The sequence below is a fragment of the Hemitrygon akajei genome, chromosome 15 (genome assembly GCF_048418815.1).
Source record: "Hemitrygon akajei chromosome 15, sHemAka1.3, whole genome shotgun sequence".
NCBI lineage: Eukaryota > Metazoa > Chordata > Chondrichthyes > Myliobatiformes > Dasyatidae > Hemitrygon > Hemitrygon akajei.
The window spans coordinates 52,979,953-53,955,127 of record NC_133138.1 but is presented as its reverse complement, the minus strand read 5'-3'; the positions used below and the strand labels follow the sequence as shown (position 1 = coordinate 53,955,127).

The following is a 975,175-nucleotide window of genomic DNA, read 5'->3' as shown; positions in this document are numbered from 1 at the left end:
TAAACAGGACAGTAGGGCAAGGTGTCAGTCCAGGCTTCGGGTATTGAGGAGTCTGATAGCTTGGGGGAAGAAACTGTTATATAGTCTGGTCGTAAGAGCCCAAATGCTTCGGAGCCTTTTCCCAGACGGCAGGAGGGAGAAGAGATTGTATGAGGGGTGCATGGGGTCCTTCATAATGCTGTTTCCTTTGCGGATGCAGCATGTAGTGTAAATGTCCGTAATGGTAGGAAGAGAGACCCCAATGATCTTCTCAGCTGACCTCACTATCCGCTGCAGGGTCTTGCGATCCAAGATGGTGCAATTTCTGAACCAGGCAGTAATGCAGCTGCTCAGGACGCTCTCAATACAACCCCTGTAGAATGTGATGAGGATGGGGAGTGGGAGATGGACTTTCCTCAGCCTTCGCAAAAAGTAGAGACTCTGCTGGGCTTTCTTTGCTATGGAGCTGGTGTTGAGGGATCAGGTGAGATTCTCCGTCAGGTGAACACCAAGAAATTTGGTGCTCTTTATGATCTCTACCGAGGAGCCGTTGATGTTCAGTGGGGAGTGGTCGCTCCGTGCCCTCCTGAAGTCAACAACCATCTCTTTTGTTTTGTTCACATTAAGAGACAGGTTGTTGGCTCTGCACCAGTCCGTTAGCCGCTGTACCTCCATTCTTTGTCTACCATTTCTTTGTCCACTCTCACAGCCTTTCCCAGTCCTTCTGCTGACTCCCTGCATCCTGAACATGTCCTCCCTTCCACTTATATTTGTATCAGCCGCAAAACTGGCCACAAAACATCCAGGTCATTAATAACAAGAAAAGAAGCAGGGTCAACATCAACCCCTGCAGAACACCTCCAGCCACTGGCAGCTCAGGAGAAACAGCATCCTTTATTCCCACTCTTTACCTTCTGCCAGTCAGCCAATTTTCTATCTCTAACTTTACTGCAATACCATGGGCTCCTACCATGTTTAACAACCTACAAGTAATTCAAGGTAAAATCGAAGTAAAAAACATCCAATGACTCTCTGTTTTCAGCACACAATAGATCCACGTGGAACAAAAAAAAAACCATTCTAAAATCAAATTTAAATTCAAGCCTCAATGACAGAATCACAATTTCTGATTTTGAATGGGTATGAGTTCCATACAAAATTAGATATTATTCTTGAGTCAATAGGTAGCACCTTCTGCTCTTCAGTCTTAATTGTAGGTTCAAATCCCACTCCACAGACATCAATCAATAGTCCAGTACTTTGTTTTCTATGGCAACTTTCAGAAAGCTTTGGGATTCTTTGTGAACAAATTTAAAAGTTCCTAACTGTTGTTGATAACGTGTAAACAAGTTACAAATTGACAACCAATCTCTACTGGGAGCTTGTATGCAAGCAACCCAAAAGACATTAGGGTTTAGTCAGAAGTCAGTGGGTTAGAAATGGATTTCTGATCTGCTATCTTACTCAGTGTACCTAATTCTGAGTTCCTTCCCAGACCCACCTGCTCATGGAATTTAAATTCAAAACCTATTTGCCCTGAAGTGCACTCCTGTTAGATTGGTAGAAGAATCTGGAATGTTGTCTCTATTTGGTAGTAAACCATATAGTTAGGGTAGTGCACATTTAATGATACCAACTGAAAATGAATTTCTATGAAGATTTTCATAATGACTGACAAATAGCATTTAAACAGCACTACCTCACATCAGTCCCAGGTCAGAAGTCTGCCAAAGGTTTGTAGCAGCCATTAGAGAATTCTGGTGCCAAATAGATTACAGATCATGTATTATATCCATTAAGTATATATTGTGCAAAAGTCTTAGGCAGCCTAAGACTTTTGCATAGTTCTGTATATATTATTTTATCTATTCCTTCTATATTAAGTAGCTACCAGTAGAGAATCACATGAGTCATCATATTTTGATCATTATGAGTCTCAAATAATAATTTACATATTTAGCTAAAGGTTCCTTGGTAAATGATATAATGCTGGCAGTTGGCATGGAGAAAGTAAATGAATACCCTGGCTGAAGATAAATCTTTGGTCAAACAGTTATAATGACTAAATAATTACAGAATCAATGATTTTACAGTGTATCTGACAAATGAGCATGTTGGCAGTACTCTACATTATGTATCAGAATTGCACACTCATCAAACTGTTTACCAAAATTAACAGCTTTTGATGTAGCTACTACACAGTAGATCAATCAAGCACAACAAAATGGCTTCTGGGTGTATTTTGACAAATTGTTGATTATTTACGGTTGAAGAATGATATCTTGATAACTGTATTTTTGTGAACAGTACCCATAAATTGATGCTTGAATCAACTATATATAGTGCAATTATGTAAAGGAATTTGGTGGAAATGGTGTCATAGATTTTAATGAGGAACAAATTCAATACCTTTTAACAGTTTTAAATGTAGAAACATTTAGGAAACTGATAGCTTTGAACGGTGGTAAGCAAAACAGGCCAGTATGGGAAGGAATGGGAAGAATGGATCGGGTTATTAAGTTGCTATTTGCCAGACGGTATGTGGACCTTACTATTAGCTGATACAGAAAGACTAAACCCCGTTACTACACTAGATACATTAAGTCTCTGCTAAGCAGCTTCATTTTCAATTTCAATTCATCTTTTTTTAATCAATGGAAGGGTAATAATTATGGTGAAGGTAGATTGATAATTCAACCTACGCTCTTTAGCTTGAAATATACCAATTATTTTTAAAATTTAGATCAATTCACTCAAATAGCACAGGCCACAAAACCTAGAGCCCAAATGGTACAAGAAAAACTGAAATAAAATTTGAGTTCAAGCCTCAATGACCTAATGGCAACTTTTGATGGGTATGGATTCCACACAAGATCTTGATTTAATGGTAATAATTCTGTCTTTGAGTCTTAGTTCTGTGGTTAAAAAACCCACCTCAGAAGCTTGAACCTAAATTCCTGGTTGACACTGTAATACGATGCCTGAGAAAGAACATGCTCATGGAGTTGGAATTCTTCACCTGGTACTTTAAAGTGAATCCTTTCTGGTCTCTTACATAGAAATCAAATATTCTGAAATTCCAAACAAAGTAACAGGAAGTTTATTTTCTTTCAATACTTAGGCAATACTTAGATATTAACCAATCTTACTTCATTGCTGTTTTGTGGGCCATTCGGTACATAATTTAGCTAATACATCTGTCAGTTACAGCAAAGTTGAATAAGTAAAAATGTTCAAGGATACCTATGGCTGTGAATAGCTGATGATAGACATATTATTGCTTTAGATCAATTCTCAGTGCTGAAAGCATTTCATAATCATAAACTCACAGATAAAATGGAAACGCTAATGCCCTTGAACAGAAAATCCTACAAAAAGTAGTGGATACAGCCCAGTCCATCACGGTTATAGCCTTCCTCACCATTGGTGGGGAGACATCAGGGGTAAGTTTTTGACACAGAGGGTTGTGAATGCCTGGAATGACTTCACCTGGAATGCTGGTGGTGGAGGCTAAAACATTAGGGGTATTTAAGAGCCTCTTGGACAGGCACATGGATGAAAGAAAAATGTAGGGTTATGGTGTAGTGTGGGTTTAGTACCTTTTTTAAGGATTATATGAGTTGGCACAACATGGAGGGCTGAAGGGCCTGTACTGTGCTGTAGTGTTCTATGGTTCTATGGTTCTATTGGGCACATCTACACAAAGCATTGTCATGGGAAAGCACCTTCCATTATCAGGGACTTCCACAAACCAGGTTATGCTCTCTTCTCACTGCTGCCATCAGGAAGAAGGTACATGAGCCTCAGGACTCATACCAACAGGTTCAGGAAGAATTCTTACCCCTCAACCATCAGACTCTTGAACCAAAGTGGATAACTTCACTCAACTTCACTTGCTCCATCACTGAACAATTCCCACAACATATGGACACACTTTCAAGGACTCTTCATCTCATATTCTCAATATTAATTGCTTATTTATTATATATTTTTTATCATTTATTATTATTAATTATTATTGCTTATTTATTCATTTTGTATTTGTAAATTTTTTTGTCTTTTGCACACTATTTGAATGCCCAAGCTGGTGTGGTCATTCATTGATTTTACCATTGTTATTATTCTATTATAGATTTATTCAGTATGCCCACAAGAAAGTAAATCTCAGGGTTGTATATGATGACATATACGTACTTTGATAATAAACTTACTTTGAACTTTGAACATGCACAATAGGACAGGGTCAAGGGAATATTGGTATTACAAGAGAAAATCATAAAATTGATATATTTAATTAAGGGTAATGTTATAAATATTGTAGTTTATACCTTGGTAATTTGAATCATTTAAGAACACACTATTTAAATCATCATAACAAAATCTCTATATTGTTAAGAATATAATAACCTATTAATAAGTAAATTATGAAACTTCAGCAACTCCAAAACAAATTTGCAGCAAATTTCATTATTTTCCATTGCTTCCCTACACAGAGTATTTGTAGATTATGCAAAGGGTTTTAGTTAAAATTACAAAAAGCATTATTCATGACTAAGAAGTGCATTGCTGTATTGAATCCTTTCTTTTCCTCACAAGAACATTAGAATCATGCGCAGTAGATCATATGAACCCTCAAGTCTTACAATTTTTAATTAGGTCTGAATAATTGTACAGTAACAGCAATGAACTTTTGTTTATATATTACAATGTCACAAAATTTTATTAAGAATTTAACCAAAAATGCATGAGTTTGATAAAGATCTTTCAAAAAAACTTCATATGCAGCCACATGTTACAAAAGTTGAAACATGAATTTGTATAAGCATTGTTGTTTTCTACTTTGAAATAAAAAGACAAACATGTTACCAACAAACACACCTTTCTCATTCAAGTGGAGACAGTCTTTTTTAATCACTTCTTAATCTGAACTTCTATCCTATATCTAGAATCCTTTCAACATCCTTCAATGTCTTGTGCCTCTTCAAGAAAATGCCAAACCTTGACTTGTGCACTCTTCAACTGCCCCCAAGCAAAATCAACAATTTATTATGTTGGAATCAGGTAAACAAACGTAGATTGATAGATCTATGGAATTTATTGGAGCAGTTATTGGGAATCCATCACACTATTTACTTGATGCCTGGCATGATATTGTAAATAAATTCTCCCTATTCATGAACTTCAGATTATTTCATTTGCTTTACATTATGTGACAATTTACTGGCACATTTTCTAAATAACTATTATAAATTTTAACAACAAAAAAATCTATACAAAATACGAAAGCAAATCCAAATGTTCTAGATTTTTCCTGTATGCCATCTGTCCTTCATTATTAGATTACTATTGCTTAATTATTTTTAACCAATACACCTAAAATTAAATGAATAAAACTCTGATAGAAATAAATCGGAAAACCGCTTTCGGAATGTCTTTGTTTGCCTTAAATCCGTTGTTACTACTTAGATTTCTCTTCCACTTCTCCTGGCATGTTCATATTACTGTTTCAGAATTTTAGTAATTAATAATTAGGACTTTATACTAGGAAGTGATGTCAAATGATGAGATAGATTTCTTCACCTTTTACACATATCTTCTACCTCTGTACTTCACCATTACCAATCCTGATTGCTCCATTCTCTCCTTCAAATAAACTTATTGCAGGACCAATTTCACCTTGAGTTCATTCCCATTATTTTGCACTTTTTGCTTGATTTGGTAGTACTATTGAACATAATAAATAAAATCTGTTTTTATTTAAAAATCTGAAAGTAAACATGATTTATATGTGCTTTCCACACATTTCTATTTCCACCCTGTTTACCCTTGCTTGCCCCTACACCACATAGCTCTGCCAAAATAAATAGTAACTTCCCTAGCTCCCTTAAGCTGGATAACACAGTGTTTAATTATACGTAATTTTTAACAAACATTTTTTCCAAACTTTTTTTTCCTGTCATGAAATTCAAGAAGCACATAATTAAGAACTAAGAAGTAAGTATACATTTTCTTATTTTATAACTGGACATTTGAATAGACGTGGATTTTTCCAGTTTAGGTAGATGAATGATTATTCATAGACTGGTTAAGTACTTTAAGTACTTTTTGTAGAATCATAGTTTAGTGTAGGTTTGTCTAACTTAGGTGGTTCATCTTAACAAAACACTTTTTAATGAGGAAATATTAAAGTGAATTAAGTATTATCTAAAATGTGGCATTGATATGGTCTGTAATGTCTATACATTTAATAACCCCATGAATCTATACAAATTTGTATGCACAACCAAGAAGATCACAAACTTATGCCATATAAGTTGCTTAGCTCTATAATTCAGATCATAATCAATAATTCAAGATTGATATAATTTTCTTCATTATTACTTTCTGGAGAAAAATTCTTTATAAGTTTTTTTCATACTAATATGAATCAATGAAGCAAAGTATCTTCAGAAAACAATGAAATATGAAATGCATTTAACTAATCTAATTCAAAATTATTTTCTAACATGTTGAATTAAGTAATAGACACGGTTTTAATTTGAACTTTAGTTATTCTCAGTCCTGTGTATTCATTCTGATAGAGTATTCTGCATGTTTGCAATGTTCATGTAAAGGAGCAGATATTTCAAAACTGTCTTTTTGCATTTTTTGTTGCAATTTATCTGAGAATGAGCAGTGAAAAAGTAGGCAGACTTTACAATTATTAGCTTCTGTTGGGATGCAAATAATTGAATAATCAATGAAAATAGTGACAATCAAAAATCCAAGAGATATATGTAAGTTACATAAATCCTTAATTTTGAAAATATTCATTAAAAAAGGTAAGCATGCAGGGAAAGGGAAATGAAAGATGCTATTTAGAGTCCATAGAGGGGGAAGCTTTTAGCACTTAAAGTGGATAACACTTCAAGAATAATTCATGAAAAGGATATATACAATGACATAAACTTGAAAAGAGAACACAACTGTTTAGCATCAATATGACTATTTATAACATGAGCTGTACTAACATAAGGGCACTATTTTACTCTTAGTGCATACCTCAATGACATTGCATCAATTGATGTGACAATGGTATCAAACCAGGCATTTCATAAAATGCAATCTTATAGTCCAGTGGTTGCACAGTATTCCAAGAGAAGCTGTATTCTACACAATGATTTTGTTGGCATTTCAAAAGAACAGTCACTACTGCACTACAGGATGAGAATTCTAATAATCACAGGCCCCAGTCTCTTTCAAGGTTAATAAAATTTGCAATATCATTTAAAATGGCAGGAACTGAGTTCTGTTAAGATTCCAGTGTGCTGCAATATTTAATATTAACAAGTGACATTAAGATCTGCAAAGATTAAAATATAATGTAGTTCTACTCTTCATTTACATTTCCATCTATTCTAGCATGGTGAAAAGTAACAATTGTTTTCCTCTCATCTCTTTCAAAGGAGTTGATTGGAAAATTAACATGCAAATTAACTAAGTTTTACGTAAATCAGAATTTGAAAATGTATTCTGGCTGTATGAACATGTTTTGTCATAGAGACTAGAGCTTCCTGAATATCTAGGACTGAAAATGTATTTTACAAGACAACATAAAGGTGTCAGACTAGATAATTTAGTCCCTAGACATTATTCTGTTTCTCCTTAAGAATAAATTTTATTTGTAACTTATTTCGAATACCCGCATTTTCACATATCCATAAGTAATTTGGCAAATGAAAAATTCAAGACTTAAAATTGGTCACTAATCTAGGATTGATTCCTGTTGTGGAAGCTTTTTAGTATTCAATCAACCTGTCTTCAATCTAAATTCTTGTTACTAAACTTCCCTTCCAATAGACATTATGCAAATAAATTTACCATTCTATTTTCAACTCTTAAATATAGGGCATCTTCAATGTTGTCACCTATTTCCTTCAAAATCCGCTTGCCCTTGGAAATGTCATTCTTTTGCCATTACAGTTTCCCTAGAACATTCAGTAAACTATGCTCTACCTCTTATATTTTACATGGAACAAAATGTGATGCACCTAATAATGTATATTTATTTTAAAATTAAGCACATAATTTTAGTGATATACCAATATTAGTTATAAGTACCAAGCAACACTTCTTTGCAAGACTGCAGTGACATCTATGTGTTACTTATTTAAAATTCCAAAGTACAGATGAAGATGTATAAAAACAGTTGTCATATGCAAAGTTTCTTCTCTGAAAGTTATACATACTTTTAGTTATCAACAAAGCAACCAGAAAAATAATAAATAATTTTGAATGTTTGTAACCATCTCTTGAAGCCACTATTAACTTACGTTCTTATATTCTGTTGTCCAATGGTTGTAATCATCTTGCATTAATTTACTGTCTACATTCTCTTTTAATAAAAAAAACATCAAGTTGGTTTATTACAAATGAATCACTATTAAACACATAAAACTGACTTTAAAGTTACAAGAAGATTATGACTGCAGGTTTTAAATAATAATATGGCTAGATTTCCCAAATAATTTGACAGAATTGGAATATGAGGTTTGTATAGGAACATGCTGCCCCCTAGCTTACCCAACTGAGTTTATCATCAGAGGCAGAGCACTGTTCAGTTGATGGTACTGTAAAGGGAGTTTTAAAAATTGCTGCATTTGAAACTGTTGAATAAGGAAAGGGCTTTTGCTATTTAATTTAACCAGATAAATCAATTCTTTTAAGTTGTGCTTCATAGAAAATATTTCAAAAATTCTTGCAAAGCTACTTAGCTAAAAATGACCATCGGATCACATACTGCCAGTTGATAATGAACAGTAGAGTTTGCAGTTTTATTTTCCTCATATTACAGTGAAGCTAATTCATTGTTATAACATTTATATCTCATTTATTATAAAACTGTTAAAACTAACACTGCTTCTGTTACCTTCCTTAAAGTGCATCATTTTGAACCATTATAGAACTCATGTAATATACATTTCTTTTAGTTTGAAGCATTTCAGTTAGACGTAAGTAACTAAGCAGCACATGTAAATCCACACAAAATAGGCCAGTACACAATATTCTCTGTCTTTATAATTTCAAACAGATTAGGACACAAATAGGTCGTAATATGTTGTAAAGTCAGTTTCCTTTCAACTTTCATCTTGCCTTCCTTCTCTTGGTTCATGTATCTTAATTCATGTATCTGTGTTTTTTATTTCATTCATTTCTAATTTTTATCTTTAATTTTGTTTGCTGAACATAGCTTACTTTCATTGTCTACTGAATATCTAAGACCAGGCACTTCCTCAGCAGGCATTTCTTCTCCTTGCCCTAGCACAATCCTAACGGAAGCTAAGGAAGGTCACCTTCCACTTTCTTAGGCTGTAAATGGTTCATAGGAAAAGAATTAGACAATAGGCAGAGGAAAATATTTAAACTAGGAATAAAGAATGAAAGACTGTTACATCAAACATGTACACACAAATCAGAAATAACCCGGATCCAGTGATTAGAAATTGCAAGAGCTTGCTAACCTTCCAGATAGTATGTTGGCAACGTAATCATTCTGATCCAACAAAACATAACAACATGTGATAAATCATTTTAAAAAAAGAATTTGCCTTACAATACTCAGAAACTCACATTTCATGGGGCTGTAGTTTAATTAGTTCAAAGAAAAGATGAAGGACTGCTACAGTCCCTCTCATTTTGTGGTGTACATACACATTGTGCAGTTTGTTGGGATGAGCCACTCAATGGCATTCCAGATAAAGTCTTAGCCGATAAGCTACATGTGCTTGTCCTCCGCATCTGCTCAGGTATGAAAGTTGACATGGTCAAATTAGTGTTCCTGAAATCATTAAATTCTTCCTGGTTTTCACCCGTTGGTATCATAGAAAGTTCAAAAGAATTTAAGTCTACAAAGGATGGTGAAAATTTAAGAGAATGTTCATCGATTTTAGAGATGCTGTCTGCCTTTTTCTGAAACTGACCAATTTCAATTTCATTGCCCTCCTGTAATAAGAAAAAGAGAAAAAAAATTAGCTATATACTACTATAGCATTAATTATTTTAAACATTCTGTCAGAGAGTCTATACAAATGGCCATTGTTTGCACACTTTGCCAAGCTATGCAGTCAGTGTCCAATGAAAGATGTTATCTCCTTTCATTTCTGGGAATATTCAGTGTTTATAAAAAGTTTACAACCCCCCCCCCCAGAAGTTTTCATGTTTTATTGTTTTACAACATTGAAGACCAATGGATTGAATCTGACTTTGTTTGACACTGATGAATAGAAAGAGATACTTTTGTGTCAAAGTGATCTCTATAAAGTGATCTAAATTAATAATAAATATCAAATACAAAATAATTGATTGCATAATTACTCACCCCCTTCAAGTCAGTATTTAGTAGATGCTCCTTTGGCAGCAATTACAGTCTCGAATCTGTGTGGATAGCTTTGAACATCTGAACACTGCAATTTTTCCAGATTTTTCTTTTCAAAACTGCTCAAGTTCTGTTAGATTGCATGGGGATCATGAGTAAACAGCCCTTTTCAAATTCTCAAGTGGATTGAGGTCTGAACTCAGACTTGGCGAGTCTAGAACATTAACTTTGTTGCCTTTAAGCCATTACTGCGTAGCTTTGCCTTTATAGTATGCTTGGGAAACAAATCTTCTCCCAAGTTGCAGTTCTCTTGCAGACTGCATCAGTTTTCCTCCAGGATTTCTCTGTACTTTGCTGCATTCATTTTACCCTCTACCTTCAGAAGCCTCCTAAGACCTGCTCCAGTGACACATCCTCTACAGCACGATGCAGCTAGCACCATACTTCACAGCAGCGTGTTTTTGATGATGTGTGGTGTTTGGCTTACACCAAACATAGTGTTTAGTCTGATGACCAAAAAGCTTAATTTTGGTTTTATCAGACCATCAAACCTTCTTCTAGCTGACTTCAGAGTCATTCACATGTCTTCTGCCAAACTCTAGCCAAGTTTAATGTGAGTTTTTTTCCAACAGTGTGTTCTCTTTGTCACTCTCCCATAAATCTGTGACTGGTGAAGCACCTGCGCAACATTTGTTGTATGTGCAGTCTCTCCTGTCTCAGCCACTGAACATTGTAAGTCCTCCAGAGATGTCATAGATCTCTTGGTGGCCTCCTTCACTAGTCCTCTTTCTTGCAAAGTCACTCAGTTTTTGAGGATGGACTGCTCTAGGCAGATTTACAGCTTTGCCATATTCCTTCTATTTCTTGATGATTAACTTAACTGTCTCCAACGGATATTCAGTGACTTGAAAATTTTCTTGTATCCATCTCCTCACTTGGGTTTTTCAATATCCTTTTAGCAGGGTTGCTTGGAGTGTTTTTTTTTTCATAGTGTCTTCATAGTGTAGTTTTTGCCAGGATACTGACTCACCAGCAACTCCGGATACAGATATATGTTTACTACAATCAATTGAATCACCTTGACTACCCACGGTGATCTCCATTTAACTAATTACGTGATTTCTAAAACCATTTGGCTGCACCATTGATGATTTTGTACGCCATATTAAAGGGGATGAATACTTATGCAATCAATTTTGTGTGTGTTATATTTGTAACTACTTTAGATCACTTTGTAGAGGTCTGTTTTCACTTTGACACAAGTCTTCTTTTGTTGACCAGGATCAAAAAAAGCCAAATTAAATCCTTTGTGATTCAATGTTGTAAAACAATAAAACATGAAAACTTCCAAGGGGGAGAAATACTTTTTATAGGCACTGTATTTCAAATTCAGTGCGCATTGAAATACAGTGGATTCCAGTTAACTGTAACACATCAGGACCAGTACATTTTGGCCCAATTAAGCCAAAGTTTCTTGGAAATAATTAAGAAGTATATAGATAAAACAAACTATTATTTAACTGAGTAACAATCTATGTATTTAAATTAAATAGAGAACAAATTAAAACATTACCAATGCCTCTACAGTACTATTTAACCGTATATTAGTTCCTAATATGAAAAGATTGAAGAATTCATCAGCTGTGTTCTTTTGATTGATAGTAAATGAACAAAATCTATGTACACACCTAGTGCAGATAATGGACTGTCTTCATGCAATTCTTTAGATGATTGCATCCTCCAAATCGTCTGTTTCATTGTAACATTCAAGATGATTTTCAATACTTTCAAATTTTTCATAGTACCTAACTTATTGAAATAGTGAAAATGTTTCATTTTCACTCCCAGCCGTTTCTGGCATCTCCAAACCTAAATGCTTGAAACTGCCGTGAGCAAAAGAGTTCCAAATTGTTGCCAAATACCAGTGACAAAAATCACTGCTTTTTGAACACAAACACATGCAACTGATGCTATTTAAAACTAACATGGAAGAAGAGCTGTACCAAGAGAATCTCTCAAAGTACAAATTCAATAATTTTTTATATTTACCATTGACTAGACTACTAAAACAAGTTTGTTAACATACAGATCTTGCATCATAAATAAAGAAATGAGGGCACAAAGGGTGAGATTTTAGTACCTGTCCAAATTAAATAAAAAATAGATGGCCATAATATGATGTTGGTGAACATGGATAGAATTGAATGTCCAAAGCTGATAAATTACACCTTTTTACTGTTGCAATGCATACTAATTACATTTTTAAAGATGCAAGATGAGTGCACATTTTGATGCAGAAGAGAAAGCCGAACGGTTGTAAAGAGAAGTTGATGAGAAATGAATGATTGAGAGCTCGGTGCCTAAGCTATATTGCTGAATTTATCATTGATACAAAAGTGGCCATAAAATTGCAGGGCTTAACAGTCATGATCCGCTTTTGGGCAGGTGCTAACTCAGGCAAATTCAAGATGTTTCATTTATTTAAGACAGAAAGATAAAGCACCACTCGTTAGTGTAGCTGTTCCTAGGTAAGCTGTGATTAAGGTCAAAGGATCCTGGCTGCCCTTTTTGTTGTATCTGTAACAATATTAAACAGATGCATGTATCTTCACAAGATACCAGTCTGTGGCTCATCATTAATACTGATTTCAAATCAATTAATATAATTGATAAAGGCATTCTGAAGGATTAATACACCTAATAATATAACTGAACTGCATTAATAATGATTAAAGGTGATTTTGTTGGCTGTATCATGCTAGATTCATTCCCCTATTTTATGTTTATCATTGCATAATCCTTATGGGTTTTCTAACTTCTTGAGCATCTAGAGGTCTAAACTAATTCAAGGTTTTATTTCGGTAGTCACCCAGGAAGCAGATTGGACCACCAGCAGTACTAGGCCTAAGAAGGTCGATACTGAGGCATGACTAGCCTCAAAATTGCTCTGATGACTTTTGACAGTCTTACCAATGGTTTCTACTTGTCCTCGATCATCAGATTCATAGACTTAATTGATTCTAATTAATCAGAATCATTAATATTAATTTAATATAAAGGAAATATTCGTCCTTACTTAACTTTATCATCCTGGACAGTGAATCTACATCAAATGAAAAGGGTCTTACAACATACACCAGCAATATTCGGCATAAAGCTGAGAAATTGACCGAGAATCTATCCAGTTTTGCATATCTGAGCTCCACTCTGAAATACAGTACTGGATATTGCGGTAAAATGAGAGCTCAGTATGCAAAGTCCGCTTTCCCAAAGGATTTGTATTTCTGTGAAGGTTGAAAACACACTGAACAAGAGTATGGGTGCTCCCTGTGGATTGGAGCCATCATCCACACCCTAACACAATTCAGCCCAATGTTTTATTGAGTTGAGATTAATATTTTAATTTCTCTCTCATAATATCACAGCCATTAATTTCTTGTTTTATTTGATTGCACATCATAGTCTTAAATAATACTTACCAAGAATAAAGATAAAGTAGCATTTAAAACAAAGAGGAGATAAGATACCCTGAAGTTAATTATTCTTTAATAGATTTGGGTTTTAAAAGCCGCATACTGTAATTGAATCTTGGATACAGTGAAAAGAATCTAATTTCATTGTTTTGTGTGTAAAAAGATACCAATGATAGCTTAGATTGTAATTCCATATTTTCTTACATTTTCAATTAGTTTCAATAAAATAAATCATCTTTGAGAGGTCTAAAATCAAAATATTACCTCTCCAACAGCATCTGCTTTCTTTTTGCCTTTCCACCAAGATTCCACCATGGCAGCAATGAAAGCCAAAATAACACCCACAGCAAGAAAAACAAAGGCTCCAGCAAAGTTTTGTAGGTCCATTGGTCCCCCTTTTCCATGTGTTTTAGCTTGACTTTGCAAATCACATTTCCCAGCTTTGGGCCACCACTTCTGCTTTAGTCCATCCAGTTCACCACTTTGCTCAAGTTCTAGAAGGCTGCATTAAAAATACAGAAATGTATGTTATTCAAAAATGAACTATTTAAATAACTTACTCAATTGCATCATTTTTAGATTAAACTTGTATTTGCACAGCTTTCGTAACAAGGATAGACATCTGAAGGCACTTAAGAGAAGCTTCATTAGAGAAGAACTCATACCATTGGCATAAAAATATAGATATTAAAAGATGCAAGTAAAGGTTTGATCAAAGAGGCTATTTGTAAGAGGGAGCTTAAAACAGAGAAAAAAAAATTAGGGAGTGTTGGAATTGGAAAATTTTAAGCCTTGCAGCAAAGTCAGAAGAAAGTACAGCCATTAGTGCTGCTGTGTTGAATGTCAATGATGCACATGTCTTATGTAATAGTCTTCATGCAAATGTGCAGTGCTGGAGAAGGCCACAGAGATAAGGGTAACTACATGAAGAGATTTAAGCAAAGGGATGAGAAGATTTAACATGTAAGCTTGAGTTGTGGGAGTCAAAGAGTGATCACAGAAACTGAGAAAGAATAAGGCCTGGTATGGGTTAGGAAATTCGAGACAGTATGCTCTATGATGGCATAATAGAAAATGTAGGAATATGTAGGTAATTCTTCATCAGAGTATAAATGTTTAGAGATCAGATGTATGGAAAGGGAAGAGGGTAAACAAAACAACAAAGAGATGAAACAGGAGAACAAAGAAATAAAATAACAAATGACACAGAGCCAACGCACGGTGGTGTGACAAATTTAAAAATAATTGTAGATGTAAATGAGGATAGCAGAAACATTATCTAATATTTTCATTTCTACATTGCTTTTAGAAGGCTGTACTGAATCTCACTGGAAGTGCAGTTTTCTCGAGCTCCTTGTTTAAACTGAAGTCCGTTCAGGAAGAGCAGGAAGCAATAGATATGCTCCTGTTTACATCAACGTTGCTGATATTGATAAGGTTGAGAGCACAAGCTCCTGGGAGTGGACATTATCAATTACTTTCCTGATTAAACTATGTAGATGGCACAGGCAAAAAAAAAAAATGCTCATGGCCTTTGCTTCTTCAAATGGGCAAAAAAATCTGGCATGTCAACTAAGACCCACATCAACACTTGTTGATGCACAGAGAAAGAATATATGGCAACAACTCTGCCTGAGACTGTAGAAAACTACAGTGAGTTGTAAACAGAGCTCAGCACCTCAGGAAAACCAGTATCACCTCCATGGACTCCTGTCTATTCTTCTTGCTACCTTGATAAAGCTTCCGACATAATCAAGGATTCCACCTACAATCGACATCCATCTCCAATCAGGCAGAGGATACAAACACCTGAAAGCACTTACCACCAAGGCTCAAGGACACCTTCTACCTTGATGCAGTAAATGAATGGTTCCCTGGTATGATAAGATGGACTCTTGACCTCACAATCTACCTTGTTATGCCCTTGCACATTATCGTCTGCACACATTGCTCTTTTTCTGTAACTGTAATACTTTACTCTACATTCTGTTATTGTTTTCCCTTGGACTTCCTCAATGCATCGATGTGATGAAAATGAGTTGTATGGAAGGCATACAAAACAACATTTTCACTGTACCACAGTACAACAATAAACAATTTTACCAATTTAGCAAAGCATGGGTGAAGAAATAGCATTTCTGGGAAGAGGGAGGCAGGAGGAAAACTATGGCCATGGCCAACCCAGTGTTTAGGTAAAGGAAACTGACTTAACAGAGGCAGTTCAGGAATTGCAGGACATGATAGAAATCAGTAACAAAGTTTCATCAAAATGTTATGTTACTTTTCATCAAATCTCTTATCTTTTATTTATTTTACAGTGATTTCTTTGTTGTGTAAAACTTTAATTTACCATTAAATCAATTTTTAATTGCTTATTAATTAGCTTAGGGCAAGATGATTAAACTACTTTATGAATATTAACTTCTTATTGCAAAATATTTCTCTTACGCTTCAAAGGGCAGAATATTTTTGATCATTTGAATCACTTAAGCAAAATGTGTGAAATAATCTTAGTTGTTAGCTGATATTGAATGGTAATATGTCTGTAGTGAATTATGCATTGTGAGAAGAACATCTAAAGGAAGTACTTTTACCAAAAATGCAAAAAAACACATAATCACATAATAGCACACATTTAAATGTGCCAAATCACCATATATTTTGTTAAGATTTTAATGAAGAATATTACTTGTAAGGCAGATCTAGATTTAACTAGACATTTTCATTGTTAGATACCAACTTACAAATCCTTTAGAACTTGGACATTACACAAAACAACACATGCTGAGAATAGAATCTTAACAGACAGTTCTTTGGAAATATAAACATGTAATGTATATACATATGGTTGATTAGAATATTACAGGCTGTGAATTCAGAAAGAGTAATGATATTTTATCTTTATGCAGAAATGGAATTACGACAGACTGTTATTTGTCTTAATGAATATTCCTATTCAAGTGGGTTACTTAGGAATATTTTTACTGTTTACTATTTACTATTTAAGTTCCATAAGCTTAATATTATTGGATTACTTATGTAGGTAATGTATGCAATTACTCAGTATTTTGCTCAAAGAAACAAAAGTCTTACATTACTGTGCTGTCAAAACAGAACTAAAACTAAACAGATTTCTCTCTGATTGACATTTTGTCTGAACTAATAATTAGTTCCTCTTTCAAAGGATACAGTACCTTTCTGGCATAGGTTTCATTTCAGGATCAGTTCAGAGGTAATCTTGCAACCTGTAGATTTCATTTAATTCACTATATTTCTTTTTCATCCATCATAAATATTTCATACTGCACATTGTCAATATATATTAAAAACAGTATCTGCTTGTGTGGATAAAAAGAAACTAACAGCTGCAACATGTAAATTCTAGCTTAACTGGAGAAATCTCAGTTCCTTTTATTCAATTCCAGAGACATGAAAATCTACATTGATGATTAAACGCTCTACTATTTGCCAGAGGTGTGAGCCTTCAGGTGTGGCATTATCTGTGTATGTGTCGAGAAATGCAAGGTAAAACAAAATATTTATTGTCAGTACTTTCTTACATGAAATTCTTAAGAGCAAGTTTATTCTGTATCTCAGATTATTGTGTGCATTTCTGGTTGGCACATTGCAGAAAGAACGTGGAGGTTTTGGAAAGAGATCAGATGAGGTTTACCAGGAAGCTGCCTGGATTAGAGTCCATGAGCTATAGGAAAGGTTGGACAAATTTGGATTGTATTCTCTGGAGGATGAGGAGAGAAATGTATAAATATGTCAGGAATAGGTACGATAAGTAGTCAGAATCCTTTTCCCCAGGATTGAAATGTCCAGTTATAGAAGACACACTTTTAAGGTGAGAGGGTAATGTTTAAAGGAGGTGTGCATGGTAACATTATTTTAAGCAGAGAATGGCAGTTGTCTGCAACTGATTGCCAGGTGAAGTGATGGAAACATATGACCGTGGTCTTTAAAAAGCTTTAGATATGCAAATGACTATGCAAGGAATAGAATGATATGGAGAATGCACAGGCAGAATAAATTTAGTTTAATTTAGCATTGTGTTCAACACAGGCATCATGGGTCAAAGAGCCTGTTGCTGTGCTAAGTTTGTCTTTTGATAGAGATTTGTGAATTTGGTCAGGGTGAATCTTCATAACCTGTGCTGCTGTAACAGGAGCTTGCCTGCATTTGCCTTCTCTGTCAAAGTGCCTTAGATATGTAAAATTGCAGCAGGAACATAGTTATCTGTTTAGTTTTCCAATGAATAACGAACATTATAAATTTTTTGTGTTGCTGATCAAAATAAATCTTGAAACACACCATAGTTTTGATAATTGATGTGATTTTTTTCACGTAACTCACTGAATCTTCCATGAGTTGCATAGGAAGGAGATGTTATAAAATACATTCAATGAAATGGGGAGGTACAGTGGCATGCAAAAGTTTGGGCACACCTGGTCAAAATTTTTGTTACTGTGAATAGTTAAGTGAGTAGAAGATGAATTGATCTCCAAAAGTCATAAAGTTAAAGATGAAACATTCTTTCCAACATTTTAAGCAAGATTAGTGAATTATTTTTTGGTTTTGTACAATTTTAAGAGTGAAAAAAAGGAAAGGAGCACCATGCAGAAGTTTGGGCACCCCAAGAGATTTTGAGTTGTCAGATAACTTTTACCAAGATCTCAGACCTTAATTAGCTTGTTAGGGCTATGGCCTGTTCACAGTCATCGTTAGGAAAGGCCAGGTGATGCAAATTTCAAAGCTTTATAAAAACCCTGACTCCTCAAACCTTGTCCCAACAATCAGCAGCCATGGGGTCCTCCAAGCAGCTGCCTAGCACTCTGAAAATTAAAATAATTGATGCCCACATAGCAGTAGAAGGCTATAAGAAAATAGTAAAGCATTTTCAGGTAGCTGTTTCTTCAATTCATAATGTAATTAAGAAATGGCAGTTAACAGGAACAGTGGAGGTCAAGTTGAGGTCTGGAAGACCAAGAAAACTTTGAGAGAACTGCTCATAGGATTGCTAGAAAAGCAAATCAAAACCCGCGTTTGCCTGCAAAAGACTTCAGGAAGATTTAGCAGACTCCGGAGTGGTGGTGCACTGTTCTACTGTGCAGCGACACCTGCACAAATGTGACCTTCATGGAAGAGTCATCAGAAGAAAACCTTTCCTGCGTCCTCACCACAAAATTCAGTGTCGGAAGTTTGCAAAGGAATAATAAAACTTTTTGGCCACAATGAATAAAGATATGTTTGGGAAAAAAAGGGTGCAAAATTTCATGAAGAGAACACCTCTCCAACTGTTAAGCACAGGCATAGATCGATCATACTTTGGGCTTGTGTTGCAGCCAGTGGCACGCGGAACATTTCACTGGTAGAGAGAAGAATGAATTCAATTAAATACCAGCAAATTCTGGAAGCAAACATCACACCATCTGTAAAAAAGCTGAAGATGAAATGAGGATGGCTTCTACAAAAGGTTAACGATCCTAAACACACCTCAGAATCCATAGCGGACTACTTCAAGAGGTGCAAGTGAAGGTTTTGCCCTGGCCCTCACAGTCCCCTGACACAGTCCCCATCATCAAAAATCTATGGATAGACCTCAAAAGAGCAGTGCATATAAGACAGTGCAAGAATCTCAAAGAACTAGAAGCCTTTTGCAAGGAAGAATGGGTGAAAATCCCCTCAAACAAGAATTGAAATTCCTTTAGCTGGCTACAAAAAGCGATTACAAGCTGTGATACTTGCTAAAGGGGGTGTTACGAAATACTGACCATGCAGGGTGCCCAAACTTTTGCTTCGGGCTTCTTTCCTTTTTTGTTACTTTTAAACTATAAAAGATGGAAATAAAAAAGTAATCTTGTTTAAAACATTAAAGAAATGTGTCATTTTTAACTTTATGTCTTTTGGAAATCAGGTCATCTTTTACTCGCTTAACTACTCACAATAACAGAAATTTTGACCAGGGTGCCCAAACTTTTGCTTGCCACTATATATGAAGAATATTACTACATAACATCTGAATATGGTTGGATAAGTAACATAGATGCATAAAGTGCATAACTATTTATTCTTGTTGGATTAAGGCATCAAGTTTGTAGTTCATGGATGCTTTGTCAATCTTTTATTCTGGTGATTTTGTTTTAATATATTTGTTGAGGGTCATCAACTACCATCCTAGCTCATTATTGCAAGTTAGAATTAAATCAATTTCAAATCTTTAAAGTTCCACTTTACCAGATACTAAATCATGCCTATCAAAATGGTTGTAGTGTATGTTCAAGCGGTAGTATGGTAACAGGATAACTCAAGTACTTGAATTAGAAAAAACATGGTCATTTCTATCAATGGTACAAATGAGATATTTTTACTATTTTCAAAATTCTTGTGGGATATCTTGACATCCTGGGCAAGGTCAACATCATCTGCCCATCCTTGTGCTTGAGAATGTAATAGTAAGCTGCCATCTTGAACGGTTGCGGGCCTTTTGGTGAAGGTTATCTCATACTGTGGACAGCAAGGAACCAACAATGAATTCCCAAGTCAGGATGGCATGCAAGCTGGAGAAGAACCTGCAGCTAGTGGTGTTCCCATGCACCTGCTAGCCTTGACCTACTTGGTGGTACCATCATAGCTTTGGAAATAGGCCAGATAAGTAACTGCAGTGCACTCTCGGCACACACGGAAGCCAACGTACACTGATGATGTGGTAATATATAGTCTGTGCGATGGATGGTGTACTCGCCAGTCAATCCCATCCTATCTCTGAAATTCAGTTCTTTGATCCACATTATGGTGTAGGTTTTTACAGTAACAGTGGCAGGTGCCTGAAATGCACTACAGGAATTGGTGGTAGCGGTTAATACAATAGGGACATTTAAGAGACTCTTAAGTACATGAATGTAGGAAAATGGAGGGTTATGAGTCATGTAGAAGGGAAGGGTTAGCTTGATTATGAAACAGGTTTACTTACATAGGTTGTCATGACATTGTAGGCCAAAGGGCCTCAATTAAGTTGTACTATTCCCATTCCATGTTCTATATACTGTACATCAAGCTGTGATGAAACTTTGAGCTGTGTGGCCCTGGTAAAGCCTTGCCAGGTAAGTAGGCTATTGATAATTAAAGTGCTGCTTGATAGCACTGTTGATAACATCTCCCATTACTCTGCTAATGACAGATAATGACAAAGTGCCAGAGAAGCCGGCCGAGATGCCAGAGGAGCCGGTCAGGCTGCCGAAAGAGCCTGCCGATATGTTGAAGGAGCCGGCCCGGGTTCCAGACAAGCTGTGTCACTGTCTCCTACTTGAAGGCTTTGGGGTTGGTGCACGAAGGCATTGTGCAGTGTAACCATAGATGATTGTCTTGGATGTTTCTCTTGCCATCGCAAGACCCTGTAGGACACTGATAATGTAACATGCCACAGGCCCATTTCCCTCGTTTGGTGGTGAAACAGGCAGCATGGGAGCTGCGTAACCTCAGTTGTAGTGAGGACTAGGATCAAGCTGCAAGCTTGTCTGCTGCTGCAATCTAGGTGAGGAGACGCAGGAAGCTGTGTAGCATGGCATCCGTGCTCTGTTGGTGGCTGCCCTCCAGTGTTTGATCAGTGGAACGACAGGCTGGATTGCCGAAAACTGCACCATCAATTTGCAGGACATATCGCTCAGGGTCTTGGACTAAATGCATGATTTTTTTGCGTGACGTTGTAAGCAACTTTGTATGAAGTTACGTGGATTCTGTTTCATGTCAATACTTTGAATAGCTCTTTCTCCTCTTCATCCTTTAGCTCCATAATGCTGCAGCATGTCTCTGTTATGTGTTGTCCACTATGAGGCCAACAACGCACCAACCAAATGGGTTGTCCCTCTATACATTTGAAATATCTCAGAAATGTCAGCCTGACTGCTCCAAGAACATAGAATTTTGGTCAAGTATAAACTAACAGAGACATTGGTCTACAAGGGACTGCAGCAAATATTACGTCATCCCAACTGAGAGAAAGCTATCCACAAGGATCCATGAACATCAGCTGGCTGTGAAGTGGCATGACCAACCCTCCCTAGACTCTACCCATGAAGACAGAGAGGACCATAAGTTCAACTGGGCATCCACGAAAGTCATGGTGCAAGCAAAAAGCACGTGCAAAAGAAAGCCAAGAAGCATGGTTTTCCACAAACAATTCAAAAACAGATTAGACCTCGATCCAAAGCCAATGCAGGCAAAATTCCAAACAATGCACAGAGTTCACAACGCAACCAATCAGCGACAAAACTCCCTACCTGTGTTACAGTTGAGTTTCTGTAATGATGACCAATCAACTGATTGATAAGTATATAAAGACCAAGCATTTGAAGGACTCACCACAAGTGAACAACGCACTGATGATGTCTCCTTGTATGGTGATGAAACACTTGCAAATTGATTGCCATGATCGGAGAACAACTCAACACAACCATTGGGCTAACCTATATAAATCTACTCCACAATCACTCTAACCTTTCTCTCATACATAGCCCTTAACTCTTCATGTTCTTATGTCCATGTGATTTAAGAATCTTTTAAATATCACATTGTATCAACCCTTACCATCACCTCCAGCAGTACGTTCTAAGCAACCACCATGCTCTGTGCAAACAAAATACCTCTAAATTCTCCCCTAAATATTCCTCCACTCAGCTTTTATGGATATCCTCTGGCATTAGTCAGTGCTGCCACAGAAGAAAGGTGCTGCCTCTCCACTCTATCTATGCCTCTCATAATCATATGAAGTTGCCTCTCATCCTCCATTGCTCCAGAAAGAAAAGCTCTAACTCGCTCAGCCTTTCCTCATAAGACATGTTCTCTAATCCAGGTTGCAGTCCAGGAGCTAAAGGCAGCACAGAGCAGCAATTATCACATCTAATCGTGGGGCAGGCTTGAAGGGCCCTGATGGCCTACTCTTGCTCAAATTTACCGGGTTCTTGTGTTCAATTCTTCAATCGATAACCACCTTGTGATTTGCAGAGCAACACACAAAATGCTGGAGGAACTCAGCGGGCCAGGCAGCATCTATGGAAAAGAGCAAACAATCCATGTTCGGGCTGAGACCCTTCATCATGACATTCCCATTTACTCATTGTATTTTAGTATATCCAATGGAAAGTTTAAGTCCAAGATACTGACCACCCCTGTCCTCTAACATCATTGACTGACACCCAGAGTGCTTCCAGCTTTTTCTGTGCTTTAGTTCAGGTTTCCATAATTCATCCTAAGAAAAGGTAAGACTATCGTGAGTTATCTCTGCGGTATGAGGAACAGATAAACTGATTTGCTCTGTTTTGACTTCTGTGACTGGTATTTTCTGAAAAAAATAAATCAGCTCACTTTATGGCACAAATGAGACAAGTACTATACATGTGCCTTTTTCAGAGTGCGATGTTAATTGTAACTGACTTGCGATTATTATTAGTGTATTTCCTAGTGGGATCAAACTGAGCTCTGTCACGAGACATAAAGAGTGGAGAGCATTAGAACTGCTTTTACTTAGCCAGGACAATAGTGCCATAACTAGTAAGAAACATGCATTTTCTGACCTCTCTCCAAAGGGCTCAGCAGATCTTTCAAATAAATTTGTATGGTTAGCATTGTCTGCTGTGATGTGTCACCTTTATTTGTGTTGCAAATAAATATTCAGTGATATTCTGATGAAGTGTTACAGCATTCACACTTATGAATAATTTAAATACAACATTTAAATAATCACCTTGGGATACAGCTACCTTGTAATTCTGCTATGTTTAACATTTTCGATTTAAGCAAAATTATAAAACAATACATTTTAATGTTTAATATGACCTATTAAAATTAGAGGTTTTTGTTTCAATAAAACTGTTATGTGACTTTCAATTGAAGACACTCTGGTAAAGATCAATTATGATTTCTTAATGATCATAATTAACACTCAGTACTTGGCGCACAATCTGTAATGATGTAATCTGCTGTCAGTTTGTGTTCTGAAATGCTCTAATATTGTTCACCAACTGTAAAGATTAAAATAAGTGAGGGATTCCTGTAGTGGCCAGATTATACTACTTGCTCAAACTCCATCTATTGTTTTGCGACTGATTGGTTGTTAAGTGATTGTTGATCTTTTCTGCTTTTAGTTAGGAGAATACATTTTTATAAATTTACCCATGATGTCATACATCCTTATCTTTCTCCTATTAAATAGTAAGCATCATTTTCAAAGTAACCTTTCATCTATTTTACTCAGCAGTATAGAATTCTGAAACACGTGAAGGAATAATTGTACAATTGAAATTACGTTTTTAGATTTACACGATTGTTATGCAGCAATTAAAACCTCACGTCATCCGAATGAGTAACATTTTCAGGATTTCTTTACAGTGATAATTTTTTTGATAACTAATTGCTGAATTTATGCCAGGAAAGGCTGCACAATGCTGCCTCCCTGTGAAAGAGCTGTAAGCTGCCAACACCACATTTTCAACTGTCTTGAAATATGCCAAAAAGTCCTACATTCTCACAACACCATCTACCCTGTCAAACCTCCTCAAAAGATGAAACTCCTTATTTTTTTTCTAGCCTCCAGGGATTTAAAACCCAATCTTCTTAATTGTTCTTCACATAATAATTCTCCAATTTCAGGAATCAATTCCAGGAGCCCCTGATTATTCTTATATAAATTTTTGCAATTACAATTAATTTTGGCATATTTATCGATTAATTTTCCTAGTGGTGTGTACACATTTTATTGTTTAAACTAGACAGTACAATACAGATGAGCTTATTCATTACACTTTCTGTACACTCAATGATATTGCTCAGGCAACCTGACTTTAAACGAACAAGAGGGAGCAGCTGCAAATAAAAAAAAGATATGTTAATAACATAATTAACAGCCCTAATTTGGCATCAAAGGTGAAGTCAGTCCACATAATATATAGTGTATATCAAAGATCAAATCTTGATATGATCTATATAATTAGTCTTATATCCAATGCACAGCTGTCCTATTACAATTACAAAAAAAATCAGCAAAGAGCTTTGAGATTTAAATATAAAATTATATTGCAGAGGATTAAATTCTACATAAACTTTTACAACCAATTTTTTTCCAATAAATAGTTGTGCTAATGTTATACTCGTTCATTATGTGTTGTGCCATATGACGTGGGTGATTATTGTCTTTCCATAATCATGATTGTTCTTGATAAACTTTCCTACGGAAGTGTTTTGCCATTGCCTTCTTCTGGGCAGTGGCTTTACAAGATGGACGACCCCAGGCATTATCAATACTCCTCAGAGATTGTCTGCCTGGCGTCAGTGGTCGCATAAACAGGACTTGTGAGATGCACCAGCTGCTCATACGACCATCCACCGCCTGCTCCCATGGCTTTGTTTCACCCGGATTACAATATTAATTGTAATTAATATTGCAGGAGCCCCTGATTATTTTTATCTAAATTTTTGCAATAACAATTAATTTTGCATATTTATCAATTAATTTTCCTAGTGGTGTGGAGGGCTAAGCCGATGCTATACTTTGCAGGTGATCCGCAGGCTAGTGGATGGAAGGAGTGCCTTATACCTCATTTGGTAGAGATGTATCTCCACCCTGCCATCTAATGCCATACTACATAATTTTAAAAGCCTCTAACTTTGCAAATTCGTCCTTGTTAGCCAAGCAACAAAATGATGTTCTCACCCTACAGCTACTGAGAGCACCACCACTGTGTCAAGAAACCAGGTAAACAAATATTTGACAAGCTCAGTAAAAGTCTGATCTTTGCACAGAACTGGGTGAGCAAAATCAGCCATGCTCAAACGTTTGGTGAAGTGAAATAACTTTATGCTTCCTACTGCTTTGTTGTGCTGCACACAGTGTGACTTCAGCTGAGAGAGGGCGCGGTTCCACCGAGAGTGTTTTTTCATAGATTAAACCAAAGGAGCTATGAAGCCGTCAAGACACAAGTAAACTTGTGCCTGGCACCGGTAGAATGTGATTGTAATGATGGCTGGGGTAGAATTTAGGGGTAAAGGTGTGTGGGTGGTGGAGGGTTGGACACTTGATGTTACATGTTAATATAGCTGTTGGCATTCGTCCAGTAGAGGCTGTGGCCTCTGTACCCATTTCTTAAGGGGGCAAAAAAATTCTCTTCCAGTTTAAAGTGAGACAAGTTCCCAGTGGATGCTCTGATACAGTACCTAGACGTGTGTGCTATTTTGCTCTAAACCAGACAAAACAGTGTTTTATTTTTCAGGATTTAACAATGGAATTTCAAGCTCCATGAGTAAAGTGCTGAGAAGCTGTTATGAATTTCCAACAATTTGTCCTTGACTGCATCCTTCAGAAATGTGCACCATCACATCTGAAACTGGGAGACTGAGCTTCTTTAGTGATAGTCAAACCACAGAATCAACTCTGGTCCATAGAAAAGTGCTGAGAATACCTACTGTACTACAAGTGAGGTGCCAAATAATGAAACTGCAACACAGGACTTTGTGTCTGTTATGTAATCAAAGTACTATACAGCAGATAGAGCTAAGCAATAGCTCAGATCAAAGATCTGTGGTCATGTTGCATTTTGTCATTAATAAGTTGTCCAATTTACCAGATAATGGAAGGTGGAGAATTCAAGAATATTCCCATCCTTAACATTGGTGAGGTACAACATAAGAATGCTGAAGACAAGTATTAGGAATCACATTCAGGGCTCAGTGATCCTTCATTGTTTCTTCTTGAGAACCCTACCATCAAGCCAATTTTATCCAGTGCATGCCATGGTAAGAAGAACTAACTGAGAGCACTGAATACAGTAATGACTGGGACTAGACAACATCTTCATTGTTGTATAAAGGTTCAAGGTCTAGAATGAATCATGCCTTAAGCCAAGCTATTTCAGTTTAGTTGCAACCCTGCCAACTACCAATAGTTACACAGGTAGGTTTAGATAAATCCAGTCCAGCTAATTACTGCCCAGTCTGCTTTCAGTCATCAAACAACTGAAGTAAGTTGTCATTCACAGTACTATTAGACAATACTTATACACTAATATTCTGCTCACAAATCTCTTCTTTGGGTTTCACAAGGGACATCTAGCTCTAGGCCTCATCACAATCAGTGTGAATTAAGGAACTGAATCGCCTTGGGAGATGAAAATGAATGTCCCTTACACCAAGGTATTTAGCCAAGTACAGTGGATGCCAATTAATTGGGACACATTGGGACCAGCACATTTTGACCCAAATAAGCAATTGTCCCAATTGGTGAAAGTTTAATGGAAATAGTTAAAAAGGTACAAAAAAGATCAACTACCATTTAACTGAGTAAAAAATTATGTTTTTAAATGAAATGCAGAATAAATTACTACAGCACTATAAAATAGTGTATTCGTTCCAAATAGTTATCAACAGAGGAATTCATTCAGTGTACATTGACGTGCTCTTTTGATTGACTATAAATGATCAAATTCAGCACAGACAGCTAGTGCAGATAGTGGACTGCCTTCAAACAGTGCTTTTGATAATTGCATCTTCCAAATCTTCACTTTAATTGTAACATTCAAGATGATTGTCAATTTCTTCAAATTCTTCATAGTACCTAACTTGTTGTTGTAGTGAAATTGTTCCATTTTCATACCCAGTTGTTTTTGGCATCTCCAGGGCCAAATGCTTGAAATCACAGTGAGCAAAACAGTTTTGAATTATCCCTCTGACTATTCCCAATTATCAGTGACAAAATCATTGGTTTTTGAACACAGGCACACAAGTGACGCCATTTAAAAACCATTCACTCTAAGCATGGTGCAGTGTCTAACAGCCTCATGACATGCAACTGACACTAATTAGAAAATGTTTGGCAACAGTCTCCTGTCCCAATTAAGCAGCATAGTGTCCCACATATGCAAAGGGAATCCCAGCTATTTTCTCAAATTGTTTTTGTTCTTTTAGATTTCTCCCAAATAAGCTGCTGCCCTGATTAACCGATGGCCCAATTAACCTGAATCCACTGTACAATATTAAGGTATCCTGGTAAAACTAAGTCTTTGGTAGCAAAGGAAAATCCTCTAATGATTAGTGTAAGATCTTGCACAAAGGAAAGTGACTTTGTTGGTGTTAATCCCATATCCAGGAGGCCCAAACAATGCCTGATGTTTCATCAATTACCTTGCTTCCATCGTAAATAAGAAGTTCGGTGTTTGCTGATGATGCACAAAGTTCACAACTCCTTAGGAAATTAAGCAGTCCATACCTGACCAGACCTAGGCAATATTCAAGCATGAGCTAATAAGTGGTGAGTAATATTTGCATCTAATGTTTCAGCTAATGAACACCTCCACCAAGATTTCAATTACTTAACCTTAATATACAGTGCCATTACCATCAGTGAATCTAACAATCTCAACACCCTGGGAGTGACCATTTACAATAAATTGAATTAAACCAGTCACACAAATAATGTAGCTATTAGTGAAGGGTTAGAGGCTTGAAATATTGTAACAAATGACCGAATTTCTGACATACAAAACTCCTTCCATCATCTACAAGAAACAAGCTATAAATATGATAGAACAGTCTGTAGGAGTTGGACTCTAAACTCATTCAAGATGCCAAGCAACATCCAGGACAAAATAGGCTGCTTGGTTTGTACCTCATCCCTTAGCATTAGTTCCCTCCATCACCAGCTCATTGGAGCTGCAGTATGTACCTGCTGTGTATTTAATATTTCAGTAAAATTGTAAACATATTGTTTGAATTAGCATTCTTTCTTGTATGGTTATGTATGAAGTATATGAATGGCATACTTCATCATGTCACCGTGCCATATATGCATGTGCCTCGCTTAAAGTAAACATTAGACTAAGAAGATGTTATCCCTCAGCTCCTTGATTTCCTTTCAATTAGCCCTTATGTTTTGGAGTTACATAACATAACAGTGGCGATGAGGATAATTTAAATAAACTTGAGATGACTACCCTACCTGTTGAAGTGCAGCGAGGCATTCAAGTTTAAAAATGGTCGAGTAAACAAAAAATCACAGCATGTGCTTCTTCGATAACAGACAGACACGGTGAAGTTTTAAAAAGGCAGCAAATGGATAAATTCACAGACTCATAAGTAGTACACACTAGGTGATAATAATCATAAATAAAAAAACCAAAAATGAATGGCTATGGCATAAAGATAGACACATTCAATTGCACAAGAGATAACTGGATATTGTATACTATGTGAATTGAGCAGTATCGTAAAGCAAACAGAATAGTTGATGAGGAGTGGTTGCCAGTTTTGCTGAGTGCACTGGGATTAAAGGTATACAGTTTGCTTAAAAGTTTGACTACTCCAACCCAACCAACTTAAATAAGCTTTGCTGATATTGTGAAAGTAATGCAAGAATATTTAGAACCCAAACCATTGTTGATTGCAGATTGCTTTAGGTTTCGTAAGCAGAATCAAAAGGAAGGGGAGTCCATTTCAGCATGTGTGACTGAATTGAAGAGATTGGCTGACCATTGTCAGTTCAGGGAAGGGCTTAATAATGCATTGAGGTTTTTTTTCTTCCGCCTGTCGAATGATTCCATTTCTCACTTTGATGGCTAGAAGATCTATTTTGTTGAATTGGAAGGAAATTAATCCTCCCACTGTATTTCATTGGCTTTCTCAAACTATGTTATGTTTAAATTTAGAAAAAATTAGAAGTGGTGTATTCGATACTTCTATTAAATTTGAAGAGATATGGAGATTCAATATTTTCATATGATGTAATATGACCCTGTTCCAAGCTTATTGGATTTTCCAGCTTTAATCTTATTTATGTTGAGAGGATCGGAGTTGACGACACTGATGATTATGTATTCTTGTGAGATATTATAAACAGCCCTTTTTTTTTCCTTTTTAGTTTTTCTTTTTTTTTCTTTTTTTTGCTTCTTTTTTCTTCTTCATTAGTTATTAGATTAGTAGTTTAGTCAATTTAGCAATCTTTTTTTCTGTTTTTTTATATCATATATTATGAAATACCTAGATTTACCTTGTTCATACATATACTGTATGGTCCATGTTTTGGGAAAACTCATTTATACTGTAATCATTGCTTATGTATTCTTTCATGTGTAATGGGAATTTGTATGTTTGTAATCCCTTTATCAATATATCAATTGTATTTTGCTCATAATATTATTAATAATAATAAAGAGATTGAAAAAGAATAATGCATTGAGGGATCATAAAGTTGGCGGAATTTTACAAGAAAGCATTCAAAAATGGCTCCTAACTGAAGCACAACTTACATTTCAAGGTATAGTTGAAATTGCTGTATCAATGGAAACAGCAGGTAGAGATGCAACTGAGTTGCAGTCAGGAATGAAAGTGAGTGCGAACAAAAATGCAACATCTGAACAGAATCTGGTCTGGCTGAACAAACTGTGTTACCATTGTGGCAGGGGCTCACATATACCAGAGCAACGCAGGTTTAGAGGTGAAACTTGTAGAAAATGCAAAAACGTAGGACACGTACAAATAGTGCGTCAGGCAGACAAAATAAATAGACTGTCCAGGGAAGAGAAAAAGATAAAAAGTCAAGTTTCTGTTTCAAAATAGCACTAACCTGCAGCTTTTGAGGACAAATCTGATAATGAGAGTGACACAGGACTGAGTAGCCTTGAGATTTAAAATATGAAAACTAACAATAGACAAGCAATATGGCTTATAACAGAAGTGAATGTTAAATAAATTAAAATGGAATTGGACACGGGCTTGGCTGTTCCAGTCATTTTAGAAAATTAATTTGAATGACATTTCAAAGATACGGAACTGAAGCCTGCAGGTATTCAACTAAGAACTTACATTGGAGAAAAGATAACTACTGTGGGAATGACATTCCTAACAGTGAAGTACAACCACGTTGGTCTTGTATCTGGTAAAAACAAGAAGGCCAACATTGTGGGGGCCATGAATGGCTGAGGTAATAACAACTTGATTGGAGATCCATTTACCATTTGCATGCCATGTCCCCTGCTATTGATTCAACTGAAAACAAATTTTGAAAGGCACTGGATGATGCCACTAGTTTGTTCAAAAATGGCATTGGAAAACTCAAACATATGAAGGGTAAAATACCATTAAGTGAAAATGTTACAAACAAGTTTTACAAAGTCCTTCTGGTTCTTTGCATCACTTGTGATAAAGTAGCCATGAGCTAAATCGCATGGAGGCTGAAGGAATTTTTTGTAAGTTTGAGTGGAGCCCATGGGCAATGCTAGCAGTCCAAAAAGCCAAGAATGGTGTATCAGGATTTGTGGTGATTCTAAGATCACCGTCAAACTATTACTGAAAGAAGATCAATTCCTTCTGCCCAGGATAGAGGATACCTTTGCAAACCTTTCTGGAGGTGAACACTTCAGCAAAGCGGACTTAGCTGAGCCCTGCCCTCAGATGGCGATGGAAGAAGAGTCCAAAGTGTTTCTCACCTTTAACACTCACAAAAGGCATTATTGCTATAATAGGCTTATTTTTGAAAAAATAATCTACACCTGCACTTTGGCAGAAAGCTATGGAGCAGGTGCTAGTCAGCTGCCCAGGCACTCAGTGTTAGGGGATAACAACATTCTTACTGTTTAGGATAAGAAGGAACATCTGCAAAACTTCAAGTCAGTGTTAAAAAGATCGGAAGATATTGAGCATAGCACAATAAGTGTGAATTCTTTAAACCAAATATCACTTACTATGTCACATCATTAATGCACAAAGATTGCACAAGTGTGCTGAGAAAATTCAAGCTTTGGTGGATGTCCCAAGGTTAAAGAGTGTGATGCTGTTATGGTCCGTCCTTTTTAAGATTAGTCAAATACTATAGCAGGTTCCTGCCAAACCTGGCTACTATGCTCCACCCCTTGAGCTCATGACTATAGATTGGGAAGAAATGGCAATGGACAGAGCAGTGTGAGGTGGCACTCAAAACGGTAATGGAGATGGTAATGTCAGTCATTGTACTCACACATTGTGATCCACATCATCCAGTGAAGCTTGCCTGTGATGCTTCACCTCATGGTATAGGTTCAGTTATGTCATGCGTTATGAGAGACAGAAGTGAACGCCCATGGATAGCTTTTGCGTCACTTTCCCTTACCGCTGCAGAGAAAAACTAGGCACATATTGACAGTGAGGCCTTGAGTCTGGTTTGGGGTGTAAAACGTTTCCATCAGTTCTTGTATGGGCAAGAGTTTACTCTTGTTACTGATCATCGACCAGCAGTGTCCAGTTTTCAATCCACAGTTGAGTGTTCCATTTAACAGCAGCAGCATGGCTCTATGATGGGCTCTATGATGGGCTCTACTTCTTGGAGGACACATATACAAGATCAATTTGAGAGGACAACTAGTCATGGAAATGCTGATGGATTGTCCCGTTTACCTTAAGAAAAGGAAATACCTGAAATATTTACAAAACAGGACACTCTATTTGATGTATTCTCCCTAATGTAAATTGAAAGTCTCCCTGTTACATCAGAGATGATCCAAAGGGAAACCAGGGGAAGAAAAAACATTGTCTCAGGTCTACATGTCCACACAAAATGGTTGGAATGTGTAACATAGATCCTAGTTTTGCCATTTTTACCTGTGCCAGGATGAACGCCTTTGACAAAGGTTGTGGGGATTGAGATTTGTTGTACCATACAGGCTAAGAACTGAAGTGTTGGAGGAGCAACATGCTGGCCATCTAGGCGTGGTCAAAATAAAAGCATCGGGTCAAAGTTTGTCTGGTGGTGTGGGATTGATCATTAGATTGAGCAGATTGCCATGCACAGTTTGGAATGCCAACATGTCCAGAAAAAAGGTACCAAGAGCTGTCAGAATTACTTCCTGCAGTCCCGGAGTCAACTCCTACAGCCACCACGGAGGAAGCCCCAGAACCTGAGATTGTTTCACGGCCACAAGTCTCACCTGTCAAGCAGAGTGTCCTCCTTGGTCAGGAAAGATATTACTGTATACAGCTATTAACTCTTTCGGCCTGAATAGAACAACTTAAATTTTACTATGCTGTGGATGCCTATACGGTAGTTGTATTATATAGTATACTGTATATACTAAGACACATCTTCAAGCTTCAGTCTTTTTCTTGAAATTAGTTTTATGTTTTGGTGTTGCAAAGCACAACAGTACCAGCTACTGCAGTTTCTCAGGCTAAGCTGATGGAACCTCTCATTCCCATGATCAAAACCATCATGAAAGACAAAGGCAAGGAAGCAGACAATATCACCTTCAGTTTCCCCCCAAGTCCTGTTATGATTTCACTTGGAAAATATATCACAGTCTTTTTTTGCCAAATCTAAACCTCCAAACTCCTTTCCAATAGCATTGTGGGAATTTAGCTTCACCAAATGGACTGCAGCATTTCAGGACGGCGTGTCACCATCATCTTCACAAAAGCAATTACCGATGGACAATCATTGCTGACCACCAAAAAACATATGTAAAGCTGAGACTGATGGTAAATTTCTCCTTTATTATAAATAAGTTTCTCTTGGGTCTCTCTTCCACTCATCAGAGCTATTTTACCAGAGTTTTCCATACCCGAGGGCTCAATGATCTCTCCCATCCACTTAACAATCTCTTTGACTTCCTACCATCGTGCAGGAGGTACTGTAGCATTAGCACAAGAACTGTTAGAATGACAAACAGTTTCTTCACTTAGGCTGTAAGACTACTGAATTCCCTGCTACCATGCAGGTCTCTCGACTTACAATATTAAGTACTGGTAACGTTATTGCTACTTGTTAACTTGTGTAGTAAACACACATTATTATTTGTTAACTTACTTGTAGTAATATTACTTTATGTGTTGAGTGTGAGAGTTACATGTACTTAGTTGAGCACCTTGGTCTGGAGGAACATTGTTTTGTTTGATGGTATAAACAGAACTTGAACTTGAACAAGATAAATAAATAAAATAGGATCACCGAAAGACGGACGTAATAATGATAACTGTAATGAGTAACATGACAAAGGCACTGAATGGGAACTATTTGTCAGATAATAAATACAGAAGGAAGAGGAGCATTTGATAATTGTGAAAATAACTTTGCCATATTGATGGGATGCCGGGCAGAAAAGGTATTGGATCCTGATGGACATAGATCTCAAAATTCAAGAATGCAGATGAGCACAATCTCTCAGAACATTTGATATAGGGGCTATGTCAAAGGTTGCAGTTATTAAAAGAACTCCACAGGTCGAGCAACAGGTACAGGGGCAAAAGGAGTAAGCTGCCATTTGGGGCTGAGATCCTGCTCCATATCAAATACAAATACTTTGTCACCAAACAATTGATACTAGAGTGTACAATCATCACAGTGATATTTGTTTCTGCGCTTCACGCTCCCTGAAGAACAAATTGAAGTAAATATAATAAAAATTTAAATTATAAATCATAATTAGAAAATAGAAAAGGGAAAGTACGGTAGTGCAAGTCAGGTCCGGATATTTGGAAGTTACAGCCCAGATCTGGGTCAGGATCTGTTCAGCAGTCTTATCACAGTTGGAAAGAAGCTGTTCCCAAATCTGGCCATACATATCTTCATGCTCCTGAACCTTCTCGCGGAGGGAAGTGGGACAAAAAGTGTGTTGGCTGGGTGGGACCAATCCTTGATTATCCTGGCAGCACTGCTCCGACAGCGTGTGGTGTAAAGTGAGTCCAAGGATGGAAGATTGGTTTGTGTGATGTGCTGGGCTAGGTTCACAATCTTCTGCAGCTTCTTCCGGTCTTGGACAGGACCACTTCCATACCAGGTTGTAATGCACCCTAGAAGAATGCTTTCTACGGTGCACCTATAAAAATGAGTGAGGGTTTTAGGGGACAGGCCACAAGATTTCCATTATTTAGAAGTAAGAGGCAAGGAAGGAATAGAAGCTGATAGGTGAGAGGCAGAACAGGTGGGGAGGGATCGATGGACAGATGAAGCCATGTATAGATAGAAGGGGATGGGAGAAGTGAACAAAGGGAGAGAAAACCTAGGAGAACAGTTGAGAGCCTGTGCGTGCCTTCACACGTGCATGGAGAACACCAAGGTGTAGGGTGACCTGAAATTGGATATTTCAAAGTTTATCGGCAATCTAAGCAGAATATGAAATGCTCTTCCAGCTTAGGTTTGACCTCTTTGTGGGAGGGAGAAGAAGAGTTAAAATGAAACTGAAGATGACCACTGAGGTGCCTCAACCTTGTTAGTTCTCTGCTTACACATGGGTATTCTTTAGGAACTTGTGGTTAAATTTTAAATAGTTCAATTTTAATTTAGTTTGGTCCAGTTTCCTTAGAATATTATACTATAAAATCTAAAGTTCTTTAATTTTAAATACAATTAACAGTAATACCTCTCTAACTGATGCCACTGAAAAATGTCATTCACAGTAGATTATTAGAGGAAGATTAATGTGAGGATTTTGATGGTAAATTATTGTGTCCTAAAGTACTGTTAACTAGCCCATAAAATTCACATCAAATTGGTATTTTTAAAACTAATGCTCCTCATGCATGAAGATCCTCATGTGACGTGGAAAAATCCCTCAAGGTTACTTCATTTTTATAGAAATGCATAAAATGAAGGGAAATGCTGTAGAGTAGGTTTCCCTTCTACAGGACTTTTTTCTTTATTATTTATTTTTTTACAGGATGAACAGCATATGATATAATTGACTTATCAATTTATGTCGATAACTAGCAATACATCTTCAATAGATTTGAATACAATAAATTCATGATGTTTCCTGCTATCTTCAGTCTCCTGGAAACTCTCACAATCATGTGAATTTCACCTTCTTCCTCACAGTGTTTCTTCATTACAGTCTAACAGATGTTACTTTAAAAGTGTACCCTTGACGTAATTTTATATTGTTCATACCAAAATTACATGGCAGCCGTTCCTGGTTGTCAAATCCACCGACTGAATTTCACTGGGAATACATTTAAGACATAGTACACAATACAGCAGTACACAGCCTGTCCAAAATGGTCTTTTTCAATACAATTTGCAGGCAGGATGGAACATTGCAGCAAACAGCGCATGTGGTTACTGGTATGAAAGATCATGGTTTTCAAATACATTTGACTCTTCATTCTGTTTTTTTTTAACATGATTTTTTACTTTCCTCTAAAGCTGCTGCTATATCTTGGTTTTGCTGACAAGAAGAAAGTATGCATCAGCCGCATTATGCTCACTGGCTAATGCTCCTCCGAGTGGCCCCAGAGTCAATGCAATCCTCTGGTAACACCTGCCAATCTTAGGCACTCACTAGCCACATGTAATCTTACGCAAGAAGTTTAGCACTCCAACCTTGATAATTCTGATCTCTTTTACTTGGCTGTGCCTCACAAAAATATAAAGAATTCCCAAAGCACCCTAAGCCCTGAAACATCCAGAGCCTAGTCTTTTCCTGGATCCACTAATGATCTGCCTCATAGCATCTTTCATCAGCAATACCAGGAATTCTGTATGTTCAAAAGCTGGTCTATTTTCCTCTCATTTATGTCTGTCAGAACCTGGATGGGAATTGGCATTGCTATCAGTGAACCTGATGCTGCAATGTCTCATCTAGTATAAAGAGCTAAAGATCACAGACAATTAGCTTCCTAGATAAAAAGGGTATCATAATAGCTTTAGCTAATTGATCTCTAAAGTAGAAACACACTTATTTTTGCAGCTTCATTATCCATTGTATGTGACAATAGTTTTAATATTTAAAAGTAAACGATCCATCATTTTTCTTTACCCAGTCTAAACAAAGAAGAAAAATCTATAAATTTTGTGAGTACAAATTAGACAACCTCACTAACAAATCTAATGTGTGTTACATCCAAAAATATAAGTAGGTTCTACAAATAGACTAGCAATAGCAACTTTTAAAAATAATTCATCATGTAACCAGGCAACAGTTGCTATGGTGCAATTGAAGCTCAGCAAGGAGTAGCCTGAAAGAGAATTAGGCACACTGAAGGGAGGTGATGCATTAGGAAAATATAATTATGTTTTTCTGTGGTTATAATTCCTTTAAGGGCTGATAAAATGGCACCGGTAAAGAATAACACGAGAGCACTGAAATTAGTATCTACCTTACTGAAGTCACAAAAGCGTTCAGCCTTGCTATGAAAAATGTATATTTACTGTGGCTGTAATCTTGACAGATATTTGTTCTCCTTACTGCATCACTTTCTATATTTCATAGACTTCCCAGGAATTAACACATAATAACATTATTATGATTAGATACTTTGTATTAATAATCAGTACATAAATAATTGCAATTGCTAAATCATCTGATTAAAAAAAATATTCTATATTTGTTTTCACCCATTTTCTTTAAGAACCACCAAAACTTTTCAAGATAGGACACTTGAAAAGGTTCATTATCATGGATATTTACCTATGACAAATTAATCTTGATTCAAAATTTATAGAGCAGAACTGTCTGATGCAAATCCAGCATTTGATCATATTTCTTGATGCTCACCAACAACGGAGGGTTTTTATCTTATTTATAGTTTAGCATTCTTGAAAGTAATATAAGGGTTAAATCACCTCTAGGAAATTGATACAAAAGGAAATGACTGCAGTTTGGTCATTCTTGCCAAATCTGGTGCTTTCCCTTTGACTGAAGCCATCTGTTCTAATTAGTTTTCCTGCCCTTTCCCTGCATTATCATATTATTCTTTTACAAATACTGTGAACTGGTATTCAATTATTCTCTCAATAATCACTGTTAAAGCAACCCATGTACAATTAAGCCTTATTTTAATTTCCCCTCAGTAATTCTATTGCGGATATACAGTGAATAATGTTAGTGCTACTTTGCAAACACAGTTGGCACATTATTTCAATATTTACCTTTTCAAATTTCATTATAAATTTGAACTGTTAAGTCCTCTAAACAGAGAAGCCTTTTTAGACTTTTCTCCATAACCAGATTGTCATGTTCTCACCACATTTGTTCAGAATACAGCAAGAACTGCTCCATGACTTAATGTCCTTTTTATAATGGGGTTCCAAGAGTTATACAAATTGTTCATAATATAGCCCAAACTATGTTTGATGAAACCATCTTACTCCCTTGGTTTCGTATTGAATGAGTACAACACACTGAATTTTATGTAGATTCTTCCTATTCACTTTATCTGTAATATTTCTACTAACAATATTTCATAGGAAAATCAAGTTACAATCTATTCAATTAAAACAATCATACAGCAAGAAGGGAAGAATATGCTTGTAGCCAGATTAATCACTATAATGGGGTGATTCCAAATAAAAAACGATCTAATCCCTTCTCATAAGTATTGAGTACAGGAGTTGGGATGTTATGTCGAAATTGTATAAGGCACTGGTGAGGCCTAATTTGGAGTAGTGTATGCATTTTTGGTCAACCACCTTCAGGAAAGTTGTCACTAAGATTGAAGGAGTGCAAAGAAAGTTTACAAGGATTTTGCCAGGACTTCAGGACCTGAGATATAGGGAACAGTTGAATCGGTTAGGACTTTATTCACTAGAGCGTAGGCGAATGAGGGGATATTCAATGGATATATACAAAATTATAAGGAGCATAGACCGGGTGAATGCAAGTCAGCTTTTCCACTGAGGTTGGGTTTGATTACGACTAGAGGTCCTGGATTAAGGGTGAAAATTAAAATCGTTAAGGGGAACATGAGGGAGAACCTTTTCACTCAGAGGGTGGTGAAAGCGTGGAATGAGCTGGCAGCGGAAGTAGTGAATGCGGGTTTGATTTCAACACTTAAAGAGAAATTTGGATTGCTACGTCGATTAGAGAGGTATGGAAGGCTATGGTCTGGGTGCAGGTCTATGGGACTATGCAGATTAAAAACACAAAGTACACTGCAGATGCTGTGGGCAAATCAACACGTACAAACACGCTGGAGGGACTCAACAGGTCGGGCAGCATCCGTTGAAACGAGCAGTCAACGTTTCAGGCCGAGACCCTTCGTCAGGACTGAAGAGGGAGGGGGCAGAGGCCCTATAAAGAAGGTGAGGGGAGGGTGGGAAGGAGAAGGTTGGTAGGTGCCAGGTGAAAAACCAATCAGAGGAAAGATCAAAGGGTGGGGGACTGGAAGCAGGGAGGGGATAGGCAGGAGAGGTAAAGAAGGAATCTAAGGGGAAAGCACTATGGGTAGTAGAAGAAGGCAGAATCATGAGAGAGGTATTAGGCAGCTGGAGGAAGAGGCAGAGTGAAACTGGAATGGGGGAAGGGAGAGGGAAGGAATTACTGGAAGTTGGAGAATTCAATGTTCATGCCAAGGGGCTGGAGACTACCCAGATGGTATATGAGGTGTTGCTCCTCCAACATGAGTTTGGCCTCATCACGGCAGTAGAGGAGGCCATGTATGGACATATCCGAATGGGAATTAATAGTTTGGCATGGACCAGATGGGCCCAAGGTCTGTTTTTGTGCTGTAACGTTCTACAACTATGACTCTATTATCCCCTCAGCTTTCAAGTGCTCTTGATTTGTATACTTCTGGCAGTCCACTAGATCTTTTTCAGGGATTAACTATGTTAAATTTAACAAAAAATCTTCTGTAGAATAATTTATATCAGCCTTCAGTTAATATAACTGATTTGGTAAACTTAAAAGCTTCATGTATTTTTCATGGAGACCAGCATTACTAGATTTCCTAATTCAATGTGAACGCTGTGGAAGTTTGCCTGAGTTTGTTGGACACCATGAGGACCAGAGCACTGAAGTACAGCTGACCAGCCATCAACTGTGCAGAAGTTCATGTTTCTGCATTTGCACATGCTTGCATGGGAATCCCAGGCTGGTAACTCTGCGATTTCTTAATGGTAGATTCAAGTCGAAGCGCCTCTTGGTAGTTTTGATAGCTATCATAGCTGACAAGTGAAAATGATTAAATAAAAAAATCTCCTCTTTGTGAATTTACGCAAATGAGCATTCTGGGAATGATATTCTGAGCAACCTAGTATTTCTTTGCCAAACACACTAAAATAAAATACATGTTGTGCTGCCTAATTTACATTTAAATTAATACATGCATATTTCAGTTAAATTGGAAAATATTAATAAAATACAGTGTGATGTAATTTGAAAACTGTTTAAAGTACTTTCTTATATATCAGAATGTGTGTACTGTATTCAAAATTAATGTGTTTAGTAACAGAAGAAGCCTACCTTTGTGAAAAAATGTCCCTATAAGGGCTGCCATCCTGAAGAGCAATGCCATAGCCTCTATCGACTTTAGAATTCCTTGCTGTGACAAAGGCACAGTCAGGCTCATTCTCTGCAACATACTCCAGAGCTGCAACATCCCAGATGAATGCATAATTTCCAGACTTCACCTTTAAATATGAAAGTGTGTTACCAAGTGGATTACACAATAAACAGTCCTATTTATGGCTTTCAAAAACCATATGATGGTGCACTAGCACATTCACATAACACACAGAGAATATTGCCCTCATGTTTACATTTAAAAAAGTTATAGTTTATAATTAATTTTCAAATTCAACTAATGTAAAATGTGTGAATTAATAGAGATGGAATCTACATATTTTCCGCATTTTACAATAGTAAATGTATCAAATGTTTAATGACACACTTTATTTTCCTTATATATCTTCACATTCCATACATATAAATAATCCTGCAATGTAGAACTGCCAGTTTTCAATCCAGTGACTCAGACAATAATGAATACTTTTATTAGGAAGGCAACTAAGCACAGGGAATATGTATATTTCTGCCAGTAGCAAACTTAAGGGGATTTGTAACTTTAGGCTTATTAATGAGACAATAATGAGACATTTGGTTTGAGATAAGCAATAAAATGTCAGATTCCAACTCACTAACATATTAAAGTAATAGAGATACTGTTAGTATGAACAACAACAGTAGCATGATGCCAGCATCTGTCTGTAGCTGTAAATAGTAGGTCATATTTGCATTAATGATTTTATTCAAAGACAAACTGGACCATATGCAATCATGAATAGTGATTCCACATGATCTTGACTGTCATTGAAATTGCACATTACACCATTGTGAATTGCTGCAGCAATGGCACGTTTCATGATGAGTTCTTTCGGAACTTGACAATGTCGCAGGGGAAGCAGCATATAGTGACATCACACTTGCAGACTCCCTACTTTCATCCAACCAAAGATGTCCATTACTAGAAATGCTAGCCTAATTATATGTAATTTAAATAGTCATGGGTAGATTATATTTATTATAAACTAATTTCTCACAGCTACCTTGATGACTTTCATCCCACCCTGCCTCCTGTAAGAACTTAATTCCATTTACCTAATTCCTCCCTATCTTTCGCATTTGTTCCACTGATGAGACTTTCTCTGCAGGTCCTTTGAAATGGCCCCATTCTTCATGATCTGTGGGTTTCCCTTTATCATTGGTAAAAAAAAAAGCACCAGACCACATCTCACCTATTTGCGATGTCTCTGCTCTCAACCACCCTCCTCACGTATAGAACGAGGATGAGCTCTGTTGGCCCTCCCATTTCACCCCATTAGGCATCACATTTAAAATTAAATTCTCTGCAATTTCTACCGTCATTTGAGAGCTTCCACCACCAGGTGAGATAGGTGAGAAGAGATGGGGTAAGATGGGAGCTAGAAAGTGGAATGGAAAAAGTACAGAGGACGACAGGGAGGAACTACCAAAAGTTAGAGAAATTGATGTTCATGCCTTCAGTTTGGAGGCTATCCAAATGAGATATGAGGTGTTCTTCCTCCAACCTCAGAGTAGATTTATTGTGGCAGATTGATCAACAGTTTGTTGCAGACACAGCAAAGGTGCTCAACAAAGCATTCCTCCAATCTACTTCAGGTCTCATCAATGTAGAGGAGACTGCACTGGGAGCACCCGATGCAGTAAATGGCTCACAAGTGAAGTGTTGCTTCATCATCCCTGAAATTCAATGTGTTTCTTTTGTCTCTTTTCCAGTTCTGGTTAAGGGTCTTCAACCTAAAACATTACCTCTGTTTCTCTACCCACAACTGCAGCCTGGCTTGCTGAGTATTTTTAGCAGTTTTCATTTTTATGTTAGATTTCAAGCCAAACAGTTTTAAAAATGTTCATTTATCAAAGCATTTAGAGTTAATAAAACTTTTAAAATTATTTCTCCAATTACAATGTTTTTTTACCACAGGACTGAATTCTCTAATTTGAATTATCTTATCGACCCAAGTTATTAATTTACAAATGTCACTGACATGACAACCAATGACATCCTCTTCACTTCACCCCTCCCAGTTTCACCTGTCACACTGTGTCTCTTCCAACCCCCTCCCCCCAACTTTCTTACACTGACTCCTCATCTTCTTTTCCAGTTCTGATGAAGGATTTCGGCATGAACGAGACACCTGGCTGGTATGTTGCCTCCCAGGTGCCAGGGGCAGGGACATTTCAGATCGCATCCACAGCATTTTGGAGAGGGAGGGAGAGCAGCCAGATACCCTGGTACATATTGGTACCGATGACATAGGAAGGAAAAGCAAAGAGATCCTGATAAGGGAATTTAGAGGGCTAGGCAGAAAGCTGAGAAGCAGGACCTCCCTGGTAGTAGTTTCTGGATTGTTGCCTGTGCCACACACTAGTGAGGATTAAACAGGGTGATTTGGCAGATAAATGCGTGGCTGAGAAGTTGGTGCAGGGGGCAGGGCTTCAAATTCTTGGATCATTGAGATCTCTTCTGGGGGAGGTTTGACCTGTTCTAAAGTGACGGGTTGCACCTGAATCTGAGGTGAACCAATATTCTCACAGGCTCATTTGTTCGAGCTGTTGGGGAGGGTTTATACTAATTTGGCAGAGGTTGGGAATCAGAGTGAAGGGACTCAAGATAGGATGGATGGAAAGAGTGCAGAGGAGATTTACCAGGATGTTGCCTGGATTGGAGAACAAGTCATATGAAGCAAGGTTAGCAGAGCTGGGACTTTTCTCTTTGGAGCATAGAAGAATGAGACGGGACTTGATAGAGGTCTACAAGATTATGAGAGGCATAGATAGGGTGGATAGTCAGTACCTGTTTCCCAGGGCACCAATAGCAAATACTAGAGGGCATAGGTACAAAGTTAAGGGAGGGAAGTTTAGGGGAGACATTAGGGGTAAGTTTTTTACACAGAGGGTTGTGAGTGCCTAGAATGACTTGCCAGGGATGGTGGTGGAGGCTAAAACATTAGGGATATTTAATAGCCTCTTGGACAGGCACATGGATGCAAGAAAAATGGAGGGTTATGGGGTAGTGTGGGTTTAGTACTTTTTTTTAAAAGGATTATATGGGTCGGCACAACATGGAGGGCTGAAGGACCTGTACTGTGCCGTAGTGTTCTATGGTTCTATGGTAAAAAAAAAAGCAAAGGTAGCATGCAGTCAGACTGTCAGGAACTGCAGACAGGTGATAGGACATAATTGCAACCAGCTGGGTGAGTATCAGTGCATTAGAGATGCAGAATCAAAAAGGGTAGCAAATACAGTACTCAAAGTGTTATATTTTAATGCGTGAAGTATGAAAAATAAGGTGGATGATCTTGTTGCACAATTACAGATCAGCAGGTATGATGTTGTGGCTATCACTGAATTATGGCCATGGCTGAAGAATGGTTGTAGTTAGGAGATAAACATCCAATAGGCAGAGGGGGTAGTGTGGCTCAGCTGGTAAATAATGCATCAATTGAGTAGAAAAATGTGACATAGGATCAGAAGATGTTGAATCCTTGTGGGCTGAGTGAAGAAACTGTAAGGGTAAAAGGATCCTGATAGTAGTTATATTCATGCCCTCTTACAGTAGCTAGGATGTGGACCACAGGTTACAAAAGGAAATAGAAAAGGCGTGTCAAAGGGGTAATGTTATGACAGTCATGGAAGATTACAACATGCAGGTTGATTGGGAAAATCAGGTTGGAAATGGATCTTAAGAGAGTGAGTTTGTTGAATGCCTGCCTGATGGCTTTTTAGAACAGTTTGTTGTTGATCCTGCTAGGGGATCATCTATATTGGTTTGGGTGTTACGCCATGAACCGGAGGTGATTAGGGAGCTTATGATAAAAGAACTCTTAGAATACAGCGAGAGAGGAATTGGCCAAAGTAAATTGGAAGGAAGTGCTGGGAGGGATGACAGCAGAGCAGCAATGGCTTGAGTTTCTGGGAAAAATGTGGAAGGTGCAGGATAGATGTATTCCAAAAACACAGAAATACCCAAGTAGCAAAATAGTGCAACTGACAAGGGAAGTCAAAACTAATTTAAAAGCAAAAGAGAGAGAATACACAAAGCAAAAAATTATGGGAAGACAGAGGAATGGGAAGCTTTTAAACCCCTACAGAGAGCAACTGAAAGAATCATTAGAAGGGAAAAGATGAAATATGAAAGCAAGCTAGCATACAATATCAAAGTGGATATTAAAAACTTCTTCAAGTATGTAAAAATAAAAGAGAGATAAGAGTGGATATAGGACTGCTAGAAAATGAGGCTGGAGAAATAGTAACAGGGGACAAGCAGATGGCAGATGAACCAAATGAGTATTTTGCATTGGTCTTCACTGTGGAAGACACTAGCAGTGTGCCAGATATTAAGGGAAGAGAAGTAGGTGCAGTTACTATCACAATGGAGAACGTGCTCAAAAAGCTGAAAGACCTAAGGGTACATAAGTCACTCTGGACCAGACGAACTGCACAGTAGGGTTCTGTAAGAGGTAGCAGTAGAGATTGTGGAAGCGTTAGTAATGATCCTTCAAAAATCATTGGACTCTGGCATGGTGCCAGAAGACTGGAAAATTGCAAATGTCACTCCACTCTTTAAGAAAGGTAAGAAGGCAGCAGAAAGGAAATTATAGACCAATTAGCCTGACCTCAGTGGTTGGGAAGATGTTGGAGTCAATTTGAAGGATGAAGTTGTGGAGTAATTGGTGACACAGGACAAGATAGCACAAAGTCAGCATGATTTCCTCAAGAGAAAAACTTGCCTGATGAACCTGTTTAATTCATTGAGGAGATTACACATACGATAGATAAAAGGGACTCAGCAGTTGCTGTATATTTGGACTTTCACAAGGCCTTTTACAAGGTAGCACACATGAGGCTGCTTACCAAGTTAAGAGCCTGTAGTAGTACAGGAAAGTCACTGGCATGGTTAGAGCATTGGCTGATTGGTAGGAGGCAGTGAGTTGGAATAAAAGGATCCTTTTCTGGTTGGCTGCCAGTGTGTGGTGTTGTTCTGCAGGGGTCGGTGTTGGGATCACTTCTTTTAATGCTGTATATCAATGATTTAGATGATGGAATAGATGGCTTTGTTGCCAAGTTTGCAGATGATACATTGACTGGTGGAGGGGCAGGTAGTGTTGAGGAATCAGGTAGGCTGCAGAAGGACTTAGACAGATTAGGAATGGTTGTTGGGTGTATTTAAAGCAGAACTTGATAGGTTCTTGATTGGATGTGGCATCAAAGATTACAGGGAGAAGGTCGAGGAGTGGATCTGAGGAAGAAAAAGAGGATTAGCCATGATTGAATGGTGGAGTAGACTCAATGGGCCAAAAGGTCTAATTCTGCTCCCATGTCTTATGGCCTTAAGGAAATGTTGACCATAATCTTTTCCATAGATGTTGGCTGGCCTGCTGAGTTCAACATTTCGTGTGTTGCTTGGATTTACAGCATTTGCAGATTTTCCCTTGTTTGTGTTTAGGCAATCATTGACTCGGTCTTTTTTCCTTTCCCATTACTTTGTAGTTACTTTTCTATACAACACATTCTGTTGCAGCAATTCTAGTTCTATTGATTTGTTTGGATCTAATTTGTTCTTAATATTTAATTACAACAAAAATGTCTGGATCTTTTACTGAGAAAAAGAAAAGCATTCTCCTTCAAACAAATCCAAAACAACCTGAAATAAATATTCAAACAGTATTTGACTTTCCAGAGAAACTGTATTCCACCAGTTTGAAAATGTATGATCCATTCTGATAAATAATTGTATAATATTGTTACTTGCAATAGAAATACCACGATGGCAAGCATTTTCCCCCACCAGTTCATCAATCATTCAACCAGCACGGTTCTGAGCAATCATTCAACTTTTCAACGCTACAAAAGTGATTTAAGAGGAAAACTGTCAAATCGAACTAATCTATTAATCCACCACATCCTACGCTATCTAACATGACAACATCATTGTTCCTAAATAAGATACTTTAACCAACAGCATTATGGAAGTATTTTCATCAGAAATTCTAAGCAGTGGTTTGCTGTCACCTTCTCAAGGTCTGTTAGGAATGAGCATTGAATGCTGATCGTCATCACATCCATTTTCTCTATTTAAGACCCTATTTATTTCTGCTGCTATTGTAACTGCTTTTTGTCTTTCCACAAATTATTTTATTATTGCATCAGAGAAAATAAAATATTATTATCTGTATTATCAGAGAACAGGATCAGGGTTTGCTGTAAAGTGCAACCAATTTGAATTCACACCCATTAGTTAATACTAGATGAGCTACAGAGTAGCCATATGAAATATCTGTGCAAATGCCCGAGGCCTGAGACTGGTAGTGTACTGCTGGGATCAGCTTGGGGTCCCTTGCTGTTTATTATCTATATCAACAATCTGGATGATAATGTAGACAACTGGATCAGTAAATTTGCAGATGACATCAAGATTGGCATGTAGGGGAGTGTAAGGAAGGCTATCAAACCTTGCAGAAGAATCTGGACCAGCTGGAAAAATAAGGTGAAAAATGACAGATGGAATTTAATACAGACAAGCATGAGGTGTTGCCCTTTGGGAGGAGAAATCAGGGTGGAACTTACACAGTGAACAGTAGGGCACTGTGGAGTGCAGTTAGAACAGAGGGCTCTGGGAATACAGATCAATAATTCCTTGAAGGTAATGTCACGGTTAGAAAGAGTTGAAGACAGAACTTTTGGCATATTGGCCTTCATAAATTGAATTATTGAGTAAAGGAGTCGAGATGTGATGTTGAAGATATATAAGATATTAGTGAGGCTTCTTTTCAAGTACTTTATGCAGTTCTAGTCACTGACCTTCAGGAAAGTTATCAGTAAGACTGAAAGTTTGCAGAAAAAAATTACAAGGATATTGCTGGGACTAGAGGATCTGAGGTATAGGAAAAGGTTCAATAGATTAGGATTTCATTTCTATAAGAGAATGAGGTGAGATTTGATAGGGCTATATAAAATTATGAGGGATTTAAATAGGATAAATGCAAGCAGACTATTTCCACTGAGGTTGGGTGACACTAGAACTAGGTCATGGGTTAAGGGTGAAAATTACAATGTTTAAAGGGAACATGAGGGGAAACTTCTTCAGCTAGAGGATGGTGAGAGTGTGGAATAAGCTGAACACAAAATTGATGAAACCAAGTTCAATCCCAACATTCAAGTTTGGGTATGAAGGGGTATGGTCCAGGTGCAGGTCGATGGGACTAGGTATAATAATAATTTGGCATAGACTGGATTGGCTGAAGGTCCTGGTTCTGTGCTATAATTATCTAATACTCTAAAACATGGACTCAACTTATCCAAACCTTTATGAGCCCCTGTAGCCCATGTGAACTGTGTATTGACTACAAGAGGAAGAAGCTGGAGGTTCGTGAAGTGGAGAGAGTCAGTAGCATTAAATTCCATTATGTTGACATATCAAAGGATCTGTCCTGGGACCAGCATCATAAATAAAGTGCAGTAGAACCCCTACATTCCTAAAGGTTTGCCTAAACTCAGCATGTCACCAAAAACTTCAGCAAACTTCCATCGATGCACAGGGAATATCCTAACCAGCTGCATAAAAGCCTGGTGTGGAAATACAAGTACCTAGTAACAGAAAAGATGACAGAAAATGGTGAATACGGGCTAGTCCATCACAGGCAAATTTCTTCCCACCATTGAATACATTTATCTGAAGCAGTATCACAAAAAGGGAGCACCTGTCACCAAACAACCCCACAATCTAGGCCATGTTCTCTTCACATTACTACCATCGGCTGGAGGAACAGAATCATCAGGTCCTACACCACCAGTTCAGGAACTATTATTACCCTACAGTTGTCAGGCTCCTGAGCTGGCCTTGGTAACTTCACTCACTATAACTCCAAATAGATTCTACTATCTACAGACTCACCTTCAAGGACTCTTTACAATTCATGTTCTTAGTATAATTTTTTTTTAATTGCACAGTTTGTCTTCTTTTGCACATTGATTGTTAGTTTTTATTTTATGTATAGATTTTCATGCATTTTATGGAATTTATTTTCTCTAAATGCTTACAAGAAAATAAATCTTATAGTACAATATTGTAACACATACTCTGTGTACTTTGTTAATAAATTTACTTTGATTTAACTTCCTTAAAAAATCCCCAGCATATTAATAAACAACATAATATTAGTCTAAACAGATCTTAGCTGACTTCTTTAATGCACCTCAATATTTTCTGGAACTACGACTTCAGATGTTGACAGATAAAACTTTCTTGCAATGATGTCTTTGTTTTCAAAAGGTCATACCCTGGCTGAAGCACTAATCTTCCTTATTTCCAGCTCCTTTACCATGTAGTCAGCCAGCAACCATGGTTTATTTTGAACAGTCTGAGTAGGTACTGTTTAAGCCACATATGTCGTGTCATTGATGAATTAATTACAAGATGAATTATGTCAATCAAAATGAATCTTAGACTTTCAATCCAGTATGCCTTTTGTTAACTAGGTTTCTTTGGTTTATTTCAAATAATCTTGACTCCACTTGCCTTTTAAAATCCCACTAAAATTTCATATTCTACCATTAATGTCAGTAACCTTTTCTAAGTTTGTACAAACCTTTAATAAAAGAACACTAATCCTAAACATCCCATATTCATCTTTTGCTTTTGATTTGTAGAAATTTCACAATCAGAATCAGGTTTATTATCACCGGCATGTGACGTGAAATTTGTTAACTTAGCAGCAGCAGTTCAATACATAATCTAGCAGATAAAAAAAATAATAAATAAAATAAAAAAGAATAATAAATAAGTAAATCTATTATAATATACGTATATTGAATAGATTTTAAAAAACGTACAAGAACAGAAATACTGTATATTTTTAAAAAAGTGAGGTAGTGTCCAAAGATTCAATGCCTATTTAGGAATCAGATGGCAGAGGGAAATAAGCTGTGCCTGAATCGTTGAGTGTGTGCCTTCAGGCTTCTGTACCTCCTTCCTGCTGGCAACAGTGAGAAAAGGGCATGCCCTGGGTGCTGCAGGTACTTAATAACGGATGCTGCCTTTCTGAGACACCGCTCTCTGAAGATGTCCTGGGTACTTCATAGGCTAGTACCCAAGATGGAACTGACTAGATTTACAACCTTCTTCAGCTTCTTTCGCTCTTGTGCAGTAGCCCCTCCATACCAGACAGTGATGCAGTGTTGAAAATCTGTCCACAAAAGAAGCCTCACACGTCTTTTGGATGTGTAAAACAATAGATGATTGTTAATCTGGTATTAACTGTTTGCCATCTAACAAAAGAATGATTGTTATCTATGAGCAAGTTGGCCATCATGAAACTATCAGCTATTGTATAGCTTATGTACATACTAAGAGAGGTTGATAAATGAATTGATTAATAGGGTTAAATTTAGGAGAAACAGCCATGTGTCAGTTCATTGTGCATTTATATCTTTATAAATATCAGCATCTTGCATTCACTCTTACAACATAGAAGAAAAGCTTTCTGTTTCACAAGCATCATGGAATAATGGTTAACTACTTCAGTTCTTACTGTACAAAAGATGCAGTGGATGCAGCCCAATCCAACCACTGAGCACATCTACAAGGAAAGCTACCACAAGAAAGCAGCACTCATGATCCAAGGTCATGCTCTCTTCTCACTGCTGTCATTGGCAAGGAGGAACAGTAGCCTTAGGTGCCACACCACCATGAACAGTTAGCACCTGTCACCCATCAGGCTTCTGAACCACAGGGGATAACTTCACTCACCTCAATGCAGATCACTGAACACAACCTACAAGGACTTTCAAGGCCTTGACAACTCATGTTCTCAGTATTATTTATTTATTATTATTTGAGTTATTTAGATTTGCAGGGGTTGTCTTCTTTTGTACATTGGTTGTTTCTCAACAATTGTAGTTTTTCACTGATTCCATTGCATTTCTTTGCTCTACTGTGAATGTCTGCAAAATGAATCTCAGGGTAGTATATGTTGACATATCGGTTCTATGATAATAAATAAACTTTGGACTTTGTTAGCATAACCTAGACTTTATAACATACCCTTCTTATTTATAACACACACCATCCTGATGAAGGGATTCAGTCTGAAATATTAACTGTTCATTCCACTCCATATATGCTGCCTGACCTGTTGACATCCCCCCAATACTTTGTGTGTTACTTTAAACTTCCAGTATTCGCAGAATTTCTTGTGTTTACTTCTTATTTGTACTTTTGTAAGAATTTATCCAAATTTTATTTTTGTTTAATTAGAGCATTTTGTTGATCAAAGTTTATTTTTTAATATTAATACTTCACTTGGTTGTCAAGTTCCTTCAAATTGTTCCTGCTGTCTTCTATTTTTCTCTAATATGTGTCAGCAGATACACTCAGAACAGTTCCTGCTGTGAGACCCTGCACGTCCAATCAACTGAAAGCATTGCACTGACTGTGAGGGAGAATGGCAAGTAAAAGATAATTTTGTTTTTAGAAATAATTAACTTTACTTTAAAGTTTTGAATTGTTCAAGGATGAATGGAGGTGGGAGAGGAGATGAATAGGTAGGTGTAACACTTCTTCCACTTGCAGGGATAAGAACTAGGAGGGACATCAGTGGGAGAGACAAATGGACAAGGGAATCACAGATGGACTGATACCTGCAGAAAGTGGAGAGTAGGAGAAGATAAAGATATAATTTGTGCTAGGCTCCTATTGAAGATGGTGGAAGCTGTGGAAAATGATATGCTGGTTGCAGAGTCTGATGGGGTGGTTGGTGAGATTATCATCCAATTTACAGTTTCATTTAAATGTTCTTAGCAAATAAAATCTTGAATGAACTTGTTCACTCACCCTTTGAATTCCATCATGAATTTTCTTTACACAATTCTCCAAACCATTTGTTTTGTTCATCATGTTCCACAAATGAGCATATGTTTGTTCAAGTTCAAATGGATTTCGACCCTTGGTTTTGATTATTTGCAAAACTTCTGAATCGAGGACAGTACCATATGGAACATCTGTTTGTTTGGCAAGATCCTGAAAAGATCTGCATTATGGAAAACACAATTAGTTAACTCAGCAATTAGCTGCATGTTACTATTATTCCTTTAACAGTGTTGGTCTCAGAGCATTTCAATTAAAATTCCTTCTTGCTTAATATGTAGCATTGGCAGAAAAGTTCAAAGTACAAAGTTCAAAGCAGAAGACATGAATTGGGTACTTCTGTTTGTAAGAAGTGGTGAGCATCATAGTTGGCCCTTGAGATTACTGACGACCCAGCATAAAATCGTTACCAATAGGATTCAGTCTGCATTATATCAAGAATGACCAAGGGAAGAGATTCCTGCACCTTTGTCAATGATCTTTTCGTCCTCACTGGCCACAGGAGTAGTGCAAGAGGATTGAAGGATGGCAAATGTTACTTCTTTGTTCAGAAAAGAAAATTAAGATAAACCTGGGAATTATAGACCAGTGAGCCTTACATCATTGATGGCAAATTATTGGAGAAGCTTCTTAGGGACAGGATTTACAAGCATTTGGAGAAATATAGTCTTAGTAGGGTTAGTCAGCATGGCTTTGTGAGGAGCAGGTCCTGCCTCATGAGTCTGACTGAATTCTTTGAGGAAGTGACAAAACATACTGATGAGGCAGAATAGTGGATATGGTGTATATGGATTATAATAAGGTGAGGACTCCTGAGACGATCATTGGGGTCTCTCTTCCACCTATCAAAGATATTTATCAGGAGTGCTATGTACGCAGGACCCTCAGCATTGTCAATGATCCGTCTCATCCTTCCAACAATTTCCTTGATCTTCTACCATATGGCAGAAGCTACCAAAGCATTAGGGCAAGAATTGACAGGATAGGAAATGGCTATTTCCCCCAGGCCGTAAGACTACTGACCTCCCTGCCACCACCAGCTCTCATCATTATAAAGTGCCAGTAGCATTATACTGTTTGCTTTTCAAATTAGGTCATAAATGCACCTTATTATTTGTTAATGTACTAGTAGTAATATTACTTTATGTGTTATGTGTGTGAGTTATATGTACTGTGTTGTGCAGCTTTTAGTCTAGAGGAATCTGTTGGATGGAAGCGACCAACAACTCTGATAGAGGCAGATGCCAAGTTGTTAAGCTCATCAGTGCGAGGCGGTGCTTCAGCACTGCTGGCCCACCACCTTGAGGGAGTCTTGATCATAAGCGGGCTGAAACTCCTGAAGACAGGTGGCAGATCAACTGGTGATCCCACTGATGATAGCACAGGATAGTTAACATCTTAGTCCACGTGTATTTTCAAATCATTTGTTACATCTGGTGGTATACATGTATACGGTTGAATGACAATAAACAGAACTTAAGCTTGAAGTTCATTTGCAAGCTTCCTCATCCATGGTAGGCTCACCCAGAGATCCAGGAAAACTTGGTTGTGTGGATTCAGAATTGAATGCCCACAGAAGCAGAAGGTGATAGTATCTGGAACATTATCTGGCTGGAAGTCAGTGACCAGTGGTGTTCTGTGTCCAATGAAGTGGCAGATAGAGTTCCAAACAAAAAAAGTGTGAAATTATTTCTTTTGGAAGATTGAACTTGAAGCGAAAAATCAGGGTTAATAGCAAGACTCTTAACAGTATAGACTGAGGATCTTGGGGGCTCGTGTCTATAGATCCCTCAGAATTGCATCACAAGATCATAGGGAGATTAAGAAGGTGCATTGTGTGTTTACCTTCATTCATTGAGGGACTGAGTTCAAGAGCAGCAAGGTAATAATGCAGTTTGGTAAAACTCTGTATAATTCAGATTACGCTTGGAATTTTGTGTTCAGTTCTGGCCAGCTCCTTACAGAAAGGACGTGGAAGCTTTAGGGATGATGCAGAGGAGATTTACAAAGATATTGCTTGGATTGAAGAGCATGTCTTAAGAGGATAGGTTGAGCAATTTAGGGCTTTTCTCTGTGGAGAAGGAGAATGCAAGATGACTTGAAATACTGTAGGATTACAAATTGATAACAGACATAGATAAACTCAACAGCCAGCTTCTATTTTCCTAGGGAAAAAATAGCTAATAAAAGGCGGCATAACATTTAGGTGTTTAGGAGGAAGTTATAGCTGAGATGTCAGCAATAGGTTTTTTTTTACAGTGAGTGGCAAGTACATGGAACACACTGCCAGGGATGGAGTTAGAGGGAGAAAAATTAGAGACACTTAAGTGATGCTTAAATAGGTGCATGGATGAAAGAAGGAATGGAGGGCTCTTTGGGAGGGAAGGGTTAGGTTGACCATGGAGTAGTTTAAAGGGTTGGAAACCTTTGGAATTAAGATGGCGCTGGGGGCAGCTTCTTTGAGCTCATCTGTGAAAACAGCTTAATTTCTTCCTTTAATTTCTCCTTTCTTCCTTTTCAAGGTGGATGGGTTCTGTCAGAGTCCTTGATCTACAGTTGTACTCATGGTGCGGTTCTTTACAGTGATGGCTCCTGCTCATCAACTGGCTGTTTTTCGATATCCCAAGGATGCGGCCTGGAAGACATGCGTGCCTTAAGGTTTCTGAGGCTCTGTGGATGAATCGACTCCAAGCTGGTGTTGCTGTCTGAAGCGTTGCAGAGAAAACGGAACATCGCATATAGCAAATAAGCTGTCGGAGGTCTCCGTACTTGGATTGCTCTCTCTCATTTCTCAATGGTGGGGAAGAGTTTGCTGCCGATTCTTGATTCAGATCATTCATAACAAAGCAACACGGCATGCAATCAGCGAGCTGTTTTTCCTCTTGCTGTGTGACATCTCTCTGCCTCTTTTTAGAGAGAGAGCGATTACCAGGGTGAATGAATAGTTTTTGTTGTACTGCAGATCGTGGTCTCTCTTTTCAAGGCTTCGCTATTGCTTGCTTGGGGGGTGGTGGGTGCTGATGCTTTTTGCTGGATGTGGGGAGGAGGGGGGACAGTTGATGCCTGTGTGTGGGGGTGGGGGGAGAAGAGGGGATTTGGGGTTCCAACATGTTTTACCGTCACTTATTCTTTAGGTTACTATTCTGTTTTTATGGATTTCTGTGAAGAACAAGAATTTCAGCTTGTATATTGCATAAGTTCTCTAGCATTAAATTAAAAAATTTGAACCATTTGAACAATATGGGCCAAATGGCCTGTAGAGTGCTATACTGTTCTATGATCAATATATCAGTGATTCTGATGTATAAAGAGTAGGTTCACCTTCAGCCTCTGAAATTAGTGACTTCTTATCTTCATAGAATTCACTCATTTCAATTCAGCTCAGTTTCTGCCCTAAACTTACAGTCTCTCCTTCAGAACAAATGCTTCAACACAAATTCTCAGAAATATCCTTGACCATGGCATCTGATGTGGCCTCACTATTCTCATTGTTCAATCACAGTTAGAGCCATCCCTCATTTCTTTTGTTATGCTTCATCCATTAACCCTCCCAACACCTCCTTCCAGTTCTGTTTGTATTGAACTCTGGATTGACTTACTTCTGCACTTTCCAAATACTTATTGTCTAACTTTATGCACTCAGTTTCAGACTGTTTATATCACTTTGCCCTAGATAAGGAACATTATTAACCATTTTGAAAACACTCCCACTCCAATTATTGTCTGCTTCTTTTCCCCAGATTCTCAGCTGTTTAAATTCCATCTGTGCCACACTATTACCCTTGCCAAAGTCACACATGACATCATCTGTATCCTTGTCAAAATGATGAATGAGATCACCAGAGGCAGTGTGGCTGAAGCAATCTTGCTGTCCAACTTTTCCAGAGAATTTTGTCCTCCTTCCCCCCACCAAGGTGGTCTTTAGTTTCAAATGTCTATTTCTTAGCCCCTCTTCTTGCTCTTTTTCCTCTATACTTTCATTTCTGGAGTCTTATGAAAGGACCTCTGCCAGCTGACTGTTGAAGATATGCAATTTGATGGCATTCATTCTCTGAAATTACTTCTCCAGCTACACCCTTGATTTTCACTTCCCCTGCTTTGGATACAACAATGTTGAAGTCACCTTCATTCTTGAAAATTCTAATGTCCTATTTGCTTTTGCATGTAAATTTAAATCCTAGCATGTCTCTTCCAAGACATCTCTTCTGAATTGCTTTCCCTTGTGTGCATGTTTCTTAATATGCTGCCATCTTTCATTCATTCTTCCTTCATGCCAGGAATAGTTCCACTAGATGTGAAAGACTTCAATGAGCAAAGCACAAGATGTGGGAATCTTCATAGTTAATAGTGACTGAAACAACAGGCATGAAACAACTTCGACATAAGTTGTTGTCTCTTAGAAGAAAAACCTGAAGTCACTTTGTTCCAGAGTGTAATGCAACTGTGGCTAGGTCCAGGTTGAATAATGCCAGGTCAAGAATTTGACCAGCCATTTCCACTCAGAAATACCCTAACACATTTGACATGATATTTGCATCATCCATATACAGTGTGATGTTGATTCCTGTGCAATTCTCTTTTGGACTGTTGTTTAGAAAATTAGGTCACATTATTCCAGGGAGCAGTTATGACTGAGCACCCTTATGACAATGTTAGTTTGGGAGCTTTGGTCCTTCTGAAGCTGTAAATGTAAAAGGGGCTTCTGCAAGCAGATTACAACCAATTTGCCCCCTTGAACTTTGCTCTCCTCGGGCAATCATTCTTCTACCCACTCTAGAATGTTTTGAGCTTCACTGCATAAATGATCTTTTGAAGTCTATGGCAAAGTTCCCCTCCCATAACTGCAACCCATCTTTGGGCATTACAACCCATCCCCTTGTCCCCACCCCAATCAGTGGAGCCAAGCCCTGATCTCACTCCATCTCTCAACTCCCAACTGAGCATAATCCACTGGTTAACCTTGCTGTCAATCCCCAGATCCAGATTCTTCATACTTTTCTTCAAATTGGAGAATTGACATACAAAGATAATAAAAGCAATATTCAAGAATGATTTAAGCTTTTGTTATATAAAATTCAACTACAGGTAACACAAAGTAAGGCTAGGAACAGTTATGCCCATGAAAAGATGGCTTGTTGCAACTCTTATAAATAATAGTTTGATAAAATTGTGGGAAAAATTAAATGAGTAAAACTAAGAATGGAAGAGAAGGAGGTAGAGGACTCTCTCTTCAATAGAGACAGATACAAATGCATGGATTGAATCACACATTTTAATGCAACCATATACTTAAATATATCAGTCCATATTTTATGTCACTGGAAGAGATATTGACGAAGCTAGTAAATTGAACTGAGTTGAATTGACATTATTTCTTACATCCTTCTCATACATGTGGAGTAAAATCTTTACGTTACATCTGTTTAAATGTGCAATGTGCAATTTATAGTAATTTGTAATTAATAATATGTACAACAGTACAGTCATAAAGCATAGTAATAAAAGTGTATCAGCCTGAATTAATTAGTCTGATGGCCTGGTGGGAGAAGCTATCCCAGAGCCTGCTGGTCCAAGCTTTAATTCTGCGGGACCGTTTCCTTGGTAATTGCAGGTGGAAAAGTTAGTGATTGGCGTGACAACCCAATGATTCTCCGGGACCTTTTTACACACCTGTCTTTGTAAATGTCCTGAATAGTGGGAAGTTCACATCTACAGACTGCTGGGCTGTCTGCACCACTCTTGCAGAGTCCTGTGATTGAGGGAAGTACAGTTCCCATACCAGGCAGTGATACAGTCAGTCAAGATGCTCTCAACTTCAACCTCTGTAGAAAGTCCTTAGGATTTGGGGACTTATGCCAGACTTCTCAACTATTTGAGGTGAAAGAGGTGCTATTTGCTTCTTTCACCACACAGCTGGAATCTACAGAGCACATGAGATCCTCAGTGATGTTTATGCCATCAAGTTATGCCGAGGAACTTAAAGCTGTTCACCCTTTCAACCCCAGATCCACTGATATCAATAGGGGTTAGTCTGTCTCCATTCCTCCTGTAGTCCACAATCAGCTTCTTTGTTTTTGTGACATTGAGGGAAAGGTTGTACTCTTGACACCACTGTTTCAAGGTGATGGCTTCCTCCCTGTAGGCTGCCTCATTATTATATGAGATATATGAGATAAGGCCAATGAATGTAGTATTGTCAACAAATTTAATTAGCAGATTGGAGCTGTGAGTGGTGGCACAGTCATGGATATACAGAGAGTAAAGGAGGGGCACAGGACATAGCCCTGAGGGGCACCTGTGTTGAGGGTCAGAGGGGCAGAGGTGTGGGAGCCCACTCTTACCAACTGCCGGTGATCTGGCAGGAAACAAAGGAATGTAATTTTTTTATGCTTCGTGGAGACCTGGCCGACGGTGAAATAAATAAGCCTCCCATGGATCGCACAAGGAGTTCCCAGTGTAGAAAAGGCGGCAAATTGTGGGTTAATGCCATCTTCCCAATGTTCAGAAGAGTCAGTTAATTATATCTGTTGTGACAATCAGCTTCTTGAACAAGAAATGTAAAGGAAATTGCAGAAATTAGCAGTACACTATAAAGTTGGTACAGAGGTTACCGTACATGGCACCATCTTGGATTCTAGTGTTCGCTTTTTCTATGATGCCCACGGTCACATTTGCACTTTGCACACCTGTGGTTCCTGACATTCTGCTGGCCTTGTTACTGAGGCCATTCCATTTTCTGGATTGACCATGAACAAACAGTGACTAGTTTGCAGGTGATGAAAACTAAGTTCTTACCCTTGGACTTCCTGATCCCCAATAGTCAGCTTAAGCTGTCAAACAACATTTTTGCTGTTTCTTTCCTTTTTATTCTTGATCTCTGATGGTCAGAGACATTTAGAAAAGAATAAAAAATAAAACAAATTAATCTAAAAACTTATTTAACTTAAAATTAATTGAAACATTAAAATTAACTAAAAATAAAGGGAGGAAACTACTTTTTTTGTGTTGTAATCTTTTTAATACAGATCAAATTAGCACAACCAGACTAGTTGTGCCAGCTATGGTTAGTATAAAGATGATGGGCCAGCTACAAAGTTAAAGATATCTGGCCTCTCAGCTCAATTTTGAACTGCTTGTAGGCTCAATGTAACTGACCTCGAGCACTTCTACACTGTAGCAAAAGTACGGAAGTCCCAAATGCGCTGATTTAACCACTACAGCTGTGAAGCACTTCTTTTTAGAACCACAACTTAGACATTAGTGTGATCTAGTCAATTATTTTGCTTCTGGATATTTTCAAGCAGTTGTTTTATATATGAATGTCTTCCATAGCAAGAATTTCAGTGAAAGAAGGAGTTAAAAATTACAGTATTTTTCTTTTAAATGCACAGATATTTCCACGAGTGTGTACAGTTTTTTTTGCTGAGTGCTAAATTTAGTGCAGGTTTATTATGGTATTCAGTGCTAAATAGAATGGAAATATAATGTATGAGGATTAAGAGGAGTCTGTTATTTATTGGGAAGAGCTGAATATACATGGTACTGTGCAAAATCTTAGGCACATATATAGCTACACTACCTAAGCCCTCTGCGTAGTACTGTAGTAATTTTATGTATTGCACTGTACTGCTGCCGCAGGAAAAAAATCATGACATATGTGAGTGATGATAAACCTGATTGTGACATGGGTCTCTGTTGTAGACTGACAGTGGGAAGGGAGAGGGGAATCATGGGTGGGAAAAGGGGAAGAGAGAGGGGAGGGAGCGGAAAGCATCAACGAGACATCTGTAATGCTCAATAAACCAAACATCTGGAATCAAATGACCTTGCCTGGTGTTTCAGAGCTGGGAGTGTCTGCACCCATGCCACCTCCCGTCCCTAGCATTTCTCCTTTGCCAACTGTCCCATACCCCTCCTGCAGCATGCCAACCTTTTCATTCTCAACATCCTTTGCTCCCACCAGATTTACAAACTGATTGCCCATCCTATATTGACAAATATAGTACTGTGTAAAACTCTTAGGCACCCCAGCCAATATATGTACCTAATACTGTTGCACAGTTGATTATGTGCCGTGTCATGTGACATGAGCAACCGTGGTCCATGACCACAAATGTATTTGGCAAATTTTTCTACAGAAGTTGTTTGCCACTGTCCTACTGGGCAGAGACTTCATAAAATGGATGGCCCCAGCCATTATCAATACTCCACAGAGGTTGTCTGACTGCATCAGTGGTCACATAATCAGACTTTTGATGTATACCAGCTGCTCATATGACCATCCACCACCTGCTCCCAGGCTTTACATGACTCTGAACGGTGGGCGGAGAAGTAAGCAGCTGCTTCACCTTGCCCAAGGTGACCTGCACAATAGTGGAAGGAAGGAAGGAAGGAAGGCTTTACACCTCCTTTGTTAGAGACATATCCCCACCCCACCGCTCATCTCGCACAGTACTGGAAGGTGGGGACATTAACTGGAAATGCAGCACTTCCTGGGTAAATCCGGAATTTTCAAATTTCCATCTAGTTTTTTTAAAATGAGTTCTGACAAAAAAGTTACTCGAATCCACCTTAAAAAGGATCTATTTAAAAGATTTGTGCAAAATAGAGTTGAGCATAATTGTAACTATTAGGGAATTAAGGATATGGGATTAATGCAGAAAAGGGACATGGAGGTAAATGTTCAAGCACAAACATGCACCTCACTGCCATTTGTTGGAAGTGTAGGCATGAGGGGCCGAATGGCTTTCTCCTTCTATTTTAATGTTTTTATGAATCTAAGTTTGCTCGTATTGTATACATATAATTATGGAGACTGGCAAGGTAAAAATGAATTCATAAAATATTCCTCTCAATTACAAAGTGTAATTTAAATATATTTTGAGCCCAGTATTTATTAACTAATTTCAAAATAGAGTGCCAGTCTGTTAAGAAACTATAGATAAACACTATAACACTATTTAGAACATTATAAATGGGAACCATACATTCAGGAAATATTCCATATTATCAGTTCACTTCTAGACGGCAGTGAAATCAAGAATGAAAAGGAGGAGGGACATAGGGACCAGATCCATCACAATCTGCCCCATGACATATAATTTGCTAGCATATAATTGCATCAAAGTACGTGTAAAGCATGGCTGAGTCATATACACGTTCCGATGCAATAAAATAACCATGAAGCCATACAACGTAAAGGAATTAGGGCATTCAGCCCATTGGATCTGCCCCACCATTCCATCACAGCCGATTTATTATGCCTCTCATCACCATTCTCTTGCCTTCTCCCCTTAGCCTTTGATGCTCTTAGTAATCAAGAACCTATCAACCTCTGCTATAAAGCTACTGAATGACTTGGTCTCCACAGCCATCGGTGGCAATGAATCCCACAGATGGACACTCTCTGGCTAAAGAAATTTCTCCTCACCTTTGTTCTGAAGAGATGCCCTTCTGTTCTGAGCAATGCATAGAAAATGCTGGAGGAACTTAGTAGGTGAGACAGCACTCTGGAAAGGAATAAACAGTTGATATTTTGGGCCGAGACCCTTCATCAGGACTGATAAATAATAGAAATATCTTACCGAACAGGGTTTTCAATACGATTACTGGTCAAGATGGCAGTTAGATTTGCAGTGTATGTTGAGATAATTATAAACACAAAGAGCCACCAAAAACCCATCAACAAGCGAACTGCCAAAGTGTTCAGGGGTACTTCACCTCCTGTGCCTAGAAAAAACATGGTACAAATTAGTATTTGCATGTTTATAAATTAGCTCAACGATTTAAGTGTCAGGATAGTAATTCACTCATAAGGTGAATTGGGTGATATTAGAAAGATATTGTGCAGAAAATGGAATCTCGGGTACTCCTTTGCACTAAACTCTAGTGTTTATAGATCCATGGCATGGGAGACTAATTTAATTGCACAAATGTAAACTTTTCCTTCCTTGTTTCATTGGGAACTTACTCTCTCAATCTTGTAAGGGAATCTTTGAGCACTGCTTAATGGGTCACACATAAAATTAGATCCACTAAATGTAATTTCACACTAAAAATAAAGGAAACAAAATAACTCTAGTCATCACTTCTGGCACCTTCATTAATAAGTTTAAAGATAAAGATAAAAATTAACTTCTTTGTCACATGTACATTGAAACATGCGGTGAAAAACATCATTTTGCATCACTGACCTACATAGTCCAAGTACCTGCTGGGGGCTGACTGAAAGTGTTGCCTCACTTCTGGTGCCACAAAGCATGCCCACAATTTACTAACACTAATGTGGATATCTTTGGAATGTGAGAGGAAACCAGAGCACCTGAAGGAAACAGAATGAACAAACTCCTTACAGACAGGGGTGGCAATTGAACCCATGAGTGGATAGCATAGCAGTTAGCATGACGCTATCTCAGCCTGGAGCATTCTGGAGTTCACAGTTCAATTCTGGCACTGTTCTGTAATGAGTCTCTGTATGTTCTCCTCGTGGAATGCATGAGCTTTCCGCGGGTGCTCCGGTTTCCTCCCAAAATTCAAAGACATACGGAGTAGTTTAATTGGTCATGATAAATTGTCCTGCGATTAGGTTAGGGTTAATCAGGGTTGTGATATTACTGGGACAGCATGGCTTGAAGGGGCAGAAGGGCCTACTCTTTGCTGTATCACTAAATAAAATAAATAAAAATAAATAAAACTGCAGTCGCCTATAGCAGACACTGCAATAACATTATGCTAACTTCTATGTTGCCTCCTTTCAGACTTGCATATTTTCAAGTTTCAACAGATTTGCAATTTCTGGTCTAGTATGTGCTGCCATAATACAAACATTCTGCCACATAAAACAATCAGTTTAAAAAAATTATTTTGATTATTGTTTTCAATAACAAATCGTCTCAGGTCACTTCATATTATTGCAATTGGAGTCATTCCCACAATCCAAAATGGTGACAATTATGGATTTAAGCATAGTTTCCAAGGTCAAGGTGTATGAACTGATTGTCATAATATAGTTTATGTTGTATGCTTATGAGTTATTAAAGGTAGGGAGGAAGTTGTAAAGAGGCCTTAAGGGTGTAGATAAACTAAATAACAGGACAAGAATATTTCAGATCGAATACAATTTTGAAAAATGTAAGATCATCCACCTGAGTGCACAAATAGAAAAAGATCTATTTTTTCAAGATAATAACAGATTTTTATATCTGTTGGTTTCAAAGTGACACAAGTTACTGAAAGCCAATACACTGGTATAACTTGCATTTAGGAAGGCAAATGGCATGCTGGCCTCTGTTACAAGAGGATGAGGGTACAGGAGTGAAGACATTTTACTGTAATTATAAGAGTTTTGGAGAGAATTATGTGCACCTTTGGTTTCCTTACCTAAAATATAGATATGATTTTCACAAAGTCATGGCACTGAAAATTCACTGGCCTGGTTCCTGTGACAGCAGGTTTGTTACATGAGATGTCATTGAAGAATTCAGGGACTCTGCTGTTTTCTGAGATTCTTTTTAATTGTCTCCTCCCAGCTGCTAAAGAACTGCTTCTTGGGTCATTGTGTGATTTTCATTCTTCAAGTGGCATGACAGAAATTATCTAAACTGTGTGAAAGTTCCCAAGAATAATGCAGGGAGCATCATTATCCAGCTTACACTGCCTTTTTCAACTGCACAAGAAGCTTCATTCATCAAGAATCCTTATCAAATGTCCATAGAAACTCATCCTTATCTGCTGCATGACAAAATTCAAGCTATAATACTAACTAATGCACCCATCACAGATCTAATCCAATAATGCAGAATAAGATTAAAGAAGATTGTGTCGTTGCTTCAACACTCTTTTCAATCTTCTTTGCCAAAATCTTACACCTCATCCTCAACAAATTCCTCAGTGGTGTGGAATGAGAAAAATGATCATCCTTTGTTGTCTCCACACCAGAGCCATGTGACTCCAACTTAAGACATCGAGCTGCAGTACACAGAGGATGTTTGTATACGTGCACACTCAGGCTGAGTTTCAAGTCAATGTAGACTCATTCACTGAAGTGTCTGAGAATGGAGATCTTAAGCTAAATATCTTCAAATCACAGAAAAATGGAGGGCTATGTGGGAGGGAAGTGTTAGATTAATCCCTGACTAGGTTGAAAGGTCAGCACAAAATCATTGGCCAAAGAGCCTGTGCTGCTTCATGTTCTATGTTCCAAAGACCCATTACCAACCTGCCCCTGTTGTACATTGTTTCCTGAAAGTTGTCTACATCTAGCTCAAAAGTGGAAAGCTAAAATATGGAATCCCTGCACATATCATTTTATTGATAAAAATAAAATTGCATCACTAATCACCTGCAACATTTATACTCTGAACAGTGAATAAAATGTAGGTGGCTGGGTTCATGGCGAGATAAATCCCAAATGAACTCTCTGCAATATTGTATATATTGGAGGGGTAATATCAGAAGTACGCTTACACTCCTTTCTAAATATTTCCAAATTTAGAAACACACATTTAAAAAGTGAGAAAAAGATAAACAAGTAGAATCAAAAAGGACAGATTTTATAAAGAAAGCTACAAAGTACAAAAGCATAATCCAAATACCTGAAGAGGCTCCAAATACAGTATGTGCTTAGAAAGATAATTTATTTATTTATGTATGTACTTATTTAGAGACACAGTGAGAAATGGGCTGTTCTGACCCAAAAATGCATGTTGTTCAACAGCCCACTATTTAATCCCAGCAAAATCATAGCACAATTTACAATGATCAATTAACCTACTAACAGTATGACTTTAGATGGTGGGAGGAAACTGGAGCACTCAGATGAAACATCCACATTCACAGGGTGAACGCACAACTCCTTACAAACTGAGCAGAATTGAACTCCAAACTCTGACGCCACAAGCTGTAATAGTCACCGTGCTAACTGCTATGCTACTGTGGCATCCCTCTATAAGATAGATTCTATATAACATACACTCTAAAACATGTTCCAATGGCTTCCCTCCATTGTGAAATAATAGCATCCTCCAATAGCCTGAAAGGTTATTTTGATGTAAAATTCCTTTGTCAAAATGAAGTGCATTCCCATTGGCATAGAGATTGGTATAACCTGAATATAAAAATAAATAATTTGATGTGCAGGGAAATTAGTGACCATCCTTTAAAATTAAGTGGTGTTTGAAGATTACTAGCGAGCAGAGCACAATAGATTTTGTTGCAGATGATATAAATACGCCTGGAACAACTGAGTGTACCATGTGATATGACTATTGTTGTACCAGATATTGCTGCTAGTTGAGAGGAATTGCCTTCAATGAAGTATGCACCCTTTCAAGCTCTCTCTGTATATTTGTTTATGAAAGCAGTAACCTGAAAGATCCTACACTCCTTTCAGTAATCTAACCTGGTTGACTGTCAGCAACTTTTATTGGGGTTTTATGAGACTCTTCAAAGATGATTGGCATGAGCATCTACAGGCAGATTGATACAGTAATTGATGGAAGGACAGTATACTCAGGAAATCTATATCAAATGTAGAATCCATGAGAGAAACAGAAGGGAAAAGTGCATCAAGAAGGGTGAAATCAGAGGGCAGAGCAAAATCACGATGGCACTAAATGGCGACTCCTTTGCTTGCATCTTAAGAAACAGCTCTATTTCTATCTTTGATATCTCTTTTTTTTACCTTTTCAAGGTTCTTTTGAAGACCCTGACCTGGAGTTCCACTCTGACTTTGGTTTGCAGGAATGGGACCTGCTCTCAGGGGCTCACGACCAGCTGCTTTTTGATATCCCTAGGACGTGCCTGGGAGGCGAGCATGCCTTCAGGGTGCTGAATTTTGGTGGCTCTAGAGATGAGCTGATTCAAGGTCGGTGCCCCTGACTGAGGCATCGTGGGAGAATACAGAAAATCAAAGGCAGCGAGTTAGCTGCTGGCTGTGCGTCCTTTCCGGGGCTGATTTTCTGGGCACAGAGCTCGGAAAAAGCAATGCAACAGGCTTTTAACATCATAAATCAGCGAGTTGTTTGTTATGTCTCCCCTCTCGCTGTGAAACAGGGCCACCTCTTTTTCCCTTATTAGGGAGAGAGAGAGCCTGTGGTTTGTTGAATTACTGGGTGAACGAGTATTCTTTGGGGTACTGCAGGTCTGTGCCTTTATTAATGCTTTGCTGCACACTTGAGTGCTCGGTGGGGGTGCCAATGCTTTTTTTGCTGGTGGGGCGGGGGTTCGTTGATTTGCTGCTGCTTGTACATAGGAGGGAGGAGCTGGGGGGTGGCTTTGGGGTTCTAACACTTAACTGTCATTCATTCTTTGGGGCACTCCTTTGTTTTTGTGGATGATTGCGAAGAAAATGAATTTCAGGATGTATAATGTATTTATTTCTCTGACATGAAATGTACCTATTGAACCGGCTACAAAATTTCACAGTGATCACAAATACTTAGAATATTTATTCTTAATATTATTTAGGTATTTGGTGATGAAGAGGAAACAGCAACTCCAGCCTATGCTTCCAATCAATGTGATCATTGATGATCTGGAACTAAATTTAATACAACCAACTTTGCTTTGGAACATTCAATGACTTTCCAAAAACAAACTTACAAATCACTGATTAACAGTTTATAGTTAATCTATCAACAACTTGCTCTCCATATCACACTGCCAAGACTTGTATGTTGGCTTGTGTATAGACTGAACATAGACAGCTAGGCCACAATATCCTTGGTCAACTCCAACTAATGGAAGGCTTCAATTAATCTACCATTGATCACTGTTTACAGAAGATAGTTCCAATCCATATAACTCCCAGTATGTAGAAGTATTTTCCAACTTTAGGCCTGAAGCAAGCTAGACTTCAGTATTCATGACCTCTACAGATAAGCAATACAGAGCATTCTAACATGCAGTCAGGCTCTACAGCAGGTAATCAAAACTGCCCAGGGCATCACTAGCACCAACCTACCTAACATCAAGGACATATATCCAGAAAGGTGGCAGAAAAGGGCCTGTAACATCATGAAGGATCCCATCCAACCTGCTGATGGACTATTATCCCACTCCCATCAAAGAGAAGGCTGGGTAACAACCACAACAGGACCACAAGACTCAAAGACAGTTGTTTTCCCCAAACAGTAAGACTGATCAACACCTCCACTGACTAACCCAGCCCTGCACACCCTTCACCACCACTACTTTATCATTTACTGTCAGAGTCACTTTATGTACAGACATTCCCGTGCCTAACATCACTTTATGGATGTACATTCAATCTATGTGCTGGATATAATGCTATCTTATGTATAAATATTTTTTGTCTTTTTATTATTGTGTTCTTTATCTTATCATTTTTTTGTGCTGTATCGGATCTGGAGTAACAATTATTTTGGTTTCCTTAGACTTGTGTTGTGGAAATGACATTAAACAATCTTGAATCTTGAAAAATATCGATTTCTTGATTGTGATCCTAATCTTGAATTCTTCAGTTAGTTTTTTTTCACACTCAATAATCTACTCTCTTTATAAATATTGAAAACTTCAAACAAACTATCTCCAAACCATGAAATTCCATGTAACACAGCACTTGCTTGTTAAACTTTCCTTGTATTTCAACACTTGGAATGCTGCCTAAATTGCTGAACATTCCCACTTCTCTCTCAATAAAAGAACCAAACAGTTTCCCTCCAATAACACGCTCCTCCAACTGGCAAAACTAGTCCACACTCTCAACAATTTTTCCTTCGGCTCTTCCCTCTTTCTCCAGTCATGAGGAGTAACGATGGCCACCCACATTGGCCCCAGCTATGCCTGAGTTTTTATTGGCTACGTAGAACAATTCATCTCCAGTAATGCTCCCCAATTCTTCTGCTACATTAATGACTGGATTGGTTGTTAATGCACCCATGCTTAGCTTGTCAATTTATACACCCATACTTAGCTCATCAATTTAATCATCTTTGAATCAACTTTGCCTCCAACTTCCACCCTTAAATTCACTTGGTCCATATCTGACCCCTCCCCCTCCCTTTTCTCAATCTCTCTGTCTGCTTCGCTGAAGACACATTTTTGACCAGCATCTTTTATAACCAACTGATTCCCACAGTTTACTCGATTATACCTCTTTCCACACTATCTCCTGTAAAAACACTATTTCCTTTTCTCAGTTCCTTCGACTCCGCTGCATTTGTTCCCAGGATGAGGCTTTCCTTTCCAGGAAATCAGGGATATTTTCCTTCTTTAAAGAACAGGGTTTCTCTTCCTCTGCCATTGATGCTGCCCTCACTCCCATCTGCTCTGTTTTCTAGACATTGGTGCTCCCCCCATCTTGCCGGCGCAGTGACAGTGATAAAGATCCTCTTGTCCTTACTAACCACCCCATGAGCCTCCACATCCAACACATCATTCTCCACAGCTTTCACCATCTCCAAAAGGATCCTACCACCAAACATATCTTTACCCCCCCCCCATCCCTTCACTTTCTACAGGGATCACTCCTTCTATGATTTCCTTGTTCATTTGTTCCTCCCTCCCGGCACTTAGCCTTGCAAGCAGCTAAGGTGCTACAGCTTCTGATTTACCCCCTCTCTCAGGGCCCCAAACGGTCCTTCCAGGTGAGGCAATGCTTCACAGACAAATCTGCTGGGGTCGTCTATTATTTCTGGTGCTCCCGATGCAGCCTCCTCTACATTGGTGAGACCCGTCGTAAATTGGAGGGGCCACTTCATTGAGCACACTCGCTCCATCCTCCAAAAGTGGAACTTCCCTATGGCATAACATTTTAATTCCAATTCCCAGTCCCGTTCCAACATGTCAGTCCATTCCCTCTTTCTTGTGCCATGATGAGGCCACCCTCAGTTTGGAAGAGCAGCACTTTGTATTCCATTTGTGTAGCCTCCAACCTGATAGTACGATTATTGATTTCTCCTTCCAGTAAAAAAAATCCCTCCTCCTCCTCCCCTCTTTTTCTATTCCCCACTCTGGCATCCTTCCTCTTCTCACCTGTCTCTTATGTCCCCCTGAGACCCCTCCTCCATTCCTTTCTCTTATGATTCATTTTTCTTTCCCATCAGATTCATTTCTCTCCAGCCCTTTCATTTTCCAACACATTGGGCTTCACCTAACACCGTCTAGCTATCCTCCTTCCCATACCCCCACCTTAATATTCTGGCACATTCCCCCTTCCTCCCCAATCCTGAAGAAGGGTCTCAGCCCAAAACTTCAACTGCTTATTCATTTGCATTGATATTGCCTGACCTGCTGAGTTGCACCTGCATTTCATGTGTGTAAGCAAGCATTTTCTGCTTTTGTTTCATGTTTTCAAAATCTGTAGGATATTTTGTCAATTTTCAATATTTTTTTCCAAATTTGTAGTGCCTAGAATTGCTCTGAAAACTATCAGTATGGAAGTGTACACTATCCTCTCCAACCCTTGAGCATAGGTCAGCATTGAGGTAGAAATACTCATCACTAATAAATAGCACATGAACCAGATAATGCATTTTCCACACAAAAAAAATTCAGTATTCTGGTCCATTCTCTACAAATCCATGCTGACACTTACAAGATGCTCAACTATTTTTTTCCTGAACTATAAACTGTAGCAATATCCCAAGATAATTGTTAATTGGTCCATAATTCCTTGATATGCTGCTTCCATTTGCATGATTTTTCAACGTAAAAGAAAACAAGAAAAGTTATTAAAACGAGAAATGTTTTCAAAGGTTATCATTGGAACACTTTCAACATTTTTCCCAACTTCCTTTAAAGATTTCTTTGATGGAAAATATTCAGTTCTGGAATTCTGTAGTTCTTATTTGTTACAATAATTTTAGTGCATTTTTGTCCTTGAATTGACACACACAATCTCTCTTGAACAGGAGAATTTACTTTGAATATTTTGCATGTATGTGTGACCAAGCAGTTCTCCAGAAAAAGCAAGCTCGGAATCATGGGAACATTGGCCAAGCTGTTCTTAGATTAGTTCCAAATCCACAGAACTAGCAGGGCCAGAAATTCAGTCTGATTTCACAGGTTAGTCATACCACAGTAACAACAGATGTTACTGGCCACATGTAAGTCCATAATTAGGGCCTGAATATTTAACATAACTATCAGTCTAGGGAGAGAGAAACTATAGAGAGCAGACTTAATGGAGCCTTGGCGTCTTGCCTCTAACTTATTTGTTGGTTCCATCCAATGCTTCTCAAAAACCCAGCATCCACTGAAGTGATTAATAGTGTCACTCCTTCCTTGCCACCCAACTGGTTAAGGCAAGAAACATTTTTGGAAGGCCTGAGCAAGGATCTGACTGAACTCCAGCAGCAAGCCATTCCCACGTCCTCAGGAAAGACAAGGGCCACAGCCAAACTCAAACCAGCATCAGCAAGTTCCAGTTGAAAGTGCAAAAAAAAGGCAAGCCAGGGCAGCAGTAGCTACATCCTGGGGGTTGGCAGTGAAGAACTCCAGCAGCAGCCAGTGAAGCCAGCAAGGACCACAGACAGAAAAGTCCTAGTCCTGGAGATTAAATTGATTTATTATTGACACATGTACTGTATCAATGTACATCGAGAAGTTTGTCTTGCATTCTTTTCATACAGATGGATTCATTATATAATGGAATGTGGTAATATAGGGTAGATCAATAACAGAATGTGGCACGCTTTTTTCTTTGCAGAGAGATGTTCAAGTTAAAAGAAGTACAGTGAGACATACCTGTTTAAAAAAAGTGCAGCACGTTTTTCTTTGACAGGAGGAGAAAGACAGACAAGAGAAAGATGGATGCCATTGCAGCATAGTGGCTATGACAACTGTATTACGCTTGGGGGCGATCTGAAGTTCAGACTTCAATTCCAGCACTATCTATAAGGAGCTTGTACATCCTCCCAATGGAACATATGGGTTTTTCCTGGGTGTTCTAGCTTCCTCCCACAGGCCAAAGATGTACCAAGTAGGTTAATTGGTCATTGTAAATTGTTCCCTGATTAGATTAGTTTTTATCAGGTCTGTTGGTGTGGTGTGATGAGCTGAAAGGGCTTACTGTATCGCTAAATAAGTGGGGGGTGAAGCTTAGGCAACAATGGTGCCTAACGGCAACTCCTTTGCTTGCATCTTACAAAACAGCTCTACTTCCATCTTTAGTATCTCTATTTTTCCCTTTCAGGGCTCTTTTGAAGACCCTGGCCTGGAGTTACATGCTGACTACGGTCCTTTGCGGGAATGGGACCCGCTCTCGGGGTCTCACGACTGGCTGTTATTTGATATACCAAGGACGCAGCCTAGAAGATTAGCTCTCCGTTGGAGTTTCGGGATTTCGTGGCTCTGGATGTGGACGGACTCGAGGTCAGTTCCACTGCAGAAAATCAGTGTGTCATGGGAGACGGAAGATCTCTGACTGTGTGCCCAGAGACCCAAATTCTTTGGGCACAGAGCTCAGAAACAGTGACGCAATGGACTTTTAATGTCGTAAATCAGCGAGTTTTTGTTATGTCTCCCCCTCGCTGTGAAACAGCGACATTACTTTTTCCTTTCTTAGGGAGAGAGAGACAGCCTGTGGTATGTTGAATTACCTGGTGAACGAGTAGTCTTTGGGGTACTGCAAGTCTGTGTCTTTATTGATGCTTTGCTGCATGCTTGAGTGCTTGGTTGGGGGGGGTGCCGATGCTTTTTTGCTGGTGACGGGAGGGGGTCATCGCTTTGCTGCTGCTAATGCATGGAAGGGAGGAGCTGGGGGGACTTTGGGGTTCTAACGTTTAACTGTCATTTATTCTCTGGGGCACTCTTTTTTCGTGGATAGTTGCGAAGGAAAAGAATTTCAGGATGCATATTGTATACATTTCTCTGACATTAAATGTACCTTTGAAACCTTTGAAGTGATAAATAAATAAATAAACACAATTTTTATAAAGCCAGAAAATGGACAAAATTCACTGGTCCTAAATAGTGTGTACTGTGTGATGATACTAATAAATAAAAAAAGTGGAAATGGTTGGCTATGTTGAAAAGAAAGATGTGTTCAATTGCACAACAGATAATTGGATGTTATACTGAGTGGATTGAGCAATATGTTGAAGCATTTGAAATAGCCAATGAGAAATGAGTATCTGTGTTGCTGAGCGTAACTGGTGGAAGAGCAGACAGTTTGCTTAGAAGTTTGAGTGTCCAAAAAAACAGCTGAAATGAGCATTGCTGATATCATAAACATTTAGATCTGAAACCATTGTTGATAGTTGAAAGCTTTAGGTTTCATAAATGGAGTCGAAAGGAAGAGGAGTCCATTTCAACATATGTGACTGAATTGAAGAAACTGTCTGAACATTGTCAGTTCGGTAATGGGCTAAATTATGCACTAAGAGATCATTTAGATTGTGGAATCTTCCAAGAAAACATTCAAAAACGATGCCTAACTGAAGCACAACTCACATCTAAAAGAGCAGTTGAAATTGCTGTATAAATGGAAACCGCAGCCAGAGACACAATTGAGTTGCAGTCAGAAATGAAGGTGAGCATGAACAAAATTGCAACATCTAAATAGAAACCTGCCTGGCTGAACAAATTATGTTACCATTATGGCAGAGGCTCAGATACACGAGACTAATGCAACTTTCAAGGCAAAATGTGCAGAAATCGCAATAAAGTAGGTTACAATCAAAGAGCATGTCAGGCAATCAAAACATGGCCAGCACAGGGTAGAGAAAAAGGTAAAGAGTCAGGTTGCACCTTCAAAAGGAGCATTAATCTGCACACTGTTGATGAAACAATCTGATAATGATGGGAGTGACACAGGACTGAGTAGCCTTGAGATTTATAATATCAAAACTAACAAGAGACAAGCACCATAGCTTACACCAGATATGAATAGCAAATCAATTAAATTGGAATTGGACACTGGGTCTGCTCGTCAGTCATTCCACAAAATGAGTTTGAAATGCATTTCAAAGATACTGAACTGAATCCTGCAATTATCCAAATAAGAACCTATATCAAAGAAAAGAAAACTCCTATGGGAATTGCATTCATAACAGTGAAATACAACAATCAACAAGCCACGTATGTGGTAAAAACAGAAGCACCGCCATTGTGGCAATGAGATTGGCTGAAACAACTACAACTTGATTAGAGATCCATTCAGTGTTTGCATACAGGACCACTTAAAATAAAATCAACTGAAAACAAATCAAGACTGGTACTGGATGATGCCACAGGAGTGTTCAAGGATGGTATTGGAAATTTCAAACATATCAAGGGAAAGAATAGGAATTGAAGTGGAGCTCATGGACAATGACAGTGGTCTCAACATCCAAGATGAATGGGGTCTGTCAGGATCAGTCATAATTTTTAGGTCATCATTAACCCAGTACTGAAAGTAGATGAATACCCTCTGACCAGGATAGAAGATATTTTTGGAAACTGTTCAGGAGGAAAACACTTCAGTAAAGTGGACTTAGTTGAAACCTACCTACTGATGGAAATGTAAGAAGAGTCCAAAGTGCTTCTCACCATAAAAATTCACAAAGGACTGTAATCAGCTTATTTTTGGAGTAGCATTTACACCTACACTCTGGCAGAAAGTAAAGGACCAGATGTTGTAAGGAATGTCAGGCACTTGGTGTTACCTGGATGACATCATTGTTACTGGTAAAGATGACAAGGAACATCTCCAAAATCTCAAGCCATTTTTAAAAAGATTAGCAGATTATGGGCTCAGAGTACGATGCAACAAGTGTGAATTCTTTAAACCAAGTACTACTTATGTGATCACACCATTGACGCACAAGAATTATACAAGTCTGCTGAGAAAATTCAAGCAGTGGTGGATGCTGCAAGGCCAAAGAATGTATGGACCTTCTCATGATTTGTCAATCACTACAACAGGCTCCTGTCAAACCTGGCTAATGTGCTCCAGCCTTTGAACTGATTACTGCAGATTGGGAAGAAATGGCAATGAACAAAGCAGTGTGAGGTGGCTTTCCAAAAGACAAAGGAAATGGTGACATCAGACACTGTACTCACACGCTATGATCCACATTATACATTGAAGCTTGCTGTTATGCCTCAGCTTATGGCAAAGTGCAGTCATGTCACATGTTACAAGTGATGGCAATGTCTTTGCATGACCCATTGCCTTTGCATCACATTCTCTTACCACTGCAGAGACAATTTACACACGGATTGACAGGGAGGCCTTGAGTCTCGTTTGGGCTGAAAGAAGTTTCATCCAGTACTTGGATTGGAAAGAGTGCTGATCATCAATCACTAGTGTCCATTTTCAATCTACAGACAGGTGATCTACTAACAGCAGCAGCACAAATACAGAGATGGGTTGTTTCTTGGAAGGCACAATTACAAGATCAAATTCAAGAGGATGGCAAATCATGGAAATGCCTATGTATTTTCTCATTTATCCTTGGAAAAGGAAATACCTCAAATTAACAAAATAGAATGCTCCTCTTGATGTATTCTCCTCAATAAAATCAAGTCTCTCTTTTATAGCAGACGTGATTCAAAGCAAAACCAGAAAAGACCCAACGTTGTGTCAGGTCTATATGGCCATCCAAAAAAGGCTGAAATTCCAGTTCCCTTATTTTATCCAGTGCCTGGATGATCTTGCTCTTGACAGGGTTGCCTTTTGTAGGGATTGAGAGTTGTTGTACCATCCAAGCTGAGAGTTAAAGTGTTGGAGGAGCTACATGCTGGCTATCTAGGTACGGTCAAAATAAAAGTGTTGGCTTGAAGCTTTGTCTGGTGTTCTGAGGTTTATTAGCAGATCAAGCAGCTTGCAATGATCTGTTTGAGATGCCAACACGTCCAGAAGATACCAAGAGCAGTGCCTCTCCATCCCTGGGAATGGTCTGCAATGCCCTGACAGATGATTCATGTGGATTTTGTCAGGCCATTGATGGGTCAAGTTTCTTGGCAGTAGAGTATCCATCTACAAAGTAGTCAGAGGTGTTCCTAATAGGCTCCACTACAGATACACACTCTGTTGATGTGTTGAGAATACTCTTCTCAAGGATTGTTGTTCCAGAACAATTAGTTAATAATAATCGACAAAAATTTATTGTGTAAGAGTTTCAGTAATTCTTGAAAATGGATGGAATAAGACCTATTACATCTTTACCATACCACCAAGCTACAAATGGTTTGGTGAAAAGTTTTGTCCAGACTCTGAAGAATGCACAGCGAGCAATGTCAGCAGAGCACATCACATTCACACTGAATCAGAAACTCGTCAATTTCCTCCTTGCATATCACAATGCAGCATACTCCACAACCAATAACTCCCAGCTATGCTGTTCCTGGGTTGTCCCTTACACGGACACTTGACTCACCTCAAAACAAATTTCAGAGGGGCTTTGTGGGTCGAACAGTTGAGATAAATTCAGGACTCCTCAATCAAGTCCTGGCGGGGAACTACAGAGGTGATCAGAAGTGGATACTTGGAAAGATTACGGACAGAACTGGATCGTTCTTCTGCAGAGTGATTATGTTTGATGTCATCTAGAGGTGACACATTGATCAGTTGACGATAGCAGAGTCAATTGTTAGAGAAGAAAGGTGTCCAGAGCTGTCAAAATTACTTTCTACAGTGCCAGAGTCAACTCCTACAGAGACCACAGGAGAAGCCCCAAAACCTTACTACACTTATATATACTGTATACAGTAAGTACTTTATTGATCTCGAGTGGGAAATTTCATTACAGCAGCAACATTTAAAAACACACTTAGCAATAATAATAAATAATAGTAGTAATAATATTACCTAATAATAAAGTACAGAATAATAATATACATAGTAATATTTACCAATGTGCAATAATATGCAATAATAATGTACAAAATAACAAAACAAAGAAAATTGTACTACGAGGTGTGTTCTATTGTATATAAGTATGTATATAGGTTAAGAGGCATTCTTTATCGAGTTGGAGAAGTGTTTGTATTTAATATTTCAATAATATTTGAGTAATAATTGTAAATACATTATTTGATTAAGCATTCTTTATTTACATAATTCACTATGGGCTATATGTAAAAGTACATGAATGGCATATGTCATATTTGAGCTCCCTTCTAAAGTAAAAATGAAGTAAACACATTTATCCATGGCTCCATGTTTTTCTTTTGATTAGTTTTACATTTTAGAGTTACAAAATGTAATAATGGAGGACAGCAAAAGTTCACTCATATGATTCCCGTATATGGGGCATTTTAACTAAAAGGACAAACTGGAGTCATTTTCAATTGAAGAAGAAGCTTTAAGAACAAAACTCAGGATAGATTTCAGTAAAGTAACTGGTAAAAAAGCTGTGTTCATTGTTTGCTGACATAGCATGGAACTCACATAAATCAATGAAAGGAGTACCAGTTATTACAGAAAACAGCTATAAATATCATTTGCTATAAGATGTCCATTTGTATTATCAAGTTACAGTATTCATGAAATTAAAGTTATACAGCAGAGAAACAGGCCATTTGGCAGAATTCATCCATGCTGAACTCAACTGATTCTCTCCATGTATTTATCTAAAAGTCTTTCATCTTTGTAACTGTAGCTCTACAATGTCCTCTTGCTGTTTACTTCATATATCTACCACTGTCTGTCTGAAATATTTGCCGATCTTTAAATCTTTTTTCCTGACCATAAATCTTGCACTCTAGTTTTAGACTTCCCCATCCTGGGGAAAAGTCTGTAGCTGTCTACTCTATGACTCTCAAGATATTATAAACCTCCATAAGGTCACTTCTCAGCTTCCTCCATTCCAGGGTACTCAGTCACAGCCTATCCAGCCTTATCACAATTCAAGCCTGCTAGTCTTGGCAACATCTTTGCAAATCGTTTCTGCACTCTCTTAAGCTAAATAGCATGATAATGATCGCTAAAATTTAAACATAATTTACAAAAACATGAAGAAAATATTTTAGGAACATAGTAACATAGAAAACCTACAGCACAATACAGGCCCTTCGGCCCACAAAGCTGTGCTGAAAGTGTACTTACTTTAGAAATTACCTAGAGTTACCCATAGCCCTCTATTTTTCTAAGCTCCATCTACCTATCCAGGAGTCTCTTAAAAGACTCTATTGTATGTGCCTCCACCACTGTCGCGGCAGCCCATTCCACGCACTCAGCATTCTCTGCGTAAAAAACGATCTCCTCTGTACCTAATTCCAAGCACCTTAAAACTGTGCCCTCTCGTGCTAGCCATTTTAGCCTCTGACTATCCACACGATCAATGTCTTTCATCACCTTATACAGTACACCTCTATCAGGTCACCTCTCATCCTCCACCGTCCAAGGAGAAAAGGCTGAGTTCACTCAACCTATTCTCATAAGTCATGCTCCCCAATCAAGGAAACATCCTTGTAAATCTCCTCTGCACCCTTTCTATAGTTTCCACATCCTTCCTGTAGTGAGGCAACCAGAACTGAGCACAGTACTCCAAGTGGAGTCTGACTGGGGTCCTAAAAAGCTGTAATGTTACCTCTAGGCTCCTAAACTCAGTCCCATGGCTGATGAAGACCAATGCAACCAATGCATTCTGAACCACACAGTCAACCTGCGCAGCAGCTTTGAGTGTCATATGGACTTGGACTCCAAGATCCCTCTGATCCTCCACATTGCCAAGAGTCTTACCGTTAATACTATATTCTGCCATCATTTTCGACCTACCAAAATGAACCACTTCACACTTATCTGGGTTGAACTCCATTGTCACTTCTCAGCCCAGTTTTGCATCTTATCAATGTCCCATTGTAACCTTTGACAACCCTTTACGCTATCCACAACACCCCCAACCTTTGTGTCATCAGCAAATTTACTAACCCATCCCTCCACTTTCTCATCCAGGTCATTTATAAAAATCATGAAGAGTAGGGGTCCCAGAACAGATCCCTGAGGCACACCAATGTTCACTGACCTCCATGCAGAATATGACCCATCTACAACCACTCTTTGCCTTCTGTGGGCAAGCCAATTTTGGATCCACAAAGCAATGTCCCCTTGGATCCCTTGTCCCCTTACTTTCTCAATAATCCTTGCATGGGGTACCTTATAAAATATCTTGCTGAAATCCATATACTCTACATCTACTGCTCCATCTTCATCAATGTGTTTAGTCACATCCTCAAAAAATTCAATCAGGTTCGTAAGGCACGACCTGCGTTCGACAAAACCATGCTGACTATTTCTAATCATTTTATGCCTCTCCTGCCTCTCAGGATCATTTCCATCAGTTTATCAACCACTGAAGTAAGACTCACTGGTCTATAATTTCCTGGGCTATTTCTAGTCCCTTTTTTGAATAAGGGAACAACATCTGCAACCCTCCAATCCTCTTGAATCTCTCCTGACCCCATTGATGATGCAAAGATCACTGCCAGAGGCTCAGCAATCTCTGTCCTCACCTCCCACAGTAGACTGGGGTACATCTCGTCTGGTCCCAGAGACTTATCCAACTTGATGCTTTCCAAAAGCTCGAGGACATCCTCTGCCTTAATGACTATATGCTTAAGCTTTCAAATCCACTGTAAGTCATCCCTGCAATTGCCAAGATCCTTTTCCGTAGTGAATACTGAAGCAAAGTATTCATTTAGTACCTGTGCTATCTCCTCCGGTTCCATACACACTTTTCCACTGTACACTTGATTTGTCTTATTCTCTCACGTCTTATCCTTTTGCTCTACACATACTTCTAGAAATCCTTGGGGTTTTCTTTAATCCTGCTCACCAAGTCTTTATCACAGCCTCTTCTGGCTCTCCTAATTTCATTCTTAAGCTCCTCCCTGCTAGCCTTACAGTCTCCTGAATCTTCCAGATCGCTATCAATACCTAGTTTTTTGAAGCTTTCGTAAGCTTTCCTTTTCTTCTTAACTAGATTTTCAACAGCCTTTGTACACCACGGTTCCTGTACTTTACCATCCTTTCCCTGTCTCATTGGAACATACCTATGCAGAACACCTTGCAAATATCCCCTGAACATTTGTAAGATTTCTGCCATACATTTCCCAATCTGTACCCAATTTATGCTTCCACATTCCTGCCTGATGGCTTTATATTTCCCCTTACTCCATTAAAATGCTTTCCTAACTTGTCTGTTCCTATTCCTCTTCAATGCTATGGTAAAGGAGATAGAATTGTGATCACTATCTTCAAAATGCTCTCCCACTGAGAGACCTGACATCTGACCAGGTTCATTTCCCAATACTGGATCAAGTACAGCCTCTCCTCTTGTGGGCAAGGACAGCCTCTTCTCTTGTAGGCCTTTTCTTATAAATTATGTACATTTTCAATGCCTGGAAGCAAAATACCAGTGTTTATCTCAAAATGATTGTAAATGTATAATATGTTTATATGAGTGAATATTTTGTAAAGTTAAGAGCAACAAGCTCTGATGATGATTATATACAGAGAAATTAATCATTTAGATGCAAAATGAAGTCGGTACTAGTGTAGAAATACATATTGCCAAAATCCAGAAATATTGGTAAAAGCTGAATAACTAATTCTGGGGAGAGGGGTAGGTGCTAGCACAAGTTGGAGATATAATGTGCTGAGTACATCACTTCAGGTGCAAGAAATTATGAACATCAGCAGGTATGCTCACTGAAAACAGAATCCCATTGCGAGATACCTCTTTTACCCTAGTATATTGGTAGAGAATAGCCTGAAGGTAGCCTAAAGTTTCACTCTGCACACATCAATGGAATCATATTTCAGAAATACATTGTACATTGCAGCCAACAAATTGCAATAGATTTAACAACACTGGCCATCGATGAATTTTTTGGCAAATATGTATAAATCTTAAAGTACTCATGTGCATAATGTAACATTGTCACAAAAGAAGGGTTCTCAACTTTCCATTTGACATAACCTTGGTTTTTGTTGTGTCTTTGAATCTTATCATAACAATGTGATAATGTCCCAGTAGTGCAGTGCAAAGGAATGTCATGAAAAAATCTGTGCATTGAATTAAATTGTGCCTCTGAGAATACAATGCATCAGGGCAGTCAGGTTTCATACTGCTACAGTTTATCCTGCCTAACTTCAGCAGGGTGCACAGAGGGAGAGAGAGTTTAAAAGAAGCGAATGGGGACAGGGCATTTGTTTGCGTGTCACAATTCCTGAGGAGACATTGGATTGTGTATAATCAGGCACTTGGCATGGACCAATGATAAGGAATTTAGGTTTAATCAGAGCGGCCATTGTGTGAGTGGGCCAGTGTTAGAATAGGGAGCTGAGGCTTTGGCTCATTGAAGCTTCGGCAAGGAAAGACAAAGGCCATAAATAGATCATTATTTATTCTTTCTGTATTTCCTATTGTATATTTAGAGCAGTGCGGATGTCAGACAGGATACTGGAATGCTCTTGTGGGATGTGGAAGGCAGGGAGACCAGCAGTAGGTGTAGTCCCTGAAGACTAAAGCTACAAGAAATGCCTCCATCTACAACCTCTAATAGATCATGTTAAGGAGTTGGAGCTGAAACTGGTTGAACTCCAGATTATTTTGGAGTCTGAGTGGTTGGTAGCCAGGACATACAGGGAGGTAGTTTTACCCAAAGTGCAGGACACAGTTAACTGGGTGACCATTAGGAGGGGGAATGGGGATAGGCAGACAGAGCAGAATACTTTGTAGCTGTTCCTTTCAACAACGGGTATACTGCTTTGGATAATGTTGGGGAGGATGACTTAGCAGAGGAAAGCCACTGCAGTTACGTCTCTGTCACTGAGTCTGGTTCTGTGGCTCAAAAGAGGAGGGAGAAGAGTCGAGATGTCATGATAGAGGATTAATTGGTTAGATGAGCAGAAAGGAGGTTCTACAGATGAAAACAAGATTCGTGGATGGTTTGTTGCCTCCTGAATGGAAGGTCAGGGACATCTTGGATCGATGTTGGAGCATTCTTTAGTGGGAGGGTGAGCAGCCAGAGGTTTTGGTCAATGTTGTAACTAAAGACAGAGGTAGGATGCTCGACAAGGTCCTGCAAAGTGTGTTCAAGGAGTTAGGTGCTAAATTAAAGGACAAAACCTTCAAGATTGTGATTTCAGGATTGTTCCCCCTGCCACATGCTAGTGAGGCCAAAAATAGGAAAACTCATACAGTTTGAAATGTAGTTAAGAAGATGCTGTAGGCGGGAGGGCTTCATATTTTTCCATCATTGGCTCTCTTCTAGGGAAGGTGAGACCTCTACAGAAGCGGTGGTTTGCACTTGAACTGGAGAGGGACTAATATCATAGTGGGAAGGTTTGTTACTAATGCACAGGAGAGTTTAAGCTAAAGTTACAAGGGGAAGGGAACCAGAGCACCAAAATAGATAGAGTGTGGCTGTGGAGAAGGATGTTGTCAATCCTACATACAAATTCATGACTTAAAAGTCGAGCATGGTGGGACTAATTTTCTGATCTGCAAATATTTCAATGCAAGGAGTATTGTAGGAAAGGTGGATGATCTTAGGGAAAGGATCAGCACGTTACGAGATTGTAGTCATTAGTGATGCTTAGTTGCTGGAGGGGTAGGATGGCAGCTTAATGTTCCAGGATTCTGTTGTTTTAGACGTGATAGAGTGGGAGGGATTAAAGGAGGAGGGTGGCAATACTATTCAGGGAACATGTTATGGTAGTGCTCAGTCAGGAATATCTGGAGAGTTCATTTAGTGAGGCTTTATGGTTAGAAATGGGGATTAAGAAAAGTATGACCACATTAATGGGAGGAGCAAATGTGTATAGAGATCACAGGTTGTGCTAACATAAAGTTGTGATAGTAGGTGATTTTAACTTTCCACATATTGCTTGAGACTCACATACTGTAAATGGGCTGGATGGAAAAGAGCCTGTTAAATGTGTTCAGGAAAGTTTCTTTAATCAGTGCATAGAAGTCCTGATGAGAGAGTGTGGTACTAGATATGTTAGAAAAAAGAGACAGGGTAGGTGACAGAAGTTTGTGCAGGGGAACACTATGCATCTAGTAATGATAATGCCATTAGTTTCAAGGTAATAACGGAAAAAGATAGGCCTGGTCTTTGAGTTGAGATTCTAAATTGGATAAATGGCCAATTGTGATTGTTTCAGAAATGATTTGACAAGTGTGAATTGGGACAGGCTGTTTTCTGGCAAAGGTGTACTTAGTAAGTGGCTGGCCTTCAAAAGTGAAATTTTGAGAGTACAGAGTTTATGTGCTCCTGTTCGAATATATGGTAAGGATAACAGGTTTAGGGAGCCTTGGTTTTCGAGAAATATTGAGGCCCTGGTTAAGAAAAAGAAGGAGGTGCATGGCAGGTATAGGCAGATAGGAACAATTGAGGTACATAAAAAGTATAATGCAAGAGAACATGTAAGAAGAAAATCAGGAGTGTTAAAAAAAAGACATGAGGTGGCTTTAGCAGACATGGTGAAGGAGAATCGTAAGGGCTTCTACAGATATATTAAGAGTAAAAGCACAGCAAAGGACAAAATTGGTCCTTTGGAAGATCAGAGTGGTCATCTATGTATGGAACTGAAAGAGATGGGGAAGATCGTAAATGTTTTTTTTGCATCTGCATTTGGAGATATGGGAGATGGACACAGAGTCTACAAAAGTGAGGCAAAGCTGCAGTGATGTCATGGACCTTATACCGATTACCCAGGAGGAACTGTTTGCTGCCTTGAGGTGAATTAAGGAAGATAAATCCCCAGGGCCTGACAATGAGTTCCCTCAGACCATATGAGAGGCTAGTATAGAAATTGAAGGAGCCCTAGCAGAAAGATTTAAAACATCCTTAGCTACAGGTGAGGCTCCAGAGTAATGGAGGATAGCTAATGTTGTTTAAGAATGGATCTAAGAATGTCATGAAATTATCAGCCAGTAAAGGCAAGGCAGTGGATGTTGTCTACATGGACTTCGACAAGGTCCCGCATGAGAGGTTCAGTTGCTTGGCATTCAGGACGAGGTAGAAAATTGGATTATATATTGGTTTCACAGGAGAAGCCGGAGGGTGGTAGTAGATGGCTGCCTCTCCGACTGGAGGTCTGTGACTAGCAGAGTACCCCAGGGATCGATGTTGGGTCCATTGTTGCTTGTCATCTATATCAAAAATCTGGATGATAATCTGGTAAACTTGATCAGCAAATTTGTGGATGACATCAAGATTAGGGGGTGTATTGGACAGCGAGGAAGACTATCAAAGCTTGCAGTGGGATCTGACCAGCTGAAAAAAGTGGGCTGAAAATTAGCAGATGGAATTCACACAGTCAAGTTCAAGTTGTAGCTCTTACATGGTGAGCAGTAGGGCACTGAAGACTGTGGTAGAATAAAGGTTCTAGTAATACAGATCCATAATTCCTTGAAAGTGTTGTCACAGATAGGCACTAATGAAAGCTTTTGAAACATTGGGCTTTGTAATTTAATGTAATGAGTACAGGAGTTGGGATGATATGTTGAAATTTTGAAAGACTTCATTGAGGCCTAATTTGGAGTATTGTGTCCAGTTTTGGTCACCAACCTACAGGTAAGATATAAATAAGATTGAAAGAGTGCAGAGAAAATTTACAAGGATATTGTTGGGTCTTGATGACCTGAATTATAAGGAAACATTGAATAAGTTAGGACTTTATTCCCCAGAATATAGGAGTTTGAGGGGAGATTTGATATATGTATACAGAATTATGAGGAGTATGAATAGGGTAAATGCAAGCAGGCTAAAAGTTGGGTGAGACTACACCTACAGGTCATGGGTTAAGGATGAAAGGTGAAATGTTTAAGGGGAACATGAGGGGGAACTTCTTCACTCAGAGTATGATGAGAGTGTGGAATGAGCTGTTATTGCAAGTCATGGAACTGAGGTTGATTTCAAAGTTCAAGAGGAATCTGGATAAGCACACGGATAGCAGTAGTATGGTGTGCCATGGTTCAGGTGCAGGTCGATAGAATTATGCAGATTAATGGTTCAGCATAGACTAGAAAGGCCAAAGTGCCTGTTTCTGTGCAGTAGTGTTAAATGACTACAACAGTAGGGTGAAGTTTTGAAGTTGAAAGCTGGATGAAACTTAACACTCCTCTCCACTACTTAGATGCTTTCAAATGATATTTATCCCATTCACATTGTATCAATAAAATATGTGTCTCCACATAAAAACTTGTTTTAATGCTATGAAAATTTGCCTCAAGCACTTGTGTTAGTACTAGCACAGTTTGCATTAAGCCTAGCTGTAGGTGCCTGAAAAAAATCGAAGACTCATCCAAGGTTTTTCTAGAAGCCACAGAATAAATAATACATAAGTAATCTGATAACTGACAGGTGGTTGCAAATATTCGTGCACTTGAATGAATGGCTATCATCACATTCACATTTGTCATGCTTGACAGTATAGCAACTTTAATACTCCTGAAGAAATTGCTATAATAATGTCTCCGGCATATATATTGCTCAAAATAAACCTTAAAATATATCATTTTTAACTTTTTAATACATTTCCATTGTGTTAACAGCCATGAAATTTTACTATCATTTTGCATATCAAGGAAGGAGAAAAATTGCTAGAGTAAAAAATTCAGAGGTAAATTGCTTCTGTTAAAACGTAAGTGGGCTGGTGTGAAAGTTGCAGCAAGGGTTAAGGTAATGTGCTGGGAAGATCAGTTTACTGATAATCTGCAGTCAACTCAAGCAAGTGAGGCCTTTGAAAAGAAGTCTTTGGCTCAGCAGCGTCCAAGACAAGGATGCAAATGAAGGATTCTGGGGTGACACTATCAGTCAGTTACTTGACTAATTCTGAAGTATTATTCGCCTTTACTGTAGGGAATTTATTGGCTAACAGTACCTACATTATTGTTGTGCTCTTGGTGATTAATTATGCAAATAAGGAAATTGAACATGTACCAGGTTACCAGTTAGTCAATATCTGTATCCAACTAGTCAATTAGGCATTAAAAAGGCATTTCTTTGTTCAATCTTCAGAAATATTTGGTGACAGGGACCATGCTATCTGCCTTGTACACAAATAAATTAAGTGTAACTGAGGAATGAATGCAAATTTTCAGAGATCAGTTAATCTGCAACAACACTGGTAGTACTGAATGTATATTCACGGGAGGAGCTATGGAAGCAGAAACACTCCGAACAAATTACCCCTTCAAACATGTTCTGATTTTAACGAAGTTGACAGTCACCAAGCTGATTACATTGGCACCGAATAGAAAATTAAGATGGAAGAGGCATGAAGCTATATTGGATTCAGTGGAACTAGTATAGGGAATGTCAGGTGTTTAACAGTACTTAGAAGATAACAAACTAAAAGATAAGTTAACAGATTGCTAGTATCTACATTACATAAATTTATTCTGTACGGATCATGATGGGACATGTTAAGACATAAAGATCCTTACCTTGTTGTACAAATGATCCATACACAAGCCAAGCAGCATTGTACAATGTTGTAGATGTCACAGATCCTATCTGAAGTGGAGATGGCTTTACCCAACTGAACATGCAGACAAGCAGGCCGATTATAAATAGAGTGCCAATAATACAAGCCCACACAGTTAGATCAAATGGTTCTAGGCAGGTAAACATATCCACTTTTTGTTCTGGCTTCTTAAGTAGAAATCCTAAAGTATAATCCATAAATCGACCAGTGAAGTCCACTACATTCTCTCTCTCTGGGGTAATTGTCAGGGCTGAAACTGCTATGTCAGCTCTCTAAAAGAAAATTTAAAACAAAACAAAACATATTATGCTCATTTATTATGTTGCTGAGAATGATAATGGAATTATCTAATTGATCTTTCAAGTATTAAAATTAAATATCTAGACAATTTACCTCATTTTTATTCTGATAATAAACAAATTTAGCAGACACCACAATTCATGAGTTATTAATATTACTATTGGTTAATAGTCAATGGCATTCAGATCAAGGCCTTATATTACATATTGATGCAGTCAAATATGTCAAATGGATATATATATATATATATATATATATATATATATATATATATACACACACACATATATATATCAAACAAATTAAATCGTCTTCATTTAGAAAATAAATTTGTGTTTTCTATATCAACAATAAAGCTTTATATAACAACTGGTGTTTTATAAAGGCACAGAAATGTATCAGTCAGAACATTTATTCCCCTGTAAGACTAGGCACAGGTCAAATACCACTGATATATTTGCCAATAACACAACTATTGTTGGCAGAATTTCAGATGGTGACAGAGAGGTGTACAGGATTGCGATAGGTTGAGTTGTATTGCAACAATAATTTTGCATTCCAAATCAGAAAGACCAAGGAATTGATTCTGGCCTTCAGAAAGGAAGTTTGAGTTCTCAGCGAGGGATCAGCAGTTTCAAGTTCCTGGGTGTCAGTATCTCTGAAGATCTAACTTGAGCTTAACATTTTGATGCAATTACAAAGAAGACATGGCAGTGGCTGTATTTCATTAGGAGTTTGAGAAGACTTAGCATGTCAAGAAGGACTTGCAAAATTCTACAGATGTATGACACAGAGCATTCTTAATGGTTGTGTCACTGCCTGCTATGGAGGGGCCACTACACAGGATCAGAAAAAGCTGCAGAAAGTTGTAAACTCAGCCAGCTCCATCATGGGCCCAGTTCTCATCAAGGACATCTTCAAAAAAACTGCATCCATCATTAAGAATTCCCATCACCCAGGAAATGTCCTCTTATCATTGCTCCCATCAAAGAGGAGGTACAGGAACCTGAAGACACACACTCAATGGCTTAGGAACAACTTCTTCCCCTCCATTATCAGATTTCAGAATGGACATTGAACCCTTGAAAACACTGACTATTTTGTTTCCATTTTTGCTCTCATTTTGCACTAATTATATATATATATATATATATATATATATATATAAAACTATCTATATATATACACCTACATACACTGTATGTGTATATTCATTGTAATTATTATAATTCATAGTTTTTCCTTATTAAGTACTTAGACCATAAGACCGTACAATACAGGAGCAGAAGCAGCTATTTCGCCCATCAAGTCTGCTCCGCCATTCAGTCATGGGCTGATCCAATTCTTCCAGTCATCTCCTTACTCCCCTACCTTCTTTCCATACCCTTTAATGCCCTGGTTAATCAATAACCTATCTATCTCTACATTAAATACACCCAATGACTTGGCCTCTGCAGCTGCTCTTGGCAACAAATTCCACAGACCTTCTGACTAAAGTAATTTCTCTGCACTAAAGTAATTCCTCCTCAAACTAAAGTAATTTCTCTGCACTAAAGTACTTCACTGTATTACCGCTACAGAACAACCAATTTTGTGATATATGTCAGTGATATTAAACATACTGTAGGCCAGGTTAGTTTGTAAGATAAACTATTTAATTATTTGTTAAAAGAGAAATAAATACTGACATAGATTAAAATTAAGTATTTTATTTTACTGCCAGAAATATTAACTCCATCCCTTACTGCTACAAATGTGGAAAACAGGAGCAGGAGTAGGTCATTAAATCCCTTGAGCCACTTCCACCTTTCAAAACAATCACAGCAGATCCACACTCCTACTCTCTTCCCATACTCTGTTGACATTTTTAAAGCACCAAAGTTCTTGGTGTTCACCTGATGGAGAATCTCACCTGGTCCCTCAAGACCAGCTCCATAGCAAAGAAAGCCCAGCAGCATCTCTACTTTTTGCGAAGGCTGAGGAAAGTCCATATGCCACCCCCATCCTCATCACATTCTACAGGGGTTGTATTGAGAGCATCCTGAGCAGCTGCATCACTGCCTGGTTCCGAAATTGCACCATCTCGGAACGCAAGACCCTGCAGCGGATAGTGAGGTCAGCTGAGAAGATCATCAGGGTCTCTCTTCCTACCATTACGGACATTTACACTACATGCTGCATCCGCAAAGGGAACAGCATTATGTAGGACCCCATTCACCCCTCATACAATCTCTTCTCCCTTCTGCCATCTGGGAAAAGGCTCCGAAGCATTCAGGCTCTCACGACCAGAATATGTAAAAGTTTCTTCCCCTAAGCTATCAGACTCCTCAATACCTGAAGCCTGGACTGACACCTTGCCCTACTATCCTGTTTATTATTTATTGTAAATGCCTGCACTGTTTTTGTGCACTTTATGCAGTCCTGTGTAGGTCTGTAGTCTAGTGTAGCTTTCTCTGTGTTGTTTTTTTTTATTACTTAGTTCAGTCTAGCTTTTTGTACTGTGTCATGTAACACCATGGTCCTGAAAAACATTGTCTCATTTTTACTATGCACTGTATCAGCAGTTATGGTAGAAATAACAATAAAAGTGACTTGACTTGACCTGAAAATCATCCCCCTCATGCTTAAATATAGTTAGTACCTGAGTTTAATGGTGGAGAATTCTGCAGGTTTACTATGTCTCTTTTTCTGCATCCCAGTATCCTGCAAATATAACCCTCTTCTCATTCAGACCCACTGATACTCATTATTACTGCATCCAAATAATCTAGCCCCTTCAAAATTTTGTATGCTTCATTGAGATTTGCTCTCATTTTCAAGATTAGTGGATAGAGATATAGTCAAGTTAATTTCTCCTCATACACTTGTTTATCATCCCAAGAAATGTTCTGATAAACTTTTGCTCTCTTTAGCAAGTATGTCATTTCTTAGATAAGATCAAGTTTCAAAAAATACTCTACAGCTAGTCTCAACAAAACCTTATGTAATAGTAGAAAGATATCCTTTCTTCAACACTTAACACTTTTTGTAAGAAGTGTTAACATATCACTCGACTTCTTAACTACCAGTTTCCCCTGCATGTTTGATTTTGATAACTAATATGTACTGTAAGATTATCCACATCCCATCATACATCAGCTTTTCTAAATCTATCAACATTAAAATAATACACCACCATATTGTTTTCTTTACAAAAGTGCAAAAGTAGGACATTCTGTATCTGTTAATTTGGTGGGGGGGGGGGGGGAGATAAAGGACAGAAATTGCAAAACTCCTGAAATCTTCCTATATATTTTAACTTTACTTTAGGTTTCCACTGTCAACATGTTTTGCTTTTGAGATGATTGATGCATTTTAACATTAAATTATTTTCAAAGAGACTGAATGATATCTCTACTTATTTAAAGCAATTAAGGAAAATGAGAGTAAAAATCAAAGCTTGTTTAACTTCATATCTTGTGTTACATTGTCATTGGACACTCTAGTAACATACAAATGTAGCCTTCCTCCCTGGAAAATGACAGTGTTGAAATAAATGTGTTAAAAGATTCAACTTAAGTTGTATTAGCCATTTCCTTTGTCGTGGTATTAAATGATAAAATGATGGTTGAATAAGTGGACAATTAAATGCATTAGATATTGAGATGTGACAATTTAAATCTCATTTTAATTTGGAAACAATTACTTTTAAGTTAATAGTGTAGATTTTAGGACCAGTTTTGTTGATGTGTGAAAAGGTACCAGAGGAACTCAGTGGGTCAGCCAGCATATATGGAGGGAAATAGACAACTGATGTTTTGGGTCAATACCCTTCATTTAGTCATCACTTTACAAGGACAAAATGCTACTTTTCTTTCTCAGCACTTTTCATTGGCATGAAAGCTTAAATTTATAAAAAGGCTTCGTATAATTTACAAATGCAGACAAAGTAGACATGTCAGCCTGTTAGTAAGCTCCTACAGTCATTCCATCTCAATACAACAACATAAACCATTCATTGACTTACAGTAAGTTCTGGGAACCATCTAATGTGGTGCCATTTTAAAGATTTAATACATTTACTTGACAGTGTGATGTTATCATCCTGTGATCCAAATTTTCAGCAGTCTATTTTTTTTCATGAATTGTACTGATTTTCATGATTTCTCATGAACCTGATTGTGCTTAGGGTCACTGATGTATCTAATCAAATAATACAATATATCTGCATATATGTATATTAATAAGCACTAATAATTTATTTGCCTTAATAGGTGAAAGTAGATAAACAAAAAAAGAAAAAATTAATATATTTCTGAGTATGAATATGTTGATTGATCCATAATGAAATCAGATTAGAAAGCAAACATTTGCATTCAACTTGGTTGGAAAGAATTCAAATAGGGATATAAATAGTAAAACTGCAAAAAAAAAACAAATTTAACTTCAGCAAGGGCAGATGCAGATAGAATATTTAAGTAGAATATGGCGGGCAGTCAAGTATTTTATTACCATTAAACAGGAGGCATGACTCACTCCTGAATGTTACATTCATAATCCATCCTCTATTGCTTCTTTCCAAAATATTAAATCTGATCTATTATTTCAATCCTTGCTGCATTGTAGATGAATTTATTCATTATGGATGCATTTGAATTCAATGTGTTTTATCATTGAATGGCAATACTTCCTGTCTTGATAAACCAAACTAGCAACTTTGAATTTAATTGTCCTTTTTGAAGTTGCTCAAAGAAGATCATCGGAGTCAGGAGGAAAATAAAACTAATGTGTTGTGTGTTTTAAAGTTAATTACTTTTGTAGATAAAATAATGAGAAAGTAGATTAGATTATGCCAAGATATGTAGCAAAAGGAGTAAGGAAAAATAATTAATGAGTATATCTGCAATGAGTCACCTTGCTCCAGCACCATCTTGTTTTGATAACTGCAGTGCGTAAGGACAGGCAACAACACCAATGCCCCAATTATTTTCAACACTGGTGCTCAACAAGGCTGCTTCTCCCTGTTCTCCCCATGCACTCAAATCTATGTGACCAGATCCTGCTCTAACTCTTTCTACACATTCAGAGAAGCCACCACCGTCACTTTGGTCTGACTCTCAAAGAATGATGAGTCACAATACAAGGAGAAGACAAACCCAGTGGCATGCATCATTACAACTTTTCCCTCAATATCAGCAAAACAAAAGAGCTCATCATTAACTTCAGGAAGATGGCAGTGTACACAGTCTTTTTACATCAGTGGGGGTGCTGAAGTTGAGAGGGATAAGAGCTTTAAATTCTTACCAGTAGCTGACCTGGTCTGCCACATAAATGCATGGCCAAAAAAGCGCACCAGCATCTCTACTTGCTCAGAAGGTTAAAGAAATTTGGCATGTCCACCTTGTCCCTGACTAATTTTTGTAGGTGTTCTATAGAAAGCATCTTACTCAATACATCATAGCTTGGTAAGGTAACTGCTCTACTCATGACTGCAAGAAATATCACAGAGTTGCACAGTCAGCTCATTAAAGAAATTAGCCTTTCCTCTCTGGACTTTGTCTACACTTCTTGCTGCCAGGGGAAAGCAGCCAATTTACTTAAAGACCCACTCAGCCACTGGACAGTCTTTTTTCTATCTCCTCCCACCTGGCAGAAGATACAAAAACCTGAAATCAGATAATACCAGGTTCAAGAACAGCTTCTATGCTTATTTTTTCAGACTATTGAACAGTGTCCTAATGTGATAAGATGAAATCTTGAGCTTACAATTTACTTCATTAAGGTCTTACACCTGTTTGTCTGCAAACAATGCATTCCTTGTAACTGTAATATTTGATTCTGCATATTGTTATTGTTTTCCTTTGAACTAACTCAATGCATGATTATAATTAAATGATCTGTACGGATAAGCTATAGAACAGTTTTACATTATATTCTTACTATATGTGACAATAATAATCCAACTTGCCCAAGTTATTAGAAATACGAATTACAAAAAAACTGACTAAATGATATTCATATATTTTCATGCATGTGAAATAAATGTTATCTTTAAATCTGCACATTAATGTACAATAAGAATATCCTATTAATAACTTTTTTTGTATTATCAAACTTCTTGGAAGAAATTTGTCCAGTATCACAGCATGAGACTTAAAAGTCTTAATGAATTTGTGAAGGACATCTGTTGTATTAAGTCTTACTTTTGAATTAATAAAAAGTTATGTTACAGTACTTTTAATGTTGCAATACTTGTCACATTCTTTCTAGACCTCACAATTCTATAATGCCTACCCTAAAGATGCAGCAATCTCTCCTTGAATAATGAGCTTTATAGTGAAGTGGGGTTACATTCTGTATGGGAATCAATTTGTTAGGATGATCATAAGGATCAGGTGATTTGTGGCACACATTGAAAACATGTCCATGATGACTCCCATACACCATGTTTTCTCTTACTTTCAGGGTAACTTTATATGTTGTTATACCGTGCCATATCTGCTGTGAAGGGATTTCATTAAAGCCATGACCTGCTTCACAAGATTCTTTGCAGGCTCTTTTTCATCTCTGCAGGCAAATATTTTTGAGAACCTTGCAGTTTTCATTTTAACACAGCTACCAAGGTAAATCATCCCAAAGATGTTTTATAGATCTTCCTATTAGGCATTAGTTGAAACTCAGCAGTTGCTTAACACCCCTAATGGAGTGTGAAAGTTTCGGCATTTATATCAAGTTAATAAATCTAATTACCAGAAGCTGCTGTTAGTTCAAGATGAAGCAATGTATTTTCTACAAAGATGAACGTTTTTTTAAAGGGAATGTATGCTTAATGTTTGTTAATTGTTTTTATAGTTGGAATACATCTCTCATCAAGCTAGTTCCACTCAGTCAACTATAAGAGATAGCCTATTACCTCTGTCAGGGCACTATATCCTGACTAACTATGGCTTGCCAAACCAATATACCAACAGAAAAAGCAATAGTTCAAAAGTGTAACAAAGCAAGTGATCTGGATCTGGAATGAATTGCTGAGAGTGCTAGTCAAAGACGATTCAATTGCTGCATTTGATAGGGAGCTGAAAGTGTATCTGAATGGAAACATAACATAGGAAATAGGCGCAGGAGTTGGCCATCTGGCCCGTCGAGCCTGCACCGCTATTCAATAAGATCATGGCTGATCTGGCCATGGTCTCATCTCCACCTACCTGCCTTTTCCCCATTACACTAAATTCCCCTACTATGCAAAAGTCTGTTCAACCTTGTCTGAAATATATTTACTGAGGTAGCCTCCACTGCTTCACGAGGGAGAGAATTCCACAGATTCACCACTCTCTGGGAAAAGCAGATCCTCCTCATTTCAGTCCTAAACCTACTCTACCAAATCTCCAGGCTATGTCCCCAGTTCTAGTTTCACCTACCAGTGGAAACAACTTTCCTGTCTCTACCGTATCTAACCCTTTCATAATTTTATATGTTTCTACAAGATCTCCTCTTATTCTTCTAAATTCCAGCGAGTACAGTCCCAGGCTACACAATCTCTCCTCATAGCTAACCCTCTCATCTCTTGAATCAACCTGGTGAACTTCCTCTGCACCGCCTCCAAAGCCAGTATATCCTTCCCCAAGTAAGGAGAGTAATACTGCATGCAGTACTGCAGGTGTGGCCTCACCAGTACCTTGTATAGTTACAGCATAACCTCCCTGCTCTTACATTCAATCCCTCTAGCAATGAAAGCCAACATGCCATTTGTCTTCTGGATAGCCTGCTGCACCTGCAAACCAACCTATTGTGATTCATGCAAAGTACTCCCAGGTCCCTCTGCACAGCAGCGTGCTGCAATTTATTACCATTTAAATAATAATCTGTTCTTTCATTTTTCCTTCCAAAGTGGATGATCTTGTATTTACCAACATTATACTCCATCTTCCAGACCCACTCACTTAACCTTTCTATATCATTCTGCAGACTCTCTGTTTCTTCTGCACAGTTTGCTTTTCCACTCAATTTAGTATCATCAGCAAACTTAGATACACTACACTCTGTCCCCTCTTCCAGATCATTAACATATTTCATGAACAGTTGTGGGCCCAGCACCGACCCCTGCGGCATAGGGGTCACCACTAATTGCCAACCAGAGTAACACCCATGTATCCCAAATCTCTGCTTTCTCTGCTATTAGTTAACCAATCCTCTATCCATGCTAATAGATCACCCACAATTCTATGCATCTTATCTTATGGATAAGTTTTTTATGTGGCACCTTATCGAACGCCTCCTGGAAATCCAAGTAAATAACATCCATCTGTTCTCCTCTATCCACTGCATTCATTATATCCTAAAAGAACTCCAGTAAGTTTGTCAAACAGGATGTGCCTTTGCTGAATCCATGCTGTGTCTACCTGATGGATCAATTTCTTTCTAGAAGACTCGCTATTTCTTACTTAATGATAGCTTCGAGCATTTTCCCAGCCACAGATGTTAAACTAATTGGCCAAAAGTTGTCTGCCTTTTACCTACATACTATTTTGAACAGTGGTGTGACATTCACCATCTTCTTAATTCGCCGAGACCTGCCCAAAGTCCAGAGAATTTTGCTAAATCATCACTAAAACTTCTACTATAACCTGCCATTCCTTTCAGTACCCTGGGATGCATTCCTTCAGGACCAGGGGACATATCTATCTTCAAGCCTACAAGTTTGCTCAGCACTACCTCTTTATGATAACTATTGTATCAAGGTCTTCACCTCCCATTGCATCCATAATACCACTCTTTTGCATATTAGGTGCGTCCTCCACCATAAAGACTAACACAAAATAGTCATTCAAAGCCTTGGCCATTTCTTCATTACCGAATATCAGTTTTCCCTTCTCGTCCTCTAAGGGACCTACATTCAATTCAGTAACCCGTTTCTGCTTTATATAATTATAAAAAATTACAATCCATTTTTATATTTTGTGCTAGTTTATTTTCATAATCTAGCTTCCCTTTCTTTAATGCTTAGTTAGTGGTACTTTGTTACATTTAAAGTTTTCCCAATTTTCCAGTTTTCCACTGCTCTTGGCGACTTTGTATACACAAGCTTTTAGTTTGATGCCTTCTTTTATTTCCTTAGATATCCAAGGCTGACTCTCCCCACTTTTACTGTCTTTGCTTTTAACTGGAATATATTTTTGTTGATCACCATGAAAAATTATTTGAAGATCTTCCACTGTTCCCCAACCATCCCGCCATATAGCCTGTGTTCTCAGTCTACACCAGCCAAATCCTCCCTCGTCCCATTGCAGTCTCCATTGTTTAGGCATAATACACTGGTTTTAGATCAGATTATTGCACCCCCATTTGTATGAGAAATCCAATCATACTGTGATCATTCTTCCTAGATGATCCCTAACTGCAAGGTCACTAATTTTACCTGCTGCATTGCACAGGACTGGATCTAAGACAACATGTTCCTTTGTAGGTTCAGTATCATGCTGTTCGAGGAAGTTATCACAGATGCATTCTATGAAGTCCTCCTCAAAACTGCATTGACTAGCTTGATTCACTCAATCTATGTGTAAGTTGAAGTCCCCCATGATAACTGCTGTTCCATTCTTACAGGCCTCAGATATTTCTGTTTATTGCCTGTGCCACTGCAATGTCATTATTTGGTGGCCAATAGACAACTCCCACCAGTGATTGTTTTCCCTTTACTATTCCTAATCTCTACCCAGTTAGATTCAACATTCTGCTCCTTAGATCTTGTATTGTCTCTCACCTTGAACTCATCCTTAATTAAGAGTGCTACCCCACCTCCCTTACATTCCTGCCTATGTTTCCGTATTACCTGATATCCTTGGATATTTAATTCATAATCCTCTTCACCCTGCAACCACGTCTTTGTAATGGCCACTAAATCATACCTCTTTGTACAGGTTTGAGCCACAAGTACACTGACCTTTTTTCGAAAACTTTGGGCATTCAAATTAAGTACCCTTGCACTCATTGTGCTTTTAAAATCGTGTAATCTTTTATTCTTTTGCACTTGACTTTTCTTTACTCGGCTCTTACTTTTCCCTTTTTTATCTTTTGCTTTTTCTTATACTTTATCCATACTTCTCCATCATGTTGAACCCACCTCCCTACTATTCAATTTAAAGCCGTATTCACAGCCCCAGTTATATGATTTGCTAGGATCCAGGTCCCATCACAGTTCAGGTGGAGCCCGTTCCATTTGAACAGCTCCCTCCTTCCCCAATACTGATGCCAATTTCCCACGAACTCAAACCCATTTCTCCCACACCAATCCTTGAGCCACACATTTAACTCTCCAATCTTCTTGACCCTATGCCAATTTGCACATGGCTGAGGTAATAATCCAGAGATGACCACCTTTTTGGTTCTGCTTTTTAATTTAGTCCCTAGCTGTTCAAATTCCCTCAGTACAACCTCTTTCCTCATTCTACCTATGTTGTTGGTACCCATATGGACCACGGCAACTGGATCTTTCCCCACCCACTGCAAAGTCCTCTGCAGGTCAGATAAGACATCCTGAACCCAGGCAGCAGGTAGGCAACACAGCCTTCGGGACACTCTATCCTCACGACAGAGAACTCTGTCTATTCCCCTGACTATACTATCCCCAATTACCACTACATTTCTCTTCTCTCCCCCTCCTCCTGAATGGCTCCCTGAACCACAGTGCCATGTATAGGGTGTTCTTCCTTCCTACAGCCCCCACTCTCATCCACACAGGGAGCAGGAATCTCAGACCTGTTGGACAAGCTCAAGGGCTGAGGCTCCTCCAGCATTGTCACTACCCGCCACACTCACAGTCACACCCTCTTGGTCCCTGACCACAGACCAAATTTGAGGCAGCTGATCTAATGTGTGTGACCACCTCCCGAAACAGAGAATCCCGGTAACTCTCCCCCTCCCTGATGTGCTGCAGTGTTTGAAGCTCAGATTCCAGGTCATCAACTTTGAGCCTGAGGTCCTCCTGCAGTCAACACTTGCTGCAGAAATGGTCACCAGGAACCACAATGGGGTCCACCAGCTCCCACATCACGCAGCTACTGCTGAAAAGAGTTTTCAGGATTATAGGGGCTGGTGAGGGAGGGTCTGCAACTTGATAAGCTGGATTGCTCTTACACTGAGCAATCATAGACTTCATAGACTGAATCGGTTCTTCATTGCTTTCTGAGATTTAATGTACAATTGGAAAATTCTCAATACACTGCTTAAATCACAAGATTACTTCTGTTAGCCTCACTGAAATTTTAGAAAGGAAAAATGTTGCTCTTAATATGAATGAACATTTTCGTTATATTCATGGAAAACAAATGTCCCTTTTAAAATATTTTGTTTTATAAGATGTCCTCAATTATGAAAGAATAATATAAAAATAACTGTCAAAACAATTGAGAAAACTAATGAAAATAATATAAGCCAACACATTAATTCTGCTCTCAATGTTAGTTTTAGATGGTTAATCTAATCAAAATCCATGCAGTTTGTTCAAATGTTCTATCAGTTTAATATAGTTTTTGTCTGATTTATTCAGGAAGTTCCAGCCTTAGAATTGATGTTTGCAGATGTTCTGAAACCCAAAGCAACTATTGTCAATCTATAATCCTGCTAATGCAGAAAATTGCACAATTAGAACTTTAGTTTTGGGGGAGAAACAGAATTTGCAGACATTATGGAATGTTATCATTTAGATTTAGAAATTGTTGTTTGAATGCAAACAAATTATGACAAAAATTACCACCAAGGTGCTTTTCATGCAGAATATATTTATGTTGTTATTCTCTCCAAGCTTTCATTACCATTAGTACTTGTAATTTATGACAATTTATAAAATGACGAATCATTATAAATGTAATATTTTATGAGTGTAGCTTTGAGTGGGTTGGAATTATAATTTAATTATAACTTTAGTGTCAGTAACAGGAAAACTCCAATTTTTTACTGTCTTTTTTTTACCTTAATCAGTGTTTCAACATTACAGACAAATCAAATTTTCCACTTTTACTATTTGTGGTATTATAATCAAATCATCTATGTTCCACGTAGAATATAGAACAATACAGCACAGGAACAGATCTTTCAGCCCCACAATATGTAAGCTGAACATGGTGCCTAAACAAAATGTTATCAGCCTGGACATGATCCATATTCCTCCAACCCCTGTTTATTCATGCATCTGTCTACAAGCCTCTTAAATGCTACTATTGTAACTGCTTCCATCAATATCCCTGACAGCTCATTCAAGGCACCTACCAGCCTCTGTGTGTAAAAAAAACCCACGGCTGTGCACATCTTCCCTTAATTTTCCTACTCTTACTTTAAATGCATGTCCTTTAGATGGCAACATTTCTATTCTGGGGAAAACCCTATCTATGTTTCTTTTAATTGTAAAGGCTTTGAACAGGTCTTCCCTCAGCCTTTTATGCTCCAGAGAAAATAACTCGTGTTTGTGCAACCTTTCCTTTCAACTCGTACTCTCTAATCCAGGCTGAATCCTAATAAATCTCATCTGTACCCTTTCCAAAGCTTCCATATCCTTCCTGTAATGGAGTGGACATAATTGCACACAATATTCCAAGGGCAGCCTAACCAAAGTTTAGGCTCTAACTTTAACCTTTATGTCGTTTTTTGAGAAGCTGTTCAGGGCACACTTCAACTCCATTTTTCCAGACAATCTTGACATGCAATTTACTACCAGCAAAAATAGGTCTACAGCAGACACAGTCTTCTTGACCTTATACTTATCTCTGGAGCATCTGGAGCATCAGATTACTGTTTATAGATCATAACTCTGCCTTGGGAGTTATCCCAAGCTAACTGATCACAAAACTCTGGACCCTGGGAGTTATTGCTTTCAACTGCATCCTTGTTTTTCTGACCAACAGACCACAATCAGTAAGGATAACAACACATCCATCACAATTATTCTCAACATTGGTGCTCCTCAAAGCTGCATCCTCAGTCCCTCGCTCTACTTCCCGTACACTCAGGAGTGTGTTGCCAGATTTTGCTCTAAGTCCAACTACAAGTTTTCAGATGATACCACTGTGGTGGACTGCATCACAAGTAATGATGAGTCAGATTAGAGGAAGTATATAGAGAGTTTACTGATACGGTGTCATGACAACAACCTTGCTTCAATGTCAACACTGATTTCAGAAAGTTGAGGGGTGTTAGTGTACATGCTCTTGTCTACATCTACAGTATTGAGGATGAAAAGGTTGAGAGCCTCAAGTTTCTCGGTTTGAATATAACCAATATACTGTCCAAGTCCAACCACAATGATGGTTGAATTAAAAGCCATTATTACAAAGCAATTAGATGTGAAAGAGAAGGCCAGTAAGGAGGAAACTAGGCAAAATACTGGAGGAACTCAGCAGAAACCATCCTGACCAACAGCACCACAGTGTGGTAAGCCAAGTGCACAGCCGCTGAGCTGTGGTGAAGGCGGCCCAGCAAATTGTCAGGATGGAGCTCCCAGGACTGGACACCATCTATTCCAGCAGACTCAGGAGGAAAGCAATCAGCATAACCAGAGACACCACACTCCCTGTTTGACCCACTGCCATCCAGCAAAAGGTTCAGGACACTAAAAGCCAGAACAAATAGACTGAGGAACAGCTTCTACCCCAAAGCTGTGGCCTCCATCACACCACTCCCACAGAACAATGACTGAAACTGTGAGCACACACAAGGACTCAAATACTTGCACTAATGGCACTTTGTGCATTACTGTGACATTCTGGTGCTGCTGCAACTTATTTTCTGCTACTTACCTATCTAATACTGTTTTTCTATTACTGGCTTGTTTTTATCTACCACTTTATTTGATTGCCTGTGAGGAGGCCAAACAGAGTTTCATTGTACCTATGTATAATGACAATAAAGATCATTCAATTCAATTCAATTCAGCTCAGGCAGCATCCATGGAAATGAACAGTCAACTTTCCAGGCTGTCTTCAGAATGAAAAAGGAAAGGGAAGGACACCAGAATAAAAACATGGGGGGAGAGGAAAGAGGATAGCTATAAGGTGATAGGTGAAGCTAGTAGATGGGAAAGATTAAAAGTCTGGAGAGGAAGGAATCTTAAAGGAGATCAGACTGGACCATAGAAGAAAGGGAAGGAGGAGGGGCACCCAGGGGAGGTAATAAGCAAGTGAGCAGAGGTAAGAGGTCAGAGTGGGGAATAGAAGGAGAGGGGAAGGGATGGTTTTTTTTTAACCAAAAGGAGAAATCAATATTTATGCCGTCATGCTGGAGGCCACCCAGATGGAATATAATGTATTGCTCTTTCAACCTGAGGGTGGCCTCATCATTACACAAGAAAGAGACCATTGACTGACATGTCAGAACAGCAATAGGAAGTAGAATTAAAATGTTTGGCCATCAAATAGTTCTGCTTTTGGAAATTCTTGACAGGGCTGTCCTCAACTTATGACTGCTTTTCATCAACATAGAGGACACCACATTGGGAGCACTGGAAACAATGGACGACCGCAGCAGGTTCACAGGTGAAGTGCTGCCTCACCTGGAAGGACTATTCGTGGCCCTGAATGGAGGTGAGGGAGGAGGTGAACGGGCAGGTGTAGCACCTCGGCCGCTAGCAGGGATAGATTAGTGCTGAGAGGGTGATTATTGGGGAGGGATAAATCGACAAGGGAATCACAGAGGGAGCAGTCCCTTAGAAAGTGGAGAGTGGGTAGGGGAGGAGGTAAAGATGTGTTTTGTGGCTCATGCAGTGGTAGATGAGGAGAAGGGGAACTCAATCACCGTGAAGACAGCAGCATCAATGGTGGAAACAAGGGAAACCCCGTTCTCTGAAGAAGCAGGACATCTCTGATGCCCTGGAAAGGAAATCTATTTGCTGAAGCACAAGTTTCCATTTGAACGAAGTGTGTTGCAAACAAATGTTGAGGAGAAACTAGGTACTTGTTTTTAAACTGCAAATGTCATTAGACCATAAGAGCATAAGATTTAGGAGCAGAATTAGGCCATTTTTATCAGTCTGCTCCACAATCTCATCATGGCCCATCCAATTTTCCTTTCAGCTCCAATCTCTTGCCTTTTCCCCTTAACTCTTCATGCTTTGACCAATCAAGAATCTATCAACCTTAAATATATATAAAACCTTGGCCTCCACAACTACCTGTTGCAAAGAATTCCACAGACTCACCACTCTCTGGTGTAAGAAATTCCTCCTCAACTCCATTCTAAAGGGATACCCCTCTATTCTGAGGCTGTATCCTCTGGTCTTAGACTATCCCACCATAGGAAACACCCTCTCCATATCCACTCTATCGAGGCCTTTCAACATTCGATAGGTTTCAATGAGGTCACTCGTCAGTCTTCTGAATTCTAGTGAATACAGGTCCAGATCCATCAAATGGTCTTCATATGACAAACCATTCAATGCTGGAATCATTTTTGTGAAGCTCCTTTGAACCCTCTCCAGTTTCAGCACTCTAAGTGAGACATCAACAGTGCTTAATAAAGTCTCAACATTACATCCATGCTTTTATAATCTGACAAAAATGAATGCTAACATTGCATTTTTCTTCCTCACCACAGACTCAACCTACAAATTAACCTTTAGGGAATCCTACATAAGGACTCCCAAGTCTCTTTGCACCTCAGTTTTTTGCATTTTCTCTCTATTTAGAAAATAGTAAACCCTTTCATTTCTTTGCCTATTCTCCCAATCTATTTAAGTCCTTCTGTAGACTCTCTACCTCCTCAAACCTACTTCCACTCCACCTATCTTCATACCATCTGTAAACACTGCAAAAAAGCCATCGATTCCATCATCCAAATTATTGTCCTATAATGTAAAATGAATCGGTCCCAACACCTACCTTGGTGGAACATAACTAGTCACCCAGCAGCCAACCAGAAAAGGCTCCCTTTATTCCCACTCTTAGCCTTCTACCAATAAGCTACTGCTTTATCCATCCTAGAATATTTCCTGTAATTTCATGGGCTCATAGCTTGTTAAGCAACCTCATTGGTGTTACCTTGTCAAAAGCCTTCTGAAAATCCAAGTACACAACATCAACCGATTTTCCTTTGTCTATCCTGCTTGTTATTTCTTCAAAGAATTCCAACAGATTTGTCAAGCAAAATTTTCATTTGAAGTAACCATGCTGACTAGAGCCTATTTTATCGTGTGCAATCCAACCAAGTACCCTGAGACCTCATTCTTAATAATTGACTCCAACATCTTCTCACCAATGAATTTACTTTAATGATATTGAAATAAAAGGAGACATTTATAAAGGCAAGAAAATAGCAGAAATACCAATCACTTGCTGGCGATGTCAGGAGCAATGTAACCTTATAGTTACAGGATAGTATTACAATTAGTTATAAGAAAAAATTATTATCAAGGAGCCAAGTTCCCCCCCCCCCCCCATTGGATTTCCGTAAAGAAAATTCTTAGGACGGATGATTACTCTGCAGCAATACTTATTAGATATGAAGTGATTTATTAACCCAAATGCATGCCAGAAACCTCAGACATGGGAAAAGAACATTTAATATGTAAAACAACAATAAAAAATAATGGTGCTTAATGGTGACAGATCCTAGGAGCAGATCGTTCCCAAGCATTGGCTTTAAATTGTGCTGCTGATGATATTATCCAGAATTATCCTCAATTCCTCAATTCATATTTTTTCTTAAATTAGGCTAGAAATTTGTAACTACTCCATTATTTGAGAAAGTTAGGATAGGCAAATCAGGAAACAATAAATCAATTCACCTAATATCTATTGTCAGGAAGTAGTGAAGAATGGTATATCTGGGTATTTCAAAAATCTTAGCAGGGAATGGGGTTGAGGAGGGGAAAAAAAGGATCAGCCATGATTGAATGGTGGAGCAGACTTGATGGGCCAAATGGCATAATTCTGCTCCTTCGTCTTATGGTCATAAATTGTACCCATTGGGTTATCATAGAACATTGTTCAGTACAGCACGGGAAAAGACCCTTCGGCCCACAATGTTGTTCCGAACCAATTAAATTAGCAATCAAATGAGCAACTAAACTAATCATTTCTGCCTACACAACATCCACATCCTTCCACTGAAAGTCCCTAATGTTTCTGCCTCTCCCACGACCCTGACAGTGCATTCTAGGTACCAACCACTCTGTTAAAACAAACTTTCCTCTGAGCTCCTTCGAACTTATCCATTTCACCTTAAATGCATGCCCTCTGCTATTAGACATTTCAACCTTGGGAAAAAGAAACTATCTATTCTACCTATGCCTCTCATTGTCTTATAAACCTCAACCAGATCTGCCCTTAGCCTCCGCCACTCCAACAAAAATAACCAAGTTTGTCTAACTACTTATTATATTGTGTGACCTCTAATTGAGGCAGTATCCTGGTAAACCGCTTCTGTGCCGTCTCCAAAGTCTTGGCATCCTCCTGTGATGGGGCAACATAGCATTGTGTGAAATACTCCGGATGTGGCCTAACTAGACGCTTATAAAGCTGCAATGTAAACTCATGATTTTTTAATGCCTCAAATAATAAAGATAAGCGTGCTATACACCTTCTTTGATCACCCTATCAACATGCGTTCAAAGTTCACTTTCAGGGATAAAGCCTAATAAACCTGTTGAATTTTTTTGAAAAATGGATAGAGTAAGAATGTGTATGTTTGTTATTTATCTGGGTCTTCAGAAGGAATTTAAAGAGTCATGGTGAGTTGAGTACCTGATGTCAGATTATTGATCTTGGAAGGAAATTGTCTGAGTAATAGGATTCTGACAATAGGAATAATGGATAGTCACTGCAATTGGCAAGATGTGGCTGGGGTTCTCCCAAGGGACTACATTAGTGTTTTGGCTATTAAATTATCCACTGAGATAATGGGATTGAAAGCCACATATACAAGAATGCCAATTAAACTAAAACAGGCTTTACATATTTAAGTTTGCCAATGAAAGAAGAAGAACAAGTTAAAACAGTCTCAGTAGAACAAGGATGTAGACAAGTCAGTGGCTATTTTAGATTAGATATTTCCTAACCACAAAAAGCTAAAACAATGCTCCAAGCAAATTTAGAGATCTAACTACATGTCCTGTAAAGAGGACCCACAGAAAATAACCATAACGGCTAATGGAATGTTAGAAACATAGAAAACTTACTGCACAATACAGGCCCTGTGGTCCACAATGCTGTGCCGAACATGTACTTATTTTAGAAATTACCTAGGGTTATCCATAGCTCTCTATTTTTCTAAACTGCATGTACCTATGCAGGAGTCTCTTAAAAGACCCTATTGAATCCACCACTGCCACCGTTGTCGGCAGTCCATTCCACACACTCACCACTCTGTGTAAAAAAAACTTCACCTGACATTACCTCTGTACCTGCTTCCAAGCACCATAAAACGGTGCCCTGTCATGTTAGCTACTTCAGCCCTGGGAAAAAGCCTCTGACTATCTACACAATCAATGCCTCTCATCATCTTATACACCTCTATCAGGTCACCTCTCAGCCTCTGCCGCTCCAAGGAGAAAAGGCCTCAACCTATTCTCATAAGGCATGCTCCCCAATCCAGGCAACATCCTTGTAAATCTCCTCTGCACCCTTCCTATAGTTTCTACATCTTTCCTGCAGTGAGTTGACCAGAACTGAGCCCAGTACTCCATGGTTGATGAAGGCCAATGCACCGTGTGCCTCCTTAACCACACAGTCAATCTGCACAGCAGCTTTGAGTGTCCTATGGACTCAGACCCCAAGATCCCTCTGATCCTCCACACTGCCAAGAGCATTATCATTAATACTATATTCTGCTATCATATTTGACCTACCAAAATGAACCACCTCACACTTATCTAGGTTGAACTCCATCTGCCATTTCTTAGCGCAGATTTGCATCCTATCAATGTCCTGCTGTAACCCCTGACAGCCCTCTACACTATCCACAACACCCCCAACCTTTGCAACATCAGTAAATTTACTAACCCATCCCTCCACTTCTTCATCCAGGTCATTTATAAAAATCACAAATGAAGGGTTCCCAAAACAGATCCCTGAGGCACACCATTGGTCATGCAGAATATGACCCACCTACAACCACTCTTTGCCTTCTGTGAACAAGCCAATTCTGAATCCACAAAGCAACATCCCCTTGGATCCCATGCCTCCTTACTTTCTCAATAAGCCTCGCATGGGGTATCTTATCAAATGTCTTGCTGAAATTGCATTCCAGCTTTTGTATTCTAATTCCCTTGAAATGAATGCTACCATTGCACTTGCACATTATCCGTACATGTATCCAAACAGAATGAAAAACATTGGTTTTGCCTGCCACAGAAACAGATTATGCCATACATTATTAAACCAAGAAGATGGAATGCAGAATATTGTGTTTCAGTTACAGAACATGTTCTGTGCAGATTAACAAATAAAGTGTAAGGCCCTGTTGATGTAGGTTAGGAGACCAAGAGTGTATCTTTCAATGTACTGTATCTGAATGAATGAATGAATGAACTCCATTTAAGAGTTTGATATAATTGGGAAAGAAACTGCCCATGAGTCATTGTGGTTTGCTCTTTCAGACTTTTTTATCTTTGTCCTGATGGAAAAGGTGAGAAGGTAGAATGATTGAAGTGGGAGTTCTAAATGATGTTATCTGTTTTCCTGCAGACGCGTGAGAATCAGTGTAAGGGATGTTGATTGGTTGGGCTGCGTTCACAACTCTCTGCAATTACTGTGGTCTTGGGCACAACTATTCCTATACCAAGCTATGATACATTAGGAACATGGCTTCATTATCCTGGACTTCATTTAGGATAAGTCATGAGGCGGGCAAATAAAAATTAGCATTCTATTCCTAAGAATTCATGCCAGTGGGTGACTGTATTGAAATTCTCTAGCATTAAAACAACCCGATACAATAAATAGAAAAGTGCTGTTAAGGGAGCTCAGTACTAAGCTTTCAAGGACAAACTGAGAGCTTTAAGTTGTGATTGTTATATGTACAGAATAGTAAAGATTTGAAATTTCTTTTTCCTCACTTCAAATTGATGCTCAGACAATTATTCTTTATAAATTATATCAATGATATTATTAGCTAAAAGTCACAACAATAAATGGATAAATGGAGATAGGTTGCTTGCTGTTTATCAAGTCATAGAATTTTACAGCACAAAGGCTTGCCTTTGAGCCCACAGAACTCAATTGAGCATCAAACACAGATTAATACTAATCCCATTTTATTCTCCAAATGCCCAAAGACTCTACTATTCACCAAGGGCAATTTATGGTGATCAACTGATTACTTACCTGCATGTCTTTGGGATTTGGGAGGAAACTGGAGCTCCTGGAGAAAACCCACACTGTCACAGGTAACATGAGCATACTCCATACAGCCAGCACTAGGGATGGGTATCAAACTAAGGTCATCGCCACTGCAAAGCAGTGTCAGAACTATCTGCACCACTCTGCCACCCAATGCTTATAAAATGGAATGTTGCAGGATTTTGATGAAATTAAAATACTTTGAAGATGTAGCATTTCTGATTGTGCAGATATGGTGATTTTATTCTGCAAATATCATTCCTTATTTATAGCATGATTTCAAACTTCAGGATATAAATCTTTCACTCTAAATTTCTGAAAAGGAATTAGCTGTAAATCAATTAAATAGTGTTTTGAATTTTAGTTCCAAGACGTCATAGTTTATTAATCATCTCTGAATTCAGGTGCAGATTGCAAACAAGATAAGTTATAACATGTTATAACATTTTTTACAGATGAACTGATCCAAACACAGATTTGATGAAATAAAGAAAGTCAATTTTGACTGAAATTTTATCATCTATATGAAAATGATATAATCAACATTATTGTTGTACAATTGTGGTGTGGACTAAAATACGCATACACATAAATATATTCATGCCACTCTCATGAACTTAGATAACAAATAGATATTTACCTAACACTAAAGGTGGTACAAGCACTTACAGGTCATTTAGTGAATACAATATTTTGTCACTGAGTTCAATGAGACAGTATTTTATCACTAACTGACAATCACTGAATGAACTCCAATAATCGGAAGATATTTCTTTATTAAATAACCATCAATTGATTGTAATAACCATTGACAATCTCTTCTTCTGAGTGAATGGACTAATGTCAAAGTAAGCATCGGTCAGTAGAGGTATATTTGTAAGTCATTTGAGTAACATTGGAGATGTGAAGCTTGATACTGGAAAAAGCATTGTGGGTCATTGTGAAGCATGAACAAAAATATAGCAAGCTGATGAAAAATCAAATGTAAGAAGAAGGTATTGTTCCAAAAGTCAGCTTTAAATTTATTATGATAACAGTTTTATTTAATATGTGAATAATATATTAATACTATATTAATGTTTCAGCAGTGCTCTACTTACCTTGTTAATGAGTTCTCCTATCATTCCATCCCATTTTCCATTACTTAATAGTTTACCATACTGATTATCAGGAGCTTGATAGATTTGATACTTAAAGCCAAGATGCTCTGACAGTGCATTCAGAACATCTATAGAAAAACCATAGAATTCTTTACGTTGACCAAACATGTTCTCTGATACCATAACAAATGGAGCCACCTGCAAAAAAAAAAGATAAAGGGAAAGGATCAGATCAAAAGTGTCTTGTTCCTTTCTTTAAAAAAGTAACCTTCAGTGTTAATTTTCACAGGGACTTAATACTCAAAACATGCAGTTAACTAAAATGAGTTGCAGTTTTCTCCAAAATACTTTAATTTTCTTTTCAAATATTCATAAAGAGAATGGATTTTAAAAAAAACTATCTACAAGTTAATCTAGATAAGATAAACGTGCATTAGAAATATTCTTATCTAAAACAATAAAAGATAAATAAATAATAAAAAAACTGAATTAGAATTTTCTACCATTCGGCTGTTTGGTTTGTGTATAATTTATTTAAGTGGGAAGAAAATGATCATTACAAAGACCCATCATTTCCTTGGTGTTCATCTGCTAAGGAAGATCTGCAGAAAACATCAGCAACATAAATGGCAATCCAGTTATCATGACTATCACTATCCTTAACTACAATGCTTATGCTCAAGGTAATTGCTGAGAGAGAAGGTTTGAGTGATAGTCTCCAATGAAGAGGTGCCTTAAACTCTGACAAGAAAATAGTACTTCAGTATGATGCTGCAGGGATCAAAGAATTTGTATACTATCCATGATGTAATGTAGCAATATGAATATTAAAAAGATCTTTGGTAACCATATATTTGAAATGGCCAGGTAAACTTGCATTGACTAATATTATCAAATACAGAGTAAGTATTTGAAAATCAAAATAACAGCAGGTGATGGAGATGGAGATAGCGGCAATGATTGAAACAATAACAAAAGTTTAAAAAACTACAGATGTTGGAAGGAAGTTCTGATGAAGGGTCAGTGACCTGAAACCAACTCTGTTTCTCTTTTCATAGATGCTGTCTGATATGCTGAGTGTTTCCATCATTTTCTCTTTTTATTACAGAAGAAATAGCTTGTGAAGCAATGCTAAATGCAAGGATTTTGCTGCTGCTTATACATTACACTGTCTGCACAACAAAACAAATAATGAAATATGAATTGCCTTATAACATATTTTAGACATGTTTTATGGTGTCATATATTTGCAAATGTCTTCTTTCTTTCAATGCAAGTTTATCTGTTAAAACTGAAAGAGTTGATTCTGACAGTAAACCCTTGTTTCGTCAGTGAATGTTATTCGCTAATTAAAACTGATATTCCAGGAGTTACACATGCCCTTGAATGCCACTGGATATTGTCTTCAGTAGACAATGAAAAATTATTTAATCTGTCAGAAATTAAGGGCAAGTCTGATTGACTGGTTCGTTGACAAGACTGATGGTAGGGGAGCTGCATTGCCTCAGTTGTTGCCTGGACCAGACCCTCATGCTTTGGGATCACCTGTAGCTGCCCAGGGGAGGAGCCAGCAGAGGCAACCTGGCTGGGTGACCGTTTATATTTGGGTGGGGGCTCACCCCTCCCATTGGTGCAGCCCTCCAGTGTTCACTTGGTGAAAGACAAGCTGGATTGCATTTATCTGCAGCTGCACTAGTGCGTGATGATCAGACCGTCGAAAGCTTATTCTTTCCAACAACATCCATGCACCATCAAACTACAGGATATGACATTCAGGGATTGGGCGATTTTACTATATTTTTGTGACTGTATGTTTGTGCTATCGTAATTATATGTACTTTATATGTCCCTTGTGCTGTGTATGACTATTGGTACTATATTTTGGACCTTGTTCTTAGAGGAATACTATTTTGTTTGGCTTTATTCAGGAGTACACATGTATGACTCAATGATAATTAAGCCTGAGCTTACATATAAATCAGTCACAGTAATGCACAATACACTGTCTCCACAAGCAATTTCCACAGAATATTTAGAGGTATTTATGTTGTCTCACTAATGCACTGTAAAGATGCATCAAAACATCCTTATTTTTATACTCTTTTAAAGGTCAATATTCCATTAATCTTTCTAATAACTTGCTAAAGCTGAATGCTAATGTTCTGCACTTCATGTTCTGGGACCGTGGATCCTTTTGTACTGCAATGTTGTATAGTTCCATTCTTCTTAAGTAATCAATTTACTTTTTCATTTTTCCTTCTGAATTGAATAACCTCACAGATTCCCATATTGTACATCATGTGTCAGCTTGTCCACTCACTAAATCTAATCAGTCTTAAGGTTCTTCATGCCCTCCTCACAACTTGCTAATTCACCTTTGTGGCGTCAGAAAATTTGTTGACAGCTTCATTAAACTCAACTATATAGATCATAATTAGCTGAGGTCCCAACACTGATCTCTGTGGTTACTCAAAAAAGCTGCTCAGTCATTAGTTAAACCCATTACTAATTTTAATTAATATCTGATGAAATGTAGTTTATTATTCATCTTCTTATTCCAGCTTGACCCTGAACCCTGATCCTCACTGAATGTCAATCTGAAAATCACTTATTTCTCCTGTTTTCTGTTATTAACAGAATATTTCACACACACAGGTGCTTTCTTATCTTGAACAGTAATTCTTAATGTGGAATCTTATCAAATGCTTTCTGGAAATCTAGAGTCTTTCTTCTAACTGACACTCAATTTCTCATTATATTTTTCTTTCAGTAAGCTGATTATTTGCACTTTTTACAACACTTCTTCTTTCAACAGGCTATAGAAAAATCTTAACCAGTCCTTTAGATAAGGACTCCATTGATCAATCAACAAACACTACTGTCACTTCTTGTATCCATGTCCTCCATGCACATTTTTCACTCCTGGGTAACATCCATCTCCCAAATTCACAATTTCTATACTGTTAACAGCTGTGCCACCCTGCGAATTAATTGTTTGGATTGAATTCCTATGTAGCTGCTGATCCTGCAGAACTGGGACAACTGGGCTTCAGCATTGAGCAGCAGTTCTAGTCAAACTCCCTCTATGTAAAGCCTCCTTCCAGCTCAATTGCTTTTTCTTGCCTGCACACTAATTAAATCCACTCAACCAGCAAAGTCAACCAATCCAAGAACAGCATTTACGTATAAAAATCAAATCAAATCAAGCTTGACCATCATAACTTTGATATAGATTTAATAAATAGCTTGTTACTGAAGTCATCCGTCACCATTTGCAAAAATAATTACTCAGAAAAATCAGGCTATTCATCAGTTAGCACATTATTATTTTTAACTAATATCTCAACAAGCGCAATTTATTATTCATTTTCTTATTCCAATTTGGTCCTGAATCCTGACTCTTAATTATTGTCTATTTCTTCTAAAAGCTCAATTTCAAATCCAACTGCTAAATATATTACAGAAGTCAACCATCACTGCTGCAGAATTTAATAACATGCCTACATGTTGCTGCATTTTCTAATCTGACATCCGTTCATTATGAAGAATACACACTGTTGGCTTTTTTGTAAGCTCAATCAATAAGTCTTCAATGGCTTGAAATTTCTACAAAAAAATGGCCATTCTGCATGGAACTGAGTCTTTCACCACCAAAGCTGGAAGGAAGTTTTGAACTCCCACACAACTTGCCCAAATGTGGAAGTCCCAGATGTCCTAGAGCTGATTGCTGGTGTTATTCCAGTTGTACTTCGACTTTGGAATCCACTGGTGAAGTATAAACACCCTGCAGCTCCTCAGAGCTGAACGTTGACCAGTTCAGATGCCACCTCCCTGGCCATACACTCATCTCTGGAGCAGTGAGCAACAATTCTAGTCAAAAGCAGAATCTTCCAGTGGCCACCCATTTCAATTTCACTTCTCACTCCCGTTCCGACATGTCAATCGCTTACTGTTGCGATGAACCCACACTCAAGTTGGAGGAGCAACACCTTATATTCTGTCTGGGTAGCTTCCAGTCTGATGGGATGAACATCAATTTCTCAAACTTCTAGTAATGCCCCCACCCTTCACCAATCCCCCTTCCCATTTCCCTCCCTCACCTTATCTCCTTAGCTGCCTATCACATCCTTCTGGAGCTTCTCCTCCTTTTCTTTCTTCCATGCCCTTCTGTCCTCTCCAACAGATACCCCCTTCTCCAGACCTGTATCTCACCAATCAACTACCCAGCTTTTTACTTCACTCCTTCCCACTCCTCCTCAGTTTCACCTATCACGTTATGGTTCTTCCTCCCCCCCCCCCCCCACCCCATTTTCTTACTTTGACACCTCATCTTATTTTCCAGTCCTGATGAAGAGTCTCGGTCTGAAACTTGGACTGTACTCTTTTCCATAGATTCTGTCTGGCCTGCTGAGTTCTTCCAGCATTTTGTGTGCATTGCAAAACATTTTTTCTGATGGGTAAGTGCTCTGTATCGCAAATGTTCTGCAGGTGAGTGCAAGGAACTGCAGAGAGTTGTCAATACAGCTCAGTATCTCACAGGAACCAGCCTCCCCTCTATGACTCTGTCTATACCTCTCGCTGCCAATCATCATCAAAGTCCCAACCCACCTCAGACAATCTCTCTTCAAACACAAAATAAAAAAGCCTGAAATCATGCATCACCAGACTCAAAGACAGTTTCTACCCCACTGTTATCTGACTCCTGAATGGACCTCTTTGACAATAATTGGCACCACACTCTACATTATTATTAACCTGCACTTTAATGTTCATCTGCACTGTACTCTCTCGGTTGCTTTTACACTTTACTCTGCATTGTTTCTGTTTTACCTCATTCAACCTCAATGCAATGTGTAAGGATTTGATCTGTATAAACAGTATGCAAAGCAGCATTTTCTCTGGATCCTGATACATGTAACAATAAAAAAAATGCCAATACTGATATGCTTGTTTTAATGGAGAGGAATGTCTGTACAGGAGAAAGGCTTCAGCAATTGTCATATTTAGATTTAATTATAATATTTTAATTGTTTTCAAATGTTTTCTAGTTTTTCATATGTTTAATTACTTTAAGAGTGCTAATGGCATGTTTTATTCGTAATAACCTGTGAATAACCAAGATGGTTTTGACAGTTTTTCATATCGTAAACAAGTGGCAGAGTATTTCAGCTGAGTAAGCTGAGAGGTAGAATATTTCAGCTCACCAATCAAATTCACCCAAGGTAGGAACATGTTTATAAATTGTTAGCTTGGATAGCAAGGAAATTCTGGACCACTGTTACTTTTAAGGATCTTGTTCTTTAGAACAATTAGACAGGGACTTCATTACACATTAAACATCATTAACATAAAATTGCTGATCTATTTTTGCTGTAGCATACTACAAACCATAAAGTTTAAGCTTGTAACTTAAGGATGAAGAACTATAATAAGTAACAAACTCCAGGAGACAATTCCCTATGAGGTACATTTAGGAACAGCAATGATATTGCATTGATGGCATCAGAGGACTTTAGGTCAGCTAAATGATCCTTTCCTATCCATGACTTCCCAAAACAACAATGCTCCAGTCCCTAAAAGATTACTCCATTTCAGCAGGTAATTTCTCAGATCACTTGTATTGGCAATTTTCTTTTACCTCTTTTATCAAAATCTGCCTGGCAATAAAAGAGCTGAAAATCAGCACTGGAAAACTGAATCAAGCTTTCCTGTTACTTTGCATTCCGAAATCTCATTTTAACTTATTTATATCTGCTATGCCTTCATTGATGCAGTGGTTAACATAAATAATATAAAAGGGTCTACCTTTACTTTTAAGAGAGAATGCTTAAAACATACAGGTATGGTTTTCCATTATATAGCCATTCTTTATACATGTTTTCTCTATTTATAAAGATTTGTAAATGGAAACATGTTTAGCCCTTGATATATGATGATCATAAATGTGTTCTGAGATGTGCTGGTCAAGAAATGTCAACTATTTGAAGGACTGTTTTCATACTGATACCGGTAAGCTATAAATTTGGCTGACTTACTTCTCTACGGCTCAATACAATGCAGTTGCTGGCTTCTATAAATATCGTCATATTAATGGAACTCCGCACGAGTTTCAAATTGTAACCTAATCTTACATCTGAATTTGTATTTCATTTGCAAATTCAAAAGATAAATCACATTAGGGTCATTACACATTAAATAATATTACCAGTTTATTGTAATGGGTAGCCAATATTCATGAAAGCATATTTCTCTAACTATTAGTGTAGTATGGTCAGTAATTGAATGATTCGTCTTTACCCAGCTAATTAATATTTAGCAATGTTTTCTGGCCACAGTAAATGAGTGATTAATTTTGTTTCCTAATGTTTGCAGAACATTTTTAATTTACTCTATTACCTCACATTCTAACCCTTCCCATCAAAATATTCAAACCAGGATTATGGATTGTTAGACTAACATGAATGATTTTTTAAGAAGCGTTCAAAAAATAGGCTGAAGCAAAGGGACACCGTTTTTCTTAATCCACCAGATTTTTTTTTATAGAATAATTGCTGAAAAAAACACTTCCTGGACAGCAAGAACAAATGAGTTTCCACTAAAAGCTTTGTTGCCTCTCTTACCATACCGTATTTTTCCATTGCAATGATCAAGTCAGTGTAAAAACCTCAAATCTAAGCTGCAAACTAAGTATGTATAAAATATAAAGATGAGAAATTCTGCAGATGCTGTCAATCCAGAGCAACACACTTAAAATGCTGCAGGAACTCAGCAGGTCAGGCAGCAGCTATGGAATTTGACATTTCGGGCCATGCCACTTCTTCAGGTCTGGTAAGGGAGGATGAAGACGCCAAAATAAAATAAAGGTGGGGGAGAGGAAGAAGGATAGCTAAAAGGAGATAGGTGAAGCCAGGTGGGTAGGAAAGGTAAAGGGCTGGAGAGGGAGTAATCTGATAGGGGACAAGAGTGGACCATAGGGGAAAGGGAAGGAGGAGAGGCACTAGGGGGAGGTGACAAGCACGTGATAAGAAGTATAAGGCTAGAGTAGGAAACAGAAGAAGAAGAAAGAGGGACAGTAATTAATTTTAGGTGAAGGAGAAATCAGTATTAATGCTATCCAATTGGAGGCTACCCAGACGGAATATAAGGTATTGCTCTTCCACTCTGAAGGTTAGCCTCAGCATGGCACAAGAGGAGGCCCTGGACCTACATGTCAAAATGGGAATGGGAAATGGAATTAAATTGTTGAAAAGCAGGAAGTTCCGCTTTTGGTAGACAGAGCAGAGGTGCCTGATGGAGCTGTCCCCCAAATTATAATGGGTCTCAGCAATGTAGAGGAGGCCACATCAGAAGCACTGGACACAATAGACAACACCAGCAGATTTGCAGGTGAAGTGTTGCCTCACCTGGAAGGACTTTTTGGAGCCCTGAATGGAGGTGAATGAGGAGATGAACGGGCAGGTGTAGCACTTTGGCCGCTTCCAGGGATAAGTACCATGAGGGGCATTAGTGGGAAGGGAATCATGGAGGGGGTGATCCCTGTGGAAAGTAGAGTGGTGGGAGGAGGTAAAGATATGTTTGGTGGTAGGATTACCTTGGAGATGGCAGAAGATTTGGAGAATGACATGTTGAATGCAGAGGCTCATGAGGTGGTAGGTAAGGACAAGAAGAACTCTATCACTGATAAGGGAATGGGAAGATGAGGTGAGTGTAGAGTTTGGGAAGGACAGCATGAATGGTGGAGGAAGGGAAACCCCATTCTTTGAAGGAGGACATCTCTGATGACCTGGAAAGGAAAGGAACATCTAGGGAATAAATGCTGTGGAGACAAAGGAACTGCAAAAAGAGAATAGCATTTTTACAGGAGACAGGGTGGGAAGAAGTATAGTCAAGATAACCGTGAGAATCTCTAGGTTTATAAAAGATGTCGGTCGACAGTTTGTCTCCAAAGTTGGAAACAGAGAGCTCAAGAAAGGGGAAACAGGTGTCCGAAATGGACCAAGTGAATTTAAGAGCAGAGTGGAAGTTGGAAGCAGAGCTGATGAAATTGACGAGCTCAGTGTGGGTCCATAAAGCAACCCCATCAATGCAGTGGAGGAGTGGGGAGTACTACCGGGAAAGGCAAGGAACATTGACTGTTCCACATAGCCAGTGGAAAGTCAGACCAAGCTGGGGCCCATGCGGGTGCCCGTGGTTACCCCTTGAGTCTGGAGGAAAAGAAGGAGCGAAAGGAAAAATTGCTGAGGGTGAGGACCAGTTTTGCCAGCGGATGAGGGTCTAAAATATGTTTAAAATAAGGTTTTTAATTGATTGTGTAGACCTAAAGAGTTAACTTTGTATTGAATTACTCTTACGTCTGTAAGACTGCTCAGCACTATTGGACAGATTGAAATGCAGTTCAGCTTCTCCTGACAACTTCTTGACTTAATATCAGCTATTGTAATGAAATCTACCAGCTTTTAAAGGGAATATTCATTCTGTCTGAAATTACTAGATTACAGAGCTCTTGCTTATCATAACATCAAACCATGTGAAGAGGTTAAAAAAAAATTAAACCAAGCAAATCTAGGGAAATTAAACACAGTGTGAGAAAGAGATGCTTTCATAGTAAGTAATTTAATGTGAGGAATAGTTGAATAGAAAGGATGAAAATTATCTGAAAAATTCACAATGCTTTCAATGTGAGGCCGCCTTTGGCAAAGCCAATGCAAACTGACTCTCGAAGATAGGTCAAAATGTTACCTCAAATACCAATAAGGCCATATTCAATTATTTTGCACACCTTACTTCCAAAAGCAAAGATAAATGGTTAGGGGTCAGAGGACAGCAAGAAAAAAAATCAGGAGTTAGAGCAAAAACAACTGTGATAATTTCTTCAAAAAATATATAAATGATGAAAACAGAGATTACATTTATAGGAAAAGGCAAGGGAGGTTTGGTTAAATATTTTGTGGAGTCAAGAGGCTCCCATAGTTGCTGGATCTAGAGCTTGTTTTACTTATAAAGGATATTGGCCCTCAGTAATATGGAGGTATTGGAAGGCATTAAGGTGCTCACTTGCTTATCTTACAGGAATCATGGGCACAGAAACTCCACTTATGACCTACCAGTTATACTGAAGCATATGATTAGATAAAACTTTTATATTTTTCGTATAAAATGGTAGGTTGACCACTAATTGGTCTTGGCTTTCTTACTGTAACTACTAACTATTTAATGCTGGAAAAATGGAGGAGTTCAAGAATAACCTCCATGATCAGGTTACAAGGTAAAGTGTTGGGACAAGAGAGGAGAGACATCTAAACATGGGAAAGGACAAAGTCCAATGGTCAAATGCTCAGTTCATACATTGGACTAGTCTAAAATGTATTCATTTTCTAATATATTTCAGTTAGTCAAGTAAATTATTTAATATGGAAAGGTACATAAAATATGCTTAGAATTTTTAAATTTTAAATAATGATTATTGAATTCTAATAATATAAAAAGACTACAGATTATTGAATTAATTTTGTTATTTCTAGTGTTGCTTATTCTTGTGACAGTACACAAGGAGGCCATTCAGCTTAAAGGTCCATACCAGCTGCTGAATGCGCAATCCTATTATATCTAAACACAAGGATTTCAGCAGATGTTGGACATCTACAGTAATGCATGTAAAATGCCAAAGGATCTTATCAGGTCAGGCAGGAATGGAGCCCAAAACATTTTGGGCCTGAAATGTTGATCCTTTATTCCTTTGCATTGATTCTGCCTGACCTGCTGATTTCCTCCAGCATTTTGTGTGTGTTACTCCCATTAGATCTAGTCCCTTTCTCCTTATCTCTGCAACAGGTTCTCTCTCAGACTTGTTCCTCAAATTCGCTTAGATTCTTTTTGTCTTAAACTTCAAATCAATGCTAAACTGCAGCTGCAAATATCTGGTATATTTGAACATGCCATAATATTCAAACGAACATGGAAGCAAAGATTTTAACTTTACCAGCACTGTTACAACACGCAATGTTACTCCTTCCATACTGCTTTCCAGTTTCTGGTCCACTAGCGACCCATTCAATCCAGAAGTTGGACTCCAAAGGCCTAGCTATGGGTCATAGAAAATAAGCAATGTTATATTTAATGTTGCTGAGTTCAATTATAACATAATTTTACTGCTTTACATTCCTAAAGCTCTGTATTTGTCAAAGCTCATTATACCATCAAGATCATGAAAATATAATGCAATTCATATATAATTATACTTTAAATAAAATTACATTTGGCCTTTGCAATGTTGGTCACAGTAAATTGAAAAAATATGTATTTTATAGAGTTACAGGAATCACATCATGTAGCACACTGCTGTTCTCCTGCTGAAGCTGGGTTTAGTGTCGAGTCAGTCTCTTTAAAGGTACCTACTACAAATTGATCTCCAGTCAATTACATTAAATGCACTATTATTTAGTGGTAGCACTATGTTCAGTGCTAGCTTCCATGATTTTCATATGCTGCTGTTATTATATGATACACTTCGTAGTGATAACCAGAGAATTATTGCCATGCAGCTAAGTTCACAACTTGGTACAGTCTTAAAAGTTAACAGCTTTCTTTTTACAAAATCATTTTTAGAAAACCATGAGTAATTACCATGCCACTCAGTTATTAAGCTGAAATTATTATTTATGAATACTGACAGTATGTATGATTAACTAATAAGCTCACAAACTGACATTCATCCTTCACCACAAGCTCAAGCAAGTGACCAAACTGTATTTCTGAATTCTGCTTCTGAAATTCAGCTCCATTAACCTCAGAAACAGAGTATTTATGCAGATGTTATATTCTGTGTCTAGTACAGGCAACTGAGAATGAAATTCAATATGAGGATTGTGAAAAACATGCACAAACAATTAAAGCGGGTTATGGGGTGCATTACAGTGTAGATTTAAAAGACCCACCATCTTGTAATAAAAAATTATGGGTTTCTTTAATAAGGCAATACCTTCTTTGTAATTCTACAGAGTAAAGTTCAAAGTTTCCAGTTAGGCTTGTTCCTTGATGAAAACATTGCAGGGACAGGATAAAAACACGTGACGACCCATACATTGATTGCAATGTGATTTTTTTAGTCATGCTTACTGAAGTAATTAACATAAGCTGCTGTTTTTGCAAATATCCTTCACTGAAAGTTCACCTGTGGAAGCAGGAGTATAATAAAATATTCCAGTACTTCCAGTGCAGAAGTTCGCTGATGACACGGCCATAGTGGGGTGTGTCAGGAATGGACAGGAGGAAGAGTATAGGAAACTGATACAGGACTTTGTGATATGGTGCAACTCAAACTACCTGCGTCTCAATATCACCAAGACCAAGGAGATGGTGGTGGACTTTAGGAGATCTAGGCCTCATATGGAGCCAGTGATCATTAATGGAGAATGTGTGGAGCAGGTTAAGACCTACAAGTATCTGGGAGTACAGTTAGACGAGAAGCTAGACTGGACTGCCAACACAGATGCCTTGTGCAGGAAGGCACAGAGTCGACTATACTTCCTTAGAAGGTTGGCGTCATTCAATGTCTGTAGTGAGATGCTGAAGATGTTCTATAGGTCAGTTGTGGAGAGCGCCCTCTTCTTTGTGGTGGCGTGTTGGGGAGGAAGCATTAAGAAGAGGGACGCCTCACGTCTTAATAAGCTGGTAAGGAAGGCGGGCTCTGTCGTGGGCAAAGTACTGGAGAGTTTAACATCGGTAGCTGAGCGAAGGGCGCTGAGTAGGCTACGGTCAATTATGGAAAACTCTGAACATCCTCTACATAGCACCATCCAGAGACAGAGAAGCAGTTTCAGTGACAGGTTACTATCGATGCAATGCTCCTTAGACAGGATGAAGAGGTCAATACTCCCCAATGCCATTAGGCTTTACAATTCAACCGCCAGGACTTAAGAACTTTTTAAAAGCTATTATTAATGCTTTTTGAGATAGTGATTTAGATGCATATCATTTTTTTTACTGAGTTAAGTATTGTATGTAATTAGTTTTGCTACAACAAGTGTATGGGACATTGGAAAAAAAAGTTGAATTTCCCCATGGGGATGAATAAAGTATCTATCTATCTATCTATGCACACCAATGGCTTTACTTCATCAGGAATTTAAGGAGATTTATTATGTCGCCAAAGTCAGCATATGAGTTAGTGTATTTGCTGAAGACACAAAGGTTGGGGGTGTTGTGGATAGTGTGGAGGGCAGTCAGAGGTTACAGCAGAACATTGATAGGATTCAAAACTGGGCTGAGAAGTGGCAGATGGAGTTCAACCCAGCTAAGTGTGAGGTGGTTCATTTTGGTAGGTCAGATATGATGGCAGAATATAGTATTAATGGTAAGACTATTGGCAGTGTGGAGGATCAGAGGGATCTTGGGGTCCGAGTCCATAGGACATTCATAGCTGCTGTGCAAGTTGACTGTGTGGTTAAGAAGGCATACGGTGCATTGGCCTTCATCAATCATGAGATTGAGTTTAAGAGTCGACAGGTATTGTTACAGCTTTATAGGACCCTGGTCAGACTCCACTTGGAGTACTGTGCTCAGTTCTGGCCGCTTCACTATAGGAAGCATGTGGAAACTATAGAAAGGGTGCAGAGGAGATTTACGAGGATGTTGCCTGGATTGGAGAGTATGCCTTATGAGAATACATTGAATGAACTCGGCCTTTTCTCCTTGGAGCGGTGGAGGATGAGAGGTGATCTGATAGAGGTATATAAGATGATGAGAGGCATTGATCATGTGGATAGTCAGAGGCTTTTTCCCAGCACGAGAGGGCACAGCTTTAAGGTGCTTGCAAGTAGGTACAGAGAAGATGTCGGGGTAATTTCTTTTACGCAGAGAGTGCTGAGTGCGTGGAATGGGCTGCCGGCGATATGATAGGGTCTTTTAAGAGGTACATGGAGCTCAGAAACATAGAGGGCTATTGGTAATCCTAGGTAATTTCTAAGGTAAGGACATGATTGGCAAAGCTTTGTGGGCTGAAAGGCTTGTATTGTGATGTAGGTTTGTTCTATATTTCTATATGACAAACCATTCAATACTGGAATTACTTTCGTGCGCCTCCTTGGAACTCTTTTTAGTTTCTAAGATAAAAAGCCCAAAACTGCTCACAACACTCCAAATGAGGCCTCACCAGTATTTTATAAAGCCTCAACATTACATCCTGACCTTTATATACTAGTCCTCTTGAAATGAATGCTGACATTGCATTTTGCCTTTCTCACCGCAGACTCAACCTGCAAATTCACCTTTAGGGAATCCTGCACAAGGTCTCCCAAGTCCCTTTGCGCTTCAGTATTTTTTATATATTTTCTCTCCATTTAGAAATTAGACAATCCTTTCATTTCTTCTACCAAAGTGCATTACCATACACTTCCCGACAATGTATTCTATGTGCCCCCTCTTTGCCCATTCTCCTAATCTGTATATATCCTTGTCTAACCAGTAGCCTCTCTACTTCCTCTAAACTACTTGCCACTCCACCTATCTTCACATCATCTGAAAACTTGCAGCAAAGCCATCAATTCCATCATCCAAATCCTTGACATTTAACATAATAAGGATTGGTCCCAACACAAACCCATGTGGAACACCATTCGTCTACCAGCAGCCAACCAGAAAAGGCTGCCTTTATTCCTTCTCTTTGTCTCCTGCCAATCATCCATGCTAAAATCTTTCTTGTAATAGCATGGGCACATGGCTAGTTAAGCAGCCTCATGTGTGGCACTTTGTCAAAGGCCTTCTGAAAATCCAAGTACATATCAGCTGATTCTCCTTTGTCTATTTTGCTGGTTATTTCTTCAAAGAATTCCATTGGATTTGTCAGACAAGATTTTCCCTTGAAGGAAACCATGCTGACTACAGCCTATTTTATCATGTGCCTCCAAGTAACCTGAGACCTCATCCTTAGAAGTTGACTCCAACATCTTCCCAACCACTGACATCAGACTGACTGGCCTATAATTTCCTTTTTTCTGCCTTTCTCTCTTCCTGAAGAGTAGAGTGACATTTGCAATGTTCGTAGTCTTTCTGAAACATTCCAGAATCTAGCGATTCTTGAAAGATCATTACTAATGCCACTACAATCTATTCAGTCACCTCTTGAAGAACCCTTGGGTATACACCAACTGATCCAGGTGACTTATCTATCCTCAGATCCTTTCAGTTTCCTGAGAACCTTCTCCCTAGTATTGGTAACTTCACACACTTCATGACCTCTGACACCTGGGACACCCTTCTCCTTTTTTACACTTTATATATCTGAAGAAACATTTGGTATCCTCTTCAATATTGTTGGTTAGCTTACTTTCATATTCCATCTTTACCTTCTTATTGACTTCTGTAGTCACCTTCTGTTGATTTTAAAAGCTTCCCAGTCCTCTAACTTCCCACTGATTTTTGCTCTATTATATGTCCTCTCTTTTGTACTGTAGAAAGTACACCACAGTACAGTCCTTTTAGATACAATGATGACCAACCTTTCAACTTATTTCAAGATCAATCTACAGTCCTCCAATATTCTTTAATTTACTTATTTATTGAGATAAAGCCTGGAATAGGCCTTCCGGCCCTTCAAGCCATGCTGTCCAGCAATTCCCTGGTTTAATCGTAGCCTATTCCTGGGAGGATTTACAATAATCAATTAATTCGCCAACTGGCACATTTTGGCCTGCGGGAGGAAACCGGAGCACCTGGAAGGAACCCATGTGGTCACAGGAGGAATGTACAAATTCCTTACAGGCGGCAGTGGGAACTGAACCCAGGTATTAGTATTGTAAAACATTCTACTAACTACTACACAACCGTGCCACCCCACATGCCTATCTGAGGGTCTCTTAAATATCCCAATAAACCTAGCTCTGCCACCAACCCCAGCAGTACATTCCATTCAAATATCACTCTCTCCATAAAAAAAAATCTACCTCCGACATCCCCACTTCACTTTCCTTCACTCATTTTAAAATTATGCCCTGGGAAACAGGCATTCTTTATTGACTTTTTCTATGCCTCTTATTATCTTATACACCTCTATCAAGTCCCCTGTCATCCTAAAGAGAAATGCCTTAGTCAGTTCAACGTATCCTCATAGGTAAGTTCTCTATTCCAACCAACGCCCTGATAAATATCCTCTGTATCTACTCTAAAGCTTCCACATCCTTCGTATCTAAACTTTCTAAAATCCTCCCCAATAGCTTGCCCACCACTGTTCTAAGACATCCCATGTTATCCCTAATACCTTTCTTAAACAAATGAATAATATTTGCCACCTTCCAATCTTCTGGTACTGCTCCTGTGGGCAGTGATATGCAAATATCATCGCCAAAGCCACAGCAATCTCTTGCTTCACTTCTCTTACCAACTTAAGGTATATTCTCTCTGGCCCCGGGGACTTAAGTATCTAATGTTTTTCAGAAGTTCCAGCACATCCTTTCTTAATATTAATTCATTCCAGCATATCGGCCTGTTCAATGCTGAACTCACATTAATCAAGGTCTCTCTAACTGATAAATACTAAAGTAAAGTACCTGATCAAGGACTTCCCCTACCTCCTCCGTCTACAGGCACATATTTGCTCTTTTATCTTTGATTAGTCCTCCCTCACTCTAATCATCCTCCTGTTCTCCATGTATGTGTAAGTATGCATTGAAGTTTTCCATAATCCTGTTCACTAAAGCCTTCTCATGCCCCCTTCTAGCTCTCCAAGGTTGCTTCTTAAGCTCCTGCCTGGCTTTCTCATAAGTCTCAGGAGCTTTGTCTGATCCTTGCTTCCAACACCTTATTTAAGTAAAATACACAAAATGCTGTAAGAACTCAGGAGGTCAGGCAAATCTATGGAAGTGAATGGATAGTTGATGTTTCGGGCCAAGACCCTTCTTCAAGACCGTAATTAAGTATGCTCTTCCTAAACCTTATATAACCCGCCTTCTTCTTCTTGTTTATGCATTTTTGCACTATTCATTTAGTTCTTTTAAAATTTATAGTAAATTAATGCATTTGCACTGTACTGTTGTGGCAAAACAATGAGTTTCATGAAATACAAGTCTGTGATACTAAATCTCTTCTTGATTCAGTGTAACTTAAAGGATTGTGGCAGCTAAATTATCAGGCACTAAATGAGACTTAAGCAGCCCCGTTGCATGCTTATGTATTCAGCAGAAATGATTTGGGACTAAGTGGTGTATAAGAATTTGGCAGATCTGCTATTAAGAAAGGACTCCTTGAGTTACAGGAGGCTCACGCACAGAAATAAGGCAATTACTTTATACGCTATTTTCCCTCAAGTAGCATTATAGATTTTACATAAATGCTTGAGTGCATAATTTGATTTAGCATTTGATGTACTATCACCATTGGAAGCACAATAGTAAGAAAAAACTGTGTGTATATACTGTACAGGCGGCACCAAACAGCATTAGAGGAAAAATGGACTGTGTGGCAGTTGTTGAGCTTTCAAATACAGTGAGAGGCATATCAATGATAATGCTGTTGCAGAGAAAATGTAGCTGCATCTCATGTAGTATCCAGAGCAGCATTTAATGATTGCTTGCACAGAAATACTATACAGGTGACCCCCCATGTTAAGTGTGTGGAAGGGTGTGTTCATAGAAAACAGGCTTCTTCACAATTTTTTATAATGGTAAACTGCATCATCTGCACATGTATCAACAAACATACGTTGGAAAGAAGGGTAACACACACACAATGCTGGAGGAACTCAGCAGGCCAGGCAGCATCTATGGAAAAAAGGACAGTTGACGTTTTGGGCCGAGACCTTTCTTTCTTGTTGTGCCTCCATAACAACAGCAACTTAAAGCAGAGTAGCAGTGGAGCTTTGTTTCGTGTTTTTAACATTTCAAATGCCTATGACTCTCAGCTATTTGATAATCATTAAAACTGAAATAAATAATTTAACTTTTTAAATAATTATAAGTACACAATATTTAGAAAAAATACTTAAAACCATTAAGGTAGAGCTAAGTAATGAAATTATGTTGTAAAAATCATAAATATAATTACTGATTTTAAAACTAAAGGAAAACATTCTTTTTTAATAAATGACTTAGCTTCAGCTATGCTTCCCCTCTGGATCCGACATATCTATGGAAATCAATGGAGTTGTGACTCCTGTGCCCTTGCCAATCTAGCAGCATAATGATGGGGAGCCCCAGCAAATATGGGCCACACTGTTTAATTTCCCATGTAATTCAGTGGTGACCTAAACTGTCAGATTTGGCCCTTCAAATCTGTAAGTAATTTATGGATCCCTGTATTTTACAGACTATAGCTGTAAGTCCGTGCTGAATGCAAGCAGTTCCATTTGGGTGCAGCTAGTGTGATTCAGCCAATTTAAGATTCAGGCAATAGAACTAATCTGACAGAAGGTCATCTGCCTTAATTATTAACTTTTTATTTAGTATTTAAGTAGTGAATATTTAGATAATATGAGGATACCCATTTATGCTGAGTATCCTCAACATTTTCTATTTACTTTTCAGATTTTCTGCGGCACTGGTATTTTGCTTTTGCCATGTAGATAGTTCTGTAGTTTTTGAAGGACACCACAAAGTCTAATGGTATAAAAGACTTTGATACATTGTAGTCACTTCCATCCTGTCATTCTCTTCTGGCTAGTATTGAGTTAAACCTCGATTAAATCCCTCTGAAGATTTCAGTCACTTTGACAAGGATACCAGTTTGTTAAGGGTTCAGACAGTTTTGTTTGTTCCTGTGAAAACAAATAGTGTGTAAATGTGGCAATGGGAAATTTCTTGAGCTTTATCTAAGAAAACATTCTGGAGTTGATCTGCAGGAATACAAATTATGACTTTGATCTCAACTTCCAAAGAATCCTTTATCTCTTTCAGTAGAACTCCACAAGGTTTTTGGTATTTTAAGGAAATAAGCAGCAGCCAATCCTGGTTGAAGATCTCAAAATTTAATTTCATCTTTTTGCAATTTTTTCCAGCTTGAAATTGGATAAGTGTATGAGACACATAATGTCACACTAAAAGTGAATGGGTCATCTTCAGTCTGTTGTAAATTACACTGGGCACAGTTCCAATGGAATAGAAATCTTGCTACTTTCACCTGATTTACACCAATACACTGCCAGTTGGATCTGTGAAATCTCCACAGATCATTGAGGCATATTTATATTACACAGGAGTTGAAAGATAATGTATCAAAGTAAGTCATGGTGTCTTCTGCACTACACAACTGTAAATCGATATTTCCCACAAAGTAATTGCATCATATTTAGCACAAAAATAATTCACACAATGAATCCACGGCAAATTATTCAACTTCCTACATTTTGTGGCCCAGAAGCAGTTTATCCTGCCTGGAAACAGGACAGAGCTGAGAGTGAAGTTTGACTTTTGCATCGCCAGAGCTCTCAGCCATACACCATCATGAATTTATTCACAGAATTATGCAGCTTTGCTTTTGTCATTGTTGAAATTCAAATACAATGAATGGGACATATTTATTTGTTTCTGCAAATAAACAAATTTATTTGTGTCCTGAATTAAACATAATATGATGCATTAAATTCTCATAGCTTGTTACCTTTTCAGTCCTGTTAGGTTTTATCAGTTGAACCAAACTTAGCTAAGAGCATCTTGATATTTATATTGAATGTCCTTAACATGTACATTTTGCACTTTTCCACTAAATTTTACAGAACTTTTATTATTTAATATATAAGGACCACATGGCTGTAGAATTCTCTTATAAGATGTCCATGACTAGAAAAGTGTTGGGGTGACAGTAAGTTTTCCCATAAGTGTAGACCCAGGGATCATTGAAAATTATAAGAATTATAATGATATATAGCACTAACATTTCAATGATCACAACTACTTGCCCTCAAACAATCCCACAATGCATTGCCAAGAACATTGAACCAGTGTAATGTCAATCTCAGGAGTACAGTGCGATGATGGAAGATTGTGTGAGGTGACTTTGGAAATTATCCTGTTTAACCTATGCAGGACACTCTGGCTTGTCTGATGCCTTAGCATGATCTATGCTGTCATTCAGCTGTAAGGATCTGGGAAGAAAGAATTCTTATTAAAGCTTAAGAAATCATTTTAAGGTGTTCCTTTAACAATAGGACGGGTCTGGTTGCAAATCTACACATTGTTCTCTTTACTAAAAACAGCAAAATGTACACTCCGGGGCAGAAGCTCTGAGGTACTGGTTTTTATCTGCCAAAGTTCTGTTGAGGTTGGAGCAGAATTTTTCATGGAAAATAGGAGAGTTGCACTTGAAATACTATCACTACAAGGTGAAGATGCATCTGAAGAGAAAATTTATAACAAATAGTACATTAATTTAAATAGCCGCTAAACCAATTGAAGTTCAGGGTAAAATACTTTATTAGAAGTAGCATAGTTCATCCCCTCTTCTTAACTGTAAATGCTGAAATGTTACTTACACGTTGAATGCCTTTATCCTTTTCCTCACTGTAACTGGTACCAAGAATTTCAAACAGGACATTTGCATTTGTACCATCATCCCTAAAACTGAGCATTCCAGTTAATCCACTCACTTTTCCCTATAAAAAAAAGAAACAATTTGTAGAATTTGAAATTTGAAGTCCACATAAACAGCCAGCATGAAAAATGAGGAAAGACATTTTGGCATTTATTGGTGTTTAGAGGATTTCTTTCCACAACAATGCTTGTCATCTTAGAGAACTGTAAAGGGATGGCCATTAATGCCTTGCAACTTGAAGAAGGACATGGGTATGGTTCCACTTGATAAAAATGTTTGGTTGCTTGAATATTGGATTTGATGCTCAGTACATGAGATCAAAGATGAATGTACGGACTAGTGAATTCTTAACGTCACAAGGAAATGTTGTTACAACATTGCTCTCAAAAGGCTGGGCTAAAGGTACACACATGTATAGTCCATGCTTCACTTCTGAAGTGGAAGTCAATGGTATTGTATTTTGGAAACAGAGTACAGTGAACTAATGCTACAACATGCATGCCTAATTCATGCACCACTGGGAAATCCCTCACCAAAAATGAATTTCCAAGTGTTCAATTAATGAGGAGAGGAGTGGTGACTTTAGAATATATGCCTGTGGATAAAAGATGATAGTGGATAATTTGCAAAAAAATCTCCTTTGACTTTGTGGGAATGGATTCTGCTCGATCTGGCCTAACACGCACAGTCGCTGGATACTTGCATTCACCTGGACTGGGCAGGGAAACCCATCCTGATCTCCTAGGCAACAAAACAACATAGCAGTTGGGCCTCAGGTGGTGTCTGGCAGAGTCCATCACCCATAGAAAATCTCCAACAAACTTTGAAAGGAGGCAAAAATGGAGGCAGAACTTTGCCATCTTTCAGAGCTCTCAAAGCTGTTCTAATTCTGAGTCATAAGAGACTATTGAGAAGTATTACACATGAAACTGTAAGAAAATTAAAATTAAAGACATTAGGAGTATGTAAAAATGGCATTCATTTAAATCTCATTAAAACACTTAGGTACAATCAGTGACAAATTGGAGTTGCAATGGCTGATTAGGAATGTCAGCTCCAGCCAGCCTGCCTACTGCATAGAAGTTAGACTCAATAGTGTACATATATTGTACTGGATGAATCTATGTCGTTGATGACTGGTTATTAATCTGTAAGACTGATTATGTGAAATCATTGCATACCTTACCTTCAAGACAATCTTGAATCGTAATATTCTGTTGTTAGTATGGAACACTCTCAGGGTTGACTGGGCTGAGATTACCAGTAATTTTTTGTGATATGGAGCCTGAGGTGATTTTTGTAGGACAGTCTAATCTTCTGAACAAATCTGCTGAATTTAGTGTTTTTGCCTACAGCCTGGATGCATGCATTATTAAACCGTCATTCAGAGTCATTTCAGTAATGTGGACTAGAATCAAATACGGGCTAGACAGTTAGGACATTAGGGATCTAATCGGTGATATTGCACAAATCATTGGGTTTATAAAATTCAATTTGACAATTTCCCATAGAGGGATATGAACACAAATATCCTCTAATGCAGGCCCAGTATCATCATTCTCTTGATCATAGAATTCTACTTTCACAGTTAACATAGTATAAGACACAGCAACATTAAAAAAAGCAGAGTACCAGGCATAACCTTAAAAGGACTCAGTAACTCACTCCTAGTCAGAAGACAGGCTGTTTGCTGCAAGCATACATTTTCAAGTCCTTAATCATTTTAAATGCTCTTTCCATTATTGCTTCTCTTTTAAATAGGCGCTTTAGCATTCTCAGGATCAAATTACTTTCATACAAATATCAGTAACAAATAAAGTTCTAACACTCCAAGCCTGTTTCTGTGCTATGATTCTATGACTTAATACGTAAGTGATGGATAACAGATAGCTTGGAGGTACACATGCCCCTACACCTCCTCCCTCACTACCACTCAGGGCCCCAAACAGTCCTTCCAGGTGAGGCGACACTTCACCTGTGAGTCTGTTGGGCTCATATACTGTGTCTGGTCTCCCGGTATGGTCTCCTGTATATTAGTGAGACCCAACATAGATTGGGAGACTGCTTTGGCAAACACCTACACTCCATCTGTCAGAAAAAGCGAGATCTCCCAATCCTCACCCACTTTAATTCCACGTCCCATTCCCATTCTGATATGTCTATCTATGGCCTCCTCCACTGTCGTGATGAGGCCACACTCAAGCTGGAGGAACAACACTTTATTTTCCTTCTGGGTAACCTCCAACCTGATGACATGAACACGGATTTCTTGAACTTCCGGTAATGCTCCCCCTCCACTTAGCTTTTCTTTATCCCCTTTTCCCTTTCTGACCTTATCTCTTTGCTCGTCCATTGCCTCCCTTTGGTGTTCCTCCTCCCTGTTCTTTCTCCTATGGCTTTCTGTCCTCTTCAATCAGACTCCCACTTCTCCAGCCCCGTATCTCTTTCACCAATCAATTTCCCAGCTCTTTACTTCATCCCTCCCCCTTTAGGTTTCACCTATCACCTTGTGTTTCTCTCTCACCTCCCCTCACCTTTTAAATCTACTCCTCAGCTAGGTTCCTCCAGTCCTGCCGAAGGGTCTCAGGCCCAGAAGAAACCGACTGCATTCTTTTCCATCAATGTTGCCTGGCCTGCTGAGTTCCTCCAGCATTTTGTGGGTGTTGCTTGGATTTCCAGCATCTGCAGATTTTCTCTTGTTTGTGGAAACTTTTCCTATGAACTCCGTGAGGACATGAACAATAGAGTTGCCTTCATACTTTTAGAGATTGAAGGGAAGTTTAAATTTGTTGATATGAAATGTCACCCATTTTTACTGGAATAAAATCAGTGCAGTTAGGGACAATTTTGGGACTATTTCTTGCACATTAGAAGCCTGAGAGAGAGTAAACTAGAAATAAGATCATGTCTTTTTTAACATGCCTGGTGTGCCCTTAAGGAGGTAAGTCACTTGTGCCTGCAAACTTTCTCTATGTTCACTTTGCATGGCTACATTCCTAAGTGAATGAATTACCGTAGTAAAGAGAGTGAATCGATTCTAACTCTGCTATTGCATACAACCTATACTTATATGGGTATAATATTATTGAATTTTGAAATAAAACATGCATAACCTTTTTAATTGCATCAAATGTAGACTTTCCACCTTGCCATGGCTTGGAGTTTTTCCTTATGCATGTCAAACTAGCCATGCTGTGCCATTTTCGATCTTCTAGCTTCTTATGGAAGGCATCAGCCAGCAGCAAAACACTGTCATATACATAGAGATTGGAGATCTGCATAGATTAGATCAAAGAATAACTTTCAGCTAAAAAAAAAGTAATTTTGAAATGATGAGTTCCCGATACAAGGAAACTGCAGATTAATGAAACTCTTTAGCCAAAGAACAGCATTTAATTTCTCTAATGAATTCTTCCCCTCACATCAATACAAATTGTTTGAAAATTTATCAGTCCTCTGGTGCAGCACATGGATAACACCATTAAAGGTCTATGAGAAGTCTACACCAAGTGCATTAATAATATCAAATATTTTTACCAACCAGTGCACTCACTAGAAAACCCTCATTAGAACACCTAAAAATCATTATATGGACTTTGGCAATTAGTCAATGTATTAATCAATATTTTGCTTTAAGTGGTTTTACGTGTAATCTGATCTGATTTTTACTCAAGGTAGCCTCTACATTAAGGCAACTTATGGAAATATCGATCAATTTAAATTATTTTATGACTGAAGAGACAGGAACTTTGTCTAATCTCTGTGAGTCTAAGACAGTAGATTTTTAACCTTTTAAAAATGTGGTTGCTTCAGAGAGAAAAAAGAACACATGTCAAAAGAGAAAATTGATAGGATTTTTCAGCTCCTTTTCCAAACATTTCAAAGCAGCATCCCATTTGCTATACTGATCCTGTCATGATCAAAGCCCCATTTTCTGAAGGCTTCCCAAAGATGCATTCCAGTGACAAATGAAAAGAGAGCAAACGTATTAGTACTGGGACTGTCACAGATAAGGGGGACATTAAACATTACAAAATCTTGAAGAGTGGAACAAATTGGTGGCTGAAGGTCAAGGTCAAAACTAAGTATGTAAATCTGGAAGGAAAGACTCTTTCCCATTAGACAAATATGACCTAAAACTATGTTTTGTTTTATTTTATCTATTCGGTGATACAGTGTAGCATAGGCCTTTCTGGCCCTTTGAGCTCTGCTGCCCCAGAAACCCCCAACAACTTGATTTAACCCTAACCTAATCACTGGACAATTTGCAATAACTAATTCACCTACCCAGTAGGTCTTTGGACTGTGGGAGGAAACCAAAGCACTGGGGGAAAACCCATGCAATCCAGTGGGAGGACGTACAGAGAATCCTTACAAATGACACTGGAATTGAACTCTGAACTCTGACACCCTGAGCTGTAACAGTGTTGTGCTAACTGCAGCACTACCATGGCACCAAAGAGATTTGATTCTATTGGCCTACAAAGGCAGACAAATGGGTGGGAAATAGTTTAGGAACTTAAACCCATCTTTCAAATGTATTTGGAAATAATCAGAAAAGGAGAAAGGTGTTCCAGAGGAAATTCTGATTCCAGGCTGCGAAGCAAGAGCAATGTCCACTATCCATATTTTATCCACCCTTTATAATCACTTGAAATACAAGAACATGACTTCAGCAAGACCAGGTGGAGGCTAAGGCTGCTGTCTCATTTTTGATAGTGAAACTCAGGCTTGAGAAGTTGAAGCCAAGATATAATAAACAGCAGGAAGAGGCTGAGTAAGTAACCTAGGGGAAACTTAAAGGTTTTAGGCTTCTGTTTTTGTCTGTAGATCTTTAGTCCTTAGTTCAGTGTGGGCAGGATGGTTTAGGTGGTGGAATGCTGCTCCTCTGAGACTGGGGTTTCAGGGTACCCAACAGTCTCCCTTGTGACTACATCTGTAGGAAGTCCACCCAAATTCAGCTCTTGACTGACAAGGTGAAGGAACTGGAGTTAGAGCTGGATGTATTTCGGACCATCCAAGAGGCTGAAAATCTCATTGATGAAACTTTTACTGAGTTGGTCACACCCAGAGTGCAGGTGTCTGGCAGTAAATGAGTGATCACCAGGAGAACTAAAGGGATTAAGCAGTTAGTGCAGAATTCCCAGAGGCCATTCCACTCAACAACAAGTATATCCCTTTGGATACTGCTGACATTATGACCTATCAGGGCACAGTAGCAGCAGCCAGGCCAGTAGCACTGTGGCCAGCTCTGAGACTCAGCAGGGAGTAGATAAAGTCAGGTAGAGCGATAGTGAAGGAGACTTGATAGTTAGGGGGATGGACAGGAAATTCTGTAGCTACAAAAGAGATAGCAGGATGGTGTGTTGCCTCTGAGGTGCTATGGTCCAGGATGTCTCAAAGCAGCTACAGAATACTTTCAAGAAGGGTGAGCAGCCAGATGTTGTGATGCACAATGGCACCAATGACAGGAACAGAAAGGGGGAAGAGGTCCTTCACACAAAGTATAGGGAGTTAGAAAAGAGACTGAAGAGTAGGAATTCCAAGGTAATCTCTGGATAACTCCCAGTACCATGTGCTAATCAGGGCAGGAATAGGATGACAGTACAGATGAATGAGTGAATGTGGAACTGGAACAGGGGCAGCATTTCGGCTCCTTAGATTATTAGAATCTCTTCTGGGGCAGGAGTGACCTGTACAAGAAGGACAGGTTGCTCCTCAACTGAAGGAGAACCAATATCCTGGCCGGGAGGTTAGCTGGTGCTGCTTGGGAGTGTTTAAGCTGGTTTGGAGTGGGGTGAGGACCAGTGCATCATGTCAGAAAGTGGAAGGATGGAGAGGAGGGTAAATACCAGGGCCAGTGACAGATGATAGGAACAAAGTAATAATTATTGAAGCAGTAATAATAGATATAGGTATATAACAGGAGTTAACAGCATTAGGAGCAAAGTAATAGATGTGATGGGACAGATAGTTTGAAGTGTGTGTATTTTAATGCTCGGAGTATTATTGTCATGAGGCCTGTGGGCCTCTGCAGCTTTCCATTAAATGTTGAGCTGGTAAGTTTCTTGAACACCTAAATTTACTAATTGTTGTCTGAAGTAGAGTCGTTAAGCTCTCATGCTTTCTGTTTAACCTTGTCAAGGTAATTGAGACTGGCGCTGGTTTTCTGCATTCTATGATTATTTAATTTGGACTCTTGGTTAGTGCTGATAGTGGAGTCTTTGTGTTCGTGGAAAATGATTTGTCTCACACTTTCGGTCAATTATGTTACCGATACTCTGTTAGTATTCCAATGTCTAACTTTTGTTTCCATCTCTTCAAGGGCAGTTTGCCATTCCTCCGCCCTTGGGTTGAGTCGTTGCCAGTGCTCTTCGTGACAGAGTCTGCCATTCCTCTGCAACTGGGTCCAGTCTTGCCAGTGTACACTGTGACACTTATGGGCAAATGTGAAGAACCTCGAACATGGATCAGTACATGCAATGATAATGCTTGGCCATTACAGAGACAGTTGAAAGAGAGGCAGGAATGGGTGCTTAATGTTCTAGGGTTTTGATATTTAAAAAAAGATAGATAGGGAAGTAAAAGAGGCAGGGGAGTTGAACTACTAATCAGTGACAATATCAGAGCTGCACTCAGAGGGGACGTAATGGAGGACTCATCCACTGAGTCTATAAAGGTAGGACTCAAAGCTAGGAAGAGTGCAATCTCTCTGATGAAATTGTACTACAAACCCCCAACCACCCCCAATAACCATCCAAACACCAAGGAACATACAGGCAGTTTAACGAAAAACAACAGGGTTGTTGCATGGGAGACTTTAACTTCCCTAATATAAACTGGGACCTTCTGAGTGCAGTGCAAGAGGCTTGCTATATAGACGGTACGTCAGGAGAAAGATGATAACAAGGGAGACAATATGGAACTTGGAACATTACAGCACAGGAACAGGCCCTTTGGCCCACAATGTTGTGTCAGATCAAAAAAATTAGCAATCAAATGGACAACTAAACTGAATCCCACTGGCTTCACATGTCCAAATCCTGCCATTTTCTTCACATTCATGTGCCTACCCAAGCGTCTCTTAAAAGTCCATAATTTATTGGCCTCTACCACCACTCCAGGCATCCCCCACTCTCTGTGTAAAAAAGAACTTGTCCCTCACATCACATTTGAAATTAACCCCTTTCACCTTAAATGCTTGTCCTCTGGTTATAGAAATTTCAACCCTGGGAAAACAATACTATCTATCTACTCCATCTATGCCTCTCATAAGCTAATAAATCTCATTGAGATCTCCCCTCAGCCTCCGCTGCTCCAGAGAAAACAACCCAAGTTTGCCCAACCTCTTTGTGATAGTACATGCCCTCTAATCCAGGCAACGTCCTGGTAAGCCTCTTCAAGTTGAAGTTCAGTTTATTGTCATTAAATCAGACACATGTATACTACCAAACAAAGCAATATTCCTCCAGACCAAGGTGCACAACACAGTACATGTAACTCACACATGTAACATATAAGGTAATATTACAAGTAAATTAACAAATAATAAGGTGACACAGGTTAAAAGGCAAACATTATAATGCTGCTGACTCTTCATGCGTGATGAAATAGGTGATGGCAGGGTGTTCAGTACTCTTATGGCCTGGGGGGGAAGAAGCTGTCTCCCAAACTAACAGCTCTTGTCCTACTGCTACAGTGCCTCTTTCCTAATGGTAGGAGGTCAAAGAAACCGTTGGACAGATGTGAGGGAGCACGGACAATGCAAAAGGCTCTGAGTATGCAGCGCCTCTGATAAATATCTCTGACGGGTGGAAGAGAGACTCTGATGATTCTCTCAGCAGTCCTCTCTGTCCTTTGTAGGGATTTGTTGTCAGATGCTTTGCAATTTCCATTCCAGATGGCGATACAGCTGAACAGGATGGTGCTCCTGTAAAGATTGGTTAAAATGATGGGGGTGGGGGAATGGTAGCCTCACTTGTTAGTCTCTTCAGGAAACGGAAATACTTCTGTGCTTTTGTGATCATCATCTGGTCCATGAGATCATCCATTATGTGCCCTCCCAGAAACTTACTGCTCCTGAATCTCTCCACGGAGGTGCAGTATATGTGCAGTGAGGAATAGTCAACTGCACCTTCCTAAAGTCCACAATCTTACATCTCTTCTTTCAGTTTGTCCTGTCGAAGGGTCTCGGCCCGAAACGTCGGCTGTACGTCTTCCTATAGATGCTGCCTGGCCTGCTGCGTTCCACCAGCATTTTGTGCATGTTGCTTGCATTTCCAGCATCTCGTGTTTCCACAATCATCCGTTGGTCTTGTCCACATTTAATCTCAAGTTGTTGTGCTCACACCATTCTAACAGCTGCTCTACCTCCTGTCTGTATGCCGTTTCATCATCATTGTTGATGAGGCCAACATGAACAGGGGTAGACCGCACATGAAGCCCTGAGGGCACTGGTGTTCGGTGTGATGGTATTTCTGCCAACAAGGACTGATTGTGACCTGTCTGTAAAGAAGTTCAGATCTAGTTACAGAGAGAGGTATTGAGAGCCAACAAGACAGTTTACCTATCAGCTTCTTCTGCACCATATCTGAAGTCTTGTCATCCCTCTGAAACTGGGGTGATCAGTTCTGTATGCAATAACTCAGATGCGGCCAAAATAGAGTTTTATAAAGCTGCAACGTAACTATCTGACTTTTGAACTCAATGCCTCAAGAAACAAAGGCAAGCATGCTATATGCCTTCTTAATCACCCTTTAAAACTGTTCGTCACTTTCAGGGAACTAAAAATTTAGACCCCAAGATCCCTCTGCTCCTCAACAAAGTTAAGGGTCCACCATTAACAGTGCACTGTCTCTTTAAGTTTTACCTACCAATGTGCAAAAGTTCACATTTCTTCCACCCGTATCTGCAATGGACCTATATCTATTCTTTGCCTGTCATCTAGATAGATAGATAGATACTTTATTCATCCCCATGGGGAAATTCAACTTTTTTTCCAATGTCCCATACACTTGTTGTAGCAAAACTAATTACATACAATACTTAACTCAGTAAAAAAAAATATGACATGCATCTAAATCACTATCTCAAAAAGCATTAATAATAGCTTTTAAAAAGTTCTTAAGTCCTGGCGGTAGAATTGTAAAGCCTAATGGCATTGGGCATTTATGGTTTATCTACCATAAAACAATAAAGCCACCAATTTTCTATCATCTGCAAACTTGCAAACCCACTCATCTATATTTTCATCCAGGTTATTTATATACATAACAAACAGTACAGTACAGATCCCTGTACAACAGCACTAATTATAGACCTCCAGCTAAAATGGGATCCTTCAACACTACCCTCTATTTTCTCTTAGCAAGCCAGTTCTGAATTCAAACAACCAATTCACCATGCATCTTAATCTTTTGGATGAGCCTGCCATGAGGAATTTTGTCTAGTGCCTTACTAAAATCCAGGTAGACAACATCCATAGCTCTGCCTTCATTAACAACCCTCGTCACATCATCATAAAACACAATCAAGTTAATTAGACATAACTTGCCCTGTGCAAAGCCATGCTGGCTCTCCCTAATTAAACCATGTTTTTCCAAATGCTCATGAAACCAATCCCTAAGAATTACCTTCAGTATCTTCCCCACCACTGCTGTAACACTCACCAGTCTATAGTTTCCAGGACTATCCTTGGTTCCCTTCCTGAATAATGGAACAACATTAGCTAATCACTTGTCCTCCAGGATCTCATCTGTGGCTAAAGAGGACACAAAGGTATTGGTCAAAGCCGCACCAATCTCCTCACTTATGAAACATAGAAACATAGAAAATAGGTGCAGGAGTAGGCCATTTGGCCCTTCGAGCCTGCACCGCCATTCAGTATGATCATGGCTGATATTCCAACTCAGAACCCTGTACCTGCTTTCTCTCCATACCCCCTGATCCGTTTAGCCACAAGGGCCATATCTAACCTCCTCTTAAATATAGCCAATGAACCGGCCTCTACTGTTTCCTGTGGCAGAGAATTCCACAGATACACCACTCTCTGTGTGAAGAAGTTTTTCCTCATCTCGGTCCTAAAAGGCTTCCCCTTTATCCTTAAACTGTGACCCCCTCGTTCTGGACTTCCCCAACATCGGAAACAATCTTCCTGCATCTAGCCTGTCCTATCCCTTATCCACCTTAATGTTCTTTAAGAGATCCAACACTACCTCCTTCTTTACTTTGAAATACCCTAGCATATTAATACTTGCTGATCTCCCTATCATTCAAGGCTTTCTCCTTAGTGAATACTGAAATAAAGTACTTATTAAGGACTTCACTCACATCCTCTGCATCCAAGCACATGTTCCCCTTTTTATCCTTGCAGGTCCTACCTTCTCCCTTGTTATCATCTTTCTCCTGATGTGCAGTCTATATAGCAAGCCTCTTGCACTGCACTCTAAAGGTCCCAGTTTATATTAGGGAAGTTAAAGTCACCCATGTTCTTGATATTTATTGGATATTTATTTATTATTATTTCTTTCTTTTTATATTTGCAATTTGTTGTCTTTTGCACATTGGTTGAATGCCCTGTTGGTGCAGTCATTTATTGATCCTATTATGGATATATTGATTATGCCCACAAAAAGATAAATCTCAGGGTAGTATATGGTGACATATATGGAATTTGATAATGAATTTACTTTGAATATAGAAACATAGAAAACCTACAGCACAACACAGGCCCTTTGGCCCACAAAGTTGTGCCGAAATGTCCCTACCTTAGAAATTACTAGGCTTACCCATAGCCATTTATTTTTTGAAGCTCCATGTACCTATCCAAAAGTCTCTTAAAAAACCCTATCGTATCTGCCTCCACCACTTGTTGCTGGCAGCCCATTCCACACACTCACCACTCTCTGAGTAAAAAAACTTATCCCGACATCTCCTCTGTACCTACTCCCCAGCACCTTAAACCTGTGCCATCTAGTGGCAGCCATTTTAGCCCTGGGAAAAAGCCTCTGACTATCCACATGAACAATGCCTCTCATCATCTTATACACCTTTATCCCGTCACTTCTCATCATCCGTTGCTCCAAGGAGAAAAGGCCGAGTTCACTCAACCTATTCTCATATGGCATGCTCCCCAATCCAGGCAACATCCTTGTAAATCTCCTCTGCACTCGTTCTATGGTTTCCACATCCTTCCTGTAGTGAGGCGACCAGAACTGAGCACAGTACTTCAAGCGGGGTCTGACCAGAGTCCTATATAGCTGCAACATTACCTCTTGGCTCCTAAATTCAATCCCATGATTGATGAAGGCCAATACACCATACACCTTCTTAATCACAGAGTCAACCTGCACAGCTGCTTTGAGCGTCCTATGGACTTGGACCACAAGATCCCTCTGATCCTCCACACTGCCAAGAGTCTTACCATTAATACTATATTCTGCCATCATATTTGACCTACCAAAATGAACCACTTCACACTTAGCTGGATTGAACTTCAATGCCACTTCTCAGCCCAATTTTGCATCCTATCAATGTCCTGATGTAACCTCTGACAGCCCTCCACACTATCCACAACATTCCCAACCTTTGTGTCATCAGCAAACTTACTAACCCATCCCTCCACTTCCTCATTGAGATCATTTATAAAAATCATGAAGAGGAATGGTCCCAGAACAGATCCTTGAGGCACATTGAACTTTCTTTGTTAACATGGGAAATAAGAGCAACAGTTCATCTTGAGTTATTTGATCTTGGTTTCCACACTGTTTTCCCACAATTAACCATGTTTTTCTCCTAAAAAAAAAACCAATTTGATGACCTCAGCATTGTATATATTCAGTGGTTCTCCCTTCACAACTTTCGGGGGTAAACATCTCCAAGGGTTCCTGATCTCTGAGAAGAAATTTCTTTTCAACCACTCTACTTGCCAGTTCATGTGCTCAATTTCAACTCTGTCAATTCCCCTTAGAACTGCAAATGGTTTGACAAAATCACCATTCACCTTTCTACACTCTGAAGGATGAAAAAAAACAGCCTGCTCAATTGTTCCTCATAAAATCAAACCCTTCCCATGAAGAAGCAACCATTCCACACTCTCTCCATCGTGACTATATCCATTCTTCAATAAGAAGACGTAAACTATACAGAGCATTTCAGATGTAGTTTCATTGAATTCAGCATTCGTAATATTTTGTATGTTTTTATACTTCATTGTCTTTTTAATAATTGCCAACATTCCACTTGCCTTATCAATTATTTGATGCATTTACAGACTAACCTTCATTCCATGCATGAAATATCCAGATGTCAAGTACCACAACATCCTTGAGTCTCTTTCATTTAAAACAATACAGTTTTAGTATTTCTCCTACCAAAGTGGATAATTCATGTTTCCCTCAATGTACTGTGCCTGTCATTTTGACCTAATCATGTAGCTTCTCTATATAACTTTGCAAATTGTTTTGTTTGGACATTACCTTGTGCTCTTTTGTGGGTATATCATGTATAAAAAGCAAAATCGATTGATTTTAAATATTTTATGGATTCCTGGTGAAAGTCCAGAAGTGCCTACTTGGATCACACAGCTCATTGACAGTATACAAGTATACAAATGAGGATTGAACAAAATACGAGCAACACCATTCTTGCACGACTTGCCAATTACCTACTGAAGTTAAGTCATTCCTAACACGTATGTGCCAATGAAGAAAAGAAAAGTAAGTATTATATATAGGGAAAAAAATGCAGGCAACAAGTGCTCCTTAAATATTACTGAGATGACAGCTACTTAATTTGAACACCTACTAGCTCTCAGTTTCAGTCTGTATTCAGTTTATAACAGAGGACAGGTTCTAAAATTCTAGTGTTTGTGTCTTTACCAACATTACGTGAACTTTAAGATACTATGATTAATGTATGATCCAGACAATAGAACAAACACATCAGAAGTTTGTCATTCTAAAATTAAAGCTATGGAAAACTTTAAAAGTGTGTAAAAATGCCAAAGAAATTTAAATGCTTTAATATTTTCCTTAAAATTTAATTTGTCAAAATTCTTGTTTTCTTTTCTACAAATGTTTCCACGCTTCTACCTTCCAAGATTTGCAGCATTTTGCCTTTTCAATGAATTATTTGTTTTTATTTTCTTATTGTCTATTAACTTATTTAATCTGAAATATACAAATCTAGTCTTTCAAAATTACACAATAAAAAACTTCACAAATAGCAAAAATATTGTTTAACTTTTGTCACTTGGCCTACAGACACAAAAAACTTTTTATCCAAAATATTCATTCCTGTTTTCATTTTGTAACAGGTAAATGTAATAAAACTGTAATAAAACTCAAAAATGACATGATCTCTAGATCCATTTTTGTTAGCACATGGAACAGCATACTTCCTATAGCCAATAAAGGGATAGCATCCATTTTGTGGTTATTGATAAATAATGATGCATATTATGACTAAAACTGCAGATCATCTTCTCAATTGTGTTTTGCCATGTCAAATTAACTTAAAAATGTCCTCTATAATGAACGGCTTCATCAAGCGTTCATGCATTTTGTAGTTAATTACTAGATCTTTATCATTCGAATGCCCCAAGTATGTTGCATTTCATGGGTTTCTTAAAGCAGGTTTACAAGCAAATCTGAAGCAGGAAAGAAGTTTCCAAGTGGGTTATGCACTACAGTATAAATTCAGTCCCATAACTGCAAACTAAATATGTTGTCTTTCATTTCAGTCCTACTTTACTAAAACACTGTATTATTTTTTTTGTCCATGTACAGCTCATAGAACATCTGCCAGTCTTTGCAACAGGCTGAAACTAGGCATCTAGACATAATCTAACCGCAACGTTCTCTGAAATACATACATTGCAAATTTTTTTTGTGCATCATTTCCACATAGATTTTGAAGGCAATGAGAATGTTGGCATAATTGCCAAGAAATCACACCATAGTTTTATCTTAGTATATGAGCATTCATATTGCTGCTGACCAGAAAATGACAGAAAAAGTAGGTCTATTTTCTAAGTCATTGTATATAGAGTCGAACTCTGAATAAAACCTATCTTGTGAAGCTTCACTCAAGTCCTTTTAAGGGCAAAAATACAACTGAATTGAGCATTCATTTAAATAATCCACAACTATTTTGAGATCTTATTAGGATTATTAGATAATACATGCAAGAGTGCTCTATTAAAATAATATGGAAATTACTTGAAAATCGTCATCTTAAGGAATTGTGAAAGAGAGTTTCTTTTTGATCCCAGAGCTATAGGTGCAAAGAAGAGTGCTGCTCACTTTCAGAAATTCAGCACCTGTCTCTGCAGTCAGTGCTCTGATTCAGTTGACCCTACCGTAAAACTCCTCCAGGCCTATACAACTCTTGCAATCATATCACAATTCAAACCCTATCCTATGATTTTCATAGCTCTTTGACTTTTTATACAAATGAATCTCTCTTTATATTTTTTTAATGTAAATCATTTACCTATTAGTCTTTTCAGCTTAAAATAGTAACATTTGAAAATATCATTTACATGCACATTCAATCAGGTCAGCTTTAAATATTTTTCAGAATATTAATTTGGTTTTCATACAGTATAATATTCCCATAGCCACTTAGTTTCATTTTCATCTAAATGCTATATTGCCTAAAGAGAAACATTATTAAAATGCTTTAGCTAAATCTTCTACCTCCATATGCTGCGTGAAGGGGTCTTTAGGATTACACATCACTGAAGAAAACCTATGATTGCTTCTTAAACAGTACTGGCTCTTGCTTTCTGACAGAGGGAAAGTTTGCCGAATGACAGTCAATCTTCCAGTCAATCTTCTTGCTAGTTCCCGAATATCTGCATCATTTATTTCCTTAAGTTAACAAAGAATGACAAATTAGTTAATTGTTTTTAAAAACAGTAGCATTTATAAATTCAGTCATACTTATGTTTGTGATACAGAAAGGTTTGGGCTTGAAATTAGTGCCCCCCCCCCCACACCCTGCCCAGAGTGTGTTAGAATTTCTAAACATAATTATAGCGGTCATGAATTTATGCTTGCTAATTACTTGGAACACTTTCTGAGTAAGATGAGTAGAATTGATAAGGAAGAATCAATGTATGTGGTGCTTTTGGATTTCAGAATGCTTTTGATAAATTTGCATGCAGGACGATGGTCAACGATGTCAGACCACATGGAATTCAGGGTAAGGCGTGAGTTGGAATGAGAATTAGTTATCAGGCACAACTCTAAGAGTGGGAATAAAATAGAACCTTTTTCGGGTTGGCAGGTTGCGACTAGTAGGGATCTTTATCTGGACTAAACCTATTCACAATCTATGTCAATGACTTGGGTGAGGGGACCAAATGTCAAATTTCCAAATTTGCTGATGATACAGGACCTAGCTGAATTGTGAGGAAGGGTAAGAGCATAAGAATCCTTCAAGGGGATATAGACAAGCTAAGCGAACAAGCAAGAGCACGTCAGAGGGAATATAATGTAGAAACATGTAAAGTCTCAAAGATGTACAAAACAAAAACGCTGAGTATCTTTTAATTGGTGAAAGTAGATTGTGATAGGCACCTGGGTATTCTTGTCGCACACATGTCAGTGTAAACATACAGATGAGGTGAGCAATCAGGAAGAAAGTCTGTATTTTGGCATTCTCTATCTTAGATAACTGTGCAGGATTAGCTATAGAGTTTATTCCAGAGATGGAGATACTGATGGATGTCCAGATAGTAAGGTAATCAAGGAATATGAGGATAATGCAGCAAAATGTTTTAGGAGGTGATTCTGATGAACAGTGCACTTGAAGAGCATATTTCTCATGTCCTTATTTTATGTGCAAATGTTCTAATATGTTTTTATGTCTATCATTGTAAGTGATGATGGTATCATACTAGTAGTAATAGTACTTTGCTAAACAGAGATTTCCTCAGATTCTCGAAACAATACAATAGTTTGCTTGCATTTATTCTGCACAAACAATAACAAACATAACCAATAACTCTGAAACTAAAGGTTAACATTGAACTGAAAAAAAGAATGGACCACTGCGGAGAAGCTAGTCTTCTATTTGCCAGTGATTGGAGCATAAATCAAATCCAATACTGAAGTAGTCAACCTGGTTCATAAAAGAAAATCAGGCCATTGGATTATATAGGCAGATTCATTAATCTTCAGTTGTAGACTAAATGGGCTAGCTGTGTGTTCAGAAATGTTTCAAGAGTGAAAAATCACCTTTTTAACTGCTATTTAGCACTATTATGTTGGAATCCAGGGCTGAAGGCAGATATTGTCTTACTTAATGAATATATTGCACTCAGTCACAGTTACTGTCAAGATCAACTGAAACAGGTAGCATTGAATGGAGAGATTGTAATAAGTTGTAATGACATTTTCAGATGAGAAAATTATTTTGCAGCTTTTAGGGGAACACGTTGAATACCTCTTAGATTGCTTCTGACTATGCCTGGTAGATTGATGATCAGGTGACCATCTCACACCACAAAGGATTTATTAATAATAAAACAAATCATTCTCTATTATTTAAAAGACAGAGATGCAGTATCATTTGAGAATACTGATAGGCAAGTTTAGACTATTTAGGGTAATGCATTGCACCTCCATGGTTATCTGTTCATTACTGCTGCTGAGGTGTGTCTGGATGACATGCTCATCGTAGTTACAGAACACCTCTTCTCCTTTCTGCCTCCTCTTCAAGGCATTCAATGCCATGTCCAGTATCTTTTGTCTCCTGTCTTCCATCTTGCATCATTCTTGTTTACCTGGACAAATTCAGATCCTGCTTTATGGAACTGGGCGCAGCAATAATGCATTTTGCCTTTATAAAGGATAGGCAAGCGTAAAGCAGTGCTGATGCTAGCAAGTTAAGAAGCATGCATCCCTTTAATTTTTGCAGTTAGCCTTGGCTTCAAACAAAATTTATTTTCATAACGACTGCAGCAAGACAGCATGGAATTGGCACGCTGCCTGCACTGCAATTAACTGGCAGAGGTTAGTGATACGCGCTTTAGTTCCAGAGATTATCCAATTCAACTCCCAATGTTTCACAGCTAGTTATAGCTTGCTGTGCTCTATAAAACTTCTCCAAACAAATATCTGCACTTGAGTGATTCAAAGTGCTAAATGTAGATCTATGAAATTCATGAATCAGAACCATCATTTAGTACTAACACAAGTGAGATCACAAAGTAACTGATCACTATTGTAGTCACTTATGTTTTAATATGCTGATCTCTGCATTTGTCTCTCCTATCTTCAAAGACATTATTTGAATCCTGACTCTAAAAATATGAGAATGTACCACAGTTTGTATGACAGAAGCAGTTCAAGAGTCATAGAATCACATACATGAGTAATTCTGCAGTTGCTAGAAATCCAAAGCAACACACACAAAATGCTGGGCAAACTCTGCAGGTTAGGCAGCATCAATGAAAGTGGATTAGCAGTGGACGCTTTGGGCCAATACCCTTCTTCAGGACTGGAAATGAAGGGGGAAGATGCCAAAATAAAAGCCGGGGGAGTGGGGGGGGGGGGGAAGGAGGCTAGGTAGTTGATAGGTGAAGCCAGGTGGGTAGGAAAAGTAAAGGGCTGGTGAGGAGAGTGGACAATAGGAGAAAGGGAAGGAGCGGGGGGCCCAGGGGAAGTGGTAGGCAGGTAAGAGGCCTGAGTACAAGAAGGGAGGTTGATATGGCATTGAAGAAAGGCACTTAGCACATCTGATTGTGTCTGTCCTTTGTAAAAGCCATCTAACAATTCCCACAGCCCTCCGTGTTTCCCATAGGCTACATATTATTTTCCTTCCTGAGTATAGATCCAACTTAAATTTAATATTAACATTAAATATGTAATTAACACCATGCAGCCTGTTGTTGATCAATGTGATGATCGGAAGTGAGAGGTATAATTTAAAAAGAGCATTAAGTTGTGTCCTGAGAGAAAATCAACCCAAACCCATAGTTTTGTGTAGGTCCTGGATGCCATATTTCAAAGTCTTATTTCAAGACAAGACATTTATTCAACAAGCTTCTTTATATCCTGTGTGAATGTGAAGTATACACCCGTAATACCTAAGCTGCCTCTGAGATAAATATATTTACCTACTTAAACATGAAGGAGCAAAGTTACCATCAACATACAAATTGCCTACTGGTGTGATCCTTACCTGTTGCTTCATCAGACCATTTGACATTTCTGCATCAGGCACAATCATAGGTGAACACCTGGTTTCCCGGTGTTATAGCTTTGTTTTTACGATCAGTGCTGATGTGATATTGTACAAGTTGATCAGCAAATATTTCCTGTTGAGGATGCAGGATCTTATTATCCCGTTAGAGCAAGTAAAAGTCTGTTTAAGATGGTGCTTGTGTTGGTTAAGATATCTGATTTCCCATCATGTTGTGCTAAATTATTATTCATGAGTAGTTTTTCCAACTTACCTCCTCTCTTGGCAATGCATTCCAAACATTCGTTCATAAATTATTATATTTAGACTGTCAACTAATGCTTCCTTTAACTAGGCAAATATGAACTCCAAATATAATTAATTACTATTTTGAAATATTTACAATTATCTTGTCTATTCCTATTTAGGAACATGAATACTTCAATAAGATAAGCAAACTCAAGGAATTCTGCGGATGTTGAAAGTCTTGAGCAACACACACAAAATGCTGGTAGAACTCAGCAAGTCAAGCATTTATGAAGGGCTATAAACAGCTGATATTTTGGGCTAAGACTCTTCATTTGGACTAGGTCTAGGACAAGAGGGCACAGCCTCAGAATACAGGAAAGTGTATTCAAGGACCTTAACCATTAGAACAGAGATGAGGAGGAATTTCTTTAGCCAGAAGATAGTAAATTTGTGGATTTCACTGCCATATATGGCTGTGGGAGCCAAGTTATTGGATATATTTAAAGAAGAGGTTGATTACTAAGGGTTTCAAAGGTTATGGCAGAAGGCAGGAAAATGGGGTTGAGAGGGAAAATAAATCATTGAGATGGAATGGTGGAGCTGGCTTGATAGGCCAAATGGCCCAATTCTAGTCCTATGCCCTATGACGAGTCTGGAAATGGTACGCATCTCATCCAACTTTCCAAACAACCTTCAACTATTTCATTTTGTCTACCGCCGAACATGGTTTATGGAAGACACCAAATTCCCAGGTTCAGCACACTTCTCTGAAGCATCTGGCAAGTAAATAATCCAACATCAGGCTACAGTACTGGTTATTGACTATAGTTCTCCTTCAATAAAATTCATCACTAAACTCCAGTGGTCCACATGCTCCTGTCTACATCATCTGGTTTGAGGTTGAGAGGATTGAGAGCTTCAAATTCCCAGTTCTGAAGATCACCAAAAGTCTGTCCTGGTCCAAACACATTAAGGTCACAATCTGGAAAGCTCACTACCATCTCTACTTCCTCAGGATGCTAAAGAAATTTAGCATGTCTCTGTCAACCCTTACATTTTTTATCAATGCACCATTGAAAGTATTCTGTCTGGATACACAAGAGTTCGGTATATTAACTGCTCTGCATGTGAGCTGAGGAAACTGCAGAGAGCTGTGTACAAGCTAGGCACATCACAGGAACCAGCTTTCCCTCTATAGACTCTGTCTGTACTCCTTGGCACCTCAGTAAAGCTGCCAGTTTAATCAAAGGCCCACTCATGCCGGACATTCTCTTTTCTTCCCTCTCCCAACAGGCAGAAGATACAAAAGCCTGAAAGCATGTACCACCAGGCTCAAGTTCAGCTCAATCCCAATGTCATCAGACACTTGAATGGTCCTCTTGGCCTCACATTCTAGCTTGTTATGATCTTGCATTTTATCATTTACCTGCAATGTGCTTTTGTTTGGTAGTTTATTCTTTATTCTACACTGGCACTTCATTCTGCATTGTTAAGATTTAACATTATTCTATCTCAATGCATTCTGGAATGATGTGATCTGTATAAACAGCATGCAAGGTAAACGTTTCAGACAGCACAGTAGTGCAGTGATTAGCACAATGCTTTACAGTTCCGGCAACTGGGGTTCAATTCCCGCAGATGCCTGTAAGAAGTTTGCACATTCTCCTGGTCACCATGGCGGTTTCCTCTGGGTGCTCCAGTTCCCTCCCACAGTCCAAAGATGTACCGGTTAGTTAATGGGCTATTGTAAATTTTCCCCTAGTTAGGCTAGGATTAAATTGGAGGTTACTGGGCATCATTATTCGAAGGACCAGAAGAGTCTCCTCCATGCGGCATGTCAATAAATACGTATGACAATACTAAACCAATACCACTCAGTAATGGTTGCAATAACTGGCTGAGTCTGTACTTCTTTGCTGCAGATGAAATCATTTGGGTTTGGCATTTGGATGGTAGTACACTGCCTTGCCCTGATACTCCTTGCAGCTCTGCAGTCCTTTAAATAATCCACAAATTTGTGTATCAGCATGCCATTGGGTGGTAATTAAATTAGTGAAAGTCTATTTAAAATTTTCTAAGCTTGCTCTCCCTCCCTTTCAGCACTCAAAAGGATTGCTCCACTCTTCCCTTCCCAACTGCTACTCCCGTTCTTATGGTACTTTCTCATACAAATGCTGGAGGTGTAAAACTTGCCTTTTCACCTCTTCTTTATCCACCACTGAGGGACCCAAACAGTCTTTTCAGGTGAAGCATCAAATCCTTTGATTTGCAATCCAATTGATACTTTTGTGGGCTCCTCTTCATTGGAGAAACCAAATGCATAGTGTATGCTTGTTTTGCAGCACATCTAAGTTCAGACTCTGCCCTTCCAATTGCTGTACCATCCCACTCCCATCTTCCTGCCTGCAGCTTCTGCACCATTACAACAAGGCCTGACACTAGGTTGAAGAACAAAAGAAACATAAGAAATTCTGCAGATACTGGAAATGTCATAGGGGGACAGGAGGCTGGACCCAAGTGCAGGACGCAGGCACTGAGGTACTAGGGGCAGGATGGGAACAACTAAACAATAGACAAGATGTGGTGACCGTGGTGTGCATGAGGGACATGACGTTCCAGGTGATTCTGGGGTTCTGCGAGAGTCTTAGAGTTCAGGCAGGGCAGGGTCTAGGAGTTCATTGGGCAGGCCGCATAACTCCTGGGCAGGGCCCAGACCTCCCAGGCAGGAACACGGGGGCCTGGGCAGGTCACAGGAAACCTGGGTAGGTAACAGGGTACAACCCATCAACAACGAGAGATAGGTAGGGGCAGAGACCTCTGGGTGGGCTGCATAATTCCTAGGCAGGGCCCAGACCTCCCAGGCAGGAACACAGGGGCCTGAGCAGGTCACAGGGCACCTGGGTAGGTTGCAGGGCACAACCCATCAGCAGCAAGGGATGGAAAGGGGCAGAGTCCCCCACCAGGCAACAGCAGCCCAGCCAGCCTTGCCCAATGGAGGTAAGGGATAGGAAGGGAACTAGGTCCAGGGTGACTGCCAGATTTACTCAAAGACCTCATCATTAACAAGGAAAACTCCAAACTAGTCCCAGAGCCCCCCTGTATACATCTGCCAGCTGATGGGCATCAGGTGCACTTCCTCGAGCCCCAACAAGCCACGATGATCCACAGGTGTGACTAATTGGGCTCAAGGGCGAAAGGAGGGACGGCTACAAGACTCGGAGTCCGGAGTACACTGACCGGATCAAGACCCGGAATGTTTGCACCGGATGGGACCATAACAGGAAATCCAAAACAACTTGCACACAATGCTGAAGGAACTCAGCAGGTCAGACAGCAATTATGGAAATTAATAAACAGTCGAGGTTTCAGACCAAGACCCTTCTTCACACCTCATTTTCTATCTGGGTATACTGTGGACTTGAGGATTCACAGTCAAAATTGAAGTTGAGGTTATTGTCATATGCGTAAGTGCATGCATGCAGAGGTGCAGTGAAAACTTGCCACAGCTTCACAGGCATGCAGCAATCACAAGGAAAACATTAATTAGAACAAAAAATACTAAATCTCAATACTAAGTTCAATACTGAACTTCCAATTCCTCGTTTGCTTTGTGTCAGAACTACTTATGTCTGTCATCATTCTTAGTCAGTTTTTTTCTTATTTCTGTTTTTTGTACATTCTGGCCCACTAAGCGTGTAGTCACCATTAACAACACATCACACAGACACAACCTGAAAAAAGATCTTAACTTTGCTTCACCTAATTACACCCTATCAGAGATTTGCCGTGGTTCTAAGCCTCTGCTTCTCCCACCTCATCTAAGCTAACTTGTTTCTCTTCCCTGGCTTTAATGAAGGGTAACAGACCTGTGTTTCCAGCACTTTCTTATAGATTCTCCGCTTGATAAATGCCAAAAAGACAGCCTATTGGAGATTGAAGCACGTTATCTCCAGAGTTTATGATTGAGCTTTCAATCTGATATCCAACTCTGGCTTTAGCATTTAGACTGAGTTTTCACGCAAGAGAACCTTAGAATCAGTGTGTTGTCCATGCAATCGTGGTCATGGGAAGTGTTCTCTGGTAACTTCATAATTTGCAGTTAGTTCTGTCTACTCACAAAATAACACAGCACCATGAAGAGCAATTACAATGAGTTCATAGACAGGTCCTGTCAAATTTTAATCAAAGGAGCCTGTTCATTCTTCTTCGGTCAGTTTTTTCACCAATTGTTTTTTTCCTGAATGATTCAACGGACACAGCCTGGCCTTGCTTGCCATCAGAGCAGTAAGAAATGCACACACTGTGGCAAATATTGGACTTTCTTTACTTATTTATTGAGATACAGAGCAGGGAAGGCCCTTGTGGATCTTCAAGCCATGACACCCAACAACCTCCTATTTAAGCCATGCCTAATCATGGGATAATTTACAGTGACCCATTAACTTACCAACTGGTACGTCTTTGGGATGTGGGAGGAAACCAGAACACCCGGAGGAAACCCACGCGGTCATGGGGAGAACAACAAACTCCTTACAGTCAGTGGCGGGAATCAGCATACTGTATATTTTAGAATTCTTTTCAGCAGGTAGCACAGCCTCTTACAAACATTTAGATAATGAGGCATGATAATGGCCTGAAATTGGCTGCAAAGGGTAAACTGGCAACAAATAGCACAAGTAGACAGCTGTTCTACACCATCCTCCAGTGGCAAATTAATTTCAAAATCTGCAAGAAAAATAATTAGAGCATGCCACAGAGAGCTCAGCAGTAGATCAGCAGCTCAGCTAGACAGCTGTACCAACACCATATCATTATCAAATAGTTAGGGAGTTCAAGAATACACAGCTAACTTTAATTTTATTGAACCACTTCTTCTGGACAACATTTATCTATCTCTGACAGTTAGTTGCTATAATATATAGACAGTGATGTACATTGAATAAATATTGCCACAAAGGGAAACAAAAACAGTTCTTCTGTAAAACTTAGTATGTTATCAGCTTTCGTCTGTGATCAGTGGATGTTGCAAAGTGTTTGTTTTCATCCATGGCTGATTTCAAAATATAATTTCAAAGGCAATATAACAAGTTACCACTCCAGAAGGCAATTTAACTACTTCATGCATTTCTCTATTACTATTCAATAGATCAGTTAAATAAATATAACTAATGTTGCCAGTTGTGTTAATTTCTGTTTCTAAATGTTTGCCCTGGGATGAATAATTTAATCAAAGAATGCTGATTTTGTAATTGTTTTGTAATGTCTAAAGTTAGCATGCCTCATTTAAATGTGTCATAACCTATTCTTCTATACTTCCCCTATCAGTCTCATTTCAATTTGCTGCATCTTAAGCAGTAGCAATGGCCCGAAGGCTTTATATCTAGGCACTCCATTTTGTTATTGATTTTAGAGTGGGGATGGGCAGGCCAGCGTTGGTCAGGAATTCAATATTTTAGGGAAGAGTGAAGGCTAAGAAACAATCTTAAGAAATTTGACAAAATATTTGTAAAACTAATGTCACTGGTAAGAAGGAAATGTATTGTTCTTTTCTAATTGAGCATGAAGACTTTCACACTTGTCAGTCAGGAGTCACACATAGAAGCTTTTTAGCGGTGATGCTGTGTTTTCATGACTTACATTAATGGAGGCAGAATTTTATTTATGATTCATTATTTATGTGCATTTGAACAACTCATGGGTCTAAAAGTCAGCCTCTGAATCACAACCATTATACCATCTTGTTCTCTTTCTTCTTATGCAATTCCTCAGGATCAATGATGTAGGCACAGTAGCATAGTGGTTAGCACAACGCTTTACAGTGCCAACAACCTGGGTTCAATTCCCACTGCTGACTGTAGGAGTTTGTATGTTCTCCTTGTGAACTTGTAGATTTCCTCCGGGTGCTCCAGTTTCCTCCCACAGTCCAAGGACAAGCTGGTTAGCAGGTACATTGTCCTGTGATAAGGCTAGGGTTAAGTTGAGGCTTGCTGGGCAGTGTGGCTCCAAGGGCTGGATGGGCCTATCTCAATAAATCAACAAACCTCTCATTCCCACTCTGTGGATTCTAGGATTGCAGATAGGGTGTGTAAGTGGGCCTGCTCCTTCCGCCACTTACACTTGGCTTCTGTGTGCTCCAGATGCATGGTTCTCAATACCATCCTGAATGTTCCTTCTCCACTTGGAGTGATCTTTGACTTGAGATTCTTTGAAGTCAAAGGAGATGTTGGATTTCTTTAAGGAGGCATGAACAATCTCTACCCATGACAGTCCTCAGAATAGAGTGTATCTTTCAGGGGATTGGAGTTGGGTAGAGAGTGATGTAGCCAGTGCCAGCTGAGTAGGTATAAATATTGGGAGCTGTCCAAAGAGAAATCACTGCTGCTCATCTGTGTATCTTTCCAATGGGCTTGGAAGAGTTTACAGAGACAGTGTTGGTGATATCTTTCGAATACTTTGACATGCCTGTTGTAGTTCATCCTGGTGTTAGTAGCACTATACCCACTACTTGAGGGCGATTTTATCAAACCACGCACACAGATATACCAGTGCCATGACTGTACTCTAATGTTTTAACAACTGTTTCCAGGCTAGGGGACAATGCTGCATTAGATAGGCAATGGGGTAGTTTCAGGGCAAAATGTCAGTTTATGAAAGATATGCTGATAGAATTAGAGGAAGCTAAAGTGAAAGAAGCTTTATGAAAAGCTAAACATTAACATAGAGCAATCAAGCCTAAGGCCTGTTTATGGTTGTAATTTTACACTCCATTAGCTTGGGAGGAAGGCAGTTTGCCAAACTAAACCATTCTTGCTAGAAAGGTTAGATTAACATGGAGGCTAAAGAATTTTGAAAATTATGGAGGGTTCAATCCCTGAATATGTCGGGCGGGGCGGGGGTCCTCCAATTTTCTTTCTGTTCTTGAAAACCTCTAAGTGAGAAACTTGTACACTCCTGACCACTTAACATTTTAAAGATATTAACCAATAAAGGAAGCACATAACCACTTAATCATCCAAGTAAAAAATACAAATATCTGCACTTGGGTGACTTGGGTTGACTTTGTGCTTGCTGCTCAAAACGTGTATTCTGGTTATACCTATGCAACTGTCTGGCAGACATACAAACAAACTACAAAATATGGGTAACACGAGTGAATCTGCAGATGCTGGAAATAAATAAAAACACAAAATGCTGGCAGAACTCAGCAGGCCAGACAGCATCTATGGGAGGAGGTAGTGACAATGTTTCGGGCCGAAACCCTTCATCAGGAGTGAAGTAACATGGGATGGTGGAGGGGGGATAAGAAGTGAGGGGGGGAATGAAGTAGAGAGCTGGGAAGTTATAGGCTGGAGGGAAATGGGCTAGGGGGAAGGTGGCGAATTAAGAGAAATAAAAGAGAAAGAAAGGTAGGGCTGGGGGGAGATTATAGTGAGGGGGGAAAAAGAGACAGAAAGAGAACCAGAGTAAAATTATAGAGAGGGATGGGGTGGGGGGGCAGGGGTATCAACGGAGGTCTGTGAGTTGGATGTTCATGCCGGCAGGTAGGAGGCTACCTAAGCGGGAGATAAGGTATTGCTCCATCAACCTGCGTGTGGCCTTATCTTGACGGTAGAGGAGGCCATGGACAGACATGTCGGAGTGGGAGTGGTCTGTGGAATTGAAGTGTGTGGCCACAGGGAGATCCCGCCATTGCTGGAGGACCGAGCGCCGGTGTTCGGCAAAACGGTCTCCCAGTCTGCGGTGGGTCTCCCCAATGTATAAATGGCCACATCGGGAGCACCGGATACAGTATATCACTCCAGTTGACTCACAGGTGAAGTGGTGCCTCACCTGAAAGGACTGTCTGGGGCCTGGGATGGTGGTGAGGGAAGAAGTGTGGGGGCAGGCGTAGCATTTCTTCCGTTTGCAGGGATAAGTGCCTGGAGGGAAGTCGGTGGGGAGGAATGGGGGGGGGGATGAATTGTCAATGGAGTCGCATAGGTAGCGATCCCTGCGGAAAGCTGAGAGTGGGGGGGAGGGGAAGATGTGCCTGGTGGTGGAATCCTGTAGGAGGTGGCGGAAGTTACGGAGGATTATACGTTGGATCTGTAGGCTGGTAGGGTGATAGGTGAGGACCAGGGGGACACTATCCCTGGTGGGCTGGCGGGGGGATGGGGTGAGGGCAGAGGTGTGTGAAATACGGGAGACGCGATGGAGGGCAGAGTTGATAGTGGGCGAAGGGAAGCCCCTTTCTTTAAAAAAGAAAGACATCTCCTTTCTCCTAGAATGAAAGGCCTCATCCTGAGAGCAGATACGGCAGAGGCGGAGGAATTGAGAGAAAGGGATAGAGTCTCTCTGTGGCCACACACTTCAATTCCACAGACCACTCCCACTCCGATATGTCTGTCCATGGCCTCCTCTACCATCAAGATGAGGCCACACGCAGGTCGATGGAGCAACACCTTATCTCCCGCCTAGGTAGTCTCCTACCTGCCGGCATGAACATCCAACTCACAGACCTCCATTGATACCCCTGCCCCCACTACCCCATCCCTATCTATAATTTTAGTCTGGTTCTCTTTCTCTCTCTTCTCCCCCCTCACTATAATCTCCCCCCAGCCCTACCTTTCTTTCTCTTTTATTTCCCATAATTCTCCACCTTCCCCCTAGCCCATTTCCCTTCAGCCTTTCACTTCCCAGCTCTCTACTTCATCCCTCCTTCCACTTCTTATCCCCCCTCGACCATCCCATGTTACTTCACTCCTGATGAAGGGTTTCGGCCCGAAACGTCATCACTACCTCCTCCCATAGATGCTGTCTGGCCTGCTGAGTTCTGCCAGCATTTTGTGTTTTTACAAAATATGGGCTTGCCAAAAAATGATTAGAAGTATTGAACAAGTTTCCTCTGTGATACTGCAGAATTTTACTGTGAAGTACTTTCTTCATGTAGCTGAATGCTATCTCACAAGAGTAGGCAAAGTGCGAACAACCTTACTTTGGCAGATTCTAAGATAATTTATTTCTCATTCTAAACATAAGAGATTCTGCAGATGCTGGAAATCTTGAGGAACATATACAAGGTGCTGGAGAACTCCAGAACTTGGTTTGTTCTTTTTCGTCTGCTATCATGCTTTATTCTGGCAAATTATCTCCATCTGGACAAATCCGATGCCATGCTTTATACTGGCACATTATCTCCATATGAACAAATCTGCTGCCATGCTTTATACTGGCTCATTATCTCTATCTGGGAAATAATGCTGCTGCTTCATGAACAAATTCTTTGCCACCATAGTGGAGCAGGCCTTTTGCAAAAGGATCACCAAAGCTGTGCCTTTAAAGGCAGCAGCTTATGTTCAGATTGACCACTGGTATACCACACTGGTTTGGTTCTGGTTTGCATTTATGGAAAGATCAGAACTTAGTTACTTTGATACTCAAAGGATAGCCATCGCAAGAGCACCACAAAACCCATCTTATTCTGATGTAAAATGTGAAGATGTTGGTTTAATGAATCAGCCCCTGAGAGCTCTAACCCTGCCAGGAAATGTAACATACAGTATTCCGGAATGAGATCAGAGTTCAAATCGCACTCCAACAATCATCAGGCAAAGATGCCTGATAGCGTTCTGGTGGCCTACAATGCGGGCTGCCTTTTCCTCTGGGGTGACCAAATTTAAAGTCACCTCAGGGTCACTTGCATAAAAGTGGATGCAGATTGACTTTTTGATGATATGCTAAGACTATGAATAGCAGACTATTATCATGTATTATCATGCACACTATTTTAATCCAGAAAGAGAAGAAAATAATGTTTCTAAAGACCTACCACAATCTTGCTGCTGTTAGGACGGAATCTGTGGATCCCAGCCATTTTTTTTTGCACTGTAATAAGTTAAATTGCATCATGCAGACATACTTCAGGGTTGCTTTGTTATGACCGCAGCCCCCTCCTTTGCGAGAATTGCAAGAGCACTTGGGGGGAGGGTGGGTCAGTGGACCCAGGAAATGGGAGAGGGACGTGCAGGACGCCTCGTTCCCCGGCGATGCAAAATAATGCGACATTGGCCATTGTCTCTTGGAGACACATTTATGGATTGGGGACTGGGCTACGTGCAAGCCCTCGGGAAAAGTGGGCTGGTTGAGAGAGAGATTGCATCATCCCCAACCTGATTGACATCTACTACCCTGCGAGTCAAGATAAAAGAGGGGCTGTAGAGACGGCCCCTCAGACGCACCAGAAGACACGCTAGCGATCCCATAGTAGCGGGCAGCCATTTGAAGAAAGCCACGGGCGTTCAGTTCCCTTGCCTAGGAGCCGGTGGTGGGTACCACAGAAACGATTTTCTTGAACTAACAACGGGGAACCAACTCCCCCGACTCAACGGTTGGGCCTCATCAAAAGACCCGGGCAAGTTTCTTTTCTCACAAATCCCTCTCTCTCTCCAACAAGTGAAAACCCAGTGGTCCCTAAAGGCTGAAGCCTGCAGAAACTGAGTGACTTTTATATTTCCATCAGACAATATTTTATCCCCTAGACAAATGATAGAGCGATTTCTTACTGATGATTATTACTATACCCATGCTTTAGATTGAGTATTGACGACGTATATTATCTGAATGTTTGTATTAACCTTATTTTTGTGCCCCTTTATAAATAAAGACTTTAAAAAATAGTACCATCAGACTTCAACGGACCTCTCTATCTTTGCTGGTAAGTGACCCAGTTACGGGGTACGTAACAGCTTAAAGAAAGAGACAATTCTACTTTGAAAAAATCACTGGACTTCTCCAAGTCCTTTCAATAGGAACATGATGCATTATCTCTCACCAACACCAGTCTCTCCACTTCACAACCATTTCTACAAATCTGCACATTGGTTCATGGGAAATCCAGAGAAATCACATCCCACACTAAATTCTTCCACTTGATCATCCAGACTGTGAGAATATTATACAGGAGCAAGGGAAAAGTTTCAGAGCTCACAACTTAATATATTCTCAATAATTGCAGCTTGTTCTGAAAACCAATGCCTTTCAAGATGCAGGCTATGATTTAATTTTCCCAGTAAAGAATTCACCTAAGGCAGGGGTGTCAAACTCATTTTAGGTCACGGGCCTGATTGAGCAAAATGCAGCTTCATGTGGGCTGGATCAGTCGGACGCGTGCGAACGCAGCTTTCGTTGCCTCCGTTTTTTCAGCCTGCTCTAATGTGTCTCAGTCTCTGCTATAACTACAAAGTGTTTCACTTTACAAATTCCGTTTCTTATGAAGAAGACTGCCGAGCAAGACTGCCGAATAAACACTAAAAACCCTGAAAACCTGGTACCTGAATAAACTCAGCATTAGCCATATCATACGCCATAGGCGCTTCGATTACTGGGGCCAGCTTTAATAGTAATTAGATATTATCTCGTGGGCCAAAGATAATTCCACCGCGGGCCGGATTTGGCCCGCGGGCCTTGAGTTTGACATATATGACCTAAGGTCATTGTTCTAAATAAAAACTCTGTTTCTTTCTTCCACCTGCATAGTATAGCCGGCCAATGGTATAGTGGCATCAGCAACGGACTTTGAGGTGAATGGTCTCGAGTTTGTATCCACCCGGCTCCTTGCATGTTTTCTATCCGTGCTGTGCTGAGCATTGAGCTAGCAACTTGACCTAGTAAAAAAACAGTCAAATGCTATGGTAACGGCAAAAATGCCACCCGATATGCCACAAGGTGCGAAAAGGAACAACAATAACCTGCATAGTATATCCAGCAATCCCTGTTTTCATCAACAGCTCAGTACTTCCATTTGAAGAGCATATCCAAGGCCACTGACACTGGAAGAGGTGGGGCAGGATGGACTGGTACAATAATGTCTTCCTATCCTCACATAATGCTTGAAATTGGATTTAGCTAGTGAGATAGAAGGATTAAAGGCTGTAAAATATAGTGGTTAAAGAAGTATGTGTCCTGAACTAACATTACATAAAAAACTAAAATTTGTTATAGTAGCCTGCACAGAGGTAGGATTGGGAAAATGAGGCAATTTTTTTCATAACAGGAGGGAGAAGGTAACAGTGCATGCATTTTTACACACCACGTGTTGTGAAAGAATGCAGGCACATTGTTGGAAAGCACCCAAGATGTACCACAGATAACAAAGGCACTTACTTCAAATATTATATTAACTTAACTGCTTTAGTCAATTTCAAGGCCTGGAGACTTATGTGGTGCTATGTAACCTCTACATTGTATAGGTTAAGAGTGAATCAGTTTGGCACGAGCTCTGGTGTACGTGTCTGGATGATGACCCTGAACACCCGAGGAATTCTGCACTGTATGTCATCATGAGATCATTTGTACGGGTTCTTCGAAAAGAGGTAAAGAAGCATTTTGGGCAACAAGGGAGCCCACCATGACAAATCTGTGTTTAACTTTGTTATATTCAATCAGAAGTGGACAGATTCCCAGAGAAGATGTCCTCCATGCAGCTGTATTCATAACCTTACTGAATAAACTGGCAGCTATTGTTCTGGCTATGGTAATGACCTGGCTCCTAATATTTTGGCATCCAGTGCATTGTTGGCATGTTAAGTTTTATGTGTCCATTCCCAACATTTGGTATTTAACATAATAGTTGAAAGAACAGCCGATTGAAATAAGTGTTCTCAGGTTGCTAGATAGAGGTCAGGAGAAGGGATGGCTATGTATGTATTTTAATACTTCCCTATTTAAATGTTTTGATCAAGAGGATGAAATGCAAAATGATGCCAAACAACAAATCCCTTTAATGTAGAAAAATGCCTATTGCACTTCATAAAAGTATAAGTAGATGCTGAATCAATGAGGGGCAATGAGAAGGGGTAACTATAGGTTCAACATGGTCAGTTTGAATGTCTTAAAAGTGTTCCGAGTTGGAGAATCTGAACAATAGTTGGAAATTTCATAACAAAATAATGCATTAGAATCTTTAAGGCAGAGATGGATAGATTATTGATTAGTCAGGGCATGAGGGGAGATGGGAAGTAGGCAGGAGATTGGGGCTGAGAGGTTAAATGGATCAGCCATGGTGAAACGCCACAGCAGACTCAATGGGCCAGATGGCCTAACACTGCTTCAATATCTTATGGTTTTACAGTTGAAGGACTGTTCATTAATATTAGACAGAAAGAGGTAAATTTCACATGAACCAAGTGTCAGTGAGAGAGCAGAAAAGAGAGTGTTGTGTAGCTGTTAATGGGCAAGATAACAGGCAGGGAAGCTGGTGGATGTGCAGAGAAATAATGAAGAAATCTGAACGTAAGAAATAGAATTTGGAATCTGTGACAATGGTGAAGCAAAGCCAACATAATGAATAAGTGTTGTTTGGAGAGTCAAGAGGATATAGGTACAGGTGGCCCCCACATTATGAACGTTCGATTTACGACAACTCGCTGTTACGAAAGACTTACATTTGTACCTGTTTTCGCTAACCAAAGAGGATTTTCGCTTTTACGAAAAAAAGACCCCGCTTTATACATGTGTTTACCCTGAGAAAGACTACAATGACCGTGAAGCCTTGTGCGGGCAGTTGCTTGCACATGCGTGTATGTGTGTATGCACGTACGCACGTTCATACGTGTGCGTGTACATGCCAATCTTCTTTTTCCAAATCGATTTTGGTTCGCTGCCTTCCTGAGTTTGATAAGTGAAACTACACCGTACCTACAATATTTCTACTTTATATAGGCTGTAAATTTATTATATCATTCCTGCTTTTACTATATGTTAGTGTTATTTTAGGTTTTGTGTGTTATTTGCTTTGATTTGGTAGGTTTTTTTTGGGTCTGGGAACGCTCAAAAAATTTTCCCATATACATTAATGGTAATTGCTTCCTCGCTTTACGACATTTCGGATTACAAACAGTTTCATAGGAATGCTCTACTTACGGATTGCGGGGGATCCTGTATATAATTTCTATGGGTTGAGGTCTGAAAGGATTTCTCACAGGCCACAAAAAAGCCAATGGGAGCTGTTGTACTTGCTAAAGCTAAATTGTTTTTAGAATAAGACTAGTGGAAGGGAAATCTTTCCCAACCTCACTCCAGTCCTTGATTTACCTACTGCCCTTACAATGTGAGCATAGTGATTGCTCCCTCTCAAACCTCACTCTCTTTGATTCCATCCCAAATTGTAATGCTATATTTCACCAAGTGCTGTTAAGTTATGTTGAATTCCCACTCTATCCCACTGCTTCTCCTTGCAATCCCCCACCTTTGGGCAACCCCATAACTTGATACTGCCCCTAAATCTAGACTTTACACACTCTCTCTCTCGCTCTCCCTCCCTCCCTCCTGATTTCTGTCCTTCACCTCCACTTCTCCCATCCTCACCCACCAAGTTTTTAACCCAAGCTCTGATGGAAGCTAGAAAGCAACTTGAGTTATGGTCTACACCGGCAAGAAGGCTTGATGATGTGGGTGGAGTAGCTAAGTGGATTGGGATAAGAGGGTGCACTTCAATTTCAAAGTAATTCATCAAAATTATTAGCTACTTGAGAGCAAAAACAATCATATTTCAATTGGAAATCTGTTATGTACTCTATTGACTTTGACCATATACTTATAAATGTTACTGACGTTTTCCTTAGTTGGTATCTAGCACAGTATTTTAACACTACAAATTGCAATAATATTTGTATGCAAAATAAAAATAAACTATGAATTCCATCACAAATTCAAAGCACAGCATTTCCATATATTGTATTTCTATATTGTAGAAAGTTGTATAATTGAGGTACTTAATCTGATAAAACAATTTAAAGGTGTGTTAAGGAGAAAGTAATGGCAAAATCCTGCATAAGAAACCAGGAGTGAAACCCATTTTCTGAGAGGGGATAACAGGAATGTAGAACTCTCATCCCTCAGCAGTTTTTCATGCAGGGTCATTTCTAGCTTTTAAGACTCTAAATGATTGCTTTAAAATGGTTAAGTGTATTCAGGTGTGTGAACCTCAGGAAAGTAAAATATGTTGTTGTAAATATATCGTAACCTAAATCGATAGTTGAAAGGCTCAAGGGGCTTGAAAAGTCAATTCCCGTTCTTATATTGCAAAAGATAAATTTGATCAAACATATGTATGATCTACAGCTCCAAGTAGAAATCAGATATTTTTGGCAGAAGTACAATTATATTTTGTACCACTTAATAAATTACTCAAATCTGTTCAACAATGTTCCCTTTTTTTTGGGACACCATGGTGGCATAACGGTTAGTGCGACATGGTTACAGTTTGGAGTGTCGGATGTTTGGAGTTCAATTCCGGCACCGTCTGTAAGGAGTCTCTGTACATCTTCTCTTGAAAAGCATAGATCACCTTCAGGTGATCTGATTTCCTCCCACAGGTTCAAAGAGGTACTGGGTAGGTTAACTGGTCATTGTAAATTGTCCCCTGATTAAGATAGGGTTTTAAATATGGGTGTCAGGGGCTGGGCCTCAAAGGGCCAGGAGTACCTATTCCACTCTATATCTCTTAACAAAACACTCTGGACTTAATAAAGTAATCATTGAATATATTCAGCTTTGGCATAAAATTAACACAATGTATCATAAATCTTTCTTCAGTGAGTATTCTTTTTCATATGTTATTGGGATATAAAACTGGTTTCTTGGTAAATAGGCTATGCATCTGCACACGTACAAATATAAACAACAAATAAAGTTTACATCATATTTGACAAAGTTCTGATGCACTGTATGACTATTCCACACAATTTCAATTACCTCATTTATGAAGATCCAGTGACTATCAACAGCTGCCAAATTGGTATCAACAGCCTGTAAATGGGAAGCAATAATTTACAAGTTATACACCATTTTTTATATGTTATCAGGCTGTTTTATTCCACTTAAGACATATAATATCAGGCTTACTTTTACTCTTTAAGGCATTCAAACTAATAATTAACAAATTAACTTTAAACAACAACAAAGAAAACAACCTGTGGCCATCTCACAGGCTATATATTTTTTTCATTTTGAGGTCTAAACCTTCTCAAGCATTTGCATTTTAATATATAAACATACAGGCACATTAAAAATACAAAATCTATTACTTAGAAATTTAGTTTGCACCTTTTCCAACAAGTAATTCAGTTCATTCTGGCAGGACAGCGACATAAATGTTCACTCCACCATGTTTTGAAAAGACCTACAAATTTTATGAATTGCAAGGACTATAAAAAGCAGTGATTAATTCTGGCATGCAGTGAAGCATAAGATTCACTTGATGAAAACAAATGAATCCAAATGTTTAACAATATGTATAAAAATAGATACTAGACATATTCCACTGACAATGTGACTTAAGTAGTCAGAATTGGGTTCCAATTCCAATATGTAAAACATAAATTAATGTAAAAATTGTGGTTCTTAGATTATAAAACTCAAGAAAAAGATCCTTTATTGTTTATAATTACACAATGACTAAAAAGAGTTTAACACCTTTGTTATATTAAGATAAAAACTTACTGTATGGAATTTATAGTCTTGATTATTTTCTCTAAATGTATAAATGACTAAGCTAATGGTGTTAAGCACAGTGGAAGGTTGATAAAAAGAACAATCTGGGGAATTTATAGTCCAGAAGGCAGGCATTTGCTTTATTGTATCTTTGCTGACTCTATACTGCTACTGCAAAAGTAATCCTGTAGTTTTGTTCCCTCCCTGCAATCAGTCTTCATCGGTTTCAACCAGTTATCCAATTTTCGATTAGAAGATTCAATGGTCATCTTCAATCACTCCCTGTGGCAAAGTTCTTCTTGGTCCCAGAATTCTCTAGATAAATATATTTATTCAGTTCTCCCACTTCGCTCTTTCTAATGGCAACATTAAAATTTATGATCAATCATTTAAAAAGAAATCTATCAAAGTTGTTCTATTAGCCTCGAGATGAAATAGTCCAAGTATCGCAAAGTTTTCTTCATTTTTATTCATATTGATATTCATAACATCACCACAGGAATCTAAGTGCTGTGTCCTTCAAGACTTTGATGTCATTTCTGTACTGAGATGGATAAAAATGCACAGATTAGCCATTTATCAAATTATTCTCAGGAAAGTCAAGCTTTATTAATAGAGCGGGATCCCTGTAAATGACTTATTTTGGTTCTTCAGACCACCTTAACCCACTTTGCACACTTCTTTCCTTTAGCCCACCTTTCACAACCAACCTTCAGAACAATGACTAAATCTCCATTCCAAATATTTAATTTTAAAATCCATTCCAAAGCCACTGTATTCAATGCTCTTACAATCCCCTATATCTCTGGTTGAAGCTTCAACCTCGACCAAATTCACAATTTACTGCCACTAACCCCAGATCCAATTCTTGCAGGTCAGCTCTTGGCTCAAATGCAAGAATGCTGTTCCTATCTCTGCACTGACAACTTGACCTCTGACTCTGCTCCACGTCCATTGAATGCTGTTCCTACTTCTTCTAACTCTGGGCTTGGTCTCAATTTCAGGTGGCACACTTTGAATAATGCTCATCTGAAACTGAAAATTACTGAGGCATGCGATAATGGAAACACATTTCCCTTTACCATTCTTTATCTGAGAGGCTTTGAAGAGGCTAAAGTTCTGGTTCCCTCTGTTGCCTAGGCATTGTGCCCATGTATTTATATCTGTACATCACCGTAGTTACCTCCCCTCCTGTAAGTCTTAGGTCACACATTCATGTATGTGTCCTTGAGCTCTCTGCTAGCAGTTACTCTTGCAAAAGGGAAGCATGTTGTGAAATGTGTTGTTTTGTAGCAGTAATACAATGCAAGATATTAAAATTATGTTACAATTAAAAATAATAAGTAGAATAGTAAGGTAGTATTCATGGATTCATGGACTGTTCCAAAATCTGACAGAGGTGAAGCTGTTTCTGAAATGATGAGTGTGGGTCTTCAGACTCCTGTACCTCCTCCCTGAAGGTACTAGTCAGAAGAGGACATGTTCTGAATGTCCCACAGAATGAATGGGTAATGCAGCAGTGTAGGAGTTTTGAGATGCCAATGTGAACTTCGCAACATGGAGAAGGTAGAGAATACAAATTTTAGGGTTCACTTTGTAGTCTCCCCACCTTATATGGAGGCAGCACATATGTATTTTACTATCAATGGGTGCTCATTTTTGTATGCAGCATATTTGTCAGATACTCAAAATGACATCAAATAGACATTCAGCTCACTGCACATGTCAGACAACTGACTTCAAATTCATGACATTGTGGCAAATGAGAATTAAGGTTTCAGGAAATATTGATATTTCATAGTAAGAAAATATTGATTACAAACTTGATATGACATAAACAATGTCACAAACATAGCACTTTACCTCCCAAAGATTTAACAGTTCAATAAACGAACATTCCAGTTGTCCAAATCAAACAAACAACTTTCCCATGGTGCAAAATGTGTTTGGTTCGCAATATTTAGTAGAACAGATGTTCTTCTTGCAATTTGCCCCAACAAATTGGCACCTTTACAGTTAATTTTCTGAATAATAATTGGAAAGCAATCACCTTCAAATCAGCTCAATTGTTGCAATGGCATTGTTACAAAGGCACAGTGTGTGACCATCTGCAAAATGCAGCACACTGGAAGAAATCATTTCAACTTCAACTAAATAACATAAATTGATCAAAAATAGTGATTTTTTTTCTAATAATGGATTTCACAGTGGTAAAACTGCTTTTCAAACCCTGGGTATAGGATTTACATTGGAAAAACAAAGATTGAAAAAGTATAAGAAAGGACAAGAAAATGGAATTGTAAATATACCCTCAGAGAGTTGACACAACAGCATTAAATTAAATGGCCCAGTCATGTACTTTAACTTGTGTGATTCTTTTCCAATTGTCGTTTGGACTGTGGTGAGAAGCAAGGTTTATGTTACACTTCTTGCTTTATAAAATTTCAAGACTGATTACTATTTTAAACTTAACTTTTCCAATGTTTAAATCATATGTCCATATTGATAAGATCATGATTACTGAGAAGCTACATTCATCAAAATGGCAATCATGAAAAATGTAAATCATAGTTATACAGTAGGATGCACATCATTTAGTCAACAGCCCCAAATCAGGAAAAAGCATCAACTCAACAGTGTTCACTGCGGTAAACAATTAGAGAATTAGAGGCTTAAGTTTTCCATTAGGAAGATTACATTAGAAATACTGTGGAGAAATACTTCTCTACAGACTAAAATTGATGTTCCATTGCTGTTCATTTTATGTACTGCATTCTTCAACTTGGAATAATCATTTACAATTCACAGTTTGAGCCCTTTTAACTATTTCCATTAGAAAACACGGAGAGTTGTTTTGATCTTCATATTTTTAAAGACAATTTTCATTATATTAAAAACATTGGCATTGTAGCTAGTAATGAAGAATGAAAAGTTAGTGGAGGAACCAATGAGATTGCTCAATATACTGCATAATCTTTCAATCATCATTTTTATCACTGCATCCCTGTGCTATTTTTATCACTTGCATTTATAATTTTCTCCATGCTTGAAGAGGATTTCAGAGAAATGTAAGAGATGGTCCGCTGATGAAAGACACTGTGAACATTGTGATTTTCTGAATTATACAGGTCTTAATGCTTAAAATTTGCCAAATTCACCTCTGAATCTGAATAACATACCTATAAAGCTCTAAGAAAGTAAGATATAAAGATAAATAATGGTAATAGAAAACGTTTATGTCGATTTTACCAAGACTTACTGAGGTGTGCTGCTTCAGATTAATTGAATTTTTGTTAGGTATTCATTTATATATTTGTTGACATACATTTCATTGTTGTGAAATGTTGATTTATTTGATGTGAAATAAACAATTGTGTCTGCAACACATTACAGTTGCTTTGCATTTACTCCTTTTATAAATTGATTCACCTTCCAATTACTAAATTTGCTCATTCTGTGCACATCAATCCTGCAGAGTACTAAAATGTAATCTAAAATTATTGCAAAATGCACAAGAGAACTTGGATTAATCAGCAAGTGAAATTCTAGCTACAGTAAATAAAATGTCTGCATCTTTCCAATCATTAAATGGGATGTGTTTTGATAGTGAGAATGGCACCTCATTAACACAACAAATGCTGATTCATTTTTCATTGACAGATGGCTCTGCCCGCAATTTGGATGCTTTATACCTGACAAGGAGAAAAAAATACCTTCAATTTTCATCTGCAACTAAGCAATTTAAAACCATTTCTGTAAGCACACCATGGCTCCACAATATACCAAGTAAACATTTTTTTTATTATTAATTAGGGAACAGCAGTGCTGTCACAGTTTGATAATAAGGAGAGACTGAATCTATTAAGGCTTTAGTAAAGGCAAATTACATTTTGTACATGGATACTTGTGCCACGAACAGTTCAGTACTTAAATTTCAATTTCTTCATAAAGCACACGTTTCTTATTAAGTCATTTAATGTGAGTGGATTATAATCTGCACTAGTCAAATAATTATTTTATGGGCAGAAAGCTTTTCAAGGAATAAAATTAGCTTCTTCAGGTGGTAAAATTCACTTTTCAAACAACAAAAAGAAACATTTTCTGAGTTTACTTCAGCGCATTATAATTTGAAATGTTTATTCCCGAAAAATGCTGCAATAATGTGCCCACTGTGTGATAGCTACCTTCTGGAGTCAAGCATTTGTCACGCAATTTCAAGTTCAAGTTTATTGACATGGGCATAAACACCCAGTGTGTAAATACTATAAAAATTAGCTTTTTGCAGTAGCAGGGCAGTACATTACAAACATGACAAGCATAAATTACATAAAACTTAAATTACCATAAATTATACATAAATTACACAACAAAAGCAAACAACAATAAAGTAAGTACATTTGTGCAAGTTGAGGGAAATATTATCTGAGACAGAGTGATGGTTTTGCAGGTTGATACAAGAATCTGATGGCAGTGGGTCCTTCAGCAGGCTTCAGGGCCAGTTGCATCACAGGTACAGTGTTCCCCACCATCGAGGAGGTGGAACATCCAGAAGGCGGTGTCTGTCATTAAGGACCCTCGCAAAGCCCTCCAGGATGTGCCCTTTTCTCTTTACTACCATCAGGGAGAAGTTAAAGAAGCACTAGACTTTAGGACACTTTATTGCACTCTGCATCAGATTTCTGAATGGTTTCAAATCTATGAACCACACTTCATTATTTCTTTATCTTGTAATTTATTGTAATTTTTGTGCCTTTGCATTGTTCTGCTGACACAAAATCACCAATTTCATGACATACTAGCCTGTGATGATAAACCTGATTCTGATTCTGGCAAAGAAGCTATCGTGGATGGCATGGTAGTGTCGCAGTAGGTATGGAAAGGAATAAGCACATAGCCTTGATTGAGATGCATCTGTGTTGATGGTCAGTGAGCAGGACATGAGATGTCCAATTCTTTTTAATGCTGGTGTTCCAGTGAGGACACTGAGGATTCAACTGCAGAGGTCCAGGCCTTGGAGCTTGTATAGTCTGGTGTCATGAACCTTTTGGATCAATGGGAGGTCCTGATGGCCCCAGACTTTGGTACTCTACTTCACCTGGAAATTGTTAACTGACCTAACTGGCTCGTTTTACCAGTTAATTCCTCTCTGAATTTATATTGTGCTGTTTATTGATAATGGCCGGTTTCTTCTGCCACCTTGTACTACTTAAGTTACGCGCGCTGAGACTTGAAATAACCTTTCCATAGGGATGTTCGCTCAGAATGACCAGTGTACCTTCAATGATTCTTTAGTGAATAAACTCTTGTTGGTGTTTTATACGCGGATCTCCAGTTACTCTGCGCCTGGGTTCTCTAGTCTGAGTTCACCATGTCAGCAAGATTGAGCCATCATGGACCCAGTGGAGTGTAAACAGCTGCATATGGCATTATTGTGTCAAGGAGAAGCTGTTGAAGGAGAATCTTGTTGAATGGCGGAGCAGGCATGAGGGGCCGATTGGCCTACTCCTGCTCCTATCTCTTATGTTCTTATGTTGAGAGATATGAACACATGCTCTAGGAGATACTAACCTCACTGAAGAAGTTTTCCTGCTGGGAGTTTTTGATACAATGCCCCTTAGGTTTTGAGTTGCAGCTTTCCGAGTTCCCTTCAGATTGAAGTAAGGAGGCATACATCATCTCACTCTATTCAAGCTGGGTCCTCTTCTGGACAACGGCACTACTGGAGAAGGAGGAGGGTGTTCAATCATTCACTGGTGGTCAGGAGGCAGGTAATAGGCTCCTCTACCTACATCAGGGAGTATGGTCTGTGGTGGACTACTCCAGAGAACTCCACACTTTGGCTGCAGAGAGTCACTGGAATATGGAGACACTGACCACCATAATTCACCAGGGTGCTAATAACAGCTTTAAGGACATTTTAGCAGCCTAAGACCCAGTTGAAGTATTGCAGATTCTCATAGCCCTGGCACACCGGATTAATTATTGACTATCTGAAAGGAGGTGAGAAAGACACGGTGAATTTTCCCAAAGAACTTTCCTTCACACGGATTCAACATCATCTTCGACCACACATTCAAGGACTTCACCCAGACCTCCACCACCTCCTCCTTCTGAGGAACAAATGTAACTAGGCAGAACCAGACTCTCTCCATTTGAGTGGGAGAGATGACGAAGAGAGAAGTGTTGTGTTTCTTGCAGAGAGGTTGACCACTATCACTCTTCTTGCCCTGAATTATCAGAAAGACTGCCAGGACCATTCAGGAAGGGGAGGACTGTGACAGTCTCTAATTTTTCTCCTGGTTCTGCTACTCCTGGGGTGGTGCTACCTTCTCTTTTATCGTGGAAGGAACATCAGCATGCCCTTGGAGCCTTTGTTGATTTAGATAGATAGATAGATAGATAGATAGATAGATAGATAGATAGATAGATAGATAGATAGATAGATAGATAGATAGATACTTTATTCATCCCCATGGGGAAATTCAACTTTTTTTCCAATGTCCCATACACTTGTTGTAGCAAAACTAATTACATACAATACTTAACTCAGTAAAAAATATGATATGCATCTAAATCACTATCTCAAAAAGCATTAATAATAGCTTTTAAAAAGTTCTTAAGTCCTGGCGGTAGAAATTGTAAAGCCTAATGGCATTGGGGAGTATTGACCTCTTCATCCTGTCTGAGGAGCATTGCATCGATAGTAACCTGTCGCTGAAACTGCTTCTCTGTCTCTGGATGGTGCTATGTAGAGGATGTTCAGAGTTATCCATAATTGACCGTAGCCTACTCAGCGCCCTTCGCTCAGCTACCGATGTTAAACTCTCCAGTACTTTGCCCACGACAGAGCCCGCCTTCCTTACCAGCTTATTAAGACGTGAGGCGTCCCTCTTCTTAATGCTTCCTCCCCAACACGCCACCACAAAGAGGGCGCTCTCCACAACTGACCTATAGAACATCTTCAGCATCTCACTACAGACATTGAATGACGCCAACCTTCTTAGGAAGTACAGTCGACTCTGTGCCTTCCTGCACAAGGCATCTGTGTTGGCAGTCCAGTCTAGCTTCTCGTCTAACTGTACTCCCAGATACTTGTAGGTCTTAACCTGCTCCACACATTCTCCATTAATGATCACTGGCTCCATATGAGGCCTAGATCTCCTAAAGTCCACCACCATCTCCTTGGTCTTGGTGATATTGAGACGCAGGTAGTTTGAGTTGCACCATATCACAAAGTCCTGTATCAGTTTCCTATACTCCTCCTCCTGTCCATTCCTGACACACCCCACTATGGCCGTGTCATCAGCGAACTTCTGCACATGGCAGGACTCCGAGTTATATTGGAAGTCTGATGTGTACAGGGTGAACAGGACCGGAGAGAGTACGGTTCCCTGCGGCGCCCCTGTGCTGCTGACCACCGTGTCAGACCTACAGTCTCCCAACCGCACATACTGAGGTCTATCTGTCAAGTAGTCCACTATCCAATCCACCATGTGAGAGTCTACTCCCATCTCCGTTAGTTTGTGCCTTAAGATCTTGGGCTGGATGGTGTTAAAGGGACTAGAGAAGTCAAGGAATGTAATCCTCACAGCACAACTGACCCCCTCTAGGTGAGAGAGTGATTTGTGCAGCAAATACGTGATAGCATCCTCCACTCCCACCTTCTCCTTATACGCAAACTGAAGAGGATCCTGGGCGTGCCTGGTTTGTGGCCTCAGATTCTGTATTACCAGCCGCTCCATGGTCTTCATAACGTGCGACGTCAAGGCAACAGGTCTGAAGTCATTCAACTCCTTTGGTTGTGGTTTCTTCGGTACCGGGACAATACAGGATGTTTTCCACTGTCTGGGTACTCTTCTCTGCTCCAGGCTCATGTTGAAGATGCGCTGTAGTGGTTCTCCCAGCTCAGTCATTTTGATGCTCTGGACAATTTCCTAGATCTTGGGCTGAGCAGACGACTTATTTTCCCATCCAGACCAGTCACTCTTCACCATAGTTCTGGATGGAAGACCATTGGTGCTGACGAAAATTTGTTTTCTTACCTCTCCTCTCAAAGTTACTATTAGCTGGGATGTGGAATCTTAGGAATTCCGAGTTGCTTCCTAATCTCCTGAGTGCCTGACGAGTTGCCTGCAAGATCTCCTAAATTGCCGGCCAGATCTCCTGAGTTGCCTGCAAGCTCTTCTGAGTCACCTCCTAATCCTCATGAATACTCTCCAAATTTCTTTGACACCTAGTTGTCTCAAGTGCCCCCTAATTATTTTGACTTACTAGAGGTATTTAGAAAGAATAGGGCCACTGGCTTTCACCCACAGACCAATGGACAGACTGAGAGGGTTAACCAAGATTGCAGGGAACCTTAAGGCGTCTGGTTTCAGGGAGTTATAGAACATGGAGCAACCATTTGATCTGTGCTGAGTTTATTCTTAATACTCTCCAACATTCTTCCATAGGATTGTCACCTTTTGAATGCAAATTCAGCTACAATCTATTATTTCCAGAGCGTGAATCTGAGGTAGGTGTTCCATCAGCCACCCAATAAGTTCTAAGATGCAAGAAAGTTGAAGGACAGGCCAAACCTGTTGGCCAGTTCTCAATAGCAACAACAATTTGCTAACTGCCAGAGATGGCAAGGTCCATCCTTTAATTCTGTACTGCGAATGTGGCTATCAATCAAAGAGTTGAATCCCGGAAATTACCTCTACGTTATATCTAGTCCATTTAAGATCCTTTGTTGGACCAATTCTGTTACTTATCATCCACAACGATTGCGCACCATACACATCCACCCTACTTTTCATGTGTCCCATCTTAAACGTGCACTTCCTAGCCTGCTGGATCCTGTCTCCAGGTCCCTATGCTTCTCCCTTTATTATTGATGGACAACCAATGTATACCGCCTGGCGACTGTTGGATTCCTGTATGGTAGTGGTCACCAACCTTTTGAAGCCCAAGATACCCTACCTCAACCTTAGTGAAAGGCAAGATTGACTCCAAATCGATTAGTTACACGCATGCCCACCGAGGCAGAAAAGACTGAAAGTATAACCCAGCATCCCGGAAGTAGAAATAATGTATGAACACCAGGGGTCACCACCCTTTTTTTTGCATCGCGGACCAGTTTAATATTGACAATATTCTTACGGACCGGCCAATGGTGGGGGGGGGGGGGGGAGTTGTTAAACTGGACCGGAATACAGCGATACTCGAAGCAGGTTCCTTATGTCCAGTTTATTCCGCAATTCAGTTTACGTGGCTCTCAGCTGCTGTCCCGCTTGCTCACGTTTTTTCCGCTGGGAAAAAACTCAATGGGTTTGTCTTTAAGTGCGGGGTGCTTGGACTCAAGGTACTGAAGCAGTTTTGAAGGCTTCATTGCTTCATTAGACAGCCTCCGGGCCCGAGCTCCAGCCTCCCGCCCGTCCGCCGCCAGACATCTTGGCCAGGTGCGGCTGTTCCTGTGCCAGGGCTGCGGCAGTTGTAGTCCCAAGAGAGCGACCGACCAAGTGAGGAGTGCGACAGGGCACACGTCCGCCCCCCTTGTAGGATCTATCGGCCGACAGAAGTTTGTTTCAGTAGATCGCAGCGAGGTAGCTGCTCTGCTACTTATGAAGCCCTGAGCCCGAATGAGGTCTGTGAATATTTTAATACCGGGTTCCCCACGAACATTCGGTGTGCTAAACAGGTTTAAAGGCGGCGTCCATCGGTCTGCGCTCCAGGCCAGTAGCAACAGCACTTCTCGTCGGCTGCACCAAGTGGCCCGTTGCCCGAGGCCAACCAGTGATCCCTGACCTGCTTGAGTAATGACCTCGCGTGCATTCAAGTTCAACAGTGGGCGCGACAGGAAATGAGGAAAGGTGCAGCTGGCTCATATCGTTTCCTTGCGTCCCGGTGGTTGGGGACACTAAAGTACATTGTAGTGCCTGGCGGGGAGCTGCATGCGTGCATACTGGGCAGAAAGAATGGAACTAAAACCCCACAACCTGGAAGCAGTCTCTCAACAGTATTTGTGTAATTATTTTTCTTTTTTTTTGGGATCTACTGGGAAAGTCTCAAAGATCAACTAGTCAATTGCGATTGACGGGTTGGCGACCACTATTGTATGCCATGTGACAAGATGCAATATTTGGTGGACTAGGAAGGATATGTTATGGAGTAGTGGTGCTGGGTTCTTTCTCGGGACATTTTAGATTCTGAATTAAAACAGACTTCCATAATCGCTATTCAGATCACCCTAGGCTGTCAGGACCCACCCATAGTGGAGGGGGGGGGGGGCGACAGAATTGTCAAGAACCTTTTGAATCAATAGGTGGCCCCCAAGATCCCCAGACCTTGGCATCCTACTTCACCTGTATATCATTAATTTACCTAATTGTGGCTTGTTTACCTGTTATTTGCTCCATCAAGATGTGTTTTGTGTTGCTTAATGTGAACTGCAGTTTTCTCATTTGACCTTGCACTATTTTAAGTTACATGCACTGAGCACAGTCTTAACTTAGCCTTTCCACGGTGATATTCATTCCAAGTGAACTGTGTACCTTTGTTGATACTTTTGTAAATAAACTCTCATTGTGGTTTTGTACTCGAATCTCTAGATATTCAGGGTTTGTGACCCTGAGTTCACTGTTACAATCTGGAAATTGTTTTCAGATTCTCAGTGCATAATGACAAATGCTGACAGTATTTTACCATTTCAGTTGTAAATTATGAATAATTTCTGCAATAGGTTTTCTAGCTCAGGAAAGAGTAAAAGAGTGAAGTAAATAAGTTTGATTTTTGTGTCCTCCTCTCAGTTTCTTTTACTTACCCTTTATATGATGGTTTGAAATCTCTGCCAATTCCAAAGCATCAATACTGCAAGGCATTGATTTTCAGTGCAAGATCAAAAAGAATTTCAAAGTAAATGACTTAAAGTCATTTTTAATACTGTGCTTATTTTTGCCAGTCTCATTTGTATCAATTTAATTGAAATCTCTGCCAATGCAACCCTTCAGTGTGGCTAAGATGCCCTATTGTGTACATATGCATTGGATTAGGATTTGATTTAACTCCCAAATGTTTTTTTAAAAAATTTTATACAAATAGTTAAGGATGTGATCTACACAATCTAATTTGTTCACTCAGATGGTTCAGTGTATGAGCGCATAATTTAGCTGATAGTGCTGTTCAGCTTTCTCAGGATCTGGGCTGTAGGATGTATGATTTATATCTATTGGCAATTTCATGTCCACGTTGTACAACAAGATTGTCAAGGGAAATCTCTGACAGGAGGTCAAAAAAATGTAATTCAAGTCAATTAGTGACATTCCATTTAGTAAACAAATTGGCATCTGGCATTTTGTAAGAGGTAACTTGCTTATTTGAAAGTTGGTTCACAATAACATGCCGTAAAGAATTAATGAGGGGCAGTATGCAATGTCAGGGATACCTTTTCTTCACAACAAGCAGAAGCAGATTTGTAAGAATTGTTGAAGGTTACAGATTCAGTAAGGCAGATGCAGAATATTTGCATTAATTTCTTTTATTGATCAAAATGTAAAAAACTTGGTCAAACTCATTAAAATATTGTTGCAATCATTTTTGCATTCAAATTTTCTTGCACCAACTAACTTGACATTAAGGACTAAGCTACCCAAACATATCAGTGTACCAGAATCAGAATTTGATGTGTATCTCTGACTGGTATGACTAAAATCACTGTGTATAGAGTTTCCCATGACTAATTTAAATTTAACTGTTATTAAACCTTGCTTTATATTTTCTATGTCTTGAAACATATTTCAAAGATGTATAAAATATTTAATGATTTAATTTTCTTGATTATGCCACACCACAAAAAAATTACCTCAAACATTAACTCCCATGAGAGAAATTGATAAGAAAAAAAACGAAGACATATATTCTGCAGATTCTATAATTGATTTACTGTACATTTGCTTAACATTTCCTGGAAATTTCTGCCAAATCTGTAGAATAAATTGCTTAGCACTTTTCATATGTTCAGGATATTACAAATAATTTACAGACAATGAATGCATTTTTGAGTGGAGTTACAGTTATAATATATGAATTCTTAATGAAGTTTTTAACTGTTTGCAAATTATTCCATCAAAAATGTAGAACATATTCCTTACCATTGTAAGGGTTGGACAGGCATGGAAAGGAAATTATAGAGTGAAGCTCTTGCCAGACAAGAGCTCAACCACAAAGATAAAGGAGATTTGAACCAAAAGATAGACAAAGGCTCAGATGTTTGTGGGGTGGGAAGAAATTTCAGAGATATTACAGTTCATGCCAATAATGGGATTCTTTAACAAGGAATAAATACAGTATATCTCAGCAAGCAATAGAGTATTGAATTACTGAGATTTGGTTCAAATTAAGATAAAAACAGCAGAGTTATGAAGTCCTAGAAGAAGAAGAACACTAGCATAGTCAAACCCAAGGAACAAATGTCCAGATGTGGTTTTAACAGCAGAGAGCTTTCAGCAAGAACGTCATTTGGTTGCTGCAGAGGTAAATAAAGGGCAGTCATAATGATGTGTAGATATGCTCTCGGAAGCTTCTCTTGATGTCAGATAGGGCATGAGAGAGGGATCACATTTCAGTTATAGTCAATTACTAGACATTGTCATAGGAACCAAAGAAAAATGCTTTGCCCCTCTTAATAGTTAAATGAAAGAAATTTCTGTTCATCCGTTGCTATTAGTCAAGAAATATGACACCTAAAGGCAATGAGCAAGTGGTGTTGAGATAGAGCTAGGTGGCATCAGTCAACTAACATGATCTCAGATTAATCTTTTAATCTACTAATCTGATCCCTCTTTACTGCAGGTCATGGATTGTAGCATCTTTGTAGGAAATTCATGGTAAGTAGAGGTCATGGTTATTACAGGGACATGTTAGGAATAGAAGATATATGGTTGACATATTTGGAGTCAAGGGCAATCTTTCAAAGGATAGATTTGATGCAGTAGAAAGCAAGCTAAATCAAAAGAGCCTTGGCTGCTTCTTAGCAGAATAACAATCACTTGTTCTTTTCTCACACTCTTACATTTTTTCCAACAATTTGCTTTGAAGATGAAAATAGAATCTATATCCATCACCTTTTAAGATATAGCATTAAAAGTTGCAAAATGTTTTTTCTTCCAACTCTCCATAGACCTTTACACTCATCAAGATGAACAATTTCAGATTGTGCATTTCTATTTCAGATTTTCAACATTCAGTCCATCTTCCTCTGAGAATTTCATATTATTATTCTGCATTTATACATTCTTAAGACTGACCTTTTGTTTCTTTACTTGTCCCTGTAGTATCCTCTTTCACCTTCCCCTAATGTCACCTTTGTCATTAGATTGTTATTGACTTCTAGCCTATACATAGATCTTCCATTATGTTTTCTCTTCCCTTCTTAAACCGTAAAGCATGTTTTATATTTAAAGTATGTTTTATATCTTCCCTGGGAAATCTTTCACATGTTTGATTATGCCAGAATCACAGGTTGATTGGAGAGTTTCAAGGCAAAGGTCTTCAGAAGAGCTTCATAGCTTTTGCTATGACCAGACTTCCTAGCCACCATTTAGTACCATTTGTAGTCAAATGAACTGGTTAAATACTGACATATAGGATAGTGGAGCCAAATAGTATAATTGAAACAGCAGTCCTGGCTGAAAATATTGGCAGTTGATCAACCTAGTTTGTTGCATTCCATTTCTCCACCATGGTTGATGATGATAATTGTTTGCTCTTTCATTTGTCAGCTTCATCACTGCCATTAGCTTTGGACATGGTAGAGGTACAGAGTTTGCAGTGATCCATCAGCTTTTGCAGTACTCAATAGACATAATGGATTGTTACCTTTTGTCTTTAGTATGCAGACAGCAAATGCTGTAATTGTATTGGTTTGAAGTTATTAGGATAATTGCTTGCAATGCTTTGGTCAATGAGGATATCATTAAAGGGTGGTGGCAGATCCATGGAGTCAAAGTCTTCCACATAGTACACGGTTTATTGCCTTTGTTTTCCATGTGGAGAAGTCCTGATTCAGTTGATGGATTAATGAAAAGTGATAGGCATAGGATTTTTTCTTTGCCTCTTCAAACATGAATGAATGGGGTTTCATAAAGAACGTTGTCAGCCTTTCAAAACTAAATGGGTGTTTAGGCTTTCTGTAAATGTATTAAAAGCTGATGACTCACACCAAGATTGCAGATTTCAGGGCCTGTGTCCTCAGCACACTGCTTTCCGACAGCGAGACCTGGAGCCTCTACTTCAGACAAGAGCGGCGTCTCAACGTCTTCCACCTTCACAGCCTGAGACGCATCCTGGACATCAAGTGGATTGACCGAGTCACCAACAATGAGGTCCTGGCCCATGCCCAGATACTCAGCCTCTTCACCCTGCTCCAGCAACGCCGTCTCCACTGGCTGGGCCACGTACACCGCATGTCAGATGGGAGGATCATAAAAGTGCCCCTGTATGGGGCACTGGCCTCCAGCAAGAGAGCACAAGGGCGGCCCCATCTTTGTTTCAAAGATGTCTGCAAGAGGGACATGAAGTCACTGAACATGAACATCGAGAGGTGGGAGGACATTGCAAGTGATCGCTCTCGCTGGAGGCTGGAACTACGCAGAGCTCTAAAGAGAGGAGAAGAGAAGCTGAGGCTTGCTGCTGAAGAAAAGCGCACTCACTGAAAAAACAGCACCAAGACAACACCGGAGGACAGCGCCTTCAGGTACAGTCACTGCAGCCGACACTGTCACTCCCGTGTGGGCCTCTACAGCCACAACAGACTCTGCTCCACCAACACAGACTGAAGCAAGACTTTCCAGGCGCAGATCCGTGGTCTTGCGAGACTAACGGATGCCATCATCATCATCAAATGTATTAAGATCACATGCAATTCAAAATAAGAACAAAAAGTTCACTTCACTAAAGACAATTTTGAACCAGCAGAGCTTTTATGATAATTCGATCACTTCTCACACTCAATCTCTTATGTCACCAGACAATTACCAAACGTACTCATTTTAATGATTTTTTTTCAAGTAGGTCTTGGGCTCATGATCACTGGGTTAGTGTTATGTGTGCTGGACAAACCAGATGGAAATGGGGTCCAGGGCTGACCCCACCCCTCAGGAACTATGCTACTAATGAGAGAGAGAGAGAGAGAGAGAGAGAGAGAGAGAGAGAGAGAGATGAAGAACAGAGGTAGAGGCATCTGCTACAGATAAGAGAGAGAGAGACAAATGATTTATGTATTATGGCTTCTTCACTGATTATTTACTTTTTGCTACAAGGACACTTCTTTGCTCATTAACATTCCTGAGGAGACAGCAGGGAGTGGCCTAGTTTGATGGACATGGATATGTTGAGTTGATGGATGGTTGATACCCCGTCAGTGGGGATAAAAGACGGGTCTGGGGAGATACCCTCAGACACACCAGTGGACACTGAAAGAATGTTGTGCACCCACAGGAAGGTGGGGGCCTGGAGGATCGGTTCAGGAGAATCAGTCCGGAGTACAGTGGATGAAGGCAGACCGGTGGGGACTTGTGTGTGTGTCCGCCCTTGCCTGGGTGATGAGTCCATCACTGAAGAACGGTCTAGCCTGAAATGGAAGGGTCGTAATCGGTGACTCCAACGGTACAACGGAACAAGAAGACGATGGAAGGTTTGCCTGCTACAGCTGCTCGTCGCTTGCTCGCTCTCTCTCTCTCCCTCTCTCCAACATTGCAACACAACAACTACCTCAACAAGAACTGAACTGAACACTATATTCTCTTATGACAATTCATTTACTCCTAGACTTTGATAGATCTTGTTTTTTACTGTTGATTATTATTCCTACACTTCTGTTTTTATTATTGCTAACCTGTTTTATATGTATATTGGCATTTTTGATACTGTATTGTTTAGTTTACTAATAAACACCTTTAGTTACAGTACCACCAGACTCCAACATATCATTCCATTTCTGCTGGCCTGTTATCCCAGTTACAGGGTACGGAACAGTTAGCTTATCTTTGTATCATGATTACTATTGGCACACATATGTTTCTGTAGCATTCTTTCCCCCATCTAAATTAGTTTCACCTAATTAAATGACACCTAAATTTAACAACATTATACCTTAGTCATGGGTAGTATCTCAGAAGTCAGCCAAGTTGACCAAACAAATAACTTGAAATACTTATTGTGGAAAAAAAGTAAATGTAGTTGATTTCTCATCAGACTGAACCTCAGGATAAGATATTTTGTCAAAGACAGCAACATCAAATGAGTTTACAATAAATGACCATTTTATCTCAGAGTACCTTCAATTCTGATCTTTACTTCAGACTTCAAACAAAAACCTGGGCTTAAAATTTAAGCTTTTTTTTAATCTCAAGTGATCACTGTGTTTAATGTCAGATGAGAAGAGTTTTGTTTAAATTTTCTGATGCTTTAGTATATCAGCTACATGAAGTTTCCTGGTAAGCATGAAGAGAAAACACAATGTAGAATGATGGGCAGATTGGTTTTAGAATTTGCACTTTGACTTGAGAATTTCTTCAGAGGTTTCTAAATGACAATAAAACCAGATTGAGCAGATTGCTTTTTAGAAAACTTAATTTAATAATTCAGATGAATTATTTAATTCATAGACCTAACCAGAAAGACACTACTTCACAACAGAGAACTTTATGACCACTATAATTTAATTTAATGATACTTAAAATCAATAAGTTACAGATAGGTACTTGAAACAATTATTACTAATTGTATTCATTAATATTTTTAGTTTTCCCATATTCCTCATTTTGTAAAGTGAGTTTTAAAGTTATTTTATAAACTGTAATTGCAGTGCAAAGCAGTGAAAAAATGATTTAAAAGGTATATTGAAAAAAAAAGCTCTCAAGCACCAGGCCACAACCATGGTGATTTGCTTAGTGCTCTAGCCAAGCAAATTTATATGCAATAAATAATGACACTTCAGCTTTAAAGAAAATTAAACAAATAAAATTAAGTGCATTGATATGACACAGTAACAACCAAAGTTCTATAATGGAAATAACAAACCATAAAATTTCCCTTCCAACAATCTGACATTATTGCATTAAATTACTTTATGTTATATCTCATACAAATATTCCTTTACTTGCTGACCAGCTTATGTGCAATGTTTGCAATATTCACCAATGCCAACAAATCTCCTTGCATCATATGCGAGTTTCAGATGTTTGTTTTATAACTATGCTTGATTGTTATAGCAAAAATATGTTTGCTAGTCATTGTAACTATATTTAATGTTTTTCACTTTTCACTTTAATATTGATATTCTTTTGCACAATTGCTGAACAGTAACCTCCCATACCCTTCCTCTTTCACCTCAGATTCCCCACAGTTCCACAAGAGGGTACTATAGCTACATCCTCAGGTTATATCTTTTGCATTTGCAAATATTGAGTGAAAAGCACATTGTAAACTGACTGTGTGCTTTGAAATGGACAGTATGTTTACCACAAGCTCCAATTTCTAGCTTCTCCAACTTTCAGCTTGACTTTATTTGGATTTTATTGCCTTCATATTTTATCCTTGTTTACTTTGAATTCTTACATCTTTTTAATTTCTATTTCTCTGAAGGTTTTAATTTTTAAATGTTTTTATGATATTGTTTCTTTCATTTGGCTATTTGGGAAAATGTATTTTTAGTTAGTTTAGAATTTTCTAAAATTGCCCTGTTTAATGTATTACATGTACCTTTATCTGCTCCAGGAATCTGGTTACAGATAACCAAGCTTAGAAAACATTCCACTAGGATATTATTTTTTTATTTAACGCCTACTGATTATCCTTTTTTAAAAGGGGCTTTCCCTTGGCATAGCTGTTCTAACAGACATATATTGAGGTCAATTGAGGCTAATTACTGCTTCAGTTGGAAGATTTCCCAGATTAGCATCTGTTTAGTTTTCTTTCCTTAGAGGAAACAATGCTTCCCAACATCAGGAAAATTGAGGCTTTTTATGCTTTCTTTTTGGACATTTTATTGTCAATTCTTTAGGAAAGGCATATTTCAAATGCGGTACACAACGTACGAATGTACACTTTCTTTGAAAGGCCACTGCAAAACTTCCTAGTGGAATTTAGCTAAGGTCTTGATCTACGAATCTAGCCTTTTACAGTACCACCACCTTCATATGCTACATCAACGTGATGTGGCTATGGTGCAGACATTTCATAGCTGAGAAAGGGAAGGACAGAAGTTTCATTGGGGTTACTGGGTTCCTTGAGAGTTCTGCTGGGTTATCATGGTAGGGGGTTTTACTGGCTAATCGAGGTGAGGGGTGGTTGAGGATTTGAATGGGTAGGCAAGGTTGTGGGCAAAGATAGGGCTTGCAATAAAGGCCGTTCATATGGGTTAAAGTTGTAATCAGATAAGATTGGTGAGAGATGGACATAAAACAGTGAGTGGGAGAGAAACATTCTGAGTATTCATCAGGGAAAGTAAAGGTCATGATAGCGATTGGCTGTGTGGAAGGGGGCTGATGATTAGGCTGACAGCTGTGGAGAGATCCACATGGGAGGTGTTCTGGAAGGAAGAGTTAACGCCAAGTTATGACACCTAAGGAAGATCTACTGGATGTAGCAATTCAACGTCAGACTCCATAGACTAAACCTAGATAGACTTCTTACAAGGTTGAAGCAAACCTCATGTTGTGATGTATGCAATCTGAGATCCTGCATACATAATGGAAAATACGACTGGTATGTGTAGTTTATTTAATATCTCAGTAATATTGTAAATATACTGTTCGATGAAGTATTCCTCAATGTTTACATAATGTCTTGCGAGTTATCTGTAAATGGCATATGTCATCACCATGTGATATGTATGCGCATTGCTTAAAGTAAAAAATGAACTTAAATTCACATTTCAGACTCCCATCTTTTCCTTTCAAGTAGTGTAGTGCTTTGGAATTACAAACTATAACAGTGGTGATGAAGAAGTTTCAAATGAACCCGAGATGATTACCTACCTGCTGAAGCGCACAGCAATGTCTGAGTTAAAAAAAAAAGTAGCAGGAAACGTTCAAGTTAAAAAAAGTGCATTGAGAAAGGTATGAGTTAAATAAAAGCAGCACAGTACAAGTAAATAAAAAGACAAAAGATGAACAACTTCACAGGTTCATAAGCAGTGAGTACTGGGTGATAATCATAAATAAAAAGAAAAACAGAAATGTTTGGCTACATCGGAAAGACACATTCGAATGCTAATGAATAAATGGCTCATGTATATGAAGCAAATTAAGTAGTAATTTAAATCAAATGAATTACCCAATGAGAAATGAGTACAAATTTTGCTGAGTGCATTGGACTTAAGGACATACAGTTTGCTTAGACGTTTAACTGCTCCAACCAAACCAGTTGAAATGAGCTTTGCTAATATTGTGAAAGTAATACAGGAACATTTAGAAACAAAACCATTGTTGATTACATAACTCTTTAGGTTTCATAAGCAGAATCAAATGAAAGAAGAGATCATTTCAGTGCACGTGGCTGAATTGCAGAGATTCCCTGAGCATTATCAGTTAAATGATGGGTTTAATGATGCACAGAGTGATAGTTTAGTTTGCAGAATCTTACAAAAAAAAGCACTCAAAAACAGCTCATAACTGAAGCACAGCCTAGCATTAAAAGAGCAGTTGAAATAGCTGTCTCAATGGAAACAGCAGCCAGAGATGCAGTTGAGTTGGAGTCAGGAACAAAGGTGAGTATCAACAAAATTGTAGTGACAAAACAGAAATCAGCCTGGCCAAACAAATTGTGTTAACATTGTGGCAAAATTCACATACACCAGACCAATGTAGATTTACAGGGAAAACTTACAGAAAATGCAACAAAGTAGGACACATACAAAAAGCATGTCAGGCAGATAAAAATAAATGTACTGCACAGGGAAGAGATAAAGATAAAAAAGCCAAGTGGCAGCTTCAAAAAGAACAATAAACTGTATGCTGTTGATGAGAAATCTGATAACGATGAGAGCAGCTTGTGGATTGGTGTGAGAAGAACAACCTAAGCCTGAATGTGGAGAAGGCAAAGGAAATTATTGTGGACTTCAGGAAGGTGCACACAAACCAGCCCCCTCTGTAAATACATGGCTCCATCATAGAGAGAATTAAGTGCACCAAGTTCCTGGAAGTTCACATTACCATGACGTCACCTAGTCCCTTAATATCACCTCTCTCACAGGAAGGCACAGCAATGCCTCCACTCCCTAAGAAGATTGAGACAAGCAAAATTCCCCCACCCCCCAGCTCATCTTAACTGCATTTTACAGGAGCACCATTGAGAACATCCCATCTGGTATGGGAGCAGTCAAGTATCAGACCAGAAGTCCCTACAAAGGTCTGTAAGAACAGCTGAGAGGATCACAGGGATCTCCCTATGTTGGGGTCCGGTCTGGAGCCCGCCTTCCGGTTCTTGCTCCGGTCCGTGGACTCCGGACTCAGGACTCCGGGCTTTGCAGCCAGCCCTCCTGTCACATGGAGCCATTGGATCATCTTGGCTTAAGGAGGTACACCTGTTGCCTATTAGGGGGCAGGTGTTTATAAGGGGCTCGGGGACTGAGCCTAGTTGTGGGGTTAACCTGCTCTGTACCTGCATTGCTGGCTCTGAATCCTGGCTGTACCTGTTTTGCCTGCTCTGGATCCGGTTCTCCCCTGGTTGCTGCCCTGCTTGGAATCCTGTTCTGCCCTGGTTACTGGCCTGTTCTGTATATGCTCTATCCGGTTGGTCTTGTTTCCCTGCTTCTCTCCTGTGCGCTGGTCCCGCTGTTCCACCTTATTCGCCTTGCCCGCGCTGTCGGTTGCCTTTAACAATGTACCCGGTGTATCACAGTAGTCCTGCTGCTCATCCTGGACCCAGCTTCCTTCTGATCCCTTGCCTCTGTCGGGCAGGTCTGGCTGGACTGCTGCTGCCTGACGGGGGTTCTGCCCCTACCTACCTGTTGCCTCCGTAGGGTCCAATCCTGCCCCTGTTCCTGACACCCTACCACCTATCAGGGACATTTATCTGGGGTGCAGTTTATGCAGGGCCCTTAGTATTATTAGGGATCCCATCCATCCATCCAGCATCCTCTTTGACTTTCTACTATCAGGCTGGAGATGACAATGCATAAAAACAAGAATGGTCAGGATAAGAAATACTTTCCACCCCAGGCCATTATATTTCTGAACTCCCTGCTCCACCATATTTGAAGTGTCACTGGTTAATCTGTTCCATACCTTACAATATTTAATATTAATGCACTTTAGTTTGTTATTTATGTGGGATTCATCTGTAGATTTTATCCTTACCTTAATGTTATTGTGTATTATGTGTGCTACTGATCTTTACATCCTGATTTGGAGAAATGCGGTCTCCTTTCTATGTACATTATATACATGTATATAGTTAAATGATAATAAACTTGACTTGACTTGAGTGACTCCAGATGGGTAGCCTTTAGATGTACAATGTGAAACTAACAATAGACAAGCAATATAGACTACACCAGAAGTACGTGACAAATTAATTGAAATGGAATTGGTCACTGGCTCGGCTGTTTCAGACATTCCACAAAATGAGCTTGAATGGCATTTCAAAGCTACCAGACTGAACAGATATCCAGCTAAGAACTTATACTGGAGAGAAGATAACTCCTGTGGGAATGACATTCATAACAGTGAATACAATAACCAACAAGCCACATTCAGCTTGTATGTGGTAAAAACCAGGAGGATTTGCACTGTGGGGTCATGATTGGCTGAGACAAGTACAACTTGATTTGCGATCCAGCCACTATTTGCATGCCACATCCCCTGAAATAGAGTCAACTGTAAGCAAATTAAGAAAGGGGCTGGATGATGCCACAACTGTCTCCATGCTGTACACTATAATCCGTTACCCAACAGAAGGTAAATAGGTGTTGGTGCCAACCTCTGTGCTTCAGGTTGGACCAAGGAAGGACCATGCCACTCAGATAAATTGTGAAAATGATGAAAACAGTGGTCTGACTACAGCAGTTTTTGTAGGCATGGTATGCTAATCAGACAGTTACTTGAGAAATGTTGCTTGGTTTTAAGCTGGACGAGAATTCAACGACCTTCAGGGAAGTTGCAACCACTTGATGTTTGTAAGCATAGAGAACTAGAGTCTACTCCGCATGCCTGATGGTCATTGCGAGAACTTCAAGTGGGAAATAAAAAGCTGCTTGTAAAAGAAGATGTGAAGACCAAAGGTTGTAGGAGGTATTAAAGATCAAAAAGAAAAGATTCAATGGAGGTATGAAAACAGGATTCGTTAGATAATGTTGTGGATGAGGAAACCAAGAGGAGAGATCAGATCATAAAGGGACAATAGAAGGATTAATAGGAGAATATTCCAGTAAACTAAATGCACCAATGCACCTTCCCAAGATAAAGATGCACAAACTAGAAGAAAAAGGAAGAGGAAGACAGGTGTCCAGAGTTGTCAGAACAACTTCCTACAGTCTAAGACACATCTCCTACAGCCAACAAGAAGGAGAGACCAAACCTGACATTGTTTCACAGCCACAAGTCTCACCTGCCAAGCTGAGTGACCCCCTTGTTAGGAAGGATGTCACCCCACAAGAGTAAGAAATCCTCCACAGCAATTAAATCTTTTGGCTTGCATGGGACAATTTAAAATTTACTATGCTGTTGATATCTATACAGTAGTTTTGTTATATACTGTATACAAGTTGCTATGCATTCTATATTAAGTTTGAGTTTATAGCTAAGAAGTGTTGTTTACGTATTTAATATTTTAGTAATATTTGGGTAAGATTGGAAACATTTTGTTTGATTAAGCATTCTTTATTGTTTACATAATGCATTGTGGATTTTCTGTAAAAGTACTTAAATGGCATACGACAAAAATGAACAGACTCACATTTCAGGCACTTTTGTTGTTTTTTGTTAATTTTATGGTTTGTTGTTACAAAACATAACAGTATACCCAGTTAACTGAATGTGCTGCACATTTCTGAGAACAACTGCGATCAAAACTTGAAGCCATCCCCACAGTGACTTCCCAATCTCCTAAATCAGCCTTTCATAGATGTGACTTTGCATGCTCTCATTTATCTATACTTCATCCCCATTCCTCTGGTCTTCCTTACCTTCCATCACAACTCACATTCTAGTTACAAACAAGAGAATATCTGCAGCGTCCTGCTGAAGGGTCTTGGCCCGAATTTTTGACTGCTCTTTTTTCCATAGATGCTGCCTGGCCTGCTGTGTTCCTCCAGCACTTTGTGTGTATTGATCACATTATAGTTAATATTCCTACAACAGTCTGACAAAAGTAACTTGGTTTGAAGGCTTTACTAAGCAGACAATTAACTCATTTTGGATAAAATTTTAAAGAGAATGGCTAAAATCTAAAATTGCATTTAAATAAGAAGAGCTTCATGCAAAGCCATGATAACATTCATAGAATTAGCCTTCATTATGGTCTGGAGCATTTAATTCTTTTGTTAAAATTTTTATTTATCTATGGGCATACTTATTTATTTTGGTTTTAAATGGTAATTGTATTCTATACAAACTGAAGAATTTGATGGGAACAGAAGCCTCTGTCAGCTTGGATCCAACAAAAGTGTCCTCAGAAACATCATAAAACATGTTTTTCAATCTGTTCACACATACTTGAAAATATCATTCACTGGAATGATAAGTTGCTTTATAGTGGTCATTTAAGTACTTTGGTGCTCTATGATAAACAGCAACAGAGCGAGGATTAGCTCAAAGTGGAATGAAGCAACTCTGCATTGTGAATTAGTCTTACATTGCATGAAAATTTTGTACAGCGAGCAATCAACTCTGATCTCACTGCTGCTACATGGCTTTTTTCTCTCTGTGCAAACCTTACCAAGGTATCACACTTGTGGTCATAAATCCAGATCTGCGAACACAAAAAACAGGACACTCTGCACCAAAGTAAATAAAAAACACTATCATTCCTGGCTACCTGCAAACATTAGTTAATTTATTAAACATTAAAGAATTTACAGGATTCTAGCTAATCTATCTTCAATATTGTTATACAACAGTTCCTTGCCGAATGCATCTTAATTGGATGAATTGATGAACACAGCATAAAATGATAAAAGTTACACAATTCCATGAATGCAGCATTTAAAGTGTATTGCACATGCTCAGCTGCTTTTCACATTTTTTGATGCATATGCATGTAAGTAGGCTGGATGAAAATCTACTTCATTAAACTTGGTATGCTAATATGTCAGAACTGATTTTAATATAACATTAGGCAAGCAGTGAAAGTAACAGCAGGGATCTTATCTGTTTTAAGAGTCCTAGAGCAATACAGCACAGATACAGGCCCTTTTAGCACAACATATTGAGAAATATACCTGATATAATCATTATATATACCTGAACTATAATCACTATGTATTAGCTATTTACTATACTATGTAATCACTTCTAGGTACCGAATATTAATATGTATTATTTTACTAGGCACATTTTGTTATGTGTTGTTTTCACTAGATACTTTGTACTCTCTTAGCTGCATATTATGGCACTTACAGAACACCTGCTTGTTTTGCAACACTATTAGCTGCGATGTATCCCATGTATTACACTCAACCTTTGTTTAGTACGAGATAATGGTGGCGGACAGGATGCTGTGAGCAGGAATGTAATGTGAGGGAGGTTGTCTGAAAAACATAATCTTGGCCACGAATAAGGCCCCAATGCGAACGGGTGAAAAACAATGGTGACGAACCACAGGCTAGGCAAGAGCGATTAATTAATTCATATATAGATGATATGCAACTAAAACTTGATTGGGTATGCTGATGAAACCGAAATGTAACTGAGATAAGAAATTACTATAAAGAATGCTGTACACCGGAGCTCGGTGGGCTTTCGGTGACAAGTTCATTGATTGCCTCAGCCTTTGTTTGCAAATAAAGGTTTAATTTTCTGTGTCTCCAGGTCATTTCAAGTAACCACGACAAACACTCATGCCAAAAGCTTACCAGCGTTCAGTTGATATCCCTCCAAGCCCTAACCCGCCATGTACCAATGCAAGTGCTTCTTAAATGATACTATTGTACCTGCCTCAACCACTTCCCGTCAGCTCATACCATATACTCACCACGTTCTGGATGAAAAAGTTGATCCTCAGGTCAATTTCAATTTTTTTCCCCTCTCATCCTAAAGCTACAGTATGCCTCCTAGTTTTGAACTTGCCTGCCCTGGGGAAGAGACTGTTGATATCCATCTTATCTACTCCTTTCATTATTTCAAGATCAACCATTATTCTTCCACATTACAAGGAAGAAAGATCTAGCCTGTCCATCCCTTAATTCACAGCCTCTAGCTCTGGCAACATTCTCATAAATCTTTCCCACACTCTTCAGTTTAACCATGTATTTTCTTACAGTAGGGCAACCAAAAGTATACACCGTACTCCACTACTCCGAGTGTGTCAACCTCAGGCAATTACAACATAATGTCCCAACTCCTATACTCAATGCCTGCATGCTGAATGGATTTTTTTCATCATCCTGACTAACTGTGATGACACTTTCAATGAGTTTTACACTTATACACCTCAGTCCCTTTATTCCATTACACCTTATAGTGCTTTGCCATTAATAATACAAGCCCTACATTGGTTTGACTTTCCAAAATGCTTTGTCATGCTTCACTCTGAGCAAATGTGTAGCAGAGTTAACTTCACACTTGCCTGTACTGAAATTCATTTGCCACTTCTCAACCCACTTCCCAAACCTAGCAAGATCCCAGTAATCTATAATAAACTTCTTCACTATCAACAACATCTCCTAATATCATATCATCTACAAGCTTACTGACCAAGCCCTGTGCATTAACATCCAAATCATTTATTTAAATAACAAACAAGGGTCCCAATACTAACCCCTGCAGCCCACTGCTAGTTATTGGCTCAGTTCTGAGAAACAATATTCAAACACCACACTGTGCTCCCTACCTCTGAGCCAATGATTAATCCACCTAACTGGCTCTCCCTAGATTCGCAGGGACCTAACCTTCCTGATCAGCCTACCATAAGGGTTTTTGTCAAATTTTAATCATAATATAAAAAATATATACAAGTACAAAGCTAAGAACTCTGCGAGTGACATTTCGAGTGTCATTCAGTCTATACATTCAGTATCATTGGTTCTTTACATTAGTAGTGTTGGCATTTTTTTTGTGTACATACTATCTTTGTCACTCATGTGGCCCTCTTGGATTATCCAACTGCATTTTCTTGAGGGGTCACCTCACTGGACCAAACCCCTCAACGTCCAGTGGCTGAGGAATCTCAAGGAAGCAGTGCTTTCCAACAGCTCCTTTGGATTGGCTGAACTGAACATCCCTCAGCACTTAACCCTGCAGCTTGGAACATTCTAGTCAGCAGTGTTCCCTTATAGAATCACATCGTGCTGGACAACCAGCAAGTTCTGGGTAGACAAAAGAACATCCTTCACTAAGTTGATGATCTTTCAGCAACACTTAATTTCTGTCTCTGTGAATATCCCTGGGAGCAGTCATAGGTCTGAGAAACCTTGACTATACATTTGTTCAGAATGAACCATGACAAGGCACCTCACATTCGTCTCCAGACTCTGTTTCGAAATACACAATTCACTAAGACATCAATGACTGGTTCCTCCTCTTTGCAACTGTCCCAAGAGCAATATTCACTGGGAGTAAGATTCTGAAGGCATACCTTCCTGCCAGCTAAGCAAGGTCTTGGTGCCTTTTGGTAAGTTCTGGTGATGAGGAAGGTTGAGGGGAGATTTGATAGAGGTGTACAAAATTACTTCCTCAGGGATTGTTACCTCGTCATGGTGAGGGGGCTTGTTTATCTCAGTGATGCTATGAGCTATACCATGTAGAGCTACTCAAGATGGACAGGTCATGGCAGAGAGGTCAGACTAAATATGGTCCACTGGAGAAGGAAATGGCAACCCACTCCAGTAATTTGCCAAGAAAACCTTATGGATAAATTCCATGAGGTCATGAAGAGTCAGACTCGACTTAACAACTGAACAACAAATACAAAATTATGGAGGGTATAGATAGGGTAAATGAAAGCAGGCTCTTTCCATTGAGGTTGGTTGGGACACTGCAACTAGAGGTCATGTGTTAAGTGTGAAAGTTTAAGGGGAACATGGAGGAAAACGTCTTCATTCAGAGGGTGGTGAGAGAGTGGAACAAGCTGCCAGTACAAGTGGTGCATGTGAGCTCAATTTCAACTTTTAAGAGAAGTTTGGATAGGTATGTGGATGGTAAGGATCTGCAAGGCTATTGTCTCAGTGCAGGTCAATGGGAGTAGGCAGGTTAAATATTTTGGTATGGACAAGATGGGCCAAAAGGCCTGTTTCTGTGCTGTACTTCTCTATGACTCTATGCCTATGTATGTGTACGATCTGTTACCAGCTTGGCTTGACTGAATGCAGTTTTAAACTGCAAACTGCAAGGACATTTGGACAAATGCAACTGGGTCCACACTTAAGTAAGTAGGGGGCCACCATGTATGTAGCTGTTATTTCAACTTATTATACCTGAGGCCTGAACGGAGTTGCAAATTGTAGTTTCCCCTTTTTAAGTATTTTGAGTAGCCAAGAGAGCTACTTGTGTCTCTAACTCTCAGCCTGGGAGTAAAATTTGATCCTTTAATCTTCTACCAATTTGTATTTTTGTCCATAATGGCTAGAAAACCACACTAAATTGTCTTGGTGATCTAGCACATTTATATATCATTTTCTGACATCAAGATTTGGCTTCAGCTGAATCATGAGGCTGAGCAGAGGTTAAGTACATTCTCAGAAGGTGCAAATGAAAATGGAATATAAATCAACTTGCATTATTCTGAAGCACCTTTTAACAACTAACTAAAATGTAACACAGAGAGGCTGCAGCTGAAGCCAAGGTTACAAAAGATACATAATACGTAATTTTACATTACAAAAGCAATCAGTGTGCATCTCCCATCCTAACAATTGCTAACAAAAGGTTTCAAGTCATTAAAACAAACTAATAGAAACCTGGAAGCCATTTATTTCCTGGAGCCATCAACCTGCAGAAAATGCATAAACTTCCACCGGAGCAGACAGTGACCCCAGATTACTTCGTTGAGTGGAGACTAAATAAGTGGGATTCATAACATGATGAGATTAAAATCTGGAACTACAAAGGAAAAAGTTGCTTTGTTTAACACTTCCATATAAATGAGGTGCAGCTTGTGTATAAAATGTTTTTACCATTTTTTGAAAATTAAAATGCAAAAATTCCACTTAATCTTGAGTGAAAGGGAAAGGTGAATTTATCAATGGAATGAACTAGGTTTAGATAAAGCTACCAGACAATCCAAGGCTAGAGTCTTTGCAAGTATGAAACATTTCCAAAGATTATTGTCATCAATCTGATGCCAGATTTATGAATATCTTGTGACAACGGGACAGAAGTTTGTGAATGAGGAAAACTGAAGTTGATGAGATCCATTCATAATAGAGAGGAGATGTTGTTGAGAATGTCAAGAGTTAAAACCTATTTTACTCTCAATTTAGCTCAAACGTAATAATCTCCAAACTAGTGCCTAAACCACGAAGAAATTGATCTCAAAAATGAGAGATTGGGGAATTTTACAAGGCTCTAAAGAGATGGCATGAAGAAGAGTTGTTTTCAAGAAACTCTGGCACCACAGAGCAGGATACAGTTCCAACAGTGGAGCAGCTCTGACTGATCTGAATGGATCCACTGTCCTTGTGGCAAGAGTAAATGGGAAGTTTCAAAGGCTTTAAATAAATATGACAGAATAAACAGAATCTCAAGAAATAAGTAGTGAGGAAATACATAGAATCAGTGGACAGAAATGTAAAAGGATGGTTAAAATAAGCATAATTATTGAAATGCATTTAACTGTCTGTACATTAATGCACAGGCTATACTAAATAAAACACGGAAACTGGATAAAGTTGCAAAAGATCAGATAAAATTGGGTTTGCAAAATTTCAACAAATTTAATGCAGGAGTGGAAATTCAATATTATGAGGTACAATATATTTAGAAATTACAGAGAGGGCAAAGAGGAGATGGAGTAACTCTTTATTAGAGTTAGCATAAAATAAGTCAGAAAAATGGCACATTTATCAAGTAATCTATAGTAGAAATAGACATTATAAAGTCTGTGAAAAAGTAACACACTGACAGCTACTCAGAAAGTGCATAGAGACCCATCAGCTAATTGCAGAGCAGGACATCTACTTTCTTGCTCTGCCTCAGACACATCTTAGATCTCTTAGAACTCCAGAAAGAAATGTCCATGTGCAACTCACTGGAGGATGACTCCACACTGTAACATTGGCCCAAATGAATTGGCTGAGTCATATACACAACATGGAAACTCACATTTTGACTCACTTAGTATGTACTAATCATCTACCACCTATTTACGCTAATCTCAATAGGATCACCTTTCTTATTCTCACCACATTCTCATTAACTTCTCTCAGATTCTAACAATTAATCTACTTACTCGCATGTCTTTTGGATGTGAGAAGAAACAGGTGCACCTGGCAGAAATCCACAATCACAGGGAGAACATGCAAACTCAACATAGACAGCATCTCAGTCAGGATTGAACATGCGTCTCTGGCTCAGCAAGGTAGTGGCTTGACTAGTTTCTCCATAAGATGGAATGATTCAAAGAGTTAGAGAGGATACACAGTGAAATGTTTGGTATATTGTCCTTCCTGTCAGATTGAATACACAAGCTGACTTGACATACGGAGGGGTCTATTTAGAGTTCTGCAGCACCACAGCACAAAAACAGTCCTTACAGCCCACCTAGTTCATGCTAGCCTGGTCTACCTGAACTCAACTACCTGTACCTGAACCAGAGTCGTCCAGACCCCTCTCATCCATGTATCTTTTCAAACTGCTCTTAACTGTGTAGGGCTCTCAGTACCATTAACTGTGGTGTTAACTGTTCAAGCTAACAAAACAGCTTCTCTGTATTGTTATAATGAAATGGTTTCTCTGTAATGTTACTTAATGCTGTAATGGGTTTCTGTAGCTGGAATGTTTGGGTTATAACTGCAGATAAGGGGGGAAACAAACCAATGGAGAATTGTTATGCTATCTTGTATGTGTGAGCTGAGCGTGAGTACGCAGTCTTTGTCAGGAGGCGAACGAGGAGGACGTACGTGTGAGGAGTGCACAGCGGTTCCAGGGTGGCGGATACTGGAAGTCAGCGGTTCGGACGGTGGCCGAAGGCTCGGAAGGTCGTTGTGGATGGAACCATTTGCATGAGCTCCAACGTATTAAAATATTATGTGCACAAACTGATAAGCTTACATGGCAGCAGCGGCCTTTCGATCTGGTGCTACTTTAATTTAGTTTTTTAAATTTAATCTTAAATTAAAATTCATTTTAAGGCACAATTAGGGTTTAGGGCAATGGATAACAGAGTGGCTATCTACTATCGCCAGTTACTGCTACAATACAGAGTTCGCCCAAAAACAAATCTTCATGAAAATCTGCTGGGTACATTGCGTGACCTCAGCTTGCTGAGGGAATTGGGCCTGCAGTCCTCGGAGTCACTTGATGCCGGTGGCCAGAGTTGGGGATGTCGTCGGCGGTGTCCGAGGAAGCGGAATCGAGACGAGCGGGCAGGAGTCCGTGCCAGGAAAAAAGCAAGCCATAGCCAGCCGGCCCTCCCGTCCATTCTGCTCTCCAATGTCCGCTTGCTGAGGGAATCGGGCCTGCAGTCCTCGGAGTCACCTCATGCCGGTGGTCAGAGTTGGGGACAGCGTAAGCGGCGTGTGAGGAAGCGGAAGCAAGGCGAGTGGGCAGGAGTCCGTGCCAGGAAAAAAGCAAGCCCTAGCCAGCCTGCCCTTCCATCCATTTTGCTCTCCAATGGACATTAAATTGGACTACATCTGTGGCAATGAAATACTCGGAGGGAGTACAGAAACGGACGGAATTCCGGGTGCTGCCATTCAGCTGATTATTTATGTAACATTGGACTACCAAGCTACTGACCTCTGCTGTGCCTATTGTCTTGTTTGTTAACTATTGTAATGCCTGCACTGTTCTGTGTACTTTATGCACTCCTGGGTAGGTCTGTAGTCTAGTGTAGTTTTTGTATTATTCATGTATCACCATGGTCCTGAAAGACGTTGTCTCATTTTTACTGTGTACTGTACCAGCAGTTATGGTCAAAACGGCAAAAAAAACAACTTGACTTGATTTGGCGCCGTTAGGTTATCTGTTTCTACTAACCCATCACTAAGAAAAAAACTATAAAGTTGTAATCATTTTCTCGCTTTTGCTGTATTGCCTGAAATTTGTGTTGCGAGCATGTACTGGGGGGACAGTACACCGTATTTACACTGAAGTATTGCACTGTTGGTGGGGTGACAGCGGTTCACCGTAAGCGAACAGGGGTAAATTGGGGGCACGGATGCTATAAATGTTATAACTAATCCCACATCTCCCACTTCCACTTGCATCTTGTTCTACACTCCCACTACCCTCTCATTTCACCTTTTACTCTGTGACCTCCAGTTCTATTCTTACCCAGCTTGAGCAGAGAAAACCTGCATGAATTCTTCCTATCTATCCCCCTCATAAGTTTGTACTTCAGTAAGATCTCTCCTCATTCTCCTATGCTCCAAGTAATAAATTCCTATCCTGTTCAACCTTTCCCTATAAAACAAATCCTCAAGTCTTGGCTACATTCTTATAATTTTCTCTGCATTCTTTCAAGCTTATTTATATCTTTGCTGAAGTAGGTGACCAGAACTGTACATGAAGCACTTCAAATATTCCACATGAAGTGTTGTCAAACCGCTCTTCTACTCTGGAAGTGAAGCACACTTCTGTATTGGCTATTGTGAACACAGTGGTTGGGGAGGCAGGTTTCTGCTTCATAGAGCAAAGGATATATAAAATCTTTGTGTCACCCTGATGTCTCAGAACTTTCAATCAACAGGAATTCAAGGTATCAGGTGACTCAAGACAATAATAAACACAAGAGATTCTGCAGATGCTGGAAATCCAGAGCAATACACAAAATTCTGGAGGAGCTCAGCAGGTCAGGCACTATCTATGGAAATGAAAAGCCAGAGTTGTCTCTACTTCCAGAGGAGACTGGGGTCCTTTGGAGTATGCAGACCTCTCCTTTATAAACATAGAAAATAGGTGCAGGAGTAGGCCATTCGGCCCTTCGAGCCTGCACCGCCATTCAGTATGATCATGGCTGATCATCCAACTCAGAACCCTATACCTGCTTTCTTTCCATACCCCCGATCCCTTTAGCCACAAGGGCCATATTTAACTTGCTCTTAAATACAGCCAATGAACCGGCCTCAACTGTTTCCTGTGGCAGAGAATTCCACAGATTCACCACTCTCTGTGTGAAGAAGTTTTTCCTCATCTTGGTCCTAAAAGGCTTCCCCTTTATCCTTAAACTGTGACCCCTCGTTCTGGACTTGCCCAACATCGGAAACAGTCTTCCTGCATCTAGCCTGTCCAATCCCTTTAGAATTTTATACGTTTCAATAAGATCCCCCCTCAATCTTCTAAATTCCAGTGAGTATAAGCCTAGTCGATCCAGTCTTTCTTCATATGAAAGTCCTGCCATCCCATTTACATGTTCTACCAGTCTGTTGTTGCCAATACAATCTTCTATGCGGTGGTGTGCTGGGGCAATGGCATCAACACGAGTGATGCCAACAGGTTCAATAAGCTGATTAGAAAGGCCGGCTCTGTTATAGGAGTCAAACTGGACACACTGGAGGCTGTGGTAGAACAAAGGAGCTTGCAGAAAATCCTACCAATTCGGGACAATGTTTCTCACCCTCTGCATGCCACTTTGGTTGAACAGAGGAGCCCTTTTAGTAATCGACTAAGACAACTGTGCTGCCCCAAAGAGCTCTATATGAGGTCATTCTTACCCTCAGCCATTAGGCTCTATAGTGAGTCAACCTATAGCCGGGGAAGTGATGGCCCCCTCATGTTAGACTGTTTGTGGTAACTTATTTTTAAAAATTCTTTCTTACTTATTTCTCTTCTGATATCTATATCTGTGCACTTGTAATGCTACTGTGACACTGTAATTTCCTTTGGGACTAATAAAGTATCTATCTATCTATCTAAACAGTTGATGTTTCAGGCCATCATCAGGAGTTGGATATGAGGCCCTCTAGATAACCTGAAGAAGGGTCTTGGCCCAAAACATCGACGGCTTATTCATTTCCCTAGATGCTGCCTGACCTGCTGAGTTCTTCCAGCATTTTATGTGTGTGAGACTCACAGCAATGATGCTAAGCAAGTGCTTGCAGAAGGTCAGTCTCCAGCACCGTTCTAGACAACTGAATGAACTTGGGAATAGAGGCCTGTTTCTTGGTTCTCCAGAATCAGGTTTTATTACCATTGACATACAGCAGCAGTACAGTGCAAGATATAAAATTACTGTAAGTTACAAAATAAATAGTACAAAAGAGGTATAGCGAGGTGGTGTTTACGGATCATTCAGAAATCTGATAACAGAGGGGAAGGAATTGTTCTTTTAAAATTGAGAGTGTAACTTCAAATTCCTGTGCCTCCTCCCTGATGGCTGTAATGAGAAAAGGGCATGTCCTGGATGATAAAGATCCATAATGATGGACGCGGCTCTCTTGAGGCAGTGTCTTTTGAAAAAAGGAGGAGAGGGTTGTGCTTGTGATACAACTAGACGCAGCCTCTTGTCCCCCTGTGCATTTGGAGCCTCCATACCAGTTAGTAATGTAACCAGTCAAAGTGCTCTCCATTGTGCATCTGTAAAAATTTGCTCAAGATGATGGTGACATATCATCTCCTGAAACACCTAATAAATGTTCTCCTTTAGGGTTCCATGGTAGTGTATCAATTCGTGCACCGCTAATGGAGCTTGGGGTGTTGAGAGTTCGGAGTACAGTTCTGGTGACATCTGATAGGAGTTTGTGTGTTCTCCCAGTGACAGTGTGGGTTTCCTCTGGGTGGTCCGGGTTCCTCCCACAGTCCAAAGACGGATTGGTTAGTGAGTTAATTGTTTTTTGTAAATTGTCCTGTGATTAGGCTACTATGACTTTGGTAGGTTGCTGTGTGTTGTGGCTCATTCGGCAGGAAGGGCCTGTTTCGAGCTGTGTGCCTAAATCAATCAATAAATAGAATGCTATGTGCCTTCTTCAGGATTACATTAATCCATGTGTTGGACCCAAGTTAGATGAATGCTTGGTTTACCTATATCCAATATTTCCCCAACCACTAGACAAAGGTGAAGTAGGAAAAAATAAAATAAACCTCAGCTGCTGGAAATTTAAAATTTAAAATTTAAAATTTAAAATTTAAAATCTGCGGAAAGAGAAGCAGCATTAATGCTTCAGGGCTGTGAACATTCATCAAACAAGGTCTGATGAAGGTTCCTGGATCTGAAATGATATGTTTTTCTTTCTACAGATACTGCCTGAGCTGCAGAGTTTTTCCAGCGATTTCTGTTTTTGTTCAGAAATAGAAGGACTGTCTGAGAATTACTGAATAGAATTCCTGAAATGCTGACAGAAAACTTGCAATTTTGGATAGAACAACCTTAGTGCCTAATATGCGTCTTCCATGCCTTTCAGTCTAAAGATGTTGAACTGCAGTAGATGGAGAGTTCACAAGTGAGGAGCAAGTGGCTGTTACAGTTAAAATTTTAATTCATCATGGCAATGTGTCCTCGAATGAAAAAAGACATTTGTTTACTGTTAAACACTACTGTTTTTTTCACAAATTTCTTAGAAGATTGTGAAGATTTAGTATGACATCTAAAACGTTTACAAACTTTGATAGATGTGTAGTGAAGAGTATATTGACACAGCTACATCACTGCCTGGTACGTAAACAAAAATGTCCTTGAACAGAAAATCCTACAAAAAGTAGTGGATATGGCCCAGCCCATCACTGGTAAAGCTCTCGCCACCAGCGAGCACATCTACACGGAACTTTGTTGCAGTAACTACTTCTGGGGCACCGCTCAATGGGTACAATTAAATATTCCCATTTCAGCCTGATGCAGCTGAGAATGACAACTGTTTCCAAGGTCTGTACAGTTAATAAAGGCATCTTAATGCAATTGAATAAACTATTGCTGCTTAAAACCGATGGAAACAATGCCAATTGTGGCCATACTTCTCACAGGACTCCTCATAGGAAACATGGCTGTAGGTCAGGGGTACAGGTGCCTTTAAGAAAACAGGGCTTTAGACTCCCAATAAAGACTATCTTGTTGGCAAACATACTTTGTCTAGTAAATAAAATCGAAGATCTGAGCTGGGGTGTTGTATCATTAGGACATTAGGACCACCTGTGTTCTTTGTTTTGCGGAATCCTGGTTAACCCTTTCCACGGCAGATGCAGCAATTCAGGTTGATGGGTTCACTATACACCGTCAAGATAGGACTGTCGAGTCTCTCAAAAGTAGACGTGGCGGTGTATGGCTCATGAGCAACTCCTCGGTGCACAAATGTATAAGCGTTGTCCCAGTTCTGCTCACCAAACCTGGAATATCTTGCAGATAATTGTTGTCCATTTTATCTGCCATGGGAGATTTCTGCAATCATTTTGGTAGTGGTGTATGTTCCACCTCAGGCCAATGTCAAAGAGGCTCTAGATCATCTGAGCAATGGGATCAACATACACAAAACTGCACATCCTGATGTCTTCACCATCAATTTGAGGGATTTTAACCAGGCCAGCCTGAAAATGTCACTAAATAATTACCATCAACCATTAATCACTTGTAGCACCACCACCATCAAGAATGCTTGTTGTACTATCCCACACCCACACTTTGGTAAGTGTAATCACCTGCTGTACTTCTACTCCCTGAGTATAAATGGAGAATGTAGCACCAGTAGTAAGAATCAAGAACGTATGGACAAGGGAGGCACAGGAGTGCTTACAGAATTGCTTTGAATTGGTGTTCTGGACTGTACTCAGGGATTCATCTTCGAATCTGGAGGAGTATGCTGTAGATGTTACTGACTATTAAAACCTGTGTGGATGAGTGTGTGCCTACAGAAACTTGCTGTACATTCCCAAACCAAAGGCCGTGGGTGAACCAGGAGGTACAGTGTTTGCTGAGGGCTAGATATGTGGCATTTAAATCTGGTTACCCAGGTCTGTACAAGAAAACCAGGTATGACTGGCGGAAGGCTATTTCAAGAACAAGAAGACAATTCTGAGTGAGGCTGGAGGTGACATCGGATGTACGACAACTCTGGTGGGGTTTGCAAGACATTACTTCCTACTAAGTGAAACCCAATAGCATGAATGGCAGTGATGCCTCACTATCAGATAAGCTCAATTTCTTCTACAGTGTGCCCACTTTAAAAAGGGAGGATGTAGCTACAGCTGTGAAGATCCCTGTTGCACCCACTGACCCACTCCAACCCTGCCAGTGTTGGAGGCTGGGCTGATGTTAGGCTGTCTTTAAGGAGGGTGAACCCTCGCAAGGAGGCAGACTCTGAAGGAGTATTTGGTAAGATTCTGAAAACATGCACCAACCAAATGGCAGGAGTACTCATGGACATTTTCAAACTCTTAAGTTCCCCACCTGCTTTGAGAGGTTGTTCATGGCTAGAATGAACCCCTGCTTCTGCAAGGATCTGGACTCATTGCAATTTGCCTATCGCCACAATAGGTCTACTGCAAATGCAATTTCAATGGCTCTCACATGGCCTTAGATCACCTGGGCAATACCAACAGCTATGTCAGTATAATACCTGACTCAGAAACAAAACTTCAAGAACTACTCACTATAGTGGCAGCAGAAAGTAATCACAGAGGCCTCTCAATCAACACCAAGAAGACAGAAAGCATGGTCTTCTCCAGAAAGACAAACATCCCACAATGTGTGATCAAGATCAGAAATACAAACATCAAACAAGTCAACAAATTCAGATATCTTGGCAGCCAAATAACAAGTGATGGCAAGTGTGACATAGATATCAAATACAGAATAGCAATGGCGAAAGAAGCTTTCCAGAAAATGAAGACCATATTAACACAGAAAGTTGAGCATGTACACTAAAAACAGAATACTGCAGTGCTACATTTATTCTATCCTGACTTATGGAAGTGAATGCTGGACCATTTCCCCAGCAATGGAAAAGAGACTAGAAGCAGCTGAACTATGGTTCTACATGAGAATGTAAAAAATATCAGGGACTACGCACACATCAAATGAAGAAGTTCTCAGAAGAGCCCAAGCAGTTAGGTCACTCATACCTACAATAAGAGAAAGACAACTCAGGTTCCTAGGACACATCATGCAGAAAGATGAACTAGAAAAACTCACACTCTCTGGAAAGATCGAGGGGAGCAAACCTAGAGGAAGACCTCAGCTTATGTACGTCAAAAGCCCAGCCAGGTGGCTACACATCGAGGAAATGGAAGTCATCCAAAGAAACAATGGATAGATCTGTATGGAAAACCATGGTCACCAATGTCCGCATTGGATATGGTACCTAGACAGACAGACATGTCAGTATGTTGTTTATTGACTGTATCTCAGTATTTAACACCATTTTTCCCACAGTCCTGATCTGGAATAGATCCTGCATGCCCTACATCCTCTGCAATTGGATCTTTGACTTCCTAACTGGAAGACCACCATCTGTGCAGATTGGTGATAGTATCTTCTCCTTGCTGACGATTAACACTGGTGCAACCCGTTGATCAACACTGATCAACATTGTGTATTTAACCCACTGCTCTACTCTCTCTATACCCATGACTGTGTGGCTAGGTATAGCTCAAATACCATCTATAGATTTGCTGATGATAAAACCATTGTTGGTAGAATCTCTGATGGAGATGAGAGGCCGTACAGGGGTGAGATATGCCAACTAATGGAGTGGTGTCACAGCAACAACCTTGTAATCAATGCAAGTAAGATGAAAGATCTGATTGCGGACTTCAGGAGGGTAAGATGAGGGAACATGAACGAATCCTCATAGAGGGATCAGAAATGGAGAGAGTGAACAGTTTGAAGTTCCTGGGTGTCAAGAGCTTTTAGGAATTAACCTAGTCCCAACATATTGATACAACTATAAAGAAGGCAAGTCAGTGGCTATATATCATTAGGAATTTGAAGAGATTTGGTTTTCAACTAAAACACTCAAAAGCTTCCATAGGTGTACTGTGGACAGCATTTTGACAGGTTACATCACTGTCTGGTGTTCGGGGACTGCTACAGCACAGGGCCGAAAAAAGTGACAGGAAGTTGTAAAATTGGTCAGCTCCATCTTTGGTACTAGCCTCCATAGTATCCAAGACATCTTCAAGGAGCAATGCTAAAGAAAGGCGACGTCCATTATTAAGGACCTACATCACCCATGGCATTCCCTTTTCTCATCATTACCAACACAAAGGAGGCACAGAAGCCTGCAGGCACACACTCAGTGATTCAGGAACACCTTCTCCCCCTCGGCCCTCTGACTCTTACATGGATACTGAACCGATGAACATTACCTCACTTTAAAAAAAATCTATATTATTTCTGTTTTTGCACTTTTTAAAATCTATTCAATATACATATACATACTTACTGTAATTGAGTGATATATGTATTATTTTCTATTTTTTTCTTTCTATATTATTATTTATTGCATGCTACTGCTGCTGCTAAGTTAACAAATTTCACGACACATGCCGTGATAATAAACCTGATTCTGATTCTGAAAGTAGCATACATCATCAGGGACCCTGCCATTCAAGCACATCTTTTCCTCCCACAATTTCTGCTTTCCACAGGAATTGCTCTCTACATGACTCCTTTGTCCATTCATCCCTCCTTGTACTTATCCTTGCAAGCAGAACAAGTGCCACACCTATCTCTATATATCCTCTCTCATTACCATTCAGGGCCCAAACAGTCCTTCCAAGTGAGTCAATACTTCACCTGTAAGTCTGTTGGGGGTCATCTACTGTATCCAATGCTCCCGGTGTGGCCTCCTGCATATCAATGAGACCGGACACAGATTGGGAGATTGCTTTACCATGCACCTACACTCCATCTGCCAGAAAAAAACAGAATCTCCCAATGGCTAAACATTTTAATTCTACTTCCTATTCCCATTCTGATATTAATTAATTTAGATCACTTTGAAGAGATCTGTTTTCACTTTGGCGTGAAAGAGTCTTTTGCTGTTGATTAGTATAAAAAAAAACCCAAATTAAATCCACTGTGATTCAATGTTGTAAAACAGTAAACATGAACATTTCAAAGGGGGTAAATACTTCTTAAGGCAATATATGTACTTTGATAATAAATTTACTTTGAAATTTGAGAATGAAGGGATTTGCAGTTTCCCAGCATTGAGCATAAGGAACTTTTGCTGATGGTCAACCACAAGCAAAATAGCAAGGGAGTGAAAAACCTTGTAATTTGTGAGGTGCTCCAAAGCATTCAGCTAATCCAGCTGTAATTCTTCTAATAACAATAGTGGTGCTACACAAGCACCTCTGTAGGTAGTTTCTTCATACTAAAATGGCAGTCTAACTTCCTATAATGAAAGAGCAGTTCTCAGAATGTCTCTGAGTAAAGAGGAGCAAATTACAAATGAATATGTGACTGTCTCTTTAAATTAAGCTGCTGTGGTGCAAACAGCACTACAGAAAACTTTTTGTGTTCAAAACCTGCTGCTTTTCAACACAATCTGACTAATTTCACTTTGGAAGCTGAAAAACTAATGAGCATGTGGATTGATGTTCCTAGAAACGTATTAGCATGTGATAGTGGGAATCAGGTGGAAGTGCCAAGCTGATTTCTAAATTAGCAGGATATGTTGTCAACATGCTTCCTTCCAGAAATGTGTTTTAACTATGTAATTCTGAACAAAAATCTGTGTTGTATGATGAAATATTTCAGCTAATATCCAACCAATCAGGTTAATTGAGCAGTGAACAGTGGAAGAAAAATGAAAAAAAAAGTCACAAATTGGGGGGAATAAGCAAAAATTGAAAAATAGTAATTGTGGTTGATATAAGCCTTGCTAACATTCAATGGTCAGAAGGAGGAGATAAAAAGGGAATAAAGGTATGAAATTTCTGCAAAGTGTTCAGATATTCTTTCTGACTCCATTTATAAAATATGTAAGAGGAGATGTTTTTTATCTATAGGTAGGAAGACAGAATGGACAACAATATTATCAAACAATATTATAGAACAAGGCAGGAACATCTGAAAACCAAAATAGAGCTAGCAAAATATGTTCTACAAAGAAGGCAAACTGTACTCTAAATAGGTACCACAGCTGAATAGAGAACTAATGAGAAATCTGAGAAGAAAGAAGCATTGAAGTTTTTAGCATAAGAATATTGCAAGATACAAAGACATTTGATGAAAAGTAAAAAGAATTTAATTTGGAAAACAAAGAGGACAATTAAATTATATAAAAACAACAAAATAATATACTATGCAGAAAAACAGTGAAAAGAATGGAGAAGCTTAAGAATGGAAAACAAAATTAGAAATCAATAGTGAGGAAATTACATTTAAAATTAAATAGAAATATTATATAAACCATTTTCAGAAAAAAACTTTTGGTTTAGACAGCTTATATTTAGGAACCACAGATGAGAGAGCAGAGATACATGTTAAATATTTCATTAGAAAAATGTACAGTCCCAGAACACTAAAGTTAAACCTATAATGAAGAAAAAAGATAGAAGATGTCTCTGGAATTGTAGAATAATTGATTAGTCTCAATGATGGGAAAATAATGGAACTTTTTCTAAAGCTGAGAACAAAACAACATCAATTAGCCAGAAATATAACCAGCAGACTATGCAGATTTCAAAAGAAGTCTTGCCATACTCATTAAATTAGTTGAAATGTTAACTTTGAGGGCAAACAAGGATAATGCAGTAAATGTAATTTGTCTGCATTATGAAAAGCCTTTGATTAGCTATTTAATAACAGACAAATCAATAAGGTCAGAGCGTATGGTATCATGGCACAGGGAGTGGAATGAATAATTAGCTAGCCCATATGGCGGGAAGCTGTGAATAGTCTTAAAGCATTGCTGCTGTTGGTAATATTCATATTAATGATTTTGATTCTGAAATCAAAATGAAATTTTAAAATTTCTAAATGGTGTTAAATTGGAAGTAGTCAATACAGAGATGAATTATAACAAATTATAAATTTACATGAATAACTTACAGAACAAGCCAAAAACTACTTCAATTCAGATAATTGTGAGGTATTAATTCTGGCAAAAAATAGTAAGAGGTCAAATGTTACTCAGGAAATAAGAATTTAAATTAGTTCAGGAACAAAATGATCTAGAAGTACAAACTTGGAAATCCTGATAAAATTACTCAAAAATACTTACTCCAATAAAGCTACTTCCAGTAGTGGAATTGAAAATTAGAGAAGATACATTATACTTGTTTTAAACATTAGTTCAACTACAATTGTGGCATTGCATTCAGTTTTCATTGTCTCTCATAAAAATAATGTTGACTGCAGCAAAAAAAAATATCCTTAGAAATGTAATACCAAAATTGTGAGGTTAAATCTATCAGGAAAGGATGCACAGAGGTGAGCACCATTACCTTTGTAGAATGGAGATCTGAGAGGTAATCTAATAAACATAATTAAAATTATTAAAGTTTTTAATATGATTGACACAGAGATTTTCTACTTTTGGGAAGGTAAAAACTAAAGGTTATTGTAAGGTAGTCAGCAAGTAATCAATCATGGAATTCAGGAAGAACACTAATCCAGAGAAGAATGAGCATGTGCAACTTTCTACCAAAGGAGGAACAGTACAGAAACAGCTGTGGAAAAGATGGGAATGGAATAGAAATATATGTGGATGGATTTAGTTGAATAAAAAGGAGTGGAAATTAAATGGTTAGGACAAAAAAAAAATAGTAAACTTTGCCATGTGTTAAATTCAAGCTTGCAATTCCATTGACAATTTGGTGAAATTCCTACTACTTCATATGTTAATCCATTTTGGTATTTTGCTGCAGTACTTCTCTGGTCGCTATATTCTCAATGCTGGCATCTATCATGGTAACCTTTTTCAAGTAACTATATATTTGTTTCAAATACACAAGCTTTTCTAATTAATAAATATGTTACATTATGGTTATAATGTAGCATTTATTTAGACAGCTGAAAATGACAGATAACTAAGTATTCTAATGTGAAATTGATTATAAGTATATATAGAAGCGCTGTAGAATCAGTAGGGGCAGTAGACCACTTGCTGTACAAGGGGTGAAGAGTTATAAAAGAACCAACCCTGAGGAAAATTAGACCTTGGACTGCCCGGCACCAGCCAAAGACAAGTGTAAATTGTCACCTAATGTTAAGGTAGGTCTCAACCAAGCAGCAAAGTTCAGTTTCAGTCACTAAAAGAATTCCTCGGTCAACATTTTTTAAGAATGATGATCAGCTTAATTTCTGATAAATTTTTGTGCTTTTTTTTAAGTTTGTTGTTTTATCTCAGACTTTTATCAACTGTTTTCTTGTGTTTTTCCACAGATTTATTCAGGCTGAAAGTCAAATATCAATATTTATAAGACAAATTCAGACAGAAATTAGATCTGTTACCTCACTAATGAATGTCTTCGCAGTACGTGGATTGAGAAAAAGTAGGGCTCTTCGAAGCATGTCTCGAAATCGGCTGAGCTCATCGAAACCAAGCGTAGAGAAGAGACTAGTAAACATGTTATTTATGCTGGTTTCCACCTTTTGAAGTGAGACTTCTATTCCCTGCTGTCCAGCTTGACCCAAGAATTCTTGAATACCACGAATGTCTGTTCAAATGATCAAAATAATTAAGTGTGAGAACTCATTTGGGTCAACTGATTAACTATTAACACAAATTTAATTTTCTTGTTAACTGTTTTATGAATTTGTTGCATACAATAACTGAAAGGATCCACCATTCATATATCATCACAAAACCAATAACTCTTCACTTTAAATATTCTTTGTAATTAATGGTTTGATTGTCTCTTGTGGTATGAGCTAATTAGGGTGAAATGTTGTCTATTCCTCTTGCAGATGAATTTGTTAACAGTAAATTAAAGAACAATAGATAATTCAGTGGTGGTAGAGGTGATGCTATTTACAAGTATCCATAATGGAAAATAAATTTACTCGGCATTTGGTTTCCAATTAGTGCATTCTCAGGTTGGCAGTATGATGATACCAGCTTTGAAGATATATAAGCCAACAAATTAGGGATCGACTGTAATAATCACAGCTTAGTACTTTTACAAGCAGCCAATTCACCCAGAAAGAAACAAGTTAATCAGTAATATAGTCATGCTACCTAGTGATATGATAAATTTAGTGGCACAGCTAGTTGATGGCGCATCCTACATGTGGCAGATACTGGGAGTAATAACCAATTCACTAGTACACCACTACTCCTACAATCTGCATGTTCAGCAGGGTTTCCTGTGAACTATTTAGTATATCGGTTTACATGTTGTTGCTAAATTATACCTTGTGCTACTTTATTGCAGTTGATAATCCATGCAACAGAAATTAGCTATGAATTGCATCGGAATCTAATGCAAACATGTTAACCAGATGCTAGAGGGAGCACCCAAAGGAAATGAAATCCCTAAGAACGTATTCATGAAGAGATATCCAATCAAGTAGTCGCAATAGAGGATAATTTCACATCAAAAGAACCGCTTACTAGAAAATTGCCTTCAACAACCAGCAGGGAAAATTCTGCCTTAAGAATAGGAAAGGTTCACCAAAACCAAAACAAATCAAGTTAATTTCTTTCCTTTTATGAGATGCTGGTCATGTTATATTATTATCATAATATTTTTGTTAGCTTGATCACTATGTCCATTCTGAATGCAGCAAAATGTAGCAGCAGATGCTGAATATGGGAAGCACAATGAAACCTCGAGAGGGTTGTGCACCCAAGTTTTGTGTTATTGCAACTCACATCTTGATCCGTTACAGTGTCTCTGATATGTTACCCATAATATTGGCAAGACAACCCAAAGAATTTTTACATTGCAGATACGATATTAATTATTTACATTATAGAAGGAGAGGAAGAAGTTCCTTCAGATTTACACATCACTGAAGGTTCCCATAAAAATCAAGGTACCATATTTCCTATGTGACAAGCTGTACTTTTCACTTCTTTCACCTTTTCTTGTAAATGCAGTGATCTGAATTATGAAATTTTGGTATTACAATACAGAAAAGATAATGTGGTCATTAGCTTTTAATTAAACTTCATTAAAATGTATATCAAACAATCAGATTTAAACTTAAGTATCATGGGAATGTTAGATTGCAGTCAATGCTATAAATTCCTTATTTTATTTATCTGTGACAATTAGAAGGGAAATAAGCTTGGGTTGTTACCATATGCATCATCGTAGAAGATCATGAACTTCTGCCAAGAAAATTCAGAGATTACTTTAAGGATGACTTCATTAAAGTAGTCAGGAGGGCGTACAGAAAGTGTGTAATCATTGCTTCTAGCATTCCTCGCAATGGAGCATCGTGAGCGTGGAGTTCCGGCTGGCGTTCGTTGAATGTAGAGGTGAGGAATATGCATTCCATTCGCAAAGGACTGAAGTGAGGCAGAAGGTGCACAGCCAGTGGAACTGACAAGAGCCAATATCCCTTGCGACACAAGATCACAGGCTGAAACAAAAACATTTTCTGTTAATATAATTAACAACAAATAATTAAAATTGCATTTATTTATTGCCTTAAACACGGAGCAAAAGCCTAAGGATTTCAACAGAACTTTGAACCAAAGGACAAGAACTTCTGCTTGAAGGGCTGGGTCTTAGAGGATATCTGGGGGTTTGGAAGGATTTTGTAGGGATAGAGTACTGTAGAAAATTATTTCAGAGGATATGGAGCTAAGTAGCTGATGGTCATGACAAAACTGCCTTTGAAACTTCAGGAGAAATTGTCCAAGAAGAGGCAAGCATTTTCCAGTAATGGTTAAAATTTTAGTCATTAGAGTATTCAATCATGAAGAGATTCTTGGATGAGATCAGATTGAAGTGCAGAGTTGAGAGGTAAATGATAAGGGAGAGGGCAAGGTTTGTGCTTTACCATGAGTTAGGACTTTAGGGAGGTAGTTTGCTTAACTGGAAAGTGGAAGGATGCATGTAGCAAAATGATTAAACCTTTATCTTGGAGAAATGAAATCCATGATCTTTTCTTCAATGTTAGAAAGATAGAGTAAAGATGTGGCTGAGTTATTTGGTAACAGACAAAAGAAAATAATTCCAGCACCTGAACCTCTTAACGTAAACCTCCCCAATAAACTGGGAGCCAAAATCTTTGATATATCTAAAGGATCATAATCAAGCTGGGGGACTATTTATAAAGAGCTAGCATGTAGAGAATGCAGGAGAACAATAAATTTGTCACAGATTGGATAAAGGGTGACATCAGTTTGTCAGGAGAATTAATGGCACAAATTTAGAACTAGTAAATACAATGGAGATTTTAAATGACAGGTAAAATGGTCGGTACAAGGTAAGATGCTTTAGGGATAAATGAATACATTAAGACATGGCTTGCTGTCAAGGCTCAACATCTCCAAACACCTGCTGTACTTCAGATGCCCCCAACTTCCTACCCACCACTGTGAGAACCTGAGGCCAGAAGATTAAGATGGAATAAATTCCTCTGAGATAGCACAATGTCAATTTATAACCGCCACCAGCCAACATCTAGATTTAAAAGCAATAATGGATAGGGCATAGATAAGTGGAAGTTTGGAACAAAGTTGATTTGTTCCTTTCATTTTTTTAAAACATCCAACTAACTTTGTATAAAGTTTCTTGCTGATGCACCGTAACTGTACTGCGAAGCAGATTTTCAATTGGTAATATCAGGGCAACACATCAAGCCTGTTCTATTATTCATTAAGATCATGACTGCTTTGCATTGTAACTTCATCTCCCTGCTTTCCCTTCATATCCATAAATCACATACTTGCAAAATAAATAATCTCAGTTTTAAAATTATTCATCAGACTGGTACCTATTTCTTATTCACCAGTCTTTAAACAAAAAAATCCAAGATTCTCATTTGAGCAACATACCGCTAATTCGAAGATGTTTCTTTCTGGGACTTCTCAAGCAGTAAAACATTACATTTTGTCCATTCAGTTGACTTACCTCAAAGACCTAAAAATGTTAATCCATACAATCCTTAATTTTCTGTATTCACAGTATTTATTACAAGGCCATTTTATTATTCCTAAGATGTGGTGTTATATCTGAACACAATACCACTTGGTTTGTATATTTTGAATAAACCCGTTTCACTTTTACATTCCAACTCTCCCTGCACAAAGCCTAATGTATCAATAGAGTTTATGATTTTCTTTATGCTTGATCAATATACTTTTAGAAATCTGTATATATGAACTAAAATATCTTTAGACCCCTGTTACTCACACATTTTCATATCTTAAACATGATCATATCTATATATTTCATCTATAATTGTTATACTTACCCATGCTCAAATTCATCTACCATTAACTTGCCTGTTCAATCTATTAATTCTTTTTCATAGATGTATGCACTTTCACACATTACTATTATGCTATTAATTGTTGTGCCGTCATAAAAGCCTTAATTTTAGCTCAGTGGAGTTTCCAATACATTAATGAATGATAATGAATAATTAAAAGTCAGTACAAATTCTCATAGACACTCAAAAATGTGGAATAGGATATGTCTAGTTATAAGTATCAATTTATACCAGAGACTACCCAGAGCCACAGGGTAGCTTTAGAGCAAGCAGCTGCACTGTGGATATGATCTTCTCACTATGCCAGCTGTAGGAGAAATGTCAAGAGCAGCAAAAACTATTCTTCATCACATTCATTGACTTGATGAAGTCATTCGACCTGGTCAACAGAAATGGGCTCTTCAAGTTGCAGCAGAAGATAAGCTGCCCTCCAAAACTGCTTGGCATGACCACTTCCTTCCAGGAGGACATGCACAGTACTGTCTGCTTTAATAGCACAACTTCGAAAGCCTTCCCAGTGAGAAGTGGAATAAAGCAAGGGTGTGTTCTCACACTGACACTCTTCGGCATTTTCTTCTTCATGCCTTCTCAGTGCACCGAGAGCATCTACCTACATACCAGAGCTGACAACAAACTCTTCAACATTGCTTGCCTTCACTCCAAGACCAAGATCCAAGAGGTCTTCATTCTCGAGCTGTTGTTTCCTGATGATGCAGCACTGACTTCCGACACAGAAGCCCAAGTGCAGTGTCTCAGTGACCACCTGTCCAATGCCTGCAAGGAGTTCAGGCTGACCATCAGCTTGAAGAAGACCAATGTCATGGCCCGGGATACTGACTCGCTCCCATCCATCACCTTCAAAGGTCACACTCAAGAGGTAGTTGACTCCTTCACTTATCTTGAGTCAACCATCACAAACACTGTCTCTTGAAGCTGTGCTAAGCAACAGAAAAGGCAAGGCTGCAGATGTCATAGCTAGGCTGAACAAGAGAGTGTGGAGCAACAGAGCCAACAGCCATCTGACTGTAAATACCAAACTGTACGAGTATCAGATCTGTGTTCTTGGCACTCTTCTTTACAGCAGAAAAGCCTAGACAATCTGTACCAGCCAAGGGAAGAAACTAAACAGCTTTCACCTGCATAGCCTCCGATGGATGCTGCATGTACCTTCGCAGACAGAGCCTCTGATGCAGAGGCCTAACAATGTGCAGGCATCCCCAGCATTTTCACTTTTCTCAACCAGAGGGAGCTCAGGTGATTAGGACATGTCAGACGAATGGGCTCAACTCAAATCACAAAAACCCTGCTGTATGGGCGGCTAGCAATGGGTGCACGCCCAGTTGGTCTCCCACAGCTTCACTTCAAGGCCATCTGAAAAAGGATCTGAAGCTGGCCAACTTAGATGTGAGCAACTGGGAAGACATAGCAGATGACCGGGCCACCTCAAGACTTGCAGTTCGAAAAGTTGCTCGAAGAGCAGAAAGTACTCTAATTAACAAGCTGGCTGCCAAGAGAGCTTACGGAAGGAGAGGGCGGCTCCAACCAGATACCTGTCTTCCTTCACCCAATGTGGAAGAGACTGCCAATCCACAGTGGAATTCCTCAGCCACTCTAGGAAGTGCACTACCAAGAGCTGACTTTTCCTGTGTGCTATCCACCATCTTTTGAGACAGAAGGATACAAAACAAAATATTAACATCTTTTAAAATATATCAAACATGAACCAACATGTCTCCAATCTCCACCCTTTTTGGTTTATAATGCACAAATCTAACATCCAGGGTCAAGGTGACAAAGCATATATTCTATTGACTGTAATACATACATGGATGTACCACAGTTTGGCATGGCAACGGCTCTGCCCTAAACCTGCAAGAAATTCCAGATGGTTTTGGATACAGCATTAAAAACTAGCTTCCTTTCATACACTTCTCATTGCCTCAGTTAAGCAGTCTCATCCATCCCTGATATTCTTTCTTCTCTGCCCTCCCATTAGGTATAAGATATAAAATCCTGAAAGCATATATGACCAAGTTCAAGGACATTTTCTATTCAAATTTTATAAGATGAGTAAATGATCCCATAGTCCGATGTGATGGACTTTTTCTTTTCTTTTTCAATATTTTATTGGTATCTTACATAAAAGAATATGGAGTACAGTAGGATATATAATATATATTGATTACAATATATTGGAATCACAAATATAGTCTCATTACCCCAGATCCATATAAATTAAATTTAAACATAATACTGAAAAAGGATAATTTTATTATAGAAAAAAATCTAACCCACTACCAAAAAAAGCTGTTTGGTTAAAAAAAAAGAAAAAAATCTTTATCATATAGTAAAACATATTATTAAGAAACATCTGTGCTTTATAGCAAATCAAAGATTATGAAAATAATTCAAAAAAGGTTCCCAGAATGTTAAAAAATCTTGTCTAAGTTCAGAAATGGAACAGTGAATCTTCTCTAAATTTAAACATGACATAACACCATTTAACCAATTAATATGAGTAGGCGGAGTGGCATCGTTCCACTTAAGCAACAATGCCCTCCTGACTATAAGAGAAATAAAAGCCAAAATGTGCAAATCATGTGTCTCCAAAGTAATATCATTTCCTCCAACAATACCAAATAAAGCAGTCAAATTTACTTTAAATGCATCGAAAAAGTTTGCAATACTTCCAATATTTTTCAAGACACGAACAAGTCCAAAACATATGAATTAGTGATGCTTCTCCATTGTTATATCTATCACGATAGGGAGATATATCAGAATAAAAATGAGACAGCTTATCTTTAGTCATGTGGGCCCTATGAACCACTTTAAATTGCAGAAGGGAATGATGGGCACATAACAACGAGGTGTTAACCAATTTAAAAATTTCATTCCAAGTATCCTCAGAAATTGGAATCTGTAAATCTTATTTGTAGAGATTTTTAATTTTGTCTAAAGGAATATTTCTCATTCCCAACAACATACCATAAATATTAGATATAGATCCATTGTGGAAGGGTTTCAAATTAAAAATTGTATCAAATAAATTCTTATCTGGACTTCTAGGAAATGTATGTACTTGAGAACACAAGATGTCTCTAATTTGTAAATATCGAAAAAGTGGGTTTTGGGTAGGCTATACTTAGCTGACAGTGTTCAAATGAAGAGAGACTATCTCCAACAAACAAATCCTGAAAACATTTAATACCCAATCTATTCCACTCTTTAAGTCATAGAAGGTTTAAAAAAATAGAAAAAATGGGACTTGAAAGTGAAAAACTCAATAAACCAAAATATTTTCTAAATTGTACCCAAATCCACAACGTGTGTTTAACTACAAAATTATCAGTTAAATTACTTAAAGATAAAGGAAATGAGGATCCAAGAAGAAAAATGATAAAAAAAAAATTATTAACAGAATTAGCTTCTAAAGAAACCCAGACCGGACAGTCTTCTTGATTAATATAACAAAAATGTATGATTCCGTATGTTGACTGCCCAGTAATAAAACCTAAAATTGGGTAAGATTAAACCTCCATTCTTTTTAGCTTTTTGAAGATGAACTTTATTTAATCGAGAAATCTTATTTTTCTATATGTAAGAGGATATAATAGAATCCAGAGAATCAAAAAAGGACTTAGGAATAAAAACAGGCACAGACTGAAATAAATATAAAAACTTAGGCAAAATATTCATTTTAATAGAATTAGTTCAGCCAATCAACAATAAAGAGAGGGGTGACCAATTTGATAGTGCTGTAGCGATGTGCTACACACAGCGCTGAAATAACAACATGCAGTCGGTAAGACGTTTCGAGACTAGTTTATTCAAACTTCACCGCGCTAGCATTTAGTCCCTAGCTCCCACCCTCTCCGGGCGGAAATGACATCAGAGGTGCATGACCAAAGTCTCTCCCTGCGTGCTGGCTATTTGTGAGCAGGTTCGCCTGCGCAGAAATTGGGCTGCCACATAACCCCTCCCCCCAGAATGGCGGGCTTCTGTGCCCCACCGCTGGTGGTAGAAACACCACTGTTCACTATCCTCCTCACTCCTGCCTCTGTGTTGTGTGTGTCCCCCTGCTGGGCCTGGTCTGGTCCGCTGTTTGGCGCGTGGCCTGGTAATCTGACCGACGGACACCATGCTCTCCCTCTTGGCTTTCTACAGCACGTCTGTCTGGGCCGCCACCTTCCGGGGATCACTGAAATTTGCGTCAGCCAGCAGCAGATTGTATGTCCTCAGGCAGTTGCTCTAGGAACGCTTGCTCGAAAATGAGGCAGGGCTTATGTCCGTCAGCCAGGGCCAGCATCTCGTTCATCAATGCTGACGGCAGCCTGTCTCCCAAACTGTCCAGGTGAAGCAGGTGGGCACCCCGCTCATGCTGTAAGAGGTCAAAGGTCGCAAAGAGCAGCGCTTTGAATGCTTCATATTTGCCTTCTTCTGGGGGCAACTGTATGAAATCCGCAACCTGGGTGGCCGTCTCCTGGTCAAGGGTGCTCACCATGTGTTAGTAACGCATGGAATCAGAAGATATCTGCTGAATCTGGAACTAGGCTTCTGCTTGGCTAAACCACAAGCGTGGTTGCAGCATCCAGAAAGTCGGCAGTTTTAGCGAAACTGAGTGAACAGATGAAGAGTTGGTCATCTTTGGTCCAAATCCTGTTTGGACCGTTGGGGTCACCAATGTAGTGATGTGCTACACACAGCGCTGAAATAATGACACGTAGTCGGTAAGTCATTTCGAGACTAGTTTATTCAAACTTCGCGGTGCTGGCATTTAATCCTTAGCGCTCGCCCTCTCCAGGTGGAAATGACGTCTGAAGTGCATTACCAAAGTCTCTCCCGGCGCGCTGGCTACTTGTGAGCCGGTTCGCCTGTGCAGAAAGTGGGTCACCCAGTCCCTTTTAACATAATTCTGAAGTGTAAACAAATTTCTTTAACAGGGTATTTATAATTCTCAGTAATTGTTACACACAAATAAGTAAATTGATTTCTTAAAATTTTAAGAGGAAGGTTAGTATTAACTAATACCAAATTATTCAAAGGAAAAAGTTCACTCTTATGAAAGTTAAGTTTATATCCTGACGAAAACAGGAGAGTAAAGAAAGTACGGAAGGTAAAGAAGACTCCACATTAGAATTGTAGAGCAAAAGATTATCAGCATAAAGTGAAACTTCGTGGATAATACCCCTCATTAAAATACCAAGGATATCATTAGATTCCTGGAAAGCAATTGCTAAAGGTTCTAAGACCACATCAAAAAGCAAAGAACTTAAAGGACAACCTTGTCTAGCTCCACGTTGAAGTTTAAATGGCTTAGAGCTCTCACACTTAGTAAGAACCTGAGTGGAGGAAGATAATTAAAGTAATTTAATCCATTGAATAAAATTGGGCCCGAACTTAAATTTTACTAAAGTTTTAAATAAATAATTCCATTCAAGCGGATCAAAGGCTTTCTCGGCATCTAAGGATATCACACAATATCACTTTAGAAAAAGAATGAATAACATTCAATAAATGACGAATATTAAAGTGGGGGCATCCGGTCTGATCATTAGAAATAATAGATGGCAAAATAGTTTCAATCCTACGAGCCCAAAGGTTTAGATGAAATTTTAGTCTCAACATTAAGTAAGGAAATTGGTCTATAAGAAGAACATACAGTTGGATCCTTATTCTTTTTAAGAATAAGCAAAATAGAGGCTTCATAAAAAGATTGTGGCAACCTACCTAATTTAAAAGAGTCTGAAAGGACTGAATATAAGTAAGGTATTAACAAAGAGGAAAAAGCCTTGTAAAACTCTCCAGAAAAACCATCAGGACCCGGAGCCTTCCCTAAGTGCGAAGAGTGAACACCCTCGGCAATTTTCTCATAAGAAATGGGTTGATCCAGCAATTTTCAATTATCATCAGCAAGTGTAGGAATGTTTAAGCAATCTAAGAAATTATTCATTACAGTATTACCTTTAGGAGGATCAGAACTATAAAGTTTAGAATAGAATTCTCCAGAAGTATCATTTATTTCTAAATGATCAGTTGTTTTATCACCATTAGCTTTACAAATTTCTTTAATTTGTCATTTAACTATAAAGGTCTTTAACTGGTTATCCAATAGTTTCTCCGTTGTATCTCCATGAACATAAAACTGACTTTTATCTTTTTAAAGTTGAGTTTCAATTGGATAAATTAAAAGCGGATCATATTTAGTTTTAATTTCAACACATCTTTTATATAAAACAGGATCTGAAGCCAAAGCATATTTTTGGTCTAATTGTTTCAACTGATAGGCTAATTAAATTCTCTCCTTATTAGCTTTTTTTCTTAACGCTTGCGGTAAAAGAAATAATTTGTCCTCTAATATAAGCCTTACAAGCATCCCATAAAATATGACTAGAAGTCTCTTCTAGCATATTCTCTTCAAAAAAAGAGTAATTTGTCTCTCCAAAAATTTTTAAAAATCCTTATCAGATAACAGATTTGGACTAAAATGCCAGAATCTGTTTATTTGGGAGAAACCCAGAAGATTTAATGATAAAAACACAGGAGTATGATCTGAAGCAGCAATTTCTTTATATTCACAGGATCGACCCAATGGAATCAATTGACTATCAACAAAAAATAATCAATCCTGGAATATGTATGATGAACATGTGAAAAAAATGAATACTCTTTATCTGTTGGATGCAAAAAGCGCCAAATATCAACGATATCACATTTCATTAGAAAAGATTGGATAAGCAAGGCAGATATACTAAAAGTCAATCATTTAAACAATGAACGATCTGAAACAGGGTCTAAACAATAGTTGAAGTCTCCTCCATAAACAAGAGAATGCAGACTTATATCTGGTAAAAGTGAAAAAATCTCTTCTGAATTGCTTTCCATTGTGTACATGTTTCTTAATATGCTGATACCTTTCATCCATTCTTCCTTCATGCCAGGAATAGTTCCATTAGATATGAAAAACCTCAATGAGCAAAGCACAAGATGTGGGAATCTTCATAGTTACTAGAGACTGAAACATGGACATGAAGCAACTTCTACATAAGTTGTTGGCTCTTAGAACAGAAACCAAAACAATTACACTCTAAAGAACTACTGCTAATGAAAAGCAGATCTAGAAACTCTTGTGTGGCACTTTTCATCAGCACTCCAAATCCTGAAGTCACTTTGTTCCAGAGTGCAATGCAACTGTAGCCAGGTCCAGGTTGAATAATGCCACTTCAAGAATTTGACCAGCCATTTCCACTCAGAAATACCCTAACACATCCGACATGATATTTGCATCATTACTGTGCAATACTCTTTTGGACAGTTGTTTAGGAAATTAAGTCATATTATTCCAGGGAGGAGTTATAACTGAGCACCCTTATGACAATGTTAGTTTGGGAGCTTTGATCCTTCTGAAGCTGTAAATTTAAAAGGGGCTTTTGACCTCATAATTTACCTCATTATGGCCTTGCACCTTATTGTTTGGCTGGACGTGCACGTTCTCTGCAACTGCTACACTTTTTTTGCAGTCAGTCATTGTTTTCCTTTGTACTATATCAATGTAATGCTGCAGTGAAAAGATCTGTATGAAAGACATTCAAAACAAAGTTTTTCACTGTACTTCCAATACTGATCCATCGGTACACCAATAATCTGTGATGGAGAAAAAAAAACATGCTGTGAATTTAAAATAACCCAGGCTCTTCCCCTTTCTCCATTCTGGTTAATATCCAGACTCACTAGTCACAACCTTCTAATTTTTTTTGCTTATGTCAATAAGAGAATTTCATCCCTGATTCATTATTGGTTTTTCTGAATGTCAGGTACATTGTCCTCTTCCGTTGCTATGAAAACTGACACAAAATATTAAAGATGCGATTTAAAGAAGCTTATTTATGTTACATCCTTCAATTCATTGCACTTTTTTGCTGTTGCAAATATATCCATAGGCTAAGCTTAGGCTGTCACATTTGCTTTGATGCTGAGCAGATTTAGCTAAATCCAAATGTCATAAGTAGTTTCAAATTCAAATCAGCTTGTGGCATGTTTCATATGGTAGCCAGTAAATGATCTGTTTTTTTTAATACATAGGCATGCAGTGTTAATTAAAGGCACATGAATGTACACATAAATATATAGGTGCCTTGAGTTAAACCTGCAAATCTACCAAATTTATATATGTAAGTCTACACAGAGCAGCTCCCATAACAAAGAAGCTTACACCCTCTTGAACAAAGCAGTCAATTACATTGCATCTATATTTATCCACAACTAAACATTCTCTCTCTCTCCACCGTGAATGTAGAGTGCACCAGCAATGAAATGCACTGTCCCAAAGCTACTTCAACAACATATCCTAAACCCACTGCCTCAAGAACAATGAAAGTTAAGAGCTGTAGATATACAGAAAAGATACCACATGCAAGTTTGCCTACATTGGTTCTAAGTCCTGTAACGTTCCACCCAACATAATTTCAAAATTAGTTCAAGATGACAGCTCACCACCACTTTAGCAGGTGGGCAATAAATGGTGGCTTTGTTGAGGACAAGACCATAGTTCATCTCATTGTGGACTATGGGTTTGCAAAGAGAATGTGGAGTAAGATGCAAGTAGCTGTGTCGTATTTCATCTCGAGCAACTGTGTGACCGAGGACTCTCTGATAAACAAGCTGTTCCCAGAGACATGCAGAGAAATGGATATCAAGTACTGCAGGAAAATCAACAGCTCTGAAAGATGCCCTTTGGTCTGCCCAGAGCATGTTGGTCTGCCAACACATTGAGATATTTGCAGAGGAAGCCTACTGAATGGCACATTCCAGGCTGCGGAAGTAAGTGGTGATGGATGATCTGAAGCTCAGTGCAGCCACCAGAAGGGCTTTCTGATGAAGGACCACAGCATAGGGTTCTTCCGCATCTGGATGGTTAGGAGCAGGATGGGTGAGAAAGCCCCATGAATACTGTAATAGTGTACCACTCCAGGGGACATTATGAATGATAATAGTTTTTAAAAATGTAATTGGACACAACATAAGACATTGTCTGTGAATGTAAGAATGAAAAAAAGCATTGCATGGTTTATTCTTGTAAATTTTTTTTTATAATGAATAACATTTATTTTGGTTAAAAATAAATAGTGGGCTTGTGAGCTATTGCTTTATTTTGAAAATGAATAAGAAAACTATAATATATTTAGTATTTCAGGAATATTTGAGTGATATTGTATGCAAATTGATTAAGCATTCTTTCTTTGTTTACATAGTTCTTATAGGTTATATGTAAAAAGTACGCGAATGGCATAAGTCATTATACCATCATGTCATATGTGAACTCCTCACCATAAGGAAAAGTGAAAGGGGAAGAAAACTAAGTAGACAAGCATCCTGGCTCCTGTGGTTTTCTTTCAATTAGTTTCTGGAATTACAAAATATAATAATGGTAACGAGGAAAGTTTAAAATGAACCCGAGATGTTTACCTACATGTTGAAGCACAGTATTTTTTTCATCAGGAGACAGAAATGTTCATGTTAAAGAAAGGCAGAAAATGGACAAAATTAACAAGCAACAAAAACAACCATGGGTTCATCAACAGTGAGTACCAGGTGATAATAATTATTCATTTTAAAAAAAGCCGAAACAGCTAGCTACATTGGAAAGATAAACGTGTTTAAATGCACAACTGATAACTGGATGATGTATACTAAATGAATTGAGCAGTATTTTGAAGTAAACAAAGCCGATGAAAAAACGAATGCCAGTGTTGCTGAGTGCAGTGGGTGGAAAAGCATACAGTTTGCTTAGAAATTTAACTGTTCCAACCAAATCAGCCAAAGTAAGCATGTCAGTCAGACAAAATAAAATGGATTGCACAGGGAAGAGAAAAAGACAAAAAGTCAAGAGCAAAAGTGATTAGGTAATTGGCACCTGGCTATAAAGTAAGTTATGTCTGTAGAAGAGGGTGCAGATGGCTGAATGCATAGGTAAATTGTAGAGCATCATATGTTCTGTAGATGCTCAAGTATCAGTGCTCCTCCTCACACTAAAACAATTTCCAAAAAACAGGAGAAAACATTTTGTCTAGAGACTTAGCTTGGTTCCTTGTGTGGAAAATAGTACTGACTTGTGGTTCCATCATGTTATAACTGTAGGCCTTAAACTTGCATAGTTTCCACATCCTACTTGCTTGCTTGGGGGTTATATATTTGTAAAGTGCATTCAGAATGGGTGTGCAAGGGCACTGCCATGCTTGTAGTTGCTGAACATTCATTCTGAGATTAAGAAATGAACGGCCATTTATGGATAGTTTCATTTGTGCATTTAAAGCAAACCTAGAACTCCAATAGAGTGAATTTTCTTAAAGTTCATATTCTTAGCAATACTGTTATAAAATTTTTGTTGCATGGAAATTCATTACATCTCACCTCCTTAATCAAAGACATTATTCATGTGTTGAAATGTAAAGTGTCAATTAGACATGAGGGAATATTCTGTTCCTTTAGGTTGCTAATTATTATGTTTATTTTATTATTTTATATTGCAATATTCTTCACAATCATGTTGTCATTAAATTTTAATTGATCTAGAATTAAAATCCAATGTTATATTCATATGAATAATGGTTATTTTTCCATTCCACAATTTATAACAACTAAATACAGGCACATCTCTTGTATTTTAGATTAAATTTTTATTAAACTCTGAATGATATCCAGAATGGTTACTGACTGAATTAAATTTCGATTTAAAACAAAGCTCTATGTGATGCCTTGTCATAAGACATAATCCTCAAAAACACATTTTTCAGTTGTTCCAATACATTGTGTAATAAGAAGTTTAGAAGACACGAAGAAGGTGAATCAGCATTTTAAAAATTAAAGCACTCACAATCCTTTATTTATTCAATCAATCTCAGTAGTTTGTAGACTGACTCACACATTGCTCTAAATCAGGACACCAACAAAATCATAACTCAATTATTCTCATTTGCAATCTTTTTTTACCATCTAATAGACACATCAGTGGGCTTTCTGTAATTACAGCACCAAAAGCACACTGGATGTAAGAAAATTCTTACAATAGTTCAAGCACTCGTCACATGAGAGCTCCTTCATACTTCAGTTGCTCAGTCACTATCAAGTACACCAAATGATTACATTCATTTCAAAATTAATCTGTCAGAAGCTCTTGCAGAATAAACTGTACTAATAAGAGATGTGCTCTATGAAATCCACTCTAGTTTACAGGAAAGAATGAATCAACTGATGATCAATGTTATAAATCTCTGGTGAACAACATGTAGCAGGTTTAGAGTCAGTGTATGACTAAAGAAAAGCAATTAAAATAATTTCAGAAGAAAAATATTTTGACTTATGGACAAATAGCACATGAGCTGACATTGGGACTTGTATTTTGCATTTAGTGAAATTGGTCAACTTACAAAGAAATATTAGAGATTTATTTTCCCTTTTCAAAAAAAGAAAGTAATAAACATCCTTACGTTTTTACCATTCTACCAAACGTAAAATTCATTAGCACTACAGATATTCTTGAGTGAGCTAATCCTTCTTGCTAGTCCAATTGAACAAGCTCAATGACAGGAGTTACTTTCATTCATTTACAGAATCACAGAATGGTTACAGCACAGAAAGAGAAAGTTCATGCCATTAGCGATAGTGATCATACTCAAGATTTCAAACAATGCTTTCTCCTATTGTGTAGTAGGTACTAGGGATTTCTTTAGGGGCTGTTATCATCATCTGTGCTTATTTTCCATTCTTTTCTTCTGAGGCAAGATCATTCCTCACAACTGCATTTGTGTTATCTTTTATTTCAAGGTTAACACCTCCCCTTTCCAATTCTCCCATCCCATTTTTTGGGTTTTCAAAGCATCAAGCGACCTGAAATGTTGATTTAAAATATTTAAGATTAGATTAACTCTATTTGTTACCAACCTTTATCATTTGGCACTGTTGAATAAGAATTTGCAAGGGATCAACTTCATATTTCCTAAGATTTCTGCTGTATTTCCTGAGTCATATCATTAACCTATCAGACTAATCAGATTAGGCTGCTATTATGCTCATATTAACTAGAGATAGCTAACCATGATTAAAGTTATTCCATGGCTAAACATTTACATGTAAGAGCTTCACTTCACATTTCAAAAAAAAAATCAAGGAGACATTAACTTTCTTGTGTCTATGAGCTAAAGTAACTCCCTAATCAATTGATATTGCTGGACAACACCAATCAACAGTGATCTTTTCTGCAAAGAAAAAGAAAATGGAGTCATGGATTTTATACAACCCCTTTCTCCCAGAGTTCATCAGGGATATTTAAGCCTTCATCCTGTTAACCCTCTTTGCAGAAAAGGTCAAGGATAGAGATACGACTTGGACAGTCGATTTCAGGCTTGTAGTGCAGTGCATAGCAGTGATCATATACTGTAAGTATATTCAGCACAATCTCCCCAAGCTGATTTACTGGTAAATTCTAAGGGATTTTGGTCAGAACGGGGCATGAAAGAGAGACGAAAGACTGTTACTTTCCTCAGAAAATCAATTTATGTTGTTGACAGCAAATGTAATTTAATCGAGTACAAAATAAATCACAACTGCCTGCAGAACACATATTCTGCCCCAGAGACTATCAAGAGTGCACCTACATGAGTTCTTTTTTAACCACAGAATCCAACAAGCATTTCACATTTGGTTCAAAATTCCTCTCCATTTAAACACAAAATACGAAACCTGAAAGGATCTACCTGAGACAAATGAAGGTGGAATGTTTTGTGCCTTGATTGTGTGGCTAGGCACAGTTCAAGTGCCATCTATAAATTTGCCAGTCACACCACTGCAGATGGTAAATCTCAGAGGACAATAAGAGGGCGTACAGGAGCAAAATGGATTGTCTGGTTGAGCAGTATCACATTAACAGACTTGCACTCAACATCAGCAAGACCAAGGAATTGATTGTAGAATTCAGCAATGGAAAATTAGGAGAAAATGCACCAAATCTCATTGAGGGGTCAGCAGTAGAAATGGTGAGCAGTTTCAAGTACCTGGGTGGATATATCCTGAGCCCACCATATTGATGGAATCATGAAGAAGTCACACCCATGGCTGTATGTCATTAGGAGTTAGAGGAGATTTGATATAAGACCATAAGCCATTGGAGCAGAATTAGTCCACTTGGCTCATTGACTCTGCTCTGCCATTCCATCATGGCCGATTTATTATCCCTTTCAACACCATTCTCTTGCCCTCTCACTGTAACTATTGATGCCCTGTCAAACCAAGATCCTACCATATTCCTACACAATGACTTAAGCTTCACAGAGATCTGTGGCAATGAATTCCAAAGATTCATCACCCATGGGCTGAATAAATTCCTCCACCCCTCTATTCAAAATGGATATCCCCTTATTCTGTGGTTGCACTATCTGGTCCTAGACTTACCCACTATGGAAAACATCTTCTTCACACCCATTCTGTATAGACCTTTTAATATTCTATAGGGTTCAATGAGATCCCTCCTTCATTACTCTAAACTCCAATGAGTACAGGCCCAGACCATTAAACACTCCTCTTATATTAAATTTTTCTTTCCTGGAATCATTCTCATGAAGCTCCTCTGGACCTTCTCCCATGTCTGCACATTTTTTCTGAGATAAGGGGCCCAAAACTGCTCATGATACTTCAAATGCAGTCTGACCAATATCTTAAAAAGCCTCAGCATTACACCCTTGCTTTTATATTCTAGTCCTCTCAAAATGAATGCTAACATTACATTTGCTTTCCTTACCACCAATTCAACCTGTAAGTTAACCTTGAGGAAATTTTGCATGAGAATTTCCAAGTCCCTTTACATATCCAAATTTTGAAATTTTCTCCCCATTTAGAAAGTAGTCTTTGTCTTTATTCCTTCTACAAAAGCACATGACCATACACTTCCCTACACTATATTCCATCTGCTAATACTTTGCCCATTCTCCCGATCTGTCTAAGTCCTTCTGCACACTCCCTACTTCCTCAACACTACCTGCCCCTCCACCTATCTTTGTATCCACTGAATACTTGGACACAAAGCCATCCATTCAGTTATCCAATCACAAACAGGAGAAAATCTGCAGATGCTGGAATTCCGAGCAACACACACCAGTCCTGCCAAACGCTTTCGGCCCAAAACATCGACTGTACTCTTTTCCTAGATGCTACCTGGCCTGCTGAGTTCCTTTAACATTTCGTGTGTGTCATTTATTTATCCAAATCACTGACATATAATGTTTAAAGAAGTGCTCTAAATACCGACCTCTGTGGAACACCATTTGTCATCAGCCAATCAGAAAAAGGCCCCTTTATTCTGACTCTTTGCCTCCTGCTAATCAGCCAATCCTCTCTCTATGCTATTACCTTTTCTATAATACCATGGGCTCTTATCTTGTTAATCTGCCTCATGTGAGGCACCTTTTCAAAGGCCTTCTTAAAATCCACATACATAATATCCATGAACTCTCCTTTGTCTATCTTGCCAGCTCTTACCTCAAAGAATTCCAAATGATTTGTCAGGGAAGACTTTGGCCTACTTCATCATGTGCCCCCAAAATCCCAAAACGTTGTCCTTAATAATGGACTTTAGTATCTTCAGAACAACTGAAGTCATGGCAACTGGCCTATAATTTCCTTTCTTCTGCCTCTCTCCCTTCTTGAAGTGTGGAATAACATTTGCAATTTTCCTTCTCTCCAGAATCTAGTGATTCTTGAAAGATCATTACACCTCCATAGTCTCTTCACAAAATGTCACCAAACACTACAGCAAATTTCCACAGATGTACGATAAAGAGCATTTTATCTAGTCGTATTGTCATCTGATAAGGAGGCACCAATATACAGGGTCATAAGAGGTCTTCAGAAGGTTGTAGACTCAGTCAGCTCCATCATAAACTTCCCCACCATTGAGGACATTTCAATAGGTAGCATCCTTTAGTCTCGCGAGACCATGGATCTGCGCCTGGAATGGTTTCCAGAGTGCAGGCCTGTGCAAGGTTGTATGGAAGACCAGCAGTTGCCCATGTAGCAAGTCTCCTCTCTCCATGACACTGATGTTGTCCATGGGAAGGGCAAGGGCCGATACAGCTTGGCACCAGTGTGTCGCAGGAGTTGTCAGAATGAGGTTGAAGGCAACGTCGGACTGCCTTAGGGACTCCAGCTCCAGATTTGTCCTCAGGGTTTACTCTCGAACCCTTTCCCATGAGCGGGCATGGTCGCGAGGCAGTGGAGTTTTAATATCAGATTTTTCAATTTCTTAGATGGACCGCCTTCCCAGGCTGACGAGCTCCATCTACCCGAAAAGGTGGCATCTATTATTAAGAACCCTCATCATGCAGGATATGCTCAATTCTCATTACTACCATAAGGAAGGAGGTACAGGTGCTTGAAGAACCAAACTCAACATTTTTGGAACAATTTCTCCCCTTCTGTCATCAGATTTCTTAATGGTCTATGAGCTCATGAATATCACCTCTTTCACACTATTTATATATTTTTACTGTAACCATTAATGATTTGTTATGCCTTGCACTGTGCTGGTACCACAAAGCAACACATTTCATGACTTATGTCAGTGATAATAAACCTGATTCTAGGAATGGTGGAACTTATACACGTACGGGAGTGTTAACATGACATGCTGATGGGCAAGGTGAACAGATTATGCTGCACCTGTTAGGCTAAAAGATTAATTCTACATTGTAAAGGTCGCATGCTGTTATTGAAAACTAGGCGGTAGATTGCTGAGGTCCTGCAGGCAGAGATTGCTGTATCTTCATTAGTTACTTACATAGGTGAGGTTTTGAAAGAATAGAGGACAATTAAATGTATATGTATTTTGATCTCTGTTTTTATTAGTTCTTAACATTTTTTTTGTAATTCTAGTGACATTTTTCAATCTTTTTGTTGTCAGAAAGATTCAATAAATGTTGGCTCCTAGCTTAGCTGTCAGCATGATAAAATTGTCCATTGAAGCTTTTTTTAGCATTTTCATGGGCAGACATGTTATGTGCCCTCTTACTCAATTGCCCTCATACTCTACTTGAAATAATTTATCCACTGATTCTTCAGCTGTATTTCTCTGCTGAGTTCAGAGACAGCTTCCACAAGCAAGCTGACCTTCATAGACTGCTGATTTTGTTTTTGTTCATAAATGTAATTTTGTTCACAGGTTAATGGTGAGAATGAGTGGCTTGTTGCTGACGCAAGTTCTAAACCAGAGCTTTTCTGCACCTAGTTTATTCAGTGTGATAGAAAGCAAATGTAAAATAGGACTATAAAATATTGTTGCTGATATTTAAGGAACATATAAACACATAACATTATTGTTTTCTAACCATATGAAAAGATTTATTTAATAATCACTATAATTTGTATATTATTTTTAATTTTTAACTTGCTTAGTATTTTATTGAAAGCTATCACATTCAAACGAACCATTTTGTTAGATATATGTTTAGCTTTTTATAAACTGCAGTTACAAAGGCTGTTTTCCCCATAAGTTTTTTTGTCCTTAATGAGTTCTATAAAAATCCTATAAGGGGAAATTAGAAGACCTTGAATCAATAAAATCAACAATCTTAAATAAATACATGCTTTAACTGAATTTATTATACAAGTGTTTATCAGGATCATTAAAGATTAGAAGGCAGAATACAAAGTGGGTAAAATTTCTACAGGAGAATTTCTGTTTTTTCCTATAACTTGAAGGGACATCCATGGATATACTGAAGGTTTAGTATTTATGTTGCTACAATTCCTTTGCCCACGGTTTCTAAACAACATTATAGCAAAGAAGTCAAAAAACAAAACCAAATATATTGCCTTAATATTTTATATATTTTGTTCATTAGAGGAGATGCTTAGGCAATTTAAATTGTACCTTTCAGCATCTTGTGGTTTATTTACTTTGAATCAAAAAATGCTGGGATGCCAGATGTTTATAGGAGCTGCTGGCACCCTTTAAATAACTTTAAAAGGTTTTTAAGATGTGAACAGTAATAGATTATTAGATATATGAGCAAAATAAAAAATCAAATATGTTTTCATATTTTAAAGAATGGATTAAATAATTATGCTCAACATTACAGAAATAAAAGAACAAGGATTAAGAAATCATGGAATAATACGCTTGTTGTGAAATGTGTAATATGGAAATATGCAATTTTTCTTCTACCTTCCGGGAGGAAATATTCCTCCCCAATGAGAACGATAATAATTACACTTAAGAGGTACACTTTCATAACATACATAATGAAATTAGATGAAGATTAAGACAAATACAAGAATGCAAAAATCTGACAAAATCATAAATTTCAAAAAATCAAGGTAACAAAAATACTCCATAATCTGCTATTAAAATAGCCATGAGGTTTATGGTGATTTCTGTGTGTAAATACTGAAATAATTGTAAGCTATTTGGATCTTAGAATTTACTAATGTGATGTCCTCATATTTGTGAGGTATATGAAATATAAGCTCACCAAGTAAAAATTAGGTCTTAGCCACTTTGATGAAACTACCTTCAATCTATTTGAGAAATAATAACTACTCTAAGCACTGAAAATCAACTATTAGTATCTGTACACATCTTAATAGCTGGAAAATTTAATGACAAATATAAAATAGTACTTTATTTTATTTTGTCTTTTTTCTCTCTTGTTCTAAGCTTTAATCACTTTTATATCTTCCTCTACCTCACTGACTCTTCTTTATGTCCTTGCACTTGTAATTTCATAACCATTCAGCCTCTTTGTTTATGGATATACATGGATGCTTGCATCTACTGCATGTCCCAGAAACTACCTGCATTGCCAGGATGTTATTAGTTCATATTGCTAGGAAACTGCCATGTTGTTTTATTTAAGATGAATTGTGCTAAAGCAAGATTACGTAATGGTGGCTATTAGTTTTTCTACTGCAGAAAATTATAGACTTTAGAAAGACATGAACTGAAATATGACTGGAGTACAAAACTATGAAGTAGGATTATTGACCTTAGCTTGAAGTAAAAGTGAAGGGAAATGGATAATGTCCTTGCTCATTGTCCTTTGTTCACGTCCTATGGGAAGATTATGCATATTGTCTTTTAAGACCTCAGCATTTAATCAAATGTCATAATATGGTCTCAACTATTTACTTACTTCTCTTAAGGTTTCAAAGTACTTTGCACTTATCAAAGCTTCTAACATTTATTCCTTTGAGAATTTTTTATAACATAAGTTAACGACAATGGCGAAATTGTTAACATGCCAAATCTGTCTTCATAGCTATTATATTTAATGGATAGTTATGACTAACTCTTAAGCAATACTTTTACTTTTATCATGTCATCTAATTTGGAGTACTGACTTTTGAAAGAGTGTAAAGAATTTTATTCAGTTCAGTTACTTTCCAGTAGACATAATCATATAGCAATCTGTCTGAAATTCTTACATTTATTCACACTACCTTTTGGAATTGCTCACTAAATTTTACTTTATTGTATAGCAAATTATATTTAAATTCAATCTTCAAATACAACTAAAGGGGAAAAAAACAAAGTTGAACTGAAAAACATACAAAAAAATTAGAAGGGCCATTCTAGAATGTAATGTTTTAAATTTTCTTGTGAGACTGAATTTAATGACATTGTCATTTAGTTAATACTTTGCTCAGAATTTCATTATTGTGTGACAGACTGCTTAAAGTGTGAGAAGAAAACTGACTGAGAGCAAAAGAGTATTACTTTAACTGAGTAAAATAAGTAATTGTGAGATTAAATATAGAAGTCTGCATAAATCTGAACAGGTTAATTCAAATTCTAAATCAAGTAAAAGGTCCAAATAAAAGTGATAAAATACATGAAAATGAAATATGAAAAAAATGAACTGAACTGGAAATAAATAATTAAAACTCTGTAATTGCAACTAAACCTAGATGAATTATCATACACTTGAATGGACCAGAAGTAAAGCAAGAGAAGGCTCGTGGGCCTACTCAAGTATTCAATAATGTCATGATCAAATTCTACATTAACATCACTCTTCTTATTACTAGATTCTTTTAATGCCCAGAAACATGATCAAACTCAATCTTAATGCATATACTCAGGCCACTTTATTAGGTACTTCCTGTAAGTACTTCTTCTGCCGTAGCCCATCCACTTCAAGGTTTGACGCGTTGTCCACTCAGATGCTCTTCTGCACACCGCTGTTATAACACATGCTTATTTGAGTCCTGTCAGCTTGAACCAGTCTGGCCCCCCTTCACAGACCTCTCTCATTAACAAGGCATTTTTGCCCACAGAACTGCTGCTCACTGGATTTTTTTGTTGGATTTTTTGTACTATTCTCTGTAAACTCTGGAGACTGGTGTGTGTGAAAATCCCAGTCAGAGTTTCTGAAAAACTCAAAGCCATCCAGCATGCAACCTACAGTCATTCCACAGTCAAAGTCACATCTGTTCCCCATTCTGATGTTTGTTATGAATAACAACCGATCTCTTCACCAAGTCTGCATGCTTTTATGCATTAAGCTGGTGCTACGATTGGCTGATTAATATTTGCATTAACAAGCAAACATACAGATGTACCTAATAAAATGGCCACAGGAAGTGTATTGCTTGAGCATCCATGATTGTCTATTAGTTTATAATCTTTGCGGGAAGATTTTTCTCCTCCTCTCAGTCTCAAAGTCTTATCCAGTGATAATGATCCTAATTTTATATTCTATGGTCAGGGGAAGAGGCCACCCAGCACCTTGTAATGTACATGAATCTTATTATATGCTGCAATCACATGACTTCTAATTTTTCAAACCCTAAAAGAATATAGGATGACCTTATCCTGTCTTTCCTCATACTCCCATCCCCAATCCCTCGCCAACTTGCATTGCATTTCCTTTAAAGCAAGTGCGACTTTTCTGAAGTAAGATGTTCAATGACAATAAATTAGATTTATTTTGACCTTTATAAATGCATAAATTGCACATTAAACATGATTTTTGCATATTTTGATGTGCCTGACCCCAATTCCTTTTGAAGTCCTGCCCATCAAAAGTTAGACCAGGCACCTCCTGTCATTGCTCATTCTAACATGAGTGCTGAATCACCTTCATCAGCCCTGCACACGATAGCATCGCTGACTAGCAAAGTATTCATTGAAGTGGATCAGTACTTTGTGACTCGTACCTTTCTGTTATTTAGTCACAGTTCAAAGAGGTGTACATCATGCTAAAAATAGTGAACTGTGTGCAATTTTAAGTCATGGCCATTGTTTTCTCTATCATCCTGTGTCACTTTTACTTATATAAAAACTCATTTCTGCCAATCCGCTGCATAGACCAAGGTTTTTGTGAGCTGGTAATTGCAGTTCAGAGATGCCTCTATATGCAAATATGCTGACCAGAGGGACACGAGATATGATCATTCTGCTCAGTGGGTCCCTCCACCAGTAGACTAATGTGCCATTATTTCTTTCCACATTCTCCCTTATCCTCCCATTTTGGACAGCTGCCTACGACTCCTGGCTTGATATCACATCTATGTCAAATTGAGAGTTCACTTCAAGAATGCTGCCCCATTTCCCATGGATCAGCACATGGAAGAAGCTGTAACCAACTGACCATCACAGCTGTGAAATGTACAGCTCAGCTTTTGATACTTCTTAACGAGAGTAAGCCGCAATCAAAATTTCTCATTGAACAAGGACATCCCAAATGGATTTTTTTTTGGTAACTTCCATTTTAGTGTAGGCCATACACATTGAATACGCCAAATGTGAGGGAAATCCAATTTCTAGTTTAACATTGTACAATGTTCTCCAACTTTACTCTGACCATGCAGTTCTTGAAGTGTGAGTTTTCATATTGTGACCCAATTGGACCAGAAAGTCCTATGGCACAAAAAACAATACACAGATGCTAAAAGTCTGAAATAAGGACAGAAAAAATTAGAAACATTTATTTGGTCTGCAAGCCTCCATGCAGAGAGAAACAGCGTTAACAATTCAGGTTAAAGATTCTTTGTCAGAATTGGAAAATAGAGAAAGTCATTTAGTGGTCATTTATAAGTGGGTGACAGAGAGATGTATAGGAAAAAGGGAATGTCTCTGGGGTCTAGATTTGTTATGGATGAGTCAATCAAGTTGATAGGTGCATGAGGGAAGTTAGAAAGAGAGAGCAAGAAAACAGCATAAAAACTATGGAATGAAGGCAAATTAATAACATATACTTGAACAAATGAAAATGAAGTTTAGGACAAAGAGCCAGCGGCATGGTCAGAAAGTTAACAAACCTATTCTTACAGTGCAAATTTAGTTTCCTTATTAAACAGTCCTTAGAAATATGTATAGAGAAATATACACATGGATAGTTAAGTAGGCACAAGATGACATTCCAGATTGCATGTTACCTGTTAAGCAGCACTTTTGTTCAATTATTGGATGACAGCTAAAGCTCTGAAAAATTTATCCACAAAGAAGAGTCTGAATTCCACCACAGCAGTTGTGGAATTAAAATTCAAATAATTAAATATATCTAAAATGTGGTAATGGGAGTAATGAAGCACAATGTCTTAAAATCCCTGTTGGTTCACTAATATCCTTCAGGCAATCCTTATACCATCTGACTTCCATGTGGCTCTAAATCCATTCAAGTGGTTGACTTTCTGAACTGTCCCCTTATTCGTGGGTAATTAAGGAAGGACAATGGGTGCTAATACTGCCAGTGACATCCATTTCCTAGGATTGAATACTAATTTAAAAAAAATCCGTATTGATGGAAATGGCATCCAAAAATGCTTGAAAATGTTATTCACCTCAAAATATTATTGTAGCTATATAGTCCACTATCATGGCACTATCCGTTAATTCAAAGCAATGAAATTGAGTTTACTTCTGAGAACGCTTCAGTCATTTGCTGTTGCTTCAATGGTTGCTGCTGACAATAATTCTGTCAGCTTTGAAATGTCAAGTATTTCAGTGGCCAAAGTCACATTTGACAGATCCTGGGATAGAACAAGTGCAAAAACAACTTCAATGAATTCAGAATGTGATCAGACAGAAGGTTCCTAGTTTGGAAGCTCATATGGACAATGAAGCAAGATTAAAGAAAAAGATTAGTTTTATATGAAACATTGAAACATACAGTGGAAAGCATTGCTAGTATTGGGGATGTGCTGGGGCAGCCTGAAAATTCACCACTCTTCTGGTGTCAATATAGCATCCCTGTAACTTATTAATCCTAACTAGTATCATTTAGTATGTGGGAGGAAACCAGAGCACTCAGAGGAAAACCATGCACACTTGGAGGGAATGTACAAACTCCTTAGGATTGCAATGGGAATTAAACCTTAATCTTACAGTTGGTGCTGTAAAGCACTGAGCCAACTGTAAATGCAATGGTAAAGTTTTTATGTCACTAATGAAAATGACAACAAAAAGATATTAATATGAAGGTGTCTATTAATAACACAGCAGCAATTTTTTCATAAGTCTTGCTTCCTCAGAAATTTGTACGTGGTTATGATAGACTGCTTGAAGCTGAACACAAATATAATTTCAGATGACTTGTATCACATAGGAATTTTGGGAAACAAGAAAGTAGCTTTTCTTGAATATAATGCATTTAATTGCATAATGGTTCCATCACTTGGCAATAGTTCAACTAAGCTAAAAATGCTTTGTTGATGATTTTTGTTTGTCTGTGGCTTCTTGCTTAAGTATCCAATAATAAACAACTAGCATTGACGGATATCTGTTGTCCTGATACCGTTTCTCCATGACAACAATGCCCTTTTCACTATGCTTGTCACTGACAGCGTCAAGATTTGCAAGGAAGAAATCTAAATGAACGTTTAGTGATATGTTGCACTTTATGGTTTTGTATGTTTGAAGTATGTTGTCAACCAGCTGCATGTAACTTGGTGCTCTGTAGTTGGCAAGAAAAATTTCAACAACATTCTTGAATGCTTTCCATGCAATTTTCTCTGGTCCCACTGGAAGTTCTTTGAATTGCCTGTCACTAACAACTGTTTCAGTTGTGGACCAAAAAAATGCCTTCCTTAATCTTGGCATCAGTTATTCTGGGAAACAACTGTCTCAAATATCAAAAACCTTCACTGGGTTCATGGCTGCAGATTCTATCCTTGCAGTCTAGAACCCAATAATTCTGCTTTTGGCTTTGACAAACCTGAATCTGTGACCAGATCATATAACTCATTAGATGAGGATCACTCAACATAAAGGGTTCAAAATCTGTATCATTATCAGTGTTATTTTCCATTCCTGGCTTGTGCATCACGGTATCTTTGTCTGCCTCCTCTAGACTCCATGTCTCTGGTGGCTTTGGTACTGAAAGACTATTATCATGTGGCACAGGCCTCAGGGCTGAAGGGAGATTGAGGGAGATTGAGGTATTCGATAGGTTTCTTGTTTCTGGCAGAGAAACCAGACACACTGGCCAGAAGGAAGTTGTAGTCTGTAACACAATCCTTCTGCTCTTGCTATATCACTGGGACAGCGAACAGCATTGACTTCCGAGTACCTCTGAGTCAAGCTCTATGATCAACAGCGCACGTTGCACAACAAATGTGAGGAACCCAGGCTTTGTCTTGGTCACCACTTTTGCACCCAAAATAGAGCTCATAGGCTTTCTTAATGAGGAGTCATGTTCTGTCTTTGAGATTTAAGCGTATACTCGGCACAGATATAATTGAAAGTAGCGGGGCTATTGCAACAATGGTGTGACATTTTGCCAACACAAATACTTCTGAAGATACAATTATTTTATTATAAAGAGTACACACATTATGTTATGCATGTAGAGCATCCACATCAATGTGATTGCAAACCAATAGACATGTAAACGCAATGCATAGAATGATACGTGCGTGATGCTTTTATAGCCTTTCTAAAACCTGTCATGCGTTTAAAACCTGGCAGCATCTGTCCTGCCTAGGCATGCCGGGATGAGGTAGAAAACCTTCCTGCTTACATTGTGTGCAACATTTTAATTGACTTGAATAATGAAGAGAAATAACAAATATAGGCAATTTCAAAAAATGATGCTTGATAGAGAAATTTCTTGGTGATTTTCATGATCAGCAGCCCAAAATAAATAAGATACATCCAAAAGTATTCAGGAAGTAAAATCTGTGTTGTTGAGTGCATTCAAAGCATTGACAGGTGAATTGATAGCACCAGAGGTTGTTAGTTAAGACACTTACACTAGTAAGTTCAATCAGATACCATTGACAGAGAGAAGCATCCTACATTGAAGAGGTTTCGCAGACGAATGGAATATACTGTACAACACAACGTTCTATCAGCACTATTATCTCTCATTGGCAAACTTCTATAGATGTGTCGGGGAAAGTGTGCGGACTGGCTGCATTATGGCCTGGTACGGGAACATCAATGCCTTTGCGTGGAAAATCCTACAAAAGATAGTGGATTCAGCCCAGTACATCGTAGGTAAAACCCCCCTAGCCATTGTGCACATCTACATGAAATGCAGCATCCATTATCAAAGATCCTCACCACCTGGCTATGTTCTTTTCTCGCTGCTGCCTTCAGGTATATGGTACAAGTGCCTCAGGACTCGCGCCACCAGGTTCATGAACAGCTACTACCCTTCACAAATTAGGCTCTTGAACAAAAGGGGATGGCTACACACATTTAATTACTCTTTATCACGCTATTTCATGCTCATTATTTATTGCTATTTATTTATATCTGCATCTGCATAGTTTGTTTACAGTAACTGTTCTATAGATTTGCTAAGTATGCCTGCAGAAAGAATCCCAGGGTTGCATGTGGTGACACGTATGTACTCTGATAATAAGTTTTACTTTGAACTTTACTGCAAACTGTAACTTCAATGGGGAGACACAGGCTGAAACAACTCAACCAAGACTTCAGTATTGTTAGTACCAATGCTCCAAATTTGCAGTTTGACACATTGTTGGAAAATATGATTTTAGATATGGAGATGGTTCCAATGGCGTATTCAACTATATTGTAATGTGCACATTAACATCTTTCTGTTTACAAACTCTAATTTGTGCTAAAGACTCAACAAGAAACTGGATGGGGAAAACAAAATGGTGTATTCATAAATACAGAACAGTATACTAAATGACCATACGTGGAGACACATTAGATCAAATAACAGATGAACAAATTCTCCTGGTGGCTTCATAAGTGGAATGAAAGATATTCAGAGAGCTAAGCCTCTATCATTCCAAGTCTCAACTAAGTATTAACAAAAGCTAGAACTGCATGAAAACTCTTGATTCTGGAAATGATCCATGTATGGAGTGCACCTGATATGAACTGTCCAGAAATTTAAAAGAATAATTTGTGAATAGCCATTAAAAAGAACAGAATTTGACCACTGTACATATAGACTAGTGGTCACCAACCCATCGATTGCGATCGACTGGTTGATCTTTGAGACTTTCCCAGTACATCCCGAAAAAAGAAAAGAAAAATAAATGCACAAATACTGTAGAGAGATTGTTTCCGGGTTGCGGGGTTTTAGTTCCGTTCTTTCTGCCCAGTGCGCATGCGTGTTACTCCCGCGCACTACACAGTGTAATTCAGTGGTCCCCAACCACCGGGCCGCAAAGAAAATATATGAGCAGCTGCACCTTTCCTCATTCCCTGTCACGCTGACCGTTGAACTTGAATAGATGCAAGGTCAACAGTCGCCTAAACGCAGTGACACCCTCGTGGCAGGGATTACAGGCCGCCTCACGAGGTCAGTGGGAAGTACTGTTGCTACTGGCCTGGAGCGCGGACAGATGGGCGCCACCTCTAAACCTGTTTAGCGCACCGAATATTTGTGAGGAACCCGCTGCTAAAATATTCACAGATGACCTAATTCAGGCTCAGGGTTTCGTAAGTAGTAGAACAGTTCCTTCGCTGCGATCTACTGAAACAAACTACTCGTCGGCCGATAGATCCTACAAGGGGGGGCGGGCGGGTGCCTTGTCGCATTCCTCGGTCGGTCGGTCGCTCTCTCCGGACTGCAACCGCCGCAGCCCCGGTACGGGGACCGCCGGCCCTGACATTGTCCTCCCACCCCACCCACGACCAGCCACACCTGGCCAAGGCGTCTGGCCGCAGGGGAGCAGAAAGCTGCAGTTCGGGCCGGGAGGCTGTCTAATGAGGCAATGTATCCCTCAAAACTGCTTTGGGACCTTGAATTCAAGCACCCTGCGCTTAAAGACAAATGTGTTGTGTTTTTTTCAGCGGAAAAAAACGTGAGCAAGCGGGACAAAAGCTAAGTGCCGAGAGCCGCGAAAACTAAATCGCGGAATAGACTGGACATAAGGAACCCTCTTCGAGTATCGCTATATTCCAGTCATGTTTAACACCTCCCCCCCCCCCCCACCCTGTCCGCAAGAATATTGTCAATATTAAACCGGTCCGCGGTGCAAAAAAGGGTGGTGACCCCTGGTATTTATACATTAATTCTACTTCTGGGTTGCGGGGTTTTACTTCCGGTCTTTTCTGCCCTGGTGTGCATGCGTGTAACTAATCGATCTGGGGTTGATCTCGCCTTTCACTGAGGCCGAGGTAGGGGACCTTGGGCTTAAAAAGGTTGGTGACCACTAATACAGACCATAAACTGATGTTCCTCCACAATATAGTCTAATGACAGCAGAGCTGCATCAAGTGAGAACAGACACACCTACTATTTTGAGTGGGGAAAAGAATTAGAATTAGAATCTTTTATTTCTTACATCCATCTCACAAGATGAGGCAGCAAAAATTTTAAAGTTGTATCTCCATTGCTATGTACAAGAAATACGGAAGGGAAATGTGGGAGGATATTGCCCAATCACTAAGACATAATTGTTGTGTACACATGTATCTACATTCTGATACACAATCAGATCAATGTGAAAGGAGCTGTCCAATGTGGATGCCAGCATGCTGCAGTTGACCTCTCAAAGCATTTGCTTATGATTGAGGTGAGTGTGACAGGACACCAATAGTTCAGTACCTTAGTTTTCTTGGTACAAGAAAGATGACCTAACTTAACACTTCACCACTGAAATAGTCAGCATAAGAGCAATTACATGAATATTTGTTACTTGGACTTGTTTGTTCAATGAAGAAACAATAATTGCTAGGATTAGAGGAAAAAGCCACTAAAATTCCTTGTACTTGTAGGCTAGTACCCAAGATGAAGCTGACTAGGTTTACAGCCTTCTGTAGCTTCTTACGGTCCTGTGCAGTATCCTCTCCATACCAGACAGTGATGCAGCCTGTCAGAATGCTCTCCATGGTACAACTATTGAAGTTTTTGAGTGTATTTGTTGACATGCCAAATCTCTTCAAACTCGTAATACAGTATAGCCACTGTCTTGCCTTCTTTATAACTACATCGATATGTTGGGACCAGGTTAGATCCTCAGAAGTCTTCACACCCAGGAACTTGAAGCTGCTCACTCTCTCCACTTCTGATCCCTCTATGAGTATGTGTTCCTTCGTCTTACCCTTCCTGAAGTCCACAATCAGCTCTTTCGTCTTATTGACGTTGAGTGGGAAGTGGTGTCTCAGAAAAGCAGCGTCCATTATTAAGGACCTCCAGCATCCACGGCATGCCCTTTTCTCACTGTTACCATCAGGTAGGAGGTACAGAAGCCTAAAAGCACACACTCAGCTATTCAGGAACAGCTTCTTCCCCCCTGCTATCTGATTCCCAAATTGAATCTTTAGACACTACCTCACTTTTTTTAAAATATAGAGTATTTCTGTTTTTGCACGTTTTAAAAAATCTATTTAATATATCTAATTAATTTACCTGTTTATTATTATTATTTCTCTGCTAGGTTATGTATTGCATTGAACAGCTGCTGCTAAGTTAACAAATTTAATGTCATATGCAGGTGATAATAAACCTAATTCTGATTTTCTGTGATTTATCCCTCTTAATATCAATATATATTAAATTACCATGTTTGTAATATTCCTATTAATCAAGAAAATTTCACAAAATCCAAGAGCTATAATTCTTATTTATTTTATGGGTCAGAAGTAATTGTTATTTAAATTTCTCATTTATTTTGATGAACTGTAAGCAGGAGATAACTATAAACACTCCCAGAAAATGATTGTTCCTTCTACTGTGGAAATAACATTGGTCACACAACTGAGTGATTCCGAAGTTAAACTTTATTCATGAAAAATAAATGTGTTTAAAAAGGATATTCTTAAATTACAAGCATTATTGTGCATTATTATAAGCAACTTTAGTGGAATAACAGGTGATATTTACTCAGTAAATGCTGCGATGATACAAATCACTCACAATATCTATTCTTTGGAAGTAAATTTATTGTCACAAACTGTAACAAATCTCACACTTGCAAATGGGAGAATATGGTTCCTGCTTTCTCCCTGTTTATACAGAAAGTGGCATTCTCATACATAATTGAAGACAGGGTGCAATGTCTTGCAACATCTTCACCAAATGTACATACACTCCAATATTAGGTTAAGATGTGTTCATGATAATCTTTTTCCTTATGACACTATTCCCTTCAGGGCCTGGGCGTCCTTCACAGTTGGGGCAAAGCATCTATTGTCAGCGTGCTGGATTAGGGACCCAATCACAGACCAAGTACTGTGCACACTGTCAAATTTATTGAGTAACAAATCCAGAGGGGCAACAAAAGTCAGCGTCAAAGTTCAGGCAGAGATCAAAACATCCAGAGAAATCCAAGAGTCAGTATCAGGAAAAAGGCAGAGTTAAAAACTAGAACAATCAAAATAAACAGGTGAAATCAGGGTCAGCAAACAGGCAGGGTTGATACTCAGAAGGACAGAGTTTAGATATGAATGCTGGAATGGTTCAGGAAAGGTTTGATGCAGGACATGTGGAAGGTGGGATGAATGCGGCAGAGAGCAGAGGGGAGCTTGAGACAGAAGGCAGCAGGGCTGATGACTTTAGAAATGGGAAAGGGGCCACTGAGGTGGGGGGGGGGCGAGTTTGCAGGAATCTACCTTAAGGGGCAGGTCTCCGGTTGAAAGCCACAATAGCTGTCCCTGACAGTAACGTGGGGCCTTGAAGCGATGGTGGCCAGCTTGACGCTTGATCCTAGCTGAGGCACGGAGGAGGGCAGAGTGAGTGTGCCTCCACGTCCACTGACAACGGCGGATGAATGCCTCAGCAGAGAGAATGCCAACCTCCTCCTCCTGGGCAGGACCAGTGGAGGTTGGTAGCCAAGGCAGCACTTGAAGAGGGACAGACTGATGGATGAGAGTTTACGGCATACTTGGCCCAGGGTAGCTGCTGACTCCACCAGGAGGGGTTCTGGGAGACCAGACACCACAATACTGTCTCTAGCTGTTGGTTGGCCTGTCGGTCTGGCAATTGGTCTGTGGGTGGTTCCTGAAGACAAACTCACAGAGGCACCCAGAAGATTACAGAATGCCCTCCAGAACTTGGATGTGAATTCAGGGCCCCCATCTGACACAACATCTACAGGTAAATCGTGTAATTTGAAATCATGCAATATTAGTAATTTGGCTGTTTCTTTGGCAGAGGGGTGTTTAGGTAAATGAATGAAGTGTACAGACTTGGAGAGCGAACAGCTACTGTGAGAATGGTGTTGTTACCATATGATGGGGGAAGACTGGTGACAAAATCTAGGACAATGTGGGACGAGGGTCTCTTGGGAATAGACAGGGGTTGTAACAGATCAACAGGTGACCAGTTATAATTCTTGCCTTGAGCGCAGACCGAGCAGGCTGAGATGAAGTTGCGGATGTCATCTCCCATGGAAGGTCACGAGAACCACTGACTGATGAAGGCCTGAGTATACTTGGTTCCAGGGTGACAGGATAACCGGGAAGAATGACCCCACTGCAATACCTGTGAGTGGACAGAGCTGGGAACATAAACATGGTTAGTGGGCATTGACTAGGGGCTGCCTCACTCCATTGAGCAGCCTGCACAATGGATTCAATGTTCCATTGCGCTGCACCCTCGAGACAGTGAGCAGAAGGATGACATCGGGTACCTCAGGAGTCTCAGAAGAGGGCAATCTTTGGGACAGGGCATCAGGTTTTCCATTCTTGGAACTGGGGCGGAAGGACAGAGTAAAATTGAATCTTGAGTAAAACAGGGACCAACGAGCTTGACGGGAGTTGAGATGCTTGGCAGTACAGATATATTCCAGATTCTTGTGATCAGTCCAGACCAAGAATGGCACCATGGCTCCCTCCAGCCAATGCCTCCACTCCTCCAAAGCTAGCTTCACAGCCAGCAGCTCCCGGTTTCCGATACCGTAATACTGTTCCGTGGGAGTGAAGCAGTGAGAGAAGGTGCAGGCGTGTACCTTCTCATCCTTGGCCAAGTGCTGAGAGAGAACAGCTCCTAGGCCAATGTCAGATGCATCCACGTCCACAATGAACTGGTCGGTGTCGGGTTGAATCAGGATGGGGGCAGTGGTGAAACATTGCTTCAGAAGAATCTGACAGCAGATGAGGTAAGGGCAGTGAGTGGTGCAGCCAGTGTACTGTAATTTCTGATGAAGCAGCAATAAAAGTCAGCAAAGCCCAAGAAACGTTGCAACTCCCGAGTCGAAGATTGGGGGCATCCGACCACAGCCTTGACCTTCCGTTGGTCCATCTGGATGGAACCGCTTGAAATTACATATCCCAGGAAGGAGACTGTATTGTGATGAAACTCACATTTCTCAGCCTTCACAAAGAGCTGGTAGCTTCAGAAGGCAATAGAGAACTCTGCAGATGACTTAGAAAAAAATCAAAATGTCATTGAAATACACAAAAACAAATTTGTTCAGAATGTCCCTGAGAACGTCATTTACCAGGGCTTGGAAGGTGGCGGGGGACTTGGTGAGACCGAATGGATTGACTAGGTACTCATATAGGCCTGAGGTGGTGTTGAAGGCCATCTTCCACTTGTGGATACATTTTGTGGATACAGTCAAAATGATAGGCATTACGGAGATCAACCTTGGTGAAAACGGAAGCTCCTTGTAGTTAAAATGCCGAGGTCATGAGCAGAAGAGGGTAATGGTTCTTAACAGTGACTTCATTCAGGCCCCGGTAATCAATGCATGGACGTAAGGAGCTGTCCTTCTTTCCAAAAAGGAAAAAACCTGCACCAGCAGGGGAGGAAGACAGCCGGATGATGCCTGCAGCCAGAGACCCTTGAACATGCTTACTCATGGCTTCTGTTTCAGGTACGGACAGGGAGTACAGACGGCCCCTTTGCGGAGATGTGCCAGGCAGGAGGTCAATAGCACAGTCATATGGACGATGAGGTGGCAGGGAAGTGGCCCGGGACTTGCTCAGCACAGCCTTGAGGTCCATGTATTCAGGAGGAATGGCAGTAAGATCCGGAAATTCTTCGAGGGGGATCTGGGCTTGGAGACAAGGAGATCCAAGAAGGGTGGAAGCACTGGGAGTGACAGAATGGGCTCCAGCCTACAATCTTACGACTGAGCTCGTCAATATGGGGGTTGTGTTTATCTAACCAGGGATGGCCCAGGACAATGGGAACTTGAGGAAAGTCAGTAACATAAAGAGTTAAATGTTCATGATGGTTGCTGGATAAACAGAGACTCACCGGGACTGTGACATGGGTGATGTTATCCAGTCTCTGACTGTTCAAGGCGTTGGCCATCAATGACGACTGGAGAGCAGACGTGGGTAACCCCCACTGGGCAGCCAAGCCGGAGTCGATTAAACTCCCCTCTGGACCAGAATCGACCAAGGTGGAGACTGCTCAACCCATATTTACTTTAATTGCGCTCTAGTGAAGTCTATCTAATCCTGGATCCTTCCTATTTCAAAGTTAAGAGGAAAATTGGACTGTCCTCCTTTTCCATAATTTCTCAGTGTGTTTGTTTTTCCCTGCTTATTAATACTCTCCAGGACTAACTAATTAAATGAAGACAGCGAGACAGAATTGTCAATTCAGTTTGAACTCCCTTTCAGTTAATGTCATACTAATTTTAACTATTGCAATAATTTACAGCATTCTTAAAATAGTAATCCAATGAAGGGGAACAAGAATATAATATTTTCAATAGGTAAACACAATTAAATTATTTGCTGTTTTGTGATAGATAATAATTCATAAAATATTAGTAAGGGGAGTTTGGGGAATAGTAGTCATAGCATGATGGAATTTCTAAAAAAATTCAATTTTATCTGAAATTCCTACCTTAAATATGAATACTGTAATAATAAGGTGTTAGTTAGTTCTGGTAATTTGGGAAATTACATTAACAGTTTTGACACTAACAAACAGCTAACAATTTAAAAATTAATACTACAATAACATGTTTCCTTAAAACAAAAGTAGCTGATCAGGAAAAGTGATTCCGTTGTTACAATCAAGAGAAATTAAGTGTTCCATTACATCAGAGGAACAGAGATATAACATTGACAATCATAAAAATAAACTTGAAGTTCAGGAAGCTTTTGGAATTTTGCAAAGCATATTGAATAGTCTAGCAAGAAACATTAAAATTGCATGTAAAATTTCTACAGCTATGTAAAAGGCAAGAGATAAGTTAATGTAGGCCTCTTGCAGACATAGAAAGGAGGAATTATATTTGGAATAAAGAAATTAACCAAGTATTTTGTGTCCGTTAACATCAAAGATATAGAAAAACCTTTCAAAACTACTGAGAGATTAGAGGTCTAGCATGAAATAAGAACTGAATGAAACTGGCATTATTAAAAGAACTAGCACTGGAAAAAATGATGGGACTGAAAGAGAACAAAATATTTCCAACACCTGATGATCAGAATCCCAGCATTTTGAAGGAATTGATTCTGCTGATAGTGCATGTAAAGGTTCGGTATTTTACAAAATGTACAAATGATAGATTGGAAGATAGCATATGAAACTCATTCTTCCCAGAAAGGAGGGAGACAAAGGGTGACTAGTTAGCTTGACATCAGTGTTAATGAGGTGGTAAAAATAGAAAATAGTAATAGAATTGAACGGAGTTGACATAAATTTATAAAAGGGAATTAATGTTTGATAAATCTGTTTGAGGTCATAATTAGCAGAAAATATAATGGTGGATCAAATAATCATATATATAATCATATATATATATATATATATATATATATATATATATATATATATATATATATATATGATTTCTCAGGTCTGTCTAAAAGTCCAAATATATCACATCAACTAGTTTACCCTTTTTTAGTGCCACACAATGCATTGCTTAACAAAATTAGAATTTACAGTATTAATTCCCTTTTATAAAGATCGATAAACAGACAGGGAATAGAGGGTAGGAATAAAACGCAGTGATTAACCTGCTAGCACAGGGATAAATGCTGGCGCACAGAGTACTCAATCTAGTTCCACGATAAGAATGAGAACATATTCAGATTTACATATTTAGATTTACTAATATACAAAGCAAGATGGCAAAATGAACTTTGGAAAGGTAGAAGACCTCAAAGGATATAAACAGGTTAGGTAAATGGAAAAGGATTGGCAGATTGAGTATAATGTGGAAAAACTGAGATCATACATCTGGTAGAAAAGAAGAGAAAGGGTAATAGATTGAAAGATAATCAGAAAATGGTACAAACAGTTCAGGTAGAATCTGACAAAAGAGAAAATGAAGCTTCTGGCTCACTGAATAACGTCAGCATTTTATGTTTTTGTTTCTGATTTCATCACCTGCAGTCTTTTGATTTACAGAGATTAAAGATTGGTGAGCATGTTCAGAAGGATCAAAATATCTGAGTACATGAATCACTGTAGGTTTACATGAAGATGTATCGAGCACTTAAGAAGGCAAACAGAATTTTAGCTTTTATGAGAAGAGGATCTGAAATGCTTTAGTCCAATTATATAGGGACATGGCGCCATATCATCTGGAAAATTATGTACAGGTTTGTTCCTAATGAAGGAAGAAAACACTTACTTTGGAAGGAGTATAGCAAAGGTTTCCTGGGATAACATGTTTGCCACATTAAAAGTGATTAAAGAGATTTTGGCCTATATTCTCTGGAATTTAGAAAATGAGAGATGATGTCATGGAAACATACAAAATCACTGAAGGGAATGAGTGGAAGATGCAGTTTTAATGTCTGTCCTTTCTGCTGTGTTCAAAACTACGGGTCACAATGTCAAGGAACCAGCTATACAGAAAAGAAAGGGGAAGAAATCTCTTCAATTAGGTAACAGTGAATCTTTGGAATTCTATATACAAGACAGTTATGAAAGCTCAGTTGCTAAGCACATTCAAGAGAGAGCATGATAGAATTTTAGATATTTAGTCATTCAAGAGATATGGGATAGTGCAAGAAAGTGGTACAGAATTAAAAGATCAGCCATGACTTTAATGAATGACAAAATAGGCATATGAAACTGAATGACGAATTTCTGTTTCTATTTCTTAAGTTGTTTTGCTCTTTTATTCTAAATCAAGTATTTGATGCTTGCAAATGTAATGAAATCTGTTAAGTTCCAGGTCCAATTATATTACTATTTGTTGATGACATCTAAAGAAGTCATTCAGAATTGTGATTGTGCTGTTTATGCAACAATGCATTCACATTTGACAGTACGTGGAGTAATCCATTTAAGTCTGATTAATTTATTGTTGTATAGAGTTCAAGTTATCTGGCAGAAGTAACTAGTACTGTGCAAAGCTGCTTTGAATTTCTTCAAAGACACTCTTTGAACTGTTAAGGAATCTTGGCACCCTTTCATATCTTAGGTAAGCTTCCTGTATAGCTAAGAGATGGAGATAATATTTGTATAACCATTGTCTGCATAATAGGTTTTTGGCTACTCTGTACACCAGCTATACATCATAATTGCATTCAAATTGAAAAGGTATTTGATTACAAGAAAGGGCAAAAAAAAGGTACATTTATGCTACCAATGCAACGAGCACAAATTACTGGAGGAACTTAGCAGGTCAGGCAGCATATTTGGAAATGAAACATTGTCGTGGTAACACACACAAAATGCTGGAGGAACTTAGCAGGCCAGGCAGCTAAAACCCTTCTGGCCAAAACCCTTCATCAGGACTGGAAAGGAATGGGGAAGATACCAGAATAAGAAAGCGGGGGGTGGGGGGGGTGAGGAAGAGGAGGATAAATTAGATAGTGATAGATGAAGCCAGTTGGGTGGAGGAGGAGTGAGATGAAGTGAGAAGCTGGGAGGTGATACATGGAAAAGGCAAAGGACTGGAGAAGAAGGAATCTGATTGGAGAGGAGAGTGGATCAAGGGAAAAAGGGAAAGAAGAAGAGCAACAGAGGGTGGTGATAGGCAGGTGAGCAGAAGAGGTAAGAGGCCAGAGCAAGCAAATGAATAGGGAAGGGGGGAGGGGGAAAATTACCAGAAGTTGGAGTATTTGATGTTCATGCCATCAGTTTGGAGACCAGCTAGATGGAATATGTGGTGTTGCTCCTTTCGTTTTGTTGTGGTGGAAGACAAGGCCATGGGCTGACAAGTCAAATTGGGATTGGGAATGGGGGTAGGAATTGAAATGGTTAGCCACCGGGAAATTCTGCTTTTTCCAATGGAGCTGAGTTGTTCAACAAAGCGGTCCCCCAATTTGCGTCGGGTCTCACCAATGTAGAGGAGGCCTCATTGGGAGCATCGGATACCGTAGACAACCTCAACAGACCCACAGGTGAAGTGTTGCTTCCCCTGGAAGGACTGTTTGTGGCCCTCAGTGGAGATGACGGAGGAGGTGAATGGGCCGGTGTAGCACTTCTACCACTTGCAGTGATTAAGTATCAATCATATGGTTTCTGGTCAGTAACGGAGGTTAGCAATCCCTTCAGGATTTCTTTACCTTTTCCAACACCACATTTGTCTTTACTTTAAGGGCTTAGTTAAAACTGGTTGTTTTTCCTGCAGCAAATTAAATGAAAAATTATAAATTTTAGTACCATTTGCCTCAGTTAGTTTTAAACTACAGTGTTATTAATATTAAATTAATTGCTACAGTATTTCAAAATGTGAAGGAAAGGAAACTGGCAAATATGCTACATTATTAGTATGTCAAAAACAACACCTATTTTTAGCAACATAGTGTATCCTATACATACTTATGTCTGTATATATGATATAGATATGTCATAGTTGAAGTGACGGGTTCTTCCAATTTCTTAATCATGTTCTTCATCTATTTCTTCAGTTGCATCCTGTTTTATCTTTAACATGAATGCATGAGCTCGATTTTTAAATGCTTAAGGTCTGCAACTAAATGCATCAGTTTGTTCCTTTGGACTAAGCTCAGCTTTTCTCAGCTTGAGTTTGCTGTTTTGGTCTATGAAGGCATTTTTTCTATTACTTGGCGCAAAACTAATAATTATCTTTTCATATTAACGAAACAGGAAAAAAAAACAAAAGCAGTGTTTTATTCATGGCATTCTTTAAATTTGAAAATTCAAATGAACAAGTAGTAATAAATTATGTATGATAGCAGCCAGAACTGAAAACTGTAGAGGCTGCTAAACAATATGTGGTTTTCACTGTCAATATTTTTACAGATACACACTCAGAGCATTGTATCACGGGGAATATTTTAGTCAAATTTATCATTAGCTAATTAACAGAGTGAAATGAGGAGGATATTGTTTGTGGTTTGTTTATCAGGTTGGGGTAATTTTCACTGCAGTAATAACACAGTGAGCATACTTGACTATGCTTTTGCCCAGGAATTATGTCAATTTAAATGATTGTCACAGCCTGTTGAGTATTTCAACACCTAATAAATAACTTGCAGCAAGATTGATTCGTCTGGTGAGTTCTAACAGTGCAAGGCAGTGGAAACTTTTGCACAACCTACTTTTATGAAGTGTGTTCAGATTTCATAATCTTCTTTTGTGGGACTATGTTGGCAGCTTGTCAGCACAGGTGTGTTAAAATTCATGATCAGATTGATTTATACAGTCCAAATCAACCATAGTTGAATCCTCTATTTCATTTTCTTGGGTGCCAAATGATCAGTTAGGACGCCCTTGGATAATTCTTTTAAGGATCAAACACACTGCTGACAAATATTTCAATAAATACCAAAGAATAATGAGGTTTACAAGAATGATATTGAAGTATATGTGGACTTCTATCTTTGATAGGATAAGTTGACAAAGTAGCCAGAGGATGAGTTCAAAGAGTGCATTTTGGATAGTTACTTAAAATATTGTTTTGTAGAAAACAGGCTATTTCAGAACTGGTCATATCTAAAAGCACAGAATTAATTAATGATATCAAAGTAAAGGATTCTCCAGGAAAGATAAAGGATAGGCATCCGTTTCTCTCGAGAGACCATGGATTTGTGCCTTGGAAAGTTTTCAGGGCGCAGGCCTGGGCAGGGTTGTACGGGAGACCGGCAGTTGCCCAAGCTGCAAGTTTCCCCTCTCCATGCCACCAATGTTGTCCAAGGGAAGGGCAAGGGCTGATATTGTTACATAAAAATTTCACATTCTTGTTCTGAAAGAAACTTCAGTCTGAAACTAGCATTTGAAATTTAGATAAAGCCAAAGTTAATTGCAAAGGTAAAAAGACAGAGGGAACTAATATGGTCAGTTAAATAGACTGAAGACAACAGATAACCAACGGCAGGTACTTATGGAGATACTTTATAGATTTCAACAGAGATATATTTCAAACATTAGAAAATCTCCAGATGCTGGAAATCCAAACAATACACACAAAATGTTGGTGGAACTCAGCAGGTTAGAGAACATCTATGGAAAATAGTAAACAATTGATATTTTGGGCAGGGACCCTTCATCAGGACTGGGAAAATAGATGAGTAGTCAGAGTAAGAAGGTGGGGGGAGAGAAGGAAGAAATATAAGGTGATAGATGATAGGTGATACCAGAAGAAGGGGAGGGATGAAGAGCTGGGAATTGACTGGTGAAAGAGACAAAGCACTGGAAAAGGGGGAATCTGACAGGAGAAGGTAGAAGTCCATCGAAAAAAGAGTAGGGGAAGGACCAACAGAGGGAGATAATGGTTAGGTTAGGAGATAAGGTGAGAGAGAGAGAAACAGGAATGGGTAATGGTGAAGTGGGGGGGGGGGGGTTGTGTGCAACTACCAGAATTTGGAGAAATCGATGTACATGCCATTAGATTGGAGGCTAGGCAGTCGTAATATAAGGTGTCACTGCTCCACCCTAAGTGTGACCTCGCTGTGGCAGTAGAGGAGGCCCTGGACTAACATGGCGGAATGGGAAAGGGAGGTAGCATTGAACTGGGTGGCCACCGGTAGATGTGCTTTTTCTGGGATACGGAGAGTAGGCGTTTGGTGAAGTGGTCTCCCAATCTACGTCGGGGCTCACCAATATACAGGTGGCCACACCGGCAGCATCGGATATGACCTCCCACTCCCCCAGGTATAATATCACCTCACCTGGAAGGACTATTTGGGGCCATGGATGGTCTTGGGGGAGGAGTTGTAGGGGCAGGTGTGGCACTTGTTCCATTTGCAAGGATAAGTACCAGGAGGGAGATCAGTGAGGAGGGACAAATGGTTAAGGGAATTGCATAGTGAGTGATCCCTATGGAAATCCAAAAGTGGGGAGGAAAAGATGTACTTGATGGTGGGATCCCATTGATGATGGTGGAAGTTACAGAGAATTCACTGCTAGACGCAGAGGCCAGTGGGGTGGTAAGCGAGGACACAGTGGTGAGGACACCTCCCTGTCCAGCACAAAATTCTCCGTAACTTCTGCCATCTTCAATGGGATTACACCACAAAGCACATCTTTCCCTTACTCCCAATTTACTGCTTTCTGCAGGCGTCGCTCCCTACGCCACTCCCTTCTCTAACTGTTCTTCCCCACTGATCTCCCTCCTGATACTCGCTGTATCTTTGCAAGCAGAACAAGTGCCACACATGCCTCTACACTTCCTCCCTCGCTGCCATTCAGGGCCCCAAACTATCCTTCCAGGTGAGGCACTACTTCACCTGTGAATCAGGTGGGATCATCTACTGTATCCGATGCTCCCGGTATGGTCTCCTGCACATCAGTGATACATGACATAGATTAGGAGGCCGCTTTGCTGAACACCTACACTCTGTCTGCCAGAAAAAGCAGGATCTTCCAGTGGCCACCAATTTCAATTCTACTTCCATCCCCATTCCGACATGTCATTCCATGGCCTCTTCTACTGCTACAATGAGGCCACACTCAGGTTGGAAGAGCAATTCCTTATATTATGTCTGGGCAGCCTCTAATCTGATGGCATGCACATAGATTTCTTGAACTTCTGGTAATTGCCTCCCACTCTCCTTCACCCTTTTCCATTTCTATACCCCTCCCTCACCTCATCTCATTTCATGCCCATCACCTCCCATTGGTGCTCCTCCCCTTCCCTTTCTTCCAAAGTTTTCTGCCCTCTCCTATCAGATTCCCCCTTCTCCAGCCCTTTATCTCTTTCACTAATCAACTTTCCAGCTTTTTAGTACACCATTCTCCCTCTCCTGGTTTCACCTTTCACCCGCCACCTTGTACTTCTTCCTCCCCTTCACCCACCTTCTTACTCTGACTTCTCATCCTTTTTTCCCACTTCTGATGAAGGGTCTTGGCCCAAAATTTCTACTGTTTATTCTTTTCCATAGATGCTGCCTGACCTGCTGAGTTCCTCCAGCATTTTGCATGCATTGCAGAGACGTATTTCATTGAGAAATAAAGACGCTGCAAGAGAGAAGAGTCAATGATAGCTAACTAAGGGAGATAATAACTATTGAATTGCTAGAGCTTTTTTTTTTACAAACTAGCAGAATAAAGTATTAAGAAAAAGAGATTAGAGATTTAATCAATCATGAAAGATAAAAGCAAACTGACAGAAGGTCTACATAAAAAGAAGATACTTAAGGTAAATTCAAATCACTCAGAAGATGAGATGGTGAAATTAATTATGGAAAATTAGGAAAGAGCAGATTTTTGCACTTATTTTGTCTGCCTTTACAGTATAAGCTTCTACAGTAGTAAAACTTCCAAGGACAAAGGAGAGGATGAAATGTTAAACAATTACTATTGCTAGTGAAAAGGTAATAAGCTAATAGAACTAAAGGCTGATAATTCTGGATACAGCTTACATCATAGGGTGACTAAAATGTGACTGTGGATATAATAAATGTATAGGTCTTAACCTTCCAAATTTCACAAGATTTTCGATGGGACTCAGCAACTGGAAAGCTATAAATATAACATCCTTATTCAAGAATTTCTAGGGGCACTTCATAATGTGTTACATAAAAAGTTAATGCACAACACAAAAGTTCACAGAATCAGGAGTAGTGTATAATTTATTATCATTATTTTGTAATCTCTAAGCGACTTAATTTGTAAATTTCAACATTAAGGATAGTAATAAATGAACCATTCACATTTGACTGACTTTATGCACAATCCTGTGGTCACACAAACCACTTACTCCCAACAACCTCTAACCTCAAGCCCCACGGCTATTTAACAAGTTGATAGGATCTTGGGTAATGACAGAGCTTTATAGTGTACTCTGGGGCTTCCATCCACAGCTTAAAGATACTGATAAAGATAGAAGATAAATTTATTTATACTTCTCTTAATTAAAGGCATAAACATAGAGTGAAACAAGTACAAAACATAAAGCACTAACACCTTAGTTAATATTTTTAACTCAGGTCAGCAATTCCATTTAAATTAATATCACTTGGCAGGTTGCACAAAAAACGGCTGGAGTAACTCTAAGTAAATGTATTCCTCCCCTAACTAGTCCCTTGCCTTTCTAGTGTGACCTTCAAACTTTGTTCTAGCCTTGTTTTCTACGTGCTCTTCCTAACCAGTCTCCTCTGCAGTTTTTCTAATCAGATCCTATTTTCCCATTTGGCCTTTATCATCAGTCCTTCACTCTTCATTTGATACTTTTCCATCTGGTCTCTCCACTTCTGACTTCTAGAAAAAAAATTATTATTTTAAGTGTTCACGTATAATATTTGGCAATAATTAATAAGGCAACCGGAGTGGTTTTTATAACTGCTCTTTTGCCAGCAATAACTAGCTGTCAGCAAATTCTGGCAGTATCAACTCCACATAATAAAAAAGGCAGAGTAATGCTAATAAGTGTCTACCTGCTAGAAGGAATTGCATTATTGTGACATTGATGTATGACTCACATTATTGTTATTCCCAGATAGAGCTGCTAAATAAAGAGTTCCATTTGAAAAAATTAAAGTAAGACTGCCATTGCTCTGTCATGGGCACAATTTCCCATGAGGACAGCTTTGCTCTTCCACTGTGCAACAGCTTCTTGATCCACAGTTAACAAAATACTAATAGCTCCCAAAATCATAAAATATAATTCTCTTAAATTATCTGAGAAGAAGAATTACTATGCATTACTCACAGATACATATTAGGAGATAAAACGACAGAATGATAAAAGAATAAATTTATAACTCAAAAGTGGATACAAACAAAATCCGTTATGAATTATATTAAACACAAACAAAATGCTGAAGGAACTCAGCAGGTCAGGCAACATCTATGGAGGTGAATAAACAATAAACGTTTCGGATTGAGAACCTACATCTGGGCTGGAAAGAAAGGGGCAGAGCTGGAGTAAGGAGGAGGGGAGGGAGAGGAGCACAAGCTTCTAGCTGAAAGGAGAGACCAAGTGAGGAGAATGGTGGGAAGTAATAGGTGGAAGAGATAAAGAGCCGAAGAAGGAACCTGATAGGAGAGGACAATGGACCATGGAAAAAGGGAGGAGGCAGGCAAGTGAGGAGAAGAAAAGGGATGAGATGGGGTCAGAACAAGCAATGGGGAGGAGCAACACCTCATATTCCACCTGTGCAGCTTCTAGCCAGATTACATGAACATTGGTTTCTCCAACTTCTGTTAAATTCTACTCCCTTCAACCTTCAGGTTGCCCTGTCACTCCTTTTCCTTGCTTGCTCATCACCTCCCTCCAGTGCCCCTCCTCCTTCTCTTTCTTCCATGGTCTACTGCCCTCTCTCCTATCAGATCCCTTCTTCTTCAGTCCTTTATCTCTACCACCTATCCCCCTCCTCCATCAACCCACCTCACCCCTCAGCTGGTCTCAATTATCATTTGCCAGTTTTTACTCCTTTCCGTTCCAGTCCTGATGAAGGGTCTAAGCCTGAAATGTCGATTGTTTATTATCCTTCATAGATGCTGCCTGATGCGCAGAGTTCCTCCAGCATTTTTTTCTGTGTGCATTTTCAAGGTTTCCAGTGTCTGCTGAATAAGACCATAAGATATAGGAGCAGAAGTAGGCCACTCGGCCCATTGAGTCTGCTCCGCCATTGAATCATGGACTGAATCTCTTGTGTTTGGTAATTCTACTAATTCAAGTTTAAAAAAATGGAAATAAATCTCCAATGATTGATGCCATTGGTGCTGTGTGGCTCATTCTAAGTAGTTGGATTGACATTTTAAAAAGCCAAATCTGAAATTACCATGTTTCAAAGTACTAACTGCATTCTGCACCACTGAAAATTCAAACCCAGAAGTGAAGGTTCCTATCTAATAAAATGTCCTGTATCACAGCAAGCGGCATATTATACATTTTCAGATTGCTGATATTGTATTTATAGATTAATGTTACAAGTTGCAGAAGCATGTTCTTAACTCTTACTTTACTATGAGAAGGAAGGAAGGAAATCCATGGTGTAGTGATATATGACCGTTAGTACTGTAGATTCACCACCACAGCTTCATCGAACAAATGGCACCCATGAAGACATCTGATTCTTTGATTACACAAGAGAAAGTAAACACATCTGGAGATTTTTGTCATTTTTCCCTTAATTTTCCTCTTTAAAATACTGGTGCAGAGGTTCTTCATTCATGCAGCACAGCTATCAATGTCAGGTGAAACCCTATCACGTAGTGTAAAAAAACTTTGTGGCTTCTGAGAGTATCTGAGATATCAGAGAGTATGAGAGTATCAGAGTATCTGAGAGTATTTACAGTAGTTGAAATAGGCAATTCTGTGCATGTTCAAAGCATTCCAGGATTTTTTATTGCACTAATCTGTGCAAGGAGATCATTTGAAAAATTATTGTAATATTGTGGAATGAACATGGTGTGTGTGTGTGTGTGTGTGTGTGTGTGTGTGTGTGTGTGTGTGTGTGTGTGTGTGTGTGTGTGTGTGTGTGTGTGTGTGTGTGTGTGTGTGAGTGAGTGAGTGAGTGAGTGAGTGAGACCTTAAACCCAGTCACTTGTAGGACTCACTTCTATTTATTTCATAATTGAGGAGTGCATAAGCAAAATCACAACTTAATTCATTCTAGTTAGGCTGGGGGTTGACATTCTAGAATAACCTGTTGGTGAAGACCCTAATGTCGGTGATGCCTGTCTGGAGGCTCTCTTCCAATGATCAGGAATCCAATCCAGTGTCATAGGGTGGGATTCCATCTTTACTGCATAGCACATGGCACATCATGCTGCACTCTCTAGGTCTTTAATAAAACTGCCAAGGGTTGCCTATGTATTCATACTTATATGAGGTGCTGTCTCAAGATGGCAACATTGATTGCCAAAATAGCCACACCATCAAGGCTATGCCATGTTCCATTGAGCAAGAGGTACTGATGCCTGGAGTTCATGCCACCAAGTTCAAGAATTGCTTTAGTGCATAGCATATCGCACAGCATATACATTTTGAATTACATCATGTACCTTCAAACATTTGCTTCTTGAACTAAGCTCCACAACTCTAATCACTAGATCAGTCCAGCTACACCATGACCACTTCGCACTACAGTGGACTTTTTTTGTTTCAATCCTGTTTTTTTATTGTATGATTTATGTTTAATTGTTTGCGGGTGCTGGTGAAGCTGCTACAAGTTTTTCCATTGTACTTGTGCTTATGACAATAAACTCAATGTTGACTGTCTAACTCACCTTTGACATACAGTATGTTATTAAATGATGAATCATTAGGTCACCTAGTCCTTGAAGATGCACATGTTCTACAGATGCCCAACATGTTGCTCATCAAAGTGGCTTTGATGACAATGATTATCAGTATAATAACATCATAGACGCCTAGAAACAATATTCTCAACATGTGAAACGAGAGAGTTTAACTGAAGGCCTGCCTAGGGACATGGATTGATTTATTTGGCTCACCTACTCTATGAATGAACGCAAAGTGAGTAAGCCATGAATAATTTGAAAAAAAAATTGCTTGAGTGCATTTTTGAAAAAAAAGCTGCAAAGGAGAAATCGCATGCAGGAGATTCCCCCACTTGTTCTTTCAGGTCCACAGCTGTGTGAAATTGGAAAACAGAAGAAAGACGAACACTAATACTGATATATTTAATCATTATTATCTCAAATAAAAATACATTGTTTACAAAGAGAGTACAATTTATTGGTCCAGTGAATGCATGGCTGATATTTACTTGAGAAGAATAATGGACCTTTTGTTAAAGTGTTTCTCAATCATGGGAATGGTGATGAGAAGAATTACTCCATAAAAGCAAAGGAGAAATGCAGAACAAATTAGAACCAGTAATCATTGGAGTTTTAATAGTAAGATTTATCAGTATAAACATAATAATTAAATTTTTTTTAAAAAGTACTTCAGTTTTGATAATGTTGTTTAACTTAATGATTAATATTACTTTATGCTAATTATTATTTGCCTCATATTGGTCTTTACAGATTAGCTACATACCTCATTGAATGTATTAGGATTGTGGTTCTAACCGTCGTGAACTGAAATGCTTGTGCTTTAGAAAGAAGATAGCAATGCAGAGAAAAATTAAATAATGTGAAATATACTTGAGTTAAAAAAGATTTGCTTAAGTATGAGACATGCAAGTAATAATTTAATGTGCATAATGACACTATGTAAACTGTTTTTAAAATCAGTAAAATCTTATTATATTTCATTCATTTTATTACGTTAATTTCTTGTATTTCCAATATATTGCTTGCTTTTAATTTTATACTACAAATCAGTTTTTAATCTCTATGGTATACGAACAGTTTAAAAAGCAGTGTAATGATCCTTAAACGTTATTATGAATACCGTATTGCATATCCAACATCAATAAGCAAAATGTATCTATCCTCTGAGGTCTTGCAATTGCTCACATATAAAAGACTTAAAGATATGATTCAACTTGGGAGAAATTGAACTTGACTGCTTTTGTTTTGAGTCTCACTTATCCCCAGAACCAAAATTAAATCTGTCGGGGACATACAGTAAATATTCTACAAACGTTTGCAGGAAAAATGTAATGAATGCCATGTTAGTGAGGGCATTTATGAAGCCAAGTGAAATTCAGTGGTAGTGAGCACAGTAGGCAGGTTTCCCCAGTATGAAGCTGTGCTAGAATTTTGTAGTTTGCTTCCACAGCTGATGCCATCTCTTAACCTGCATAACTAAAGGCCTGTTCAACAACAGGATGGAAACATAATTACTACTGCTCTCCATCAATTTTCTTTCCAGAGGAAATCAACAGACAGCAGATTCTGTGGCCGCTAAAGAGAAGCCTGGATGAGGTGTGCAGTTTCCCAGGTGGTAGGGTGCAGGATGCCTCAGAGAGGCTGCAGAAGATTCTCAAGAGGGAGAGTGAGAAGCTGGAGGTGGTGGTGCATAGTGACACCAATAACATTGGTAGAAAGGGGGAAGAAGTCCTGTGCAGTGAGTATAGAGAATTTTAAAAAAAGCTGAAGAGCAGGACCTCCAAAGTAGTCACCTTTGGATGACAGGAAATTTGGATCAGCCATGATGAAATGGTGGAGCAGACTTGATAGGCCAAATGGCCTAATTCTGCTCCTATATCTTAAGGTCTTATCTCTGGATTACTCCCAGTACCATGTGATTGTCAGTATAGGAAAAGAATGACAGTACAGATGAACGTGTGACTGAGTTGGTGGTGCAAGGGGCAGGGTTTCAGATTGCTGGATCATTGGGATCACTTCTGGGGAAGGTACGACATGTACAAAAAAGGACAGATTACAGCTGAACCGAGGGGCACCAATATCACTGCAGGCAGGTTTGCTAGAATTGTTGTGGACTGTTTAAACCAAGTTGTCAGAAGGATGGGAACCGCAGTGATAGGGCTGAAGATGGGAAATCTGGCATATAAGTAGTTGCAGTGTGTAGTGAGACTGTGAGGAAGGACAGGCAGATGATAATGCAAAATTGCAGTCAGTGGGATGAGGCAAAGTGTAACATAAGGGCAAAATTGAAAATGGTGATGAATACAAGATTGAAGGTGGTATAATTGAATGCATGCAGTATAAGCAATAGATGACCTTGGAGAGCAGTTAGAGATTGGCAGGTATGATGTTGTGAGCATCAGTGGTCTTGGCTGAAAGATGATCATAATTAGAAGATTAACAGCCAAGGAGACATATTGTACTGAAAGGACAGGCAGGTTGACAGAGGGGGTAGGGTATGTCTATTGGTAAATATTAAATCAAATCCTTAGAAAGAGATGACATTAGATCAGAATCCTTGATGGTAGAGTTAAGAAAATGCAAAGGTAAAAAGACCCTGATGGGAGTTATATACAGGCCCGTCAACAGTAGCCAGGATGTAGCTATAACATTCAATAGGAAATATGCTTGTCAAAAGGGCAATGTTAGGATAGTCAAAGAGGTTTTTAATATGCAGGGATATTGGGAGATTCAGATTGGTGCTGGATCCCAAGAGAGGAAATTTGCCGAATGCCTATGAGGTGTCTTTTCAGAGCAGCTTGTGGTTGCACCCACAAGAGGAAAGGCAATTCTAGATTGGGTGTTGGGTAATGAACCAGATTAGCTAGGGAACTTAATTAAGGAAAAGGAACCCTTGGGAGGATGTGATCATAATGAGAAAGAATTCACCCTACAGTTTAAGGAGAAGATGTTTCAGTATTATAGTGGAGTCAAGAGAATTACAGAGCCACGAGAGAGTTGCTGGCCAAAGTTGATTAGAAGTGGACACTATTATCAAGAATGGCTGGAACTCCTGGAAGCAATTTGGAAGACACAGTATATAGACATACTGGAGATGAATAAGTATTCTAAAGCGAGGATGAGGCAACCATGGCTGACAAGGGAAGTCAAAGACAGCATAAAAGCAAGAGAGGGCATATAATATGGCAAAAATTAGTGAAGTAAGTTAGAGGATTGGGAAGCATTTAAAAACCAACAGAAGGCAACTAAAAAAAACCATAAGAGGAAAAAGATGAAGTTATGAAGATAAACATATCAAATATTACCAATAATATCAAAGAGTTCACCAAAAGTTTTTTTTTCAGACTGCTAGGAAATGACACTAGATAGGTGCTGATGAGGATCAAAAAAATTGGTGAACTAAATTATAAGTATTTTGTGTCTATCTTTACTGTGAAAGACACTAACAATATGCCAGAAATTGGAGAGTGTCAGGGGGCAAAAATGAGTGTTGTTGCTATTACTATGGAGAAGCTGAAAGGTCTGAAGGTTGTCATCTGGACCAGATGAACGATACCCCTGGATTCCGAAAGAGATAACTGAAGAGATTATGGAGGCAGTAAGAATGATCTTCCAAAAATCACTAGTTTCAGGATTGGTTCTGGAGGAAAGGAAAATTGCAAATGTCTCTCTACTTTTTAAGAAGAGAGGGAGGCAGAAGAAAGGAAATTATACACCAGTTAACTTAACTTCAGTGGAAGATGTTAGAGTTCATTATCAAGGATGAAGTTTTGAGGTACGTGGAGACACATATTAAAGTAGATCAAAGTCACTATGGTTTCCTTAAGGGAAATCTTGCCTGATAAATCTGTTGATATTCTTGGAGGAAATAATAGTCAAAGAAGAGTCAGTGGATGTTGTTTACTTGGATTTTCAGAAGGTCTTTGATAAGGTACCTTACACGAGGCTGCTTAAGAAGATAAGAGCCTATGATATTACAGGAAAGTTATTTGCATGGTAGAAGGTTGGCTGACAGGCAGGAGGCAAAAAGACAGAATAAAGGAGACCTATTGTGTTTGGCAGCCAGTGACAAATGGTGTTCTGCAGAGGTCTGTATTGGTACTGCTTCTTTTCATGTTAGAGGTCAATGATTTGCATAATAGAATTGAGTGTCCGAGTTTGCAGTCAATACAAAGATAGGAGGAGGGGCAGTAATGTTGGGGAAGGAGGAAGACTGCTGGAGGACTTGGACCAATTGTGAGCATTCACAAAAAAGGAGCAGATAGAATACAGTGTAGGGAAGTGTATGGTTATACACTTTAGTAGAATGAATAAAGGCTTTAAACTTTGACTAGTTTCTAAACAGGGAGAAAATTCAAAAAATCAAAGTGGCAGGATTCCCTAATGGTTAAGCTGCAGGGTGAGTTAGTGTTAAGGAAAGTAGATGCAATGTTAGCATTCATTTCAAGATGACTAGAATGTAAGAACAAGGATGTGATGCTGAGGCTTTATACAGCATTGTTCAGACTGCACTTAAGAGTATTGTGCACAGTTTTGCGCCCTTTATCTAATAAAAGTTGAGCTGGCATTGGAAGAGTCCAAAAGAGGATGGCAAGAATGATTCTGGGAATGAAAGGGTTAACATGAGGTGCATTTGATGGCTCTGGGCCTATACTCAGTGGAGTTTACAAGAATGAGGGTGGACCTTGTTGAAACCTGTCAAATATTGAAAGGCCTAGACAGGGTGCGTGGAGAGGACATTTCCTATTGCGTATGAATCTATGACCAGAGGGCCCAGCCTCAGAATTAAAACAAAGATGGGAACAAATTTCTTTAGCTAGAAGGCAGTGAATCTGTGGAATTTATTGCCACAGATCACTATGTAGGCCAAGTCATTTAGAATATTAAAAGCAGAGGTTGATAGTATATTGGTTAGTCAGGATGTCAAAGGATGTGGAGAGAAGGCAGGAGAATCGGGCTGAGAGGGATAATAAGTAAGCCATGATGGTGAAGCAGACTTGATGGGGCAAGTGGCCTGATTCTGCTCCTATATCTAATGCTGTAATTGCCAGTTAATATTTTTCTCAGTTGCTGTGCTTTTCATATTTGCTTCAATTCTACAGGGAGAGCAGAGGCAAATGCTGTAAGAATTTTTTTGTCATCACAAAATTTCTGCAGAAACTAACTGCAGGGAAAATGATCAGAGCTCACACACAAAATGACAAGATGCTGTCAGAGGGAAGAGGAGAGGAAGAACCCTGGAGAAAAGACCAGATTTGCTCAAGGTGAACAGGGAGTTCCTCTTCCACTTCAGTGAGAAAAATGTACAAGACATCTGCAATTGTATAACAATGTCCTTATAGAAACCTGCCACCACAACCACAAACTCAGAACATAAGTACCGTACTGTGTTACGAGTGACTACTGTGGCTGAGGTAATCATGGATCTCAGAGTATCGTACACTACAGTGCAAACCTCATGTAAGTTCTGTCAAAGTGGAGGTGACACTACTTGCAGCAGTTCTTACGTCGTCCACAGACATGGGATAGAGAACTTTGAACTGCTCTAGGTTAGAGAAAAACAATTCAACAGATGCAACCGTGTGCATCTTACATATTGGTGGATAGTGTAAGGAGAGTGAGAATATGGAGAACTGCTAGACCATGTGCATCTTGTTTAGCCAGCTCTCCAGCTCTGCTTTGTCTGTATGCGTACATGATGCATTTATGTATAACACATAGGCGTCCTCATTTCTGGCATCAAATAATGATTTCTTTCGATTTACAGATTTAGCCTATTCATATTTTCTGCATCCTTTACCATGTCAAAGGAAGTTCCACTGCATACAACTTATCCACTCCTTGATTTTGAAATGATCACTTTTTGACTTAACTCAGTAGAATCTATATTCATTTATATCTATCTTTATTTATTATGTACTGCTGCCAAATTTCACAACATGTGTCGATGATATAAAATGTGATTCTGATTTGTTGCACATTCCCCACTGGATTATCTTCTAGAGTGTACTCAGGAGGGCCAAACACCCTCCCCGACTCTCAGTCGCCATTTAGCATGCAGATGTGCTATTCACTGTTAGAGGAACAGATGGATCTGCCGAACATTAGAATTAGCTCTGCAGGCTGACCCTGCACCAAACCTCATGTTATTCATCAATGCTGCTGTACAGGAAAGATCCTATAATCTTCTGTCTCACTCCCTGCAGACATCGCTTTACTTCTTTCACAGCTCCTTGGTGGTGATACTGAGCTGTGTTATTTACAATGGGGAATAGCCTCATACCAAATCCTCACTTCAGAAAAGGACACATCTGAGAAATATCACTAAGTACAGCAAGCCCCTCACCAGTTTTTTAAAATATATATGCACCAAAGAAAGCATCCTATCTGGATGCATCATGACTTGGTCTGTCGAAGATTGCAAGGGCCTGTAGAGAGTTGTGAACACAGTTCAGCATATGACAAACGTCATCTTCCCTCTGGTGGACTCGGTCAACAGCTCTCTGCCTTGGAAATGAAACCAGCATAAATCAAAGACCTCTCTCACTCTGGGTATTCTCTCTTCTGCCTCTTCTCTTCAGGCAGAAGATACAAAAGCCTGAAAGCACATACCAGAAGAGTTAAGGACCGCTTCAATCCCACTGGTGAATGCACAATAAGATGGAATCCTGACCTCACAGTCTATCTTGCCATGGCCTAGCGCCTTATTATCCACCTACACTGCACTTTCTCTGTGTCTGTAACACTATAGTTTGCACTCTGTTATTGTTTTTCCTTGTATAACCTTGATGTAATGATGTGTTGAAGAATTCTGTATGGACTGCATGCAAAACAAAGATTTTCACTGTACCCCAAATAATGATACAATAATAAACTAAGCACCTATTCCAATGTCAATCATTTGAGAGGAATACATTAAAAAGGGTAATTCTACATTTATTTACCTTTTGACAACTGTTCTATTTGGCAAAAAATTACCTGGGTATACAAGGAGCACAGCAGATCAGCCTTTCCTGCAAATGGCCAGTGTTCCATCCAGCTACCTCCCAAACAGGAAAGAAAGGGAAAAGGTTTCTTCAGTAACTCTAGTATCTGATGGTCAGTGGACTGATTAACCTTCTCCATGATGCAGAGATTATTTTTCCCTTGACTGGACTAGGTATCACATTCTCAAAATAGGGGATTCACACAAAATGCTGGAGAAATTCAGCAGGTTAGCAGCATCTATGGAAAAGGGTAAACAGTCAACGTTTTGGGCTGAGACCTTTCATCAGGACTGGAACAAAAGATAAGTTAGAGCAACACGTGGGGGGAGGGGAGGAAGAAGTGCAAGGTGGTAGGTGACAGGTGAAACCGGGAGTGGGAGTAATGAAGTAGATTGGTGAAAGGAATAATGAGCTGGAGAAGGGGGGAGTCTGGTAGAAGACCATAGAAGTAAGGGAAGGGGCACTAGAGGGAGGTGATGAGCAGGTAAGGAGATGAGGTCTGAGAGGGAATCGGGAATGGGAATGGTGAAGGGGGTGGACAATTACTGTTAAGTTCAAGAAATTGAAGCCACCCAGATGGAATACAAGGTGTTACTCCTCAAACCTGAGTGTGGCCTTGTCGTAGCAATAGGGGAGCCATGGACCGACATGTTGGAATGGGAATGGGAGGTAGGATTGATGTGGGTGGCCACTGGGAGATCATGCTTTATATTCTGTCTGGGTAGCCTCCAACCTGTCATCATGAACATCCATTTCTTGAACTTCTGGTAACTATCTCCTCCTCCCCCTCCCCCCACTTCACCATTCCTATTCCCATTTCCTTCTCTCACCTCATCTCCTTACCTGCTCAATCACTTCCCTCCTTCTCCCTTCCCTTTCTTCCATAGCCTTTTACCCTCACATCAGATTTCCTCTTCTCCAGCTCTCTATCTTTTTCACCTAACAGCTTCTCATCTCTTTGCTCCCCCATCCCTTCTCTGGTTTCACCAATCCTTACCACCTTGTACTTCTTCCTCCCCTCCCCCACACTCCCTTGCTCTAACTTCTCATCTTTTTTTTCCCAATCCTGATGAAGGGTCACAGCCCGAAATATTGACTGTTTACTCTTTTCCATAGATGCTGCTTGGCCTGCAGAGTTACTCCAACATTTTGTGGGTGTTGCTTGGATTTCCAGCATCTGCAGATTTTCTTATCTCAAAATAAGAGGATAGAGAATCTTTGGAATTATTTAGTTATGAGAGCTATGGAGGATCAGTTATTGGGTACAATGAAGGAAGAATTGACAGATATTTAAGTTTTATGAGAATTAGCATAAACAGATTTTATGCAGGCAACTAGTGCTGAGTTAAAAGATCAGCCATAATTTCATTGAATGGTTGAAAAGGGACAAGGGGCCAAGATACATGGGAAGCATAAAAATATATTTTTAGAATAAACAACATAATGGAAGTAGATGCTGCTGTGGGAATGTGCCTACACATAATGATGATCTGTGGGAGCACAAGGAGTACATTTTAACTAAGAAGGGCTATGGAGCCTTTAGTGCATTAGCTAATCTTTTAATGCCAGAGAAAGCAAAGTATGTTTCAATTACTGATAATATAAATATCACAGGATTAATTCATTCCTAAATCATCTGAATTTTGGGGAGCTACACATATGAAACTAGGAAATCAGTAGTCAGGCAAGACTGTCAAGAGAATATTTTGTCTACTTCAAGGACTTGTCAGCACTGCAATTTAGTGCTTTTGTTGACTATGCACTGCACACCAAGTTTGTTGAGCTTTAATTGATGAATGAATTCAATCAAAATGACAAAATATACAGAATCACATATTTTATCCTGTACAAAAAACTGCAAACAGTATAAAGCATCGAGGAATGCTGAAGATTCCAAATACAGGTCTTCAAGCAGAAACAAAGGCTGGCATTTCAATAAGAACCTGAAGCATTTGGGTAATACTGGTGTGAATTACTATTCATAGCTGTAGCAAAGTCATTCACTGCACATATCTCAACTTAAATGGCAAACATTTTAACTGTCAGAAAAAAATGAGCACAGATCTTTAACAAGAATAAAACTAAAATAGTTAATCAAAGTAACTGCAGCAGTTACACAGTAGAGACAGTAGAGATCACAGCAGAGACATTTTTATACCAATAAAGCAGAGAGAAAAACTCTGTGCAGTATTAAAGCTGATGGAACATCAGACTTCTAGACGTTTACACAACCAATGCAAATGGCAGAATGCAGATTGACATCAGGACTAGAGTAAGATTAAATAGTTTACACATCCTCATGAGTGTTGATATGGAAGCAGGTTACTCACTGACGAATAAGGATTTGGATTTGCGACTGATGACAATGAAGAGTAAAATGAATACATACAAAATGAATTCAGATGAATTCATTACGATTTAGTAGCTAGATAAAATATGTGAGCTACAATATTCAGCAAACAAAATGACCAATTGTAGCTGATACAGTATTTGAACACTGATTAACAAAGACGATCACCACTCTGTAGATCTTAGCCATAGAGTCATACATTATGGAGTAGGCCTTTCAGCCCAACTGCTCCATGCCAACCACAGCGTCCACCCTGCCAGTCTCAGCTGCCCGCACTCAGCCCACAACACTCCAAGCCATTCCTCTGCATGTACCTAGCCAAATGCCTCATAAATTTCACAATTATACCAACCTTGATACTTTGATAATAGATGTACTTTGAATCTTTGACTACTTGCTCTGGCAGCTCATTCCAGGTACTCACTACATTCTGTGTAAAGAAGTCACCTCTCAAGTCTCTTTTAAGTCTTTCCCCTTTATCTTATATCTGTGCCCTCTTGTTTTGGATATCTCAACCCTGGGGAAAGAATGTGACTGTCTACCCTATCCATACTTCTCATGATTTTATAAACACCTGTGAGGTCATCTCTCATTACTTTCCATTCCAAGGAAGAAAGATCCAGTATGGCCAACTTTACCCTATAACTCACACCCTCTAAACCAAGCAGCATCCTCGCAAATCTCTTCAGCACCCTTTTAGGTTTGATCTAGCTGTTATCTTTCTTACAACAGGGTGACCAAAATTGTACACATACAATTTGTGTAGTCCCACCAATGACTTATATTATTGAAACATAATATCCCCTTCTTCTAAGCTCAATGTCGTGACTGAAGAAGGCCAGTATACTAAATGCCTTCTTCACCACATTATCTACGTGCATGGTTGCTATCAGTGAACTATGCACTTTATGCTCCCAGATCCCTCTATTACAAAACATTTGCCAGTGCTCAGCCATTCACTATATAGATCCTACTCTGACTTGAATGTCCAAAATGCATCACTTCACACATACCCAGGTTGAAATCCATTTGTAATTCCTCTGCACATCTCCCTAACTGATTAAGATCTCTTTGTAATTCATTGTAATTTGCACTGTAACCAACAAAACCCCATAAGTATCATCAGCAAACTTACTAATCATGCCGTATGTGTTCACACACAAGTCATTTACATACATAATGAATAAGAGGTTCCCAACGCTGACTCCCAGTGCAGCCCACTTGTCACAGGCCTCCAGATGGGGAATTGACCTTCAACCATCAGTCTCTACTTCCTGTCATTTAGCCAATTCTGAATCCCATGTGACCTAACCTTTCAGATCAGCTTGCCATGTCAGACCTCATCACAGGCCTTACTCAAGTCCATGCAGACAACATCCACTGCCCTACCTTCATCTATTCTAAGTCACCTCTTCAAAGAAAAAAATCCAAAAGATTTGTCAGACATGACCTGTGATGTAGAAAACCATGATGATGATGCCTGATCAGGCCTTGACTATCCATGTGATTGCTAGATCTTGTCCTTCATGATTCCCTCCAGTAACGTACCTTTAATTGAAGTCAGTTCACTGGCCTGTAGCCCATTGTCCAATCCTTGCTACTTTTTTTGAAAAATGAAGCATTAGCCATCATTCAGCCTTTTGGGTAAAGACAAAGGAAATAACCTCTAAATTGGCTTTAGTGATAACTTGCCTGGCATCCTGTAAGATATGGTGGTGCACTTGGTCAGGCCTTGGAGGCTGCAAATACCTCCTTCTCATAGTATGCATGTTTCGATACCTAGCTGCAAGAGTCAACATTCAATGAGATTGCCATTGTTATGTAAACCTATTCCAGTGGGATGGTGTGATTACTGACTAGAAATGTCTCTGACTCTAAATTCAATTGAAGTAATGCTAAAAAATATTGCAGCTATCGCAGCAGGCCTGAGACTGGGTATTTCTGCAAAGAGTGCTTAACTTGGTTAGTTTCTTCTTTCTCCAAAAAAAGGTTCATTTTCTACAACTTCATGGAATATAGAAAATAAAAGTGAACAGTTGCTAAAGCACGTGTATCTTGTTTATTTAATTCTCTAACTTCTCAGCATATGTTCACAAATGCTATTCACATATATTGTATGTTTGTACATGACAGTGGAAATACAGTTCATCGCTTCTTGCCATAAACAACCGTAAGAGTATTAGAGACATGGAGCACAGGGTTATTCACAGAGTAGGATAAGCCATTTTGCATTTCAGTTTTGTTCTATGTCATTCATGTGATCCAAATGTTTCCACAAAACTGTTTTGTAGGGAATTACAGGGATTTGGTCCACTGACAAATATCTAAGGCACAACTGCGTGCAACCTGTTCACTGTCGTGTTTCAGAGTTGCTATCGAAGAAGCCCAAATGAGATGTCACAGTGCGTCTTATAAATGGCAGGCACTGCTATTATGGTGCACTGGGAGTGGAGACTGAGGGTGACTGATGGGTGGGTGTTTTGTCCTAGATGGGAAAAAGCCTCTTGAAGGTTGTTGGGGTTGTACTTATCAAGCAGGTCCGGAACATTCCATTGTGCTGTTAGATATTGAGAAAACTTCAGGAAATCAAAGGATGAGACATGCTTCACAGAAAAAACTATTCACTGGCCTGCTGCTATAGCTACAATATTTTAATGCAATGATTCAATTGAATTTAGAGTCAGGGAGTCATTTCTAGTCAATAATTACATCCTCCCACTAGAAAGAGTGATATAACAATGATAATGTCATTGAATGTTGACTCTTCCATGTGGGAAGCAATGAATACTTGACATAGTTGGATGCAAATTATTTTTCAGCTCAAATCGGATTGTTTTCCTTATCGTGGGCAGGCACTGCTCCATTCTCTGATGGACTGAGAATGGAAATGAACACTGCTTTCAACAATCATCCCCATTTTGGATTTTATGTTGGATTTCTGATTATTGATAAAGAAGCCGAAGTAGTTCTGTCAAATTTGTATTGAGAAACTCGTGTGCTAATTTATTGAGGCCTAGCTGATTGGCTTCCAACAATCTAACCCAACTTCCTTTGTACTAATCTCATTCTGACCAGCAGAGAGCTCTCTTTATAACTCCCACTGACTTCAGTGTTACTGTAGAACTTTGATATCACACTCCACAAAACATCACTACATCTGGATCAACTAGACTCCACTCTTGGTTTTGGCAGCAATGTTTACCTCGTTTCCTTTATTAAAGAGTGTTGAATAAAGTGAAAAATGGTCCAAGCTACTGCCAACTTTGATTTCTTCATTGACCTGCACTTCCTCAAACTTGATGTTTGCTCTTTCCCAATGCATAAAGTTCACATTTTAGTCACACGTACTTGTACCTCCAGCAGCATCCAGGGACATAGCGCCATATAATCAGCTTGCACATAATTTATACACTTTATTTTACAAGAAAATATTATTAGCATATAAATAAACACATCTTTTTTTAGTACAAGATGTTTCCAAATTTTCCAGGCTGGATTCCTTCTAGCATGACAGCCGCCTTTTGCCACAGTCACAGTCCGTTAAGCAGGATAGACTATCGTCAAGTAAATCTGCCCTTTGATGCATCCAGTTCATGATCAATGGTGAGATAATGGAAATGAGCAGGCAGCTGCCATACATTCTCCTTTCAATCAACAGATGTGCAATAAATACACATTTCTTTTTCTGGGTCTAAGATGCTCAACAGTTCAGTACATTCTCATTTGTATGATGCTTTTGCTTTAATTATTTGAGTAATTTCCTTCAGAGCATTTTTTTGTTGAAGCTCTCATGAATTATCTTCAGCAGTTACAACCACAGAACAGCTAAATCACAAACTACTCTGCAATAAATAGTGGCTTGATATTAATGGATAACTTTGCTCATAATTTGTTTTTGGCACTTAGCAGAATTGATTTTACATCCAGCCAGTAGGGTCATGATATACTGTATAGATTCAGGTAATCTCAGAAAAGGACACTTGACTAACAGAGATCTGACTGTGGACAAGCACTTGGAATAGAATTTGGGAAAATAAAATGCACAATAATGATAAAGAATAGAGATGGGAGCTATTGATGCTATTTTCAACAAAGCTCAAACAATCCAGAGCAACACACAGAAAATGCTAGCTGAACTCGTCAGGTCAGGCAGCATCTATGGAAATTAATAAACAATCAACATTTCAGGCTGAGGCTCTTCTTCAGGGAAGACGAGGAAGAGGGAAGTTACCAGTATAAAAAGGTGGGGGAAGGGGAAGGAGGCTAGCTAGAAGGTGATAGCTGAAGCCAGGTGGGTCAGAAAGGTAAAGGGCTGGAGAAAGAGGAAACTGACAAGAGAGGAGAGTGAATCATAGGAAAAGAGAAGGGGGAGGGGACCTAGAGGAAAGTGATAACCAGGTGAGAAGAGACAAAAGGCTAAAGTGTGAAATAGACGATGAGAGGGAGGGAAGGGAAACGTTTTTACAAGAAGAAATCAATAGTGCTACCACCAGATTGGAGGCTACCCAGGTGGAATATTCCTCCACCATGAGAGTGGCCTCATCTTGGCACAAGAGGAGGCCATGGACCGACATGTTGGAACAGGAATAAGAATTGGAATTAAAATGTTTGGCCATTTCCTGGTAAAAGCAGTGACAAAGAAAATGTTGAGTAGAAGGAAAGGGTATGCTAAGTTCATGTACAATAGACTAGATAGAGGAAATGAAGGCGGCAAAGTGACTAAGAGAAAATTAAGCAAGTGGGAGGATGGGTGCTGGCTTGACAAGATCACAAAATGTCACTGCAACACTTTCTGCAGTGCACTTTGTGTTCACAAATGTCATTACTGTTTGATTGAGATGAGTGGATTATTTCTAGGCTACATACTTATGTTGGAAATTCAGCAAGAGTGCAAAAGCTCAAGTTACTGACTAAATGATAATCAAATTCCAAATTCAGTGGAATACCATGGGATGACTTACCAGCTGAGAGGCAAGCAAAAACTTGATTTAGTATCTCCAGTAAAAGATAAAGCCTGCAGTGGAGCAGCAAACTTCAGTACTGCGATGAAATATCAGTTTAAGGATTCTGCTGAAAGTTATTTGCACTTAAGTTGATAATTGTTTGACACATAAGTAAATATGCTAGCAACTAAACACATCACAGAACTTGCAACAATGAGGACCTTTGTTCCAATACAGTCAATAGATATAACTTGCATTGTCAAGAAGTCAAAATCCATCATTAAAGACCTTTACCATCCGGGATGTTACCCTCTTTGCATTATTACCATCAGGGAGGAGGTACAGGACTCCAAAGCCCACACTCAATGTTTGGAGAACAACTTCTTCCCCTTCACCATCAGACTTCTGAACTGACTATAACCTATGAACTCCATCTCGTTATTCCTTTTCTCTCAATTTATTTTAGTAACCTCTAGTAATTTTTATCTATTGCACTGTACTACTACTGCAAAACAACAAATTTCTCAACATATGTCAATGAGAAAAAACCCGATTCTGATTTGCTTTCCGGAGATTCAGAATTCCTGTACAGCAACTCACTGAACCTCCTGCAGGTCTGTGTCTGAGCTTGTGAAGTTAATACCTGCTGCCTGTTTTAGGCCTTTAGGCAAGAGTTATTATACTAAAGGAGAAACCCACTTCTAGAGCTTGGAGGTATGAACAAGTTCAATGCTGCACAGTAAGACTGCTGCCAATGTTGTAAAATTAAAGGGTAAAGAATTACAGCTCCGTCGCCTTCTGTACAAATGTTACAAAATGCAATTCAATTGGCTAAAACTTCATTTGCAAACTCATATTTGCAACATGAAAAAGCAGCATTCTGCAGTTCAAAACCTGCTTAACTCAGAGAAGAGCAATATGGTTCATATTTTTCTCTTATTGATTGCAGCAAAGTATATCCCCGCATTTGGTAGGCTGGAATATTCCCTCATCTAGGTGCTGTGTCTCTGGTGTAAAACTAGCAAATGATGTCAGCAGTAATACAAAATGTATTTTTTTCCTGCAATTAAGTATTTATTCATGGATCTGAAAACAGTCAATTCTTTTTCATTGTTAGTTTTTGCTTTAGGTTTATGTTATTCAAAGGGCCATCGTTTAGACTGGCTTTTTTTTCATCGCACTGAGAATTGTGAGCTTCGAAGGCCTCAAATTTAGATACATATTTGTGTCTTGACTACTATATTCATTAAGATTGAGGGAATCATAAAGTCACAGTTATAGCTTCATACAGCACAGAAACAAACCCTGCTTCCTAGCTTGTCCATGTTGAAGTTAATGTTCATCTAAGCTAATCACACTTGCCTCCATTTGGCCTACATCCCTATAAACCTTTCCTATCCTTTTACCTGTCCTAGTATATTTTAAATATTGTTATTGCACCTGCCTCAACCACTTCCTGTGGCAGCTTGTTTCATATACTCACCACCCTCTGTGTGAACAAGTTGCCCCTCAGCTCCAATTTAAATTTCTCACCTTAAACCTATGCCTTCTAGTTTTCGATTCTCTTTTTCTGGGGAAAAAAGGCATATCACCCTATCTAAGCTCCTCATGACTTCATACACCTCCATAAGGTCACCCCTCAATCTCCTTCACTTCGAAAATTCAAGCTCCAACCTCTCATAATTCACACCCTCATGGCCTGGCAATATTCTCATAAATCTTCTCTGCAGTCCTTCCAGCTTAGTAACACCTTTTCTACAATGGAGTAGATAGAACTATACATAATACTCCAGGCATTGCCTCACCAACATCTTGTACAATTGCAAGATAATTCCAGTTGCCTGCCCGATAAAGACTAATGTGCCAAGTGGCTTCTTCATCATCCTGTCTGCTTGTGAGGCCACTTTTATGAATTATGTACCTGCCCTTCTAAGTTCCTCTGTTTCTCATTCTCAGATTCCCAGAACCAGGTTAACTCAGGGTTCTGTGGCCCAGCTCAGTTCACAACTCCTTGATGCACTAAGATATTGCCTCATTGAAACAAGCACATGAATTGTAGACATGTTAAAAAAAGGAAAACATTTATAGCTTGCATTCATGCCCTTGAAGTGAATTTGTGGCAACCTCCTTCAAGATCACAGCCCTGAAGAATCTCTGGTGCACTCCATGTAGAAAAACATGCTTCACGTTTGAATCATTCTTCACCTGTACATTATGGACCTTCCTATTGCGTATTACTGTTCCCATTAACTCAAAATAAGCAGTACCTGTAGTTGGAAGAACTTGCTTTGATCATGGCATATTCTTTTTACAAATTCTTGTGAAGATCAGAAATATGCAACAACATACAGGCAACTGTGACAACTTGCAATACCAGAATACTGGGCAAAAGCTAACAATGCCAACTTAAGCAGGAAAATCCAACAATATTGTTCTGTAAAACTAGCAGCTGTAGGACTTGGGCTATATGGGACTAACTCAAACAATGTCTGGGTGATCTGCAATGGTATCTAAAACCAAACAAAGTGGCCAGTTTCTATGTCCATACATCTAAAAACAGAGGCAGAATTTTAACAATAATACGTTGGCATTAACATATTAGATATCTTCAGTGGTATTTTACCCACTCGATGCATGATCACTGACTGAAAGTAACATTACATACAGCACATTTCCCACCATGAAAAAACATCCTCAGTATGAATTCCAAATGTTTCTAGAGTCCAGAAAAACAGTAAAATGGAGAGGATATACCTGGATAATTAATTATTTCAATGTGTGCAGGTGACTAATAACATTATTAGGCTATAGGCTTTATATATTTATTTTTACAGAATGATCTTAACCAGAAACATCTTAGATACTGCAACTGTTGTGTTGAAATAACACATTACAGGTCCTCTCCAGCTTATAAATGTCCAACATATGTACAATCTGTACATTCGAACAAGCATCTGGGAAACAAGTGGGGTGAACTTGCAGGCTCCTTCTGCAGTCTGGGAACGGAGTTCATGGCTGTACTTCCAATTTATGAACTGCTCATTGGAATGGAACTTAGCCATTACCTGGGGTGAACCTGCATTATTTGGTTTCTAACTCACTGCATGCAATCAAGTTTCAAAGAATTGTGCAACAATAGGTTTTAATTGTAAAAATATGTGAATGTAAAAATATGTGGAGACTTCATATAAGCATTTTTTTATGTTTTCAAAATCTTTAGGAATTTAAATTTCTATCCCAAACCTGGAGAAATACACAAAATAACACAATTAGCAAGCTAGTGTTTTAAAGTTCCATATTTATGCAGATTACTTGATTATTTCATGCGGTATGACAAAGTACACTTAGTTTTTACAGACAGATAAGAATAATGGACAATGTGATATGACTTATATGGAAGAAAGAGCAATGTGATACACTATTCTACATAGACAACAAAAGGCTACAGCCTTGTTTTTTCATTCTGAACTTCTTAGGCAGAGGTGATACAATGGAAGAAGATGTGGAGGGTGAGGGTTGGGGAAAAAATCACAAACAAAACTACTGGAAGAGAAAAGCAAAAGTTGATTGATCCACCATCATAATGTTCATCAAAACTGGTTACAAGCAGTGTTGCCAAAATCTGGATTTAGCTGCTCATCAGCTTAATTGGCTGAAGAAATCACTGTTGGAAATTTTAAAAAAGCTTACTGCAACAAATGGTGATTTGAAATGCAATGTTATCAGCATTAGTTTCATAATTATATCTAAAAGCTTTGAAATAATACCCTGAATTTTACAATTAATCATTGCTTGTTCACAGAACTATTCTGCATTCTAGATTGTCTCCTGATGTATATATAGATTACTAATGTGGGCCTGCATCTTGTTGTCATCTGGGAAATGAGGCATTCACTGCCAACCTCACAAAAAGCTGTCTAAGAGATTCAGAGATATCCTTCAATCCAGGTTTCTGTTTTTTACCCAATTGTTTAAAATGAATGCTGTCCAGCAACAGTGATGGCATCAAAGTCGCTGAGGAATTCTCAAAGCCACCAATCTAAGAAGTGAAAAATACTTCTAAAACAAACTTTTTTATACAATATATATTAAAGGGGAAGCTTTTAAAAAGTACATTTTAGGCCTTTAATAAAACGTTTTGAAGGGGATTGCAATCCACTCACATATAACTGCTATTTTAGGGTCAGAGCTTAAAGATTCAGTCACAGTGAAATACAACATAGAATCAGGTTTGCTGGCTTACTAAGTTCACACTAACCAACAACTACACATTTACAATAATCTTACATTAACCTTTTACCCTCTCTCAACCTTTTCATTCCAACTGTTGACATGGTACCAATCTTCTTGATGTCTGCACTCTCATCAGCTGCTCCAAGCTCAGTCCCTCCCTATGCACAACAGTCCACTTACTCTGCACCAACTCCCAAGGTCACAGACTTTCTAGCGGACTGACCGCTACCGTGCAGAGGCTAGGCAACAACTCTCAGACACCTCCTAACTACCCCTTCACCCTGACCCAACAACAATTATCAAGGCACTGACTCCCATACCACAAATTTCATCCATTCAAGAGCTCTCCCCTCCACAGCCTCCATCCTGATAGTTCCCCAACCCAACACTGCCCATTTCTATTTCCTATTCCAGTCCAAATGAAGGGTCCTGACTGGTATCAACAGTCTTTTTCCATTTACAGATGCAGCCTGACCCACTGAGTTCCTCCAGAATTTTCTTTTTTTTTTGCTCTTATTAATTTACCATGTTTCTGGCACTCATTAAAAATCAAGGGGAAATTTACAGCAGCCAAGTATCCTGCACGTCACTGGGAGGTGGGAGGAAACTGCATCTCCTGGAGAAAAATCAGGCAGTAACAGAGAGAGTGTGCAAACTTTACTCAGGCAGTACCTGAGATCAGGACTGAGCCCATATCCCTGGCATTGTGACGTGTCATTGCAGATTTCATAACTAAGTCTGAGAACACCATTGAAACTGCAAGGTGGCTTAAAATCTGAAGGATATAAAAACACATGATAAATGCATGATTTTTTTCATCAATTCAGTGATTTCTGCTGATAATTGAGAAAACTGTAAAAACGAAGTAGTTTCAGGCATAATGGGAGTGCTAAATATTTGGTGGCTGCTTTATTTATTTTATCTATTGAGACACAGCATGGAGTAGCCCCTCCTGATCCTTCAAGCCACGCCACCCAGCAATCTGATGTTTAACCTTCGCTTAATCATGGAACAATTAACTTACATCTTTGGATTGTGGGAGGAAATTGGAGCATCCGGAGGAAACCCAAGATGTCACGGGGAGAACGTACAAACTCCTTACAGATATCAGCAGGAAACTGATCAATATTATGACAGTGTCCAGGGAAGATATCCAGGTGGAATCAGCCAATGAGTAACCAGAATCAAGTTTATTATCACTGATTTCATGAAGTTTGTTGTTTTGGGGCAGCAGTACAGAGTAAAACAAAAAAAAAAATACTACAAGCTATAAAACATAGATAGAGCAAACAAGGAACAGTGAGACAGGTTTATGAACCATTCTGAAATGTGATGGTGGAGAGGAAGAAGCTGTTTCTAAAATGCCGAGTGTACCACCTATCCAATGGTAGTAATGAAAAGAGGGCATGTTCTGGATGGTGAGGGATGCCAGCTTCTTTCTAATATGTATGTAGAATTTTGGAATAAGAGAAGGGTGGTTATACAACAAACACCTCAACTGTTAGTGGGAAATAGGCAGATTGCATAAGGATGTAAAAGGTTATAATAGTGAGGGATTGTAAGTTTCCTCAAAGATGACCAGAATTGCCTTAACTCAGTGGGTTAAGATGGGGAGGAAATTATACAATGCATTCAAAATGCTTTTCTGAAGCGGTGTGTGAAGAAAACTGTAAGGGGTTGACTGTACTTGATCTTACCTTATGGAATAAGGATTGTTGTGTCTGTGGAGGAACACTTTGAGAACAGTGGCCATAGTTCAGTAAGTTTCAGGACAGTCATGGAGAAAGCTAGGGACTGAAACTGAGGGAGGGCAGATTTTGATAAAGCAAGGCAGGACCTGGCAGAAGTAAACTGGGAGCAGCTGCTATAAGGGAAAACAACATTAAATATTTGAGAGGTGTTTCAAAACAATATAATAAGAAATCAGAGTAAGCACATTCCTCTCGCGTTGAGGCAAAGATGGTATGTTTGAGGAACCTTGGTTAAGGAATGATATTGAAGGTTCGATCAGGGAAAAGGAGGAAGAACGTGTCAGGGACAGGAAATTAGTGCTGAATGAATCACTTGAGTTGCAGATGAGTACTTAAGAAAATTTAAGAGAACAAAAAGAGGCCATGAAAGTGCCTTGGTAAGAACGATTAATAATCATTGAGCCTTTTGTATATCTTAGAAGCAGAAGCTTGGGACCAGAGGTATAATCTGAAATGGAGCCAAAGGATATATGCAATACAGTCGGCCCTCCATATCTGCAGGGTTTTAGTTCCGGGATCCCACACGGATACCAAATCCCATGGGTGTTCAAGTCCCGTATATAAAATATCCGTAGTATTTGCATATAACCTACGCACATCCTCCCATATACTTTAAATCATCTCTAGATATGTAATACAATGTAAATGCTATGTAAATAGTTGTTACACTGTATTGTTTAGGGAATAATAACAAGACAAAAAAGTCTGTACACGTTCAATACAGACAACCACTATAGTTCTTCTGGGACAGCCGATGCCGATTCTGCCGTGATCTTTAAGTTGTTGAGGCTGTTGCACTTTACATAGCTAGCCAGCCATCCATCCCTTACTAGCCTTAAACTCCTTTCTCTCGCTCACAACAGAAGTAGCGAACGAGCGAGACGTGAGGCGAACCATGCTCAAACAACGAGTAATACTTTTAATCATCTCTAGATTACAGTACTTATAATACCTAATTACAATGGAAATGCTATGTAATTGCTTTTTAAGAGCCATTTTTTCACAGAAACAAAGGGTGCACACAACACAAGTAGGGACCGAATGAGACACAAAGCGAACAATGCTGAAACAACCAGTGCGGGAGAGAGAACCTCCGTTTTTTTTTCCTACCCCGGTTCGCGATTGGTTGAATTTGCAGATGCGGAACCTGCAGTTACGGAGTGTTGACTGTATTTTAAATGAATGTTTCAAATTGTATTCATTAGAAGCTGAGACAGTTAAGGGAGGGGCATACTGACAATATGGAGCAGATCTGCAAGGTTCTACATGGTTGGCAAATTGGATCAAAACTTAGCTTGCTAATAGGTGGGAGAGGGCAGTGGTGGCAATTTGACTGGAAGGAGACACCATAAGGGAGGATGGCAGTGCAGCAATAGCTGGAGTTTCTCGGACCAATTCGGAAAGTGCAGGATAGATATATCCCAAACAAAGGAAGTATTCTGAAAGCAGGATGGTCCAACCATGGCTGAGAAGGGAAGTCAAAGTCAACATAAAAGCCAAAGAGTGGGCATATACCAAAAATTAGTGGACTGGGAGATATTAAAAAAAACAACAAAAATACCATAACAGGGAAAAAGATGAAAAATGAAGTCAAGCTAGCCAATAATATCAAAAATTATACCAAACTCTTTTCAGATATTTTAAGTGTAAAAGGGAGGTGAAAGTAGATACTGTACTACTGGAAAATGACTCTGCAGAGATAGCAACGGGGACAAGGAAATGGCGGACAAACTGAATCAGTATATTGCATCAGTCTTCATTGTGGAAGACACTAGCAGTATGCTGGAAGTTCTAGAGTGTCAGGGTGCAGAAGTGAGAGCAGTTGCTATTATTAGTGAGATGGTGCTTGGGAAACTGAAAGGTCTGAAGGTAGATGTGTCACCTGGACCTGATAGCTGATACTCCAGTGTTCCAAAAGGGGCAGCTGAAGAGATTGTGGAGGCATTAGTAATCATCTTTCATGAAGCAATAGGTTATGGCATGGTTCCATAGGATTGTAAAATCACAAATGTCACTCCACTCTTCAAAAAAGGAAAGAGTCAGAAGAAAGGGATTGATGTGCCAGGAAGCCTGACCTCAATGACTGTGAAGCTGTTGGAATCAATTGTTAAGGATGTGGTTTTGGGGTACTTGGAGGTACATGACAAAATAGGCCAAAGTCAGGATTTCTTAAGGGAAAATCTTGCCCCACAAATCTGTTGGAATTCCTTAAAGAAATAACAAGCGCAATACACAAAGAAGAATCGGTGGATGTTGTGTACTTGGATTTCAGAAGGCCTTTGACAAGGTGCCGCACCTGAGGCTGCTCAGCAAGATAGGATCCTAGGGTATTACAGGAAAGATACTAACGTGGAGCATTGGCTGATTCACAGGAGGCAAAGAGTGTGTACAAAGGTATCCTTTTCGGATTGGCGGCTGGTTTCTAGTGGTGTTCCACAGGAATCCATTTTGGGACCACTTCTTTTTACATTGTATGTCAACGATTTGGATGATGGAACTGCTGGCTTTGTGGCCAAGTTTGTAGAAGGGACAAAGATAGGTGAAGGGCCAGGTAGTGTTGAAAAAGCGGAGGGATTGTAGAAGGGCTTAGACAGGTTAAGAGAATGGGCAAAGAAGTGGCAGATGGAATACAGTGTCAGCAAACGTATGCACTTTGTTAGAAGGAATGAAAGCTGAGACTATTTCCTGAAAATTCAAAATCCAAGGTGCAGAGGGATTTGGGTGCCTTCATGCAGGATTCCCTAAAGATTAATTTGTATGTTGAATTGGTGGTGAGCAAGACAAATGCAAGGTTACTATTCATTTCAAGAAGACTGGAATATAACAACAGTTCAGGGGAGGTACATGAGATTGATTCTAAGAATGGAAGGGTTATCATATGAGCAGCAATTAAAGGCTCTGGGCCTGTATTCACTGGAATTGAGAAGAATGGGAGGAGATCTCATCGAAAATTATTGAATGTTGAAAGGGCTAGATAGAGTGGACGTAGAGAGGTTGTTTCTTATGGTGGGAAGTCTAGGACCAGAGGGCACTGGATAGACTGGATGCGAAGAGTATGTTTTCTTTGGTGAGGGAGTCTAAATAAAGGGATGTCCATTTAGTACAGAGATAAGGACGAATTTCTTTAGCCAGAGGCTGGTGAGTCTGAGAAATTTATTGCCATAGGTGGCTGTGGAGGCCAGGTCATTGAGAGTATTAAAGGCAGAGGTTGGGAGATTCTTGTTATGTCAGGGTATGGAAGATTACGGGGAAAATACAGGAGAAACGCGCTGAGAGGGAAATGGAAACGCCATGATGAAATGACGGAGCAGGCTTGATGGGCCAAATGTCCTAATTCTGCTCCTATGTCTTATGGTCTTATGGTGGTGCATAGTTCCACGAGCCTTTCAACAAAGAGCTGGAATTCTGCAGGAGGTTGTGACTTAGGGCCTGCAGTGGAGCATGGAATTGATTGCAGTCACCTCTGAGTAGTCACATTTCATTGCACAAGTGTGGCTCCTGGATTTTCCACTGGTTACATGGTGATGTTGACAAATGCTACAATAAATCAACTCTTCAAATGGAAAATACAATGTTTAAAACTTTCTGCCTTATAAAAAAAAACTGGCCTAGACAACTTCAGCTGAGATGTTGAGATAAAGCTGAGTGGGTGATAATGGAGCAAGACTTGTAAACTAGGTTAGGAAAGTAATTCATTTATTATTCCAGGTGTAAATATTAGACAAGGTATCTTATACCCAAAAAGGATACTGTGGGCACCACAGAGCAGTGACATTTCTTCAGACAGATTTTCAAACAATATTAAGGTTGTAGCATCGTCACACTTACATGCATACTACAGTTCCAACAGCCTACTGTAAGCTTTATTCTTCCCATCTCAAAAGCCTGTAGCATGTACTGAAACTTCAGATACTCATTTTCTTTCTCTCTCTCACACGTCCTTTTCTAGGCTGATTGAAAATGACAGCCTGGAGGCCAACCAAACAGGCACTAAAATTCAACTTGATCTGTGATATATCAAGGGTCTCTAACCAGCTGCACTAGATTTGCAGTCCCTTTGAAGATGCAGGTTTTCAACATGCCTGTGAAACTTGATTTTGTACAACTTAAAGGAGAATTATCTGAGTAGGTTCTAATTCAATTCAGGTATGTCACTATTCTCTACATTCTTAATTTAATCACAGGTCCCAAATGTAGTGACCCTCACTGATCACTCAAATTGTCACCTCCACTAATCTCAACAATACCTTCCAGTGACCTCCAACATCTTCAAATGCCAATTGCTCCACCGCCCTTGATTACAGCTACACATCCTTTCCCTCACCCATTCTACTCCATCCTTTGGAAATTAGATGTCAATTAAAGACTGGCACTTCACTGAGCTAACATCCTCTGACTGCTGAATTATGACAGGTTATGAATTAGCTTCTCTGAAACACTTCCATGCAGCCCTGATGATAAATATGTTGAAACAAATTGTTCCACTGACCCATTTCAGTGGCACTGAACTTTGAAAGGCACTCCCTCTTCACTTCATAAATTTGGTTTCCATAACATTTCAATTTCTAATTAAATTTAAAATCTAATGGAAATACTTCTTTCTTTGATGAAATGATTGTTGCCCTGAAAGGGACAGTAACTGTGTGCCTGAATATTTGCCTTGCTTATGATAAGAGCTACAATGTGAATTGACATTTTACTCATTTCTAATCAAAAGTAATTAAACTATTATTTTTCATATTTCTGGCAACAACCTGAAGGCAAATAACTTAACGTGCATCAATCGTGGTAAAAGCTTGAACTGTAGACTCATTAAAGAAAATGCCAGGATCCCATATATCAGAAAATAAATTCAGCCAATGACTTAAACAATCACACGTTTGAGGCAAAAGCAATTAACTCATGGATTCATCATGATCTCTATTCCATTCTATGATGTGATCACATGCATATAAAATGTAATGCGGCTGAGAGAAATCGTGCTATGTAGGAAGTAAATCGGATGAATTGTCAGGGAATGTGGGGAAGTGATTTAAAAATGAGCTAGTAATTAAAAGGCAAACACGAGAAAATTTGCAGTTGCTGGAAATCAGTCTTGAATAAGGGTCTCGGAGTGAGACGTCAACTGTTTACTTTTTTCCATAGATGTTGCCTAACCCGCTGAGTTCCTCCAGCAATTTGTGTTCTTGCAAGTAATTAAAAGGATTGTTTAACCAAATAGCAATTGAGGATGTTGTCTCAGAAATAAAACATACCATGATTAGGAACTGTTCACAAGGTGATATGCATCAAAGGTGCTTCCACTTACTCAAAAAGTGGCTAATACATTAGCAAAACAAATAGATATAAATGTTTTTCTGTCAAGCTAACCTGAGTATGCACTGGTCTGTACTTTCAAGATTTATTTAGTCAATCATTCTCAGATGCAGAGTAGTAATGGCCTGGATTTTTTTAAGGGAGTCCAGAACTCAGAGAGTGATCAGGGTGACAAGGGTAACAGCAGCATGTGGACACAACTGACAACACCCTGCCTGACAATAGAGTTCTCTTGCCAGCAGACATGCAAGTTATTTAGCCAATTTTAATCACTACTGTTACTAGTCAATTCAATTGCCATGACCTTCGGCTCTTGAATTCACACTGTTTCTCTTCTTCTGTAGCTTCCTTTCCCTCCTTTTGAAACTTTCTTAAAATCTACCAATTTGACAAAAATTTTCTTAGCTTGCCCTATTGTGGTTCAGATCAAAATTTGATAACACCCTATGTGTTGAGTATTTGAAATTTCAATAACATTTGAGTAATCTTGCATATGTATTGGTTGATTAAGCATTGTTGTTTGTTTAATAAATTATGCTACCACATGATACACACACACCTCGCTTAAAGTAAATTCGAAGTTACACCCACGTTTTCAGACTTCTGTGTTTTCCTTGGAATTAGTTTAATTTTTTTGAAGTTACAAATAAAACATTGGTATTTATAAATGAATCTGAGGTGGCTACTGACCTGTTAATTCAAACTAAAAAAAAGTGAGGAACATTCAAATCTAAACAAAACAACCTAGCACTTGGAGAGGTGATTGAGTTTTTTTTAAATAAAAGGCTGTAAATGGAAAGATTCAGGGCTCTTACAGATGGAGTACTGGGTGATACTCTATCTGTAAGAGCCCCGAATTCTTCCATTTATAGTATTGTCAAGAAAAGCAGAAATGGCTGGCTTCATCGGAAAAATTGACCAGTTTGATTACACAATATGTAATTGACTCATGTATGCTGAGCTAATGAAACAGTATTTTGAAGCAAATCAAATAGCCAATGAAAAGTCAGTGCCATTTTTGCTGAATTTATTTGGTTCAAGGGCATACAGTTTGCTTTGATATTTTATTGCTCCAACCAAATCATCAGAAATGAGCTTTGCTGCTGTTGTAAAAGTCATGCAGGAACAATTCAAACCAAGGCCATTGTTGACTGTAGAATGCTTTAACTTTCATAAGCAGAATCAAAAAGGAGTCCATTTCAGCAAATGTGGCTGAATAGAGGAGATTGCCTAAGCAGTGTCAGTGTGGTAATTGACTTAATGATATACCAAGAGATTGAACAGTTTGTGGTATCTTAAAAGAAAGCATTCAAAAACAACTCCTAACTGAAACACAGCTTACATTTCAAAGAGCAGAAGAAATCGCTGTTTCAATGGAACCTGCAGACAGATGCGACTGAGTTGCAAGTCAGCAATGAAAGTGAGAATGAACAAAATTGCATCATCTACATAGAAACCATCCTGGCCAAACTCATTGTGTTACAATTGTGGCAGGAGCTCACATACACCAAACAAGATGAGGATTTAAAAACAAAACTTGCAAAAAATGCAAAAAAAAGGATACAAAGAGCGTGTCAGGCAGACAAAATTAAATGACTGTGCAGAGAAGAGAAAAAGATTAAAAAAAGATCAAGTTGCAGTTTCACAAAAGAGCACTAATCTGCATGCTGCTGATGAAAAAGCTGATAGTGATGCGAGAGAGACAGGATTGTGTAGCCTTGAAATTTAGAGTGTGAAAATTAACAATAGACAATCAATACAGCATACGCCAGAAGTGAACAGCAAATTAATTAGAATGGAATTAGAGACTGGTTTGGCTGATTCAGTCATTTCACAAAATGAGCTTGAATGGCATTTCAAAGATATTAAACTGAAGTCTGCAAATATCCAGCTAAGAACTTATAACGGAGAAAAGTTAACGCCGGTAGGAATAACCGAACAGTAATTATGAAATACAACAACCAACAAGCCACATTGAGCTTGTATCTGGTTAAAACAAAAGGGCCAGCATTGTGGGGGCATGATTGCTGAGGCAATTATAACTTGATTGGTAATCCCTTCATCATTTGCATGCCACATCCCCTACCATGAAGCCAGCTGAAAGCAAATTAAGAAATGTACTGAATAATGCCACAATTATCTTCATGCCAAACACCGTGAATCATTGCCCAACAGATAACAAAATGGGTATGGTATCATCCTCTGTGCCTCTAGTTGGAAAGCATACTGCACCAGGGAAAAACCATGTTGTTCAGATGAATAATAAAAGAGACAAAAGCAGTGGTCCGACTACAACAGTTTTCATAGTCAATGTATCTGAGAAGCTTCTGATAAGTTAATCAGGCAGTTATGTGTAAAATGTGGCTTGGTTTTAAGCTGAAAGTGTGTTCAAGCAGCTCCAGGAAAGTTACAAGCATGCATTTTTAGTGAGTATCGGAAACCAGAATCTACTCGGCATGCAGTAATGCTATTGCATGAACTTCAAGTGGGAGACAAAATTCTGTATGTAAAAATAGATGCAAAGACCAAATAGATTCAGAGGGATGAATGGAAGGTCAAAAAGAAAGGAGTCAATGGAGATATGAAATCAGAGGATTCATCAGATGATACTGTGGATGAGGAAACAAAGGGGAGAGATCAGATTGTAAAGGGAGCAATAGAAGAGAATACTCCAGTGAACTAAATGGACCTTCCCAAGATCAAGATGCACAAAACTAGAAGAAGAAGATCATTACCGCTGTCAGAACCACTTCTTACAGTCTTAAAATCAATTGCTGCAACCACCATGGGGGAGTCCCCAGGACGTGAGGTTGTTTCACAGCCACAAGTCTCACCTGCCAAGCAGAGTGATTCCCCTTGTCAGGAAAGACATTATCCCATAAGAGTAAGAAATCTTCCACAGCGATTAAATCTATAGGACTGAACGGGACAATTTAAGATTTACTATGCTGTAGATGACTGCATATAGTAGTTGAATTATATCATATACTATGTATATTTGAGATGCACTCTCGATTGAGTTGGAGATTATAGCCAACCAGGGAGGAGTGTCATGTATTTGATATTTTAATAACATTTGAGTAATCTTGTATATATAGATGGATTAAGCATTCTTGGCAGCTGAAATAATTAATTATGGGTTATACGTGAAGAAGAAGAAGAAGAAGAACGCCCTTAACTCCGAGTGGAGTTATTGAGACACTGTTGTGACAGCGTTCTTTCAAGTAGGCTTTCTTATTTTTACAAAGTCAAGTTGCCAGCTTGACGCTCAACCCAGCACGGATGGAAAGCATGCAAGGGAGCCGGCTGGATTCAAACTCGGGAGCCTTCGCTCCGAAGTTCGGCGCCAATGCCACTACGCCACCAGCCGGCTATGGGTTATATGTAAAACACATTAATTGCATATGTCACCACACTACTACATGATATGTGCACACCTTGCTTAAAGTAAATTCAAAGTTACACCCACATTTTTGGACACCAGTATTTTCCTTGAAATTATTTCAATGTTTTGAAGTTACAAGATATAGCATTTTGTACTGCAGCTTGGGATGCTCTACATTGTTGAAATGGGCAATCTAGAAGTTATCTTTCTGATTTTGTTATTGAATACACCAAACATGATAATACTTGGAAATGCATTAGTAGCTAGTTTCTGCAACACCATACCTAGCACTCAACAATGACTTCCTTGAGCTCATCTGTGGAAACAGCTTAATTTCTACCTAATTTAATGTCTCTCTTTCCTTTCAAGATGGTTGGGGTTCTGTCAAAGACCCTGACCTAGGGCTGCTCTCAAACTTCGGTTCTTTGCGGTGAATGGACCCACTCCCGGGGCTCATTGATGGGCCGTTTTTTACAATATTCCAAGGACACAGTCTTCAGAGTTCTGAGGCTTTGCAGCCCTGGGGACGAGCCGACTCTCTGCTGGTGCCACCATAGAATTGTCGCAGGAGAAAGGAGAATGTCAGGAACAGCAGATCAGCTGTCAAGGGCTCTGTACTTGGCAAATCACGCACACTCTCTTTCTCTTGGTGGGGAGAGTTTGTTGCCGATTCTCAAGTCGGAGAACTTGGAAAAAAGCAATGTGGGGGACTTTAACACCATAATTAGTGAGTTGTTAGTCCCCCTTCTTGCCGTTAAAGGGTGACACCTCTTTGTGTGTGTGTGTGTGTGTGTGTGTGTGTGTGTGTGGTGTGTGAGAGAGAGAGAGGGAGAGAGAGAAAGAGGCTGTGGCATGTCAAACTGTCAGGTGAATGATTAGTTTTTTTTGTAAAAGGACTTTCTTGGGGCCTTTGCTATTGCTTGCTTGGAGGGTGGATGGTGATGATGCCGTTTTTGCTGAAGTGAGTGGGGGAGGGGAAAGTCATTGGTTTACTGCTGCCTGTGCATTGGAGAGAGATGTAGGGGGGCTTTGGGGGTTCTGATGTTTTTGGGGCACTCTTCTGTTTCCGTGGATGCCTGTGAAGAACAAGAATTTCCGGTTGTATACTGTATACATTTTCTGATATTACATGGAGCCATTGAACTACTGAATAGCTGCATTACTAATCATAATTATAAAATAATGACCACTTAATGATCAAGTAATTAAAAGGATTGTTTACAGAAATAAATAGCAATGAGGATGTTGTCTTAGAAATAAAAAAAAACATGATTAGGAACTGTTCACAAGGATTGGATGCAGAGTAGTAATTCACCATTGATGGTGCCCTCACCCAATCTCCTCTGTATCTCAGACATCTGCGCTCACCCCCTCTTCCCACCACTCTAAATAGAGTACCTCTTGTCCTTAACAACCACCACAACACTCTGCATCCAAAACATCATTCTCCACAACTTCCCCCATCTCCAAAGGGATCCTACACCAAACACACCTTTCCTCTCTCCCATTCTCCACTTTCTTCAGTGATCGGTCCCTCGGTGATTCTTTTGTCCAATCATCCCTCCCCATTCATTTCCCTCCAGGCACATCCCTGCAAGCGGCTAAACTGCTATACTTGCCCATTCACCTCCTCCATCACCTTCATTCAGGGCCCTAAACAATCTCCCACCAGCAAATCTGCTGGGTCATTTATTGTATATGGTGCTCCTGATGCAGCCTCCTCTACATTGTTGAGACCCATCATAAATTTGGGGATGGCTTCGTTGAGTTCCTCTGTGCTATCCACTCAAATTGGATCTTCCCATTTGCCAAACATTTTAATTCTAGTTAAGATTCCCGTTACAACGTGTTACTCCATGGCCTTTCCTTGTGCCTCAAAGTGGCTACCCTCAGGGTGGAGGAGCAACACCTTATATTCTGTCTGGGTAGCCTCCAACCTGATGGCATGAACATTGATATTGCTTTCTGGTAAAAAAAAATCCCTTCCCCTCCTCTCTTCTTCTATTCCCTATTCTGACTGATCCCTGATCGATAAGCTACAGAACCTGAGCCTCGGTACTTCCCTCTGCAAATGGATACTCTACTTCCTAACCGGAAGACCACAATATGTGCGGATTGGTGATAATATCTCCTTCTCACTGACAATCAACACTGGTGCACTTCAAGGGTGCGTGCTTAGTCCACTGCTCTACTCCCTCTATATACATGACATTGTGGCCAGGTATAGCTCAAATACCGTCCATAGATTTGCTGATGATAAAACCATTTGTTAGTAGAATCTCAGGTAGTGATGAGAAGGAGTACGGGAGGAAGATATTCGGTGCCTATAAAAAGTATTCACCTCCCTTAGAAGTTTTCATGTTTTATTGTTTAACAACATTGAATCATAGTGGGTTTAATTTGTCATTTTTGACATGATCAACAGAAAAGAGTCTTTCATGTCAAAGAGAAAACAAATTTCTACAAATTGGTCTTAATTTTATTACAGTTATTAAACAAGATAATTGATCGTATAATTACTCACCCCTTCAAGTCAGTATTTAGTAGATGCACCTTTGGCAACAATTACAGCCTCCGGTCTGTGTGGATAGGTCTTTATCAGCTTTGCACTTCTGGACACTGCAATTTTTCCCCATTCTTTACAAAACTGCTCAGCTCTGTCAGATTGCATGGGAATCGTCAGCAAATAGCTCTTTTCAAGTCCAGCCACAAATACTCAATTGAATTGTGATCTCAACTCTAACTTGGCCACCCCAGGACATTAATTTTGTTGTTTTAAGACATTCCTGTGTAGCTTTGGCTTTAAACTTGGAGTCATTGTCTTGCTGGAAAACAAATCCTCTTCTAAGTTGCAGTTCTCTTGCAGACTGCATCCAGTTTTCCTACAGGATTTCCGTATTTTGTTGCATTTATTTTAGCCTCTACCTCTCCACAAGCGTTCCAGGGCCTGCAGCAGTGAAGCATCCCCGCAACATGATGCAGCCACCACCGTGCTTCATGGTAGGGATGGTGTGTTTTTGATGATGTGTGGTATTTGGCTTACACCAAACATAGCATTTAGTCTGATGACAAAAAGCTAAATTTTGATTTCATCAGATTATATAACCTTCTTCCAGCTGACTTCTAGCCAAGATTTCACGTGAGCTGTTTCTCAACAGTGGATTTCTCTTTGCTCTTCTCCCACAAAGCTGCGGCTGGTGAAGCTCTCAAGCAACAACTGTTGAATGCGCAGTCTCTCCCATCACAGCCACTGAAACTTGTAACTCCTCCAGAGTTGTCATAGGTCACTCAGTGGCCTCCCTCACCATTTCCCTTCTTGCACGGTCACTCAGTTTCTGAGGATGGTTATACTAGATATGCTTACAGCTTTCATGGTTACAGGCCTTCATAGGATTATGAAAATTTAAGGCCATTCTTTCCTGAGGTTTATACATGGATGGTGTCACTTTACATATTTCTCAGTCAAAATCATTATCATTGTAATATTCATGTTAATTATTTGCATTCAGTATTGGAAGGGCATGTTGTGATAAGGAAATTTTTATTCTGCAATCGATTTGAGATAGATTGAATGGTTTGGCAAACAATCTGGCAGAGTTCAGTGGAGCTGAAAGGCAAATGATTATCTGTATGGAGAGAGTCTACAAATGAATGAAAATTAGAGGAAGTTAGGTGTTCTGGTGCATAAATCACAAAATATTACTATGCAGGTCCAACAGGAAGACAATTAGCATGTTGGCCTTAATTGCCAAAGGATTGTTTAAGAATAGGGAGATTCTGTTACAGAGTGTCGGTGAAGCTGCATCTAGAATACTGTGCATTCTTTTAGTCTCCTTAAGAGAGAATATAGTAGCTTTCAAGGCAGCTAAAATAAGATACATCTGATTAATACTTGGTATGAGAAAGTTGTCCTAGCAATAAAGGCTTAGACTGTTTGAGTCTATATTTCTTGGAGTCTAGAAGAATGAAGAGTGACCTCATTCACTCTAAAAATGTTGCACTGAGTAGATGTTGAGATGTCTTCACTAGTGAGAGAGTCAAAAACAAGTGTCAAAAACTGTCAAACAAGTGTCAATTTGTATTTGTATTTAAAGTATTTGTATTTGTATTTAAATCTACAAAATAAGGGCTAGTCATTTTTAACTGAGCTGCACAGACATTTCTTCACTCAAAAGATAGCAAATTCAGAATTCTCTGCTTGAGGGTGGTGGAAGCCATATCATCAGATATAGTTATGGCAAAGATAAATGAATATATGAAGCAAGGAAGCGAGCTGGCATTGATCAGCCATGGTTGTGCAAACTTAGAAGGCCTAGTGGTCCAATCCTGCTCCTATTTTTCTGTGGGAAAATAACTGAGGTAAATTCAATTCAAAGTAAATTTATTGTCCAAGTACATATATGTCACCATATACAATCCTGAGATTCATTTTCCTGTGGGCATACTCGGCAAATCTATAGAATAGTAACTGTAACAGGGTCAATGAAAGATCAATCAGAGTTCAGAAGACAGCAAACTGTGCAAATGCAAATATAAATAAATAATAAGAACATGAGATAAAGAGTACTTAAAATGAGATCACTGACTGTGCAGCCATCTCAATAGATGGACAATTGAGTGTAGTTATCCCTTTTTGTTCAAGAGCCTGCTGGTTGAGGGGTAGTAACTGTTCTTAAACCTGGTGTTGTGAATCCTGAAGCTCTTGTATCTTCTACAGTGAGAAAAGAGCATGGTGCGGGTGGTGGGGATCCCTGAAGGTGAATGCTGGTTTATTTTTTTACGACAGTGTTTCGTAAAGATGTGCTTAGTGGTTGGGAGGACTTTACCCATGATGTACTGGGCCGAATCCATTATTACCTTTTGTAAAATTTTCCATTCAAAAGTGTTTCCATGCCAGGCCATGATGCAGCCAGTCAACATGCTCTCCACTACACATCTGTAAAAGTTTGTCAAAGTTTTAGATGTCATGCTGATTCTCCGCAGACTCATAAGGAAGTCAAGGCACTGCCATGCTTTTTCTGCAATTGCACTTTCGTGCTGGGTTCAGGGGAGATCCTCTAAAATAGTAACACCCATGAATCGAAAGTTGTTAATCCTCTCCATTTCTGATCCTCCAGTGAGGACTGGCTCAGGGACCTCTGGTTTCCCTCTCCCAAAGTCTAAAATCAGTTCTTTGGTCTTGCTGACATTGAGTGAGAGGCTGTTGTTATGACAGCACACTGCCAAATTTTCAACGTCCCATGAATGATGGGATTTAAAGTATTCTTGTCAGTTCAAGAATCGAGCACGTTCATTAAGTACAAAAGAAATGGATAGATAACAAGCAGCACACTGGCAGTTAAGAGCTGTCTATGGGTTCATTGAAATTACAATTAATTCACTTAAATCAAAGTGGCATGGCCAGAGTACAGGAGGAGCCCAATTTATTTCTTATTTAGGGAGAGCAGGCATAGAAAAAGTTTATGATGATCAAAGCAATTAAGACTTGAAATGTTATAAGAGCTTTTAATGAGATAACAAAGTTAAAGTAACCTAGAGAAAAATGGTAAATAGATTACCGGTACTTGCTTATTCTTGAGAACCTGTGCCACAGGGATTTTCTAACCTATTCTGGAGAAGCATTACAACACAGAATGGTAATTCTTTCTTTTTTTTTCTTTCTTTCTTTCTTCTTTTTTTTCTATAGGGATGTTAGGGGGAGGGGTTAAGGGGAGGGGGAATGGGTAATATACATTTTTTTCATACACTTTTATTCTGTAATTACTTGAAAACACAATTTTAAAAATCTTTAAAAAAAAGAATGGTAAAATGTGATATACTCTTATCTTTGAAGAAACATGAAGAATAAACACCAAAATTCATTATTCATTAGATGCTGCAATATTAAATTGATTTTGTTTTACTTTCAAATGTAAAGTATTTTTGTTGATGTGTTTTTATTAGTTGATGAGTGGACTGCTTCAAGTGCCAGGAAGTCAATTTCCAGAATTTACAGTGCTATATTCCATCTCATATTACAGCCAAATCATACCAGGTAGTTTCTGCAGGACCTGCAAACCAGTCCCCTGGATAAAAATTTAATTTAGTCATGTAAATGCCAGAAGGTGCTTCATGACTGCCTTTCTTCTGGAATCTAATCTGAAAAGCAAAGGTATAAAGGAGGGTTTTAGCTCTGCTTTGTGACAATAATATCCCAATCATGTTAATGATCTTCAATGTTGGCTTTTAGTGCCCAGGGATATATAGTTAGAAGTTTCTCCTGTCAGAAATATAATGTGAAATTCTGTGGTTTGTTTCACTGCAAAGCATAAATGTAGTGTACAGAATTTGAATTGCTGCTGTGAATGCTATTATCTACTCCTTACACCTCTGGGGAGTCTGAAAATTTCATTTGTATAGGTCAAGTGGCTTACACCTGATAATTAAGGTAATAATTGTCAGTTGCCTCAGCTGCATTCTTATTAGTTGGCTAATCCAAGTCTCTGTATTTGCAGACATTTTTTTAAATCTTCTCAGAAGGGATAATCGGAAATGACACATTGGTTTTCCCCCTTCATCCTGCCTGCATCTAATTCTGTACACATCTCCTCGTATTGTTACATTATTGGGGTAAAGTTACAAAAAAAGTTGCAAAACAAAGTACAGGAATAAACTACGCCACAAAGTCTTAAGTATTCCTAAGGGTGAAAAATGCCCAGCTAACAGCAGATGCTTTTTGGAAATTATACCACATCAAATAAAAAATGTCATCAATCATCTCAAATATTTTATATTTCTGGGCATATTGCCAGGATGTTGTTATCCAAAAACACCTCAATCATTTTCAATGACTTTGCACTATAGAAGAGCACGTGAATTGAATAAATACCGTCATGCAATGAATTCTGCAAGTCCTTTAAGCTGATTTCTTCTTTGCAGCATTTTAGGTGCATTGAATGCTTTGAATTTATACTTAATGGTAACAGAGTGTGGGTGCCAAATATACTTCAGTGCATTAGATCTCCATCATTAGAATATGAGCCCTTAAATTTTGATCAAGCTACCATTAATTACCCATCAATATATTGGTGCATCACGATGGCCGCTCCTCTCTCCGTGGCACTGAGGCTAAGAAGACTGCCCTGGCCAGTGTGCCCTGTGCCTGCGAATATGATGACCTGATAAGCGAGGCTTTGGGCCTACTCTGAGCTGCTCTGGGGTTTGGATCTGAGGACACAATTTTTGTTTGGAATGTTGTTCTTCACTTCAATTGTTTGCATGACTTGTGCTTATTTTCCCCCTTTCTCTTGCACATCGGGAGTTGGTCTTTTATTTTTATTCCTTTTTTTCTTTAATTGAGTTCATTCAGGTTTCTTGTTTTGTGGCTACCTGTAAGCAAACAAATCTCAAGGTTGTATAATTTATACATTGTTTGATAATAAATGTACTTGAATCTTGCAGGCTCAATGCAGATTGAATGAGTGAACGAAGAATAATTTTAAAAGCCTTAACTTTATCCTGAAAGCTTGTGCGGCAGGCTAAAATAGTATTGTCCAATTTATAATAAGAGAATTTTTACAGGAGATGAGAATTCATGGTACAAATATAAAAATTCACACATATCCTTTAAAAGGAGTAACATTTAGAGATATATGAGTAGGGTTTTCATTTTACATAATAGAGCAACCCTTATTTTCATTCCATTTCAAACCTGTTCCATAAGCACTTCGTATTCAGTCTACATAAGCTTCCAATAGTGAGTTATGGCCACCAAATATAATGACCACAGCTCATCATGCATTTCAAAATGAGGCCTAAACTCTGAAATACTTTGGCCTAATTTTTTCCCTTGTTGGGAAAAGTGATGTTAAATAAGCCAGCCCATTCTGTGCAAGGGCTGTAGTTACAAAATACTGCAGTGCCGGTGGATAAATGAGTTTGATGGCAATTAAATATACCTAGCAAACTCAGGGTGATAGAGTTTTTAACTCTTCAATACTGAGAGGGAGAGGGTAACGTGGTATAGGTTTTTGAAAACTTTGAAAGAAGACTGAGTTCTTGCGAGGCCTGAGTAAGACACGTAAGGGTCATGTAAACTTAAAGCAGCTCTATCTTGCATAGTTTCTTGCACCACATTCTGGCATGTCTCATTAAATATCACTGAAGCTGTTACATCAGCTGTTAAAGCATGCTTCTCTGTAAGATGACTGCACCATCTACACTACTGTGCACTTGTGTGTTAGAAGTGGGGATGACTCCAATCATTTATAAACTTTGCAACAACACAGCAGGTTACTCAGACAAACTAGACAACTCAAATAAACACTCTGGGACTTCTGACTGAGCAGCAATGACACTAAGAAGTAGGTGCAAACACAACGTTAAGATCATACCGAATAAATGTTCAACTCAACATCCAACTTAAAATTAAACATAAAGCAACAGTGTTTAAATAATTTTTTTCCTCCAGGTGTTCTGAAACATCAGCTTTAAAAATCAAGGCTGATGAGTTCACTGGATAAAAAATTTAAAGCACACAAGAAAGAGACTTTATCCATCTGCTTTCATTTGGCTTTTCCCATTTTTGAAGTGTTTCACACTTCAACTAAAACATTTATTATTCATAAGACAAAATTATCTGGAATAAAAGAAAATAACTTGCTCTTGTAATGATGTAGTATTTTGGAAGTACATGAAAGAAGATTAAATTCCAAAATATTTTTCACAGGTAATATTTTCTACAGCTAGCAATTCACTGATGGTCAAAGCAAAGCCATTACCCTTGAGTCTGAGTTCAAGGAAGACAGCAAAGCACTTCAGGAGTAGGATAGTCAGGCTGGTGAGCTGGCACATGGAACTTCATGCTAAGCAATGAGAGGGATAATCCATTCAAAGAATGAAAATAATTGACGTAAACCAATGACAGTATTATTAAAAGCAGTGTAGGAACAGAGAAACTGAGGGGAGCATGGATGTAAATTCATTTGAGATTTGTGGTTCAGTAAATATATCATGTGAAAATGCAAGGATGTTATGCTAAAGTTTTATAAAATAGTAGATGGGACTCATGTAGATATTTATGCTCAGTTTTGAACATCAGACTTTGGGAAAATGGCTTGGCTTTAGCAAAAATGCAGGTTTATTTGACAATACATTAGACTACACCTGCAAGAAGTACATCCAGCTGCAGCTTCCTCCAGACTACGTTAGGGAACTTAGAACTCGATGAACTCCAGAGTGGATAAGATTGGAAGGCTCAGGGGTTGATTGACAGGGGATACAAGGAGGTAGCAACTGTATGACCATCAGGAGAGATAAAGAGGATAGCAGCCAGGTCTCAGGGCTCAGAAGGGAAGGGGGAGAAAAGGAGAGGGATTGAAAAATTAAGGAACCAGCAGAAGATTCTGCATATCTGAAAGAGACTCCCAGATTAGACCATAAGACCATAAAATATAGGAGCAGAATTAGGTCATTTTGCCCACTGAGACTGCACTGCCATTTCATCATCACTGATCCATTTTTCCTCTCAGCCACAATCTCCTGTCTTCTCCCTGTATCCCTTCATGCCCTTACCAATCAAGAATCTATCAACCTCTGCCTTAAATTTAAAAAAAAAGTCTTGGTCTCTACAACCACATCTAGCAAATAATTCCCCGCAGATTTACCATTCTCTGGTTAAAGGAATTCTTCCTCATCTCTGTACTAAAAGGATGTCCCTCTATTTTGAGGCTGTGTCCTCTGGTTTTAGACTCTCACACCATTGGAAACATCCTCTCCACATTCACTCTGTCAAGGTCTTTCACCATTTGATAGGTTTTAATCAGGTCACCCCTCATTCTTCTGAATTCTAGTGAATACAGACCCAGAGCCATCAAATGCTCTTCATATGAAAAGCCATTCAATCCGGGAATCATTTTCATGAACCTCCTTTGAACCCTCTCTAGTTTCAGCACACCCTTTCAAACATAAGGGACCAAAGCTGCTCACCATACTTCAAGTGATGTCCTACCTTTATAAAGTCTCAACATTACATCCTTGCTTTTATATTCAAGTCGTCTTGAAATGAATGCTAACATTGCATTTGCCTTCCTCACTACAGACTCAACTTACAAATTGACCTTTAGGAAATCTTGCACAAGGTCTCCCAAGTCCCTTTGTGCTTCAGGGTTTTGTATTTTCTCACCACTTAGAAGAAATGAAAGGGGTATTTTCTAACAAAGTACATGACCATACACTTCTCAACACTGTATTCTATCTGCTACTTCTTTGCCTATTCTCCAAATCACCCCATCTGTATCATCTCTACTTCCTCAAAACTAGCTGCTCCTCCACCTGTCTTCATATCATCTGCAAACTTTGCAACAAAGCCATCAATTCCATCATCCAAATCATTTGACATTAATGTAAAAAGTATCAGTCCCGACACAGACCCCTGTGGAACATCACTAATCACCATCAGCCAACCAGAAAAGGCTGCCTTTATTCCCACACTTTACCATCTGTCAATCAGCCACTGCTTTATCCATGCTAGAATCTTTCCTGTTATGCTTTGGGCTCATAGCTTGCCAAGCAGCCTCATACATGGCACCATGTCAAAGGCCTTCTGAAAATCCAAGTACACAACATCACTGATTCTCCTTTGTCTATCCTGCTCGTTATTTCTTCACAGAATTCCAACAGATATGTCAGGCAAGATTTCCCCTTGAGGAAACCATGCTGACTACAGCATATTTTATCATGTGCCTCCAAGTACCCTGAGCCCTCCTCCTTAAAAATTGACTCCAACATCTTCCCAACCACTGAGTTTGGACTAACTGGCTTTCAGATTCTTTTCTTCTGCCTCTCTCCTTTCTTAAAGTGTGGAGTGATATTTGCAGTTTTCCCATCTTCCTGAACCATTCCAGGATCTAGTAATACTTGAAAAATTACTACTAATGCCTCCACAATCTCTTCACCCACCTCCTTCAGAATCCTGGGGTGTACACCATCAAGGTGACTTATCCACCTTCAGACCATTCAGTTTCCCAAGAACCTTCTCTCTAGTAATGGTAACTTCACAATTTCATGACAACTGACACACGGAATTCCCATGATACTGCTAATGCCTTCCACAGTGAAGTAAAAATGCAAATACCTGTACTTCATCAGTTTATCTGACATTTTATTGTTCCCCATTACTACCTCTTCAGCATTGTTTTCCAGTGGTCCAATATCCACTCCCTTTTACACCTGAGGAGACTTCTAATATCTTCATTAATGTTATTGGCTAGTTTATTTTGGTATTCCATTTTTAACTTCTTAATGAAAGTTTCAGTTGACTTCTGTTGGTTTTTAAAATCTTCCTAATCCTCTAACTTCCCACTAATATGTGCTCTATTATATACTCTCACTTTGGCTTCTCTTAGTAGCTATGGTTGTGTCACCTTACCTTTAGAATACATCTTCCTCTGGGATGTATATATCCTGTGCCTTCTGAATTGCTTCCAAAAATTCCAGCCATTGCTACCCTGCCATCATCCCTGTCAGTGTCCTTTTCAAATCATTTCTGACCAACTCCTTTCATGTACCTCTATAGTTCCTTTTACTCCACTGTAATACTGAAACATCTGACTTTAGCTTCTCCTTCTCCAATTTCATGGTGAATTCAATGATTATGATCAGTCATCCCTAAGGGTTCTTTTACCTTGAGCTCTCTAATAAATTTCAGTTCATTACAAAATACCCAATCCAGAATAGATGATCACCAAGTAGGTTCAACCATGAGCTGCTCTAAACAGTCATCTTGTAGGCATTCTAGAAATTCCCTCTCTTGGGATCCAGCACCAATCTGATTATCCCAATCTACCTGCATATCGAAATCCCCATGATGATTGTAACATTACCCTTTTGGCATTCATTTTCTATCTTTTGTTGTAATTTGTAGACCACATCCTTAATACTTTTTGCTGTCTGTATACAACTTCCATCAGGGTCTTTTTACCCCTGCGGTTCCTTAGCTCTGTCCACAATGATTCAATGTCTTCAGACCCTATGTCACCTCTTTCTAATGATTTGATTTCATTACTTAACAAAGAGAAATACCACTCCCTCTGCCTGCCTGTCTCTCTTTTCGATATAGTGTTATCTCTGGACATTAAGCTCCCAGCTATAATCATCAATGATACCTACAACATCATACCTGCCAATCTGCAACCGTACTGCAAGTTCATCTACCTTGTTCTGTAAACTGTGTGTATTCAAATATAACAACTTCGGTCCTGTATTCATCCTTTTTCAATTTTATCCACCTTTTACATTACAACTCATTCTGTTGACTGCATTTTTGTCCTATCTATAGCCTCTCCTCATTACACATTGCCTCTATTTATAGACCAGATACCCTATCTTCAGCAATATAACTCTGATTCCCATCCCCCTGCCAAATTAGTTTAAACCCTTCTGATGGTATGTTGCCCCCTTGGTTCCATGGTCAGTGATGTCGCAGATTGGGTCCACAGCATTCTTAAGGGCTAGAACGAGCATCCAGAATTGGTGGTACATACATATTGGTACCAATTACATAGCTAGAAATGTTTTCAGGACAAGAGAGAATATAGGGAGCTAGTTAGGAAACTGAAAAGGAGGATCTCAAGGGTGGTAACCTCTGGAATGCTGCTTGTGCATGTGCTATTCAGGGTAAGAATATCATGATTTGGCAGATGAATGTGCGGTTGAAGAATTGTTGTAGGGGGCAGGGTTTCAGATTTGTGGATCAGTTGGATCTCTTCTGGGGAGATATGACCTGTAGACACAAGAGGGGTAACACTTGAACTCAGGGGGGACCAATATCCTTACAGGTGGGTTTGCTAGAGCTGCTAGGGAGAGGTTACACTAGCTTAGTGGAGGATGGGAACCAGAATGATCGGGCAGAGAATGGAGCAGTTGTAAAAGCAGATACAGTCTATAGAGCAAATGTCAGGAAGCAAAGGCAGTGGAAAGGACATAATTACAGCCCGTTGTATGGATTGAAATGTGTCTAATCTACTGCAAGAAATATCAGGAACAAGAGTGATTAAGTACAGCATGGATCAGCACATGGAGCTATGACATTGGGCCATTACAGAGACTTGGCAGTCACAAAGGCAAGGATGTCTGGTGAATGTTCTGAGGTTCAGATGTTTCAAAATGGATAATAAGGGAGGCAAAAGAGATGTAGGAGTGGCATTGCTATTCAGGAATAGCATCACAGTTGCAGAAAGGGAAGACATCCTGGAGGGATCACCTACGGATTCAGTGTGTATGTAAGTATGAATCAGAAAGGAGGTATTCTCTAGACCACCCAAATGCAAAAGACACCGAGGAGCGGATTGGGAGAAAGATTTTGGAAAGGTACAAAAATAACTTCAACTTCCCTAATACTGATTATTTTTTATAATGGATTTTGAATATTGGAGCCAATGTTCAACTCCATTTTGCTGATCAAAGCTTCCATTGTTCAGTGATTAAAGCTACAAGGAAGATTCAAACATTGAGGCGAATGTGGAAGGAGAGTGCCAGCTACCTACCTTTTGATTGCTGAGGGATTGCTCTGCTATCAGAATGGGGAGACTACCTTTTGGTCGCTGGAGGATTGCTCTGCTATGGGAATGAGGAGACTGCTTTTTGATCACTGGGGGATCACTCTGCTATAGGAGAAGAGAGACTTCCTTTTGATTGTTGGGGAATCATTCACTATCGGAGCGGGAAGACTGCCTTTTGATCACTGGGGGATCGCACTGCTATCGGAGGAAAGGACAGGTTGCTGCTGTGCCCAGAGAACGTTGCCCAGGTTTTCTGTGTTTTGCATGTGGACTTGGACAACAGACTTTTTTTCAGTCTCAGAGTTTTTATATTCTGTGTTTTTTACCCAATCTTTCTCTTTTTTTGTGTGTGCAGGTCAAGGTGATTTGGAAGTCGATGTGTCTGTTCTTTTTTTTTGTACAGGGAGGACGAATTTGGGATGGGGTTGATGATCGTGATGCTATTCTTTTCCTTCTTGATTTCATGGCTATCTGGAGAAGATGAATTTCAGAGCTGTTTACTTTGATAATAAAAGTACCTTTGACCTTTGTTTGGGACTCCCCATAATATAAAAGTTTTAGATGGGGTGTTAGGTGTGCACAGGAAGAATTCAATTGATCAAAGTATCCTTGACCAGCCTCTCAAAGCATTTGCTTATTATTGAGGTAAGTGCAACAGGACGCCAGTCGTTCAGGCATGTTACTTTGGTCTTCTTTGGTACGGGAACAATGGTGGATAATTTGAAGCAGGAGGGCTCTGTACACTGGGAGAGGGAGAGATTAAAAATGTCTGTAAACACACCTGCCAGATGTGCTGCTCACATCCTGAGTACTCGCCCTGGGATGCCGTCCGGTCCCGCAGCCTTGCGACTATCCACTCATTGGAAACATTTGCATAGCTCAGCCTCAGAGATGACCAGGTTGCAGGTTGTAGCGGTGGCTTTCCTTGGAGACTCAGAGTTAGCGACATTGAACCGAGCATAAAAGCGATTGAGATCATCTGGGAGAGAGGCTGCAAAGTTGGTGGCACCACAACATTTAGCTTTGAAGTCTGCGATGGTAGGCAGCCCTCACCACAGGTCACGTGCGCTATTCGTTGTGAATCTTGACTCAATCTTGTCTTTGTATTGTTGTTTCGCAGCCTTGCTAGTTTTGCACATATCATAGTTACTTTTCTTGGGCTCTAGCTGACCGTCAGCAATGCAAGCTCTATGTTGCACTGTAAGTGCTGCTCACACGCAACTATTGATCCAGGGTTTCTGGTTCGCTGGTTCAGGAAGACCCTGACTGACTTCTGGGGGACAACATCGTCGATGTACTTCTGGATGAAGCACGTGACTCCATCAGTGAACTTGGAGACATCCTCACCATGGAAGACATTCCAGTCGACGCCACTGAAGCAGTCCAGCAGCATGGAGGCCGATTGGTCGGACCAACAGTTCACGGTTTTAACTATTGCCGCCTCTTGTTTCAGCTTCTGCCTGTACATCGGCAAAAGCAGGATCGAAGAGTGATCTGATTTTCCAAAAGCTGGGCGAAGGAAAGCTTTGGAAGTGTTGTGGAAGGGAGTAACTGTGGTTAAGTATTTTATCTCCACGAGTGCTCACCTGGATGTGCTGACAACCCTCAGAGAGACTTTCATCAGCGACGCTCAATTAAAGTCATCGGCGACAATATTGTTCATGCAAACAATAGATACAAAAGACAGCATTCCAAACCAGATTGAGTCCTTTGATCCTGACACAGTATGTAGACAGGCCTAGAGGAGAGGCCATACTGGATCTGGTTCTAGCCAATGAACCTAGTCAGGTGTCAGATCTTCCAATTGGTGAATTGGCTGGGCCTGAACACCTCCCTCTGCAACTGGATCCTAGACTTCATGACTGGGAGACCTCAGTCAGTCCAGATTGGGAGCAGCATCTCCAACACCATCACACTGAGCACGTGGGCCCCCCAGGGCTGTGTGCTCAGTCCACTGCTATTCACTCTGCTGACCCATGCCTGTGCAGGAATATACAGCTTGAATAACATCATCAAGTTTGCCGATGACACGACTGTGGTGGGTCTCATCAGCAAGAACGACGAGTCAGCATACAAAGAGGAGGTGCATCAGCTAACAGACTGGTGCAGAGCCAACAACCTGTCTCTGAATGTGACCAAACAAAAGCGATGTTGTTGACTGCAGGAGAGCACGGAGCGACCACTCTCCATTGAACACTGATGGCTCCTCTGTTGAGATCATTAAGAGCACCAAATTTCTTGGTGTTCACCTGGCGGAGAATCTCACCTGGTCCCTCAACACCAGCTTCATAGCAAAGAAAGCCCAGCAGTATCTCTACTTTCTGCGAAGGCTGAGAAAAGTCCATCTCCCACCCCCCAACCTTAGCACATTCTACAGAGGATGTATTGAGAGCATCCTGAGCAGCTACATCACTGCCTGGTTTGGGAAATGCACTGTCTTGGATCGCAAGACCCTGTAGCGGATAGTGAGGTCAGCTGAGAAGATCATCGGGGTCTCTCTTCCCGCTATTACAGACATTTACACCACACGCTGCACCCGCAAAGCTAACAGTATTGTGAAGGACCCCACACACCCCTCACACAAACTCTTCTCCCTCCTGCCATCTGGCAAAAGGTACCGAAGCATTCGGGCTCTCACAACCAGACTGTGTAACAGTTTCTTCCCCCAAGCCATCAGACTCCTCAATACTTAGAGTTCAGACTGACATCTACATTATTTGTTATATTGTAATTTGTCCTCTACTGTGCCTATTGTCTTGTTTATAGAATTATTGTACTGCCCTGCACTGTTTTGTGCACTTTATGTAGTCCTGGGCAGGTCTGTAGTCTCGTGCAGTTTTTTATGTTGTTTTATGTAGTCTTGTGTAGCCTTGTGCTGTCTAGTGTAGTTTTGTGTTTCATGTAGCCCCAGGGTCCTGGGGAACGTTGTTTCATTTTTACTGTGTACTGTACCAGCAGTTTATGGTTGAAATGACAATAAACTTCACTTGACTTGAATGTTTCAGAGATAGAGATCATGAACTCTGACCTTTATCATAGCCTTAGAGAAGGATTGGAGCAGATGGTATGGGAGAGTCAGCAGGCCAGGCAGCATCTGGAGAGTCCTGATGAAGGGTCTTGGGTCGTAACTTTGACTCTTTAATCTTTCATAGATGCTGCCTAGCCTGCTGAGCTCCTCCAGTATTTTGTGTGTGTTGCTTCAGATTTCCAGCTATCTGCAGATTTTCTCATGGTATGGCAAAGAATTTATTTGGAGAAGTGGGAATTATGATGCTATTAGGCAGGAACTTGGGTGCATAAATGTAAAATGGATGTACTCAAGGAAACACACAAAGGAATGTGGGGTTTGTTTAGGGAGCACCTGCATGTGGCTCCGGATAAGTTTGTCCTTTGGAGGCAGGGAAAAGGATGGTAAGGTGAAGGAACTATGGTTGACAAAAGATGTGGAACATCTAATCAAGAGAAAGAAAAGAGCAGAGATCAGATAGTGCTCTTGAGTTACAATGTAGCCAGTAAAGAGTTTAAGAATGGATTTAACAGAGCTAGAAGGGAGCACAAGAAGGACTCGGAGAGTAGGATTAATGAAAATCCCAAGCCTTCTGCACAGTCGGCCCTCCTTATCCGTGAGGGATTGGTTCTGAGACCCCCCGCGGATACCAAAAAATGCAGATGCTCAAGTCCCTTATTTAACCTGTCCCAGTGCGGTGGTCCTTAGGACCCAGTGGAACCCCGGACTTTATTTAACATGCTCAGTGTGGTGGACATTAGGACCTGGTGGTGCAGCTCTGAATCCGCGGTGTTTCTGTTCACGAAAATAATCACAATCACGATTGAAAATAAGGTGGAAGTAATAAAGCGATCGGAAAGAGGTGAAATGCCATCAGTCATTGGAAAATCGTTAGGTTACAGTCGGTCAACGATCGGAACAATTTTAATGGAGTATGTGAAAGGACCTGCCCCGATGAAAGCTACAATTATTACTAAGCAATGCAGTGATTTAATTATTGAAATACGTATGTTTCTTAAGTGTTTTACATGCATAGAAAGGTAAAATATGTACTATATACTAAGAAAAACATCTGACTAACTGACACTGAGTAATACCGGATGTACCTATTTCGACTTCAAATCCGACTTAACGACTGACTCAGGAATGGAACTTATTCATAATCCGGGGACTGCCTGTACTTTTAAGTCATATCTAGATTACTTATAATACCTAATACAATGTAAATGCTATGTAAATAGTTGTTACAGGGAATAATGACAAGAAAAAATAGTCTGTACATGCTCAAATGACGAGTGCTGGAGAGGGAACTTCCGGGTTTTCCCGATCCGCAGTTGGTTGAATCTGCGCATGTGGAATCTGCGGATAAGGAGGGCCGACTGTATGTGAAGAACAGGAGGATGACAAGAGTGAGGGAAGGACTGATCATGGATAAAAGATGAAACTTACCTGAAGTCACAGGAGGTAGGGGAGATCCTTAATGAATACTTTGCTTCAGTATTCACCAGTGAGAGGGACCTTGACAAATGTGAGGTCAGTGTAGAACAGGCTATGATATGATGAAGCATGTCAACATTTATTGATGAATGTGCTGGAACTTTTGAAAAGAATTAGAATAGACAAGTCCCTGCAGCCAGACGGGAGATAACACAGGTTACTAGGAGAAAATGGGGAAGAGATTGCTGTGCATTTGGTGTCCTCACAGGCCAAACAAGTAGTGTCAGAGGATTGATTGGAGTGGGGGCGGCAAATATTGCTTCTTTGCTTAGGAAAGGTAATAGTGAGAATACTGGGAACTATATACCAGTGAGCCTTACATCAGTGGTGGTAAAAATATTGGAAAGAATTCTGCATAACATGATTTATGGGCATTTAGGGAAGCATAGTCAGATAAGTAATAGTCAACATGGGTTTGTGAGGTCTGTGAGCCTGACTTCTTCGTGGAAGTGACAAAACAAATTGATGAAGGGAGAGTGATGAATGTGGTGTATATGGACTTCAGTAATGCATTTGATAAGGCTCCCCACAGTAGGCTCAATCAGAAAGTCAGGATGCCTCAAATCCATCCAACCTGACTGCATGGATCCAGAATTCGCTTGCCAACAGAACCAGAGGGTAGTAATAGATGAGTGTATTCTTCCTGTAAGCCAATGACCAGTGGTGTTCTGCAAGGATCGGTTTTGCAGGAAATCCTACTCTTTGTGATTTTTATAAACAACTTAGATGAGGAGGTGGAAGGCTGTGTTAGTAATTTCCAGATGACACTAAGATTGGTGGTCTTGTGGATAGTGTAGGAGGTTGACACATGTTACAATGGGACATTGATGGGATGCAGGGCCGGGTTGAGAAGTGGCAGATGGAGCTCAATTTGAAAAAGTGAGAAGTGATTCACTTTGGAAATTTGAACTTGAAGGCAGAATATAGGGTTAATCATGGAATTCTTATGACCATGGAGAAATGGGAATCTAGGGGTTCATGTCCATCAATCCTTCAAAGCTGCAGCACAACTTGATAGGGTAGTTAAGAAGGTATATGGCAGGATGACCTTCAGTAACCATGGGATTTAGATCAAGACCCATGAGGTAATGTTGCAATTCCATAAAACTCTATAAAACCCTGGTCACACGAGGTTTGTTCTGGTCAGCTCATTAAAGAAATAATGTTGAATAATGTATTGAACACAGAGGATATCTACCAGGATGATGCCCAGTTTAAAAGCATGTCTTACAAGAATAGGTTGAATGAACTATGGTGTTTGTCTTTGGAGAGAAGGAGAATTAGAGGTAAACAAGATGATAAGAGGCAAGATAGGAGACATAGATTGTGATTTCTTTTGTTCATGAGAAATGGCTAATACAAGGGGCCATAGCTTTAAGGTGTTGGGAGTAAATTATAAAGTAGGAATCGGAAAAAGTTGTATATTATACTACACACACACACACACACACAGTATTTGGTGCTTGGAAAATGCAGAGGCAGATACATTAGGGACATTTAAAAGACAATTAGGTAGTCACATGGATGAAAGAAAAGTGGAAGGGAAGGGATAGATTGATCTTGAAGTGCAGGGTCAGCACAACATTGTGGACCAAACAGCCTGTTCAGAGCTATATTGTTCTATGTTCTATGAATAGAACTGGTGTGAAGGCCTTTACTTTGTGGAGATTGTTGAAACTAGGATGAATGCACATTAAGAGAAGTTCTGAGAAGAGGTTTGAGCAGATGCTCAAAATCATGAAAGACTTTAATAAAGTAAGAAAGGAAAAGACATCTAATGGCAGACATGTCATTTGTCAGAGGACACTGATTGTTAAAGGATGAGAAGTGATATAAAGGTAGACTTTATTATTGAAGTTATTTTGATCTGAGTGTATAGATGTACTGCTCAAGAGGGCTATGAATGTAGATACAATTGTAAGAATAGGGCTCAAGTAGTAATATAAAAAATATTAGAGCTTTGGGGAGAGAGCATAATAGCACAGCCACTTGAAAAGCTCCAAGACCCAAAACTGGTATGACAAACCAAATTACTTCCTTCTCTGCTGTGTCATACAATGATCCTTTCTCATAAGTGACCAGGGATAATTTATTACTTTCAAATAAGTAGTAATCTTCTTTTTGGGATCTCTTCTGATGACAGACACCTCTGTGTGATCAATACACTCCCTTGTATCCCACTTCCATATTTAATTTGTGAATTTACTTTTGTTGGTTATTTTGTGTTATAGCACTAGCTTAACATCCACAGTAATTTGCAATATGTAGCTGCAGTGTGTTCAATACTCCAACAATCTGATCATGTGCCTCTGTTTGAAAATACAGTTTAAAGTTATGGTTCATTAAGACCTGAGAAGAAATAAATGACTTTATGCCTTGTGAAGCCCCTTTCTTCAGTGACCAGTGATGGACTATAACTACAGAATGCTATTAACAAATTAAATTAAATTAAATTAATTTTCCATTCAAAAACTTTACCTCTCTATATTGTAAATCTTTTTATACACTAGGTAAAAAAAAGTCTGTGGAAATACACAGGAAAAATAGGACTGCAATATTAAAAAACATGCACTTCCATCATTGAATTTCCCAACAGTATGACATTGTTTACTGAAATATTTTGTCATATTGTTTTTAAAGGAGTCAACTCAATACATGAGAATCAAATCTATAGAAAAAAAGCTTGAGAAAGAACAAAATTGGATGGAAGAATTGATTTTTCAATCTTAACTCTTCCCCTGAATAATTCATTGAAAACATTTGACAGGTGCTGTACAAAAAGAAAAATAAGTGATTGAAGGGGAGAACTTCTTTATTTAGCCAAGAGTGGTTGTGGTAACCTTTATGAGCATAGAAATCACCATTTTTCTACACATTGTAAGAAAATGTTTAATGAAATTACAAACAAGGTATAGTTTCTGCATTTATGCCTTTTTCAAGATAATGAAATAACGATGTATGTACTAGACCAAAATGTTGACCATTTTTGCATATTAGGTGGACCACACAATAAATTGAGTACTGTTCCTGAACTGGCCATTTGGGGCTTAAAGCTTCCTCCATTTATGGAGATAAATGCTGATTTTCAAGTCTCAAAGCCATGTTCTGGCATTGTCCCTGTATCCTTTGATACTCTACATATCCAGAAATTTATTGATTCTTGTAACCTAATTCAAAACAAAATTCATAACACGTCAATGACAATAAACCTGACTCTGATGCATCGGTATTTTAGCTTTTAGTAATTTGTGTCCAAAATAACCAGATCCGTTTAAGCATTAGAACTACTGACTCTCTCACCAGTAAAAGAAAGACACTATTCTAGTTTTTGCATCAATGAGGATAACAACACAGATTTTCCCCAAATTATATTGCACCTGTTTCGATCCTCTCCTCCAGCTCGCTCATGTTCTTTTAGTCTCTTCACAGCCTACTTGCTCCACACAACACCACCTGGTTTTGTATCATCAGAGAACTTGTAAACACCCAGTTACCAGCAGAGATTGGCAAATTTGCTCCATTGGTTGACTAATTAAAATATTAGCAGGTAAACAATGTGCTCCAGGCAGTGGCCATTCAGAAACAAAGAAACAATGTATGTTTTTCACATTCTGCCTTTTGGGAAATTAAGCAACATTCTCATTAAGTTGTAGCTCCTTTCAGATTTATAGTTATGTGTGACATTAATATCACCTAACATCTGCATATCTATTAATGTTAAATGCTATTGTCACTTTCACAATCACAGACAAAGCAGTTGACTTGGTGGAAGAGATATACACAAGACTAAAACAGATGCTGTTAACCCATTTCCATTTTGACATATTAATCCTTGGCAGCCTCTACTGCTATGATGAGGCCACTCTCAGGCTGGAAGAGCACCTCATATTCCATTTAGGTAGCCTCCAACCTAATGGCATGAACATTGATTTCTCCAGCTTGCTGTAATTCCCCCCCCCCCCCGCCCTTGCCTCTTCTTCAATTCCCCACTCCAGCCTCCCTTGTACCTCTTCTCTTCTCACCTGCCTACCACCTCCCTTTGATACCCGTCCTTCTTTCCATTATCCCATGATACACTCTCCTCTCCTATCAGAATCATTCTTCTGCAGCCCTTTACCTTTTCCATCTATCACAACCCAGCTTCTTACTTCATCCCCTTCCTCCACCCACCAGGCTTCACCTATTATTTACTAGTTTGTACTCCTTCCTCTCCCCCCCCCCCCACTTTCTTATGCTATCGTCTACCCCCTTCCCTTCCAATCCTGATGAAGAGTCTCATTCTGAAACGTTTATTAATTCCCATAGGTGCTGCCCGACTTGCCTAATTCCCCCAGCATTTTGTGCGTGTTGCTGTAATCTTCCAAGTGATCTGAAAGAGAACACAACCTTCTTTGACACTAAATGAAATAGGTGGATGGTGTTCGATAATTTGTAGACAAGCTGACACAATAAATAGATTAGGTATTTCCTGGCTACATGAGTCATATTATTTTGTCTTCTATCTTTTCCTATTCTTACACCATCACTTTCCTGATGGCAAACAAAGTCATCAGATGAATGAGCTGCATTATTTCATAAAGCGCAAGTAGCTTAAACTTTTCAGCAAATAGCAAAACCTTGCATCAAATGCTTAAAGTACTAAATATAGCACATTGTTGAAATAGTGTTTCAGAACGTTTCACTAAAAGTACAACATGCAGGAGAGTACTACTGCACTCCACTGTTTGAGCTGTGGACCGTAACAGGGCTGGGCAATGCCATGTGGTTTTCAGGAATACACACTGTTACCTATGCTAGAAAGCTTGGTGGCACATTTCCCTATTACCTATCAATCAATGGATCGAGCGAGGTCAGCAGTGTACAGACGAGTAGGAAACTGGAACACTTGGAAGAAATTCACACATTCCTCAGGACGTACAAACCCTTTACAGCGGACACCGGAATTGAACTCTCAACGCCAATTCCCCAAGCTGTAATAGTATTGCGCTAACCACTACATTATTGTAGTCCTGGAGATTGTTTATCCAGTCAGACATAAACAAAAGCCATGATACTAAGAAAGTGGAAATAGGATGAAGTATAAAGGGACCATCATGCCTAAAATCCCTCAAAAATGATATTGGTAATCAAAGTTCTAAGTAATTTTATTATTAAAGTACATATATGTCACCATATGGAATTCATTTTCTTGTGGGCGTACTCAATAAATTCATACAATAATGACCATAGCAGATTCAATGAAAGACCACCCAATTAGGGCGTTCAACCAGAGTGTAGAAGACAACAAACTGCAAATACAAAAAAAAATAATAATAATACTAAATAAGCAACAAATATTGAGAGTATGAGATGAAGAGTCCTTGAAAGTGAGTCCATAGTCTGTGGAAACATTTCAATGACGGGACAATTAAAATTGAGTGGATTTAGCCCCTTTGGTTCAAAAGCCAGAAGGTTGAGGGTAGTAACTGTTACTGAATCTGATGGTGCAGGTCCTAAGGCTCTTGTACCTTCTTCCTGATCCGATTTTTGGAAATGCAGTCTGGGCATGGAATGGAAGGCATTCCTTATCTTAGTATAACAGTGATCTAGTGTGTTGGGACCTCTGGTGTTGCAGGTTGTATGCTAATGGTAATTGGGCAGGGTTTTCTTCAAACCTGGTTGAAGTATCCAACTGTGATTTGAAGTGCATCAGGATGGACTGTTTCTTGTTTGGAGATGACATCATGCAGTAACGTGAGAGCTTGATCATAGTCAGCTGTTGGTGTTATGTAAGTTCCAGTGAAAGTCATGGATGAGAGCTCCCGAGGTAAATAGAACGGATGGCATTGATTTATTATTTTTACATGCACCAAGGTATAGTGAAAAGCTTGTCTTGCACATTACATTGTGCTTTGAGGTAAAACAATAACAATGTTGATAAAGGTGTAAAAGTTACAGAGAAAGTGCAGTGCAGATAACCAATAAAGTGCAAGATTATAACAGGGCAAATTGTGAAGCCAAGAGAACTGTTTCCTCTGCACCTGAATGTTCCATTCAAATTATAATCCCAGCCACTTTATTCATGTCAGAAACAAGTCCTACGCAACAAATCAGCCAAAACATTTCTTCCACACTGTTGGCACATCAGCTTCATATCCCTTTATACTTGCATAAAACAATCTATTTTAATATTACATTTTTCATAAAATGTTGAAGCTGAGTGATTGTATTATGTTAATATCTGATCCATATCAGACCTAATAACTTGTGCTGTAAGACAGGAAGTAATTTCTGACATGTAGGAAATGCTGTTTAACTCCTGTTTCGGTAAAAGTAACCTTGTGAGAAAATGACACCTCTTTCACTGTTTGTAGCAGCTTTTAGGCCCAATCTTCAACTGATTCAATTGTTGCTGAAAAATCCAATTGTGCCTTCGAAGTAATGTGATTGCTCATGTTGACAATCTTTAATCTCAATGAAAACGCTAACAAGCTGTCACATAGGTTCAAGTATTGTTAGTTTCATATCAATGTAACTATCAACGCTCCAGGCATTTTTCTGCAATTTAACTGATAAGGCAAAAAGTTCCATTTTCAACCCACAATGAAGCAAACAGATGGCTCATGAAGTTGATCTGTAAACAAAGTGGAAAAAAAGCATTGGAGAAATAACAACAAATGACAAAATGGAGACTGATATTTTCCATTGCCTAATGAATGCTCCAATAATCTCCTTTAATTAACTTTAAAGCATTTACAAAAATAACACAGATTTGCAGCAAATAAGCTGCAATAACATTACTGCACAGATACACATAAGTATTCTTACTAGATATTGACAATAAAAACCTGAGAAGCATGGTTTCTATGGAGAAATTAGCACAAACAGTTCATTTACACAACTGCAAAACCAAACCACTGCTGTTAAAATCCAGGTAAACACAGAGTGAAGCTAGTTTATATACAATTTTAGGTAGCTTTGCACCCCACCACACCGTAACGTCTAGGCATGACTTTCACATTCACTACCACTTTACTTCTGACGTGATCTTTGCCTGTGTGAAATGCATAATAACAGCATAATTTTCTCATCAGCAAGGTTTCTAAACACATCGGTTTGAAAATGTCACACAACATTCACACACAGACTAACCAGCTTTTCCTCTTGTTGATCACTTGGAACATATATTTAAAAGGCCAATTAAATCAATCTGCACTCAGAACAGATTGTTCTCCTTTACTCCTCAATCTTGAGCTTACAATCGACACTGCTCACCCAAAGACCGACCTTCATTACATCTCTGTTGGAAGGCAAACTCAACTGACGATCTGTCTCCATAGACCACGCCTAACAGATGACAGGGATGTAACAGCAGATATCTCCCAGCATCACAAACATCCTTGCGTATCTATCACGGGAAGTAGACAAAGGCCCATCACTGACATTTTTCACCCAAGGTTTATATGGCACTGTGCATTTGTCTCCTTTACTTGAAGGAGCAGGCTGTACTTCCACAAGGTAGGCAACATTGAGAACTGAAAACTTCTAAAGTCTTATTTACAAGCTCTATCACTTGCTTAATCCATCTCACAATCAATGTAAAGGCTATTTCATCCTCAATGTCAAGCTCACTTCTAGCTCTAGGATGAGTTCAGGCCAGAACGTCTGATATATTTTTGTTTGCTGCTCATCACTATACTAAAAAGATCTCCACAAGAGCAGACATTTATCTAATTCTCCAGCAGCACACACACACTAGACAGTGGCAGTACAAGCTACTGCAGTCATTACGATACTGCAATTATATACCCACTGCTGCTTTCATTATAAACTCACAAATGCCCCTTAATAATACCTGTTTACATTCTCTCTTAATGAATTTGGTGACAAACTGTCAGGTGATTTTTTTAATGGCCAATTCCAGATTCTAAGACGTGGTCATTCTTCATCAGTCATAGCCACCTCCCATATCTGAGAGACCACACCTTTGAGCAGGGACAGTCCCGAGGAGCATCTCCAGCTCAAGTGGCTGCCTGCTCCAGTCATAACTCCAGCTATTCGGGTAAATAATGGCACATCACAACAAGATGCTTTGTGGAGACTGATATGGGAGGGGGACTCATAATGAGGTATTTCCTTCTTATGGAATTTTGCAGTAATCAGTAGCCTTTGGACTCTGGATGATGTGGGGTGAGCAAATGTAAATAATTCGACTGCTCTGGCAGAGCATAGCCATTGTCATGAACAGCTTCTGGCATCCCAAAGCGTCTGAAAATCTGCAGCAGCTTTTGAATGGTAGCCTCTGTCATTGTTGACTTCAAAGATGAATCTTCTGGCCATTTGCAATAGGCGTCAACCAGGCCAAGATAGAGATACCCATTGTTTGGGCCAGTGGAGTCAATATGTACTTGACTCCAAGATCTGGTAGCCTGAGGCCATGGTGGTGGATAGGCTCTACTTTGATTCTTTGCTGCCATGGAGCACTGAGTACACTGCGTGTAAATGGATGTGATATCTTCATTATGCCTGGCCAGTACACAAAAGTTCTTACCAGGGCTTTCATGTGACTGATGCCTGGGTGACCACAGTGGAATTGTTTCAATACTTTTGGTTGAACACTGATCTGTCTCCAAACATTAAGCTGGAGTTCCCAGTTGAGAACGATACAACACATTCCTCAATCTTGACTGGTCACCATTAAGGTAATTGGAGATATGATGAGGAAAAGGATCTGTAGCTGTTTCTGTTTAAATCTTCTCAACTGTGACAGGAAGATCTTCAGCAACATCCGTTACAACCCAGTGGACTTTGCAATCAATTGAAATCACAGCCATAACTACATCTTCATTTTTAGTAACCTGCCAATTCATAAATCTGCAAAGGGCATCTGCCTGACCAAGTTCCTGGGTTGATGTGTGCTTCATTTTAAATTCATAGGCTAGTCACATCAATGGTCACCTTTGTAAATGGTTAGCTGTTTAAATCGGGATGCCTTTTTTAAACCCAAAGATGAACAATGGTGGCTTGTGATCGGGAATGAGTGTGAAGTGTCTGCCAGAAAACACCTTGTGGAATTTCTTCACAACAAAGGTGATACCCAAGGCTTGCTTCTAGATTTGTCCACAGTTCCTTTCTGCTGCAGTCAGTAATCTGGCTGCATGCACAACAGCTTTTTCAGAACCAGCAGGGTCTGGGATATGACAGCTACCACTCTGTAGTTGGACCATTTCATCACAATGATGCTTGGCAATGCTGTTTTGAAATGCAATGAGAGAAGTTCATGTGACAGCATATGCTCCACCTGATCAAAAGCCCCATGGCATTGTTTGGACTACTTCCATGTGTTTAGTAGGGCAATGAGTGGCTCCCTCAGCTGGTGATTGTTACCAGAAATGCTGAATAATGACTGATTATGTCCAAAAATAATCATAAAGTGCTGACATCTGATAGCAATGATGTTTTTGAAATATGGTGACAACTATGATCATATATGATGAATCTCAGTTACATGATTGAAGACGGCAGGGGGCTTGATTTTTCTGTCTGAAGTCTTTTAGTCAGTTCAAGATGTGGTGCAGGCATTGGCATAGTCCTATCTAATCCGTGCCCATAACAATGATGTCATCGAGGTAAGACCAACACCATCAGTACCACTCATCATGATGTCCATAAGCTGTTGGAAAATTGAAGGAGCTGCCCTTACCCCAAAAGGCAGATGGAAGAAGGGCAACAACCCCTTCTGTGTGGTAAAGGTGAGAAGCTCCTGTAAATTTTCTGCCACTTCTACCTGGAGGTAGATCTCAGCAAAGGCCAACTCCGCAAAGTAGCATTCAGTTTTGCGAAGAAATTTGCCGAAACCGGTAATGGGTACTGGTGTGTCTCCAGAGCGACACTGAAACAAGTTGAGAAGTCTGTACACAACCAAACTGTACCAATGGTTTTCTTAATAATATTGGAGGTGCCCAACGTGAGTGGTTGACAGCTTTGATCACACCAGCTTGTTGCAAGCAATCTAGGTCTTGCTCCATGATTGATAAGGCAGTGCATGGAATCGATCTTTTGGGTCAGATATCTTGCTTTGTATTTGTACGGAGATGGAGTTCTACTTGCAGCTTGATGCAGCAACCTAGATCTCTTGAAATACTGTTGCAGTTGTTGAATGTTCTCATGTATTGATGGTCGTATAGTGCGACTGACATGATTTGAATGGCCAATGTCCTCGTATAGACCTCATCCTGAGATCAAGCTTGTCTATCCAGTCAATGCCAATGGTATTCAGATCTGGCTGCTCTGGTAGTTAGCACACACTGTTGACTTGGTTATTGTTCAACGTGTACTGCAGTTCACGAATCAGCTGCAGTGTTTCACCCGATGCACTACAGACGGAGTGATGAGCTGATCTGACTGATGGGGACCCGTGCCTGCCATGTGTGTTTGGAGATAATGGTGATGTCTGACACTTTATAGAGTTGCTGCTCTCCTGGAGGCAAAGTCAACTTGGAACATGATCACTAAACTCCTTGTAGATTTTGAAACTTCTTCCTTTGTGCTCCTCTGGCCTAGGAGTCTGTGAAGGATGCAAAGGCCTTTGTGACCAGCTACTGAACTGCTGCAAACAGTGACCAGCTACTGAACTGCTGAAATTGTGTTCGCAATTTCTTGTGTAATGCCACACATCACAGTTCAACAAGCTGCATTTGGCCACTTGGGGACCTGCTGCATGATGATATCTGAGCCATTGGAAACTGTATTGACATTGTCCTGTTCGAACAGATTGGATTTAGAATCAGAATCAGATTCAGGTTTATTCTCACCAGCATCGGTCATGAAATTTGTTAACTTAACAGCACTGGTTCAATGCAATACATAATATAGAAGACAAAAATAAATAAAAAGTAAATCAATTACAGTATACATGCATTGGATAGATTAAAAATCATGCAAAAGCAGAAATAATAAATATTTAAATAGTGAGGTAGTCTTCATGGACTCAAAGTCTATTTAGGAATCGGATGGCAGAGGGGAAGAAGCTGTCCCTGAATCACTGAATGTGTACCTTCAGGGTTTGGTAACAGTGAGAAAAGGGCATGCCCTGGGTACTGGAGGTCCTTAATAATGGACACTGCCTTCTGAGACACCAGACATCACTCGTTGAAGATGTCTTGGGTACTCTGTAGGCTAGTACCCAAGATGGAGCCAATTAAATTTACGAGCATCTGCAGCTTCTTTTGGTCCTGTGTAGTAGCAACCCCTCCTATATCAGATAGTGATGCGGCCTGTCAGAATGCTCTCCACGGTACATCTACAGAAGTTTTTGAGTGTATTTGTTGACATACCAAATCTCTTCAAACTCCTAATGATATATAGTCGTTGTCTTTCCTTCTTTATAGCTACATCAATATGGTGGGATCAAGTTAGGTCCTTAGAGATCTTGACACCCAGGAACTTGAAATTGTTCACTCTCTCCACTTCTGAGGATTGGTATGTGTTCCTTCATCTTACCATTCCTGTATCAGGTTGATCAAACACTGACATTCTTGAGTGACAGTTTGTACAGTCAGATCTGAGTCTTGCTCCAGTCTGACCAGGAGCTGTTTGTGAATGTCTGCATCACCACGTGTCTGAATTCCTCAAATAAAAATCAGACACTTGAACTCTGATTCACGTTACCCAGCTTGAACTTCTCATATTCACAATTGATGATACTGCCATATGTAATTAAGTCACTGGCATCATGTTTAACAATGGTAGCAAACACTGAAGAAAGGAGACTGCTCTTCAAAAATGCTTGTTTGCTGTTGAACAGATTCATCAAATGATAGGCTATGAAGGTTCTTCGGTAGAATAAAGTTGAATTACCATTCACGATCAGCAGTACCTACAAAGTGCATGCCTTCCACGAGTTGTCTTTACTGGTGAACTCAACCCTGAATATACTGTATCTTCATAACAAACGTAATTCCTGAAGTGGCATTGAACTGGAAGTTGGTAATGGATGCAACAACTGATTCACTTGAATTCTGCTCAGTGTTTGACACCAATGTCATTGCACAGATAACCTGCTGGTCAACGTTTTGATTAACTCCACCTGGGCTGCCCCCAATTTAGCTTGCTGCTGTTGTAGAACTGCACTTAAGTCTTCTGCTAAAATGGCCATGTCAACATAATATTGCAGCTTTTCATTTGTTGTGTTTGCTCACCTATAAGTACTAATGATCCCAAGCCAGAAGATAGAACATAGCTGGAACACAAAACTAATCTTTATTCAACAAAAATCTCAAAACTCAACAGTACATCCCAGAGCATAGCTATTTGAATGGTTTACTCAAGAGCATTTGAGACATTGATTGGGACAACAACCTATCAATGAAAGTCATCCTGTATAGGTTGACAGCTGACCAACAGAAATTGGTTGTTTCGGCTCATCATAACAGATTCTTCTTTACGTATTTTCATTGTTTGGAATGTCATGAAATGTGCTACATAAATGCTAACATTTATTTCTTTCCTTTCCTTTTAACATTAAAAGCTGCCTGATACAAGAGGAAATACAATCTCTTCATTTTCATGTTGTCAATATAGTATCTTACAGCTTGATTTATCACACAAGTAGGAATCTTACAAAGTTTTCAAACACTACAACAATATTTTTTCATTCAGTTTAAAATAAATCAGTAGCTGCAATTATTTACAACCATTGCCTCAATGAGACATTAATGATCCCATGGTAATGATATTAAAGGGCCAATTGCACAATGTCACACTTCATTAACTCTAAAATTATCAGCAAAATTTTAAGATTTTCCATGCATTATTAACATCTTTATGTGGCAGGTCAAAAATCATGAATTGATACTGGTCATGCTAATGTGGAAGATGGGTTAACAGTACAAACGAAACTGAGAACAGACTGAATCTTCGACACTGAAAAGTGAAATTAGTAGTTGCATAGCTGTAAGCACAGTGTTATATTTCTGGTGACCAGACTTGCATAAAAATAGACTTTTTGACACCATGTTCTGGTCAATAATTAGAATTATTGAGTGGCCAGACTATTTTGCTTAGAGGTCTAAATACAACAGGGAAGGTGGCTTGCTGCAAGGCAAATCGATCATGGCCACTACTGAAGAAACATGCACAAACTTCTGTAAAGATCTCCTTTATGTATTTCCACTTAATGAATATTCCTAAGTGATTTGTACCTACATTACTAACAGAAGTACAGAGTATTTAGGCAAAGTACAGTGCCCTATGTAGTGGAAATCCATGAAGTCGCACCTTCTGGTGTCTCATTAGAAACAGTCCAGATTTTCTTGAGCTTCACTCATTGTCCATTCCAGCTATCACCCAATAAGCACTGCGTCGTTGCATATGTGACAACCATTAACAAATATGTGGCAATAAACAAATCTGCAGTTTATAAATGGCCGAAGTGAGCAACAAAATTTTGAAGAGTTGTACAAATACTCTCCGAACTTTCTTTCAGACTAAAGAACCAGCAGAACTCCTCTGAAGAAAGCCTACCACAGATTCAGTGCTGGAGACCACTATTTAATGTCAGATTATTAACTCATATCTGTTGTTAATGTAGTCTTGATAATGGCTTTAATGGCCTGTTTGAGAAAGCTCACAAAATCAGTAGGCCTTACATTAAATTCATGAACTGCTTTTCAACTCAGAGATTAATGTGTTCAACTTGATTATGCCTCACCTGAATGCATTTTCTACATACAGTATAGTATCATATACTCAGGCCAGATTAAAGCCACTGATTCATATTCAGCTTCTAATCTTAGATTTAATACCTAATTCCTCTCTTCACAAGATTTAATTTTCACTCACCAAACCAAATAGCTTCTGGTTGGTAGTGTATTGGCATTGGCAACAGACTTCAAGGCGAATGGTCCCAGGTTTGAATCTGTCCGACTTCTTGCATGGTTTCTACCTGTGCTGGGTCAAGCATCAAGCTAGCAACTCAGCAACTCGGCCTCATAAAAAACAAAAGCTATGGAAACAGCAAAAATGCCACCCGATGCACCATAAGGCACAAAAAAGGAGCAACAAACGAAATAGCTTAATCTACTCAAATAAATCAGAATATAAATTTTGACTATCTTTGTCGGCAATCAAAATTAATCAGTTAGAATCCTTCATGAAGACAAGGGAAATGTGACTATCATATGACGTCCTGGAAAAACTCAGTGGGTCTGGCAGCATCTATGGAGGGAAATAGACATTCAATGTTTTGAGTCCCTTCATCTGGACTATGGTTTTTGTCTTGCTGCATGTGTGATAATGTGTTCCTTATAAATAAGATTTAGAAATTACAGAATACTGAAGGAGATCCAGAAAAATATCAAAACAGTAACAAAGAGAATACATATATATTCCTTTTTCCTCACTGTAACTGCGGTGATTTTTTGAAACACAGCCAAACCTCCTAAGGCAAGTTGTAGAGTAACCATGGACATTATCTATTCTAATGTAAATTTGAGCAAGAAGGCAGATATGATAAAACAGTACTGGGTACAGTGTGCGTGGTTCTCTCAACAATCTTTCATCAAACTTGTAAGATAGCAATAATTCATTTCCACATTGCTCCAGGATGCGTCTCTTACTTTTATATCAGGTACAAGATTATTGATGCTGCTACCACCTCACATTTTAAATTTTAACCTAATACAGATAATAAGAAAAGTTGATATGTGAAAATTACTCAGTCAAGTGTAGAATTTATGTTACTGTGGAACTCTCATGTTGACTGGAATATGTAGCTTCATTCTCTCACGTAAGGAAGATACTCTATAAAGACAACAGATAAGACAACTGCTTTATCCTACTTTCAAATTACAGTCGGCCCTGCTTATCTACACGAGTTCCACATCTGTGAATTGAACTGTTACGAACCCCGTAACTGGGTCACTTACCAGCAAAGATAGAGAGGTCCGTTGAAATCTGATGGTACTATTTTTAAACGTTTTTATTTATAAAGGGGCACAAAAGTAAGGTTAATACAAACATTCAGATAATATACGTCGTCAATACTCAATCTAAAGTGCGGGTATAGTAATAATCAACAATAAGAAGTAGCTCTATCGTTTGTCTAGGGGTAAAAATATTGTCCGATGGAAATATCAAAGTCTCTGGAGTTCATGCAGGCTTTTAGCCTTTTGGGGACTGCTGGGTTTCACGTGTTGGAGAGAGAGAGAATTTTTGGTGAGAAAATAAACTTGCCAGCCTTTTGGACTCAAATCGTTGAATCGGGAACGTGGGTTCCCCGTTGTCAGTTCGAAGTCCTTTTCGGTATTATCAGCCACTCGTTCCCCAGGCTAGGGGAACCGAACCACACGTGGCTCCCGAATAGCTTCCCGTTATCACGGGAGCGATGAGCGATGGTGTCTCCTTCTGGTGCGTCGCTAGGGCACTGCCTCCTGCAGCCCCCTTTTTATCTTGCCTTGCAGAGTTGTAGATGTCAATCAAGGTGAGGTGATACAATCCCCACCCCACATTGCCCGAGGGTATGCACGCAGCCCTGATCGCTGGCACGTAGCATAGAGTCGCAATCCACACAGGTGTCTCTAAGAACAATGGTCAAAATCCGTTGCTTTGTATTTCTGAGGATTCTCTCTCATTTCCTGGGTCCCAGACCCGAATTAATAGCGATCTTGCGATTCTCAGGAAGGAGGGGGCTGGGTTCATAACACAACCAACTGCAAATCGAGAAAACCCAGAAGTGTTTTTCCAGCACTTGTTGTTCGATCATGTACAGACTTTTTTTTCTTGTCATTATTCCCTAAACAATGCAGTATAACAACTATTTTACATAGCATTTACATTGTATTAGGTATTATATGTAATCTAGAGCAGATTTAAAGTATATGGGAGGATGTGCTTGGGTTATCCTGGATCGGGATCGAAAAAAATCGGAAGTTCTCTTACTATGTGAGTCGGAACAGGTACATCCGGTATTTGAAAGCGTCAGTTAGTCAAACGTTTGTCTTAGTGTATAGTATATATTTTACATTCCTATTCAGATAAAACACTTAAGATACATGCTTCAGCACCAGGCTCGGAAACGGAAGTTCCCGAGTTCGATCCAGTGACAGACCGCTATCGAGCGCTCTCTCTATTCGTGCCGGGTTGATGTGGAGGATCAAAAACTCAAAACCCCAAAACCCAATTAATTAAACCACTGCGTTGCTTAGTAATAATTGTAGCTTTCATCGAGGCAGGGCTTTTCTCCCTTTATCCTTTAAAATTGTTCTGATTGTTGACCGACGTAGCCTAATGCTATTACAATGACTCATGGTGTTTCACCTCTTTCCGATCACTTTATTATTTCCACTTTATTTTCAATTGTGATTGCAGTTATTTTCGTGAACAGAAACACTGCGGATTCAGAGCTCCGACGTCGGGTCCTAATGTCCACCGCACTGGGACAGGTTAAATAAGGTCTGGGGTTCCACTGGGTCCTAAAGACCACTGCATTGACACATTGAATAAGGGACTTGAGCATCTGCGTTTTTTGGTGTCTGCGAGGGGTCCCAGAACCAATCCCTCGCGAATAAGGAGGGCCGACTGCACAACTTTCTGTTTAGGAAAATGAACACAGTATTAACCTGTGTAGACGTTATCAGCTTAGATGTGGTCAAGTCTGGTTTGGAGGATTATTTGCCCAGCACTGAAGAAGAATACAGCATATTAAAACCAACATTAGAAACATTACAGACTGATTTTCAGGTCCCTTAGAGCTGAGTGTGATTGGCCGTTTATGCTGCCACTCTAATTCTGTGGGTTCCTAAGTGGTTGATGAGGCCAGTTCAGGTCCCACAGTCTCTGCTATAGGAGCTGCTTGAGTACGTGGACAGCTCTGTAGTACGAGATGAATTGAGTTACTTCCACTATTTACGCAAAGCTTGCTTCTGCTCCCAACAAACTGATTTAAGGTTCTCAGTGGCATCATAACTGCTTGTTTTCTAATGGGCCATTGACACCCACAAGCAGGTGAAATGTTACACTTTTTATTAAGGAGGCTTTGAGCACATTCCTGAATCTTTTTGGTAATTGTTTGACACAGCTCAGAATAGCGTGCCAATCAGGAGACTGCTGAAAAGCATCAAAGAGCAATTTACCCCAGTTATACAACACTGCACTGTATTTTATTTATTTATTTAGTGATCCAATGCAGATCAGGCCCGTCTCCCAACGAGCCGTGCCACCCAGCAACTCACCTATTTAACCCTAGCCTAATGAAACCCATGCGCTCAGGGGAAGGAACATACAAATTCTTACAGAGGACACCTGAATTGATCTGTGAACTGAGGTGCCATGAGCTGTATAATATTGTGCTAACCACTGCACTATACTACTGTGGCAACCCCAAAACTTCAGTTCCCATACCAAGAGTCAAACCCGTGCCATCTGGATGAAACCATAAATTCTAACTGTTAGACCCTATGGGAGGTTTATACAATACTCATACAATAAAACTCATAAAGAAAGATAAAGATTAGCTTGGTCTGTCACATGCAATTTGAACATCAAAACATACAGTGAAATCCATTGTTTGCGTCAACAACCAACCCAATTTGAAAATATGCTGGGGTCATCATGTTTCCAGTACCAATATAGCATGCCCATTACTAACCCTTACCAGTATATCTTCAGTATGTGGGAGGAACCCACAGCAGCCCGATGTTACCCATGCAGGTATAGGGAGATTATAAAGTTCTTTAAATTAACCCCTGTAAAGTGTTATGGTAAGTGCTATGCAACCATGCAAATGATGATACTGAGGAAACTTGGACCACTTTGCATATCTCTGGAGCCATCTCTCAACAAAGACAAAATTCACTATTGTCTTCAGTGGCTATCACAGTCATTGGTAATCTGAGGAGAAAGGAGCTTCATCTAAGGACAAGCAAGTCAATCTCAGCGTCCTTTACTTCGCCAATATCTTCAGTATTGAGGCATGAGGTACACTCAAGTTAGTTATGTTGGGCAGAACACATTATTTGCATGCCCAACATTATACAGCAAAAAGCATAATCTATTTCTGTCATAGAAAGAGATTACAGGTTGATAAAGATTTAAGTAGCAGGAGGAGCTTAGGAAGATTAATGGCGCCTAATGGTGACTCCTTTGCTTGTATCTTTGGAAACAGCTCTATTTCCATCTTTAATATCTCTATTTTCCCTTTCAGGGTTCTTTTGAAGACCCTGACCTGGAGTTACATGCTGACTATGGTTCTTTGCAGTAATGGGACCCACTCTCAAGTTTCACGACTGGCCGTTATTTGACACGCCAAGGGCTCAGCCTAAGGGCTTCGCTCACCTTCGGAGGGTCAAGAGCTTGAGGCTTTGGAAACGGGGGATCGGAGGTCAGTGTCCAGGCAGGAGATCGCTGTGTCATGTGAGATGGAAGATCTAAGACTGGGTGCTCAGAGACCCGAGTTATTTGGGCACAGAGCTCGGAAAAAGCAACACAATAGACTTTTAACATTGTAAACCAGTGATTTGTTTGTTATGTCTCCCCTCTCATTGTGAAACAGACATCTCTTTCTCCCTTATTAGGGAGAGAGAGAGTCTGTAGTACGTCGAATATTGAGTGAACTAGTAGTCTTTGGAGTTTTGCGTCTGTGTCTTTGCTGTTGCTTTGCTCACGTTTGAGTGCTCGGTGGCGAGTGCTGATGCTAATTGGGACTATTGCTTCCTGCCGCTTATGTGCAGGAGGGAGGGGAACTGGGGTGACTTTGGGGTTCTAATAGTTAACTATCATTCATTCGTTGGGGGCACTCCTCTGTTTTCATGGATAGTGGTGAGGAAAAAGCATTTCAGGGTGTATATTGTATACATTCCTCTGATGTACCTTTTAAACCTTTGAAGTAACTGGTCTAAGACTTCTCAAAGAACTGCAGCATCATCACCATCTTGGTGGAAGTGGAGGAGAAGCATTTAGTTGGTATTTAGAAAACATGGCCATAAACTAGGAGTATACCAAAATTGCATAAACATCAAAAGGAGTGAACCACTTTACAAACTCCTTACTTGCCTGTCCTGTGGCCTCAACCCACCTACACTATGGAATAATCTTCACTTTCTACAATAACTTCCTCAAGGTGCACAAAACTGGAGTGAAGATAGATTATTAGTAATTTCAGTGGACTGCCTGAGTAGTGGTTGATGTACCAGTAGCAGTGTGAGCCTACATTTTCTACTCCACATTTGTAACAGTTTGCCAGTGTTCAGTAACATTCAGTGGTCCTTTCTCCAACAGAACTTGTGAATATGCTCCTTTTTCACAAGGTTTTATTTAACAAACTCATTTTATAAAATTATAGTTATACATACTTAGTCACTTATACTAAACTCGTACACGTGCATGCTCTGTTCAGTCCAAAGTTCAAAGGAGCCAAATACTGAAAGTCCAGCTGTACGTTTCGAGCAAGCAATACAAGATATAGACATAATAACTATTCAGAATAATACATTCTCAGCAGAAGACATCCTCTGTGGATTTACTGGGGATAAAATACGGTAATATTTTATGATGTTATGATCGTATAACAATTGAGCTATGACTGTGTGATCTTCCCCAATTTACAAAATGTAAGAAGCTCTAGCCTTGTGTTTGCATATAATTCAAGGGAAAGATAAGTAGGTACAAAAGGGAGAAAGGAAGAGAAAGTGAAATTAGCTAAGTAAGGTGAAAAGAGGTTGTTTCAATGCTGTAAATCTATTTAATATTTTTTTAATATGGAGATTCAAATATCCACAGTCATTTATTGTAAACTGCCTGACAATTCACTTTATTTTTAATTCTAAAATTGAGATTTATATGCAGTTATTTTGGCTTTATTGATGTCTCACAGATAGTATTCAATCTTTGAACCTTTCTATTGTGATCCCTAATAAACAGTTTACAGGTAAATTTATTGAATTTAATACAAATTATGTTTTATTCTTTACCTCATTATTTTATTTTGTTGTATATTCAACTACATTAAAAAGTTGCGGTAATGGTTATACCTACTTTAAGAATAATAAATTGATCAAATGTCAGATGCAAGCTGCAGTGTTTAAATTGTTTCCTATTATGCATAATCTTTCTTGTTTTATAATTCACTAATCAATAAGGTTCTGTTTCCACCCGTGATGCTTTAAGTAACCACAAAATTAATTGGAGAACATAAGAAATAGGAGCTGGAGTTGGCCATGTGGCCCATCAGGACAGTTCCACTACTCAACGTGTCATGGTTGATCTGGTTATGGACCAACTCCATCAATCCGTCTTTTCCCATAACCCTTAATTCACCTATTATGCAAAAATCTATCTAACTATGTTTTAAATGCATCTAACAAGGTAGCCTCTGTGGTTAACTTGGGCAGAGAATTCCAGAGATTCACCACTCTCTGAGGAAAAGCAGCTTCTTCTCATCTCTGTCCTACACCCATGCTTCTGAATCTTGAGACTATGTCCCTTCATCCAGAAGAAACAACTTTTCTGCCTCTGTCTTATCTATTCTTTTTATATCTCTCTCATTCTTCTGCATTCCAGAGAATATCACCCCATGCAACTCAATCACTCCACATAGACTAAAACCTTCAAAGCCAGTGTACTTTTATTCAAGTAAGGAGGCAACAACTATATGTGTAGCCAGCTGCAGCCTCTGCAGTACCCTGTGCAGTTACTGCAAAACCTCCCTGCTCCTAAATTCAGTCCTTCTAGCAATGAAGTTTAACATTCCATTCACCTTCTAGATAGCCTTTTCCACCTGCACATCAACCTTTCACGAGTCATATATTGGGATCTGTCCTGGATCCAGCACATAAATGCCATTACAAAGAAAGCATGGCAGTGCCTCTATCTTCTTAGAAGTTTGTGAAGATTCAGCATGTCATCTAAAACACTGACAAACTTCTATAGATGTATGGTGGAGAGTATATTGGCTAGCTGCATCACAGGTAGGAATGGAAACACCAATGCCCTTGAACAGAAAAGCCTAAATAAAGTAGTTGTTAGGACCCAGTCTGTCACGGGTAAAGCCCTACCATCACTGAGCACTCTACATGGAGCACTGTTGAAGGAAAGCAGCATCCATCTTCAAGGACCACTACCATCCAGACAATGCTCTTCTTACTACTGACACCAGAAAGAAGGGATGGGAGCCTCAGGACACAGAACACCAGGTTTAGGAACAGTTATTACTGCTGAAACATCAGGCTTTTAAACCAGAACAGCTAACTTTACTTGTCACATTACTGACATGTCCCCACAAACTATTGACTCATTTTTAAGACTCTTCATTCCATGTTCTTGATATTTATTGATTACTTATTGTTTCTTTTTTATTTGCACAATTCGTTGTCTTTTGCACATTGGTTGTTCGTCCACCCCGTTAGGTACAGTCTTTCATTGATTCTATTTTTGCACTTACTGTGAATGCCCACAAGAAAATGAATCTCAGGGTTATATATGGTGACATATATGTACTTTGATAATAAACTTAATTTGAAATTTGAGTTGTTCCCAAGTCCTTTTGCACAGCAGCATATTGAAACATTTCAGCATTTAAATAACAATCTGATCTACTTTCTTTCCAAGATCGTACTCCATCTGTCAGATCCTTGCCTACTCATTTAATCTATCTATATCTCTCTGCAAACTCTTCACATTCTCTGCCCAATTTGCTTTTCTACTCAATTTGGCATATTAGATTGAACTGAATTGAATTAACTTTATTATTTATATCCTTCACATACATGAGGAGTAAAATCTTTATGTTACATCTCCACCTAAATGTGCAATGTATAGTAATTTGTAATAAATAGTAGGTACAACAGGACAGTCAATATAGCATAGAAACATAGTTGTATCAGCATGAATTAATCAGCCTGATGGCCTGGTGGAAGAAGCTATCCCGGAGACTGTTGACTCTGGCTTTAATATTTCCCGGATGGTAGCAGCAGGAACAGTTGGTGGTTGGGGTGACTTGGGTTGCCAATGATTTTTTGGGCCTTTTTATCACAGCTGTCTCTGTAAATGTCCTGAACAGTGGGAAGTTCATATCTACAGATGTACTGGACTGTCTACACCACTGTCGCAGAGTCCTGCGATTCAGGGAAGTACTGTTACCATACCAGGCAGTCAGGATGTTCTCAGTTGTGCCCCACTAGAAAGTCCTCAGTGTCTGGGGACCAATACCAAACTTCTTCAATCATCTGAGGTGAAAGAGGCACTGTTGTGCTTTTTTCACTACACAGCTGGCATGTACAGACCATGTTGAGATCCTTGGTGATGTGTACGCCGAGAAACTTAAAGCCGTTCACCCTCTCAAGCCCAGATCCATTGATGTCAAAAGTGGTTAGCCTGTCTCTAATCCTTCTGTCACCCACAACCAGCTCCTTTGTTTTTGTGACAATGAAGGAGATGTGTCCTGCACCATGAGGACTGACAAAATGACCATCCCATATTACCCAATATTAATTCCCCCTTCTCATTTTCCAAAGGACATACATTCACATTAACTACCCTTTTCTACTTTATATAAAAATTCTTACTATCTCTTTTTAAATTCTGGGCTTGTTTACTCTCATAATCTATCTTCTCTCTTTTATTGACTGCTTAGTGATTCTCAGAATCAGAATAAGATTTAATATCATTGGCATATGTTGTGGAATTTGTTAACTTTACAGAAGCAGTACAATGAAATATGTGATAAATAAATATACATAAGAAAACTGAGTTACATTAAGTGTGTGTGTATATATATATATATATATATATATATCTATTAAATAGTTAAGTTAAAATAACTAGTGCAATAAACAGAACTATAAAGTAGTAAGGTAAAGCTCATGGGTTCAATGTCCATATAGAAATCAGATGGCAGAAGGGAAGAAGCTGTTCCCAAATCACTTTGTGTGTGTCTTTATGTGCACCTCCTTCCCAGTGGTAATAATGTGAAGAGGGCATGTCCTGGATGGAGGGCATCTTTAATGATCGATGCTGCCTTCCTAAGGCATCGCTCCTTGAAGGTGTTTTGGATACTAAGGAAGTTGGTACCCATGATGGAACTGACTAATTTTACAAGCATCTGCCACTTATTTTGATCTTGTGCAGTACCTCCCCCACACCAGACAGTGATGAAGCCTGTCATAATGTTCTCCACAGTACATTAAAGTTTTCGAGTGTTTTAGTTGACAAACCAAATCTCCTCAAACTCCTAATGAAATATATAACCACTGTCTTGCCTTCTTTGTAGCTGTATCAATATTTTGCATCCAGGTTAGGTCCTCAGAGATATTGACACCCAAAATCTTGAAACTGCTCACTCTCTCCACTACTGATCCCACTATGATGATTTGTTTGTGTTCCCTCATCTTACCCTTCCAGAAGTCCACAATTAGCTCTTTGGACTCGCTAATGTTGAATGCACGGTTGTTGCTGCAAAACCAATCAACAAACTGGTATATCTCAGTGTTGTTCACCCTTTTCTCACCATCTGAAATTCTTCCAACAATGGTTGTCTCAATTGGGGTGATAAGTCCAGGTCTTTCCTGAGACAGGTGTTGATTTTAGCCATGACCAACCTTTCACAGCGTTTCATAGCCGTAGATGTGAGTGCTACTGAACAATAGTCGTTGAGGCAGCTCTTCTTGCTTACCAGTATAATTGTTGGAACTTCTCACTGTAGCAGCGAGAGATTGAAAATGTCTTTGAATACCCCTGCCAGTAGGTTGGAACAGGTTTGCAGAGATTTACCAGGTATTCCATTGGGGCCTGCTGCCTTACGAGGATTCACCCTCTTGAAAGATAGCCTGACTTCTGCCTTCGAGACAGAGATCACAGAGTCATCGGATGCTGCAGGGATCCTCTCAAAGTAGGCATGAAAGGCATTGAAAATGTCTAGTAGTACAGCATCACTGCCATTCATGCTTTTGGGTTTCGCTTTGTAGGAAGTAATGCCCTGCAAACCCTACCAGAGTTGATGTGCATCCAATGTCACCTTCAGCCACACTGGGAAGTGTCTCTTTGTTCTTGAAATAGCCCTCCACAAGTCATACCTGGTTTTCTTGTAGAAACTTGGCTCAGCAGACTTAAATACCACAGACCTAGCCTACAACAGGCAACAAACCTCCTGGCTCACCCATGGCTTTTGGTTTGGGAATGTACAGCAAATTTTGCAGGCACACACACATCCACATAGGTTTAATTGAAGCCGGTGACAAACGTAGCATATTTGTCCAGACTCAGAGATGACTCCCTGTATACAGTCCAGTCTACTGATTCAAAACTGTCCCGTAAGCATTCCTATGCCTCGCTGGTCCAGTCCTCACTACTGGTGCTGCAGTCTTCTGTCTCTGGGAGTAGAAATACCACCAGGTGATCAGACTTTCCAAAGTGTGGACATGAGATAGTACAGAAGGCACTTTTGATCTTAGTGTGACAGTGGCCTAGTGTGTTGTTTCCTCTAGCACTACAAGTAATTTGTTGATAACAATTATTTAGTGATTTTTTTCAAGCTGGTCTGGTTAAAATCCCCCAAAGTAATGTGGAAGGCATCAGGATGTGCTGTTTCATGCCTGTTGATTACATCGCTCAGCTTATTTAGAGTCTGTTTGACATTAGCCTGAGGTGGAACGTACGCCAGCAGCAAAATGATAGCTGAAATCTCCTGCAGCAGCTAAAATAGCCGGCATATAATTGTGTGGTATTCCAAGTCTGGTAAGCAATATTGGGATATCACCGGCACAATAGTACACCACAAGGAATTGTTCATGAGGTGATCATGAGGCATAAACCTCCACCTCTGGTTTTGAAAGACTCGACCGACCTACCTTGCCAGTGTATCGTGAACCCGTCTATTCAAATCACTGCGTCCGGTTTGGAAAGGGTTAACCAAGATTCCATAAAACAAAAGACGCAGGTGTTCCTGACATTCCTCTGGTACAGCACCCTAGTTCTGAGATCATTAATTTTATTTACAAGAGATTGTACGTTTGTCAGCAAGATGGTTGGTGTCGGGTGTCGAAAACCTTGTTTTTTTTTTAAAAGCACCATCAGACCAGCACGACGACCACTCTTTTGCCAGTGGCTTCTTAAAGGGGCAGTGTGCCAGCCACAGTCCAGTCTGCTCCCATCTGTTTTAAGCAGCGACAGATCATTTAATGGTATTAAAACCTCATCACCGCCTGTACTCATCATTGATGCAGTTACGGTCCTCAGCGCAAGCAGGCTAAACTAGAACATTTGACGATTTCCATCATTTTCAATGTGAGATGTTGGTCAGGTCATCAGTGGTGTTGGTGCCCTGGAAGTGATTCTTTGCTTCTTTTTAAAGTTTTTCCAGTCTTCCAGTTTCCTGCATCTCTTGCTGACTGTATGTGAATGAGCTTGTTCCTTAGTAATCCAAGACTGACTCTCTCCACCCTTACTGTCCTCACTTTGAATGGAATATGCTCCTGTTGAGCACTGTGAAAAATCTCTTTGAAAGTCTTCCACTGTCTCACTATATAGCCTGCATTCCCAATCTACTATGGTCAACTTTGAAGTTCTTTGTCGTTCGTCCTTCGGAGTCGAAGACGACCACGACTTCTGTCAGGTGGAGGGTTTGTGACTGTGGGTCCGGAGGTGACTGGTGAGGCCAATCCGGGCCCTGAAAGCTCGCCCACATGTGGGACACATGAGGGTAGGTGCTGCAGTAGAAGTGGAGGTAGTTCGAGCCTTGCACGCGGCGCGTTTCCTTTGATCCTCTGTGGTGCGTCTGATTTCTGCTGTATACGCTCCTTTAGTGGTCCTGCTCCACCAGGTTGGGCGGTCCAGAGCAAGCGATTCCCAGCTACTGGGATTGATGTTGAGGTCTTTGAGGGACACCTTGAGGCAGTCTTTGAAACGTTTCTTCTGCCCTCAAACTGAGCGCTTGCTCAGGCTCAGCTCTCCATACAGCAGCTGTTTTGGTAGACGACTATCAGACATCCTGATGACATGGCCAGCCCATCTGGCTTGGGTTTTTTGTAGGAGGGTGTAGACGCTGTGGGTGCTAGCCTGCTGCAGGACCTCCGTGTCTGGGACTTTGTCCTGCCATCGTACGTGGAGAAGTCTGCGGAGGTAGCTCAAGTGGAAGTGGTTGAGCTGTTTAGCGTGTCTGCTGTCTACAGCAGATCAACTTTGATAGTGTTAGATCAAACTATTGCTTGTGTGAGAAATTCAATCACCTTGTGATCATTCTTTCAAGAGGATCCTTAACTACAAGATCATTAATTTTACCTTTCTCATTGCACAGGATCAGATCTAAGCCAGCATGTTCTCATGCAGGGTCAGTAACAGGCTGTCCAAGAAAATTATCACAGGTGTGTTTTATGAAGTTCTCCTCAAGACTCCATGAACCAACTTGATTCATCCAATCTACGTGCATATTAATGACCCTCAAGACAACTGCTGTTCTATTCTTGCACACATCAAAGCAAATTTACAGCTGTGCCACATTTCTTGATGATTGATTTAACTGTACTCCAAGGGATATTCAGTGACTCAGACGTTTTCTTGCAACTTTCTCCTGATTTTTGCTTTTCAATACCTTTTTGCTGCACTGCTTGAAGTGTTCATTTTGTTTTCATAGTGTAGTTTTGCCAGGATACTGACTCACCAGCAGTTTGACCTTCCAGATACAGGTATATTTTTACTACAATCAATTGAAACATCTTGACTGCACATAGGTCTCCAAAAACATATCTCCATTTAATTATTTAATGTGACTTCTAAAACCAGTCAGCCACACCAATGGCGATTTGGTGTGTCACATTAAAGAAGATGAATACTTACACAACCAATTACTTTGCATTTTATACTTGTAATTAATTTAGATCACTTTGTAGAAATCTGTTTTTACTTTGATACGAAAGAGTCTTTTTCTGTTGATCAGTGTCAAAAAAGCCAAATTAGATTCACTGTGATTCAGTGTTGTAAAACGATAAAACATATCAACTTCCAAAGGGGCTGAATACTTTTTATAGGAACTGTATCTGATGCTCAATGTCCCGATGGCTTTTAGGAGGTCCCCAGTACAATCCCATCAGCGCGATTGCACCCAATTCTTGAGTTCCACCCAAAGGGACTCGGTGTCCGGCCCCTCAAATGCTTTTCTTCTACCACAAACCTGCACTTGATGAATCTACAGAATATACTGTATGTTACAGTCTCAAACAATATCACCTGACTGGCCAATGACTTTCAACTTCAGCATCAGCCAAGTACTGAGAACGTTGTATGGTGTCACTCAAATTTCAAAGTTCTAAGTTTAAAGTTCAAAGTACACTTGTTATGAAAGCATGCATACTATTTTCAACCTTGAGATTCGTCTCCTTACAGACAGCCACAAAACAAACCCTTGAGGAAGAACCTAGAACTGGCGTCCCTAAGGCAGTCCCTTGCTGATTGGTAACTGCTGCGATGATACTAGTGCAAAACTGTATCAGCCTCTGCCATTCCTTTGGATTCATCAGCTGCCCGGAGAGTGAGAGCCTGCTACATGGATAACAGCTCATTCTCCAGAGCGTACAGCCCTGGCTTGCATATCACATAGATAGCTGGGATGGCAGAGCCGTGTTTGACCCCGACTAATGGAGGGCTTCCTCCTAGTGCTACAGATCAGGAGATAATAAATTAATCCATTAAAAGCCTTCAGTTTTATCTTTGTAAGCTTAGAAATGTACAGGATGGAAATCAATAATCTAATTATTATAATATTATGAAAGTAGTCTATGTGAAAATAAATGTGAAGGGAAAAATCAGAATTATGAATGTACCTTTTCAGATATTTCCAGAATGTCTTTTCATTATTTTGAGACCATACATTTTTTTTTCATGCATTTTCTGTGCCTGATTTAAACTTCATTCCAATTTTACTCACTTCTAACATGGAAATTCCATTAGCAATTCATATCAGTTCTACATTAGAATAGAATTTATCTTTGGAGTATGTTATCAAATCTTTGTTGATATAAGAAACTTCAATCTCAAAGCACATTAAAAATGGAATGTTTTACACTATTTGATCAATAATAATAATATGATAAAACAGTGGTTCACTAATAAAAATAAATTTAATTAAATTCTAGAAAAGACTACTTCTTGACTTAAAGAAGGCATGACAGAGGCTGTATCATTAGGAGCTTGAGGAGATTTGGTATCTTACCAAAAACACTCACAAATTTCTACCGATGTCCCATGAAGAACATTCTAACCGGCTGTAGCACCATCTATTGTGGGGGTAGGAGTGGGGTGCTATTGCAAGGGTCTGAAATAAGCTGCAGAGCGTTGTAAATTTAGTGAGCTCCATCATGGACATTAGGCTCCATAGTATCCAGGGCATCCTCAAAGAGTGATGCCTCAGAAAGGCAGCATCCATCATTAAGGATCCCCATCACTCGGAACATGCCTTCTTCTTGTCGCTACTATCAGGAAGGAGACTTGCACTGAGTGGTTCAAGAACAGCTTCATCCTCACTGCCATCCAATTTCTGAATGGACATTGCACCCATGACACTACCTCACTATTTTTTTTATTTCTACTTCTATAACTTAAACACACTATATACACACACACACACACACACACACTATACACACACACACACACACTATACACACACACACACACACACACACACACTATACACACACACACACACACACACACACACACTATACACACACACACACACACACACTATACACACACACACACACACACACACACACACACACACTATACACACACACACACACACACACACACACACAAATTGTAATGCACAGTTTTTTTTCTATTATTATATATTACATTGTACTGCTGCTGTAAAATTGCGAAGACATATGCTGGCAATATTAAACCTGATTCTGATTCTGAGTAATAAAATTTTATCTGGTATGGAAAATATCAGTAGTGCTAGAAGGTGTACTCTTTATCCTAGAAAGATCTGAAGTAAACTTAACTCATTCACGAGACCACCAGTAACAGTTGAACTGGGAGAAAAATCACAAGAGAGCTGTCAGTGCACCAGAATCTATATCGCAAACCCTATCAATCCATATTGCAAAATAAGCCATAAAGGGAAGTATTTGCACAGGAACTATATTATTTATCTAGTTATTTTTATATATGCAAACACACACACACACACACACACACACATACAAACAGGCACACACATGACAGGGAAGGAATTATTTCCTTTTGGATGTACCAGAGCTGCAGACTGGATGTCACGCTTCATACAACATTGAAAGGATTTATTAATATTTTTGAAGCAGGCTAATGGCAGTGCACTCTAAAATAGTGGGCAAACAAAGCTGCTCACTTGCAAACAAGATTGTGACAGCCATAATCTTATTGTGATTGACTATACTGACATGCTTGCTTTGGCTTATGATTCATTTTAACAACCGTGTGGCTGTTGATATACTGAATTCCCTGATCTCCAACAATATAAGTTCCCAACTCTTGGCATAATGCTTCCCTTTCACAAATGTTGGCACTCCCTACTGTATCAACCCCCTCAGAGTGAATGCTGAGTAAGTCCTCCTCCTTTATTCCATAAATTCGATAAGACTGAAGACTAGATAGGCAACCCAGCAAAAATATGCTCTTCCAATGAAGAAATCCACGTGTCTCACATCACAAAAGAAGGTATTAATCACAGAATATTAATAACTAGCAAATTCCTCTTCTGTACCCTGCCCCACTCAAATTTTCGAAACAAATGTGGCATACTTTTTAATATTAAGCAAGTCGGACAGAACCTTCAGTGTGCTTTGCTGATTCCTTCCATCGTCTTGTTCATCACACTAAATCTGTCTCCTCTTCTTCTGCTGTGTAGCCTTGAACTCGCTTCCCCCACCCCCTCTTTCACAAACCCCCGCACAGATCTACAAACTCCCCCTTTTGCTTCTTTTCACACAAAATCAATCTACAAACCCCATTTTCAGAAAAGTTGTGATATTTTCCAAAATGCAATAAAAACAAAAATCTGTGATATGTTAATTCACGTGAACCTTTATTTAACTGACAAAAGTACAAAGAAAAGATTTTCAATAGTTTTACTGACCAACTTAATTGTATTTTGTAAATATACACAAATTTAGAATTTGATGGCTGCAACACACTCAACAAAAGTTGGGACAGAGACATGTTTACCATTGTGTTACATCACCTTTCCTTTTAATAACACTTTTTAATCGTTTTGGAACTGAGGATACTAATTGTAGTAGATTTGCAAATGGAAATTTTGTCCATTCTTGCTTGATATAAGACTTCAGCTGCTCAACAGTCCGTGGTTTCCGTTGTCTGATTCTCCTCTTCATGATGTGCCATACATTTTCAATAGGAGATAGATCTGGACTGGCAGCAGGCCAGTCAAGCACACATACTCTGTGTCTACAAAGCCATGCTGTTGTAGCCTGTGCAGAATTTGGTCTGGCATTGTCCTGCTGAAATGAGCATGGACGTCCCGGGAAGAGACGTCGCCTTGATAGCAACATATGTCTCTCTAAAATCCTAATATATGCCTCAGAGTCAATGGTACCTTCACATACATGCAACTCACCCATGCCTTGATGCACCCCCATACCATCACAGATGCTGGCTTTTGCACCTTTGGCTGATAACAATCAGGATGGTCGTTTTCATCTTTGGCACGGAGAACTCGACACCCGTTTTTTCCAAAAACTAGCTGAAATGTGGACTCATCTGACCACAGCACACAGTTCCACAGTCTTTCGGTCCATCTGAGATGAACTCGGGCCCAGAGAACTCACCGGCGTTTCTGCATAGAGTTGATGTTTGGCTTCCTCCTTGCGTAATACAGTTTCAAGTTGCATTTCTGGATGCAGCGACTGACTGTGTTAAGTGACAATGGTTTTCCGAAGTACTCCCGAGCCCAGGTGGCTATAATTGTCATAGTAGCATGACGGTTTCTTAGGCAGTGCCGCCTGAGGGCTCGAAGATCACGCGCATTCAACAGTGGTTTCTGACCTTGCCCTTTACGCACTGAGATGTCTCTGAATTCTCTGAATCTTTTCACAATATTATGTACTGTAGATGTTGGAAGACCTAAATTCTCTGCAATCGTGCATTGAGAAATGTTCCTTTTGAACTGACTAACAATTCTCTCACGAATTTTGGCACAAAGGAGGGAGCCACGACCCATCCTTGTTTGCAAAGACTGAGCCTTTTATGGACGTTACTTTTATACCCAGTCATGCTACCTCACCTGCTACCAATTAGCCTGCTTAATGTGGAGTCTTCCAAACCGGTGTTACTTGAATATTCTGTGCACTTTTCAATCTTATTTTAACTCTGTCCCAACTTTTGTTGAGTGTGCTGCAGCCATCAAATTCTAAATTTGTGTATATTTACAAAATACAATTAAGTTGGTCAGTAAGACTTATTGAAAATCTTTTCTTTGTACTTTTGTCAGTTAAATAAAGGTTCACGTGGATTAACATATCACAGATTTTTGTTTTTATTGCATTTTGGAAAATATCCCAACTTTTCTGGAAATGGGGTTTGTACACCAAACATTCTTTTCCATTTCTAAGACAAATAACTGAAGTAAATGTAAGTGATTTTGTTACAGTTTGAATATCATCCTTCAATGAAATGCTACCTCTTCTTCTTTAAAATTGACTCCTTTGTACCATTTATCAGATTCCCTTTCTCCCAGACCTCTAAAGGCTTTACACTTGCAATTGTGCTTTTCCAATACATTCCAATTTTCCTGAATATCTATCTAATTTACTGAATATACATTGTTTTAAGAAAAGTAGAGATGCTGTATTAATCAGAAGCACTAAGAACTCTACAAGTCACAGTATAGAGAAGGATCCTTAGATTGCAATGGTTGTGTAATTAATAAATAAGTGAGGGGGTGGGTTGATGTAAATTGAATTGTGGGTGCATTTGAATATGTACTGAAAAAGTACAGCAATCTGTTTTCACTTGACTTCTCTCCATATTTTTATATTTTTTAATAATTGATACATATTTCCAGATTTTATAAACCTAAACTCAAATTTGTGCCAGGATTTGAATTTACATCATTCAGATGGATAGTCCTGTAAAACTCCATTTAGTCCAATGCTTAACAGACTAACTCAGAGTGTGGATTGGCTCTGAGGAGTGGGGTATTATAGACATAACAGAAGCATGGCTGAGAGAAAGGCAGGGCTGGCAGCTCAATGCCGGGATCAGAGGTACAAGTAAGCAAGGAGGGATGCAGCCTTTTTGATAAGGGAGGACTTAACAGCAGTAAATCTTTAAATCGAAGCAAGAGGTGGAGAGGGAAGAGGTAAAAGAAGCTCAGAGAGAATCTTTATGTAACTGTTAGGTTGAAAGGAAACGTTACAAGTTTAAGAGAGCCATAGTTTTCAAGGGATGCAAGCAAGCGTTCCAGGCAGTTCCTCCGTCTCTGCCGCATCTGCTCCCAGGATGAGGCTTTCCATTCCAGGACTTCTCAAATATCCTCTCTCTTTTAGGATCGTGGTTTCCCTTCTGGTGTCATCAAAGGTGCCCTCACCCGCAGCTCCTCCACTTCCCGCACTTCAGCCCTTAACCCATCCTCCCGTCACCACAACAAGGACCGTGTTCCCCTTGTCCTCACCTACCACCCCACCAGCCTCCGGATCCAACACATTATCCCCTGCAACTTCCGCCACCTTCAACAGGACCCCACCACCAAGCACATCTTTCCCTCCCTACCCCTCTCAGCTTTTCGCAGGGATCGTTCCCTCCGCAACTACCTGGTCCACATGTCCCTCCCCACAGATCTCCCACCTGGCACTTATCCCTGCAAGCGCAAATGCTACACCTGTCCCCACACCTCCCCCCTTACCACCATTCCGGGCCCCAGACAGTCCTTCCAGGTGAGGCAACACTTCACCTGCGAGTCTGCTGGAGTTGTCTATTGCATCCGGTGCTCCCTGTGCGGCCTCCTCTACTTTGGCGAGACCCAACGCAGATTGGGGGACCGCTTCATCAAGCACCTACGTTCTGTCCGTCACAATAGACAGGACCTCCCGGTTGCCACCCACTTCAACTCTGCCTCTCATTCCCATCTAGATATGTCCATACATGGCCTCCTTTACTGCCATGATGAGACCAAACTCAGGTTGGAGGAGCAAAACTTCATCTACCGTCTGGGTAGCCTCCAGCCTGGTGGTATGAACATTGAATTCTCCAATTTCTGGTAATTCCCTCCCCTCCCCCTTCCTCTATCCCAGGTCCCTCTCTGCCTCTCTCCCCTTTCAACTTTCTGCTTCTTTATCTCTACAGTTCTTTCATGCTTATCCCCTCCCCCCCTTTATCTTTCCTCTGATTGGTTTTCCACCTGGCACCTCTAGGCCCTACCCCCTTCCCCTATCTCTAGTACTGGGCTTTAGCCCTCTCTTCCCCCCCCCCCCCATTCCTGATGAAGGGTCTTGGCCTGTAACGTTGGCTACTCTTTTCGCACGGATGCTGCCTGACCTGCTGAGTTCTTCCAGCGTTGTGTACATATTCTATGGTTTTCAAGGGATATTGGAAACTTGGTTAGGAAAAAGAGAGATATCTACAAAAAATATAGGCAGCATGGAGTAAATGAGGTGCTTGAGGAATATAAAGAATGTAAGAAGAATCTTAAGAAAGAAATTAGAAAAGCTAAAAGAAGATAAGAGGTTGCTTTGGCAAGTAAGGTAAAAATAAATCCGAAGGGTTTCTACAGTTATATTCATAGCAAAAGGATAGTGAGGGATAAAATTGGTCCCTTAGAGAATTACAGTGGACAGCTATGTGTGGAGCCAAAAGAGATAGGGGAGATTTTGAACAATTTCTTTTCTTCGGTATTCACTAAGGAGAAGGATATTGGATTGTGTAAGGTAAGGGAAACAAGGAGGGAAGTTATGGAAACTATGATGATTAAAGAGGAGGAAGTACTGGTGCTTTTAAGGAATATAAAAGTGGATAAATCTCCGGGTCTTGACAGGATATTCCCTAGGACCTTGAGGGAAGTTAGTGTGGAAATAGCAGGGGCTCTGACAGAAATATTTCAAATGTCATTAGAAACGGGGATGGTGCTGGAGGATTGGCGTATTGCTCATGTGGTTTCATTGTTTAAAAAGGGTTCTAAGAGTAAAACTAGCAATTATAGGCCTGACAGTTTGACGTCAGTGGTGGGTAAATTAATGGAAAGTATTCTTAGAGATGGTTTCTATAATTATCTGGATAGACAGGGTCTGATTAGGAACAGTCAACATGGATTTGTGCGTGGAAAGTCATGTTTGACAAATCTTATTGAATTTTTTGAAGAGGTTACTAGGAAAGTTGACAAGGGTAAAGCAGTGGATGTTGTCTATATAGACTTCAGTTAGGCCTTTGACAAGGTTCCACATGGAGGGTTAGTTAGGAAGGTTCAATTGTTAGGTATTAATATTGAAGTAGTAAAATGGATTCAACAGTGGCTGGATGGGAGATGCCAGAGAGTAGTGGTGGATAACTGTTTGTCAGGTTGGAGGCTGGTGACTAGTGGCTCAGCGATCTGTACTGGGTCCAATGTTGTTTGTCATATACATTTATGATCTGGATGATGGGGTGGTAAATTGGATTAGTAAGTATGCAGATGATACTAAGGTAGGTGGTGTTGTGGATAATGAAGTAGGTTTTCTAAGCTTGCAGAGAGATTTAGGCCAGTTAGAAGAGTGGGCTGAACGATGGCAGATGGAGTTTAATGCTGATAAGTGTGAGGTGCTACATTTTGGTAGGAATAATCCAAATAGGACATACATCGTAAATGGTAGGGCATTGAAGAATGCAGTAGAACAGAGTGATCTAGGAATAATAGTGCATAGTTCCCTGAAGGTAGAATCTCATGTGGATAGGGTGGTGAAGAAAGGTATTGGTATGCTGGCCTTTATAAATCAGAGCATTGAGTATAGGAGTTGGGATGTAATGTTAGAATTGTACAAGGCATTGGTAAGGCCGAATTTGGAGTATTGTGTACAGTTCTGGTCACTGAATTATAGGAAAGAAATCAACAAAATAGAGAGAGTACAGAAAAGATTTACTAGAATGTTACCTGGGTTTCAGCACCTAAGTTACAGGGAAAGGTTGAACAAGTTAGGTCTTTATTCTTTGGAGCATAGAAGTTTGAGGGGGGACTTGATAGAGGTATTTAAAATTATGAAGGGGATAGATAGAGTTGACGTGGATAGGCTTTTTCCATTGAGAGTAGGGGAGATTCAAACAAGAGGACATGAGTTGAGAGTTAGGGGACAAAAGTTTAAGGGTAACACGAGGGGGAATTTCTTTACTCAGAGAGTGGTAGCTGTGTGGAACGAGCTACCAGTAGAAGTGGTAGAGGCAGATTTGGTATTGTCATTTAAAGTAAAATTGGATAGGTATCCAGACAGGAAAGTAATGGAGAGTTATGGGCTGAGTGTGGGCCAGTGGGACTAGGTGAGAGTAAGTGTTCGGCACAGACTAGAAGAGCCACAATGGCCTGTTTCCATGCTGTAATTGTTATATGGTTATATAGTACTTGGAGATGACATTTTTGACGGATTGTCCAGTGCAGCACATGGGTAGGCTTCAAAACAAGAAGAGTTGTTTGAGTGGCGTGCATTACAGCCACCCCCTAAGAGTAAGCAAGAATTTGAGCAGCAGGTGTGTAAAGAATTCACTCTGTAACTCTGCTCCTCAAGTAAGTGTAATAGGATTTTACTCGTGTGAGATTTTAATTCCTCCAGTATTGACTGAGCCACCCACAGTATTAACAAACTAAACAAGGTGGAACTTGTGAAATGTGTGCAGGAAATTTTCCCAAGTCAATACACAGGGGATGCAAGGCCAGACAAGCATGGCAAATAATTAAAGTGGCAATCAGGGAGTACTTTGGCTCTCATGACCATAATTCTATTAGTTTTAAGAATGACGGAAAGGGATACCACAAGTCCACGGGTTAGAATCCTAAATGGAGCACCACTAACTTGGAGAGAACTTAGGTGGAATCTAGCTGCGACTGATTGGATGAAACTATTTGATAGGAAAAGAACAAATGGCAAGTGGAAGGCTTTTATGCATGTGATATCAGAAGTGCAGAAGCAGTTTGTTCCTGTTAAGGGGAAGTGTAAATGTGGACAAGCTTATGGAACTTTGGTTTATAGGAGATTCTGAAGTTCTCACCAAGAAAAAAAAGGAAACATTACATTGGGTTTAGGAGTTTGGAAGTGAGCAAATCTTAAGAGGGAAATCAGAAGGGCATGGGAAAAACATGAGGTGGATATGGCAGGTAAGGTTAAGGAAAATCACACACAGTTCTATAGCTATTTTAAAAGTAAAAGGGTGTCTAGGAAGAGACTAGGTCCCTTTAGAGTTCACTTATGTATTGAACTACAAGAAATATAGTTAGATATATTTGTTAGAAATATCTGTCCTCAGTGTTTACTGAGGAGAAGATCATGATTGCTCTTGAGATAAGGGAAACATGTGGAGATGTTTTGGAGGACATTCACATTACCAGGGAGGAGGTATTTGCCACCTTACAGCGTATTGAGGTAGTCAAATGCCCAGGGCTTGACTGAATGCATCCTTGGATTTTGTGGAGGCTGGTGTGGAAATTGCAGATGCCCTTATGGAAATAATTGTGACATCATTAGACACTGGTGAAGATTCCAAAGAATGGAAGGTGAATAATATGGTGTCAGTTGTTTTGAAAATGTAGCAAGTACAGGACTATCAGCCTGACACCAGTAGTGGAAAAGTTACAGAGGGAATTCTGAGGGACAGGATCTATCAGCATTTGCATAAACAGTCTGATTTAGAAGAGTCAGCATGGGTTTATGTGCGGGAAGTCATTTCTGATAAATATTTTAGAGATTTTTGTTTGAAGAGAAAAGGTTGATGAGGGTAGGGCAGGGGATGTTGTCTATTTGGACTACAGCAAGGCCTTCTTCAACAACATCCTGCATGGTAGGTTAGCCTGAAAGGTTAAGTTCATGGAATCCTGTGTCAAAACTGGCTCAGAGATAGGAAACAGAGGGTGGTGGTTGAAAGTTGCTTCTCAAGTAGAGGCTAGTGACTACTGATGTGCCACAGGGTTCAGTGTTGGGACACTCGTTAATCGTTATTTACATAAAAATGATATGGATGTAAAGGCACAATGCTTGACAGCAAGGAGGTGTTGTTGATAGTGAAGAAGGTTATTTTTGAATACTGAGGGATCTTGATAAATTAGGGATGTTGGCTGAGGAGTGGCAAATAAATATTAATACAGACAAGTGTGATGTCATGCATTTTGGAAGGTCAAACCAGAAAGACTTATACTATGAATGGTACAGCACTAGACAATGAAATGGAACAGAGAAATTTAGGAGGAAAAGTGTACAGTTAATCTAAAGCAGTGTCACAGTTAGACAGGGTGATGAGAAAAGCATTTATCACACTAGCTTTCATCAGTCAGGGCATTGAGAATAGGAGTTGGGACATTATGTTGCAATTTTATCAGTTGTTGAGAGTGCACCTGGAGTAATGTGTACAGTGTTGGCCACCTTCTTATAAGAAGTATATGGTTAAACTGGATAGAGTGTAGTAAAGATGTACAAGGATGTTGCCAAGAGTACAGGGTCTGATTTATAGGGAGAAGTTGGCCAAGCAAGGTCTTTATTCCCTGCAGCATAGGAGAATGAGGGGAGACCTTGTAGAAATTTTCAAATTATGATGGGCATTATAAGGTGGACAATAATAGTCTTTTCTCTGAGGTAGAGGAATCTGAAACTAGGCAGCATAGATTTAGATTGGAAGGTCAAAGATTTAAAAGGACCTAAGTTGCAACATTTTCCGCACAGAGTAGTGAATACATAGAACAAGAAGTCACTGAAGCTTACAAAAAATGGCAAAATAACGTAGAAACTAAATCAAATGAAAAGATTTCCTGTGTCAGAACTAGTACTTCTCTGCTATCTCCTACTCCACTGAAAAAAGTCTTAGTGATACTGATCAATCTGGTTTTCTTACATGAAATCAGTTGTTATGTAGCTCAAATTAGAAAACAATGAAGGGACATTAACAAAAAAGTGTCGATCCAGAACATAAATTCAATCACAGGCAATGTCTAGAAAGATGCAGCTTGTAACAAATGATAAGGACTAATATTCTGATTTTTGTCTCTAATGAGGGTAAAATATTCAGTGTTCACCATTATCAGGCTTGGAAACTGACAGGAACTTCTAGTATGCATGTGCAGTTAAATAGAATTATTCAGAGATTTATGTCATGTCAGAGATTCCCGCTTTGCATATAGCAAACATTATTTTTCAGAGTCTCCAGTGCAATCAGGGGACTTGAATGATTGATAAGAACAGGTTGTAATGATACATCACCACTGTTGATGTACCTAAAAATGTTACACTTGGTAGCACAAGGATAAGCACATTTTAATGATACACTTAGCCATATATATTAAGCATACTATGAAGCTAATAAATTCAGTTATGCAGATGCATTATATTTTTAAGTATCTATGGTAAACACTATTTTACAGAATAACTTTCCATAAACTGGTTATTATATTTTAGATTGCAATTAATCTTTAGTGACATTTTCAGTTTTAGTTAACACTCTCCAAATGCGTAAAAATACACGTTAAATTGTGCTTATTGCATTCTGATTTGATGTCTGGTAGACTTCTTTAAGATGATTGCATTCTCAGTAAATTGACTTTATCACTGTTGCTATATACCCTGGATCTAAAATTCTTGAACAGGTAATTAATTCTGGAAAATAGAATGTTCATTCTTCAGAGATAGCTGGATATTTTGATATGGAATTCAGATAAAAATCATCTGATTGGTAATAGTAGTGTGGTGTTCTCCAATAGTTTAGTAACCTGGATCCTACCAGTGGGTTAGCAAATTGTCAACTAGGTCATGTGATTTGATAAAAGTTCAAAAGTAGTCTGTAAAAATACTTTGCCATATGGAAGTTGCAAAGCTCAGAATATCTATTTAAAATGACCCAGTACAACGAATAATACAAGGTAAAGTGTAAAAGTTCCTGAAGATAGTCATCCCCACAGGCCTTATATGCAAAGGACTAGTTAAGTAGAACACTGGGCTGGAGCATTTTACACATGGTAGATAGTGCGGTGGAAATGGGAATGCTTGTGTTGGTATTGGGTTTACTAACCTCAAAGTTCTAAACTCAAAGACCTTAATCCCTATCAGATATAAATAACCACGAGAGCTCTCACTAAAGGGAGATAACACTGTAACTATCCAATTTTCAAAGACTAGTTCTCTTCCCTGTTTATTCTCCATGGTGAGTTCAGCTGCTAATTCAAGTGTTGGGTCCCTTCACCCTAGCAATGGAAGGTTGCTTCCAGCTACCAAAGCAACTTAAAACACAGTTCACTTATGTTCTGCAATATGTATTTAAATCCAGACAACATTCTGAAAACACATCTAAAACTCACAGAGGACTTCTATCTTAAATATTTCCAAATTAAAAACCACTTCTAAAACACAAAGCATTTTGTAAAGACAAAAGTCAAAGGATTTCCAAAACACAGGTATAATTCCTATAAAGACATATCAATGATGCAGATGAACAAATCAACCATCGCAGAAATCAAAGACAGAGTAATGGGATCTAATTCACCCCATGTTTCTTCCATGATCCTTGATGTTCCTTACCACATTCTTAACAAACATGAACTGCTCTCTACATTTCTGCAGTTTCTTTGCAACTTGGGTGACACAGTTAATATTTTATCAGATACCCTTTCTACAGAAAAGGTCCAGATATTTTGTTATCAGGTCCAAAAGCATCTCGGAGACACAGTTCTCAGCTTAACGTTCACAGTTCACATGCTGTAAAGCTAACATCCTTGAATACAAGAAACTCCCAACATTAAAAGATCAGTTATTTTATATGCTAAATTATACTGCCCATCTTGTCTGCAGGCTTCTTTGAAATAAGCAATGTAGTCAATGTGGTTTGTTTTGAAACAACACAAATAAAATGACCCATTCTCTTATTCTGCATCTCTTTGAGCAGTTAGCTCTATAATATGAGCCACAAACAAAATCTGTTTCAATGTCAAGTTGATTACCACTTGCCATTTACATTTTAAGAACTGAGGAAAGACTCTCATTTACGGCTAGAAGCTAAACAAAGCAATATTAGTTTGAAGTTTATTTACATTGTTTTGATCTTACAAGTAGCAGTTCCTGTGTTTAGAAAGTGAGCTTGGCAAAACATGAGACCTCCTGTCCCACAAGGTTAACAACTATCATACGCTAAACATTATCTAAGGCACACCCAGGGAAGTATTTATGACTGTACTGTACATTTAAGAACATTAATTTAGAAAGCAATCGTTATTAAGTACATCAATATAGTGGTGTGTCAGTCTGTAATAAAGCCAGGATATGTATCTTATTTTCTGTTGATATGGTGCAAAAGAATTTTGATTTGGAGAGGCCCTGACTTAAGGGTAGGTGAACCACTGTGTTGAAAATACACAAGACCACCCACAAGTATACATTTGTTATTATAGAAGTGGATAAAATCAAGACCAACATACTAAGTGGGTTTTTGAAAGGATCATGGACTTGGGCACCAAGAAAATTCAGGAGCCTTCACATTTTGCACTGGCCCTAGTCAAGTAAGATTTGGTGCCTCGGAAACTTCTTCAACTAACTGACAGAGGCAGATGTAGATTAGAAGGTGTAGTGCTTAAGAAATAAAGATGAAAAATGATAGCTCAATTATTACTATATAGCTAGCAGAGACAGTGTGATGAAGTACATCCTAATATTAGAGTACCTATGGGCTATTCTTTCCTTGAGATCAGGAGTGATGATTGGAGTAGCAATGATTAACAAACATTGTAAATGGAACTTGGTAACAGACTATCTGATAATAATGTGAAGCTTGATCTCAAGGGACAAGTAAGCAGTTAAACACAAGTCCTTGTCCAAATATGAAGATTACGCATTCTAAGAAATTGAGGGAAAGAAATATGGAGACAGAGACACTGACAGTGAATGGAAAAGTGACACCTTCAGAATGATTTTTCAATGATAGTGAGTATTATTATCTCAAAAAAATTAGAAACCTCAAGGGAATATTGAAGATATTCTGCAAATATCAAAGATTTGCAGTGCTGCACATATAAGTTAGTAATAACTAGACATGCATCTTTCATGCTGCTTCAACAACTAAAGCAGTTAAAGCAGTAATTCCTGATGGCAATGAATTACTAGGGCAGATGGTGTCAATTACAGGAGCATCTGTGAGGTTGAGGAAAAAGCTGGTAAAATTCCAAGCTGGTCAGAGAATTGGATCTGTCTATGACACCTCAGTTGAAAAGACATTTGGAGTCCAAGGCCAATAAGAGTCAGTCCGTTATGAAAAGCTTAAGTCAAGGGCATTACTTGGACAGTTCTATTCACAAACAAGATAAATAAGCCTCTCAGAGGAAGTCACCATAATCTGTTTCAATGTTATGAGAGAGCTAGTTCATGAGTTTCAGAACAATGGCTGTGGCACTACATGTGCCCGCCGACAAACAGGAAACAAAAGAATCAACACAAGGTGAGTCGATTGACATTACCTCTAGCATTGATGAGATACATTTACACTAGAGTCGATTGTTGCATTCAGAATTGCTGAATGGAATGAATTAATGGCAGAGTGATTTGTATGCTTTGAAAGGACCACATTATAACATGGAATGAGTTGAAAACCTCCAAATATACTTTGCTAGATATCAAAATAAATTATACTGACTAATGTCAGTCCAGAGCAGCATAGCCAGTTCGCAACAAAATACACTGGAAAATCACAGTGGTGTTAAAGTCAGAGAGGATGATTTCATAATTTTAAATGAAATGCCAAGAGAGTGGAAAGGTCTTTTCTCAATGGCGAGTCAGAATGAAGCAGAAGCACAAAGATGGAAACTTTTAAGCAGCAACCAATGTAGAAATTGCAGCTATCAAGTTCATGGCTTCCAGTAGTATATAAATAACAAAATACACCGTTAGATAATAACAAATGCTACAAAACTCTGAGTGTCATTTGGACATTTATTATATGTCCTGGAGTTAGCAAGAAGATGGTGATCCAAAAATATGTAATATAATGTATTCAGTTTTGAATATAACTATTTTGAAGCAACAACTGCAATAAAGAATATGCGATCAGATATGTGTAAAATTATCTATAGATGTTATCACTGGGACCACTTTGCACTTGTCAGCTGCAGCTTGCAGAGAAGAATACAAGAACAAAAATACCAAGAGATGGAGCATTTTGCAGTTCATTGAAATTACAACTCCATATTTATGTAACTAATTAACTGTCTGTAGAATTTCAGGTACACAAATAATTATCAACAGTTAGTTATCAATTATAAATTATGCTAGCATGGATAGAACATTGGCTAATTCGCAGGTGGCAAAGAGTAGGAATAAAGAGAGTCTTTTCTGGTTGGTTCCCAGTGAATACTGGTGTTACTCTGGAGTCTATATTGGAACCACTTCTTCTTATGTTATATGTCAATGATTTCTATGACAGAATTGAAGGCTTTGTGGCCATATTTGCAGATGATACGAAGATAAGTGGAATGACAGGTAGTGTTGAGGAAGCAGGGAGTCTACAGAAGGACTTAGAGAGATGAGGAGAATGGGCAAAAAAATGATAGAGTATATATAGTGTTGGGAAGTGTAAAGTCATGCACTTTGGTGGAAGGAAAAGAAATGTAGACTATTTTCTAAATGGGGAGAAAATTCAAAAATCTTAGGCGCAAAGGGACTTGGGAGTCATCATGCAGAATTCACTAAAGATTAGTTTGAGGGTTGACTCAGTGGTGAAGAAGGCAAATATAATGATAGCATTCATTTCGAGAGGACTAGAATATATAGGATGTACTGTCGAGGATTTATAAGGCACTGGTGAGGCCTCACTTGGAGGTTTGTGAACAGTTTTCTGAGAAAGAATGTGATGACATTGGAGAGGTTTCAAAGAAGGTACATAAAATGATTCTGGGATTGAAAGGCTTTTATGAGGAACTTTCAATCTCTCTGGGTCTGTACTCACTAGAATTCAGAAGAATGAGGGGAGATATTTTTGAAATTTGTTGAATGTTAAAAGGCCTTGATAGAGTGGAGGTGGAAAGGATATTTCCTATGTTGGGGAATCTAGGACTAGAGGGAACAGCCTCGGAAAAGTGGCGTTCATTTAGAATGGAGATGAGGAGAAATTTCTTTAACCAGATAGCAGCAAATCTGTGGAATTCATTGCCACAAACGGATCTGGAGGCCAAGCTATTGGGTATATTAGAGGCAGAGGTTGATAGATTCTTGATTAGTCAGGGCGCAAAGGATTATAGAGTAAAGGCAGGAGAGTGAGGCTGAGAGAGAAATAGATCAGCAATGATGAAATGGTGGAGCAGTCTTAATGGGTCAAATGGCCTAACTCTGCTTCTATATTTGGTGGTCTCAAGATTTTATGATTGTTTGAAAGATTCCTTGCTTTTATTTTAAAAGGAGAGCAGTGTATTAGATGTTTGTGTACATATATCTTTAAGAGTTGTATGAATATGATTTTGATGTAATAATATGGCAGATATGTCTGTGTAGTTAAGAGTTATAGTTTTCAGTAAGAGATGTTCCATCACAATTTTTTGCCTAAGGAAGCAATATCAGAAAATCGTCAACAGATATCATTGGAATTGCAAAGATTGCAGTGGAGAGCTAAGAAAATCATGTCTGAAGAGAAGTGTAAAGTAGAAAAGTTGGCGATTAAAATGGGAATCATTGTAAAACAGTCAGTGGATTTTCATGAGAGTTGAAATTGATTTCAGAGAATAACAAGAATTAATTCAATTGACAAGACAACAGTAAACAAATAATTAGAGCATTTAATTAAATATCAAGACAAAATGAATTAGGCAAAATATACCACCATTAAACCGGATCCAAATTACTTTAAACCATAAGCAGTTAACCATTAAAAATAATAACATTAAATGAAAGCACTACAAAAAGTAGTGGATACAGTCCAATCCATCACAGGTAAAGCCCACCCCCCCCCTCCACCCAGAACTGAGCACATTTACAGGGAGCACTGTCACAGAAAAGCCACATCCATCTACAAGTAAGCCCACCATCCAGGCTCTCTCTCTCTACTATCAGCTTGGAGGTACAGGAACATAAGGTTCCACACCATCATGTTCAGGAGCAGTTATTACCTCTCAACCATCGGGATCCTGAAACAGAGGGGATATCTCATACCAACGATAAAACGATTCCATGACCTATGGACTCATTTTCAAGGACTCTACTACAAATGCTCTCGATATTATATACTTATTTATCTATCTATCCATAAGACCATATGACATAAGAACAGAATTAGGACATTCAGCTCATTGATGCTGCTCCCCAATTTCATCATGGCTGATTTATTGTCCCTCTCAAAACCAACCTCCTGCCTTCTCCCATAACCTTTGACACCCTGACATAGAAACATAGACACATAGAAATCTACAGCACATTACAGGCCTTTCGGCCCACAATGTTGTGCCGACCATGTAACCTACTCTAGAAACTGCCTAGAATTTCCCTACCACATAACCCTCTATTTTTCTAAGCTCCATGTACCTATCTAGGAATCACTTAAAAGGCCCTATTGTATCCGCCTCTACCACCTTCATTGGCAATGCATTCCACTCACCCATCACTCTCTGTGTGAAAAATTTACCTCTGTTATCCTCCTTGTACGTACTTCCGAGCAACTTAAAACTATGCCCCCTTATGTTAGCCATCTCAGCCTTGGCAAAAAGTTCCTTCCTATCCACACAATCAATGCCTCTCATCATCTTACACACCTCTATCAGGTCACTCCTCATCTTCCGTCACTCCAAGGAGAAATGAAAAGCTAACAAGTTCTACCTTAAATATATGCAATGACCTGGCCTTCAAACCTCTCTATGGCACTGAATTCCACAGATTCTCCACTCTCTGATTAAAAAAATTCCTCATCTTTTTTTTTCTCTAATTGAGCATCCCTCTATTCTGAGGCTGTGTCCTCTGGTTGTAGACTCCCCACTGTAGAAAACATCTTCTCCACTTCTACTCTATCTAGACTTTTCAATATTTTATAGGTTTCAATGAGATTCCTCACCCCACCCCTCTTCTTCTGAACTCCAGTAAATATAGGCCCAGAAACATCAAACGCTCCTCATATGGTGATCTTGTCATTGCTGGAATTATTCTCAGTGACCGTCTCAGGACCCTCTCCAATGCTAGCACATCTTTACTTAGATAACGGGCCCAAAACTGCCTACAATTCTCCAAATGTGGTCTTATCAATGCCTTAAAAAGCCTCAGCATTACATCTTTGGTTTTATACTCTACTCCTCCGAAAATTAATTCTTACATTGCAATTGCCTTTGTTACCATCTGCAAGTTAACCTTCAGGGCATTCTGCATGAGGAGACTAAAGTTGCATCTCTGGTTTCTGAATTGCTTTCTTTGTAGAGAAAATATTTATTTATTGAGATACAGCTTGAAATCAGCCCTTCTGGCCCATCAAGCAATGCAGCCCAGCAATCCCCCAATTTTAATCCTAGCTTAATCATGAGACAATTTACAATGGCCAATTAACCAATCAACTGGTAGGTCTTTGGACTGTGGGAGGAAACTGGAGCATTCAAACTTATAGATGATATTTGAGCTTTGACTAGCCACACATTTGTGGGTGTAGAGAGAGTGGAGCAGTGGACTAAGCATGCAACCTTGAGCTGCTCCAGTGTTCATTGTCAGCGAGAAGGGGATGCTATTTCAGACTGTGGTCTCCCAGTGAGGAAGTCAACGATCCAATTGCAGAGTGAAGTATAGAAGCCATGTTTTGCAGCTTGGTGGTTATGATTGTGATGAACCCTGAGCCGTAGTCAACAAACAACAGCCTAACATAAGTTTGATATTATCCAGGTGATCCAAGGCCAAGTGGAGATTGCATCCCCTGTACACCTATTCTGACTAGTAGGTCCAGGTCCTTCCTTAGACAGGAGTTGACTCTAGCCATGACTAACCTCTCAAACCACTTCACAGTAGATGTGAGTACCACTGGTCAATAGTTGTTGAGGCAGCTCAACCTACTTTTCATGGGCACTAGTGTGATTGTTGCACTTTTGAAGCAGGTGGGAACCTCCGACTGCAGCAGCAAGACATGGAAGATATCCTTGATTGCTCCCACCAGTTGGTAGGCACAGGTTTTCAGAGCCCCACCAGGGTCTGAAGCCTTGCAAGGGTTCACCCTCTTGAAATATGTTCTGATGTTGGCCTCCAAGACGGAGATTACGAGGTCAGAAGATGCTGCAGGAATTCGCGCACGCGTAGTTTTATTCTTCTTTTCAAAGTGTGCATAAAAGGCATTGAGCTCATCTGGGAGTGAAGCATTGCAGCCATTCATGATGTTAGGTTTTATTTTAGAGGAAATAATGGCCTACAAACCCTGAAAGAGCTGACATGCATTTGATTCTGTCTCTACTCTCAAATGGAATTGTTTCCTTCCCCTTAAAATAGCCTTCTGAAGGTTATACCTGAACTTTGCATATATTTCTGGATCAAAGGTCTTGAATGCCATAGATCTAGCCCTCAGCAGACTATGAATCTCCTGATTCATCCACAGCTTTTGGTTTAGGTACATATATCTGGTATGTTCTTGAAGGCACACACTCATCCACACAGGTCTTGATGAAGTCTGTGACAACTGTGGCGTAACCGTGATGAATCCCTAAATATTGAATATTGTCCTTAATCAAAGGTGTAAGATGTTCTCCATCTCCCTTGACCATACCTTCCTGGTCTGTACCACTGATGCTGCTGTCTTTAGACTCAGCCTATATTCTGGATGTAGATATACACACAGATGATCAGACTTAGCCATTTTCTAAACTATTCCAGAATCAAGTGATTCTTGAAAGATCATTGCAAATGCCTCCACAATCTCTTCAGCTACTTCTTTCAGAACCCTAGGGTGTAGTTCATCTGGTCCAGGTGACTTATCTACCTCCAGACTTTTCAGCTTCCCAAGCACCTTCTCCTTAAATGAAAGGAACTACACTCACTTTTGCCCCCAATACTTTTGAATTTCTGGCATTCTGCTGGTGTCTTCCACAGTGACACAAAATAATTGTTAAGTTCATCTGCCATTTCTTTACTACCCCATTACTACTTGCCCTATGTTATATCCAGTGGTCCAATATCCATTCTCATCTTTCTTTTACTCTTGATATATTTGAAAATCATTTTGGTGTCTTCTTTTATATTATTGGCTAGCTAAGCTTTATATTTCATCATTTCTTTCCTTAAGGCTTCTTTTGGTTTTTAAAAGTTTCTTAATCCTCTAATTGCCCACTAATTTTTGCTCTATTATGTGCCCTTATATATCTTTCTTTTCCTTTTATTCTGTCTTTGACTTGCCCTGACAACCACTGTTGCCTCTTCATCCCTTATGAATACTATTTCTTCTTTGGGATGTTTCTATCCTGTGCCTTCTGAATTGCTCCAAGAATCTCCAGCCACTGCAGTTCTGCCATCAACCCTGCTAGTGTCCCCTTATAATCAACTTTGGCCAGTCCCTCTTTCATGTCTTTTACTCCACTCTAATACTGATACATCCATTTTTAGCTTTTCCTTCTCAAACTGCCGGGCGAATTCTATCATTTTATGATCACTGTCTCCTAAGGGTTCCTTTACTTTAAGCTTCTTAATCAAATCTGTTTCACCTAATCCAAAATTACCTTTTCTCTAGTGGGCTCAACCACAAGCTGCTATAAAAAAAATAATCTTGTAGACACTCTACCAATTCTCTGTCTTGGGATCAAACATCGATCAGATTTTCCCAATCTACCTGCTAATTGAAATCCCCTATGACTATTGTAACATTTCCTTTTTTACATGGCTTTCTTATCTCCCATTATAATTTGTAGCCCACATCCTGGCTACTGTTTGGAGGCCAACATATATCTCCCATCAGGGTCTTTTTACCTTGCATTTTCTTAGCTCTGCATCTTCTGATCGTATGTCATCTCTTTCAAAGGATTTGATTTCATTTTTTACCAACAGTGCCATTCCAGCCAATTTGCCTACCTATCTGTCCTCTCAATACAATGCATATCCTTCAAGGCTGAGCTCCCAACTATGATCTTCTTTCAGCTGCAACTCAGTGACGCCCACAATGCCATATCTGCCAATATCTAACAGCGCTACAAGATCATCTACCTTATTCTGTATACCCTGTGCATGCACAGTCCTGTTCTTCAGTCAATATCTTCAGTCCTGTTTTAATCATCCTTTTCAATTCTGCCTCCATATTACATTTCAACTCATTCCATAGACTGCAATTTTGCCCTATCATCTGCCTGTCCTTCCCCACTGTCAGACTACACACAGCATTTGCTTTTACATTAACTGCTGTATCCTCAACCCTCTCATTCCCATTTCTATCTCCCTGCCAAATTAGTTTAAACTGGTGGTTCCTAAACCTTTTTGGGTTACCGTCCTCATGGCTAACAGACCACAACCCCAGCACCCCCTTCTTCCGCTCCTGCCATTACATAAAAAACTATAAAGAATTTTGATACAATGCACAGTGTATGGAAACAGGAAATGCAAATTAAACACAGTGTCATGGTCCGGATTGGGTTCCCTTTAAATTTACCTAGTTTGTGTTACGATCCGGACCGTTGACTCCTTGTTTCCCTTTATTTCCCTGTTTTCCCATGTCCCTCGGGCTTGGTGACTAAAGGCAATTTACTCTCGACCGAATAGGCAGTTTACAAGTCTCCGGCTTCAGCCGTTTGGGGCGAGAGCGTTATGGAGCGTTAACAAAGTCACAGTAGCTACCATGAGCCAAAGTCATTTAGCCAGAGCCAACCAGGTTTCTTGCCGGAGCAAGCCAAGACTCCTCCTGAAGCAAGTGCCAGGAAGCTGCCTTCCCGTGCCAGAGCGGGTCCAGGTAAGGTTAACCCGCCAGGGTGAGTCAAGAGCTCCTGCTGCTTGGAGCAAACTCGGGCCCAGTTATAGTACCGTCCATTGATGTTCTATCGTCTCGTATCCAGCTCAGTAGGCAGGCCGTTTGCTGCTACTCGAGTGGACTGTCATTGTTTTGTCGTCTCAAAACGAGCTCAATAGGCAGGCCGTTTGCTGCTACTTGAATGGACTGTCGTTTGTATTCCATGTACGAGTCCTGGCCCTATGTCCTGTCCCCAACGAGGAGACCTGACTCTGTGTAAAGCCTTGGCCCTACATCCTGTTCCCAAGGAGGGGTCCCAGCTCTGTGTTTGGTGTTCCAAGTATCAAGTCCTGACTCTGGTGTTCCACGTATCAAGTCCCAAGTCCTGGCTTCAAGGTTCCAGTATCAAGTATCAAGCTCCGAGGTCCGTGTTCCGAGCCCTGGCTCTGATCCCCGAGCTCCAAGTCCTAGCCCCCAGACCCTGCGTCTCAGCCTAGTCCCAGCCTAGTCCCGGGCCCGAGTCCTTGTCCATTATGCCTATTCCTGCTTCCTCTTTGTTCTCCTTGATTTCTCTCTGTTCTGTCCTTGCGTCACGACTCTGCTTGTAAATAGTAATAAACTCTAGTTAACCTTACAAAACGTGTTTGTGTCCTGAATTTGCGTCCTCCTCCAGCAGCTTTGCCCCTCCACATTGTGACACACAGAGACTAATAATTCCAAAAATATTCAAATCTATAGCTACAAATAAAATTATTCCTTCAGTTAATTACAGTAAAATATAATTTCATCACCAATTTTAGAGTGTACATTAGTAGTCCAACTTTTCACTCCTTCATTGCTCTTTCAGCTTTCAATGAGATGGACGGGTTTGGTACAATGATATCAGCTTCTTAACATCAGTCTGAACGTCACTCAGAATGAGTCTCAGAACCTCGCATTCGGTAATTTGAAGACTGTTTCAGTGCTTTGGAAGAAGTTTGGTGACTGCACTGAAACCATACTTCACTAAATGTCATGTTGGAAAGGCAATAAAAAACATATTGACCTTTTTCCAAAGTGCAAGAAAGTGTTCAGAGATTTCTTTCTGCTGCCAAAAGTCTTGATATGATTTTCAAGAAAGTAATAACCCCATGGTGACATTCTCCCATTGATGGTGACCTATCTGTTTCACAACCAAGAATGTTGGTGAGCAGAATGTCCTTCTCTGAAATATTGAATTCCCCTTTGCATCTGCTTCTAGTCCCCTTGAAAATAACAACTCTTGAACCATGCTTTCATCTTTTATGAAGCAAACTTAACCAAGAAACAAAGATTCATTGCCTGGCAGAGCTGACTCATCCAACTGGAAAGCAAATTACTTTGTCCAACGTAAGACTACGGGAATCGTACTAGCAGACACTGTACTACATTAGTGAATGGCAACAATATGTCTTCTACATTCTCAGATATCTCTCTGAACAGAAATTTCACTGACTGGAATTGCTTTAATCATTTTTACTGGCAGCTGATGAAAAACCGGACTCAGAGCCCCTCTTGCTGCTGGCAGAATCAGTTAATTCTCCAATTGTACGGAGCTTCCTAGATTTAGCAATGAACAATGAAATATTGTATAAAGCACACAAACCATCGCTCTTTAGTTGTGAAGTGCTGGCAAACATGCTTTGAATTGTTTTCCATTTCTGAAAGTTTTCACAAAGCAACTGAAAATAAGCCAAGCTCTTGTTTGCTTTATCTAAGTGCATTCTCTTCAAATGTTCAAGAAGCCTAGATGGTTCATTTTCTTTATTTGAAAACAATTTTCACACAACAAACACATTGGCTGCTGCTGGTTGCTTGGTGCTGGTATAAATCCATATTACAGATAATCCACACAATGCTGTCTACACTTCTTCTTCATTTGGTCTGCTTCTGTCATTTTCATTTTGGACTAATGACCACAGTCAATCACCTATTGTTAAAATCGAACCTCAAGTGCTATGATCAATAAAGGAGAAAGTTCTGACATCATAATAGCTCAGGCAAAACTTGATTCTCTGCCTGAAGGTGGGGTAGTGATATCTCAAATGAGCCATGGACTAGAAGGATAGATTCTGAATTTTACTGCATTGAATGTCATTCCCTAATTCCCAGGAGTTGCTTCACTCCGTAATTAAGACTACGGGAATCGTACCAGCAGACACTGTACTACATTAGTGAATGGCAATAATGCACAGAACGGGCCTGGAAAAAACACAATTTCTTCAGTCCAGATTTCTAAGTTAGGCCAAATACATGAGAGTCATATTGCTTTTCAACAATCATGAGGCACTGAGGAAAAAATGTTTATAACAAGTAATTAATTTCTTAAATTAATGTGTAATCCCTCAGCTGTCCCCTTGCTACTGTGTACCCCCTCTCACTGTCCCCATTGTCTACTTCACCCCCCCCTTAAAATCTCCCACTGCCCCCTGTAGGTGATATCACACACTTTGGGAACCATTAAACCCTCCCCAACAGTCCAGTAAACTTACCTGCAAGGATATTGCTGCCCTTCAAGCTTAGGTGTAAGTTTTTGGACAGGTCATATCTTTCCCAGAACAGATCCTAGTGATCCAGAAATATGAACACCTGCTCCCTGCACCAATTCCTCAGCCATCCATTTATCTGCCAAATCATCCCATTCTTACCCTCACTAGTGCATGGCACAGGCAGCAATCCAGAAATGACTACCCTTGATGTCCCGCTTTTCAGCTTTCTACCTAACGTCCTCTAGTTTCTCTTCAGGACCTCATCCTTTATCCTACCCATGTCATTGGTACCTATATGTACCATGACTTTGGGCTGTTCACCCTCCCTCTTTAAAATGCTGTGCATATCCCTGACACTGACACCTGGGAAATAACATACCATCCAGGTATCTCTTTCATGTCCACAAAATCTCCTGTCTAGTCATCTATGTGACTCCCCTGTCACTCATGCACCCCTCCTTTCCACCCATCCATTCTTTTCTGAGTCACAGAGCCAGAGACCTGGTCACTGCAGCTTCTCCCTGCTAGGTCAATCCTCCACACCCCTCCCCCCACAAACAAAGCAGAATATCTGTTATTGAGGGGAACGGCCACAAGAGTACCTTGCACTGGCTGACTATTCCCTTTCCCTCCCCTGATAGCCACACTGCTACTTTCCTCCTGCAACTTAGGGGTGACTACCTTCCTAGAGCTCCTATCTTGAGGCAGAAGTCGACTATGGATGTTGCGTCCCAGCTGTCTGTGTGATATGCAAATCAGAATGCAAGCCAGGGCAATATGACATGGAGAACAAGCTGTTGCCCATGCAGCAGGCACCCACCCCTCCCCACCCCTCCCCCCCCAACACAGATGATGAATCCAAAAGAACGGCAGAGACCGATACAGTTTGGCACCAGCCACGTCACAGGTGGTGCAAGTAAGTGTTGAGCTCAACACAGGGCTGCCTTAGGGACTCCAGGTCCGGAATTTTTCCTCGGCGTTTACTCCTAAAGCCTTCCTCATGAGTGGGTGTAGCTGCAGGTCAGTGGAGATTTCTGATCAGAGTTTTCATTCTCCTAGGTGAGCTGGCAACAATGGCTGATGAGCCCTATCTGGCTGAACTGACTCTTTTAAGGCCTTTGCTCCTTTCCCTGGGAGTAGGAACAGTTCCACCAGGTTTATTAACTAAGCCATACATGAAGTCCAGGAGCTGGACTTGGTTGTCAGAGATTATTTGAGATGTATGCCATTGGGAGCATTTAATATAGTGGGAGCTTATCCCCACTGCCTCTCCCAGCTATGACAACCTTAAGGAGCCAGCTCCTAGCTATCACCTTCTCATTTATCAGCATTAGCCAAAGGTCATCCAGCTGCAGCTTCAGTTCCTCAACACAGTCTCTAAGGAGCTGCAGATAAATGAATGTATTTACTGCAAAATGTATCAGAGAGACTGGGGATCTTCCACAGGTCCCACATCTCATATGAAGAACATACCAATAACCCTGGATCCATTCTTGACACACTAGATACTGTATATACTAATAGACAAAGAAGGAGAAAAAAAAACTAGACACTTTCTAAGAGCCTCCACCTGTTCTCCCAAAAGCCATCCATCACCATGCTATTTATTTAGAGATAGAGCACAGCACAGGCCCGTTTAGCTTTATGAACCACTCAGCAGGCAACCCATCTACTTAACACTAGCCTAATCACAAGGCAATTTATAATGACCATATATTAATATTATTGTGTTATTTTTCTTTTTGTATTTACACAATTTGTTGTCTTGTGCACATTAGTTTTCTTCTGTCTCCGTGTGTAGTTTTTCATTGATCCTATTGTGTTCTTTGTAGAAAACAAACCTCAGGACAGTATAGGGTGACAATATCTACTTTGATAATATATTTACTTTGAATTTATTTTATATGTGGTGTAGTCAAATAATAAATAATGAGGTGTTTTGGTTTAACATGGAAAGGAGGTCAGTGCATGTGGAAACTCCAGATTGCTTCATATGTTCTGGATAATCATAGCGAAGTGAAGTGCTCCCGACTGCTCAGGCTCAAAATTAGAGATTGTGAGCAAATGAGCAGCTGAGAATTTCTTGAATTGGTTATTGTACAACTTCAGAAAATTTGAATGACTGTAAGGTTAGCTGGCTATCTGAGAAGTAGGAAGAAGATAGAAAATGAGGAATGATTTGTGACTGTGATACTCAAACTGGTTTTCAACATTTTCAGAAGGTACTATCAATGCTGTGGCCAATCCATGGGACTGTGGACCAACTGACCATACATGGCACATAGCGAAGTACTGAAATGCAATGGTCACAGAGGAGTCTGCTGTTACGAAAATGGCTTGGTAATGAAAACTTAGCATGGCATGGTGAACATAACACAAACTGGGTACACACACACACAATGGATTTGACAGATGCTGGAAAGCTTGAACAACACACACAAATTGCTGAAGGAACTCTATAGGTCAGACAGCATCTATGGAGAAAGATGAACAGTTGATGCAGTTGAGGCCAACCCTTCATCAGGATACCCTGTAAGAGGAGAGAAACAACTAGCAGACATGGCTTAGGTTTGGGCTAAGAATTTAGCATAAATTTCTGAAGTCAAAATTTCAGAAGACTGGGTGGAAGCCAACAGCAAGGCAGTAAAATTTTGATTCCCATTAACTACAGCTGTACCTTCAGTACCATAATTCCAAGCAAACTTATCTCCAAACTCGTAGACCTATGACTCAACACTTCCCTTTTGAACTGGATCCTTGACCAACAGACCATAGACAGCAAGGATAGGTCACCCATCCACCATGAATTAATTCAACACTGGTGCCCCACAAGCCTGCATCCTCAGCCCCTGCTCATGAGTCTGTACCTAGATTCTGCTCTATCTCCATTTACAATAGTGCAGATGATACTACTATAGTGTATAATATTTTGGATAAAAATGAATTGGAGTACAGGAAGCATAGAGAAGGTTGAGTGACATAGTGTCATAACAACTACCTTTCTCTGAGTGTCAGCAAAACAAAAGCTGTTGTCACTGACCTCAGGACTGGGAGGAGTACACATGCACCTGTTTACATCAATGGTCATGAGGTTGATAGGGTTGAGAGCTTCAGGTTCGTAGGAGTGAACACCATCAATAGCTTGTCCTGCTCAAAACATGTTGGAGCTACATCCAAAAAAGCTCACCAGTGCCTCTACTTCCTCAGGAGGCTAAAAGAATTTTCCATGTCCTTTAACCCTCACCAATTGTTAATCAATGAACTGCAGAAACCACGTTAACTAGATTCATCATGGCTCTGGTATGTCAACTGCTCTGCCCGTGACTGCAAGAAACAGCAGGGAGTTGTGGACACAGAAATGAGCCCCCCTCCACCTCTATAGCGTCTGTCTATACCTCACTGCCTTGTCAAAGCAGCTAGCATGTGTGTGCGCATCCATCACGAGCCACAAGGACCACCGACATCCTTGGGTGGGTGTGTTTGTCATTTGTGTCTCCAGAGGCAACTGATGAGTCCAATCCGGGCTAGGAAGTATCTCCCACATGTGGGGTAAGTGTGCGAAGGTTCTGTAGTTGCTTGTTCTTTCCACTTTTATCGCTTCCTTTTTGCTTCGGCATTACAATTCTTTTCAGCTTTGGTAGAACCTTTATTGAGAAGGCTCTGCCAGGATGAGTGGTTCAAGGATGCATGTTCCCAAGAAGACTGATCAATCTCAAAGGCTTTGAGCAAAGTCTTGAGTGCATCCTTGAATCCTTTTCACTGACCATCACAAAAGAATTTCCCTATGGACAGTTCCCTGAAGAACAACTGCTTGGGGATGCAATCATCTGATATCCTGACAACCTGGCCTGTCTACTTGACTTGATGTTTTATCAGCAAGGTGTGGATGGTGATTATGTCTGCTGCAGACAGCACTTCTCTGTCAGGAACTCTGTCTTGCCAGTTGATTTTGATGATCTTCCATAGGCATGACAAGTGGAACTGGTTCAGTCTAAGTGCATGTCTCATGTACACAGTTCACGTTTCGCACACTTAGAGGAGGATGACAGCATGTGTAGACTTTCAGCTTGATCTTCAGAGTAATTCCCCTTTGCCCCAAACAGTGTCATTTAGTTTCCCAAAATTGGCACCAGTCTTGGTGATGCTGACCACTTTGTCAATGTCAACTGCTCTTGTGCTGACAAGATATGTGAACTCCTCTGCTGCCTTGAGATGGACGGCTCCACATAGGTTTGATCTGGGGCTGCTTGATGCATGACTTCTGTCTTCTTGGTGCTGATGGTGAGACTGGAGTTGTCACATGCAGTGGAAAATTTGCCAATAATGTTGAAAGCACAGTCGTCAGTGAATAGTAAGTCTCTCAGCACCGTCTTTTTGACTTAAATAACAGCTTGAAGCCTGTGCTGGTTGAACAGCTTACCATCCATCCTGTATCTGATGTGGAATCCAGGATCGCTGCCCCAGAATGAATCAGTCAACATCACACTGAACATCATGCTGAGATGGGTGGGAAGGCATGTCCCAGCAAGTACTGTGGAGCGCAAAGAGCACAGCAAGACACATAGATCGCCCTGGTCATCCACTGCATCCTGACCTATCTCCAGTCATCTTGACTCTCATCTTGCCACTGGATCCAGATAGACAAGGATGAGAGTGTGAGCAGCCAGCGTAATCAAAGATCAAATTCATTCTGGATGAATCTTATTCCCTCTCCCATCAGGCAGAAGATAAAAAAGCCTAAAAGCTCATACCGTCTGGCTTAAGGACAACTTCTGTTCAGCAGTTCTATAACTATTAAATGGTTTCCTAGCACAATAAGATGGACCCTTGACCTCTCAATCTACCTCGTTATGACCTTGTACCTTGTAAACTACCTGCACTATCTCTACGTAATGAACAATTTATTCTGCACTCTGTTCTTCTTTTACCTTTGTATTATTTCAATGCAATATTGTAATATTGTTGGTGGGTTGGTGATCAGCTGGAAGTTGTGGTACATACTGGTATCAACAACATGTATAAGAAAAGGGATGAGGTCCTGAAGAGAGGATATTGGGAGTTGTGTAGAAAGCTGAAAAGCAGGACCTCCATGGAGGTATTCTCTGGATTGATTCCTGTGACACATGCCAGTGAGGGTAAGAATAGGATGATTTGACAAATGAATGTGTGAATGAAGAACTGGTGCATGGAGCGCAGTTTCAGATATATGGATCATTGGGATCTCTTCTGGGGAAGATATGTCCTGTAAAAAAAGGACAAGTATACCTGAACTTGGGGTGGGGGGCAATATTTTTGCAGACAGGTTTGCTTGAGCTGTTGGGAAGGGTTTAAACTAATTTGTCAGGAGAATGGAAACCAGTGTGATTGGGCTGAAGATGGAGCAGTTGGTATACAACTAGATGCAGTAGGTAGTGAGACAGTGAGGAGGGACAGGCAGGTGATGGTCCAAAATTGCAGTCAATAGAATGAACTACAGTGTAACAGGGGGCCAAAATCAAGAAGGAGTTATATTTGAGACCCATCACACCCTCTCCATAAACTGTTTGTTCTTCTGCCATCAGGCAAACATTACAGGAGCATCAAAACAAAAACCACAAGGCTACTAAACAACTTCCTCCCACAGGCAGTCAGACTGCTAAATAGCTGCTCTATCTGACTCTGCTTTGGCCACTTTTAACTTGCACTGGACACTTATAACTTGATTTTAAACGACATGTGGCTGTTGTGTTTTACTATTTATTGTTGTGTTTACTATTTATTGTTGTGTTTGTTATGTTATGATTGCACTTGCCCCTGGGAAACGCTGTCTCATTCTGCCCTGCAGAGCTGATGTATGGTTGGAATGACAATAAAGTTTTTGAATCTTGAATCTTGAGTGCACACAATATACAGAATAAGAAAGATGCTCCTGTACCGCACCTAGGAATTGGTAGTTTTGGGCATTGCTGAGTCATGGCTGAAAGAAGATCATAGTTGGGAGCTTAACATCCAAGGATACATATTGTATCGGTAGAGTAGGCAGGTAGACAGAGGGGGTGGGGTGTCTCTGTTGGCAAAAAATGAAGTCAAATTTTAAGAAAGAGGTGACATAGAAATGAAAGATCTAGAATCCCTATGGGTAGAGTTAAGAAACTGCAAGAATTAAAAGATCTTGTGACTTACTGTATATACAGGCCTCCAAGCAGTAGTCAGCACATGGACTACAAACTACAATAGGAGACAGAAAAGACATGAAAAAAGGACAATGTTGTAGTAGTCATGGGGGATTTCAATATGCAGGTAGATTGGGAAAATCAGGTTAGAGAGGGAATTTGCAGCATGCCTACAAAATTGCTTTTTAGAAACAAGAGAAAATCTGCAGAAGCTGGAAATCCAAGCAACACACAAAATGCTGGAGGAACTCAGCAGGTCAGGCAGCATCTATGGACAAGAGTACAGTCAACATTTCAGACCGAGGCCCTTCATCAGGATCTTAGAGCAGGTTGTGTTTGAGCTCACTAGGGAATGGCAGTTATGGAATGGGCATTATACAATGGCTCAGATTTTATAAGGGAGTTAAGATAAAGAAACACTTGGGAGGCAATGATCATAATATAATAGGACTCACTCTGCAGTTTGAGAAAGAGAAATTAAAATTGGATGCATCAGTATTACAGTGGAGTAAAAGGAATTACAGAGGCATGAGACAGGAGCTGGACAAATTTGATTCAAAGGGGACATAGCAGCAATTTCGACAGAACAGCAATGGCTGAAATTTCTGGGAGCAATTCTGAAGGCACTGGAAAGCTACTTCCCAAAGAAAAAGAAGTATTCTGAAGGGAGTATGAGACAACCATGGGTGACAAAGGAAGGATAAAAGGAAAAGAAAGGGCATATAATACATCAACAATATATCAGAAGTTAGAGGATTGGGAAGCTTTTAAAAACCAACAGAAGGCAAATAAAAAGCCTTAATGTGAGAAAAGATGAAATATGAAGATAAGCTAGCCAATCATATAAAAGAGGATACCAGAAGTTTTCTCAGTGTATAAAGTGTAAAAGATAGACAGGAGTAGATCTCTGGAAAATGATGCTGGAGAGGTAGTAATGGGGAAACAAAGAAATGCTGGATTCCCTTAATAAGTATTTCGCATCTGTCTTCACTGTGGAAGACACTAGCAGAATGCCAGAAGTATGAGTGTCAGGGGGCAGTAGTGAGCGTGGTTGTTACTACTAAAGAGAATGTGCTTGGGAAACTGAAAGGTCTGAAGGTAGATAAGTTGCTTGCACCAGATGGACTACATCCTCAGGTTCTGAAAGTGGTAGCTGAAGAGATTGTGGAGGGATTAGTGAAGATTCTGGAATGATTGCAGATGACTGGAAAATTGCAAATGTCACTCCACTCTTAAAGAGGTAAGAGAGGAGAAGAAAGGAAATTATTGGCCAGTTAACCTGACTTCAATGGTCAGGAAGATGTTGAAGTCCATAATTAAGAATGAGGTTTCAGGATACTTGGAGGCATATGTCAATATAGGCCAAAGTCAGTATGGTGAAATTATGCTTGATAAATCTATTGACATTCTTTGGGAAATATCAAAGAAATTGACAAAAGGGAGCTAGTGGATGCTGTTTATTTGGATTTTCAGAAAGGCCTTGAAAAGCTGTTGCACATGAGGCCACTCAACAAGATTAGCTGACTGGCAGGAGGCAAATAATGAGAATAAAGGGGGCCTTTTCTGGTTGGCTGCCAGTGACTAATGGTGATCATCAGGGTTCAGTACTGGAACCGCTTCCTTTCACGTTACAAGTCGATGACTTGGATGACAGATTTGATGGCTTTGCAGCCAAGTTTGCATCTAGTACAAAGGTAGGTGGGGTGATGGAAACAGTGTCTGTAGAAGGATTTGTACAGATTGGGAGAATGATTAAAGCAGCAGCAGATGGTATATAGTGTAGGAAAGTGCACTTTGGCAGAAGGAACAAAGGCATAGACCATTTTCTGAATGGGGAGAAAATTCAAAAATCAGAGGTGCAAAGGGACTTGGGAGGCCTTGTGCAGGCCTTGTGCAGGACTTCCTAAAGGTTATCTTGCAGGTTGAGTCAGTTGGTAGGAAGGCAAGTACAATGTTATTCATTTCAAGAAGACTATAATACAAAAGCAAGAATGTAATGCTGAGGCTTTATAAGGCATTTGGAGTACTTTGAGCAGTTTTGGACCCATATCTTAGAAAAGGTGTGCTGGCATTGGTGAGGGTCCAGAGGCAGTTATTGAGAATAATTCCAGAAATGACAGGGTTATCGCATGAAGAGCTTTTGAAAACCTGGCCAGCAGGAGCCATCTCTGCTCTTCAAGACTGCTTTGAGCACACTGACTGGCACATGTTCAGGGAGGCTGCAACCGATGGCGACTCTACCAACTTAGAGGAGTACACAGCATCAGTGACCAGCTACATCAGCAAGTGCATCAACAACGTCACTGTGTCCAAGACCATCACTACATGCACTAACCAGAAGCCATGGATGACAGCGGAGGTGCGTGCACTGCTGAGGACCCGCGACTCCGCCTTCAGAGCAGGCGACAAGGCAACCTTAAAAACAGCGAGGGCCAAACTGTCCCGGGCCATCAGAGGGGCAAAGCGTGCACATGCCCAGCGAATCCACAGCCACTTCCAGGATAGCGGCGACATGCGGTGCATGTGGCAGGGCATCCAGGACATCACCTGACTGTGCGGGTGATGCCTCCCTCCCAGATGCGCTGAATAACTTCTATGATCGTTTTGAGGCAGAAAATGACATGAGGGCGAGCAAGTCCGCCCCACCTCCAGATGACCAGGTGCTCTGTCTCACCATGGCCGATGTGAGGAGAACCTTGTGCAGGGTCAACCCATGGAAGGCTGCTGGACCAGACAATATTCCTGGCAGAGAGCTTAGAGGATGTGCAGACCAGATAGCAGATGTTCTTACTGACATCTTCAACATCTCCCTGAGCAGCACTGTCATTCCAACGTGCTTTAAGGCTGGCACCATCATCCCTGTACCAAAGAAGTCTTCAGTGTCCTGCCTCAATGACTACTGCCCCGTTGCACTCACATCCATCATCATGAAGTGTTTTGAGAGGCTCGTCATGAGGCACATCAAGACCCCTCTGCCCCCCTCACTAGACCCTCCGTAGTTTGCGTACCATCCCAACCATTCAACAGACAACACCAATGCCATCACCCTCCACCTACCCCTAACCCACCTGGACAAAAAAAGGCACGTACGTTCGAATGCTGTTCATAGACTTCAGCTCAGCTTCCAACACAATCATTCCTCAGAAACTGATTGGAAAGCAGAGCCTACTGGGCCTGAGCACCTCCCTCTGCAAATGGATAATAGATTCCTGACTGGGAGACCACAGTCAGTCCGACACCATCTCCAGCACCATCACACTGAGCACGGGGGCCCCCCAGGGCTGTGTGCTCAGTCCACTGCTGTTCACTCTGTTGATCCACGACTGTGTTGCAACACACAGCTCAAACCACATCATAAAGTTCACTGATGACACGACCGTGGTGGGTCTCATCAGCAAGAACAATGAGTCAGCATACAGAGAAGAGGTGCAGCAGCTAACAGACTGGTGCAGAGCCAACAACCTGTCTCTGAATGTGTACAAAACAAAAGAGATGGCTGTTGACTTCAGGAGGGCATGAAGCGACCACTCTCTGCTGAACATCGATGGCTCCTTGGTTGAGATTGTAATGAGCACCAAATTTCATGGTGTTCACCTAGTGGAGAATCTCACCTGGTCCCTCAACACCAGCTCCATAGCAAAGAAAGCCCAGCAGCATCTCTACTTTCTGTGAAGGCTGAGGAAATTCCATTTTCCACCACCCATCCTTATCACATTCTACAGGGGTTGTATTGAGAGCACCCTGAGCAGCTGCATCACTGCCTGGTTCGGAAATTGCACCATCTCGGATCGCAAGACCCTGCAGCAGATAGTGAGGTCAGCTGAGAAGATCATCGGGGTCTCTCTTCCCACCATTACATTTACACTACACACTGCATTCACAAAGCAAACAGCATTATGAAGGACCCCATGCACCCCTCATACAAACTCTTCTCCCTCCTGCCATCTGGGAAAAGGCCCCGAAGTATTTGGGGTCTCACGACCAGACTATGTAACAGTTTCTTCCCCCAAGCCATCAGACTCCTCAATACCCAGAGTTTGGACTGACACCAACTTACTGCCCTCTATTGTGCCTATTGTCTTGTTTATTATTTATTGTAATGCCTGCACTGTTTTGTGCACTTTATGCAGTCCTGGGTAGGTCTGTAGTCTAGTGTAGTTTTTTCTGTGTTGTTTTTACATAGCTCAGTGTAGTTTTTGTATTGTTTCATGCAGCACCATGGTTCTGAAAAACATTGTCTATTTTTTACTGTGTACTGTACCAGCAGTTATGGTGGAAATTACAATAAAATTGTGACTTGACTTGGTGGCTCTGGGCATGTAATCGCTGGAGTTTTGATGAATGAGGGAGGAATCTTATTGACACCCATTGACTATTGGAAGGCCTAGATAGAGTGGATGTGGGGATGAGGTCTCCTATAGTGGGGAAGTCCCGGACCAAAGGGCACAGCCTCAGAATAGGGGGCATGCATTTAAAACAGAAAAACAGAAAAAAAATTGAAAGAAAAAGAAAAAATTTATTTAGCCAGATGGTGGTGAATCTGTGGAATTCATTGCCACAGATGACTGTGTAGGCCGTCATTGTGTATATTTAAGGCGGAGAATGATATGTTCTTGATTAATAAGGGTGTCAGAGGTTACGGGGAGGATGCTGGAGAATGGGGTTAAGGGGGATAAGAAATCAACCATGATGAAACAGTAGAGCAGACTTCATGGGCCAAATGGCTTAATTCTACCCTATGCCTTCTGATCTTATCAGCAGGTTAATATGATTGAGAAGTCTGCTAGTTACTAAATCAGTGTGGGGAACAAGGACCAAAGTAAAGTGGCTGTTTTCTCTCTCAATAATGATTGGACCAAATTCCTTCAACACCTCTCAACACTTTAATCATTAAAATAGCAATTTATTACCACTCGCTGTTTTGAGTCTCAGTCTAATCTAAATGCATTTTCTTGGTGACCCTTTCATCCACTGATTTTGATTTTGATAACAATCTCATTACTTGGCAGTCATGGTGTACACAATATATTTCCACATCAAAGATAACCACCATAAACCACCATAAAATTGCCATATGATTTGGACAATGTTGATAACAGAGTCCAGAAAGCCCACTGAACAGAAATTCCAGGTCGGCACGTGCTCAGAAATGTCCTTGTTTTTTCTCTATTTCAACAAGAGTGTTCATATTACGGACATAGCTGATACATTACCAGGTGGACAAAATTGGACTCTGCTCCTGGTTAGTCTGGTAGTCATACTTGCAGAAACCATCCTATATTTATAGAAGGAGTACAATGACTTTGCTCTACCATGGAGGTATTTTGAGCTTGTGTGTCACAGCAAGGAATAAATATCTAAGCAATGCTTTCTTCTTGTTGACTAGAAGCTGAAGATTTGCATGATCTTAATCTCTGATATTTAAATGGTCTACTGTTATGGTCTAGCAGCCTTTCATTTAACAAGCATTATATCACTTTTGGAATTCTTGAAAGCTATTTCTTTGATTACTAAATGAGTCAGTGTGAATAATTGATAACATTAATACCCAGAAGACTCAGATCTAACCACATTGAGCAGATTCTTATCCCTTTACTTCTTTACACTGCCTAGTTTCTTGATACCGGGTAAACCGATGCAACAGCATCCAATCCTACAGCAGTCCCTAACCTAAATAATTCACAAGGTTTCAATTTAATCACGCCAGTGAAGCGATCTTTCATTATGGCCATGTTTAGTTAATGTGATTATTTAACATTTCAACAAACCACTCCTGCTCAGAAAAGGGGACTAATAATAAAATCAACAGCTCCACTAATAAAACCAAGGATGTCATAGGCTTATCAACTTACGATCTTCAAAGATTTATATATGTGAACCTCCAAGTCTCTTTTTGCCTGTATCTTTTTTGAAGCTTTACTGTCTTATTTCTACCAACTTGCTCCATTCTTTCTACCAAAATACACTGCATTACAATTACCTGAATTAAATTTCATCATGGTGTACTGTGCATTAATAATTCAACACTGATTTATACATGAATACATCTCAGTTCTAACTTCTATCAAGCTTGCTAATTTGCTAGTGTAGCTTGGTATTTTATATGCATGTAATATCACTTTCACTCTCAGTAGGTACAAACATTATGAAGGAGAGACAAAGGGTCATGGTGAAGTGCAGGCAAATCTCTCCAAAAATAAACAATGTTTAAAACATTTTCAGGTTGTTAACATTAGAGATTGGACTGAGCAAGTATAGAAAAACTAAAAAATAAGATCAGAGAGAAGACTCAAAGTTAGTGGCTAGGTAAATGTCAAATGAAAATAAACTTTGATAAATTATTGAAGATATCAAGAAAAGAGCATTTGACAAGTAGACTGCTGCAAGCTTAAAACTTCCTTCCACAACAATATTTTATCTGACATTACTGGATTGTCAGTAAGTGTCTATGTCAATCACAAAAATGAACAGTGCAGAACAAAGTATTTTGTCTTTAAAGTGAATGGTTTTAAGCTCAGCAAATGCAGAAGATTTGACAATAATCTAATTTATTTTACTGAATTGAATCATTTACTTGGAAATGGCAAGTAACTTATTTGCTCCTGGTAAAGTTTGCCTAACATAATCTCAGCATAATGTCAATTGTATTATGATTTGCCTCAAGAACAAACCCTTGGGGGTTCCTTCCCCTTTGAAATGGATAGACCCAATTTAAGACATGTCTAGTGACATATTCATAGTATTATCATATTATTGATATCAGGAATTATATAACTCACCCAAACTTGTGCTTTTAGATCAAAAGATATTGTATGCACTTTGAACAAAATGTCACTTATTTCTCCACTGTGCAAGAGAACATGACCATTAAAATTCAATATCTATGTGAGGGGTAATCAGTTCAGCAACAGGACCAGGAAAATGGAGGACCAGGGTCCCAAAGGATCGTGACTGCATTACTGTAGTTGAAGAATGAGGATCTTGGCATTATGTTGGATGGGGAAGAAGGATAGAAGCATGGGATTTAAATTGGTGGAATCGTAATCCAACAGTGCCCAATTAAAGACAGCTCCCCCAGGTGACCTTTGGTGATTAATCTTGGGACAAGATGGACTGGCTATCATCCAAGTATTACACATGATTTGAAGTTATTTGATGCATGTCCGACACCAAAATTGGATTTAAAGACACTGTGTAAATGACCTGGGAGCATTGCAGATCAGAGGAACAAATCACAAGTACCTGGTATCCTGACAGTGATGGCACAGCAAGAAAGCCTTAGTAATGCCAGCCTTCATCAGTCATGGCACTGAGCAAAGAAGTTAGGATGTTATATTGCAGTTATACAAGATATTGGAGAGTTCACACTCTGAATATTGTGTTTTGTTTTGGCCACACTTCTATAGGGAAGATGCCATCAAACTGGAAAGAGTGCACAGGAGAATTACAAGGATGTTGACCGGACTTCAGAGACTCAACAACAGAGGGAGGTTGAGCAGGTTGGGATTTTCTCCTACGCTAACTAATGAGGAGTAATACTATAGAGATGCATAAAATCCTGAGCGCCTAACTAGAGTGAATACACTTAATCTTTTTATAGGATTGGGAAATGAAGAACTAGAGGGCATACACTTAAGGTGAGAAAGGGAAGATTTACTAAAAACCTGAGGGGCAACTTTCTATTAACATGGAGTTGGTGTATATATTAAATGAACTGCTAGACAAAGTGGTTCAGGCAGATACATTAACTTTTAAAAGAGAGTTGGGCAGGAACATGAATAGAAAAGGGTGACAGGGATATGAGCCAAACACAAGCAAATGGGACTAGTCTGGATGGAAATCTTGGTTGGCATGGACTAGTTAAACCAAAACATGTGCTTCTGTACTGTATGACTCTATGACTTGGAAGCTGTTGTATCACACTTCAATGCACAAAAATGAATGCAATATGCATTTTTAAATATGCAATGCTGATATGAACAGCACCCTGTGATCAATTTATAAAATTCTGGATCAGTTCATAAATCAGGACATCAGGGTACAGTGCAGAACCACTCATGAGAGCAAAGTTAATTGTTAATTGTCCTTTTATGTACATTAACAGAATTCTGCAGAAGGGAAAACCAAAATGCAAGCAAGACTGAAAATCTGAAAATGCAGGAGATACTCAACAGGTCAGACAGCAACTATACAGAAAGGAAAATAATTAATGTTTCAGGTCAGGTCTCTCATCAAAACTATAATCAGAATTATTTTGAGCATAAAACTGCATTGACTGCAACCACTGTACGATAAAAACAATCACAACAACAGCGGTCTCTGATGGTGCGATAGGCCACAACAAACACAATTTTCCACTTGAAATACCCAACAAGTAAGGCCAACAACTATGAGGAACAACAGAAAGAATTAACATTTCCAGTTAATTGTAAGACCATATGATATAGAAGCAGAATTATGCCATTTGGCCCATTGAGTCTGCTCCACCATTTCATCATGGCTGATCCAATTTTCCTCTCAGCCTCAATCTCCTGCCTTGTATCTCTTCCTGCCCTGACCAATCAAGGATCTATCAATCTCTACCTTAAATATACATAAAGATTTGGCCTCCACAGCTGCCTGTGGTAAAGAATTCCACAGATTCACCATTCTCTGCTAAAGAAACTCTTCCCCATCTCTGTTCTAAAAGGACACCCCTCTATTCTGAGACTGTGTCCTCTGATCTTAGAATGTTCTACCATAGGAAACATCCTCTCCACATCCACTCTATCAAGGCCTTTCACCATTCAATTGGTTTCAATAAGGCCATCCTTCATTCTTCTGAATCCCAGTCAATACAGGCCCAGAACTATCAAACACTCTTCATATGGTAAGCCATTCAATCCTGGAATCATTTTCATAAACCTCCTTTGAACCCTCTCCAGTTTCAGCACATCCTTTCTAAGGGGCCCAAACCTGCTCAGAATACTCCAATTGAGTCCTCACCAGTGCTTTATCAAGTTTCAACATTACATCCTTGCTTCTATATTCTAGTCCTCTTGAAATGAATGTTAACACCACAATTGCCTTCAATGCAGCTAGAATTCTAAGAAACTGATTACCTCCAGCTTGTTCCGTCTGTATTTCAAATCTCAGATATTTAAATAATCTGTGGAGATTTTCTCATGTTGGTAATATACACTAAGCAGGACCAGTCCTGATGTTATGGGCGTTTAAGACCAATTTATATTTACTTAATAGGTAGATTTCAGAAAAAGATTTAAATTAATAACTGAACATGTTGCATCAGGGATTAAAATGAACATTTTTACAATGCAACTTAATTGATATGGCATTTGAATTACATCGTAAGTCATTGTATCCAATTACTACTAGGGTACTGCAGCTCAATTTTGCATCTCATTTAGATTTTTCTGTTCCAGCTTAGGCCGTAGTATTGTCTGCTTACACCCAGACAAAAAGCTCCATAGGTTAATCATGGGTTAGATGGAGATCTGATGCATGATGGTTCACCCTCTGATGTTTAGTATGTCTTCAGCTTCCACATCTGTGCAATGTAATGCAGATGTCAGAAATGGGCTGAGAAGTGGTGGCTCCTAATGGGGCTGTTGTTCACTGGTCTTTGTTTAAAAAGTTGAAATTTTTGTTTGTTCTTCTTTATTTCACTTAAATTTGTGTTCTTGATTGACATGGTGGTTAATGCATTTTAATAAAACTTTTTAACCAATTTTTTTTAGAAATTTATGCACTCCAATGTCTGCATATTATTGGGACCAAATATGGGTGGTAAGTCAGATCTAAAGAAATCTGAATTCATTGGGACTCTGAAAAAATACTGAATGTGTTCACTCTGTGCAAGGATTAGGCTTTTGTTACCTGTTAGTTTTTCAAGATGTGGGCTTCATTGGTGGGACCAACAGATGGATATGCCTGACTGCCCTTGTGAGGGTGAGTCACCCTCTGAAGGGCACTTATCTAAAATTAGAGAATGTGTTAAGTACTTCACCAACTCCTGATCTGTGGCTTGTTAATGGTGGGCAGGTTTTTAGATGTGAGTTACTCACCACAGTGTACCCACATTTCACCTGCTCATGAAGCAAGAGAGTTTCGTGCAGTTGGCTCAGCTAAGATTCTATTACTAATATTCAACCAAAATGTCCCATCTATAGTTGCCCTTACTGTGGAATTATATCCTTGTCATATCAAAAGGACAGAACGTACTCTATTTGATTGATCTGCATAGATTAAAGCTGCTTGAGGGAACGGAGGAGGTTCTGAAGAATGCTCCTGGGAATGAAAGATTTAAACATATGAGGACTGTTAAAATTTGCTTGGCTTATAGTCACTGGAGTTTAGAAGAAGACGATGGGATCTCACTGAAACCTACAAATATTGAAAGGCCTAGATAGAGTAGAAATGAAGGTGATATTTCCTATTGTGTGGGTGTCTACGACCAGAGGGAACAGCCTCAGAACAGAAGGACATCACTTTATAAAACAGAAATGAGGAGGAATTTATTTAGCAGGAGGGGTGGTGAATCTGTGGAATTTACTGCCACAGACAGCCTTGGAGGCCAAAACATTGGGTATGTTTAGTTAGAGGTTGATAGGTTCTTGATTAGTAAGCATATAAGGTTACAGGGTGGGGGTGAAGGCTGGAGAATAGGGCTGAGAAGGATGGGACAATGGGCTGAATGGCCTAATTCTGCTCATATGTCTCACGGTCTAGAATTGATCTCCTTGCAATTACAGAACAAATAACATGCTAAAAGATGTACTGTGATGTTACATTAATAAAACTAGAAGCATTCCATAAAATGTTAATGTGGCTTATTCAGAATACAATTTCTTTTAGAATCTATTTTGCCAGGAATTAGATTGGCAAGTTTGAGTTTTGGTACTTTTTAAGGTGAAATACTGCAGGTCATTGACCCACTTCAAAATAAGCAGTGGAGTATGGAATTTCAACAAATGAAAAATTAATAACCGACCCTGTGTCCTGTAGGATTAGATTTTTCATGTTATATTCTGTTTTACGTGAACAGTAAATGTTTAATGGACCCCACAACTAATGAAATAGAATATAATGATTGTATATTGTAGCACGTCACACACATTTTTTCCAGATGTACAATTTTTCGAAAGGCTCAGTATTCTGATGGAATACTTATTTGACACGCTCTTCTAACTTCTGTTAGAATAATGGACAGAGTGAATACCAGTGATGGCAGGACCTTACTGAAAGTTCCAACAACAAGAGGCAAGCAAAAATTGCCAACCCTGGAAATACATAGCTGACATATTTGGTACTCAGGTATGAAGTCCAACATACTGGATTAAATGATGCAACCTGCTGTGCCATTAGTGATTCATTAATGATCCACTAAGGAACATGATGGCTTTACTACAGGTACTATTAAGTCCATGGATATTATCCTGGAAACATTTGGATATTGCTTCTCAGATTCTGGATAACACATAATGTTCTATAACAGACAATGCCTTTTGGGCACTTGTGAGCCTTGCAAGATCTTTACTTAATAAGATATTCCTGAATAGGTTCCATGCCTTGGAGAGCAGTGCTGAGAACCCACACTAAGTATAAAATGTTTAAACATTGAGATAATTTTCTCTCAGGTCTCAAACACTCACATTCATTCAATAGCAGCCACCCACACCCTTCCAACCACACACACACTCCAAATTAACTTCCCCACATTCCTTTCTCATGAGAATTTTGTTGGCCAGAAAGAACTACAGTGTACAACTCACAGAATCTACTTCCATTGATGAATGGTCAACACGGTCTACCACAAATCTAGCACCGGTACATCTCCACTCTAAACAATCTGCTGTCTGATGCCTTCACTCCACTGATCAGATGCCTCACTCTTGCCCCACACTGGTCAAACATTTTCGGCTCTCACACTATAAAATCTCATCTAATCTTATAAGAAGGAGCCTATGTACTGCTTGGTAAAGACTCTACGAGACAGAAAATGGTGATTAACAGTTGCACCAAAAAGGGAGCAACTGTATTAACAGAAACTGCACAAAGAGCACTTTAGATGATTTTATTGCATTGACTTTGATGAAGTTCTAACCCTAAACAGCTGAGAGCTTAAGTATCTAGAAGCAGCACATATTAGAATGATTAAAAGCAAATTTTCAGGTTAATAAGGCCATAAAAAAGCAAATCAAACACTGGGGTTATTTTTTATTAATATAGGAGAGGCTTGGAAAAAAGAAATTGCTCAATTTAACTATATTTAACCAAATTTACCATTAAAACAGCCTTAAGACTGCAGGGAAAAGTAGCAGTGATTAATTATAGAGCAAGTTATAACATTTTTCATAGCATTATTCGGACACCAAAGGCAATAAAAAGAAAGCTGCAGACCATTGAAGGGTTCCACTGAAGAGAGTCAGGTTAGTATTTTGTACATTTGGATTTTCAGAGTTTTTGTTAAGCTTACATGCCATGAATTATAGGACATAATTGTCGACAATTCATTAACAGGTAAAGAACTGATAAGATAAAATCCCAAAGGAAATTATTGTTGCAAGATTGCTTAGTCAGAATTATATATTTTAAAGTACAAAATATAAGCTTTGAGGTACAAAAATGTGCATTAAGAATTAATAGGGCAAAATACAGATGTGCAATATAACCATATGCTTATATACTCGAGGAGAGTTGTAGAGTTTTATAGTCACAGGGAGAAAGGATCTCCTGTGGCATTCTGTGGTGCACTTCAGTGGAATCAGTCTCGTACTAAAGGTGCTCCTCTGTTTGTCCAGTATGTCATGAAGGGAGTGAGAAGGATTGTCCATAATGCTCCACAGCTTCTGCAGCTTCCTTCTCTCAGAAACAGCTACCAGGGAATCCAGTTCCACCCCCAGAACAGAACCAGTCTTCCTGGCAAGCTTATCAATCTTATTGGCATCAGTTGCTCTCACCCTGATGGCCCAGCAGACTACAATGTAGAATACAATACTAGCCACCACTGAGTCGTAGAACATCTGCAGCATAGGAATACAGACCTTGAATGGCCTGAGCCTCCTCAGGAAGTACAGTTGACTCTGTCTCTTCTTGTACAGAGCTCCTGTATTTTCAGTACAGTCCAGTTTATTGCCCAGGTGGGTTCCCAGGTATTTCTTGTCCCGGACAACTTCCACACCCAGTCCCTTGATGGAGACGGAATGCAAGGTTTATACATCTTGCTGAAGTCCACCACCAACTTATTTGTCTTACTAATGTTGAGCTGCATGTGATTCAGCCACACCACTCAAACAAGTTTTCCATCACTCTTCTGTACTTAGCCTCTTGACCCCAACTGATACAGCCCACAGCTGCCAAATCATCTGAAAACTTCTGCAGGTGGCAGGACTCCAAGTTGTATCTGAATTCTGAGGTGTAGACGGTGAATAGGGGGGACAGGACAGTTCCCTGTGCTGCCAACTGCAGTATCTGATACACAGCTCTGCAATCTCACACACTGTGGCCATCTGGACAGGTAGTCTGTAATCCTGGACACTAGTGCAGCATCCACCCGCATTTCCGTGAGCTTACTCCCTAGTAAAGTAGTAAAGTAGGTGTTAAAAGCACTGGAGAAATCAAAGAACATGATTCTCACAGTGCTGCCTGGCTCATCCAGATGGGTGTAAGCCTGTTGAAGAAGGATAATGGTGTCCTTGACTCCAATGTGTGGTTGGTAAGCAAACTGCAGGCAATCCAGTGATGGATTTACAATGGTCCAGAGGTATATCAGGACCAGTCTTTCTAATGATTTTATAACATGTGAGGTCAGTGTCACTGGTCTGTTGTCACAGGGCTACATTGTAATCTCCTTAACTGTGATGGTTTTATACGAAGCCCAATCAAGAGTGGAATTATGAAAGAATCTATGCTAGAAATGTCATATGTCACAATATATTTATTTAGAGATACAGTGTGGAATAAGCCCTTCCAGTCCTTAAAACTGTGCTGCCAACAATCCCCGATTTAACCCTAGCCTAATCACATGACAATTTACAATGACCAATTAACTTACTAACTGTTTTTGGACAATTGAAGGAAACCAGAGCACCACATGGTTCCAGGGAAGATGTAGAAGCTGCTGACAGAGCAGGCTGGGATTGAACTTCAAGTCCAACGTCCCAAGGTGAAATAGCGCTGCACTACCATGGCAGCCCATTAGTCATCGAGTTCAGAGTTAAATACTATCCCAGATACCAAGACAACTCTTTTGATCTTTACAATTTTATTCACTTAATGCACCATTTTCCAGTTATATACTGTAATCGCCGAACAGGCATGTTGTGGTCAAGGCTATGTCCCCTCTCAATACCTTGTACCACTATTCAACATTATCCTTTTATACTGGAATTTTATTTAGTGCTTAAAACTATATTGTAAGATCAGGTGCACCACCGGTGGAGCTGCTGTCTCACAGTTCCACTGACTTGGGTTTGTTTTCACCTCCATGGTTATGAAGAGTTTGCTCCAAATGATGTGGTTTTCTCCTGCATCCCACAGACCGGTGGATTCATAGGCAAACTGACCACTCTAAGTTTATCCCAGTGTGTATATCATTTGGTAAAATCTGGTGGATTTGTTTAGAATGTGGGCAGAATAAAATACAGTTATTGAAGGGTGTGTAAATGGGTTCTTAATATTCAGCACAGTCTTGCTGGGCCAAAGGGATTTTTTCATGCTATTTGACTCCAGTAATGACTTTTGCCTATACAAAACAATCATAATGTTTGTTGTACATGGACAATGGAAATCTGATCTACATCCTTCTATTTCACATGCTTGAAGGAGTTGCTGTGTACCTCTAAAATTAATTTTAGATTTTTGGTTGCCAATTATTTCTAGAAGCAGCTTATTCAACAATCTGGTTATAAGTCGACATTGTGTTTGCAAACAAAATCATGAAAGCAGAAGGTTTAAGGCAGTCTTAGACAAACTAGTCTGTTTTGATGTTTTTCCTATGCAGAGATACATTTAAAATAGCAAATGGTCAAGATGATTTTTTAAATATTTTCATTGATTGCATAGTTATCTATCAAAAAATCAGGGAACAGCAGATGAAATAATAGTAACACAGATAAAATCAGTGATAAAAACTATTTCCCAAGGGTGCTCGACTTGCAAAATAGTCACTCTTCACAATTTTCTAAAGTCAATAAAATCCAAGATGATTGTACTTTAAAGATAATATACAATTTCATAGGTAATGTATGTACTGTCAGATGAAATTCAAGATACTCTGCTGCAAAATGATGATGAACATAGTACGTTAAATTGTCAACGGAGCTAAAGGATTTTTCAACAATGGGGAATCAAGGAACAGAGGGCATAGCCTCAGAATAGAGGGACATCCATTTAGAACAGAGATGAGGAGTAATTTCTTTAGCCAGTGGGTAGTCAATCTGAGGAATTCATTGCCACAAATAGTTGTGGAGGCCACGTTGTTGGGCATGCTTAAAGAGGAGGTTAATAGTTTCTTGATTAATCAGGACATCAAAGGTTACTGGGAAAAGGCAGGAGAATGGGGTTGAGAAGGAAAATAAGTCAGCGATAATGGAATGATAGAACAGATTCAATGGGCTGAATTGCCTAATTCTGGTCTATGTCTTATGGTCTTATCATCTTAAAGATATTAACATGAAGAATGCCTCTCCAGTCACACTTGGATCTTTAGCACACAATTACACATTGATTATATTCAATTTTTTGAATCAAATTGCAGGCTTCTAGCACAATTATCACGTGCTTTTGCGGAGTGGTCAGACAACTGAAATTCCTTCATTTGTCAAGTGGTATGTGAGTAATTTGTTGTACTAAGTTCATTGTAACCCACAAGAATGATGAGAATGCAATTAAAACACAAATTTTAATCAGGCATTTGATACATGGGTAATGATGTGAAAACATGGATGATGTTTGTTCCCATTCAATGCTTATTGGGATCTCCTCTGGTAAAATTTATCATGGAAGTTCAATTAATAGACAATGTTGTACAGCATGTGGAAGAAAACAGATTCTGTTAGTATGTGCTATTTACAGTGGGGGAGGGGGTAGATCAATAACTTGCTACTTTATTGAAGAGCCTTTTGCAGCAAAGGTGGATGACCCAGACTAATAAGCAGAAGAATGGACACTTGTGAATTGATATTTTTACTTTTTTTTTTGTTTTTACCTTTATTGATCCACAGGGCTGTGGGATGATCAAGAACAAGAGGGAAGGTTTTGAATTCAGATGAATTATCAGAGAAGAAGAGAGGAGAAGGGGATGAAGGCATCTTGCCAAAGTAGTTCATTCCTCAGAGAGCCATGTTCTATTCCCATTCTCTCAGCAAAGCAATGCAAGGGTTGCCAAGTCAATGTTGACAAGAAGTGATCACCTATTTGTAGATGGATCCAGCATCACTGCAGTAGCAGTCTGTTCATGGTTGGCAATGTTTTCTGACCAGCTAGTTGACAGCAATCACTGCCTAACTGGCAGAAAGAAGAGCCAAGATGGCAGATGACTGAGCTTTCAAAGCCACAAGACATTATGAAACTTCTACTTAAGTTGCCGTACTTATTGAAGTAAATTTATTATCAAAGTGCATTTCATATATGTTACCATATAATACTTGAGATTCATTTTCTTGCAGGAAAAAGATAAATGCAATAGAGCTTTATGGAAAAACTGTACATAAGCAAACACTGAGAAACAGCAGTGTGCAAAAGAAGTCAGGCAATGCAAATTAAAATACTGAGAACATGAGTTCTAAAGGGTCCTCAACAGTGTGTCGGTAGGCTGTCGAATCAATGCAGAGTAGTGGTGAATTAAGTTATCCACGGCAATTCAGGTGGTTATAATGGTTGTAGAGTGATAACTATTCCTGAACTGGTGGCGTGGGAATTAAGGATTCTGTATGTCCTGCCTGATGTTAGTAGCAAGAAGAGGGATGGTCTGAATGGTGAAGTGGGTGGGGTCTTTGATGATGGATGTTGCTTTCTTGCGTTAGTATTCCAAGTCATGTAGTCAGTGGTGAAGAGGGCTTCATCTGTGATGGACTGGGCTGTATCCACTATTTTCTTGAGCCTTTTCCTTTCCTGCACATCAGTGTTTCCATACCAGGCTGCGGAGCAGTTAGGATACTTTCCACATAGAAGCTTGTCTAAGATTGGGGTAATATGCTGAACCTATGCAAACTATGAAGAAAACAGAGACATTGTTGCACCTTAATTGTGATGACACTTATGCACTGGTTCCAGAACATATCCTCTAATATGTTGACAGCAAGGAATTTAAACCCACTGGCACTCTCCACCATTCCCCTAATGAAGACTGGCTCCTGGACTTCTGGTCTCTTCTTCCTGTAATCAACAATTAACTCTTAGATTTAGCTGATGTAGAGTGAGAGATTGTTGAAGTGACATGACTCAACCAGATTTCCAATCTTCCTCCTATATGCCTATCTCTAACTTGGCCAACAGAGGTGACATATCAAACAAATATGCCATTGAGGCTGTATATGGCCACACAATCATAAGAATAGTGTTGGGGGCTAAGCACAAGGGGTAGGTATTACACTAAATCTGCACCAGTGTGGCAAACTGGTATGCAGCTTAATTCTCCAGAAAGCTGGCATGAACTAACTTTCTCTCTTGCCCAGCAGCTGCCCACTTTTGCCATAGGTTTTCCCATTTCAAAGCTAGCGGCACTTCTGCATTATCCCCCATGCTCTGCAAGGTGCCAGGATCACTTTGAGCTGAGCCTGTGGATGGGAGTAACAGTACGGTTTCGTCATCTTCCTTACACCAGTGATTCACATGGGGAGAGCTTGAACAAGTCGAGTCTCTAGTGAATCTGAACTGATGAGTGTCGGACGATTGCTAAATGATATAAATAGCACAATACGCTATGAAGTACGTGAGAGAAGGTCTAATGGGGTTACTGCAAAATAGCACATGTGCACTGGGATTTTCAGTCGTTCACTATGACGCTGTGCCGTTCATGGCTTAATCCTTTCAGCCAAATTAATGAGCCTTTGAAAAAGGTGGGTCTTTTCAAAGTCTGCTAACAGGCTTGTCCAGCAAAAGGAAAGAATATTGAAAACTAGATGTAATTGCTGCCATGGTTCAATAGCTGTAGGAGTATGAGATCTCTAAAATTTACATTTGTGGCCACTTTATTAGGTACACCTGCTCATTAATGCAACTATCTAATCAGCCAATCATATGGCAGCAACTTAATAAATAAAAGCACATAGACGTGGTCAAGAGGTTCAGTTGCTGTTCAGACCAAGTATCAGAATGGACTGAAATGTGATCTTTGATCATGGATTGTTGGTGCCAGACAGGGTGGTTTGAATATCTCAGAAACTGCTGATCTCCTGGGATTTTCTTGTACTTCAGTCTTTGGAGTTCACAGAGAACACTGCAAAAAGCATAAAAATTTTCCAGTAAGCAGCAGTTCTGTGGCGGGAGTGTCTTGTCAATGAGATAGGTCAGAGGAGAATGGCCAGTATGGTCAAGCTGACTGGAAAGCAACAGTAACTCAAATAACTACACATTATAACAGTGGTGTGCAGAACAGCATCTCTGAATGTACAACACATCAAACCTTGAAGTGGCAGCAGAAGACCGCACCAGCTTCCACCCCTGTACTTAATAGAGTGGCCTCTGAATGTATGTGCATTTTGAAGCAGCCAGTAACCATGCAAGCAAAGCTATACTTTTACTGGCAGACAGAATTATTAATCATTTCCACACAAAATTTTTGGGATCATGGTCACATCAGTGGCATACGACACTTGGCACTGATCATTACATATGAATTAGAAGCAGGAATGTGTTACTTGGTTCCCTAACTATGACCATTATTCAAAAGGTCTAACTATAAAATCAGCTCCACATTTCCACATAACCTAGTCAATCTTTCTTCCCTGTACTTATCAAAACTGTATTATAAAATGCTTTCACTAATCCTCAGGAAGAGAAATCCAAAAATTCACTATCTTCAGAGTGTAGTTAGGACTTGAAGCTGGACTTGGTGTGGACCATGCTAACTGGCTGCTACAGGAAGGCGCTGGCGTTAATACATGAAAGCAATGGCAGCATATCAGAAGACCCGGTCGGATATTGATAATGTAAAATGCTGCATGCCTGTTTCCTCAGTGAATTGACTAGACAGTCCGTGAAGGAACTGCTGGGCCTCAAGCCACAGGTTTGCCTGTTGCAACAATCCAAGAGAGAAGTCACTGGAGGAGAGAAGTCACTGGAGGTGGTTAGTCATGGCATCTGTGCTGATTTGGGTGTTGGCCCCTCCTGTTGGTGCTGCCCTCCTGTGTTTGCTGGATAGAAGACAAGCTGGGTTGTGTGCATTTGTCTGCTGACTGCTGAGAACCACTTGTTCTTACCAATAACACCCATGCACCATCAATGTACAGGATATGTCACTCAGGGACTTGGGCTTTATATACATTTTAGTGTGACTGTATGTTTGGTCGCTATCTTATATGTGCTATGTGTGCCTTGTGCTGTGTATGATTGTTGGTACTGTGTTTTGCATCTTGGTTCCAGTGAAACTTTGTTTCATTTGCTGTATTGATAGGTATTCATGTATGGCTGAATGATAATTAAACTTGAACTTGAACTTTAACTTAAAAAAAAACACTTAATTTAGCCTTAAGTGAGTGAACCCTTATTTTTTTGGAAACAATGACCCCAATTCTAGAATTTCTAATTCCCTATAAGAGGTATTAACTTCACCACATAGAATCATGCAGTACAGACAAAAGGTTCTTTAGCCCAACAGGTTCATGTTTTCCAGTACCATATATCCAATTTTAGCCCATATATCTTTTAAACCGGTCGAATCCATGTCCCTGACTGAAGTACCTTTTAAATATTGTTTATGGACCTGCCTCGACCACTACCCATACTGACTACTCTCTAGGATAAGTTGCCCTTCAGGTTCCTATTACATTTCTCCCCTCTTATCTTAAACCTTTGACCTCTAGTTCCTGATTTCCTTAACTCTGGAAAAAGACTGTGCTTTCTCACTATCAGCATTCCACCTTGTCAAGATGTTTTAGGATCTTTTGTGTTCAATCAAGGTCCCTCTTGCTTTTTTTAAATGACAATGTAAGCAAAACTAAATTGTCTAACTTTCCTCAAAACAACCTGTCCTTTCTAGTTATTAAGCTGGTAAATCTTTTCTGAAACAGCTTCCAATGCATTACAAACCATTTTAAATAAGAACATCAATACAGAATACAATGAGGTCTTACCAAAGTACAACCTCTCTATTTTTGCGTAAAAATTCTACTCACAATAACTGGCAACATTTGCTAAACTTTTCCAATTAGTTGTTGTCCCTATACACTTTTCTTTTGCAACCTGTGCACAAAAGAATGCTGAAATGTGCCTGCGTCTCAGTACTCTGCAATCCTTCAGCATTTAGATGATTTGTGTTGCCATGACAGACAATTCCACATCTCTCTTCACTATATTCCATTTGCCCACTCTCTCAGTCATCTATATCTTTTAGTGGCTTCTTTATTATCTCTTCACAATTTACTTTCTCATAACCTTTGTGTCATCAGCAGATTTAACAACTACACCTTCATTCATGCCATTTATCTAAAATCTGGGAATTTGAGGCCATACAATCAATCCCATTGGAATACTACAAATCACAACTTACAAACCAGGAAAAAAGACCCAGTTACGTCCAAACTATGTGTCCTGCTGATCGGCCAATCTTTTTTTGTGCATTAACTTAATTTTGACATGCCAACTGTTCAAATACCATCTGGAAGTCTAAGGTCAATATATTCACTAATAACCATTTATCCACAGAATGTGTTACTTCTTTAAAGAACTCAAATAAATTGGCCATGTATGACCTCCCTTTCATAAAACCATGATGACTTTCCCTTACTACTTTGAACGTTCCTAGGTATAATTCTAAAATCTGTTCAATAATTTTTTCTAACATGCTTCCCTATGACAAATGTTAAGTGAACTGATTAATCTGCTGCTTTCCGCCTCCCTCCCTTTTTTTAATAGAAGAGCTATAGCTGTATTTGCTAGTTTTTTAATTCAACGGAACCTCCACAAATGTAGGATATTTTAGATAATTAATACATCAACATTCTCACTTAGTATTTGTTTTATGTCTGAAAGATAAACTTCTTCAGGACTCATAAGATTATTCAGCTCAGATTTCCCAAACTCCAACAACCTTCTTGTTGAATGTAATTTTCCTGAATTCCTCCCTCCCTTTCAATTCTCTATTTAGAGCTGTCTCTGGGATGTTGTTACTTGCCTTCTCTGTACTGAAGTTTGATCTTTGTTGCAATTTCATCAGAGTGACTTGTTATTTTGGCCTTGATGATTTTCAATGACTGCACAGCAATGAACCATGGATTCTCCACAGACTTAGTACATTTTTTATGAATTGTATGATTTCTGGTCAAGAATGTATATTGAGTTTTCTGAAGAGTTATATAAACCTGGCAATGAAAACTCTCCATTTCTAGCATTACATCCTAAATGCAAAAGAAGTGATATGAAATTACATAGTATATTTAAAGTATCTTGTCTAGTGGTAGACATATTTACTTGGATATTCAAATTGTTAATCTACAGGATTCCAAATCTATATCTTCATTTTAGAAATCACAATTACATCTTTGTTCCTTTTAACAGTTACCTAAAGCATTAGAGAAAATAGCTGAAAGACCAATAAAAATAAAATTGCACACCAAGGTACATAAGACTATAAAGCTGCATTATAAATACTGTGTTCACAAGTTAACTTTTTTTTATTCTTGCAGAAGTACACAACTGTATTATGAAGTTAAATGTTGCAAGTTTATTCCCCATGAATACTTCTCACAAATTATTCTACATCAATCATTAGCAATGTAAACCACATATTTCTTAATGTTTTAAGTCAATTTGCAATAACCTACTCAAAGGACAGTATCTAATCTCTGCAAAATTTGAAATGATAGATAAATGCTCATATCATCAAATGTAATGCTAGAAAATTGTTGGAGAAGAATTCAATACTTTCAATTTATAATACAAAAAGCACATCTGTTAAGACACCTTGTTCATTTACTGGAACGTCAAATTTACTGTGCCTTGCTTACGATTTCATTGCATGGAACTCAATTATCACCTTGATTTATACACGTAGAATTGCTACTCTGATGTTGGAATAATATAGTGAACAAGCACCACATCTCCATATCTGACTGTATATGACTATATAATCCCATATAGTGTCCACTGCATATGCATGGTTTTCAAAATTACGTAAATTAGTTGCTCTGTAGTTGTCGAGACTCACCATTTGTAATCTCCCGACAGCTTTCATAAATGGGCCAGATGCGGAAGACTAATCAAACGGACATCCTGAACTCAATGGTGATGATGCCCAAGGAGGCATAATGGCAAGGTCCCATCCCACAACATCCTGACAGCCTTTCATGGAATCTGCCTTGAAAGGTTCAGAACCAATCAGGACTAATGAAATACTACAATCTCCAACCCCAGAATGCAAATGAAGAGTAAATAAACACGCTATTTAATTAAAAAAACATTAAAACATATTCTGTACTTTTGAAAACTAAAATTAATAATACATTAAAACACTGAACTAATCAAAAACATTAATGTAAAAATATATAAATTAACTGATTGGGCTGGAATTTGTGTAGTAGAAAATCTCAGGAAAACAGGATTTAGGGCAAAATAAAAGTTACATTTGTCAGTCAGTATGTCCCAGAGTTATACCTGTAAGTGAAATCTAGGCACTGTCCACACATAGTGACTGAAGTCAACAAGTTCTGCCAACATAATTCAGCCCATTTGAAGTAACCAGTAGCCACTTATTTTCCTTCAAATGTTATTACTGATCAACTTAGAATAATTGCAAACAAAAGACCATTTATTTCTTATGCACTTCTTTTCTTGTACCTTGAAGGAGGTAACAAGATCAATCATTAACCATTCGCAAGTTTTCCGAAAGTCCTGTGTCTTTGTAGAACAGACAGGTACGATATACTGTAACTTAAATGCCTAATTACATGGGAAAATGAATTGCAAGGAATTGTAAGTGTGATAACTGAAGGCTATGTTATGGAGCATATCATTTACACTTTTCATACCTTTCACAGTATGTTACCTCAACATGCATGGTTTGTGTAATAATAACACTTCACTTAAATTAAATGAATTATGAACTCAGGAAATACACATCAAAGCAGGTATTAAACATTGTGTACCATGGCAATGAGAAGGAATTGACATTTAATTTTCATAGCTTCATCTAATTTGTCTTAATTCAACAAGATTTCAGTGTGAAATATGTTAAATAGATACAGCTTACCAATTAAAGAGACATTAATGGCATGGGGGCACATTTGGACACAGTGGCCTCTCTGGGTCCAAAGAAAGATATAATTGTTCTTTCTTTATGTCTTTTTTTTTTACAATCGCAAGATATTGCTAGATACTAAAAATACCAAGTACTGCAGGTCTACCCCACCAGTGAGTTGCTTAATCGCGGTGAAGATGGACTTGATGCACACCGTGTGGTAGAAGAAACAGACGTGGTGCATGATCCAACAAATGATTGTCTTGGACATTTTTATTGTGATCTGAAGACCCTGTTGGATATTGGTAATGTAAAGTACTGTGTGTCCATTTCACTGGCCTCAGCTGCAGCATGGAGTTTTTAAGATAGTAGACTGAATGCCTATGGCAGTATCAGCTAATAAAAAAAGGTACACCAGCTAGCTCTCCTGCACAAAGGGATCATAATATGAATACATACAAAGATATACAGGGATCAATATTTACCTACTTAGAGATGTACAATAGAAATAAGAAGCAAAAATTACTTTAAATATTCTTCACTGAATGTTCTGATGAAATAGTATAGACATAGACTGGGTGCATAAATATATCAGACATCTATAGAAAATGTCAATACCAACACCGTGATTTTCAAGAAATGGCCACAATGTAGTTAAGACTCTGCTTAACCCTCCAATTTTGCATAGCATCGGGTTTTCACTTTTTTTTTAAACTTGAGGAAATCTGAGGAAATCATCTACTTCCACATGTGCCTAAATTCGGCCTATAATGTAGAGTAGACAATGAAAAGAAGAGGCAGCACTTAAACTGCCTCATAAATCTTGGAAACCCATAAACATGACCACATTAATTCACTTCCACACATTTTACGGGAGCAGCTGGCACACAACAGAAATGAGGTTGGGAATAGGATATTATATCACCCTACTGACACATCAGTAGAAGAAGTGGACATTATTGGCAAAGAAAGAGTATACGATTATGAAGATCATAGGAAAAAGTATGAAAATGACTACTCGACCAGACAAGGCATCAGTGACCCCAAACGAACAACTGTGCTGACAGTAGGATAAAAAAAGCTTTCAACATTACCATAACTTTTCTGCAACAGCAAGTATGTTAACCAGGATCTAATACCCTATTACAATTGCCAAGATTTCCAGAAATGTTTTGTTTCCCTGCAATTGCTTCTATTTCCTCTGTTGTGCATTCCTTTCCTTTTGCAGAATCAAATCCCATGTAGAATTAAGCATGTCAAAAATACTCAGGAACACTGGACATTGATAGAAACGAGTATCATAGTACTCTTCTTAGCAGTGCAGAATAATGTTCTACTTGGACACATGTCCCAAAGTTGTCAACTAGTATTACTATGATCATATGATGATGCTTTTAAATATCATTAAACAAGGCTGCCTACAAACTTTTACAATTCATGGACTAGCAGACTGAGGAACAGTAGCAAGATAAGAGAAGCAAAACTAATGGGAAGTGTCAAGATTATATTATCATCCCTCATTGCTATACATTAATAAAAACACCGGTCTATTTCTTTGCAGGAACTTTGATCAATGAGAAAGAAAGAACCTGAAAATCATAATAAGTGGCTCACAATTGTTCATTGCCATGTTCACTTAAGAAGTCATTTCTGCTTTTACAGTCCTCACTTTTAAGCTCAACAGTTAGTACAAAGACATGAAAATAGCTGTCATTATATCCCATTTTCTGCTCTCAGAAGCAAATAGAACACCTAATCATCAACCTATTCCCATTTCTGATTGAAGCAAGAACCAGCACAGGTGAATGTAATGCAGATAATTATAGTGATATCATGGATGCTGATCAAAATATATATAATAAATATGACTTGGTTTCATACCTGTCAAGTCAGTCAGGAACACGCTCCTATATTCTTTTTTTAAATCAATTTAACTTTTATTTAAAACAGACAGCTGCTGGAAAGTCAACAATATGATCATAGCAGTAAGGCTTTTGATCACACTTCTGATATGAGTGACTGCACCAGTTGAGCATTGATTACCAGTGTTTCAGGATCAATGCCAGTCAAAGGCTCTTGTTTTCTGTAGCAGATCATAACTTTGCTTCCCTGGTGGCAATTTGGCTCCAGAAGCTAACCAATCATATTTTCATCGGTTTATCCATTCACCTCACGTCAGCATTTTCTATACTGTCCATTATCTGCTTTTATCTGCACTGGCACCATTCCAGACCTCCCAGAGATTATTGATATCAAATATTTTTAAATAACATACTCTTATGTAAATAAATAAACTTCATTTCCTTCTCTAAGCTCCTATTTCACATGGTTACAATTAAAGCAGCATTATACTACCCTAAAACCAGGAGTTTCCACCCTGTGGTCCACAGACCTCTTGCTTAATGGTATTGGTCCATGGCATAAAAAAAGTTTGGGAACCCCTGCTTTAAACAGTCTTTTCCATAAGGCTTGCTACAATATCATTGAATGCAATTTTATTGTAATCTTTTCTATGTATTCAAAGCATTGCCTTTACCATGACAAGAAATTATATACAGAAATCTTACAAGGTACAAGCTGTCGTGATCATCCAGCCCATGTTCAAGAGATTTTAAAGTGGCTCTTGCATCTATCTAATATTACTAACATCAACAGAATAGTTGACAAGCAAAATGGTTTCCATGACTGATGATGTTCTTAGAGCTTTAATTTCAAAATGAAGGCTGGATTTTTTTTAAAACAAAGTAACTATTCTACTTTTTAACTCCATCCTTAATCCCCTGATGAGAGTGTAATTAATTGTAGGGCACAACTACATGACCTGTATTTTCACATGGATGTGACATTCTGATTCTCAACATTTTTTGCTGTCCTTTAAATTGGTTTAACTTTACCATGAATCAGGGATCTGCCTTTAGTTCAAACAACTCTGCATTTCCCAATGTTTTCTGCAACACTGTGAACCATAAATGCATCTAGTTGTGAAATATTCTTGTGATATTTTCCATGGTAAACTCTGTTATTTGTCATTTCCTGGCAACTAGTATGTGCAGTATTTACACAGCATCCACTCAAATCAAGGTTCTGTTAATTGGAACATCCCAACTTCCCTGTTTGGTTGAATCCAAATCATACTGATCCTAGATGTGGCTTGTTGGCCGAGTTAGGTAGCGAGCCAGTTTTGCATGAAAGCCCGGTGAGAGCGTTACACTTGTGGGATGCCCTTTCGGGTTTCGCTGAACGTTGTGTAAGAATTGATTGTGCGGTTTGTGTGTTTAAACCTGTGTTTAAATTAGTGGCAGGGAAGTGACTAAGGTACTTTATTATGGATGCCGCAGGGATTAATGTTTGGTGTGATTCGAAGAGATTATTCACAAATAATGTGTTCTGAGCAGGGTGGATATCAGATGCCCTGACGAACTGCTATTTTGAGTGCTGAGCTCTGTAAAAGTATTGGGGAAACTGGATGATCAGTGTTTTGATTAATCGGCTGGTAAGGATGCTGTGTTAGTCCATACTAGCAGTGAAGAAACTGAAGTTGCGCTACCTGATAGAATAGGGGTACCTGGAGAGGCAGGGCCATGGGCAGTCCATATTCCTCGAGAAGGGGGCATGTAGCTGAGGGTGAAGGCTTTAAAGACAAGTTGTTCTTGTTTCTGTGAAGTGAGGGGAAAGACTTGTCTGATATGAAAGGTCTAATGGGTCCTTCAGTGGTTGACAGAAATTCTGAGCTGGTTTCGGCAATTACATCACTGGTTGATTAATGCCAAAGTGTACCTGTGGAGAAGCAAAGTTATTGTAGGCTGAGAATGTTCTCTGGAGACATGTCCACATCTGATGGGGAAGCAGAATATGAGACTGGGTGGACGACATCTCAGTTACTGGATGATTGTCAGTACTAGGATAATATGAAAAGACAGCGACTGGTAGAGAGTTTAAAAGGTCCTGCTGCTGATGTGGTGAGATCCCTAAAGGCAGAAAACCCATTGGTCACAGCCATGAACTACATGCAAGCATTAGAAAAAACATTTTTGGCCCAACATACAGCCTGGTGGAGTTTATGATGAAGCTGAGGCACATATTCCAGGAGAAAGGGGAGAAACTTTCTGCCTACATTTCAGGCTAGAATGTCAGCTGCATTGCTTGTGCTGTAAAGGGGCATTACAATTGGCTGAGATAAAGCCAATGAACTGCTGAAACGTTTGGCTGTACATGTAAACAGGATGGCAGTGATTGTCAGGAGAGAAATGGAGAGATGGGGCAAGTTGTGAAGGGTACGCTGTCACATGACATGATTGCTTTAAGCATTCGAATGGCTCACAAGACGCATCCCCTTCCCTCATTTCTTGAGCTGATGGCAGAAGTAAGAGAGGAGGAACAAACAATGGAGGAATGGGAGGCCTCCATCAGCAGGACAAAGTCCTCAGGATCAGTTGCTGAAGCAACTCCTGATCCACACGAGTGGGGGTTTTGCAGGATGTAGTGAAAACCTGCAAGCAAAGGTATCTCAGCAGACGTTGGCTGGTGCTGCCACCAAGCATGACAACTCCAATAGGACAGGGGTCACCAACCTTTTTTGCACCACGGACCAGTTTAATATTGACAGTATTCTTGCAGACTGGCTGACGGGGGGTGGTGTGGTTGTTAATAATGACCGGAATATAGGTGATAGGTCAACTATAAGTCACTTACAGATGTCTAATACACTCAATTTCATTTCTAAAAGGGTTTATCTAACAAATTTAATATTAAACACACAGCACATATTTTCCTCGCATGAACATAGTGATAAGTCAATTATAACTCACTTATAAGAAAATGGTATTATAACATTTTAAGTAACATTTGGATATTAAATACACAGCACATATTTTCCTCATATGATCATATGAAATTATTGCAACACAGCAGTGAGAGGACATGGTAAGGGCCGGAGGTCCCCGTGCCGGGACCGAGGTGGTCACAGCCCGGAGAGAGCGACCGACCAAGCGAGGAGTGAGATGGCGCATGCCCGATCCCCCTTGTAGGTAGGTAGGATCTATCAGCCGACAGAAGATTGGCTTGGCGGATGACTTTCAGTAGATCGCAGTGAGGTAGCTGCTCTGCTACTTACGATACCCTGAGCCCGAATTAGGTCGTCTGCGAATATTTTAGCACCGGGTTCCCCACGGACATTTGGTGTGTTAAACAGATTTAGAGGTGGCGCCTATCTGTCCACGTTCCAAGCCAGTAGCAACGACAATTATCACCGGCCGTGTGAGGCGACCGATTACCCGAGGTCAACCAGTGATCCTTGGCAGCGAGGGTGTCACTGTATTTAGGCGACTGATGACCTCGTGTACATTCAAGTTCAACAGTGGGCGTGACAGAGAATGAGGGAAGGTGCAGCTGACTCATATCGTTTCATATCGACAAATCATATCGTTTCCTCGCGGCGCGGTAGCACATGCTTTGCGGCCCGGTGGTTGCAGACCACTGCAATAGGGGACCAGACCCACCAGCAGGACATACGAAGCAGAGAGCTACTACTGACAGGAGTCTCTTGACAAGAAAAGTGATTTAACCGCTGAAGCCAGCTCAGAATTTCCTGTTACAACTGTGCTGAGGATGGACATTTCAAGCGAGTGTGTGAAGGACAGGGAAACCTTCAGAAAGTAACCCAATGGCTACTTAAGCAGAAAAGGAAGCTGGTAAACTTCAGAGAGACCTAGTAATGAAATGGCCTGGCAGCTCAGAGAGAACATGTTCCAATCAATGTATCAGGAGAAACACTAAAGTGCAAAACCCTATTCCTGAAAGCTTAGTGGGATCAAGCTGGGGTGCATCCATATCGATCGAGGGTATTTAAACTGGAGCCATACTTGACACAGGTTCTCAGGTTACTCTACTTTACAGACCCTTTTCCAACTGGTGTTTGACGCACTTACCATAGACGCCACCTAGTGCCCTAGAAACTTGGGGTTTTGTACTGATGATTACCTGTCTGATAGTTTCTTGTCATTGAAGCTGGAGTATTTGGAAGCAGATGTTGGTGTAGCTGAGGCACTTGATACACTACTGTTAATCTATCCTAATCCAGTTGAAAAAGGCAAAGCTTCCATTATTGTGGGAACAAATACTCCCATTGTGAGAAGGCTCAAGGGAGCTTGCAAGGAGATAAATGGAGAGACTCATTCAAGAGACTCATCGTACTATCTGAGTGACAGAGGATGCACCTTTCAGAGAAAGGTCTCGATGGTTAGCACCAGTGGAAGTGGAAGATGTTCGTCAGCATGTGCTGAAACTGAAGGAAGATGGAATTATCAGTGAGTCACAGAGGTCCTATGTGTCACCCATAGTGGTGGTGTGGAAGGAAAATGGGAAGGTACGAATGTGTCAGACACTGAACCAATGTATAGTCTCCAATCAATATGCTGTTCCCTAGGTCGAGGAGACTATGGCCTGCCTGACTGGAACAAAATGGTTCAGTGTATTGGACCTAAGCAATGGGATCATCAGATACCCCATGAGCGAACTTGATAAAGAGAAGATGGAATTTATATGTCCACTTGGATCCTTTCAGTTTTAAAGAATACCCCAGGGCACATTAGGAGCACTGGTGACTTTCCAACATGTCATGAAGACGACTGTTGGGGACATGAACTTGCTTGAGGAACCAGTGTAGTTGGATGGTCTCATAATGTCCAGGTCTGTACTGGAGGAGCATGAGATGAAGCTACAGAAGGTGCTAGACTGCCTGAGATCTGAAGGTTTAAAACCATGTCGAGACAAATGCCAGTTCTGTAAGATGTCAGTCAACTACATCAGGCACATAGTGTCACAGCATGGAGTAGCAAAGGATAAAACCAAGAAGGAGGCGGTGATCACATGGCTAAAGCTCAAGAAGGTGACTGCCTTATGCTCATTCCTCAGATTCTGTGGGTACTACTGGAGATTTATGTAGGATTACTCCAGAGTATGTCACCCTTGAGCATGAAGTGCAGAAAGCAGAGAGAATGGGAGGGCATTCCTGCCTCTGGTGTTATAGCAATGTGCTAGTTGTTCACAGTGGGGAAATCAGAGACATGGCTATGGCATGATAGAGCTGTGTATCATTTGGGAGTGCCTTGTTGTGCCATTCCACAAGCATATTGTGTTATGAAACCAGTAACTGGTTTCACTTACCAGCAAAGATAGATATGTCAGTTGAAGTCCAATGGTACTATTTTCAAAAGTTTTATTAATAAAGGGGCACAAAATTAAGGTTAATACAAACATTCAGATAACATGCGTCAATACTCAATCTAAAACGCAGGTACATTAATAATCACTCAGAAATAAGCTCTTTCGTTGTCTAGGGTATAATACTGAGTCCAATTGGAAATATAAAGAGTCACTCTGAAGTCTGCAGGCTTTTCCCTTTTTGGTTTCACGTGTTGGAGAGAGAGAGAGATAAAACGGAAAAACTTGCCCAAAACATCCATGGAATCAGGGGAGCGATCTTCCCCGTTGTTAGTTAAAAGCGATCTTCCGTTGGTTCCAGCCACAAACCCCGCATTCGGAATTTAACGCACGTGGCTTATTTCAAAATGGCTTCCCGTTCCCACGGGAAGCGTTATCGTGCTTCTTGGTGTCTCCTTGGTGCGTCTGAGGGTCGTCCTCTTTCAGACCCTTCTTTATACTGCCTCACGGGATCTCAGGTGTCAATCAGGTTGCAGGTGATGCAATCTCTCTCTCAACCAGCCCACTTTGCCCGAGGGCTTTACAATGTCCCTGCGAGTTGGCACGTCTGCAGTTCCCAGGTGTCTCCTGAGAACAATGCCACAGTCACCAGCTTTTGTCCCAGTGGAATGTCTTTCCATTTCCTGTGTCCATTCAGCCTGTCTCTCTCTCTCTCTTGCTCTCTCTCTCTCGGGTCATTGACCCCCCTTTCACTAGGGCTCTTGCAATTCTCACAAAGGAGGGGGCTGGTATCATAACACCTCCCCTCTTAAAAAGGTTTTTACCAGCGGTTAAAACCCAGAGTGGTACAGTCTTACAGAAATTTTGAATCTAATACCATACAGAAGCTTTTCTTTTCACTACAGAGTAATACAGTTATACATTCAAGTCAGCATCTAAACAGTTAACAAGTACAGTGCCCCTTTCCTTTAATACCTTAACCTCACGTGCCATGCTAACGCCTGGTAGCATCAAACTTCAGCTCAATAACCACCTATTTATTTATTGTTTTCAGCCACAAAACTGCGGAGGTGTGATCTTAGCTTAGGTGCATCTACAAAAGTTTATGCGAATACTAATCGTTTCGGTCGGTTTACTTCGCCGGCAGGTCTCCAAAGGTCTGTCTTTATTATTCACAGGCTTTGGCGCAACCCGTAAAACCTGCTTTGCTGTTTAAAAAAAATGGCATCCCCATTAACCGTCACCTCTTTTCTGGCGAGTCCCCCCGTTGGGACTTTGAGTAATTTGGCGTGGTGAACTCCCGCCCGCCTCGTTCATCGGGGCTATTTTTTCAACACCATGCCCCAAGCTGTCAAGACCCTTCAGGCTATTTGTTTTTAATTCCAACTCCTCTTTCAGGTAGCATTTCGAATGCAACCTCTTCACACCCCACCCTGGCGTAACAATAGAGTGGGGGGCCCCGCTATTTCCCGACTCACTCTGTGAGCGATCGGCCAGGTTTAAAATTTCTTCCTTCGACTTGGGAACTACAGACTTTCCGTTTCCTTCAATAACGATCCTCATTCCCCCCTTAAATTCGGCATTAACCTTGGCCCCACTCTCGAATACAAACACCGTGGAACTCACACTTCCCACGGTTACCAAGGTTAACCCTTTTCCTACTGAACCAACCCTATCTGATCCACAAAGACGGCCGCCCCGTTCCCCTGAATCAAACACCTCAGACTTCCCCTGAGCTCTGTTACCAGGTTCAGCACCACGTGCGCCCCCATCTTGGACACACTCAAACGGGACATTGGCCCCTTCCAGGCTTTCAATACCCGTACCTTTTTCAAATTCTAACGTCCCCCGATCCTTCCAGTTACTCTCTAGGCAGCCCCCCGTTGGGGAAGGCGCAACCCTGCGAGCTGAAACAACCTCCTCGGCCATTTCAGCTGACTTCTCCACAGCAAGGATACCCTTCCTCTCTAAGACTGCCCTCATTTCACTCTCGGGACCATCGAGAACACCTTTAGAACTCTGAACTTCTTCAAACAATTCTGCCAAACCAGCCAGATTAACCATGTCCAACTCTGGACATTTTAACAACTTTATCCGTTTCTCAACTTTAGTTCCTACCTCTAGGACCTTTCTCTTCACTAAGGGCAGGGCTATTTCCTCTCCCTTACCCCCTTTTACTTTACTGCTTTCTGTTTTACCACCCTCGGAACCCTCATGGTACATGGTCGGTAAAAACATCTTGGCCAGATTACTGCTGGCCCGATTTAAACTGCTCACTGCTTTTCTGGACAGGCTGCGTGTGACCACGCATGCGCGATAGCTTTGGTACTCCAGGGGCGGGGCCACCGCACTCACTGGTCTGCGGGTCCTCCCTCCTGCTAACACTCTTCGCAACAACGCGACCCACTGCTCCCCCGGCCACTTCTGATTCTGGTATATAGTAATGAAATAACTATCAACATCCGTCTTCTCGAACGGAGGTACTACTCTCAGCTCCCAACTAACATTAAACCGCTCTCTCCTTAGCTCCTCCCTCTCTCTTTCTCTCCCCGCTGCCGCTCTCTCGGCTGCTGCTAACTCTCTGATCCGAATTTCATGCTGTCTTTGCCTCTCAGCTTGATCCTGCTTGTTTTCCATCTCTAACCCCTTCGCCAAATTTAACAAGTCTGATTTGGTGCTCACCTCTAGCGCCGCCACAGTCGCGTTTTTCATAAATTCACACACGTCCATCTTTGCTGGTTTTTCTGTCTGGCTACCTGCGTACCAGATCCAAATTAATTTTTTTTTGACTTACAATCCCGATTGACTGACCTCCCCCTTTTTGGTGTCAAATCCCGGACGAGCCCCCACTTGTTATGAAACCAGTAACTGGTTTCACTTACCAGCAAAGATAGATATGTCAGTTGAAGTCCAATGGTACTATTTTCAAAAGTTTTATTAATAAAGGGGCACAAAATTAAGGTTAATACAAACATTCAGATAACATGCGTCAATACTCAATCTAAAACGCAGGTACATTAATAATCACTCAGAAATAAGCTCTTTCGTTGTCTAGGGTATAATACTGAGTCCAATTGGAAATATAAAGAGTCACTCTGAAGTCTGCAGGCTTTTCCCTTTTTGGTTTCACGTGTTGGAGAGAGAGAGAGATAAAACGGAAAAACTTGCCCAAAACATCCATGGAATCAGGGGAGCGATCTTCCCCGTTGTTAGTTAAAAGCGATCTTCCGTTGGTTCCAGCCACAAACCCCGCATTCGGAATTTAACGCACGTGGCTTATTTCAAAATGGCTTCCCGTTCCCACGGGAAGCGTTATCGTGCTTCTTGGTGTCTCCTTGGTGCGTCTGAGGGTCGTCCTCTTTCAGACCCTTCTTTATACTGCCTCACGGGATCTCAGGTGTCAATCAGGTTGCAGGTGATGCAATCTCTCTCTCAACCAGCCCACTTTGCCCGAGGGCTTTACAATGTCCCTGCGAGTTGGCACGTCTGCAGTTCCCAGGTGTCTCCTGAGAACAATGCCACAGTCACCAGCTTTTGTCCCAGTGGAATGTCTTTCCATTTCCTGTGTCCATTCAGCCTGTCTCTCTCTCTCTCTTGCTCTCTCTCTCTCGGGTCATTGACCCCCCTTTCACTAGGGCTCTTGCAATTCTCACAAAGGAGGGGGCTGGTATCATAACAATTGCAACTTGACTGTTCTCGATACTAAGCAGTTGCCTGCCATGTGCCCTGCAGAATTGCTAGCAGCCCAGAGAGACAATACCTTATATAGGTGCCACTTAGTCATCTGCTGTCTAAGTGGATACGGCCCAAGTGGAAAAGATGAAAAATCCTACCATACCCCTACTGATAAGGGAATGGGGACAAAATGGAGTTGAGGAACCGGGTTTTATACAAGGTCAAGTCTCCTCCAGACAGAACACAGCATTCCTTGTTGGTTTTGACTGAGAAGCATCGGAGGATTATGTTAAATTCCTTGCATAAAGATTCAGGTCATTTGGGGTTTGATAAGACCTATGGATTGGTCGAAGATTACTTCTATTGGCCCCAAATGAAGCCTGAGTTGAAGTGTGCTGTTCTGCATCCAACGTATTCGATGGAAGACACTGCCTACAAGAGTTGCTCCATTATCTCATTTACAATGTGTGGGATCACTTGATTTAGTGTGTGTGGAGTTCCTCTCCATGAAGCCTGATTCCAGCAACTCTGCAAATGTCCTGGTCATCACTGATCGCTACACCAGATATGCTCAAGCCTTTCCTACAAAGAATCAGAGGGCATCCACAGCTGCCAAAGTGTTATGGGGAAAGTATTTTGTTTATTATGGTCTCCCAAGAAGAATACACAGTGATTAGGGAAGAGATTTTGAAAGTCAGTTGATACATGCCGGTCAATACAAGCTTGGAGTTGAGAAGTCGAGGACTATGTCATATCACCCTCAGGGTGATCTCCAGCCTAAAAAGTTCAACCGGACATTGTCAGACATGCTCAGAAACCTGGAGATCAGCAAAAGGAACAAATGGAATCAGCATATTGGTCATTTGGTCCACTGCTACGACTGTACTTAGAATGAAGCTATCAGATACTCAAAGTGAGGTTGCCTGTAGATCTCTGTTTTGGAGCCGGCAGTGAAGGCTTGCCACAGAAAACCTATCTCAAGTATGAGTCTGACATGAGGAGAGAACTGCAAAAGGTTTATGAGCTAGCAGCAGTTACTGCTACCAAGCAAAATCAAGGAAACAAGAGGTAATATGATCAAAAGATTAGCTTCTCTCAACTGATGACTGGAGCCATAGTTTTTATAAAATATTAGGGGCTACCAGGGAAGCATAAGCTGGCTGACTGCTGGGTGTCTATGCCTTATGTAGTGGAAATCCAGATGCTAAATGTGCCAGTTTTCCAGGTGAAGCCAGAAGATGGGCATGGCCCTGTCAAAATTCTCCATCAGAATCACCTTTTGCTTGTAGGGTAAGAGTTACATTAACCCAGAGTCTGACGTGGAATCTACACCTAGATGGAGAATTCTGCACAAAAGCAGGAGAACAGAAAGACAATCAGCAGAAAGACTTGAAAAGCACCCAATCGCATGAATTCTGTATGGACTCAGAGGATGAGGAAATGGGAGTGTGCTATATGTTACCTTATGCAAACTCCCCAAGAATTGATGAAGGGATTTCTGAATCTCCCAACCCTGACTCAAATGCAGTGGGGAGGACTAGCAGTAAACAGACAGATGTGATGATAGAAAGTGAGGGGAAAATGGGCTCCAATGTAATTGTGGATGAAGCTGAGCTCAGTCAGGTGATGGAGGACCTGAGTTGCCAGAAGGCACAAGTGATGGAAGGAGAGGCATCCCCATGTAATCAGGAACAGTCATAAAGTGTGCCTGAGGCTGAAGAAGCTGAAGAGGAAATAAGAAGGTCTCATAGACCAGGAAACCCCCAAATAGACAGGCTTATGACATCCCGGGGAAACAAAGTGTTGCATATATTTCAATAGTGAGATATGTTACTGCCATTTACAAATAGATTGGGAAGGGTACTGAAATCATGAAATTCATCTGGTTATTGTGTTATTAGTAATGGTTTAATAAGTTCCAAAGTCATGAGGACATACTATTTTTGGTGGGGGAGAATGTAATGCCCTGATTAAAACTCCTCTGCTATGCTATGAGTTATCTCATTTTAGTAGTTTTCCGTAAAAGCAGGATGTTTCGCATTGATAAAACGTTTTGGTTTTGGCTGAAGATAAGGAAACATATTGTTCAACTTAGGAATGCTGTGTCAGCCAGTCAGGATGGTGGGATCAGGAGAAGGTTCCAGAGAGAGCTGGGCAGAAAGAGATTTGTGATGAATGGTGCTGGGTTCCTGGTCTTTTGGTGAGAGATGCAGAGAAGAGAAGATTGGCAAGCTGCCTGTAGGATCCGATCTGACGGGAAGACACCGGTGCAAGGACTGCTTCACAAGACAAAGGAAACTAAGAATGGGAATTTCTGCCATGAGAATTCAGTGCTATAACAACTATATGCAGCTCTTGGAAGAGATAAGCTCCAACGGTCATGTACACATTTAGACTGGTCTAACTAATGGGACTTTCATTTATTTATTTTTCTTTCTCTCAATAACTGTTTGATAAAGCTGAAATTGGTAAATATCATGCTAGTATATGATTTGTCCATTCTTAGCAACCAGTAATTCTGTATGGGCAGTATTTACACAGCATTTGCTCAAATCGAGGTTCCATTAATAGGAACATCCCAACTTTGCTGTTTGAACCCCAAATCATATCATCGTAGATGTTTATTGTTACAAAGGTGGCCTTCTCACTGCTGAGCCACGAGGCAGTTAGCTGAGTTAGCTATCGAGCCAAGTTTGCGTATGAACCCGCTGAGAGGGTTACACTGATGACACAAATTTCAAGTTTATGAGTGAAAAATACAATGGAATAGAAAGGGCATGACAACATCTTGCAGGGTAGAGGCCATTTGAAAACAGTAATTTTCATCAGAAGTGAGTCTTATTTGAGCCAATTTAAAAAAAAGATGCAAACGGAGCTGCAACTGGGGAGCAGCCATTGTTTGAGTGGACCAGTGTTAGAGTGGTCAGGCTTTGGAGAGAATAGGCATATGCTAAAGATGCTGAGACTTTTGGAGTCATTTAATTGATTTGTAAAACTTAATCTTAAGAAGTTAGAGCCAATGTGTAGGTAGGATGGTCGTTAAGGCAGTGTAATATCCTCCTGTGAGATGTGGGATTGCAGGGGTTCTAATGATCTCACTGATTACATCTGCAGGAAATGCACCCAACTTCAGCTCCTGACTGAAAAGGTCAAGGAGCTATAGTCAGAAATGGATGTAATCAGAACCTTCCAGGAGGCAGAAACCACGGAGATGAGATTTTTACTGAGGGGTGGTCACACCCAGAGTAGAGGCTTCAGACAGTAGATGTGTGGCCACCAGGTGAAGTAAATGGCGTAAGCAGTTAGTGCGGGGATCTTTACCTTAGCTACAAATATACATGCCACTTTGGATACTGCAGTGGGTATGACCTATCAGGCCAATGGCACTGCAGCTGGCTTGGAGTGCAGGGTAAGATCATGTAGCACTTTAGTGATAGGAGACTCAGTAGGGGGACAGACAGGAGACTCTGTAGCCATGAAAAAGATGCCTGGATGATGCACTGCCTCCCAGGTGTGAGGGACCAGGATGTCCCAGAGCAGCTGCAGAATATTCTTCTCAAGAAGAGTATGAGCAATGGCACCAATGACATAGGCAGAAAAGGTGACAAAGTCATGTGCAGTGACTATAGGGAGTTGGGAAAGCGGATTGGATAACTCCCAGTGCTGCATGCTATTCAAGGTGGGAATAAGATGATAGTACAGAGGCTGAAGAGCTGAAGGTTAATCTATGTGCCACTTGCTAGGCAGGGCAGGAAGAGGAAGATAGTACAGATGAATGAGTGACATAGGATCTGGTGCCGGGGGCAGCATTTCAGATTTCTGGATCACTGGGATCGCTTCTAGGGAAGCTATGACCTTTATAAAAAGGATGGTTTACACCTGGACCTGAGAGGGACCAATATTATTGCAGGCAGGTTTGCTACAGCTGTTGGAAGGATTTAAACTAATCCGTAGGGGATAGGAGCCAGAATAATGGGGCAGAAGATGGGGCAGTTGGTATACAAGTAGATGCAGTGAGTAGTGAGACTGTGAGAAAGGACAGGCAGTCAGTGGGATGAGTTGAAGTGTTGCATGGGGGTAATATTAAAAATGGTGATGATTATAGGACTGGAGGCATTATATTTAAATACACACAGTATACAGGATAAGGCCTTGTAGCACAGTTAGAGACTGGCAGGAATGACGTGGCATCACTGAGTACTGGCTGAAAGAAAATCATGATCTGGACTTCAACATCCAAGGATACACATTGTATTGAAAGGCCACACAGGTGGGCAGAGGAGGTGATATGTCTTTGAAGGTAAATAATTAAATCAACTCCTTAGAAAGAGGTGACATAGGAACAGACGATGTAGAATTCTTGTGGGTAGAGTTAAAAATGCAAAGGTAAAAAGATCCTGATGGGAATTATATACAGGCCTCAGAACAGTAGCCAGGATATGGGACATGAATTACAATAGGAGATAGAAAAGGCACATAAAAAGGGCAATGCTAAAACAAAAAGAATGTATATTGTATTTCTGTCCTCTATGTGCTATATCTGCCTTGTGCTGTGTATGACTGTTGGTACTATGTTTTGCAACTTGGCCCCAGAAGAATGCTGTTTTTCTTGGCTGTATCCATGGATATTCATGCATGGTTGAATGACAATTAAACTTGAGCTTGAACATGAACTAATCATGGGGGATTTCAACATGCAGGTAGATTGGGAAAATCAAGCTGGTGCTGGATCCCAAGGCAGGGAATTTGCCTAAGAGATGTCTTTTCATAGCAGGTTTTGACTGAGCCCACTAGAGGAATGGCAATTCTGGATTGGGTGTATTGTAATTAAACAAATTTGATTAGGGAGCTTAAAATAAAGGAACCCTCAAGAGACAGTGATCATGATATGATGGAATTCACTCTTCAGGTTGAGAAGAAGGAGATAAATTCTGATATATCAGTAGTACGGTGGAGTAAAAAGAATTACAGAGGCATGAGAGAGGAGTTAGCCAAAGTTGATTGGAAGCCGGCACCAGCAGGGATGAGGGAACACCAATAGCAGGTGTTTCAGGGGTCAATTTAGAAGGCACAGGATAGATACATACTCAAGATGGAGTATTCATAAGGGAGGATGAGGCAATCATGACAGACAAGGGCAATCAAGGACAGCATCAATGGAAAAGAGAGGGCATATAATATAGCAAAAATTAATGGGAAAATAGTGGATTGGGAAGCTTTTAAAATTCAATAGGTAACTAAATATACATGAGAGAAAAAATGACATATGAAGGTAAGAAAGCCAATAATATAGAAGAGGATCCCAATTCTTTATATTTCAAACTTAATAAGTATTAAGTTCTTACTTATACTTATTAAGTATTTTGTGCCCATCTTCACTGTGGTAAACACTAGCAGTATGCCAGAAATTTTGGAATGTCAGGGGTCAGAAATGAGTGTAGAGGCTATTACTAAGGAGAAGGTGCTTGGGAATCTGAAAGATCTGAAGTAGGTAAGTCATCTGGACCAAATATACTACATTCCAGGGTTCTGCAAAGGGTTGTTGAAGTGATTGTGGAGGTATTAGTAATAGTTGTTCAAGAATACAATTTTTCTAGTCTTTAAGAAGGAAGGTAGAAGAAAGAAAATTAGAGGCCAGTTAACTTGCCCTCATTGGTTGGGAAGGTGTGTTGGAGTCCATTAATAAGAATAATGTATCAACTACTTGGAGGCACAAGATTAAATAGGCCAAAGTCAGCATGGTTTTGTGAAAGGAAATCTTACCTGATTTTTGGAATTCTTTGAGGAAATGACATGTAGGATAGACAAAGGAGAGTCAGTGGATCTTACTTACTTGGATTTTCAGAAGGCCTTTGACAAGGTGTCACACATGAGGCTGCTTAACAAGATCCTATGGTATTACAGGAAGGATACTAGTACGGATACAAGATTGGCTGACTGCCAGGAGGCAAAGAGTGGGAATAAAAGGGGCCTATTCTGATCAACTGCAGGTTGAGTACCAGTAAGTGGTAAGGAAAGGAAATACAATGTTATCATTCATTTCAAGAGGTCTAGAATACAAGAGGCAAGGATGTAACACTGAGGCTTTAGAAGTCATTGTTGAGACTACATTCAGAGTATTGTGAGCAGTTTTGAGCCCCTTATCCAAGAAAAGATGTGCTGGCATTGGAAAGGTTCCAGAGAAGGCTCACGAGAATGATTTTGAATATGAAATGGTTAATTTGTAGTAGGTTTGATAGCTCTAGACCTATACTGGATTGGAGTTTAAAAGAATGAAGAAGAACATCATTGAAGCATATCAAACATTGAAAGGCCTCGAAAGAGTGGGTGAGGAGTAGATGCTTCCTCCAGTGGTTGAGCATAATTAATCAGCCATGACGTCATAGCAGAGCAGTCTCAATGGACCAAATGGTCTATATTTGTTCCTATACTATGTCTTATGGTCCTGCATTTAGAAAAATACAGCAATTAATACTGCAATGTTTTAACTAATAGAAAGGGTAAATTAGTACCTCCAGGTAAAAACTATATTTGCGTTTTTGTAATTGTAAACAAAGTGTTACTTGCATTGTACTGACAAAAATTTAAGCACCTTAATGTGACAGACTGTCTAGTGATTAGAGTGGTGGGGTGAAGATGCATCTCTACCAAAGGAGGTGTAAGGCGTTCCTTCCTCCATTAGGCTGCAGGTCACCCTTGGGCAAGGTGTAGCACCTGCTTAGACCCCTCCACCCCCGATCAGGCCATGGGAGCAGGTGGTAGATGGTCGTTTGAGCAGCTGGTGCTCATCACAAGGCTATGGCAAACCACTTCTGCAAAAAAAATTTGTCAAGAACAGTCATGATGATAGATACAAGGAAGAATAAGGACAACAGCGTGAAGGGGACCTTCCTCACAGGCAACGTTCCCTTGCTCGGTACAGACATTCATTACAACAGCTGAGACTCAGCCATCGTCAGGCTACTGTTCATAACAAGGATACCATCGAAGTAGCAACATGGAAATTCTTGATCAAGTTGGAGAGCTAGAGATGTGAAGCAAGAAGTGGAACATTTTAAAGTCAACACCATGGGACTGTGTGAGACAAGGTGGAAAGGGACTGGATGTTTGGATTGTGATGAATATAAACTGTCATTTTATACTGTGATATATAAAATGATATATATGGTGATAAATGGTGATGGTGATAAATAGGAACGTAATGTAGGAATAACACTTGATGCTGAAAGGAGCAAAAGCCTTAAGGATCTGGCCATTATCGGACAAAGTACTGCCGTTGAAACTCCGGGAGCAACCTATAAAATTTTCAATTGCAGTAATATATGCTCTAACTGCTGGGAGTCGTGAAGACGTTTTTATAATATCTTACAAGAAGTAAAGGTCCACTGCAAATCACAAGGTATCATTATGGTGGTAGGGAATATGAAATAAAGTTGGACAACAATAAGATGGTGATATTGTCAGCTTATTTGGATTGGGAACCAGGAACAACAGAGGTGAGAAATTCAGAGACTGGTGTTATGTGAATGATTGGATAATAACAAACAGATGGTTCAAGCAGCACATAAGGAAGGTGTGGACTGGGAGAAGCCCAGAAGATCAATACTGCACTCAAATAGATTACATCATAATCAACAAGCATTTCAGGATTGCCATGCTTTAGTCCAAGGCATATTCAGGAGTGGACTATGAGAGTGATCATGTTCCAGTAATAAGCAAGCTGAAGGTTAACCTTAGACGGTTAAAGAAGGTAAGAGTGAAATGAAATTAAACCTGGCTTGTTTGAAAGATCTGGACATGAAGATCTATAGCAGTGAAGGGCAGATTTGAAGCTCTGACAGTGAAGAACATAGCAAGCTGGTTTAAAAAAACTTAGCGGTGGATGTGTCTGATGCAGTGGTACTGAAAAGGAGAAAAGAGAAAAAGAAAAAAATTAGATGACAGATGAAATTCTGGATCTAATGACGGGAAGACATAAAATCGTACCAAAGAACAGTGACAAATATAAATACTTGAACCATGAAATCAAGCAAAAATGTTGGGAAAGTACAATGGATAAATGGAGAATGCAAAGAGGTGGAGAAACTGAAAAGTTTTGACAATGTGCACAAGAAGGTTAGGATGCTCACAGGTGCTTATTCTTGTACATTTAGTGGGTGTTTGAATGCGAGAGAGAGATTTATACTCATGGAAAAGTAGATATACTGGCTAGACTGTCTGAATACATTGCCAACATATTTGAAGATACCGGAGGTGAGAAGCCAATAATTACTAAGAACTTGGATAGCCCACTGATTATGAAATCAGAATTTAAAGCAGCAGCGAGGAAAATGAAAAATAAGGCATTAGGACCAGATGGCACTGCTATATAAATGATTCAAGCACTGGTAGATTTTGGGATTGAAAGGTTGACAAATTTGTTGAATGAAATATATGATAGTGGGGGAAATTCCTGATGAAATTAGCAAGTCAGTATTTATTGCACTGCTGAAAAAAAAACCCAGAGCAATTCAATGAGAGTTACACCACATAATTAGCTTGATGAGTCATCTTGTGAAAGTCGTACTACAAATCATCATGATGAGAGCAAAAAAAAGTATGAAACTGGAGATTGTGCAAGAGCAGTGTGGAATGTGAAAATAGTGGAAGATAGTTGAATGGGAAATGCAATCTTCATCCTTAGAATGATTTGTAAGCATCTCACAGAGGTCCAGAAGGACCTATACCCATATTTTTGATTATACCAAAGCTTTTGATAAGGTGAGACAGGAAGAGCTTATAAAAAAGTTTCAGCACCTGGATACTATTGGGAAAGATTTCAGAATCATCAGAAATTTCTATTGGAAACAATTGACAGGAATAAGAGTTAAAAATGAGACAATGATTTTGTCCAGATTAAGAGGGGAGTCAGACAGGATTGTGTTTTCACTCCCGACCTATTCAACCTTTATAGCAAGATGGTTCTAATAGAAATCAGCAATATTCTAGGCATGATTATTGGTGGATACAATTTAAACAGCCTACGATACCCAGATGACACAGTGCTGATAGCTACTTCCAAAATGAAGCTCCAAGAAATACTAGATAAAGTTGTTGAAGAAAGTTCAAAGAAAGGATTGACCACCAACTGCAAGAACGAACGTATGATTCTCACAATGAAGAAATAAATACAAAAATGTAATCTGAAAGTTAGCATCGAAACAATTGAACAAACATGGGAGTTCAATTAGTTAGGGAGCACGATAATTCTGATGAAAGGGCTGATATTGAAATCAGAAGAAGGATTGTGATTGCTAAATGCACATTTGAGCAAGATATTAAAGAATAATACAATTTCTATGGGTACAAAACAGAGTGTTGTGGTGCTGCATTCATTCCACTTTAACATATGGAGGCGAATATTGGACAATATCAAAGCAAAATGAGGAAAGAATTAAAGCTGCAGAAGTATGTTTTTTGAGAAGAATGATGAAAATATCATGGAAGGACAGAGTAACATTGAGGAAGTGTGGGTAAAAGCTGGAAAAAGAAGAGAGTTGATATCATCAATCAGGAAATGGCAGCTGGACCTTCTGGGATATGTACTAAGGGTAAAGAAGCTTGAATGTCTCGCAGTGATGGGAAAAATTGATGGAAGAAGTACTTGTAGACAACAGCGCATTATATCAAGTAAGGGACAGGCAAAAGTTTTGAAGAGTTTATTATAACTTCTCAGATTAAAGACTGTTGAAAGACCATAATTGCCCATGTCATACAACATAGCACATAATGATGATGAGTGATATATTTTATAAACTACTGATACACTCACAGAAACCTTTACTATATTTATTCCCTCCCTGTCACATGTAAAAATGCTATCCTCTTTTCTCAGCTCCTTTTCTCCATCGCATCTGTTCTCAGGATGAGGCTTTCCTTTTCAGAACATCACACTTCAATAAACTTACTATGACTTTTAATTTATCCTGAGGGAATGGATTAAACAAAGGCAAAAAGAAATGGAATTTGAAACACCATTGACAAAATGTTCTATGTTTGGTGTTCTCCAATGTTTGCACTGGTTCTAAACTATGTTCAACAGACCATGTCCCACACTAAAAAAACTGCACCCCAAGAGCACAAATCTATGTTTGTCCAAAGTGCATTTATCACTGAGGGTTCTTCAAATGGCATTAATTTTTTTGATACATAGGCTTAAATAGATCTGTTGTTAAAGTTTTTTGTTCCCAATAGTATTGAAAAATAATAAATAGAGCTCCTCTTAAAATCACGCTACACTTTGATCATAGTTAGGTTGCATCTGGAATTTCCAGTTGGCAGACGATTTCCCTCCATGCCGCTCTGTCCCAACACTTATCCGCAACATCCCTAGTCTTGTCCAGCTTGGTAGATCCACATTGATAGACATTAAAAATGTTCACATTTTGTGATGAAGCCATCCATGGCCATGCTTCTTAAATGGATGGGGTCTTTCAGATAAATGAATACATTGTATCTGAAACTTTAATGAATGGCTAAGTTCTATTATGGTTGGCAATTACACTGTTCAAAGAAGATTTTAAATTTCTGGTTTACTAACAATTGCATTAATGCAGCAGGCTCAGGATTTTTATGATTCCAATCTGGCAGATTCTGGTCTTTTGGATGATAATTTTAAGCATTCTTTTCATTCACATTTGTTACATGATTACATAATACTATTATATAATAAATGTTCCTGGTGACCCTAGCATGTTTCAAGGGAATGCTGAACCAAGTAACTTCCAGAAGAGCACAAAAACCAGAGTCCCAATGAATTCCAAGCAATTATGGAAAGCAAGTGCTCAGTGTATGTTAAAGTGAGTGCAGGAATTAGGACGTTTTGCAGTCACTGCCAGGCTATCAGGATTTTCAAAACGCTTTGACAGGGGATTATTGTTGTTTTACTGTAAGCACAGTTGTTAACTGCTATGTCAAATGCACTTTAGGTTCAATTTCATGGTTCTCCCCCTAAGATAAACTAAAACTTCCAGCTGGTGTATTCCATTTGAACTTGGTGAGTGTACGAGAGGCGCCAGGGTAGTAAATTTAATTTTACAGAGCTGTTGCTGAGATATTTTGAGTCCCATACAGCCTCGAATAAAAAAAGAGTATCAGATGATGAATTAGAAATACAGTATTTTCATTAATCAAATGTATTGCCTAAAGCAGACCATTTAAATCTAATTCAAAAAATAAGGTACAATTGACTTAGCACAGTGAGTTAGAAATAGCCAGTCATTTTTAAACTCAACCCATTCACTGGGGAAACTGCAAGAATTGGATTAGCTACTTATTCAATACCTCACCCTACTTTATATTGTAGGTACAAACTTATAACCCAGAGAACTGAGATAATAGGATGTATAGTATACAGGTATTAGGCATGGCTGAAAGATCAATGAACAATTATAATGCATTTTACAGTCTATAAAGGAAATATGAGTACAAATTAATAGAAGTAAATAAAACAATGATGTAATTGAACTGAAGCTGGTTAAATGAGCATTAAGACTCAGGTCTTAAATAAAAAGTCAAGAAAGTTTCTTGTATTTAATCAAAGCTTACGGAGTTTGTGAAAGACTCAACATTGAATCTACACTTTCAGCAGGTCTCCCATTACCCACCGGTCCTTCACTGGAAATGTTCTATGAGGTCCCCTGAAAGATGCCCAAATGGCTCCTCATAAAACAGCAAATGCCTGTCGAAGTAGCTGCCCTATTTCACCATATCCCATGCCCTGTTTAATTTACTCTGGCTCTTAATCCCATTGTTGCAATCACAAGCCAAACTTCCCTCTGACTGACCCTTTCTTTTTTTTTTGAGTGTGGGGAATATTGATCATCATTGTCAGGCTTCCAGTTGTCTTCATCCCCTTCTTTGAACTTCCTCAGTCCCACAATTCGCCCAAACACCTGTTTACTCCCCATGCACACTTTGTACTACCTTTGCTGCTGCACCTTCTAAATCCATAGACTCGCACACCATGGTCTGTCTGTTCTTCAATAAAGCCCTAAAATTTACTGCAAATACTAATAATGGCAAGACATACCCAAAGCGCGCCACCGTGGGGTTTTTTTCACACTACCATCCTCTCCCTGCCTGAGTATGTTCCACTGAGGCAGGGAAAAGATGGTAGGGCAAAGGAAACATGGTGTACCAAGGATGTGGAAAATCTAGTTAAGAAGAAAAGCTTATGAAAGGTTCAAGAAACTAGGTGCTGATGGAGTTCTAGAAAATTACAAGGGTGCCAGGAAGGAGCTTAAGAATGGAATTAGCAGAAGCAGAGAGGGCCATGAGAAGGCCTTGGCAAGCAGGATTAAGGAAAACCCCAAGGCATTCTACAATGAAGAGCAAGGGGATAAGCAGTGTCATAATAGGACCAATCAGGCGTGATAGTGGAAACCTGTGCATGGAGCCAGAGGAGATGGCGGAGGTACTTAATTAATGCTTTGCTTCAGTATTCACCAGGGAAAAGGACATTGGCAATTGTGGGGTTGATTTCCAGTGGACTGAAAAGCTTGAGCATAGAGAAATTGGGAAAGAGGATGTGCTGGAGCTTTAAAAAAATGTATGAAGTTAGATAATTCGGCAGGACCAGACAAGATATACCCCAGGATGCTGTGGGAAGTGAGGGAGGAGATTGCTGAGCCTCTAGCAATGATTTTTGCATCATCAATAGGGCAGGAGAAGTACCGGAGGATTGGAGGGTTGCAAATGTTGTTCCCTTGTTCAAGAAATGGAGTAGAGATAACCCAGTAAATTATAGACCGGTGAGTCTTACTTCAGTGGTGGGCAAGCTGTTGGAGAAGATCCTGAGAGGCTGGATTTATGAACATTTGGAGAGACATAATCTGATTAGGGATAGTCAGCATGGCTTTGTCAAGGGCGGGTCATACCTTATGAGCCTGATTGAATTATTTGAGGATGTAACAAAACACATTGATGAAAGTACAGCAGTGTATATGGATTTCAGTAAGGCATTTAATAAGGGTCCCCATGCGAGGCTCATTCAGAAAGTAAGGAGGAACAGGATCCAAGGAGACCTTGCTTTGTGGATTCAGAATTGGTTTGCCCACAGAAGGCAAAGGGTGGTTAAAGATGGCTTGTATTCTGCATGGAGGTCAGTGACCAGTGCTGTTCTGCAGGGATCTGTTCTAGGACCCGTCCTCTTTATGATTTTTATAAATGACATGGATGAAGAAGTAGAAGAGTGGGTGAGTAAGTTTGCTGATGATACAAAGGTTGGGGGTGTTGTGGATAGTCTGGAGGGTTGTCAGAGCAAACATCTATAGGATACAAGACTGGGCTGAGATGGAGTTCAACCCAGATAAGTATGACGTAGGTAAAATTTGAAGACAGAATATAGTATCAAATGTAAGACTCTTGGCAGTCTGGATGATCAGCGAGATCTTGGGAGTCCATGTCCACAGGACACTCAAAGCTGCTGTGCAGGTTAGCTGTGTTGTTAAGAAAGTGCATGGTGTATTGGCATTCATCAACCATGGGATTGAGTTCAAGAGCTGTGAGGTAATGTTACACCTATATAATACCTTGGTCAGATCCCACTTGGAGTTCTGTGCTCAGTTCTGATCAACTCACTACAGGAAAGATGTGGATACTATAGAGAGAGTGCAGAGGAGATTTACAAGGATGTTGCAAGCCTCATGAGAATAGGTTGAGTGAACTGGGCCTTTTCTCCATGAAATGACAAACGATGAGAGGTGACCTGGTTAACATGAGCGGGCAAAGTTTTAAAGCAACTGGAAGTAGGTACAGAGGGGACATTATGGGGTAAGTTTTTCACGCAGACAGTGGTGGGTGCATGGAATACATTGCCAGTGATGGTGATGAAGGTGGATACAATAGGGTCTTTTAAGAGACTCTTAGATATGTACACAGAGCTTAAAAAATAGAGAAGGTAATTCAAGGCAGATCCTAGGGTTACATGGCTGGCACAATGTTGTGGACTGAAGGCCCTGTAATGTGCAGTACATGTCTATGTACTATGACACTTAATAGAATTAAATTGCATCTGTCACAGCATTGCCCATTGTATCAACTGCAGTATCATCCTACAGTCTATGATTATCCTCCTCACTAGAAATACTACCTATTTTCATGTTATCTACAAAGTTACTAATCATACTTTCAAAATTCATATCCCAATTATTAACAGTCCCTTTTGCTTATCTCATCTTTGCCAACCAAAGTGTTTTTCTGAGCTAGTTCCATTTTACTGCATTTGGCCTACCTAGTTCTCAACACTTCTTATCAATGTACCTTCCTGACATCTTTTAAAATGTTGTGTATATACCACTGGCAGCTTGTTCCTTATAACTACCACCCTCTGAGTGAGGGTCCTTTTATGTCTTCCCCTCTCGTCTTAAAGCTAGGCCCTTTAGATTTTAACCTCCCATGTCCTGGGGAACATGACTGTAACCATTCATCACTGCCCCTCATGATTTTATAAGATCATCCCTCAGCCTCTTTCACTGCATGGAAAATAGTCTGGCCTATCCAGTCTATCCTTATATCTCAAGTACCGGACCCGTGCCCCTCACACCACCAACTCAGCTTCCAACAACATCTCTGTAAATAGTTTCTACATCCACTCTGGCTAAAGCACATTCTTCTTACACTATGACCACCAGAACTGCACACAACATTTGAATGTGGTCACAACAATGTCTTGTACAATTATAACATGGTGTCCCAAGCCTTCTGCTCATTGCAATTGCTTTAAGGTAGGAAGTAAGATGTTTAGAGGGAATTGGAAGAGGATTTTTTCTACCTAGTAGGTGTATGGAATCTGGAATGTACAACTAGAGGCCAGAGTATCTCTGCATGGAGCACAGAAAAATACTTGACTTCTATGTACCAGCAAATGGTGGACCTAGGGATCCCTTTCCTTCTTATATTATTCCAAGATTTAATGACAATCACCTATATTTGTTGACATCAGCTAGATGAATAGATGTATACAGAGTAGATAAAATTACTGAGCTGAACATAAATAGATGAAGGAACTGAGTTTTGGACTAAAACAGGGATAAAAATGGAAATTCTAAGAGGTAGAGATGAATAATGGGATTTAGAATTCCAGGTGGATGAGTCACTAAACTCAAGGTGCAAACCAATAATAGGATACAGGGCTTTCAGCATTTTTCATTTTGAATTTAAAGCAAGAATAGATAAGTGTCACTATCTGGAAAACAGGTTTGAGCTCATTAGGAATAACATGGAAAATTCTGACAACCCACAAAAAGCAACACATATTGGTTTTAGACAGAAGCCAATTTATCAGAATGATTTCTGGAACAATTAATGTGTAATGAGGCAATATTCGATAAAGACTTGGTTGTACTGTAAGATATATAAAAATAAACATGTTGGGATGCTAAAAAATGTTGTGCAAGAGCAGATGGGCAAATGAGAAAAAGGGAATTCAGTTTAGAACTAGAATTTTAACTTTTTCCCAGGGCTGAAGTGGTTGCCACAAGAGGACACAGGTTTAAGGTGCTGGGGAGTAGGTACAGAGGAGATGTCAGGAGTAAGTTTTCTTACTCAGAGAGTGGTGAGTGCGTGGAATGGGCTGCCAGCAATGGTGGTGGAGGCGGATACAATAGGGTCTTTTAAGAGACTTTTGGATAGGTACATGGAGCTTAGTAAAAAAGAGGGCTATGTGTAAGCCTAATAATTTCTAAGGTAGGGACATGTTCGGCACTACTTTGTGGGCCGAAGAGCCTGTATTGTACTGTAGGTTTTCTATGTTTTAAACTTAAAAACTGCACACTCAAGGAAAACAAGTTTGGAACTATGCTATAAGAAAGCCACAGATTAAAAGGTTTAGTTATTTAAAAGAAAGATAAGCAGTTTAAAATAAATTATTTTATTCCAATTATGTGTATAATATTTCTATTCACAATTTCTAAAATGCTCTTTAAAATAATTCAATAAAAACAGTTTCAGAATAACTTAGAAGGGAACTTACAAGAGCTGCTGAAAAGGAAATCAATTATTATTGAACTCTCTCTCTCTCTCCATTAAGTTTCTAATTGAACATGGCGAAGCAACCCTACAGAAAAACAGTATATGCAATTTCAAACACGAGGATGCAAGTGTCTGTGCAAAATACTTTCAAATATAAACACAAGAGATCCTTCAGATGCTGGAAATCCAAAGTAACACAAACAAAATGCTGGAGGAACTCAGCAGGTCAGCCAGCAACTAAGGAAAGGAAGTAGAGTCAACACTTCAAGCCAAGACCCTTCTTCATCAGGACTTCCAAAAATAAAATATTTTAGCTGCATGAAAAATGTACTTCATGCAGCTATGAATATTTGTTTTGTTCCCTGTAGGATTATAATTATGCCACAAGGAGTTCTGCAGATTTAGGAAATTCAAAGCAACATACAAAAAGTGCTGGAGGAACTCAGCAGCTCAGGCAGCATCCATAGAAATGAATAAACAATCGACACTTCAGGCGAGATTCCAGTTCAAGACTGGAAAGGAAGGAGAAAGACACCAGAATAAAAAGGTTGAGGGAGGGGAAAGAGGATATCTAGAAGGTGACAGGTGCAGCCATGTGAGAGGGAAAGAAAAATGGCTGGAGAGAAAGAGATCTGATCGGAGAGAAGTGTGAACCATAGGAGAAAGAGAAGGATGAGAAGACCAGTGGGGGTGGGGTGGTGGTGGTTTTTGGGGGGATGTGATAAGCCGGTGAGAAGAGGTAAGACACCAGTGTGGGGAGTAGAAGAAGAGAGGAAGGGGAGGAAATTATTTTTCTACTGAAAAGAGAAATCGATATTCATGCTATTAGGCTGGAGACAAGTTAGTTGGAATATAAGGTATTGCTCCTCCACACTGAGAGCGGCCTCATCATCACACAACAGGAGGTCATGGAGCAACTTGTCGGAATGGGAAAGGGAATCAGAATTAAAATGTTTTTGCCTTATAGAGTGGAAGTGTTCTACAAAGCAGCTCCCCAATTTATGACAGGTCCAAGAGGTGGCAACAGGAGCACAGGACGCAATAGATGACCCCAACATATTTTTAGGTGAAGTGTTGCCTCACCTGGAAGGACTGTTTGTGGTCCTGAATGGGGATCAGGGTGGAGATGAATGGGCACCATCTCCCTCACCTCCATTCCCCTACAGAAAGGGGAGGAGGGTAAAGATTTGTTTGGTGGTAGGATCCCTTTGGAAAAGGTGGAAGTTGTGGAGAATGAGGTGTTGAATACAGAGATTTATGGGGTGGTAGGTAAGGATTGTTAAGGCAGCAGGAAGATGGGGTGCACATGGATGTTTGGGAAGTAGAGGAGATGCAGATGAGGGCAGTATCAATGATGGAGGAAGAAAAGAATGGTGGAGAATGCATACAACATCCCTGATGTTCTGAAATTGAAAGCCACATTCCTGGAACAGTTGCAGCAGAGACAAAGGAAGGGAGAAAAGGGAAAAGCATTTTTTTACAGGAGACGTGGTGTAAAGAGGTATAGTCAAGATAGCCGTGGGAATCAAATAGGTTTATAAAAGATGTTGGCCAACATTTTGTCTCCACAGCTGAAGACTAGAGCAATTAATAAAAGGAAAAGAGATGTCAGAAAGAGACCAAGAGGATTTAAGGGCAAGGTGGAATTTGGAGGGAAAGTTGATGAAGAATGGGTGCATAAAGCATTACCAATGCAGTCATCAATGCAGTGGAGGAAGTGCTAGGCAGCATTTCTGGGAAAGGCTTGGAGCATGGGTTGTTTTACATAGCTAAAGAAAAGACAGGCGTAGCTGGGGCCCATTCAGGTTCTCATGGCTACCTCTCGAGTCTGTAGAAAGTGGGAGGAGCTGAAGGAAAAATTGTTGAGTGTGAAGACCAGTTTTGCCAGACAGAGGAAGGTGGCGATGGTGGAGAGGAACTGGTTGCTTCTTTCTTTGAGAAAGAAGCAGAGAGCTTTGAGGCCTCCTTGATGGGGAATAGAAGTGTATAGGGACTGGACATCCATGGTAGAAATGCAGATCATTGGGACCTCTGTTGGGGCAGGTGTGACCTGTACAAAAAGGACGGGTTGCACTTGAATCCCAGTGGGACCAATATCCAGGTGGGGAGGTTTTCTAAGGCTACTGGGGAGAGTTTAAACTAGAATTGTTGGGGGGTGGGAACCAAATTGAAGAGACTGGGGAACAGGCGGTTAGCTCACAAATACAGAAAGCTTGGAGACTGTGTGTGAGGGAGGTGCTAGAGAAGGGACGCGCTTATTTTAATGCAAGGAGTATTGTGAATAAAGCAGATGAACTTAGAGCATGGATCAGTACTTGGAGCTATGATGTGGTGGCCATTACAGAGACTTGGATGGCTCAGAGACATGAATAGTTACTTCAAGTGCTGGGTTTTAGATGTTTCAGAAAGGATGGGAAGGGAGGCAAAAGAGGTGGGGGTGTGGCACTGTTGATCAGAGATAGTGTCATGGCTGCAGAAAATGTGGACCCCATGGAGGGATTGTCTACGGAGTCTCTGTGGATGGAGGTTAGGAACAGGAAGGGGGCAATAACTTTACTGGATGTTTTTTATAGGCTGCCCAATAGTAACAGGGATATCAAGGAGCAGATAGGGAAGCAAATCCTGGAAAGGTGTAATAATAACAGAGTTGTCATGATGGGAGATTTTAATTTCCCAAATATCGATTGGCATCTCCCGAGAGCAAGGGGTTTAGATGGGCTGGAGTTTGTTAGGCGTGTTCAGGAAGGTTTCAACACAATATGTAGATAAGCCTACAAGAGGAGAGACTGTACTTGATTTAGTATTGTGAAATAAACCTGGTCAGGTGTCAGATCTCTCAGTGGGAGAGCATTTTGGAGATAGTGATCATAATTCTATCTCCTTTACAATAGTAATGGAGAAGGAGATATGAACAGACAAGTTAGAAAAGCATTTAATTGGAGTAAGGGGAATTATGAGACTATCAGACAGGAACTTCGAAGCTTAAATTGGGAACAGATCTTCTCAGGGAAAGGAACAGAAGAAATGTGGCAAATATTCACTGGATATTTGTGTGGAGTTCTGCATAGGTATGTTCCAATGAGACAGGGAAATTATAGTAGAGTACAGGAACCGTGATGTAAAAAAGCTGTAATAAATCTAGTCAAGAAGAAAAGCTTACAAAGGTTCAGAGTGCTAGGTAATGTTAGAGATCTATAAGATTATGACTAACAGGAAGGAGCTTAAGAAGGAAACAAGGAGAGCCAGAAGGGGCCATGAGAAGGTCTTGGCCGGCAGGATTAAGGAAAACCCCAAGGCATTCTCCAAGTATGTGAAGAGCAAGACCTATCAAGTGTGTCAGTGGGAAAGTGTGTATGGAACTGGAGGAAATAGCAGAGGTACTTCAGTATTCACTACAGAGAAGGATCTTGGTGATTGTAGTGATGACTTTCAGCAGACTGAAAAGCTTGAGCATGTAGATATTAAGAAAGAAGATGTTCTGGAGCTTTTGGAAAGCATCAAGTTGGATAAGTCTCTGGGACCAGACGAGATGTATCCCAGACTACTGTGGGAGGCAAGGGAGAAGATTGCTGAGCCTCTGTCAATGATCTTTGAATCATCAATGGGGACAGGAGATGGATTGGAGGGTTGTGGATGTTGTTCCATTATTCAGGAGAGGGAGTAGAGATAGCCCAGGAAATTACAGACCATTGAGTTGTACTTCTGTGGTAGGTAAGTTGATGGAGAAGATCCTGTGAGGCAGGATTTATGTACATTTGGAGAGGTATAATATGATTAGGAACAGTCAGCATGGCTTTGTTAAGGGCAGGTCATGCCTTAAGAGACTGATTGAATTTTTTGAGGATGTGACTAAACACATTGATGAAGGAAGAGCAGTAGATGTAGTGTATATGGATTTCAGCAAGGCATTTGATATGGTACCTCATGCAAGGCTTATTGAGAAAGTAAGGAGGCATGGGATCCAAGGGGACATTGCTCTATGGATCCAGAACTGTCTTGCCCACAGAAGGAAAAAAATGGTTGTCGACGGGTCATATTCTGCATGGAGGTCGGTCACCAGTGGTGTGCCTCAGGGATGTGTTCTGGGACGCTTACTCTTTGTGATTTTTATAAATGACCTGGATGAGGAAGTGGAGGGATGGGTTAGTAAGTTTGCTGATGACACAAAGGTTGGGCATGTTGTGGATAGCGTGGAGGGCTGTCAGAGGTTACAGTGGGACATTGATAGGATGCAAAACAGGGCAGAGAAGTGGCAAATGGAGTTCAACCCAGATAAGTGTGAAGTGGTTCATTTTGGTAGGTCAAATATGATGGCAGAGTATAGTATTAATGGTAAGACTCTTGGCAGTGTGGAGGATCAGAGGGATCTTGGGATCCAAGTCCATGGGACGCTCAAAGCAGCTGTGCAGGTTGAATCTGTGGTTAAGAAGGCATACAGTGTATTGGCCTTCATTAATCGTGGAATTGAATTTAGGAGCCAAGAGGTAACGTTGCAGCTATCTAGGACCCTGATCAGACCCCACTTGGAGTTATATGCTCAGTTCTGGTCCCGTCACTACAGGAAGTAATATGGAAACCATAGAAAGGGTTCAGAGGAGATTTACAAGAATGTTGCCTGGATTGGAGAGCATGCCTTATGAAAACAGGTTGAGTGAACTCGATCTTCTCTCCTTGGAGTGACAGAGGATGAGAGGTGACCTGATAGAGGTGTATAAGATGATGAGAGGCATTGATCATGTGGATAGTCAGAGGCTTTTTCCCAGGGCTGAAATGGCTGCCACAAGGGGGCACAGGTTTAAGGTGCTGGGGGAGAAGGTACAGAGGAGATGTCAGAGGTAAGTTTTTTACACTGAGAGTAGTGAGTGTGTGGAATGTGCTGCCGGCAACGGCGGTTGAGGCGGATACAATAGTGTCTTTTGTAGCTTACAAAAATAGAAGGCTATGGGTAAGCTAGTAATTTCTAAGGTAGGGACATGTTCTGCACAACTTTGTGAGCCGAAGGGCCTGTATTGTGCTGTAGGTATTCTATGTTCTATTATTCATGGCCAGGAAATTGTAAGTTAGTGAAGAGATTAAGAGCATGAGAAGGGTCGCAGATGTCAGTGGGAAGGGAATGAACCAAGGCGAATAGAATGGAGTTGAAGTATAAGGCCACAAGTTCAGAGGGGCAGCAGCAGGCAGAACCAATGGGCCTACCCAGACAATCAGATCTTGGGTTGGAGGTAGAAGCGAGCAGTACTGGGTAAGGGAACTGAGTTTGGTGTCAGTACATGTAAGTTTCCCAGAGTTCATTAAGTCATTGATGGTATTGGAGACAACTTTTTGATGGTCAGGAGTGGGGTTCTCTTCAAAGGGTAGGCATGAGGAGGTTTCTGAGAGTTGCTCTGCAGGGTTGAGGTCAATCTGCCCCATTACAACAGCACCTTTTTGGTGCTGTTTGATGGTAAGTTTGAAATTTGTGCAGACAGAGTGGAAGACAGTGTGTTCAGAAGGGGTAATGTTCAGTGGGGGGACAGGAATGCTGAATTAATCATTCAATAAAACATTTTATGGCATCATTTTATAAAACTTGCAACTAATGGACAGAATGGGAGTAATAACTGCCCAGGAAAACCAACAGGGAATCTGTTATATTTCAGTTCCTTTGTCATTCATATAGCTGAAGCAGTTCTCTGTAAATTGTTTCCCATATTCAATTTGTTGATTAGAAATCCAATCATTCTACTGAACGTGCCTGAAACAGTTTAAAGGGAAGATTTTATTTACTGCAGACTAAATAGGGGAGCAACCTATAGAGATACGGAAAGCTGTATTCATCAGAACATCCGGCAAAGTCTTGAGGCTTTCCGATTCAACTAGGGAGCAGTTTATGGAACATCCACAATGGATAAGAAGTCTACTGCAACGTGTGAGTTCCTGAGGCAGGATATAAACCGTGAATGAAGAGGTTAGCCCTCATCCCCATGCAGCAGCATTCAACTGTCCCTCTACAATGAAAATTCATTCAGCAGGAAGGTGTAATAGATACAGTATATAAAGCAACTCAAACTAATGACAGAATCCAGGATCAATAACCGTTGTCCATTACACACTGGTTGTATGTTTTAAAAGAGAGCCTTGTGATTTATAAAGTCAGTTGCAATGTATCGACAGCATCTACAAAGTGATGTGTGCTGACCATGGCATCAATGACTTGGTGTTAGTCTGCAATCACTGCACATCTCAGACACAAATGGTTTCTTTAGTTTTGTTCTTTTAAATGATGAATGTATTTCCCATAGTAAATATTGCAAATGCCACTAGTTGACTGAAAACGTGAAAACAAATTGACTGACATTAGTTATGTCCTTTCTGATTTATGTTTGAAGCAGTTTAATGAACGAATGTGGTGGAGGTGAAGGTTTAGCAGTTGATTGGTAATTCTGTCTAACAGCTATGTTACACGCTCTCCAGGGAAATAATGCCATGCACGCACCGTTCCTTCTTTATGCTCCAGATCTGCAAGCATTATCAGAAGTGCAAGAATTCTTTCAAACATGCCTCTCTCTTCATGTGGAGCTCCAGCTTCCTTTGCTTCTTAGAGTGGATTCTGAGAAGGATGGATGTTGAGTCCTAACTGCCACAAGCCAGGGAAAGTGTGATATAGAGAGCAAGCTATTACCTGTGAGAACAAAAGACCTAAGAGTTGATCAGACTCTGCATGTCCTGCTATGCTTGTGGATTGAACCCCTAATTATTGAGGCACTTTTCGCTTGGTTCTTGGGACTTCACCTAGACTGAGGAATCGTGATCATTGGTGCATAGAGCAGACCCGGGGTGATTTCACGAGTCTGAATTCAGAGTTCTGCTGACAGAAGCAGCAATCAAGCCACTGACAACAGAACAATCAACTGGAGACTATGAATTGTGAGCCCTGAAATCTTTGTAAGTTACTACGTAGTATTTTGCGTGGTTTATTTGTACTTTCTATTTTATGGTAATAAATTAGGCTTAAGTTGTGCTTGTGTGCTCATTAGCACATCTTCAGGACACACAAATTGCTTTGGGTCTTTTGGGTCTGATCAACGCAGCCCATTACATTGAGCAACTTACTGACCAAGCAGATGTTTTATCCAGACTGCCGCACAAAAATTCTGTGTGGTTAGTGAAAATGCCTAAATTTTTCTTTAAAAATACCTTTGTTGCCGGTGGACAAAATATTTCCCGTCATGGATATAGAACTCACACAGTAGAGTCCATGAGCAAATTCTGAAATAATGGATTGATTCCAATCCAAACTTGGATGCACAACAATTCTATTATTTTAGACACACATTATCTACTGATCACAGCGGGAAAATTCCAATATTCAGACAAATGGAGTCTGAAAGCAAGAAACTGCCGCTGATGAAAAACATCAAAATACACGATAAACTTGGGTCAGGCAGTGGAGAGAGAATTGGGATTTATATTTTCAGAGAAGGATAATGGATGGAGGGAACAAACGGGAGATCTGTGATAGGGTAGAGATCAAATGAATTTGCTGTTCACTTTGTCTGAAAGAAGATGGTTAAGTCTTATAATTGATAGCTGATCTGGAGAAGGTATAATCAGAAGGAGATGAATGAACATAGATGAGAACGAAAAATACATTCTTTCTCAGATTTTTCCTTTTTACTCCCAACTCTTGCAACTTAAAATGTGCTCTCACTTCTACAGTTCTGATGAAAGGGCATCAATCTAAAATATGGACATTCCTTCTCCTTCGATATATGCTTGATGATCTATTGAGTATACTGTGCATTTACTGTTTCTATTTCTGCATGAAAGAACCCTAAAATGGAATACGTTTAGTACAGTAAATATGACAGGAGTTCTAATAAGCTCATAGAATCATAAGCTATGGACAGAGAGCTAGAACGTGCCATTACAACAAATACAGACTCTCTCTCTTGAGAGCAGGACCACCACCCAAGACCCCCTTTAGAGTCATAGAGTTATACAGCACAGAAACAGGCCCTTTGGCCAAACATCTACACCAATGAGGATGTCTTTCTGAGTTAGTCCCACTTCCTGGAATTTGGCCATATCCCTTTAAATCTTCCCTATTCATGAAATGTCTTTTAGGTGTTGTCAATTTTACCCACCTCCACTACTTCCACTGGCACTTCATTCCATAAACCCACAATACTCTGTGTGATAAGCTTGCTTTACAAGTACCCTTTAAATCTGTATCCTCTCACCTTAAGTCCAAGCTCTCAAGTTTCAGACTCCGCTTCCCCGGGGACAACAAATCTGAAAAATCAACTCCTCGTGAGTTGAATTTCCCCATGGGGATGAATAAAGTATCTATCTATCTATCTATCTTTATCAAACTTTATAAGGCGACTCTAAGCCTCCTTTGCTCCAAGAAGTCTTCCTTCCATATACCTCAAGCCCTCCCATCCCAGCAACATCCTTGTGAACCTTTTCTGTATCTTTTCTATCTTACATCCTTGCAACTCATGCAGTTCTCCATTTTTCCACAGTTTTGAGAGTTGTCGATGTATCACAGATTTGAACATAGATAGTTACTATAGCCCAGAAAGGATGTAAAACAGAAAAGTAAACTCCTGATTTACCTCCTTCCAACTCATTAAGAGGTACAGTAAAGTAGCTCAACAACATGAGAAAATGAAGGTACTCTAACTGCCAAACAGGTGTAACATGCCAAAGTTGTATATTGGTGAATAGTACAAATCTTAAAGATTCAAATGTTGTGTCTGTACAACTACAAATCAATGTGTATGGGTAGGTTATCAGTCAATAATTAGTACTAAGGGGAGTCATTGCACTAAAAGAAATAAATCTGTACACTAAGCTTACTCCCCCTTTAGATTAACATAACATAAAACTGTTCATGTAACAAAACATTCAATTTCCCTTTAACAGTCTATGGTCAAATAAACATGTTTTCACAATAAGTGCACAATTTTTTTCTTTTTTCTTTTTAATAACTATCCATAACTAACTTCACTATACTAAAGATCCAGCCTTTAGGGTGGCACTCTCTTTCTTTCAGGAGAGCAACTCTGGACCTCTGGAGAGGCATCGAGCTTGGCAGGTCTCTTGTCAAAGACAACTTTCTCTGTTGAAAGTTTCATGTTGATGTCAGTGACATCATCACTGAGAGGTAAGTCTGTCTTATAGGACACAGGTAACTCAGCTTTTTTTTTTGGCAGAGCATCCAGTATCTGGTCCACATGACATTTCCATGTATGATCTCAAACATCCACCATTTACACCTGTGGTCCAGTACTTGCAGCTATCCTACCAGTGTCCACTTGTCTTTTTGGCTAGGACTTCGATTAAACCTTGAATCTCCTTGCTGATTTAACTGGAAACTGGATAAAATGTTTATTCTGCACGCCCAGTGTAGATCTGGTTTCAGAAGGTCTATGTGAGACCTCAAAATCCTGCTCATGAACAGCATTGCAGGTGTTTTGATTTGTCGTTGCATGAACAGAGTTCCGATACACAACAAGAAAGTTGTCCACCTTGTGCGGTACAGAAATGTCCTCCTTGTCCAATTTGGACAAACCTTTCAGCTAACCCATTTGTTGCTGGGTGGTAAGGAGCTGACTTCAAATGTTGATGCTATTTTACTTCATGAAATGTCTGAACTCTTTTGACATGTATTGTGGTCTGTTATCACTCACAATTTGTTCAGGTAAGCCATTTCTGGTTCAGATAGCCTCAGGGCAGAAACAGTCTTTTGTGAGGTGGCTGACTTAATTGGTATGACCTCACGCCACTTTAAATGAGTTCTGACAGCAATCAGAAACATAGAGTCATAATTGACCCAGCAAAGTCAATATGCACTCTTTACCATGATGAAAAGAGCCATTCTCACTGGTGTAAAGATGCCTGTGAGGGTACATTTTGAACTTTGTAGCATCCTGAACAGCTTTTGGTGAATTCTTCAATCTGTCTCTCTATCCCCGGCCACCATATGTGGCTCCAGGTGAGACTCTTCATCTTGACTGTACCCAGGTGTCCATCATGCAGATTCTCAAACACTCTGCTGCACAGTTTAGAGGGAATCACAACACGAGATCCAAATATCAGAGTTCTTTGACATACAAACAATTGGCCTCATCTCAATGAGAACTCTGGAAACATAGGATTACCATAAGCAGGCCATTGTTGTATAGTGATGTCATAGACTTTTGAAATTGTTGGGTCATTCCTTGTTTCTCTTTGTATTTCAGAATTTGTTACTGGCAGCTGATTCACAAATGCTGTGTGGAACACTTCTGCCGGGTCTCAGAATGAAGACTTTTCTTCTTCAGTTGCCAACAGTGGAAGATGTGACCAGCTGTCAGAGTTGGTGTGTTACTTGGTACCCTTGAACTCTACGTCATAAGAGTGGGCTCCTACGAAAAGTGTCCCATGTTGCAACTGGGTAGCAGACATCACTGAGATCCCTTTCTGGAACTGAAATTAGACACAAAGAACTGTTGCTCTGTCACTAGATTAAACTTTTGTCCATAAAGTAGTGATGAAACTTCTTTATTCCCCATACTAGACTAAGGGCCTCTCGGCTGATCTGTTATGCACTCTAATTAGTGACCTTGAAGCAAATGCAATCAGATGTTCAGGTCCATTTTTCATAGTGTGTGACAAAACGGCAACAATACCATAAGGGGTCGCATCACACGCTAGTTTGATGGGCACAGATGAGTCATGATGGGTAAGCAGATCATCTGACGTTATTAGTCTCTTTGTTTACTTGAATGCTCTTTCACATCTTTACCACTATTCCCACTTTGTTGTTGTCTGCAACAGTGTATTCAATGGGTATAGCACTGTAGCAACGTTTGGGAGAAACCGGTGGTAGTAGTTTACAAGGCCCAAGTACGACCCGAGTTGTGATGCATTTTCAGGTCTGGGTGTCTGCAGCACTGCTTCAACCTTCTCTTGTGCCTTATGTAAGCCATGCTTGTCAATGACAAGCTCACAATATGAGATTATATTCCTAAAAACTCACATTTCTCTCTCTTTTCACACAGACTATACTCACTCTGCCTGGTAAGCACTTTACAAAGGTTCTGGAGGTGCTCTTCACCATTTTAGCCAGTCACAATTATATCATCAAGGTAACATTATGTTCTTGGGATATCTTGGAGCACTTGGTCCATCACTCTTCGCCAAATCGCTGGAACTGTTGTACTGCTAAGGACGAGACAATTATACTGGAACAGTAGCTTCTGAGTGTTGATTGTGAGGAAACTCCTGCTTTACTCCTCAATCTCTATTTGCAGATAGGCTTGCTACAAGTCAGTATTTGTAAACCTCTCTCCATCTGTCAAAGACGCAAAGACATATTTACAGCAGGAGATACTGCATAGTGCGCAGCATAGGGTTAATGCTCACTTTGAAATCGCTGCATATGCGAACAGCTCTGTCCTTCCCTTTCTTGATTACCAGTGCAATGGGCATGGCCTAATTGCTCCATTCAACCATAGAGAGAATGCCAGATGCCTCCAAGCTTTGAAGTTCAGCATCCACTTTAGGACATAGTATGTAAGGCACTGGACCGCTTAATGGAATTTTGGTGTTACTGCTTCATCCAGTTCAATTCTGGATTTCATGCCAATACCCTTCTCAAATACCTTCTCATTAATATTTCGCAGCTGTGATGTATCTGGTTAGTGCTACGTTTGGGCTGCAGTTGCCTGTTGATGACACATTGAGAGCTTTGATTGTATGCCATTCTAGTTGGATTTTTCTCAACCATTCACATCCAAAAAGTGCTGGCCCTCCACTTTTCAACACATAAAGCTCTAACTGCTGTGTTTGACATCCAAACATCACATTAACTTTCACTTTGCCGTTAAGAGACACTTTTTCATCTGTGTAGGTCTTTAGCATCATTGTGGTCTTTTCTAATAGTAGCTTGGGAAACTGTCTGTTGTAATCAGCCTCTGAACTTATAGACAAAACTGACCCTGCATCCAGTTCTATTTTCAGTTCTACACCAGGCACATCTTGTTGTGATTCATATGATTCTGCATTCTGTTTCAGTAATGCTATGCAGTTCTAGGCCTGACAACTCACCTTTGCCAGACTTGTGTGTTGTCTGATTCAGTTTCATATTCAGTTACTTTATGCATTTCCTTACTTTTGTGTTTGAAACTTATTCCTTTGTGTGGTTTATCTCTTTGCTGTTCTTTCTGCTGTACTTGAACATTCTGTCTATGTTGCCTTGTCTATCACACTTTCTGCAAAATTTGTCTTTGAACCAAGAGTCATTTGCATCATGGGAGGAGGTGCCACATGGATAACATTGTTGGCTTCTTGCACCATTCAGGGACATTTTGTGCATTTCACATTCTAAACTCTTTTTCTGTAGTTCTGATGCATCCTTTCCTCCTGTCTCCACTGCAACAGTCAATGCCCATTCTAAATCTCTTTATGACAGTAGTCTCTTTTGAGTGTTTTGACATACAAGCCTGTATGTCATGCATCCACATACAAGCCTGTTCCTTAATGCATCAGAAAGTCTATCTCCAAAGTCACAGTTTTAGGAAAGTTTGCTCAATTCTGCAATGCATTCTGAAATGCTTTCATCCTTTGACTGGTTCCTTGTGTAAAATCCAAATCTTTCAGCTATTACTAGTGGATTTTGGCTCAAGTGATTTTGTAATATTTCAACAATTTCATTGAATGTCTTGTTTTCTGGCTTTTCAGGAGTTCATAATTTGCTTAAGAGATTGTACATCTTAGCAGCCATTAAGCTAAGAGTTATAGAGACTTTCTTTTCCTCCTCCACGTCATTGGCATTACAATAGAATTCATGCCTCTCAACATATGATTCCCGGCCCTCATTAACAATATCAAATTTGGCAACTTTTCCGACTAAGGCCATCATCATGTTATGTTCACTCTGGCTTTGCTAGTTGTGCATTTCTCACTCTGTATGTCACTCACACATCTTTGTGCTACCATTTGAAACTGCCTTCTCTGTACTGGTTCACTCTTTCCTCTTGCTGCCTCTCTCCCATCCTCTGAGGTCTGACATCTCATAATCGTCATTGCAGTTGCTAATATTTGCTGACGTTCAGGCTCGTACTTATTGACAATTTGTTGTGTCTGTACAAACACGTTGATTAATTAAAAGCACACACTTGTATATTGACTTTGCAGAGAGAGCAACCAATCAATGTGCATAGGTAAGCTATCAGTCAATAGTTAGTGCTAACGGGAGTCATTGTGCTAAAAGAAATAGATCTGTACACTTGATAAACAATATCTTGTGTATGGTGTGCGGGGAGGAAGTCTAGAAGCTAGCACACTGACAAAATGATTACAGTGAGAGACACACTGGAGAAATGTATGATCACGAACTTTTTACAGAAGTGGAATTCAGAGATCCAAAAACTGTTTTGGTTGTGTTGGGCTTTAAACTCTGCCCTGTGTTCGTTTAGGAAGAGAGACAACCAACACCGGATTATAGCAAAACTTGGTTTTATTGCAGAATCGTATCTGGCACAGCGAGTGCACAGCATCGCTGGAGAAGGCGCGTTCTGCCCTCCCCTTCCTTCTGCTCTTGTTTATACCCCTTTTCCCTTAGCCCAACCCCTCGCTACACATATTTGGTAATGCTGAACTTTGTTATACATATTTGATAATATTGGACACTTATGTCCTTCTCATTGGTCCGATGCCATTTTCTCACGAGTTCCTTGTTTTACTGAATCACGTGACACTAGCAGTTTCGGCACAAAGGAATCCTTTGTTTCGCTTCCTCCCTCCCTTGTACTCCTGTCTCCTAATGTCACGTGAGCCACTCCTGACCTGAACTGGCAGTCCCAAATTAACCCTAACAGTTGTCAAGAATCTAACAAAACCAGCCAACATACTAAAAATGAAATTCTTGTACATATTGAGAAGCACTTTTTCAAAGAGAAAATGTAGTGTGGTATATCTGTGTAGAAATATGTAAATGAAATGCATAAGAATTCAATGTGATGACATAATTGCACTTGATATGTAATTACAATGCTATTGTCTTCAATAAAGAGGTAGTACTTGTTCTGAAGGACTCTAAGCATCTGAAATATTAAACACATCCCCTTTACCTACAAAGCCACTAGAAGCATTTATCCAACAATAGCCACAACCACTTAGACACTTCTTCATTTGAATTTCCGGTACATACAAAATGATGCTCTGGATCAGACACCTGCTAACAACAGGCTTTGGATCTCAGACCAGAGTGCAAACTTTATTTTTGCCAGAGGTCAAAAAGGATCCATGTTACATGTGGAATTCCATAAAGTATGCTACCTGAGTAAGGGGTCAGGATCAACCATTCCATCCACAGAAAGGATTCATAAGCAAAGTTCAGATGGTTGTCTCAGATTGCCTTTACATCTTGGTCCTCAGTCTCCTGCCCCAGTAAAATCCACCCCGGCACCCAGACTGACTTTGCTCATCATAAGCTTTCCACTGATATTGCTGGGTCACAAATAGCTAAAATTTGCTTGCTGAGGTGTGCAATGCCAACAGCTCCTATCACCTCTGTGTTGGCAGTTAAAATCGTCATTTTAATATATGATCCTGCACATAGTGGGCCTAAAGATCCACCCACAACTCTCTAATTATTGTGGAAATGCTGTGGGAGATGAAATCCAATTGAAAAGATGTTAAAGACAGAAAGTTGGACAGCACATCTTTATCCAGATACAATTATATTTCTCTGTCGTTATTCATGCCACACTGGCTGTAAACTGTTTCTCTTTCTCCCTCAGGTATGGGAATACACGAGTAAGAGTGGAAAATTTCAGTGGAGGGGAAACAACATGATTGCCTGAATGTATAAGCAATTAGTGGCACTTTTATTCGCTCTCATCACTTCCAATTTCAAAGATAAGGGAAATTGTGCAGAGTGCAGTTACTGAACAAATTACCAGTTCTCTCTTTCTCTATACATATCATATCTATAATTAAAGATGCCAAAGGGAAAAGTGATTTTGTCTGACAATATCAGTGTAGGAGAGAACTCTTTTCCCCCTCACTTCCCTGCAATATAGGAATGCAAAGGTTGTTACTATCATATGGCTAAGCTGAAGTGTTATAACAATTTAGCCCAAGGAGAGAGGTAGCAACACTGGCTTTCAAGAACTTGATTAGAAGAGCTAAATTTTAAGAGCTGTCTTATAAATTGGAGACAAGAGGTTTAAGATAGAAATTTTCGATTGAGGGTCCAAAATACCAATGAAGGAATCTAGGCATGCAGAACAAGAGCAGAGCAGAGTTCTTAATGTGTTACGGGACTGGAGGATGTTAGAAAATCAGGAGGTGCTAACGCATGGAGGGATGAGAAAAAAAGAGAGGGAGAGAGGGAGAGAGGGAGGGGGAGGGGGAGGGGAGAGGGAGAAAGGGAGAGAGGGAGAGGGAGAGGGAGAGGGAGAGGGAGAGGGAGAGGGAGAGGGAGAGGGAGAGGGAGAGGGAGAGGGAGAGAGGGAGAGAGAGAGGGAGAGGGGGAGGGGAGGGGGAGGGGAGAGGGAGAGAGGGAGAGGGAGAGGGAGAGAGGGAGGGGGAGAGGGAGAGGGAGAGAGGGAGAGAGAGAGGGAGGGGGAGGGGGAGGGGAGCGGGAGGGGCAGAGGAGGGGAGAGAGGGTGAGAGGGAGAGATCCTCCATTGGTTGGGGTTGACCATCGATGCTGCAGCCTAGCTGTCTACACAAGCCAAGGCAGTATGATATGTAGAGCAAGCTGTTGCCCATGCAGCAAGCTCCTCCTCTACATGCAGCAGATGATTCCAAAGGAATGGCACAAACTGATACAGTTTGACACCTGCATCATCGCAGGAGTTGCCAGTTGAACTCAGCTAGGTCTGTGTTAGAGACTCCAGCTGTGGATTTTTCCTTAGAGTTTACTCACAAAGCTTTCCCCATGAGTGAGTATAACTACAAAACAGCGGAGGTTTGAGAACAGAGCTTTCCTTCTCCTAGATGAGCTGCCAGCCACAGCTGATGAGTCACATTTGCCTGGATAAGAGCACAAGAGCGGAACAAAAAACAACTCAAGAGTGAAAAACATTAAGAAAGTTGGGTGACTTGATATCTGGGAGTCAATAAAATGTGTGGGACTTCTAATCACTTGAAATTATTGGAAGGTGGAAGACTGTGGGAAATATAAAAGCATTAGGATAATCGTATCTGGAGGTAACAGGAAGTTACACGAGGGTACCAACAATAGGGTCAAGGATTGAAATGAACAATGGTCAATGAGATAGGGTCAGAAAATCAACTGAAATCAAATAGAATTCCACAAACTGCAATCATTCCTGCTCTTATGAGTCAGGAACAGGTAAGAGAAAAGCAATGTGGAGGTAAGAGTGCAGAACTTGTCACTGGACCCAAACATCTATCAGCATTCATTTGGAGAAAACTGCAGCACAGTAGTGACTAGATCCTTCACAAACAGCCTGAAAACACAGACAGACACCTTGGAGAGTTGCTGATGAGGCAGAGCTGAATGGAATGAGTTCACATATGGCTCCTGAACTATTGGCAAGCAGCAATATGCTGCTCAGAAATATTAATGTAAACAGACCTTTGGGAGGATCCTTTTGATAAGACTACAGAAACAAGAAAATCCCTCACTGGAAATTCTCTTGTTACAACTAATCGCGTTAAAAGGAAAGAAGCAATGGCATTCTCAGTCAGTTGGGCATAGCAGGGAGGAACTGAAGGATGGGGGGCTCAATTCACGGAGAGCTTTAATAATATCATCTTAAGTTAAATTAGCTTGAATATTTACTCTTCACAATATTTGCAAATAAAGATAAAGAGGCAGATCATGATTCAGGAGCAGAACTTGCTTTTAACTAAGATCTGAAAGACTGAACATCTACATGAAAGTTATTACTGAAGGTTGAATTTAAGGTTAAAGGTTCACAAAGTTGTATTGATATTATTAAGCAAAGTGGAAGCCTGTAGTTCAATCATCAAACTCTAAATGTTCAACTATTCAGACTAAAATTAAAACATACAAAACCAAATTATTTCTTCAAAAATTCATCAATTTCATGTTTGAAGTTTACTTTTAACCTTCATAGATATTATGTCCATAATTAAAGTTCATTTCAAACAATAGGCAACAGTAACAATAATAAAGATAACAAAACCTGGAATAATCTTCCTGAACAGAAGACTATTGATATAATTGGCTGAAAAACTGTTGCCTTACCCTCTTGAACAGCTTGAAAGGGGTTGTTGGAATCAACAAATCTGACGGAGAATGTTATCTTTTCATTCTGTAATATTTCTTCATTCATGTTCATTTCAGCCACGGCTAATCGAAACATTTTGTCATCCTTTCTGGCAGTCTCCTCAAAAATTGCACCTGAAGAAGGAAAACAAATTCACGTAAGCCCATCTATTTGAGTCTGATTAGACAATGAGAATAGGAGACATTTTAAATAATTTAAGCAGCTGAATTTGACAGACTCTCCATGCATTTGAATGAAACTGATAACACAAACTGTACTAGCATTCAAATATGGTGCCTGATTTGCAATAATTGTTAACATTTAGTCACACTGACCATTTTCTTCTCAGGATATCAATGGTGCATTGATTTAGTCCTATGCAGTATTTCTGAAAAAAAATACCTGAATATTTTCAACAAGGCATTTGATATTAATTATGTAGAAAACTTACAATTAAGTCTATTAATTACAAGACTAGGGATATCTGAAATGTGCATGAGATTATAACCTCTGCAGTGAACTTAATCTTATTCCATTCCTTCTATGTTTTTAATCTTTTACCCTCTACTTCAGTTTTCATGTCAAATCCCATCAAGGGCATCACCTTCTACTTAGGAGGTGGTAGAGCTGCCACTTCACAGGGATACAGGCTCATCAGACTTCCTGTAATATTTGTATGGAGTAGCTACATCCTCACAGTGACTGAGTGGGTTAACCATGGGTGTTGTGGTTTCCTCCCACATCCCAAAGATGTGTGGAATTGTGGATTACTCAGCTACTACACATAGATAAGTGGGCTGCAGCTGTTGAGAACGTTGGCTGGAAAGATAGTGAATGAGGTAATTGGTATTAATGGATGGTCAATATGGACTTAATGGAGCAAAGGACCACTCTCTTTATACCACTTACTTGGGTCCATGACTCTATGGAATTCTCCACTCAAACCATTTTATGCCTAAGCCACATCCATATAATTTTAGGGACATCTCACTCCAGAGAAAACACACTTTTCAATAATACAGTTTCACAAGCTGGTCTGAATTTTCTGTCAGATTAAGGGCAAAGATAAAATAACTTGTTATTTACATCACAAACAAGAGAAAATCTGCAGATGCTGGAAATCCAAGCAATTACACACAAAATGCTAGGAGGAACTCAGCAGGCCAGGCAGCATCTATGGAAAAGAATACAGTTGATGTGGCAAGCTGAAACCCTTCTGCAGAACTGGAGATAAAAAGCTGAAGAGTGGATTTCAAAGGTGGGGGGAGGGGAGAGAGAAGCACAAGGTGATAAAGTGAATCCTGAAGTAAAGAGCTTGGAAGTTGATAGGTGAAAAAGACAGAAGGCCATGGAAGAAAGAAAATAGGGGAGGAGTGTCAGGAGGGCAAGGGGATAAGGTGAGAGAGGGAAAAGGGGATGGGGAATGGTGAAGAAGGGGGGGGAGGGCATTACCAGAAGTTCCTGAAATCCATGTTCATGCCTTCAGGTTGGAGGCTACCCAAATGGAACAGAAGGAGTTGTTCCTCCAACCTAAGTGTTGCCTTATCCTGACAGTGGAGGAGGCCATGGATGGACATATCAAAATGGGAAAGGGAAGTGGAATTAAAATTGGTGGCCACTGGGATTTACCACTTGTTTTGGCAGACGGAGCATAGATGCTTGATGAAGTGGTCTCTCAATGTACGTCAGGCCTCACTGATCTACAAGAGGCCACACCAGGAGCACCGAACACAGTATATGACCTCAACAGGCTCACAGGTGAAGTGTCGCCTCACCTGGAAGGCACGTTTTGGGTCCTGAATTGTATTGAGGGAGGAGGTGTAGGGGCAGGTGTAGCACTTGTTCAGCTTGCAAGGATAAGTGCCAGGTGGGAGATCAGTGAGGAGGGAAGAACAGACAAGGGAGTTGCACAGGGAGCGATCCCTGCTGAATGCAGAAAGTGGGGCTGAGGGAAAGATGTTCTTAGTGGTGGGATCCCATTGGAGATGGCGGAAGTTGCTTGGTGGTGGGATCTCCAACAGGGTTTTGGGGTTCCAAACGACACTCTTTTCCATAGATGCTGTCTGGCCTTCTGAGTTCCTCTAGCATTTTGTGTGTGTTGCTTCTTATTTACATGCAGGTTGAACAATGAAAGACAGAAGCCCAAAAAAAAAACACTCTTAAAGCCAACCTGTTCTTCCATAAATTTTCTGAAAAGGCAGACAAGCACCCATTTAATCAGTGAGCAGTTGCTTTACTTATCTGAAACATACCACTAAAACTGTAAGTGTAAGGCTTTCCCTAGACCAGCACTAAGGATTCTACATTGCTATCAAACAATCTCCCTGGCAATGAGAATTAATTTTACAAATTGTGAAGTCTTATTGCTTCAGCTTTTAACTGCATTACAGAATTTTAAAAATGTAAAATCTAAAATAACCATACATTTTGTTTATTCTTCTCTGACTCTTCTTAACTTCTCTCAATCCTATCTTTCATTCTCTCTCTCTCTGTTCTTCTTGTAAAGTTTAATGGCAGTTGGCAGACGAACATAAGGTTCATTACCGCCACCTACTGAGTGGAGTGTGGAGCAAAGAGACAATAAGTATACAGACTGAATTCACCCTCCACCCCTCACCCCCACAAAATACTCAGGTAATATCAAAAAGTTTAATGCTTTTCAGCAAGTCACATGATCACATATACATTATGGCAGTGATATCCTTACAAACTTACCATGCTAAACTACGTCTGTCCCAAGATCTCAATTTAGCAAGTAGATGTTCCCTTTGCACCTAATAGGAACTGCTTTCAAATAATATATACTGCCCCATTTTCTGATAAGTACACTCCCTATGAATGCCTGTATCATGCATATAAATCCTGACAAAGGAATTATTCAACCTATTATGTCCAATACGTAAACATATAAGTACAGTAAAACTTCTTCCCTCCTTTGGTATCCTTCTAGTAGAGTTCCAATCATCCTCTGAATTTTATATAAATGCCGTCCTTTCTTTTCTTTAACCCAACTTTGTTGCCATAGTGATTGAATAGACTTTTTAATTATGGCTTTCACCTCCCCTTCATGCAAAGGAACCACTACATTTATAGACTTAATTTTAAATGATTACTTGGCTAGAAAGGCTGTCACCTCATTTCCTTCAACCTCAACATGGGCAGAGTCTCATAAAAAATATATATTCAGAAGCCTAGACCCTGCAGCCTCAACAGATGTTGTCCAATCTCAAGAAGAATATCTGGCCGGCAATTTGAAATACCTGTTTCAATAAATGTCAAAATGGAAAATGAATCAGAACACAGAAGTATATATCCAGGGCGTACTTCTTCGACCCATTCCAAGGCTAAAATGATAGCAACTATCTCAGACGTGAATACTGATACTTTGCCTGATAATCTTTTCTTAACAGTCACCTGAAATTTTGGAACATAAACAGAAATATCAGGATGACCTGTCACTGGATCTTTTGAACCACCTGTGCAGATATGTACCAAGCCATAATATTGCTCATCTATCTGGGATACTGATATACAATCACTCTTCATCTTGATCTTTCCCCGAAGGCTTAAATCAACCACAGGCAAAGGGAAAAACCATGGAGAAGTGACAGGAAGGAGTACACTGGGACCATATTCCACATTAAACAACTCAAGATTTTGTGCCCATTCATTTCCCATCCACCCAAAACTGAATATCTTACAAATACACTTTACTTCTGGGCCACCTTCACATGGGCAAACTTGAAGTGGCGAGCTTGATGGATACGATTAAATCTTCCTGTTTCAATCTGCTATAGCTGAGAATCACCACTGCATCCAAGGTCTATTCAGTTAATAAAGATGTTTTAATATGACTGAATGATCTATCACTGCTTAAAACCGATGGAAACGACGACGGTGTTTGTACTATCCTCGTTAGGAGGACTGCTCATCGGAAATGTGGCTGTGGCTTGGGACTACAAGTGGTGTTAAAAAAACAAGGTTTTTGACTACCAGTACTGACTATCTTGATGGCAAACGTACAGTCTCTGGTAAATAAAATTGCCAACCTCGGAGTTAGGGTGCTGTATCAGAGGGACATTAGAACCGCGCCTCCTTTCCTTTATGGAATTTTGGCTAACACTTTCCGTGCTGGACACAGCGATTCAGATTGATGGGTTCACTGTACACTGTCAGGATCTCAGAAAAGGTATGTTGTCATTGGAGAGAGTACAGAGAATTTACACGAGGATGATTCCAGGAATTAAGGGTTAACATATGAGGAGCCTTTGACAGCTTTGGGCCTGTACTCACTGGAACTTAGAAGAATGCAGGGTGGGCGGAGGGAATCTCAATGACAGTTACCGAATGTTGAAAGGACTAGATAGGGTGGGTGTGAAGAGGATGCTTCCTATGGCAAGGATATCCAGAACTTGAGGGCACATCCTCAGAACTGAGGGGCAACCCTTTAGAACAGTTGTAATGAAGAATATTTTTAGCCAAAGAGCAGTATATCTGTGGAATGCTCTGCCACAGACTGTGGTGGCCAAGTCAGTGGGTATATTTAAGGGGGAAGTTGACCATTTCCTGAACAGTCAGGGCATCAAAAGATATGGCAAGAAGACAGATGTACGGAATTGAGTGGGATCTGGGATCAGCCATGATGGAATGGCGATGCAGACTCGATGGACTGAGTGGCTTAATACTGCTCCTATGTCTTTTATGGTCTTACAAAACACTACTAGTCACCAGCAGCCAACCAGAAAAAACACCTTTATTCCCATGCTTTACCTCCTGCCAATCAGCCAATATGGTTAGTATCTTTCCTGTACTACCATGGGGTCCTCATTTTGTTAGCAGCCTCATGTGTGGCATCTTGTCAAAAGCTTTCTGAAAATCCAAGTAAAGAACATCCATCTTTTCTCCATTGTCTAACCTGCTTGTTAGTTCTTCAAAGAATTCCAGCAGATTTTTTAGGCAAGATTTTCCCTTAAGCAAAGCATGATAAATTTTGGCCTATTTTACCATGTGCTTCCAAGGATCACGAAACAACATCCTTAACAATTGATTCTAACATCTTCCCAACCACTGAGGTCAGACTAACTAGCCTGTAATTGCCTTTCTTCTGCCTTTCACCCCTTCTGAAGAGTGGAGTGATATTTGCAATTTTCCAATCGTCCAGAACTATGCCAGAATCTAGTGATTCTTGAAAGATCATTACTAATACCTCCACAACCTCTTCAGCAACTTCTTTTGGAACACTGGGGTGTAGACCATCAGGTCCAAGTGCCCTATCTAACTTCAGACATGTCAGTTTCTCAAACACTATCTCCCTAGTAATGGTACTTTACTCACTTCTAGCTCCTGGCTCTCTTGAACTTCTGGCAAACTGCCAGTGTCTTCTACAGTAAAAAAAAATGTAGAATACTCATTCAGTTGTCTGCTGGAGTACTACCATTCCAAAATCATTTTCCAGTGGTCTGATACCTGCTCTCCCCTCTCTTTTACACTCTGTATATCTGAATAAACTTTTGGTATCTTCTTTAATATTATTGGCTAGCTTACCTGTGTATTTCATCTTTTCCTTCTTTATGACTTTTTAGTTGCCTTTTTAAAACCTTCCTAATCCTCTAGCTTCCCACTAATTTTTGCTCTATTTTATGCCCTCTCATTTGCTTTTATGGTGGCTTTTGACTTCTCTTGTCAACCATTCTTGTGTTATCCTGCCTTTAGAGTAGTTCTTCTTCTTTAGGGTGTATCTATCCTGCATCTTCTGAACTGCTCTCAGAAATTCCAGCCATTTCTGCTCTACTGTTATCCTTCCTAGCATTTCCTTACAATCAATTTTGGCCAGTTCCTCTCCCATGTCTCCATAATTTCCTATACTCCACTATAATACTGATATATTTGACTTTAGCTTCTCCCTCTCAAATTGCAGGATGAATTCTATCACATTATGATCATTGCCTCCTAAGGGTTCTTTTACCTTAAGGTCTCTAATCAATCATGCACAACACCAATCCAGAATAGCTGATCCTCTTGAGCTGCTCTAAAACATAGAACATCAAAATCTACAGCACATTACAGCTCCTTCGGCCCACAATGTTGTGCTGACCAGGTAGTCCACTCTAGAAACTGCCTAGAATTTCCCTACCGCAGAGCCCTCTATTTCTCTAAGCTCCATGTACCTGTCTAAGAAGCTCTTAAAAGACCTTTAAAAAGTGATCTCATAAGCATTCTACAAATTCTCGCTCTTGAGATCCAGCACCAACCAGATTTTCCCAATCCAACTCCCCAGGAGTATTGTAACATTGCCCTTTTGACAGGTATTTTCAATATCCAGTTGTAATTTGTAAATCTTAACTGCGAGTGTTCAGAGTTCTGTACATAACTCCCATCAGGGTCTTTTTACCTTTGTAGTTTCTTAACTTGACCCACAAATGATTCTATATATTCTGATGCAATGTCATTTCTTTCTAATAGCTTGATTTCATTTTTTACCAACAGAGCCACCCCACTCCCTCTGCCTATCTGCCTGTCTTTTCAATATAACATGTCCTTCGACATTAAGCTCCCAGCTACAATGTTCTTCCAGCCACAATTTAGTGGTGCCCACAACATCATACATGCCAATCTATAACTGTGCTACAAGTTCATTTACTTTACTTCATATACTGTGTGCATTCAAATATAATACTTTCAGTTCTGTATTCACCCTTTTCGATTTTGTCTGCCTTTTAAATTGCATCTCATCCTGTTTGCCATCTCCTCAGCCTGAACTTGCTAGCAGTCTCACTACACACTGCCCTATTTGTAAACCAAATGCCCCATCCTCACCCCTATTGCTCCAGTTCCCAACCCCCTGCCAAATTAGCTTAAACCCTCCCAAACAGCTCTAGCAAATCTGCCTACAAGGATATTGGTCCCCCTTGGATTCATGTGCAACCCATCCCTTTTGTACTGGTTGTACCTTCCCCAGAAAAGATACCAATAATCCCGAAATCTGAACTCCTGCCCGCTGCACCAGTTCCTCAGCCACGCATTCCTCTGCCAAATCATCCTATTCTTACTCTCAATGGCGCATGGCACCAGCAGCTTACTATCTAGCTCCCTAAAATCACTTTCAGGACCTCCTCACCTTTCCTATATATGTCCTTGGTGCCAACAGGTACAAAGACCTCTAGCTGCTCACCATCCCCCTTTGGAATGCTCTGTACCTAATCTGAGATACCCTTGACCCTGGCACCAGGGATGCAACATACCATCTGGGTGTATCTATCACACCCACAGAATCTCATCTCTACTCTTCTGATTATGGAATCTCCTATCACCACTGAAGAGATGATCTCATATAACTTGAGATCAATTTTGGATACAATATTCCTTTTAGAAAAATGAATAACTTCAGTCCTTGTTATAGAAAATTTAAACCCCCACTGATGTCTGCATTCCTCTACTTCATTAATAGCTGCTTGCACTTTCCTAACTACATAATTTATATTCCTGCCTCTTGTCTACACTGCAAAGTTACCAGCTATACAGATTTGAAAATGTCTGAGCCAACATTTAAGAAAATGTCACTAATTATAATTTTGAAAAGGAGTGGGCTGCACACACTCTCTGTGAATTAATATTCTCTTTCTCATACTCAGAGAATGTTGTTCCCACTCTAAGTTGTATCTACCATAATAAAACATTGAACAGAACTGAACTTTCTACCACCTTTTCCCATCATTTCCAGCAACCCTTGTGTCCATAATATATCATAATCTTTATCTACATCAAAGAAAACTGCTACCACTGATTCTTTATTAATTTGTGCCTTACAAATATCAGATTCCAAACTTAACACTGCGTGCATGTTCATTCTCCCTTTATAAAATCCAGATTAGTGTGCGGGGAATTTTCCACTACTTTCCGCAAAATAAGAACGCCTTGCTTTAACCACTTGCTCCATTATCTTACATACATGTTGAACATTGCAAAATAGGTTCATAACCAGAAGGATCTCATTAATCCTTAATGGGTTTCAATATTGGAATAACAACTGTTAATTTCCAGGAAGCAGGAAGTCACCCTTCAACCCATATTATATGAAATAATTTCAAAACCAACATAAGCTTCAAATATGATAACCATGTAAATATATTCAAACAAATATAATCTTTCACAGGTGATGTCAGACCAGCATCATTAATAGTCCTTTTAAGTTCAGTCAATGTAAAATCAACATCCAAGCAGGAACTGGAATATTCTTTTTTTCTCAGCAATCTGAGAATTTCTTGCCAAAATTGTTTCTCTCCTTTTCACTTAAATTGGCTGAACTATGTACACTGACATATGCTTTTGCTAATAATTTTGCTGTTTCAGAGTCAGTAACTGCAATCTTCTCTGCACAATACAACACCAGTAATACAACAAGTTTTCTAACTCCTCCCATTTTCCATATGAAACCCCGATCTTTTCCACCTGGATTCCTTTCCCAATACTATCACAGCATGTTTTCCAATATATTTTCTTTGCTCTTCTCACTGCTTTTCAAACTATAGATTGAGTTTTTTTAAAAATATTGATTGAAAGGTGAATAGGATTAACTGCCTAACATTCCTAAATGCTTTATCCTGCTCTTTTACATTCATCCATCCATCAGCTAACAGCTCCCCTTTCATTATCTCCCAACGATTGATCCCTCAGCTATTGAGTTAAGTACACAGCACAAGGTATTATTACTCAGCTTGATATCCTCCAAAAACAAATGGTCGGGAGATCCACTTACACATAAATTATCAAATACATCCCAATTTGCCTTTTAAAAAATTCCATCTGGGGATATGAGAACCTTTCCTCTCATACACATCAATTCCTATTGAGCAGATAATGGGGAAATGATCACTCCCCACAGTTGTATCATTATATACTTCTCAGTTAATTCACTTGCTATATCTTCAAATACCAGCGTCTGGTCTATAACAGAAACAGGTTTGTAATTAAGATTTATTCTTGCACCATTCAAGCTCACCAAACACTTTTCTTCCAGAAAGTCTTCCACCACTGTCCCATTCACATTTGTCACTACAACCCCATATAGTACTATGAGCATTAAGATCCCCACCTTATTTTCCACTGTTCCATCCACAGTTTCCAATCTATCAGGCGTTAACCCTTCACAAGCATTGTAAATACGATTTGCTCTATTTGCCCAAATATCCATCCTTTTCAGGCTCTAATTTCCTGTTTCATAGATTGCTTGTTGATGATTCTTCTACCTGACTGGTTATTTGCCTTCATCAAACTGGTTCAAATGCTCTACGAAAGAAGCTGACAATTGATTCTTTAGTCCGAACAAGTTTTGGTTCAAAACTTCAGAGACTGTTCATTGGCAAGTACAAGTCTTAGTGTGGATGAAAATTCTGCACCATACTTTTTCCTCAGTTAATCAGGTCATGTTCCACACATTCACTGTTACCACCCACCAGAATGTCTTACAACTGAGGCTGCACTTCTCTACAATGGCCTTTATTGTTATTTCCAATTTGCTCAACGTTATTACAAATAATATTATTTTTCCTTGTTTCACAATTCTGAGGCTACTATTTCTTTCTGTTTGATTATTTTCCCCAGTGTTTTGACAAGCTGTCTGTTGGCTGAGGTATCAAGCTACATGTCCAGTCTTAAGCTCTTCAGTTTCACCAAACAATGCGCCCTGCTAAATCAGAAATAGTTGGGCTTAATTTCAAAAGTGTGAGAAGACCTGGAGAGAAGTGCAAGTTTAAGTGTGAGTTGGAAGGAGAGGAGTAATAAAATCAGGTTACATTTCAACAAGCACTGCTTTACCTCATTTATTTATTTATTGAGATACGGCATGAAATAGGGTCTTCCAGATCTTCAATCCACAAAATCCAGCAACCTCCAATTTAACCCTGGCCTAATCACTAACTGTTACCTGCTCAGTTGAGGAAAAACACCAGAGACACAAAATTACCTCTGAAACGGTTTTTATTCAGAGAGGAGTTCGCAGCCCCACGCACTTCAGGCGTAAGGTAGCCAACTCCCAATTTGTCGGTTTACAAAGGTCATACTTATACCCAAAAGCAGGGTACTACATTCGCAAATATGGTTACCGATTCGAATTCATCAATTGATTGGCTATTGCATAGCTAAGCATGTGAAATACTCAGAATTTAGCAAAGGTTAAAGCGTAATACCTAGAATTAATACTGACGTACTTCAAAACACTTGAAATAGGTATCCTCAAAATATTTTGCCAAGCACATTGTCTTGTGGTTGTAGGTTCCCTTTTCCTTGTGGTCTCCACGTCTGGCCTGGCACCTTATTTTAGCTACCTCTCCTTACTTCCCCAATGACGTACCTCTCTCTTGTCCTGTCTACATATTTTGCTACACTTACCCTTCGCCCACCCCCTCTACACATACCCCTTACCCTCTTCACATTCTCATTCGATCCACGAAATCCAGCAACCTCCAATTTAACCCTGGCCTAATCACAGAACAATTTACAGTGACCAGTTAACCTTCCAACTGGTATGTGTTTGGACCGTGGGAGGAAGCCCAAGATTCGGAGCAGAATAGTCACAGGGGGAATGTACAATCACTGTACAGGCAGCAGCGAGAATTGACCCGGGTCACTAGTACTGTAAAGTGTTATGCTAACCACTATGGTAACCACTTCAAAGCATTACACTGCATGTATCTCATCTTCAAAAGCAAAAAAAGGAATAAAATTAACTTTCAGATTATTGAATTCCCAAGAATGAAAAGAAAAAGGCCAGTTTCAATCCCAACCTTAACTGAATTGATTATCTGCAAAAATAATAACTGCAGATGCTAGAAAGCTGAAATAACAAGATATGCTGTGGATACTGAGCAAATCAAACAGCATCTGTGGAAGCGAAACAGACTTTATACTTAAGATTGTTGATGCCTGGGATTGAAAATGACTACTTCAATACAACCTCAGGGGATTGAATTGGCCCAGTATGAAGCTCTAAAGCATATATGTCAAACTCAAGGCCCGCGGTGGAATTATCTTTGGCCCGCGAGATAATATCTAATTACTATTAAAGCTGGCCCCAGTAATCGAAGCGCCTATGGCGTATGATATGGCTAATGCTGAGTTTATTCAGGTACCAGGTTTTCAGGGGTTTTAGTGTTTATTCGGCAGTCTTGCTCGGCAGTCTTCTTCATAAGAAACGGAATTTGTAAAGTGAAACACTTTGTAGTTATAGCAGAGACTGAGACACATGAGAGCAGGCTGAAAAAACGGAGGCAACGAAAGCTGCGTTCACACGCGTCCGACTGATCCGGCCCGCATGAAGCTGCATTTTGCTCAATCCGGCCCGTGACCTAAAATGAGTTTGACACCCCTGCAAAGACCATGTATTAGTATGGGCTCATGATTTGAAGAACCACAAAAAAAATCTAGAATTCACCTTTTCTGCACCTATTCTGTAACAGCACCATAAAACCAGTTAGAAAATCACAACACACACACAAAATGCTGGTGGAACGCAGCAGGCCAGGCAGCATCTATAGGGAGAAGCGCAGTCGACGTTTCGGGCCGAGACCCTTCATCAGGACAAATCACAAATTTATTTACAAAGGACCAGAATCTGATGTACTAAGTGTGTAACTCACTTTTTTTCTTGCATAACAATTCAAACTCATCCAAACTTGGTGGCAGATGCAAGAGTTGAACAAAAACTGCACTTACAGAAGACAAACAAGGACATGTACTTAATAAAACAGTAAACTGAAATCAGATAAAAAGAGATGCTGCAGAAATGGGTAGAAAATCAAATATTTATTAAAAATACCTTTGATTGCCTGATAAGGATTCAGGTCTCAGGCAGGAAAAGATTCTATTAAAATTAAGATGCCAGAATAAAGAGGGAAAGCCTTTATTGGAACAAAATTTCAAAGTTTGTAAGCAATACAAGTGTGCTAAAAGATTGGAGAATGATAAATGTTATATATTTGCTTAAAACTCTTTAAGAATCCTGCCAGTTATCCATCAGCTGGCATTTCCTCAATCGTCAAAAATAAGGACTGATTGTATGACAAACTTCAGCAGTTTTGGCAGTTTTAGCCATGAAAGAAAAATCCAGAAAATGTTGGTGGGAGAAGGAGAAAGAAAGCTGAATCTTTCACTTTGTTTACTCATGCCAAAAGGGCATACTATAATTTTATTCCCTTTCAAGATCTCAATCAAGCCCTGCTTTGAATGCCAGCACACATGGGAAGACACCACTGATGACTACGCCAGCCAATGCCCACTCATTATACAGTATCTCCATTATCTGAAATGTAATCTTTTAAAAATTACAAGGCACTTCAAAAGGAGGTTTTACATTTTCCTTACTGCTTTCTTGGCAGTTTTTTCCCTTTCTATTTGTTCAGTTTGGCTTTATCTAAAGGACATTCGATGTGATAGCAAACCTGATGATCAAGCAAAAAATAAACAGTCACACCACTCTGCATCCTAAATATTTAAACAAATTAGAGATAAAATAGAATGAATAGGTAGGTGGGAGGGATTGAGCTAAACAAGAATCAGCATCAAGCAAAGAGAGGTCATGCCTAGTGACCAATACAGAACTTTATTGAAGCAAATAATATAATACATTATTGAAATGAATGAATAAATACATTTCCATAGATCTTCAAGGAATACTAAATCATCTCACAATATATTTATTGAAAGTAATTAGGATTCTTGGCATACAGAATTTGATAGAAGTATGGATAAAAATAGATCTGAATAGCAGTCTGTAAAATTAAGTAGCCAACAAATCCTTCTCAAGCTTGTGATTGCTAGAAGCAAGTCTTGGAGATTGGTAATAGGATTAGATTTGTTCTCTATTCAATATATATATGTACCACTGGACTCCCTCACGACTTTGCATATATTGAAGTGAGAGGATACACTACATTCTGAAGTGTAGGAATGTTACATGAATCTCTTAATCCATTGTTGAGTCAAGGTAAAACAGTAATTAATCTAAGATGTTCAAGCTAAACAAGTCAACTATGACACATCCTGGAAGGGGGGGGGGCAGCTTATGAATTAAATAAATATTGTCAGCAAATAAATAACAGAGGGGACAAGAATTAAACAAATGAATAGGAGGTCAAAAATTAACCAAGAGTACCCAGAGTCTTAGTTAAATATCAGAGGCAGGAGTTTGATAAATAATCATAGGCAGTAGCATATCTCATTAGCAATTCTTTGTTTATGTGATGAGGAAAAAAATCAAAAATCACATGCCCAATTACATCCGGATAGCTTCTGACTCACTTTAGTTCTTGTGGTGATGCTGCTCTGGGTAACTACCAATAGCAGTAACTACAGTTGCAATTACTACATTAATTAAAGACCCAACCATCAAATGAGGTGGAGAATTGGGAGAAAAAGAGAGAAATTTTTCTGAGTAATAAACCTAGTTAATCACCTCGCCTTAGGTAAAGCATATAATAACTAATGCATTCAAATTACAGTAAAGCACAATCATCCTTTTCTTTTTCAATATTTTTATTAATTTTCACAAGGTAGAATACACAGTATATGAGGATATATATGTTGTGAATCCAAAAAAAGATAGAATAGTACCAAATACATTATATTTAAATCACACTTGCAATCGCAGGACCCTATATTCATAATCAAACATGTACATTAATTAAATTGTAATCTGAATTGTAATAATTTTATTATTAAAAAAATAATCTAAATCCACTACCAAAGTCGAAACTGTTTGGTAAAGAAAGAAAGATGGAAAGGAATCCTTATCACATAGTGATTTATGTTATTAGCCAACATCTGCATTTCAACACCAAATCAAAGGCTTGAAAGTAGTTCAAAAATGTTTGGAAGTCTCGGTTAGAATCAGAAATTGAACAACGGATCTTCTCTAAATTTAAGCATGACATAACATCACGTAACCATTGAGCGGGAGTAGGCGGAGCAACATCCTTCCATTTAAGCAACAGTGCTTTCCTAGCTATAAGAGAAATAAAAGTCAATATATGCAAATCAGATGTCTCCAAAGTTATGCCTTTTTCTCCAACAATACCAAACAAGGCTATCAAAGGGTTAGGCTTAAAATTTATTTTTAATAAGTACAGAAAAAGTTTAGAGTATTTCCTTCCAGTATTTTTCAAGACTTGGACATGTCCAAAACATATGGATTAGTGAAGCCTCTACATTGTTACATCTATCGCAATAGGGAGATATATCCGGATAAAAACAAGATAGCTTGTCTTTGGACATGTGGGCCCTGTGGACCACTTTAAATAGTAGGAGGGAGTGGCGAACACATAGTGATGAAGTGTTAACTAATTTAAAAATTCATTCTAAGTCCCCTCAGAAAAGAAAACCTGTAAATCTTGTTCCCAGGCATTTTTAATTTTGTCTAAAGGAGCCTCTCTTTTTCCCAACAACATACCATAAATATTAACATAAGATATATTTTGGTAAAAGTTGTACTCTCAATGACTTCATTCTCATAAATTTTTACACAAACATTGACCAAACACTGCAGTAATAGGCAGCAAAATTTATTGTAAAAGTGTAGTGCCCTGGTTCACACCTTTACATTAATGCTGTTGGTATTTCATTTAGCAGCTCTTTAAGAGCTGCTTGTTCTGCTGTCAGCCTGTTTGGGTTATTGTTGAAGATAAGGGATGATGTGGAATGTGTGTCATCCAGTTAGTGGGATGTTTTCTTGGTGAGGGACAATAAGGTTGGCCTTGGGCTTTTGTTCAAGAGGAGATAAAGAGAGAAGACACTGGAGAGTACGGTCATAGCACACGATCTGGTGGTAAACCCGTTTTTTCGAGATGGATTGCGAGCAACGTTCAGAAGGTGAAGTATGCTTTCACATTGACCGAGAGTCCAGTGCTTGAGTGACAGAGAAATTCAAGATGAGCTCTAGTTTGTGCACATTTGATTGTTTAATTAGAATGGGTCCTTGTCTTTTGGTTATTCTTTACTAACCCTTTAGTTAAAATTCATAAATATAATTCCCTTATTCATATGCAGTGTACACTGTCTGTTATTTTGTGGCATTACTTTGTAACAGGGTAGCGAATTACACAGCATCCACACAAAGAGGGTTTGGAGGTGGGGGGGCGGATGGTCTCCCACCTGAATCTCACACATTTGGCGGGGCCAGAAATTATCTTCCCTAGAATTACACAGCCGGGGAAACCAGAGTGTTTCACAAATGTTCTATATTTACAAATTTCTTTTAAGTTATCTGGACAGGTATACATAAAGAAGAATATCAGATAAATTAATGAGGTTAAAGTGTGAAGGAGATGCAAGGCACTTTTACACTTGTAGATATGGGCAATCTTCAATAATGAAACATTAAATTTTAATTAATTGATAATAGTGAGCCAGAATAATAATGTAATTCAAGTAATGACAATTAGGTTTACTAATTCTAATCTATGAACTTCATCCTCAATTAAAAGGTCTACCATTCATTTTCACTATGATGTGAAAGTTATAAAACTCAGCCTCAGCGTAATTTCTTCAAATTTATATTCAAAATTCAAAGTTCAAAGTAAATGTATTATCAAAGTGCATATATGTCACCATATACAACCCTGAGATTCATTTTCTTGTGGGCTTTTACAATAGGTGCAAAGAAACACAATAGAATCAATGAAAACTCCAGGCAAAAACAAAGACTGACAAGCAACCAATATGTAAAAGACAACAAACTGGGAAAATACAAAAAAAAAGAAAAAATAATAGATAGATAGATAGATAGATAGATAGATAGATAGATAGATAGATAGATAGATAGATAGATAGATAGATAGATAGATAGATAGATAGATAGATAGATAGATAGATAGATAGAAAGAAAATATCGAAAAGATGAGTTGTAGAGTGCTTAAGAGTTTGTGGAATTAGTTCAGTTTTGGGATGACTGAAGTTATTTCCTCGGGTTTAAGGGTCTTATGGTTGAGGGGTAATAAACATTCCTGAAGCTGGTGGTGTGGGACCTAAGGCTCCTGTACCTCCTTCCTGATTGCAACAGTGAGGAGAGAGAATGGCGTGGATGGTGGGGGTCCTTGATAAAGGATGAGGCTTTCCTGCAGTGCTCTTTTTGTAACGGTACTCAATAGTGGGGAAAGCCCCACCTGTGATGGACTGGGGCTGTATCCACTACTTTTTACACGATTTTCCATTCAACAGCATTCGTGTTCTCATACTAGGTCATGTTACAACTAATCAGTATACTCTCCACTACGCTTCTACAGAAGTCTGTCACAAGTTTTAGATGGCATGCCAAATCTGTGCAAACTTCTAATAAAGTAGAAGCACTGCCATGCCTTCTTGCAATGGTACTATGTGCTGGATCCAGGGCAGATGCTCCGAAGTGGAATTTTAAGTTTCTAACCCTCTCCACCTCTGATCCCGGAATGAGGATTGGCTCATGGACCTTCGGTTTCCTCCTCCTATTTATGTGTTTACAAGTTGAAGATTTATGTTTTAGAAAGTGACAGAATTACTGAGATAGTACGATTGAAAGCAGTCTTTCTCTGTAATACTGAATCCAGCTTTGATAACCCAATTCAGTTGGATCCCTTGTGCTTTGACATAGACCCCTAACCTCCCACAGTCTCGCTCAAAAGCTTGTAACTTTCCCCCACCAATCTGCACTTGTCACCCAATACTCATCCCACTTCTGATCTTGGAGTGATCCCCACATCATTCACTAATTACATTGCCCAACTCAATTATCAACCACTTTGAAATAGCCAACCCTCACCTGATCCTAACTCCACCAGAATATGAAGCAGACAATTCGTAATAGAAACAGCGGCAGAGGACTATGGACACTGCCAGCTCCATCATGGCCTCAACCAGCTGCACCACTTGCCTTACCTGGTACAATTCAAACTTGCCGCATGGCACAATATGTGGAGCCCCACTGAGGCGTTGGTGCACGTTGCCCTCGTGCCAGAGGGAGTTGCCCTGTGGGTCCTTCTCAACCTGACACCGGCTGAGCGGTGTGACTACAGGGCCCTTGTAGCGGAGCTAGAGCCGCGTTCTGGGCAGAAGCCGTTGGAGGAAGCAATGAGGGAAAATCTGGGCAGCAGACCACGCCATATGGGAGAAGGAAGTCTGGGGGCATTCGCAGTAAGTCTCCGCTACTGTGCTCGGCAAGACTACCCCCTCTTCCCCTCCATGGCCCAGGAAGAGCTTGTCCTCCACACCTTTGTAATAGCACTGACACCGCAGCGCCATCAGCAGCACGTTTACCTGCCAACACTGTTATCATTGGTGGTGGTGCTGGCAGGGGCGAAGAGGGCAGAAGCCACTTTAGCCCCCCAAGGTGTTCCAGTATCACCCCGCATGCTGCAAGCTCAGGCTTGTGTCACTGAGGCAGAGGAGGAAGCTGATGAGGATAAGCTTGAGAGATTCGTCTGTCCAGCACAGTACTGGACCTGTAGTGTGCCACGCAGCAATCTCTGCTTCTGGTGTGGCAAGACAGGCAATGTGGCCTGGAACTGCCCCGCACTAGTGCCATGTCACAGCTCAACGCTGTGGGTTATTCCAACCTGACTGTGCCTCTTGAGACTGCCAACAGAATCCCCCCCCCCCCCATTGTCGCCCGTATGGGTGGGCCATTTGGGCGAAGGGCAACGCTTTCACGTGTACTGAGTGGTGGAGGACATCAGATGGTGTGCATGACAGATACGGGATCTAACATCACTTTCACCCATTTGGGTGTCCTCCCCGACACAGACCAGCCACACCCGCCTGTGCGGGCCAGCTGGCTGTAGTCACCGGCGACTGTGCGGTGAGGAGAGGAAGGACATGGAGAGAAACACAGTGGAACACGAGGGTCTCCAGCAGGGCAGTTCTGGAAGTGGACCTGGTAGGAGTAGCAACAAGCGCCACCTGTCTCACAGCCACCCACCACAGTGCAGCACACCCTGCAGAGGTCCAACGCAATGCAGCAGAACCAATGACAAGTGGCGGTGGAGGCCCCTCAAGCAGCAGCCGGGGGTGAGGCAGACCTCCCCACCATTGACCAGGGGCTGAGCAGTGAGCAGGACTGCGATCCCGTGCTGGCCTGGCTGAGTGTGGGATGGCGGCCAGAGTGTGCAGAGGTGTCCAGCCTGAATGCAGAGACCAAGGCCTGATACTGTCACTGGGGCATGCTGAAGGTGTCCGATGGGTTATTATTCCAGCGCTGGCAGTTTTTTGACAATGACAGACATCTCCGGCAGCTGGTAGCCTCTGGGGGCTCCCCATCACAGTGCTGCGGTCCCCTGCATGTCCCAGAAGGGGCCAGACCAACTGTCGAGAGTGCCAATAGTCAGTATTTAGTGGAGGCCCCAGTATGGGTCTAACTGGCTGATGCACCATCAATAACTCTCTCTGAGACGTGAAGTCGAGATATTGGCTTTTATTGACTGGAAGAAAGAACAAGCAGTAGTTGACCACCACACTACATCCTGGAGACTGAGGGCCGAGCTCAGGCCTCAATCGCCTTTATACCGAGGTCTGTGGGAGGAGCCACAGGAGCAGTCAGCAGGGGGCGTGTCCAGACAGGTATATGTAGTTCACCACACTGGCTTACCCAGAAGAAGGGACTATCCCCTAAGCTTAGAAGCCATTGGAAGTGGCCAGGAGAGGCGCTCGACCACACCTCTGATGTGGTACACCAGGTGTGGTTTCCTGAGCGGTGGAAGGCAGTCGTGCTGCATCGGGTCCAGTTGGCACCTTATCGGCCCTTCGCCACCATTGACCTAGTAAAGCTTAAGGAAGGAGTGACAATCCAGGTGCCCTGCCTCTTGCCTCAGCAAACAGTGCCTCCTGTGAGGGGAGGCTACTGACACTCCACAGTGCCCAGGCGTTGGTGTCGACCATTACTGGGACTTTCGGAGTTTGTTGTGGACTCAGGGATTGCCGGGAATGGCTGACCATTCAGGTGGGGCCACTGTAGTGCTCGACAGCCCGCCACAGCATTCCTAATGGCCAGAATCATTTATTGTTCGTGTCTTAAAATGCTTTCATGGGATAAGTTTGGAGTATTAACTGATGAGTTATTAACTTCAAACTTTCTGCATAATCACTCAAAGAGTTGAACTGCATGTGCATGTAACGAGAGCTGTATAACTCATCCCCTTCTACCTTAGGCCACTAACTTATCAATCACCCCTCGTAATGCACCCAACAATGTAATTACATTCATATTACAAAATGAACAAAAGCATCGACATTAAATATGGTATACAAACAACGTCTATGTAGTTACATATCCCTTTTACTAAATACTCCGCCGTATTTGCAGGAAAGGTGACACAAAGCCATCCCAAGTGCATCAGCTGGGTTTAGGACCCATTACGAGAATATACCGGGAAAGACATTGAACTATGCACACTCAGTGCAACGACAGCAGTATGACGAGACGATGTTTGGATGTATGTGTAAGAAGTACATTTACCGAGTGCTTTTCGTCACAGAAATATTCTCGAAGACCAATTCTCAAGTCAACCACTAACCTCCTAAATGTGTTTTAATGGTGCACGTCCAGTTACCAGATGTTGCTCTTCCACTTTCACTTCAATAACTGATTGCCGATAGTCTGACAATTATTTATACTACTCAACCTAAACTAATATATTGTACAGTTGGTTCATTCCACTTTGATTTATATTGTGATTGGTTGGCATCTTGCCCAACAATGAAGCAGAGATTAGATCACACTGCAAGCACCTGCTATCTTTTCTCTTCCATGTTAGAACAAAAGCAACTATACTAATTAAAGCAATGAGCTTTAAACTGCAAAAGATGCTAGCAATTTTTAACTGTGTGTTTTATACAATTTTCATTTTTAAGAGGCAGGTAAAGCAAAGGTTGAGATGATTTTGACGTGGAGTTTGATTGCATGGTGCAATTTACTTCAGAGTACAAAATTAAGAATGAATTCACTACATGGTGAAGCACAATCATGACCATTTCCAGATCACTTCACATCACTCTAGAAATTCAAGGAGGCCCTTCTCAGCCTGTCTCTCACTGGCAAGTCAAAAGTGATTTCTTCATTATCCACTCATCCAAAGACATCATAGTTCTTTCAGCATTTCTTTTGAAGTATTGTCCAAAGAGCAGATTGAGCCTCTACTAAAGTAAGATGCATATTTACCCTTTTTGCTATTTTTCCACAGCCTCTATCAGGAATGGAGATAAACCGTAAATCTCCACCCAGTGCCAACATTCCAACCCTAACAAATCCTCCCCATGCCTAGACCCTAACCTCCAACAATACCAAGTCTCAATCCGCAATTTACTGTGGCCATCACAAATGATGTCTATGATTTCATTCCCAGACAGCATTGCAGTAAATCTAATAACTTGGCTGTCCTTCTCCTATCTGCATACAGGCAGAGGCTAAAGAACAAGGCTTCAGGAATAAGGACAACAAAGAGGTGGTCACAGGAAGCAAAGGAGCAGCTATGGAATTGCTTTGAGTTGGTGGACTGGGCTGTGTTCAAGGACTCATCTGTGGATCTGGATGAATACACCATGGTTGTCTCAAACTTACTAAAATCAGCCATACACAAGTGGGTCTCCACAAGATCATTCAGAGTCTTTCCTAACCAGAAGCCCTAGCTGAACCATGAGATCCACAATCTGCTGAGGGCCAGGCCTGAGGCATTCAAGTCTGGTGAATAAGCATTTACAAGAGGTTCCAGGTACGATCCCCAGAAACCCATCTCATGGGCAAAGTGGCAATTCTGGACTAAACCTGAATCAATGAAAAATGTTTAACCCCTGTGGTAGGGCTTAAATGCTATTACCTCTTACAAAGTGAGACCAAGTGACATAGATGGCCACAGGTTTCGCTTCCCAATGAGCTCAATGCATTGCATTCTTGCTCGCTTTGACTGTAGAAATATGAAGGAACCATCATGTTATTTCACAGCCTCTGATACTTCATTGACTTCAGTCTTTGAGGTCGACATTTGAGCATCCTTCAGGAGGGTGAACTGATGGAAAACATCCAGTCCAGATGGGTAATGGCTGAGTTCTAAAGACCTGTACTGTGCAACTGGCTGGAGTCTTCACTGAGAACTTTAAACTCTCGCTTCGGGAGTCAAAGATACCCACTTGCTTCAAGCAGTCTTCAATTATACCAGTGTCTAAGAAGAATATGGTTACCCGTCTCAATGGTCATCACCCAGGACCACTTACATTCACTGTGATGAAGTGTTTTGAGAGGTTGGTGATGGAACCCATCATCTCCTGCCTGAGAAGGAATTAGGATCTGCTCCCATTTGTCTACCAGTGCAACAGGTCAAAGCAGATGCCATTTCATTGGCTGTTCACTCATCCCTAGAACATTTGGACAGCAAAGATGCATCCATCCAGATGCTGTTTATTGACTACAGCTCAGTATTTAATACTATCATCCCCTCAAGTCTAATTAATAAGCTTCAAGACCTTGGCTTCAATAGCTCCTTGTGGAATTAGATCCTTGATTTCCTCACTTATAGACCCTAGTCAGTTCAGATTGGCAACAACTCCTCCATCACAATCTCCATCAACACAGGTGCACCTCAAGACTGTGTGCATAGCCATTGCTCTGTTAGCTTTACACTTATAACCCTGTAGCTAAGCACAGCTCCAATGTCATATTTGAGTTTGCTGATGACACCATTGTCGTAGGCTGAATCAACAGTAATGACCAATCAGTACAGAGGAGGAAGCTTGAAGATCTGGCAGGATTGTACCAAAACATCAACCACTTACTCAATGTCAGTAAGATTAACAAGCTGGTTGTTGATCTCATGAGGAGGAAACTGGAGGTCCATGAGCCAGTCTGCATTGGGGGTCAGAGGTGGGGAGGGGTAGCTACGTTAAATTCCTCAGTGTTATCGTTTCAGTGGACATGTTCTGGGCCCAGAACTTAAGTACAATTATGAAGAAAGTACAGCAGCACCACTACTTCCTTAGGAGTTTGCGAAGATTTGGCATGACATTTAAAACACTGACAAACTTCTATAGATGTGTGTTGGAGAGTATATTGACAGACTGCCTCATAGCCTGATATAGAAACACTAATGCCCTTGAATGGAAAATCCTACAGGAAGAAGTGGGATATGGCCCAGTCCATCACAGATGAAGCACTCACCACCATTGAGCATATCTACATGGAGTGATGATGCAGGAAAGGAGCATCCATCATCAGTGACCCCCACCACCCATGTCATGTTCTCTCCTTACTGCTGCCATCAGGAGAAAGGTACAGGAGCCTCCAGGTTCAGGAACAATTATTACCCCTCAACCATCAGGTTCTTGACCCAAGGAGGATAACTTCCCCTGGCCCATTACTGAACTGTTCCCACACCCCATGGACTCACTTTCAAGGACTCTTCATTTCATGTACTCTATCTGTATCATTTATTTATTTATTTATTTATTATTGTTAATACTTCTTTTTTCTTTCTTTTTGTATTTGCACAGTTTTTTGTCTGTCTGCTCGCTGGTTTGTGGTTACTGAATATAGTCAGTGTGCCTGCAAGCAAATGAATCTCGGGTAGTATATGGTGACATTAATGTACTTTGCTAATAAATTTACTTTGAACTGAAGTGAAGGGTCTCAAGTCTGAACTTCTGGCTAAGATGGCACCTGCATACAATACTCCTTCGATTACATCTTCCGGATAGATTATGACACTATATATTTCATTTCCCTTATACGTTTGTGCATCATCTTGAATATGATTGTTGAACTGTTGGAGCCTGTGATTTGTAGTTTGGAGATTGTTTGGGTGTTTCAACACTCTGCAGTCTCTGTGGGAATTCTGGGAGGCTGAGGCAGCATGCAGGAACCTCATGGCGAGAAGACACTGAGTTGATGTTTGGCTCCATTTCGCTGATTACAGCTTAAATTGCTCACTGATTAAAACAATGAAGGAGACTGAAATGCCAGGTGCCTGTTTCTTATCACTGGGGGATCACTCGGTTGTGGACAGCAGAGACTACATTTTTATCACTGGTAACATCGCTCTGCTATGGAGAGGGAGATGTTGCCCAGGTTTTCTGCGTTTTGGATGTGGACTCGGACTGTGGACTTCTGTTTTCTTTGTGGCCCAATCTTTCTCTTTTCTTTGTCTGGGGGTGAGGGGGGTTTGGGGGTTGATGTGTCTGTTCTGTTTTTGGTGTTTTTTTAAAATGGGGAGTAGGGATCTGGGGTTGATGATGTGCTGGCATTCTTTTCTTTCTTGGTTCTGTGGCTTTCTGGAGAAGAAAGAGTCAGAGTTGTATACTTTGATAATAAATAAACCATTAAACCTTTGAACTTCGATCCTTTTTCATTAATTTCCCCCTTGAAGTTCCATACTTAACCTTGTGATAATTTTCTTTCAGGGACCCTTACACCGTATCCATTTACTGATCCTCACATATTTGATCCTGAATGTGATCACTGATCCAAACATGGAGGACCGAACACAAACTCTCCACTTCACTGATTGCTTAACCCTATTCCATTCCTGATGGAACTCCCTTTCTTTACATCACTGATCCAAACGAGACCCAGAATTCTGACAGCCAATTTTTTTTTTCACAAAATGTAACGATACACTGTGAAAGTGCACAGGAACTGATTTTCATTAAATCTGGACAAAGCCCACTCTACAGAATTGTGCAACTGTGGAGGCCAGGTTGTTGCATGTATTTAAGGCAGAGCTTGATCGGTTCTTGATTGAACACGGCATCAAAGGTTACAGGGAGAAGGCTGGGAAGTGGGTCTGAGGAAGGAAGAAAAGGATCAGCCTTGATGGAATGGCCTAATTCTGCTCTTATGTCTTATGGTCTAAAAAGGCTCCAGTGGCCTTTCACCATGGACCTTGAACTTAGGGGAACCTGGCATTTGTTTTGAATAGGATTGGAATTTATGTCATTCCATACTCAGTTATATCATTCCAAATCATAGAGTGAGTCATAAACATAGTACCAGGCCCGCTGGTCCACATCCATGCCAACCATTGGTATTAGCTATTCTTATTCGGTTCGGTAGCGGGGTGGAGATATGTCTCTACCAAAGGAGGTGTAAGGTGCTCCTTCCCTCCGCTAGCCTGCAGGTCACCCTTGGGCAAGGTGTAGCATTTGCTTAGCTCACCCCCACCCAATTAGGATCATGTGAAGCCATGGGAGCAACTGGTGGATGGTCGTATGAGCAGTTGGTGCATATCACAAGTCCTGGTTATGCGGTCACTGACACCAGGCAGAGAATCTCTAAAGAGTATTGATAACGGCTGGAGTCACCTGTCTTGTAAGGAAAAAGGCAATGGCAAATCACTTCTGTAGAAAAATTCGCCAAGGACAATCATGGTCATAAGACCGTGACTGCCCACTTCATATGATACAGCACACAGTGATAAATAATAATAAACTTGCTTTACCAACTATAGCCTTCCATACCAAGGCAACTCAACTACTTCTTACATTTTATGAGAGAGCACTTGCATCCACCACTCACTCAGATTCCAACTGCACTCTGGATGATAACATTTTTCCACAGAACCTATTACGCTCTCCTTTACTCTCACAGCCTGTGCCTGCTAGTTTTAGATGCTCATTACTTAAGAGTATCTTGTTACAAACACTGATGGATGATACTGGAGCAAACATCTTTCAGCAGTACGTTGGCAGAGCTGTTCATTGAGAAAATAAAATTGCCTTGTTCCATGCAAACAAATTGGAATATATATGTTTTTTTTTGCTGCCAGACTCACAATGACAGTTTAATTTAAAATTAAAATATTTCACATGCTGGAAATCTGATTAAAGCAAAATTTGCTGAAAATATTCAGCAGATCAGGCTTCAGATTTAATGTTTCTAATCCATATTGTTTTATAATAACTTGCTTCCTGATTACTCAGTCTGACATATTAAATATGTTTACTTTCCAAAAATAATATTTTTTTGCTATTAGTATTCAGATAGGGCATAACACAATGTGGCAATTCCTTTAACCTCTTCTTTGTTTTATTTTTGATGATCTTAAATTGATAGTCCTGAGTTGCTAAATCACAAACTAATGGAAGTACTTTTCCTGACTACATCATCAAAAGTCATCATAATTTTCAACAAACCTATTAAATCTCTTACATTTTTATCCGGATCATTTCTCTACTGATATAACTAGCTTCCCAATGTCCATTTTCACAATAAATTTCTCCTGTAGTCTTTCCTTCAGAATCAAAACACCCAAAGAAACTCTGAAGAAAGCTGTTATTTTGTCCTACTCATATAGCAGAGTTCCCAATTGTTGTACTCAGTGCCTCGGTCTACATGCCAAAACAACTTGTAGACAGGCTAAATGATATTTTAGGTTTTCAACTGTATAGATATTGACTGAGATAAAGTATGCAAAGAGAAATTGTGAGTCCAAATGTGACTTTAGGTTGCAAGGGAGAAAGGTTAAAAGAGTAGGTCTTCCAGAGCTGTAATCTCTGGATTTCGACCCACGTCATGTGCTAATGAGATTGGAAATAGATACACAGTGCAGTTCAATATGTTGTAAATAAGCTGGCACAGGAGGGAGGGCTACAGATTTATGGATTATTAGGCATTTGTCCCGTGTAGGTGGACCTGCTTAAACAAGATTATTTTCAACAGAACTGGAGGGAAACAAATCCCCTATTTTGGGAGTGTTTAAGCTAGAGTGGCAGGTGAATGGGAACCACAGTAGCAGGGCAACAGGGCAAGAGAGATGGTGTGATGAGTAAGGCTGAAAGGAAGGACAGTAAGGGATAGGCTAAGAAAAATGGTGGGACTGACGGGCTGAAATGTCTTCATTTCAACACTGGGAGTACTATGGGTAAGGAGGGTGAATTCAGAGTCTGGTTCTGTACATGGAATTAAATTTTTGTTGCGATTAGAGAGAGCTGGTTGTGAAAGGTGCAGGACTGACAGTTCATTGTTCCTGGGTTTTGTTATTTCAGATGTGATATGGGGGGGGGTGGTAAAGGAGGTGGAGGGGTTGCACTTCTGACAAAGCATAACGTCACAGCAGTACTCAGAGAGGACGCACTAAAGTGACATCCACAGTGACAACTTGGGAGAGCTCAGAAAGAGGGTAGATGCCATTATGCTGATGGAATTACATAATAGCAACCATGCCCCCTGCTAAATTCCTCCAACAGTATTTTTTTAAAATTTACAACCTCGAAGTAATAGCATCCTATTATTCACTAAAGAGTAGGCAATACCTAAGCAAAACTGTACATTCAGTCACAAGTATTAAACATGAATCTTGGTAGTAAATGCACTGTTGCATTCTGCTTCCAAATTCTGGCCAAACAACTTCAACAGAACCAAATTAATATGGTTAGAAACAAATCTTGTGGAATATTATGCTGAGAATTCTCATGGAATTTTCATAGAGTATTACGCTGAAAACATTATCTCCATTAAAAAATTGGTTCAGCTTCATTTTCTCCCCTTTCAGAATAAATTGGAATATTTGCATCCCTGTGTGCTCTCAACCCAATATCCTCTCTGTTGTAACTGTTTACTTTAACGTTTGCCATCGACAGACTCCAAAGCTCACTGAGTTGCCTTCCATCTTTCACAAACAGCAGATTGTTCAAAATCTCAGCTCTTTGTTTTCCATTGAGTGATTAGTACCACTGCCACCACAGCCAAACTGCATTGGCTCTCTGTTCATTGCACTGCAGACCTAAAGGTTCTCCACTACATGTAAAAAAAATACTGCTTGACAGCCCCTCCTAATTTTACAGAACCCACAAATATGCATTTTCCGAAACAATAATTTTACCCTAGTTCCACACTTCTAGTCATGTGATCCTCTGCTCCAGATTTCTCTATTCTTCTATCACCTTCCCTCCTTAAAATCAATCAAATTTTGATCAAATTTTCAGTCAGACTTCCCAGTCAATCCCTCTTTAGTTTATTACCTACACGTTTGCTAAAAGCTTGAGATACTTTAATGCATAAAGATTTTCATAGGTACTATTGAACCCGATATGAAGATTAATCTGTTTACATTTTCTGCAGCTCTCTTAAACCAATTACTTCCTCCTGGTGCAAATGCAGCAAAGGCAAAAAAGGCATAAAAACCAATTAGTGCAATGTTTGGGGCATCCCTTACATCACAAACTCTTGTGCATCACAAGGTTTTAATTAGCATTATTCTCAACAGGTACATAATAAATACAAATTTACTTAACAGATCACTGGGGAAGCCAGAAAACTAAGGATGCCTCACATTTAATAATGCCAGAGGGACAAGGAAAATGGTAAATGAGAAATAATCTTGAATACTACCAGATAATTGATGCATTCAGTTGCAAAGTCTAAAAAGGGCATTTATTTTACTAGTACAACAGGTCACAGTTTTAAAAACACAACTGTCCAAGAATCTCTAAACAGTGAGCTCCAATCTTTCTTTTTTTTTTGGTAATTTATTTTTTATTGAAGTTCATCATCAAACAAACATTACCATAAGATGTATTTCAGATACTATACATATATATCATATAGTCATATTTGCCACAAATCTCCATTTAATATTTATCTGAAGTATACACTTATAGAAAAGAGAAGGAAGAGAGAACAAGCAAAAAGAGAAAACTATGTACAAGTAGGGAACTATCTTTTTTACAACATATTCATTGATTTGTGAGAATAAAATCAGGCCTATGAGTGATGGAAACCATTTTTCCAGTATGAATCAAATTGTTCCAACTTATGATTAACAAATGCTGATATCTTCTCCATTTCGTAAATGTCCATTGTAATTTCCATCCCTGTGTTTAAAGTTGGGCTCTCCTGTGATAGCCATTTCCTGGTAAGAGTCTTTTTACCAGCCATCAACAGGATATTGATTAAATATTTATCTCTTTTCAACCATTCTTGAGGTATATACCCAAAATATATGCTCTTACTTTCTAAGGGTATTTCACATTTAAAGATGTCTTGTAGGGGATTATGTGTCCCACTCCAATAGTCTTTGATAACTGGGCATTCCCAGAAAATATGCTAATGGTTTGCATTTTTACTTCCACAATTTCTCCAGCAAACAGGAACGTTACTATCATAATGGGATTTCTGAGAGGGTGTAATAAAATATCTTATCAAGTTTTTCCATCAAAACTCCCTCCACTTCTGTGAACAGGTACACTTCCATTGATACCTCCATACTATTGTCCATTCTTCCTCAGATATAATTATCCCTCCTTCCTTCTCCCATTTTGTTTTAATGTATGAAGTCGAATGTGTTTTAAGATTTGGCAAACCCTTATACACACTTGAAATGATTCTACTACTGTTATCTGAATTATATGCTTTTCTAAGTAGCTCTATCAAACATGTACTTGCCTTGGTTACATTTTTAACCGTCCTATTAACATACTGTCGCATCTGTAAATAGCGATGAGTCTTGTTTTTCTAATAAGTGTTTCTCTTTAAGCATTTCAAAACTGAACAGTGTTCCTTCTTTTATTATATTACAAAGAACTGTTATTCCTTTAGCTGTCCAGTCCTTAAATCTAGCATCCAGTTTATTCGGCGTAAGATCCGAGTCATATGCACACCATTTAAGAATTGCAATATCTCCCTCTAGTTTATATTCTTTTATAATAGTTTTCCATATTTTAAGAGTCGATTTCACCCATGGGTTATCAATAGAGCTCCAACCTTTCTAACAGAAATTAAATACATGAAAACTGACAACTGTAGCAGTTCAGTTGCCAAATTTAATAATGGTGATGAAATAAATCAATGGGGCAGATTTTCTATTATCACAAAATCAGTAACTGCCCTATCCTTGGGCTACACCATGAATAATAGCCTGGACCCAGACACAAGTTTCTACTGGGAGCCCAGCTCAGATTTGCCTTAGCCTGGGGCTGCTTCATCACAGAAAGTGGGTTTAATTCACAGAATAACATTAACAGTGAGGCTTCCTCTGTCGTTGAGAAACTGACAAAGCTGTTAATATAAGTTCAGACATATTTAACATTCATTAATATCTTTGACAATTAATCAGCTAAAAAGGAATACGATGCTCCCAGAATATCACTATCCTCTATGATATTTGGGCCCACTACACAAGTGATAAAGACATGGTAGAAGTGCTTGAAATACTCTTCAGCCAGAAGTACCCAGTGATGTTCCACCTTGGTTTCTTCCTGAGATCCCTATTACCACAGCAACCAATCTTTATCCAATTTCACTCACTTCACAAGAGATTAAAAAGTGATTTTAAAACACTGGATATGAGAGACTAGGACAAAACAACATCCCAGTGCGATAGATTCGCACTCCACAGCCAGCTATACCTCTAATTGAGCTATTCTAACCTACACTGTGGTAAATTTCTCCAATATATCCTACTCTCTAAAACTAGGACACATTCATTCTGGCAATTTACAGCAGCAACTTCACTCAATTGATGCCAGCAATTCAAGAAGTGGCTCACTGCAATCTTCACAAGAGCAATTAGAGATGAGCAATACATTTTCGCCTTGCTCGGACCCCTCCATCCCAAAAATGAATAACAAAGTGTTTAACAGTTTATGATATATTTTACATTTAAAATACTTAGAACACCTTATTGCATTAAAATCAATTTTAAAAAGCATTCAAACTAGCAGCAGGGACGAAGCCCCCGCTGGTTTAGGTCATTACAAGCAATGCAACAGGAACATCTATGGGATTAAGCAGTATTGTTGACACCGGATTGGAAAATATGGACAACAGACAATTGTAAAAAATTTAGATTCAGAAGTGTATTCTCATTACTCAACATGGATTCCATGAGAACACTGTGATCATCAGATCCTCATACAGACGAATACTTATGACAGCACCTGTTCAAACTGCACAAGAAAGAATGGCTCAACAGACTGAGTCTGCTGCACAGCTTACACTGACAGGTTTGGAAGTGACAATGTTTCTTTCAAAAGTGAAAATGCAAGGTACAAGTGACTGCCTGCCTTGAATTTGCTACCTGTGGGGAGAACTAAATCTAAAGCTGGCTAGCTAAAAATAAACTGCTGGAGGAACTCAGTGGGTTGAACAGCATCTGTGGAAGTACGACAATGTTTGGCTTTGCTGGGTTTCAGTCTGAAACCTCAGCAATTCTCTTCCCTTCCAATGCTGCTCCACCATGATAAGTTCCTCCAGTATTTGGTTTTATCCCAGATTTCAGCATCTGGTGTCTCCAGAGTCCCCAGTTAGCTAAATAAATTGAAAACAGAAGTGTTTTGAAGATGGAAATAAATTATAACACATTCTTAAAATGAGCCATGCTGTATTCTACTTTGCAACATTAACAGAGAGCAATCTATTTCTATTTATAAGGTAAACTTTAAAGTCTGCTTTTCTAGGATCGCTGGATTTCTAGCTTTCTTATTTGTGTCAGGACTGACCAGTTCTGGTAGAAGGGCAGGAGATAGTGGAGGTGCTCAGCAAGTTTGGAGAAAAACCATGACAGCATTTCAGCTGGGAGGGAGCATCATTCTGTTTCTCTCACCATGAATGCTGCCTAATCTGCTGAGTGCTTCCTGCATTTTCTGTTTTTATTTCGGAGTTCCAGCTTCCAGAGTTTTTTTTTTATATTTTCTGACTGGTGTAAAGGCATTTACAAAATTTGCTCAGACTCATGCATTGATGCTAGTCAGCATTCAGCACTATAATCAACAATACATAACTGTCAACATATATAAAGGACTTCCTATTGCTAAATTGTCCACTAAACACCAAGAATAACACTTTAAAGTTGTTGGTGTAATTAGAAGGTGTCTCGATTGCTGTGCTTAATGAAGAGGAGAAATTTCAGAGTGTGCTAGAGGAGATGGGATAGCCACACAGTTAGTGAGAACATTATACAGATAATCTTGGTATAAGAATGGATGCATCTGGTTTTCAGACTGTTAAACAAGAAGTACATGCCCTTATAAAGACCTTAAAAGTGGAGACTGGTTAAATCAAGGTTATTCTTGGGAACTGTGCAATATCAATGGAAACAGTTAAAGGCAAAACACTTATTTGTGTTGATGTGCAGATAGATATTGGGATCCAAGCCCATAGCTGCCTGAAAGTAGCCACACAAGTTGACATGGTAATATAGAAAGCATATTGCATGGTTGCCTCATAAATCAAGGCACTAAGTTCAGAGTTAGGAAGTTATTTTGCAGCTATATAGGGTGCATCTGGATTTTGGCATTCAGTTCTGGTCTCCACATTAGAGGAAGTATGTAGAGGCTATCGAGAGAGTTTAGAAGAACTGCACTAGGATGCAACCTGGACTAATGCCATTCATGTACTTCTTACATATAATCTATAATGAATTATGCAGATAAACAAATCAAACAATAAATGTCCAATATTGAAATATTGAATGCACTCCACTCCCTCCTACTTAGCTATAAAGTCCAAATATAAAATGCATCTCATCTCAAATACGTAATGCATTGCTATCTAGTTATCACATATATTCAGCCCCCACAACTATTTTCACATTTTACTGTCTCATTTTCAAAATTTAAGATATACTGAAGTAGGATTTTTGAGCTAACCTATAAAACATTGTGTATCAGGTCAAATCAATAGAAAAATTCCAAAACCTGTCAAAATTTTACTAGTTATTAAAAACCAAAACAGAGTCTGAAAAAGTATTCATCTCCTTTCTAATAGAGAAACACAAATCTGGGGACAGGTACTAGACAACCCTAAAGGCACTGAATGTAATTTGGAGCTCAGTGCAGTCCATCATGAAAAAGTGGAAAAATATGAAACCACAGCCACACTGCCTAGGCCAGACTGCCCTTTGAAACTTAGTACCCAGAGAAAATTGGCACTTATAAAGAGAACCTACTGTGATACCAACAGTCACTGAGTGAGCTGCAGAGTCAGTGGCTGCAACCACTCCCTAATCTCCAAGGCCTTGCACAGAAAGGGTATTTATGGAAGAGTGGCAAAGAAGAAGCCCTGGCTTAAAAAGAAAACCTAGACTGTGTAGAATTTGCAAAAGTTCACTTAGAAAATTCTGTAAAGATGTGAAAGGTTGGATGAGATTAATGTGGAACTTTTTAGTCTCAACACTAAGGAGTACATGTAGCATAGAACTAATACTGTGCATCAGCCAGGTAACACCATCCCTACTGTAAAGCAAGGTGGAGGTGGCATCATGCTAGGAGGATGCTTTTCAGCAGCAGGCAATGGAAATCTGGTCTGAAATGATGGGAAGATGAATGCTGCTAAATACAGGGAGATCCTGGATAAAACCCGCTAGCCTCTGCCAGAAAGCTTAAACGGGCTAGAAGTTCATCTCTCAGCAGGGCAACAACCCAAAGCACACTACCAGAGCAACCAGGGAGTGGCTTCAAATGAGGAAAATTGATGCCCTTGAGTGGCCCAGTCAGAGTCCTTCTTAGATGGGTTTGAGGAGATCAAAGTGTGAGCACAAGGGACAACTCAGTAGAAGCATTGCTGGTGAGTGGTTGGTAGTGAAGTGTGCTACACTGCAATATGCAAAGAGAAAATCAATGAGCTTCTGATTCAATGTAGTTTATTCTGCTGACATTGATCGAAGTACATTCTTTAGATGCTGCACAAACCTTTCTGCCAAGCTATTTGTTGCCCTAGTTTTTAAACTCGAGAGTTTCTGTCCCCTTTCAAAGAAAAAGGTGCTGCACTTCAACAGGTAGGTAGTCATTTTGGGTTAGTTTTTAAAGTTTTTCGTCACCACTGTTATGTTTTGTAACTCCAGAAACTAATCAAAAGGAAAACATGGGAGCCAGGAAATTCTGTCCGCTCAGTTTTTCTTTTAATGAGGCACTCAGCTATGATGAGGTGGTGTAATGATGGATGCTGTTTGCATACTTCTTGCATATAACCCATAATAAATTATGTAAACAAGCAAACAATGCTTAATCAAACAACACATTTACAATATTTCTCAAATATTACTGAAATATTGAATACATTACAGGACAAATGAGGGTTGCTTTCTCTGGAGTGGTGGGTGTTGATGGGAGACCTGAAAGGATCTATCCGTACTGTCCTTTGCCCTTAACAGTCACACCCTGACAGATACTGATTGCAATGTTTCAAGTGTGAGCCTGACCATCTTTCTCAAGCACAAGTCAAATATGCATGAGGAAGACAGTCAGGTTTACCGTTGAAACGCTGTAATCAGTACCTGTAAGTATGTGATGGTTAAGGCCAAAGGGTATTATGGATACATTTAATAACTAGTCACAAAACTTCTGTAATCAGACCTGAAAGAGGTTTTTAAAATAATGAAAGCTATAGATAAATACCTGGTATCTTTTTCACAGGGAAAATTCAAATGAGATGTGCGGAATAAGTGTTTTTTTTCCTCAGACGAAGAGCCGCCACACAGCTCTACAGGCAGCCAATGGGACAACATCTTTTTGAACTTGCTCCTACCTCATCTATCTTTTTGTTTCCTAACAGTTTTTTGAAACCCTATTATAAATCTTAATATTGCTCTATTAAGTCTTTGAGAAAGACAAAAGCCTCTGCAAAAGAAAAAGATGATGATTCTTCAACCATTTTGGAATCAATTGGAGATTTCCTTAAAAAGCAAAGAATGGAACTATCTGAGGAAGTTCAACATCTTAATGTTAAGTTGGACACTATTCAACAAACTCTAATCAAAAATGAAAAGTGAATTAAGGAGAGTAAAAGAACTTTGTCGGTACTGGAAGCGGACTTCGAAGACATGAGTAAGCTCTGCAAAAAAATTATCATTATCTGATGAAAAATTAACAAAGAAGATTACCAACCTGGAAAGCAAAAGCAGAAGGAACAAGCTAGGTATTCTGAGTCTTGAAGAATCAATAGAAGGTGCCCACCCCACGGAGTTCTTTGCAAATTTTCTGAAGCAGCTATTCCCTGATTTATTGCCGTCTGTGCCCAAGTTGGACAGCGCCCATCAGTCACTGGCCTCCAAACCAAAGTCAGGAGAGCGTCCTCTGTCGGTTATTTTATGCTTTCATGAATTGCGTACTAAGCAGCTTTTAATCCATCACATCCGTCAAGTAGGAATAATCAATTACAATGGGAAGATGATCAGATTCATGAAAGACTATACACTGGAGGTTATGGCTGAACGTGCTAAGTACAAAGAGGTCATGTCGCTGCTTTATAATAAAGGATTTAAGCTCTCCCTTTGTTTCCCCGCATGTCTTTGAATCGTTCTGAAAAACGGTGAGCGGAAATGGCTGGAATCGGTTGAATACGCACAGAAGTTTTTGAAAGCAGAAGATTAATTGCGTTATACCTCTTACAAGAGCAATTATCACTTTAATGTTGGATTGAATAAGGTTTTAATAAATGTACATTTTGACCATTTATATCTCTTGTTTTATGATATTTTCTTTGATTTTTTTTTACTACTTTATTCTTTGTGTTTTTTCTATATATATTTTGTTGAAATTGTTAAAATGAATCCTCTTATGGTTTTGGATTTTTGATCTAAGTTTTCTTTCTGTTTTGTCTTGGTAGGAACATAATAACCTTGGATGATTGGACTCTTGCCAGTAGGATTTCTTTGTGAGGGTTGTCTTTAGGGTTTAGCATGCCGACTGTTTTTGGCCATCTTTTTGGCTTTGGGAGGGGGAGGGGGGGTGGAGTCTCTTTTTTCTTTTTTCTCTGGAAGCTGGGTTGGGCTACCATCAAATTTTCTGTTTGAGTACATTATTTTATAGTTCATTATCTGGTTCTAATAATTTATGGTCAGATCTTTTAACTCATCTGTTAATTAGAATATATAATGGATCAAAATATTAATTTACTTAGTTTTAATGTGAAAGGGTTAAATCATCCTGTAAAACAGAATAAGATTATTGCTTATATTAAAAAGTTAAGGGCCCTCATCATTTTTCTACAAGAAACGCATGTACATAGTTGTGATAACGCACGCCTTTTTAAAATCAATGGAGTGGTCGGCAATTTCATTCCTCATTCAGAGCAAATTCTCAAGGGGTCTTGATTTTTATAGATAATACCAATTTCTTTTGTTCAACATAAAGTTGTCTCTGACCGTAATGGGTGATTTGTCATAGTGTCAGGGAAACTAGATAATAAATTAATTGTATTTGCTAATACCTAATGTGGATGACCCAGGATTTTTTAAGTGTTTCTTTTCATTCCTGCCAGATTTGAGTTTTTATTCTTTAGTGATGGGAGGAAATTTTAATTGTTGTCTAGACCGAGTATTAGATAATTCTTTTCTTAAATCAGCCACACCTAATAAAACAGCTTTATTTATTCAATCCTTTCTAACGAAGTGTGATATTATTGATATCTGGCATTTTTTTCACCCAGCAGAAAGGGAGTATTCATTCTTCTCCCATGTCCATCATTCCTATACCAGGATTGATTTTTTTTTTATTGATAGTCAAATGATTTAGTTAGTTCAATCCACTGAATATAAAGAAATAGCTCTATCCAACCATTCTCCTGTATTTCTATCTTTAAAGCTTCCTGGTTTCACTCACATGAACAGATCCTGGCATTTTAATTTAACTTTGTTATCTGATAAGGAATTTTTAAAATTTCTGGAGACTCAAATTACTCTTTTGTTTTAAAGAAAATGCGCTGGAAAAGACTTCTAGTCTTATCATTTGGGATGCTTTTATAGCATATATTAGAGGACAAATTATCTCCTATACTGCATATATTAAGAAAAAAACTAATAAAGAGAGAACTGATTTAGTTAATCAATTAAAACAATAAGACCAGAAATATGCTTTGGGACCAGACCCTGAATTATACAAAAGACACATTGAAATTAAAACTAAATATGATCTCCTTATAACATCTCCAATTGAAAGCCAACTTTTAAAAGATAGAAGTCAATTCTATATACATGGAGAATAAACTGGTAAACTATTGGCTAATCAATTGAAGACCTCTATAGCTAAATGGCAAATTAAAGAAATTTGCAAAACCAATGGTGATATGACAACTAACCATTTTGAAATAAATGATAATTTTAGAGAATTTTATTCTAAATTGTATAGTTCTGATTCTGTCAAAGATAATACTGCAATGACCAATTTTTTAGACCAATTAAATTTTCCTGGACTTTTGGTTGATAATCGAAAGCAGTTGGATCAAACTATTACTCAGGAGGAAATTACTGAGGCTATACATTCATTGCATTATGGGAAATCTCTGGGAACTGACTGATTCTCTGGAGAATTTTATAAGGCGTTTTCTTCATTGCTTATACCTTACTTATGTTCTACTCTTACTGATTCCTTCAACGTGGGTAGGTTGCCACAGTCTTATTATGAAGCTTCCATTTCACTATTCTTAAAAAGAATAAAAATCCCACTGAATGCTCTTCATATAGACCAATCTCTTTACTCAATGTTGATGCTAAGATCCTATCTAATGTTCTGGCCCACAGACTTGAAAATGTTATACCTTCTATAATATCTGATGATCAGACAGGATTTATTAAAAATCGATATTCTCATTTTAATATGACTGTTAAATGTTATGCATTCGCCATCTAAGGAAATATCAGAATGTGTGATTTCTCTGGAGGCAGAGAAGGCTTTTGATCGAGTTTAATGGAATTACCTATTTAAAACCTTAGAAAAATTTAATTTTGGGCCCAATTTTATTCATTGGATTAAATTACTTATCTCCCTCTGTTCAGGTCCTTACTAATTTTCAGATTTCTAAACCAATTATACTCCAACATGGAACCAGACAAGGATGTCCATTGAGTCCTTTGCTTTTTGATTTGGTATTAAAACCTTTAGCATTTGCCTTTTGAGAGTCTTAAGTTATCACTGGTATCTTAAGGAAAGGTACTATTTATAAAGTCTCACTTTATGTTGATGACCTATTGCTTTTTATATCTAATGTTACAACATCTTTACCCTCTATGTTTCCTTCACTGACTAATTTTATTCAGTTTTCAAGAAATAAACTGAATTTACATGAGAGTGAAATGTTTCCTTTAAACAAATTGATACCAACCGATATTAACCTTTCTTTTAAAATCGTAAGAAAACAACTTACATATTTGGGTGTAACAATCACTAAGAATTATAAAGATCTATTCAAAGAAAATTTTCTAACCTTAATGAATTATGTGAAAAAGTCACTTTCTAATTGGTCACCTCTTTCTTTATCATTGATTGGTTGAATCAATTCTATTAAAATGAATATTTTACCTAAATTTATATACCTTTTTCAAGCCGTACCTGTTTTTATTCCTAAGTCTTTTTTTTATTCTTTTGCTTCAATTCTTTCTTCCTATATATGGAAGAACAGAAAACCTCGATTTAAAAAGCCCACCTTCAAAAAATTAATAAGAATGGAGGCCTTGCTCTACCCAATTTTAGGTTATATTATTGGGCAATTAACATACAAAATCTTACGTTCTGGTTATATTATATTAATCATGAGGATTGTCCAATTTGGGTCTTTTCGGAAGCCAACTCTGATACAAAATTTTCTATTATTTCTCTTCTTCGATCCTCTCTTCCTTTATTTTTAAATAAATTAACTGACAATTTGGTGGTCAAATTGGCTACAGTTTAGACATTTCCGTTTATTGCGATTTTCCCTTTCTAGTCCTATTTTTTCTAATTTTTTTAAACCATCTACGACCGATCTATTTTTTAGAGAATGGGACAGATTAGGCATTATACGATTTCAGGATCTGTTTGTTGGAGGGACTCTTTCTTCTTCTGAGCAGCTCTCAGTGAAATATAACCTAGTAAATACCCACAAGTAAGATCTAAACTACGTATATTTTCTACTAGCCTGGATAAGAACATAATAGATGTAATTTTTAATTTGAAACCTATTGCTAATGGCTCAGTATCTTATATTTATGGTCTGTTGTTGGGATTGAGAATGGCTCCTTCAGAGAAAATTTAAAAAGATTGGGAAAAGGATTTAGAGACCTGGAGGGCTATTTTCAAAATGGTTAATTTTTCACCATATGTGCTCGTCATTCCCTCCTAAAGTTTCAACTGGTACATAGGCCTCATATGTCTAAAGACAAGCTCTCTCATTTTTTGCAGATATATCTCCTTTTTGTGACAGATGTAATAATGGAGAGGCTTCATTAATTCATATGTTTTGGTCATGTTCGAGCTAGAAAAATAATGGAAAGATGTATCCAAACTTTTTCCATACTTTATAAAGTCAACTTTAAGCCCAATCCTTTGATGCCTTATTTGGTATTGTTGAGGAAAGAACTATAATTTTGGAGCCTTCTCATTTGCGGGTACTGGCTTTTATTTCTCTTATGGCTAGGAGGGCGATCTTGCTTAAATGGAAGGAGGTTGCCCCTTCCCACACATGCTCATTGGTTATGTGATGTTATGTCATGTTTAAATTTAGAGAAGATTCGTTAGAACCATAGAACATTACAGCACAGAAACAAGCCTTCTGGCCCTTCTTGGCCGTGCCACACAATTTTTCTGCCTAGTCCCAATGACCTGCACCTGGACCATATCCCTCCATACACCTCTCATCCGTGTACATGTCCAAGTTTTTCTTAAATATTAAAAGTGAGCCCGCATTTACTATTTCAACTGGTAGCTCATTCCACGCTCCCACCACTCTCTGTGTGAAGAAGCCCCCCCCCCTAATGTTCACTTTAAACTTTTCCCCCTTTCACCCTTAACCCATGTCCTCTGGTTTTTTTCTCCCCGAGCCTCAGTGGAAAAAGCCTGCTTGCATTCATTCTATCTATACCCATCATAATTTTATATACCTCTATCAAATCTCCCCTCATTTTTCAACGTTCCAGGGAATAAAGTCCTAATCTATTCAACCTTTCTCTATAACTCAGTTTCTCAAGTCCCGGCAACATCCTTGTAAACCTTCTCTCAACTCTTTCAAACTTATTAATATCCTTCCTGTAATTTGGTGACCAAAACTGCACACAATACTCCAAATTCGGCCTCAAGATTTTCAAACGCTATGGGGACACTTTCTGAACTATTTTAAAAATCTTTGAATTGCTATTGTTATTAAAATATAGATCTGGGCTATTATTATAAAACACTATATAGTAAAGTACTCTTTTTTTTCTTGTTTTATTTTACCAACCAGCTTTGTCTTGGTAGTGGGTGCAGATTTTTTATAATATAATTAACCACATTATTATTGTATTTCAAAATTCAATTTATTTTATTTGATTGATCATGAATATGGGATACTGTGATTGTATCAGTGTGATTTATATATAGTGCATTTTGTGCTATCTTATTTTGATTTATAATAAGTGTCCTTATGAATTCTGTATTTGTGTATATGAAATGTATTAAAAATATTGGAAAAGGAAAAGACAAAGAGCGGTGGGTGTGAGGAATATGTTCCCATGGGTGATGTTGGAGCCAGATATAATAGAGGTGAAACCCCTTTTCACTGGGTATCTCTAGAGATGTGGCTTGCTAGCCCCTCGATGAGAGCCACCAGACTCAGCGGGGAGAGCCACCTTTTGTCAGACTCTGTATGTCTAGGGTTGAAATGACTTCGGTCCCACCAAACTCGGGAAGTTGGGATGTCTCTTCCACCCAAACCCTGATCTGTGTGAATACTGTTTAATTTACTATTCCGATGCAACCACCCATCAGCAAGATATAACAGACCGTACACTGCATACAATTACAAAGTAATTATATGTATGAATGTTAACTTCACCAAACAGTTGTTAAAGGAAAGAAAGGAAAAAAAAAACAAAAGGGCCTATCATAATTAAACAATCAAACATGCACAGGTTGGATCTCAAATCCTCCAAAAGCCAATGTGTCCGAGGTACTCACAGTGCCAATTCCTGTTCACCGATCCCCAGTAGAACTCCCCCTCTTGGGCTCTGTCGTATCATGCCTGCCTGCCATATCAAATCCTACAGCTGGTTCTCTTGAGCTTCTTCTTTGTCCATCCCCCACCAAAAAAGCCCTCACCCCACCTCAGTGTCTGGCACAAAACCTCTCCCCTAGCGTACTCTGGAACATTCACCCATTTCCACCATCCTAATTGGATGACGCAACATTCCTAAGCATACCTTATTTTTAACGGTAACCCAAACACTACCAGCAGAACACACTGCTTCTACAAAAAACCATTACTGGAAATACCCTACAACATTAGCAGTAAAGTTGTTACCAGTAAAGACCACCAAAAATAGTCATGTCCTTATGACTTTGAAATTTATTCCACCCATTATTAATAATATAGACTTCAAAGGAATTTCATGATGTCAGGACCTCCAATCCATTTGTAAATGGGAGTGACATATCTCATTAGGGGAATAAACACAACACTCTGTTTCCCTGATGTGTCATTGGCCAGCCTATCTGGGGGTTTCCTGACTCTTTGAGAACTCCTTATCCAATCATCCACTTTTTCAGTCTCAGACATTCCCTGGAATCTTTCCTGCCTCCTTGGAGGACCTCCCTCTGTCCATTACTAGTGCCTTCCAGCAACTCCAGTCCCTCTGTCACTCGACTTAGCTCAGCATCATCCCCAGTTATTTAGGAGCCCAGTTTCCCTTCATTGTCCAGCCACAAGCCTGCTTATCCATTGCCACCTCCCCCCACCCCCAGTATGGGGTGGTTCAGGCACCTCTTCATCAATTATTAGGGAGTTTGCATAAGGTAGCATATACCGCAACCCCATTTCCTCATCCTGTAATTCTGTACAATATTCTGTACCCTCAGGTCTCTGTACAATTGTCTTTCTTCACTACGGATTCCTCCTACTTTGTGTAGGGTCCATGTCAGGCTCTGAGTCAACACATACTTCTTGTCCTAGAAGTAAGAGGTGTTTCCAATGGAGTATTCTGACAGGCCCACTCCCGTCTTCTGGCTTCACCCAAAAGAACTGGAATATTTGGGCCTGACTCTCCACTACGTAAGGCGTAGCCACCCAGCGTAAGCCACCTTATGCTTCCCTGGTAGCCCCAAATTCGTTATTAGAACTTTGTCTCCGGGCATCAGTAGGAGAACTCAATCTTTTGATTATATCTCCTCTTCTTTCCTTGGTAGCAGAGACCACTGCTAGTTCATAAGCCTTTTGCAACTTCCTCCTCTTGTCAAACACATACTTAAGATAAGTCTTGCCCACTAGTCCCAAAACAGAGGTCTAAAGGAAATCTCACTTTGTGCCCAAACATCAAATAATATGGCAAGTATCCAGTAGCTTCATTCTGTGTACAGTTATAGCAGTGGACCAGATGCCCAATGTGCTGACTCTATTTGCTCTTCTTGCTTATATCCAAGGCTCCAAGCATGTCTAGCAATGTCCGGTTGAACCTCTCAGGCCCAGAGAGTGATAAGGTGTAGTTCTCGACTTCTCGACTCCAAACATGCTCAGTAACTCATGTATAAGCCTACTCTCAAAATCTCTTCCTTGATCACTGTGTATCCATCTGGGAAAGCCATATGAACAAAATTATTTTCCCATAACACTTTAGCCATGGTGGACACCCTCTGATCCTTTATAGAGAAGGCTTAAGTATATCTGCTGTAACGATCAGCAATAACCAAGGCATTCGCAGTGAAGCTGGAATCAGGCACAATGGAGAAGAAATCCATAATTACTATATCAAGTGGCCCCGCACCCTGCAAATGGGATAAAGGAACAGTCCTCGTAGGCAGCATCCTGCTCTGAATACACTGAATGCACAACTTACAGTACTCTTCAATGCCAGGCTTCATTTGGGCCAGTAGAACCAATCTTAGACCAATTCATAGATTTTGTCAAAGCCCAAATGGCCTGAATCATCATGAAGTGACTTCAATACAATCATCCAATGCTTCTCAGACCAAACCAACTGGAACACCGAGACCTGTCTTGAGGAGACCAGACCCAGTATAGAACCTGGTTCCTCAATCCAGTTTGTTACATTCTCTCAGTCGTTGAGGTATAGCAGAGTGTTTCGTCGTTTCAGCTTGGGCCAAATCCCCTTTCACAACAGCTGACCAAACAGTACCTATAGAAGGGTTATCTCGCTGAGCAGCGGCTACTCCCTATGACTCAAAGCAAGCAACTGCTTTGTATTCAGAGCAGTCAAGTTCCAGTAAGCTTGTGGAGTGGCACAACCAGAAGCTCCCAAATGATCCACAGCTCTATCCTGCCCCAGCCTCACCTCTGAATTCCCTGGGGAAGAAAACTGCCACATTACTTTAACTCCAAGTGCAGGAACACTCTCCTACTCTCCATTCATTTCCAGCCCTTCATGTGCACATTGGGACAATGCATCTGTATCAATGTTGTGACTCCCCGTCCTGTACTTCAGGCTGACATCATAGGCAGACAACCAACCAAGAACTGCCAACCTACACTGGCCTGTGGCATCCAATTTCGCTGTCAGGATATAAATCAATGGATTGTTGTTAGTCCTCACCTCAAACTTGGCACGGTATAGGTAATCACTTAACTTAGCCATCACTTCCTACTTCAATGCTAGAATCTCCAATTTGTGCTTGGGGTAGTTCCGCTCAGAAGGTGACAGGCTCCAGCAGACAAAAGCGATAGATTTTAACCTTGTGCCCTGATCATGTTATAGAATGCCCCCATGCACTCATGGCTGGTCTTTATGCAACACATAAGGCAAATGGGAGTTTGCAAAAGCCAACACTAAACAGCTTCTTTACATTTTGTGTCCCTTCTTGCTCCAAAAGGCTCCAAAGGGCTAAGATAAAATTTACCATCTTCTCCTTTTGTTCACCACCCCTTCTTCCCCAAGGGAGGGTAACCACACAGAAGCTGACTCAAAGGGTGACTCAATTTGGAGTAGTCTTTCACGGACCTCTGACAGTACCCACAGAATCAAGGAATGAGCGTAGAGTACTCACATTCTGGGGCCTTGAACACATGGTCACTACCTCTATCTTTGACAGATCCATAGCTACTCCATCACATGAGACTATGTGCTCAACGTAGTTGAACAATGTCTTGCAGAATTGGCATTTGTCCAGTGACAGTTTTAACCGTTCAGCTTTCAGGCAGTCTAACACCTTTAGCAGCCTCGTCTTGTGTTCTTCCAGGGTGGCCCTGAACACTATAAGATCATCCAAGTACACCAGTACCTCAAGCAAGTTCATATCCCCAACAGTCCTCTTCATGACATATTGGAAAGTATCCAGAGGTTCTGATATGCCCTAAGGTTTCCTTTCAAACTGAAAGAATCCAATTGGACATGTAAATGCCACCCTCTCTTTGTCAACTGCACTCATTGGTATCTGATAATACTCACTCTTTAGTCCAATGCACTGAACCATTTTTCTCTATTCAGAGCATCTTCAATCCAGGAAACAGTATATTAGTCAGGTACTGTATGTCCGTTCAGTGTCCAATGGTCAACACACATTTGTACCTTCCCATTCTTCTTCCTCATTACCACCATAAGTGATGCATAGGGACTCCGTGACTCAGTGATAATCCCAGCTTCCTTTAGCTTCAACAGATGATGCCAAATGTCCTCCACCTCTGTGGGTGTTAGTCGCCGAGACCTTTCTCTGAAAGGGGTGTCCTCTGTCACTCGGATGGTGCAGTGAGTACTCTTGGAACAACTCACATCAAATTCATCAGTTGAAAGAGCATCTTCAAGATTTAATATCTTCTCTGTCAGTCTCCTTTTCCAGACTCCAGGTACTGGGGAGTCACCTTTCCCTTTCCAGGAAGTGGTCTTTCTCCTGCTTTTCTCACAGGAGAACTAGACATTATAGTCACCAGAAAAAGATGTGCCATCAGCATTCCCCGCCTGAGCGTGACCTCCCTCTCGGAGACGTTCCTGACAACAACTGGCAACCTGCTCACCCATACAATGAACAGATTCTGCAGTTTGAGCCTCACTAATACCCCAGCAGGTAAGCATGACTCCTCTCCATGGCCTTCCGGAGCATCCACCAGGAGGGCCACAGCATCAGGCATTCCAGGAAATTTAGGGTTTCCCATCACTCTAGCTAATTCCCCAGGCTGGTGGTTTGGACTGGATGTACCACACAGTTCCTGATTTGTGCTCATCATCCGGACTAGGGTGGACTTGCACTTTCTCAGAAACAGCTCTGAACACAGGGTGAATGGACAAGGTTTTCAGAAAGCTCTCTCCTTGAAAGCTCCCACTAGCCTCCTCACGATAGGAGTATTTTGTTCTCACAAGAATCGAAGCTTCTCCCTCCTTAACCAGGTCTGGACAGGCCAACACTAACATATCAAGGACCTCAGTTACTCCCACATCTGCCTCTGAAAATTCCAGCTTCAGTAACAATTAACCATCATGCAGGTAGTCAGCAGTACTAAGGCCCCAAAGCTCTAGGGCACTGAGTGGTGTTAATGGTAAATACGTCAAAAACCAGTTGTAGAATACTCTGTACAGCAGAGTAACCTGAGAACCAGTGTCAAGAATGGCTCTAGCATACATACCCTCAATCCATGGGGATACACTGGAGCTTCACCTTCAGGAGTAGGGTTTTGCTCTTTAGTATTTTCATTGATACATTGATTAGAACATGTCCCCCCAACCTCACACCCCTCTCAACTTCACACTCAGGCCCGAAATGTCCCTCCTCACCACAGTTGTAACAGACAATACTGATTGGATGCTACAACATTCTTAAGCATCCCTTATCTTAACCCAAACACTACCAGCAGAACACACTTCTACAGAAAACCATTATGTGAATACCCTACAACATTAGCAGTAAAATCTTTACCGAGGTGTTACAGAGACATTTAATTAGCTCCTCTATGCAGAGAAGTAAGTGGGCCATGTGAAGACAAGAGGAATTAGGTGTTATTATCTAACTAATTCAGCACCACATCATGGGCCAAGGGGTCTTCCTGTGCTGTACTGTTCCATTTTCTGGGAGATTTGGCAACCATACATTTGCTGCTTCTCACTTATAAAAGAAACAAAATATGACCAGGCAAGAATGTAACAGAGTGCTCATGATAATGTTGAGACACAGCTAGGTAGTGAAGCTCTGCCTGTCCAATGTGACACCAAGTCATGGAGTGCGGTTAGGTGTGATTATTCAGGATACAGTGCTGGGGTTACCATTACGCATGTAATGAATGACTGGCAGGAGAAGCTTACCATTCTTCCAACCTGCACATTGATGAATGCTGCATTAAATTATGCCTGAATAGAGAATAAAGCTCTTGGAATCATGTTTTGCATCAAAGACTTTATAATGTGCAGCTTCTCCTGGCACCTGATCTTGAAACAATGTGATCTGTATTGTTGGACATACAGCAGTTCAGAGTATTATCACAGGAAGATCCACCAGCCTCCAATTTGATATGGGTATGGGCAAACAGAGATTAACAGTTAAAACAGGATTTAAATAACACCGGAACAAGGAATAGGTTTCTAAACAGGAGCAGTCTAAGACAGAGTACAACATGGTCTAATATAAGTTTACATAAATACAAGGAATGTTTTAACAAGGTCAGTGGACTACAGGTGCTATAAACTACATTGGGTCAAACATCATGGCAAAAACAGACCTGGACAATAAAAGGTACAAGAATGAGTTTTGATGGCACGGGATGAAAAGTTTTTGGGAAACAAAGAAAGCAAAACCAGTGGTACTATTGGTTGAAAAGTATACTGCCATGCTAGAAAGAATGTCCTGAAATAATCAGAGTAAGTATCTAACATTTAAAATTACAAAACAATACAGCATCACTAATACTACTGAGACTATTCCATAAGCTGCCAAATAGTGTGGGGATGCTGAAAAGCTAAATATCATTGAATCTAAAGTGATATAGAAAAAACTATAAAGGGAGGGTGGGGTGATGAAACAAATGTATCTATTCAAATACTGTACAGACTTGCTTAGCAAATATATTAGGGATAAAATTAAGGAGGTATTTCTGATATGAGCTCAGTAGAACTTTCTTAATCAGTAGATTTCTGCCCCAATGAAGAATGTGGCATTGCTGGATTTGATTCCAAGAGGGAAAAAAACAGGTCAAATGGAGAAAGTATCGTTAAGGAAGTAGCTAGTAAACTGTGACAATACTATGACATTTAAAAAAACTATACAAAAGTACTGGGACTACTCCAAAATACGCAGTTGCTGAAAGGCCATTTTTAATTGGATAAGAACAAAAATGGCCTAGGCAATTTGCTATCAAAAATTGAACCTCAAAAAACTGCAGTTGCTAGAAATTAAAATTACCCAGAAAATATTGAAAGGCATGACAAGTCAGGCAGCATGTGTGAAAGGAGATACGGTGTTAACTTTGCAAACACGAGGAAATCTGCAGATGCTGGAAATTCAAGCAACAGACACAAAATGCTGGTGGAATGTAGCAGGCCAGGCAGCATCTATAGGAAGGAGTACAGTCGAAGTTTCGGGCCAAGACCCTTTGTCAGGACTAACTGAAAGAAAAGATAGTAAGAGATTTGAAAGTGGGAGGGGGAGATCTGAAATGATAGAAGAAGACAGGAAGGGGTGGAATGAAGCTAAGAGCTGTAAAGTTGATTGGCAAAAGGGATACACAGCTGGAGAGGGAAAGGATCATTGGATGGGAGGCCTAGGGAGAAAGAAAGGGGGAGGGGAGCACCAGAGGGAGATGGAGAACAGGCAAGAAGTGACTGAGAGAGTGACAGAGAGGGAAAAAAGAGTGAGAGAAAAAGAAGGGGCGGGGAATAAATAAACAAATTGATAGATAAGGGATGGGGTAAGAAGGGGAGGAAGTGCATTAACGGAAATTCGAGAAATCAATGTTCATACCATCAGGTTGGAGGCTACCCAGACGGAATACAAGGTGTTCCAATTCTGATATGTCACACATTTTAATTCCAAGTCCCATTCCCATTCTGATATGTCTATCCATGGCCTCCTCTACTGTTAAGATGAAGCCACACTCAGGTTGGAGGAACAACATCTTATATTCCCAAATCCCTTTGCACCTCAGATTTTTTAATTCTCTCCATGTTTAAAAATGGTCTATGGTTTTATTCCTTCTATCTATGTGCATGACCGTACACCTCCCGACACTGTATTCCAACTGCCACTTCTTTGTCTATTCTCCTAAACTGTCTAAGTCCTTCTGCAGCCTCTCTGCTTCCTCAACACTACCTGCCCCTCCATCTATCTTCATATTGTCTGCAACCATGGCCACAAAGCCATCAATTTCAACATCCAAATCTTTGACATACAACTTAAGAAGCATTTCCAAAATAAACTCCTGTGGAACACCACGAGTCCCTGGCAGCCAATCCAAAATGGCATACATCCCTTCAATACTTTGGCACAAATCCCTTCAATTTCAACAACCTTAATTTGTAGAGAGCTCCCACTGTTTAAGACTTCTCTCAACCTCTGATCCTATTTCCTCCAATGAAACACGTTGCAGCCTGTCTTTATCATGATAGTCACTATTTTTCTTAATATTTCCTCACGTGGCTCAGAGCCAACATTTGTTTGCTAACACCCCTATGAAGCTCTGAGAGTTTGTGTTTCTACATTCAAGAGAAGATGTTAATAGAAATTACTGTTATTTGGAACAATCTCTTATGTTTAACTCACTGGTACCTTAACGTTTCATATATTTAATCTTATGAGTACACTATATTTTACTAGTTAAAAGAATGTATTTTTTTCCAAAAATGCTTTGAAATAAAATGGCCAAAAATAGATGCATTTTATGTTATATATACAAATAAATTTCTTATGAATCTAGAGGCAGCAGAAAAGTTAATATAGTATAAACACAATCATAGCTTGTTCAATTTATTAAAGATTTTGATTAGATTCTACAGAGATAATGTGATGTGTCACAGGAGTTTTTTTTATAGAGGAGCAGATTGGTATTTATATTCACCCCCTTCTGCTCTTTTCCTTTAAAGAGGATTTATATATTTTTCTCACTACATATTTATTCTTCCTTTATTTAGCAAATTAAATAGGACTGCAATTTGATGTTATCTTCCTCATTTACTGAAACAGCAGATTGTGCTTATGTAGCATACAAATGATTCTCAAAGCTTAAAGGTCATTGGGAATGGCAAGTTCTCTAGTAATTTTTCTGGAAGCATTGCCTAACGTTTCATCCAGATTGCAAGGTTCATGTAAATAAGTGGAAAACATTGTGGAAGTCTTGAATCATTTTCAGAATATGAAAAAGTGCCAAAATGCCTCAAAAGTTAAAAAAAAATCAAAATAATATAAGTAGCTTAACAAACCAAATATGTTCAAATTAACATGATGGTATTGCAAAGCTCCATGGAACAACGTATAACTCTCCGTAACTTCCACCACCTCCAATGGGATCCCACTACCAAGCACATCTTTCCCTCCCCCCCTTTCTGCTTTCCGCAGGGATTGCTCCCTATGCGACTTCCTTGTCCGCTCGTCCCCCCCATCCCTTCCCACCTATCTCCCTCCTGACACTTATCCTTGTAAGCGGAACAAGTGCTACACCTGCCCTTACACTTCCTCCCTCACCACCATTCAGGGCCCCAGGCAGTACTTCCAGGTGAGGCGACACTTCACCTGTGAGTCGGCTGGTGTGGTATACTGCATCCGGTGCTCCCAGTGTGGCCTTTTATATATTGGTGAGACCCGTTGCAGACTGGGAGACCATTTCGCTGAACACCTACACTCAGTCCGCCAGAGAAAGCAGGATCTCCCAGTGGCTACACACTTTAATTCCACGTCCCATTCCCATTGTGATATGTCTATCCATGGTCTCCTCCACTGTCAAGATGAAGCCACACTTAGGTTGGAGGAACAACACCTTATATACTGTCTGGGTAGCCTCCAATCTGATGGCAAGACCATTGACTTCTCTAACTTCCGTTAATGCCCCTCCTCCCCTTCTTACCCCATCCCTGACATATTTAGTTGTTTGTTTTGTTTCTCTCTCTCTGCTCATCACCCTGCCGTTTCTCCATCTCCCTCTGGTGCTCCCCCCTCACCCTTTCTTTCTCCCGAGGCCTCCCGTCCCATGATCCTTTCCCTTCTCCAGCTCTGTATCACTTTCGCCAATCACCTTTCCAGCTCTTAGCTTCATCCCACCCCCTCCGGTCTTCTCCTATCATTTCACATTTCCCCCTCCCCCCACTACTTTCAAATCTCTTAGTATCTCTCCTTTCAGTTAGTCCTGACGATGGGTCTTGGCCCAAAACATCGACAGTGCTTCTCCTATAGATGCTGCCTGGCCTGCTGTGTTCCACCAGCATTTCGTGCGTGTTTTATGGAACAAATACAATTGCAAACTTCTATAGTTCTACGGTGGAGAGGATTCTGACAGGCAGAATGTCTGGTATGGTGGGGGTTAGGGGGCTACTGCACAGGACCAAAAGAAGCTGCAGAAGATTGTAAATCTAGTCAGCTCCATCTTGGGAGCTAACCTACAAGGTACCCAGTACATCTTCAGGGAGCAGTGTCTCAGAAAGGCAGCGACCATTATTAAGGACCTCCAGGATTCAAGATATGCCCTTTTCTGACTGTTACCATTAGGTAGGAGGTACTGAAGCCTGAAGGCACACACTCAGTGATTCAGGAACAACTACTTCCCCTCTGCCATTGATTCCTAAATGGACATTGAATCCTTGGATACTATCTCATTTTTTAATATACAGTATTTCTGTTTTTTGCACTTTTTAAAATCTATTTAATATACATATACTGTAATTGATTTACTTGCTTATTTATTATTACTTTTTTTATTTCTCTTCTAGATTATGTTTTGCATTGAACTGCTGCTGCTAAGTTAACAAATTTCACGTGACATGCCGGTGATAATAAACCTGATTCTGATAGTTTATGATACATGCAGCATTTCTGCATGCATACCAATTGCATGATTGCAACATTACAAATTCTATGTTTAGAATTGTGCAAACATGTTGGGAGCAAAGTTTTCAAAAGCAAACTGTGGAAATTTTTATTTATTTTAATAGGAGGAAATACCAAGTGGGTACTGACAATTTTTCACTGCGTCCTTTTGAAAAATACAGTCAAATTAGCTCTACCTCAATATTCCATCCCACACTCACTCCCACACACCACAGCATCCCCTCTGCTCCAATATCCACATCCTTCAAAAAACAAGAACAATAAAATAACAAAAATAATTTCTGAGATATATTAAATAAAAAATAATTTATTTCACAATATTAAAAAAAAGTTGCTTCTGAACAGGCAGCCTTGCAGTCAATACTCAGTAGGGCCTCCAATTACATGAAAGGCAGTAGGAGAGATGTTATCATGAGTCCTACTTACAGATATTCAGAAAGGAGATTAATTTTAGCTTAATTTTTAACTTGCAAATAAAAAATATTCTTATGTTAAGAGAACTGAATTGGTAAATGTGAATCAGGTGCAAATTCACCACATATCACACATGCACACAGAGACTGTGGGCACGTTAAGTTATATGGCATGTAACAATAACTGTAGCATTACTACACTAAACCATATTGTGCATATGAATTCTTAACAGTAGTGCTTCAAAGAAAAGGAATGATCCTTTCTAGACTGCCATCAGAGAGATGGAGACATCTACTTCTCTTCCTCGTTCCTTTAAAATGGAGACAAGGAGGACTTTCTTCTGGAAAAAGGTGGTGAATCTGTGGAAATTGTTGTCACAGAGGGCTGTGAAGGCCAAATTATTTTGTGTATTTAAGAAAAAGTTGATAGGTTATTTGATAAGAGAGTTAAGGGAAGAAGGTGGTAGAAAAGGGGTTAAAAAATATCAGCCATGATCGAATAGTGGAGCAGACCTGATGGTTCAAATGGTCTAATTCTGATTCTATATCTTATGGCCTTTTTAAGGTTTACTTTCTTTATGATCAGTCCCTCATCCATCCTGGGTGCTGATGTTCTCAAGGGCCCCTTCCCCAAGCAGTACTTTCCTAAATTCCCAACCACAACTTTCCAGCTTGCAACCTATTATTTCTGTCTGTGTGGAACTATACCCTACACATCCTGCTATCTTCTGCCACTTCCCTGCTACATTTCAATGATATCTTGTCTCCAACTTTAATTACTTCCTCACAGAATTCCACTAATTGCAATGGTAGGCAATTGCAAAGGAAAAGCTTTGTGTAATGCCTGATCTACCATGCACTAATCAGGGGATGCAACAGAATATCTCAGCCTGGGAAGCTTGACAAAAACTGGCAGAGGTTCTACCAATCAGCAGTTCTTCAACATAGAACATAGAAAACCTACAACACAATACAGGCCCTTTGGCCCACAATGCTGTGCCAAATCTGCACTTACTTTAGAAAATATCTAGGGTTACCCATAGCCCTCTATTTTTCTAAGTTCCATGTAGCCATCCAGGAGTCTCTTAATAGACCCTATAGTTTCCACCTTCACCACTGCAGTTGGCAGCCCATTCCACGCACTCACCGTTCTCTGCGTAAAAAACTTACCCCTAACTGCTCCTCTGTACCTACTCCCAAGCACCTTAAAAATATACCCTCTTGTACTAGCCATTTCAGCCCTGGGGGAAAGACTCTGACTATCCACATGATCAATACCTCTCATTATCTTTACACCTCTGTTAGGTCACCTCTCTTCCTCCATCGCTCCAAGGAGAAAAGGCCGAGTTCACTCCACCTATTCTCATATGGCATGCTCCCCAATCCAGGCAACATCCTTGTAAATCTCCTCTACACCTTTTCTATGGTTTCCACGTCCTTCCTGTAGTGAGGCGACCAGTATTGAGCACAGTACTTCAAGTGGGGTCCGACCAGGATCCTATATAGCTGCAACATTACCTCTCGGCTCCTAAACTCAATCCCATGATTGATTAAGGCCAACGCACAGTATGCTTTCTTAACCACAGAGTCAACCCACACAGCAGCATTGAGTGTCCTATGGACTCAGACCCCAAGATCCCTCTGATCCTCCACACTGCCAAGAGTCTTACCATCAGTGCTATATTCTGCCATCATATTTGACCCACCAAAATGGATCACCTCACAGTTATCTGGTTTGAATTACACCAGCCACTTCTCAGCCCAGTTTTGCATCCTATCAATGTCCCATTGTAACCTTTGACAGCCCTCCACACTATCCACAACACCCACAACCTTTGTGTCATCAGCAAATTTACTAACCCATCCCTCCACTTCCTCATCCAGGTCATTTATAAAAATGACAAAGAGTAGGGGTCCCAGAACAGATCCCTGAGACACACCACTGGTCACCGGCCTCCATGCAGAATATGACCCGTCTACAACCACTCTTTGCCTTCTGTGGGCAAGCCAGTTCTGGATCCACAAAGCAATGTCTCCTTACTTTCTCAATAAGCCTCGCATGGGGTACCTTATCAAATGCCTTGCTAAAATCCATATACACTACATCTACTGCTCTACCTTCATCAATGTGCTTTGTCACATCCTCAAAAAATTCAATCAGGCTCGTAAGGCACGACCTGCCTTGACAAAGATGTGCTGACTATTCCTAATCATATTATGCCTCTCCAAATGTTCACAAATCCTGCCTCTCAGGATCTTCTCCATCAGATTACCAACCACTAAACTAAGGCCCTCTGCCCTATAATTTCCTGGGCTATCTCTACTCTCTTTCTTGAATAAGGGAATAACACCTGCAACCCTCTAATCCTCCGGAACTTCTCCGGTTCTCATTGATTATGCAAAAATCATTGCCAGAGGCTCAGCAATCTCCTCCCTCGCTTCCCACACTAGTCTTGCGAACATCCTATCCGGTCCTGGTGACTTATCCAACTTGATGCTTTCCTAAAGCTCCAGCACATCCTCTTCCTTAATATCTACATGCTCAAGCTTTTCAGTCTGCTACAAGTCATCCCTACAATTGCCAAGATCCTTTTCTGTAGTGAATACTGAAGCTATTTCCTCCGGTTCTATATACACTTTTCCACTGTCACACTTGACTGGTCCTATTCTCTCACGTCTTATCCTCTTGCTCTTCACATCCTTGCAGAATGTCTTGGGTTTTTTTCTTAATCCAGTCCACCAAGGCCTTCTCATGGCCCCTTCTGTCTCTTCTAATTTCATTCTTAAGCTCCTTCCTGCTAGCCTTATAATCTTCTAGATTCCTATCATCGCCTAGTTTTTTGAACCTTTCGTAAGCTTTTCATTTCTTCTTCATTAGATTTACAACCACCTTTGTGGTTACTGTACTCTACCATCCTTTCCCTGTCTCATTGGAACGTACCTACTTGGAACCTCATGCAAATATCCCCCGAACATTTGCCACATTTCTTCCATACGTTTCCCTGAAAACATCTGTTTCCAATTTATGCTTGCAAGTTCCTGCCTGATAGTCTCATATTTCCCTTACTCCAATAAAATGTTTCCCTAATTTGTCTGTTCCTATCCCTCTCCAATGCTGTGGTAAGGGAGATAGAATTGTGATCACTACCTCCAAAATGCTCTCCCACTGAGAGATCTGACATCTGACGAGGTTCATTTCCCAATACCAAATCAAGTACATCCTCTTGTAGCCTCTCCTCTTGTAGGCTTATCTGCATATTGTGCCAAGAAACCTTCCTGAACATGCATAACAAACTCTACCCCATCTAAACCCCTCACTCTAGGGAGATGCCAATCAATATTTGGGAAATTAAAATCTCCTACCACAACAACCCTGTTATTATTAATCCATTTCAGAATCTGTCTCCCTATCTGCTCCTCGATGTCCCTGTTACTATTGGGTAGTCAATAAAAACCTCCAGTAGAGTTATTGATGGTTTCCTATTCCTAACTTCCACCCACAGAGATTCTGTAGACAACCCCTCCATGACTTCCTCCTTTTTTGCAGCTGTGACACTATCTCTGATCAACTGTGTCACACCCCACCTCTTTTGCCTCCCTCCCTATCCAGACAGACAGACATACTTTATTGATCCCGAGGGAAATTGGGTTTCGTTACAGTCGCACCAAGAATAGTGTAGAAATATAGCAATATAAAACCATAAATAATTAAATAATAATAAGTAAATTTTTCCAAGTGGAAATAAGTCCAGGACCAGCCTATTGGCTCAGGGTGTCTGACACTCCGAGGGAGGAGTTGTAAAGTTTGAAACATCTAATGCCTGGCACTTGAAGTGGCCATTCCTGCCCCTGCACCTTCTAAGTCTCTGTAATGGCCACAATATCATAGTTCCAAGTGCTGATCCACACTCTAAGCTCATCCGCTTTATTCATAATACTCCTCATATTAAAATAGACACATCTCAAACCATCAGACTGTGTCCCTTCTCTATCACCTGCCTATCGTCCCTTTCGCACGGTCTCCAAGCTTTCTCTCTTTGTGAGCCAACCTCCCTTTCCTCTGTCACTTCAGTTCAGTTCCCACCCCGTAGCAATTCTAGTTTAAACTCTCCCCAATGGCCTTAGCAAACCTCCCTGCCAGAATATAGGTCCCCATCGGATTCAAGTGCAACCCGTCCTTTTTGTGCAGGTCACACCTGCCCTAGAAGAGGTTCCAATGATCCAGAAATCTGAATCCCTGCCCCCTGCTCCAATCCCTCAGCCATGCAGTTATCCTCCACCTCATTCTATTCCTATACTCACTGTAACGTGGCACAGGCAGTAATCCCGAGATTACTACCTTTGAGGTCCTGCTTCTCAACTTCTTTCCTAACTCCCTGTAGTCTTTTTTCAGGACCTCCTCCCTTTTCCTATCTATGTCCTTGGTACCAATATGTACCACGACCTCTGGCTGTTCTCCTTCCCACTTCAGGATATCGTGGACATGGTCAGAAACATAATGGACCCTGGCACCTGGGAGGCAAGCTACCAGATAGATAGATAGATAGATAGATAGATACTTTATTCATCCCCATGGGGAAATTCAACTTTTTTTCCAATGTCCCATACACTTGTTGTAGCAAAACTAATTACATACAATACTTAACTCAGTAAAAAATATGATATGCATCTAAATCACTATCTCAAAAAGCATTAATAATAGCTTAGTTCTGGCGGTTGAATTGTAAAGCCTAATGGCATTGGGGAGTATTGACCTCTTCATCCTGTCTGAGGAGCATTGCATCGATAGTAACCTGTCACTGAAACTGCTTCTCTGTCTCTGGATGGTGCTATGTAGAGGATGTTCAGAGTTTTCCATAATTGACCGTAGCCTACTCAGCGCCCTTCGCTCAGCTACCGATGTTAAACTCTCCAGTACTTTGCCCACGACACAGCCCGCCTTCCTTACCAGCTTATTAAGACGTGAGGCGTCCCTCTTCTTAATGCTTCCTCCCCAACACGCCACCACAAAGAAGAGAGCACTCTCCACAACTGACCTATAGAACATCTTCAGAAACCATCTGCGTTTCTTCCATGTGTCCACAGAATTGCCTATCTGACCCCCTAACTATAGAGTCCCCTATCACTGCTGCCATCCTCTTCCTTTCCCTACCCTTCTGAGCCACAGGGCCAGACTTCCCCCAGGCAGGCCATCTCCCCCAACCATACTCAAATAGGAGTAATTATTGTTAAGGGGGACAGCCACTGGGGAAATCTCTAGCATCTACCTCTTTCCCTTCCCTCTCCTGACTGTTACCCACTTCTCTGTCTCCTTGGGTCCTGCGATGACTACCTCCCTATAGCTCCTCTCTATCAACTCCTCACTCTCCCTCACCAGACAAAGGTCATCGAGCTGCAGCTCCAGTTCCTTGAAACAGTCTCTAAGATACTGCAGCTCGACACACCTGGTGCAGATGTGGTTTTCCAGTAGGCCAGGAGTCTCCTGGACCTCTCACATCTGACACCAAGCACAGAAAACCGGCCTGACACACACACACTTTCTGTCTTTATTCTAAACAGATAACCTACCTCGCCTCAACCATGTATCGACGAAGCCCCGTTGAGCCAAAGCCTTCTTACTGTCTCCCACTACTCCATCGCCCACTCCTCTGACGCCCGCTCTGTAAATCTGTCTTCTTTTTAAACTCTTCCTACTGTTCTCACTGGCTGACCTCCATGCGCTTATGCAGTTGTGCCCCATTCAAAGCGCTGAAGAAATAACACAGTCTTACCAATAATACTATATTCTGCCATCATATTTGACCTACCAAAATGAACTACCTCACACTTAACTGTGTTGAACTCCATCTGCCACTTCTCAGCCCAGTTTTGCATCCTATCGATGTCCCACTGTAACCTCTGACAGTCCTCTACATTGTCCACAACACCTCCAACATTTGTGCCATCAGCAAATTTACTAACCCATCCCACCACTTCCTCATCCAGGTCATTTATAAAAATCACAAAGAGAAGGCGTCCCAGAACCGATCACTGAGGCACACCACTGGTCCCAAATCTCCATGCAGAATATGACCTGTCTACAACTACTCTTTTCCTTCTGTGGCAAGCTAATTCTGGATCTACAAAGCAAGGTTCCCTTGGATCCTGTGCCTCCTTACTTTCTCAATAAGTCTTGCATGGGGTAATTTATCAAATGTCTTGTTGAAATCCATGTACACTATATCCACTGTTCTACCTTCATCACTGTGTTTAATCACATCCTCAAAAAATTTAATCAGGCTCATAAGGCATGGCCTGCCTTTGACAAAGCCTCTTCAAATGTACGTAAATCCAGCCTCTCAGGCACTGACCACTGACGTAAGACTCACTGGTTTATAATTTCCAGGGCTATATCCACTCCCTTTCTTGAATAAGGCAACAACATCTGCAATCCTACGGAACCTCTCCCATCCCCATTGATGATGCAAAGATCATTACCAGAAGCTCAGCAATCTCCTCCTTTGCCTCCCACAGTAGCCAGGGGTATATCTCATCTGGTCCCGGTGGCTTATCCAACTTGATGCTTTCTAAAAGCTCCAGCACATGCTCTTTCTTAATGTCTATATGCTCAAGCTTTTCAGTCCACTGTAAATCATCCCTAAAATCACTAAGGTCCTTTCCTGTAGTGAATACTTAAAAAAAGTATTCATTAAGTACATCCGCTATCTCCTCCAGTTCCATATACACTTTTCCACTGTCACACTAGATTGGTCCTATTCTCTCAGGTCTTATTGTCGTGCTCTTCACATACTTGTAGACTGCCTTTTGGTGTTTTCCTTAATCCTGCTCGCCAAGGCCTTCTCATGGCCCCTTCTGGCTCTCCTAATTTCATTCTTAAGCTCCTTCCTGCCAGCCTTGTATTTTTCTAGATCTCTATCATTACCTAGTTTTTTTGAACCTTTCGTAAGCTTTTCTTTTCTTTTTGACTGGATTTTCTACACTCTTTTCCTGTACTCTACCATCCTTTCCATCTCATGGGAATGTACCTATGTAGAACGCCATGCAAATATCTCCTGAACATTTACCACATTTTTGCCATACATTTCCCTCAGAACATCTGCTCCAAATTTATGCTTCCAAGTTCCTGCCTGATAGCTTCATATTTCTCCTTACTCCAATTAAACATTTTCCTAACTTGTCTGCTCTTATCCCTCTCCAATGCTGTGGTAAAGGAGATAGAATTGTGATCACTATCTCCAAAATGCTCTCCCACTGAGAGACCTGATACCTGACCAAGTTCATTTCCCAATACCAGATCAAATACAGCCTCTCCTCTTGGAGGCTTATTTGCATATTGTGTCAGAAAACCTTCCTAACAAACTCCACCCCATCTAAACCCCTTGCTCTAGGGAGATTCCAATCAATACTGGGGAAATTAAAATCTCCCATCACGACAACCTGTTACCAATCTGCACTGACTGTGTATTACAATTTCAAACTGTGTTGTTACAATTTCTAATTGTAATTGTGGTGTTAAAGTGTTTTATTTGTTTAATTGGGTCTATATTTTATTAACTTAAATTGGGAATAAAAGTGGAAGTGTATTAAAATAAGGCTTAGAATGTTACTGAGACCATTAAGTCCAGCCTAGATCTTGCCAATGTTATTTCTACAAGGTGGGGAATAGATGTTCAAACATACATTGGAAGGAGCAGGAGATTTATTTTCAACATGCAGCAATTTCAGTCACAGTCTGCCAGTTATTAATTAACGTTTGGCACTTCATCTCCTTAGTACCAAACAACAAGCTTCAAAACATGTGCCTCTAAACCTCACTCTGCAGCAGGATCTTTGACTTTCTTATTGGGAGACCACAGTCAATGCAAATTGGTAATAGCATCTCGTATTTACTGATATCAAAACACGCATAGCACTGTGTTAGCCCACTGCTCTACTCACTACAATAATGACTGAATGGCTGACCACAGCTCAAATGCCACCTACAAATTCACTGACGGCACCACTGTTGTTGGCAGAATCTCAGTTGGCGATGAAGAGCCATACAAGAGAGAGGTAGATTGGTTGTTTGAGTGGTATTGTAACAACAACCTTGCACTCAACATCAGCCAAGGAATTGATTGTGTACTTGTGTACTTTGTGTATAGCCAAGCTGGGAGACACACACCAATCCTTATCGAGATAATCAGTGAAAATGGTGAGCAGTTTCAAGTTCCTGATCATCAGTATCTCAGAGGATCTATCCTGGGCCCAACATATCAACGTAATGACAAAGAAGGCAAGTGCGGCTCTACTTCATTAAGTGTTTGAAGTCGTTTGACTTACTAAGTCGTTAAAGACTCTAGTAAATTTCTACAGATGAGCATTCAGATTGTTTGCATCTACCCCTGGCAGGGAGGCATCAATGTGCAGGATTGAAAGAGGCTGTGGAGGATTGTAGACTAAGTCATCTCCATCAAAGTCACAACCCTCCCCACCATCGAGGAACTTTTCATGAGGCAGAGCCTCAATAAGGACACACATGATCTGGGGCATGTTCCCTTCTCATTATTACTATCAGGAAGAAGGTACAAGAGCCTGAAGACACACATTCAACATTTTAGGAACAGCTTCTTCCACTCCACCATAAGATTTCTGAATGGACAATGAATGCTATCTGTTTTTTTCTCTTATGCACTATTGATTTATTTTTTTAAAACTTATAGTGATTTTTATGTTTTGGATTATACCGCTGTCACAAAGCAACCAAGTTCACGACATACGTCAGTGTTAATAAACCTGATTTTGATTCTGGTGGTTGTTATATCTGCAGATTTTCACTGAAGTTGATAGACCCAAATAAATAAATGAGATGATTATTTTTACAAGTAACTGAGACCCTATCAGTGCTTAATGCATAAATAAAGGAATGCAGAGCTCTACATCTTTTCTACGGGGGAGGTTGGAATCATAGTTTACATGAAATAAAAATTGCAGTGGATTTTTAGTTGCCTCAAAAGCATTGTATGTCAGACTGAATATTCCAGCATTGACCCTGGTGTAGCCTTCCACTAGAAGTCCGGTTCCCTGTATTTCAGCCCAGTCTAGAACAGCGTAGGTGCTGTTGTAGAACAGGCAGCTCACTGGACTCTCAGAACTATCTGACATTCCGGCAAGACCAGAACCCCAGAATCACTCACTCACTGGCTGGCTGCCAAAGCTGTTACAGTAATTATGGCCATCAAATGCACAAGATCACAAGCTCATTTTGTAATAATAACAGGTCTGTATGATTGCAATATACCATCATGTCAAGATGCCCATCCAATTCACTTCTCTTGTTCAACCTTAAATATCTTCATTGAAAGTCATGCTTTATGTCCATACGCTCCTTTATAATACAGTTTGAATAGCAAATAAGAGAAAGAATCCTTCTTTGAAGCCAGTCTTCCTCTTCTGCCTCCAACTAGGCAGTCTCTTGAGATCAAAGAAGGCTTACTTCCTCTCCATTTTTGTGGATTTTGAGGTGACTGAAGAAGCCACTATGGGAACAACACACACTTCCTCTGATGGAGAAGGTGACTGGTGTGGCAGATGGATGGGCCAGCTGTAAGTGGTCCATTCATTCTTCCACTTGTACAGAGTTTTTGTGCTGTCCTAATACATGGCCTCAAAGTTCTGAATCATCCTTTGCACTTTGAGCAATCTAAGGCCAAAGGTTCCTAGGAATGAGTGGGAACTTTGCACTTCTGGGAAGCTTTGAACAGATCCTCAGTTCTTTTTCTTTGTGCAACTAGTGGACTCTTCACATGACAGAGCTCAGAATAAAGAACAAAATAATAATATTATAATATAATTAACTAGTATGTATAGCAAAGCAAAAAAAGTGATACAGCCTGATACATTCTGTTTCAAAAGCTACTTATATAAACTAAGATTGTAAATTCTGTTAATGAAATAAAAATATACATTGTATTTGGATAGCACTAGAAACTTTTGTTTATTAATTTATAAAACCATCCCCACTTTTCTGCCCCTCTTTCCACTCATCTCTGCACTCTGACTGCTTTTCTGACTCATTATTTTCTGCTTCCACTGTCACATTGAAGTCATAAAGTCATCCCCTCTGGCTTTCCTTTTCTGAATCCTCTCTAAGACTTTTTGATTCTGACATAATTGTTTTCAATCTCTCTTGTTGCATGCTTGCTTGATGTATTTGGCTGACACTAATAACTCTATATTCACTGCAATATCCTTCAGAGGATCTTCAAGGCTTTGGAACTCACCCACATTTTAATGTAATTCCCTCTCAAAGCATATACACTCAATCTCCAAGAGATTCAGTCAATCCAGCAAAACTATAGAAACTAACAACATTGTAGATGTGGAGCTGTTTCCCACAACATACCTTGTCTTATCTTCTCTATCAGTGTCACCTTTGCTGAACTGCATCAATGTTACAGCACCTCATTCTCTGCTTTCTGTTTGTGGGACATCTGTTGTCCTTGCACTCCGTGAACTCTCTCGCACACAGATTACTGGCTCATCTTCCAAACTGCCTGCCACTGCAATCAATCACATCATTATTCTGAGATGGCCAGGACAGTGTTTAATTCATGCATTTGCCTCAACCCTTAATGGTGGTTTGTCTGATACTGGCGATTTTCTCCCACCTAATTCTCTGACAAGTTTTTTTTTTAAACTTTGCTTTGAAAGACTGTTGCTCAAACTCATAGTTGTACTCTTCTTTCCCTACCTTCATGATACTGTACCGGTTCCACTTGCTAACCATGTTAAAATACATAACTGCCAGCCATCATTCTAAAGTATATGACTCTCACAGGATTTGTGCACTCAGCGTGCCGTTTGTTTCTGAAGGAGTACCCTTCTAACCGCTCCCTTTGCAAACTTATTTCTAGAGATACCTGCTGGATTCCTTTTCAGCCCAAGCTTCACCTTCTTCATTCAGATGATCTGTTTTGTCTGTGCCACTATACTTATTGTATTTCTTATTATGATGTAGACTGCTTACTCTGCAAGCTTGATGTGAGCAAGGAATTTCATCGCTTCCTGGTATAATTGACCATAAACCAATCTGAATCTGATTTAAAAAAAAGACTTTGCAGATGCTGGAAATCTTGAGCAAAACACACAATATGATGGAGGAACTCAGGTCAGATAGCACCTATGAAGGGAAATACACACAGTGGCTGCATTATTAAGTATACGAGGAAACTAATAAAGTGACTACTGAGTGTATAGTTGTGGTATTTTGCTGCTGTAGACCATCCACTTCTAGGTTCAACATGTGTGTTCGGAGATGCCCTTCTGCACACAACTGTTGTAATGCATGGTTCTTTGAGTTACTGTTGCCTTCCTGTCAGCTTGAACCAGTCTGTCCTATGACTTCTCTCATTTGCAAGGCATTTTTGCCCATACAGCTGTTGCTTAGTGAATGTGTCTTTTGTTTTTCACTATATTCTCTGTAACCTCCACAGAAAACTGTACATGATAATTCCATTAGATCATCAGCTTCTGTGATACTCAAAGCACCCCGTCTGACACCAACAATCACTCCATGCTCAAAGGCAATTAGATCACATTCCATCCTCACTCTGATGTTTGGTGAGAACAACAAATTAACCTCTTGACCGTGTCTGCCTGCTTCTGTGCATTGAGTTGCTGCCATATGATTGGTTGATTCAATATTTGCATTAATGAACCGGTGTACAGGTGTATGTAATAAAGTGTAAGCAGCTGGTGTTTTGGCCCTGAAACGTCAACTGTCTACTTCCCTCCATAGATGCTGCCTGACTTGCCAAGTTCGTCCATCATTTTGTGTGTTTTTCTGAATCTGCATCCATTGTTATATTACACTTGTGTTGGTGCCAATGCAACATTACCTGTAGCTGACCTCATGGGGGCATTTATGCTTTCTCATTTAGATTGTACTTTCTCTTCACTGCTCTTTATAGGTGCATGCCCATCATTGCATTATACTCTTTTTCTGTAGTTAACCAACTCAGGCAGTAGCTAGTACCTCTGACTTATTTTCATCTGCTGTCATCTGGAGAACATTTAGCAGCTTCAAGTCTACCTGAACAACTGGTCTTCAAAGACAGTAAATAATATTGACAGAGAATATTCCTTCAGAAGGAAACAAATGGCCTCTCTGAATCTGAAACTGGAATGGCTCCTGGTTCTCCTTGGTGCTAATATCATGTTCCTCAGAAAAACAGTTCCTGTATTCACTTAAGGCAATCCAATCCACTCCGATGCTTGCAGGTATACCACTCATATCCTGTTACCATGGTAGATGACTCATTCAGCTCCGCCACCATCACAACTCATTACTTTTCCTCATAACTATTAAGAACCCTCCCGCCTATGTACCCATCACTACTTTGCTCTGCCTTAATTGAAACTGGTTGAACCATTTCTGGTACACTTGCTGGCCAAAGGTATTTTGTCTTCACAAAATGTATGGCAATACATATATTTATACTTCATCAAAGAAAAAGGTAGTTTTAGAGATGGTGAATTTATTAATCTCCTCAGAGGTGTAATAGATACCATTAAGTATTCTCATCAGCACAGTATAATAATCTAACAGATTTGTTCTTTGGTTCTGAGCTATTTGAAGACAACATCTTTATTAAACTCTTAATCTCCTGTTCATCATGGCTCACCCTCTGACATCTGTAGTTTTGTGCCATTTTGAATAGTCATTCAAAAGTTTGGTAGTTCTACTAATGCTCACAGCACAAACACTCACTTTTTACACCCACGTAACCCACAATCTTCCACATTGTACACTCATGAGATTTGAACAATTGTGTCTTTCTGAGGCAGCCGTACAAGTCACAGGAATAACAATAAACTGCACATTGTCATGATACTTTGGAAGCATATCCAGACCAGAGATGCCTCTTATCTTTAAGCTCTTTATTATTGCAGCTATTTTATTCGCTCAAATAATGTCCACAGCATTAACACATGTGCTGGAATCCAGAGTAACAAACAAAAAATGCTGTAAGAATAAACAATCAATGTTTGTGCCAAGACCCTTCTTCAGGACTGGAAAGGAAGGGGGAAGACACTAGAATAAAAGGTAGGGGAGGGGAAGGAGGACTACCTAGGTGATGGGTGAAGCCAGGTGGGTGAGAAGATAAAGGGCTAGAGAAGAAGAAGAGTGAGTCATAGGAGAAAGGAAAGGAGGAGGAAGCTCCAGAAGCTGGTGATAGACAGGTGAGGAGAAGAAGAGGCCAGAGTGGGGAATAGAAGAACAGGGAAGGGAGAGGGGAAGAATTACAAGAAGGAGAAATCATCATTCATGCAATTGTGCTGGAGGTTATGTGGATAGCCTGAGAGTGGCCTCATCTTGGCAGAAGAGGAGGTTGTGGACTGACATGTTGGAATGGGAATGGGATAGGAATTAAAAAGTTTGGCCACTGGGAATTTCCACTTCTGGCGGCTGGAATTCAGGTGCTCGACAAGATGGTCCCCCAGTATACACTGGGTCTCACCAATGCTCAGGAGGCTGAAAAGGGAGCACTGCATACAATAGACAACCCCAACAGGTTCACAGGTGAAGTGTTGCTTCAACTGGAAGGATTGTTTGGGGCCTGAATGAATATAAGGGAGGAGGTAAACACAGATGTAGCACATCTGTCACCTGCGAGGTTATATCCCAGCCGGGAGATTGTTGAGAAAGGATGAGTGGACAGGAGAATCATGGAGGGAGTGATCTCTGTGAAATGTGGAGAATGTGGGGGAGGTGAAGATGTGTTTGGTAGTAAGATCCCATTGAAAATATTAGAAGTTGAGGGGAATAATATGTTGGATGCAGAGGCTCATGCTGCAGTAGGGGAAGTTAAGAGGAGCTCAATCCCTCTAAGGCAGCGGGAAGATGGGGTGAGCACTGGAGAGCGGGTGAGAGCAGTATCAATGGTGGAGGAAGGGAAAACCATTCTTTGAAGAAGGAAGACATCTCTGATGTCCTGGAAAGGAAAGCCTGATCCTGGGAACAGATGTGGTGGGGATGAAGGAACTGAGAAAAGGGAATAGCATTTTTACAGGAGCCAGGGTGGGAAGAGGTATAGTCAAAATAGCAGTAGGAATTGATAACCTTATAAAAGTTGTCAAGCCAGAAAGAGAGAGAGATTGAGAAAGAGGAGTGGGATACCAGAAATGGACTAAGTGAATTTAAGGATGGTGTGAAAGCTGGAGGCAAATTGAATGAAATTGACAAGCTGTAAATGAAGCAGCACCAGATAAATGTAGGGCAGGAAGAGTTGGGGAGCATTACCATAACTTTAAATAGTTTTATCTCAATTCTCCCATTTGCCAATAGGCACATTTACTAACCCAATATTGACCAGTCTATAGATAACAGAAATTGCACTTTTTGTCAGTCTTTAAACGAACCATCTCTTTCTCCGGCCGCCAAATGGACCTTTCAAACTTGGACTGTGAGTCACTCAATTTTTTTTAAAATCCTGGAATAAAACACCTCAACTTATTTTTCAATTGATCCTCACATAGGGCCTCTGGTTTTCCTGGCACTAGTAGACTCAACATAATTTCATATCATTAACCAGATGACCAGCATTACTGTCAACTTCTTCTTCCCATATAAAATAACATCACTCTGTTCCATATTCTCCCATGGGACCTCAACAATACCACTTGCCTTGAGAGCATTTCCACTGACAAGCTATATGGTTGGGTTAACTCAGCCCTCTCTGGCTCACTGACGTAGCTGTCACATCCATTGCCCCATTCTTTATTTCCTTCACTATGGATTATTATTCCTCCTTGAAGCAGAAACGTCTCAAACTTGTCATCAATATAGTAGATGTAGTTTTCTTTTTGCTGCTTGCACAAATAAATAAATAGGATGCTATCAATAAAACATCTTTTATTGAAGGCAGTAACTCACAACCAACAGCAGTGTCCAGCACAAAAAATTATCAAGGCCGTTCAGTCTTAAAGGCTGTCTTACACAAAAATGCACTGCACAGTTACAACGTTAATGATGTTATATATATATTGCAGTTGTATTTCTTCTCAATGATGCATTAAGATCTATCTAAAATTTGTGAAATATAATCTGCAGATTTATTGATATTTCAATTACATCCTTTGATTGCAGTCACTTGTCGGGTGTCAGTGCTCAACACCAAAGTAATTCAAAGGAAAATTTCAAATAATGATTGTGTGCAGAACTGTTAATACATTTGCATCATGAAATAATTATGTAATTGAATAGTGAATTACAGCTGTTCTTTAAGTTTGCGCTTAATTTTACAACCCATTCTTACGTGTTCACCAGGAGAAACTTTGTTCTATCAGCGTTAAGAGCTAAATTAACAAACTTGCATAAGAGAGTGCTTGTTTTTAGTATAGCGGATTCTGGTGGATTCACGTTAATCAGAGAAGCCGTTTATTTGGGACAACTCTTAAAGGAAAAAACTAATTGAGAAAATAGTCAGGATTCCCATTGTTTATTTGGGACACTATGCACTCAATTGGGACAAGAGACTGTGCCTAACAGTTTCTAACTACCGTCAGTCGCATGCACTTGTGTGGCCGTTGGATTCTACACTGTGCTGAGAGTGAACCCTTTTTTAAACATAGCACCAGTTGCTGTGTTTGTGTTCAAAAGCAGTGATTTTTGTCATTGACAGTAGGTGAGAAGTAAGCAGTCAGACAATTCAGAACTGCTTTGCTCACCAAGATGCAGAGGGACTTGGGAGTCCTTGTGCAAAACACCCTGGTGGTTAACTTGCAGGTTGAGTTGGTGGTGAGGAAGGCAAATGCCATGTTAGCATTCATTTCAAGAGGTCTAGAATACAAGAGCAAGAGCTTTATAAGGTACTGGTGAGGCCTCACCTTGAGTATTGTGAATAGTTTTGGGACAGTCACCTTAGAAAAGATAGAACATAGAATAGTACAGCACATTACAGGCCCTTCGGCCCACAATGTTGTGCTGACCTTCAAACCCTGCCTCCCATATAACCCCCCACCTTAAATTCCTCCATATACCTGATGTGCTGGCATTGGAGAGGGTCTAGAGGAGGTTCACAAGGATGATTCCAGGAATGAAAGGGTTATCATACAAGGAACGTTTGATGGCTCTGGGTCTGTACTTGCTGGAATTCTGAAGGATGAGGGGGGATCTCATTGAAATCTTTTGAATGGTGAAAGGCCTAAACAGAGTAGATGTGGAAAGGATGTTTGCCATGGTGGGAGAGTCTAGGACAAGAGGGCACAGCCTCAGGATAGAGGGGTGCCATTTCAAAACAGAGATGCAGAGAAATTTCTTTAGCCAAAGGGTGGTGTATTTGTGGAATTTGTTGCCACATGCAGCTGTGGAGGCCAGGTTGTTGGGTGTCCTTAAGGCAGAGATTGATAGGTTCTTGATTGGACATGGTATCAAAAGTTAGGGGGAGAAGGCCAGGAACTGGGTTTGAGAAGGAGATAGAAGAAAAGATCAGCTATGATTGAAATGCGTAGCAGACTCGATGGGCCAGATGGCCTAAATTTGCTCCTAAGTCTTATGGTCTTATTCAGGTTTGAAGATGCCAGGAACGGCCAAGGGAGAAAATGAAACAACTTTACTGCTTAAACAAATTAGAACTATAAAAATTTGAAGGGACCAACAATTATCTTGAATGTTACAATGAAAATGAAGACTTGGAGGATGCAATCATCGAAAACAATGTATGAAGGCAGTCAACTAATCTATACTGACTTTGTTCATTTACAGTCAATCAAGTGAATATGCAGTGACAGCGTATACTGGATGAATTCCTTTATTGATAACTATCAGGAACTAATACATATTTTTATAGTACTGTAGGAATATCAGTAGTATTCTAATTTGTTCTGTAGCTAATTTAAATACCTAATTTTTCACTCAGTTAAACAGCAATCTACCTTGTTTATACATTTTTAACTGCTTCCATGAAACTTTGGCTAAGTGAGGCAGCCGCTTAATTGGGCCAAAATGTACTACTCCTGATGTGTCCCAATTAACTGAAATCCACTGTACAGCACTTCAATGTGAATTGAATTTGAATTATATTCCTAGAGATGAAAAGACATTGCGTTTTCCCATTGAGCACAAAGGTATCTCCTACACAAGTCTCCAATTTAAATTCTACACTCTATTCTGAGAAATTACCTTAATTATCTTAATCAAGGGCAGAGCTTAGGAGGACGATGGCGTCTAACAGCGACTCCTTTGCTTGCATCTTCAGAAACAGCTCTATTTCTATCTTTGATATCTCTTTTTTTCCTTTTCAAGGTTCTTTTAAAGACCCTGACCTGGAGTTACATTACGGAAATGGCCTCACAACTGGCCACTTTTAAAATATGCCAAGGATGCAGCCTGGAAGACAAGCACACCTTCAGGGTGCCAGATTTTCATGGCTCTGGAGGCGAGTGGATTCAAGGCCGGTGCTGCTGCCGCCTGCTACATCGTGGGAGATGGAGGTTTGTATGTAGTGAGCTGGCTGCTGGCTGTGTGCCCAGAGACCCGAGTTCTTTGGGCACAGAGCTCGGAAGAAGTGACACAACAGACTTTTAACACCATAAATCAACAAGTTGCTTTGTTATGTATCCCCCCTCGCTGTGAAACAGGGAAACCTCTTTTCCCCTTATTTGGGAGAGAGAGAGAGAGCCTGTGGTATGTCAAACACTGGGGGAACGAGTAGTTTTTGGGGTACTGCAAGTCTGTGTCTTTATTGATGCTTTGCTGCATGCTTGAGTCCTTGGTGGAGGGTGCAGATGCTTTTTTGATGGTTGGGAAGGGAGGGGATCATTGCTTTGCTGATGCTTATGTGTGGGGGGGGGGTTTGGGGTGCTAACATTTAACGGTCATTCATTCTTTGGGGCACTTCTCTGTTTTTGTGGATGTTTGCGAAGAAGAGAAATTTCAGGATGTATATTGTATACATTTCTCTGACATTAAATGTATCTATTCATTCTATTAATTTCTCACACCCTATAAATCTTACATTGCATCTTACAATTTTTTTTTACAACTCTTCCATTTTCTTCTTTGGTAAATGATCATTACCAGACCTTATTGTTATCAGTTATTACCCCAAGAGTGTCACTTTCTGCAGCAAACTGCCACCACAGCTTATTTGACTGGTTGAATTTGAACTCTGTTTCAGCTCTAATATTATAATCATAAGGATGCTATAACCCACTCATTTGATATTAATTACAAATTGTATTTAAAATGGATATAATAATTTATGTTATATAGTTCATGAAATAGAAAGGGTTGTGCAGAAAATTGGCTGGACAGAAAACAAACAACAGAAGTGAAAGGTTATTTAGTGGGCCCGTGGGAACCGAATGCAGGATTCCACAGAAGTCAGTACTAGCTCTACTATATTTCTTAATATGTTTTAATTATCTGGACTGGGATGTATAGGGCACAGTTTCAAATTCTGATGATGATGATAATGCAAAACTTGGATGCAGTGTATACAGTGAGGAGAATAATAATAATAACCTTCAAGGAGATGCAGACAGACTTACTGAATAGTGCCAGATAGATTTAATGCTGAGATTCGTGATGTGTTACACTTGGAAGGAAGAATGAGAAAACACAATATAACCTAGATGGCACAATACTAAAAAATGATTCGAGAACAGAGAGCACTGTGAGACTATGTGTCTAGCTCAGATTAGCAGGGCAAGTCACTGAAGTACTTATAAAGCCTATTGGATGATTGGCTTTATAAATAGAGGCACAGAGTCTTGGTAGTCATGAATAATCTTTATATAACTATGCAGTTCAATCACAAGATGGATATTGTGTCCCTTTTTGGATGCAACACTTTAGGAAAGGTGCAAAGGCTTTAACAGGTGTAAAATTATTTGAGGCACGAGTGACTTTAATGCAAAGATTGAATAAGCTAGGACTGTTTTCCTCAGAACAGAAGGAGCTATGAGAAGGATCTGATGTGTTTAAAATTATGAAGAGCAAACTTTGAGTAGATGGAGGGAAACTGGTTTCACTGGTGGAAGGTAATACAACTTCTTACACCTGCAATTAAGCCCTACGTTATTAAATCGCTCACCGTTTAACAAAAACTCTATTTCACTGAAGTTGATAACCTCACATTTTTCAACAGTATTTTCCATTTGCCAATTAATTAGCTTGTCTCTATCCCCTTGAAGCCACTTCACATTCTCTGTACTCACAATTCCATTGGTTTATTATTGCCAGTAAGCTTGGACCCCTCAGGCAAATCATTGATAGAGATTATGAAATGCTAGGGTCCAAACATCAATCACTGTGGCATTCTACAATTCATGGCCAAACAACCTGAAAACAATACATTTATTCCCACTCTTTGTTTTCTGTACAACAACCAATTCTCAATCCATGACAGTGTATTTCCATGTATTACTATTTAGGACCTTACCAAATGCCTTCCAAAGGTCCAAATGCACCACAACCTCTGATTCAAACTCATCTGATCTACATCCTCAAAGAGCTATCTGTTTAATCACCAGTGTTTTATTTTTCCTTTCATACATCCAAGCTGGCTCTGCTCAATCCTCTTTCTAATATGCAGTGTTATTTCTTATAAAATGATCAGCCATAGGTTCCATCATCTTTAAAGCTACCTTCTTTTTAGATTCTGTGATGTCAAGTCACTGGGTCCTTCGAATTCAACAGCTTTCCAACTCATCAACTTCTCTAGTACATATTTTTGATGAAGTTCCTTAATTCTCTAACTTATATGGACTTTTTGCATGTCTTCTTTTGTAAAGATTGACTCAAGTAATTATTTAATTCATCTGGCATTTTATAAATTTTATAAATTCTCCTGTGAAGGACCTACACTTGTAGCTCTTTCCTTTACTGCGGTACCTAAAAACTCTCAGTGAACAAATCAAGTAGCCCGTCTTCCCACCAATTCCTCAATGCTGTTTAAATTTATTGTCCAGCTTATTAAAGTTGATTTAACCAATCTGAAGATTAAAGTGTCTCATAATTTTGTAGTAAGCCTGTTGCACTAATCTCCAGATTTTTATGGGAGCTAATATTGCAACGATGTGCAGCACCATCGTGCAGCTAGTTGAGCTGCTGCCTCACAGTATCAGAGACTCAGATTCAATCCTGAGACTGTGAAGTCGACACATTCTCCCTGTGATTATGTGGGTTTTCACTTGTTGTTCTAGTTTCCACCCGTCCCAAATACCCATGGGACAGTAGGTTAATTATATATTACCCTTAGTGTGTGGGTGAATGGTAAAATCTGGGGTGAGTTAAACAGAATGTGGTGAGAATAAAAAATGAGAGATCATATAGGACTGGTGTAAATGGATGGTGTATGGTTAGCATAGACCTGGAGGGCTGAACTGTCTGTTTCCATGCTGTGTCTCTCTGTGACTCTACAAGTTAGTGGTTTAAAACCACAGGAAACATTCTCAAGGCGACTGGTAGAAAATTGCCAAGGACATGAAGATTTTGTTTTGTTTTCACACAGTGAGTAGCAAAATCTGGATTGCACTGCCAGGGTGTGGTGAACTACATATAGCTGTCTGGACACGCCCCCCCCCCCCCCCCGCCCCGCCGCTGACTGCTCCTGTGGCTCCTCCCACGGACCCCGGTATAAAGACAATTGGAGCCTGAGCCCTGGTCTCAGTCTCCAGGATGTAGTGTGGTCGTCAATTGCTTCTTCTTCTTTCTTCCAGCCAATAAAAACCTATATCTCGCCTCATGTCTCGGAGAGTTATTGATGGTGCATCACAGGGATAGTAGTATATAGACAGGTTCAAGACAGCTGAAAAATAATTTGAAAAGTAAAAAAAATGCAAGGCAATGGGGAGAGGGCAGAGAGGGGGACAGGCTGGATTGTTCTTTGGCAAATCGAATAACCTCCTTACACTATCAAATAGACACAAAGCACAGAAATAGGCCTTTTTCTCACCATCCAGACCAAGCCCCAAACACACATTTTATGCTTGCACATTTTTATAACATAATCCTCTCCCCCAGGTTCTAGCACTCACCTGTTTACAAAATGCTATTTACTGCAGCTGGATACCATATTAAGCAGGAAACTGGTCCTCTCAGGGGAAAGCCAAGGGCCACATACAATATGTAAACTGTGTATGGGCAGCACGGGTCAGGATTGATCTCAGATTACTGGAGCTGTGTGACTGAGTTTGCCATTGGGTGATAACCCAATTAATTAACTCTGTTAATTGGTTAATAAAAGAAAGCATTTCAGCTTTGAGAGAAAATAAAGCAAAGCCAAATGCACTTTATGACACTGGCTTAGGCTAAGGCTTGCTTACTAAACAAAGCAAATGAACAGCCAAAGGCCGTTTATATTCTTCAATCTGAATAATACACTTTGAAAAATATAATTACCCTCCAAACCATGAGATTCTTTTAATCTTATGTTTTGCATTCTATGGTGGAGACACTAAAGAGAGATGTGAGGTTTCACTGCCCCCTTGTCAGAGTTCAACTTTAAACCCCCGTTTTTCAGGAGCTGACATTTAGAGTTCACCTAGTAGGAGGAGGGCACTGTCTCACCCACACACAAGATTCTCACCTGAAAAACTTGTGATTATCAGACACTGTAGGAAGTTTGGCCTGGCGGTCATATATAATGTTGTTCCATTTTTTAAATGTGGTATTTTCACTAGCACCATCTTGCTGCCTCATTTTTATACCAAAAAAGTTATGATTGTTGTGAATAAATCATTTCAATGGTTTCTGGTTAATTTATACAGACACACATATTATGCTCCTGTCTTGCACAGTGCCTAGGAAAAAAGGCAGGCAATCTGTGCATTCCCAATATACAATGAAATATTGTGATAAGATGCTTAAATAATTTCTTGCATATAAAAAGGCAAGCTTGGAACCAGTGATATGACTACTTAAAAAATGCCCATTTTCTAGAAGCATTACCAAATAAGCAGATTGGAACCTTTTATTATTATAGAATCAATGATAGACCATGGTAGCTCTACTGTCTGTCTTCATTGTGCCATTTTATTTCCTTTCAAGTACATATCCAATTCCCTTTAGAAATGGACAATTCAATTTTCTTTTAACATTGTTTCAGACAATACATTGCAGAGCACAGCATACCACTTCATGACAAGAAATCCTTACTTTGCTTCAAGTTATTTTACTTCTCACCTGAAGTACAACTCCAGTGATTAGTGACCATGTAAAAATTGCTGGGAAACAAATGCCACAATGTAGTGATGACACATTCCATCCACATCCTTTCAAGACAACTGAATGTATATATACAAAGCTGTAGTCAGCAGTATAATCCATCTCATAGAATATAGAACATACAGCACAATGCAGGCCTTTCAGCCCATCATTAAGTACCGATCTCTTATCCTACTCCAAGATCAATCAAACCCTTCTCTCCCACATAGCCCTCCATTTTTCTTTCATCTGTGGCCTTCCTAAAAGTCTTTTAAATATCCCTGATGCATCTGCCTCCACCAGCACTCACGGAAGTGGTTTACAAGCACTCACCACTCTCTGTAAAATAACAAATGTACAATTTTATGCATAACATTTCATTTTAGGACATTTGTTTCTCCCTTTGTTATTGCATCACTTGCACTGCAATTTTTAATTGCTTCATTGAACCTCAGTTTCCCTTACCACCTGCACTTGAAATATTGTAGATGATGGAATCCTGGAAAAAAAATGGAAAATCCCACAGCTACTCAGTAAGTCAAACAATAGGAGTACAGAAATAAACAGTTTGTGGTTCAGCCTGATAAGTCTCATCTGAACTGAGACTGTCCTTTGTCATTCTTTTGATAAGTCATCAACCTCAAATATCAGCTGTTTTTCCCTCCTTGGATGTTATCTGACTTATTGTTTATTACTGGTATGCTTTATTCATTATGGTTATATACGTATCAATGTTATTTTAGTATTAGCAAAACTAACATTTATTATCATCACTCACTGTTTTAAAAATGTCTAATTAGCCAAGTTAGATCACATTTCCCATCAAATTGGAGTCATATGTGGACATTTTTGAGAAACAATATTTGGTTCCATTCCACACTGGACATCAATCAATAGATTTTTTTTGCTAATTACAAAAGACAACTTCAGTTTCATTTATGGGTACCAGCTTAAGAGTAAACTTCTTAAGAAGTTCAAATTTACAAATGCAACTACTTGGCATAAAGTTAAGCTCCTTTGATTATCAGTGCAGCAGCCTTGCTACTGAACTACCATATTCGCACACCAAACTCAATTTATTTCTGCCTATTATCTGTTTTTTTTTATCAATTACAGCAAAGATTTCATAGCAATCAGCATCAGCCACCCCTTATACAAGTTGAACAACCTTTATGCATTATTCATTTTATCAGAGAACTTGAAGATGATCACAGTCACCAGTGCAAACATAAGCAGATTAGAGAGGCCACTGTTTACCCCTGTTCTCACAAAGAGATGTTAAAAACTCACCTAACATTTACCTGGACACAGAAGCAGAGCAATGTCTCCACTAGTGCTACAGCTGAGAGACAACTACAGGATTTTGCTATTTCTTGCTGTCAGTTCACCAAGCCTTCACTGCTACTGGAATAATGATAGATAGATAGATAGATAGATAGATACTTTATTCATCCCCATGGGGAAATTCAACATTTTTTCCAATGTCCCATACACTTGTTGTAGCAAAAACTCATTACATACAATACTTAACTCAGTAATAATATGATATGCATCTAAATCACTAACTCAAAAAGCATTAATAATAGCTTTAAAAAAAGTTCTTAAGTCCTGGCAGTTGAATTGTAAAGCCTAATGGCATTGGGGAGTAGCAGTGAAGGATAGTAACATCTGCCCTCTATGCCAGTCAGTCTTTTTTAGGTCAGGCAACCATAAAATCAACAGTATTGGTGTATATATTAAAGGATGTTTTTGTCAGCACCAAGACTTAAGTTTCCAACAGGTGGTCAAGATGAAAATCCTACTGTTTTTCAAACAAGTTAGATTTTGTTACTAGATGCTGATCAACACCTATAAATGTACTAGGGCTTAAACACACAAAGGATTCTACTTCATCAACACAGGTACCTTTAAACAACTATCAGAGTAATCATGAAATTGCTGTAATTGAATCACATCAGTGGGAGTTTGTTTACTTTACAGTGGTGCCTTTCAAAGTGGTTGGCTTTAGAGCTGCAATGAAAATTGCTGAGAATTGTGATGGCAATAGTGTGGGGGAAAATTCCAGTAGGATCTGTCATCAGGAGCTAATAGCACACTTTGTTTCCCTAATAAATATATCCTCACATGTAAGATCACAATCGCTGTTTTACATTAGCTATACATTAATTCCAAATCTACCTCTGAAAAATAAGCATCTCCATTCCGTCCCTAAATAGATGGACAATACTGATGCATTCAAGAAAGCAGAACCTCAACCAAAGAACATCTATGGAGTGTTTTAGATAAGCAACTTGAATATTTAACTTCCTCAGAATCAAGTTTAATATCACCAGTATATGTCACCAAATTTGTTACCTTCGCAGCAGCAGTACAATGCAATACATAATAATAGAGGAAAGTGTGAAATAAAGCGTGCGTGTGTGTGTGTGTGTGTGTGTGTGTGTGTGTGTGTGTGTGTGTGTGTGTGTGTGTGTGTGTGTGTGTGTGTGTGTGTGTGTGTGTGTGTGTGTGTGTGTATATACATACTAGTTAAATTAAGTAAGTAGTGCAAAAATAGAAAAAATAAAAATGTAGTGAGGTATTGTTCATAGGTTCAATGCCCATTCAGAAATTGGACTACAGAAGGGAAGAAGCTGTTCCGTAATCACGATTGTGAGCATTGCTCTTTCTCTACCTTCTTCCTGATGGTAGCAACAAGAACACGGGAGTCATGACCTGAATGATGGGGGTCCTTAATGAGGCATTGCTCCATGAAGATGTCCTGGATACTACGGAGATCAGTGCCCATGATGCAACTAAGTTTACAAATCCCTGCAGTAGCTCCCCCATGCCAATACCAGACAGTGTTGTAGCCAGTTAGATAGATAGATAGATAGATAGATAGATAGATAGATAGATACTTTATTCATCCCCATGGGGAAATTCAACTTTTTTTCCAATGTCCCATACACTTGTTGTAGCAAAACTAATTACATACAATACTTAACTCAGTAAAAAAATATGATATGCATCTAAATCACCATCTCAAAAAGCATTAATAATAGCTTTTTAAAAGTTCTTAAGTCCTGGCGGTAGAATTGTAAAGCCTAATGGCATTGGGGAGTATTGACCTCTTCATCCTGTCTGAGGAGCATTGCATCGATAGTAACCTGTCGCTGAATGCTATCCACTGTACTTCTGTAGAAATTTGCAAGTGTCTTTGGTGACACACCAAATTTCCTCAAGCTCCTAATTAAATATAGCCACTGTCATGCCTTCTTTGTAGCTGCATCAATATGTTGGGTCCAGGATAGATCCTCAGAGATATAGACACCCAGGAACTTGAAATTGCTCGCTCTCTTGACTTCTATGGGGACTGGTGTATGTTCCCTCGTCTTAACCTTTCTGAAGACCACAATCAGTTCTTAGTCTTACTGGTGTTGAGTGTAAAGTTGTTACTGTGACACCACTCAACTAGCTTATGTATCTTGCTCCTGGTCAACATTTCCTGACTTAAAACACCAATCTCCACCCTCTCACCATTTGGTAAAACCGTTAGACATACAAGAGATTAGAAAATACCAGCAGGTACTCTCTTCATGCCCAAAATGTGGAACACAAGTGTACATCTTGCTGTGGTCCCACTGTTTTGGCCTTGATGCAATTCTCATTTTAGAATTTCCAAAATTAGAATAAAGTGAAAAAGGCAAAGGTAAAACCATGACAGTTTTTTTTGCAGCATCAGAATATCTTTGCTAAGTCGGCATCTTTAAAACAAGTGACCTTACAATGAGGCAATTTCTACATGACAAACATTCAACTGTATATGTTAATCAGTGCTTCTGCCAAGAATACATGGGTTCAATTGCATCACTTCATCTACATATAATATAGAATCCCAAAGTATATAAAAGTAATCCATATTGGCTCTTCAAAAAAGGACTCCTTGGAGAGTCAATTTTTTTGTGAATGGATTTTGGATCTTTCAGATTAAATTTCTGCTTCTTTCTGTTTGTAAATCAAACTTGCTCTGTACTGTTCATGAATCAATTTCTAAAGTAAGCATCTAATATATTCGCAGGTGAGTTCTTAAAAATTCCAGTCAAGATGAATTGTTAAGCAACAGCTACGTTGCCTCTGTGCTGCAGGATGTAAACAGTATAAAAATTAACTAATGAACACAACAGCTGTCCACTAACAGTAATAATCAACCCATTCAATTATTGAAACTTAATAGAATTCCATTTTATTTTACATGAATGGGGTCTGACTACTGGAAAGTATAGCGAACACATTTATTTATTTGGCTGAAATGCAAAGTACATTGGCCTGTATTTGTAATAGTTTTTTCAAAAGCTGAGTAAATCTATTACACTCCAGAGAAACATTAGAGGGATTTATATCGAGAATACAGCCAGAACACAGGAGAAGTAAGAAAGCAATCAACAGAGGTAAGATAGAATTTTATGCACAAAAGAACGTGAAATGTAGTAAGAAAAAGACATCCAGGGACCAACTAACTTGAATCCTGATTCAATATGCAGATACAGAAAGTACATGAACTGAAATAACATCAGACAGTTCCATACATCTACTATCAAAGGGTTTTCCCTCTTTCCCATGGTTGCTTTCTCAGATTTTCCCTACAGCTGTCTCATATATTCATCCATGTACACTCAGGCAACTTTCCTTTAAATATTAGTGCATTGCAATCTCATTTCTGGCTTTTCCCCAGGTTATTAATCTCTTTCCTCTCTGAGCACTAAAACACTTATTTTAGAATACTTGTATAACCAAGTATACATAGTGGAGCACAACTGGCATTGGACATCTACAAAAACTTGTGAAATTTCACGATATCAACTCATATAATCAAGGAAGTTCCCTGCTGCTTAGCATATTACACCCTCTTTCGGATGAGGAATCTCCACAAACTGATGTCATAACAGACAAAAGGAGGATGGTTATAACTGACAGAGATGAATAGTCTCTGTCCTAGGATGACCTCTACTCACTACTGTCAACAGGAAGGTACAGGAGCCCGAGGACTCATACTGACGGGTTCAGGAACAGTTATTACCCCTCAGCTATCAGGCTCTTGAAACAAAAATGATAACTTCACTCACATCACTTGCCCCAATGTTCCCACACCTATGGACTCTCTTTCCAAGACTCCTCATCTCATGTTCTTGATAGTTATTGCTTATTTTTATTATTATTATTGATTATTTATTTATTTTTGCATTTGCACAATTAGTTGTCTTTAGCACACTGGTAGGATGCCCAAGTTTCCTTCAGCTCCACAACTTTCTCCAGACTCAAGAGGTAGCCATGGGCACCAGCATGGGTCCCAGCTATGCCTGCCATTTTGTAGGCTATGTATGTAGCACCCTGGGAAAGTTTCACTGCTAACAGAATAGTTTTTCTGTAGAAAGCAATGTTTGGAATATGGTTAGAAATAATGGATGCTTTGGAATGTGAGCCATCCAATCAGGGGAGCGGGTTTTTGTGTAGTATGCCTGACACCGGTGTGAGCTGGGGTCCTTTCTTCAGCGGGAGATGAAGAGTGAAGACACTGGAGACAACCAGTTGTAGGATTCGACCTGGTGGGGGTCTGTGATTCCATGCAGCAAGGTGCAACAGTCGACTGAGGATTAGTGAATAAGAACTTTTAGAAGAGTTGAGCTCCAACTGTGCATATTTGACTGTTCAATTATAATATGACCTTTTTGAATTTTTCTTCCTTTACTCTTTAGTTAAGGTTCATAAATATAATTTCTTTAATTGTATGCCATATGCTGTCTGTTATTTCTTGGCACTGAGTTGTAACAGGGTAGCAAATTACACAGCATCCACACAAACCGGGGTTTAGGGTGGGAGAGCCGTCTCTATCTCACAGGTTTGGCTGGACTGGAGTGCATCTTCCCTAGATTTACACAGCCAAGGAAAGCAGTGGGGTTTCATGTAGAACAGTCCATGATCCAAGCCTCCTCTGGTAATGCTTCCCAACTCTTCCTCTGCTACACTGATGGCTTCCTATACCCATGCTGAGCTCGTCAATTTCATTAACTTTGCCTCTAACTTCTACCCTTCCCTTAAATTTACTTTTTTCATTTCTGACACCTCCCTCTCCTTTCTCGATCTCACTGTCTCCACCTCTGGAGACAAACTGTCAACCGACATTTTTTGTAAACTTACCAATTCTTACTGTTATCTTGACTATACCCCTTCGCACCCTATCTCCTATAAAAATGCTATTCCTTTTTCTCAGTTCCTTTGTCTCCACTGCATCTATTCCCAGAACGTGGCTTTCCTTTCCAGGTCATCAGAGATGTCCTTCTTCTTTACCAAACATAGTTTCTCCTCCACCACTATTGATGCTGCCCTCACCTACAACTCCTCCAATCCTCAAACATCCGCGCTCACCCCATCTTCCTGCCCCCTTGATAGTGATAAAGTTCCTCTTGCCCTTACTTAACACCCCATGAGCCTCTGCATCCAGCACATCATTCTCCACATCTTCTGCCATCTTCAAATATATCCTACCACCAAACGTATCTTAACCTTCCCCCCTCTGTTTTCCACAGGGATTACTCCCTCCATGGTTCCCTTGAGTATCTGTCCCTCTCACTAATCTCCCTCCTGGCACTTATCCATGCAAGTGGCCCAAGTGCTACACCTGCCTAATTACCTCCTTCCTCATCTCTATTCAGGGCCCCAAGCAGTCCTTCCAGGTGAGCAACACTTCACCTACAAATCTGCTGCTATCTTCTTTTGTGTCCCGTGCTCCTGATGCAGCCTCCTCTACATTGATGAGGTCCATCATAAATTAGGGGACTGCTTCATCAAACACCTCTGCTCCATCTGCCAAAAGCTGAAGTTCCCGGTGGCCAAACATTTTTATTCCAATTCCCATTCCCGTTCTGATATGTCGGTCCAAGGCCTTCTCTTATGCAAAGATGAGACCACCCTCAGGGCGGAGGAGTAACACCTTATGTTCCATCTAGGTAGCCTTTAATCTGATGGCATGAATATTGATTTCTCCTTCTGGTGAAGAAATTTTTCCCTCCCCCTCTTCTTTTTCTACTCCCCACTCTGGGCTCATACCTCTTCTCACCTGCTTATCCCTTCCCCCTGGGTCCCCTCCTCCTTCCCTTTTTCCTATGGTCCATTCTCCTATCAGATTCCTTTCTCACCAGTCCTTTACCTTTCCTATCCACCCGGCTTCACCTATCACCTTCTAGCTATCCTCCTTCTCCTCCCTCCAACTTTTTATTCTGGCATCTTCCCCCTTCCGTTCCAGTCCTGAAGAAATGTCTCAGCCTGAAACATTGACTGCTTATTCATTTCAGTAGATGCCGCCTCACCTGCTGAGTTCCTCCAGTACTTTGTGTGTGTGTTGCTTTGGATCTTCAGCATCTGAAGACTTTTTCATGTTTACAAGTTGGTGCGATGTTTCATTAACTCTCTTATGATTATTATTCTATGGATTTATTATGTTGACATATATGAACTTTGATTTACAACTTTTTTAATAGATACATTTCAGATCAGCACATGAACATGAATGACTGCCTGCTACTACTTTCTTGAGGATCTTCTTGCCATCATAAAATCAAACCTGGGGATCATCACTGCATCAAGAAAGGGAAGTAAGTAAAAAGTTAAATTTTGTGTTTACCTTTTTTTTCCACAGAAATTCCAAGAGAGTGAATTTTATTACTTTGTTACACTGGAAAACAAAAATTTTGCTTCTTGAATACTTCTGCATGTATCTTATGGATCTTGGGCTGCTGATCATGAAAATCACTATGGAATTTCTCTATCACGCACTATGTTTTTTTAAAAACAACTGTATTTGTTAATTCAATTCATAATTCAAGTCAGATAACTGATGCTAAGATTAAGGATCTTGTTGGTCCACAAATCAAACAGGACATCAATGACAGGCAATTTGAAGAACTTCTAGTGGGACTGGAGAAAATCACATGAAAGGCATTCAAGAATGTTGCTGAAATTTTTTTTGGCAACTACAGAGCACCAAACTACATGCAGCTGGTTGACAACATGCTTCAAGCATACAAAGCCATGAAATGCAACATGTCACTAAAGACTGATTTTCTGCATTGCCATTTAGACTTCATTCCTGCAAATCTTGGCACTGTCAATGACATGCATGGTGTAAGTTTTCACCAGGGCATTATGATCATGAAGAAACAGTGTCAGGGCAAATGGAATCCATCAATGCAAGCAAATTATTGTTGGACACTTAAGCGAGAAGCCTCAGGCACCAAGTACAAATGAAAATCATCAACAAAACATTTTTAGTTTAGTTGAACTGTTGCAAAGCATCAGCGTGGTAATGCAATTAAACACATTATATTCAATAAAAGTTAATTTCTTGTTTCTTCAAATTCCCACATGAAGCAAGTAGTCTGAAATTATATTTGTGTTCAGCTTCAAGCTATCATAAACAAAACAAATTCTGAGGAAGCAACACTTTCAAAAAAAGTTGCTGTCCTGTGTTTATTTTTAAACATATCTTAGATTTCTAGGCTGCAATTTGTGAATTCTGTAAGGTCAAATTTCCATACTACAAATGGCCATAACACAGAGATCATTGTACAGTGCACCATAGTGTGGACACTAATGCTCTATCTAACTGAAACATAATCTCCCACTTTTATATTCAATTGTTCTGGCAATAGCCCTTTTGACAGCATTCCTACTTACTTCATAAACATGCATTCTCTAACCACAATTACCATCAGTATACATGCACCACAAGGCTTTGTAACTAGCCCCTGGCTCTGTTCACAATATAGCTACGACTGAGACTAAGTACAGCTCCAATGCCATATTTAGGTTTGCTGACAACACCACTATTGTGGCTGAATCAAAGGTAATGATGAACTGACATAAAGGAGGGAGCTTGAAAATCTGGTTGATTACTGCAACAACAACCTCCCACTCCACGTCAGCAGAACCACAGAGCTGATTATTAGCAGGAAGAAACTGGAGGTCCTTGACCCATTTCTCATTAAGGGATAGGAGGTGGATAAAGTCGGCAGCTTTAAATTCCTTGGCATTATCATATTGGGATCTGTCCTGGGACTAGCAGTAAGTGTCACTACAAAGGAGGCATGGCAGTGCCTCTACTTTCTTAGACGTTTACTCAGATTTCGTACATGTGAACTTTGACACACTACTATAGATGCAGAGTATCCTGACTGTTGCAACAAGGTCTAGATTGGAAACACCATTGTCCAGGAATGAAAAGGCCTACAAAAATTGAGAGATACAGCCCAATCCATCCATTGCAGGCAAAGCCCTCTTCACCATTTGGCACAGACATGATGGGCTAAAAGACCTAATTCTGATCTTATGTCCTATTGTCCTTGAGCACATCTACAAGAAGCAATGCCACAAGAATGCAGCATCTATCATCAAGGACCCCTCTACCATCCAGCCTATGGTCTCTTCTCGCTACTTGCATCAAGAAGGAGGTACAGGATCCTCAAGTCCCATAGCACCAGATTCAGGAACTGTTATTATGCTTCAATGATCAGATTCCTGAATAAGTGTGAATAACTTCACTCACCACAGCTCTGAAATGATTCCACAATAATGGATTCACTTTCAAGGACTCAACAACTCATGTTCTCAATATTATTTATTTATTATTATTGTACTTGTACAGATAATCTTCCTTGATACATTGGTTGTTTGTCAGTCTGTGTGTGTAGCTTTTCATTGAGTTTAGGATTGGTTCTAAAGTGAATGAATCTTAGGGTAGTATATGATGACATATACAGTATTTACATTGATAATATATTTACTTTCAACTTGAACTTTTGAACTTTGTTTCCCTAGCATGTTAAAATGGATTATTGATCTCACAATGCATCTCATTATGATCTTTCACTTTATTGTTCACCTACACTGCACATCATCCGTAACTGTTTTTTCTGCATTATGTTATTAATTTACCTTTTATTACTTCAATGCACTGCTTAATAATTTGATCTACATGAAGTATTGACAGGGCGCTGGAACAGGGATCCAATCACAGACCCAGTACTGTGCACACAGTGATATTAATTGAGTAACAAATCCCAAGGTGCAAACAAGGTCGGCAACAAAGTTCAGGCAGAGATCAAAACATCCAGACAAATCCAAAAATCTGAATCAGGAAACAGGCAGAGTCGATATTCAGATGGACAGAGTACAGAACTGAATGCTGGAAAGGCTCAGGCAACAAACAGGTGAAAACACAGGACTGGAATCCACTGAGCAGATGAAGAGAAGCAGATGATAGGTGGAGCACAATGAGACACAGGTGGCAGCAATACAGGTAATAATGAGAAGCAGATGAGAGACAGCACACTCAGTAATACAGGGGCTGGAGTAGAGCAGGAGCAGGGACAGGAGCACATGGCAATACAAAACCACAGGCTGACAGCTTGGGGGAAATACACAAAAACAGATTTCAACTGGAGGTACTGACAAGTATGCAAGACAATCTTTTTCTCTGTAGCTTGGTACATGTGAAAATAATCAACAATTGCAATTGTCCTGAGTACTCTTGCCTTCCAATTTCAGAATTACAGTTTTCTCTAGGACATTACATGTGTCATCCATAGTGAAGACTGATGCAACAAACCTATTTCACCCACTGTTTTCTATTATTCATCTCCCAGACTCACACTCTCAGACCAATGCTCACATTGTCAATTGTTTTACTTCTCAAGGTTTACAAGCTCTCACTGTCAATATTCAGATTTCTGGCCACCTTTGTCTCATTCCAATTTTCCACCCATTTTAATCTCTTAGTCATTCTCTACTGCTTTTACTTTCTGTACAGTTTATTGCACTGCCACCTGATTTAGCTCATATAACTGCTTTCCCTTTAAAATTTTTAATTACGCATGGACTGTGAAATTAGGAATATTGTATACCTATTCTGTGAATTTGCAAAGTTCCCCTTAAATGGCTGCATTGTATCTCAATTGACCAGTCTCTCAGCCTAAACTGCCAATTTTGTCCAGTTTGTTCTGATTATATAGCCTCATAAATGCTCTTATTTAAGCTCAAAATATTAGATTTAGACATTCTCCTCTTGTTCAAACTAAGTGTAAAATTCAATCATCTTATCTTTATTGTTACCTACAAACTCCTTCATTGTGAGATTTTAGTTAATTTCATGCCATTTTACAATACTGCTATGAAATTATCTAAATTATTTATGAACTCTTATCCATGCTATCCATGCTCATCAATCTCCTATCAGATTCCCCCTTCTCCAGCCCTTTATCTTTTTCACCAATTGACTTCCCAGCTCTTTACTGCACCCCTCCTGCATTCCCAGTTTCACCTTTCACCTACTACCTTGTATTTCTTCCTCTCTTCCCATCTTCTTACTCTGACTCCTCATCTTCTTTCTCTAGTTGTGATGAAGGGTCTCAGCCCAAAGTGTCAACTGTTTACCCTTTCCAAAGATATTGCCTGGCCTGCTGAGTTCCTCCAACATTTGGTGTGTGTTGCTTGGATTCCTATCACCTGCAGATATTCTCTTGTTTATCATCAATTTTTATTAGTATATGTGGAGATCAAAGTTGATGGTGATTATTGTCCTAACTTTCTAATAAATTATCTTTACTTATTTTTCCTTCTGACCTACAGTGAGGTTATTATGCAACACACCCACAAGCGACTTCTAAACTTAACTAGTTTGCATCCCCACCTAAAACCATTTCTACATCCTGGATTCTTCAACTCGGGTTATCCTTCTCTTTTGTGAGGCAGGTCCACTCTGCCATCTTTTATAACTTTCCATCCCCTTAAGAATAATGTGTCCTTCAGTATTCAGGTCCTAATTATGTTATGCTACAAACATATTTTTTTTTGTTATGGCCATCAGATCATACTTCTTTCTGTTGTGCTCTCATTTAATCTGTTTTATTTTAGAACAGATGAAATGAAAGCACAAACTCTTTAATCTTTCATTTTTGTAATCTTTGTAGTCTGGTTGCTGAATTATGCTGAAATATATACACTTGATGTTCTTCCTGTTTAATTTTATTTATCATTTCCCATTCTAATGGCTTCCTCTTTTGCATTGACATTCCCTTATACTTTACGAGAGCATCCCAACATTGATCCATTTATTTTTAAATGTTAGATATCCTTTGCAGCCCTAGTTATGTGACTTTCTAGTGCTGGCCCAGCATGATATGGACAATCCCAATTGTACAGCTTCCACATTCACTAGTACTGGTGCCAATGTTCCATGAACTAAAGCCCATTTCCACACCAGCCTTTTCTCCAACTTATTCTCCTTTGCCAATTGTATATGGGCCAGGTCACAATGTAGAAAGTATCTGAATTGACACTGTTTTTGGTGTCTAGATCTTCATAATAACTGTGCAGAGGCACTTTCTTGGGGTTAGCAGCACATGAATGGATCTTCCTGCCCCAAACTTAAGCAAATATCTAACAGCTTGGAGTTGGCTACCTGCAGTATTACTCTTTACTGCAGAAAACAGAGTTTATCCCTTCCCTATACTGACCTTACTAACAGTCATGTTTTTCTCTCCTCTTCAATGGCTTCCTCCAGTATGTTGTTATGGTCAGCCAATTCATCCACCCTGCAGCCATCCAAGCAGCCAATAGAACCTCAGCCCTGTTGGGACCATTGCAATTGCTGAGGTGCTCAAATCCTATCCTCTTGGTTCTCTTACCCATTTCATTTGCAATCAAACCCCTTAGCCATGATCACTTATGAACTCAGAAGACCCAGTGAAGTCCATCCAAACATCAAGGTGAATCGTGCTCTTCCAGGTATTTTGCAATCAATTACAAGGCAAAATCCCTCACACCACAAAGACGTGGCACAAGGGTGTTTGCGCTGGATTACAGAGTCAGTCACCTGTAAGCTCCCATATGTTGCAGCTATGATGCATCCTTTATCTTGCCATCCTTAACGTGCATTAATTAACCAATTAATTATTTTATACAATTATTTGTTTTCCTTTTCCACATTTGTTATTATTTTACCTCCAGTTCTGAACTATTATAAACGTTGGGGATGAGAATGGAATCTTAACTATTTACCAAGTACTCATCAAACATTTGGTTTCTTTCGACGACTCAGAGCACTTGGAGTGGAAAACGGCTGACATTTTAAATTTCTGATATCTGGTAGCTAGCCTTTTTATTCTCCTTTACTCAGTGTCATTTCATGCATGTTTGGTTACAGCAGACAATTCGGCTCATTATAAATTGTGCTGTTATAAATTGGCTGTTATGCACTCCGAGCTCCACCTACAACTTTATCGCTGAACATTATGTTAGCATCCGTATTACAGCAGTACTTTCCACTAAATGCACTACACGTAACTCCTGGGCTTTGTCTACAGCACTTCGCAAACTGCAAGCTGCACCGGAGAAACAGTATAAAGGGCAGAAGGCGCATGAGAACATCAGCAGCGCTGAATCAGTTCTCGCAGAATCTCTCCAACTTGGATTACGTCGCTTTTCCTTTACAGTATTCTATATCCAGGAGCTCTCTTCCCTACAGAACAAGTTAAGCTTGGATACCTTAAACTCGCTGAGCGTAACGGTTCAGAAGACCGCTCGCCACCACCTTCAAGGGTAACTGGGGTCGGTTCCGTGTTTCAGCAATGACATCCACAGCCGATGACTGAATGAATAAAACACGAGCCAGCGGTCCCCTTTTCCTATGAAATATCATACTTGTACCCCACTTTCGGTGTGCGCCTAGGGAGGTTTTGAACACTGCGCTGTCCCGCTCTCATTGTGCAGGGCTCGCACTGAATTGCCCGCATTCACGGAAGCGCCGGACTTCTAACGCGAGATGCACCGGCCGCTTGGCTGGATTTAATTAACTGCCCCGACTTTGCCTACTGTAAAAATGTACAGCGATCTCAGCAGATGACAGCTGCGTCAGTCCTCTCCAATCTCACCCGCTTTTTCCTCCCTCTCCTTTCCGCTTCAGTTTGCTTTTCGACTTGTGTTTGCATGATCGGCAGTTGCAATGGAGTTGACGAGGCCCGGTTACTCAATTCAGAGCTCTCCATTGACTATCTATCTCCGTTTGGAAAACTCCAGGCCCCGTTCACCTTGTGCAATCAGCACTTCGTAAAGCACGAGCCATTGAAAAATTAACCTTCCCAACTTGCACCAGATCTTTATTCTATTTTCCAGCTACGTTGAAGACGTACACGCATTAATGAAGTGTACATCCAAGGGGATTTCCCAACACTTCAATGCGTTCTGTGAACTGCTACAGAATCTGATTCAGTATTTCATCCTACCAATTTATCTAACATACAACGTAACACACACACACACAAGCACAAAACACTGATAGCTATATTTTGCCACAAGTTTACGAAGAAACCTCAATATCGAAACTCCACACAGCAACTATAAAGCAGAATTATCAATTAGTCTGTGCGTTGATTGGGCGATACTGTGACTTTCATACAGACTAAATTATAATCCTTGCAGAAGCGACGTGTTAAAGACCAGTGCTAGTTTAGATCTTGGATTGCTGACAACGTACGACGTAAATAAATGCTCATTCTACTCGTGGAAAGCAGCTTCACTACGTTTGCCACCATTAAAAAGACAAACAAAGTGCTTCCTTACCTATGTGAATGATAGAATCACTGGCTACAGTGTCGGCACATAAGATCCAAGCGATGGACACAAATAGCGCGGCGAAAACTTCCATTTCCTTTATACTGTCAGTTGAAGACAGCCGGTATCCGCTGCATAAAGCACATAACATGAAAGCGAAACCTTGTGATCCAAATGTATTGATCAATTAAAACCTGTTCTTATATTGAAACGGCCTCTTTCTTGCTTGACAATCCACTTCTAGAACTTTGCTTGCATTTTAAAAAATAAATAACATGCACATAACGTGTCCTTCGATTTCACTCTTCCAAAGACTGAAAACACCAAGTGACGATAGGGTAAACCAAACTACAGCTGAAATCTGCGCGATTCGGCAAGGGCAGCTCCGTTACTTCCCTGCTCGCCGTTCACGATGTTGCAAAACAAATGTATTTTACCGTAACTGGCTGCTACAAATTCAATGTCAGTCAGAGGCGAAAAATCCATGACACCCAAAATCCGAGCAGCCAGAGCGGAGTAACAGTGCAATATCCACTTGCAGACCGTCTGCAGAGACTATTCGTCTCTCGTGCGTTGTGCTCTGTGAAGAGAGCTCGGCAAGGCAACGGAGGTACGAGCCGCCTCTCTCCTCAGATCATTGCCTTAAATCGGTCAAAAACATGAGACGCCAGATAGCTTGCATTCACACAGCAATGAGCGGCACTGACTGGCAATACCTTCCATTTGCGTTGGTAAAACTGACGTTATGCAGCATTTTCCGGAATAGGACACGCAGAAATGCCCTGGGTTCATCTGAAACTCGTCACGGGTTGTTAGCAGCATTCAAAGCGGGCATGTTGAAAACACTGAACGCCTTCCATGCTTTGGTGAGCGCTTAGTCCCCAGAAGACGTTTGTGTTACTGTTCCTCATTTAAAATACCCGTTTACTTGAATGAGTTACAGTTCGAATTGAAAAACCAAAGAGATCAAAAACAACGATAGGAATCTTGTGCATTATAGCGATCGCAATCTCGTCATTTGGGGACCAAGGCACACTAATTAAAATAGGCAGCAACAAACTTAGTAACTAATGGGCATTTTCTGTTGCACCAATGGGGAAGGATCAATAGCCGAGACTGCTCTATTGATCTCGTTTCACATGACGTCATCTAAAATACTATTTAAACAAATGAAAGACAATTTATTCATGATATACCTATGAATGGATTTGGCAGACGAGAAACAAAGCCAGAAGTAATTCAGTGTGATAACTCACAAAATGGAAGAAGTCCAGCCTGAGATATAAATACGTTCTTCTGTTAATACTGAGTTAGCAACATTCCGGTTAAAGCGGGATAAAACTCTCTTCAGGCACCGATAAAGAACGAATAACACTAACTTTGGATTTCTCTTCTGTAGTCCATAATATTCAGCAGACACCCGTGCACATATGCACATTCAATGAACTGGTTTAAATCTACCCAAATTTGCTTTACCTTGGAATTGTACCGAAGAGCCATCTTGGCCAGTAAATCCAGGAAATATCTTGGTAGACCCTGGCAGAAGAAACTAGCGCCTTTTAATAATCTAAAAATAGAAGTTGAGTTAACTGACTTGAGAATTGAGTCCCAGACCACATCAGATAAGGAAATATTTAAGTCATGCTCCCAAGCCATTCTAATTTTATTAAAGGGGGCGCGCCGTAAAGACACTAATTTATCACAAATAAAAGATATTAAGCCCTTACCCAGTGGATTAATAGAAAGAAAAAAGTCCACAGCGTTTTTCTCAGGCATCTCAGGAAAGTTGGGTAATAAAGGATTAATGAAGTGTCTGATTTGGAGATATCTAAAGAAATGGGCATTAGGTAGATTAAACTTAGCAGAGAACTGTTGAAAAGATGCGAAACGATTATCAATTAAAAGATCTTCGAAATGCCTAATCCCCTTTCTGTATCAATCATGAAATGTTGAATTGTGCATAGAAGGTTAAAAAAAAAGATGATTATGTAAAACAGGACTAGAAAGGGAAAAACCATGGAAACCATTAAATTTCCTAAACTAGACCCATATTCGCACAGTATATCTGACAAGAGGGTTAACAATTAGTCTAGGCAAACTACAAGGGAGTGCAGATCCAAGAAGTGCAGAAATAGAGAGATCTTTAGAAGAGTTCAGCTCCATTGCCACCCATTTAGGGCAGTCAGACTGGCTATGAAAAAAGGACCAGAAGATAAGACATCGAATATTAGCTGCCCAATAGTATAGACGAAAATTAGGTAAAGCTATGCCACCTTCTGATGGTTGAGGAGTAATAACTGTTCCTGAATCTGGTGGTAGGGGTCCAGATGCTCCTGTTCCTTCTTCCTGATGGCAGCAGTGAGGAAGAATTAGCATAGCTGCTGTCAGTGTAGAGTTTGCATGCTCTCTCCACTAGATTGGTTTTCTCTTTCTCTTTGTAATATGTGAGGAAGGGCTGATGGTGGTGTATCTAATTCCGAGTGTGTGTCTCTTCTGTTAGATAATCCAGTTGTGTTTATGTATCAGACTTCCTTAGAAATCCAATTCAAGGAGGATTAGGAGAAAATTGAGAGAATCTAACCACAATCAATTGTACGGCTTATCATTGCTGGAATAATGGCACCAATAACAAATAGTAGATAATATAGACAAAATTCTTAAGAGCATTCATGAGTGTATAAGAAAAAGAAATTAATAATGTTACAAGGCATTAAGAGGAATCACTATAACTTGTTCAATGTTGTTTCTTTATAGAAGAAAGAGATCCAGATGAGAAAAGAAGATTTATTGAAGAAATTTAATCACAAAATGCTAAAACGTTTGATGCTCAATATTCGGCTGTCAATAAATGATAAAAGGCTGAGTGGATGCACAAGTTTTCAGAGTTAGAAATATGGAGATTTCCAAGATAATAAATAAGATCATAGAAATTTTAATTAAAACAGGAGATCGGGGACCAACACATGCACAATGGCAATATTAAACGCCCACCAGAACGTGGTGTATGATTGAAAGCGTGAAATTGAGCTTTGAGTAAGCTGGAGTTGGGAGCAGAGCAAGGTAGATTCATCTATGGAGCATTGAAATAACCATTACAAGAAATAGCATCGGATGTTAAAACGGGGACAGAAGTGAGCAACTTTTTTTCTGAGAAGATTCAGGAAAAGGAGTACTGTTGCAGAGGCTTCTGGTGACATTTGAGTAATTAAACTTGCAGTCTGTAGTGGGATCTCTAAAGTTGAACATTGAAGGCTTCTGGGCTCCTTGCCTTCTGGAAGAAGATTGTGTAGTGAATTATACCAAGGAAGTTCAGACAGGATATGAAGAGATTGGACGTTACCAAGGAATGTTGTTTATGACTTTTGTCTGCATCATCTCTATGTGTGGTAAGAAATTAGATTTTCTTGGACTGATTGAAAGTGTGAGAGACATGAAAGAGTCTTTGAATAGTAAAGTACAGCAAAGGTTTTGAATGAGAGAAGGTGCATTGAAGGTAATGTTTTTAATATGAGCTCTTTCAAGGGATTATTTTCAGTTTTGGAGTTTTCAGGTGATGCTTGCATAGGGGTAAGCTATTTATAGAGTCAACTGGCTTAATAATAGAGAAAAGCACATAGTCAGAAGGTTTATGGAATGAGATGAATCGGCTAAAGTTGTGTGCCTTGGAAAAGCTTTGGGAAGGAGATCAACAGGCAGAAAGAGAGAATAACTGAAGAAAGAGGGACAAAGCCAATGACAAATTAAAAATCAAGATCATGGAAGAATAAAGTAAAAATCATTAAAGGCCTAACATGTAAATATGTGGATTATTTCTTTATAATGTTAAAACTACATGCCTTGGCAACTGATGTGTCTGGATGTTTGGACCTCCAAAGCAAGTGCTGAAGAATCATAGTATTACATTCAAAATTCCATTAAAGAGGCTTAAATATAAAAAATTAAGTTGATACTTTGGTGCAATTCTAGGGGAGTGGTGCATTATTAGTGATGCATTGTTTGAAACTTTCAATTGTGTCACCTTTCATAGCATTAATTTAAGGATAAACAGGAGATTACTCCTTGAAATATTGGCCCAAATTAATAATTTAAAATACATTATCTATTTGTTTTAAAACTTCAATTTTTTGCGACTGGTAATGTGTGACTTAGAACTTCAAAATTTTAAATTGACTTGGTTTTCTCTTTCATCAGTATTACAATTCAAAAGTATCTCATAAATTCTAAAGCATTTGTGCAAGATGACTTATATGTGTAAACCTTTTATTTCTTTAAAAATGATCAAAGTATTCTTTCAATTTCCTAGATTAGTCACTTAGTGAACTGAAGATCATGTTCTGTTACAACAGTTTGAGAATTTAAATTTGTTAAAAAGCTGTAAATAAAGACTTTGTGACCATAGAATTGATTATGTCAGTGATTGAACGATCAAGTGAAAAAGAAGTGTTAACTTTTCATGTAAATCCATCTGGCTATCTGATGTCCATCAGAGATTTAAACAAAACTGTCATCTTCACTTAAATGACCCTTGTCAATCCTTTAGGAATTTTACTCTAAACTATTTGAGCTTTATCAAGTTTATATCGCCATGTTTTCAAGACAGCATCGCTATAATAAATATTACCAAATATTTTCAAAACTTGCCAGATTAATTCCGACCACTTTCCTGCAGATAAAATATTAAAAATGACCATTCTAAGGTTGCTTGTATCTCTATATAAAGATATTACATAAGTAGCATCCCCAATGCATAGAATTCATAAATGCAATTAAAGTTATCTTGCATAAGGAACATATCCATTTATGATCTTATATTGAATAATATTTCTTGAAATTACACCTACATGACTTTTATTGTTATAAGATGTTGATATTGTTTATAATTTCCATTCCTAAGAAAATACAAATAAAAAAGGGTTTATGAACATTGTACAGATGAGAATATTTAAAATGAGTTATAACCTATTATATTGTAGCACCTGTGCAGTAATATTTACAATATAATAAGCATTATAAGAGATCATAACAGCCAACTCATGGACAAAATAAATCTAAGATTTAGTAGGTCATACTTCAATTATAGTGCTATTTTTCATCCATAGTTCTGTGTTTCAGAAGAATATACCAAAACCCTCATTTAGTATGATGTATGTATTCTGCCACACACAAGTAAATCCTGAAATTAATTAAGAGTTGAAATGGTGATTTATGTGAACTCTTATTTGCAAACTCTGCCACTTTACAGGTGAGAACGTGCAGATAATTCAATTAGTAAACTGTATGGGGGTGCCACAACTGGATTGCCTATTAAAATACATCATGAGAAATGCCAAGTTTGATTGTAAACATTTGTGAACTTTACTCTGATTCAAAGCATGAATTAAAGTAATAAGAAAGAGAATGGTTCCAGTGAGATTGCTCCATTTGGAGCTAGCATGGACTTAATGGTATCCTTTGCATTCTGTCATTGATTTAATAAGTAAGTAATGTGATTTATATAAGATTTCAGGCTTTTCTTGTAGATCCTTTAGCAAACTAAACACTGAAGGAATTCTGACCATTAAAGCTGATTCTGGGGAATTTAATGTTGATACATTTATTTTCTGGGTAGTTATTCAATCTATAGTTTAACTATTTTACATCATTTATATAACAATTCAGAGGATAAGATTTAATATGGAAGGTTATCTATGACCTAATTTTATTGCTATTTATTATGACCTTATGAAAGTATTTTATATACCAAACTATTTACTCTTGTGCAATCATTCAAAACAGGTCAAAATATTATAACTGTTGCTTTTCTCAAGCTGGGATCTGGCTTCTACATGTTCAGTTTGAGTCTATAGATGTAAATTATAGACCTTTTCAAGTCATTAAATAGCTTAAACACTTTTTCTCTGGCCGGTAGTTCACAGATTCAATAAGGACAACAAATTAAGACCTTGATCTGTTTACTCAAAATAAGAGAACCTCTGTTTTCTTAAACACAAACTTTTTTCAAGTTATGGTTTAGCAGTGCAATAGTTACTAGACTTAGGGTCAAATCTAAGAGGCCATCACATTGGATATTAAATGTTATAAAAATTATTGTCTCTTTAAGGTCACTTCTCAAAATAGACACAAGGGGGAGCACAAGCCTCTGTTGAAGCAGGCTTCAGCGTTAATACCTAAACTAAAGCCATTAAAAAAAAATGATGCCAATAGTCTTTTCAACGTTCAAAGCTAAGTTATTATCAAAGTACGTATATGTCACCAAATACCACCCTGAGATTCATTTTCTTGCAGGCATTCCCCATATAACAAAGAAACATAGAGAACCTACAGCACAATACAGGCCCCTCGGCCCACAAAGCTGTGCCAAACATGTCCTTACCTGAGAAATTACCTACGGTTTTCTGAGCTCCATATACCTGTCCAGGAGTCTCTTAAAAGACCCTATCATATCTGGCTCCACCACTGTCGCAGGCAGCTCATACCACACACTCAGCACTCTCTGCATAAAAAACTTACCCCTGATATCTCCACTGTACCTACTTCCAAGTACCTTAAAACTGTGCCCTCTCATATTAGCCATTTCAGCCCTGGGAAGCCTCTGAATATCCCCATGAACAATGCTTCTCATCATCTTATACACCTCAATCAGGTTACCTCTCATCCTCTGTCGCTCCAAGGAAGAAAGTCAAGTCAAGTCACTTTTATTGTCATTTCGACCATAACTGCTTTGTACAGTACATAGTAAAAATGAGACAACGTTTTTCAGGACCATGGTGTTAAATGACACATTACAAAAACTAGACTGAACTACGTAAAAAACAACAGAGAGGAAAAAAAAAACAACTACACTAGACTACAGACCTACCCAGGACTGCATAAAGTGCACAAAACAGTGCAGGCAATACAATAAATAATAAACAGGACAATAGGGCAGTAAGGTGTCAGTCCAGACTCTGGATATTGAGGAGTCTGATAGCTTGGGGGAAGAAACTGTTACATAGTCTGGTCGTAAGAGCCCAAATGCTTCGGAGCCTTTTCCCAGACGGCAGGAGCGAGAAGAGTTTGTATGAGGGGTGCGTGGGGTCCTTCATAATGCTGTTTCCTTTGCGGATGCAGCGTGTAGTGTAAATGTCCGTGATGGCGGGAAGAGAGACCCCGATGATCTTCTCAGCTGACCTCACTATCCGCTGCAGGGTCTTGTGATCCGAGATGGTGCAATTTCTGAACCAGGCAGTGATGCAGTTGCTCAGAACGCTCTCAATACAACCCCTGTAGAATGTGATGAGGATCGGGGGTGGGAGATGGACTTTCCTCAGCCTTTGCAGAAAGTACGGACATTGCTGGGCTTTCTTTGCTACGGAGCTGGTGTTGAGGGACCAGATGAGATTCTCCGCCAGGCGAACACCAAGAAATTTGGTGCTCGTAACGATCTCTACCGAAGAGCCGTCAATTTTCAATGGGGAGTGGTCTCTCCATGCCCTCTTGAAGTCAACAACCATCTCTTTTGTTTTGTTCACATTAAGAGACAGGTTGTTGGCTCTGCACCAGTCCGTTAGTCGCTGCACCTCTGCTCTGTAAGCTGACTCGTCGTTCTTGCTGCTGAGACCCACCACGGTCGTGTCATCGGCGAACTTGATGATATGGTTCGAGCTGTGTGTTGCAGCACAGTCGTGGGTCAGCAGAGTGAACAGCAGTGGACTGAGCACACAGCCCTGGGGGGCCCCCGTGCTCAGTGTGATGGTGTTGGAGATGCTGCTCCCGATCTGGACTGACTGAGGTCTCCCAGTCAGGAAGTCTAGGATCCAGTTGCAGAGGGAGGTGTTCAAGCCCAGTAGGCTCAACTTTCCAATTAGTTTCTGAGGGATGATTGTGTTGAATGCTGAACTGAAGTCTATGAACAGCATCCCAATGTATGTGTCTTTTTTGTCCAGGTGGGTTAGGGCCAGGTGGAGGGTGGTGGCAATGGCATCATCTGTTGAACGGTTGGGACGGTACGCAAACTGCAGGGGGTCCAGTGAGGGGGGCAGCAGGATCTTGATGTGCCTCATGACGAGCCTCTCAAAACACTTCATGATGTTGGATGTAAGTGCAATGGGATGGTAATCATTGAGGGACGACACTGAAGACTTCTTCAGCACGGGGACAATGGTGGCGGCCTTGAAGCACGTTGGAATGGTGGCGCTGCTCAGGGAGATGTTGAAGATGTCAGTGAGAACATCTGCTAGCTGGTCTGCACATCCTCTAAGCACTCGAGGCCGAGTTCACCCAAACTATTCTCATAAGGCATGCTCCCCAATCTAAGCAACATCCTTGTAAATCTCCTCTGCACCCTTTCTTTGGTTTCCACATCCTTCCTATAGTGAGATGAACAGAACTGAACACAGTACTCCAAGTGAGGTCTGACCAGGATCCTATGTAGCTGCAACATTACCTCTCGGCTCCTAAACTCAATCCCATGATTGATTAAGGCCAACGCATAGTATGCTTTCTTAACCACAGAGTCAACCCACACAGCAGCATTGAGTGTCCTATGGACTCAGACCCCAAGATCCCTCTGATCCTCCACACTACCAAGACTCTTACCAGTAATACTATATTATGCCAACATGTTTGACCTACCAATCTGAACCACCTCACACTTATCTGGGTTGAACTCCACCTGCCACTTCTCAGTCCATTTTTGCATCCTATTAATGTTCTGCTGTAACCTCTGACAGCCCTCTACACTATCCACAACACCTCCAACATTTGTGTCATCAGCAAATTTACTAACTCAGCTCTCCACTTCTTCATCCAGGTCATTTATAAAAATGACCAAGAGTAGGGGTCCCAGAACAGATCCCTGAGGCACAACACTGGTCACTGACCTCCATACAGATTATGACCCATCTACAACCAATCTTTCCCTGCTGTGGTCAAGCCTATTCTGGATCCACAAAGCAATGTCCCCTTGGATCCCATGCCTCCTTACTTTCTCAATAAACCTTGCATGGGGTACTTTGTAAAATGCTTGCTGAAATCCATATACAAATACATCTACTGCTCTTCCATCATCAATGTGTTTAGTCACATCTTCAGAAAATTCAATCCGGTTCATAAGGCATGACCTGTCTTTCACAAAACCATGCTGACTATTCCTAATCATATTATTTCTCTCCAAATTTTCATAAATCCTGCCTCTCAGGATCTTCTCCATCAATTTACCAACCACTGAAGTAAGAATCAATGGTATACAATTCCCTGGGCTATCTCTGCTCCCTTTCTTGAATAATGGAACAATATTCGCAACCCTTCAATCTTCTGGAACTTCTTCTGTCTCCATTGATGAAGTAAAGATCATTGCCAGAGGCTCAGCAATCTCCTCCCTCACCTCCAACAGTAGCCTGAGGTACATATCATCCAGTCCTGGTGATGTATCCAACTTGATGCTTTCCAAAAGCTCCTGCACATCCTCTTTGTTAATATCTACATGCTCAAGCTTTTCTGTCCACTGTAAGTCATCCCTACAATCGCCAAGATCCTTTTCCGTAGTGAATACTGAAGCAAAGTACCAATTAAGTACCTCTACTATCTCCTCCGGTTCCATACACACTTTTCCACTGTCACACTTGATAGGTCCTATTCTCTCATATCTTATCCTCTTGCTCTTAACACACTTGTAGAATGCCTTGGGGTTTTCCTTAATCTTGTCCACCAAGACCTTCTCATGGCCCCTTCTGGCTCTCCTAATTTAATTCTTCAGCTCCTTCCTGCTAGCCTGATAATCTTCTAGCTCGGTATCATTTCCTAGATTTTTGAAACTTTCGTAAGCTCTTCTTTTCTTCTTGACTAGATTTACAACAGCCATGTACACCACGGTTCCTGTACCCTACCATCCTTTCCCTGTCTCATTGGAACGTACATATGCAGAACTCTACGCAAATATCCCTGAACATTTGCCACATTTCTTCGTTACATTTCCCTGAGAACATCTGTTTCCAATTTATGCTTCCTAGTTTCTGCTTGATAGCCTCATATTTCCCCTTACTCCAATTAAACGCTTTCCTAAATTGTCTGTTCCTATCCCTCTCCAATGCTATTGTAAAGGAGATAGACTTGTGATCACTATCTCCAAAATGCTCTCCCACTGAGAAATCTGACACCTGACCAGGTTCATTTCCCAATATCAATCAATTACAGCCTCCCCTCTTATAGGCTTATCTACATATTGTTTCAAGAAACTTTCTTGAACACACCTAACCAGCACCCCCCAATCTAGGAACATGCCAATTGATATTTGGGAAATTAAAAACTCCCACCATGACAACCCTGTTATTATTATACTTTTCCAGAATCTGTATTCCTATTTGCTTTTTGATGTCCCTGTTACTATTGGGTGGTCAATAAAAACACCCAGTAGAATTATTGACCCCTTCCTGTTCCTAACTTTCACCAGCAGGGACTCCATAGACAATCCCTCCATGTCTTCCTCCTTTTCTATGGCCACAACACTATCTCTGATCAACAGTGCCATGCCCCCACCTCTTTTGCCTCTTTCCCTTGTTACGAATGAGGAGCAAATCTGATGGACAGAAGGGTCCAGAATCGCCAATGCCCACCCCCCCTTTTGAGAATCACAAGATCGCTATTATTTTGGGTCTGAGACCCAGGAAATGAGAGAGATACACAGCATGTCAGTAATGGGAGAGACACAGGATAACAGCAAAGGCAGTTGTTAGAGACACCGCAGAATACTCAAGGTTTGGAATGTCTCCTAACAAAAGCAGAACGGAACCACTGATTACTGCTATTGTCTCTTGGAGAAGGAATTGTGTATTGAGTACTGTACTATTCATTGAAACCCCTCAGGGGACAACCAGAGTGGTCTGGTTGAGGAATTGCATCATCCCAACCTGATTGACATCTGAGACCCCGTGAGTGAGGATAAAAGGAGGGTCTGGGGAAACACCCCTCAGACACACCAGGAGAAACATATGAGACCGCTGGGGGCTTGAGTGTGTGTCCATCCTTGCCTGGGTGGCGAGTCCTCCACGGAACGGTCTAGCTAAAGGACGGATACAGATCAAGATCGTACCAAGGAAAGTCGGCAAGTTATTCGTCTATTTCTCTCCCTCTCTCCAACAATTGCAACACAGTGACAAACAAACAACGGCTGCAGCCTGTATGAACTGAAATGAACTTTAGATTTCCATCGGACAATTCATTATCCCCTAGACAACGATAGAGCTTATTTCTTATTGATTATTATTATACCCGCACTTTTAGGTTTAGTGTTGATGACGTATATTATCTGTATATTTGCATTGATATTATTTTTGTGTATTTTTACTAATAAATACTGTTAAAAATAGTATCAACAGACTCCAACAGATGTCTCTATCTTTGCTGGTAAGTAACCCAGTTACGGGGTTCGTTAGAACTTGGGACCTCGTCTCGAGATTTGATACCAAATTGGAGGGCCAGTAAATCGGGCTTTTAAGTGCAAACTTGGATCTGGTTGCACAGGTAACCAGACAGGAAACCAGCAAAGATGGACGTAGACGAATTTATAAAAAAACCCGACTTCGAAGGTGCTAGAGGCTGCCACAAAGTCGGACTTGATAAATATTGCGAAAGGACTAAATCTCGCAGAGGTGAGGTTGTCAATGAAAAAGCGGGGGATGCAGAGGGTCGTAACTCAGCATTATATTGAGAAGTATGTGTTTTCGGCTGAGGTAGTGGAACAGATGCCTGAAAAGGTACCAACTAGTGGGAAGGTTCAGTTAGAGTTGGAAAAATTAAGGTTGGAGCATGAAATTAAGTTAAAACAGCTGGAAGCAGCTGAAAAGTAGAAGGAAAGAGCTGAAAAGCAGAGGGAGCATGACATTAAGTTAAAACAGCTGGAAGCAGCTGAAAAGGAGAAGGAAAGAGCTGAAAAGGAGAGGGAGTATGAGGAGAAGAAGAAACAGAGGCAACATGAGTGGGACATGGAGATGTTAAGGAAAGAGCGAAGAGCTCAAGGGTCAGTCCGAGAGGAGAGGTTTAATGTTAGTAGGGAGTTTAGGTTAGTACCTCCGTTCAAGGAGACGGATGTTGATAGTTATTTCTTGTATTTTGAAAAGGTGACAGTGAGTCAGAAGTGGCCCAGAGATCAGTAGGTGGCGTTGTTACAAAGTGTGTTAAAAGGGAAGGCACAACGAGCATATGCGGCGTTGTCTGTGGAGGAGGAGGAGTATAAGAATTAGGAGGAAGTAAAACAGGCCATTCTTCGGGCCTACGAATTGGTACCAGAGGCCTATAGACAAAAGTTCAGAAATTTAAAGAAAGTGTGGAATCAGACATATGCAGAGTTTGCCTATGAGAAGGGTGTGCTCTTGGATCGTTGGTGTGCAGCAGAAATGGTGGAAGAAGATTTTCGGCGTTTAACGGAGTTAATTCTGATTGAGGAATTTAAAGGTTGTGTTTCAGATGATATCCGGATGTATTTGAACGAGAAGCCGAATAAGTCCATCTCCGAATTTGCCAGGTTCGCAGATGAATATGCCTTAACCCACAAGACAAAGTTTTCCTCGAATAAGAGTTACCAGAAAGACCGTGGGAACGGTAGAGAAAGCCCGCCGGCTGAGGCAGAGATTCAGCCGGGAGCTAGTGGTAAAAATAAGGAGGAAGAAAGGCAAGATGGGAGGAGGGGTCCTGGCTTGACCTGTTTTAATTGTGGAAAGGTGGGTCATATTGCATCTAAGTGCTTTGCTCCAAGGAAGGAGACAGGAAAAGGAATGCAGCAGTCCCTACAGGGTGTATTGTGTCGATCAGCAAATCGACGAGAAAGCCCCAGGTAGATAAAATACGAGAGGGGCGTGAGAAATTTATTTCAGAAGGGACCGTGTCTGTGAAAGAGGGAGAAACACCAGTTCCAGTGCGGATCTGGAGAGATACTGGAGCTGAGCAGTCATTGATTCTCAGTAAGGTACTAGATTTTGGTCCTGAGACGGGAGAGGTAGCTTTGAGAGGCATAGGAAAAGGGACAGAAGCTGTGCCTTTGCATAGGATCATTATAAATTGTGAGCTGGTATCTGGACCAGTTGAAATAGAGGTGCGATCAGAATTTCCGAGAACTGACGTGGACATCCTTCTGGGTAACGATTTAGCTGGTGGTGAGGTTTGGTCAGCAGTGAAGCTGACGAGCCAGCCTGCCCCTAGATTCCAAGATCTATCCCGCATGCGCGATCACTCGCAGCATGTCGAGAAAGGCAGCTGAAAAAGAGACCAGTTTAAATCAGGCCAGTATCGATTTGGCTGAGACGTTTTTACTGACCCTGTACCAAGAGGTGTTAGAGGGTGGTAAAACAGAGAGTAGGGAGGTGAAAGAGAGTAAAGGAGAGGAGGTAGACCTATCCTTAGCCAGGAGGAAATTTATAGAGGCACAGAGTAAAAATGAGAAACAGATAAGACTGTTAGAAGGTCCAGGGTTGGACATGGATGATCTGTCTGGTTTGACAGAACTGGTTGAAGAAGTTGAAAATTTTAAATGTGTTCCCGATAATAAAATAAGGGCAGTCCTAAATGAAAAGGATGCCGTTATGTTGAAGGAGTCTGCTGGGTTGGCAGATGAGGTTGTTTCAGCCCGCAGGGTTGAGTTTACTTCGGAAGGGAGTTGCCCAGAGAGTAGCTGGGAGGATCAGGGAAACTTAGAACTTGAAAAGGGGACAGGTATTGAAAGCCTGGAAGAGGCAGAGGTCCCATTTGAGTGTGTTCAAGATGTGGATGCACATGGTACTGAACCTAATAATGAAACTCAGGAAAAGTCTGAGGTATCTGATTCAGTTAAAAAGGAATGCAGTCCTTGTGGGTCAGATGGACTTGGTTCAGTGAAGAAAGGGTTAACCTTGGTAATAGTGGGAAGTGAGAATTCCCAGTTGTTTGTGTTCGAAGGTGTGTTAAAAGTTAGTGAGGAGATAAAAGGTGGTGATGTGGATATTATTATTGAAGGAGAAGGGAAAAGTGTAGTTCCTAAGTTGAATGAAGAAAATTTAAAGTCTAGATTGGTGTCAGAAGCAGTAACCAGGCTGAAGGGACAATGGCTTGTTACCAAGGTGTCAGCGAATCAATTACAGTTTGATTTGGAGTGTAAAGGTGCCCCACCCACTAATGTTATTCAAGGGTGTGCTGTGAAGAGGCAGAAATTGAAATGTTGTTTGGACAAAGAGGGATCGTTTGCAGATATTAAACTGAAAACTAATAGAATGAAGGGTCCTGAAGATAAAACTAATGACTCGCTTAAAAATAAAGAATTGTGTGGAAGTTCAGAAAATGGGCTAAGTTTGGAAAACATTGTTGATAAAATAACTCCTAGGAAAGGAGCATGCAAAAGCCTATTCCACACTGGTAAGCAAGCTAACCACATGGGAGTTAACTGGAAAAGGGACAAGGGTTGACAGGATGCCACTTTAAATAACAGGATCCGGTTTTAAGGGATTTCGACAAAGCATGTAAATAATAAAGACAACACCATGGAAGATTGAAGTAAAATAAAGATTAGTATTTGCATAAAATTTTGTAATATACACGTAAGCTAAGATCACAACTCTTTAGTTTTGTTTTGCTGAAGAAAAGGAATAAAAATAGGTGGTAATTAAATTGGAGTCTGATGCTACAGGAATTTATTAAGGTACAAGATATTAAGATATTAAAGGAAGTGACAATGTAATCACTAACTGTTTAGATGCTGAATTGAATATATAACTATTATTCTGTAGTAAAAAAACTCTTTTTGTATTGTGTTAGATTCTGAAATTCTGTAAGACTCTGTATTAGTTAATTTTTACCTGTGGCAAAAATCCTTAGAAGGATGGGGGTGTTATGAATGAGGAGCAAATTCTGGACCTTAGAAGGGTCCAGAATCGCCAATGCCCACCCCCCCTTTTGAGAATCACAAGATCGCTATTATTTTGGGTCTGAGACCCAGGAAATGAGAGAGATACACAGCATGTCAGTAATGGGAGAGACACAGGATAACAGCAAAGGCAGTTGTTAGAGACACCACAGAATACTCAAGGTTTGGAATGTCTCCTAACAAAAGCAGAACGGAACCACTGATTACTGCTATTGTCTCTTGGAGAAGGAATTGTGTATTGAGTACTGTACTATTCATTGAAACCCCTCAGGGGACAACCAGAGTGGTCTGGTTGAGGAATTGCATCATCCCAACCTGATTGACATCTGAGACCCCGTGAGTGAGGATAAAAGGAGGGTCTGGGGAAACACCCCTCAGACACACCAGGAGAAACGTATGAGACCGATGGGGGGGCTTGTGTGTGTGTCCATCCTTGCCTGGGTGGCGAGTCCTCCACGGAACGGTCTAGCTAAAGGACGGATACGGATCAAGATCGTACCAAGGAAAGTCGGCAAGTTATTCATCTATTTCTCTCCCTCTCTCCAACAATTGCAACACAGCGACAAACAAACAACGGCTGCAGCCTGTATGAACTGAAATGAACTTTAGATTTCCATCGGACAATTCATTATTCCCTAGACAACGATAGAGCTTATTTCTTATTGATTATTATTATACCAGCACTTCTAGGTTTAGTGTTGACGATGTATATTATCTGTATATTTGCATTGATATTATTTTTGTGTATTTTTACTAATAAATACTGTTAAAAATAGTATCACCAGATTCCAACGGACGCCTCTATCTTTGCTGGTAAGTAACCCAGTTACGGGGTTTGTAACACCCTGTCCTTTCTAAAACATCTAAAACCTGGCACTTGACGTAACAATTCCTGCTCCTGAGCCATCCAAGTCTCTACAATGGCCACAACATCATAGCTCCAAGTACTGATCAACATCCTAAGCTCATCTGCTTTGTTCATAATACTCCTTGCATTAAAATAGACACAGCTCAAACCATTGTCCCTTCTCTATCACCTGCCTATCCTCCCTTTCACACTGTCTACAAGCTTTCTCTATTTGTGAGTCAATTGCCTCTTCCTGCGTCTCTTCAGTTTGGTTTCCACCCCCCAGCAATCCTAGTTTAAACTCTCCCCAGCAGCCTTCGCAAACCTCCCTGCCAGTATATTGGTCCCACTGGGCTTCAAGTGCAACCTGTCTTTTTTGTACAGGTCACTCCTGCCCCAAAAGAGGTCCCAATGGTCCAAAAATCTGAATCCCTGCCCCCTGCTCCAATCCCTTAGCCACGCATGTATCCTCTACCTCATCCTGTCCCTATTATCACTGTTGTGTGGCACATGCAGGTAATCCTGAGATGACTACCTTGGTGGTCCTGCTTCCCAACTTCCTTCCTAACTCCCTGTAGTCTGCTTTCAGGACCTCCTCCCTTTTCCTGCCTATGTTGTTGGTACCAATATGTACCATGACCTCTGGCTGTTCTCCTCCCCACTTCAGGATATCTTGGATGTGATCTGAAACATCCCAGATCCTGGCACCGGGGAGGCAAACTACCATCCATGCTTCTTTCCTGCATCCAGAGAATCACCTATCTGATCCCCTACCCCCCTACCTCTAGAGTCCCCTATCACTACCGCCATCCTCTTCCTTTCCCATCCCTTCTGAGCCACAGGGCCAGACTTTGTGCCCAGAGGCGCACCCACTGTTGCTTCCCCCAGGTAGCCCCCCCCAACAGTACTCAAGCAGGAGTATTTATTGTCAAGGGGTACAGCCACAGGGGTGCTCTCTACCCTCTGACTCCTCCTCTTCTTTTTCCTGACTGTTACCCACTTATCTGTCTTCCCAGGCCCCAGGGTGACTCCCTGCCTATAGCTCCTTTCTGTCACCTCATCACTCTCCCTGACCAGATGAAGGTCACCAAGCTGCATCTCCAGTCCCCTCACACGGTCCCTAAGGAGCTGCAGCTCAACTCACCTGGTGCAATAGAAGTAAAATAGAATCAATAAAAAAATCTGCATTCAAAAACTGACAAGCAAACAATGTGCAAGAGACAACAAACTGGGAAAATACAAAAAGAAACAATAAACAAACAAACAAATAAATAAATATTAAAAACTCAAGTTGTAGAGTCCATAGGTTGTATACTATGATAAATTGGGTGTTGAGATGCTTGATGATGTCCACAATGGTTCAGGAGCCTGATAGTTAAAGGGTAATGACGTGGTGATGGTAGCAGAGAGAACAGAGCATGTATGATGGATGCTGCTTTCTTGTGGCTGCACTCTTTGTCGATGTGCTCAATGGTGGGGATTACAATTTCTGTGATACATTGGGCTGCGTCCATCACTTTTTGTAGGTTTTTCTGTTCTTGGACATTGGTATTTCCAATAATGCAACCAGACAGGATGCTCTCCACTGTGCATCTATAGAAGTTTGTCAGAGTTTCAGATGACATGCCAAGTGTGTGAAAACCTCTAAGAAAACAGTGGTGCTGCCGTGCTTTCTTTGAAATGGCATCAGTCTTTTAGTGGAGTATCCCTGTGGATAGTAATTGCCAGTCTCTACTTTAACTGTTGCATTGACATACTGACTCTACAATTTCTGATTTGTGGATATTTCAGTTGATGCAGTCTCATTCCTAACAGTATTATTTGCAAATTCAACCTGTTAATATTCTATTCTTGCATCCAAAGTAAAAAGCACTAACAGGAATGAGAACTTGAAAATGGGGTAAATGCAATAGAAACAGTGCAGGGAATTGCTTATGGCCAGTAAAAACCTCCTGATGTATGTGAACACTGGCGAAATTGACACAGCATAACAAACAGCTTCTAATCATTACATAACAGTTTGAATGGCAGCTCCCAAGCATTGATAGATGTTTTGAACAAAGTAATTAAAAGTTACTTTCATAGAACTAATCAGCTGGTAAGTTAGGTAATTATAAAAGCTTAGGAAGAGTATGGAAACACAAATTGTGATTGAAAGCAAAGTAAGCTTAGGGGAAGTTCAATAATGGATGAGGAAGTAAAATACTAACTAAAACAGAAATTGCCTGAAACACAGGTCAGGCGCTATCAATGAAAACAGAGCAGAGTCAATGCTTCAATCAACAGCCCTTCATTATAAATGAAATGTCCTTGTTTGTTTAAAAATCACTACTCATCATCTTTTCAGGTTTTCATGAAAGGTCATTGGCCTTTTACTCATTTTCATTATTCTTTTCAAATATTATATATATATATATATATATATATATATATATATATATAAATACAGAGTAAAGGGAAAAATATGTCAATACATTAAACTAAATCACATATAAAGACTCCTTACCCTATATTTGTATAAGTCAATTAGTTTGTAACATTGAAAAATAATAATTTTATTATATTAAAAAAATTTAACCCACTACCAAGACTGAAGCTGATTAGTAGAAAAGAAAAACGATTGTTAGTCATCATCTCTGCTTTAACAGCAAATCAAAGGTTTTTAAAATAATTCAGAAAAGGTCCCCACAATGTTTGAAAGTCTTTATTAGATTCAAAGATTGAACATTGAATCTTCTCTAAATTTAAATATGACATCACATCACATAACCATTGGGTGTGAATAGCAGGGGCCACATCTTTCCATTTAAGCAAAAGCGTCCTTCTGGCCATAAGAGACATAAAAGCCAAAATGTGCAAATCAGATGGCTCCAAAATAGTTTCCTTTCCTCCAACAATATCAGATAAAGCAGTCAAAGGATCAGGCTTGAAATTTACTTTAAAATGTTTCGAAAAGGTTTGAAAAACTTCTTTCCAATATTTTTCCAAGACTCGGACATGTCCAAAACATTTCCATTATTATCTCATTTTATTTTAGATTTCCATCATCTGCAGTGTTTTTAGCTTCAGGTAGCATTCTAAAGATAATTCAAATGAAGAAATGTGGCCACGTGAAAAAAATGAGTCTGGAAAATCTGGAAACTAATTTCAGGAACAATTAGGTTACAGACAAAGCAATTAATAGAACTGTGGACATACACAAGACTCTATAAGCAATTTTTTTTCAAAATATAAGAATCAATCTTAATGCATGTGTTAAATTCATATAAATTGAAAAGAAACTAGAGGGGATTTTGTTTAATCAAAAATAAACTTTACAATTTACTACACCATTTCAGCAAAAAATGAACTGGAAGTTCAAATATGTGTTAAAATGATGTCGCTCAGAAGACAAATTCCAGATTTTCCTGCTGTTGTTAGTGTGTAATTTTCAAGTAGGTAACTCTTCTGAATTCTCATAAAAGACATTATTGGCAATGCATAAAAGTAACTGTCAATCACAGACAATTCCAGGGGTCCTGTCCATCAGTTTAGAATGGTCTAGTATGATAAGCCAAATCATCTCTGAATCTAATCTCTGAATGGTGCCTTTATGCCACTGAACAAATGGAGTTTGCAAGAATGGTAGCACAAAAGCAAGGAAAAAAGCATCTATTTCAGCAGCTGTGATTTCCACATCCTGGTCGGAGAATTCAGTGTGAGAAGAAACATTTTGCATATGCAGAGTCCCAGAAAGCTACCCTAAAACTGAGGTAAAATATTTGCTTTTAAAAACAAAATCCAATTTTTAATTACTGTGTCAGAATATTTTTCTTCCTCACCACAAATAGTTCACCCTCACTTTTCTTAAACAGGTCCATTCAAATTGTTGACCTTATTATATGCTAGACTATTTTAAATTTGTCCGAATATTATGTCATATCCTATGCATTTATTGCTCAGATTTGCATAACGGAATAGATTTTCTCATTTTCTAATGGAGGGAGTGATGTGCTGTGGGAAGGGCGGTGAGAAGGGAGTACCGTGCTGTGGGAGGGGTGATGAGGAGGGAGTGTTTCACTGTGGGAGTGGGGGTAAGGTGGGGTGGGCAGTGACAAGTGAGTGCTGCACTGGGAGGGGTGGTGAGGAGGGAATGTTGCACTGAGGATGAGTGAGTGCTTCGTTATGGGAAGAGTGGTGAGAAAGGAGATTCACACTGTAGGAGGGGCAGTGAGGAGGGAGCGCCGTGAGAAGGGTAGATATATCATCATTTCTTGTTGTAGGCATACAAACGTTATGGCAGAGGTTGGTATGAATTACTTTTAAATATTACTATTGCATGATGTGTCCTTTCACTCCTGAAAATATTACCTTACCTTCCTCTTATTAGTCAGTAGACAAGTTTCTGTAAACGTAATGTGTTCTATGGTAAGAGAACTTTGGTAAAATTGGAGATCAATGGTGAATGAACTTTGGTAAAATTGGAGATCAGTGGTGAATGAACTTTGGTAAAATTGGTGATCAGTGGTGAATGAAAGGACACCAGTCATCATTGATCTCAAGTGGTAAAGTGACATAGAGAAAGGTGCTGCTGTCTCAATTACCTGGGTTCAATCTGGACCTCTGGTACTGTCTGTGTGGATTTGCATATTATGTGCAGGTTTGTAGGTTAATCTGTTTTGGGAATTTCCCCTTGACATAGATGGGTGGTAGGTGAAGCTTGCTGGAATTGATGTGCATGTTAATGAGAATGGGTTACAAGGAATTATGTTGGGAAATAGGATTGTTCTGAGCACCTACACAGACTTTATTGTCTCTTTCTGCATTTTGTGAAAATATGAGAAAGCTGTCCATAAATAATTCATTGGCTTTGTGCCATTATCTAAGGTTTTATAGGGTATCTATAAAATCTGGAAATAATGAAGTCATTATGTAGGCTAGGCAGGCAGAAAGATGGAAGGAATTAATCAGGGAGTAAAAGTAATTGATTATGATTGTTTCTTAATCATTTTATAAAAAGTAAAATGTAAAAATGGTACTTAATGCAGATTAAAGTAGAAGCTATAAGTTAGGAAAATTTTTTTGAAAAGTATCAAAAATGTCATTTTTATTGTTTTAAAATATAGAGCATTTTCAATATAAGGTGGCATTACACATTCATAAAATTAGCTTATCAGGACTAGAGAAGTTGCTAATGTCCATAATGATGGTGTGTTATTACAAATTCTATTTCATTTCATTAAACTATATTTAATATTCTGGTAAATCCTCAGTTACACCTCTTCAAATAAAATAATATTTTCAAGGCTTTTGTAGTGAATTTATAGCTATTGAAATGTGTGTATGATCACTTACGATATATTGATTTCATGTGCAAAAGCTGCAATGGTGCACTGTATGGAGGAGTGGAAATCACCAACATAACATCATATTTCTGTGTTTAAATGTGCAGGTATAGACACCAGAGGTTTCCATTGTTTTACAGAGAGATGATAGTAATTCCTGGCAGTACAACTGCAAATTTTGGGTCACTCACCATCTCTCATTACAGGAATGAAATTTCTCCCTGTTTTGTTTGGCCAATTAGGGCACTAGAGTAGAGCATTTTATCTTCTGATGTTTAAAGTTGTCTCTTTTTCTTAAAGCAAAGCTATTAGAGTCATTCTTTTCCCTTCTAATTGGTTTAGCTGATATTCTCCAACTGTTTTGCTTTTTTGCAGCGTGATGCCCTTTCTGTTAAATTATTTTCTGTTATTATCCTCTATCCTTATTCCTTGTGTCCATTTTATATTTACCTACACACCTTCCTTCAATAGCTATCACATCTCTATTAATTTAACAGTTCTTAATGCCTTTCTCACAGAGATATAACTTGCTGCTACAGAATCACTCCAGATTTCCCTAGAACCAACGCCAATGTGATTCCATTACTGCCAGTTGGTTGATCCATCTTAACAGCTGAACGACTAATGAGAACATAGATCAGATCTTTTGTGTCTGGGGAACTGGGTTAAAGATCCAGCAGAGTGGGGCAGGTGTGCGAAAACAACTGATTCACAAAATGTGATGCCAGACAGAAATTTCAACTTGAAATGTACATACAGTCAGGCTTCAACAACAAAACAATCTATTATGAACTTATGGTTCTAGTATTGCTATTCATCAACAATTAAGTGTAATAGTCAACATGAAAAAGAGGGCTACCAATTATTTTAAAGACTTTTCAATTGAGCACTCTCAGACCAATTGATTCTGATTTTCATTAAATGTGTTGAACATTAGATGAACAGTTCTCATGTATGTGTGGATGATCAGCATACACCACATTAAATAATTATTTTGTATTAACTTTGCTGCAAATTCACCTGTTCTAATGTATGGTTTGAGGGTCTAAAGTTGGATATGTAGTATTAGATGTGATAAGGCACTGTGTAAGGAAAGATGGAGCTGAAGTATGTTCCAGTCTTCTTCTTATCCCCATAATAGTGGCATGGGAAAATCAAATACCAATTGCGATAGTTTCACTGTCCAGGGGGTCATGGGGTCTATTTTTTCTCTTATGCCAAGCTCAACAGCATCTGTAAACCTCTAAAGATCAAAGTGTTGTCTTTGAGTAAGTTAAACTTCCAACCAGTGTTCAAACCAGCTGTTTGGGCAAGTGGGGGCCAATCTTTAGCTCTGAATGTAAATATGTAAATAGCGAGCAGTAATCAGTTTGAAATTAAAAGGATAGCATTGCAAACAAGCACTGTCTATAGAGCCACAGACTTCCTAGTTCCACAGCACCTAGGCAAAGTGCTCAAGATGTGCAATATAAACCAATGGATTATTTAATTTGGCTTGTTTCAAAACAGACAATGTTAGCTAAGTTTGCAGACTGAAGTGGTAATATCACTTAGCAAATCAATCACTGAACTATTAATACTTGGAAAGTTTATATACTCAAAATAGTCAGTTTAATTATTGGTACCTGGGAAATTTGTCTCCAGAAGCTTTTAAACCACTTGTGTTAAAAGGTACATATCTGAAAAAAATATTGCATGAGTGTGAAGTCATCCAAGTTGCAGAAAAACAGTATAAATTTAGCTGGGGCTCATGTGGGAGTCATGGGCACCCTATCAAACTCAACTATGCCTGTCTTTTTGTTTGCTATGCAGGACAGTCCCTGTTCCAAGCCTTTCCTGGTAATGCTCTCGACTTGTCCTCCTATATCTCCACCATTTCCTGGATATCTGTGCTCAATCCATATTCCTGCCACCTTAACAGTGATAGAGTTTCTCTTGCACTTACTTACTAACCCATGAGCCATTGCAACCAATACATCATTCTCTTGCAACTTCCGCCATCTCCAATGGGATCCTACCACTAGACACAGCTTTACCTCTCCCCCAACGGTCTCCGCTTTCTGCAGGGAATCACTCCCTCTGTGATTCCCTTGTCCATTTGTCCCTCCTCACTAATCTCCCTCCTGACACTTATCCCTGCAAGTGGCTACACCTGCCCATGTACTTCATCCCTCACCTCCATTCAGGACCACAAACAGTCCTTCCAGGTGAGGCAGCACTTCACCTGCTAATCTACTGGGGATGTCTATTGTATCCAGTGCTCCCAATGTGACCTCCTCTGCATTGTTGAGACTCATTGTAAACTGGGGGACTGCTTCCTTGAGCACCTTCGGTCCATCTGCCAAAAACTTCCCAGCAGCCCAACATTTCAATTTCAATTAGCGTTCCCATTCCGACATGTTGGCCCATGCCCTACTATTGTGCCACGAAGTAGCCACCCTCGGGGTGGAGTACAACACTTCATTTTCTGTTTGGGTAGCTTCCAACCTGGTAGCATGAATAGTGATTTCTCCTTCTGGTAAAAAAAAAAAATCCCTCCCTCTCCCCTCTTCTTCTATTCCCATCACTGGCCTCTTACATCTTCTCACCTGCCTTTCACCTCCACCTGGTGCCCCTCCTCCTTCCCTTTCTCGTATGGCCCACTCTCCTATCAGATTCCTTCATCTCCAGAATTTTACCTTTCCCACCCACCTGGCACCACCTATTACTTTCTAGCTTTCCTTCTTCCACACCCCCCAAGTTTTTATTCTGGCATTCTCCCCCTTCCTCTCCAGTCCTGAAGAAGGGTGTCGATCTGAAACATAGACTGTTCAGCTCCATGGATGCTGCTGGACATCATGCTGAGATCCTCCAGCCTTTTGTGTGTGTTGCTTTGGATTTCCAGCATCTGCAGAATTTCTTGTGTTTATAAGTTTAGAGAGCAGCCCCACTCTTTTTAGGAATGGTCTTAGTGTGTATGTCTTTGGGGCTCATGTATATGTCATTTTAACTTACAGGAATTGTACCTGTGTTTTGTAAATCATTTGTGTTTTAGAAATGGTTTGTAATTTGGAAGTCTTTTATAGGACAGATATCCTCTGTGTGTTTTAAATGTATTTTAAAAAGTTGTCTAGATTTAAACATGTAACAATAAAAAATAAATAAACTACGTTTATTTATTACTTCCAGTTGTTAGCTGGAAATATCTCCTCCTTGGTCGGGGGTGGTGGGGGAGAACTCACTACTCAAATAGTGGGTACGGCAGCTAATCTCACCATGTAGAATGAACAGGCAATGGAACTAGTCTTTGAAGATTGGATAGTTACAGTATAACCTCCCTTTAGTGCGTGTACCCGTAGCTTTCTATATCAGATACGGCTAAAGTTTAGAACATCACTGTCAGAAAACCCAATACCATAACACAACAGCTATCAGAGATCCTGGTAAGATCTTATAGTGAAACAACTGTATAGTGAGAACAAGGTTTGATTTGACTCTCCACAGTTATGTGATCTAGTACTAACAGCATCTATCTCCCCATGCTTGCTTCTGAAATGGATAATATCAGATTATGAATGTGTGACTTTCAGAACCTGGTTTGGAAGGAAAATAAAAGCATGAGAAGACCACATAGTATCTCAGGCCATAGTACCTTTCTTCCCATATGATCTTAACCTGATCCCAGTTCATCCATTGTACCAGATTCACAATCTTCTAAAACCTGATTTTTCAAGAATCTACCTACCTCTTCTCTAAATGCCCCTATTGAGCTATCCTCGATAATTCTGCAGCGTAGGGAATTCCAGAGGTTCACCAATCTCTGCAAGAAGAAATTCCTACACACCTGAGTTTTTAATAGCTGCTCACTTACTTTATCCACTTACCTGCGAGTCTCCCACTGGTTGAAACAATTCAACATCCATCCTGGCATGCACCCTAAGGGTCTTTTTGAGGTTATAGTTTAAGTATTATTGTTAAGGGGTTGACTGAAGTTACCATTAGTTAAAGTTGATCTCTATTCTCAGTGACAGGGAGACAATGATTGTGATCTCTATTCTCAGTGATAGTGGTACATTGTTTGTGTTTCTTACTTCTGTGGAAAAGAGTGTTTGATGATTTTTCACTGCATGTTACAAGCTACTGGAGTTTTATGGTCCTTTACCACATAGACAGGCAGTAAGCCTTTGAGGCTGTCATCCAGATGCCTGAGAAGAGACCTGATGAATTTAGCAGAGGCATGATTCCATTTTATCTTTACTAAAAGTGTCAAAAATAGCTCAGCCTAAAGCAGCTTCTACTCAAAATCTCCATTATTCAAATATTGAACATTGGTATTTCATGTTATGAAAATTTCCATGCTCTTAATGCAATTTCCTACAAAATCCAAATCTACTTGTGCAATGTTAGATTACAGTTTTATATCTACAAAAAACATTGAGGTCTTTTTTTGGAATTGTTGTGTTTACAAGCACTAAATTTTCTCATTTTAAGTAGTGGTTGTGCTGGTATCAGTCTCTGTTAATATTTGTAAATTGTTGTCATGACTGCTGAAAGGAATTGACTTATTAATGGTTTAAGCTCCCTTTCCATTGCACATTTTTTGCTGGCTGAGGAGTTGTCATGGGAACATTTCTACAATTCCTCTCATTTATGCTGTGCATTTTAACAGGAATGATGAAATAAATTTAGAACATATACCCATGTGGAGAAATAGGTAATATAAGATATTAGATGATTGGATAATACAGCTCATAGTAAAAGGACTTGTTTAGTGTTTTCAAAGGTTATGCTACAGTAAAATAAACATAGCTAATAGAATTACTTTTAAGATTATTATTGTTGAAGAAAAATAGGAATTTAAATAGAAAATCAAGTAACTACAAATGCTATAATTTTAATTAAGAACAAAAAAACCAAAAACATTCAGAAGCCTTGCAAAGTTACTGTTTAAAACAAAGATCCTTCATTTGAACTGGGAAATTTAAAAAAAAGTTAAATTTCTGTTGCTGAGAGGATGAAGAGGGATGAATGGGATGGAAGAAATTTCTCTGATAGGCAGAGATCAATTATGATTACAATGTTTACTGAGCTACAGTATCTGATCAATAGATTAATGAGGAAAGTTAGCAGGGCAGCATACAAGCAATGGGACATATTAAGCTGAAAATGAAAGTCAAAGATGCTGTTGAATCTGAAACCAAAAGGTCATTCTAGGAGAATCCCAGCAGCATATAAGACCATAAGACATACGAGCAGAATTAGGCCATTCAGCCTATCAAGTCTTCTCCGCAATTCCACCGTGGCTGATCTATTATTTCTTTCAACCCCATTTTCCTGCCTTCTCCCTGTAACCTTTAATGCCCTGTCTATTCAAGAACCATTGACTTATCAATGCATTAAGGAAACCACGCTGATGTTGGCCTACTTTATCATGTGCCTCCAGTTATCCCTAAACCTCATCCTTAATAATAGACTCCAACATCTTTCCAATCACTGAAGCCAAGTTAACTGGCCTTTCTTCCTTCTTAAGGGGTGTTGTGACATTTGCAATTTTCCAGACTATGGAACAATTCCATAATCTAGAGATTCTTGGAAGATCTTTACTGGTGCCTCCACGATCTCTTTGGCTACCTCTTTCAAAACCCTGAGATGTAGTCCATCTATTCCAGGTGTCTTATCTACCTTCAGACTTTTCATTTTCCCAAGCACCTTCTCCTTAATGATTGCGATAACATTGACTTCTGGCTCCTGATACCCTTGATTTCTGGCATACCACTAGCATCTTCCACAGTGAAGACTGATGCAAACACTTGTTAGGTTTGTCCGTCATTTCTTTGTCCCCCATTGCTACCTCTCCAGCGTTATTTTCCAATGGTTTAATATCAATCTCACCTCTCATTTATTCTTTATATGTTTAAAAAAAGAACTTTGGTATCCTCATATTATTGGTGAGCCTACCTTCATATTTCATCTATTCTCTCCTTATGGTTTTTAGTTGCCTTCTATTGGTTTTTAAAAGTTTCCTAAACCTTAATGTCCCACTATTTTTTGCTATATTAAATGCCCTCTCTTTTGCTCTTATGCAGTCTTTGACTTCCCTTGTTAGCCACAGTTGCTTCATCCTCTCCTTAGAATCCTTCCTCATCTCTGGAATGTATCTATCCTGTACACTCTGAATTGCCCAAGAAACTCCAACCATTGTTTTGTTGTCATCCCTGCTAATGTCCCCTTCCAATCAACTTTGGCCAGCTCCTTTTCTCCTGCCTCCGTAATTCCCTTTACTCCACTGTGATACTGACACATATGACTTTATGTCCTCCTTCTCAAATTGCAGGCTGAATTCTATCATAATATGATCACTGGTTCCTAAGGGTTCCTTTACCTCGAGCTCCTTAATCAAATAGTACAGATGTCTAACTTCACAGCAGACTAGCCAGTTCTAATGCAATGGACAATGTGTATTATCTCTAAATGTTGAAATCCAAATGGTGGACAACAGCCAGATAGGAGATGAGCTGCTTTTCCTTAATCTTACACTGGGCCTCATTGAAACAGAGCTTGAGATCACAGACAAATAGGTCACTGTGCATGGAGAATTAAAATGATAAATAAATGAAAGCTTAAGTTCTCCTTTGCAGTCTGAATGGAGATGCGCTACAAAGAATGGGGTTTAGATGATGTAGCAGTGAGGACCAATCTATGGATATGGCAGAGATCAGCAGCAAATTGGAATGGTCCTATGGACTGACCACCATGGCTATAAGGTCACACGACATTAGAGTGACCACAAAGAATGCAGTTTGAGTGTTGGCTCTTTAAGTAGGATTTTGAAGGGCAACTCAGTGCAACATCAGACAATAAGAAATGCCATATTTCAGACCATGAGATTAAATATGTACTTCGTCTGTTGTATCATTTTGTCTAGCCCAGTAAGTTAACATTCAGTTCAAACAGAAAGCAGCATTTGCACAATATATTCAAAAATGTAACATGTTACAATAGATAGAAGTGAGATGTTTTTAAAGAATATATCATGAGGACTTATGAGGAGATGCAAAAAGGGAAAATTAGGAGATGCACAAGTTACATCAATTTCAATAAAACACATAATTGCTGCACATACTCAGCAGTTATGTTTTAAACAAAAGCTGTTTTTAATTCAACCAACTTGTGTCTGAAGCCACAATGTTATAATACATGTTGAATTAAATTACAAAGCTTTCCAGAATCAATCTGTTATCCTGTAATGTCAGTTACATGGTGCATTCTTTTGAAGTACTGTCAGTTTGATATCAAGAACTAAGCCATTCATCAACCACGAATGCCAACTAATAGTGCAATAAAAGTTTGCTTTGGTCATTCGATGAGTGTCACATTTCTATGTATGGGTGGCATTAGTCACGCTGCAATGAGCTATCCAAGGCTTCCTTGCAAAATTGAATTACTAAAGGGTAATCAACACAATGGGCTGTCCACGGGATGACCTGGTCCAAACCTATATATGTTCCTTCAATAAAGTCATCAATCAATTGCTGATTCACTGAAGAGATATTTGCAAATTGTTGCAAAAGGCTTGGGGGAGGGAGTTTTGGGGGGTACTGATAGGTGAGAATTGGGTAAGAGGATTTTTAGTACATGAGAAAGGACAAGCTGATTGTGTAGAGTGAGTAATGACAAGGAACATACATCAGAAATAGATGGAACATACAAATGTAGTGACTGAAAAAATGATAAAGGGACAAAAATGAAAGTTTTTTTATGTGAATCCTCACACCACTCTCAACTAGATAGATGAATTGAAGGTGCAAAGGAAAACAAATAGGCACGATTTGATCATCATTACAAAGACATTAATACAGTGTGAGCTAGTGCTGGCAACTGAAGATATTGTGATAATTGACATTTTCCAAAGAGAGGACGAACAGTGAGGACAGTGCTGAGATCAGTGCAGTAGTGAGAAAGAACCTGGACTTGGATGATCAAAGATGTAGGTCTGGATGAAAATAAGAAAGAGCAAAGATCAGAAGTCACTGTTGGGAATACTCTAGGAGCCCCTGTATACTAGTTTGGATAGGGTGTTAAAATTAATAAATAATGTGAGCTTGTCAGAAATGCACAACATTGACTAGTGATATTAATCTTCATAATGGCTGCACAAATCAAATTGACAAAGATGATTTTGAAGAAGAATCTGTAAAGTGTATTTGTGGGTATTCTAGGACAATATGTATATGAAGATCAATCAGGAAATGGGGTAATTTACAGTTGGCCACATGGTAGAGAATGACAATCACAATCAAATGAGAATCACAATAAGAGATTCTCTGGAAAGAGAGATCAAAGCATGGTAGTTTAACTTAGAGTTTAGAAGTAAAAATCAGGCAGTAATATGTGTCTTTAATTTAAATAAAAGCAGTTACAAAGGTATGAAAAGAGCTGGCTATAACAAAGGAAATAGATTGGAAGCAACAGCTCTGAATAAGTAACAGCAGACTATTATGGAAGTCTTTCATCTTTTGAGAAATGAAGGTGCCAAGAGAAAGTGTCAATCATGGCTACAATAGTTAAGGATGGTGTCACATGTGAACAAACTTACTCTTCGCTTTCCATAGAGATCTCTCCCTCAATGATTCCATTGAACATTCATCCCTCCTACTAATCTCTGTCCTGGCACTTTTCCTGCAAGTGACAGAAGTGCTACACCTGCCCATTCATCTCCTCCCTCACCTCCATTCAGAGCCCCAAATAGACTTCCCAGGTGAGGCAACACTTCACCTGTGAATCTGTTGGGGTCCTCTACAGTATCCAATGCTCCCGATGCAGCCTTCTCTACACTGGTGAGTCCTGATGTAGATTGGGCAACCATCTTGTCCACCACCTCTGCTTCATTCTCAAAGCAAGATTTCTCAGTGGTCAACTACTTTAATTCCTATCCCCACGATGAGGCTATTCTCAGGTTGGAAAAGCAACTTGTCACACACCGTCTATGTTGCCTTGACTTGTGATGGCATGAACATCGATTTGTCCAACTTCTGGTCATTTTCTCCCTCCCTCTTCCCTCTTCTTCAATTCCCCATTCTAGCATCTTACCTTTTCTCCTCATCTGCCACTGATGCCCCACCTCCTTCCCTTTCGTCCATGGTCCATTCTGCTGTCCTTTCAGATTCCTTCTTCTCCAGTCCTTTATCTTTTCCACCTATTACCTCCGAGCTTCCCCACCCAGCTGACTTCTAGCAGCTTTTCCTCTGTTTCTTCACCCCTCCCATCTTCTTATTCAGGCAACTTTCCCCTTCCTTTCCAGTGTTGAGGAAGTGTCTTGGCCCGAAACATTGACTGTTTATTTCTCTCCATAGATGCTGCCTGACCTGCTCAGTTCCTCCAGCATTTTGGGTGTGTTGATAAATGATATGATAGGGCAGAAATTAGGAAATTTTAGATAAGAGTGAAGGATTACTAAAATGATGTAAAGAGTGAAAACATAAATTATAAGAGTAAAATAGCAATTAATATAAAAACATCAATGGAAGATTTTTTTTACAATATATGAGAAATAATAGATACGATATTCATTGGTCCCATAAAAGTTGAGACTAGAAAATTAATAATGAAATTGTTAAGAAGCTGGCAAAGGCAAACAGATTTTTTGTGTGTGTTTTCAAAGTAGAAGACATGAATTGCATTCTTATAATGGTAGAAAATCCATAGAGAAAAAAAAGGGAGGAATCTAACCATTCATCATCTCTAGCAAGAAAAAGCATTAGGCAAATTTATGTGGCTGGACCAACAATGAGATGTCCTCTGGATCTAATGACTTACACTCTAAGGTCTTAATCATTGCTGAAAGAATAATGGATGGATTGGTTATTAGTTTCCAAAGTTTCCACATTATGGAAAGATCCTCCAGCAGACTGAAAAACTACAGATGTAATGCTCCATACAAGAAAGAGAGGGAGATAGAGCACACACACACACACACAAACTCTCTCAGAGTTTCATTTGTCAATGCAAAAGTTCAAAGGTTCATTTATTATCAAAGTATACAACTCTAGTGTCAAAATGGTTGTTGTGATGCATCTAGTGTGGTGGTGTAGTGGGTAGCGCTTCTCGCTGTCACTTTCAGCTTCCACCACTAGCTCACTGACTTGCAAAAAGGAGAGCCGAATGTGTAAGTCTCTTCCTGCCAGTGCATAGCCTCTCCAACAGCAAATCTCATGTAGTGCCTCCTCACTGGCAATACACAGATACCAAACTGCTTTCAGTCTCAAACTGAACTACAGAGGAGGTCTGGCCCTTGCACACATAGCACACAGGCCCACTGGTGCACGTACATGCCCTGGTGCTCGTGAACCAGATCCCCTGCTATGGGTAAACAGCCCCACTACCTTGTGGGCAACTACATGAGAGATGAAAGCTACGGGAGTAAACCCAGACAGCAAATCTGGAGTAGAGCCCCTAAGGGAACTGGACATCACTGAAAATTCTTCTGGCAGCACCTGCTGCCAAGCTGGTGCCAAACTTATTGCTTCACAAGCTTTCATTTGTATGACACTGGTGAGGCTGAGAGGAGGATCTTGATGACTGGGCATTTCAGGATCTCCTTACCTTCTGCCCATGCTTGTGATGATGAGTCAGAAAATGTTGAATCTTGGGTAGATGCTAAGAAAATGCAAGGGTAATGTTACGTACCCGTGATACGTGACAGTGGTGTACTTGTCACGTGACAGGTGTTGAAGCTATACTGGACTTGAGGTAATGGTCTTGTGATGGTGGAGTGACGTCATTTTCCCGCCAGTAGAGGTCATGTGACAGGTTTTTTTTACAGGGTATAAAAGGAGGACCCCTCCCTGTGAGGAGGGGCAGTTCATGGCTGGATTTGCCATGTTGACTTCATGCCACTGCGTGATTTAATGTTATGACGCAGTGTAGTTGAAAGATGAAGCTTTATTTAATGCCTAAAGTTTATTTAATGCCTAAAGGTCAGTGCCTTTAAGCTGTTTCATTCTTCATCTTTCTAAATTCTTCATGGGAAAAGTTCGATTTGGAATCGCAACAACACGACGTGAAAGAGAATTTAAATCGTCTTAAAAAGTCTCTCCCTTAAATGGACTGTAAGCATTTTGAACTTTTGCAATACTACTTTGAAGAACTGCTTTTGCAACATCGCTTTAAGAACTGTTTAAGCTTCATTGTTTTAAGAACTGTTTAAGCTGCCGCACAGCAGCTGATTTCCGGTTACGTTAGTGATTTGTTTACTTTTGGGGGGTTTGTTTTCAGTGTTTAATAAACGTGTTGTTTGTTATGAAAACCCCTGCCTCACTCATATATTTATTGTTGCTTGAATCCATAACAGTAAAAAGACCCTGATAGGAGTTGAATACAGACCCCCAAACAGTAGAAACGATGTGGTCTACAAATTACAACACGAGATAGAAAATGCATGTCAAAAGGGCAATGGGGGATTTCAATAAAAGGTTTAAACATTCACTTATTATCAAAGTAATGAACTCTGAAATTCTTCTTCTCGATATAGCCACGGAACCAAGAAACAAAAGGAGGGCAGCACAATCATCAACCCCAAATCCCTCCTCCCTGCACAAAAACGAGCAAACATGGAAAAGGCACATCAGACCCCAAATACCTTCCCACCCCACACAAAAAAACGAGTAAGATTGGGGAAAAAACAGAGAATATAAAAAACAGTCTAAGTCCATATCCAAAATGCAGAAAACCTGGCTAACATTCTCCAGGCCCAGCAGTGGGCCTTTTCCTCTCCATAGCAGAGTGATCCCACCGGCGATCAAAAGGCAGTCTCCCCTCTCCATAGCAGAGTGATCCCACTGGCGATCAAAAGGCAGTCTCCCCTCTCTGTAGCAAAACGATCCCACCAGCGATCAAAAGGCAGTCTCCCCTCTCTATAGCAGAGTGATCCCACTAGCGATCAAAAGGCTGTCTCCCCTCTCTGTAGCAAAACGATCCCACCAGCGATCAAAAGGCAGTCTCCCCTCTCTATAGCAGAGTGATCCCACTAGCGATCGAAAGGCTGTCTCCCTTCTCTGTAGCAGAGTGATCCCACTAGCGATCGAAAGGCTGTCTCCCCTCTCTATAGCAGAGTGATCCCACTAGCGATCAAAAGGCAGTCTCCCTTCTCTGTAGCAGAGTGATCCCACCAGCGATCAAAAGTCAGGCAGCCAGCACTCACCTTTCACATTCGCCTTGATGTTTCAATGTCTCTCAGCACTTTAATCGATGAACAATGGAAGTTTTCATCAGTGAAGTGGAGTTCAACATTGGTTTGCACGTTGTCCTATATCCTGCTCACCACAAGGTTCGCACAAGCTGCCTCTGTCTCCCGGAATCCTCTCGGAGGCTTCAGAGCACTGAAGCATCCAAACGATCTCCAAACTTCAAATTACAGAGTCCAGCAGTTCCAGAATCACATACAAGATGATAAACAAATGTAAAATACACAAAAGAGTGAAATTTGTGGTTTCAAGATCTATCCAGACAATGTTGACCAAAAGAGCATTGAATGCAGGCACCATCTTGACCGGAATTTCTACCAGTCAAGGCGTGGAATCTATTGTTAAGAAAGTTGTAGCAAAATGTTTTGAAAATCATTGTACAATTTATCAATGTGGTTTTAAGAAAGGGAACTCATTTTTGAAAAATTCATTAGTGTTCTTTGAGCATGTGACTGGCAATACAGATTGAAGCCAAGCAATAGATGCAGTGCATTTAAATTTCAAGAGGCATTTGGAAAGGGTCATTTTCAATTTGACAGGCTGAAACTGTTGGATGGGATTGCCTTATCAACAGAGAAACAGCACAATCACCAAATATTGACCTTCCTGTAACAGCAAACACCCATTAGAACTATTGAGTAAAGAGATTCGAATCCAGTACAAAGAAATTCCACAGCAACAATGTGCTTCTACATGCACTCAATAACATCAGTGTACAACAGTGATTGCCCCTGCAGATTTTTTTTGTGCCAACCTTCTGGCAGTCTTTGGATGACCTACTATTTGTAAGCAAAGTTCCTCAGGGCTGCAGCTTGAAAAAAAAGCGGCCCCATATAGCTGTTATGGGTGAATGCTAGATGGCTTGACCACTCAGACTTAATGGTAATGGAAACAGTTGGGCTTGCAGGCTAATGGGCTATTAGCCTCTAACTACTAACACTCTAACATTTTGAAATCTGCACAGCTGCTGCTACAGCTTATAAGTCAGCACTAATTGCATGGCTGAAAATATCCTACCATTAAAATACTGTACAGAAGGCTGAATTCTGGGGTGAGCTTTCCCTAAATCTATGTAAGGGCCAAATGGGACCCCTAGTCTTCCTTGATCTAATACATGATACTCTTCTGATTCTTCTTGATGACTGAGCAAGCAACTGACTTTGAAGGTTCAAGATATTTAAAAAATCACAGCTCTGGAGTATCAGGAAAAAAATTACTATCAAACAATCCAACATTATTAGTCCTCTAGGTGTAGTAAATATAAACAGCTAAAGAGCTCTGCACACTGTGTGTGTTTAGGATTTGCCAGGGAGTGCAAAAGGTGCAGGATTTCATGCTGCTAAGATTTTATTAATTTACAGGAAGCGAGCAAGGTCAACAACTATTGCCAGTTCCTACTTGTTCTTGAACTGAAAGATTTACTTTGGTATTTCAGGAAGCAAGGGTTATAGGTCTGGTGATATGTGCAGGCTGAATAGATAAAGAAAGCTATTGCTCTTTTACAAAGGACATCAATAAACTAGTTGGCCTTTTACAACACTCTGATAGAATTGATTTAATTACTGAATTTAACTTCATTGGTGGGCTGGCACAGAAGGTAGTGGTGCTGTCTTACAGTGGCAGTGATCCAGATTCAATCCTGACCATCAGTGCTCTCTGTGTGGAGCATATACATTCTTCCAATTATTGCATGGCTTCCTCTGTGTGCTATGGTATTCTTCCCCTATATATTGGCAAATTAATTACCTATCAGTGTAGGTGAGGGGAAAAAAGCATAAAAAGGAAGTTGATAGCTGTATGGGAGAGAACAAGTTTCAGCACAACAGAGAAACAAGGAGATGGGAATGGAAATGGTGGAATTGCTCTGCTGGGGCTGATTGACCTCTCTCTGTGTCACAGTGAGCAATTAGTCACTAGTTGCTGTGGTGGTATTTGAATTCATGCCTGGGATCATTAGTCCAACCTTCTAGAGCACCAATCTAGGACTAGCTCAGTGTAGCAATCCAAACTTCCTTGAGTAAGGATTTAAAAATAAAGAATTTCTGCAACAAAAGTCATTTTGATGATGATAAACTCCACCTGAAGTGTTCTGATTTCAGTATAGACACCACAGGCCCAATGATCCCCGTGGAGGAGAATGTTAATAAGGACACAACAAAACTAATAGCTCAAGATCAGCTTGAGACTGACAGTCCTACGTTACTTATTTTACAATTTCACGCTATTGCTTAAGGTGAGTTCTTGTATCTGTAAGGATTTAAACAAGAAAAACAACAGCATAGCAGTTGATAGTACAAGACCTGCATGAATATTAAAGTGGGAAAATGTGGTAGATGGAGGTATCAATTTTTATGTGCACCAAAGTCCTTTGCATCAGTGTATTTCATTTACTGGTTGACACTTACATTTTTGAGCACAGGCCTTGAATTCTTGCCAAATTATATGCAGCATGTTCATCATTAGTTTTGATATTTTTATCCATAAAGTAAGTCCAGAATTTTTGACATTCCGTCTATTGAAAACAGTCTGGTGTAGTGAAACACCAATAAAAATAAACTATTCTTAAGGGAATAATACAAAAGTCTACAACTATATGTAAGTACAGTGTTTTTTCAGACTTAATGTATTTTAACATTTATATCCCAGTGTTGTGTCTGTGCACAACTACATAATCAATTAAATAAAAGCACAGATGTGGGAGATGGCTTCAACTGGTATATTCACATTGCAATGAGAGAGACAGAACAATGCGCTTTCAGAGATAACAGCACATATGCAGACAACAGATCAACATGGAGCACTAGAAGAGGGGGGATTGCTCTGAAAGAAATAGTTCCATGCATTACACTTCCTTCCCCTTTAGATTAATGCAACATAAAACTGCTTATGTACAAAACATTCAATTTCCTTTCATAAACCCATATTCCAAACAATTCAGCCTTTTTGTTGGCACTCTATTCCTTTCAGGATGATGCCTCTGGACCTGTGGAGTGGCATCAAGTTTGGCAGGTGTCTTGTCAACAATAACGTTCTTGTAACACTTCTAGACATGTGGAGTGGCATCAGGCTTGGTAGATGTCTTGTCTAAGACAATGTCTCAGTTTCCAGTGTCACGTTGCTGTCAGTGACATCATCACTGAGAGAAAAGTCCAGTGACTGTAATGTGTTCAATTTGTTGGATGTAATCAACTCAGGTGTGTTCTTCAGTTGAGTATTCAGTATCTGGTTCACATGACATCTCCATGTTTGGTCTCCAACATCCACTGTGTACATCAGCGATTCAGTTCTTGTAGCTCTCCTATCGGGTGTCCACTTGTCTTCTTAGTAATCATGCGCTAAGACTTATGGTCCAATCTCGAAGCTCCTTACTGCTTCACTTGGCAACTAGCTGAACTGTTATTCTGCAATTACCTCCATATATCTGGTTTCAGGAGGTCTTTGTGAGATCTCAGATTCCTGCTCATGAACAGCATTGTAGGTGTTTGATTTGTCGCATGAACAGAATTCCAATACAGAAAAAGAAAGCTGTTCACCTTGTGGAGAAAATAAATATTCCTCTTGTCCATTGCTTTAATGGATTTCTTGAAGGTTTGGACAAACCTTTCAGCTAGCCCATCTGTTGCTGGGTGGTGCCATTTTTCTTCACAAATAGTCTGAAGACTTCTGATGTGTATTGTGGTCCGTTGTCACTCACAATTTATTCAGGTAAGCTATCTGTGGAGAAGCTAGTCTGCAGAGCAGAAATAGTCTATGCTGAGGTGGTTGACTTCATTGGTATGACCTCTAGCCACTTCGAATGAGCATCTTCAGCAATCAGAAACATGGAGTTCATGAATGGCCCAGCAAAGTCAATATGCACTCTTTGCCATGGTGATGACAGCCACTCCCACTCATGTAAAGGTGCCTGTGGGGGTGCATTTTGAACTTTGTGGTGTCCTGACCATCTTTTGGACAAGTCTTTAATCAGTCTATCTATTCCTGGCCATCACACTTATCTTCAGGTGCGACTCTTCACCTTGAATGTACCCAGGTGTTCGTCATGCAGATTCTCTAACACTCTAGTGCACTATTTCGAAGGAACCACAACACAACATCCAAATATCAGAGTCCTTTGACATACAAACAATTGGCCTCGTCTCACTGAGAGCTCTGGAAACAGGATTACTATTCTGCTTCAGTTGCCAATAGTGGAAGATGTGACAAGTTGTCAGCGTTGCTCTGTTGCTTGATACCCTTGAGCTCTATGTCATAAGAGTGGCCTCCTAGGAGAAGTGCCCAATGTTCCAACTGGGTAGCAGATATCACTGGGATTCCCTTCCTGGGATTGAAGATAGATATAAGGGGATGGCGATTTTTCACTAGAGTAAATTTTGGTCCATAGAGGCAGTGGTGGAACTCCTTTACTCCCCATACTAGACTAAAGGCCTCTCAGTTGATCTGTGCGTAGTTGTGTTCTGTGCTCATCAATGACCTTGAAGCAAATGCAATCAGACATTCAGGTCCATCCTTCATAATGTGTCACCAAACAGTACCAATGCCAAAAGGGGACATATTGCATGCCAGTCTGATGGCCATTGATGGGTCATAATGGGTGAGTAATTCATCTGATGTTATTAGTCTCTTTCTTTACTTGAATGTTTTGCACATCTTTCTGACCACTTCCACTTTGCTCCTGTCTGTAACAATGCATTCACTGTGTGCAGCACTGTAGCAAGGTTTGAGAGAAACTTGAGATAGTAGTTTACAAGGCCCAAGTGTGACCAGAGTTGTGACACATTTTCCAATTCAGGTGGTTGCAGCTCTGCTTCAATATTCTTTTGTGACTTATGCAAGCCATGTTTGTCAAATACAGGCCCACAATATGAGATTTCATTCTTGAAAAATTCACATTTTGCTCTCCCTGCTTGCAGACCATACACACTCAGCTTGGTAGTCACTTTACCAAGATTCTGGAGGTGCTTTTCATCATTCTTGACAGTCCCAATGATGTCATCAAGGTTACATTCTGTTCCTGGGATATCTTGGAGCACTTGATCCATTGCTCTTTTCTATATTGCTGGAGCTGATGTTGATGCCAAAGACAAAATGATTAAACTGGATCAGTCCCTCGTGAGTGTTGATTGTGAGGAAATTCCTGCTTGAGTCCTCAATCTCCATTTACAGATAGGCTTGTGACAAGTCAATCTCTTCTCACCTGTCAATGAGGGAAAAATTTCTTCTATTTATGACAGGGGGTACTGCACAGTACAGAGAACCAGGTTGATGCTCACCTTGAAATCCTCACATATGCAAATAGCTCTGGCCTTCCTTTTCTTGATCATTGGGACAATGGGCATGGCCCAATCACTCCACTCAACCTTGGAGTGAATGCCAAATGCCTCCAGGTTCTGTAGTTCAGCATCCACTTTAGGATGCAGTGAGTAAGGCACTGGACACGTTTTATGGAATCTTAGTGTTGCTGTTACATTCAGTTCAATTCTGGCCTTCATGCCTTTGAGTTTACCAAACCCCTTCTCAAACACCTTCTCATTAACATTAAGCAGCTGTGCCAGTCTCTGGTTAATAGTACTATTTGGGCTGCCATTGCCTATTGATGCCACACTGAGAGCTTTGATTAAATGTAGTCTAGATGGATTTTTCTCATCCATTCACTTCTAAAAAGTGTTGGCACTCCACTTTTCAATACATAGAGCTCTTTCTGCTGTGTTTGGCCTCCATACATCACCTTCTCTTTCAGGTTGCCTTTGGGAGAAACTTTTTCGCCTGTGCAGTCCCTTAGCATTACTGAGGTCTTCACTAATGGTATCTTATAAAACAGTCTGTTGTAGTCGGCCTCTGGATTTATGGACAAAGCTGACCCTGTATCCAGCTCCATTTTCAGTTTTACACTGGACACGTCAATTGTTATCCAGATGATTTTGTAATCTGCTTCAGTTTTACTGTGCAGTTCTGGGCATGACAGTTTACCTTTCTCAGACTTGATGCTGTCTGATTCTGTTTTACATTTGGTAACTTTGTGCATTTGCTTAATTTTATGTTTGAGACTTTTCACCCGGTTGTGCTTTTTGTCTGCTTTGCACATTGTCTCCATGTGACCTTGTCTGTGACACTTTCTACAGTCTTTTTCTTTGAACCAACAGGTATTTGCATCATCGATAACATTTTTGGCTTTTTACACCATTCAGGGACATTTTGTGCATTTCACCTTCTAACCTCCATTTCTGTAGTTCTGCTGCATCCTTTGTTGCAGTCTCTAACAATAATGCAATGGTCAATGCCCCTTCTAAGATTAGGTCTCCTTCTAGCAATAGTCTCTTTTTAGTGCTTTGACTATGTATGCCACATACAAGCCTATCTGTTAATGCATCAGGAAGTCCATCTCTGAAGTCACAGTACTTGGAAAGTTTGTGCAGTTTTGCAATGTATTCAGAAATACTTTCATCTTTTGACTGGTTCCTTCTGTAAAATTTAAATTACTCAGCTATTATCAGCAGATTAGGGCTCAGGTAATTTTGTAAAATTGTAACAATTTCATTGAATATCTTGCTCGCTGGCTTTTCAGGGGTTACTAGCTTGCGTAAGAGTGTATGTTCTTGCAAGCTAAAAAGCAGAGGGCATTTATTTTGCTCCTGTACATTGTTCACGTTACAATACAGTTCAACCCTCTCGATACACAATTCCCAGCCTTCATTAGCATTATCAAACTCATCAACTTTCCCGACTGAAGCCATCACCAAGTCATTTTCACTTTAAATTCAGCGTGTCGTTCGTTGATGCTCTGCACTGTGCTCATGTGTTTGTTAGCATCTGGGGTGGACTTCCCATGCCATTTGATTATCATTGTTTCATCCAGTAACTGTCAGATCAATAGGTAGTGCTGGTGGGGGTGCGGGGCGGGGGGGGGGGGTCATCGTTCTGAAAGAATAGATCCGCACATTACACCCAACAGCCAGTTTCCTACCTAAAATAAATAAACAGGAACAGTTAAAAAGCTCTGTTTGAAAAGGTCAAAACCTAAGCACCTATCGGTCATTGTTTAATTTCCAAATGAATCTTGAAGTGTGTGAGGAAACAGAATCCTTTATGGTGTACAGGGAAGCATCCTGCTTTTTCTGTCTCCACTAAGCATTTTTTAAAAATTTCTCTTAAAGGTCCTTTCTTTTTATCTTGTCAGGATTCATAATTTTTAGGACCTAAAATATCACTGATTTCCCATGTGTGTTGTACATTCCCATTTAGCATATATTTATAAGGCTCTTGCTGAATTCAGGTATGCATCTGGGGAATGCAATAAGTGTACCTGTTTAAGATGCCAATGGGTGTGAATGAAATGCTAAGTCATGTACGTTAATTTTAATTATGCACGTGTTTTTCGTTGGTGAGAAGTTAAAATTTCTCCGTAGAGATCTAACAAGAAATTTCAACTTTAATAAATGTCCAATACGTTAAATTTTCAAAGGACATGACATTTTTACTGATTCACTACCAAACCTCTGAGGGACTTAAGCCCATCTCATTACTATACATTAAAATGTAGTTTCTGTCATCCAAATGTTTGGTGCAGATATGTTTTTGCTCATATTGTAAAACTTATTTTGACCTTGTTTGTCTTTACAGTCCACCAAGTTTATATACATTAGAGAACTCACACTGAAGCTGATGACCTCTTCTGGCTTTGTATTATTAATGGCTACTTAAACCAAAGTCGTCAATCAATTAATCAGATATTTGCACTTTTATTACTATGTATCATTCCTATGGGATTTGATTGATAGCTTCTTGTGTTCAGTCTTTTATATATAGTTTGGGAAGAATGGTTAGTATGCTGAAGGTTCGTAGTGGATAGAGTTTTCTATTTAGTGATGGGTATTGATGTTTGTAACCAGATTTGGAGCTGAATAATCCTTGGGGTTTCATTATCTTAAAAACAAGATTAGATACAATCATACTCTAGGTTTTTACTGTTCTATAAGGCATGGAATTACCAATAAACCACACAATAAAATTTACTGATGGGAAAGTAGTTACACTTCCAATGCTGAATCATAGTTTAGCCTTTACGTGATTATCCACAGTATCTTTTGTAACTATTTAAAGATGCCTTAGTCTTTGTCATACTGAAGCCAAAAATATTATGGTGAGCTTTTGGTGCATGATGACAATCGAGGAAAGTTAGGTTAACTCAACAGCCATTTTTATTGTGATAAGCACAAACACAGACTGGGTGCTATGACCCAGGAAGAGAACCCACTCAGTCACATACAGATGGGGGAGGTGATTATTATACACCTCGGTGACAGTCAAGGTTACCTACAAACACACAAGTGAGTAATTGTATAACTCAAGCTAACATGTAACAGTAAATGAACTTGAACTTCCCACCTTAATCCCACAAGCGCATTTTAACACAAGAACAATAAACAGCGCTGGTCATTAGGAATGCTGGGCCTGGGCTGTTGACCTCACCTCCCAGTGTGCCATACTGCGCCCACCTGAGGAGTCAGCCACCCTCCGGCAATGCCAGAGACCACAACCAAGTCCAAAAGTTTTGTTGGTGGTTGAGGCTGCCACCTGAGGTGCTGGGGGGGGGTCGTTTCTGGAGCCCCCCCCCCCCCCAGGGGAGGCACTCTTTGCTGAGTCAAGAGGCAAATTGACCGGGAGCGTCACTTCCTTCCTACAGCATCGCTGGGTTGCTGGTGGCTAAGGGTCAATATGGTGCCAGCCAGTCCTGGTGCAGCACAATTGCCTTCTACGACTCAGGCAACCGCACCCGACATACGCATCAGAGATGTGGTTGAGCAACTCTCCTAGCCTCTTCCAGTTTGGAGATAGTCCCTTCTTCTGAATGAGGCAGTAGACCCCTACCGGGGTCCCTATCAGTTACTGCTGTATTGACACTCTAGACTGGTGGCTCATCCCTTCTGGGACATGCAGACATCACAGGAGTACATGAACGGCTCCACACCTTGTCTGTATCCAGGCCAATGGGGGACAACCAGCTGCAGGAGATGTCTGTCATCATCAGAAAATGGCCAATGCCAGAAGAGAAACCTGTCGCGCATCTCCACCATGCCCCAATGAGAATATAATCTTCGGTCTCTGGATCCGGGGTGTTGACCTCTGCCCTCTTCGGCCGCCAAACCACGCTCAGCCAGCCCCGCACATGGGCTTGCACGGGATCGCTCACCAGCTTGCTGCACAGCTGCTGGTCAATGGTGGGGAGGCTTATCTCGCCAGCGGTTGCAACTTGAAGCACGGCCACTGCCGCTTGCCCCTGGTTCCGCTGTGTTGGGTTGGGCAGAGCTGCACCGTGGTGGGCTGCTGTGAGACCGATGGAGGTTGTTGCCGCATCCACCAGGTCTGCTTTCTGGAGCTGCCCGGCCAGAGAGTCACGGCTTCAGCACCAAGGTAGAGTGCTGCCCCTGACACATCTACATGGATCCCCAACGGGACATCAGGCCCAGGCCAAGGATACAGGACTGCCAGATGTCAGCTAGCCACACTTGATGCTCCGCTGCTTTTCTCCCCACTATAATGTGCAGCGACCTCTTCCCTCTCATTGCTGCAAAGTCACCGGAAACCACAACCTGCTGGACCGCCATCATTGTCAGCCCAAGTATGGATGGCTGGTCTGTGTTGGGGAGGACACCCAGACAGACAATGGTGATGGTTCACCCCAGGACCACCAAAACATGGCATCTGATTACACAGTCCACGTAGAAGCCTTGCTCTTCACTCAAATGGCCCAACCAGAGAGGTGACGATGGAGGGATTCTGCTGGAGGTATCAGGTGGCGCTGCCCGCTCATCATCTCCCAATGGCAGTGCTGGGCTGTGACGTGGTACCGGTGCAGGGCAGTTCCAGAACTCACGGCCTGCCTCATCACACCAGTAGCAGAAATTGCTTCATAGCACGACATGTCCAGCACGGCGCTGGTCGGAACAATTTTGCAGGCTTATCCTCATCAGTTTCCTCCTGTACCTCGGTGACAGATGCCCAGGCTTGCTGGCATGCAGGGCTATACTGATATGCCTTGGAGGGATAAAATGTCTTCTGCCCTCTCCACCTCTGCCAGCACCACAGCCAACGATAATGGCGATGTCAGCTGAACATGCTGCTGAACATGCTTCAGCATTCGTGCTTTTCCAAAGGTGTGGAGGGCAAGCACTTCCAGGGCAGCAGGAGGGAATTGGGGGTAGCCATATTGAGAACAGCGGCGGATAACTGCTATGAATGCTCCTAGGCTTTCTCCCACACAGCACTGGCTGCTGCCCAGATCTTCCCGCAGTGCTTCCCCAATGGTCTCTTCTCAAAGCACTACTCCAGCACCACTATGACGGCCCTGTAGTCACACTGCTGAGCCGGTGTTAGATCGAAGAGGGCCCGCAGGTCATCGACCTCCAGTGTCGGGACAATGCACACCACTCGCTCAATGGGAATCCACCCGTTGTGCCATGCAACATTTAACTTGCACCAGGTAAGGGTCCAGGCGGCTGGTACTATTGTATCTGGGAAGCTTCAGGATCTTGCGGTGTGAATTGGAGAGACGGAGGCAGATTTAAGATGGCGCTAAACAACAACTCTTTTGCTTGCATCTTTGGAAACAGCTCTATTTCCATCTTTAATAAAATGTTGCACACTTGGACACAAAAGGGAATTCCAGGCGTGCAGAAGTTTAAAATAACGTCTTTATTTTCCTTTCTGGAAATACCAGAACACAAGCACATCGGCTTACCAAACATGCTGCGGGGCCATCCTCGAATACTTGATCACATGCGCACTGCCATCCCCAGGACCCCTCAGCTGCCCCCAATTGCCTGTATAAGCTTTGCACCTCGTAACCATCAATTAACCTACTAAAATATTACCATTGCTAGTGCAACTGAACATTAATCAAATTGTGAATAAACAAAATAACAAACCAAAGCAATAAATATAATATGACCATCATATATGAAAATTAGGGGGGTTATCCAGTGTCCTTTACTATGCTCCACATTACTATAAGTCTCACACTCTCCCCTTCAAAATGAATGTCGTCCTGACATGATAGATTTCCCAGGGTACTCATGTCTTCAACTGGTGAGTGTGGTGAACTACATATACCTGTCTGGACTGCTCCTGTGGCTCCTCCCACAGACCCCAGCTGACTGCTTCTGTGGCTCCTCCCACAGACCCCTGTATAAAGGTGATTGAGGCCTGATGCACGGCCTCATTCTCCAGGATGTAGTGTTGTTCATTCTTCCAGTCAATAAAAGCCAATACCTCGCTTCTTACGTCTCAGAGTGAGTTATTGATGGTGCATCAGTGAGTTATAGTGGTAGGTTATAAAGGAGTTAGTCTTTTGAGATACTCTCTGTACAGCAACAGTCTTTGACATGACATGCATCTCCCTCTTTATGTCATGTATCAGCAACCAGCCTCACTGACCAGATATCTCAAGTGCTACTCCGCTACTTGTGTGGGCAATGTATCTTGGACTGAAGCTTTTAACCCACATCTACCCCATAACCCATTACACAGACCCACACGTGCTACTGTCTGCCTCACACCTGTTCCAGTGTCCTTCTATATATCAGTGGTCTGTGTTCGACTGATGGCTGGCCTAATGTGTTATAAGTGAGTATCTTGGGTGGGTTTCTTTGTTGGAAAGGACACTTACTTATGGGAGTTGACCTCTGCTCAAAATCCACCTCGTCTGCTTCATCAAATGACACGTCTCGCTCAGCCCCTGCAGTTTCTCTACTCTCCATCTCTGATTCCAAACTACCTTCCTCACCCTCATCTGGATACTCATCTTCCTCGCCGCCTTGCTCCAGTTCCCTATCAACTGCTAGTGGTTGGAACTCCTCTGTTTCCACTCTCGGCTGGCATCGAAACGGGTCGAATGACTCTGCTGGTTGTGTGGTGATGAGTCTGCAGTTACTCTCATCCTCTGAACTACTGTACGGGTCTCTCTCCTTCTGCTTTTCCTGCCTTTCACTCTTCTTATCTGGGTTTGGCTTTTTCTTTCCCATTTTCCTTTTCCCCTGCTCATCTTCTTCCACGGGCAGAAAGTCACAGGGCAGTAGCAGGTTCCTGCGTAGGACTCTAGTCTTTCCTGGGCCTCTCTCAGGTCGTACGATGTAGACCGGACTGTCCTTGTACTTCCTCTCGGTTACAATGTGGACTTGCTCCTCCCAATAAGACCTGAGCTTCTGGGGTTGTCCTCTGTCCCTGAAGTTCCACACTAATACACTACACCCTGGTTTTAGTTCCATTCCATAAGTCCTCCGGTTATACTGCTGCTTTGCTCTATTTTGCTCCCTCTGAGCTGTCTATGATGCCAGCCAGTATGCCTCTTGCATCCGCCTTCTCCACTTACTGGCATATTCACCGTGAGAGATGCTCTGGTCACTTGGTGTCAGGCCAAACATAATGTCCACAGGTAGCCTGGGGCTTCTACCATAGAGGAGGTAGTATGGGGCATATCCCGTCGCTTCACTGGGCGTACAGTTATACGCATGTACGACTTTGGCTAAGGAACTCTTCCAAGCTGACTTGGCTTCCTCTGTCAAGTTTCTCAGCATGGAAAGGAGTGTTCGATTAAATCTCTCAACCTGACCGTTTCCAGCCGTGTGGTAAGGCGTTGTGCATGAGCCTTGGATGCCACAGTATTCTTCCAGCTTGGAAAACAGCTTATTCTCAAACTCCTTGCCCTGATCATGATGCAACTTGGTTGGAAATCCAAATTTGAGCGCAAAGTCTCCAAAGATCTATTCAGCGGCAGCTTTTGCTGACTTGTTGGTACATGTGTATGCCTGGGCAAAGCGCATAAAGTGATCGATGACAACCAGGATATACTCATAACCTCCTTTACAGCTTTCCAGATGCAAGTAATCTATTGAAACCAATTCAAAAGGACATGTGGTTACAACATTAACCAGTGGTGCTCTAGCTGGCTTGTTCGGGCTCTTCCGCCTCAGGCAGCTACACAACTTGGTCACATAATGGTCCACATCTCTTTGCATATGAGACCAATAGAATCGATCACAGATCAGGCTGAGTGTCCGCTCCACTCCGAGGCATCCCATCTCCTCATGCAGCTCCTTGTATATCAGCTGATGGAATGTTTTAGGTTAACACTAGTTGATCTTGAGCCACTAACTTTCTGTATAGAATGCCGCCTTTATTGAGATACAACTTGTTTCTCTCCCTTAACAAAACAGAGGTGTCATCACGCCAGTCTCTTCCCCTTTGACGAGGCCACTGTCCTGTCATGACATACTCCCGCACCTTGCTGATGACTGGATCATCCTTTTGTGCTTTCTTTAAGTTCTTGGTGGAGATTTCTGCCACTGTGGAAGTTAGTCTTTCCTGCTCTACATCAGTACATGCTGCAGTGATGGTGGCTGGACACAACCAGGGCTCATGTCCGTGGGATTTGAGTTGGAGTGCCTGTGTGACAGTTGTTCTTGTCTCTGGCTCCATTTCCTGTGAGCATGTGCGGATGTACTGCTCCATATCAAGTGGCATCTGTGACAAGCCAGCCGCGTCTCCATTAACTTTCCCAGGCCGATACTTTTTTTTTACAATATTTTTATTCAGAAGAAAAAAAAAACAAGATTTACAGAGTGCAACACATAGATACATCTTAACATAACTTGTGTACATTCATATGTTGTAATAAAATTGATCAAAATGTTATAGCATAACACATAAAGGTATACCACTCTGTAATCAAAAATTTAAAGATAAGTCATACATCATAAAAGAAAGTTTTTATATAAAAAAAAGTCAACCCCCTACCAACTACCAAAGAAAAAAGCTGATGGATGACAATGGATAATTAAAAAAAAACATATTCACTTAAGAAGAGAAGATAAAAATATACATAAAAGTCTGTGCACTGTTAAACTTTATAAATTGGAAAAGTAAATTAGGAAAGGTCCCCAAATATCATAAAAAGATTGTTTCAAATTTAAGACTGAGCAGCGGATCTTTTCTAAATTTAAATACGACATAATATCACGTAGCCATTGAAGATGGCTTTGTAGACTCCTTCCATTTAAGCAAGATTGCTCTTCTTGCTAAAACAGAGGTAAAAACTAAAACCTGTAGGTTAGGAGTATTTAAAGTTATATCTTCATTTGCAATAATACCAAACAAGGCAGTAAGGGGACTTGGGTCAAATTGGACCCTAAAAAGTTGAGAGAAGGTATGAAATACTTCCCGCCAAAACTTTTCAATTGTAGGGCAAAACCAAAACATATGAATTAAAGAGGCATCAGCAGAGTTGCATTTATTACAAAGTGGAGAAACATTTGGGTAAAATCTGGAGAGCTTCTGTTTAGAAATGTAAGCTCTATGAACCACTTTAAATTGTAGAAGAGAATGACGAGCACAGAAAGATGATTTATTAGCCCGTTTAAGAATTTTATTCCATCTATCATCAGAAATCTGACAACTTAGGTCATCCTCCCAAGCTTTTTTTATTTTATCTAAAAAGTCTTGTCTAGAATCAATCAACAAGTTATAGATACCAGTAATAGAACCATTAACAAAAGGTTCTAAATTTAAAAGATCATCCAGTAAATTTTTATCAGGACCTATAGGAAAAGTAGCTAATTGGAAATGTAGAAAATCTCTAATTTGAAGGTATCTGTAAAAATGTGTTTTTGGGAGTGCAAATTTATTTGACAATTGGTCAAATGAAGCAAGAGATCCTGAGATAAACAGGTCCCAAAAACACTTAATACCTAGTTCAACCCAATCTTTAAAGACTTTATCAGTCATGGAAGGGATAAAAAAATAATTAAGGAGAATGGGAGATGATAATGAAAAATTCACTAAACCAAAAAATGTTCTAAATTGAGACCAGATCCTTAAAGTTTGCTTAACAATTATGTTATCTGTTGTTTTATTTGCTGAAAAATAAGAATATGATCCAAGAAGAGAGACAATAGAGGAATTTTTTACAGAATTAACTTCTAAGGAGACCCATGATGGGCAATCATTACGATAAATATAATAGGACTAGAAAGTAATATTCCTTATATTGGCAGCCCAATAGTAAAACCTAAAATTGGGTAGGGCTAGTCCACCCATCTCTTTATTTCTTTGTAAGTAAACTTTACTTAAACGAGCTTGTTTATTATTCCAAATATAAGAAGTTAAAATTGAATCTAAAGAATCAAAGTACGTCTTAGGAATAAAAATAGGTAAGGCCTGAAAAAGATATAAAAATTTAGGAAGAATCTTCATTTTAATCGAATTAATTCAGCCAATTAGGGATAAAGAAAAAGGGGACCATTTAGAAAGTGTCTTTTTCACATAATTCAATAAGGGGTTTAGGTTTTCTTTAAATAAATTCTTGAAGTTTTTAGTAATTGTTACACCTAGATATGTAAATTGACTTGTAACAACTTTGAACGGAAATTTGGCATTTGATGACATTAAGTCATTTAAAGGAAATAGCTCACTTTTATGTAGGTTCAGCTTATATCCTGAAAAAGAACTAAACTGGGAGATTAAAGAAAGAACCAAAGGTAAAGAAGTTTCAGTGTTAGAGATAAAAAGTAAAATATCATCAGCGTATAATGAAATTTTATGAGACATACCTTCCCTTAGTATACCAGAAATGTCCTTAGATTCTCGAAGTGCTATTGCTAAGGGTTCTATAGCTAAAGCAAAAAGTAAAGGACTAAGAGGACAACCTTGTCTAGTTCCCTGCTGTAATTTAAAGGGCTTAGAAATTTGGGAGTTAGTAATAACCTGAGTGGTAGGAGACAAGTAGATTAATTTAACCCAATGAATAAAATTAGGCCCAAAATTAAACTTTTCTAAGGTCTTAAAAAGATAATTCCACTCAATCCTATCAAAGGATTTTTCTGCATCTAAGGATAATATACACTCTGATTTTTTTTGAATGGTGAATATATCACATTCAATAACCGACGTATATTAAAATGTGAGTAACTATTTTTAATAAATCCTGTCTGGTCATGTGGTTTAATAGATGGTAGAATATTTTCAAGTCTTTGAGCTAAGATTTTGGATAAAATTTTTGCATCAACATTTAATAAAGAAATCGGTCTGTATGAAGAACATTCAGCTGGATTTTTATTTTTTTTAAGAATAAGAGAAATAAAAGCTTCATAAAAAGATTGAGGGAGTTTACCTGATTTAAAGGACTCTGATAAAACAGAGGATAAATAAGGTGTAAGTAACGTAGTGAAAGTTTTATAAATCTCCCCAGGAAAGCCATCAGGTCCTGGGGTCTTACCAGAATGTAAAGCATGTATAGCCTCAGCAACTTCTTCATTGGAAATTGGCTGATCTAATTGTGTTAGACCATCAGCAGACAATGTAGGAATGTTGATATTACTGAAAAAAGCATTCATATAGGTATCATCTGAAGAAGAGTCACACTGATACAACTTAAGGTAAAAGTCTTTAAATACGTTGTTAAGTTCAGAATGGTCGGATGTCTTAGTTCCATTATCTTTAAAAATTTCTGTGATTTGACGATTAACTGTAAAAGATTTTAAGCGATTGGCTAATAAACTACCAGTTCTATCCCCATGAATGTAAAATTGAGTTTTATCTCTCAACAGCTGTCGTTCAATTGGGTAAGTCAGCAGAAGATTATACTTGGATTGGATTTCAATACGCTTATTATATATACTTGGATCTGGAGATAGGGCATACTTTTGATCAAGATCTTTTAATATCGCTGCTAGGTCAGACCTTTCTTTGTCAGCTTTTTTCTTTATATAGGTAGAGTAAGAGATAATTTCTCCACAAATATATGCTTTAAAAGTATCCCAGACTATATTACCAGCAGTATCTCCTTTAAAATTTTCTTTAAAGAAAAAAGTAATATGGTTTTCCAAAAACTTTAGAAAATTTTTATCAGATGACAATGATAAGTTAAAACGCCAACTTCTATTTGGTACAGAGTAAACAGGTAATCTTAAAGCCAGAAGCACAGGTGCATGATCAGACAAAGCAATCTCCTTATAATCACAGGATTGTACCAATGGAAGCAAGTTTCTATCTATAAAAAAATAATCAATCTGAGAGTACATATGATGAACCTGAGAGAAATATGAATATTCCTTTTCTTGGGGGTGTAAAAACACCACACGTCGAGAATACTACATTGAAATAGAAAAGATTTAAAAAGTAGGACTGATTTATTAGTGACAAGGGTTTTACTTGAAGAGCGGTCTAATATAGGGTCAAGCCAAAAATTAAAATCTCCACCCATCACTAAGGAATACCGATTCAAATCAGGCAGAAAAGAGAAAAGACGTTCAAAGAACAAGGAGTCATCTGTATTTGGAGCGTATACATTCGCAAATACAATTAGTTTATTCTCAAGACTACCTGAAACAATAACAAAGTGCCCATTTGTATCAGAAATTACATTATGTTGAATAAAGGATACATTCTGATCAAACAGGATAGAGACGCCTCTCGATCTAGATTGAGAGTGTGAGTGAAAATTTATACCTTTCCATCCTTTGAAAGAACATGAAATATCATCTTTACGAATATAGGTTTCATGGAGAAAGATTATATGAGTTTTAAGTTTCTGGATATAAGAGAAAATCTTATTTCATTTAACAGGGTTGTTTAGACCTTTCACATTAAACCTGAGTATATTAATAAAAGAATCCATCAAGTATCCTTTAGTAATGTATAAAAGGTAATCACAGACATGTAGATAGTGAATAAGTAAAACAGTGAAAACATCCAATCAGCTTTATAGAAGAACCCATTTCCCCCCTTCCTCCTCCCAAAGAGAGAAATCAGCCAAGGGAGGCTGAAGACTAATTCTAACATTCCCAACCCAAAACTCCGGTGGCTCCAGAAAATATATATGTATAGCTGTGCTGAATAAACAATTGTAAATATATATATATATACAAAAACAAAATATCAAAGTAAGTAAGTTTGCTAATTATGAAAAAAAACCATGGGAAAATATAAGTATTAGTCTCGGTAAAAAAGGAAAGACAGATAAGGAAAATCAATAAGTAAAACAGCATATACTCACGAGTGCAAAAAAAGAGTAAAGAAACAAATAGAAGATAATTAAAAAGGGAAGCAGATTAGATAGCTTCCTACATGACTAATTTAAGGCATTCAAGGGAAAGAAAAAAATAAAGGATAAAATGGCAAAATAATGAAAAAACCAAAAACCAGCAATAAGAAACATAGAATATTGTATACTATTGAAAAACAGTAAAAGACTGAAAGGTATATAAATAATCAAAAGATAGGAAAAATCTGTGAATTTAAGGTAAAGCAAAACACCCTATAGTTTCATTCCTCAGTAATTACTACATGTACACCCTACATAATTACTTTCAGTCAAATTACTAAAAGGAAGGTAAAAATCAACATAACACTGAGAGAATATAATGTATTGTTTAAAAAGAGCGGCAAAAAAGTAACATTAGAGGACCCATATAAAGGCAGAAAACAGCAAAAGAGAAAATGGATGCAGTCTGCCTGCATGTTTTTCATAGTTTGAAAGATAACAAGGCGCCAGTTACTTAATCAAACAAATGATTAAGACTTCGTAAAACCAAGAAACCTTGTTATCAACAAAGTGCCAATTACTTGATTGAACACCTGAAATTAAAACATTTAACATAAAACAACTCAAGGTTGAATTTAAGCATGGAGACTTTGTAAAAGTTTCTTAGCTTCTTCAGGCTTCATAAACCAAGAAACCTTATTATCAGAAGTAGTAACCTTGAGTTTACACGGATCTCTGAGAGAAAGGCGACAGCCAAGCTTAAAAAGATCAGACATGACCTCTTTAAAAGCCTGTCTAGCTCTTAGAACTTCCGGTGGATAACGTTGAACGATCTGAAACTGTTGATCACGAAATTGTAATATATGTTTCTTCCTTGATTCACGAAGGATCTATTCTTTAATCTGATAGTCATAAAAGTGAATGATAATAGAGCGAGGTTTGGCAGGATCCCAATTAGGCGGGGTAACTCGGTGAACACGCTCAAATTTTGGTAGTTCCGATAATATATCATGGAATAAATCTTTCACCATTTGAGCACAAAAATCGATAGGTTGATTACCCTCCAGTTTTTCAGGAAGCCCAAGAATTCTGATATTGCACCTTCGGTTCCTGGTCTCCAAATCTGTAAGTTTCTTCAGTAACGCGTCGTATTTTTTAAGTAGTTCCTTAGAAATTTTATTGAAACCTTCGATATCCTTCTGCACCACCAGCAGAGATTCTTCGTGTAGCTTAATACGAATTTCGTAGTCATTCACAGTCTGCTGTATACTTCCAAGTTTCCGATTAAGCTTTTTCAGTTCTGATTTAACCAGGTCGAAGGAATTCTGTAACAAGTCAAACTTGGATTCCAAGTCATCCAGTTTATCCAATTTTTCGAGTTTCTCTGATATTTGTTGAAACATTTCAGTCAAAGTCTCTAAAGTAGTCTCTTTTTTTGACAGCTTTCTACTCATGGTGCTCTCACTGAGATAGGTTTAAACAGCAAAGTAAGCAAATAATTTCGGAGCACGTAGCTACTGCAACCTACTCCATTACAGCCACCGGAAGTCCTGAGGCTGATACTTGATTGAGAAATTAAAGTCGGCTAACTCCACAATCCACCGGTGTGGTGTGGCGTTCAGCTTCGCGGTGGTCAACACATAGGTTAAGGGATTATTATCGGTGTAGACAGTGAATGAGGGCGCATAATATAGATACTCACAAAATCTTCCACAAATGGCCCACTTCATTGCTAAAAGCTCTAACTTTCAAGAATGGAGGTGGTAATTCTTTTCTGGTGCAGTTAGTGTTCTGGACCCATAACCTATGACGACTAGCTTGCCTTGTTGTCTCTGGTACCGTACTGCACCCAGCCCCTCCTGAGAGGCATCACAATACAACACAAACGGTTTCTCAAAGTCGAGGTAACCTGGGAGTGGTGGGCACAGCAAGTACTCTAACAGCTGGCAGAACACTTCCTGGTGTTTTTCGGTCCAGGTGATCGGTTGGCTTGAGGGTAGCTGGTCTGTCACCTTGCGTTTCCCCCTACTCCTACTTACACTTGATCCTTGGACCTTACTTCCTGGGGTCTTCTCGGTCAATAACAGACTGTACAGCGGCTTGGCAATGCGTGAGAAGTTTGGGATATATGGGCGGTAGTATGATAGGGACCCCAGCATTTTCCTCAGGTCTCCCACAGTCTCAGCTTTGCGGTCTTTGAGTGCTTGTACTGGTGCTTTCTCAGCAGGATCCATGCAATAGCCATCTTTGGGTACAATCTTTCCCAGGAATTTCACTTTGTCTTTAAACTCTTCACACCTTATAGCTGTCAGTTTTACCCCATGTGCTTGATAGCGACGTAACACCTCTCTCATATCCCGCAGATGGTCTTCAAAAGACTGGCTGTGGACAAGATTGTATTCCAAATATGGCTGACATGTTTCATCCCTCAAAACCATGAGGCACTCCTCCATACTGTGCTGGAACTCTGCTGGGGACGCGGACAGGCCGAACAGAATCATTACCCACTCGTATAAGCCCCAAGGTGTTATAAAGGCTGTAAGTGGTCTGCTACTCTCCTTAAGGAGACCCTGATGGTACGGTTTGCCCTGATCCAGGACCAAGAACCATACACTCCCACTCAGGCTGTTCAACATGTCTTGCACTCGAGGGACAAGGTGACGGTCAGGGATGGATTTTCGGTTCAGCTCACGGTAATCCACGCATAGATGTAAACTCCCATCCTTCTTATGAATGCAGACTATTGGTGATGAGTATGGGGACCAGGAATTTTGAATCCATCCTCTATTCAGTAGGTCCTCCACATGCTCCTTCACCTCCTTGTGGAGTGGTTTGGGTACAGAAGTGTAGGTGCGCCTTACAGGAATTGTGTCGCTCAGTCTGATTTTTAACTGCAGAGATGGAATGCATCCCACATCACTCTCATCTTTTGAAAATGCAGCACACTCTTCTCGCAGCATCTGTCTCACCTGTTCCTGCTGGTCTGGAGTCAGGTGATCAACAGGGTCCCATGTCTCATGTTTGCATGTGTCCAGCTGTCTGTGTTTCTCTTTGTGATTCTCAGGAGTGCTGACTGTGCTGGCAGTGTTTTCACTAGTGCTGCCTGTTTTTGCTGTGTTTACACTGGCATTGACTGGCCTTACATCCACTGGGTAAATAACCTTAATTTGTTGTAGCTGTCCCAGCACTGTGCAAGGGGTGAGGGTAATGTCATGGTTACTGTCATTAGTGATGGGGATAGCCACCCTAGACCAATTTCCCCTCCGATTTTCTCTAACTCTGCCTCCAGCTGTCTGATTCTCTCACACAGAAGCTCATGCTCCTTGTCATCTGGTCCAGCTGGGCTTGGAGTGATGGTTCTGGGATTGTGACAGGCTGGATTGTCACATTGCCGTCAGATTTCCCTGCCAGCCTTCTTTGTCCTCTACAGCCTCGTGAGAGGTGCCCTGTCTGCCCACACTTGAAACAGTGTTCACACTGATCACCCGTTCCCTGCTCCTGACATACTTTACATCCTCTCCTAACGCTCATTCTTACTTGGCCGGTGGGTCCTTGAGAGTTAGCTATGTTTTTCCTTATTTCAGCCATTTCTTCTCCCAGCAGCCTGACTGTTTCATCAAGCTCTGTGTCTCTTGAACTAGCTACACCAGGTGCTTTACGGCTCTTAGGCTTCACAACTTCATCTGACTGCTCTAGAACCCCCACTCTGGCTTCGGCTGCACCCTGACTCTGCTGACTGCTCTGCATTTCTGTCTGTAATTCATTTACTTTTAGGACTCTACTGCTTGTGTTCTTTCTTTGCTTGGACTGTCTTTCTGATTCAACATCGGCTGCTTCATTCATCCTGTCGATGAGTATTTCATCTGTCACTCTCTGATCGTCGAGATAAGGATTAAGCTGGAACTTGATATGGTCACTTGACCGCCCAGTACTAACTGACCACAAGAATCTCTTCTGGATGAGCTCGGGACTGTACTGCTCGTCTGACCCTACTTCTTTCAAAGCAAATAACAGCCTCTCTTTTAACTCAATTGCTCTAAAGAGGAAATTTTGGGGAGACTCACGACTGTCTTGTGTTATGTTTACCAGTCTGTGATATAAATCTATAGAGCTGTCCTCGTTGAAATATCCCTTTAATATTGTCTTCCGTTGAGGAAGGGTAAGGTCACTTTTTATCACGAGCATATCACAAATACTCAAACCTGGACTGATTGACTTGATCATCGCTTCCATGACCTCAACCTCACTGTGTCCCCTACTCAGGCCTCTGTCAATCTGATGCATCAGGTTTGTGTATGAGACTTTGTCCTTCTGTCCCTTTTCCCCCGATCTGAACCCAGATCTTGAATTTTCTCCTTATTGTCACTTCCGGGAGCTGGTTTGCGGCTGTAAGCAACACATTTTTTGGAGCTGAAGCTTGACTTGAAGATGCACTGTTCACTCTTTCATTCAGCCTCCTAACCTCATCCTGCAGAGCGTGACTATTTAGCTGGAGCTGTAAGTATTTTTCTGCCAAGCTCATTTCTTCAGCTGTTCTCTGGCTGGTTTGTGCTGTGTTGTCTGCTTTTTTTCCATTACCAGTGTTTCCGGTATTTCCTCTCATTTGATCAACTGATTCCATCATTGTCCTGAGATAATACTTTGCAACCTCCTCCCTTTCCTCATTAATTACATTGTCCATAGATTCAGTAATTAGTCTAATTAACGTTCGCCTTGTGGTAACATTTTCACATGGGATCTTAGCTTCCACACACACCTCTTTGAGCTGATCCAGTTGCAAAAGCCATAGTCTCTGAGTCAAGGCCTCTGCCAACTCCTCCAAATCCATTATGTGTGGTATAGCCACGCCCCAAAGCTGCGCGCTCACGCTATCAATCAACGGCGATCTGTGTCCTTGTTGTTGCCACACTGAGCGTGACGGTAATAATCCCAGCGGTGCCTCCAATATTTTTTGCACACTTGGACACAAAAGGGACTTCCAGGCGTGCAGAAGTTTAAAATAACGTCTTTATTTTTCTTTCTGGAAATACTGGAACACAAGCGCATCGGCTTACCAAACATGCAGCCATTCTTGAATACTCGATCACATGCGCACTGCTGTCCCCAGGACCCCTCAGCTGCCCCTAATTGCCTGTATAAGCTTTGCACCTCATAACCATCAATTAACCTACTAAAATAATTCCATTGCTCGTGCAACTGAACATTAATCGAATTGTGAATAAACAAAATATCAAACCAAAGCAATAAAAATAATATGACCATCATATAAGAAAATCAGGGGGGTTATCCAGTGTCCTTTACTATGCTCCACATTACTATAGGTCTCACACTCTCCCCTTCAAAATGAATGAACATCTTCCCGACCACTGAGGTCAGACTAACTGGCCTATAATTTCCTTTTCTCTGCCTCTCTCTCTTTTTGAAGAGTGACGTGACAGTTGCAGTTTTCCAGTCTTCTGGAACTATTCCAGAATCGAGTAATTCTTTAAAAATCATTACTGATGCCTTTACAATCTCTTCAGCCACCTCCTTCAGAACCCTGGGGTGTACATCATCTGATTCAGGTGACTTATCTACCATCATACCTTTCAGTTTCCCAAGAACCTTTTTCCAAGTAATGGTATTTTCACACATGTCATGACCCCTGACATTTGGAGCTTCCACTATACTACTAGTGCCTTTCACAGTGAAAACTGATGCAAAACATTTCTTCAGTTTGTCTGCCATTTCCTTGTCCCCAATTACTACCTCTCCAGCATTGTTTTCCAAAGCTCCAATATCTACTCTTGCCTCTTATGTATCTGAAGAATCTTTTGGTATCCTCTTTAATATTATTGGTTAGCTTACTTTCCTATTCTATCGTTTCCTTCTTTATGACTTTTTAGTTGCCTTCTGTTGGTTTTTAAAAGCTTCCCAATCCACTCATTTTTTGCTCTATTATATGCCCTCTCTTTGCTTTTCATGTTGACTTTGACTTCTCTTGTTAGTAATAGTTGTGTCATCTTGCCTTTTGAGTACTTCTTCCTCTTTGGTATGTATGTATCCTATGTCTTCTGAATTGTTTCCAGAAATTTCAGCCATTGCTGCTCTGGGTTGGACAATCTACACCAGTAAAAAGAGCTACTTTTTAATCAGGGAAGCGATTGAGATTTTGAAGGCAGAGTTTTGTGGCAATTTCTCTGATTTGAGGAGTGACCATTCAGCAAGAGGAGATACGTAGAAAGAGCTACCTTTCAGTCAAGTCCATGTGCAAGACTTATAAAGCAGAGCGTTGAGACAGTTTTCTCTGAGTTTGACAACCCACACCAGGGGTGCGTAAATAGAGCTACTTTTTAAGCAGGGTAGTGATCAAGATTTTGACAGCAGAGTTTCACAGTGGTTTCTCTGATTTGTGGAGTGACCAATCAACAAGAAAGATTCATTTGAAAGGACCAATAAGAATAATTCAAGTGCCACTGGAGCAGATATACTTTGAGTGGTCATTCTCTTGGTGTGTGCCAGTCTTTAGATTGGTTTTGGCTTATCGGGTTTAGGCGAGATGAGGGTTGGGTGAGGTAGATTGTCCTGTAAGTTACTCTCTCTCTGCTTTTATTTGTTCATTCCTCATCTGTTAGGGTATAACAGTTTAGTGATAATGGCTGCAAGAGCAGTGTTTTGTACTCTGTATGGGATGTAGGAAGTCTGGGAGACATCCAGTCTCCCAGATAAACATACTTGCACCAGCTGCAGCTCCTGAGAGAACATATTAAGAAAATGGAGCTGCAGCTTGATGACCTTCGACTCATTCAGGAGAATGGTAAGGTGATAGACAGGAGCTACAGGGAGGTAGTTACTGCTAGCATGCAGGAGACAGGAGGGGAAATGCACAGCAAGTGCAGAGTACACCTGTAGCCATCCCCCTCAATGATAATTATATACAGTAACTTTAGATACTATTGAGGGGGATGAACTACCTGAGGGACACTCCGAAGAGCAGAGGGGTGAAGAGGACTACAGTGTTGATTGGAGATTCCTTAGTCAGAGCAACAAAGACGAGGATCTGTGGGTGGGATAGGGACATCTGAATGGTATGTTTTCTCCCTGGTGTCCAGATCAGGGATGTTTTGGTTCATGTCCATGGCATTCTCAAGGGGAAAGGCAAACAGTCAGAAGTCTTGATACTTATTAGCACCAATGACATAGAGAGACAAAGTGATAAGGTCCTGAAGAGAGGTTTTAGGGAGCTAGATAGAAAGCAGAGAAACAGGACCACCAAGGTAGTAATCCCTGGACTGCTGCTTGTGACACGTGCCAGTGAGGGTAAGAATAGGATTTGAGGGTAAGAATTTGGGAGATGAATGAGTGGCTGAGGAACTGGTGCAGCAGGATTCAGGTTTATGGATCTTTGAGATCTCTTTTGGGGAAGACACAGTCTGTACAAAAGGGAAGGGTTTCACCTGAACCCAAGGTGCCCCAAACAGTCCTTCCAGGTGAGGTGACACTTCACCTGTGAGGCTTTTGCAGTCATCTACTGTAGCTGGTGGTCCCGGTGTGGACCCTTGTACAGCAGTGAAACCTGACATAGATCAGGAGACCGCTTCACCGAGCATCTACTCTCCATCCGCCAGATCTCCTAGTGGCCGTCCATTTTAATTCCACTTCCCATTCCCATTCCGACATGTCCTCTATTGTTGTGATGAGGTCACACTCCAGTTGGAGGAGCACCACCTTATATTCCGTCTGGATAGCTCCCAACCTGATGGCATGAAATTTGATTTCTCAAACTTCCGGTAATGCCCCTCCACCCCACTTCTGTATTCTCCATTCCCATTTCCCTCTCTCATCTTGCCTGCCCATCATCTCCTTCTGGTGGTCCTTCCCCTTTATCTTTCTTCCATGGCCTTCTGTCCTCTTCTATTAGATCCCCCCCCCCCCCCTTCTCCAGCCCTGTATCTCTTTCACGAACCGACTTCCCAACTCTTCACTTCACCCTGCCCCCTCCCAGTTTCACCTGTCACCTAGTGATTCTCCCTCCCCTCCCCCACCCTTTTACTCTGACTCCTCATCTTTTTTCTCCAGTCCTGTTGGAACGTTGACTGTACTCTTTTCCATTGATGCTGCCTGGCCTGCTGAGTTCCTTCAGCATTTTGTGTGTATTACTACCTAAGTTGCCAGCTTGTGGAAAATGTGGGAACACTGCACTCCTAGGGTCTCTGATCTTCTTAGTCACTCACAGAACTTCAGTCTGCCCAATACTGAACAAACCTGAAGAAACTATTTCTGCAACAAACCTCACAAAGCAAACCAGTCATATACCTGGATTGGAGCAATGAATTGCGATATGCCAAAGGATATTTATTGAAAGGAAGTGGCATATAATGGTAAAGAAATCTGAAAGCTTGATTTTATGCCATGATTTAAATGTTTTAAAGTTTAAACTGATTACCTCAGAAACTTGTACACCTATTGGCTTTTGTAAACCACCGGAACCACCAAAACTAAATTTGTCTATAGTCTGAAACTCAGCCATAATATTTGAAGTTAATTTCACAATTTAGGTCAGATCTTATTTGTTTCTTATTTTTTCCCACATCTGTTAAAATAATATTGTGCAAGTATAATGCACATTAAACAGAACACAATATTAACCTTAAAGACAAGGAAATTAGGCTTTGTATATGTTTAAATAATTTCTTTGTGAAACTTCCACAAGGTTCCACACAGTAGGCTTATACAGAAAGTCAGAAGGCATGGGACCCAGGGAAGTTTGGCCAGGTGGAATTGGAATTGGCTTGCCTGCAGAAAGCAGAGGGTCATGATGGAGGGAGTACATTCCGATTGGAGGGTTGTGACTAGTGGTGTCTGATAAGGATCGGTTCTGGGACCTCTACTTTTTGTGATTTTCATTAATGACCTGGATGTGGGGGTAGAAGGGTGGGTTGGCAAGTTTGCAGACAACATAAAGGCTGGTGGTGGTGTGGATAGTGTACAGGATTGTCGACGATTACAGAGAGATATTGATAGGATGCAGAAGTGGGCTGAGAAGTGGCAGATGGTGTTCAACCTGTAGAAGTATGAGGTGGTACGGTTACAAATCCAGCAACAATGAATATATGATTGAAACAGGGTTTTATAACAAATAAAACATTTATTAAACACTGCTAAAAAAAACCACAAAAAGTAAACAAATGACCAACAACCGGAAGTCAGCTGCGATACGGCAGCTCGAACTGTTCTTAAAGCGATAATGCAAAAACAGTTCTCAGAAGTAGTAATGCGAAAGACCAAAATGAGTTACAGTCCGTTAAAGGAGAGGCTTTCCTTGATAATAAATTCTCTTTCATGGCGTTACTGCTGTTCCCAGTTGAAGAATGTTATTCCCCGGAGGTTTTATGATCGAAGGAAATAAAACGGCTTAAAGGCACTGACCTTTAGTTGACAAAACTTTGCATCCAACTCATTGCTCTTTTGGCAAAGCAGAAGTTAACATGGACACAGGTTACTAATTCCTCACGCGAAGATTAAGCAAAGGTCAAATCTGTTTCGCTGTTGACACCAACTTCTCCGATCCTTTGGGATTTCCGAACTCCTTTAAAATCTTCACTCTCCACGGACTAAACTGGCAGTATTACAGCGAAACTGCCGGCAATAACTTTTGAGACTTAAAACAGAAAGTAAAACACCACTTTTAAATGAAACTGTGTCATAACATCGGAATATGCAGCAGCATGGAGTCACTACCAAATTCAACCCCAGACTGCCCATGCCACAGGGTGGGGTTCTCCTTTTATACCCGGTTGGAAAAAACTATCACATGACCTCTCACTGCCAGGGAAATTACGTCACTCCCCCATCACAAGACCATTACCTCATCTCCAGCATAGCTTCAATTACTTCATGGTCACGTGACAGGTACAAGATACCCACGGGTGCGTAACAGTACACTTTAGAAAGACAAACTCCAAGGCAGAGTACAAAGTAAATGGCAGGATACTTGGTAGTGTGGAGGAGCAGAGGGATTTGGGGGTACATGTCCACAGTTGCCTCACAGGTAGATAGGGTAGTTAAGAAAGCTCATGGAGTGTTAGCTTTCATAAGTCGAGAGACAGAATTTAAGAGTCACGGGGTAATGATACAGCTCTATAAAACTCTGGTTAGGCCACACTTGGGAGTACTGTGTCCAGTTCTGGTTGCCTCACTATAGGAAGGATGTGGAAGCATTGGAAAGGGTACAGAGGAGATTTACCAGGATGCTGCCTGGTTTTGAGAGTATACATCATGATCAGAGATTAAGGGAGCTAGGGCTTTACTCTCTGGAGAGAAGGAGGATGAGAGAAGACATGATAGAGGTATACAAGATATTAAGAGGAATAGATAGCGTGGATAGCCAGGACCTCTTCCCCAGGGCACTACTGCTTAACATAAGCAGACATGGATTTATGGTAAGGGGAGGAAAGTTCAAGGGGGATATTAGAGGAAGGTTTTTTACTCAGAGAGTTGTTGGTGCATGGAATGCACTGCCTGAGTCGGTGATGGAGGCAGATACACTAGTGAAATTTAAGAGACTACTAGACAGGTATATGGAGGAATTTAAGGTGGGGGGATATATGGGTAGGCAGGGTTTAAGGGTTTGCACAACATTGTGGGCCAAAGGGCCTGTACTGTTCTGTACTATTCTATGTTCTATGTAACTTGCAAAGAAAACTACATATTACAGCATTGTAAACAATTCCCTGTTACAATGAACATCTGTTCTTTTTGAATCTCACAAACGTGGCATTTAAAACAGTTAGGTAGTAAACAATTATTACCTTAACAGTTCAGGTAGAGGTATTATCCAAGATTCAAACCACACCTAGCAACAATATTTCAATCCATATAATCAATGGCAACATATTTCAGACTGTTTTCATAAATCTAAGATGAATAATTATCTTATATTAGAAAATGATTTTGGATTAAGTTAAAATTCTTAGCTGAAAAAATTGCATTTAGAATGACTATAAGCATGTAATCTCCTACAAAATCCTACCTTGGTACCTCACTGTGGCGTAGGAATGACACTGGCTGAACATCAGCGAAGTACAGCAGAGATTCGTTCTCTGGCAGGTCTAACCTAGCCGTGAAGGTGATGTTCCATCGGTATACTACTAGAGTAGCTCTAGTTGTAGGATCATGGCCAGTTAAGTCAAGGAGGTAAGCATGCCTTTGCTACTTTGTGGGTTATGCCTCTTCAGGCAAAGGGTGCACCCAACGAGGACGCCGGCAGCGGGGCATCTGATGGTGTCTGTGGCAGATGAATCCAAACGGGTCAATGGTACAGCCACCTTGGTGTCATACGGAGGGAATCAGAGTGCTGGTCAATGGATGACATCACTAGACTAGTTAGTTGTCACTACGGGGCAGCTTCCTTATCCGCTAAGTCTGTTATACTCCTGTGTACCACTTAGCATCAGATTTGGAAGCCCAGAGAGGCTGTATGGTGAGGGCACGACACGGTCTGTCTTATTACTGTGCAAGGCGTGTTGGAGTAGAGTTTCTGGGGCCCATAAGTATGCCTGCAGAGACTAAGCTCTCAGCACAGTCAACATCAAAATCGATGGAGAGGTGAAGAAGAAGAAGAAGAAGAAGCATGTAATAATTGCACACACTATTGTAAAAGACAATGTTAAAGAAAGTTGGTTAGAAATTTGATAATACTCTTACATAGTGCACTGATACTCTGTTTAGTGACACTATAGTCCCCCCAAAACTAATCATAAGCTCCAAGACCTAGGCCTCAATAACTCCTTATGCAGCTGCATCCTTGATTTCTTCACTTACAGATCCCAGTCAGTTTGGATTGGCAATATCTTCCCATAATCATCATCAACACAGGTCCATCAGGCATCCAGCATCAAGGACTCTCTCCATTCAGATCATGCTCTCTTCTCACTGCTGCCAACAGGAAAGATGTATAAGAGACTTGGGTCCCACATCACAAAGTTTAGGAAACCTTCGACCATCAAACCCCTGAACCAGCATGCATAGTTCACTCACAACGCTGAACTGATTCCAAAACCTGTGGATTCACATTCAGGGACTCTCCAAATCTTTCTCAGCATTATTTATTTACTATTTATTTATTAATATTGCTTTATTTGTGTTTGCACAGTCTGTCCTCTTGTACATTGGTTGTTTGCTTGTGTGTAGCTTTTCATTGATTCAATTGTATTTCTTTCTTTACATGAATACCCACAAGAAAATTAATCTCAGGGTGTATATAGTGACATATTCATATTTTGTTAAGTAAATTACTTTGAAGGTTGAACTGCAGGAATTTGAAAAATAGGGCACACAAAGGTAAAATGATAAAGTGGGTGGTTTCCATCCAGATTCAGGTATTAAAAACTTTACATGCATTGTTCTCAACAGCTCTATGAAGGACTGACAACTGTCTTAGTTTTGGTCTGCTAAAGTCTGGGAAGGAAGTCAGACTCTTAGAACTTTTCATTGTGACACAGAAACACTGGGGAAAGGCTGTTGTAGAAGTGAGGAAAAAATGCATTAAGCCACTCTTACATTTCCAGTGAGGGTGACACCTAAACCCACCCTCTGCACAATCTAGTGCCCCAGTTCCTCCTCCCCCCACCAAGAGTGCCTCCACATTCAAATGAACATGAGCTGGGTGCCTCCAACAGGCAGTGTATCATTTGGCACTGAGTTGTGTGACATAGCAGCTCTGCACTCACTGTGAGAACACAAAGTGCTGCTTCTGCTTACATTCCCACCGATAAAAATTGAGTCTGGCAGAGGCTGCAGGTTAATGTTGTTTTATTGACCCTTAATTCACATCATTGTCATTCTGCTTTGGGGTTTGACTCTTGGTTTTCCAAATGATAAATGAACATCATAAGCTGCACCATTATGTATCAATTTACATGAGTAAATGCAAGCGACCGATGTCAATGTGATGCTGTCATTAGGTTTGCGACTGAAAATAGGCAAACGTCAGCCGTGTTAAGGTGAATTACATGCAGAAATACTCAAATCCATTTCAGTGCACAGGAATCTAACTGGTCTGCTAGCACATTCTATTGTGCAGAAAATTGCTTCTATGTGCAAATATGCCCAACATCGTGTTGCGTTCCTTTCCAGAAGTGCATTGTGACTTTTTTGAGGAAAAGCAGCAGCTAATTATATAAGTTCTTAATTCGGTCAATGGAAACTATATGCTGAAGTTTGAGGTAAAAACAAATTAACCTTTGTTCCTATATAAGATTAGTACAACAATTTAGATTGCAAAATATTGCACAGGTGCAAATAACAGACATGTCTCGGGTCTTGTTTATCTGGAAATTTATCTACTAAATTTGTGTAAACTGAAATTGATGTGTTAATGGAGAAATATTTGCCATTTTCAGATATGAATCTATTGCTGCTGTCTGAATCATAAGAAGCCTGCTGAGCTAACGGTTGCCTATGGACGTGCTCCAATTCTCAAAAGGATCTTTGTGAATTTTACTGCTGTCATGATTGTCTGGTGATCTGACTGAACAAAGAAATTAAGCAGATAAAAATGGGAGCTTGCCACAGTTTTTCAATTAATTTCTGACTTGTAGGAAACCACACTGGTGAATTAATTTCCTGTCTTTGGCAAAATGAGACATATCAATTTTAACCATCCAGCATTTTATTATGTTTCTGGCCAGCACACTGCAGATAGTAATCTCTGAATTAGGGAACTGATTTCTCAAATCCTACTCGAGAGATTTGAGTACAAAGATCAAGGCTGGCACCACTGTAAAGTATAGAGAGATGTAACACTGTAGGAAATGTGATCTCCATTAAATCAGTGCCTCATTTTCTCTCCTAGTGGAAGCTGAAAGATCCATTGGTACTATTCCAAAAAAGATTAGGAGATTATCCCCAGTGTCATGGCCAATATTTATCCTTTAATCAAAATTCCTGTATAATATATATGTTTATATTATCTATTATTGCCTTCTTCGAATCCGAAGGACTACCAATTATCTATTATTGGGAGTTGTTGGAGCCTGATTTGTGCAATTGCTTTGATATGTTCCTCACTGCAATGACTACATTGAATGTAGAATGCTTTAGGATCTTCTGAAAAGGAAGTGAGAGTTTTAACATAAATTCAGATGTTTGTTTTCACTACATTCTTTGAATGGGGAATGAACTGAGGACCAAGTGAACATTGGGCTTCCTTCTTGACTACCCAAGAGCACACAGGTTCAGATGGAATGAAGATGATAAAGCTTTCAAGACAAGGGAATAGTGGCTCTTTTGAAAGTAAATTGGAGGCTTGGAGGCTTGGACACCTCATTGCTGACAGCCTCTCCCAATATCACAATACTCCAAGTGTGGCCTCACTAGTGCTTTATAAAGTTTCAAAATAACATTCTTGCTTTTATATTCTAGTCTTCCTGAAATTAATGCAAACATTACATTTGCCTTTCTTACCACAGGCTCAACCTACAAATTAACCTTTAGGAAATTCTGCACAAGGACTTTTTTTTTGTATTTTCTCTCCATTTAATAAACAGTCAACCTTTTCATTTTTTTCTAGCAAAATGCATGACCATATGTTTCCCAACACAGTATTCCATCTGCCATTTCTTTTCCCATTCTTCTAACCAAATGCCTTCTGTAGTCTCTCTATTTCCTCTAAACTACCTGGCCCTCCACCTATCTTCATATTATCTGCAAAATTTGCAACAAAACTATCAATTCCATTATCCAAATCATTAACATATAACATAAAAAGAACTGGTCCCAACATAGACCCCTGCAGAGCCCCTCTAGTCACTGGTAGTCAAGCAGAAAAGGCTCCCTTTATTTCCACTACTTCCTTTCTACCAATCAACCACAGTTTTATCATGCTAGAACCTTTCTTGTAATATTGTGTGCTTATAGCTTGTTACTGTAAGCTGCCTCATGTGACACCTTGTCAAAGGCCTTCTGAAATTCCAAGTATGTAACATCCACCGATTCTCCTTTGTCTATCCTGTTTGCTATTTCTTCAAAGAACTCCAACAGATTTGTCAGGCAAGGAAACCATGCTGAATACAGCTTATTTTTTATCATGTGCCTCCAAGTACCCTGAGACATCATCCTTGATAATTGACTCCAACAACCTCCCAACTACTGAGATCAGGCTAACAGGCCTATTATTTCCTTTTCTTCTGTCTCTCTCCCTTCTTGAAGAGTGGAGTGGCATTTGCAATTTTCCAGTCTTTGGAACTCATTGCAGAGTCCAGTGATCCTTGAAGGATCATTACTAATGGCTCCACAATTTCTTCAGGCACCTGTTAGAGAACCTTGGAATGCACACCATCTGCTCCAGGTGACATATCTAACTTCAAATCATTCAGTTTCCCAAGAATCATCTGCTTAGTGATGGTAACTTCATACACTTCATTATCCCTGATGCCTGGAACTTCCACCATACTGCTCGTATCTTCCACAGTGAAGATTGATGCAAAATATTTACTCAGTTCATTTGTCATTTCCTTGCGCCCCATTACTAGCTCTCCAGAATTGTTTTTCCATGGTCAGATATCCACTTTCACCTCTCTTTTATACTTCATGTATCTAAAGAAACTTTGGCATCCTCTTTGATATTATTGGCTAGCTTATTTTTGTATTCCATCTTTAACCTCTTAATGATTTTTATAGTTGCCTTCAGTTGGCTTTTAAAAGCTTCACAATCTTTCAACATCCCACTAATATTTGCTCAATTGTATGCCCCATATTTGACTTCTGTGCTGGCTTTGACTGCTCTTGTCATCTTTCCTGTGGTATATTTCTTCCACTTTAGTATGTATATATCCTGTGCCTTCCAAATTTCTTCCAGAAATTCCAGCCATTGCTACTCTGCTGTCATCCCTGTCAGTGTTCTTTTACATCAATTCTGTCCAAATCTTCTCTCATGCCCCTCAAATTCCCTTTACTCCACTGTAATACTGATACATCTGACTCTTGCTTCTTCTTCTCAAATTTCAGAGTGAATTCAATCATATTATGTTCTATTGCCCCTGAGGGCTCTTTTAACTTAAGGTCTTTAATCAATTCTGGTTCATTGCACAACACCCAATCCAAAATAGCTGATCACTTTGTGGGCTTAACCTCGAGCTGTTCCAGAAAGCCAACCCCTAGGCACTCTAGAATTCTCCCCCCCCCCCCCCGCCATCCAGCACCAAACTGATTTCCCCAATCTACTTGCATATTGAAATTCCCCTTGACTATTGTAATATTGTCCTTTTGACATGTGTTTACTATCTCCCACTGTAATATGTAGACCATATTCTGGCTCCTGTATGGGGGTTTGTATACATCTCCCCTCAGGGTCTTTTTACCCTTGCAGTTCCTTAGCTCTATCCACAATGATTCAACACCTTCCAACCCAATGTCACCTCATTCTAAAGATTTGATTTAATCTTTTTACCAACAGAGTAACACTACTCCAAGCTATAATCTTCTTTCAGCCATGATTCAGTGATGCTTAAAACATTATACATACCAATCTAAAACTGTGCATCAAGTTCATCTAACTTATACCGTATACTGCGTGCATTCAGTCCTGTATTCACCCTTTTCGATTTTGTCTGCTTTTGACGTTGCAACTCATCCTGTTGACTGCAATCTTCCTCTATCAAAAACTCACTTCACTACACACTGCCTCTGTTTGATATTGGTCCATGAAAAAACTATTATTCTGTTATGAAAGTTTCAATTACCAACTATTCTGAGTATCTTACAAAATGCATAAAGAAGGTGCTTAAATGATGGAATGATGGACAACAGTGATCTTCATTACGTCTGATTTTTTTGCCATTCTGGATAATGAATCAAAGGCTATATTTTCTTATTTCTATACTGCAGCCAGTTAGCCATCCATTTCACTACTTGTCTTCTGACCCATTTGTTCTGACCTAATTCTTTTTATATAGTATTCATCATGTGAGGACTTTTTAGAAATGTAAATAATCCCTATGTTCACAATCTGCTGCCTTTTAGGGTAATGTAATGAAATTGGCCAAGAGAGTTTATTTTCTAATGAAACTCATGATGAGAAATTATTATATTTTTGATACCTAGATGCTCTTTATATGTTCACATTTATTAGGGATTTCATTATTTTTCCCACAGCGTTGTTTATATTGACACATTAACATTTGCCGGATATTTTCATTTTGATAGATATTATCTTAGCTAACCACTAGTAAATTGGCAGTATATATTTTGGTAATGAATTATCAAATACATATTCATAGCTCTACTAGATTTTCCCAGATTCTTCCAAAATGAAAATCATATAATTAATAGTTTAAAAATTGTCTAGTTTGTTTGGCAGTGTGGTTACCTACTATGACATATTTTGTTTCGGTCCATCTGCTACATGTTCTATGACAGTATTAATTGCTTTGATAGCATGGGAAAGTAATGACTGTTGCTATGGTGCTGGGAAGAGGGCAAAGGGTGCATTTGATTCCTTACACTAGTAAGAATTTATGACAGTGTCTTAATGCTTTAAGTCACTCCTGCATCAGATTTTTGCACTTGATAATACAAACATGAAAGACTGATCTTCAGATTCTGTTACAGTGTAAAGTAGTGTTTAAATGCTGTGATATTAATGGAATTTCTAATTGACTAGAGAGCCATAAAATTATTCGGTAACACTTTGTACTTGCTAATCAGTAAGTGAATTGCAGCTATCAAAACATAAAGTATTTGTGAGAATAGGTAGCGATATGGCTGACAAGAAGAAATCTCCTCTAGATATTGTAGCTGCAGTGAAATTAGAGCCTTGTTCTTTCTAAATGTGCTAACATTTTGCTACAATTTGCACACTGACACATTTTTCCCCATAGCATCACTTATTAATACTGATTCCATTCAGGTATTTGATCTGTCAGTTTTAATTAAAGTTTTATGTTTTGATTAACTTAGTCTTTTTTTTTTCAAATCCTTGAAGGCTAATTTTTATGCTTCCTTCTGGTGTAAGTAAGGTGTTAAGGTAACTCCACCTTACACCTCCTGCACGCAAGCTGGGGTGAGAATATCCTAGCTGTGGGCTAATCAGAATCTGATAATGTACATGAAACCTCAGTGTGATTTTGAAAGACAACTGGACAGAGTGTTTTGTGTACAGCCCATTCAAATAATGACATAGTGAAGAGAAAAAGGAAGACTGATATTTGTAAAGGCGAAAGAATATGCTTCTAGGCAGATGAGAAGAAGGACTCCTCATCTGTGATGCACAAGATTTGTGTGGTCCAAAGCCTCACTTTTATTTCCTGAACCATGGCTATGTATCTCCCATCTACCATCAACAGTCCTTGACCTGATTTCATTTACTTCCGTCATCTCTGCTCTCACCCTCCTTCCTCTTGTAATAGAGTTCACCTGTTTCCTATCTTCCCCACCAGCATTTGCAAGTAAGAGGTAGTTCTATGACTGCTTTCCACCATTTCCTGCAATTCTCCACCAACAGATGCTTATAGCCCTCTTGGCATTTTGAAGGAATTGTTCCCTTCATAATCTCTGGTTCCCTATCCACCCTCACCAATCATTCCTGCAGTGGTGATAGGAGATTCCATAGCCCAAGGAACAGAGATGAGCTTCTGTGGGCGTGATAGAGACCCTTGGATGGTATGTAGCCTCCCAGGTGCCAGAGTCAGGGATCGGGCCTATGGCATTCTCAAGGGTGAGGGTGAACAGCCAGAAGCCTTGGTACTGTTATGATCCCAGCCCCCTCCTTCCTGAGAATTGCAAGATCACTATTAATTCGGGTCTGGGACCCAGGAAATGAGAGAGAATCCTCAGAAAGACAAAGCAATGGATTTTGACCATTGCTACTTGAGACATCTTTGTGGACTGCGACTCTATGCTACGTGCCAGCGATCAGGGGTACGTGCACACCCTCGGGCAATGTGGGGTGGGGATTGTATCACCCCACCTTGATTGACATCTACAACTCTGCAAGGCAAGATAAAAAGGGGACTGCAGGAGGCAGTGCCCTAGCGACGCACCAGAAGGAGACACCATCGCTCATCGCTCCCTTGATAACGGGAAGCTATTCGGAAGCCACGTGTGGTTCGTTTCCCCTAGCCTGGGGAGCGAGTGGCTGATAACACTGAAAAGGACTTCGAACTGACAACGGGGAACCCATGTTCCCGATTCAACAATTTGAGTCCAAAAGGCTGGCAAGTTTATTTTCTCACCAAAAATCTTTCTCTCTCCAACAAGTGAAACCCAGCGGTCTCCAAACGGCTAAAAGCCTGCATGAACTGGCGAGACTTTTATATTTCCATCGGACAATATTTTTACCCCTAGACAAAACGATAGAGCCACTTCTTATTGTTGATTATTACTATACCCGCGCTTTAGATTGAGTATTGACGACGTATATTATCTGAATGTTTGTATTAACCTTACTTTTGTGCCCCTTTATAAATAAAAATGTTTAAAAATAGTACCATCAGACTTCAACGGACCTCTCTATCTTTGCTGATAAGTGACCCAGTTATGGGGTTCATAACAGTACAGATTTGCATCAATGACACAGGTGGACAAGGTGGGGAGGTCCTGAAGAAAAAAATTAGGGAGTTAGCTAGAAAGCTGAAAATCAGGACCTCCAGGGTAGTAACCTCTGGATTGCTGCCTGTGCCATGCGCCAGTGAGGGTAAGAATATGATGATTTGGCAGTTGAATGCATGGCTGAGGAACTGGTGCAGGGGGCAGGGTTTAAGATTTATGGAACATTGAGAATCTGGGGAATGTAAGACTGTACAAAAAGAATGAGTTACTCCTGAATCTGAGGGAGGCTAATATCTTTGCAGGCAGGTTTCCTAGTGTTTGAGTGTTTTTAAACTAATTTGGCTGGGGGTTGATAGTGCTGAGGATGAGGTAGTTGGTGTACAAACAAGGCAGTGTGTAATGAGACTGCCAGCAAGGAGAGGCTGATGATAAGAAAAAATTGCAGTCAACAGGAAGAGTCGCAATTTAAATAGTGGATACAATCAAAAAGAATGAATGCGGAACTAAACATGTTCTACTTAAATAGAAATGTATCATTTCTTAATGCATACATGCATTTCTAAATGACAATAAATGAGGACTGATGTCCTCATAATCTAAGTACGCAGAATAGTCAGAATAAGGTAGATGAACTTGTAGCACAGTTACAGATTGACATGTATGTTGTTGCGGGCATCACAGAATCATGGGTAAAAGAAGATTATAGCTGAGAGGTTAACATCCAAGGATATACATTGTATCGAAAGGACAGGCAGGGAGGCAGGGAAGGAGACATGACTCTTGGTAAAAAATGAAAACAAATCAGTAGAAAGAGGTGACAGATGGTCAGAAAGTGTTGAATTGTTGTGGGTGGAGCTAAGGAACTGCAAAGGTAAACAGTCCCTGATGGGAGATCCCCAAACAGTAGTAAGGATCTGGTCTACAAATTACAACAGCAGATAGTAAACACATGCCAAAAGGGCAATGTTACAATAGTCATGGGGGATTTCAATATGCAGGTAGAATGGGAAAATCAGGTCAATGTGGATTACTGGAGGAGGAATTTCCAGAGTGCCTACAAGATAGCATTTTAGAGCAGCTCGTGTTTGAGCCCATGAGGGGATCAGATATTATGGATTGAATATTGTGCAATGAACCAGAAGTGATTAGAGAATGCAAAATACAAGAATCTTTGGGTAAAAGTGATCATAATATGATAGAATTCACCTTGAATGAGAAGGAGAAGCGAAGTCAGATGTATCAGTATTATAGTGGAGTAAAGAGAATTACAGAGGCATGAGAGATGAGTTGATTAAACTTCATTTGAGAAGAACACTCCCAGGGATGATGACAGAGCAGCAATGGCTGGAGTTTTTGGAAGGCACAGGATATATACATCCCTAAGAGGAAAAAGTAATCTGAAGGCAAGATGATATAACCATGGCTAACAAGTGAAGTCAAGCCAACATGAAAGCCAAAGAGAGGACATAAAATAGAGCAAAGATTATTGAGAAGTTGGAGAATTGGAAAGCTTTTGAAAACCAACAGAAGACAACTAAAAAAGTCATTAGAATCAGAGAATCAGAACAGAATCAGGTTTATTATCACTGGCATGTGATGTGAAATTTGTTAACTTAGCAGAAGCAGTTGAATGCAAAACATGATCTAGCAGAATAAAATAACAATAAATAAAATAATAATAATAATAAATAAACAAGTAAATCAATTACATATATTGAATAGATTAAAAATCTGCAAATCTGAAATACTGTACATTAAAAAACAAGTGAGGTAGTGTCCAAAGATTCAATGTCCATTTAGGAATCAATTGGTAGAGGGGAAGAAGCTGTTCCTGAATCACTGAGTGTGTGCTTCAGGCTTCTGTACCTCCTACCTGATGGTAACTGTGAGAAAAGGACATGTCCTGGGTGCTGGAGGTCTTTAATAATGGATGCTGCCTTTCTGAGACACTGCTCTCTAAACATGTCCTAGGTACTTTGTAGGCTAGTACCCAAGATGGAGCTGACTAGATTTACAAAATTCTACAGTTTCTTTCATTCCTGTGCAGTAGCCCTTCCATACCAGACAGTGATGCAGCCTGTCAGAATACTCTCCATAGTACAACTATAGAAGTTTTTGAGTGTATTTGTTGTCATGCCAAATCTCTTCAGACTCCTCATGAAGTACAGCCGCTGTCTTGCCTTATTTATAACTACATCAATATGTTGGCACCAGGTTAGATCCTCAGAGATCTTGACACCCAGAAGCTTGAAGCTGCTCACTCTCTCCTTTTTGATTCCTCTGTGAGGATTGGTATGTGTTCCTTCGTCTTACACTTCCTGAAGTCCACAATCAGCTCTTTCGTCTTACTGACATTGAGTGCCAGGTTGATGCTGCAGCACCGCTTGACTAGTTGGCATATCTCACTCCTGTACGCCCTCTCATTACCACCTGAGATTCTACCAACAATGGTTGTATCATCATCAAATTTATAGATGGTATCTGAGCTAGGCCTAGCCACACAGTCATGTGTATATATAGAGAGTAGAGCAGTGGGTTAAGAACACACCCCTGAGGTGCACCAGTGTTGATCGTCAGCGAAGAGAATGTGTTAACACCAATCCATACAGATTGTGGTCTTCTGGTTAGGAAGCTGAGAATCCAATTGCAGAGGGAGGTACAGAGGCTCAGGTTCCGCAACTTCTCAATCAGGATTGTGGGAATGATGGTATTAAATGTTGATCTATAGTCAATGAACAACATCCTGACATATGTGTTTGTGTTGTCCAGGTGATCTAAAGCCGTGTGAAGAGCCATTGAGATTGAATTTTCCATTGACCTATTGTGGCAATGGGAAATTGCAATGGGTCCAGGTCCTTACAGAGGCAGGAGTTCAGTAATGACCAATGTCTCAAAGCATTTCATCACTGTCGATGTGAGTGCTACCGGGCAATAGTCATTAAGGCAGCTCATGTTGTTCTTCTTTGGCAGTGCTATAATTGTTGCTTTTTTGAAGCAACTGGGGACTTCCACCCATTGCAGTGAGAAGTTGAAAATGTCCTTGAACACCCCAGCTAGTTGGTGGGCACAGGTTTTCAGAGCCTTACCAGGTACTCCATCACGATCTTCTGCCTTGTGAGGGTTCACTCTCTTTAAAGACAGCCTAACATCGGCCTCTGAGACGGAGATCACAGGGTCATAGAAACATAGAAAACCTACAGCACAATACCAGGCACTTCGGCCCACAAAGCTGCGTTGAACATGTCCTTACCTTAGAAATTACCTAGGCTTACCCATACCCCTCTATCATTTTTAAGCTCCATGTACCTATCCAGGAGTCTCTTTAAAGACCCTATCTAATCTGCCTCCACCACCATCGCCAGCAGCCCATTCCACACACTCACCACTCTCTGCATAAAAAAAACTTACCCCGATATCCCCTCTGTACCTACTTCCAAGCACCTGAAAACTATGCCTTCTCATACTAGCCATTTTAGCCCAGGGAAAAAAGCCTCTGACTGGACACATGATCAATGCCTCTCATCATCTTGTACACGTCTATCAGGTCACCTCCCATCCTTCGTCGTTCAGAGGATCCTTTTGGCCAAGTTCACTGAATCTATTCTCACAAGGCATGCTCCCCAATCCAGCAACATACTTGCAGATTTCTTCTGCACCCTTTCTATGGTTTTGATATCCTTCCTGTAGTGAGGTGACCAGAACTGAGCACAGTACTCCAAGTGGGGTCTGACCAGGATCCTATATAGATGCAACATAACCTCTTGGCTCCTAAACTCAATCACACGATTGATGAAGGCCAATGCTCCATATGCCTTCTTAACCACAGAGTCAACCTGCATAGGCATAGCAGCTTTGAGTGTCCTAAAGACTTGGACCCCAAGATCCCTCTCATCCTTCACACTGCTAAGAGTCTTACCATTAACACTATATTCTGAAATCATACTTGGCCTAACAAAATGAACCACGTCACACTTATCTGGGTTGAACTCCATCTGCCACTTCTCAGCCCAGTCTTGCATCCTATCAATGTCCCGCTGAAACCTCTGACAGCCCTCCACACTATCCACAACACCTCCAACCTTTGTGTCATCAGCAAATTTACTAACCCATCCCTCCACTTCCTCATCCAGGTCATTTATAAAACTCACAAAGAGAAGGGGTCCCAGAACAGATCCCTGAGGCATACCACTCGTGACTGACCTCCATGCAGAATATGGCCTATCTACAATCACTTTGCTTTTTGTGGGCAAGCCAATTCTGAATCCACAAAGCAATGTCCCCTTGGATCCCCTGCCTCTTTACTTTCTCAATAAGCCTTGCATGGGGTACCTTATTAAAGCCTTGTTGAAATCCATATACACTACATCTACTGTTCTACCTTCATCGATGTGTTTAGTCATATCCTAAAAAAATTCAATCAGGTTCATAAGGCATGACCTGCTTTTCACAAAGCCATGCTTACTATCCTAATCATATTATGCCTCTCCAAATGTACATAAATCCTGCCTCACAGGATCTTGTCCATCAACTTACCAACCACTGACATAAGACTCACTGGTCTATAATTTCCTGGGCTATCTCTACTCCCTTTCTTGAATAAAGGGACAACATCTGCAACTCTCCAATACTCTGGAACCTTTCCCGTCCTCATTGATGATGCAAATATCATTGCCAGAGGCTCAGCATTCTCCTCCCTTGCTTCCTACAGTAGCCTGGGGTACATTCCATCCAGTCTCGGTGACTTATCCAACTTCATTCTTTCCAAAAGCTCCAGCAGATCCTCTTCCTTAATATCTACATTTGCAAGCTTTTCATTCCTCTGCAAGTCATCCCTACAATTGCCAAGATCCTTTTCCATAGTGAATACTGAAGCAAAGTATTCATTAAGTACTTCTAATATTTCCTCCAGTTCCACACACACTTTTCCACTGTCACACTTGATTGGTCCTATTCTTTCACGTCTTATCCTCTTGCTCTTCACATACTTGTAGAATGCCTTGGGATTTTCCTTAACCCTGCTCACCAAGGCCTTCTCATGGCCCCTTCTGGCTCTTCTAATTGCATTCTTAAGCTCCTTCCTGCTAGCCTTATAATCTTCTAGATCTCTATTATTATCTAGTTTTTTGAACCTTTCATAAGCTCTTCTCTTCTTCTTGACTAGATTTACAACAGCTTTTTGCAGCACGGTTCTTATACCCTACCATCCTTTCTCTGTCTCATTGGAACGTACCTACACAGAACCCCACGCAAATATCCCCTGAACATTTGTCGCATTTCTTCTGTACGTTTCCCTGAGAACAACTGTTTCCAATTTATGCTTCCAAGTTCCTGCCTGATAGCCTCATATTTCCTCTTACTCCAATTAAACGTTTCCCTAACTTGCCCATTCCTATCCCTCTTCAATGTTATGGTAAAGGAGATGGAGTTGTGATCACTATCTCTAAAATGCTCTCTATTGAGAGACCTGACAGCTGACCAGGTTCATTTCCCAATACCAGATGAAGTACAGTCAACAGGTGCAGCAGGGATCTTCACAGTTGTGTTCTCCCTTTCAAAGCATACATAGAAGGTTTTGAATTCATTTGATAGTGAAGCATAGCTGCCATTCATGCTATTGGATTTCACTTTGTAGGAAGTAATGTCTTGCAGACCCTGCCAGATTTGCCGTGCATCCGATGTCATCTCCAATCTAGTTTGAAATTAGGAATGAAAAGATGATATCTGAAAGTAAGCTAGCCGATAATATTAAAGAGGATACCAAAAGTATCTTTAGATACATAAGGTTTAAAAGAGGGCTGAGGGTGGATATTGGACCACTTGAAAATGATGCTGGAGAGGAATGGGGGAAAAGTACATGGCAGATGAATTGAATAAGTATTTTGCATCAGGCTTCACTGAGGCAGACACTAGCAGTATGCTGGAAGTTCAAGTGTGTCAGGGATCAGAAGTGTGTGCCTTTACTAGGTGGAACATTAGAGTTATAGAACAGTACAGCACAGTAACAGGTCCTTTGGCCCGTCTAGTTCATAATGAAGTCATTTCAAATGCCTACTCCATTAACGTGTGCTGGGGCCATAGCCCTCCATACCCCTACTATCCATGTAACTATCCAAACTTCGCTTAAACATTGAAATCGAGCTCGCATGCACAACTTGTGCTGGCAACTCATTCCACATTCACATGACCCTCTGAGTGAAGAAGTTTCATCTCAAGTTTCCCTTAAACTTTTCACCTTTCACCCTTAACCCATGACCTCTGATTGTAGTCCCACCTACCCTCAGTGGAGAAAAGCCTACTTGCACTTATCCTATCTATACCCCTCATAATTTTGTATACCTCTATCAAATCTCTTTTCAACCTTCCACATTCCAAGGAATAAAATCCTAATCTATTCAATCTTTCCTTATAACTCAGGTTCTCCAGACCCAGCAACATCCTTGTAAACTTTCCCTGTACTCTTTCAAACTTATTCACATCTTTCCTGCAAATAGGTGGCTAAAACTGCACACAATACTCCAAACTAGAACTCACCAATGTTTTGTACAACTTCAACATAACATCCCATTTCCTGTTCTCAATACTTTGAAATATGAGAGCCAATAGCTTTCTTTATGACTCTATCTACCTGTGACGCCACTTTCAATGAATTATGAACATGTATTTGTCAGATCCCTTTGTTCTACCCCAATCCTCAGTGCCCTGCCGTTCATTGTGTAAGGCCTACCCTGAACCAAATCATTCTGCAAGCCATGATAGCCCTCCTCATTGTCCACTACAACCCCAATCTTGGTATAATCCACAAATTTGTTGATTCAAATGCCTTACTAAATCCATGTAGATAACATCCACTGCCTTGCCTTCATCCACATTCTTGGTAACTTCCTCAAAAAACGCTGTAAGGTTGGCTTGTCACGACCTACCACGCACTAAGCCATGCTGACTATGCTTAATCAGTCCATGTCTATACAAATATTTTATATATATCATGTCCCTTGAAGTACCTTCCAATAACTTCTCCACAACTCATTTCAGACTCACTGGTCTATAATTTCCTGGTTTATGTTCAGAGCCTTTCTTAATCAGCAGAACAACATTGGCTATCGTCCTATCCTCAGGTGCCTCTCTTGTCACTAAGGGTGTTTTAATTTAGCCTGCTAGGGCCCCGGCAATTTCTAAATTTGCCTCCCATAGGGACCAAGGAAATATCGTGTCAGGCTCTGGGGATTTACGCCCCCCAGATTTGCCTCAGGACAGAAAACACCTCCTCCTTTGTAACTTGTACTGGGTCCATAAAGTTGGCACTATTTTGTCTCACTTCTATAGTAAATACAGGTGCAAACATTTTAACTAAATTTCTCTATCATCTTACTTGGCTCCACATGTGGATTACCATTCTGATCTTCCAGAGGATCAATTTTGATGCTAGCAATCCTTTTGCTCTGAACATATGTGTGGAATCTCTAAGGATTCTCTGTCACCTTGACTGCTAGGGCAACTTCATGCCTTCTTTTTGCCCCCCTGATTTCTTTCTTAAGTGTTCTCTGGCATTTCTGATGCACCTGGTTAGTTCCTACCTGATTAAACCTGCTATGCACCTCCTCTTTACTCTTAACCAGGGCCTCAATATATTGAAAACCAAGATTCCCTACACTTGTTATCTTTTTATTTTATTCTGGCAGGCTCATACAAGACTTGTACTCTCAGAACTTCACTTTTGAAGGCCTGCCACTTACAAAGTGCACCTTAGCTAAAAAGCAGCCTGTCCCAATCCAGACTTGTCATTAAAATTGGCCTTTCTTCAATTCAAAATCTCAGTCTGCGGACCAGACCTATCTTTTTCCAAATTTACTTTGAAACAAATGTCACTGTGATCACTAGATGTAAAGTGTTCCCCTACACAAGCTTCTGTCACGTGCCTTGTCTTATTCCCTAGTAGTAGATCAAGAATCACACACTTTCTCATTGGGACCTCTATGCATGATTAAGGAAACATTCCTGATCATATCTGACAAAATCTATTCCATCTAGTCCTTTTATAGCATGGGAGTCCCAGCCAGAATGTGGAAAGTTAATATCACCTACAATAACAACCTTGTGTTTCTTGCAACAGTCTGCAATCTCTCTACAAATTTGGTTCTCTAAATCCCTTGGACTATTGGGTGGTCTGTAATATAGCTCCATGAATGTGATCATACCTTTCTTATTGCTCAGTTCCACCCATAATGCCTCACAAAATGAGCTCACCCATCGGTCCTGACAGAGCGCTGCTGTGACATTTTCCCTGACTAGTAATGCCACCCCTCCTCCTTTAATCCCTCCTGCTCTATCTCGTTTAAACCTCAGAATATTGAGCTGCCGGTCCTGCCCCTCTTGCAACCTAGTCTCACTAATGGCTACAATATCATAATTCCAGGTGTTGATCCATGCCCTGAACACATCCGCCTTTCCTATATTTCCTGCATAGAAAGGTTCTTGGGAAACTGAAACGTCTAAAAGTAGTTAGTCACCTGGAGCACATGGACTACATCCAGGGGTTCTGAAAGAGGTGGCTGAAGGTATCGTGGATTACTAAATGATATTTCAAGAATCATTAGCTTCTGGAATGGTTCCGGAAGACTGGAAAATTGTAAATGTCACTTGACTCTTCAAGACGAGAGAGAGCCAGAGAAGGGAAATTATAGGCCATTTAGTCTGACCTTGATGGTTGGGAAGATGTTGGAGTCGATTGTTAAAGATATGGTTTTGGGTACTTGGAGCCACATGATAAATAGGCCATAGTCAGCATGTTTCCTCAAGGGAAAATCTTGCCTGATAAATCTGTTGCAATTACTTGAAGAAGTAGCAAGCTGGATGGACAAAGGAGAATTGGTTGATGTGTACTTGGATCTTCAGAGGGCTTTTGACAAGGTTGTGACACATGAGGCTGCTTAGCAAGTTAAGAGTCCATAGTATTACAGGAAAGATTCTAGCATGATAAAGCAATGGCTTATTTTCAGGAGGCAAATTGTGTGAATAAAGGGAGTCTTTTTTGGTTGGTTGCTGTTTACTAGTGGTGTTCTTCAGGGGTATGTGTAGGGATCAATTGTTTTTACGTTATATGTCAATGTCTTGGATGATGGAATTGATGGTGTTTATGTAAAGTTTGTGAACAATACAAAGATACAGAATGGGGCAGGTAGTTTTGAGGAAGCAAAGAGGCTACAGAAGGGTTGAAGAGATTAGGAGAATGGGCAAAGATGTGGGAGATGAAATACGGTGTCAGGAAGTGTTTGGTCATGAAGTTTGGTAGAAGAAATAAAAGGGTGGACTATTTTCTAAATAGAGAGAAAATTCAAAAATATGAAGTGCAAAGGACTTGGAAGTCCTTGTGCAGGATTCTCTAAAGCTCAACTTGCTGGCTGACTCAGTGCTAAGGAAGGCAAATGCAATGTTAACATTCATTTCAAGAGGACCAGAAAATAAAGGCAAGGATGTGATGTTGAGGCTTTATAAAGCACTGGTGAGTCCTCTCTTGGAGTATTGAGAGCAGTTTTGGACTCCTTATCTAAAAAAGGATTACTGACACTGGAGAATGTTCGAAGGAGGTTTGCATAAATTATTCTAATATTGAACGGCTTGTCATTTGAAGAATGTTTGATGGCTCTGGGTATATAATTCCCTGGAATTCAGAAGAATGAGAGGTGGTCTAATTGAAACCTATCAAATATAGAAAGGCCTCGATATATTGGATGTGGAGGGGATGTTTCCTTTGGTTGGAGACTCTAGAACAGAGGGGACAGCCTCACAATAGAGTGGTATCCTTTTAGAATGGCAATAAGGAAGGATATGGGGAGAAGGCAGGAAATGGGGGTGGAGGGGGGAGATGGATTATGATGAAATAGTGGAGCAGATTCAATGGGCCAAGTGTCTTAATTCTGCTCCTATATTTTATGGTATTATGGTCTTATTCACAGTCTTATGGTACTTTCCATGCAATCATATGTCTTGCACCACCAGAGACCCAACCTGTCTTCCCAGGAGAAGCGGCAATTCCTTCATATTTCTTCCAATCTAGAGTACTGCATTCAGTATTCACAATGCAGTCTTCTCTGTGATGGAGAAAACAAATGTAGATAGAATGACCACCATGTGGGGCACATGCTCTCAATCCATAAGAGCGAGCTGATCTTCAGGTTATCTATCACTTTAATTCAACATCCTATTCTCTTCCTGACCTGCCAGTCTATGGCCTCCTGCACTGTTACAACAGGGTTCAATGTAAGCTTGAGAAACAAAGTCTTATCTTCCATATGGGAAAATTACGGCATTCCTTACTCAACAGTGAATTCTCCACCCTTCTTTCTGTCTATATCAGAACCAACCATTTCCACCAATTATCCATCTGCTATTTTGGCTCAGTTTTCCTCTCATCACCGGATGTGTTCCACAGCTTGTTGTTAGCAATACACTGTACCACCAAAGAAGTTCTAACTGTTACATTAACCTGTTTCATTTCGGCCTATCAGAATTTTTCTCTTTGTTCTATCCATTCCTCATAACCTTCTGTCAATTGAAATTCAGTGTGAAACATCAATTTATTCCCTTGGTAGTTACTGCCTGGCCTGTTGTGTTCCTCCAAGCATTTTGTGTGTGTGTCAATTAAAAACTAATTTTTTTTTCTCTTTTTCTCTAATGAAGTATTTCAGACCAGAAATAGAACAAAGACATAGATCACAGAACAGCAGAAGATAACACAGGAACAGGCTCTTTGGGCCACCACATCTACATTGACCATCATTGCAACCTTACTTATCCTAGCTGCTTGATCATGGTCCAAAGTCAAGTTTATTGTCATATGCATGCACAGGTGCAATGAAAAACTTACTTGCAGCAGCCTCACAGGTGTATCACATCAGATAAGCAGCATTCACATGAACAAAAAATCAATTCATTATAACTTATACACAATCTTTACAACAAAGTACAATTAGAATTTTAAAAAAACAAAGTCTATTTCAATGCAAAGTGGCCATAGTGTTGCTAAACTATAGTGATAGGGGTTTTACTGGTTGGTTGAAGAAAAAATGGTTGAAGTAAATAGTTTGAACCTGCTGATTTGGGATTTAAGGCTTCTGTATCTCCTGCCACCATGGGAAAATATCTCTATCTACCCTACTTCTGCTTCTCATAATTATATCAGCCTACTCTTCAACCTCCTACACTCCAGAGAAAACAATGCAAGTTTGTTCAACCTCGCCTCATGGGGGAACCTCTTTTGCCCCCTCTTCAAAGCACCAGTATCCTTCCCTCTGACCAGAACTGCACACAATATTCCAAATGGGGTCTAACTAAAATGCTTACAAACTGTATCATGACTTCTTGACTTATATACTAAATGCCCAGACCAATGAAGGTGACCTTGCTTCATATTCTCTTTACTGTCCTATCCACTTGTGGTGCCACTTTCAGGGAGCTATTGACTTGTATTCCACTATCCCTCTGCACATTAATGTTTCTAAGGGTCCTGCCATATACTATATAACCTCTTCTTGCATTTGGTTTCCCATGTTAATTACGTATCTCTTTCCATAGACACTTTTTGAACTACTGGCTGTTCTTATTTTTAATTTTACTGAACAGGTCTTAAATATGAATACTAGAACTGCTCCTCATGCTCTGCTTTCTACATTGGGTTGTATTATGTTCTTTTAATTCTATTCAATCTTGGTTAAATTTCCATCAATTTATGCATTCCATCTGATATAGAGGTGTAATTTATGTCAACTGTTTTTCTGATCAATATAGAATGCTGCTTTTGTTAAAAGTAGTATAAATACTTCACACAGAGCATCTTCAATGTAGTGAAGTAATAGACGGATTATTTTTTAATTCTCCATTTTATTTCCTAAACTGCACAGATGAATTTTACACCCTTTTTGGCCTGTAACAACTACTGCAGAAGATTTCCATGTGACATCACCTCAAATATAATTAAAACTAACTGGAGTATATTGATCTCCTTCAGTTTTCTGTGTTTTTTTTCTTGTTGCTGATTGGCATGTTGGGGTTTGGGGTTTGACATCCTTGAAGTTGTTTTCTGCTTGGGCGATATGTTAGCTTTTTTTGTGTGAGGGGGGGGGACTGGGGGTTTGGGAGTTGGGGTTGATGTTCTTCTCGCTGTTTCCTTGTGAGTCATATGATAGTTTTTTTTTGTGAGAGAGGGGATAGGGGATTTGAGGGTTGATGGTCTAGATGCTTTTTTATCCTGTGGGTGATCTGTTAGTGTTTGTGTGAGGGAGGGGGCTGGGGGTTTGGGGTTTGTGAGTTTCTGGTTGTTTCTTATTATTTGTGGGGGGGGGCGGGTGTTTTTCTGTCAATGACTTCCATGGTTTTTCTTTATTTATGTAGCTATCTGGAGAAGACAAGACACAGAGTTGTATGTTGAATACATACTTTGATAATAAAATGAACCTTTGAACCTTTCAAATAGCTGAGCTTAGTGTGAGAAAAGGTTTAAAGATCTGGCCAGAAGAATAAAAGGTAAGTGTTTAATGACTCCATTTATTACAACTTTACTGTTTCAAGCTGTTTGAAAATCTCAACAATTCAGTCAGCTAATGTTGAAAGAGCAACAGAGTTAATGTTTCAAGTAGATAATCTTTCATCAGAACTGGAAGAAGTCTTAAGACACAGAAAAATGGTGGCAGGGTAATACAAGAAAGAAAGGGTGGATTTGTGGCAGCTTGAAAAGTGAGAGATTTTAGATTAGATGATGGAAAGGTTGATGGTGCATACGGAGGGGAAAGAAAATGAGATAAGGACTGGAGGTGAAAAGAAACTGTCATGATCATGGATAAATTACATTTATAACTGTCTACATTGGTCCCAGGGATATGTTTACCTTTTGCAATTGTTCCCAATGCCCTTTGGGCTTTGCTACCGCGAAACTAAGCCTCAGACATCAAATCTTTGGCCCAGTCCAATGATGGTCCAAACAACATATTTATAGCTAGTGATCTTTAGCCTAATCAATGGTGTCTCTGTGCGTCTCCATTGCTCAGAAGCATTTATAAGCAGTTGAAATATGATAATTATATAACCTATTTTATTCAAAAAAATCAAACACAAGAATAGAAAAGCTAGTTGCAGTGCATTAAACTACTGTAATATTTTAAAAGAACAATTATAAAGTGAACTAAAGAGAAGAAAGAAAAATAGGTAACTTTCACTTACACTGTGAATGGAGACACAAGAGACTCTAGATGTTGGAATTTGGAGTAACAAATGATCTGCTGGATGAACTCAAAAGTCAAGCAGTATCTGTGGAAGGAAAGGAATTGTTGATACTGTACTTTGAATCAAAACTCTGCATCAGGTCTCAAAAATGCTGCTCAACCGGCTGTGTTCCCCTAGTAGATTCCTCATTGCCCCCTTAAAATGAAGTTTGGTGATCCCATTTATTTTAGAAAAAAAAGCAGAAGATCCTGGAATGATTCTGCCTGTCATCTAACATTTGCTATTTTTGTTGTGATTCCAGCAGCTTCAGTTTTATGGTATACTGAAGTCTCATTACATTTGCTAGCCATATCTCATGTATTATAAAGGGACTGATGCGAAATGTATTCTGCCTGTCAGTTGAAAACAATCTAGTGGTGAGTTCAGCAGCAGAGCAGGAGGTTCTGTGCATTACCTCTGTGCATCCTAGTATCAGTATTCCCATGTTGCAATACATTGGCACAGAAGTCAAAAAACAATCCCTGACCTAGTGCAAGGATACAACCAATTGTTTTCTTTTTAGTCAGTCTCAGACAAGTATTAATTGAAATCGTTGAAGTCAAATGCTGAATCCTCAGTGTGATAATATCTGCCATTGAAACATGAGATGCTATTCTTTGCGTTTGCACTGGGCTTCATTAGAAAGAACAGGATGCAGAAAATAAAGAGGTCAGAGTACGAATGAGAAAGGAAATCACATTAATATGAGAACTGAAGGTCAAGGTAAAGATTGTGAAGTGAATGGAGATAGTCTCTAAAGTAATCTGCATTAGTTCTCTCCTATACAGATAAACTATATGCTAGGCAACAAATACTGCTTAATAAAATGAACAAAGTGTAAGTACATCAGTCTTCACCTGGAAAATATGTTTGAGCCCTTGGACAATTTGAGCAGAAGGAGTGCTTACCTGGACAAAACTTTCTTTTAATACATTTTTGAGCAAACGTTGATTGGAAGCATTCAACAGGGGGATAATACAAAGGAGTATTGAGAAATGGTAGGAGAAAATATTTTTGATGGTGGCATTATACAGCTGGAGGAGTACCTATTTAATAGGCAGGGTGGTTAGTTGGTCAGTGAGGGCAATAACGTAGCTGTGATAGTTAAGAGGAAAGGTAAAGGAGAGAAGAGAAGGAAAGTATAGTGGAATAGCTGATGGACTTACTACATAGAGTGGCAGAGTCCTAATTTGAGACAGATGGAATAAAAAAAACAACACATTGGTACAGAAGGTAGTATTATCAGTACTAACCTAACAAGGACAAAGAAAAGCATGGAAGAGCCGAAGACCTAATAAGACGTTTGGGAGCAAGTGTGCTCAGGTTGATTGAAATCGGTAGGATTGGAGTGAATATTGGTTGTTGACCAATCATTAGATACAGAAGTGGGATAGGTGAGGAAAGGAAGGCAAGAGTCAGAGATTAAATGAGTCATCTCATTTAAGTTTGGACTGTGTGTAAAATAAAGTTTTCCATTGAAAATGCAAAGTATTGCAAGTGATAAATATTTAGCTATAACAAACTAATAAAAAGACACATTGTTAGAGTTTATATTCCAAAGTATGAAAAGGGTAGTGGATGTACATTTTTAACAAAATGAAAATTTGGTCCTTCAAAATCAATTGCACTGTCCCAAAATAGCAGGTTTGGAATTGTCTTTCTTAACAGTTTTACAAGATGTGTGTCCTTTGGGAATCACTTCCCAGTTTGAGAATTGAAGAAGCTATCTTTTGTTTCAGGACTTATTCAAATGAATGTAACTAAGTAGAAGCATCAAGCATCAAACAGTCTGCTGGAAGAACTCACTGGATCGAGCAGCATCTGAGGGAGGAAGGGAATTGTCAAAAACCTGCATCAGGACTGTCAACCCAAAATGTCAACAATTCCTTTCCTCAACAGATGATTCATCTATACTGAGTTCTTCCAACAGATTGTTTTTGCTCTAGTTTCCAGCATTTGCCAGTTAAGGCAATCTCCCATGAGTGTGCTTTTACTTAATTGATATATAGCTGTGCACAGAATATAACAATAACAATGTCCATAAGTGCCTTTCTACCAATGTAACTATGGCAAATGAAAATTAACTGGAAAAATGTCTTCCAAGGAAGTGCCACACATACAAATGTAGTGCTAATATGAAAAGAAAATACAGATTTTCATTAAGTTACAACAATTAAGTTCTGCTTTTAAATATTGAGTGATTATGCCGTGACTGTATTTTGCTTCACCTCTGAGAAATGGCATAGAGTAAAGACAGATGATTAAAACCAACAACTATGAATTTATTTAGCACTTTAATATAGTAAAGCATCCCAGGATATTTCACAGCAGTTCGAGCAGATAAAGTATGACATCAAAGCACACTGAGAGTCCTTAATGCCAATGATCAAAGGTTAAATCAAAGAAGTGGATTTTAAGAAGCATCTTGAGCAAGGAAAGTGAATATGGAGAAGTAGTCAAACAGGGAATTTGGGTTCTAAAACTATTGACAGCTGAAGGCATCGCTGCCAAAGGTGGAGTTGTTAAGATAGAAAATTCATAAAAGGTTAGTGCAGAAGGAACACAGAGCATTTTAATGGTAGCTGACCTGCATCTGGTCATAAGTATAGGGAGTTAAACGGACAGATAGATTGTAAAACAGAAATTTTCAAAATCTAGGTATACAAAGCGGACAGATAGATTGTAAAACAGAAATTTTCAAAATCTAGGTATACAAAGCGGACAGATAGATTGTAAAACAGAAATTTTCAAAATCTAGGCATACAATATCTTCAATACTTAGCATAGAGCAGTTTAGGTAATCAGGACAGGTTTATTGGGTGAACAGACCCCAATTAGAGAGAACACTGAGAACAGTCTTTAGGTTGAGTTCAGATTTACTGAGTGGAATATAAAAGATGGACAAGAGTACAATGGAATAATCAGAGCTATCAGTGAGAAAACCATGGAAGAAGGTATCAGCAGGTAATGAGATGTAATGTCAGATGGTATTTCAGAAGTGTAACCGGGGTTCCTACATTCTCCAACTAGAGGTTCACTTTTGAAATTCTGAAAAATACAGAATATATTCAATATCTTAAATATTTTAAAGGCCATTTAAATATTTCATACTCACCACAATTTCTCTGTAACAATCTGTGTCTGTGTCAATGCTGGAATCACACTCATTTCAAGTTAGTCACTACATTATTCTTCAAAGCTTGTTATATTTGCATTTCTTTTGCCTTTTACCAGTCCCAGTTCATGAGTGTGCAGTTACTACACCGAGTGTGAGCTCAAGTCTGAATATGAAAGTTTGAAGATCGGAAATCAATTTTTAAAATAAAATGTTATTATAAAACTCTTGTAAAAATGCACCTGGTTCACAAATGCCCTTTAGAGATGGAAATCTACTTGGAACTTTAATTCCCCATCTCCATGCTTGACCCTTCTGCCCTCTAACATGGCCTATATCAACTGTAACAGAGAATAACTTATATACTGATTCAAGAAGTTGGCTTCCCAACAACTTCAAAAACCTTGCTCATGTTGCCTAGATTTTGAGAATGAATTAAAATATCTAGAACAGTTATGAATTTGATTGTATTTGTTGCCCATTACATTTTATACAGTCAGCAAGAATTGCAGTCACTCAACAAAGTATAGACTTTTGTTACTCAAAAGCAAGTATTGCATCGGATCTCCATTCAAAAATGCATTCTAGAAGTGGTACATGAATTCAGAAAGTTTAACGGTAGTCAGTGAGATGAAGTTTATTTACTTGCAGATAGTTTCATATGTAAAGTAAAATTGATGGAAATCTTGGTTTTAAAAGAAACCCTTGACTATAGCAATCCACTAATCATAACAATTCATCAATGTATCTACATATCTTTCCATTGTGGCCTTGTATAATCTCAGCCAGGAACTTGGATGGGCTTCAAGGTATTTTTAGGTACTGGGGTAGAAGTCACAGAAAATTGGAGTCTACAGCAAATAATTTAAATATCTCACTGATGATTCCCTTGACTATACAGTATGTAGCATATCATTCTTTATGCTAAATAATTAATAATAAAGATGTCTTAATGCGCTTAAATGAACTATCTCTGCTTAAAACCGATGGAAACAACAGTCTGTGGTCAGAAGGGCCCATAGAGAAAACCTCGGAGAAAGCATGGGTGAAGATCAGGATTACAAGTGTGTTTAATGAAACGGGGTTTTAAGCTCCCTATACTGACGATCTTGCTGACAAACGTGCTGTCTCTGGTGAATAAAATCAATGATCCCAGGGCCAGGGTGCTGAATCAGAGGGACATTAGGACCACATGTGTCTTTTGTTTGATGGAATCCTGGTTAACCCCTTCTGTGCCAGATGCAGCAATTCAGATGAACGGGTTTACTATGCACCGCCAAGATAGATCTATAGAGTCTCTCAAAAGCAGAGGTGGAGGAGTATGCCTCATGATCAACTCTTCCTGGTGCACGAATATATCAGTGCTGTCCCAATTCTGCTCACCAGACCTGGAATATCCAGCAGTAAAGTGTTGTCCTTTTTACTTATCACAGGAGTTCTCTGGGATCATCCTGGTTGCAGTTTATATTCCACCTCAGGCCAATGTCAAGCAGGCTTTAGATAATCTCAGCAATGGAATCAACATGCATGAAACAGCACACCCTAATGCCTTCACCATCATTTTGGGAGATTTAACAAGGCCAGTCTGAAAAAATCACTAAGCAATTACCATCAACAGATAACTTGCAATACCAGAGGAAACAACACACTGGACCATTGTTAGACCACTATCAAGAATGCCTACCGTGCTATTCCACGGCCTCACTCTGGGAAGTCTGATCACCTGGCTGTACTTCTGCTCCCTGAGTATAGGCAGAGACTGAAGACTGCAGCACCAGCAGTGAGGACCAAGAAGGTTTGGACAAGGGAAGCACAAGAGCACCTACAGGACTGCTTTGCATCAGTGGACTGGACTGTATTCAGGGATTCATCTTGAGCCTGGATGAGTATGCTGCAGTTGTTACTGACTTCATTAAAACCTGTGTGGATGAGTGTGTGCCTACAAATGCGTACTGTACATTCCCAAACCAAAAGCCGTGGATGAACCAGGAGGTACGACAACTGCAGAAGGCTGGATCTGTGGCATTCAAGTCTGGCAACGGGGCCTGTACCAGAAAACCAGGTATGATTTGCAGAGGACTATTTCAAGGGTGAAGCAACAATTTCAAATGAGGTTGGAAGGTATATCAGATGCACAGCAACTCTGGTAGAGTCTGCAAGACATTACTTCCGAAAAAGCGAAATCCAATAGTATGAATGGCGGCGATGCTTAACTACCAGCTGAACTCAACGCCTTCTATGCACACTTTGAAAGGGACAACACAACTACAGCTGTGAAGATCCCTGCTGCACCTGATGACACTGTGATCTCTGTCTCAGAGGCCGATGTTAGACTGTCTTTAAAAACAGTGAGTCCTCGCAAGGCATAAGGTCCCGATTGAGTACTTGGTAAGGCTGTAAAAACCTGTGCCAAGCAACTAACTGGTGTATTCAAGGACATTTTCAATCTCTCACTGCTATGGGCAGAAGTTCCCACTTACTTCAAAAAAGCAACAATTAAACCAGTGCCAAAGAAGAATAATGTGGGCTGCCTTAATGACTATCGCCCAGTAGCACTCACATCTACAGTGATGAAATGCTTTAAGAGTTTGGTTATGACTAGACTGAACTCCTGCCTCAGCAAGGACCTGGACCCATTGCAATTTGCCTATCAAACACAATAGGTCGATGGCAGATACGATCTCCATGGCTCTTTACATGGCCTTAGACCAAATGGACAACACAAACACAATGCTGTTCATGATGCACAAACAGGATGCTGTTCATGGACTATAACTCAGCATTTAATACCATCCTTCCCACAATACTGATTGAGAAGTTGCAGAACCTAGGCCTCTGTACCTCGCTCTGTAATTGGATGCTCAACTTCCTAACCGGAAGACCACAGTCTGTGTGGATTGGTGATAACATATCCTCTTCGCTGACGATCAACACTGGCGCACCTCAGGGGTGTGTGCTTAGCCCACTGCTTCTACTCTCTGCATACACATGATTGCGCAGCTAGGCATAGCTCAAATACCACCTGCAATTTTGCTGATGATCCAAGCATTGTTGATAGAATTTCTGGTGGTGATGAGAGTGCGTACAGGACTGAGCTGTGCCAACTAGTGGAATGGTACCTGAGCAACGACCTGGCACTCAACGTCAGTAAGACGAAAGAGCTGATTGTGGACTTCAGGAAGGGTAAGACGAAGGAACACATACCAATCCTCATAGAGGGATCAGAAGTGGAGAGAGTGAACAGCTTCAAGTTCCTGGGTGTTAAGATCTCTGAGGATCTAACCTGGTCCCAACACATTGATGTAGTCATAAAGAAGGCAAGACAGCCTTCAGGAGTTTGAAGTGATTCAGCATGTCAACAAATACACTGAAAAACTTCTATAGTTGTATCATGGAGAGCATTCTGATGGGCTGCATCACTGTCTGGTATGGACAGGCTACTGCACAGGACCGAAAGAAGCTGCAGAAGGTTGTAAATCCAGTCAGCTCCATCTTGGGCATGAGCCTATAAAGTACCCAGGACACCTTCAGGGAGTGGTGTCTCAGGAAGGCAGTGTCCATTATTAAAGACCTTCAGCACACAGGGCATGCCCTTTTCTCATGGTTACCATCAGGCAGGAGATAGAGAAGCCTGAAGACACACACTCAGCAATTCAGGAACAGCTTCTTCCCCTCTGCCGTCCGACTCCTGGATGGACTTTGAAGCTTTGGCACTACCTCACATTTTTTAATATATAGTATTTCTGTTTAGCACATTTTTTAATAATCTATTCAATAAATGTAATTGATTTACTTGTTTATTTATTATTATTTTTCTCTCTCTGCTGGATTATGTATTGCATTGAACTGCTGCTATGTTAACAAATTTCATGTCACATGCTGATGATAATAAACCTGATTCTGACTTAATGGATTGAATTAACTTCATTATTTTCAAATGCATTCATGGTTAGAAACACCCCATAGGACTTCTGTTCCCAGGATTTGGCTTACATGTCCTGGCAATGTTTGAACATCATGACAGATTAATAATGTTACCCTTTGTGAAGTCACATAGCCGTTTTAGAAGTCCAATCAGCGACCTCAGCTTTAGCATTGTTGATGAATGGGAATACCACTTAGGAATGAAGGAATAACCAATTAAGAATCTGACTTAAAGGACCAAGCATATGCAAATGATAGTGATGCCTTAATTAGTTGAGATTCTTAGATGTACACTATAGAGGGATTTACAGCATTAGTAATGATTCTAAGAATAAATTGTTTTTAAAATGTCTACAAATTGCATTCTTTATCTTCTGGAGTAAGTGAGATGAGGAAGATTGGACATGATCCTTGCACTTGGTGGTATAGGTGTACAAGTGAACTTATCTGGAGGGAGATTTTCTTAATTTTCTTTGCTTGGAGATTTGGTTTGTTTTACTTAAAGTGTGAGTTATTTCTAGCCTCTGTCAGAAAACATTGCAAATGGATGTCTGTCTGTAAGGAGGTAATAGGAATTTTTTTCTGTGATCTGCCTGAGCAGAGAAGTGTGCATTGTGCCAAGTGAAAATTCTGCATTCATATTTTAATAAATAGAATGATTTTGCTTTAAAATACTGTAATTAAAATCTTGTACAGGTGGGTTGATTGGAAGTGACTTGATATGTAGGAAAATAGCTCAACTGGCGGGGAATAGCTTTAATACTTTCTAGTGAACTTGGTCGAAAAACCACTTTCTCAAATAAGCTTTTTCCATTGTATGTGTTTCAATGCTGGGTCTCATGCCAAGATACATTTATGGCATAGCTTCTGAATGAGAAAAGTAACCACACCACTTTAATTGTATGGATGAAATAGACTATAGTTATTAGTCAATTTAAACTGTATCATTAGCGCACTATTATTTCTAAAGCATCTTTTGAGCCATTTTGTATTTAGATATTCATTCTCTAACATCATTTATTGTATTACTCTTTGTTCTGGCTTCTCTTAACTCAGTTATATTAATTCTGCTAATTACAGTGGGATAGTGTTAATAGATTTGTAAAATATAGTACTCCTTAATTATATTAGTAGTTCTGAAAGCCATGTCTCATTTTCTCTATAAATTAAATATTTTTGGTACAGTAAATTTCCATTGAATGACCTCAATCTAATAATTGACTTTAGAAAATCAGACTTAAATAATATTTTTCTCAAGATTTGTGTTAAAATCATATTTTTAATGTCGTACCTCATTGCTTTATTTTAATCTATTTAGCCACAGGCACCTTGGGGAAAGCCCAACTAAAAATATTCCCTGATTTTGGTCTGAAATATCATTCAAAATAAAGCTGTGACAAAATTTAGCAGTAAGTTAGATATTTTAGGCTTAAAATGACCAGGAATTGGAAATTCAGAGTAAAAACTAAGACAAGGTAGATTATATGATGAACGTTTGCAAAAGGTATTTGGGGAGTGAACTTGCTGTATCAAAAGGAGAAGGAACAACATCACTGGTCTTGGGATTGAATAATGTATTTGTTTTACCTTGACTTGGGCCTAAATTCAGAGCCTTGAGGCATATAGACATAATACCTAAAGATGAGAAGTGGTGAAGGACATGTGGGAACTACAACATGAATCAAATAAAACGTGTCACTACAAATGATGTAATATGATTAAACATATATCATTTATCGTTATAGATCTAATATACTTTAGTGCTTACATTACGTATACAGAAATCCCCAGGTTCTGCCAGATACAGCATAATTTTTTTTTCCAAACGGGCATAGCTGTCTCCTTCATTATCTTAAATACCTGGATCAAAACTCCCCAAAGTCTGCATTCTTTTGGTGTAAAATGACAGACCCTTCAACTTTTCATTAATCAAGTTAATTTTCGCCTCACCAATTGCATGTGTCAGGACAGAAAGACTAATCTGATGATCTTCCAATGCTAGTGTTTCACAAAAACATAATTAAGATTTAATACATAAAAGTGAAACTATAATTCAGTAAAGCATAATTGCTATATTTAAATTTTTATTCTGTGTATTCTAAAATGTTTTTAGATTTCAATTTTAATGGTAATTCAACAGTCTGCAATTTAATATATGACTACCATTATTTTGTAATATGCAGTTGATTTAAATCACCAAATTCACTGAGAAATATGACCAGCAATTTCAGGTGATATAGATGGCTGTTGCTAACTTCACTCAACAGCAATATCAATTAATGTGCAATATACAGTAGGCATAATGACAATGTTGGAATGTTTTGGCCCATTCAAAAATATGTATGGAGTTTGACTGCAGGAGTAGGTCATAATAAAAAGAAGACAGCCTAGCCACTCAAGTTAAAGGTGCTTCTGTCAGGGAGTACATCGATGAAGATACAACAGAACATAGTACAGTTCAGAAGCATGAATCTTCCCTTTTGCCCACCATGGCTGTGCTGCCCATAATACCATTCTTTCTATCCCCATCTGCCACATGGACTTTTTCCCTCTATATGTGTGTTTGTCTAAATACCTTTTAAGCACTGTTATCATATCTGCCTCTACCACCTCCATGTTGGTGTGTTCCAGGTACCTTCCACTCTCTGTGGAAATAAAAGAAACAAATATCCTTTAAACTTTTTCTCACTCTGTTTAAACCTCTGTCCTCTTGTATCTGACACCCCCCCCTCTGAGAAAAAGTCTAATTATCTCCCCTTGTGTATGGTTTTCATGATTTTATATTCTCTTCAATTCTATCATGCCCAACTACCTGACAATAATGTAGATACTCAATCTCTAACACATATCCAGACTGGGAAATTCATTTCAGGCCTCATTCATTCGTTATGTGCCATGCCATATGACATTGGTCATCATGGTCTTTCCATGACTATGATTGTTCTTTGTAATTTTTTCCAGAGTAGTGGTTTGCTATTGCCTTCTTCTGGGCAGTGGCTTTACAAGATAGATGACTGGAGCCATTATCAATACTCTTCAGAAACTGTCTGTCTGGCATCAGTGATCGCATAACCCGGACTTATGATATGCACCAGCTGCTCATACGACCATCCATCACATAGATTCACATGACCCTGATTGGGGGTGTTGGCTAAGCTGGTGTTACACCTTGTCCAGAGGTGTCCTGCAGGCTAGCGAAGGGAAGGAGCGCCTTGTGCCTCCTTTGGTAGAGACCTATCTCCACCCTGCCACCCATGTTTCAGTCCTACCACTTGAAATTATGATACATTATCAGAAGTTCACAGTATGCTGAAATCAAACAAACGTGGTAAATTAGGGAGATCGTATAAATCTTGGAACATAGTGCCTTTGTCATGAAGAACTAAACTGGAAATCCAGATTGCTGATGCTTACTCAGAAAATGTTTGCATGTTTACATAAAGAATAAGGAAGCACCACATCTTTGGTATTATTTCAGCAAACTTGAAAATTGACAAAATGTTTCCATCATTTATTCTGTTTTTCCTTCCACAGATGCTGCCTCACCTATTGAGTGTTTCCAGCACATTCTTTTTGTTTTTACTCCTTTATCCTGTGTAGGGTACTGAATGTTATTGTGTAATGAGACACATCCTACCATTTCAGTAATTCATTCTTCCCTCCCTCAGCAATTTGAGAAGACAAAAGAACAGAGAAAAATACAGCACATTACAGGCCATTCAGCCCACAATGTTGTGCCGACACTTAAACCCTGTACCCATATAACCCTCCAACTTAAATTCCTCCATATACCTGTCTAGTAGTCTTTTAAATTTCACTAGTCTATCTGCCTCCACCACTGACTCAGGCAGTGCATTCCACGCACCAACCACTCTCTGAGTAAAAAACCTTCCTCTAATATCCCCCTTGAACTTCCCATCCTTTACTTTAAAGCCATGTCCTCTTGTACTGAGCAGTGGTGCCCTGGGGAAGAGGTGCTGGCTGTCCACTCGATCTATTCCTCTTAATATCTTGAATACTTCTATCATGTCTCCTCTCATCCTTCTTCTATCCAGGGAGTAAAGCCCCAGCTCCCTTACCCTATGATCATAATGCATACACTCAAAACCAGGCAACATCCTGGTAAATCTCCTCTGTACCCTTTCCAATGCTTCCACATCCTTCTTATAGTGAGGCGACCAGAACTGGACACAGTACTTCAATTGTGGCCTAACCAGAGTTTTATAGAGCTGCATCATTACCTTACGACTCTAAAAACTCTATCCCTCGACTTATGAAAGCTAACACTCCATAAGCTTTCTTAACTACCCTATCTACCTGTGAGGCAAGTTTCAGGGATCTGTGGACATGTACCCCCAGATCCCTCTGCTCCTCCACACTCCCAAGTATCCTGCCATTTATTTTGTACTCTGCCTTGGAGTTTGTCCTTCCAAAGTGTACCACCTCACACTTCTCTGGGTTGAACTCCATCTGCCACTTCTCAGCCCACTTCTGCATCCTATCAATGACTCTCTGCAATCTTTGACAATTCTCAACACTATCCACAACACCACCAACCTTTGTGTCATCTGCAAACTTGCTAACCCACCCTTCTACCCCCACATCCAGATCGTTAATAAAAGTTATGAAAAGTAGAGGTCCCAGAACCGACACCACTAGTCATAACCCTCCAATCCGAATGTACTCCCTCCACCACAACCCTCTGCTTTCTGCAGGCAAGCCAATTCTGAATCTACCTGGCCAAACTTCCCTGGATCCTATGCCTTCTGACTTTCTGAAAAAGCCTACCATGTGGTACCTTGTCAAATGCCTTACTAAAATCCATGTAGATCACATCCACTGCACTACTCTTATGTATATGCCTGGTCACCTCCTCAAAGAACTCTATCAGGCTTGTTAGATACGATCTTCCCTTCCCAAAGCCATGCTGACTATCCCTGATCAGACCATGGTTCTCTAAATGCCATAGATTCTACCTCTAAGAATATTTTCCAACAGCTTTCCCACCACAGACGTAAGGCTCACTGGTCTCTAATTACCCGGACTATCCCTACTAACTTTTTTGAACAGGGGGACAACATTCGCCTCCCTCCAATCCTCCGGTATCATTCCCATGGACAACGAGGACATAAAAATCCTAGCCAGAGGCTCAACAATTTCTTCCCTCGCCTCGTGGAGCAGCCTGGGGAATATTCCGTCAGGCTCCGGGGACTTAACTGTCCTAATGTATTTTAAAAACTCCAACACCTCTTCTCCCTTAATATCAACATGCTCCAGAACATCAACCTCACTCATATTGTCCTCACCGTCATCAAGTTCCCTCTCAATGGTGAATACCGAAGAGAAGTATTCATTGAGGACCTCGTTCGCTTCCACAGCCTCCAGGCACATCTTCCCACCTTTATCTCTAATCAGCCCTATCTTCACTCCTGTCAATCTTTTGTTTTCCACATAATTGAAGAATGCCTTTGGGTTTTCCTTTACCCCACTCACCAAGGCCTTCTCATGCCCCCTCCTTGCTCTTCTCAGCCCCTTTTTAAGCTCCTTTCTTGCTACCCTATATTCCTCAATAGACCCATCTGATCCTTGCTTCTTAAACCTCATGTATGCTCTCTTCTTCCATCTGAAGAGATTCTCTGCCTCACTTGTCACCCATGGTTCCTTCACCCTACCATTCTTTATCTTCCTCACCGGGACAAATTTATCCCTAACATCCTGCAAGAGATCCCTAAACATCCACCACATGTCCATAGTACACTTCCCAGCAAAAACACCATCCCAATTCACACCCGCAATTTCTAGCCTTATAGCCTCGTAATTTGCCTTTCCCCAATTAAAATTTTTCCTGTCCTCTCTGATTCTATCTTTTTCCGTGATCATATTAAAGGCCAGGGGGCAGTGGTCACTGTCCCCCAGATGCTCACCCACTGAGAGATCTGTGACCTGACCCAGTTCGTTACCTAATACTACAAACAGTAGATCTAGTATGGCATTCCCCCAAGTTGGCCGTTCAACATACTGTGACAGGAATCTGTCCTGGATGCACTTGACAAACTCTGCCCCGTCTAAACCATTGGAATTAATCAGGTGCCAATCAATATTAGCGAAGTTAAAGTCACCCATGATAACAACCCTGTTATTTTTGCACCTTTCCAAAATCTGCCTCCCAATCTGCTCGTCAGTATGCCTGCTGCTACCAGAGGGACTACAGAGTACTCCCAGTAGAGTAACTGCTCCCTTCCTGTTCCTGACTTCTACCCATACTGACTCAAAAGAGGATCCTGCTACATTACCCACCCTTTCTGTAGCTGTAATAGTATCCCTGACCAGTAATGCCACCCCTCCTCCCCTTTCTCCCCCCCCCCCCATCCCTTTTAAAGCACTGAAATCCAGGGATATTGAGAATCCATTCCTGCCCTGGTGCCAGCCACTTCTCTGTAATGGCCACTACATCATAATTCCAAGAATGTATCGAAGCTCTCAGTTCATCACCTTTGTTCCTGGTGCTTCTTTCATTGAAGTACATGCACTTTAGCCTTTCTTCCTTACTACCTTGATTCTCTTTCTCCTTCTCAAAGCCTCTTTATATTCAGATTCAGTTTATTGTCATTTAGAAACCACAAATGCAATGCAGTTAAAAAATGAGACAATGTTCCTCCAGAATGATATCACAAAAGCATATGACAAAACAGACTACACTAGAAAATCCACATAATGTTTGGCAATCCCCACCCCAGAGTCTGGGGAGGCTGCTGCATATTAATATCGCGCTACCATCTTAGTGCGTTTCCCGGAAAGGAGCTCCAAATCCACCAGACAAACAAGACCAAAAACTAAAGCTCCAAGACCTGCACAAAACCACATAGTTACAACATGTAGTTACAACAGTGCAAACAATAGCATAATTGATTAAAAAAACAGACCGTGGGCACAGTAAAAATAGTCCAAAGATATTAAAAGACTGTAAGTTCGAAAGAAACCACTACACCGATTCCACAAGTCCTCAGGGTCCTGATTTGACTCATCATCCCACACCAGCGGCAGAAGGGAATACCCCTGCTATGGACTTCCACAGCGCCGCCCGACTCAGCCTTGCAGACGCAGCACACAGTGAAACCTCCGTCGAACCCAGCCTCACAGATGCAGCACACAGTGAAAGCGACCTGACCGCAGCAGACTCCGAGTCCATCGAACCTCCGAGCCTCCGACCATCCCCTCCGGCACAGCTTCTCCGAGCACCATCCTCTGCCGAGCGTATTAAGACGCCCCCGCCAACGGCCATCGGCAACACAACCCCAAGGACCGGGGGCCTGTTCTTCCCAGCAGAGACCCGGACCTCACAGCAGTAGCAGCAATGAAGAAGGCCTTCCTGGAGATTTCCAGATGTTCCTCTGTGCTCCCACGTCCGTTTTCAACCGATTATGATTGTGCACGGCACCCCGCTTCACAAATAACAGATAATCAGCTTCAGAGTGGCTGCTACAAGCTGCGTCACGCCGCCATCTTGGATCTTGCCTACTCTCCCCAGTTCTGCTGAAGACCATTAAATATCATTGAGCTGTCCAAGTGTCCCAGGGAGATTCACAAATAATAGAAAGAGCCTTAATCTTTTCTGGGATGCTAACTTTCCATACAATGAAATGCAAGTTCTCAAACAGTCTACAAATTATCAGAACTCAACAACGTCTTGCATTTTTATGAATTAAAATGAGAAATTCTGATGATATACTTCAATATGTTAACTTAACAGGGCCATTTTGTTTCTCATGTGTATCATTGTGTGCAGTAATATTGTTTTATCTCATATATCTGGCTCTGTGGTCTTATCACAGAAATTCTCAGCATTATCAGCTTCTATTCTGGTAACACAAGTGTAAGTTTAAAGTGCTTTTTCATTTATGTTTCTCAAAGAATTGTTAATCAGGTAAGGTGAGCTTGAGTTTAAAATAGTAGAAAGAATGTTTGCAGATAATTTCTCAACTTGCTAAATTTCGGGATATCAACATTTGGTAGGTGCTGATGGAATAGTTTGTTGCTCAGGTAGTTGTTGCTGAAGTGCTACAGTAAGAATGTCAATATGTACACTGTGAATGATTAATAATTAATGCAGTGCAAGCAGGTGGAATACGTTTCAATGTTCAGAGGAGGGAGTCATGGTCTCAAAACATCTATTAAGAAATTCTGCTGTCACTATTGAAATAGTAATGTGGGGATAGATAACATGAAGGAAAAGACTGTGAGAGCACTATTATGTGGATGAAATATGAAAGGGAAAAAATTCATATTGAGGCAGAAACACTAAGAGGTTACCATAGAACTGACCACCTGAGGAACACTGATACTATAACTGTTGTGTAACAATGGTAATTAAAAGCATAATTTTACCTCTAAGTTTCTAAATCATTGTAAAATGACACTTCCTGCATTTTCAGTCATTCAACCAGAAAATGTTCTGCAAGTATTTGAAAGACCAGCTACTTTTTGCATTACAGTATTATTCAACATGACCCTTGTCTGTGTGCAAATTTTCTTGAAGCTTTCATCCATACTTCTGCCACCCTTCTCCATATGACAGAATTGGTCCTCACCCTCAACAATTTTTCTTTCGGTTCCTCCCTCTTTCTCCAGACTCAAGGAGTAGCCATTGGCCCCAGCTAGAGCAGGTCATCAGCTTTAAATCCCTTGGTGTTAAAATATTGGAGGATCTGTCCTGCGCCTAGATTGTGCATAAAGTGTGCAACATCTACAATCCCTTAATTGATTAAGGAGATTCAGCTTGTCACAGAATACTCCAACAAACTTCTACAGATGTATTATTGGAGCCATCCAGATTAGTTGCATCATGGACTGGTGCAGCAATTTGAATGTGCAGGAATACATGTAGGTGCAGAGAATAGTGGACACAGCACAATACATCATGTGCACAAACTCTCCATCATTGGTCCTGTTACAATATATATCATGAATTATTCTGTTAACCTTGTTACGAAACCAGTAACTGGTTTCACTTACCAGCAAAGATAGATATGTCAGTTGAAGTCCGATGGTACTATTTTCAAAAGTTTTATTAATAGAGGGGCACAAAAATTAAGGTTAATACAAACATTCAGATAACATGCGTCAATACTCAATCTAAAACGCAGGTACATTAATAATCACTCAGAAATAAGCTCTTTCGTTGTCTAGGGTATAATACTGAGTCCAATTGGAAATATAAAGAGTCACTCTGAAGTCTGCAGGCTTTTCCCTTCTGGTTTCACGTGTTGGAGAGAGAGAGATTGTTAGGAAAAGAGACACTTGCCGTTGTCTTTATGAATCAAATCCTCAGCCTCAGAGGATTTGGCTTCCCTGGTGTTAAATAAAAGCGATCTTCCGTTGGTTCCAGCCACAAACCCCGCATTCGGAATTTAACGCACGTGGCTTATTTCAAAATGGCTTCCCGTTCCCACGGGAAGCGTTATCGTGCTTCTTGGTGTCTCCTTGGTGCGTCTGAGGGTCGTCCTCTTCCAGACCCTTCTTTATACTGCCTCACGGGATCTCAGGTGTCAATCAGGTTGCAGGTGATGCAATCTCTCTCTCAACCAGCCCACTTTGCCCGAGGGCTTTACAATGTCCCTGCGAGTTGGCACGTCTGCAGTTCCCAGGTGTCTCCTGAGAACAATGCCACAGTCTCCAGCTTTTGTCCCAGTGGAATGTCTTTCCATTTCCTGTGTCCATTCAGCCTGTCTCTCTCTCTCTCTTTCTCTCTCTCTCTCGGGTCATTGACCCCCCTTTCACTAGGGCTGTTGCAATTCTCACAAAGGAGGGGGCTGGTATCATAACACCTCCCCTCTTAAAAAGGTTTTTACCAGCGGTTAAAACCCAAAGTGGTACAGTCTTACAGAAATTTTGAATCTAATACAATACAGAAGCTTTTCTTTTCACTACAGAGTAATACAGTTATACATTCAAGTCAGCATCTAAACAGTTAACAAGTACAGTGCCCCTTTCCTTAATATCTTAACATCTTAATATCTTAAAGTCTTGTAGCATCAGACTTCAATTCAATAACCACCTATTTATTTATTGTTTTCAGCAACAAAACTGCGGAGGTGTGATCTTAGCTTAGGTGCATCTACAAAAGTTTATGCGAATACTAATCGTTTCGGTCGGTTTACTTCGCCGGCAGGTCTCCAAAGGTCTGTCTTTATTATTCACAGGCTTTGGCGCAACCCGTAAAACCTGCTTTGCTGTTTTAAAAAAAAATGGCATCCTCATTAACCGTCACCTCTTTTCTGGCGAGTCCCCCCGTTGGGACTTTGAGTAATTTGGCGTGGTGAACTCCCGCCCGCCTCGTTCATCGGGGCTATTTTTTCAACACCATGCCCCAAACTGTCAAGACCCTTCAGGCTATTTGTTTTTAATTCCAACTCCTCTTTCAGGTAGCATTTCGAATGCAACCTCTTCACACCCCACCCTGGCGTAACAATAGAGTGGGGGGCCCCGCTATTTCCCGACTCACTCTGTGAGCGATCTGCCAGGTTTAAAATTTCTTCCTTCGACTTGGGAACTACAGACTTTCCGTTTCCTTCAATGACAATCCTCATTTCCCCCCTTAAATTCGGCATTAACCTTGGCCCCACTCTCGAATACAAACACCGTGGAACTCACACTTCCCACGGTTACCAAGGTTAACCCTTTTCCTACTGAACCAACCCTATCTGATCCACAAAGACGGCCGCCCCGTCCCCCTGAATCAAACACCTCAGACTTCCCCTGAGCTCTGTTACCAGGTTCAGCACCACGTGCGCCCCCATCTTGGACACACTCAAACGGGACATTGGCCCCTTCCAGGCTTTCAATACCCGTACCTTTTTCAAATTCTAACGTCCCCCGATCCTTCCAGTTACTCTCTAGGCAGCCCCCCGTTGGGGAAGGCGCAACCCTGCGAGCTGAAACAACCTCCTCGGCCATTTCAGCTGACTTCTCCACAGCAAGGACACCCTTCCTCTCTAAGACTGCCCTCATTTCACTCTCGGGACCATCGAGAACACCTTTAGAACTCTGAACTTCTTCAAACAATTCTGCCAAACCAGACAGATTAACCATGTCCAACTCTGGACATTTTAACAACTTTATCCGTTTCTCAACTTTAGTTCCTACCTCTAGGACCTTTCTCTTCACTAAGGGCAGGGCTATTTCCTCTCCCTTACCCCCTTTTACTTTACTGCTTTCTGTTTTACCACCCTCGGAACCCTCATGGTACAGGGTCGGTAAAAACATCTTGGCCAGATCACCGCTGGCTTCATTTAAACTGTCCTCTTTCTCAGCCGCTTTTTCCGACAGGCTGCGAGTGACCGCGCATGCGCAAAAGCTTTGGTACTCCAGGGGCGGGGCCACCGCACTCGCTGGTCTGCGGGTCCTCCCTCCTGCTAACACACTTCGCAACAACGCGACCCACTGCTCTTGTGGCCACTTCTGGTTCACTGCCACCGTTTCAAAAAACAAGAAATAACTATCAACATCCGTCTCTTCGAACGGAGGTACTACTCTCAGCTCCCGACTAACATTAAACCGCTCTCTCCTTAGCTCCTCCCTCTCTCTTTCTCTCCCCGCTGCCGCTCTCTCGGCTGCTGCTAACTCTCTGATCCGAATTTCATGCTGTCTTTGCCTCTCAGCTTGATTCTGCTCGTTCTCCAGTTCTAACCCCTTCGCCAAATTTAACAAGTCTGATTTGGTGCTCATAAATTCACACACGTCCATCTTTGCTGGTTTTTCTGTCTGGCTACCTGCGTACCAGATCCAAATTATTTTGTTTTGACTTACAATCCCGATTGACTGACCTCCCCCTTTTTGGTGTCAAATCCCGAGACGAGAACCCCACTTGTTACGAAACCAGTAACTGGTTTCACTTACCAGCAAAGATAGATATGTCAGTTGAAGTCCGATGGTACTATTTTCAAAAGTTTTATTAATAGAGGGGCACAAAAATTAAGGTTAATACAAACATTCAGATAACATGCGTCAATACTCAATCTAAAACGCAGGTACATTAATAATCACTCAGAAATAAGCTCTTTCGTTGTCTAGGGTATAATACTGAGTCCAATTGGAAATATAAAGAGTCACTCTGAAGTCTGCAGGCTTTTCCCTTCTGGTTTCACGTGTTGGAGAGAGAGAGAGAGATTGTTAGGAAAAGAGACACTTGCCGTTGTCTTTATGAATCAAATCCTCAGCCTCAGAGGATTTGGCTTCCCTGGTGTTAAATAAAAGCGATCTTCCGTTGGTTCCAGCCACAAACCCCGCATTCGGAATTTAACGCACGTGGCTTATTTCAAAATGGCTTCCCGTTCCCACGGGAAGCGTTATCGTGCTTCTTGGTGTCTCCTTGGTGCGTCTGAGGGTCGTCCTCTTTCAGACCCTTCTTTATACTGCCTCACGGGATCTCAGGTGTCAATCAGGTTGCAGGTGATGCAATCTCTCTCTCAACCAGCCCACTTTGCCCGAGGGCTTTACAATGTCCCTGCGAGTTGGCACGTCTGCAGTTCCCAGGTGTCTCCTGAGAACAATGCCACAGTCTCCAGCTTTTGTCCCAGTGGAATGTCTTTCCATTTCCTGTGTCCATTCAGCCTGTCTCTCTCTCTCTCTTTCTCTCTCTCTCTCGGGTCATTGACCCCCCTTTCACTAGGGCTGTTGCAATTCTCACAAAGGAGGGGGCTGGTATCATAACAACCTGGATACGCCATCTTTCACCATAACTATTGCACAGGAAGCACAGAAGCCTGAAGTCCTACTTAGTCAGTTTCAAGTATTTCCATTCAATTAGTTGGTTCTTGAACCAACCAGTAATTCCCTAATTACTACAGTCTAGCACAAAAGGCAGGAAAGGCTAACCATGCCATTTCTGATTCCCATTCTGACTTCCCTTGTCTGCTATCTCAGCTTAGGGAAGCTCAGGTTGGAGGAGCAACACCTCATATTCCATCTGAGTAGCCTTCAATCTGATGACTTGAATACTGATTTTTCTAACTTTTGATAGTTTCTCTATCCTCCACCTTCTTTATTTTTCCAAACCCATCCAGGTTACCCTTCATTTTCTCCTCACCAGCCCATCACCACCTTCTGATTCCCTTCCTCCTTTCTATTCTCCCTTGCACTTCTGTCCTCTCCTACTAGATTCGTTCCTCTTCAGCCCTTTTCCTTTTCCACCAGCCTCTTACTTCAAACTCTCTCCCACCCATCTCTTACTTCAACCCCTCCCCATCCGCCTCTTACTTCAACCCCTCCCCCATCCGCCTCTTACTTCAACCCCTCTCCCATCCGCCTCTTACTTCAACCCCTCCCCATCCATATCTTACTTCAACCCCTACCCCACCCGCCTCTTACTTCAACCCCTCCCGCATCCGCCTCCTACTTCAAACCCTCCCCCACCCGCCTCCTACTTCAACCCCTGCCTTTTCCCCTCACCAGATTCTACCTATTACTTGCCAGCTTGTATACCTTCTCCTCTTCCCTTCTCATTCCAGTTTCTGCTCCATTCCTTTCAGGTTCTGAAGAGCCTCACACCCAAATATCAAAGTTTTTCTCTCCATAGATGCCTCCTGGCTTGCAGAGTTCCTCCAGCATTTTGTGTGTGTTGCTTGGATTTCCAGCATCTGCAGATTTTCTCTTGTTTATGAAAACTGAGTTTTTTTCTTCTAATTATGATTTTTGTAAAAATTATGTATAGCTTATGATTAATTTCTGCTTGTCCTGTGAATGCTGCTTATATGATACTATGTGGACAATTCACAAACACAAGTAATTTTTTTTCAATACAACTTTGTATATGAGCATGTCCATATGACAGAAAGCTTGACCTTGGCATTAAATTAACATGTATGTTGCATTGATAGACCATTTTGTAGATCAGAGCAGAGAAAGGTTAAATATAAGTTAAATTGCCAGAGCAATTCTCCAGCAATTAACTTTTATTGCATAAAGTAGTATTTAAATGTGCTGAATATATGCAGTCACATAACGATAGACGGGCTGAAGAAGCTATAAGATATGATGAGGTCAGAGATTTAGAAAAGGAGAGCAATTGCATTATGAAGCCAAGAAACAAGTGCCTCAAAAATCAATTAATATTTTCAATGTATCAGTGTCAACAATATTATCATGTTCAAGGTTCAAAGTAAATTTATTATCAAAGTACATATACGTCACGATATACAACACTGAGATTCATTTTCTTGTGGGCATACTCAATAAATCCATCATAGGATAATAACCATAATTAAGACTGCACTAACTAGGGCATTTAGCTAGTATTCAAAAGACAACAACATGATCAAAAGTGAAAACAAATACTGTAACATTTAAAAAATACAATAAATAAGCAAGAATAGGAGATGGAGTCCTTCAAAGTGAGTCAGCAAGTTGTGGGACCATTTCAGTGATGGGGTAAGTGAAGCTGAGTGAAATTATCCCCTTTGGTTCAACAGCCTGATGGTTGAGAGGTAATAACTGTTCCTGAACCTGTCAGTGTTGGTCTTGAGAGGCCTGTAGCTGCTTCCTTATGGCAGCAGCGATAAGAGCAACCTGAGAGGGGGGGTGTGGGTATCCCTGATGATAGATGCCGCTTTCCTGTGACAACGCTCCACGTCGATATGCTCAGTCGTTGGGAGGGTTTTACCCGTGATGGAATGGACCTTATCCACTTGTTTTTGGGGGATTTTCCATTCAAGGGTATTGGTGCTTCCTTACCAGGTGGCGATGCAGCCAATCAATATACTCTCCACCACACATCTAATAGGTGTTTTTAAAGTTTTAGACATCATGCTGAATCTTCACAAACTCCTAAGGAAGTAGAAGCACTGCTGTGTTTTGTTCATAATTCTTCAGTAGGGCCTCCAAATAATAGCACCGAGGAATGTAAGGTTGCTGACTCTCTCCACCTCTGATCCCCTGCTGAGGACTGGCTCATGGACTTATAGCTTCCTCCTCCGGAAGGCAATAATCAGCTTCTTGCTCTTGCTGACATTGAGTAAGAGGTTTTTGCGATGACACTACTCAACTAGCGTTTCAATCTCTCTTCTGCATGCTGACTCATCACCACCTTTGTTTCAGCCTTCGACCACGATGAAAAAAACAAACTGGAATATTGCATTGGAGCTGTGCTTAGCCAGAGTCATAAGTGTAAAGTGAATACAGCAGGGGGCTGAGCACATAGCCTTGTGGTGCAACTGTACTGATGGAGATCACAGAGATGATTTTGTTGTCAATCCGAACTGACTGGGGTCTGCAAGTGAGGAATCAAGAATCCATTTGCACAAGGAGGTATTGAGACCAAGGTCTTGAAGCTAATTGATTAGGTTAGCAGATGATTGTATTGAATGCTGAGCTGTAGTCAATAAAGGGCATCCTGATGTATGCATTTTTGCCATCCAGATGACTAAGGTTGAGTGAAGAGCCAATGAGATGGTATCTGCTGTGGACCTGTTGTACCTGTAGGCAAATTGGAGCAGATTCAATATGCTTCTCTGGCAACACTTGATATGTTTCAGCACAAACCTCTCAAAACACTTCATCACTGTGGATGTAAATGCCACTGGACTATAGTCATTGAGGCAGGTTACCACGTTCTTCTTGGGCACTGGTATAAGTGAAACCTGCATGAAGCAAATGGGTGCCTCAGACTGCCAAAGTGAGAGGTTAAAGATCTCAGTTAACTATCAAGCCAGTTAATCATCACATGTCTTTAGTACTTGGCCAAGTACCCTATCTGGACCAGACGTTTTTGTTGGTTCACCTTCCTGAAGGCTGTTTGCAGTTTGATCTCACAGACTGGAATCACAGGATTATTTGGGACTGTGGGACTTTGTGACAGTTCCTCCATGTTTTGACAGTCAAACACACAATTAAGCCATAGAAAGGGTGCAGAGGAGATTTACAAGGATGTTGCCTGGATTAGGGAGCATGCCTTGTGAGAATAGGTAGAGTGAACTCGGCCTTTTCTCCTTGGAGCGACAAAGGATGAGAGGTGATCTGATAGAGGTGTATAAGGTAATGAGAGGCATTGATTGTGTGGATAGTCAGAGGATTTTCCCCAGGGCTGAAATGGCTAGCACAAGAGGGCATAGTTTTAAGGTGCTTGGAAGTAGGTACAGAGAAGTTGTCAGGGGTAAGTTGTTTTTTTTTAAAAGCGCAGAGTGGTGAGTGCGTGGAATGGTCTGCCAGTGGCGGTGGTGGAGGCAGAATCAATAGGGTCTTTTAAGAGAGTCCTGGATGGATACATGGAGCTTAGAAAAATAGAGGGCTATGTATAAGCCTAGATAGTTCTAAGGTTCAGCACAGGACATGTTCAGCACAGTTTTGTGGACCTACAGTATTGTGCTGTAGGTTTTCTTTGTTTCTATAGAAGGCATTGAGTTCATCTGGAAGTGAAGCCCTGTTGCCTTTGTCGCTTGATTTTACTTTATCAGAGGCATAATATTCAAGCCCTGCTACCTCTGTTGAACATCCTTCATTGTTTCAAGTATAGTCCAGAATTGCCACTTCACCTGTGAGATGGCTTCCCGGAGATCATAACTGGACCTCGTGTAACTGTCCTGATCACCAGATTTGAATGTCTCTAATTTGGCCCTCAGCAGATTGCTCATTTCATGGTTCTTATGGGGTTTCTGATTGGGGAAGAATGAGTGATTGTGGGGACACACTTGTCAACAAGTTTTTATAAAGTTCATGACAAACATGGTGTATTCATTCGGATCCACAGATGAGTCCTCAAACACGGCCCTGTCTACCCACTTGAAGCAATCGTGTAGCTGCTCCCCTGCCTCCTGCGTCGACTTCTTTGTTGTCCTTACCTCTGAAGCTTTGCTTTTTAACCTTTGCCTGCTTTCAGATAGGAGCAGGACAGTCAAGTGATCAGAGTTCCCGATATGCGGTCTGGGCATGGAAGGGTAGGCATCTTAGTCCAAGAGTGGTCTAGTGTGACCGCTGCTGCTACAAGTTATATGCTGGTGGTAATTGACCAGGGTTTTCTTTAAAGAAGCTTGGCTGAAATCCCCAACTGTGACTTGAAGTGCATTGATATGGCATCATGCAGTGTCTCAAGTGCTTGATTATAGTCAAACGCTGGTGGTATGTACACGTTTGTAAACTATGGACAGGATTATGGACAAAAACTCCTTTGTAAATGGAAAAGATGCCTTTTGACTATATGGTGTTCAAGATCAGAGTTAGACAGACCGCTGCATCGGAGCACCACAAGGCTTATCATGATGCTCAGCACCTTTTATCTTTTATGAATCAGCAGTTCAGTACATCCTGTGTATGAAGACGTCTTCAGGTCTGATCACTATATCTGGCATGCCAGAAGAAAGCCACATTTCAGTCAAACATAAGACCATAAGATATAGGAGAAGGAGGCCATTTGGCCCATCACGTCTGCTCCACCATTCAATCGTGGGCTGATCCAATTCTTCCAGTCATTCCCACTCCCCTACCTTCTCCCCATATCCTTTGATGCTCTGGCTAATTAAGAACCTATCTATCTCTGCCTTAATTTCACACAATGACTTTGCCTCCACAACCACTCATTGCAACAAATTCCACAGATTTACCACCCTCTGACTAAAGTAATTACTCTGCACCTCTGTTCTAAATGGATGCCCTTCAATCCTGAAGTCATGCCCTCTTGTCCTAGACTCCCCTACCATGGAAAATAACTTTGCCATATCTGATCAGTTCAGGAATACAAAATCTCTCACTTCCCTCCAATACAGCAATCTTCCCCCCCAGATCCTTAATTTTGTTCTCCAGTGACTGTACATTTACCACAAGATGCTGGGTAGAGGGGGATGCATTTCTCTGTGTTTTAGCCTGGCTTGGAGTTACCCCCTCTTGCCTTGCTTCTGGCCATGGCGATTAACCTTCATTCGCTTACCTGCTTGCTTGAGAGTTAAGTTTGCTGAGTCCTTCAGAAGATTGTGAAATCTTATAGTTCATTAAGTCGATCTAAAATTAGAGAAAGTGGAGAAAGCAAATGGATTATAAGGCATTATTAGAAGCCGAACAAATGAAAAAATTTAAAAGATTCTTTTCAGGCATATAGTTTAAAATCAATGCTTTGAACTAAAGGTAACTATCTCTAATTACTCTGCCAAACTTTCTGTACTCTATAGTACATTACATTATAGATAACTCTCATTTGTGAGCATGTTGCTAATATTAACAATGTGATGTTCTATTGGAAGTCACATATATTAATGCAAAAGATTATGCTTCAAGTCATGCTTATCACGTCAACCTCCCAACTGAGTTCATCCATGAATTGCTCTTGTCTGCCTCTGATAATTGCTTCAATGCCATTAACAGATGTTTTATTGAAGACATGACTTCAGTTGGATCTGTGAAAGTTCTTTTAAGTGTCAGTCAAAACTACTATCAGAAGATGCACTGGAAAAATTTTGAGATTGATGTTGAAACAGTTGACTAATAATCAGCTTCTGTGGTGTTACTTGTATATTAATACTGCATGGAAACAGCCCCTTTAGCTGAACTGCTCCATGCGGATACAGCATCCTCCCTGCTCATCCTAGTTGCTTGCATTCGGCCCATAGCTCTCCCTGCCTCTCTCTTCTATGTATCACTCCCAATGGCTCTTAAACATTGTAGTTGTACCAGCCTCGACCATTCCTCTGGCAGATCATTCCAGTTCTCACAGTCCTCTGTGTTAAGAAGATACCTTTCTGATCTTTTTGCAAAATCTCTCCCCTCTGATTTGTATCTGCGTCCTCTTGTTTTGGACTCCCCAACTATTTGGAAGACTATAACCATCTGCCTTTTCTACATCCCTCTTAACTAAATGTTCAAACAGGGCTTTATTGCTAGAACACAGTTTCTTTAAATAAAATTCCTGGATTTGTGTTTCTTTGAAGTTCATTTCATTCATTAGAGCTTGAATTTACTAATTTTAATAACAAAGAAGAATCAAAATGTTCTTGTTTAAAACTAATATTCTGTAAGTATTATTTCATTGAAAAATGCATACTTTAACTAATGGCTTCACACAGTAGATTCTGAAAGCTAGAGCAGCAAACAATCTGCTGGTAATAATGAGAAAAGTGCACGTGCCGGTTGGTGTGGATTTTACTTTGCTTTCCAGCAATGTAGTGCAGTTGAAGACCTGAGGCATAATCTTGTCTTTTTTTAAATCCTATCCTTACACAGCCTGACTTGGCTTTGACTCAAAGTTGGGTATAAAAGGAGCCTCTGTACATTTATCATTAAGCCTCCCAATTCCAAGTCACCAAATCACTTAAGTAGAATATCTGCAGAAGGCTTATTCCAATTTTGTGTTTTTCAGAGCAGTTTCTCAGGTTAATACTCCAGGGAACTACAGTTAACTTGAATCTGCAGGAAAAGCTTTCATACTATGTTTTTGGAGGCTGGCTATGAATGACCACATTCTTAGATTTCTCTAAAGGATCATTAATGCATTAGCATGTGAATAAAATGCTACCATAATTCATTCTCCTTTTCTGAATGCTTTCACAACTGTTCTGTTCCTGCATCAGTTTACATCTCTCAATATATTTTGTTACTTGCATGCAAAAATAACAGCTATCTAATTACTAAATAAATAAAAAGAAAGGCTTTATCACATATATTAGCCCAAAATTTCCACCGTCCACAGTTGCTAATCACCCATCTGCTAATTCAACCTAACATCCACAGAATCCACAGTACAAACCTCTTCAGCAAGATGATTTCAGACTGTGTGATACAGTCCTGAGCAGTTCACGACTTGGCTGATCATCAATCACATTGAAATAGCCAGGTGATAAAGGCTTGATGAAAATAAAAAAAAACACTTCAGCTGAAGGAAATCTAAAAGAAAAATAGAAAATGCTGCAATATTCAACAAGTCAGGCCACATGTGTGAGAAGAGAAACAGATTTAACATTTCAGGTTGGAGATCATTCAACAGATTTTCAGCTTGTTTGCTTGCAGTATGCATAAACGTTCAAAAGCATAATAAGATCTATTAAAAATTAAAGCCTATTAAAATGTGAAGATACTGAAATATTATCAGAAAATGTTTTCAGTAATTAAATGGCTCGACACCAAAAATGCTGTAAAATTAATTTTAAGGAGTAAACTAACTAATAAATAACTTGTCTACTTCTCTCATTGCATTTATACTCAACTGAAATTACCTTGAGCAGGTCGAACCTGATGTTGGTTCTGTAGACAGATTATAACTGAAGGCAGGATAGTTGAATGCTTCTCTTGCGGGATGTGGGAAGGCAGGGAGACCTCCAGTGCCCTAACACTGCAAGAAGTGCATCCAGCTGCAGCTTCCAAAGATCAGTGTTGAAGAGTTGGAGCTGGAACTGGATGAACTCCGAATTATATGGGAGGCTGAGGGTGTGATAGATAGGACATATAGAGAGATAGTTACATGCAAGATGCAGGACACAGGGGACTGGGAGACAGTCAGGAGGAGAAATTACACCTGTGGCCATCCCCCTCAACAACAGGGATGATCTGAAAGAGGAAAGTCACAGCAGTTGGCTCTCTGGCAGTGAGTCTGCCTCTGTGAATCAGAAGGGAAGGTGGGGAGAAGAGACACACTGTGTTAATAGGGGATTTGTTAGTTAGGGGAATGGACAGGAAGTTCTATGGGCAAGAACAAAATTCACAGATAGTATGTCGCCTTCGGGGTGCCAGGGTCCAGGATATCTCGGATCGAGTGCTCAACATTCTTAGGTGGGAGGGTGTACAGCCAGAAGTCGTGGGCCATGTAAGTACTAATGACATGGGTAGGACAGGTGAAGAGGTTCTGCACAGGCAGTTCAGAGAGTTAGGTGCTGAGTTAAAGGGAAAGACATCCAGGGTTGTGATCTCAGAATTGTTACCCGTGCCCCATGCTAGTGAGGCTAGAACCAGGAAGATTATACAGTTCAATACATGACTAAGTGGTTGGTATAGGAGGGAGGCATAAGATTTATGCATAGGAGGGAGGCATATGGATCATTGTGTAATCTTCCAGGGAAGGTGGGACCTGTATAGAAGGGATGGTTTGCACCAGAACTGGAGGGAGCCTAATATCCTAACAGGAAGGTTTGTTAATGATGCACAGTGGGGTTTAAACCAGAGTTGCAGCAGGATGGAAACCAGGGTTTCAGAACAGTTAGTGGAGAGGTTGTGAAGGCAGACGTTGGTAAGACCTCAGATGAAGTTAAGAATCGAAAGGTTAAGCTGATTGGCATGTATGATATTGTAGGCATCACTGAATCATGGATGAAAAGATTATAGTTGGGAGTTTAACATCCACATTGAATCAAAACGACAGGCAGTGAGGCAGGGGGGTGGCATTGCTCTGTTGGTAAAAAATGAAATCAAATCATTAGAGAGAGGTGGCATAGGGTTGGAAGGTTGGGGGAACAAGGAAATGGCAGATGAGCTGAATGAGCATTTTGAATCATCACTAGCAGTATGGTGGAAGTTCCAGCTGTCAGGTGTCATGATGTGTGTGAAGTTATCATTACTAGAGAGAAGGTTCTTGGGAAACTGAAGGTAGATAAGTCACCTGGACCAGAGGTTGTACATCTCAGAGTTCTGAATGAGGTGGCTGAAGAGATTGTGGAGGCATTAGTAATGATCTTTCAAGAAGTACTAGATTCTAGAATGGTTCCAGAGATGTGACATTTGCAATTTTCCATCCATTCTTCAAGAAGGGAGAGAGGCAGAAGAAAGGAAACTATTGGCTAGTTAGTTTGACCTCAGTGGTTGGGAAAATGTTATGTTGATTATCAAAGATGAAGTCTCAAGGTACTTGGAGGCACATGATAAAATAGGTCATGGTCACCATGGTTTCCTTAAGAGAAAATCTTGCCTGGCAAATCTTTTGATAGACAAAGAAGAATATGTTGATGTGCTTTGGTTTTCAGAAGGCCTTTGACAAGGTGTCACATGTGAGGCTGCTTAATGAGCGACGAGCCCAGTGTATTACAGGAAAGATTCTAGCATGGATATATAGTGGTTTATTGACAGGAGGCAATGAGTGGGAAAAAAGAGCCTTTTCTGGTTGGCTGCTGGTGACTAGTGGTGTTCCACGGGGGTCTGTGTTGGGATCAATTCTTTTTACGTTATATGTCGATGATTTGGATGATAGAATTGATTGCTTGCAAAGTTTACAGATGATATGTAGATGGGGTGGACAGAAGGCAGGTAGCTTTAATGAAGTAGAGATGGTATAGAAGGACTGAGACAGATTAGGAGAATGGGCAAAGAAATAGTGGACGGAATACAATGTCAGGAAGTGCATGGTCATGCACTTTGATAGAAGAAATGAAAAGATTGACTTTTTTCTAAATGGAGAGAAAATACAAAAAACTGAGGTGCAAAGGGACTTGGGAGACCTTGTGCAGGTTTTCCTGAAGGTTGATTTGCAAGCTGATTCTGTGGTGATATTAACATTCATTTCAAGAAAACTAGAATATGAAAACTAGGATGTAATATTAAGACTTTATAAAGCACTGGTGAGGCTGCACTTGGAGTATTGTAATTAGCTTTGGACCCCATATCTTAGAAAGAGTGTGCTGAAACTAGAGAGTATTCAAAAGGGGTTCATGAAAATGATTCCAGGATTGAATGGCTTGACATATGAAGACTGTTGGATAGCTCTGGGCCTGTATTCACTCGAATTTGAAAGAATGACCTTGGTGAGATGTGTTGAATAGTGAAAGGCCTTGATCGAGTGAACGTAGAGGGGATGTTTCCAATGGTGGTGTGTAAGATCAGAGCACACCGTCTCAGAAATGAGGTGTGTCCTTTTAGAACGGAGATCAGGAGGTATTTCTTTAGCCAGAGCATGATAAACCTGTGGAATTATTTGCCATAAACAGCTGTGGAGGCCAAGTCTTTATGTATATTTAAGGCAGAGGTTGATAGATTCTTAATTGGTGAGGACATGCAGGGATACAGGGAGAAGGCAGGAAATAGCAGCTGAGAGGAAAATTGAATCAGTCATAAAGAAATAGTGGAGCAGACTTTATGGGCCAAATGGTCTAATAACTTATGGCCTTATTATCTAATCAAGGAATTGTGTACGCTCTGTGAAGGTTTACTCCCTTTCCATAAATGACAAAGGTTTCATATATATATATCCCTCTCCCTCCTCCCCTTTCCACTCCCCCCTCCCTCGTCTCTCCCCCCCCCCTTCCTCATGGCTCCCACCATTTGTTTTGTTTCAGAAAATAGAAGTTATTGCTCATAATTTCCCTTTACACATTGATTTTTTTTATACATACAGTCAAATGCTGACAATGCAAGGATTGATGTGGCAGGGAAATGGGTAAGGAAGATATGTTTCTAGTTGACCATGCAGATTAAGTGCAATGATAGCTGGTTTAAATGAGCCAAGTTATAGATACATTCAGCAAAACTCTTCCACCTTTTTAATGCGTTCATTCCATACTTTTAAAGATCCAACAAATTATTTCTCAAAGCTATAATGTCCTTGAATGTTCTATTGCCTAGCCATTTCAATATTTGATAAATCTTCCTAAAATTTCAAAAAGACCAAAATCTGACTTTTGTATTAATTATCATTTAAAGATTTAGAATGTAGCAACTTAATATTTTAAGCCAAAATTGCTCAATGAAAACATTACTTTTTTAATATATATAGAAATAATTCCACTTCAAGGTACATCATTACATACAAAATACCTGGGGCATTCTATTTACGTACTCAAAGTAGCGTGATCTATTAGTTTGATTTTGGCTACTTCATTTCAGCTACTGAAATCTTTTACCTTTGCATCCAATCATACATGCACAAAATGCCGCTGAAGTAGATCTATATCCTGCAGAAGAATGATCTTAAACGAGAATGTGAACATCCATCCATTGATATAGGCAGCTACATGGTAAATTATTAAATTTATCAGAGAAAAATGAGACAAGAGTGTTTCTATTTCTTTAATATAATTATATAAAACATTTCAGATGATAAAGGTATCATCAGCATTTATTGGCAAGCTCCAAATGGCCTTGTTATTTTCTAAAATGTTCTTTTTGAAATGCTACAGTTTTTTTGTAGGACTACTAATTTAGAACCATCTACCCTATAAAAACTCTGTGAAGGAGCAGTGATATATTACAGACAGGACAGTATGCATGACTTGAAAAGGGGGACCAAGTTTGGAAAGACCAGGATGTCAGTTCATTGGAACATGGCCCAAGTGCAGAGGGAGAGAGAGGCACTAAAGTTTGTCTATACTTCAGAGACTTTATGAGAACAGGGATTTAAGGGAAAGGAAAAACAATAAATGCTAGGCCAAAGAGGGCCATGAACTAAAACTCTCAAATGGAAAACTAGGTGCCAACATAGTGGCTGAGTGGAATAATTAAATATAAAACAAATACCTTCCAGGTGAGGCGACACTTCACCTGTGAGTCGGCTGGTGTGGTATACTGCATCCGGTGCTCCCGGTGTGGCCTTTTATATATTGGTGAGACCTGACACAAACTGGGAGACTGTTTCGCTGAACACCTATGCTCGGTCCGCCAGAGAAAGCAGGATCTCCCCAGTGGCCACACATTTTAATTCCACATCCCATTCCCATTCTGATATGTCTATCCATGGCCTCCTCTACTGTCAAGATGAAGTCACACTCAGGTTGGAGGAACAACACCTTATATACCGGCTGGGTAGCCTCCAACCTGATGGCATGAACATTGACTTCTCTAACTTCCGTTAATGCCCCTCCCCTTCTTACCCCATCCCTGATATATGTAGTTTTTTTTCTCTCTCTCTGCCCATCACTCTGCCTGTTCTCCATCTCCCTCTGGTGCTCCCCTCCCCCTTTCTTTCTCCCTAGGCCTCCCATCCCATGACCCTTTCCCATCTCTAGCTCTGTATCCCTTTTGCCGATCACCTTTCTGGTTCTCAGCTTCACCCCACTCCCTCCGGTCTTCTCTTATCATTTCACATTTCCCCTCCCCCTCCTACTTTCAAATCTCTTACTATCTTTCCTTTCAGTTAGTCCTGACGAAGGGTCTCTGCCCGAAACGTTGACAGTGCTTTTCCCTATAGATGCTGCCTGGCCTGCTGCATTCCACCAGCATTTTGTGTGTGCTGCTTGAATTTCCAGCATCTGCAGATTTCCTCGTGTTTGTAAAACAAATACCGCTAGTCTTCAGCATCAGTTGACTTGACAGTCCACTTTCTCAGGTAAAGCCAGATGCAGGCAGGCAGTGCAACATTGCTGTACTTCGCTCAAGTCTCAACAAACACTACAATGAAAAGAAGGGAGTTAAATACCACCATAATAATAATTAACTAACATGTACATTTCACCAGCACAATTGTTGAACCTGCTGTGCTGCCGAGTCTGTGGTTGTGACAGCGTTCCCCTTCCTAGGCGCAGCTCCTGAGGTACCACAGACCTGTGCCGACTGGAAGTCATGGATGAGTGACTTGTCCAAAATGTCCTTCAGTGGGATCCAGGACCATATCCTTCCTAATCCACAAGGTTCTGGTCCTTAGCACGTACCCGGCAAGATGCCAGAAGGCACCATACAGTATAGAGCAGAGAACCATCTACCAAGTGAGGAGGATGGGAGGTGGGGTGAATGGGGCTAGGGGAGAAGTCGTAACTGACTTGAGCTGGGAAACATAGAATACTGGGTGGGTCATCAGTGATGCTGGTAGATAATCTAAATGAGACCTTGTTAGCAGCCTTTTCCACTACAAATGGAGCCAATTTGCAACTCATGACTTTCAGGGGAAGATCCATCAATACCAACTAGACCTCCTTTCCTGGCTTGAATGGCCTTGCCTTTCGGGGGAGCTGATCAGTCTGCTGGGCATGTTGTTTCTGGGTGTGCAGCAGAGAAGCCCTGGCTTATCACCATGTTCACTTGTAGCACTGGATCAGCTGTTCAGCAACAGGAACTCCTACATCAATCTCCTGATCAGGGAAAATTGGTCACTGGAATCCCTTCTGGCATTCTAAGGTGTCACACCCATGGAGGATGACCAAAGGTTATTGTGGGCGATCATGACCCAAACCAATTGGGAGCTTCAGGACATGGAGTTGTAGGAGACAGGGCAGCGCAGGTTGTCTCCAACTTCTGGTTCACTTTTACAGTTTGGCCATTGGATTGGGGGTGAGAAACAGGCAAGAGGCTGGCTGTGACTCCTACAGGAAAGCAGAAAGCCTTCCAAAAGTGGGAAGTGATCTATGGTCAATGATCAGACACTATCTCTTGAGAGTAACCATGGAGCCTGAACACATGTTGAACCATGAATATGGCAGTCTCACGAGCCGATGGGAGCTTGGGGAGGGCAATGAAGTGGGCAATCTTGGAAAATCAATCCACAATGACCAAAATGGTGGTGTTTCCATTAGGCCTGGGCAGTTTAGTGATGAAATCTACTGAGAAGTGTTTCCAGGGGCAGCTGACAAAGCAGACCCACAGGACATCGGCCTGATGTCTTGTTCTGAGCACAGGTGGGACAGGCAGATAGAAAGTTGTGGACATCATGGGACATAGATGGTCACCAAAATTGTCTCTTTATAAACTCCTGGGTCCTTTGAATTCCCGGATATCTGACCAAACAGGAGGAGTGACCCCAGGCCAACACTTTGGAGTGCACCACAGCAGGGACAAACAGCCAGTTGGGAGGTCCAACACCAGGGCCTGAGTCTGACTATTGGGCGATTGTCACCTCTGCCACTATTCCTCAGATCACCAGAGCAGCAATACATGAACAAGGAAGAATGGGCTCTGGATCAGCATTTTCCACAGATCTATCAAACTGGTGGGAGAGAGTGTCGGTCTTGGTATTCTTGCTGCCAGGAAGATACGGATGGTCCCGATGAAAATCCTGGATGAGGGATGGGTCTAGGATGAAGGAGCGGGGGACCCAGGAATGCTCTTCTGGACTGTACCCTTCCCAATCTACCAGGTATTGGAAACCCCTGCCCCTACGGCACACATCCAGTAGTTGATGTATAGATGGTGTATGCCGGCTGGTTGTCAATGATACAGGCAGGTAGGGGAGTCTCAGCCGGGGGGACACAAGGGGCTGACGGAAACTGACTTTAGATGGGAAACATGAAAAGTCGGGTGGATGCGCTTAGATCTTGGCAATTTTAGGCGGACCGCTGTGGGATTGATAACAGTTTCGACCTTAATGGTCCCAGGAAGTGAGGGGTGAGTTTTCTATGCTCATTCTTGAGCGGGATTTCCTTGGAGGAAAGCCACACCATCTGCCCCACTTGGGACTCAGGCGCCAGAGTCCAGTGTCGGTCGGCCATCTTCTTAATGCGTTTTGCTGATCTGAGTAGGACCGTGTGTGTCTCCTCCCAAACCTTAAGGCACCGTTCGATGTGGTCCTGAACCGACGGTGCCGCAATCTCCTTTTCTTGCGCAGAGAACAGCGGGGGTTGTTACCCCAGGGAACACTCAAATGGGGACCTTCCAATGGCCGAGCTCACCAGAGAGTTGAGGGTGTACTCAACCCATGGGAGATGGTTATTCCAGGTCGATGGTTTGTTTGCCGTTACACAACGTAGCGTTGCCTCCAGGTTTTGGTTGACCCGTTCCGTCTGCCCATTTGTCTGGGGGTGGAAGCCGGATGACAGGCTGACCGATGCACCTAAGGCTTGACAGAAGGCCTTCCATACCTGTGAGATGAACTGGGGACTACGATCGGAAATGATGTCTGCGGGGATTCTGTGGAGGTGTAAGATGTGGCGGACGAGAAGATCTGCAGTTTCTTGAGAGGAGGGGAGTTTAGGGAGGGCTACAAAGTGCACCGCTTTGGAGAACCGGTCTACAGTGGTGTTCCTTTGTGAAGGGGGTAGACCGGTGACGAAGTCTAGGGCGATGTGTGACCAGGGATAACCAGGGACAGGCAGAGGATGAAGTAAACCTGCAGGTGGCTGATGAGAGGCTTTTCCCCAGACATAGATGGAACATGCCGAGACATAGGAACAAGTATCCTCCTCCATTGACGGCCACCAAAAGTGTTTTCTCAGGAGCGCTAGGGTCCGATCACTCCCGGGGTGGCAGACGAACTCAGACGTGTGCCCCCATCGGAGAACCTGAAACCTTACAGAAACGGGCACATATAGGCAATCGCCAGCTCCATTGCCGGGGTTGGGGTCATCGCGCAGGGCTTCTTTTACTTTGGACTCGATCTCCCAAGTGAGGGTGGCTACCACGTAGGATGGTGAGAGGATAGTCCCTGGGCTGGAAGTGTTGTCCTCCTTGGAGTCGTATTGGCGGGAGAGCGCATCCGGCTTCCCGTTCTTGGACCCTAGACGGTATGTAAGAGAAAATTTGAACCGTCCAAAAAATAATGCCCAACGGGACTGGTGGGAGTTCAAACGTTTGGCAGTCTGAATATACCCCAGGTTTTTATGATCAGTCCTTACCACAAATGGTTGTTCGGTCCCCTCCAGCCAGTGCCTCCATTCTTCCAATGCTAGTTTGACCGCCAGGAGTTCCCGATTCCCCATGTCGTAATTCCACTCGGCAGGGGACAGTCGGCGAGAATAGAAGGCGCAGGGTGAAGCTTTTCGTCCAAATGATCGTTGGGACAGGACTGCTCCTATCCCGGAGTCAGAGGCGTCCACCTCAACAATGAATTGATGGGCTGGGTCTGGATGGAACAGGATGGGAACAGTGGTGAGCTTTTCCATCAGCTTACTACTGAAGTAAGATTCGCTGGTCTATAATTTCTTAGGCTATCGAGACTCCCTTCCTTAAATAAAGGAGCAACATCTGCAACCCTCCAATCCTTCAACATCTCTCCCGTCGCCATTGATAATGCAAAGATCATTGCCAGAGGCCAGCAATCTCCTCCCTTGCCTCCCACAGTAGCCTGGGGTACATCTTGTCTGTTCCCAGAGACTTATCTAACTTGATGCCCTCCAAAAGCACCAGCACATCCTCTTTCTTAATGGGTATATGCTCAAGCTTTTCAATCTGCTGTATTAATCCCTACAATTGTGCCAAGATCCTTTTCAATAATGAATATGGAAGCAATGTGTTCATTAAGTATCTCTGCTATCTCTTCCAGTTCCGTACATACTTTTTCACTGTTATACTTGATTGGTCCTGTTCTCTCGTATCTTATCCTGTTGCTCTTCACATACTTGTAGAATGCCTTGGGGTTTTCTTTAATCCTGCTTACCAAGATCTTCTCATGGCTCTCCTAATTTCATTCTTAAGCTCCTTCCTGCTAGCCTTATAATCTTCTAGATCTCTGTCATTACCTAATTTTTTGAAACTTTCATAAGCTATTATTTTCTTCTTAACTTGATTTTCAACAGCCTTTGAACACGACGGTTCCTGTACCCTACCCTCCCTTCCCTGTCTCATTGGAACATACCTATGCAGAACGCCACGCAAATATCACCTGAGCATTTGTCACATAACTGCCATACATTTCCCTGAGAACATCTGTTTCTAATTTATGCTTCCAAGTTCCTGCCTGATAGCTTCAAATTTCCCCTTACTCCAATTAAATGCTTTTCTAACCTATCTGTTCATATCCCTCTCCAATGCTATGGTAAAGGAGATAGAATTGTGATCACTATCTCCAAAATGCTCTCCCACAGAGAGATCTGACACCTGACAAGGTTCATTTCCCAATACCAAATCAAATACAGCCTCTCCTCTTGTAGGCTTATCTACATATTGTGTCAGGAAACCTTCTTGAACATATCTAACAAACTCCACCCCAACTAAACCCCTTGCTCTAGGGAGACGCCAATCAATATTTGGGAAATTAAAATATCCCACTACAACACCCTGCTATTAAACATTTCCAGAATTTGTCTCCCTATCTGCTCCTCAAAGTCCCTGTTACTATTGGGAGGGCTATAAAAAACATCCACTGGAGTTTTTGACCCTTTTCTGTTTCTAATTTCCACCCACAGAGGCTCAGTAGATAATCCCTCCATGACTTCCTCCATTTCTGCAGCCATGACACTATCTCTGATCAGCAGTGCCAAGTCCCCACCTCTTTTGCCTGTCCTCTCTGAAACATTGAAAACCTGGCACTGTATGTAACCATTCCCGCACCTGAGCTACCAAAGTCTTAGTAATGGCCACAACATCATAGCTCCAAGTACTGATCCACGTTCTTAAGCTCATCCGCTTTATTCATGATGCTTCTTGCATTAAAATAAACACATCTCAAGCCATTGTTCTCAGCTACCCCTTCTCTATCACCTGCCTATCCTTCCTCTTGCACTGTCTCCAAGCTTTCTCTCTTTGTGAGCCAACAGCCCCTTCCTCCGTCTCTTCAGTTTAGTTCCCACCCCCCAACAATTTGAGTTTAAACTCTCCCCAGTAGCCTTAGCAAACCTCCCTGCCAGGTTATTGAAACCCCTCGTATTCAAGTGCAACCCATCAGGTTATTGAAACCCCTCGTATTCAAGTGCAACCCATCAGGTTATTGAAACCCCTCGTATTCAAGTGCAACCCATCCCTTTTGTACAAGTCACACCTGCCCCAAAAGATGTCCCAATGATCCCGAAATCTGAATCCGTGCCCCCTGCTCCAATCCCTCAGCCACATATTTATCCTCCACCTCACTCTATTCCCATACTCACTGTCACTTGGCACAGACAGTAATCCCAGGCTTACTACCTTTGAGGTCCTGCTTCTCAACTTCCTTCCTAACTCCCTGTAGTCTTTTTTCAGGATCTCTTCCCTTTTCCTACTATAACATTGGTACCAATATGTACCAGGACTTCTGGCAGTTCACTTTTCCACTTCAGGATATCGTTGACGCGATCAGAAACATCCTGGACTCTGGCAACTGGCAGACAAACTACCATCCATGTTGCTTTCCTGCAGCCACAGAATCACCTGTCTGACCCCTTAACTACAGAGTCCCCTATTACTGCTGCCTTCTGAGCCACAGGGCCAGACTGTTGCTTCCCCCAGGTAGGCCATGCCACCCAGCGGTACTCAAACAAGCATACTTATTGTTAAGTGGGACAGCCACAGGGCTCCTCTCTAGTATCTGACCATTGCCCTTCCCTCTCTTGACTATTATCCACTTATCTGTGTTACGAACCCCGTAACTGGGTCACTTACCAGCAAAGATAGGGATGTCTGTTGAAGTCTGATGGTACTATTTTTAACAGTATTTATTAGTAAAAATACACAAAAATAATATCAATGCAAACATACAGATAATATACGTCATCAATACTAAGTCTAAAAGTGCAGGTATAATAATAATCAATAAGAAATAGCTCTATCGTTATCTAGGGGATAATTTATTGTCCAATGGAAATATAAAAGTCACTCAGTTCATTCAGGCTGCAGCCTTTGTTGGAGAGAGAGAGATTTTTAGAAACTTGCTGGCTTTCCTTTTTTATGATTTCGATCCGTCGGAGTCTCGTTGGTGTGGCCGTTCACTTGTGGCCTCTCCTTTAGCTAAGCCATTCTTCCGTGATGAGCCTGCTACCCTGGCAAGGGAGGACGCACACGGGCCCTCACCGGCGTTCGCTATAAAATGCTGTCACTGGCTTTCCAGCATTTCTCCTGGTGCGTCTGAAGGAGTTGTTCCCCAGACCCTCTTTTATCCTTACTCACGGGGTCTCAGATGTCAATCAGGTTGGGATGATGCAATCCCTCAACCAGCCCACTCTGGTCATCCCCTGAGGGGCTTCAATGAATAGTACAGTACTCAATACACAATTCTGTCTCCAAGAGACAATAGCCGTTATCAGGGGTTTTGTTTTCGCTGAGGCCAGGACACATTCCAACCCTTGAGGATTCTGTGTGTCTCTCTCTCATTTCCTGGGTCCCAGACCTGAATTAATAGCGATCTTGCGATTCTCAAAAAGGAGGGGGCGACTTTGTACCCTTCGGCCCCTCACAGTTCTGGCACATTCGTAACATCTGTCTCCTGAGGCCCCGGTGTTACTACTTGCCCAGAGCTCCACTCTATCACCTCCTCACTTTCCCTGACCAGACGAAGGTCATCGTTTTGTGCCGAGACTCTTCAGCAGGACTAGAGAAAAAAAGATGTGGAGTAGATTTTTTTTCTCCTGTCCTGCCGAATGGTCTTGGGCTGAAACGCCGACTGTACTTTTTTCCATGAATGCTGAGTTCCTCCAGCATTTTGTGGTCTTTATGGAACTCACATCTCAGGCTCGGTGTGCAGGTTATTTTCGAGGAGCTGTCTGAGAACCCTCTGGACATGCTGGGTGTGTTCCTGATGAAAGTGGGAATAGATAAGGATGTCATCTAAATATACAAACACAAACTGGTTCAACATGTCCCTGAGCACATTGTTAACTAAGGCCTGGAATACAGCGAGAGCAATAGCCAGATCACAGGGCATCACTAGTCGTGTTGAAAACTGTCTTCCACTCTCCCCTTCTCTTATACACATCAGATCGTAAGCATTGCGCAGATCAGTTATGGAAATTATGGTTTCTCCGTGGAGATGTTCTAATGCAGACTTCAGCAGGGGAAGAGGGTAGTGGTCCTTCACAGTGATGTTGTTCAGAGGCTGATAATCAATGTGGGGAACGAACTTGCCATCTTTCTTGCTCACAAGAAGGAGCCTGCTCCTGCCAGTGAGGTTGACGGACAGATAAACCCATGGCCAAAGCTTCCTTGATGTATTTCTCCATGGCATGGTTTCAGGACGAGAGAATAAACAGCCAGCCCAGGGGAGGACTAATGCCAGGCAGAAGGTCGATGGCACAGTCGTATGGCTGGTGTGGAGGCAAGGAGGTGGCCTTCCTTTTACTGAAAGCCTCAAGAAGATCCCCATATTCAGCCGGAATCCCAGACAGGTCCATATCCTTAGCTAACACAAAGGAGATTCATGGAACAGAACTTGATCAGGACCCAGACTGTTAGATGGGCATGCCAATCCCCACTTATGTATTGCTTTTAGAGACCAATCGATCGTTGGTTATGTTGGGATAGCCAGAGGCGACCTTGCACCAGTGGCAGTTCTGATGAATCAAACAGATAGAATGAGAGTTCTTCGCTACATTTGATTTCGGGCAGAAGTTGGAGGAGTTGGGTGGAGAGGTGGATCCGGCTGGTGCTGGGAAGTCGACCATCCAGGGCCTTAACATTGATCCTTTCTCTTATTTCCTGGGTTGGAACTCTCCATCTTTGAGCTAGAGAGATGTCCATGAGATTCCTGGCAGCACCGGAGTTGATAAAAGCCTTAAGTTCATGGGTCTGAGACCTCCATGACAAGGAAGCTGTGAGCATTACACAATTAGGAGAAGCTGACTGAAGGGAGAACTGACCCGTCAGGACTCTCATCCCTGCTGATGGGTATCCTCTTTTACTGGTCACTTGGGATATGCCACCTGGAAATGTCCTGGATCACCACAATAGAAGTAGGAACCTGTCCTCTGGCGCCACTCTCATTCCTCCTGAGATAGTAGCATGCATTTGCATACTCTCCTCTGTGGACTGGGTGAGGATAGATGTACCTCAGATAGGACGTAGAAAGCTTGAGACATTCCTTCCCCGTGTTACTCAGTTATCCGGCCGTCAGTTCCAATAACCAGATTAATCAGGTCATCTAGACTATCCCACTCATCACAGACAGCAATTTCATGCCAGGCCCCTGTGTTCAGTCTACACTGGAAATCAGTGACAAAAGGTCTCTCATTTCATCCTACTGCAAGTGTGTGGAATTTGACTGCATAGGCTCTCACTGTCTCTCTGCCTGGGCACTGGTCCAAGAGTCGGTGGGCAGACTCCTGATCCTGTACTGGATGGTCAAAAACCCTCCTTAACTCTGCAATGAAACGTTCGAACAACTGGGCTGCGAGATATCCTTTCTCCCATAAAATGTTGAACACGATGAGTGGGTTTCCATCTAGGAGATTGACCATGTACGCCAGTTTTTGTGCATCACCAAAATGACCAGGCTGGGCCTGAAATGTCAGCTCACATTGGGTAATAAAATGCCTGCAGCCATTAGGATCACTGGAGTATCTGCCTGGTGGTTCCTGTCTGGACATGGGAGTCTCCAGGAGTCCTGATGTGGGTATCTGTGGGGTTCTTGGTGCAGAAGTGGGAGCTTTAGTGGTAGAGATTGTTGGGGCAGCAGACAAGGAGGCGCTGCGAGATGCTGCAAGTGGGACTGATGCGGCCAGAGGCTGTTGAACTGCATTCACAAGAACGCTAATGGCTGTCAGCTGATGCCGGATGTCCACAGTGAGTTCATGGACAGTGGCCATGAGAGCAGAAATCGCGGACATCTGACTCCAAAGATCTGCGGTGAGCTGTTGAACAGCTGCGGCAATACCTGTTTCTCCAGATGAGACTGGGCTTGTCGGCATGAGATTATCTGTGTTCAAAGACTCATCAAAAAACCTCAATAAATACACCATGTTTGTTGCCAACTGTATAAAGTCAGATGTAGATGATTGTGGCCCCACAACATTATTCAGTGTCTTCTCCAAACAGAAGCCTGCTCAGAATTAACAGGTTACTTTTTGAGAAGTTCTGAAGCCTGCATATATTCCGAATGCATAGATGTAGTTGAGAGATTCTGTAGCTTCCCCGAAGTCAAATATTTGTTTGAGGAAAGCAGAAGTTAATTAAGGTGAATGGACACAAAAGGCAGTCCAATGGGAAGATTCATTTTGATATTATTGTGTACAAAGTTAAAAATAAATTGTGTTTAATCCATAATTTTAATTTACTAAGAGAAAAAAAATCATGCATTACAGTTTTTAGCAAAGGCAATTTTCTATGATTCAACATTTCACAATTATAATAACTCATAAAATATTTATGCCCTCAGTTAAAGATTTCCCATAGGATAGATTTACAAATGCATTTAGATGATGGATTTCAAAATAAAAGGCATCCAGATACCTGAAAATCTAAGGGGACAAATACAGGGTTGTTAAGTACCAGAAGTGAGATTTCCTGATACGAAGGAAAATTTGGATAGTTAATAAATGCAAAATACTGCAGGAATTCAGCATTTCAGGTAGTACTCAGGAAAAGGAATACACAGTCAATGTTTTGGGCTGAGACACTTCACTGAGATGGATGAAGAATCTGGGCCCAAAACGCCAAATGTTTATTCCTTTTCATTGATGCTGCTTGACCTGCTGAGTTCCTCCAGCATTTTGTATGTGATACTCTGGATTTCCAGCATCTGCAGAATATTTTGTGTTTATAGTTTATAATATAGTCAACTTATATTCATTTTTGATTCTGCTATTTTAACTTCTCAGTTGTCTTAAATAAAGTAAACGTGTACCTATCTTTCACCGCTTATTATTTTGCAGTTATACTTAGAGATTACAATGATACAGAATCATTATTTCATGCTTATTAAATCATTCAGATGATTTGAACTTTCACTTCACATGGAGTTAAGGAGAATTTAATAGCACCTACATTTCAATAATTCTATGTGCTATTATTTTCCAAGTCATACTGCTTCCATTATAAATTCAAATACCAGAATGCTATTGATATTCACCTTAGCTCCTCAAGAATCAATGTGTTTTGGGCAGAGAAGAGTTATAATTTGCACCCTGGGGATGATATATTTATATCTGTATCAGACAGCTCATGATGTGCACATGAGATGTTTAATGTGGATTTAAGTGTATAACAACAAAACAAAGGCTAGAACTATGCAATTACAAATTAAGGACCAGACTTTGTGTTCAGTCTTGGTTCAACTTGGTCGACAGAATTTTTGGGATGTCTGCATATTTAATATGGAAATGCTGAAGCTGTTGTTAATGGTTCATAATATCTTTACAGATAGTTTTTTGTCGACTTCTCCAACACAAAAACTGATCTTAATTTCAATTATTAGGAACTAGCTTTTGCAGTGAAATACTTTGTAATCATTCTTTTTTCCCAGAATGCCAAGTGAGGTTTTTAATAGTGTAATTTTACAATTATTGGCCTTAACTATAATCTCATGTATTAATACTGCATTCCCTTCAAAAGTTAAGATTATACTCTTTACTTTCTGATTTGCCTTCTGTAAGTATTCTTAATGTGATGGGTTGATGATATGACTGCTGCTGAATACTAGAGATCCTTTGAAATGAATTTGGCAGCAGCACAGATTAGAAAAGGACCATAAAGAATGCTAGAATTCTCATGGAAACTTTCCTCAAGGTCAATAACAAATGATCTTGCTTTACCACTGAGTGCAATTTCAGGGCCTATATATTGGTTAACAACTGGAAATTTTTATCTCCAGTCATAATTTAGAAATTATGCTGTACATATCCTATGATAAATAATTTTCTACCCTGGTGATCTTGCATATAAGAGGGACACTGACTTGCTGGTTCTCAAATCTGAACATGCATATGTGTGAGCACAGAGCATATCGACATTAGAGTAGCAAATCCAGTTTGAACACAATGAATAAAGGGTTTCTGAACAGTCTGATGGTGATGAAAGGCTAGTGAAATAAGTACTTTATTTACATATTAGTAATCCAATTACTTGAATAAGCTTTGGTCGAAACACTTCATAAAGTGTTGTTTTATTCTGCTCCTCAGGCAAGCGTTCAACAGTATTTGAGAAAAGATAAACACGTACTAAACAAAAATGAACTCCCACAGAAAACTCATAAGCAATAAAGGACAAAGAACTTAGAGAGCTGTAAGCCAAAAATGAATGATTGAACTACGTGAACAGTAAATGACACTAAGCACGTGGATATGTAATAGACATTTTAGCTCAAAATTTGCATCACTACCATTAAATTCAAATGAGTGAATTGGCCCTATTTGTACTCATCTCAGTGTAAAATCAGCAGCTGACTCTTCTGAATATCTATCCCATGACTATTCAAACTGGTGAAACAGCATTTGAAGATGCTATTGAGAATCTGAGGCTATGCGTTGAAACCAGACAGATGCTCTATATAAGTAAGAAATGAGTAGACCGCCACACAATTTAACTACCTACTCATCCCATTAGCTTTGACCGTCAGTGAGACATTTGCTTTTACTGTGGCCTTACATGTGACCTCAGAACCCAGAAGACTGCAGCAGAATTGATTCCTTCTTGATCCCAAATGAATGCTTTGAAGAGAAAAAAATACCATTTGATGTATAAAACTAAATGTGCAGGGCTGAGTGCAACCAATAGCCAATATTCTAGCATGTGTCTACTGCCAACTATCCCAGTACAAATTTCACCTCTAGTTTACATTGTATAAACCAACAAGGAAGAAGTTATTGCAGTAAAGAAGAAGCAGTGTACAATTGTCAAACCATAAAAAAATTAATATGAGACAAAGTAGTCAAAGATATAAAGGTCAAAGAATGATCCTGATAGGCAGTACATGAAGAATGAGCAATGAAACTAGGGAGTAGAGAGAAGAGATACCAATATTAAATCATAAGATATCACTTTGAAAGAAATACTGCCAGCATGATGACAAGCAGAAAGTGCAATTTTTATCTATAAAGAAAAATATATAGAACTAATATTGGGAAGCGTAGTCCCCTTGGGTCTACAGTTCTCTTCAGTAAAATCTTCGGCCTTAACTCCATTTTCCTACCTGATCCCTTTAACACTTGGTTCCCCTCAAGTCCAAAAATCTGTCTGTTTTTGATTTAGAAATAACTCATGACTCAGTATGCACAGAATCCTTGGGAAGAGAATCCGGAAGATTTACAAGCCATTGAGAGAAGAATGTCTGCCTCCTCTCAGTTTTGAACAGTTAACACTTTTTCTTATGGTAGAAAGATGACAAGAGTATTTGCTGATACAGCAATGAAGGAGTGTGGGATTTATTCCTTTCTCTTTGGGGGGCTCAGAAGGTAAAGACTTTTAATTGGTTTTATTAACACTAAGGCACAAACAGTTTTCAAAACTAAAACAGAAAAGCAAGTCTCATGGTCTCTTTCTTAAGGAAGACTGAGGGTTTAATTATTTGTTGTAAACTTCTTTAAACTACTCTAATGTGCTATTTATTATTTCTAATGTTGGTCTTTTAATTACTGTTAACGGTTGAATGAGAAAAATGTTACCTACCCCTATATTTGCTCATGTGGCCACTGGTACCAAGGGTACAAAGAGGTTTATGATAATATATACACATCCCTAACATGTATTTTTCAAAAGTCAGTGAAGACTGGTGAAATCCCTAAGAACTGGAAATGAGCTAACAGTCTCTCGGTATATAAAAAGGGTGAGTGCATTGACTCTGGTAACTATAGATCAGTAACTTAATGTGTATTGTAGGTAAGATAATTAAAGCATTAATGAAGACCATAAGACCTTAAGACATAGGAGCAGAATTAGGTCAATTGGCTCATCGAGTCTGCTCCACCATTCAATCATGGCTGATCCTTTTTTTCCTCTCCTCAGCCCCACTCCCCGGCCTTCTCCCCGTAACCTTTGATGTCACGTCCAATCAAAAGCCTGTCAAGCTGTGTCTTAAATATACCCAACAACCTGGCCTCCACAGTTGCCTGTGGTAATAAATTCCACAAGTTCACCATCCTCTTGCTAAAGAAATTTCTCCACATCTCTGTTTTAAATGGATGCCCCTCTATACTGAGGCTGTGCCCTCTTGTCCTAGACTCCTCCACCATGGGACAACACTTTCGTTTCCAGAATCACCCTTGGGAACCTCCTCTGAACCTTCTCCAATGCCAACACATGTTTTCTTAGATGAGGAGCCCAAAACTGTTTACAATACTCAAGGAAAGGCCTCACTAGTGCCTTATAAAGCCTCAGCACCACATCCCTGCTCTTGTATTCTAGACCTTTTAAAATGAATGCTAACATTGCATTTGCCTTCTTCACCACTGATTCTACCTGCAGGTTAACCTTTAGGTTGTTCTGCACTAAGACTCCCAACTCCCTTTGCATCTCAGATTTTTGGATTTTCTCATTTTCTCCGCATTTAGAAAATAGTCTACATGTTTAATTCTTCTACCAAAGTCCACGACCAAGCATTTTCCAACATTATACTTCATTTAACGCTTTCTTGTCAATTCTCCTAATCTGTCAAAGTCCTTCTGCAGCCTACCTGTTCCCTCAACACTACCTACCCCTCCACCAGTCTTCATATCATCAGCAAACTTGGCAACAAAGCCATCTATTCCATCATGTTAATTATTGATATATATTGCATTAAAAGGAGTGGTCCCAACATTGACACCTGCGGAACACCATTAGTCACTGGCAGCCAACCAGAAAAGGGTCCTTTTATTCCAACTCACTGCCTCCTACCAATCAGCTAATGCTCTAACCATGCCAGTAACTTTCCTGTAATACAATGGGTCTTAATTTGGTAAGCAGCCTCATGTGTGGTACCTTGTCAAAGGGCTTCTGAAAATCCAAATATGCAACGTCCACTGCATTCCCTTTATCTATCCTACTTGTAATCGCCTCAAAGAATTCCAACAAGTTCATCAGAGAAGATTTTCCATTAAGGAAACCATGCAGACTTTGTCCTACCTTGTCCTGTGTCACCAAGTACTCCATAACCTCATCCTTAACAATTGACTCCAACACCTTCCCAAATATTAAGGTCAGGCTAACTGGTCTATAACTTCCTTTCTGCTGCCTTCCTCCTTTCTTAAAAAGTGGTGTGACTTTTGCAATTTTCCTGTCCTCTGGTATCACACCAGAGTCAAACGATTTGTGAAGGATCATTACTAATGCCACCACAATCTCTACTGCCGCTATCTTTTTCAGAACCCTAGGGTACAGTTCATGTGGCCCTAATGACTCAAGTACCCTTAGTGAATAATGAGATGGAAAAGTAAATGATAAGAACAGACATGTTAGCAGAAAGCCAGCATTGGTTCAGAAAGGGGAAATCATATTTTACTAACATGCTGGAGTTCTAAGAAGAGGTGAATAAAATTTTTAACAATAGAGCAGTTTATATCATTTACTTGGACCTTCAGAAGGCTTTTGACAAAGTACCCCATAAGAGGTTAATAATCAAAATTACTGGAGGTAGGGATTCAGGGTAAGGTGTGCAAATGGGTGCAGAATTGACTAAAAAACAGAAAGCAATGAGTTATGGTGAGAGGTTCATTTTCAAATCTATATTAAACATGGTGTTCCACAGGGATCAGCTTTGGGGCCATTGCGGTTTTTTATTTATATTAATGACTTGGATAAGCACATAACAAATCAACTAGTAAAGTTTGCAGAAGTCACAAAATTAGCTGGGTGGGGGGGGGGGGTTGCTGATCACATACAGGTAACAAGTCTACAGTTAGATCTAAACAAAATCCAGACATGAGCAGATAAATGGCAGAGGAAATTTAATGTAAGTAAATGTAAAATATTAAATATAGGAAGCAGAAATATTAGACATAAATATGCAATGGGGGTTCTTGAGTTAAAAAGTGCATTGTGGTAGATTCATCACTATCAACATCTAGACAATGCACAGAAAAAAATTCGGAAGGCTAATAGAACGTTGGCTATATCATCTGCCCATTGGAATTCAGGTCAAGAGACGTTCTTCTTCAGCTGTAAAAGGTGCTTGTGAGGCTAAACCTTGAGTACTGTGTATAATGTTGGTCTCCAAATTTTGTGAGGGATTTGAAGGCACTGGAGAGAGTTCAGAGAAGGCCAATGAGACTCACTCCAGGTCTGCAGGTTGTGAGCTATGAAGAAAGATTAAAAGAATTAAATCTTTTTAACCTAAGCAGACATAGAATGAGAGGAAACATGATAGAGGTGTTCAGAATCATTAAGAGTATAAATAATGTGAATGCCAGCTGCTATTTCAAAAATAATCCATCAATGAGGATATGGTGCCATAGGTGGAGAGTAGTTAAAGGAAGATTTCAGAATAACATTAGGAAGCATTTCTTTTCACAATGAGTTGCGGACACATTGAACAAACTACCTAGTTGTGTAGTCGAGAGTAGTGCCTTAGAGACGGCCAAATCTAAACTCGATTGTAATTTCAACACACTATGTGTATAGGAGTTTGCAAGTTTGTTGGGTCAAATCGCGTGTTCTTGTCAAAACTTTCTATTGTTCTATAGTGGGGGGATCTAGGACCAAAGAACACAGCCTCAAAATAAAAGGACATTCCTTAGCAGTAGAGAGCACGTTTTTGGGTATTTAAAGCAGGAGTTGAAGGTTCTTGATTAATTAGTCTGTCAAAGGTTATGTGGAGATGGGGAGAAGGTAGGAGAGAGTAAAATCAAATGGCAGAGCAGACTTAATGGGCCAAATGATCCAATTCTGCTTCTATGTCTTATGGGCATCTGTTTACTATTAGAGTGAGTAATTGCATGATTGAGACAGTGGGTCCTTTAGAGAGCTAATGTAGGAAACAGAAATAGAAGTAAGCTGATAGGCCTCTCAGTTTTGCTGCACCATTCAATAAGATTATGGCTGATCTTTTATTTCAGTGCCAACTTCCTGCACTAGATTCATCTTCTTGATTCCTTTATTATCTAAAAGTCCTTCTCTCTAAGTCTTAAATATACTCATTGACTAAGTTTCCATGGGCCTCTTGAGCAAAGATTTGCTACACCCTGAGTGAAGAATTTTTTTCTTATCTCAATTTCAAGAGACCAATTCTAGTTAGGGAAAACATCATCTCTGCATCTTCATGTCAAGTACTTCTAGGATGCCTTTCACTTGAATGAAGCCACTGCTTGCTTTTCTGTACTCTGGCAAATAGAGGTCACTTTCACTGCATTTAAAATACCAGGCATCTTGTGTATTCAATCTTCTCTTTACTTCCTCTATAGCAAATATATCATTTCCTGGTATGATTAGCAGGGATTCTGACTTCAGTCACAGTGTTTGACAGGGTGGTTTCATAGTACTGGCTCCTCAGCTAAGCACATACACGAAGTATCAAAGCCTGCATTTGCCTATTGTGTTATACATGAAATACCCTGGCTAAGATTTCTTCTGCTATGCTGTGAGGTAATTTATATTAACAGTTTTCTGTAGAAGCAGTGTGCCATGCTAGAAAGTGTGATTTGGCTTTGGCTAAGGACCCATGTTGTCCAGCTTTGGAATGCAAGCGAGCCAATCAGGATTGTGGGATGTGAGAGAAGTTTCTGGAGAGCTGTGGGGAGAAGTTTTCTGAAGGACAATAGTCTGGTTTGGGCTCTTTTGGTGGGAGCTGCTAAGCGGGACACAAGGGAAAATGGTGCAGAATGCTATTGGAAGAAGAGTCCCTGTTGTAAGAAGTGCTTTGTGCAGATGAATAGCTCCAAGGAAGAAGGGCGAATACTTCCGAGAGAGCTAGTTCATTCAAGATGGTCTTCGAGGGGAGTTTAGAATGTCTCACACAGACAGTGAGTCCAGCGCATGAATAAATTTATATATACTCGACTATTCCAGTATGAGCTTCAACTTTACGTGCACATTGGACTGGTTTAACTGTAATGGGCCTTTAAGACCAGAGGACAGGGCCTCAGAATAGAGGGACATCCTTTTAGAATCGAAATGAGGAGGTATTTCTTTAGCCAGATAGGGGTGAATCAACAGAATTCTTTGCCACAGGCAGTTGTGGAGGCCAAGTCTTTATGTGTATATATAAGGCAGAGGTTGATATATTCTTGACTGGTCAGGCATGAAGAGATATGGGGAGAAGGCAGGAGCTTGAGGCTGAGAGGAAAATTGGATCAGCCATGATGAAATGGCAGAGCAGACTCGGTGGGCCGAATGGCCCAATTCTGCTCCTGTATCTTTTGGTCTTACATTTTTCTTTTCTTTTTCGCGAGCTGTTTGTTCAAGTTGTAAATTTGGTAAATATACCTCCTGTATAATTTTATCCTGGGGTATGATCTGTCATTTCTGGGCTACTGATAACTGTGTATAGGCAGTATTTACACAGTATTCGCTCAAATTGAGGTTTCTTTATTTGGAACATCACAACATTCTTGTTTGGTTGAACCCCAAATCAAATCAAATTGTTTATGAAGGGTGGCTTTCTGACTGCTGAGTCACGTGGCTGTTAGCAGAGTTAGTTAATGAACCAAGTCAGTATACAAGCTCCAGAGAGAGGGCTGCATACACAATACTCTTAGATATGTTTTCACTACATCGCTATCTATCATTTGATAATTGGGTGAAAATGGTGGAAAAAGGTTGTTCATTGTATGGATAGGCAGACAAAAGGGAAACATTTTTTGCTCTGAGTAATGAAGGGAGAAGCATGAAAAGAGCTCATCAAAAACTGCCAGAAATGCAATCTTTGCTCGAGATAACAAGAGACAAACTTTGTTGTCTTTTCTCCAGAGCTCAATAGTAAAGAACGTTAGAAGTCTGTTCAAACAGTCTTTAAGTAGCAAGAATAAGTGTGTGCAGGTAGAGAAAGTGCTGTTTGGTCAGGCAGATGAAGATGGTGGTGGGTGATGACGGCTTTGCCAGCTCTTTGAAATAATGTAGCAGACCTGAAGATGCTTTGAAAAGATACAAGAACAGCGGACTCTTCTGACATCTGTTGTTAACTTTTTCTGTTAGTTGGCTCCTGCCCCGCATCACCTAATCTATGACCTATACAGTGAAGTGCAGTGGAAACTTCGAATCATAAAATCAAACAGGGAGGATACAGGCCCATCTTGACCATGCCGAGCTGAGCTAGTCTCATTTGCTCCTGTTTGGCCCACATCCCTCTAAACCTATCCTATCCATCTATCTGTCATAGGGTCAAAGAGTCATAAAGTAATACTGCATGGAAATAGGCCGTCTAGCCCAACACTTCAGACCCCTCTACAGCATCCTCTCTGCTTGTCCCGGTTGCCCATGTTAATCCCATAATTCTCCGACCCCTTCCTTAGCACGTACCCATCAAAATTTTGCCTAAACGTTGCAATTGCACCTGCCTTCTTCTGGAATTCCAGCTACGCAAGTTTCTCTATGTGGTTAACTCTCAAGTCTCTTTTAAATTTCTCCCCTCTCATCTTGTATCTGTGTCTTGTAGCTTTGGACTCTCCCACCGTGGAAAAAAGTCTATGACCATATACTTTTCCCATAACATTCATGATTTTATAAACTTCTGTGAGGTCACCTCTCATTCTCCTATGCTCCATGAAATAAAGTTCCAGCATGACTAACCTCTCCCTATGTCCAAATGCCTTTTGAATGTTGTCAATGTACCTTCCTAAACCAGACCTCTTCCAGCTCATTCCAAATACAGAAACCTTCAGGGTGAAAAAGTTGGCTCCAGGTTCTTACCCTATCTCACCCTCTGTGCCGAATCATTTAAATTGCCTACTCCCTTCCAGCTACACTGGGAGCACAACTCTCTATACCCCTACGGCATGTACTTATCCCAACTTCTCTTAAGCGTTGAAATCGAACTTGAATGCACCCTCCCCCCCATTCTCCTGTGCTTCTGCTCAACCTCTCTCCGTAACTCAGTCCCTCAAGTCCAGGTGACATCCTCATTAATCTTCTCTGCAGCCAAATGGCATCATTTCCAAATGTAGGATGTCCAAAATGAGCACATTATTCCAAATATAGCCTTACTATCATGTCGTACAACTGCAACATACTATCCCAACTTCTGCCAGTCAGAGCATTCCTGGCTGATGAAGGCCAACTTGCCAAATGCCTTCTTCACCATTCTGTCTACATGTGTTGCCACTTTCAGGGCACCATGTGTTTGTACTCCTTGTTCCCTCTGTTTTACAATACACCCCAGGGTCTTACTGTTCACTGTGAAATGTGGCCAGAGCCAGATTACTACTGAGGCATGAGACTGCAAAACCTTTACAGCCTTGGTGAGACCCAACGCAGACTGGGAGACTGTTTCGCTGAACACCTACGCTCGGTCCGTCAGAAAAAGCAGGATCTCCCGGTGGCCACACATTTTAATTCCACGTCCCATTCCCATTCTGATGTGTCTATCCATGGCCTCCTCTACTGTCAAGATGAAGCCACACTCAGGTTGGAGGAGCAACACCTTATATACCGGCTGGGTAGCCTCCAACCTGATGGCATGAAAATTGACTTCTCTAACTTCCGTTAATGCCCCTCCTCCCCTTCTTACCCCATCCCTGATATATTTAGTTTTTTCCCCCTCCCCTTTTTTTTCTCTCTCTCTACCCATCACTCTGCTTGTTCTCCATCTCCCTCTGGTGCTCCCCTCCCCCTTTCATCCTCCCTGGGCCTCCCGTCCCATGATCCTTTCCCTTCTCCAGCTCTGTATCCCTTTTGCCAATCACCTTTCTGGCTCTCAGCTTCACCCCACCCCCTCTGGTCTTCTCCTATCATTTTGCATTTCCTCCTCCCCCTCCTACTTTCAAATCACTTACTATCTTTCCTTTCAGTTAGTCCTGACGAAGGGTCTCCGTCCAAAACGTCAACAGTGCTTCTCCCTATAGATGCTGCCTGGCCTGCTGCGTTCCACCAGCATTTTGTGTGTGTTGCTTGAATTTCCAGCATCTGCAGATTTCCTCGTGGTAGCCTTTGTTTGGAGCAATGCTGGGAGCAGAGACTCAGCTCCAATCAATACATAAGGCACTTTACAAGATTTATTAAAATGCCTCTGATATTCTGAGACACTTAAAACTATTTTCAGTGTTTTGAAAACATAAAACACAGAGCCAATAGAAAGTCCTTCTGTGAAGTATAATAATCATGAACTTTCCCTTTCCTTATCCACCTGCTTATTGGAACACCAAGTTGAAAAGACTGGAGTTTCTAACCCAGCAACAGCTCTAGCAGATCTAAGATCACAAAGGTGGATCCCTTGACATAATGATGCAAATCCAAGCACATTTGGGCTCTGCAAAATAACGACGAGGAAGGTGAGAGCTGTTCAGTCGATTGGCATTTTGTTCCTCTCCAATTTTTGACAGTGTTGTATGAATTTAATATCTATAAGCTGCCAACTGTCTTGCTTCTGAACTGCGAATGATAGCCCGTGCAATTAAACCAGTAGCTGCTGGACAGACAGCATCAGAAGGATTAACATAGAACATAGAAATCTGCAGCACATTATAGGCCCTTTGGCCCATAATGCTGGGCCGACCATGTAACCTACTTTAAATACAACCTAGAATTTACCTACCACATAGCCCTCAATTTTTCTAAGCTCTATGTACCTCTCCAGGAGTCTGTTAAAAGACTGTATTGTATCCACCTCCACCACTCTTGTCGGTAGTGCATTCCATGCACCTGCCACTCGCTGTGTGAAAAACTTACCCCTGACATATCCTCTGTACCTACTTCCAAGCACCTTAAAACTATGCTCCTCATGTTAGCCATTTCAGTCCTGGGAAAAAGCCTCTGACTATCCACACAATCAATGCCTCTCATCATCTTATACACCTCTATCAGGTCACCTCTCATTCTCTGTCACTCCAAGGAGAGAAGGCCAAGTTCATTCAACCTATTTCATAAGGCACACTCTCCAATCCCAGTAACATCCTTGTTAATCTCCTTAGCACTCTTTCTATAGTATCCACATCCTTCCTGTAGTGAGGCATCCAGAAATGAGCACAGTACTCCAAGTGGGGTCTGAACCAGGTTTTAGAAATCTGAATAAGAATGAAGAACATGAATAGGATTTGGCCAGGGTGGGAAAGGATATGGTGCAATTAAGAAGTAATATGTTGGATAGGAAAATAACTTGGTGAATATGAGAACAGTCCCAGCAGTAGGACACAGAGAGTAGAGAAAATTGAGCCATTAAGGATTGGAAATATAATATTTGCAGCTTTAAGATGGGTTGTTTCCAGAGGAAGTTCCAGTAATTATCTTAGAAATGATGGATTACTGATAAGTAATGGGGTTATTATAAGAATAATGTGTAATTTTGTTAATTGGCTTAACATGATACTTGCTCTAGATGGAGGCCACTAAACTTTAGAAATGAACTTTGAATTAATGTACAGGAGTTACTGAGCCTTATGACTAAAGTACCCATATGCTTTTATAGTATAGCCAGTTATCTAATTTAAGATGCTTCGTGATATGGCAAACACCAGAGTTTTGAACTTGGTTATGCATGTGTGAGCATAGATTAGATCTAATGTGAAATCAACGCTATGGTCAGGAGATTCAATTAGTTTCTCAGATTTCAATTTCGGGGGGACTAAAAAGGCAAATTACCAGGATTAAGGAATTTTACTGCCCTAGGTAAGTGAACTGCAGATAAATGTATGTTTACTCATTAATTAGGAGTACAGATTTTGAGAGAAGTTACAAATAAAGGATATACTGTATCAGTTTATTATTTTTCTTTCAATGGAATTAATTTCATGGAGAATACTTTCATGATGGAGTGTGTCATTGACTTAAGCCGTGTTGACATAATCTGAATAGAATAGCAATTCAGAACAAGATATGAATAGGAGTCAGTGAATCAGTGGTCAGCCTTTTCAATATATACTGTAATTTAATTAAACTTAGATTGGTGTAAGCATGCTGTAAGTTAAAGGTCATATTTAATTTCAACCCATTTCTGTAATGACAATTTATGTGAAGACTGATGAAATGTCACAAATTTAGCCTACCTGGTGGATGGGCTTTCATTAAATGCACTGCTTAAAATTTTGTTTACATTGTTTTTGCCAGATTGAGCAGCTCTTGCAATTCTTCCCATTATTTCATGCGAATGATTTATGGTGATGTGAAGGCATAAATATGCAAGTATAAAGTGGTATAAGTCACGTTGTTACTCTTTAAGCTTAGAAATACAACACATTAAATTAAATTTCTCAAATTAATGTGGAGCTCACAGAATGTTGGCTGGTTTCGAGAACCATTTGTTCTATATGTGAAAAGCAAGGGTAAAGATGTAATGCTTTAATGAGATGATTATTCTACATCAGTTGTATTACATTGCCTTTTGTTGCAGAAACAACTTATACTGATTGCTCACGCAAGTCTTCTATCACTTACACAATGAAAATAATTCATCCAGCATGAAATTTGCCTTGTTTTTATCAATTTGCTTGTTTGTGACATCTCATCAATTTTAGCAGTCATTTCCAAATTACTTCCTTTGTCACTGTTATGTATATAAATTGTTAATTTTATTCCTGAACAAGGATCCAATACCAACCCAGTTGTTAATCTAAATGGTGTTTATTCAAAATATAGTCCTTACAGGCAATTGCTCTGTTTTGAATGATCTCTTACAGAAAGTTATTTATTATCAAAGTGTAATTCAAATCACAAACTATACAGAGTGGCTACTTTATTAGGTACCACTGTATGTAATAAAATGGCCATTAAATATATGGCTGTGGTCTTCTGTTGCTGTAACATGTGGTTATTTGAGTTATTGCCACATTCCTCACAGCTTGAACCAGTCTGGCCATTTTCCTCTAACTTCCATCGTTAATAAAGTGCTTTCGCCCACAGAACTATCATTCACTGGATTTTTTTTTCTGTTTTGGCACCATTCTCTGTAAACCCTAGAAGCTGTTGTGCATGAAAATCCCAGAAGGTCAGCAGTTTCTGATCTCCGACCTCTCCAATTGGCACCAACAATCATTCCACACTTAAAGTCATTTAGATCACATGTCTTCCCCAGTCTGATGTTTAATGTGAACAACAACTGAACCTCTTGACCACATCTGCATGATATTATGCATTGAGTTGCTGCCTAATAATTGGCTGATTAGCGATGTGCATTAACGAGCAGAAACACTGGTGTACCTAACAAAATTGACACTGAGTGTATGTTGCAGTTGAATATGGAGGGAAAATAAGGATGGAACAATTTAGGGCAATTGAGTTAATAGTGATAGGGATTTTGAGCAACGTAAGATGAAAGCTAGTCAAAGAAGAGGAGGGAGTAAGATAAATGAATGGTTACATTACTGTAGTTTTGAATAATTCTTCAGGGACATGAGCTTGAATCTCACCATCTTGGAATGAGATTGTTTCTGGACAAAGCATCTAGATTATCATAATAATCAACATGGTATACTAATGTCATTTTGAGAAGAAAACCTGCTATAGGTTACTAGACATGATAAACCAACATGGTGAACCCACAATACTGGACCATGTGCTTGCTAAACATCAAAGTAAAGCATTCAAAAGACTTGTAATATCACAGCCAATGGATTGGATCGAAGTTCCTCATTGTTAGCTGTCGTTGGTGGTAGACAAAGAGCTAATAGGAGGAGTAAGTCAGAAGAACATCCCATCCTGAGCAAGATTGGGCAGAAGCATTCACAGACATGTTCTACCAGAATGGACAGCCCACCACTGTAAAGAGTTACAGTGAGCTCAGAGATTCATTCACTGTAGTGTGATCGTTTTGTACCCTCTGAGCTAAGGTGGATGATCATTGAATTGGAGTGTGGAGAAGATGACCCAGTCTGGTTTGAAGGTTATCACTTTATAGATTCAGTATAGAATATGTCTCTCTGTCATCATCCTTCATGTTGTGTGCAGCCACTGCTGGGAATTGAGCCTGTTTGTGTTCTGCTGGGAATTTGAATGGAAATCTTCCTTATTTTCCTATTCCACTGACTCCTGTCATTCTTCAGTCTGCAATTCATGTCCCTCAGTCTCCTGGTTTCCCTTTTTTTCTTCCTGAGGCCTGAGCTGCATAAATTGCCAGGTTGTGCAGCATACAGTACACAAAGATGAAGCCTCTGTACTTGCTGTGTGTGTACTACTGGAAATGCCAGCCTATCAAAAGTTCTGCACTTTTGTTTCTGCAGGTAGTCCTGATGAAGGTTCTTGGCCCGAAACGTCAACAGTGCTTCTCCTTATAGATGCTGCCTGGCCTGCTGTGTTCCACCAGCATTTTGTGTGTGTTGTTTAAAAGTTCTGCAAATCTGTTTTTGTGTGACCAATGGCATTCTCCTCTACTATTTCACTGATTCCAATGTATTACTGCTCAGCATCTACAGAAGCACTTAAAAACTGGTGCTGGAGCCAAAGAAGTAAAAGGTTGCCCAAGGCAAAATGGCTGTAGAAAACCTCAGGCATTTCTGACTTACTGAGGAGGAAGTCATTAAATATGGTTCCTCGTGATATGATATTTGCTGAGGAGAAAACCTGTATATGGTCTACATTGTGGGAGTGGAAAATCTTTTCCATTCAAGAGAAGGTCTGGGTAATTAAGGGACATCACGGTTACATTAATACAGTCGATGTTACCTGCTCTAGTGGGATGTTTATAATTAAACAAATACAAGCTTCTGAAATGGCATTAGTGACCTCTGAAATCAAATATATTAACTCATCCTGTCCACATACATTGGGTGATCTTGCTGATGCACAAATTGGTAGATGTGGCAGATTACTGATCTTCAGAAAAAAACATATCTGTTGCAGCTGCTTGGACAGATTCTGTAATGAGGAAGCTGAAAGTGGATGGTTTCTTGAATTCCACTGAGAACACAGTCCAGGCAAAAAGTACGGCTAAAGATTGTCCCACATTTCTCTGTCATGATTCACAAGTCCACAATTGGACTGTTCTTCAGAGAGGTCTAGATTGATGTGGTATCTCTGCTGACTCTGTAGGAGTAGGCATTTGCTACTGAATATGGTTTTACTTCCAGCCTCACATTTCTCAACTCATCCAGCATGGAGAGACACAGCCAGATAACATCTTCTGTAACAGAGTCATATATTACCACTGAATCATCCATTGAATGAGTATCTTAATACAGTAGTAATCTGCTTACTAAAGTAGCTGGTTATAATTTGGGAGGCGGTATTGGTATTGCAGTCTACATTCCTCAGTGCAAAACTAGCATTGGGAAAAGAACATCAAACCATTTATCAATGTATACAACAGAATTAATGGCAATATTGAGTGCATTATCTTGGATAGAAGAAAATAATGTTAAAAAGGCTGTAATTTGTTCAGACAATTTGTCTGCATTAATCTCTATCAAATCAAGAAAATCAGAAAGTAGACAGGATATTTTATTGGAGATTCTATGCAAGTTGTATATATTGACCAAAAATGGGGTAGAAGTAAGCTTCCTTTGGGTTCCTGCTCATTGTGGTGTGGAGGGTAATGAAAAAGTGGACATGATAGATAAACAATCACTCAAATCATCTACAATAGAGGTCCAGATCACTCTAAGCAAAGCAGAAGTCAAAAGCATTATAAAAACATGTATTGAGGGGACATGGCAGAAGCACTGGGATGAGAGTGAAACAGGGTGACAACTGTACAAAATACAAAGGCAAGTCAGATACCAAAGAGTATCAGGTGGGCATAGAAAGATAGAAGTGATCATCAGTCGTTTAAGAATTGGTCACACAAGTCTTAATTACACATTATACAAAATAGGGAAACATCCAACTGGGTTGAGTGAATACTGTAATCAACCAGAAACAGTTGAACATGTATTGATAAAATGTAAGAAGTATGAAAGAGAAAGAGTGAAGATGATAGGAGCACTTCAGATAAACAAAAAAAACTGCTGTGGGTATAAAAGACATTTTAGGTGGGAGTTCAAGAGAAATACAGACCTATATCATGAAGTATCTGAAAGACGCTGGTTTATTATGTAGAATTTAGGGAATGCAATCCTTTTCCTTCCTCCTGCTTATCAAACGATCCACACTCCAGTCTAGTAGGTGGCGGTAATGCACCTTAAAGCTGGTTTGCCAACCGCCATAAAACAACACTAAAAGAAGAAGGAGGAGAAATTTGGGAGGCAGTATTTTGAATTTTGCAAATTATTAGAGCTGTATGCAGTTACATCTGAAGCTGAACAGTCAGGTCTGTCAATAGCAGCAGAATGGATAAATAGAGTGGTGCACTCCACGCTGTTCTGTGACTACCCAATGACAATTGGAGGTTTCACTCACCGTTTGAATTTAGGCTGATTAGAGAAGAGACATGCTGTGCATGTGCATGTTCAGTTATTTGGTGTGTACGTGATGGCAAGAAGATGTACGATTTGTTAATGTGAATTGAACACTGATCTGCCTGGTCAATTTATAAATGTTCAAAAATCCAAAGCTCAAAAGAGCTCAAAAGTAAGTTTATTTTCAAAGTACATATGTCACCATATGCAACCTCGAGATTAATTTTCTTGTGGGCATTCACAATAAGTAGAGAGAGAAACAATGAATGACCACATCCAACAAGATAAACAAACAACCAACGTGCAGATAAACAACAAACTGTGCAAATAAGAAAAGAGAATAATAATAATAAATAAAAAACAATAAATATCAAGAACATAAGATGAAGAGTCCTTGAAAGTGAGTCTATCGGTTGTGGGAACAGTTCAGTGATGGGATGAGTGAAGCTGAGTGAAGTTATCCACTCTGTTTTAAGAACCTAATTGTTGAGGGGTAATAACTGTTCCTGAACCTGGTGGTGTGGGTCTTGTGGCTCCTGTACTGCCTTCCTGATAGCAGCAATGAGAAGAGAGCATAGCCTGGATAGTGAGGGTCTTTGATGATGGATACTGCTTTCCTGTGACAATGTTGCATATAGATGTGCTCAATGGTGGGAAGGGATTTACTCATGATGGACTGGGCTGCATCTATTACATTTTGTAGGCTTTTCTGTTCAAGGGCATTGTTGTTTCCATGCTAGACCATTATGCAAACAGCAAATATACTCTTCACTGCACACCTATAGAAGTTGGTCAATATTTGAGATGGCTCACTGAATCTTCGTAAACTTCTAAGAAACTGGAGGTGCTGCCATAGTTTCTTTGTAATGGCACTTACATGCTGGACCCAGGACAGATCCTCTGAAATGTTAACATTGAGGAATTGCTGACTCTCTCCATAATTCACCCAGAAATGATTGCTTGCTTGATCTAACTGACATAAAGTCATATTTAAACACATTTTGAACATAAAAAAACAAGCATTGAGCCATTTGGTTTCTGGACTGCATTGACAAAATGAGTTTTGGCTAACAAAGTGCGATAAGTGAGTGACTTGCAAAAAAAAAATGTCAAATAGAAAGTGAATGGAATGCATCCAGCACCCCAGCTGCCAGAACAAGGGGCAGATAAGGAAGAGCACAATGCTATATCTATTATTATCTGTTGATCCAGACACAAAGGGAATATAATGCTGATTAAAAAGGAAATGGAGGATAGAATAATATATCTAAGGAATAATAAAATCATGGTAAATATATGGACAAGAAGCAGATTCATACAGCATGGAAATATGCTCTTCAGCCCAATTTGTCCATGCTAATGTAAATGTTCATCTAATCCACTCCCATTTGCCAGTATTATATAAATAGCTTGGAGGAAATATTCAAGTACATAAGAACAGGGTAATCCAATTTAGCCCCTCGGATTAGTTCTACCTTTAATAAGATCATGGCTGTGTCATAGCAAGAGAAGCAGTTCCTTTCAGCTATCCTACTCAATCTTACCATTAAGTACCAAACATTTTGCCATTTTCAATATTTTACAGCATTTTCTGCATTGATGATTCAAGTGTTCATTTAGGTACCTAGATATTGTGGGAGTACTTACCTCCAATAACTACCTCTGGCAGTGTATTCCAGATTCCAACCACCCTCTGATTAAAAATGTTTCTTCCTTAGGTCCCCTCTAAACCTCTTACCCATGACCTTAACCAATGCTCCAGTTTTAGAAGGGGACTTTCCTGCTATACAATTATGCACTTTATGTCTCTCAAATTGCTGTGTATCTATCCAGTAACCGCCAGGCTTCTTTCGCTTCAGAGGAAACAAACATAGACTCTCCAGTCTCTCCTCATAACTGAAATGCTGTACCCAATTACACTTCTGTACTCTCCTGGTGCAAGCACATCCTTCCCATAGTGTGGCAAACAGAATTATACTCAACTGTGACTTATCCAAATGTTTCATAAAATGGTATCACACTCTTCCTGTTCATATTATAAAATGCAGCTAATGAAGACAATTATATCATATACTTTCTTTGTCACCTTTATCTACCTGTGCTACAATCCTCTGTTTCTCAATAATCTAAAGGAGATAGCATTCGTTGCATTTGTATTTATCAATTCTTCTAAGGTATATCATTATTTACTTACAGGATTAAATTCTATATATCATTGGTCTGCCCACCTTACAAATATCTTTAGCCTCTAAATCTCCTCTTCACTATCAATAACATTGTTAACACAAAGTACACTGCAGATGCTGTGGTCAAATCAAGATGTACAAAAAAGCTGGATGAACTCGGCAGGTTGGGCAGCATCCGTTGAAATGAGTAGCCAACGTTTCGGGCCGAGACTCTTCGCCAGGACTGAAGAAGGAGGGGGCAGGGGCCCCATAAAGAAGGTGGCGGGAGTGTGGAAAACTAATCAGAGAAAAGATCAAGGGGTGGGGGAGGGGATAGGCAGGAGAGGTGAAGAAGGAATCTAAGGGGAAAGCACTATGGGTAGTAGAAGAAGGCAGAATCATGAGAGAGGTGATAGGCAGCTAGAAGAGGAGACAGAGTGAAAGTGGGATGGGGGAAAGGAGAGGGAGGGAATTAACGGAAGTTGGAGAATTCGATGTTCATATCAAGGGGCTGGAGACTACCCAGACGGTATATGAAGTTTTGCTCCTCCAACCTGAGTTTGGCCTCATTAGGGCAGTAAAGGAGGCCATGTATGGACATATCTGAATGGGAATGTGAAGCAGAGTTGAAGTGGGTGGCAACCGGGAGATCACGTCTGTTGTTGCTGATGGAGAGGAGGTGCTCAATTAAGCGGTCCCCCAATCTGCGTCGGGTCTCACCGATGTAGAGGAGGCCACACCGAGAGCACCGGATGCAATAGATTACCCCAACAGACTCACAAGTGAAGTGTTGCCTTACCTGGAAGGACTGTTTGGGGCCCTGAATGGTGGTAAGAGAGGAGGTGTCAGGACAGGTGTAGCACTTGCGCTTGCAGGGATAAGTACCAGTTGGGAGATCTGCGGGGAGGGACGTGTGGACCAGGCAGTCGTGGAGGGAACTGCATATTATCCAGCATATTATCCTCCGCAACTTCCGCAACCTTCAACAAGACCCCACCACTAAGGACACCTTTCCCTCTCTACCCATCTCTGCTTTTCGCAGGGATCGTTCCTGCTGAATAACATTGTTGTCTTCCTAATGTTACATCCTACATTGAAAAGTCAAAGTAAATTTATTATCAAAGGACATACATGTCACCATATGCAACCCTGAAATTTATCTTCACGTGGGCATACTCAACAAATCCATATTAACCATAATAGAATCAGTAAAATACCATGCCAGCTTGGGCATTCCACTGGTGTGCAAAAGGCAACAAAATGTGCAAATAAATAATAATAATAATAAAATTATGCAATAAATATTGAGAACATGAGATGAAGAGTCCTTGAAAGTAAGTCTATGGGTTTTGGGAACATTTCAACAATGGGGTAAATGAAGTTGAGTGAAGTTATTCCCTTTGGTTCATCAAAACTGTTCATGTTATTAACAAATTGTCAGGCTCCCAGCATTAATCCCAGGGATATACCACTGATCCATGGCTTCCAATCACAAAACAAACTTCACCATCATCCTCTACCTCCTATTGCCAAGCAAAGTTTGGATCCAGATTGTCAACTCAACCATCTGAACTTCACTATGTTGTAACCTACCTCCATATACTGTACTTTACTTGGCTTGACTCCTACTCTTTGAAAGCCTGGATTAATACAGGGATAACTATTTTAGATTTAGCATTACCAATTACCATTGAAAGAAGAAAATTTCAGTCCTTTACCATGGTTTGAAGAAGAGTTTCTAAATTTCATTGTGTAATGGGTAGCTCTAATTTTTCAAATGACTTACATTAGTGCAAAGCAAAAAACATGGATTTTATTGAAAAATTAACAGGTAAAACTATAAGGTAAGAAAGGATAGGAGTTCATACCCATGAAGGAGACCATTTTGTAATTGAAACTGGAAGAATGGCAGTAAATGCATTAGAATGACAGTAATGCATTAGAACAGCCAAGGAACATGAAAATTGAATTTTAAAAGCATATGAGTGCAGCATGAAAAACTGACTTCACTGTTTTCAGTGCCTAATTGTACATGAACAAACTCATTTCTTTAATCCAGCAGATTATATTTAGAGATATTTTGCAATGAAGGTCTTTTTTATGGGGACATATCATTAGCCTGATATATAACCATACCCTGCCAAATCAGCTACATGTGACAAAGTCAATCAATTGAATTCAAATCCGCAGAAAGCTTTGTATTTGGTATTGGAATTTCTGGTCTCCTGTGTGGCAGTACTATAATGGAAAATACTTTTTTCATGTCAAACATGGCTATCCCATATAATACTGATTCATTTATTATCATTCAATTCAGCATCATGTGTGGGGGAAATGGGGAAAATGGGAAGAAATTTGACCTTTATGCGCTACACTGCAATATAGGTCCTGAAATTGATTACACCGACATCAGTAAGGCAGACTATCAGAACAGATTTGAATGTCAATATTGCTTTCATCCTCTGGATTCCTATGGCTGTGGAAATCTGAAAGTTCATTGGTTAAAATGAAAATAGGGCTTCCTCATGGTCATATTCAAGGGTCCAACCTGCATCCTAAAAATTGAAAGGTCACCTTCCCATCTTAAAAGGCCTGTGTGGATGATGTAGCCCAAGTTGATTTTAGTTGCCATGAAAATTGGTGGAGTTGTGACTATTGAGGACCATTGTCAAAGTATACATAAAAGATATTGATCAGCTGGAAATATGGGTCAAGAAATAGCAGATAGAGTTTTATAGAGATATCATGTAAGGAATGGTGCTTTAGGATGTCAGATGAAAGTATATAGTCTACAGTAAATAGAAGTGCCCTTGGGAGCAAAGATAGTCAGAAGGATCTTGGGTATAAGTCTGTAGTTCCCTGAAAATGACAATACAAATTGATAGGGTGCTAAACTAGGCAGAAGCATATTTGTCTTTACTGGTTGGGGCATTGAGTATAAAAGTTGAGAAGTCATGTTACAACTGCATTAAACTTTGAATTGACCCCTTTGGTGTACCATATCAGTTCTGGCCACTACTTGACAGGGAAGATATGGAGGCATTGGAAATGGTATAGAAGAGATTAACTAGGATTTTGCCTGGAATAGAGAGTATTAGCTATGAGGAGAGATTAGACAAACTTGGATTGTTTCTTTGCAGTTTCAGAGGATGAGGGGAATCCTGATAGACATCATTAAAATTACGAGAGGCATAGATGGAGTAGATGGTCAGAGTTATAGAGTCATACAGTATGAAAGTCTCTTCAGTTCAAGTCATTCATGTTGCCCAGCGAGTTGGTCCTGTTTCCCCCCATTTGGTCCATAACTGTCTAAACCTCGCCGATCCATGGACTTACATAGATGCATCTTAAATGTTGCTAATACGCTCATATCAACCATTACTTCTGCCAGCTCATTTCAAATACACAGTTTCATCAGTGTGAAGAAACTAACCCTGACATCCCTTTCAAATCTCTTGTCTCTGATCTTAATCTTATGCACTCTTGTTTGAAATATTCCCTCCTTCAGAAAATGACGATGTGCTTTCACCCTGTCTATACCCCTTATGACCTTATACACCTCTATCAGGTCATCCCTCAGTCTCCCATCAATCAGACACTGTGTCTCCAAATGTTGATCAATCCTGTCCTTCGCAATCTCCTCCAGCAATTTACTGATGTCACTGATGTCAGTCTCATTGCCTGTAGTTTCACGACATGTATTTGCTCCCTCTTTTCAATAAGAGTACCATATTAGCCACTCCTCAGTCCTTTAGAACTCAAAATGTGGCCAGAGATGAAGCAGAAATCTAAGCAAGGGCATTGGCAATTTCTTCTCCAGCTTCCCGCAAGGTCTGTGAATGCATTAGCTCAGGCCATGGGGATTATCTACCTTAATGCACTTTAAGGCCTCCAATACCTCCTCCCTCCTAATTTCTATGTGGTACAAGGTAACTACTCCTTTTTATTATTTGCTTAGCTTCAATCATTTTCTTCACAGTAAAAACTGAAGAGAAATATTCATTAAAAATATCACCCATTTCCGTTGGTTCCACACACAGACAGCCATACTGATCCTTATGGGGACCTATTCCGTCCTGAGCTACCCTTTTACTCTTAATATACCTAGATTGTCTTGGGGTTTTCTCACTTTGCTTACATCTTCTTTTTGCCCTCCTAACTTGTCTACTAAAATTTTTGTAGTTATCAAGAGATTCACTTGTTCCCAATTGTGTGCATTGTGTGTTGCTTTTCTTTCTTACTAGAGTCCCAATATCTTTTGTCAGGTGGAATTTCCCAAATCACTTAAAGTGCCTAGTCCCATTGACATGCATCGTGACCATAGCCATCCACATTCCTGCCACTCATGTACTTTACTGGACCCAATGCTTGTCAACAGACACTGCCATCATTTGTCCTACTTCATTTTCCAGGTGGAGGTCCAGTGTTTCATCCACTCTATATATTGATAAGGAAGCTTTCTTGTGCACATTTTACAAATTCCACTCAATTCAAGACTTTTACACAATGGTAGGCCCAGTCAATATGAGGTAATTTACAATGTCCCACTAATAATACACTTGTCTCTTATAACTATTTGAAGTCTCTCTACTTACCTGCTTCTTCAATTTCTGCTGACTATTGTTGTGGGGAGTGGAAGGGTGAGAAGCTATATTAAAATCCTGTCAAAGTGACCATCCTCTTCTTGTCTCTAAGTTCTATCCATACGGCCTCAATGGACGATTACCTCAAGAACCTTAGAGAGCGCAAATTTAGTGTGAGATGGGGAATATTTAAAGGAAACTTGTGAAACAAGTCTGTACACCGAGTTCTAGGTCCATAGAAAGTGCTGCCAGGACAGCAATGGAGAAAGATACAATTGCAAAATTTAAGAGGCATTCAGAGAGGCACAAAACAGACAGAGATTAAGGGAAAGAGACCATGTGTATGCAGATTTCCTCGTGTATGCAGATTGGATTAGTTGAAATTGGCATTATGGTGTGCACAGACTTTGTGGGTCAAAATGCCTGTTCCCATGCTGTATTGTTTGATGTTCTGTATTAATATTTGAAATGGGTGGTGGTTTCAGTTTCAATTTCAGATATTCTCCAGTTTAACCTCTGATGTGACTTGAACTCAACTATCTTTGAGATTTCAGATTCAGCTCATTAAGTTACCTATCCTTACTCAATGCAAGTAGATTTGCAGAATCTATTTTACAAGATTAAGCTACTAAATATTTTAAAAGGCTAGGGAAATTAAAGGCAGTCAGTATAGATTTGTACAGAAAAGGTTAATCAGCACAATCTAATGTAATCATCCTTAACTTAGCCAATCTAATTTTGTTACAAAATCATAAATGAAATCAAGGTGATGCAGAAAAATGGAAATCAAGAGTGTATTAGGTAAAGAAATCTGATTGAGATTTCTTCTGCAGAATTGTTTATGGACAGTGTAATACTTGGAGAACGATGGAGAATAATTTCTCCATTATTTGTTAACCTGATGTTGTTGTGAATACTTCAAATCCATGAACCTCTGCAGGTTGCTAACTGTTGGGGTTAAGTAGAGGTCAAATACAGCCCCAGTGTTTTTCAGACACTCATTCAGGATCATGTGTTAGTTTATCCTGTATTGATTTTTCCCTGCGATTAACCGTAATGGGCACATTCAGTATGCAGGATGAAAGGCTGAACTGAGCTGACTGACAGGTTGTAGCTGTGTGTAGAACCAATAAATCAGACATGGCTGTAGTGTATTCGATATTTAGTGATGTTTGATTAATCATTCTTTGTGTGTTTACATTATTATGGGTTTCGTGAAAGAAGTACATATGACCATAAGACCATAAAATATAGGAGCAGAAGTAGGCCACTTGGCCCATCGAGTCTGCTCCGACATTCAGTCATGGGCTGATCCAATTCTTCCAGTCATCCACACTCCACTGCCTTCTCCCCATACCCTATGATACCCTGGCCAGTCAAGAACCTACCTATCTCTGCCTTAAATGTACTCAGTGACTTGGCCTCTACGGCCACTCTTGGCAACAAATTCCACAGATTTACCACCCTCTAACTAATGTAATTTCTCCACATCTTTGTTCTCAATGTATATCCTTCAATCCTGAAGTCATGCCCTCTTGTCCTAGACTCCCTAACTTGAGAAATAACTTTGCCATATCTAATCTGTTCAGGCATTTTAACATTTGGAATGTTTCTATGAGATTACCCCTCATTCTCCTGAACTCCTGAACTCCAGGGAGTACAGCTCAAGAGCTGCCACATGTTCCTCATATGGTAATCCTTTAATTCCTGGAATCATTCTCGTGAATCTTCTCTGGACCTTCTCCAATGTCAGTATATCCTTTCTAAAATAGGAGCCCAAAACTGCACACGATACTCCAAGTGTGGACTCACAAGTGACTTATGCAGCCTCAACATCACATCCCTGCACTTATAATCTATACCTCGAGAAATGAAAGCCAACATTGCATTTGCCTTCTTCACCTCTGACTCAACCTGGAGGTTAACCTTTAGGGTATCCTGCACAGGAACTCCCAAGTCCCTCTACAGCTCTGCATTTTGAATTCTCTCCCCATATAAATAATAGTTTGCCTGTTTATTTCTTCCACCAAAGTACATGACCACACACTTTCCAACATTGTATTTCATTTGCCACTTCTTTGCCTATTCCCCTAAACTATCTAAAAAGCAGCAGTCCCGGTACTGACCCCTGTGGAATTCCACTGGTAACCAGCAGACAGCCAGAATAGGATCCCTTTATTTCCACTCTCTGTTTTCTGCCGATTAGCTAATGCTCCATCCACCTGCGCTAGTAACTCCCCTATAAGTCCATGGGCTTTTATCTTGCTAAGCAGCTTCATGTGCGGCACCTTGTCAAAGGCCTTCTGAAAATCCATGTACACCACATCTACTGCATCTCCTTTGTCTACCCTGCTTGTAATTTCCTCAAAAATCCTCAGTAGTTTAGTCAGGCAGGATTTTCCTTTCAGGAAACCATGCTAGCTTTGGCCTATCTTGTCATGTGCCTCTAGGTACTCTGTAATCTCATCCCTAACAATCGATTCCAACAACTTCCCAACCATTGATATCAGACTAACACGTCTATAGTTTCCTTTCTGCTACCTCCCACCCTTCTTAAATAGAGGAATAACATTTGCAATTTTCCAGTCATTCGGTACAATGCCAGAATCGATCGATTCTTGAAAGATCATTGTTAATGCTTCCACAATCTGTCATGCTACTTCCTTTAGAACCGGAGGATGCATTCCATCAAGTTCTGGAGATTTATCCACCCTTAGACCATTAAACTTCCTGAGCACTTTCTCAGTCATAATTTTCACTGCACATATTTCACTTCCTTGACATTCTTGAATGTCAAGTATACTGCAGATGTCTTCCACTGTGAAGAGTGATGCAAAATATGCATTCAGTTCCTCTGCCATCTCTGCATCTCTCATTACAACATCTCCAGCATCATTTTCTATTGGTCCCATATCTACCCATGTATATATATATATATATAGATGCATATCATATTTTTTACTGAGTTAAGTATTGTATGTAATTAGTTTTGCTACAACAAGTGTATGGGACATTGGAAAAAAGTTGAATTTCCCCATGGGGATGAATAAAGTATCTATCTATCTATCTATCTACCCTCAACTCTCTTTTACCCTTTATATACTTAAAAAAACTTTTAGTATCTTCTTTGATATTAGTTGCCAGCTTCCTTTCATAATTCATCTTTTCCTTCCTAATGACCTTCTTAGTTTCCTTCTGCAAGTTTTTAAAAGCTGCTCAATCCTCTATCTTCCCACTAGCTTTGGCTTCCTTGTATGCCCTCTCTTTTGTTTTTATTTTGGCTCTGACTTAAAGTCAAGTCAAGTCACTTTTTACTGTCATTTCGATCATAACTGCTGGTACAATACACAGTAAAAGCGAGACAACGTTTATCAAGACCATGGTGTTACATGAAACAGTACAAAAACTACACTGAACTATGTAAAAACAACACAGACAAAAAAATCTACACTAGACTACAGGCCTACCCAGGACTGCATAAAGTGCACAAAACAGTGCAGGCATTACAATAAATGATAAGCAAGACAATAGGCACAGTAGAGGGCAGTAAGTTGGTGTCAGTCCAGGCTCTGGGTATTGAGGAGTCTCATGGCTTGGGGGAAGAAACTGTTACATAGTCTGGTCATGAGAGCCCGAATGCTTCAGTGCCTTTTCCCAGATGGCAGGAGGGAGAAGAGTTTGTATGGGGGGTGCGTGGGGTCCTTCATAATGCTGTTTGCTCTGCAGATGCAGCATGTAGTGTAAATGTCTGTAAAAGCGGGAAGAAGGACCCCGATGATCTCAGTTGACCTCATTATCCACTGCATGGTCTTGCAATCTGAGATGGTGCAATTTCCAAACCAGGCAGTGGTGCAGCTGCTTAGGAGGCTCAGTATACAACCTCTGTAGAATGTGATGAGGATGGGAGGTGGGAGATGATCACTTTTTAGCCATGGTAGTGTACTTCTTCCATTCAAAAATTTCTTCTTATTTGGAATATGTCTGTCTTGCACTCCCCTCTAATTTCCCAGAAACTCCAGCCATTGCTACTGTGCTGTCCTTCCTGCTAATGTCCCTTTCCAGTCAATTTTGGCCAGTTCCCCTCTCATGGTATTGTAATTTCCTTTGTTCCACTGAAATACCGACACATTGGAATTTAGTTTCTCCTTCTCAAATTTCAAAGTGAACTTGATCATATAGTGATCACTGTTCCCTAAGGGTTCCTTGACCTTAAGCTTAGTTATCACCTCTGGATCACTGCCCAACACCCAATCCAGCACAGACCATCTCCAAGCTATTCTAAAAAGCCATCCCTCAAACATTCTACAAATTCTCTCTCTTGAGGTTCAGTACTGGCCTGGTTTTCCCAATCCACTTTCATGTTAAAATCCCCAATGATTATCATGACATTGCCCTTCTGACATGCCCTTTATATCTCCTGCTGTAATTTGTAATCCACATTCCAGCTGCTGTTTGGAGGCCTGTATATAACTGCCATTAGGGTCCTTTTACCGTTGCCATTTTTTAACTCAATCCATAGAGACTCTACACCTTGCAATCCTAAGTCATTCCTTTCTAATGATTTAACATTATTTCTTATACACAGGGCCACACCCTCTCTGCCTACTACCCTATCTTTCTGATACACCGTATATCCTTGTATGTTCAACTCCCAATGGTAGCCATCCTTTAGTCAAGTTTCAGAGATGGCACAACATTGTACTTGCCAATCTCCAGCTGAATCTTAGGATAGTCCATTTTATTTCTTATGCTGTGTGCATTCAAATACAACACTTTCAGTCCAGTATTTGTTGCTTTCTGTTTTAACTGCACCATGCCTCTATTGCCCTGTAACTCATGCCACTCACCTCATCTCCTACCTGTCCTTTCTGTCATCTCTGTTGTACGCTATCTTTGATTTATTTCTGTTTACCCCTTCCTCAGCCCTATCACTCCAGTTCCCATCCCCCTGCCAAATTAGGTTAAACCCTCCTCAAACAGCTCTATTAAACCTGCCTGCTTGGATATTGGACCCCTTTGGGTTCAAGAGTAACCAGTCCTTTTTCTACAGGTCGTACCTCCCCCAGAAGCCCCAATGATCCAGGAACCAAAGGCCCTGCCCCCTATCCCAGTTTCTCAGCCATGCTTTAATATGCCTGGTCATGCTATTCTTGTGCTCGTTAGCATGTGGCACAGGGAGCAATCCCAAGATTACTACCCTGGAGGTCCTGCTTTTCAGCTTCCTACCCAACTCCCTGAATTCAATCTTCAGGACCTCCTCCCTTTTTCTACCTATGTTAGTGGTAGCAACATGTACCAAGACTTCTGGCTGTTCACCCTCTCCCTTCAGAATACTCTGCACCCGATCCGAGACATTCCGTACCCTGGCACCTGGGAGGCAACCACCATGTGGGTATCTTTATGAGGCTATCAGAACCTCCTGTCTGTTCCTCTCAATATGGAATCCCGTATGACTACTGCATTCCTCATCTTCTTCTCTCCCTTCTGCACCATGGAACCATGCTCAGTGCCAGAGACCTGATCACCATGGTTGTCCTCTGTCAAGTCACCCCTCTCAACAGCATCCAAAATGAGATAACAATTACTGAGGGGGACAGCTACAGGGGTGTTCTCTACTATTTCAGCTCTTCCCATCCCTTCCCTGACAATCACCCACTTATCTAACTCCTGAAGACTTGGGGTGACTTACTCCTGTAATGGCACACGTCATTACAGCAGCATATATTTAATGAGCGCTTTATTAAATAAAAGAAAAGAAACACACAGTAGACAAGTATCCTGGCTCCTGTGTTTTTAGTTTCTGGAGTTATACAACACATAACTGTGGCAATGAGGAAGTACTAAAATGAACCCTGGATGGTTACATACCTGCTGAAGTTCAGCACGTTTTTCTTCGGAAAGGGAGAGAGACATTTAAGTTTAAAACAAAAGGCAGAAAATGGATGAAATTAACAAACAATGAGTACAGTCATGGGTTCAAAAAGAGTGAGTACTGGATGATAAGAATGGTTATGAATAAAAACGCAGAATTTGCAGGCTACATCAGAAAGGTAGACGTGTTCAAGTGTACGACAAATAACTAGATGATGTGTACGGAATGAATTGAGCATTATTTTCAAGTAGATGAAATAGACAATGAAAAACAAGTGTCTGTGTTTCTGAGTGCAAAAGGTGGAAAACATACTGTTTATTTAGACATTTAACTGCTCGAACCAAACCAGTTGAAATAAGCTTTGTTGATATTGTCAGCATAATGCAGGAACATTTGGAACTGAAATCAATGCTGATTGCAGAACGCTTTAGGTTTTATAAGTGGGATCAAAAGGGAGGGGAGTCCATTTCAGCTTATGTGGCTGAATTGAAGAAATTGTTTGAGCATTGTCAGTTCAGTGAAGTACTTAGCAATATACTGAGAGATCATTTAGTTTGTGGGATCTTACGAGAAAACGTTAAAAAATGTCTCCCAACTGAAGCACAACTCACATTTATAAGAGCAGTTGAAAATGCTCTATCAATAGAAACAGCAGACCGAGACACAATTTAGCTACAGTTAGGAATGGAAGTGAGCATGAACAAAATTGCAATGCCTAAACAGAAACTTATGAGGCTGAACAATTTGTGTTACCAGGGGCTCATATACACCAGACCAAAGCAGATTTAAGGGTGAACCCTGCAGAAAATGCAATTGCCCAGGTTATACAAGGAGCATATTGGACAGACAAAAATAAATGGACCGCACAGGGAAAAGAAAAAGATAAAGTGTCAAGTTGCCATTCAAAAAGAGCACTATCTGCATGCCATTGTTAAAATGTCCAATAATTATGAGTGACACAGAAGCCTTGAGAATTACATTGTGAAAACTTATAAGATCCATGGCCATGGGAGGCATACAGGTGGGTCACGATTAGGAGGGGGAAGGGGAAGAGTCAGGCACCCCTGAACCCCTGTGACTGTACCCCTTGACAATAAGTACTCCTGTTTGAGTACTGTTGTGGGGGACAGCCTGCCTGGGGGAAGCAACGGTGGCTGTGTCTCCGGCACAGAGTTCAGCCCTGTAGCTCAGAAGGGTAGGGAAAGGAAGAGGAAGGCAGTAGTAATAGGGGACTCGATAGTTAGGAGGTCAGATAGGCGATTCTGTGGATGCAATCAGGAGACCTGGATGGTAGTTTGCCTCCCTGGTGCAATGGTCCGGGAAGTTTCTGATCGCTTCCAAGATATCTTGAAGTGGGAGGGCGAGGAGCCAGAGGTCATGGTACATATAGATACCAATGACATAGGTAGGAAAAGGGAAGAGGTCCTGAAAGGAGAATATAGGGAGTTAGGAAAAGAGTTGAGAATAAGGACTGCAAAGGTAGTAATCTCGGGATTACTGCCTGTGCCATGCGACAGTGAGAGTAGGAATGGAATGAGGTGGAGATAAATGCGTGGCTCAGGGATTGGAGCAGGGGTCAGGGATTCAATTTTCTGGGTCATTGGGACCTCCTTTGGGGCAGGTGTGACCTGTACAAAAAGGACAGGTTACACTTGAATCCCAGGGGGACCAATATCCTGGCGGGGAGTTTTGTTAAGGCTACTGGGGAGACTTTAAACTAGAATGGTTGGAGGGTGGAAATCAATTTGTAGAGACTAGGGGAAAGGAGCTTAGTTCACAAATAGAGAAAGCTAGTAGACAGTGTGTGAGGGAGGATAGGCAGCTGATAGAGAAGGGGAGTGCTCGGACCGAAGATGTAGGGGAGAAGGAAGAAAAAGCTAACAAAGTTATTTGCACCATTAGGGATAAACAGAGAGGAAGAGTTGGAGAGTTTCTTAAATGCATCTGTTTTAATGCTAAGAGCATTGTAAGAAAGGTGGATGAGCTTAGAGCATGGATTGATACCTGGAAATATGATGTTGTAGCTATTAGTGAAACATGGTTGCAGGAGGGGTGTGATTGGCAACTAAATATTCCTGGATTTCGTTGCTTCAGGTGTGATAGAATCAGAGGGGCAAGAGGGGGAGGTGTTGCATTGCTTGTCCAAGAAAATATTACAGTGGTGCTTTGGCAGGATAGATTAGAGGGCTTATCTAGGGAGACTATTTGGATGGAATTGAGGAATGGGAAAGGTGTAGGTGTTATAGGGGTGTATTATAGACCACCTAATGGGCAGCGAGAATTGGAGGAGCAAATTTGTAAGGAGATAGAAGATATTTGTAGTAAGCACAGGGTTTTGCTTGTGGGAGATTTTAATTTTCCACACATAGACTGGAAAGCCCATTCTGTAAAAGGGCTGGATGGTTTGGAGCTTGTAAAATGTGTGCAGGATAGTTTTTTGCAGCAATACATAGAGGTACCAACTAGAAAAGGGGCAGTGTTGGATCTCCTGTTAGGGAATGAGATAGGTCAGGTGATGGAGGTATGTGTTGGGGAGCACTTCGGGTCCAGTGATCACAATACCATTAATTTCAATATAATTATGGAGAAGGATAGGACTGGACTCAGGGTTGAGATTTTTGATTGGAGAAAGGCTAACATTGAGGAGATGCAAAAGGATTTAGAAGGAGTGGATTGGGACAATTTGTTTTATGGGAAGGATGTAATAGAGAAATGGAGGTCATTTAAAGGTGAAATTCTGAGGGTACAGAATCTTTATGTTCCTGTTAGGTTGAAAGGACAGGTTAAAAGTTTGAGAGAGCCATAGTTTTCAAGGAATATTGGAAACTTGGTTCGGAAAAAGGGTGAGACCTACAATAAATATAGGCAGCATGGAGTAAGTGAGGTACTCGAGGAATATAAAGAATGTAAAAAGAATCTTAAGAAAGAATTTAGAAAAGCTAAAAGAAGATATGAGGTTGCTTTGGCAAGTAAGATGAAAATAAATCCAAAGGGTTTCTATAGTTATATTAATAGCAAAAGGATAGTGAGGGATAAAATTGGTCCCTTAGAGAATCAGAATGGACAGCTATGTGTGGAGCCGAAGGAGATGGAGGAGATTTTGAACAATTTCTTTTCTTCGGTATTTACTAAGGAGGATATTGAATTGTGTAAGGTAAGGGAAACAAGTAGGGTAGTTATGGAAACTATGATGATTAAAGAAGAGGAAGTACTGGAGCTTTTAAGGAATATAAAAGTGGATAAATCTCTGGATCCTGACAGGATATTCCCTAGGACAAATAGCAGGGGCTCTGACAGAAATATTTCAAATGTCATTAGGAACAGGGATGGTGCTGGAGGATTGGCATATTGCTCATGTGGTTCCATTGTTAAAAAGGGTTCTAAGAGTAAACCTAGCAATTATCAGCCTGTCAGTTTGACGTCAGTGGTGGGTAAATTAATGGAAAGTATTCTTAGAGATGGTATATTTAATTATCTGGATAGATAGGGTTTGATTAGGAACAGTCAACATGGATTTGTGCGTGGAAGATCATGTTTGACAAATCTTATTGAATATTTTGAAGATGTTATGAGGAAAGTTGATGAGGGTAAAGCAGTGGATGTTGTCTATATGGACTTCAGTAAGGCCTTTGACACAGTTCCACACAGAAGGTTAGTTAGGAAGGTTCAATCGTTAGGTATTAATATTGAAGTAGTGAAATGGATTCAACAGTGGCTGGATGGGAGATGCCAGAGAGTAGTGGTGGATAACTGCTTGTCAGGTTGGAGGCCAGTGACTAGTGGTATGCCTTAGGGATCTGTACTGGGTCTAATGTTGTTTGTTATATACATTAATGATCTGGATGATGGGGTGGTAAATTGGATTAGTAAGTATGCAGATGATAGTAAGATAGGTGGTGTTGTGGATAATGAAGTAGGTTTCCAAAGCTTGCAGAGAGATTTAGACCAGTTAGAAGAGTGGGCTGAAAGATGGCAGATGGAGTTTAATGCTGATAAGTATGAGGTGCTACATTTTGGTAGGAATAATCAAAATAGGACATACATGGTAAATGGTAGGGCCCTGAGGAATGCAGTAGAACAGAGTGATCTAGGAATAATGGTGCATAGTTCCCTGAAGGTGGAATCTCATGTGGATAAGGTGGTGAAGAAAGCTTTTGGTATGCTGGCCTTTATAAACCAGAGCATTGAGTATAGGAGTTGGGATGTAATGTTAAAATTGTACAAGGCATTGGTGAGGCCAAATTTGGAGTATTGTGTACAGTTCTGGTCTCTGAATTTATAGAAAAGATATCAACAAAATAGGGAGAGTACAGAGGAGATTTACTGGAATGTTACCTGGGTTTCAGCACCTAAGTTACAGAGAAAGGTTGAACGTTAGGTCTTTATTCTTTGGAACGTAGAAGGTTGAGGGGGGACTTGATAGAGGTATTTAACATTATGAGGGGGATAGATAGAGTTGATGTGGATAGGCTTTTTTTTTTCCATTGAGAGTAGGGGAGATTCAAACAAGAGGACATGAGTTGGGAGTTAAGGGGCAAAAGTTTAGCAGTAACACGAGGAGGAACTTCTTTAGTCAGAGAGTGGTAGCTTCCGGTAGAAGTGGTAGAGGCAGGTTTGATTTTGTCATTTCAAAAAAAAATTAGATAGGTATATGGACAGGAAAGGAATGGAGGGTTATGGGCTGAGTGCAGGTCAGTGGGACTAGGTGAGAGTAAGCGTTCAGCATGGACTAGAAGGGCCGAAATGGCCTGTTTCTGTGCTGTAATTGTTATATGTTTATATGGTTATACAAGCAATGTGGCTTACACAGAGAGAACAACAAATTAATTAAAATGGAATTGGACCCTCGATTGGCTGTTACAATCATTTTTAAAAAAGTGGCTTGAATGGCATTTTAAAGATACTGAACAGATGCCTGCAAATATACAACTAAGAGCCTATGCTGGGGAAATGACAACTCTTGTGAGAATGATGTTTACAGTGAAATAGAACAACCACCAAACCATATTGGGCTTGTATATAGTAAAAACAGGAGGGCCAACGTTGTGTAGCCATGACTGGCTGAGACAACTACAGCTTGATTGAAAATCCATCCACCATTTGCATGCCATATTTCCTGCAAACGAATCAACTGTGAGTGAATTTAGAAAGGTACTGGATGATGCCACAGCTGTATTCAAAGATGACATTGGAAAACTCAGAGATACCAAGGGTAAAATAGTGTTAAATTAAAATGCTACACCCAAGGTTTCCAAACCCTACCTGGCTCCTTATATGATCTATGAAAAGGTAGTCAGTTAACTACTGGTGGCTGAAGGAATTCTTTACAAGTTGAGTGGAGCCCATGGGCAATGCCAGGTCCCAGTAGCCAAGAAGGATGGGACTATTAGGATCTGTGGCAATTTTAAGGACACCCTCAACCAAGTTCTGAAATTAGATCAATACCCTCTGCCCAGGGTAGTGGATATTGTTCCAAACCTTTCTGGGGGGAAACATTTCAGCAAAGTAGATTTAGCTGAGACCTACCTATAGATGGAGATGGGAGAAGTGTCCAAAGTATTTCTCACCATAAATACACATCAAGTTTTATAGCGGTAATAGACATATTTTTGGAGTAGCATCTGCACCTGCATTCTGGCAAAAAGCTATGGGGCCAAATGTTGCAAGGTTGCCCAGGCACTCAGGGTTACTTGGATGACATCATTGTTACCAGAGACGATGACAAGAAGCATCTCAAATTCTCAAGACAGTGTTAAAAATATTAGAAGATTGTGGACTCAGAGCACTATGGGAAAAATGTGATTTCTTCAAACCAAGCATAACTTACTGTGGTCACACCATTGACACCCAAGAACTATAGATTCCAGCTGTGGTGGATTTTCCAAGGCCAAAGAATGTGTTACAGTTGTGGTCCTTTTTTGGGATTTGACAATGACTATTATACAGTGATTCCTAATGGGGGCAGTACCACCGCTCCCCCAAAGGGGCTATTAAATGTCTAAAGGGGACGTTAGGGGAAATAAAAGTCATCGGTGGGCAATTGGGGTTGGAGGCAGTAAGCAGCATCCTAACTTGAGGCATGAGACCTGACCTACCATTAGTAGAGCAGGCACTTCCAAAAAAATGGATGAAGCACTGGAACACAGGAAGAACTACAGCTTTCCAGGCGGTGACTGTTACAACATGTCTGTAACTCAGCCATCTCATTTGACTTACAAACCAAACAGACATTATTGGGGATGTATAGATTAGAAGCCAGGGTGCCCAACAGTTCCCCTTGATTCATGGCACAGATCGAGCCTTGAATTCTAATCCTGCTAAGAAAGTGCATCAATACAAGGTTACATACCTGGAGTATGGTTTTATTTCATTCCCATCAATTCAGCGATGACCCGTGTCTTATTTGTAATGCTATATTGTCTACTCAAGCATAAAACCATCAAGATTGCATGAACGCTTCCATAAAAGGCACCCTGAAAAGGCTACTCATGCTAACAATTCCAGAAGATGAAAGAAGCTTTTGAAACATGTTGCACAATTGAGACAATTGCCAAGAAATCTAAAAATGACCCTGATAGTGATCTCATAGTTTCTTATAACATTTCCAAAATGATAGCAAAGTGTGGAAATTCTCAGATTATTGGTGAACGATTAATGATGCCTGCTGTATCAGAAGTGCTCACCACTGTTCTCAAAATGGATATCAGTATTTTAAAATCAATTCCTCTGAATAATGACTCTGTAGTTCATCATACTGATGAAATGAGGCAAGACATTGAGAATCAACTAGGCACAGAACGTTAAAAACTGAATTTGGGATACAACTGGATGAATCAACTGTGTAAGACAACATGGCATTGCTAATGTCTTATGTACAGTTTATCAAAAATGGTAAGTTTATGAAGAGATTATCTTTTGTAAAAAGTTAAAAGAAAATATCATTGGAGAATCAATCTATGACAAGATCAAAATGTATATGAAGGATAAAAGTATTCCAATTAGGAACATGATTTCTTGTGCAACAGATATATATATATATATGACAAGTTGGCATGCTGGTTTAGTGGCATTTATGATAAATGAAATTCCAAGTCTGTTTGCAATCCATTGTGTAATTCATCGTCAACATTTCACGACCAAAAATCTCAGCCAATAACTTTCTTCATTAGACCATAAGACCATAATATATAGGAGCAGATGTAAGCCATTCGGCTCATTGAATCTGCTCCGCCATTCAATCATGGCTGAACCAATTCTTCCAGTCATCCCCAGTCCCCTGCCTTCTCCCCATACCCTTTGATGTCCTGGCTAATCAAGAAACTATCTATCTCTGCCTTAAATGCGCCCAATGTTCTGGTATTCACAGCCACTCGTGGCAACAAATTCCACAGATTTACCACACCCTGACTAAAATAATTTCTCCACATCTCTGTTCTAAATGACGTCCTTCAATCCTAAAGTCATGCCCTCTTGTCCTAGACTCCCTACCATGAGAAATAATTTTGCCACATCTAATCTGTTCAGGCCTTTTGGCATTCGGAATGTTTCTATGAGATCCCCCCTCATTCCCCTGAACTCCAGGAAATCAGCCTGAGAGCTGCCAGATGTTCCTCATACGGTAACGGTTCCATTCTTGGAATTATTCTCATGAATCTTCTCTGAACCCTCTCCAATGTCAGTATATCATTTTTAAAATAAAGATCCCAAAACTTCATACAATACTCTAAGTGTTGTCTCGTGAGTGCCTTATAGAGCCTCAACGTCACAACCCTGCTCTTATATTCTGTACCCCCAGAAATGAATGCCAACATTATATTCGCCTTCTTCACCACCGACTCAACCTGGAGGTTAACCTTCAGGGTAACCTACACAAGGACTCCCAAGTCCCTTTGCATCTTTGCATTTTGAATTCTCTCCCTATCTATAGAATGGTCTTCCTGTTTATTTCTTCCTGCAAAGTGCGTGACCATACACTTTAAAACATTGCATTTCATTTACCACTTCTTTGCACATTCCCCTAAGCTATCTAAGTCTCTCTACAGGCTCTCTGTTTCTTCAACACTACCCACTCCTCCACCTATCTTTGTATCATAGGCAAATTTAGCCTCAAATCCATAAATACCATAGTCCAAATCATTAACATACATTGTAAAAAGCAGTGGTTCAACACCGACCCCTGTGGAACTCCACTGGTAACCGGCAGAGTATATGTCAGAAGCACTTGAATGGCATATATTATTATGCCACCACATCATACATGAGCACCTCACTAAAAGAAGAAAAGAAAAACTAAGCACACAAGTATTCTGGCTCCGGTATTTTCTTTTGACTCATTTCTGGAGTTACAAAACTGAGAACATAATGATGGGAAGTTAATATATGAATATTCATACTTGTGCATACTCAAGTAAGCATGAATGTTCAAAACCACTTCAGTTCCGAAGCTGGTGCATCTAGACACCCCCCCACACTCCTTTATTGGATATTAAATATGAATGATTTCATTCCATATGTACATCTTTTAAATATTTCCAGCCATTAGAGATATTTGAAGGTGTTGAAGGTAATTTGCCGTCTGAACTGTCACATCTTTGGATCAATGTAAACACATTGCTAAAAATGCTGTATCTTTACTATCCCACAGATAGAAGTGTCAACAAAATTATCATTGCTGACTTTTATAGACTGGTTGGTGAGTTCTAGTAGCACAGGTCACTATGTATTATTGACATATATGTCTCAATCATTAGAAAATTATAAGAATTATGAATGGTCGCTGTCTTCATTTGATTCACCCAACTATGAATTTCTATATTTGGGGCTTTATCTTTAAAAACTTACCTTGGTAGGAACAATTTATTTTGTTCTATTTTGAATGAAAATGTTTTATGTTAACAGATAAATGGATCATTTTGCCAAGGTTACTTGTGAATGTTAGTGCACAAATGGGTCCCTGAAAAAAGTTATTACATTGCAAAAGGAATTTTGCTTAATGAAGCATCTTGAAAGATATTCTATCATATTTGCTCAATCTCATTCTTACATTTTCTTGTGGCCTTGATGTTTTTGCATTTTATATTTCTCCCTTTCTATTTTCTTGGTCTCGGTCTAGCATCTTCTGCAACATCCCTATTGTCACACCTTTCTTGACAAGGGAAAGATCTTGGCAGCTTGATGGAATAGGAATGAGAACAGTGTTACGTTCCCCAGTAACCGGGTAATTTACCAGCAAAGATAGATGGGTCCGCTGAGCCTGGTGCTACTATTTTCAAATGTTTTATTTCTAAAGGGGCACAAACATATGGTTAATACAAAACATTCAGATCATATACATCGTCAAAACTCAATCTAAAGCATAGGTGTAGTAATAATCAATCAAAAAATGAGCTCTATCGTTGTCTAGGGGTTAAACGATTTGTCCAATTGAAATATAAAAGTCTCGCCAGTTCATGGAGGCTTTTTGCCGCTTGAGAGACCGCTGCGTGTTCACGGGTTAGAGAGAGAAAATAAACTTGCCAGCCTTCTGGACTCAAAGCGTGAGATCGAGAATGGGAGTTCCTCGTTGTCAGTCCGAACTCCTTTTCGGGGTTATTAGCCACTCGATTCCCTAGCTAGGGGATCCGAATCACACGTGGCTTCCGAGCAGCTTCCCGTTATTACGAGAGGAATGAGTGATGGTGTCCGTCTAGTGCGTCGCTGGAGTACCGCCTCCAGCAGTCTCCTTTTTATCATGGCTGGCAGATTTGTAAATGTCAATCAAGGTAGGGTGAGGCCATCCCCACACCACATTGCTCGAGGGTGTCCATGTCCCTGATATCAGGCACGTACTATAGAGTTGCAATTCACACAGGTGCCTCTAAGAACAATGGTCAAATCCGTTGCATTGTCTCTCATTTCCTGGGTCCAAGACCCGGATTAATAGCGATCTTGCGATTCTCTTGAAGGAGGGGGCTGAGGTCATGACAACAGTTAATGGCAACAAACTACACCATCCTTCCCATTGACTTTTGCATACTGGATCTGTACATTAATCCATTTCAATTCACTTTACAATTTCTGGCGATCTGCATGTTTTTTCTTATATTTTCTGTTCCTGTTCCTTTAATGTCATTCTCCATGTTCCGTAGACTTCTTGTATTCTCATTTTTCTGCTTCTCTTTTTTTTTCTACTGTGCTTCATTAATTTTTCCCTTTTTAGGTCTTTCTTCGGTTTTTCTGAAGTTCATGCCCCCTCCTCAATGTTCTGTTGTACCACATTGCAGCACCTTGGTCCATAACCAGCTGAAGGCTATGCAAGCTATTGTTACATGACCACAGGTTTCGTTCACTCTGGACGCTTGGATGAGGCAGGATTATGATGTCAGTATAACAAGCTGCAATGGACCACTGCAACTTTGAGTAAGAAAGGAGGGAGAAAGAGAAGAGATTTTGGACCGCAGGTGCCTCCAACACTTGTTGTAAATGGGTAAAGTTTGTTACTTTCCCATGCCCAAAAGATTGGGTTGATTAATAGACTGGATGTGTGACTGTCACTTAGAATGATCCATATGTGGATTCTGTTGGAGTATTCTGTGGCGACCACTTTTGTTAATCCTTACCTGGATTTGGGTGTGCTGTGGTAACCACTTGTGTTAAAGTGACTGTCACTTTGTGATATTTCTAAGTGGCTTTCGGAACAACTGGACGGATAAGATCTTCGATGACTGTTATTTTGTTTACCCAGCGTGGTATCTGTGGAATTTTTCGTAATTGCCTTCTCTCTACATTTTAACATGGATTTATAACTCTCTTCCATCATTTATTCCTTGGATTACTGAACCTTTCTATTTTGCCGTCTGAATCTTAAGACTTAAATAGTTGTTCCTAAGCTTGACTTGGGAGCCACACACACACACACACACACACACACACACACACACACACACACACACACACACACACACACACACACACACACACACACACACACACACACACACACACACACACACACACACACACACACACACACACACACACTGTTAACTTCTGTTTATTTCATTTGATATTCTATATTTTGATTAGATACTAATAAACATAGTGGTTTTAACATCAAAACCAGACACCATTTGTGTTCTATTGCTGCTGGTATGTAACACTATCCATCTTTTTTCTTCATTCCCAATTTCATTAACCTCAATCTCAACTCCTATCCACTTCACCAGCATAAATGCAGAACATCCTTCCCATGTCTTTTCATCAGCATGATTCCAATACATGGCAAAATAATTTCTTTTAGTGCCTAAGCCTAACAGAGGAACTGAGTTGTAGAATTCAAAGATGATATTATTAATAATACATAAATTGATATTTGTAGAATTACTGAAAAGAAGGTAGATCCCTTTAGGGGAGATTCATCTAAAACTAAGTGAAAGATGCTGAAAAAATTTGATTACTTTTTAAAGCAGTATGAAGCATCACTGCTAAACTGAAAGGCAATTCTATTTAGTTTTTCTTCTGTATGAAATTCTTCCCAATTCAATACTTACAGCCTCAAATCTTCAAATAACTTTGATGCAGTAGTCCCTGTGGAAATGGCAAAATCAAGATCCAGCACATTAACAGAGTACAATTATTAACATCTTTCAAATTTATTACAGAAGTTCACTACTGTTTCAGTGAAAGAATCATTCCAATATTCAGCAAACATTAAAATAAATAAAGCTTTTGGAACTACCTGCTATGGAATTACAGAGTAACAGGGCACAAAGGGTACAACACAGAAGGACGTCATTCAATGCAACAAGTTGGTGTTGAATGCTTTCCAGCAGTCCCACTCCCCTGACTTCTCCCTGTTAATCTATGAATTACTTCTTTCAAGTACTGATCCAGTTCTCTTTCAAATCATCCTATTCGGCCACAATACAATCTCAATTTGTATAAGACGAACATTGGCCCTATTATTTGCATGAACCCATGTTCTATTTCTCTCACAAACTTAATTTACATTTATACCTATGACAACATTCATAGCCGAAAGACCAGAGCCAGAAAGGAAATAATTGTGATACAATGGTGCCATTATCTTTCATTTCTGAAAGATAGATGAGTCCCTACTGCACATGCTGCTCAGATTCACTAATCTTGACAAAATAAATTTTACAATAATTTGCACTCATTTTATCTGCTGTTTCACAAGGGTAAACTTTTGTTAAATTACTTTAATTATACAATTAAATAACTTGTGTTGATCAGTCTTAAAGGTGCAAAGTGAAAACAGCTTACATTCCCAAATAACTTTTAAGATCTTACTAGGAAAACTGAACTTTGGGAAGTAAAGTTACTGTTAATTTGAATAGACTCTTCTCGGGCTTCAGGCCGTGTACAGGTATTAATTTTAACTGATGCTTTGTTGAGAAACTCTGCCATCTTTATCAGGGATGATGTCTAAGCATGTCCATCCTGGTGATATATGTACTCAACTCCCGTTGTCTGTTTCTCCTAATTGGCTAGTTCTCATCCAATCAGGTTTCCGCTGTCCCACCTTGTTTACAATCTAATTCCAGTTCTTAATTTGAGTGAGACCTTTGTCTTTGATGTAATTATTTTTCTCTAGTTTTATCTCAACTGCTTTATTCACCATTTATTTGTCATATACACCAGGAAAGCACTAGATCCTTTTTCACTCTTGATTATTTTCCCAACCTGGAAGCATAATTTCAATGTTGGCACAATACGTATAAACTTGATTCAAGCATATGTTTTCTGCGACAGGCTTGGGTTGCTTTTTCTGGTGAGTTGGAAGTTGATGGGCATACTGACGGAAGTTCATAAAATTATGAGAAACATACATAGGGTAAACAGTCCTTATATCAGGGTGACAATGTTCAAATATAAAAGAACATATTTTTTGTGTGTTGGGGGGAATATTTAAAAGAAATTTATAAGGCAAGTATGTTTTTTTACACAGAGCCTGAAATATGTTGCCAGGGAATGTGGTACAGCAGATAGAATAGGAAAGTTTAAGAGGAATTTAGACAGGCACACAAATAGGCAGTGTTTGGAAGGAGTTAAGCCATCAGCAAGCTGATGGGATGAACTTAAATTGAGATCATGGTCAGCACAGACATTGAGATCAGATGGATCTGTTGCTGTGTTGTACTTTCCTATGCTCTGTATTCTGTGCTCTAAGAATATTTATTGTCTATTTGATAGAAAGAAGCTGGGAATTAGATTTGCTAGGATTATAGATCCCTCACAGTCAAAGCGCCTTTAAATGTTTTAAAACACTTAAAGTTACTGCTAATTCGAATAAATTCTTCTTGGGCTTCCAGCTGGGTACAGGTATCGTTTTTTGTTGACATTTTGATGACAAACTCTGCTATCTTCATCAAGGATGATGCCTAGGCATGTCTAGACCAGTTGTAAAATGTTAATTTTGCCCTGTTTTAGAAACAAACTGGATTTAAATTTCTCTCCTTAGAACACTGATGGAATGTAACATGCAGCGTGATGCCCAGTATCCTAACAGCAGTCATGATGTCTTCATCTGTGCCAGTGTGTCAGCTACACTTGAGCTACCATGGCAAGCTGAAGGTTGGTTAATCCATTGAAGGCTTTGCATGACTAGTCTATACATGCAAAAAACATGCTGTCTATAATGTGGCAGCATAGATCAGGGCTGAGGGTTGCAATTGCCTCCTGCATGCTGCACATCCTTGGCACGAGGAGGAAAGAACCCCAGATAGCGTTCAAATGAAGGCCAATGAACAGCAGAATACAAGGACCGAGCAGCTTTCCAGCCATCTGAATTTGATACCAGATACACGTTTCATGTGATTCAGTTTTCATCAAGTCACAGCATTTGCCAGCTCATCCGGCATAAATTAATTGACGCACAACATGAGCAGTGCCCTTAGCATCCTAAAGGGTTGAATTTGTTTTAGAATAGCACCCTACGCTTAGGGGTGCTCAGGTCAATGACCAAAGGATCGCAAAGTGTCACAAAACACAGCTGAGAGCTGAACTGGTAGATATAGAAGTGTGAACTCATTTGAATTTGATACAAGTAATTGTAACTCCCTATTCCTCACTTTAACAGTTCCAGGTAACCCCTTCTCTCTGTCTCTGAACATCAGAATATTAACATCAAGGAAATATGATGTCCCAGCTAAGATTTTTACTGCTATGGTGTAGGTAACTATAACTGCCTGATAGGTTGGGAGCCCCTGGAGAGCAGGGGCAATGGGCAGTCTATATTTTTAGAGAAGGGGAGTATGTAGTTGAAGGAGAAGACTTTAAAGACAAGTTGTACTCATTTCTGTGAAGTGAGGGGAAAGAATTGTCTGATGTGAAAGGTCTAAAGGATCCTTCATTTAAATTCTGAGCTGATTGTGGTTCATTTAAATTCTGAGCTGATTTTGGCTATAACATCACTGGTTGATAAAGGCAGAATTGTTTCTGCAGAAGAGCCAAAGTTATTATAGGCTGAGAGTGTTCTCTGGGGTCAAGCCCACACCCAATGGGGAAGAAGAATATGAGGCTTGGGCAGAGCAGACATCTCAATGACTGGATGAATAGCAGTGCTCAGATAATATGAAAAAAACAGATACTGGCAGATAGTTTAAATGGGCCAGTGGCTGATATAGTGAGGCTCCAAAAGACACAAACCCATTAGCCATGTCATGCCTGCAAACTTTGGAATATGCTTTTGGCATTGCTGAAAGTGCAGCCAATTTTTAGATGACGTTTAGGCACACATTCCAGGAAAAAGGAGAAATGCTGTCTGTGTGCATTTCCAGATTGGAGAAATTGCTGTTTTGTTTCTGCCGCAAAGGGGGCATTCAACTGTCTGAGTGAAGTTGCTTGAGAATGGACCAAGTTGTGAAGGACACGCTGTCACATGACATGATTGCTCTACGTCTTCGAATGACCTGCAAGATGCACCCTCCTCCATCTTTACCCAGTTACTCAGAGAAGTTAGAGAGAAGGAAAATATGATTCAGAAGTGGGACATTTCTAAAATCCAAGCAGTGTCATCAATGGTAACCTCTGTTACTAAAGTGGCACCTGATTCCACGGAGATAGATCATTTGAGGAATTAACGTGACACATCCGTTGGGTAACCTGAACCACCTCTAAGATTTATGACACAGCAGACTGCTGCTGAAAAGTACTGCTAGACCAAAGAGACAACGGGTATTTTCTGTTACAACTGTGGAGAAGATGGACTTTTCAAGTGAGACTGTGAGGGACAGGAAAATCTGTGAAAAGTAAGTCAGTGATTAATCAAACAGAGAAGAAAAGAGACCACAATTACGGAAGGACCCAGTAAAGGAATGGGCTGGCATTTTGGAGAGGATATGTTCCATTCAGTGTATCAAGGGAAATGGCAAAGTGCAGAACACTACTCCTGAGGGTTTAGTGGAACCAAGCTCTGATGTATCCATATGAGTTGAAGCTGTTTATGCTTAGAGCCATACTTGACACAGGTTCTCAAGTTACTTTGCTTTATAGATCCTTTTACAACTGGTATTTGGTGCGTTTACCATTGATATCGCTCATCGCCCTTGGGATTTGAGGGCTTAGTACATAATTTCTTACTGTTGAAACTGGAGTTTTCTGAAGCAGTTGTTGGAGTAACTGAGACTACTGCCACACCAGTATTAGTCTGCCTGGATTCAGTCAGAAAGGTTGGAACTTCCATTCTTGTGGGAACAAATACTTCTGTTGTGAGAAGGCTCATGGGAGCATGCAAGGAGAGTAATGGAGAGAACATTTTGAAAACCTTGACATTCACTCTGTGTTCAGATCTGCTTTTGAGAAGGTACAAGCTCATCCTAAGCAGGATAGTGAGCCAAAACGAGGGACTGTGTGGTACACCCAGTCCAAACCTGTCATGTTACATCCAAGAGGAGTAGCTAGAGTGACTGGAACCCCCAAATCTGCTGAAATGCTCAACACCCTGGCCAGCCAGGTGGATGCTCCTGATGATCAGGAAGAAGAGTCACGCTTACCTGCAGGAGTGCCAGTGACACCAGATCTGCAGAAATCTTCAGCTGTCTATGCAATAAGGATGACAGGAACATCGCAAGGAGAAAGGTACCCTCAGACGTGGGGTGCTGACTACCCCTCTTTTCCCTGTGACAGTATTGTCCAGTTTTCCAGGAATTTTCCAGAAATGGAAGAGAAGCAGTCTCCTGGATTGAGGTAATCAACATCGAGGGTGTGCGACTTGGGTGACTCACTGATGCCTGAGGAATGGAAAAGGAATGCTCCAATGCCACTTACCACACTAGTAGAGTGACCGAGGACACCTCTTTCAGAGAGAGGTCTCACTGGTTAGCACCAGTGGAGGTTAAAGTTATTCAGCAGCACCTGCTTAAACTGAAGGAAGTTAAGTTCAGTCATGGAGTAGGGGACCTGAGCCGCAGGGAGGTATGAGTGATAGAAAGGGGGAGGCACCCTCTAGTCGACAGGAAGAACTACAAGGATTGGTTGAAGTAGGAGAGGCTGAAGATGAGATAAGAGGGTCTCAGAGAGTGAGCAAACCCCTATCTAGGCTGGCAGATGATACACTTGGGAAATGACATGTTATGTCCATTCCCATGGTGAGGCATGCTAATTCCATTTACAAATGGATTGAGTGTCCTGGAATCACACAATTCATTTGAATACTGTGCTATTAATAATGGTTTGATAAGTTCCAAGGTCATGAGGACACTATTTTTGGTGGGGGGGGGGGGGGAAGAGTGTAATACCCTGGTTAAAATTTCCATTGCTATGCTGAGGGTACTTCATTTTAGCTGTTTTGTAAAAGTGGTGTGTTCTGCTTATAGGATGTTCTTGTTTTGGCTAAAGGAAAAGGGGCAATGATGTTCAACTTGGGAATGTTGTGTCAGCCAGTCAGGATGGTAGAATCAGCAGCGTTCGAGAGAGTGGGGTGGAGAGAGATTTTGTGACAGACAGTGTGGTTCATGAGGTAATTTTTTGGCAGGAGGTGAGGAGAGGACAGGAGGGAAGATGGTTAAGAATGCCATGGAAAGAAGCGTCCCTGTTGCATGAAGTGCTTTGTGTATTTGAATGGCTCCAAGAGGAAGTGCCATAGTCCTGTGAGAGAGCCTGTTGGTTCAAGATGAATTTCGATTGAAATTCAGAATGTGGTGTGTGTCTTCACATAGACCATTGATCCAGCACATGAGTAAAAACGACAGCTGCAATGTGAGTTCCAACTTTATGTGCCCATTTCCACAGGGTTAACTGAAATGGGTTCTTTTATGCTTTTTTTCCTTTTCTTTTTCCTACTAACTGTTTGATAAAGCTGGAATTTGCAAATATACCTTCTTTAAAAATTTTATGCAGTGTATGATCTGTTATTTGGTGCCCACTGACAATTGCATATTGGCAGTATTCGCTCAAATTGATGTTTCTTTAATCGGAACAACACTATGTTCCTGTTTGTCTGAACCACAAATGTCATTGACCCTAGATACATATTGTTTATGAAAGGTGGCCTTCTCACTGTTGTGTACCATACCTGTTAGCAGAGCTGATTAATGAGCCAAGTTTGCATATGAACCCAGTGAGGGGGTTGCACAAAATTAAAAATAAAGACTAAGTAAATATTCCAAACTAAGTTTATAACTGGAACCAAAAACAATGTTGTGAAATATTCTGGGACTTTTTTAAAAACAAGTGAAGATACAAGGATACTCGTTTAGTCATACAATGGCTTGTTTGTAGCTTGGCTATGGAAGAATTTTGACTTGGGAAACTGCAGTGAAGAATAGTCTAATCAATTCTAACCTTGAATGCCTGACTGCATACTGCATTTTTATGGGTGGTATTAATTCTGGTTGGCTGGGTGATAATGTGCATTAGTGCAAAGATGGATGGTGTCATTTTGAATCAGGATAGTGGTTTCACGTTCCTCAAGAAGAGGCTCAGTAATCTTAATGTATGCAAAGAAGCTTCACAGCTATGAGTTGCCATAAGCTTTATTGAATTCTGAGCCACCAGAAGAGAAATTTGAACAAGCTATCCATAACGACAGCAGATCTGGACTTCTACCACAATGCCCAGGCATTGGGTAGTTTCTGATTGTGCTGCAATGGAAGCTGTTATACCCATATCTGATACTGAATTGTGGCTGGCTGTGTAAAGTCCAAGACAGAACTGGGAAGGAAGAAATCCAATCTCCTCTGCAAACACTTGTGGAAGATTACTGCTAGATTCATCCACATTTATTTAGTTCAACACACTCATCTAGTGTTCTTAACAATGGTTGTTTCTACTTCTTTCCACTTCTTCCAATGTTTCCACATTATACCACTCTTCTCTGATTAGGCTGATTGGTGAAACAACTGCCAGCAAATACTCCAGGCGATGTATCTATTTTTCAAGGGGAACTAATGCAGTTTAGCTTTAAATTGAGGCAACCATTCACAATATTAGAACAAAGAACAGTTCAGCATTGTAAAGTTCAGCGTTGTACAAATCTAGATGGCAATTTATATTAAATGTCCTCCTCCAATGTATCATCCACATCCTTCCATTTTATTCATATTCATGTTTCTATCTAAAAGTCTCCTAAACTTCACCAAAAAAACTTACTTCCACTACCTTTTACAGGAGCCTGCCACAAACTTTGTAAACAATTTGCCTATCACATCACTTTTAAACTCCCTCCCCTAATCTTCAAAACATGACCTCTGGTGTTTAACGTTTGTACCCTGAGGAAGAGATTCTGACTGTCTCCCCTATCTGTGCCTCTTACACTGTACCTATAAAAAGTATTCATTCCCCCCACCCAGAAGTTTTTATGTTTTATTGTTTTACAACATTGAATCAAAGTGGATTTAATATGGCTTTTTTGATACTGCAGCAATTAGTTTTAGAAGTCACCTAATTAGTTGAATGGAGATCTGTGTACAGTCAAGGTGATTCAATTGATTGTAGTAAAAATACACCTGTATCTGGAAGGTCCAATAGCTGGTGAGTCAGTATCCTGGCAAAAACTACACCATGAAGACAAAAGAACACTCCAAGCCACTCTGCAAAAAGATTATTGAAAAGCACAAGTCAGGAGATGGATACAAGAAAATTTCCAAGTCGCAAAATATCTCTTGGAGTACAGTTAATTCAATCATCAAGAAATGGAAAGAATATGGCACAGCTGTAAATCTGCCTAGAGCAGGCAGTCCTTATAAAATGAGTGACTGTGCAAGAAGGAGACTAATGAAGGAGACCTATGACAATGCTTGGAGGAGTTACAGGCTTCAGTAGCTGAGATGAGAGAGACTGCGCATACAACAACTGTTGCCTGGATGCTTCACCACTTGCAGCTTTATGGGAGAGTGGCAAAGAAAAAGCCAATGTTGAAAAATACTCACATGACATCTTGGCTAGTTTGCCAGAAGAACATAGGAACTTAAGAACTTAAGAAAAAGGAACAGGAGTAGGCCATCTGGCCCATAGATCCTGCACCACCATTCAATAAGATCATGGTTGATGTGTCCGTAAACTCAGCTCCATCTACCTGCTTTTTCCCCATAACCCTTAATTGCCTTACTATGTAAAAACTTATCTGCTTCTTAAATATATTTAGTGAGGAAGCCTCAACTGCTTCCCTGGGCAGAGAATTCCACAGATTCACCACTGTCTAGGAAAGACAGTTTCTCCTCATCTCTGTCTTAAATCTTTTCCCCTGAATCTTGAGGCAATGTCCCTCAAGACGTCATGTGGGAGACTCTGAAGTCAACTGGAAGAAGATGCTATGATCTGACGAAAACTAAATTAAGCTTTTTGGCCATCAGACTAATCACAGTGCACATCATCAGAAATACACCATCCCTACCCAGAAGCATGGTGGTGGCTCCATCATGTCATTGGGGTGATTCACTGCAGCAGGACCTGGAAGGGTTGTGAAGGTAGAGGGTAAAGTAAATGCAGCAAAATACAAGGAAATCCTGGAGGAAAACCTGATGAAATCTGCAAGAGAATAGTGACTTGGGAGAAGATTTCTTTTCCATCAAGATAATGACCCCAAGCATTAAGCTAAAACTACACAGGAATGGTTAAAAAATAACAAAGTTAATGTCCTGGAGTGGCCAAGTCAGAGTCCAGTCCTCAATCTAATTGAGAATTTGTGGCTGGATTTGAAGAGGGCTGTCCATTCACAATCCCCATGCCAACTAACAGAGCTTGAGCAGTTTTGTAAAGAAGAATGGGGAAAAATTGTAGTGTACAGATGTGCAAAGCTGATAGAGACCTATCCACACAGACTCAATGCTGTAATTGCTGCCAAAGGTGCATCTATTAAATATTGACTTAAATGTGGTGAATACTTATGCAATCTGTTATTTTGTGTTTTATATTTGCAATTAATTTAGATCACTTTGCAGAGATCTGTTTTCACTTTAACATGAAAGGATATTTTTCTGTTGATTAGTGTCAAAAAGCCACATTAAGTCCACTGTGGTTCAATGTTGTAAAACAATAAAACATGTACACTTCCATGAGGGGTGAAAGCTTTTTATAGACATTGTAATTTTAAAAAAAAACCTTTATTGGGTTTCTCTTAACTCCAGAGAAAACAGTCCAATTTTTTCTAACCTTTCCTTATTCCGCCTAATGCGGGAAGCATCCTTGTAAGTCTCTTCTGCACCTTCTTTATAGTCTCCACACTTCCTATAATGAATAACTAGAACTGCATATAATATTCCAGCTGTGGTCTGGCTAAAGTTTTATATTGCTGAGGCATGACTTCATTACTCTTATTCAGCACTCAGCACTTCATTATTCAACAGTCTGACCAAAGAAAGGAACCATGCCATTTGTCTTTTCTTACCGCATTGGTTAAGTGTGTAGCCACTTCGAGTGAAATATGGATTTGAAACACAAAATCCCTCTGTACCTGAATATTCTTAGGGGGTTTAATCATTAATGGTGTACTTTCTCCTTCCATTAGACCTCTTTCCATTTGACTTTGGGGAAGATTGCAGCACGTTCTGATGCAGCGGCATCTCAGAGGCCAAGCAAAGGTGATTTTGTCTTTTTTAAACATTTTTTTTGATTGCAAGACATTATTGAGCATGAAGAGCTTCAAGTACTGCAGGTCTACCCCATCAACAGGCTGTTCCTCAGCTACGAAGCTGGAGCAACTGGACTTTGTGTGGACAGTGTCATTGCCCATTACAGAAAAGCATTGGAGTCAGTGTACGAAGGTGGAGAGCAGTCTAACAGCGAGTGAATGTCTTGCATGTTGCCCTTATCACTTGAAGACTCTGTTGGATATTAATAATTCAAAATGCTGCAAATCCATTTCCCTTGTTTATTGGCGGAACAGATGGTGGAGAGATGCATGGCCTCAGTTGTAGTCAGGACTAGGACTCAAGCTGTGGGCTAGTCTGTTGCATCGGTCCTGGAGAGGAGATATCAGAGCCAGTGTAGCACGGCATCCATGCTGGGTTGAATGTTAGATTGATGGAACAACAGGCTGGATTGCACCTGTACCTATGTTCATCTGTGGACTGCTAAGAACTGGTTGTTAGTGCCGATAGCACCCATGCACCATCAATACAGGACATGTCATTCAGCTCCCACAATGCTGGCCTTCCTGTTTTCACATACAAGCCCAATGTGGCTTGATGCTTGATCTAGTTCGCTGGTAAGAATGTCATTCCTATAGGAATTATCTTTTCTCTAGCACAAGTTTTTAGTTGGATATCTGCAGGCTTTAGTTTAATACCTTTGAAACACTGTTCAAACTCATTTTTTTGGAATGACTGCAACAGCTGAGCCAGTGTCCAAATCCATTTTAATTAATTTGCCATTTACTTCTGCTGTAAGCCATATTGCTTGTCTCCTGTTAGTTTTCAAAATGTAAATCTCAAGTCTAGGCAGTCCTAATAACTTCCATGATTATCAGATTTTTCATCAACAGCGCGCAGATAGTGTTCTTTGTGAAACTGTAACTTGAATTTTCATTTTTTCTCTTCCCTGAACAGTCCATTTATTTTCGTCTGCCTGACATGCTCTTTGTATGTTCTACTTTGTTGTATTTGCTGCACGTTTCACATTTCAATCTGCATTGGTCTTGTATATGTGAGCCCTTCCACAGTGATAACACAATTTGTTCGTTTTGTTTGGATGTTGCAATCTTGTTCAAGCTCACTTGCAATTCAATTGAGTCTCTGCTGTTTTGATTAACACAGTGATTTCAAATTCTCTTTTAAATAGAAGTTGTGCTGATTTTGTAAGATTCCATAAACCAAATGATCTCTCAGTGCATCATTAAGCCCATGACCAAACTGACAATGTTCAGACAATTTCTTTAATTCAGCCACAGATGTTGAAATGGAGTTCCCTTCCTTTTGATTCCATTATGAAACCTGAAGCTTTCTGTGATTAACAATGGTTTTGGTTCAATATATTCCTGCATTTCTTTCTCAATGTCAACAAAGCTCATTTCAGCTGGTTTGGTTGGAGTAGTAAAAATTTGAAGCAAATTGTATGCCTTTAATCCCAATGCATTTAGAATAAATTGGTACTAGTTTCTCATTTGCTTCAAAATGCAGTTCAATTAGTTCAGTACACATGAGCCTGTTAACCAAAGAGCAATTGAACACATCTATATTTCCAATGTAGCCAGCCATTTCTGCTTTTAGTTATGATTATTATCACCTGATGCTGACTCTTTATGAACTCATAAGTTCTTCTGTTTTCTGCTTTAAAAAAAAGTTGATTGTGTCTTTTTTTTTAAACTCAAATGTCCCACTGTGATTGCACAGGCTGGTAGTTATTTTGGGTTTGTTTTTAAAATATTTCATCGCCACTGTTTTGTTTTCTAACTTCAAAATATTAAAATAATTGTGATTATTGTGAAATCTGATAATCATGGAAGTTATTAGGACTGCCTAGACTTGAAATTTACATTTTGAAAACTAACAGGAGACAAGCAATATGGCTTACAGCAGAAGTAAATGACAAATTAATTAAAATGGATTTGGACACTGGCTCAATACTACACAGCACATTGTATGCAATTCACTTATTTTTACATATAATCCATAATGAATTATTCAAATAAACAAGAATGTTTAATCAAACAAAATATTTAAAATATTACTCAAACACTACTGATATATTAAACACAACATACATCATTCTGGAGTTATGAAATTATGGATAGCATAATTATAGATTAACCAAAATAAGAAGCAGTCTTAAGAAATAAATCCTATACAAAGTGTAATGGGACCTTCTGTTTCTGTCCCATTGGGACTTCATAGGGGAAGACAGTAGATGAATGGTCCTGCTATTAGCACATTGTTGAAGATGTATCCGTGACACTTAGTGCACAGCTCAAGACAGGTCTGTTTTGTCACGGAACATCTAGTTAGTTCTATATTCATGAAGCCATCCTTCAAGACTATAACAAAAGATATATTTTGGGTGTCTGCAGTTTATACTCAGATTCCTTTGGATTAGGCATCATTTGAATTTTCAAAGGGGTAAATGTTACGACTAATGAAAAATAGTCACATGCAAGTTCCAAATGGGAAATATAAAAGTCCTTTTTCACACAACAAATCTCCAAGAGTGAGAGTCCAGGAGAATCCAAGAATATCTCACTCCTCTTGATATAACATTCTTTACTTCTTCCAGACAAAGATAACAATAAGCAATTAACTATAGTTTCAGTAGCTTTAATCACCTACTTCAGCATTTTGAATATAGTCAGTTAAATTTACAGAATTACAAATTTACAATGGCAGCGTATCAATGGCCAAGGGCATCAGAATTCAGACCTGATGTTCTCCTTCAAATATTTCCACTCTAATTTACATATTAAGCATAAGCAAAGGAAGGATAAAAAAAACCAGTACAAACTTAAAACCCATGAGAAAGTACACCTTTTGTATTCCCTTTCAATTAAAACTCTGTTATCCCAAAGTTTCAAGCTTATTCTTAACAATCATGAACAAGCATACTACTATACAGTTTCCTGAATGAATATACATGCACTCCTTTGCTGACCCAGCTGGTGGCCCTGTCTCCATCAATCACTGTCTGATGACCACACACACACACACACACACACACACACACACACACACACACACACACACACACACACACACACACACACACACACACACACACACACACATACACACACACACACACACACTTCTATATCTACCAATGCACCAAAGTGCTGAAGGGACTCTCAGCAGGCCAGGCAGCATCTATGGAAAACAGTAAACAGTCAACGTTTCGGGCCAAGATCCTTTATCAGGACTACCAGTATCTCTACCAGTTCAGCTCTCAGCTGTAATTTTTGACACCTTGTGATCATCCTTTGGTCATTGACCTGAACATAGCTAAGTGTGGGGTGCTACACTGAAAAATATTCAACCTCCTATAATGCTGAGATCGCTGGCCATGTTGTAGCTCATGAATGTATGCTGGATGAGCTCCCAAATGTTGTGACTGATAAAAACTGAGTTACATGAAAGCTGTAACAAGGAAATATAAATTATTTTTTTTATCTATTATCCCTCTTAACCCCATTCTCCTGCCTCCTACTCATAACCTTTGATGCCTTACTAATCAGGAACCCATCAACCTCCACTTGAAATATACCCAGTGATTTTGCCTGGCAATGAATTCCATAGGTTCACCACTCTCTGGCTAAATAAATTAATCCTCATCTGTGTTCTAAAGCAACATCCTTGTATTCTGAGGCTAATCTTTCAGGCTTTAGACTCCCCCACTGTAAGAAACATCTTCTCCATGTCCACTCTATCTAGACCTTTCAATATTCAATGGGTTTCCATGAGAACCCCCTCCCATTCTTCTAAACTCCAGTGAGTACAGGCCCAGAGTCTTCAAATAATCCTCTTATGCTAGGCCTTTCAGAATCAGAGTCAGGTGTTTCATTGGCACATGTTGTGATACTCCGGTAGATGGAGCTCATCAGCTTGCGAAGGCACTCCATCTAAAAGAGGGAAAACTCCGATTTCAAACCTCCGCTGCCTTGTGGCCATACCCACTCATGGGAAAGGCTTTGGGAGTAAACCTTGAGGACAAATCCGGAGCTGGAGTCCCTAAGGCAGTCCGACATTGCCTTCAACCTCATTCTGGAAACTCCTGCGATGACAACGGTGCCAAGCTGTATCGGCCTTCACCCTTTTCTTGGGCCACATCAGTGTCGTGAAGGGGGAGACTTGCAGCATGGGCAGCTGCCGGTCTTCCATACAACCTTGCCCAGGCCTGTGCCCTGGAGAGGACAGTCCGGTAGACTTTGCTGTTACAAGGTGGGGGGGGGGGGGGGGGAAGGGTGCTCGAGGAGGACCCAAAAGCAGGATGCAAACACGTTTTTGTCAGGTTAACTAAAATAGAATTTATTACTCTTTACGGGGGAACCGTGATGCAAGGACAGAACACAGACCTGGGGCTTGGAGACCTGAGAAACACAGACCTGGGGCTTGGAGACTTGGAACATGGAACGCCACGGCCAGGACTTGGAGGCTCGGAACGCCACAGCCAGGACTTGGAGGCTCGGAACGCCACGGCCAGGACTTGGAGGCTCGGAACGCCACAGCCAGGACTTGGAGGCTCGGATCGCCACAGCCAGGACTTGGAGGCTCGGATCGCCACAGCCAGGACTTGGAGGATCGGATCGCCACGGCCAGGACTTGGAGGCTCGGATCGCCACGGCCAGGACTTGGAGGCTCGGATCGCCAAGGCCAGGGCTTGGAGGCTCGGATCGCCACAGCCAGGACTTGGAGGCTCGGATCGCCACAGCCAGGACTTGGAGGTTCAGATCGCCACGGCCAGGACTTGGAGGTTCAGATCGCCACGGCCAGGACTTGAAGGCTCGGATCGCCACGGCCAGGACTTGAAGGCTCGGATCGCCACGGCCAGGACTTGGAGGCTCGGATCACCACGGCCAGGACTTGGAGGCTCGGATCACCACGGCCAGGACTTGGAGGCTCGGATCGCCACAGCCAGGACTTGGAGGTTCAGATCGCCACGGCCAGGACTTGGAGGCTCGGATCGCCACGACCAGGACTTGGAGGCTCGGATCGCCACAGCCAGGACTTGGAGGCTCGGATCGCCACAGCCAGGACTTGGAGGCTCAGATCGCCACGGCCAGGACTTGGAGGATCGGATAGCCACAGCCAGGACTTGGAGGATCGGATCGCCACAGCCAGGACTTGGAGGATCGGATCGCCACAGCCAGGACTTGGAGGCTCGGATCACCACGGCCAGGACTTGGAGGATTGGATCGCCACAGCCAGGACTTGGAGGTTCAGATCGCCACGGCCAGGACTTGATACAGGACATGAAACAGTGATCCAGGACTCTGCCTTCAGACACCAGGCATGGAGCCGGGACTCTTCTTCTTTGAGGGACAGACTCAGACACAGGACATGAAACACTGAGCCGGGACTCACACCAGGCACGAAGCCGGGACTCTTTAATGCCGGGGTCAGGACCCTTCTGGGGTACAGGGCTGGGGCCCCTCTTTAGACAGGACATGGATACGGAGACCACACAATGACAGTCCATGCGAGTAGCAGCAAACGGCCTGCCTACTGTGCTTGATACATAACAACAAAACAATCACTGGATCCAAGATTGTTCCAAGCTGCTGGAGCTCTTAACTCATCCTGGCGGGTTAAACTTGCCCGGACCCACTCTGGTAAGGGAAGGTGAATTGCTGGCACTTGCTGCCGGAGGAGTCTTGGTTTGCTCCGGCAAGAAGCTTAGTTGGCTCCGGCTAAATGACTTTGGCTCGCGGTAGCTATGATGACTTCGCTAATGCTCCATAACGCTCTCGCCTCGAACAGCTGAAGCCAGGGTCTTATAAACTGTTGGTTCAGTCGAGAGTAAATTACTTTAATCACCAAGCTCGAGAGACACATGAAACAAGGAATTAAAGGGGAACAAGGAGTCAATGGTCTGGATCATAACACAACCTAGATAATTTTAAAGGAAACTGATCTGGACCATGACATTTCCAGCTGCAGACCCATGGTCTAGCAAGACTAACAGATGCCACTGTGTTGTGATATTTGTTGTTTTGCAGCAAGAGTATAAAAAATGCAAAAAGAAGACAAAAATTATGAGGTAGTGGGTTGGTTCATTGTCTGTTCGGAAATCTGATGGTGAGGGGAAGAAGCGATTTCTAAAATATTAAGTGTGTGTCCTCAAGTTCCTGCACTTCCTCTCTGATGATATCAATGAGAAGAAGAAATGTCCTGGGTGATGAGGATCCTTAATGATGAATGCCACCTTTTATGAGGCATCAACTTTTGACGATGCTCTCTAGGATGGGATTCTGGGGCCCATTATGGTGCTGGTTCCAAAAGCCTCTAAGAAAAACTGCAGACACCCACAGTATAGTTCCATGAATATATAACTAACCAGAGGGTTGAGTCACAAAACAAACCCATCCTGATCTGTGCTTTAATAGGGATACCCCTTTACTAATATGTTATTAACAGGAAAGTTCATCTGTTGTCTTCCCCTATGAACCTTCAAAGGCACAGAATCATTATGTTCCATTAAATTTTGTACAAATGTCATTTCCTGAAGACTCGTTCTTATTCCTCTCCACATCAACTCTATCTATCCCCCTCATAATTTTAAATACCTCTATCAAGTCCCCCCTCAACCTTTTACACTCCAAAGTATCAAGATCTAACTTGTTCAACCTTTCTCTGTAACTTTGGTGCTGAAACCCAGGTAACATTCTAGTAAATCTCCTCTGTACTCTCTCTAATTTGTTGACATCTTTCCTATAATTCGGTGACCAGAATTGCACACAATACTCCGAATTTGGCCTCACCAATGCCTTGTACAATTTTAACATTACATCCCAACTCCTATACTCAATGCTCTGATTTATAAAGAGCAGCATACCAAAAGCTTTCTTCACCACCTTATCCACATGAGATTCCATCTTCAGGGAACTATGCACCATTATTCCTAGCTCACTCTATTCTACTGCATTCCTCAATGCCCTACCATTTACCATGTATGTCCTACTTTGATTAGTCCTACCAAAATGTAGCACCTCACAGTTATCAGCCTTAAACTCCATCTGCCATCTTTCAGCCCACTCTAACTGGCCTAGATCTCTCTTACCCACCACTGATGTCAAACTTACAGGCCGATAATTGCTAGGTTTACTCTTAGAACCCTTTTTAAACAATGGAACCACATGAGCAATACGCCAATCCTCCAGCACCATCCCCGTTTCTAATGTCATTTGAAATATTTATGTCAGAGTCCCTGCTATTTCTACACTAACTTCCCTCAAGGTCCTAGGGAATATCCTGTCTGGACCTGGGGATTTATCCACTTTTATATTCTTTAAAAGCGCCAGTACTTCCTCTTCTTTAATGCTGTTTATGCAAATTATGCTATTTATGATTTCATAACTCTAGAATGATTCCTAATAATCTGCAAATTTGTTAATCCACCCATATACATTTTCATCTAGATCATTAATATATATCATGAACAACAGAGCTTCCAACACTAATTCTTGTGGAACACCACTGGTCATAGGATTCCCCATAGAGTAACAGACTTCCACTCCAACTCTGTCTTCTATGGGCAAACCAATTTTGAAAGCAAACTTGCATTTCACCCTGGATCCCATGCATCTTTATCTACTGAATCAACTAACCATGAGGGAATTTATCAAATGCCTTGTTAAAGTTTCAAGCTCCTCAGTGTACACACAACCAAGGATCTTAACTGGACTATACATGCTGGCTGTGGAGTGAAAAAAGCACAACAGTGCCTTTTTCACCTCAGTCAGGTGAAGAAGTTTGTCATGAGTCCCCAAATCCTCAGGACTTTCTACAGGGTCACCATCGAGAGCATCCTGACTGGCTGTGTCACCACCTGGTACAGGAACTGTACTATAATCAATCACAGGACACTGCAGAGAGTAGTGCACACAGCCCAGTGCATCTGTAGGTGTGAACTTTCCTCTATTAAGGATATTTACAGCAGCAGGTGGGTGAAAAGGGCCTGGAGGATTATCTGGGACTCTAGCCACCTCAACTATAGGCTGCTTCAGCTGCTTCCGTCTGGCAAATGGTACCACAGCATGAAGGCTGGGAGCAACAGGCTAAGGGACAGCTTCTTTCACCAGGCCATCAGATTTATCAATTTACATTGATCTGATTGTGTATCAGACTGTACATACATGTATATAAAACAATTATGTATACAATCTTAGTGATTGGGCAATATCCTTTCACATTTCCCTTCCTTAGCACTTGTACATAGCGATGGAGGCACGACATAAAAAATGACTCTCATGTTCTGAGATGGAAGTATGAAATAAAATTCAAGTTTTAATTCTAATCGCTATGCAGATAACTTTCTTATCCACCACCTTATCCTCATCATGCTCCTTTGTCACCTCCTCTAGAAATTCAATCAAGTTTGTAAGGCATGACCTGTCTTGCATAAACTCATGTTGACTGTCCCTAAGCAGCCCATCCCTGTCCACATGTGGATAAATCCTATCCCTCTGTATCTTCCCCAAATAGCTTTCTTACAATTGATGTGAGGCTCAGTGAACATTAATACCTCAATTATCTCTCTTTTGTCACTTGAACAAAATACACATTTGCCACTCTTGACCCTCTGGGACCTTGTCTGCACTAGTAGTGGCATAAAGATCTTTGGCAAAGCCCAGCAATCCCGTCACTTGCTTCTTTCAATATTCTGGGATATACAGTGTACCATCAGGTACTAGGGTACTAATCATGCTAATGCCTTTTAGAAGGTGTAGCACTACCTCCTCTTTAATCTTAGCATATCCCACTCTGTCTTCACTATCCTCCAAATCCTTCTCCTCACTAAATACTGATACAAAGTACTCAGACTGCTCCAACTCTAAGCATAATTTTCCTCCTTTATAAGTAGACCTACTCTTTCTTTAATTATCCATATTCCCTAATGTAAGTATAAAATGCCATGAGATTCTCCTCAATTCTACTCATCAAAGATATTTCACAACCACTTCTGGCCTTCCAAATTGCTATCTTGAGCACTTTCCTGCTATCTTTATATTCTACAAGGGACCAGTGTGATTTTACTTTCTTAAACCTATGCTTCTTTTTTCTTCCTGACTAAACTTATGACCGAGTGGTGTGTTGGCACGTGGCCAAGTGGCAAGACTTTGGTCTAGCGATCTGAAGGTCGTTAGTTCGAGCCTCAGCCAAGGCAGCGTATATGTCCTTGAGCAATGTATTTAACCACACACTGCTCCTGCAGTATAGCCCAGTGGTGGCGGTTGGTGCAGTATGGACAAGACAAGATTTAGGTCATCCATTAATCTCTTATCTTACTATTCTTGTCCATTCTCCTTTCCCAACATGTAGACTCTAAACTCTGATTAGTTCAGAGTTTTAAAAAACTTCCACATGTCAGATGTGAACTTGTTTGACGGTAACTTCTCCTAGTCAATAACATTTGGCTCCTGTCTCATCCTGTCATAATTTTCCGTCCCTCAATTTAGTTCCTACCTGCAAGATCCAATTTTATCCTTACCCTTGGCAATCTTAAAACATGAATTGTGGTCATGTTTCTGCACTGTCAGGTCTGTCACCTGGACTGGCTTATTAGCCAAAACCAAGTCCAGTTTGTTTTCTCATCTCATTGCACTCTCAACATACTCTTTCAAGAACCCCTTGAACGCACTGAAGAAATCCCGCCTCACCCTAGCTTCTTGGATTAAAGAACTTCTCATCAATACAAGGAAGTTAAAGTACACATTATGACAAAGCTGTTGTTCCTGCACCTTTTCATAATCTGTCTATTTACCATTCCTCCATTTCTTAGCGGATATTGAGGAGCGTATGGTTTAATCCCATCAGTGTAATAGTACCTTTCTAATTTGGATCCATCCTTTACTGCTTTCGCTGATGCAATCAGCTAATTAAAATAATTGTTTGCCTTTCCTAGAGGATGAAATCTTTATACTGAGCAGATAGCATGATGTTTCCTACATTGCAATTAACTGATGTGGGTTAATTGTGCATCACTATCTCAGTGCTCGTTTTCTGGGGCTATTGAATTTAGCTCCCTAAGCATTCAGCAAAGCCAACTGTGCAACACAATTGACCTTGTAGATCAATTTTCATGTACAGTTTGAAATAATTTCTCTAGAGATGATAACTGATGCAAATCCTCTCCAAAAGGTCATGCAAATATGATATTAAATTCTCCATTGCAATCTTATTTTCATAATTATTCATAGCACCAGGGCAACTTTGGAAAATTTAAAATGTTGGCAGTCTTCAAAGTAGAAAATAACAGCTGGCTGGAGTGGAATACATCCAAGGTTACTGAGGGAAATAAACATGGATACTGATAAAGTTCTGGTCAAGTGTGACACCACAGGTTTGGAGCATTATTTGAAAAGGGAGAGTGAAAGCAATATTCCAATGACAATAAACCTAGACAGTTAATTAGTACCTGTAAATGCATGCACTATTAAATTAATGTCAAACAGACTTGTAAAAACAAATTTTATTTAATTAACTTGACCAAATTCTGTTAAAGTAGTATATTATATGTAATTCAGATTACTTTAAGTACATGGACTTGCAAAGGTATTTGAAAAATAGCAGCAGAATAGAATTTATTCAAATTAAATCTCGTGAATTGAAAATAATAGGTGCAGTATAGGTGAGCATCTCTGGTTCCAACTCCACATATGCTGCCTGACCTGTTGAGTATTGCCAGAATTTTTCAGTTTTATTTCAGAAATCAAGGAGCAATGGTAGTGGTCAAACTGGAGAGAGGTATATAGTGGTGTTCTCTTGCATCTGTATTAAGTCTGTTCTTTTTAATATAATTATAAAGTCAACAAAGTGGATGCTGCCAGACAACAAAATGGAAAATTGCCCAGGAAAGATCTATTCACAAAAAAACCAGGACAAATCCAATCCAATAAATCACTGCCTAATCAGCCTTCTTTCAAGTATCAGTATCATAGATAGTATCATTGACAGTATAGCATTTCTATCAAGCAATTTTAACTTCTTAAACTTGCCCAGTTAGGGTTTGTTTGGAGTCCATCCAGTTATCACAACCTTGGTCAAAATATGAATCAAGTAGTAAACAAGTGTGGTAAATATATGTGTCCTTATAGCAATATGATATTTGACCATGTGCACCATTGAGAAGGCCTGACAAAACTGAAGCTTCTAAGAAAAAATAAACCAATGGCTACAGTCAGACTTCACAGAATAGAAAATTGATTGTTGGTAATCACCCAAGTCAGTGGCTAGAATTAAAAGTTTAACATTTAAGGTAAGTTTATCATCAAAGTACATATACAACCTTGAGCTTTGTTTTCTTACAAGCATACACAGTAAATCCAAAAAATCAATGGAAGACCATGTCCAACAAGACAAACAACCAATGTGCAAACAGGCAACAAACTGTGCAAACAAAAAGAGAAAAACAAATAAATAAATAAGCAATAAATATCAAGAACATGACATCAAGAGTTCTTGAAACTGAGTCCATGGGTTGGGGGAACAGTTCTGTTGATGGGCGAGTGAAATTTGGTGAAGTTATCCCCTCTGGTTCAAGAACCTGATGATTGAACCTAAACCTGAACCTGGTGCTGTGGGTCCTGAGGATCACAGAACACAAATTGTCTCCAGACAGATGTGAATGGTTACTAATACATTCAATGAAACAAAAGAATGTCTTATGAAGAGAAAATGCTGGTCACGGGCAAAAGTATTCAAGGAATACAATTATCACTCCATGAAAACGATGTCAGAAGTAGCTGAACATATATTTTCAGGCTTTGGAATAGTTAGAGGTGACCACTGAGTTTTTACATTGTTAGACTTCTAATACCTCCTTTCCAAAATATTTAGAAAATGGCATGATTTATACAACAGGTGCAAGTGTGTGGATCACTCCTTAAAGGTGAAGGATGGAGCCCTGACTACTTTGAGATGATAATAGTAGTTTACGTCTTAGAGGGCAGGATCAATGCTGCTTGGTAAACCATGCATCTTTGAGCCATGTCTGATGCTTTAATCTTTAAATCCCCTCTACCTCAATTGACTAAAAAATGTACTGACACAATGTGGTGAATTTTTAGAGATTAGATTTAAAAATAAGCTTTATTTGTCAAATGTACATCAAAACATTGGAATATACAATGAAATGCATTGTTTGCATGAATGGCCAATACAGTCCAAGGATATGCTGGGACAGCCCACAGGTGTCACTGAGCTTCCAGCGTCAATAGCATGCCTGAAATTTACTAACCCTTACTAACCCCTGGAATGTGGGAGGAAACTGGAACATCTGGAGAAAATCCACAAAGCCACAGGAAGAGCATGCAAACTCCTGACAAACAGTGGTGGGAATTGAAACCCATTCACTGGCGTTGGAGAGCATTACACTAGCTGCTATGCCACCACACTAGCCGCTATGCCACCACACTGCCCTTAATTATTGACATCTTCATTTGACAAAACATGGTTCCACAAATTGGGAAATTATCCATGTTTTCCATGGTCTTTCCATGAACCGTTATTGTTGGAGAACAGTGTCGTATGGCAGGGTTAGGTTGTTAGAGGGTTTTTAATCCTGTGGACATTCAGCATAGGGAAATACTCTGTGTTTCAAGTTATAATTTGATAATGGCTTGAAGCTTGGCCTTTGCCAATGCACAAATGCAAGCATTCTATACGCATTGGAAATCAACTGCTGAGGTTCAGGTCTTCTTGGTTCTGAAAAGTTAATTGTGATAAGTAATTGATTACTTTTTCTTGGAGATGCCTTTGTCACTCTCTGCGTGTGACTAGAGCCACAGCACTGCTTTGATCATCACATTATAATGTTTGTGGGCAAGTAGAAGAAGTTGGAATGAATTATACTTTTGTAGTATGCTGGCTTGGGAGTGAGTAGGAAGAGTATGAAAGATTGATAGCATTGTAACTAGAAGAGGATGATAAAGCTTTGTAGAGTGTAAATGAGATTGAAAGGACTTTCATACCTCACGTGCATTCTGAGATTATTAGTAACTTGCCCCTAAAATCCAGCTCTCTTCTTATATTCAGATTTCAGTTTCACAAGAGCCCCTGGAGTACTTCATCTTTTGTTAAGAGGTCATTGCATTCCTTTCCTAATAGTATGGGGAGAAAAGCTTTATTTTGAAGGACATGTGAGTGATGGAGGTATGTCCCTTCTTTGGTTTGTTCTCACCTGTAGCCATTAAGTATATTGAACAATGCAGAACTTTTAGAACTCTAGCTAGAAATAGGATTATACATGTTGAAAACATCAAGCAGTTTCTGAATCTAGGTGACATAGAAGACATTTTTGTAATAATTCATAGGTTTAATAATTTTGCATGATTGACATCTATTTTTACAGACCTACCCTTGGGTCTGTTGAAGAAAAATTAATTGGGATTTATTGCCATCCCATTATCATTTCACACCATTAACACATTATATAGATGGCAATACATTAAAATGTGAACCAGGGCAACAAAACTTCATTGGGCCTAAAGCAATATTCAATGCCTTGAGGTCATGAAAGAACATAGGTGTTTCTTTTATCTTTAGATAGACTTTGATCTCTGTCCATACAGCAGTTACTATACTGCTACTGAGGAGTTTCAACCGGTTGAGAACTGAATAATTTTCCTCCATCTTTGCCAGGAATTATTTGAACACTATACTTGAAAGGTTAGATAAAAGTCAGCTCGTTTCATCAGATTTGTAAGAAATGCATCTGATAATGTATTAATACTTTCCAGAAATTGATTGTATTTTAATTATTTAACTGTTCAACTGATTTCTTGTTGTGACATTAGCATTAATTAATCTATAAGCAAATTTAAATATTTTTAAAGCAACATACAAAAAATACTGGAAGAACTCAGCAGTTCAGACAGCACCTGTGAAAATGAATAAACAGTCAATATTGCAGGCCAAAACCCTTCTTCAGGACAGCCCTTCAAAGTCCTGAAGGAGAGTCTCTGCCAAAAACATGAATCGCTTATTCATTTCCACAGATGCGGTCTGACCTGTTGAGTTCCTCCAGCATTTTGTGTGCTTTCCTTTGGGTTTCCAGCATCTGCAGACTATCTTGTGTTTAGATTGTTTTAACACTTTTTTTTTGTTCAAAGGGAATTCTTCCTTCTTTCAGGATGGACAGTAGTGCAAATTGGGTCTCTCACAGAATTCCCAGTAATTGATATATAGTAATTAGGAGCTGCTCATTGTTCAATCCTGTTTCTCTAATACATGTGCAATACAATATTAGAGCAGTTCTCAATCTTTTTTCCCATCATTATAAACTTTTCTGCAAGTCAGAATTTTTTTTCAAATAAATTGAGTACAATTATTAAATAATGATTATTCTAGATCTGTTATCAGTCATTTTCTAAATACTGTATTTATATCAGAGAAACGTAGTTAATAATTCCATGTTCATTCTTCCATTTGCCTCATTCTTATTTTCTATAAATAAATGTCATGGAGAATAGTTATTTGGGTGCTATCACATGTTAGGAAGTGCTTCTTGTTTAAAGCTATGTATTTGTTCTTTAGAGTTGCATTAAAAGTGGAATGAGGTAATCTAAGCAAGTAAAGCAGCTTTGAACTGATAGTTGCTGTTTTACACAAAAGAAGAAATATCAGATCTGCAGCTGTCTTCCTTTAATAGCCTACTTGGTCTATGGGCTCTGCTTCGACTTTCCTTGATAGCTTATACAACTGGGTGCAGATTTTGGTCTTTGGACTGAGAAAGAAACAAACAGAAAAAAACCTGAACTTTAATATTCATATAATTAGGGATTTGGGATAAAAGTAAAATAATAGCATCACCTGGGAGAGTCCAGGAACAGAGGCTACACTATCCAAAAGAGCTACCTTGATAGTATTTAATTATTATATCTAATTAGATAGTATTATAGTGAATGTCAAGTTGCTGGAGATCTAAATAAAAACAGAAAATACTCAAAACACTCAGCAGGTCAGACAGTTTGAATGTAAAGAGAAACATTCTTATTATTTTGTGTCCAAAGCCCCCCATCAGACCTTACTGATGAGGGTTTTAGATCTGAAATATTATTTCAATCTTCTTCCACGGATGTTGTTTGACCTGTTGAGCAGTTCCAGCATTTTCTGTTAACATTATTGTTACATTAATGCAGAACATTATGCTTCCTAAAGGACAAGAATATAAATGCTTTTTCTATTTTTGTTTAATTCCAAAAATAAACAGAAACAATATCACCAAACTGACACAACTTGTGCAGAACCATATTTACAGAATCATCTTCATAATAAAATCACCTCACTAATACTCAAGGACTGTTGCAAGGACATGGCGGTGGAACGAACCCAAGTGCTGAACACAGGCGCGGAGGCTGAGGAGGGAGACGCTGCCATCGTTACTAGCATGGGAAGGGGGTTTACACAGAGTCTTGGTCTATAATTCAGGAACAAGGCTTGACTTAGAACTGATAGTCCTAAAGACCATGGAGTGAGGTTACTCATACACGAGTCTGCCAACAAACTGGTGCCTTCTAGTAGTGGTCACAAGACTCTTATACTACTCTGTTTGATGGAATGCAGGTGTTGGTAATTATTGGAACCTGGGAATAGATTGGGAACTAACGAGGTATTAAAGGCCCAATTCCTGAGTAAGACAGCCAGGTGCCAGAAGGGACCATGACAGGAACTTATCTGAACTATTCACTTGCAAATGCATAAGGAAAAAATTGACCAGGCTCTAAAATTTCTATATTTTAAAACAACAAATCACTAAGTGTACAGCTTGATATTTAGTAATTTATCTATTCTTTTCCCAAATTAATAAAATCGACCTTCATATAAAAGCTTGCCTTATATCCAAATTTCCACTTTTTTACAAATTAAAATTAAATTAATCTGTTAAACAAAACAACATTTACTACAATCTCATCAGTGCAGGGAAATTCAAATCACAAAACTTATTTGTTGGTTGACTCAACTGAATGGGTTTATTTCCCGGAGTCATTACAACAGATGTGTTACTTTAAAAGCAGATCTTTTATTTAGGTATCAACAATGTCATTTGTTCTTACGGCCCTAAATCCTAGAATTAAACACCATAAAACACAAGATACCTCTTAACTAAAGTCAAAATTTCCAATTTAACTGAAAGCTCTTTAAAAAAAATCAATAAATAACTTTTATGACTGCAAGATGATAAGAGACTGATACAATTCTATCAAAACATTATTTTGAAAAAAACTAAGCATCACAATACAAAAGCAACACTGGTCATCCATAGCTCATTTTTATAAAATATTTATCTTCCTTCAGTCAATCAGTAATAAATGAAGCAGTAGCAGTAAACTAAATGATGCATTATCCTTTGGAGATAATGCAATCATGCTTTTAGTTAACAAATAAAATTGCCAAACAATATGATGAGCTATTCTTGGAAATTGGCAATTTTGATTGAGATTAAACTACTAAAACATAATTAAGTGTATGGTACTCTTTGAAACTTACATATATTTTTTCTCTATAATGTGGAATTTTAAAAACAGTATTATATTTCTCCTTGCAAGTCTTTGCCTTCTCAATTGACTTTTTGTAGTAATATCTTTTTGTCTCAAATATAAGTTCCTCTCTAACTCAAGAGTTTTGCCTCATTGACTGTATCAGTTTGTATCCAATATTTTTCCCACTCTTTCTTCTTTATACTTTCCTTTACAAATCAGAATCAGATTCGTTTTTAATATACATACTGTATACGTGACATAAAATTTGTTTTCAGCAGCACTACAGAGCAATGCCATACAAATGTATAAATTACAAAAAGAAATAAGTCAGTATTGTTCATGAGTTCATTCTGGAATCTGATGGCAGATGGGAACAAGCTTCTTTCTGAATCATTGACTGTGGTTCTCTGGGCTCTTGTACCTCCTCCCTAATGATAGCAACAAGAAGAGGTTATGTCCAGATAGTGAGGGCTCTTAGTGATGGATGCTACGTTCTTGAAGCACCACCTGTCGAACATGCCCTTGATGGTGGCAGGGATTGTGCCTGGATAGAGCTGGCTATGTTTTGTAAACCCTGCAGCCGCTTGAGATCACGTACATTGGAGACTCCTTACCACGCTGTGATGCAACCAGTCAGAACGCTCTCCACTGCATTTCTATAGAAATTTGTAAGAATCTTTGGTGACATACCAACCTCTTCAAACTCCTAACGACGTAAAGCCGCTGATATGCTTTCTTTATGAATGCTCTCCATTTTACATATTCTTGCAGACCTCTCTGCTCAATGCTTTTCTCTTTCTATTTACCATAAAACTCCCTTGCATATTTTTTGCATCACATTGTGGTTAGAAAATGCCAACACACATAGAAACTGAGTCATTTTTCATTATACATTAAACTGGATCCAAATAATTTATTGTTTACTTCTAATTTGGACTTCTAGTTCTACTTGTCTGTATGTATGTCACCTCTTGGTAATATTATAGTCGTGAATTTGTTAGGGTTAGGGTTAGGGTTATTTGAGGCAGTTTCTCGGCATCACCATTTGACTATTTGCACAACACTATAAATTTTAACAATTTTTATAAGCTCTGAATGATCAGATGTTTAATTCAACTGGGCATTAACAATTCAAGTTTGTTTGGTCCAAATAATGCAATCAACAGAAAATAAGTTCTTCTGAACTTCTAAATTTTACTAGTCCACTGAAATTCTTTGAGGTTTTAACCTGTGATTTTCAGTTTTCTGACTGTCAGAACAATGTGGTCATCTTCATAGTTAATCCAGGAATTATGAATCCAGAACCATTCAAACAGAAGAACTGCTGGAACATACAAATTCTAAACCAGAAAGTTAAATTGTAATTTATTGCTCTGAAACATTATAGTAAAATAAGAAATTGGGGTAAGAATACACCATTTGTCCCCTTAATGCTCCACCAATCAAAAAGTTTGTGTCTAATCTACTTCAAAGCTATTTTTCTGCCCTATCTCAACATCCCTTTATGCTTATAACAAACAGAATCCATTGCTTTATGTTTCAATGGTGTCAATAACTAAGCTTCCACAGCCATCTGGGATAGAGAGCTCAAAAGATCTCCTGGCATCTGAGTGAAGCTATTTCCCTTTGTTTCATTTTGGAATCAGAAGCAGGTTTATGATCACCTCCTGTACCTAATAAATTGGCCACTGACTGTATGTTTGTGGCCTTCTGCTGTTGTAGCCCACCCATTTAAAGGTTAGATATGTTGTACATTCAGAGATGCTCTTCTGCATATCACTGTGTAATGTTTCATTCCATGATCAAAACCACTTAGATCACATTTCTTTCCCATTATGATGTTTGGTGTGAACAACAACTGAGACTCTTGATCATGTCTGCATGCATTTATGCATTGACTTGCTGCCTTATGATTGGCTGATCAGATATTTGCATTGCAAGCAGCTGTGCAGGTGTATCTAAAAAAATGGCCACTGAGTGTATGCGGTGAGATTTGTTGTTGCCCGTTTCCACTGCTGACTGCTTGACTTCCCCTTCCTGAAGTTCACATTCAATTTTTCGGTCTTACTGGCATTGAGCGCAAAGTTGTTGTTGTGACACCACTCAGTGAGCCGATTTAACTCACCCCTTATGCCCCCTTGTCACTTTCACCTCATCCCATCTAGTCTCCTCCTTATTTTTGAGATGCTGGTCCCACATTCTAGACTAGTTAGATAAGGAAAATATCCCCATTCTATCTCCTTGTCAAAGCCTCTAAGAGCCTGGTACATTTCAAAAAGGTCACCCCCTCTTCTAAACTCTGGATAATAGAAACCTTGACTCCATTCCTCATTATTTGTCATATCCAATGTTCTAGAAAACAGTCTGATGAAATGTCACTGCACTCTCTATACCAAATAAATCCTTTGTCAGAAAGACAGATCAATGTTGTACAAAATACTTAAATGTACTTCTGCTAGAGCATGCTATCATTAGAGTTATACAGCACAAAAGTATACTATTTGACTTACTAATTTCCTTGAAGATCAGTGGGAACATATTCTTATTAATTCCATCTTCCAGCACTTGGCACATAGTATTCTATGCCTAAGCAATTCCTTTACTAACTTTTGTCAATGCCTTATAGAAAGCATTCAAATGGTTTGGTATGGTAACTCTTCTCCATGTGACAGCAAGAAACTGCAGAGAGTTTTGGACACAGTTCCACATACCATGGCAACCAGCCTTCCTTCAATGCACACTGTCTATTCTTCTTGCTGTCTCAGTAAAGCAGCCAGGATAATCAAAGAACTCACCCACCCTGGAAATACTACCTTCTCCCCTCTCCCAACATGCAGAAGGTACAAAAGCCTGAAAATACATAGAACTGGTCTCAATGATCGTTTATAACCCCACTTAATAAGACTTCTAATAGTTCCCTAGTACAATAAGATGGACTCTTGACCTCATAAACTATTGTTTGCCTGCACTGTGCTTTTCCTTGAAGCTGAATCGGAATCAGAATCATGGTTATTATTACTGACAAATATCATGAGATTTATTGTTTTATTGATTTATTGTTTTGCAGCAGTACAGTACAATATATTAAAAATACTATAAATTACAACATGATATATATATATATAATTACTTCCAGCCCAACAAGCCACACCACCCAGAAACCCAACTATTATCTATTCCAATCACAGGAACTTTTACAATGACAAATAGCCTACTAACCGGTACGTCATTGGAATGTGGCAGGAAACCAGAGAACCTGGAGGAAAGTCGTGCATTTGCAGGGAGGGACATACAAACTCTTTATAGATGGTTTGAAATTGAACTCCATGAACTATAATGCATCCATGTTAACTGCTATGGTCCAGCTGTGGTTAGTATGAACAAATAGTGCAAGAAATGAGGTAGGGTTAATGGTCCATTCAAAAAGCTGATGGTGGAGGGGAAGAAGGAGTGCTTGTCCCAGACACTTCTTAAATAGTTTCAGCAACTCTTTTTGCACCACTCTGTCATGCAGTCTGTTCCAGGTACTCACTAATTTCTGGGTGTAAAGGTACCCCTCAGATTTCTTCTAAATTCTTAACCCTTACCCTTAGTCTACATCTAGTTTTGTTCACATCTAAATGTTTCCTATTGCCTACCATATTTATACATCTCATCATTCCATATACCTTAATCAAAGTTCCTCTTAGTAAAGCAGATATAGCACAATCTGTACAAGCTTCCCTCAAATAACTGCTTGCCCATTCCAGGTATTAATTTAAAAATGCTTCTCTGACCTGCTTCCAACATACTAACATGGCTCCTTAAATATGACCAGCATTATACAATCCTACAGATGACTTACCAATGACTTATATCACTGAAGAAAGATCTTACTTTAATTTTATTCAATTACCCCAACAATTAACAATAATATTGTTTCAGCTATCCTAATTATTTGTTTTATCTGCATATTAGTCTTTTCTGAATTCTGAATGAGATTGTAAGTGTGCTCCAGAAATCTCTATTTACATAATATGCTTTACTCATATTTCCTGGCAAAATAGACAACTTCATGTTTTCCATATTATGTTTATGTCACAGAACTTTGTCCACTCTTTTAACTTGTCCATGACCTTATATCATCTTCAAGATATGCTTTTCTACCTGTTTTTGTGTTATTAGTAAATTTAACATGCTTACTTAAATCCTTTCATCCAAATTATTGGTATAAGTTATAAAATGTTAAGGCCACAGCTGTAATCCTTCCAAACCAAAAGAAAGGAGCCATTTATATTCACTGTTGGATTCTTTGTTTTGTGTTTACCAGCCAATGATTTTTCTTCCACGTTATATTATCATTTATACCACATTTTCATTTTCCACAATAACTTCTCAATGTGGCAAATAATCATTGACTTCTGGAAATCTTTCTGAAGGGAACAAGTTTATTAATTAGTAATTTCTCGTCACACACTACTAGATCTAAAATGGCTCAATCAGTTAATCAATGCATTGATCTGGAAATCTATTTCATTAGTTTTCAAGAAATTCTCTCTCTGCACTCTTTGTACCAATTTGATTTGCCAATCAATATTAATGTACCCTACAGTTACTCTATTATTCCTATTACACATGCTATTCATTCTTTTGCTCCCTTCATCACAACTCTAATTTGGAGATTCATAATGAAACCACCTGGTTTCCTTGGCTGCGTAAGTGTAGGGAATACACACTCTGGTCCTGCCAAACCCGTGAGATTCAGATGGCTCTCCCACCCCAAACCCCAATTTGTGTGGCTGATGTCTAATTTGCTATCCTGTTACATCTCAGTGCCAAGAAGAAACAGACAGCACACTGCATATGATTAAAGGAATTATATTTATGAATCTTACTTAACTAAAGGGGTAGTAAAGAAAAGAAAGAACAATACAAAAAGACCCATTCTAATTAAATAGTAAAATGTGCACAAGTTGGAGCTCATCTTGAACTTCTCTGTCACTCACACGCTGGGTCCTTAGGCTATGTGAAAGTACACGCCACCTTCTGAACCTCATTTGCAATCCATCTCGAACAAATGGGTCTCCCACCGGGTCATACCCTACGACCGGTTCTCCCCAGCGTCTTCCCTCTTCATCACCCACTGAACAAAAGGACCCAGCTCACACAACACAAGATCATATTCCCCTCATTGGACAGCTGACATTCCAAACCACCCATAATCTCTAACTATAACCCAAACACCGCTTCTACAGAAAGACCATTATGTTAGCAGTGAAACCTTTCCCAGCGTGCTACATTAACAATTCCCACACATCATTTCTTCCTTGCTGTTTCTTAGTTCTATTATCCCAACTTCTATATGGCAACCTGTGAGCCAAGATTTTTATAAATACACTGTGGACGTCATCCTCACTGATGGTACTATCGCACTCCGTTTTCCCCTCTGTCAGTCCATCCAGGATGTTGAATTCCCTGCTGAATGTATTTTCTAGCTTTGATCATCTTGAAGATGTATTCCTGTGATGACAATCATAACATACATATTTCCTGAGCCACTTTACAGAAGTAGAGTGCACATTTGATGTACCTTTATCTGTTTCTAACATTCTCCTGTTTGTTAACAGTATTTTCTGCCAGCTTGTTTCCATTGCCTATTTATTTTTCCTGTAACATGTATAACATCCAGCATTGATCATCTTGAATTGCCTCTGGCACAAGCCATGGTACTTTAAGTTTATGCCAAAAGCACAAACAAAATTCCCCCACCACAGTCCATCATGATAATCCCGGTCTACTTTATAAAGGGCTCTAGCAGTCCTAGAAAGTGTCCTCAATTCTCAGAATTTGAAACCTTTTGTCCTGTCATGCATGTGTTGTTACAAGGTTGGGGGCAAGGATGGTCAAGGAGGACCCAAAATCAGGACACAAACACGTCTTTCTGGGGTTCATATAAAATAGAGTTTATTACTCTCTACACAGAAAACAGGAAGATCAAGGAGGGCAAAGAGGAACACGAACCTTGGACTTAGAGACCGGAAGGAACACGGACCTTGGACTTGGAGGCTGGGAACTTGGATCGCCGTGGCCAGGACTTGGACACTGGGAACTGGGACTGCCGCGGCCAGAACGTGGTACTTCGGACTTGGATCGCCGCAGCCGTAAGTTGGACACTTGGACATGACACACCGAGCCAGGACTCCGCCTTCAGGTCAGGCATCGAGCCGGGACTCTTCTTCTTCAAAGGACAGACGCAGACACAGGATATGGACACCAAGCCGAGACTCCGCCTTTAGGTCAGGCATCCAGCTGGGACTCTTCTTCAAAGGACAGATGCACACACAGGACATGAACACCGGACCCAAGTTCGTTCCAAGCTGCGGGAGCTCTTAACTCACCCCTGGCGGTTTGACCTTACCTGGACCCACTCTGGCAAGGGAAGGCGAATTGCTGAAACTCTGCTGCGGGAAAGGACCTGGCTTGCTTCTGCAAGAAACGTAGTCGGCTCCAGCTGGATGACTCTGGCTTGTAGTAGCGATGGTGACTTTGCCAATGCTCCTTAACACTCTCACCCCGAACGGCTAAGGCCAGGGGCTTATAAACTGCCGGTTTGGTCGAGAGTAGATTACCTTAATGGCCAAGCTCGAGGGACACGTGAAACAGGAAATTAGAAGGGAACAAGGAGTCAATGGTCCGGATCATAACGCAACCTAAGTAAATTTAAAGGGGAACTGATCCGGACCATGACATGTGTTTAATTTCTCCTGCTTCTGAACATTTTAGCACTTTGTTAATGGAACTAATGCTGAACTTTCAACCACTTGGGTTCTCCCTCGCTTAGTCTCTTCCCTAGCTCACTAAAATCTGCTGGCAGAACCGCATCCCTCATTCTAGCTCTGTCATTCATACTTTACCCATATGCTTCAGCTGTCTTGCAACTGTTCAGTGACATCTTAGAGCCAGAAAGTCAATTCTTCATACTGGACTCTTATTACATGCCACAGAAATGCCCATCTGGTTGCCAATTATCAAATGCTGAATCAGTACCACTCTCTCACTCTTCTCAGACCCATTCTGTTATAGTAATCTATCAGTCTTCCCTGAGGAACCACCAGTATCCAAATACGAAAATCCATTAATGAGTAAGATGAGCTTGGGGATTCTGCTCTTCCTATTATGCCTGGCCATCACCCATTTCCTCTTGGTGCATTAACTTCAAAAAACTGCTATGTGAGTACTTGTCTAAACAAGCTATCCAGAGCATTCAGATCTGTAGAAGTACTTCAGTGACTTCAGTTGTCACACTAGTGCCAAACTCAGAGTTCAAGCTGCTACAAATGGACATGCTTCTTGTAGTTGTCTAGCTTATTCACCAGTCAACTACTTCCCTATCACTGACATTGTGTTCAAGCTGCACCATTGCACTTTCAAATTGACGGCTGCGTGGAGCTGTTCTCATCAATACTGCTTACCTTTGTTCTTCACCCTTTGATCCTGTTATCATCAAATTCCTCAAAGTGAGGACCATCCTATTCAAATCAGGTACTGAAGAATGAAAGGTATTGGTATTGGTGTTTTATTCACATCTGTGCCAAAACACAGTGAGAAGCTTGTCTTGCATACTGTACACAGATTAAATAATTTTACAGTGCATTGAGCTAGAACAAAGTAAAACAATAACAATACAGAATGAAGTGTAAAATAACTAAAAAAAAGTTAATAAGGAAGTGCAACATCATAACAAATTAGACTGAGAGGACAAGAATCTATCATGTCGTACAAGAGGTCCATTCAAGACTCTGATAACAGTGGGATAGAAGCTGTCATTGAGCCTGGTGCTACATGTTATGTTTGTAACTACAAAACCCAATCAAAAGAAAAACACAGGAATTGGGTTATTTGCTTACTTGGGTTTCTTTAGTGAGGGGCTCACATATATAACCTATAATGAATTATGTAAACAAATAAAGAATTCTCAATAAAAGAATGTTTACAATATTACTCAAATATTACTGAAATATTAAATACACTGCAGAACATGCTTTCAGGCTTTTGTATCTTCTGCCCGTGGGAAAGGGGCGAAGAAAGAATGTCCATTGTGGGTAAGGTGCTTGATTATGTTGGCTGCTTTACTGAGACAATAAGATGAATAGACAGAGTCCATAGATGGGGGACTGGATGACATTGATTCCTTTGAAGTGCTGATCGGTGTCCACGACTCTCTGCAGTTTCTTGTGGTCACGTGCAGAGCAGTTGCCATACCAAGTCATTATACATCCAGACTGATTGGTTTCCAAATGGTGCATCAATAATAATTAGTAAGCATTGATGGGGACATGCTGAATTTTTTTCGCTTCTGGAGGAAGTACAATTGTTGGTGAGATTTCTTGGCCATGACTTCAATGTGATTGGTAATGTTCACAACTAGGAACTTGAAGCTCTCAGCCACCCTGGAAATGTCTTCATCCTAAAAATTAACCCTGTTTCTTTTGCTGCAAATGCTGCCTGATGTGCCAAGTATTTCTGGCATTTTCAAATCCTTTCTCTTCCTTTCAAAGTTTTACTGGAGTTCAGGCAAGGCAGGATCCCAGAGTTTAGGCAGGGTCTAGGAGTACACTGGGTGGGCCGCATAACTCCTGGGCAGGGCCCGGACCTCCCAGGCAGGAACATGGGGGCCTGGGCAGGTCGTGGGGCACCTAGGTAGTTTGCGGGGCACAACCCATCGGCAGCGAGGGATGCAAAGGGGCAGAGTCCCCTGCTGGGCAACGTCAGTCCGGCCAGGCTTGCCCGACGAAGGCAAGGGATAGGAAGGGAACTAGGTCCAAGGTGACTGCCAGACTTACTCGAAGAACTCATCTTTAATGAGGGGAAATCCAGCCAGGGCAACCAGAGGAACAGGATAAGCAGGACAACCCCCCAACTCCACTCAGTCCCAGAGCCCCCTATATACACTGCCAGCCGATGGGCATCAGGTGCGCCTTCTTGAGTCCAAACAAGCCACGATGATCCACAGGTGTGACTACTTGGGCTCAAGGGTGAAAGGAGGGATGGCTACAAGACACAGAGTCCGGAGTCCGTGGACCAGATCACGAACCGGAATGCGGGCTCCGGACTGGGCCATAACAATTCCGAGTTGATCACATACTGTATTAGTCAGCAAGAGCTTTTGTACATTTGCAGCTCACACATTTCTGTACAATATTGACTGCCGTTTTAATGCCATTAAGAGTAAACATTCTCTTTTTCTGTTGATGGCATTGCTTCCATCAGATTAGGGACAAATGTCTTGTATTTTTCTGCTTACAGTTATGCTATGTCAATTACATTGCAGCACTGAGGGTTGAACTTTCAAAGTCAGCAAGACTGCATTGCAAATCTAGTGGCAGCTGCAATGTATTATTTTTCAGCATGTATGAAAGATAATGATCAACCATAAAATAAATGCTTCAAGGCTGGTGATGTTTTTCAATCATGCAATAATTGTGTTTATGTGATTAAGAACTAGTGCCATAACCTCCAGAGACAACAGTTAATATTTAATTTGTTGACATTTGTGATTCACAATTGGAATTAGAATTTAATTAGGAACTGAACTTTGTCTTAAATATTAATAAAACACAAGGTAGATGTAGTTACTCTCATTTTACTTCAGGTATTAGTCCTTGCATTAGGGACTGGATTTGGATGGTTGTAGAGAATGAACTGAATACTGTAAACAGATTTTGGTGTGCAAGTGCTGGCTGATGTATTGACCATAACTACTTCTTCCTTTCATTGGAAACATAAATTTCACATACTAAGGGTAGCCTAAGCATTTATAAATATTTGCTGGGTACATTCAGTATGAATATCATAATTGTGCTGGAATAGTTTGACTAGGAAGGGTTTAGTTCTGTTGAATAGGTCATCAGCATTGAAGTTTTGAGGTCTATAGCTTCTGTTATTTTCAATGAACTCAACCACTTAAAATGACAAATAAGCAATCGCTTAATGTTGGCATTTCCATGACAGTGAGTGAAATTTTTAAGTTAATTAGTTTTGTTTAAAATATTTTCCAATACTTAAATTTTACCTCTTACATTCATTCACAAGCAGACTGAATGACAGTTCAGGAACACAAATGACTCTGGAAATCTTGAGCAACACACACTCAAAATGCTGGAGGAACTCAGCATACAAATCAAGATCCATGGAAGGGAATAAATATTCAATGACTTGGGCGGAAATGCCAGGGAAGGGAGAAAAAGCCAGAATAAGAAGGTGGGGGAGGGGAAGGATGACAAGCTGGAAGGTGATAGATGAGATCAGGTGAGGAGGTAGGTGGGCTGGTGTGGGAGGGGGTTGTAGTAAGAATTTGGATGCGGATAGGTGGAAAAGGTAAAGAATAGGAGAGGACAATGGACCCATAGAAGAAAAGGAAGGAGAAGTGGAACCAGAAGGGGGTGATAGGTAGTTGAAGTGATGAGAAGGGGTAAGAGGGTAACCATAATGGGGAAAGGGAAAAGAGAGGAGGGCAGGGAGAAATTACTGGAAATTGGAGATATTCATGACCTTTGGTTTGGATGCTTTTCGATGAATGCGACTGGGTGTGTGGGAGGGAGGAAAGGGACTTATTTTGCTGCTGTTATTTTGTTTTGTTGCTGTTGCTTTGTTGCAGTTTCTGTTGTCCTGCTGAACAGTATTGGCATGTTATGTTGGTGCCAGGATGTGTGGTGAGGTCTGTGAGCTGTCCCCAGTACATCTTTAGGTTGTGTTGGCTGTTAATACAAGAGATGCATTTCATTCTATGTTTCTATGTATATGTGGTTAAAGCAACATGCATCTGAATCTGATTTCGGTTGGAGGCTACCCAGATGAAATATAAGGTGTTGCTAACCCGTCCTGAGTTTGGCCTCATCATAGCTGTAGAGGAGGCCATGGGCTAGTTCATGGATGGTAGTTTAGGATTGAGTTATCTCATGAAATTTCCAACTCCTATCACTGCTGGATCATCTCTACAGCTAACAAAGCCTTAAAACATTCCTCACCTATCTCTGTCCTTGAGAGGGGTGTGGGGTGTGGTGATTTCCATTTTGAACTGCCACAATCCAAATATGGAAAAGTTCTGTGAGAACTTTATATTTCTTCAAGGAATGTAGCTCATTGATGGTAAAAGAAGTGTTGAGGTGAGTCAAGAGATGAGTCATCATTGTAGGATCTCCACCCTCTAATCTGGTCTTTAACCATCGTGTTGACAAGGAGAGATGCCACAAGAAAGCAATGCTGCTTCCAAGTCCTGATTGGCTCGCTCCGTCTGACCGTTAGGTTGTGATGGAAACCAGAAGACAGACTCTCTGAAGTTCCGAGGGCTTGACAGGAGGATTTCCAGACTTGGGAGATGAATTGGGGGTCCCAGTCAGAAACGATGTTGGAGAGGATTCCATGAAGGTGGAAGATGTGTTGGACAAGGAAGTTGGCAATTTCACAGGCTGTTGGGAGTTTGGGAAGGGCTATGAAATGCACGGCTTTGGAAAAATGTTCCACAACTGTGAGTATAGCTGTGTTACCATGTGAAGGGGGTAGACCAGTGATGAAATCGAGAGCTATGTGGGATCAAAGGCGGCCAGGGACAGGTAGGGGACGAAGCAGCCCAACAGGTGGCTGATGGGAGCCTTTTCCGCGGGCACACACAGTATAGGCGGAGATGAAGGAGTGAGTGTCAGCATCTATGGTGGGCCAGAAGAAATATCGCTTCAAAAGGGACAGGGTTCGACCAATTCCAGGATGGCAGGTGAACTGGGAAGTATGCCCCCACTGGAGAACCTGAGAATAGGCAGAATCAGGCACAAAGGGACAATTGTGGGGGCCATCGCCTGGGTCAGGTTGAGTCCATTGGGCCTCTCTAACTACGGACTTGATCTCCACGACATAGGACAGTGGAAGGAGGGTATCATGATTGGAAGGGTCCTCCTCAGAGACATACTGACTAGAGAGAAAATCTAGCTTCACATTCTTGGCACCAGGATGGTAGGGGAGGGTGAAATTGAAGCGGCCAAAAAACAGTGCCCAATAGGCTTGGCGGGAGTTAAGGTGTTTAGCTGTCTGAATGTATGCCAGGTTCTTATTGTCCATTGAAACGATGAATGGGTGTTCTGCTCCCTGCAGCCAGTGCCTCCACTCCTCCGAGGGGAGTTTGATGGGCAACTCATGGTCCCAAAGTCATAGTTCTGTTCAGCAGGGAATAGACTGTGAGAGAAGAAGACGCCGGGATAAAGCTCTTGGTCTGGGATGGAGCGTTGAGAGAGGAACACCCCCACCACAGTGTCGGAGGCATCCACCTCCACTATGAACTGATGAGATGGGTCGGGTTGGACCAGGATGGGAGCACAGTTGAAATGCCTCTTAAGCTCTGAGACGGCTGAGACCACTTCGGAAGTCCAGTGGAAGGGGGTCGCAGGATAGGTGAGCTGGATAAGGGGTGCTACCGCCCAGCTGTAGTCCCTAATGAAGCAATGGTAGAAACTGGCGAATCCCAGAAATTGTTGGATTGTTTAAGCATTGTGGGTTTGGCCCACTCTGCCACTGCCCGGATCTTTTCGGGATCCGCACTCACCTGCCCGCTCTCAATGATGTACCCCAGGAAACTGACGGAACAGGCATGGAATTCACACTTCTCGGCCTTAACAAATAGTTTGTTCTCCAAGAGACTCTGAAGGACCTGGCGGACATGGAGTGTGTGCTCCTGGAGGTTACGGGAGAAGATTAGGATATGGTCCAGATAAACAAAAACAAATCAGTTGAAAAAGTCCCTAAGGACATCGGTGACCAAAGCCTGGAACACTGTGGGAGTGTTGGTCAGGCCGAAAGACAGAACCAGATATTCAAAATGGCCGAGGGGGGTGTTAAAGGCCATTTTCCATTCATCTCCCTCCCGTATCCTGAACAGGTGATAGGCATTCCACAAGTCCAATTTAGAGAATACAGTGGCTCCGTGAAGGGGCTCGAATGCTGAGTTGATCAGGGGCAGGGGATACTTATTCTTTATGGTAATGTTGTTCAGGCCACAGTAGTCGATGCATGGGTGTAGCGAGCCATCTTTTTCACCACAAAAAAGAAACAAGCGCCTACGGGGGAAAGTGAGGGTTGGGTGATGCCAGCCACGAGGGAGTCATTTATGCATGTCTCCATAGCTTCTCTTTCTGGATGGGACAGGTTATACAGCCGACTGGTGGGTAATGAGGCTCCGGGGAGAAGGTCAATCGTGTAATCGTAAGGGAGATGTGGAGGCAGAGAAAGGGCCCGTTGTTTACTAAACTCCTCTCCAAGATCATGATATTCTGCGGGAACGGTGGACAAGTCAGGGGGCTCAGAGGCGGACGAGGTAGCAGTGACCTCCACTGCGGAAGGGCTGATTGCAGGCAAGAGGAATGGTAGAACGAGCTCCTGTTGACTATCTTCCCGGTGGGCCAGTCGACGTGGGGGTTATGACGACTTAGCCAAGGGTGGCTGAGAACTAAAGGAGCTTGAGGAGAGGAAATTAGATTGAATTGTACCTGTTCCTGATGGTTTCCGGAGAGAAGGAGAAGCAGGGGTTCCGTGCAGTGCGTGACTCAGGCCAGGAGTCTATGGTCTACTGCCTTGGCATCCAGGGGGGTGCACAGAACCCCATAAGAAATACCGGCTTGGAGGGAAAGGTATTCGTCCATGAAGTTTCCCTCTGCGCCGGAGTCCACTAGTGCTAACTGAGGCAAGGACTGGTGATTAAGACACAGAGTGGCTTGAAGCTGCATCCAGGGCTGGGGGACGGAAGGGAAGGTTGTCTGGCTCCTCAGGGTGCCCACAGCTGCTGGCAAGCCCACCCCCGCTTTTGGCCGAAGGGGACAGGTGGCAAGGAAGTGGCCGGACTGACCGTAACATAGACGCTCGCCCGCTTTCATTCTCCGGAGACGTTCAGCGGGAGAAAGGCAGTTCCGTCCCAGTTGTATGGGTTCGTCTCCTGGGGCGGTCGAAGTGGCAGGTCTGGGAGCAACTTGTGGTGCAGAAGGTGGAGAGAGCCTTGTTCACGCGGGAGGCGATAAAGAGAGCTGAGGGGTGGCCAAAGGTGGTAGACGACCAGTTCTCTCTCTACAGCACTCCCAGATTGTCCAGCTTGGTGTCCAGGGAGATCAGGGAATCCAGGCTCTTGGAATCGTCTTTTGCTGCCAACTCGTCCTTCAGCAGGTCACAAAGTCCATTCTGAGATACCCCCTGGAGTGACTCATCGTTTCCCCCCCCCCTCCCGAGTCAGCTACTAATGTCTGGAACTCCACTGAATATTCGGCAACACTGTGGGAGCCCTGGTGGAGAACCAGTAGGTGCTTGGCGGCGTCTTTACCCTGGACTGGGTGGTCGAAGACCTTTCTCATCTCCACGATGAGGCTGACAAATGAGGAGCGGATATCAGGTTGGTTGTCCCAAACTGCTGTGGCCCACGCTAATGCGTTCCCCCATAGCAACCCCATGACATAAGCAACTTTAGACTTACCTGTGGAGCAGGTCGATGGCTGCTGTTTGAACACCAGGGAGCTCTGAAGGAGAAAACCCCGACACTTCCCCAGGTCTCCAGCGTAATGCTCCGGCTCTGCTGTGTGAGGTTCCTTTGGAGGCATGGATGTTGGTGAAGCTGGGGGAGTTGCTGCTATAGGCTGTCTAGGCTGACCAGGCTGGGTTCCAGGTGTGGGTCGAGTGATATGTGTGGAGACACGGTCCACCTGATTTCCGATCTGGGTGACGTGGGCAGACAGGGAACAGAGATTCTCCATGACCTCCCGGAGGAGTTGGTCATGCTGCCCCAGTAGGGAACCCTGGCTGGCGAGGGCTTGTTGGAGGGTGTTTGTGTCCGCTAGGTCCATGTTGGCCAGATCATTCTGTTGAGACGAACAGGAGAACCCTGGCATGGAGGTAGAGTTGGGATGTAGACAAGGGCGTGAGCGTGGCTGGAGCTGAACGGCAAACAGGAGGATGAGCAGAAAGGCAGGTGGTAGGCAATGCTTCTCTTGACACGGAGAGACAGAGTTAACACAAGCAAACAACAACTCTAAAACAAAACTTAGAATACACAATTCTAAGCAGTCGGGAACATGAACTACCACACTGGCTGAAACAATGATCTGGCACTGAGTGGATGCAAAGCCGAGGTACTTATGCTGCAGGTTTAGATGAGAATCAGGTGTGCCACAGTCAAGGAGCTCGGGAGAACACGGGGAAACGGGAATTAGGAGAATATGAGGAATTGATGGTGGGGACCATGACACCATTTTGATCAGAAGATGAATAACAGATGTGAGATGGCATGACTGTCAAGACATCAAGGCATCAATTGACTATACTCACCATCACAGAGACCAAGCCAATTTGGCAAAAACTACAATCATAAATAATAAGTAGTTGAGAACTTGGATGTCTGGTCGTTCTTATCTTCCACTTGGTTAATAAAAGTTTTCCATTTCAAGGTATTTGCATATATCCTTTTCCTTTTATAAAATAAACTCCCCCTAATAAACTATGAAGTTATCTACAGCCCCTGTGAGCAGTCTAAGCACTTGTGTGCATTTTCATCTGCTGAGATTTACATCACAATTTAGTTCAAAGCTCCCTCAGTAGTCTCTTAAGATGCAATTTGTTATTAACAATGGGAAAAAAAAGCTTGGTATTAAATGTCCAGATAAAGGCATTTTAAAACATTTGATGTCTATCAAGTCTCATTCCAAGTATTTGGTTTATCTGCCTAAAGTTACAGACAGATATTCAGATGGTTTTTGATTTAGCATCATCTTCACAAAACTGATTCACTGCTTACGGTATAGTCCAGGAATTTTATGACAGGAAGAGCTCCACTAATTGTAGTCAACAATGGAAGGAAAGGTGTAAGGAATTTAATGCGTCATGAATCAATGAGATTATTTTTAACCTGTATAATTCTTATCTGTTGCAGACTGAAAATGCCAGATTTTCATTTCCTTATTTTTCTTATTCAATAGCTTCGTTTTAGATTCTGCTACAGATAAACTATTCTCTGGAATACAATTCCTTCATTCCATTGAAGCACAAAGACAGATAACAGTCATTATTTCAGAACTGAACTCTGTCCAGCATATTTAATAGAAATCTCTTTTTGAAGATTCACATAATGAAAATGAGAAGGCTATTCTATGTTATTGTTGGACATGCTATTTTATATTTTCTGTGAGATTTCTTTACATTTGTTTTATTTCAAAAACTATTTTCTTTGAACTTTTTCCTTTAAGAACATGAGCAATAGAAGCAGGAGTAGGACATATGGTCCCTTTTGCCTACTTCAGTACACAGATGACTACCAATATTTAATTCATTTCCTCTTCGGTCTATATTCCTTGATTCCATTATACCCAAAATGCATTATTCTCTATTTTAATATTCTCAAGTTATACACCTCCAATGTCTTCTTGGGCTGAGAATTCCAAAAACTCATTATGGTCTGGATGAAGAAATTTTCATCTTTCGTTTGAATGATTACTCTCTTAATATACAACAGTGACCTTAGATCTAATCAAGGAAAATACCTTTCCTACATCTATCCTGTCAAGTACCCAAAAACCTTGTATGTTTCAATTAGATCCCCGGCAGAACAATGACAGGTGACCTCAATCCGAACACTCTAGTCAGAGAGAACAGCTATAGTCTACTTAAGTTCTCCTCAGAGAAAAATCCCATCCTCATCCTCAGAATCAATCTGATAAAACTTTGTTGCTCTCCTAATTTTGCAATTATGTTTTCTCTAGGTAAAGAAAACAGGCCAGTGTACAGTATTCCATTCCAAAAAGACAATATTACTCTTGCATACAAATCATCTTGGAATAAAAATTATCATCTAATTTATCTTCCTAATTTCCTGCTCTATTTGCATATTAACATCCTGAATTGCTCTACCATTATACATTTTAGTTGACCTTTTTCCACATAATATTCCCACCAGTTTGCTGAGGGTCTCTATTTCCCCTTGAACCTCCCTGCACCGCCACTTACACAGTTGACCAGGCTGTATCAACATCTCCCTTGAAGCCACAAAGCCAACAATTAAAACAAATATCTGTTATGCAAATAGCAACAGCTTTACTAGCTCTTCAGTGTATCTTTTTTTTTCATTAGCAGCTAAAAGAGATTGTAGGCAATTTTGCACCTTAATATCACAAATGTAAATTCACTCAGTCATGGTTGGGAAATTGCTAGTTCTGTTTGAACTTTGTGTTCATAAAAATCCCAACAGAGTGAAAAAGAAGGCCATTTATGGTGGCAGGCTTAGGCCAGAGGCTCTGCTTCCCAACTGAAATCGTGGAAACCAACCTCACACCAGTCCTGTGCTCTGGTTGGCCTCACTCCATCTCGTTTACACCATCGAGCTTACAGTGCCCTGGGAGGATGCAGTGAAGGAGGCCTACGAGTGCAAGAAGCTGAGGTACGCTGAGCTTGCAGCCGATGTGCAGCAACGTGGCTGGAAAGCAAGGGTCCGACTGGTCGAAGTAGGCTGCAGAGGATTTGTAGCCACATCAACATCAAGGCTACTCTGGGAGTTGGGAGTGCAAGGGAAGACACACTGACAAGCAGTCAAAATACCTCTCCAGAGCTGCTGAAAAGGGTCGTCAGTGGCTCTGGATGAAGAGAAAGGATTCCATCTAGGCCCCCAAGTGAGTGAATGGCATCTAGGGGGTGAGCCCGGGATGCCAGGATTCACTGCTGAACCCTCTGGAGGTGTCATGGGCCTATCAGTGAAACACTGAGGAAAGAGGCCGCCCATTTGATAACCCAGAAGATGCTACCACTCATTTGGCTACCCAGCAGAGTCTAGACAGCATGTCACAGGAGTGCAAATAAGGGATATTAACATCTAGTCCTACATAACATAGCATGTTGAATAGCTTCGTCAAAGACCTGAATCGTCTCCTCAGTGCATTGTCACTCAATAGGAAGGAAATGGGATGGCACTGAAAAACATGGGCTACGACAGTGATGCACAAAACCTGTGCTGTTTGGTACTCTCAAACTGTAATTGACTCAGAATATTACCCTGAGGCTCAGTGTTGTGACTGGCTGGTGATCAAGGCCTGACAGTCCCATTTAATGGCTGGGATTGGGGGGGGCGGGGGGGAGGATAGGTTGTGGATACAGGAGCTGATGAAGTGATTCTAGTGGTCAGTCTGGCTTGCAATAAGAAGCAGTAAAACACTGGTGAGTGTGAAAACCCATCTGTTGACCTAGGTGTTGGATAAAAAAGAGGGGAGAGATGGAAAATTCTCCAGACATGGGTGGTCATGAGGCTTCTAGGAAATACAGATGGAATTTAGGTGTTCAGCTGTGGGTAAGTTTTCTAGCACGACAGCCCTAACAATTGGATCCACTGTGACACAAAAACCCAGCTACTTCAATGCATTCAACTGCTAAGTGGACCAAGTGCCTTACCCACTGCACCTACCTGCCAATAGTTGCACAGTTGTCTCTAATCACAAAGGAGGCACTTCGGTACTCCTGTAGTACCTGTCATATGTAAGAAAGCATTCTAATTGACTGCATATTCCTTACCTGCACACAAATGAAGTATAAGGTGACAGAAGAACACTTTAGTTTTACTATATATTTTTGCATTATTATACACAAGCTAATATTGCTACTCATGCATATTCAGATTTTTCGTTTCATGGCCAACATCTCAACTTCCACTCCAGTGCAACCAGAAACTTCTCAAGACCCAAGTGCTGCAGAGAAAGATCAGGATTTGGACAAGATGGTGCATACTGTTGCTATGCTGGTATTAGACAGATGATACATGAGAATCTTGAGTGTATCACAACAGTCTCTTTCAAGTCAGACATTCTCTCTATTTATGGTCAGCAATAAAACACACAAAGATCCCATATATTATTCTTCTGGGGAGGATAAATTGTGTGCTGCTGGGAAGCCCTAAAGCAGAACTTCTCTTCTACACTGCATGCCAGGAATTATTTGTGCAGTTGATACATAGAGAAAACGTTTACTTTGTCTCTATGCAGTGGGCTTCTCTTGTCCAAGAATCAGTTTCTCCTAAAACACCTTCTTTCAAATCCTTTCCAAATTTTTTCAGTGAAATATAAATCCCTCTCCTAAGTATGCTCCATAAGTCTAACATCTTTCTGGAACACTATACCTTACCACAATCAGTGGGCAACATGATTGGAAATTCTTTGAATGTGCTTTGTAACCAAAATATCATACTTGATTTTACAACATTGTCACACATGATGGATTTTCTGTGTATTTTCAAATTATCTTACATGGTCAGAAAATTGCACATGATGAACTTGATATGTATGATTCAAATGATTCTGCATATCACTGTATTCATTTTTCTATTCTACGATAAGCTTGTCGTTTTCTAAAAGTGCACACAACTAAATAGATAGCGGCATTCAAATGCATTGAATGTAAATCAATTTACAGGTGACTGAAAATCTGTTTGGTGAATTGTCAGAAAATTAGAATCGGAAACATTCAAAGTGCATTGCAACCAGCCAGCTGAAATGTGACAATATCTCTACAACATACAATTAATAAATTTAAAACAGCTAAAGGTTATTCTTTAGGGAATTAATGTAGCTACTCCAGACTTGCATCCTAAATTTATGATGAAAAAATATATAGAAGCAGAAGCTGGATAAAGAATGCAAAGAAATTTGCAGCCTAGGGCTGGCTTCATATTGGGCTATTATTTAGTCAAAATGCCACAGCTAATTGTAGCTGCTATAACAATTCCCAGATTTTTAATAATTTAACAAAACAAATACAATGATTAGCTGTTCTCATGTCCAGCTTGATAGATAGTTTTCTTGGTGAAATAGGCATTCAGTGCTACAATAATAACCAAACATAAATACTTTGCAGTCTAAACGTGATAGCAAGGTCATAATGTATATTGAACAAGTATGCTATGCTTCCAATATACAATCTACTCATCCATGTAATATGATTGTAACATCCAGCCTGTACTATCCACACTGCTGATGTTGCTGTAAACCACAGCACAGGGTGCACTTTTATGATCAGCACACATAACTTAAAGCCAGACTGCACTTTCTCAAGTGTTTTAAGGTTTGAGCAGATGATGGAATTCATGGAATTTATTTTGACATAAAAAATATTAACACATTGTGGGAAGGAGTGTGGTCTATGGTTTTCTGATGATACTGAAGACTTGGTGATGGAGGGAGAGAGGGGAAGACATGCAACCACAAGAGCTTAAGAAGAATTTTCATAGGTCAGTGGAACAGGGTAATCATGATGGTAAACTTCAAGACCTCGATGTTATGAGCCAGAGTATTCATTGATATCAAAAGTGGCCATATTTAAGTAAGTACAGCATTAAATTCCATGTTCTACCAACTGTGCTACTTGCCTCACTAATGCACAATATCCCATCATTGCCATTACCGATCTATCAACGATTTCTCTGATCAGAACTTGATTACTCATTGATTCACTTACCCTCAAATACTGAGCAAATTTCAGACACATGTCACAGTCTATACATCCTGGCAGTATTCTACTGTGAAAGCTACATAACACAGACATATTCTGTGACACTCACTGATACAGCCCTCTCTCCCCTGGTCCAATGTCCAGAGACATGAGAGCAATTTTCACAATGGCTGCTGGAGAAATAAAATTCAAGTATTTGAATAAACTCTTGTCTGGTGTCAGGAATGATGGTTTGGGTCTTGAAAGCTACTTGGTTTAGTAATATCATTCATGGAACAAGTACAACTATCCTTGTGTGTAAAAAAGTGGTTGACTCTTAATTGTTCCCTGAAATTAGCTAACAAGACACTCAAATCAGGGGAAAATTTGTTATGAATAATATCTTCTCTGGCTTCTAGCTGGGCATGGGTATCCATTATAACCAACGTTTCGATGACAAACTCAGTCATCTTCATCAGGGATGATGCCTGGGCGTGTCTAGTCTGATGGCATTTATACCCCTGGAAACCAACCCACCTGATTGGATAGTCCTCATCCAATCATGTTTCTGCTCTCCCATCTTGTTTACAATTCAAATTCCAGTTCTTACTTAGAGCAAGACCTTAGTCTTGGTTAAAATTCTTTTCCTCTAGTTTTATTCCAATGGCATTCTTTATCAGGTAGTTCCAAAAGTCATTGATGCAACACAAACCCATCAGAAAGCTCAACTCAGAGCTTATGTTTGTCAAAGATGAACTGGGACTCAGGTCAGCTGATGTTTACAGGATTCCTTGTGAATGTGGAGCAGCATATATTGGCTAGATAGGATGTACAATGTAAACCCTCACCATGGACCACAGGAGGTGTATCCGTTTGGGTTACCCAGAGAAATCGGCAGTTGCACAGTATTGGATATGTAATGGCCATAGGATTAACTTGATGGCACAAAACTACTGTGCCACTTCAATGGCTTTTAGGAGAGGCCTGGTAAAGGAAGCTGTTGAAATAAAGCTAGGGGAAAAGAATTTTAACAAAGATGGAGATCTCACTCTAAGTAAAAACTGAAATTTGATTGTAGACAAGGTGGGAGAGCAGAAGCCTAATTGGATGAGGACTAACCAACCTGTAGGGATATAAATACCACTGGACCAGACATGCCCAGACATCATCCCTGATGAAGATGGCAGAGTATGTCAATGAAATATTGGTTATAATTGATATCCGTACCCACCTGGAAGCCCAAGAAGAATTTATTCATCATATATGCCAGGAAAGAACTAGATCCTTTTCTGTAATTTGCTATGTTTTCTTCTAAAGGAGATCAGTGCTAAACAATGGCTGAATCTGCAAGAATTGAGGATGTAGAGTTTGTAATGTAATGCAAATATCTACTTCAGCAAAGAGTATATCAATAAACTGTTAGATTTCAGAATGAACATAAAATTTATCAATGCTGCTTATGCCTTGACATAGAAATTCGGGGTGGCAGCTCTCTACCAAATGAGATCTGAGACCTGATTCAACAGCTGGGTACAAACAACTGGTATATTCCTCAGTAGTGAATTAGAGTTAAGGTATATGCTGCTCCTCACTGAAATCTCTTGTCCTGTAAGAGTAGGATAAGATCATTATCTCCTAATTTTCCACTTCGCTGAAGTTAACTTCAGCCTTGTTGTTCACTCTTTTGGTCTTCTAGCAATTATGGTAACCTAGGATGCACAACTGTGATTTTTTTGAAAAGATGCCCAGGCTGTCAAGTTGCCATATTTGGTGTTTTCAACTGTAGAAGCCAAAATAAACAGAAAAATCACTAACGGAGTGACAAATCAGATACAAAGCTGATTCCAGGCATGGAATAATGCTGGCACAGTACTTCTTGCTTCAGATTTATGGCAGGTTTTAGTATAAATCCTCCAAGGGGACCACAACCTTGTCGTGGTTGGAGGCTTATGTGCCTCAATGACCTGGAGTACTACATTGGCTGGAGTCAGGGCTTTATGCTTTGGCTCTTGGTAGGGTGACCCATATCAAACAGGTCAAAGGATAGAGACCAGAATAAGAGTGGTCCGCTGGTCCCCTAGGTTTGGGGGTTCAGCTCAGGGCTAACAACCCTGACTGGTAAAACATAGTTGTTATAGAAACAGCAATGAAGAATCCTGCTTCTATATGTAATGATATTCCTGAGTGTCCACCCAGGACATGCATGACTGACAGCAGTGAAAATGGAGAGGATGCTTCTGGCATGATGAAGGAACACTACCAGAGATGGAGGACCTTCATTTCTGCCCTAAAAAACTAGTGACATAATGGGCAGTATTTAGAATAAATACAATGGAGAGAAGGTTGAAAATTGCAGTATCACACTGAAGTATGCAATGGACCTTTATTTACACTAGCCCTTTTATAGCCGAGTGTGGGTAAACTATACGCCACCCAAAAATATGCTTGAGGTCATCTTTCACAAGTAATCCCCATTAAGAATTCAATGTCTTTGCATCTATTTTTCCAGCGCACACAAGGAAGAGCCATATCAGGAAGAGCTGCTGATTGGGAATTTTTAATACTAGGTATGTAAGTTAATGCTTTATGATTGATTATACAACAAGGCTTCAGTATTGAATACACAACGTACTCAGGAACAAATATTTAACTTTCACAAAAGAGTGGAAATAATTTACTATTACTTTTATCCCAGTATTGAATCATATTTATTACTTATAATGAAATGCCACAATTAATCCTTCCTTCACATTTGTACAATTCCAAGGATGATTGAATGTTATTTATAAAGTTCTAAATGATTGACATTTAATACAATATTTTACTGCATCTCAGCCCTGTAATAATGTATTTTCATCCAAATGGGAATCTTTTGATGAAGGAATTGTGAATAGTATTGCTATTTTTACAAATAAATTTAAGCATAGGAAGCAACTATATTTGAATTTGCTACAATTTCTGCATTGTGTGCATGTTGTGTGGTAGTTAGATGCTATATTGTGCTCAGAGCGAACACTTGTTTAAATAGAGCCAGTTGTATGTGTTTGTGTTCAAAAAGCAGTGATTTTTGTCACTGATAACTCGGCAAGAAATAAGGCATAAGACAATTCTCAACAGTTTTGTTTTTCTCACTGCTGTTTCAAGCATTCGGGCTTGGAGATGCTAGAAATGGCCGAGAAAGATTTCACCACTTCAGCAGGTTATGATCTACAAAGAATTTGAAGTTTTTGACAATTGCCTTGAATGTTTCAATGAAAATTAGGTCTTGGAGCATGCAGTTGTTGAGAGGATTGTATGAAAGCAGTCCCTTATCTGCACTAGGTGTCTGCGCTGATTTTGATCATTTACAGTCAATCAGAAAAACACAGCAGTATACACTCCATCAATATCTGTTAATACACAGGGGTACAGGACTGTAATACTATTGGTAGCATTCCTATTTGTTCTGTATTTCATTAAAATACATAATGTGTGACTCAGTTTGTCTTTTTTCATACCTTTTAAACTATTTCCATGAAAGTTTGGCTAATTGGGGGAGCTGCTTATTTGGGCCATATGTATTACCGGTAGTTCTGATCTGTTCTAATCAACTAGAATTCACTATGTATGTAATATTAGCAATTTGGATGAGAATGCAGTTGGCATGATTAGTAATTTTACAGATGACACCCAAAGTGTTGATGTCTAATAAAATCATGAGAGGCGTAGAGGAGGTGTTGCAAGATCAGACCCGAGGACCTGGAGGATGTTGCTGCTGACCGTATCATTTGGAGACAGCTGTGTAGGGACGGGGCTCATATTCTGGAGATGGAAAGAACAACCAGAAGGCAGCAGAAGAGAGCCAGGAGAAATGCAGCCATGGTTGCCATCACTACCACCATTACAACCACCACTACCACATATACATGTCCCACCTGCAATAGAGCTTGTGGGTCCAGGATAGGACTGTATTGTCATCAAAGATCTCACCATTAAAGGAGTGGATGTTGTCATCGGATTCCAATGGACAACCGAAGAAGAAGAGAGGAGATAGATGGTTAGAGAATATTTCCCATGGTAGGGGAGTCTAAACTGGAAAGCACAGGTTTCAGGGCAAGAATGAGCTGTCAGAGTAAGTGGCGGAGATGGATGCAATTACAATGTTTAAAACTTTTAAAGGATATTTAGACAGTTTCAGAATCAGGTTTATAAACTTAAATGAACTGAAATTTATTGTTTTGCAGCAGCAGTCATTTATAAAGACATAAAATTACTACAATTACAAAAAAATAAACACATACTTAAAAAGGAATAATGAGGTAGTGTAATGGTTCATGGATAACTCAAAAATCAGATGGCAGAAGAGATTAAACTGTTTTCAGACCATTAAGTGTGAGTCTATAGGCTCCTGTACCTCCTTCCTGATTGTAGTAGTGAGAAGATGGCATGTTCTATATGGTGAAGGTAAGGGTCCTTAATGAATGATGTCATTTTCTTGAGGCAGCACCTCTAACGCAGAGGTCATTTGTGCCTGTGTTGGAACTGGTTGAATCTACAGCCTCTGCAGTCTCGTGTAATCCTGTGCATTGGAGCTTCCGTATCAGGCTGTAATGCAGCCAGTTAGAAACCTTTCCACTGTACATCTATAGGAATTTGCAAGAGTTTTTGGTGACATTCCAAATCTCCTGAAATTCCTATCAAAGTGGCGGGACTGGCATGGATAAGTACATGAATAGGAAATATTTCAAGAGGTGTAGACCAAATGTAGGTAAATGGGATTGGCTCAGGGAGACAACTTGGTTAGCATGTACAAACAAAGCCAAAGCATGGATTTCTGGAGTGAATAATTCTGTAGATTAATAATCATTTAGCTGATGTAGAAGAAGATAAACAGAAATATTGTAAAATCAGTATTATTAAGAGGAATGGTTTTCAATCATTGTTAAGCGTCTATCCAGCCAGCAGGAAATCTGTCATCATCATAATATGGAAGGTGAAAGAACACTCCTGATCTTCCATTTCAAGACATAAAAGGCATAGAATGGAGGAACAGCACTTGATATTCATCCTTGATCATCTCCAATCTGACAATACGAACATCTATTTCTCTAACTTCAGGTAGCCTCTCCCCTGCGGTCTCTCTTTGTTTTCACTTATCCCACCAGCCCCATCACCATTTCTCTTCTCTTTCCCCTCCCCTGCTTTCTCAATCTTCCCATCACCCAATCATTCCTCCCTTCAGTTCCCCTCTTCACTACTCTCCATTTATTACATGGTCTAGTGTCCTCTCCTAGCTGACTCCACCTTCTTCAGCCCTTTGTCACTTCCAGTTATCTTACATTATTCGGACTCTCCCTTTTCCCCATATATTGTACCTATAAAAAAAAATTCACCCCTTTGTAAGTTTTTATGTTTTATTGTTTTACAACATTGAATTACAATGATTTGATTTGGCTCTTTTGACATTGATCAATCCAAAAAGACTCTTCTGTGGCCAAGTGAAAATAGATCTCTACAAAGTGATCTAAATTAATTACAAATATAAAACACAAAATAATTGATTGCATAAGTATTCACCCCCTTTAATATGACACACCAAATCATCACTAGTTCAGCAATTGGTTTTAGAAATCACATAATTAGTTAAATGAAGATCTGGTTTTGGAGACCAGATCTCTGCAGTCAAGGTGTTTCAATTGAATGTAGTAAAAATACACCTGTATCTGGAAGGTCCAATAGCTGGTGAGTCAGTATCCTGGCAAAAACTACACCATGAAGACAAAATAACATTTCAATCAACTCTGCAAAAAGGTTATTGAAAAGCACAAGTCAGGAAATGGATACAAGAAAATTTCTGAGTCACAAAATATCTCTTGGAGTACAGTTAAGTCAATCATCAAAAAATGGAAAGAATATAGCACAACCAGCCTCATAAAAGAACACTCCAAGTAATTCCTTGAAAATGTTAATGAAAAGTGCAAGTCAGGAGATGGATACAAGAAAATTTCCAAGTCACTGAATATCCCTTGGAGTACAGTTAAGTCAATCATCAAAAAATGGAAAGAATATAGCACAGCCATCCTCATAAAAGAACACTCCAAGTAATTCCTTGAAAATGTTAATGAAAAGCACAAGTCAGGAGATGGATACAAGAAAATTTCCAAGTCACTGAATATCCCTTGGAGTATAGTTAAGTTAATCATCAAAAAATGAAAAGAATATGACACAGCTGTATATCTGCCTTCAGTTGGCCATCCTCCAAACCTGAGTGACCATGGAAGAAGGGAACTAGTAGGGGGGGGGGGGGCACCAAAAGACCTATGACAACTCTGGAGGAGTTACAATCTTCAGTTGCTGAGATGGGAGAAGTGTGCATGCAACAACTGTAGCCCAGGTGCTTCACAAGTTGCACCTTTATGGGAGAGTAGCAAAGAGAAAGCCACTATTGAAAAAAAAACCTCATATAAAATCTTGGCTAAAGTTTGCCAGAAGACATGTGGGAGACTCTGAAGTTAGGTGGAAGAAGGTTCTATGGTCTGATGAAACCAAAATTGAGCTTCTTGGCCATCAGACTTATCTCTATGTTTGACATCAGCCAAACACTTTACATCATCAAAAACTCACCATCCCTACTGTGAAGCATGGTGGTGGCTGCATCATGCTGTGCGGATGCTTCACTGCAGCAGGCCCTGGAAGGCTTGTGAAGGTAGAGGGTAAAATGAATGCAGCAAAATACAGGGAAATCCTGGAGGAAAACCTGATGCAGTCTGCAAGAGAACTGCGACTTGGGAGAAGATTTTTTTTTCCCGCAAGACAATCTCCACAAGCATAAAGCCAAAGTTGCAGAGGAATGACTTAAAAACAACAGAGTTAATGTCTTAGAGTGTCCAAGTCAGAGTCCAGACCTCAATCCAATTGAGAATTTGTGGTTGGACTTGAAAAGGGCTGTTCACTCATGATCCCCATGCAATCTTACAGTGCTTGAGCATTCTTGTAAAGAAGAATGATGAAAAATTGCAGTGTCCAAATGTGCAAAGCTAAGAGAACTATCCAGAGAGACTCAATGTTGTAATTGTTGTCAAAGGTGCATCCACTAAGTACTCACATGAAAGAGGTGAATACTTATGCAATTAATTATTTTTGTATTATATTTGTAATTAATTTAGATAACTTTTTTGAGATCAGTATTCACTTTGAGATGAAAGAGTCTTCATTGTTGATTGGTGTCAAAAAAGCCAAATTAAATCTACTGTGATTCAATGTTGTAAAGCAATAAAAGATGCAAACTTCCAGGGGGTCTGTGTACTTTTTATAGGCACGGTACCTGTTTTTCCCCTTACATGCATTCACCTATTGCTTGCCACTTTTGGCCCCACCCCACTCTCTGACCTTTTATACTTCTCCTTTTTCAGTCGTGATGAAGGGCTTCAGTCCAACATATCAACTTTTAATTTCTCTCCAAAGATGCTGTCTGACCTACTGAATTTCTCTAGCATTTTGTGTATTACTTATAGCAGATTCTTTAATGGGCTCCAAATTTCTGACCACTGTAAATCTCTAGACCTTTAAGGTTTAAAGGGCACTTGCGCAAAATGGGAAACATTCAGTAATTGTATGGCATAAGTATCATCCCATCTAAGTAAATTTAGAAAATGTGTCCCTTGAATTGTAAAGAACCATACCTTCAATATTGGAATGAAGGCTTTCATTATTTCAGTTCGTCAGTCTAATTGTCAATATCAATAATGGTTGAAGAATTCAACAGTCCTTAAAATAGGCACTTGCGGACCATGCATGGGTAATCACAGAACTGCATCCATCATTGCTTCTGGGTTGCAACATCAGTGCAATGGTGTTGATTATCTTTATATTCAACCTTGAGTGATATCTCTGGAAAGATTGAAAGTACTTAGATCTAGCTGGATGACTGGAAATAAATTATGTTAATGATATAGCAGTGTAGTTGATAAATTCATTGACTATCATTAGATACAGCAATGGATTTACTCCAGACCACGTGTCTAATATTTCCATGACAGTATTTTTTTGAATCAAGTCCAAACGAATAGATCAATGAAGCCAAGCCATATCTTAATCTAAAACACATTAATGCCCTTTTGTATACAGAACTACTTTGTATTACATGGTTTTTCCTCCAAAGGAAAGTCAGAACAGCATCAACTTAAGTGCCACAGGAAATACCATGCTGGCTTTCTAAGTAGACACTGATCTACGAAAGGATGATAACTGGAGCATAAACTTCATTGTTTTGCCAAAGGATAACATGATGAAAAAATGAAAGGGACTAAAAGAATTAAAGAAAGTCAAAACAATTATTTAATTGCTGCAATTATGGCTGTTTATGCACTTAATTTGCTACTAAGCTTTCAAAATGATCATGACAGTCAAATGCATTAGAACAATTAGAGCTCTCTAAAGTTCTAACAATATTTTTGCACCAAACATTTGTATGTTAAAAGATAGTAAGAGCATTATTTACTTTTTAATTGGATTGAATCTTGGGATTTGATGAAGTGAGCCAACAATTGCATTATAGAGGAATTATTGTAGGCAGATTTCATGTAGGTACATAATTTGGTAATATTTATAGCATGGAAAGATTTCTGATTCTTAAATTTTCAACCGGTAAGAATTGCTTTAAAAATAGCTGAAATAATACAATTAAATAGAATGACATTTTAACTATTTATTTCCAGATATATTCATGCTAATATCTAATTGCAATGGTTGCAACATATTGTGGGAAGGCCATAAAGAAGTCCAATATATCCCTTGAGTACCTAAGAAAGTCTAGTTATATTATCACAAGGTTTGTGAAGCATAGTTGCCGAATGCAATGTCAATGAAGGAAACATTTTGCAGGTGATGCAATGTTGACCTTAGATCAATTTTGATTTCCGATACTATCTGTGTGGAGTTTGAAGATTCTCACTGCATTTAGGTCTGATCTAGTTTCCTCCCCATCCCAAAGGTATGAAAGTTAGGTGGGTTAATTGGCTACAGGAATTCCCCCAATATGTTGGAGAAAGGTAAAATCTGCAGGGGTAGATGGGAATTTGAGGAGAGGAAAAAGGGATTAGTATGGAATGAATATACACTCAGTGGAAACTTTGTTAGTGTATGTCTGCTTGCTAATACTAAATATCTAATCAGCAAATTGTGTGGAAACAACTTAATCCATAAAAGCACACAGACAAGGTCAAAAAGGTTAGTTGTTGTTCAGGTCAAACATTAGAATGGGGAAGAAATGTGATATAAGCAACTCTGCATGTGGACGGTGCCAGATGGGGTAGTTTGAGTACCCCAGAAACTGCTGATATCTTTGGATTTTCACACAAAACAGTCCATGGAGTTTGTAGAGAATGATGTGAAAAAAAAAACAAAAAAAAAAAACAACAGGTGAGTGGCAGTTCTGTGGGTGAAAAAGCCTTGTTAATAAGAGAGGTCATAGGAGAATGGCCATACTGGTTCAGGCTGAAAGGAACGTGACTGCAACCCAAATAACCCTTAGAACAGTGGTGTGCAGAAGAGCATCTCTGAATGCACAACATGATAAACCTTGAAACAGATGGGCTACAGCAGCAGAAGACCATGAACATACCTAGTAAAGTACTTAATCAGGTGGCCACTGATTGTATATAGGTTGTTCAGTGGTCATTGTGAACTCACTGGACCACAGCATTTGTTTCCATTTAATGAAAGTCCATCTTCAGCGGCAGTTGTAGAACATGATGATAAGCACATTTTGAATTCCACTGCTGATTTTCTTCACTATATTTACACTATTTTGTTCTCATTACAAGTTCATACTGTCATCAGCAAATCTAGTGAAGTGAAGCAGTTCTGCAGATAAGTATCTACCCACTGAATATTTCTCTGTTGATTCCAATCAATTTCTGTCTTCCCATAAATCATAAGTCATATTAAAATAAGATTAGGCTTTACCAAAGAGGCTCCATTTGAGGCTGTATAAGAACATATTTGGTCTTCGAGGAGATAAAATAGCATATTAGGCAATGAGTAAACAATTATGGGTTGGCTGGATTGGTGGAAGGTAATGAGAGGGAAGTGATAGCATTTTAACTGGAGTGCCTGCACATCCTTGTTTGTAATTATCTTTCCATGAGCCATGTATCATTCCTAGTAAATGGAAAATTGACTAATAGGGCTAAAATATTGGATCATTCTAACTGAATAGGGAGGAATGATTATGTCTACAGTTTACACGAGGAAATCTGCACATGCTGGAAATTCGAACAACACACACAAAATGCTGGTGGAACACAGCAGGCCAGGCAGCATCTATAGGGAGAAGCGCTGTCGACATTTCGGGCCGAGACCCTTAGTCAGGACTGGGAGGACAGATGATTGGGAAATTTTTAAGGAACAACAGAACTTAACTAAAAAGACAATACGGGGAGAAAAAATGAGGTACGAACGCAAGCTAGCCAGGAATATAAAGGAGGATAGCAAAAGCTTTTTTAGGTATGTGAAGAGAAAGAAGATAGTTAAGAACAATGTTGGGCCCTTGAAGAATGAATTGGGTGAAATTGTTATGGGAAACAGAGAAATGGCAGAAAAATTTAATGTACTTTAGATCTGTCTTCACTAGGGAAGACACAAGCAATCTCCCAGATGTATGGATGGGCCAAGGACATAGGGTAACAGAGGAAATGAAGCAGATTGACATTAGGAAGGAAACAGTGATGAGTGGACTGATGGGACTGAAGGCTGACAAATCCCCAGGTCCAGATGGTCGGCATCCTAGGGTACTAAAGGAGGTGGCTCTGGAAATTGCGGATGCATTGGTAATCATTTTCCAATGTTCCTTAGATTCAGGATCAGTTACTGAGGATTGGAGAATGGCTAATGTTATCCCACTTTTTAAGAAAGGAGGGAGGGAGAAAACAGAGAACTATCATCCTGTCAGCCTAACATCAGTAGTGGGGAAGATGCTAGAGTCCATTATTAAAGATGAAATAGTGGCATATCTAGATAGCAGTGATAGGATTGGGCCGAACCAGCATGGATTTACCAAGGGTAAATCATGCTTGACTAATCTATTGGAGTTTTTCGAGGATGTAACCAGGAAGTTAGACAAGGGAGATCCAGTGGATGTAGTGTACCTCGATTTTCAGAAGGCATTTGATAAGGTCCCACATAGGAGATTGGTGGGTAAAATCAGAGCTCATGGCATTGGGGGGAAGATATTGACATGCATAGAAAACTGGTTGGCAGATAGAAAGCAAAGGGTCATGGTGAATGGGTGTTTCTCGGAATGGCAGGTGGTGACTAGTGGGTGCCACAGGGCTCGGTATTGGGACCACAGCTGTTTATGATTTACATCAACGATTTAGATGAAGGCATTGAGAATAACATCAGCAAGTTTGCTGATGATACTAAGATGGGTGGCAGTGTGACATGTGATGAGGATGTTAGGAGAATTCAGGGTGACTTGGATAGGCTGGGTGAGTGGGCAGATACTTGGCAGATGATATTTAATGTGAATAAGTGTGAGGTTATCCACTTTGGGAGTAAGAACAGGAAGGCAGATTATTATCTGAATGGTGTAGAGTCAGGTAAGGGAGAAATACAAAGAGATCTCGGAGTCCTTGTTCATCAGTCACTGAAGGTGAATGAGCAAGTGCAGCAGGCAGTGAAGAAGGCTAATGGAATGTTAGCCTTTATTACAAAGGGAATTGAGTACAAGAGCAAGGAGATCCTTTTGCATTTGTGAGACCACACCTGGAGTATTGTGTACAGTTTTGGCCTCCAGGGTTGAGGAAGGACATCCTGGCTGTAGAGGAAGTGCAGCGTAGATTCACAAGGTTAATTCCTGGGATGTCTGGACTGCCTTACGCAGAGAGTTTAGAGAGACTGGGCTTGTACACGCTGGAATTAAGGAGATTGAGAGGGGATCTGATTGCAACATATAAGATTATTAAGGAATTGGACAAGATAGAGGCAGGAAATATGTTCAAGATGCTGGGATAGTCCAGTACCAAAGGGCATGGTTTGAGAATAAGGGGTAGGTCATTTAGGACAGAGTTAAGGAAAAACTTCTTCTCCCAGAGAGTTGTGGGGGTGTGGAATGCACTGCCTCGGAAGGTAGTGGAGGCCAATTCTCTGGATGCTTTCAAGGAGCTAGATAGGTATCTTATGGATAGGGGAATCAAGGGATATGGGGACAAGGCAGGAACCGGGTATTGATAGTAGATGATCAGCCATGATCTCAGAATGGTGGTGCAGGCTCAAAGGGCCGAATGGTCTACTTCTGCACCTATTGTCTATTGTTCTCCCCATGGCTGTGTGGCTTTCCACTAGGGGCCCTGGTTTCCTCTCACATCCCAAAGACATATGTGTTGGTAGGTAAGTTGGTCACCTGGGTGTAATTGGGTGGTATGTGCTTGTTGGCCAGAAAGACCTGTTACTGTGCTGTATCTCTGAATAGACAAGGAGCCAAGCCAATGATGTGATTTGAAGCCATCAGAATTCAGAAAAATTATGTCACAGAATAGATTAAGGACACTCAAAGGCTCTGAAGCTGACACTTTTTCCGAAGTCTGAAAGACACAATCTTTCCTTGAGTAAGTTCTATTCGTCATTCTGTCCATGTATGATGCATCACTGATGCGCCAGGTGGTAACAATCCACTCATGCTTGAGCTTGTCTATATCAGTCTCTCTATAAATGCATTAAGATGTTTTGAAAATCTCTTTGTACAGCTGTGCGGCAACACAGAGAATCGGCTTTCCCTCAGTGACCTGCAGGATACTGTGTCTGTGTCTGCTTATCAGCAGTGAAGTTGACCATTTCACACGTAGCAGCAGATGACATTTAAGTTATTAATTATCAATAGTGTCATCCAGTAGCTGGAAGGTTTCCCTCTGCCCCACTCTGAATGTCAGTGGCTGTTGAGCTAATTTGAAAGGTTGTTCGTGGCAGCCCAGTGAGTATCTTTTTTATAGCCTATCTCTGGGAATATTTTTGAGGCCAAAGGCTATTATGTTATACTGAACAGACCTTATGTGAGGAATGATTGTTTCTTTGAGCTGCTGGAAGGTGTTATGATACCAGCTCCCTCCTTTGTGAGAATTGCAAGAGCCCTAGTGAAAGGGGGGTCAATGACCCGAGAGAGAGAGAGCAAGAGAGAGAGAGAGACAGGCTGAATGGACACAGGAAATGGAAAGACAGCGACGTGCTGGATACCGCATTCCACTGGGACAAAAGCTGGTGACTGTGGCATTGTTCTCAGGAGACACCTGGGAACTGCAGACGTGCCCACTCGCAGGGACATTGTAAAGCCCTCGGGCAAAGTGGGCTGGTTGAGAGAGAGATTGCATCACCTGCAACCTGATTGACACCTGAGATCCCGTGAGGCAGTATAAAGAAGGGTCTGAAAGAGGACGACCCTCAGACGCACCAAGGAGACACCAAGAAGCACGATAACGCTTCCCGTGGGAACGGGAAGCCATTTTGAAGTAAGCCACGTGCGTTAAATTCCGAATGCGGGGTTTGTGGCTGGAACCAACGGAAGATCGCTTTTAACTAACAACGGGGAAGATCGCTCCCCTGATTCCACGGATGTAAACGGCAAGTTTTTCCGTTTATCTCTCTCTCTCTCTCCAACACGTGAGCCCAAAAGGGAAAAGCCTGCAGACTTCAGAGTGACTCTTTATATTTCCAATTGGACTCAGTATTATACCCTAGACAACGAAAGAGCTTATTTCTGAGTGATTATTAATGTACCTGCGTTTTAGATTGAGTATTGACGCATGAAATCTGAATGTTTGTATTAACCTTAATTTTTGTGCCCCTTTATTAATAAAACTTTTGAAAATAGTACCATTGGACTTCAACTGACATATCTATCTTTGCTGGTAAGTGAAACCAGTTACTGGTTTCGTAACAAAGGAAAGTCAACTTCAGAGTCTTTGAATGTCCTGAATCGATTCTATGACTTCCCCTTTCTCTGAACTTGAACTACTTCAAATTGTATTTTTGACCTGGGTCCCTTAATTCCTTGAGTAGAGATGATTGTATGACCCTGGCTTCTGTAGACTGGGCAAAAGACAAAACATCTAGGCTGAACACCCACTCACAGGAATCAAACAAACTTCTGATCTCCCTGGATATCAAACACCCATCCCTGTCCCGGCATTCCTGAACTTCTGAAATCTTAATGCACCTCCTCAATAAATACGGGTAAAAGGTTTTGTGAACTTTCCTAGCTCAGAATAGATCACATACTGGGAAAGGTGCATGCATTTTCCCAGCATTTCAACTCAATTTTTTTTCTTTGGTTCTTGACCCAAATATCACAAATTATAGTCAACTGTGTCCCACAAATTAGTCTGCAGACGCTTCAACCAATCCAGTTTTTTATTAGACTAATTAAGAAGCATGTAAGCATCAGAAATTGTCCAGTGAGAAACATTTGTCATATTGTACAAAGTGCTCCTAACTAAAATGGCCAATTATCATTCAATTAACCAAGCGTCAGTAAATTGGAATGGTGCCTGTTTTAGCAGAAACAATAGACTCAATGTTCTAGACAGTATAGCAGCCAAGAAATGTCAATGATATCAAATTATATTTATATTTGAGTTGTGATATTTCTCCAGGCAGTGATTTGGACTCCCCAGCCACACCTGCCTAGTTTCAGAGGTTATCTTCCATGTCAGCACCAATCAATTGGCTTTTGCTCTCAGCTTTTTACGCCTGTCCTCTAAGTGAGTTTTTTGACGCTTCAAGGGATTTATTTTCTGATTGACCTCTGAAAAGGGAAAAGTAGTTGTTCTACTGATCTTTTATGCAAGTCAGAACCCTCAGGTCGGATCTGACATTCAAACTGACGTTCAACAAGATTTTTCTATTATGCTTGTGTGTTGGGATCATGCCCAGTTTATATCTTGCAGCTGCAAATGTTCCTCTTTAAGTATCTTTTGGTTTATATGACTTTTCATGCATAATGTGCCTCAGTATTTTGCTTAAGCGATTGTATATCAAGTTTAGCATCCCATTATACTGTCACAATTTCCCATTGCTTTCAGTTCTATCCTGAGAATTTCTTGCCATAATAATTTCATTTTATACAGATGCCCTTGCTGTGAACTATTCAGCTTCACCTGTCAAACTGCATATGTCCCGCTCCCGGTCTGCATTTAAACAATTCATTCCTGCCTAAAGATAAATATTTTCTTCCCTCTGAGTGATAGTCTGCATTTTCAATGCTGCTTTTCTTAAACCTGAGAGAAGTCTCTTCCCTCATCTGGATACACCATTCATTCAAGTCTTGGAAGACAATTTCATATTGCTGTTTCATCTCTTCCTTAAGGCTCTTTCAGCAGGTTCTATAATTTTAAATTCCTTCCTATAATTTTTCTGAACACTTCATGTTTTATTCATTAGCTCAAGTCTGGAAAATATTCCTAATCAAACCTTTTTTCCTATTACAAGTAAAATCTGCATAGCAGGCTTTGTGTTTTTAGAGAACCTCAAGCTATAAAATGGACTGTTTAGAAGAGGTTTTTCCTAGTTCTTTCAGAAACTTTTTCCCAAAAGTAGCAAGAGATAATATCCTTTTAATTCTTGGAGGTAATTGTAATTATGTTGAGCTCACCAGGGAACACGAATCTTCATTACATCAGTACTTGTTTACCAGATAGTCCTCTTAATTGGGGAGAAAGAAAGTAGATGATTCACATGAGCGATTACAAATCTGTCTTTTTTTAAGTGGATTTGTACCACAATCCTTTCCCATCTGTTCAGAACTATCTTATTATTGATGCAGAACCCAATTAATTCCAGAAAAGGAGCATGTCATCAGTAACATTAGGTTGCAAATGTTAACTGTTGAAATGTATTGTCAAATCGGTCAGAATTCCTGACACCACCATAATGAAAATGATCCATGAATCCTCATCTTCCAAAAAATGGGAGAAAAGTCAAATAAAATATTGATAAGAGTAAAAATTTCCTTTCCACATAACTGTTAACTAATTGATTGATCCTGTAGAAGACAATAAGGTAGCAAATATTACAATATCCTCAAAGGAGAAATGAACAAAGCACATTACAATGAACTAGCGGGCAGAGAATAAATAAATGAGATAATTACCACAATCCATCTTCATAAAGAATAGGAACAGCTGAAGAAAGAATCGGAATAGTTGTGTAAGGTAGGATCTGTCTTCTACAAAGTCAGTCGAATGGCAAATCAGGAAGGATCAATGAATGTCATTTCTACGGTACTTCAAGAGATATTCAGTAAGATACTCCATCGGAGACATTGAGAAAGGCATTGTTCACGAATTTGCTCGCTAAAAATTCAAGGTACATAAAAGTGAATCGGTGCTATTCGTAAAATGAAAAGGAGGATGTAAAATTTGAGGAAGGATATACAGAATAAAATAGACTTTATTGGACTGGGATAGGAGTGTCCGAATACAGAAGTTCATGACTAGAGGGATTCTAGGACACTTATACATGCCATAATGAATTACTGTTTATCAAATCTAAAGAAAAATCAAGAAGACTTGAGATTCTGAACATTTCATTAGAATATTAGAATATGAAGTAATATAGTGCAAAAATCAGATCTCCTTTAGGTAAATGCATGATCACTTTATGTACCTCATTTTATGAAAGATATACTACCCCTTGAATATAGTCATGGTCATAGAAAAGTACAGTACAGAAGCAGATCATTTGGCACATCTAGTCTGTTCCAAACCATTTAAACTGCCTACTCCCATTGACCTGCACCAGGACCATAGCCCACCATTCCTCTACCATCCATGTAACTATGCAAATTTCTTTTAAATGTTGATATTGAGCTTGCAAGCACCACTTGTGCTGGCAGCTCATTTCACACTCTCACAAACCTCTGATCTATACCCCTGATAATTCTATATACCTCTATCAAATCTCATTTCAATCATCTACATTCCAAGGCATAAGGTCATAAACTATTTAATCTTTTCTTATAGCTCAGGTCCTCTAGTCCCACCAACATCCTTATAAATTTTCTCTGTACACTTTCAACCTTATTTACAGCTTTCATGTAGGTAGGTGATCAAAGCTGCACACAAACTTCAAATTAGGTCTCACCAATGTCTTATACAACTTCAGCATAACATTCTATCTCCTGTACTCAAACATTGATTTATGATATTCAATATGCCAAAAGCTTTCTTTACAAACATACCTACCTGTACCACCACTTACAATGAATTATGGACCTGTATTCCCAGATCCCTTTGTTCTACATCACACCGCAGTGCAATGCCTACCCTGGTTGATCCTAACAAAATGTAACACCTCACAATTGTCTGCATTAAATTCTATTTGCCATTTTTCAGTCCCGTTCAGTTCCCACTACAGGCTTTTGATCATTTTCCTTGTCCTCTACATCCTCTTGGTGTCATCCGCAAATTTGCTGACCCAGTTATCGTCTAGATCATTGATATAGATGACAAACAACAACAGACCCAACACCGATCCCTGCAGTACTCCATTAGTCACAGACCTCCAGTCAGAGATCAACTATCTAATACCGTTCTCTGGCTTCTCCCACAAAGAACACGTCTAATCAAATTTATAACTTCAACTTGAATGCCAAACGACTGACATTCTTGACCAACCTCCCATGCATGGGAGGTTGGTTAGATTACAACTAGAGGTGCAAAAGTTTAAGAGGAACATGAGGGGAAACTTCTTCACTCAGAGTTTGATAAGAGTGTGGAACAAGCTGCCAGAAAAAGTGATGGATCGGATTTTGATTTCATCACTTAAAAGAGGTTTGGATAGGTACATGGATGAGGAAAGTATGTAGGTCTCTGGTCTGGGTGCAGTTCGATGGACTAAGCAATTTCTACAGTTCAGCATGGACTGGATGGGATTAAGATCCTGTTCCTGTGCTGTTGTTTTCTATGACTCTATAACTCTAAGAAAGGACTTAGAAAAGCATGGCTTCCCTTTGCAGAGCAGGGGATTTGAGCCTTTTGACATACGGAGGTAAGATAAAGATGCAAACGAAGGGTTTTATGATGACACTATCGGTCTATTACTTTACTAATTCTAAACTATTATTGGACTTTTACATTGAGATTCTATTGGTTATTCATCCTTATATTAGGTTAGTGTGATTGGTGGTTGATTATGCAAATAGGGAATTTGAACATGCAGAAGGTTACCAATTGGTCAGTATCTGTATCTAACTCGTCCATTTTTTGTATAAAATTGTATTTCTTTGTTCAACTTCAGAACAGCATGGTGACGGGAATCATGCTGTCCTTCTTGTGCACAAGTAAGTGAAGTGTGAATGAGGAATGAATGTGAGTTTTTAGAATTCATTTAATTGGCAACAACTCTGCACCTACCCTTCACCCTCTAAGTACTTAATATTTAAGGATCTATTGGTCTCCACTTTGAAAATGTTCAGTGATTCAATAGGAGCTTTTACATTAATGTAAATGGGAAAACATGATTCTTGTTTAATGTCACATCCAAAAAGTGATACCTTTGACAATAGAAATCTCCCATTTTACTGCACTGCAGTATGTTGGCTTAGCTGCTCTTTCTTAGTTTGTCACTGTGGCTTGTTAGATCAGAAAGTAAAAAGGAGTGAGGCTTAAGCTGACTCTGTAAAAGCAGACCGCTTTTCACAACCACCTTACATTCTAAACATGATACTGAACTAAGTAGAATTGAATACTCTGGAGGATATAATGAGGAAATTATAGCTGGGTGGCAGTGTGAAATGTCAGGTGGATGTTATGAGAATGCAGGGTGACTTGGACAGGCTAGGTGACTGGGCAAATGTATGGCAGATGCAGTTTAATGTGGATAAATGTGAGGTTATCCACTTCGGTGGCAGGAACAGGAAGGCAGATTACTATCTAAATGGAGTCAAGTTAGGAAAAGGGGAAGTACAATGAGATCTAGGTGTTCTTGTACATCAGTCAATGAAAGTAAGCATGCAGGTACAGCAGGCAGTGAAGAAAGCTAATGGCATGCTGGCCTTTATAACAAATGGAATTGAGTATAGGAGTAAAGAGGTCCTTTTGCAGCTGTACAGGGCCCTGGTGAGACCCCACCTGGAGTATTGTGTGCAGTTTTGGTCTCCAAATTTGAGGAAGGACATTCTTGCTATTGAGGGAGTGCAGCGTAGGTTCACAAGGTTAATTCCCGGAATGGCGGGACTGTCATACGTTGAAAGATTGGAGCGATTGGGCCTGTATACACTGGAATTTAGAAGAATGAGAGGGGATCTGATTGAAACATATAAGATTATTAAAGGATTGGACACACTGGAGGCAGGAAGCATGTTCCCGCTGATGGATGAGTCCAGAACTAGAGGTCACAGTTTAAGAATAAGGGGTAGGCCATTTAGAACAGAGATGCAGAAAAACTTTTTCACCCAGAGAGTGGTGAATATGTGAAATGCTCTGCCCCAGAAGGCAGTGGAGGCCAAGTCTCTGGATGCTTTCAAGAGAGAGTTAGATAAAGCTCTTATAGATAGTGGGGTCAACGGATACGGGGAGAGGGCAGGAACGGGGTACTGATTGTGTATGATCAGCCATGATCACAATGAATGACGGTGCTGGCTAGAAGGGCCGAATGGCCTACTCCTGCACCTGCTGTCTATTGTCTATTGAAATAGGAACATGTTGAGTGAATGGGCAAGAACATGACCATGGGAATATTATATAGAAAAATAAGAGGTTATCCACCTCAAGGCATGTAACAGAATTTAGAATTCCAAAATCCTTAGTCAAGAAAGAGCATAAATCTGAAGTGAAGGCAGCTTGCAGGTAAAGTTGGACATGCAAGTCACAAGTTGAGTGTAGGGTCTTGTCATCTTTCTAAGCTCCGTGATTCAACCTTTGAGTATGTCCTTGTATAGTATTGGAAGCAGATGCAATAGCCAGGAAATACTGAGTAAGATAGACAATCTAGTTTGAAGAAAAGGCTGCTAATTGTTATATTATATGAGGGGTGATTGATAAGTTCATGGCCTAAGGTAGAAGGAGTCAATTTTAGAAAACCTAGAACATCTATTTTTCAACATAGTCCCCTCCTACATTTACACACTTAGTCCGGCAGTTTTGGAGCATACGGATCTTGGACCTCCAGAAAGTTTCCACAGTTGGGTGATTGATAAGTTCATGGCCTAAGGTAGAAAGAGATGAGTTATACAGCTCTCTTTACAGTCACATGCAGTTCAACCCTTTGAGTGATTACGCAGAAACTTTGAAGTTAATAACTCATCGCCTTCTACCTTAGGCCACGGACGTAAAGAGCAATTTGTTGATAGCTACAATTTGTTGGGTCAACCCACAGAAGGCTGCTGGACCAGACAATATCCCTGGCAGAGTGCTTAGAGGATGTGCAGACCAGCTAGCAGATGTTCTCATTGACATCTTCAACATCTCCTTGAGCAGTGCCATCGTTCCAACATTCTTCAAGGCCACCACCATTGTCCCCATGCCGATGAAGACTTCAGTGTCCTGCTCAAATGACTACTGTCCCATTGCACTCACATCCATCATCATGAAGTGTTTTGAGAGGCTTGTCGTGAGGCACATCAAGACCCTGCTACCCCCTCACTGGACCCCTGCAGTACGTGTATCATCCCAATCGTTCAACAGATGATGCCATTGCCATCAGCCTCCGCCTGGCCCTAACCCACCTAGACAAAAAAGACACGTAAGTTCAAATGCTGTTTATAGACTTCACAATCATTCCTCAGAAACTGATTGGAAAGCTGAGCCTACTGGGTCTGAACACCTCCCTCTGCAACTGGATACTAGACTTCCTGACTGGGAGCCCTCAGTCAGTCCAGATTGGGAGCAGCATCTCTAACACCATCACACTGAGCACAGGGGCCCCCCAGGGCTGTGTGCTCAGTCCACTGCTGTTCACTCTGCTGACCCACAACTGTGCAGCATTACACAGCTTGAACCACATCATCAAATTCGCCTATGACACAACCATGGTGGGTCTCATCAGCAAGAACGACGAATCAGAATACAGAGTGGAGGTGCAGCAGCTAATGAACAGGTGCAGAGCCAAAAACCTGTCTCTGAACGTGAACAAAACAAAAGAGATGGTTGTTGACTTCAGGAGGGCACAGAGTGACCACTCTCTGCTGAATATCAACGGCTCCTCGTAGAGATTGTTAAGAGCACTAAATTTCTTGGTGTTCACCTGGCGGAGAATCTCACCTGATCTCCTCAACACCAACTCCATAGCAAAGAAAGTCCAGCAGCATCTTTACTTTCTGCAAAGGCTGAGGAAAGTCCATCTCCCACCTCACCACATTCTACAAAGGTTGTATTGGGAGCATCCTGAGCAGCTGCATTACTGCCTGGTTCGGAAATTGCACCATCACAGATCACAAGACCCTGCTGTGGATAGTGAGGTCAGCTGAGAAGATCATCGGGGTCTTTCTTCCCACTATTACGGACATTTACACTACACGCTGCATCTGCAAATCAAACAGCATGATGAAAGACCCCACGCACCCCTCATACAAACTCTTCTCCCTCCTGCCATCTGGGAAAAGGCACCGAAGCATTCTCTCACGACCAGACTATGTAACAGTTTCTTCCTCATGCCATCAGACTCCTCAATACCCAGAGACTGGACTGACACCAGCTTACTGCCCTCTACCATGCCTATGGTCTTGTTTATTATTTATTGTAATGCCTGCACTGTTTTGTACACTTTATGCAGTTCCGGGTAGGTCTGTAGTCTAGTGTAGTTTTTGTGTTGTTTTACGTAGTTCAGTGTAGTTTTTGTATTGTTTCATGTAGTACCATGGTCCTGAAAAACACTGTCTCATTTTTACTGTGTATTGTACCAGCAGTTATGGTCGAAATGACAACGAAAATTGACTTGACTTAAAATGTTTAATTTTACTCATTATTGTACTTTGGAAGTAAAGGTACAGCAAAAGTTGCAGAAACCAAGTTAACTTGACAACCTGAGAAGACAAATAGACCTTTGCTAATGCTAAAAATCAATTAGCTGTAATTTGCTGGAAATATTACATGAATTGGGTCTATTGACTGTAACCATGTTATAGGCTTAATCCCATTGGTATAAGCTGATCTGCATCCAGTTCCACAATACAGATGATCAGAAGATGCTGGAAAATGTTTCGAGAACTTTAACATTTTCTGCACCTTTTACTGAGATCCACAAAGGAGTTTTATGGGTCAACTAATTCAAGACAAATAACTGTACAAAGAATTCACCAACACTTTTCTTTGGAGTCAGTTAGTTCATAGAATTTTCTGATTGCAGAGAGACATTGATAGAATGCAGAAGTGGGCTGAGAAGTGGCAGATGGAGTTCAACCCAGAGAAGTGTGAGGTGGTACACTTTGGAAGGACAAACTCCAAGGCAGAGTACAAAGTAAATGGCAGGATACTTGGGAGTGTGGAGGAGCAGAGGGATCTGGAGGAAAATGTCCACAGATCCCTGAAAGTTGCCTCACAGGTAGATAGGGTAGTTAAGAAAGCTTATAGAGTGTTAGCTTTTATAAGTCAAAGGATAGAGTTTAAGAGACGCGGGGTGATGATGCAGCTCTATAAAACTCTGGTTAGACCACACTTGGAGAATTGTGTCCAGTTCTGGTCACCTCACTATAGGAAAGATGTGAAGCATTGGAAAGGATACTGAAAAGATTTACCAGGATGCTGCCTGGTTTAGAGAGTATGGATTATGATCAGAGATTAAAGGAGCTAGGGCTTTACTCTTTGGAGAGAAGGAGGACGAAAGGAGACATGATAGAGGTATACAAGATATTAAGCGGAATAGATAGAGTGGATAGCCAGCACCTCTTCCCCAGGGCACCACTGTTGAATACAAGAGGACATAGCTTTAAGGTAAGGAGTGGGAAGTTCAAGGGGGATATTAGAGGAAGGTTTTTTTATTCAGAGAGTGGTTGGTGCATGCCTGAGTCAGTGGTGGGGGCAGATACACTACTGAAATTTAAGAGACTACTAGACAGGTATATGGAAGAATTTAAGGTGGGGAGTTATATGGGAGGCAGGGTTTAAGGGTCAGCACAACATTGTGGGCAGAAGGGCCTGTACTGTGCTGTATTGTTCTATGTAAATGCTTGAGGGTGCAATGTTGATTTTCAGAATGCCACAATTGTTGGATTTTTTATTGTACAACTGCAGTTTTATGAAGCTCATATCTTAAACATCAGACACAAAGTTTTCTGTTTCCCAATTACATATATTTTCCTCCATATGAGTTTTGATATTCTGAGAACCGATGAGAACTTTACATACCTTTCCACTGAATCCCTTACCTGTAGCAGCTAACTGTAAACTCCACAGTGTACTTATCAGAAAATGTCTGATGATGGATATCTTGAAGGATGTGAAAGATGCTGATAATAAACTGCTACTATCAAGAATAGGTCCCACAATAGAGATGCAGTAGTCAGAGTTTCAATGGACTGGCAGACAAAATAATCTCTAACAGCATCAGAGAATGTGTTCAGCAAAATTTTCTGAAGTTTTAGTTAATTATGGAGTAGTTTCATTGCACCAGCCTCTCTACAGTACCCAAATGTCATCCTTACTTCTCATAATGTCCTATAACATCATAATTATGAATCTGAACGTCGGAATAATATCTGTTCCCTATTGTCCTATCAGGGAACTAATCAGTACTTACATCAGTTAATCCAGTAATTCATAATAACTATTTAAAAAAAATCATTCCAAAGCTGCTTCATCATGCAGACCCCTTGTGATCATGCAAATCTTTTTCTACAGCTTATTCTAACACTTGTTCTACATGTCACCTGAGGTATAACCATCTGCTGTACATTTTGGCTGTAAAGAACCTTCGGCTCAACCTGAATCTCTGTTCATGTTCTTGATTTTGTAGCAGGACACTTTAGATTACCACCTATTTGGTTAATTTCCATCATCAGACATTATTCAAGTGAATCAGATTTCATCTGGCACTTGGACAATGAAATAAGAAAATGTGAGAACAGGAAAATTAGAGTATTGTTTAATTGGAGACAAGGTGCACATGGCTGTTCCTCTGTCTAGCTGACAACTTCTGCTGACTGTGTGAATTTGCCATTGACAAAAAAAATATTGGATGGTATTGATATACTGGAGATACCATTTAGTCACACCTTTCCACATTGTTAAAGGTATAGAATTATTTTAAACTCTTTTCAATTATTTCTTTTCTCTTCCAAAGTAACACTCCGTTCACTCATGTTTGTCAGAAACTGTCCCTAAAATATTTATCCTCACCATCCTTTTTTCAGCAACTATCACTATGATATTTCCACATTTTCATTTTATTTAACCACGTTAAAATATAGATGTATAAGCAGCACCTGCGTCTAGTCCATGCTACAGACAACAATTACTTGTAATTACTCCAAAATCTTCCACCACCCACAACCTTCCCAACTCATACCACCTTTTCTTTCATCGCACACTCACACACTTCTTGCTCATCTTATTACTTTTGTCCCATTGAGCTTTATGCAGAGAAATGGACTTCTGAATTCCTGATGCTGTCAGTATTGCTTAAGAACTTCAATCCAGTGTATCATAAGACCATAAGATACAGGAGCAGAATTGTGCCATTCAGCCCATTGAGTCTGCTCAGCCATCTCTTCATGGCTGATCCAATTTTTCTCTCAGCGCCAATCTCCTGCCTTCTCCCTGTATCCCTTCATGCCCTGACCAATCAAGAATCTATCAACCTCTGCCTTAAATATACATAAAGACTTTGCCTTCACAGCTGCCTGTGGCAAAGAATTCCACAGATTCATCATTCTCTTGCTAAAGAAATTCCTCCTCATCTCCATTCTAAAAGGATGTCCCTCTATTCTGAGGCTGTGTCTTCTGGTCTTAGACTGTCCTACCATGGGAAACATCCTCTCCACATTCACTTTATCAAGGCCTTTCACCATTGGATATGTTTCAATGAGGTCACCCCTCATTCTTCTGAATTCTAGTGAATACAGGCCCAGAGCCATCAAACGTTCTTCATATGACAAGCCATTCAATCCTGGAATCATTTTCATGAACTCTTTTGAACCTTCTCCATTTTCAACACACTAAAGATTTAGTATCACTAAAGGTTTTTTTTCATAGTTGCTGAATTCTACAGTACATGTACAGAATATCAGTAGATTTACCTTCAATACTGCAGTAGGTCCTAACTGGACAAAGTTCAGCACCTGAATTATTCAAGGTCCTTAGTCTTATCTGGTGTGAAGTCTTGGTATCAGCTGAAGCTTTGAAGACACAGGAAAAAGGATTTCATGTCGGGAAAGATGGAACACTTTTATCTGCACAGAGGTCACAATTTTTAATATTTTTTAGCAATTTCTTTAGCAGGTGGCACTACCAATCAGGATCCTTGTGCCCCTATCCCTACCTCTGTTCGTGTGATAACCTCGACGGCATAGCATGCATCTGTTAAGTAACCTCATACTCTCTTCTCATCAACCAAGGGAAAAATCTGGCCCAAAGTGGTACAATTAATTTGATGGGATAGTTCGCAAGAGGAATTGATACTTCAAGGGCCCCTGCCACAATAGGATGTTGAACAGCAGAGTTTGTGCTTTGGTCATTACTGGCCGCCATTTTGCACATAGTTTACTTTGGAGACATGGGCTTTGTGAATTTCATTGTGTTCAAGACATCCCAGTGCAGTATATGTATAATTATGACCCCACAGCCTCACTTTCGATTGACACAGATTCCCTACATAAAATTATTGAATATTTTTCATGCATCAAGAAATTTCTAGTCCATGGGCTTTCCAGGTTTTGGAAAATATCAAAAAGAGATTGACAATCAAGTGGTTTATTCCTCTTCCCAGAAATATGACTCAACAGTTTTATAAACGCAAAAAAAATTACTGAAGCATTATTAGTAAGTAAACCTGAATTGTGTGGAGGCATGCATTATGGATTTTGTGTAAACTGCAGCCACAGATTATCAGCTGCAAGTTTCCATTGACATCCAGCTAACTGACAAGTAACTCACAAACAGTTTATACTAATAAAGAAATTTCTAATACCTTAAAGCCATTTTAAATCTATTCTATGCAGCACCATCCATCTCCAGGGGATTGTGCAACCCCGAGACACCCAGTTCTTTAAAGTAATAAATCATTTTGCACTATAACTTTGACAAATCTTTTATCACAATAATACCCCTGAGCTATTGGGAGTAATGCGAGGGACTCTGTGACTTTCAATACTCACTGCCAATACTGTGATGCAATTTTATGTGATTTGGAAGAGTAGTTTCCTAATAAAATGGCCTGATCGTATCTCCAGGAGGCAGACCTTACATTTCTTACAAAATCAATGTCCAGTACTTCTTATGCCAAGAACTATTGTGCATTTTTTGGCTTGCAAAAGTTATGCAAAGGAACATTTTATTTCTATTCAAGTGACTCAACCATCTTTTGTTACCAACTGATTGCTTTTTTAGCTGAACTCAATCTCCGTATTAATTAAGTAGAAAATAGCCCTTCAGCTCACAATTAAACTAGCAATAAAAAGCCAAGTAAACTAGTCCCTTCTACCTATACTTCCAAATGCCTCCATTCTCTGTGTGTCCATGTGCCTCTCTGAGAGTCTCTTAAATGCCACTATCATATTTTCTCTATTACCCACTTTGGCAAAGTGTTTCATGCACCTACCTCGCTTGAAAAATTTGTACCCCCAACTTGCTCTTCTCAGCTTAAATGCATGCCTTCCGGAATAAGACAATTTGCCCCTAGGAAAATTGTACTGGTTATCTGGTATATCTATGCCCCTCATAATCTTAGAAAATTCTATCAGAATCAGGATCATTTCTAGAGCGTTTGGTAACATACCAAATCTCCTCAAACTCCTAATGAAGTACAGCTGTTGGAGTGCCTTCTTCGTGATTGCATCACAACATTGAAGCCAGGATAGATCTCCTGACATGTTGATGCTGAGGAATTTGAAGATGCTCACCCTTTCCACTGCTGACCCTTCGATCAGGTCTCCTTTCAGCCTCTGCTGATCTAGAGGAAAAAGAATCAAGCTTGCCCAACCTATTTTCATAGCATGTTTCATCAGATCCTAGCAACATCCTTGCAAACCTCTTCAGTACTGTCTCCAAAGACATCTCTAATGGGGCAACAGGAATTGAGTGCAATACTCCAGATGTGGCCTACCTGAGTTTTATAACTCAGTTTTTTAAGTTTCATAACTTCCTGACTCTTGAACTCAATGCCTCAATTAATGAAGGCAAGCATGTTATATGCTTTCTTTACTCAAGTTTCAGGAAGCTATGAACTTCAGTCCCCAAGATCCCTCTGAACAATATTGTTAGAGTCTTGCTATTAACTGTGTACTGTCACTTTATATTTAATCTCCTAACGTACGGCATCTTATACTTGACTGGATTAAACTCCAGTTTTCATTTCTCTGCTGATATCTGCAACTGATCTATATCTCATTGCATCCTTTCACATTCTTCTACACAGCACAAGTTCTGGCAATTTAGTGCCAAGCTGCAATATCTGTTTAGTTGTAGCTCAGATTTAGTTTTTTTTTTAAATTGATTTTAGATTCGTAAAGGAAGCTTTAAGACAGAAGACAGAGTTAGGTGGCAGGTTCAACTTTAGAGACACAGATATAGGGGAATTAAAGGTCAGTCTAGAGTCTAAGCCTCCACTTCACATTTAAAGGTTAGTGACATGGATGTGGGACATTCATGATCAGATTCCAGATGTCAGGCGAGGAGAAAGTGGACAAGGGTCCACCCAAGTCAGTGTGTTGTCAGCAGGTTCTGGAGTCAGAATTCTGTGTGGGCAGGAGGAATGAATTTCGCTGAACCCCTTGGGTTTGCAAATCAGTGAAACTGGAGGTCAGGTTCTAGGTTATCAGTGAGTCTGGAGTCCAAGGTCTCGTGTTTGGTAATGGCTGTGTCCTGATGCGAGGATCAAGGCCCAAGGGTTGAATTGTTAGTCCATAGGTCAAGGCCCATCTGAAAATCTCTTCAAGTCTGCTGGGGAAGTCAAAGCACAATGTCTACTAGTTCAAGTCTGCTGGAGGCCTGTTCTGGGTTTAAAGGATGGAGTGTGAGGGAAGAAAGACGCTTGTTTTGCTGTGGTTAGTTTGTTGCTTGTTATGTTCTGTGTTATAGAACCATAGAACACTACAGCACAGTACAGACCCTTCAGGCCTATGTTGTGCCGACACATATAATCCTTAAAAATAAGTACTAAACCCACACTACCCCATAACCCTCCATTTTTCTTTCATCCATGTGCCTGTCCAAGAGGCTCTTAAATACCCCTAATGTTTTAGCCTCCACCACAATCCCTGGCAAGTCATTCCAGGCACTCACAACCCTCTGTGTAAAAAACTTACCCCTGCTGTCTCCCCTAAACTTCCCTCCCTTAATTTTGTACGTATGCCCTCTGGTGTTTGCTATTCATGCTCTGCGAGACTGGTACTGACTATATACCCTATTTATGACTCTCATAATCTTGTAGACCTCTATCAAGTCCCTTCTCATTCTTCTACACTCCAAAGAGAAAAGACCCAGCTCTGCTAACCTTGCTTCATATGACTTGTTCTCCAAACCAGGCAACTTCCTGGTAAATCTCCTCTGCATCCTCTCCATAGCTTTCACATCCTTCCTATAATGAGGTGACCAGAATTGAACACAATACTTTAAGTGCGGTCTTACCAGAGATTTGTAGAGTTGCAACTTAACCTCTCTACTCTTGAACTCAATCCCCCTGTTAATGAAGCCTAGCATCCCATAGGCCTTCTTAACTACCCTATCAACCTGTGCAGTGACCTTGAGGGATGTATGGATTTGAACCCCAAGGTCCCTTTGTTCATCCACACTCTTAAGTAACTGACTATTAATCCTGTACTCAGTCTTCTGGTTTGTCCTTCCAAAACGTATCACCTCACACTTGTCCGGATCGAACTCCATCTGCCATCTTTCTGCCCAACTCTGCAGCCTGTCTATATCCTCTTGTAACCTTCGACAACCTACAGCTCCATCCACAACTCCTCCAATCTTCGTGACATCCGCAAACATACTCACCCATCCTTCCACTTCTACATCCGGGTCATTTATAAAAATCACAAATAGCAGGGGTCCCAGGACAGATCCCTGCGGCACTCCACTAGTCACCGACATCCAGGCAGAATACTTTCCTTCCACTACTACCCTCTGCTTTCTTCCTTTAAGCCAAATTTTTATCCAAACAGCCAAGGTTCCACTTATCCCATGCCTCATGACCTTCTGGATGAGTCTCTTGTGAGGGACCTTGTCAAATGCTTTGCTAAAGTCCATGTAGACCACATCCACTGCCCTACCCTCATCAATTTCTTTTGTTACCTCTTCAAAAAACTCAATCAGGCTCGTGAGGTATGACCTTCCCTTCACAAAGCCATGTTAACTATCCATGAGTAGACTGTACTTCTCCAAATGCTCGTAGATCCTATCCTTAAGAATCCTTTCCAGTAGTTTGCAGACCACCGACGTAAGACTCACCGGTCTATAGTTCCCAGGTTTCTCACTATTACATTTTTAAACAAGGGAACTACATTGGCTATTCGCCAATCCTCCAGCACTTCCCCTTTAGCCAAAGAGGATTCAAAGATCATAGCTAATACTCCTGCAATCTCTTCTCTCAATTCCCACAACAACCTGTAGCCATTCCCCTGAATAATAAGTTTACCGTCCTGGATGCTGTTGGTGAGGACGACCGACCAGGTGTGAGCCACGGTGGCAGGGCTTCTGGCACTGAGTCTGACCCTGTGGTGCAGAAGGGTGGAATGGAGAAGAGGAGAGCTGTCATCATTGGAGACTCTATAGTCAGGGGAGCAGACAGGAGATTTTGTGGACGTGAGAAGGAAACCCATATGGTTTGTTGCCTCCCGGGTGCCAGGGTCCGGGATGTCTCTGACCAGGTGCATGACATCCTGGTACAAGAGGGAAAGCAACCAGAAGTCGTGATACATGTTGGGACAAATGACATAGGCAGGAAGAGGGATGAGATCCTGAAGTGTGAGTTTCAGGAACTAGGCAGAAGGCTGAAGAACAGGACCTCAAGGGTGGCGTTCTCAGGATTGCTGCCAGTACTACGTGATAGTGATGGTAAGAATTGGAGGAGATGGCAGTTGAATGCGTGGCTGAGTAGTTGGTGTAGGGGGCAGGGTTTTAGATTTTTGGACCATTGGGATCTCTTCTGGGGAAGGTGGGACCTGTACAGATTGGATGGGTTGCACCTGAACTCGAGGGGGAGCAATATCCTTGCTGGTAGGTTTGCTAGCATGGTTCGGGAGGGTTTAAACTAATTTGCAAGGGGGATGGGACCCGGAGCAATAAAGCAGTGAAAGAAGTGCATGGAGTAAAGCCAGATCCAATATTTAGAGAGGCTTTGAGGAAAGAGAAGCAGAATAAAGGGTATAAAGGTAGTAAGGTAGAAGGGCTAAAGTGTGTGTACTTCAATGCAAGAAGCATCAGGAACAAATGTGATGAACTGAGAGCTTGGATACATACATGGAATTATGATATAGTGGCCATTACAGAGACTTGGCTGGCACCAGGGCAGGAATGGATTCTCAATATTCCTGGATTTCAGTGCTTTAAAAGGGATAGAGAGGGGGGATAAAAGGGGAGGAGGAGTGGCATTACTGGTCGGGGATACTATTACAGCTGCAGAATGGGTGGGTAATGTAGCAGGATCCTCTTTTGAGTCAGTATGGGTGGAAGTCAGGAACAGGAAGGGAGCAGTTACTCTACTGGGGGTATTCTATAGGCCCCCTGGTAGCAGCAGAGATACCAAGGAGCAGATTGGGAGGCAGATTTTGGAAAGGTGCAAAAATAACAGGGTTGTTATCATGGGTGACTTTAACTTCCCTAATATTGATTGGCTCTTGATTAGTTCCAAGGGTTTAGATGGGGCAGAATTTGTTAAGTGTGTCCAGGATGGATTCCTGTCACAGTATGTTGACAGATCAACTAGGGGGAATGTCATACTAGATCTAGTATTAGGTAACGAACCGGGTCAGGTCACAGATCTGTCAGTGGGTGAGCATCTGGGAGACAGTGATCACTGCTCCCTGACCTTTAGCATTATCATGGAAAAGGATAGAATCAGAGAGAACAGGAAAATTTTTGAATTGGGGAAGGGCAAATTATGAGGCTATAAGGTTAGAACTTTGGGGTGTGAATTGGGATGATGTTTTTGCAGGGAAATGTACTATGGACATGTGGTCGATGTTTAAGGATCTCCTGCAGGATGTCAGGGATAAATTTGTCCCGGTGAGGAAGATAAAGAATGATAGGGTGAAGGAACCATGGGTGAGAAGTGAAGTGGAAAATCCAGTCAGCTGGAAGAAGACAGCATACACGAGGTTTAGGAAGCAAGGATCAGATGGGTCTATTGAGGAATATAGGGTAGCAAGAAAGGAGCTTAAGAAGGGGCTGAGAAGAGCAAGAAGGGGGCATGAGAAGGCCTTGGCAAGTAGGGTAAAGGAAAACCCCAAGGCATTCTTCAATTATGTGAAGAATAAAAGGATGACAGGAGTGAAGGCAGAACCGATTAGAGATAAAGGAGGGAAGATGTGCCTGGAGGCTGTGGAAATGAGCGAGGTCCTCAATGAATACTTCTCTTCGGTATTCACCACTGAGAGGTAACTTGATGACGGTGAGGACAATATGAGTGAGGTTGATGTTCTGGAGCATGTTAATATTAAGGGAGAGGAGGTGTTGGAGTTGTTAAAATACATTAGGACGGATAAGTCCCCGGGGCCTGACGGAATATTGCCCAGGCTGCTCCACGAGGCAAGGGAAGAGATTGCTGAACTTCCGGCTAGAATCTTTATGTCCTCGTTGTCCACGGGAATGGTACCGAAGGATTGGAGGGAGGCGAATGTTGTCCCCTTGTTCAAAAAAGGTAGGAGGGATAGTCCAGCTAATTATAGACCAGTGAGCCTTACGTCTGTGGTGGGAAAGCTGTTGGAAAAGATTCTTAGAGATAGGATCTATGGGCATTTAGAGAATCATGGTCTGATCAGGGACAGTCAGCATGGCTTTGTGAAGGGCAGATCGTGCCTAACAAGCCTGATAGAGTTCTTTGAGGAGGTAACCAGGCATATAGATGAGGGTAGTGCAGTGGATGTGATCTACATGGATTTTAGTAAGGCATTTGACAATGTTCTAACATGGTAGGCTTATTCAGAAAGTCAGAAGGCATGGGATCCAGGAAAGTTTGGCAAGGTGGATTCAGAATTGGCTTGCCTGCAGAAGTCAGAGGGTTGTGGTGGAGGGAGTACATTCAGATTGGAGGGTTGTGACTAGTGGTGTCCCACAAGGATCTGTTCTGGGACCTCTACTTTTTGTGATTTTTATTAATGACCTGGATGTGGGGGTAGGAGGGTGGGTTGGCAAGTTTGCAGATGACACAAAGGTTGGTGGTGCTGTAGATAGTGTAGAGGATTGTCAAAAATTGCAGAAAGACATTGATGGGATGCAGAAGTGGGCTGAGCAGTGGCAGATGGAGTTCAACCCAGAGAAGTGTGAGGTGGTACACTTTGGGAGGACAAACTCCAAGGCAGAGTACAAAGTAAATGGTAGAATACTTGGTAGTGTGGAGGAGCAGAGGGATCTGGAGGTACATGTCCACAGATCCCTGAAAGTTGCCTCACAGGTAGATAGGGTAGTTAAGAAAGCTTATGGGGTGTTAGCTTTCATAAGTCGAGAGATAGAGTTTAAGAGACGTGATGTAATGATGCAGCTCTATAAAACTCTAGTTAGGCCACATTTAGAGTACTGTGTCCAGTTCTGGTCACCTCACTATAGGAAGGATGTGGAAACATTGGAAAGGGTACAGAGGAGATTTACCAGGATCCTGCCTGGTTTAGAGAGTATGGATTATGATCAGAGATTAAGGAAGCTAGGGTTTTACTCTTTGGAGAGAAGGAGAATGAGAGGAGACATGACAGAGGTATACAAGATATTAAGAGGAATAGACAGAGTGGATAGTCAGCGCCTCTTCCCCAAGGCACCACTGCTCAGTACAAGAGGACATGGCTTTAAGGTAAGGGGAGGGATGTTCAAGGGGGATATTAGAGGAAAGTTTTTCACTCAGAGAGTGGTTGGTGCGTGGAATGCACTGTCTGAGTCAGTGGTGGAGGCAGATACACTAGTGAAGTTTAAGAGACTACTAGACAGGTATATGGAGGAATTTAAGGTAGGGGGTTATATGGGAGGCAGGGTTTGAAGGTCGGCACAACATTGTGGGCCGAAGGGCCTGTAATGTGCTGTACTATTCTATGTAACCTGGGGTGTATCATATCCGGCTCTGGGGATTTATCAATCTTATGTTTTTAAGAAGATCCAGCACTACTTCTTCCTTAATCTCCACATTGTCCAGCACACAGGCCCACTCTACTTCGACCTCATCCTGATCAAGATCCTTTTCACCTATGAATACCGAAGCAAAGTATTCATTTAGGACCTCCCCAACCTCCTCCGCTTCCAGACACATTTTGCCCTCTTTATCATTTGGCAGTCCCCACTTCGTTCTCATCATCCTCCTGTTCTTCACATACGCATAGAACGCCTTGGGGTTCCCCTTAATCCTACATGCCAAGGCTTTCTCATTCCCCCTTCAAGCTTTCCTAAGTCCTTTCTTTAGCTCCTTCCTGACTACCCTATATTTCACATAAGCCCCTCCTTCTTCCTGCTTCTTATATCTAACATATGCTTCCTTTTACCTCTTGATGAGTTGCCTCACATGTTTCATCAGCCAAGGTTCCCTTTTCCTACCATTTTTTCCTTGCCTCAGTGGGACAAACCTATCCTGAACCCAGCTCAAGTGGTCCCTAAATGTCTCCCACATTACTTCTGTGCTTTTCGCTTTGAACATCTGTTTCCAATTTACTCTCGTTAATTCCTGCCTCATCCCTTCAAAGTTAGCCCTTCCCCAATTAAACACTTTCCCATTTCCTCTGATTTTATCCCTTTCCATAGCTATGCTGAAGCTAAGGGAGTTGTGGTCGCTCTCACCAAAATGCTCCCCCACCAAGAGGTCCGTCACCTGACTAGATTCATTACCCAGAACTAGATCCAGTACAGCCTCTCCTCTCGTCGGCCAGTCCACATACTGTGTCAGGAATCCTTCTTGAACACACCTGGCAAATTCAGCTCCATCTATTCCCCTTGCAGTCAGGAGGTGCCAGTCAATAAGAGGGAAGTTGATATCACCCATAACTACTATCCTGTATTTCCTGCACCATTCTAAAATTTGCCTGCTTATCCTCTCCTCAATGTCCTGAGGGCTATTTGGGGGCCTATAGACTACTCCCAGCACAGTGATTGATCCCTTCCTATTTCTGACTTCCACCAAGACAGTGTTGTTCTGCCAAGCATTATGGGCATGCTATGTTGGTGCTGGGATGTGTGGCAACACCTGCAGGCTGTGCCCAGCACATCCTCAGGTGCATTTGTTATTAAAGAAAATGACTTATTGATGTTCATCAATGAATAGGTAATAAATAAACTTAAATCTTGCTCCACAACAACACAAATCTTTATGCCATCTGCAAATTTCTAAACCAACCCATCCACATTTCCATCCAAGTCATTTACACTGAGTGGCCACTTTATTAGGTACACTTAATGATCATAATGCCATTAGTTTCAAGATAATTATGGTGAAGGATAGGCCTGATACTTGGACTGAGATTCTAAATTGGTATCAGAATGGACCTGACAAGTGTGGACTGGGACAGCTTGTTTTCTGGCAAAGGTGTACAGTACCTGGTAAGTGGGAAGCCTTTAAAAATGGAATTTTGAGAGTACAGACTTTGTATGTTCCTGTCAGAATAAAAGGCAAAGATAACAGGTGTAGGGAACCTTTGTTTTCGAGAGATATTGATATCCTGGGAGCTGCATATTTGGTAAAAGCAGAACGGAGCAAATGAGATACTTTAGGAGTACAGGAAATGCAAGAGAACACTTAAAGAGGAAATCAGGAGGGCAGAAAGAAGGCATCAGATTGCACTAACAGACAAGGCGAAGAAGAATCCTAAGGCCTTCTACAGATATATTACGACCAGAGGAATAGCAAGGGACAAAATTGGCCCTCTAGAAGATCAGAGTGGATATCTATCCATGGGCTCAAACGAGATGGGGAAGATTGTAAGATGATTTTTTGCAACTGTATTTACAATGGAAATGGACACAACGTTTATAGGACTGAGGCAAAGCAGCAGTATGGTCATGGACCATATACAGATTATAGAGGAGGAGGTGTTTGCTCTTTTGAAGATATATAAATATTCGGATAGATAGGGACTGACTGGGGATAGTCAATATAGCTTTGTGTGTGGTAGGTCATGCCTAAACTATCTGATAGAGTTTTTTTGCGGAAGTTACCAGGAAAGTTGGTGAAGGCAAGACAGTGATGTTGTCCACATGGAGTTTAACAAGGCATTTCACAAGACTTCGCACAAGAGGTCAGTCAAAAAGGTTTACTCGCTTGACATTCAAGGTAATAGTATATTGGATTAAGCACTGGCTTTGCAGAAGAATCCTGAGAGTGATAGGAGATGGCCATGTCACTGACTAGAGGCCTGTGATTAGTGGAGTGCCACAGGGATCGGTGCTGAGTCTATTGTTGTTTGTCATCTATTTCAACAAATGTGGTAAATTGGATCAGCAAATTTGCAGATGACTCCAGTATTGGGGGTATAATGGACCGCAAGGAAGACTAGCAATGCTTGCTAACTCAGCTGGAAAAATGGGCTGAAAAATTGTTGATATAATTTAATGCAGAGAAGTGTGAGGTGTTGTACTATTGGAGATAAACCAGGGTAGGAATTAGAGCTCTGAGCTGGATGACAGAACAGAAGGTCCAGGGATACAGATCTGTAATGCCTTGAAAGTGACATCACAGGTAGAGAGGGTCATAAAGAAAGCTTTTGACACATTGGCCTTCGTAAATCAATGTACAGCAGTTCAGATGTTAATTTGAAGTTGCATAAGATGTTGATGAGGCCTAGTTTGGAGTAATGTCTGCAGTTTTGGTTACCTTCCTACAAGAAAGATATCAGTAAAATTGAAAGAGTACAGAGGAAAATTTATGGATGTTCCAGAACTTGAAGACCTGAGTTATAGGGAAAGGTTGAGTAGCTTGCAATTTATTCCTTAGAATGTAGGAGGAAGAGAGGTCATTTGATAAAGCTACACAAAATCATCAAAAGTATAGATAGTATAAATGCAAGCAGGCTGTTTCCATTGAGACTAGAACAGGAGGCCATGGGTTAACAGTGAAAGGAGAAATGGTTAAGCGGAACATGAGGGGAAACGTCTTCACATAGAACGTGGTGAGAGGGTGGAACAAGCTGCCTATGGAAGTGGTGTTTAATTTCAACACTTAAAATTAATTTGTATAGGTACATAGATGGTGAATATGCAGCTCAAAAGCACTAGGCAGATTAATAGTTTGTCACAGACTAGATGGGCTGAAGGGCCTGTTTCTGTGCTGTAGTGTTCTATGACCCTATAACCTGTACAGCTGCTCATTAATGCAAACAGCTAATCAGCCAATCTTGTTGCAGCTACTCAATGCATAAAAGCATGCAAAGATGGTCAAGAGGTTCAGTTGTTGCTCTGACCAAACATCAGAAAGGGGAAGAAATGTGACCTAAGTGACTTTGACCATAGAATGATTGTTGGTACCAGATGGGGTGGTTTGAGTATCTCAGAAACTGTTGATCTCTTAGGATTTTCACTTGTAACAGTCTCTAGAGTTTACAGAGAATGGGACTCAAAACAAAAACATTCAGGGAACTCTCTGTGGGCAAAACAGCTTTGTTAATGAGAGATGTCAGAGGGGAATGGCCAAATTGGTTTCAGCTGACAGGAAGGTAACAGTAACCCCCAAAAAACATGCATTACAACATTGGTGTTTAGAAGATTATCTCTGAATGCACAAGACCTTGAAGTGGATAAGCTACACAGTGGAAGACCATGAACATACACTCAGTCACCACTTTATTAGGTACAAGAGGTATAAAGGCATGCTGACGAAATGTCTCGGCCCCACATGTCAACTATTTCTTCCTCTCCTTTCTAGAGATGCTGCCTAACTTGTTGAATACTTTCAGTATTTTGTATGTATTGAATATTAAATGTCTTAATTAAGTAATCACTGTCCAAATGTCTATCCTGTAAGAATTATCTCCAAAAGATTCTGCACCACTTTCATGAGATTCACCAGTCCATTGTTACCATATTTCCCTTTTAAAACAATGGAACAAAGGAGAAACTATTGGAAAAGTTTTAAAATATAATCTGCTCTGTTGAAAGGTCCTACACCTACAGTGTTAGCTGTATTCTCCATTGATGGATTTTCTGATTTCATTTTGAATTTATGCATAATGGCAGCAGTAAATGAGGGGAATAACAGATTCCAAAATGATCTAGTGATTGTTAGGATTCCAGAGAAGTAGGTAGAGGGAGAAATTGTGTCCTTACCAGCAGCAGGTAAGTTCCCAATCAGCTTATCAGCTCCCAATGACAACAGAGTTTTGGAATGCAGAACTCATGGACACTTGCTTGTAGGTAACAATATTAAGAAACATTACCCAGTCTATCACAGGTAAAGCCCTCACAGAATCAAACACATCTACAAGGAAGAGTACTGTCGCAGGAAAACAGCTTCCATCATCAAGGACACCCACCATCTAGGCCATGCTTGCTTTTCACTGCAAAGAGCTACAGGAGCCTTATGTCCCACAGCACCAGGTCCAGGAACAACTATTACCCCTCAACCATCAGGCACCTGAGCCAGAGTGGATAATTTAACTCACAAAATTGAACTGATTTCACAAACAAAGGGCTCTACAAATCATGTTCTCTGTAACCTATTTATTTAATTTTAATTTTTTTTTGGTATTTGCATAATCTGTTTTCTTTTGCACAATAGTTGTTTGTCTGTATTTGTTGTGTGCAGTTTTTCATTGATTCTATTGTGTTTCTTTGTATTTACTGTTAATGCCTGCAAGTAAATAGCAGATACTATAGAGTGATAATACATTTACTTTGAACTTTAAAAGATTATGTCCCTGGATAGAGAGCAAATGCAAGTCAAAAGATTCCTTTGCACAACTTAAAAGAAAGTAATATTGAGCAGCTAATGCGGCAGATTAACACGGATGCAACCAATAGAGCGTTTATTTCTGGGCACCTCTCAGCTTGTTAGAACCATCGCCATGGAAGGAATTTTCATTTCTCTAACATAACATTCGTTCAAGTATCATCACAGCAGTGCTACACTGAAAATTAATCTTTGGTGAGGTTTTCAACCTCATCACTCTGAAAAATATTTTTCTTTCCTCACAGAACAACCAAGTTTCTTCAATAAAATTAATTAAGTGCCACCGCTGAAAATGCATTCCTTGTCCTTACTAAGATCTGCGACCTCCTGGGACACACATGTACATTCTCCACCTGTGCCTGGAGTCCTTTGTCAATGAATTTCATCATCACATTCACTCTCAGTTTCTTAGATTCAGGAGAATTTCAAGGTGCTGCCATAGATCTCTGTTACATTTCCTGGTTTTCAGCTTACTGCTGTATCTATTTTTCACATAGGTTCAGACACAAAGTATCGTCTGCATTGCAGACACCCAAAATGCAGACATTTATAGATTACATTGAAGCCCATCATAGAGACGTCCTTGACTACCCCCTATTGGAAAAAACCTGATTCTCGCTCTGGGGGAGGAGGGGAAGGGGTGTGGTTCTCAGTAGTACCTTTGCAGAAATATTTGTCTCTTATGGACACTATTAATCATGGCCTTAGACGTAGCAGGGGCTAGGCCTCAAGCTACTGGAGTCTGTGCTATCCCCCACCCACGAATTTCGCTCAAGATGTCTTATAATCAACTGCAGACTCATGGACACAGGCACTTGTACTATATTTTTTGTGTGACTGTATTTTACTGCTATCTTATATGTGCTTGCTATCTTAAAACTGTATATATTTGCTGTCTTATATGGGCTATATGTACCTTCTGCTGTGTACGACTGTTGGTATTGAGTTTTGCACCATAGCCCCTGAATTATGTTGTTTCATTTGGCAGTATTCACGGGTATTCATGTATGGTTGAATGACAATTGAACTTGAATTTGAAGTTAATCACAGCCTGTGCATCTACCTGTAATATTTGGAGCATTTTCTCAATTCTGACCGATTATTCAAATATCAATTAATTTGGTAACAGCACTCTTTTGTAGCAGGCACATTGGTGTGTTTATTTGTATTGAATTTTGAGAGATATTTGTAGAGATTAAGTGCACAACACTCAATATCTGCAGCTGTGAGGAATTGAAATCGATCAATAGTGGAAAAACATGCTGAAATTGACTCATCTGGTAACATTTCTGTCAAACTGAAGATCGGTCTTATTTTTGGACTTCCACATAGTGTTAGGGCATCCCAAAATTATTGTTGTTAAAGTTATGAAAAAGTAGTTAAAAGGTAGTAACGTATTTCTCAGCCACTTGTGGGAAGTGATGCCACATTTTTGCAGTTTTTCCTGGCTTTTCCAAGCTCCTGTCAATATTCCTTGAAGTTCTGCTCCACCTTCTCCATCTTAGGCAGTAACTGCTGGGTTCTCCCTTGAGTCACTAAGAATGTTACACTTTATCAAGGAGGATTTGAGAATGTCATGAAGCATTTCCAATATCCAAATAACCTTTTGCTGTGACAGAGGTAAGCATACAACCCCTGTTTGGGAGTTAGAGGCCACATACGCGAATGATGTAATCTGTCCATCCGAGTCAGCTAAATGCAATTAGCGGTTTAAGACAGGGGATGCTGGGCTGGGAGAGGGCACTGACATTTATTTCAGTAGACACAAAGAACTTTGCAGAAGCATCCTCAGACTATGGGATGCTTAAATCACTGACCATGAGCTTTGTGCCACATTTGAGGTCGTGATTATTGAACACTTCTTTCATAGTTAAAGAGTGTACAAATGCACTGGAACAATGGTGCATTTTAACATCAATGCTTGTCTTCATTGAGCAATGGTTCCCAGGATAGAGGAGATGGTCCAGAGTTTCCAGGGCCTTATGAATTTTTTTTTTTGTCAAGGGGTAGGATTCTATATTTAACTCAAATGTAACAACCCTTGAGAGTCTCATTCCTTTACTGGTGGATTGAAGATCACTGCATATTTTTTTGAAATGATATTCATAAATGAGCAAGAAGTATATCACATTGCAGATATTCTTGTCCAAACCAGGAACAAATAAGCCAACAACTTTTATAGTACAAAACACAGAACATGCCCTTCAGCTCACAATGAAGTGCCAAATCAGTTAAACAAGTAATTAAGTATCTAACTAAACTAATTCCTTCTACCTATGAAATTCCCATCTGCTTCCATTACCTACACATGCATATGCTTTTGCAAGAAACTCTTAAACACTTCTATCATTTTTTACACAGCAAGTGGTGAGTGCCTAGAATATGCTACCATCACTGGCAGTGCATTCCAGGCATCCACCATTTGATGCATAAAAGACCTGCCCAACATGTCTCCTTTCAACTTGGTCCTTCTCACTTTAAATGCATTCAAGATACCTTATCAACTATGTCCCTCTACCTTCAATCCAGTATACCCCTGGCGGATGGACATGTATAAGCTGCCAGGGCCAACTACATCCTGCTTACTGTATACATCACAATGCACCTTGTTGACTTCATATATACGCAATGATGTATTGATAGATTTGGACGGAAACGATTGGGAGGAAGTCTCTCAGATCCAATTCGGTTGAATAATATGAAGCTATGCTGTCATTACTTGCTAAAAAAATCTTGCTGCTATTTGTATATAATTATACTTAGTGGTACATTTTAAAAAGCACCTTTAAGTCAAGTCAATATGTTCTCAGTTGAACTGAGTTTGCATGCTGGCCATACTGCTGTAATGAATTAGTAAGCAGAAAACATACATCTCTTTGAAAGAATAATGAAAAATCGTAGTGTCAGGCACACTAGTTGTAGGGAGACAGATAGGAAAGGAGTTTAGTTAGAGATCATTCAAAATATGACTGTAAATTTTTTGTTAACTTAGATTTGACACATTAATTTTCATTGTAATTTAAGGAACTAAATATAGTTCTGAAAAAGGCAGATTATCTGTTTCAGAAGTCTTGCACACAGAAAATCTATCCAATTTACATTTACAGCTAGATAACTACTTATATATTTAACTTATTTCTTTGTTAAAGATTGAGGATGACTTGAATCCACTCTGGCTTTGGGAGTTGTGAGGATTCTAAAGAAACCAATAGACGAGCAGAGGACTCTTCCACAGAAAGGTATTTGATGTGTGAGTGGAAGATGGTGATGGTGTGCTCCTACTGCTGGTTGCACAGGATCACTGTGTGATGCTGATGCATGGAGTTGAGCTTTTCAGTGCCATCCTTTTAATGCACCTTCTCCACACTGAGCTGTCATGGGCCAAACATTCACTGGAATCAGTGAGAATGTGACATTATTTCAAGGGATTTTGGCTACATCTTTGAATCTTTTCTTCTCTGCTCATCCAGTAATCTTGTCATATAGAAACATAGAAAACCTACAGCATAATACAGGCCCTTCGGGCCACAAAGCTGTGCTGAACATGTCCTTACCTTAGAAATTGCCTAGGGTTACCCATTGCCCTCTATTTTTCTGAGCTCCATTTACCTGTTCAGGAGTCTCTTAAAAGACCTTATCATATACCTCCACCACCATCACCGGCACTCTATTCCATGTGCTCACCACTCTGTGTAAAAAAAACTTACCCCTGACATCTCCTCTGTACCTACTTCCAAGGACATTAAAACTGTGCCCTCTTGTGCTAGCCATTTCAGCCCTGGGAAAAAGCCTCGGACTATCCACATGATCAATGCCTCTCATCTAAGACACTGCCATTCCTGGCTGGTATGTTGCCTCCCAAGTGCCAGGGTCAGGGATGGTTCAGATCGCATTCACAACATTTTGGAGAGGAAGGGAGAGCAGCCAGATGCCTTGGTACATATTGGTACATGTGACCGTATTCAGAACAGAGCATCTGCTTTGGGAGTTTTGGTATGAAAATGATTCAAAGATTCAAAGTACATTTATTATCAAGGTATGAATGCAGTATACAACCCTAAGATTTGCCCTCCCCACATACCACCAGGAAGCAAAGAAAAACCATGGTACCTGTTCAAAAAACAATATCAACATCCCACCCCATGTGCAAAGACAAAGAAATCTCATAAGTGGCAACAACAAAATAGAGTGAAAAACACGGAAATATAAAACACAAAATCAAAAGATTCCAGGCATATTTCAGTTCAACTCCGTGTTTGATATCTGCAGACTGCCTGGGTTCAAAATAGCCACAGGAAAAGAAGTGACCAGAAACTAGAAACAGATCATTACATGACCTACAAAGTCCAATCCACAACAGCGTCGATTAAATCTTGCTCCAGCACTAAACTCCAAAAGCAGTGAGGGAGAGAGGGATCATTCAAACTCAAGGACCTTCCCTCAGGAGCAGCGAGCGGGAAGGAGAGAGAGGCTGTCACACGCAGACACCTCAGACAACTTCCTCTGGCAGCAGCAAGCTCAACATTGGTAGATGGCACTGAACACTTGCATGCCTCCGGCACTCACCTTGATAATTTTAATCTTCCTTGGCCCTTTAATCAACAAAATGGGTGAAAAAATGGAGTTGATCATGGGCTTCTCCAGGCTTCTTAGCTTCCATGGTTGAAGATTCATCGATCCCTCTCGTAGACAGCAAAGCTCCAGATTGCTCAATTGCCTCGAAAACCTACTGCCAGAAAGTAAACCACAGGCGCTGAACAGTAGATCACAAGCTCCAAAAGTAGTAGAAAAATATTTGAAGGAGAAATGAGACATAAAAGTGAAAGTAGTTGCTTCATGATCTATTTTGATGTCACCCTTATTAGTGTTGTTCGCTGGTGCAACTTTCTTCCTTTGAAGCCTGTCCAGCATAACCAATTCAGTCCAAGTGCGGCTGAATGTGGGACTGTTGGCCTGAGAGAAAAAACACGCACATTGGAAAACTTAACCTTCCAGTGAATTTGGAGGAGTTTGTTAACACAGAATAATACAAATTTTCCAGTGTCTTGGGATGCCTGCTGTAGGTTTTCCTGGTCTCATAAATATTTGAAAGTGTAGTTATCACTGCTGCCAGGTCCAAGGTCGTGATCTTCAGGTATCCTTTTCGTCAATTGATCAAATCTATGTTAGCAGATTGAAATCACTGAGATTCCATTATTGATGCCTACCTTCAGTGAAAGGTTGTTCTTGAAATGTGGGAATGATCAGTGCTTTCCAGGACAACGTGGTGCAGCAAAAGCTGATTGATGAAGGACCGTATTGTTAGGGCTATCTTCTTGTTGCTTTGGACTCCAGATCTCAGAGCAGATGTAAACACAAGCAACAATTCCCCAACATTTCTGCACATTATTGTTTCTTCTCTCACAAGGGGAAATTGTTGGGATATGCAGTACAATATTGTGGTGAAACAGGCTGAAAAGAATGCAGAGTTGGTCTCGTACATTATGTGCTACAAGGGAGCAATCCTAAAATGCGGATGAATTACTGACCCACTTTGGAAAGTTAAAATGTTGCTGAAGCTGAAAAAGTGAAGAAAAAAAAAGTGCAGGACATATTGACTGAGTAGCATCAATGGAAGGCGAAACACATTTGTTCTGAGACTGTAGTCTACAGCAAGCTGCCCAAACTCAATTTTGTTCTACAGCTAAAGTTTTGCTGATCACCAGAGGACAAGTCATGAGATAGTCAACTGAAACTCAGCAGGACCATCTATGAAGCCATCCCTTCCAATTTGATAGGGGAGGGGTGGGTTAGAATAAAGTTCTGCCTATATTGAACAGAGGAGATGGGATGTTATGTTGATGTTGTATAAGACATTGGTGAAGCCTACTTTGGAGTATTGTGTGAAGTTTTGATCACCTACCTACAGGAAAGATGTAAATAAGTTTGAAAGATTACAAAAAAAATTAACAAGGATGTTGCTGGGTCTGGAGGAGCTGAGTTATAAGGAAAGATTGAATAGTTTAGGACTTTATTTCTTGGAACATAGAAGATTGAGAGGAGATTTGATAGAGGTATACTAAATTATGAGGGGTATAGTTAGAGTAAATGCAAGCAGGTTTTTTTTCCCACTTAGGTTGGGTGGTACTACAACCATAAGTCATGGATAAGGATGAAAGGTGAAAAGTTTAAGAGAAACATGAGGGGATACGTCTTCACATAGAGGGTGGTGAGAGTGTGGAAAGAGCGGCCAGCACAAGTGGTGCATGCAAGCTCGATTTCAACGTTTAAGGGAAGTTTGGAATAGGTACATGGTTGGTGGGGTTATGGAAGGCTATGGTCCTGGTGCAGGTTGATGGGAGTAGGCAGTTTAAATGGTTCAGCATGGACTGGATGGGCCAAAGGGCCTGTTTCTGTGCTATAATTTTTCATGATTCTATAAAGATACTGCTAAAATCAAGACAACGGACTAAATATACTGCTGCCAAACTGAGAAAATACTTGAATATTTCTGACATTCCGAAACATTTTTAAAAATTCAAAACAGATTTAAATATGTTCAGACTGTTGAAATGGTTCTGAATGATTTTAAAAAAAACAACAAACCAATAAATTAAGTAAGTTAAACGAATTGAACATTACAGCTACTCTCCTCTATTGAAATGGATGTACCAAGCCTAACTTGACATAGGATGTTTGATCAGGTTCCCCACTGGAAAAAAGAAATATTGGTATGAGACTTTCTGGAAGATCAAGGATTTGACGGAGTCACAACCTTACTGGTACTTGTGGGCCTCACTGTTCAAATTCAGGTTGGCGTTGATAATGTTACAGCAAATCCATTTCAAACAAAGGGGACAGTAGAACATACCTAGAATATTCCTTCAATTCAGACAAGTTGGCAGACATTCAGCTAAATGCTCCCTTGTGCCTGTTTCAATTTTGCTTGACCTAACTTCTGACATTGCACTACTGAAGCAAAACAGAACAGGGTAAAAGTCTCTGCAGTATTAGTAAGGTCCATCAAAATACGGATCTGCAGGAACATGTTGCACTTCTTGCTGGTTTGAGAAGATCTACACTTATGAAGCAGAAATTTGACCCCTACGGCAGATATTTTATGTTATAAAAAACCATGATTGATTCATGATTATGCCCTTAAATCGAGAATTCAATATTTTCCCTAGTCATGAGTAGGGACAGCTCTGATTGTCTTTTTAGAGCTGGGTGGTTTTAGTATCGATCAGAATGACCTACTTCGTTTCCATGTGTTTGAAATAACATTGTATGGAGGAATAGGATGGTAATTGAGGCATTGATTTTTTGGTGCTATGCATCATATTTCTTCTAAAAGTTTAACCCTGAAACTCTGCAGTATGCAATCCCGGGAGGTTTAGCTGCCTATACCCTCCAAGTTTATTCCTACTGGAACGTGAAGTTTTAGGGAATGAACTTATGAGTCTTAAGTCAACATCCTTGCTTTGGATTTAGAATTTGAACTGAACAGCATTCACAGGAGGCCCTTCCATTTAGAGCTCTTTGTTGAAGCTCAAAACATTAAGCTTGTACTCTTTTAGATACTGAATTACCCAGCAAGTATTTTTCTAGATCTTCACTATGTCAGATCAGATTGGGTTTTGATTGATCCCTGATATTATAATAGGCTACTGGTAGATATTTAGGTTATGAGGAAATAAATACTTATTCAATACCAAGGATACTGTTATGAGTGATGAACAGACCTGATGGACAATGGGGTACAGAGTTAACCATCCCCCCCCCCCCGAGAACCACAAACTATTACTGTTGCTATGCTGACCATGAGAAAGAGAGACGAAATACAGGCAAGAACATCTGCAACAGATAAGAGAGAGGGGAAAATTGCTGATTAACTGTATTGTGACTCCTTTTTGAATTATTTACTGTTTCGCTGCAAGGACAATAGTTTGCTCATAAACATTCCTCGGTGGACTGAAGGAGTGGCCTGATTTGATGGACACAGTCAATCAGAATTGATGGATAGCTGAGACCCCGTTAGTAGGGATAAAAAGACAGGTCTGGAGAGACACCCTCCAGACACGCCAGTGGACACTGATTGAGTGTTGGAACCCACAAGAAAGGTGGGGGCTTCGAAGACCGAACCAGGAGGTCGGTCAGTAAGGCTATCAGTGTAAAGGCAGGTCCGGTGGGGGCGTGTGTGCGTGTCCACTCATGCCAGAGTGACGAGTCCACCACAGAAGAACGGTCTAGCAGAAGGACGGAGAGGTCATAACTAAATGACCACAACAATACGACGGATTAAGAAAACAAAGGAAGGTTTGGCTGCTGTAGCTGTTACATCTCGCTCGCTCTCTCTCTCTCTAACGATTACAATACAACAACCATAACTACATCAGCACTCATGAACTGAACTGAACTTTATATTTTTCTATGACAATTCATTTACCCCTAGACATCGATAGAGCTTGTTTATTATTTATTATTATTATTCCTACACTTTTAGGTTTATTACTGCTAACTTGTTTTATATGTATATTTGCATTATTGATATGGTTTTGCTTATTTTTTTTATTAATAAACACCTTTAAATATAGTACCACCAGACTCCAACGGATTCTTCTTTCTCTGCTGGTTAGACACCCAGTTACGGGGTACGTAATAATACCAAAAACTTGGTGAAGTCAATAGTAAAAGAAGTGAGTTTTTAGGAATAAGCAATGGTCAATGTAGTCAGTGGCAGAAGCTGGTGAGTTGGTCAGGGAGATGAGGTAGTAGAGAGAAAGCTGGAGCAATACTTTGAATAGGAACAGAAAATAACCATAGGTTCTGCACTGAATCACAAGGTAAGGGTGATTACCATTATATCTTGGAACAAGTATGGATGCCAAGATAATTCATTCATCCAGCCACACATATACTTTAGATAGTGATTGGTCTCAATAATAAAGAGAGAGACTCATCTGGTTTCCCAATCTACATTCTCAGTGAGTGAATGTACTAGAATTACACAACAGACTTGTAGGTGATGTTCTCCATGGTAGCTTAACTCTCAGATATACACTCAAACCTTGCACAGTTCAAGAACCATTCTTATCAATATAGGAGCAGAAAAAAGATTCATCTTTTCCATCTGATTGCATTAAATGTTTCATCACAATAGAACTTTCTTACAATGCTATTTCTTAACAATAGATTCCATACGAGCATGGATGCTCTGATTTGCTAACAGAGGAGCAGATAAGCAGGCAGATTTTAGAATGGTGCAGGAAACACAGGGTAGTAGTTATGGGTGATTTCAACTTCCCTCTTACTGACTGGCACCTCCTGACTGCAAAGGGGGTAGATGGGGCTGAATTTGTCAGGTGTGTTCAAGAAGGATTCCTGACACAGTATGTGGACCGGCCGACGAGAGGAGAGGCCATACTGGATCTAGTTCTGGGTAATGAACCTGATCAGGTGACAGACCTCTTGGTTGGGAACATTTTGGTCAGAGTGACCATAACTCCCTTAGCTTCAGCATAGCTATGGAAAAGGATAAAAACAGACAAAATGGGAAAGTGCTTCACTGAGGAAGGGCTAACAATGGAGGGATGAGGCAGGAACTAGTGAGAATAAATTGGAAACAGATGTTCAAGGGTGAAAGCACAGAAGTAATGTGGAGGAAGTTTAAGGGCCACTTGTGCTAGGTCAGGATAGGTTTGTCCCACTGAAACAAGGAAAAAATTGTAGGAAAATGGAACCGTGGCTGATGAAACACATGAGGCAACTCGTCAAGAGGAAGAAGGAAGCATATGTTAGATATAAGAAGCAGGAAGCAGGAGGAGCTCAACAGAAATACAGGGTAGCCAGGAATGAGCTTAAGAAAGGACTTAGGAGAGCTCGAAGGGGGCATGAGAAGACCTTAGCATGTAGGATTAAGGAGAACCCCAAGGCGTTCTATGCGTATGTGAAGAGCAGAAGGATGATAAGAACGAAGATGGGGCCACTAAAGGATAAAGAAAGCAACATGTGCCTGGAGGCAGAGGAGGTTGGGGAGGACCTAAATGAATACTTCTTCAGCAGAAGTTCGCTGATGACACGGCCATAGTGGGGTGTGTCAGGAATGGACAGGAGGAGGAGTATAGGAAACTGATACAGGACTTTGTGATATGGTGCAACTCAAACTACCTGCGTCTCAATATCACCAAGACCAAGGAGATGGTGGTGGACTTTAGGAGATCTAGGCCTCATATGGAGCCAGTGATCATTAATGGAGAATGTGTGGAGCAGGTTAAGACCTACAAGTATCTGGGAGTACAGTTAGATGAGAAGCTTGACTGGACTGCCAACACAGATGCCTTGTGCAGGAAGGCACAGAGTCGAATGTACTTCCTAAGAAGGTTGGCGTCATTCAATGTCTGTAGTGAGATGCTGAAGATGTTCTATAGGTCAGTTGTGGAGAGCGCCCTCTTCTTTGTGGTGGCGTGTTGGGGAGGAAGCATTAAGAAGAGGGACGCCTCACGTCTTAATAAGCTGGTAAGGAAGGCGGGCTCTGTCGTGGGCAAAGTACTGGAGAGTTTAACATCGGTAGCTGAGCGAAGGGCGCTGAGTAGGCTACGGTCAATTATGGATAACTCTGAACATCCTCTACATAGCACCATCCAGAGACAGAGAAGCAGTTTCAGCGACAGGTTACTATCGATGCAATGCTCCTCAGACAGGATGAAGAGGTCAATACTCCCCAATGCCATTAGGCTTTACAATTCTACCGCCAGGACTTAAGAACTTTTTAAAAGCTATTATTAATGCTTTTTGAGATAGTGATTTAGATGCATATCATATTTTTTACTGAGTTAAGTATTGTATGTAATTAGTTTTGCTACAACAAGTGTATGGGACATTGGAAAAAAAGTTGAATTTCCCCATGGGGATGAATAAAGTATCTATCTATCTATCTATTCACAAGTGAAAAGGACCTTGATCAGGGTGAGGTCAAAATAGAACAGGTTTGTGTGCTAGACAATGTGGAAATTAAGGAAGAAGAAGTGTTGGATCTTCTTAAAAACATCAAGATTGATAAATCCCCAGGGCCGGATGTGATATACCCCAGGTTGCTGTGAGAAATGAGAGAAGAGATCACTGGAGCAGTAGCTATGATCTTTGAATCCTATTTGGCTGCAGGGGAGGTGCCGGAGGACTGGAGAATGGCAAATGCAGTTCCCTTGTTTAAAAAAGGTAATAGCGAGAAACCTGGGAACTATAGACCGGTGAGTCTTACGTTGGGGGTCTGCAAACTACTGGAAAGGATTCTTAAGGCTAGGATCCTTCACATCCTAGGATGTGAAGAGAAAGAAGATAGTTAAGAACAATGTTGGGCCCTTGAAGAATGAATTTGATGAAATTGTTATGGGAAACAGAGAAATGGCAGAAGAATTTAATAAGTACTTTAGATCTGTCTTCATTAGGGAAGACACAAGCAATCTCCCAGATGTATGGATGGGCCAAGAACATAGGGTAACAGAGGAAATGAAACAGATTGACATTAGGAAGGAAACAGTGATGAGTAGACTGATGGGACTGAAGGCTGACAAATCCCCAGGTCCAGATGGTTTGCATCCTAGGGTACTAAAGGAGGTGGCTCTGGAAATTGCGGATGCATTGGTAATCATTTTCCAATGTTCTTTCGATTCAGGATCAGTTCCTGAGGATTGGAGAATGGCTAATGTTATCCCACTTTTTAAGAAAGGAGGGAGGGAGAAAACAGAGAACTATCGTCCGTCAGCCTAACATCAGTAGTGGGGAAGATGCTAGAGTCCATTATTAAAGATGAAATAGTGGCATATCTAGATAGCAGTGATAAGATTGGGCCAAACGAGCATGGATTTACCAAGGGCAAATCATGCTTGACTAATCTATTGGAGTTTTTTGAGGATGTAACCAGGAAGTTAGACAAGGGAGATCCAGTGGATGTAGTGTACCTCGATTTTCAGAAGGCATTTGATAAGGTCCCACATAGGAGATTGGTGGGTAAAATCAGAGCTCATGGCATTGGGGGGAAGATATTGACATGGATAGAAAATTGGTTGGCAGATAGAAAGCAAAGGGTCATGGTGAATGGGTGTTTCTCGGAATGGCAGGTGGTGACTAGTCGGGTGCCACAGGGCTCGGTATTGGGACCACAGCTGTTTATGATTTACATCAACGATTTGGATGAAGGCATTGAGAATAATATCAGCAGGTTTGCTGATGATACTAAGCTGGGTGGCAGTGTGACATGTGATGAGGATGTTAGGAGAATTCGGGGTGACTTGGATAGGCTGGGTGAGTGGGCAGATACTTGGCAGATGACGTTTAATGTGAATAAGTGTGAGGTTATCCACTTTGGGAGTAAGAACAGGAAGGCAGATTATTATCTGAATGGTGTAGAGTTAGGTAAGGGAGACATACAAAGAGATCTAGGAGTCCTTGTTCATCAGTCACTGAAGGTGAATGAGCAAGTGCAGCAGGCAGTGAAGAAGGCTAATGGAATGTTGGCCTTTATTACAAAGGGAATTGAGTACAAGAGCAAGGAAATCCTTTTGCATTTGTACAGAGCCCTGGTGAGACCACACCTGGAATATTGTGTACAGTTTTGGTCTCCAGGGTTAAGGAATGGCATCCTGGCTGTAGAGGAAGTGCAGCGTAGATTCATGAGGTTAATTCCTGGGATGTCTGGACTGTCTTACGCAGAGAGGTTAGAGAGACTGGGCCTGTACACACTGGAATTAAGGAGATTGAGAGGGGATCTGATTGCAACATATAAGATTATTAAGGGATTGGACAAGATAAAGGCAGGAAATATGTTCCAGATGCTGGGTGAGTCCAGTACCAGAGGGCATGGTTTAAGAATAAGGGGTAGGTCATTTAGGACAGAGTTAAGGAAAAACTTCTTCTCCCAGAGAGTTGTGGGGGTGTGGAATGCACTGCCTCAGAAGGCAGTGGAGGCCAATTCTCTGGATGCTTTCAAGAAGGAGCTAGATAGGTATCTTATGGATAGGGGAATCAAGGGATATGGGGACAAGGCAGGAACCAGGTAATGATAGTAGATGATCAGCCATGATCTCAGAATGGCGGTGCAGGCTCAAAGGGCCGAATGGTCTACTTCTGCACCCATTGTCTATTCATCTACGAGCATTTGGAGAAGTACAGTCTACTCATGGATAGTCAACATGGCTTTGTGAAGGGAAGGTCGTACCTCACGAGCCTGATTGAGTTTTTTGAAGAGGTAACAAAAGAAATTGATGAGGGTAGGGCAGTGGATGTGGTCTACATGGACTTTAGCAAAGCATTTGACAAGGTCCCTCACAAGAGACTCATCCAGAAGGTCATGAGGCATGGGATAAGTGGAACCTTGGCTGTTTGGATAAAAATTTGGCTTAAAGGAAGAAAGCAGAGGGTAGTAGTGGAAGGAAAGTATTCTGCCTGGAGGTTGGTGACTAGTGGAGTGCCGCAAGGATCTGTCCTGGGACCCCTGCTATTTGTGATTTTTATAAATGACCCGGATGTAGAAGTGGAAGGATGGGTGAGTATGTTTGCGGATGTCACGAAGATTGGAGGAGTTGTGGATGGAGCTGTAGGTTGTCAAAGGTTACAAGAGGATATAGATAGGATGCAGAGTTGGGCAGAAAAGTGGCAGATGGAGATCAATCCAGGTAAGTGTGAGGTGATGCATTTTGGGAAGTCAAACAAGAAGGCTGAGTACAGGGTTAATGGGTGGTTACTTAAGAGTGTGGATGAACAGAGGGACCTTGGGGTTCAAATCCATACATCCCTCAAGATCGCTGCACAGGTTGATAGGGTAGTTAAGAAGGCCTATGGGATGCTAGGCTTCATTAATAGGGGGATTGACTTCAAGAGTAGAGAGGTCATGTTGCAACTCTACAAATCTCTGGTGAGACCACGCTTAGAGTATTGTGTTCAATTCTGGTCACCTCATTATAGGAAGGATGTGGAAGCTATGGAGAGGGTGCAGAGTAGATTTACCAGGATGTTACCTGGTTTGGAAAACAAGCCCCATGAGGCAAGGTTAGCAGAGCTGGGACTTTTCTCTTCGGAGCGTAGAAGGATGAGAGGGGGTTTGATGGAGGTCTACAAGATTATGAGAGGCACAGATAGGGTGGATAGCCAGTACCTGTTTCCCAGGGCACAAATAGCAAACACCAGAGGGCATATGTACAAAGTTAAGTGATGGAAGTTTAGGGGTGACATCAGGGGTAAGTTTTTTTTTTACACAGAGGGTTGTGGGTGCCTGGAATGACTTGTCAGGGATGGTGGTGGAGGCTAAAACATTAGGGGTATTTAAGAGCCTCTTGGATAGGCACAGGGATGAAAGAAAAATAGAGGGTTATGGGGTAGTGTGGGTTTAGTACTTTTTTAAAGGAATATATGGGTCAGCACAACATTGAGTGCTGAAGGGCCTGTACTGTGCTGTAGTATTCTAGTGTCTAGTGTCTAGACAAGAGCAAAGACTGGGAAGAAAGGAGGCCTTTTCTGTTTGGCTGCTGGTGTCTAGAGGTATTCTGTAGGGGTTAGTATTGGGACCGCTTTTTTTTACGTTATATGTCAATGATTTGGAATTGATGGCTTTGTTGCTAAGTTTGTGGACAATATGAAGATAGTGGGACAAGGGACAAGTAGTGTTGAGGAAAAAGGGAGTCTGCAGAATGACAGCCAGATTTGGAGAATGGGCAAAGAAGAGACAGATGGAATATAGTGCAGGGAGTTGTATGGCCATGCATTTTGGTGGAATGAATAACAGTGTAGACTATTTTCTAAACAGGAAGAGAATTAAAAAAATCAGAGGTGCAAAGGGACTCAGAGTCTTTGTGCGAGATCCCCTAAAAGTTAAACTGCAGATTGAGCTGGTGGCAAACGGAATGTTAACATTCACTTCAAGAGGACTAGAATATAAAATATCACCAGTTAATTTGCTCCGTACCCTACAATACTTAATTTATACACTTGGTTATTTATGCATAATTAATTTGTGGATATTATTCTTACCTTCCTAAGTTATTGTGTGTTATGTGCTAATGGATGTAGCTAACATTAGACATTGATGTTAAACCTAAATAGTACATCCAATGTAAAACAACAAAACTGTCATACCTTGGTAAAACACTGAAGTCAAAAATTAGATGATATGCCCACTTCCTTGAAAAACATTTAACCTCATACCATATAGCCCTCTGCCCTGTAGGTTTATAGCCTATCTAATCATGACTGAAAAAAAAGAAAAATAATATTTGCAAATTTAAACTGAATTGATTTTACTGTTTTTTTCTGAACTTGAAATGTTCTGAACATCTACAAACTTTAATAGCACTTATTTTCCATTTACTTCCAAATTTCATTTACTTCATACAATCCATTTACTCTAGAGAGCCTTAAGGTTTAAAAGGCAAAATAAATCATTCTTAAAAAATACTTTCTATTGTTGAACTTGCCTTCATGGAATCTACTGCAGGACGCTGCTGTAATTTTACATTAACGTAGACCTATTGGTATATTTCTCATAAATGATCTGAAACTCTGAGACAAAAGTAGAATGCTCTACATGAGTCAATACTGCCTCCTGACAAGGTGTACTAAGATTAATGCTAGTTCAAGATCACCAATGGATTGAATATAATTAAACCTTCTGGAATAAAGAAATTAAATATTTAAGGAAAATGTTTATATCTAGTCTTTCGTGTTGACTATCAAACTTGTGTTAAACTGGGACATGATGTACAGTACTTTATTTATTTTAGTCAAGTTTTTTTTAATTGATTTTTTAATGCATTTTCTACAATACTACAAATAAAAAAAAACCAAAACAAAGTAGAAAATTAGTACAGTGCAAGATAAACATACAATAGTAATATAATACAAAATAAGATAATTGAGAAAGTACCGAAGTTGAAGTCATGTAAAGTTAGTGTCCTCCCCAAGCCCCACAACAACAAAAAAACTCCAGACCAACCAAAACAAAATGGAGAAAATATAAATCAGAACATTCAACCCCCCAAAACTGTAAATACACTTGAAAACAGAAGATAATAATGCCTACTACCAAAAAAAAGAGCTGAAAGCAAGGGACTGAAAAAAAACTTAATTAAGAGGAAAATTATGAAAATACTCAATAAAAGGACCCCAGACCTTATGAAACTTTATATCCGAATTAAGAATTGAATAATGGATTTTTTCAAGGTCTAAACAGGACATGATATCGTTAAGCCATTGAGCATGCGTGGGTGGGGCAACATCTCTCCATCTAAGGAGGATTAGACATCTAGCCAGGAGAGAAGCAAAAGATAATATTCGACATTTAGTCGAACTCAAGCGTATATCTGTCTCACCCAAGAAACCAAACAGAGCAATTAAAGGGTTAGGTTCTAAGTGGTGATTCAGAATACAGGATAAAGTTATAAAAACATCTTTCCAAAATTTCTCTAAGCTAGGACAGGTCCAGTACATATGAATAAGAGAAGCCTCGCCACTTTTGCATTTATCACAAAGAGGACTAATATTAGAGTAAAATCAAGATAATTTAGATTTGGACATATGGGCTCTATGAACAATCTTAAACTGTAAAAGGCAGTGGCGAGCATAGAGAGAGGTTGAATTAACCGATTTGAGAATCGAGTCCCAAATCTCATCAGATAAAGGGATATTTAAGTCATGCTCCCAAGCTGTTCTAATTTTATCCACAGGGGCATGCCATAAGGATATTAATTTATCATGGATAAAGGATATTAAGCCTTTACCCAGTGGATTAATAGAAAGAAAGAAATCCGTAGCATTTTTCTCGGGCATTTCAGGGAAGTTGGGAATTAAAGGATTGATAAAGTGTCTGATTTGGAGATATCTAAAGAAATGGGCATTAGGCAGATTGAACTTAGCAGAGAGCTGTTGAAAGGATGTGAAGTGATTATCGATAAAAAGATCTACGAATGTTAGCTGCCCAGTAGTATAAACGAAAATTAGGTAAGGCCTCTTTTTTTAGATTTTTGAAGATAAACTTTATTAATTCTAGAACGCTTATTCTTCCACAGGTAAGACAAAATAATAGAGTCTAAGGAATCAAAAAAGGTTTTAGAAATACAAATTGGGATAGATTGAAATAAATATAAAATTTAGGGAGAACATACATTTTAATAACATTAATACGACCTACCAAGGACATAGATAGAGGTGACCATTGTGACAGACTCTGTTTTGTAGTGTATAAAAGATTGGCAAAATTTTCACGAAAAAGATCTTTAAACTTCCTTGTAACTGTAATACCAAGGTAAGTATATTGATTATGAACTACTTTAAAGGGGAGGTCACGAAATGCTAATACTTGTGCTTCTTTATTAATTGGGAAAAGTTCACTCTTATGTAAATTAAGTTTATAGCCAGAAAACTGGCTAAATTGATCAAGAAGTGAAAACATTGGAGGTAAGTATGTGGATGGATTTGAAAGTCAAGTCAAGTTTATTGTCATTTAACTATATACATGTATGCTGTCAAATGAAAACTTTTCCCTGGACCATGGTGTAATGCAGAGCATAGAATTGAACTGACTTTATTACTTATATCTTTCACATACGAAGAGTTAAAACCTTTATGTTACATCTTGGTCTAAATGTCCAATATGCAATTTATAGTCTAACGTTAGCTATATCCATCACCTAGTCAGTTTTCATACACTACCAAAATAATTGTAGCAAGACCTGGGGACTAACTGAAGAACACCATCTTTGATTCAGTTTTAAAAATGTATCCTAAATGGCCTCATCTTTAGGAGGTAGTCACTCTGATTATGGGTAAATAAACAATTTTCAAAGTTCAAAAATCAAAGTACATTTATTATGCAACCTTGAGGTTTGTCTCCTTGCAGGCAGCCACAACACAAGGAACCCAAAAGAACCCATAAAAAAAGACTGACTAACACCCAATATGCAAACAATAGAAGTAAGGAAACAGCATTGGAATGAAGTAAGTCTTCAGACATAAAGCACGCAGCAGCTAGAGCAAGCCCACAGCCTCAGCCTTAGTACAGCACATAACGGAGTAAGTGTCATAGAGTCCATATACACAAAGCCCAGAGCAGGCCACAGCCTCAACCTCAGTGCAGTGAAGAGTGGATAAATGGCACAGAACAGTGAGCAAAACCAGCCCAAACCTTGCGTCTGGTCCCGACACCTCACCTGTTTAATTGCATCTGGCCTAGCATTTAAATTGTCCAAACATCGGGTCGTTCATCACTCTCAGACCCAGGCCCTGTCACATCGATACACTCTGGGCCTGGAGCCCGCCATCACATTTTGGCCTGTACCCACCCTTTCCAATTTGGCCTGGCATTTAGATCAATCAAACCTCGCTCTTGGTTTAGGAAGATGGGCCCCAAATCTGCTTCTCTTCTGCTCCCTTTGCTCTGCTCTGCTTGACCTAACTTTATCTTGAATATGACTTCTCCTCAATCATGGCTCGACCTTGCCTTGCACCCGCACTCTTTGCCCCTTGACTTGGGCTTGCTCATTTTTCCCTCTTCAGAGATCGCAGTGATCGTTTACCATATTATTTTTACTGAAAAAATGTTATCAATAAAATATTTAGTTGTGTTTCTTGTTTTGTTAAACACCGGTAAGTTGTCACTTACCCTCAGCAGTGGCATCGTAAACCAGAAGTATGAAAAGCAAACTTAATCAAATATCCCATTGTTACTCATCTCAAAAAAGACATTGTAATATTATGACATAAGATGTAACTTTGTCTTTCTGTGGGCTGTGACAGTTTGATTGATGCATCTTTCCATTGGCCGTACTGTCTTTATCTTAATCGTCTATGTATGCTATACAGCTGTGAAAATATATTTATCAGTGGACTGGTTAGTCCATTGTCTTTTCTAGGGAAGGCCATCCAGTTTCTTACTCAATCAATATCATGTAAAAGTGTTCTGAAGGGAAAAATAAAAATAAAATCTCAACTTGCTGGAAAAATAAAGTAACTAGAAGCATTAGAACAACTCTGTAGGTCAGACTACAACTGTGGGAAGAAAATCAGAAGCTGGATCTTTCAGCTGAAACATAATCTGCTTCCCTTTACATAGATGTGGTCTGACTTGCTGAGTGTTTCAAAGGTTTCACAGGTGTATACAACATACATCCTGACATTCTTTTTCTTCATAACCATCCACGAAAACAGAGGAGTGCCCCAAAGAATGAATGATAGTTAAATGTTAGAACCCCAAAGCCCCCCCCCACCAGCAAGGAAACCACTGGTGCCCCCCACCGAGCACTCAAGCATGCAGCAAAGCATCAACAAAGACACAGACTTGCAGTACCCCAAAGACTACTCATTCACCCAGTAATTCAACATACCACAGGCTCTCTCTGTCGCTAATAAGGGAAAAAGAGGTGTCTCTGTTTCCAGCATTTTCTGCCATGATGTTAACAGGAGTTCTAGATTCATCAGTATTTTGAAAAGCTGGTGAATGGATTTCACTCAAGAAATGATTTTGCTTCAATAATTCTCAGAGCTGGTGTTGATAAATTGAGACTTAGAACATTGGTTGTCAGTTTGCAAGGATCTATAAGGCAGAAAACTAGGGTTCACTTTAAAGAAATACAGGTCACTCTGTGTTCTGATTATTTTTTAGGTCAGCATGGAGTTTACTGTGTTTGTGTCTTGGTTTGTATAGTTACTTCTGCATTTGTTTTTCCTCAACCTGTTTCTATAAGCTCATTCAAAAGTCCAGTTGGTTTCTCACCATCTGCAAGAAAATGAGGGTTGGTCAAATGTGTGAAATCCATAAGACAACCTTTACATGAAGCTCCCAGATAATTTCATTGTTGGTTTTCATCAAGTTAGATACATTCTTGTCATAGGTCTAACCACAGCAGATGCTTCTACCTTGACTCCTGACTTCTGAGGGAGGTAGTCACTTCCAGATCAATTTCTCCAGTCATCGTTGAACTAAGACTGCATGCATTAACTTTTGCTGTTTCCTCTTTTACAACATTTTCCCTGCCACCAGCAGATAGAATAAATGATCAATTGGATTACGACCAATTCATGGACTCCACTCAAATCTAGTTATTTCTTCAGCTGTATCTCCTAATTCTATCATTTCTACTGGCATGGAATAATTTTGATATTTAATACATTTTTCCTCATTTCATTTTCTCTTTTTCTAATTTGTGTTAGGACATATCAAAGCCAGTTAATAGTGTAGTTATTTTAGCAAAGAGGACCACAACCTGTTTGTGGTTTGGAGGCTTGCTTGCCTCAATAACTCAGAGAGCTTTGGTTGCTGGAGTCACGGCTTAATGCTTTGGCTCTTGATAGGGTTACCTATTCCAAACAGGTCAAAGGTTAAAGTCTAGACTAAGAGTGGTCCACTGGTCCTCCAGGTTCAGGCCTTTAGCTTAGAGCTAACAACACTGACTGGTCAAAAAAAACACTGTTGTGGAAACATCAACAAAGAATTCTGCCACTCCTATGTGTGGCAGTGCTCCTGAGTCTCCACCCAGGACCTGCATGGCCAACAGTTGTGGAAACCAAAAGGAGGCAAATGGCACAATGAAGGAAGTCCTGAACACCACCAATGGAAGACCATCATTGCTGCTCTAAACAGCAGTAGGCATAATGGGCAGTAAGTAACTTAAGCATTTTAGCCAGAATTTCCCTTTCAAGATAATCAATATCATAACTAAATTTGCCAATTTTTTTTCCATGTTCAAATTATAGAATTGGTCAATTAGATCAATGCAAGCTTCTATTTCTCGGTGTAATAGCATCTTGTGTTTCATTAGTAGTAGACTCAGCACAAAATCTTGTTTGTATAAAGGTTTTATTTTGCTCACAGATCAATCTATTTTGCCAATTACCCTCACTTGACAAAATCCTAGTATCTAAATTGAATTGTGTTTTAACAAATATGCCAATTTGTATCAATCAAAATGATTATAATTTGCATGCGATATAATAAAAACAGATTATAACTGACCAAATTTTTTAAAAATATTTTTTTAAAAATTTGTTTGCAGAACAGTCACTAAGCCAATAAAAGAACTTCCTGTTCTAACTTGTTCACAGCTACAATTTTTAATTAATTAATGATGAAACGATCTGCTTTCCTATTTCCTCTCCACTTTGGCTTTGTATCAAAGTACATTTATTATCAAAGTATGTGTCTCAACCTTGAGATTTGTCTGCTTACAGACAGCCACAAAGCAAGAAACCTGAAGGAACCTAATTTTAAAAACTGACCAACACCCAATGCACAGAGAAAGAGAAAAATACAGAAATTATGTGAGCAACATCATTCCGAACCAAATTGAGCCGTTAGATCTGACTTCATTTGTTATGCACTCAAATGATTCTAGTGACACAAATCTCAAATTCCACATCCCTTTTGCCTTTCTCCATTTTCTTTATGACTACAAAAATCTCATCCATGCAGATAAATGCCCTTCTTAATTCTTTCTTATATTTTTCACAAGCCTTTTACTATACATTGATGTGGCTGCCCCATGCACTTAATGTTTGCTGCAACAGTTGGCTAACTGCATTATTAAACTTTATCTCAAGGAAGTTGTTGATTGACTAATATTAAAGCACTGCCCCGATCTCCACCAATATCTCATCAGGGAATACCAAGTGTTAAGGTCATCTTAGTGATTCATGTAAAAACAGCAAAATGCTTAACTGACCAATAAATACATAGCTAACAGATGTCTTCCAACTCTACCAGAATTAGTGCTGTGAGAGGTCTAAGTGATGCCTCAATTGTAATAGTACAGCACATGTATAATCCATAGCTAGATATTCTAGTCAGAAATTTTGTTTGATGTTTTCTGTTCCCAACCGAAGCTGTTTGTAAACATTTCCTTGAGTGTTTGTGTCAATGCATGTGTCTGTTATGTCTGCATAAGCTATCAAAGACATGGAGATATCCCAAAAATCTGTAGCTCCTTTGCTTTATCTGAGAACTTATATTTTTTTTTGAAGAACTTACTTATTAATCCATGTTATATTGGGAGCTGTAACAACTCTTCCAACAGCACCATATGCTCCTTAGCAAACTTAGTGAGTAATGATAAGTCATCCATACACTGAATCGGATTATCTCTGTTGGAGAATACTTCTAAGCACTTAGGCATTTGTTGATGGAATATAGATTGTCTATTATGGAACCCCCTGTGGCAGACACATCCATTGGCACTGCTGTTCTTTAAAGGCCAATGACAAGTTTATACATTCCACCTTTTCATACCCGCTTGAGCTCCACCAGGTTCTCTCTGCTCTAGGTTGGCTTGAACTCCAACTTTGATTCTTATAGAACTATACCTCTAACTTCATTCCTCCTCTGCTATTTTGGGGATATTATATTGCTATTGGGGTTTAGCATGGCTACCAGAATCTCTGCTCCTGGCCCTCCCCTGCATTCCTGTCTGTGTCTGGCAGATGACTGTCTTTTTACATTCGCTTTACTCCACATCAGGTTATTCATTTTGCCCATGTGCCTCAGAGTCATGTTCTTCTTTTCATACATCTCATATGCACGCCTTTTCTTCCCATCACACTTTAACATCTGCTTGAGCACGATGCTGCCATCTTCCTTTCAGGTCCACATGAGCTCTACCCTTTTTGGTTGGTCATTTCCCTTTTATGTCCAGTTTGGCCATCACCCTTCTGTCTTCCTTTAGACCTCAGGATCTCCACCCTCTCTGCTTTTTCAGCCTGCTCATGTTTCTCCAAACATGATGTGCTGGCTTGTTGCCCTACACTCCTTCAACATGCTCGGTCCTCTTCAGAACTTCCTATTTTCCCTGCTTCACTCTATGGTCAATCACAGCTTGCCTTCTTTGATTAGTTTGGTTAGTTTCTTTGCCCATCTCTGAATAGCTTCACTAAATAGGGTTAAAACATGGCTACCACAATCTCTGCCACATTCCTATTGGCATCTAGCAGATGCTTCCTTTCTTTAAATATTGGATTTTATCCTCTTCAGGTTTCTTTTTCCTCATGCCGGAGTCACATTCCTCCTTTTCAAATATCACACATACCTTTTCTTGTTCACCTAGCAGAAAGCACAGTCCTTCCTTGATTCATTATTAACTAGATTCTTTATTAACCCATTTACTTCCATACAGTCTGATCCTGACCTTTAATCCACCCTCTCCCAGTTTATTAATATGTATACTAACCCCATTCATGTAGAAAGGGAATTTGATACTGCAACCAGCCATCAAATTTCCTATCAATCCTTCCAAGCTAAAGAATTTATCACTACAGTGAAGATCTTTTTGTGAATCCTTTACATGAAACATTACATGCGTCATCCCTGTAGTTTTCAGGTTATTTTATTTTCTTTCTTTATGGTATTAAATCCACAGTTAATCCTTAGTGACATTTGTAATCAGTGGGCAAAGCTATGATGGTTGTTTGCTTCATTATAGCCTAGCTTTCCCACCATTTGCCTCCTTGTGTTTACCAGTGGACTGAACTACATCTTCTCCAAATGTTGGGACAGTTGTACTGCAAGATCCTGAGACCCACCATTTCCAGGACTTCCTTCCTTCCCTGTTCCTTGCTATTGTAAACCACATGACCAAGATTTCTACCTTCCTTGCCAGGTGGTTACCTGCATTTTATTTTCCCTTCTCTGCATTGCCACTGCCTCCCATCTCCCCCACCCCACCAGGGAGTTGTCTTTTTATGCACCTCTCTTTTCCCTTCTTCTGTTCCTATCCCTCTTGTTTATTGTCACAAAAAATGGTCAGCATCGATTGTGCTTAAAGATCTGCCATAGCTGGGTCTCCTAAATCCAGTTTTGCCATTGATATGTACTGGAGAGCTGGGGGCGGTGTGGCACAGTGTCAAAGCTGGAGAAGGTGTTGCTTCCCAATGTTTGCTCGGCAGAAGACAAGCCATATTATGTTCAACTGCAGACTTCTGCAACATTCATGGACAAAGTGTCTTGGACTATATATATTTTTTGTGTGACTGTATTTTACTAATATCTTACGTGCTTCCTATCTTATATGTGATTGCTGTTTTACCTGTGCTATATGTGTCTTGGGTTATATAAGACTGGTGGTACTGTGTTTTTGCACCTTGGCAATGGAGTAATGCTATTTTGTTTGGCTATATTCATGGGTACTTATGTATGGTTCAATAACAATTAAATTTGAACTTGATTAACTGCAAGTTAAAAGAGTTCCTCATCATCAGAGGAGATTGTCTCCTGCCAACCGATTCAGTGATACTCCTGCTTGTCTTTCATTATAATTAGGCCACAAACTGCAAGCAGTCATTCAGTGCAGTTTTCCTTTCCATGAATTGCTTGTGCCATACTTATTAATGGATCATCCCTTCTGTACTTTCCAATTTCCTCAACATATTGCCTGGTTTAGCCAAATTCACCTCATCCAGTCTAAAAGGTCTGCTCTTTTGATTCCATACGAAGTTTATCATAAGACCATAAGACAAAGAAGCAGATGTCAGCCATTCGGTCCATCGAGTCTGCTCCGTCATTGTATCATCAGCTGATCCATTCTCCCATTTAGTACCACTCCCCCGCCTTCTCACCATAACCTTTGATGCCCTGGCTACTCAGATACCTATCAATCTCTGCCTTAAATACACCCAATGACCCGGCCTCCACTGCTGCCCATGGCAACAAATTCTACAGATTTACCACCCTCTGGCTAAAAAAAAATTCTTTGCATCTCTGTTCTGAATGGGCGCCCTTCAATCCTTAAGTCATGCCCTCTCGTACTAGACTCCTCCCACCATGGGAAACAACTTTGCCACACCCACTCTCTCCATGCCTTTACGCATTTGAAATGTTTCTATGAGATCCCCCCTCATTCTTCTAAACTCCAAGGAGTACAGTTCAAGAGTGGTCAAGCGTTTCTCATATGTTAACCCTCTCATTCCTGGAATCATGCTAGTGAATCTTCTCTGAACCCTCTCCAACGTCAGCATATCCTTTCTTAAAAAAGGAACCCAAAACTGCACACAGTACTCCAAATGAGGTCTTGCCAGTGCCTTCTAGAGCCTCAATATCACATCCCTGCTCCTATTCTCTATTCCTCTAGAAATGAATGCCAACATTGCATTTGCCTTCTTCACCACCGACGCAACCAGAAGGTTAACCTTAAGGGTACCCTGCACAAGGACTCCCAAGTCCCGTTGCCTCTCAGAACTTTGAATTCTCTCCTCATTTAAATAATAGTCTTTCCATTTATTTCTTCTACCAAAGTGCATGACCATACACTTTCCAACATTGTATTTCATTTGCCAATTCTTTGCCCATTCTCCCAATCTATCCAAGTCTCTCTGCAGACTCTGTTTCCTCAGCACTACCGGCCCCTCCACCTATCTTTGTATCATCAGCAAACTTAGCCACAAAGCCATCTATTCCATAATCCAAATCGTTGATATACAACGTAAAAAGAAGTGGCCCCAACACAGACCCATGTGGAACACCACTGGTAACCGGCAGCCAACCAGAATGGGATCCCTTTATTCCCACTCTCTGTTTCCTGTCAATCAGCCAATGCTCTATCCACATATACAACTTTCCCATAATTCCATGGGCTCTTATCTTGTTTAGCAGCCTCATGAGCGGCACCTTGTCAAAGGCCTTCTGAAAATCCAAATACACAACATCCACTGCATCTCCCTTGTCTAGCCTACTTATAATTTCCTCAAAAAATTGCAATAGGTTTGTCAGGCAGGGTTTTCCTTTAAGGAAACCATGCTGAGTTTGGCCTATCTTGTCATATGCCTCCAGGTACTCCATATCCTCATCCTTGACAATCGATTCCAACAACTTCTCAACCACCGATGTCAAGCTAACAGGTCTATAATTTCCTTTTTGCTTCCTTGCCCCCTTCTTAAATAGTGGAATGACATTTGCAATTTTCCAGCCCTCTGGAACCATGCCAGAATCTATTGACTTTTGAAAGATCATTGCTAATGCCTCCACAATCTCCACAGCTACTTCCTTCAGAACACGAGGGTGCATTTCATCTGGACTGGGAGATTTGTCTACCCTTAGACTATTCAGCTTCCTGAGTACTTTCTCTGTCGTAATTGTGACTGCGCACACTTCTCTTCCCTGACACCCTTGAGTGGCCGGTATACTGCTGATGTCTTCCTCAGTAAAGACTGATGCAAAATACTCATTCAGTTCCTCCGCCATTTCCTTGTCTCCTAATACAATTTCTCCAGCATCATTTTCTATTGGTCCTATATCTACTCTCACCTGTCTTTTATTCTTTATATACTTGAAAAAGCTTTTAGTATCCTCTTTGATATTATTTGCTATTTTCCTTTCATAGTTCATCTTTTCCCTCTTAATTACCTTTTTTGTTTCCTTCTGTAACCTTTTAAAAACTTCCCAATCCTCTGTCTTCCCACTAATTTTTGCTTCCTTGAATGCCCTCTCCTTTGCTTTTACCTTGGCTTTGACTTCTCTTGTCAGCCACGGTTACATCCTTTTTCCATTCCAAATTTTCTTCTTGTTTGGAATATATCTGTCTTGCACCTTCCTCACTTCTCGCATAAACTCCAGCCACTGCTGCTCTGCCATCCTTCCCACTAGTGTCCCTTTCCAGTCAACTTTGCCCACTTCCTCTCTCTTGCCACTGTAATTTCCTTTACTCCACTGAAATACCTACACATCGGATTTCAGCTTCTCTTTCTCAAATTTCACAGAGAACCCAATCATGTTATGATCACTGCCTCCTAAGGGTTCCTTCACCTCAATCTCTCTAATCACCTCTGGTTCATTACACAATACCCAATCTGGTACAGCTGATCCCCTAGTGGGCTCAACAACAAGCTGTTGTAAAAAGCCATCTTGTAGACATTCTACAAATTCTCTCTCCTGAGATCCAGTGCCGAACTTATTTTCCCAATCCACTCGCATGTTAAAATCCCCTACAATTATCATAACACTGCCCTTCTGGCAAGCCTTTTCTATTTCCTGTTGTGATTTGTAGTCCACATCACTGCAGCTGTTAGGAGGCCTGTATATAACTGTCGTCAGAATCCTTTTACCCCTGTGATTTCTTAGCTCAACCCTTAAAGATTCTGCACTTTCCGATCTTATGTCACCTCTTTCTAATGATTTAATATAATTTCTTACCAATAAAGCCATGTCACCCCCTCTGCCTACCTGCCTATCCCAATGGCTGCAAATTTGCCCCATCACCTGCCTGTCTTTTCTGACATCTTTACTGCTAACTATCTTAGATTTATTTCTGTTTCCCCCCTCCTCTGCTCTATCATTCTGGTTCCCATTCCCCTGCCAAATTAGTTTAAACCCTCCCTAACTGCTCTATTAAACCTTCCAGCCAGGATATTGGTCCCCTTCGGGTTCAGGTGTAACAAAGCCCACCTTTGCAGCTGTCATTTGTAAACACAAAATGTGTGTTTCTACATCTTTTAAAGGAATTGGGAACAGTTGCAATGACTTGAATTTATGCCCAGCACTGCCCTATCCTCTCTTCTGTTTTCCTTGATTGGACATGCAGTGGACAACAATAATATAAGTTGAAGACTTATCACTTCCCAACCAATTTATAATTCCTGAATTTGACCTGGAGCTATAAAGATGAGGCAAAGGTCATCCAGGCTTAGAAACTAGTTCAATTCAGCATTCCTTTAATTGCTTATAGTACTCACAGACTTTACACAAATCCCAATCTTCTATTCCTTTTGACACATAGTTCCATTCCAACGTTAAATATTACACATAAAATTCTCTTTAATACTAGATGATTTTGAACAGTACTCACACATGATCAATCAGATTCCCCACGTGAACAGATAATCCCATCTGCAGTTCTCTTGCAAGCTGCTTGTTTGCCATGTACGTTCCTTCTTTACAAGTTGAAAGTCACATCAATAAAATTTGATTGACACTAAACACATTCATATATTCTCCATCTTTTTTATTGTGTAATTATAGCAGTCTTGTTACTTGCTATTAAATCAAATGGTGCTTTTCATTCCAGTGAATGCTATCGTCCTCTTAATCCTTCTTGAAAGTATCAAGGATTAAGTTTATCTATCATAAATATTTATATATATATATTAATAATGTGCAATGGCGTCTTGATGCTACATGCAACAAATAAACAACATTCAATAATTATAAAGAAAAAATAATTATGTGAAAATAAAGTTAGAAGTACAGACAGAGATTGATTTTCTGTACTTCTAACATGTCAACAAATACACTCAAAAATTCTATCATTGTACCATGGAGAGTGTTCTGACAGGCTGCATCACTGTCTGGTATGGAGTGGCTACTCCACAGGACTGAAAGAAGCTGCAGAAAGTTGTAAATCTAGTCAGTTCCATCTTGGACACTAGCCTACAAAGTACCCAGGACATCTTTAAGGAGCAGTGTCTTAGAAAGGCAGCGTCCATTTATAAGGACCTCCAGCACCCAGGACATGCCCTTTTCTCACTGTTACCAGCAGGTAGGAGATACAGAAGCCTGAAGACACACACTCAGCGATTCAGGAACAGTTTCTTCTCCTCTGCCATCCGATTCCTGAATGGACATTGAATCTTTGGACAGTACCTCACTTTTTTAAAAAATATGCAGTATTTCTGTTTTTGCACATTTTTTAATTTTAATCTATTCAATATACGTAATTGATTTACTTGTTTATTTATTTATTATGTTTTTCTATCTGCTAGATTATGTATTGCATTGAACTGCTGCTGCTAAGTTAACAAATTTCACGTCACATGCCACTGATAATAAACCTGATTCTGATAGAATGTTCATAATACAAAAATTCAAGTTTAGTTTTAATGTAATCTGACAATATATATATACAAAAACCAAATGAAACAATATTTCTCTGGACCACAGTGCACCCATAAAATATATATCACACACAGTGCACAAAACCAAAATATTATACTTTAAATAAACTTATAAAATATAATTCAAAATGCATGTAAAGTGCAGCACATAAAGAATAAACAGTCACTGTTCTAGTGATGAGACCTCCATGCTGGTAGGGTATTCATTAATCTCACAGCCTGAAGGAAGATGCTGTTAACCACTCTGGTAGTCCTAGTTCTGATGTTTCTGTACCTCCTTCCTGATTGCAGTGGGTCAAAGAGATTACGGGATGGATGGTTGGGATCCTCAACATTACTTTGAGCCCTTCATCTACAAAGGTCTTGGTAAATGCCACAGAGAGTGGGGAGGAGACTCTGATGATCCTCACAACTGATTTTACTGTTTTCTGTGGGGTCTTGTGGTCCAATGACTGACAGTTCCATACCACACAATGATGCAACCAGACAGAGCAATCTTGATGGTGCGCCTGCAGAAAGTTGTTAGGATGGCTCAGTCTCCTCAGAAAGTGTAGACTCTGCTGTGCCTTCTTGACTAGTGATAAGGTGCTGTGAGTATAGGTTATTGAGCCATTGATGAGCAATGGAAAGTGGTCAGTCTATGCCTTCCTGAAGTCCACAATCATCTCTTCTGTCTTGACCACATTGAGTCTCAGATTGTTATTCTCACACCATTGGACAAGCATCTCTATCTTCTCTCTGTATGCCAACTCATGATTGTTGCCACTGTAGTGGTCCTTGTCTGCTTCAAAAGTAGGTTACATGGTTGGCACAACATTATGGGCCGAAGGGCCTGTAATGTGCTGTAGATTTTCTGTGTTCTATCATCACCGAACCTGATGATGTGATTTGAGCTGAATCTGGCAGTGCAGTTGTGAGTCAGCAGTGTAAACAGCAGTGGGGTTACCAATGCTTAGACTGATGGAGCTTGTGAAGTTGCTGCCAACTACGATAGACTAGGATATTTTCACCAAGATCCAGCTACAGAGATGGGTGTTGAGTTCCAGTGAGGACAGTTTACCTCCCAGTCTCTGAGGGATAATCAGGTTAAATACCAAACTAAAGTCAATGAATGACATCCTGGTGTACGGGGCATTGGTTTCTAGGTAGGACAGGATGTAGTGGAGGTCAGAGGCTATGGCATCATTAGTATACCAGTTGAGCAGAAGGCAAACTGGAAAAGGTCTAATGTTGCCTGAAGGTTGAATTTTATACAATCCATTACCAGCCACTGAATGCACTTCATAATTGTTGCAGTCAACACCATGGGTGGTAATCATTTAGGCCAGTTACTGTTGCTCTTTTGGGCACCAGAATGATGGTGACCACCTTGAAGTCTGAAAGGATACGGGACTGTTTCAGAGAAATATTAAAGTTAACTGTTAGGACCTCTGCTGGCTGTGCCATACAGTTCCTCTGCACCTGACCAGGTACGTTGTCTGACCCTGTAGTTTGCATGGGTTTACCCTGGTTTACTGTCTCAGGAAGAGAGGGGACTCACATCATTCACCTTGTCAAATTTACATAGAGAGCATTCAGTCTATCAGGAAGGAAGTTGCCTCTATCTTTGATACACAGGATAGTCTTATAATCAGTTATGGGTTGTATACCTTGCCACATGTACCACTTGTCCCTGCTGTCACAAAGGTGTCCATGGATTCCTGTGCATTCTCATACATTGCCTTCCTGATGGCACAGGAGAGCACAAATCTTTCTAACCTTACCGTCATCTGTCTCTCGATCTGAAGGCAGTGACCCAATCCTTAAGCAGTGCACAAACCTCTGCAGTCTGCCTTGTGGTTTGCCCTAGAAATGTAATGTTTAATCACAGTAAAGTCCTCAAAATGCTTTCCTATGTAGCCTGTTACCAATCCTGTATATTTACCAGTGTTGATGTGATGGTTGTAGGTAGCTGCCTTCCTGAATATGCTTCAGTCCATGCTTTAGAACCAGTCCTGCAGTACTGAATTGGCAACTTCTGTCCAGGTCCTGATCTCCCTGTGAACTGATTTGACTTGTTTATCCAGTGAACTGTATGCAGGGATTAGCAAAATAGATATGTGATCTGAGGGAGGGGTATGGCCTTGTGGTTCCATGAACATGGTATAAATCACGTATAATACATTCCCTCCTCTGGCTGAGAAGTTGATATGGTTGGTAGAACATTGGCAGGACTGTTTTCAAATTGGCATAATTGAACTCAGCAGCAACACTGAAGATAATGTACAGATAACTTTCAATCTTAACAGCATTATTAAACTACTTACAGTGCAGTGTCTGAGGTAATAGATAGAGGGGATGGGGGAGTGTTAACTAGAGTGGTCGATCAGATTACCTGCCTGGGGGAAGAAGCTTTAAAGATGTTTTTTGTTTTAATAGATTTTCTTCTGTTTGATTATTATCATATAAAAGAGCATTTAATGGGGAAATTTCTAGTTTTATCAATAATTTGAAAGGCTAATGAATGGAATTTACTCCAGCATTAACTTTGCATTAACAATTCCAAAGACTTTCGTGCATAAATCCATACTTGTACCAAAGTTGTTACTTCTCAGTGGTTTTGCAAACTCTCTAGACAGCCAGAGCACAGAGCTAAGAGATGATAGGCAAAGCTTGAAACTTACACAGATACATGTGTGTACTCTCACTCTTTGGGTTATTATATAGTCCATTCTGTCTGTTTCTGAGTATGACTACTTCCTGTCCACTCTTAGCATGGTGCTAAGAACTTATTTAAATGACATGTTGATTCCTTATTACATGCCGAGGAAGAAGCTTGGTCAACTTTATTTATGAAGATCTCAAAAGTGCCTTCGCATTACAGAGACATGACCCCTTTCAATCTTCATTTTCTTTTGAGTTAATGGTTTTTTCTGCAGTTGCAGCTGAAAAATATATACAACGTTTTAAGATAAAGCCTGTACCACCAAATAGTCAATATAAGTGGCATAGTTTGACACTAAAGAGTTGTGGGATAAGTGTCCACATCATTCTGACCTATATCTTTGACTGTAAAGACATACAACTCAGAGCTATGCTATAAACTAACTATATTTCCTTTCCTTTGGGTTCTCATAGCTTAAAACCTTCTCCACCATCACTCATTACTCACAAGCACCATTTATAACAAAACTTCTCTACGTTAATATGAATCTAAGGAAATGTCCAAGATCCAATCTTCTGAATGATTGCTCAGCAACATTTCCTAATATTGACAGAAAATTGTTTGACGTTTCAAAATGACAAGGACATGATTTGATTAATATGATTTTGACTCTTCTAACTAATCTCATTTTTGTTTCAATAACTGAAGAATAAATTATTCCATCTATTCTATGATAATAGTCATTTTTGAAGTGCTCATGAGAAAAGCAAGCGTTCTAGTTCTGAATGGTGATAAAAAGACTTTTCTATTAACTGTTCTCAATTAATTTTAAAACTAAGGGACATAATGTCCAAATAATTTTAAATCAGAGCAGTACCAACAAAAACCAGGGAGAAGCTATGTAATTAGAAAAAGCTGTGGTTAGGAAGCATCTGTAGAAGCAGAAGCAAAGTTTAGTGTTTCACATCAATCCTTTTTCAGTTGCATTGGATTAAGTGACAGATGAAAAAAACGGAAAGTGCTTCAAGCACTCAGTAGATCAGGCAGTGTCTGTGGAATAAGAAACTGAGTTTATGTTTCAGGTCAAAGTGCCTTCATCAGAACTGGGGAAGTGAGAGTAATAGGATGATATTACTGTCCTCACATGGTGATTTTATTGTTTCTGGTGTTAAAGGTTAATAGATTCATGAAGGCTGTTGGAGGGAAAGGAAACAAAGGAATATTATAAAGGTGTGAAATACAGATGGGCTAATGCCAAGCCTGAAGCTGAAACACTATTGGACATGCCCAACACATCAATCAATATCTTGGGAGAGAGATAAATATGAGTTCATATTACCTTGCATCTATTTCCTTTCATCTCCTCTTCTTCTGGCCAAAGCGTAGTTATAGTTCCCTGATCTTCACTTTCTATACCAGTTTAAATCACAACAGATTGTTATTTGCAGTTTCTACAACTTTCAATGAAATATCATCACCAAGCACATCTTTTCTTTTCCTAACCTTTCAGCATTCCAAGGGGCTACTTTATTTGTAATTCTCTGGTTTGTTCCAACATCTCTTCCAGCTGCACTTCTGCAATCACAAGAGGTGAAACTCTTATGCTTTTACCTTGAAACTTTCAATATTTCAGATGTAGTGAAAATTTACTTAAACCTCCTCCAAAATAATACATTGGATCTGTTGGTTTCCTCTGCAATGAAGAAATCAAATGCTCCTTGGGTGAAAGCTTTGAGGAGCACCCCTGTTCAGCCGGCAGGGAAGACCCTGAACATAATTTTGCCTGTCTCTTTAATTCTCCACCCTACTGTCAGACTGATTTAAGCATTTGTGGCCTTGTGTACATTTCCAATGAGATTCAATGTAAGTTTCAGAAACAGAAACTCATCAATAGTTTGCAAATATTTCAAACTTCAAGTCTTAATACTAAATCCAATAATTTTAGGTAAATTGCTTTCTCTGTATAGACTGCTAGCAAGGAGCGGCTGATGAAAGGGTTTAAACTGCTGTCAAAAGGTTGGGTTGCAATGTAAATGGCGGACAAAATCGAAAAGGGTAAATACAGAACTGAAGGTGTTATATTTGGAGGTGTTATATATACAGAATAAGGTAGATGAACTTGCAGCTTAGTTGCAGATTAACAAGTATGATGTTGTAAGCATCACTGAATCATTTCTGAAAGAAAATTATCATGGGAGCGTAATGTCCAAGGGTACACATTATATTGATAGGACAGGCAGGAAGGCAGAGGGGGTGGCATTGCGCTGTTGGTAAAAAAAAATCAAAAATGGAAAAAGGATCAAACCATTGGAGGTGACATAAGGTCAGAAGGTGTTGAATCGTTGTGGATAGAGCTAAGGAAGGTAAAGACCCTTATGGGAGTTATGGGACTCCAAAACAGTAGTAAGGATGTGGTCTAAAAATTGAAACTGCAGATAGAAAATGCATGCCAACAGGGCAATGTTACAGTAGTCATGGAGAACTTCATTATTCAGGTAGATTGGGAAAATCAGGTTGGTGCTGGAGTCCAAGAAGTGGGATTTCTAGAATGCCTACAAGATGGCTTTTTAGAACAGCTCATGGTTGAGCCCACTAGGGGATCAGCTATTCCATATTAGGGTTGTTCAATGATACTGGAGAGCTTAAGATAAAGGAACTCTTAGGGATAAGTGATCATAATGCAATAGAATTCACCCTGAAAATTGAGAAGGAGAATCTAAAGTCGGATATATCAATATTACAGTGGAGTAAAGGAAATTACAGACGCATGAGAGGGGAGCTGGTCAAAATTGATTGGAAAGGGACATCAGCAGGGATGACAACAGGACAGCAATAGTTAGAATTTCTGGGAGCAACTCACAGGATATATACATCCCAAAAAGGAAGAAGTATTCTAAAGGCAGGATAACACAACTACGGCTAACAAGAGAAGTCAAAACCAACATAAAAGCCAAAGAGTGGGCATAAAGTAGAACAATAATTAGTAGGAAGTTAGAGGATTGGGAAGCTTTTGAAAAACAAAAGGCAACTATAAAAGCCATAGAGAAGGAAAAAATTTAATACAAAGGTAAGCTAGGCAGTAATAATAAAGAGGATACCAAAAGTTTTTTCAGATATATAAAGTGTAAAAGAGGCAAGAGTAGACATTTGACCACTGACAAATATTGGTGGAGAGGCAATAATGGGGGAAAGGAAATGGTGGATGAATTGATTAAGTATGTTGCATCATTCTAACAAATTTAACAAATTTGTTAAAATTCTTTGAAGAAATAACAAGCAGGGTAGACAAAGGGGAGTAAGTTGGTATTGAGTACTTTGGTTGATATTGACTACTTCAATTTTCATAAGGCCTTTGACAAAGTGCCAAACATGAGGTTGCTTAACAAGTTAAGAACCCATATACTATTACTGGAAAGATTACATGGATAGCTGATTGGCAGGAGGCAAAGAATAGGAATAAAGGGAGCCTTTTCTGGTTGGCCGCTGGTTTCTAGTGGTTTTCCACAGGGGTCTGCGCTGTGACCACTTCTTGTTTTAAACGTTGTATTTCAATGATTTGGATGAGGAAATAGATGGCTTTGTAGCCAAGTTTGCAGATGATACAAAGGTCAGTGGAGGGACTTAAACAGATTAGGAGAATGGGCAAAGAAGTGGCTGATGGAATACAGAATCAGAAAGTGTATGGTCATATATTTGATAGAAGAAATAAAAGGGTAGTCTATTTTCTAAATGGAAATAAATTTAAAAAACTGATGTGCAAAGGGATTTGGGAGTCCTTGTGCAGGATTCCCTAATTCAGTGTTGAGGAAGGCAAATGTGATATTAGCATTCATTTCAAGAAGAGAAGGTCTTATATAGCACTAGTGAGGCTTCACTTGGAGAATTGTGAACAGTTTTGGACCCCTTATCTAATGTTGACATTGAAGAAGGAAAGAGGTTCACGAAAATGACTACTGGATTGAAGGTGCTTGTCATTTGAGGAGAGTTTGATGGTTCTGCTCACTGAAATTCAGAAGAATACCAGGGCATCCTTTTAGAACAGGGATGAGGAGGGATTACTTTAGCCAGAGAAAGGCGAATCTGTCGAATTTTGTGCCACAGGCAGCTGTGGAGACCAAGTCATTGGATATATTTAAGGCAACGTTTTATTGATTCTTGATCAGTCAGGACATGAAGGTATACAGGGAGAAGGCAGGAGACTGAGGCTAAGAGGGGAAATGGATCACACATGATGAAATGGTGGAGCAGACACAATGGGCCAAATGGCTTAATTCTGTTTGTGTATCTTACATAATTATGGTCTTATGTATCAGAACTGGTCATTTCTGCTGTATGTTTGTCCAACTATAATATTAACGTATTTTCTCTCTTCACATCCTGGTACTTCCAACATTCTCTTTTTGGTTTAAGATTGAATGTTGTTTCTGACTTGCATTTCACAGCTTTAATACACCCCTTTGGTTATTTTATAACCATATAACAATTACAGCACAGAAACAGGCCATCTCGGCCCTTCTAGTTTGTGCTGAATGCTTACTCTCACCTAGTCCCACCGACCTGCACTCAGCCCATAACCCTCCATTCCTTTCCTGTCCATATACCTATCCAATTTTACTTTAAATGACAATATCCAACCTGCCTCTACCACTTCACCTGGAAGCTCGTTCCACACAGCTACCACCCTCTGAGTAAGGAGATTCCACCTCATGTTACCCCTAAACTTTTGCCCCCTAACTCTCAACTCATGTCCTCTTGTTTGAATCTCCCCTACTCTCAATGGAAAAAGCCTATCCACGTCAACTCTATCTATCCCCCTCAATTTTAATTGTATAATTTTATTTTGACCCTCTTAACTTCCATCCTTAAGCTATTACTCGTGTGGCTTCCTAAATATTTAATCATTTTATCAGTCCTGGTCTCACTCTATGACAGATATTCCCTTTGTCTTGTACATCCCCTCCCTCACCCTCTCTGCATATTAAAACCCTCAACTTTCTCAGTTTCCTACTTCCAATCAAGGACATTCAAACAAAACACGAACAATATATTTCTTCACAGATGTTGCCTGGCCTAATGAACTTCAACAGCATTTTCCATTTTTCTATCAGATTTCCAGTATCTGCAATTTTAAAATTTCTAGTCTCAGCATGAATGGAGGAAGAAAGAACAAGGGGGAAGCTCTGTAATAATGGGGAATGAAGGATGATATAATTATCAAAATAAGGGATAGTGAAAAGCAGAAGGGATAAAATAAGAACATAAGTTTTGTAGTTTAAGAAGCTTGAGAAAAGTTAATGTAGCTGAAAGACGTCATGTAGCTGTATCCTTTAATAATGTATTTGACTCTTCTACTCATTTCAGATTAAAACAACTGCTCCCATATTTTCAGATGATTACTAACCATAGGGACTCTGCTATCGCTGTATACAGTATACTTCCTCTAGACACAACTTCTGTTTGTTTGTCTATTTGCTATAAATCCATAACATATAGGAGAAGAATTAGGCCATTTGGCCCATCAAATCTTTTCCACAATTTCATCATCGCTGATCCAATTTTCCTCTCAACCCCAATCTCCTGACTTATCTTTGTATCCCTTCATGCCCTGACCAATGAAAAATCTATCAATCTCTGCCTTAAGTATACATAAAGACATAAAGACTTGGCCTTCTCAGCTGCCTGTGGCAAAGAATTCCTGATTCACCACTCTCTGGCTAAAAAAAAAATCCTTATCTCTGTTCAAAAAGGATGCCCCTCTATTCTGAGGCTGTGTCCTCTAGTCTTTGACTCTCCCATCATAGGAAACGTCCTCTCCACATCCACACTATCAAGGCCTTTCACCTTTCAATAGGTTTCAATGAGGTCACCCCTCACTCTTCTAAATTCTAGTGAATACAGGTCCAGAGCCATCAAACGCTTTTCATATGACAAGCCATTCAATCCTAGAATCATTTTCATGAACCTCCTTTGAACCCTCTCGGGTTTCAGCACATCCTTTTGTTAAGATAAGGGACCCTAATCTACTCACAGTACTGCAAGTGAGGCCTCAGGAGTGCTTCTACTCCTCTGGAAATGAATGCTTGCATCTCATTTGCCTTCCTCACCACAGACTCAAACTGCAAATTAACCTTCAGGTAATCCTGCACAAGGACTCCCAAGGCCCTTTGCACATCAGATTTTTTGTATGTTCTCTCCACTTAGAAAACAGTCTACCTTTCATTGCCAACACTGTATTCTAACTGTCATATATTTGCCAATTCTCCTAATCTAAGTCCTTCTGTAGCCTCTCTACTTCCTCAAAGCTACCTGCCCCTCCACCTATCTTCATATTGTCTGCAAACTTTGTAACAATGCCATCAAACCCATCTTCCAAATCATTGACATATAACATAAAAAGAATCAGTCCCAACACAGACACCCGTGGAACAGCACTAGACACTGGCAGCCAACCAGAAAAAGCTCCCTTTATGCCCACTCTTTGTCTCCTGCCAATCAGCCACTACGTTATCCATGATAGAATCTTTCCTGTAATAGCATGGACTTATAGCTTGTTAAGCAGCCTCATGTGTGGCACCTTGTCAAAGGCCTTCTGAAAATCCAAGTATATATAATCAACCAATTCTCCTTTGTTGATCGTGCTTGTTATTTCTTCTAAGAATTCCAACAGATTTACCATGCTGATTAAGGCTTATTTTATCATGTTCCTCCAAGTACCCCAAAGCCACATCCTTAACAATTGACTTCATCATCTTCTCATCCACTGAGGTCAGACTAACTGGCCTATAGTTTTCTTTCTTCTGCATCTCTCCTCTCTTGAATGGAGTGACATTTGTAATATTCTAGTCCTCCAGAACCATTCCAGAATAGACAATAGACAATAGGTGCAGAAGTAGACCATTCGGCCCTTCGAGCCTGCATCACCATTTTGAGATCATAGCTGATCAATTCCTATCAATACCCGGTTCCTGCCTTGTCCCCATATCCCTTGATTCCCCTATCCATAAGATACCTATCTAGCTCCTTCTTGAAAGCATCCAGAGAATTGGCCTCCACTACCTTCCGAGGCAGTGCATTCCACACCCCCACAACTCTCTGGGAGAAGAAGTTTTTCCTTAACTCTGTCCTAAATGACCTACCCCTTATCCTCAAACCATGCCCTCTGATACTGGACCCTCCCAGCATCTGGAACATATTTCCTGCCTCTATCTTGTCCAATCCCTTAATAATCTTATATGTTTCAATCAGATCCCCTCTCAATCTCCTTAATTCCAGCATGTACAAGCCCAGTCTCTCTAACCTCTCTGCGTAAGACAGTCCAGACATCCCAGAAATTAACCTTGTGAATCTACGCTGCACTTCCTCTACAGCCAGGATGTCCTTCCTTAACCCTGGAGACCAAAACTGTACACAATACTCCAGGTGTGGTCTCACCAGGGCTCTGTACAAATGCAAAAGGATTTCCTTGCTCTTGTACTCAATTCCCTTTGTAATAAAGGCCAACATTCCATTAGCCTTCTTCACTGCCTGCTGCACTTGCTCATTCACCTTCAGTGACTGATGAACAAGGACTCCGAGATCTCTTTGTATTTCTCCCTTACCCAACTTTACACCATTCAGATGATAATCTGCCTTCCTGTTCTTACTCCCAAAGTGGATAACCTCAAACTTATTCACATTAAACGCCATCTGCCAAGTATCTGCCCACTCACCCAGCCTATCCAAGTCACCCTGAATTCTCCTAACATCCTCATCACATGTCACACTGCCACCCAGCTTAGTATCATCAGCAAATTTGCTGATGTTATTTTCTATGCCTTCATCCAAATCGTTAATGTAAATGGTAAACTGCTGTGGTCCCAATACCGAGCCCTGTGGCACCCCACTAGTCACCACCTGCCATTCCGAGAAACACCCATTCACCGCCACCCTTTGCCTTCTATCTGCCAACCAGTTTTCTATCCATGTCAATGCCTTCCCCCCGATGCCCTGAGCTTTGATTTTACCCACCAATCTTCTATGTGGGACCTTATCAAATGCCTTCTGAAAATCGAGGTACACTACATCCACTGGATCTCCCCCGTCTAACTTCCTGGTTACATCCTCGAAAAACTCCAACAGATTAGTCAAGCATGATTTACCCTTGGTAAATCCATGCTGGTTCGGCCCAATCCTATCACTGCTATCTAGATATGTCACTATTTCATCTTTAATAATGGACTCTGGCATCTTCCCCACTACTGATGTTAGGCTGACAGGACGATAGTTCTCTGTTTTCTCCCTCCCTCCTTTCTTAAAAAGTGGGATAACATTAGCCATTCTCCAATCCTCAGGAACTGATCCTGAATCTAAGGAACATTGGAAAATGATTACCAATGCATCCGCAATTTCCAGGGCCACCTCCTTTAGTACCCTAGGGTGCAGACCATCTGGACCTGGGGATTTGTCAGCCTTCAGTCCCATCGGTCTTCTCATCACCGTTTCCTTCCTAATGTCAATCTGCTTCATTTCCTCTGTTACCCTATGTCCTTGGCCCATCCATACATCTGGGAGATTGCTTGTGTCTTCCTTAGTGAAAACAGATCTAAAGTACTCATTAAATTCTTCTGCCATTTCTCTGTTTCCCATAACAATTTCACCCAATTCATTCTTCAAGGGCCCAACATTGTTCTTAACTATCTTCTTTCTCTTCACATACCTAAAAAGGCTTTTGTTATCTTCCTTTATATTCCTGGCTAGCTTGCGTTCATACCTCATTTTTTCTACCCGTATTGTCTTTTTAGTTAAGTTCTGTTGTTCCTTAAAAACTTCCCAATCATCTGTCCTCCCACTCACCTTAGCTCTGTCATATTTCCTTTTTTTTTAATGCTATGCAATCTCTGACTTCCTTTGTCAACCACTGAGGCCCCTTTCCCTCCTTTGAATCCTTCCTTCTCTGGGGGATGAACTGATTTTGCACCTTGTGCATTATTCCCAAGAATACCTGCCATTGCTGTTCCACTGCCTTTTCTGCTAGGCTATCCATCCAGTCAACTTTGGCCAGCTCCTCCCTCATGGCTCCATAGTTTCCCCTGTTCATCTGCAACACTGACACCTCCGAGCTGCCCTTATCCTTCTCAAATTGCAGATAAAAGCTTATCATATTGTGATCACTACCTCCTAATGGCTCCTTTTCTGCGAGATCGCTTATCAAATCCTGTTCATTACATAACACTAAATCCAGAATAGTCTTGTCCCTGGTCGGCTCTCATACAAGCTGTTCCAAGAATGCATCCCGTAGGCACTCTACAAACTCCCTATCCTGTGGTCCAGCACCAACCTGATTCTCCCAGTTCACCTGCATCTAGTGATTCTTGAAAGATCATTACCAATGCCTTCACAACCTCTTCAGCTACCACTTTCAGAGCCATGGGGTTATATCATCTGGTATAGGTGACTTATAACATTCATACCTTTCAGTTTCCCAAGAACATTCTATCTAGTAATGGCATCTTCACACGCTTCATGACCCCTGACACCTGAAACTTCCACCATACTGCAAGTGTCTTCCACAGTGAAGACTGATGCAAAATACTTACTCAGTTCATCTGCCATTTCCCTTTCCCACATTATTACCTCTCCAGCATCATTTTCCAGCAGTCCAATATTCACTGTTGCTTCTCTTGTACACTTTATATAGCTGAAGAAACTTTTGGTATTCTTTGATATATTAATTATTGGCTAGCTTTTTGTCATATTCTATCTTTTCCTTCTTAATGACTTTTTTAGTTACCTTCTACTGGTTTTTAAAAGCTTCCTAATCCTCTAACTTCCCATTAAGTTTTGTTCTATTATATGCCCTCTCTTTGGCTTTTATGTTGGTTTTGACTTCTGTTGTTAGCCACAGTTTTGTCACCATACCTTTTGAATACTACTTCTCCTTTGGGATGTATATATCCCGTGCCTTCCGAATTTCTCCCAGAAATTCCAGCTATTGCTGCTCTGCCACCATTCCTGCCAGTGTTCTTTTTAATCAATTCTGGCCAACTCCTGTCTCTCATGTTGCTGTAATTCCCTTTACTCCACTACTGATACATCTGACTTTAGCTCCTCCTTCTCAAATTTTAGGAAGTATTCGATCATATTATGATCTTTTTTCTTTAAGGGTTCTTTTACCTTAAGCTCCCTAATCATTTCTATTTCATTGCAAAATACCCAATCCAGAATAGCTGATCTCCTATGGGCTCAACCAAGATCTGCTCTGAAAAGCCATCTCATAGGCACTCTGGGAATTCTATCTCCCGGAATTCAGTACCAACCTGATTTACCCAATCTATCTGTATATTGAAATCCCCAATGACTATTGTAACGTTACCCTTTTGGCATGCATTTTCTATTTCACATTAGAATTTGTAGTCAACATCCTTACTACTGTTTGGGGGCTTGTATACAACTCCTATCGGGGTCTTTTTACCCTTGCAGTTCCTTAGCTCTATTCACAATGATTCAACACCTTCCAACCCAATGTTACCTCTTTCTAATGATTTGATTTCATTTCTTACCAACAGAGCAAAGTTGCCCCGTCAGCTTGCCTACCCTTTTGATACAACTTGTATCCTTAGAGGTTAAGCTCTCAACTAAGTTTTCCTTCAGCCATAATTCAGCAATGCCTACAACATCAAACCTGCCAATCTGTAGCTATGGTACAAGTTCATTAACCTTATTCCATATACTGAGCACATTCAAATATAACACCTTCCATCCTGTATTCACTGCTTATGATCTTGTCTGCCTTTTATGTTGCAACTCATCCTGTTGACTGCAATTTTTCCCTATCAACAGCCTCTCCTCAAACATTGTATCTGTTTGTAAACTAGCTACCTCATCTTCAGCACTATCATCTGCCTTTCCTACGATACTTCTTGCATTGAAGTATAAACAGCTCAGGACACTAGTCACACTATGTTCAACCTTTTGAGTCCTAACTTTGTCTGACGTCTTAACAAAATCTGCCTAACTATTCTGGCACTCGAGTTTAAATCCTACCATGCAGAATTAACATAATTTCCCACTAGGTTTTTAGCCCCCGGCTTTTTCAGCTGCAAATCATCACTTCTGCACAGGTCCCACCTTCCCTAGAAGACAGTCCAATGATCCAAAAATCTTATGTCCACCCTCCTAAACAATCTCCTTAGCCATGCATTAAACTGTACAATCTTCCTAGTTCTGGCCTCACGAGTGTTCCCTTTTCTTTCCACCATCATCTCTATCTCTTGCCACTGTCTCTGTGCATGTGTACTGATGATCCTGCTTGATCTCTCACACTTGCTGATTACATCTTTAAGTTCATGATTCGTACAAGCTGAACAACAATCACAGTAAAATAAAAGCCAATTGGAAATAATGATCTACTTTAGAAATTTTAAAACTCTGCTGTACTTGCATTAAGGAAATACTTGCAGTATTCCATTTTGCTTCAGAACTTTAAATGAACCTACTCCTATACTGTCAGTCCTTCACAAGGCAAAATATTTTCCAATGCAGAGCAACAAAAAAAATGCTGCAAACCACAAAAAAGTTAATTTGTAGGTTGTAATGGAAGAGAGAGAGGCAGAAAATTAGAGTATTTCAACACTTGGAGTCATGGAACTGAAATGAAATGATTAAATTCTTTGACATTCAAGAGCCCAAAATTGAATGAACCATGGTATCCATATGAATTATCAGTCTAGAAAAGATTCCAAAGATGAAGAGACAGTTAGACCTATCCAGGGAATTGAATTCAGAATTTTTAAACTGAGGCATTGCTCAGTAGAGATCTAGTTCAGGTCAGGAAGCCACAGGCTTCACCGGACTTCCAAAATCAGGGAATAACATATTGTAAATAGCTGAGGACAAACGTTTGTAGAATTAGTGGAGGGATTCAATTAATGCAAAAGTAGGAGAGAATGGTAATAATTCAGTTGAGGACTACACTAATTAGCCTAGTCATATTAGGAAAATGGGTAAAATTACACAATAATTTACATACTAATATGCACATTAACCAATTTTCCTTACAACACCTGTTAAATTCAGCAATTTACAGCCCTCCTCCTACACACTTGTCAGTTTGATAATTTCTTTCTCCATTCTTTTTCATGATTTCTTCTTTCCATCTATTACAGCCACTCATTTTGATCCTGAAGCAGTTTACGTTCCCGGCTGATAGTTCTCTTCCATGATTAAAGTCAGTGACCTGTACTTTCTGTAGATAAATGTGAAGTTTGTGCAGCATATTAATGTCTAAATGATAATGAGGCAAATGGAGATAGTCTTCCCCAGATTTACTAACCAACACTGTACAGATGAAGAATTGTTGAAGATTATTGGGATTCTACCTCTTGGCGAAGGGAGAAGGGAGTGATCTCAGTGAGGAGGTGGCAAAATAGAGGTGATTCACACAACATACAATACTCAGTCATGTTGACATGATATCAGTGAGAAAACATGATCACTTGGTAAATTACTAAATTCATACTCAGTCAGGACTAATCACGTCATTCATTTCCTCCTGGCCTCCATTTTGGATTTCTCAAACAACCTGCCTTTGAAGGAGCAAGTTGCTTCTGGTGGAGAACTGACATTTTGTCATTCTTCAGAGAGCTGAAGTGGTCATCTACATCTGCATCTGAAAGCTCATCATCCACAACTAAAAATAAGCACACTGTGATGGTGGGAAATAACAATGAAGGGCAATAGGATACCCTTGCTGAGCTCTGCTAGACAGACACAGATATCACACGATGAGGGCCCCTGATGAATCAAATAATGATTTAACTGCATTGGAAAATCTGCAACAAATCTATAAGCCTCACTCCCAAAGAGCTGTCAACTGTATTCTTTGACCATCTTTCCAGAGATTCCACATAACATCTACAATTTAATAAATTGGAGCCATTGTGTACTACAGCACAAAGACCATCAATCTTCACCCATCTAGTCCATGCCAGCCTGGTTTTCAGCCTGGTCCCATTAACAGCACGTGAGCCACAGTCCTCCATATCTCTCCCTCCATGTATCTGATGCACCATCAATAACTCACTCTGAGACGTAAGAAGCGAGATATTGGCTTTTATTGACTGGAAGAATGAACAACACTACATCCTGGAGAATGAGGCCGGGCTCAGGCCTCAATCGCCTTTATACAGGGGTCTGTGGGAGGAGCCACAGGAGCAGTCCAGACAGGTATATGTAGTTCACCACAGTATCTATCCAGACTTCTCTTAAAATGTTGCAATTGAACCCACTTCTACCACATCCAGTGACAGCTCATTCCACACTCTCACAACCCTCTGGCTGAAGAAGTTGCCCCTCAGATACCCCTTAACTATTTAACCTTTCACCATTAATCTACACCCTCTAGTTCTGGCCTCACCCACACATTACGTTAAAAAGCCTGCATGTATTTATCCTATGCATAATAATAATTTTGTGTACATCTGTAAGATCTCCCTTCATTCTCCTGTAATCCAGGCAATAAACTCCTAACCTATTTAGCCTATCCCTGCAACCCAGTTCTCAAGTCCCAGCAAAATCCCAGTGATTTACATCCCTTCATCTGCACACTTATCAGTCCCAGTAATTTTCCCTGCACCCTTTCAAGCTTACTGATATTTTTGCTGTAGGTAGGTCACCAGAACTGCAAACAATACTCTAAATTTGGCTTCACTAACTTCTTGAGGAATTTCAACATACTATCCCAACTCCTGCACTCAGTGCTCTTACTTATGAAGGCTAATCTGCCAATAGCTCTCTATATAACCTGCATTGCCTCTTTCAAGGAATAACGCATTTGTATTCTAAAGACCTTTTGTTCTATGGCACACCTCAGTGACGCATCATTCACTGTGGAATTCTTAACCCGTTTGTTCTCCCAAAGAGCAACAGCTCACACTTGTCCGTGGTAAATTATATCTGCCCTTATTCAGCCCATTTCCCCAGCTGGTCCAATTCACTTTGCAAGCATTGACTGCCTTCTTCACTGTCCACTACATCCCCAATCAATGGTGTCATTTGCTGATCCTCTTTGCTACATTATCTAAATCATTAATATTATGGTGTTCCAGCAGATGTGGTGAAGGGGATTCCTGGTGGCCAGTGCTACTTCTTGCTCTTGTTTTAAAATGCGTTTGTGGAATGGGGGGGGGGGGGGGCGGGTGCGTTCAAGTTCATTTATTGCTACATTTTAGCTTGGATTTTGCAGCTATTTGATTGTATGTTTGTAGGTCACCCTGATTCTAACCAGGTATGTAATAATCACCTCCCCTATCTGAGCTGTTCTCACCGAGCAATGGAGCTCTGCCTGTTATTGTGCTTGACAGAATAAAAACAGCAGTTGAGAAAAACAAGCAATTCTCGGTCTGTCATCATGGACCGGATGCTCGCCACATTGGTGTCAGGAGTGGGATTGCACATCGATGGTGAGATTGCACAGCTGCGATGTTGGGTGGAGCACCTTAAGAACCAGGAAATAAGTTGAGGAACCAAGTGGTATGCCTTTCCTGCACCCCCCGACCCAGGCTTCCAAAGACAGGATGATGAACTGGAAGGAGAACCTAGGAAACAAGCATTATGCCTTCCCAAAGAACACCAATGGGGTGAGCATACCCTGGCCCCTCAACCCGAGTGTACCTGGCGGAGCGCCTCACTTGCCTCCTTCACAGGGGTCCAGGACGCCGCAGCTATGGGAGGACGGGCAATGTGGAGGACCAACTAGCCCCACCAATTAAAGCTACAAAGTCCACTGTGAAGCTTCCCAAATACAATGGCACCAGTCACCTGGAGCCTTACCTGGCACGTCAAATTTGCTGTATGGCGCAGTGGGTGGAGCCCCAATGAGACAGCAGTGAACTTTGTCCTGGCTCTGGAGGGGAACGCCCTGTAGGCCCTCCTTGACCTAATGCTGGCTAAGCAGCGAGACCGCAGAGCCCTTGGAGTGGTGCTGGAACAGTGTTCTGAGCAGAGACCATTGGAGGAATCAATGAGGGAAGGACTAGGCAGTAGCTGCGTCATATGGGAGAAAGTGTGGGGGCATTAGCGAAAGATGTCAGCCACTGTGCTCGGCATGGCTACCCCCAGTTCTGTCCCGAGGCCCAGGAAGAGTACGCCCTCCATGCCTTTATAAAAGCTCTGATGCCGGGGTGCCTTTGGCAACAAGTTTGACCATCGCTGGATGAGGCGCTGGCAGAGGTGGAGAGGGCAGAAGCAATTTTAGTCCCCCGCCGCGTTCCAGCATCAGCCTGGGCTTGTGTCACTGAGGCGGGGGAGGAAACTGATGAGGAGGAGCCCCTGAGACAGTTCCGACCAATGCGCGCTGGCCCTGCCACAGGGGGTGGACCATCACCATCATCCGTATGGGTGCGCTTCCCAACACGGACCATCTGGATGGATAACAATGGCAATCCAGCTGCCTGTGGGCACCGGCAACTGAGTGGGAATGAGGGGGAGGTGATGACTGCACATCGCCGTGGGGAACGGCACAGCAGAGCACAAGGTGTGGCTTGCTGACGTCATTGGGCTGGACCTGCTCTCCTGCTGGGGGGCCCGTGTGGACGTGTCGATGCCAATGCGCCACCTCAGTGCAGAAGCCATGGCTCTCCAGCAGGGCAGCTCCAGAAAGTGGACCAGGCGGCTGCAGCAATCACCAGCACCGGTCTCACCGTGGCCCGCCAAAGTGCAGCGCTACCCACGGCAGCCCAACGCACACAGCAGAACCGGGGCCAAGCGGTGGTGGCTGCTCTTCGTGTGACAGTCACAGGTGAGGTAGATCTCAGTGAGCAGGAGAATGATCCCGTGCAGACCTGGCTGAGTGTGGGACGGCGGCCAGGGAACAGGGAGGTCTCTGCCCTGGATCCAGAGGGCAAGGCCCTATACTCTCAGTGGGCTCACTGGCTGTGCGTGACTGGGTTCTGTCCCGGCAGTGACAGTTTCCCGAAGGTGACAGACATCTCCTACACCTGGTGGTCCTTGAGGGGCTCTGCACCATGGTGCTGAGGTCAGTGCATGGGAGGGTGGGGGTGGGCAGTTTCGGAGTTTCAAAGATGACGAGAAAGCCGTGTGAATACTTTAATTGGCCTGGGTGCAGACAGTATGCGGAGTTGTTCATGCACTGATGCAATGCTTGCGGATCCGAGAAGGGGCCGGGCCACCAGCCTGGGGCACCGATGCAGCAGTACCTGGTGGGGGCCCCAATGGAATGTGTAGGGATGGACATTTGGCCTTTCTCCTGCACTAACGCAGGAACTGCTACGTTCTCATAGCCATTGGTTACTTCACAAGGCGGCCAGAGGCGTACATGACGGTCCCAGACCTGAGCGCTACCACCACCGCTGGGAGACTCATGGAGGAGTTCGTCTGCCGTTTTGGCATCCCGGAGGAACTCCACAGCAACCAGGGATTCAACTTTGAGGTGCAGGTGTTTGGTGAGATCAGCAGGCGGCTGGGAATCACCGAAACGCGGCCCAGCCCCCCTTTCACCCGCAGAGTGATGCGCTAATGGAACATTTTAACTGCGCTCTAGCAACGCAGCTTGCCATTCTCATCATAAGGCAATGCAATCAAATGAATCCACGTGGGTCTGGTCATTTCCATGCAGAATGAATGCAAAGTAATTCACACCTAACATTGGTCAATGGATGCTTCTGCATTCACGTTGTGGAGGATCACTGAACTCACGTATATTTTCTTATGACATAGGAAGAGGACATTCAGCCCCTTTCTTCCATGCAGACTCTCACAGTAATTTATTCAATCCTATTCCTTCGCATATTGCCCTGTAAACAACTGACACTTGCCCATCCAACAAACTTCATCCTGATTCACCTGCCATACACCAGCAGTGACTTACAGTAGGCTATTAAACCACAAAGTGCCTGGCTTTGGGATATGTGAGACAACCACAACAGAGAGAGGGGAATCAGAGTCACAGGGGAAATGTGCAAACTCTACACAGAGAACAGAGATTAATATTGAGCCCAGAGCTGAGAGAACTGGCATAGGTGCTGCATTATCGTGCCCCAAAGTTCACAGTGTTGTTCTCTAGCAGTGTAATAAGAATGATGTGTGAAAGAAAAAGACATTGTGGAGGGACGACGTTTTGTATGCAGCTCCCAAGGAAATCATTAAATGCTCCTATTTGCAATTACTACAGCTAAATCTGTAGCCACACACTCTTTGCTCAAAAGTAACTGCTTCAAAATATTTAAAAGATCTAGCATCCTTCAGAATCTGCAGGCCTGGGACTCCAGAATACCCATGGAAAGAGTTGAGTAGCTGGAAGCTCAGGAAACATTACAGGAGAGGTCTGCAGGTAAAACTGAAACACAGGGACTTAACCTACTACTAACCACCACCCCCTGCCCCCCACTCACCTAGCTATTTCACTGTACACAGGCTCTGGAAAATGAAATTGAAGACCTTAGACCGAGACTGCAATACCAGAAGGATTTGAGGAACTATTGTGTACTCTGCTTCAGAGAAATATGTTCACAGCTGGCAATCCAGACAACACGGCAGCCTGAACACTTACCCGTGCACCACATTGGCCAAAGTGTGGAATCAGGTAAAGGCAGAGGTGGCAGTGTTTGCTTCATAATTAACGCATCATGGTGTGCAGACATGGCAGTTCAGTCTCAGTCCTGCTCCCCAAAACTGGAACATCTGATGGTCAAGTGTCAGCTGTTCTATGTATTGAGGGAGTTCTCTGCCTTTATCCTGGTTTGAATATACATTCCACCCATGGCAAACATTAAGTGGCACTGGAGAAGCTGAGAACCATGATCAGCAGCCACGAGACAATGTATCCTGATGCCCTCCTGATCAATGTGGGAGAATTTAACTAGGCCAGCTTGAGGAAGTCTTGGACAAACAATCACCAACATGTCACCGACTAAACCATGCCATCCCAGACCAACGCTTTGCCAAGTCCAGTCACCTGGCTGTACTTCTGCTTACGGCAAATAGACAGAGGTTGAGGATCACAACAACAGTGATGAGGACCGAGGGAGGTGGAGGAACATTTACAGGATTGCTTTAAAATTGGTGGACTGGACCACATTTGGGGATTCATCTTTGGATTTTGAAGAATGAACCACGGCCATCACTGACTTTATCAAAACTTGTAGTTGTGTCACTGCCTTTGAGAACATATCAGACCAGAAGCGCTAGATGAACCAGGAGATTTTACAGTCTGCTAAAGCTTAGATCTGTAGTGTTTGACACTAGCTATCCAGAATCCTAGAAGAAATTCAGGTATAGCCTATGGAAGAACAACATGAGAGCGAAAAGGGAATTCTGTGTGAGGTTCTGAATCAGATGCACCACAGCTTCCATTAGTTTTCATTACTTCCTGTAAGATGAAATCTAACAGAATTATTGTAGTGATGCATCACCCCCTGATGAGTTCAACCACTTTTATGCATGTTTCAAAATGGAGAATAACATTTCACCTGTGCAAAATCTCAGAGCATCTGGAAACCCTAAGAACTCTGTCTCAGAGACCAATGTCAGAACATCCTTCAAGAGGGTGAACCCTTGCAGGGAGTCAGGCCCTGAGTCTGTACATGGCAGGGTACTGAAAACTTCTGCCAAACAGCTGGCTGGAATGTTCAAGAATATCTTCAGCCTCTGTCTGCTCATCTGGATATTGCCACCTACTTCAAAAGGCAGCAATAATACTGGCTGGCCAGGAAGAGCAAGGTGAACTGCCTCAATGACTATTAACCACCAGCACTCAAATTTACTGTGTTGAATTGCTTTGAGAGGTTGGTCATGGCTAGAAGTAAGTCATGTCTGAGCAAGGACTTTGACCTGCTGCAATTTGCTTATCACCATAACAGGTTTACAGTGGATTCAATCTCACCAGCTGTCCATTTGTCTTTGGAGCAGCTAGACAATGGTAAATCATACGTCAGGCTGCCATTTACCAACGAGAGCTCTGCATTCAATATCAACATCCCTTCAATACAAATCAACATAAAAATCAAAACCTGGACCTCTGTAACTGATTCCTTGACTTCATGAGCAGGAGGCCACAGTCATTGTAGATTGATAAAGAATCTCCTTGACATTTAACACACATGAACGTCAAAGATGTATTCTTCCACATGATTTAGACATGTCACTATTCAATAGGAATCAATGAGATTCTCCCTCTAAACACCAGTGAGTACAGGCCCAGAGCTATCAAATGCTACTCATTCATTAAAACTTTCATTCTTGGAGTCATTCTCGTGAACCTCTTCTGGACCCTCTGCAACGCCAGCACATCTTTTCTTAGACAAGGGGCCCAAAATTACACACAATACTCCAAGTGCAGTCAGACCAATGTCTTATAAAGCCCCAGCATTAAACCTTGCTTTTGTTTTTTAATCCTCTCAAAATGAATGTTGACATTGCATTTACTTTCCTTATCACTGACTCAACCTGCAAGGTAACATTTAGGGAATCTTGCATGAGGGTTCCCAAGTTCCTTTGCACTTTTGATTTTTTGAATTTTTTCCCTCCATTCAGAAAATATTCCACTTCTTTATTCCTTCTGCCAAAGTGCATGATTATGCACTTCCATACATTATATTCCCTTTGCCACTTCTTTGTCCATTCTCCCAATCTGCCCAAGTCATTCTGTAGATATCCTGCTTCCTCAACACTACCTGCACCTTCACCTATCCTTGTATTGCTTACAAACTTGGCCACAAAGCCATCAATTCTCTCTGTAGTGTTCTCATTCAGGTGTAAGAACTCTGAACTAAACACCGAGGTAAACTGTAATCAATGAAGCAGGATCCCAGTAAGATTAACCATTTACTGTTCACTCTTCCACCTTAACGTATGGTGAAAACTGCTGATAAAACAATACAAAATATATACAGAATTTGTTTCCTTCTTGACATCACATTTACATCATAAATACTTGCAAAAGTAAAACTACAAACTATATTGCATTAAAGTACAACATACAGTCAGAATCTACCTATGCCATCAACTAGCTTTAAATACACTTTAACACAAACTATCCAGCAACTCTTTCAATAACAAAGAACATAAACTTTATCAACCGTCATTACTTTTAACAGAATCAGCGTTAACATTTTTACTTCAATGTATCGATTATCTTATGAACTTACGGCGTTGCTTCTATGATGTTTCTTAGTGCGTAGAAAGAAACTTTTCTCGCGCTGATCCTGCACACACAAGCCTCTCCTTCCCTTTTCTCCAAACCGGTATTCTCCCACAAGACGCGGCGAAACCGGGTGTGACGTCATTGCATGCCGCGATACATCACAGACAACAAATTTACTTTCAACAGCCTTAACTTTAACTAGAAAATAATTACAAACGTATTACTAAAGTAAAAATATAATAAACTAAATGAATGTATTAAAGGCAACACACTCTCATTCAAATCAGTGACAAACACCGTGAAAAGAAATGATCACAGCATAGACTCCTGTGGAACACCACTAGTCACCAGCAGCCATTCTTTCCTGTCATACCCTGGCCTCTTATCTTGTTTAGCAGCCTGATGTATGGCACCTTGTCAAAGGCCTTCTGAAAATCCAAGTATACAAATCCAAGTAGACAATTCTTTATCTATCCTGCCTGTGATTTCATAAAAGAATTCCAACAGATCTGTCAAGCAAGGTTTCTCCTTAAGGAAACTATGCAGAATGTGGCCTATTTTATCAAGTGCCTCCAAGTACCCCAGCATCTTTCCAGCTACTGAGGTCAAGCTAACTGGTCTATAATTTCCTTTCTTCTGCCTCTCTCTCTTCTTAAAGTGTTGAGTGACTTTTACATTTTTCCCATCCTCCAGAACCATTCCAAAACCTAATGATTCTTAAAAAATCATTAATAATGCCTCCAAAAGCTCTTCAGCTACCTCTTTCAGAACCCTGGGGTGTAGTTCATTTGGTTCATGTGATTTATCTACCTTCAGACTTTTCAGTTTCCCAAGCACCTTCTCCTTAGTATGTAACACACTCGAAACAAGAGAAAATCTGCAGATGTTGGAAATCCAAGTCACACACACAAAATGCTGGTGCAATTCAGCAGGCCAGGCAGCATCTATGGAAAAGAGTACAGTTGATGTTTCAGGCCAAGACCCTTCAGCAGGACTTTGAATTCAAGCATTTGCAGATTTTCTCCTGCTTCTCCTTGGTGTGTCTATGAAGGTTCTCAGTCAGCCAAGTCATTATATATCAAGCAGCAGTAAAGCAAGTCTACTGGACTTGCTGTGTTGTCTAGAAGACATTTCACCACTCATCTGAGAGGCTTCTTCAGTTCTGATCCATGTTGGGAAGTTTCTAGCTTCTAAACTCTGTGAGTTGTTTAAAGGTATAGCAATCACATGAGGGTCATTAAGGGTCATAGATATAACAAGAGGGTCATATCATTGGATGAATGGAGGTGTGAACTATTGTGGAGTCACGAGGGTAGAGATGTTAGGACTGCATTGTAAGTAGCTGATAGGTGATGTTGTACCCCACACCCTCGGTTCAGGGATGTGTTTTCTAGTTTGACAAAGGTGGCTTCTTAAATCCCTCTTTCAAATCACCTGTCCTCCCTGTCCAAAACATGCACATTGTTATCATCCACTGAGTTATCATTAAAGTTCTCCTTTCTGCCCCCGTCATGTTAACATTTCTGAAATTCTTTTCACACCTTCCATACTGATGACTGATATAAAATACTTATTAAGTCCGTCCGGCATTTTATTGACCCCAATTACTATCTCTCTAGCCTTTCTTTCCAGTAGTCCACTCTCATCTCTCTTTTACTTTTTATATAACTGAAAATAAACCACTCTTATGTTATGGGCTAGCTTACCTTCATATTTCATCGGGAGGAAATGGCTGAATAAAACTTAAAACCTTAATAAGATGAGTGCATGGGTGAACAGCATGCTGTTAACAATTTAATATCCAACAACCATGCATTTCTTTTAAAATTTTGCAGCAGTATCTTACACTGGTTTCTTAGCTGTTGCATGTTGGTCACCAGAAAATCATCATTTTCATATTTTAATTGTCAAGAAGCATCACCAAAGAAGGTCACATACTTGCAGACTAATTAATACTGGTGGATCAAGGTTCTGAACAATCTAATTGTGAAACACTTCAATCTGAACCTACTATTATAACCAAGTTAAAGTGCTACCCAGCTCCTATCCAAACCAACCCAGAGGATGCTACATTATTATTGAGAACCTGAGGTGAAGATAATATCATAAGATATTCTAGCACAGAAAGAGGTCCTTTCACCATGATGCCCCTCCAAACTAGTCCCATTTCCTATATTTGTCCTGTATCCCTCTAAACCTTTCCTATCCAAAGTCCTCTCATGCAATGCTAGAGAAAATTATCTTTGGTTGCCCACACTAAACAAAAATAAGCATTAATTGCCATCGCTCTCATCCAATAGCACTCTATCTCGATGAAATTTATGGAGCTATAAGTTCCAAGATGAGAACAATTGGTGGCCCACACTTTTATGCATTAAACTCAAACAACAAAAGATGAATTTCAACACTAAGTGTAATGTGCAGAACAAGTGTAATATAGAAAAAGAAATATAAAGCAAAAGGTAGTAAATAAGTAAATGGTGCATAACCTGATAATAGCAAGCACAAGGAATGATGCCTTTGGGAGACAGTTTAACATGAAGGCAACAATAAAACTAAATATATGAGGGAACATGAACAAGATAGAGCATGCAAACAGAACACAGATAATGACACAAGTACTGTATATGCTACAACCCAAGATGTTCTAATTTATTTATGTTTATCTGAGGAAGTTTATCATTTAGTTGACAAAAATGTATAATTGAAAAAGGTTTCTTACTGTTTCAATCTGCTAAGTATACCTGAAATTATGCAAAGGAAGAAATGCCATCAACCGCAAATAAGTGGCAGTTTTACAATACTTTCTTAATCAATCTCTGTTCAGAAAGGAATTAAATGAAATCCCTTGTTATTTTTGTGCTTTCAACACATGGAACCAGGGATTTATGGAGCAAAAATAATATATTTTCAATGCAAATCAGGTGAAAAATTATACAAGAACAGTCATTATCTAGACACAATAGCCAAATGGCATTCTAAATATTAAGCAAAACTCTCTCAGTGACATAACAAGTAACTTACAGTACATCAAATAATCTTCAGGGTAGACCCAATCATCATACAACCTTTTCTGTAATCTACATTTCAGATGGAAATAAGATTCTCAATAAGAATCATTACTCAGTGTAAACTTGCACCAGACATGATGATTGCACATGCAAATTATACAATGCTTGACAATGACAAAACAACCTGTAATATTTCTCACTCAATAAAAGGGCATCATCCTTCAATATTGTATTTTCATGAAATCAATTACAGGATGTCCCTATGTAACAAATGGGTTCCATTTTTACAAACGTCCTTAAATCAATTTTGTCCATACCTCCCATAAAGTAAATGAAGATTATTTGATAATGGGAACCATGCCTCCGCAGAGTTGTAATGAGTGGCATCAAAATTGCATAAGACTGATAAGAAAGATCAATTGCTAAAAGTGGAGAGGGAGAGAGAGAGAGAGAGAGAGACAAGAAACAAGCTCTGTGTTTCACAGGAGTGAATGTACAGTACACACGTACTCTGGAATTTTGAAATTAGACACTATATGTGAGGTTTTTTGTATACATAGATGTCTTGTAAGCTAGGTATTTGGGCTGGAGGCTGGCCTGTACAATGGATAGAAATTATGCAAAGAGCTTCACTGGATAGCCCTCAACCATGGGCCTGAAGGCATCTGGTCTCTTTAGTGTTGTCAGTTAACTTACATGGTTATAATTGCAGTAAGCAGAAACTACACTGTTCACTGCATCCAAGTTGCAGCAGGAAGAGAGTAACAGGGTAGTAAAAGCCATTTAAAACCCAGCGGTCCTACTTCAAACCAGTTGCCTCTGTTAAAGAGGAAGTCCAATGTTCAAAGTAAGTATATTATCAAAGTACATATATGATACCATATACAAACCTGAGATTCATTTTCTTGTGGGCATACTCAATAAGTCCAATAACCATAACAGAATCAGAGAAAGACCATAAGAACAGGGCAGACAACCAGTGTGCAAAAGACACCAAACTATGCAAATACAAAAAACTAATAATAATAAGTACACAGAAATGAATATCGAGAACATGTGGTGAAGAATCCTTGAAAATGAGTCCACAGGTTGTGAGAACAGTTCAGTGAAGTTATTGACTCTGATTCAGGGCCTGATAGTTGAGGGAAAATAACTGCTCCTCAACATGGTGGTGTGAGTCCTGAGGCTCCTGTGCCTTCTTCCTGATGGCAGCAGCAAGAAGAGAGCATGACCTGGGTGATGGGGGTCCCTGATCACGGGTGTTGTTTTCCTGCAACAACGCTCCATGCTTTTGTGCTCAGTGGTCCGGATTGCTTTACCCATGATAGACTGGGCCATATCGACTACTTTTGTACAATTTTCCATTCAAGGTTACTGATGTTCCATGCAACACAAACAAAATGCTGGAGGAAATCAGCAGGTCAGGCAGGATCAATGAAAAAGAATAAACAGTCAAAAAAGGATGTAGGCAAAAGGCAGGTAACTATAGGCCAGTTAGTTTAACATCTGTATTGGGAAAATACTTGAAGCTATCGTTAAAGAAGAAATAGCGAGGCCTCTGAAAAGAAATGAATCCATCAGGCAGATGCAGCATAGATTCAGCATAGGCAGGTCCTGTTTGACTAAATTACTGAAGTTCTTAGAGGATATAATGAACAGAGTGGATAGAGGGGAACAGATAGATGTTATTTACTTGGATTTCCAGAAGGCATTTGATAAAGTGCCGCATAAAAGACCTATCATTTAAAGATAAGGATGCATAGAGTTGGGGGTGATGTATTAGATGGATAGAGGATTGGTTAACTAATAGAAAGCAGAGAGTTGGGATACATGGGCGTTACTCTGGTCACCAATCAGTGGTGTGTGGTGTGCCACAGGGGCCGGTGGTGGACTCACAACTGTTCATGACATACATTAACAGACAGGAAGAGGGGATAGAGTGTAGTGTTTCTAAGTTTGCTGATGATGCTAAATTGAGCAGAAAAGCAAATTGTGCAGAAGACACAGAGTCTGCAGAGAGATATAGATAGGTTAAGTGTGTGGGCAAGGGTCTAACAGATGGAGTACAATGTTGGTAAATATAACCATAACAGCATGACAACAGGCCATCTTGGCCCTTCTGGTCCATGCTGAACGCTTACTCTCACCTAGTCCCACTGGCCCGCACTCAGCCCATAACCCTCCATTCCTTTCCTGTCCGTATACCTATCCGATTTTTTTTTAATGACAAAATCGAACCTGCCTCTACCACTTCCACTGGAAGCTCATTTCACACAGCTACCACTCTCTGAGTAAAGAAGTTCCCCCTTGCGTTACCACTAAACTTTTGCCCCTTAACTCTCAACTCATGTCCTCTTGTTTGAATCTCCCTTACTCTCAACTGAAAAAACCTATCGGCATCAACTCTATCTATCCCCCTCATAATTTTAAATACCTCTATCAATTCCCCCTCAACTTTCTACACTCCAAAGAATAAAGACCTAACTTGTTCAACCTTTCTCAAGACCCTTCATCAGGACTAGAGAAGAAAGGTGAGAAGTCAGTGCAAGAAGGTGGGGGAGGGGAGAAAGAAATACAAGGTGGTAGGTGAAGGGTGAAACAGAGGGGGAGGGGTGAAGTTGATTAGTGAAAGAGACAAGTGGCTGGAGAAAGGGGAATCAGATAGGAGAGGACAGAGGCCATGGAAGGGGGAGAAGCATCAAAGAGAGGTGATGGGTTTGTAAGGAGATAAGATGAGAGAGGGAAATGGGACAAGGGAATGGTGAAGGAGAGGACTGTATTCACTGCTGTGGAAGTTATATTTGCCATAGCTGGAAAGGTTTTGGCTATTGCCAGTCAGGGGCTTGGTATGGGTCTGCAAAGGAAACCTGTGAAAGGAGGTGCCTCACTCATCTGATTGTGTCAGTTCAGTTACTCTCATATATTGAGAACTATTCTTTTGATTGGACTGAGTTTCTTCTAGCCCATGCTGATGAATATTAAGTTCTTCTGGAATATTCTTCATTGCACCAAACACAAATTGTTGCATAAAAATTGACTTGCATTTCTTGAAATACACAATATAAATTGACCAATTGGATTACTTTCAGATTCATTTCTTTTCTAAGCCTTTAAAAGTGTGTATGTCCAAACAACCTTTTTCATTAGAAATCTCCACCTGGGTGAACTGAAGGATCCCATCAGTGTTATGATGAGCACTGTCAAGGCATAGGCTTGTTTACTCTTTTTGTCAACTTGTAATTGAAGTCAATTGGAAATGTAAGACCATCACACTGTTAATGTATGTATGGAACAGAAAGTAATTTTTGCTGTAAAGTAGTATTCACAGCACAGCATGAACTATTCACAACTGTTTTATTCAGAGCAAATAGGAAATCTGGATAGATCCACTAGTTATGGGATTACAATCTCCATGAAGGTTATTGGACTTATCAATTTCAGTTAACTAGGGAGATAAACATTTTTATTTTATTTTAACTTCTGCTTCAGTGCATCTTTCCATCTTATCTTCCAATGCAAAAATCTGATCAAGGGTTTCGGTGAAGCATTTGGAATATAGGCCAGTAATGCAGAAAATTGTCATGTTACCTTGACCTTTAACAATGAAGTGAAATAGCAGCCATAGTTGGAGAAAAGGAAATGCTTGAGATGTTTACAGTAGGTATGTTCATATACTTATTGGTCATAAAGGTAAAGTGCAATGAGATATCTGTCTAATGTAGAAGAGTCTTCTTTAAAAAAAATAAGACAATAAGACATAGGAGCAGAATTAGGCTATTCGGCCTATCGAGCCGAATGGCCTGGTCCGCCATTATATCATGGCTGATTTATTATTCCACTCAACCCTATTTTCCTGTCTATTCCCCATAACCTTTGACACCCTGACTAATTAAGAACCTATCAATCGCTACATAAAATACACCCAATGAATTTGCCTGCACAACTGTTTGTGGCAATGAATGCTACAGATACACTAACACCTGGCTGAAGAAATCTTTTCCCATCTCTGTACTAAACAGGCAGTTAGAGCAGAGCACAGCTGTGGTCATTGCCCTCAATAAAAAGTATACCGATTTGGATACTTTTGTGGGGGATGACCTTCCAGGAGAATGCCATGGAGACCAGGTTACAGGCACTGAGCATGGGAACATGGTGCAGTCGGGAAAATGAGAGAAAAAGGAAGCAGTAGTGATAGGCGACTCAGTAGTGAGGAGATCGTGTGGACGTGAACGGGTCACCTGGATGATATGTTATCTCCCAGGTACCAGGGTCAGGGATGTCTCAGATCGCGTGCACAACATTTTGGAGAAGGAGAGGTAGCAGCCAGGTGGTCTTGGTACATATTGGTACAAATGACATGGGAAGGAAAAGCAATGAGGTCCTGAAAAGAGAATTTAGAGAGCTAAGTCGAAAGCTGAGAAACAGGACATCTCGGGTAGTAATTTCTGTACTGCGCCAGTGAGGGTAGAAACAGGATGATTTGACAGATAAATGCGTGACTAAGAAGATGGTGCAGGGGGCAGGGCTTCAGGTTCTTGGATCATTGGGATCTCTTCTGGGGAAGGTCTGACCTGTTCAAAAGTTACAGGTTGCACCTGAACCCAAGTGGGACCAACATTCTCGTGGCCAGGTTTGTTAGAGCTGTTCAGGAAGGTTTAAACTAATTTGACAGGAGGGTGGGAATCAGAGTGAAGGGACTCAGGATAAGACAGGTGATAAAAAAAAAAGTAAAGATGGCGTGCAGTTGGACTGTCAGGAGGGGCAGGCAGGTGATGGGACTTGGGTTGCAGCCAACTGGCTGGGTATCAAAACATTAGGGATGCAGACTCAGAAAGGATACCAAATGCAGTACTCAAGGTGTTATATCTAAATGCGCGTAGTATAAGAAATAAGGGAGATGATCTTGTTGCACTATTACAGATGGCTAAGTATGACGTTGTGGTCATCACTGAATCATGGCTGAAGGATAATTGTAGTTGGGAGCTGAATGTCCAAGCTTACATGTTATATTGGAGGGATAGGAAGGTAGGCAGAGAGGGTGGTGTGGTTGTACTGGTAAAGAATGGCACCAAATCAGTAGAAGGATGTGACATAGGATCAGAAGATGTTGAATCCTTGTGGGCTGAGTTAAGAAACCGCAAGGGTAAAAGGTCATTGATGAAATAAGGCCTCCCAACTGGGGCTGGGAGGTGGACCACAGATTACAACAGGAAATAGAAAAGGCAAGTCAAAAGGGCAATGTTATAATAGTCATGGGAGATTTTAACATATGGGTTGATTGGAAAAATCAGGTTAGTAATGGATCTCAAGAGAGTGAGTTTCTTGAAGCCTAAGAGATGTCTTTTTAGAGCAATGTGTCACTAGGGGATCAGCTATACTGGATTGGGTGCTATGTAATGAACCGGAGGCGATTGGGAAGCTTAAGGTGAAATAACCCTTTAGAACCAGTGAGCATAATATGATTGAGTTCAACTTGAAATTTGATAGGGAGAAAGTAAAGTCTGATGTAGCAGTATTTCAGTGGAGTAAGGGAAATTACAGTGGTACGAGAGAGAAGTTGGCCAAAGTAAATTGGAATGAGTTGCGGGCAGGGGTGTCTGTAGAGCAGCAATGGTGTACATTTCTGGGAAAAATAAGGAAGGTGCAGGACATGAGATTTCAAAAAATGAAGAAATAGTCAAATGGTAAAATAGTATAACTGTGGCTGACAAGCAAAGTCAAAGCTATAGTAAGAGCAAAAGAAAGGGCATATAACAAAGCAAAAATTAGTAGTAAGTTAGATGATTGGGAAGTTTTTAAAAACCTACAGAGAGAAGGGAAAAGTTGAAATATGGAAGCAAGCTAGCAAATAATATCAAAGTAGATAGTAGAAGTTTTTTTCAAGTATGTTAAAAATAATAGAGAGATGAGAGTGGATATATGACCACTAGGAAAATGAAGCAGAAGAAATAATAACAGGGGACAAGGAGGTGGCTGATGAACTAAATGAGTATTTTGCATCGGTCTTCACTGTGGAAGACACTAGCAGTGTGCCTGATGTTGAAGTGTGTGAAGGATGAGAAGTCGGTGCAGTTACGATTACAAGAGAGAAGGTGCTCAAAAAGCTGAAAGACCTGAGGGTACATTAAGTCAACTGGACCAGGTGAACTGCACCCGAGGATTCTGAAAGATGTCGTGTTAGAGATTGTGGTGGCATTAGAAATGATCTTTCAAAAATCATTGGACTCTAGTATGGTGCTGAGGACTGGAAAATTGCAAATGTCACTCCACTCTTTAAGAAAGGAAGAAAACAGAAAAGAAATTCTGGAAACCATAGAAAGGGTGCAGAGGAGATTTACAAGGATGTTGCCTGGATTGGGGAGCATGCCTTATGAGAATAGGTTGAGTGAACTCGGCCTTTTCTCCTTGGAGCGAATAGGATGAGAGGTGACCTGACAAGATGATGAAAGGCATTGATCAGAGGTATTTTCCCAGGGCTGAAATGGCTAGCATGAGAGAGCATAGTTTTAAGGTGCTTGGAAGTATGTACAGAGGAGATTTCAGGGATAAACTTTTTACACAGAGTGGTGAGTGCGTGGAATGGGCTGCCGGTGGCGGTGGAGGCGGAAACGATAAGGTCTTTTAAGAGACTACTGGACGGATACATGGAGCTTAGAAAAATAGAGGGCTATGGGTAAGCCTATGTAGTTCTAAGGTAAGGTCAGGTTCGGCACAGCTTTGTGGACCGAAGGGCCTGTATTGTGTTATCAGTTTTCAATGTTTCTATGAAATTATAGACCAGTTAGCCTGACCTTGTTAACAATTGTCAGAGTCAATTGTCAAGGATGAGGTGATGGAGTACTTGGTGACATAGAACAAGATTGTACAAAGTCAGAATGGTTTTCTTCAGTGAAAATCCTGCCCGACAGATCTGTTGGAATTCTTTGAGGAGATTACAAGGAGGATAGATAAAGCGGATATAGTAGATGTTGTATATTTGGACTTTCAGAATGCCTTTGACAAGGTGCTACACATGAGGCTGCTTACAAGTTAAGAGCCCATGGTGCTACAGGAAAGTTATTAACATGGTTAGATCATTGGCTGTTTGGTAGGAGGCAGCGAGTGGAATAAAAGAATCCTTTTCTGGTTGGCTGCCAGTGACTAGTGCTGTTCTTCAGGAGTTGATGTTGGGACCACTTCTTTTTATACTGTATATAAATGATTTAGATGATGGAATAGATGGCTTTGGTGACAAGTTTGCTGATGATACGAAGATTGGAGGAGGGGCAGGTGGTGTTGAGGAAACTGACAGGATGCAGAAGGACTTAGACAGATTAGGAGAGTGGGCAAGAAAGTGGCAAATGAAATATAATGTTGGAAAATGCATGGTCCTGCACTTTGGTAGTAGAAGTAAATGTGTGGACTATTTTCTAAATGGGGAGAAAATCCAAAAAACTGAGATGCAAAGGGACTTGAGCGGCTTTGTGGAGAAAACCCTAAAGGTTAACTTGCAAGTCAAGTCAGTGGTGAGGAAGGCAAATACCATGTTCGCATTAATTTCAAGAGGTCTAGAATACAAGAGCAAGCGTGTGATGCTAAGGCTTTATAAGGCACTGGTGAGGCCTCACCTTGAGTATTGTGAACAGTTTTGGGCACTTCATCTTAGAAAAGATGTGCTGGCATTGGAGAGTGTCCAGAGGAAGTTCACAAGGATGATTCCAGGAATGGAAGGGTTATCACATGAGGAACATTGATTGGCTCTGCGTCTGGACTCACTGGAATTCAGAAGGATAAAGGGGATCTCATTGAAATCTTTCAAATGTTGAAATGCCTGGACAGAGTCGATGCGGAAAGGATGTTTCCCATAGTGGGAGAGTCTAGGATTAGAGGGCACAGCCTCAGGATAGAGGGGCACCATTTCTCAACAGAGATGTGGAGAAATTTCTTTAGCCAAAGGGTGGTGAATTTGTGGAATTTGGTGCCACTTGCAGCTGTGGAGGCCAGGTCATTGGAAGTATTTAAGGCAGAGATTGATAGGTTCTTAATTGAACATGGCATCAAAGGTTATGGGGAGAAGGCCGAGAACTAGGTTTGAGAAGGAGGACCAAAAGGATCAGCCATGATTGAATGGCGGAGCAGACTTGATGGGCCAGATGGCCTAATTATGCTCCTGTCTTATGGTCTTACGTTCTAAATAGATGTCCCTCAATTCTGAGGCTGTGCCATCTGGACTCTGCTTGTTTTGGTAACATCCTCCTCTCTATCGAGGCCTTTCAATATTTGATAGATTTCATTGAGATCCCCCCCCCACCCCCACCATTCAGCCGGTGTCTCCTTCTAATCAACTTTGGCCAGCACTTCCCTCATGCATCTGTAATTCCTTTTACTCCACTGTAATCTGATACTACATCTGATTTTATCTTCTCCTTCTCAAACTGCAGGGTGAATTGCATCATATTATGATCACTGCAGCCTAAGGGTTTCTTTACCTTAAGGTCCCTATTCAAATCTGGATCATTACACTACATCCAATCCAGAATTCTTGCTCCCCTCAACCAAAACCTGCTCCAGAAAGCTGTCACAAAGGCAATGCTAGAAATTCCCTCACTTGTGATCCAGCCCCATCCTCAGCCCTATGACTCAGGTTTGCATCACTATGCCAAATTAGTTTAAACCCTCCCCCACAGCTCTAGCAATCCTTCTTGAAAGAATGTTGGTCCCCTCAAGGTTCAGGTGAGATCCCAGTGTTGAGGAAATCTGAAACCTCGTTCCTCAGCCACTCATTCGTATGTAAAGTCATCCCATTTGTACTGGCACATGGCACAGGTAGCAATACAGAGATTACCGCTCTTAGTGTCCTGTTGTTCAGCTTTCTACCCAACTTCCTATATCCTCTCTTTAGGATTGGCTCCCTTTTCCAAAATATGTTTTTGGTTCCATAACATCTGGTTGTTCACCCTCCCCAGTGGCCTTGATCCAAGACATCATTGACCCTGGCAACTGGGAGACAATATAGCACCTGGGTGTCTCTTTCACGTGCACAGAACTTGCTTTCTGCTCCTGTAACTATGGAATCCTTGATCACTATTGCAGACCTCTTCTCCCCTCTTCCCTTCTAAGCCACAGAGTCAGACTCAGTGCCAAAGACCGGGTCTCTGCAGCTTCCCCGTTAGTTTACTCACACCCGCCCCAAACAGTATCCAATGCAATATACTTATTATAACCTTCCCCTCTCCTGACAGTCACCCAGATACCTGCCTTCTGCATCTTAGGAGTGACTGGCTCCCAAGAGTTCCCATGTATCACTTCCCCATTTTCCTGTATGAGCATAAGATACAGGAGATGGGTTTTTATGAAGAAGTTGTAGAAGATGTTGATGAAGCCTAATTTGGAGTATTGTGTGCACATTTGGTCACTACCTACAGGAAAGATGTAAATGAGATTGAAAGGGCACTGAGAAAAATTACAAGGAAATTGCTGGGACTGGAGGGTCTAAGTTACCATATAGGGAGAGACTGAATAGGTTCGAACTTTATTCCTTGGAACATACAAGATTAAGGGGAGATTTGATAGTGGTATACAAAATTATGAGGGATATAGAAAGGGCAAATGCAAGCAGACTTTTTCCACTGAGGTTGGTGGGACTACAACTAGAGATCATGGGTTAAGGGTGAAAGGTGAAAAGTTTAAGAGGAGCATGAGGAGAACCTTCTTCACTCAGAAGGTTGTGAGAGTGTGGAACAAGCTGCCAGTAAAGGTGGTACTTACAGACTTGATTTTAATGTTGAAGAGAAGTTTGGATAGGTATACGGATTGTAGGGATATGGAGGGCTAAGGTCCCGGTGTAGGTTGATGGTAGTAGGCAGTTTAGATGGTTCAGCATGGACTAGATGGGCTGAAGGGCCTCTGTGTTGTACTTTTCTATAATTCTGTGACTTTATGACCAAAGATCAACTCTCACAAGAATATACTTATAATGTTTTCAATAAGGTGATTTGCCTTGGGATGGGTGGAAATAGGCATATATAATCAAAATGCTATATTTGCATTGGTCCATTTGACTTTGTACGTCTTATAGGAGGTGGTCTTGTGACTGCTCCTTTATTATAGGACAGATATTCTTTACAATTGCAACAAATTGCTTACAATCACACAAACTGCAAGGCCATGAGTATAACATGGCTAATTTTGTATAACTACCTAGCCCACCTTGATGATCATGTCCAAACCCTTGGTGGAGTTCTTAAATCAGTGCTTCTTGCTTGTAGGTGGGAGGTATTTGCTTCATGTCTTCTTTTAGGGAAACATGACCAAACCTTACCTTCACCATCAGCTTCTTATTTGTACTGTGTTGGAAATCCTTTGGGATTGGGTTTATAAAATATCATCTTGTTTGTTTTTTTTTTAAATTGTTACTTAGTTCTTACCAAAATCCTGGACTCTCTTCCCATAGTAGTCCATCCTGACATCTTCTCTTTTAATCTTTTTATTAGTATTAAAAATATTATGAACAAAATACAATTAAAATATTAATAATGGATTACAAACATATAAACTCCCATTACACATGAAGGAATACATAAACAATGAATACAGTATAAGTAAGCTTTCCCAAAACATAAACCATATAGTATATATATGAACAAGGTAAGTCTAGATATTCCATAATATATAATATAAAAAAAGAGAAAAAAAAATCTATATATGAAAGTTAACTAATCTACTAATCTAATATCTAAGAAAAAAAACAAAAAAGGAAGAAAAAACTAAAAAAAAACTAAAAAAGAGAAAAAAAAGGGTTGTTCATAGTATCTCACAAGCAAACATAAACATCAATATTGTCAACTCCGATCCTCTCAACATACATACGATTAAAGCTGAAAAAACCAATAAGCCTGGCACAGGGCCATTACATCATATGAAAATATTGAATAAATGGTCTCCATATCTTTTCAAATTTAATAGAAGTATCAAATACAGCACTTCTAATTTTTTCTAAATTTAGACATAACATAGTTTGAGAAAGCCAATGAAATACCGTGGGAGGATTAATTTCCTTCCAATTCAACAAAATAGATCTTCTAGCCATCAAAGTGAGAAAAGCAATCATTCGACAGGCGGAAGGAGATAAGTGAAGTGAGCCCATCATCGGTAAACCAAAAATTGCGGTAATAGGATGGGGTTGTAAATCAATGTTCAGTACCGCCGAAATAATATCAAAAATATCTTTCCAATATTTTTCCAAAATCGGACATGACCAAAACATATGAGTTAAAGACGCGATTTCTGATTGACATCTGTCACAAATAGGGTTTATATGAGAATAAAAATGAGCTAATTTATCCTTGGACATATGGGCCCTATGCACAACCTTAAATTGTATTAATGAATGTTTGGCACATATAGATGATGTATTAACTAATTGAAGAATTCTATCCCAATTCTCAATAGGAATAATAAGATTAAGCTCTCTTTCCCAATCATTTTTGGTCTTATCAAAGGGCACTGAACGTATCTTCATAATTATATTATAAAGTTTTGATATAAGCCCTTTTTGAAAAGGGTTTAATTCAAACAAACTCTCCAAAATATCTGAAGACACAAAATTTGGGAATGAAGGAAGTACCGTACTTAAAAAATGCCTAACCTGTAAGTATCTAAAAAAATGAAATCTAGGCAAATTATATTTATTTGCTAATTGCTCAAAAGACATAAAACAGTTGTCCAAAAATAAGTCAGAAAATCTTAATAATCCCTTAGTTTTCCAAGCCAAAAAAGCTTGATCTATAATTGAGGGGTGGAAAAAACAATTAGATACAATAGGACTATTTAACACGAATTGAGTCAACCCGAAAAATTTCCGAAATTGAAACCATATACGTAAGGTATATTTAACTATCGGGTTGTCGATTCGATTCGGCAATTTAGAAAGAGCAAAAGGGAGAGATGTCCCTAAAATAGAACCCAGAGCATAAGCAGATACCGATTTAGTTTCCAAACTCACCCAATGAGGGCCAAAAGGACCATCCCATTCTTTCAACCAACATATCAAATATCTAATATTAACTGCCCAATAGTAAAATCTGAAATTGGGTAATGCCAACCCACCATCCTTCCTTGTCTTCTGTAAGTATATTTTACCTAACCTGGGATTTTTATTCTGCCATATATATATGAGAAAATTTTTGAATCAACATTAGTAAAAAAGGATTTCGGAATAAAAATTGGTACCGCTTGAAAAATATATAAAAATTTAGGTAAAATAACCATCTTAATAGCATTAATCCTACCTATCAGAGACAAAGATAATGGTGACCACTTAGTAAACAAGCCTTTAATCTGATCAATTAAGGGTAGAAAATTAAACCTAAATAATTCTTTATGGTTTTTTTGTAATTTTAATCCCTAAGTAAAAGAGTCTTTAACTAATTTAAACGGTAAAATACCATAGTTTGGGACCTGTCTATTCAAAGGAAACAATTCACTCTTATTAAGATTTAACTTATACCCAGAAAACTCACTAAATTGAGCCAACAATGATAAGACTGCTGGAATAGATTTCTCAGGGTTAGAGATGAATAATAATAAATCATCTGCATATAAAGATACCTTATGAATATCTGTTCCACGATTAATACCCAAAATATCCTGTGATTCTCTGATGGCAATTGCCAAAGGTTCTAAAGCGATGTTAAATAGTAATGGACTAAGAGGACTACCTTGTCTAGTGCCCCGAAATAAACGAAAAAATTGAGATCTTTGATTATTAGTAAACACCGAGGCTACTGGAGTTTGATATATCAGTTTAATCCAAGAAATAAAGGTCGGACTGAAATTAAACTTCTCCAGCACATAAAATAAGTAAGGCCATTCAACTCTATCAAATGCTTTCTCCGCATCTAATGAAATAACACATTCTGAAGTATTGTGTGAAGGAGTATAAACAATATTCAATAATCTCCTAACATTGAAAAAAGAATAGCGATTTTTAATAAAACCAATTTGGTCTTCCGAAATAATTTGGGGTAGTACCTTCTCCAGCCTGGAAGTCAGTAACTTGGAAAAAATCTTAGAATCCACATTCAATAAAGATATTGGTCTATAAGATGCACAATCAGTAGGGTCTTTATCTTTCTTCAGTATTAAGGAAATGGAAGCTCTATAAAAAGATTGAGGCAAATTCCCCAATCTAATTGCTTCTTCAAAAACCTTGCATAGCCAAGGAGATAGAGTAGCAGAAAAACATTTAAAAAATTCTACTGTGTACCCATCTGGACCTGGTGCTTTCCCAGAATTCATTGAGGAAATGACTCCTTTAATTTCCGCATCCATAAACGGAGTATCTATTACTGAAAGATCATCAGATGATAGTTTTGGAAAATTCAATTTCCCGAGAAAATCACACATGGTATTATGATCCTGAGGGAATTCAGTTTGATACAGGGAGGTATAAAAGTCTTGAAAAGACTTATTTATCTCATCATGGTTAACTGTCAAATCCCCGTTCTGCTGACGAACCATAGTGATTTGACGTTTAACTGAAACATTCTTCAGCTGACTAGCTAACAGTTTTCCCAATTTATCACTATGTATATAAAAATCAGATCTGGTTTTCATTAATTGATTTTCAATCGGAGATGTGAGTAATAAACTATGTTCCATTTGAAGTTCAACCCTTTGTTTGTAAAGCTCCTTGCTAGGAGTAGTCGAATATTTCTTGTCAATCTCTTTAATTTTATCAACCAATAAAAGAGTTTCCTTCTTAATGCGTTTTCTCAGACCAGCGGAATAAGAGATAATCTGTCCGCGTATATACGCTTTAAAAGTGTCCCAAAGTATTCCGCAAGAGATATCCTCCGTGGAATTAGTTGAAAAGAAGAAATCGATCTGTTCCTTCATAAATTTAATAAAGTCCGGCTCTTGCAATAAGGTAGAGTCAAATCGCCATTGTCTAGCACTTAAAGCTGTATCCGTAAAATTAATAGAAAGTTTTAATGGAGCATGGTCGGAAATAGCTATAATATCATAATTACAACCAATTACCGATGGAATAAAACAAGAGTCAATAAAAAAATAATCAATTCTCGAATAGGAGTGATAAACATGTGAGAAAAAAGAAAACTCTTTGTCATTAGGATGACGAAATCTCCAAATATCAAAAACTCCATTATCAGTCAAAAAGGAGTTAATACAAGTGGCCGACTTATTGGGTAGAGTCTGAATAGGTGTAGATTTGTCCATCAAAGGAATTAGACAACAATTAAAGTCACCACCCATTATTAACTTATATTCATTTAAATTAGGTAAAGAAGTAAATAAGGACTTAAAGAAATCAGGACAATCCACATTTGGGGCATAAACATTAACCATAGCAACCTTTTTATTACCGAGTAAACCCGTAATTAACAAAAATCTACCATTCGGATCCGAAAGGATATCATGTTGAACAAATGCAATAGAGGAGTCAATAAAAATTGAAACTCCCTTAACTTTGGCATTCGAATTCGAATGATACTGTTGACCCCACCAAGACCTAAAAAAGCGATATTTGTCCTCCTTCCTCACATGAGTTTCTTGTACAAAAATGATATGAGCATTAAGTCTTTGGAATACTTTGAAAATCTTCTTTCGTTTAATCGGATGGTTTAATCCATTAGTATTCCAAGACACAAAGTTAATGGTTTGAGCCATGTTTCTAAAGTCATCCCTTTGGTATATAAAGGGTTAACCATGTTATAAACTCATGCACCCGGAAGAGGAACAAAAATAAAGAGCGGACCCGGAAGTGACGACATCGTAGACATATTTGTAGTTCAAGAACAGCCCAAGTAAAAAAACTAAAACAAATTGATAAGAGAAAAATTAAAAAGGAAAACAGACCAACCCCCACCCCCACATGAAAAAGAAAAAAAGCCAAAATATGGCTAGAAAAAAGAAAAAATGAGACTAACTCTACCCCCATATCAGCGGCAGACCACTCCGTGTTTAAAGGATATATAAAAAAAACCACTTTAAAAATTATGATCGCAGTACTAAAAACTATGCTTCTTAATATGCTGAGTTGTAAAGAAAAAGGGAGTATAATCACTAAAAGTTTATAAATCGGGTTATAACCCAAACAAATCAAGAAGTATTTAAACTATGATAAGCGATGCATTATAGGAAGAAGACGAAAAAAAAGAAACAATAACGCCATCTTAAACAAAACCAATACTTTGCAAAAAACCATTATCTTGATATTAAACAAAAAATTCACTTCGAAAGGTTAAAAATATACCTTCAAGGGAACAAAAATAATAGACAAAAATATAGTATAGTAGTTAAAGTGTATAAGACAAAGCGATTAATATAACGAAAACACACTTTAACTTAAATATGAAGTATAGGATAAACCTACACCAATAACCAGAGACTAACCCTGGTTTAAGGAATCGAAAACCATCTTTCACGATCAGAATCACTCATTTATTAGAGAGTAGTAACTGTATCAGTAGGGAAGTTCTCCTCCAAATACTTTTTCGCTTCGAAGGTAGACAGAAATACTTTACGCGGAGCATTCGGGGGGGAAATCCTGAGCTTCGCCAGGTATAAGAGCGCAGGTTTTAGATTTTTCTCATAACATTCAGACATCAGAGGTTTAAAAAGCAGCCTTTTCTTCATAACTTCTGGGCTAAAATCTTCCACCAAACGAAAGCAATAATCATGAAATTTAATCATCCCAGCCCTTCGAGCTTCACGAATGAGTTGTTCTTTGTCGTGTACGTAATGAAATCGGACGATTACCACCGGGGGCTTATCTGAAACCGTCGGTGAACGACTCCAAATTCTATGTGCTCGGTCAAGTACCGGGGGGTTTTCTGGAAAAACCGACGGAAACGCATCTTTTAGAAATTGAGCAAAGTATTTCGAAGGATCGCCTTTTTCTATGCCGTCTGGGAGACCAAGTATGCGTAGGTTCTGTCTTCTGGACTGATTCTCCAAATCGACACTCTTGGCTTTAAGTGTCTCCACCAGTTTAATGGTCGAAATTAAATCCTGTTGCAATTTTTCAATTGTCAAATCTCGCTTCCGCGCTTCATGTTGCAGAGACGCGATAAGCGCTTGCTGCTGGTTAATTACTGAATCCGTCTTAACCATATAATCTTGAAAAGCCTTTATATCTCATTGAAAAGCCTGATGTTGTTCCTCAAATTGTTTATCCAAAACCTCCATAAGCAGTCCATAAGTTAACTCAGTGCGTTGCGGTTGAGCTAGCTTCTTTCCATTACCGTTCGGGTTTTGCCCCGGTTCTCGTCCTTTGGATCTAAGAGCCATTTCTGTTTGCATATCTTCCAAAATTCACAATAAAATCTTAACGATAAGCCCGAGAAAGTAGCAAAAATCTTTTGGTGTAGGTAACAATAAGTTGAATAAGGGTGATCAAAGGTTAGAAAAAGTAAAGGTTATGGAGCGGATCTGAAACAGTACTCACTCCATGAGCGTCTCCTGCTGATCTCCCATCCTGACATCTTGTTTTGCTTGCTCATCTACTTGTTTATTATCATAGTTGTGTAAGTGACTTGCAGTACAGCCCGGGATGCCTAAAACCTATACTAAAGATCGTGTCAATAATAATTCATAAATATTTTTCCATGTGGAAAAATGTGGATGTTGTGTACCTTAGTATGTGCCTCATAATCTTGTTGGGTAAAAATCAAAGGTTTCAGTTTTTGGTGCACATTTGTTGTATTATGGTCTTGACAATCAAGCATAGTCAGGTATGAAAGCACTGGCATATTTCAATAACCACAGGGTTAATTGTAAGGCTTTTAAGGTCTTTGAATATGCCTACTTGAGAAATATTTTGTCTAAATTCAGGGGTTAAACCATATTCCTGAGTGTTAATTGTTTTGCCTAGTAAATTTACTTCTGCACAACAGAGTTAGATATATTTCTGTTAATTATATAACCTTGATTTGTCAACCGTTTATTGACAGTTTCAATCTATGTTAAAGTGTTTGTCCAATGTGTCGTTTGTGCAGTAAACATCATCAACATATGCACAAATGTTGTGCATATGGAATTCCCCATAGGGTCCAAGTGACTGCTGTAGAAAATATTTGTGGACTTCTCCAAAAACCTTGTGAGAATCTGGTCCTCTGATATTGTGAGCGATTGGATGCTGTAAAGGCTGTGTAATATCTGTCACTTCAAGAATTGGGCATGCCCAGAAGCCATTGGTAAGATTTATACTTTTTAAATGAGTTTTTCTTGCAACATTTGTTAAAATAGCTGGGCTGAATTAGGTTCTGTGTGATTACTCAGGGCAATGTAGATGATGACCAATTGCCATTGTCCATAGGTTATCGTACACTGAACATGGGTAAGTTAAATCAAGGATTTTCTTTTATCAAAACATCCTGTTTATAGAGTGAGTCTACAGTTTTCTGTAAATATTGCTTTCTTCTAGGGTTGAGAATATGTGTGGGAAAGGATTGCATCCTAATTTAGTTGGTTCAGTATCTACCACCCCACAGTTAGGATTTTGTAGATAGTCATAATAATGTAAAAATATTTTAAAATTTTGCTTTGATGGTTTTATCCTGATGGTCTAACTGTTTCTGAATTTGTATGTCTTGTTCGTCTGGTATGTTTGCACCGGTTGTTGAAAGCCAACAGAAGCATTGGTATTCCTAACAGAAATTCTAGCTTTGTAGAATCTGGGGAAAACTGGCACAAACGCTTTATGGCTACTTGAATAGTTGTTTAATCTCATAAACTGGCAGAGGAACTTAATCAGCTAGATGTTCTTCTGTTTTCATGTATGCCTACAATTTTAGTTTTCCCTGACAGCTCCCCTAGTTTATCACCTTGAGTAATATCAGAACTTAGCATTGAAATATCTACACCTGTATCAAATCGGCAGGATCAAACAGCAGAGTTTGGTCTGTTTAATCTGCATCCGATTCTATGTTCTACGCCTTAATCATCCCAGTCTCTGACATAAAGAACAAAATATTTACCATGTCAATCTTTGGGAGCATTTGGGGTGTTATCTCATATTTCTGCTACATTATTAACACATTCATAATATCGATCAGCATTTGCCTGCACGACTGGAACTAGGATATTAGCCATGTTAAAGTACTAGGTGGAATGCCATAACAACTGCTGAGAACTCTCTGAGTTGGCCTATTTGTAAATAATAATACTTCCTAAAATAATACTTTTAGTACAACGTGATCATTTTGAGTGCCAACTGTGATGATGATGGGTTTACTGACTAAGGTTCTAATCTCTGATACAGATAGCTATGCATTCCCTCACTAAAGGGAGTTTATACTGTAGCCACCTACTCTTCAAAGACTAATTCACTTCCCTGTTTATTCTCCATGATGAGTTTAGCTGCTCACTATTTGAGTGGAGGGACCCCCTACCTACCAAAGAGAAGATACTGCCAGCTAACAAAGTAGTTTAAACATTGTTCATTTATTTTTAGTGATAAACATTTAAATATGGATAAAATTCTTAAAACACATTTAAAATCACGGATGTTTTTTTCTTATAAAACATTTCCAAATTACGAACTATTTCTAATACAAGAAGGATTTCCAAAACACCGGTACAATTCCTATATGCTAAAAAACTTACCAGCAAGTTGCAGATCGAAGGCAGAGGAATGGATTCTAGTCATCCCATCTTTCAGTCTTCTTCTTGCTGTTGCTTGACCATTCCTAACTAACCTGATTGTTTTCTAACACTTATACTGGGTTTTTTTGCCACTTGGGTGTCTCTCGCTTTGGAAGTCTGAGGTATCCACCTGCTTCAAGCTGGCTTCTTAGCTGGTGCCTAAGAAGAATATGTTAACTGCCTCAATGACGATGGTCCAGAAGCAGTTACATCCATGGTGATGAAGAGTTTTTGAGAGGCTGGTGATGAAACATATCAACTCCTGCCTGAGAAGTAACTTGGATCTGCTCCAATTTGCTTACTGAAGCAACAGGTCTACAGCAGTTGCTATCTCATTGGCTCTTTACTCAGGCCTGGAATGTCCACACAGCAAAAATGCATACATCAGCATGCTCTTTATCAACTACAGCTCAGCATTCAATACCATCATCCCTTCAAAACAAATCAATAAGCTCCAAGACCTTGGCTTCAATACCTCCTGGTGCAATTGGATGCTTGATTTCCTTACTTTCAGACCCCAGTCTGTTCGGATTGAAAACAACATCTCCTCCGTGATCTCCATCAGCACAGGGGCTTAGTTCCCTCTGTACCCACTTAACACTTACGACAGTGTGGCTAAGCACAGCTCCAATACAATATTCAAGTTTGTTGATGACATCACAAATCAAAGGTGTTGATGATTCAGCACATGGGAGGGAGTTTGAAAAGCTGACTGACTGGTGCTATAACAGCAACCTCTTACTCAATGTTAGCAAGCCCAACAGCCCAATTGACTTCAGGAGGAGGGAACAAGAGATCCATGAACCATTCCTCATCAAGGGATCAGACATGCAGAGGGTCAGTAATTTAAAATTCCTCGGTGTTATTTTGGAGGACCTGTCCAATGCCCAGCAACGCAAGTGCAATTACAAGGAAATATATGGCAGTGCCTCTACATTCAAAGGAGTTTGTGAGGATTTGGCATGACCTCTAAAACTTTGACAAACTTCTATAGATGTGTCATAAGGGGACAGGAGGCTGGACCCAAGTGCAGGACACAGGCACAGAAGTACTAGGGGCAGGACAGGAACAACTAAATGATAGACAAGATGTGGTGTGCATGAGGGACGTGACATTCAAGGTGATTCTGGGGTTCCAGGAGAGTCTTAGAGTTCAGGCAAGGTGAGATTCCAGAGTGCAGGCAAGGCAGGATCCCAAAGTGCAGGCACGTTCTAGGAGTTCACTGGGTAGGCCACATAACTCATAGGCAGGGCCCAGACCTCTCAGGCAGGAACACAGGGACCTGAACAGGTCAAAGGGCACCTGGGTAGGTTGCAGGGCACAACCCATCAGCAGCAAGGGATAGGAAAGGGACAGAGTACTCTGGGCTGGCTGCATAACTCCTAGGCAGGGCCCAGACCTCCAAGGCAGGAACACAGGGGCCTGAGCAGGTCCCCCACCAGGCAACAGCAGTCTGGCCAGGCTTGCCCAACGGAGGGGAGGGAAGGGAAGTAGGTCTAGGGTGACTGCCAGACTTACTCAAAGAACTCCAAACCAGGACAACTCCACTCAGTCCCAGAGCCCCCTATATACACCACCAGCCGATGGGCATCAGGTGTGCCTCCTTGAGTCCAAACAAGCCACGATGATCCACAGGTGTGACTACTTGGGCTCAACGGTGAAAGGAAGGACGGATACAAGACCCGGAGTCAGGAGTCCGTGGACCGGATCAAGAACCAGAATGCGGGCTCCGGACCGGAACATAACAAGATGTGTAGTAGAGAGTATATTAAATGGCTGCATCACAGCCTGGTATCCAGCCCAGTCCATCGCAAGTGAAGCCCTCCCTACCACTAAGCACTTTTGCATGAAACACTATGCCAGATAAGCAGCATCCATCATCAAGGACCCTCACCACCCAGTTCATGCTCTCTTCTTGCTGCTGCCATCAGGTAGAAGGTACTGGAGCTTTAGGATTCACACCTCCAGAATAAGAAACAGTTATTACCCCTCAATCATCAGGCTCTTGTACCAAAGGAGATGACTTCACTTACGCCATTATTGAAGTGTTGCCACAGCCTTTGGACTCACTTTCAGGGACTCTTCATCTCATGTTCTTCATATTTATTGCCTTTTATCTTTTGTTTTTATTTCTATCTTTTTCTATTTGCACAGTTTGTTTCTTTCTGCACTGGTTAAACAGCCAAGTTGGTGTGGTCTTTCATTGATTCTAATATGGTTAGTATTCTATTATGGATTTATTAAGTATGCCCACAGGAAAATGAATCTCAAGGTTGTATATGGTGCCATATATGTACTTTGAAAATAAATTTACTTTGAACTTTGATGTGCTAAGTGATAGTGTCAATCTGGTCTCCCAGCTTCTTTGAACAAATAACTTAGCCAGTGTTGTTTGGCTTGATACAGGCCCAATGAACACAACCCCATTATCTTACAGTGAATCTCTTAAACAATAAGTCTTGTGCTATGGACCACTAGTCTCTGCTCTATAGACAATGCTGTTTGTTTGCAAATCTGTCCCTTTAACTTTGGACTGATTACTTTAACAACTGAAGACGCCCTCCCATTTATAACAAGAGCTGAATAAGAGCTGAATGATTGCAATAAACACAAAATACTGGAGGAGCACAGCAGGCCAGGCAGCATCTATGGAAATGAGTACAGTCCTCCAGCATTTTGTGTGTGTTGCTTGGATTTCCAGCATCTGCAGATTTTAACTTGTTTGTGAAGGAATATTGGTTGAAAACTTAACTTACTCAAAAACAACTCTTTGATCTTTACAAGTATTAGCTATATTGTTAGAAAGCTGAATTTGCAAAATGTCCCACAGCCCTGGACAGAGAACATCTATCACTTTTGTCGGAGCCATGTGTCTATTTTCTATTCGTTGGAGCCATGTATCTATCTATATTCTGTCTGTATTGTACTTTGCGGCATGTTTATTATGGTAATCTGTCACATGGATTGGGCTTGGTAGAAATAAGTATAGCTATGTATTCACACTTGTGTTTACTTAACTGTCTAGCTTAATCAGGTGGCGAAGGGTTGAACCATTGAAATTTTTTTTTGTCGACTGCTAATCGGGACATTATTGGAACACTAACTAGATCACTAACTTCGCTTAAAGCCAAATTGAACGGTAACTCTGATATTGCTAATTAGAATGCTTAGTTATGTTGATTTAAACGCTATGATCGCAATATTACAAATTTAGTTTTGTTAGCTTTTTATTGCTATAAGATTGTTCAACGTTGCTGGTTGCATAATAAAGGATCAAAAGTACCTTCTTGGACCGTGGAGCTTTGTTATTTGGAAGTGTGCTATACAGTGTTGATCTCCTGGGTTAGTCCCTCAGTGGTTGCGCTTTATTTTATAGTAACCATTACAAGAGTAATGGGAGTAGTGTAGTCCTTGTGCAAAAAGCATGGTTGGTAGTTGATATGGGTCGAGCAGCGTTTCCATGCTATTTGATTCTCTCATAGTGTGAGACCAGCCTACTTAATGCGGCAGTTAAAGAGCAGTTAAAATCAAATTAAATGCCTTTTTTTATATAAAGTATTGCTGACCATAAGGTCCAGTAGGGCAAACCATGCAAAAGAATAAGAATTAGAACTAAAATAAATAGCAGGCCAAAACAACCAGTTCTAACACAGGCAGAAAAAAAGATTGAACTACGTGATACTGACAAATTCACAATTGATTCCTGAAGGTTGCAAAGAGATGAGGTGTTGTTCCCCAAGCTTGAGCTGGGTCTCATTGCAACAGGAAAAGGCCACCTGAGCCCTCAGTCCTGCCTGGCCATTCAACACGATGGCACCTGATCTGCCCCAGGATTCATTCCTCTTAGGCTATTCCCCCTTTATTTCCCTTTAGCCTATTGTCTCTCATATATTCGTCAACTATTCCCCATTCTTCTACCACTCTGTTATTCCGGGGGTAATTCACACAGTCAACCAATATAACTGCATGTCCTGGGAAGAAATTAGAACACCTGGGAAAACTATTGTGGTCACAGGGGAAGTATTAAAAAACAGAGGTCAGAACTGGACGTGGATCACTGGAGCAGTGAGACAGCAGCACTGACTACTGTGCCACTGCACCATCTGTACCTTAGAATCATGTGCTCCTCTATGGCAAGAGGGAATGATGTGAAGCTGGTTCTCCTTGTATTTAGAGTATCAAGGACCTTATTTATGCAACAGCGTTTTGCTGCATATATCTCCTGTCCCTCCCTAGAAAGTCAGGTTGATCATGTGAGCCATTGGAACTGTGACCCTTACTCTGCTCTGAATCTGCAGTTGGAGTTGGAACAGATGGTAGATACACAGTGAGACATCCTTATCTCAGCACCGACATCTCACACACTTGCCTACACCTTAGGATTTCACACTCTATTAGCATAACAGGCATAATCTAAGGAGCATGTTGTTGCCCAACTGGACCACCCCAAAAGAGATTGTAAACTTTGACAGTGAGGGTCTTTGAACCTGGATATCTTCAGTTCCCAGTAGGAGCTGCTTGTAAAGCTCACAGCTGCCAAATCATTGTCATGCTGACCACAAAGAAGAGCGACAGGATTTAAAGGTGAATTCTCCATGGCAGCCGTAGAAAAGCTGTGTAAAAGGTTGCCATGGAAATCGGCTAAGATTTGGGCAGGGTGAAACTTGATGATTTCCTTTGCCTGTGTGGGCAGCCCATCAGTCCATTCCATCGTGGCCAGCGGTCCCTTGCCATTGCAAGGTGTGCGAAGATGAAAGGGACAGAGAGCAAAACTTTGATGTGACATTTTAAAACGGCTTTGAACAGTGCAGGGACGATCAATAATGCAGCTTTCATTATCCTGACTATTGAACACAGAGGCTGGCAGACAATGTGTGCAAGACATCAATATCAGTGTGTTTCATGTACTGTATTTACCACTCTATCCTACCTCTGATATCCCACTCCAGGAATTCCCTACAATCACTTCAAAATAATGCCCACTTGTAATAGCCATTGGTGCCCTGGATAAAGGTGCTGGCTGCCTGTTTCATCTATGAGTCATTTATAAAAATCACAAATAGCAGACATCCCAGAACAGATCCCAGCAGAACACCACTAGTAAAGAGCCTTAAGACAGAATATACTCCAACTACTACTACCATCTGCCTTCTATGTGGAAGCCAATTCTGAAACCATGCAGCTAATTTTCACTGGACCCTATGTCTCCTGATTTTCCAGAATGATTCTACCAAGGTGAATAATGTCAAACGCCTTACTAAAATTAATATACGCCCCATCCACCATTCTACATTCATCATTTTTCATCGCTGTCTTGAAGAATTTGTGAGACATGACTTGCCCCTCACAAAGCCATGCCAACTATCCCTAATCAGACTATGCTTCTCCAAATCTTCATAAATCCTGCTTTTAATAATCCCCTCCAATAGTTTGCCTAACATTGATGTTAACCTCACTGGTCTATAATTCCCAGGATTCTTCCTGTTACCTTTCTTCATCAAAAGGAATAATATTTGCTACCCCTCAGTCTTTTGGTCCTACTCCAGCTGCCACTGAGGATGCAAAGACCATCTCCAAAGACACAGAAATTTCTTCCCTTGCTTCCCAGAGACTTATCCTAATGTTTTTCAAAAGTTCCAACACACCCTCTTTCTTAACCTTGATATCTTCAGGCATATTAGCCTGTTCTATGATGACCTCACATTCACAAAGGTCCCTCTCACTGATGAGATAGTATTCATTAAGAGCTTCCCTCCCTTACCTCCTTCAACTCCACATCTGTCCTCTTTTATGCCTGATTGGTCAGGGATCAGGGAAAACAAATGGAGGTGGTTACCAGAAGTTAGAGAAATTGACATTGATGCTGTGAGGTTGGAGATTGCCAAGGTGGAAAACGCCAAGGTTGCTCTTCCAATCTGTGTGTCAGTTCAAGAGGCAATAGAGGAGGCCATGGACAGGCATATCACTGTGGGAATGGGAAGTAGAATTAAAATTGCCAGCTGCCAGGAGATCCTGGCTGTTACAGTGGATGGAATGAAGGTTTTCAATCATGTTTATTTTTATTAAATCATTATAAACCTCTGTGTGCATAAAATATGTGGTTGTTTTAGTGTTATATGTCTGAGGATAATACTGTCAGCAGGATGCTACTGAGAAAATCGGATTATGGGCATGATTTTTAAAAAGGTTATAATAACAACAGGAATCAACTATGCACAGTAATTCAAATACTTGAAATGCAGCACTACGTAAAGTTCAAATGAATTTAGAGCAGTACGTCAAAATGCATGCTGCGTTGATTTCAGAAAATGCCATCATTTCAATCAAAACTTTCTAGCAGACAGAAAAGACTGCAGACTCTGTAATCTGGATCAAATTTCCTTGTAATTTATTGAAGCAAATATTGCTGGAGTTGAAAACAAAAGATTCAATGAACAGAAAAGCCAGTTCCCACAAAATGAAGGCAAGGATCATATGAGTTACATGATTAACGGTGGCTGCTCTTTGCATTGTAAGCAGTGCAGTAAATTGGTGCTGTCTTTCTTAAATAATTGCTGCTTGCCGCAGCACTTCTCATGCTGCTCATTGGTGGTCCGCACCAGCAACATGCTCAAGATGGTGAGAGGCTTTTCTACTTAAAGGTAGCCAGTACTTGTTAAATGTCAGTGCACTGGTGGGAAGGCAGTCCATAAGACATAGGCTGAATTAACTAATTTTGCTCCTATGATCTGCTCTGTTTATGTGTTTTTTCATTCAATCCCATTCTCCCACCTTCTCCCTGTAATCCTTAATCCCCTTTTCAATCAAGAACCAATCAATCTCTGACTGAAATACGTTCAATGACTTGGGCTCAACAACCATTTTTAGCAATGAATTCCACAGATTCACCACCCACTGGTTGAAGACTTCCTCCTTATCTTAGTTTTAAAAGTGTGTCCCTTTATTCTGAGGCAAGCCCATCAGATCCTAATTTCTCCTGATAATGGAAATATCCTCTCAACATCCACTCTGTTCAAGGGTTTCAATATCTGGAAGGATTTAATGAGATCTCCCCTCATCCTCCTAAATTCCACCAAGTACAGGCACAGAGATATCAAACACTTCTCATACTTGAAGCCTTTCATTACTGGGGTCATTCTTCTGAACCTTCTCCATGGCCTACACCTCCATCCTTAGATACAGGACCCAAAACTGCTCACAGTACTCCCGATGAAGTATGACCAATACTTTGGGAATCAAAGGAGTCTTCATCAAATGTCATTTTGGGCTGTTATTTCTTGAGCAATGGAAAATCATTCAAGAGACTGAATACTGAACTTTTCAGGTAATTGCAGTTTTGGTGGAAGAAATGGTGACGGAGGGAGACTACTATCTTCAGTGGGGTAAGTGGTCAATCAGCAAGCAATCAATAAACAGTAGGAAGTAGAAGAAACATAAAACTAGCAGTATTACCCCGGAAACATACATGCATTGCATGTAGAAATGTAATCATATTATGGTGGATTCTACTTCAAAGGGCACATCAGATCAATTGTGTGACTAGGCTGATATGCTGCTGTGTTCACTAATCCAATATAACACCTACCAAGAAAATTCATTTAAAGGTTTTGACTCTAAAATCATCTGTTTTCTTTCATCTTTACAAAGCACTTACATCAATAACTTACACTTTATGCATACAGACAGCTATTCAAAGATTGGAGACATGAAGTTGCAGATGCTGGAACGTAGAGCAGCAAACTGACTTGGAAACATATCACCGTTCCTTCATTGTCACTGGGTCAAAATCATGGAATTCCCGCTCTACAGTATTGTGGTGTACCTACACATCAGTGACTGCAGCAGTTCAGGAAGGCCGCTCATCACCACCTTCTCAAGGGCAACTAGAGATGGGCAACAAAGACGTACAAAAAAGCTGGATGAACTCAGTAGGTCAGGCAGCATCAGTTGAAAGAAGCAGTCAACGTTTTGGGTTGAAACCCTTCGTCAGGACTGACAAAGAGATGGGAAACAAATGCTGGCTTAGCTGGCAATGCCCACATCCCATAAATAAATAAATGTAAAAAAAACGATGTGCTGCAGTAATTCAGGCAGTTGAGCAGCATCAGAGGAGGTGCTTCAGTTCAAAACCCTATAGCAGGACTGAGAGTGAGGTGGGGGGAAATCGTAGGTATAAAATGACAAGGATAATAAGCTGATTAGTGAAAAGAGTTGGTGAAGCACGACCAGCAAGAAGAGTAGAGGTCAGGATTTGATTTATTATCACTGATGCAAAATGTATTGTTATGCAGCATTACTGTGTAAAGATATTAAATTATTGGAAGTTACAAAAATAAATACAGTAAAAGGAATATTGACCTGCTGTTCATAAACCGTTCAGATGGCAGAGGGAAAGAATCATTGAATATGGATCTTCAGGCCCCTGCGCTGTATTTCCTCCCTAATGGTAAGAAACAATCCTGGGTGGTGAGGTTCCTTAGTGATGGATGGCTCCACTTTGAGGCACCACTCCTTGAAGATGCCCTTGATGGTGCGGAGGGTTGTTCCCGTGATAGAGCTGACTATATATACAACCCTCTGCAGCTTCTTGTGATCCTGCGCACTGGAACCTCTGTACTAGGTTGTGATGCGCTAAGTCAGAATGCTCTCCACTGCACATATATAGAAATACGGTGACATAACAAACTTCCTCAAACTTTTCATCAAGTATAGCCACTGGCCAGCCTTTTTTCCTGATTGCCTCAATGCGTTGGATGTAAGAACTTAATGCTGGTCCCTAAGTTTCCCTTCTTGAAGTCCACAGTCATTTCCATGGTCTTGCTTATACTGAGTGTGAAGTTGTTCTCTGACACCATTTAACGGGCTAATCTATCTCTCCCCTTTAAACCTCCTTGTCATTATCTGCGATTCCTTGGGTGACATCTGTCAGATAGCAAACCTTTTAAATTATTTCACTTTTTCTATGCCTTCTGCTTATTCTTTTTGTATTGTTTGAGTTATGGAAACTGTTGGTGCCTGAGATTTACAGTTTGGATCTTGATCAAAGGATCCAGCCCTATGTAATTTCCAGAGAGATGCCTTGTGGAGATCAGAGTCAAGAATCCAGAAAGGGCCAAGAACACAAGCTGACTTGTGGAAAAAAACAAAAATGGGATGAATGGTCATGAATGACTCCATCTTGAAGAGGCAAAGAAAATTGAAGCATCGAGGTAAACGCATTCAAACCTGGTTAGCCAGCACTGCCGATGGAGCCAGAGAGTCAACAATCCCTCCCAATGGGTTAGATGATCAGAGATCACTCCCAACAGGGCCAGAGATCACTCCCAACAGGGTCAGAAGGCCATCAATTACTCCCAACAGGGTCAGAGATCACTCCCAACAGGGTCAGAGATCACTCCCAACAAGGTCAGAGATCACTCCCAACAAGGTCAGAAGGTCAGCGATCACTCTCAACAGAGTCAGAGGATCAGAGATCACTCCCAACAGGGCCAGAGATCACTCCCAACAGGGTCAGAAGGTCATCAATCACTCCCAACAGGGTCAGAAGGTCATCAATCACTCCCAACAGGGTCAGAAGATCAGAGATCACTCCCAAAGGGGTCAGAGATCACTCCCAATGGGTTAGAGGATCAGAGATCACTCCCAACAGGCTCATCAATCACTCCCAACAGGGTCAGAGATCACTCCCAACAGGGCCAGAGATCACTCCCAACAAGGTCAGAAGGTCAGCGATCACTCTCAACAGGGTCAGAGGATCGGAGATCACTCCCAACAGGTTAGAGGATCAGAGATCACTCCCAGCGGGGTCAGAGATCGCTCCCAACAGGGCCAGAGAATCAGAGATCACTCCCAACAGGTTAGAGGATCAGAGATCACTCCCAGCGGGGTCAGAGATCACTCCCAACAGGGCCAGAGGATCAGAGATCACTCCCAATGGGGTTAGAGATAATTTCAAATGGGTCAGAGGATCAGAGATCACTCCTAACAGGGTCAGAGGGTCAAAGATTGCTCCCGATAGGGCCAGAGAGTCAACAATCACTACCAACAGGGTCAGAAGGTCAGAAATCACTCCCAACAGGGTCAGAGATCGCTCTCAATAGGTTAGAGGATCAGAAATCACTCCCAGTGGGGTCAGAGATCACTCTCAACAGGGCCAGAGAATCAGAGATCACTCCCAACAGGGTCAGAGATCACTCCCAGTGGGGTCAGAGATCACTCCCAACAGGGCCAGAGAATCAGAGATCACTCCCAACAGGACCAGAGAATCAGAGATCACTCCCAACAGGGTCAGAGATCACTCCCAACATGTTAGAGGATCAGAGATCACTCCTAACAGGGTCAGAGGGTCAGAGATTGCTCCCGATGGGGCCAGAGAGTCAACAATCACTACCAACAGGGTCAGAGATCGCTCCCAACAGGGCCAGAGGGTCAGAGATCACTCCCAATGGGGTCAGAGGGTCAGAGATCACTCCCAACAGGTCAGAGGATCAGAGATCACTCCCAGCGGGGTCAGAGATCACTCCCAACAGGGCCAGAGGATCAGAGATCACTCCCAATGGGGTTAGAGATCACTTCAAACGGGTCAGAGGATCAGAGATCACTCCTAACAGGGTCAGAGGGTCAGAGATTGCTCCCGATGGGGCCAGAGAGTCAACAATCACTACCAACAGGGTCAGAGATCGCTCCCAACAGGGCCAGAGGGTCAGAGATCACTCCCAATGGGGTCAGAGGGTCAGAGATCACTCCCAACAGGTCAGAGGATCAGAGATCACTCCCAGCGGGGTCAGAGATCACTCCCAACAGGGCCAGAGGATCAGAGATCACTCCCAATGGGGTTAGAGATCATTTCAAACGGGTCAGAGGATCAGAGATCACTCCTAACAGGGTCAGAGGGTCAGAGATTGCTCCCGATGGGGCCAGAGAGTCAACAATCACTACCAACAGGGTCAGAAGGTCAGAAATCACTCCCAACAGGGTCAGAGATCGCTCCCAACATGTTAGAGGATCAGAGATCACTCCTAGTGGGGTCAGAGATCACTCCCAACAGGGCCAGAGAATCAGAGATCACTCCCAACAGGGTCAGAGATCACTCCCAACAGGTTAGAGGATCAGAGATCACTCCCAGTGGGGTCAGAGATCACTCCCAACAGGTTAGAGGATCAGAGATCACTCCCAGTGGGGTCAGAGATCACTCCCAACAGGTTAGAGGATCAGAGATCACTCCCAGCGGGGTCAGAGATCATTCCAAACGGGTCAGAGGATCAGAGATCACTCCTAACAGGGTCAGAGGGTCAGAGATTGCTCTCGATGGGGCCAGAGAGTCAACAATCACTACCAACAGGATCAGAGATCACTCCTACCAGGGTCAGAGGGTCAGCGATCACTCCCAACAAGGTCAGAAGGTCAGCGATCACTCTCAACAGGGTCAGAGGATCAGAGATCACTCCCAATGGGATCAGAGATCGCTCCCAACGGGTCAAAGGATCAGAGATCACTCCCAACAGGGTCAGAGATCGCTCCCAATGGAGTCAAAAGGTCAGCAATCACTCCCAATATTGTCAGAGGTTCAGAGATCACTCCCAATGGGGTCAAAAGGTCAGCAATCACTCCCAATATTGTCAGAGGTTCAGAGATCACTCTCAATGGGGTCAGAGGGTCAGCAATTGCTCCCAACAGGGCTAGAGGATCAGAGATCACTCCTAACAGGGTCAGAGATCACTCTCAGTGAGGTCAGAGGGTCAGAGATCACTCCCAATGGTGTCAGAGGGTCAGCAATCACTCCCAACATTGTCAGAGGGTCGGAGATCACTCCCAATGGGGTCAGATTTCGCTCCCAAGGGGTCAGAGGATCAGAGATCGCTCCCAATGGGGTCAGAGGGTCAGCAATCGCTCCCAACAGGGCTAGAGGGTTGGAGATCACTCCTGACAGGGTCAGAGACTACATCCAACGAGATCAGAGGGTTGGAGATCAGTCCTGACAGGGTCAGAGGGTCAGAGATCACTCCCGATGGGGCCAAAGAGTCAACGATCGCTCCCAACTGGGTCAGAGGGTCAGCGATCACTCCCAGCAGAGGCCACCATTTGGACTAGGCTTAAATTCTCAACCGCGTAAGGACTGTTCGATATTCTGAGATTTATGTGATTGGGTTGTACTTTATATTGGTCTCCTTCAGTTTTCTGGCATTTTCTTTCTTCTGGCCAATTGGCGGGTGGGTGATCTACTCGTTCTTTGTGTGTTGGTGGGGTGGGGATTTTTGAAACTACTGCCATTATCCTTTATTGCGAGTGAAGGGTTGGTCACTGTTTTTTCTGCGGAGGAGGGGTTGGGGATGTGTTGTTATTGTCACTTTTTCTTCGGTGAGTGGGGATTTGGGGGATTGCTTTGTTGCTGTTTTTTTTCGGTAGAGCCCAGGGTTGGGGATTGTTATTGTTGCTGGTTTTTTCTGCAGGGAGAAGGTCAGGGATTGTTATTATTGCTGATTTTTTTCTGCAGGGAGAGGGTTGGGGACTGTTACTGTTGCTGACTTTTCCTGTGGTCAGGGATGGTATTGTTGGTATTTTTTTCTGGGGGGCTAGGGGTGTTCAGGAATTCTATTGCTGCTGTTTTTTCCTGTTGAGGAGAGAGTTGGCAATTGTTAATGCCACTGTATTTTTCTGCAGAGATGGGGTAGGGGATTCTGGGGTCTACGAGTTTTGTTTCCTTTACCTTTTCATGTGCATTTCATGGCTATCTAGAGAAGACAAATATCAGAGTTGTATTGTACATGCAGACTTTGACAAGAAAACAAACCTTGAACCTTGAAATTTTAGCAACAACAATGGGGTCATTGGTGAATTTAGAGTTGGTGTTTGAAATGTGCTTATCCATACAGTTATGAGTGTGGAGACTATACTGAGTCAGGCTAAGCATGCATTCTTGTTGATTTTCAGTGAGGTGGAGATGTTATACCAACTTGCACTGACTGTGGGCTCGTGATGAGTATGTCGAGGATCCATTTGCAGTGGCCCAGCTTTTGAAGCTTGAAGGTTTTGAAAGTTTTGATAATTAATACTGAGGTGATGATGGTGTTGAATACCAAGCTGTAATCAATAAACAGCAGCCTGACTTCTATATTGCTGTTGCCCAGGTACTCCAAAGCAGAGTGGATATTTAGTGATATTGCAGAGGGGTGGAGTTGCTAGACTGAGTCAGGGATGATAGATGGAGATGGAGACAACTCAAAGACCACTGATAAATGCACAGGTGACTGCAGGTGCTAGAATCTCAGGCAAACAAAAACAAACACAGTCTACTGGAGAAACTGAGTGCATTATGCTGATGAATGGTCTTGACCTACAATTCTGACTGTCTATTTCACTCCACAGATTCTTCTTGACCCATTTAATTCCTTCAGCAGGTTTTTGCACTGGAACCTGATAAGTAAGGAAGGTGATTATGGGGACAACTGAGCAAGATGGATTAAGGCAAGTACAAATAGGCATGGATTTCGGGTTGTGGGAGTGGGTGAAGCTGATTATGAAGTGTATGCAGAGTGGATGGATGGAACCAGAAAGGGAAGGAGGAAGGGAGTGCAAATAAGTGGAGGGGCTGGAAAGAAAATAATGAAAAGCACATGAAGCTACTGAACTCTTCCAGAATCTCAAAATCTTGGCATTCCAGTGCTTTTGTATTGTTCGCCAACCAGCAAGACCGAGCTGTCATCTTATTTGAAGTCATCATTCCATGTCAGCTGGTGTCCCCCCTCTGAACACCCACATGCACGAGGAAAGACTGCTCCAAGTTCCAGCAGACCAGAGATCAACAAAGGGCGGAAGTGGGACCTATACATGGAAAGACAAGACATACAGTAGGTGTGCTGATTACCAAGCAAGGAAATCATGTTGCCAAAGGGTGAGATGTTTTCTGTGCATCATGAAAGTAAATGGATATTTCAAGCACATGACCTCATGAAATTGGCTGTGTTGTTATGTTCCATTTAGGGCAACATATGTGGAAAAGATCAGACCACCCTGTCCCCATGTATATGTTGTTACTTTTTAAGTCACAATTCCACAATTCTCCCTAACAAGCATAATTCAGATTCTGCATCAGTCGCTCATGTCCTGACAGGTGTTACTACCTGCTGAGCTAAATACTGCCTTTGCCATATCTGTTATCCTGGCCCCAAAATGGCAAAAATGCTGCTGCAGGAAAATGAATGTCAAAGCACTCAGAAACCTTCCACCTTTGTCAGTTACAAAATAGCAACAAATTGCACCAGGGGTTAAAGGAATTAATCTATTAGCCACCCTTTGAGTAGTGCTTCAGCTTTTTAAATAGCATTGGCCCAGTGTTCCTACATATAGTTAATTGCTGTATTCAAAAATGTAAGGTTAAGATGAATTCTAGTTGATAGTTTGTCATTTTAATACTGTAATAGCAGTACTGCACTGACAGAATATGACTGCTTATACATTACCAGAAGGCATTTGCAGCAAAATACTGTTTTATTCCCAATATGATTCTGATCCAGTCAATGCTTGAGAAAATTGCTTTGCTTTACAATCAACAAGAAAAAACAGCTTTCCCTTTAAAACTTTATTATAATTTGTAGTATCTTATTGTAATTTCTAGTACGCTTTATGTTTTGCACTGTACTGCTGCCACAAAACAACAATTTTCATGACCTATGCCTGTGATAATAAACCTGTTTCTGATTCAACTCTCATAGCCCTCTTTGGAGACCCGTAGTGACAGCAAACGTAAGAATCATGAAAAGCTTTTAATACCACTCATGACCATAGTTTAGAAGGAAAATCCATTCAATTAATCAAGAAGAAAAGGGTTCTCGAGCAACACAATATTCACATATTCCTCCTGCTGCTCTGGATTCCTGGTAACAGCAAACGTTTAACTTTGCTGTTTAACACAGTAGCCACTTCCACATCAGTAGTATATAAACAATCTAAGTTTCACATATTACATTGCATTAATAAACGAAGCAGATTGTATAATATCACTATTTTAGACCAATGTCAATGTTCTCGCTGTGTTCTGCATCTCATTCCAACATTAGAATCCAGATGTAAATCCCTTTAGAAACATTCCATTTGTTTGCATTTCTTTGATTCCATTCTCAAAAATGTAGAAAGCTTATTTTTGTTTAAAATTATAGACACTACACAGCCCAATTTCTTTCCATTAATGTCTTCTCCACAGACACTGCATGCCAATTTTTTTTTCCCACTTTAGATTTTCAGCATCTATGGTACTTTTTCTGAAAAGAGTATTATAAGGAATGTTTAATAATTAAGACATACTGTTATCATATCTTTCTTTATTGCTTATAAGGTATTTTGTCAAGTTGGGAAAACATATTAAGCTTGCTTTCTTTCTTTCAGGTCTTAGTTACTTACAATTAATCTCATTGTCATTGAAAATTTTATAAGCATGGAGTTTCATTTCTTTAGACTTTTAAATTTGATACTAAAATTTCAACATCTGAAGTCTTAACTTTCATCAACTTTCATCACTATCTTGGTGTCTCAGTATATGGCTAGACTGCTGTCAGGCATGACCAGATTAAACCAACATACTGTCGGTCCACAGCCATCATGTGTGATAGCATTTCACAAATTGCCTCCCTGTAGATCACAGGGATGCTAAGGCACCTACATGAGAAGGGGCACTCAAGGGATTCATGTAACTTGAACCTGCTGTACTCTCTGGAATCATCCAGCCCTCACCATGTCATTATGTCTGTGTTGCTTGTCAAGAGTTACATGATCTACTACCTCTCTAGGCTAAACCTGTTTGAGATCATCGTACACTGATATTTGCTGCCTCCTCTACTGAAACTCTGTAGTATAGCCCTAGGTTTGCATTGTGTAGAAGCACTAGGATTAGCAAAGCTGCAAAAAATACAAGCTTTGGGGAGGAGGTGGGGTGCAGTGTGATTAATGCAACATGCATTCTTTGATTTATATATTTGGGATTTTAATTTGTGGAGCATTTATTTTTTCACTTTTGCCAAGTGAACCCTGCGATGGTAGTGATCAAGGAAAATTGAGTGAGCTTGGAGAAAAAAAAAGCTTCAGATGGTGGAAATTTCTAAAACATTATATACTGGATGCACAAGAAGCATTTATGAATAGGGAAATAAAGTTTGCATTTTAGGATAACTAGAAAAAGGGAAAAACAAAAGGTTCTTGAAGTTACAGAGAGGATTAGATTAGAGAGAATAAAGGGAATACTTATGAAGGGGTGTAAAATAAAGTTGTGAAGGTAGCATTTACTATAAAACAGGCAATTGATGTTAGCCAGGAGAGCAAAGAAACAAATTAAAACGTAAATGTATTGCTATATTTGTGAAGAAAGGGATGAAAAAGAACGACCTGAAATTGTTAAATCAATATTTACTTCCAAGGGCTGTAACATACTCAGATGAAAGATGAGTGTTGTTCTTTGAGATAACATTGGACAATCATTGAAGAAGAGCAGGAAACTGAAGGCAGAGAACTCAGTCGGAGCAGCACAGAGAACGTAAGAGACAGTAACTGAAAATTCAGGCTCACCGTTGTGGACAGAATTGTCATGTTTTACAAAGCAGTTACTCAATCTATGACATTGAATACAGGAAACTGAACTGGAAGAAATGCAAGTGAATTGTTCCCTTACCTGGAATGACTGTTTAGATACTTGGAAGGTGTAAGAGCAAGGAATAAAAAGGCAACAATATCTAAAGGTTATATGGGAATATGCTGTGGAGAATGAATTTGTGGATAGAACTGGAAGAACAGACCAGTAATTCATGAGGGAAACCTCTCATTGAAAGGAGAGGAGGCAATATGATTTTGTTCTTGGAATCTCAATGAAAATAGAAGTGGTAGAATGTGGAAACTATTGGGGTGGAAGGTGAGGACACAAATTTTATTTCCAAAATAGCACAATTATATTTTTTAGGCTAATTCAAAATATTACATACAATTCAATGTCATCAATCTCCAAAAGGATTGAAGGTAAAAACGATTATTCTTTGCTGTAGATACGAAAAAATATTTCTAATGTATAAAAATCATTATGCAATTGATTCTCCAAGTAACTCATTATAAAACTTTACAAATCCATTGTATTATAGAATTATTTGTGATATTCAAAGTACCTTATAGTAACGCAGCCACTGAAGCATATCCTGTTAGCCCAAAGACTGCGGTAACTGCACAGAGGGTAGACTCCAATTAAAGCTTGTATGGCAGCAAGGTCATTGTAATGCAGTATGACAAACTTATTTCAATATGCAATTAACTTGTCTGTTATATTTTGGCCTGTTCATTGTAAAACTTTATTACAAGATATATTAATTAAAAGAAAGCAATCTAAGAATTCAACGAACAAAAACTATTAAATACAGGCTATCAAAAATGAAATTAGAAATAAACACCAAATTTAATAATAAAATTTTTCAAAAGAAAAAGACAGCTAAATATTTAGATATGATTCTTTCTTCATTGGAGGGGAAGAACAAAGAGCAGAGAGGAAAATAAAAAGATAATCCTGTTATTGAAAGGAAGGTAAAAGGTAAAATATCCACTGCTCTGCTCAATAGCTAACCAGTAAGTTGTTGGCTAAATTACACTGGTGAAATAGGCCAATCTGGCTGCCTTAATGCCAGTCTACTTCCTTCCTTTCCAAAGAAATGCCCATTGGAATTTCTACTTGGCCATCTTTTATAGGCTTCCTTCTCAATTTCCCTTACCCATAACCTTATAGATTCTCTGGGATAGAATTTCAAAATGCCACCTGGCTGTGTGATTGACTTTGCAAATCTGCTACCATTGTAAAAAACCAGAGATACTCATTTCAATATGGTTGAATGATAATAAGGAACAGATGTTTCTTATAATGGGCAGATGATTCACAATGTGTCTCTGTGAATAAGGATACAGAGGAGATTTACTAGATAAATAACAGGCTTTAACAACTTCAATTAAATGGAGAGATTAGTGATTCTTAGAATGTGGAAGATGAAGAAGGATTTCATTAGACATGCTCAAAATATTGACCAGTTATGAAATAATGAATAAGTAATTTTCACACTGTCTGAAAAGGGAATGAAAGCATACTCATTCAATATGTTCATAGAGAATTGGATGAGGACTTGTTAAAAAAAAGTAGGGGAGGATGATTAAAAAGACCAGGCCCAGCCATAATAAATTGAATGCCTTCTTTATACGTTTTACATTTCTGAGCAGGGGACCATATAATACATTGAAAAGCATGCTAAAATGGACCCACTTTGGGGATGTTTGATATCTATTATGCAAAAAGTGGAGGGAATTATACACATGTTATAAATTCCAGCTATTTATCTCACACTCCTGCAGTTGAAGATTCCCATCTGCATCAAAAGGACAGCATTCATACCCATGCTCAAACTTCAAAGTAAATTTATTATCGAAGTACATATATGTCATCTTATACAATCCTGAGATTCGGATTCTTGTGGGCATACTCAATAAATCCATAGTAGAATAATAACCATAACAGAATCAATGAAAGACTACATCAACTTAGGCATTTAACCACTGTACAAAAGACAACAAACTGTGCAAATACAAAATGAAATTAATAACAATAATAATAACTATACAATACATATCAAAAACATGAGATAAAGTGGGTCCATAGTTTGCAGCAACATTTCAATGATGGAGCAAGTGAAGTTGAGTGAAGTTACCCCCTTTCATTCAAGAACCTTATGATTGAGGGATAATAACTGTTCCTGAACCTAATGATATACCTGAGGCCCCTGTACCTTCTTCCTGATGGCAGCAATGAGGAAAGAGCGTGTCCTGGGTGGTGGGGGTCCTTGATGATGGATGCTGCATTGCTATGACAGCATTTCGTGTGGATATGCTCAATGGTGGGGAGGGCTTTACCTTTGATGGGCATTAGGGTGGAATCTATTAAGTTTTGTTAGATTTTCCATTCAAGGACATTGGTCTATATTTTATACTCTAGTTAAAGTTTTTTTTTGATGTATTAATCTTTTTATTTTACTTACTTCAATCACTGTACTTTATCTTTGGTCATTATTATTAATCCTTCGAAGGCGAATTTTTTTTTTACTAAGATGGCGGTTTCTTCTCTAAAATATTTTTGGCTTTTTTTTATTGCCATTTTTTTTTCTCTCGTCTTCTTCGTATAATGCATTTCTTATCACAGTTTAAATTTTTTTTTGGTTTGTTTGGGTTTTAACCCAATTTATAAGTTACTAATGATTATATTCTTTTTGTTTTTTTATTAGCAATTATATTAAGAAGTTTGGTTTTAGTACAGTGATCATTATTTCTTTAGAGTTTGGGTGGATCTTTTTTTTCCCTTTATATACGGAGTTGCCTTCTGCTGATATGGGGGTAGATTTAGTTTCATTTCTCTTTTTTCCCAGCCTTCTCCTGGCTGGGGAGAGGCTTTCTCCTCTTGGGTGGGGGGTGGGGTTTTTTTTCTAACTCTTATGTTCTTTATATCAGTTATTTTAGTTATTTCATTTGGGCTGATTTTAAACTACTAAAATGTCCGTGATGTCATCACTTCTGGGTCCAGCCCTTATTTTTGTTCCTCTTCCGGGGGCATGAGTTCATAATTTGGTTAACCGTTTATATACCAAAGGGTTGATTTCAGAAATATGGCTCAGACCATTAATTTTGTCTCTTGGAATACTAATGGCTTAAACCATCCGATTAAATGGAAAAAGATTTTCAAAGTATTCCAAAGACTGAATGCACATATTATTTTTGTACAAGAAACTCATGTGAGGAAAGAGGACAATCATTGTTTTTTTAGGTTTTGGAGGGATCAACGGTACCATTCAAATCCGAATGCTAAAGTAAAGGGAGTTTCAATTTTTATTGACTCCTCGATTGCATTTGTCCAACACGATATTTTTTCGGATCCAAATGGTAGATTTTTGATAATTACTGGGTTACTTTTTAACAAAAAGTTTGCTATGGTTAATGTTTATGCTCCAAATGTGGATTATCCCGATTTTTTTAAGTCTTTATTTACTTCTCTACCTAATTTAAATGAATATAGGTTAATAATGGTGGTGACTTTAATTGTTGTTTAAATCCTTTGTTGGACAGATCTATATCTACTCAGACTTTACCTAATAAGTCAGCCACTTATATTAACTCTTTTTTGACTGATAATTGAATTTTTGATATTTGGAGATTTCGGCATTCTAAGGACAAAGAGTTTTCATTTTTCTCACATGTTTATCATTCTTACTCGAGAATTGATTATTTTTTTATTGACTCTTGTTTTATTCCATCGGTAATTGGTTGTAATTATGATATTATAGCCATCTCTGACCATGCTCCATTAAAACTTTCTATTAAATTTATGGATACAGCTTCTAGTGCTAGACAATGGCAATTTGATTCTACCTTACTGCAAGATCTGGATTTTATTAAATTTATGAAGGAACAGATCGATTTCTTCTTTTCAACTAATTCCACGGATGATATTTCTTGCGGAACACTTTGGGACAATTTTAAAGCATATATACGTGGACAGATTATCTCCTACTCCGTTGGTTTGAGAAAACGCATTAAGAAGGAAACTCTTTTATTGGTTGATAAAATTAAAGAGATTGACAAGAAATATTCGACTGCTCCTGGTAAGGAGCTTAACAAACAAAGGGTTGAACTTCAAATGGAACATAGTTTATTACTTACATCTTTGATTGAAAATCAATTAATGAAAACCAGATCTGATTTTTATATACATAGTGATAAATCAGGTAAACTGTTAGCTAGTCAATTGAAGATTGCTTTGGTTAAATGCCAAATTACTAAGATTCGTCAGCAGAATGGAGATCTGACAGTTAACCATGATGAGATAAACAAATCTTTTCAAGATTTTTATACCTCCCTGTATCATTCTGAATTCCCTCATGATTATAATACCATGTGTGATTTTCTTGGGAAATTGAATTTTCCAAAATTATCATCAGATGATCTTTCAATATTAGAAACTCCTATTACGGATGCAGAAATTAAAGGGGTTATTTCCTCTATGAATTCAGAGAAAGCACCAGGGCCAGATGGGTATACAGTAGAATTTTTAAAATGTTTTTCCTCTACTCTTTCTCCTTGGTTATGCAGGGTTTTTGAAGAAGCAATTAGAGTGGGTAATCTGCCACAATCTTTTTATAGAGCTTCCATTTCTTTAATATTGAAGAAAGATAAAGACCCTACTGACTGTGCATCCTATAGACCAATATCCTTATTGAATGTAGATTCCAAGATCTTTTCCAAGTTACTGGCATCCAGGCTGGAGAAGGTATTACCTCAAATTATCTCAGAAGATCAAACTGGTTTTATTAAAAATCGCTATTATTTTTTCAATGTTAGGAGATTATTGAATATTGTTTATACTCCTTCACATAGCACTTCAGAATGTGTCATTTCATTAGATGCAGAGAAAGCATTTGATAGAGTTGAATGGCCATACTTATTTACTGTGCTTGAGAAGTTTAATTTTAGTCCGACATTCATTCCCTGGATTAAACTGATATATCATACTCCAGTAGCCTCGGTGTTTACTAACAATCAAAGATCTCCCTTTTTTCGTTTATTTCGGGGTACTAGACAAGGCTGTCCTCTTAGTCCATTATTATTTGATATTGCTTTAGAACCCTTGGCAATTGCTATCAGAGAATCACAGAACATTTTTGGCATTAATCGTGGGATGGATATACATAAGCTATCATTATATGCAGATGATTTATTATTATTTATTTCTGATCCTGAGAAATCCATTCCTGCAGTTATATCATTGTTGGCTCAATTTAGTAATTTTTTTGGGTATAAATTAAATCTTAATAAGAGTGAATTGTTTCCTTTAAATAGACAGGTTCCAATTTATGGAAATTTACCTTTTAAATTAGTTAATGACTCTTTTATTTACTTAGGGATTAAAATTACAAAAAATTATAAGGACTTATTTAAGGTTATTTTTTTACCCCTAATCAATCAGATTAAATGTTTTTTGACTAAATGGTCACCAGTATCTTTATCTCTGATAGGTCGGATTAATGCTATTAAGATGGTTATTTTACCCAAGTTTATATATATATTGCAAGCGGTACCAATTTTTATTCCGAAATCTTTTTTTGCTAATGTTGATTCAAAAATTTCCTCATATATATGGCAGAATAAAAACCCTAGATTAGGTAAAAAAATATTTACAGAAGGCAAGGAAGGAAGGTGGATTGGCATTGCCTAATTTTAGATTTTATTATTGGGCAGTCAATATCCGATATTTGATATGTTGGTTAAAGGATTCGGATTTATCTTTTACCCCTCATTGGGTGAACCTGGAAATTAAATCTGTACAAGGATTTTCATTGGGTTCTATTTTAGGGTCTTCTCTTCCCTTTGCTCTTTGTAAATTGCAGAAACGAATTGACAATCCGATAGTTAAACATACTTTACGTATATGGTTTCAATTTCTGATATTTTTTGGGTTGACTCAGTTTGTTTTAAATATTCCTATTGTATCCAATTGCTTTTTTTATCCTTCTATTATAGACCAAGCTTATTCAGCTTGGAAGACTAAAGGAATACTACGATTTTCTGATTTATTTTTGGATAATTGTTTTATGTCTTTTGAACAATTATCTAATAAATATAATTTGCCTAGATTTCATTTTTTTAGATATTTACAGATTAGGAATTTCTTAAATACTGTACTTACTACCTTTCCAAATCTTGTGTCTTCAGGTATTTTGGAGAATTTGTTTGAACTAAATCCTTCTCAGAAAGGGCTAATATCAAAACTCTACAATATAATTATGAAGATACGTTCAGAGCCCTTCTATAAGACTAAAAATGATTGGGAAAGAGAACTTAACCTTACTATCCCTATTGAGAATTGGGATAAAATTCTTCAATTAGTTAATTCATCATCTATATGTGTTAAACATTCATTAATACAGTTTAAAGTTGTGCATAGGGCTCATATGTCCAAGGATAAATTGGCTCATTTTTATTCCTATATAAATCCTATTTGTGACAGATGTCATTCTGAGATAGCGTCTCTAACTCATATATTTTGGTCTTGTCCACTTTTGAAAAAATATTGGAAAGACATTTTTGATATTATTTCCACGGTATTGAACATTGATTTACAACCTCATCTGATTACTGCAATTTTTGGTTTACCAATGATGGACTCAGTCCATTTATCCTCTTCTGCTTGTCGAATGATTGCATTTCTTACATTAATGGCTAGAAGATCTATTTTGTTGAATTGGGAAGAAATTAATCCTCCTACTATATTTCATTGGTTTTCTCAAACTATGTTACGTCTAAATTTAGAAAAAATTAGAAGTGTTGTATTTGATACTTCTATTAAATTTGAAAAGATATGGAGACCATTTATTCAATATTTTCATATGATGTAATGTGACCCTGTTCCAAGCCTATTTGTTTTTCCAGTTTTGATTTTATATATGTTGAGAGGATCGGAGTTGACAACACTGATGTTTTTGTATTCTTGTTAGATATTGTAAACAGCCCTTTTTTTAATATTATTTTTTTCTTTTTTTCTTCTTTTTTCGTTTTTTTCCTTATTAGTTATTAGATTGTTAGATTAGTTTTTCTTGCATAATTTTTTTTCTTTTTCTCTTTTTTGTTTTTTTAAAATATATATTATGATATACCTAGGTTTGCTTTGTTTATATGTTACTTGTATCATCCATGATTTGGGAAGACTCATTTATATTGTAACTATTGCTTATGTATTCTTTCATGTTCAGTTGAAATGTGTATGTTTGTAATCCCATTATCTATGTATTAATCTTATTCTGTTGATATTAATAATAATAATAAAAAGATTGAAAAAGAAAAGAAAGGACATTAGTGTTTCCATACCAGGCTGTGATGCATTCAGTCAATATACTCTCCACTAAACATCTATAGAAGTTTATCAAAGTTTTAAATGTCATGCCAAATCTATGCAAAACTTCAATGGATGAAGAAGCACTGCCATGCTTTTTTCATAATTGCACTTATGTGCTGAGCCCAGGGCAGGTATCTGAGATAATAATTCAGAATTCAGAATCAGGTTTATTATCACTGGCATGTGTCATGAAATTTGTTAGCTTAACAGCAGCAGTTCAATGCAATACATAACCAGAATAAATAAACAAACAAACAAACAAATACATAAATAACAGTATACATACATTGAATAGATTAAAAACCATGTAAAAACACAGAGATAATATATACTAAAAAAGTGAGGTAGTGTTCAAAGGTTCAATGTCCATTTAGGAATCAGATGGCAGAGGGGAAGAAGCTGTTCCTGAATTGCTGTGTGTGTGCCTTCAGGCTTCTGTACCTTCTACCTGATGGTAACAGTGAGAAAAGGGCATGCTGAGGAATAACAACAAGGAATTTAAAGTTACTGACCCTTTCCACCTCTTATCTTCTAATAGGAACTGGCTCATGGATCTCTGGTTTCCTTCTCCTGAAATCAATAATCAGCTCCTTAGCCTTGTTGACATTGAGAAAGAGTTTGTTCTTATGGCACCAGTCAGCCAGATTTTCAATCTCTCTCCTATATGCTGATTCATCATCACCTTTGATCGGGCCAGGGAGGGTGTTCTTAATGACGGTCATCCAGTATCACTCACATTCACTGCGATGAAGTGTTTTGAGAGTTTGGTCATGCTTAGAATTAACTCTGGGCTGAGCAAGGTACTGGACCTGCTGCAGTTCACTTCCTGCCACAACAGGTCTGTAGCAGACACAATCTCACTGTTTCTCTACTTGGCTTTGGAGCAGTTAGACTACAGCAAAACATACATCAGGCTCCAACTTATCATTTACAGTTTGGTGTTCAACAGCATCATCCCCTCAGTACTAATCAACATGCTTCAAAGCCTGGGCCTCTGTACCTCCCTCTGCAAATGTATCCTCAACTTTCTTTACAGGAGACCTAGACCAGTAGAGATCGGCAATAATAATATCTCCTTCTTACTGACAATCAACATAGGCTTATCACAAGGATGCATGCTGAGAGCCCACTGCTCATCTCTCTCTACACTCCAACTATTAGACACTTTATCTGATATACTTCTTCTCAACTACAATCGCTGCAATCATCTGAGTAAATGAAAAAATGATTTTATGATCCCCTGAAGGATATGGCAAACTGGACTCTCAGGAATGCAGGTATGACACATTGAAGCACAGGAAGTTCAGCTATCACCAGAAAAGAGGGCATTGAGGCAGATTAAAGTGCTAAAACCCAAGAGTGGAAAATGCTGATGTTCAGCCCTACTACTCTGTGCCAGCCAAGATCCCCCACTCAACCCATCTACCTATGTAAGACCCATCTCCCTCTCTTCCCTCTACTACCATCGGATGGTATGTGCAGGAGTCTTGAGGCTCATGCCTCCAGGTTCAGGAACAGTTCTTTTCCTACAAACATCAGGCTCCTGGATCGGCATCGGCTCCTGGATCTTGCCTCAGCGCTGAACTGATTACCCAACCTATGGCAACACACACAAAATACTGGAGGAACTCAGCAGGCCAGGCAACATCTATGAAAAAGAGTACTGTTGATGTTCCAGTCTGAGACCCTTCAGCAGGACTCAACCTGCAGGCCTACTTTCTGGGAGTTTATCTTTGTTATGTATGGGTTTTCATCAATTCTATTGTATTTCTTTATTTTCCTGTAGGTGCCTGCAAGAAAATGAATCTCTAGGTTGCATATAGCATACATACTTTGATAATAAATTTACTTCAATCTCATGACTGTGTTAGATAAACTCCATCTATAAATATGCTGATGACACAAACATCAGCAAGACCAAAAAAATAATTTCAGAACCTAGGAAGGAGTAGTTAGGAGAGCACACGCCATTCCTCATTGAGGGGTCAGTAGGGCAAAGGATGAGCAGCTTCGAGTTCCTGGGCATCAACGTTTCAGAGGATCTATCCTGGGCCAACACACTGATGCAATCATGAAGGAGGCATGCTAGTGACCCTACTTTATCAGTAGTTTAAGGAGATTTGGAATGTCACCAAAGGCTCCTGCAAATTTCTGCAGTTGCAAGGTGGAGAGCAATCTGATTGTCTGCCTCACAGCTTGGTATGGATACTCTGATGTGGAGGATCAAAAGAGGCTTCATCGAATTATGGACTCAGTCATCTCTACCATAGACAATACCTTCCCCACCATTCAGAACATCTTCAAGAGGTGGAAACTTGAGAAGCAGCAACTACCACTAAGAGGCATCACCATCTGGGGGTCTACCATCTTCTTGTTCTACCTTTTGGGAAATGGAACAGAAGACTGAAGACCTACAATCAACATTTCAAGAACAGCATCTTCTTCTCCATCACCAGATTTCTGAAAGTTCCACAAACCATGAACAGTACATTGTTATTCCTCTTTTGCACTACTTCTGTAAGCTGTAGTCATTTTAAGTTTTGAACTGCAAAACAACAACATTCACAACATATAATTCAGTAATAATAATCTGATTCTGATTCACTTACACACAATAGAAGTACACAATTCCAGGTGAAATGCGAACTAGGCTGAGTGATGATGAGGCTTTATAAGGCACTGGTGAGGACTCACTTTGAGTACTGTGAACAGTTTTGGGCCCCATATTTAAGAAAGGATGTGCTGACATTGGAGACAGTTCAGAGGGGTTCACAAGAGTGATTCCAGAAACGAAAGGCTTATTGTATGAGGAGCGATTGATGGCTCTGAGTCTTTACTTGCTGGACCTTAGAAGAGAGGGGTTATCTTATTGAAACCTAATGAAAAATCTAGATAGAGTGGATGTGGAGAGGATGTCTCCTATAGTGGGGGAGTCTAGGACCAGAGGGCACTGCCTCAGAATAGAAGGTCGTTCATTTAGAGTGGTGATGAGGAAGAATTTCTTTCGCCAGGGTTTGGTGAATCTGTGGAATTCACTGCCGCAGGCAGCTGCAGAGGCAAAGGGTGATAGGTTCTTGATTAGTCAGGGTGTGAAAGGTTACGGGGAGAAGTCCGGGAAATGGCATTGAGAGGGAACTGTATCAGCCATGATGAATGGTGGAGCTGACTCCATGGGCCGAATATCCTTATTCTGTTTCTATGTCTTATGCTTCACTATGTCAAGGAGTCCTGAAGCAATGGTCCTGAATACAAACAGCCACTTTAATAGATTTCCTGAACCAGCTGTGGAGGTTACATATGCAAGCAGGTAGTAATCCATAAAGGATAATCAGAGATGGTTGTCTAGGGAAGCATTGGTATAGCCAGGCCTGCTGTTAAGAAAGAAGAAAGCCTTACTTTGAAGCTGGAGTCACCTAGTGCTTTGGTAAAAATCTATGGCTGATTTTAATAAGTGACACCTTGATATTAACCCATGTCAGGATAGCTCTTTTAAATTATGCTCAAGTAGTCCTATGTTCTCTCATTAAGGCATGCGTTTATAGTTGAGAACTATGGAGTTCCTTCAGTATGTCTCACACTCTAATATTACAACAACAATGTCAATCATGTGTTGCATTTTGATTGATGTCATTGCTGTACACTTAGTGGTGACCGTGAATAGAGAAAGACTTCACATACAGGAAAAGCCATGAATAAAATTTGCATTGATCACAAGGAATAAGTAATTATATTTCACAGATGACTTTGCACTTCAAATCATTTGTATTATGTAAAGAAAACCATGTGCTATATTGTTGAATTTCCTGGTCTATTTATTTTTATAATTTCCATATTTTCTTTCATGTTACTGTTTTATCTTCTATAATGTTCCCTTATATTCTACTTAATTAATGCAGAACATTATGTGTGTATGTGTGTCTGCTTGTACTTGTGTATGTGTACATTTGTTTGTTTTTATATTTTTATTAAAGGAATGACACAATACAGAATACATAATGGATTACATTTTCCTCCATTTTGCTTTTATATATTACCCCTTAACAAACCTTCCCTCACCTTCCCTCCCCGAACATACCATGGCAGCTAATGTATTTGCAATACAACAATTCACAAATACAAGTAAGTCAAATCAAGTCAAGTTAAGTCAACTTTTATTGTCATTTCGACCATAACTGCTGGTACAGTGCATAGTAAAAATCAGACAATGTTTTTCAGGACAATGTTTTTCATGACACAGTACAAAAAGCTAGACTGAACTACGTAATAAAAAAAAACACAGAGAAAGCTACAATAGACTACAGACCTACACAGGACTGCATAAAGTGCACAAAAACAGGTCAGGCATTACAATAAATAATAAACTGGACAATAGGGCAAGGTGTCAGTCCAGGCTTCGAGTATTGAGGAGTCTGATAGCTTGGGGAAAGAAACTGTTATATAGTCTGGTCGTGAGACCCCGAATGCTTCGGTGCCTTTCCCAGATGTCAGGAGGGAGAAAAGATTGTATGAGGGGTGCATGGGGTCCTTCATAATGCTGTTTCCTTTGCGGATGCAGCGTGTAGTGTAAATGTCCGTGATGGCAGGAAGAGAGACCCCGATGATCTTCTCAGCTGACCTCATTATCGGCTGCAGGGTCTTGTGATCCGAGATGGTGCAATTTCCGAATCAGGCAGTGATGCAGTTGCTCAGAATGCTCTCAATACAACCCCTGTAGAATGTGATGAGGATGGGGGGTGGGAGATGGACTTTCCTCAGCCTTCGCAAAAAGTAGAGACGCTGCTGGGCTTTCTTTGCTATGTAGCTGGTGTTGAGGGTCCAGGTGAGATTCTCCGTCAGGTGAACACTGTTACGAAGGATGAACAGCTCTGATGGGCAGAAGGGTGCAAGGTTGCCCATGTCCCCCTCCCCTGGGAGAATTTCAAACCGTTACTGTTGCCAGGCCGTTAATGAGAGAGAAAGAGATGGAACAAAACATACTGGGACTGGAACATTTGATTCAGACAAGGGCGAGATAACACCGGAGGAGAGAGACCATATTATGACTCCTGTAAGACTCATGGCTCCGGAGAGGGCTGTTTACTTGGTACTATTCTGTTCATTAAAATTCCTCAGTGGACAGCCGGAGTGGGCTGGTTTGATGGGCTAAGCCATTCAAAACTGATTGACACCTGTGACCCCGTGAGTAGGGATAAAAGTGAGGTCTGGGGAGACACCCCTCAGACGCACGAAGAGACATGCTAGTGAGCATTGGTTAAGTGTTGGAACCCACGAGAGAAGTGTGGGGCATCGGAGACCGAACGAAGGATCGGTCAATTTTAACTCACCGTGTTTATAGCGAGGCCAGTGGGGGCTTGTGTGTGTGTCCACCCTTGCCTGGGCGATGAGTCCACCATAGAAGAACGGTCTAGCTAAAGGACAGAGGGGTCATACCTGAATGGCCACAACAACACATTGACGGATCAAGATCGTAAAGGAAGGTTTGCAAGACAATAGCTGTCACTGTTTGCTCTCTCTCTCTCTCTCTCTCTCTCTCTCTCTCCCCAACAATTACAACACATTGACCAACAACTACCTCAGCTTGTATGAACTGAACTTTATACTCACATATGACAATTCATTATCCCCTAGACAATGATAGAGCTTGTTTATTATTGATTATCATTATACCCACACTTCTAGGTTTAGTATTGCTAATGTGTATTATCTGTATATTGGCATTGTTGATATTGATTTGTATATTTTTACTAATAAACACTGTTTTGAAATTAGTACCAGACTCCAGTGGACACTTCTATCTTTGCTGGTAAGACACCCAGTTACGGGGTACGTAACAACACCAAGAAATTTGGTGCTGTTTACGATCTCTACAGAGGAGTCATCGATATTCAGCAGGGAGTGGTCGCTCCGTGCCCTCCTGAAGTCAACAACCATCTCTTTTGTTTTGTTCAAATTAAGAGACAAGTTGTTGGCTCTGCACCAGTCCGTTAGTCGCTGCACCTCTGCTCTGTAAGCTGACTCGTCGTTCTTGCTGATGAGACCCACCACGCTCATGTCATTGGCAAACTTGATGATATGGTTCAATCTGTGTATTACAGCACAGTCGTGGGTCAGCAGAGTGAACAGCAGTGGACTGAGCACACAACCCTGGGGAGCCCCCGTGCTCATTCTGATGGTGTTGGAGATGCTGCTCCCGATCTGGACTGACTGAGATCTCCCAGTCAGGAAGTCTAGTATCCAGTTGCAGAGGGAGGTGTTCTGGCCCAAAAGGCTCAGCTTTCCAATCAGTTTCTGAGGGATGATTGTATTGAATGCTGAACTGAAGTCTATGAACAGCATCCAAACGTATGTGCCTTTTTTGTCCAGGTGGGTGAGGGCCAGGTGGAGGGTGGTGGCAATGGCGTCATCTGTTGAGTGGTTGGGACGGTACGCAAACTGCAGGGGGTCCAGTGAGGGGGGCAGCAGGGTCTTGATGTGCCTCATGATGAGCCTCTCAAAACACTTCATGATGATGGATGTGAGTGCAACGGGACGGTAGTCATTGAGGCAGGACACTGAAGACTTCTTCAGCATGGGGACGATGGTGGCGGCCTTGAAGCACATTGGAATGGTGGTGCTGCTCAGGGAGATGTTGAAGATGTCACTGAGAACATCTGCTAGCTGATCTGCACATCCTCTGAGCACTCTACCAGGGATGTTGTCTGGTCCAGCAGCCTTCCATGGGTTAACCCTGCACAGGGTTCTTCTCACGTCAGCCACGGAGAGACACAGCACCTGGTCATTTGTAGGAGGGGTGGACTTCCTCGCCGCCACGTCATTTTCCGCCTCAAACCGGGCGTAGAAGTTATTCAGCGCATCTGGGAGGGAGGCATCACCTGCACAGCCAGGTGATGTTGTCTTATAATTGGTGATGTCCTGGATGCCCTTCCACATGCGCCGCGTGTCGCCGCTGTCCTGGAAGTGACTGTGGATTCGCTAGGCGTGTGCACGCTTTGCCCCTCTGATGGCTCGGGACAGTTTGGCCCTTGCTGTTGTTAGAGCTGCCTTGTCGCCTGCTCTGAAGGCGGAGTCGCGGGACCTCAGCAGCACACGCACCTCCGCGGTCATCCGTGGCTTCTGGTTGGCACGTATAGTGATGGTCTTGGACAGAGTAACATCATCAATGCACTTGCTGATGTAGCCGGTCACTGATGCCGTGTACTCCTCTAAGTTGGTAGAGTTGCCATCGGTTGCAGCCTCCCTGAACATGTGCCAGTCAGTGTTCTCAAAGCAGTCTTGAAGAGCAGAGATGGCTCCTGCTGGCCAGGTTTTCACCTGCTTCTGAATTGGTCTGGAGCACCTGACGAGCGGTCTGTATCCTGGGATTAGCATAACAGAGATGTGGTCTGAGTATCCGAGGTGGGGGCGGGGCTCTGCCCAGTACGCATCGGAGATGTTTGTGTAAACCAGGTCCAATGCGTTCTCCCCCCTCGTTGCAAAGTCCACATACTGATGGAATTTGGGGAGCACTGACTTAAGGTTCGCGTGGTTAAAATCACCGGCGACAATAAACAGACCATCAGGGTGTGCGTTCTGCAGTTCGCTAATAGCCCCATACAGTTCACAGAGCGCCTCCTTAGCATTAGCGCTGGAGGGAATGTAGACACCGAATATAAGGACAGAGGTGAATTCACGTGGCAAATAAAATGATCTGCATCGAATTGTCACAAACTCCACTAGCAATGAGCAGTGTCTGGAAACCAGCACAGAGTTCAGACATTTCACAGCCATACCCCCACTTTTCTTCAAGATGAAGGCCCACACACATCCACAACATGTCAGATGATCCAGAATATACTCATATTACAATTCATCAACCACCCTGTGAGGTAAACCATATGCGTGTTAAAAGAGAGGCAACTTCCCAAATATAATCAGATGCCCTCAACTTATAGGTAATTCCTTAAGACTCCCAAAATATGACAAGAAAAGTCCCCATTTCGAATAGAACTTTTTCACAGACCCCCTCAAAGTGAATTTAATCTTTTCTAATTTCAGAAAAAACATTACGTCCTCTAACCAAGCAGCAGCAGATGGGGGAGTGGCAGATTTCCAGACCAGCGAGATTCTCCTACGGGCTAAAAGTGATGTAAATGCAACGATATCCAACTGGCTTGCATTTAAATCCAAAGCATCATCCACCACACCAAATACAGCGATAAGCAGGCAAGGTCTCAGTGTCACCCCCAAAACCTCACTGATAATTTTAAAAACCAGTGCCCAATAGCCATCAAGCCGAGGGCAAGAACAAAATGCAGGCACCAAACCAGCCGGAGAGAAGGAACACCTGTCACAGCCAGCATCTGTCCCGGGGTATATGTCAGCAATCCTGGCTTTACTTAAATGTACCCTGTGTAAAACTTTAAATTGTATGAGCCCCAGTCCAGCACATGATGATGAGGAATGAACCCTATTCAATGCTTTTGCCCAATATTCCTCAGCCAGATCCATACCAAGGTCATCCTCCCACCTAGTCTTAGTTTTGTTTAAATCTTGAACTTCCAAAGACATCAGCTGAGAGTATAGTACAGAGATCAGCCCTTTATTATTAAAGCTAAGAGTGAGTTTTTCCCACAACATAGCAGGTGGTAGATCAGGAAAAGAGGGAAATTTTTCCTTGACAAAGTGGCGAATCTGCAGATATTTTAAAAAATGATTACGTGGAAGGCCAAATTTACTGCACAGGTTATCAAAACTATCAAATATATTACCAGTGTACAAATCCTTAATGCGCAGAAGACCGTTCAAACTCTATCGTCTAAAAACTGAATCGAGTGTGAAGGGAAGAAATAGATGATTTCTATGAATGGGACCCAAAACTGAAGCTGATGTGAACTTATAGTGGCAGCGAAATTGACTAAAAATTTTGAGGGTGGAGAGCACATCTGGGTTAGATGTGAATTGAGAGGATTTCAATGGCAAGGAAGAACACACTAAAGCTGGGAGAGACGAGGAGTGGCAAGACCATATCTCAAGCAGGCACCAGTTTATATCTGGCTGGTGAAGCCAAAATAATACCTTTTGAATGTTCGATGCCCAGTAATAATGAATAAAGCTAGGAAGGCCCATTCCACCTATGTCATAACCTCTTTGGAGAATGTGCTTATTAACCCTTGGGACCTTATTTTCCCCAATAAAGCAGGTTATAGCTTGGTCGACTGATTTGAAAAATAACCTGGGTAAGAAAACTGGCAAGCACTAGAATAAGTAAAGAAATCTGGGAAGTACAGTCATTTTCACCGATTGAATTCTCCCAGCTATAGTAAGGGGTAAACTGTGCCATCTCTCAAAATCAGCCTCCATTTGGCTAACCTGAGGCCTGTAGTTAGCTTCAAACAGAGCGAGTAACGTGTATTCCTAGATATACAAAAACATCCTGAGATAAAGGAAAAGGCAAAGATTCCTGTCGGATCTGTAGGGCCAAGTTATTAATGGGAAAGCATTTGCATTTTTGAAGGTTCAGTTTATAGCCAGAGAAGGCTCCAAATTGACCTAATAATGACACAATAGCAGGACTGCTAACCACAGAGTTGCTAACATAAAGTAAGAGGTCGTCAGCATATAGGGATACACGGTTTTCCATGTCCCCTCTTCGAACACCTTGAAATAATGTAGTTGACTTAAGTGCAATAGAAAGAGGCTCCATTGCAATTGTAAAAAGAAGAGGGGACAATGGGCAGCCTTGGTGAGTCTCATGTAAATGGGAAATAGTCAGATCGAAAATAGTTTGTCTGTACACACGCTAAAGGCGAGTGATATAATAGCTTAATCCAGGCTACAAATATTCTGCCAAATCCAAATTTCTCCAAAACATTATACAAGTATCCCCACTCCATTCTATCAAACGCCTTCTCCGTGTCCAAGGAGATAACAACCCCCCGGACTCGGAGAAACACTGGGTGAATAAACCACATCAGCCAGTCGATGGATATTAAAAAAGAATGGCGATTTTTAATAAAACCTGTTTGATCATCTGAGATTATCTTGGGAAGGGGGCGTTCTAAACGGCACGCAAGCACTTTAGCCAACATTTTTACATCCACATTCAAAAGTGAGATGGAGCGATATGATCCACATTGAGTCGGGACCTTGTCCTTTTTAAGAAGATGTGAAATAGATGCCTGTGAAAGAGTAGGGGGTAAGGAACCATTCTCCAATGATTCCTGAAACACTTCTAGAAGAACCGGTATGAGCTTATCCTTAAATTTCTTATAAAATTCTATCGGATAACCATCAGGAACTGCGGACTTACCACTCTGCATAGCCATAATGGCATTATTAATCTCTTCCTACCCAAGAGGCCAATCTAAATTCTCCACCTCCTCTGGTTCAAGTGTTGGTAATTCCAAATTATCTAAAAAAATGTTCCATATTTGTTATATCTGAGGGAAACTCTGAAGTATACAGAGAGGAATAAAAAGTTGCAAAGATGTTATTAATCTCTTTTGGATTGCTTGTCAAGTTTTGGTGCGTGTCTCTTATCTGGGGAATAAGTCATGATGCAGCTTGACGCTTCAACTGATGAGCCATAAGTCGGCTCGCCTTGTCACCATATTCATAATAGAGGCCACGTGTCTTAAGAATTAATTGTTCTGATAAGTTTGAAGGTAGAAAGTTAAACTTTGCTTGCAAATCAGCCTGGCTTTTATATAATTCCGCAGTGGGTGCCTCAGAATATTGCCTGTCCAGGTCCAAAATAGATTGTGATAACACTTGCATTTCCTTCCTACGCTCTTCATTGGCATGTGAAGTATAAGATATTATTTGACCCCTCAAATAAGCTTTTAAAGTTTCCCAAAGTAAAGGGTACGATACCACCTCAGTTTAGTTAGTCTCGAAGAATGTGTCAATGTTAGCTGATATATAACTACAAAATTTCTCATTGGAAAGCAAAAGGAGATTAAGTCTCCACAGAGGCCGTTCTCTAATGTTTAAAGGAAAATATAGGTCCAGTTTCACGGGCGAGTGATCAGATATAACTACAGCAGTGTACTCAATTTGTCTAATCATTGATATCAAGGAGCTATCTATAAAGACATAGTCTAGCCTGGAATAGGAGTGGTGAACATGAGAAAAGAAAGAGAATTGCCTAACTGATAGATTCAAATATCTCCAAGGGTCTATATAACCATTTTGTTTCATAAACATCGAGAAGGCCTTTGCCATACCAGAAGATGTTCCTCTAGAGCTAGACCTATCAAGTAGTGGGTCAATAGCACAGTTCAGATCTCCTGAAAAGATTAGCTGGTGTTTATTCAGGTTAGGTTTTAATGACAAAACCTTATTTGCAAAGTAGACATCGTCCCAATTAGAAGCATAAATATTTACCAAAATGACAGGTAATGAAAGAGAGATCCAGAAACTATAATAAAGCAACCATTAGGGTCACTGATTACATCAGATGGTGTAAACTGCATTCTTTTGGTGATTAATATTGCCACCTCCCTGCAACCACTATTAAATCTGTAATAGTAGACCTGACATTTGTGTACATGAGTGTGTATGTATGTGTATATATGCACATCTGCTTGTATTCCATTTGCATGCAAGTACCAAGAAAGAGAGGCATCTTTCCCTTGCAGTGTTGAAAATATCATGAAAAACCATCTGTAAAAAAGAACACCCATGTTGCAGGACTCTTTTGCTCTTCTAATACTTTTCCATCAACTTAAGATTTATGGTTTGGTCTAATAAGTTTTCTATTATTATGTACTTTGATAACAAATAGTTTAGAAGTCATTCCACCTGCAAATAACTAATGTAGGCCTTTGCTCTTTTCATTTTAGATGAATCCACACTCAAAACATTTCCCTATCTTTAATCTTCCAGCTCAAGAAAGATGAGTCAAATTGTCTCCAACCATTCGTTTTCACTTTGAGATTCACCATCACTTATGGCTTTAATGGTGCAAATGCAGTTTGTGAATAATTTATTGGCAGTTTGACAAATTTCAGAAATGTAAATTAATTTATTTATCTCATAGATTTTAATGTTAAACATGAATTATCACATGACTTCACCTTGCTTCCACTTAAAGGTAACTTGCTTGAAAATATGAAAATATGCTTCAAAAATAATGTTTGGGCATTATTGATAATCATAAAACACAGCAGTCAAAATAAGTGCTCAAACTTAATAAGGGAGTAAATTAATACAGTTTCATTGATTAACTGGATTGCTGAAAAGTACCATTAAAGAATAATTTTTAAAAAAAAACACAAGATAGTGGAGGAACATCAGAACAAGCACATTTTCTAGCCTGCTCCGCCCTTCTTTAATTTTGATTCTCTCAGTATTCAAAAATCAATGGATCTTCATTTTGAATATATTCACTGGCATATTAGTTGCTCAATTCTGAAACAGAGAATTTCAAAACAGCCTTCTCAACTTCCTAGAACAGCCCTTTCAATGTCCTAACCATTCAGTCAGCTGGTCTGTGACTCCACTTCCACATCAGCCCAGGCTCTTCACTCACCCTCAAATTCTATACTTACCTGATGGAGAGAACATCATTCTATACGCTCAAGTCCTTTAGGCATTGCAAATGTGTCAGAAAGATTAACTTTCATTATTTTAATAAAAGCCCATTTGACCTTCTCTCTATCCAAGTAATTAATCTGTCATTTTACTTTCATTCCACTAAACCAGGGTTCCCAACTTTTATTATGCCATGGACTAATACCATTAAGCAAGAGGTCAGTGGATCCCAGGTTGGGAACCCCTGCTCTAAGGTAAGTATATTCTTTTTCAGGAATGAAGATATTGTCACAATGTCCCAATATAATTGTAATGAGCTCTTCATAATAGTATAATATAACTGTTGGGGGCAGGGTGGAGATACATCTCTCCCAAAGGTGGCATAAGGCACTCCTTCCCTCCACTAGTCTGCAGGTCACCCCTGGACAAGGTATAGCACCTGCTTGATCCATCTGATCAGGGTTACGTGATTATGTGTCCACTGATGCCAGGCAAACCATGCCAGAATCTTATTTTTTCCTCCTGGCTTTTGATTGCACGTAAGCTTAAGGATGTAATACTTTATGATATGTGAAATGCCATAAACCATTAGAAGTTTGTGGCAATCAAAACAAAAAATGAATTTTTGTACTTATTAATGATGTGGTGCCTCAAAAAGAAAGCAATTCAGACCTGAATAGAACTTGGAATATTCTCATCAGTGAAGTGCATACTTTAATGTTTTAGTAATTCATTCAACAGTATTTGTATAACATACTTCAACAATGTAACCCTACAGTTTTATCACTTACTTTCAAAAGACTTCAAACAGAGGACTTATGGCATTTAATTTGTAGTGTTCATTCTATTTTCTTTTAATATTCAGTTATGCCATTAATGTTTAACTATTCTTTTAATATTCAATTAAGTTTTTAATGCTCAATTAAGCTTTATATGATTGACAAAGATTTGAAAACTGTAGTTGCTAGGAATAACAATTAATTTCACTTTTCACTATCACTATCTAACACTCACAGTCACTCAAAGATTACAAGAAATAGTTTCAGGAATATATAACACTGTATTTGCAACAATGCAAATTATTTGAAGTATAAACATTTTCCAGATAATAAGTTTAATAGTTGTGTTACATTAAACTGGTGAATGTTAACAGGGAAAACCCTTTACTTGCTGGTTTGAAGTGGTAATTGGAACACCTAAGCAGATACCAAGGTGATTAGAAAAGGTCATGCATCTGCTAAATACACTCTTGGGGATGAGTCTGGTCCTAACTCGATGTCATCACTGACAGCTGCATAACAGTTCATCCCACTCCTATTGGTATTAACATAACTTATGGGAGTGGAAGGGGAATAGAAGGATAATAGAAGAGACCAAGTAACTTTTCCCAATATGAACAATAAATTTCATGGAGGATTAGCTAAGCTTTATCACACTGGTATACCCCTTTATTGATTCTGAACTCCAGCTAACAGACTTTTTTTATTTCCCAAATAATATCAGGGAGCATGAAGCACCTTTACATCAAACCAGAATATACTTGAAAAAATTACTCTAAAATTTGTACAACGAACACATTTTGGAAAACAGCAGCCTCTTTAAATCAAATGGTGCTGTAAACTGGAAAACTCAGTATGAGTTAAGCTTTGATTAACAGAGATTCTCAATGTCCATTCTCAACGTCAACTGTATACCTGAGGTTCAATGACTTTGGTTAGTTTGAATTTAGTATCATTGAATAAAAATTTTTAAAAAACATCAATCGGGTTGAATGGAATTACTTACAACCATGTAACAATTACAGCACGGAAACAGGCTGTCTCAGCCCTTCTAGTCCGTGCTGAACGCTTACTCTCACCTTGTCCCACATATAACCATATAACAATATACTTATTTAAAACCTGAGAAAAAATTAATTTTAGGCACGATTTTATTCAATGGATTAAATTACTTTATTTATCTCCCTCTACTTGGGTTCTTACTAACTCTCAGAATTCCAAACCATTTAAACTTCAACGTGGAACTAGACAAGGTTGTCCCTTGAGCCCTTTGCTTTTTGATCTGGCTTTAGAACCCTTAGCTATTGCTTTCCAGGAATCTAATGATATCACTGGTATTTTAAGGAGAGGTATAATTCACTAAGTTTTGCTTTATGCTGATGATCTTTTGCTTGATATTTCTAATGTTGAGACTTCATTACCTTTCGTACTTTCTTTAATATCCTGTTTTAGTCAGTTTTCAGGATATAATCTAAATTTTCATGAGTGAACTTTTTCCTTTGAAAAAATTGGTATCAATTAATACTAACCTTCCTTTTAATATTGTAAGAGATCAATTTACTTATTTGGGTATAACAATGACTAAGAATTTTAAATACTTATTTAAAGAATTTTTTTTTACCTTGCTGAATTATGTAAAAAGGGCACTATCAGAATGGTTGCTCCTTTCATTATCTTTGATTGACTGAATTAATTCTATTAAAATGAATATTTTGCCTAAATTTTTATACCTTTTTCAGGCCTTACCTGTTTTTATTCCTAAATCCTTTTTAGATTCTCTTGATTCTATCATATCTTAATATATCCGAAAAAATAAGCACTCTCGACCAAATAACGTTCATCTTCAAAAAGCTAAAAAGAATGGAGGTTTAGCTTTACCAAATTTTAGGTTTTATTACTGGGTAGTCAATATATGGAATCTTATGTTTTGGTTATATTAACCGAGAGGACTGCCCCATTTGGGTTTCTTTAGAAGCTAACTCTGTTAATAAATTTTCTATCATCTCTCTTCTCGGATCCTCAATTCCTTTATTTTTAAGTAAACTAACTGACAGTTTTGTAATTAAACATACTTTGAGGATTTGGGTACAAGTTAGAAAGTATTTTGGGTTACTGAGATTTTCTCTTTCAAGTCCTATTTTTCTAATTTTTTTTTAAACCTTCTATGACTGATGTAATTTTTAAAGATTGGGATAGACTGGGTATTAAAAGCTTCCAGAATTTATTTGTTGGAGGAAGTCTCTTTTTGTTTGAGCAGTTGTCAACTAAATATAGCTTACCAAAAACCCACTTTTCTCAATACTTACAAATTAGAGACTTTTTGCTGTCTCAAGTACATACAATTCCTAAAAGTCTTGATAAAAATTTATTAGATGTAATTTTTAATTTGAAACCTTTTCATAATGGATCAATATCAAATATTTATGGTATGTTGTTGGGAATGAGAAATGTTCCTTTAGACAAAATTAAAAAGCTCTGGGAACAAGATTTACAAAATTCAATTTCTGAGGAAACTTAGAATGAAATTTTTAAATTGGTTAATACCTCATCTTTGTGTGCCTGTCACTCCCTCCTACAATTTAAAGTGGTCCATAGGGCCCACAATATGAAAGATAAGCTGTCTCATTTTTATTTGGATATATCTCCCTATTGTGTCAATTGTAACAATGGAGAGGCTTCATTAATTCATATGTTCTGGACATGTCCGAGCCTTGAAAAATACTGGAAGGAAGTATTTCAAACTTTTTTTGTGCTTTTTAAAGTAAATTTTAAACCAAACCCTTTGACTGCCTTATTCGGTATTGTTGGAGGAAAAGATATCATCTTGGAGACACCCGATTTGCACACTTTGGCTTTTATTTCACTTAGAACTAGGAGGGAGGATGTTGCTCCACCTACTCATGCTCAATGGCTAAGCGATGTTATGTCATGCTTAAATTTAGAGAAGATTTGTTGTTCAATTTCTGAATCAAGACAAGACTTAATAACATTGTGGGGACTATTTTTGAATTACTTTTAAAATCTTTGATTTGTTACCAATTACAGATGTTGGCTAATAATATGTTTTACTATATGATAAGGATTCTTTTCCTTTCTCTTTCTTTAACAAACAGCTTTTCTTGGTAGTGGGTTTAGATTTTTTTGTATAATAATAAAATTACTACTTTTCAATATTATGATTCAATTTAATTTACACGAATATGGGGTAATGAAACAATGTGTGATTCACATATATTGTAATTGATATATAATACACATCCTCCTGTACTCTGTATTCTTTTTTGTTAGAAATCATTAAAAAATTGATAAAGTAAAGAAAAAACATCAGCACCACACTAACTGACACTCTTTCACAGATAATATCCATGATTTTTTAAATGTCATAGTGGGATACCTGATAACAATCTTCTCAGGGTAAGATTGATGAACAATGTTGAAAAAATAAAGCTTTCATCTGAATGTTGCAATGTTTGGTGTTGACACAAAAGCTAGGAAATTATAAAGCTGGACTTACTGGAAGTAAACACGGCATTCTTGATGTTTATTAGTGATTAATACTGTTCTAGTAATAAATTTCTCATGAATTTGTTTTAATCACATTTTACTGCTCATGGCAACTGAGAACAATTTTCATAAATATTAATCAAAAAAATTGCAAAACAGCAGAGAAATTTGTGTAATATATTGGTGCTGTCCATCCAGACTCATGCCAAATGCGGTCTTCCATTAAAACCTGGACCCCAGCTCATCTGCAAGATGTTGCTGAATGCAGAGAATTGCACAGCATAAACGGCAAGCTGCACTCACAGAATGGTTTTGCTGCTAAGGCCATGTTCTACCTCTCACTGAATGTCAAAGCTGCCACTGATATTGGATGTTTATGAATAATTTTAATGCTCACAAACTATTGGAAACACTTAAGAAACTTAAAATAAATTAGAAATGTCTTGTTCTGTTTAAAAGTAAGTTAACATGCAACAAATACAAAACCTTAGCAACACAGACCAAATGCTGGAGGAACTCAGCGGGTCAGGTAACATCTATGGAAAAGAATAAACTGTCTATAGTTTGGTCTGAGACACTTCTTCAGGACTTAAACGGAAGGACACCAGAATACAAAGGTAGGGGAAGGGAAGAAAGTTAGCTAGAAGGTGATAGGTAAAGCCAGGTGGGTGGGCGAGGTTAAGGGCTGGAGAAGAAGGAATGTGATAAGAGAGGAGAGTGGACCATGGGAGAAAGGGAAGGAGGAGGGGACCCAGGGGAAAGTGATGGGCAGGTGAGAAGAGGTAAAAGTTTGGAGTTGAGAATGGGAGCGGGGGGGGGGGTATTTTTTTTTACCAGAAGGAGAAATTGATAATCACACCATCAGGTTGGAGGCTACCCTTATGTGGCACAAGAGGAGGCCATGGACTGACATGTCGGATTGGGAATGGGTATTGGAATTGAAATGCTTAGCCACTGGGAACTTGTGCTTCTGGTGGACTGAGTGGAGGTGTTGGATGAAGTGGTCTCCCAATTTATAGCAAGTCTAATCAATGTAGAGGAGGCTACTTTGGGAGAACTGGACACAATAGACGACCCCAGCATTTTCACAGGTGGAGGGTTGTCTCACCTAGAAGTACAGTTTGGGGCCCTGAATAGAGATGAATGAAGGGATGTATACGCAGGTGTGGCACTTAGGCTGCTGGCAGGGATAGGTGCCATGAGGGAGATTAGTGGGAAGGAACGAATGGACAAGGAAATCATGGAGGGAGATATCATTGCAGAAAGTGGAAGGGGGAGAAAAAATAGGTTTAGTGGTGGGATCCCATTGGAGATAGCTGAAGTTGCAGAGGATGATGTGATGGATACAGAGGTTGATAAGGTGGTAGGTAAGAACAAGAGGAATTCTATTGCTATTAAGGTGGTGGGAAGATGGGGTGAGCATGGATGTTTGGGAAATGGAGGAGATGTGGGTGAGGGAAGCATCAATTGTGGAGGAAGGAAATCCTGTTCTTAGAAGAAGGAGGACATCTCTGAAATCCTGGAACAGAAGGCTGCATCCTGGGATCAGATGTAGCGGAGGCGAAGGAACTGAGAAAAGGGTATAGCATTTTTTACAGGAGACAGGGTGGGAAGAGTTATTGTCAAGATAACCATGGGTATAAGTAGGTTTATAAAAGATGTTGGTTGACAGTTTGTCTCCAGAGATGGAGACAGAGAGATTGAGAAAGGGAAAGGAAGAGTCAGAATTAGATTGAGAAAGGGGAGGGAACCTTACCCTTATTCTACCAACTCTCTCTTTCCATTGATATCAATGAGCTGCTGCATTGCACATAATTTAACCTCAAATTCAGTGGGAGCCTACAAGTGATATTCAGGGACACTTGGAAATACATTATATCGTATATGATCCCATCGCCAGCTTAACTCCAGACAGCACAAGATATTGGGAATTTGGGAAGGAAATGCAGTTAGGTCTATAATATGCATTGGCACCCAGGAGAATCATCTCCCATGACCTGAATTCGAATATTCCTGTATATTCATTCAAGCAGTTCCCTACAGGAGTAGTGGGTATTTTTCATACTTCCAGCTTATGTGTTAAATTTGAAGTGCAGAACTCAACAACAGAGACAAATGGGAACAATTATGAGTGTAAGGAGTAGGGATTTGGATCCAAAACCAGCGATCCTCTAGCAATAGACATAATTGGTATTTTAATTGGCAAAACCAATATTACGTAGATATCCATGGGTCAAGAAATTCAGATGAATAATGTTATTCCTTTTTAACCCCATATACAGGTCCTCTGAAGTATACATACAGGCAGCTTATGCCCAGCCTGTATATGCAGGCAACCATTTGAGAAACCAGCAGTGTGAATTTGTTCGCAGCTGGAGGGCTGCAGACAGTTTCTGCCACCTTCACACTAACTTTGTAGCTGCAGTTCAGACTTGCAAGTTGTTTGGTGATTGGCCAGCTTATAGGAACAGAACCCCACCATAAAATGGGATGAGCTGTGTTTTCAATAATTGATTTTTCTTCTGGGATGGAATGCAATTGCAATCATTGCCAGGTCAAAGAGTAGTGGTCTAGAAATTCAACTCGCTGTGTTGGCTCTTGAGATGCAATTTATGAGATGCAGCTTCAGGTAAATAGCCCCACTGCCTTGTGGGCAGCCTCGAGAGAGACAAAGACCACAGGAGTAAACCCAGACTTAAAATCTAGAAAGGAGCCCCTAAGGTGGCTGGACATCAGCTCCTGCGGCCAAGCTGGTGCCAAATGTATTGTTCCACTCTCCCTTGGACTACACTGGTGAGGCCGAGGGGGGGATCTTGATGACTGGATATCGAAGGATCTCCATTGTTTCCACCCAGGCTAGTGCCCTGGGGCGGTCATTCCAGTGCCGCTACTCCAATGTTCTCTGAGACAGATGGATGCCAACACATCATATTCCCTGTGCAAAGTTCCTTCTCACTGCACTTTTCAGAAGGGCATACTACTCACATAGGTCTTTCCCTATTGAAATCTTCCTTTGCTCTGTCCGCTATCCTTGAATCACAATGAATGAAAGAAAGATTGCAACATTAAAGACTTAAAACTCTGGAACACCTCTTCTGAGCACTTTCTAAGTCACACAAAATATGACATTTCTCTCAATAAGTATGAAGATGGAGTACTTGGTACAGCTATGTCCTCTGTACCTAAGGTAGAATAGATTCTTTAGAGAAGGTGCAATATAGTTAGTTTAGATTCATTACTGGAAAGATACTGGTGATAGGTATGGTGAGAAGAGGGATTTCAATGAACACACTCAACTGTTAAGTACATTCAAGGCTGAGATTTTAAAGTGAATGGTTACCAAGGGAATCAAGTTATATGGGGATTGAATAGGTAAGTGAACTTGAGGTAAAGGATCAGCCAAGATTATGTTGTGAGCTGGAGTTACAAAGGAGACCCTTTACATCCAGAGTTACCTTTCAAAGCAAAGTCAAAGAAATGGATCATCTACTTGTAAGAGAGCAAATATCCGAGCAGGAACATGGTTTTCTCTTGAATGTATTGGGGGCTGTGATAACATCTCGGGCAACTGGAATCCATGACCCTTTCTACCACTAATGTTCCTCACCACAGAGGAAAAAGATTAGACTGCCTTTACAACATTTTTCTTGTCTTGCTTTTGTTGTCTTCTATGGATGAATACATGGTAATGGCCTAGGATAAAACTGTTACCCTTCTGCAACTGTTTTACCCCACTCTGACCATAGACTAAGTAAGTGCATGGTGTGTCATGGCTCTTTCTTTCTCCATGCTCAACCTGCTGAGCTCCTCCAGCAGTTTTTCGATGAAAGTAAAACAAGCACTGTTCCACTTACAACAAGAGGGGTAGTCAATTGCCAGCTGCTGTCCTGCATCCCAGCCTCATTGTGGCCAAGACATCTATCTCCTTTTGAAACTACAGTGCCATCAATTAGCTACCAAATGTCTGCTTAATAAAAAACCGAGCCAATATTTATGTTGGAAGTGTCATGATCCTGAATATTGCTTTTCAGTTTGGTGTAGTTATTTATGGAAGTGAAATGAACAGAAAATACTGAAAGCACATAGCTTATCAGGCAGCATCTTTGGGGTTAATATTTCAAACTAAAGACAGAAAGAGAAACAGAGTGGACATTTCAGATTGAAGATTCAAAGAAAATCAGAGTTCAAAGAAAATTTAAAATTTATTATCAAGGTATATACTTTATATGATATGTACTATAATACCCTGGTTAGGATTTCTACTGCTAAGCTGCGGGATAGTTTATATTAGCAGCTATCTGTAAAAGCAGTGTGGCATCCTAGAAAGTGTGTTTTGGCTTTGTCTAAATATAAGAACACATGTTGTCCAACTTAGGAATGTGAGTCAGCTAATCAGGTCTGTGGGATGTGAGAGAAGTTTCTAGAGAGCTGTGGGGAAGTAGTTTCTGAAAGACAGTAGTCTGGTTCATGGGGCTTTTGGTGAGAGCCGTGGAGAAGGGAAGATGCCGTGGAATGCCATTGAAAGGCAAGTTCCCATTCCACAAGGTACTTGGTGCAGATGAATGGCTCCAAGGAGAAAGTGCCAGTACTCCTGAAAGAGAGAGTAGTTGTTCAAGATGGATGTCGAGCAAAGTTTAGAATGTGGTGTGTGCTTTCACTCAGACCATGGGTCCAATGCGTTTGCAAAGAAAACTCAAGAATTAGCTCCAACTTTATGCGCACATTGGACTTGTTTAACTGTAGTGAGCCCTTTTTTTCTTTTCCCTTTCCTTTAACTGTTTGAAAAAGCTGAAATTTGTAAATATACTCTCTTTATAATTTTATGTGGTATGCGACAGAGATGTATGGGCAGTACTTACACAAGATTTGCTCAAATTGAGCTTTCTTTAACCAGAGCATCACAACATTTGATGACATATAATTTTTGTGAAAGGTGGTCTTCTCACTGCTGCATTGCTACAAAATTGCACTAAATAACTAGGTCTACAAAACTATATTGATGTAAATCTCCAAAAAGCCACAATACTAAATATTACTAGAGTAGTCCAAAAGTTCTAGCAATTGTGAAATGATGTGCTTGGCTATGCCCATACCTCAGGTTATACCAGCTTGAGCTGAGAAAAGGTAAACATAAATAATATTGAGAAGATGAGTCGTAGAGTCCATAAAAGTGAATCCATGGGTTGTGGAATTAGTTCAGTGTTGGGGTGAGTGAAGTTATCCATTCTAGAGCAGGTGCTTGATAGTTGAAGTTAATTGTTTATTAACCTGGTCATGTGGGACTTAAGGGTCCTGTGCCTTCTTCCCAATGGCAGCAGTGAGAAGAGAGTATGGCCTGGATGACTGAAGTCCTTAATGATGGATGCTGCTTTTTTGTGGTAGCACTCATTGTAGATGTGTTCAGTGGTGGGGAGGGCTTTCTTGTGATGGTTAGTTCTTCAATTCAAACACTCTGATGGAGCTTCAACATAAAACATTAACTATTGTTTCTCTTCCCACAGTTTGCACCTGGCTTGCTGAATGTTTGTAGCATGTTCTGTTTTTGAATTTTGAATTTTGAATTTTGAATTTTGAATTCTGTTTTGAAGACTAAAGACACATTTTATGTTAAGAAGTCAGGCGGAGATGGCTAAACTACTTCACACTGGAAAGCAAATGTTGAAAGACATTATGATGGTTGCAATCAAAGTCAAATTAATCAGAATAAAACAGGCATAGGAGCACATTATTATAATGGTGTCAAAGCTTTAGAAAGTACTTTAAGTTTGTATTTATATGATGAGTTGTAGATCAAAACTATCATTCTACATTGAAACAAGTGTGCTTAGCTTATTAAGTACTTGTCTTGGCAGTGGCATTTCACTAAATTTGTCTTCTGATTGTAGTTAAACTATTCACTCTTGCAGCTTTTCTAGAGCTCGACATCTTTCTCTGTGCACCTGTTTTGTGAATAAAACATTGTCATGATTTTTTTAATAAATACTTAGTTTATAGAATACTGAATTCCTCTGGGCTTGTAATGAACATGAAAAGTTAGCCAAAATTGGAGGCCAAAATTGGCAACTGAAGTTTACATCTGCATTCAGAAATTAAAGCCAAACAAATTAACAAGAATTCTGAATAACATGTGAAGGACAGAATCATTTGCGAAAAATCAGACAATTTGCTTAGATAAAAGAAACCGTGAGAAAAATATGTTGTATTTGATTTGACAGCATAAAGTAATAACATTAAAGTGAAGGCCAAAGAGTGCACCATTAAGTATCATTAAGTTGATGTACAAGAACAAGATGAAGAAGCATTCAGCTGAGAAATCTGAAATATAATCTGTCAAATGATGCAGAGAAACAGATAAAATTGTGTAGATTGTGCCACAGAATCAAAAATTGCCCAGTCTTTGGAAAAACATGCATAAAATGAGACATATTAACCACCTGTAGGATGATTCAAATAACAGAGTCATCAAAACCAGGTGAACAGTATGAAAAAGAATTTAGACAATTATATGATTGTATATCCTGAGAAACAACAATAAATCATTCATGGGGTGTTCCTTTCATGATGAATTAAGTGGGCATTGGAGTTCAAACCTATCCGAAAGTTAGTTGAGCAATTTTCCATTCTAGATTTAAAATGAAAGAAGTTGAGATGCTTCGGAGACAACAGATCAATAAAAGAAGGGTATGTGGAAACACCACTTAAAAAAACAGTAAATAACAAATACCATTCCCAGCTTTGTAGGTGGTTTAAGGAATCCACTTTTTTAAGTAAAGCATTCTCATGGTGCAGTATTAAAGCTAAAGGTAACAAAAGTCCTAAGAAGAGCGTAACTGCAAGTGTATTTCAAATGAGCTCCTTGTTTGGAAATGGTAGATTAGATCTGAGGAACAAGTTGCTCCATTTAGCTGCAACTGGAAAAAAATACCAAATTTAAATTAAAAATGAAGCTTAATTTTAAGTTCAAAGAAAATAGAAGAGCCAATAGAGTTGTTGAAAAAATATAAAATTAAAATTTATTTTAGAAAAGCAAGCATTGCTAAGAAAAGGGAAGATTTTGGGCTTCTACACAGATTTAATTACAAAATGTTTTAACAGGTTTGTGGAACCCTCAGGTACTATAAAGTGAAATTGGATGAAATAAATTATGTGTGCTCAGGGGAACCAAAGGCTTGAATAAGTTTCCTTTCATAACATTTTACAAAAGTACATCAACTAATTGTATAATAGTGCAGGATTTGTCAATGCAGAAATTGGCAGCAAAATAACAAACTGCAAAAAAACAATGAACAACATAGTGGTGGCAGCATATGGTAGAGCTGAGCTGATAACAGCAACAGTAGAAAAAAAATCAAATATAACAATGTAAAATCTACAGAAGCTGAGCATAGACTATGCTAACAGTGAAGAAAAACTTATTATGAGTTCCAGAACTGGCAAATCACTGTATACTTCCATAATATTCAATAAAAATCTTTACTCTTTATTCTTTTTTTGAGATAGAAATGTTAGTAGTATTTATTGCCTATCTCTAGTTGCCCTTGAGCAGTATTCTTGCTGGTGAATGTTATTGGATAGAGAATTCCATGGAAACTATGAAAACTCGTTGTACATTCCCAAACCAAAATCCGTGGATGAACCAAAAAGTTTATCGTCTGCTGAGGGCGAGATCTGTGGCATTTATGTCTGTGACCCAGGTCTGTACAAGAAAACCAGAAATTATATTTCGAGGGCTATTTCAGGAGTGAGGAGACAATTCCAAGTGAGGTTGGAAGCTACATCATATGTATGTTAACCTTGGCAGTGTTTGGAGACATTACTTCCTACAAAGCAAAACCAAGTTGCATGAATGGCAGTGATACTTCACTACAAAATAAGCTCAATGCCTTCTATGCCCACTTTGATAGGGAGAATATGTGAAGATCCCCTGCTACACATGGTGACTCTGTCTTGAAGGCCAATGTTAGGCTGTCTTTAAGAAGGATGAAGCATCACAAGGCAGCAGGCCCTGAATGAGTACCTAGTAAGGCTCTAAAAACATGTGCCAAACAACTGGCGGGAGTATTCAAGAAAATGTTCAACATCTCACTGCTATGGTCGGAAGTTCCAATCTGCCTCAAAAAGGCAACAATTATAACAGTGCCTAAGAAGAGTAGTGTGAAATGCCTTAATGACTATTTCCCAGTAGAACTCACATCTATGGCGATGAAATGCTTTAAGAGGTTGGTCATGGCTAGAGTCAACCCTGCCTCAGCAAGGACCTGGACACTCTGCAATTTGCCCATCGGCACCATAGGTCTATGGTAGTTGCAATCTCGATGACTCTTCACATAGCCTGAGATCACCTGGACAATACAAGTCCCAATGTCAGGATGCTGTCTGTTAACTATACTCTAGCTCAGTATTTAACACTCGGAAACTTCTAAAGACGTACTGTGGAGAGCATTCTAACAGGATGCATCACTGTCTGGTGTGGGCAGTTGGTGCCAATGCACAGGACTGAAAGAAGCTGCAGAAAGTTGTAAAAATAGTCAGCTCCATTTTGGGTACTCGCCTCCGTAGTATCCAATATACTTTCAAGGAGCGGTGCCTCAGAAAAGCGACATCCATTATTAAGGACCCCCAGCACCCAGGGCATGCCCTCTTCTCATTGCTTCCATCAGGAAGGAGGTACAGAAGCCTGAAAGTACACACTCAGTGATTTAGGAACAGCTTCTTCCCCTCTGCCATCAAATTTCTAAATGGACATTGAACCCATAAACACTACCTCACTTTTTAAATATATATATTATTTCTATGTTTGCACTATTTTCAGTCTATTTAATATACATACTTATACTTACTGTGATTGATTTATTTACTTTGTTATTTCTACAGTATCACGTATTGCATTGAACAGCTGCTGCTTAGTTAACAAATTTCATGACACATGGCAGTGAAAATAAATCTGATTTGGATTCTAGGGCTTAGGCTCAGTGATGATGAAGGAATGGTGACATATTTCCGAATTTGAACATTGTGTATCTTGGAAGTGGTATGCTCCAGATAGCTTTATCCTTCTTGCTGGCCGAGGTCATGGGTTTGGACATTACAGTTATTGCATTTAGAAGTAAAACACAAGGGTGGCTCCATGCAGTTGTAAGGAGGGAAGGAATATGTAATGTGATGGCTGGGATATTACATTCAATTGAGTAGCTTCATCCTGGATGATGCCATACAAAATGTGTTGTCCAGGCAAGTGTTTTCCCACAGTATTTACTTAATTAGTCCAGAAGAGCTTCTGGTCAATGGCGGTCCCTAAAATGTTGATGGTGGGGGAGTTCAAGGGTAGGTAGTTGGATTCTCTCTTGGAACTACTCATTGTCTGGCACACCTGTGTCATAAATATTTGCATTTAAAATCATTGGACAACATCCTCACTTTTGACACTATGGAAAAAGATCATAATTGAAGCAACAGATGATGGTTCTAGAGACTACTCTGCAGAACTCCTGGAGTGATGCCCAGGGGTTGAAATGATTCATTTCTATCAACAAAACAGCTCTCAGATACCTCCACTTACTTACCCCTAACTGAAAAGTATTAAGGTATTGTCTCCCGCACCTTCATTGACTTCATCACCTCTAGAATTGTCCACCTGGAGCCTCTAACCTTATAGTTCCCCATTTCTACCACCTACCCAAGTTCCACAAACTTAACTGTCCTGCTAGCTCATTGCTTTTGCTTGTTCCTGCCCCATTGAGCATTTGTCCTCATATTTTGAGTCCATTTTCTCCTCCTTGGTTCAGTCCCTTCCAATTGACCTTGTGACATCTCATATACTCTCTATCACATCAACAACCTTCAGTTCCTAGGCCTTGACTGCTTTTTTTTTAGCGGGAAAATCCAGTCCCTGTGTACTTCCATTCCCTAACAACAAGGTTTGAGGGCTCTTCATTTCTTTCCTAACAACAGGCCCAACCAGTTACCCTCCACCACCAACCTTCTTTGACTCAGCAACTTTTCTCCTTCCACCTTTCCTACTTTCTCCAGCTGTGGGCAGTCTGAAGGACCCCAGCTATGGCTGCCTTTTTGTCAGCTATGTGGAGCAGTCCATGTTCTAAGCTGACACTGGGAGTACACCCCAGCTCTCTTTTTTATGACATGTATAACTGCATTGCTGCTGCTTCCTGCACACATGCTGAGCTCATCAATTTCAATCACTTTGTCTCCAAATTCCATCGTGCCCTCAAACTCACTCAGTCCATCTCTTACAGTTCTTTCCCCTTTCTTGGCCTCTCTGTCCCCAGCTCTGGAGGCAGGTTATCACCTTCTTTTATTAATCTACTGACTCACACAGTTATCTTGATTAAGCATGCTTTTCACTCTGCCATTTGCAAAGGTTCTGTTGTCTTCTCTCAGTTCCTCCATCTCCATTACATCTGTTCTCATGATGAGGCATTCTATTCCAGGACATTCAGGATGTCTTTTCAGAAACCAGGGATTCCTATTCACTGTTGTCAATGCAGCCCTCATCTGCATCTCCTCCCACTCATCTTCCCTCACCCTATCGCTCCCCCACACAACATAAGTCCTCATCCTTGTCCTCACCTACTTATCAATGAGCCTTTACATCCTACACATCATTCTTTGCTACTTCCGACATTTCCAATGGGATCCTATCACCAGGCACATCTTTCCCTCTCCTGTACTCTCTGCTTTCTGCAGGAATTGCTTTTCCCTCATTTGCCCTTGTTGGCTCATCATTCCCAATGATCATCCTCCAGGCATTTATCCCTGCAACAATGCCTGTCCATAAACTTCCTCCCTCATCACTATTCAGAGTCATAAACAGTCCTTCCAGGTGAGACAGCACTTCACATGTAAATTCATTGGTTTAAATTATTGCATCTGGTTCTCCCAGTGCCGCCTCCTCTATATTGGTGAGACAATGCAAGGAGATGAGTTATTAACTTCAAACTTTCTTTATAATCACTCAAGGAGTTGAACTGCATGTACATGTAAGGAGAGCTGTAAAACTCATCTCCTTCTACCTTAGGCCACAAACTTATCTATCACCCCTGATGTGGACCACTTCTGGAGGTCCAAGACGCCGACTTCTACAAAGGAGGGATCTGTATGCCCCACGACTGCTGGAGTAAGTGTGTAAATGTAGGAGGTGACTATGTTGAAAAATAAATGTGCTAGGTTTTCTAAAATTGACTCCTTCTACCTTAGGCCATGAACTTATCAATCACGCCTCATATGCATGTTACAATCAGGGATTCTGATCAATTTAACTAACAAGTTTTATTTATGAATCACATGCTGCTTTTTTCACAGTAGAGCCCAAAATACAGGAAAAATTGCAAAGCGTGAAAATCTAAAAATTCCAAAACTAAAATGTTAGTCTTTCAAAAGTATTCATCCCCCTTTGCTCAGTACTTACAGTACCTATAAAAAGTATCCACCTCCTCCTCCTCTGGAAATTTTCATGTTCAATTGTTTTACAACATTGAATCACAGTGGATTTAATTTGGCTTTTTTGGACCCATCAGCAGATAAAGACTCTTTCACGTGAAAATGAAAACAGATCTCTAAAAAGTGATCTAAATTAATTACAAATATAACACACAAAATAATTGACTGCATGAGTATTCACCCCTTTTAATATGACACACCAAATCATCACAGGTACAGCCAATTGCTTTTGGAAATCACATAATTAGTTAAATGGAGATCCTGTGTACAGTCAAGGTGTTTCAATTTATTGTAGTGAAAACACATCTGTATACAGAAGGTCCAACTGCTGGTGAGTCAGTATCCTGGCAAAAACTACACTATGAAGACAACACAACACTTCAAGCAACTCCGCAAAAAAAGTTAAAGTCAGAAAATGGATACTAGAAAATTTCCAAGTCACTGAATTTCCCTTGGAGCACAGTTAAGGAAATCATCAAGAAATGGAAAGAATATGACACCGCTGTAAATCTGCCTAAACAGGCTGTCCTCAAAAACTGAGTCACCGAGCAAGAAGGGGACTAGTAAGCAAGGACAACAAGAGATCTCTGATGATTCTGGAGGAGTTACAAACTTCAGTGGTTGAGATAGGAGAGACTGTGCATACAAGTACTGTTGCCCAGGTGCTTTACCAGTCACAGCTTTATGGGAGAGTGGTAAAGAGAAAGCACTGTTGAAAAATATCTCACATGAAATCTTGGCTAAAGTTTGCCAGAAGGCATGTGGGAGACTCTGAAATCAGCTGGAAGAAGATTCTATGGTCTCATGAAACCAAAATTAAGCTTTTTGGCCATTAAACTAAATGCCATGTTTGATGTAAGCTGAACACTGCACACCATCAAAAACACACCATCCCTACTGTGAAGCATGGTGGTGGCTGCATCATGTTGTGGGGATGATTCACTGCAGCAGGCCCTGGAAGGCTTGGGAAGATAGAGAGTAAAATGAATGCAGCAAAATACAGAGAAATCCTGGAGGAAAACCTAATGCAGTCTGCAAGAAAACTGCAACTTGGGAGAAGATGTGATTTCCAGCAAGACAATGATCCCAAGTATAAAGCCAAAGCTATACAGGAATGGCTTAAAAACAATAAAGTTAATGTCCTAAAGTGGCCAAGTCAGAGTCCAGACCTCAATCCAATTGACAATTTGTGGCTGGACTTGATAAAGGTTCTTCACTCATGATGCCCATGCAATCTGACAGAGCTTGAGCATTCTTGTAAAGAAGAATGGAAAAAATTGCACTGTTCAGATTCACAGAGCTGATCGAGACCTATCCACACAGATTCAAGGCTGTAATTAGGCAATAGACAATAGCCAATAGGTGCAGGAGTAGGCTATTCGGCCCTTCAAGCCAGCACCGCCATTCACTGTGATCATGGCTGATCCTCCACAATCAGTACCCCGATCCTGCCTTCTTCCCATATCCCTTGACTCTGCTATCTTTAAGAGCTCTATCTAACTCTTTCTTGAAAGCATCCAGAGAATTGGCCTCCACTGCCTTCTGAGGCAGAGCATTCCACAGATCCACAACTCACTGAGTGAAAAAGTTTTTCCTCAACTCCGTTCTAAATGGCCTACCCCTTATTCTTAAACTGTGGCCTCTGGTTCTGGACTCCCCCAACTTCGGAAATATGTTTCCTGCCTCTAGTGTGTCCAATCCCTTAATAATCTTATATGTTTCAATCAGATCTCCTTCATCCTTCTAAATTCCAGTGTATACAAGCCCAGTCCCGCCATGCCAGGAATTAACCTTGTGAACCTACACTGCACTGCCTCAATAGCAAGAATGTCCTTCCTCAAATTTGGAGACCAAAGCTGCACACAATACTCCAGGTGTGGACTCACCAGGGCCCTGTACAACTGTAGAAGGACCTCTTTGCTCCTATACTCAACTACCCTTGTTATGAAGGTCAACATGCCATTAGCTTTCTTCACTGCCTGCTGTACCTGCATGCTTACTTTTAGCGACTGATGAACAAGGACACCTAGATCTCGTTGTACTTCCCCTCTCCCTAACTTGACACCATTTAGATAGTAATCTGCCTTCCTGTTCTTGCCACCAAAGTGGATAACCTCACATTTATCCACATTAAACTGCATCTGCCATGCATCTGCCCACTCACCCAACCTGTCCAACTTACCTGCATTCTCATAACATCCTCCTCACATTTCACACTGCCACCCAGCTTTGCGTCATCTGCAAATTTGTCAATGTTACTTTTAATCCCTTCATCTAAATCATTAACGTATATTATAAATAGCTGCAATCCCAGCACCGAACCTTGCGGTACCCCACTAGTCACTGCCTGGCATTCTGAAAGGGACCCATTAATTCCTACTCTTTGTTTCCTGTCTGCCAACCAATTTTCTATCCATGTCAGTACCCTACCTTCAATACCTTGTGCTCTAATTTTGCCCACTAATCTCCTATGTGGGACCTTATCAAAGGCTTTCTGAAAGTCCAGGTACACTATATCCAATGGCTTTCCCTTGTCCATTTTCATACTTACTTCCTCAATAAATACCAGAAGATTAGTCAAGCATAATTTCCCCTTCGTAAATCCATGCTGACTCAGACTGATCCTGTTACTGCTATTCAAATGTGCCACTATTTCATCTTTTATAATTGACTTCAGCATCTTCCCCACCACTGATGTCAGGCTAACTGGTCTATAATTCCCTATTTTCTCTCTCCCTCCTTTCTTAAAAAGTGGGATAACATTAGCTACCCTCCAATCCACAGGAACTGATCCTGAATCTTTAGAACATTGGAAAATAATTACCAATGCATGCACGATTTCTAGAGCCACCTCCTTAAGTACCCTGGGATGTAGACCATCAGGCCCTGGAGATTTACCAGCCTTCAGTCCCATTAGTCTACCCAAAACCATTTTCTGCCAAATGTGAACTTCCTTCAGTTCCTCCGTCACCTTATGTCCTCTGGTCACTATTATATCTGGGAGATGTAATAGTGTCCAGAGATTTGTGTCTTCCCTAGTGGAGACAGATCCAAAGTACCTGTTCAACTCATCTGTCATTTCCTTGTTCCCCATAATAAGTTCACCCGTTTCTGTCTTCAAGGGCCCAACTTTCATCTTAACTAATTTTTTCTTCTTCACATACCTAAAGAAACTTTTACTATCCTCCTTTATATTCTTGGCTAGCTTACCTTCGTACCTCATCTTTTCTCCCCATATTGCCTTTTTAGTTATCTTTTGTTGCTCTTTAAAAGTTTCCCAATCCTCTGGCTTCCTGCTCATCTTTGCTATGTTATACTTCTTCTCTTTTATTTTTATACTGTCCTTGACTTCCCTTGTCAGCCACAGTTGCCCCTTACTCCCCTTAGAATCTTTCTTCCTCTTTGGAATGAACTGATCCTGCACCTTCTGTATTATTCCCAGAAATACCTGCCATTGTTGTTCCATTGTCATCCCTGCTAGGGTATCTTTCCAGTCAACTTTGGCCAGCTCCTGCCTCATGCCTCCATAGTCCCCTTTGTTCAACTGTAATACTGACACTTCCGATTTTCCCTTATCCCTCTCAAATTGTAGATTAAAACTTATCATATTATGGTCACTACCTCCTAATGGCTCCTTTACCACGAATTCCCTTATCAAATCCGGTTCATTACACAACACTAAATCCAGAATTCCCTTCTCCCTAGTAGGCTCCAGTACAAGCTGCTCTAAGAATCCATCCCGGAGGCACTCCACAAACTCCCTTTCTTGAGGTCCAGTACCAAACTGACTTTCCCAGTCTACCTGCATGTTGAAATCCCCCATAATAACTGTAGCATTACCTTTGCGACATGCTAATTTTAGCTCTTGATTCAACTTGCACCCTATATCCAGGCTACTGTCTGGGAGCCTGTAGATAACTCCCGTTAGGGTCCTTTTGCCCTTACAATTTCTCAGTTCTATCCATATTGAATCTCCTGATTCTATGTCACCCCTCACAAGGGACTGAATTTCATTCCTCACCAACAGAACCACCCCACCCCCTCTGCCCACCTGTCTGTCCTTTCGATAGGACATATACTCTTGAATATTCATTTCCCAGCCCTGGTCCTCTTGCAGCCATGTCTCTGTTATTCCCACAACATCATACTTGCCAATATCCAACTGAGCCTCAAGCTCATCCACTTTATTTCTTATACTTTGTGCATTCATATATAATACTTTTAATCTATTACTCCCCTCACCTTTTACATCAACTCCTATTGCACTTGACCATACTCTCCGATCCCTTCTTGATCTTTCTGCCCCGGTAATTCTGTTGTCTTTCTTAACTTCTCTTATCCTCTCTTTCCCTTTAACTCCATCCTTATATTCCCAGTTTGTCTCCTTCCCCCACTACCTAGTTTAAAGACATCTGTGTAATTGCTGCCAAAGGTACATCTACCAAATACTGACTTGAAGGGGGTGAGTAATAATGCAATCAATTATTCTGTGTTTTAATAATTAATACATTTAGACCAATTTGTAGAAATTTGTTTTCACTTTTGCCCGGAAGTCTTTTCTGTTGATCAGTATCAAAACAGTCATTTTAAATCCACTGTGATGCAATGTTGTAAAACATGAAAACTTCCGGGGGAGGGGGTGAATGCTTTCTAGGCACTTTCTTGCCACCTTTCGCAACTATTACAGCTGGAAGTCCTTTTGGATAAATCGTATCAGCTTTGCACAATGTGATGGAGCAAGATTTGCCCATTTCTCCTTGCAACATTAGTTGGGGAAAGGCAGTGGACAGCAATCTTGAGGGTTTGCCAGAGATGAATGATCATGTTAAAGACAGAACTCTGACTGGGCCACTCAAGGACATCAATTTTCTTTATTTGAAGACACTCCATGGTTGCTTATGTAGTGTGCTTTGAGTTGTTATCCTGCTGAAAGATGTATTTCCTCCCCAGTTGAAGCTTTCTGGCAGAGGCTTGCAGTTTTCTATCCAGGATTTCTCAGTATTTAGCAGCATTCATCTTCTCAACGATCCTGACCATATTTCCAGTCATGGCTGCTGAAAAGCATCCCCATTGCATGATGCTACCTCCACCATACTTTGCAATAGGGGGATGGAGTTACCTGGCTGATATGCCGTAAGTATAATACTGTGATTGTACCTCTTGCTGGAGATAGAAAACTCTGATTTTAAACCTCCACTACCTTTGATGACGTGCCAAGTCTCCTCAAACTCATAAAGAAATATAGCTGCAGTTGTGCCTTGTTTATAATTGCATCACCATGTTAGACCCAGCATCTGCAGAGATGTTGATACCCCAAAACTTGAAACTGCTCTTCCTTTCCACTGCTGATCCCTCGATAAAGACTGGTGTGAGTTCCCCTGACTTCCTCTTCCTGGTTCACAGGCAATTTCTTAGGCTTACTGACGTTGAGCGGAAGGCTGTTGTTGTGACACCACTCAACCAGCTGACCTATCTCACTCCTGTATGCTCCGTCAGCGCTATCTGAAATTATGCCAACAATAGCTGTGTCATCGGCAAATTTATAGATGGTGTTTGAGCTGTGCCCAGCCTCACTGTCAGTACTTTTGCTCCATCTGCTGCAATAGCCAAGATCCCCTGCTGGTAAATCTGCACAACACGAATTCAGGGATCGAGAATCTATTCTGACATTAAGTGTTATCTTTATTAAATCTTTCTCTGGTTGAAATCGCATTCGCCAGGTGCTTTTCTGTCTTCATATATCGATCAGATAGGCTGATGAGTTAATTGTCCATTGCATGTTGTCTCATAATGGCAAAAGATTGTAACAATCAAAGTGGGGTTGATGTGTATTTGTGAGAGAAAATGACTTCCAGGGAATTAAGGTGAGTAGTAATGGGATTAATATGATTGGTCTTCTGGGGATTGGTACTGATCCAAATGGATTGAATAGCTGTCTTCTCCACTCAAAGTTCTCATCAGTCCTTGAGAATGAATTGGCTGGATACTGGCATATGCATTGCTAGGGATCTTGGGGAAAGCCAAGGTATGACCTCTGCTGTACATGATTATGAATACAACACACAATCCACTGGAAGATCTCAGCAGGTCAAGTGGCATTTATGGGAGAAAAGAAATGACATTTCCAGCTGAAACCCTGCTTTAGGACTGAGAGTGGACAGGTGACATGGCCAGCAGAGAGAGGGTAAGGAACTGCTAAGAAACAGCTCAGAGGCCATTGATGGACTGGGGAGGGATGTAAGATTTCAGGGAAGTAGTGCAAGGAAGAGAAGGTGAACACAGGTGGAGCAAACATGAGGAAATCTGCAGATGCTGGAAATTCAAACAACACACACAAAATGCTGGTGGAACACACCAGGACAGGCAGCATCCATAAGGAGAAGCACTGTTGCCGTTTCGGGCCGGGACCTTTCGTCAGGACTAACTGAAAGGAAAGATAGTAAGAGATTTGAAAGTAGCAGGGGGAGGGGAAAATGCAAAAAGATAGTAGAAGACCGGAGGGGGTGGGGTGAAGCTGAGAGTCGGAAAGGTGACTGGCAAAAGTGACACGGAGCTGGAGAAGGGAAAGGATCATGGGACAGGAGGCCTCGGGAGATAGAAAGGCGGGGGGGGGGGGGGAGTACCAGAGGGAGATGGAGAACAGGCAGAGTGATGGGCAGAGAGAGAGAAAAAAACAAACAACTAAATATGTCAGGGATGGGGTAAGAAGGGGAGGAGGGGCATTAACGGAAGTTAGAGAAGTCAATGTTCATGCCATCAGGTTGGAGGCTACCCAGCCGGTATATAAGGTGTTGTTCCTCCAACCTGAGTGTGGCTTCATCTTGACAGTAGAGGAGGCCATGGATAGACATATCAAAATGGGAATGGGACTTGGAATTGAAATGTGTGGCCACAGGGAGAACCTGCTTTCTCTGGCAGACAGAGCATAGGTGTTCAGCGAAACGGTCTCCCAATCTCACATCTGAGGGAAAGATGTGCTTGGTAGTGGGATCCTGTTGCAGGTGGCGGAAGTTACGGAGAATTATACATTGGACCCGGAGGCTGGTGGGGTGATAGGTGAGGACAAGGGGAACCCTATCCCAAATGGGGTGGTGGGCAAATGGTGTGAGGGCAGATGTGCGGGAAATGGGAGAGATGCGTTTGAGAGCAGAGTTGACGGTGGAAAAAGGGAAGCCCCTTTGTTTAAAAAAGGAAGACATCTCCTTCGTCCTGGAATGAAAAGCCTCATCCTGAGAGCAGATGCGGCGGAGGCAGAGGAATTGTGAGAAGAGGACAGCATTTTTGCAAGAGACAGGGTGGGAAGATGAATAGTCCAGGTAGCTGTGAAAGTCTGTAGGCTTATAGTAGATATCAGTAGATAAGCCGTCTCCAGAGATGGAGACAGAAAGATCAAGAAAGGGAAAGGAAGTGTCAGAAATGGACCAGGTAAATTTGGGGGCAGGGTGAAAGTTGGAGGCAAAGTTAATGAAGTCAACGAGCTCAGCATGCGTGCAGGAGGCAGTGCCAATGTAGTCGTCGATGTAGCGAAGGAAAAGAGGGGGATGGATACCCGTATAGGCTTGGAACATGGACTGTTCCACAAAGCCAACAAAAAGGCAGGCATGACTGGGACCCGTGCAGGTGGAGCATCCTGCTGTATGCATCTTTGCTGTCCAGATGTTCCAAGGTTATGTGAATAGCTGAGGTGACATCTGTTGTAGACCTGTTACTTTGGGAGTCAAATTGGAGCAGATCCAATTTGCCACTCAGACAGAAGCTGATGTGCTTCAAACCAGCTTCTCAAAACACTTCATCACTGTGGATATTTATTTATATATTTGTGTCTTGTACTGTACTGTTGCTGGAAAACAACAAATTTCATGACATATGTCAGTGATAATATACCTGATTCCAATTTTTTAGCATTCTCACAAATGTGAGAAATGAGGATCTAAAATGAATTAATATCCATTGTCATGCAATTGAAGAAATAATTATTAGAAAATAAATATTTTTGTAGTTTTGTTAAGTGAAATAAAAACAGTCATTTGATGCCTCACAGATTGGATAAGGAAATACTGTATGCTTTTACAAAAAAATATAGTGATTGGTGGCAGCTGCTTGCTTCCATTGACTAATACAAACAAATTAACAAATTAAGTTTTGATTGCAGCTGTTGATCTTGTCTATTCTCTGCCTCCTACAATCATTCCTTAACCTGTTTTCCTAATTTTCATTGATTCTTTGATAAATGCCTTATTTTTCTAATAACGTGCAATGAGATCAGTTTTATCATCTATCTTCACCCTGCTCGTCTCAGCACACAGGAGCCCATTTCTTGTGACATTTAGTTCTGCCTCAGTAGAAGGTGGCAATCCGTGAGTAACTTTCAAAGGTGATCAAAACCAAAGATCTATAGATTCCAGGAAACTGAAGAAAAGAGAAAGTGCTGGAAATGTTAATCAGGGTTAGCAGGAACCATCCCTGGGGGGATCCTCTTTTAGAACGATAAACAGGAACGGAGGGCTCAACATGAGTCCTTCATGTATTTGGGATAATTATTAGCATGGGATGACAACCATGCATGAAACACAATGGATACCTGCAGTGAAGTGTAACCTCATACTTGCCTATGCAATGCTGTCTTTGTTGTAGAAACCTAATTGTCTGTTTGAGAGAGAAAAAAGACTGTAATTTGAAACTTGCATATGCCCATCTGGGCTCTAGGTCCACTTTGGATATATTGATGAACCCCGCAAATGGGGAAGTTTATCAGTGTGCCTGCACATGATGATTAATTCAGTAATTTTAATGACATTATTAGAGCATTAACGTATTGGTAAAGAGCGATGTTCTTGTTTTTTGCTTTTGCATTTGCCAGAATCATTCAGCAGGATTGGAGGGCTCAATATGAGTCCTTCATGTATCAGGGATAATTATTAGCATGGCATGACATCCATGCCTGAACCTGAATGGATACCTGCGGTGAAGTGATGCCTCTCACTTGCCTATGCAATGCTGTCTTTGTTGTGGAGAACTAATTGGCCGTTTGATCATCACTGTCATGGTTCATTTGGCTCAGTTATGCTTTGTCACTCTGGAAATTCTGCAACTGCAGGGAGGTCTTACATCTCCCGTGCGGGGAGTAGTGCTTTCTCCTGCTTTAGCCAATCTCTGCTGTTCTATGATAATGGGTACATTTCAATTGAAACTTGGCATAGAGCAACGATACACTTGTGATCACTCACAAACAGCCCATTAATAGAGCAGAAGTGTTTCTTGCTCATTAGTTTCTGAAATCAGCCCCAGGACATCACTGTGTGTGATCCCTACAGTAGAATGCTGGGCCCAACCATCTTCAGCTGCTTCATTGATGACCTTCCTTCAATTATAAGTTAGAAGTAGTGTAGCTAATGATGATTGTACGATGTTCAGCATTATATGTGGCTCTGTAGATAATGAAGCAGTCCTCAACTAAATAGTCATCAGCTAATACAGCACAGAAACAGGTCATTTGGCCCAATGAGTCCATGCTAACCAAGACAACCATCTAAGATCATCCCTTTTGCTCACATTTTTCCTGTATCCTTCTAAACCAGGGGTTCCCAACCTGCGGTCCATGGACTCCTCAGTTAATGGAGGGGTCAATAGCATAAACCTCCCAGTCTAAACCTTTCCTATCCATGTACCAGCCATGTGTCATTTCAATGTTATTGTACCTGCCTCATACACTTCTGATGGCTCCAAATACAGACCACACGCTATGTAAAGTACTTGTCCTTTATGTCTCTTTTAAATCTTTTCCCTCTCTTTAAACCTATGCACTCTAGATTTTGAATCTGCTTTACTGTGAAAAAGACTGTCTAAATTTTAAGAAATTTAAAAGTGGATAAATCTCCGGGTCCTGACAGGATATTCCCCAGGACCTTGAGGGAAGTTTGTGTAGAGATAGCAGGAGCTCTGACGGAGATCTTTCAGATGTCATTTGAAACGGGGATTGTGCCGGAGGATTGGCGTATTGCTCATGTGGTTCCATTGTTTAAAAAGGGTTCTAGAAGTAAGCCTAGCAATTATAGACCTGTCAGTTTGACATCAGTGGTGGGTAAATTAATGGAAAGTATTCTTAGAGATAGTATTTATAATTATCTGGATAGACAGGATCTGATTAGGAGTAGCCAGCATGGATTTATGCATGGAAGGTCATGTTCGACAAACCTTATTGAATTTTTTGAAGAAGTTACGAGGAATGTTGACGAGGGTAAGGCAGTGGATGTAGTCTATATGGACTTCAGCAAGGCCTTTGACAAAGTTCCACATGGAAGGTTAGTTAAGAAGGTTCAGTCGTTAGGTATTAATGCTGGAATAATAAAATGGATTCAACAGTGGCTAGATGGGAGATGCCAGAGAGTAGTGGTGGATAATTGTTTATCGGGATGGAGGCCGGTGACTAGCAGGGTGCCTCAGGGATCTGTTTTGGGCCCAATGTTGTTTGTAATATACATAAATGATCTGGATGTTGGGGTGGTAAATTGGATTAGTAAGTATGCCGATGATACTAAGGTAGGAGGTGTTGTGGATAATGAGGTGGGTTTTCAAAGCTTGCAGGGAGATTTATGCCAGTTAGAAGAATGGGCTGAACGTTGGCAGATGGAGTTTAATGCTGAGAAGTGTGAGGTTCTACATTTTGGCAGGAATAATCCAAATAGAACATACAGGGTAAATGGTAGGGCATTGAGGAATGCAGTGGAACAGAGAGATCTAGGAATAACAGTGCATAGTTCCCTGAAGGTGGAGTCTCATGTAGATAGGGTGGTGAAGAAGGCTTTTGGAACACTAGCCTTTATAAATCAGAGCATTGAGTACAGAAGTTGGGATGTAATGTTAAAATTGTACAAGGCATTGGTAAGGCCAAATTTGGAATATTGTGTACAGTTCTGGTCACCGAATTGTAGGAAAGATATCAATAAATTAGAGAGAGTGCAGAGACGATTTACTAGGATGTTACCTGGGTTTCAGCACTTAAGTTACAGAGAAAGGTTGAACAAGTTAGGTCTTTATTCATTGGAGCGTAGAAGGTTGAGGGGGGATTTGACCGAGGTATTTAAAATTTTGAGAGGGATAGATAGAGTTGACGTGAATAGGCTGTTTCCATTGAGAGTAGGGGAGATTCAAACGAGAGGACATGATTTGAGAGTTAGGTGGCAAAAGTTTAAGGGAAACACAAGGGGGTATTTCTTTACTCAGAGAGTGATAGCTGTGTGGAATGAGCTTCCTGTAGAAGCAGTAGAGGCCAGTTCAGTTGTGTCATTTAAGGTAAAATTGGATAGGTATATGGACAGGAAAGGAGTGGAGGGTTATGGGCTGAGTGCAGGTAGGTGGGACTAGGTGAGATTAAGAGTTCGGCACGGACTAGGAGGGCCGAGATGGCCTGTTTCCGTGCTGTGATTGTTATATATATAATTCTCCCTATGCCCCTCAGAATTCGATCCGCATTTATAAGATCACTCTATATTTTCCTGTGCTGCAATGGATAAAGTCCTAGCCTACCCTCTCTCACCCTGTAGCTCAGGCCCTTGAGTCTTGGCAGTACTGTAGTAAGTTTTTGCACTTTTTTTTTCAGTTATAGATACTACAGCACAGAAACAGGTCATTTGGCCCATCAAGGCGGTGTCAGCTTGGTCCTGCCCAGTCCCATTCTGGACCATAGCCCTCCATACCTCTCCCATCAAGTACCTATTCAAATTTCTCTTACATGTGAGGTCACATTTATCACTTTTTCACTGTGATGCCACTTCCAGGAAACACTCACACCACCCACTAAGTAAACAAGTTCCCTCTCTGTTTTAAAAGTTTGCTCTACCACACACCTCAGTGTCCTATCATATTCACTCTGTACGTCTGTCTTATACCAGGGTAACTAAAACTGTATATAGTACTCCATGTGCTACTTCATCAATGCCTTGTACATATGCAAATTTATGTCCTATCTTCTATGCCCACTGTCTTGACTAATGAAAGCCATTATGTCAACTCACTACTTCACCACACTTTCCACCTATGTGGCACTCATAAGTCCCTCTGTTCTATAACACTTTCCAGTGCCCTTTGGTTCACAGTGAAATTTCTAATCTGGTTTAATTTTTCCAAAATACAACATCACCAACTCCTCTGAGTGGCAAATCATTGGCCATATCTCAGTCCACTTACCTAGCCGATCAAGGTCTCTTTGTAACTTTTCATAGCCTTCTTCCTCTATGCAAAATTCCATGTCTTTGTCACCACCTTAAACAATGGTATAAGGGTAAAAGAATGGGAATACTCCCATCTGGAAATTGCCCTCAAAGACACACACCAATTTGACTTGGACCTTCTGTCTTTGATTCTTACTTTACCTTTGCTGGGTCAGAAACATGGACCTCTCTTCCTGTCAGCCCTGTGAGCATACCTCAAGCATTGCAGTAGTTCAAATAATGCAACTCGGCACCAACTTCTCAAAGAGGGACAATTAGAGATGGGCATTTAAATGCTGCCTCAGCCTGCAAAGCTCGCATCCTTTGACTCAATAAAATAAGTTGTGGATATCTTGTTCCTCAGTGATGACCTGTGAGGTTTATGACCCAATACATGAAGGAAGCCCCCTGTAACAATGTCAGCATTTTAATGGATACTGACAGCATCTGATCATTATATCATGCCTTCATATCTGAAGCATTAGTTCTGTGTCAAATGCATTCATAAATTACAGAATGCGTGGTGAGAATTAACCCTCTAACACCATAATACACCTGAAGCAGAGGCCCAAGGAACTGGTGGAGGTAATCACGGCTGCCTAAGCAGCGGGCGTGTCCGTACTCAGTACTAATCAACAAGCTCCAATACCTTTCCTCTGTACCTCCCTTTGCAACTGGATCCTTGACTTCCTCATTGGGAGACCACAGTCAGTGCAGATCAGAAATAATATCTCCTCCTCACTGAAAACCAACACAGCTTAGCCCACTGCTCTACTCTCTCTACACCCATGACTGTGTGGCTAGGCACAGCTCAAATGCCATCTATAAATTTGCTCATGACACAACCACTGTTGACAGAATTTCAGATGGTGATGAGGGGGCATACTGGAGTGAGATAGATCAACTGATTAAATGGTGTTGCACCATCAACCTTTCACTCAATATGAGTAAGACCAAGGAATTGATTGTAGACTTCAGGAAGGATTTCTCTCTCTCTCTCTCTCTCTCTCTCTCTCTCTCTCTCTCTCTCTCTCTCTCTCTCTCTCTCCTCTCTCTCTCTCTCTCTCTCTCTCTCTCTCTCTCTCTCTCTCTCTCTCTCTCTCTCCCTCTCTCTCCCTCTCCCTCTCCCTCTCCCTCTCCCTCTCCCTCTCCCTCTCTCTCTCTCTCTCTCTCTCTCTCTCTCTCTCTCTCCTTGGGGGGGGGGGGGGATGGAATACTGGACCTTCTCTTGTAGGCCAGGTCTACAAGTTAGGGTCCGAAAATAAACAGGGCTAACTTTGGTGGGATTAGAAAAGATCAGCAGAGGTTTATTGGATGAGTCCACTTGAAGCAAAATGAATGAATGGCAAGCGGGAGGCTTTTAATAGTGTGATAGAAAGTGTGTAGAAGTAGCATCTTCTTGTTAGAGTGAAGGGTAAACATGGCAAGTTTAGGGAATATTGGCTGATGGGAGTTATTTCATGCTCTGATCAAAAAAAAAGAAAGCATACATTGAGTTTAGGTGCTTGGAATTGAGTGAATCCCTTGATGTTGAGAAAAAAAAGTTAAGAATAATCTTAAGAGTGATATCAAGGAGACAAAGAGGGTAAGAGATGGATCTGGCAGGTAAATTTAAGGAACATCCTAAGCAATTCTATGACTATATTAAGAGTAAAAGGGTGTCTAGGGAGGGAGCAGGTCCCCTTGGAAATCAGCAAGGCTGCCTATTTCTTGCACTGCATGAGAAGAGTGGGATTTTTAATCAAAATACCTTCTGTGTTAACCAAAAAGAACATTATAGTTGCTCAAGAGAAAAGAGAAACAATTGGAGATGTTTTGGAAGACATTCATATTACTATAGAGCAGGTATTTGCAGTCTTGCTGCATATTAAGACTGACAAATCCCCAAATTTGACTGAGTGCATCCTTGGACTTTGTGGAAGACTAGAGAGGAGGTCCTTGCAGTGATACTTGCTTCCTCATGCATACTCTAAGACTGGAAAGTAGTTAATGTTTTTCCATTGGCAATGTCAACCCCAGAGAACTGACCATCCTGCCATCAGTAATGGAGAACTTTGTATATATTTATATAAGTGATTTGGATACGGATGCATTGGCCTTTATTAGAAAATCTGTAGATGATACAATATGAGGAGATGCTGTTGATAGTGGAGAAGGTTATTATAGATTACAGGGGAATCTTGATCAGTTAAAGAAGTGGGCTGAGGAGTGGCAAAAAGATTTCAATATGGTTAAGTATGAGATTGATGTATTTTGGAAACTGAGTTAGGACTTGTGCTATAAATGGTTGGGCATTAGGGAGTACAATGGACTAGGGGAGCTTAGGCATAGTTCATTGAAAGTAGCATCACCGTAGTAGATAGGGTGGTAAAAATAGCATTTAACATGCTGTCCTTCATTGGTCAGGGTGCTAATTATAGGAGTTGGGCTGTTATGTTGCAGTTGTATGAGGTGTCAATAAGGCTACATTTAGAATACTGAGTACAGTTTTGGTCACCAAAACTGTTACAGTAAAGATGTGGTTAAACTGCAAAGAGTACAGCAAATATTTACAAGCCTGTTTCTAGGACTAGTGTGCTTGAGTAGTAGGAAGAAGTTGGCCTTCTTGTGAATTTATAACTTAAAGCCTAAGAAAATAAGTGGTGATCTTATTAAAGTGTCTAAAATTATAAGGAGCATCGAGGGGAAGAATTCAGAGTCTTTTTTTCTCCCCCAGGGAAAGGGAATCAACAACTTAGGTTTAAGGCAAGAGGGCAAAGCTGAAAAAGGGATCTGAGGGGCAATTCCTTTACTGTCAGCCCTTCTTATCCACAAATTCCACATGCACGAATTCAACCAACTGCGAATCGCAAAAACCCAAAAGTTTTCTCTCCAGCACTTGTTGTTTGAGCATGTACAGACTTTTTTTTCTTGTCAATATTCCCTAAACAATGCAGTATAACAAATATTTTACATAGCATTTACATTGTATTAGGTATTATAAGTAATCTAGAGATGATTTAAAGTATATGGGAGGATGTGCGTGGGTTATCATGGATTGGGATCGAAAAAAACCAAATGTTCTCTTACTAAGTAAGTCAGAACAGGTACATCTGGTATTATTTAGTGTCAGTTAGTCAAACGTTTGTCTTAGTATACTGTATAGTATATATTTTACCTTTCTATGCATATAAAACACTTAAGAACATATGTTTCAGCGGCCGGGCTTGGGAAGATCCCAAGTTCGATCCAGTGACAGACCGCTCCCGAGTGAATCTCCACTGTGCTGGGCTGATGTGGAGGATCAAAAACCCAAAACCCCCAAACCCAATAATTAAACCACTGCGTTGATTAATAACTTTGTAGCTTTCATCGGGGCAGAGCCTTTCTCACTTTATCCTTTAAAATTGTTCCAATCATTGACTGACATAGCTTAACACTTTTCCAATGACCAATGGCATTTCACCTCTTTCTGATAGCTTTATTTTTTCCACTTTATTTTCAATCGTGATTGTGATTATTTTTGTGAACAGAAACACTGCAGATTCACAGCTCCGGTGCCGGGTCTTAGTGTCCACCACACTGAGACAGGTTAAATAAGGTCTGGGGTTCTGCTGGGTCCTAAGGTCCACCGCATTGAGACAGGTTAAATAAGGGACTTGAGCATCCGCAAATTTTGGTATCCGCGAGGGGTCCCAGAACCAATCCCCTGCAGATAAGGAGGGCCGACTGTACACAGAGAGTGGTCCGTATATGGACTTGGCAGAGCAAGTGGTTGAAGCAGATGCAATACTACCATTTAAGAAGAACTTGGATAGGTAAATGAAGGGTTGGGGCTGAGAGCGATATTAGTTGAATACAGGAAATTGGGGATAGCTGCATGGGTGCCATTGTGAGTGTGGCCTCATGCTGAAAGGCTTGTATCTTTGTTGTATTGCTCTATGACTTCATGAATCTAGTTCACAACACTCCAATATGCCCTAAACAATGTTCAATTTCACCTTAAAATGTTTTCTGCTTTTCAATTTTCTCCTTCTAGAAAAGAACCCTAGTGTTTGATTTATTTTGTATAGCTTTATTAACTTTCATTGCTATTCCTGCTGAATTGAGTTGTGATATCATCCCCTTACTAATTCCCTAGTTGTTCTCCAACAATGAATATGAGGCCTCCTCATTCTTCTGCCCAGAATGCATTTTTTCTGTGACTAATCACATTGAATTTCCTTTGGCAGGCACCAGTTTATTCTTGCAAACAGAAGTATTTCTTTTTCTATATCCTTTTGTAAATTAATATGTTTCTGTTTCTATCTTGAGTGTATTCGTCCACAGTTCTCTGGACTTAATTATCTTTCAGGAACCTGAATTGATGCCAATCTTCAGTGCTGTCTGTGCGGAATCTGTATGGTCTCACTTTGACTGTGTGATTTATTTTTCCACACCCTCCCCCCCCCCCCCACCCCAGAGTTTTCCCACTTTCTGTGCACATCCCAAGAATGTGCTGGTTGGTTGATAAATTACCTTAGTTGGTAGGAGAATCACAGTGAATTTGTTGGGCATGTGACAGACGAGGTTACAAGGAAATAAATAGGATGGAATAGAGTAATTGTTTTGACAGCTAGCAGGTGAATGACCACATACAATGTCATAAGGGAAAATAAAAATTGTGAGAAAGTTGGCTACTAACAATTTACAAACACCACGAGTTCACTTGCACACCACATAATTTCATCCCATATAATTTTACTTAGACCCACTGATGCAAAGAGAAATGCCTATTACAACAATCATCTCCTATTGCCAAATGATCCTTATTTATTTGCATATTCTGTAGTTCTGTTAGTTATTTAAACACTTACACAATAAAGCTAAATTCTGTTCTGTAGCTAACAGTTCCAAATCTATTTATTGATTGTTATTTATGCCTGACCACAGAAGTAACAACAAGAACACCTAATTAGGCTTTGAAAAGCAGATGTTCAATAGCGTGCTTTTCTCAGCAAGGTGTTTTCCATGGATGAGAAGCTTTATGCTTCAAGCTGATGGTTTAATTGCTATCAAATATTATATTTTTTTAACAGAACGAAGAGTTAAAAGCCTGGAAAAAGTTGTAATGCATCATATGTCACCATGTGCTCTTTGCAGTATAATTTTCTTGATACTTCAGTGATTTGCTAAGATTACCATAAACGAATGGTTTGAAGTTGACTGACAGATTATTAAATTAATGCTTATTTCTTGATTTTTTTCTAGAATGACTGAGAATTTGGAATTGAGCTTAACAAAAACTTTACAATTCATTGACAAAATATTTCCTGCAATACAACCATGTTTGTTTTGTCTGGGATAATTGAGAACAAGTTTTGATAAAAAAATTTCTTCATATTTTGAGGAGCTCTCAGAATCAGGGTCCAGTGGTACCTCCCCAAGCTAACAAGAAAATTTCCTGTAATTATATAGCATATCAGAACAAATTTAATATTACACTCAGAATCCCAGCTGCACAGGCATTTGTAATCAATCAAATCAGGATCAAGATCAAGTTTAATTAGCATTCAACCATACATGAATTCAACCAAATGAGACAGTATTCCTCTGGAACCAAGGTGAAAAACATACACAGCACTTGAATCAAAATAGAAAGCAAAAAAACACATAGTCACGCTAAAAGGAAACATGTATAGCATAGCCCAAGTCCCTGAGCAACATGTCCTGCAGATTGATGGTGCGGTTCTTGGCAGTGCACAACCCCTGCAGTCCCTCCTGTCGTTCCATCAATTGAACACTAGAGGGCAGCACCTGCAAGACAGCTAAGCCCCCAACTGAGCACGGTCCACCACTTCCAGCATCTCCTCTCCTGTGCTGCAGCAACAGGCAATTCTGTGGCTCGAGGCCTAGTCCTTGCTACTACCAAGGCCACATAGCTTCCCTGCTGTCTGTTGCCCTGCCAAAAGTGGGTTGCAGGCTTGCAGCATCCTGCAATATCACTGTTCAACATGTGATTGCAAGAGAAACACCCAAGACAATCGCCCATGGTTACACTGCCCGTGCCCCTCACGCCCCAAATCCGGTGCCTTCTTGTACCTGGTAGCAACATGGTCTGCACTGAGTCCAGCTCCTCCGAGTCCAGCCCAGTTCCTCTCATGCTCCTTTCTGCTCCTCCATCAACCTATCCAGCTCCTCCTATCAACAAGAAGCTCACTGATAGGGCAGACCTGTAGTACCCAAAGTTCTTGGAGTCCTGTATAGTCCTGCAATCATTAAAAAACATTTAACAAAGAAAAGACAAAACACCTTTGGTTGGCCTGGATGAGGCTGCTGAATCTGAATGCACTGCCATCTTACTGCAAGTTTTATATTGATATGTATATGAAATATTAATAACTTTCTTAGAGTCATAGAATCATAGTCATAGACAACTACAACACAGAAATAGGCCTCTAAGCTCATGTAGTCCATGCCAAACTGTTATTCTGTTTAGTCCCATTGAACTACACCTGGGCCATACCCCTCTCATCCATCTATTTATCCAAACTTCTCTTAAATGTTGCAATCAATCCACATCCCCCAGGTCTACTGGCGGCATTATCTGCACTCACACCACCCTCTGAGTGAAAATGTTCTTCCTCTGGTTCTTCATAAATATTTCATCTTTCACCATTAACTTTTGACCTCTAGAGGCTAGTCTCTTCCAACCACAGTGAAAATAGCCTGCTTGCAGTTACCCTATCTATACATTTCCCAGCTCTATCAAATCTTCCCTCAGTCTCCTATGCTCCAGGGTTTAAAATCAAGTTCAAGTTCACTTAATTACCATTCAACCTTGCATGAATATAGCAAAATGAAACTGTATTTTTCAGGGACCAAGGTGCAAAGCAAATTGCCAACAGCACAGAGCTAGCTGCAAATAGCACACATGGGTATGACTTCAAAAGAAGAATAAAGTAATATAGCCCAAGTCTCTGAATGGCATGACTGTCCTCGTGTTGGTGCAGCTTGTTCTTCCACTGAGCGAACACGGGATGGCAGAACCAAGCTAACCTCAGAGAGTAGCACCAACAGGTGGGCCAGCCCCAACACAGCATGATTCCAATGCAACCAGCGGAAGTGCCTGCTCTCTCCACGGGTGTCTACAACAAGTTGCTGCATCCAAGGCAACCCCATTGCTGAGACCTAGTTCTTGCAACAGTCGAGGCAAAGCAGCTCCCCCGCTGTTGGCCTCACCAATAAATGGACTTGCAGTATTATTTTATCAATGTCCAACAGGGTCTTACAATACCAATCAAAGCCTTGAAGATAATCACTTGCTCGGTTTGTTGGATCATGGATTGTTTCAGCAAAACAATACGCAACATGTCCAAGTGACAACACAACAATAATACATAATAAGTCCATCTCTATACTGATGTCCAACACAGTTTTATGATCCCAATAACAACATCCAAGGTAATCACTTGCTCCGGTTGGATTACTCATTGTTTGTTGGATTGCACATTGTGTCGGCACAACGGTATGCATCAAGTCCGGGCAACAGCAGAACAATGATACGCAATAACTCAGCTCCATTGCTATTCAGAAACTTGCTGATGGGATTTCCTTTCAGAACTTGATGCTCTAAGTATCCAGCAGTGACTTGCAGTCGCAAAACTGAGACCTAAAAGATGAGCGATAGACCGAGTGGCCGCTGCATCGGAGTGCGCTGTCATCCTACCAGAAGTACCTAAATTATTCAACTTTTACCTGTAAATCAATCCTCAAGTCCCAACTGCATCCATTTCTCTGCAATTTGCAATTCTCTCTGTACTCTTTCAATTTTGTTGACATATTTCCTATTGGTAGGGGACCAAAACTGCAAATAATACTCAAAATTTGGCCTTGCCAATGTCTTAGACGATTTCAAAATAACATTCCTGCTCTTCTTCTGAATACTCTGATTTATGAAGGTCAATGTGCCAAAAGCTCACTTTATGATCCTATTTAGCTGTGATGTCACTTTCAAGGAATAGTGATCTACATCTGTAATTGGAATTACCACATTCTTCTGTGTCATACGGCCCACTATGTACGTCCCATGCTGGCTTGTCCTCCCAAAGGGCAACACCACACACTTCCCTGCTTTAAATTTATATGCCATTTTTCTAGCTTGTTCAGATTTCGCTGCAATCTCTGATGACCTTTCTTGCTGTCCCATTATGCGCAATCTTGGAGTCGCCAACAAATTTGCTGATCCAGTTTAACATATTATCATCCAGACCATTGATATAAATGACAAAAAACAGTGGAGCAAAAGCAACACACAGAAAATATTGGAGGAACTCAGCAGGTCAGGCAGCATCCATGGAAATGAATGAATAGTTGACATTTTGGGCTGCGAGCCCTCTTCAGGACTGGAAAAGAAGGGGGACAATGCCAAAACAAAAATGTGGGGGGAGGGAAGGCAGATAGCTAGAAGGTGATAGATTAAGCCAGGTGGGTAGGAAAGGTAAAGAGAATAGTGTTTTTACAGAAGACAGTGTGGGAAGAGGTATAGTCACGATAATTGTGGTAATCTGTAGGTTTAAAAAAAAGATGTCAGTAAAAAAATTAAGGAAGATATAACAAGATGGAACCTAATTCCTTTTTTTAGTTTCGGTTCAAGGTTTGAATATATTAAAATGAATATACTGCCCAGAATATTATATCTCTTTCAAACCCTACCAATAGAGATTAATCAAAATCAATTCAATGAATGGAACAAGATGTTATCAAGATATATTTGGCAAGGTAAAAGGCCCAGAGTTCATCTCAAAACTTTGCAATTAGCCAAGGAAAAGGGGGGATGGGGCCTACCTTCTCTCAGAGATTATTATTTTGCAGCACACTTGAGAGCTGTGATGTGTTGGTGCAACCCATCATATGATGCTCAATGGAAAAACATTGAGGAGTGGGTACTTCCCATCCCCAATACAGGCAATTTTGGCTGATAACAACCTACAAAGGTACATAAATACTATTGCTAACCAAAGGATGAAATGGACTCTTAAAATATGGAAAACTATTCTAAAAGAATATAAACTAGAGGGAGATATTGCAATTCTTAAATGGTGTGCATACGACTCAGATTTTACACTGAATAAACTGGATGCTAGAGTTAAGGACTAGACAGCTAAAGGAATAATAGTTCTTTGCAATATAATGAAAGAAGGAACACTGTTCAGTTTTGAAGTGCTTGAAGAGAAACATTTATTAGAAAAACAAGACTCTTATCGGTATTTACAGATGCGACAGTATGTCAATATGACGGTTAAAAATGTAACCAAGGCAAGTACATGTTTGATAGAGCTATTTAGAAAACCATATAATTCAGATGATGGTAGTAGAATCATTTCAAGCGAGTATAAAGGTTTGTCAAATCTTAAAACACATTCGACTTCATACATTAAAACAAAATGGGAGAAGGAAGGAGGGATAATTATATCTGAGGAAGAATGGTCAATAATATGGAGTGTACAGTGGAAGTGTACAGTTCACAGAAATGGAGGGAGTTTGGATGAAAAAACTTGATAAGGTATTTTATTACACCCTCTCAAAAATCCCATTATGATAGTAACCTTCCTGTTTGCTGGAGAAATTGTGGAAATCAAAATGCAAACCATTATCATATTTTCTGGGAATGCCCAGTTATCAAAGACTATTGGAGTGGGATACACAGTGCCCTACAAGACATCTTTAAATGCAAAATACCCTTAGAAAGTATGACCATATATTTTGGGTACATACCTCAAGAATGGTTGAAAAGAGATAAATATTTAATCAATATCCTGTTGGTTGCTGGTAAAAAGACTCTTACCAGGAAATGGTTATCACAGGAGAGCCCAACCTTAAATGCATGGATGGGCATTATAATGGACATTTACAAAATGGAAAAGATAACAGCATCTGTTAATCATAAGCTGGAACAACTTAATTCATACTGGGAAAATAGTTTAACTACATAATGCCTCATAGGCCTGATTTTATTCTCACAAATCAATGAATATGTTGTAAAATAAAAAATCACTCTCTACTTGTACATAGTTTTCTCCTTCCCCTTGTTCTTTCTTTCCTCTCTTTTCTTTAAGTGTATACCTCAGATAAATATTATGTGATTTGTGGCATATATGACTGTACAATATCTGAAATACATCTTATGAAAATGTTTGATGATGATGAACTTCAATAAAAAATAAATTACAATAAAAAAGATGTCAGTCAACATTTTATCTCCAAAGATGGAGACAGATTGAAAAAGGGGAGAGAGGTGTCAGAAATAAACCAGGTGAATTTAAGTTCAGGATTGAAGTTGGAGGAAAAGATAATTAAATTGATGAGAGCAGCATGGGTGCAGGAAGCAGTACCACTGCAGTTATTAGCGTAGTTGAGGAGCTTTACCGAGGAAGGCTTGGAACGTGGACTCTTCTATGTAGCCAATGAAAAGGTTGGCATAGCTGGGGCCTGTGGCTACCCCTGGAGTCTGGAGAAAGTGGGAGGAGCCAAAGGAGAAATTGTTGGGGGTGAGCATGGACCCATCACCAATCCCTGTGTGACACCACTAGTTACAGGCCTCCAGTCAGAGAGGTAACCATCATCTACCACTCTCAGGCTTCTCCCATTAGGCCAATTAATTAATTCATCATCCTGAATGAAAATGACTGAATCTTCTGGACCAGCCTCCCATGCAGGACTTTCACAAAGGCCTTGCATGTAGGCGACGTCTACTGTTTTTCCTTTATCAACTTTCCTGATTATTTCCTTGAAAAATTCAATAAGATTAATTAGACATATCCTTCAACACACCAAGCCACATTGACTAGATCAAATCAAATACTTCAATCTATCCAAATAGGTCCTGAGACTACCTTTGAATAATGTACCCACTACTGACATCAGGCTCACTGGCCAATAACTTTGTTATTTATTCTTACAGCCTTTCTTGAGCAAACCAACATTTTTAGCTGTCCTCCAGTCCTTTGGTAATTCATCCGTGACTAAGAATGTTTTAATTATCTCTGTCATAGCCCCTGCAATTTTTGTACTAGCCTCTCACAAGGTCTGAGGGGACTCCTTGTCAGGCCCTAGAATTTATCCACCCTAATGTATCTCAAGACAGCAATCACCTCCTCTTCTGTAATCCAAATGTAGTCCATGAGCTTACTACTATTTTGCCTCATTCCTGTAAACTTTGTGTCTGTCTCGTAAATAAATACACATACAAAAATCCATTTAAGATCTCCACCACCACCCCCCCATCTCTTTTGATTCGTACAGAACTGATCTTCAAGTGAACCAATTTTGTCACCTTCTTATATTGTATTCCATCATGATCTCTATCCTCCCCAGCCTGCATCTTTATCTTTGGTATACTTTTAAGATCGAAACTTGTTCTGATCTTTACACATTCTGTAGCCAAGCTTGCAGCTAAAATAGATTGTCAACCTTAAAGAATTTGGGTAGTTGTTCTGCAGAGGCAGTTGTATGGCCTGCACACATAAAATTTAACAAGACTTCATGTTCCGGCTTGTTATGAGTATTGAAGAACTTCTACATAAATATTGAAAACAGATTGTGAGCTGACAGTAATGTTAAGAACCCCCACGCCCGACGTCTAGGTATTCACAAGACCTGCAAATCCACAAAAAAGTACCAACTGTGGTTCCACCAGATATGGTCTTATACCAAAACTCCTTTGGAAATATCCTTGTTGAAATGAAATCCATTCATTAAGAAATCAATATAATGACAAACCCAGAGCCTTTCCCATCAAGAAATCTGTAAGTCAATATGTACAACAATCAATGAAATTACACTTGCTTAATGGCCAGTTGCTCCATTGGACTAGTTCACGAAATTGACCCATTCACAGGCTTATAAGAAACAAACAGATAGAACAATGTGTGCTGAAGGACATTTAGAGTTACTTAGTCTATTCCTTGCATGAGGTAGGATTTGATTGCAGGTTGGTGATTTATTGAGTTGTAGTACCAGAGCTGTGAGTCTTATGACTGCGTTTAAATTGCTAAATGGCAAAATCGTGACAGTTTGGAACTTCCCTTGAGTCTTGTGCAACAAGAAATGGTTTCAGGTGATTTCTGTTGTACACAAGGCCAGGAGGTTTGGGTATTTTAGAATCAATGAAAGATTTGCAGCCTCTGTCTAGGATGACAGAGTGATATGAACTTCAGCTGAAAGGTCATTGTAAAGAAAGTGGAGAACACAGCTAATGTGCCGGAGGAAGCAGATAATGTGTGGTAGGGATTGTTCTCTAAATAGGCCTCCAGCTGTGATGTGACTGCAGTCAAGTATGAGTCAGATGTGTGCATCACTCGAGCAACAGTAGATTGCTGGGTGTTATGGAACAACATTCATAATTAGGAAATATTAAGTATTAATAAAAAGAACCAGCCTTCAAACTTATAAATATAATGAAATAATTATTTTCGAGATTACAGTGTCAGTTACCTGAACAAACACCATTGTCTGTGCAGGGAGTAGGTTCCTGGCTCAAAGTGAAAGGCCACGAGGAGTCTATAATTCATTGTATACTGTGCATCATGTATTGCACTGTGCTGCTGCTACCAAATAACACATTTCATGATGCTCTGCGAACTGAGAGGCATTTGAACCAAATGTTACACATCCTAAAAGTTAGTTTATCTGTGGCATAGATGAAGGAATGACTCCATCTCCAAATCCAGAATGGGATTATGGGAACTTCCAAACTCCCGCCATTTTTCTATTTAGCAATCCAATCCAAGCACGGTGGTAGCTCTATTGTTTTCTTTAATCAATACATGGGGTGCTTGTGTATCCAAAGGGCTACCCCTCACAAAGCTGTGGTTAAAAAGAAAGATGTTTGGCAAGACTTGTCTTTGTCCTCAGAAGTTTTTAGAATTAATGTGAATCACACTGTGAACTGTTGCTTCATCATGGTTGTCAACAGTGAGATTTTTGGCATGACATGTGACAAAGTAGTGTTAGTACATTTTGCAATACAAGTTAAATGGCCACAGTTACAATTCATAAGTAGTATGATTGAGCCATGGACGGAATATGTTGAAAGAAATCCATGTTTTTTTTTGTTGCAAGTGACAGACGGAGGGTGTCACTGATTTTTGCTTCCATCTTCAGAGGTAAAATTTGATGGCAGGCTTGTTGGCTGCAGCTACCAGGATGCAAGATACTTATGGAATTGGTTTAAGCAAGTACCAAGCATCCATTCCTGTAGTTCAACGGCACAACTTTATCAGACAGAATTAACACATAAGTGCTGTTGCAGATTTGAGGTGGATGCTGAACCAGGTAAATAATGGTCCAAGTTTAGAGGAACTACAGGACCATCATGGACTAGAAAGGCTGGTTGACTGGCATCCCATAACATTCAGTCCTTCTACCGCAAGGACAATTGGTAAAATTCCATCTTCCCCAGAACATATTGGTATAATTCTACATCACCATCAGAGAGAACATTCTCATGTCAGCCATTACTGTATGATTTGGTGCACCATTCTCACTTAATCTAGGAAAAGTACAGCAAAAGTACAGCAGAAAAAAATCATTGGCTGCTGTCTACTATCACTGCAGCACTTGCATGGGTCCAAGACAAAGAAATGGGCAGGAAATATCATTGCGGATATTACCCACCCAACAAATTGCTTCTTTTTTCCTCAAAAACTCCCTTCTGGAAAGAGCTATAGGGCTATTAAAACAAAAACTTCATGGAATGTTAAAAAATTCATCCCCAGACAGTTAATCTGATCAGCAATTCTAGTTAGAACACTACCACAACCCCACAATCCTCTCTCTCTATTACCTAATTCATTGTAAACACTTCAAGCTACTTTTTACAATACTGTTTACATTGTATGTACATGCTGGTAATTATGGACATTTATTTCATTTGCCCATTTCTAAATTTATTTTTATATAATTCAATATTCATTATAATTGTTGGTGTTTTATGCATGTCGCACCAACATGCCACAGCAAGTTACTAATAGGTGTAAATGTAAATGGCAAATAGAGCTGATAAAGCTGATACAACGGTACAGCTTGTATACTTCCTGCCTCACAGATTCAGTGAATTGAATCTAGCCCGACCCTTAATTCTGCCTGTGTGGAGTTTGCATATTCTCCGCAACAGTAGTTTCCTCCAGTGTCTCTGGTTTCCACCTACACTGCAAAGATCCATGGGTTGATAGGAAGACTGGAAACTTAGTTGTTCTGAGAGTGTGGATGTGCAAGGATTTAAGGGAAATTGATATGAATTGTGGGAGACTAAGAGGCATGGTAAGATTAGTGTAAATGAGCACTTCAATAGGTTTCAATAGGTACATTTATTGTCAGAGAAATGTATACAATATACATCCTGAAATTCTTTTTCTTCGCAAATATCAATGGAAAACAAGGAGTGCACCAAAGAATGAATGACAGTTAAATGTTAGAACCCCAAAGCCCCCAGCTTTCCCTTCCCACACATAAGCAGCAGCAATGCGATGACCCCCCCACCAACAAAAAAGCATCTGCGCCCTCCACCGAGCACTCAAGTGAGCAGCAAAGCATCAATAAAGGTACAGACTTGCAGGGCCCCAAAGACTACTCATTCACCCAGTAATTTGACATACTAATAAGCAAAAAAAGGGGTGTCCCTGTTTCATAGCGAGAGGGGGGACATACCAAAACAACTTGCTGATTAATGGTGTTAAAAGTCTGTTGCATCTCCTTTTCCGAGCTCTGTGCCCAAAGAACTCAGGTCTCTGGGCATACAGTGAGCAGACAGCTCACTGCTTTGAATCCTTTGTGTACTTCCACAGCACATCAGGTGGCAGCACCAACCTTGAATCTGCCTGCCTCCAGACCCATGAAAATTTGGCACCCTAAAGGCACACTAGTCTTCCAGACCGCGTCCTTGGCATGTTGAAAAGCAGCCAGTTGTGAGGCCTTGAGAGTGAGCCCCATTTCTGCAAAGAACCAAAGTCAGTGTGCGTTGCTGCTCAGTGTGGGTTTGGTGGGTCAATGAGTCTGATTTTGTGCTGTATGACAATGACTTTATTTACAAAGTGCATTGTGCTTAGTCTTACAGCCTGCTCTGATATCTCCTCCAAAATGTGCAATCTTTAGTACCAACAAGGACAATGAAGTACCACCACCAGCAGATTCCTCTCCAAGTTGGACACTGTTCTGATCCTGATTAGGACAACATTGCAGTTAAACCTGTGACCTATTCAAGGTCTAAATCCTGAACTCTCTAGCAGCACTCCTGAATTGCTTTCACCAGTGGAACAGCAAAAGTTGTAAAAAGTGGCTGAACACTACTTTTTCAAGGAAAGTTATAGATGGGTAATAAATGGCTTTTCCATCAATGCCCAGACCTGAAGATGAACATTAAATATGTTACGTACCCATAACAGTTTAAATGAACCAGCAGCAATAGTCCACAACTGGAGTCTGGTTTTGATGTTAAAAGCACTATCTTTACTAGTATTTACTTAATATAGCAACTAAAACAAGAATAATCAAAAGTCAACAGTGTTATGAGTATACAAATGTATAAATGTATCTTCCAAACTATTGAGCTGGGGGATGGGGGACAACAGGCTAAAAATCTTGAGATGGTAAGGTATGAAAGTTCAGTTCACCCACAGATTAAATGATATGAGAGAGATATTTATAATCCAAGGTGAATGTCGAGAGAAGGCATTTATGTCGTATTCCACAGGTTCCATGGTGGTAAAACAGGATAACAATTGACATAGGTTTTATCCATTGTCGTTCCAAATCCACTTACGAATTATCACTAATAGTAGCTTATCACAGGGGTACCATCTTCAAAGGGAACTATCACCCAGGCAAGGGTTAACACATAGGTAGATTCCACAAGGTTGCCCCAATCACACAACATGATAGACACTTATCGATGTGCTGGGTCGATGCTCAACCCACCCTTATGGGCACTCGAACGTTCCAACCAGTGACCCCTTAGTCACTGGATTCCTTCCATTGTCCGACTCCCACTGCGACTGGCGGTGTGTTAGTGAGTGTCCTTGCTTAAACCAAAACAAGCTGCAGAGTCAAATATCTCCGCCCCTCTCTCTCTGTCAGTCAGAATTAAACAGGAGCTGAAAAAGCTGGCAGCTGATGTCTTAAAATGACTGCCCACATCTAGATAAACCTAAGGGTTCATCACACTTGCCCCCCAAAAAGAAAATTTTGATCAAAGAGCAAAATTTTAACCACAAAACTATAGAGTGTAAAACAATATATATGTGATTATCATGTAACACATTGCAGAAGTGTATACAAATACCAGTTTTTTTTCTTGAACTTAGCTGAACATCTGAACAGACAATCTGCAATGATATTGTCTGCGCCTTTCACATGCTTTATTACCATATCATATTTCTGCAAAATCAGACTCCAGTTTAACTATCTTCTGTTTTTGTCATTTACTTTACTCAGAAACGGATTATGATCAGTGTAAACCACAAGTGGTTTCTGCACAGGACAAACATAGATATCAAAATGTTGTAAAGCCAAAATGAGTGACAACAACTCTTTCTCAATAGTGGAATAATTCCTTCGATGTTCATTAAATTTTCTCAAAAAGTAAGCTACAGGATGTTCAACATCATCATCATTTTTTGTAATAACACTACCCCGGCAGCTTTGTCACTGGCATCCACAACTATAGAAAATGGCTTTGTAAAATCAGGTGCCCTGAGCACAGGTTGACAACATAGAATAGCTTTTAATCAATAAAATGCCTCCTGACAAGGCTTGGTCCAAACAAACTTCTCACCCTTTTGTAGGAGATTAGTTAGGGAAAGAGCGTTATCAGCAAAGTTCTTAAAAAATACGGAAGTATCCAACCATTCCCAAAAACCTTCTAAGAGCCTTCTTATGTGTTAGAACAGGAACCTCAGCAATGGCTTGGACTTTTGCCTGAACAGGAGCCAGCTAGCCTTGACCTACTACATAGTCAAAATAGATAACAGTGGCATGGCCAAATTCATTCTTAGCTAAGTTGACTGCTAGGTTGGCCTTGAAAAGCTTGTCAAACAGCTTTTCTACTGCCGAGATATGTCCTTCCCAAATGTCATTCCTTATGACTAAGTCATCAATATAGGTATCTGTATTTTCTAACCTTCGAATTACAGAGTTAATCATTCTTTTGAAAGTTCCTGGAGCAATTTTCATTCCAAATGGCAAAATGCTATATTCATACAATTCAGAATGTGACAAAAACGCAGGGATTTCTCTGCCTCTCTCCATCAATGGAACATACCAACACCCTTCTAACAGATCAATCTTTGTAAGCAATTTAGCTTTTCCAACCTTATCAATGCAATCATCCACCCCAGGGATAAGGTAAGCATCTGTCTTTGTTACTGCATTTACCTTCTATAATCAGTACAACATCTAACACTACCATCAGGTTTGGGCACAATAACACAGTATGAGCCCAACCTGATGTTGACGGCCTGATAATACCGTTTTTCAGCACATATTGAATCTCTTGCTCAGCCAATTTACTCTTATCTACGTTCATGCGCTAGGGGAGTTGCTTAATTGGGTCAGCTTGACCAACATCTATGTCATGCACAGCGACCGAAGCTTGTTTGGGTACATTGGGAAACAAGTCTTCAAACTTCAGAATTAATTCTTTCAGTTGTTGTCATTGCTTTGACAGCAAATGGACCAATTTGTTATCAATGTTTTCCAAAATAACTGAGTTCATAAGCCTCACTGAGACTATATTTGGCTTGTTACAATTCGCAGGCAAGTCAGTTATCCCATTCTCAGGCCCTCTAGTTTCACATGTTCCCACAACAACACTCACAGATGGCATCTCTGGGTCAAAATAATGCTTTATTATAATTACATGTACCACCTGTGTGGGTTTTCTTTGATTGGATGTTTTAATAACAAAATTCAAAGAATCAATTTTAGAGATCATCTTGTATGGCTTGCTAAAATTTGCTTGGAGTAGATTTGTCAACATTGGAAATAACACCAATACTTTGTCTCCCACATGATATGTCCTTTCTTGAGCTCGCTTATCAAAATAACGCTTCGTTTTGTCTTGAGAAGCCTTCAAGTTTTGTCTTGCTAGACTACTGACTTGCTGTAATTTATTTTTGAACTCCAAAACATAGCTTAACAAGTTGACATGCACTTTTTCATCAGTCCACTCCTCAGCAAGGTCAATGTCCCTTCACTCTGTGACCAAATACGAGTTCAAGTGGACTAAAACCCTGTGATTCCTGCACCGATTCTGTTACGGCAAATAGGAGCAAATATACCCCGTCATCCCAGTCTTCTTCATTCTCAATACAGTATGTCTTAATCATTGCTTTCAGGGTAGAATGAAATCTTTCTAAAGCTCCTTGTAATTCTGGATGTTATGCAGACGATGTAATTTGTTTAGCTCCCAGTTCACAAACTACCTGCTGGAATAATCCTGATGTATGTAAAATTACTGCCTTGATCAGATTGCATTTCTTTAGGCAAACTGAACAAAGTAAAAAACTTGATGAGAGCTTTCACCACAGTTTAGCTTTAACATTTCTGAGAGGGTTTGCCTCTGAGAATCTGGATACAATGCACATAATGGTTAACAGATAATACAGTGCAGATAATGGTTATCAGCTGTTGTCTTTGGCAATGGGTCAACACAATCCACTATAACTTTGGTAAAATGTTCACTGAATGCAGTTATAGGCCTAAGTGGGGCCACTGGGATGGCTTGATTAGGTTCACCCACAACTTGACAAGTGTGACAGGTTCTGCAAAAGGTCACAATATCCTTCCTCAGATTAGGCCAGTAAGGTTCTTTCCTATTCCTGTTTATTGTTTTATTCACCCCAAAATGTCCATCTAAAGGCATACTATGACCCATAGTTAAAATTTCAGTTCTATAGACTTTAGGAACTACAACTTGGTGAACAATTGCCCATTCTTCATTCACAGGTGCAGTAGGTGGTCTCCACTTCCTCATCAATATCTGATCCTTGAGATAGTACCCTACTGACACTTTTTTAATCTTACCATCTGAGTGATCTGTTTCTTTTAAAGCTTCAATCTCAGGATATCGATTTTGTTCTGCTGCAAACTCCTTCCTAGACAAAGATAAGTGTCTATCACGTTGTGTGATTGGGGCAAATTGTGGAATCTACCTATGTGTTAACCCTTGCCTGGGTGGTAGTTCCCTTTGAAGATGGTACCCCTGTGATAAGCTATTGGTGAAAATTTGTAAGTGGATTTGGAACGACAACGGATAAAACCTATGTCAATTGTTATCCTGTTTTACCACCGTGGAACCTATGGAATACAACATAAATGCCTTCTCTCGACATTCACCTTGGATTACAAATATCTCTCTCACATCATTTAATCTGTGGATGAACTGAACTTTCATACCTTACCATCTCAAGATTTTAAGCTGGTGTCCCCACCCCCGAGCTCAATAGTTTTTGGAGTTATATTTACACATATTTATACTCATAACACTGTTAACTTTTGATTATTCTTGTTTAAGTTACTATATTAAGTAGATGCTAATAAAGTTAATGGTTTTAACATCAAAACTAAACTCCAGGTGTGATCTAGCGCTGCTGGTTCATTTAAACTGTTACAGGTTTGTAACAAAATTGGGGGCTTATTGATTGATCAAATACCAATTTGATTGGGGAAATCCCTTTTGATTTACTTGGGTGTGAAAATCAGCAGCTATGGAAGTTGATAAATTTCTGGAAGCGCCAACCTCTGAGGCATTAGAGGATGCCAGAAGGTTTGAGTTGTTGAGTACTGCTAAAAAGTTAAAACTTACTAAGGTGAAATCGACAATGAGGAGGGCACAGATTCAGAGGATAATAGCTGAGTATTAAGTACCTATGGATGTGTTTAAAATGGAGGAGTTGGAGGTGTTTCCTGAAAGTAAACCAGTTAACCCTGAGTAGCAGTTACAGTTAGAACAAATAAAGTTACAAAAGTTAGAGGCTGAAAACAGGCAAAGGCAGTTTGAGGATAGATGAAGGCAGTCTGAGGCCGAGGAAGCAGAAAAACAGAGGTTGGAAGCGGAAAAAACAGAGGGCAGAGGCAGAATAAAAGAGGGCAGAAGCAGAAAGACAGAGGCGGTTTGATCTGGAAAAGATAGAGAGATTGCAGCAAGGAGGTCTAGTGCTAGACCCTGGTGAGGGGTTTAGTGCCAGTCGGGAGGTTAAATTGGTACCTCCATTTGACAAAGCAGAAATTGATAAATACTTCCTGCATTTTGAAAAGGTGGCTCTGAGTCAAAATTGGCCGAATCGAAATTGGTCTGTTTTGTAACAAGGTGTATTTAAGGGTAAAGCCCAACAAGCTTATTCTACCCTATCACTTGAAGGTGCAGCTAATTATGATATTGTGAAATGGGCAGTGCTTAAAGCTTATGAGGTGGTTCCAGAAGCTTATAGACAAAGGTTTAGAAATTTAAAGAAGTCTATGTGGAATTTTCCTATGAGAAGCTTGTGTATTTTGATCGTTGATGCACATCTAAGAATGTAAATGATTATTTTAACAGCTTGAAAGAGTTGGTTTTGATTGAAGAATTCAAAAGGTGCACCCTTGATGATATAAAGACATATCTAAATGAAAAGGATGCTGCCAATTTACAAGAGTCTGCTAGATTAGCAGATGAGTTTGCTTTAACCCATAAGGCTAAGTTTACCCCGATTAAGAGCTTCCAAAAGAGTAGCAGGGATAACCCACAGGTTAAACCAGAAATTAAATTGAGAACTCGTGACAAAAGTAGGGATGAAGGGAGGCAGTCAAAGGAGAAATATTCTGGTCTTACTTGTTACTATTGTAAGAAAGCTGGTCACATGATGGCTACTTTTTCTGTTCTGAAGAAGAGAAGGGAAAAGGAAAAGGAGGCAGTCCCAAATGCCTGTGTTCAGAATTCCAAAGCACCTAAAAACCCACCGGGTTCTGAGCGTTCTGTTGAGGCTCAGTTAAGGACTGAGAAGGCTGACCGAGTTAAGAAGGGATTGGTGTCAGTGAATGAGGGGTCAACCCCGGTACCAGTGCTGGGGCTTCTCAGTCACTTACATTAGACAGCATTATAAAGTTTGGTAATGAGACTAAAACTGATGAGGTAAATCTTATTAAAGGTATTGGGAAAGGTGTTGTTTCTGTACCTTTGCATATGGTAATTTTGAAGTCTGGATTGTTTTCTGAACCTGTCAAGATAGGGATCCAACCCAAGTTACTGATGAAGGGTGTTTCTTTGTTGTTAGGAACTGACATAGCAGGGGGTGAAGTCTATCCAGCAGTGCAGCTGACAAGTAAGCCTGCCACCTATGACCCACAGATGGATGTTGATATTTATCCTGCTTGAGCAGTAACATGAAGCATGACTAAAATGTCTGCCAACACAGACGTTTCTGTGCAGCATAGTTCTGATGCCCAGGATAGCTGAAATCGGGATTTACGTGATGATGACTTGTCAGGGACTTTTTTGCCTTCATTGTTTCAACAGGATTCAGGGAGTAAGTTTGATGCGAAAGGTTTATCTTCTATGCTCAACCCACCCTTGTGGGCATTAGAAAGTTCCAACCAGTGACCCCTTAGTCACTGGCTTCCTTCCATTGTCTGACTCCAACTTCAACTGACTGTGAGTAAATGAGTGTCCTTGCTTAAATCAAAACAAGCTGCAGAGTCAAATAGTTCCACCCCTCTCTCTCTGTTAGTCAGAATTAAACAGGGGCCAAGAAAGCTGGCGGCTGACGTTTTAAAATGACAGTCCACGGCAAGATATACCTAGGGGTTCATCACAAATAAAAGATTGTAAAATCTGTAATGTGTGGATTTATGAAGCCTGTATAGTAAGAAAAAAAAATAAATAACAAGCATTTAATGTTGTCTTGCAAAGGAGATAATTGTTAAGTGACTGATGTGTATACAACATCGCTCCGTAATCTGAAGCCTAGCCCCTGATGCATTTTTGAAAAAGGAAATAACCACCTAAAGAGATGTTATTGTTAAGATAACATGTGACATTAGCATGAGGACACAAGCGCAGAACAGAGAGGTGACCTTTCAGGATAGAGATGATGAGGAATTCCTTTAACCAGCGAGTGGTGAATCTGTGGAATTATTTGCCACAGGCTGTTATGGAGGCCAAGTCCGTATATATATTTAAGGCAGAGGTTGATAGATTCTTGATTGGTCAGGTCATGAAGAGATATGGGGTGAAGGCAGGAGATTGAGGCTGAGAGGAAAATTGGATCAGTCATGATGAAATGGCGGAGCGGACATGATCGGCCAAGTGGTTTAATTCTGCTCCTATGTCTTATGGTCTTAAGGAATGCAAACATGAAATGTGTGTTTGAACTAATTGTACTATCAAAAAGATCTTTCAGCAGTTTGCAAGGAAGCAAAGGACCATGGCAAACTCAAGCAACCAACTAGCGTGAAACCAATTGGGATAGAGTGTAAAAAATCTTGTATGTCTGTACATCCAAGTAGTGACTTGAAATAAAAGAAAGTAGTGACTCCCGTGTTTCAAGTTTAATTATCATTCAACCATACATGAAAATAGCCAAACAAAATAGCATTCTTCCGGGGTCAAGGTGCAAAACATATTATCAACAGCAAACAGCACATTGTGCAAATAACACACAGTTAAGATTTCCGAAAAACGTCCAGTCACTAAGAAAAAAATAATATAGCCCAAGCCCCTTAGTGGATTTGATGGAAAGTTTTCCTGCTCCAGCTTGTTAGACCACTGAGCGAAGACTGGACATCAGTGCTGAGCAAACACTTGAGTGCGGCACCATTGTGAAGGGCCAGTCCCCAACCAAAGTATGCATTTGTGACAATTCAAATTAGCAAGGATTGTGCTGGGCAACCTGCAAGTGTCATGATATTTTTGGTGCCAACATGGCCATAAATCACTAATGCTAAACCTTACATCTTTCGAATGTAGGAAGAAACTACAGCAGTCACAGGGAGAATGGACAGACTCCTTAGAGATAGCGGCAGAATTAACAGCTTGTCACTGATTGTTGGCTGGTGCTGTAAATCGAAGCACTCACTGCCACGATACTGTGCTGCCCATGTTATAAGACGTGTGACGAACTTGAAAGCGCTCAATGTATGGAAGTGAAGATCCATTTGAAGGAGAGTGCTGCACCTTGATTTTTCAAACTAATATTTTTCTCTTACAATATACAGAAATGGATGAAGAAGAAATGAAAACGGAAATGAGGTATCATTAAACTAGTGGATTTTTCATTGATCCACTTCAATATTTCTTCTACTGAAGACAAATGCTTTTGTTAAGAGATATGTGCCTAGAAATTGAACTGCACCAATTTACATGTCTTAAAGCATTGCTGCATATAAAACTGAGATCAGCAAGGGTTTTTCTAAAAATAAATTCCTTGTCTATGTGGTGTCATGTTTTCTATTGAACATAGAACAGTAGAGCACAGTATCAGCCCTTAACTCCTTGTTGTTGTGCCAACTAAATAAAAATGCTCAATCTAACCCTGTCCTTCTACTCAGCCCATAACCTTCCATTTTTCTTCCATCTATCAGTCCTTTACAGTAAATGTTCCTATTGTATCAGCTCCAGCAGTGCACTTGGGGCACCTATTGTGGTAAACCATGTATACCTGTCTGGACATGCCCCTCTGCTGACTTCTCCTGTGGCTCCTCCCACAGACCCCTGTATAAAGGTGATTGGGGCACTGCTCCTCCCACAGTCTTCAACATGGTCGTGCTCGTTTTCACTGTTAATAAAAGCCTATCATTTTGTACTCTACTTCCAGTCTCCTAGAGTTATTGATAGCGCACCACCTATCATTCTGTGTAAAACCTAGCTTGAACATAACATCTTCCATAAAATCTCTTCCACACACCTTAAAGGATGCATTCTGGGATTAGTTTCTGCAGCCCTTGGGAGGACAGTGTAAAGGAGCTGGCTGTCCAGGTTATCTATGTCTCTCATAATGTTACACACCCCATCAAGTCACCTCTGATCCTCCATCACTCTAAAGAGATAGCTTGCTCAATCTTTTCTCGTTGAGACATTTTCTGGAATTGAGACAGCATCCTGGTAAGTCTTCTCCGCACCCTCGTTAAAACTTCCACATGCTTCCTATGTTGAGGTAGCCAGAACTCCGAACATAATACTCCGAGTGTGACCTAACCAGAGTTTTATAGAGCTGCCACAATACCTTGCAGCTCTTGAACTCAATCTCCCACCAAATGAAGGTTAGCACACCATACACTTTCTTAACTACCCTATCAACTTGCATGACAACATTGAAGGGTCTATTGGTGTGATAGATAATCACTGTCCAGGGCCTGAGACTTTTTTGCCAAATTCAGCTTTCTAATATGGCAGTTGACTCTTCCAGATGTCAAAGAGTTGTTTATGAGTAAGTTAAGCTTCCAACCATTATTCCTTGCTCAGCCTCTTGTTGTAAACAAAGGTCTGCTGAGTTCCTCCACATTTTGTGTGTGTTTCTCAACATTATAGCTTTGCTTTTATATTCAAGACCTCTTGAATTAAATGCTAACATTACATTTGCCTTCCTGACTACAGACTCAACCTTCAAATTAACTTTTAGGTAATTCTGCATAAGGACTCTCAAGTCTCTTTGCATCTCAGTTTTTTATATTTTTTCTCCATTTAGAAAGTAGTCAACCTTTTGATTTCTTCTACCAAAGCTCATGACCATACATTGTATTCCATCTGCCATTTCTTTTCCCATTCTCCTAATCTGCCTGACCTTTTGTAGCCTCTTTACTTCCTCAAAACTACCTGCCCCTCCACCTATCTTCATTTTGTCTGCAAACTTTGCCACAGAGCCATCAATTCCAACATCCAAATTATTGACATATAACGTGAAAAGAATCAATCCCAACACAGACACCCGTGGAACACCACTAGTCAATGGCAGCCAACCAGAAACGGCTCCCTTTATTCCCACTCTTTGCCTCCAACCAATTAGCCAGTCCTGTATCCATGCTAGAATCTTTGCTATAATACCATGCACTCGGAGCTTGTTCAGCAACCTCATGTGTGGCCCCTTGTCAAAGGCCTTCTGAAAAACCAAGCACACAGTATCAACCAATTCTCCTTTATCTCTCCTTCTTGTTATCTCTTCAAAGAGTTCCAAGAGGTTTGTTAGGTAAGATTTTCCCTTGAGGAAATTGTGCTGACTATGGCCCAACTTATCATGTGTCCAAAGCCACATTCGGCTCCAACATCTACCCAAACACTGATGTCAGATTAACTGGGCTATAATTTCCCTTCTTCTACCTCTCTCCCTTCTTGAAGAGTGGAGTGACATTTGAATTTTCCAGTCTTCTGGAACCATTCCCGAATCTAGTGATTCTTGAAAGATCATTACTAATGCCTTCACAATCTTTTCAGCCACCTCTTTCAGAACCTAGAGGTGTACACCATCTGGTCCAGGTGACTTATCTTCCTTCAGACCTTTCAGTTTCCCAAGAACCTTCTCCCAAGTAATGGTAGCTTCATATACTTCATGACCCCTGACACTTGGAAATTCCACCATACTGCAGGTGTCTTCCACAGTGAAGACTGATGCAAAATACTTATTCAGTTTGTCTGCTAGTTCTTTGTCTCCCATTACTCAATTTCCAGCATTGTTTTCCAACAGTCCGATATTCACTCTTGCTTCAGTTATACACTTTATGTATCTGAAGAAGCTCTTGGTATCCTCTTTAATATTACTGGCCAGCTTACTTTCAGATTTCATCTTTACCTTCTGGCATGTGACAGGTTGACCAGGTGAGGAGGAAAGTCCTGATGATGGGTCTCAGCCCAAAACATTAACTGTTCTTTCCTCTCCATAGATGCTGCCTGACCTGCTGAGTTCCTCTAGCATTTTGAGGGTACTACTTTGGATTCCCAACATCTGTAAAATCTCTTATGTTTAAATTTCGCACTATCTTCTTAGGTATGGTAGCAGTGTTTTGCATTTTTGCTAATATTATTTTCATGCTCAGCAGCAGATGTCAAAGAGGTGTTGAAGTTTTCATGCAGGAAACAAGAAGTGATGGAAAGGAGCTTTTAGATTTGTTCTGTTCTCGTTAATCAAATGCAATCTCCTTGAATTTCTGTTGTCCTTCAAAATGATCCAACTTCAGTTTTAGCACTTTGTCAGCTGTATTAATCTCCACATACCATTAGGAACACATCATTTTCTGATGATTTATCTACGGTATTTTATATCAAATAGATTTAATGCTCAGCAGATTTATGCTTACCATTTGTACAAAGGTATTGGGAGCTTTTTGCTCATCTACCTTCATTTGTTCCCTTCTTGCTGACAGCTTGTCCCAGAAACAGAAGCTCCTTGTCATCATCTGACAGGAAGAACTCTACCCTCTCAAATTCCACTGTAATCAGTCTATTTTGTAATAGAATGGCATTCTTCCTACAAGTCACTCTTTATTGCAGTTATTCATGCATGATAGATTCATACAAGAGTTATTCAGAATCTGGTTGCCACAAGATAATTCCTGCTAAATTCCCTCACATGGTGGATCCTGAAAAGCATTACTTTCAGGTAAGCTAGTAGCCTGACATCTACATCTGCAGCACGTCAAGCTAATTTCTGTGCACTCTTTCTGAGACAGGGCGGAAGCTCATTGCTGATCATTGAGCAGCTGCTTCCGCGATGTAGACTGATGTATCGTTGAGAAACCTGGTGTTTTTTTCTTCGACTGGTCATTGTATCACCATGTTTTCAGCATCCAAAATTACAAGATTACCTTGTGACAAAAGCATGGTGAGAGAAATTGAGTGTAGTTTGTCACGCATTGTGCAGGAAAGATGGAAGTAAGAGCAGGGAAAGATCCTGAGGTACAAGAGTCTTTTACTAAGAAATGCTTCCAGCTGTTATACCTTACTCACTATGCATGTTGCTCAGGGTACCTCTTTCAAAGTAGAGTGGAATTTCAGCATCCACCAGCATCCTCCTCTCACTGTCCCTGCAGAACATTCTGCTGCTAAGAAAGGTGAGAGCTATTTCTCTCCTGAGTTAAGAATTAGAATCAGGTTTATTATTGCTGAGAAATAGAGTCATAGGACAGAAACAGGCCTGTCAGCTCATCTAGTATGTGCCAAACCAATTTAAACTGTCTACTCCCATCAACCTGCACCGGGACCATACCCCTACCATCCATGTCCCTATCTAAACTTCTCTTAAATGTTGAAATCAAGCTTGCATGGACCACTTGTGCTGACGGCTCATTCCCCACTCTCCCGACCCTCTGTGTGAAGAAGTTTCCCCTCATGTTCCCCTTAAATTTCTCACCTTTCACCCTTAACCCATGATCTCTAGTTGTTATCCCATCCAACATCAGTGGAAAAAAACCCGCTTGCATTTACCCTAACTCTACCCCTCATAATTTTGTATAGCTCTATCAAATCTCCTCTCAATCTTCATTTCTTATGCCATCAAAAGTGGCCTCCCAATTTAGAATCTTGACCCACAGACTAGACCTTTCTTTTTGCATATTTACTTTGAAACTAGTGGTATTGTGGTCACTGGTTGCAAAGTGCTCCCCTACAAAAAATTTGTCACCTGCCCTTTCTCATTCCCTATAGCAGATCCAATATCACATGCTCTCTCATTGGGAGTTCTACATACTGATGAAGGAAACTTTCCTTAACATACTTGACAAACTCTATCTCATCTAGTCCTTTTATAGTATGGGAGTCCCAGGCAATATGTAGAAAGTTAAAATCACTTACTAGAACAACCTTATGTTTCTTGCAATAGTCTGCAATCTCTTTACAAATTTGTTCCTCCAAATCCCTAGGATAGTTGGGGGTCTACAATGTAGTCCCGTTAATGTGGTCATACCTTTCTTATTTCTCAACACTACCCATAATGCCTCACTAGTTCTCCAGTCTGTCTTGATATTTTCCCTGACTAGTAATACCACCCCTCCCCCTTTAGTCCCTCCCGCTCTGATAACGTTTAAAACGATGGAACCCCAGAATATTGAGCTGCCAGTTCTGCCCCTCCTGCAAGCAGTCTCAATAATGGCTAAAATGTCATCATTCCAGGTGTTGATCCATGCCCTGAGCTCATCCACCTTTCCGACAATACTTCTTGCATTGATATATATGCAGCTCAGGACACTAGTCGCACCATGCTCAACCTTTTGATTCCTGACTTTGTCCGAGGTTTTATCAACATCTGCCTCCACAATCTGTCCCCTAACAGTTAGGGCCTAACTGTTCTAGTACTCTGGTTCCCATCCCTCTGCAACTTTAGTTTAAACTCTACTGTGCAGCTTTAACAAACCTTCCTGCTAGGGTATTAGTTTTCCTCAATTTCAAATGCAGGCCCTATACAGGTCTCTCCTTCCCTAATGATGCAAAAATCTTATGCCATCCCTCCTACACCAACTCCTTAGCCACGTACTAAACTGTATAATCTTCCTAGTTCTGACCCCACAAGCATGTGGCACAGGTAGCAATCCTGAGATCACAACCCTGGAGATTCTGCCCTTTAAATTAGAACCAAATTCCCTGAACTCCCTATGCAAAACCTCATCACTCATCTTACCCATGTCATTGGTACGTGCATGGACCACAATGTCTGGCTGTTCACCTTCCACCTTATGAATGCTGAGGACTCGATCCAAGGTGTCCCGATTCTGGCACCCCGGAGGCAACATACCATCTCGGAATATTGTTCTTGGCCACAAACCTTTGGTCTATTCCCTTAACTCAAGAATCCCCTCTTACTACAACATGTCTCTTCTCTCTCCCTTTTGTGTCACAGAGCTAGATTCAGTACCAGAGACCTGACCACTGCGACTTTCCTCTGTTCGTTCATTTCCCACAACAGTGACATACCTGTTGTTGAGGAGATGGCCGAAAGGGTAGTCTGCACTGGCTCCTTAACCCCTTTCCCCTTCCTGTCAACCAGTTTCCTGTGTCCTGCACCTTTGTGTAACTACCTCTCTATATGTCCTATCTATTACCCCATCAACCTCCCGAATGATCCGGAGTTAATTCAGTTCCAGCTCTATCTCTTTAACACAGATTGCGAGAAGCTGCAGCTGGATGCACTCCTCACAGTTGCAATTATCAGGGACGCTGGAGGTTTCCCTGATTTCCCACATCCTGCAAGAGGAGCATTCCACGATCCTGCCTGGCATCTCTACTGTCCTAGCCAAGCAAATATAAAGAAGTGAAGGAAAAAAGATTAAATAGAAAACACACAAGTTTAATGAATCTAGATAAGGCAACAATTAACAATTACAGGTGCACAGGGCTGTAGGGCTCACGGCAACTGGAGACTGAAAAGAAGATATAGGTTTCAGAAGAGGTAGGGATGCAATTAGAATGGGAAAAAATATTTTTATCTATGCCTTATTTAGAATAGAAATTGCTGGCCATATTTCAGAACATTATGTTATGAATAATGGGAGAAACATAAAAGCATAACATTGTAGGTAGGGACGGAAGCCAATTCAAGCACTCAAGCTGCTCTAGTGCTCTGCATAACCATGGCTGATTGTTCACTTCAGCTTCTTTTTCACCATCTCGCTAAATTCTTGATTTCTTTAAGAAAATATCTGCCTCTTTCTTGAATACATTTAATGATTCTGCCTCTACTGCCTTCTGTGGTAAAGTGTTCCACATGTTAATTATTTCTGGGGCCAGGCAGCATTTATGAAAATGAATAACCAGTTGACGTTTCGGGCCGAAACACGTCACTAGTGAAATATCACCTCACCTGGAAGGACTGTTTGGGACCCTGAATGGAAGGGAGGGAGGAGGTGTAGAGGCAGATGTGGTACTTGTTCCCCTGCTTCACCATTCCCCATCCCCTTTTCCCTCTCTCACCTTATTTCCTTGCCTGCCTTCACCGCCTTCTGGTGCTCCTCTCTCCTTTTCTTTCTTCCATGGTCTTTTTCCCTCTCCTACTAGATTCCTTCGTCTCCAGCCCTGTATCCCTTTCACCAATCAACTCCCAAGCTCTTTACTTCACCCCTCTTCCTTCCAGTTTCACCTATCACCTTCTGTTTCTCACTCACCTCCCCCTCCCCACCTTTAAACTCTACTCCTTATCTTTTTTCTCTCCAGTCCTGATGAAGGGTATCGACCCAAATCATCGACTGTGCTCTTTTCCACAGATGCCGCCTGGCCTGCTGAGTTCCTCCAGCACTTTTGTTTGTTGCTGAGATAACTTCACAATTATCCGCCCCGAACCAATTTGCCATACTTCTGTCCACTCACCCAACTTGCTTTAATCAAATAATAGCTTCATTGTATTATGTGTAATTTATGTAAATATGTTGTCAATTCACATAATATTAATTTAAGTTTGTGTTAATTTACTGTATGTTTGCTATGTTTGTAATGTACAGTGATGCTTCTGCAAACAGCTGATTTCCATGGCATTTATACACTGGGTATGTATGCCTATATCATTCAACTTGAACTTTGCGTCTTTCCCACAGCTCAACCTCCACTACAGGAAACAGGAATCTGCATTTAGTTCTTTCATCCATTATCACTGATACACATCATGAGTGACTGGAACCCAAGGGCTGGTTCCTTTCAGCATCCACCAGTCATTACCTGCCAGCTGGAAAAATAATCAGTTCCTTCTTACACTCTGGTTCCTGGCTGTCAAATAAATCACAGTCCAGGCCTGTATATTATCCTCAATCTGACATGTTTATTTTGCTGGTTAACCTTATACAGTATGTGGGACATTATCAAAAGCTTTCTGAAAGTCCAAACACGTCCATTCCTTTTGTTTTCCAGTATTTATTTTACTAGTTATATCTTCAGAAAAATTACATAATTAATTTGTCTAATCCTGTTAATAATTTCCAGTCTGTTACTTAATCTTCTATAATAGATTCCAACAACGTTGGCACGACACTTCAGGTTTACAGGTCTGGAAGTCCCTGTTTTTCTCTTCCTTCTTTTTCAAATTGACTGGTTAGATTTGTCGCCTTTGAGTCTGCCGAGTGCAGACACAACTTGCAAGGATGTTGCTGATACTTTTGGACCTGAGTTACAGTATAGTGAAAGGTTAAATAGGTTCAGACATTAATCCCTGGAGTGCAGGAGAACAAGGGGATATTTTATAGAAGTACAATACCACAAGATTATGAGGGGTATAGACAAGGTGAATGCTTGCAGGCATTTTCCCCTCAGAATGGGTGAGATTAGAACTGAAGGTCATAGGTTTAAATTGAAGCATTATAGGGGAATCTGAGATGGAAGTTCTTCACTCAGACAATGTTGTGAGTGTGGAACGAGCTGCCAGTGGAAGCAGTAGATGCAAATTCAATTGTAGTGTAGGCTAATGTAATTGGGTGAAATGTACATAACTCACATCCACCGACATGGAGTTAGGGTTTCACTTTAAGAGGCTGGTCTGATGTGATGACATTGTTACATAAGGATTTTGAGGGTGCTTTTGAGTTTAGGTTTGGAGTACAAAAAAATAGGTTATGGGTTTCATTAAACATAAAACAACTCACTTCATTTTGTTTGCGACAACTTACATTGCAAATGCACTAGGATGATTCCGGAGTTATTGAACATATAGGCCAACACAGTTCTTTAAAACTGCTGTAGTTTTGGGAGCAAAATTCTTGTACAAGCTGAGGCCAGTTCACTCTGAGAGAAATCACCGTTGATAACACCAACTTCTACTACTTGGTAGCATTGCTTGGAAACTCCACGGCTGTGAGAGTGGTGAGTCTGCTTGGACACCTGTCTGAATGTGATAAACTCCAATCACTGAAAACTCGCATTTACAGACATTTGGACTACTGGAACTTGAGTGCGCCAAACAGTTGCTCTCCTTGCACGGTCTCGGCGATGCTAGGCCTTCGGATCTAAAGGAGCACATGCTTTCTCTCTTGGTAAACCACCATCCTTGTTTTATTTTTAAAGAACTCTTCATTAGCAAATGCCCGATCCAGTTCGCAGAGCCCTTGCTAATGCACCCATGAATGACTACAGAGGACTTGCTAAATTGGCTGATAGTCTGCACTCAGTTGGGCAGCTATGCTTTATTCCTCCTTCTTTCTCTACCTCAATAAACCTGGTCAGCAAGGCCCCCAACATAAGGACACCCACAGCTGCAAAACAGATGACCCGGCCTGTGCTTTTACCACGCTCATTTTGGTAGGAACACTAGGAAGTGCCGACTGCCTTGAAGCATCAATGGTTCCACCACATCAGGATATCTGAGGTTTGTGAACAGCATTGGTTCCAGCTGCCACAATCACCTACTGATCATTACGGACACCCTTTCAGGGTGACGCATCTTATGTGACATGTGTGCTCAAGTGAGTGTGCTGTGGCAATGCCTATTGATGAGGTGACCAAGAGCAACAGAACCTCGATGGAGGCCGCCAGCGGCTGGACAATCCGGACTCACGGGTTATGATGGGTGGCTGTCTGCTTCAGTGAGTGCCATTGCCCATGAGACCTAAACTGGACCCAGAAAAGCTGACAACTGCGAAGGCTGAGTTTGCCAACATGGAAAGGCTTGGCATTGTATGATGGCAGAATAGCCCCTGGACTTCGTCCTTCCATATGATCCCTGGATCAGATGATAGTTGACGTCTATGAGGTGATGACCAGCACCTTAACGAGGTCACCACCCCCAAATGTTACCCAGCCTTACACATTCAAGACTTTTCGGCCCATTTGGATGGAAAGTTAATTTTTGAGAGCAGCTTTGGCCTGGGCGACAAAACTAGTGCAAGTCACTGGAGAGTGTGGTATAGACCTGAGGCTTAGCGCAGCATCGGTGCCTGGGCCCCAGTGCAAGGCACAATAAACAATTTAAATACTGGCCCAGATTGGAGTTGAGAGACAATTTCACTTGCTCTCTGTGATCTTCACTCCTCTCTCTGGGGTACCTCAGCATTTTACTGTTCCGTTGTTGGGTCAATTTAAATGCCAGCCCAGGCAGTCTAAAAAGACTGTGTGTTTGCCAGGGCAAGAGGTGATATTGCTCATTCTCTACGATGGTCATCACTATGGCACTGAAGCTGCTGTGTTCTGTGCCCACTAATATGATGAACTGAAAAATGAGCCTTTGGCCCATCTCTGGGCTGCTCCAAGGTTCAGATCTGAGAATTAGTTTTTGGTTTAGAATCTTCATTCTTCTGTTTCTTGTGACTACAGGCCCAGATTCATCAAATGCTCTTCATATAGAATCATTTTTATGAACTTGCTTTGTACCCTCCAGTGTCAGCACATCCATTCTAAGATGAGGGGCCCAGATCTGCTCACAACCCTCCATGTGCCTCACCAGTGCTTATAAAACCTCAACTTTACATCCTGGCTTTATATTCTAGTCCACTTGAAATGAATGCAAATATCACATTTGCCTTCCTCACCACAGACTCAACCTGAAAATTAACCTTCAGGTAATCCTGCACAAGGTCTCCCAAGAGTCTGCACCTCAATGTTTTTTTTAAATTTTCTCTCCATTTAGAAAATAGTCAACCCATTTTATTTCTTCTACCAAAGTGCATGACCATACACTTCCCAACACTGTACTCCATTTGCTATTTCTTTGCTTATTCCCCTAATCTGTCTAAGTTGTTTTGTAGCCTACTTCCTTCAAATTACCTACTCCTCCACCTATATTCATAATGTGTGCAAACATTGCAACAAAGCCATCAATTCCATTATCCATGTCAGGATCAGAATCAGAATCAGGTTTATTATCATCGGCATGTGACGTGAAATTTGTTAACTTAGCAGCAGCTAAGTTCAATTCAATTCAATGCAATGCATAATCTAGCAGAGAGAAAAAAATGAAATAAACATAATAATAAATAAAGAAGTAAATCAATTACTGTATGTGTATATTGAATAGATTAAAAGAACATGCAAAAAAAGAAATACTTTATATTAAAAAAAGTAAGGTATTGTCCAAAGGTACAATGTCCATTTAGGAATCAGATGGCAGAGGGGAAGAAGCTGTTCCTTAATCACTGACAGTGTGCCTTTAGGCTTCTGTAACTCCTACCTGATGGTTACGGTGAGAAAAAGGCATGCCCTTCATACTGGAGGTCCTTAATAATGGACGGTGCCTTTCTGAGACACCGCTCCCTGAAGATGTCCTGGGTACTTTGTAGGCTAGTACCCAAGATGGAGCTGACTAGATTTACAACTCTCTGCAGCTTCTTTTGGTCCTGTGCAGTAGCACCCCATACCAGATGGTGATGTAGCCTGTCAGAATGCTCTCTTATCATCTTTCAGTATTTGGAAAGAGGTGCGGAGTTATTGACACTACTGTGTATACTTGATATGATACAATAGCCCATGTTAGTTAGGTTAGATTTTGGGGGGTTTTTTGGTTTTTTTTTTACTTATCCTTTTTTTGCAACCTACTGTGAGTTTGGGAGACTATTTTATATGAATTATTAATTGTTTGTACTTGCATTCTAGCCTATTAATTATGTACTCTCAAGCTCTTTGTAATCGATGTTTTCTTTTCTTATGCTTGTTTAAAATTAATTAAAAGATTTAAAAAGTAAGAAAGAATGCTGTCCTTGGTACATCTATAGAAGTTTTTGAGTGTATTTGTTGACATGCCAAATCTCTTCAAACTCCTAATGAGGTATAGCCATTGTCTTGCCTTCTTTATAACTGCATCAATATGTTGGGACCAGGTTAGATCCTCAGAGATCTTGAAACCCAGGATCTTGAAACTATTCACTCTCTCCACTTCTGGTCCCTCTATGAGGATTGGTACGTGTTCCTTCGCCTTACCCTTCCTGAAGTCCACAATCAGCTCTTTTGTCTTACTGACATTGAGTGCCAGGTTGCTGCTGCAGTACCACTCCACTAGCTTGAATATCTCACTTCTGTACACCCTCTCGTCACCACCTGAGATTCTACCAACAATGGTTGTATCGTCAGCAAATTTATAGATGGTATTTGAGCTATGCCTAGCCACACAGTCATGAAAGTAGAGCAGTGGGTGTGCCAGTGATGATTGTCAATGAGGAGGATATGTTATCACCAATCTGCACAGATTGTGGTCTGCCGGTTAGGAAGTCAAGGATCCAATTGCAGAGGAAGGTACAAAGGCCCAGTTTCTGCAACCTCTCAGTCAGGATTGTGTGAATGATGGTGTTAAATACGGAGCTATAGTCAATGAACAGCATCCTGACGTAGGTGTATGTGTCGTCTAGGTGGTCTAAAGCCATGTGAGGAGCCATGGAGGTTGCGTCTGCTGTTGACCTATTGTGGCAATAGCCAAATTGCAATGGGTCCAGGTCCTTGCTGAGGCAGGAGTTCAGTCTAGTCATAACCAACCTCTCAAAGCATTTCATCACTGTTGATCTGAGTGCTACCGGGCGATAGTCATTAAGGTAGTTCACATTATTTTTCTTAGGCACTGGTTTAATTGTTGACTTTTTGAAGCAAGTGGAAACTTCTTCCCGTAGCTGTGAGATGTTGAAAGTGACATATAACATAAAAAGAACATCACTAGTCACCAGCAGCCAACCAGACAAGTCTCAGTTTATTCCTACTCTTTGCCTCCTGCTAATCAGCCAATGCTCTCTCCATGCTATCATCTTTCTTGTAATACCATAGGCTCTTAACTTGTTAAGCAACCTCATGTCTGACACTTTGCCAAAGATCTTATAAAAATCCATGTACTCACTATCAACTGATTCTCCTTTGTCTATCCTGCTTGTTATTTTTTCAAAGGATTCCAGCAGATTTTACATGCTCAAAACATTTACCATACAGCTGGTGTCTTCCACAGTGAAGACTGATGCAAAATATTTATTCAGTTTGTCTGCCATTTCCTTGTCACCTATTATTACCTCTCCAATAATGTTTTCCAGTAGTCTGATAGCCACACTCACCTCTCTTCTTCTCTTTATGTATCTGATAAAAATTTTGCTATCCTCAATACTATTTGCAAGCTTAATTTCATATTCCATCTTTTCTTCTTATGAATATTTTAGTTGCCTTCTGTTGGTTTTTGAAAGTTTTTCAATCCTTGAACTTCCCACTAGTGCTGGAGAGGGAAATTCTCCGTGACCAGAGAATTTTGCCCAGGTTTTCTGCATTTTAGATATAGACTTGGACTATAGACTTTATTTTCAGTCTTAATTTTTTTTATATATTCTGTTTTTCACCTGATCTTTCTCCTTTTGGTGTGTGGGAGGAAGGGGGTTTGCATGTCAATGACCTTGTTCCATTTTGTTCATTTTGTTTGTGCAGGGAGAAGGGAATTGGGGATTAATGATTATGCTAGTTCTTTTCTTTCTTGGCTTCATGTCTATCTGGAGAAAAAGAATTTCAGAATTGTATACTTTGATAATAAATGAACTTTGGAACCTTTTATTGAAATCTCCCATTGCTATTGTAACATTGTCCTTTTGGCATACGTTTTCTATCTCCCATTGTAATTTGTAGACCATATCCTTACTACTGTTTGGGGGTCTGTATACAACTCTTTTTTACCCTGCAGTTCCTTAGCTCTACCCACAACGATTCAACACCTTCCAACTCAATGTCATCTCTTTCTAATGATTTGATTTCATTTTTACCAACAGAGCCACGCCACCCCCTCAGCCTACCTGCCTGTTCTTTTGATACAATGTGTATCCTTAGACATTAAGCTCTCAGCTATCATCTCTTTTCAGCCATGATTCAGTAATGCTTACAACATCATACATGACCATCTATAACCATGCTACAAGCTCATCTTCCTTATTCTATATACTGTGCATATTCAAAGATAACACTTGCAATTCTCCCTCTTTGATTCTGTCTGCTTTTCACAGTGCAACTCGTTGACCTGCAATTTTGCCCTGCCATCAGCCTCTCCTTGCTAGGAGTATTATTACAGATTGCCTTTGTTAACTCATCCTCAGCACTATCATTCTGGTTCCAACACCCCTGTCAAATTAGTTTAAACCCTCCTGGACAACTCTAGCTATCCTGCCCGCAAAGATACTGGATCCATCAGGTTCAGGTGTAAACCGTCTATTTGTACGGGTCATAAGTTCCTCAGAAAAGATCCTAATGTTCCATAAAATTGAACCGATATCTTCTACATGAGTTCCACAGACATGCATTCACCTGACAATCATCCTGTTCTTACTAGCACGTGGCACAGGCAGTAATCCAGAGATTACTATCCTCGAGGTCCTGCTTTTCAGGTTTCAACCTAACTCCCTAAAATCTCTCTTCATGACCTCCTCACCTTGTCTACCTATGTGCTTGGTGCCACAGTGCACCAAGATTTCTGGCTGCACACCCTTGCCCTATGCACCTGATCTGAGACATCACTGACCCTGGCACTAGGGAGGCAACATACCATCTGGGTGTTTCTACCGCGTCCACAGAATCTTGTATCTGCTCCTCTGGCTATGGAATTTCTTATCAACACTGGAGACCTCTTCACCTCTCTGCTCTTCTGAGCTACAGCATTGGACTCGATGCCAGACTCTATGTACTCCCCCTGGAGCACACAACTACAGTACAGGCAACCTATACTGTAGGTATCTGTAGCAAGTTTGCATGTTTACCCTCTGACAATATAGGTTTTCTACAGTGTTCTGATTCCCGCCCACATCCTACATGACATGATAATAATTACCAAATATAACTTACCCCACATAAGTAACTGGAGAATCAGGAGGAGGTTATGGGCACATGAAAGAGAATAGGACACAAGGAAAATAGTGGAGGAACGAAGCTGATGGGAAGGTCCTTGTACTTAAACATCCTCTTTTTATGTCATTAGAAATTAATAATTATGAATAATTTAGAGACTAATTTGCTAGCACATTTTCTTCTACTGGTTTTCTTCGGTTCTTCCCTCTAGAATTTTGTTCCCAAATATACCTAGGAGGTTATTGTGATTATCTTTGTGAAAGCAAAGCCAAAGTATGTGTTTAGCTTTTTGGTCATTTCTTTGTTCTCATTTATAATTTTCCCCATTTCTGACTATATGGATGTACATTTGTCTTCCCAGACTTGTATATATGTATTTGACTTCTTCCCCTTAGGATATCCTTATATCTATCTTTGCCAAACAGCGACTCCTTTGTTTGCATCTTCGGAAACAGCTATATTTCTATCTTTGATATCTCTGTTTTTCCCTTTCAGAGTTCTTTTGAAGACCCTGACTTGGAGTTACATGCTGACTACAGTTCTTTGCAGGAATGGAACCTGCTCTTGGGGTTTCACAACGGGCCGCTGTTCGGCATGCAAAAGGTTCAGCCTAAGGGCTACGCTCGCCTTTGGAGGACCGAGTTTTCATGGCTCTGGAGATGGGGGGGGGGGGGGGGGGGAAGATCAGAGGTCAGTGTCCAAGCAGAAGACTGGTGTGACATGGGAGATAGAAGATCTAAGGCTGTGAGACTGGAGATCTTTGAGCACGTAGCTCAGAAAAAGCGACGCAATGGACTTTTAACATCATAAACCAGTGAGTTGTTTGTTACGTCTCCCCTCTCGATGTGAAACAAAGACATCTCTTTCTCCCTTATTAGGGAGAGAGAGCATGTGGTATGTCGAATACCGGGTGAACAATATAGTCTTTGGAGTACTGCAAGTCTGTGCCTTTGCTGTTGCCTTGCTCACGGATGAGTGCTTGGTGCCAGATGCCCAAGCTATTTTTTGCCAGTGTGGGAAGGGGGGATTGTTGCTTGCTGCCGCTTACACACGGGAGGGAGGGGAGCTGGGGCAGACTTTAGGGTTCTAACATTTAACTGTCGTTAATTCTTTGGGGACACTCCTCTGTTTGCCTGGATGGATGTGAAGAAAAAGCATTTCAGGATGTATATTGTATACATTTCTCTGACATTAAAAGTATCTCTGAAACCTTTGAAATTCTAAATCATGTACAATCCTCTAGCCTATTGCTTTATTTGGTAACGTTATACACCTTCTCTTTGGATCTAATGCTTCTGTAATTTCCTTTGTAAGCCATGTTTAAGCTTCTCACATGACAGATTTGAGCTATGCAGGAATGAATTGCTGTAATTCATATATTTTTTGCTATCCTCCATCAACCCATTTCATAAAGTTCCTTAGTCTACTGTAGCCATATTGTGTCTCAAACCATTTGGATTTACTTTGTTCAGATTTGGAATTCTGATTTCTGATTCTACTACTTCAGTCTCTTTTCTATGATGAATTCTTTGGTTGCTTTTCCCTAAAAGACCACACACACAACAAGATTGTTGATTATTCCTTTCTCATTGTAACAATACCTGGCTTAGGACAACCCAATCCTTCATTAATTCCTCCATGTATTCCTCCATGAAAATACACTATGTGCATACTTCAGAGATTCCTCCTACTCAATTCCATTGATTTAACCGATATACACTGCCTATAAAAAGTATTCACCGCTCTTGGAATTTTTCATGCTATATTCTTTTACAACATGGAATCACATTGACATTTGGCGTTTTTGACACTGATCTACAGAAAAAGATTCTTTCGTGTCAAAATAAAAACAGATCTCTACAAAGTGATCTAAGTTAATTACACATATTAAACACAAAATAATTCATTGCATAAGTAGTCATACCCTCCTTAAAATGACACACCAAATCATCACTAGTGCAGCCAATTAGTTTTAGAAGTGATATATTTAGGTAAATGGAGATCTGTTTTTTGGAAACCTGTCTGCAGTCAAGGTGTTTCAATTGATTGTAATAAAAATACACCTGTATCTGGAAGGTCCAACTGCTGATGAGTCAGTATCCTGGCAAAATCTACACCGTGAAGACAAAAGAACACTCCAAACAGCTCTGTGTAAAGGTTATTGAAAAATACATGTCAGGAAATGGATACAAGAAAATTTCTAAGTCACAGAATATCCCTTGGAGTACCCTTAAGTCTGTCATTAAGAAATGGGAATAGAAAGAAAATGGCACTACTGTAAATCTGCCGAGAGCAGGCCATCCTCAAAAACTGGTGACTGTGCAAGAAGGGGACTAGTGAGAAAGGCCACCAAGAGACATATGACAGCTCTGGAGGAGTTACAGCTTCAGTGTCTGAGATGGGAGAGTTGCCCGGGTGCTTAACGAGTCGCAGCTTTATGGCAAAAAGGAAGCCACTGTTGAAAAAAAAAATCACATGAAATCTCGGCAAGAGTTTTCCGGAAGGCATCTGGGAGATTGTGAAGCCAGCTGGAAGAAGGTTGTATGGTTTGATCAAACCAAAATTGAGCTTTTTTTGGCCATCAGACTAAAAACTATGTTTGGTGTGAGTCAAACACTGCATATCATGAAAAACACACCATCCTTACTATGAAGCATGGTGGTGGCTGCATCATGCTGTGGGGATGTTTCATTGCAGCAGGTCCTAGAAATCTTGTGAAGGTAGAGGGTAAAATGAATGCAGCAAAAATTCAGGGATACCCTGGAGGCAAACCTGTTGCAGTCTGCAAGAGAACTGAGACCTGGAAGAAGATTTGGTTTCCAGCAAGACAATAACCCCAAGCATAAAGCCAAAGCTACACAAGAATAAAACAACAAAGTAAATGTCCTGGAGTGGCCAAGTCAGAGTCCTGACCTCAATCCAATTGAAAATTTGTTTCTAGACTTGAAAAGGGCTATTCACTCAAGATCCCATGCAATCTGACAGAGCTTGTGCAGCTTTATAAAGAAGAAAGGGGAAAAATTGCAGTGTACAGATGTGCAAAGCTGACAGAGACCTATCCACACAGGCTCAAGGCTGTAATTGCTGCCAAAGGTGCATATACTAAATAGTGACTTGAAGGGGTTGAATATTTATGCAATCAATTATTTTGTGTTTTATATCTGTAATTAACTTAGATCACTTTTTTGAAATCTATTTTCAGTTTGACATGAAAGAGTCTTGCGTAAAAGCCAAATTAAATCCATTGCAATTCAATGTTTCTAAAACAATAAAACATGTATACACTAGGGGGGGGGGTGGTAAATAGTTTTTATAGGCACACTATGTAGACTAAAGTTGCCCATGAATACAGTTGAATCTGAACTCATGTGTACGGAATAAACTGGACAGAAAATTTCAGCATTCATACAGTTAAATAAGAAAATCAGGTAATTGTTGTCCAAATTGTTGTGCACCACAACAAACCTCTCCATGGTGCAATAAACTAATTAGGTCTTCACTGACCATACTGCTAAGAGATAAGCCTTATGTAGTCAAGTACAAATGATGCTTAATTGGTTACAGGTACCTGAACTCTCAAGCTTTGAAAATATACATTTTACATATTGACTTTGATACCTCCTTGTTGGAAGTTTTAAAACTGATAATGTTTAAATATTGCTTTAAGCATATATATATATATATATAATCTTTTATCTCATCTTGTATTTTCACATTTTATTTCAAGTCTTCTGCATGATTTAATATTGAATGAAATGTTCTCATACATATACTTGTAGTTCAGAATCTTCACAGCTCATTATCATTTCTTAGACCAGAGCCTTGTGTTGCACATAGGTCAAAAGACCTTGGGCAATCCCTGGGTCTAACAACTGTTTTCTACACTAACTGTAAATGTTTTTCGAAATATTGGCCTTTCAGAATCTTTGCCAACTTTTGGGTACTTACTGCTTTAAGATTCTATGATCTCAGAACTCTTATGTAGCATAATGAAGTTACAGATCTCTTCTGTTCATGCTCCTGAATCATAATTTTCTTTAAAAAGATCCAAGCAGAGATTCATAAAGGTTTATTTTAACTTTACTTCTTTACTCCAAGTTTCTATAAAACCAGGGGACATTTATGCATTTTTGAAGCTTCATCAATTGGTCCTTACACCTTCATCAATTTTTAAATCTGGAGCCCTAGATCTCTCTACTTTTTCAACTGTTTATAATATTATCCATTTATTACTTAGTTTTCTTTCCAAATTGCTACATTTAATTCTCCATGTTAAATGTATCTGCCATGTCTTTATACACATTTCACGAGTCTGTCCATGTCCTCCTCATGTTTTCTATTTCCAAAATTTGTGTCATCTGCAAACTATGAAACAAATCTCTGTGCGCATCAAATCCATTTCACTGATATATATTAAGAAGAAATGTAACCTTAATGTTGCCATCTGGGAGATGCCACTCTGAACTTCTTTCTAGTTTGAATGTAAACAGTTGTTTCTGCTTTGTCTCCCAGCCAATGGTCAGAAATGCTGTTGAAATTCCCTGGGCTTCAATCTAACGTGTAAGTTTATAACATAATATATTGTCAAGTAAAATTCAGAAAACCCAAACACACATCAATTTAACATTCTTCATCAACCAACTTCCTCATTCAATCAAACAAAATTTAATCAAGTGGTGGTCTCAAACAGAATAATTTTGGCTCACATATTATTCCTGATTTTTTGAATTGGAAGTAATTTTGGCTCAGATTAATGTCTTCAGAAGTTTCTACACCTGCAACTTTAAGTTAATTTGTTATTGAGCTTTGCCTCCAAAGATTTTCATGACTGTTGTGAACAGCATGTTCCTCTGAGAACCTGATTCTTCTCTATATTTGCAATCAGTTTACTGATTGCCTTTCATGGTATCTCATAATCTTTTAATTACTTGCCTTGCCTTACTTTCCCCTGTTATTTCTCCTTTATTCTAACTTTTTCATTCTGGTTCTCCATTTGCCTGATTGTTATGATTGCAAAGCATCATAAGATCACAAGATATAGGAGCAGAATTAAGCCATTAAGCCCACTAAATCTGCTCCACCATTCCATCCTGGCTGATCCCAGATCCTACTCAACCCCATACACCTTCCTTCTTGCCACATCCTTTGATGCCCTGACTAATTGGGAAACGATCAATGTCTGCCTTAAATATACATATGGACTTGGCCTCCACTGCCGACTGTGGCAGAGCATTCCACAGATTTACTACTCCATGGCTAAAACAAATTCTTCCTTACCTCTATTTTAAAAGGTCACCCCTCAGTTTTGAGGCTGTGCTCTCTTGTTCTGGATACCCTCATCATAGGAAACATACTCTCCACATCCACCCTATCTCCTCCTTTCAACATTTGATAGGTTTCAATGAAATCCCTCTGTGTTCTTCTAAATTCCAGTAGGTACAGGCCCAAAGCTGCCAAATGCTTCTCATATGTTAACCCCTACAATCCTGGAATTGTCCTTGTGAACCTCCTCTGGACTCTCTCCAATGACAAGACATCCTTTAGGATGAGCCTCAAAACTGTTGACAATACTCCAGGTGCAGCCTGACCAGTGTCATATAAAGCATCAGCATTATCCCCATGCTTTTATATACTATAACCCTTGAAATAAATGCCAACATTGCTTTTGCCTTCTTTACCACAAACTCAACATGTAAATTAACCTTCTGGGAGTGTTGCATGAGGAATTGTCCCTCTGCACCTCTGATGTTTGAACTTTCTCCCCATTTAGATAATTATTGTTCCTGTTACCAAAATGCATTACCATATATTTCCCAACACTGTATTCCATCTGCTACATTTTTGTCCATACTTTCAATTTGTCTAAGTCCTGGTGCAATTGCATTGTTTCCTCTGCACTACCTACCACTCCTCTCATCATATTATCATCTGCAAACTTTGCAACAAACCCATCAATTTAATTGTCTAAATTAGTGACAAACAATGTGAAAAGCAGTGATCCCAATACTGACACCTGAGGAACACCACTAGTCACTGGCAGCCAACCTGAAATGACCCTTTTATTCCCACTCACTGCCTCCTGCCTGTCAGCCATTCTGCCATCCATGCCAGAATCTTTCCTGTAACACCATAGGATTGGATCTTGTTAAGCAGCTTCATGTGTGGCACCTTATCAAATGCCTTCTGAAAATCCACGTACATGACATCCACTGCCTCTCCTTTGTTCACCCTGTGTGTTACTTCCTCAAAGAACTCTAACAGATTTGTCAGGCAAGATTTTCCTTTACAGAAACCATGCTGACTTTGACTTATTTTATCATTAGTCTCCAAGTACCCCGAAACCTCATCCTTAGTAATAGGCTCCAACATTTTCCCAACCACTGGGGTTAGGCTAACTGGCCTATAATTTCTTTCCTTTTGCCTTCTTCCCTTCTTAAAGAATGGAGTGTCATTTGCTATCTTTCAGTCCTCTGGGACCATGCCAGGATCAGGTGATTCTTGAAAGATCATGACCAATGCATCTGTTATCTCTTCAGCTACCTCTCTCCGGACTCTGGGATGTAGTCAATCTGGCCCAGGTGACTTATCCACCATAAGACCTTTGAGTATGCCTAATGCTTTTTCCTTTGTAATAGCAATGGTGTTCACTCCTGCTCCCTGATACTCACTGACCTCTGGCACCCTGCCGATGTCTTCCAGAGTGAATGCAGCTGCAAAGTACCTGTTAATTTCATCTGCCATTTCTTTGCCCCTATTACTACCTCACCTGTCATGGTCCACTCCGTGAAATCTGCATTCCGGTTCACAGTCAGGTCCATTCTCCTTATTCCAGGTTTTATGGTTTTCCCCAGTTTCTGTTGAAGCAGCTGATTCTCCTTTGGGCTGGCTTCTAAATAACTTCAGGATTCAGCCTCTGGTGGCTGGATTGTTTCCTGTCCAGACCCCCTCTCCGTATCCCTTCCCTTCACCTTCCTCCTGGAGCCCTGCCTTGGCTCGCCTGAAGCTTTGCCTTCACCGCTGTCAAGTTCTACCACCGGAGCAAGATAGGAACTGTCTTTCGTTGTCAAGTGAAGTCAAGTCGTCACTTTTATTGTCAGTTCGACCATAACTGCTGGTACTGTACATAGGAAAAATGAGACAATGTTTTTCAGGACCATGGTGTTACATGACACAGTATAAAAACTAGACTGAACTATGTAAATAAAAAACAACACAGAGAAAGCTACACTAGACTACAGACCTACACAGGACTGCATAAAGTGCACAAAAACAGTGGAGGCATTACAATAAATAATAAACAGGACAATAGGGCAAGGTGTCACTCCAGGCTTCGGGTATTGAGGAGTCTGATAGCTTGGGGGAAGAAACTGTTTCTGTGTCCACGCCTTCACTACCTTGTGTTGGGAACCATCTCATTGTATTCTGCATTCTGCGTGATGAGTCCCAGCCCTACATCCTGTTTCCAAGGAAGGGTCCCGGCTCTGTGCTCTGTGTTCCTGTCTCTTCCTCGACCAAGTCAAGTCTTCGGGGTCTCGTCCAGTCCTAGCCACGTCCAAGAACCTTGTCCTGTCCAAACAATGGTTTTGTGTTCTTGTCTTGTCCATGTGCCTCGCCCAACCCAGGAGTACCTTGCCCAGCCCGGTGCTGGGATTCCCTCGTCCTGTACTGGGGTTCCCTTGTCCTGTCCAGGAGTCTCACTTCCATTCCTGTTGCCTCTCCTCATCCATACCTAAGCCTCGTCATGTCCTCGCCTAGTTCTGGACTCCGAGCCCGAGTCAAGACTCAGGTTCTGGGTCCCGGTCCAGTCTCGGGCTCGGAGTCCAGGCCCAGGCTCCTAGTTCCCAGCTCCATGTCCTGGTTCCATTATCCTAGTCAAGTCCTAGCCCAGGCCCAAAATCCTTGTTTCATCCAGGGCCCGTGTCATGTCCAGTGTCCTTTCTTCCCCACTTTCCTTGCTTCCTTCTCATGCCTAGTCCTGTTCCTGGTAGTTCAGTGACTGTGTCTTGCATTTGGGTCTGCTCCCAACGCCCCCTTATGACATCACCAGCATCATTATCCAGTGGTCTAATACCTCTTTATTACTTTTTATATAACTGAAAAAACTTTTGATACCCTGATTTATATTATTGGCTAGTCTGCCCTCATATTTCATTGTTTGCCAAAAAAGGTTACTGCTATTGTATCTATCAGAGAAAAGTAGTAAAATTATATTGTCTAGAAATCAAGTTGTCACCTTGTGAAACAATATCAATGAAAAGATCAATTTGAAAAAGTAAATGCGCAGATTGTTGAAAGAACTCAGCAGGTTAGCCAGCATCCATGGAAAAGATTAACCAGTTAATGTTTCAGGCCGAGACCCTTCTTCTGGAATGAGAAGGAAGAGGGAAGACACCAGAATAAAAAGGTGGGGAAAGGAAAAGAGGCTAGCCAGAAAGTGATAGGTGAAACCAGGTGGGTGGGAAAGGTCAAGGGCTGGAGAAGAAAGGAAATTGGTGGATCTACCATGGATTACACAACCTGGTAATTTTCCTTCTATGTCTTCTGAGTATATGATATGTGGGCATGAGGAGGTGCTTGGACATGCACAGTAATAAGATATCAAACTAGACCTATGTGATTCTGTAAGTCAATCAGGCCACGAATGTTGATGCAGATCTTCACATTGCTTATACAACCGTCTTTGTTTTATGGAAATCTACTAAGTCACATGCTGGGAGCCTGCCTCACATAGGTCCTGTGATTAAATATTAACTTGCCAAGAGGTTTCTCCCTCCCTTCAGTGTCCTCTCCCTCCCACTTCCTATTTTCAATCGAAACTCTCAGCTCAAACCGTCACCTGCCCCGTTACACAAAAGCTGCCCAGTCATCACAAACCAACTGAGCTCCCACTGCTCCCACTGTCATCCCCACCAGATACACTTTACAGAGACTTGCCAGTCAACAATCTCATCTTCACATGTTTACAGACGTATTCCACTTGTGGACAATAACGTTTTCTTAAATGCTGGTGTTATTCATCACGTGCATCACATGACTACAGTTACTTTGAAAAGTGTAAGAATCTGAAGAATTGAATTTTATTATTTGCTTTAGAGAAAACTACATAAAATTAATTTAAAAATTCAATTTTATCCCTATTAGCAATTAAATGCACATGCCCCAAATTGAGCAGTTTTATATGCAAGACACAACATTATTTTAATGGAGAGCTAACATTAAAGACCTGTGTTCCATTTTTGCCCAGAATCCACTTTATTTTTCTGGCTCAGCAAATAACATTACAATTATGTAATACAAATTACAGGAACTATTTGGATGAGTGGATTACTTATTTACTAAAAAGCCATTTGCATCCTGTTTTTTAGACTGCAGCTGAGCTGTCCATGCAAATCCAAGGGAATCTTATTTCATATTTGCTAATGAGAATCTAATGAAAACTTTAGGCTTTGACAATAATTATGAACATTGCTAGCTTGAAAATGAATGCAAATTTAAAGGTTTGATCATTGTATATTCCGTGGATGTCTCTAGATGTGGTTACATGATACCTTTGTAGATACTGCCGACAACTTTCTGGTTTTTACCATTACTTTTGTGCAGTGCCATATTAGGCTAATTGAACTTTGGGCTGTGATCTGGACTTCTGATTGACCTCTGGGCTTCAATCTTTGGTATCGACTGAGGACCTGCCAATGATAACAAACTGAGGACCCTGGACGAGGACCTGAACTTCAGGACTTGAACTCCAGGCTCACCAATGACAGAACCTCAAACACTAAGACTCTAATCCAGTCTCACTGTTTCACATACTTAGGGGTTCACCATTACTCATGCCTCCTGAAAGCCTGAAACTCCAATTCCAAAAACATGCCAATGACTTGCAGACCTGTGACGGACCACCTACTACATCCCTGCTGGTCTGCTGGCTCGATATCCAACCATGTCTTCATTGCTGGCCTTGGTATGTGGAGAGGAAGCTTAGACTCTGGCCTATGATCCAGCTCCTCTTCATCCCTGACCCTGAAGCCTTACCTGATCCCTAACCCCTCTCTCAGACCCAAAAACCAACTCTAAGAAGCTAAAAAATACCCAAAAGACAACTAGGTTTCAAGAGAGACTGCAGCTTGGCAATATCTTGACTGGACTAGTAAGCACCAGACATTATATGGCTTAACACTCTCGTCTCTCCTGAGCGTTTCTGAGTCTTTCAATTTCTTCAGTTCTCTTACATTTTCCTTCCTTTCCACCACTGACTACATTTTTGGACTCACCATTTAAGGGACCCGTCCTGACAATCTCCCTAAAAATTAAATTGTTGCTTTTACAATATTTCTAAATGATGTGTATCTCACAGGCAGCATAAGCTTACCCATAACAAATGACACAAGTTAACAAATTTCACGATGCATAACACAATGATTCTGAAGATATCGGAGCAGAACTACACTATTCAGCCCATCGAGTCTGCTCCAAACTCCAAAATGAAATCACAGATTTCATATAACTATTTGTCAGTATTTCTGGACTTCTGGATATCAGTTCATGCTGTAATGGCAATATGTCTAGAAGTACACTCTAGGATTTCTGGGTGAAAGCAGATGTCTTGAGCTTGCTTTCTCCGTCAACTGCATTGCAACATTGGTTGTTACACTGCTGCAAATAAGATGAAGGCATTCAACAGAATGGAGAGGAACAACTATTAGATGGAGTGAATCAGGATCAGGTTCACATGAAGTTTGTTGCTTTGTGGTTCCAGTAGACTGAAAAGACAAAATTACTATAAATCACAAAATATTTCTTTTTTAAAAAGGACAATGAGTTACTGTTCATGGGTTCATAGACATTAGCCCTTTCTGCCACTGACCCCTCAATGAGGACTGGAGAGCATGTTCGCTGGACTTCCCCTTTGTTAAAACTGCAATCAGTTCCTTGGACTTTCTGACATTGTGCGCGATGTTGTTTCAACAGCATTCAACCAGCTAGCATACCTCACTGCTGCATGCTGCATCATTCCTGTCTGGAATTTTACCAACAACAATGGTATCATTGGCAAATATATAAATGGCATTTGCGCTGTGCTTAGCCATACAGTCAGGAGCTTACAGAGAGTAGAGAAGTGGGCTAAGCACACATCCGTGAGGTGCAATTGTGTTTTTGTCAATGAGGAGGAGATGTTCTCACTAATCTACTGTTATCTACCCCGTAACGGGTTAAAAAGAACCGGCAGAAATGGACACACCTGGCGTCTGAGTCTTCCATTATAAACTCTATTTTATTAGTAACTACATGATAAAGTGGTATAAAACAAGATAAGGTAAACAGGTTAGCAGAGTATATGCATATATAAGTGAGTAAATAAGATTTCCAAGCTTCCCCCAGCTCAGGTGGTTAGGTGATACAGTCTTACGGTGGTATGGCAAGTAGTCAGTTCAGTTCTGGAAGTTGATTTGAGTAGAGTTGGAGAGAGACAGGGGGTTGTTTTGTCTTCCCAGTGCCAATGTTGATGCCAATCCTCCACGTTGTCCTCCTGCTCCCAAAACTTACAATCACCAACTTGTAACCACAAAAAGAGGAATGCCGGTTTTCCACAGTAAGCTATCAACCCAGACGAGGGTTAAACACACCGATCACTCCTCACCGGTCACTCCTTTGTCCACACTATGAGTAACAACCCCACCCTTGTCGTGGGCACACAAAGTTCACCGTTGTCTACCTTGTCTCTGGCGTGTCGTGTGTCTTGGGTGTGTCTGATTAAAAAGCCAACTGACCTTGTATATATCTCACAAGTGCTGAACATGAGCTGTCTATCATATAGCTCCGCCTTTCAGTTTCCAAGGCAACTCACAGACTTTCTCTCTCTCTCTGCTGCTGAAATAGCACACAAGCTGTTCGCTCCCTCTCTCTCTTTTTTAAAGGAACAGTCCACTTTAGAATAATCCTTCAGATCTCGTCACACTCCCAACTATAGTCTCTCAACAAGAAAGCCAAGGATCTATCTGCAATGGGAGCAATGGGGGACCAGGCTTAGAAGCTAGGTCATTAATACTGATGTGACGATGGAATTGAATGTTGAGCTGCAATCAATAAGCAGCATTCTACATACATTTTGCTGTTATCTGGTTGCTCCAAAGCAGTGTGGAGAGTCAATGAGATTGGCTCCACTGTAGACCTCTTGCTTCAGTAGGCAAGCTTCAATGAGCTTAGATCCTTGCTCAGGCAGGAGTTAATTCTATCTATAAGCAACCTCTTGAAACACTTCATTATGGTTGAAGTGTGTGCTACCAGCTAATTAGTTATTGAGGCAGCTCAGCCTTGTCTTCTTGGGCACCAGTATGATAAGCTGCCCTTTTGAAGCAAATGGAGCCCTTCGACCACAGCATTGAGAAGCAGAAGATGTTCTTGAACAGTTCAAGCAATTAGATAACACAGGTTTTGAGTACCCAGCTAGTTATAATTTTAGGACCTGATGAGCTCATGAAGGTGCAGCCTCCTGAAGGATATTCTGACATTGGTCTCTGAGAGAGATTACGGATCACCAGATACTGTGGGGTTCACATAGGAATAGCATTATTCTCGCTTTCAAAGACTGCATAAAAGGCACTGAGCTCATCCAAGAGTGAAGTATCACTGCCCTTTATTCTTTTAGTTTTCACTTTATAGGAAGTAATGGCATGCAGACCCTGCCTCAGCATCCATGCATCCAATTGTATCTCGAATTTCACATAGAACAGCCTTTTCATTCCCACAATAACCTTCTGTAGGTTCTACCTGAACTTCTTAATCAGATTCAGGTTTATTTTCACTGACCTACATTGTGTAATTTATTGTTTTGTGCCAGCAGTACAGTAAAAGGCACAAAAATTATTATGTTACAAAAATAAATAATAGCACATCAGGACAATAAGAAGTTAGCTTTCATGGATTCATGGACTGTTCAGAAATCTGATGGAGGAGTTTCTGAACTGCTTGTCTTGATCACCAGGTATTGCAGATTTCCTGCTTCATCCAAGGCTTCCGGTTTTGGTAAACTACATGTGTTGCCTTTTCACTCACATGATGCCCTTGCATAGGTCATATCTCAATTTCCTGTAGGTCTAGATCACTAATTGTGAATACCACAGATCTGGAGGAGGCAGAGCTAAGTAGTTATGGCACCCAACGGCAACTCCTTTGCTTGCATCTTCAAAAACAGCTCTATTTCCATCTTTAATATCTCTATTTTTTCCCTTTCAGGGTTCTTTTGAAGACCTTGACCTGGAGTTACATGCTGACTACTGTTCTTTGCGGGAATGGGACCTGCTCTTGTGGTTTCACAATCGGCTGTTATTTGACATGCCAAAGGCTGGGCCTAAGATTTTGGGACAGATTCAGAAGCCTGGAATCTCGAGGAACTGGTGACGGGCGGATCAAAGGTCGGTGTCGACCACAGGGGACCCGTGTGTTGTTGGGAGATTGGGAACATTTGCTGTGTGCCTGGGGACCCGGGATCCTTGTGATCTCCAGGCACAGAGCTCGAAAAAAGTGACGTAACAGACCTTTAACATCGTAAACCAGCCAGTTGTTTGTTATGTTTCTCTGCTTGTTGGAAAATGAAGTCACCTTTTCGTTCCTAATTAGGAGAGAGCCTGCAGCGTTATCGCGTGAACAATGTAGTCTTTGGGGTCACTGCAAGTCTGTGTCTTTGCTATTGCTTTGGTCACACTTGAGTGCTGGTAGCGGGTGTGCTTCATTTTTACTGGTGGGGAGGGGTTTGTTGCTCGCTGCCACTTACACAAGGGAGGGAGGAGAACTTGGCGTGGGGACTTTGGGGTTCTAGTATTTAACTTTTGTTCATTCTTGGGGCACTCCTCTGTTTTCATGGATGGTCGTGAAGAAAAAGCACTTCAGGATGTATATTGTATACATTTCTCTGACATTAAATTGTACCTTTGAAACCTTTGATCTAGCCTTCAGATGACTGTGAATATCCTGGGTCTCCAGCGTTTCTGCTTTGGGAAAACTCGGTATGTTCTTGAAGGAACACATTCATCCACACAAGTCTTAATGAAGTTAGTGACAGCTGTGGCACATTTATTTTGATTAGAAAATGAATCCCTTGAGCATTTTCCAGTCTATTGATTCAACGCAGGACTGAAAATCCTGCTCTGTCTCCCTTGACCACTGCTTTCCGATTCACACCACTGGTGCTGTGCTCCCTAGGCTCTACCCATAAGCATTGAAATAATCTTCAGAAATAATGAGAAATTGATCAATCTATACTGATTACATTCCAAAGCCAGGATCATCCTTTTCTCGGCAGTTATGCTAGAGTCTGCAGAGCATAGTTGGAGGCTGAGCTCCATGGCAATGTTGACACATTCACTGAAGCATAAAAGAGAATGGATTTTATTCTCAACATTCACTCCAAAGATTTCAATCAACCTGCGTCCGCTCTGACACATTACCCTCTAGCAGGAAAAGTTCGGATCAGAAAAGTTCGGATCAGAATCAGATTTATTATCACTGATCTATGGTGTGCAATTTATTGTTTTGTGGCTGCGGTGCTGTGCAAGACATAAAAATCTATAAATTACAAAAATTAAATAAATAGTGCAAAAAAAGGAATAATAAGGTAGTGTTCAGAATTCATGGGCAACTCAGTAATCTGATGGCAGAGGGGAAACAGACATTCCAAAATGATTGAGTACAGGGCCTTGGGCCCTTGTACCTCCTCCCTGATGGTAGTAATGAGAAGGGAGTATGTGATGATAAAAATAAGTGAGATGGTGAGGGTCTGTCATGATGCACACTACTGTCTTGGGACACTAACTTTTGAAAATATTCTCAGTGGCAGGGAGGGCTGTGCCCGTGATGGAACTGGCCGAGTCTACAGCCCTCTGTAGCTTCTTGTGATCCTGTGCACTGCAGGTTCCGTGAAACACGGCAAAATGCTCTCCGCCAATCATGGTGGGATTCTGGAATTATGGGACCATTTCTTTTCCTCAGGAGCCACTACTTGGTGAACGGAAACGTTGCTGATGAAACTCAGTACCACTTTCAAGGCAACAGCACAGTCTTCAGTGCTCAGATCAAGTCCTCAGTCCGGTTACAAAACTAGGCAGCGATGATCACAGTCCACTGACGTGCTTCTGAGATTTGGACTGCCTACAGTGGGCATCTTATGGCACAGAAAAACTACCACCACTGATCTCTCCTCAAAATTAACCAAACTCACAAGAAGAAAAAGCAAATTAATGACATTTCCCTCTTCCGGACCAATTTCACCAGGATTGAGGGCTAAAATTGACTCATCAGACTTAAAAAAACCAGATACACTTTTCTGAGATCTGTCATGCAAAAATCATTACAAAAAAAGGAGGACTGGCATTGTGAGGGCATGAGTTACTGAAACAACTACAACTTGATTGAAAATCTATCCACAATTTGCATGCCACATGCAAAAAAGCCAAGTGAAAGCTATTTAAACTGGATGATACACAACAGCGTTCAAGGATGGCATTGGCAAACTCAAACATATCAAGGGTAAAATATTGTTAAATGAAAATGCCGCACCCAGGTTAAGCAAAGCTCTCTGGTCCTTATACCATCCATGATAAAGCAGGCAGTGAGCTAGATCATATGAAGGCTGAAAGAATTCTTTCCAAGGTTGATTGGAGCCCTTGGTCAACATCAATGTTCCCAATAGCCAAGTAAAATGGGTCTATCAGGATCTGTGGTGATTTCACGGTCACCATCAACCCAGTACTGAAAGTAAATCTAAACCCTCTGGCCAGGATAGAGGATATCTTCAAACACCTTCCTGGAAGGAAACACTTCATCAAAGTGGACAGATATGGCCTACATAGCGATGGAGATTGAGGAAGAGTCCAAAGTGTTTCTCACCATAAATACTCACAACAGCTTTACTGCTATAATAGGCCTATTTTTAGAGCAGCATCTGTACCCTCATTCTGTCAGAAAGCTATGGACCAGGTGCTGCAAGGCTGTCCAGGCACTCATTTTCACCAATAAGGATGATAAAAAACATTTCCCTAATTGCAAGACATTGTTAAAATGTTTAGAAGATTATGGGCTCAGAGAACAATGCAACAAGTGTTAACTCCTTAAACCAAGCATCATTTACCGTGCACACCCCTTGAACTCATTACCACAGATCTGGAAGAAATAGTAATGGACAAAATAGTGTGAGTGGGCTTTCAAAAAACAAAAGGAAATGGTGACATCACTCACACATTATGATTCACATTGTCCAGTGAAGCTTGCCTTTGATGTGTTGCCTTATGGTGTAGGTGCAGTCATGTCACATGTTATCAGTGATCGATGCAATGCTCCTCAGACAGGATGAAGAGGTCAATACTCCCCAATGCCATTAGGCTTTACAATTCTACCGCCAGGACTTAAGAACTTTTTAAAAGCTATTATTAATGCTTTTTGAGATAGTGATTTAGATGCATATCATATTTTTTACTGAGTTAAGTATTGTATGTAATTAGTTTTGCTACAACAAGTGTATGGGACATTGGAAAAAAAGTTGCATTTCCCCATGGGGATGAATAAAGTATCTATCTATCTATCTATGAAAGCCCCATAGCCTTTACATCACATTCTCTTATCGGTGCAGAGAAAATTATGCACAGATTGGCAGAGAGATCCTCGAGTCTGGTTTAGGGTACAAAACATTTCAACCAGTACTTATATAGGAGAGAGTTTGCCCTTGTTACTTATCACCAATCACTAGTGTTCATTCCACAGAAGTGTGTTCCACTAACAGAAGAAACACAAATGCAGAGAAAGTCTTTGTTTCTTGGAGGACTCAATTCAAAAAATTAAATTCAAGAGGATGACTAAGCATGGTAATACAGAAATATTGCCATGTTTACAGTTGGGAAAGGAAATACCTGAAATACTTACAAAAGAGGACACTCTTCTTGACGTATTCTCCCTAATGCAAAACAAAAGTCTCACTATTACAGTAAAGATGATCCAAAGGGAATGCAGAAAATACCCCCACACTGTCTAAAGTCTATATGGCCATGTAAAATGGCTGGAATGTCCAGCAGAAACTCCATTTCCCCCATTTTTAACAGCCCTGAGATGAGAGCTGAGAGCTAAAGTGCTGGAGGAGATACAGGTTATTTAGCTAGGTGTGATTAAAATGAAAGCATTAGCTCGTAGAGATTTGGTGGCCCATAACAGATGAGTAGACCGAACAGCTTGCCATGCACTGTGTGGAATGCCATCATACCCAGAAAATGCCAAGACAAGTGTTTTTCCATCCCTGGGAATGGCCTGCATTGCCTTGGCAGAGAATTCATGTGGATTTTGCTGGACCATTCATGGGCACGAATTTCTTGGTAGTAGTGAATGCATCTACAAAATGGCTAGAAGTGTAACCAGTAGTCTCCAGAACAGCCTCGTACACTGTTGATGTGTTGAGAAGCTGCTTTGCAAGGACAAGCATTCCAAAACACGTATTCAGTTACAATGCACCACGGCTTGTGGCAGAACATTTTCAGGCATTTTTGAAAATGAATGGAATAAGACATATTACATCTGTCAATGAATAGTTTGACAGAAATGTTTGTTCAGAATCTAAGGAATGCACTGTGAGCCATATCAGCAGAACACACGACACTGACACTGAATCTGAACTTCGCCAACTTCCTTCTTACACTCCACAACCAACAACTCACCAGCAAAGCAGTTCCCAGGTTGTCTCGTGCATTGATGCTTGTATCATTACAAACTCTATCTTAGAAAGAGTATGCATGAGAAATAGCTGAGACAAATTGAGGGCTCCTCAATCAAGGAGATCCGATGTTTCACTCCAGGACTAACAGTCCTAGTGAGGGACTACAGAGCTGATCAAAAGTCAGTACTCAGAAAGATTAAAGACAGCACTGGGACACTCTCCTACACAGAGGTAATTGCATCTGATATCATCTGGTGACAACACATCAATCAGTTGAGGAGAGAAGAGTCAATAGTTAGAGAAGAAAGGGGGCCAGAGCTGCAATTCCTGCAGTCTCAGAGTCAACTCCTAGAACTGCCACAGGCCAGACCCCAGAACGTGAGATTGCTTTACAGCCACAAGTCTCACCTGCCAAGCAGAGTGATTCCCCAGGCCAGGAAGGATGGTAACCCCAAGAGTAAAAAAGCCTCCACAGCAATTAAATCTTTCGGCCTGAATGGGACAATTTAAACTTACTATGCCTTGGATGTCTGTATGTAGTACTTGTGTTATACAGTATACTGTGTATATAGCTGATGCACTCTCTATGGAGTCTATGGCTAAGCAGGGAGGAGTGGTGTGTATTCAATAATACACTACTATTTGAGTAATGTTGTAAATACAGTATATTGTTTGTTTAAACATTCTTGTTCACTTAGCTAATTTATTACAGGTTATAGTAAAAATAAGTGAATTGCATACATCATGACACCACCATGTGATGCATGTGCAAATCGCTTAGTGTAAAATATGAAGTTAGACTTCCTTTCCCAACTCTTTTGCTTTCCTTCTGATTAGTTTAATGTTTTGAGAGTTATAGAACAGAACAAACATTGTTACGGGTTTTGCATTCAACAACATACTGCCACTTTACATTTGACCTACCATGCAACACTTCATGTTATTCTGGTTTAAACTCCATCTGCCTTTTCTAAACCCATATCTGTAATTGACCTATATCCCATTGTAGCCTTTACTAGTCTACTATACTATCCACAACATCACCATCTTCATATCATCTTTAAAATTACCAACACATCCATCTACATTTTTATTCAGATCATTTATATACATCATAAAAAACAGAAGTCTCAGTTCTGATCCCTGCAGAACACCACTAATCACAGTCCTCCAGCTCGTGTAAGTTCCTTTGACCATTGCCCTTCTATGAGCAAGCCAGTTCTAACTGCATACAGCTAATTCACCATGGATTCCATGCATCTTAATCTTCTCAATGAGCCTCCCATGAAGGACTTTGTCAAATGTCTTACCAAAATCTGTGTAGATAATAACCATGGCTCTACTTTCATCAATCACCCTTGTAACCTCATCAAGTGACACAATCAAGTTAGTAAATCACGACTTATCCCACACAAAACAATGCTGACTCTCCCTAATTAGGCCGTGGTTTTCCAAATGCCTATAAATGCTATCCCTAATAATTGTCTCCAATAGCTTCCTTACTACTGACTCGAGATTCACTGATGTATGGTTTCCAGGATTACCCCTTGTTCCATTCCAGAATAATGGAACATTAGATGCTTGGCAGTCCACCAGGATCTCATCTGTGGCTGGAGAGAACACAAAGATATTGGTCAATGTCCCAGCAATCTTTTCTCATTTCCTTCAATTACCTGGAGTATATTTCTTCAGGCCCTGGGGACTTATTCACCTTAATGCTCTTTGAGAGACCCAACACTACCTGCTTCTCAACTTTAAAATGCCCAGCCAAAGCAATAGACTCAGCACTAATCTCCCTGCCCTCCATGTTCTTCTCCCTGTTAAATACTGACGCAAAGTAATTACTAAGTACCTCACCCACATCCTCCATATCCAGTCAAATGTTTCTCCTTTTATCCTTGAGTGATCCTATTCCTTCCCCTTTTATCCTCTTGCTCTTGATGTATGCATAGACTGCCTTGGGATTCTCTTTAATCCTACTTGCCAAGGGCATTTCATGGCCCCTCCTAATTCCCTTCTTGAGATCTTTGCTGGCTTCTTTATAATCCCCATGGGCTCTGATTGATTGGTGCTAGCTTTCTAAGATTTACAGATGTTTCCTTTTTTTTAAACTTCTCTAAATTTATCACTTCTCTTCATATCCAAGGTTCTCTTACCTTGCCATCCTTGTCCTTCCTTCTGACTGGAACGTGCAATACCTGTCCTGGACTCTGTGCAACACACACAAAATGCTGGTGGAATGCAGCAGGCCAGGCAGCATCTATAGGAAGAATATTATTTTATTTGTAATGAAAGAGCCATGATCTGCAAGATCATCGATCTAGTGTTTTAAATTGAATTATGTAGCACATATTTGATTGGCATAGACAAGATGAGCTAGAAGGCCTCCTATTTTATAAATATTCTATTCTTCTATACAGCTGTGCTGAACCTTTGTGTGTTTATGTGCACTGAAGCTCATTATATTCTCTGCTTGAGTTATTTCTTCCACACATTGGGGAATTTCCACAAATCACCTCTTACAGGCATTACAGTTTGGAAGATCCAAATAGGATGCTGAATTGGACAAAAAAATCTCTAAAGAAAGGATAATCTGCTTAAAAAGAGTATAACTAAAATAGTTTCCCCAAAGAATAGATGGGTTTGCATGTATTGAACAGGAAGAATCATATATAGTATATATGGCACATTCATTGTCAGGATCCACATACAAATTGAGTCTGAAAAGGACAGATTACTGATTATGCTTGAACAGTCACAGAATAAGCTATAGTTGGAAATGAAAGATGAAATATTAAAACAGGAAACTCTGAGATCCACAGTTATAAAGTTCAAAGTTCAAATTAGATTTATTATCAAAATATGTAAGCAGTATACAAACCTGAGATTCATATTCCCACAGTCAGGAAACAGAAAACAGGAAAGATGCTAGGATGGATAAAGCAGCAGCTGATAGACAGGGGGCAAATAGTGGAAATAAAGGAAGCTTTTCTGGTTATCTGATGGTGACTAGTGATGTTTCACGGGGGCCTGTGTTGGGACCACTTCTTTATACATTATATGTCAATGACTTGGATGATGGAACTGATAGCTTTGATGCAAAGTTTGTGGATGATACTAAGATAGTCAGAGGGGCAGGTAGTTTTGAGGAATTAGAGAGACTACAGAAGGACTTAGACAAATTTGGATAATGGGCAAAGAAGTGGCAGATGGAATATAGTTTTGGAAGTGTATCGTCATGCGCTTAGGGGGAAGAAACAAAAGGGCTGACTGGAGAGAAAATTCACAATTCTGAGGTGCAAAGGGACTTGGGAGTCCTTGTGCAGGATTCCCTAAATGTTAATTAGGAATTTGCTGAGGAAGGCAAATGCGATGTTAGCATTCATTTCAAGACGACTAAAATATAACAGCAGGGTTGTAATATTGAAGTTTCATAAAGCACTGGTGAGGCCTGACTTGGAGTACAGTGAGCATGTTTGGGCCCCTTATCTTAGAAAAGATGTGCTGATATTGGAGAGTGTTCAAAGAAGGTTCATGAGAATAGTTCCAGGATTGAACAGCTTGTCATATGAAGAGCTTTGGATGGCCCTGGGCCTGTATTCACTAGAATTCAGAATGAGGGGTGACCTCATTGAATGCTATGGAATGTTGAAAGGCCTCGATATATGTGGGGAGGATGTTCCATAAGGTGGGAGAGTCTGGGACCAGAGGACACAGCCTCAGAATAGAATGAGATCCTTTTAGACTGAATATGAGGAGGAGCTTCTTCAGCCAGAAAGTGGTGAATCTGTGGAATTCATTGCCACTTGGCTGTGGAGGCCAATGTCTATGTATATTTAAAGCATAGGTTGATAAATTCTTGATTGCTCAGAGCATGAAGGGATACAGGGCAAAGGCAGGAGACTGGGGTTGAGAGGGAAAATGAATCAGCCATGATGAAGTGGTGGAGCAGAGTCAATGGGACAAATAGCAAAATTCTGCTCCTATAACTCATCTTATGGTCCATTCAAAGAAGACATCAACACCCAATATGAAAAAACAGAACTAATGGCGCAAATGGCAAAAATCGAGTGAAAAACACAGACTATAAAACATCAAATCATTGCAACCAGTCTGCAAGTTAATATTCAGGATTTTCACCAAGAAATTGCCAACTGTAAAATTGTTCTGGAAGCTTGGCGCAGAAAACGCCTGGTGATTTGTCCTAAGTGGCAACATAAGACAGGGTGAATGAGAAAAGAGAGAGAATTCTTCGTAGTTAGAGTGAAAACAGTTTGTGAAGTTTTCAATATTTATGTACTTACAGTATGCACATATTATTCCATATCTGTACTTCAATCTAACTCGCTTGAAAATAATCCTTTATTCTTTACAATTGCTTAATTTTGTTTTTGTTGCATTTTGCACTAGTACACCACAGCAAATTTCCAATACATGTAAATGTACAGTATATGACAATTAAAGTTCATCCTTATTCCTTGATTATTCATGAAAGATAATTGAAGGTTATTTGAAATTTTGTGAGTTGATAACCATGAAGCACTTCCTGAAAGTTGAAGAAGTTTAGAGTTCCTAACCTTTTACATGCATCATTAATTCTAAATTATATGCAGGGATATTTGTTTTCCTTAATTTGTTATTATTTTAAATCATTCACTCAGCCTTGAGAGAACTTTTCAAGGGTAAAGGTTACAGTTATTAATTATGAATACTACATACTTTATTTTAATGAGGGACCTCTTGATAGCTATGAAAAATTAAGAGATTTTACAGATGAGATGTGGCCTTCAATTCTAAACAAAGTGCTTTTCAATTAATTAGGTTTTAAAGTCATTTATATTATCTTGACAACAGTTAAGAAAATGCATTGCTGCATTCCTCTTAAATTAAAATGAACTGTCTTGCATTAAATCAAATAAAAAATGCCTCTAAAACATATTTTAATTTAGTTACTTTAAGCCTGTGACCTAGGACATCTGACTGATGTAATTTAACCTTATAAAATGTCAACCATAGAATGGACTAAAATTTAGGTTATTAACTACTAATATACAAAATCAGCATTTTAACTTGCTAAACTTATAAACAGCATGATATTAGTGATAAAAGAAAATTAGTTGCAATAGAAAAAGAGACTTTCAGATAAAAGCATGAGTTCACAGAAGAATACCTGCAGTTTGGTTCAAATGCTTTTTGAACAGTTTTGATGAGCTGATAGCCATGTTGAATCATACCATAGAGAATCAGGTCACTTAGCTCATCAATTCCATACTTATAATCAGACACCCATTGAAACTAATCTTGTATTTTCTTACGCTTTTCACAACTGCTCCAAAATCCTACCACTTACATTATAGCAATTTCCAATGGTCAATTTACACTATGACCCACATGTCTTTGGGAGGTTAGAAATAGGAGATTAGAACAGATGAATGTGTGGCTGAAGAACTGGTATAGGAAAAATGGCTTTTGGTGCTTGGGTCTTTGTAAATACTTCTAGGGTATGTGGCACCTGAACAAGGATAGTTTGCATCCTCATTAGAAAAGGGCCAATATCTTTGCGGGGCAAAGATTTACTCACACTACTCGTGAGCAAACTAACTTGACATGAGGGCAGAAAGCATAATAGCAGTGCAGCAGGTGAGGACAAAAATGAAGAGGCTAAATCAAAAAATTCATGGGCAGGACGGACAAAGCTGATTAGCGGGCAAATTGTGCAGAAAATACGGAGAGTCTGCAGAGAGATATAGATAAGTTCAGTGAGTGGGCAAGGGTCTGGCAGATGGAGTGCAATGTTGGTAAATGGGAGGTCATCCACTTTGGAAGAAAAAAAATGAAAGAGCAGATTATTATTTAAATGGTAAAAAAAAAATTGCAGCATGCTGCTGTGCTGGTGAGGCCGCACATGGAGAACTGTGTGCATTTCTGGTCTCCTTATTTGGGGAAGGATATACTGGGTTTTGAGGTGGTGCAGAGGAGGTTCACCAGGTTGATTCCAGAGATGATGGGATTAGATTATGAGGAGAGATTGAGTGGCCTGGGACTGTACTCACTGGAATTCAGAAAAATCAGAGGAGATCTTATAGAAACATTTAAAATTATGAAAGCGATAGATAAAACAGAGGCAGGAAAATTGTTTCTACTGGCAGGTGAGACTATAACTAGGGGACATAGCATCAAAATTTGGGGGAGTAAATTTTGAATGGAGATTAGAAGAAACTGCTTTTCCCGGAGAGTGGTGAATCGGTGGAATTCGCTGCCCAATGAAGCTGTGGAGGCTACCTCGGTAAATATATTTAAGACAAAAGTTGGATAGATTTTGTCATAGTTGGGGAATTAAAGGTTATGGAGAAAAGGCAGGTAGGTGGAGATGAGTCCATGGTCAGATCAGCCATGATGTTATTGAATAGTTCGGCTGGCTTGATGGGCCAGATGGCCTACTCCTGCTCCTAGTTGTTATATTCTTATGAGAGGGTTGGCACTTCCACTTGAATTTATTTTGATGCAATGAGTCTTCCAGATAAGCTTAGAACATAGATCAGGACTTGGAATTAGGTATATTATTATCAAACATGTCCTGAAGTTAGTAGGTAATAGTGGAAGGATGTTTTTACTAAATGGAAGTTTGTGACAAATGGTGTGAAACAATGATCAATGCTGTGACCTTGTTATTTGTGATATGTGTCAATGAGTTGGATGAGAATATAAGAGGTATGATTACTAAGTTTGTGGGTGACATAAAAGTTGATGCTGTTATGGAGAGTGAGAATGAGAAGTATATCATAGCAAAGATGAACAGGAAACTGGAGGACTGGGAAGCTTTTAAAGAGCAACTGAAGATAACTAAAAAGGCAATACGCCAAGAAAAAATGAGGTACAAAGGTAAACTAGCCAAGAATATAAAGGAGGATATTGAAAGCTTCTTTAGGTATGTGAATAGCAAAAAAAATAGTTAAGACCAAAATTGGGCATTGAAGACAGAAACGGGTGAATTTATTATGGGGAACAAGGAAATGGCAGATGAGTTGAACAGGTACTTTGGATCTGTCTTCACTAGGGAAGACACAAACAATCTCCCAGATATAATAGTGACCAAAGGAACTAGGGTAAAGGATGAACTGAAGGAAATTTATATTAGGCAAGAAACAGTGTTGGATAGACTGTTGAGTCTGAAGGCTGATAAGTCCCCGGGACCTGATGGTCTGCATCCCAGGGTACTTAAAGAGGTGGCTCTAGAAATCGTGGATGCATTGGTAATCATTTTCCAATGTTCTATAGATTCAGGAACAGTTCCTGCTGATTGGAGGGTGGCTAATGTTGTCCCACTTTTCAAGAAAGGAGGGAGAGAGAAAACAGGGAATTATAGACCGGTTAGCCTGACATCAGCGGTGGGAAAGATGCTGGAGTCAATTATAAAAGAGGAAATTACGACACATTTGGATAGCAGTAGAAGGATCAGTCCGGGTCAGCATGGATTTATGAAGGGAAAATCATGCTTGACTAATCTTCTGGAGTTTTTTGAGGATGTAACTATGAAAATGGACAAGGAAGAGCCAGTGGATGTAGTGTACCTGGACTTCCAGAAAGCTTTTGATAAAGTCCCACATAGGAGATTAGTGGGCAAAATTAGGGCACATGGTATTGGGGGCAGAGTATAGACATGGATTGAAAATTGGCTGGCTGACAGGAAACAAAGAGTAGTGATTAATGGGTCCCTTTTGAAATGGCAGGCTGTGACCAGTGGGGTACCGCAAGGTTCGGTGCTGGGACCGCAGCTGTTTACAATATACATTAATGATTTAGATGAAGGGATTAAAAGTAACAGTAGCAAATTTGCCGCTGACACAAAGCTGTGTGGCAGTGTGAAATGTCAAAAGGATGTTATGAGAATGCAGGGTGACTTGGACAGGTTGGGTGAGTGGGCAAATGTATGGCAGATGCAGTTTAATGTGGATAAATGTGAAGTTATCCACTTTAGTGGCAAGAACAGGAAGGCAGATTACTATTTAAATGGAGTCAAGTTAGGAAAAGGGGAAGTACAACGAGATCTAGGTGTTCTTGTACATCAGTCAATGAAAGCAAGCATGCAGGTACACCAGGCAGTGAAGAAAGCTAATGGCATGCTGGCCTTTATAACAAGAGGAATTGAGTATAGGAGTAAAGAGGTCCTTCTGCAGCTGTACAGGGCCCTGGTGAGACCCCATCTGGAGTATTGTGTGCAGTGTTGGTCTCCAAATTTGATGAAGGACATTCTTGCTATTGAGGGAGTGCAGCGTAGGTTCACAAGGTTAATTCCCGGAATGGCGGGACTGTCATATGTTGAAAGATTGGAGCGACTGGGCTTGTATACACTGGAATTTAGAAGGATGAGAGGGGATCTGATTGAAACCTATAAGATTATTAAGGGATTGGACACACTGGAGGCAGGAAGCATGTTCCCGCTGATGGGTGAGTCCAGAGCTAGATGGCACAGTTTAAGAATAAGGGGTAGGCCATTTAGAACAGATATGCGGAAAAACTTTTTCACCCAGAGGGTGGTGGATATGTGGAATGCTCTGCCCCAGAAGGCAGTGGAGGCCAAGTCTCTGGATGCATTTAAGAGAGAGTTAGATAGAGCTCTTATAGATAGCGGAGTCAAGGGATATGGGGAGAGGGCAGGAACGGGGTACTGATTGTGTATGATCAGCCATGATCACAGTGAATGGCGGTGCTGGCTAGAAGGGCTGAATGGCCTACTCCTGCACCTACTGTCTATTGTCTATTGACTACAGCAGGATGTAGATGGGATGGAAATTTGGGCAGATAAATTCAATCTCAGCACATACGAGGTGCTACATTTTGAGATGTTAAATAGGGGTAAGACACATGCAGTAAATGGTAGTGTACAAAAGAATGCTGACAAAATGTGGGATCTTAGGATTCGATTCCATAGTTCCTAAAGGAGTAACATGGGTAAGTAGGGAGCTGAAGGTGACATTTTGCATATATGTCTTCATAGACTGTGGCATAAAAATGTGGGGATATTGCAATCTTACAAAGCACAGGTAAACTGCACTTACCATATGAGAGGAAGGGTATTGTTATACTGGAGAGAGTGCAGAGTGCAGAGGAAATTAACCAGGATGATGTCTGGAATGGATAATTTTAGTTAAGGAGTGAGACTGGTTATGCTGGACGCGTTTTCCCTGGAATGAAGAAAGCCGAGATGTAACCTGACAGAAGTTTATAAGAGGCATAGATTGGGTAGATGGTCAGAATCTTTTTGCAATGGCAGGGATATCAAAAATAAGAAGGCACATGTAAAATGAGAGCAAGAAATTTTAAAGGGAATTTGAAGAGAAAATATGTCTACACAGAGAGTGATTGATATCTGGATCTCTCCCAGAAGAGGTGTTACAATCACTGTGTTTAAGAGACACTTAGGCAGATTCTTATATTATCAAGGAAAAGGATAGAGATCCAGTGTGGTTAATTGTATTATTGCAGATTGGCAAAAAAAACATCAGCATGGATGTGGTGAATCAGAAAGCATTTATCTGTGCTGAACAGTCCTATGGCTTCAGCTGTGACCCAGAGAAATGGAGTACTCATCTATTCTGCATTAAAATCTTGAGACGCAGTCTACTGGCAAATTGCCAAACCAACCAGCATGAATGAGAATGAGCCTTGGCAAACTAATTAGAATACTGAAGAATGCCCAAATCGGTGAAGACAATCAAGAAACCTGTCAACTATTCACATTTGCTAACACTTGTATGCACTGTTGATGCTGGACTGCAAGACCTGATTACACGTCTAACTGCAATGCCTTTTGGGAATCGTCGGACTCCTTGGCTGAATCCCATCAGTCACATATTTTCTCAGGTTTTTACAAAGAAGTTGAAACTATGAATCTGAAAGGCTTGACAAAAACATCTCCAGTTCAGTAGATGCCAGAACTTTACTGTAGTGATCCAAACTTTACTTGATCAAGACTAATTCTTGGACAATATCCTTTGGATATACTAGACAGTTTTTGCACACTATGAAATTGGAATCAGGTTGCTTGGTCAGCTATAGAACTATTGAGCACAAAATCAGGCCCAACTCTTTAAGTCTACATCAGCTATCAAGCACAGTCGCTTATCTGTCACTAATATCATTTTATTCACAAATTCTGGCATTCATCTACACACCATTAATTTGCAGAGGCCAATTAATTTATCAATCCACATATCTTTAGGATGTGGGAGGAAACCAAAGCACCTAGGGAGAACTGACAGGGAGAAGGAGAAATTTCTAGGACAGGATTGAGCGTGTGTTGCTGAAGCCATGAGGCATCAAAGCTACTAGCTGCACCACTGTGCTGCTGTGCACATGACTAAAGTTCATGAACTAAGACTCCAAGGTGATCCAATCAATGATCACATGTCTAAATCTTAAGGTTTACGGTAGTGAATTACAAGTGAGAATTATTGTCAAGTTGAGTTCAAATTCACTATGTTTCCTGCCTCAGTTATTTGTTCCACCCTAATGGGATTTTTGGTCTTAAAAGTTTCCTAAATTAAGCTTCCTCTTCCTTCATAGATGGTTGTTCATATGCTGTCCCACTGTGGAGAATGAGACCAAACTGTTTACCTCATTCTATGAAAGAACATAAAGAATGAGGTGAACTTTAAGGTCTGATTCTAAGCATCACAGGCTAGAGGGGAACATAACTGCTCTTAGAGGGTGGGGAAGATCAGTTGGATGGGCAGATTTACAACCACTGTGGGCAGCGGGTGTCTGAGACAGAACAGTTATGAGGTGTAAATATTTTATTAAATAGGACTTAGATATATAGCTGGTTCTCAGAAGAAAATGTAGGCAAGTCTCCTTGAAGCACTTTGTTTTAATTCTCCTTTACTAAGCTAAAGACTTTTCAAGGCCTGACCCTGTGTGAACAGCATACACCATCCATGGGCAGACATGACATCTGAGAGGTACAAAAATCATTTTTGAAGCAAATAACTTGAAATGTTACTCCATGTATGGGGTCCTTTGCATGTTACTCTATGAGAAACACGGAATAAGCAGAATGAAATACTCAGACTGTATAATTCATAGTCAAATTATGATTTTCCATTATGGATGATTTTTCAGTGAAATTGAATTGCATTACACATAGATATGTGGTACTGCACAATCCAGTTTCAGGATATCTGTAACGTGTCCATTGCAAACCATCTTCTCGAAGAGAAATTTCAAACACATGAAGGATGTTGCAGGTATATTGTCTTTTGACATCGTGATCTAAACTAAAGTTTGTGTCCTTAAAATGACCTAAGTAACTCTATACGCTTGGTCTCTTGATTTCGACAGACATTTAACAGGTGAACATCACTGATTTGACATTTCAGCAGATCAGGTGCAAAAATATATACTTCGTACCACCAGACAATATTGTTTCTGTAACAATAATAGATAAAAATGAGGGCTAGAACTTGTACTATTTTCTGATGAATTTCTGAAAATATATTGGTTGCATGATTGGCAGTTATATGAGGCAAAAACTGTTTGGGTTTTAAGTCAGACCCAAAGTTTACAACCAAGAAAACTTATTAGCACATAGCTAGTGAAATGTGATGTGTTATCATAGAAATTCTCTGATCTTCACAGGTGGCAGAATAAATTTACACTTTACTATGAAAATTTTCATATTCAGGCAACTAATTGGTTCAATTGCATAAAAACAAATCAACTGCAACTAACATAGTTTCTATTCTCTTTAGGTTAGGAAGACAAGACAAATAAAATTTCTCAAAAATAAAAACACAAAATGCTGGCAGAACTCAGCAGGCCAGACAGCTTCTATCGAAGGAGGTAGTGACGACGTTTCGGGCCGAAATCCTTCATCAGGAGTGAAGTAACATGGGATGGTCGAGGGGGGATAAGAAGTGGGGGGAGGGATAAAGTAGAGAGCTAGGAAGTGATAGGCTGGAGGGAAATAGGCTTGGGGGAAGGTGGAGAATTATGGGAAATAAAAGAAAGAAAGGTAGGGCTGGGGGGAGATTATAGTGAGGGGGTAATAAAAAAAAAGAGAGACAAAGAGAACCAGACTAAAATAATAGTAGGGATTGGGGTAAGGGGGGGAGCAGGGGTATCAACGGAGCTCTGTGAGTTGGATGTTCATGCCGCCAGGTAGGAGGCTACCTGGGCGGGAGATAAGGTATTGCTCCATCGACTCGCAGGTGAAGTGGTGCCTCACCTGAAAGGACTGTCTGGGGCCTGGGATGGTGGTGAGAGAAGAAGTGTGGGGGCAGGTGTAGCACTTCATCCGTTTGCAGGGATGAGTGCCCGGAGGGATGTCGGTGGGGAAGGATGAGGGGGATGAATGGACAAGGGAGTCGCGTAGGGAGCGATCCCTGCGGAAAGCCGAGAATGGGGGGGAGGAAGGGGAAGATGTGGCTGGTGGTGGGATCACATAGGAGGTGACGGAAGTTACGGAAGATTATATGTTGGATCTGTAAGCTGGTAGGGTGATAGGTGAGGACCAGGGGGACTCTATCCCTGGTGGGCTGGCGGGGGGATGTGGTGAGGGCAGAGGTGCATGAAATATGGGAGACGCGATGGAGGGCAGAGTTGATAGTGGATGAAGGGAAGCCCTTTTCTTTAAAAAAGGAAGACGTCTCCTTTGTCCTAGAATGAACGGCCTCATCCTGAGAGCAGATGTGGTGGAGGCGGAGGAATTGAGAGAAAGGGATAGCATTTTTGCAGGAGACAGGGTGGGAGGAGGAATAGTCCAGGTAGCTGTGGGAGTTAGTAGGTTTGTAGTAAACGTCGGTGGATAAAATTTCTCACTTACTTTCTTCCTGATCCAGACAGTTAAAATGTCTATTCTTCCCAGTGAATTTGCCCTCAGATGCTTTGATGATTTTATTGACCTAGAATATCTCAGTCAACTATATTGAAACAAAACAAGGGTTGTTCTTATTGATAATTTAAGATTATTATTACTATCTTTTACCATATTTTAGAACCCACGTTTGGTATTGTTATCGACACATTTATTTCACCTTGCAGTAATTGTGTTAAACCTTACCTAATGTACTTTTTAATGGCCCTTTCCCTTCATTTGATTTCCAATTTAATTACTGATTGCTTGGTTGTTCTTATTTTTTTCTTATACTCTCCAATTTAATGATCAAATGCTACATTTATTGCCCTGTTTGCATTTGTATGATTTATTTCTTTTCTCATTAAATCCCCAACTTTTCTTAGCTCCAATTAAGTGGTCAAGTTCTACAACTCATCTTTCTTTTGCCTTAATACCTTTATTGATATTAATTTTAACTAGACTTAACTGTTCTATATTTCTGACTTCTTTGCAACACCTGATCACTCAAAATTGCTCTCTACTTATAATTTTGTTTTTATTTCAGCAGTCAGCCACTATTTCTTTCACTAAGGAAAACAAAGAACCATGTATAAAGAAAGCTTTGCCATCAAATTGCCAAAGAAAGATAAAGAAATACAAGGCGAACAAGCATGAAATAAAAATTTGGAGCATAGACTTGAGAAAATTAAGACAAAGATATAATGTATATCTATGATATCTTATATATAAGCTATGGTATGTATATGTGATGCAGCTCAGCTTTCATCAGGTGTTTGATGTTTCACAAAATATATCTCAAAGGACTTAAAATAAAACTAATCTTGTTTTGAGCATGTGAATAGTTGGGCCCATTTAAAAAGTATTAATGGCAAAGTAATTATATCTGTGTATTTTAATATGTTTGACTAATCTCACCCTCTGGAAGCCATGCTAAACATAAAGTATGATCTGCAGGTTTCTGAAGATGGTTTGTCAGCACACTAACTCACAATGCAGAGGAAAGATGAATTTATCCATTAGATAAAGACCTTCACTATTAGTGCCATCAGTATCAATGAACTAATTAACCAGTCCGATGAATCTATTTCGGATTTGCTTGACATTTATTATAATTTTGCTTTAACAATTCAGCAAGCTCCAAATCTTGGTAAATTTGATTCCACTTATTTTCTCTGCTTAGTCATCCAGCACAATAATTTTGCAAATAATTACATTGAGAAATGAGAACCTTATGATTATTTAGTAGTTCAGAAATACAAAACAATGCAGTGTGAACAGTCATATTACTACTTATTATGTTCTCATTTAGTTATGCTCACAAAAAAATTAAGCAATAGCAGTAATAGAAATAGAAAATGTTCAAACAAAAGTTACAGTTCCACAGTGCCTTCTTACCTTCCATTAAATGCGTTATTTTGACTTTTTTTTCCATCTTTTCCATTGTCAAATTAAAATTTCCTTCTATCCTATATATACTTATATATTTATCCAGAATAAAAATGGCAATAGTTACTTCAGCTGTGATTTTTAACTGCTGCTGAAAAATAAATCTTTAATAAAGTAAGTTAATAAAGTAAGAGGGAGCACGGAGGAACATCTGGAAATCTCCAGGAAGGCCTTCTTCGTTGCTGCTACTGTTGTGAAGTCCGGGTCTCTGCTGAGAAGAATAGGCACACAGTCCTCGGGGTCGCGTTGCTGGTGGGCGGTGGTGGGGGCGCCGAGTGCACTTGGCAGAAGATGATGCTCAGAGAGGCTGTGCCAGAGGGGATGGTCGGAGTCTCGGAGGTTCGATGGACTCGGAGTCTGCTGCTGTCGGGGTGCTTTCACTGTGTGCTGCGTCTGCGAGGCTGAGTCTGGCAGCGTCGTGGAAGTCCATAGCGGGGGAATTCCCGTCTGCCGCCTGCGTGGAATGACGAGTCTTTCGGGACCCTGAGGACTTGTGGAAACTGTGTGGTGGCTTCTTTTGAACTTATAGTCTTTTAACATCTTTGGACTATTTTTTATTGTGCCCATTGTCTGTTTTTTAAAATCAATTATGGTATTGTTTGCACTGTTGTAACTATGTGGTTTTTGTAGGTCTTGTTTTTGGTTTGTTGGGTGGTAGAGTTGGTCTCCTGACTTGATGTGTCTGGGTAGTCTTGTTTTGTCTGGTGGGTTTGGAGATCCTTTCCGGGAAACGCGTTAAGATGGTAGCGCAATATTAATATGCAGCAGCCTCTCCGGACTCTGGCTTTTCTGGTGTAGTCTGTTTTGTCGTATGCTTTTGTGATATCATTCTGGAGGGACGTTGTTTCATTTTTTAACTGCATTGCAGTTGTGGTTTCTAAATGACAATAAACCGAAATTCAATTCAATTCTATTCATTTTTTTCTATATTCTTTAAGATGTATTTTCTCTAGTTTATTATTAAATATACAGTATATTAGATGAAATACTTTATATAAATTATTTTTCAAAAATATTCTAATCAATGCCATACTAATTCAATAAATAGCAATATTAATGATTATACTTGATAAAATATTATATTGTAATATGTCAACATTTATTTTGTTGCACTAAAACACAGGAAATGCAATAGGAAGAAAGCCCAAGATTCATCTTATATCATTCTGTTACTAAAAAAAATGCTTAAAATATTAATGGGAATAGCTTATAGGCCACTAACACTATGTATATATTGATTGCTGTAGAATATATTATGACATTAAGATGCAATTAATGAGGGAAGTATTGTGAATATACAACAATTAAATCTTCATAGAGGCTAGGCTTACCAAATTTGCACTAACATTATAGAAATTGAGTTCATGAATATTTTTCTCAATGATAATGCTGAAGATCCATTAAGGAGCTGGCTATCTTATATCCAATAATAAGACGTACAATGAAAAATAATCATTTAAAACACTGCAGTTATTGGGTAGCTGGGAAAGAGTGTTCGCAACACGTTAGAACTTCAAATTGCCTTTATAGCTGATTTTGATAAGGCCAAAACAAGATTATTACATTTGAATGAAGGGACTGGAGGGGCAAGTTAACAAAGCTAGATTGGGTAATTATATAGAAAGGAGTGATGATTGGTTAGCAAATACAATTTAATATATGTAATAAACATATATTTCTGTCAGGATCAAAGATATGCAGTTGCTCTTTCATCATGTTCCTTCACCATGTAACAGCATTTTGAGTAGCAGTTGTTTTATTAAGGACTAGGTCATCATTGATATTACTGTAGTATAATGTCATTGATGGAAACACACAAACTTCACAACCACCAATGTTGAGTTAGGGTCCACTTTAAGAGGTAGGTCTGATGTGATGATGTAATTATGTAAAGGACTTTTACTGCATTTTGAATTCAGGTTTTTGGAGTTCAGTAAATGAGTTGCTACGGTTTTTCTTAAATATAAGATGCCTCACTTTTATTTGTGAAAGCCTACATTGATGACTCCAATGCTCTAGGATGATTCCAGAGTTATTGAACATGTTGGCCAACACAGTCACTTTGAAACTGCCAGAGTTTTGAGAGCTAAACACCGTTGTTTCATTTGTCCAAACCAAGGCACAATTCACACTGCGTGCAATCACCATCAATGACACCAAATTCTACTACGTGGTAGTGCTGCTTGGAAACTCCACGATAGCGAGAGTGGTGATTCTACTAGAAAACCTACATGAACACAATAATTACCTTTGCTGAAAACTCATCTTTTAAAGACCTTTAGATTATTAGGGTGTGAGTGCACCAATCAATTGCTCTCCTTGCCTGACCTCAGCAATGCAAAATCTTTGGAGTTAATGGACCATATGCTGTCTCTTTTAGGAAAATATCATCCATGTTTTAATTTTAAAGAAATTTTCATGCAGCAAATGCCTGATTGAGTTTGCATAGCCCTCACTAATGCACCTGTGAAGGATTACAGGGAGCCTGATAAAATGGTGGATAGTCTCCACTCAGCCAGACAGAAGTACATAATTCCTTCACTTTTCCCTACCTCAGCATGTCCAGTCAGCAAGAACTCCAACATAAGCACACACAACAGGCTACAAGCTAATGCCGTGAAACAGACTAGGCCAGCTTTGATACGAATCCTAGGAGGTGCCAACTGCCTTACACATGGGACTTCGTCATGACTAAAGGAGCTGGACCTCTGCTCGAAGCAGATTTCCTGTGTGACCAAGGACTATTGGTCAATCTTAAAAACTGTCTGTTTGTGGATGTCAAGGACTTTGAGTCATTATCCTACTCACCCAATAAGTTCCCCACAATGATTCTGTCAAGCACATGCACCACTGCATGTGAACTTACTCAGCTGCTGGACGAATTTCTAAACCTCACCAAGCCCACATTCTCCAAGACAGTCACAAAACATGAGGATCGAGCACCACATTTCCACAAGTGGCCCGCTAGTCCATGAACACACGTGTAGACTGGATCCAGAAAAACTGGCAACCAAAAAGACTCAATCTGCCAACATGGAAAGACTTGGCACTGGACACTGGTTGAATAGCCCTTGGGCTTCACCCAGCCATATGGTCCCTAATTCTGATGTCTGCTGCCTACGTGCCAATTACTATGTCCTAACGAGGCCATCACCCCGAGATTGTTACCCATTTCCACCCATCTAAGCCTTTTTGGCATGTTCAGCCAGAAAGTTATTTTTTTTCCAAAGCTGATCTACGTTTGTAGTTAGGAGCTAGCATCAGTCACCTGTATGCTTTGTCGATGATTCAAAATGGCAGTGATAACTCTATTTAGCCTCTTTGAGTTTGTGTGTGTGTCATTTGGGCTGAAAAATGCAGCACAGACTTTCCACAGCTGACAGGCTCTGTACTCAAAGTCTTAGATTTTCTTTTTGTTTACTTGGATGACAAATTTGTTGTCAGTGCATTCATATCTGAACATGTATCTCATCTCTGCAGTTTGTTCAAGCACTTAAGCCAACCTGGATTGATTATTAGCCTACTAAATACCAGTTTGGGTTGTCAACCGTTGACTTTCTTGGCCATCACATCTTTGCAAAAGGTGTGAAGACACTCCCATCAAAAGTAGCCACTATTATTGATTTCCCACTGTCATGCACAATTAAAAACTACAGGAGTTTTTAAGGTATGGTGGATTTCTATCACCGCTTCATTCTGCAAACTGTTGAACTTATGTTACCCCTTTATATTGTGCTTAAAGGCAATACCTCCAGTCAAGTGCTTGACTGCTCAGTGGACATGACCAGAACATTTAATGATACCAAACTAGTTCTTTCCAAAGCAATTCTACTGGCATAGCCACTCCTCAACACACCCATAGTCATAACCATTGATGCTTCAGACTATGCTGTGCTCGAACTGTTGATCTGAAGCATGTGGCAGACAATCACCTTTTTCAGCTGGCACCTCCATCCCCCAAAAGGAAGTACAGCACATTTGACCATGAGCTTCTCAGGCTCTATCTGGCTGTCCACCACTTCCATTTTCTTCTGGAGGGTCATCATTTCACAGCGCTCATTGACCATATACCCCTTGTGTATTTAATGGCCAAAATGTCAGACCCTTGTTCTGCATGGCAGCAACGCCACCTGGTCTACCTATCAGAGATCCAAACTGATATACAACATATCAAGGGGAAAAATTATACTGTGGCTCATTGCCTTTCACGGCCAGCCATTGAGGACATACACATAGGACTTGATTAGGCTGGTATGGCAACAGACCAAGCTACTAACCCAGCGGTAAGAGTTGGAAGATTCCGCTACAATGCCGCTGCAGTCTCAACATCACCATGAACATATCAAAGAACTTCGGGATGGGCCAGAGGCACCTGCTGTTCCTCTACCAATGGAACACAGGACCCGAGCCAGGTGGTTCGTCGGAGCTCTGGACAGGCTTACAGTGCCAGATTTAGTGTATTTTGGGGTGCCTATGTAGGGTAATGTAATTGAGGAAACGTACATAATTCACAACTACTGACATTGAGTTGCGGCTCACTTTAAGAGGCTGGTCTGATGTGATGTAATTATGTGAAGTTCTTTTTTACCGTGTTTGGAGTTCATTTTTTGTTGTTCAATATATGAGTTGCTACAGTTTTTCTTAAACATAAAATACCTCGTCATTTTATTTGTAAAAATCTACATTACTAAGTCCCTCTCGACAGTGAATACATTCTGTACCCTTGCTTTCTTCGGAGCTTTTGTGAATTGGTTTTCAGAATAGGATTGAACTAGTCATTTAAGGGAGATGGTTATTGAAAAGCAACAAAATTCTTTTGACCTATTTAGCACAAAATCATGAAACATCCTGAGATTATGTTGTTTACCGGTTCAATATATCAATACCCTCAGCTCTGAATTGTCCTTCTTACAATCACAAAATGAAAACAAGATAACTACCAAAATTGTCTATCTGAAATAAATATTACTTTATGATAATCACCTCTACCTGCTACTGCATTAGTCGGTAGACATTCTGTTAATTTGCATACCAGCTCTCAAGCATTCACATGAAGAAATATCTAGGGCTGATAAGATAGAGATTGCTTGTGTTTTCTTCTGACCCTATGCTCAATTCATTAATGATGGACTGACCAGATAACTCCCTTCTTGATGAGAACTTCTTTTACAATTGATTCATTAAAATGACTTGGAGCTTTTTTGAACTATAAACTAAATCAAAACCACGTTGGGTAAGAATAAAAGACTGGATTTTCAGAACAAGCTTTTCTAGTAGTGGCCTAAGATGAATGGATTTACTGAATTTAATTTGATAACTAATCTAGACAGGATTTGAGCACGACCTTAGGGTTATTAGTTCAGCAATTTAACTTATGTGCCATACCAACGTATGTCTAATTAATCAAGGGACCATTGCAGTTTAATTCACCCACTCCAACTGATATGCATCGGCATATGAAATCTCCACTCCCACTGGAAGATAGGCTGAAAGAGCATCTTAAAAGGATCATTGGTGAGTTTATTTACATAAAGTTTATGATGAGTGGTACAGTTTGCTCAATCAGAACAATTCATTTTCCTATATTTTCAATCATTAAAAAGAAAAATGGACAGTGCTTGTTATTCCAACATATTTAATAACTTTTGACATTCGACCTCCTGTGACTGAGTTTTTGAAGCTAACTTGATCAAATTAGGCAGTTGGCTGCAGACTTGAACTACTCCTGAGTCTACCAGAGAGGATAAAGAGAGGGATGGTGTTTCCACTGTTAAAACGTTGTATGATTTAATTGATCCAGAGTACTACTGCTGCAAAATACTAGAGCATAATTCAGTGGAAGAGAAAAAACT

At 40.1% G+C, this 975,175-nt stretch overlaps 1 protein-coding gene across 2 annotated transcripts; it reads right to left on the bottom strand.

Moving 5' to 3' along the window:
• Positions 1 to 4,645: 4,645 nt before the first annotated feature.
• Positions 4,646 to 511,021, bottom strand: LOC140739358 (glutamate receptor ionotropic, delta-2-like). 2 transcript variants are annotated; one of them, XM_073067584.1, is made up of 17 exons: positions 510,733 to 511,021; positions 510,305 to 510,426; positions 423,184 to 423,339; positions 204,936 to 205,220; positions 203,142 to 203,347; positions 159,717 to 159,770; positions 140,243 to 140,416; positions 128,657 to 128,818; positions 125,485 to 125,604; positions 116,008 to 116,109; positions 106,029 to 106,226; positions 84,288 to 84,600; positions 60,522 to 60,666; positions 50,905 to 51,100; positions 39,999 to 40,165; positions 14,071 to 14,308; positions 4,646 to 9,960 (listed from the first exon to the last, which is right to left on the bottom strand). In XM_073067584.1, the coding sequence occupies exons 2-17, from the start codon at positions 510,387 to 510,389 to the stop codon at positions 9,616 to 9,618; spliced, it is 2,946 nt and encodes a 981-aa protein (XP_072923685.1). In that variant the 5' UTR covers positions 510,390 to 510,426; positions 510,733 to 511,021; the 3' UTR covers positions 4,646 to 9,615. The 2 variants fall into 2 exon arrangements, with proteins under 2 accessions (XP_072923685.1, XP_072923684.1); XM_073067583.1 differs by having other exon boundaries at positions 510,305 to 511,021.
• Between the last annotated feature and the right edge of the window lie 464,154 nt (positions 511,022 to 975,175).

Excerpts from the sequence above, each read along its gene's own strand:
- LOC140739358 (XM_073067583.1), bottom strand. The coding sequence starts at position 510,446 with ATGTTATGTGCTTTATGCAGCGGATACCGGCTGTCTTCAACTGACAGT. Across the intron at positions 106,227-116,007 it reads TGCGTGTTGTAACAGTGCTG|GTGGCTCCATTTGTTATGGT; the intron begins GTAAAGTTAAAA and ends TTTTTTTTGCAG. Across the intron at positions 14,309-39,998 it reads AGGGACATTTTTTCACAAAG|CCTTCTAGAACTTGAGCAAA; the intron begins GTAGGCTTCTTC and ends TTTTTAATGCAG.